At 40.8% G+C, this 1052222-nt stretch overlaps 4 protein-coding genes across 6 annotated transcripts; 2 read left to right on the top strand and 2 right to left on the bottom strand.

The window, feature by feature from the left end:
• The first annotated feature begins 43233 nt into the window (after nt 1-43233).
• On the top strand, nt 43234-260027 carry LOC125462080 (cilia- and flagella-associated protein 46). The gene is made up of 59 exons (XM_048551592.2): nt 43234-43483; nt 60516-60640; nt 63954-64085; nt 71873-71937; nt 72474-72638; nt 73480-73603; nt 75556-75650; nt 77655-77792; nt 80566-80665; nt 84124-84222; nt 85244-85434; nt 90454-90682; nt 93965-94076; nt 98542-98668; nt 101169-101296; nt 101391-101578; nt 103702-103835; nt 105435-105647; nt 106664-106883; nt 110127-110276; nt 115001-115108; nt 116855-117036; nt 120995-121126; nt 122459-122624; nt 131169-131253; nt 133645-133792; nt 134181-134364; nt 135271-135430; nt 137672-137907; nt 141129-141236; nt 142789-142953; nt 155049-155197; nt 156758-156856; nt 159538-159652; nt 163003-163155; nt 163543-163743; nt 167767-167873; nt 174167-174349; nt 174623-174758; nt 181466-181663; nt 185007-185195; nt 187131-187334; nt 188458-188637; nt 198848-199015; nt 202897-202994; nt 206939-207012; nt 215017-215210; nt 220459-220577; nt 222436-222527; nt 226650-226814; nt 228256-228320; nt 234142-234202; nt 240295-240330; nt 241498-241600; nt 243960-244072; nt 246535-246616; nt 249568-249704; nt 255844-255960; nt 259549-260027. Exons 1-59 carry the CDS (start codon nt 43234-43236, stop codon nt 259671-259673), a joined length of 8322 nt encoding a protein of 2773 aa, XP_048407549.2. The 3' UTR covers nt 259674-260027.
• A 42623-nt stretch (nt 260028-302650) lies between these two features.
• Nucleotides 302651-344819, bottom strand: valopa (vertebrate ancient long opsin a). The gene is made up of 5 exons (XM_048551530.1): nt 344456-344819; nt 325307-325517; nt 305943-306060; nt 305221-305460; nt 302651-302872 (listed from the first exon to the last, which is right to left on the bottom strand). Exons 1-5 carry the CDS (start codon nt 344817-344819, stop codon nt 302651-302653), a joined length of 1155 nt encoding a protein of 384 aa, XP_048407487.1.
• Nucleotides 344820-483391: 138572 nt separating this feature from the next.
• On the top strand, nt 483392-486406 carry nkx6.2 (NK6 homeobox 2). The gene is made up of 3 exons (XM_048551251.2): nt 483392-484095; nt 484623-484795; nt 485558-486406. Exons 1-3 carry the CDS (start codon nt 483678-483680, stop codon nt 485807-485809), a joined length of 843 nt encoding a protein of 280 aa, XP_048407208.1. The 5' UTR covers nt 483392-483677; the 3' UTR covers nt 485810-486406.
• Nucleotides 486407-489437: 3031 nt separating this feature from the next.
• Nucleotides 489438-988882, bottom strand: LOC125461849 (inositol polyphosphate-5-phosphatase A). 3 transcript variants are annotated; one of them, XM_048551135.2, is made up of 16 exons: nt 988318-988882; nt 815178-815219; nt 750747-750847; nt 747460-747547; nt 672245-672308; nt 669084-669187; nt 642517-642569; nt 637564-637683; nt 600550-600634; nt 568616-568711; nt 568450-568524; nt 549566-549639; nt 524237-524348; nt 514333-514401; nt 491122-491209; nt 489438-490964 (listed from the first exon to the last, which is right to left on the bottom strand). In XM_048551135.2, the coding sequence occupies exons 1-15, from the start codon at nt 988552-988554 to the stop codon at nt 491129-491131; spliced, it is 1401 nt and encodes a 466-aa protein (XP_048407092.2). In that variant the 5' UTR covers nt 988555-988882; the 3' UTR covers nt 489438-490964; nt 491122-491128. The 3 variants fall into 3 exon arrangements, with proteins under 3 accessions (XP_048407092.2, XP_048407091.2, XP_059509091.1); XM_048551134.2 differs by having other exon boundaries at nt 491173-491209; XM_059653108.1 differs by lacking the exon at nt 988318-988882 and adding an exon at nt 928462-928533 and having other exon boundaries at nt 491173-491209.
• Between the last annotated feature and the right edge of the window lie 63340 nt (nt 988883-1052222).

Genomic DNA, 1052222 nt, shown 5'->3' with positions numbered 1-1052222 from the left:
TGTCTTAAAAATGTTTTGAAATTTGATGCTTATCTGTACTGTCTCTCTTTGTATTGCATATGTATTAATGTTCATTTACATTTCTTACAATGACACTTTTTTTTATAAGAACACAGCAATTTATTTAACTTACAACAAATGTTGAAAGCAATGCTAAGCTTGTGGTCAGAGATAATGGGAACTGCAGATGCCGGAGAATCCAAGATAACAAAGTGTGAAGCTGGATGAACACAGCAGGCCAAGCAGCACCTCAGGAGCACAAAAGCTGACGTTGCGGGCCCAGACCCTTCATCAGAGGGTCATCAGAGGGTCATCAGAGACCCTGATGAAGGGTCTAGGCCCGAAACATCAGCTTTTGTGCTCCTGAGATGCTGCTTGGCCTGCTGTGTTCATCCAGCTTCACACTTTGTTATCAGTAATGCTAAGCTGTGCAGAATGAACTTCCACAAAACAGACATGAACACAAAAAGAAATTGTGGGATTGTTTTGAGTCAGATGTAAAAGGATGCAGACTAATTTACTTCTGAGACTAGAATATTAGATATTAAATATTTTTTCAAGGGTTATGCTCATCTTTTGAGAAGGTGGTTGTGAGCTGCCTTCTTGAAAGTCTACAGTCCATCTCGATAGTCTATCTGATATACTTACATTGACACTGCTGTTTAGAAAGGACTTCCTGAATTTTGACAAAGCATCAGTGAAGAAACAGCGATTTAGTGTGGCTTAACAGGATCTTGCAGATGATTGTATTCCCATGTGTCCCTAGCCTCTGTCACCTAGCCTTAGGTGATTGAAGTTGAGGGTTTGGAAGATACCTTAAAGAAGACTTGGCAAGTTGCTGCGGTTCATCTTGTATGTGACTGCGCACAGCGAAAGGTGTTGGAAGGAGTTGATGTTTAGATTTGAGAATGTGATGCCAATCAGTTGAATTATTTTGTCCTGGATGGCGTCAAGATTCATGACAGTTATTGGAGCTGCACTCATCCAAGCAAGTGGGGAGTGTTCTATCACTCTCCTGAGTTGTGCATTGTAAATGGTGGACAGAATTTGGAGAACCTGGAGGTTTATTTGTCACACAATTCATCACCTCCCAGCTGCTCTTATAGCCACAGTACTTTTTTGGCTGGCCCGGTTCAGTTTGTGGTCAGTTGTAACTCCCAAGATATTTGATCATGAGAGGTTCAATTTTGGTAATGTCATTTTATGTGGAGAGAAGGCATTTAGATTCATTTTTATTGGAGATGGTCATTGCATGACATGAATATTATTCAGCACTTATCAACCTTAGCCTGAACGTTGACCACAGAAGTTACAGAATTCCTACAGTGTGGAAGCAGGCTATTTGGCCCATCAAGTCCACACCTCCTCTCCAAAGAGCAACCTTTCTACTCACAGCCACCCCAACCTCATCCCTGTAACCCTGCATTCTCCATGGTTAAACCACGCAGCATACACATTCCTGGGCACTATGGGCAATTAAGCATGGCCAATCCACCTAACTGATTTTGGACTGTGGGAGGAAACTGGAGCACCCAGAGGAAACCAGGCAGATACGGGGAGAATGTGCAAACTCCACACAGAAAGTCACCTGAGCCTGGAATTGAAACTGGGCCCCCGGTACTGTGAGGCCAGGGGATCTAACCACCGAGCCACCATGCTGCCCTGTCTAATTGCATGCAGACATGGACTGTTTCATTATCTAAAGAATTGTGAATCATACTGCACACTGCACAAACATCAGAAAATTTACCACTTCTGATGCAAAGATGGAGGAAACATCATTGATGAAGCAGCTGAATGTGGTTAGCCTGGGGTGGACACCTTAAGGAACTCTTCCACTGATGTCACAAGACTGAGATAATTGTCCTTTTGGAAAAAACAGAACCATCATCTTTTGTCAGGACTCCATGATACCACATTTGGTGAAATGCTGTCTTGGTATCAATAGCAATCACTCTCACTTCACCCTTGCCTTGAATTCAACTCTTTTGTCCATGTTTTGAACAGGGCTGTTCTGAGGTGTGGAGCTGACTGATTCTGACAGAACTCAATTTGTGTGTCAGTGAACAGGTTGGAAATAAGTGCTGCCGGATAACATTGTCGACAATATCCTATACCTTCCATCATTTTGCTGACAATGATCAATAGACTGATACTTAGCAATTTTAGATTTGTTTTGTTTTGATAATTATATATGCTATAATGATGATAGCAGCTAAAGGTGGAAAAGCTTATTTTTTCTCCACTCTAACAGATGGTAATTTTCTTCATCCTGTTAATTATATCTATTTCTGTTTTCCTCCAGTTTCAAAATATTTTGTGCATTAAAAAGCAGCAAGAGTTATCCTGGAAACTACTTGGTGAACAATGTCTCACTGGGAACTACAAATGAAGAGAAATAAGGTGGGCCTCTCTTCAATGTCTTGCTTTAAGTGAACTGTCCATAAAACCAGTTCCTCATGCTTCTCAAATGTTAATGCTTTCTGCGTGTCTTCATCAACACTGATTAGATTAACTACTTGATTGGATAACTGGTGACACTAAACAGAATAAAATAAGTAAAAATGAGAATAAAATAAAGTAAAGCATGTCCTTATTGACTTTTGACCAATGCTACATCATTTAATGGTAATAAAATTAAACCACTACTTAAAGTCCAATTCCAAATTAATAGTACTATAGTGCATATGGTTTCTAAACGCAAAAGTCTAGCTTATGGATTAACAATAATGATCTTAATTGCATGTTGTTTCAAAGGAAACACTATAATATGTCTTCTATGCAATATATTGGTATATTTGCCAGGTCACAGTTGCATTTTTAATCCAAGCCAAAGTAATTACTCAGTGATATTAAATAATAAGAAGCTATACAAAATTTTGTTATCTTAAAGGAATATACAATAGCCATACAGTTGTCTTCTTTTCCAGTTCTCTACTTGAAGACAGGTTCTTTGTGATTATTCGCTGAAACAGGCAAGATGCTGACTTTCCTTGCAGTGAGTGTGAAGGCAGACCCTGAGCGTTTCCAGTGGGTTCAGGGATGGAGCCCTATGCTATTAGCATATTTGATCGATATCTGATATCTGATCGATATTCTAGCCATTTAGCCAACTGAACTAACAAGATATTTCTCCAGCTTGTCTATCTTACCATAAAAAAACATGAGTTTTATGAAATTTTTGGTGTTGTTTTCTCCACTGTCCTACATGATGGAACACCTTCTGAAGCAAGTGGCGTGTAGACCAACACAGTGCACTCCATGTATGGTTCTACTAGGACCAATCCACTTGCTGATGCTCTGCACTACAATTGCTTACACAATAAACTCTTGGTAGCAAAAACTGACTTCCCATTTCTCATAATAGAGGGCTCTTGCTGCATGTAACATTTCTGTGATTTGTATACAAGGAATCCCAATTTCTCTAAAGGGACCACATTTCCCAGTCTCAAACCAGTTAAAATATATCCTGCATTTCTTTTTAACATTTTATTCATATTTTTACTTTCCAAAATGGAAGTCTTCACATTTCCTCAGGTGTTATTAATAATCGTAGAATTTTACAGGTCATTCCACTCATCATGTCTGTACCAGCTGATCCCATTCTCCAGCACTATCTCTGTAACCGTTTAAATCCATAACTTTCAAATGTATATTCAGCTCTCTCTAGAAACCTTATATGGAATCTGCCACCATTACTCTCTCAGGCAGCGCATTCCAAATCCAAACAATTCTCTAAATAAATAAATTTCTCCTCATCTCAATCTGAGCACTCTTGCAGACAATCTTGAAATTATGACCGCCAGTTACTGATATACCAACTAATGGAAACAGAATTTCCTTCTCTACCCTTTCGAAATTGTATGTCATAGAAACTGTCCATATGCCCTTGCCTCCTCGTCTCCTCCTCAGAGCATATTTTCCCATCTAATTTTGTATTATCAGTGAACTTCAATACATTATACTAAGTCCCCACATCCATTGGAATAGATTATGAACAGCTGAGGCCCATGCCCTGACACTTGGGCTATCTTGCTATTTACAACATGTTGGAAATGCCTCATTTGAACTCTGGTCTCCGTCCTTTAATTCCACACCAAATATATCCAGTTTGTAACAGCTTGCAATGAAATTATTATGCAGATTTTTGTTTCTAAAGCTATACAACTTGCACTGTGATAATTTAATTTCTGTCTAAAATACATCTAAATTTTCTAACTGACATATTTAACAAATCTATTGATTTACATGATGCCAAGTCTAGTCTCAAATTTGATCCCTGAGGTTTGAGCAAGCTGATTGCAGCCAGGGCAAGTGTGGGAGATTACAGTGGGCCTCCATACCCCTAGACTGAGAGGAATATTTTCTGCCAGGGTTTCTGCTTATACTCCTTCATCAAGTTTTTATTGAATTAGGTTTTCCTGCCAAATGTTCCAACTAAATTCTACATTCAGTACAGTGTTGCTGATTTGTTTTATTAGCTGTTATAAGGAGTGTTTTGCTGAAAAATATGGCATTCTGATTACTTTTTATTGTTGGCTATTTGCATTAAATAACATGGAACAATCTGTTATTGTTTATTTTCATGGAAGATATGGATTCCTGTATCTTCTCAACTCCCTTTAGTCATATTTCAATGTGGTTACTTGGGCAGCTCACAACCAGAATAGACAAGAGTATTATCGCCATCTGGTGTTCAACAACTTGGGGAACGCGATAAGTAAAATCACTTTTCTCTTTTAAAATCAAGTTATATTGGTGCTGGCAAATGACAGCAAACTGGAATAAAAAATCATAAATACTCACAGTTTAAACCAGTATTTTCCAACACCCATCTACACTGTACAATATAGTCCAAAACAGAGAAAACAAAGCAGGCGAACAAGAGCAAGATATAAATTGCTCACAATTTTCACTAAATCTGGAAGCTGTTGTGGAGGGAGAAACAGAGTTAATAGGCTAATTTTTCCCACTTTTTGTTTTTTTTTTCAGGAATTTTCATGGAAGAAAGGCCATAACAGTCCATGTCAACTTTTCTCGTGAGGAGAAAGGCAAAACTCTGCACACAGCAGGAAATCAAAACAAAAATAGAGAATGCTGGAAAAACTCAGCAGGTCTGGCAATTTCTGTGAAAAAAGAAACAGAGTTAACGTTCAGACTGTTCTTCAGAACTGAAAAGCATTGGAACATTATTAGAAAGGACCAATTTTCTCCCTCGCACACCTTAATTACGCCCCTTTATCATTTTTTCCTAGTAACAACGCTTTTGTCTTTCGCACTGGGCTTCCATACCATCTGCACTCTTACTCCTCCTCTGTTTATGTCAAAGGTGTATAAAAAAACTGTTTCCCAACATCTTCCAGTTCTAAGGAGCTGTACGAATGTTAAAGTGATATCTCTCTCTCCACAGATGCTGCCAGACCACCTGAGTTTCTCCAGCAATTTTTGTGTTTGTTTCAACTTTTCCCATGCCCTTCAGCTCGTTAAGTATGAAACAAGACTCTACAGTGCCACATTCATACAGACATGTGTAGCAGTAACTGACGTGTTTACTGTCACTGTGACAATCTGCCTTGTATGTAAATATTGCTGCATTATGTCAAGTTATGATTACAGTGCACACTGATACTTTGATTACTGCCTTGTCTTAGGTTAAAAGAGATGCTGAACAGTGGTGAAAATATATTAATGATCTTCTGAGCTCCTCAAAAGAAAGTGCAACCATTTTTCTCTGCCACTTTGGAGGGAAGGTCTTATGAGGAAAGCCTGAGGGACTTGAGGCTGTTTTCATTAGAGAGAAGAAGGTTGAGAGGTGACTTAATTGAAACATATAAAATAATCAGAGGGTTAGATAGGGTGGATAGGGAGAGCCTTTTTCCTAGGATGGTGACAGCGAGCACGAGGGGGCATAGCTTTAAATTGAGGAGTGAAAGATATAGGACAGATGTCAGAGGTAGTTTCTTTACTCAGAGAGTAGTAAGGGAATGGAACGCTTTGCCTGCAACGGTAGTAGATTTGCCAACTTTAGGTACATTTAAGGCATCATTGGATAAGCAGATGGACGTACATGGAATAGTGTAGGTTAGATGGGCTTCAGATTGGTGTGACAGGTCGGCATAACATTGAAGGCCGAAGGGCCTGTACTGTGCTGTAATGTTCTATGTTCTATGTTCTATGTTTACACTCACAAGGCCACCATGACTCAATCTAACTCTGTCAGTGCACACACCTCTCAGCAAGGCTCATGGACTCCAATTCTCAGAAATGCATACAGCCTGTCCACTCAACAGCTCATACCAGCCCCTCACTTCTCCAGCAGTACTAAATCCTACTAACTACTACTCCACTTCCTACTAACTCACTGGAGATTCCTCACCACCTCTCCTGCTCCTGCATCATCACTAATTCCTTTCCCATCTGCTTCCACCACGCACAATCCCTTCCTTTGTGTCCTTTCAGTGCATGGAAGCTGTACAAAGGAAGGAAGCAAAGGGAGCAGTATAATGGGAAGCTCACACCTCCATTCTCCATCATAGATCAGTGACCAGCACAAAATGCTGCCTCTCTCAGGTTAGATACTTTTCCACAAGTCATCCATGCATTTCAGGACATTTGCCAATCTACACAAACCCTGAAATGTTGAAAGCCAACCAATGATGGAAGGGTGTAAAGGAGATGCATCTCAATGGCTCCTAGCCTGCTGCCTATCTTGAAGGGCTACAATGTATAACACCTAGAGTCCACATACTGGCTGAAGCCTTCAAAGCCAACTCAACCTTAATACCAGTCTCATTGACTGCAGCTGTCTCCCAAACAGTAAAGAGGGCATATCAGGTTCAGATTCTTTAAGATGGAAGCAGCTGAAAATTCCACTCAAATAGTCAAATCATTAACAAAACTTTTATTCATGAAATGAAAAGTTCAAGGAATGCAGAAATAAATAACATGCTTAAAAGTCTCGCCTAGCATTTTTATATCAGTTTTCATATCTGATACTGGAGCATAATGCTTCAGACCTGCCACATACACACATTGGACTATATATAGTAATATGTTCTGTGATATTTAAGAATAACTCTTTTGGGTGCACTATCACATTAGAAAATGTTCTGTATTCATCTTTCTGGATGTTGGTACTATAAGATATATGCATATGCTTATGGAGCTCAGAGTTCCTTATCTAGGCATGACATTGGCTTCCATGCAAAGACAAAGACTTCATGCCACATTGCGTCAGGCTATAATGTGTCATTTCATTGTGAATGCTGTGAGGGATAAGGCTACTGTTACCAATATGCTGCTATATTTCTGAATTGTCCCACAGTTTATGTGCTTATTCATGTGAGACAGAACCAGAGCTCAGAGGATTCCTTATGCTATTGTAGAAGTTCTGACTTACATATCAGGAATTGGCACATTCTAATTTTTTCAGGGAAGGAGGGGAAAATTGGAAGCTGCAAAGACACTGGGTGAGACTAACTATTAGTAAGATGCAAACTTATGGAAGTAATGTAGTTACCACTCCAGCGACCTTCAAAACGCGCTGCCACACAGTCTAAAGGGAAAATCAGAACTTTTTTCTCCACATCAGCAAATTGATATTTTTCATTCTTCCTCTTTTCCCACCAACTTTCTTGCCATCCCACCCAATATTTCAGGATGGTTACCCCATGTCACCTCCAGTATAGAATAACCACTCTGTTTCCTTTTCCAACGACGCTGCAAGAGCAAAACAGAGTTGAACAACAAACAAAATACACTTAGGGAAAACTTGAATCAAATTTAAATATATCACAACATGTTTTATACCAAAGAACCTTTTGTTTAGTTTATTCAATCTTTAATATCACTTTATTGAGAAAAGAATTGTCTAGCTTACTGAATTAAACAAATTGCTTGTCAAATTAAAAAAACACTGCAAGTTTTTGCTCAATTCAAAGCACTTCAAAGCCCAATTCAAAGCATTTTCCTTCACCAAGGATGATTCTCTGTTAGAGACACAGCAAACAAAGATTATGTACAGCTACAATTTCTGAAGTTTTTAAATATACCTTGAACAAATCTGTGATTCGAGTAAAAAATTAAGACTTATGTTCACAAACCACAGGATTTGCTAATGTTAGTGTTAATCCTCATTCAGTCTTTCACATAACTGTTAAAATCCCTTCCTTTTGTGCAAATTTACGATTTAGATTTTATAAACAGAACAAAAGAAAAACAGTCGAAACAGAGAGTGAATAATTTTTATTAATTTGGAGTATGGAAATAGGTTTAAGAATATGAAGGTTCCTGAAAGAGTAATAGCAGCTAACTGCAGCTGATGCTAATAATTCTAATGCTTGAAGAAAGGCAAGAGATATGATAGGAATAGATGCATAAGGAATAGATGCATGCCAATGACACGAGAAAAACCTAAGCCGCTGCAGATAGATGGGGTACATTCACTCAATGGAATTACATTGCTGTAACTTCATTGATAACTGTTATGTGATACATACAGAAATGTTTCTATACTGCAAAAAATGTGAGAGTTGTTCAATTAATTTGCTTGCTCACAGATTAAAGTTAGCTGATGAAATAACTCTATGGACGCTGATATCCTGTCACTAAATCACACTTTATTTACATGTGGAAAGCCCTTGACTCTGACCCTCAAAATTAGCTTTCAGAATGATAGCGTGTCTGACAGTCCTGTTCTTCTCTGTCAGCCAGGTCTCTCAGATTGGACTAGATGAGCATCCTCAGTCAGGGAGGTCATCCTCTATTGTAGTTCATTTGGCTGATCTCGTTACAATCACAGCATCCCAGCCCTTCTGAATCCAAGAACATAGGCTAATTTGTATTTTTTTGTAGCACCTCCTGGGATGTTTTAGCACCGAGTCTGGTTCCTGCAACTCGTCCTTGGATATGGGTAGCGTGTAATGCACAGTAGCTCACCTCTTGCGCCTGGAATATCTCAGAAACAATTCATTATCTTCTTCAGGTGACAAAGGTGTTAAGACAGTGACATCCACTGTGTCCATCGCAGATTCCGAAATCTCTGCAATGCAACCCATAGGCTCTGACAGCCTTTCTGACTGTTCCAAGGAACCAGGTATGTTTTGCTCCCACCTCATTGCATGTTTGCAGCTTTCAGATGGTCCATTTGCTTGTTCAGGACTGTCACACCTACCCAATCTTTAAACATCACTGGACCTGACCATGCCTTTTACCCACGCAATGCCACTCCTGTGGTTCTTATGCTAAACTTTGTTCGCTGAAGAAAACTGTCTCTCTCACTTAGTGGAATCCTGTGTCCAGCATCAGCATTCCTGATGCAGTTTCACCTTCCTTCAACATCCAGAAAGATCAGATTTAACCTGATGCAGAGTCTTCTCCCCATTAGCAACACCAACTGCACTAGGCTTCTCTCTCTTCCACTCCTCTAAGTCCCAAGCTCACCTTTTAAGCTTTCCCGAATTCTTCTTTCGCTCCTTCATGCTCCACCTCCAACAATTGCAATACATTAAAGGGGTTAATTAAGTAACTGAATTAATATAGAGAAGGAACCTGGAGTACTTGGCCTGGAATGTGCTATATGACTGAACAGTTAATAAACTTTATCAAAAAGGAAGAGATGACTTGAGTCCTATTTCACTATTAGACTTAAATCTGAATTGATATTTTTAGCAGAGGGTGGTGCCTCAAGATAAAGATCAGGAACTGAGATCTTTTAGTTACCTAAGTACCCTTTGGCAAGAATAGCTGAAACCAAGTGTAAAGTGTTGAGATATAAGTTCCCATTGATATTTCTATAAATATGAGCCCGATGATCAGTGGAAAAATGAAGTGGAGATGTGAACACAGGCTACATCTTTACCAAGAATAAAGCAGGTTTTACCCTTGGCACTGATACTTCTTATTCGAAGCAAGACCATGTGTAAAAGTATTCTCAGAACTAAAGACTCAATAATTGAAGAAAAACCAAAAGAATTGCGGATGCTGTAAATCAGGAACAAAAACAAAGTTGCTGGAAAAGCTCAGCAGATCTGGCAGCATCTGTGGAGGAGAAAACAGAGTTAACGTTTTGGGCCCAGTGACCCTTCCTCAGAACTCCAACGGAAGAATGAATCTCAGCAATACCTTGGGAATGTCAACAGGTTCTTTTATGTGTGAACCAATAACTTTATGCAATGAATTTCTCTTACTGGAATAATAATGTTTGTGAAATTATACAGAATACAGAATGTTCAGGAGGAGAAGATGGTGATATTGATCAGGCAGAGGGAACTTTAGTAGCAACAAGGTGCTTCGGCCCTGTGATGAAGGTTTTAGTTGTGGACTTTGGATGCCCATCACTAAATAAGGAATGGATTGGTCGAAACATTATTTAAATTGTTTAAATAATAGGAATTGAAACAAAATAGAGTAATTGGAGAGTTTGATTTGTTGCAGGTTTGGCATTGACAATCTGGAGTGACTCAGAATATTGAGCAGACCATCGATGAAAAACACTGAAATGAAACATAACATGGAACAAGGCAAGGCAATTGTTTTTGGGTAGTTAGTGGTTATACAGTTTGCACAATCCAGACATTATTCAATCCCTTTCATAAGGCTTAACTTCCGTGATCAAAATATTAAGCGGCTGTCTTTGTCATCATGAGATAGGATTTTAATTGAGAAAAGGCCAGTTATTTTTTTAAATGCCAAGACAGCTTGCTTAAAGTCATCAGGCATGGTGGCTCTGCCGTTAGTACTGCTACCTCACGGTACCAATTCTGCTCCTAAGATGCTGCTTGGCCTGCTGTGTTCATCCAGCTCTACACTTTGTTAACCCAGATTTGATTCCACCTTTGGGCGATTGTCTGTGTGGACTTTGCACATTCTCCTTATGTCCGCGTGGGTGTGCTCCGGTTTCCTCCCACTGTCCAAAAATGTACAGGTTAGGTTGATTGGCCATGGAAAATGCAGGATGATAGGGTGAAGGGGCTTGGTCTGGGTGGAATGCTCTTCAGAGGGTTGGTGTGGACTTGATGAGCTGAAAAGCCTGCTTCCAAACTGTAGGGATTCTATGATCTGCTCACAGGTTAAAAATTGTGCTACAAGATTGAGGTGTAAGGTTTGATGAACGTACAGAAGAAGCCATAGATAAATACAATGTCTGATAAAAAAATATACGAATACAACATCATGAACCATGGGGGATGCTTTATCACCTAAAGATTTTAATGAGATTGTTGCCATGAACTTAACAGCATGGTCCAAAGAAAAAGCATTTTCATCTTGAAGTGGAGAGAAAACAGTAATTGTGGACAAGGTCATGGAGAAATGGATAGGGATCAGACATAGGGCAGCTGCCAAAGTCTTCACTGATAATGGAGGGGAATTTGTCAATGTTGAATTTAGGGACATGTGTGAAAATATGAAAACATGTGTTAATGAGCACTGCGACAGAAAGTCCCTTCAGTAAAGAAGTGTGAATGAAATCATGCAGTTATAGTTGAGATGCTTCATAAAGTTTTAGTGAACCAATCAAGTTGTGAGTTTGCATGTGGCTCGACATGAACAGTCCAAGTCAAAAGCTCACTCTAAATGGTTGGGCAGCTGCAGTCAATATGAATTGGTTTTTTGGGGAAACTCAAAAGTTCCTTCGGTAATGAGTGATTATCCCTGACATGAGATTAAGAAATTAGTTTTACATTTTCTGAATACTTCAATGCCCTACATGCAAAAGAGGAGTTCAAGAATGTGAATGAGATGAATGGAATATTCTGTATAGATTGTAGAGTGTGAGGGAACAATTGTATTTTCACAGCATAACAACCAAAATGTTAGGGTAAATTTCTTGAGGATAATTGGTATTGAGTGCACACTAATAGAATTAGAATAAGTCATAGAAATGATGAAACACTATAAAGTTTGCAGGCTCAGACATTGGACTGTTGTGAAGACTAGATTATGGCAAGTGAATGGCTGACTGAAGACAGACTGAGTGATGTAGAAACATAGGACAAGGCTATTTGTCCTGGAGGACAATAACTGAAAGTTGGAATCTAATGAGTGAAGGATTGCCGCCGCTGCAAGGAAAGCTGGGAAAACTACCATTATGACAAATACTTGCTAAATATGCAAGATGAGAGCCAGGTAAAAGATCCATAGATTGGCAAAGTGAGATAATGATGTGGAAGACCAGAAAATATAGCACAAAAGTACTGAAAGTGGACCTTGAAATGAACATGGCCCATGTTTACAAAGGAAATTCTGATCAAAGAAGCAGCGTTTCCATAGTTGTAATCCAGCTATAGGAAGGTGAGTAGAAGCCATTAGTTGACAAAGAACAGAGACTATGGAATAATGTCACGAGAAGTAAAAGTCATGAGAATTCAGACATTTTTGCTCCCTCTATGTTCCCTCCAGATTGCTTTTCTTCTGCAAGGACCTCTAAGATCCATATGTGGCAGTGACCTCCAAAACTGTGCAGGAGAATCTCTCATCAGATTCTTCATTTCCTTGGTTCCCTGGTCCCTCACAATCTGCTGTTTTGGGGATTGTACATGGTCCTGACACACAATTCCCACTATGATTATCTGCGCATCAAAAAATCCAAAGCATTATCTATATAACATGTTTAAAACTTTCTTGCCTGAAGATATTTATATACATGCCTCAAATAGTGTTTATGTCTATGAATATAATTTAAAAGTAAATAATTTGCGTATACATTATAACTGTATTCAAAATCTTACAACAGCCTTCAGTTCCTGTTCATGTTAGCCTTATGTCTGTTTCATGTTTATATCATTAACTCCCCTATCTCAACATGTCACTTACATGAAATTATAAAGTAGGAAACTCCCCCACTAACTTGTCAATGTTTCATTACCTTACACAACCCATTGAATCAATTAAAACAGATTTTGAAAAGCTTACCATTTCTATCTCAGTGACTGAAAATTAAACAGTTTAATTTTAATGGCGTTCTTGTGCTTGGCTTACACTTGAAGTGTATCTGGGCCTCATCAGTACTTCTGAATTTGTGTCATTAGCTTCAGCTCCATGCATTCCTAGGCAAACATATTCAGTGACAGGACCGAACAATGGTAGCTATTCCTTCTAGCTATTGTCACCAAAATTGGCAGGCCAGCTTTGTAACGTTCCTCAAATTGGGTATGCTTCCAGGACTGGGAGTGGAAAATATAACTTAATATTTAGTTGAGAGAGACCAGTCATTTTCTTTCCTCAACTTTGCAGATGAGAACAGAGCATTAACACATTGGTGGAAAATCACTCTTGTTCCAAACAAGATACATAAAAATAACATTTCCCCTTGCATGTTTTCTAATTCAGTGGATGTAGGTTTTTACTGATTGGCCAGCATTTACTGCCCATCCTTAGCTGCTCGAGAAGGTGGTGGTCAGCTGCCTTCATGAACAAGTGCAGTACATGTCCAGTGTTGTTATGGGGAGGGGAGTTCCAGGATTTTGATCCAGCAACAGTGAAGGAACAACATATTTCCAAGTTGGGATGATGAGTGGTCTTGGTTGAGACGTGCAGGTGGTGATGTTGGTTCTGCTGTACTTGGCCTTCTAGATGACAGTGGCAGTGTATTTGGAAGGTGCTGTCTTAAGATTCTTGATGAATTTCTGCAGTTCATTTTAAGGATCATTTGCAATACTGCGACTGTGCATCAGTGGCGGAGGGAATGAATATTTGAGGATGTGTTGCCAGTCATGTGGATGGCTTTGTCCTGGATGGTGACAAGCTTCTTGAGTGTCGCTTGAGCTGTACCCATCCTGGGAAGTTGGGGGGGGGGGGAGGTAATCCATTACACTCCTCACTTGTGCATAATAGATGATGGACCCATCCCGGGAAGTGGGGAGTATTCCAACACACTCCTCACTTGTGCTTAATAGATGACAGACAGGCTTTGGAAAGTCTAGAGATGAGACTTGATTTTGTAGCCACTATATTTATATGGCAAGTTCAGTTCAGTTGCTGGTGAAAGGTAAACCCTGATGACAATAGTAGGGTATTGGCAACTGAAACGCAGCTAGATATTTCTGAATCAACCAGTTCAGAGATGTTATGACACACCCCTGGAACATTTGGAGCTTGAACACTGGGCTCTTGGCTCAATGATAGAGATGGGCAAGATCATGGAATTTGAATGACAAATGAGAATTTTAAAATTGAGGCTGGGCAAACCAGGGAATAGAGTAGGTTAGTGAAACAGGAATCATGAGTGAGAGGGGTTTGGTTCAAGTTAGGACACAGGCAGCATGGTTACAGAGGATAAGACAGGGCGGCTGTATACAAGTATGCTGGTCAAGATTAGTAATAAAAATATATGGACGAGGGTTTAGTCAGCAGATGAGCTGATTGGGGTGGTTTGAAGCTATGTATTGGAGGTAGAAATAGGTGTTTGTTATGATAGTGAAGATGTGCCGTCAGAAGAGGGCGGTAAATTTGTTGGTGAGTGAGGGGAGTGGTAATGTGGCAAGCAAGTGGATAGGGTGGATCATGAGTGGGGTCAGGTTGAATGCGGAAGTCGGCTAGTGAGATCAGCTCAGCAGCATGGTGCCAGGGAAGGTGGGTCAGAAAGGTCAAGTTGGGAGGTATCAGTTCAACTGATGTTGGGAAGCGTAACGTGGGGAAAGTCAAGGGGTCAGTGGTCAAATGAAGAAGGCAGTTTTAGAGTCATCTGGAGTTTCAGCAGGTTTTAATCCCTTTATTGTTTCCTAGGTAGCAAGTTGGGTGAGTGTGTCAGAATTGTTGGATGTCTTTGGCTCTAACTCAGAGCTGGAGACTTCATTGCAGGATATGGGGGCAATTCCTGCAGAGTTGGCTGTGTCAAAAAATAATTCAAATAGTGCATCTTTCAGGGTATGTTGCTGCAACGATCTCTTCCAATTGGAAGATCTGGCTTATGCCTTCAGTCACCATAATACATAGTTGGGAAAAATTTCTGCTTATCCAGTAATGGATGGGGCAACAAGTTTTCATTTTAGGGTGGGGGTCAAAAGTTGAAAATATTCGTTAGGTGCAGTGTTAGTTTATCATATCCATTATAAGACAGAAGCCATTTATGACTGCACATTATGGCTTCATTAATGTAAATCCTATTACAATGTACTCCGGTTTCCATCTTTGTACCAGTTGTATTTAATTATTTTATAAATTAAGCATATAACCGCAACTATTAACTCACAATACCAATCATTAACTTTGTAGTCTAATGGTAGTCAAATAAATCAAAGTAAGATTCAAATGAAGTGTCATATTGTGAATAATGCAAATAAAATAAGGAAGTTGGATATTGTTTGTGGCCTGCAGGAGGATCTCCCAAGATCTGTCTAGTTAAATATGCTGCTGGCAATTTCACATCACTGTAACATAACCTATTCCTGCAGATTTTGTAAATATGTCTTATTAATACTGTCAGCGGCATCATTTTGAAGATGATTCCTTTCAATATGTCTGTCACCTGCTTTGGGAATATCACAAATTGACATGAGTAACATTATTATTAGGGCTACAGATGCATTTGCCAGTCAAACAGATTATTATACCGCTTTCACTATCACTGTGTGATCTGAGAGCAACCAAACAAATAGTTTTCTAAAGTAATAAAACTTCCTGAGACAATTTTTTATCTGTTAAAACTCATTTAATACGTTTAATTTATTTAATTGAACAGAGTACTATTAGATTCAATGAATTCATGATTATCTATATAATTGCGTGTTTATTCGCTCAAAAACATTTTTCTAATTTAATTACTTTTTAAATTTTCTTCCTTTGCATAATCATTGAGTTATGTTGCTATCATTGGAGATCACAGTTATGGAGTTGCGTTGGGTATGGGCTGATATTCAGTTTGAATTTACAAACAATTGCAGTGTTTATATTCATCATTAGTTATATTATGCTGCAAACAAATTGATTAGTTCAAGATGTGCTAAGGATATAATTGCGCAAACTGCGTGGACCTGGAGGTCGTTTGCAACAGCAAAGACTTTGTTTCCCCACAGAGTTCTGTGTTTCCTGCATTCTAGTTATATTCTAAAGTGTTAAGAAGTAATTTTTGAGACTGTATTTAAAAAATTAATGTGTTTTCCTCTTCATGCCAGTGATAGCTCATACTGTCCGAGGAATCATGGGACTTCACCAATCTAGCTACATTCAACTTGACTCTGGAAAAAAATTAACTAACTGTACGCTGTAATTGCCATAATGTATTTTGTTAAATCACAGATTCATTGTACTTAACACGGCTTGTATTTATTTTACTTTCAGACACTTTCAACTATTTGAAATGAAGGTGGATATTTATATTTCTACTTGGTGACATCAATAGCCAACAGCAATTACTTGAAGAAAATACAAACAAAAGTATTTCTTTCAATTAATAGAAAGGTAGAGTCAGTGTACCTCAATCAGTAAACATATTTGCAAGATTTGTAAATCAACAGCGAGATCAATTCAATTTCTACCCTCTGTGCATCATTTAGAAATAGCTCTGTGAACTTCACACTCCAAATATTTTTATTGTGTTTTCAGTGTACTTAGGCTTTTACAAGTGAGTGAAGGCATAGCAGGATGTGAAGATGGGAATTTTCATCTTGAGCTTTTTCAGTTATAGATTTGTTTGAATCTCTGCTGGACAATCTGCAAGCCAATTTCAATCCTGAAAGGTTGGGGTGATAAATGAGTGGGATTGGTGTGAAATAGATAAGGTTTAAATGAATGGCTTGAACGCAGGATGGAGGATTGGGTCAACAAACTTGGACAACATTAGTTCAGTGTCGAAGGAGCAAAGACTGAATATTCTGATATTTTGGCTATGCCCAAATGGCAACAAGTATTTTTGAGGGTTTATGCTGTGATACTTAGCAAATTATCTCACTGTACTCTATCAAATATGCTGCATTAATTACTTACATTCTCCCATAGCACTCTCACATCCAATTCCTGACTCATCCTACCAAATGACCAACATTTGACTAATAAGCACCTTCACACTGCATGTATAGCAATGGGCAATGAAACGATTGCAAATTAAATGTGGCTGGGCTTTGCAAACAGCTCCTGCAATATCATAGTATCCAGCAAACACAGAACCTGTGTTTTTGCCTGTCAAATTGACATTTATTTGGCCTACCCTGCTCCAGCTATTTTCTAGTATTATCTAGAGAGTGGAAAGGGGATGCAGTGACCACAGCTTGTATTGGAAACATCAGGCCCTTCCTGGTCAGATATGTCCCAAAGCCTCCACATTCCTTATTACCTTGCACCACCTGACAGGACCTCTATGTGAGACCCACCACATTGAACTTAGGCTACAACTGTCAGCATGTACAGCATGGAAACAGACCCTTCAGTCCAACTCATCCACATTGACCAGATACCCCAAAATAATCTAGTCCCATTTCCCAGCATTTTGTCCATATCCCTCTAAACCTTTCCTATTCATACACCCATCCAGATGCCTTTTACTTGTTACAATTGTACCAGCCTCCACCATCTCCTTTGTCAACCAATTCCATACATACACCCACCCCACCCCCACTGTGCAAAAGAGTTGCCTGGCTGGTCTTTTTTAAATGTCTCCCCTCTCAACTTAAATCCACATCCTCTAGTTTTGGACTCCCCTATCCTGGGAAAAAGATCTTGACTATTCACTCCATCCATGCCCCTCATGATTTTATAAACCTCTGTTTTGCCAGTCCTCAGCCTCTGACACTCCAAAGAAAATAGCCCCAGCCTATTCAGCCTCTCCTTATTGCTCAAAATCTCTGTTCCCAGCAACATCCTTGTAAATATCTTCTGAATCCTTTCAAGCTTCACAACATCTTTCCTATAGCAGGGAGACCAGAACTGAATGCAGTATTCCAAAGGTGGCCTAACCAATGTCCTGTACAGCAGCAACATGACTTCCTAACTCCTAAACCCAATGCACTGACCAATAAAGGCAAGTGTACCAAATGCCTTTGTCACTACTCTGTCTATCTGGGACTACACTTTCAAGGAATTTTGAAGGGGCACCCAAGGTCTCTTTGCTCGACAACACTCCCTGGGATCTTACCATTAAGTGTATATATCCTGCCTGCCCGCTGAACCTGGCATTAGTCCTTAGTGATGCCCAACATGCTCCTCTGTAGTCCCACTGTGAATGTCTTGGTAGTGATCCTTGCCAATAATCCTCACTTCCCACAGTATACCTTGCCCTCAAATGCTATTGCACAAACTCACATACACCTTGAGATTTCCTTCATCACTGTCCTTGTCCCTACCTCTGCAAATGCCTCTGTTTCCAGCCCCCAAGTTTGAATCACCCAACCGTTCTGTCATTGATCCCATTTCTGCCCCCTTTACACCTCCTTCCTCACAAAGAATCATTCTGCAAGATCGACAGATGGACTCCCAAGATAGTATTTATCCCAGGTCTCTGAGCAACTTCGACGAACAGCCTCCGGACATGACTGAGCAGAGCATTGACCGCTCTGTATGCTACTCTCAGACTGATATGACATGATTCTCCTCACTGCAGGCGCTGGCCCTACAGGGCTGACAGCTGACCACTCCCCAACTGGGTTGGGACAGTTTCCCAGAGCTTGAGTCGCCCCAGTGGGTGACTGACCATGATGGAGTTCCTGGACTGTATGCAGATTGTGCCCATGACAGATAGCACGAGGGACTCTTAACTGACAGCAGCCTCTCTCCCCTTGACTAGACTGGGAACTATCCCCTGCCAGTCTCTGACATGGCTATTTGGTTGAATGAATGTTAAGTGTACTAGCTCCCTCAGTTTGTCGTACATGCTGCAGGTGTTAGACTGACATCATTGAGTGCCATTAATGTCCTCCTGAAAGATCCCTCACCACAACCTGCATGCCTGTCTGTTTCCACATAAAGAGCACCTCAAAACAGGATAAGTGACAGCATCAGCAATGCTTTAACAGACGTGGGATGCTGTGAGCACATGGGTGAGTGCTAAGTGGCTGAATGTTGAGATAGCAAGTGAGCAGATCCAGATAAAGTCTGCTCAAATTCATGAGCTGGGTGCCTGTCCTGTGTACAACATGTTCATGCAGCAACCTTAAACTTCTAGTTACTGCTGGACCCTATGAAGCATACCTGAACTTCTCAACTAGCTTGCCAGTGTGTCAGAGACCTGCCATGATTGTTGTGATCAGTTGGCAGATGCAAAATTCCAATGTGGGTGATGCCCATGGGTCATGCCAAGGCTGTAGTTTGGTGCTGAGTAACATGGAAGTTACTTGGAGCCGGTGGCAAAATGAATCCACCAGGTACCCGATTTCCATGTTGAGATTTCTTGCTGTCTAGCTTGTTGGTGAGCTTAGTAAGATAGGAAGGTGAATATTAATGTGGTGAGTTGGGCCATCACTTGTCACTGCCCAGTGAGAAACTTGCCAGGCTGCTTGAAAAAAGGCTCAATTTGCTCCCAACCTCACCACACATCTCATTTTATTCTGCCACATCTCACCAAAGTCCACGTTGCACTGACACCTGTACAATTCTGTTCATGAGGGTTTCAGTAGATGGACCAAGTTGAGAAAGAAGCAGAAAGGATCTCTCTGAAAGCGTGCTTATCCATTTATATTGGCTGGTCATTATATGTACCACACATGCTAGCTCAGAAATGCTAGCTCAGAGTCTGTCACCATAAGTAAATACCTCCTTGTCTGAATTACAAGGGGCAAGATTTTAACTCAAACAGCATTCACTTGCACAGAGTAAAATCGGACTTATAATATCCGAGTATTATTGTATTGGTTTCTGTTTTTTCAGTATTTCATTGCAATCTCCACAAACACAAATTCTTCCAGAACATTATCAAACCATTTTTCTTGTATGGAATGAGCATAATTCCTGAATTGTTTGTTTCACTTTTTGCCATTCTGTTGTGTTAGAATCTAAAAAAAACACTGCTATTGAGACATGGAGGTGTAATTCATAAATTATTTTCCTGCATTTTTTCCAATGTTCAATATGCGTATTTTTGCTCTTAATACATTTATACTCTTGCCAATATTCTGTGAGTGATCACAGTGTTTTCCATCTCTTTACTTTGCAGCTACAACTTTCCATATTTTGCACAGATCATTATATGCTCCTATCTAATAGTAAAGTTCATATCTTGCCTTTGTTGTGCTAATTAGCCTATGCAGTGTCATCGAGGACTCCTGTTATATCTATTAAAGATGGAGGAGAATATTGATCCCACCAGTGACTTGTGCAGCCTCTTTGATGTCCTCAACCCAAATATGCTATTGTCTCTTCATAGTTTGGTTGTCAATACTTGCAGAGCTTCCTTACAAAAACTGGCTTTGTATGGTTGTTATTCAGCTGATTTGTATTCTGAATTGCTACTCTGAATGCCATAGCTCATTTCTCACAGTTTTCACAATTATAGTGGTCAAGTGGTTCTTTAGCTGCTTCAAGAACATAACAAAGCTGTTATTGTGGCCGCCTCTTTGGAGCCTGCTACATTTTTTGTTAGCACTTATGAATCCATTTTCTGCACACTAGACAGTTAGATGAGTAGGTTTTAAAGCACAGGAAATCATTCAATGCAATGCCTGCAGTTGAGTTCAGTTTCAATGATACTAAGTATTCCCAAATAGATGGAGTTGCCATGGGATTCGCACTAGGCCCAGCTTTTCTTTTATCTTTTTTGGGTTTCATAAGAAACACGTGTTCAATGGAATGACACATATCCTTCTCCCCCCTTGTATAATTCCAATAATTCTGCTTCTTTCTCAACTTGGTCCATCTACTGAAACCCTCATGAACAGAATTGTACAGGTGTCAGTGCAACGTGGACTTTGGTGAGATGTGTGGCAGAATAAAATGAGATGTGTGGTGAGGTTGGGAGCAAATTGAGCCTTTTTTCAAGCAGCCTGGCAAGTTTCTCACTGGGCAGTGACAAGTGATGGCCCAACTCACCACATTAATATTCACCTTCCTATCTTACTAAGCTAATTCGATACATTGGCTATATTTGAATTTGAATTCACAGACGCATAGTCAGAACATTAAGTAGAAGAGTTGGGCTGTCATGTTGCCACTATACAAAAACATTGGTGAGGCCACTTTTACATTACAGTGTACAGTTCTGGTCACCCTTCTATAGAAAAGATGTTGTTAAACTTGAGAGGGTGCAGGAAAGCCTTACAAAGATGTAGGATTTGTAGGATTTGAGTTGTATGGAGAGGCTGGATAAGCCTGTAGGATTTGAGTTAAATAGAGAGGCTGGATAAGCTGGGGCTTTTTACCCTGGAATGCCAGAGGCTAAGAGATGACTTTATTGAGCTTTAAAAATCATGAGGGGTATGGATAGGCTGAATAGCCATGATCTTTTTCCTCCAGTCGGGGAGTACAAAACGAGAGAGCACAGGTTTAAGGTAAGAGGGGAGACATTTAAAAAGGACCTGAGGTGTAACTTTTCACACAGATGGTGGTGCACATATGGAACAATCTGCCAGAGGAAGTGGTACAGGCTGGTATAACTGCAACATTGAAAAGGCATCTGGATGGGTATGTGAATAGGAAGGGTTTGGAGGGAAATGGGCCAAATACTGGCAATTGGAACTTGATTAATTTAGGATATCTGGTTGGCATGGGCAAGTTTGAGCTGAGGAGCTGTTTCCATACTGTAGATCTCAATGAATGTAAGTTTAACAACATCATTCCTATAGCAGGGAGACTAGAATTAAACACAGTATTCCAAACATAGCCTCATCAATATCCTGTACAGCCAGACAACTCCCATACTCAATGCGAAGCGAAGCATGCCAAATGCCTTCCTCAGCACCCTGCACTCCTTGGTCTCCTTGTTTGGCAACACTCCACAGGTCCCTACCATTAGCTGTATAATTCCTGCCCTGATTTTCCTTGCCAAAATGTGACACCTCACGTTTATCTAAATTAAACTCTACCTGCCACTCCTTGACCTTTGGCCTGTCTGATCAATGTCATGTGGTACTCTGAGGTTACCTTCTTCACTGTCCACTGCACCACCAATTTTGGTGTTATCTGCAAAATTGCTAACCATACTTCCTACAGCTACACCCATATCATTGCTATAAATGATGAAAAGCAATGGACCAGCACCAATGCTGGTGGAACACCAATAGTCACAGGCCTCTGAAAAACAACCTTCCTCTATCGTCCTCTGTCTCCTACCTTCAAGCAATTTTGTATCCAATTGGCTAGCTCTCCCTAAATTCCATGCGCTGTAACCTTGCTAACCAATCTACTATGTGGAACCTTATCAAACACCTTGCTGAAGTCCATATGGACAGTATCTACCACTCTGCCTTCATCAGGCTTCTTTGTCCACTTTTTCAAAAAAGGTCAATCAAGCTATTGTTCCTTGTTGTTTTTTATCCCTGTTCCTTATCAAAGAAGACAAGTAAAACGAATGCTCATTCTCCAAAGTACCATTCTGTATTGCAAATACTGAAATGTGCATTTTATAATGACTAGGAAAGGAAATAATTCAATTTCCAATCATGGTATGAAGATATTTTATGCACTGGATTGAAAGCAAACATTAAGTTAGGATCTTAGGCAAGTTATTTTTGTTTGATGATGTTCCTGCTTATGCTTTTCCAGTGCAGGAATAAAAAATAAGTTATTCAGAAAGCCTGTGCAATGTTCTGACAAATTAAGAGGACTGAATTCTTTATACACCAGAATACTGATGGCAGAACATCTGACAATTTCATGCTTCTGTGAGCCCATGCTGTCAGCACTTGCAGCACGTTTCAATTTGCCCCACTGCAACATAGTTTTGCTGAAATTTAAATGAATCTGCACTGTCATGAATGAAATGTATGTTTATTTGAGAGGCATTTATGTACATTTTAATTTTGCTACTACATCAATGTTTTTACTTGTTATTCTTAAATGAAAATCTTTGGAAATCAATTTTCAGTTCAATATAATTCTGTTCATTATTATATGCAATCATGTAAATGCTATTTTTGCCATCAACATCAGTCTAGAAACTTGATCATTTTTTAAAAATTCAAAATATAAGTGATCTTTTCAAGAATGAGGTACTCTGTTTTATTATTCATGTGCTATTGGTTTTTCATAATTATTTTCATAAGGTACCTTATGAGCAAGCATAATGAACATGGATGGGCCAATATGATCATTGCACACCATTGATGAGTGCTACCAACAGCACTCCCCATAATGTTCTGCCCATTGCAACTGTATATCTCTGGTTTTCAATATGCAATCTGATGGGTGAGGTTCCTTGTCAAGAGACCACATTCGTAAAATTAGCCCTACAATATGCACCTTGACAGCAAACCAATTCTAACTCTATTTGAGCTTATCTCTCTGCACAAAGTATGGTTATTTCCTAATGACCTGAAGAGAGAAAGAAAGAGATGTGAAATTTGGGTCTGCATTGGGTCTGCAGCTTGTGTTGTTGCAATAGCTGATTACCCACTTGAAGTGTTGAATCCACACTTGTTTCTGGAGCAGCTTGCAATTGTAAAAGGGACCTTTACCAACCATTACTGGCATTTCACCAGCAGAGGCTGTGGCTCTGTCAAATAGTGAGACTCCCTTGTGAAACCTCATGGCCTCCCAGTTGCATTGGCGGATTTTCCTAATCGGGCAATCTGTGGCTTGCTGAGGGGCACCCTGATAGTAACATCCTCCTGTGATTATCAATAATTGTCCAACTCAGCGGGGCCAGTCCTTGATCCCACTTTGAGTGAATACAGTCTCAGCGATGACTATTGCTCCCCTTGGCACTACTGCGACTGACGCCTGCAGCTTTTGGAGGCAGCTGCTTGTAATTTAAAGGAAAGGGAACCCCAGGAGAAATTGCTTTTTAAAAAATTTTCAAAATATACTTTATTCATGAAAAATCTCTTTGAATAGAAACATCAGCACAAAAGCAGTTTGGTTCTGAATAGTTGCATATCAAGTAAATAAACAAAACATTGGACTTTGGCTCTATCCAAAAGACCAAAGACCTCTGTTACACATACAATACTAATATTTACATATATTTGAGGCATGAGGGGGGTCTGATTACTGAACAGCAGGAAGACCTCAGATAGTGGTCTTTCGCCTCTGCACCTTGGCAGCAGCTGCTGCAAACTTTAGTGTATCCCTCAGCACATAGTCCTCGGCCTTGGAATGTGCCAGTCTGCAAGACTTGGTCGGGGTTAACTCCTTGTTCTGGAAGACCAACAAGTTTCGGGCAGACCAAAGAGCATTTTTCACTGAGTTTGACAGTCCTCCAGGCACAGTCGATGTCTGTTTTAGTATGCGTTCCAGGGAAGAGGCTGTAGCGCACAGGGTCATACGTCATTGAGCTGCTTGGGATGAACCTTGACACAAACCATTGCATCTTCCTCCAGGCTTCCTTTTGCAAAGGCACATTCCAGAAGGAGATGTTGCGACAGACTCTAGCTCCTGGCAGGTGCTTTGAAGGCAGCGTGCAGTGGCGCAGACCAACCAGGCTTAATAAAAGACCTCATTGATACTGTTCTTCTCACCACAAGCGAAGCAATATCTTGGTGCTTGTTAGAAAGTTCTGGTGATGAGACATTCTGCCAAATGACTTTGACAGCCTGCTAAGGGAACCATGTGACAGAATCCACCCTGTAACCCCACTAGAAGTTGCATCGAAATCCACTTGGTAGTCCTACAAAATGGCAGGGCAGATCGCTCCCAGGAAAACCTCGCTGCGGTGATACAGCATTCCACGTCTCAGTTGTAGAACTGTGATATGCTGGATTGCCTTAGAATAAAAACATTGTTCATCGCTTAGGCTCTACAATACAGGAAACAAAACCTTGGTTTTCTTTTTCTTATCATTTTGTTTCCTGTTTATGCTTATTGAGGTAAGGGATGCTAATTCAGGAGGATTGGAACCATTTTTCTTTCATCCCATATTCCCAGAATGGGTACAGCACAGTTCAATTTAAATTTTTTGCTCTTCTCAAAAAAAGGTTTCTTCGCCTCAACCTAGAGGGATCTTCCAACTGTGGCATGAAGCGTTTTAACATTTCTTAACGGGCATATGAATGACATTGCCACAGGGCAGAAATAAATGGTGTAGTGTACTGGAAGGGTACTTTTATGTTATCCCAACTTGGATTTCCTGATCAAATGGTTAACATTTAGACTTACATAATTAAGGCTTTAAGTATATTTTCTGCCTCTGACTTTTATTTTCATAAATCTATTTTTCCATTAAATCTATTTTTGATCAACACTGAATATGAATGAACAGCTCCTTTGTGCTAGATTTTTTGTGTTACCATTATTCAACAGACATTAAGGCCCAAATTGAAAAATATGCCAATAGTTTACCTGCCTTAGATTGTTTCCATTTTTTACTCCTTTTTCATCTTTGGAAATGAGACATGAATTTCTCCCAAATTTCATTTAAATTGATGTTGAAAGTGTTGTATAAAGACCTGACAGGGCTAATACTGATGAGTGCCTTAAGCATCACCCAATATGATGATTCTACATAAATTTAAGGTTAGAACATCTTTGGATCACGAAGGAGTAAAATCAAATATTCAGCTTTCCCTCAAGTCTAACTAACAATGTTTATCAGGTCGAAGTAATCTACAACTAGCTACGAACATGAAATAAACTATGTATTGTTCAATGCAAGAACATCTCCTAGTTAAACTGGAAAATGTCCTTCCTCTACCACATTGGACCAAACAGGCCCCACACTTAAAGTGGATGGTGACAGAAAATATGTTGAAATATATAAAAACTGAAAGAACTGGAGATGCTGTAAATCAGAAAACAAAATCTATACTCAGTTTATCCACACATACAAGATAGAAAGGGACTGAATTAATAGATATTTATCTGGTGTTGGTAAATATTACTGAAATAATTTTATATTTATTTCATATTAAAGACCAAAAGGAAAAAGTGGGAAACACATGCGAAAAAGTAATACAAATTATAATTTGAATTATACATATGGAAGACTATTTTTAGTTAATTCCCATCTTCTTTCCGATAAAGTTTCCAAAACTTTGGAAAAGTACTGAAGATTTGCTTACTTTATAAAGTCTGTATACAGCTTTGCACAGCAGCTGGAGTGAATAGAGCTAATATCAGTAGCAAAATCCGGATATCAGCTGGCAGAGGATGCAGACTCCTGCGTCCTCGGATACCTACACAGCTAATCAGTATACATGACATGATGAGAATTATCTTCAGCGTGAAAGAAAATACTGGTTATTCTTCTGAGGCCTTTAATAAGCCTGTGCACTAAAGAAATATAATTGACTTCAAAACATTGTATAATTATCTGTGGCATTTTATGAAAGCAGCTTTAGTGTGGTTAAATGACACATGATCATGACCCTTGTAGCCACAACATTGAGAGGATGAACAGCATTGGAAGAGGTGAGCAGGAACAAAAGGCTTAGCTAGCCAACAAGAGGACCCAAAGAAAGTAGAGGTCAGTGAGTCCTTTCCTGTCTAAGCCCACCATCTTTTTCTTTGGTAGAGACGATCTTCCCAGAGGGAGGCTGCTGATTGACACCATGTGATACTTAACACAGAATTGACTACAATGATGGATTCCACTGTCTTATAAGATGAAAGTCTGCCACCAATACCAATTAGAGTAATGTTATAAGCAAGTATAATTGTGAATTATAGAGTTATAATAACAAACTATGGTGAAAACTGGAAATCAGAACCAAAAAGCAAAATTGTGCAAATGCTCAGAATGTCTGGCAATATCAATGAAGAGTGAAAAATAAGTTAACACATCTTGCTAATGTTGTTTCTTTAGAACTATCGAGTGGAATCTAGCCAGGCCCTGAAAGACATGCTGTCATGAGTAATTTGGAAGAATCACATGAGAATTGACCGAAACCTTTCTTCATGTCAGGAGCAACAAGTCACATTTGCCAACTACATTCCGGTTGTGGAGACACGATTCTTGTTAGTGACAGGTATGCAGCTCACAGCCTGAAATGGGGAGCATTTCTGGTTCCAGTTCACGGTCTCCTCACACTATCTGGGTGCTCGCAGCATCCCTGCCTTGGCTTGGGTTTTACCAATTTGCCCCCCCTTAGTTGCACTTTAAAGGCTCTCAGAACTTCTGTTTTGCTTTGCGGCTTAGACAGATGCAAAGCCAGGCAGTTTGTAATGCTGGTCAGCATTCATCCATCAAAGGAGTGGATATGTTGCTATACTCCACCATGCTACACCAATGTCACACTGTGCCAGTTGTGTATGTGGCCACTGTGTTTGCTGCAAGCAATTGGCCATGTCTCAATGTCTAAGGGGAGTAGTCCTCAGTCAGGTCAGGGATGACACCCTTCTGTCAGAGGTTCCTGGCACAGTCAGTGAAGGGCAGCCTCTGATATCAGTCAAGGTGCTAAAGCACAATGAGATTGCTGGTTATGGTGGACCACAATCAGCTGTCTGACTCCAATACAACCAGTCCAGGCAGTCATGGAAAAAATGTTGAAGAGCTGTACAAGTATCAATCTAGGGCCTGGTTGCTCATTGTTTGGGGCTGTCAGCCTCAGTTGCTCGAAAGAGTTAGTCATGGTCAGTCCTGGGGGTCTATCCACTAAAGTCATTGTGGAGTTCAAAGAGGTCACTGCCTGCAGGAGGGAGGGTGGGGTTTGGGGTTGTAATGCTGAGTTGCTGAGGGGATTGTAGTGAGGGAAGGAGTGATGTGGAGCCCTTCAAATGAGAGCACCATTACACAGACACTCATACTCTGAAGCTGAAACACATTTGTAAGCACTATACACTTTATGAATCTTAGGCATTAGGTCATTGTGTAATGTGCAAACTATTGGCACAAAATTTCCTGGTCATATCATGCAAGGTAATGACTGAATCACACTAATGTCTGTGGTGCAATAATCATCTTTGTCTACGTGTAAGAAAGGTGACTAGTAGGCAAAGTCACCTGCAATTTAACCAATGGTTGAACAGGAGCAGCCCTCTTCACACCAGAGCATGGAAGATTGTGCAGGGATATGAAAGGATGGGCTCTGTACCTTCAATGTTGCAACTGTGGCTGCACAAAGACATGCACACACAAATGATGGTGAAAAGAGGACATATATCAAGAAATGTAATAATGCATTTGAAAATGTACCCCAGAGTCTCGAAATACCCCACCCTAGAGCAAGACAACTACTATTAATTCCATCTATAACCCCCATTAGTTCATAAACTTCTGTAACGTTGCCTGTCAACGTCTGACATTCATGAAATAAGTCCCAGCCTGCAGGAGACAGAAGAAAAAATATCACGACCAAAGGATAAAGGTTGAGGCTTGTTAACATTAAATACACAGTTGGGGTAATGGGAGAGTAGCACAGTAACGAACAAGCTTCTTACTTGGTTGTTGGGTCATGGAGGTTTCTGCATCCCTATAGGAGGAGCTGCAGTGTTCGCTAACCTGCACCAAAATCCTCTCCTCATAGTGGGTGAGGAGATTAGCGTTCTGCACATACCACCAACTGTCCTTGCGCTTCTTGCCCTGTTATAGGTCATTTCCCCCTGGAATGAAAGAAAACCAGGGAGTGAATTTGGTAAAAATGGGTGGCACATCTGTTACTGTTGGTGCAGTTGGGGGAATGGTGGTGCGATGACCTGAGTGAGTGAGTCAGTAGCTCAGATCACATGAAGGATTAGTTGTGGAGATAGGTAGTTTGGGGTAGGCCAAATGGTTGAGGTTGTATGCAATCGTAAGAGTGTTTGAGCATGCTCTTTGGTGGGAGGTATGTTCAGTCGCTGACTGGTTGTGAGGTAGCTGGGACACTTAATTGATAGAGCGGAAAAAGTCATTGACCTTTTTCTTACATTCCTGGCAATTCCTCCAGATAGCTGAGGCTGCACTGAGTAGTGTGGTGACCTCAGACCAGGCTGCCAGGGTCAGGTGTCACGGCCTCATCGATCAGTCTTAGACCAAGAGAACAGCCTTCCTCTGCACCATCCCATCCATCAGAGTCTCCAGATCTCTGGTTGCAAAACAGGTCCAATTCCCCCTTGTCAACCATACTTAAAGCGACTGCCAAAAACACGTAGGGTAGCTCCAGACATCCTGTGCTTGAGCACATGTGTGATTGCCTTTTACATATCATGCAGAAGCAGGGATGCCAACCTATCCTGAGATATCCTAATAGTGTGGATACCCCTGACTACAGTGAGTTGGAGAATTTGACTAAGGGATGCTGTGAGGCATATTACCCAATTAATGAGGCAAGGTAGGATGATAGCATGAGAAAGCTTTCTGGGCCTCATGGAGAGAAACCGTCCATGAGATTTGATTTTAAAGACACTTTGTCAAAATATGATGAGATTTAATCCATTGTGATGTAAAGTCAATTGACCTAAAACATTAACTGTTTCTCTCCACATGGAAGTTTCTTGATTTGCAGGAAAAATGTAGTCTTAAATTTTTTTTTTCACTCTATTGGTAAGTTGTGTTTCTCTCAGCTTCAATTACACCTCATGGCATTGCTGAGCATTTCTTCAGCATTCAGTGAAAGCACTCCAGAGACACCGCAAAAAGGGTTTCTTGCTCAGAAATGCAGTCTCAAAAGCAGATGTGGTTTGTTAAATTCTTGGAGTAATGACTAATGCGTACAGAAGTACTTAATCTCCATGTACTAATTTGAATGATGCCCCAGCTTTACTCTCCTGGATAAAGGAATCACTGACAGATGTCCCATTTCTCTTGGCAGATATGTTGGTAGATTGCCAATGCTGACTTACACACTTTTTCAAATCCTTTCGTCCTCATTTAGTTCAACAAGTGGTAAACTGAATCTCCACTGACAGAAATTAGAACATTTTAAGTCAATAAAATTCATAGTTCACAAATGCAATTACAAAAATACTGAAGAATTGTTATCATGAATAATGCAGTGTTTTGTGAGGAAATTTTTGTTTACTGGGGCCTTACTAATTGCCAGAATTCTAGCCATCCAAAGTACTCTGCTTTAATCTTGGTGAGTCATGATTCATTGCTTTCATACAAAACCTCTTGACTGCAGTTATGACATTGTGTATGATGATCATATTTCTCTCTGGTGAAGAGCATACAATTAGGAATGAATCCATAAAAATCTGTCATACTAATTCTTTTTCTTGGTGTTGATTTCTTCTTGGAATAAATGAAATAATCATTTAAATTCAATTCAAATTGATACGAACTGGAAATATTGACAATGGGAGTTGGAGTAGGTAATTTGTTCTTGGTCTGCCATTCAGTGTGATTCTGGCTGATCATTCAACTCAATATTCAGTTCCTACTTTCTATCTGAAGTGCATGCTCTTCCATTTCCACTACTTGCAAGTCAGGTGCAATCTACACCCATTAAAAAAGAGGAGTTACTGGTAAACCTACTGACTTTTGACTGCTGCCTTAATTTGAACACAGACAGATAACTTACATCCGAAATTTTGTTATTGGGCAACTGAGCAGCAACAACTTCTGAATTACATCAGCCTGGGTGACAATATGATAATTTGTGTTGTGAAGAAAACAACATGCTGTCTATCAATCCAACCATTGATGAGACAGTAAATGGTGAGCAATTAAAGTTAAAAACTGTGTGGAAAAAGGGTGACCATGGGAATGAACAAATCCATTCAATTCAAGTCTGAAGATCATCAAAATATTTCTGAAGTCAGAACTTCTCAGTACATCTAAGGTAGAATTATAGAATGGTGCAGTTTGATCCATCAGATTTGCAGCAGCCCCATCACAGAACAATTCAGTTAGCCCTGCCCCTGTAATTTCCCCAAAGTCCTACTGATCTTTTCCTCCTGCAAGTATTAATCTAATTCTCTTCTAAAGGCCGTTGCTAAAGCTAACTCTACATCCAACACGCCCTCCTGTCAGTTCCAATCCAAATTCTAAACACTCATTGTACAAAAATGATTTTCCTCATGACACCTTTGTTTCTTTTTCCATTCAGCTTAAATAGGTGCCCTGTAGTCATCCATCATCCAGTCGAAAGAGTTTCTCTTCACTTTTTCTACATAACCTGTGCAAGCTTTTAAAAATCTTTATCAAATTTCTTCTTTCCCATCTCTGGTCGAAGGAAACATTTTTTCCCAGCTTATCAACACAACCTTAATCCTTATTCCCAAGAACTATGACTGTAAATCGCTTCTGTGTCTTCTCCAAAGACTTCATGTCCTTGTTAAGCTATTGTGCCAAAAATTCAACTGCAATTGTGATTCACCTGGCTCATTTTCCAAGTTCTGAGCTCAAGAATCTTTATTATTCATCACACTTAACTGAAAGGTTGAATGTCTCATCTGATGTCTCATCTGAAGGGCAGAATCCCTGACAGTGCAACATTTCTTCAGATTGCAATGAAGTGTCAGCTTCGATTACTAGTTTCAGTTGAATCCATGACCTTCTGACTCAGAGAGAGGACTATTAACAATTCGGCAAAAAGTAAATAGCAGTTGTATTAAAGTTAGTTACTTTGAAAATTGCATATTAAAAACAAAAATAAATTAAATTTACCTATAATTTACACAGGAGAATTGTTGGAACTTTTTCAACATATTGTGATGGAGCCTCCCGCAGCAGATGACTACATGAACAGGGGAAAGAGGAGGAAAGCCAGATACTCCCTGCAGACCCTCTCTGGAGACAGGAGGGGCTTTGTCCATCTGTAGCTTTGTGGAGAGAGATAGATAAAGGATTCTTCAAATGAGATGTGAGCAACAGGTTTAATCCAATGTAAATGCTCCATTTTTCTGGTATTAGCCCAAAATTCCCCGAATGTTTATGAAGACCTGGTTTGAGTGGAAAAAAAGATCTTTGATTTATCCAGGCATGGACTTCCCATGTGTATTCCCTTGATATTGTGGAGGAATGCCATTTGCCTATGAATAAGAAACTAGATGGATTCAGGGAAAGATTTGAAACATTCGATTACCTGGTGATTGAATACTGGATTGAGGACAGATAGCTGGTTATGGTCTCCTGGGGTCTCAACACAAGTGAACAGCCAGCACTTATAATGGAATTTCCCTTGTGTGGGAAAGCCCATTGGGAAAGTACAGGAAGAGGTGCAGGTGTTCAAAGAAGTCTTCAGCTAATCTTTGTGGTTACGATGATAATTTTGCAGGATGGCAATAATACATCACAGCTACAGCAGGGGTTTTATGAATACAGTCAGGCCAAAACAGGGATCCTGGTCTCTGTGTCACTGAAGGTAGTGAAATTGTTCAATAGCATTTTCCTCCTGGACCTGTCCTTCAAATCAACCAGTGTTGACAGTTGAAGGGCCACCTTGCTGAACTGATGAGGGATGGGAACATTTAGATAGAACATTTAGGGGGTATAAAACTCAGTTGTCTTTATTTGAAACCAGTTCACATCTTGCAGATAAGAAGGAAAGATTAAACACTTAAAACAAGGAAAGAGGACACCATCAGCGAGGTGACTGATGCTGCAGACAGGAATATAGACATTAGGCTAAAGAGGCAGGCTGAGCTGATCATTGCACAGCAAACAGATATTTCAAATCTTTCTCTTCTGTCTCCATGGTAAGGGTAAATAATGAACCAAAACGTTTCAACAGCTAACACCATTCGAGAATGTGTGCACATATTCTATGACATAGGATCTATAGGATATCTTACTGCAAGGATTTGTACTGAGGTTCCAGTAATGGAGACTAATGGTGCAAGTACCTTTACCTGTCATGGAGCTGTTTAGCAAGGGCTACTCTCACTGTGACAATTAAATGTCTGCCAAAGACTCAGAGAGTCATAGAGGCCAATAGCACAGAAAAAGGCCTTTTGGCTCATGACTCTGCACTGATCAAAAATAAGGTCACTTTTGCAGACAGAAGACGCATATTCTACAAAGTGGTCGCCAAGTCTGCATTTCATCTCTCCAATGTTATCTGTCTGCGAAATGACCCTGAGCTCCTGTTGCAAGCCACTTCAATACACTACCCTGTTCCCTGACCAACATTTCTGCCTTGGGTCTGCTGCAGTGTTCCAGAAAAGGTCAGCATAAGCTAGAAGACCAGCATCTAACTTTCTGCTTCAGAACCCTGCATTGTTCAGGAGTCAGTGTTGAGTTCAATAATTTTGGGACCCAAACATCTTCTTCCGTATCCTTTGCCCACTCCTGCACTTCAGGTCCTGTCAGCAGATAGAGTCATTCAGTCATACAGCATGGAAACAGACCTTCAATCTAACCAGTCCATGCCAAACATAATGCCAAACTAAAGTATTTCCACCTGTCTGCTCCTGGTCCATATCGCTCCAAATCATTCCTATTCAAGTGCTTTTCCAAATGTCTTGTAAATGTAATTGTGCCCACATCCACCAGTTCCTCAGGAAGTTCATTCCATGTGCGAACCCCTCTCTGTGTAAAACAATTCTGCCCATGACTTCTTTAAATTTCTCTCCTCTCACCTTAAAAATGTGCCCCTAGTTTTGAAATACCCCACCCTAGGGGAAAGACACCTACCATTAACCCCATCTATAACCCTCATGATTCTATAAACTTCTATAAGATCACTTCTCAACCCCTTATGCTCATGAAGAAATTCCCAGCACAGCCAACTCATTTTCAGCCACCAACAGTCTCCATTAGCAGCATTTTTTTCTCCCTGGCTCACTATTACCCTTCTCTTTGTCTGCCCTATGCTATTCTCAATCTTTGGGCTCCTTCTCCACCTATTCTTCAGTTTTCCGACCCTTGTCTTCAGCATACGTACCACCTTATCCTAGCTACTATCAGTTCTGAAGAAGGGTGACTGGACCTGAATCATTAACTCTGCTTTCACTCCAAAGATACTCCAAAAATCCAAAGAGTTTCTCCAGCTATTTCTGCCATTTTTTCAGATTTTCAGCATCTGCATCTCTTTGTTTCAGGGAAATGTTCCCTGTATCTTCCCTTCCAAAATGTACCTGACATCACCAAGGTTGGGCAGGATGGACCTGAAAGCAACTTTTTTCCCCAAAGGTCCCTTTCATCACTTTGAAAACAAAAGTTTGCTTTTATTCAGGTCAAATGAAGTATTTTTCAAAGGGCCTGAATGGATGCAAAGGGGTAAGTGTATTTAGAAATACCTTTATTCTTGACAACTAGTTGGTCTGAGGTTTTTGGATAAAACATTCCTGACCTATCTATGTGGGGTACCTGGCTACACAAAAGAAATATGGTGAGAGCAGACCTGCTGCATCCCATATACTCTCTGAGTTCCACGCATCAGGGTTACCCCAAATTGGAATTTAAATGAAGGTAGCTGACAAGTTAAATGTCCAATGGCCTGAACTCTGACCTGACTCCATTCACACCCTTCTGACTGTATGTGCACGTGGGTGTGTTTTTGTTTTTAAAATGCTGATCATTTTAACTGAATAAGTTTTATTAAAATAAAAGAACAAACTCTTACAAATTCAAGAGGTTTGGCTCTCTTGTCTTTTTGGCAAGTAGACATTGAATTGAAAACGAAACTTCTTTTTAAAAGTTCAGAGACTTTTTTTATCCTAATCTTTGGTGTGAATCGAAAGGCATTTCATTACCCATCTGAATTTGATTGTGACAGAATCAGCAATATCAAGAACAAGTCATTTAGTGTATTGAACTCTATCCACTCCAGTCTGTTTTTCTTCCCCATGGGTACTTTTATTTTGCTGTGTTCCTTCTAACAAGAATCAGGAAGTTTTTGATTGATTACATCTTTTATTCAAAAACGACTGCGGCATCTCTAAGTTCACCAGAGAAAGGGATAGACTTTCATCATTTTGTATTCCTTGGACGTTTCTTTGCAAATAAACTGTGCAAACATTCAAGCTCAAATTTGCTGAGTTCATAGAGACAAATATTTGAGTTCTGAGTCTTTTACAATGTTTCCACTCCACTTCCACTACAACGCACAATTATCTTAGAAATATATTGCACATTCAAGAAACTGTTTGTCATGTTCAATGTGTTGAGACAAATTGGTTCCAAGGAAACTAAGCCGTTTTATATATTTCCAAAACCGTCCATTGTTAATTATTGTCTTTCGTTCTGCAATTGTGTTGGAGAAAAAAATTCCATGCTTTATTTTAGATTTTCAAGATTTTATAAGTTGGTTGTAAGTAACAGTTCTAGGCCTAGTGCAAGTATGTAATTCTTGAAATGGGAGGGTCATGATGACTAAAGATACGATTTTGTTAAGGTGTGGATTTTTTTAAATCACTTGTGGGACAAGGGTGTCACTGGCTGGCCAGCATTTATCACCTATGTCTCGTTGCCCTTCAGAAGGTGGTGAGCTGCCTTCTTGAACCACTTCTGTAGGTTGACACACAACTCCCTATGGGAAGGAGTTACATTGTTATGTTGTTAGATGCCCTACAGCGTGGAAACAGGCCCTTCGGCCCAACAAGTCCACACCGCCCTTTGAAGCATCCCATCCAGGTCCATGCCCCCATAACCCTGAACACTACGGGCAATTTAGCATGTCCAATCCACCTAGCCTGCACATCTTTGGACTGTGGGAGGAAACCGGAGCACCCGGAGGAAATCCACGCAGACACGGGGAGAATGTGCAAACTCCACACAGACAGTCGCCTGAGGTGGGAATCGAACCCAGGTCCTTGGCGCTGTGAGGCTGCAGTGCTAACCACTGCGCCACCGTGCTGATATTGTTATGTTGTGTGCATTGTGCATTTATTAGCCAAACGTGCCGATATTGTTATGTTGTATGCACTGTGCATTTATTAGCCAAATTTATTTTTGATGTTCTGATTGTTGGCCCTCAGTATTTGTATAATCTACGGGCTGTGAAGAGGTAATGGCTAGAGATTTTAAAACATATTTTTGTTCTTTAGAAGAAAATACCACTGTGGGACACTTCTCCTAAATCTGTAGCTGAATTCATATAGATAATAGCAGCACAGTGTTATGGACTAGGCCAGAGCCCTTCAAAATATTTTAAGAAGGAAGCCCAAACTCTAGCTTTTTCTTATTTTAAAGGCAAATGTGAAGTGGTGCGCCTGGTCAAACCACTTGGCTTTAAGCACAACAAAATTTATTTAAACACTACAGTCGAAAATGGACAACGGAAGTGGAATTTAGAGTAACAAATGTTGGAAAACCAAACCGACTCAATACAGCAACTTAAACTAATTATCAGGACAAATACAGCAACATCCCATAAACACCCGCTTTGGCAAAAAGGTAAATTCAAACACAGATTCTTACAGGCAGGAGGGAACAATATCTAGAGAGATATTTCAGAGAAAGTCAGAGAAATCCATTACTGAGGATTGCAACCCTCTGGTATGCAAAACATCTTGTGACTGCTACAGCTTAAAAAAACTAGAAAAAAATCCAATAAAAAAAATAAGAGAACTGTGGATGCTGTAAATCAGGAACAAAAACAAAGTTGCTGGAAAAGCTCAGCAGGTCTGGCAGCATCTGTGAAGGAAAAAACAGAGTTAATGTTTCAGGTCCAGTGATCCTTCCTCAGAGTGTGTGTGTTAGGAAAATCCTGAACTGGGAGAACTGGCCACTCCCCTTCCATTGTTAAACTGTTACTCCCTGGAATCTTCATCACCTCTGCATTTGCAATCTCTCTTCAAAAGTTTTTAAAGTGACAGCATCGTCACAACAGCAATAATTGTTGTCAATAAATTTCTACGGATAGACACGAATCTGCTAATCAGCAGTGCATGCCTGTAATATTACAAATATTGACTGTAATATGATTTTAGGCTTGAAAGGGAGAATGGAAAGTCTCAAACTAATGTCTTAAATTTAATGAAGTAAACCTTAGTAATTTAAATAAAACTATGTCCTCTGACTCACTTTCCATTAATGATCGCTGGGCTGTGACTGGCTTTTCCTCTCTTACACAACCCCAAATTGCTAAGACTGAGTTTATTCCAGCTATAATCAATCAATGCAGTGTAAAGCAAAGACAGCAACCAAACTTGGTATGCAAATTTTCTCCTGTGATCAAATAACATACTGTATAACATATTTACACATTGACTCATTGGCAATAATGGCCAAATAATACATTTTTTTTATTTTTCCCCAAACTAAACCATTAACTCTTTTTCATCTCAATACTTCTGCAGCTTACATTTTTGTCTTGTTATCACTGATAATTAGCTAACCTTACAGATTTGTAGATTTTTATTTTCATTTTATTTTCTCCCTTTACTCTTATCCAAAATCAGTGGGATTTTCTGGTACCTAATAAGATGAGGAGGACAACAGGTGAGTGAACCTAATCATGCAAGAAGCAAAAATCAGATTCTCCCCATCTAGATAAATTTTGACAATCAAGTTCTTTCCCCTCACATGATAGGTTAACCTACTTGTCAGCAAGAGCTGAGAGGACTTCCTGTACACTTTAGCATCTCATTAAAACCTCAACTCAATGGAATTGGCTTTGCCTTCCCAATTACATTTCAACTACTTGAGAAACTCAATGCATCAGATTGCGGGAAGATGGTGGCAGAATGGTAATATCACAAAAGTAATAGCCTAGAATTCCCCGGCTAATGTTCTGAAGACATTGGTTCCAATTCCACCATAGCAGATAGCGAAACCTGAATTTAATAAAAAGCTAACCAAACAATGACTATGTAATTAGTTGTTAAAGCCCACATGGTTCTTTAATTTCTTCATGGAAACAAAACTGACCATCTTTACCCTGTCAGGCCTACAAGTCTCTCGTGACCTACAGCAATGTGATTAATGCTTAACTATCTTCCAGGCAATTTGAGCTGGACAATGAATGCTGGCCTAGCCAGTGATGATGCATGAACAAACTTTTCAATGTCCAGCAGCAGAAAGCGGGCATATACCTGATGGCTTGCATTTTTCATCCACATTGGGGTGAGTACTTGCTGATTTGCCCTTTTTGTAATATGGCTTTAAATTGTTGTTTACATTCACTTGTGCTGTAAATTCTTAAAGTACCATCATCCAAGCAGAGAAAGACAGGCTGTATCCCAGGGGCATCTTAAACTCCAACTGGCTAATGGCAAAGAGAGGAGCTTCTGGTCGAAGGACAGTGTACGGTGCAAGTGGCAAGTAGATTGGTAACGGCTGAAGTATATCTACAAAGCAGTAAAGAGAGGGTAGCTGTGGCAGATGGGCACAAAACTGGCAAAAGGGAGGAAGGGTAAGGTGGGCAAGATGTAACACTTCAGTCTTGGAATCCTAGGCTATAGTTAGTCTGGGAGGCTTAGTGGTGCTTGGGTGTAGTCAATCCCTGGACATTGTAGGCTTTGTTCAGGGCATTGTCACTGCTGTCAGTAACCCATGTCTGGGGTATTATGCAGTGGAAAGAATAGGGTAGTTAACTGTTGTAGGTGGGGACATGGAAAGTTGGAAGTTGAGGGTCAGAAGGGCTTGGTCTTATTTGCCAAGGGAAATGGTCGAAGAGTATAAGGGTGCCAATGCCTTAAGTCACAGGAGGTGAAGATCAGCGAGGAGATTGGTACCTTGATGGTGGAGAGCTGTGAGAGCAAATCGGAGATGTCAGTTGTCAATAGGACCATAGGGGAATAAGAACATTAAGCTGCTGAGCCATTCAATATGATCATGATTAATTGAACACTTCAATGCTTTTTAACTCACAGATTCCTATATTCCTGTGTGCCAACTGTAATTAGAAATCTATCAATCCCTAATAGCTTGTGTTCACATTGAGGAGCTTGACAGACATGGGCAGATAGAGTGTCATAGGGACAATGAAGATAGCAAATCTGTGAGGAAGAAACAAAATGCAGGGAGCATAAAGAACAATAAGGAGAGGTGGCATTAGAAAGGTTGGACACAGCTATTGAATCTCACCATCTTTGCTTCAAAAGAATTGCACAATTGTCTTTTGATTTTGATCGCCTTATACTCAAATTGGGAGGAGATTTCATGAGGGTGGGTGAAGTTGTACTTTAGATTTTCTGGCCAGCTGAAGGAACACACAATGAGCCATGGCTGTTCCTTTTTTCACTTATCTTTCTTATATCCAGAACACTTAAATGCACAACTGAACATTTTTTTCCCAACACCAAAATGCCTATGTTATTTTTTTCCTTGTTTATCATCCACAATCACATCACGCATGTCTCCAATCAAATTACCAATGACTGCAAAACCTATTAGGGCAGTACAATGACAGCAAAAGTGAATGAGCTGTAAAGAGAGAAGAAGGGGACTAGATCAAAGTGGGATTAGAGGGTATTACACCTCTCATGGTGCCCACCCCCATTGAAAGGAATTAGTCATTTGTCCATTAGTTGGAGAATCATACTTAGCTGATTTCAATTTGCACATAACCAGAAAATCAACAGTAGTCATGTTCCAAAAAGATCTCATTAAGTCATGATGTGAAAGTACACTGCCATCTCATGATGCCCCAGTTTTGTATTAAGCTTACAGCAAGGGGGTACTTTCAATCCAAAGGCTGTCCCTGTGCGTAGACCAACCATCATCAGCCATCATGCAAACATTGGAACCTTGCTAAAACCATTGCCACACGTTCAGAGGAGGGCAGGAGAGTTTTAGCGAGTAGTTTTCTGGGAGCTCCATCATACAAAGGCAAGATTAGAATATTCTGCTGTGATGTTCTAGAAGGAAAGCTGACCATCATGGTTGGAAAGCTGCATGTACATTCTTGTAGTACCAGAGACAATGTGTAATACCACCCTGCTTGCATGGTGCTGTCCTCTGAAACTGCTCAGGATGCTTCTTTCAATCTTATGTAATGTGGCTAGGGTCATGAGAGCTTCCTGGATGATAAGCATGCATCTTCATTATTTAGCTGATGTGGGCACAGATGATCAGCACATTCATGGCGCAGAAACCTTTGCATAGTCATGAACACTGCCAATACAGCCAGCATTTTTGATGACCTCACCACATAAAGACAGATAAAGGCACAAACATTCCCCTCAAGGCCTGGCTGGTGACACCTATCAGGAATTCTCAGACTGACATTGAGGAGAGGTACAATGCTTTATATGCTTCCACAATGACCATTATCAAATGTCGCAACAAACTAGGGGGCTGTGCTGGAAATCAAGCCCCACTATGCCCAAAGTTATCACAAATGACAAAAGATGTTGTCAAAAAATTGAACATCCCTAAATTACCTCAAAACTCAGGTTAAAAGAAAATGCTGACAAGTTACTTAGCTTAACTGGGAAACAGCTAATTATTATGAACAAATTGCCATTAACCTATATAAGGAAATATGATGTGCTAACTTACAACTTGACTGTAATTTAAAGTCTCCCTTCCTGGTCAGGCTGACACATAAAGACAGACAAGACAGAAGGGTGGTAAAGTAATTAAAATCAGGGAAACATGGTTTAAGAGAACAAACCTGGCCAGCAGGGATGGATGAATTGTTTTCATTTGGTTTCTCCCAAGTCCTTTTAGTTTCTGGCAGTTGACACAGAATTATTTGCACACAGATGAGGTTTTTTTTCACTGGCTGAGAATTCTTCCTTTCATTGATTTTGTAGGCTTTTCATTCTCCTTCATCAAGAAATATGCACAGAAAGGTGAGTGGAAGGCAGATGATTGTTACTGGAGATTTTGTAGTGCTTCAATGTGGAGGGGAGAAACAGGGGGAAGCTTTGATTTTTTTTTCTCCATTTGCAAGCTGGAAATTTCTTTGCTGCACTGGTGCCACTCAAGTCCAGGTCACCTGGACAGGAACCAGTCTAAACATTGTTGTCAAGCAATTATCCCATTAGATTGGAAAACATCAGTTTTTTTGCTCTCATTGTTCCAGGAAAAGGAGCATTGCATATAACTCATAATGTGCTCCACTAAACATGATTTTAAAACTTCAGCCAGAAGTGCTGAGTGGATGATCCATCTTGGCCTCTTCCAGAGATCCCCAGCATCACAGATGTTATTCTCCAGCCAATTTGATTCACATCATATCAAGAAATGGCCACAGGCACGGAATTCTGCAAAGGCAATGGACTGTGACTATATACCAGTGATAGCGCTGAAAACTGGTGCTCAGGAACGAGATGCAGCCATAGCCAAGCTGTTGCAGTATAGCCACAGCACTGGTATCTAGCCAACAATGTAGACCATTACTCAGCTATGTCTTGACAAAAAACAGCACAACATCCATCCTGTCCAATTCCCCCCCCCCTCCGAACCCCATTAATCTACCTTGAATCATCAGTAAAATGATGGAAAGTGTCATCACAGTCCTCAGCTGCCAGCTCAGCTGTATATTAATTGTACGGGTTTGAGTTGGTACTTCTCCTTGGCCAGTCTGGGCCCTCTCCCAGTGTTGAACCACACAAGAAGGCTTGCACAAATGGAAAAATGGAAATGCAGCAGACAGAGACAGCTTTGAAAAACAATAAAAGCTTCAAGTAAAGTAGTGAGGCCCAAAAATGTAAAACATTTGTTACATATCAAAAGTAACAGTATAAGTTTTTATAAAAATGTTAGGGCAAGGGAATAATAAAGGGGAATGTGGGCCAATTAATGACAGTGCAGGTCATTTTATAGTAACAAAAAAGAAATGGTGAGGCTATACATCAGCATCTTATGTTCATGCTTAGAGTGAAGAGAGGACATAATGTCAGTTGTATAGGGAACTTTACAAAAAAATCAAGAGAAGAAACTGTGAATTTAAGATAAGTAAAAATCTGCAAAGATACATTGACAAGGATTTACACACTTGAGTATTAAACTATGTGGGCAAGAAAATTGCAGAAATTTCAGCCATCATTTTTCAAAACTGGCGAGATTCGGAAATTATGCCTTTGGATCAGCAAGTTACAAATGTTACTTTGTCAGTTAAGAAGAGGCAATGTGAGAAACTACATAACTACAGACCCATAAAATTACCATCTATTTGAGACTTTTACTGAACTGTATTGTTAGAGGCAGAGTGACTGAAAAAAATGATCGGTATGAGCAATTGAAAAAGAGTCACCTGATCTGCAAAGGATAGGTCATCTGTGACATTTCTGAGGTGTCACTGGTTTAATGGATAGGGCAGATCTATGCATATTGTCTAGAGTAAATTTTAGAAGTCATTTAGTAAGGTTTCCCAAAAGAAATAATGAACAAGAAAGAAAATACACAGAACTCAAATGTAGAAGGATGTAGAGGATGGTGGTGGAGGGTTGTTTTTCAAACTAGAGGCCTGTGACCAGTGGTGTGCCACAAGGATCAGTGCTGGGTCCACAGCTTTTTGTCATTTATATAAATAATTTGGGTGCAATCATAAGAGGTATCGTTAGTAAGTTTGCAAATGACACCAAAATTGGAGGTGTGGTGGACAATGAAGAAGGTTATATCAGAGTAAAATGAAATCTTGATCATATGAGCCAGCAGGCTGAGGAGGGGCAGATGAAGTTTAATTTAGATAAATGTGAGATGCTGCATTTTGGGAAGGCAAATCAGGGCAAGACTTAAACACTTTATGGTACGGTCCTGGGGAAGTGTTGCCGTACAAAAAGACCTCGGAGTGCAGGTTTATAGTTCCTTGAAAGTGGAGTCCCAGGTAGACAGGTTAGTGAAGAAGGTGATTGGTATGCTTGCTTGTATTGGTCAGTGCATTGAGTATAGGAGTTGAGAGGTCATTTTGTGGGTGTCCAGGACATTTTTTAGACCACCATTGGAATTCTGCTTCCAGTTTTGGTCTCCCTCCTAGAGAAAGGATGATGTGAAACTCGCAAGGGTTCTGAAAAGATTTACGAGGATGTTGCCAGGGTTGGAGATGTGGGTTGGAGAGATGTATTGGTATGTTTAGGAGACGTATGTGAGTGGGAGAATGATGGTGTTCAATGTGAATTTGAGAAACTAAATCACAATATTTTCTTAATTGTGAAAGATTAGGAGTTGTGAAGGAACATTGGGATTTGTCCATGTGCACACATACAAAGCATGAGAAATAGACTCGCGATGCACATCTATGAAATCTTCCTGAGGAAGCCAGTGCCAGTTATATCAATTCATCCTAAAAGATGTGATTTCTGAGTGGTGTGTAAACCTTAACCATGATAGTATATGTTGTGTGGAAATTGAGTTGTTTTGACAAGATGCCATGGGATTTACTGTTTGCTGAAATGTTTTGCTTATGTTTTTTCGCTGATGCATTTGAAAATGAAGTTGTCTGTGAGCATGCGGTGGTTTGTTTGTTGATATGTTGAGCCCCCTGTTTGACTGTTTTGTTGTCATGTAGTAGAGTGTAATCTGACATGATGCTGATATTGACAACATTGTCAATTCCCAGGCCAGCAGCTGATTGTTCTGTACTTCCTGGTCAGGCTGAGCCGCCGTACGGGAGCAGCGTGTCCCGTTACTCGGCAACAGGAGTTTGTGCAGCACCAAAGCCCGGAGCCGAACCGGCCGAGCCTCTCTGTTGCCGCCGGCCCCGGGAAACCCCGACTGCAGGAATGGACACGACCATCGCGCACCTCCTGGCAGAAGCGGCGGTCTGCGGCAGCGGTAAATCCAACATTGACCGCGGTGACCGGGTGTTCGAGGGGAGAGGAAGGATGGAGGGAGGGAGCAGTGTGCGGGGAGGGGGGAGGGGCTAGTGGAGAGGAGGGAAGGTGTGTTGGGTGGGAGTGGGAGTGGGGGTGGATGGAACAGGTGCAGGGGGAGGGGAGTTGGGAGGGACAGTGGTCCGGGGGGGGGGGAAGAGGCGTAGGGGGAGGCGGGGGAGTCGGGGGAGCGGGGGGGAGAGAGGGGAGTCGGGGGAGGGGGGGGGAGAGAGGGGAGTCGGGGGAGGAGTCGGGGGAGGGGGGGGAGGAGACGGGGGAGGAGACGGGGGAGGGGGGGGGAGGAGACGGGGGAGGGGGGGGGGGGAGGAGACGGGGGAGGGGGGGGGGAGGAGTCGGGGGAGGGGGACGGGGGAGGGGGGGGAGGAGTCGGGGGAGGGGGTCGGGGGAGGGGGTCGGGGGAGGGGGTCGGGGGTCGGGGGAGGGGGTCGGGGGTCGGGGGAGGGGGTCGGGGGTCGGGGGTCGGGGTCGGGGGTCGGGGTCGGGGGTCGGGGTCGGGGGTCGGGGGTCGGGGGAGGGGGTCGGGGGTCGGGGGAGGGGAGGGGGAAGGTCGGGGGGTGGGGGAAGGGCGGGGGTGGGGAGGTCGGGGGGGGGGGAGGGGGGAGGGGGAGAGAGTCGGGGGAGTGGGGGGGGAGAGGGGGGTGGGGGGGGGAGAGGGGGGAGTCGGGGGGGAGGGGGTGGGGGGGGAGAGGGGGGAGGGGGTGGGGGGGGAGAGGGGGGAGTCGGGGGGGAGGGGGTGGGGGGGAGAGGGGGGAGGGGGTGGGGGGGGGGAGAGGGGGGAGGGGGGGAGGGGGTGGGGGGGGGAGAGGGGGGAGTCGGGGGAGAGGGGGGAGGGGGTGGGGGGAGTCGGGGGAGTGGGGGGGGGGAGTGGGGGGAGTCGGGGGAGTGGGGGGGGGGAGTGGGGGGAGTGGGGGGAGTGGGGGGAGTCGGGGGAGTGGGGGGAGTGGGGGGAGTGGGGGGAGTGGGGAGTGGGGGGAGGGGGGGGAGTGGGGAGTGTGGGGAGGGGGGGGAGTGGGGAGTGGGGGGAGGGGGGGAGTGGGGGGAGGGAGGGGGGGGAGTGGGGGGAGTGGGGGGAGGGAGTGGGGGGGGGAGGGGGGGGAGTGGGGGGAGGGAGTGGGGGGGGGGAGGGGGGGGAGTGGGGGGAGGGAGTGGGGGGGGAGGGGGGAGGGGGGGGAGTGGGGGAGTCGGGGAGGGGGGGAGAGGGGGGGGTCGGGGGGGGGTCGGGGGAGGGGGGGGAGAGGGGGGGTCGGGGGGGAGGGGGGGGAGTCGGGGGAGTGGGGGGGGAGAGGGGGGAGTCGGGGGAGTGGGGGGGGAGGGGGGGGAGTCGGGGGAGTGGGGGGGGAGGGGGGGGAGTCGGGGGAGTGGGGGGGAGAGGGGGGAGTCGGGGGAGTGGGGGGGAGAGGGGGGGGTCGGGGGAGGGGGGGAGAGGGGGGGGTCGGGGGGGGGGGTCGGGGGAGGGGGGGGAGGGGGGGGGAGAGGGGGGGGTCGGGGGGGGGGAGAGGGGGGGGGTCGGGGGGGGGAGAGGGGGGGGTCGGGGGGGGGGGGGGGAGAGGGGGGGGTCGGGGGGGGGGGGGGGAGAGGGGGGGGGTCGGGGGGGGAGGGGGGGGGTCGGGGAGGGGGGGGAGAGGGGGGGGGGGGGAGAGGGGGGGGGGGGGAGAGGGGGGGGGTCGGGGGGAGAGGGGGGGGGGTCGGGGGGGGGAGAGGGGGGGGTCGGGGGAGGGGGGGGAGAGGGGGGGGTCGGGGGGGGGGGAGAGGGGGGGGGTCGGGGGGGTCGGGGGGGGGGAGAGGGGGGGGTCGGGGGGGGAGAGGGGGGGTCGGGGGGGGTCGGGGGGGGAGAGGGGGGGGTCGGGGGGGGAGAGGGGGGGGTCGGGGGAGGGGGGGGAGAGGGGGGGGTCGGGGGGGGAGAGGGGGAGGGGGGGGAGAGGGGGGGGGGTCGGGGGGGAGAGGGGGGGGGTCGGGGGGGGAGAGGGGGGGGTCGGGGGAGGGGGGGGAGAGGGGGGGGTCGGGGGGGGGAGAGAGGGGGAGGGGGGGGGAGGGGTAGAGGGGGGGGGTCGGGGGGGGAGGGGGGAGAGGGGGGGGGGTCGGGGGGGGGAGGGGGGGGAGGGGGTAGGGGGGGGAGGGGGTAGCGGGGGAGGGGGGGGGAGGTGGGGGGGGGGTCGGAGGGGGGTGGGGGGGGGGGGTCGGAGGGGGGTGGGGGGGGGGTCGGGGGAGGGGGGGGAGGGGGTAGGGGGGGGAGGTGGGGGGAGGGGGGGGGTGGGGGGGTGGGGGGGAGGTGGGGGAGGGGGGGAGGTGGGGGAGGGGGGGGTGGGGGGGGAGGGGGGGTGGGGGGGAGGGGGGGAGGTGGGGGAGGGGGGGGTGGGGGGGGAGGGGGGGTGGGGGGAGGGGGGGAGGGGGGGAGGGGGAGGTGGGGGGAGGGGGAGGTGGGGGGGGGTGGGGGGGTGGGGGGGAGGTGGGGGGGAGGTGGGGGAGGGGGGGGGTGGGGGGGGGGTGGGGGGAGGGTGGGGTGGGGGGGGGGTGGGGGGAGGGAGGTGGGGGGGGGGAGGTGGGGGAGGTGGGGGGGGGAGGTGGGGGGGAGGGGAGGGGGGGGTGGGGGGAGGGGAGGGGGGGGGTGGGGGGGGAGGTGGGGGGGAGGGGAGGGGGGGGGTGGGGGGGTGGGGGGGAGGTGGGGGGGAGGGGAGGGGAGGGGGGGGGTGGGGGGGAGGGGGGGTGGGGGGGGGAGGTGGGGGGGAGGGGAGGGGGGGGTGGGGGGGAGGGGGGGGGTGGGGGGGTTGGGGGAGAGGGGGAGGGGTGGGGGAGAGGGGGGGGGGTGGGGGAGAGGGGGGGGGGTGGGGGGGTGGGGGAGAGGGGGGGGGTGGGGGAGGGGGGGGGTGGGGGAGGGGGGGAGGGGGGGGTGGGGAGGGGGGGAGGGGGAGAGGGGGAGGGGGGGGGTGGGGGGGAGGGGGGGGGTGGGGGGAGGGGGAGAGGGGGAGGGGGAGAGGGGGAGGGGGAGGGGGGGGGGGGTGGGGGGGAGGGGGAGAGGGGGAGGGGGAGAGGGGGAGGGGGGGGGTGGGGGGGAGGGGGAGAGGGGGAGGGGGAGAGGGGGAGGGGGGGGGTGGGGGAGGGGGGGGTGGGGGGGAGGGGGGGTGGGGGGGAGGGGGGGAGGTGGGGGAGGGGGGAGGTGGGGGGGGGTGGGGGGGGAGGGGGGGGGTGGGGGAGAGGGGGGGGGGAGGGGGGGATGGGGGGGGGAGGGGGGGGGTGGGGGGGGGAGGTGGGGGGAGGGGGGGGGTGGGGGGGTTGGGGGGAGGTGGGGGAGGGGGGAGGTGGGGGGGAAGGGGGGGTGGGGGGAGAGGGGGGGGTGGGGGGGTGGGGGAGGGGGGGGTGGGGGGGTGGGGGGAGGGTGGGGGGGTGGGGGGGGGTGGGGGGGGTGGGGGGAGGGTGGGGGGGTGGGGGGGGTGTGGGGGAGAGGGGGGGGTGGGGGGGTGGGGGGAGGGGGGGGTGGGGGGGTGGGGGGAGGGTGGGGGGGTGGGGGGGGGGGGTGGGGGGGTGGGGGAGGGTGGGGGGGGGGGTGGGGGGGGGGTGGGGGGGTGGGGGGAGGGTGGGGGGGGGGTGGGGGGGTGGGGGGAGGGAGGTGGGGAGGGGGGGGTGGGGGGAGGGTGGGGGGGGGAGGGTGGGGTGGGGGGGGTGGGGGAGGGTGGGGGGGTGGGGGGGGGTGGGGGGTGTGGGGGGGTGGGGGGAGAGGGGGGTGTGGGGGGGAGGGGGGGGTGGGGGGGTGGGGGGAGGGTGGGGGGGTGGGGGGGGGGGTGGGGGGGTGGGGGGAGGGGGGGGGGGGGGGTGGGGGGAGGGTGGGGGGAGGGGGGGGGGGGTGGGGGGGTGGGGGGAGGGTGGGGGGGGGGTGGGGGGGGGTTGGGGGGAGGGTGGGGGGGGGGTGGGGGGTGGGGGGAGGGAGGTGGGGGAGGGGGGGGGTGGGGGAGGGTGGGGTGGGGGGGGGTGGGGGGAGGGAGGTGGGGGGGGGAGGTGGTGGGGGGGGGAGGTGGGGGGGAGGGGAGGGGGGGGTGGGGGGGAGGGGGGGTGGGGGGGGGGTGGGGGGAGGGTGGGGGGGGAGGGTGGGGTGGGGGGGGGGTGGGGGGAGGGAGGTGGGGGGGGGGAGGTGGGGGAGGGGGGAGGGGGGGTGGGGGGGGGAGGTGGGGGGGAGGGAGGGGGGGGTGGGGGGGAGGGGAGGGGGGAGGGGGGGTGGGGGGGGGAGGTGGGGGGAGGGAGGGGGGGGTGGGGGGGTGGGGGGGAGGGGGGGTGGGGGGGGGGAGGTGGGGGGGTGGGGGGAGGGGGGGGGGGGGTGGGGGGAGGGGGTGGGGGGGAGGTGGGGGGGTGGGGGGAGGGGGGGGGGTGGGGGGGAGGGGGGGGGGTGGGGGGGTGGGGGGGAGGGGGGGGGTGGGGGGGTGGGGGGGGGGGGGGGGTGGGGGGAGGGGGGGGGGTGGGGGGGTGGTGGGGGGAGGGGGGGGGTGGGGGGGAGGGGGGGGGTGGGGGGAGGGGGGGGTGGGGGGGGAGGGGGGGGTGGGGTGGGGGGAGGGGGGGGGGTGGGGGGAGGGGGGGTGGGGGGGGGAGGGGGGGGTGGGGTGGGGGGAGGGGGGGGGGTGGGGGGAGGGTGGGGGGAGGGGGGGGAGAGAGGGGAGTCGGGGGAGGGGGAGGGGGAGCGGGGGGGAGAGAGGGAGTCGGGGGTGGGGGAACGGGGGGGAGAGAGGGGAGTCGGGGGAGGGGGAGGGGGAGCGGGGGGGAGGGGGAGCGGGGGGGAGGGGAGTGGGGTAGGGGAGCGGGGGGGGAGGGGAGTCGGGTAAGGGGGGGGAGAGAGGGAGTCGGGGGAGGGGGGGGAGAGATGGGAGTCGGGGGAGGGGGGGGAGAGAGGGGAGTCGGGGTGGGGGGGGGAGAGAGGGGAGTCGGGGGAGGGGGGGGAGATAGGGGAGTCGGGGGAGGGGGGGGGAGAGAGGGGAGTCGGGGGAGGGGGGGAGAGAGGGGAGTCGGGGGAGGGGGGGGAGAGAGGGGAGTCGGGGGAGGGGGGAGGGGGAGGGGGAGAGGGGGAGGGGGGGGGTGGGGGAGGGGAGGGGTGGGGGGTGGGGGAGAGGGGGGGGTGGGGAGGGGGGGGGTGGGGGAGGGGGGGAGGGGGGTGGGGAGGGGGGAGGGGGAGAGGGGGAGGGGGAGAGGGGGAGGGGGGGGGTGGGGGAGGGAGGGGGTGGGGGGGTGGGGGAGAGGGGGGGGGTGGGGGAGGGGGGGGGGTGGGGGAGGGGGGGAGGGGGGTGGGGGAGGGGGGGAGGGGGGGGAGGGGGGTGGGGGAGGGTGGGAGGGGGGGGGTGGGGGAGGGGGGGAGGGGGGAGGGGGGGGTGGGGGGGGGGAGGGGGGGAGGGGGGGGTGGGGGGGAGGGGGGGGGAGAGAGGGGAGTCGGGGGAGGGAGGGGAGTCGGGGAGGGGGGGGGAGAGAGGGGAGTCGGGGGAGGGAGGGGAGTCGGGGGAGGGGGGGGAGTCGGGGGAGGGGGGGGAGAGAGGGGAGTCGGGGGAGGGAGGGAGTCGGGGGAGGGGGGGGAGTCGGGGAGGGGGGGGAGGGAGGGGAGTCGGGGGAGAGAGGGGAGTCGGGGGAGGGGGGGGAGAGAGGGGAGTCGGGGGAGGGGGGGGAGAGAGGGGTGTCGGGGGAGGGGGAGCGGGGGTGGAGGGGAGTCGGGGGAGGGAGGGGAGTCGGGGGAGGGGGGGGAGAGAGGGGAGTCGGGGGAGGGGGGGGGAGAGAGGGGAGTCGGGGGAGCGGGGGGGAGAGAGGGGAGTCGGCGGTGGGGGAGCGGGGGGGGAGAGAGGGGAGTCGGGAGGGGGGGAGAGAGGGGAGTCGGGGGGGGGGGCGGAGAGAGGGGAGTCGGGGGAGGGGGAGCGGGGGGGGAGGGGAGTCGGGGAGGGGGAGCGGGGGGGAGGGGAGTCGGGGGAGCGGGGGTGGGGGGGAGTCGGGGGAGGGGGGGGGAGAGAGGGGAGTCGGGGAGGGGGAGAGGGGGGGGGGAGAGAGGGGAGTCGGGGGAGGGGAGCGGTGGGGGGAGAGAGGGGAGTCGGGGGAGGGGGAGCGGGGGGGAGGGGGGGAGAGAGGGGAGTCGGGGGAGGGAGGGGAGTCGGGGGAGGGGGAGAGGGGGGGCGGAGAGAGGGGAGTCGGGGGAGGGGGAGCGGTGGGGGGAGAGAGGGGAGTCGGGGGAGGGGGAGCGGGGGGGAGGGGGGGGGAGAGGGGAGTCGGGGGAGAGAGGGGAGTCGGGGGAGAGAGGGGAGTCGGGGGAGGGGAGTCGGGGGAGGGGAGTCGGGGGAGGGAGGGGAGTCGGGGGAGGGGGAGCGGAGCGCGGGGGGGAGGGGAGCGGGGGAGCGCCGGGGGGGGAGGGGAGTCGGGGGAGCGGGGTGGGGGAGAGGGGAGTCGGGGGAGCGGGGGGGGGAGGGGAGTCGGGGGAGCGGGGGGGGAGGGGAGTCGGGGGAGCGGGGGGGGGGAGGGGAGTCGGGGGAGCGGGGGGGGAGGGGAGTCGGGGGAGCCGGGGGGAGGGGAGTTGGTGGAGCGGTGGGGGAGGGGAGTCGGGGGAGCGGGGGGGGGAGGGGAGTCGGGGGAGCGGTGGAGCGGGGGGGGGAGAGGGGAGTCGGGGGGCGGAGAGGGGAGTCGGAGAGGGGAGTCGGGGGAGCTGGGGGGGGGAGGGGAGTCGGGGGAGCCGGGGGGGGAGGGGAGTCGGGCGAGCGGGGGGGAGGGGAGTCGGGGGAGCGGGGGGAGGGGAGTCGGGGAGCGGGGGGAGGGGAGTCGGGGGGGAGGGGAGTCGGGGGAGCGGGGGGAGTGAGGGGAGTCGGGGGAGCGGGGGGGGAGGGGAGTAGGAGGAGCGGGGGGGAGGGTAGTCGGGGGAGCGGAGGGGGGGAGGGGAGTAGGTGGAGCAGGGGGGGGAGGGAGTCGGGGGAGCGGGGGGGGGAGGGGAGTCGGGGGAGCGGGGGGGGGAGGGGAGTCGGGGGAGCGGGGTGGGGAGGGGAGTCGGGGGAGCGGGGGGGGGAGGGGAGTCGGGGGAGCGGGGGGGGGAGGGGAGTCGGGGGAGCGGGGGGGGAGGGGAGTCGGGGGAGCCGGGGGGGAGGGGAGTCGGGGGAGCGGGGGGGGAGGGGAGTCGGGGGAGGGGAGTCGGGGGAGCGGGGGGGAGGGGAGTCGGGGAGCAGGGGGGGTCGGGGAGTCGGGGGAGCGGAGTCGGGGGAGCTGGGGGGGGAGGGGAGTCGGGGGAGCGGGGGCGGGGAGGGGAGTCGGGGAGCGGAGGGTGGAGGGGAGTCGGGGGAGCTGGGGGGGAGGGGAGTCGTGGGAGCGGGGGGGGGAGAGGAGTCGGGTGAGCGGGGGGGGAGGGGAGTCGGGGGAGGGGAGCGGGGGGCGAGACGGGTGCGGGGGGAGGCGAGCGGGGTGGGGGGAGGGAGTGGGGGGGGAACGGGGGGAGGGGAGGGGGGGGGAACGGGAGCGGGGGGCGAGACGGGTGCGGGGGGAGGGGAGTGGGGCGGGAACGGGTGCAGAGGGAGGGGAGCAGGGGGAACGGGTGCAGGGGGAGGGGAGCGGGGGGGAACGGGTGCAGGGGGAACGGGTGCAGGGGGAGGGGAGCGGGGGGAACGGGTGCAGGGGATGGGAGCGGGGGGAGGGGAGCGGGGGGGGAACGGGTGCAGTGGGAGGGGAGCGGGGGGGGGAGACAGGTGCGGGGGGAGGGGAGCGGGGGGGAACCGGTGCGGGGGGAGGGGAGCTGGGGGGGCACGGGTGCGGGGGGAGGGGAGCGGGGGGGGAACGGGTGCAGGGGGAGGGGAGCGGGTGGGGAACGGGTGCAGGGGGAGGGGAGCGGGGAGGAACGGGTGCAGGGGGAGGGGAGCAGGGGGAACGGGTGCAGGGGGAGGGGAGCAGGGGGAACGGGTGCAGGGGAGGGGAGCGGGGGGCGAACGGGTGCAGGGGGAGGGGAGCGGGGGGGGAAAACGGGAGCGGGGGGGAAACCGGGTACGGGGGGGGGGAAACCGGGTGCGGGGGAAGGGGACCGGGGGGGTGGGAAACGGGTGCAGGGGGAGGGGAGCACGGGGGGGAAATGGGTGCAGGGGAAGTGGAGCGGTGGGGGGAAACTGGTGCAGGGGAGGGGAGCGGGGGGAGTAAAGGGGTGCAGGGGGAGGGGAGCGGGGGGGGTAAAGGGGTGCAGTGGGAGGGGAGCGGGGGGGTAAAGGGTTGCAGGGGGAGGGGAGCGGGGGGGTAAAGAGGTGCAGGGGGAGGGGAGCGGGGGGAAAGAGGTGCAGGGGGAGGGGAGCGGGGGAGGAAAACGGGAGCGGGGGGGAAACCAGGTGCCGGGGGGGAAACCGGGTGCAGGGGGAGGGGAGCGGGGGGGGAAAACGGGAGAGGGGGGGAAACCGGGAGCGGGGAGGAAACCAGATGCGGGGGGAGACCGGGTGCAGTGGGGGTAACCGGGTGCAGGGGAAGGGGAGCGGGGCGGGGGGGAAACGGGTGCAGGGGAAGGGGAGCGGGGCGGGGGGGAAACGGGTGCAGGGGAAGGGGAGCGGGGCGGGGGGGAAACAGGTGCAGGGGAAGGGGAGCGGGGGGGCGGAAACAGGTGCAGGGGGAGGGGAGCGGGGGGGGAAACAGGTGCAGGGGGAGGGGAGCGGGGGGGGAAACAGGTGCAGGGGTAAGGGGAGCGGGGGGGTAAAGAGCTGCAGGGGGAGGGGAGCGGGGGGGTAAAGAGGTGCAGGGGGAGGGGAGCGGGGGGGAAAGAGGTGCAGGGGGAGGGGAGCGGGGGGGGAAGACGTGGAGCGGAGCTGGGGGGAAAGATGTGGAGGGGAGCCGGGGGGGAAGGTGTGGAGGGGAGCGTGGGGGGAAGGTGTGGAGGGGAGCTGGGGGGAAGGTGTGGAGGGGAGCGCGGGGGGAAGATGTGGAGGGGAGCGCGGGGGGGAAGATGTGGAGGGGAGCGCGGGGGGGAAGATGTGGAGGGGAGCGCGGGGGGGAAGATGTGGAGGGGAGCGCGGGGGGGAAGATGTGGAGGGGAGCCGGGGGGAAAGAGGAGCGGGGGGGGGAAAGAGGTGCAGGGGCAGCCGGGGGGAAGATGTGGAGGGGAGCGGGGGGGGCGGGGGAAGAGGTGCAGGGGGAGCCGGGGTGGGAAGGAGGTGCAGGAGAAGCGGAGGGGGGTGGGGAAGAGGTGTAGGGGGAGGGGAGCCGGGGCGGGGGGGGGAAGAGGTGTAGGGGGGAGGGGAGCCGGGGCGGGGGGAAAGAGGTGCGGGGGGAGGGGAGCCGGGGCGGGGGAAAGAGGTGCAGGGGGAGGGGAGTGGGGGTGTAAAGAAATGCAGGGCGAGGGGAGCGGGGTTGGGGAAGAGGGGGAGGGGACCGGGGGGGGGGGGGTAAAGATGTGCTGGGGGTGGGGGACGAGGTGCTGGGGGAGGGGAGCCGGGGTGGGGAAGAGGTGCAGGGGGAGGGGAGCGGGGGGGGGGGGGGCGAAGAGGGAGAGGGGAGCGGTGGGGGTAAAGAGGTGCAGGGGGCGGGGAGAGGGGGTGAAGATGCGGAGGGGAGCGGGGTGGGGTAAACAGGTGCAGGGTGGGGGAAGAGGTGCAGAGTGAGGGGAGCGGTCGGGGGGAAGAGGTGCAGGGGGAGGGGAGCCGGGGGGGAAGAAGTGCAGGGGGGTAAAGAGGTGCAGGGGGAGGGGAGCGGGGGGGTAAGAGGTGCGGGGAGGAGTCGGGTGGGGGGGAAAGAGGTGCAGGGGGAGGGGAGCGTGGGGGAAGTGGTGCAGGGGGAGGGGAGTCGGGGGAGAGGTGTGAGGGGGAGGGGAGTCGGGGGAGAGGTGTGAGGGGAGACGATGTTCATTGGTGGGGAGTCGGGGGGGACGAGGTTCAGGGGGAGACGAGCTTCAATGGGAGGGGAGTCGGGGGGGGACGAGGTTCAGGGGGATACGAGGTTCATGGGGAGGGGAGTAGTGGGGGATGAGGTTCAGGGGGAGACAAGGTTCATTGGGAGGGGAGTCGGGGGAGACGAGGTTCAGTGGAAGGGGAGTGGTGGGGGACGAGGTGCAGGGGAGGGGAGTGGTGGGGGACGAGGTGCAGGGGGAAGGGAGTGGGGGTTGAGAGGTCGGGGGAGGGAGTGGGGGTTGAGAGGTCGGGGGAGAGAGTGGGGGTTGAGAGGTCGGGGGAGGGAGTGGGGGTTGAGAGGTGCAGGGGGAGGGGAGTGGGGGTTGAGAGGTGCAGGGGGAGGGGAGTGGGGGTTGAGAGGTGCAGGGGGAGGGTAGTTGGGGGGTAATGGTGCAGGGATAGGGGAAGTCGGGGCGGGGAGAGATACAGGGGGAGGGGAGTCGGGGGTGTGGTACAGGGGGAGGGGAGTCGGGGGTGTGGTGCAGGGGGAGGGGAGTCGGGGGTGTGGTGCAGGGGGATGGGAGTCGGGTGTGTGGTGCAGGGGGATGGAAGTCGGCGGGTGGTGCAGGGGGAGGGGAGTGGTGGGGGAGAGGTGCAGTGGGAGGGGAGTGGGGGCAGGGATGTCAGGGGGGTGGTGCACGGGGAGGGGAGTTTGTCGGGGGAGAGGTGCAGGGGGGTGGGCAGTTGTGGGAGAGGTGCAGGGGGCGGGCAGTGGGGGGAGGGGAATGGGGGGAGATGTGCAGGGGAGGGGAGTTGGGGGAGAGGTGCAGGGGAGGGGAGTTGGGGGAGAGGTGCAGGGGAGGGGAGTTGGGGGAGAGGTGCAGGGGAGGGGAGTTGGGGGAGAGGTGCAGGGGGAGGGGAGTTTGTCGGGGGAGAGGTGCAGGGGGAGGGCAGTTGTGGGAGAGGTGCAGGTGGCGGGCAGTGGGGGGAGGGGAATGGGGGCAGATGTGCAGGGGAGGGGAGTTGGGGGAGAGGTGCAGGGGAGGGGAGTTGGGGGAGAGGTGCAGGGGGAGGGGAGTTGGGGAGAGGTGCAGGGGGAGGGGAATGGGGGAGAGGTGCAGGGGGATGTGAGTCGGCGGGTGGTGTAGGGGGAGGGGAGTCGGGGGGGGAGGTGCAGGGGGTGGGCAGTTGTGGGAGATGTGCAGGGGAGTGGAGTGGGGGGAGATGTGCAGGGGGAGGGGAGTTGGGGGAGAGGCGCAGGGGGAGGGGAGTTGGGGGAGAGGCGCAGGGGGAGGGGAGTTGGGGGAGAGGCGCAGGGGGAGGGGGAGTGCGTGGAGAGGCGCAGGGGGAGGGGGAGTGCGGGGAGAGGCGCAGGGGGAGGGGAGTTGGGGGTGAGGTGCGGGGAAGGGGAGTGCGGGGAGAGGCGCAGGGGGAGGGGAGTCGGGGGTGAGGTGCGGGGAAGGGGAGTCCGGGGTGAGGTGCAGGGGGAGGGGAGTCGGTGGGTGAGGTGCAGGGGGAGGGGAGTCGGTGGGTGAGGTGCAGGGGGGAGGGGGGTGTGGGTGCGGGCGTGGGGTGCACGAAGTGCGGTGGGAGAGGGGTGCGGGCGTGGGGTGGATGAAGTGCGGGGGGAGGGGTGTGCGGGCGTGGGCTGGACAAAGTACGGGTGGCGTGGGGTGGGTGGGGTGAAGGGGGTGGTGCAGGTACGTGGGTGAGGGTTACAGGTGGAGGGGGCTGCGGGTGGGTGGAAGGGATGCAGCGGCGGCAGTGTATGGGTGAATGGGGTTTAGGTGGGGGTGTGGCGTGGATGGACAGGGTTGCGTAAAGCGAAGGAGAATGGGGACGGGAAGGATCAGAGGGATAGTAAGGTGTAGGTTGTGGAGAGGGGAGAGGAGAGGAGAGGGAAGGAAAGAGGAGGAGGAGGAGAGCAGAGATAATGAAGGGAAGGTAGGTGCTCTGTGATTGGAATGTTAGTTGGAAGAGAGTATTGAGATGGGGCTGTGATAGAGGGAGTGAATGTTGGGCAGGAGGGCATGTTTTAGGGAGGAGAATGTTGGGCCCTGGGATGGAGGGGATGTGAGGGAAGATAAGAGGAGTTTTAAGGGAGAGAATATATTATGTGAGGTGTATGAACGAGTTCATCTTGATAAGTGACGAAAGCACCATTCACTGTGATAAGATATGAATTTACTGGGAGGGCAGTGTAGGACGTGGAGGGTGTGAGATCTCCATCGGGTTTGCACCATACAGGTCCTGCACATAATTTCAGTAACAATGGCCCAGATATTCCAGTGACGACAAAATTGTACAGCAGTGCAGACTGGAGTTGTGCATTTGAACCATGTGAAATCCCCAGCACACCTGACTCCTGGAATTATCCAAGACGTCACATCTTCTGATGGGCAATTCTCTTGCGTCTGGAGCCCTCTGAAATGGTCCATCAAAGTCAAAGAATTCATTGGATTGAGTCAGTTAAGTTTAACAGTTCCTCTGGAAAAGCTAAAGGATGAAAAAAAAACTATAACTTCTGGATAATGATTAAAGTGGCCTCTGTAGTCTGCAGTTACAGTCCCTAGCCCTGAGACCCTTGAAACCAACCCCACTGCCAACCACTTGCTTACTTTTCCCCAGTTGCTGTAAACTTTCATTTTAAAGAGGGTGATCACTGGTTGAATCTGCTGCAAGGCTAATCAGAATATAGGGACCTATGTTATTAGTGTTACTTGTATCTAGTTAATAACATGTTAATAAACAACATCTTGCTTACAGCAAGAACCTCTTGCCATTTGACGAGCAAGTGGTTTTTCTCTGGTACACCAGATCAAGTGGTCTTTGTAGACAGCACTGTAAAAGAGTATGGTAGCTGCCAACTGACTAATGACGAATAATAGTGCAGACAGTTTCATGCAAATTGGTGGCAAGTGGTGCAGTTCAGTTTTGCTGCCTTATGTTGGCAGCGGTGGACGTCTGAAAATTTCTTCAGATGCAGCTTTGAGAGACTTACTTATGTAGATAGTCTGGAACAGGACGAACTGAACATTCAAGATCCCTACAGAAAACAACTTTCTGATGAGATCAACAAGGTGTAAAGACCGTTTTTCATACTTTTTTTCTCTTCTTTTTATCATGGAATGAAATGGGCAAAGAACTGTTTTAAAATCTAGGATTGCTGAAATATTGCCGCATTTTCTTTTAAAACCATGAACCTGACACTCTTTGGAAGTTTTATACCATTTCAAGCAGCCGTTGAAGTGTAGTTCACAGAGAAACTGGAACAGAGAGCATGTACAAGTAGAGAATCACTCAGCAGCAGGTATCTGATTGGTCTGTGACAAATGACCTGTAAATGACTACAAAGGCTTTCTGCCTGCCAAAAGTTAGGTGACTGGGTTCAAGGTTGCTGAACAGATTTTGACTCTGAACACTATAAAGGGAAGCTATCAAACCTGCACCAGTTCAAGAGCTCTCTCTGTTCACTGCAGTAACAAATACTGTAAACCTCAAGAAAACCAATTGATGTTTTCTTCAGTTGCTGTAAGCTGTGACATTTAAATAACAAGTCATAGACTTCTTCGTAAGTTTGAGCCAACTACCCTGAGCCTCTTCCAAACCAGTGAAAACATCTAGCGAAGACAACTGAGAAGCGGTTTTCTGATTAGCACAAGAACCATTTCAACAGATGTTTGAACAGAGACTGCTGGACTGCTTTCCTAGTTTTCCCTCTGTCCCTCACCCTCATGTATTTTTCTGTCTGTGTGCATAAAAGGAGGATTTTAAAAGGAGATTAGAGTTTAAACTCATACTATAGTTCCATGGTTTACAGTTGTTTGTAGAGTCCAATTCATTGAAATAAATAGTGATTCTTGTTAAGTGCCTGGTCCATGATTTCTGTCAACCTGGGTCTGATAGTAAGGTAAGTTAGGGAATTCTGCAGTTTTGAAAATCTTTAACTTTTGTGACAACTCCAGGAACAGAAGGTCTTATTTCCAGTTTGCTATGCCAATGAGGCACAACAAGAGCAGAATTTAATCAATGACAAGCAGTACTGTGGGAGATTGAGGATATTGCTGGAGCTGGAGTGTTGGTCATTCCAAGGCAGTTACAGATTGTATTGCTGGTGATCTGTAGGAGAGCTCCTGTGTTGGTGTTTACCTTGAGAGCGAGTGAGGATTCAGTGAGCAAAATTAAAATCCCTGATGGACAGGGAAAACGTTTAAAAATGGCCCAATTTTATAGGCTTGTTAAATAAACCAAATAAAAAGTTCTTACATCACAGATTGGAAACAGCTCTTATAATGAACAGGCATCATGAAGACGTTGTCTGGCGAAGTAACACAGTGTGGCTTTATGCTATTCATGGGAAATGAAAAGCCTTTTAAGTAAAGAAAATAAATAATCTTATTAGCAAGACATGAAATCAGAAAAAGTATTACCAGGAAAATGTAATTTCAGAGATGGGCCAAGTAGGCTATAGTTTTACATCTTGGAGGAAACAATTCTTCAGAGATAGATAGCATAGTTTCTAAAAATAGATATTGACCTAGAAGTGAAGGAGCTAATGCACTTTAATGTACAACTCAAAGTGTAGCTAGTGACCTTGTATCTTGTCAAGAAGTAAAAGACATAATGGATGTTTTTGAAGAAGTACTAAAATTCTTTAACAATTACTTTAACCTCAACAAATAAATGAGATTTAACAGAAGAGTTCAGCATACCGGGGAATCCAAAGACAATTTTTGATTAATGATTTCTACACATCCAACTATGACTGTTTAAAATCCAAAGTCACAATAGACAGAATTGTTGATGAGTTTTTGATCAAATTTATTGCTGTCAGAACTCTAGGGAGATTAACTTCAAGGAGGACCATTGGAATGGTGACTAAAGTTTGAATGCTTGTCTTGACCGCAGTTTTTTTTATATGCAGGCGTTAACCTTGTTAAAGTCAAGAAATAACTGGTCATGGAAAACGTGATACCACAGTCCTGATACAACAGAAATAGGAACATTTGGTTAAGAAACAATGAATCAAGAAAAAACACAGTCAAAATACAGCTAGTAGAAGATTTTGTAGACCTCTCTAGATTCATGGCAGAACCGATGCATCCACTGAAATTATCTATAATTGCCTGCAACATTTGTCTTATGCTGTCGAAAAGAGATGGTGGCCATTATACCACAATTGGCTTAACCAAATATGATAGAAGCAGAAAGAGACCAAAAATCACTATTCATTGGTGTTATTTCAAAGGTTTGAGCACCAAAAGCATTTTACGGTTATGGCTGACGTGTTGGTGTATGATGGAAGATAAGTTAAAGCTTCACTTTGGGAAGCTGGCCTGGAAAGGAAGTTCCAAAGGTACTTGGAGATTGTTGGGTGCAGAGCTAGAGCTTGGTCAACGGTGTTGTGGTCTGCAGTTACCAAGGATATTGAAGATATCATATCATGTGTGCAACAGCTCAAACATCCCCTCACAGGGGAGGCACAGTGGCTCAGTAGTTAGCACTGCTGCCTCACAGCACCAACAACTCTGGTCCAATTTCAGCCTCGGGTGACTGAGTGAAGTTTGCATATTCTTCCTGTGTGGGTTCCTGTGGGGTGCTTTGGTTTTCACCCAGAGCTGAAAGATGTGCAGTTTAGGTGAATTGGCCGTGGTAAATTGCCTCCCTGGTGCCCAGGGATGGGCAGGTTTGATGGATTAGTTAGGGTACAGGGATAGGATAAGGAGACTGGGTCTGGGTGGGATGCTGTTTGGTGAATCACTGTGGACTTGATGGGCCGAACGGCCTCTGAGTGTACTGTCGGGAATCTATGATTCATACAACCTCATCTTATTGAATGGTGGTGTGGTCTTGACAGTAGGACCAACTGATCCTTGTCTGTCTGTATGGAACAAAGTGGCCTGTTGCTCACCCAATTGTTGGGGTGAAGTGCAGAAGCGCTGGGTGTGGGAGGAAGAGGAGGGCCTGTTGGTGTGGATAGGGGTTTCTCGGTTGCTTGCTTGCTAAAGTATCAGCTCTGATTCTCTGTGTTCACTTAGTCCAAAGCTTTAATAAGGCTGTCTTGTTGAAACTCTCAAAGTTGCTGTAAAATGTGGGTGTGTAAAGTGGGCTGTGAGAATTGTGAACTAAACATTTCCTCTGGTGGTTATGGTAGCTCTAAATTCACAGCAACTATATGCTCGATGCAGATTTAAGTAGTTTCACCCTGACTATAAAATCTTAAGTGAAATGCATCTAAAGCACACAGTACTGCCTGAACAGAAGTTCAGCTCTCCTTACTGCCATCTATTTGCTCATTAAATTAAGAAAAGAATTCAACAGCATAACAAAATCTCATCTAAACCAATTCTAGATTGAAACGTTGTGAGTTACAAACAGTGTATGAGACTGACTCCTGGTGGCAACTTATCATATATTGTTTCAGCTTTCCTTGTTTGACTGCTCCTCAATATACCAGTTTGTATAAATGTGAAATCAGAATGGACACAGGTTAAATGGTATGAGAGGATAACTCATTTTGTGATTGCTAGCATTTGAAGGGTAGTAGAGAGTTAACAAATAAAGGGTTTTCTGTTGCCCACATTTTGAGAGGTGTAAGTTATTGAGGAATTGGTGTTTAATACCGGTACTTTGTTGTATTGTAAAGTGTGTATGAATGCTGAATGATTTGCGATAAAGATGCAGCAAAAGATTTGAACAATAAAATGTGTCAAATATTCCAATGGATATTCAAAACGTTAATAAACCTTCTGATTTAATGCAATGGTTGAAACATGCATAAGTATCAATAATGACACTGAATGAGCATGAAGCAGAGGTCACCTGCTTCCATGTAATGAATTAACCTGCAATATACCTGAATATCTTGTAATTTTGAAATCAGTGTGGTATTTGCTGATCCCTGTTAATATTCTATCCACTTAATTTTCGCAGTACCTTGGACAGCAAGATCCAAATAAGGGAATGGGAGAGAAATTATCTAAAATGCCAAACAGTTGGCCAATAAGTAGCTGTCACTGATATTACTGAGTGAACGTATAATAACTTTGTGATGGCATTCTTTCTTATCCTATTTAATGCAGGTAGAAATCAGTTTATTGTAAGGAACCTATTACCTGTAAGGAGTGTTTTGAAATGTTTAACCACTTCTGTATATATCAATTTTTTTCCTTTTTAATTTTGTTTTAGATTTCAGCACTTTGAAAAACGCTTATGGTTTAATAAAAGTAGCCACTGAAGAGAGACCAACGCTGGCTGGAGTACAAACTGTTAGCCCGGATTTGTATGTGCTTTGTGCAGAACTTGCACTACAGGTAGTGAGACATCTGCAATCAGTATAAAATGATGTTGTTTTTCACTCTGGATATTGATATCTTTGTGTCAGTTTAAGACTAGAAATGTGCAGATGTTTATTCTTCTGCAATATTAGCTCATTCTGATGCGTTTGTTTTATTAGTCGTGTATTAGCAAGACCAGCATTTGTCGCTAACTCTAATTGCCATTGAGTAGGTGGTGGTGAGTCACTATTTTGAGCAGCTGCTGTTCATGTGATGTTAGGATGCCTTCACCGTGGCTGGAAGGGATTTAGGTTTTTGTCTCAATGGCAGCGAAGAAATGGAGATACAGTTCTAAGAGGGGATGTGGTGTGTGACTTACATAAGGATGTAAAAAAAAGGAATACTTTCAAGCTAACTCTACCATTCAATCAGAATAAGATTGACGTTGACTTTCCTGCATTATCCCTGTCTCCGTTGTTTTTAATATTTAGAAATTAATCAGTCTCAATCTTGAACATACTGAATGACTAAGCTTCTCTTGCCTTTTGTGCCAGAGAACTCCATCGGAGATTCACTATCTGCTGAGAGAAGAAATGTCCCATTTTAGTTCTGCAACTGTGTCATCTGGTTCTAGATCCCTTACCCAAGGGAAAGCATCTAACATGTTGAGTCCTGTTAAGAATTTCAGAGAATAAATTCCAGCGAATAAAGGTCTAATCTCGTAGGACAATCTCTTTATCCCAAGAATTAGTTTGATGGACATTCATTTTCTTGGCAGATAAATTTTCCAGTTGGTAAGGAGATCAAAACTGCACACTACTTCTAAGTATGGCTTAATATCACTAAGGTTTCACATAACTGCAGTAAGACACCTTTTATTATCTATTCAACATATCATTTGCTTACTTAATTGCTTGTTGTACCTGAATGTTAACTTTGTGACTAACAAACAAGGAAGTCCAACACTTCCTAATTTCTCACTATTTCAGGTGCTGGTAGGAGAACCTGTATAGGAATTTGCAAGTTGTAATGTTCCTAATGCGCCTCTTCCTTGCCTTTCAAAGTTGTTGCGACAGGAAGACCCATAGCTGAATCAAATAAACCTTTCTACCTCTGTATTCATAACACAGTAAAATTAAACCCTTAAAACTGACAACAATGGTTGTTAATCAGATTTTCTGAATAACAAATCCCGGACTCTGTGAATGATCAATTCTCGACGCCAGGTTTGTAGCTGAAACAAAATAGTTAACAAATAATTAATAATATGGTTACTTTTATTTAAACTTCGTAACCTTTTTATCAGGCCCATTCACACAAAAGTCAGACAGACAAACAAATGCAGTTAAAGGAAAAATAAAAGAAAATAAGAAAACTTGCCATATTATTTTCAGTGGTTTTCTTCATGCTTTATTCCACAGGCATAAGATGATTGTTTTTTGGTTCATATTCTGATGATGATGATGAGGAATATCTTTGCAATTCACTCTGAGGACGTCAGTGATACTTGTAACTATTGTATAGTTTCTATTCTCTGAATTTCCAGTAGCTGATAATGAGAAGTTAGGCTGGGAGCTTTCAAATATTTATGCTATAGCATCAACAGCCAAACTCCTTATCTCGGAAACAAAACCCAAAAACCAGTTTGCAACTCTGGTCCCTACCTCGGAATCACAATCTTCCCTTCAAGACTTGCTGGCATCAGTTCCCAGGTTTGGAAGGTGCTTTTGAAGAAGGCCTGGCAAATTGTTGAAGTGCACCCTGTAGATAGTATATAACTTTCATTGTGCACCAGTGGTGAAGGGAGTGAATATTGAAGATAGTGAATGATGTGCCAATCAAATGGGCTGTTTGGTGTTGAATGATATTGAGCCTTTAGTTGAAGCTGCAGCATCCAGGCAAATGGTGAGTATTCCTTCACACTCCTGACTTGGATCTTTCAGATGATGATCAGGCTTTAAAGTGTTATGACATTAGTGCTTACCTCAGGGCCACCAGTTTCTGACCTGTCTTTATTGCCATTATGTTTATGTGACTGGTCCAGTTAAATTTCTATTCAGTCGTCAGTTCTGCTGTGTTATTGGTTTCAGACCCAATCTTAGTAATGGTGCTGAATGTTTGGGGAGAGAGAGTTAGATTCTGTCTTGTTGAAGCTAGCCATTCCTTGGTATTTGTATGGCATGAGTGTTACTTGCTGGACATCAGTCTGCCTTGTCCAGGTCTTTCTGTATGTTGGTATCTGAGGAGTTATGACACCAACAAACATTGTTCTTATGATGGAAGGACGGTCGTTGAGGGAGAGTGATAATACATACATAATAATTGGTGTCATATTCAGTCATAGTTTCAATAACAAATTGGATAATTGTCTGAAGAGAGAAATTTGCAGAGCAATGTAGAGAAGGTGGGGGAATGGGACTGATTAAGTTGCTTTTGCGGAGAGCAGCCATATTTGTGACTTGCCGAATGGCCGCCTCTGCTATAACTATTTTATGATTCTATGAAGAAAAAACATGACTGGCCTTAATTTATCCACACAATGCATTGTGGCAACTCACCAAGGCTGCTTTGTAGTGCCTTCCAAACGAGTGACCTCTCCCCCTTAAAGGAACATTGTCGCTAGCACATTTCTAGCAGCCCACACATTTTCCTGACTTGAAACTGTATCGTTATTCCTTCATTGATGCTGGGTCAAAATCCTGGGGCTTCCTTCCTGTCAGCACTTTGGTGAGCCTATGCCAAACGAACTGCAGGAGTTCAAGAAGAGTGTTCACCACCACCTTCTACAGGGTTATTAGGTATGGGCAGTAAATCCTGGGCAAGCAATGCTCACTTCCCATGAACAAATAAAAAAAAAGACTGACCTAAACACACCAAAACAGCTTCCTTATATTTGAGTTCAAACTTGTTGCCACTGTTTCCCATTGACTTCAATGTTGTCATGGTTTCTTGATACTATACTTAGTCAAATGCTGCTTTGATGTCAAGGGTTATCATTGCCATTGTGGAGTTCATTTCTTTTGTCCATGTTTAGACTAAGGCTATCAGAGCTGTGGAGCCGAGATGCTGAATACCTCACTGCATATTTTCAGCATTTGAAAATTCATTCTTTATAAATGTTCCTAATGGTAATTTAGATTTAGTGTAACTTCCAAATCTATACTATACATGTGTTTAGAGTTTAAATTTTCAAATATTTTATCTCCACAAAATTGAAGATAGAAAATAAAAGGATATTACAATTCTTATTTGCGACTGATGTTTATTATGTTTCAACATATCTGGTAACATTTACAAATTTGTCCTGTTATTCGTGTTCATCTATATGCTGGAACTTTTTCTCTTCTAGTTTGAGCAACGCGACATTAGCCAGGATTGCTTGGATATGTATTTCAAGGGAACACTTCCTCACAATCAGTTTTTGGGTAGAGCATATCTTTGCCAAGCTGAACTGTATGCTCCAAAATCTTCTGCGCATGTTGTAAGATTTGTTTTACTTACTTGGATACAATTAAACTTGTATGAAAGAATATCTTTCTTAAAAAATGACTGCTAACTGTCAAAAGAACTGACTTACAGAACTTTATGGACGGATTATTTGTGATCACTTGTGCTTGGATCCACGGTGCATCTCCTGTGCTCTTGACAAATCAGATGACATCTGGTTACAATACTAGATTGCTGTTTCCGTTAAAAGGGTGTGATTTTTAGCTGCCAGCCACCACCTTCTCATCTGGAAAGTTGGTGGCTCACAAATGAAGGTTGGGTTGGGGAAGGTAGACACTGTCACCATCCTAATGAATCAAGAAGGGTGTCTCAAAACAGGGAAGCAGTGGGCCTGCCGAAAACAGATGGCAAGCTTCTTAAATGTGAACATCAGAGTCCTGTGCTAGATATAAGGCCACAGTTGTAATCTTTAGGCAAAAGTGGTTACAGACAACCTGCCTAATGATGGGTGTTCCTTTAATAATTTAGGACCTCAGCATTTTGCACTTCTCCATTGCTTGTTGATATTTTGTCAGATAATTGGTATAGATACTTTCTCATTAACCTGTTCAGAGATACTTTTACACTCTTCTGGAGTAGATAGGACTTGAATCCAGGTATCCTGATCCATTGCTGGTAAACCAGGTAGCACCCTTCTGTCTCATTCAAATGAAGGCAAAAGACTTACATTGCCAAGAGTGCCTGGGGTGTGTTTAATCCTTTCTAAACCTGCCTATTTACCTACCTTGGCTTGACAGTAGGAGACTGGGGGTAGAGGTGGAAGGTTGTTTTTCGGACTGGAGGCCTGTGACCAGCAGTGTTCCACAGGAATCAATAGTGGGTCCACCTTTGTTGGTCATTTATATGAAGGATTGGATGAGAATATATGAGGCATGGTTAGTAAGTTGCAGATGACACCAAAATTGATGAAGGATATCTAAGATTACAAAAAGATCTTGATCAGTTGGGCCAATGGGCTGATGAGTGGGAGATGGAGTTTAATTTTAATAAATGTAATTTGATCAAACAAACAAGAGCAGGACTTATACCATTAATGGTAGGGGCCTGAGTAGTGTTGTACAACAGAAACGCCTCGGGGTTCAGGTATATAATTATTCGAAATTTGTGTCACAGGTAAACAGGGTGTTTAAGAAGGCATTTAGCACATTTGTCTTCATTGCTCAGACCTTTGTAGGAATTGGAATGCCATGTTGACATTGCATAGATGTTGGTGAGGCCTTTGCTGGAGTATTGTGTGCTGTTCTGGTTGCCTTGCTTTGGAAGGATATAATTAAATTGGAGATGGTTCAGAAAAGATTTAATAGAAAGTTTCTGGAAATGGAGGGTTTGAGTTATAAAAATTGGCTGGGACCTTTTTCACTGCAGTATCGCAAAACGATTCCACAGATGTATCCCATCACCAAGTCACCCTTTATTTACACATGGAGAGTAGTTGACACTGATCCAGCTCCCTCAGAATCAGCTGTCAGAGTGAACAAAAGCTCTGACACTCCTGTTTATGTCTGTCAGCCATGGGTCCCTAATTGGACCGGATTAACAGCCCCAATTAGGGAACTCATATTTTATGTGGTCTATCTGGCTGACCTTGTTACAATCACTACACGTAGGAGGTTGAGGGGTAAAATTTGAGGTTTATAAAATCATGAGGGGCATAGAGAGGTGAGTAGTAAAGGTCTCTTCCCTAGAGTGGGGAACTTCAAAACCAGGAGGCATATTTTTAAGGTGAGAGAAGAAAGTTTTAAAAGGACCTTTTCTACATAGTAGTTCATGTGTGGAATGAACTGCCAAAGAAAGTGGTGGGTGTGGGTCCAGTTATAACTTGTAAAAGTCATTTGGATGAGTGCATGAATAGGAAATGCTTGGGAAAATATGGGCCAAATGCAAACAAGTGGGACTAGTTTAGTTTGTACTGTTTGAATCAAAGGGCCAGTTTCCTTGCTGTATGACTCTGTCACTATCTGACAGCAACTTTTTGAAAACTTCTGACTGTAGATCAGATGATTGTGAAATGATTGGCACTATTTCCATGATTTTTATTCTTCTGATACTTTGAAAATGTGGAATAGTTTTTACATTTTCACTTCTAAAATCCAAGAGAGAATTTCAGCCCAGAGTCTTGCCTGATACTTCTGTGTGCTAGAGGAGTGCCATAAAGTTGGTGGTATTCTCCAGATTAAGTGTTAAATTGACCCACAACCACCATTGTTTCTCCTATCCCTGCACTACCCCCCCCCCCCAAAAAAAAATTAATTTGGTGCATGTATAAAATTCTTATGTTAGGGATTGGGGAACAGAGAAATTTTCCAGTGGCCAACATTTTTCCTTCAGTCAATTATCTGCAAAGAAATAATCTTGCCACTGCATAACAATGTGAAGGTGGTTTTATTGAAGCCATTGCTTGTTACACACCTATTTTATTTTCATTCCTGTAAAAGTCAAAATATGATGGTACAGTATGGGTATGTGAACTAAATATTAACATAGCTGTTGACCTGCATAAAATTAGAAGTTTTATTCCATCCCTGCAGTATAAAACAATTTATTGACCAGCTCTGACTTTGCTCATCATAGAGGTCACCAATTGAGCTAGTAGTGTAATATTTGATCCTTTTGAAAAATATGCATTTTTGAGGGCAATGAATCTATTGATCTTTAATGTCAATCACATTCTAAAAGAGTCACTGTTCATAAGATATCACACCAACAATAACTATGAAGATAAACTAAACAGCTGCATCTGGCTTGGAGATTTTTTTTAACTTAAGAGTCATGTGTGCTCTCTTAGGGAGAAAGAGGGTGATATATGGGTAAAGGCATTTGGTATTTTCTAAAGGTTGTATTACTGCATCATTCGCAATAACATTATCCATACTACTGAAGTTAGTTTAGTTTGTCTGTGATTTCAGTTTTCTCCCTGCCTCCTTTTCTAAACAGTAGAGTTACATTTACCACCTTTTTCCTGCTGGGACTGTTTAAAAAAAAATAGAATTTTGGAAGATGCTAACCAATGCATACACTACTTCCAGGGCCACGACAACAAAATGTGAGGCTGGATGAACACAGCAGGCCAAGCAGCATCTCAGGAGCACAAAAGCTGACGTTTCGGGCCTAGACCCTTCATCAGAGAGGGGGATGGGGTGAGGGTTCTGGAATAAATAGGGAGAGAGGGGAAGGCGGACCGAAGATGGGGAGAAAAGAAGATAGGTGGAGAGGAGAGTATAGGTGGGGAGGTAGGGAGGGGATAGGTCAGTCCAGGGAAGACGGACAGGTCAAGGAGGTGGGATGAGGTTAGTAGGTAGATGGGGGTGCGGCTTGGGGTGGGAGGAAGGGATGGGTGAGAGGAAGAACAGGTTAGGGAGGCGGAGACAGGTTGGACTGGTTTTGGGATGTAGTGGGTGGAGGGAAAGAGCTGGGCTGGTTGTGTGGTGCAGTGGGGGGAGGGGATGAACTGGGCTGGTTTAGGGATGCAGTTGGGGAAGGGGAGATTTTGAAACTAGTGAAGTCCACATTGATACCATTAGGCTGCAGGGTTCCCAGGCGGAAGATGAGTTGCTGTTCCTGCAACCTTCGGGTGGCATCATTGTGGCACTGCAGGAGGCCCATGATGGACATGTCATCTAAAGAATGGGAGGGGGAGTGGAAATGATTTGCGACTGGGAGGTGCAGTAGTTTGTTGCGAACTGAGCGGAGGTGTTCTGCAAAGCGGTCTCTAAGCCTCCGCTTGGTTTCCCCAATGTAGAGGAAGCCACACCGGGTAGAGTGGATGCAGTATACCACATTGGCAGATGTGCAGGTGAACCTCTGCTTAATGTGGAATGTCATCTTGGGGCCTGGGATAGGGGTGAGAGGGGAGGTGTGGGGGCGAGTGTAGCATTTCCTGCGGTTGCAGGGGAAGGTGCCGGGTGTGGTGGGGTTGGAGGGCAGTGTGGAGCGAACAAGGGAGTCACGGAGAGAGTGGTCTCTCCAGAAAGCAGACAGGGGTGGGGATGGAAAAATGTCTTGGGTGGTGGGGTCGGATTGTAGATGGCGGAAGTGTCGGAGGATGATGCGTTGTATCCGGAGGTTGGTGGGGTGGTGTGTGAGAACGAGGGGGATCCTCTTTGGGCGGTTGTGGCGGGGGCGGGGTGTGAGAGATGTGTTGCGGGAAATACGGGAGACGCGGTCAAGGGCGTTCTCGATCACTGTGGGGGAAAGTTGCGGTCCTTGAAGAACTTGGACATCTGGGATGTGCGGGAGTGGAATGTCTTGTCGTGGGAGCAGATGCGGCGGAGGCGGAGGAATTGGGAATAGGGGATGGAATTTTTGCAGGAGGGTGTGTGGGAGGAGATGTATTCTAGGTAGCTGTGGGAGTCGGTGGGCTTGAAATGGACATCAGTTACAAGCTGGTTGCCTGAGATGGAGACTGAGAGGTCCAGGAAGGTGAGGGATATGCTGGAGATGGCCCAGGTGACTTCCAGGGCCACCTGATTTAGTATCTTTAGGCAAGCCCTGGTGATTTCAGCTTTCAGTCCCATTAATTTCTTCAGCGCTTTTTTTGCACTAACAGTCTGCTTGTAATTCTTCCTTTCTGAAAGACCCTTGCTTCCCTAGCACTTCTAAGAAGATATTTGTGTCTTCCGTGAAGACAGAATAAAAGTAGTTGAATAATTGTGCTGCCATTCCTTTGGTTTTCAATTTATCAGTTCCACCATTTCAGAGTGTAAACATTTGTTTGTTTTCACTAATCTTTTCTTTTGTATTCTTAGAAAACTTTTTGCAGCCAACTTTTATGATCCTTCCAAGAGTACTTTCATAACTCACTGTTTTACGTCTGAGTCAAACTTTTGGCGCTCCTTTTGCTGTACTCGAAACTGCTTACATTGATCAGTCTTCCTACATTTTTAAAGCAACTTTCAAAGACTCCTCTTTGGATTTAATGCTATCCTTAATTTTTTTTGTTAATCATAGTTGGGCCACTTTTCCCGTTTTGTACTTTTGCCCAGAAGTAAGGGATTACTGCTACCATGTATGCTTTCATTCTTGAATATTAAGCAATGTCTGTCCACGTGTTATGCCTTTCCATTTAGTTTCAAGACCACAATTAACTCAGTCCTCTTAACTTTGTAGTTTTCATTGTTTAGATTTAGGACCCTAGTTTTGAATTGGTCTACTTCACTTGCTATCCCAATTAAGAATTTTATCATGTTCTGGTTCTATTTTTCAAAAAGACCTCTCCCAACAAGATGATTAATTAACCCTTTCTCATTGCACAAAACCAAACCTAGAATAGCCTGCCCCTGAATTAGTTTCTTAATGTAGTCTTCTAAAAATCCTACTCTGAAACCATCCACCATAATGTTATTGCCCATGTGTTTTGCCCAGTCTGTATGCATGTTAAAATGACCTATGGTTACTGTAGCATCCTTGTAACATACATAACTAATTTCCTGCTCAGGCCAACCCCCTACCTCCCAACTATTGTTTGGAGGTCTATAGATGACTCTCCTTAATGTTTCCTCCCCCCTATTCCTCCTTAGCTCCATTCAGACTGATCCCACCTTTAGATTCTCTGTACCGATACCCTTTCTTGCTCTTGCACTGATTCCATCCTCACTCCTAATGCCACGCCACGTCCTTTTCCACATTGCCTGTCATTCCTAAAGATAGAATACCTTTGGATGTCTCTGCCATCGGTATCATGTACAATTACTTGCACTGTTAATTTGTCTACCTTATTGCAAATGCTCCATGCATTCAGATAAACTATTTTTAGGCTTGTCTTTTTGAAATTTTTACACTTCCTTTTGTATTCCAGCCCTATTTGCTACTTGCTCTTGTTTCCACTGTCTTCCAATGTTGCTTTCCACTTTTCTGTTTTTAATTTCTGTCTCTGTTTCCCTCACATTTGCCTTCCTGCTTAATTCCTGTCCATCTGCCATTCTAGTTTAAACCCTTCTCCAACATACTAGGGAATGCTCGTGTGAGGGCTTTTGCCCCCGTCCAACTAGAGTGTAACTCATCTAGCTTGTACAGCTCCATCTTCTCCAAAAATCAGCTCCAGTGCCTTGAGAATCTAAATTCCCCCATACTCTACCATTCCTCCAGCTGTACTTTAATTTGGCCTGTCTTTCAGCTTGCTAGCAAATGGCACTGGGAGTAACCCTGAGATAACTATTCTTTGAAATCCTAATTTATTTTTTATCTCCCTATATTCTGCTGACAGGACCTCATCCCTCTTCTAACTAAATAGTTGCACCAATATGGATCATGATCTCTGCCTGTTGTCTGTTTGTCTGTTTCTCTTTCTCTCAATCTCTCAAAAATGGTTTCAGAAAGCCTTGCGGTAGCTTAGTCACATCCTCGACTTTTGCACCATAGAGGTAACATACCATCTGGTGTCATGTCTGCAGCTACAGAAGATTCTACCTGCTGCTTCTATGGAGCAATCCCCTACCACTGTTGATCTCCCACTTCTGTTTTTCGTCTCCCGCTATGCAGTTGAGCTGCTCCTGGTGCCACGGAATTGGGTCTTGGTACAATCCCTTAAGAAATCCTCTCCTCAAGCAATATTCAGAATGGTAAATCTGTTAGAAAGAGACAGGGGCCGAGGGGACTGATACGGTACCTGCCTGGTGCTTTTAAACCATCTGGTGGTCACCCATCCCCTTTTCATCTCTGCACTTTTCACCTGTGGTGTGACAACCTCTGTGCTATAAATGAAGATCTCGGCTTTTCTGATAATCCACGCGACTTCAGTTGCTGCTCTAGATTCAAGATGTGGATCTCCAGTAGCTTCAGCTGGATGCTCTTTGTGTAGATGTGGTCACCCTGGACAGGAGAAGTGTCCTTGATACTGTTGACATTGCTCGGAAAGAGCATTTAATTGGTCAAGCTACCGTGCCATGACTTAACTTTGTTACTGTCTTTCCATTTGCTTTCTCTGTTTTACAGAATATTAATTATATACCAGAGGGAACTTGCCTTATTCCTTATGGTCTAAACACACTTAATCCAAACTAAATAGCAATTTTAACTGTAAATAATGGACAGTTGAAATGCTAACCTTGATTATCAAGGTTTTCACAGGGCCCACACTGGCCCCTGATTCTATTTGATGAATTTATAATTTTTTCCGGGATGTTACCCTTAAGTATTTTTGAACCTCACCTCCCTTATACAGCTTTTCTGTTCCTAGCCTCCTTGAGGCTGTTTCTCAGTGGTGTACAGAAGGATGTCCGGGAAATGGAGCTTTGGACATTAAAATGTTAACATTGTGTCGAACCACAACCCACCTTGTTTTGGAGGGATTAAAGTTCTCTCCAATGTCATTTTAATTCAGATAGTTCAATTTTAATTTTTTTTAATGAAATAGGATTATGCTCAAATGATCGCACAGTGCTTTTCCATCAGTGTTTTGTAAATTTGTTGATAATGTCTCCTTTTTTTGATCTGTCCAGTATAAGAAACAGGCATGAATCATACATTATTCTCGTTCAAAAAGTATTGAATGTAATTTTATTAATATGACATACAAATATTTATGACCTTCATGAATACTTGGTGAAAGTTCAGTCTATATTTTTCGAAGGCTGACTTCCTTTATATAATTCCAATATTTTCTGCTTCATTTGAATTGTAAAGCTTGGTGCTATATTCAAATATTTTGAACTAGAATAGTTTGAGCATCCTGAATGGGAAAAATATCTCAGATCTAATTTTTCATTTAAATTATTGGAAAAAGTAATTAATTTTACCTCCCTGACTAAATGTTTTTTCTTCAAGTCTGAGTTAAACAAGGCTATACGGTGCATCCTCACAACTGTATCATTTGCAAAAGAAGAAGCAAGGTATGATAATTTCAATTTAATCAGTCATTTAAAATTACAAAATAATTCAGATACTGTTGATAAATTGCACAAGCAGTCATATGAAATTGAGAAATAAGGATAAATTAGCTTATTCCTAAAACCTTTCTGTCTCTTTCAGTTGTAAACTGAATTTGCCGTATAATCTATTTTCAGCAATCTCACTGTTAACCTGTAAACTAATTTTCTGATTTAAGCACATTTGGTCTTTAATATCTCAGAAAAATATGCCTTAAATTTGCAGTATTCGACCACCTAATGTTTTAACATAGTATTGTCTAAGCTTGAATTCTTCCTGTGACCAAGGTGCTTATCAGTAAAACTTGAATGACACAAAACCACTGTTTTCTTCTTTAATGGCTTAAATTGTGTTGTTGGATTTAGAAGAATAAACACTAAAATAAAGCTTGAAAAAGTATACAATTTGAACATACTTCTGTTTTGTAGATGCTCAATTCTAAGTAATGGATCAAGTCTTAGAAGTGAGTCTTAAAATGATTAAAAATCTTATTTTGCAGATACCACTTTTTGGTTTATAATGCATCAGTTCTATACTGGAGGATAGTAAGGCCCTTTATAAAACCTGGCTACCGTGGCCACGTGGTTGTAAGCCTCCTTGAAGTAATAAAGGGATTGCAAGCTATTGATGATATGGATTATGAATGGATGGCTGAATTAAGGATGTAAGCTACTCATTATTTTATTATTAAATCTCATATTTAATCCAATATATTACTATTAATCCAAAAACGTAGCATAGTAGGAATTATAATTTTGTGGTTTAAATATTCTAAAATCAATATTTGTAACATTACAAATAATATATATGTTTCATTATTAATATAAAGGAGTAATAGTATATCGAACAAAATGCTTACATTTTAATGCCATTGAAGGAAACCTTTAAAGCAATTTTTTCCATTATTGAATGCTAATAAATAATTATGAACATTGGTAAGAAATGTTATTTGATCAGTTGCAATGTACCAGTGATCCACATTTCTCAATTGAGACCAACTGCAGCAAAACACTGCCTCACCTTGCATAGTACTGCCAAATTTAATAACGCATCTAACAGGGATGCTCAATCAAAGGGAGCAACAGCCGTAACAAAGTTTAGAGTCCAGTGCAAGTGCAACTAAAGTCTATCTCTGCCCAAATAATGGATACTTAACAGTACAAGGAGGGACAGGGATCTGCATAATGTTGGTAGTATGTGGCAGTACTGGTTTACACAGTGATGAGCATAATGGACTCACTGCAGTATTTGTCTGGCCTTGACCTCATATCTTTCAAGGTTCAATGTACCAAATGGAAGTGTTGTTTAATCTTTACGTTACTGTGGCTAAGACACCAAAGCGCCACCCTGTGGTATTGAGTTGGAAGCAACCATAGACAATTCCCATTCTGTGTGAGCTTTGTTGATATCAGCTCAAATAGTAAATGGAATTTAAAATATTTTATACATTATATCGTACTACAGTTTTGTTTTCAAACTTTTAAATAAATTTCTAATTTTCTCAGTGCTCTCGTTGAATGTTATTTGGATGCTGAAAAAATCAAGGATGCAACAATGTTTGCCTACAGTACAGCGGAATTCATTCAAACTCATGTTCCACACATGTATAAGAAGATATTTTCCATACTGGTAAAATACTTTACTAGACATTTTTAAAAATGTACAGATTTAGCTGAACAGCTTAACAATAAAAATTATTTGGTGAAATAAATATTGGTAATTATAGGATGATTAGCTTCCCGATACAATCTTTCCCCATCACCTCACAGCCTATCTTCTGAGACTGGGAAATCCAGCCTAAGTAATAAAGGAAATTACTTGAGTTTAACCAGGATTGTTTTATGTACTTTATTATCATAATAGTACAGCAAATACATATGATCCTTAATAATAAAAGAAGCACATGCTGCTTGCATAGAAGTGTATGATTTTATCTAAACTGGGATGCCTCTTAAAATTCAGGGGAAAAATCAACATGAAATACCATTCTTTCATTTCTTTTTGTATAAATGTTCATGTTAAATGTGTAATAAATTTATTAGGACAGAAGCGTCATGCGGTGAATACATAATATATACTTTCTGCTGATTAAGTTGGAGTTTAACTGTTTGCTGAGGAAACTGAAGTTTCAGATCGGTTGAAGTTTACGCGTTTTCAATGCGAGTCAGAATATGGAATGGTGAATTGTCTTGCTCTATCAACTGACTGCCTCCTAAAGCATATTAAATAATCTTTGAGACTAATTTCAGTCACTATGAGTATAAATATGGGATCTTCTCAGTAGTCAGATGTTGCATACTGTAAAATTGTTGTAGAAGTCAAAATCTTTTACTTTACGTGTGGGTTTGATGTGGACTAAACAGTTTTTAGTGAAATGAAATAACAGTGTAGAGCTGGAGGACACAGCAGGTCAGGCAACATCAGAGGAGCAGGAAAGCTGACGTTTCAGGTTGGGGCCCTTCGTTGGCTACAGACTGGTGTCTCATTAGAGTGAGATGACTCGTGGTGAATTTAACCTGAAGATCACCGTGCCTCAGGTAAGGGGTGAGGTTGAGAATCTGGGCTCTTCCTGAAGACCTCAGCCAGCATGGGAATTGAACTCATGCTGTTGGCATCACTGTGTGTTACAAATAGTATCCAGCCAGTGAACTGAGCAAACTGATCCCAGACTGACAATTCTATTTCTGTTAAGGATCACACAAGAATGGCCAGAATATAAGCAGGACAGAAACAGTGATTCCAGATTTCTAAAGATGTGACTTTTTTATTTTTTGTGAGAATGGTACAACTTTGAGGGGAGTACAGGTGCAGAGGGACCTTGGTTTTTACATGCATAATTCTCTGAAAGTGGCCAGACCAGTTTAAACAATGGTTAAGAATGTTTGTAGGATCCCTGTGTTTATAAATAGAGGAGAGAGAATAAAAACAAGGAAGTGATGCTACTCCTCTACAAATCATTTGGAGTATTGTGCTCAGTTCTGGGCACCTTATTTAAGGAAGGATATTAAAGCCTTAGAGTGAGTGCAAAGGAAATCTACTGGAATGACACCAGAAATGAGTGACTTTCAATACAAGGAAAGATGAGGGAAATTGGGCTAATTCTCCTTAGAGCAGAGAAAATTAAGATATGACTTAATGGAGGCATTCAAAATTATGAACAGTTTTAACAGGGTAAAGAAGGGTATTCTGATTTCAGTAGTTGGTATGTCAGTAATTAGCGGGTGACAATTATAAGATTGTCAGCAAGAGAGTTAGTGAGATGAGGAGAAACGTCTTTATTCAGGGAGTTGTTTGGATTTGGAATGCGCTGTCTAAGAGAGTGGTGGAAGTGGATTCCAGAGATTTCAAACAAAAGCTGAATTATGTATCTCAAAGGGATGAATTTAGAGGGCTATGGAGATAGGGTGGAGAATGGGACCAGTGGGATAGTTGTTTTGGGAGCCGGTGTAGACATGATGGGTTGAATGGCCTCTTTCTGTACTGTAAAATTCAATGAGTATGGAATACCTGAGCCTAATATTTTAAACTTTTATTCGATCGTTTTGTGAATATATCTTAAGCATGAAATTATTGTACTTCAGGTGTATCATAAGCTTGTGGATCTTCTGAAAGTGGCTAAAGAGGTCAGAGGCTCCACTAAATTGACGGCCATTTACAGAATTCAGAGATTGAAATCGTAAGTGTCCGGTTTCGGTCAGTATTTTTCAATAGCAGTGTAATGTCCCTCATCATGCCCCCCAGTCTCTCTCTGCCCCGTCCCGTATCCCATCACCTCCCAGCCTATCATCCTGGGACTGGGAAATCCTGCCCTGAGTATTGTTATGTACTGGACTATCCAAAGTGAAGAGGCAAGGCTTTGAAATGACATATGACAATAACACTTGGTAACGATGATGAATCTGACTGAACAAATTACACTAGTCTTGGTAAAATTATTTATTTCTGATTCATCAAAGTGAATAAGTCTAAAAAGTTTGATTTTTTTTTGTATTCGATCAATACTGGCTGGTGGGTGGCAGAAAAGTATAAAGGTTGTTGGCGAGTTTTGAGAAGATTTGTAGCTCCGGTTGAGGTTCCGGATGTGAGTTTGCTCGCTGAGCTGGAAGGTTAGTTTTCAAACGTTTCGTCACCATTCTGGGTAACATCATCAGTGAGCCTCCGACGAAGCGCTGGTGTTCTGTCCCGCTTTCTATTTATCTGGTTAGGTGTCCTTGGGTTGGTGATGCCATTTCCTGTTCTTTTTCTCAGGGGATGGTAGATTGGCTCCAAATCAATCTACCATCCGCTGAGAAAAAGAACAGGAAATGACATCACCAACCCAAGGAAACCTAACCAGATAAATAGAAAGCGGGACAGAACACCAGCGCTTCGTCGGAGGCTCACTGATGATGTTACCCAGAATGGTGACGAGACGTCTGAAAACTAACCTTCCAGCTCAGCGAGCAAACTCACATCCAAAAGGTTGTTGGTTTGGTATGCTTGGAACTATGTGTTGGAAGGAATGGGGGATGAGACACATCTCTTGGTGAAATTGTGTATTAAAGTGTATCAGCCAGGGACCTGGAAGTATTGGTGAGTTGGGGTGGACAAAGAAGGGTTTGTTACAAGAGATTATTAGTCTTAGTGAAATTGGGCATATTTGGGTTGGTTATGGTCTTGGGCATAGTGGTTCCTAGAGGAATTATTGAGTGACAATTATATAACTGTGGGGATCTGATAGTAGGCTGATTGCCTTGTTAGCTTCATGGATTTGGTGTCATGGGTGCATTCCTGTTCCTCCTGGCCCACAAGCAGCACTGAAAAGGCATATATGGGTATGTTTCAATCAGTGTTGCTTTGCTTTAATTGTTGGGGTTCTTCAGACCTGGGCAACCTGCACTTCAGACAATCTAGTCTACTGCATTCGCTGCTCACAATGTGGTCCCTTCCACATTTGGGAAACAGTGTAGACTGGGTGACTACTTTGCAGAACACCTACGTTCTGCCCACAAAAAGACCCTGACTTCCAGTTGCCTGTCACTTTAACACACCATCCTGTTCTCTCGCCAACATCTCTTGTTGTGGTGTCCTAATGAAACTCTGTGCAAGCTGGAAGAACAGCCCCTCATTTTCTTCTGAGGGATCCTGCAACCTTCGGGACTCTATCGATTTTAGTAACTGTAGTTTTTGAAATCTCCCATGTCCCTATCCTAGCACCCTAAGTCAGGCCTTGTTATCTCTCAGACTGCTAATACACAGAACCATTAATAGCTATTCACCCTCCTTGCCAGATCGTTATGCACTCCTTTGTCTGTCCAAATATTCTTCTCTCTCTTTGGGCTCTATCCCCACCATCGTATGCTTCCTACCCATTCCCCCTCTCCCCACCACCTATCTTCTGCATATAAACCGACATTTTCCTAGCTACGATTGGTTCTGAGGAAGTTTGTGCAGGGCAAGCACGTTATGTCAACTGAATTGTAGGATCCATATTAGGTTGGCTTGCTTTTCTCTGCACATCCAATGAAAGGTGTTGTCACCTTACACTGTGCTACACTAGACAGACTGCACTGGGCAATTATAGGATTTGGAAAATTTTCACATTTTACTGCCATGTAAAAAGGAAAGACTTGCACATTTTGGAAAGTACTTAAATTCCTAATTTAAAAAAAATCTAAGGCTGTGATTTTGACCCTTTCAGTCAATTGGAAGCGAAAGAAACTCTGAAGGATGTCTCAGTTCGATTAAGTCTTATCTATCAGGTTTTAGCATCGAGTAAAACAACAAGTACATCAGCAAGTTCAAATCAGGCAACTGGACAGCTGACTGAGAGTGAAAGGTATGTTTGGTTAAATTTAAATTGAAATTCATAACTTTATTCTGCCTCACTAAAAATATTCTTCCCTTATCCTCATAATGCACTTTATTTTTGTGTGTAAGTTCATGCAAAACCATATCAGAGCCAAATGGACAAAAAAAATGGATTCTTGCAAATAATGCCTTTCACTTGCAGACTTGAACATGGAAACAGCAGAGAAAACTATTTGACAACTTGAGTGTTGTACTGAAATTACGGTATTATTAGTCAGCCTGTCTGGCATCTGGAAGGGTGTTAATTTTGTCACATATTTTCTAGAGAAAAGCACAACAAATATTTTGTTATGAACTATACTATTCCATAAGCATAGGGGCTATAAAATATTTATTATTTTTCTGATGCAAAATGCCAGTTAAATTCACCAGGTTCACTGAAAACAAAGATATTTTTCTGAGAATGTTGTGCAGCAGTTTTAGAACTGCTTAATATAATTTAATAAAAATGGAACTGTTACTCTAGTGATATGTACAGAGTGGTGGGATATAATTTGGGTTCAAAAGAGTGCTTGTGTGCAATGATGGTGCCTCTAACTCAGGGCCAGAAGGCCTGAGTTTTAGTTCCACCTGCTATGGCAACATGTCTGAATAGTTTGATTATAAAGTAGCTATAATTTGGGTTCAGGCAACTTAAATCAAACGCAAAGCCCCATGGAAGTTCTCTCTTTTTTTGAAGAAGTTCAGTATTTATTTACAACCAACTTTTCAGTATCAACTGCTCCCAAAGTCAGGCCTTGTTGTCTCATAGCCTGCCATTACACACTACCTATTGTTAGCCACTAACAGTGTCCATTAACAGCTATTCACTGTCTTAGCCTGATCGTTAACCACTCCTTTGTCTGTTCATCTTTCTCTTTTGGCTCTATCCCCACCTATTTTTTTTACTCCTTACCCCCTCACCCCATCCTGTCTTCTGCATGTGAACTGACATTTTCCTAGCTGCCATCAGTTCTGAGGAAGGGTCACTGGACCTGAAGCGTTAATTCTGATTTCTCTTCATAGATGCTGCCAGACCTTCTGAGCTTTTCCAGCAACTTCTGTTTTTGTAGCAATTTAGCAAAGCAGATTTAGTGTCAGGGCATTCTCCTGTGTTTCTGTTTTTGTGGCAAACTTATCAGCGAAACACAAGATTGGCTCTATCCTGAATGGCTGCAGCTGGCACTGCAATGTGAACTGTGAAGGATTTGTCATAGCTCCCTAATTACACACCCACTTCTTTACACCTTATCTGATCCTTGGTTTGAAGCAGCTTGTTTAGCAGACTGGTAGCCATATGCTGAATTAAGCAGCAAAAATTGAGGTTTGCGAGGGATTTACAATAAGGCTGTAACACAAATGCTGGGTATCCATCTTCCCTTCTGGAGCCTTTCCTTATCTGTAAGATAACCCCATACAATGGGGGAAAAGCCCAACTCTTCCTAAGAATAAAAAAGGACAAAACAAAAACCCCTACATTATCCACTTATCCCAAAAAGCTTTGTGCTCCTTCTCCAAGGATACCTGTTTGCGGGCAACAACCACCGCGCACCCCCCCCTCCCCCTCCCCCCACCCTACATAGCTCCTGAGCTGTACTGATAGTGGACACTGGGAAGTGGCATGGGGGTGTACAAAAAGCACAAAAGTGGCATGAGGGCTATGATAGAAGTCATAGGAGTTTGAGAGAGGATGCATGGAGCATAACTCGCACGTCATGAGGGTTGAGGAGCCAGGGCTAGCGGGCATAACAACCCTCTGCTTAAATTGTGTTAAAATAGGCTTACCTATCCAGTGACTGTACTTTACCATTTACAGGATGTTTGCAGAGCATTAATCAGACAGGTTTTTATCTGAGCTTCCTCAAAGTAATAGGTCCAATTTATTGTTCGTTGGTTGGCTGTTAAGCTGTGGCGATGAGGGATAGATCCAGGGAGTAGTTTTTCCTTATCCCTACTGGTATCTTCTACCATTTTGCGTTAAAGTACATACATAGAGTTTGTTTGGCCATACCGTTCCTCTCTAAGTACCCCCTTGAAGTACAGAAGTCTATAGTCTATTCTAAAAAGACAACTTGGTTGAGGTCACATCAGCAGTCATGTTCTTCATAGGTTCATAATGGTGATTATTTTGTAATATCCTGTTGTACATTTTGAATTTTCATTTTTGGTAGGGGAGGAAGCAAGCTGTTTATACCATTCCAAGAATGTATTGACCTTATTAGTTCCTCATAAACCTCCTGTCTTCCTGAAATAGCATGTGCCTAAAGTGATGCAACTTGGCAGCAATTTTAATGTTGGTCATTATGCAGTTGTTTCAGCAAATTGTCAGTCTCTTTTCCAGTTGAAGTTGTCTTTTTTTTAAAACTCTGGAATGTGAATCCAGACAATGAAAGTCAGAAGTGAATATTTGATGTGGCACATCGCCATGGCATCCTAAACTACCAGGAATGAAATACAACTTTTGAAATACTTTCATCCATGGTGACATGAATGCAAACAAAATCCAGGCATGCTCGCATTCATCCTTTTTTGTTACAGTTGCGTTATGCTTCTTCTAAAAGTTTTGAAACAGGATTAATCTAAACTCTTAGCGTTTGATACAATCTATTTTCAGGATAGTAATCTGACTGTAACTATGTTTAACATATATGTGGGGTTCTGCTTTGTTAGAGGGAGTCAGATTGCCGTGCAGTGTAATGTTTTGAATAATCTGTTATGAATTTTATGACTAACATTTCATTCAACTTACTGTCACTGTCTAGACTTTCTTTGCTATTGGATTTAACCCATCTCGCCTTAGAGATAAAGGATATTGAAATGGCATCAAAGTGTGTTAGTGATCTCCTAAAGGCAGAGCGAATAGTAAGTAGCAGTGTGTATGTATTTATATCAATCAAAGTTTGACATTAAGATGATGTACGTTCCAAAAATAATTTTAGACCATGCATTATCTGAACACAGATATGAGACGAGTTTAGTGTTTCCACTACGTTGACAATTTTATAAATTCATTCATGGGATGTTGGCATTGTCGGCAAGTTCCAAATTTAATACACATCCCAAATGGTCAATGAGAAGGAGTGTGTGATGTAAGCTCACTGGAAAGTGTGCTTTCCTTAGTGAGGCTAGTAGAAGGAACCGCTGAGATGGAGCTAACTGCTGGATGTCAGTTTGGAAATTCTCAGAAGACACTTGTGGAACTTCATTACTTCATTACTTCAAATCCAAGTATTTTAATAGCCTTCAGTCACATTAGTTTCCCTCCTACTTTTTTTTCATCCAGTGATAAACATTGTATTAATTTCTTCCATGCATTTTTGCATTGTAATTATTTAGAATTTTTGAAATGCTGTTTGTGTATTCTACCATGAAGACTGTTGTAACTTATTTGTCTAAATCTTCTGCCTTTTCCTGATTTCCTATTATTATTTATCCTCTAACAAACTCGTATTCACTTTGGTCTTTATCTTCCTTATTTTGTATACATGAAGAAGCTCTTATTGTCTGTTTCTATATTACTTACAAGTTTACCCTCAATGTTTAGTTTGAATTTTTTTTGGCCAAATTGTTCCCAACCTTTTGGCTTGCCACAAATCTTTCCATATTGTTTATTTTTTTCTTTCAATTTGATATCCTCTTTATCTTTTTTATCTAACCATGGTGGGTTTGACCACTTCCCAGGTTCCTCCTTCACTGGGATATATTTTTGTTGTGTCATGAACTATTTTCTTAAATGCCTGCCATTGTTCATTATCAGTTTTTCTGAAACTCTTTTCCACTCCAGTCCACTAGCTCTGCCCTCATTCCTTTGTATTCACCTTCTAACTTCTGTACAGTCGTTTCTATGCCAAATATCTCACTCTCAAACGGAATGTGAAATTCCTCATATTATGGTCACTGTTTCCCACGGGATCTTTCACTCTGAGACTATTTATTAAAACTGTCCCATCATATAGATCCAAAATAGCCTGGTTCCTGGTAGGATCCGCAACATATTATTTAAGGAATCTGTCCCAAATATATGCTTTGAATTCTTCATCGTGGCTATGTTTGAATATTTGATTTTCTAAATCTCCTTAAAGTCCTCTACAATTAATGTAGAGTCCCCAGTTGTGAATGTGTTCCCTTTCTGTGGTCCATCTGCAAATCGATTTGTACAAATTGGAAAACAATGCAGGACAATGTAAAGGAGCCATTTGTAGATAGAGGAATGTTTGGATGTTGGATCTTTAATATTACTCCTGCATGAGATCGTGTTTAGATGGTCATAAATTGGGACCCTTGCATTGCCTTTTTACATGCCCCCCCCCCAACCCCGCGCCATTTCCGTTTTTTTTCTGTCCGCAGGATAGCTACCATAAGGGAGCTGGTAGAATATTCCAACTAAGTCTTCATCCCCTAACTCCAACCAAGTGGATTCTATATCTTCTGATCTAAGATCATTTCTTGCTTTCATACTTATTCGATCTTGTACCAACATACCTAAACCACCAGTCTTCCCATCCTGCCTGTCTTTTCAAAAAGTCATACAGTTGTGAATTTTTAGTTCCTATCTTTGATCTCCTTGTAATCACGGTGGAATCCTTATGGGGTCTAAGCAACATAGGCTATGGTGAGATTAATATTCAGCTTCCCATCTTACCGAAGTAGCCAAACAAGTTCGACTTAAGTGAAACTTGACAAGGAAACCAGATGGAGCACCTGGCAGACTTATCTTGTTGCCTGCTCTGAATGACCTTCATGAAGTTATAGAGTAATACACTATGGAAATAGTTCAACCAGTCCATGCTGACCATAATCCCAAACTATGTTGGAAACTAGACACCAACATCTTGGGAAATACTCTATGGCCTCCAGTTATGTCTGTCCCATGGTCAGCAGCTACATACGTTCCATTTCCACAGGCATTGGCTTCTAACATGTGCCAACCTCTAATAGTCCTCACGGTACATCTACAGTTCAATTCCAGCATGCTTTGGTGCTTAGCTGGTGGTGTAGACTGAGGAGTACTGTCAGTGTCATGTTGCTGCAAGGGCACTGCCCCCAGCTTATGGACTGGACCAGGCTGTCCACTTACTCTTATAACGCTCATTCACTCTGAGCTATTTAGATGCTTACAGCATCCTTGCATTTGTCTTGCCTTGCCTTTTTGCAGTTTGGCTGCTCAGCCAGAGATAATGGGATCCTATTACTGCTGTCTTACTGTGTCTCTTTTTAGATTTGTTCACGGGATGGGGGAATTGCTGGCTATGTCAGCAGCTATTGCCCATTCCTGATTAGCCAACCACACTGCTGTTGGTCTGAATTCATGGGTAGGCAAGGCCATTTGAGGATAGCAAATATTATTCCCTAAAAGCCTTTAGCAAATGAGATTTTTGTGACAGTTGACAGCTCAATTTTCATTTAATCTTTCTTTGTATTGAATTTAAGTTTCATCTTTGGCCATATGGGGTTCAAGCCCATGTCTCCAACATACCATCTTAGTCTTTTGGATTACGAGTCCAGTGATAGTACCACTAGCTGTTGGTTTTGTGCCTGCAGAAAAGCCAGAAACTTGTCATAGTTGTTAGCAATCTTAAATCAAGTGGCCCCCTGCTGATTGAGTTGAGGGCAGCCTCTACCAACACTCTAAGCCCTGTTTGGAGCTGTGTTGAATAGGTGTTCACCTATTTCCTCTTTGTTTGCACGTCCTTCACCTAAGATTATTTCCCCTTGAGGAATATGAACAAGTCACCTTTTTTGTTCTTGTTTTTCTCTATTGAGAGTGACTGATTTAATCTGTAGAAGGATTCCATGTATCAGTAAGGAAAATCATATTGAGATTTTCTAAGTTGGAATCTAACATTCAAAGTGAGTAACTTGCATGTTGAGACAATTAGTCAAGTACATTTGTTTCTAATTTCTAATTCCATTAGAATATCAAAAACTGAAAGAACTGTGGATGCTGTAAATCAGGAACAAAAACAAAGTTGCTGGAAAAGCCTAGCAGGTCTGGCAGCATCCGTGAAGGCAAAAAACAGAGTTAACATTTTGGGTCCGGTTACCCAATTCTGAGACATCAGTTCTGAGGAAGGGTCACCGGACCCAAAATGTTAACTCTTTTTTTCCTTCACAGATGCTGCCAGATCTGCTGGGCTTTTCCAGCAACTTGTTTTTGTTCATTAAACTATTATTTAGTTTCTAATAGAGGGTAAATATCTTTGTGAGAATAAGAGTCAAAAGAGTTTAAAACAAACACGTTAGCAACATTATTAGTTTTGTGCAATTTAATTTCAATTTAACAATACAATGTATGATATTCATCAATTTTCATTGTCCAGGATAAAGCGACAGCAATGGAAGTTGAATGCGTGGAATCAGAACTCTCAGTACTGAAACTTGGCGCTAAGTCAGAGAAATGCACCAAAGGCTTTGTAAAAGTATGGTTGTTTACTTCAGTTTTTTTTTGGCTGCAACATTTATTGTGAGTGGGGATAGATTTAGAATGATTTAATGAGTAAAGATGCTGTTTATGAAATATGCTATTTTCTGCAAAATAGAACTAAACATTAGATCATTTTTAAAAGGAAAACTATGAAATCTATGATGCATGATATTTGAAACATCCCTTGAATGTTAATTATTGGTTGAATGTTCACTGATCTTTGGATATCTTATTTAAATACACATCATATAGTACTTGTTCATTTATGTGCAGGTGCAATCAGATTTTCTGTAGAGTTTTTACACAAATGGTTTACAATTTTTTATATTTAATTTATGGAAGTGAATTTAATAACGTTATAGTCAAATAGAAGCATATATTAAAAACTTTGGTAAGTGATTAGATGCACTTGGAATATTCCATACTTGGAATAGTATGTACAGTTCCGGTCACCACACAACCGGAAATGTGTGAATGTGTTGGAGAAGGTACAGAAAAGGGTTACCAGGATATTGCCTGGTGGGGGATTTTGACTGTGAAGAAAGTTGGATAGAGTGGGTTTGTTTTCACTGAAACTCAGGAGACTGAAGGGTGATGTAATAGTTTATAAGATTGTGAATGGCAAGGGGAAAGTATGATGCTTTTTCCCAGGGCGGCTGGACCAATTACTAGGGGACACAGATTCAAGGTATGGAACAGGGAGACGTTTAAAAGAGATGTGCAAGGCAATTTTTTCCACACAAAGGATGCTGAGTGCCTAGAAGGCACAGCCATAGGTGGTTGTGGAGGCAAACACAATAGTGGCATTCAAGCAACACCTGGACGAATACATGAACAGGAAGGGAACAGAGGGATACGGATCCTGCAAAGGAAAACAATTTTAGTATGGAAGGGAAAAATGTGTTGTGCAGGCTTGGAGGGACAAAAGTCCTGTTCCTGTGCTCTGTTGTTCTTTGTTCTTTGATTATATGATGGATTTTGCTGTTAATCTGGTTTTGTAATTTTCCATTTTAAAGCATTGCTTGACAGTAATCCAACGAATAGATGAAGTTCTACAGAATGCCATACGTGCGAAGAACTGGAATCTAGTCCAGATTGTGTGTATAACACAGTGGAAACTTTGTCTACCTTTGTTTCAACCCAATTTGCGAAAGAATATTTCTAAACAACTGACCAATGTGGCTTCAATTCTCAGTGATCTTGACAGGTAATTACAATGTAAAATAGTCACTTTTTAAAAGCAAATATCAATAGCAGTTGCTCCTTAATTAAATGTAGTGGGTACATTGCAATGTAACAATACTGAGACAGTTGGATCGGGGTGCAGTGGGTCAGGAACATAGGCTATGTGTCATATAAAAAGTTGCATTTGGCAGATGGAGAAATTAGATAGGATTCTTGCAGGATAATGGAAGGTGTATTGAAGTTACAGCAGAAAGTTAGGGCTGGATTTCAGCTTCTGCAGGATGAATGCCTGACTGGATGGAATATCAGCTCCACACAATCCAATAGAAATATTCTCTCCCACCATTTATATCTTCCAAAACCTTTAGTGGTATGGCTGCAAAGTCCACTTTTTATTCCACTTGCTCCACTGCAATCCAACATAAACTGGAGAGGAAAGTCCACCTTCATGTTTTCTCCATTTGGATTGATGATTTTGAATTTCTTTGGTACAAGTTAGATTTTTCTGAATGAAAATTTGGAAACGTCTTAAAGAAGCTGTGACAGGAAATTTTAAAGTGATGAAATTTGACATGCAAGATAATAAAATGTGAGGCTGGATGAACACAGCAGGCCAAGCAGCATCTCAGGAGCACAAAAGCTGACGTTTCGGGCCTAGACCCTTCATCAGCGAGGGATTTGAAATTTGACATGCATGTGGGTTTTGCCATTTTGGCCAAGTTTTTTAGAATGCTTTTTCCAAATCTGACGTGGGAAGTGTTGGTGGTGAGCATTAATTGCGAAAGCTTGGGACTTCTGCTCCTCACTCAGGAGAAATTCTCCACCTCCTGCGACTGCTGGAGAATCAGCTCTGCTTCCAGCAGTGCCAAAAGCCAAGACTGATAGAAATCAGGTCGTGACACTCCAGGGCTAATTGTTTGAATGCCAAGTAATGAGATGAGGCCTTGAGGAGTGTTCTGAGAGTGCAGCAGCTATGTTGGCCTGATGGCTGTGATGATAGCACTTGTAGGGGCCAGACCTTGCTGGAGTCGGGGTGGCATTTGATGCTGAAAGGAAACTGTTGATGGAGGTTCTCACTATTTCCACCTGAACGCTGAGAGGGTCTTGTTGCTAGCCTCATCCTTTCCTGAGCTCCTCCTGCCAGTTTGAAAATTGGGGCGGGTGAGAATGAGGCCTTATATCATTTTTAATTGTCCATGCAAGTTTCTCAACTGGGGCACTGCTGTGCTGGATAGCCAATCTAGCTTTTGGCTGTCCCACTGAAAAATTATGGAGCGGTCATGGTGGGTGCAAAGCCAATTGGAAAGTCATGAAAAGACAGTTTATTGGCCATTCTGTTACCATCCTAACCCCTCTTCCACAAATCCATCAGGTTTGGAATGTAAAATTCTGCCTGGTATGGCACTTCTTGCCTTTGCACACTTTTCTTCCTATATTTGTAAATTATGTGCATGGAAGTGAGTCTAACAGCATGTCAAAGTGATGCAAAATCTAATACAAATTGAAGGAAGCTTCAACATTTAGCTCTTATATCACATCTCGAAAGCATTAGCATTTTTTATCAATGAACTGATCTTCTTTTCCCTAAAATGAGCATGAAACTAAGGATTACTGAGATTGAACAAAATCAGTGATACGTTTCGTACTTTTATGTTCCTTACTGAACATGCAAAACAATAAGCTATGGAAGAACAAGAATATGAGAATGGACTGCACAAAATCTGTTCATTTAGAATTGCCTTTGTTCTTCTGCAATAACAGGTTTGGTTATGGCTATTTTATAAAAGTTTTCATTGTACTTCTGTTTGTGAGTTAACAGTGCCCATATTGACCAGTTTATTTATTGATTAACTTTTTTTGTAGAGTATTGTGAAATATGCAGAAATGTTATTACTTCAGCAAAGGCTTTAACTGTTCTTTAACCTTAACAGTTTGCCAAGAAAAAGGAAGAGAATTCAAAACCAAAGGGCAACCAGTAAATTTGTCGCTGTGGGTGGAAATAGATATATTGCAATATGATTGTGCTGTTGAAAATTGTTCATGGTTATACTTTCATTTAGGTCCACCAGCAACATTTGTGTGTCAGCTGTATTCTACATTAAACTTCCAGAAAAAAAACTGCCCTTTGAACAAATCTTGCATAAATTACTATTTGAAATAGATTCTTTAATTTCTGCTAAATCAGGAGGAAATGTTTGGAGTAGCATTCAGAATAGGGTGGCACCTTATGTCATTTGCTGCACAAAAGGAACAACTATTATCAGAAATGCATTTTAACAGGGAGATAACTTTCTTTCACTCAACTGACAATCCCTTTATTTTTTCTTAAAACCATGGCTAACTCCATACATGATTTGAAATGGGCACAAGACATATTTCAAGTACTGTTCTTAATAATAAAGGAGTGAACAATGTACTAAGATACCAAATTCTCTATTATTTTCCCAGCCTGTAATAAAATTAATTTCCCACAATTTTAGTTGAGAAATAGCAAATTGAACTGGTGATTGTCCCCTTCAATCTATCAAACATGTCACTGTTATGTCCCAAAAGACTGACAGGCTCCATTGTTTTACCTTCTACTTGACAGAGTTTATGTAAGTAATATTAATTCAAGACATTAACTTAATATCTAAATTCTTAAGTTAGAGCTCTTGAGTGAATGTTTAGCTACTTAACGTTTCAGCAAAAATATTGGCTGTGCAGTGCAAAAGTCCCAGAATAGAACATCTTTTAGAAAGGAAATCTGCTCTTCTTACCTGGACTAACCCACATGTGACTCCAGACCCTTTGCAATAGCGTTGACTCTTAATTCCTCTGATGTGGCCTTGCCTGTGATGCCCACATCCCATGAAAGTATATGAAGATATATGAAAACAGAATGCGCTGGAGAAACTCAACGGATCTGGCAGCATCTGATCTGTGGTGAGATACAGGGGACTGAATATTACAGTCCTCCACTAGGTGCATTTTCATATGGGGAAGGAAACAAAATAGCTCACCACCTCTCACGTACCTCACCCTGGATAGACAGCACCAGAGTTGACAGTCCATTCATGCAGATAAATACTTAGGAGTTAGTTGAGACTCTGTAAAAAGCTTAGTTGGAGGCCAGTAATACACTGGCAAGGCAATCGAACAGGAGTGGGTAACCTATTTTTTAACATCTTTTGAAAGGTGGGAAAGGGTGGGAGAGTGGGGACCTAATTTCCTGTACGCAGTGGGACAACCCGCTGAGGTGCTACCTGTTGAACAGGAATTGGCCCCACCCCATTCCTGTTTCTTCTACCTCCCTGAGGAGGGTACCTCCTCACCATAAATTCCTGAGAGTTATCTTTCTCTGGTAGCTGTGATCCTTTCAGGCCACTTTCTGCAGTGCTAGCTACTGAATCCTGGCACTCCCTGGGGTGATGCAGGTGCTGGACAACCAGGATTTCCAAATCAGGATTTCCTCCCGCGTGAGGTGTGGAACTCCCAGAATTAATTAGTTTAACATCCTCACGGTGCATTATCAGTGCGAGCCAGATAATTGATCTAAAGTAAAGAATGGCAGAGAATAACTAAACTGTTAATTAAGAGGTGTAATCAGACTTTACAGTCTGAGAGAACGCCAGCTAGAAATGTAAAAATGGGGACCAAGATTTTCAACAGTTATCTAAAAACAAAGCAAAGATTAAGTAGAATGAATGTTGGTTCTATAGAGAGAAAGAGATTGGGGAGTCCATAGTGAAGAAAATGTAGATAAAATAAACTAAAATTTTAATTGTGTCTTTATTTGAGTGGATACAACAACAATGCAGTAATGTTTATAAATCAGAAGGTGGAACGGAGAGAGAAACGCTGTGAAATTATAGTCACACTGGAAGGAGGACTAATAAAGCTGACGGAGCTGCAGCTAATAGTTGTTTGGGTAGTGATGAATTTCATCCTCGGGTCTTGAATAGCTCTTCAGTACGCTTTTTTGATACGTTGTCTGCGCTTGGAGGGGTAGACATGGTCTCCCAGGAGATATTCTTGTATGGCCAGAGGCCCTTGGAAGGATGGAGGAACTTGTGTTTTTTCCGAGTATTTGCATATTCTTGCAATTCCAGAATATATGGTACACGCCCTCAAAATCTGTTATTGGTGGTCACAGATAAACTGGACGTTGTTCGAATGGAAAACTTTGCTGTTGACAAACTCTGCAGCTTAATGATTAAGTTGCCATTCCTTAATGTAATTCATAACTCTTTGTTTAAACCCTAATGTGAAAATGGAAACTTTTTTCCAATATTGGAAATATGATGTTACCATTCTCTGTGTGATTTCCTAATGTACTTGCTTGTCCATACTCCTCAAGACAACGGAAAATTCTGCTTCTACCTGCTGAGGGCCTCCAGCAATTCCTGTTTTTATTTTAGAACTCCAGTATCATGACGGAGATGCCTTATTGCCATGGTTCAATTTTCTGAAATAATTAATAACGTAATTAATTTTCAGGCTCCATAGACTTTTAATGGTGATACGTAAACAAATCAATCGATGAAGTGCTAAAATTAATTTTTTTTTAGATTAGATTCCCGACAGGCCCTTTGACCCAACAAGTCCACATTACTCCAGACCCATCCCCCTATAACCCACACACCCCTGAACACTACAGGCAATTTAGCACAGACAATCCACCTAGCCTGCACATCTTTGGACTGTGGGAGGCAACTGGAGCACCCGGACGAAACGCAGGCAAACATGGGGAGAATGTGCAAACTCTGCACAGACAGTTACCCGAGACTGGAATTGAACCTGGGTCTCTGGTGCTGTGAGGCTGCAGTGCTAACCACTGAGCCACCGTGCCGCCCAGAAATGTTAGAAATATTTTCTGACTGAACTGTGCATTACACTTTTTTGGGTTAAGCCGCCAAATTCTAAATGCATGACCATTGACATCGATGTTATAATATGTGGTTCCATTTTGTAATTTGGAAGAATAATGTTTCTAACTATTTTTTAATATAATGTTAAATTGCCTTTCATAAACTTTGCACTTCTCTTTTAAATTGTGTAGTTCTTTGTCCCAGCTCCGCTGTCAAGTTCATATAGAAATTGCTCAGATTGAAGAAGATGAGGAACGGATTGAGGTTGCCATCGAGCAACTTAAAAAGGCTTATTCTGTCTGTAACAAAGGACCATATGAAAAATACATTACTGAAGAACTGCACCGTTTGCAAGTATATTCAGGAGTTTATGACTCTCCCAGAGAGTTAGAGGATCAAGCAATCAAGATGATTGAACAGGTAAATGCAAAGAGGTTTTAAGAATTGTGCTGAAAATATACAGATTAAAACTTTTTCATTATAGCTTGAGAGACCAACCCAATTTTGTTTTACTTCATGCTATGTTATACCTCATTAGGTTTTCAATCTATAGGCATAAGCACATCCAAATAATACAAGTGAATATGCAAGTATGTTACTATGACATGGATTTAAATATGTCACAAGCTAGGAATAGAAACACAGAATCCTATGTTAAACTCCCATCGGTAAGGGAGTATTGAGTTCTAACTTGTGGATGCTAAAAGTGTTGCTGAATATCGAAAGGGACAGCCCGTCATTCAGTTACGTATAAAGTTTCAAAGGGAAGGGCTCCTCTGCTCCTAATCTTTAAAGAACACTAAAACTACTGTACCTTTCTGTGCCTTTTTGGCCGGAAGTTCCTGTTGAAACTGCAATGTCTACAACCTACCGTGACAATCCAGCGGATCGAGAATTAAGGCACTCAAAAATTGCATTATTTTAGCTAATATCTAAGATGTCTGATCTAAAGCAATTGCTTCAGTTGGAAGGCTTTTATGTAACTAAGGGGAAAAATATATTTTTACTTGGGTTGGAGTGGGATGTTTATGCTGTGTGTGAGTAATTAGTTGCAAAGTTGGAGATGGAGTATGAGGCCTGGAGTTTTGCTCCTGAACTGAGAAACCTTGTGTTCAAGTCACTGATGTCATACTTGAAGCTGCACACCTTTCAGATGCTGCAAGCCAGGAGTTGCTCCTCACACTGTGGCACTCAACCACTATCACTGAAGACGTAGCCCAGAACAGAATGCTTGGCCCTGCTTTGCAGACAGTAGTTTGGCAGTGCTTGAGGACAAGGAGGTGGCAAGAAGGGCAGGGTTTTTTTCCTGCTGACTGCTGCAGGAGGCTACACCACCATACATAGCTAGTCTGAACCCAGATAGTGGCCCTGGTCTGCTGTGTGCCCTGGGCTAATAGGAATGCCTAGTAGTACAGGAATAAGTTCAGTGACCTTCTGTAAAAAATGAAACCGATGAATTCTGAAGAAGCGTCACTGGACCTGAAGTGTTAACTCTGCTTGCTTTCTGCACATGCTGCCAGATCTGCTGAGTTTTTCCAGCAGTTTCTGAATTTGTCAGTGATCTTCTGTGCTCTAAGTGTCACGATCATCTCTATTCTGCCTCTCAACCACAGGGCCAACACTCACGGTGACTTTACCACTTCTCACACATCTCACCGAAGCTGATGGACTATCACTCACTATTACATACATCATATTCAGTCAATGGCTGTAACACACATCATCCTCCCAAACTTTCAAGCGTTCCTGCCCTCTGTGCTTCCAACATCATCTCTGGGTACACCTCATCACCTCTCCTGTCCTTGCATCATCACTGACTGTTCTTCCAACCAGTTTCATCATACTCTGTTGCTCCCTGTGACACATTGCAGGGAACATTGGCCCACCTCTTGGATTGATGACTCCACAGTGTCTCAGCCTGTTATCTCCAGGTTGGTTGCAGTGGACCCATAGGACTGGAAGAGAGCCTGGTGTTCCCGTATTTTTGTTGCGCTTGCCCTTCGACTGCCAAATTTATGCTACAATTTTGCTAGGGCCAGGGATTTTTTTAAAGATGTAAACAAAGTGTACAATCTGGGCACTTAAGTGAATAGAGCCTCCTGAATCCATGGTTTTGAACAAACAGTAGTAAGCTTTATTGCACAAAGTTAGAGCTGTGCAATACACACAACTTATGTTCTAATATTCCAAAATTAATACAATGCACTTATAGGTAACAAATAAACTGTGCTTGAATATTGCACAGAATAGATCAAATAACAAATGTGGTTAAGACAGATACAATATATTTCATAGCAATCCCCAGATGTTAGTCACTGTAGGGCACCAAATCTCATTAAAACTTTACATTCTTCCATTTTTACAGTACGTTCTTCACTTTTGAAGACCTAGCTTTGGAACTCTTCCAGAAACTGCTGTCTTAGGACTGCCTGAAGGACTGCTCATGCTCTCGTAGTTCACCCTTGCAATCTGATCTGCAGCCCATTATTTCTGGGAACTGCTGTCTTGTTGCTGTACACAGGCATAATTTCCACTTGCCTACAGACGGTTAGCTTCACCAAGCTGGTAGAGCCCCCGCACGTTTTTCTAAATGCTAGAGTTCACTGCTGCATAACACAAATGTTGCCTGTGGACTTCAGTCACCTTCATTCTCAGCACTGAACAAATACACGTGGCCTCTTCAGAATCTTGCAGCTCCGTGGTCTTTTCCTGACTCCAACACTTAACCACACTACCTGGCTTCCAGGCCATCTCCTGAGGCCATACTGCTGGAAGCCTGCAACACCATCACCTTTTTTTTTGGGATGCAGGTTCTTCTCCCTGCTGTTAAGTACCTGACTAACTTATAGCCTGAAGATAACAACCTTTTCCTTTGACTGCCTCCATTCAACTGCTTGAAATTGATGGTCTCGTAACTCTTGACCTGTTCTGAGTGATCTGCTGAAAGCATCAGAACAAGCATTTCCCTTATTGACAGGCAGAATTGAATTTAGCAGTCTAACAGTCAAACCCATCGGAATCATTTCTTTCTTGAATGTTCAAATTCACAGCAGATTGCTGGTTCTACATAGATCAAATGTGTACAACAAAACATGAATTCATCACAGGTGGTAGAGTTCATGTGTTTGGTAGGTGTTTGTAACTGAATCTCATGGAGTTGCTGTGGTGCAGTTTGTTGATCTACACTGTCACCATGCGTCAGTGGTGGAGGGAATGAATGTTGAAGGCAGTAGAGAGGGGTGCTGGTTAAGTGCACTGGATGGTGCTGAGTTTCTTCAGTACTGTTGGAGTTGAATGCATCCAGACAAATGGATGGTAGTACAAACTGAGCAGCTTATACAATGGCAACTCCTCAATGTAAAAAGAATTATATTTAATAATTTTTGGTAAAAAGATGATCTATCATTTGTGTTCCAGGTTGTTTAAACAAATTTACTTCTTTGAATCATTCCTGGACTGCATGAGAGCAAAACCAGAAAGGATCTCCATGTTATTATCTAATTTACGGTTTTGATTAATGTACATGTTCCTTTTTGGAGGTGGTAGTATGACATATTTAATAAGTTGGAAGATAAACTAAAGTTTGCTTGTGGGGTGACAACTTGTTGAAAGCAAAACGTGCACAGACATGACACAGTTGATAATCTATTTGCTTCTAAGCAATTTCACAAATTGAGAAAATATTGTTTTCTTGTGTTGAAGGTCAGAAGAAATAGCAACTTGCAACACAGTCGATCATTACTGATCAAGGCTGGACTGGCTCTGGCTTCTGATGTTTTCCAACTGGTGCTAGATGGTGAAAATGAAGCTAAAGGTGAGTCATTAAGCTGCTGTGCTGCATGCAAATATATAGAACTGGTTAGCTTAAATGACTAGCATGTGGTCCAGAATGATGCCAGCAACTCTAGTTTGATTTCTGCTCAAACTGAGGCAAATTAGGACCTGCCTCCTCACCAAGTTCCTGAGAGTAGAAGGCAATAGCAAACCCCTAATGATAAAATCAGCCAAGACAATGGCATAGGATGAAGCATCAATGGACAATAAGCCAGAGACCTGTCTTCGGTTGGAGATGATGTGCCACACTAATTTTCATGATGTATATACTGTACACGTGCCTAAATCACACATCCTGATTTCACAGCTCTAACAGAATTTTGTTTCAGCTAAATGTTTACATGACCATGGAAGAGAAATTTAATTTTATCAATGCCACAAAACAGGATGTAGCAGATTGACTCCCAGTGATATGGTCCACTCGATGATCCTTTTTATTGATCACTGGTTAATTTTGTCTCCTATACACCAATATGTTTTACAACCTTTGATAAATTGAATTGTGATATTGATACCAACAGAGTTATTGGTTAGAATAGCATTACAAAAACTTCTACTTCTTGCATATTGTTTCAAAATATTTCAATTATTTCAACTATAGTTTTCCAAGTACTGTACTTAATGCATTTACATGAGCGCTGTAATGCTGGTGCAAAGTAGTTTCACTGCAGTGACGTTACAGTTACAGTGTAAAATAGTACCGTCAATCCAGCATTCAACATGAGTGAACGGAATTTGACTTCCTCGAGGATGTAGTCTCCCCTGTTATGCAGCAGGTTAATGTTAGCGGTTAACATCTGATTCAAATACCTCAAGTTTAGCATTGTTGCAAAATTGAAACGGGATTGATGTCAAATTTGAAGTATGCGTGCACTACAAAAAATTCTAATTTTTTTGTTTGTTTGTTCTACCATTTATTTCCTATACGGTCACTTAGCTCTGTCTATTGCAAGCTGTTACCTCTGCAGTGACCATCATTGAATACACAGCTCCATCCTGTTTGTATGTCTGAACGTTTGGAGACAGTAACGTCCTGATTTTTCACAATCCAAATAAGATTCAGTAATGAGAAAGCAAAGCATGAAGTAACAAAGAGGGTGGTTCTACATTCAGATTTATTTTAAGTGATTTTGATGAAATCACATTTGTGAAACTTTATCCACCGAAAATGTCTCCATGTACTCTGGAATGTTTTGGGATTGTTATGGTGCATTCCTGCATTTGTCTGGGAGTTGCTGTAGCTCTCTGGAATAGCAGAGGAATTAGAATATAACAGACATGGGGGTTGCAGTTGTGGTGCCTCTGGGTGTCACGCTGAGAAGGAACAGATGTGTACAGAGCAGACTCTATGCCATGTCCTTGTCTCTTTGGTTGAAACCTGCTCAAAACATGAAGAAGCTATCCAGTAGATCAATAAATGCACCCACCATATCAGATTGGATGCTGACTCAGTGCTATTCTGCATGCCATTCTATCAGGGTCCACATCAGAGTTCAGTACATCAGTAGTTGCCAGCCCCTTTGCCCTCTGGTGAACTAGCAAATGAATCCTCTTCTTCCCTCTGTTTGACTGCAAGCCACTATTGCTGGATGACTTGTCACATGCTGATCCCCGCTCTGTGATGGGCGAGAGACCGGCAGCATTGACAGGTGTGTGAGGGTGAGATAGAGTCTCTTGATGTCAAATGAGGATCCTGACTACCGGTAAATGCTGTTGGATATTGATGAGGATGGAGTGTTTTCAATAGAGCAAGAGGCTGGTGTTGTGCGTGGCCAAAGATGTAACAAGAAGAACATTCACTGACATTGATCTCTATTCTGAAGGCATTCAACCTTTTGTGGCTTCTACTTGGTCCTGAGGCCCATACTTGATTAATTGACCTTTGTGACCTTTCTCAAATCCTTTGTAGCCATAAACAATGAAGGGAATCAAGGTTTATAGACAACAGACATAAAAGTGGAATTGATACTTTAGTCTAATCAGTTTTGATTTTATCAAATAACAAAGCAGCTTTGAATTGTCAAATGGCCAACTTTTGCTCGTAAGTCCTAAGCCCCATGTTCCTGGCTGGTTGCTTTTGTTGGCTTGTGAGGGTCATTCTTCAGAATCTCCTGTGCGATGTGGGAGTGGGACATCACTCCTCCTACAACCTGTATGCTAACACTTGCAGTTTGTATTAATCAGTCTAGATTCCTCTGTCTTCTCTGGTGTCCAGTTTCCAAGAATTTTCATTGCGCCAACTTGTTTTTCTCCTTTCCCTTTAAGGCAAAGTAGGCTATTGTGATCAGCTGATGTTGTCAACCTTGTGCAGACAAGATTGGCACTGGAGACTCTGGAGCTAGGGTGACACTGATGACATTGGTGAACTATTGTGCTTCTTTCCTGCCTCAGTCTCAATGAGAAAAGGCCACCGTGAATTTGTGGCTCGCGTGTCAAGAAATTTAATTTTGTGGTCTTTGTCTTTGATTCAGAAAAGTTCTTTGAAGCATCTCTTGTTCTGTTCTCTTCCTCTTTTGTCATGACTAAAGCAAAGCAATTTCTTTTCAATCATTCAGGAAATATGTGTTTTGCTGGCTAGACCAGCATTTGTTGCCCATCGCTAATTGCTCAGAGGGCAAAGAGTCAACCAAATTGTTGTGGGTTTGGAGTCACATGTAAGCCAAATCATGAAGAGACGGTTGTTTCCTTCCCTGAAGGACATCGGTGGATGAGATAGGTTTTTCTGACAATTGACAATAGTTTCCTGATCATAATTGGACATTTTAATCCAGATTTTTGTTCAAATCAAATTCCATCAACCATACTAGCCATATTTGACCTGGGTCATCAGAACATTACCTGGTTCACTGGGTTAATAGTTGAGTAATAATGTCACTAGGCAATTATCTTCCCAAATTATTGAATGTCTTGCCATTTTCTCACTTTCAGTGAACAGTTATCACCATTATCTGGCCTTAAGGAGCCCACGTTTTTAAAAAAAAACAAATTTCTGGAAATCTGAAATAAAAACGGGAAAGGCTAGAAAAGACTCAGTAAGTCTGCCAGCGTCTGCGGGACAGAAACACAGTGAGCAGTTAGAGTCAATGAAAGTGTCACATTGTGTTCAAAACATTAAAACATTAAATATTTCTTCACAGATACTGTCAGACCTGTTGAGTTTCTCCTGAACATACATTGTTCCCCAAGACAATTGTAACAAATTTTCCCTTTGGCTCTTATTTCCGTTTGAGTTTCTTTTTGTACTCTCAATTTGTAGCTCATGTTATCTGTTCTGTCCCCTTTTGGTGGAGTTGCAATCTCTCTCATGTGCCTGGATCTGTGCACTTTTGTTTTCAATTTTATATGATTTTATGTTGACTCTTACTTATTTTATTACTGGCTGTTCTTTTTTCTGTCCCGTATGGGTATAAACTGATTTTGTATCATATTTCATTATAATTTTGAATTTTCCTTGATAACAAGTACTTAGGTTGTACCATAATTCACTGATTAGCTCATGTTTCAGAGTATTAGATTACTCAGGATGGAGAAGGTATTGTTGGCTAAGCTAATAGGATGTCTTTTGAATCTGACATGGTATGGTATTAATCTGCTTATATTTAAGTGAGGAGAAAGGACAAAGATTGAACTTATACTGTAAAAGTGTTTGAACCAATGAACAGAAATCAGATGGGATGTTCCATTGTTTGGGGTCTGTTTTACTGCCTGCGCTGTTTATTTTACACTGTTGTTGCTCTCGTTGTTGACTAAAAATTAAAATTCTGAAAAGAGTTCTGGAGTGTCATACTATTGTTAACTTCTACATTATTACTCACTTTTAAGAAATATTTGAAAAATTGAATCACCAATTAGTCTGACATACCAACCATTATGTGAATATACCTTTTGTTGGAAATAATTCTTTGCACGGTTAAATGCATGGATTTCTTTTTGACATTAATTGTATTTTTAAAATACTGTTTCAAATTTTAATAAATTTTATTAGACTGTTCACTTTCATTTTTAATTGTTGGCTTCAATTTACAGTAGCTTTAATCTCATCACTATTAAGCAAGTTATAAATTCACAAAATACTTAGCTGCCAGAAGTACAGTTGTTTACATAATTGCTTGCAGGCTTGGAAAATAGATTTGGTGATTGCTTTAAGCTAAGTCGACCTGTTGTTCTGAACTTAGGTCGGAGAAGTATTAATGTACTCTGTGCTGGATTCATTGAAATGATGTGAAGTGGGTAATTGTCTAGTCAAAAAAAAACAAGAAACAAAATCAGAAATTGCTGGAAGAGCTCAGGTCTGGCAGCATCTGTGAAGAAAAAAATCAGTTAACATTTTAGGTCTGATGACCCTTCCTCAAAAAGCAAACTCCAGTCCCTAAAGGAAACCAAGCAGTCAAAAGCCTGAGGCTCTCATGGATTCAAAACTGATATTATTGTGTTATGTTTTTTAGTATTTGTGGCCCAGGGTAACATAGGCTTTATTGGCCTGCTTGCTGCCAAAGCTCAAAATCATTTAAAGTCTGCACAACAAACACATGGATATTTGGAAAGACTTGGAAATGTAGACGATAAATTGAGGTAGGTATAGCTTGAGCATAAGTTATGGGTGATAAGGGAGTGTAAAGTAGTATTGTTTCACTGGTGAAAGTTACAACATTGCATGTTCCATTCCTTTGGTTTCTCCAATGTTTGTATCATTTTAGCTGAGAGCGTGCCTGAAATGTAAGATTATTGGCAAAAACACTATTTGAATGCACTGATGCAATCAGCAAAACAGTTCTAAAAAGTATACTAATTGAATGCTTAAAAGTACAAGCATATTTTTGGATGTTCCGCTGTCTTAAGAAGGGATAGTTTCGAAGTCATCCTTATCAAATAATAAAGACCCATACAAATAAGAATTAGCAGACATTAATCCTATTCACAGCAAGAAAAAAAAATGAATTTCTGAATGCTACAAATCCTCATGTTACTGTGATAATGGGAACTGCAGATGCTGGAGAATCCAAGATAATAAAATGTGAGGCTGGATGAACACAGCAGGCCCAGCAGCATCTCAGGAGCACAAAAGCTGACGTTTTGGACCTAGACCCTTCATCAGAGAGGGGGATGGGGTGAGGGTTCTGGAATAAAAAGGGAGAGAGGGGGAGGCGGACCGAAGATGGAGAGAAAAGAAGATAGGTGGGGAGGAGAGTATAGGTGTTTTCGCTCCCCCTCCCATTCTTTAGATGACATGTCCATCATGGGCTTCCTGCAGTGCCACAATGATGCCACCCAAAGGTTGCAGGAACAGCAACTCATATTCTGCTTGGGAACCCTGCAGCCCAATGGTATCAATGTGGACTTCACCAGCTTCAAAATCTCCCTTTCCCCCACCGCATCCCAAAACCAGCCCAGTTCGTCCCCTCCCCCCACTGCACCACACAACCAGCCCAGCTCTTCCCCTCCACCCACTGCATCCCAAAACCAGTCCAACCTGTCTCTGCCTCCCTAACCTGTTCTTCCTCTCACTCATCCCTTCCTCCCACCCCAAGCCGCACCTCCATCTCCTACCTACTAACCTCATCCCACCTCCTTGACCTGTCTGTCTTCCCAGGACTGACCTATCCCCTCCCTACCTCCCCACCTATACTCTCCTCTCCACCTATCTTCTTTTCTCTCCATCTTCGGTCCGCCTCCCCCTCTCTCCCTATTTATTCCAGAACCCTCACCCCATTCCCCTCTCTGATGAAGGGCCTAGGCCCGAAACGTCAGCTTTTGTGCTCCTGAGATGCTGCTGGGCCTGCTGTGTTCATCCAGCCTCACATTTTATTATCCTCATGTTACTATTCAGTTTTGTCATAACTGATTTGACGGTACTGGGGAGCTTATTCAATTCAGCGGGCATCCTGTCATCATCCCTGCCACATCACAAGTATACCACCAGCTTCAGTGGTGCCAGGCACCCCAGCCAGCATTGGGAAAATTGAGGCATTTATTACCCCTCACTATTCGTACTGGGATTTAATCGGTGGCAGAAGAGGCCCCTGGCTAACACCCAGTCTGACAGATTCTCTCTTCAGGCTGGTGTTGAGCGAAAGAGTCTCCTAACAGTCTCCTTGAGTCTATTGGTGTGCCTTTGCAAATTTTTACATTTCCCCTGCCTTGTATTTTTCACAGAAAATGTGCAGTTCAACTTGGGAACGAGAGAGGGAGAGAGAGAGAGAGAGAGAGAGAGAGAGATAGATAGATAGAGATGGGGCGGTTGGTTCTGCTAAGTAACTTTAAAACAGTGATGGGACCAAGAGCTGAAAAACAACATGCTGTACCCCAGCCCTAATGCCTGGAGGGTGGGCATTGGTTGTGGCAGGGAATCTGGCACCCTGAATAATTCAGCCCCATTTTACCTGATTGTCAATATTGTTTGTGATACACATAATATTATATGCAGCAAATAGAATGATTTTCTAAATGTGCAATTAAAATAATTGTCTATAACTTTTTTAAGGTCAATAAAACCTTTTTAATGAATACTCTGTTTTCTGTCAGTGTCCTATCCATGCAAATGTGTTACACCCTACACCATGACCACCTCCTTTGTACAATACACAAGATGTGGCACCTTATCAATTGGAAGCCCAAATGCAATGCAACTGCAGGCTCCTCTTTATCCATAACACATTACTGTTTCAAGGAAATAAATAAGTTCATGATTAATTTTAGGTAAATCTTATCATATATAGTTGTTGCTATTCATCTTTGAAAATTGGGACCTGCCATTTTCTAAATCAGAGTCTCCAGAATTGGAGATTTTTGTGATTCAACCTGGTTACATTAGACTGTTGTCTCATTTGTATTACTTCATTAAATTTTGTACGAGATAACCGCTTTATGATTTTGTGCAAATCCATCACCGTATGTAGCAGTATGAAGAAGTCAGGAATGGTTGAAATATTTCATCAAGCAAATTCCAGTATTTCTTTATGAACCTTGCAGTATTTATGGAAAGCCACAAACTAAATTATGATATCTGTGACATTAATTGCACTTCTGATTCATTCCTGAAGTATCTGCATAAAAAATTCTGTTGGATTTTTAGGGTGAGAATTTGGGCTGATCTAGCTAAAGTTGCACGGAAGCAAGAAGTTTGGGATGTCTGTCGTACAGCTTGCCACTTTTGCCTACTGTATGATGATAGACGATGGAAAATAGAAAATATGCCTGCTGGTAAGATTGGAAGAATATTTTCTTCCCCCAACAAACTATTAAGTCTATGTCCATAAGCTAGAAAATGAATTTTGCATTTTTTGGTTTATTTCAGAAGAAACTATAAAACTAAATGCAAGCATCTCAGAAGGAAGTATGACCAGATCAGTGGGAAATTTTACCAGATCAGATGGAAGTATTATTGCAGATTCATCTTTATCAATAAAATCCCCACACAAAGTCTGCCATTCTTTCGCTGCTTTAATCAGAATCCTTGCTGAAGTATGCTTCATTAATGCAGAGGTAGGTATAGTACAGTAAAAAGTTGTCTTGAATAGCCAACTTGAGTTCCCAAACAATTTTTAAGCATGTTTACATACATTTATATCAATACAAGTGTGTTGTGAAGACTCGGCATAATCTCTTCACACAACTAGTGTAAAAGTTTGACAGCCATGGAACTGAATCTAAGATGCAGGTTTCATATCTATTCCCTGAATTCCAAGGGTTAAATTATCAGGAGTGACTGTACAAACAGTTTTCCATTTTTATTCAAGCTTATCAGGGAAATGGATAGAAAGAGCAAAACTATCTCAGCTTGTTTGAGAATCTGTGGCTAGAGAGGCATAGTCTAACAATGGGAACCGTACCTTTGCAAAGCGACGTTAGGAAGCCCTGTTACACACAGAGTGGTAGATGTTTGGAACCTGCAGCCACAAATAGCATTTTATGCTGGATCAGTTATAAGTTTTAAATCTGTGACTGCTAAAATATTTGGTAATGAAAGTTATAAAAGGGTTATGCGATGATGGCAGGTACATAAAATCAGATATGATCTTACTGAATAGTGGAACAAACTTAAGGGACGAAATGGCCTACTCATATTCCAAATTCTTCATGTTTGTAAGTGCAGGCTGAATACCTATTGTGAGAAATAAAATTTCATCCTGTCTGCTCCATATGTTAATAAAATGAGGAGTATTAGTTTGAGGTAGTAATACTTTTACTAATCCTTTTGGACTGTCAGATCAATTCTTTAGCACTGACACCATATTGCCAATCCTTATGGCTTTTATCCCTGCATAAGTAAGAATCAGTACATTATGGTTTTTGAGCAGTAGTTACAAGACGCAATTGAGAATTATATTACTCCTTGTTTGAAGTTGTGCCTTTGTTTCATACTCGCTGTGCACCCTGCAGCTCTGCAGTAATGGTGATTTAAGTCCCCTGATTATACTCTTTAAAATCACAGATGCAGGCAAGTTTTAATTTTCTGCATTTCTCAGTACTTCCTGATCATAGCGTGAGCATGTACTTGTGCATGCCCAGGTCACACATGATCTTATAATCCTTTGCCACTCTCCTTAACCTCATTATACACTTTTTTATTTTTTCTTCTTGGTGTAGAGAGATTCGTCCTTAAATATCATTCTCTTTACTAATTCCTGTATCAAGTAAAACTATACTCAAACAAGCATAATATTAAACGGCAATGTTTTAAAAATTGAAATCTGAAAAAGAGTTGAAAAATGATATTTGATTTCATTTCAAAAGTGATAGGTTCTGTCATCATGATGACTACCTTTAGGGAGGGCTAAGAGGCAATGCTTTATGTTCTGAACTGGTGGTACTTCTCTCAATTTGCAGTAAAGCCAGCAGTCGCCCTGCATTTGCAATCAGTTGATCCAAAAGTCAAATTCATCCTATTTTGAGGAACAAAAGTTCCGAACAAGACTTAAAATATTTAACCTTTCAAGTCTTGACTGTCTAAAACCACCTGACTTATAGTATTAGTATTAGTCAATTCTGTGCCTTTTCTTGTTGTTTAGGAAGTATTTTATAAGCATTTTCTCTTCTAGACAAAGTTATTCTGTGTTAATATTTTGCCTGTATCCATGATCAGGAAAGTGGGAATCTTCTAAGAGCAGTTAAGTGAAAACAGCATTGTGGCATCATGCCAAATGACGTTCTTTTATAGAGATACCAATGTACTCACGAACAGCTACTGTTGTATGCTGCAATGCATCATGAATGCCAGTTAATCTACAAGTTTATGCCAAGGTCTATGATAGCATTGTGATGTGTTTAGTTGCCCTGCAAATAAATCCTCTCATTTGTGCTCTCAATAAGAATCCAATCTTCATGTTCACATTTGTGAGAATTAACAAAATAGCGAATAATAAGCTTCAAGAACACAACATTCTGCATTGATAAAATGAAATCATTTTCACTTGGCCAAGGAGATAAGGACACAACCTGGACTTTTTTCATAATATGCATTTATTTGCAATGAGCAAAATTAAATTTAATGAACCTACTTTTCCTGGAGAAATAAATATTAATGATGTAGGGAGCTGAGGACTATCATTTTATGGTGATATTTATTTCAATATAAGAATGTTTAACATTATAATTTACATGACCAGGCAACCATTCAGTTGTTAAAATCACAAGGTGTTCAGTATAACAACCATGCAGTTTTCCCAGAAGAAAAACAGAAGGAACTTCAGGAATTTGGAGCCAAAACTCCGGAGAGTGTTCCACAATGGATATCGTACAGGTATTTTGAGCATTTGAGATTATAAGTTTTTGCAATTTTATTTCCTTTGAGCTATTGTGTTCAATTCTGGGTTCTTTACTTAAAAGAAAATGATGAACATGCAAAGATTTTCTGCAATGATATCAGGTATTTCAGTCATGGACGCCTGGAATTCTTTCTCTAAGCATAGAAGGTTGGGGGTAAATATGAAGGAGAAATTGATGCTCTTGGAAGGAGAGTAATGCTAAAGGAGCTTGAGACTGAGAAGCTTTTTCCTCTTCTGGGAGAATCCAGAACCAAGGGTCACTATTTACCATAAGGGGTTGCGTCTTTAAAAAAAGAGGTGAGGCAAATGTCCTGTAATAGAGGGTTGAGCGTCTTTGGAACTCTTTCTGAAAAGACATCGAAAGCAGGGCCTTTAAATTTTTTTTTAGGCAAATCTGCACAGATTCTTGTTAAACAGGAACATGAGAGGTTGTCAGGTGTAGACAGGAATGTAGACTTGAGATTACAATCAGATCAGTCATAGTCTTATTAAATGCCAGAGCAGGCTTGAGGACTGATTGGCCTAATCCTGCTCCTGTATAATAAGCACAGACACAAGTTTAAGGTAATCAACAAAAGCACCAGAAGGGAGATCTGGAGAAGTCTTTGTTGCACAGTGAATTATTATGATCAGGATTTCAGTGCCTCCATATAATCTTCTTTACAACTCATCTTTTTCCTGTAAGGAGGGAGAGCAGAATGCAGAACTCCATGGAGAGGTAGAGAAATAGACACGGGAGATCTCTACTGATTACCAATGGTCGTGAAAGTAGCTGTGCGTCTCCTCGAACAAGAAGTTCTCATTTCAGGACACTGCAGCTGTCATCAACAATTTGCCATGAATGTCAAAACCTCCATGTGTTGATACACATGCTCATCAAGAGAACCAAGCCACTGCCTGTGGACCCTATGTCTCTGTTGAGCTGGATCTTTATGTCCCTCTCCTATCCTGTAAAGAGTGGCATGTGGCTAAGGAGACTTGCTTTTGGTGTTGTTGTTATGACTTCTCTTGCTCCTCTGCAGAGGCGTATAGCGAAATTACAGATCAAGATGTGTTAAGTGCAGGGCAGGTGAACTGAGGTTGGATATCATCTGCCAAGCAGTAAGATTGGGTAAAAGTTCTGTGAATAGTAACTTGTCACCTTGTCATGGTGTCAACTACTTATTTGAACCATTTGAAGTCTGTCAGCTTTTTTTTTTATGGATGCAGCCCCCAGTCTATACTTGCCTAGTTGGCTATGACGAATTGTGGAGAGCTCGGGAAACTTTCTTTTTGGCTATTGAAGCCAGAATTCTGGGCGAAATTCAAAGTTAATTATCTTTTGTAATTATTTGCCCAATATCTGCACAGGCACTCACTGCTCATCTGCAAACTAACTAATGTCAAATCCAGTATTGTTACAGGATCATTACAGGTCCCAGTCTGATGTCATACTTTGGAGATTTGATTCTCGTTTAGCACCTGAACCTGCCTTCCCTTTGCCATTAAAATTCAACCCAGTGATTCATGTTAATGATTCCAACGCCAAAACTGCTCAAAATTTGGCCTTCATGTTTTGCATTGTTTATTTTCAGTAATTGGATAGATTCTCTGTCGTCTTGTGCAACCAAGAATTTCCTGCGGGGTGCAGAACTGGGTATGGAAATAGATGATGCATCCATTGTGTGCAATGCAGCTATCTACATATGGAACCATAACAACCACCTGCTAGTTGCTGGGAGATATAAAGAGCTTGTTGAAACATTTAGAACACTACTTGATGCATTAAAACAGACAGGACATTGTGGGTAAGTTTTAGCAGACTCGTGATAAATCATCAGAACCAGTTTTTCTTTCTCCTAGCACTGTTCTAGTGTAATGATGCAAAACAAATCAGAAATGTCAACCAACATTACCAGAAACTGAACATGTGAATTTGGCTTCGTCCAAATTTAAGTAAAGGAAATGCCACATTGGTCCACTTGTGTGCATTTTAAACACCAGCTGTGAAGTTGAGGTGAAATCTGAGTGCATTCTCAGCCTTATAGCATCAGCATCATTAAATTTGGCAGCAAAATTAAACCCTGTGAGTGAGCCAGAAGAATATTATTAAGGTAATTAGACAGGATTGTTAACTGAACACCTAAACATGTTAAGTGTAGAAATGAATGTGTGTATGGCAGAAACACTGTGCATTTCTGTGGTCCTTACTTTCACTTAATGATGCTGTCCAGTACAAATAAATGGACACTTCTGTGCCACGTATGGACTGACGCACAAGCAGTCTGCACTCCTACTGTTGTCTTGGAGGGAGCTGGCAAAGAATGGGAGGAACAGAAGACTTTTGGGAGTTTGTGATGCTTAGCAGTAGGTGTAAGAATTGATTGTGGTTACAAAAAAATGATGGTATTTCCTCCAAGGGTCCTATCACCAAAATAGTCATTATTACTTTTCGTAGTGCACAGCTGATTTAAATACAGGAATCCTTTACATTTTTGTGTTGGATGCATACTTGGCTCCTTGTGTGCAGCCTGCATGGAAAATTTTGGGTCCATGCAGTTTTCAGACAATATTGTTCTCACTTCTCATCCAGGTGCCCATCTACCCAAAGATGTTGGCATTTTAGGGAAATGGCCAAATTGTTTATTTTATATTGATGAGTCGTGAGTAATACTGTCTCCTATCATGAAAGCTGGTTCTATTATCTGACCCGATTCAGTACTGTATATACAATGATTGTTTATAATTGTAATCCTGGAGTATTGCAGTAGGAAAAAAATGCTAAGAATATTAAGTAACAAAAATTATTCTTGCTGCACTGCAGGGAAACCATCTTTTTGGTCACGCTGTGTAACAGCTTATGTCAGGGCTTGATTCAGCCTTGGATATCCAGCCCTGCACCAAACGAAAAGAAAGAAGTTAGAAGGAGTTCCCTTAGTGCTAACATTAAAAAGGCACCGCCAAAGAAAACTGAAAAACCGAATATTCCACAGACAGTAGTTGTTGATCCTGAAGGTATTCCTGAAATAACTGAGGCACTCCAGGTACGAAAATAGACTGGGTGGTTTGTAAGTAATACCATTAAAACTGTTACTTCAGTAGATTTTATAACACCTTCACAAAATGTGTTTCTATTTTTAAATATGAAATTTTACTTTACCAAAGAGTATTGTAAAGGTATAATTCAAAGAAATGTTTCTAACAGCTGGTATTATGCCTGTTTTATATAAAACACCCACTTTCTAAAATTCTAATTTTGTTGTGCTCCCTGTAAAAAAAACTAAAGAAACCAACTTAACCAAAGTTTCCTTCATTTTAACTTTAATGATTAAAGCAAAGTTAATACAAATTAAATATTTGATTGTATTCTATATAAACTGTAATGCACAGCTTAAATACCAAATACACAACAAAGAAAGATCTTTCTGTTTAACTGTCAGTCCTTTACCAGGTATGGCACTAAGCATTCAGTCACAAAGTTTTTCAAATCTATTTTCTCTGGAAGATTTAGAGTTCCTAACTGCATGAATTGCTTCCAATCACTTCGAGTTATATGAACAAAGCCTGCACCAGAAAGGTCAGGTCTGCCAAACTGGCCTCTTCAAATAACTCAAGCAGCAGTATAAATGTATTTTTCTTATCCTCACAGCCAAATCCACTGTCCAGGTTTTCTTCTTTTAAGCTGTGTTGCCTACTCCCTCTCCTTGTTCAGTTTGTGCTGCACTGCTGCTGAATTCTGATTTCTCAGGGCTCAGTTGCTCTCCTTTTGGTTTCACTGTTCTTCTGCGACCTTTGCAACCTTAGGTCACAGTCTGATTTTCCAGAAATTTGATATCACGTTCAAGACCGCAAAGTCACAACCCCATTTCCCAGAAACTGAAGTTGCAGTATTCCTCTCTTTCAGAAATTGGAACCAAAGTCAGTGCATCTGTCAGAATACTGGGCAAGCCATCTGTGCAAACAGCATGATCATGAGTTACTCAAATCTACCATGTAGGTGCAGAAGCAATTCAGAAGGAAAATGAGAGTTATCCTTCATTTCAAAGGATTTGAAGAGATGAGGAAAGTGTATTTTTTGGAGAGCGTTCTGAAAAGATTTACCAGGATGTTGCTGGGAATGGAATTTGAGACACACAAATTGACCAGAAAGACTGGGAGAAATGGGTCATTTCTGAAGAATGGTCCTGACCCGAAACATCAACTTTCCTATTCCACTGATGCTGCCTGGTCTGCTGTGTTCCTCCAGCTCCACACTGTGTTGTCCCAGAAAGACTGACACTTTTTAACTGGAGCGGGGAGGTTGAGAGATGACCTTTTAGGTATGACAGGTCGGCACAACATCGAGGGCCGAAGGGCCTGTACTGTGCTGTAATGTTCTATGTTCTTCTTGAGGATTATAAAATCATGAAGAGGGATTTCTTCACGCAGAAGGTAGTGGTTCTTTGGACTTGCCTGGAGGCCAGTGGAGGCACAGTCGTTCAGTATGTTTAGGACAGATCAGTAGATTTCTACATGTTAAGAACATCAAGGGATATATGAATAATGCAGGAAAATGTGGTTGAAGTGGAAGAACATGATGTCACTGAACAGTGGAGTGTGATCAAAGGGCAGAATGGCACTGGATGATGTAGAATTTTTTTTATATGAAAGCAAAACATGATTTATTGACAGATTACATTTATTTCTTTTAAAATTGTTTGATTCCTCTACACAACACAGATGCACCCTGTCTCCAAAATAAGTAACACAGCTATGTAGTTCTTGGAGGGTGTCAGCTAAATTACCTTAAGATAAAATAATCTGTCACAGCGACAATGCCCTGAACTTCATGCAGGGTGGGATTAGAACAGTACATGCAATATCACATTATATTTTAAGAGTGTGTGCAGCATTAAGTTTTCCCACATTCTTTTCCTATGTGTGCAGGTTTCACATAAGTAGGAAGTAAACTTAAGGAATTACTTATTTGGTATTCATGGTTAAAACTGGCGCTGAGTTCATTTGACTATTATGTCCCAATTGGGACAGTGATGAACTCGCATGCCCCATCACCATAAAAGTAAATTATTTAATCAAAGCATGCCAAATCCCCAATTTACCTGTCTGATAAAATCAGGTTTACAGAAAAATCTGATCAGGTTCCTGTACTGAACATGAGCTATTGTTTATTATGAAGAGACAAATTCTGGTCGCAGGTAAATATCACTTTGATAATCTACATGTAACCCTTATGTTGGAAACTCTAATCCCATTTAGAAAACCTCTACATACACATACAGATTGACAGCCAAAACAAAAAAATGTTATGGATAAAGTGAAAATACTGGGATTCACAGTTCAGAAGTACTGGTCCACAAGCTTCAATGAGATGTTCCTTTTTCTTGCTGAGATCTTCTATTCTTTGTCTCCTTTCTTCTAGATTTTCAGTTATTTGCTGAGAACTAGGGTATTTGCACATTAACTGTTCAGTTTCACAGTTACTGGTTAGGGGCAAAAAAAAACTGCAGATGCTGGAATCCAAGGTGGACAACTGGAAGCTGGAAGAGTAAAGCAAGCTAGGCAGCATCTCGAGGAAAGGAGCAGTCAACGTCTCTGGAAAGATAATATCTGAAACGTCTACAACATCTTTTCTCCAGATGCTGCCTAGCTTGCTGTGTTCTTCCAGCCTCCTGTTTATCTACACTAGTTAGAGGCAATGGCTTAAAGCAAATGCTTAGGAGAGAATAACTGACAGTAGCTCAAGCCTGAGGACGTTCTGCAGAGATATTGAGACAGACCTTGCTTTTTCCGGTTTTGAAAACTTTTCTTCCCTGTATCATTCACACTCTCAAACAGATTCCTAGGCAGCTGAACAATCAAAGAGTTGTTGACAACTGCTCACAATTGCACAAACCAATCAGCTGCCTGGTGCTGGCCGAATCTCACTATGACCACACCGGAGTGCCATACCATCTTTTCTCACCATCCCTCCTGCTTTAACGCAGCAGCAGTGTAACACAATTTACAATGTGTTCCAACACCTTAGATTTAAAAGTCCAGCAATTCTTTCCCCAGTCCTTGATTTTTAAAATGATGTTTTTCTCATTTTAATCCACGGTCAAAATTAAGAAAAATAAAAAGATGGGATCTTTACAGATATTGTTCTGTTTTTTAGTTCAACCAACACATCGGGTTGATTGATTCATATTCAATAAATAAAAATTATTTAATGTTTATTTGCTCAATGTATTTTAAGATTATTTATAATAGGAATAGAATGATGTATAGTACTTCTATTTGGACTATAGATCTGTGAATATATACTGAATGTTACAAATGGAAATGAACCCTCTGGTGTTGTTCCCATTTCTGTGAGACGTCAGATCGTTGTTACATGGGTCAAAGTAAAACAGCTTCTTCAGCAACAAATAGGACCAAATCTTGGAATGGATGATGAGGTAAAGTGTTAATGTAATTGTTTCATCCTCTCTGAATACGTTTCTGCAGCTGTGCTTTGGCTGGGGTGACAAAACCACTCAAGGCTGCAGTAAGGAAATCCAGTCGACTTTGCAGGGACTTAACAAGGGGTTGGCAGTTAAATGTCTAAACAGTTGGTAAAGAAACAGAAATATAATTTGAGTGTGAAGATTGGTGATGTGGAAGATAAACGAAAGAGCTGGAAATTTTCAACAGGAATGGTAGCATCTATGGAGAGGGAAACAGAGGTCTGAAATTTTGGCTTTGTGCACATCGCGTTATGTTTCTGGAGGGTTTCTTGCCACAAGGCCAAGCAAATTTCTTCAATGTATCCTACCAAACTCACCTCATTGCATATCCTGCTCATGTTATGTCCCTCATGCCTGATTCTATCCCCATCATACCATGTGCTGTTCCCAAATCAACTCAACACTTGGCATATATATGCTAAAAGACCAGAATCCTTTGCACCAGTACCACCTTTAAAAGACTGTAGTGTGCCTGGATAGTTGTTGGCAATCTTACATTGCCCCTCGCCAATAACCTAATGGCACAGCAGCCACAAATTCACACTGCTCATGGGACAGGACTCATGGCTTTCACTCGCTCACACGTAAAACCGCATTCTCTCACTGTGTTCAACCACAATGCCGCACTATTTATCTGTTCTTAGCTGCATTCCATCAGGCTCTCTCAAGAAGCCGTCACTACTCTGTACCCAGTGCCAACGGAAAACGCAACTCATTATTGTCCAGTAGGGGAACATTGTCTGATCACTTGCTGTTGTATAATTCTAATTTCAGGATTCTATTTACAGTGACTAAAAGTGAACATAAACAAAATGAATAAACCATTAAACCATCAGAAAATGGAACAAGGCTAGGCTGTTTGGCCCCTTGAACCTTTTTCACTATTCAATATAATCATGGTTCTTCCAGTATCATATCCACTTTCCTGCCCTTTTCCCACAGCCCTTGATTCTCCACTGATCAGGAAACTATCTGTCTCAGCCTCAAATATACACCAGGACTCTGCCCCCACAGCTGTCTGTGGTACAAGAGTTTAAAAGACTCTCAACCCTCTGAGAGAAGAAATTCGACTTCATCTCAATTCTTCAGGTCCTACACAGCTCCATATGTGGAAAGGTCCTCTCAGTATTTACCCTTCAAACCCTTTCAGAATCCTATTTGTTTCCCATGTCACTGTCCCTATCACTGCATCTGCTTTCTAAGCAGACGACTGTGGCCAAGACCCTGGTCTATGCCCATGACGGATGTTACTGGGATTCCCTGACTGACAGCGCCCTTTCCTTTGGCTGCACTGTAGACTTGCACTCCATTTAAGGTATGGCCGTTTGATTAGTTAAACCTGCAGTATGTATGCCATGCAGGGAGCTGGCATATTTTTGGAGTTTGACTGACATCTCGGTTGTGCTATTCAGCAAGATAGTCTACCACCCCTCCCCCAACGGAACCCAAATGGCAAGTGTCAGAAGCATCCTGTGTGCATGTCTGCACTAAAGAGCATGTGCTGATAGTCTTTAGCTCTGGCTGAAGCTCCAGTACACCAACAGGCAAGGCCACGCCTGGATGTTTGAGCATGCAATAGGCACTAAGTGAGCAAGTGAGAAGAGAACAAGTGAGCAATCCTGATATACACACTGACAGAACTGTGGATGCCGTAAATCAGAAACAAAAACAAAAATTTCTGGGAAAAAAGGGTGATTCAACCCAAAATGTTAATTCTGATTTCTCTCCACAGATGCTGCCAGACCTGCTGAGCTTTTCTGTTTTAGTCCTGACATACACGCTGGTTTGATTCTTAAGCTGGGTCCCTGTCACTATACTCAAAGTGCCCTTGTAGCAGCCTCTCAATGCTGGTTGCCAATGCTCCTTACAATGCAAGTCTGTGTATGTTACGTGGTCTGCACTTGGATTGAAGAGATGCCATAATGGTCATGAGAGATTGGCAAATGTCAGCTGCCAAAGACCGTGCATGAGACCTGAGGTTGATGTCCTTGGATTATGCCTGGAGGTGCTGTTTGATGCTAATCGACATGGAAACTCTTAGCAACCAATGGCGAGTTGGAGTCACCATGTACCTCTCTGACTTCCATGCCAAGAATCCTTGACTTCTGTTTTGTTTGGTCAGATAGGAAGCTGAACATTAATGAAGTTAGTAGTTGTTTTACTAAGGTTTTTAACTGCCGATAATTCTTTTTAATTGACAACGAGAGAGAAACCTGCCTCATTGCTCAGCAAAATGTATAAAAGATACATCGAGTTATTCCAAATGCCACTGGACAGGTCATCTGATTTTTGCCACAAATCTTATCACAGCCAATGCCACTCAGACCCCTTTAAGATTCCATCCACAGTAAATGTGGGTCCTTGAGCAGAATGCACTGGTGACTTGATTTGACGTGATTGTGAATATTGTTTTTCTGTTTGCGGTGTTGATTTGATTTGTTGTTGACGCATGTATCTAAGCATGGTGAAAAGTTTTGTTTTGCGAGTCATACAGGCATATCATAACATACAAGGACATACAGATCACAGGGTGCCTAGACAGAGCAAGGCATACAAGAGTTAGGGTTAGGATTAGGGTTTGCCCCTCTGATGCTGCCTGGCTTGCTGTGTTCCTCCAGCTCCACACTGTTATCTTATACAGTGTTACTCTTGCCCAGGAGGTGCACGAAACCAAGATGTAACATTAGATTTGATAGTAAGTAGTTCCACTCAGCAGTCCAATAACAGCAGGGAAGAAGCTGTTCTTGAATCTGTTAGTACACATGTTTGAGCTTCTGTTTCTTCTGCCTGATGGAAGAGGTTAGAAGAGAGGATTACCAGGTTGGGAGAAATCTTTGATGTTGTTGACAGCCTTTCCATGGCAGTGAGAGGTGAGGATGGAGTCCATGGATGGGAGGTTGGCTTGTGTGATGGTCTGGACTGCGCACGCAGCTTTCTGTAGTTTCTTACAGTACCGAGCAGAACAGTTGCCATATCAAGCCGTCATGCACCCAGATAGAATGGTTTCTGTGCATCTGTAAAAGTTGTTAGGGATCCTGAAGGACATGCCAAATTCCCTAAGCCTCCTGATGAAGAAGAAGCATTGTTGTGCCTTCTTGACCGCTGCATCTACGTGGGAAATCCAGGACAGATTGTTGGTGATTGTCACTCTGAGGAACCTGACACTATCGACCATCTCCACCTCAGCACCATTGATGTAGATGGGGGTATGTCCTCTTCTTTTCTTCCTGAAGCCAATGATCAGTTCTTTAGTTTTGCTGACATTGAGGGAGAGATTGTTATTTTTGCACCACAACACCAAGCTTTCTATCTCCTTCCTGTATTCTGACCTGTCATTGTTTAATATCCAGTCTTCAATGGTGGTGTCATGAACAAACTTGTACATGACGTTTGTACAGAGTTTGGACACGCGTTTGTTAGTGTTCAGAGAGTACAGTAAGGTGCTCAGTATGCATGTTGTCATCAGAGAAGGAGGTCATTTCTACTTGGCGTTAGGAAAACATGAGAGGCATATGTGAATTGACATCAGAAACTGAGGGGTATGATACTTCTTCTTGTCAAATATTTCACATACAAAACTGGTAGTGGTACAGCCAAAAGAATGTCTAAACATTATTGCTTTGTTCCTTCAAGAGTACCCACAACACATCTTTCTTGCAAGACTCATTGCATTAAAATAAATGCCATTCAGCTTTACCATGCATCAACTTGACTATTCACAGTCTTCTAGACTGACTTGATTCTTCTTCTGTACCTTTCTGTGTGTAACCACCTGCTCTGCCTCCACTCTGTATCATAAGAACACAGGAATTTGGAGAAGAGTAGGCAATTCAGCCCCTTGAGCTCACTCAGCAATTTAATGTGATTGTGGCTGATCTCATGCTGGCCTCAACTTCATTTTCGTGTCTGGTCCCCATAACTCTTCAACCCGTTGCTAATCACAAATCTCTCGCCTCCTTAAATTTATTCAATGTACTGACAACTACCAAACTTTGGGGTAGTAAATTCCAAAGATTCACAATCCTTTGTGAGAATTAATTCCTCCTCATCTTTGTTTCAAATCTGCTACCTCTTATCTGTGACCTCTTGTTTTAGATAGGTATCCCAATCCCCTGCCAAATTATTTTCAACTTCCGACCAATATTACATTTTTATTTCTTTTATATTATAAATTTCTGATTTATTTTCCATACTAAATCTGCAGACTTATGCACGTATATTTGAGTGAAAAGCCATTACACTAAAAAATTTAAATTATGCCTGCTTTCCATCCTATCTCAGACCTTCAATTTTGCTTTCCTCCTGTTTGCTGATTTTGCTCTTGCTCAAAATCTGTCATATCTGTAGAATTTTTCAATTCTCCCAACAGATTGTGAATCTGAAACATTAACTGTTTCTTCCTGCACAAATGCTTCCTCATGTTCTACTGTTTCCAGCATTTTTTAGATAATTGACAGTAGAAGTGATTTCAGTAGCGATCCACAAATTACTTCTGTATTGCTTTTTATTCTCTGAGCTTGTTGTTCTCAATTATTGCAAACATTTGGTAGATTTGTTTCACTATCACATCAGGAAAATAAGAGCAGCGTTCCACTTAAGGTATCAGATTTTTGGTTCTTCTGTTTGTTTTTGGTCATATGCTATATGCATTTTAAACTATTCATTGTCTTTTACAGCAGAGTAAAGATAGCCAGGCTCCAATGATCCAGGCTCTTGTTGCTCTGGAGATGTATTCTTGTAACAACAGCAACTTGATGAAATTTACTGTTCCCAGTCTTCATGAGGTAAGAAATTGCCATTGTCCGAATCATTATGAAGGAAATTTTAAAAATTAACATTTATGATTTTGTCACATTGCCCCTGTATTTTCCATGCTATGAGTGTTCCATTTGACTACTCTTTGTGAAAACTAACTGAACCATGCTGTGGTTGCAAGACGAGTCTGAGACTGGAATTTCTGTGTTGAGTGACTTACCTCCTGACCCATCCTGAAGTTTGTCCACAACGTACAGGCATAAGTCAGAGATTGGGTAGGGTGTGGAATACTTTCTATTTGCCTGGATTAATGCAGTTTCAATGAACTCTCTAGAAGCTCCACACCACCCAGGGCAAAGCAATCTATTTTTCAAAAGAACTTAGCAACCACCTTAAAAATTCCGCCCACTATAGCTACTGATAAGGCTGTTGCATTTTATTTTCTGTGTTTTTGTTTGTGGACTGAAATGTGTAAAAAAAGGATTGTTTTAAAACCAAGGAAAGAATTGCTGCATTTGAAAACACAAATCGCTAAAACTCATTGTGCACAGTGTTTATAATGCTGCTCTGTTCAAGCAGTGGCGATATATCTGTTTGTAGATGACCCAGGACCAGGGATGTTTGACAGAGTGAGATTTGGCTGGCAACAAGTAGCTGATTGTCTTGTGCAGTTGTATCTTGTCCATGGATGCTAGATGTCATCAGCCTGATGACAACTCTCTGATTAGTTCAGGGACAGCTGAACAATACAGTGAAGAACCTTCGGACCTCTGGAGGGACAGGTCGTGTGTCTCACTCACTGCAGTAAAAAGGCCTGAAGAAAGCCAGTTATAGTCCACTCCCCACCAGCTTGCTTTAAGCTCTTGTCCTTAACCAGTAATTGAGAGACTTTGAGATTAGTGTACCAATCACCATGTGCCTCCTGCAAGGAAGTGATGGAAATTAAAGAAAAGAGATTGAACAACAAAGTCCTGGAAAGCTAAAACGATCATTTCAATGAACCCTGCTGACTGTTGGTGTTATGTTTCTATTTTTTCTTTTAACTTGTAAAACCAAAGTCTTTTTCTTATTTGTGTCTGTTTGTACGTGTGTTTAGGGGTTTTAAAAAACAGGTTAAAGTTTTAATTAGTAGATAATTGTTGATAATTCATAGCTCTTTACTTGTGATTAAAATTTACGTATGTGGAATAAATACTAGTTCTTGTTAAGTACAGGGACCTGGCCAATGTTTGCTGCTAACATTTTTCCAACAACAGGTAAGTCAGTGTTTTACGTATTTTGACTAGTTCATTAAATTTTGTGGAAACCCTGTGAGTAGTGGGCCTTGAGAGTCAATGCACTTTGCCAAGTGTGTCATAATATTACAAAGTGAAGGAAGTGTATTTGCATTGCAGCAGCTTTGTCAACACTCCTTCAACAATACCTCCCAAACTCCTCCAACGTTCACCACCAAAGGGACAAGTGAATGGGGAGTACCAACAGGCTTCTCTCCAAGTTACCTGTCACCTTAATTGGCAGATATATTACTGTCACTTCACTGAGACTGTACCAAAAACCTGCAACTAATCCCTCATAGAATTGTGCATGCAGCTACTCATCCAAAAAAAATCCAGCAAACCACTGACTATCTTGGCTCCAAACTTGGTAACTTTTGGCTGGGTCACTGATAGATTTCAGCAGCAGGCTTAACCTGGCTACACTTGCTGTGATCATTCCCTGAGGAATTCTCTAGTCATTATTTTTAGGTTACTTAATACCTATCCTCACGTTTTCAGTTGGAGAAACAAATATTAGACTGTACCTGGTCCGATCAACTGCTGCAGCTAGAAGTATGGATACGTTTGATGCAACTTGCTAATCAGAATAACGATGATTCATTACTAATGCGATGTGCCCAGAAAGCATTTGAATTGAATATAAGTACTGCTTCAAGCACTGATTCCAAAATGTATGAAAAGTGAGTATAATGTCATTTAATGCAACTTAAAATTACTTCATTTCTGTCAAATGGGTAAATAACTTTGCTCATTATTATCTTGGACTGGAAAAAAAAACAAGTTTAATTTTACTTCGACATTCAGAATAAGTGCAGACTTTGTGGTGTAGCGTTTTTTGATTTTCCTCTTTTTTAATAGAGGGCTGACACAAAATTCAGTGGGCCAAACCCTGCTGAAGCAGATGACCCATGGCATTCATCGAAAGGAAATTTCTTGCACCCTTCAATGTAGCAGGACAATGGTTTATTTGATACTTTAGTAAACAAAAACAACGACTTGTATTTTTGTCATGTTTTAATGTAAAGTCCTGAGATACATTACAAGAAGTAATGTAAAACAGAATTTGACACGTAGAGATATAGCGCAGAATATCAGAGTTTGGTCACAGAGGTAGGTGTAAGGAGTGTCTTAGTAGATGAGAGAGAGGTGAAGAGGCTTAGGCAGGGAATTTCAGAGCTCAGGGCCTTGACAGCTGAATGCATAGCCACTAGTGTTGAAGCAAATAAATCAGGGATACTCAAGCAGCTAAACTTAATGGATAAAGGGAGGTTTGTGAAGTGATTTAGGTAGGGAGGGGTGAGGTCACAAAGGGATTTGAAGTTAGAGGAAATGTTTAGATTTGGGGAGTTTTTCCAGTGGGAAGCAAGATATGTCAGCATTCATTGGGGTGCTAGATGAATGGGACATATTGCAAGCAAGGCCATATGCATGACTGTCATGTGTATCGTAGAATGTGGGACTGTGAGCAGGTGTGCACTGGAAATATTAAGTATATAAGGAACATAAATATGGATGAGGATTTCAGGAGCAGATGAAACGAAACAGGGGCAGAGTTGGGTTACATTACAAAAGTGGGAAAATGCAGGCATAATAATGATTTCATTACATACTCGGAAGCTCAACGTCAAATACGGCACTAAGGTGATGAAAGGACTGGTTATGTTAGACTTGTTGTACTGTAATGTGACAGCAATAATTAATTGTCTCAGAGTTAAGTTAGGCAGATCCCTAGATAGCAGCATCCATGATACACTTGAAGTTTGCAACAAGTTTGAAATGAAGAAAGTTGGATTTCATATTGTTGCTTTTAAATATAAATAAGGAAAAAAATGTGGGAATGAAAGCTGAGCGAGTTGAAGCGACCTGAGAAGATTAATAGAAATGCAGTGGCAGATGTTAAGGGGATTTTGCAGAATACAGAGAATGAATATATTCCTGTCTTAAAGAAAAGAAACTAAAATGGGAACCACCATATTCAATAACTAAACACTTCAGGAAAAGCAACAGACTTCAGGAAAAGAAGAGAACTGTGCAAAGGTGAGTGGCTGGTCAGAACATTAGAAGTGACAGAGAAGGACTAAAAGGTTCATCAGGAGAAAAGAATTAAAATATGTAAGGAAGCTAACTAGGAATGTAGAAACAGATAACAAGAGTTTCGAGAGGTATATAAAAAGCTGAAGGGTAGATCTTAGTCCTCTAGAGAATAAGAATGTGGATTAACAGTAGAAAAAAAGGAAATGGTGGGTGAAAACATTCCAGTCATTGCTGTAAATCAGGAGGTGGAAGGAAGAGAGAAAATTGGCAAAATTATGTCACGAGGGAAGTAATATATGGCAAACTAATGGAGCTGCAGGCTGACAAGATTTCAGTTCTAGATGGACTTCATCCTTTACACTAAATGCAGATTGCTACTGAGGTAGTAGATACATTGGTGTTAATTTTCCAGTATCCCCTAGATTCAGGAAAGGTTCCATCAGATTGTAAAGTTGCAAATATAACCTTGATATCATGAAAGGAGGGGGGCAGAAAGTAGGAAACTAAAGGCCAGCTAGCTTGGCATCTGTTGTGGGGTGGGTTTCAAACTGATCATTAAAGAGATCATAGCTGTGTACCTTAAGAGTCAGTGTAGTTTCATTAAAAGGTTATCATATTTAACCAATTTGTTGGAGTTCTTTGAAGAAGTAACATATGCTGTGGATAAAGGAGAGCCTGGATTTCCAGAAGCACTTAAGATGTCACTTCAAAGGCTTTTGTAAAAAATAAAAGTTCTTGGTGTTGGGGTGTAATATATTAACCTGGATAAAAGATTAACTGGCTGGCAGAAAACAGAGTATGCAAGGATGGATCTTTGTCTGATTGGCAGGTTGTGACACGTGGAGCCCTGCAGGAGTTTGTGCTGTGGCTCCAACTGTTTTACACAATTCACATGGATGAGGAGGGGATGGCTGAGTCATATAATTGGAAGACTATTAGTCGAGAAACTTAGCGAATGTTTGAATCCTGCCATATGACAGATGGTGGAATGTGAATTCAATAAAAAAAAATCTGGAATTATAAATCTACTGAAGACTATGAAACCATTATCAATTGTTGGAAAAACTCTCAAATGTCTTTTAGGGAAGTAAATCTGCCATCTCATCCTCACCTGGTCCAGTATACATGTGACTCCAGAGCCACAGCAATGTGGTTGATTCTCAACTGCCCTCTGAAATGGCCTAGCAAGGCATTCAGTTGTATCAATCACTCCAAAGTTTCAACAAAGAAATGAAAATGGAAAGACCACCTGACATCGATCTAGACACCAGAAATGGATCTGTCAGACACTAGAAAGTCCTCCTTAGTAACATCTGGGAGTTAGTGCCAAAATTGAAAGAGAGGTCCTTCAGACTAGTCAAGCAACAGCCTGACATAGTTGTACTCAGGGAATCATACCTAACAGACAATGTCACACATACCATCCTCATCATTCCTAGATACGTCCTGTCCCACCAACAGGACAGACCCAGCAGTGGTAGTGGCATGGTAGGTTACAGTCAGGAAGGAGTTGTCCTGGGAGTCCTTAACACTGACTCCGGACCCCATGAAATTTCATGGTGTCAGGTAGAATATTATCAAGGAAAACCTTCTCGTTATTACTACGTACAGTCCTCCCATAGCTGATGAATTAGATATCCTCCATGTTAAACAACTTGGAGGAGGCACTGAGGGTGGTAAGGGTGCAGAATGTGCTCTGGAATTTTCGAAGCCCACTATCAAGGGTACCTCAGCAGCAGTGCTACTGATCGAGCTGGTCAGGTCATAAAGGACACAGCTGCTCGGATTGGGCCTATGGCGGGTGGTGAGGGAACTAACGAGGGAAAAACATACTTGACCTCATCCTTACCAATCTGCCAGCAGCTGATGCATCTGTCTATGACAGTATCAGTAGGAGTGACCACCGCATGGTCTTTATGGAGACTCAGGTCCCATCTTCACATTTGAGAGTAACTTCCATCACATTGCGTGACATCATCACTGTGCTAAATGGGATTGACTTTGAACAGGTCTTGCAACTGAAGACTGGGCATTCATGAGATAAAAAATGAGGTGTCAACACAAAATAGGAATACCACAGTCCAAAATAATGTTAGTTTACACATGTATAATAATTACACCTTGCTGTACCTTACCATAACTCTCTTGGGTTCTCCTTTGTTACTAACTATTAAGCTGAGAAATTGGGAAGCCACTGTTCATTTCGAGTGGTACTTTGTTGCATGCAGAATGAAAACATTTTCATTGGAGTCTCAGAAATGAATTTAAACAATGAATCCAGTGAGAGGTTCTTTGCAGAAGATGATATGTGTCATCCAGCTGTCAACTTCCATGTTTACATGTTCTGGAGAAAATGCATTAATGTGTTACGCACTGTTTGTTGTTTATGTCACAGAATGACTTTGCCTTGAATAAATGAAAAGCTGAGTGAACCCAGCAGGATTTAAATCAGACTCTTTTGTCTTGAGTGTCCCACTGAGCAAATGAACTCACCCAACTTGTGAAATTGCAATGCTCTTTAATTGAAGCAAAGGTTTTTGATAAATAGCCATTGAGTATATTTACATGAATTAACAAGTACAGTTTTCTTTGTCTTGTTTACAGGCATAATTACAAGGTTCAACAAGAATTGCTGAGTGTTGCTGCTAGTATTAAAGGGCAGAGCATGATGAAAAATGCAGCTGGAGACAGCGAAATGCGCATCTCTGCTATCAGAACATTTGAATTGAGTGCAAGGTGATTTTATTTCCGCTTTGTATCATAGTGCCTACAGATTTTCATTACAAAGTTGACAATTTTCTAAATATTTGAAAGATTCCCTTGGAATGTTTTGAAATATTCCTGGGTGGCCATAATGGCATTAATCATTTTTAGTTCCACATAACATCAGAAATGATGGGAAGAATTTATATAGTCAAATTAAGAAGGGAGAGATCGGAGTACAAATGGGGGCTAAATGCAATATAAATATGAACCTGGCATGTCAAAAACCTTTCAGAGATAGTAGGAACTGCAGATGCTGGAGAATCTGAGATGCCAAGGTGTAGAACTGGATAAACACAGCAGGCGAAGCAGCATCAGAGGAGTAGGAAAGCTGATGTTTTGGGCCTTGACCCTTCTTCAGAAATGCACATTTCTGAAGAAATTTCTAGGCCCAAAATGTCAGCCTTCCTGCTCCTCTGATGCTGCTTGGCCTGCTGTGCTCATCCAGTTCTACACCTTGGTATGTCAAGAACCTGACATTCTCAGCTCACTTCCAGTGTTTGCTGTGCTGGATAGATAGCAAGAAGGAACCCTGAGATAGTTCCTCTTCATCCTTACCACATTGGTTAGTGTTCAGTTTATAATGATATGTCACCCATATCACCTACATATCCTTGTTAAGTATTTGTCTTCCTTTATCCCCCAGTATGTCTAAGTCCAACATTTGAGGTGAAGGGAGCCCCCAGTGCACTTGGCCCTTTTGACCTGGAAGGCTTGGTTCGTCATTCCTGGGGGGTTTTTGTGTCTAGAGGGCCCAAGCCTGTTGCGACTGACCTGCGCAGGCACAGGCTCACTTCCCCCCTTGGCTTGTACTTCTTTAAGCAGTGACAGTGCAGGCATGGGGGAGGGTAAAGAGACTGAACCCCTTTGGTGTATTCTGAGCAGAAGTTACTGAGCATCCGGTGTGTGGGCAGCCCTCTCTCTGGATTCTTGCTGGTACCAATCTAGTCTTGCTAAAAGCAGAAGTGAGGTTGAGGTTCATCGACCCTCTCTTGCATCATAACTGATGTTGGCTAGAGTGGGTCTGTGTGTATATCTAGTAGGTTCTGAGCATGCTTGGCATACAATCATCCAGACACACACACACACACACACACACACACACAGACATGCATGCACGGCACACTCGCATACACGAGACATGCACGCATGCCCCTCTCTTCGGCAGATATGCCACGTTTTTAAGCCACTATCAGTGTTGAAGAAGGTTCACTGGGACACGCAACATTAATTTGCCTTCTCTCTCCGGCTACTGCCAAACCTGCTGAGAAAATGTTTAGTATCTGACCTTATTCTTTGTTACAGTTTTGGAGAAAAAGCAGGAAATTTGAAGCTGGTAATGAGTTCAGCGAAACACTTTTGGAATTGCTGCTTGTGTTTGATACCATCTCCTCTTGAAAGAGCTGTACTTGAAGAGCCCGTTAAGTATTTACTAAAGGCAATTCAAAATACATATACCAAGAACAAAAAGGTAAAAATGGTTACAATAATTTCTGCTGCTACTAACTTTAAGCATTTAGTTCTTAACATAAGAAACATTGAGAAGCTAAATGAGAAGAGACATACAGGACTCTACTTAGCCTAGTTGAGTGACACCAAAAGCTCTGGTCAGGCAGGTAGCCTTAATTGAAGAATTTTAAGCTATGTTAGAGTTGGGCATTGAGGAAGGAGTTTTGAGAAGATTTGTAGCTCAGGTTGAGGTTCTGGATGTGAGTTTGCTCGCTGAGCTGCAATGTTCATTTTCAGACGTTTCGTAACCTTTTTTTATTTGAAAAAATATACTTTATTCATAGAATGTACAAAAAAAAACATTTATACACCTACCCAGTCATGCAAGCCACTCCGGGTTACCCAGGGGGTACGTACACCAACTAAAGGAAAAAACAAAAGAGAGAGAAAAAAAAACAAAGCAAAGAAACCGCCCCGGCAGTCGTCACCCCACACAGTCCCAGTTGACCCCCTGACCAGTTGGGGAAGGCGCCAGCTGGGCCCAGTTACCAGATAGGGCCCTTTTTTCTATTCTGGATGAGGGGTTTCATACGGTGGTCTTTCCCCACAGTGCCTTGGCGGTGGCTGCCCCAAGCTTTAGCGCGTCCCTCAGCACGTAGTCCTGGACCTTGCAGTGCGCCAGTCTGCAACACTCGGTCGGGGTCAGTTCTTTCAGCTGGCAGACCAGCAAGTTGCGGGCAGACCAAAGAGCATCTTTCACCTCATTGATGGTCCTCCAGGCGCAGTTGATGTTGGTCTCGGTGTGCGTCCCCGGAAACAGCCCGTAAAGCACGGAGTCCCGCGTCACGGAGCTGCTCGGGACGAACCTCGACAAATACCACTGCATCCGCCTCCAGACCTCCTGCGCACAGGCACACTCCAGAAGGAGGTGATCGACGGTCTCGTCCCCCCCGCAGCCACCTCGAGGGCAGCGTGCAGTGGTGCAGAGATTCCGGGCATGCATAAAAGATCTCACTGGCAGAGCCCCTCTCACCGCCAGCCAAGCAATGTCCTTGTGCTTGTTTGAAAGTTCTGGCGATGAGGCATTCTGCCAAACGACTTTGGCAGTCTGCGTGGGGAACCACACAACGGGATCCACCCTCTCCTTTTCCCGAAGGGTCCCGAGGATACTACGTGCTGACCACTGCCTGACGGCCTTGTGGTCAAAGGTGTTTCCCTTCAAAAATTCCTCCATGAACGACAGGTGGTACGGGACGGTCCAACTACTCGGAGCGTTCCGCGGCAACGAGGCCAGGCCCATCCTTTGCAACACCAGGGACAGGTAGAACCTCAGTAAGTAGTGACACTTGGTGTTTGCGTACTGAGGATCTACGCACAGCTTGATGCAGCCGCACACCAAAGGTAGCCGTCAGGGCGAGGGTGGCGTTCGGAACACCCTTTCCCCCATTTCCCAGGTCTTGGTACATGGTGTCCCTGCGGACTGGTCCATCCTCGACCCCTAAATGAAGTGGAAGATGGCCCGGGTGACCGCAGCGGCGCAGGTCCAGGGTATAGGCCAGGCCTGCGCCACATACAACAGTACCGAAAGCCCCTCGCACCTGACAACCAGGTTCTTATCCGCGATGGAGAGGGACCGGAGCGTCCACCTGCCCAGCTTCTGCTTCAGTTTGGTGATACGCTCCTCCCAAGTCTTAGTGCACGCCCCAGCTCCACCGAACCAAACACCCAGCACCTTCAGGTAGTCTGTCCTGACGGTGAAGGGGATGAAGGAGCGGTCGTCCCAGTTCCCGAAGAACATGACCTCGCTCTTACCCCGATTGACTTTGGCACCCGAGGCCAGTTCAAACTGGCTGCAGATGTCCAATAGTCTACTCACCGACCGACGATCGGTGCAGAAGACGGCGACATCGTCCATGTACAGGGAGGTCTTGACCTGAAGGCCTCCGCTGCCTGGGATAGTCACGCCCTTCAGGCTCAAGTCCTTCCTGATGGATGTGGCGAAGGGCTCCACACAGCACACGAACAAGGCAGGAGAGAGTGGGCAGCCCTGCCTGACTCCAGATCTAACAGGAAAACTGTCTGATTCCCACCCGTTGACTGAGACTGCGCTAACGATGTTGGCGTAGAGCAGCCGGATCCAATTGCGGATGCCCTCCCCGAACCCCAATTTGGAGAGGACGTCCCTCACGTAAGCATGAGAGACCCTGTCGAAGGCCTTCTCCTGGTCCAGGCTGACGGGGCAGGTGTCCACCCGCCTGTCCTGTACGTAGGCGATCGTATCCCTGATGAGCGCGAGGCTCTCAGCGATCTTCCTGCCCGACACAGCACAGGTTTAGTCAGGGTGAATCACTGACTCCAGGACAGACCTGACCCAGTTGGCAATGACCTTGGCCAGGATTTTGTAGTCCACGTTCAAAAGTGAAATAGGACGCCAATTCTTAATTTCTTCCCTCTCCCCCTTCCTCTTGTAAATGAGGGTGATGATGCCCTTCCTCATGGACTTGCACATTTCCCCTGCCCAAAGCGCACTATCGTACACCTCCAGCAGGTCCTGGCCGACCAGGCCCCACAGAGCGGAATACAGCTCGACCGGTAAGCCGTCGCTTCCGGGAGTCCTATTCCTCTGCAAGGACTTGAGGGCTCTGGCCAGCTCATCAAGGGATATCGGCCGGTCCAGCCACTTCCTCGTGCCGTCGTCTAAGACCTCCGTGATAGACGACAGGGACGACTCGGAGGCCGTGCTGTCCGTGGGCTTCGTGTCGTACAGTCCAGCATAGAAGGATCTGCTGATCCTCAAAATGTCGGGCCGAAACGATGTCACCGAGCCGTCATCCTCCTTCAGCCGGCTAAGCACAGAGCTCTCTTTGTGCACCTTCTGAAAGAAGAAACACGAGCACGTCTCGTCCTGCTCCACGGAGCGGACCCTGGACCGGAAGATTATCCTGGAGGCCTCCACGGTGAAGAGCGAGGTTTGCTTGCCCCTCACCTCGCGGAGGTCCTCCGTGACATCGACCCCCATCAACTGCAGAAGGAGCAGGTTCTGCACCCTTTTCTGGAGTCGCAACAGCTTTCCCCGCCTCTCTCTTGCCTTCTGAACACCCTTGAGGACAAAGAACCTCTTGATGTTCTCCTTCACCGTCTCCCACCAGTCACCTGGAGACTCGAAGAGGGGTTTCACGGTTCTCCAACCGGCGTACTCCCTCTTAAGCTCCTCGACGTTCTCTGGGGTCAACAGAGTCGTGTTGAGCTTCCACGTCCCCTTGCCGGCCGGCTGGTTGTCCTGTAAGTGACAGTCGGCCAGCAGGAGGCAGTGGTCAGAGAAGAACACCGGCTCGACGCAGGTGGACCTGACCGAGAACGTCCGTGACACAAACAGGAAGTCTATCCTTGAGCGGATAGACCCGTCTGGCCGCGACCAGGTGTACCTCTGCTGCGCTCCGTCAGCAGGGGTGCTGAAGATGTCGAGCAGTTTGGCGTCCTTCACCGTGCCTATCAGGAATCTGGACGTGACGTCCAGTTGACTCCCCACGCTGGATCTTCCATCTGCATCAACGATGCAGTTGAAGTCTCCCCCTAGGATGACGGGCCTGGACGTAGCCAGCAGGGGTGGAAGCCGCTGCAGGACGGCCAACCGCTCACTCCGTACTGCTGGGGCACACACTTTGATCAGCCTCAGGGGAGCATTCCTATAGGTGATGTCAGCCACTAGGAGGCGCCCCCCCACCACCTCCTGAACTTGAGAGATGGTGAAGTTGCGCCCCCGCAGCAGAATAGCCAGGCCCGAGGAGCGACAGTCGTTACCCCCCGACCAGATCGAAGGCCCACAGGTCCAGGCGCCGGACCATTTCCCGTACCTGCCGAGGTGCAGTATCCGACACTCCTGCTGAAACAGGAGGTCTGCCTTGATGGTGGTCAGGTAGGCCAACGTGGACACACATCTCGCGGTTGACTTGACGCTGCGCACATTAATGCTCGCAACGCGTACCCCCGTTGTGGGCAGTGACCGCAGTACCCTCCCCAAGTCCAAGGTCCAGCCCCTCCATCTGTCTCTTCATGCCCATTGCCCGGGCTAACTGCTGGACGCTCTCCGGGCTCAGGAAACCGTCTGTGCTGCCTTCCGGGTGGCATCCCCCCGTCAGGGGTGCGGAGGCAGGAGGGTCCGGCTCCGGTTCAGGCTGGGGACACGCTGTTTCCTCCTTCCTGCCTGGAAGTTCCGGGGGGGCCCTCCAGTGCTCCAGCGGCACTTGACTGGGTGTCAGAGGGAGCCTCAGGACGCCTCCCGTCACCTGGAAGCGGGGTGCTGCTTTTCTTCCCCCTCGAGACCTTTAACTTCTGCTTCGGGTGGGCCCTCTCTGAATCCTCCTCGTCAGAGGAACTCTTATAGCCCCGCTGTAGCTGCCTCTTCCCGCCTGATGGTTGCGGTTCCTGGGCCCGTCGACGCACCTTCCTCCTCGCTTTCCGGACTGTTGTCCACTCCCCTGGGTCGCCTGTCGCCGCCTCCATTGGCTCCGGGTTGTCGGGGGGAATTGGAGCCTGCAGGGGTGCTTTGCTGGCCTCGGGCCCATGCTGCAGGGCTGGGCTCTCCTGCACGGCCTGGCCCTCCTGCACATTAGTGGGGTCCTTGCTGGGCCCTGGTGCTTTCCTCTCCTCCGGGGGCGCTGGCCCTGCATTTCCCCTGCCGGCGACCTGGGCGTAGGTGGTACCCCGCCGCGGGCATGTCCTATAGAAGTGGCCCGCTTCCCCGCAAAGGTTGCAGCTTTTCTCTTGTGGGCAATCCTTTGCAAGGTGTCCCTCCTCCCTGCAGTTCCTGCAAATGGTGGCTTTGCAGTTGGCTGCCATGTGACCTGACCTACCACAGGCATGGCAGACTTTAGGTTGCCCTGCATAGGTCAGGTAGCCCCTGCTCCCGCCGATCGCGAAGCTGGACGGTGGGTGTGCGACATTCCCGTCTGCGCCCATCCTCAGCGTCACCTTGACCTGCCTCTTACTGGTCCAGATGCCAAAGGGGTCCATGATGTCAGTTAGGTCCCCTTCCACCTTCGTGTACCTTCCAAGGAAGGTCAGGACATCAACTGCTGGCACATGCGGGTTGTACATGTGTACAGTCACCATACGGCTCCTCTGCGCTGGCATCACAAACAGTGGGACAGCGGTCAATACAGAGAGGGGGCCCTCACCTCCTTTCTCCTTGAAAACCTCCAGGAAGCGCTCGCAAAGCTTGGCACTCCTGAAGGTCAGTCGTAAAAACCACCTCCAGGGAAATCCTGCAGGCAGTAAATGTCCGCAGCAGCGAACCCACAACAGTCCAACAGGACCCTCTTCACGAAGAAGGTGCGGTCCACAGGTGCACCTTCATCCACCTTCCTTACAGAAACACGGATGGTGTTTCGGACCCCCTGACCTGGGGCACGAGCATTTGCCGCAGCCATCGTTGCAGGCTGGCTGCTCCCCTGAACCAGTGTTAGGCCGAAGCCAGCGTTAAGATCCACTGGTCGCAAGGGTGCACAGCCAACCTGACGTCCTCCTTTCACCTCCAAGATAGCGCACTCCTCCTCTCGGTCCACAAGAGAGTGGGTCTTTATTGCGTTCGAGATGTAAGCTAGTTCACTGAGCTTGCCGGTTTGTTCCAGATGTTTTGTCACCATTCTAGGTAACATCATCAGTGAGCCTCCGGCAAAGCGCTGGTGTTATGTCCTGCTTTCTATTTATCTGGTTAGGTTTCCTTGGGTTGGTGATGTCATTTCCTGTGTTGGTGATGTCATTTCCTGTTCTTTTTCACAGGGGATGGTAGATTGATTTGGAGCTAATGTGTTTGTTGATGGAGTTCCGGTTGGAATGCCATGCTTCTAGGAATTCTTGTGCGTGTCTCTGTGTGGCTTGTCCTAGGATGGATGTGTTGTCCCAATCAAAGTGGTGTCCTTCCTCATCTGTATGTAAGGATACGAGTGATAGTGGGTCATGTTGTTTTGTGGCTAGTTGATGTTCATGTATCCTGGTGGCTAGCTTTCTGCCAGTTTGTCCAATGTAGTGTTTGTCACAGTTCTTGCAAGGTATTTTGTAGATGACATTCGTTTCATTTGTTGTCTGTATAGGGTCTTTTAAGTTCATTAGCTGCTGTGTTGGTGGGTTTGTGGACTACCCTGATGCCAAGAGGTCCGAGTAGTCTGGCAGTCATTTTGGAAATGTCTTTGATGTAGGGGAGAGTGGTTATGGTTTCTGAGCCCGTTTTGTCTGTTTGTTTGGGTTTGTTGCTGAGAAATCGGCGGACTGTGTTCATAGGGTGCACATTCTTTTTGAATACGCTGTATAGGTGATTCTCCTCTGCTCTGCGTAGTTCCTCTGTGCTGCAGTGTGTGGTGGCTCGTTGGAATAATGTTCCAATGCAGCTTCGTTTGAGGGTATCAATAATACCCTTACTGGCATAACATTCACAAAAGAGGAGGAAAACAACAAACTGCCATTCCTAGATGTCACAGGAGAGCGAACAGTCAATGGGGAACTTCAAACCAGCGTCTACAGGAAAACAACACATACGGACCAAATACTGAACTACAGAAGCAACCATCCCAACACCCACAAACGAAGCTGCATTAGAACATTATTCCAACGAGCCACCACACACTGCAGCACAAGGGAACTACGCAGAGCAGAGGAGAATCACCTATACAGCGTATTCAAAAAGAATGGGTACCCTATGAACACAGTCCGCCGATTCCTCAGCAACAAACCCAAACAAACAGACAAAATGGGCTCAGAAACCATAACCACTCTCCCCTACATCAAAGACATTTCCAAAATGACTGCCAGACTACTCGGACCTCTTGGCATCAGGGTAGTCCACAAACCCACCAACACACTAAAACAGCAGTTAATGAACTTAAAAGACCCTATACAGACAACAAATAAAACGAATGTCATCTACAAAATACCTTGCAAGAACTGTGACAAACACTACATTGGACAAACTGGCAGAAAGCTAGCCACCAGGATACATGAACATCAACTAGCCACAAAACGACATGACCCACTATCACTTGTATCCTTCCATACAGATAAGGAAGGACACCACTTTGATTGGGACAACACGTCCATCCTAGGACAAGCCAAACAGAGAGACACACGAGAATTCCTAGAAGCATGGCATTCCAACCGGAACTCCATCAACAAACACATTGGCTCCAAATCAATCTACCATCCCCTGAGAAAAAGAACAGGAAATGACATCACCAACACAGGAAATGACATCACCAACCCAAGGAAACCTAACCAGATAAATAGAAAGCGGGACATAACACCAGCGCTTCGTTGGAGGCTCACTGATGATGTTACCTAGAATGGTAACGAAATGTCTGAAAATGAACCTTGCAGCTCAGCGAGCAAACTCACATCCAGATTGAGGAAGGACTTAGGGAAACGGGCTCTTAAGGGTGAAACACAACCTAAATGTATTGTCAGCACAGTATAAGCCAGATATACACCTAGTAAAACTTTCAACTGCCAAGGCATTGCCAATTAGATGCTAGAACACAGTATTACTGTGTTTCACCCTTAGGAGCACATTTCCCTAAGTCCTTCCTCAATGCCCAACTCTAACATAGCTTAAAATTCTTCAATTAAGGCTACCTGCCTGACCAGAGCTTTCGGTGTCACTCAACTAGGCTAAGTAGAGTCCTATATGTCTCTTCTCATTTAGCTTCTCAATGCTTCTTCTCTCCTCCACCCCCATTCTACATGCATTTGCCTAGTAAGGAGTGTACAAAACATTCATACCCTTACAAGACAGCAGGGAAACATCTGGAAGTACAAGCTGATCTCCTCCATATTGGCAAGATGCCAGCCGATGTATTGTTGGCATTATGAGAGAAGATGGCAGATCCCCAAAGGAATTTCAACAATCCCTCCGATATTAACCTTTCAGAATGGTGTGGGTGAGAGGTGAAAATGATTGCATTAATCAATGTTGAATTAATCTTGCCTCTCTGATTTGAGTTCCTCATTTTGAACAATTAACAGGTTGCCCACAGAAGCCACAGTGGGCCTCGTAAATACTGGCATTTAATTCAGATTTGACACAATTTCAACGCTGAAAACTGTGATTCATGAATAATCAATCTTGAAAGCATTTATCGCATTGCTAATCGTGGTCCTACAAGTATACCACGGGCCACCAGTCCTTTTTGGTGTACAGTTGACCTGAATCCTTACCCTGCTGCTGTTACCAAAACAGCTCTCAAAAAGAGATCAAATGAACCACGGAAAGGAAAATATTTACATAGTGAAGAGGAAAGAGCAGAAGTGCGGGATAAATGTAGCAAATCTTTCAAAGACCTGGCATAGTTATGCCTTAATGCATCCTAAGAGCTTCCAATTTGGCAATGCGCAGTTGATGTGAGAAAGTGAGTGAAATGACAAATTTGCTTCAACCAAATACATGCCTTTAGAATGTGACATTTTGTCATCAAGCCTAATCGATCAATATATTCTCACCAGCATTGCACGAACAAAAATGTACAATGATTTCACAGATTTTTTTTTATTAACTGCATTGTCTTTTCATTTTGACCAGCAGGAAGAAGAAAAGGAAGAAATAATTACGAATTCAAAAGTTAAACAACAACAACTTCTCTTTGCTCAAGGAGCATTATCAGCATGTTAGTGAAAACTGAGGAAATTATTTGCAAATTCTTGTATTAAAGCAAAACAAAACAGAAATGGATCTTGAACTCGGAACAAGTGAAATGCGCACGTTCACGTACCCAAACATGCTTTACACACACAACTGATGATTCATAGGTTTCCTTTCTGATAGCCAATTTCATGAACAGGAAGTTATAGATAATAAACAGTGTGGTGATTTATAGCTCACACTATCACTTCTGCTGAATTAATCTTAAATCACAGAGGGGTACTGAGCTTGCAATGCCTTCTTTGCCTATTGTCACTGGGTTGAAATCGAATAACAAATTTATTAAACTGAGATAGTTCTTTAATTTGTTTAAACGATAAATAATTGAATTCTGTTCAGTCAATTTACAATGTTCATCCATGAAAATTGCAACAACAAAATTGGATGTTTCCCTCAGCTAGTTGACATTGATATTTATTCTTCTCATGAGCTAGTAGTTCCAGTTAATGTACCATTCTATTAACTTTTCCTTTCATTTCTTTTTAACCACCAAGTAAATTATTCTCAAATGTTACCATGGTCTCTGCTTCAACCTCTAACTCTGAGGTACATAACCTTCCCGCCTCCTGGGTAAAGTAAGTTTCTCCTGCTCTGCTTGCATACTTGACTTGTAAGTAACGTTTCCTTATTCTTGTGCCCTCAATGTCAGGCAGCGTTTGTTTCATCTACACTGGACTGTTTCTGCAAACCACTATCACATCAAACCATTATTTTGCACACCCAATGGCTCTACATGAAACCTGAGTGTGCACTGTGGCAAAGCCTGGAATTTTAAAAGATCATGAATTTCCCAAAATGCAGGCATTTTATTTCAAGAATTTAACCCCATGCTTGCTCCTGAACCGGTCTCTGTTATTCCTCCTCTCATTTGGGTTTGAATCCTCATTTAACTTAATTAACTTGTTTCCCTTTCTATTGGGTATTTCACTTCACCTTTACCCAACTGAAGATTTGCCTCCTCCTCAGTAGCTTTCAATCTTGTAAATTCTGAAACAAAGCACTTTTTTAAGTGCCCCTTCTAATTTCTGTTTGTCATCTACTGAGACATGGGGTGGAATTTAATGGAATCCACTGGAGCAAGTGTGAGCCACAGGAAGGATCAGGGAAATTAGCTGTGATGCCCCTCATCTGATTTCTGGTGACTAGAAAATTATCCCACATTTATCGGGGAGCAACAAGGGCCCAGTGGAGGATTCCCACCAGAATGGAGCAGTTCAGTTAGGCTCGTGAACAAGCTGAATAACTGTCCTTCAACCTATTTGGATTTAATGATGACTAATAGATTTAATGGGACATATGTGCATCTCCCATGTCTTCTAAAAGTATTTCCTTAGGCTTCATGGGGACGGCGTTGAGATTTCGCATGACTAATTAACAGTGCATTGGGAAGTGGCAGCCATTGAAAGCTATCAATACTTTTACATGCCCTCCCACCCCCCATTCGGTCCACAGTCTCCTTGCTAGCGACACTGTCTTCATTGCCTCCATTGGGTAGCACTCCTATGTCTGAACCAGAATGGGTGGGTATAAGTTCTATTTCAGAGGCTTGAGCTCAAAAATCTACACAGATGTTACAGTGCAGGCCTTCATGATTGCTGCATTGTTGAGGTGCAACTTTTTGGATGAGCTACTAAACCAAGGTTGTGTCTGCTTTCCGAGTTCTGAAGTAAGAGAGTTTTTGTCCCTGATCTCCTGACCACATTAATGACCAATACTAAAAACAACATTTTATCCACTCATAAACACATTGTAGTTTGTGGGAATGTATTGTGTCTAAAATTGACTTCTGCAATCTCTATCTTACAACAATGACCATTTCAAAATTAGCGAATTGCTTTTAAAGTACTTTGTGATGACCTGAGTTTGTGAAATGTGCTATGTAATTATGATTTGTTTTTCTGCGAAAGGATCATTGGACCTGAAACATTAACTTTGATTTTACTTCATAGATGCTGCCAGACCTGCTGAGCTTTGCCAGCAACTCCTGTTTTTGTTCCTGATTTACAGCATTTGCAGCTCTTTCAGTTTTTATTTGTTTTTCTTTCTTTATTTTTCCTTTCTCTCTTGTCCAAATGAGTAGGACTACCCTTTATTTGTTCCATTCCACCCATATCCTACATATCAAACAAGAATCACTAGAGTAGTTGCCCCTTTTATCGAGCTTTTGGTCACATATCCCTATGTTTCCTCCTTTGATTCTGTGCGTTTTATTTTGTTATGCTTGATTGAAATGTAGTGAGACATTTTACAATACTAAAAGGCTAAATAAATGAAAAGTCTATTAGTATTTTGTTCTGATCTGTGTATATCTCGTAGATGTGTAATAACTTATACCTGATGATATATTTGTTTCAAGCTGTTGATGATCCTGAAGATGATCAGAAACTAGTGGCAGCACTGTATGGCCTTTTATTCCACATTTACGTGAATAAAGGAGATTGGAAAGCTGGGCTGAAAGTGTTAGATGATGCCATTAGGGATATGCCCAGGTGTAAACAGAGGCTGTAAGTAAAACATGATCCAATGAAAGTTAATCCTGCGGGCATGAATGAATATAGAAACGATGTAGCAGGTTTTTGTGACCCCATGTCCCTAATCGGATGGTGGCTTGGGAGAGTGTGGCTCTGATTTATGTAGACTCCATGCACATATTGCACCACTTGCTAGTCTTGGGTTTGTGAGCTCTTTTTTTTCTTTGAGGAATAGCATTGAATCTGAACTTTCTATGCTGTTTTTAGCAATAGAAAATGCCAAAAGTTCAGCACTCGACAAAAACCTGCTTGGTAATGAACATTTCATGTTTGCAATTAGCATTCAAGTTTTAGTATTGATTAAAAATCTAGAAACCACTTCAGTAATTCACAAATTATTTTTGTTATTCTTTATTTGAAGGCTTCTCTTCAAGCATAGAATTATGGTGAATACAAGACTTGGTCATGGTATCAGCATGGACATGCAGAAATTGAAGGATGACAGCGAAGAATATGTATCTTACATGTGGCACCGTGTAGCAGTTTTCTCAAAAGAAATTACAGATCAATTAACTTGTTACCAAAATTCGATAGATGTTTTGAAGGTATTTTGTGCATTTGGTAATTAAAACAATATGCAGTGTAAGAAGAATATCATGTTTTTAATTTCATTCAAATTCTTGCATTGTGGCACATCATCAAACACTCATTCATCATGTTTCTCACTACCAAAGATTTTCCTAATGATTATGAGCCCAGTTCTTTCCAGCGCAGTCCAATTCTGGTCACCCAGTTATAGGAAGGATATTATTAAGCTGAAAATGGCTCAGAGGAGATTTACCAGGATGTTGCTAGGTATGGAAGATTTGAATGATAAAGAAAGGCTGGAACTTTTTTCACTGGAGCTTGGGAGGTTGAGAGATGATCTTAGAAGTTTATCAAAATATGAAGGGCAGAGATAGGGTTAATGGTAGATAACTTTTCATTGAGATGGGGGATTTCAAGACCGGGGGCATATTTTTAAGGTGAGAGGAGAAAGATATTAAAAAGACATGAGAGGCAAATTCTGTACATGGAAGGTGGTTCGCGTATGGAATGAACTTCCTGAGGAAGTGGTGGATGTGGGCATATTTACAACATTTAAAAGACATTTGGGTAAATAGATGAATGGGAAAGGTTTGGAGAGATATGGGCCAGGAGCTCGCAGGTGGGGGCTAGTTTAATTTGGGATTATGTTTGACATGGACTGGTTGGACCAAAGAGTCTGTTTTCTGTGCAGCATGACTCTGTGTTTGCACACCACCTCTCGCTGTCATATTTTCTGCCAAGTTCTCCTTTATCCAAGCCCACTCAAATATTCCGTGATTCCAATCCCCTAGTCCAAGGGCATAAACTCCATGTCACTGTTGCAGATGTGTTTTTGAGATCTGTACTTATTCATGAGAATGCTTTTGTGTGTGGTTGTAAGTATTGTTGCATTTGTTAATGTTTTTTGAATGATAATATTTCAGAATCCAGAAAGTAACTGGCAGAAAATCAACCAACTGATTGCATTTGGTGAATGGCTATATTGCAATGGATTTCCTCAAAGTGATGCTTACTGCCCCTTGGACTGGGCTGTGGATTTACTTCTAAGCATGAAACCAAGTTTAGAGATTAAGGAGGAAGCAGGTTGGCTGAATATATATTTTTCAAGCATGGAAATTTTAAGGTGGGGCTGATCGACCCTGACCAATTGGATGTCAATTTGGTATTCAAAAAACAGCATCAGTTCTCCTGTTGACTAGCCTATCTAAAGGATGGCCTACACCTGACCCTTTAGGTGCTGTAGCCTGAATCCTTGCACAGATGAGATGGTCCTGACTTTATGAAAATGAAGCTGAATCCCCAGCCCTACAACTATTTTTAAGCCAGGGTTGAGGGAAGGCATATTGGACTGGGAGCTCCTTATGACTTACACATCCTTGCTTCAAGGAGGCAGTTATTGCAGTTGCTTGGAGAGTCAAGATGCCCTTTTACGCAGGTTCCAGGACACCTTTGGGAGAAGCCAAGTGCTCTTTTATATTGTGGAATATAGACATAAGTGGGCATTTAAAAGTATGTCTATTTCAGTACACTTCTCTGGAATGCAAACCTGACCATCTGGGGAACATACTCCATGCTTGGATTTGTGGAGCTGGTTATTGTCCTGAAATGATGCTCTTGATCTGTGAGTGAAAACTCAGGCCTATGTGGAATACCATAGCATTTACATTACCCAGATCCAAGTGAGAAACCTGCTCAATTTCAACGCAGAATTTAGAGACCAATTTCTAGAGTCAGCTTGTTGCTGCTGTCTGCTGCAGGACTTCATAATGGTTGCTCAATCTTTTTTCACGTTATCATCTTAATCACCATACTGACTGACTTTGTAACATTTCTCCCTCCTCTATAATTTACCTACTGTACTGACCCACCATCAAGGCTTGTGCTTTAACCTTCTCACTGCTGCATTCAGAGTCATTTCTCATTTGCTCCCATCCATCCTAACCCATCAGACATTAACCCAACAGCCTTCTACTCTGTCCCACTGAACATCTCACCACCTGTCCCCCACCTCCACCAGTACTAACAACTGTGTCAGTCACTTTTACATCCATCAGTACCTCCCTTTCTGTCGCTCCAAGAGGAACAGCTCCCAGTAGGGCGGGAAGAACCAAGACATTTGGCAGGGTGGCTGACGTTGAAACCTTTATGTCTTACGAGGTGGGTATTCTGACCCTGCCTATCCTGAATGGTTGGTTGACTGTGTCGAAGCCCCTGGACTGAAACTGGAGGCTGGCCATTGACATGGTGTGCTGTGACATCCTGACTGAGGACTTCTGACAATTGTAACAATCTTCCTGACTATGTTAAAGAAGAAGCATTATGAACCTGGTAGCTCTAGCAGAGGGGCCATAAGGCACAAAGACAGGCCAAGGCCAGACTGAGATGCTGTGCACATCCAGCTAGGATCATAGTGAGTGAGCGAACAAGCAGCCTGAGACTCAGCCTGGTCCAGCCTGAGAGCTGGGTATTTGTCTCTGCACACAAGTGTCTTTGCAGCACTGATGGTTGCTTATGTGCCCTTTGATATGCAGTTTTGAAGTGGATCAGAGATGTGCCATGAGCAGGGAGGCTGGATGCCTCTGTCCATGGATTGTTTGGTGAGGGAGGAGTGGGGCTGGCAGCTGCTGCTTATTGAGTATGCCCTGAGTTTTGTTGTTGGATTTCCAAGTTGGCAGTCCAGAAGAGCAAATGCAAGTTATCAGAAATGCCTGGCCAAGTCTGACCTCATGGATGTACAGTTTCCACATGGCAGAAGGTAGGATAGAAAACTGTTCATTTATGAGGTACATTTGAGGTTAATAGGCCTGTTAACAAGCACTAATTGCTCCTGAATAGATACCTTACCAGCACCAAGCAAGAATCTTGTCTCGACCCCCAGAACTATATTAGAAAATACAGCGAGTTGTTCTCAGCATTGAGAAAGGCAACGCTTGACTTTTCTTCTAATTCTCCCAGTTTCGTAGCATAGCCCACATTGTTCCAAACCTGATAAGATTAAGCCCACAGTCATCAGTCCAGTGCTGAACTAATGATGATACAAAATAGTACCCAAGAGAAATAGTGGAAAATAAGCTTGGTCATTATCAGTGGTGAGAAAAACAGTGAAAATGTTTCCTGAGTTACGTAGTGCCATCTCACGAGTACACAAAAAAAAAGTTGCAATCCCACTTGTTGTGAACAAATTCACACCATCATGTCATGTCTTTTAAAATGTGAAGGCTACTATGTCCATTTAAAATCATCAAAATTTTGCAACTTAAGCTTTATTACTTTGGGTGATAGAGATGTTATATTTATTGTTTTTTGTCTTGATTTCATGTTCAGAAGACCACTTTGCAAAGGAGAATCAATCAAAAATTGACAACTTGGTTCCGACAAAACGTCAACAGTTGATTGGAGTACAATCTATTAACACTAACCAATCCTTAGAAAACTTACAAGATGTGAGACAACTGGAAACATTAGTGATTGCACAAACTATAATGGCGATAGTAGCAGGTCGTGAATCATGCAAGCAGCATTGCTTAATGGCATATGGTTATGTTATGTGCATATGGCAGGTAAGTGCTGCATGAATCCTGTACTATACTTATACATTACGTAGTTACAGTATACGTAATCTGCTTTATTCTCTCACGTGAAGCCTATTTGAAAAAGCAATAATCAAAACAGTTTTGCATAAATGAACCCTCTAAAAGTCATATATGTCAACTGAAACAAAGTCTGATTTCCTGGAATTGTTTTATTATGTTTTTGGGTGACTGGAGTGATCATGGATTAGCATATTACACCAATTTAATTTGAGAGCTTTGTTCGATGCACTTTGAATGCATCTCTATATACACAGAGAGTGCTCAAGCTCAAATAGTTTAGAGCCGTTTTAATAAATTTGAATTGCAAAAATAACTCTAGGACATCATTTGGATGTTGATTTTCCACTTTGTGGAGTGGAAGCAGTGATGTGGCTCTCAAATGAAATTAAAGTGGTGTTCCTTTAAAGGAATCACTGAAGACCATTCATACAGATAAAAAATATTTTTTATTCTATTTAACTGTGGGACCAGGAAGAGCATTAAAACTGCCCTGATCCCAGAAAATAATCGCTCAATTCCTTGGAAATCAGACTTTTCTGGCGAAGTTATGCAGTGAATTGAGATTCATTCCCTCCCCAGTTTGTTGAGATGGCAGTTGTTGGCACTGCGTTGCTATGCCAAATTACATTTTTAACCTTTGTCTTTGCATTGCAGTAGCAGGCAACCTGTTCTAGCCTACAGTATCTATAATATTATCTAAAAATTACATATATAGCCAAGGACTCACATTTACTTTGCTGGTCTGTTTGGTCCTGGACAGAAATCTACTTCCTGAAATCCGATTATGCAGAGATTTTTGACCTCCACATTTGTTACTACCTTATACTCTTATCTGTGTTGGATTGCCTCAAATACAGTATCTAGTCTTTTGTTATGGATTCGACCATCTGAATTTTCACACAGAATTCTTGATCTTGCACAAAGCTACGTTTGATTTACTCACCATATTCCTGATTTTGCTCTGAATTCTGCTCCTTTTCTCCTCTGAAGTAATGGATCATTTAGCTTTTTGAATAAAAGTACAGTTTACCAGTGTCCTGAATTATATTTACACCTCAACAAATGCACCTAAGTCTTGATTATCTGATTTTTACCTCTTTACTGCTTGAACAACTTTGATGTATGCCAAAGTAATTCACTGGCTATGAAGCAATTTGAGCTATCTTGAGATCATGCAAGCGGGACTTAATCTCAGTCTAAGATAATGAATTGTGAGGCTGGATGAGCACAGCAGGCCCAGCAGCATCTCAGGAGCACAAAAGTTGATGTTTCCGGCCTAGACCATTCATCAGAGAGGGGGATGGGGTGAGGGTTCTGGAATAAAAAGGGAGAGAGGGGGAGGCGGACCAAAGATGGAGAGAAAAAAAGATAGGTGGAGAGGAGAGCATAGGTGGGGAGGTAGGGAGGGGATAGGTCAGTCCAGGGAAGGCGGACAGGTCAAGGAGGTGGGATGAGGTTAGTAGGTAGGAGATGGAGGTGCGGCTTGGGTTGGGACGAAGGGATGGATGAGAGGAAGAACAGGTTAGGGAGGCAGAGACAGGTTGGACTGGTTTTGGGATGCAGTGGGTGGAGGGGAAGAGCTGGGCTGGTTGTGTGGTGCAGTTGTATCTGGAGGTTGGTGGGGTGGTGTGTGAGAACGAGGGAGATCCTCTTTGGGCGGTTGTGGCGGGAGCCGGGTGTGAGGGATGTGTTGCGGGAAATGCGGGAGACGCGGTCAAAGGCATTCTCGACCACTGTGGGGGGAAAGTTGTGGTCCTTGAAGAACTTGGACATCTGGGATGTGCGTGAGTGGAATGCCTCATCGTGGGAGCAGATGCGGCGGAGGCGGAGGAATTGGGAATAGGGGATGGAATTTTTGCAGGAGGGTGGGTGGGAGAAGGTGTATTCTAGGTATCTGTGGGAGTCGGTGGGCATCAGTCGGTGGGTACAACGCATCATCCTCCGACACGTCCGCCATCTACAATCCAACCCCACCACCCAAGACATTTTTCCATCCCCACCCCTGTCTGCTTTCCGGAGAAACCACTCTCCCCGTGACTCCCTTGTTCACTCCACACTGCCCTCCAATGCCACCACACCCGGCACCTTGCCCTGCAACCGCAGGAAATGCTACACTTGCCCCCACACCTCCTCCCTCACCCCTATCCCAGGCCCCAAGATGCACATTAAGCAGAGGTTCACCTGCACATCTGCCAATGTGCTATACTGCATCCACTCTACCCGGTGTGGCTACCTCTACATTGGGGAAACCAAGCGGAGGCTTGGGGACCGCTTTGCAGAACACCTCTGCTCGGTTCGCGATAAACAACTGCACCTCCCAGTCGCAAACCATTTCCACTCCCCCTCCCATTCTTTAGATGACATGTCCATCATGGGCCTCCTGCAGTGCCACAGTGATGCCACCCGAAGGTTGCAGGAACAGCAACTCATATTCCGCTTGGGAACTCTGCAGCCCAATGGTATCAATGTGGACTTCACCAGCTTCAAAATCTCCCCTTCCCCCACCGCATCCCAAAACCAGCCCAGTTCGTCCCCTACCCCCACTGCAGCACACAACCAGCCCAGCTCTTCCCCTCCACCCACTGCATCCCAAAACCAGTCCAACCTGTCTCTGCCTCCCTAACCTGTTCTTCCTCTCAAACCTGTTCTTCCTCTCACCCATCCCTTCCTCTCACCCGAAGCCACACCTCCATCTCCTACCTACTAACCTCATCCCACCTCCTGAACCTGTCTGTCTTCCCTGGACTGACCTATCCCCTCCCTACCTCCCCACCTATACTCTCCTCTCCACCTATCTTCTTTTCTCTCCATCTTTGGTCCGCCTCCCCCTCTCTCCCTATTTATTCCAGAACCCTCACCCCATCCCCCTCTCTGATGAAGGGTCTAGGCCCGAAACGTCAGCTTTTGTGCTCCTGAAATGCTGCTGGGCCTGCTGTGTTCATCCAGCCTCACATTTCATTATCTTGGATTCTCCAGCATCTGCAGTTCCCATTATCATTAATCTCAGTCTGTTCCTCTTTCCTTTTATCTTTGACTTTTCCTATATATCAGTCTAATTTGTTTGTTTATGAATAAAACTAAACAAGCAAGGATGTTGTCTGACTGTTGAAAATAGCTTTAATTTGAAGCTAAGTCATTGTAATTGATCAATCCTAACTTTTTTTTGTTCCCTAACATTTTAAACTTAGGTATCATTGACAGCAGCAGAGACAGTTATGAAACAGTTATCTATAGCTATTTCAACGAACCGTACTGACACAGGAACAAAGTCAAATAAATCAAAGGGCAAGAGAGAGGTAATCTGCAATAAACCTGAAGAAAAACATTGAATTATTTTTTATTTAGCACACATTATGTGAAATATAATTGTGTTTCCTAGCTATCTCAGATTTGCAGCTCAGTCTGGTTTGGTTTAGATACAGCACCAACAGCATAACACTTAATGCCAGATGAGGGTCATTGACTATATGGGTATAGCCAAAGTAACATAGCGTCTCTTGACATGCACCTGGTTTACACCCAATTCTTAACCAAAATCTGATCTTGTCTTTTGCTGGATTCTGTTTACATGTTTACAGAAGGGTCGTGATAATTGTGGATGACTTTTCTGAGAGATGTATTAGATGAAGACTGCAGTGTGGCAGTTGTTACATGGGCAAAATTATGGTCTTGTGCCTGTTACCTACTCTATTTCCTTTCCCTTTCAGCTTTATCTGTGTTTTGTGTTTTATCATGCTGCTTCTATCTCACCCCTTCATAACAAGCATCATTTTCAGATTTGGTAGGTGACTTTCCATCAGGATGCCTCTTCTGCTACTAGTCTTTATCTGGGTTGTCCTGCCAAAGCCAGTGACTTTTAGCTGTTACCATAGAACTGAATTTCTACCTAACTTGAAGAATTTCTTAGGATGCTAATAGTGTTCAGGGTAAGCAGGAATATGCAGTACAGGAGCTGTGGAATGTCCTTTGATTCAAACTTTAAAAAGAAATTCTGAAGTTTGTTTAATTTTCTTTACAAGATTCCATTATTATTGCCTTTTAGTATTTGTGCCATCATTAATTTGCACATCTTTGCTTCTATATAATCTCATGATAAATTCTGACAATTGGTTTTAGCCTCACAAACTGAGTGGAGCAGAATTAATTTCATTTCCAAAATTTCTACTCTAAAACCTTAGAGCAATTTCATTTCCTTTTGGACTGAACAGGAGAATTTATTGACCAGAGGACATGGTTGATGGTAGATTAATTTAAAGAGTAATTGTCAATCTTATGATACATTGTGAAATACAACAATTTGTGTCTGTTATATAAGTATGTATGTTGCCATGAGCAGGGTATAAGTAAAGGCTCGTTGCAGAACTGTTACTGGATAAAGGGGGGTCAGTTAGCTGGATGGCTAGTTTGCAATGCAGAGTAACAGTGTGGGTTCAATTCCTACAGTGGCTGAGGTCCTTCTCAACCTGTCCCCTAAACTAGGGCATAGTGACCCTCACATTAAACCACACTAGCCATTGCTCTCTGTAATGAGAGAACAGCTCTGTGATCTGGTCGGAATACAATGACTTTACCTTTTACCTTACTGGACAAAATTTGAAACCAAACCACATAAGGTACCAGGGCAAGTGAACAAAAGTGTGGTCAAATATCTAGGTTTTAGAAGCATCTTAAAGGGGATTGAGTTGTGGAGAAGTCAGCAATGGAATTCCAAGGAGCAGATCCAATGGACGGAGGAAAGAAATTTGGGATGTACGGCAGGGCAGAATTGTTTGTTTCTTTCAAGAATATCAATATAATGGTAACATTCAAGCAGTTCCTAATTTTTGGAGTTTTTTTTCCCTCTAATAGTCAGCAGTGGAGGCTCAAGATAAGGGCAAATTAAAAATGTTGCCTGCAGTGATGCCCACTAATCCAGAGGAGTGGGCAAATTTTGTATGCCCCAGTGAAGTTCGAGATGCATTTAAGAGGGGCTCAAGCTGCAGCTTGATCAACAAGAAAAGTTTCCTGAGACCTGTAAGTAACTAAACTATTTCTGGAATTTGGGAGAAGTTATAAATTTTGTGCCACTCAATTAGATATTTTCATAAGTCGACTTTGACATATATGAGAGTATGGAATATCTTGTTTACACTTTCCAATTTTCCAAGTGAGGTAACAGGATCTCTTCAAACTGAAAGAGTCTTTTAGAATGTCTTACTTGCCCTCAAAGTTAGTAAGTGTATTACTAGTGCGTGGTAAAGTAAATCGCCAGTGGTATGGGATGGCATGTGGTGCAGTAAAGGGTGAACAGATATATAAACTTCCTGTTGTCTGCTATTTCATTGATTCACTAATTTGTTGATTTAAACACTACTCTCTTAATTTATGAACTTGCTGGTACCCATTGTTTTGTTAATTACCTCAATTGTTGTTGTGAAAGTTGCTGCATTAAATAACTTCCTTTTTGCCTGTTGCCAGCTTAATTTCTTGATTTACTGTTTTCTGTTACTCTCTATGAACTTACTCTTCCCCTCAAGGTTCATCTGAATTACTTGCTGTTGTGGAGTTGTCTAGGTTCTCCTAAAGGCTTATATGCTATTCAGAACATGAAGTAATAAATTTGATCTTCTCACAACTCTGGAAAATCCTTATTGGTTTCTATTCATGCATGATTGTATATTTATGATCTCTAGAATCCCTACAGGGCAGAAGCAGGCCATATGGCCCAATGAGTCCATACCACACTGAGGAGCATCCCACTCGGACCCACCCTCTACCCCATTCTTACCCTGCATTTCCTGTGGGTAACCAACCTAACCTGCTCATCCCTAAACACTGGACAATTTAGCATGGCCGATCCACCTAACCTGCATATCTTTGGACTGAGAGAGGAAACCGGAGCACCTGGAGGAAACCCACGCAGGCACCAGGAGAATGTGCAAACTCCACACAGACAGTTGCCCAAGGATGGAATCGAACCTGGGTCCCTGGTGCTGTGAGGCTGCAGTGCTAACCACTGAGCCACAATGTCGCCCAGAATCTCTAATTTTGGACTCATTAAAAAACACAAACATCTTCCCTGTCATGACTCAGTGGGGTAGTGTAAATAAAACCCCATTATTCCTGAAGTCATGACAGAAATTAAAATTTTTAAAAGAAATATGCAAATTCCCCAAGCCAGCTGATTTTCATACCAAGGTTGGACATGAAATTTTTATTTGTTACAGGTCATTAGATTCTAGCTACAGCTAAACAATTAAACAAAATTAAACAAACTTGACAATTTTATTTCTAAATGACTTGTAAACACCCCTTTACAAAGGCAGTCAAACATAAATAGTAAAAATAATGCATAGGTGGAGGGAAAACTGATAAAATAGTTCAGTTGTCTGCAGAAACAAGATCTGCTATGTTGGTTATTGCTGATTCAAAGGCTTCTCCTTGACCTTTTTCCAAATGTTTCCCTGTTATACAAGAGGCACAGGGTAGCTTGTTCACTTCTGAAACATATGTGACTTACCCAATTCAGTGTCACAGCTGGTAGTATCTGCTGAAGGAAAGATAAGTTGATTTTCTTCTGTTGTAAAGGGTGTTGCAAGGAACTGAGAGTGGTTTTCTGGCAGCAGGAAATCTGCTGGTTTCTCTCCTGATCTGATTAGCTTCTACCTGCCTTACTCACAGCCCACGCTATAAGCTAATTGACAACCAGTCACCTTGTTGGCAGACAGAGGAACTTTATCATTGATCATTGGTCCCTAGACTACAAACCAATCAGGTTCACTTGTAAACAAACCTTGGTGCCAGCTCATCACATTGCTGCAACCCACGGCTGCTCAAAAAGGGTTCACTACAGGTATCAAATTCTCTCCTTTAAGAATGTGCATCCATCCTCATTCAAACTGAGTTCAAACATTTCTTTCTTGTTTCAATCCATGGTTTTAAAGCTAGAGATAGAAAGACATGGTTTTTACATCCCTAAGATTTCACACAGAATCTCAGAATTATTACGGTGTGGGAGGAGGTCATTTGGTCCATTATCCGTGCTGGCTGTCCAAATGAGGATATCATTTAATGCTATTCTTCTGTCTTTCCCCCTAAAACCCTGAATGTTGTTTCTTTTCAAAGAATAATCTAATTCTATTTTGAATGCCTCAAATGAACCTGTCCCCACTGCATTCTAAGGTAGTGCATTCTAAACCTAATCAAATGTTACTTGAAAACATTTCTGCACGTATCACCTTTGCCTGCTCTTGATTTTGATCCTTTTACAAGTGGAAAAATGTTCTCTCTATTTACGTTGTTCACATCTAACATGATTTTGAAAATATTTATCAGATGACTTTTTAGTCCACAATAAGGAAAAGCATCTTAATTTCTTCATATTATCTTCATAACTGTAATTATTTATTTCAGGACCATTCCCATAAACCTCGTCCTCACACTCTAATGCAATCACGTCCTTCATAAAATGCAGCATCCAGTGATGGAATTGGTACTCAGTAGATGGAATTAGCACCTTAGAGAAATTCAACATATCATCCCTGTTCTTGTATTCTATGCCCCTATAAATAAAGCATAGGATACTGTATCTAGGATAATGTAACCCTATCAATTTATTAAACTGCTCTCTGAACCTGTCCTATCATCTTGAATGATTTATGCACAGATTTACTTAGATTCCTCTGCTCCTCCACCCCTTTTGGAATTGTATCGTTTATTTATATTGTCTTTCCATGTTCTTCATTCCAAAGTGTATCACCTCAAACTGATCTTGATCTGTCAATTATCCACCCACCTCCAATTTGTCATTGTCCTTTTGAAGTTTTACACTGTCCACTTTACAGATGACAATGCTTTCAAGTTTTTTTTGTCACCTGCACATTTGTGTACTGTCCACTATAATCTAGATCATTATCATATAATACGAAGAGAACAGATCCCGTCACTGACTCCTGAAGACCTGTGCTACCAATCTTCTTCCTGCTAGAAAAAAAATTAATTAACCATTACTTTGTTTTATATCACACAGCCTGTTTTGCATTCATGTTGCTATAATCCCTTTTACTCCATGAGCTGCAACTTAACTGTGTCGTGCAACACACACTAAATGCCTTCTGCTGGAAGATATTGTATGTCATATCAATAGCATCGCCTCAATCAGCCCTTTCTGTTTTCTCATCAACAAAAGACTACATTAAGTTATGGTTAAACAATTTTCTCTCAAGATTTGCAGGCTTTCCTTAATTAACTCTGCTTTGTGACTAATAATTTTGTCCCAAATTGACTATTTACAAAGCTACCATTTCATAGGCTTATACACATAATCTTAGGTCTGTGTTCACTGATGTTACTGTACCTGGTATAGACATGGGTGACTGAACATGTTGTGATGTTTTGTAACTGTCTTAAAGGTGCAGACCTGTCTGGTCTGGGAGCTGTACCATTTTACATACCTCCTTTTCCCCTTTTTAAAAAGAAGGAACGTTTTTGCTGATGAACATGCATAATGATGCACACAGATAAATTACCTCTGTACATGAATTCCTCGATAGATATATCACTGGACCAGATCTAGTCCTAATTGATATTGTAGCTTTAGCCGATGATGATGTTTCTGTTATTGTGGATGCAAGTTGTAAATGTGAGATTTTTGTCTAGCCCAATACCTTTAGTATCAGTGTTGCCATCTTCTGTGACGGGTGTTTGATGATATGGATTCCAGATACGTCATCCACATCTTTGCAACGTGTGAGCATTGTTCATTACACGGTTAGAGACTAGACATAACAGCATAGTATTTTCCCATGAACCCATGTATTCTTGTGAAAATCTCAAACCATATTTACTTTGTCCTGGTTTGAATTGGATAATTGTCTGCATGCCTGGTGATCAGACTCTTGTGAGATTTTGTCCCATTCTTTCCACAAGGCGTTGGACGTTCATGTACATCGGGTGATAAGATTGTGGGAGATAAAAACTGATTTGACTCCAAAACGTTTGAATTGTTTATGAGGATAAACCATTGCTTAAGGGGTAGCACATAGGTTTATCTGAAAATCTTGACATTATAATTAACAATTAATGATGAGTCTTATGGTGTGAAAAGTACATTCCATGAGACCTTTGATAAACAGTAGTGAGGAGAAGTGGCAATATGTTGAACATCCCAAGTCCTCCATGTCTTTGAAGAGTAGCTTAGTATACAATAGACTTTTTTTAGATGCAGTTTGATGTGGTATGCTGAACAAAGTAAATTTGGCAGCCAATGTATTTCCTTTTATTTTTCTCCCTTTCTGACTGGAATAGGAGAAGGACTTTTAAAATGTAAGGATTGTGGGAGGGATTGCTGCATGTTGTTATTTAAAAGAAAGGTACCAGCGCACATTCGAAGTGCTGTTTACAATGTTGCTTGTTCAGCCAGTGGATGAAAATATGGTTGCAGACAAACTGGCACCAGACTGTATGTATAAAATAAGATTTGGCCGGTAACAAGTAGTTAATTGGTCTGTGGAGTAATGACAAGTTATCAATGACAAAGGACTTCTGCCAATAACTATGGCTCCTCCCCAGTACCTTTTCAGCTAGTGGATATGAATGAGAAAGGTGCTGACTTTATCTCTGCAGCTAACAAAAACACTTAAAGCCTGTAGGAAGCCAGTTGATTTTCCTTCACTGGTTGCTGTAAACTGTTGCTTTTAATCAATTAGTCAGAGACTTAATAAGTGGTGAAGCAATTACTCTGCACCTCCTGCAAGTACCTGAGGCCAGAAAGCATCAAATGAAAGGCCTTGATGAGAGCTAAAAAATCACATCAGCAAAATCTGTCAACAGGGACCATCAGACTGCCTTCCTGATATTTCTCTCCACACACAACATCAATGTTATTTTTATGTCTGTCTGCATGTATGTAGGGAGTGTTTTAGTACTAGTAGTAGCATTATTGATTCGTCTCTCAAAGGGAATTTGGTGAAGGAATCAATCACCAGAATCTAATCATGTGTATTGATATGGAAAATATAAATTACAATTGTGTAGCATGTCACAAGATAAATCTTGTGTGGAAGGAGAGGTTCTCTTAACCGTGTGATATTTTTTGAACATCGTCATTATTTGATTAATGTCCTTATTTATGCGATGGACCACATCGATACACAGATTATATCATTTTTTTCTGTACCAATGTGATCTAAGTGTGTATGGTCCAGCAGGCCTGGACATAAAGTTAATGGAATTACACCATGTTTGCCTTTGAAGTCACATTCTTGAAAGTCCTAGGTCATCCCTGAATGACCAGAAAGTAGATAATAACTTGGCGAGTTCAGGCCACCTCCAGATGATGCTGTCTTTGAGCTGTTGCAGCTAGTCATCATTGAAACATAGAGGATGGGAGAAGGAGTAGGCCATTTGACTCCTTGAGCCTTATCCATTGCTCATTATGATCATGGCTGATTATTGAGCACAATACCCTGATCCTGACAACCCAACTCCTTCCTTCCCCCACCAATCCCTTGATCTTTTTAGTCACAAAAGTAATATCTACCTCTTTGGAAGCACATAATGTTTTGGTCTCAACCACTTGCTGTGGCAATGAGCCACAGGCCCACGACTTTGTACATGAAGAAATTTCTCCTTATCTGAGCCCTATCCTTAAAATATGACTCCTGGTTTTGGACTACCCCACCAGCAGAAACATCATTCCTGCATCTAACCTCTCTGGTCCTGTTCAAATTTTATAGGTTTCTATGAGATCCCCACCCATTCTTCTCTATCATCTGATGTAGTTTGTTGAACCTACTCTGCTTGGGTGTGACTGAAATACGTCAGAAGATTGTTATAGTCTGGAGACTTTGTTGTTGCAACTGATGGTTTTGTGAGCCTTTGGATTCTAATATTATCTAGTTTTTTTTTCATTACAGCACAGTACAGGCCCTTCGGCCCTCGACGTTGTGCCGACCTGTCATACCGATCTCAAGCCCATCTAACCTACACTATTCCATGTACGTCCATATGCTTGTCCAATGATGACTTAAATGTACCTAAAGTTGGCGAATCTACCGCCGTTGCAGGCAAAGCGTTCCATACCCTTACTACTCTCGGAGTAAAGAAACTACCTCTGACATCTGTCCTATATCTTTCACCCCTCAAGTTAAAGCTATGCCCCCTCGTGCTTGCCGTCACCATCCTAGGAAAAAGGCTCTCCCTATCCACCCTATCTACAGAGGGCAGTATTAAAATACACTGAGCATCCTGGGTTTTATGAAACGAGACATAACGGATAAAAGTTCTATTTAACCATATGTAACATTGGTTTGGGTTGAATTGGGCAATAGTTTTGTGAATGCCGGTAGACTGATGCTAGAAGATCCGTCTGTTTCAATGATGTGAAATGTTTGGGTATCAATTCTGAAGAGCTATATGGCATTTGATAGATAATGTCAATGTATAGGATGTTGAACCTGTTGTAAATTGTTAGTGGACTTCAGTGGACTGCATCATGCTTTCCCAGTTTCCTGAGTGCATTTTGTGTAAGATGTATGAAGGGATAATAGTTGCTGTGGCACCGGTGTTCATGTTAACAAATAGTGCATGTTGTTCATTCCTTTGGAAGTGAAGCTTTTCCAGTGGACCCCATATGGTGTGTCAGTTTGAACATGTGCTGCCTGATTGTTGTTTACAAACCATAACATTGAAGTTACTTTGTTGACATGCGTGTATGCCAGGGACACAATTTTGGAAGCTTCCATGGCATTGACGCTTGGTTTGCCTTTTTTCGCATTCTGCTGTCAGGGACTGTGTTGTACTTAAGGTTTTTTCTACACATTTTCACCCAGAGTATCAAGCACTTTGAGATATATGCAGGCTGCCGTGGTGGATGAGACAAACACACCTCATTCAAGATTTGGAGATAATAGGAACTACCCATGCTGGAGAATCTGAGATAATAAGATGTGGAGCTGGATGAACACAGCAGGCCAAGCAGCATCAGAAGAGCAGGAAGGCTGACATTTTGGGCCTAGACCCTCCTTCAGAAATGGGGGAGGGGGAGGGAATTCTGAAATAAATAGAGAGGGGGGAGGCAGATGGAAGATGTATAAAGGAGCAGATAGCTGGACACGTGACGGATGGGTCAAAGAGGCAGGGATGGAGTCAGTAAATGTGACCGTTGGTGGGGAGTTAGGGTGGGGGTAGGTCAGTCCAGGGAAGATGGACAGGTCAAGGGGACCGCATCCCAAAACCAGCCTAGCTCGTCCCCGCCTCCCTAACCTGTCTGTCCTTTCTCCCACCTATCCACTCCTCCAACCTCAAGTCTCAGCTCCACCTCTTACCTACCAACCTCATCCCTGCCCCCTTGACCTGTCTGTCTTACCTGGACCAAGCAACCCCTACCCTACCTCCCCACCTACATTCACCTTTACCGACTCCATCCCTGCCTCTTTGACCTCTCCACCTATCTACTCCTTTATCCATCTTTGATTCGCCTCCCCATGTCTCCCTATTTATTTCAGAAACCCCTACCCCTCCCCCATTTCTGAAGCAGGGTCCAGACCCGAAACGTCAGTTTTCCTGCTCCTCTGCTGCTTGGCCTGCTGTGTCCATCCAGCTCCACACCTTGTTATCTCTCGTTCAAGATCTGGATGATGTTCTGAACCTGTTGATGGCTGTAGTAATTGTTGCAGATTAAAGTACTTGCGATTGCAGCTGGCCTGCTTGTTTGCTTCAAACTTGCTTCTAATTTTGGTGGAGCAGCAACGGTATGTTCTTTGGGGTAGCCCAGAAGAGCCTTTGATAGATGTAGAGGCAATGACCAGTTCCATAAGCCTTTCAGCAAAGTTAGCTTTATTAAAATCGCATCCATATCTTCCTGTTGATACCTGCCTACAAGTTGGTCAGTGTTTCATCTGGTCTCGACCATGACGTGAGCGCTGACATTCTGCAAAATTGATTCCGTCTTTAATTTCGTCTTTTAATTCTGAAAACAAAAGATTCTTCTTGGGATCATTGCAATCATTGACAGAAATACTGGATTTTATTCCTCTTAATATTTGATTGCTTGTCATTCTTTGTAAGTTATCTGCTGATCCATAAATATTAATTCTTTCTTTCACTGACATTTTGACAGAATGCCAGCGTGTGGCAATTCATTCTTATTTGCTTGCTTTCCATTTTTATTTAACTCTTTGTTATTCTGACTTTTTAAAAGAACAATCTGCATTCCAAGGTGGTGCTTTTTCTATTTTTCCTTCTTGGGTTTAAAATCTTTTTTTTGTTACTCCCGCTTTACCTGTAGCAGTTGCTTTTTCTTTTTATTACAGCTTTAAAAGTAGTTTTTAGCTTGTCTTTAACTTTTGTTGTACCTTTCCCCTAAAGAGTTGTATGTTTATGGTAGTGGGTTTTCACCTGTAGCAGCATCACACCAAAAAATGGAGTGATGGTATCATGAAGTCACTTTTAATTTTGAAATAAGAAAATGACAGAATTGCCTGCTGTCTGAGCACAGGTAAGACCTTTGTTGGAAAGAAAGCATTATTTTCTGTGATTTTAAGCTGCATGTGTTTTTTGGGAGCCTTTGAAACTATTTTGACAGTTTAAAATTTCAACTTTTAAAATCAACATCAGCATCACGCACTTGTTTTAAAGAGAAAGGGGTGCAGTCTGCACTGTACTTCGGTACAGGGGTTTGTAGCTGGTAGTTTTGGTTGGAGCATTTCAGCTTCCTATCTCCGGCCTCTCAGGGTAGGCCCTTCCTCGCCTCTCCCAGAGCCTGCCAGCCTATCCCTGAGAGGAAGTCCTGCCTTCCACATGTGAATGGACGAGTGATCATTTAAATAATGAAGGGGGAGACATTCTTCCCGTGGGTGGGCTCTGCCCAAATATTTTACTTAAAGGAATGCAGACCATGCGTCCTATAAAATCCAGACCTATATTGCTGAAGCAAATATATATTGAAATAGGTTGGATACTTTAGAAAGTAAATATACCTTTTTGCCTGAAAAATATAAATAACAGAACCTAAAATCTGATAACCCGCCATATGCTGTACAATTCGACATAATGGAGCTTCAGAGCCGGCTACTGCAACATACTATTATGTTGCCACCCAGTGGTTTCAGACTGAAATTGCATTCAGGTAGCAAGAAAATTTTGCTTTTCATTCATCCAAGAGAGCATCACTAGCGAGGGCAGCATTTATTGTCCATCCCCAGTTGTCCATGGTAAAGTGGTAGTGAGTTGCCGCCTTGAACTGTTGTGGTTCAATTGGATACGTACACCTATAATGCTGCAAGGGAGAGAGTTGTAGGATTTTGACCTGGTGACACTGAAGGAACAGTGATCTATTTCCAAATCAGGATGCTGCTTTACTTGAAGGTGAAATTGGTGGTGATTGAGTTCCCCTGTATCTGCTTCCCTTGTCTTCAAAATGGTAGTGGTCACCGGTTTGGAAGGTGCTGTGTAAAGAGCTATGGTGGACTTTTTCCAGTGCATTTTCTGAATGGCACACAATGGTGGTACCAAGCACCAATAATGGAAGGAGTAAATACTTTTGCTTGTGGTGCCAATCAAGCGAGCTGCCTTGTCTTGGATTGTGTTAAGCTTCTTGAGTGTTGTTGGAACTGCACTTATCCAGGCAAGTGGGGAGTATTCCATCACAGTCCTGATTTATGCCATGTAGATGGTAGACAGGCTTTGGAGAGTCAGGAGGCAAGTTATTTGCTACAGGATTCATCGTCTATGACCTGCTCATGTAGCCACAATATTTCTTGTCTGTGCTTCATTCATTCCATGTCTCAACAGTGTGGTCTTAAGTTGGGATGTTTAATTGAGATTATTCAAATATTGATACAACCATATAGGCTACAGTGGTTCAAGACTCACCATATTGTCTGGTGGAAAATTAAGAATGGTCAAAAATGTTGACCTTGTTAGCAATGCTTACATCCCGTGTAAAGCAATTTTTAAATAATGCTATTGGTATAAGATTGCAGTCATTTCACAAAACCATGTTTCAAAAATGCCAATGGCACTGCTAGCCACACAGTTAATAGTTTAAATCATTCTAAGAATCATCAAAATGAGAGTATGAAGCAGTATTAGACGAGAGATAGCAGAAAGCATCATGGTTAATTGAAGGAAAAGGAGCAAGGAATTCAATATCCGCATTTAAAGCTATATTAAAAAATTAAAACATCTGTGTACTTCTGTTTCATAGTTTGCACCAAGGCATTTACCAAACTGAGACGTGGACAGATGATTAAAATATTATGTAACTTGGACATGGAAGGGGAAAAACTGAAGACGGGTTCATAATTTATATTAGAGCTAAATAGCAGGAGTCAAGATTAACCATGAATTGGTAGCTTTGAAAAAAGTATGACGAGAATTGCAGTCTTTCTCCAGATGTTTGCAAACATAAGCCAAATGATTGAAAAACATCTACACGAATTGCCAGAAAACTTAATAGGTGGACAGAGTATAATTAATCTGATTTAGGCTGGTGACAAATTAATTGGGGCAGTTATAGACAAAAATTTGTGAAGATTCCTGGACTGAATTTTAAAAAACAAATCCTGTAATAGATGTGTATTATCATTAAACTGCAGGAAAATAGTGTGCATTGGTAAGATCAAAGAAAATGATTTCATAACATGAAAAATAAGAGTGGACACAAGTTGAATCTTTTTCTTAATACATTGGCCTAATAACTGATGGGAAAAGTGATCAAAATGTCTTAAAATTCATAGCACCTACAAAACAATCCTTTGTAATAATGTCAGACTGCTTTTGATATAAAAAAAACTTCATGAAAAACAGAATCAGATCATGGAAATGCTTCATCTGATCAATGATACTATGTTGATGTTAGTTGGAATATAAACAAGATGATGCAAGATAAAAATGACAGAGTATCATAGAACATTACAGCACAGTACAGGCCCTTCGGCCCTCGATGTTGTGCCGACCTGTCGTACCGGTCTCAAGCCCATCTAACCTACACTATTCCATGTACGTCCATATGCTTATCCAATGATGACTTAAATGTACCTAAAGTTGGCGAATCTACTGCCGTTGCAGGCAAAGCGTTCCATTCCCTTACTACTCTCTGAGTAAAGAAACTACCTCTGACATCTGTCTGATATCTTTCACCCCTCAATTTAAAGCTGTGCCCCCTCGTGCTTGCCGTCACCATCCTAGGAAAAAGGCTCTCCCTATCCACCCTATCTAACCCTCTGATTATTTTATATGTTTCAATTAAGTCACCTCTCAACCTTCTTCTCTCTAATGAAAACAGCCTCAAGTCCCTCAGCCTCTCCTCGTAAGACCTTCCCTCCATACCAGGCAACATCCTAGTAAATCTCCTCTGCACCCTTTGCAAAGTTTCCACATCCTTCTTATAATGCGGTGACCAGAACTGTACACAATACTCCAAGTGCGGCCGCACTAGAGTTTTGTACAGCTTCACCATAACCTCTTGGTTCCGGAACTCGATCCCCCTATTAATAAAAGCTAAAACACTGTATGTCTTCTTAACAGCCCTGTCAATCTGGCTGGCAACTTTCAAGGATCTGTGTACATGGTTCAGAGCAGTGTGATAAGGATTAGTTGGACAACTGCCACAGATCATTCTCGGTTCTGATATAACCGGATAGTTCAGTTTTCATGCGGTCTCATGTTATAAGAAATTATGTAATAGCTGCGCCACTTAAACTAATGGGGCTGGAATCGCGTTATAGCCAATACAGGTAAGGAAAGTTTGTGCTCTACAAATAGTGGTCTAAATTCTTAAATCATGTTAAAGCGAATTCGTGTCGAGCAAACACGCGTTATAGCAGAACCGACTGTGAAGAAAAAGTTATGACAAAAGCAGTCACATAAGAATACCTCTTACAAGCAAGACGCAACTACAATTCTTTGAGGGGGGAGAGAGAGCAAGCCAGAGAGAGAGACAGTGAGAGAGAGAATGCCACTGTGTCACAAGCCATTCCTAATGTTTACGATGAAGTTAACTACAGGATAATAATGTCAGCTGCACATGAATCTCATCCATCCATTTATACCTTCTGGATAATCAAAATAAATTTGAAAACCTAATTCCACAAGACTAACTAATCTTTTTTTTCCCCTTTTGGAAGACCTACAGTTTATTCTACCTGGATTTATTGGTGAAGGAGTTGCAAGCCATTTCGTACACACACCTGACGTTGCCGATTCTTCAGCTGGCAGACTTCATAGCCAGCGAGGTGTTGGATAGCAAGAGCCTCTCTGATTTTTACCATCTCAGGTTTTTTGATGATTTTTTCAAAGTGCAGTAATTAGTTCTCTCCGAATGTTATATAATTTCAGTAATTGCCTCTTTCTTTATGTTTTCTTTAAAATTTTTGTAAATTGTTTATTTAAAAGGAGATTCAGTCCAAAGGCCACGTTTTCTCAGCCATTTCCCCCTCCCCTACTTACCTATGGCATTATGTCCTTTAGAATTGGCCAGCCTCCACTTCTCCAGCTTGTGTTATGTCCATCAGACGACAAACTGTTCTTCATATCATTTACTGAATGCTGCTTACTCATAAGCCCTCATAAATTGTTCACTTTAATGGAATGATTGGAGCTACAAATATTACTTCCGCAATGATTTAACCAATGTGTAACAGAACTTCAACATTAACCTCTCAATTTTGTGACCTTCACCATCCCTTTTTACAGCTCCCTGGCTCTGCATCCTTAGACCTTTCTGTTTCTCATCCACTTTAAGATTTCCAGCAATTCACCTTCAGTTCCTTTCACTACCATGTTTTCTCAAATGTTCTCAAACTGCCTTCTGCTTCTACCACTGTCGTTAGACCATTAACCTTGTAATATTCCCCAGGAATCACCTGCAATTTTCGTCACTCCTTTATATCTACAACAATTTAGTATAATTGGGAAAAAATTCTCTTGGGTATGTTCATACCATCTATTTTTCAATGATAGTCAGCATAATTCCCTGGGTAGAATATTATTTATATTTCACCAACTGAGAAACATTTGTCTCTTCATTCTGCTTTGTGTAGCTCAAAGCTTATTTCACAATGTCTAGGACGATATTCCATGTAATATTCTGTGCATCAGGCTTCATAATTCTGCTTTTAACCATCTTAGCAAGCAGTGTCAAATAACCACTCAATGCCTTGTCCTACGAACACCAGTAGTTTTTTGAAATTTGCTTAAATTGGTATAGTTTACTCTTCCTGAAGTGACCTCCTCAGATTTGACTGCACCTTCCTAAACAATCACTGTTGGCCTGCAATTTGCCAGCAGTTGAGGCCAAAGTGACTAGAGTATAATACATTGATATAGCACTCCCCTTTTATTAAATAGTGATATAGATTCTGCCATCCTATAGTTCCTTAAACATAATTCCCATTTCAGAAAATGATTAAAGAAGTAATGAACAGCCTTCTTTAATTCTTCGGTATATTGGAATTTACGCTGTGCAGGCCTGGAAACATTTCTTCTTTTCTTCCCATTAATTTCTTCATGCAGTTTTCTTCTGAGCATTTCTAGCTATTAGTGGCTCTCCTACTTATAACTGCACTGAACTATTTTCATCTTCCCACGTAAATACTGAGGCAGAATGCTTGAGAAATAATGTATTCTTCATACCTTTGTTAATACAGAATGCATACTTTAACAGATTTGTTCAATGTACAGTTTCAGTTACTTGAATCCTAGCAGCAGTTAAGATTTGCAATATCTATTTCCTCTATGACAGCAGTTACTAAATCACAAAATTACACTTACCAGATGTTTCGTTTGTACTCTTTCTCTTGTCCTGAAGTACAAATATAGTGTTTATTTTCTACAGGCTTGCCCAGATATGTTTGGAACTGAATCTAAGGCAGGCTGCACAGTACCATGAAAAAATACCTGGATCAGTATTTATTCATGAGGCAGAACGAGCTAAGTATGCTATTTTTGTTATTGTTCAGGATGGTGTAGTTCATGTTTGCACAAATAATGCAATTTTTAAAAAAATGTGAAAGTGTGAAGTTAACAATTTTCCTCATGGGTAGATTAAGCTATACAATTGAATGTATACTTTTCATCTTATAGAACCCATTGAAATGTAATTTATGAAGACCATTAGTTTCAGTATAATTGAGCAAAGCTTACAATGTTTTCCAGATACAATATTGAATGAGAAAAGCAAAGAACTATTTCAGATTAAACTTTCCAATTAATTTTATGTGGCATTCTCTTCAAAATATTAAATTATGTCAACTAAAGTAAAAATAAGGAGTGACATACAGTAGATGGCTAATCCAGTGCCTTCTGTTTACACACGTCAAACTTAAAATTATCCCTTGGTAGAACTGAGTGAATATTTTCTGCCCACAGTATTTTTCAGTTTCTTCTATTTCAAGAAAGCTTTGGTGTGATCCTTTCTTTTGCAGCACTGGAGTTGCAGTATTTGAATGAATTTTAGATAATCTTCTAATAAACCTGTTGTTATTCTTTCTGTGGCCTCCCAATACCCACTACACACAGCCTTTGAATAGCTGCATGTGTGTAGGGTTGGGAAGGGGTGCTCCTTCCTGCTGCTGAATATATGCTCAGCTGTGCCTATTCAGAGTGTGTGTTTAATCAAAATTTGAATTAATATCATTGGCGTCATATCACTGTTAAGTTTAGTGTTTACACAGCATCCTGTACGATGTCACAATCTGCCCACTGTCGTACCTTCTGTGCGTGCAACTGTGTCCGTGCTAATACTCAAGATGATGTCGAGAGAGACTAGAACTGTGCACATATGCATGGAACCAAGAAGCCACTTGTCATACCTAAAATATCATAATTGCATAGCGGCTTTAGTTTTAGAGTTGAGCTGTTTTACATCCTTGTCTTGTAGTGGGCCATGTGGTAATTGTGGATAGAAGGCTACTGCCACCAATCATCTTTGAATGGGTCTCATAGGTTTACGGAGGTGAAGGATCAACAGACCATAAATTGGTTTGCTGCAAATCATTATGTTGTACATACCTCAATCCAAATGTAGCCTCTTCAGTGAACTGCAGCTTGTGCAAGCTGCTGTGCTATTCACAGAATGTGCATATCAGTTTGTAAATGCTTTGGAGAGAGTGTTAGTTGTTGGAATAGGCTGTTCATACATAGGTATGTGAGGGCATAGATTTAAGGTGAAAGGGGAAAGATTTAGAAGGGACTGAAGGGGCAACCTTTTTAGGAAGAGGATGGTGCGTGTGTAGAATGATCTGCCAGAGGAAGTGGTGAAGGCTGGTACACTTACTCACCCAGATGCTTTTTAAATGTTGTATGTGAATAGGAGGGGTTTAGAGGGATATGGGCCAAATGCTGGCAAATGGGACTAGATCTGTTTAGAATAGCTGAATGGATGAGTGAGAATGAAGGGTCTGTTTTCGTGCTGTATGTCTCTACGAACTTAATTTAGGCCTTTTTTCATGAAAGTTTAGAAGAATGAGAGATGAGCTTATTGAAACATACAAGATTCTGAGGGGTGCTTCAAAGGGTTCTTGTTGAAAAGCTGTTTCCACTAGTTCAGCAATCTTGAGTCAGGAGACACATTTACAGCATTCTGACATTCTCATTTTAAAACTAAGATGCAAAGCACCCCAAAGGGGAGTGAAAGTCTTGTATTCTCTGCTGACTCGTAGAGCCTCAATCACTGAAATGTTTAGAGGTGGTAGATAGACTTTTGAAATATCAAGGAGTTGAGGGGCTGTGTGGAGCTGGCATGAAAGGGGAATTGAGATGTGGGAAGAACCAGCCATAATATTACAGAAGGGTGGAGCTGCCTTGAGGGTCTGAGTGGTTTGCTCCTGCTTCTTTTGTTCTTCTAATTATACTTAGAGTTTGTGAAACTTAACAATTCCTTGGTCCATTGCTTGTATCATTGATGGTAAATATTTGCCAGACATTGCCTGTCAGAAAACCTTAGCCTCGGGATGTGCTGATGAATTGTCAAGTAATAACAATATCTTGCAGTTTTCACTAAGCCCAAATGAACTGCAATAAGTACCGCACCTCTGAAATAAGTGCTTGTGAAACCAGTCCAAATATATTTCTTTGGGTGTTCAATGGTATCTTGTTACCTTAAGAATGTAGTGAAGATATTCTTACCCCTTGAATCATGATGGGCACCAGCATTTTTGAATAAACATCAGCTTGTGTGTTCGAGTCACATTAGCACAACCAAACAAAGTTAGCCTAACTTTTCTGCCCTTTACAGCTGTTACTTACATCAGCTGTGGTTAAGCTTTTCATTGGTATGTAATACCAAATTAAGGATGTTTTCTCAGCATTATAGATTTGCTTAACTGAAAAATTAATTTTATACAAATAGTCTAGACTACTTGGCACTCTGCTATGTCAATGCAGCAGTTCCCACAACAAACCTGTAATTTTTTTTTCAATCTCTTATTAAAAATGAAAATTCTTGCCTTCGTTCATTTATTTAATTAAAAAATCCAGTTTTCAACATCACCAGACTTTAGTCACATTTGCGGCACTATACCATATTATTAGTGGTTGTAAATAACCATGTTTACTTTTGATTAATTTAAATCTTGTATAGTAAAGATGCTTAACATGAATATCCTGTTTCTAAAGATGTCGGCAAGAAGTTGCTCATCTGAAAGGTCAGCGATTGCACGCTGCAAAGGAAAACCAGTTAACTGAAAATGATAACCTAGCTGAAACACTAAAAGATTCAAACAAGGAAATGGTGAGGCATGACTCTGAAAGCAAATATTGATCACTTTTGTGGTTTGCTGTCTTTTTTTTAATGACGATCCCAAGTGTGGTAAGAGAGAAGCTTGAAGAAAAGAGCAAAGTCTTTTCAGAAAGAAAATTGAGCGATGCTGTGAATATTTTATAGGAACGTAAGAAACCAGAACTGGAGAAGGCTGTTTGGCCCTTTGAGCATGGTCCCCATTGAACAAGATATGATTGATCTTCTATCTCAATCCCAGCTTCTCACACTGTCTGTTAATAGTGAAAAACGTATCCAATTTGTTCTTGCATGTGTTCAGTGACTGAGCACCTGTAGCTGACAGGGTTAGAGAATTCCAAAGATTCACAACTTGTTGAATGAAGACATTTATATTCATCTCAGTATAAAATGAAAGATCCCTTATCCTGAGAATGTGGCCCCATATTCTAGATTCCTCAGCTAGGGGCAACATTTTCTTAGCTGTTCCTATGTCTAGCCTGTTAGAAATCTTATATTTTTAAATTTGATCACTTCTCATTCATTTAAAATCAAGGTACTCAGCTTAAACCAATCTATTTCTCCTCGAAGGAATTACTCCTCATTCCAGGCACCAGTCTAATTAAAATTACTTGCCCTAGAGGCAGAGCAACAATGTCCTTTAGGACAACAAAGCCAATCTATAATTCTAGTAAGATTTCCATATCCTTGTAGACCCAAACATTAGGCTTTTTTTGTTGCACTGGCAAATTAATTTTTTGTAACCATGTACAGAGACAAGTCAGGTCCTTCTGAATGATTATGTTCTTAGATTCCTCACATGTACTCCTGTTTTATGGGGATTTCTCAAACATGACATAAACCCAAGTTCGAAACTAAAAGACTTTGAAAGTCATTATTGCCATCATTTTGTACAGTCTTTTAGCAGTAGTTTGCGATACCAGATGTGCCAGTGTCTTATAAATGCTTAAGGTTCCAGTCTGAGGCGCTTTGCTATTAGCAGATTTTTCTCTGGAACCAGCAACAACATCCAAACAACGCGATGAGCTGAACTTTCTGCACATAGTACAGTCTGAAAATCCCACATTTGACTTATCAACCATTTCAGGACCAAACCAACCAGGGCAGGATCGTCAATCCTCTCTCCAAAGGGATTGCTTAAGAGGAGTGTGGAATTAGCAGCAATAGCTTCAGAATTTGCCCATAATGGTGATATCATGTCATGCCTCAAAGGCAGATTCTTGGTTCATTCTTTGGTGATACTTCATCCTGAGTCATTGATGTTTCCTACCAGTGCTGATTTGCGTTTGCCTTCCGTTCTGAAGTATTGGGTGAGGAGGCAGATCCCCACCTAGAACAGGCATCAAACTTGCATTGTTGATATTATTTTGAACCACACCTTGGCTATCTGAGTCAAGCTGACTTTGGATAGTTTCTCCATAATTAGCTAAATAGTTACCCAGGAAATGTCAAACAGAAAAAATGAATGTAACCCAAGGGCAAGCCCAGAACACACACTCCAATCATTCACAATGACACCCCTGACTGCACACTGATTGTGCCACCCCTTCTCATCCTCGAGCTACCCCTCCCCAATAAACTGACAAGCTGCACCAACCCAACTGGCACCTCAGCCACCTGCTATCCCAATCATGTGCCATCCTACTCAACTACTCCACTTCCCACCTGTCACCACTCCCATCCACCATTCTACCTATCTGCCAGATCTCAAAGCTCCCACATCCTGCCCAATTCACTCACCCAGCCTGCCAATGTAACCCACTGATGTACCCATCCTACCTATTATCGCATTCACCAATTCCTTAACATTCAGACTGCACTTTTAAACATACTACGTGGCAGCTAGTGCCATGAAAATATGTGTGTCGAGTCTTGCCCTCACTTTACTGTATTTGCCTCAGCTCTCCAAGGGATGCTGTGTTCTGCATTTCTGATAAAACTGGGCTGAGGGCAGCGCCTCAAAAGAAATATGTCGCACGGTTGAGTTGGGATGAAAGTTTGTGTGGAGTGGCAATCTGATAATTATTGCTGCTCCTCAGAAGAGCTGGGCAAATATGAATTCTTGTTTTAATAATTTTTATTTACATTTGACTCAGTCTTATTTCTTTTCATGCAGATCATTCAAGAAAATACAGGGTTCTAGGCACAGCACAACATTTCAATGCTCATATTTATAGTTTATACAATTCCCGCCGTTAACAGCACAGAGCCTCTTTAAATTGGCCCAATATTTTTAAACCAATGAAATGAGTTAAAATCAGATGTGGTATGCACTTTCACTTGCTGTACTAAAAAAGGAGGCCTTTTTAATCCATCTTCATTTGACATAGAGGGACAGCACAAATCTAACAGGATGCTTCACAAAGGAAAATTATTTAAACTCTCGGGACCTGCTCAGCCTTTGAAACACTTGCCACAAAGAGTAGAACTTATGCTTGCACTTGAAAGACTTTTGAAATTCTTCAGAAGCTGTTAAAATAAACATATATCCATTCAAACTCCCCTTGAATTTTTTTTTCCCAACCAAATTCTGATAATGCTATCAAAATGGGAAGATGATGGTAATTTTCTGGGTAGATGGTGGAATTTGAATTCAAAAGAAATCTGGAATTTAGAATCTAATGATGACTGTGAATCCATTGTTATTTGTTAGAAAAGCTCATCATGTTCACAGTTTCCTTCCCTAAAGGACAATAATCGTCCTTACCTGGTCTGGCCTACATATGACTCCAGATCCACGGCAATGTGGGTGGTTCTTAACTGCCCCCTGGGTGATTGGGATTGATGCAATAATGCTGGTCAGCCAGTGATGTCCTAATCCTATCAAGAAATTAAAAAAAAACCTGCCACCCTCACCTGTCTGGCCTACATGTGACTCCAGAGGCACAGCAATGTGGTTAGTCTCTCACCTGCCCACTGAAATGGCTTAGCAATCCACTCACCACCACACTTCAAGGACAACTAGGGATTGGCAATAAATGCTACCCAGACAGTGATGCTGTTAAACATAACTCAACGTCTCCTTCACAGCTGAGTAAACAACCTCTTCTGGACTGAATCCATTAGTGATCTTCGACCTTAGGCAAGGATTTTTAATGAGGTTTAATTTCAAAATGGAGTCAACTGAAGCCAAATGCAGCAGACATGATAGGTGGCCAACATGTTAGTTCATGAAGTCTTGTAACTGATGAGCCAGTGGCGATGGTGCTGATTCAGTCTCCTGCTGTCTTCCTCTGAATGGTGGATGGGAGAGGGCATTTGTAAGGTTGAGAAATGGCCCAATATCTGCCACATGGATGAAAATCCAACCCTATGTATAATTTTTAATTTAATTTTTAATATAGAAGATGCCTACTACAGCACCTGTGATGAATCGCCAGAAGTTGAGTGGAGTTTCTGTGATGGATGTTTGGATTAATAAAGCAGACGTCTTGCTGCAGCTTGCATTTTATCAGCCTGCCAGAACTCTACTAGCAGAGGCTCACATGGTTGCAAAGGTTAGTTTACTGTCCATCCGTGCATGATTTAACAATGCTATTAATGATTTTTGAAAGAAAATAATGGTCATTAATTAAATTGCTGTTACCTGTCAAAATACAAATTAACTTTGGAGTAATTAATGCATATATTTATTCCCTATCCATAAAATAGAGATTTCCATAGCTTTCCAGCTAAAATTCTTAAAGGTTTGCAAAAAAAGCACAGACAAATTTGATGGGAATTTGAACCCAATTCCAAATATCCAAGTTTATGTTTCACAAATAAATAACACATCCAATTTATGCACATTGAAATTTCCAGTCACTTTCTCATTTAATTCTGGTTTAAGTGTTAAGTATTCCTGACACAGCTTTCCAAAATTTTCATCTTCTTTCCTCTATTAGGAGTTTCAAGACAAAGCCAATTTGGCAAAGGTCCTATACCTTCTGGCTGTTCTAGCCAATTGTGAAAAAAACCACGGCCAGGCTAAATTGCTGTTGAAAGAAGCTCAGAGTATTGGAGGAAATGAATATTTCTGGTATGACACAATTACTTGTCTGATATGTGCAATTCAGGGAGAAAATCTTGAGAATTCAAAGGAACAGGTGAGAAACTAATGGCTATCTCATTCCTAACAATTTAATTCCTATAATGAATTAAATGAACCAGATCAGAGAAGAAAGACAGAGTCACGTTTATTCTTGATGAGAAATGGAATAAGAGGTTTTCAGGGATGGACAGTGTGTACTTCATGCATGTTTTATATTTATTCCTTCCAGGAGTAGGTCATGCTCCTAAACACTCTCATTTCTCTATGCACTTTTTCAGGATTTGTCTTAATTTTCCTTAATATCAAACTTGAGCAGCTCTGTCTGCTGTCCTACCCTAAATGAACCCAGGCTTGAATTTCTCCAGTTATTGATTATTTGAATCAAATGTAGTCAGATAGTCAGGGAGGTCTTCTTCACAGCGATAAATCAATTGGACTTTGAATCTGCAGTCAATCCTTTATTAATGTACTGTACTTCTCAAGTGCATTAGTAATTAGTTTGTTCTAATGTCACAGTACTGCATAAACAAAATAAGACCCTGATCTCCATGGTAGAATTTGAATGCATTAAAAAAAATCTGGAGTTATGAGTCTAATGTTAATCATGAAACTGTCTTCGATTGTTGTAAAAACCCATCTGGCTCACTAATGTCCTTTACAGATGTAAACTGTCATCCTTACCTTGTCTGGGTTACATATAACTCCAGACCCATAGCAATGTGGTTGATTCTTAACTGCCCTCTGAGCAGTTAGTGATGGGCCACAAATCATGGCCTAGCCAATGATGCCCACATTCTGTGAATGAACAAAAATGCGGCCAGCGTTATGGAACAGTCATGAGACATCAACTTCAAAGTTTCAGAACTGAAAACTTCCAATAGGTTTTACACTGCAACATGCAATAATGCATGGCAATGGCTAATATACAAGTCTTTTGTCTTTGGCAGAATTTGAAACCAAGTCTCCAGAACATTGCCTTGGTCTCTAGATTAATTGTTAAGCGATGATACCACTAGGCCATCACTTCTCCCTGAGGGGGCCTTAAAATTTCTTTACAATCCCTTTAGATCAAGCTCTCAGTGCTGTTTGGTGAATTGCTCATATATTCAGCATTCCTGAATTGGCATTAACCAGAACTGTAACCTGTATGCCCCTGTCTAAGTCTTTTTACAACCTTTGATCTGTACATACTGCTCGTAAACAAAGCTTTTCACTTCTTCAGTACATTTGAGAATCAATCAATTAGTACTGTAACCACATGTAACATTTCCTCTCTTTCCTTAGAATTAAGACACATGTTCCATTGTAAATGAAACATTAATTTATAAACATGTACAGGGTTAGACGTTTATCTTCCAGAAAATATGGATCATCTGTTACTTCAGCCAAGGGTAACATTTTGAATTAGTTCTCTTTGATGCAACTCTCAGTTCTAGAATACCTCGATAATGGTATCGTCTCACTTCAACTTTAATTGGGAAGAAGTTGGCCTACTATTTCAAGAAGGCATTTGATAAGGTGCCACATGAAAGGTTATTACACAAGATAGGACCTCATGGTATTGAGAGTAATGCATTAGCATAGATTAAAAGTCAATTGACATACGGAGGACACAGAGTCAGGATTAATGATTCTTAGAACATTGAACATACGACAATACAGCGCAGAACAGGCCCTTCGGCCCTCGATGTTGTGCCAACCTATGAACTAATCTATGCCCATCCCCCTACACTACCCCATCATCATCCATATGCTTATCTAAGGACTGTTTAAATGTCCCTAAGATTAGCAATGATATAATGAGTGGAATACCACAAGGACTGATCCTAGGCCTCAATTATTTGCTATCTATCATTGATGGCTTGGAGAAGAATGTAATATATCCAAAATTGCTGATGATAGAAAAAGGCATGTTGTTGTGTGGACAAAATTAATCCACGATGGGATATTGATAGGTTCACAAAGTGAGGTCATGCAGTTTGCTTGGAAGAATCGAAAGGAAGACTGTTACTTAAATGGAGAGAGATCTCTTTTTAAAAAAAAACATACAGCGCAACAGGGATCCAGTTCTCCTCATGCATGAAACACAAAACTTTATCATGCACATACAGCCAATAGTTAAGAATGCAAATGGAATTTTGACCTTTATCAATTGGAGGTTAGAGTTTAACAATAGAAAAGTCTTGTTACAATTGTACACTATGTTGATGAGGCTGCACCTGGAGTTCTGTGTACAATTTTGGTCATATTTAAGAAAGGATTTACTGTCTTGAGGCTCCTCAGAGGGTGTTCACTAAGTTGATGCCTGGAATCAAGATTTGACTTGTGAGGGAACAAGTTAGACCTTTATTCATTCACATTTAGGTGAATGAGAGGTGCAGTAATTGAAAGTCATAGAATTCTGAGGGGTCTTGACAGGGTCGATGTTGAGAAAATGTTTGCACTAGTGGAGGAATCTCAAACTCGGTCACTTAGTTATGGCATAACGGGACATTCATTGTTCAAACATTGCAAAGAGGTCTCTTCTCTTGGAGATTATTGAATGTATGGAATTCCCTACTCCAGCGAGTTGTGAAGGTTAGATCACCAGAATATGTAAAGAGAAAGTCAATAGATATTTGAAATTCCAAGGAGTTGAGGGACAGGACAGATCTTCCATGATCTTATAAATTAGCAGGCTTGAAGGCTGAATGTCTTATTTCTTTGTCCTATTTATGGTCTTACATATTGAAGTCACTAGACTTGAGTCCCAAGGAAATGCTATGGGGATATTGATAAATATCCTATCCAGGCTGCTCATGGAGTTTATGTTCAATAGATTAACACATCCAGAATTTAAAGCTAGCTTCAGTAAATGGCATTCGTAAAGCTGTAACTGATTGGGAAAAAAAAACAAAAATCTATTTCACTAATGTGTTTTATGTTACAGTGTTTCTACCACATGTATGTGGTGTTAGAGCTCGAGAACTACTCCTCAGTGAACCAAGGTTTCTTTGCATTCTTTTACACTTCGCAGTACACCATTTATTTTATAACAAAAAATATTGATGTATCTTTAGTTGGTTGTAATTAAAATGCATCATGTTGGAAGGCTAATCAACCTCTTTTCACCATGACCCTTAAAAATCCAAACCGGTTCTCTTTGTCAGCAAGTAACACTCTGTAATGTTAACAAGTTTCGACTTTTACAAACATTATTGTAGTTATATCACCTTGTGTAGCTAAATGGCTCATGTCTCTTCTGTATCTGCGCAGTTCTAAATTAATCTTACATTCAGTATGCTATGTTTTAACCTTTAAAGCTTTGACCTAGCATCACCCTATACCAAGTCTTCCAGGCTGCTATATAATGATATAACCTTTAACTATATATCCTATATATCTATCTAGTTGTCTAATTAAACTCTTTCAACATGGAACCTGTGCTGTCTCAATAAATAATTCCAAGAATTTCTGTTATAAATCATATTATCATGTTAATTTAGGGCAAATAGTTCTTGATATCCCTCAACCTACTGCCTTGGAGCATTTTTGCTTACCTTTTAAAATAGTCAATGAAGTCAGACATGAAAGTCTGTCATCCTGTCCAATGCCAAATTTTTTAGTATTCATTCATGGGATGCCATGAATGTTGCAGGCTAGGGCTGAATTTATTACCCAAATCACAGCTAAGAGTCAACACATTGATGTGGGTCAGGAGTCACATGTAAGGATGGCAAATTTTCTTCTCTTAGTGATCCAGATGGGATCGTTAACAACAATTAGCAGTATTACATAGTCACCGTTAAGCGAGTGTTTTTATTCCAGATTTTTTTTAGTTGTTGAATTCAAATTCACCGTCTTCCATGGTGTATTTCAAATCCATGTCCCCAGAACTTTGGCTGGGGTTTTGGATTATTGGTGCAGCGACATTACTACTGTGTCACTACCCTCAAGAATGCCTGACACCACTGTCCTGTATTTGCATCTTGTATTTCAAGAGTGTGCTGCACAAATGGCATAAAATTGTACACTTAAAATATTATTGTTTATAGTATTTTGGTTACATGTATAAAAATTTGCTTTACTATATTTGCAGGCTTGCAACATCTTAAAACAAGGCATTGCAAAATATCAGACTGTTTTAGAGGAAAGACCTCATCGACATTCAGTTCTTAAATTTATGATTACTTCAATGGAAGCCAAGTAAGTTCTGTGTAATAATAAGATAGTGTAGGAGAATTTCTGTGATTTGAAGAGAATTGCTGTAACTATTGTTATGACTGGTGAAGAAGGGTGAAATGACACCCTTAATTATTCCGCAGTTCATTTGAGTAACAGGCTTTTTTACCATGAATTTAGAGAAGGTGACTTTTGGCAACTCTCTTCCATGAGTCATGTTTTGATGTTATGAATAATTTACTTGGACAGGCTTACTTAAATGAGATGAAGAAGACGACTACAAGTTTTCTGAAATTATCTGTGTTTTTCACTGAGTTAGGAAGGTCTTGGTACCACAACACTATTCAGACAGTCACGCATATTTGTCTGAACCTGCGCATACACAACTATAGATCTCAGTGCAAAAGACAAGACTTCCAAGAAGATGATAATCCCTGAAAGTATGAGGGAGTACACCATTAGCATTTCCTGGATTGCTCTTGGTGAGGTAAATTCAAAACTGAGATTGTTTAGGTATTCTCCTGGATGCAGTTACACAAAGCAGAGTTCAATGTTTTAGAAGGTCTTGGTTCATAATTAGATTTCTGACTGAGATGATCACATTTGCAGAGCCAGACACAACACTTCCAAAGGGAGAGAGCTTCTGCAATTATCTTTGGACAGCACTCTTGCATAATCTCTGTCCCACTTGGGAAAAGACCCTTGCCCATTATTACATTCCAGATTGACTATGAATTCATATTTGCAGCAGATATTGCTTTCAAACAAGTAGTATCAATTTAATGTCTCATGAAAGCTTTCAGGATGGTGTGAAACAAAAGAGATGTGATGTTTCAAGTTCCCCACAGGTTTGATCTTCTGTTTCACATGCCACCTGACAGAATGCAAAATTGTGGAATTTATTTTAGGTCAGTCTCTGTTTTAAAAGAAAACACAGTGGTCTGTGGATCTTAGTATTTGTATCAAATCCAACTGTCAAAAGAGTGATATCTTCAAGACAAAATCAAAAAATGTATCTTTGTATCACCTTAGGAAAGTACAATGTTTCCGAGGTTTATGCTGTGGACTGTCCATTTTCAGTTGGACCAATTTCTATAAATTCTATAATCACAGAAAATTCTTCAAATTAGTTGAGTGAGGAAATTCAATGAATACAAAATCTTGCTGGAATTGGTGTGCTATGTTACTACGCATATAGTTCTGGGTCTTCTCGTTTCCAGATAGTTGGAGATCAGATTTAGCCCGAAAGGAGCAGTTTGGGGTCTCTTAGAAATGCCAATGCACTGACAACACAGTTATTGCCCAAGAAGCTTAAACTTTTGATCAGTAATTATTTGGCATTCGGAATATCCAGTGAAATTCCCAACTCTGAATTAGAGTTGCAGATTGCAGAGGGTTCCAACTCAGTTACTAGGAAATGTTAGAGGAATGTGAAACCTGCTTTAGGTTGTGGCTAATACTCCAAAAGTAGATCTTCCAATCACTTGAATCAATTCCAGTGAAAGCCTGACACCACTGTCCCCTGTTTGCATGTACACCCTACCCCATCAGCCTACCCACTTACCAACCAAGCACCCTATCCCCATAGTCAACTTACTCCTTACCTCATCACCCACAACACATGATATGCCAAATACCTGATATCTTACCTCTGTCCCACCCACTTGCCCTTCCACTTATTTCCATCTTACCTTATACACTTACTTCCACTAAATAACTTTTAATTACTTACATGCCACATGTATACCCTCACACACCTACTACTGACAACCTCACCCACATACCTCCCAAACGTCTCACTCATCTAGTATGCTACCCTTTTATCTGCCCGATGCCCCACCTTCTCACCCACTCACCTTCTATCCTTTACCCCATCTCCAACTTGTATTGTTCATTTCTCTAAATAACTGTCAAAATGACTTTGGGACCTTAAGTATTTTCCTGTCTGGGATATAGCAGTTAATGCTGGAAAAAATATGGAAGTATCTTGGCCTCCAACAGTGATCCTGCATTGAGTGGATCATAAGCTGATTTCCTACAATGGAAGCATCCAGGACAGGACGGGCTATGAAGCCAGGCTGTAAAAATTGTTGGCAGGTGAGTGGGCAATAATCTTAAATAGGATTGCTGTTGGTTAGATCTGTTCCAGCAGTAATTGGAAGACTAGAGGTTTAATCTTCAATGTCTTAGGCAGTCTCTCGAGATGGAGGATGGCTTGCTTCTACTCCACTGTGTCCTGAGATGGATGATAAGTTCAATTTGTAGTCTGTTGATTCTGCCAAGTGAGGCAGGTTATGCCTGAAGTGGCAGACACATTATATATTGGATGCATGTGCACTTTCTCTGCTGCTTGGATTTTGTCTCTGCCTCTGTTCTACCAACAAAGTTTCTGGATATATTCAGTGTCTTCCCAACTAAACCCTCTTTCTGTTTGGTCAAACCAAGAACTCCACTGGGGATGTTTGACCTTATCAGGGATACTTTGAGGACACCTCTAAACTCTTGGATCCATGCTGAAGGTTGCCTAGCAATATCCTCTTAAGTAAAGTTGTTTCCTCAGTGCACACCCAGATGGGGCAATTGTAGAGATGCTTATCTATCTCCCTCATCTATCTCCCTCATCTATCTCCCTCATCTATCTCCCTCATCCATCTCCCTCATCCATCTCCCTCATCCATCTCCCTCATCCATCTCCCTCATCCATCTCCCTCATCCATCTCCCTCATCTATCTCCCTCATCTCCCTCATCTCCCTCATCTCCCTCATCTCCCTCATCTCTCTCCCTCTCCCCCTCTCTCCCTCATTCAGTAAAAGAAAACCCTCAAAAGAAATGCAGCTGAAGAAAAATTTCAGTAAACTTTATTTCTGGGAATTGTAGGAAATTCCAGAAGTCAGAATCTCTGATCTCCTCATGAATTCTGAAAACGAAACAGTTAATTCAATCCAAAGACTTTGGTCTGACTGATTTTTCAACAAATTATAGGATCTTCCAAGACCCTTCTGTCAAGAGAACTTGATATTCTTGAGAGGAAACTGAAGGAACTAAAGTCAGAGTTGTACAACACAAGAACAGACCTTCTGGTCTAACTTATCCATCCTAACCGGATATCCTAAACTGCTGTTGTCCCATTTGCCAGCAGTTGATGTGAATCTCTAAGCCCTTCCTGTACATGTACACATCCAGATGCTTTTTAAATGTTGGTATTGTATCACCCTCCACCACTACTTCTGGCATCTCATTCCATACATACACCATGCTCTGTGTGAAAAAGTGACTTCATCAACATCCTGTACAGTTGCAACATGACATCCCAACTGCTATACTCGGTGCACTGACCAATAAAGGCAAGCTTACCAAGCACCACCTTTACTACTCTGCCTGCCTGCGATTTTGATTTCAAGGAAGTATGAACCTGCACCCCAATGTCTCTTTGCTGAGTTGTATTCCCCAGGACATTACCATTAAGTGAATACATGCTGTAATGACTTGCCTTAACAAAATGCAACACCTCACACTTAGCTAAATTAAACTTCATCTGCCGCTCCTCGGCCCATCATAATCAAGGTCCTGTTGTACTCTGAGATAACCTTCTTCACTGTCTACTACACCACCTGTTTTAGTGTCGCCTGAGAATTTACTAATCATACCTGCTATGTTCACATCTGAATCATTTAGTCAAATGCCAAAAAGCAGTGGACCCAGCACTGATCCTTGTGGCACACCATTGGTCATAGGCCTCAAGTCCCAAAAAAAACCTCCACTACCACCCTCTTTTTTTTTTAACCTTCTAGCCAATTTTGTATCTGAATGGATAGCTCTCCCTGGATTCCAAATGACCTCACCTTGCTGCTCAGTCTATCATGCAAAACCTTGTTGAATGACTTGCTGAAACCCATATAGATAACATCTGCTGCTCTCCCTTCATCAATCTTCTTTTTCACTTCTTCAAAAATCTCAATCAAGTTAGTGAGACATGATTTCCCAGACACGGTGGCATGTTGACTATCCGTAATTAGCCCTTGTCTTTACAAATGCATGTAAATCCTGTCCCTCAGAATCCCCTCCAACAACTAACCCACCACTGACATCAGGCTCACCAGTCTGTTGTTCCCTAGCTATTCCTTACCACCTTTCTTAAATAATGGCACCACATTAGCTACTTTTCAGCATCTCACCCCTGGCTAGCGAAGAAATAAATATCTCAGCAAGAGGCCCAACAATCACTTCTGTACCTTCCTACAAGGTTCTGGGACATACCTGATCAGGTCCTGAGGATTTAACCACCTTTGTGTGTTTTAAGACATCTGGTATGTCATCCTCTGTAATTTGGGTACTCTTTGACATATCACTGTTTATTTCTCCAAATTCTCTAGCTTCCAATGAGGACAAGCATACCAAACTTCACTATCCTGTCTACCTGCGATTTCACCTTCAAGGAACTATGAGCCTGCACACCAATGTCTCTTTGCTTGGCTGAATTCCCCAGGACCTTGCCGTTAAGTGAATAAGTGCTATAACGATTTGCCTTACCAAAATGCAACACCTCACACTTGGCTAAATTAAACTTCATCTGCCGCTCCTCAGCTCATCAGCCCACCTAATCAAGGTCCTGTTGTACTCTGAGATAACCTTCTTCACTGTCTACTACACTGTTTTAGTGTCACCTAGGAACTTACTAATCATACCTCCTATGTTCACATCTGACCATTTATATCAATGACAAAAAGCAGTGGACCCAGCACTGATCGTTGCTTTCATATTGACCTTCACAGTAAATACTGACAGGAAGTACTCGTTTAGTACCTCACCCATCTCTTGTGGTTCCACACACAGATAGCCTTGTTGCTCTTTAAGGGCCCCTATTCTCTCCCTAATTACTTGTTTACTCTTAATGTGTTTGTAGAATCTCTTTGGATTCTCTTTAGCCAAAGCTATCTCATGCCCCCTTTTTTGTCCTCTTGATTTCCCTGTAGAGTATACTCCTACTACCCTTATACTCAAGGAATTCACTTAATCCCAGTTGTCTATACCTACCATACGCCGCCACCTTTTTCTTGACCAGAACCTCAAATTCTGTAGTTATCCAACATTCCCTACACCTGCCAGCTTTGCCTTTTGCACTAACAGGAACATACTGCTTCTGGACTCTCACTATCTCCTATTTGAAGGCCTTCCACTTTCCAACTGTCCATTTCCCTGCGAATAGCCTCTCCCAGTCAACATTTGAAAGTTATTTCCTAATACCGTAAAAATTGGCCATACTCCTGTGGGATGCCAGCTCATTCCATCCTTTTAGTTTGGACTCTTGCTCTAAAGCGTGTTATTTTTAAAAGTTCTTTTACCACCCGTAATATCTCTGCAGACTTGTGTCTTTTCCTATCTGTGCATGAATATGTTCGGATATTGTTTAATTTTGACAGCAGCTTAGTTGATTCACGGTTTTTACGCTGGAAATCATGCCCTCATGTTCTAGGAGTCATCAAAAATGTTAAAGATTTTTAAAGAAAATGCATAAAATACCTATTTACTTCATTTCCAGACACAGGTTGATAGAAAGTATAGACTAGGTTTCAGTACTTAACAAAAATTACTACTTATTACAAGTAAATAGATTCTATCATTGGTGCGGCTTCCGATGAAGCGCTGTTGTGTTTTCCTGCCTGGTTTTTAAACTGGGGGGCCCATTGAGCTGGATTACCTCACTTCAGGTTTTCCTTCACAATGAAGTGTGTATGGGGTTGAGTTCTATGTGTTTGTTGATCATTAAACGCATCAAACTCGATCTCACTCCATTGAAAACCGGAAGTGAAGTAATCCAGCTCAACGGACACCAGAGTTTAAAAACCAGGCGGGAGAAACAGCAGCCCTTCATCAGACGCTGTACTGATGGTGTTACCCAGCAGGGTAATGAAATATCTGCGGACAACAAAAACCAGCATGATGAGCCAATGAACCACAACATCCACAACCCGAGCTACGAATCTACACCAAAACCCCTGTAAATAGATGCCAGTTGAGTAGAAAGTTATGGACTGTAGGTATATAATTCTACAAATTAAAAGTAATGCCTTTACAAACTCCCCGTTATACATTCCCATCCAATAAAACATGGGGAAAACCGTAGGTTATTGATAGAGAGAAAAGCTGAAACACAGTTCAATGGTTCCTTTTCAGAGGGTTGTAGAAAAATCCATTTCCGTGCTGTTTCTCTGTAAATTTCCTTCTTTTCCCAGTCATTTTTTATTATTTATTAAAGCAAAATTTATTGGCTATTTATTGTATATATTGTACATTGCAGCTTTCTTTTTCATTATAGATTGGAATCAATTGAAATAGAATTCATGAAAACATTAGGCTATTCTTATTTAAGAAAACCAGAAAACATGCAAAAGTTGTCATCAGCTTGTGCTAAAATGGAGCAGTTTGCAAATATTATGCTGCACTATGGATACAGAGAAGAATCAGTGGATGTAATGAGAGAACATGCTGATATACTAATGTAGGTTCATTTACGTGCAATTTTTATGTATTTGTTTATTTTTTTCTACAAGTTGCATGTGTATTGAATGCGGGTTAGCAAGGTAATTGCTCGGTAGCCTTCTCTTTTGTTACTTCTATGTTCATGTGGCCAGGCTATATTTTATCAACTGAACAATGCACCCTTTTGTTTTGCTTTATTTTGTGGAGTGGAGGAAGAAAAGTGGAAGCTTTAGTTTGGAATGGGTTTTGCTAATGTATGGATCTAGTTTAATTCAATTTTCTATTCTTTAAGCATGCTCGCTAAACACAGTGAAGAGGAGGAAACGAAGCATCGTCATCTATTAAATGCGTACTCACTGATAACGAAGGCCATCTTGATTGAAGAAGAAGCCTTCAGTGACCTGATGAGCTTGATGCCACTTAAAGCGGTAAACAAAAAGATTTTCAGTCATTAATCTACAGTGATTTACCTTAAAATTCTCTACATGAGTCAGAAACCATTTCAACAATAGTAACAAGTACATAGCATGCACTGTATTTATTTTCTCCTTTAATTAATAAAGTCGTCATGTGTGACTGGTAGTTTGTATCACATAATAGGAGCTGTCTTTCATCATCTTCTTCCCTCATGGGACAACATAACCACTGCTGCATTCAGTTGATTATTGCAATGTTGGACTGACAGCCCTCATAAATCGGGCTGTACCTAACCACTCCCAGGCAAGATACATCCATGTGCTCAATTCCATTACTGCTCGAAATAGAGTCGAAGCTGACTTTTTAACCTGAACCGTGGTGTATTCCTGGTGGTTTTCAAAATCGTTTTGGATTTTCTCACTCTTTACTGCTTTTTTCAGTTTTCTGTATTACATCTATCAGCAGCACAGCTACTGTGCTGAGGTTTAGGCCGGGTTTGGTCTGTGTTTGCAGCCCTGGGTAGTACTTGTCTTTGACTCAGTATTCAGCATCTTAAGTGGCTTGAGCCTTGGTGAACTCATACTTTGCAATATTAACTACTAGGCCAGCTGAATATATTTTCCAGAAGTGGGCTTCTGGTTGCTCTAACTACATTCTCCAGGTGCTGCTGTCAATTAGGAGATTGTCTAGGTATACAAAGTAATGAGATAAACCTGCCATGATCTGGTTCATCAGCCTTTGAAAGGTGGCTTGAGCATTTTGGAGTCCAAATTACATGACTCAATGTCCAGAGAACTTGTCTGGAGTTGCGGGAACCAGCTAGTACACCTTGAGTAAATCTGTCTTGGTATTGTAGGTGGCTTCACTTATTCAATCAATGTAATCTTTCTGGCAGGGTATCAGGTAGGAGTCGGCTCTGGCTATTACATTAACTTTTCAGTCGTCAGTGCAGATCCTTGTAGAGCTGTGCGATTTGGACACAAGCACAACTGCTGAGCTCACATTACTGCTGCCACACTCTGTAAGTTGGAGCTCCAACATTTGGATGATCTCCACTCAAACCTGGGCCAGCCTTTCAGCGCTGTGCCAGTCAGGTTTTGCCTTGTGAAGTGGTCCCTTCCACATCCAAATCACGTTGAGCAAGGGTGGTGCAGACTAGTTTTGATTCTGCATTAGCTCTTAAATGCAGTGAGCAGTTACATTGAGTCTGCTGACTGCTGTATAGAAGGGTGAGTAAATAAATAATCTATCTTGGGTGAGTATTTTGCTATTGTTTAGCTGGGTAGTAGACAGTTCAATGTGCGCCTCACCCATGTGTCTCTCTGGTTCATTCTCACCACTACCTGTGTCCTGCAGGTTGCTGGTCATGGGATAGGCACGTTTGCCCTGTTATCTGTAGTGGTCTTGCTTTTTCATGTTGACGTGATCGACCTTTTGCTTTTTTCCCCCTGGTTCTGGGTGCCAATCATCTTTGCTACTCCATTCAGACCAATAAACTGGGCCTTTGGGAGTTTGCCCGGTGTTTACACAAGGACTGACACAATTTCCTAGCCGAAAGGTTAGGGCCCTGGCATACGTATCTGCTTTTTGTACTGTTTGGGAGATTTTCAAGTGTTCTTGGACTGCATCACAGGCTCATGATAGTCACTCTTGATGCTCTGCTACTTAATCTAACATGAAAACATCCTCCTTCTGTTCTAAAATCCTCTCCTGAAGCCCTTTTGCTTGGTGCCCATAAACTAAATCAACTGGGTGCTTCCCTTGTAACAAATAGATGAAAATCTAATTCTTTATCCCAGTCATGGGGGTATTCATGATAGCATGTCCTGATAATTATTTTTAGTGTCTGATGGCTCCATTCGAGGCCTCTTGTGACTGAGTGAAATGCTGAAAACTTCTACTGGGTCATCTCCAAGTTATCCAGGATTTCATGGAATGCTTTGGACTTGTAACTTGACCCCTGGTTAGACTGAGTGTGGTGTCACACTCTGGCTGACCATAATGCCACCTCATTCCACTAAAAGACTGGTCACTCGTGACATTTGGACATGGCTATTTGGTTGAAGGACAATGTAATGTGTTTATTGCATAAGCTGCTGGCTCAGTCTGGAGGTGTGATATTAGCATACCCCAGTGCTGTACAGCAACATGCACACCTCTTTGACTCTCCAGTGTTCTTAGTGCTGTGTGTGCATGTGTGTGTTCGTGTGTCCCTACACGAAACAGAAACCTGGCTGAAGCATGCAAAGCGTAAATGGCTGTGATTTCCAAATTCAAGTCCCGAAGGGCTGAAATGCTTTGAGTTGTTCCGAAAACAGCCCTAATGACAGGCTAAAGCTGGTGGTTTGTTGATGCTCACTTGCATGCAGGATGTTTGGAAAAGGACAGTGTTCATGGGGCATGCAGGGAAATAGTGACAACGGTGGAGCTGGATGAATGACCAGAGGAACAAACATTGAGCTGGTGTCAGTAACTGCTCTGACGTGTTGGAGGGGAAGGCAAGGAGAATGGAGAACTGCATAGAAATGTCCTGTGATTAGCTAAGAATAAAAGGGAAATGCATAGCAGTAAGCAAATTATTAGCAGGCTTCTGAATTTGCTGCTGTAACCCTAAGGAGAAAATCAGGCTTTGCTTTTCTTGACATTGGTAATCTGATTGTTTTCATTCTTGCTGTATTTTCCCAACATTTTTGCCTTCAATATCATGATTTAATGCCATTCCCTTGACTTTTCTCCATACCCTCTTACATTGTTTCTGTTCAAATAATCATCCAATGCTCCTTGAATGCCTCAATTGAACCTGCCTGCACCCCACTTCAGGCAATGCATTCCAGGCTTTCACACTTGTGTGAAAAATGTTTTCTCACATCATGCCACCACCTTTTGCCAATTACTTTAAATCTATTCATTCTCATTCTTGTTTCTTTTATAACTGGATGCAGTTTCTCCTGATCAACTTTATCCAGTCCCTGGTGCCTATTTCAGAGCTTTTCACCATAGGGTCGTCTTTGCTTTAGTTTCCAATACATGCACAAGGCAAAAAGGGCAAATCTGGATAAGCTTTGCTGAATACTAGGTATTTATTCAAGTATTTTTGCAAAAAAATTTGATCTTTTTAGTGTGAATACAAAAAAAGGGAATAAGTATTTGAAGTTCATTAAGCATTAAATTATCTCTTAAAAATAACTTGACGCAGGATCTGCTCTGCCAGCATAACATTTCCATACCTCCATTCTCCTGGTACTCTGGATTACTAATTGAACACTACAAAATTCCAGCCTAATTTCCGAAGCCTGATGCATATGTTTGTTTGAACGTCATAATTTGCATTATTGAGTACAAATTGTTTATATGGATCAGATTAGTCTACTCTTGTTTTGAACACATGTTGGATGGTCAGTGATGAACTATTTTAATATTGTTTGTTGCACAGTTGATTTGCCAACTAATGTGCTATTTCAGAGCTTTCCAATGCACCAATTTAATATATAACAGAACCAACGTGGATCATTTTCAAAGACTATTTTACCAATATAAATTCTGTCACCTAGGTCTTTGTTAAGGCAGTCTGTTTGACCTTTATATTTACAATGTGGATTTCAGAGGAACTATTAAGTTGATTTCTATAGATAAACATATACTACTTGCAATACTGACTTCCATTGCTGGGAAACTTAAGATAATTGAAAGTGAAACTATATGGGGCTAAGTATTCATTTTCATTTTCACCGAAGTAATCAGATAAAACATTTCACCTTAGGTTTGTCGCATATCAGACCGGCAGTTGATAAATTGGTTCTGCGGTGCATCTGATATTGTTGGAAGGTTAATTTTTGATTTAGTGACTAGCTTCAAAGTGTTTAATTTGAGGTTTGAATAAATTATGATTAAAAGTCTGTTTTATCGTCATGATACTTAGCAGTTCTTTGCTCCCAGGCAGTTTATGATATGACAATTCCTAATCTCAATGTCAACATCGCTAAACCGATAGCCTGCACCTACACTTCTCATGATGGAAAAGATAAGTCGGAAGTGATGAAAAATGTAAAGTATTTAAGGATCTTGGAAAGGTTGTAGGTTGCCAACCTGAAAAAGAAGCCCTTATCCCCACTTGCTGTTTTTCGCCATTAGCCAATTCTCCATTTGTGCCAGTAAACTGCCTCCAACACCGTGACAAAGACTTAACTTTTTGTAAAGTACCTTGTTGAAGGTTTTGTTGAAGTCCCAATATAATATACTGGTTCCCCTCTATCCAAGAGGTCATCCAGCCTCACATTTTATTATCCCCTCTATCCACTCTGGTTAAGACTTGCATGAAAATCTCTTTGATTGGGTAATAATTTCCAGTTGGTATTAGGACTTCTACTTTTCCTAATATATATTAATGATCTGGATCTTGGTGTGCACGGGTCAATATCAGGTTTGCAGATGATACTAAACTTGTAAGAATTGTAAACTGAGGAAGTGGGCATGTGGAATCCTAAAAGGGCACTGATGTGGCGTGGGCAGATTGGTTGTGGATGAGTTTCAATGTACAATTTGGTCACAAAAATGATGAAAGACAGTATAAAATATGAAGTACAATTCTAAAGAGGGTTCAGGAACAGAAGTATCTGGGTGTACATGAGCCCAAATCATTGTAAGTGGCAGGACAGGTAGAGAGAGCAGTTAATAAAGTGTACAGTGTTTTTGACTTTATTAACAGAAGCATAGAGTATAGGCCTATTTACATGAATTTGCACACATTAACTTCTCATTGTTAGTTAACCTTGCCTCAGTGATATGCAGTTTCCTATTCTGTCACCCACTCGATAGAAACTAGATATTGATATTTCCGGACATTGAGTTCTGAGTGGGTACCTGGTGTCTCCAGTTTGTTACTTGTTCCTCTGGCTCTCTAACTTGGACAGTGGTCACCAATGTTTCTGGCCATATTCTATGGGCAGTGATTGCATGCAACCCTCATCCATAGACATTGTCAGCAGACACATGCCAGTCTCACTGCATCATTATGGTCTATCACTGATGTGTGTTTATCACTGACCAGGAGGTGGGGGGTGGCGGGGGTGAGGGGGGAAGTGGTGGGGAGGGGGTGTGGTTTTCTCCCTTGGCCATCTGCAGAGTCATGGCAGTGTTGCGCTCACTAGCAATTGCTCCTGAATTTAATCTGGATGAAATACTATTGAGGAAGTCAGTAACTGAGCTGGTGGAGGGTGCAGAAGGCAGCCTTTCTTGCTGCTTCCTCTGAGGGATTTGAGGCTTCTTCCACAGAGATGGAAGAGGGATTGTTCTGTAGGGCTCATCCTCTTTAACACTGAGACTGTGCAGATGGTAGTAATAGTCTCAGGAGGCAAAAGGGAGAAAGCATCACGAACCGCATTTAGAAGCTAAGAATACAAGACTGCATGGCAGTCATCAGACAGCAATAAGTCATGGACAGTGATTCTTTCTTAGTTGCTGCAACACGGCGTTTTTGGCATCACTGTACGACCACTTGTCTTTATTGACTACGGCCAGGGCCCTTTCCTCGTATAGGGTGAGGAGGCCTTTGTCGGCCATCCCACCATCTTGGCTCTGTCCTATTGTGAGCTGCTTTCTCCTGGAATGGGAGAAAGGGAGAGATTAATGAAAGTAGCTGGCACTGCTATTAATATGAGACTAAAGTTGTGATTTGTTCCAAATGAATGAGTCTGAGGTGCTAAGGCACTGAAGGATTAGTAGGGTGGAGGGATCTGGTGGAGGAAAGTGAGTGAGCGACGATGCTGCATTCAACAATGAGATTGATAGCTGTGACCTTTTGATGTGAAGTGGTGCAGGAGCAGAGACAGAATGAATTTAAAATCTTGAGAAGATGCTTGTGCTTTCCGTTGCAAAAAGGAGAAGCTCATTCACCTACTGCTTGCAAGGCTGGCATTCCTTTAAATCCTGGCACTCACTGAACTGTCAGGGCCTGGGCGTCATGCCCTCATCTGCAACATCCCATCCAACAGGAGCTCCAGATTCCTATCAGTGAAGCGGGGGGGGGGGATTCAAATTTCTCTTTGTCTGACATCTCAGAACCAGTGAACAGGAACTTTACAGGGCAGGTCAAGATGGCCAGTACTTGAGCCAGTGTGCAACGGCGTTTTAAATATGCCACCGGTATCTGGAATACCTGGTGGTCCTAACTGTGGCTAGTGCCCCTGCCCATTGCAAGGCAGTTGATGTGATAAGTGGAGGGGGTGGGGGCAGTAGACTATGGCGCGTAGATATTGAGCCGAGTGTGGAAAGATAATTTGAGAAAATTTCCCAGGACTCTCAGAGAGACTCCTTCCAGGAATCTCACCAAAGTTGACACTTAGATGAATTCAGGTACAATTCACCCCATTGAGTCTCTTGTTTTTGAGCAATACAGCAAATCTAATACAAATCATCTTAGCTGCCCTTTAAGAAGGTACTTGGGCGTGATCTTTTGGAAGAAAACAGGCTTAATAAGTCAAATATCATTCTTTAATACACTTTTTGTCTTATTATCTGTGTATAAGTGAAGAAAACAGTGGATGTGTTATTCATATGCATGACGTGGTAAACAAAAACAAATGTTATAAACAAGCTTGTCCTCTGAATAGGCTTATGACTCAGATTTAAATTAAATTGCTTAAAAAAAATTATTCGTATTGCATGATTTTTGAAATTTTGCTCGTCGTCCTAAAAGTATTTGTTTAATGCTTATTTTCAGTTGACAAATTTAAGTTTGCCTCTGATGAGGAAGCTGGCCTCTCTCAAGTTAATTTTTGTGCAGTTGTCTTTGAACATTCTGAATTTGGTTATCATGAAAGATAAAAGGGAAGCTGAAGCAGCAAGACGGAAAGGATTGCTACAGCTCATTGTTGAGGAATTCATTAGTTCCACACCTGATTACACACCGGTTGAAAAGGTAATTCATAGACACTTGGCTGCATCGAATTTGGCCTTTTATGGAAAAAAAAACTTGCAATGGGCAGTTTTGCCTAAACATTGAAGATGTCATCTAGCTTTTTCTACAGTCTGGGTAGAAAACCCTCGATTTATGTGGGCAATAAGCTTTTAAATTGAGAAACAAATCAAATGCTTTGTAAACCCTTAGCTAAAATTAAAACTCCATAAACTTTGGTCACCAGCATGACGTAGTGATGAAAATTGTTTAGTATTACAAAAATGGGCTTGTCTGCCAAAAGTAAAAGCGACTCTTTCAAAATCGACATCTATTTCAAGCCCACCACCTCCCACAGCTACCTAGATTACACCTCCTCTCGCCCACCTTTCTGCAAGAATGCAATCCCCTACTCCAAATTCCTCCACCTCCGCCATGTTTCCTCCCAAGATGGGGCGTTCAACTCACGAACATTGAGATGTCCTCTTATTTCAAGGACCACAACTTCTCCCCTTTGGTGATTGAAAATGCTCTCGACCGCATCGCTTACATTTCCCGCATCGATGTCTTTGTATCCCCTGCCCACACAAAAACAAGACAGAATCCCCCTTGTCCTTACATATCACCCCAACTACATCTGTATTCAACGTATCATTCTCAGTCACTTGCGCCACCTGCAGTCCAACCCCACACCAAAGGTATGTTTTCCTCCCCACTTTTATCTGCCTTCCGTAGTGACCGATCTCTGTGACTCCCTTGTCCACTCCTCGCTCCCCACTAGCCCCACCACCCCAGCACCTTTCCCTGCAGCCACAGGAAGTGCTACACCTGTGCCTGCACCTCACCCTGAGCCTCCATTTAAGCCACCAAACAGACGTTCACCTGCACATCCATCAATGTGGCCTATTGCAACCACTGCTCCCAATGTGTCCTCCTCTACAATGGCGAGACCAAGTTTAGACTCGGAGACCATTTTGTAGGGCATGTGTACTCTGTTCACAACAAATGACAACACCTTCCGGTCGCAAACCATTTCAACTCACCCTCCCAGTCCCTGGGCAACATGTCCATCCTGGGCCTTCTCCAGTGTCACAATGACGCCACCTGGAAACTGGAGGAGTAGCACCTTATTTTCTGCCTTGAGAGCCTACAACCCACTGGTCTCAATGTGGACTTTACCACATTCAAAATCTCCCCACCCCTGGCCTCATCTCATCACCAATCCTCCCTCTCACCCCCACCTCCTTGACCTGATGCAACCTGTCCATCATCTCTCCCACCAGTCCGCTCCTCCCACCTCACTAAGCAATCCCCTGCACTCCCTACCTGCACCCACCGACCTTCCCCAGACCCACCCCTCCTCTCTATTTATTTCAGAGCTCCCTTCCCCATTTCTGAAGAAGGGTCCTGACCCAAAATGTCAACGTTCCTGCTGCTCTGATGCTGCCCGGCCTGCTGTGTTCCTCCAGCTCCACACTGTTATCTCTGACTCCAGCATCGGCAGTTCTACTGTCTCTGAGGACACTCTTTCTGTAGTACATAAGCAATCTAAAAATTGAATGCAATTGAAAATTTTGGTTCTTTCTGACAATTATAGTTTCAGCAGAATATTTAATGGTAACACTATGAAGGCTGGTTACATTTTGCGATAATAGCTTTTTACTTGCGCAAATAAATTTGCGTAAACAAAAGTGAATTGTTAATACAGGTAGTCTTTTGTTAGTCATCTTTGTAACATTTGCTTCCCCTGTCTATCGTTGTCTGTAACCACATTTACTAAAGCATTCCTCCATTCAACTGTTATAACTTCATCTGGAGCTGAATTTCAAATAGCCTCTCCATTTGTGTTTTCAACAGAGGGCAGGCGCCCAGCCCAGAACCTTCCAACTTGGTGCAATAATATGGAGGGTTTAACCGCATCAAAATCAGCAGCCCACTCACTGTATTTAATTTAGATAATTAAGAGACTTTCATTTCAATTATGAGCTTTTATTACCCTGTTCATATCATAATTTGGTTGGATTTGGCAGGTGGGTGGGACTGAGCAAACTATTTTCTCCCCAAGCTTTTAAAAGTACATGAGGGTAGAGGGTTACTCACTTTGAAAGATTCCTTTTTTGCATCAGACGAGCCCCCCAAAAAGATTTTGCATCCTCTTCCTTCCTGTCTGCACGAGAGAAGCTGATACCTTCTGTCTTCTTGCTGCCACTCACCCAGACCTCCCTTCACCAAAGTGGCCAAACCCTTTTTGCTCACTTACCTGGCTGTAGGAATCTATGGGCTCTTTTTCTTGGGACAGGCTGCAGTGCTGGCAGTACCCACTTAGTTTTTCCGATCTACCTCTTACTGGCTTTTTGTTTTCCACTCAAACATAACTAAAATTCAGCAACCCATATTGAATCCTGCTCTGTACTTCAGCTTGCTGTTTCCTCCACAGGCTCAGCCCACTAGATGTACAGAGCCTGTCTCATTCCTACATTGCATCTCAGGCGCTTGAGTTCTCTCCCTTTGACCTGTTTCACATTTGATCCACCCGTTATTCCACACTAATGGCAGAGCACTGTCAGCCTCACAACCAGAAGAACTATCCTACAAACGCCCTTAAACTCTTTGCTTTTCTGTCTTCCTTTAAAAGTTCTCCTTAAAAATGTTATTCTCTTCAATTGTTCAGCTTCCTCATCCTTTATTCTATTTATCATATTTTCTTTATCCCCTTGATGTCAGTTGTCTTGTGATATCTGTTGAAGGTGTTAATATTAATGCAAGTTATTGTTCAAGATGTGTTGTGGACATATTATTAATAACCAAGCTCATAACCTTTTTTATGCTGAAACAACATTTAAAAGCAAACTACTGCAGTTGCTGCAAATCTGAAATAAGAACTATAATTTTTGGAAATGCTCAGCATGGTGGGCAGCATTAGTGAAAAGAGAGAGAGAGGATTAATATTTCAAATTGAAGACTTTTTCTTTGGAACTCTTTTCTGTTTGAAAAGTTTATCAATATTCTTATTTTTTATTTCTGTAGTCTAAATTCATTAATACCTTAAAAAGTAAAATACTTATTTCAATGTTTAATAAACAGACTGCCTAAAGTAATGATTTTATTATTTTTTGTTGCATTATCAAGTCTAATTAATCACCTATTATTTTTCTTAAGCTATTCATAATGTTATGTTAACACAGATACATGCAGATTTTGAACATAATTTGACCTGAAATGTTTCTTAATACGTGAAGTCACACCTCAAACTCTCTGAGGCTATGGTCCTTAAAAATCCCAAGTTCTAATATTCAGTGGACACTTACTGTGTAGTATTTTATGTATTCTATAGTTTATGCAATTGTTAAATCTCTGTCTTTGTTAGGAATGGGTGACTGTGGCCAGGTCACTGGGACAAAAAGCTCTGGCTCAGCTCGCAAGTGCACATAACCTGAGCAATGGCTCTGAAGAAATTAGATCCAAATGTCTCTATCTAACTGGCAAGTGCCTGCGGTTGTTAGCTGTAAAAGTTGATCCAATTAACCCAGGCTTCGATTGGGTTCAACAAATGCTGGTAAGATGAATTCTAATTTTTTTTCATAAACAATTCTATTATTAGAACTGGTAGTGATCAAGATTTTACTTACTCAAAGTGGCAACAATTCATTTTTCTTGTCTAATGTCTCAGTTTCTACATAGAGCTCTTGTGGTGCAGTAATACCATCCCTCCCTCTGCTCAGACTATCTATGTTTGAGTCCCATGCCATGGTTTGTTGACAATGTGTAAGGTCTGTCGTAATGTAGCCAGACAGATTGACTATCAGTCTGTTAATCCTTCCAATACATTTAATGGCAGATAGAAGCAGAAGGATTTGCAGGTCAGTCAAGAAGTAGAAGGCAAGAGTAAATGATTACAGTACTTTGTCCATATGTGTAGACCTATCCAATGGAAACCTGAAGCTCAATCCATGGAAATGAGAACAGGACAAAAGACAGTTTGTCTTGGTTTATTGGAACACTACACTACAGAATTCATGGCTGTGTAAATTAGAAATAGTTGGAATTTTTAGGGTTGGCATAATTTTGTGTTTAATGCAAAAGAATTGGTACTGTCATTGGGTGTGTGTTTAATAGAAAAAACAATCTTTCATCCATCCCAGCAGCATCAGGATAAAGCATTCAAAGACCAGACTGTGATAATGGTGTGCCTTAAAGAGATGTGTTCTGTCCTGTTGATCTTGCAGAGTGTATCTCTTGCCGCATTGATGCTGAGAAGTCTCCTTCTGACAGGCAGTTAGTAAACAGCTTTGAGTGTCTCCTTTTTTTTGAAGTAAAAAGAATTATGAGAGGGCAGGGTCAGGCTCACACAGACCCAGAAGACTTTAGTTTTCTTTTCAGTTAGTTGATAGGGTTTTGCTAGCTGCTGGAGCTGAAAGCTCCAGTTTTCTGCTGCTAGAATGTACGTTTAGACAGAGAGGCTTCCTTGTAAAAATCAAAAGGGGCAGATTGTTTCTTTTGGTATTTCTTTCTCCTGGACTGGACAGTGACTGCACATGAGAATTATAACTGTGTCCCTGAATTGCCTTTGCCAAGGTTGTGTTTTGAGATGCTGCCTGTATTGGAACAGTTGATAATTAATGGTTAAATAATACATTATCTTGGTAAGTATTTCAGTAGACTAAATTTATGCCAATTCTTCCTTCGGTTGTATTTTAACTGCGTTGTAAGAATAAAGTATGTTTTGATTAAAGATTAGTGGCGGACCAATTGAATCATACCTGAACACAACTCCTCAGACTTCCCTTTTCAAAAGTAAAAATAAGGTCTGGCCTATCTCCTGGGGAGATCTTTGGGGAGTGGTCTTGTCCACAACAAGAGATAATTTCCTTTCCTATCCCATGTATGGATTTAACTTAAATATTGCTTCAGTTCTCATCTTGAGAGTCTGATAGCTTCTTCCCTTGATTATTCACATACTCTCACTTCAGCCGGGTGCTCTGGTTTCCTCCCACAATCCAATGATGTGCAGTTTAGGTGGATTGGCCATGGTAAAATTGCTCAGTGGTGTTCAGGCTGGATGAATTAGTCAAGGTAAATGCAGGGGTATGGGCATAGGGGTGGTGGTTCTGGGTGGGATGCTATTTGCAAGTGTTGATACAGCGACAGTGGGCCAAAGGCCTCTATCTACACTGTAGGGATTCTATGAATAAAAGCTGGAAATTTGGCAGCAAATGATTCACTTCTTGACTTCCAAAGTCACCTTACCATGTACAAAATTAATTTCAGGACTGTGAATGCTTTTCACTTGCCTGAATAGCTGAAACTCCAATACTAAATGCCAGGCATTGCTGTGACACTCAGAACCTGCTGTCTTGTTTAAACTTCATTTGTGATTTTAAGAAATAGTCGATTTAACAATGGCATAAACTGAACTTCAATATGGAATACTTAGTTGTAATCACAGACTTATATTGTTTTGAGTACTGCATCTCTGTTAATTTTTTTAAAGCATGATTTGGAGGAAAATAATGATGATCTGCCAAAACAGGCCAAATTTACAAAAGATGATGAACAAATTGAATCAAAGCCTATAGATTTTCAGCTCTCTGCTGAGGAAGAAAGTGAACAAGTGGAATCAAAATCTGAAAGTCCAGCATTCCAACTTTCTACCTATCAAATAGGAAAATGTGCTGCAAAGGCTGTACACCTGAAGGTAAATTCTTCTTCAATTCAACTATTGGTTCGTGAAAAACATAAAAAAGCAAGCTCATGATAGCTTGGCATTCTAATATTCGACCTGCTATCTCTCAGTATCTACTTACATTTGAAACCTGCTCGGTACTGTTATCTACCACCCCACCTGGATAAGCATTTATCAGTCGTCTTTATAGAAGTTTTATATTTATTTTGTAATTTTAAATTTAAGCCTTTTGGTTCCTCTGTTCCTCGTTTACTTTGAAGTAAAATTGTGAATTTACTTCATCTCTGCTATTTACTGCTATGCATTTTGCCAAGGTCATTCCTTGGATACCTTCATTCTCTAAGCTAAACTGTGCGCTTCTCTAATCTTTGTCTTTGTTCAGTCTTTGTACACTGGTAGCAGTGTGCACTTATCTACAAGATGCACTGCAGTAACTCATAAAATTACAAGCTAGCATCTACCAAAACACACAAACTGGATCATTCAGAAGGACAAGGGCAACAGTTACTCAGGAACTCCACAGCCTGCAAGGTCCCTTCCATGATCCCAATGTGGAGCTATTTTGCCATTTCTTTATTGTTTCTGGGTTAAAATTCAGGAAATTTCTCCAAACCCCTCCGTGGGTACACAAGGACTCATGGTTCCAAGATGACAGCTCACACGTGTCTTCTCAAAGGTAGTTAGGGATGGACAATAAAAGCTGGCTTAGCCAGCAACATCCGCATCCCTTGAATAGATAAGAAAAATGTGGAAGCAGCCCTGTTTCCCTTTTCTGCACGCTTTACCATGCAACCATGTCTTTATTTTGGTATAGTGACCAGAATTGAACAAAGTAGTAGTCAGTAGAATGTCAAGTGCGTGGATAAGGTAGCATCTGTGGATCAGAACTTTATTATTCTGACTAAAAAGAATATACAGCAGAGAAACCTATCTTTTAGCCCAACTGGTTAAAAATGAGCTTTCATCCACCCACTTTCATCTAATTCTGTCATGTTGCACAGGGCTAACTTTTCAATGATTTTTTAAATATTCTTTTGCTACATTAGAAGGTTTTGTAAAACTTTCAGAAGGACATTTTGCATGGCAGAATAAGTTAGAATTTGTTAAGTCATGTTGGTTTCTGTTCATTTTATAGAAGGAACGAGCAATAGCACGGGTATATTTTGCTCATGCCAGTGAAGTTTTGATCCAGTCCATGAACCTGGCATTAAACAACCAGCTTACTGATATTTTAGCAGCTGCGAGTCTTGACATGGTTGAATGTTTTGGCCAATTTGATCCAGTTTCAGCAAGTCAGTACTTAGCACTCCATCAGGTATAGTAATTTATTATAATTATTGCAAGTTTGGCTTTCTGTGACCCTGTCGAACAGAATAGATGAATAGAGCTACTGTAGCATAATATAAAGTTGTGAATTAAGTATCATCAGTGAAACTGCTCAGGTATATTTGATTCATTTTAAAGATGATTATTAATTTTAATTTTTCATTCCTCGTCAAAGAAGCCAATATTTGAAAGGCATGTAATAAATTAGTTATGAAAATCAAACTTATCATTGTGCCAGGCTCAAAAACAATGAGAATTTTCCATCTCTTATTACAATTCAAACTTCAGAGTTTAACTCCAGGTCTAAAGACTCCCCCAAACCTTTCAATTTCAGTAGCTGTCACAAAGGCATTTGTTTGTTCTTTAGACATCGATTAGTTATTTCAAAATTTTTGGAACTAAAAATATACCATCATGTTATTCTGAACAAAAAGATGTCTTACAACTATAATATGTCTGTAAAAAGGTAGAGATTAAATAAAAACTATTTGTGGGTGGATCTGTACTGATTGACCTCCTTCAAGAGATTAAGGCATGTAGAAGTAAATTTGCATTACATGATTCATTAGTGGGAATAGAATTAATGATGGACTACCTTTGTCATTTTTTTCATTGCAGTATACCATTTAAACATTTATTTTCTGGTCTGTGTCCTCATGTCTAATTTAAAATATATATTTCTACAAAATAGCTGAACTATGATAAATGTGGAAACTTAATTCAGAAACACAAGTTTTCAGTGATATGGGGGCTAAATTTCAAGGCCCACATGTTGGGTGTAAGCGTGGTAAGACACAATAAACCCACGCTGTTTGACTGGTATTTGAAATGGTTACAGTGTCCAGACAGCACAAACCTTGCTGATCATTAACTGAGTATGTGACCAAGTTTTCATTATCTTAAGTGGCTAGTACCAGTTACAGTTAGTCTGCACGTCTTAAAGGGGAGATGCACTGTGGTTGGAGTGTCAGTCAGTCCTGAGTGAGTTGAATATTACCTGGGAAGTTTTGATTAATGGCATACCATGGTTGAGAGTGGTCTCCGAGGTTTTTGGATGTAACTGGAGGATATTGTGAAGATGATGCAAATTAGGAGAAATGTCATATATATACCCATACATATATATGACCCATATTTGGAAGGCTGTTCCAGCATACAACCATGAATGTCAATGCGAGGAGTCAAGCTCAAGAACACCCTCTCACCTACCTCACCCTGTCACCCTCAGAGCAGGAATAGGCCAGTCACCCCCTAAATCCTGTTCTGCTATTCAGTAAAATTATGGCTGATCTGAATGTCTGCCAATTCTGCATTTCTACCATTCTCTGATGACCTTTCACCCTCTCTTTGACAAAAATCTATGTGTCTCTGCCTTAAAAATTTTCAAGGACTCTGCTTCCATGACCTTTTCAAGAAGAGTATTCAAAAAAAATCTTAACATCTGTGAGAAGAAATTTCATCTCATTTGTGTTTCAAATTCGTGATGCTAATTTTTTAACAGTGAGACCCCAGTTCTAGGTTCTGTTTGCGTAAGCATTGTACCTATTTCTAATCTGCTAGATGCCCTGTGATCTTGTGTGTTTCAGTGAAGACAACACTTATTCTTCTAAACTCCAGAAGATATAAACCTGGCCTGTCCAACCTTTCCTTCTAGGACAGGCCTGTCCACTTTCAGGTATTCATCTCATAAACTGAACAGCCCCCGGGGCACTTACACCTTTTGTTATACAAGGTGAACAATAGTGTATAGTCTCCAGACTCAATGCCCTGTACAATTGAAACATAGCCTCCCTACTTTTGTATTCAATTCCTGTTCTGATAACTGATACATTCTGTTAGAAGTGTCAATTACTTACTGTACTTGCGTTCCAACTTTTTGTGATCAGGCACAGGAACACCATCTCCACGCTGCCACCCCCCTCCCCCACCAAACCCTGGTCCAGATCCCTCTGTCTTAGCACTCTGCAGTCTCTCTCTATTTAGTAAAATACTTCTTTTTTATTCTTCCTGTCAAAATGGACAATTTAATATTTTCCCACATTATCCTCTATTTGACAAACCTTTGCCTATTCACTTAATCTACCAAAATGCCATCTCAGCCTCCTTATGTCCATTTCACATTTTACTTTCCTACTTATCTTTGTGTCATCAGCAAATTTGGCAACAAAACCTTCAGTCCCTTCATCAAAGTATTTTATGTAAATTGTGAACTGTCCACTTTCCAATGCTAGTTCCTGCGGCACATAGTTGTGCAACGCAACTTGGAAAAAAAGGTTAATGCCTACTTTTCAGCTTCCTGTTAGCCAGCCAATCTGCTATCCAGAAAAATATACTACAGCCTTCTCATTATCTTTAATGTAGCATCTTACAAGATGACTCCTGGAAATCTAAGTAACCACTGGTTTCCCCTTCACCTACAACTCATGCTAATTCCTCAATGAACTTCAGTCAATTAGTTAAACATGTTTTCCATTTGACAAAACCATGGTGACTGCCTGATTACTTGGAACTTTTCCAAGTACTCTGCTGAGTTTCTTTTCTTTTCCTTCTTCATTCATTCACTGGATAAAGGCATCACAGGCCAGGCAGCATTTATTGCCCATCCTTAATTGCCCAGAGGGCAGTTCAGAGTCAACCACATTGCTGTGGGTCAGGAGTCACAAGTAGGCCAGACCGGATAAGGATGGCAGTTTCCACCCCAGAAGGACATTAGTGAACGGGATGTGTTTTTCCGGCAGTTGACAATGGATTCATGGTTATCATTAGATTCTCAATTTCAGGTATTTTGTTGAATTCAGATTCCACAATCTGCCAGGGTGGGATTCAAATCTGGGTCCCCAGTATGTTATCTGGGTCTCTGAGGTAACAGTCCAGCAATAATACCACTCGGCCATTGCCTCCCTATTTTAATAATAACTTCTAACATTGTCCCTACGACAGATTTTAAACTAACTACCTTGATGTTTCCTGCTGTCTCTCACTCTCCTTTTCTGAATAAAGGAATTAAATTGTTATCTTCCTATCTAATGGGACCATCCCTGAATCAAGGGTGTTTTGGAAAATTGAAACCAATGTATCAACCATCTTTCTAGCTACTTTGTTTAAGATCTCAGAATGAAGTCCATTGGATGGGGGCACTTGTCAGCAAGTTACTCAAAACCAGTTTATTGGTGGATGTGATTTTCCTGAATTCCTCTCTCCCTTCCATTTCCTGATTTATCACTGCTGCTGGGATGTTACGTATACCATTCTAAAGACTGATGCAAAATATTGTTCAATTCATTTGCTATTTCTTTATTTTCTATGGTTATTTTCATCCTTCTCACTTTCAACAGGACCAATGCTCACTTTGCTAACGCTTTTCTTTTTTAAATAGTTATAGAAATTCTTACTGTGTGTTTTTATATCTCTAGCTCACTTCCTCTTATAGTCTACTTTTCCTGTCTTTTTATTCATTATTTCAGTTTTTTTTGCTTTTCTTATTTTCTGTCCAGTCTTCTAACCTGCTGCCTGTTTTTACACAACTGTATGCTTTTACTTTTAGTTTGATACTATTTTAATAATTTCTAGTTAAGCACGGATGTTGGGCCCTTGAATTTTTCTTACTCTTTGAAACATACCTATTCTGATACATTTGATTAAATGTCTGCCACTGCATCTCTATTCAACTATTCATTAATCTAATGTGCCATTTCATTTTAGCCAGTTCTGCTTTCATACCCTCATAATTCCCCTCATTTAGATGTTAAAATGTTAGTCCCAGATGCACTTTTGTCTCCCTGAAACCGACTGTAGGGTGCCTTCACGATGAGATCATTCATTTATTCTATCTGAAAGTACAATACCAAATCCAGTACGACGTTCTCTCAGGTCATCTCCAGAACATGTTGTTTGAAGAAGCTGTCCTGGAAACAGTCTATGAACTTCTCATCTAGACGGCTTTTGCCCATCTAAGCTTTCCAGTCTAGGGTTCAGTGCTGCAAGAAGATCAATAACCTGATGTGAGTGGGGAAAGTCAATGAAAGCACTTTCAAAGGCCATAGCATGGTACTGTACCACTGACCTCAAAAACAGCTCAATTAATTTTTTAAATGTAATTTGGCTGTCACTTGCAAGGCCATTTTTGTTGCCTGTTCTTAACTGTATTTGAATTAATGGTCTGCTAGGCTATTTGACTTCAGATCCACATTGAAGTAATGCGTAAGGCAGGCCAGGTAAGGATGACCAATTTCCTTCCCTCGAGGATAAGCAGATGGGTTCTTAGAAGAATCAATGATCATTTCATGGTGATCACTGCTGAGAAAAGCTTATAGTTCCAGGTTTTAATACAAAAACAGAATCTGCTGGTGATTCAGCAGGTCTGGCAGCATCCTTGGGAAGAAAGCAGAGTTAACTTTTCCAGTCTAGTGATTACATCAGAACTGTTAACAGCAAGGAAATTGTGGTACTTATGCTGAAGATAAAGTCTGGGGAGGTGGGACAAAGGGGGAGGTTAGGCAGAGATGGAGCCGAGAGAAAGAAAGAGAGACATGAAAGGGGTAGGTAAACAAGGAGATAATAGCTAGCGACCAGGACTTTGTCTTCAATATAAATTTTCAGAGGTGCTAAAAGCTGTTATGAAAAATCACTGGACTTGAGAAGGTAACTTCTTTTTTTCCGCAGATGCTGCCAGACCTGCTGAGTTTCGCCAGTAGGTTTTGTTTCAGATTTCCAGCAACCATGGTTCTTTGCTCACTTCCAGATTTTATTTATTGCATTTAAAATTCTAAGGCATGATTTGAGCCCTTTTACTCAAAACATCACCCTGCATCTGCAGATGACTACTACTGCACCAAAATAATCACATGCTCATCCGTCATTCACCAACAGTCCCATTAATTAGGCTTCATGTGACATCACGGGGCTCATCAAATGTGAATTACTACCTCTTCTCACCCTGTAGTGACCTCAACACCTTCAATGGTTTGACCAAAGAGAGCACGTACGGTAGAAGGTCCTCATCCGATTGGTGCCCTACAGTCCTCAGATCATCAGAGGACACCCACCAGGGCCACTTTAAACAGTGGGGCTTTTAATGCCTTGCCAGCTGCCTTTGCTAAACCGTTGACGTCAGGATTACATCAGATGTAGTGGTTGAAAATGTGAGAAACCTTCAAATGACAAAGATGACACCAATGTCCAAGCATTCCATTATATTGTAGGTTTATGAGTAAATGTGTGTTGAATTGTCTTGATGTTAATGACTTTTGAAATCAACAAGAGTTAAGGGCTTGGTGCATCATTGAAACTCGATGATGGTTGATGAGGGATTACGTGCACAAAATGTATTGGGAAACCTTAGGAGTAGCAGCAAGTATGAACTTGGTACCAGAACACTCAGACCTAAAGGTCAGTCTGGGTGAAGTGCACCAAATGTGTTGACACCTCCACAGCAATATATCATGTATGCAAATTAAACAGTCTCTTTCTGGCTGAAATCAAGATTCACTGAGGGTCTCAGAATTGTCTGCTCTTTTCAACCTTGACTTTGAATGAATCCAGCTTCTCAATCTCCCCAGCTGACATTTCTTCATTTCTCCAGTGTGCTGAGCTGGGTTCGGTGCAGCAGTCCACAATGATCTAACACAGAATGCAGTGCTTTGCCTGAGTGGCACAGGCATTGGAACCTGGTCTTCAGCAATCCAATAGCCTGTTCTACTGCTAACCTGATTGAGTTGCAGAGACATTGTACCTCTCCTCTTTTGGACTTTGTGGAAGCTGTACAAGAGTCATGGAGATTTTTGAGGATAGTCCTCATTACTAAGAAATGAATGTTACAGTAATGCATGGAAAGCAAATAGTAATGGCACCAGAAAGTGACTGAGGATGTTTGAGTCACGAAAGTATCCTGAGATGCAAGCCCATGCTTGCAGGTTTTGCCTTTAGCTGTCACAAATCAGTTGTACATTGACAGAAGGAAATTCCTTTCAGTTTATGAATGCTGCTGCATGTTCCAAAGGAGTTATCGGTGATGAGTGTCCTTTTGTACTTCTGGAAATCCAGCTATGGAACCAAATTAAACTTTGTCTGAGAATACCAGGATTTGTGGTAAATCTCATAAAGTCATTGGCCCTTTTGAACATAGCATTGTTGGGTTCTCTTGTCCATGTATGCCCCTCCATGGAGTCTTTGAATACCCATGCGGTCAAAATTCAATCCTGTAATGACTGCTAAGCCTAATACCATTGCTAACAAAGATTAGTGTTTTTAGATGTGAGTTTGCTCGCTGAGCTGGAAGGTTAGTTTTCAGACGTTTCGTCACCATTCTAAGTAACATCATCAGTGAGCCTCCGATGAAGCACTAGTGTTATGTCCTGCTTTCTATTTATCTGTTTAGGTTTCCTCGGGTTGGTGATGTCATTTCCTGTGTTGGTGATGTCATTTCCTGTTCTTTTTCTCAGGGGATGGCAGATTGGCTCCAAATCAATATGTTTGTTGATGGAGTTCCGGTTGGAATGCCATGCTTCTAGGAATTCTCGTGCGTGTCTCTGTTTGGCTTGTCCTAGGATGGATGTGTTGTCCCAATCAAAGTGGTGTCCTTCCTAATCTGTGTGTAAGGATACGAGTGATAGTGGGTCATGTCGTTTTGTGGCTAGTTGATGTTCATGTATCCTGATGGCTCGCTTTCTGCCTGTTTGTCCAATGTAGAGTTTGCCACAGTTCTTGCAAGGTATTTTGTAGATGACGTTTGTTTTGCTTGTTGTCTGTATAGGGTCTTTTAAGTTCATTAGCTGCTGTTTTAGTGTGTTGGTGGATTTGTGGGCTACCCTGATGCCAAGAGGTCGGAGAAGTCTGGCAGTCATTTCGGAAATGTCTTTGATGTAGGGGAGAGTGGTTATGGTTTCTGGGCCCATTTTGTCTGTTTGTTTGGGTTTGTTGCTGAGGAATCGGCGGACTGTGTTCATAGGGTGCCCGTTCTTTTTGAATACGCTGTATAGGTGATTTTCTTCTGCTCTTCGTAGTTCCTCTGTGCTGTAGTGTGTAGTGGCTCATTGGAATAATGTTCTAATGCAGCTTCGTTTGTGGGTGTTGGGGTGCTTGCTTCTGTAGTTCAGTATTTGGTCCGTATGTGTTGTTTTCCTGTAGACGCTGGTTTGAAGTAGAGCAAACAGTCAATGGGGAACTTCAAACCAGCGTCTACAGGTTTGAAGTAGAGCAAACAGTCAAAGGGGAACTTCAAACCAGCGTCTACAGGTTTGAAGTAGAGCAAACAGTCAATGGGGAACTTCAAACCAGCGACACTATTGTGTCTATCACAGAGGTCTTAGACGACGGCACGAGGGAGTGGCTGGACCGGCCGATATCCCTGGACGAGCTGACTAGAGCTCTCAAGTCCTTGGAGAGAAATAGGACTCCTGGAAGCGACGGCTTACCGGTCGAGCTGTATTCCGCTCTGTAGGGCCTGGTCGGCCAGGACCTGCTGGAGGTGTACGATAGTGCGCTTCGGGCAGGGGAAATGTGCAAGTCCATGAGGAAGGGCATCATCACCCTCATTTACAAGAGGAAGGGGGAGAAGGAAGAAATTAAGAATTGGCGTCCCATTTCACTTGTGAACGTGGACTACAAAATCCTGGCCAAGGTCATAGCCAACCGGGTCAGGTCTGTCCTGGAGTCAGTGATTCACCCTGACCAAACCTGTGCTGTGCCGGGCAGGAAGATCGCTGAGAGCCTCGCGCTCATCAGGGATACGATCGCCTGCGTACAGGACAGGCGGGTGGACACCTGCCTCGTCAGCCTGGACCAGGAGAAGGCCTTCGACAAGGTCTCTCATGCTTACATGAGGGACGTCCTCTCCAAATTGGGGTTTGGGGAGGGCATCCGCAATTGGATCCGGCTGCTCTACGCCAACATCGTTAGCGCAGTCTCGATCAACGGGTGGGAATCAGACAGTTTTCCTGTTAGATCTGGAGTCAGGCAGGGTTGCCCGCTCTCTCTTGCCTTGTTCGTGTGCTGTGTGGAGCCCTTCGCCACATCCATCAGGAAGGACGTGAGCCTGAAGGACGTGACTATCCCAGGCAGCGGAGGCCTTCAGGTCAAGACCTCCCTGTACATGGACGATGTCGCCGTCTTCTGCACCGATCGTCGGTCGGTGAGTAGACTATTGGACATCTGCGGCCAGTTTGAACTGGCCTCGGGTGCCAAAGTCAATATTGGTAAGAGCGAGGTCGTGTTCTTCGGGAACTGGGACGACCGCTCCTTCATCCCCTTCACCGTCAGGACAGACTACCTGAAGGTGCTGGGTGTTTGGTTTGGTGGAGCTGGGGCGTGCGCTAAGACTTGGGAGGAGCGTATCACCAAATTGAAGCAGAAGCTGGGCAGGTGGACGCTCCGGTCCCCCTCCATCGCGGGTAAGAACCTGGTTGTCAGGTGCGAGGGGCTTTCAGTACTGTTGTATGTGGCGCAGGCCTGCCCTATTCCCTGGACCTGCGCCGCTGCCGTCACCTGGGCCATCTTCCACTTCATTTGGGGGTCGAGGATGGACCGTGTCCGCAGAGACACCATGTACAAAGACCTGGGAAATGGGGGAAAGGGCGTACCGAACGCCACCCTCGCCCTGACGGCTGCCTTTGTGTGCGGCTGCATCAAGCTGTGCGTAGATCCTCAGTACGCAAACACCAAGTGTCACTACTTACTGAGGTTCTACCTGTCCCCGGTGTTGCGAAGGATGGGCCTGGCCTCGTTGCCGCGGAACGCTCCGAGTAGTTGGACCGTTCCGTACCACCTGTCCTTCGTGGAGAAATTTTTGAAAAGCAACACCTTTGACCACAAGGCCGTCAGGCAGTGGTCAGCACGTATTATCCTCGGGACCCTTCGGGAAAGGGAGAGGGTGGATCCCGTCGTGTGGTTCCCCACGCAGACTGCCAAAGTCGTTTGGCAGAATGCCTCATCGCCAGAACTTTCAAACAAGCACAAGGACATTGCTTGGCTGGCGGTGAATTGGGCTCTGCCAGTGAGATCCTTTATGCATGCCCAGAATCTCTGCACCACCGCACGCTGCCGTCGAGGTGGCTGCGGGGGGTATGAGACTGTCGATCACCTCCTTCTAGAGTGTGCCTCTGCGCAGGAGGTCTGGAGGGGGATGCAGTGGTATTTGTCGAGGTTCGTCCCGAGCAGCTCCGTGACGCGGTACTCCGTGCTCTACGGGCTGTTTCCCGGGACGCACACCGAGACCAACATCAACTGCACCTGGAGGACCATCAAAGCGGTGAAAGGCACTCTTTGGTCTGCCCGCAACTTGCTGGTCTGCCAGCTGAAAGAACTGACCCCGACCGAGTGTTGCAGACTGGCGCACTCCAAGGTCCAGGACTACGTGCTGAGGGACGCGCTAAAGCTTGGGGCAGCCGCCGCCAAGGCGCGGTGGGGAAAGACCACGGTATGAAACCCCTCGTCCAGGATAGAAAAAAGGGCCCTATCTGGTAACTGGGCCCAGCTGGCGCCTTCCCCAACTGGTCAGGGGGCCAACGGGGACTGTGCGGGGAGACGACTGCTGGGGCGGTTTCTTTGCTTTGTTTTTTTTTCCTTCTTTGTTTTTTCCTTTAGTTGGTGTATGTACCCCCTGGGTAACCCGGAGCGGCTTGCATGACTGGGTAGGTGTGTAAATATGTTTTATTTTTTGTACATCTTACGAATAAAGTATATTTTTTCAAATAAAAAAAAAGGTGACGAAACATCTGAAAACTAACCTTCGAGCTCAGCGAACAAACTCACATCCAGAAACTCAACCTGAGCAACAAATCTTGTCAAAACTCGCTATTTGTGTTTTTACTTAAGCAGAAATAATAACCCCCTTGTGTTTATTTTCTATGTGTGCTGCTGATCTCGTGTAAATCATTTCTTTCTTTGAGTCGATGAGTTTACAACTAAGGTGTCCTTAGCTCCTAGTTGAAAACTAGGATAAATGATAATATATTATTGACGATCTATACTCAATCATCGCTGGTGAGGTCAGCATTTATTGCCCATCTCTGGCTGCCTCAGAGAAGGTGGTGCCGAACTGAGTTCTTTAACTACATCATGGCATGATCATGTGTTTAACGTAAAGATTGTCGGGTGGATCACATTTAAAAACTTGCCACATATTTGCAGCACAATTATAATTAGCTTTTCAAGGTTTTGAAAATTTGTTCAAAAGATTTAACACACTTGTGAACTTGTTCCAGAGCTGCACAGCTTCAGTAATGATGAAAGATGTCTTGATGAAAGCAGGATTTGACACTAGCAGTTCCCAGCTTGCAGCCCTCGCACATCTTCAACAAAGACTGCAAGAGGATGGAACCATGAAAAATATGCTCAAGACAGTCAATGAAAGGCTTAGTACAAAATTTAAGGTACGGTACCCGAAAGTGATCGCTTCTTGAAAGGCATTTGTCACTCTCTTATTTTCTGATGCATACATGTTTTCGAGTTAAGGTAAACTGGGTAGCAATTTTATTTCTGTCAGCCTGGCTACTACTTCAAATGTTTATGTTTTCCTTCTTAAAATTGTTTTATGAGCTGTTGTTTTAGCTTTAATTTTAGTCTTTCTTGTATAGAGTTCTCATTCAGTTTTTCATTTTTTAGTCTTTAAGCCTCAATGTCAATAGGAAAAAACCTCAGAAAGTTTACCCTTCAAAACATTTTGATACCATTCATCCCCTCCTCAGGAATATGCAAACTGTCCTTTTATACCGTCGTCATTTATTGGTTCTTGCACAACTGCTACAAAATGAAAAATTTCAGTTGAGCTAAATTTGCTTAAAACCCAAAAAAATGATCTTCAACCACAGAGTAGATGATTCCCAACTCATTTATGAAGCGCCTTGGAATTTCAGGCACTGCTTCACAACTAGTAGTCCTCAGGTTAGTGCCTCATGAAGAAGAGAAGCTGATTGTGGACTTGGGTTGGAGCAGTGGGAAAGGGACAGTAATTGAGAAGGACCCAAGTTACAAAAGGAAGGCAAATGGAAAGAGCAACTAGGACGAGGACACCAATTGGGAGGGGCAATCAAGATTGTGGTCAAAATATGGCAAGAATTGGCCTTTGGAGGAGCATAACTGCTCCCTTGGTTCAATGTTCAGGTTCATAGTTTTTAAAATTTATCTTTTTGGCTGCAACTGCAATTGTCATTTTAGCGATCAATGGTTGAGGAGCATGTGGACCTGAATGCCACCAGCCTGGTACCAGTTGTTTTCAGATCAACTCTGTTCTGCACAGCAGATTTCAAATGTAAGAAAAGAGCCCAATAGCTGTTTCAGACATAGGCCTGTTGGATGCCTATTTTGCTTGTCTACAATGGTAAATGGAGATTTCATGCTTGTAAAGCATGCTCTCTTCCAAATTAGTGGTGGTTTTTAATGCCTGAAAATTATCAGATTTCAAGGTCTGAAGCTCCAGATGAGATGAGGAATCTTTGTTATTTCAACAGGGATGAATTCCATCATTTGTCAAATTACATTGCTATTAATTCCAGTTGTCACTGAAAGAAATTGTATAAAATTTTTGTGTGAAGAAAATTGTGTCTCACTTAATGGCAGGAGAGATTGCAGGGTTGCCTTTCAGGCTAGAAGCCTTTGACCAATGGTGTTCCACAGGAATCAGTTCTGGGTCCTCATTTTGACATTTATATAAATGATTTGGGCGAGAATATGGAAAGAGTGGTTTTTAAGTTTGCTGATGACACCAAAATTGTTGGCATTATCGACAATGAAGAAGATTTTCTTAGATTGCAAAGAGATCTTGATCAATTAGGTTAATGGTGTGGAAAATGGCTGATGGAGTTCAATCTGGATAAATGCAAGGTTCTGCAAACAACAAATAACAAACAAGGGTAGGGCTGATACAGTTAATGGTCGGGCCTTGGGTAGTGTTGTAGAACAGAGGAACCTAGGGGTACGGGCACATAATTCTTTGAAGTTTGTGTCAATATAGACAGGATGGTTAAAAAGGTGCTTGGCCTGCATGCCTTAATTTCTTAGTCCTTTGAGTATAAGAGTTGGGATGTTACGTTAATGTTCTACAGGAGATTGGTGAGACCTCTTCTGGAATACTGTGTCCAGTTCTGGTCGCCCAGTTATAGGAAAGATACTATGAAGCTGGAGAGGGTTCAGAAGAGATTTACCAGCATGTTGCTGGATATGAAAGGTTTGAGTTGTAAAGAAAGGCTCAATAGGCTGGGACTTTTTTTCACTAGAGCGTAGGACGTTGAGAGGTGACTTGATTGAAGTTTATAAAATAATCAAAGGTATAGATAGAGTTGATGGTAGTTATCTTTTCCCTAAGATGAGAAATTTCAAGACTAGTGGGGACATTATTAAGGTGAGGGGAGAGAGATTTAAAAAAGACTTAAGATGCAAATGTTTTACACACAGGGTGGTTTGTGTCTGGAAGGAACTGGTGGATGCGAGTACAATTGCGACATTTGGATGCATATATGAATAGGAAAGTTTTGGAGGGATATGGGCCAGCAGCAGGCAGGTGGGACTAGTTTATTTTGGGTTAATGTTTGGCATTGTCTGGTTGGACCGAAGGGTCTGTTTCTGTGCTGTATGGCTCTGGGGGCTAAACAAAAGTAATTTTGCTGTTTTACTGCCATTAGTTACAAAGCAATTTGTTTTTCTCCAATTGTGTTCCATTTTTTCCATTCTTTTTCAGGACAGCTCTTTTTGGTGTATAGCTAATCATGTTAATAGTTAAGTGTTGAAGATTTTAAATTATTCTTTATCTCGGTCAAAAGGTTAATCTCATGGCTGAGTGTCTTTATTCTTTCATGGGATGTTGGCATCACTAGTGAGGCCAGCATTTTGCTGCCTGTCTCTAACTGCCATCAAGAAATGTTTATTCTATAATCACATGAACTCCGTTTGTCAAGAAGATCCTACAGTTAGAATTGATCTAGTGAACTAACTGCTTTCAGTTGGGGTAATGGTAAGTTCAGCTTGAGATATCCTTGATTTAAGAAGGGGAAAAGCAAAAGAGCCAACTATGCGGAGGTAATGGCTTAGTGGTACTATCACTGGACGATTAATCCAGAGACTGAAGTAATGTTCTCGGGATCTAGGTTTGAATCTCACCATGGCAGATGGTGGAATTTGAATTCAATTTTAAAAAAACGGTGTGGAATTAGGAGACTAATGATGACCATGAATCCATTGTCAATTATCAGAAAAACCCACCTGGTTCACTAATGTCCTTCAGGAAAGAATACTGCCATCCTTACGTGATCCAGGCCCACAGCAATGCGGTTGACTCTTCACTGTCGTCTGCGAAATTAAGGACGGGCAATAAATGCTGGCCAAGCCAGTGATGCTCACATCCTGTGAATGAACTTCACAAAAAATAAATTTAAAAATTTCATTCTGAATTGAATGTAATTGTTTTTCAGCATTCTGAAGAAAGACAAGCAAAGTATTTATATACTTGTTCTTGTTCCTATAAAACATCATCTGGTAGATATGGTCTGCATGTATATAAAATGTTAATATGTTGATTGGAAAAAATATTGATTTGAGTTTGCTGTAATTGTTCAGTTAATAAGTAATGATTTGGTAGTAGATACATCCCATATGGATGAGAAACTTGAGTAAAACAAGGGAGAAGAGACATGTAATGGAACATAAAGGTATATCCGGCTATTTTCCAGGATGAACAATGAGAGTAAACTAAATATTACATGGACAATGAGGGGATATCAATAAGTGACACACAAAATGGAAAGATGTCAAAACTACAAATTCACCGTCAGATTTTTCCCTTCCACACTGACAGCTTGGGCTGTATACTGGTAATGACAGTAACATCTTTCAGCCCAGTTGTTAAATGATAGACATATAAATTTGAGTGCCTGACTGAACTGACGCATGATTTCATCTTGGGAGAAATAATGTGCTGTACATGACAGAGCCACATCTGTCTCAGAGGAGTGCTGTGGGAGCTGTTGATGCTTTGCTTACTCTGTCGTAAAATACTCAATTCAATGGCAAACTTTGCTATAGTGAAAATTTTAAGAGATATACATTTTAAAATCACACAATTTGAAATTATTGTAAATTATAACAATCGATCATGAAGCTTAATGGGACGTCACATCATGAGAAATCAACAGCCTTATCTATTATATTAGCTAGTGATCTGTAATTCAGAAACCTCTAATAACAAACTAGACAAGCACACACTCAACAGTAGAAACAAAATGTAATAATATGTTTGTTATGTTTCCCCACCTCTTTACAGGCATGGAAGAATGTCACCATTCAGCTACAGCACCTTAATTTCATGAGCGAATTTCCTTCTAACTTTAATATATTTGTTCTTCAGCATTCTGAAGACAGGTAAACAAAGCACTTGAACCTTTATTTCAGTGTTCTCCTTTTATTATTAAAAATGGGGAAGGCTGTATTCTGTGCCTAGGCATTCATTTTTGATAAAGCTTTGGATTTTGCTGAAATAATATCTTAACTGAAAGAAAATCCGCTATGACTTGTCAAAATTGAGGTGCACGTCTCGAAACAGCAGCAACATCGAGCCATGTAAGCATGCCTCCAGACATTGAATTTCCAGCAAAAGATCCCTCATAATGAAGAGAGTATGCAGAAGGCTCATAGTCTTTTGTCTTTGATTGAATGGGCTCCAGAGGAATGAAGGACAATAGCACCACCAAATGAACATGTCACAGGACCCTCTGACAAAACTGTATGATGTGCTGCAACATTGCAGGTGCAGGGTGTTGTTGTCTGTACATAGGTAGTGGCCAGATACCATAACATGAGGCTTAGCAAATATACAATGGCACAGCTTCCTCCTCTGAGGCCACGGAAGGGTATAAAATGTCTCCTCAAGGTGAAGTTCCCATACTTGTCAGGTCTTAGGGTTCATTGTAGTACAGTATAGACAGAGGGCACCACTTAACACTTGCATGCTGTGCTCTGCACAACTGGAGCAGGCAACAGTGAAAATTGATGAGGATCTCTGAGAACCACAACATTCTTCTCAGTAGGAAAATGAGGATGTTGATCATAAGAAACACCACCTTCACCATGCTACATTGCAGCAATGTTGTTCACAACAAGCCATACAGAATGCCTTCGGCAATCCCTTTCAATGGAACAGCATTGAGTGAAGTCATCATGGAAATTTAGCTTAGAAGATTATATTCTAGTCAAGCAGAGTCAGTATGGTTCATGAAAGGGAAATCATGGCTGATTGATTTATTCGATTTCTTCGAGGAAATCTCAGGTCGATAGATGGGATCCAGTAGATTTTGTATTTGGACTTCAGAAGTGTGACAGGATACCTCACAAAAGGTAAAGTTTTCAGTTAGAAGCCCATGGTGTTGGAGGTAGCATGTTGGCATGGATAAAGAATCGGCTCATAGGCAGGAAACAGCAAGTGGGAATGATCCCAGGTATTGGGAGATTGTCTTATGAGCAAAGGCTAAACAGGTTAGGGCTCTGGTCATTGGAGTTGAGAAGAATGAGAAATGATATCATTGAAACATATAGGAGTACTTCTGGAGTACTGTGTGCAGTTCTAATCACTGTTATAGGAAGGACATTTTTAAATTGGAGAGGGCTCAGAAAAGATGTGCCAGAATGTTGCCAGGTATAGAGGGTTTGAGTTATAAAAATAGACTAGACTTTTTTTTTCAGTGGAGCATGGGAGATTGAGAGATGGCCATATAGAGGTTTATAAAATCATTAGGGGTGTAGATAAGCTGAATAGCAGGGGTCTTTTCCCTAGGGAGGGGGAGTTCAAAACTAGGGAGCATATTTTTAAGGTGAGAGGAGAAAGCTTTAAAAAGGATATGAGGGACAATTCTTTTACACAGAGTATGGTTCCTCTGTGGGATAAACTGCCAGAGGTTGTGGTGAATGAAGTGTGAATACAACATTTCAAAGATGTTTGTATAAGTACATGAATGGGAAAGGTTTGGAGGGATATGGGCCAAATACAGGCAAGTGGTACCACTTTTAGTTTGGGAACATGTTTGGCATGGACTAGTTGACTGAAGGGTCTGCTTCTGTGACTCTGAGTCTTAATGGCTTAACAGGGGAAAGGTTGAGAGGATGTTGCCCCTCATGGGAGAATCCAGGTCCAGAGGGCATAGATTGGAATTAAGCGCGGCTGATTTAAGGCTGAGATAAGGAGGAATTTCTTCCCTCCGTGCATTGCAAGTCTTTGAACTCCTTGCCACAGAGGGATGTGGGACAGAATCCTTGTGAATTTTGAGGACTGAGGTGAATAGACTCTTGATCAGCAGGGGAATGGAGAGTTTGGGGAAGGGTGGAAATTTGGACGTGAGGGATATTGGATTAGCCATCATCCTTTTAAATGGTGAAGTAAGCTTGAGATGCTGAATGGCCTATGCCTGTTCCTTTTTCTTATGATTTTATGGACTTTTTACCGTTCATTGACTCTAAGTGTATTGATGCTGGAGAGACAAACACCCCTGTTTAATCCCAATTACAAATGCAACTTAACAGTTCATTTTCTTTCTTTGCTTTTCCTGTTGTTTGATGAAAGTTAATGTTACAAGTTAATAGAAATTGTCACAACATCTGATGCTCACCCAATCAATAATGACGAGCTTTTACACCAGTACAGGTCTCTGGAAAGAATCACTATCCTTCAGACAAGATTATAAAATGGTGTATCACTAAGGAGAACTACACTCTGTACCTCATTCACATAGCTACGGCTAAAATTGCAGTCATTTACACAACCGGCCATGCAAAGTGGATATATGCTTACAATGGCAGGTTTATTTTGCACAACTAAGGGCCAGTAGTGCCATCTATGCATCCTTGTGCTTTATTTTTCCTTTCCCTCCCACTACTACAAAGTGCAGCCCTGAGATCTGCAGTTGGGATAAAAGTAAAGAAACCCTTCATGAAACTCCTCAAATTGACAGTCGTAATTTGGGAAAATTCAGCTTGAATATCGAAAGTATTATACTGAACTGAAAATCCTCGCTTTGCACTATTCCCCTTTTCGGTATTCCGGTGATGACTTCATTCAAGAGGCAAGGGTGTAATTATTGAACAAATGTCCACTCATGGTGCAAAATAAACCACTTAAGGGAACAAAATGAGAGGATGTGGAACCATTCTATAGATAGAACAAAGAGGTTTTAGTGATGTATTAGATTTGAGAAAAGTTCCATAATACTTCTATAATACAGAAGTTCCATAATATAAAGATTCTGTACCTTTTGATGTTAACATCTACATTCTTATATAGATTTTATAGCATCTGTAATTCCTTGAGTCAATATCAGAAGTCAAGGTGTTGCCATGAGCTAAAAATTATGGCTTTGTTTGTATTGCTGTTAAGATTGAGAGAGATTTCTGCTCATCCAGTTGGCTACTGAATAGGTAGTTGAAAAACTTGAACAGTCTTTTGGAAGACAGAAAAGAGAAACTGGGATGGGTTTTGGGAACTGACACTCTTCATGACAGTGTTAGTGAAAATGATAAAGAATGAGACCCACAAACAGGCAAGCATGCTTTCCAAATTAATATCATTACAATTTTAAAGCTACACGTTATTTCCAAATGTCTGAATTCTTCTGTCATCAATGGCTCAGGTAGTAACAAACTCATCTACAAGTCAAACACTTCAGAGCTCAATTCTCACTCAAATAAATTGAACACAAAGAGTTAAGGCTAAGGTTTACTGTAAAGGTGCCACCATTCAAATGAAAAATTCACTAAGGCCCTGTTAGCTGCTTAGTTGAATGTCAAGAGATTGAATGGAGCTATTTTGAAGAATTGCAGCAGAATTATCTCTGAAGCCTTGGCCAATATTTATCCCTTGATTAACTTCCAAAATGAAATTACCTAATTCTTATTACAGTGCTGTTTGTGGAACCCCTGGATGGCTGTATATTGGCTATTGCATTTTATACATAACACAATAACTAAATGGTGACCTGCAAGTTAACCCTATCACCAGTCAGCTCTCTCTAATGAGAGAGCAGCCCGATAGTCCTTTGGGACTACAGCAGCATTACCTTTACCTTACACTTCAGTTATGCTTAATTAGCTATGAAGACCCTTGAAATATCTAGAGGGTGTGAACAGTGCAGTATAAGCCCAAGTCTTTTCAAGTACTTTTAACTTGCGCAATAGAACACAAAGTGGTGATAACTTTAATCAGGAACTGGCTCATTAAATTGGCCCTGTAGAGGAATGAGTGAAAAGTGACAGCTATATTAAACTCTGTGATGTAGTTTCTTGCAGAGATGAGAAATAACTAATGTACAGGTCTGTTGCAGATCCATGCTGTATGGAGCACTTCTTGAGAAACCAAAATCAAAAAGCATGGACAAAAAGGGCAAAGGCAATCAAAGTAAGAAAATTTACAGTTATTTTTCCGAAATCATATCTGCTTTTATTATTCATACAAAATTGTAATATTTGCACTTTGAAATGTTACATATTCATAGAGTTGTTGCACAGGAACAGCCTGTAAAATGTATGCCCATTATCTGTAGAAGAATCTAGTCAGTTCCATTTCCTCGCACTGTGCCCATGGCCTGTAAATTTAATTCCTTCAAGGGCACATCCAGTTTCTTTTTGGAATCAATGACCAACTCTACTTTAACCAACTGTGTAGACAGTGAGTTCCAAATCATGTCCTCACTTGCGTTGCAGTAATGTGCTTTGTCACCTGCATCTCTTGCCCAGAATCTTTAATCTATGTCATTTAATACTTGTACGATTGGCTAATGGGAAAATGCTTTCCTTGTATACCTTATCGACCTTGTATATCTCTATCAAATTTCCCTACAAGTTCCTTTGATAATTGGGAACAACCTTAGCTTTTCCAGTCTCACCTCGTACCTCATCCTTGAAACCGTTCTGGTAAATCTCTTCTGCAGTCTCTCAAAAGCCCTCCCATTCTTCCTGAAGTAGATGATCAAAATTGGATGCAATTCTCCGGTTGTGGCCTTAGCAAAGCTTTCACAAAGGTTCAGCATAACTTTCTGCTTTTGTACTCATTATCTCTAATTGTAAAGACTAAGAACCAAAATGGAGTATTATGCATTTTCATATCATGGAGGAATAGCACTAGGGTAATAGCTTAACAGTGAAGCAATTGTATAACATTCCTCAACTGAGGGACTTTGGTGAAATTGAAAAAATCATTGATTCTCGTGCTTGACTCCAGAAAAAAAGCACTGCGACTTTGTCTCCCTAATCTCTAAGGCCCTCTGAGATCTCTATATTTCTCTAAATTTGGCCTACTACAAATCCATTATGTGTATTGTTCCACAATTGATGAATGTCTCTTCATCTGCCTGGCACCTAAACGTTGAAATTCTCACTCTAGACTGTGCCTTCTAAATATCACTATTCCATTCTTCTGCTCCTTTTATATTCTGGTAGCAAAAACAAATCAAATATCAAATCTGACATAACAAGGTATAGAGCTGGATATACACAGCAGGCCAAGCAGCATCAGAGGAGCAGGAAAGCTGATGTTTTGGGTCTGGACCTTTCTTCAGAAATGTGGGAGGGCAAGGGGATTCTGAAATAAATAGAGAGAGAGAGGGAGACAGATGGAAGATGGATAAAGGAGCAGATAGGTGAAGATGAGGTGGACAGGTCAAGGAGGTGGGGATGGAGCCAGTAAAGGTGAGTGTAGGTGGGGAGTTAGGATGGGGGTTGGTTAGTCAACCGAAATGTCAGCTTTCCTGCTCCTCTGATGCTGCTTGTTCTGCTGTGCTCATCAGCTCTGTGCCTTGTTATCTCAGATTCTCCTGTATTGGCAGTTCCTACTATCTCCAAATATCAAATCTGATGTTTTTGGTGTAATAACATAGATATCATCTGGACTGTCTGTGAATTTCCTGTGAGGGAGATGTTTAATGAAGTTCCACCTATGGAGAACGTAGCAGTACAGTGTTTCTGTTAATCTGAGTACATGCATGAACCGGTAGCAATCGAAAGGGCACTGTATAGGCCTTTTTATGTAATAAATATGAGCTTGTGAAGCTATACAAAAAAACGTACAAGTAGCATACTGAAGAAAAACTGGTTATGCTCAAAAGAAAATGTTATAGTCAATGTTGGATTTGGCAACATTTGCCAACACTGGTCTGGGGTAGTTGGGTATTAACTAGCATTTTTGGGAAGCTTTAATCCTTCAGATCCTGAGAGAGGCCACTGAAATAAATAGTGGAGGCAAGGGATCAAATGTACAGAGATTTGGTAAATTAGTGAGCAGAGTTGAGGCAAGGGAGGAAAGTGCTTATATAAAGTAATTAATTGACAAAAAGGGCAAAATTAGAACATGATAGCAAACTTGCAAAGAACATAAAATGCACTGTAAAAGCTTTAATAAGTATGTAAGAAGAGAAAGATTAGTGAAGGTTAATGTAGGTCCCTTATGTCTAAAATGGGAGCATGGATACTGGAGAACAAGGAAATAGCAGATTCTTTAAGCAATGATTTTTGTTTTGTCTTTATAGAAGAAGACACAAGTAACTTCACAGAAACTCTAGGGAGCCAAGGGTCTAATTTTGAAAAATAGGATTGAAGGAAATCTAATAATAATTTTTTTTGAAAGGTAGCGCTAGAGAAATTAATGGGATTGAAAGCGATAAATCACGAGGACCTGATCATCTATATGCCAGAGTATAAACGGATGTTAACCTAACATCAGTAATAGGGAAAATGTTAAACACTATTATAAAGGATATGATTTTTAAAAAGGCACTTAGAAAGTATTAATGGGGTTAGAAAAAGTCAAAATTGATTTATGGAAGGAAAATTATGTTTGACGAGTATACTAGACTCTTTGAAGACAGAACTGGTAGAATAGATAAGAGAGAATCAATGAATACAATGGATTTTCAGAGAACATTTGAAAAAAAAACTATTGAAAGCTCCACAAATCTAAAACAAAAGTAAGACACATATGATTGGAAAAAATTTGCCCACATAGATTGAGAATTGTTCAGCAGACAGGAAACAGAAACAGAAACAGAGTAAGAAGGCAGTGATTAGTGGGCTACCACAAGGGTCAGTGCTTGAACCTCAGTATAGTAACCACAATAAAGATCAATGATTTGGATGACAGAATTAAACGTAATACTTCTAAATTTACTGAAGACACAAGGGTAGGTGGGGTTGTGAATGGTGAACAGGATGTAAAGCAGTTTAAAAGGTGATTTAGACAAGCTGAGTGGACAAAAATGTCGTAGGCGCATTATATAACATTGCTGTGTAAAGTTGTCCACATTGGTGAGATAAACAGATTAAGGAGTCTTTGAGGAGCTAACAAGTGAGTTAGACGAAGGAGAGCCAGTGGACGTGATCTATTTGGATTTATAGAAGACCTTTGAAAAGATGCCCCACAGAAGGCTGCCAAATAAGATAAGAGCTCATGGTGTTAGGGCTGAGGTACTTGTGTGTAAAGAGGATTGGCAGAAGGCGGTGTGAGCTGATAAAGGGGTCTTTTTCAGGATGGCAGCTTGTGACTAGGAGAGGTTTGTAGGGATCAGTGTTGAGACCACAAATATTCACATTACGTATTAACAATGCCGGGTAGCATGATGGCTCAGTGGTTAGCTCTGCTGCCTCACAGTTCTAGGGACCCAGCTTCAATTCCACACTCGGGTGACTGTCTGTGGAGTTTGCACTTCTGTGTCTGCGTGGTTTTCCTCTGGATATTCTGGTTTTCTCCCACAGTCCAAAGATGTGCAGGTTAGGTAAATTGGCCATGCTAAATTGCCCATAGTATTCAGGAATGTGCAAGTTAGGTGGATTAGCCATAGGAAGTGCAGGGTTACAGGGATGGGGTGGGTCCAGGTGGGATGCTCTTTAGAGGGTTGCTGTGACTTGATGGGCCAAATGGCTGTTTCCACACTGCAGGAATTCTATGATTCTAGGAACTGAGGGCATTGTTGCTAAGTTTGAAGATGATATTAGCTAGATGGAGGGATAAGTAGTGTTCAGGAAGTGGAGAGGCTGCAGAAGGAGTTGGACAAAACACTCATTTCAAGAGGGTTAGAGTACAAGTATGGGGTACTGCTGAGGCTATGTAAGGCTCTTGTTAGACCACATTTGGAATATTGTAAGCAGTTTTGGGCCCCAAGTCTAATGAGAGATTTGCTCGTATTGGAAAGGTTCCAAAGGAGGTTCATAAGAATGATCCCAGGGATAAAGGGCTTGACATATGAGAAGTGGTTGAGGATTCTGGAGTTTAGAAGGATGAGAGAAGATTATCTTGAAACTTACAAAATATTGAATGGTCAGGATAGAATGGAGGTGGAGAAAATGTTTCCATGAGTAGGTGAGACTAGGGCCTGAAGGCATAACCTCAGAATGAAGAGACAACCCATTAGAACTGAGGTGAGGAGGAATTTCTTCAGTTGGAGGGTGGTTTAATCTGTAGCACCAATTACCACAGAAGGCTACTGAGGTCAAGTCATAGAGTATATTTAAGACAGAGATAGAGAGCTGCTTAATAATTAAGGGGATCAAAGGCTACAGAGAGAAGGTAGGAAAATAGGGCTGAGAAACATTTCAGCCATGATTGGGTCTGGTCCACCATTCATTGTGCCAAATGGCCTAATTCTGCTCCTATAACTGATCATCTAAATAGTGATAATTGGGAAAAGTTGATGTACGTTAATGTGTCTTCACCAATTACTGAAACCAAGCATGCAGTTGCAGAAAGAGGTCAGGGAGGCAAATTATATGTTAGCCTTCATTACAAAAGGATTTGAGCACAAGACCGAGTTGTGTGCAGTTTTGGTCTCCTTACGTAAGAAAGGTTATGCTTGCCACAGAGATACTGCAGCAAAGATTCACAAGACTGAAGGTAGGGTTGCTGAATGAGAAGAGATGAGATCAATTTGGCCTTTATGTGTTTGCATTGAGAGGAATGAAAGGAAATCTCATTGAAATGGATAATTCTGACAAAGATAGACTGAATGCTTGGATGATGTTTTATCTGCTTGGGGGCATTCGTGTCTAGGACAAGGAGTTATCGTCTCACAATGCTGGGTAGGCCATTTCAGACTGAGATAACGAGAAACTCTTATGAGTGTCTGGTGATCTTAAGAAACTCTCCATCACATAAAGCTGCAGATGACAAGCCAATGAATGTATTTCTAAGCAAGAAATAGAACGATTCCTAAACTAAAAGTGGTAAAGGGTATGGGCAAAGAGAAGTAGTAAGGCATTGCAATAGAGGATCAACTATTATAATGCTGACTGAAAGAGCAGACTTGATAGACTGAATAACATACTCCTGCTCCTATTTTCTATGTTTCTGTAACAGTAAGGATAGAAATTACTAATCTGAGTAAAGCAAAGATAACTTTAGATGTTACAAAACTAAAAGCTGCATATCTGAATACATGTAGAGTTTTGAAAAAAATTGATTAATTGATAATGCAAAAAATAAATCTGATCTTATACCCATTACAGAGACATGACTGCAGGATAAAATAGATTGGTATTTGAATATTGAAAGCTACAGGACATTTGGAAAGTACTGGAAATGAGGAAATGGTCGCTGTATTAATTGATTATTGTATTAACACCATGAAAAGCTGTAACTTGGCTTTCGGAAATCAGGAAGCAGAAGCAGTTTTAGTCAAAAGGAGAAAATAATAAAGGCAATAAATAACTTGTAGGAGTCGTATATAGGTGAGCAAATGGTAGCCACATTGTAGGATGGAGTATAAAGGAGTAAATAATGGTTGATTGTCAGAAAACTATGGTGCGGATTTCAATCTACAGACAGACTGGAAGAATCAAATGGGCACGAGTAGCCTTAAAAAGTTACAAGATTTTCAGGATAGCACTTCTGGAGCTAACCATAGAGCAGACTGTTACTAGACCTGGTATTGTGTAATGAGATGGGATTCATTAATGACCTGATAGTGACAGTGCCCCAGGTTGCTGTGATCACGATATGATTGAAATTTACATTCAGATGTGGGAGAGGGGTAAGTGTCCAACACTAGCATTTTAAACCACTTGTTTTAATTACTTGGGCATAAAAATTGATCTGGCTGAAGTGAACTTGCACATTAAATTAGGAAATAGGTCAATAGTCAATAGTAAGGCAAACATCTATGAGAATATTTTAGAATACACAGAATGGATACATATGAGCAGGATTAGGCCATTCAGCCCCTCGAGCCTGCTGCACCATTTGATACAATCATGGCAGATCTCATCTCAGCCTCAACTCCTTTTTCCTGCCTGCTCTCTATCACCCTTTAATCCATTATGAATTAATAATCTGTCTACTTCCTCCTTAAATTTAAGTTCGAAGGGAGGAACCGTGAACTATGGGTGACCAAAAAGTAAGCATTGTATCAAACTTGAAGAAAAAGTATAGAATTGCACAAAGCTGGGTGACAAGTCAGAACGCTGGACAGAGTATAAAAAGAGGCAAAGGATGACTAAACAATAAGGCGGGGAAAATTAAAAGTATGAGAACAACCTAGTTAACCCATCCCAGAAATGGCTGTAAATCAGGAAATAGGATGGCAGGGGGAATTTGATAAACTGGCAATCACCAGGAAATGGTACTGAGCAGATTTGTTGGAGCTGCAGCCTGATGATCCTGAAGTCCTGATGGACCTTATCCGACGGTCTTAAAAGAACTGGCTCATGAGCTAGTTGATGTATTAATTCTAATTTTGCAAAGTTTCTTAAATTTGGGAAGGCAGTTCATTCACTGTCTTTCAAATTAAGATAACTCATTTAAACATTGATGGACAAATAATGCGGGAAACTATTGGCCAGTTAGTTTAATGTATGTTGTAAAAATAATGTTAGCAGCTGTTGTTAAACAAGTTAAGGAGGGCACTTGGAAAAAATTTGAACTAATTAGGTAGAGCCAAAATGGTTTTGTCAAAGGGAACTTATACTTAACCAATGTATTGGAGTTCATTAACAAAGTATTTTGTTGTAAATGGAAACTAGTGGATATATTGTTCTTGGATTTCCAGAAGACATTTGACACACCAATAAATTGACACATCAAAAATTATTGCAGAAAATAAAATCCATGGTGTAGCGGGTAACAAAGTAGAAATAAATAGGACATTGTCTACCTAACAGAGTGAGCATAAGTAGCTTTTTTTCTCTGGTTGGCACAATGTAATGAGTGGTGTACCACAGGGATGGGTGGTGGAGCCTCAATGTTTTTCCTGGAATGTAAATCATTTGGATGAAGGTATTGAAGGTACAGCTGGTAAATTTGGTTGTAACACAAATAATGGAGGGTGACTTTTGCAGAGGACATAAGGAGGCAACAAAGGGAAGCAGATAAGTGAGCAGACAAAGATCTGGCAAATGGAATATAATATGCAAACATGTGAAATTGTCTATTTTGGCAAGAAAAATAAAGAAGAAATATTATTTAAATAATGAAAGCTTGCAGAACTGAGAGGAGACAGATCTGTGTCTTGGTACGTGAATTGCAAAAGGCTAATACTGAGATACAGCAAGGAAAAAGCCACTGGAATGTTATTATTCATTGTGAGGGGGATTGAATACAAAAAGAGGGCAGTTATGCTTTAGTTATACAAGGAAAGATGACACCACATCTGAAGTACTATGCAGAATTTTGGTCTCATTACTTAAGTTAGAATTTAAATGTTTTGCAAACTGTTCAGAGAAGTTTTGACAAACTAATGGAATGGGTGAATTGCCTAATGAGGAAAGATTAGATAGGCTAGCGTTTGTACCCACTGAGTTTGTGTCTGCAAAAGGTGACTTGATTGGAACATGTAAGATCTTGAAGGGGTTTGATATGCTGCATATGAAAGGATGTTTTCTCTTGTGGGACAATCTAGAATAAAGAGGCACCACTTAAAAATATGAGGTTGTTCGTTTAAGACAGGAATCAGGAGGCGGTGTTTCTCTCAGAGAATTGAGAGTCTTTGGAACTTCGTTCCTCAAAAGGTAGTAGATGCAGGGTGTTTGGATAATATTAACACAAAGACAGATTCTTGTTAAGTGAGTGGGTTGTTTGATCATTTGGGAATGAAGGAACAAGAAGTTGAGGTTCATTCACAATCTCATTAAATGAGGGAGGGAGCTGGAGGATCCAAGTCACATACTGTTGCTCCTGATATATTTGCATTTTTTTATTATTTACAAGGTTTCATTGCATAAATCTAGACTGGATTTGAAACTAAAATAAAATGAATATCATGCTTACTTTTTCTTTTAAAATTTAGTGGATTAATAAATTATCTTGGTATAATGCTAATTGAGTTTGTTCTGTTTTCTCACCAATATTTTAACATAACTTTGCTTACCTTGTCAGTGAATATTGCCAAGTTTAACCAAACTACTATTTATGTCATTGATTCAGATCCAAGTCCAACACAAGCTAGAATTGTTCGTACTTCTGTATGTCCTGAATTATTTTCAAATATATTGACCAGAGTCTCCAGATATAAGCAGAAGCTTGCACAGTACCTTGTCAAACTTGAATACCAGCGTAATTACAAGATGCAAAGGCAGGATGAGTTTCAACATTTACAAAAAGACTCAAATCTAGATGTTGTGAGTTAATTTGATTTGTCAATTTAATACTAGTGTTTGAATTAATATATCTATGTTTTGTCACAAGCCAGAAATTAATATTTCTATACACATGACTGTTTATTCACATTATGTATTAAATTTTCTATGTTGCAAATCAACTATATTATGCGTTATGATACTGCAGAGAATAGGTATCATGATTTTATTAAATAAGTCTTTGCATACAAACCTTTCTTGATGCTAACATTGCATTTTGATTTTTTTCAAGCAACTTGGCAGCATCATATTGGAACAATAAATAACTGATATGCTTTTATCTCAGTTCTAATATGTTGTTGCAAACTGGGAAAAAAAATCTTAATTTTAGGCAAAATAATCCTGTCTGTCTCACCAGAAACCATCATGTTCAGGTCCTTTTACATGACTAATGGTTTACAGACATCAGCAATCAATTACAGGATACATGCTCTGGGACTTATAGTGCCCCTTAATGTTACAAGATAAATTTTTTTGCTCCTCAGGCCCAGTTATTCACTCTGACATTTCTTGTTGAAGCATATATCCCAGTACAGCCCCTCTCAACTGGGGTTTCGCTATTTTAGGAAGATTATTTTCCATGACTGAAAGGGGTACTCTTTGACAGTCACAGTTTAGTTGAACATATTTTTTGTATCGATCAAGAACGGCAGAATTTAAGGTAAAGTTCCTTCTAACAAATCTGGCAATGATGAAGAAGAGTTTTTGCATGTAGTCACGGACAATCTGGTCGTTTTGCGAGTAGTGTCTTTGGCTGCCAATTTGAGGAACTTGAATCTACATGGTCCTCTGACACTTTTGCAAACTGAATGGATTTTGAAGTAATTGCGACAACTGTTTTAGAATAGAAAGGATACCCAAGAAGTTTTGTCCACCAATGCCTATGAAATAAATGACAGTCAGAGGACACGGTACAACAGAAGACACTAGTAATGCTATCCTACATCAAAAATGTATCAGAAATGACAACAGATTCCTTAGACTGCATATGATCAGGATTGCACACAACCTACATTAACACTGCGTCAAAAGCTATCAAAGAATAAAGGCCCTATACTGACAGTAAACAGAACTAACATGAAATACAGAATCTCATGCAGTGAGTACAATAAACATTACATTGGACAAATGGGGTCGAAACTGATGACCAGGATACACGAACACCAGCTGACAGGGAAAAGACACAACCAATAGTCACTTGTCTTGATACGCACAGACAATGAGGGCCATCAGTTCGACTGGAACAAAGTGACCATACTGGGACAAGCAAACAACAGACATGCTAGGGAATTTCTAGAGGCCTGGTTCTCAACACGGGACTCTGTTAACAAACATGTAGAAATAGATCCTGTATTCAGATTTCTGCTAAAACAACAGAAATGGAAGTGACAAGACCCACCACACCAGGGGATCATATAAATTCAGAATGGAACAGAACACCAACAATTTGATTAGAGGTTGCACTGATGATGTTGCCTAGAATAGTAACGAAATGTCTGCACACCATGGAAGAACTGGCTCAGCAAGCTAACAAACAACTGCATTCGTAGGCTGAGCTACAAATTTTCACTAAGATCTTAGGAAGGAGACCATTTTTCCATAGATTGTCTGCTTGTTCCTGAGCTTTGCTTTGCTCTTAACCATTCAAATTAGTCTTATTTGAGTACACATCCAATTGCCTTCTTTTGAAATTATTTTGCAATCTGGCTCCACTGCAATTCCAATTGCTCTCATAGACGAGCAGTATCTCCTCAAGCTCTCCGATTTGTTTGCTGATTATTTTAAAACAATAACCTCTGTTTGCCAGAGGAAATAGCTTGACTCAACTTGCTGTATTAAATAACCCCACATAGTTTTGAATTAGATCATTTCTTGATCTCCTCAGCTCGAAGAAGAACCATTTCAGCCCCTCCAATCTATCCACATACCTGAAATCCCTTCTTCCTAATACCATTCCAGTAAGACTTTTCTGCATGCTTTTCAAGTCTTTAGTGTCATTCCTAAGATGTGGTGCTCTGATTTGAAAACAATACTGCAGTTGAAGTATAATCAGTAATCACTGCATTCACAACTACTCCTTACCACCTAACATGTCACCAATTTCATATCCAAGGTACCATTGTCCCTTTAATACTAGTCTTTCTGTTTCTCCAGTATGGCTGTTATGTGTACATTATCAAATGTCTTTTGAAATTTCATATGTACAAAATGTACTGCACAGTCTTCATCAGCTTCCATAGTAATTTCATTAAATAGCTAAATCAGATTAGTCAGATGGTTTTGCCCTTACCATATCTATGCTGTTTATTCCTTATTTACTCACAATTTTCTGAATGAAAATATGTTTTGTCCTTGAAAGGGTCTCCACCAGACAAAAAATATCTCCAACAAGAGAGAATCTAACAAGCTTTTCACTCGTGCAGAGGTGGTGGGCATCACTGGCTAGACGAGCACTTAATTCCTATCCCAAATTGCCATTAAAAAGATGGTGATGATCTGCCTTCTTGAACCTGTATAATCTATGGGTTGTAGATGCCATCAGAATGCTGTTAGGAAGTCCTAGGACATTGACCCAGGGACAGTGAAGAAGTGACACTTTAGCCCCAATTCAGGATGGCTTGTGGCTGTGAGGGGAATATTATGTAACGTTAATGTTATCCTGCATCCACTGCTGTTGTCCTTCTGGGTGGTAAGGGCTGCAGGTTTGGATGTCCTGTTTAAGGAGGTAGCTGTTGTGGTAACATGGTGAAAGGAGTGAATGTTAAAGGAATCGAATACTGTCGAATTTGACAGCTTTATCCTCTTGTGTTTCAAGCATCTTAAGTATTGTATGAATGTTGATGGTTGCATTTATCCAGGCAATTAAAGACTATTCCATCGTATTTTTCATATGCGCTGTGTGGATGGTGAACAGGCAGTGGGGAGAAAGCAGAGAGTCACCTGCCACAGAATTCCGTCACCTATAACATGCTCATGTACCCATAGCATCTATATAACTTGTCCAGTTCAGTTCCTGGTCAGTGTCAACCCCAGTTGACAGTGAGGGATGGTAATTCCACAGAATGTCAGAGGGGGAAAGTTCAGTTTTTTTTTTCTTGTTAGAGATAGTCAATGCCTGAATGTGTTTGTGGCATAAATGTTACTTCCCGATCAGCACAATTCTGAATGTTGTCTTCGTTTTGCTGCATATGGGCACAGGTTACTTCATTTCTCCAGTCACAAATGATACTGAACATTGTTCAATCATCAGCAAACATACTCAAGTCTGATCTTATAATGTAAGGAAAGTCATTGATGAAGTAGTTAAAGCTTGTTGGTCCTAGGACACTGTGCTGAGGGTGTCCTGCTACGATGTCCCAGGACTGAGATTATTGGCCTCCAAGAATCTCCAACCAAGGGAGGGCTTTCCTCCGATTCTCATTGGCTCCAGTTTTGCTAGTGCTCCTTGATGCCATGTTTTATTAAATACAGCTGTGATATCAAATGAATATACTCTCACTTCACTCTTCTCTCCACGTTCAACAACATTTCCCATTACTAATCAAAGTCGAACACCATTCAGAGCCATGGAACACATGCACAACTTTAAATATCTCACCACAGTAACACACAGTGACAGCAACGTACACCATCTGCAAGTTAGAAGACTACAGTATTCTGTTCCTCATCAGGCCTGTATGCAGGAGGAAAACATCCAGACTTGGGCTAATAAGAGACAAGTAATATTTGCATCACTCATGCGATCAGGCATTGATTAACCTTGAATATGACCTTCCAAACAGGCAACCTCTACAACTTTGAAGAATAAGGACTACAGGTGCATGAGAACATCATCACCTGCAGATTTCCCTTCAAGTACACACAATGCTGACCTGGAACTATATTGTGATTCCTTCACTAGACATACCTATAAGATCATCAGATAAACCGATATGATGATGTTATAAAGAAGAGGTTGTCCCACCCTCCCCTGAGAACTAAAACCAAAACACCCAAAGAGGAACACCTCACCCTATAATCAGTAAAAAGGAGTGTGAAAACTAGTGTACCTGCCTTTCAGCAACTTCTAGTGGTTAAATAAAATAAACCCCTGTCACTCACTTTACAATCAACAAGTAACAATATATTTATCTAACTCTAACAGTGAACAAATTAACTAAACTATTAACACCTGAATAAACCCCTTCTACCTACTAACTATTCCTGAATAAAATAAGATTCTAATGGTATGCTGTTCCAAAACATAGAAGAGATAACAAGGCGTGGAGCTGGATGAACACAGGCCGAGCAGGAAAGCTGACATTTCGGGCCTAGACCCTTCTTCAGAAATGGGGGATGGGAAGAGGGTTCTGAAATAAATAGGAAGAGAGGGGGAGGCAGATTGAAGACGGATAGAGGAGATGTTAGGTGGAGAGGAGACAGACAAGTTAAAGAGGCAGGGATGGAGCCAGTAAAGGGGAGGTAGGGAGGAAATAGGTCACTCCAGGGAGGACAGACAGATCAAGGGGGTGGGATGAGGTTAGTAGGTAGGAAATGGAGGTGCGGCTTGAGGTGAGAAAAGTGGATTGGTGAGAGGAAGAACAGGTTAGGGAGGCGGGGGCGAGCTGGGCTGGTTTTGGGATGCAGTTGGGGGAGGCGAGATTTTGAAGCTTGTGAAATCCACATCGATGCCATTGGGCTGCAGGGTTCCCAAGCGGAATATGAGTTGCTGTTCCTGCAACTTTGGGGTGGTGTCATCGTGGCACTGCAGGAGGCCCAGGATGGACATGATGCCTGAGGAATGGGAGGGAGAGTTGAAATGGTTTGCGACTGGGAGGTGCCTCTGTTTATTGCGAACCAAGCGTAGGTGTTCTGCAAAGCGGTCCCCAAGCCTCTGCTTGATTTCCCCGGCGTAGAGGTGTGGCCTCCTCTACCTCCTATACATAATGTAATAATAATATTACAAAGCTCCCAAAATAATAATAAAGTAAATCCATCAAATTGGTTTCAGGGTTTTCAAAGTTATTGGTTTACAGTTTTCGCAGAAAAAGAGGAGTCATAAAATTCAATCCCAAAAAGCTGTCCCAGAATGCCAAGCAATAAAAACAGAACTAGTCGCTTGAAATCTGTGCACTTGAGAATATTGCAAAGAGAATGATTATATTGTTTTCTGTCAGAGATTAGCTAGCAATAAATGTGTTTGAGATATTAAGATGAAGAGTTTAACTTTTTTTTATTTTCAAATTAAAAGGTAGTCAAAAATACTGTAGGACTTGAACTCAGCCTCGATGCAGATTTCTCCAGTATTATTGCATCCATGGAAGATTACCTGAATCCTGTTCTGTCACAGTTTGACTTTACGTTTTCTCCGTAAGTACCCTCAATACATTCCTCATAACAGCCATAAAAATAAATCTGATTTATTTTGGTAAGCTTTTGAATTTCTGACACCTGATAGACTCTGGCTTAAATGTGTATGTGATCAACAGGTATTTATACTGGATGTGCCTTCTATAAATCTTTGACTTAGTTTACAGTCTGAGGAGTAGCTTCCTGAATTTCCTCGTCTGTATGGGCATCCAGGCCACCAGCAGCTAGTCTCAGGCAGCCGTGTGTAGGAAGGCAAAAATATGTATCATTGCTAGCTGCTCTGTTTTGTATCTCCACCCAAAAACATGTCCATAAGACTCAAAAGATTCTGTATATAAAGTCATGCAATGTCTTGACGTTGCTGGACTTCAAGCCATCACACAGCCTATATTCACTGGTGGATTTTATATATGCTAGCTGGAGGCCAATGCAGCTGGCTGTCACTGGGCCCTTCCCAGGGTGGTGATATGGATATTCTTACCTAGGTTAGAAGGACCTTCCTCCAGCCATGTGACCTCTGTCATGTGATCTTGTTAGATCAGCAGTGGCTCAACCACTCAATGAAGCCCCTCACAAATTGACAGAAAAGGATTCAGCAAACATGGACCATTAATTTCTAGCATGACTGGCAAACTCCTAGGCCATGGAATTTCAGGCGTAAAATGATATATTGGGATTAAAAGAGAATTGGTTTCTATGACAGGTCAGGGCTGTGCAATGTGTTAAACCAAATTGTTTCACGAGATTTTTTCACTTAGGTAATTTCAGCATGGCCATGCTGTAACATTATACTCCCAGCAAAATCTTCCCAGCTCCATGAGAGCTGTTTGGAGGCACAGCTATGTTCATGTGAAGTCAGCTCCCTATGATGTTTCTGCCTCCAAACACTAGCCAGAGGAGGGACAGGCAAGTTAATGGATACCAGTATGGCATTAGGGATATGCAATTAGGTCCATTAGATAAAAGCAAAGTACTGTGGATCCTGGAAATCTGAAACTAACACAAGAAGTGCTGGAGAAACTCAGCACGTCTCATAGAATCTACAATGTGAAAAAAAGTTAATATTTTGAGTCTGGTTTGACTCTTCTTTCGACAACTTGATGGGGTCAATTAGATGTTGATTAAGTAGCATATAGAAATGCTATGAAATCTTACACCAGGCCCAGTACTGTGGCAAGACTTCAGTGTTCGTGTATGCTGCTTAATGAATATCTAGTTACTCTAACTGGATACTCCCATTATCAGGCTGATAGCCACTAACCTCTCTATCCCACCTCTAGCAAAGTCTTGAGGGAGGAACACCACAGGTCGCTGAATTGATGTCAAACTTTAATATTTGCTTCCGACTCTGCCTCAAAGTAGCTTTTCTTTCTTTCATTCCACCTTTTCTCTGATTTGTCAATCTGCCTTTTGTTTTAAATAAGACGGGAACTTTGCTTGTAGCTGACCAAAAGGCTGGGTCTCCAACCCCATCCTCTGGTCTGATTAAACACATGAGCACCATGATACCTAACATGGCGGTCAGCGATAAGTTCCATCCACTGAGTAATATCTAGCAGAAAACCCAAAAATAGACAATCACTCAAAGTTCATTTAGGGAAGAAATTGTTCCAGTTTATATTTATTTTTAATCTATGATTTGGGCTGAAACCACCATATGAATAATCTCAGAGTACATGCTTAATATATCAAATGTTCAGTAGTTGAGACTTGATCGCAAAATAATGACTGAACAGCAAATGGTCAAATAAATAGTTTAATAAAACTGCTGTGAAACCAGTAAATCGAGGCTATATTTCTGGCATGTATGGGACATGGATACCTTTTGAATGAATGTTTTAATCTTGGATGGTTTTAGTCAACAGTCTTCCCCAGTAGCTGGTGCGGATTCAGCAAAATCAAAACCCAAAAGGAAAGAGGAAAAATCAGTGGGTGAAAAGTCAACTCCAGGTATGTGGCAATTAACTAGGAAAGGATTTCACTACAAGCTTTAAAGAGATTAATCTTGGATTATGTACATTTATAGCTCCACCATAATTTGATGATTTCTCCATCACCTGTGTGCCTTTAATGTATTTATAGAATCTCTTTGGATTCTCCTTAACTGTATTTGACAAAGCTATCTCATGTTGCCTTTTTGCTCTCCTGGTTTCCCTCTTAAGTATACACCTCCTGTGCTTGCACTCTTGTCAGGATTCGCTCAATCTCAGCTGTCTATTCCTGATATATCTCTCCTTTTTCTTGACCAGAGCCTCGCCTTCTTTAATTGTTCAGCATTCCCTGCACCTACCAGCCTTGCCCTTCACATTTGCAGGAGCATACTGTCTCGGAACTCTCATTACCTCATTTTCCCACTTCCAAACTGTCCCTTTATCTGTGAATAGCCTTTCCCAATCAACCTTTGAAAGGTCCTGTCTAATACTGTCAAAATTGGCCTACTCCAATTTAGAACTTTAATTTTTAGATCGGTTCCATCCTTTTCCATCATTATTTTAAAACGAATAGAACTATGATCACCTGACACAAAGTTCAACCCCACTGACGCCTCAGTCACTTGTCCTTACTTATTTCCCAAGATAAGGTCAAGTTTCGCTCCTTCTCTAGTTGGTACAACCACATATCGAATAAGAAAATTTTCTTGTACACATTTAATAAATTCCTCCCCATCCTTAACACTATGACAGTCCCAGTCTATGTTTGGAAAGTTAAGATCCCCTACCATTACAACCCTATTTTTCTTACAGATATCTGAGATCTCCTTATAAATTTGTTTCTCAATTTCCCACTGACTACTGGGGTGGGGGGGCCTATAATAATTTCAGCAAGGTGATCAATATTTTCTTACTTTAAAGTTCCACCCACATAACTTTACTGGACATTCTCCCAGGAAGATCCTCCCTAAGTACAGCCATAATGTTCTCCCTGACAAAGAGAGCCCTTCTGTCTTGCCTCTCTTTCTATCCTTCCTATAGCTTTTATATCCCGGAACATTAAACTGCCAGTCCTGTCCTTCCCTGAACCATGTTTCTGGAATAGCTATAATACCTGAGACTCATGTTCCCCCCCGCCATGCCCTAAGTTCATCTGCCTTACTTGTCAGGCCTCTTGCATTGAAATAAATGCAATTTAATCCATCAGTCTTACCTTGCTCTCTGCCAAGTCTGCCTTGACCATTAGATTTGCTCCCCTTATCTACTCTACCAACCTTAGCCTTTTCTCTTTTTTGCCTATTGATTTGGTTCACACCAACATACACCACCATCACGCCATTCCCCACAGCACCACCCCACTGCTGCCACCCATACTTTCTGAAAGCCTCCGAAGCAGCACTCATAAACTAACCTGCAAGTATATTAGTTCCCTTCCAATTCAGGTGGAACCCATTCCTCTTTTACAGGCAATTTCTACCCATGAAGAGATCACGCTTGTTCAAAAATGTGAATCCTTGTCCCCTGCACCACCACCTCAACTCTGCATCATCTGCTCTATCCTCCTATTCCTTCTCTCAGTAGCACATGACACTGGGAATAATTCAAATATTACTACTCTTGAGAACCTACTTTTTAACTTCTTGCTTAGTTTCCTATATTCTCTCTGCAGAACCCCATCCCTTTGCCTATCTATGTCATTGGTACTAACGTGCATAATGACCTCCGGCTGCTCCCTCTCCTCTTTGAGAATATTGTGCACTCTCTCTGAGGCATCATTGACTCTGGCACCAAAGGGGCAACACACCATCCTGATGTCTCAGCAACAGCCACAGAAACATCTGTCTGTCCCCCAGACACTAGAGAGTCCCCTATTACAATCTATCACTTGGAGCCAATTACAGTAACAGAATTGACAGCCAGGTTTCTAACGAGAGGCCAGCCCCACCACAATACCCAAAATGCCTTACATGTTTGAGATGGGGATAGTCACAGGAGAATCCTGTGCTACCTGTCTACCTCTCCTAACGTTCCGATTGAGCCCTTGTGTATATTTAAAGCTGAAAAAGATAGCTAGATTCTTGATCAATAGAGGGAATCAAGGGTTATGGAAAAAGGCAGGAAAATTAATGTGAGGAGTTTGGGATCATCTTGTTAAATGGTGGAGTAGGCTCAAGGAGTCGAACAGCTTACCCTGTTCCTATTTCCTGTGGCCTAATGATCTTATGGTATTTCCCCTTAGAAACGTAGGAAGCCTGTATCTTAAATCCACCATAAATTACATGCTGTCATCACTGACTTCATCCTCTGACCTGTCCACATTTCAAACATGGGTCAAAAATTTGAATTCCAGTTGTCAGCAGAGAATGACTGCCCTAGACCTCAAGATATTATTGAACAGAGTGCGGCACAGACACTTAATGTGCTAGGCTAGGTCAGGTCGTTTACAGCACCATGTCTTGAGTTCTGAAGAAGGGTCTCTGCCCAGAAATTTCCAGTGATTTCTGTTTTTGTTTTTGATTTCCAATATTCCCTGTTTTTTAATTGTTTTTATTTTGCTAATCCACACTTTCTCCGTGATCAAAAAATGACTTCCACCTCCATTACATTAACGACTTTGATTCTTACCCTATTCCAAATGCAGCGGAAACCACTATTCATCCCTTTAACTCTTTCTAACTCATTGGTTCTTCAATGCATAAGCTAATTAACATAGATTTACCTTCCATCTTCCCATCTGAAGACGTAGCAGACATCAAGAGTGCCTCTTATGAGAATATCAGTTAAACATTTAGGTGGTTCAATTCCATTAAACAGCAAAATATATGTGTTATTTGCAGACAGTTGCTTATACAAATGTGTGTGCGCTTCTGCTCATAAAACCTTTTACATAATTTTTTTCTCACTCGGATAATTTCTTAATTGCTCAGTCTTATGACACAGGGATAGCAAGCCTAACCAAATCAGCCTCACTTTCACTGGATTTATAAATTAACAGTGAAACTGAAACATCCAATGACCTTTAAAATTGCTCAATTATTCCTAACCACACTGTACAAATAATAGATCTTGGACATTATAACTTAAACAAAAATTAACAATTTATGGATAATAATGTAACTTTAGTAGATGCCAGTGAACAACAGGGAAGCTAATTAATATTGACAACCTAACCCAATCTTCTTTGAATATAAATCTTCACTCACTCACTGACAGATACAATTCAGGGATTTTATTTTAAATAAAAGAAATGTAATTTGCCAGTTCAATAACTGTGTCAACCTGACCTTCTTGAAGCCCTTTAATGATGGGTGGTATTACAAACAGATAGGACTGTATGTCTTGCTTGAATCCCAAAATCACCAGTGAATGCAAATAACTTCAGCAGACCTCTCAGAACTTTCAGCAAGTCAATAATTGAAAAATAATTACGGTGAGCATAACCAAGAAACAGCTTCCCATTACAGCAACTTCTAAAGCAAAAATTGCTTCCGGTCCAAAACCCCAGTAAGCATTAATTCATTCTTTGTTTTCTTTTTTTCTTCAACACCTCTGTGGTTGGCTGACCAGCAATAGTGCTCCCTTGTTTCTCCAATTCAACTTCCAACCAGCTGCCAATTCCTGGGGATAACAATATCTTGGTGGTGCATCTCCAACAGTGTTCTGACAGCAGTAATTAATCTGCATTTTTTTTCAGGCCAGTTTCCAACATCAACAAAGCAAAGAGCTGCGGATGCTAGGAATCAGGGACAAAAACAGAAATCACTGGAGAAACACAGCAGTCTGACAACATCTGTGGAGCGAAAGCAAAATTAACATTTTGAGTTCAGTGACTCTTCCTCAGAACTGTTCTTTAGAAGGGTCACCGGACCTGAAACCTTTACACTGCTTTCTTTCCATAGATGCTGCCATACTTGCTGAGTTTTTCCAGCAATTTCTGTTTTTGTGACCAAACATCAGTCTTTTGTTCTCTATTCCTCCTTTTAAAAAACAAGCTGCTGTTTAAAGTTCAATTCTCAACTCCAACTCATAGTTTCAAATGAAAAATGTGAAAAATTGTTATAGCGTTAAAAATATTGATTATTTTAAGACAATGGAATCATTATGCAGCTACTTTAGTTAAACTTCATTAATTTTTTTGCAGGCCATTCTCAAGATTTAGGAGAATTTGTAATTCTCTTGGCTGACAAATTATTGTTGGAACTGCCTTTGGAAGTTTTGAGTGTTTTGCAGGAGGATGCAATCACCTCAGTGTCCAGAGATTTTTCATTGCAGTTGCTTTACAATCGCCAACACAGAGATGCATTGGGTAAAGAATGAAATGATAGGTTTATCAATTTGAAGTTGTTCAGATAACAAAAAATCAACTTGTATCTATAAGATTAAAAAATCTTCCAAACAGAATGACGTGTGTGAAGAGAGTAAAGGTAAAGTTGCTATAGACTTGCCAGACCACAGGGCTGCTCCTATATTAGAGAGAGACGGCTGATGGTGGTTTACTGTGAGGGCCACCACACCTCAGCTGAGGGGAGAAGTTAAGAAGAAGAGCCCTTCTTGGTAATAGCAGCTGGTGCAGGATTTGAACCATGCTGTTGGTGTCACTTTGCATCACAAACCAGCCATCCAGCCAAACGAGCTAAGCAACCTCCAAAGAGTAACAGCTAAACCGAAGATGGAGCAATTAGGAGAGGTAACCACCAGTTTGATCAGGGAGTGGATTTTGATGGTCTTTTAAGAGTAGAGAAAGATGTGGGAGTTTAAGAAGTGAGGCCACACAACTTAGCTGAAATCATAGCCGTTTTTGGTGCAATAAAAGCCCAGATTTTAAAAATTGGCACCCACGTCCAGCCTCTCTCGATTTTTATTTCACAGCCCATACCCATTGACAAATCTGAAAGGCAGTGGCTGAGAGATGGACTGGGGAGATTAAAGAAGAATCTGAAGCCAATGAACTAAAAAGACAGCATGGTAAATTGAAATTGAGGTTAAAATCCCTGAAAACGAGGAGTCATCCTCTGCTCCTCACTCCCACTGCCTCTTGTTGTCATTTCTAGAGAACATTCCTTCTTATTTCTTTCCATCAAGACTTCCAAATGTCTCAGAACCCACATTTCCCACCTGCACCCCCCCCCCCAACATTGTGCACTTTCCACCATGTCCCCAGCTCAAAATGGAGTTAGTTTTTTCATGACTGCTAGCACATGGACCAGCCAGAATGCACTTCCCTCCAAGAGGTGCAGGTTAGCTTCAATCAGCAGTATGTAAATCTAAGAATTACTGTGAAGTCGCAGTTTTGTTTTAGATCATTCCTGCTGATGCCTGCAGCCAGTAGACAGTACAGGTGGCAACAGCTGTGTAGAGCAATCATTTCAATTAGCAGGCAACACAAAGATGGTAAGCTGCCTGCAACAATACATGATTTACTCTCACTTAGCAATCATTGCACCACTTTTCAGGAATATCCAATTTAACCCATTGCCGTAGTGAAAGAATAGCCTTATTTTATTGAAGGGAGTAGAAATCTTGTGCTGTTGCTGTTGGCACTAGTTTTCTTAAAAGGGCAGTTTCATGAATCTCAAATGGAGGGTTCATGACAGTGAAATCATTTAAAGACAAAGAAAGTGCAAGTACCAATTCTAGTCACAGATATTTGTTAGCCTGAGTCATTTGGGGGCGCATCGTTCTATATGTGTTTGCATCTCTGAGAGACTCCTAATTTTTAAATGTTGATCCCTTTTCTTCCTCAACAGACACTGTATACAAGGAGACGAAGAGTCCAAAAGCAAAAGGAGACCACAAGAAAGCTATTAAAATGGTACCACTACAAATATCTTAATTGTTGACAATTACAAGCATGTTACATCTTCTTTCTGTGAATATTATATAACTCAGAATTTGCTCAATTATTTCAGAAGAAAATATCTTGTAGATCATTGTGGTGTCATGTGGTTGACATAGTTGAAATTGTTAAAGATCGAACCTCATCACTGTTATCCCTATGAAATGCATTTAACACAAGTCATCTATACTAATTTTTGGTGTTCAAAGATCACTTCAAATGATTTTATATTTGGCAATCAAATTTAATCAGTGCCTGGCATTTCACCTATGGATGTGTTAAATTCTGTTCTAAGATGCACATTTCATTGAGAAAACAGAATTAACATTTCAAGGGTCACTAGACCCGAAACATTAACTCTGTTTTTCCCTTCACAGATGCTGCCAGACTTGCTGAACTTTTCCAGCAACCTAGTTTTTGTTCCTGATTTACAGCATCCACAGTTCTTTTGATTTTCATTGAAAACTCAGCCTATGTCCTTCGCCTTTTGTTTTCTTAAATAACTAAGGCATCTAATATCTGCAGTAATGGGTGGAATATCCCCCCTCCCTGATGTGGCATGAGCAATGATGACCATAATAGCAAAAGGCAGAGACAATGAAAACATCAGAATCTTGACATCACAAAATATTGTTACAATAGTCCCCTCAAGCCTTAAATGACGAGTTCAGAATCTTACCATTCAGTGGTAAGTATCTTATTTCCATAAATCTACATTTCTTCAGAGATCCTATTTGCATTGTTTCCAAGTAGTTTCCAGTCCTTCTCTGCTTTCCCAAGAAACCCAACTGTGGAAATTCCTGACATCTTAATCAGAACTGCTAGCTGTAGCTGCACTTTGCATGACCTTTCATGTTCACCATCCTCCTCAAACCTTTACCAAAGCAAGTCAGCATCAGAAGACCACTGTCTCCACTACTTTGCCATGTCTGCTGTCAACCAATTCACACACCTACCAGCCCTTTGGTAATTGGCTTTGGAGCTCAGAGACACCTATGACTTGCATGCTTCTGCCAGATGGTTTATGACCAAAAACATACAGGCATTTCATGAATCTGCCCAGGATGTATTTCTGGCTCTTAGCTCACGTTTTCCCCATTCACTGCCTTAAAGGGTGTCAACCTCTGTATACTACTTATTGCTTTCAAAATGCACACAGAGTGACTTCAGCACTGACTTTTGGTTGGCAACCTCTGTGAGGCTAGTGTTGTTCCTGCATAGCACAGCCTGTTATGGTAGGAGCACTGAGCAGTCAGTAAAGTTGATGAGTTACAGCACCATCAGACATACAGCAGCAAACATATTGCATATGCTTCAGGTAAATGGCCATGTATGTAAATCAAAAGGGAGCAATCATTAAAGGGGTGAAGGGGGCCAGTGTCACAGTCAATTTAAGATTTGTTTGATTTCAGCCTGGAGGCCAGTTACCTGGTCTCCCAAAGTCAAAGGATCTGTCTGAAGATCAGACCACAGTTAGTCTTGCAGATCAAGTGTAAGCCGTCTGGGGATCACAGGTAGGTCTGTCAGAGTGCTGCAGTGACATTACTATTGCAGCTGGGCTGTGGTCACTTGGTGCTGCCCTGCCAAATCAGCCTAGGGGCTGTGATGTGGTCGTTGCTGGGAGTTTCCGCAATAATATTCAGGAGCTTGCTGGAGAACTGCATGGAGTTCTGGGAAGTTGGATGGGCTTCATTGTATTGTCTCATTGAGGGGAAAGTGTTAATGGTAGGTGACAATTGGAAATATTTGGATGGTATCTCATAGTGAATCAGAGGGAACTAGGAGCTCCAGAATAGAAATTCAAATAGGTCATGGTAACTCCAGTCTCTTCGTGCAGAGCGAATAGGGCCCATAAAGGCACGTGAATTTCCGACGTCATGGGCATTAGGGATAAAGTGGTTACGTTAATATTTATATAAAGACTCTGAATTGAAAAGGAAGGAGACTGAAATGTTACAGAGCTACAGGGGTAGTAAAACAAAAGGGAACATGAAGGATAAAGGAAATTCATGCCTCATAGGCAGAGCCTGCAAGTCACTGACATTGAAACAAAATTATAGCTGGCCATGTCGATTAAAATTCAAAGTCAGAATAACTTCACAAAGTGGCTGCGACTGCATGCAAACAGGATCGAATAACTTAGTCTTCTTTTCTGTGAAGGCAGCATAACATTGTTTAGAATTTGAAGCTCTGTCTGTTGCAGGATTTATGCTTCCATTGATTTAGTAAAGCCACTCATTTGGCTTCAATTTGCCCTTCATCAGCAGGTCGTTCACTGTCAAAGAACGTACATGAAGAATTATGGCCCCAAGCAATCACAACCATAATATTGTGTTCAATAATTGCCTCCTCGTCATGTCAGCTAAGCAACTGTAAACAGAAAAAGGTGCTCAAAGCAACATCTGAAGTTTTCATTTCACAAACACGTTTCTTAACTAACACTGGAATACAGTGCTTCACAGCTGTCACAGTGTGTTTATCAGGTTAATACCTGTAATGAGTGTGTCGTCATATGAGGAAAGATTGGACAGACTAGGTTGTTTTCATCGGAGTTCAGAAGACTAAGGGGTAATTTGATATGAATTTATAAGACCCTGAATTGTCTTAATAATGTGAATGTGGAATGGATATTTACTGTAAAGAGTGACTCCAGAACTGTTTTAAAATTAGGATCACCTTTAGAACAAAATTGAGGGGATTTTTTTCTCTCTGAAGGTTCTGTGACTTTGAACCTCTCAACTTCAAATGCACTGGAGATGGCATCATTGAATATTTTAAAGATGAAGGCAGATAAATTTTGATTTCTTTGACTAACAACTTAGGAAGGAAGAATTCAGATTACAAACACCATTGACCATCACCTCCAGATCCATGACCCCTGCAAAGCTGGGCATGAACTTTCCTTGCCTCTGGGCTATGTAACAGAATCATAGAATATGGAAGCAGGCCATTCAGCCGGACGAGTCCACGCCAACCCTCCAAACAGCATCAGACCCAGACCTGCCTACCCCCGCCCTATCCCTGTAACCCTGAATTACCTATGGCCAGTCCACCTAATCTGCACATCTTTGGTCAGTGGGAAGAAACCCAGAGGGTACCCGCGCAGACACAGGGAGAATGTGCAAACTCCACACTGTCACTGAAGGGTGGAATTGACCCCAGGTCCCTGGTGCTGTGAGGCAGCAATGTTAACCACTGAGTCACCGTGCCACCCTTGGACATAATGCCCAAGGACCACAGTGTGAGGGCCTGTAGCATTTGAAGTGGTAAACATCTGGGCTTTAATGTTGATTCTAGTGGTGTGAATGCCACAAAGATCTTAATAGTAGTGAGCACTTAAGCATTTACAACTGTGCATTTTTAAAAATTTTTTTGTGGAATGTGTGCGTCGCTAGCTGGCCAGCATTAATTGTCATTCCTAGTTGCCCTTGCAAAGGTAGTAGTGATCTGCCTTCTTGATCTGCTGCAATCCACCTGCTGTGGGTTGACCCACAATGCTATCAGGAAGGGAATTCCAGGATTTTGACCAAATGACACTGAAGGAGCAACAATATATTTCCAAATCAGGATGGTGAGTGGCTTGGAGTCACACTTGAAGACGGTGGTGTTCCCATGTATCTGCTGTCCTTGTCTTTCTAGGTGGAGGTGGTCATGTGTTTGGAAGGAGCTCTCTGAGGATCTTTGGTGAATTTCTTCAGTGCAACTTGTAGATGATACACACTGCTGCTACTGAGCACCAGTGGTGGAGTGAGTCGTTGCTTGTGGATGTAATGCCAATCAAGTGGGGCTGCTTCATCCTATATGATGTCAAGTTTCTTGAGTGTTGTTGGTGCTGCATCCATCCAGGCAAGTGGGGAGTATTCCATCACACTCCTGATGTACCTTGGAGATGGTAGGCATGTTTTAGGCAGTCAGGGGGTGAGGTACTCAGCAGTATTCCTAGCTTCTCACCTGCTCTTGTGACCCCTGTGTGTATGTGGTGATTCCAGCTGAGTTTCTGGCCAATTCTAACACCCAGAATGTTGATAGTGGGCCTTCCAATGATGCTAACATCATTGAATGGCAAGGGGAAGTGGTTAGTTTGCCTCTTACTGGTGAGGATCATACCCTGACATTTGGGTGGCCTGCGTGTTACTTGCCACATGTCAGCCCAAGCTTGGATGTTGAACACCTCTTGTTGCATTTGAACATGGATTGCTTCAGTATCTGAGGAGTCACGAATGGTGCTGAACATTGTGTGATCATCAACCCCACTCCTAACCTTATGATGGAGGGAAGGTCATTGATGAAGCAGCTGGAGATGATTGGGCCTAGGACACTACACTTAGGAACTCCTGCGGACATGTCTTGGAGATGAGATGATTGGCCTTCATCAAACACGACCATCTTCCTATGTGCTAGGCATGTGCAGTTCCCTAAGAAAGGCATCTAGGACCTTGTTGTATAGTTAATGAAGTGAAGAGTGGAAGATTGTGAGAGAGAATTTGATTCGAGTTATTTTGGAAAGAATGTCATGAATTTCACCCACAAAACACTTGAACTGGCAAAAGAAAAATACCAACCACCAATTTAAACAAAATAAAGGTATCAATTAATTAAAGAGTAAATACCTGTACTGAACTTACATGCTATCATTTAAAGCTTTATACATGTGTTTTTTGTAAAAAAAAAACTCGCTGGGCTTAGCCTCTCCCAAAAATATAAACTTGAATTAGATATTTTTGCATAGATTTATATCATCGACTTGAATCTGGATTTTGCAGGTCAAGATTGTGTATCCAACATTTTTGGAATGCATATGTACTGCTCAGTTATTTGTACAGCAGAATATTTTAATTGAGTCTCTTGTATTTTTGTACACAGCAGCCTTTGTTCAATTAATTTTGTAAAAGGAGAATAAAAATCAAAAGTCTTCAGGTAAAAGAAAACATAGTGAGGGCTTTGGGAAAAAGCAGAGGGTGAGACCGTGTTTGTGAGTTAGAATGAGGTTGAGCAATACAGGCACATGAGACGTTTGTGCTGTGGGAGTACTGCTGCAATGTGTCTTTCTCCCAGCTACCCTGCAAAAAATTCTAGGAAACTCAGGAAGAACTTGAATGAACATCTGAAAGTGGGGGATCTGGTCTTGTATTGGAGGGCTCTTAAAAAGTGATGCTGCGGACTCTTCAATGACACATCTTCTGATCTACCAAGACTCCGTATGCGGTTCACACTGCCATTTTTATTTTCTAGTGATCAGGTGTACTAACAAATAACAGTCCACAACCCAACAGAAGATCTGGCTTTCTGTCTATCTAGAAGGCTTTGAAAGGCTTTCAAGTGTCACCTGAAAATAGTGTCTGATGGCCAAGACCTTCAAAATCTTTTTTCCAAGTTTGTGGGTGTTCTAATGGACTCCCACCAAAGTAGTAGCAGATCACCTTAGATTTATAGATAGTAAGAACTTCCAATGCTGGAGTCAGAGATAACAGAGTGTGGAGCTGGAGGAACTCAGCAGGCCAGACAGCATCAGAGGAGCAGGAAAGCTGATGTTTTGGGTCGGAACATTTCTGAGGAAGGGTCCTGACCCAAAACGTCAGCTTTCCTGATCCTTTGATCTTGCCCGGCCTGCTGTGTTCCTCCAGCTCCACGCTGTATTAACCCCTCAGATTTAGCCTCTGTTGTTTATTTTAAATTAGAGATATGAAAGTCTCATGTAGTGAGGAAAACTAGAAGCATTTTTCTAATTGTTGATTATCACTGAACACAATGTCCTGACTGCTTTTTGAGATGCCACTTGTTTTCCTTTAAATTACAGGTACCAGTTAACCGTGTTGTACCATCAAGCTGTTTTCCAGTGAATACTCACAATTTCAGATGTATCCTTTCTACAATAAAAGTTTCTTTGAAAATGTTTCTTTGAAAAGAGATTAACAAATTATTGTGAGCAATTAACTGTTTTTATCAGTAAGCTTCACACAGACGGGAAGGAGAGATCACATCCAGATTGAGACATGGCCTCAGTGAGTATGTAGTTTGGGGAATTTGGAGGCTGCATAGGAATTCAGTGCAGTGCAGAAACGGATTTAGCTTTTCTTTTCATAGTAAAGTATTTTTTAAATAGGATAAATTGAAGCTTAAGACCAGGGGCCCAGCAGAAAAGACTGACATCACAGAAAAGCTGTAAGTCATTAGCTGGTGATAGCTACTAATTTGACTATCTATATAGGTTACGTTCAGATTGAAGGTAAATAGGGGAAATATTTACAGACTACAAACTAAAAGACTGGTATGAAATTTTTAGAAGCCAAATTAAGTAAGTAATTAACATAGAGATACTGGGCCAGGCATGTCATGTTACTGCACAATGTGGGAGCTGGTAGACCCCAGTGTGATTTATAATGGACATATCTATAGCAAGTGTTGTGTGCTTGAGGAACTCTGGCTCAGAGTTGATAAGCTAGAATCTGAGCTTCACACCCTGCAACACATCAGAGAGGGGGAGAGTTACCGGAATCTGTGTTTCAAGAGGTGGCCACACTTCTTAGACTAATTACCTCAAATTGGGTCAGTGGTTAGAGACAGGAGGATGTGACTACCAGCAAGGAGATAGTGGTAATCGGGGATAGTACAGCAAAGGGAATAGACACTGCTGCCTGTGGCCAAGATCGAGAGTACCAAAGGCTGTGTTGTTTGCCTGGCGCCAGGGTTCAGGATATCTCATTTGGGCTGCAGAGGAACTTGGAGTGGGAGGGGAAAGATCCAATCGTCGTGATCCACGTAAGTACCAACGATATAGGTAGAAAGAGGGAAGGGGTTCTGCTGAGGCAATATGAGCAGCTATGAGCTAAATTAGAAAGCAAAACCAAAAAGATAGTAATCTCTGGATTATTGCTTGAGCCAATAGCAAATTGGCACAGGGTCAACAAGCTTAAAGAGGTAAATGCATGGTTCAGAGATTGGAGTGGGAGAACCGGGTTCGAATTCATGGGACACTAGGGACAGAGGGAGCTGTTCTGATGTGATGGGCTCTACTTGAATCGTGCTGGGGTGAGAAGCCTGGCGAATTGTCCAAGGCTATGGGCAGGGCTTTAAATGAAATAGTGGTGGTTGGGTGGGGTGGGGCGGGGGTGGAGTGGTGTGCTGGTGGGGTGCTGGGGTTAGTTGCATGGAAAATTGTGATAGATGTTAAAGCTGGGGGAGGGTTCAGCAGAAGTTAGTAAAGTTTTCTGAACAGTTAATAGGATAGAGTGTATGGAAAGTGTCATGAATCTAACTTCAGATGAAGGGACAACTATGAGAAGGGAGACAGTCAACACAGGACTGAAAGTGTTGTATGTAAATGCACAAGATAAATGAGGTTAAAGCACAGATTGAAGTTGGTAGGTTCAATGTTATGAGTATCACAGAGATGTGGCTGCAAGGTGATCAAGACTGGGAATTAAATATCCAAGGATACACATCCTGTCGAAAGGACAGACAGATGGGCAGATGGGGGTGGACTTGCTTTGTTAATAAGAAATGAAGTTACATTGATAGCAAGAAGTGATGTAGCATCAGTTAGTACGGTGTCTGTGTGGGTTGAGTTGAGGACCTACAATGGCAAAAAGACCCTGATGGGAGTTCTGATCAAGTCTCAGAGCAGTCATTAGGATATGGGTAATAAAGTAAATTGGGAGAAAGGAAAGACATTTAAGAAAGGTACTATGATAATAATCATGGGGCACTTCTATATGCAGGTGCTAATATGGTGCCATGTTTAGCGACATTGTACACATTTCACTGTAATCTTGTACTTTGTATTTGAGTATAGGTGACAATAAACCTAATTCTAATTCTACTTCTATTGAGAAGCCTGAGGAGAGTGGACCTGGAGAAGATGTCTCCAATAATAGGAGAGACTAGGACTGAGGGCACAACCTCAGTGTGAAGGCATTCTTCAAAACTGAGATGAGGTGGACTTTCTTCAATGAAACAGTGGTTGTTCAATGTAACTGTTCTTCACAGAAGGCTGTGCTGGCCAAGTCAAGGAGTCTCTCAATAAGTAATTGGAATTTAAAATTTCATCTACTGTAATAAAAATCTAAGTCATACCTAACCAGATGATAGCAAAATTAATTTGAGTGTCTTATCCAGAACTGGAAACAAATTTGGAGGCTTAGTCTGGAACACCTCTCATTACGTAGATAATACTGGTCAATGTAATGCTCAACTTAAATTTTCAGGACAGAATGCAATGATAAATCAGAATAACAGCTGTTACAATAACTTTTATTACAATCTAATATATAATAGTGACATATAAATTTTACAAAGCCTTTAACATTTGCCTGTCAGAATGTTTCTGATTCCTCAACAGGCCTTCCCCAGTGGTCACAAACTTGCCACTGAGGCAGGTTTTTACGGCTTTGGAAAAGCCCAAGCCGGCAAAGAAAACTAGTGAGATAACAAAGTGTGGAGCTGGATGATCACAGCAGGCCAAGCAGCATCTTAGGAGCACAAATGCTGATGTTTCGGACCTAGACCCTTCATTGGAAAAGTGGGGGGAGGGTTTCTGAAATAAATAGGGAGGGGGGGAGGCGGATTAAAGATGGATAGAGGAGAAGATAGGTGGAGAGGAGACAGACAAGTTAAAGGGGCGGGGATGGAGCCAGTAGAGGTGAGTGTAGGTGGGGAGGTAGGGAGGGGATAGGTTAGTCCGGGGAGGACAGACAGGTCAAGGGGGTGGGATGAGGTGAGTAGGTGGGAAATGGAGGTGTGGCTTGAGGTGGGAGGAGGAGGTAGGTGAGAGGAAGCACAGGTTAGGGAGGCGGGGATGAGCTGGGCTGGTTTTGGGATGCAGTGGGAGGAGGGGAGATTTTGAAGCAACAAAACTAGTGAGTTTGGTGTGGGGTAATAAAATTCGCATATACTGTAGGACTCATAATGTGACCCAGACTTCAGAAGAACTGTCAGTTATCATAATGAGGTCCGCATGTGCCTGCTATCATCTCCTTACTAAGTGTTGGAGATCAAATAAATATTGGTGAGTTACCCTAGAACCTCTGCAGTAATAGTGTTCAAGTAGTGGAGGGAGTAAATTGTTCAGGTAGTGGATGAAATGCCAAACCAGTGTGTGTTTTTTTCCAAGATAATAAAATGTGAGGCTGGATGAACACAGCAGGCCAAGCAGCATCTCAGGAGCACAGGAGCTCCTGAGATGCTGCTTGGCCTGCTGTGTTCATCCAGCCTCACATTTTATTATCTTGGAATTCTCCAGCATCTGCAGTTCCCATTATCTCTGATGTGTTTTTTTCCAGTTAAGTTTGAGTTTCCTGATATTGTTGCTATTGTATTCACCAGCGAAATGGAGTTTATTCAATCAAATTCCTAAGTTATGCTCAATGATTTGACTTGTGGGTCAATCAGTGATAGATTCATTACAGAGTTCAGCTTCTTATCTTCTGTTGCATTATTTATACAACTGATTCAGTTAGGGCTCTGGTTAATAGTAACTTACAGGATGTTGGTTGTGGGAGATTTGATAACATAATGCAGTTGAACATCAAGGTGACATTCTAGACTCTCTGTGAGGTTATTGACTTGCTCGCCAAGCTGGCTTGTTTTCATTCAGACGTTTTGTCACCATGCTAGGTAACATCATCAGTGAGGCATCCTGTGAAGCGATGTTGTTCTACTGTACTTGGAATTTATACTGTATGGTCCGTTACAGTGGTGTCATTTCTGGTTTTGATCAGCATGGGTTTGTATATGGGGTCCAATTCTATATGTTTGTTAATTGCATTACAAGTGTAGAACATATAGAATTGGACCCCATGGCCATATACAAACCCATGCTGATCAAAACTGGAAATGATACTACTCACCACATTGGACCAGCCAGTATAAATTCCAAGCTGAGTAGAATAACATCACCTAATCGAAGGCCTCACTGATGATGTTACCCAGCATGGTGACAAAACATCTGAATGAAAACAAGCCAGCTTGACGAGCAAGTCAGCAACTTCACCCACAACACAAGCTACAAATCTTTGCTATAACTTTAATTTTCTCTGTTGTTGGAGCTATTCTTTGCCTAAGTCACATGGAATTCAAGGTGAACTTGTTGATTGGATACAAATTGGCTCAATGGCAGGAGACAGAGAGTAGTAATAGAGGATTGTTTTTCGGACTACAGGCCTGTGGCCAGCGGTGTGCCACAGGGATCTGTGCTGGGTCCTCTTTTGTCTGTCATTTATGTAAGTGATTTGGATGAGAATATAGAAAGCATGGATAGTAAGTTTGCAGATGGCATCAAAATTAGTGGCATTGTAGACAGTGAAGAAGATGTTCTCAGATTACAAGGGATCTTGATGAAATGGGTCAGTGGGCTGAAAAATGGCAGGTGGAATTCAATCTGGATAGATGTGAGGTATTGCATTTTGTAACAACAAGGGTAGGACTTCTATGATTAATGGTAGTATTTTGGGTAATGTTGTAGAACAGAGACCTGGGAGCGCAAGTACATAATTGTTTAAAATTTTCATCACATTATAGACAGGATGTTTAAAAAGATGCTTACCTTCATTGCTCAGTGCTTTGAGTATGGGAGTTGGAATGTTATGTTGAAATTGTACAGGACATTGGTGAGGCCCCTTCTGGAATAATGTGTCCAGTCATGTCATAGGAAGGTTATTATCAAGCTGGAGGGGGTTCAACAGAGATTTGTCAGGATGTTACCAAGTATGGAAGGTTTGAGTTAGAAAGAAAGACTGGAAGTTGAGAGGTGACTTGATAGAAGTTCATAAAATAATGAGAGGTATAGAGAGAGTTGATGGTAATTGTCTTTTCCCTAAAGTGGGGAATTTCAAGAGTAGGGGGCACATTTTAAAGGTGAGAGGAGAGAATTTTTAAAAAGACATCAGAAGCAAATGTTTTACACAGAAGTTGTTTCGTGTGTGGAACGAACTTCCTGACAAAGTGGTGGATACAGGTACAATTACAATGTTTGAAAGACATTTGGATGGATACATGACTAGGAAAAGTTTGGAGGGACATAGGCGGGGAGCCGGCAGCTGGGACTTGTCTAGTTTAGGATTATGTTTGGCATGGACTCATTGGACTGAAGTGTCTGTTTCTGTGCTGTGACTCACGACTCTGGAACTTGTGTGGCACGTATATAAGGTTGAATTATCAACAAAGTCTTGCATATGAACACACTTGTGCAATGATCAACAAATGTTTTCATTTCTGATCTTATGATCTGGAGAAAGTAATTGATGAAGCATCTAAGATTTGTGGGGCAAGGACACTGCCCTAAGGGAGAAGTTAAATGTGCATTCACATGCAAATCTGGCATGTTGGGTTTCAAAGCAACAGAGGAACCCCACATCTGATCACATCCATCATAATTCTGCACTGATGTTCTGAGCTGACTAGCTTCTTACAAACATAGCCTTCCTTCTTTGGACCAAGTATGACTCCAGCTGGGCCAATATTTAAGTGGGCTGTCGTTGTTTTAAGACAGTTGAACTTTTACATCTCAAAAGACTTCAGATAAAAGTGGTTTTTCTTGCCTTGCCTTCAGGCCTTTCCTAAGGTGTGATTTTTTAAAAAAATTATACATTCAATTGTTTCCTTTATTCCAATTGTTCCAATTATTTTGTGTGACTGGTGGTCAAATTTACTTATAACACTCTAGGTAAAGGAGATCCCATTTGCCCTGAGTTTTCTAAAATAGCATCCAAAGCAGAGTGAAACATCAACCTGTAATTTCTTTTTCACAACTAAGATGATAATTTTAACATTTGAAATGATGTGATTACTAAAATACTGGCAACAACAATTTGACATGTTCACACTGCTGCTAGAAAACCTGAGCTTATTGGAAATCTGGGAGGACAGTGTCCAATATCCTGCAAGCAGATTAAAGCATGCTGTTGGGTGGAAGTGGCAGTGTCCTCTCCTATTTAACCTTAATTGGATTTGTCAGATATTGTAGATCCTTATGATGAAACTAGTGACTCAGGTAAGGAGAATTTAAATGTACATTCACGTGCAAATCGGTATGTTGGGTTTCAAAGCAACAGGGGAACCCCACATCTGATCACATCCATCATGATTTGAAATCCTGACAGAAACGTTTAGTGAAGCAGTCAAATGTGTTTGATTTCCTTTGTTTTTTTTTGTATGAGCTTTCTAATAAAGTACAGTTAAAATGTTTAGCTGATAACAACATGCCCTGTGTTTTTAGGGTACTACTTAGGTCCTTCTATGGAAATAATATAACTATTATATAATATACAACTATTATGAATTAGTTAAATGTCAGTTAATGTTAGAATGTTTTGAGGTGGTTCTTATTACCTCAAGTTTATTTGCAGATGCTCTCTAAAGTAATTAATTGAGATTTTATTGGTTTTTAAACCAAGTGGACTGTAGTGCCTGAAGTGTTCAGACCAGTACTTGACACATTTAGTACAAAAAGAAGTTATAATTATTAAGAAAAGTGTGAGTTAATTAGATTAAAGTTTCAGGCGTTTCAGCTTAAATGGGTATGAATTTTAGCTTGGCTGCAAAAAACAAGGGATAGTCATGTAAATAGACCAGTCTGCCATACATGAGAGGCCATATTACAGCTGAAAATGAATGTACACCAGAAGCCACAGGGGATGAGTAAGAATGTCTTTGTTCACAATGTCAGCCTGAAATAACTGAAAATGCTGGAATTTCCAATAAAAAGGAATATAGTAAAAGCGCTGAATTGTGGATCATTCTGAGTAGACTTTCTATGGTAGCTAATATTTAGTTGGGAAGATCTACTTTCACTTGTGTAGCCATCATCCATAAAGAACAATTGCAAGACAGTTGGAACTAGAAGCCTGTCAAATTCACATAGCCCCAGTGTTCTTTTAAGCTTGAGGCTGAAGCATGTTGTCGTATTATTTATTTGGGTAGCTGTGCTTGAGATTGCTTAGAATTGGTTTTCTTTCCTAAAAGTTGAGTCACAAGAAATTTTCTGCACCAAACTTTACCTATAGTATCTATAATTATTGAAGTAATCTTATGTTTAAGATGAACTACTTGTATGTCTGCATGAATCAAATTGAGTACTGTGACCTGAAAATTATTAAACACACTATTAAAAAAAAAATTAGAATTGGACTATAGTCAGCTAAATTGCTTTGCTTTTTAGGAGCATTCAGTCCTGTGAAAGTAATGACAGACATTATAGAAAAATATTCTTCAAAGTTCACAGCACGCTGGGATGGAATCATGGGTATTGAATACGTCCCAAGGTATGTTGAGTTGTTTATTTTTTGAGTTTTGTCAAAAGTTGCAATAATGAAGGTGAGTGTCCCGAAAGAATGCTGAATTACATCTTCAATTCTACTCTGTTGCTTGTTCCTTTCCATGTTGTTTGCCTTTGTAGTTCCTATTGCATTTGATACAAATTAAATACCGCAAAAAGCATATTTTTAACAGCTACACAGGACTTACCTGGATAGTTAGACAGTTTAATATCTTGATGCCCAGTACCATTTCGCCTCTTTCACCCACCTACTCAATAATCCAGCCATCCACTTCATATGCCTAATCCATCTATCATGCAACTACCCATCACACTCATTCACTTTTGTTGCCAAAGGGTTTGGGGGGATCGAGTATGTCCTGTCTTCCTCCAACACCAAAAATAGTGAATGGCTTGCCAGAGAATTTGTAGGTGGTAATGTTCTTATGAAGCATTGGCCCTTATCCGGTCAGATGATGAGAGTTGTGTGTTTAGGAGCTACTTGTTAAGCTGCAGCAGTGCATGTTGTAAATGGTATACACGGCTGCCATTGAAATTCAGGACTGGGAGAAATTAATTTTAAAATGTTTGTGTATATATGCTAATCAAGTTGGTGGTTTTGTCCTGGATGGTCTCAAGCTTTTAGAGAGTGTTGTTGAGTTCACATTCATTGACGCAAGTGAAGAATATTTCATCACACCCCTCACTTGTGCATTGAGGACAGTGACCAAACTTTTGGGAGTCAGGAGATAGTTACTCACTGCAGAATTCCCAGCCTCTGACCTGTTCTTGTAATCACAGTATTCATGTAACCATCCCAGTTCAGCTTCTGGTCAATGGTAATGCCCTTTATGCTGATTTAACAATGGCCATGTGATTGAATTCAAAGTGATGAAGGCTAGATTCTCTGAGATGTTAATTGCCCAGTACTTGTGTTACTTGCCACTTATTAGGCCAAGCATGAACGTTGCTCCAGTTTTGCTGCATATGTTCTGGTACCTGAGGAATCTCAAACAGTGTGAATATTGTGCAGTGATCTACAGACATTGCTACTGCTCACCTCATGATGGAGAATTGTATTCCATCATTGATGTAGCAGCTGAACATTGTTGGAGTAAGGCCCCTCTGCAAAGGAACTCTTGGAGGGATGCTCTGGGATGGATTGATTGGTCTTCAACAACCACAGCCGTCTTCCTTTGTGCTAGATGTGATTCCAATGAATGGAGAAGTTGTCCCCCGAAAAGATCCCAGAAAAATGTCTGTGTCAGTTGGAGAGAATTTTTGTGCGCCAATGCACTGTGCTCGGTATTGTCACGGTGTAGAAGATTCAGACCACATTTTTAGGAGCATGTTTTAAAAATCTACTTAGCATTAGAGGTTGGTGAGTTTAGATTGACTTCAATTTTACCAGGGCTCCTTGGTGCTACATTTGGTTAAATGCCTTGATGTCACGCTCACCTTACCTCCTGAGTTGAGCTGTTTAGTCTATGATTGGAGCATTGTGAGATCTGAAGTTGAGTGGTCCTTGTGAAACCCAAACTAAGCATCAGTGAGGCAGGTAAAGCTAAGTAAATGCTGCTTGATTGTACTTTGAACAATCCTTTTCATCACTTTTCTGATGAATAAAAGATTATACTGATTACCATTCTTCATTTGTGCATGGCCTGACAATGAGATGAACTTTCTGAATTCTTAAAGAAAAGTTGATTGCAATCTATGGCTTTTTCAGTAGGAATATTTGTTAAAGTATGAGTGTTGAGTGCAATATATTATCCTCCAAAGTTAGACACATTCTTCCTGACGAGGTACAGTAAATATAGATAATAGGAACTGCAGATGCTGGAGAATCCGAGATAACAAGGTGTAGAGCTGGATGGACACAGCAGGTCAAGCAGCATCAGAGGACCAGGAAAGCTGATGTTTCGGTCCTAGACCCTTCATCAGAAATGGGGGAGGGGAAGGGTGTTCAGAAATAAATAGGGAGGGGGGGGTTCTGGAGGGAGGAGGGTAACTTATTCAGGGTAGGCATCCTTAGAAGAGGCTTTGCCGTGGGGTTAAAATTGTATCAGACATAATAGGAACTGCAGAAGCTGGAGAATCCGGTCCCTATTTATTTCAGAACCCCCTTCCCCTCCCCCATTTCTGAAGAAGGGTCTAGGCCTGAAACATCAGCTTTTCTGCTCCTCTGATACTTCTTGGCCTGCTGTGTTCATCCAGCTCTACACCTTGTTATACTGAGGTACAGTAAATATTTGATTTAGCGAGTTGCACTGTAACTATTTTCTGAATTTCTGTTAACGCTTACCTTTCAAGTTTTGCATTTTAATTTTCCAATTGAATAATCAATAGCATTTTACTTCTTTCAGTCATGCAGATTGGGAAGAAATGCTAAGAAGTTGCAATGCATTTGTCTTTTATGGAACAGAGCGTTTTCTTGCAAATGTATTACCTTCAAAAATCATTACCATGAATCTTCCAGGTACAGTTGGTCTTGTTATACTGAGTTGTATGATTAAAATTTCTTAGAATTCTTCTCATGTCAGTTACAGTTCAAATGTTTTAATGGAAAGTTCTTATTGTCTCATGTGAGCTCTTTCCAGTTGCTTTATACAAAAGAAGTTATGCAGGACGAGGATCTCTCCTATCCATGCTAATTTGAATTCTGGCAGGGCACATTAGGATACGTGGCACTGAAGGCTTGCATATTCTATGTGTAACACCTTATCCTAAAAGACGCACTTTGAGATAATGGACTGAATATCAGAAGGAAAAAATAACAGTTCAATAGATTTATCCTGGGAAAAAGTTTCTCTCCGTATCCAGTTCTCTTGTACAATTATGATACCATTTAAAATACTATCATGCCTTTTTGTTTTCTCTGATCATTTTGTTTGTACGTAAATCAGGAACAGTAATGGGGCCCTCCAGTTGAGGTAATGTACATTTTGCTGAACACATCTGCAACAGTTCAGCCTCATTCTTTTAACTCAAACTGACCTAGAGGCATTTGAATGTCACCAATAGTCCATAAAAATTGCTAAAATTTTCCGGTCCCTCAGACAGCTGCGAATTGGCTGCTTTGCATGACAATGCGTTCATGATGTTTTGTCATAGTAGGTTTTCAAATTATTTTTGTTTTGACCTCTCTTGTCCCTGCTAATCAGGCCATCATGACCTTAAGCTCGGGTATTTATGCACCCTTACCCATTTCCAATTTAGACCTATTCATCACCTCTTTCCCAAGACAGCACCAGCTCAGAACGGCCCATTAATGCTGAAATAAGCAATCAAGATGATATTAAGTGCAAATCAAGACTTTTTTGTTTGATATGTTATTACAAAATTTTCATATCATACATCAAAATATCATTCAGTGTTTGAACCGAGGAGTAGTCATCTGGATTTACGTGAACACTTGCAAGTGGTTATACTTTGTGGTATCCAGCACATGCAGCTGAAGTGGAGACGGTCTGCTAGCTTTTCTGTTTTGTGGCTTCAGATGACAGTTTTAGATGCCTAAAACCAAGAATGGTAAAACATAGGTTTACTTGCTACCTGTGCAGAAGCTGCTTCTGATGTCATGACTTGATGCAATGTTGTTGAGCCATCATCAGCACGACTGGCACTTTGAAAGGAGTACCCCTGAGCTTCTCACACCTATTCTACCACCTTAGCAATGTCCACTGTCCTTGCTGCATGTTGAGTGCATGAGAATGGGTTAAGGTATTTTGTGTCCATCTTGTAGATGTATTCCTCCACAGAGTTCCGTGCTGAGGCAGCTGTGTGTAGGCCAGCACACACACTCATCTCATGTATCTCATGTATCTCATTGAATGTAATGTTACACGTTAGTCATTATTCTGTCAATGGAGAAGGCCTTGCACTCAGGCCAGAGAGGTGGGTGCCACTACCCCTTTGTCTGTGCATGTGGAAGGCTTGACAGATGCCTACGCATGTCATGCCCTTGTTAGCACCTACCACCTTGGTGTAAACTCCAGGAACTGCAATCAATAAGAAACTTATTGTCACTGAAGTATTCCCCACTCCTTGACTGCATCTCTCTGTTTCTCCACTGAATGCTTGCATGCATACTTCTGTGCCATTCTCACCAGCTGGTTCCACCTTTTCTAACTAATGCCCACAGACCTGAAACTGTCTGTGCTGGAGAGGGTCTTTTAGAATGATGTGACACCGTCTCAGATAGTGGCTTCTCCTTTAAAGTTCTGCTCCTTGGCAGTTGATTCCCTGTGAGACTTCCAACAAGGCCTCTTGGTAAAGCTGGATAGTCTTCCCATTCACTCAACTGGAAAGAACACCTCTCTCTCTCTTACCAAAGTGCACTTGCTGCCTTCAGAAACACCACCTGACAGGTATTGCTAAATTTTGCAACCACGTTTCTGTAACGTGATTAATGATAACCAAGCAGTTTTGCCATTTTTATGTTTTCTTTTACACCCCTGGAGGTGTCCTTTCTTTTACAGGCATTGGCAGCTGCCACTTCCAGAAGGTGAGGCAGCAATGGTGGAGGTCCTCCTATCAATCCTTTGATTTTGGGAGCTTGCCCACTTATCCTCAACTAGACAGTAAATGTGATGCCTGAGATCAGATAGATTATCCCAACAGAAACCACATCGGCTATCTGATACTGATACAAGACAAGGTGGGGATCTAGCAATTTGCATAATATCAGGGCCACTATCCCAAAACAAAGGTTCTGCTCATCATATCAGCGTAGAACAACATCATTTCCCACTCTGCAATTTAATTAAGAGGGACTGAAACTATAAGGTCTAGCATTGGCATAAATTGTATTTGTGAGCGTAGACATTAGTAGTATATGAAAGAATAACACAACTAACAGATTGTATAATAAAACATACATTAACTTTTAGCATTTTAACTGATAGTTTGACTTGTATCATGTCACATCTGTTTACCTAGAATGCCAGTTAATGATTATTCTGGATCTGGCTCAAACATGTCAAAGTTTTCGTCATCAGTCCGTTCTGGACAGACCAAAGAGGTAATGCATTTGAAAATTTGATATAGTTAGAAAAGTTGTCTATGTTTCTTAAACGTGATTAGAATTGCACTAACGTGTCATTTGGAATGTTTATGCATTGCCCTTTTTTAAGTACAAATTTGCTGGAGGCTGTGTGCAACTTCCTTTCCCCATCAGAAACAAAGCCTCAATTTTACATTGATAATGGGAACTGCAGATGCTGGAGAATCCAAGATAATGAAATGTGAGGCTGGATGAACACAGCAGGCCCAGCAGCATCTCAGGAGCACAAAAGCTGACGTTTCTGGCCTAGACCCTTCATCATGATAGAACCTCTCTGATGAAGGGTCTAGGCCCAAAACGTCAGCTTTTGTGCTCCAGAGATGCTGCTGGGCCTGCTGTGTTCATCCAGCCTCACATTTCATTATCTCAATTTTACATTGACTGGTAGCTACAGTTCAATGATCAACACCAACTGCCTGAAATTTAATCTACTGCTAAAGGCAAGACAAGAGCATAGTAAACACCTTAGCTCCTTGAGCTATTCTGCCATTCAGTACAATCATGGCTTAACTATCTCAACTGAACCTTTCTACCCAAATCCATTGATTTTCTGAGACCAAAACTCTGCCAATTTCAGTCTTTGTTTGTTTTAACTTATTCATTCATGGGATCTGGGCATCATCAGCTGAGCCATCATTTATTGCCCATCCCTAGTTATCTTCAAGCAGCTGGCGGTGAGCTGTGTTCTTGAACCAAGACAGTCCATTTGCTGTAGGTACTCCACAATGCTGTTAGGGCGGAAATTCCAGCATTTTGGCCCAGTCATACTGAAGGAGCAGCGATATATTTCTTGGAAGGGATTTTGCAGGCAGCAGTGTTTCCATGCGTTTGCTACCACTGTCCTCCTCAATAAATGTGGTTGTATGTTTAGAAGGTGCTTTGGTGAATTTCTGCAGTGCTTCTTGTGGATAGTACAAGCTGCTGCTGGAATCATTGATCAAGGAAACCAAACAGGCTGATTTATCCTGAATGGTGTAGAGCTTATTGAGTGTTGTTGGAGCTGGACTCATTTAGACAAATGGGAAGTATTCTATTGCAGTCCTGAACTGTGCCATGCAGTTGATAGACAGAGTTTGGTCAGTCAGGAGGTGAGTTATTTGCTGTAGGATTCCCAGGCTCTGATCTGTTCTTGTAGCCACAGTACTTGTATGACTAGTCCAGTTCAATGTCTGGTTAATCGAAATACCAGGATATTGATAGTGGGGGATTCAGCAATGCTAATACTATTGAATGTTAAGGAGTGATGGTTTGATTTGGTCTTATTGGAGATGATTATTGTCTGGCAGTTGTGAGGCAAGAATGCCACATAATACTTGTCAATGCAAACCTGGAGATGTTGCAAGACTTATTACATTTGGACGGGATCTGCTTCATATCTGAGCAAATGGTGCTGAACTTTATGCAGTCATCAGTAAATATCCCCACTTCTGACCTTATAATGGTGAGAAGGTTATTGATGCAGCAGACAACGATGGTTAGCCCAGGAAACAACTTTGAGGAGCTCCTGAAAAGATGTTCTGGAGATGAATTGACTGACTTCCAATAACCATAACCATGTTCCTTTGTACTAGCTATAATTACAATCAGTAGATAATCTCCCCCCAGTTCCGACTGACTCCAGTTATGTTTGAAATCCTTGATGCCACACTCTGTCAAATGTGGTCCTGATATCAAGGGAAGCCACTGTCACCTCACCACAGGAATTCAGCTCCTTTGTTTGGACTAAGGCTGTGCTGAGGCCAAGAGCTAAGTGACCCTGAAGGAACCCAAACTGAGCAACGGCAAGCAGATTTTTTTTCCGATATTTATGAGATGAGGGCATCACTGGCTAGGCAGCATTTATTGCCCATCCCTAATCCCAGAGGGCCATTCAGGGTCAACCAAATTGCTTTGGATCTGGAGTCAAATGTAGGCCAAACTGGCTGAGGATGGCAGTTTCCTTCCTTAAAGGACATTAGTGAGCCAGATGGAACATGGTTTTTCTGACAATCGGCAATGGATTCATGGCCATCATCAGATTCTTAATTCCAGATATTTTATTGAATTCAAATTCCACCATCTGCTGTGGTGGGATTCAGACCTGGGTCCCCAGAACGTTATCTGGGTCTCTGGATTAACAGTCCAGCGATAATACAGCTAGGCCGTTGCCTTCCCTGATGAGAGTTTTGCCAAGCAAGTATTGCTTGATAGAACCTGTGATGACCGCTTCTATCACTTTAGATGAGCAGAAGTAGGTCAATGAGGAAGAATCACATGAGTCTTACAGTGCAGAAGGAAACCATTCATCACCGGCTCTTCAAATGAGCATCCTCTCGCCAATTTCACACTTTTTCTCAAGCAGTAATTAGCTTTATGGATTTGTCCTGCTTTGTGCACGGGTCATATCAGGATGATTATCCTAGATTGTCAAATAGATGCCATTGTTGCAGTTTGGAATATACAGAACAATCTACAACCAATTCTACATGCATCTCACTCAACATTATTCTGACACAGTTTTCCAGATTGAAACCTTTAATTACGCAAGTGGCAAACTTACCGTAGACAGATCCTGCCATAGCTTATCAGTAATCGCCAGAAGCTGTTGAATTAAGCACCACAAAGATCTTCAGTAAAATTTAGTCACAGACTGATGTATCAATTGCTGGCTGGGGATGTAGGAGAATGGTTTCACTTGTCAATGATAGCAGGCTGGATATTGAGGCACAACTAGAAGTGCATTATAAACTATTTTAATTTTCAGTAGTAACAACATAAAGATTGCCACCAGAGCAGCATGCAATGTTTGTTTGGACAGTTAAGAGGAATTATTGTGAACATTTCACTATCCTTGGTCTAAAAAGGCTTTTTCCCTCACTACATCATTATCCATGTATTTTCTCATTCAATTTTTCTTTAATCTTTTGCAGTGCAATGCAGTTGTCAATGGAGAAACAAATGGATGCAGCAATACTCCTAAGCCTGACTGGAGTACGCTCCATAATGATGAATCAATGGCATAGTACACTTCGCGACAATGCCAAAACATTTAATAAACTTGCGAAAAGTAAGTGTTACATGTATTTTGCGCAGTCTTTTAATATTCCATTTTTAAGCAAAGCTAATTCCAAGTAATAAAAAACGGCGCAGTTCCCACCTCCTAAACTTGATGTAAAGCTTGGTTCATAAAATCTTCTTTAATTTTCTCATTGTGTGAAGTTCTTAGCATATTTCCTTATAATTCTTCTACTTTTAAATATCTCTTATAGGTTTATTAATATTCTTAACTCTAATGAAAATAGATTTAAGAATTTTTTCAGAACTATATCCCCATATTTTGAATGCAAGCGTAGTACCACTAGAATGGCACTTTTCCATCTCATTTGTGTCCACCCTGCAATCAGGTGTTTGAATTGTGTTCTTTGAGAAAAAACATCATGATTGGAACTATTTTCAAATTGCCCCACTGCAGCTGCAAGCCAGGAGAAACATGGGCATTTGATTAGCATTGGTCATTGCTGTTCTGTGTAGACATTCAGCAACAGCTGGGAGTATTGATCTATTGGCACTAGCCTCTGGCTTCAGCATGTCCTGAATATTTATGTATATACTATCCACATTTCGATGCAAGCTCCTAATACCTGCTTTAATTCTGAAGTTTGATCTCTGATCTTAGTGGAATGAAGTATACTGTTAATTTCAACAAACGTGATCTTTCATTCCCCTGTCCCCTTCACACAGCCAAGTTAAAGCAGCAGACTATCTAAGACTACTGGCACTTTTTTCACTGGAGGTGCAATGACATTGTCTGTTGTCTCTGCTAACTATGAAAGTCTTACATACAGAGAGTTTGAGTTGTTTCAACTCAATAAATTGTGGATATGAATTCCTTCCATACCAAACTTTGAAATATTTCTTTAATTTAATGACATAAATAAAAATTTTCAATTTTTTGATCTATAAAATGCACCAATTTTGATAAAAATGAGCAAAGAATAAATTTTATCCCTGGCCTTTGGTTTTCAGTCAGAGCCTGAGACTTAGTGTCAAAACAGGTGGCCTCTCATGTGGGGCAGGGGTGTACAGTAGGGCGTTATGACATCTTCTAAAGTCATCATACCAAGAAATAGCAACATGAACAGGACGTAGCGAGTGAAATGGAAAAATCCCCCTTTGTCATCTGATTAAGGTTATTGGCCTCTCATTTGTTAGGGTGTCGGTGAGTACAGTGAATGCAGTCCAGAGAGACAGTGACAATTCAATGCAACCTGGTGTTACAGGTCAATTCCAATTGCTTGCATAGATGCTGGTGGCTCTCAAGGTTAGTGGCCCTGAATATCTTCATCTCAGACTTGATCCATGCTACAAGTGGAGACACATGCAGCATCTCCCAGGCACCAGCAGCACGTCAAACTTAAAATGTTTGTGGGCATCAATCCGATAGATCCATAGATTCTGGATGCATGATTGGATTCCCCAAAGTCCAAGAAATTATTGACTACCACATGTCACCAGGGTTCCAGTGGCCAGGCAGAAGCACTCCTGAATTGCAAGGAATTTCACTCCTTTAACGGTCATGTGGCAGTTGTATGAGCTGTATCCCATGAGCAGAATATATTCTCAGTTCACTAAGGTATCTACTGAATAGTTGGCTGATAACATTGATGAGGAACCCTTTTTTTCACTGTTGAGAAGAACAGACATTTATTTGTTGAAGTGAAATTTAGATGGTTGGACTAATCAGGTAGCATTCCGCAATATGCACCAGTCAGACTCGCACTAATTGTGAATATCTGCTACAACTTGCACAAATTCGAGCAGTAGAGGGGACAAGTTCTAGCTGAAGAAGACATCATGGATTATAAGGCATCCTTACACAAGGATGCTGAATAGGACTCAGAAAAGAAGCTGAAACATTCAGATCAACTTCCTAGACCACTTGGAGGGCCTCAGAATTTAGGTGTTGTAGACAACTGGGGAGGTTGCAATCCTGAGACATTTTCATACAGTGCATCATGCCAGCAATCTAGTAGTCCAATGGCCCACTATAACCTCACCTGCCCAATAATAAGCCCACAGCATTTTGGCTATCAGTGCATGCCATCTCAGTGATAGTCCTTTCCATTATAAAACCATAAGATCTCGGAGCAGAATTAGGTTATTCAGCACATTGAGTCTCCTCTGCCAATCAGTCATAGCTAGCGTTGAGAAACATATTCCCCTGCCTTCACCCCATAACCCTAATCCCCTCACTAATCAAGAATCCCGCTTTGTTTTACATATAATCAGTAACCTGGCCTCACCTCTGCCCCTGGCTCTCTTGAAGTTCTCGTATGCTGCTGGTGTCTTCCGCTGTGTAAATTGATGCAATTGATCTATTCATTTCCTGCACCATTTCTTTGTTCTCTGTTACAACTTTTCCCCTCTCAGTTTCCAGCTATCCAATGTTCTTTCTTGTCTCTCCTACATTTTAAATTTCAAAAACAACTCTTGCAGTCTTCTTTAATATTACTTGCTAGCTTATTATCATTTCATTTTACCCCACAGTTTTTGTTTAAATTACCCTCTTTTGGTTTTTAAAGGCTTCCCAATCATCAAGCCATACAGCACAGAAACAGATCCTTCAGTCCACCCAGTCCATGCCAAACATAATCCCAAACTAAACTAGTCCTCCCTGCCTGCTCCTAGCCCATGTTCCTGAAACCTTTTCTATTCATGTACTTATCCAAATGTCTTTTAAAAGTTGTGATTGTACACACATTTACCACTTCATCAGGAAGTTCATTCCACATGCAACCTACCCTTTGTGTAAAAATTTTGCCCTCATGTCTTTTTTAAATCTCTCTCCAAACTCCTTAAAAATATGCTGTTCAGTCTTGAAATTGCCCCAAACAAGGTAAAGGCAAGTGCCATTAACTCTGTCTAATCCTGTCATTACTTTATAAACTTCAATAACATCGCCACTCAACCCCCTACATTCCAGTGAACAAGGTCCCAGCTTATCCAGCCTTTCTTCTTAACTCAAACCTTCCATATCCAGCAATGTCCTGGTAAATCTTTTCTGACCCCTCTCCAGCTTAATAATACCCTTCTGATAATAGGGTGACCAGAACTGGACACAGTAGTCCAGAAGAGGCCTGTCCAATGTCCTGTACAACCTCAGCATAACTTCCCAACTCATGTACTCAATGAAGGCCTGCGTGCTAAATGCCTTTTTTAACCATCCTGTCTCTACATGATGCAAACTTCAAAGAATTATGTATCTGCACCCCTAGGTCCATCTGTTCCAAAACACTACCCAAGTCTATATTAGTTTTCCAGTTTGCCATTTCATATGGTATGCTTTTTCACTTGCTTTTATGATCTTCCTGACTGCTCTTGTCAGACATGGTTGCCTCATCCTCCTCTTTGTAGTCTTCCTTGGGATGAATTTCTGCTGTGCCTCCAAAATTATCTCCAGAAACTCCTGCCATTGCTGCTCTACGATCTTCCCTGTCAGGCTCTCCTCCTAATCAAATCAGGCCAGCTCCCCCTTGCTCCCCTTGTCTTTTGAGTTACCTTTACTCAAATGTAATACTGATTCCAACTTTTCCCTCTCAAGGTGCAGGGTGAATTCTATCATATTATGATCACTGCCTCTTAGGAGCTCCTTCACCTTCAGCTCCCTAATTTGTCTGCTTCATTAAACATCACCAAATCCAGAACTGCCTATTCCCAAGTGGGCTCAACCACAAGCTGCTCCAAAACCCATCTCATAGACATTGCAGGAATTCCTTTCGTTGAGATCTGCTACCAACCTGATTTTCCCCCAGTCCACCTGCATACTGAAGATCCTATGATTATTGTAATAGAGCCTTTCATATCTCCTGATTCATTTTCTTCCCCATATCTTGACTACTGCTAGGCCTGTACGTAACTTCTGTCTTTTTCCCTCAGTGGTTCCTGAACTCTGCCTACATACATTCTACACCTTGTGATTCCATCACTCCTTGCTGTCAATTTAAATTCATTTCTTACTAACAAGGCAACCCACCTCTTCTGTCCATCGTCTTGTCCTTTGATTTTGAGTTATTTGAACATTTGCTAAATTGCGGACGATATGGGAACTGAAGTTAACAATTTAATGCAATGCCAGTCTAATTTCTTCGTAAGCGTAATGTAGAAAATTAGTTGGTTATCCCTCTGAATTTAATTCTGAGAACAGTTTTCTGTAACTTGGATCCTGAGGGTTTATGAATCTCAAGTACATGATAATATTTGAAACTGAACTATGTTCGGCTATAAATCTCAAACTGTCCACTCCAGGGATATAATTTTCTCCTAGCCTTTAGAGACCTAATAAAGCTTTTAGCTTAGATAACAAGGTGGAGAGCTGGATGAACACAGCAGGCCAAGCAGCATCAGAGGAGCAGGAAAGCTCATGTTTCGGGTCAGGGAGGGTCCAGACCCAGAACATCAGCTTTTCTGCTCCTCTGATGCTGTTTGGCCTGCTGTGTTCATCCAGCTCCACACCTTGTCATCTCAGATTGTCCAACGTCGGCAGTTCCTACTATCTCTGAAAGCCTTTAGCTTATTTTGTTGCTGATGGTGGAGGAAGATACTCCTCAAAGATAAATTATGTAGAATCCCAAGCTCATTTGCAACCTCCCAGGAGATCCCCTTAGAATAGAACAGAGTGAGGGGGGACCATAAGACCATAAGACATAGGAGTGGAAGTAAGGCCATTCAGCCCATCAAGTCCACTCTGCCATTTAAATCATGGCTGATGGGCATTTCAACTCCACTTCCCTGCCCTCTCCCCATAGCCCTTGATTCCTTGTGAGAACAAGAATTTGTCTATCTCTGCCTTGAAGGCATCTAACGACCCGGCCTCCACTGCGCTCCGTGGCAATGAATTCCACAAGCGTTTTCCTTCCAGCCAGTGAGAGGAAGATCCTGAGACATGATGATTACGTCATGTGAAGTGAGATTCTCAGCTACAAGGCAATACCATTAAAACACATCAGAAACACTTCTACCATCTCAAGAATAGTGACAGTGCAGCTCTTGTTTTCTCCAGCTCACCCAGCAATTCATAGAAACAATCCTTTCTGTCCAACTCCTATCCCCTGTAAGCATCCTGAAAACTCCCTCTATTCCATCACATTAGTTATGACCACACATAAAAGCATGCTATATCAGTATTTTGTTACAACACTCCCTCCACGACAACCACTTGTAGCATTTTCTCACTTAATATCCTTGGCAAGGGAATCAAAAAATGCTACAAAGACAAATTCAAAGATCAGAACTATCTTGGCAATCTTCCAATCACAACAGCATATGGATCTAAATGAACTGATCTACAATTGTGTCTCCCATCAAATGCTGCTTCTAGCTATGTCAATATTTAATAAAGCTATTTCTTAGATTTTACTCAGTGGATCTGCTGCTGAACAAGTCTTCTCTCTCCACCAGCTAAAATTGGGAATGAATTTTTTTACTAACTACTTTATAAATGAGCAACCCACTTGTTTTGAGTAGTTGCATGTGCTACTTGAGTCAGCTTCCAAGTTCAGTGGTCCTTGTCAGGTTTCCAGTGGGTATGGAGAAATTCAGCTCATCTGAGGGGTATTTAAGGTTAAAAACAGATCCTCTGAGTTTTTATGCAAGTGTTCACCCTTCCTCAAAACTGTTTGCCTAACTAATCTAGTGCATTCCTTACCAGCTCCTAGAATCCACAGATGTATAAAAAAAGTTATGATCAAATACCAATGTGCACTGAGGAACCAGTAGAGTAAAATTTCCTGGGATAATTATACAAATTTCTTAAGAAAAGAAGTCTCCATCAATTTTAGTAAAAACAGCAATATTATTAACATGTTTAAGAATAGGAACTGCATTTTTTTACTTCATGGATGACTTTGAAACTACACTACATGAATATGTACAAGGTATTCCTGACATTAGGTGACAAAAAGCAATCACTCACCCTTCCTTGGTTTGCATTTAGATTAAATGTAAATATTAGTGCCAAGAATCACATTTTCCAATGTCAAGCATTATTCTGAGTAAATTAACTACTTCCAATATTTCACTGACTACAAATTATAAGGTTTTAATGAACCATGTTGAATACTGAGTTTCTATTTGGACGTGTTAATATTTTTAGCATATGAACACACTGAGTGATGATTTTAACCATTAATGATCATGTTTGTTTTTAGATTTGTTGGAAGTTGGCAAGACAACTGGCCAGACAATTCTTGAAATAATCAAATCTGGAGCAGAAAATGAGCGTACAAATGATAATCAATTGCCTCCTAAGAATTCAGATGCTTTAGGTCTGTAAGCAGTTGTCTTACTTTGCAAAATTGATGAGTGTGGAAGTCAGGGGCTCATGCGACTGAACATGTGGCAGAGGAGATGATGTGGGAGGGAACACTTTAGGTTTCTGGGGCATCTGGACTGGTGTAGGAGGAGATGGGATAAATGTACAATTTCTATAGGTTGAACTTTCACAGGGCCAGGACCTGCGATATGGTGTTTTGCTAATGCTGGTGGAATTGTTTAAACTAACTTGACACAAGGATGGAAACTGGACTGTAGATTCAGAAAGGGGTGAAGCAAAATTTTAACAAGTCAGAAAATTTGAGAGTGAACATGGAAGGTCAATACAAGAAAGTCGAGAATGTAGATAAAAGGAAGTTGTTCACTGATTACAAGCATACATGTCAAAGGAAGGAGTCTAACAAGCAAACTGAGCTAAAAGCACTAATAGAGACTTAGATGTATGGTATCACATCTATCTCTGGAAAAGGCAGAGTGGCAGCTCAACATAATACAGAGGAGGATAAAAGTGCGGAAGAAATTACAATGTTATTTGAAGAAATGATGATAGCAATGAGGCAGGACGTGCTAGAAATGTCTCAAATGAGGTATTAGGATTGATCTAAGCAAGAAAAATAAAATGGAAAACCACACTGCTGGACCACTGATTGGTTCAGTGATAGAAAACAAACTTCGTGGGCAATGTGTGTTATAGTGATTGCATGCTTCCAGTGGGATTTCATAGGACTCAGTACTGATTGTACAATAGACCCTAAAGCAGTCAGGAAAATGTTTCAGAAGCGAGAACCTGTATGGCAGCAATTATAGATAATATTAACTAGGTGCAAATCAGTTCGAAAGGTGTAGAGGATGCTGAATATTTAAAATACATTGGGAATTTTTTAAGGCAGTATAAAGTAAGACAAACAAGAAAACGGATAGTTCTGAATGTGGTTTCAGGAAATGAAGCTAGGCAAGTGAAAGAATATTTTAAGACCAGTGATTATAATACATTTAGATCTCGAATCGTTGTGGTAGAAGATAAAGATATATCAAAAGTAAAAGTTTTAAATTGGGGAAGGGCAAATGTTACTCAGTTAAACTGTGATTTTGCAAAACTGAACTGGAAATAGCTGCTTGAAGATCAATCAGTTTCAGAGCTGTTGGAAACATTTAAGGAAGTGATAATGACAGTTCAGAACAAATATATTGATTTCTTCAAAGAAAAACAGCAGGACTCCTAAATCTAGACTCTACTGGGGACTAGCCCAGATACAAGTCACACCTGCTCTACAGGCATAATATAGTATCTCTGAACAGGTTGATTAGGAAATATAAAATTTTGGTATGGCTTTTACCAAGGTCCCACATGGCATACTGCTCAGAAACGTAAAAGCTTGTGGGAAAGCAATCAATTTGATGGGTTCAGTGATAGAAAACAAACTTCGTGGGCAATGTGTGTTATCGTGACTGGATGCTCCCAGTGGGATTTCATAGGACTCAGTACTGATTTGTTGTTGTTCATAGAGTATAGCTATGAATTTCAGCCTAAATATTGCGAGTATAATTAAGAAGCTTGTGAAAACTAGCTGGGCGATTAACAGAAAGGAAGAAAACTGTTGACTGCAGTAAGTTATCAATAGATTGTTTGGTCAGAAAAATAAGTGCCAATGAATATTAAGCCAGAAAAATGAAGTAGTGCATTCATGGAGAACAGATAAACTGAGGGATTGCACAATAAATGATAAGATTCTGAGAAATGTAGATGAACAATGAGAGACCTTAGAGTCCTCTTCCACAGATCCCTGAAGGTAGCAGGGCAAGTCGATAAGAGTGGTCACCTAAGGGAAAAAAAATTCACCTACCAAGTCTGAAGGGTCTGATGTAAATCTCATTAGTAAGTGGCAAGAGGTCTATTTGCATTTATTTGCCTGCTATTAGCACTTCATCTCACCTCAATGATGTGCATTTTCTTATTCTCCAGTGCACAGACAGAACTAGTTGTTGACAATTACAGACAAAATCAGGACAAGTACTTGATGATTTAACTTGCCGCTTGTTCCTGCAACTCTCATTGTTGTCAACGTGTTGGCAGCTTCACTGGGCGGTCAGGACACGGCTATTGGGCATCTAATCCACAAAGGATATACTTGGACACCCATTTGCCTCGTACTATAGGAATCCATCACCAAATCAGTTACTTTCATTATTTTCCATAAAGTCATGCCTGAAAGAACAGTCCAATGTTGGTAATGAGTTAACATATGGAGACAGTGCCGACTGGATTATTGAATTTGAAAAGAAAATGGGGAGGGGGTGGTACAGAAAGCATGGAGGTCAAGGCTTAGGCTAACCAGGCCATTGAGAGAACAACATTGCCTGAAATAAATGCAAATAGACCTCTCGCCACTTACTAATGAGATTTACATCAGACCCTTCAGAGTTGGTAGGTGAATTTGTTTTTTCCCTTAGGTGACCACTCTTATCGACTTGCCCTGCTACCTGGGACCTGGATTCGAATCCACCCTCGGGCGACTGCCTGTGTGGAGTCTGCACATTCTCCCCGTGTCTGCGTGGGTTTCCTCCGGGTGCTCCGGTTTCCACCCAGAGTCCAAAAATGTGCAGGCTAGGTGGATCGGCCATGCTAAATTGCCCGTAGTATTCAGAGGTGTGTGGGTTATAGGGAGATGGGTCTGGGTGGGATATATCAAGGGGCGGTGTGGACTTTTTGGGCCAAAGGGGTTGTTTCCATGCTGTAGGGAATCTAATCTAATCTAATCTAATCAAAATACTTTGGACCAATAATTGTGCCTTAAACATTAAATTGACAATGGCATTGATGGGATGTCTTATTTGCACAGGATATGTAGGCACTGGGTGAGTTCTATTTCATCTCTAGTGCCTGCCTGCTGTCCACACAGACCAGAAACTCGAGCATCACTGTGTTTCTCTGAAAAGAAAAGCCATGATTAAAAAAAGTAAATGGTGTTACTGTAACTCCTTAAATGTCAAGACTCAGCATTAACTGCTTCATTGAGTTTCAGTGCAAACTCAAAGTTTTACCCCAAAATGCACAGATATTTGTGGAGTCCAGGGTAACCCCTCCCTAAGCCACCATTAGCACTGTGGAAGTACGCATAAAAAAGAAACGTAGGGTGAAATTGTCTGCATCCCTCCGAAATTGGAAGACAGTGTGAACACAGCTTTCTGTGTCGAGGTCTTGCTTTAAAAAAAAACTTCTAATGTTTGTTTCCAGACTCCAACTCCAGAATGGGTCCCTCCATGGTGAGCTCAGATACCCTGCAAATGTCCATTATACCTCATCTCACAGAATGTCAGTAGACTTGGCTGGATCCTGTTGATGCTGAAGGAGTGGGGACTTCCAACATATGGAATTTTATCATTACATCTTTTATGCAGGGTTTAGCATCCCATGATTATCAATATTATTTTAGTGTCTCTCCAATAATTGTTGATCCAGGCATTTTAATTGCCATCTATTTTCACATATTTATTGGGAGTAAATGTGAATCTATTTCAATTAAGTTGTGATAATTTGCTTGGTTACATTTTTTAAGATCTCTGTTTTTCCTTCCCTGCAGTGGAAGATGACTCCTTATCTGGACACCCTACTTCACTGGCACGCGATCATTCAGAAGAATTACACAGTTTGCAAACTGCTTTTAATTTCATCCTTTATGGACTACCAAATCTAATTGTCACTTAGTCTATTGAAAGGCAAAGTATTAAATCTTCTGCTACAAAAAATGTTTATCCTCTTACACTGTAAGCTGCTAGAAATCAGTACACAGTTGATCCATAAAGTATGTTCTAGTTCAACCTCACCAGTCCAAAATACTTTGGACCAATAATTTTTCAATCTGAGTATAGAATGACATTAGAATGTCATAAATGTGGATCAGAAAATGCAGTAGGTAGAAGTATTTACCTGATGTATAAAGCAATGATAAAATATTTCAAAACTGTAATAAAAATGTTTACTTATCCAAATATTGTATCTTCTGTGTTTTCACTACCAAGTACTGTATTAAAATTATTCCAATGATATGGAGGAAACAAAGGATTCTGTACACTGATTAATTCACCAATTGTTGCAAGGGGTTTAGAAGGCAGTGGCTGAATATCAACAGCAAGAATATCTGATTCTGGTTCCTCTCTGGTATACCATCACCCCTGGTGTGGCTCTTTTAATCAGAAGTGCTGTCATGATGTGGCAATAGCCATTGTGTTTGAGTTTGAGTTTATCTGCTCTGACAGACAATCCCCTGTTCTCTCAGGCCCCAGCCATTTCTTCAGGTTTACTCTCCCACTCCCCCATCACATCAACCTGCACCGTCATGTCTCACTGAGAGGTAATGACAATTTTCAAGCTTCCAAGTATTGTCCCAGTTGGGGAAAAGGTTTCAGAAGCCCAACTTTAGCAGTTTGAAGGTACTAATACGTCTTGTAATGTGTGAACATATTATTTGAGTGATGATTATCCCAAAACTGCCTAAAGCTGTGTCATGGAAACATAGATACTTAGTTAATAGGAGTAGGAGTAGGCCATATGGCTCTTTGAGCCTGCTCCACTATTCAATATGAAAGTGGCTGATCATCCAACTCAGTACCCTGCTCCTGCTTTTGGTCCATACCTTTTGATCTCTTTAGTTCGAAGAAAGATATCTAATTTGAAACCATTCAATGATTTGGTTCTTGACACTTTTATGTGGCAGAGAATTTGACTCTTCAGGTAAAGAAATTCCACTGTACCTCCCCTACCTGATGAGAACTAAGCACTGAGAGCTGCATGCATCAAAACACCAATGGCAGCACATCCTGTAAGTTGGGTGAGCATGTTAATGTTGTATGTTTTGTCTGCATCTTTGGACCTGATTTGGGTTAAGGAAAAAACTGTTATTGTTTGTTCTCTTGGCTCAGAGGAATGTGTTTTGCTGATTCACTATCTGAAGAAATCCAGGACTTCTTTCTCCCTGATTATTTTAGTGAAAGTTTTAGACAATTTAATAAATTAAACTATGGGCTTAGTGCTGAAATTAACTCCAGCAGAAACCCCCATTATTTACCTATTATGACCAGTTTCCAAAAGAATAATCACAACTGGCAATAAATATTTTAAACTGAATAAGACTAAAGTTTCCTCACGGCACCATTAATTTTGGGTAATTATTATTTTGTCACTGACTCGTGTCATGCCTCGTACAACAATAGCATTTGATGAACTTTTAGTCAATATTTAAAAATGTAGAGGCAATCAAGCAGTTGAGATTGCTGATGAAAATCATACAGGTTTTGGATTTGGATTGTGGACTGTATTGGATCCCAAGCAAATGCCTCATTAAATATGGACATTCACAACTGTCAGGACAATTCACGTATCTTATTGTTTAAGGATGGAGCAACAACTTAAAGTGAGTCGGAGAGACTTTGGTGTGTATATCCACTGGCCCCTTAAGTTAATGGGACAGGGGGATAAAGTGGTTGAGAAGGTATATGGATTGCTTGCCTTTAGTAGCTGAGGCATTGTGCCAAAGCAGGGAGGCTATGCTAGAACTGTATAAACCATCGGTCAGGATTCAGCTAAAGTATTATGTGCAGTTCTGAAATCCACTTTATAGGTTGGTTGGCTCACCGATCTGGTTTGTTGTTTTACAGATGTTTCATCACCGTGCTTGGTAAAATCCTCAGTGCAGTCTCTGATGAAGCCTTCATGCTACCAAGCACGGTAACGAAATGTCTGCAAAACAACAAACCAGCTCGGTGAGCCAACCAACCTCAACACCCACAAGCCGAGCTACAGATCTACTCCAAAACTGTATCCACATTATAGGACAGATGTGACTGTACTGGAGTGAGTACAGAGGAGAGTTACCAGATTTCTGTATGAGCTAGAAAGGTTTAGTTATGAAGGGAGATTGATTTTCCTTGGAGCAGAGGAGAATGGGAGGGGATGTGATTGGTGTGTGTAAATTATGGGTGGGCATGGATAGAATAGATAGGAAGAGACTTTCTCCTTGGCGGACAGATCAACTTGCAAGGGCATAGATTTAAGGTAGGGTTAAGAGGGGTGTGAGGCAAAAGATTTTTCACCCAAAGGATGGTGGGAATCTAGAACTCGCTGCCTGTAAAGGTGGCAGAGAGAGAAACTAATAACATTTAAGGAATATTTATATGTGTACTTATGATATTAAGACAAACAAGTCTATGGGCTAAGTGCAGGAAAATGTGATTAAAATAGTTAGTTGGTCATTTTTGACTGGTGCAGACATGATGGACTGAAAGGCCTGTTTCTGCACTGTAGACCTCAATGAGTCTATGATTCCAAGGTTGGATTGCAAATCAAGACTACATCTTAATGACCTAAACAATTTTTAAAAAATTATCAGTCTGCTATAGGATGACCTCATTTTTTCACCTTTTATTACTGCAGAAGAATGTATTGTACACCAAATTCCAGCCAACTAAGTATTCAATTGCTCCAAAGTTCTTTTGCCTCAAAGCTGCCTTTTGCCTACAGATAGGATTCTTTGAACATATCAAATTTGAGACACATTCTTTCATTCACTGTATAATGCTCATAACAAAACCTCACAGCACACTTTTCAACACATCATACTTCCCTTGCACCTTAACCTTTTATGCCTTCCACAATGGCGGAATTATCTTCTAAAACAGATTTCCTTTAAAGATTCCCAATGTTGTATTTTATAGATAATAATGAATGATGAGCTGAGCATTTCAGAAGAGCCAAAGAGTTGTTCCTGGTAATTCAACAAGACAGGAGTCTAAAATTAAGGGAGAAAAAACATTTCAGACCTTGTAAAAGACAAGAAGTAACAACACTGAGCTAGAAACCCTATGCAACTGTATTAGAAGGCCCACCAAGTCTGTCACAGATTGAATTGAATGCTGATGATCTGTGGCAGTCCCAAGTTGAGTTTAGCCAGAGAGTGAGCAGGCATCAGGGGATCCAAGAATAATGTTAAAGTCGCTGGTGGATGTACAGAAAACATTAAAAAAGGGTGAAGTTTACAGACTAAGAAAGCTAATTCATAGGAAGTGCTTGCCACCTCACTGAGCAGGCACCACAAGGCATAGCTACAGTAAGGGAAATCAAGGGCCACTAAAGACTTCAGACAAAGTTTCAGACTTGGGAATGTCATGCAGCCAGAAATAAAATGCTATGAGGACAATTTAGAAGCTTAAGTAGACAAAGGTTAATGTGAAAAATGAAGTTAGGAGACCACCGAGGTCACAGAAAGGTAGAAGAACCATTAATTAAACCATGAGAAAAGTAGAAAGCATGTATTTAAACCATTCATAGTGGGACTCATCCAGGAAGTAAAACATGAAAGCGCAAGAAACTATTAAAGGAACAAGATTTATCTTACAGAGGCACAAATGTGAGAGACATTCAATAAAGCCATTAAGAGAAGATGAAGCACTATTTAAGTCATAGGACAGTATAACTGATTCAACAAAGCCGATAAGGAAATTGGATTTTTTTATTTAGGTCATGATTAGTGGGGATCCATGTAAAGATGTTCATCCAATTTATCTTTGAAAGGCAGGAATCATCCATTTTATATGCAGAAGATGGGAATCCACCATTTTATTTGGAGAAGGTGCAAATTCTTCATTTTGTCTGCAGACACACAGGAAACTCTCCAGTACACCAGCATGGAGACCAGTATTGGTAATCCTTTGAGATGCCTGGTGGTTTCTTCAGTGGGTGCACTCAATCCTAGGGGCCTGACAGTTATTGCTTTTCTGGCTCTAGTTTCTCTCGTCAGCCCTAGACATGCCAAGGACTCTACCCCTACTTCTGATTTTGTTGCTGTTTTCGCTCAGTGTACTTTAACCCGCAGCCAGATGTTGCCTTTTTTGCATTTAGGTGCATTTACAATGTTTAGTGAATACCAACACACCCCAGTCCCAAACTCTGCTGACCTGATGGCCACAAGATCCCTGGAGGCTCACACCCCCTCGACCATCTGAGTATGCACAGATCCTTTACCTTGCTGACTCTGTTCACCCAATAGCATCTGTGTGCTGATTGCTGAGGTTCACTGCAAGCAATTTGTCATGTTATGGGCTCACCTAAAACTAGCCATTACCCTAACCTAAATAACCAACATTTGCTGTCCACAGCATTGTCGCTGCTTTCACTTTTGGTTGTTTCTGGTCCATTGTGTATTCCTGTAAAGACCCCAAACTGGGTTTTGACAAACTGTCAACTGCTTTTTTTTAAACAAATTCAATTAATCTGAATAATCTGTATCAGATGAGCTGCTAGGTTCTGTTATCAGAAATTCTAAACAAAATTGTCAGAAGTCAGATGGCAATGGTTTGCAGTAGCATTAATTTTTGTTCCCTCAGGTCTCTGCAAAAATTAAAGTAAATTTAAAAAACAAAATCTTGTCTGGATACTCTGTTGCTGACTGATTTCTTGTTTGGCTTTATCTGGCCAAAGTGGAATTAAGGTGGGGATTTCAAATCGCCCGCATATAATGAAGTGCAAAGTACAAAGTGTGATATCATGCCACCTGCTTGTTTTATTATGTTCTCCCAGTCTTTTTAATGAGAAGTATCAAATTATTGCAATGCAGCAATCAGCAAAGTATGTGTCATAATGTATTGGCATTGATATATATTTCATGTATATACCATTGATAGATATCACGTCCTTAAGGTATTCCATGGCTACGTAAGTAAATTTAGTGATTTGTTGCTATTGTTATTTTGCAAGCTTTTGTGTAGAGCAAGATCCTACAAACGACTAATATCTGTGCCTTACAGGTGCTGCTTGAGGAAAAGAAGTGTTGCCTTGAACTTTTGAACAACTCTAGTAATTCTTTGACGTCTACAAGGTAGGGCACTAAAGATGTCCATGCAGCTTTGTGATAGGATACTGTTTGAGATTTTAATATTTATGCTCTAGTTTCTAGCATTGTGTCTATCTATTTTCTTGTATCAAACATCCAATTCATTACGGTCAAAGTCAGATATTTTCTTATCTTCAATCACAATATGTTGTAGTGTATTTTCTGTGTAATGATAAAGTTGAAATCTTCTTTCTGGTTTTGTGACTGAACGCACCAATGATGTATGGGCACATGTTTTGCATGTTGCTGAGCTGCAAGAAGAAATCTTGAGCAATTCAGATGCGAAGGTGAGAGAAATCCATTAGTTATGCTGAAAACTGTAAAAGAAAAGGGGAAAAGAGAGAATCTGATGAGCTATTTATGCATCGCAAAGAGGAGAAAACCACATAATGGGAAATTGTGTAGCTATTTTGTGTTAATTACATCTATAACAGGCTGTAAGCAAGATTATTGGACTTGTTGGCATCTGTTTTTTGGGTACCAAAAATTCCCTCAGAGCTTCAAAATTGCATCTTTTGCCAGTTGCCCACTTTTGTTGAAAGTCTGGTCAGAAATCATACTGATGAGGATATCAAAGATTATGAATTCAATCATCATGCAATGATGGTTTCATGTTAATCCTTCCATTTTGGAGCTCAAATGCCTTATTTATTTGTTCTTTATACCCTTATTCAATTGAACACACATCAGGCCTCAGGAAGAACCGTATCAGTGTTACAGAGGGTGTTTGATTACTTCCAGAGGGAAAGTTTAATAGAGTGCCACACAACACATTTGTGAGGATAATTATAGATAGACCATGGAGTAAAAGGGACAGTCGAAAAGTGGACAATAGCAAAATTGGCTGAGTAATAGAAAGCAGACTGTAATGGTCAATGGATATCTTTCAGGCTGGAGGGAGGTTTGTCGTGGAGTTCCGCAGGGGTCACTGTTGGAATGCTTGTTTTTTTTTCCTGAAATATGATTGAGATCTTGGTGTGCAGGAGACAGTTTCAAAGTTTACAAATAACTTGAAACTTTGAAGAATTTGAAAATGAGAGGAGTACAGCGTCCAAAAAGACGCAGACAAACTCGGGAGTGGACAGGTGGGGGTCTGATGCTATTCAAGACAGAGAAGTGAAGGTGATGCAACTTGATTGGAAGTATACTTTGCAAGAAAATGTAAAATCTCAAAGCATTTTGAATGGTCAGGAGCGAAATTCTCATTCTAAACCAGCCCTGAATGTTGTTTTGTTGTGTGTTTTCAGCCTAACTCTATCTATTCTGCAAGGTAATGTTGCTGCACTGCATGGAAATCTTTCTCAGTACTTTTTAATTCCTGTTCAAACTGTATACACAATCTGTCAGCATTTAGCCAGGCGTTCTGCTCCTCAGTCCTTAATCATGTGGCTCTAATTTCATCGTACATCAGCGTTATATCGTCTGATGTTCATGCCATTACTGCACTAAAGCTATATTAGCGTCCACTCAAGGATAATGAAGTGGCCCTAATTCTGCCAAACATTTCTCCAATCAGCCCAAGAAGATCTAGTCAAGTTGAAATATCCTGCTATATTGTCTCTTTCATTGTAACCTGCTTTTTTTTGCTCTCGTAATGTTGACACATTATCCATCCCTAATTGCCCTGGAACTAAGTGGCTTGCTGGACCATTTCAGAGTAGTTAATCACATTGCTGTATGAGTGGAGTTACATGTAGGCCAAACTAGTTAAGGATGGCAGATTTTTTCCCTAAAGATGTTAGTGAACCAGATCAGCATTTATGACAATCAATAAACAATAAAAGAAAACTGTCAGAATCAAAAACAGAAGTTGCTGGAAAAGCTCAGCAGTTCTGGCAGCATCTGTGAAGGAAAGTCAGAGTTTAACATTTTGGGTCTGGGGGTAACCCGTCCTCAGAACTGGAACTTGAGTTCTGAGGAAGGGTCACTGGACCCGAAATGTTAACTCTGATTTTTCTTCACAGATGCTGCCAGACCTGCTGAGCTTTTCCAGCAACTTCTGTTTTTGATTCTGATTTAGAGCATCTGTGGTTCTTTCAGATTTTATTGTCACCATCAGACAGGCTTTAATTCAAGATTTTTCTTAGATTGCATTTGAAATTCACCAAAACAGTTGGATCCCAACCATCTGCCAAAAGCATTAATCTGGGCCTCTGGATTACTATTGCAGTGATGTTGCCAATGCGCCACAATTTCCAGATAGTTAAGGAATGATAGGCAGGATTTGGGAGCAGAATTTCAGTGCAATTGGAAAGTTCTCTATTTGCATAAATCACCAGAGAGGAGAAGATGCAGTTAAAAATGAGCTTCACAGAAATAAGCATTGGCTAAAAAAAATTTGGTAGCTTGGAGTTTAATCAGAAAGGATAGGGAAAGCACAATGTTCCATAGTCACTCATTGCTGTTAATAAACATTTTCAAGATGTAAGTGCTGTGACAAAGGTTAACATCTATTGCTCATCACCAGTGACTCTTGTGTGTGAAGAGTGAGCTTTCTTGAACCAATTTAGTTCTTGCTGTAGACCTCCCATTTCCTGCTGGTTGATATCTATGATTTCAAACAGTATAATCGCTAAATAAAATTTATTATTCTGCATTGAGCAAAGCCTCTGGGGTTCCAGATTAGTGGTTCATTCTGTCTGTCTAAATTTGATAATCGTGTGTCTGATAGGAAAAAGGTAGTCTTTTGTAATTTTAAATTAACCTTTCATGAATAAGTATTGACAGTAATTGTTGGAAATATCTGAAAGGTCATTGCAAAACAAAAGTGATAACATAAAGCTGTCTTATTTTCAAAATGTGGAAACACATTGGATTCAAACAATTGCTGGAAAACTGTGCTGACAACAAAAGCAATCTGCTACTGAAAAAGGCTGAGTATTGTTTATTAATGATGCATCCATGTGTTTATCCAGTCCATTTTTACCATACAGATAGTAAAATTAAAATCCTGTATGGATCAAGTAGATACATATTTAAATCACAGATAAAACAAAGTTCTGTGGATGCTGGAGGTCTGAAATAAAAACAGAAATTTTGTCCACCACTTTCTGTTTTTACACAATAAACTATTTTGTTCTACAAACTGCAGATTAAAGCCGTAAATAGTCAAAATACTACTTATCCACTTTTAATTTTCTAATTCATCTCCTTTCTTAAGGGTCTTGATGTTCTTGATGATTTGATCGACACTTGCATTTTCAGAAGCTCCCTAGCAACTATGAAATGCTATGTTGTGTCTCAGTATATCAGAATAATCTTGAGATGCAGAAAATCAATACGCCTTTTAGAGACACATTCATCACTGTATAATAGCACATAATCTGAGGGTACTAAGGTCTCAGACTTCACCTTAACTAGGATCACTGGAAACATTACGCATTGATAGTAACATGGTACTCTTTGTAAGGGAATAGCTTAATATTAGTCCAGAAATGGATGTGCCAATGAACATAATGTCTCAGTGAACTATGATAAATGTCATCTGGATCTTTCAGTACCACATTATCCATGGCCAGTTCTTATGTTACAAACAATAACACAAGCGTTGCTGGATCAAGCAAAGGTACACTGTTGAAGACAGATCATAGCCAGATAAATCTTTTTTTTTAATAAGCACTCTCATCTGCACAGGGACTAACATCTCTTCTCTGCGCTGGGCAAGATTTTGTTGTATTCAGCTATATATTAATATGACATATCATGTTTGATTTATTGAAAGTTATCGGTGTTACCAAATCATTAGTCCCGTATTGAGTTGTGACAATGAATAATATGAAGTTGTTCAATTGATACTTTTAAGCTCTTGCGAGTGATCCTGCTTACACCAACATTTCTGACACTAGACACTATTTAGGATATTGATACTTGAGCAAACATTCCTTCTCTAATTAAGAAACACTGAATCCAATTGTAGTGCGTTTCATTCTAGACTTGCCTGAAATCAGTTACCTCAGCAAATCATAAAATTAAAGCAGTAACCTTTTAGTCTGTATAGCTGATCTATTCATTGGACAACTTGAATGAACTGTTGTTGGAGATTATCCATTAACTAATCAGCACCAGCTCTTTTAATTTCAGATCTCATTTTATTTAATTATGTTACACTGATCTATGTCTTTTATAAATCGATGGGTTAAACTTTGCCCAGTGACATCCTGGGCAGTCCTTTTAACTCTTCTCAGGGATGAAGCAACAAGAACAGAAGATTTGGCTCCAGGTAATACTGAGTAAAAATGAAGAAGCTGTGGAAAAGATCAATGAGAATGTTTGGACAAAAATTAAGAGGATTTGGCTCAACAGGAAAGAAGCAGTAGAACTGACATTAAATTGTTCTTTGAAGGGGCAAACAAGCATGAAAGTAAATGTACCTGGGCTGTGGAGTACTTGAAATCATAATACAGAAACACACATTACTTAAAAGATATCAAAGAATTTCTGCTTTAAAAAAGGTATCCTCACTTCATTGTCTGAAAATAAATCAAAGTAACAATACCCCTGAGGAAATTGAGACAGGAAATTGTAATCATTAGAGAAGATTTTTTTGACATTTTTTTCTCAATTTTAAAGTCAGGAAAAAAGGACCTACTTTTAATCTTTTTACATTTCCCTGTGTGGAAGGATCAGGCCTCTATCTGTGGTCATGGGATAGCAGCTTCCTGCTGTGACTGTTCTGGCCCCCTACACAGCCAGCTGGGTAAAATCAGGAGCTATCGACTATTTTAGGCCCCAGTTCCTATAAATGGAGAAAATGTGAAGTCTGATTTCCTGCAGTAGAGGCCTGAAATTTCAGATACCTCTCAGTTTGGTAATGTTTCTAAATGAGTGAGATTAGGCTTTTAAAGTATAACAGGGCTGTAGGCAGTGCTTACATTTACTTGAATTGCCAAGGGGTCATGTTGGTGTCAGGGCTGGAGCATGAGGCTGGCAATGCAGTGCCTAGGTTTCTCAAGGAAATTCTACTCTCCGGTTTCAGTGAAATAACTGAGTCGCCTTCTTAATTGGGATGGAATAAAGAAATCCATTTCTTTCTTCAGAGATAATGGGAACTGCAGATGGTGGAGACTCCAAGATAACAAAATGTGGAGCTGGATGAAGATAGCAGGCCAAGCAGCATCTCAGGAGCACAAAAGCTGACGTTTCGGGCCGAGACTCAGCTTTTCTGCTCCTAAGATGCTGCTTGGCCTGCTGTGTTCATCCAGCTGCACACTTTGTTATCTCCATTTCTTTCTTGCATCCTTTTCCGAACTACTACTGAAAGATCAACTTTAATTTGTGTGACTCATATATTCAAATTTGCGGATATGGAGACTGCTTGAATGTTTCTGCACAGGAACAACGTGAGCTAGTAATTTTGATGTCTGTATGTCAATGCAAGAATTATTTTTAAAAAAGGGTATTTGAGATATTATCATATCTTACGTATTTGCCCATTGTGGCACAGTTAATTTTGCTTTTATTGCTCCTTAATTTCTGTTCAGTTAACATTGTTTTTTTTGTGGCAGATGGCTTGAAAGGTTAATCATGTTTTGGCATTTTTTTGTCTCTTTCATAAACAGTTGAAAAACAAAATGTGAAATCAGTCTCAGATTCAGAGTGGACATGATGTTCTCAGTTTTCTTTACTCAAGCAGAAGTTGTGGCTAATCATAACCAGAGGCTGCAGGAAAGGATTGGAGGAGATCATGGGTGTCCGATTCTTAGAAATGTAGGAGCAATCTGTTCATTCCATAAGTCTGCCCTACTATTTAAGATCGTAGTTGATCAACCACCTCAATACCATATTTTCACTTTATCCCCATATTCCTTGATGCCTACAATACCTAAAACTCTGTCAATCTCTCTCCCTTGTTACAAGATGGCAGTGGTGTGGATTGCTCTAGTTGGAGCTCATCTACTCTGCCAATTCTTCTTTTCTTCTTTTTCTTCTCTTTTTCTTCCTCCCAATGCTTTTCTTTTCTTCTTTTCTTTTTCTCTTCGACTCCCTGCCTCCAGCAATAAATCCAAGCCTCTGGCATGTGATAATTCCAAGCTCCCTTGAGCGCAGTGTCCTCCCGGCCTGGTGCAGCAGTCTCCCATTGTTGGCATGGCGACCTCCCTGCCTGGCACAGCGACCTCCTGGTATGGTGTGACAATCTCCAGCCTGGTGCAGTGGCCTCCTGGCATGGTTTGACAGCCTCCCAACCTGGCACAGTGGCCTCCTGGCATGGTGTGACAATCTCCCGGCCTGGCGCAGTGACCTCCTGGCATGGTGTGACAACCTCCCAGCCTGGCGCAGTGGCCTCCTGGCATGGTGAGACAACCTCCCGGCCTGGCGCAGCAGCCTCCTCTCAGCGTGGTGTGACGATCTCCCAAACTGGTGCAGCAGCCTCCTCCTGTAGGGGCCTCCTGGCATTGTGTGGTGACCCCTGGCCTCCCATGTGACATCGCGAACATCTGGCCTCCTGCAGCGACCTCCAGTGTGATGTATCGCAGACTCGGTATGGAACCAGGGCCCGGTGCAGACTGGAAGCTCGGTGTCAGCCTGGTCTGCTGTATTGAACTTTTATTTCTGTAAGGCTGGACATTTTATCTTCTGTATTACCTAAATCTTGTACTTGAAGAAGCTGTGCTTAGGCCCTTTTGTATCTGAGTTGGTGCTGTAACTGGCAACTTCTCAACTTCTCACTACACGTGTTGAGTAGAAGTCTATTCTACCCTAATGACTCAACATTCAGAGTCTCTCTGGTGGAAAAGCCCAAAGATTCACTACAATCTGAATGATGAAATTTTTCCTCATCTCAGTCTGAATTGGCTTGCCTTTTATTCTAAGATGCTGTTCCCCGGGGTATATTCCAATCAACTCTGCAGGTACCATCCTGAAAAAAAAACTCTATCAGGCTTGTCAAGCATGATTTCCCCATCATAAATCCATGTTGAATCTGTCCAATGAAATAATTATTTTATAAATATCCAGTAACTGAACACATGAAAAGAAGAGCAGGAATAAGCCAATAGGCTCACCACTTCTTTAATAATGGATTCTAATATTTCTTCTGCCACTGATATCAAATTAACAGATCTGCAGTTCCCTGTTTTCTTTCTCCCTTATTTCTTAAATGGTGGAGTCACATTTTCAATCTTCCAATCTGCAAACATCATTGCAGAATTAATAGAATTTGGAACATTATCACCAATGCACCCACTATCTCAGTAGCCATTTGTTTTAACATTCTTACGTGAAAGTTTGTTCTTGCAAAATGATCAATGTTCAGTTCCATTACTTTCTCCATTATAACTTGTTTTTATTAACAACTAATTTCTATTGCATTTTAGATTTATTTCTTATTTTCTCTTTCTTTCCCATTTTCTGCATTTTCCTTTTCTGAATTCAAAATTCTCCAAATCATCAGGATTGAGTTTTTTTTGCCAACATTGTAGGCTTCTCCTTTGATCTGGTGGTATGTGTAACCTCCCCTTGTTACCCATGGCTCACTCATTTTTCCCATTCAGTGTTTTCCCTTATAGAAATGTATGTTTTATTTCTGAAAATTAAGCTTTAGCTCTTTAAATGCTATCCATTGCCTAGTTACCATAAAACTTTTGATAGTATTTTTTACCGATTCACACAGCCAACTTTGTTCTCATACCTTCCTTTAGCCCTTCTGGAGGACAGTGTTGGTCATCATAGGAAGGGCATCATGGGGAATGAGGTGCCTGATGGGAATGATGGGATCCATGGTGTGGACAGGTGGGGTTCTTCCTGCCATCCCAATTCTCCCTTATCCCATCAATTTCCTTTGATTCACATGATGTAAATGGTGTAAGCATGTGTCTCTTTCTCCTCTTCCTTCATCAAGTGGGCCGTGACCACCTCAACAAGAGAAAATCTAAACATCTCCGCTTGACATTCAATGACATTACCATCACTGAATCTCTCATAATCATCATCCAAAGGATTCATTCAGACCTGAAACCTAACTGAATCCACCACATAAATGCAGTAGCTTTATAATGTCAGAAACTACGTTTTGGAAATTAAAAATTGGCACAAATTGTTAAGCTCACATGGAATGCCTAAGAAAAGTCTGTGGTGGTGAATAGCTCACCTACTCACTTCCCAAAGCCCACCAATTCTGGATGTGAGTTTGCTCGCTGAGCTGGAAGGTTAGTTATCAGACGTTTCGTCACCATTCTAGGTAACATCATCAGTGAACCTCCGACGAAGTAGCTCCAGCCATTTTAAGAGTAGTTCCGTCTAAATTGAAGCTACTGCTTCCCTAAGATCATTGGTGGCAGAAATTATGTGGGGAGCCCACTCTGAATTGGAAATGACTCCTTACTCATTGATACAGGTTAGAGTTGAGGCAAACTTAGAAGGATGAATAGACCTCTGTCTTGACAGGAGACCCATTTATGTACAAAGCTTGTCAACCAAAATATTGAAAGAATGATAGCTTCTCCTGTAGAAATTGGTTCTTGACTTGGTTAGTCTTCACGAAGGTCTGAAGTTTCCAGCTTCTCTTGGATTTCAGTGTCAATATCTGATTCCTTCCTAAATGAAAGTGGTTGATGTCCCTGTTGTATTGGAATCAGATTCTTTATGTTTTGTCTTTGTTAATGCAAGACCTTTGTTAATTTTCATTGTTCTGAATGATAATAGCTTCGCTGTTTTGATCATGTATCCATTTTTTTTACATTCCCACAGCTTCAGAAAATTCTTAATACAATATCAATTGATAAAATTCTGTTTCTGTGTTTTCTAAAAGATTTCTCTTTAGCTTGAACTCATTGGTAATATTTTTGTTGTAACCTTGGAACTAATTTCTCATTAGAATAAGAGTTGCATTTAAGTTTTCTTCCCATCGGGAAAGCGTGAGTTCACATTGTAAAGCAGTGGATTTGTAGCTCAACGGTGCTGTTTGAAAAATTTCACTCATTTTCCAAAGTGAGTGGATAGCTATGACTCCATGTTCAGCTTCTCCAGTGGACTGAGGACATCTTGGCAAGATGTGAAATGCAGAAATTCAATCTTTTCTGTAAAATGCTTGAAATATTCATTTACAACTAGTGGTCTGGATTTCCATGAGTTGCAAAAGTCTCTTACAAAACTTTGATAACATTTTCTGTAGTTGTAATGTATAATTTTTTAAACTTCAATCTGTATTGACAAGTAATCAGGAAGAATCTTGTGATTGAAGACAAATAGATCTACTCAGTCATCTACCATGAGCTGGGTAGAATGTACATTGATATCAGGTGTTCCCTTGTTCAGGACAGTGAAATGTGCATATCTGGCAATTAGAAGTCATATGTTCAAGATCCTGTTTGATTCTAATTAGCTTACAATTGATCCATACTTACAGAAATTGCAACACAGTGTCTAACATTAGATTGATTCTATAATTAGACAGCATTTTGTGGATAATTCTGAACGTGCTGACAACCAAATTAGCATTGTTAGTCAGATTTGCAGCATAGCACAATTGTGTGCATTGAAAGTTACTGACATGAATACACAGGCTCTTTGTGTCTGTAAAGAACAAGATCGTGTACATGCATTCATCTATTCCAACTCAACAAAATAGGTTACAGCCATTGAACTGTATCATGCCAACACCATGACAAATCAGAGACAACCTGCCTGGTTTAAAATTTCAACAAGTCTAGCCATTGAGTTAAAAAGCTTTAGCTGACTTTTATCAGTTTATTGGAAATGAGTAGAATCTGCAGATCTGCTGTACAAAAGGATTTTCCTTTCCTGTGAGGATTGGTTTGCACTTCTTCTGGACCTCTGCTTCTCTTACCAATTCAATGGCTTTGTCCAGACTGAGGTCTTCTTTTGTCTGTAAGAAATCTGGCAAAGACTTGCCAATGATACTTATGCCCATTTGGAACCTGATCGATTCTGTCTTCAAATTTGCATATTCTTCTCCATTCCTTCAGAAAGTTCATTCATGAAGTCATCTATTGATTCATTCTATGCTGTTCAGTTGAATTTTGTTCTTTCCACAATGTCATAAATTCTCAGGCTCAAGTAATTATCGAAAGAGTTAAACTTCATTAAATTTGCCTGATATTTCATTAAATCCTTATTTAAGCAATTAGTGCATTACTCCATGACTCTAAGCGTCATATACTGTGAGAATATCAAGCAGGCATTCACATGGATTGTCTCACATGGATTGCTTTCAATGGAATAAATATGTGTGTAAACTTTTATTCCATCGGTGTCATCTGACTTTGAAGCAATTTTGTATCTTAAAAATTGCCTTTTGCATGATGCTCCTGGCTTTCATGACCCCTCCACTTTTATGAATCTTGGATCTTTTCTGGAGCTCTTCAGCTTTCTGGTCCTCTCCCTCGGGTTGAAAATGGATTCTTTTGGAGGTCAGTCCCTGACAATCTGGTTTGTGTTTGGGCCCACCTCTGTGATTAAACCTTCTTGGCAATAAAAATTTAGATGCTATGTCTTTCTTGATTATTAGTTACTCTTCATCTTTGCTTTACGTTATTTGCAGTCTTGGAGGTTTCCCCATGCTTCCGAACCTTGTAATAACTGTGACTGTGATATCTTTCCCCTTGAAAAATCACATTGTTAGACCAATTTTTAAAATATTCTTGAAAACAATTTGCGCTCTTCAGTCTAACTTCCACATGATTAATCTTTTTCTGTGCTCCCAATGCAGAAATTTAACAGCCCTTTTTTGTGGTCACTTTTCTGTTTCTACTTCAGGGTTTCTATGCGTGTTGATTTTAGTCCAAGTCTGAGTTGCGAAGATTTTTTTATTTTCAAGTTGCCCATTCAGCCTGACTATTTTTGTATCTTTTGAAAAGCTTGCATCTTTAGCAAGCATTTCAAAAGTTTCCTCACTTGATCCACATGTTTCATCGACTCAAACCAAGAGCCAGAATTCACTCAGACCACCCTGTTGCGATGTGACCTGGATACCCATGTTATGGATCTTCTTAGTTCCCACTACTTGCATGCATCCGTTCTGGGGTTCTTCAGCTTTCTGATCTTCTTTCTTCAGATTGAAGTTGTTTTTTGAAAGTTTTTCTGGGTGTATACTTGACTGTTGACTGTCTCTCAATGTCTGTCCATCTGTCTACGTTTTAGTGAGACGATCCATGTGAGTGCCTGCATGACATTATCACAGTATATCATGCTTAGAGCCATGGAGTAATGCAGCACTGAAACATATCTTTAGTCCAACTTGTTCACACTGACCAGGAATCCTAAACTGAACTAGTCCCATTTGCTAGCTTTTGGCCCTTAGTGCTCTAAACTTTTCCTATTCCGTACCTCTCCAAATGTCTTCTAAATGTTGTAATTATACCCACATCTACCACTTCCTTTGGCAACTCATTCCATGCAAGAATTACCTTCCATGTGGAAAAATTTGTCCCTAAGGTCCCTTTTAAATCTTTCCCTTCTCACCACAAAACCTACGCCGTCTAGCTTCAGATTCCCCTACTTATGGAAAATGATCTTGGCTATTCGCCTTGTATAACTATTTCAAAGAAGGTTCAGTGCAAATTATACTGTTTCTGAGGAGTTACGCATGGTGCTGATCATTGTGCAATCATCAGATTTTAGTTTTAACCTTATCATAGAGAAAAGGTCATTGCTGGAGAAGCTTAAGATGATTGGGCATAGGACACAACTCTAAGGAGCTCCAGAGATGTCCCATAGCTGTGATGACTGACTTCCAACAACCATAACCATCTGCCTTTCTGCTAGGAATGACTGCAACCAGTGGAGAGTGTTCCCTTAATTCCCACTGACTCCAGTTATCTTTACTTGGTCACATTCAGCCTTAGTGTCAAGGGCTGTCACTCTCACCTAACCTCTGAAGTTCAAGTCTTTTTGCCATGTTTGAGCCAAGGTTGAAATCAGGTCAGGGGCTAAGCAGCCCTGGTGGAACCTCAACTGAGTGTCAGTGAGCAGATTATTGCACAGAAAGTGATGCATGATACCATTGCTGATGATATCTTCCATCACTTTACTGATGATCGAGAATAAACTGATAGGGCAGGAATTCACAGTGTTGTAATTGTCCTGCTTTTAGTGTACAGGACATACCTGAGCAATTTGGTGGGTAAATGCCTGTATTGTAGCTGTACTGGAGCAGTTTGGACAGGACTGCAGCAACTTATGGAATGTAAGTCTTCAGGCCCTTAATCTTCACAGCATCCCCTGCTTCCAGCTGCTTCTTGATATCCCTTGAAGTGAAGTGAAGTGAAGTGAATTGGCTGAAGATTTGCATCCATGATGCTGAGGACCTCTAGAGGAGGCCAAGGTGGAACATCCAGTCACTTTTGGTTGAAGATTGCTACAAGTGCTTCAGTGTTATCTTTAGAAATTGATGTGCTGCATTCCCTCATTATTGAAGATGGGAGTATTATTGGAGCTTTCTCCTCCAGTGAGGTATTTAATTGTCCACCACTATTTGTGACTGGATATGGAAACAATGCAGGCTTAGATCTGATCTGTCGGCTGTGGAATCACTTAGCACCATCTATCACTCTGTGTTGTAACTTCATCAAGTTGATATCTGATAGTTACATATGATTGGTGCTGCTCCTGGTATGCCCTCCTGCACCTTCATGGAACCTTGGGTGGTTCATTACGAGCAGAAGCCCACACCCACCTTGTGTAATGGTAAAGCAATGGAGATTTGTTGGCCTATAGTTAGCCGGTAACTCTCAGCAGTATGATGCAAGACCCTTGAAGATCCACTGTCTAAATATGAACTAGAGGAGAATGTTTTGAATCCAGGAATTTTCTGTTTGGTATAGCCTATTTGGTGTAGGTAAAGTCTTTAAAACAGAAAAAAAATGATTTTACTTGTTTGATTTTGAAAAACATAAGTTTGAGTAAACAGTTCTGACACAACCTCTTGTAAATGTAATTATTTAGTTGTATGTGTATTTGGCTAGAGAAGCCTATGTTAAGGTAATAGTGCAAAATAAATAAAAACTGAGAACAATAATCAGAAAGACACATGCAACCTGGTTACACTCTGTGTAATCAAGGCTAATGTGCTTCACTCAGAGGCAGTATTACTTTGTTAGATTTGTGGCAATGGCTATATAATTCAATTTATCATGATCAGTCATGAATTTCCTAAATTCCTGTAAGTGTTATTAATCACTCAGATATGAGGCTTGTCTGTTTGTCTTTGTGTAAATTGCTTGTAAGGCTGTCAAGAATTTATATCCAGCTGTAGTCTAGCTGTCAGTAAGATATGTTCCAGTTGAGCCAATGATTGGAATCCAGCTCTGTCTCATCATTCATATTAAAGAATAGAAGCTTCAGTGCTATTACATATTCTCCAGACAGTCTATCGGCAAACTTGAGGGTATAGCACCAGATTGACTGTTGCATATGGGCAAGAGGGAACAAGTTGACAGCAGTTCAAGCAGTGCAGGCTCCTTCCCCATCTGTGGTAAGCAGAAACTCAAAGTTCATGGGGCTGGCATGTGAAAGGGGTTTTCTAGTACAGTTTTGCAGTTAGGAGTCTGAATAATTTCAAATGCCCCAGGGCAATTGTCTTTCACAAAGCTAGACATGAGACACCCTTACTTAGAATTGTGGTTAGATGAGGATTCCCAGAAGTATTCCACAGTTTGTACCCATAAGCGTTTGTATCAATATGTGAGATTGGCATTTGGGATATTGTCTGTCTGTTCAGTTTTTCAGTGGATGATGGAGAACATTTTACAACGTCTATCTCAGGTTGCCAGTTACCTAGACAACATCCTAATAATAGGGAAAACTAATAAGGAACATTTGGAGAGCTTGGATATAGTTCTAAACATTTTTCCAAGGCAGATGCATGCATAAGAGGGGAATAATGTATGCTATAATAATGTTCTATTACTAAATGCTTATCTTTACAACTAATAACACCATCCAGGAGGCAAAGTAGCAAATGTGGATGCATTGGGCCACCTCGCATTAGTGGATAGAGGCAGTAGAAGTTACTAGGATCTTACCAAAGCCTTTGACAAAGTTCTGCATGGTAGACTAATTAGTAAAGTTAGATCACATGGGACTCAGGTAAGTTTTACAAGTGGATACAATATTGGCTTAATGGCAGGAGACAGAGAGTAATGGTGAAGGGTTGTTTTTTTTCAGACTGGAGGTCTGTTACTTGTGGTGTTCCACAGGGATCGATGTTGCATCCACTTTAGTTTGTGATTTATATAAATGATGTAGATAAGAATGTAGAAAGCATGGCTAGTAAGTTTGTGGATGACACCAAATTTGGTGGTATAGTGGACAGTGAAGGTGGCTATCTAAGATTACAAAGGGATCCTGATCGATCGGGTGAATGAGCTGAGGAGAGGCAGATGGAATTTAATTAGGATAAATGTGAGGTATTACATTTTGGTGAAACAAACAAGGGCAGGACTTATATATTTAAAAGCAGGGCCTCGGGAAGTGTCATTGAACAGAGAGACCTAGGGCTTCAGGACTTAACATTATTCTTTGAAGTTTATGTCACAGGTAGGCAGGTTGGTTAGGAACTTTTGTCTTCAATGCTCAGACCTCTGAGTTTAGGAGTTGAGATATTACATTAAGGTTTTACAGAATGATTCTGAAGCCTCTTTTGAAGAGCAGTGTCTAGTTCTGGTCACCCTGTTATATGAAGGATATTATTAAGCTGGAGAGTGTTCAGCAAAGGTTTATCAGGATGTTGCAGGGACTGGAGGGTTTGAGTTATAAGGAAAGGCTGGGACTTATTCCACTGGAGTTTAGGAGGTTTGGGGTGACCTTATGGAGATTTATAAAATCATGAGGGCCTTTTCTCTAAGGTGGGGAATTTTAAGGCTAAGGGGCATATTTTTAAGCTGAGAGGAGAAACATTAAAAAATATGAGGAGGATTTTTTTTACACAGTGTTTGGCCTGCAGGTGACTTTAGACCCACAGAGGTGTGACTCTGAACTGCCCTCTGGAGTTGGGCAATGACAGCTGGTCCAGTTAGTGACACATCCAATACATGAATAAAAAGTACAGCTCCCCTGTATCATATTAATGCTTCTATCCAAATAATCATCCAATCCCCTATTGAAGCAACATCCACACAATTCCAGGCAATGCATTCCAGACCCTAACAACTCAGTGTGAAACCTTTTTCTCTTAATCTCTCACCTTGTTTGGCACATCACTTTAGAACTACCTCCTCCCTTTCTTAACGGTCAGTTTAGTTGAATAATCATAGGAAATGTTGATGAGGCAACTTTTGAAGGATATTGTTAGAAAGGATATTATTAAATTGGAGAAGGCTCAGAAAAGATTTACCAGGATGTTGCAGGGACTGGAGAGTTTGAGTTTTATGATAGGCTGGTGACCTTATAGAGGTTTTTAAAGGTATGAGGGCATAGATAAGGCAAATAACAAAGTTTACTTCTAAATACGTTTTGAAGCCATGCCTACATTTCTAGTCAAGGTCAGAGGAATTTTTCTGAACAGAAAATAGAAGCTAATGTAAGGCCATTCATGAAAGTGACTCAGGCAGCATAACTTTGTCCGTAGAACTTCGAAGTTCCCAGGTAAGTACCATACTCTGGGTACTGACAATTAACATTGGTAATCATTTGAAAGTTAGCTACTAATCTTAGAACTGCTACTAATTAAATCAAAAGATTGAATTGAAAGGCTATTAATATGATTAGCACACAATGAATTCAAACAGATCAAACTTTGCAGATCAGGAATGTTTTTGAATCAGGCTTTAAGGCAAGGGTGGGAATACATGAAGGTCATTCATCCATGGCTGATTGTGATTTGATCAATGCATTCACAGCAGCAAGTGGTTGAAGAATGGTAGCATGGTAATCTTGATAATCTATTTTAATGTGTTGCAATTTAGTGGCAGCATACATTAAATGTATAAGTTTTGGTGTATGCTTTGTACAAGTCAGAACGTCAGTTATGATTGCATTATATTGCGGAATGTAAGTATCTAAGTGGTCTTATATTGAGTTGTGAACTCAATAAAGAATGGAGTAATCATGCTGGGATTGTACTTAATGCTTTGCTAAGTACTTACGTTAGATCCTGTATCAGGAGCTTGTTAAAGATCTGATCCTGAATTTTCTACAAGTAATGTCATTAGGACTGCAGTACTGTTCTGTTACACCTTATTACTTTAAAGACCAAACTTTACACGGACATTATTAGCAACACTTTTGTTTTGTTTATATTCCAGTTTAAAATTGTTTATATACTCACTGCCATTGTCAGTTCAGCTGCTTACTTCTTGCAGTGTATTTTGGAATCATGCCAATTTCATGATGCAGATGCCAAAATAAATAGTTGGTGGTATGCAATGGGAACAGATAACTGATTTGACTGCTTAATTCAGAAGGGGATTATGTTCTTAGCCAGCAAAGGTAGTTCAGCCACTACACCTGCTGCCAAATCTTTACAGATTTATGTGTCTTAGTTAATCTGCTACTTTCTGATCTCTTCCATGTATTTTGGCGGGATAATTAGATTGTTAAATCCCAAGAAACTGAGATAAGAAAAGGCACATCTCAAAAGCGCATTAGTTTACTTCTGGTATAAGTCACTACTTGGCAATTCATTTTTCAACAGTTAAAATGCATGAAGAGAGCTAGGGGTGATTATTCAAAATAAACTTAACACCATTTTAGAAATATGAAACATGGTGTTAAGCTTATTTTTGAATAATCACCTCTACCTCTATTTTGAGAAATGATTCCAAATTTCTCATGTTGTGGGCGTAGATATTTTCTTGATACTTGCTTTAAATTGATTATTCACTAATTTTCATTTTTGCTCACTGGTCCGATTTTTTTTTGGCATAACCTAAACACCCAGATTAACTTTGTCTATACCAACTGACATTTTACAGCTTTTTGAAAAAGTCATCTTTAACTTTCTCCTTGTACAATATAATGTTTAATGTGTGGTCTCACTCATGCATTATTATAAACGTTGCATCTTCATAAATTGTATTTTTTAGTTATTAGTAAAATTAATTGCAGCGATTATGTTTGAATGTGTGTTCCTAGAAATACATGCATATTTCACATTACTCAGCAACGACTTCTAGTTTTGAATGTTTTAATACATTCACAGTGCATTTTTTTAGGCGTACACATAAAGATCCAGAGCAAGAGATGGGCAATTAAAGGTTTGTCAGTTATTTTGATTGGAGTTTGACTTTTATGCTCCAAAAACAAGTGAAACAGGTAGTAAACAGTCACTTCTCAGTGAAGAAATTATGAAATGTGCTGACAGAGGAGGCAGAGCAGAGAACAACAGGCATTCATTTGGGTTCAAAGGACCCTTGCTGTCTGAGTCATTCGACAGAAAGCACGGCAGGAGATGATCGCACAAAAGAATGAAATCTCCTGGATGCTTGAATATCCTAGGAGCTACTGAAAAAGGGCAGCTGAGCACATAATGTTGGTTGACATTCCAATAAGTACAGAGGAAGTGCTGTACTGTTTTCAGTACCTCATGTTGAATAAAGCGTTAAACCAAGGTAAAAAAAAATGCAGAGACAGTAGCAACTGCAGATGCTGGAGAATCTCAAATAACAAGGTGTAGAGCTGGATGAACACAGCACAACTGCTAATGTGGCATACTGCATCCACTGTTCCTGTTGTGGCCAACATTACGTTGAGGAAACCAAGCAGAGGTTTGGGGACCACTTTGCAGAACACCTACACTCGGTTTGCACAAAACAACTGCACCTCCCAGTCGCGAGATATTTCAACTCCCCCTCCCATTCTGCAGATGACATGTCCATCCTGGGCCTCCTGCAGTGCCACAATGATGCCACCCGAATGTTGCAGGAACAGCACCTCATATTCTGCTTGGGAACCCTGCAGCCTAATAGTATCAATGTGGACTTCACAAGCTTCAAAACCTCTCCTCCCCCTTGCCAGTTGCCGATATAACAACAATAACCGTACTTCAAAATTATTTCTCTAATTGCAAATAACCTTGAAATATCCTGAGATTGTGAAAGATGTTAGATAAGTGGTAAGTCCTCTCTTTTCTGTTGGGCTTTCCAAATTTCATTTTGTGCCACTCTTCTAGGTATCACTTTATCTTTGTTATACCCCAAATTTTCCTGAATATACAAAGTTGTTCCTATTACTGTCCTATCTCTACTCCCTCAATGAAATATCCAATATCTGATTTGTCTGGATTTTAATTGATTCCTATGTTTTGAGATAAACAGTGAGCAGAATCTAGTGTTCGCGTGGTGGAAAGGAGCCATTTAAGCAGGTGGAAGGTTGACTGGCAGTGTCCGTCTCACTTTCTCTCCTCCAGACCAATTAAGTACATGACAGAAAAGCGTATGACTCTGTGATATGGTCTTCCTGACTCTGCATCCATTGACATCCTTAAGTGGTCAATGAATTCCTACTTAAGAGCCTTACTCCACCACTACTAGTAGTAACTCAATAATGAGTAAGGGACTTGCAATGTGGAGAGTATTACATGAAAGCTCTGACAAATTTGTGTGAAAGCTCCTAGAGGTGAACAATTATGCAAAGATCTCAATGCTTAACCAATGATTTCATCTCAGAAAGGGGGATAAGAGTTGTTGACATCTTTGTTGCCAAGTCACTTTGCCTCTGTCCCTGTTGCTGCCCACTCCCCCCCCCCCCCCCCCCACCAACACCTGCCCAGCAAACTCTCTTCTCCTCCATCAGTCACTTTTGATCTGGGTCCCTCCTTGATCGGAGCCTTTGGCTATGTGTAACCCTTGCAGTAGCTATCACTGTGGTGCTATGGATTAGCCAAACAGCTCTCGGCAACAGGACCTCCAATCTCATGATCTTTGATACGGCCAACGACTGGTCTGTCCAGTGTCTGACTGACACAAGATATGGCAGGCCTCCTTGAGAACAGGTGATACAGTGGTGTCACTGGCAAGCCACTTGCTGACAAGAACGCTGTTGCTGCCTAAAGATGCTGTCCCTTCCTGCTGTAATCTCTAATTCTATTATTTGTTGCTCTAACTCATGTGTTTTGGTCTAAATATTTCTTGTATTTTGGTATAAGCTATAATTATGTGTTTTTCTTCCCTTTTGTCTTTATGCCTTTCGGATTCTTTGCTCTGTTTGAATTAGTAGATTTCATGTTATTCCTTTACAATTTTGACCATCTCTAAGATCTGTTCACCTCTACTTAAACCTGCATCTAATGATTCTGATCTGTCAGCAAGGCATCCTGCTGCAAGGGACTGTGAATTAAATATAGGATAATTACACTTTTGGCTAACTCTCTGATCTACATGTCCTTTGTGTGTAGCTTCCTACAGCAGCACAGTGTAATAATTCATCCTTTAAAATCATCATTGCCTTCTACCCTATCAAGTTCAAATAGACCTCAATTTTTGCCTCTTTTTTCCAATTTGTTCTTCTGACCTTCCTGATAAAATAAGAATTCCTTTTACTACAACAAAAACAACACAAACATACCTTCTAGGTGAAGCACACTTCACCTGCACTTGCAAGAATCTAGTCTACTGCATTCACTGCTCACAATGTGGTCTCCTCTACATTGAAGAAACGAAGCGTAGACTTAGCAACCGCTTCGCAGAACATTTACGTTCTGCTCGCAAAAAAGATCCTGAACTACCTGTTGTCTGCCACTTCAATGCACCACCTTGCTCTCTGGCCAACATCTCCGTCTCTGGCTTGCTACAGTGTTCCAGTGAAGCCCAATGCAAGCTGAAGGAACAACACCTTATGTTCTTGGGGACCCTACAGCCCTCCAGACTCAATATTGAGTTCAATAATTAGAATTAGCATCCCTACAGTGTGGAAACAGGCCTTTCGGCCCAACAAGTCCACACCGAACGTCAGAATGTCCCACCCAGACCCATCCTCCATAACCCACCTAATCTACACCTCCCTGAACACTATGGGCAATTTAGCATGGCCAATCCACCTTGCCTGCACATCTTTGGACTGTGGGAGGAAACCATAGCACCCAGAGGAAAAGCATGCACACACAGGGAGAACGTGCAAACTCCACACATACAGTTGCCCAAGGCCGGAATTGAACCTGGATCCCGGGTGCTGTGAGGCAACAGTGCTAACCACTGTGCCGGGGTGCCACCCTATGATCTGCTGCCTAAACTCTCCCATGTCCTAGACCCCAACGCACACACCAGGCCTTGTTACAACATAACCTGTCACTGCACACCCCCTGTTAGTCACTAACAGTCCCCATTAACAACTATTCACCCTCCCACCTGATCGTTAGCAACTCCTTTGAGTGTCCAACTGTCTTTCTCTCTCTTTGGGCTCTATCCTATCGTTTACTCGCCACCCAGCCCACCTCCCTATTTTCTGCATATAAACTGATGTTTTCCCAGCCACCACCAGTTCTGAGGAAGGGTCACCGGCCCTGAAATGTTAACTCCGTTTTCTCCTCCACAGATGCTGCCAGACCTGCTGAGTTTCTCCAGCAACATTGTTTTTGTTCCTGATTTACAGCATCCGCAGTTCTTTTGGCTTTTATTAAGAATTCCGTTTAATTGCTGGAGGTAGTTTCTTCATGGAAGATGTCAACTGCTCTCATTGTCTTCCATAATTTCATTGAAAAATGTATCCTTGTACGCTTGATTTACACTCTTGTGCTTATAATAATTTGTGAGATAATTTGACAGAGTTTAAATCAATGAAGAGGAAATGTTACAAGGATAACATATTTTTCTTCTTTAAGCAACAGAGTAAAGCTAGGTTAGCAAATGTCAATAAAGATTTCTTTCAGTACGAATGTCAGTATTGGAGCAATGTTTTAAGATTAGACTATTGTTTGTGTCTGAAAGTTCTTTATCAGTTTGGTTCAGATGTATGCTTTATTTCACTCTCTGATATTTTTAATGATGACTGAGATAATGGGTACAAGTTGCACCTCACTAATCTGGCTGCCTCGGAACGGGGTCTCTGCTGGATGAGAGAATTTGTTAACCATGAGTGACCATGTGTCTTAGTTAAAACAACAGTAATTAAAATGAAAGTTACTCTCTTTAGTTTCGCAGTCAATTACAGAAGTGCTGATGAAACCTTTTAAGCCATTAAAAATGACTAAGTATGTTTGATGCACAAATATTTTATTCAGCAATTGAGTAAAAATCTCATTTGGACCTGTTTCAATCACATGCATATTGGATGAGAGGTTTTTTGATTGGACACCAAAAAATGTTTTACGGTACCCTAAGCGTAACAAAAAAATGAATAAACACCTAGATAGGGCCAATTGATGCCACTAACAGAAAAACCAAAGTGTGTGGGGGCAAGATCACAGAGGTTGCCAGACCAAACAATGTCGATTTGGGAAGTAAACAATTGACCACTGTGTGAAATAAATACACAAATTGGTTAGTTTCTTATTACTGATAGCTCCAGATACATTGCAATTGCCAGGCTGAAACTGTGGGATGATATTCTTAATAAGAACCAAAAGGTCTGAGGAAGGGTCACTGGACCCGAAACGTTAACTCTGTTTTCTCCTCCGCAGATGCTGCCAGACCTGCTGAGCTTTTCCATCAACTTTGTTTTTGTTGTGGATGATATTCTTTTACGGGAAAGTGGGTTGTCAGAATGAACACTGTTGACATTTGGTAGTGATTGAGAAATGGTAGCTTCATTCCCAATTTACAGACTGTCCAGAGAAAGTATGATTCTCCTTCCATGCTGAAAGGAAGGCAACATATCCTGACCAAAGTGATCATACACTTAATGTTGATTGTAGCAAAATCAAAGCGTACTGAAAAAGATACTGTTTATCAATTTCCTATTAAACCATCCCACCATTTCGATGCAACAAACTAATTATGAATTCAATATATCAGCTTAGTAAATTATTGATACAGTGTGTGCTTTTGGTAATAAAATATTTTAGCATATACAGCAATGTGAATTTAGACTGATCCTTGAGGGAAGATTTATGCAAAAATCAGACGTAAGTAACTGGGACTGTTTGCAAGGATCTAATTAGAATGTAACAATATGCAATTTCAAATAAAACTTATTTTCCATGAGCTGGTGAGTTTGTTCACAAATGTTTTGTCACCCTGCTTGGTAACATCGCCAGTACACCTCTGGTGAAGCATCAGTGTTCTGTCCTGCTTGCTATTTATGTGTCTTGGTTTGCTGGGGTGGGTGGCATCACTTCTGAATTTGTTTCTTAGTGGTTGGTGTATCGAGTCCAGCTCTACATGTTTGTTAATGGAATTCCAGTTTGAATGCCAGACCTCCAGGAGTTCTCGTGCATGTCTTTGCTTGGCTTGTCCCAGTCGAATTGTTCCAAAGAGGGACGCCGATTTGACTGGATCAATTTGAATCAATTTGAATGAAACTACATTAACAAACATGCAGAGCAGGACCCCATATACCAACCACTGAGAAACAAATCCAGAAGTGACGCCACCCACCCCGACTAACCTAGACACACAAATGGCAAGCGGGACGGAACACTGATGTTTCACCGGAGGCGCAGTGATGATGTTACCTAGCAGGGTGATGAATCATTTGCAAACAAACTTACCAGCTGGTCGAGCAAGTCAACAACTGCAAATTTAAAATCATTTACTTTGAAGAGATAACAAAGAGAATATAAAAGATATAATATGTCAAAGGCCTCCAATAAGTTATCACATGATAAATTAATTAAAAGGTCAGAGATTGTGGAGTTCGAGGACAGGTAACAGAATAGATCACCAGGCAACATACGGACAGTAGGGGTATCTATTTAAGTTGCAGACGGTGAGAGGTGGGGACACACAAAAATAACTTCTGTTCACAAGGTGCATTTATGATTTAGAATGTAAAATCCAAAACACACATTCTAAATTTGCAATTGGCACATGAGAGTCCTGGTTCTTACTAAGATGAACTGCAACAGATTACAAGAAGGCATTAGTAGGCTTCAAAGAACTGTAATATAATTACCCAACAGATTTCAGCACAAGGAAGTGCTTTCTCAAGAAAGAAAAAACAGTTACATGTTCCTCAAAAAATAAGCACCAATGCAGGGTTGAAGAGCAAAAGTACAAGTACACAAATCAGTGGAAAAAGTTGCAACAAAGGTCAATGGAGCTATCACAAAAAACAAACCAAACATGATTATTTCTAGAGGATTAGAATTGAAAAGTGGCGAGGTTTTGCCAAATGTGTATTAATATTTCATTAGGTCCTACTTGGTGTACTCTGATTCCTATGACAAATATATAGAAACTCTAAAGAAGTTTTTAAAAATACTCATGATGATGATACCGGCATTGTGAGGTTAAATCCATCAGGAAAGAGCCAGACTGGGTTTCTCTTCTCTTACGAAGAAAAGATTAAGAGGCAGCCTTTAACATTGATAAAGAATTTGATGCAACATAAACAGTAGGATTTTTAGATACTTGTCCCACTAACCTTGTTCCACGATTCCTTTATGCCAACAATCTCCCCTGCCTTCAATCCTATTACCTGTCATTGATTTAATTCTTTTCAGTTCTCTCCACTTGCCTGCCTCTGTACTTAAAACTTAAATGGTTTTAAGTCTAATGAAAAATCATTGTCCTGAAATGTTAAATTGTTTCTCCCTCCAGTGAAACTTGCTGACTTACTGAGTACTTTCAGCATTTTCAGTTTTACGACAGATTTTCAGCATCTGCAGTGTTGCTTTCACTGCAAAAATTTATGACTTGTATAAAATTTGCACAAGGCAAGCTTCCCACATCAGAAACGTAGCAATTTTTTTTTTAAAAAAGTAGTACGAGGTTCCAGGGGACGTGCTTTAGGACATGCTGCAATCTCGAAAGGCAGCAGAGAAGTCCTTCAGCTTTCTTCCTCCTTTAACTGGCCTGCGGCATGATAGAAGTTCTACCAAACTGATTTTTGTAAGTAGTCTAACCCAGAAAAATTGGCCAGTGTCAGCCCAAGAAAATTAACAATTGCAAGTCCTGCCTCATGCCACAATCTGCCAAATAAGAAGGTTCCACCTTTGGTGCATTCATACATATTTTCTTTTGTTAAAACTCATAAGATTTTTCAAAACTAGATTATTTTCATTGTGGAGCATAATGCAGGTTTTTAAATAAATCTCTAATTAACATGTAAAATAATAAACAATTATTTTGACTATGACAAATTCTATTTATACGCAATATAAATAGAATATTTATGATGACAGCAATTAACATTTTATTATGCAGGATATCACATTAAAAACAAGCAACATACTAGTAGTGAAAAGCGATAATTTTCTTCCGCTGTGCATCACAATAGGGAATTCATGAAGGCAAAAGAGCTCAGCTCTTAGAATGCGAGCTCTTCATTGCAGATTAGAGAATGGAGCCTCTTCATACCAAATGTGCAAATTACATCATCAGGGCAAGAAGAGAAACTAGGGTTGGGAATGGGGGCAGTGCAGTAGCTAGGCTCAGCCAGATTTCTAAATAAAAACCAAAAGACCTGCGGATGCTGTAAATCGGGAAGAAAAACATATAACTTGTGACAAATGAAGCTATTTGCTAGTCTCAGATTAGGCAGACAAAAGACACAAAGTGGCTTAGTCTCTGTCACTTGTGGTTAATGATTTCTTTCTTATAATTCATGTTGTCTTCCTTGATTGTCCATCAGACTGATAAAGGTTGAAGTCAAAATTTATGTTGAGCCATTCTTCTTTCATCCATAATTTTTCTTCTTGACTGCATGTTTATTTATTATATTTTTGATGCTCCTAAATATCTTAAGCCACCAGTCATTCATTTACATCTTCCCATCCAATTGCATTGCAATTGAAGTATAAGTAAAGACTTCTTGCAATTATATAGGACCTTAGTAATTCCATGTACAGATGATGTATGCAGTTACTGAAGAGAGGATATCTTCCTTTTAGAAGGAATGCAATGAAGCCAACTGACTTGTATGGTGAGATTGTCCTATGAGCAGAAATCGAGTGAGTCGATGTTGCTTACAATTTAGAGAAGTGAAAGATAATCTCATTAACATATACACGTTTCTGAGGGGCTTGACAAAATGCTAGGAGAATTTTCTCCAATGACCTCAGCATCTAGAACTGAAGGCAACAGTTTCAGACTAAGGAGTCAGCCATTGAAGATAAAATATTTCTTTACTTAAGTGATTGCGAATCTTTGGGATTTACCTTCCTCCAGAGGGCTTTGGATGTTCAGTCACTGAGTCTATACAAGACAGTATTGATAAATTTTACGAATGATTGATAATTTAACAGTTCATGATGATTAAACATAAGAAAAGGAATTGAAACAAAGAGAGCCACGATCTTGCTGAATAGCAGAACAGGCTCAAAAGACCAAACGGCCTACTGCTGTTTCTATTTCTGTTGTTATGGGCATACAATCTTGTGGAAAATAAAACGTCTTTTTAATCCACTCATGCTTGACCTAGGTCCCACATGAGGACTGGGATAATAGGAGAAATATCTTGAAACTGAGGTGGCTTTTGATTAAGGCCAGGTAGTATTAGGGTGTTACACAGTCAGTCAATAACTCATCAAATTTCCAATCGCTTCAGGCTCCAGAGAACTGGAGGATGGCTAATGTTATATTGTTGTTTGGAAAAGGCAGAAAGTGATTGACCTAGTGATTACTGGCTGGTCAACTAGCCTCAATTGCAGGCAGATTACAGGAGCAATTTCTGAGGGATAATAGTAATCAACAGTTAGATAGGCATGGATTAATCAATGACAATCAGCATGGATTTGTTAGGGGAAGACACATCTGAGAAACTTGTTTGAATGTTTTGAGGAGATATTTCTCACTGCTAAAGTGTAAGTGGATTGAGCCTACAGATTCAAACTCAGTAGTGAGAGTGTTGCGTCTGAGCCAAGGCTGGAACTTCACTCCATTGGTAGCACACATGGAAATATAGGAATGTGGAATATTTAAAGTGCTGTCTGAAATTAGATAGTTGAGAACACTAATACAGTATTCCTCCAGATGCGCAAATACCAGAATATTGGCTTTAAAGTGCGCATTTAAACAGTTCTTATTAGAAGATGGGGTAGAACACAGAATATTGAGGGAGGCAAAAAAAAAACAAATTGCTGGAGCATTGACAGACATCTTTGTATCCTTTTTGGCCACAGGTAATGTCTCAGAGGACTGGAGAATAACCTATGTTGTCCAATTGTTTAAGCGGAGTAGTGGGGAAAATCCTGGAAATTATAGACGTGAGTTTCATGTCAGTGGTAGGGTGATTATTGGGGAAGATTCTTAGGGACAAGATTTATACACATTTAGAAGCAAATGGACTTAGGGATAGACAGCATGGTTTTGTGAGGGGGAGCTTACAACTTGATTGAGATTTTTGAGGAGGTGACAAAGGTGACTGATGAGGGAAAAGTGGTTGATGTTGTCTGAAGTCCAGTGTGGTGACCAGAAGTGCGCACAATATTTCCAGTGTGCCTTCAACAAAGCACTGTATAACTGCAACAGCACATCCCTCCTCCTGTACTCAAAACTTCTCGCAATGGGGGCTAACCTACCATTTGCCTTCTTTACAGCCCACACTGCACATTCCCCTCTCCCAGTTTACAGCCATTCAGGTGGTAACCTGCCTTCTTTTTTTTCACTCCCGTAGTGAATAATCCCATGTTTATCCAAATGATACCGCATCTGCCATTGATATGCCTACTCACCCAACCTGTCATGATTATGCTGTAGGATCTCTAAAGGATGTGGATGCTTTGGAGAGAGTACAGAAAAGGTTTACCAGGATTTTGCCTGGTATGGGCGATTTTAGTTATGAAGAACGGTTGGCTTGACTGGGATTGTTTTCACTGGAACGCAAGAGGTTGAGGTGCAACCTGATAGAAGTTTATTAGATTGTGAATGGCATGGATGGAATGGAATCTATGAGGTTTTTTTTCCAGGGTGGAGGGGTCAGTTATGAGGTGACACAGGTTCAAGATATGAGGGGGGATGTTTAAAAGAAATATGCGAGGCAGTTTTTTTTCACAAAGGGTGCTGAGTGCCTGGAACACGTTGCTAGAGGATATGGTTAAAGCAGACATAATAACAGCATTCAAGAGGCACTGGATGAATACATGAAAAGGAAGGGAATAGAGGGATATGGATCCTGTAAGTGAAGACAGTTTTAGAATGGAAGGTCAAAATGTAGTGGTGCAGGCTTAGAGGGCCAAAGGACCTGTTCCAGTGCTGTGTTGTTCTTTGTTAAGATACCAGTTATGTGCCTGAAGTCAAACAATAACTGTAACTTCACTGATGTCCAAACCAGACTCCTGTAAGGGTTTTAACATTTGTAACTTTGGAACCATTTTTCAAACAATTCGATTGATTTTTCAATAGGCTGATGAGGATAGTTAAGTCCAAGGTATACTTCGCACAATTTTATATTCATTGTGTGAACTATAACAAAGATTTCATTTATTGAAGGAAGTAAGTCAGAATGGACTAGTGTTTGTTTCAAGGTCAGGACCCTAAAGTCAAGATCACATTGAAGTTCCAACCCGACACGATATTAGAAATTTTCAAGGAAATGGCCAAGTACAAAGGTATTTCCAAGTGATGTAAGGACCCGTAGATGGGCTGTAGAAGCTGGAGTACAAATAGGAGACCTTCAGCGCTATAAATGGCAGCCCATTAATACAGGTTAGGGATAGTGAAGGCATTTCGATAGTGAGGTTTCCGCTTAGCTCTATTTCTAAACATTTAAGAAAATGAAATTGCGATCCTGCCAACAAGTTGAATTGGAAACCTGGTAGAGGTACTCTTCTTCAGAGAACACAGTGGAGGCTTGTGAATAGGTAGCCATCATGCTGCTCAACTTTCTTTCTCAAAAAATTGTCCCAAGGCAGGAAGATGCTGGCATGAGGGCTAGCATTAGGGAATTACAAGCATGTCTACTTCTGATGAGCTTCCAAAATCTAGCTCAGGAAGACACATGCCCAACTTGCAACCCAACTGGCAAAAGAGTAAGTGGCTACAGAACAGTAGCCAAGGCAATGTTTTGTTCATAGATTTCATAGCTCTCTGAGCTCTGGGGTTGTTTTCATGAATTGGGAAGAGACACTTCTGGTGGCAATATTTAGAAACAGGAACTAATCAAAATGAAGGGCTCAATCTTTTTATTGATAGGCAAGTTGTTCACAGGCATGAATCTTAACAGGTGGATTTATTAGAGATTTTCAACATTGCTTCTAGAAAGAAAGGTCAGGTTTACCCAAAATTGACAAAGTGTTGGGTCACTAGCTGAGTGAAACAGACTAGTTGTACATCTTGATTTTCAAAACTATCTGTTGTTGCAATGAAGAGAAATCAATTGGTGTATAAATAACGCCTTTGCAATCCTGATATAGGTTGATACAAAGTTGATTAAAAGGTAGATTTGTTTCCCCTCACATACACACATACGTTTTTTACATTGCAATTGTGAAATTGTCTATTGGATTCAGAAATTGAACAGCATTGATGACATTTGGAGGCTCAACGCTTAAATGCTTTTACATCCATCTGCTTCTTGAATGTCCTTTAGGGGAAGAAAATCTGTTATTTTCACCTGGTCTGGTCTGGTATACATGTGGATCCAGATCCACAACAATGTGATTAACTCCAAACTACCTTCTGAAATGGCCCAGTAAACCATTCGGTTCAGTACTCTGGGTCCGAGTTCTAGACACCCACTTCATATTTTCCATATATCTCCTTTAATTCTTTGACCAGATATCTTATATCTGTGTTCTGATTTAGATATTACACACTTTATACCTCCAAATAATGCAAACAGGCATCACAAAAAGACAATGTGTGATGTGCAATTATATTCAGACCCCATGTCTTGTTGGATTCATTCAATGGAACTTTATGATTGCTGTTTGATTATATTTTATGCTTCTTAGTACCATGTGAAATATTCTAATACTTTAACAATGAGTTCAGGCATAATAAAATATACATTCTATTTAATTAGATATGCATTATTAGCAATACGCATTTCTTTCTGTTAAATTGTATGTTATAGAATCTTTTTAGGATCTAGGGGTGATGCAAGGTAAATAGTGCTTAAAGATTAACAATAGTCCCTGTACACAGAACTTAAATTGCTAGTCTATTTTAAGCATTATACTGTAAGTGAAATCAACTCTCAGCAGCCATTTCATTATAATTTGAAGATCAGTTTGAACATTTTTAGAAAGTTTGTACTAATGCCATTTTTTTGACCAGTACATACAAAGGGTAATTGATCTTAAATCTTATCATAATTGCTTTCATGAAGTGTTGCTATAATGTACATGACATTGACTTGAGCTGGCACACTTTTCTAAACACTTCAACAGAAATAAATAAGCTGAGTCCTTGGTTGGAATTTTAAAGAGAGCTTGGGAGCAGCTGGATGGTTAAACTCTCTCAAATTGAAATTGGGCTTCAGCACATCAACTTTCACATGTAACTGCAATGTTTTCAGCGGCACGTAGAATAGCCCCTCAGAAGAGACAAATGGGCAATCTAAAGGGTAATATTAATGTTAACAACTATTTTAATGGAGGGGTCTTCAAATTTAGACATGGATGCACAAGTTTTCCACTCCTGGGACTCACCAACCAAAGTACAGTCAGAACATAGAAGCAGTTGCTTTGATGCCCAATAAAAGGCTTTTGCAAACAACATCCATGCTGAGAGTGGTTATTTACTTTGGAGATGATTTCCAGGGCATTGAAGAGTATTCCACTGCTCAACAGTTTCCATTAAATAGAGATTACTTTCACTACTTTGGAGGCTTGTACAACTGATCTCCACATTACATCCGCTTTATATCTGACCACTTATGTTGCTTTACCCTGGACCTCAAGTAAGGATAAAGGCAAGTGACATCAGCACTAACAGTGGTAACAGGAGCAATAGTAGCCTTTCTCCTCACAGGGCGGTTCTTTTCTAGAGAGGGTTGAGCACAATGATGTGGCTGTAGAACATAATACTTGCAAAGTGCTACATAGTCCAAGGATTAACTTCCAAGTCATGTCTGAACACCAGTGGCCCAGGATATTCAGATTATGTCATCAGGTCATCACAAAATTCTGCAATCAACTGAAAAAGAAATAGCTGCCAAGTGGACCTGGTGCCCGTTCTTTTCCAGTGGCTGTCAATTTCATCACAACCTCATTCCCCATGTTCATTCCAGGGCATTTGCAACAAATATTTGCAGTCTATGTAACTCAATGAACAGTACTATGTTTGCCAGGAAGGGCCCATGTCATCAATGAAGCCAGCCGGAAATAAAAGGTACTGAGTCTTGTGGAGCTGGCTGGCTATGCACAGATGCACGACATAGCAATCAATATGAAAGATTTGGATTATGAAGGTTTTAATCCTCCAGAACGTGAGGCTATTGGATCTTACCAACCATTGCAAAGCAATTTGTATTAAATCATAAAAATGCAATTGTTTCAGAATTTTGCATCGATAGGATTGGTTAACAACTTCATCGCATCCTGCCACTACCGGGATGGAAGGAGATTAACTAAATAAAACTTGGTTCTTTCTCAGCCAGTGTTATCTTTGTGCCTGTATAATTTAATTTAAATAGTGTTCAGGCAGAAATTGAAAACATTTCTTTGAAATGAATGTTAGGAGTGAAGGGATCAGGGGTTTGCAGGCAGGTTATGTTGTCACATGGAGGCCTGAACCTATACAAACAACTGCTCCAGTAATGAGGGGTTGTATTACATAGTGCTGAAAACTCTATAGAATGTTGTGTGAGTGATTATAGGCTGAGGTCATTGAGAGAATGACAAACATGCATTAATTGGCTGAATTATTCAGTATTCAAAGTAAGCTTTCTGTTGACAGTGAACATTAATGAGTCTCAGCTTATCCTTGATTGGATGTGACATCCTTACGCATGTGCAGGGGCATACAGGCAACAAAGGTTCCTGGCGTGGGACACTGATATTATCTGGCCCGCTCTGCCCAAGTGCAACTTGCTCCTAGTAGCCATCTTTGATGACCCAGTGCACTGGAAACATGCATTCCATTGTTGAAAGTGGGAATGCATTTAACTTCTGTAGTTGATTTGTGGGGTGCTTAAAACATTCCTGATGACATTTGGGCAGTTCCAGCAATGACATGCAAGAGTGAAGTTTACCAAAGCCATTTGACAACAAGATGTGTTTAATATACAAGTTAACAGGATGTCGTAGATACATTTAGGCAGATTTGGACATGCCCTTCAAAGCACCCCAACTAGGGTCACCGGAAGGAATGTGTTATACTGCACTCTGCACGATGTTCAATAGTAGCAAGGTTCGGTGCTGCTGAAGGAAAAAATGTACACAGCACCTTAGCTCACAGAGAAGGAATCAGAGGAATAAGTAAGTCTGTGGCCACAACATGAGCAGTGGTACGTCTTGCAGCCCAGGATATCCTTACAATGATACACTTTAATGAGGCTGCACAGATCAGGCAAGCACATGATGAACTCAAATGGCACCATCTCTCTGCCTAAATAAAATTGCCCTGCAATCAAAAAATCATTGCTATTGTGAACACTTCTATTGATTGTCCTCGAATACTTATACCTGTTTGGCCAGTATAGACATTATCCTTCACCAAATAACAACCTTCTTTGGCCTGTTCCAATTAGTCCTCCAGCATTGTATAACACATCTGAGGATAAACCCTCATGCAACTAAAAATATTCACTCTATTTCTGCTACTTCTATGTGTTGAAAACCCTGTGGCATCAACAGAGGTCAAGACACGCTACTCAAATCTTAGCTGTCAGGGTGCTCTTGGCTGATGCTCATTGGGTGTTCAAGCCCACATGGGAGCTACCAATGGCTGCTTGACCTGTACCTGCACAGGGATGTGCATGGCCAGCAAGAAATGAGGCAGGGTGGGGCCCTGAAGGAGGCATTAGTTGAGAAATGGAAGCTTTGAGACGAGCATCTGCTTCCATGTCTTGGAGAAACTCAGAAAAGTTTGTGGAACAGAAGGAGGCCATTCAACCCAATGTAAGCTGAGAAAGTGTTATCCAGCTGAATTCTCCTCCTCAGACTTCAAAGGCAAATCCAAGTGTTTGTTGCAGGAGTTTCTGCCTCTACCACCATTCCTATAGTAAATTTCCCAACTTCCTCCATCCTCTGAGTGAAAAAAACTTCTCAAATCTCCATGAGCCATTGTTTTAAATCTATGCTTCCTCATTATTAATCATTTTGTCCATTATAAATATAACCTTTCCTTTCCACTGTATCCCCTCATAATTTTATAATCCTCGTTGAATTACACCTCACCCTGTTTTCTAAAGAAGCAACCCTAGCCTATCCACTTTTCCTCAAAGCTAGAAAAGCCCAATTGCTGGCAACATCCTTGTAAAATCCCTATTTTCCAGCTACCTAATACAATCATATCTTCAAAGCTTGCAATGCAATGACTAGAACTACACAGTACTCCAACTGTAGTCTTACTAATGTCTTATACAAGCTGTCATGTTAATCTAGGCCTTGGTCAATAAAGATATATATCTCATAATCTTACCTAACCAGCTAACCGCCCTATTTTGCTTTCTTCAGAGGTCTGTAGGCACTCATTGACGTCCTTCAGGTTTACAAACCTCTCATTATTACCATTGTTTGTATATTCCCTTGCCTTGTTTGTTCTCTTCAAAGCAATAATCTCATACTTCTTCCAATTAAGTTCCATTTGCCACTTTTCTGCTAACCTTACAAATCCATTGTTTTCTTCTTGCAGACTGCAGCTTTCTTCCTCAAATATTGCATCATCTGCAAACTTCGTAATATTTAAGTCATGAAAAGCTAGGGAACTAATTCTGGTCCTAACAGCATCCACTAGAAACAGGCTTCCATAAAACTAAATGTTGCTTGTACCCTTTGCTTATAGCCACTGAGTCCATTTTGGATTGTTGTTATTTACCTTGGACTCTGAGAAATTGTTTAACTAACAAATCTACTATGTGGAACCTTCTCCAATGCCTTTTCAAAATCCATAATCAAAACTCATCAAACATTCTAGCATTACCAATCCTCATGTTACCACCTCTATTACTAACTCTAAGTTAGTCAGACATGACCTTAACAAATCCATTCTGATTGATTTTAATTAAGCTATATCTTTCCAAATGACAGTATTTTCTGAATCCTCAGAATTTAAGGTTTAGATTTCATTAAGGTTAAACTGATGAGATTAAAATTCCTCAACTTATCCCTTCTCTCCTTCCTACAGAACAGAAAATGTAACAATTTTCCTGTCGCCAGCTATCATACCTGTAGCAAGAAAGGGTTGAGAACTTATAATCAGAGACCCTATTACTTCACCCCTTGCTTCTCTGAAGCAGCCAGGGCTAAATTTAATTTGAGTCTAGCAATTTTTTGCTTTTTGAGCTCCTTCACAATGCCAGTTATCCAATATTTGACTCTCAACAAACTTTGCAGCGTTTCTTCTTCTTCTGTGAAAACCAAAAATTCATGCTCATATCCTCTGCTTCACAAATTGTCCACTCTCAATCTCTCATGAGCCCTATGCTTTCCTTTGTTATCCTGTTACTCTTTATGTACTTACAAAACATCTTTGACTTTTTGTTGAATCAATGGTGTTTTTATGATACCCCTGTGCTTTCCAAATGTCCTTATTATTTTCACTTTTGCACTTTTGATGCTCCTTTAATCCTTCTTCAGGACTGGTGTCTCCGTACCTGCCATAAGCTTTATCTTCTTCCATGTGTTCTTTGATGTCCACAGTGGTCGGAATAGCGAACTGCACCTTTTTCCTTTGAGGGAATGTGTCGGTTCTGAACCTTCACTACCTTTTCCTTGAATGTCATCTTTTCCCCAGCTATTGATTTAATTTATGACAAGTGCTTTGCTTCCACTTTTGCCAAATCACACCACAGCTTTGGAACTTTCCCCTATTCAGAACTTTTTATTCAGTGAACACTGTCACTTATACAAGCAAAGACGTGCAAGTTATTCTGGTTGTATTTGTTGCTGTTCCTAACCTACTGCCAGGCGAGTTTAAAGCTATCCCAGCTGCACCAAGAAACTTCCCTGCTATGATATTGGCCCAGTTGTAGAGGTGCAATTCATCTGGTTAATCTATGCCTCACATATCCCAGAGCCTGTCTCAATATCGCAGGAATCTAAAGCACCTCCCTCTTGAATCAAGCTACACATTCATCTAAACTTTCCCCGTACTCCCATACTGACAAGCACATGGCAACCAGGAATAATCAAGAAATTGGCATCTTTAAGGATCTGTTTACGCATTTCTCTCCTAGCTCCTTATAATCTGAGTGCAGCTATCTCTGCTTCTACAAATGGCATTGGTATCTGCATGGACCATGAGCTTTGTTCACCCTTGTGTCCCCTATAACACCCACCCCCAAGTAGCTCTACAATATTTGAGTCCTATTCAATTATATTATGATTCCAGACAGGTAGTATTCACTATGGTCTCCCAACTCTTGAGCCCCTATTGTTATTGAATTTCTATCTTCCTTGAGCCACTACATTTATTTATTAGAAAGCTAACTGCATTTGTTTCTTTAAGCCACTGCCCTGACATAAAACAAAAGGTGTTGATTAATCAGTCACCTGTATGCTGTTCTGTGATACCCTCCTACCCTTTGATGTTTCCAAATTTAACATGTTTCTTTAACTGCTTCTGCAAAAATCTGTGACCTAAACCTTCATTCATGCTCTATTTACTCTCCTGCGATATGTACCATTGCCAGCTATGCTCTCTGTCCTGTGGTTGCTTGTATTAGCTGGCTGCCATGTTTAATGCTGCATGCTAGTGGCGACTCTCTTCAGGAGTGCGTCTCTGCAAAGTTCTGGGACGTCATGACACCCTGCTGGACATTGTCTGCTGCAATCTCTCTCTCTCTAAGTGCAACATGCAGTGTAGCTAGAATACCTGCCTATACCTGTTTTGTTTGCTACTGCTTCCCAATTACCCCATACATTGATGGCTTGAGATTCTGCACTTATATGGAATAAAGCTTCGAGCATTTTATTCTTCACTGCTACCTCTGTCTCTGCAGTTTACAGTTGTAATGCATAAGATGCCTATGAAAACCCAACCATTTTTCTTCCCAGTTTCACTGAATTGTGTGATTGGGAGCTATTTCATAATCTCCTCAAATCCTGTGTCAATGCACCTTCTGTGTGAGTGATCTCCTCTGAGAACTCTTCAGCCTCCTCCTGCAGGACACGTTATGGGCCTGTGGGAGATGAAAGACATAAATTAAAAGTATGAAGGTGAGAAGGTGTCAAGTGAACATTGTGTAGTCAAAAGTTGTTGATGATGCCAAGTCAATGTGACCAAGTGTTACATTCCATGAGATTGTGTGATTCTGTCACTAGCTACCTCTGACAGCTACACTCAGCTAATCTCCAGTGATATTCTTCAGTAGCTGTCAGTAATAAGATGGTTGGAGGGTCACCTCTGATTCCCTAGATCCACGTGTTCCCTGTGCTTTTCTCTTGTAAGGGCATGAAGAGACCTATGAGGAGGATGATGCAGTATGTTGTATAGATATTGGATCACATTCACTGAGACTCAATATGAGGGTAGGCATGATGTTGTATTAAAATGAGAGTAAATGTTAGATGGTAAAATGGAAATGTGAGCAATGGCTGGGTCTTCCTCTGAAGTTCATTGTAAGAAGAGTAGTGTACTGTGATAAACTTGAGAAAATAGAGTGAAGATGTTGGGGTATCAATTTAGATGTCAAAAACCTGCATCTTTAACAGAACAAAATGTCCAAAACGTTTCACAGGAGCTTATTAAGGCAAAATCTGGCCATTAGGATCTAGTTGAATGTGTCACTGTACTTACCATTCTTGCCATGGTTAGATTGTTAAACTATTTCTGCCACTTTAGCCAGGACAATGGCACCAAACACTCGCTGCTAATTTCCTCTGAGACCTCCAGCCATTCTGATGTTTCATGCAGGCTTGCTTCCTTCTGTCCACAGTGTAGAGCCACATATACCCTTGCATACCTTAGCATCAGGTATAGGGAGGCATTTGTGATTTACACATTACCTTTCCTTGATGTGGTTCCATCAGTACATCAAGTTACATCATCTGATTTCCTTCACACACAATCCTTCAACCCTAATCTCCATAGTATCCTTCAAATAGCTCTGCTGAAAGATCATAATGCTCACACATGATAAATAAACAGGAAGCCAGGAGCAAATGTAACAGTTGGGTTAAAAAGTCACTGACAAATGCAATGCTAAAATGACTGGGTTTCCCATGCACTACCAGACTCCTACACAACCAGCTGGGCAATGTACTAAAATTCCACCCCAAAATTCCCAAAGTATACAACTATGGGTTCCAGTCATCCTGAGTTCAGAGTGTGCAAATGAGACAGCAATTATCTTTAGATTGTTTGCGATCTCTAGGATTCATTTATAAAGTAATATCATAGCCAGGAGATTTGTTTGATCTATACGGCAAGACACTGTCAAATCCACAACTTCCCTCTATCATAAGGTCAAAGGTGGAGATGTTCGCTGATGATTGCATAATGACCAGCACCATTGTGAAGCAATCCATGCTCAGATCTCAAGATCTGGATAATATCCAGGTTTGGGCTGACAAGTTGCAAGTGACATGAGCCAAACACAGGTAAATGAGACATGTTTAGTTTGGGAAACCTGGTCGGCATAGACAAGTTGGACCAAACAGTCTATCTCCATGCTGTATGACTCTGATACACAGACACAAAGCAATGGCCATGTTCATTAAGAGACAACCTAACCGCAGCCCCTAGACATTCAATGGTGTTGCCATCACTGGATTCCATAGTATCAACATCCTTGATATTACCACTGACCAGAAAATCAACTGAATCAGGTCAGTGGCTAGGAATACTGTGGTAACTCACCTCCTGACTCCTCAAAGGCAGTCCATCATCTACAATATACAAGTCAGGAGTGTGATGGAATACTCTCTACTTACCTGGATGAGTGCGGCTCCAAAAACACTCAAGAAGCTTAGTGAAATCCAGGACAAAGCAGGCCACTTGATTGGTGCCAAAGGTCAAGCATCCACTCCCTCCACCACCAAAACTCAGCATCAGAAGTGTGCATAATTTAGAAGATGCACTGTAGAGACTCACCAAAGATCGTTAGACAGCTCCTTTCAAACCTATGACCACTTCCATCTAGAAGGACAAAGGCAGCAGATACATGGGAACATCGTGACCTGCAGGTTCCCCTCCAAGTCACTTACCTTCCTGATTTGGAAATATATTGTTGTTCCTTCACTGTCACTGGGTCAAAATCCTGGAATTGTCTCCCTAAAGGCATTGTGGGTCAACCTACAGCAGAGGTTCAAGAAGGCAGTTCACCATCACCTTCTCAAGAACAACTTGGATGGGAAATAAATGCTGGTAAGCCAGGGACCTCCCATTAGTAAATATTTTTAAAAATCATATTATTTTCAAAACTGAGAAGATTTACAAATCATAGTCACTGATTTGGAGCATACTTCCTTGTATAACATACAAGTAATCAATTCAGTTGAATAATTCCAAATCTGTTGTGAATTACCATCTAAGGGTTTGACAGGATTCTCTGTGATACAGCCAATGGCATATTTAGGTGTTATTCTTGAGCATGATCATTCAGTCTCTAATCTGAGGCTCACTATTTCCACGGTCAGTGAAATAGAAAAGAATATTGAAAACTCACAGTTTGCATTCAGTTCACAACAATTTTCACATGGTCAAGATGTGTAATGATCGAATACTCTAACTAGATAAAGAATGTTACATGTCCTTTGTATTTACAGTGGGTAAGCTTCATTCTCAGGAATTGGCAGCTGAGCAAAGGTGTCATGTTTGTTTCCTTCTTTGGGTTTCACTGCTGTATTGCAGTAAGAAGTCATCCGTGTTGCAATGGTAGATATTTCTCTCTCATTATTGTTACTTGCTTGCATTGCATGCTCTGCTGTTGGGTTGATTTCGGGTTCACTGAGGCTGAACATTTGAAGGAGACATTTCCTAAACTGGATATAAATAAGTAAAATGTTTACAAATTAAATATTCTAATAAAAATATCAATGAGTATTTCATCTTTAAATAAAATGTCTCAAATTTTTCTCCCTCTCAGATCTCAAACAGCTTGATTGTGTTCCTATACAGTTAAACTTAAAATGAAAAGTTAAGATTGCAATTATGCTGGCTATAATGTATCAGCCATCACATGACTGTTGCATAATAGCTTCTAATTTTGCAAAATTGTGTTTCATATTTCAATATCTTGCAGTACTAATTGAATCCTAGAAATTTAACTCTCAGAAAATACATTTTTTTCAAATTGCCTACATTTTATTTTATCTACCATTAAAAGCAAGCAAAATACAACAAAATACAATGAATGTGAATTTTCATAAATACCATTTACAAAGCTTCAGTTTCTAGCAGCCTAAATCTTTTTGCTGGCAATCCCAATTTTACTTTGCAATTCCGTGTAATTGGAAGATTTTCTCAGTTTTATTTAAACATTACTGCAAAGTGGCAATACAACACCTGAAGCACAATAGTGCTGAATAGTATATTTGATGACGTCTACTTTTAGATCTGAGGTATCATGCATCATGTGCCTTTGGAGAAGGTGTACAACTGCATTGCTTGCTGGGGGAAAGCAGTTCTTCATGCATTTCACATAGTGAATCTCAAGTCCTGGGGACAGGCAGTACCGGAGCCTGGAACCCGCACAGTCCAGGCAGCTTTCTTCATTGATATTATTGAAGACATAGCTGGCGTCCAGGGGAAATTGGCATAATTTGTGGTACTGCTAGGAGTAGTACCATATGAACAAATTTGTGCTGCTCTTTTACTGTACAATCAGAGATGAAAAAGATTATCTCAGTCAACTCAGGAGGATTTGCTGTCTACAGAGACTGTGTATGTTTGTACTTAAGTGACTTGACATATCCGAAAATGATGTATAAGGTGCACAATTTAGATCTGTGGCACCACGGGAAATTTAGAAGTCCACCATGGAAGTTGAGCAGCACCTTCAGCTAATCTTGGCATGGTCTACCAGTGCTAATCACCATATTTTCATGTAAAAGAACATGAATATTAGCATAAGGCATCGTCTGGAATTAAGAGATTGGGTATACGTTGCTCTATTTAACTTTGAGCAACATTAGCAGCTGAACCATAAAGTACATGACTTAGTGAGTTCTGCTGAAGACATTCAAGCCTACCTAGTATTTTTTATTCTTATGGAAGCAAAACTAAATTATAAATTAATCTACTTCAATATTGAGAAAATATTGTCAATTGCCATGTCCATTTTTAGATATAATTGATTATAAATTGCACTTTGGAAATATAGTTTTTTGTTTGTTTTATTTGATTATTTGTCTAATTGGACTTAATACTTTCATGAATTTAATTTATTTTACTAACAACTGAGATCTTCCATTTAGCAACAATGATGGTCCAATTGTCACTGTTTAAACACACCTCTGACCTGCACTGCTGCACATTTCTCCTAGTATTTTTTGATCCTGGATATCAAAAAAATGTGCAGAACAGCATCCCTTGGAGTTCCATTGGAGTAGGCTTGGAGGGATATGGTGTATGCCCTTTAAACAGTACCTGGGATGGTTAAAGTGTCTAGTCTGAAAGTGGGTGTGAATAAATGAGTAAGTGGCTGGGGTGGGAAAGTGTGTATTCAGGCAGGAAGGGTTGTGGGATCAGGTATAGCCAGGAGGGGTGGTCAGGAAGTAGCCAGGTCAGTGGATGTAGAGGTTTGGCCAGGTCGAGATTCAGGGACAGTCGTGGAGGTGATAAAAGAGATCAGTTGTACACCAATTCAGTTGTTAGACTAGATTTTAACTTGCTAGACATTTCCTGGGCAACAAGCCAGGTAAGTCTGTTGGTCCAAGACATATAACCCTAACTCTGAGCCAAAGACATCAATGGAGAGTCACAGGACGAAGGGGAATTGCCCGTCAAGTTTATACTTCCCAGATAATTCCCAGGCTGTCTGCTGGGTTCTGATATACACAATTCAGTTATATGTCCAGTTTCTAATGATCTAGAGATCAGATTATTTAGACTAAATGTGTTTCACTAGTTTTGATCAGCAGTATGGTGACATGTGACAATTGTGAAAACATTGCACTGCAAAGATTAATCTGATTTTTCTGATGAAAATTGGCAAAATATGTTTAACATTTATGCCAACTAATTCAATCATTGGAGAGCAGTTCAATCAGTACAATTTGGTAATCTGTATTTCGGCTTATCATTGCTATCTGTATAGGCTGTAATCATCAATAAATTTCAACATTTTCATTGCTACATTATAAATTACAATATAATAATAAAAATATACCTGTCTATTCATGAACACGTAAATGATTGGATTGTAAACGGTTGCAGTTTTTGCGAAGAAGGCTGGTATTGCTGCTATCCGTGGATCTAACTCAATGGTTGGACAAATAGTCACCGTTATGGAGAAAACTGAGTACGGGGACCAGCAGAAGAGAAATGCAACTATCATGACAATAACCATCCTGGTGACTTGCTTTTCAGGTTTTCTTGCAGCTCCCAACCTCCCTTGAGTATTTGCTACCTATAGCAAGAAAATATTACAGGTCAGCTGCGTTATACAGGATCGGAACTGCGGTGTCATAAACATCTGCCCAGTTTTAGTCACACAAACTTGAGAAGCAAACAATTTTAAAAGTTAGTTTTTATTACATGAATGCTTTCAAAAACCTGCTTTATCCTTTCCAATCTAAATATAGAACATTGTGAATGCAGAATACAAGACTTCGTAGCTGTGAAATGGCTGTAACTATCTATAAAACTCATTTTATTGTGCAAATGAATTTGACTCTCATCACGAAACTGTAAACTGCTGCCAGTATTAAGTAAAGTATGCCAAAGAAAACTGACGTTTAGCTATGAAACAACATGTTTTACAGCTTTGCAGTAAGTGGCTCAAGAGCAATAGATCATTAAGCTAACAATACTTCTCTAACAAAGTAGTATTTAAACTGAGATTCTAGAGATTATACAGAAGAGTGGAATTAACTATGAACAGGAATTTACCTTCCTTAGTCGCCTCATCAGTTTTCCATAAGATACAAATATAAGTAATAAAGGCATAATGAAGCAAGTTGTAAAAAGTGCAATAATATAGGAGTGATCTTTGAGTTCTCCAGAATACCTGGAAGACATATAGCACAATTACACACAATAACAAGCACCTTAATATCCAGTGTCAACACATATTTAAATCTATTCAAACAAAATACTTGGAATTGGAGGTGGTGTTGCAGCTCAATAAACTGTTTAGTAAAGTTTAACATTAGAACAACTATATTTGATTTGTTGTAATTTAGAAAAATATGCCATCTAATGCTATTTGTACATAAAATTATGTTAATAAGTTATTTTTTTGAAATGACTTCACATCACATTCGAATTACAGGAAGTCTGAATGCAGAAAATATTGCACACAACCTTCACATTATAGATTCATAGAGTCCTTAAAGTGTGGAAACAGGCCATTTGACCCATCGAGTCCACAACAACACTCCAAAGAGTATCTCACGCAGGCACACCACCACCCCCCAACCCTATCCCTGTAACCTCATATTTCCCATGGTTTGTGCATCCCCTGAACACTATGTTCTATTTTGTATGGCCAATCCACCTAAACTGCACATCTTTGGACTGTGGGGGGAAACCCATATAGACACAAAGACAATGTTCAGTGTCTGACCAGAATTGGTATTGCTCTCAGCAACAACTAAATCAAGCGTTGTAGCATTTAAGGAAAATATTTTTTCTGGGCACTTAAGTAGAGTGAAATTGTAAGTGTGTTGTTGTAGCAAATTTTCTTTTTAGAACGTTTTTAATTATTTAATAAGTTAGTGTTTAATGAATGATTCCATGTGCAATATAAGTATTAACATTGTAATTCAGTTACCCCATGCTTTGAAAATTCAGCCATATTCAAGTTGTGCCGTCAGAAAGTAGGACAGCAATATTACTCCTTTGACTTCTGCCTCCATTGAACTCGCCTCATCACTGGAAGTATTGAATTTACCCGCTTGTGAAAATTCATTAGACGCTCTATTCTGGCTGTGTAACTTCACCTGTGTAAATTAACAGCATTTATGATTTGACCAACTAAGAGTTCACTAATCACTCTACATAAGGTCAGAATTTTTGTTCAACAGATCTTCACTCTGTTTATTCTGCAATATCATTACACTGACTAAATTATCAGAATAAACATATTGCTTTCATTCCTGCATCACCGACATTCCATAATTTGTTCATCCATGAAAATAGCTTAAGGTTATATGTTGAAACTAATGATTTAGTAATAAATCATCCTTTCACTCTGTTTTTTCCATACTTGGAAAATATGGTTTTGGATGAATACTGTTTTGTGGTTGTTTCTTATTGATTAATATGTTCATTTATGTTGATGCTGCATAAAGCATAAAAATTAAGCTGAAGATAAATGTTTGAATGGCAGGAGAGTTCAGTCAACCCAGAATATTTTCTAATGCTATGTTGAAGACCTTGTGGTGCAGTGATATTGCCTCTACTTCTAAGTCAGGAGGCCTGGGTTCAACTCCCACCTGTTCCAGGAGTGTAATAACACCTCTGAACAGATTTATTCAAAATATCTTGCAATGCTTAGTCCAAGGAAGTAAGTAGTCCGCAATAGCTCTACAGTATAAGCAATCCTACTAATTTTGAAAGACCGTACAATTCAGTAGGGACACCTTGTACGTCATAGGTACCTTGTCCTTTCTCCTGCATGCTCGGATCATCATGGCCAAATACTACCGATGGTTACCTGTTTTTGTGCCTGCTTCAAGTGCAATATTGCAATGTTATTTGACTTTTCTTTAGTAGTCTAAAACAATTGAGTGGCTTGTTGGACCATTTTAGAGGACAAAAAAATTGGCACACATCAGAAAGACCAGGTAAGTGGAGAAGATTTTATGAATTAGATGGGCTTTCACATTAATCTGGTAGTTTCATGCTCACTGTTATTGAGATTAATCTTCCTTTGCTAATTTATTTAATTTCCCAAGTGTTGTGGTAGGATTTGAATTGACTGTTAGGCATATTATTCCAGTATTCTACATTAGTAGTCCCCCGTTTCTGCCTGTTGCTGACTGTTATTGCATTTACTGATTCAAGCACTCTTTTGTCACTAGAATAGAATCTCAAATACAACAATCCAGCAGTTTCTGAGTTAAGTACAGTTCTTTAGATACAACCCTATTATCCTCCTATGTTGGCTCTCCCTTCGGAGTGCAGGATCAGTCAATTTATCTTTTACACACTTGATATGCATTTCTGAAAATTCAACAGCACAGAGAGTTCAGGAATCCAGAAGTGGGTACTGGGAAGAATATTTGGGGTTCTAATATCCTTTGAAATATAGAAACATAGACGATAGGAGCAGGAAGGGGAATTCAGCCCTTCTAGCCTGCTCTGCCATTCATTCACAATCATGGCTAATTGTCCAACTCAATAGCTCAAATCTCCTTTCTCTCTATAACCTTGGATCCCATTCACCCCAAGTGCTATAACGAGCTGCCTCTTGAACACATTCAATGTTTGGCATCAACTGTGGTAATGAATTCCACAGGCTCACCACTCTTTGGGTGAAAAAATGTCTCCTTATTTTCATCCTAAACAGTCTACCTCAAATCCTCAGACTATGCCCCCTCGCTCTGGACTTTGACCCCTGGTTCTGGACATGCTGTTGGAAAGCTATGTGACATGTCAAACAAATGCCGTCACTTAAAGACATCTGTGTACCTGTGACATCATGAATACTTTCTAGACTACAGGAATAGGTAATATAAAAAGCAATGAATAGCAAAACAAACATGAAAGCAGGAAACAAAATTAGTAGGAATGTGCTGAACTGTTTAAGCACCCATTTAAACTTTTTAATGGAGTATTGTAAGCAATTAAATCACTACAAACCAGCAGTATGTACAAATCAAGTTGAAGACTGACAGATGAAAGTGAAGGGGCTACTGTGTAAGATGGAAGTAAAGAGGGTTTCCCTGCTTGAGCCTATGTACACCTTTCCCATGTAGAAAATAGCACAAAGGTTCAATACTGCCTATAGTACTTTCAGTATTAATAGACAGATTCCTAAGAAAATAACAGATCATGAGAAAACTATAAAGATGATCCACAATAATACTGCACATCAGGAAGCTGTGTCAAATATACAGGTTCCAACATACTCAGTGTTGCATACTGGACTAGTGTGTGCAAAGACCTTAGAATCCTTTACAGTTATTTTATAGCACACGTGGCTGTATTACACTTCTTTGACCATGCAACCTACAACAGAAATGCTAGTACACTGATATAAGGGCTAACACTGAATTATTGTAATACAATCGTCCCTCAGTAGTAGATGGTGAGCTACTGACCAATAACTGAACTACAGACATATGACTGGATACAGGTTCACAATATGTATGTGCAAATTACAATATCAAAAAGCCACAGAATTCTTTGACTTCACATTCTCAGAAGAAAGCCCCAAATTGCAGAAACATGTACTGGAGATGAGAACAACCCCCTCACCACAGCCACCAATCCTCAAACTGCTGCTATGGGATTTGCTGCAGGTGATGTTACCATCCCAGTAAGTGAGTACGAGGTGATGTTGAGCTGCTGTCATTGGACTGGGGTGCACAAAGTCAAAAGTCACATGACACTAAGTTATAGTCCAACAGGTTTATTTGAAATCGCACAAGCTTTCTGAGCACAGCCCCTTCAACAGTGAGAGAGGAGAAGACACAGACAGAGAGTTTATAGGCAGAGAGATCAAGTGCAAAGAGATCAAAAGGTCATACAACTGGGGTGAGTGGAGTGTCAAATAGTAAGTCTCTGCAGGTGACCAAGAATGTTAGAGGGTGAGTAAAGTGTTTATAAACCATGCAGATGCTACGACAATGGATGAACGGACACTGCACAATAGTCACCAGACAGGAATGTTCCCTCCCAGTTGGGAAACACTTCAATGGTCAAGAGCATTCAGGCTCCGAGCTTCAGGTAAGTGTCCTCCAAGGCAGAGTCTGAGATACACAACAACACAGAATCACCAAGCAGAGGTGGGTAGCCAAGTTCTGTATCCATGAAGGCCTCAACCATGATCTTGGATTCATGTTGCGTTACAGGTGATGCTATCACATTGTCCTGTATCTGTAATATCTTTCTTACTTTCCTGTTTTGACAGCATCACCTTGCTAAATCATTATGACCTCTCTATCTTAATTAGTTTGCACAGTTTTGAATTACTTATTACACTCTTTCACTACTTTAGAGACTTTTAAGTGACTCTTGGATAGGCACATAGAGGATAGTAAAATATAGGGTATGCAGGGTAGTTTGATCTTAGTAGGATAACGGGTCGGCACAACATTGTGGGCCGAAGGGCCTGTACTGTGCTGTACTGTTTTATGCTCTATGTTCTATGTTCACACGCACAGACACTCACTCTCTCACACACTCTCTCACATGCACACCATCACACACTCTCTCACACGCACATTCTCACACAGTCTCTCACACAGACACACACATACACACACAAATCTACGGAGTGATTCATTTCATCCAAGATGTTTATTTGCGGATACGTTCCATTTTGTTCAAAAAATACACAATTTGTAGTCACAGTCAGTCAGTGTGGCATATTATAAATTCCTGCTTTCAGAATAAAATCAGCCTGATTGGATGTTAAAACTCTGAGACACATTCTGAAAAAGGCCTCACAGCTACAATTCAGTGTCTGACCTCTGATGCCACCTTTTGTATATTGCTATCACTCTGCCTGATTGTCATGACAGCACAGCACTGACATTGACTTTATAAACATTTTACTCACCATCTAACACTCTTGGTCACCTGCAGAGTCTTATTATCTGACACTGCCATCACACTGGTTGTACAACTTTTTGATCTCTGCCTAAAAATTCTGCGTCTGTGTGCCCTGCTCTGTCACTGCATCTGACAAAGGGGTGCACTCCAAAACCCTGTGTCATTCCAAATAAGCCTGTAGGGCTTCTGACTTTGTCCACCCCAGTCCAACTCTGGCACCTCCGCATCATGGCTACAATCAACACCATGCACTGCCGGCTCAAAGTGGAGAGGATTCCCAAGAAGATCGTGCATATTGACACAGGCATCAAGTTTCTGCAGAAATGCAAGAAAGCAGAGAAGATCCAAAAGGATTACAGATCACAAACCCATTCAGGTTGACCTACAACTCAGACTACATTGACAGCCTTTGCCACCGCACCTCTCACAAACTCCTCAATCATCTCGCGCACCAACTCCACAGCAAGCGCTGTAACCTTGAAATCAAGATAGAGTCTACATTCTCAGCATGCGCTCAAGATACAGCAGACCAGTTACATGACACTGCCAAACAGATGAGGAAACGGAACTACACCACCTACATGCACACCAAGAACAAAAGACTGGAAAAACTTGGCATCACCATCAGCATCAACCAAGCCTCCCCTAGTATCACAGTTGAAGGTGGTACCACCAGAGGGAAAAATCCATCATCAACTTAACTGACCACACCCTTCAACTGGACGAGATTGAAGTTCTTAGCCAAGGGCTCAATTTCTGGCATCCCGTTCCCCCCACAACTACCACCAGAAAAATTGACCCCGTTGGTTTCACAGCAGACCAGAAGAATTCATCAGGCGAATGAGGCTCTGGGAATTCTTCCACAAACCCCAAGAAGTCAGCAACGAGTCCAATGAGACAACGAACAAACTGGAATAGTCGACAAAGATATCCACGGTGTAGCAACAAAAATCAGAGTCGAATTAGATCCCTTCAGAGGGCTGTTGCCCAGGCCTTGACAGGTATGCTCAAGCCCTCAGGAGATGTGTGGATGTCTCAACCATGATCTTGTGTTCATGTTGCACTGCATGTAGCCCCACCACACTGTTCTGTGTCTGTAAAATCTTCCTTACTTTACTGTTTTGACAGCATCCCCTTGATAAATTGTTATGATCCTTCTACCTTAATTAGTTACTACAGTTTTGAATTACGTATTACACTCTGTCACACACACATATACTCTCATACTCTCACATACTCTCTCAAGCACGTGCGCGCACACACATACAAAAATCTCTGTGGTGAATCATTTCATCCAAGCTGTTTGTTTATTTGCTGATGCATGCTATTTTGTTCAAAAAACACAATTTGTAGTCATAGTCAGTCAATGTAGCATCTTATAAATACCTGCTTTCAGAATAAAACCAGCCTGACTCCAGGTTAAAACTCTGAGACACATTCTGAACAAGGCTTCACAGCTACAATTCAGTGTCTGACCTGAGATGCCACCTTTTGTATATTGCTATCGCTCTGCCTGATTGTCATGACAGCCCAGCACTGACATTGACTTTATAAATACTTTACTCACTATCCATCACTATTGGTCACCTGCAAAGACTCATTATCTGACACTCCACTCTCACCAGTTTTATGATCTTATGATCTCTCTGCCCTTGATCTCTCTGCCGGTTAACTCTGTGTTTGTGTCTTCTACTTTCTCACTGCTCTTGACAAAGGGGCTGCACCCCAAAAGCTTGTGTGATTTCTGAAAGACCTGTTGGGCTATAACCAGGTGTCATGTGACCTCTGACTTTGAGTAGGAGGTGGAGGTAAGAGTCTAATGTTGTTAGCTTGGTGAAGGTCTCCAACTTCAACCTTTCACTTTCCGTCAATGCCATTGAATGTGAATAATGCACTATGTAGCCCTCGAGTGGAGTCATGGCTTCCTGTTGCTGGATATTCACTGGTGTGAATCAACATTCTTCTTTTGTTAAACAGTGGCGTGTAAATAAATGATGCTGCACTTAATTACTGGTGGGAAAATTATGTCTTCATTAGGCTATGTCTTATAAAACATCTTCATGCTGAGCAAGTTTTTACTTTGCCAATCTTCTTGTATCTTCAGACCATACATGTTGCCAGCTTGCAGAGTGCCATCTTCTACTTAACAGCCACTGGTGTCTTGTGGCTGTGGAGCTTCATTTCTAACAATCCTCCTTTGTACTTAATTCGGACATTGGTAGGCATCAGGCACTCAATGCATGAAAACCAGATGATTGCCTAAACATGAGAGGCAGGTTTTGACAGAACTGATGATAGGAAATTCTTGTTGCAGAATTTTGGACAATCTCTTGCAACCAGTACTGTTGATTCCAAATTAGGAGTTAATGTTCCGATCTCAGTTTGATCTAATTCAATGCCTTTCAGAAAACCAAATACATTCTATCATTCTCCACCCTTGAGCAGAGAGGAGAGGAGAATATGTGTCGATATCTTTTTCCCCTATTACTCTACTCTCTTGGAACACCTGTAGAACTTCACATACATTTCAGGTTTGTTCAGTTGACATTGACAGTTTATCACCATGATCTGTATTATTGAAGCAAGAATTCCTCATTTTCATTCTTTAATCTTCTTCAATAACCATAACTGTTGCAGTATTTGTAAGCCTAGGCACCATAGATGTCACAAATACCAAGATGCAACTGGTGGATATCCATTGCAGGATATTAATGTATATTCATCTAAATAGTTTATTAATAGAGACCTTTAACAAGTGTGAGTTATTCTGTGTCCTTTTGTGCCTTCTCATCCAACACTGCAAACACAAACACATATCAGCCCTCAAACTAGCACACAAACACAACCCTAAGCAAATAAACGCAATCAGACTAACATCCAGATTAGCATGCACACATAGAAATGCACAAATACTGACACAAACAGGAGCAACCATTTATGTGAGTTTAGCCAGTGCTATTCATAGAAATGCTGTTAGAGTATATTAGACTGTGATGCCAACGCAACTGAAGTAGAAACATAAATAGGCCCTTGAGAACAATCTCTAGCCTTAAATTTCCCAATGTTCTGGCATAAACGTTGCGGAATTTTGAATTGTCTTCTCCAAATATTGCAACTGATACTAAATTATGAGTATATTTTTCCAATCTGAAATTGATCCCATCAGATGTCTTTTGAAATCTAAACAAGCCTCCTTTTTTTTCCTCTGGTGGTGTGGGAATGTCTGTGCATGTCTCTACACCCTTTTCCATTTTCTCTTTCTGAATATCTATAAAATTCCACATACGTGAGTTAGAAATTGAAGTTTGTTCACGTTAGCCATTTTCACACCAATGCCCTGAATCATTGGAGAAAGAATTCCTTACGCTTGTACTTCAATCCCCTTGCAATAACTCAATTTTTACAGTATTTCTGAGCCTTGACACATGTGCCCTCACAAATGTCAAGAAGCGGCAGACTGATATGTTTTGGAGGATATTTATGTGTAAACATCTCGGTCGTTTAAGGTGAAGATCTTTAACAAGTGAATGTTCCTTTGTGTCCAGCTTCATACTCATAGCTAGCACTAGAAACACAAATACAGAATGACACTCATTCAAGCAGGCACAAACACATGCAAATAATCAATCATGCAACATGACCACATGAACATGCATACAAGAAATGCACAAACACTGACAGAGAGAGGAGGCTATCATTTTGGCGTGGCACTGGTTTAGCTAGTGCTACCAACACAAACTTTGGTGGAATATGAATATTTGTCTGCAGATAAATTCCTCAGAAGTTCATGGTTAACAGTCCAATAGTGATAATTTTTGAAATGTCAAAATACTGGATGGAAAGTCACACAATATCATGAAAAATGTGAAGCCGTATTTGTTTAATAATAGTTTGTTAATAAAGAAATAAAATGGCTACTGTTCTTCTCTAATTAACAATAATCATTGCCATCCAAATGTAATTGGTGATATGAATGGCTTTTAAGATCTTTCAGTTGAAATAATGGGATAGAGTGAATTGTGATATTTTCCAGACCCGAGCTTAAATGACAGGATTTGGTGTGACGAATCCTGTCAGATTTATTTTCCTTTATGAGATGAAAGAGAACATGGATATCAATTGCCGCACAAAGTACTGTGCAGCAGATTGTTTAGTACACAAGTCTGGTTTAAACACATAAATGCCTAATGGAGAAACACCTGGATGGAGCCATTAATTAAACATTTAATAAAATTGCCCCTAATTTTTCTTTTTATTCACTTGAGGGACATGGGCATCACTGGCTGGGCAAACATTTATTGTTTATTTCTAGTTGTCCTTTGGAAGCTGCTGTGAACTGCCTTCTTGAACTGCCACAGTGCATGTGTTGTAAGAGGAACCATGATGCCCTTATGGAAGAAATCCCAGGATTTTGATCCAACAACATTAAACGAATGATGATATATTTCCAAGTCAGAATTGTGATTGACTTGGAGGGAAACATGCAGTTAGTGGTGTTCCTATGTATCTGCTGCCCTTGTCCTTCTACATAGAAGTGATCATGGGTTTAAAAGGTGCTGTCTAAGGATCTTTGGTGAATTTCTACATTGCATCTTGGAAAAAGCCCATACTGCTGCTATTGAGTTTCACTGGTGGAGGGAGTGGATGTTTGTATATGTGGTACCAGTCAAACAGGCTGTTTGGTGCTGGATAGTGTCAAACTTCTTGAGTGTTGCTGGAACTGCACTCATCCAGGCAATCTTAAAATCTATTCAGGGGTTAATATAATACATATGAAGTGCATTTTCACTTTTAATCATTGAATATTAAATATCTGAACTTAAGTATTGAGAAAGCTCATATTTCAGACAATAAAGCAATGAGCAATTTATTTATAACTTGTCAGTCCAAATGTTTCCCACAACGACTCTGCAGGTTTCATTTGCAATTTACATAAATAATCTCCCCCCTGAATGTCAAGTAGACAGTCACAGTATTACAATTCTTCAAACAAGAAACATTTGTGAATATTCCACTTCTAATAGAACTGATAAACTATAACATTATCTCATGTACGATCAATGATATTTGGGGTTTTGTCTCAGTCTAATTTGTATTGTTATTTTTGGACATATATGCAATCTATACATTTAACAAACAAATTAATATACTTGTTTTTCTCTTTTTCCTTTCACCATTACTTATCAGTCTCTAAAAGTGGTTCACAACTAGTTTGAATTTTAAAAGTACACACGGTAACTTGGATGGTTTACTCAAATTTAAACTATTTATTATGTACTTCAAAATGTTCAGAGATTTTTCAGAACATTTTAAATTAGTTCTGTATTATCTCAGTACTATAATTGTTAATAGATCTTCTGTGGTCGCCTGGACTCATGATGCAGTCTCTGAAATTATTCATATCTGCAAGATAGCTGTAGTATAGAGTCTGCAAACAGAAAAAAATGCTTAAGTAATATATCTAGATCAGCACAAGGTAGAAGTGTTAACTCCTTCATTTGTAAGTGAAAGTTACAAGATTATTTACTTACTGTAAATAAAAATTGCTTCAGCTATGCTTCCGCTTGGGAACCCTGCAGCCCAATGGTATCAATGTGGACTTCACAAGCTTCAAAATCTCCCCTACCCCACCGCATCCCAAAATCAGCCCCCCTAACCTGTCCTTCCTCCAACCTATCCGCTCCTCCCACCTCAAGCCCCAACCCCATCTCCCACCTACTAACTGCACCCTGCCCCCTTGACCTGTCCGTCCTCCCTGGACCGATCTATCTCCTCCCTAACTCCCCACCTACACTCACCTTTACTGGCTCCATCCCTGCCTCTTTGACCTGTCTGTCTCCTCTCCACCTATCTTCTCCTCTATCCATCTTCTATCTGCCTCCCCATCTCTCCCTACTTATTTCCCCTCCCCCATTTCTGAAGAAGGATTTAGGCCCGAAACATCAGCCTCCCTGCTCCTCTGATGCTGCTTGGCCTGCTGTGTTCATCCAGCTCTACACCTTGTTGTACACCTTGTTAGGCATTTCCTTTACCCTACAAAATTTCTCATAAATAGTGTATTTAATTCATGTTTCAAAAGATTTTCTGACATTTAACAAAAAGAAGTTACATTCAGAGTACTAAAACCAAAAGACCATTTGCCTTTACGATAAAATCCAAATTCCCAAAATGATAACAATATATTGTACACCTTTATCACAATAATATATAATGTTTAATGTGAACATTTTTTTCTATACACCAGTGAATACAAGCCTACTCTGTACAACTTTTACTCATAAGGCAACTCTCTCATTCCAGGTCTTAATCTGGTTACTCCACGTACATCCTTCCATAAATAATTCTGCATACAGTACACCAGATGCAGTTTCATCAGTGCTCTCCGTAATTAAGTATGACTTCCCTACTCGTGTATTCTGTAATTTCCCTTATCATGACATTCCATTAACATGGCATGTTAACATTCTATTAGCTTCTCATATTAATTGTTGCAGCTACCAACTAACCTTTGGTGATTAATGCACAAGGATAGCACAATCCTTTTGTGTCTCAAAATTCTACAATCTCTCAACATTTAGGATATGTGCTTCTTGTGTTTTTATTTTTCCTGCCAAAATTGACAATTCTACATTTTCCCACTTTATGTTCCATTTGCCACATCCTTGCCCACTCACTTAACCTATGCATATCTACGTCCACATCACGACTTAACTTTGCTACCTATTTTGTGACATTAACAAATTGGAGTCCTGTTATATCTTGTCAACTTGAAAAAAAATTTATTAGTTCATTCTGCTTTCTGTTAGTCAGCAATCTTCCATCAAAGCCCATATGGTACCACTTACACCATGACCTTTTTTATGCAACAATCTTTTCAATTCATTTGTCTTTTTCTTATTTTTCACTATTAATTATTATCTGGTCTCATTTTCTATAGCATCAACACTCACTTTGTTGATTTTCTAAAATAACTATAGAAATTCTTACTGTATGTTTTAATATTTCTGGATAGATTTTTGTTGTATTTTAATATTCTCTCTTTATTAATTTTTTGGCCATCCTTTGCTGTTATATATATTCTGTCCAATCTTCTGGCCGGTCACTAATTTTTGCACCATTGTATGCTCCTTCCTTATTTTTAATCTTTTACATTTCTAGTTAACCACAGTCACTGGATCTGTCCTTTGGAAAATTTCATTACCTTTCGGATTGCTTCTCCCCTGTGTTTTCTGAAATATCCCCTTAACTCCCTGCCTTTGCATCTCTTATTTCCCTTTCCTTTACTTAATTTGCAAATTTACTGTAGCCAGCTCTGATTTCAAGCCATCTTCATCGATTTCATTCAAATACTTTAGAAATAGTCTCAGACTCACTCCTCTCTCAAACTCTCAAATATAAAATTCAATCACATATGGTTGCTGCTACCTGGGTGTGCCTTCATGATCAGATCATTAGTTATTCCTACCTCATTGCACAATACCAGTTCTAGTACAGCCTGCTATTTGATCTGATTTGCTCCAGAACATACTGTTCTCAGAAGCTATCCCAATAACATTCTTGCATCTCCTCATCTACGGATGTTTCGTTCATCTTGCTTTACCAGTTAGAGATAGTAGGAACTGCCAATGCTGGACTTTACCAGTTGATGTATAGATTAAAATCTTCCTTGAGTGTCGCCATACCTCCTGACAAACTCTCTGTTTTATGCGCCGCTTTATCTTGTGATTACTGTCAGAGGACCTGACATGTGATCTGACACTTAGAGCCACCAGCTCAGATACTGGCACTGCACCTACTTTAGACAGTTGTCTAGAGTGTGGTGAGGCATTAATCGTGAGTGGGCTAGGTATTCATGGAAAAGATCATACGTGTGTTAGTGCTCTAGAGGGTAAGGTCACAAGTAATTTCTGCTCTAGATGCCTCTGATAATGATGTTAATAGAGCAAAGAACAGAGAAGGGCTGATGAATATCCACCTCAAAATGCTGTGACAGGTATGAGGGAAAATCTACCTTCAATGTCAAGGATGATGGAGGATTTCTGTTACAAATGGGCACAAAGTTTCATAGAGAACTTGGAGGTCATCTCTTTAAGTATGGGAGTAGTGGTCAAATCCCATACAGCACTTCCAGTTCCAGTTCTAGCTGTGATATAGTATTTGACGGCTAATGTCTCAGATTAAGCTACCCGATGATTGAGTACTGCAGCGGATGCTCAGATTAATGTAATGAGGTCCATGCTAGTTGCCACACATGCCCAGTTTTGTGCCATGCAGAGTTAGATTGCCATTATCATGGCTGCAGATGCCTGCACTCAAAAGCATTTACTAAGGTTTGCTGCAATTCAGCAGTCTGTGTTCGTGGAGATTAATAGAATTACTGAGGTGCTGCCACATGGGAAGGGCTCAATGCAACACAAACCTTCTATGAAGAAGATAACTTTAACTGGCTCAGCACTCCACCAACGAACCAACGTTTATGTTTACGCAGCCAGTCCAGATTGCTGTTAATATATTAAATAGTCATAGTCTGAAGTCAGGCCCTCAAAGGTGAGAGCAGCTTAAGGCTGTCTTGTTAGTCTTTTCATTCAAGTAACAAGTATTCCAGGGGTCATGCTGCAGCCACTGAGAAAGCACTGTACAGGAGCTCTAGAACAAGTAAATACTGCAAGACAAATCATGAAGGCAATGCACAATGACAATTAGTGAATGTTATTATTATTGTTATTGGAAATATCACTGAATAAAGTGCATTTCGAATGCTTTGTTTTGTGGTGTCTGATATTTCAGTTCTTTGAGCAAGAGAATGTTGTGCTGGTTCATAATAGAGGTCAGCAATCTCCCAGTCCATGAGTGGAATGGGTAACAATATGAAATTTGTGAAAATATAGTTATGGACCATACCAGATACGTGCCAAATATTTTAAGAGGGTGGCTTAGATCCTAACATTTTCTTATTTGAATTTGATGGGAAGTGCCATGTTCCAGGTGCAATGCAATTGGTCAGACTACTTGACGTCAAGCAAAACACTATTTAATAAAACGCTATAGTTAAAATACAAAATAGTTAAAGAAGTATTTAGAATAACTTAACTACTGGAAAACTTAACTGAATAATTGGTACAGTACTATTACTAATTAACTGTTCCAATATACTAACATCCCATAAGCACAACCCTTGGTAAAAAGGCACATTCAGACATAAATTCTCATATGCAGTTCTTCGATCCACAAGGAAAAAAAAATCAAGAGAAAATTCAGTAAGTATAGCAGCTAGGATACACTCACGCAGATTCCAACTCTTTTGAGACCCCAAAGGCTTCTGCTCAAAAGTAAACCTAAAGGCTAAAAACAAACTAGAAAGCCGAGTCTGTGAGAGTCTGTCGCAACAAACAACTGCACCTCCCAGTCGCAAACCATTTCCACTCCCCCTCCCATTCTCTAGATGACATGTCCATCATGGGTGTCCTGCACTGCCACAATGATGCCACCCAAAGGTTGCAGGAACAGCAACTCATATTCCGCCTGGGAACCCTGCAGCCTAATGGTATCAATGTGGACTTCACCAGTTTCAAAATCTCCCCTTCCCCCACTGCATCCCTAAACCAGCCCAGTTCGTCCCCTCCCCCCACTGCACCACACAACCAGCCCAGCTCTTCCCCCCCACCCACTGCATCCCAAAACCAGTCCAACCTGTCTCTGCCTCCCTAACCTGTTCTTCCTCTCACCCATCCCTTCCTCCCACCCCAAGCCGCACCCCCATCTACCTACTAACCTCATCCCACCTCCTTGACCTGTCCGTCTTCCCTGGACTGACCTATCCCCTCCCTACCTCCCCACCTATACTCTCTCCACCTATCTTCTTTACTCTCCATCTTCGGTCCGCCTCCCCCTCTCTCCCTATTTATTCCAGTTCCCTCTCCCCATCCCCCTCTCTGATGAAGGGTCTAGGCCCGAAACGTCAGCTTTTGTGCTCCTGAGATGCTGCTTGGCCTGCTGTGTTCATCCAGCCTCACATTTTATTATCTTGGAATTCTCCAGCATCTGCAGTTTCCATTATCTCTCATAAAGTGACAGCATTGTCACAATATGATGAGAATGAAAAATCGCTAACTTCACCTAATTTCTATGCAATGTATCATTCTCCCAAGCTGATAAGAAACTATACAGTACAAATTCCCAGCTCATAAGCATGAGATTTAGCTGGCAGATGTAGTTTGACCTTTGCTTCTTCGGAGCGATGTTCACCTCCATTCACCAACATCTCATGGCTCAGTCTATGGGCAGTGACTGCCATCAATTTTCATCCACAAAAGTCAGCCTCACAGCTCTATATGGCCAATCTCAGTCTCAATCGTAACACACATCAACACTTCACTGCTTCACTACAAATCTCACTGGCACCTTCCATTGCAATGGACTTGCCAGGTCATTTTGTGCACAGACACAATGGGCATGTTGCTGTATGTCACCAAGCTACATCAATGTCACACCAATACATGTGCCAACAGCTAATGTAGCAAACACACTGCATATATTTCAATGAAATTGTCGTGTCTCAAATTCTAAGGGGAGCATCATTTAGTTGAGTAAAGAAGGACAACAGTCAGTCAGGGGTCATGGCAACATTAAGTCAAGGATATTGTCTGATCTCAGTCTAAGGGGTTAGCCATGGTCAGATGGGCACTTGGATACAATCAGGGCCACAGTCAGAACTGTACAGTTCTGCAGGTCAATTCTAACCAGTCTGTGGTGTGCAGGTAAGTCAGTTTGGGAGCTGTAAAAGCATTCGTATAGGAATGGGCTGTGTTCAGTCCTGGGAGTTTGGGCAGGAACTACATGCTGTATTCAGAAAGTGGAAGTCAGAAGTGTGGGATTAAATGCTAGAATGCAGGTGAGATAATGATGCAGAAACTGAGGTACTTCTAAATAGAAGGCTAGGATCTTTCTGAAATGCTTAGCTGTCCAGGATGCTTCATAGAGGTGAGCAATGCCTTGTTACTATATGAAAAGATGGAATCTATGAAAACACTCCTTCACTCTGGTGTGGTAGTCACCGAACATGGTCCTACAGCTAAAATTCAAAGTTACTCAGGCATGTGATGACTTTAACAGAAACAGAAATTGCTGAAGAAACGCAGCTGCTCTTGCAGCATCTAGGGAGAGAAAACAGAGTTAATATTTTGAGTCCAGAAACTCTCCATCAGCACTGCCATATGATAACTTAAAGTGCATGTAGATCTACAGACATGAGAGTATATGCATAATTGAAGTGTCACAACTGGCACCAGTGTGCCCTTCGAGCATTTGTTTCCCTTGACCTCCCGCTGCACGTAGATACAGTTGTGGGATCTGCAGGTGGAGTGAATGGGAGTCTGCTGTGCACTGGAGTCTATTAGCTGCAAGATTTGAGCAGATGGCAATAAGGGCATCTATGTCTAGAGGACCAACTCATGCTGAGAGTGTCCTGCTCAGATGGTGGTGGAAGCCTCTCCTCATAATTGCCAAGATGTGGAAGAGGCATGCACATAATGCAGGGGATCTTCCTGAGCAATTCAGAGAATAGAAGTGCTATTTGATGATGTCAAAGGTCTTTTACACAATGTTTCCTTATCGCTGCAGGGTTGTTGTTGATAAAGCAATGACAACATGCAGTCATGTAGTAGAGAAGAGGCGTTATTCCATATAAGGCCGGTTTGTCACCCAGATTTTCAGCATGCTTGCCTTCATTGCTGAGTCCTTTGTGTGTAGGAGTTGAGAAGTCATGTTGAGGCTGTACAGAACATTGTTGAAGACTCTTCTGGAGTAGTGTGTCCAGTTTTGTTATAGGAACGATATTTTTAAGCTGGAGAGGGTTCAGAAGATATTAACCACTATGTTGCTGGCTATGGAAGGTTTGATTTATAATGAAATGCTGGATAGGCTGGGACATTTTTCTCTTGAGCATAGGAGGTTGAGAGGTTTATAAAATCATGAGTGATATTGATAGGGTTAATGGTAGGTGTCTTTTCCCTAGAATAAGGGATTTCAAGATTAAGGGGCATATTTTTAAGGAGACGGGAGAGAGATTTTAAAAAAGACGTGTCGGCAATTTTTTTTACACAGAGGGTGGTTTACATGTGGAATGAACTTCCTGAAGGAGAGGTGGCTGTGGGCACAGTTACAACATTTAAAAGACAATTAGATAAATACATGAATTTGAAAGGTATGGTGGGAAATTCACAGAAGCAGGCAAGTGGGACTAGTTTCATTTGGGATTATGTTTGGCATGGGGTAGTTCAGCTGAAGATCTGCTTCTGTGCTGTATAACTGTATGACTCTATGTAGACCTTTAGTTTCATGTGGTATCTGGAGAGTGATGGACAAGCACAGGAGAAAAGCACTGTAACAAGCCTTAAGTCACAGTGGTATCGTCCCTGCCAGAAATCAGACAATACTGTCAGGGATGATACCACTGTGACGTAAGGCTTGTTACAGTGCTTTTCTCCTGTGCTTGTCCATCAACTTCCAGATACCACATGAAACAGGACTGTAAGGAAGATTTCACAGATACATAATATTGTGGTCGGGTCACATGTAGTGCGACATGAACCCAAGATCATGGATAAGGCCGTCTTCATGGGTATGGAACTTAGCTATCAGTTTCTGCTCGGCAAGTCTGCATGGTCGTGTATCTTGAAGACCATCTTGCAGGATGCTTATCTGAAGATCAGAGGCTGAATACCTTTGAATGCAGGAGTGTTCCCAAACTGGGAGGGAACACTCCCGTCTAGCGATTGTTGAATGGTGTCCATTCATCCGTTGTTGTAGCATCTGCATGGCATCACCAATATACCATACCTCAGGGCATCTGTGCCTGCAGCATATGAGATGGACAACATTGGTCAAGTCACATGAGTATCTGCTGTGTATGTCATGGGTGGTGTTCCCATGTGTGATGGTAGTATCCATGTCAATGATCTGACATGTCTTGCAGAGGTTGCCATGGCAGTGTTGTGTGTTGCTGTGGTCGATGTCCCAAAGGCTGGGTAGTTTGTGGTGAATGTTGGTTTGTTTAAGGTTTGGCAGTTGTTTGAAGGTGAGATGTGGAGGAGTAGGGAAGATTTCGGTGAGATTCTCGTCATCATCAATGACATGTTGAAGACTGTGAGGAACATGGCATAATGTCTCTGCTCCAGGGAAGTACTGGATGACAAAGAGTGCTCTATCAGTTGTATCCTGTGTCTGTCTTCTGAGAAGGTCATTGCAGTTTTTCACTGTGACACATCAAACTCGTGACCAATGAGTTGAATATCATATTTCATTCTTATGAGAGCACCCTTCAAAATCTTTAGGTGTCTGTTGCATTCCTCCTCATCTGAGCTGATCCTGTGCACACACAGGGCTTGTCTGTAGGAGATGGCTTCTTTAATATGTTTAGGGTGGAAGGTAGAGAAGTGCAGTATCGTGAGGTTATCCGTAGGCTTGCGGTAGAGTGAGGTACTGACATGTCTCTCCTTGATGGAGATACAGGTGTCCAAGAATGAGACTGATTCTGAAGAGTAGTCCATGATAAGTCTGATGGAGTGAAACTTGTTGATATCGCTATGCTGTCGTTTCAATGATTCCTTGCCATGACATTTCATAGTCCCTTTCAGCCCTCCTAAATCCCTTTTTGAACTCCTTCCTACTTTCTCTATATTCTTCAGGGACATTGTCCGTGTTTAGTTACCTGGACCTTAGGAATGCTTCTTTTTTTTGACTAAGCTAATAATTTCCCCTGCTATCCATGGTTCCTGAATCCTTCCATTCCTGACCTTCATATTCACAGGAACATACCTGTCCTGGACTCCAATTACCTGGTCCTCAGATGTGGATTTGCCCTCAAACAGTCACTCTTAATCCATATTCTCCAATTCTTGCCTAATTTGGTTATAGTTAGTCTTCACCCAATTTAACACCTTCATCCAAGGTCCACCCTTGTCCTTATCCATAGGTATCTGAAAACTTATGGGATTATGGTTATTATTCCCAAACTGCTCCCCCACTCAAACTTTGATTACTCTGACCTTGCTCATTTCCTAGTATCAGGTCCAGTATACACCCCTGCCTTGTTGGACTACCCACAAACTATTTCAAAAAAACCCTCCTGGACACACCCAACAAATTGCTCCCCATCTAAAACCCAGGTACTAAGGGAGTTCCAGTCTACATGCAGGAAGTTAAAATCATTCACTACAATAACCCAGTCATTTTCACATCTTTCCAGAATTTGTCTACATTTCGTGGAGTTACAAGGAAATGTGTAGGAATAGGGCCAGCTAACGTGTTCTTGCAGAGACCAAGTTCGGATACAATAGGCGATATGACCCATTTTTGTGCTGTTACCATTCTGTGATTTAAATTCACTGATTCCAACAATTTAAGGCTATTTATCCACAGGTTGGAAGTACAGCAATACAAAACTGTACATTATCAACATTCTGCAAAATAACTACACATCGAATTTCTTATGTGCATGCACTTTAGTCATGTTTCTTCAGATATTGGCTCACCAATTGGGTTCACAAGTTGTGCCAATCGGACTGAGAGTGTAGCTGCTCCAACCAATTATAGGTGGGAAGGTCCAGATGAAGGCAAACACCCAAATGAAGACAATGCCGAGGGCAGCGTGCTTTCCCTGCAGGCGGATATTACCCAGTGGTCGGCAGATCACGAAATACCGCTCAAAGGCTAGCACTGCGAGTGACCAGAGTGCCACAATGCCTGTAAGATAGACGCAGAAAGCCAATAATATTTAAATCTAACACAAATCACCTTTTAAATACAAGTGTAATTTGCACTGATTATTTTACATTCACATCCCTTTTAAATATGCGAAGCGCAGACAGTATTGTCATCTTCTCGTAAGATCGATTCTTATCTGTTTGCTATTTGGGTTGCTTCTCATTATGGCAAAAGCCTCTTTCACAACATTTTGCTTGACTTGTTTAATTTGGTATTGAAATTTGCACCCATTTTAATACAATATGCGTATTTTAGTTAGAAATGAACTACATTGCCTCAATCTTTGTTCAAAAACCAAAATAAAAATATCCTGTAAATTAAATGTATAATATTGTATTCACAAAACGGCACTGAAATTTCTACACACTTTCCACTAACTCTGAATAACACCACTTTTATAATGCATGGCAAGCCAACGCTAATACATTGAGTAATATGATGTAATGCCGATAATTTTATCTATAGCATCTTACATGTGTGTTTTTAATCATGCAAAAACAGTCATCGAGCATTAGATGCTCTGCTTTATGACTGAATTTAAATGAACATAAAATATGATGGTAAGTGGAGAATGCAAATGGTAAGAATCTCGAGATTGTGAGGGACAAATCTTCCCTTACGCCATTGATGCTGCTGATTTCTCCTCCAACACATTTCGATACAAACGCTGCGGTAGTACAGCAGTAATTGTATGTTTGATATGATGTAATTAACCTGCACAGAAACTGATGTAAGGTAGCATACTTATCATTGCAGCCATCCACATCAGCAACAATGTAGCTCCAGACTCTATTTGCAGAATTAGAGCAATTAGAAAGGGAAAAAATCGCGAGTAATCCCACTTGAGCCCATTCTACTCAATAGAACATGCAAGTTTAAATTGGATTGTTTTGTCAAATGGAAGTTTGTGAATAGGAAACCCATCATTTCCTTTTTATATCTGACAGACCAGTCTGGACTCATGCTAGGAACTGCACATTGAGAAAATTAGTCATAAGATCATTATTTTAAATGACACCTGTCAGAGTCCAAGATAACAAGGTGTAGAGCTGGGTGAACATAGCAGGCCAAGCAGAATCAGAGGAGCGGGAAAGCTGACATTTTGGGTCTGGACCCTACGTCTGAAGAACGGTCCAGACCCGAAACATCAACCTTCCTGCTCCAATGATGTTGTTTGGCCTGCTGTGTTTATTCAACTCTACACGTTGTTATCTCAGATTCTCCAAAATCAGCAGTTCCTACTATCTCTGTCAGAATCTAATTGGGGTCTGGTTGATGTGAGCCATAGCGAGAATTGTGACCAAACTGGATGTGACATTTGGCAAGGCTTATCTCAGCACCAGGAGCGTCTCACTCTACCCTTTATGTTTTTGCTGAGCGGCAAGGTGAGTTTCTTGATAGATAATGATGAGTTGCTAATTCAGTGAGATTGTTGTTTGTCAATGGCCCAACTCACCTCATCAATATTCAGCTTCCTATTTTACCAAACAAGCTAAACAAGCCATTGAGAAAACTTGATGTGGAAATCAGAAGAGCTATGTAGCAAACTCAGTTCAATACTTGCTCCAAATGACCTGTTTTGTTAGACACCAACATCTCCATGGGCACCAGCCACACGCACTCCATGTCCACAGACATTGGCATCCAATTTGTGCCAGCCTCTAAGAACACAAATGGCATATCTGTGATTCATTTGCAATATTCTTCTGCTCTTCAATGCTGCATTTTGGGATGCACCAGCAACTATCATTATAAATGCTGCAGGAAGGACACTGTACTCTCAGGAATATGCACCCAGCTCAAGGATTGGGCCAAGCTGCATCTCTGGACTCTTAGCCTGATATCATTTTGATCACTCACTCTGAGCACTCATTCTAAGCTGACCTGGATGCTCCCAGCATGCTTAGTTTGAATTATCTTTTCTTGCCTTTTTGCACTTTGTCTCCCCAGATAGAGATACCTGGTCGATAATGCTCTGACTTATTATTCAGCACAGAAGCAAAGGAAAAAAACTTATTATGGCAGTCAGTGGCCTCTGTGCATAGCCTTTGCATAGGGCTTCCCAGCACAGTAAGACAAGTCAGCCTCCTATAAGAGTTCAGGAGCTTAAAAATAGTCGGTCAGACACTTGGGTGTTCAAAATTGGGGTGGTCTTCACATGGGGGAAGAGAAGCTGATTGTTCTCATTTAGAAGCCCGTCACCTGCCTTACTTTTTTTTCTGTATTTTCAGTGTTGTTCTCCTAGAATGAGAGAAAGGCCAGTTTTAAGAAGATGGCATTGCTGCTAATTTTGGTGCTGGTTGAAGGAGTATCCCAAGCAAGTAGAATAGGCAATACTGAATGTCAGATGAGTGGTAGTTAGGGGCTGAAGTGGGTGACGACAAATGATGGAAGAATTATAAGACTGGTAGAGCATGAACCTTGCTGGGACGGGGTGCAGTAGCAGAGATAGAGTGAGTGTGAGGTATCAGGGATAAGATGGTGGCACCTACACGAGTGGAGTGGAGAAAGCCATTGACCCTCTTTCTACCACATTGGGCATTCCTCCAGATGGCTGAGACTGCACTGACCTGGGTGGGAACCTCAGACCAGTTGGCATAGTCTGGTGTTGAAGCCACCACTGCAAATTGAGGTGAGGGGTGACTCTCTGAACCATCTCATCCAATAGGATCACCACAAAGTGAGGCACATTATCCCTCAATCTGCCATGTTTGGAGCGACTGTCAGGAATCAGGCTGTGCAGTTCCAAAAGAACAGTGCCTCTTTGTGTACACAATGGGAATGTAAAGATGGATAATGCAAGGGATGCCTGTGAATGCCTGAATATCCACTGAGTGGTAAATTTTGAAAACAGTGCATGATAAGATGGGGCTGAATCAAACATGATGGACACCATAGGGGCAATGTAGCTAGTTACGTAAGTGAGCTTGCTGACATAGAGTGAGAAAATTCACTAGGCGTCCTGGAAGAAATTCCTCCAAAACGCTTGATACACTTCAAACATAGCCAAAAAAGTGTAAGATTCAGTTCTTTGAATTTCCTCACTCAACTAATATCTATCATTTTAAATTCGTTTTCTTCTCGGTTTTTAATTGATAATTTATTTCAAGAGGGGTTGTAAGATTTCAGGTCAATGTTGTATTTTCGACATGATAAATAGCTCAGTGGTTATCCTACTCAAATGAATCATCCAATCTCAGATAATACCTCCCTCTCTTTAAGATCATAAAAGTAAATTGTCAGGATGGAGACAAAAAATGGGTATTTTCATCATTAGGCAAGGAATTTCATTTATGAGAACTTGATATTGAATTATTTAAGTTCCTAATGCACTCCTAAAACTATTGTTCAACAGTCTGTCAATGAGCTAATCAAATCTGTAAAAATGTTTCTTCGATAGAAGTGCTGTCCACTGTTTGCTTCTTCATTAAATATATAACAATCATTGATCTAAGCAATGAAGGATGTTATTTTATCCATCTTATCGTTGCATGATTATCCTTAACTTGTTATTATCTCCAGTGAGACTAATCACATTTGAAAAGAAAATCAAACTTCCTGTCACTATCCAAAAGAATGTCACATCAAGTTTTTGTGTTTTATAGGTTTTTATAGATGACTAAACATTATTTTGTAGCATTTATTTACGGAAGAGAATATTGACCTTTTATACTTAGGATCAACACATTCTCTGTAGACCCTCTGATGAAGGGTCTAGGCCCGAAACGTCAGCTTTTGTGCTCCTGAGATGCTGCTTGGCCTGCTGTGTTCATCCAGCTCCACACTTTGTTATTTCTGTAGAATTGCCATTCTTTTACTAAATACTATGTGTGGCATGGTGGCTCAGTGGTTAGTGCTGCTGTCTAACAGCACCAAGGACCCAGGTTTAATTCCAGCCTTGGGTGACTGTCTGTATGGAGTTTGCACATTCTCCCATGTCGACATGGATTCCTGCCAAGTGCTCTGGTTTCCTCCCAAAGTCTAAAGATGTTGGGACTTCGATGTTGTGGCCATTTCGGAGACATGGATAGAGCAGGGTCAGGAATGGATGTTGCAGGTTCCAGGACTGAGCTCGGACTTTTCTCTCTGGAGAGAAGGAGGAAGAGAGGTGACCTGATCGAGGTGTACAAGATAATGAGAGGCATGGATAGAGTCAATAGCCAAAGACTTTTCCCCAGGGCAGGATTGACTGCCATGAGGGGTCATAGTTTTAAGGTGTTAGGAGGAAGGCGTAGAGGAGACATCAGAGGGAAGTTCTTCACCCAGAGAGTTGTGACCGCATGGAATACTTTGCCAGTGGAAGTCGTGGAAGCAGAGTCATTAGTGACATTTAAGCAACTGCTGGACATGCACATGGACAGCAGTGAATTGAGGGAAGTGTAGGTTAGGTTATTTTATTTTTGGATTAGGATTATTCCACGGCACAACATCGTGGGCCGAAGGCCCTGTACTGTGCTGTACTTTTCTATGTTCTATCTTCTATGTTCTATGTGTAGGCTAGGTGGGGCAGCCATTGTAAAAAGCCCCATGTGGGGCTCTAGGTGCGGGCCTGAGTGGGATGCCCTTCAGAGGGCTAGTGATAACTCAATGGGTCAAATGGCCTCTTTCTGCACTGTCAGGATTCTATTTGATCCTGGCTTCCAATGAATTCCTGTACCCTTATTTTGCCAATTAATAACATTGTGTGACTATCTTCAAGCACTGTCGTCAGCTTTGGACAGTTTCTTTAATCGCTCACCATCAACGTTGAATATTTTTCTTCTCCCCGAACATCCCAAACAAATCTCCCTACTCCAGCTCCTACATCATATGTTCTTAAATGTTTTTCATCTTCAGGACCATAATATCAGCAGAACATGTCCGGTTTAGTTAGCACTAAGCATGTAAATGTTGATGGAATGTGAATTGTTAGTCAGCAATGCATGCACAATTAAAGCCGAAGTAAAACTCAAAAGTATCTCTGTTTCAAAGAAAATCTATGGCAAAACAATCTATGCTCTGCGTAAAGACATCTCTGTTCACATGCTTCCTCATTGAACATCACATTTAAAATTAATAATTTCTTGCCTCTCACTTCCCAGATGAAATACTCTTTTACCATGCAAGGTCTCAACAGCTTTCTTAGTAACATGAAACCTTAATAATGTTCTCATAGTCTTCTCTGCTGCAGAAATTTCCTTTCTTGGCATCATCATCCTGGGGAATCTATATCTTATGCTCTGAATAGCATTGATGCTTATTGTTATGGGATGCTCAGAAGTGCATGGTATTCAACCCATGGCTTTGCCAATGTTTTGTCTAAATTTTGAATTACTTTTTATCCTTGTATGTTGTGGCTCCAGCCTTTTTGTAATGGTTTTAACCACTCACTTGGTCAACTAATCTTAATTTTAAGAAAGTGACTTAAAGGGCATGAAACATATCCTTAATTTCTTCACCATAGCATTTTGTCAAATTTCTGTGAAGTTATTGATTATGCCTTGGGAATAACTTGATTGAGTTTTTTGAAGAAGTAATGAAGAAGATTGAAGAAGGTAATACAGTCCATACAGTAAGACATTTGAGAAGGTTCCACATGGTAGACTGGTTAGCAAGGTTAGATCACATGGAACACAAGGAGAACTGTCCACTTGGATGCAAAATTGACTTGAAGGTTGGAGGCAGAGGGTAGTGGTGGAGGGTTGATTTTTGGACTGTGACCAGTGGTGTGCCACAGGGATCCGTGCTGGGCACACTGCTTTTTGTCATTTATATAAGTGATTTGAATGTGAATATAGGAGGAATAGTTAGTAATTTTGTAGATGACACCAAAATTGGCGTAGTGGACAGCGAAAACGGTTACCTCAGAGCAGACGAGTTCTTGATCAGATGGACAAATGGGCCGAAGAGTGGCAGATGGAGTTTAATTTAGATAAATGTCAGGTGCTGCATTTTGGAAAGGCAAATCAGGACAGCACTTATACACTTAATGGTTAGATCCTGGTAATGTTGCCAAACAAAAAGACCTTGGGGTACAACTTCATAGTTCTTTGAAAGAGGAATTGCAGATAGGCAGGATAGTGAAGAAGGAGTTGGTATGCTTTCCTTTATTGGTCAGTGCACTGAATATAGGAGTTGGAGGTCATGTTGGGGTTATACAGGACATTGGTTAGGCCACTTTTGGAATATCGCATTCAAGTCTGGTCTGCCAGCTAGGAGAAGAATATTGTGAAACTTAAAATGATTCAGAAAAGATTTCCAAGGAAGTTGCAAGGGTTAGAGGATTTGAATTATAGGAAGAGGCTGCATAGACTGGGGTTATTTTCCCTGGAGCTTTGGAGGATGATGAGGGTGACATTATAGAAGATTATAAAATCATGAAGGACATTGATAAGGTGAAAAGTTAAGGTCTTTTGCCCAAGATAGGGGAGTCCAAAACTAGAGGGCAAACATTTAAGGTGGGAGGGAAAAGATTTAAAAGAGACCTAAGGGGCAACATTTTCACCCAAAGGGAGGTGCATGTATGGGATAAGCTGCCAGAGGCGGTAGTGGAGGCTGGCATAGTTACAGTATTTAAAAGGCATCTGGATGGGTATATGAATAGGAAGAGTTCTCAAGGGATGTGGGCCAAATGCTGGCAAATGGATTAGATTAATGTAGAATTTCTGGTCGGCATGGGCCGAAGGTTCTATATCTGTGTTGTTCTTATCTATGATTCTATGATTTTACATAGTGGTTAAGTGAACTTGGTTGCTTACATCAAGGTGTCTAGATTTTATTGATATTTATACTGCTAATTCCCTAGTGAGGCACATATAAATTATAAACTGAATAAATCATCCTTTATTACCGAGCTCATTAAAATGTTAAACCAATTTCTTTATAACAATACACTAAGAAGCAATTTAATATGTAATATAAGCATAGTCAAGATACTTATGTAACTATTATTAACCAATTGAATTAATACCTGATGTTACTAAAACATTTCACAACATCCAAGATTGACAAGAAGTAGTAAAATTAATTTGTATTAGCCTTTGTGTATAGCTAACAAATTAATATTACTGAATGTCACTCAATTGGATATTAATGCAAACCGCACTGAGACCAATACTGCTTAAAAGAAAATCAAACATCCAGTCGTAGCTGAAACAACACAAGATTCCATGTTTTAAAAGATTTACATAATACAATATATCGACAAAAATTAATTTTGTCGGCAACTTAAACTTGAAACTACAGAACAGAGTACGTGACCTCTTTAATTTTAGCACAACACATAAAGCACAGTCTACAAGTACAAGCTACATGTTAAATTTACATTCATTTAACCCAGAATCAGGCCAAAATAATTCTTATCTCCTGAGGGTTTACTTCTATTTCTTTTACAACCCTGTAACAATGTGCCTTTAATTTTGATAAAATTACTGGGAATCCTCATTTTATGCAAGATAAATATATCTTTTAGTCTTGTTTACTTTCTTGACAAATTTCCAATCTGATTGCAGGCTTCACCCCCTATTATTGCACAGTGAACCCAAGAGACTTTACCTTCTGCCTGCTCTCCCTCTTCCCAATCCTGGCAGATGAACAAGCCTGCTATGTTCAGAGATATTTTAGGAAAGCATGTTCGCCAATATGACAAAGTTATGTTCTGCGCCCATTTTTTCAAAAGCCCTTCACTATGGAAATTATAATCACATTGTCCTTGTATATAGTTTGAAATATTGACTATTGATTCCTTGAGACACCCAATCTCAATTATTGTGGAAGCAGCTGGATAATTTAAAGAACCACAGTCTGCAACATAACACTTTTCAGGGACTTTGGAGACTCACAGTCTGACCACTGATAGCACACAGGCTACTACCATTATCTCCAACTAAAATACCTTCTCAGTAAAACAATCTGAACTGCCATCAATTTTTGACAATCACCATATAGGCTTGCTGTCAGACAGCCTCCAGAATAGACCACATCATAGAATCCCTACAGTGTGGAAGCAGGCCATTCTGCCATCCAGTATATACTGATCCTCTGTGAAGATAATCCCACCTAGACCCACCCTACCCTATTCCTGTAACCCTGCATTTCCCATGGCTAATCCACTTAGCCTGCATATTTCTGGACACTATGGGTAATTTGAGCATGCACATCTTTGGGCTATGGGAGGAAACTGGATGCACTCAGAGACAGAGGAAGAATGTGCAAACTCCACACAGACAGTCACCCGCGGATGGAATCATACCCAGGTCCCTGATGCTGTGAGGCAGCAGTGCTAACCACTGAGCCACCGTGCTGCCCCTTCTTTTCAAATTACCTTAAAGATTTAGCCCCAAAACATAACAATCTTATAAACCACATTTGTAATAATATAATAAATGTTTAATCAGTTTAAATATATTCCTGATAAGCTTTTGCTTTGGCCTCAAGGGTAAGAAGGTTGAGCTTTAATGGGAACTTGAGTAAATTGGATCTGTATTTTCTGGAATTTTGAAGACTGAGAGGTAATTTCTTTGAAACATACAAGATTATTATTATTACTGGAGGAAATGATGGTCCGGTGGTATTTATCACTGAATTGTTAATCCAGGTAATGTTCTTGGGTCCCAGGTTCAAATCCCACCACAGCAAATGGTGGAATTTTAATTCAATAAAAACCTTGACTTAAGAATGTAATGATAACCATGAATCTATTGACAATTGTCAGGAAAATCCCATCTGGCTCATATTATTCTTTAGGGAAGGAAACTGCCATCCTTACCAGGTGTGACCTGCATGTGGCTCAAAGCAATGTGGTTGACTCTTAACTGCTGTTTGGGTGGCGAGTGATGGGCATTAAATAGTGGCCTGGCCAGTGACACCCTCATCCTATAAATTAATTTTAAAAAATGGAATTTGATGGATAGATAGTGAGGGGTATCGGCTAGAGAAACTACTATGGAAGCCTAGACATAGGATAAGGGGAGGTTATTTGGGACTCGCATGGGATTTCTTTACTGAAGAGGTTGTGAAACATTAAAGTTCCCTATCCCCAATGGTTGTGGATGCTATGTTAATGAATACACTTAAACCTGAAATAGACCAATCATTTGTATCTTAGGGAGTCAAGAAATTTAAGGAACACAAGAGAAAGAGAAAGTGAGGGGGACACCATTGCAACCGTATTGTATTGAACTCTGGAATGGCTTTAAGGGGCTACATGATATTAAATCTTGCTTCCTTTCCTTATCTTCTTAAATTCATGTTCTTTGGCAAAAATTTTTAAATGGTTTACAACTTAATCCCTCCGAGTCAGTTTAGTAGCGTTGATGATTTTGCCTCCCTCTGGAATGCTCATGCCAGTTCCCATGATGACAGAGTGAAGGATGTTCAATTGTTGTAATTATACAGCCTTCTTCAAGTGTCTCTGTTTTCTTTGGAAGCACAGGAGTTTATTCTGTTTGCAAGATATTTTGAGATTTTTTTAGTGGTAAATAATACCACAAAACAATACATGGTAGGTTTTATGACATTATAGATTTTTGTAAAACAAAACTGACTCTGACTGGACTTGAGAGGCTAAGAAAAAGGCTGCTAAACATTACATGACTATACAGCTACAACTAGATTTCAGAGAGACATGTCAAAGCATGTAAATACATTTGAAATACTAGTTTTCAAACAGATAATGGAAGCAAGCAGATTCAAGTTTTGGGAGAAACAGAAAATGGGGGGAAGAACTTCGTAGTCACCAACATAATTGGCTTCTTTTCTCAGTGGAATCCTATATTCCTCAAATTATATATTTTTACTTTAAACTATAGTTAAAAACTATATTTGGCTAGGAATTGCCTGTCTGGAGAACTCCAAGAAAAAGCTTTGAGAAGCATCTTCAGAGGATGGAGTTTTGACCAATGGAGAACAAAGAGAAGGGGTGCACAATATCTACATACTTCTGAGTTAAAAGAAAGTCAGGCAGTATGAAAGTGTTAGTGAAGATAAAGAAACATTTTCTCCTTCCCAAAATCTGTTGCTGTGCTGATCTGTCTGGATAAGGAAACAGCAACTATTTAACCACAGAGATCATCACAGCTGCTAGATCTGACTTCAAGTGTTAACCCCTTTGCTTCAACAATGAAGCTCTAAATGAAGACAATGGAGACATATTGGAACTTCCTTCTTAGTATTCTTTTGTCTTATTGATACTGGTACAAATCTTACAATCTGTAATTTTTTGTTACTAACTTTCTGTCTTTATCCCGAAGGAATCTTTACCAATAGGTTGTAAAAAAACAAACTTTAACCTGCTTAGGAAAATAAAAGTAATTCAGTGCTGTTCTGTTTTAATTTGAAGAATAGTTACAAATTATAAGTGATGGGAACTATTCAAGCTGTATCAATCAACAGTTATCACAATTGAGGTATAATATCTGAAATTTATAGATCATGGAATCCTGACAAAGTGGAAACAGGCCCTTTGGCCCAACAAGTTCACACTGGCCCTCAGAGCATCCCACCCAGACCCATCCCCCTATAACCCACCTGATCTACATATCCCTGAACATTACAGGCAATTTAGCATGACCAATCCACCTAGCCTGCTCATCTTTGGACTGTGGAAGGAAACAAGAGCACTGGGAGGAAACACACACGCAGATGGAGAGAATGTGCAAACTCCACACAGACGGTTGCCTGAGGTTAGAATCAAACCTGTATCCCTGACACTGTGAGGAGCAGTGCTAACCACTGAACCACAATGCCACCCCATTTGTACTCAACTGAAAAATTAGCCAAAACCAAAACACAAACTAAACCATGAGATTTGAAACAAAGTGATACAGGATGAAATTAATTTACAAAGAATTTGGAGGTGGAGGAAAGTAATAGTTCAAACTGTTTGAAACTGATCAAGTTTACATTTGTAAAAGTATTGCTAATAATTTAACTTGGCAAAATTTGATGCACAATATCTTATTGATCATTTAAGTCGAAAGATGTTAGAAACCTTAAAATGGACCATTTAAAAGCCAATGCTGGGCAGATAGGGCTTTGGGTTCTGAGCAAGTCAAAGTGACAAGGATTTTTGTGAATGATGATCAACCATTTTGCTTTTAATCAAATGTCAATGCAGGCAGCAAGAGCTGAAATGGAACCAGGTGAGTTTACTTCAGCCAAAACAGAGCTGAGAAAACTGGAAATGGAAGTGAATTTCAAAGCTTCAGAAACGGAGCTAGAAATGCATTCTCAAAAAGAGAAAGAAACAGTTAAATACACAAGCTCAGAGGGAACAGTTGGAATTTCAAGTCCAGAAAGAAAAGAAGGAATGAGAGGAGGAAGACAGAGAGAGGAATTTCCAGCTACAATACTTGGAACTGAACTGCAAGCACAGAGACAGAGACCATAGAGAATGTGCGGCTGGTGGAGAAAATCTCACACTGCTTAATAACATCCAAAACCTCTGCGACACCAACACAGTTCCTGAGGCCCTAAAATTCTTCAAATTTGTTCCCGCATTCAAAGAGGGAGATACAGGATGAGGTGAAGGTGAAGGAACCCCTTGGGGTCAGTGACCATAACATGATAGAATTCACTCTGCACTTTGAGAGGGAGAAGCTGGAATTAGATGTAACTGTATTACAGTTGTGTAAAGGTAACTACAAAGGAATGAGGGAGGAGCTGGACAAAGTTGATTGGAAAGGGATCCTAAGAGTGAAGACAGTACAGCAGCAACGGCAGGAGTATTTCGGGGTAATTCGGAAGACACAACACAAGTCCATCCCAAGGAAGAAGAAACACACTAAGGTACTTTGCGTCAATTTTCATAGTTGAAGACATCAGTAGCATATCAGAATTTCAAGACAGCCAGGGGGTGAGGGTGAGTGCAGTGGCCATCACTAAGGAGAAGATACCAGGGAAGCTGAAAGGTCTGAAGGTGGCTAAATCAAATAGATCAGATAGACTACACATCAGAATTCTGAAGAAGAAAGCTGAGGAGATTATAGAGGCATGGAGGCTGATTGTTCTAGAATCAATGAAGTCAGGGAGAGTCCCAGAGGACTGGAAAGTGGCTAATGTAGCACCCTTATTTAACAGGGTTGTGGGAGCAGAAGAACGGAAACTATAGCTCAGTTAGCCTGATCTCTGTTGTTGGTAAGATTTTAGAGTCCATTGCTAAGTAGTAAGAAGTACATGGTAAAACAGGGCTAAGTCAGCACGGCTTCATCAAAAGGATGTCATATTAGAATTCTTTGATGAGGTAATGAGCAAGTTAGATAAAGGAGCACAAGTGGACATGATTATTTGGAATTCCAGAGGGCTTTTGACAAGGTGCTGCATAGCATGCTGCTAAATAAGATAAGAGCCCATGGTGTTAAAGGTTAGGTACAAGCATGAATAGAGGATTTACTGACTGGCAGAAGGTTGAGAGGAGGGATAAAGAGGCTTTTTTTCAAGCTGGTAGCCAATGACTAGTGGAGTTCCCCAGAAATCATTTTTGGGATCACAACTGATCATGTTATACATTAACGATCAGGACAAAGAAACTGAGAACGCTGTTGCTAAGTTTGCAGATGACACGAAGATAGGTGGAGGGCCAGGTAGTGTTGAGGAAGCATGGGAGCTGCAGAAGAACTTGGACAGGCCAAGAGAGTGGGCAAAGAAGTAAGATGGAATACAATGTTGGAAACTGTGAGGTTATGCAATTTGATAACAGGACTAGTCTTTGGATTATTTTCTAAATAGGGAAAGGCTTTGGAAATCTGAAGCACAAAAGGACTTGGAGACTCCTAGTTCACGATTTTCTTAAGTTTAACATGTGGGTTCAGCTGATGGTTAGGAAGGCAAATACAGTGTCAGCATTCATTTCCATAGGGCTAGAATACATGAGCAGAGATGTACTGTTAGAGCTGTATAAGGGTCTGGTCAGACCACATTTGGAATATTGTGCGCAGTTTTGGGCCTTGTATGTAAGAAAGGAATGTTGGCATTCAAGGGGGTTCAGAGGAGGTTTACAGGAATGATCCCAGGGAAGAAGGACTTGTCATATTAAGAATCATAACATGGAGGTGCCAGCATTGGACTGGGGTGGATAAAGCCAGAAGTCACATCACACCAGGTTATAGTCTGACAGGTTTAATTGAAATAACAAGCTTTCGGACCGTAGCCCCTTCATCACTTCACTCGATGAAAGGGCTATGCTCCAAAAGCTTGTGATTTCAGATAAACCTGTTGGACTATAACCTGGTGTCATGTGACTTCCGACATATGAAAAATGGTTGAGAACTCTGGGTCTGTATTCAGTTGCGTTTAGAAGGATGAGGGGAATCTCATTTCAACTTACAGAGTATTGAGAAGACTAGATAGAGTGGACATGGAGAAGATGCTTTCACTAGTAGGAGAGACTAGAACCAGAGGGCACAGCCTCAGAAAGGACAACCCTTTAGAACTGTGAATTTCTTCAGCAAGAGGATGGGGACTTTGTAAAACTCGTTGTCACAGCAGCTGTTGAGGCCAAATCATTGAGTGTATTTGAGACAGAAGTTCCTGATTGGTAAGAGGATCAATGGTTCTGTAGAGAAGGCAGGTCATGATTAACCGTTGGAGCAGATTTGAGGGGCCAAGTGACCTAATTATTTCTGGGGCCCTTGATTTCTTTTGCTGTCACTCATGACGCTCACTCTCCATGACATCATAGAATCCCTACACCGTGGAAGCAAGCCACTTAGCCCATCAAGTCCACACTGACCCTCCAAAGGGCATCTCACCCTACCCCTGTAAATCTGCATTTCCAATAGTTAATTCACCCCACCTGCACATCTCTGGACTGTGGGGGGAAACTGAAACACCCAGAACAAACCCACACAGACACAATGTACAAATTCCACACAAGACTGTCACCCAAGGCTGGAATTGAGCCGGGGTCCCTGGCACTGTAAGGCAACAATGTTAATCAATGAGCCACGGTGCTGCTCTGAACTGAACTGCCGCCATTCAATCTGAACTGTAAGTACTTTGCTTACTTCTTAGCATTCTCAGCCAGCCAACCGTGCCTTTTTTTTAACATTTGTCCATGCCAGCATGCAATTGTGCTCATGTAGCCTCCAACAGGCTGAACTTCAACTCAGGAAACGCCCCCACCCCAAAAGATAAACATCAGCCATAGAGTAACTCCAGCTCTAGGGAGTTCTGAGCACTCTTCTGCTGCAGTGTGTCTTTCATCAGGTCTGAAATGTTTTTTACTATTAACTGTGGATTCTGTCTTGTTGAATCTTACTATGAAGATCGCTTCTGTCAGACTCACAAGTGTTCGGCTCGTCAAGTTTCTTACTGGTGTATAAGCATCCTTCTTAAAACTTTATCTGAAGGAATCTTCAGATCTCCATGGGTGCTAGTATTTTGTGCGCTGTGGCCAAATGGAGTCCACACTGCATGCCGCTATGTTGTAAGATCAATTCTGATTGGAGCTCATCATGGTGTAGCATCCATCTGGTAGATATGTAGCACCATCCTGTTTCCTGGTGGGAGTCTACAGACACCACTTGGTCTAGTGTGGGTCAGCACAATCACAGGGTTGTCTAACAAGAAGAATCTGTTGTCTTAAACAAGATGTAATTTATCGCATGATAGCATAAGATACAAGTTACATCAATGTAATAGACATTGTAATTAGACTACAATAGGAGACCACAATGTTGGAGCTTACTTCTTCAAGTTCTAAAGCTGTTTCCCCAACAGGGTTCATGTGACATCATCATATTAGGTAGTACCTAATGTATTTTTCTGCATTAATCCTTTCAGACCCTTACACAACAACAGGTTTAGTAATGTGGGCGTAACCTCAAGCTTGTCAGTGAAAGGGTTGGCTGAAAATAACCTGTGGGCCACAAAGTATTATACTCTCAAAACCCAAGGTGAACCCCAGGGAGGCTGAATGAGCCGAATAGTTTAAGCATGGTACTGAAGGTGCTGTAGCCAGCTGGCTAATGTACATAAACCTCAAATGGGTCAGTACAAGTTATGAAGGTTTGGAGTGGCTAAGCAAAAGTTGACAAAATTAAATAGGAACAAAGGTGGGCCCCAAGCAATCAAAGGGGCAGTGACAGTGATGTCTCAGCTTGGCAAAGAGCCTGAAGGATATTACTTGGCAGTTCAAAGAGCTAAATGTGGGTGGAAAGAAGCAAAAAGGGATCTGTAGAATTGTCAATGTTTGCTTCCTCACAAAAAGAATTACAACCACAGAGTGTCCCTACAGGGTTAATTGTAGCTAGTCCTGAGTCAAAAAGCTAATCAACACAAAGTGTTGTCAGAGCCTTCATTCTGAAGTCTCAGAAGCTCGCTGCAGAAATGAGCCCAGCTCCCAGCATGACTTTGACAACGTGATTTGAGAGCCCACAGGAAAGCTCAAGATGTTAAAGATTAAAACACAGTCTCAAAACATAAAAGTTGTTCATGTTGTCCAAAGGAAATTAAATAAAATTGGATCTGAGTGGGATGAAGAAAAATTAAGATATTTCGATATATGCAACCAGACGGAAATAACAAATCTTCCTGATATAAGTTAAACTCTAAAAAGAGGCTTCAATCAAAGGGAGAATGAGTTGCAGACCCAGTCAACTGCTAACATTTTATCTCAAAAACAGAATCCAAAGGGTTTTAATTGTGGAAAGGAATACAAAAAGGTTTGGATCAGTGCAAACTGTTGGAGTAGATGGTGAAAGGAGGAAGGACATTTTCCAGATAATACCTAACTAGAAAATACCTCATGATTCAGCTATCAGTATATGCACATAAAAGAAATGTGTGCACGTTTTCTTTATCTTCTGTTTCATTAATATAATTTAGTAAAAATGCAACTTAGATATTTTTTTCCTGCAATGTAGGAGGTATGTCATGAACATGGGATTTTTTTATATAAAACAAAACAAACTTGTGAAATATCAGGAGTTTGCAAACAGGCAATGAAGGTGTGATGATTCAATCTTTGAATAGAAAAAGCATGTAGGAGGGAGAACTCAAAGGGACACAAAACAATTGATTTCTTTGCTTTGTGGAAACTTTGATATCTGAAAAACAACATGTTTGGAGCTTTGAGCTGTACAAATGTGTTGGTTTGACTGAGGGAGGATAAAAAGGAAAGGTATATAGAAATGAATACTGTTCATTTGAAGAAAAGGCAGGCAATGTGAAAGTGCTAAAACCACAGAACTAATGAAAAACAAGTCTCCCAAAATCTGCTGACCTGCTGGCCCCGCTGAACAAGAAAAGCGGAACCATTCACCTGCAGAAATTATCACAATGTGGAGGTGCTGTTGTTGGGCTGGAATGACCTGACAAACGACCAGCACGCAAAAGCTTGTGATTTTAAATAAGCCTGTTGAATTCTAACCAAAGTGATAACAACTGCTAGATCTAACTTAAAAACATTTATTAAGATATGTTTGCATTAAAAACAAATGGCACATTCCCCTTTTGGTGAGGGGTGGGGTCCAGAATAGCATGATGTAAACATACAAAAATAAAGGAAAGATTTACATTCATACATTAACTTTCATAACCACAGGATGTCCCAAAGTTCTTTTTGAAATGTAGTCATTGATGCAAAGCAGGAAATGCAACTGTGATAATAAAATGTGAGGCTGGATGAACACAGCAGGCCAAGCAGCATCTCAGGAGCACAAAAGCTGACGTTTCGGGCCTAGACCCTTCATCAGAGAGGGGGATGGGGTGAGGGTTCTGGAATAAATAGGGAGAGAGGGGGAGGCGGACCGAAGATGGAGAGAAAAGAAGATAGGTGGAGAGAGTATAGGTGGGGAGGTAGGGAGGGGATAGGTCAGTCCAGAGAAGACGGACAGGTCAAGGAGGTGGGATGAGGTTAGTAGGTAGATGGGGGTGCGGCTTGGGGTGGGAGGAAGGGATGGGTGAGCAGGCCCGAAACGTCAGCTTTTGTGCTCCTGAGATGCTGCTTGGCCTGCTGTGTTCATCCAGCCTCACATTTTATTATCTTGGATTCTCCAGCATCTGCAGTTCCCATTATCTCTAATGCAACTGTGAATTTGTGCATAGAAAGTTCCCACAAACAGTAAAGGGATAATGATTACATGAACTATTTATTGTGATACTAAGCAGGCAATAACTTTGGACCAGAGCTGATCCAAAAGACATTATATCTAAAACAGACACCTCAGTACTTTGCACTCAGCTCTGCTTCTGTTCTCAAACTGTAGGGTGAAACTTGAAGCCACTGCTTTGTGCCTTTGAGCCAATGGTGTCAGCAACACCGTCACAACCATACGAATATGTATGAGCCTTCAAAAGCGTGTTAGACATTTCATTATACAAAAGCCTAAGAAAAGATGATGGTTCACTGTTGTAATTTAAGATGATAGTTTGTTGTATTTTAAAGTAATTTCATTGCCTGACCTAATCCATGCTTTATCAGGGCGAAGCAGAATGCTATAAAATAATCTCTTTGAGTCATTGAAACGTGGAAGGTGAAGTGAAACACAGGCTTCGTTACACAATTACAAGCACAAGCTGTTACACTGTTGCACTGCCATCCGTGAGCCACACGATTGTCGCTATACTGCTGCTGTGTTAATAGAGATAGATCAGGCTCTGCGTTTTCCACCCAGGGAGAGGTGTACCCCTCAGGTAACGACACACGCTACTTACATTCTATTGTTAACAGAAAGTTAACGGGACACCAGCTCGTTCCTTTGAGCGGCTTGTACCGCTTCTTGTTACACTTGTCAAGTTAGCTCGCCGCGCCTGGCGACCCCCAACTTGAGAAACCTCACACCAAGGTAACAATGAAAAAAGATTTAAAGGTCCTCAGTGTCCGGACAAAGAGGAGGCATTTCCCCAAATTCTAATTAACCTGTTGACGGGTGTTATTGGACACCGCTGGAGTAAATAGGATTTGAATTTCGACATTCTGGTTCACAAGTAGGTACGCCACCATAAGAGCCCCTCTGCAGAAAAGTTTATGTCCAAAAAGAGGGTAGCCTTTCACTGGCAGTGCCAACAGAAGATTGTCTTGTTACCTTGTTAACCAGATTTTCCTTTCTGAACACTCTCTGTAGGCGGTGCTTAACAAACCGGAAAATGTTCCGATTTCACGGAGTGAACCAGAACTAGTGTGTTTTGGATTCTATTTTCAACACCTCACGCAAGGGATTTCCAAGATCATTCGGAAAAGCAACACTGAACATGAACGATTCTCTAGCTTCCTAGCAGTTCCGTGGAACTTCTGCTGGCGTGACATCTGAACATGAAGCCAGACAGAAGCTTGATCTCAACACTGAGCTGTCTCCGCTGTCGATCGAGTCGGGAAATCTTGTGGGATTTAATGCAGCCTCTTGTACGGGACAGCTGAAAGCGGATCCAGTTTCCAGCTGGGTAACGTCTCAATGTTAGGGGAAGCAGCTTACCTTGCCTCCTGTTTGGATTCCAACACTGGAAAGGGAGGGAAGACCCTCAAATACAAATGAGCGCCTGCAGGGGACGGGGAAGTTCCCGAACAGACTGTGAGGAGCCCTTCTGTACTTAGCAAATCCCAATTTCCACAGGTAGTAGCGAGCGTTTGAGTAGGCAATACGACCAATTTATGTTCGGGCAGTCATTGCCTGAGTCGCAAAGGGAGTTTGGAAAACCTCAGTGCAGTTTGAACGCGGTAATCCAGTCGACAATAGGTTATATATAATAACGCATAAAGCAATTTTTCATCTCACAACACTCAGCAGGAACGGCATTGGCAGAAACTATCCCACCCTCTCTTGTGCTCAGTGTTCCTCGTTACATACAGTCAGTCAGTGTGGGGACATGCCTGAGTGGGGGGCTGCAATGTATCTTTTCCTTTCCTGCATCTCAATCTCCTGTCATATTTGGGCAGACGCTAGCCTAATTTGCCCTGGATCCCACGCTCCATGCCACACCTCCAAAGTTAAGCCACTTACCGAAGAAAGTTACCGCGAAACCCTCCAGAACGCACGCCCAGGCGCCCAGAAAGAAATACCCGTACAGGTTCGTGACAAAGCTGAGCGTGCCGCCGACAGCCGACCCCAGCAAATCGGCCACCGACAGGTTGAGAATGATGTAGTTGAGAGGCTGCCGCAGCTGCTTGTATCTGTAGGTTACCAGCAAGACAAGGAAGTTTTCGGAGAGCGACAAAAATGTCACGAAAAGCATCAAAGTCGCCAGAACTTTGAAATTCCAGGGTTCGACGGTGTGCAGGGGACCACTGAAGGGATCTGGAGCCGGAGAGATCACAGCGATCGCCTCGGAGGTTTCATTGGCGGGTCTTCCCCAAGAGGAATTCATCTTTGTTTTTACCCAAAGCAAAATTCACCCAATGCCCGCCAACACTCACTACGGTTTGACTGGATGTCACCAAAAGAGGTGAAAGCAAAAGACAGATAAGACAATTCACCTTCGATTTAAGACTGCAACAGTTGTCCCTGTTTGTATGTTAGGTCTTCTCTCCTGGTCTACCAGGCGGTTAAAAGTCCTACCTCCAGAAATGGAAATCTGTTAGCATGCTGTCTCTGTAGAGGGAAGGGCGACCAGGAACTTTTTTTTAAACATTGGAATCAGTTGAAGCTGGACTAATCTTTACAACAGTGCAGCAAAACCAAGTACAAGTGGAATTAGTTCTGGGGAGACGAGGAAGAACCTCCTGCAATTCCACAAATTTCGAACGAGGAATTGGGAAAGAAAAATATTGAGATGTTGAATGATGATTCGATCTAACCGTCATCCCCTTGGAGGTTTGCTGTACAAGTACAAAACGAAAGGGAAGAATATGTCCCAATTTCTTTCCACACGTCAACTGCAACACCTGATAGACCTGTCTAAAAATAAACAGTTGCATTCTTAATTAGCTGCATGCTTTGTCCTGATTTTAGGGGATCGATCACGAAGATTTAATAAATTACCCAATCGACGAGCAGTATAACATGCAGTAAAACAAGCTGGGAATCGACTGGATGGAACGCGAGATGTATTCTCCTCAGGAGACAATCAGCCAAGCTTATCTTGTGCCATTTTATGTTGCAATAAACTTGAGTTCCCTCCATCGCGATTCACACTCAATGATAGTCGCTAAGACCTGTTTAAAGTGGGCTTTATAATCTACTACCTTCCCTCATCTGAACATTTCAGTTGCCGGGGGGGCCGGGGAAGTGTAGCTTGTTGCATTTAAACATTTACAGCACATATATGCTTCAAAAGCGATTATATTGGCTGTGGAATTACCGCTGATTATACACAATCTTTCGGGTATATCTCAGAAAGGCCACTGTGAACGCGAACAGCCAAAAATGCTGAAACGGTCTGACGACTTGGCAGCTGCACCTTTAATAATTTTGCCAATCCACTTCCTCTCGATTTAAACACCGATGGATTCGGCTTTCTCGGACTGAATCATCAGCGTTTACACGGAACAAAATCAAATGCCAAGGTTTCCCTGCTCGAGTTCACAAATTCGTTAGATTTTCAGCGGACACTTCATTTCCAGCTGGAGTTTGGATGACCTGGAGCACTCACATGGGCTTATTCTAAAGGTAGAAAGCGGCACAGTCATTGAAAACAATGAAAAGAGAAGAATACAACACATCATTGCAGCATTTTTGGTTAAGTTTGGCAGTAACTGACCGTCCTTTCTTGTTTCACAAACTGAAAAAAAAAGGCAGTGAACTATGACAATAATTACATAGGAACATCCAGAAAAACATAGACCCATTCAGCCTCCGGAGCCTACTGTACCCATTAATAACATCATGGCCGATCATGTTGTAACTTCGAGCCCACAATTCCATTCACCCTGATAGCTTTTCAATCCATTGCTTAAGGATGGTTTTTCTCAGGTTTTGCCTCCACACTGAGACTGCCAAAAGCAATCCCAGACATCACCGTCACTGAAGCCGAGGATACTCTATCCAGCTTTGCCCTAAAAAATGTTCAAGGACTCAGCTTCCATCACCTTCTCAGGAAAAAGAGTTCCAAAGACTCACCAATCACTCAGAGAAACAATCACCTCATCTCTGCTCTCTGTAGAGACCCCCTCAGTTTTAACTGTAGCCATATTGCCGGATTCTCCCAGAAGATGAAAAATCCTATCCACAGCTACCCTGTCAAGAACCCCAGGTTCATTTATGTTTCAATCCAATAACATATTACTCTTCAAAACCTCAGTGAATGCAAACCCAGCCGGCCTTATCTTTCCCATGACACAAGATTAAGCTATTAAGCTATTAGTCTGGCCAATCTTGTTCTGAACTATCTCCAATGCATTTATAGGCTTCCCTGAAAGAAGGTGACCATTGGTGTGCATTATATTTCAGTGCCCTGTATGACTGAAGCATAGCCTCCCTATTTATGATTTCCATTTCCCTCACAATAAATGAGAACATTCTAATGGCTGTCCTAAATACTTGCTTTACTTGCATAATAAGTATTTGTGATTGATGCATGAGAATACTCAGATCTCTCTGCATCTCAGGATTCTTCAATTTTGCAGCATTCAGATAATTTTAAAAAATTCTTTAGTACCAAAATGGACAATTTCAGAATCTCCCCCATTATATTCCATTTATCACACCTCTGCCCACACTTCCTTATGCCCTCTTCGCCACATACTTTTCTACGTATTTTTATAGCATTATAAAATTTGGCAACCTTCTGTCTGCATTTCAGTCATTTATATAAATGTAAACAGTTGAGGTGCCAGTATTAATCTCTGTGGCATACCTCTTGTTACGTCATTCCAATGGGACTGGATTAACTTAGGATATCTGGTCAGCATGTACAGGTTGTACCAAAGGGGCTGTTTCCATGCTGTACATCTCTATGACTCTATGCCTCTATGCCAAATAGAAAAATACCCATTTATGTTGATTTTGTGTTTCCTGCAAGCTAGGCAGCATTCTCTACCCATCAATCTACTGCCCCGTACATTAGGAGATTTTACTTTAGACAATAACCTTTGATGCTGAAACTTGCCAAATGCCTTTTGGAAATCTAAATACAGTATATCCATCAGTTTCCCTTAATTCATAGCACATGGTATCCTCTCAAAGAACTCCAACAGCTTGGTCAACACGATTATCCTTTCATTGACTCTGCTTGATTACCCTGTACTTAACCAAGTGTCCTGTTATAACATCTTTAATAATAGCTTCAAATGTTTTCTTGATGACTGATGTTGACTGGCCCACAGTTCCTTAATTTCTGTCTTCACCCCTCTTTCTGACTAACAAATTTATATTTGCTCTATTCTTACCTAATGGGATCATTTTTGAATAAAGAGGTTTTCAGAAAATACATCAGCTATCTGACTATACGACCCGAGGATGAAGTCAATCAGAGAACCCAAGTGCTTGTCAGCCCACAGCTTCAACAATTTGCTCAGTGTCACTTCTCTGATGATAATAATTTTCTTGAATTTCTCTCTCTCTTCCATTCCTTATTTATCACTTCTTTTTGTGTCGTCTATAATGTAGGCTGAGTAAAATACCTGTGGAAATTGTCTGCCATTTCCCTAATTTCTATTATTATTCTCCAGTCTCACTTGTTACAGTACCAACACAAAATTTGAGTAATTTATTCCTTCTTTAAATATTTACATAAATGCACAGCATCTTTTTATTTATATTCCTGGCTGGGTTTCTCTCGCACTGAAATTTTTCTTCTTTTAATGTTTTTGGTCATTCTTTGCTTTTTTTCATATTCCTTCCAATCTCCTGACCTGCTACTTGAGTTTGCACAATTGTATGCTTTTTCTTTTGGTCAATACCATTTTTCATATTTCTAGTTAACCATGAATGGTGTGTCTGTGCCTTGAAATTTTTCTTACTTGTTGGAATGATCCATTCTGTGCATTCTGAAATATCCCTTTAAATGTCAGCCACTGCACCTTGATTGATTTATGTTGTGAACTAACTTGCGAATTCACTTTAGCCAGCTTTGCTTTCAAGTCCTCTCTACTCACTTTCTTTAAATATTAAACATATTCTCTCTATCAATCCTCTCTCCCTAAGCTGAACATGAAATTGAAACGTGTTATGCTCACTGCCTTCACTATAAATTAATTAAATAATTCTATTTCATCCCACAAGTCCAGCTCTAGTATAGCCCACTTTCTGAGCAGTTCCATCTCGGGTAACTGTGCCCTTTAGATTTTTCGAGTTGTGATCTAAATTAAAATCTCCCATGGTTTCTTTTGTACCTTTCCGACAAGCTTGCTTTATATCTTTTTTTATGTTCCAACCCACTGCATAGTTAATACTACGTGGCTTGTATATCACTCCCACAAGAGACTTTTTCCTTTATCATTTTTCATTTTTTACCCAAACTACATCCATGTCCTGGTTTCCTGATCTTAGTTTATCCTCTCTATTGTGTTAATGCAACCATTAACTAACAGAGCCACTCCTCCACATTTTCCTAGTCTCCTGACATTCTCAGATGTCCTAATTCTTTCAGGTTCAAATTCCAATCTGTGACACCTTGTAGCCATGTCTCTTTAATGGTAACCAGATCATACTTATTAATTTCCTTTTCACCCTCAGTTCATCTGTTTTGTTTCAAATGATATGTGCAATCAGTTACAAATCCTTTAGTCTAATTCTTGAATTCTCTTTGTCAGTGAAGAACACAAGACAGCATGTCAGCACTGATCATACCTTAGACTGAAATATAATAAGAACTGCCGAAGCTGGAGTCAGAGATAGCTAGGGGAACACAGCAGCCATTTTTGAAGAAGGGTCCCAACCTGAAACGTCAGCTTTCCTGCTCCTCTGATGCCATGTGGCCTGCTGTGTTCCTCCAGCTCCACACTGTACCTAAAACTGAAATGTCAATCTGGTGAAGCTGTAAAACAAGACGATGTGTGTGCCTAACAGCACAAGCAATTAGTGATAGACAGAGCTAAAAGATACCCCAACCAGCAGAGCAGATCTAAGCTCTGCAGTGCTACCACACCCAATCACGAATGTCAATGGTAGACAATTAAAGAGCTCACTGGATGAGGAGGCAGCACACACACCTGCATCCTTATTGCATAACCCAGCATATCAGTGCAAAAGATGAGGGAACAATCTTCAGCCAGAAGTTCTATGTCCATGATCCATCTTGGTCTCCTTCAGAGGTCCCAAGCATCACAAAAGCTGGTCCACAGCCAATTTGACTCACTGCACATGATATCACAAAATGTTTGGAGGTACTGCATACTGCAACGGCTAATTTCCAGACAACCTTTTGGCCATAGTATTGAAGATTTGAAATACAGAATTGGGGTGATGCTAATCAAGATGTTCCACTACAGCTGCAACACCAACATCTACTCAACCATGTGAAGAATTGAACCAGTATGCCTTGTCCTCAAAACTCAAGACAAATCCAACCTGGCCAATTGCCACTGTGTTCGTCTCTAGTTCATCAATAAATGTGGAAGTTGTCGTCAACTGTGCAATCGAGCACCACTTACTTAACAATTACCTACTCACTAATGCTCTGTTTGGATACTTTGATATAAAGTGTATATCACTTGATTTTGAGTTTGGATTTTTAAATGAACCCATGGCACATGGGTTTTCTTTGTGCTGAAGAGATTTAATAATTAACTTGTATGTTCTTCTATAGCCATGGTGATATCTTTGAAGGAAGATGGTCTGAAACTGTAAGACCATAAGGTACAGGAACATAATTGGGCCATTCAGTCCATCGAGTCTGCTCCGCCATTCAATCATGGCTTTGTTTCGCAATCCCATTCTCCTGCCTTCTCCCTGTAATCCTTGATTCCCTTATTAAATACATTCAATGACTTGGCCTCTGCAGTCTTTTATGGCAATGGGTTCCAAAGATTGACTACTCTCTGGCTGAAGAAATTCCTCATCTCATCTCATTTTTAAATGGTTATTCCTTCACTCTGAGATTGTGCCCTCAGGTCCTAGTCACATACTAGTGGAAACATCTTCTTCACATCCACTCAATCCTAATTTCTCAGTATTCTGTAAGTTTCAATCAGATACCCCTTTCATCCTCCTGAATCCATTGAGTACAGATTCAGAGTTCTCAATCCTAGGATCATAATTAGAAACCTCCTCTGGATACCCTCCAATGCCAGCACATCCTTCCTTCGATATTGGGCCCAAAACTGCTCATAATATTTCAAATACTGTCCAACCAGAGCCTTATACAGTTTCATCAGTACATCCTGTCTCTTGTATTCTCACGCTCTTGAAATGAAGACCAACATAACATTTGCTTTCCTAACTGCCAAATGAACCTGCATTTTAACATTAGAAGAATTCTGAAATAGGACTCCCCAGTGTTTTTGTGTTTCAAATTTTGAACGCCAATTCTTTGGCCATTCTCCTAGCCTGTCCAAGTCCCCCTGCAGCCTCCTGCTTCCTCACCACTCCCTGTCCCTAGTGCATTTGCAAACTTAGCAACAATGCACAGAGTTCCATCATCCAGATCATTAATGTATAATGTGGTTAGTTGTGGTCCGAATGCGGACCCCTGGGGAATTCCACTAGCAATCCTGAAAAAGACACCTTTATCCCAACTGTGTCCCTTCTGTTAGTCAACCAATCCTTTTGGAGGCTGAGGGAATGGCGTACATTGAGACAGTTTACAAGTAAACAAAATAAATAGTGCATTAATCTTTTAGACAGAAGATTCTGGAATTTGGCTGAGATGAAATAGCTGCACTCATAGTGTGTTTCTTAAATCCAATTTCCATTTCATGTTACCATGCACCTGGAACAACTCACCACTCAACAGATATTCATCAAAAGACCAGCATCCTTTGTGCTCATGCAAACCGTAAAAGACTGTTGTGCATCTGGACAAACACTGTTCATCTGGAGCTGCCTGACACAGTCACATGTTTTTCCAGACTTGGAAGATAGGGGAAAATTGATGTATTGCTTTACTGGCAGGGCCCTGGAGGCCCTGTTGGATGGATTAGTGCTGACACAGGACATCCTCCTACTCCAGGACCAGCCATAGCGGCCACCACAGCAGACCATGGCAGCCTGGGGTCCCAGGTTGCCACTCAGCTTAAAGCAGTCTCAGCTGTCTGGAAGTAAGAAGATTCTCAACATCCTTCTCTACTCTGCCAATGTAAGTGCCACCATTTTCTCTCCAATAAAACCCGGTCACTCTATGTCTGTTATTGTATACACCTCCCACCTAGACTCATGCTCTACCACTCTCACTGTTGCCTGCCGTATCTTCTCCATTTGCTCTCACCCATCTCATATTATACCCCGCATGCCCTCCATACTGCCTACTTACTCACTCAGGACACTTTCCCACAAGCTCCAACTGTAGGCGTGTGGCATCAACTTTCAACTCCTGCAGGACCTGCCTCCCTCTCATTCCATGAGAAAAGCAGCCTAATGTAGGTAGAAAGAGTCAAGATGGTGTCATTTGGCTCCTCCTCACATAAGGATCATGTTTCTGACTGTCCTGAGCAGAGCCTGGACTGAAATCAGAGGCTGACCTTGCTTACAGTGTTAGGAAACCCTAAGCAAAAACTATCCCCATTGACTGAGGTCTGCTGACAAGTTTCCCATTTTGTGTTTGTACTAAATAGTGGCACGGCACAACTGCAGTAATATGAACCTAGCATCCCTAGCTGAGGAGAAAAATCGCAAAGAGGTAAGACAATGTAATGCCAGATGCTGTGAGCATCAGATAGGCTGGGAGTAAGTGAGCACTACATAGCAAGTGAAGACCCCAGAGATTTTAAACATCCTCAGGTTAAGAAAGACATCGCAAATATGGAAGTTCTTCATTTAAATAGAGAATGACCTTGGAGCTGTGGCTTATAGCATTTCAGAGTTCAAGAACTGCTCCAGGAAAAAAAAACAATGCTGTGAAATATATTTTCCATGGTCCACAGACAGAATATATAACAGTGTTAAAACAATGGTTAAATTGCCTGAAGAGACTAGGTGTTCTGTAGCATTGAACAATAAAGGTCTGCCACATGAGAGCATAGTAAGCATGAAGCAGGTGCTAGAGGAAGGTGTTGTGATCCTATTATGAACCATTTAATGTTTAAAGAGAAATTCAAACATCCTATTTTAACCAATGGAATTATGCCACCCAATGCTACATTTTCACCAAAGAAAAACACACAAAGACTTTATTGTTTCCTCTTCACTTGCCTGGATGATCACAGCTTCATCAATTCACACAGAGCATGATGCCATGCAGAAGAAAGCAGGCCACTGGATTGACACCTCAACACTACCATCAACATTCACTCCCTTTACCATTGACACACAACGGCAGTGATACGTACCATTACAAGATGCACTGAACAAGTTCCTAATGTTCCTTTGACAGCACCTTCCAAACCCAAGAACTAGAAGGACAAGGACAGGAAATGTGTGAGAACATTACCAGCTGTAAGTTGCCTTCCAGTCACACCATCCTGACTTAGAACTGTATTGCCATTCCTTTAGCATTGCTGGGTCAAAATCTTGGAACTCTCTCCTCAACAATACTGTGAAGGTCCCTATAGCCCAATGACTCAGTCAGACAGCTTACTACAACCATCTCAAGGGAAATTAAGGATAGGCAATTGTAAATACCATGTTTTTTAACTTTTGTACTTCCTAAAACTGCAGAGCAAATGCAAAAGAATTCTTGAAACCCAGGGGTTTACATGGATGGCTGTATGCTTTGAAAGCAAGGAATTTGATATTTATTATGAACCCTGTTTGGGCTGCTACGGGTTCCATAACTGTCTACAAATGAAACTGATTGGTTTGTCGAACAGGAACCAATTATCAATGACAGAAGTCCTCTGTCTGCCAACAACTATGTGATTAGTTATCTACTAGCTGAACAACTTGGGCTGTGAGCAAGACAAAGAGAAGCTGGTCAGACCAGAAGAGAAATCAGGAGGTCTGCAATGGCCAAGAAAAACTTTCTCAGTTCTATGCAACAAACTGTTTTAAACCGGAAGAAAATCACCTTGTCTTTCCTTCGGCAGCTGCTGCCAACTGTGCCTTTGAATTGGATAAGCCTTTCTGAAGTGAAGTAGCCACCCTGCATTTCTTGCAAACTAATCAAAGCATTTGAAAAAGGAGGCGTCAATGAGAAAACTTGATGACCACCTGGTCACCAGGTAACCAATCCCACCACCTGAGCCTCCATATTACCTTTTATCTTGCTGTACACTTACAACCCATTTTGACCTACCCTCTCACTGAACCTCACCTCCGCCTGACTACACTGACCTCTGAACCCCGATGTTACACCTTACTGAGGCCTACTCTGTTCCTGTACTCTCACTCTGTGGAAGTCATGGTGGTGCTTACTGCCATTTCCTCCCTCTCTTGTAGCCCAACGTGCCACCCCAGGCTGTTCCATATAGCTTATGTACACCTTGACTTTTCTCTTTATCTCCATCCTTGTTCTCACCTCCACAGGTGCCTCTGCTTTCTCCCCAAGTTTTGACTCCCCCAATCCTTTTGGCAGTGATTCCACCCACTATTCTTATTGGTAGTCATAGCACCCTCCTTAACAATTGATGGGTACACCCCCAGAACTGTGTTTGCCTCAGAACTCAACGAACAGTCTCTAGACATGACCAGCCAGACACTGACCGCTGTCTTTGCAACTTTGCTACAGCTCTTGGGTGCACAGGATTGACCAATATTCTGTAGGCTGTAGATGGACATATCCTGTGATCATGAATGGCCCAAGTGGGCTGTGGCCAAGCCCCAGGACTGAGTGCAGACTATGCCCGAGACTGATCTACCTGGAAGCTCCAATCAGCAGAGGTCCCCCCTTTGATTGGACTAAGGACTGCCTCCCACCTATTTTATGACATGGCCGCTTGGTTGGATGAACATGCTGTGTGTTTACTGTGTAAATACCTATGTACTGTAGGCATTAAACCAAATTCTCAATGTGGGATACACCAAGGGAGCCGCCTACACCCCCCAGACAGACCCTTATTGACAAGCACGACAATAGCCTATCTGTGTGACTGTGCAAAAGCTGTAATGGTTACCTTTGGCTCTGGCTGATGTTTCAATGCTTTGGCAAGGCAATGCATAGATCATGTGAGCTTGCAACTAGGCAACACAAATTAAGCTTTAACAGTGTGAAAGAGCAGTGCTGAGATACAGCATGACTCAATTCATAAACCAGGTGTCTGTCCACAGATACTAAATGTCATGCCCGCACCCTTTCAATGGTAGTTGTTGAATGCAAGACTGTGCTTCCTACACGGCCTACAAGTGGATCAGAGAGGTGTCATGAGTTGTGTTTTATATTGTGATGTGGAGGTGCTGGTGTTGGACAGGGGGTGGACAAGGTCAGAAATCAGATGACACCAGGCTATAGTCCAACAGGTCTATTTGAAAACAAGCTTTCAGAGCCTCAGTCCTTCTTCATTTGTTAGACCAACATCTGAAGAAGAACTGAGGCTCCGAAAGCTTGTGTTTTCAAATAAACCTATTGGACTATAGACTGGTGTCATCTGATTTCTGACCGTGTCTTATGTTGATGGACAAAGGCTGCATGAGCCTGAGGTTCTTCACAGCCAGTCGTGAGCTGAAGTCACCACGTATCCACTTTGACTTCTATGTTGAGATTGGGCAAGATAGGAAACTAAATATTAATAAGATGATTTGGGCTGTTAAAGTATTTAATGAGCTATAATTCTGTTTCATTGGCAATTTGTCAGTGCCTGGTGAGAAATTCACTTTACCATTTGGCAAAAACATAAAATGGCCCAAGACATTCACAATGTTAAGTTAGGCCTCACCAGACTTCCAGTCCTATTCTGCCCTAGATCTCACCAGAGTTCACATAGCTTGGACTTCTATAAGAGTCTACCCATTATCTTTTGTGGACAATGAAAACAATTAAAATCTGTTCAACTGAGGACATACATGTGACACTGAGAGAAAAATAAATTGTAGTCAGTGTTGGTGTAGAGTTACAGTTTAAAGAATGTGTAGTTGAGTCTCTGGTTTAAGTCATATCTTCGTGTTCCATTGTGAGATGCGACATTGTGTTGCACGGAACATGCTGCTCTGCTTACCATCATGTACAGTGTAATAACAAATTTGGTTTAGCAGTAACCTAGAAGTCTGTCTTGTGCTAATATGATTACCGAAAGAACCTAGGGCTCTTGTGATACTGTCATAGCCAGAATGCCCAGGTTCAAGTCTCAAGTGCTTCAGAGGTGTGTCATAACACATCGGAACAGTTTGATTAAAAATATCAACCCAAAGAACTCACATGGTATAGTGGTTGGTGACCACTAAAAAGTTAACAAACTATAAGAAAAGGAAAATTAAAATGCAGAAGATAGTGACAGGCTGTTCAATTGTTTTAGGCCAAATAATTCCAGGGATACATCAAGGTGTGCACATAAAATAACAGGCTTCACACTGAAAAATTGAAATGACCCATTTTTGTTCGTAAATAACTGTTACGGTGTTGCAAGTGAATTAAACAGATCTTTTTAGCCTGCTTGACAATGATAAACTTGTGATTTTCCAGCTGGCATCTTTCCATGATTGTGAAAAAAAAGACCTTGTGTTGTCTCACAAGTCGCAGGTACGGAACAGCTTTAGGGGACGAATCCACAGAAAGCATATGACATTGATCAGATCATTGGAAAAATTCTTCAGAAATGTGATCATCAACCGGCAATTTCTTTCTCTTGGATCTTTTAGAGCTCATTTGACATGCATACTGTTCCTTGCTGTTGAACTCAGCCATTGTCATACTGGCTGCTCAAATGCCATGTCTTCTTGAACTAAATGATTATCAACCAATTACTGTCCCATCAAGAGTCACAGAAGTGTTTTGAGCACGTTATATCAAAGAATCTTTTAGATTCTTTTATGTCCTACATATTGACCATTTATTGTTCACTCATCCATCTCAGAAAGTATTGAACTATGTTGTTCTGATTCTGATCCATTTGATCCAACAGTAATCAAAGATAACAACTATCCTCAGAGATAATGGGAACTGTAGATGCTGGAGAATCCAAGATAACCAAGTGTGAAGCTGGATGAACACAGCAGGCCTAGCAGTATCTTAGGAGCACAAAAACTGACATTTCGGGCCTAGAGCAAGCATCAAAAAAGGGGGATGGGCAGAGGGTTCTGAAATAAATAGGGAGAGGGGCGTAGGTGGATCGAAGATGGATAGAGGAGAAGATAGGTGGACAGTACAGAGACAAGTTAAAGGGAAGGGGATGGAGCCAGTAGAGGTGAGTATAGGTGAGGAGGTAGGGAGCGGATAGGTTAGTCCAGGGAGGATGGACAGGTCAAGAGGGTGGGATGAGGTTAGTAGATAGGAAATGGAGATGCCACTTGAAGTGGGAGGAGGGGATAGGTGAGAGGAAGAACAGGTTAAGAAGGCGGGGATGAGCTGGGCTGGTTTTGGGATGTAGTGGGAGGAAGGGAGATTTTGAAGCTTGTGAAATCCACATTGATACCATTGGGCTGCAGGGTTCCCAAGCGGAATATGAGTTGTTGCTTCTGCAACCTTGGGGTGGCATCGTTGTGGCACTACAGGAGGCCCAGGATGGACATGTCCTCTAAGGAATGGGGAGGGGGAGTTGAAATGGTTCACGACTGGGAGGTGTAGTTGTTTATTGTGAACCTAGCGGAGGTGTTCTGCAAAGCGGTCCCAAGCATCTGCTTAGTTTCCCTGATGTAGACTTGGCCCTAAACCCCACCAGTTGGCCCAAAACCCCACCTCTTCCTCCGTAACATTGATGACTGTATCAGCGCCGCCTCATGCTCCCAAGAGGAGCTCAAACAGTTCATCCACTTCACCAACACTTTCCACCCCAACCCCCAAGTTCACCTGGGCCCTCTGCAACACATCCCTCACCTTCCTGGACCTCTCTGTCTCCATCTCAGGCAACCACCTAGATGCTAATTTATTTCAAGCCCACCGACTCCCACAGCTACCTAGAATACAACTCCTCCCACCCATCTCCCTGCAAAAATTCCATCCCCTATTCCCAATTCCTTTGCCTCCACTGCATCTGCTTCCAGGATGAAGCATTCTACTCCTGTACGTCCTAGATGCCCTCGTTCTTCAAGGACCGCAACTTCCAACCCCCCCCTCCCCCCCCCCCCCCGCCCCCGCAGTGGTCGAGAATGCCCTCGACCGTGTCTCCTGCATTTCCAGCAACTCATCCCTCACACCCTGTCCCCACAATAACTGCCAAAAGAGAATCCCCCTCATCCTCACATACCACCCCACCAACCTCAGGATACAACGCATCATCCTCCGACACTTCCACCATCTACAATCTGACCCCACCACCAAAGACACTTTTTCCATCCCCACCCTTGTCTGCCTTCCGGAGAGACAACTCTCTCCGTGACTCCCTTGTCCGCTCCACACTCCCCTCCAACCGCACCACACCCAGCACTTTTCCCTGCAACCGCAGGAAGTGCTACACCTGCCCCCACACCACCTCCCTCACCCACATCCCAGGCCCCAAGATGACTTTCCACATCAAGCAGATGTTCACCTGCACATCTGCCAATGTGGTACACTGCATCCACTGTACCCGTTGTGGCTTCCTCTATGTTGGGGAAACCAAGCAGAGGCTTGGGGACCGCTTTGCAGAACACCTACACTTAGTTCACAATAAACAGCTGCACCTCCCAGTCGCGAACCATTTCAACTCCCCCTCCCATTCCTTAGACGATATGTCCATCCTGGGCCTCCTGTAGTGCCACAACGATGCCACCCGAAGGTTGCAGGAACAGCAACTCACATTCGTTTGGGAACCCTGCAGCCCAATGGTATCAACGTGGATTTCACAAGCTTCAAAATCTCCCCTCCCCCCACTGCATCCTAAAACCAGCCCAGCTCGTCCCTGCCTCCCTAACGTGTTCTTCCTCTCACCTATCTCTTCGTCCCCCCTCAAGCCGCAACTCCATTTCCTACCTACTAACCTCATCCCGCCCCCTTGACCTGTCCGTCCTCCCTGGACTGACTTATCCCCTCCCTACCTCCCCACCTATACTCATCTCTGCAGGCTCCATCTCCGCCCCTTTAACTTGTCTGTCTCCTCTCCACCTATCTTCTCCTCTATCCATCTTCGATCTGCCTCCCCTCTCTCCCTATTTCTTTCAGAATCCTCTCCCCATCCCCCATTTTTGATGAAGGGTCTAGGCCCGAAATGTCAGCTTTTGTGCTCCAGAGATGCTGCTTTGCCTGCTGTGTTCATCCAGCCCCACACTTTGTTACCAACTATCCTCAAACCAGTTTTGTTGGTTTCTCTTCAGCTATTAATCACATGCAACTATTCAAGCTCGTTGAGAAATTGAAAATCTTGATGCTAATCTTTCAACACTGCTTTGCATCAGTGATGACCCTCACGACAAGTAAAAAAGTTTATTATTTTCTGGCAATTATTCAGAGTCTATTTTAACGAATACAGGATTTCCTTGGGGCTTTTCACCTTTGTGTTTCATCTTCTATGTAAATAACCGTTGATCAGAGCATGATGACATAATGTTCCTGACATATGCTGATGGTATGGCACTTGTGGATCGCATCAGAAATAACAAAACAACCTATAGGAACTAAGTGGTGAGATTTTTTAAATGGTGTTATGGCAATTCTCTTAAACTAACAAAAACAAGGTGAAATCACGAGTTAAAGAAAGCAAACAGTTGATTCAATTATTCTGATGAAATTCAAGTTGTGAATCTTGAAATGGTCACCGGCTATAAGTATTTTGGTATCAAAGTAGATGATAAGTGAAATGGGAGTGACAGCAATGTTGAGGCGTTGTGGGTAAGGGGTTTTACGACCTCAGAAGATGGAAGTCCTTACCAATTGATTGCAAAGTTATGAAAATCTCTTCTATGTCTAGAGATGAGAATTGTCAAGCTTTTGGATGACTTTCCCAGTACTGCTGCCATAGGAAACTAGACCCTTTCAGGGTATAGAATGGAGTTTGAAGAACATATCTTTTGTGATGAAATATTTTCTCTAGAAATCTTGGTAAAAATAAAGAGTGTTATGAATAGTGTGAATCATGTCTTGTCTCAGATTACAAGTGGATGCATTAATCAAAATCTACAATCCCTTACATGCAGGACAGATAAGATTTTGAATTCAATTCTATTTTACGTTGTAAAAATTTTTTAAAAATCTTTGATCAATAGATGATGTTATGCACACACAATGATGTTAAACAGCTTTTAACACATACTTAATCAAACTTTTGTGATGGGATTGTTTTCATTTTATCATTGTTACTCATTTATGTAATTTTTTTAATGAACAAATAATGTGGCCAAAATGAATTTCTACATGGACAATGGTTTGAAATTGAATTAAACTGAATTAAATAATCTGTTTTATAAGAACAGGCTATGTCAAGCTCTTTACAACGAACAAACTTTTGAAGTGCAATGTGTTGTAATATAGGAAATATTGCATGCAATTTGCACACATCAGGTTTCCAAAAACAGCAGTTAAACAAATGACAGGATAATTCTAGTCAAGACCCAAAGGAAAAGTCTCCAAAAGAACTGCAGATGCTGTAAATCAGAGACAAAAATAGAAATTGTTATGAACGCTCATCGGGTTTTGTAGCATCTGTGGAGAGAAATCAGAGTTAACTGTATCTGAGGAAGGGTCAATCGATGATGCTGCCAGAGCTGCTGAGCTTTTCCAGCAATTTCTATTTTTGTCAAGAAATATTCCTTTATATTCAATCTATCAAAAATAAATGTTAGTTTAAAAATCTCCATTAGGTACCCTCTTTCCTTTCTTTATATTGACAGAAGTAATTGTTGTAGCTTGAGCTCTTTTTACAATCATAGTCTTGCCAACCCTTGGTATTATCTTAGTGAGTCTGCAGTATTTTCTCTTGCGCCTTCATATGCCTTTGGTAATAGAATATTGTAAAAATTATTTTGATTTTTCATCTGTGGACCGAAAAAAATTGAATTATTTTTGTTTCATTTCTTATTATCGTATGTACCTAGATACAATGAAAAGTTCTGTTTTGCATGAAGTACAAGACGATCATACTGTAAAAGTGCATTAGAGTACTAGAACAGAATGGAGAATATAATGTTACAGCTGCAGAGGAAATCAGCTGCAAAGGGCACGATCAACAGTATATTTAAGATTTGAGAGGTCCTTTCAGAAGTCTAAAAACAGCCGAGAGAAGCTGTTCTAAGGACTGTAGAAGATGTTGCCATTTTAAAAACAATGAGTTACCAAAACTCTCAGTGCATTGTCTAGGCTTTTGATTGACTTTACAATCAGGACCAGTTGTGTGTGTTCACGTGTATTCAGCATAGTAACACTTTCTTGATTGGCTCCTGGATGAGTAGCTACAGCTTTGAGTAGACAATACAGCAGGAACATTCATCATTCAAGGAGAAAAATATCTTTCTCACTAACTTCTGTGTGTGGAGAAATAAAACAAAATCCTGAGCAGCAAGCTACGTTGTCTCTGCAAATTCCCTTCTCAAAAAAACTAAAGGGAGAAACTACATTCAGAGACAGTTCAAGGGAGAATCCTCAACCAGTGATTGCATTATTTATGATCTTATTGCTCATCAATGCATCAGAAGAAACTGGAAGGGAACTAAAGGACTGGTGCCCAAACTGTGATGAACAGAACTTGTGTTGTCCTTCTCCACTCATAATATTTGTGTATTTTCTTGTCAGTTTTTGCACCTATTGTTATGTGCATTGGATTTTTTAAATAGGGTTAGTTTAGAATATGGAGACGTATCAAATTAGCAATTTGTGTTTCTTTTCTGCCACTAATTAAAAACAATCTTTTTACGATAAATGGCTGTTTTCTTGTTAAGTACAGAATTTTTTTTGTTTGTTTATTAATCTGGATTTGTCAGTGAGGTAAATTGAGCACTTTGGTTGGTTTGATTAAACCTTTTCACATTTATGATGCCACTGAGAGTAGCAGAGGTTGATTTCCAGAGCACCAACCCAGTGTCTAGTGACAACACACAAATCCAAAGGCTGTATTCAAACTGTGGTTCATGCTATGTTTTACATGAATTCATCATTTTAACTAATGTATTCTTTGCCTTTTTATGACATTATATCCTGCGCACAAACTTACAAGAAATCATACTTCGTTGATTGTTCATCAATGAGGTTTGAGTATTGCTGTTCCTCCAAAATTTACCTTGAGAAGGTGCTGGTGAGAGGTCCCTTGAACTCTAGTGGAGGTACACACAGAGTATTGTCAGGAAGGGAGTTCTGGAATTTTGACCCAGTGACAGTAAAGGAATACAATTATGGTTCTAAGTCAGAACATTTTGTGATTCTGAGAGGAATTTGTTGATGGCAGTATTCCTAGTTTTTTTTAGGTAGAAGATGTCATGGATTTGAAGATGTTGTTAACTGGTCTTGATAAGTTGAAGCAGTGCATTTTTGAACCATTAGGTTTCTCCATGCATCAAACACTTTTAATGTCTTTCAAGTTAGATATGGTTTCTCTGCTTGCCAATAAAAATGCGTAGCTTCACAGTTAACCACAATACATTTTATCAGTTAATTTGCCTACATTTTCTTGAATTCCTTTACAGTCCACGGTAATTTAAAATTGGTTACTTTTGTGCTGTCAGCTCAGCACCACTTTCTCCAGGGCAATTAGAAATGAGTTATAAATGCTGGCCCAGCCAAGGACACCCTTATCATAAGAAATAATTTTAAAAATCAAGGTTCTTCTGTATATGTAAATGCAAATCAAATCAAATTCATGCTTCCTGGAATAAAAGTGGATGCCATGCTGAAACCTGAGATACACCACTTGCAATCCTTCTCTACTCCGAGAAATACTTATTTAACCTCATTCTTTGTCATTGTCCATCAATTAAAATACAGTTCTCGCTACTACAGTTTATAACGGACATTCCACACAGCAACTCGTGCAAGGAGCATGCCTCTGAAGGAACACATGCTCAAATACTTGTGATTATTTTGTCTCTACATTCTAAGAGGAATCTTCTCGTTTTACAATATTTGTCATGATTCATTCAAGGGTATTGGAAAAGCTAGCATTTACTGCCAATCCTACTTAAGACAAGATATCCTAACTTTCACAAAGGACTGGCAGAGACAAATGAACGAGCTCCAAGGTTGAAATGATACTTAGAGTTTGAAGTTGTCAAAGTTTGCAGCAATGACCAATGTAACTGTGCAGTGGTCCAGATAATTTTGTAGTCAATACTTTGTCTATATTTTGGGTTAGGATCCTTCCTGGTGAAGGGACCTGACCTAAAATGTGGACTTTCCAGCTCATCTGATGCTGCCTGACATGCTGTGTTCCTCCAGCTCCACACTGTATTGAGTCTGACCCTGGCACCTGCAACTCTTGCTATCTCCAGGTAATTCTGTATTCGTGAAAAGATTGAGGCTAACCACCAGACAAGAGTTTGAAGGCATAAGTTATCAAATTTAACCTGGTGGAAAATGTTTAAAAATGTTTCTGTCAAATAAGTGGAGTTGCAGGACAAAATCCAATCCAATAATCATGAACGTAATGATCACTGATTTATTTTTGCAACATCTATCACTATTTCTCAATGCAATCCACAAAGGCTGTGGGAAGTGAAAACATTCACTTGAGTGAAACATGACTGGGGACAAAAAACAGCTCAGTTGTGATCAGCTTCAAAGTTAATGCTGTTTCCGAATTTTCCATTGAGCTAGACTTTAAGACCAAGTACAGCAAGAGAACAAATGTTGAGATAGCAGTTGTGGGAACCATACATTTGTAGGCTGATTAATGGTGAAAAGATGAGGGAGTTCAACAGATCGTTTTAAAATGTCGTAGTTCATCTTTGACACAATGACTTGGTTATGCCTGCAACCATTTCAGTTGCTGTGCACTGCTAACATTAATTGCATTAGGTGCACTTGTACTACAAACCAATATGTTACACTAAAATGTCTGTCAAAAATATGTCATGCCCCAATAGCTCAATGGTGCAGTTACAGAGAGATAGATGACTGCATCTTTCTTCCAGAAATGAACAACATCTGCCATAAATCCTCAGTCAACTACCCAAAGTTGCTGTTAAGTTAAAAATGTACTTCGATTGCAATACTTGCTGGAATAGTGATGGCCATAAACATGAACTGAAGAATTACATACCCTGTGTCTAACTTTCAACAACACATGCTGCAAAGCTCGATACTTATTTTTGCAGATAAAGAATTCTTTACATTTGTTATCCATAGTAGCAAAACTACCATATAGTGTGGAAACTTGAATCTTTATTAGGGCTCAACAAAGTGGTTACCAAACCAATGACATGTCTCTCTATTTTATACCCACTGCCAAGAATATACCAATTACATTTCATGGAAAAGTAATAAAATAAAGATGAAGAGTCTAAGCAACAAAGTCCCTGAGGAGGCTTAATGGGACAAGTGATTATTGTGCTCCTATGATTCTAAAACGTCAAGGAACGTCAATGCCGTGATGGCAATCACTACGTTATTTTCAGCAAAACAATCAACAAGTTTCAGAGGGATTGATTAATCAGGTCTAACTTGACTACTCATGTGCACTAAAATAGAAGCTTCGGCAGGGATAATCACCCAAGGTCAGCAGATATAAGACTGAGTCTGAAAATCATCTGATTAATAACATAGATCAACTTGTTTCTGAATCTGTTATGGCCACATGAAAATGATTGGAGATAGGTCGTTCAAACAGAAGGGTTTCAGATAATCAAAGCTGGGGAGATAACTGGCTGCATGGACTGCATCTTTTATAATTAAAACTTGTCCTTTTATTATTCAATATCAGATCATGCTGCCCATTTTGCAAAGTTGATCAGAGCAATTTTTGGATGAAGTTGGCCTACAATTCGCATATTTTAAGTCCTCTGATAATGAAGCTACCATGTCCACTGAAAGTAAGACGCAGGTAAGATTAGAGTCAGAGATAACACAGTGTGGAGCTGGAGGAACACAGCAGGCCAAGCAGCATCAGAGGTGCAGGAAAGTTGATATTTCGGGTCAGGACCCTTTTTCAGATTACTACACCTCCACCTTCCGCACTATAATCCCCTCCAGACTGATCTCCAAACTTTATGTCGGCTCTGCCCTCTGCAATTGGATCCTCAGCTGTCTGACCCATAGGCTGCAACCAGTGAGGATCAACAACTGCACCTCCTCCTCAATAACACTCAACACTAGACCCCCCCAAGAATGTGTCCTCAGCCCCCTGCTGCACCTTGAAGAATGGTCCTGACCTGAAATGTCAACTTACCTGCTTCTCTGATGCTGCCTGGCCTGCACTATGTTAGCTCTGACTCCAGCATCAGCAGTTCTCACTGTGTCTAAGATTAGAGTGAGCTGACAGGCAATTGGTAAAATACAGTCCACATAAATGTGAGGTAATAAATATCCACATCAAACAAAACCAAATATCTCTCGCCCTATCCTACCATTAGCAACAATGGTGCCACCATTGCCAAACAACCCACAATAAAAATAGTCAGGCATTCTTCCTGACTGTTGTTCTTTTGTACTGCTTTGTTTTAGGAGATACAAAGTTCAATTCAGCTGTGTTAAAGAATACTCACCATTTGCCTGGATGCATGCAGCTACAAAAACATGCAAGATGCTTGACATTAATGAGCAGTTTTCTTGATTTGTGACCATGTTAAAATATTCAATATCCTCCCTGTCTGCCTTTATTATTGTCAACTGCCTCTTTATTTGTGTTTGAAATCTGCACAAAGTCACAAGGTTCTTCTAGGTGTCTCAATGTGAGTGAACAGACCAATTCTTGATCTGTAAATGTTTGAGTATAAGGGACGTGGGACCTGATTAGAAGATTTGCTTCCTTTTCTTCCTTCTCTGTCACTTAATGTAACTAATCAATTAGACATTGTGACTCAAAGTGTGATTTGCTGGATAAGTTGTTACTATTTTGAGCAATTGGTAATAGGTTCATCCCTGTCATTATGTCAATGCTTCAAGCCGAGGGGAGGTGACGGCCTGGTGTTAATATCACTGGACTTTTAATCCAGAGACCCGGGTAATGTTCTGGAGAAGTGCGTTCAAATCCTGCCATGGTAGATAGTGGAATTTGAACTCATTAAAAAATTTGGTGTTACAAGTTTAATGATGAGCATGAATTCATTGTCAATTGTCAGGGGAAATCTCATCCGGTTTATTAATGCCCTTTAGGGAAGGAAACTGCCATCCTCGTCTGATCCGACCTATTCCAGACCCACAGCAATGTGATTGACTCTTAACTACCCTCTGGGCAATTGGAGATGAGCAATAAATGCTGCCCTCCTTCTACAAATGAATTTTAAAACGAGCTGTTGTGTCTTTGAAGTGTTTTCTCTGTCCTCCACTTTAATAGTTCCAGAGTTAAGAAAACATACCTCTTGGGGGAGATACCTTTTGGATCGTGTTCAATCCATCACAGTCGATTTTCAGTTTTGATCGAATGCTTCCGAAGCTGGCTTCAAGAAGGAAAATAACGTTTGGTTGATGGTCCTCCCACTAAGTCTTCAGAATATGGTACAGGCACAACTAATGGGATTTTTCTAGCACTCCTAAGTTCCTCTGATACAAAGCCTAACACTTGCTGCAGTAGAGCAGAATGATGTAAACTGCTCTGTAGAGTAGAGCTTTCATTGTAGGCCAGTAGGACAGGGGTCAAGCACTAGTATGCTGCAAAGATTACATGGATATCTAGATATCGTAGACACATCAAACTCCTGCTCATTGATTACATCTCCACCTTCAACACCATAATCCCCTCCAGACTGATCTCAAAATTTGGTCACGGCTCCAACCTCTGCAACTGGATCCTCAGCTGTCTGACCCATAGGCGGCAATTAGTGAGGATCGGCAACTGCACCTCCTCCTCAATAACACTCAACACTGGACCACCCCCAGAGATGCGTCCTCAGCCCCCTACTGTACACCCTGTACACCCGTGACTGTGTTGCCAAATTCTGAATGAACACCATCTGCAAGTTTGCTGACGACACCACCACAGTGGATATTTAACAACGACGAGTCAAACCACAGAAGGGAGATAGGGGCTTGCTGACATGGTGCAATGAAAACATTCTGTCTCTCAATGTCAACAAAACTAAAGAACTACCATTGACTTAAGAAAGAAAGGAGGAGAACATGCCCCCATCTACATCGACGGAACTGTGGTTGAGAGGACGAAGAGCGTCAAGTGTCTCAGAGTGACAATAACTGACAACCTGTCCTGAACTTGCTACGTAGATGCAACAGTCAAGAAGACACAACAATGCCTTGTCTTCCTCAGGCAGCTTGGGAAATTTGGCATGCCCATAAGGTTCCTCACCAACTTTGACAGGTGTACCGTTGAAAGCATACTGTCTGGATGCATAACAGCCTGGTATAGCAACTGCTCTTCCCAGGACTGTAAGAAACTACAGAAGGTGGTGTGCGCAGCCCATGCCATCTCAGAAGCCAACATTCCATCCATGGACTCCATTTACATGGTTTGCGGCCACGGAAAGGCTGCCAACATAATCAAAGTTCCACAACACTCTGGTAATGATCTTCTACAGCCTATTCTATCAGGCAGAACTTACAGAAGCCTGAACACATTCACAAGCAGATTCCAAAACAGCTTCTTCCTGGCTGTTATCAGACTGCTGAATAGACTCTCTAGTCTCAAATAATACTGATCTAATGTTGATCTTGCCGAGTGTATGTCCTGTGTGATATAACCTGTATGCCCCTGTCTAAGTCTTTTTGATCTGCACATCCTTTGCTTACTATGATCTGTGTTACACTCATAAACAGAGCTTTTAGCTGTGTTTCAGTACACGTGACAATAAATCAATTAATCAAATGATCAATTTTCAGTCAAAGAATTATCCTTTATTCGCACTATGTCACGGGTAAAAACACTCACTCACTCGAAATGGTAGAAGTCTGTGAGCTGACAGCCAGATAAAAGGAAACAGAATAGCAAAAGGACTCTCTTGCACTCTGAATGCAAGCGTGCTGTTCTGTTCAAGTCTGATGATTCATTCAATCTATCTGATTTGGTGTATGAAACTTTCTATCCAGTGTTTGTGGCCCTCCAGCAATGTAGAAACTGCATTGGGTTATTCTAAGGCACAAGAAATGTGTGAGTGATTCTTAAAAAGAAAACCCTCCATGGAATGTCAGCATTGTGCTAAGGCTGACATTTTTGTTGCCCATCTCTAATTGCCCTTGAGAAAATAATGAAGAGCCACATGCTTAAATCACTGCGGTTCATGTGGTGTTTGTAGACCCACAACACTGTTACAAATTATATGAGTTACAGGAATATGATGTGGCTACAATAAAGGAATGCAATATTGTTCCAAGTCTAGACGGTATCTGGTCTGGAGGGGAAATGTTAGGTGGCAGTGTTCTCATGCTAGGGGTCACAGGCTGGGAAGATATTGTTAAAGGAGGCTTTGCAAGTTGTTGCAGTGAATTTTGCACATGTTTCATTATGCACACTGGTGAGGGAAAAGGGGTGAATGTTTAGGCTGCTAGATGGGGCACTGATTAAACAAGCTACTTTGTCCAGAATGGTGCCAACCTTCTTCAGTGCTGTTGTGGCAAGTGCAGAATATTCCATCATACTCCAGCTTGTGCCTTCTGGTAGCATTGGACACCATCTTGATGCAGTGAAGTGTAGCTGACTGGAAGATTCCACTCATCTTCACTGGGCCACTGTGTTCTTGAGAACCACTGGCACCTCGCAACCAGTGATAGATTCATCACAGTCTCTGAAGACAGGTGCAGTCTCTGGCGATACCACCAATCTGACACCTCTGAGTTCATCATCCTTCTTCTGCTGACCCTGCTTACTGGGTACCTCTGTCTCCATGCTGAAATCTATTTGTGGACCCAACGCAGCCTCCTGCAGCTTCGCCATTACAGACTGCCCCTGAAAGTACCAGGAGTTTGCTGCTACCCTGATCTATGCACCTGTACCACTTCCTCCGACTGGGACAACCTGTCAGTAGCTACAATAATGCTGTCTGGAAGGGGTGTAAGTGAGCTGGGATTGAATGGTCAGAGGGGTGAGAATGTCAGGGGAACCTGCCAAACTAGGTGCTTGGTACAAACCTCTCCTGCTATGAGTTAAATCTAGGTAGCAAAGCTCAAGATCAGGCCCTTAAAAGAACATTAGTTGTCCACTTAAGGGCCTCAATTTGAACACAAACAGGCATGCTGTCTGATGCCCTTAGCAATTGGTATAATTGTTTTGGGTGTAGGGATGGGTGGGTAGGACAGGGGAAGGTTGTTTGCTGGATTTAACATGTCCCTTACAATTTGAAACACAGCAACCCTGTGGAGGTATTAAATTCAATCAGTAAACTTAAAGACTTTAATCAATTCTGCTCTTGTCTGCTCTCTTCTTGGGATAACAAGCCTTAAGTGGTCTCTTTTTCTAAGTAAATGATTGCGCTCACACATTATCCATCACACATTGGATTTTTTCTTTTGGCATCACACTTTGCTACGTGCATATTTTGTGTCAAACCAACATTTGTCTGCCTCAAATATCGAATTATGAAAAAATACCTGACTTCATTTTAATACTAATGAACCACTGTTCATTCAAATTTCACATTCATTAAATAGCAGTGAATCGCAACTGAAAGGCAATCCCCATGTCAGAATGGAAATAGTCAATCACCACTGTTCAAAAGCTACAGAAAATAAATGGGCACAAAATAACACCAATAAAACAAATCAGGCAAGTTGCAGTAACTGCAAAATAAGGCAAGTATCAATTTTATGAGAAGAGATGGAAAAAAAAACTAAAAGAAGGAAATGGTCAGAAGTGTAATGATTAACAGCAGTTGAATGTATTTTAAGTACAGTGGGAGCAAGTGGCACTGGAGATATGGCAGGAAATGAAAAACAATCAGGATGTGTCCCAGGAAAATGATCAGTTATTGAGAACAAGGAGGGGCTGTAAATTAAAAGGACATGATATCAGATTCAACTGTCAACACGAGGATGCCAGGATGTAATTTCACCAGGAACTGACAATAAAACATGTGGAATGTCCACTCATAATTTCTAAATGAGCAATCATTAATGAGGAAGAACAATGATTTTATCAGCCTATCTCAAACTTTTGAGCTTTGCATAATGTTATAAAGCGGAGGTCAACACCTGCTGAGAAGTAAAACCAAAACACCCAGAGAGGCACATCTGTTAAAAAAGGCCCAATCTGGTATAAGGGAGTAGTTAACTAAAAATAAACCCCTGACACTCACTTTATAATCAACACACAATAACTTATTTATCTAGCTCTAACCGTGAACAAATTAACTAAACTATTAGCAAACTGATTACCCATACTAACTGTTAACTATCCCCAAATAAAACAAGATTCTAATGGTATGCTATTCCAATAAATACAAGTCACACATATAAAATAAATTTAAAAATTAGAATTTAGCCTTTCAAAACTATAGCCCAAGTTATGTCTTCTGGAATGTTCTGTGTCTTCAGTGACCATTTCTTCTGCCTTCTTGGTGAATCCTTTGATCAGGAACTTCTCTCTCGAATTCATTTCTCAGGAACATTAACTACTTGTGCTGTAGGTACCTCTAATTTAGATGGACCTTACTCTAAGGCTTAGGGAATTCTGTGAGAGCCAGTGATTCTTTCTTTCAGAGCTGAGAGCTGTTCTCTTGGCAGATGGCAGTTGGCGCTCCCTTCACTAAGCCTACTTTCTATCTTCATCGCCATCATTTTAAATTGACTTTCTTGTAACTTTTGAAGTTCAAACACTCTCACATTTTCTTTTTGTTTAGCTAGGAACCTTCTTTCCCCTTTTCTCTCTTCTGCCCTGGCTATCCTTTCTTTTTCTTCAGTTAAGAATCTTCTTTCCCTTTCTTAATCTTCTAACTCCAATTGTCTGATTTGCAATTTACAATTTTTCAAACTCCCCTGCATTTAACTTTTTCTCTGATATGCCTAAATGCTTGGCTAACTCCATTACAATTTCAGTTTTCTTCTTATCCCTATTCCAGCCTGTTTGCTAATTCTAAAAGTTTCTACTTCTTCTGTCTTTCTAAACTTACTTGGCAAATTTGAGAAGCATCTTCGAGCCCCAAAACTTCTTTAGCAATGTTAAGAGCTATTTTCCCACTTCTCACTTAAGTTTTATTTAAATGCCTAGGACACTGATCCTTAAGTCTGTTAAAATTTGTTGGGACCTTTTGCACCCCTAGCCTGTTCAAACCCATCCAAATCTGTTCAGATCCACCCAAATCTGTTCAAATCTGTACAAATTGTGGGCCCAAGCTATCCCAACTTGTCCAAATTCTGAACCTGAGCTGGCCAGGTCCTGGACCAGATCTGTCCAGATCCTGGAACTGAGCTGTCCAGATCCTGGAATGAGCCCCCAATCTGTTACAAAGCAGAGTTCGATCTCCCTCTGATAACTGAAACCAAAACATCCAGAGAGTCACTTCTCGCCCTATAATCTGTTAAAAGAGCCCCCTGTCTGTTACAAAGCAATAGTTGAATAAAATAAACCCCTGACATTCTCTCTACAATCAACCAGGAACAATTTATTTATAACACTAACGATGAAAAAACTAAGCAAACTGCTAACAAACCAAATACCCCTTCTAACTACTGACTGTTCCCAAATGAAACAAGATAATAATGGTATGAAAACGAAGTTGCTGGAAAAGTTCAGCAGGTCTAGCAGCACCTGTGAAGGAAAAAAGAGTTAGTGTTTTGGGTCTGGTGACCCTTCCTCAGAACTGTTCCTGATTTACACCGTCCGCAGTTCTTTTGGTTTTTATTAAGATAATAATGGCGTGCTGTTCCAATAAATACAAACCCCATTTATAAAATAATAAAAAAAGAAATAGAATTTCATCTCTCAAAATTACAGCCAGGTTGTGTCTTCTGGAATGATCTGTGTCTTCTCCAACGAATTCTTCTGTCAGGAATGCTTTCTCCATCGAATTCTTTTGTCAGAAGCATTAACTATTTATGCTGTAGATGCCCTTAATTTAGATGGAGCTTACTCTAGGGCCAGTGATTCTTTCTTTTAGAGCTGAGAGTTGTTCTCTTAACAGATGGCGGTTGGCTGTCCCTATTCTATTCCTATGTGTGTCCTTGTAACAAGTCTTTCAATTAAGGTCTCTGTTCCTGGGTCAGATAGCTCACTACCCTATCCCATTCTTTAAGGACTTCCTCATGTTTCAATTTATTCTGAGGCACATCAAACCCAAATCATCTGGATTTAATTCCTCAGTCTGAGTGGCGGCAACTAATACCTGTTTCTCCAGTTCCCTTTCCCTATCATAGGGAAGTTCACATGACAACATCACTATCTGTACTATCACTGAGTCAAAGATTTGTGCTCCAGATTAAGCTGCACACCATCCTAACTTTCCAGCTGCACTACTGGCATCTAGCCAACAACGTGGACAATTGTCCAGGCATTATGTTATTAAAAATGGAGGCCAAAACCAACCTGATCAATTACCATCACTTAATCATGAGCAAAACAATGGAGGGGTCATAGACATTGCTACCAGTGGCACTTACTCAGCAATAACTTGCTCATCCATGCTCATTTTGAGTTTGCTAGGGCCACTCAACTTCTCACTTCATTACTGACTTAATCCAAAAATGGGCAAAGCAGCTGAACTCAAGGAGTGGGATGAAAATGACTGCTCTTAATATCAAGGCCTCATTGAATGAGTCTTGCATCAAAGAGCTTTTTCAAAACTGGGTTTAATGGGATTCAGGAGAAAGAAACTTTCTGCTTGTTGGAGCCATATCTAGGAAATAGAAAGTTAGCTGTGGTTGTTAGAGGTGAACCAGAATAATCTCAGGACATCAACAATCAGAGACATTTCTCCACTAAGCCAAAATCTTTCCCTCACCTCACCGAATAATTTTCTGCCTCCCTGGTGTCGGGGGTCCACCGTTTACAAAACATGACTGCCTGATTGGTACAGTTCTAACAACGCTTGAGAAGCTCCAAACTATCCAAAATAAATTTACCTGCATGATTGGTACTGAACACACAATTTTCAAAATTCAATCCCTTTACAACTGATACACAGTGGCCATCAACAGAATGCACTGCAGTGACACAGTAAGGCTCCTTTATAGTACCTTCCAAGCCCACAGCTCACCATCTGGAAGAACAAGGACAGTACATGCATGGGAAGACACACGACTCATTAGTTCCCTTCCAAATGTGTACCTACCTGACTTGGAATTATATTTCCATTCCTGCACCTTCACTAGATCAATATCCTGGCACTTTCTTCCTAATAGCACCCGGGATGTATCTACAGTAAATGGACTACATGAGGCCAAGAAGGCCGTTCACCAGCAGCTTTTCAAGGAGAATCAGAAGTAGGCAAATAGTTCTGGTTATCAATGTCCACATCCCATGAGTAGTATTGTGAAGTTGCATAGAATACTTGTGGATTGAGAAACAGGAAGCTAGAATTTGGTATCTGTAGGATGCTGTGGGGTAAAGCATTGCATGATCCCTTTAAAATATGGTGTCCTTTTTACATGTTTAAAGATATAAAATGGATGCCTGTAAGCAGCAACTTGAAGGTTTGCAAGTACACAAAGAGTACCTGAATTGAAATATTTGTGCTGGAAGTTAGCCAAGCAGCAATTTTGTTTTGTAACCAAGTCAAGTTTTTGAATTTAGCCAATCAATTTGAACCAGACACTTAGATACAAAATCCAATTAAATTTAAATCTGATGGTTTTGACAACATAGGCTCAATCCTATTGCAAGACATTGATATGTCGTCAAGGGTATAAAAGAAGAGGGCAACTGGACAAAGACAGGAGATCTAACTGCCATCTGCCAGAGTTAACAGCTCTCAGCTCTCAGGAGAGAATTGCTGGCTCTCACAGTTTCCTCTATGTATTAGAGAAAGCACCATCTAAATATCAAAGGTACTAATACATAACGCGTCAAGATTCAGCACAGAAAACTTGACAGAGAAGGTGTTCCTGACAGAACATTCCAACGGAGAAATCACAGAACATTCTGGAAGATGTGTAACCTAGCTGTAATTTCAAGAGACTAAATTCTATGCTTTTTTTAAAAAAAGTTATGTAAGTGGGGTTTGTATTTATTGGAACAGCTTACCATTAGAATCTTGTTGGCAGGGGTTTATTCAATTTATTAATAGTTTAATTAATTTTTTCATTGTTAGAGCTAGATAAATAAATTGGTGCTTGTTGATTTTAAAGTAAACATCAGGGTTTTAATTTATTTGACCACAAGAAGTTTGCTGAAAGCCAGGTTACACCACCTTTCACACTCCTTTTACAGATTATAGAGTGAGGCTCTCTTCTTTGAGTGTTTCGTATTGGCCATGGAGGTGGGTGGTTTCAACCCCCGCTTTGTAACAATAGTTAAAAAAATACTTTTCATAATCGACATTGTCTTTTACCCATTTCATAAATCAAAGCCTTAAGTATAGGGAATTGAATGATTGATGTGTTTTTCATATTAACTGAAATCACTACTAATGGGATATGCAAGATGTATAGTTTAATCATTTGAATGTGACATTTGTCACACTTATACAAAAAACTTCTTTGTCTGTTACTAATTTGCCTTCATTTGATTAGCTTCAATTCTGATAGATTTATCTTCAGCACTCAACATATTTTATTTGAAATCCTCTTACAACTATGGCCTATAATAAGCCTTACCAATCACATCTCCTTCTGAGTTACATTTGACAAGCTATACTACAAGTTATGCAGGGATCAAAACTGACACAGTAATGTAAGTTCATACTTTCATCATAAACATGATCTCACACCTCAGATGCATTGATGTTTTTTACAGTAAATTGATTTTACATACACAGCACTTGGTTCAAGTCATGTAATGAGACATCACAACCCAGTGATTTTATATAATATTTTAAAATGTCATTTGCAGGTCCGCAACAATTCTAACCTAATCGATGAAGAGTTATTTTTTACCTTGAATTAGGAACTAGTGGTAGTGAAAGAATCTGATAAATTGTGCTGGTAACTGCTACTGCACAGTATTCTGTCATTAGGAGTAAAGCAAAACAATTAAATCTGAATCGCCAGAAGGAAAAAATGGGAATGTAAAATATATTGACACAAAAATGAAATTGAGAAATAATTTCTCAGTTCTTTTTAAAAAAAGCAGTCAGCCTATTGTCTCAAAACAGACTAAAAATGCACAAATGCAAAATTTGCTTCACCAACATTGAATTTGAATGGAATATAATGATGTCCCATGAAATGGTCTTTGTGGTGGTGGGGACAAGGTGCATTTAATTGAGTAAGAGGGTGGGGCCAGGAACCCTGCTGTCTTCCCACCCCTCTGCATAGTTTAATTCTGTCCAAGCAGGTTCTTCAACTGTGATCTTCATAACATCTTAACACTTCAAGCTAGCCTAGGATACACAAGAACACTCTTAAGTTTCAGCAAAGATTTGTAGCTTGGCTTGTGGGTGAGCTTGTTGATTTGCAGACTGAGCTGGTTTATTTTCATTCAGACGTTTCATCACAATTCTAGGTAACATCATCAGTGAGGCCTCCGATGAAGAGATGTTGTTCTACTCTTCCTGGAATTTATACTGCCCAGTCAATCAGGGTGAGTTGTATCATTTCAGTTTTGTTCTGTATGGGCTTGTATATGGGGGCCAAATCTATATGTTAACAGCATTCCAAGTTGAGAACCATGCCTCGAGGAATTCTTGTACATGTCTATGTTTGGTTTGGGCTACAATAGTTATGTTGTCCCAGTTAAACTGATGACCTTCATTGCCCAAATGTACTGATATTGCAGAAAGTTTGTTGTGCTGTTTTGCTGCTAGCTGATGTTCATGCATTCTGATGGTTAGTTTTCTTCCTGTCGGTCTGATGTAATGTTTGTGATAGGCGTTGCATAATATTTTGTAAACTACATTGGTTCTGCACGTTGTGGGAATGGGGTCTTTATTCCTTGTGAGTGTTTGTCATAGAGTGGGTGTGGGCTTGTGTGGTACTATGATTCCTAATGATCTTAGGAGTCTCATTGTCAGTTCTGATTATGTTCCTGACGTAGGCTATTGTGGCCAGTGCATTAGGGTGTTCTGTGTCCTCTTGTTGTTGTCTGTTTAGTAGGCACCTGTGGATGAAGTTGGAGGGATATCCATTCACAGCGACGACTTTGTATTGGTGTTCTTCCATTTTCCTGCATAGTTTTGGAGTGTTGCATTGAGTCATGGCCCATTTAAATAGTGTCCTCATGCAGCTTTGTTCGAGGACTTTAGGGTGGTTGCTATGGAAGTTGAGGATTTGATCAGTGAGGGTTAGTTTTTCTGTATACTGATGTTTGGAACTTCCCATTGGTCATATGTTCAACTCTGATGTCCAGAAACAGAAGCTGATTGTTGTTTTCTTCTTCTCTTGTGAACATCGCAACACTGCAGCCAAGTAATAAGATCACACAGACACTGGGGAGACTAAAGAATGCAGGACAGATAACCAAGACGGACTACATGAGAATGAAACCAGAATGCACGTACATCTCCCGCATCTATGGATTTCCTGAAGTACACAAACCAGACACCCCCCTCAAACCCATTGTCTCCCTGTTGAACACATTTTCACACAAACTGGCCAAGGACCGACAACAGAGACTGAAACACCTAGTCATCGGATCACCCCATTCTATCTACACAACACAAGAATTTCTCAATACCTTCATGAACATAAAAATCATCAACGATGAGACTATGGTATCCTTTGATGTCACAGCTTTATTCATGTAAATTGAATTCCCATAGCCAAAGAAACACTGGCCACGTTACTAGAGGAAGTAGGAATGCAGACCAGCAGCTCTACCAGCAATGGCAACATACTTAAACTACTAGACCTCTGCCTCACCACACACTGCATCTTTAATGGTCAAGTATACAAACAGATCAACAGCACACCACCGGGGTCACCCATCTGATGATTCATCACCGACGCAGTCATGCAAAGGCTAGAACACACCACCCTCCCCTGCATTCAACCTAAACTGTGGATCTAGTATGCAGATGACAAATTGTCATTATTAAATGCGACAAACTAGAACAGACCCACCACCTCATCAACGACATATTCGCGGGGATTAAATGCATGAAAGAAGAAGAAAACAACAATGACCTTTCATTTCTGGGCATCAGAGTTGAACGTATGACCAAACCTCAACATCCAGACAAGCAAACCCACACTGACCAGATCACAGCAACTTCCACAGCAACCATCCCAATGTCCACAAACAAAGCTGCATTAGGACACTATTTAAATGGACCATGACACACTGCAACACTCCTGGGCTACACAGGAAATTGGAAGAGCGCTATATAATATCCTCGCTATGAACTGATATCCCTACAACTTCATCTGAAGATGTCTACTAAAAAGACAACAACAGGAGGACACAGTACACCCTAACACACTGGCCACAATGCCCTACATCAAGAACATATCAGAACTGACAATGAGATTCCTAAGATCACGAGGAATCATGATGGCACACAAGCCCACAGCCGCTCTACAACAAACACTTGCAAGGCTTAAAGACCGCATTTTCACAACATGCAGAGTAAATGTAATTTATGAAACACCACATAACAACTGTCACAAACATTACATCGGACAGACAGAAAGGAAATTAGCCATCAGAATACATGAACATCAGCAGGCAGCAAAACAATACGACAAACTTTCTGCAATATCAGTACACTTGGACAATGAAGGCCATCAGTTTAACTGGGACAACATAACTACAGTAGCCCAAACCGAAGATAGACACGCACAGGAATTCCTAGAGGCACGGTTCTCAACCTGTAACGCAACCAACAAACATATAGAATTGGACCCCATATACAAGCCCATGCAGATCAAAACTGGAAATGACACAACTCACCATAACGGACTGGACAGTATAAACTCCAGGAAGAATAGAACCGCATCTCTTCATCGGAGGCCTCACTGATGATGTTCCCTAACATGGTGACAAACTGTCTGAACAAAAACAAGCCAACTCAACAAGCAAATCAACAACCTCAAAAGAACACTCTGGTCCACTCCATAGAGTTGAAACTGGCCATTTTAACCCTTGTTTTAAAATATATATCGAGAGTGTAAAACAGATCATTCTACAAGGGCTGACTCTCTGCTGAGAAGGGAAAGTCCACATCCATATTTCTTGTTAATTTAATCCTGTTTGACATTCTTATAATAATCACATGAGCTGCATTCCATGGGTTTCATACAGGACTCTGCCAGGCAGCACTGATGTATAGATTTTAACTATTTTTAGATATAACTTAGCTCAGGTGTATTTTCCTGATAACTTCTGTTTGCTGATTTCAAGCTAGCCACTTTCACAAACTCTTGAAGTTTTGGACTGATAGCATTTATATGACTATCCAACAGGGGCATATTACTGTCCTTCAAATAGCCTCCTTAATATCCACAAGCCATAGTTCAGGTATATGCAGCCCAAATATTTTAAAGTGCCAAGACATTTCTCTTCAGAAAACATAATCATTTAAGGGCAAGTATTGAATGTCTCTAGTGGTGCAGTGGCAGTGTTCCTATCTCTTAGCCAGGAGTTCAAGCCCTACCTGAACAAGGTATGTGGTATAACATTGTTGAATGGATTGATTAGGACCGCATCAACTAAATGTCAGAGTTCATTTCCATTGAAACAGAAACTCTTAAATGAACAAATTTCCTAATTTTACAATTTAATGAACAAGAAATACTATTATGGGCCAGCCCAGTCCCCCTCAAAATATTTTAAGAAGGTTGCCTCGACCCTATCATTTTCTCATTTTAAAGGCAAATGTGAAGTATAGTGTTCCAAATACAGTATGACTGGTCAAACTATTCAATGTTAAGCAAAAACACAATTTAATTAAATACAATTTAAAATGCAAACAAAAGAAAGAATAATGTAGAATAACAACGCTGAATTAAATGGAATTGATTAAGCTTTATTATTACATATGCTCAAATGAGTGCAGTGAAAAGTTTGCAATGTTACCGTTTACAGTGCCATTTTAAGTACAAGATACCTAGGTACAGATACCTAAATATTTGGTTCAAAATTAAAAGAATAATAAATAAAATGTCCAGCATAACAATATCCAGCACTGAGCATCCAGACTGCACCAGGCCATGTTTCCAAATCATGCTGGGCTTCAAAACTCGAGGCCTTGCCTCCAGTCCACAGGGGCCTCACCTCCCTGCAACAGCATCCAGTCTGGGACTGGCCTCCCCACAATGGCCTCTGGTCCAGGACTTGCCTCCTATTGGAGCCTCCTATTTCCTACTGGAAAATTTAACCAAATAATAGACACAGTAACTATCACTAATTGACTATTATAATATCGTAAAATTCCATAAACACACCCTTGGAAAAATGGCAAATTCAGTCACAGATTCTCGCATGAGGTCCTCCAATCCAGGAGGAAAAAGCATCAAGAGAAAATTCAGAGAGGAGCAGCTGGGAAACATTTACTGAAGCTTCCAACTCTATTGAGAACCCAACAGCTTCCCATGCTGCCATAAGGCCAAAACCTGGAAATCATGATCTGTGAGACCTGCCCACACCCAATCAGACTGTTAAACAAAAACCCAAGGCCTCCTAAGCTGTTAATGCATGTGGTTTTGGTAGACAGCTCAGTACCTCTGCCTTACAACCTCTCTTCAAAAAAAACATGAGGACAAGATAACTTCTTAAAGCCACCACGTTGTCACATTACATGAAGTGGGTAGGTTTATGATACGCTAAAAAAACTATCACAAGATGAAATACCAAATATAATAAAAATTTATTCAATAATATTTAAGAACGCCTAGGAATAAAATATCTAACAAAATCAAAGAACGTAATAAAGATGACTATCACCAGACCTGAAACATTAACTCTGCCTTCTTCCCACGGATGCTGCCAGATATGCTGAGTTTCATCAGCAATTTCTGTATTTGGCTAAGATTAGAATATTCATCAACAATTTGGTGAAATTACATTTTTCTTATTCACCCATGGGATGTGGGTGTCACTGGCTTGAACCAGCATTTATTGCCTGTCCCTTGCTGCCCTTGAGAAGGTTGTGGTCAGCTGCCTTCTTAAACTACTGCAGTCCTTGTGCTATAAGTAGACCATGATGCCCTTTGGGGGGAGTCCCATGATATTGATCCAATGACAGTGAAGGAATAGTAATATAGTTTTAAGTCAGGATAGTGAGTGGCTTGCAGGGGAGCTTGCAGGTGGTAGTGTTCCCATACTTCCCAATACTTTGTAAAGTATTATCCAAGGATTTCTAATAATTCTGAAATTTTAGTGAAAGGATCTTGTTAAAAATATTTTTAGACACATCTACTTTGCAAATGTGGCTGTCATCTCTCGACATAGATTTGTCTCACTCTCATGTGGTGCTGTATCATTCAACTTTATTCTTTAATTATTCGGTGAAGATTTCCTTCATGAAGTTGTGAACTTTTACTTAGCCAATTTTTTAAACTTCTTTCATCTCTCCTTTGCTCTTTTGATCTTAAGAGAGTCTTTCATTAGGCATTTATATGTAAAAGTGTTTCACTTCTCAAGCTTTATGAATGTTGTCTTATTCTGATTTCCATCAGCAATCATGTCATAAAGACCCTTTGCATTCTTATCAGTTGGATATTTCAAGTGTATCTTCTATAATTAATACCTTGGTCCACACCCAGATTATCGCATGTCTTTTCAGGCCTCCTTTTTAGTGATTAAGCTATTTTTATACTCTTTTTGTTGAACACTAATTTAATTCAAAGCAAACGTGTACCATCCTTTTATGTATATCTTTTGCCTGCTCACTGCAATTGGAGTTTCTCTAACTCCTACATCAATCTTTATCTTTAAATTTTTTAATATTTACATGTGTCCTACCTACCTAATTAGGAAAAATGAAATGAAACTCATTCTGATTTCATTACAAAGGAACAAAAGGAAAAGGAAACATATAACAACAGACATACACATAAATTCATTCCTCTAGTCTTGGTCAACTAGCTTTTTGGATTCACACCAGGTCTTTTCAAGTTTTAAATGGTGCATCTGCAATCACGGAATGATTTACTGGTGATGTGGATTATCTTTAAGTTGCATGGAGAAGGAACAAGCCTAGTAGAATAACTTGGCATTTTGGGTCTTAAACTTATTCACTGAAATTAATGACGTGATCAGTGTAAACTGCGATTTCTCTATACCTACTTTGGGTATGTGCCTCAAATTGTTTCAGAGCCATGTGTAAACTCAGGGTTCCCTTCTCTAGTGTGGAGTACCATCTCAAATGTTTGTTTGGCTTTTTAGTATTCAGTCTTTCCATTCCAGATTCACTTTTCTGGAGAAAAGCAGCCACAACCCTCCTGTCACTCTTATCAATGGCGACTCCAAGATCTCATTTAAAGTTTGGAGCTGCAAGCGCAGGCTCACTTGTCAAAATTGCCTTCAAGTTTTCAAAAGCAGTTTGGCACTTCTCAGTCCATTCTACTTTTGCTTTTTCTGTAGTTTGTCTACCAGCAGTGGAGCTCCTGTGCTGAAGTTTGCAATAAACTTCCAGGAGAATCTATACATTCCTGAGGACCTCAAACAAGGAAGGCAGAGTAATGTGGATGCTGAAGATCGGAAAATAAAAAGACAGGAAGTGCTGGAGGAACTCAGCAGATCTGCAGCATCTGTGGACTGGGAAAGGAAGTCAATGTTTAATTCAAAATGACTTCTGAGGCAGAATTGTATTGGGCCTGGTATGCTAACTTTGCTTCTCTCGACACAGGTACTGCCAGTCCTGCTGAGGTTCTCCAACAATATCTGTTTTTATTATCCAAAGACCTCATAATTTCCTGTTTTGTTGTGGGAAAGAGGGATTGTGCTATTTCTTCTACCTTTGTAGCTCTGGGTAGTATGCAGCCTTGACTCATTATGTGTCTAAATTGGTTACTTGGGCCTTAGTGAATTCACTCTTTTTGAGCTTAATTATGAGTTCAGCTGACTGTATTTTCCAGAACAGGGTTTCCAATTGCTCTAAGCGTGTTTCTCAGTTAACACTGCACAATAGGGAGGACGTTTAAGTACACAATGCAATGCAATAAATCCTCCATTATCTCATTTGCCAAACTTTGAATGGTGACTGGGGCAGTTCAGAGTGTCAATAACATGACTTGACAGTGATATAACCTGTCCAGAGTTAGAGACGTGGAGGTTCCCTGAGCATCAGGTATTATGGAAACCTACCAGGACCACTTGTGTAAATCTATCATAGTAATGGAGGCTGCCTTACCTCTCAACCTATGCAATTTCGAGTTTAAGTATTGAGTTGGACTTAGTTCTAGTTGCTGCAAATTACTAGACAATGTGGAACTGGGGGAGCTCCCGTTACTGCTGTCTGGATTTATTACTTGATTTACCAGCATTGAGTTAATGTCCTCCCAAACCTGGGCCAGCTATTCTGGGCCTAGCTGATGAAGTTGCCTTATGAGATGAGCTCCTTCCCATGCAATGGTGGAATGTGTAACACCTTACTTCCAGGTGAAGCAGCATCTTATTTGTTCATCTTTCGATCTAATCTACTGTATTTACTGCTCACAATGCAGTCTTCTTCACAATGACATTTTAAAGCGGAAGTTTACTGCGCAGCCCCCTCCCAGAACTAAAACCAAAAAACTCAAGGAGGACCGCCATACCCTATAATCTGTCACATGCGTGTAAAAATTGGTGTTGCCTGCTTTTCAGCAACTTCTGGAGGTTAAACAAAATAAAGCCCTGACACTTACTTTAAAATCAAAAAGTAACAAATTATTCATCTAACTCTAAGAGTGAACAAATTAACTAAACTATTAACAAACTGAATGAACTCTTTCTAATGAGTAAGTATTCCCAAATAAAGAAAAAATTTAATGGTATGCTGTTCCAATAAATACAAATCCCACTTTTACAAAATAAAAAAAAATTAGTCTGTCAGAATTACAATCAGGTTATGTGTCTTCCAGAATGTTCTGTCCCTTCTCCATCAATTCTTTTGTCAGAAATATTAACTAGTCATGCAGTTGGCACTGTTGGTACTTAAATGGTGCTTTGCCTGAGACTTAGAGTAGGCTACAGGAGCCAGCAATTCTGTTGTAAGCTGAGGGCTGTTAGCTCTGTGGATGGCAGTTAGCTCTGGGGCTTTGACCAGCTACCTCCGTCTTTTCATATTCCTGCTGATATATCAATATTTCTTACAGTAGGGTTAGTCCAATGCTGTCAAAACCATCCGACTTAAATTTAATTGGCTTTTGGTATCTAATGCCTGGTTCAAACTGAATGGCAAAATTCAAAAACTTGTCTTGATAACAACTGTTGCTTGGCTAACTGTATGGCCTTTTGATACAAATGTTTCAATTTGGAAGTGCTGTGTATACTTACAAACATTCAAGCTGCTGCTCACAAACATCCATTTCAAATCTCTAAGCATAGAAGAAGCACCTGATCTTTTAAAGGGACCACTCAATGCATTCCCCCGTAGCATTTTACAAACACCAAATTCTAACTTCCTGCCTGCCAATCCACAAGTACTCTACCCAAGTTCGCAACAAAGATCAGACCAAACCTAGACTGGGTGACTGTTTGGCTCTGTCAGTCAGGATGACTTTGGCCTTCTACTTGTTTGCCTTTTCAAGAAAACACCTTGCTCCCATGCTAACATTTCTATCCCTGACTTGCTACAGTGTCCCAATGAAGCTCAGCTGAAGCTGGAGGAACAATGTCTCATTTTCAGGAACAAAAGCAAGGTTGCTGGAAGAGCTCAGCAGGTCTGGCAGCATCTGTGAAGGAAAAATCTACTCAGTTCTGAGGAACGGTCACCGGACCCAAAACATTAACTCTGTTTTTTCCTTCACAGATGCTGCCAGACCTGCTGAGCTTTTCCAGCAACTTTGCTTTTGTTTCTGATTCATAGCATCTGCAGTTCTTTCAATTCTCATTTTCAGGTTTGGTACTTTGTAGCCTTGAGAACTCATATTGAATTCAATAACTTCAAAATAGCATCTATCTACAGAGTTTTTCTTAAAACCTGCCCCCCACCCTTCCCTGGCTGTGTCTCCTTTGTATCTTGCTGACTTTACTCTCAACTGGGCAGACCCATTTTCTCCTTTCCATCGTTAACATTTACACCTATTTTCACCTTTATCTCTTCGTTACCACCATTTTCGCTGCTTTTGTGTTTTTTTTTCTGGGCACCCTCAAATCTGTTCCACTTGCTCCTCCTCCCACTCTGTCCATTGCACTATTTTCCAGCTCCTGCAGTTTTGAAGTGATACCAAATGGTTTTTTAAATCCGCTCGTGGGATATAGCTATCACAGGATGATCCACATTTATTGCCCATCCCTAGGTACCTTGAGAAAGTGCTGGTAAGCTGCCTCCTTGAACCGCTGCAGTTCATGTACAGTAGGTTAGCCCACAATGTCCATAAGGAGGAAATTCCAGGATTATGACCCAGTAACCCTGAAGGAACAGCAACACATTTCAATGTCAGGATGGTGAGTGGCTTGAAGGAGGACTTGCAGGTGGAACTATTCCTATGTATCTGTTGCCCTTGTCCTTGTTTGTGGGTTTGGAATGTGCTGTCTAGGATCTTTGGTGAGTTTTTTGCAGTGCATCTCATAAATAGTACACACTACTGCTACTGAGCATCAATGGTGGAGCGAGCGGATGTTTATGGATATAATGCTAATCGTGCAGGGAAGTGGGGAGTATTCCATGACAATCCTGACTTGTGCTTTGTAGATGGTGGACAGGATTTGGGGAGTCAGGGCATGAGTTACCCACTGCACTATTCCGAGCTTCTGACCTGCTCCAGTAGCCATTGTGTTTATGTGCAAGTCCTGTTGAGTTTGTAGTCAATGTTAACCCATGAAATGAACTCAAACCTTTAACTTTGTTTCATGTTGCGCAGAATCTGCTGAATCTGCTGATTTCTGTATTGGTTAGCCAGGTAACAGAAGGCTCAATGTTGGCCTCATACATGGATTCCTCCTGCTCATCCTCACTGCTACCCTCATCCTCCAAATTGTTGGCAATTCGATAGACCATTACCTGCTTATCCTCCTTTCAACTGTGATATTGTTTTGTCACATTGGCATGACAGAACTTTTCGACTTATCCCTGATCTGGGCTATCAATCAAATTATCCAGGTTCCCAAGATTCTTTGCTAATCGCTGAGCTGAACATTTAGAAGTTTACCTAATGTTGACACAAGCACTAATGCAAAGTTTCCTAGCTGAAAGGTTCAGGACCAGGCAAGCCTGCCTACTTTTTGTTACATCAATGTTTGAGAGATTCTAAAGTGTTCTCTTGCCACTTCCCAGACTCACAATTGTCAGTCTCAGACCCCTGCTGCATAGTTTAAAATGGGTACATCCTTCTTCTGTTATTAAAACCTCTCCTTGATTAGATCCAGAGATGCTTGCATTTGGTGGCCAGTGAACTCATTGAGAGAATCCTGGTGGAGAACAGAAGAAGATCTTGCCTTTTATCCCAGTCATAGAGTCATACAGAATGGAAACAGACCCTTTGGTTCAACTAGTCCACTCCGACCATAATTCCAGTTACACCTGCCTGCACCTGGCCCATATCCCTTCGGACATTTCCTATTTATGTATTTTTTCAAATGTCTTTCAAATGTTGTGGCTGTATCTGCAACTACCATTTCCTCCGGAAATTCATTCCACACACAAACCACTGTCTGTGTAAAATTATTGACCCTCAAGGTTTTTTTTAATTTTTCTCCTTTCACCTTAAAAATATGCTCCATGGTCTTGAAGTCCTCCACCCTAGGGAAAAGACACTTGTCATTCACATTGGCTTTACCCCTCATGACTTTATAAACCTATATAAGATCACCCCCCAATCTCTTATAAGCTATGATGAAAAAATGTCCCAGCCTGTGCAGCCTCTCCTTATAACTCAGACCCTCCAATCCTGACAACATCCTGGTAAATCGCTTCTGAACCCTCTCCAGCTTAGTAATGTCCTTCCTATAACAGGGCAATCAAAACTGGACACTGTACTCCAGCAGAGGCCTCACCAACACTCTGTGCAACCTCAACATGAAGTCTCCACTCCTGTACTCAAAGATCTGAGCAATGAAGGCAAGTGTGCTAAATGCCATCTTAACCACACTATCTATGTGTGATGCAAAACTTCAAAGAAGTATGATCCCATATGGCAGTATGTGCTGATCGTTGGTTTTAGGATCTTGAGTTACTGTACTAACACCACCTATGACTTTGGGTGATATGCTGAAGACTCTGCTGTGTTACAAGCCACACATTTTTGATTTAATGTTAAAAGATGGCTATAAGTATTTTGAGATTTTGATCCGTTGCCATGACAGTGAATTGGCCGTCTCTGGTGAATATTTTCGGAGACTGACCTGGCTGGTAAACAAAAGGAAAATAAAACTTATGGCATATCAAGCCAAGTTCCATTGAGATCTGGAAAACACAAATATACACAAAAAGTGCATTTTTTGGGAAATTTGAAACAAAAACAGACATTGCCAGAGAAACTCAGCAGGTCTCTCCGCATCTGTGGAGACAAAGCAGAATTAACATTTAGGGTCCAATAATTCTTCTTCAGAACTCCATTTTCTCTCCATAGATGCTGACAGACCTGCTGGGTTTTCCTGGCAATGTCTGTTTTTGTTTCAATGAGATCTGACTTGTCCAGTATTGACAACATCTAGTGTCATCACACCCTTGTTCTGACCTGCACAGGAATACATGATGATGCATCTGTTCCAGACAGTTCTCTTGCACATATTGAGGTGTAGAAACAAATAACATCAACCTCAGATGAAATCTCTGCACTCCTGGCAATAACTTTGCTAATTCATTTGCATTCGACAGAGTAACCAAAGGTTGTAAATTGTCTGAATTATGACGTGATCACCAGGAAGTAGTCCATAAATGTCTCACAACCCCATTGGGATAGTAAGTTTGCAGATGACACTAAAGTTGGTGGAGTGGTGGACAGTGTGGAAGAATGTTGCAGGTTGCAGGGAGATTTGGATAAACTGTAGAATTGGGCTGAAAGGTGGCAAATGAAGTTCAATGCGGATAAATGTGAGGTGATTCACTTTGGGAAGAATATTAGGAAGGCTGAAAACCGGGTCAATGGAAAGATTCTTGGTAGTGTAGATGTGCAGAGGGATCTTGGTGTCCATGTACATAGATCCCTGAAAGTAGCCACCCAGGTTGATAGTGCTGTTAAGAAGGTTTATGGTGTGTTACATTTTATTGGTAGAAGGATTGAGTTCCGGAGCCGTGATGTCATGTTGCAACTGTACAAAATGCTAGTGCGGCATCATTTGGAATATTGCGTACAGTTCTGGTCGCCCCATTACAGGAAGGATGTGGAAGCATTGGAAAAGGTGCAGAGGAGATTTACCAGGATGTTGCCTGGTCTGGAGCGCAGGCCCTATGAAGAAAGGCTGAGGGACTTGGGTCTGTTCTCATTGGAGAGAAGGAGGCTAAGAGGGGATTTAATAGAGACATACAAGATGATCAGAGGATTAGATAGGGTGGACCCTGAGAGTCTTTTTCCGAGGATGATGACTTCAGCTTGTACAAGGGGGCATAGCTACAAATTAAGGGGTGATAGATTTAAGACAGATGTCAGAGGCAGGTTCTTTACTCAGAGAGTGGTAATGGTGTGGAACGTCCTGCCTACCAATGTAGTTAACTCAGCCACATTAGGGGCATTTAAACAGTCCTTACATAAGCATATGGATGATGATGGGATAGTGGAGGGGGATGGGCTTAGATTAGTTCACAGGTCGGCGCAACATCGAGGGCCAAAAGGCCTGTTCTGCGCTGTATTGTTTTATGTTCTATTGTCCAAGTTGTTCTTAAGGCTTCCTTTCCACTAATTGCATATCTTTCTACTCCTTTAGTCAAAGCCCAAGATGCACAGGTCTACTTTACCATCATTCTGAATCTGGAATCAGATTCTAAAACAGGCGATGATGTGGTCTGGCTACAACAGATGGAAAGTGGCATTTTTAAATAATTTGTAATATGTGCGACACAGAATCATGACATACGATTGTTCATTTTTATGCAGAAGTGTTTTTGCAGATTTATGCCTAATTTGCGAAGTGGAACAATTAAAGCTTAAAGATCTTAGGGCAGAACTTCCATGAGTATTCAAAGGACTTGGGATGATGAAAGTAATTCAGTATGTAAGTCCAGGTACAAGGCCTGTCTGTTCGAAATGTCCCTTAGCCACTTTAGCAAAAGGTAAAACAAGAAGATGACTCAATGTTACAACCATAAGCTCACTAAAAATAGGAACAGGAGTAGACCCTCAAGCCTGTCCACCGTTTAATAGGATTATAGCTGATCTAATACTCCTTATGTCCACTTTCCTGCACTTTCTCAAAAACGCTTGATCCCCTTACTGATCTACCTATATCAGCCACAAAAATGCAAAGGGACTCAGAACCTGCAGCTCTCTATGGTAAGCAGTTCCAAAGAGTCATCCCGCCTACCCCCGACTCCAAGAAGAAATTCCTCCTCCTTCTCAGTCTTAAATTATCTCACTTCTAACAAAATCTACAGTTTGGAGTTCAGGTATCGTTCCAGTAACAAACACAAATGGGGCACTATGAAGCCTGAGTTGATCACATACCATTGAATGAAGCTGTTTAAAGAAAAATCAATCCAATGTCATCAGTGGTTGAGAGTTTTGGCAAAACCGGGAATGAGTTAAACTTTCATTCAGCTAGATGTGATTGTATGGCTTTTGGCAATTAGCTTTAGATGAGGAAACATGATTACTGATAACTTTTATTACATCATTTGTGTGACATGTTTTAAGAGATAACACTTTAGTATCACATCTACACCAAAGATTTCTCAGCAGCTGATGACATATATCCTTGAAGGATTTGAGTTTCTAATTTGCCACGTGGATAACCTCCTCATCTATGGATTGACTATGACTGAGTATGAGTCTACAAGAAGAGGGACTTGTCCTTAGTTACTAATGAGTCCTCAAAACTAATTATTAAGTTCCAGAGACACATTGTTCAAGCGTCAGAGCTCTCAGCTATTTTCTTAAAAAAAAACTAGAACTATTAAACATACCTACATCCTCAAGATGCCCCAGAGTTTCAATGATTTGTGGGGATGTTAAATCAAGTGATTTTATGTGGCTTAGCAAATGTGATTGGACCGTTAGAGGAGCAGATCTGGCAAGAGTAGGTTTGGAGCTGAGACAAAGCCAAATAGATGTCACTTAAGGGACCAAAAAAATGTCAACATCATTGGAGACATTGTCATTATTCTGAACATTGTGTGATATGAAGGTATAGTTGGGGGCATAGGGTATAGGCTGGTGTTTAGTTTAATAGTTACCCAAAGGCTGCAGTAGGTTTTCAATCCCATAATTTTTCCTGAGTAAATATTCACCCTTAATTGAGTCAGAATGCTCTTAATTCTCTGACTGTAGTTGACTCTTTCAGAGGGTTCCCGAAGCAGGGGAATTGGCCACTGCAATTTTTAATTTCCCAGGCATTTCTCACAGAGCCTACTGCAGCTCGGATTTTGCATTGTCCCGACACATAGCTCCAGTCAGCACTGTTCCAATTATTCTGGTTACGGGACTATCTGGGCCTTGCTTAATTCTATCGACTAACAATGCATTACCCAACAACCTCAGTTGATCCTTTAATCTTGTCCATGAGTAACACATTCATATCATTAATATTTTAAATTCATTGGACTTTGCTATCCTTTGTGCTTTATTTTGTTTCTGAACATAAGAGTCTTGCTGTGTTTCCCTGCATAAAAATAGCCAAATCTTTTACATAAATGGCATTCTGCAGTTTTGACAGGAGAGCCTCCACCTCAATGCTGCCTTTTCCTGCCTAACCAATAGCATCAGTTTATGGCAAATAATGTGACCGCTTTTTGCTTCCTGTGTTTCTATGCAGTCACGTTTTTACTCTGGAGCCCAAAGGACTTCAGAGGGTTAGTCATTTTTGCCAAGATACCTTCCTGTCCAGGGCTAATGGTAAGATTCTTAGCAGTGTAGATGAGCAGAGAGATCTCGGTGTCCATGTACACAGATCCTTTAAAGTTGCCACCCGGGTTGACAGGGCTGTTAAGAAGACATACAGTGTTTTAGCTTTTATTAATAGAGGGATCGAGTTCCAGAACCAAGAGGTTATGGTGAAGCTGTACAAAACTCTGGTGCGGCCGCACTTGGAGTATTGTGTACAGTTCTGGTCACCGCATTATAAGAAGGATGTGGAAGCTTTGGAAAGGGTGCAGAGGAGATTTACTAGGATGTTGCCTGGTATGGAGGGAAGGTCTTACGAGGAAAGGCTGAGGGACTTGAGGCTGTTTTCATTAGAGAGAAGAAGGTTGAGAGGTGAGTTAAAAAACATATAAAATAATCAGAGGGTTAGATAGGGTGGATAGGGAGAGCCTTTTTCCTAGGATGGTGACGGCGAGCACGACGGGACATAGCTTTAAATTGAGAGGTGAAAGGTATAGGACAGATGTCAGAGGTAGTTTCTTTACTCAGAGAGTAGTAAGGGAATGGAACGCTTTGCCTGCAATGGTAGTAGATTCGCCAACTTTAGGTACATTTAAGTCGTCATTGGACAAGCATATGGACGTACATGGAATAGTGTAGGTTAGATGGGCTTGAGATCGGTATGACAGGTCGGCACAACATCGAGGGCCGAAGGGCCTGTACTGTGCTGTAATGTTCTATGTTCTATGCTCAAATTAATATATGGTTTCATTTTCTCGCCTCTACATGCCTGGTCAACTTGAAAAGTGTTCAACAACATCAAGTCATCTCTTGGCGACAAAAGATCTGACAATATTTAATCAACTTCAGATTAATTCCTTTTTTAAATTAGCATGCTCACAATTTACTGTCAGCAAATATAAATCATTACTAATTAACTCTCTCTTCTGGTTGCTTTGTGCACTTAGTAAACATCACCCACTCAGCAATGGTGTGCTTTCTGAGATTGAAATTGACATTGAATGCTTTAGTCACTTCATCATTTGTAGCTGTTTCCCTTCTGATCCCTTATCTGACTACAACGTTGTCCGTTTACCTCTAAAGCTGCACCAAATAGCACAAATTCCTTCCTCAGCTTTGTGGCTAGTCTCAATGTGCTGCAATACCCTGTACATCTATAACACCACTTCACCCACTATCCAGGCTGGTTTGGGTCTGCAACTTTCTTGAAGTGCTCAGGTAATACCAATGAGGTCTCCATTTCTTCCATATTCTGCACTCCATGTGTTGTCAATTGCTGGCCCTGTTTTGCGACCCTTCCACACCATTTTTATTCTGCACTGTTTGAGTCCAAGCGGAGAGGAAGATAAATATTGCAGGAGTCTCTGCTTTTTGGCATACATCACCATTTACTCAATCATGGTATGCAGTAACAATGTATGAACATTGGGAAGGAGGGGTGGCCCTGCGAGAAATCCACCAGCCCTTGCTATCAGACACCCTCCCCTCTGCGACACCATCACACAAATACGCTCACACAATCACTCTTGCCTTTGACCTGGCAGTGCACCATGGACTCAAGTGGATACATTAAGAGTAGCAGCCATCGTCTTCCCAGTGGCCCAGCCAAGTAATGAATAGCTGCCAGCCTGATTCATCAGCTGCTCATAGATTCCTGCCCCCTATAGGGTCCTTCAGTCACTGCCCAGTTAAGTGCCTGATTGGTGGGCCTTTTGAAAAGTAGGCAACATGAGAACTTGCCAGTTCTCCAGCTAACAAGAATTCTGCAGTGTCAATTGTAACTCAACTGCAAATTCTGCTTTTTGTGTGAAGGATCCTTCAAGACAAAGCGAGCTTTCTATGTAATATGTTCTCTTATTTAATTTAACGCAACAAATAAATACAATTACAAAATACAAAAAAAACGTTCATTTATTGCTCATTTAAATTAAAATAAGTAAATGTTGGGTGTACACAGAATCCAGGCAATATTTGTGAGGAGAAGGCAATGGCAAAGATCAATGACCTTTAACCAGAAGTTAAGAAATTGAACCGGCACTACATCTAACTGCTTGAGTCCATACCAGCATTGAATCGAATCACAAAATATTTTCTGATTCTGTGAAGATCCTAGAACATATGAATAAACAAATGCATTCTTACTCAGGCAGCACAGTGGCTTAGTGGTTAACACTGCTGCCTCACAGCACCAGGGACCGAGGTTCAATCCCAGCCTTGGGCAGCTGGCTATGTGGGTCTTCTACATTCTCCCAGTGGTTTTGCAGGTTTCTTCTGGGTGTTCCAGTTTCCTCACACAGTCCAAAGATATGCAGATTAGGTGGGTTAGCCATGTTAAATTGCCCAGGGATGTTTAGGTTAGGTGGATTGGCCATGGTTAAATGTAGAGCTAGAAGGATGAGTCTGGGTGGGATGCTCTTCAGAAAGTCGGCATGGGCTTGTCGGGCTGAATGGCCTGTTTCCACACTCTAGGGTTTCTGTGGATAGTTAAAAAAGGAGATCAAGATTATAATTATTTTAATTGAATTCTTTCTTCTTTTTGGTTTGGCAAAGAGTCTAAGAAGCCTAGAGAAATGGTCATTTGTTCAGTGGCGGGAGTTGGGAGGCAGTGTGAGAGGACAGCTGGAAAGGTAAGTTCTTCATTTTAAAAGAAATATAGTTTGAGTGAAATCAAAGCCCGAGACACCACAAGAGCGGTGTCTTCCACCCTTCCACCTCCTCTAACCTAAGAACAAAAGAGTAAGTAAGTTATTCTCTACTTCTTACAAATCTTTCAGGGAAGTTTAAATTTCGAGGGGATGGCAGTCAGGGCAGTGCAATGTTCCTCCTGCAGGGTGTGGGAGGTAAGAGTCAACAGCAGCGTGCCTGTTGACTTCACCTGTGGGAAATGCACCCAGTTCTGGCTCTTCAAAGACTGCATTAGGGAACTGGAGCTGGAGCTGGATGAACACAGGATTCATTCAGGAGGCCGAGGTGGTGATAGAAACGAGCTGCAGGGACATAGTTACCCCAAAGAATGAAGGCAGTTGGGTGACAGTAAGAAAAGGGAAGGGAAGGAAACAGTCAATGCAGGGATCCCCCGTGGCCTTTCTCCTCAACAATAAGTATACTGTTTTGGATACCGTTGGGGTGGAGATCAACCTACCAGGAGTAAGCCACAGGGACCGGGTCTCTGGATCTGTGGCTCAGAAGGGAGGGGAGGAGAATAAGAGGGCAATTGTAATAGGGGATTCAATAGTTAGAGGTACAAACAGGCGGTTCTGTGGACGCAAACGCGAACAGATTGTATGTTGCCTCTGGGTGCCAGGGTCCGTGACGTCTCGGATTGTGGCTTCCAGATCCTTAAGGGGGAGGGTGAGCAACCAGCAGTCATGTTACACATCGGTACCAATGACATAGGGAGAAAAAGGACTGAGAATATGAAAACGTGCACAGGAAGCTGAAGCCCAGGACAAACAGTGTAGTTATCTGTGGATTACTACTAGTGCCACCTGATAACGAGGTAAGAAATAGGGAGAGAGTGCAGCTAAACTCATGGCTACAGGGCTGGTGTAGGAGGGAGGGCTTCCATTAATTTGCTAATTAGAGCACATCCTGTGGAAGGTGAGACCTGTACAGGAAGGATGGGCTGCACCTGAACTGGAAGGGCACAAATATCCTGGGGGGGAAGCTTGTTCGAGCTATACGGGATGGTTTAAACTAGATTGGCAGCCTTCCAACAGACACAACAGGGAGTGAGGTTGTTAATAAAGAACTGCGGTCGATGGAGTGTAATTGTGGACACAGAGATGGTTTGAAGTGTGTATGCTTCAATGCTAGAAGTATCAGAAATAAGGCAGATGAGCTTGGAGCATGGGTCAGTACTTGGAGCTACGATGTTGTGGCCATTACAGAAACTTGGGTAACTTAGGGGCAGGAATGGTTGTTGGAAGTTCCGGTATTTAGATGCTTTAAAAGAAATAGGGAGGGTGGTAAAAGAAGTGGGGGAGTGGCATTGCTAGTCAGGGCTAGTATAGCAGCTACTGAAAAGCAGTTCATGAATGATATGTCTATAGAGTCAGTTTGGGTTGAGATCACGAACAAGAAAGGAGCAGTCACTTTGTTGAGGTTTTTTCACAGACCCCCTAATAGTTGCTGAAAAGTGGAGGAGCGGATTGGGAGGCAGATACTGGAAAGGTGCAGAAGTCACAGGGCTGTAGTCATGGATGACTTCAACTTTCCAAATATCGATTGGAAACTTTTTAGTTGTAATAGTTTAGATAGAGCGATTTGTCCAGTAGGTTCAAGAAGGATTCCTGACACAGTATGTAGATAGACCAACATGAGGAAAGACCACTTTGGATTTGGTGTTTGGCAATGAACCGGGCCAAGTGTTAGACCTGTTGGCAGGAGAGCATTTTGGCAGTAGCGATCATAACTCTGGAAAAGTATAGGTACATACAGTAGGGCAAGGTTTATAATTAGGGGAAGGGTAGTTATAATTCTGTTAATCAAGAACTGGGTAACATAAAATGGGAACAGATACTGTCAGGGAAGAGCACTATAGAAATGTGGAGATTTGTTTAAGGAATGCATACTGCGTGTGCTCGATATGTTTGTCCCTAGCAGGCAGGGAAGGTGCGGTCGAGTAAGGGAGCCTTGGGTCTCAAGAGAGGTCAAAGGACTGGTTAAGAGAAAGAAGGATGCTTATGTAAGGTTTAGGAAAGAAGGATTGGAAAAGGCTCTAGAGGGATACAAGTTAGCCAGCAAGGAGCTAAAGAAAGGGCTTAGGAGATCTATAAAGGGGCATGAGAAAACCTTGGCAGATAGAATCAAGGAAAACTCCAAGGCTTTTTACATGTACATGAGGAATAAGAGAATGACCAGAGAAAGGATAGGGCTGATCAAGGATTGTAAAGGGAATTTGTGCACGAGCCCAAAGAGATAGGAGGGGTCCTTAATTAATATTTTTCTTTGGTATTCACAACTGAGAGGGACCTAGTTGTAGAGGAGGACAGTGTGAAAGAGCCTGATTGGCTAGAGGAGGTGGATGTTAGTAAGGAAGATGTACTAGGAATTTTGAGGAACTTGAAGATAAAATAAATATTTATCTTCAAATTCCTCAAAATTCCTAGTACATCTTCCTTACTAACATCCACCTCCTGATGGGATTTGTCCAAGGATTCTATGGGAAGCAAGGGAAGAGATTGCAGGGCCTTTGGCGATGATCTTTTCATCTTCACTGTCCACCAGTATAGTGCTGGAAGATTGGACAGTGGCAAATGTTCAAAAAAGGGAACAGGGATAACCCCAGAAATTACAGGACCATTAGTCTTCCTTCACTGGTGGGCAAATTATTGGAAAGGGCTCTGAGAGATAGGATTTATGATCACTTGGATAGGCACAATTTGATAAGTGATAGCCAGCATGGATTTATGAGGGTAAATCATGCTTTACAACCTTATTGAATTCTTCGAAAAGGTGACCAAACATGTGGATGAAGGTAGAGCAGTGAATGTGGTATACATGGATTTAAGTAAGGCATTTGATAAGGTTTTGAAGGGAAGGAAGCTTGGGATAGGGGGAAATGTGGCAGACTGGATTCAGAATTGGATGACCCTTGAGAGACAAATGGTGGTAGTGGATGGAAAATATTCAACATGGTGCTCAGTTACGAGTGGTGTAACACAAGGATCTGTTCTGGTTCGCCCTCTATTTGAGATTTTTGTAAATGATTTGGATGAAGGAGTGGAAGGGTGGATCAGTAAGTTCACGGACGATATGAAGGTGGGTCAAGTTGTGGATAGTGCAGAGGGTTGTTCTAGGTTACAAAAGGACATTGATAGGATGCAGAGCTGGACTGAGAAGTGGCAGATGGAGTTTCACCCTAAAAAGTTTGAAGTGATTCATTTTGGAAGGACAAACTTGAAAGCAGAATACAGGGTTAATGGAAATATTCTTGGCAGTGTGGAGGAGCAGTGGGATCTCAGGTTCATCTCCACAGTTCCCTGAAAGCTGCCACTCAGGTGGATAGAGTTTTTAAGAAGGTGTATGGTGTGTTAGCTTTCATTAATAGAGGATTGAGTTCCAGAACCATGAAGTTATGCGCCTGCTATACAAAACCCTGGTTCAGCCATATCTGGAGTATTGTGTCCAGTTCTGGTGGCCTCATTGCAGGAAAGATGTGGAAATGTTGGAAAAGGTGCAGAGGAGATTTACTGGGGTGTTGCCTAGAATGGAGGGAAGGCCTTACGAGGCAAGGTTGAGAGAGCAAGGGTTTTTTCTCTTTAGAATGATGAAGGATGAGAGGTGACTTGATAGAGGTGTACAAAATGATCAGAGGTATAGATAGCCAGGGACTTTTTCCGAGGGTGGAGGTAGCTATTATGAGGGGCATAGTTTTAAAGTGAGTGGAGGTAGATATAGGGGAGATGTCAGAAGTAGGTTCTTTACTCAGAGAGCGGTAGAGGCATGGAATGCATTGCTGGAAAGGATGGTGGAATCAGCCTCATTGGGGGATTTAAGCAGCTATTAGATAGGTATACGGATGATAGTATAAGATAGGGGTGGACATTAGATAGACCTTAGGTTGAGGGTAAAAGTTTGGCACAACATTGTGGGCCAAAGGGCCTGTACTGTGCTGTACAGTCCTATGATCTATGTTCTTCAGTTGGCTGGCAATGGTTTATTCCTGGAGCCATTGTTTCTTGTAACTAACAACTTCTTTGTTGGTTCAATAGTGTTGAGGTCAAGACATACACGCAGGCTTAAAAGTGAGAAGTATTAATTATGAATTACGTGGACATTTTCAACTGTCTTGGATGTGTTTTGTTTCAGTGTTAGTCATAATATATCAGGAGTTAATCTACCTGAAGCATGAAGTCTCATCACTTTTGAATGTAACTCCTGTTTCTTCAGCCAGGGTACTTGATCTGATAATACAGGGATGCTGGTGCCTGCATCAAACTTAAAATTAGTATGCTATCAAATGATATAAACAAGTTCTGTCAAACCTGCGTCAATTGAATCATCAATTCCCCATAGAAATGCTTTGTGTATCTTTCCTGCTGTGGGGTTTCTTTTTCATTTACAGCTTTGTATAAGCAAGTGGTTTTATGGTGCTCTGAAACTGTATGCTACTTCTGCATAATTTCTGAAAGTGACCTGTAGTTTCTCAAATTCTTTTGTCATATTAGGGTATTACTTCTATATGTGTAGCTGGCACTGATTCTTAATGTCTGTTGTCACAGCCTTTGTATCTGCTTGTCATATTTGACCGAAGGATGGCTTAAAGATTATAAAGTGGATAGACTCAGCACTTCTCTTGCAGTAATGTTGTCCACCTCCTTTTGGGATTTGTCTGTGAGACTTCCTGGTTCCAGCTTTCAACTTAATGAAGATAGCTTTCTCCAGATACAAATATCCCTTGGGCTATAATATATCTGATGAAGGTTCATCAATAAGTAAAGCAACTATCTTTTGTTACTAGATTTCAAAGCTCCATAATCACATTCTCTACCAATTTGTACACTCATTTGTGCTTTTAGATCTAATGTCATTAGATGTAGATTCTATTGAATACAGTAGTAAATTTATGTGTTTGGCTTGAGATTTAGTATTTAGTTTTAAAGGAATCTAACATTTCAAGAAAAGTTATCTCTAAGATGTCCAATCGTACGTTTTATTGGCTGATCTTTGGTGTTAAATCTTTGAGGTAATATTATTTCTTTTGCAATTGCTTTAAATGTGGTTATTTACTCTCATCACTATTAAGCTTTTATTTTTAAGTTGCACCATCTCGGTGTGTTTGTAATCTGACTTATAAATGATCAGTCATGCATTTTTGTTTTCTTTCATTATATCTTTAAGCTTACAGCAATGCTATAATCCTGTCACAATTTACTCATGTTTGAAACTGTATTACTGCTATATTATTTTCTTCAAATTAAATGGCATTTCAGTTAAATAACCATACAGTTTCTCTGCACCATTTACTGCGACTTTCCCACCTCTTTTATGATTAAAATAGTGGCTTCCCACATCCTATGGGCAAAATGGAAGTTTTCTGCCTTTTGTCGCCTGGATGGCATTTGCCTGCTTCTTCAAGAACAATATTTATGCTTACCTGTCTCTCACATCCTAATCAAAAGTACACACCCCTATCTTTAATGTTTCAAATTTTTAAAACATCTGTATTTATGGCCTTGGAAAAGTTTGTTCCCAAATTGACAATTTAGATGATGTATTTCTTGATATTATCTCACTTCTTAAATTCTTCTAATTTTCTTCTTCTGATAGATTTTGTTTTCGAAATCTTTTAAAATGTCCTTTAGTCAATGTGAACTTGCTCCATTGTATAAATTAATTTAGAGGCCCTTGGGTTTGCTTCATTATGTCCACTCTTGCTAAAGACATAATGCTTACAGTGAGTGATGTTCCTCTTTTTAAATGCCTATCTTTCTCAGCCTGGTACCTTGTGCCTTTTTTTTGCCTCATCTACGTGGATCTTTAACTTTATTCTTTGAGTTGTAAAATGGGTGCTTTGCAGCCAAACCTCAAAACTGGAAAGCTTTGACAGATCATTCATGTTCATGCCATGTGTGACCAATTTTCTATTTTTGTCTGTCTTTTCTCTGCATCCAACAGCTCTGAGATTACCTTTAGCCTGGGGTATTGCTTTCATTCTGCCTTTCTTTCCATGAGTTCTGTAGACTATTTCTCTGCTCATGCATTTATGGCTGCTGACTGACTGTCTGAGTCTTCTAAATATATAATTATCTAAAAGTTATAAACACATATGTCTTCTGAACTTCTTTCTTCCAATGTGGAATGAATTTAATAGAAATGTTATAATGCGCTATATAAGTATTAATCACACCACTGATTGACCATATTTTATGTTTGCTGAACCACCTACTGGCAGCTTGTGGCTTGTATAGAATGCTGCTACAAATGCTTCTTTCTGTCATGGGTCTTGAGACCTGTTTGATTAACGGTAGTAAAGCATGAAACACTCATGAGTCTTAACAAGAAGAGTAACTTTCTTCAAAACAAAATGTAATTTATTGCAAGACATCAATATGTGCAAATTACATTGTTGAGTTGGCAAAAATGACCAATAACATCAGAATCCATGGATGGCACACCTACTGTGATCTAGAGCTGAACCCCACTGAGCCTCTACCTAAGACTGTGAGGCATCATTAAATAGGCTGAAGTCTACTACAGTTCTCCAACACTAAGTATTTCAGAATCATTATGTTGCACATGTCAACTTCCTCTGATGCTGCTTGCCTGGTGAAGGTCAGGAGTTTAGAGTGAGACCAGATAGGGCACATGATATGGCAGGGGTGAGGTGGGGAGGGGGACAAAACTGGATACCTGAAGTGGGTTTTAGAACCAGAAGATTAGAGGGCTGAAATAGAATAGGAGATGGGAGGGGGCACACAAAATCAGAATAAGTGTGCCTGATGCACCTCCTGGCATGCCCTCTTGTACTCTTCATTAAACCACGGTTGAGCCCCTGCCTTGCTTATAATGTTAGTTTCAGGCCATGGAATTGCAGATTGGGGTTGAATATAATTTTTATGCTGATGATGGTTCACAAGCCCTCTTGAATAGCCAGCCTTGCACCACAGTGGGAACCATGTTGTGGATTTGAATTCTGATGGTTTTCTAAGATTACAAAGTTATCTTGAACAATTGGGTCAATGGGCTGAAAAATGGCTGAAGGATTCAATCTGGATAAATGCGATATATTGCATTTTGGTACAAAAACAAGGTTAGCGCCTATGCAATTAATGGTAGTGCCTTGGGTAGTGTTGTAGAACAGAAGAACCGAGGGGTGCAGGGACATAATGCGTTAAAATTTGTGTCACATATAGACAGGATGGTTAAAAAAGTGTTTGGCAGACTTGCCTTCATTGCTCAGTCCTTTGAATACAGGAGTTGAGATGCTATGTTGAGGTTGTACAGAATATTGGTGAGGCCTCTTCTGGAATACCATGTCCGGTTCTGGTCACCCAGAAGGATATTATCAAGCTGGAGAGGGTTCAGAAGAGATTTACCAGGATGTTGCCGGGTATGGAAGGTTTGAGTTAGAAGGGAAGGCTGGTTAGGCTGGGACATTTTTCACTGGAGCATTGGAGGTTGAGAGGTGGCCTGATAGAAGCTCATAAAACAATGAGAGGTATAAATAAAGTTGGCGATAGTTGTCTTTTCCCGAAGATGGGGAATTTTAAGACGAGGCGGCACATTTTTAAAGTAAGAGGAGTGAGATTTTAAAAAATGCAAGAGACAAACTTTTACAGTGAGAGTGTCTCACGTGTGGAATGAACTTCCTGATAAAGTGATGGATGCAGCTACAATTACAACATTTAGAAGGCATTTGGATGGATATATGAATAGGAAAGGTTTGGAGGGATATGGGCCAGGAACAGGCAGGTGGAACTAGTTTAGTTTGTGATTATGTTTGGCATGGACTGGTTAGACCAAAGGTTCTGTTTCCGTGCTATATAACTCTATGACTCTATAACTCTGAAAATGTTAGTAAACTTGAATTCTAGCTGTTTGATTTCAATGTCAAAAATACTTAGAGGATTGTTAATCTGAAGCAGAATTTGCCTGGTGCAGTGTAGAAAATTGACAAAAGAGAGTCCTCGCAAGTTTTAAAATATTACATGTATATGTATATTAGATAAATGAAGTTCTATGACTGAGTTGAAATCAATGGATTGAAGTCACAGGCAGCAAGACCTCAATTTTCTGATGCTTACATTGAAGATTGATTACCTTGTAACAACATTTTCAATTTGAATTATGATCATTTGTGTAAAAATATTGAAATGATAAGACACTTGAGTATTATGATTCCAAGAAATCTGATAGCAATTTGAATAAAATCTCAGGACAAGTGAAATTTTGAAACTTTCATTTGTTAAGGTTTGTAGCTCTGAGACAGAGCTATTATTATGAAAGGAGGGACATGTGAGTGAAGGCGCAATACACAAACTTAAAATATCCATATTTTCTATAATTGTGCAAGAATTTTCAGGATTATGTCTCTGCTCCCATTTGAGTAAATACACATATGGATATCACGCCATAAAAAAAATCCTTATCAAACCAGGCATCCACGGTGGAAATTTATCCACCAGCAGAACAAGATAGGATTTCTCATACATTTGCCTGAGTGTACAGCTATGAGGAATAAAAGCCTAAATTTAAAATAAGTAAGTCTACAGCATCATAAAATTGGCCTCATAATGCCCTTTATACACATTCACAACCAACAGGTTTTAATTTAGAGATAATGGGAACTGCAGATGCTGGAGATTCCAAGATAATAAAATGTGAGGCTGGATGAACACAGCAGGCCAAGCAGCATCTCAGGAGCACAAAAGCTGATGTTTCGGGCCTAGACCCTTCATCAGAGAGGGGGATGGGGGGAGGGAACTGGAATAAATAGGGAGAGAGGGGGAAGCGGACCGAAGATGGAGAGTAAAGAAGATAGGTGGAGAGAGTGTAGGTGGGGAGGTAGGGAGGCGATAGGTCAGTCCAGGGAAGACGGACAGGTCAAGGAGGTGGGATGAGGTTAGTAGGTAGCTGGGGGTGCGGCTTGGGGTGGGAGGAAGGGATGGGTGAGAGGAAGAACCGGTTAGGGAGGCAGAGACAGGTTGGACTGGTTTTGGGATGCAGTGGGTGGGGGGGAAGAGCTGGGCTGGTTGTTTGGTGCAGTGGGGGGAGGGGATGAACTGGGCTGGTTTAGGGATGCAGTGGGGGAAGGGGAGATTTTGAAACTGGTGAAGTCCACATTGATACCATATGGCTGCAGGGTTCCCAGGCGGAATATGAGTTGCTGTTCCTGCAACCTTCGGGTGGCATCATTGTGGCAGTGCAGGAGGCCCATGATGGACATGTCATCAAGAGAATGGGAGGGGGAGTGGAAATGGTTTGCGACTGGGAGGTGCAGTTGTTTGTTGCGAACTGAGCGGAGGTGTTCTGCAAAGCGGTCCCCAAGCCTCCGCTTGGTTTCCCCAATGTAGAGGAAGCCGCACCGGGTACAGTGGATGCAGTATACCACATTGGCAGATGTGCAGGTGAACCTCTGCTTAATGTGGAATGTCATCTTGGGACCTGGGATGGGGGTGAGGGAGGAGGTGTGGGGAAAAGTGTGGCATTTCCTGCGGTTGCAGGGGAAGGTGCCGGGTGTGGTGGGGTTGGAGGGCAGTGTGGAGCGAACAAGGGAGTCACGGAGAGAGTGGTCTCTCCGGAAAGCAGACAGGGGAGGGGATGGAAAAATGTCTTGGGTGGTGGGGTCGGTTTGTAAATGGCGGAAGTGGTGGAGGATAATGCGTTGTATCCGGAGGTTGGTAGGGTGGTGTGTGAGAACGAGGGGGATCCTCTTGGGGCGATTGTGGCGGGGGCGGGGTGTGAGGGATGTGTCGCGGGAAATGCGGGAGACGCGGTCAAGGGCGTTCTCAATCACCGTGGGGGGAAAGTTGCGGTCCTTAAAGAACTTGGGCATCTGGGATGTGCGGGAGTGGAATGTCTTGTCGTGGGAGCAGATGCGGCGGAGGCGGAGGAATTGGGAATAGGGGATGGAATTTTTGCAGGAGGGTGGGTGGGAGGAGGTGTATTTTAATTTATTTCTGAATCCAAGTGTTGTTGACAGGTCCAACAATGAACAGTAAAATTACAATTCTGTGAACTGTCACAACAAAACATTCACATTTCAATAGTAATTGTAAAATTCATAAATATAACTTCTCTAATTGTGTTGCGTTCAATAAAATATTTACTCGATTCAATTTGAATTAATGTATTTTTAAACCTTAATTTTCTTGGAAAAAAAAAGTTTTAAGTTCGCTCCCCTTGTGAAGAGTGACCAGTTTAATCCATATCTGATGACATTTGTATCAGGAACATTGTTCTGGAAATGACTAGAGCACTTTTCCTTGTGTAGTGGCATGGGCTTTAGTCTTATGTAGTTTACCTGGGCAGAGTTAAAGCCTGAAATATGTCAAAACTGTTTTTTCTTTTACTTTTTTTTAAACGGGTGTTTCCATGCAAACCCTGTTCCTGTTTTCTTGATGACTCTCAGTGGAATGTTCCTGATGTTGTTTACACCCTTTTTAGGACCCATGCCTAGGGGCATAGGAGTTGAGGAGAGATAATTGCTGCTGTGTCAATTAAGTGGCATTATATAGTAATTTGCATCTCCACATTAAAGACATACAAACATTTAATCCTCAAAGCATTTGGCCATGTATCAACTATCATTTGCAGAACAGATTTCCATGATCCTGCCAGCTTTATTAACTGTACTCCTGAATGATAATCTGTATTTGGTTCCAATTTTTAAGCAACATGATATCCCCTGGTCCCAAACTCTGTAGTTCAAGGAAATAACCTCTTTCTATCTACACTATAGTTTCCTGAGTTCCACTGTAACCTACTTTTAAAACTAAATTCATTAGTACGTGAACAAGAAAACATGGATAATTTACGACACTTAGGAACAAAATGAATGTAATGTTTTCTGTTCTTTTCACCAAAGGTCTGAACTCAACCAAATTACAATCAGCTGACAAGGGAAGTTTTTTTTTATCAATCACATAGTTTAGTTATGCCTAGACCGAAGTGGTGATGTGTTTTTAAAATTCTAATAAATATGATCTATTAAACTGATTCAGAGATAGTGGGAACTGCTGATGCTGGAGAATCTGAGATGACAAGGTGTAGTGCTGGATGAACACAGCAGGACAAGCAGCATCAGAGGGGCAGGAAAGCTGACATTTTGGGTCTGGGCCCTACTTCTGAAGAAGGGTTCCGACCCAAAACGTCAGCTTTTCTGCTCCTCTAATGCTGATTGACCTGCTGTGTTCATCCAGCGCTACACTTTGTTATCTCTGGTCTATTAAACTAATGTGGTTAGTGAGCCTAAATTCAGCACTGCTAACTCTGCCTACCAATGAATATAGGCAGGAAAGTTGCTTGTAATTTGAAAAAAAAGACTTTACCTCGCAGAAGATTCAGAAAGAAGCTGTTGTTAAAATTATTTGTAGTTAATTGGAAATCAAACTTGCAAGCTGTTTTGTGCACTTTGGCCACGTCACTGATAAAACAGCTGTAATGAATGCTCACTGTTGCTTTGAAAGTTAATCTCACTATTGTTCATAAGAAGACACATGTGATTTTATCCAATATGATTAAGAGATTAGTAAAATTGGATTACTCTTGATGAGTGTTCGATTGTAATGCAGATATATTAAATATTCGCAGAATCACAGTTATATTTTCCCAGAGTGACTTGATATGTTGTCATAATAAAAGTGTTATCTTGCAGACTAAAAGTTGTAAGAAAGTAAAGTAAATAAACTAAAACAATTACTTGTCAAAAAAAAACTAAAAAGGAAAAATGTAATCTCATATGGCATTAAACAGAGGACATCAATAATACATATCATGTTTGCCTTAAATTGCAGGGAGTAAATGGACAAAGTTTGTACAAAAATAATTTAACCAATAAATTAGTTTTTTTCAATGAATGGTTCAGGTGATATGCGCTTTACTCATTAGGCTAACATTTTTTGCCCATCCCTAATTGCTATTGAAAAGGTGTGAGCTGCTTTCTTGATCCACTGAATCCGTTTGATGTAGGTACGTCTGCAATGCTGTTTGGGATGGAGTTTCAGGATTTTGACCCAGCAACAATAAAGGAACAGCAAAATTATTCAAAGTCAGCATGATGAGTGGGTGAGGGGGGAGCTTTCAGGTGGTAGCGTTCCCATGTATCTGCTGCCCTTGTCCTCCAAGTGAGTACTTGGTCCTGATTGATACTGAGTGCCTTGAGTGTTGTTGGAACTGCAGTCATGCAGGCAAATGGAGAGTATTCCATCATACGCTGACTATGCCTCCTAGATATCGGACAGACTTTGGGTAGTCTGGAGGTGAGTTATTTGCTGCATGATTCCTGGCTGTGACCTGCTGTTGCAGCACAGTGTTTACATGGGAAACCTGTTAAATTTCTGATCAATGGTTGATAATGGGAGCATCAGTAATGGAAATGTTATTGAATGCCAAGATGGTTATATTCTCGCTTGCTTGTGAAGGTCATTGCCAGACACTTGTGTGGCATGGATGTTACTCTCCACTTGTCAACTTGAACCTGGATGTCATTTAGGACTTCCTCCATTTAAATTCCTTCAATATCTTGAGGAGTCACAAATAGTGAAGAATACTCAACAAATATACCCACTTCTGATCTCATGAAGGAGGGAAGTCATTAAAGAAGCAGATGAAGTTAATTAGGCCTGAAGAGCTCCTGTAATGATATTCTGGAGCTAAGATGATTGACCTCCAAGACCTACTTCTTTTGAATTCAGTATAACTCCAACCAATGGAATTTTATCTTTCTTTTGACTTTCATTGACTTCTATAGTGCTCCTTGATAGCATTCACACTCAAATGTGGCCTTGTGGTGAAGTGCGGTCACTCACTTCACCTCTCAAATTCAGCTCTTTTGTCCACATTTGAAACAATGCTGTAAGTTCAGGGTCTGAATGGTCCTTGCAGAACAAAAAGCTGAACACATGTAAACAAAACAAACTTGACAGCATCCTCATTAGTCTACCTACCACAATTGTATTGTCTCTGAGTATTGGTAGGAGTGATCATTGATCAGTCTTTGTGGTGGCGAAGACTTGCCTTCAAAGTGACAATGCCCTCCCATGTGTTGTGTGACCCTATCACTACAATAACAGGGACATATTTTGAACAGAACTGATTACTCAAGACTGGGTATTAATGAGGCATTTTGAACAATCAGCAGCAGGAGAATTGTACTCAAATGTAATCTACAACCTCATTGTCCAGTGTGTCCATCACTCTACCAATACCATTAGGGGATTAAATGAAGAGTACAGGAGAACAAGTTGAAGTTGGAGATCCAGAGGAGCAAACAGTGAGCTGGTATCACCAGGTGACCACTCTAACTTACATGTTGAGGACTATTGCCACCTATCTCCTGGCAGATGGGAGAATGGGAATACCTCAGGTGTCTGTGCTGTGACCTTAATATTTTGGAATATATATATGTATATATATTCCAATATACATCCATGATTTAAAAGAGGGGAGCTAAGGCATGTTAATTAAATGTGCATATGGCATGAAGACAGACTGGAAAGTATGTTACGAAGAAGGCGTAAGGAAGTTGCAGATTGATGTAATTGGGTGGGTAAATGGGGATTAAACATCTGGCAGATGAAGTGCAATGTGGGAAAAATTTGGAACTTTACATAATAAAAGAAACAGAGTATTACCTAAATTGAGCATGAGTTCAAAATTCCAAGGAACAGAGCAGCCAACTGTTTTAACCCATGACTCACGCAATGCTTCTATGCAGGCAGAGCAAGTGACCAAGAATTATTTTATTACAGGAAGAATTAATTGTCAAAGAGAGGATATTATGCTTCAGTTGTACAGGGCATCAGTCACACAACATCTTAGATATAGTGCGCAGTTTTGATCTCCTTATTTAATTTTAAGTGCAATGATATTAAAGGTAATTCAGAGGAAGTCTATAGATTGATACCTGGAATGAGTGGGTTATCTTTATGTAGATAGATTGGATGGACATCTCTGTCTCAAATGGTAGTCAAGGTGAATCATTGAATATTTTTAGGATGGAGGTGGATGGATTTTTTAAAGCAATTAAATCAAAAATTATTGTCAAGTAGATAGGAATGTGGAATTTGCAACTCAGACAGATTAGCCATGATTTTCTTGCATGCCAGAGCAGTCTTGAGGGGCCAAACAACTTTCTTCCACTCTTTGGATTAGATTCCTTAAAGTGTGGTTACAGGCCCTTTGGCCCAACAAGTCCACACTGCCCCTTGAAGCTTCCCACCCAGACCCCATCCCCTATAATCCACACACCCCTGAACACTATGGGCAATTTAGCATGGCCGATCCACCTAGCCTGCACATCTTTGGACTGTGGGAGGAAACCCACACAGACAAGGGGAGAATGTGCAAACTCCACACAAACAGTCGCCCAAGGCTGGAATCAAACCCGAGTCCCTGGTGCGGCGATGCTGCAGTGCTAACCACTGAGCCACCGTGCTGCCACCTTAATGCATATGTTTGCAGGCTATTAAAACATGACATTATTTATTAACAATCTGTCCACATTTAAAACAATCTGATCACTTGAAGACAGAATTAGCAACCATTTGAAATGGAGCAATGTACAAGGATAAGCAATAAAGGCATTAGAATGGATAGTCCCAGCCAATGGCAGCTTTGTGATCAAAATGTTTTACAGAATTTAACACTCATTTTGTCTAAATATTCTTCATTTCATCATTTCTCACAGAGCACAAAATATTTATTGACATAAATAAGTTCTAAGATTAGCTCGTTGATGAATTACTTTTGGATTTTTAAAATATTCAAATGTTATTTATTTATAAAGGCCATTAAATAATGTTTGTTAATAACTGTGCAGTAAGCATTATCTAGATCCAGCCTGTCTTGATACATTTATGTCATGGGTTAGATAGATATGAGTTTCATGATCAAAGCCCCATCTCTTGGTAACTGTTCCAACTAATTGGACCATTTCTGATTTCGTCTTCTCCAGCAAAATTCCTGCTCTCAGCCAAATTGAAAATTGGATCCTAGATCCTCTTGCTAGTGGCTATGGAGGCAATTAGTGATGAAATCATATAAATTAACACTATTTGATAATTTTGATAATATTAAAATGACTTGTAATCATTTGATATAGTTACTAAATATAATGAGATAAAATCCTTGTGTTACGATGTTCTGCTGTAGGACCTTGCAATGTAAAAATACTTGAAGGCTACCAGTAGCAAGGAGGTCATCATCACACCAGCTGAAAGAAAATGCAAACATGCGGAGGATGATTATTTTGTGAAAGAATGAGAATTTTTAAAAAGTACATGCACAAGTGATTTGGAATACCATCATAATAAGTTTTTTTTACGCCAATGTGAAAGATTGTGGGTTTCCTCAGTGCAGATAATTCTAAACGGAAGGACCTTAAGCAATTTGTATCTGTGAAGTTTCTCTGTCAGTTTCAGTGGGGTAACAATACTGTCAGTTTTACATTCATTATCATAAAATCCAGCCCATTACTCCTTAACTGGTGTGTGATCAGATATTCATTTATGTTTATCAATAAGCCCCAAATGTTCAATTCTCAGCAGAGGTGGAAATAGGCACAGAAGTAATTTAACAATCCAAGGTTTAGTTTCTTTGCATCAATTAAGTGAATTAAATTTCAGTTAATAGTTTTATGTTTAGCACCTATCTATTCAAGACAAGATTTATATATCAAAAATCTGTGCTGTATCATATTCCTCAAATGACATGGCAAATAAAATTGACTAGTTTTTTAATCACAGGCATATTTAGAGATGTTATCTTTCAGTGATTCAGCTATTGAAACTTTCCTGTAGTGATGTATAAAATGTTGTTTTCCATGACTGCTATACTGACGCAAGAAACAAAATTGATTGAAAATTCAGCCAACGTCTGCCTCACTGTCTGTTGTTAACTGGACCCTGTTAGTCAATGGTTTATCATTGTGCACCAAATTCAAATAATGCTACTAGAATAAAAAGTTTCAGTAACAATTATTACTCAGTGGTCAGTCAATTAAAACACATGAAATGTATAACTCATCTTCCAATTATATGTGGCTAGAGAGAGACAAAGCCATTCATCGAGGTAGTGAGATATACATTTTAAGGACTAACAAGTCCACATGAAATTTATTAGGTGGAACACCTTGATTATGTTATATTCCTAGGACATTTATCATTACTATGATTACAATGACATTTTTACTTTTGGTTCAAATTAATCATTGCATACATTTGTAATTCTCATTAACAAAGAAATACTCAGCAGACTTTCAAGAATCACTGGAGAAGTACATTGGAAATCAAGCTCTGCTATTCCTAAAGTTGTCAAAAATGTGAAATGATCTAGTCAAGCCATTAGGAGTCTCCAATTCACCTGACTGATGAAATCACTGACAAACCTTAGAAAAAAAACTCATCAGTTTCTTTACTTAGCAAGAAAATAATTATTCATTATGAAAGAATTGTCTTCAGCTAATGCCAATTAGACATCATGAATTGCTAACTTAAACTCTACAACTTAAACTCTATCTCTTTTAAAATTTGCCATCTCACAATCAGACAGAAATAACATAAACATTAAGGTTAGGAAAAGAATCAGGGAAGCGCAGTTCAATAGCAGCCATCTAGACCACTGGAGTTGATGAGTTTGTTTTTTTTATCCAAATCCTTTCGTTCTTTGTTGCTGACATGAGGTTCTTTAAACATTGATATTCTCTTTCATACAATGCTTGAGAACTTGTTCTCACATAATATTGAAAAGCTTGTATTCCTCCTTTAACAGTGGATTTGCAGGGAAATGTAAATTGAAGACAGCCAGCTATTATTGGAGACTTTCTGGTATCCATACACAAGAGAAAGAGACAGATTTTTTTTCTCTTTTTAGGCTGGGTGATTTTCTGTTGCACTAGCCCTCACACAAGCCATGGACAGCAACCAATCATGATGTTATCAAACATTTTTTCCCCTTTTTCCAGAAACCACCAGCTCCTTGGTGTTTACTTTTGATCCCACTGTTTCAGAGAAAATATCATGGGACCAGATCTTTTAAGGAATGCATGAGATTTCCACTCTGGTTCTTTTTATTTTTATGTAAGAAGGCAGCTCCACATTCTGGCAGAAGGTTATGCTCAGATCTTTCGTACCAGAAGAACACACAACCCATTTCTACACGAATCAACTGTAGTATTCTGAAATGTAAAGTCCAGATATCTACTTTGACCATTGCTATCAAAGGTCAAATCCATAAGGCAAGTGTGCTGGGAGGGTAGGATGCCAGATGGATAGACAGAATTGGATGCCAGTTGGGTAGGATGCAAGTTGACATTTTGTTTGTATGCTAGATGAGTAGGGGCTACAGTGCCAGGTAAGTAGGATACCAATGGGGTAGAATACCAAGTGGGTAAGGTGCTAGGTTGAAAAGTGGCAAGATAAGTGACGTAGTGCTTAGGGTAATGCAGGGTGGATGCCTTGTGTTATGAGGAATTGTTTTAGGTTCTGTGTTGGGTGGGGTCCAGCAGTGAGTGTATTGGGTTATGTTGAGACAGGTCCAGCAGGGGCTTTGGGCACAGTTGAGTGGTACTGATCTGAGAGCAGTGGTGGTTTTTTTGATATGACAGGAGGAAATGGATGTTTGGTTGCAGGGAGAGGTGTCGGATCGGGCCTTTCAGGAAGCAGTCATGTCTATTGTGAGAGAACCGGTATGGGGGAGTGGGTCACTGGGCAGGGGTTCTGATTGGATCCAAGGGAGTTTTCAGGTCAGGGTCTGGGAGTTGTAACTTATCTGGGAGACATGTAGATGGGGGTATGTAAGGTAAGTATGTGGTCAATCGAACTCAGGAGTTCGACTATGCATTTAATTGTCTAACTTTTCCCAAACAACTATTTTATTTAATTTCATAAGAATCATTTGAATTCTCTGATTTAAATGGAGAATTTCAGAAGGTTCCAGGTGTAGAGGAATTGCCCAGTGGAATTTTTAATTTCCCAAGGCAACTCCTTTGAAACAAAAACAAAGTTGCTGGAAAAGATCAGCAGGTCTGGCAGCGTCTGTGGAGGAGAAAACAGAGTTAACATTTCGTGTCCAGTCACCCTTCCTTAGCAATTCCTTTGGAATCTGCTGTATTGAGAATTTTGTGGGGTCCCCATCTACAACTTCCATCCACACGGGAATAACAACTGTCTGGCCAATGAAAAGTCCAGACCATTTTATATAAATACATGTGCCCTAGCAGTCGTGATGTTTAAAACTGTGAGCATTTCTTAATCTTAGTTTAAAGTAGTGACTTTCCAATCTAAAGTGCAAGACTAAAGGAACTTTTAAAAAAGTAATCTTTACAAGAATAAAAATTTTACTTGCACAATGTTGCACAAAAGGGATAAATGTACAGAATCATCTTTTTTTTTAATGATGCTCATTAACAATAAAGCAACAATAATTCAACTCAATCAAGATAGCTTGTATCCTCTGTTTGACTGGTCTACATTTTACCTTGTCGGTCCTACAAAGTTATAAAAGACTTTGGATTTGGGACTCAGGGTCAAGACTTTAAAGGCAAAACATGTTGTCAATGTGACATGCGTGTGTCTACTGTCATTTTCAAATTATTGTGGTAATGATACATGAATAATCTATTTTGCATCGCAAAACGCTTCATGAACATTATTGAATCAGGCTCCCAATGTGGAATTAGAAGCCTGAATTAAATCCAGTAAAATGTGGAAATGAAGGATTAGCCTGAACTGGTCTGGTGTAAGCAATTGTCATCATAGAACTTCAATTTTGACCAAGGCCATCACTTTCACTTTTTAACTGTTTTTCTCCTTCTGCTCTTGGCTAGGTTTGGCCACAATCAGAAAATCTGGCAATGATAAGAGTTGGCTGCAAATAAGAGTATTTTGTAGCACCATTTTGTATAAAGAGAAGCAGGAGTCTTCTCTTGCCTTTAAAGGAAGCCTTTGGTCTCCTTTCTGCTGTTTCAGCAGTCTATCTTTAGCTCCAGCCATGAATTGCAACCCACTGCCTGTCTAACTCCAGCTCTGATCGAGAGCTTGTTCTTTGATGACATTCTTTTACTCCTTGCTTTACAATCTTCATGTGATCATTAGTTCCTACTAAACAGTGACTTGCAGACTACAATCCCTTTCCAAAGAGCAAAGACAAGATCCCTGACTATAACCTCCAATCATGCCATCAAGATAAATGGCGACCTATGGTTGACCTTATAAAATGTTTTCCGTCGTCCGCTGAAAAATTGTATAGGCCGACAATGCCCCGATTGGCAGCCTTGTATATTGGTACAAATCCATATGGGCTTTAATTATAGCATACTTCTGGGAATCCTCATCTCATCACAATTGCAAGTATACATGGCTCATGTCCAGCTTTGTGAGGGACAGACCCCCTCCAGCTTTGTGCACACATCCTCTACGTGAGGGATTGGGCATTTATCCCACTCTCATCGCCACTGGAATAACTCTACACAGGCCGATATCCCATCACCAAGTCACCCAGGATATCTGACACTCCTGTATATATTTGTCAGCCAGAGCTCCCTGATTGGACCAGATTAACACCCCCAGTAGGGAACTCATATTCAATGAGGTCCACCTGGCTGACCACATTACAATCACAGCACAACTTGTTCTAAACTGGCCCCAAGCTCTGCCCCTCCAGGTCACCAGACTAGCTAACTTAAAGAGCCAGCATTGAAAACTAAATATATATTGTTTTATGATTTAATTAAAAAGTATTCAAAATAACAATGTCTGTGGCATTTATTTCTCATTTCTAGTTGCCCTCAAGAAGGTTGCTCCAACTCTTCTCGAATTACTGCAAACAATATTGTGTACAAGCTTTCATGAACAGTAAGCTGTAGATTTCTAGGGTTTCGACTTCAGCATGGTAAAAGAATTTATTTTTGTGACCAGGTCAGAACAGTGTATAACTTTAATAAGAATTTAGATGAATGAGACCCAATCTCTAAGTCTAATGTTAAAGTTAAATTAGGTATTGATCTCATGATCCTGCTCTGAAACTTTTCTAAAATCTCCACATCTCCCACCATGTGGGGGGGCCTCAGCTTAGACAGAATATTCTCAAGGGGGAAATACAGATGTAGGGCTTATTAAAGTGGAAAGAATTATGTATGTAGTTGGGGGTGCCCCCTATTTAAGTTATCTCAACAGGTGACCTGTAGGGGCAACACTTTGGTACAATTTAGAACAAGCAGTGGCAGTGCTGGCATTGCTTGTAAAGTGTTTCTGTTCAGTTCTAACATTTGTCTGTTTCCTGTATATTTCCTGGCGAGAAAGAAAGTACCAACTTAACAGAAAGGGCTTTAGATAAACAGATCCTGTGGATTTATTTTCATTAAATTGTGTTGCTTCGAAATTGTTCGCTGGTCCTTCTTTTTGTCATTGATGCTTATTGGACAATTTCCTTCTGATTTTTTTTCTCATTAAAGTGTTTATTGGAGGTACAACAAAACTTCGCAAAGCTCATTTCTGGTGACTGTAAAACTTCAGCAAAGAAAGCTTGATTCATTTTGTTACAGACCAAGCAACTATGCTTAATAAGATAACAAAGTGTGGAGCTGGATGAACACAGCAGGCCAAGCAGCATCTCAGGAGCACAAAAGCTGACGATTCGGGGTCTAGGCCTGAAACGTCAGCTTTTGTGCTCCTGAGATGCTGCTTGGCCAGCTGTGTTCATCCAGCTCCAAACTTTGTTATCTTGGATTCTCCAGCATCTGCAGTTCCCATTATCACTGATACAACTGTGCTTAATGGCAGGGTTGACAAAGCTAATAGGGATTACAGAGATGGCATATTGTGATCCTCTTTTTGAACATAATTGTCCGAAAAATGCTAGACATCAACAAATCATTGCAGCACGATGCATTATTTAGGAGTTGCAGTCTAATTACTCAAGTGAAATATTTTAATTGGTGGAGGTAATCATTCTGTATCTCAATATTTTCTGTATTTAGTAATGAAATTTACATTTAAAGATGTATTCTATTTGATGATGAAGGCTGAGAAATTAGCTTCAGCCTGCTGCATAATTTGACCCAAAGGCTATCTTTTTAACATTAACGTGATCTTCACGATATTAAGGGCAAAATACAAAAGTCATTTTTTCTCCCTCCAGACATATCACTTTGTTTTAAAGTGTGCTTCTATCCAGCATATACTTCATTTCTGTCATTTAGCAAATGCGCCAGTGTATAGTATTTGATGTTTGCATTGAATGAGGTTGTCAACACATATCAGTAAAATACAAGTGATCTGTCTTATACAGTATTCCTCATTCTTGAAATGGCCTGTACTTTCTGCACATTAAGCGAATAAGTAGTAGCTTGATAGATTCTGAAGAAATATATGCTTACCACAGGTGTGAAAATAGCTATTATATAAGTGAATATAGGCAATACCGGAAATGGTCTATGTCTTAGAAAATTAATTGACTTAAACATTATTTTATTGATCCATTCTTGAGATGTGGACACAATTATCCATGCCAACACTTAATGTCCATCCCAAACTGTCTTTAGAAGGTGATGGAGAGCCATCTTCTAAGAATGCCATGAGGCAAAGGTTACACTCACAGTATCTGAGGTAGATATTTCCAGAATTTTGGTTTAGTGACAATAAAGTAATGGTGGCTGCGCACTTCCAAGTCAGAATGGTGAATGACATGACAGGGAACTTGCAGCTGGTAGTGCTCCCAAGCATCTGCTGTCCTTGCCCTTTGAGGTGGTAGAGGTCTGAGGCAGTGAAGGAGTCTTGTCAAGTTTCTGAAGCACACATTATAGACAGCAGACATTGCTCCCAATGCACACCATTGGTGGTGGGAGTGAATAATTAAGACAGTGAATTATTCTAGTTAGTATGTCCGGAATGGTATCAAGTTTCTTAACTGTTGTTGGAGTTGCGATTATTCCAACAAATGAATTCAGTAAAATCTCACCATGTAAGTATTCATTGTTTGCAATTTCATTTCACTGTGCAAAATATCTCACCAACTGAAAGCCCAGTATTCACTTATCCACAGTCTTCAGAGATTAAAAAGACTTGGAAACTTTGATTAGTATCTTAAGCTTCATATGCCAATTATCTCCTTGACTAATCATTTCTGCAGTTTTCGCTCACAGACATTTTATGGCGAATCAATTACAATAATTTAGAATTTAACCTCAGAAAAATCCCCTTATAGTCGTGGATGTCAGTAAGCTCTGTGCTCTTGCAGAACATGTGCAATTAAATTGAACATCATCAAATGTCGAAAGCAGCTTTACTGGTTTTAGCTTTACTAGCTAAAAATAAAGATATACCAGTCAAAGGTAAGCTCTAGCTAAAAATAAAGATATACCGGTCGAAGGTAAGCTTCTTATAAGTTTAAAACTATGAATTAATGTTTGAACACCAAATAAACGACATGGAAAACAACTCCTAATGTTGATCAACGTGCTGACCTTTGCTAGGAAGGACTCAGAAATTCAGCTTTCTGCATTATGTGCTGTTTTAAGCACTTCTGTCGACCTTTTCCTACTGACATTGAAACCGGACGTGTATCTACTGCCAAAGCACTAAGCTTACTCTCATCCATAGCTTTGAAAGGATTCTTGTAACATCATGAAAATAATCTCATCTATTTTGTAGCATTACAACTGTGGAGTGAAGTATTTTCTAGATATTAACAAAACATTCATGCAGATTTTGACTATTTATTTTAGGTAAGTTATCTTGTTTGTGAGAATGGAAAAACAAGACCAGGGCTGTTTAGTTATAATAGATTCATAGGAAGATAGGACATATAAGCAGGAGTAGGCCATTTGGTCCTTTGAAGCTGCGCCACTTTTCCAAAAGAGCAAAGATGATCTGGCTGTAGTCTCAGTTCCACTTTCCTGACTGCATGCATAATCCTCAGCTCCCTTATCTGTCCAAAGTCTGTTGCAGTCAGCCTTGGTTAAATTTAAAGACCCAGCCTCCACACCCCTTGGAGAGTGAGAATTCTGCACTCTAATGGTCATTTGAGAGGAGAAAGTCCTGTCTTAAAAGGAAGACCTCTTACTATTTGCCTATGTCTCCTAGTTTTTTGTCTCCCCCACAGGTGGAACCATCTTCTGGGGATCAACACTGTCTAATCCCTGCCTCATCCATTCGTCATGAAATAACCCTTCCGTCCCAGGAATGAGTTATATGAACCTTCTCTAAATTGTTCTGAAGCAATTATGCCCTTTTTCCAATAATTTTCCAAAACTTAGATAATGCTCAAGATATGATCTCACCAACACCCAGAGCAGCTGCAGTGAAACCCTTTGAATTTTATATTCCATTCCCCTTGCAGGACAAAGCAATGTTCCATTTGCCTTATGGACCTTTGAAGAGTCAGTTCGATTACTTCATCTTGCACTACATTGACACACTGGAGTATATTTACTACATCAGCTATTTTTAATAACTTAAACAGGTGAGTAAAAAGTAAACAACACTACCATTTTTGCTGACAGAAAAACAAAGATGCCTACTATCTTTTGGCACAGCAGCAATTGGAGTGCTAATATAATTCATAGATTCTGAATTTCATTTTCTTAACATGCTTAATATTAGAGTTAAAGTTTAAGCATTTTCATGCTATGAACTGGAAAGACATACTGTAGTAAGTAGTCAAAATTTTAATGAAAATTCAGTGAATTTCTTAGTATTGTAATGACATTTGTAGCAATTTCAATTTATCCTTAACTACACTGCCTTCTCTGGTGACTTTTAATTTCACTTTCCATTAAATAAATCAAAATAATCCCATAAAGATTGTTCCCTAAAGGATGTTATCAACTTGATGAGTTTTTCCTCCAACAATCAGCAATGGATTCATGATTATCATGAGATTTTTAATTCCAGATTTTTACTGAATTCAAACTCCTCTATCTGCCATGGCAGAATTCAAACCCAGGTCCCCAGAGCATTACCTTGCGCTCTGGATTAAGAGATCAGTGATGACACCACTCGGCCATCACTTCCCCTTGGCTACCTCAGAATAGACCAGTGATTTAATCTGTGCTCTTGTCGATCTGTAGTCTCAGAAATACATTGACAGGATATTTGTACAATCAACCACTGGAGGAAGTGTACTACACTAATGGTGATAAAGTCAGAAATGGAAATATATCATTAAAATGCACAAAATAAGAAACGTACTAGATCCCATCATTGCTCTTTGGACTGTTCCAAATTATCATTTGCGGACTTCAAAAGTAGAGATACTGAAGATAAATGGAAAAGTACATTTTTGCTTGCTATCACCTGTGGCATTTACCTAGGTTACCTAGCTTCATTACCCTGGCTGTTTATCATCCTGGCACAAGTGCAATGTTGTTGAACCCCCACTTACCTCTGACCCAAACTCTGGGGAATGGGAATTCCTATGTGTTGCAGCATCAGTGGCCCAAACTCTGAACTGTAAACCAACATTTCAAATTGGTCATGCCATTTCACAGATGGAATGGAGCTGCAGAACCCGCATTACTATTTCACTAATCCCTGTGAGTGATTAGTATAACTACATGTAAGAAAAATATAATAATGTTATGCTGGTTCTAAAGATTTTAGATTTTTAATTGCATAACATGGGTTCCATAATTTGCAGGCACCATGGTTTTTGAGAGCTAATTGAGCAGAATACAAGACTAAATCCTTCATATACAAAACCAAAAAGCTAATATTAAAGTTAGACATGTATCAAGTCTCTGTGTGTAAGAATTCTGAAACGTTGTAGGGACTCTATAAATTGTATCATTGTTCTGAGATCACGTTTCATTCTAGGTAGAAGGCATCAAGTCCTTGGAAGATTGTCAGATCTGGGATGCGTTTAATTTGCCAGATTTTGTCTGCAAAATTTAAGCAGGAACATAACTTCAGTAGCAGATACTGGACTGAGATTACACTGTAAATAGAGCTCCATAGATAGGAAGCAAGAGCTAATCCATTACTTTCAGTTGTCCTTTCCGTGAGTAAAGGGCAGTGTAAAATAGTGCAGACTAATCTGAAGAGAAGAATCTAATCAATAGCAGTTCTTAGCAGTGAAAAGATTTACCAAAGTCTAAATTTGAGAGTTTTTTAAAACAGTAAGATTAATAGTATATCAGTGGAAGTTGAAGTTTTGGTTGATTCCATTGAGTGCAACTTAATGGAATAATGATGATGACTACTGACAGTTTCATTGTCAACACCACTGCAAAATCCAGGCGTGAATGTTTAATGCAACACAGTGATAGATTACTGTAAGCCAATTATTTAATTAAGCTTGTCACAACATTGTTACATTTATATTGATTGGCAGTCACAACAAAATGGTGTCTCCACAGCAGCAATTTTAGTGGATCATCCGATTCGTCTGGTGGTATATTTCAGTGAAAGGAAACATCGCAAAGAAGTCAACGGTGAACAGAACAAGTGATAAGCTACAGACAGAACCACTTATTCCTGCTGTTTGTAATTTGCCATTCTGATTTTTATGATAGCTGCACTAAATATTGGAGGCACATTCAGAGTCAAGAGAAGGTGAGAACGTTTGAGTTTTTCAATGATGGAATTTCCAATACCTGTGAAATTCTGTTGCAGATTCAAATTGATTAGTTCTAATGCTTGGTGTTGTGTTTCAGCTAGAGAATTTTTATTTTTAGGAAAGCATCATCCCGGAATATTCCTGAAGTTACAGGGACAGATTGGCCATCCACAAGTATAAGTCAAATGGAGGAACAAGAGCCAGGAAAGATTTCTATAAACAATGTACAATCCATTCCAACAAGGATTCTAAACAGAATGCTCACCTTCTCCTGGAAAGACCCCACTTAACATTGATTATAATGGATGTCAAGGATTCTGCTTTTACTCTGCTACTGTTACAGGATACAATGAATGTCAAAATAAAATTATTTTGTACTTCGATGCCTTTTGTTACTAAGACACTTTATACATAATTTTGCTTGAAGCACTGAAATTTTGAAGGATTGTGGAAAGGTGTTTCAAGTTTTGTGGACATACATGGAGTGGTTTTTTTAAAAAGGAAGTTCCCTGACGAACCTGGAGGTTTTATGTTTCTGACAAAGCTTCATGGAAATCCCTTGAATATTGCTGAAAAATGGCACATTTTATTTAAGCTTTTTACCTCACAATCATCAGGGCCTTTCGCTCTGATACAAATTCAAGGAGAAAATGAGCATTTATACTGTTCAAGAGGAGAGTGTAATTGATTGGTGAGCGAAATCTGATTAGTAAATTCATTACAATGTAAAATGGTGTGGTCATGGATATGACTTTTCAATTCCCAAAGACAATACAATCATGAATAATTATTGATGAGGTAATGGTAGTGAGGTTAACTTAATTCTTCACTCACTATCGATTACCAATGGAGATCTGATCAGATCTAGTTTCTAACTTCATGCCTAAAACTTACCAGGAAGTAAGTGGTCTGAGTATACCACAGTTAAAATCTTCTGCATATCACCCATATACGCAAGGTACCATCAAACCCTCATGATTGGGAGAAAGGACTTCCTTTTTGTTAGCATCTCAGGGTTCATTTAATAGTCCACTAATTTTATCCCTTCTGAATTTGTTTTGGCCATGCTGAAATGGGGCCGCTGAAGCCAATAAAAGACAAGATTTTGGTCTGAAAGGGGTTCATTCATGTCAGGCTATGTATCCGTGTTCCTGAACCAGCTCACAGCTCCCTGCAAAGAAGGTCAAGAACACCTTAGTGTGTTGCAAACCTCTATGTAACAATGGGCCAACAAAGAGGCCTAATCAGTTCAACCAAGGGATGAGGGCTTGGTGCTACTGTCTTAAGGTGAACAACTGAAAGCACAGATCAGTAATCTATACAGGATAGCCAAAAGAATAGGAAAAATAAGTTATCAAATTGACATTCCAGATGGCTGGTAAAGGAATTGACATTATCATTATCACCATCAAGAGGAAGATAAGCAAGTATCAGTTAGTAAGGACAGTGATGGATGAAAGTGATAGTGAGGATGATGAAGGAGGATGAGACAATAACAAAATAAAACTACCTACTATTTGGCTAGGTAACACTGAACTATTATGGAGTTTGCCAGGCTTGCAGAGTTACAGGCAGAAGATCAAAAGGACCTAGCAGGGTTACACACCAATTTAAAATATTCTGTATGGATAAACCTAGATGTATAAATTGTGGTTGTAGAAGAATTCTCTGTTATTAAAAAAAAAAATCCTTACCACTTAGGCACAAATGAAAGCAGAAATCCACTGATGTTCTTCATGGAAGGAAATTTGCCATCCTTACCTGGTCTAGCCTCTATGTGATTCCAGACTCACCGCAATTTGATTGATTGTTAACTGTCTTCTGGAGAATTGGGAATAGGCAAGAAATGTTGGCCTAACCGTTTTGGCCAAAAAAATTGTTCCAGTAATTTTCCAGAGACTAATGAACCAAGTTTTAGCCAATGGTCTTAATTGTGAAGTTTAATCTGATGATGTACTCAAATTCAGTGACATTACGAAGGATGACACAGAACAACTTTGTTTAGAAAAGTACCACCAGCCGATTTGACGATAAAAACTTGCCAGAAGTGTGAGTAACATGCCTGAGCAATCATAGGTAAAAGATGTGCAATACGAGGAACAGCAAAAGTAAAAGGCAGTAATGGAGTTTTCTACTCCTATAATTAATGGGAAATAATTAGATTTTTGGAGCTTTGTGGGTTTGGTTGCAGGTTTATACAAAATTACAGCACTATACTTTCTCCATTGACAAACTCACTCCAAAAGAAAGCCAAGGAATTGTCTAAGTACCAAAAGGTAAAGTCACAATAGTCCTACCAATCCATTCTCATTAGAGAGAGACATAGATGACTGGTGCTGGTTTAATCTAAAGGTCATCATGCCTCAGGCAAAGGGAAAGTTTGACAAGGAGAGTCTTTCATAGCAACCTCCACTGGCATAAGGTATACAAAATTTTGGAAGATGGCAACCAATAGACCAACTGTTGGCCATTAGTAAAGCTCGATCATTAATAAAGTGATGGAAGGTGTCATCAACAGTGCTATTAAGCAGCGTCTGCTCAGCAATGACCTGTTTAATGACACTCAGTTTGGGTTTTGCTAGGGCCATTCAGCTCCTGACCTCGTTACAACCTTGGGTTCAAACATGGCCAAAAAAAACTAAATTCCAGAGATGAGGTGAGAGTAAAAGCCTTTGACCTCAAGGCTGCATTCAACTGAGTGTAGCATCAAGGAAACTTAGCAAAACCAGAATCAATGGAACAAAAACAGAAATTGCCAGAAAACCTCAGTAGATCTGGCAGCATCTGTGTAGAGAAATCAGAGTTAACATTTTAGGACTGAAGGGTCAACCTACCGCACATGGATTGCAGCAGTTCAAGAAGGCAGCTCACCACCTTCTCAAGGGCAATTAGGGATGGGAGAAATGCTGGCCAGGCCAACGGCACCCATATTTTACAAATGAATAAAAGAAATTCCATGCTCACCTCCTTCACTAGTCAGGGATCTAGAAGACAAGGCCCTTGGGATTTGTCAGTTTTCAATCCTATTAATTTCTCTGATACTGACTCCCTTCAATTCCTCTTTCTCACTGGACCATTGAGTCCCCAGCATATACAAATAAAAGCATAAGAAGTATAGGAAGGCATAGGCCATTCATTTCCTCTGGACTGCCTTAGACAGCTTCTAGTTAATCAGAGTTGAATACCAACAAGGGACGGATATGGTCTTTAGCTGTTTCATTCAATTTCTGATGGAACTTCCACCCCATCTGGCAGAAAGGTATAGTCAACCCCAGTGACTGGCAACTCTGTTGTCCCAGTAGTGTCAGGAAAAGAATTGGTATGTGCCAACTGCTGAGACTACAGGCAGTCCTTGAGGTGCAAGCTAGTGACCCCAAGAGGGGAAGTAAGGCATTAGAGGTTGAACAAAGTATTGAGGAGCTTTGAAAGAGTGGCCATGTAAGATCAATTTCCCTTAATGGAGAGGTTAATGACCAGGAGACACAGGTTTAAGGTAATCACCACAAGAACTAGAAGAGACATGCAGGAAAATATTTTCACCCAGCAGGTAGTGGGTGTGTGGAATTCAGTGACAAGTTTGGTGGTTGAGACAGAAACCCTCACACCTGAAATGCTGTAATCTGCAAGACTATGAACCAGGTACCGGAGAGTAGAATTAAAATGGGCAGCTGGCACAGAAAAAAAGTCTCTTTGTGGTTATTTTTCTATGCTTCTATGGTTCTTCCAGGGTGGAGGAGACTATCCTTCCCATGACTGTGTAACACCTAATCAGTGCACATTATCACTAAGTTTATATTTTTCCATTCTCACATGAACTTCATGTGCCTTAGGATGTACTTCTCAAATAATTTTAGAAATGATTTTCCAGATAAACACCATATTCCTAACTAATGAACCACAGACCATTCTCCATTTCCAGTCACCACCTTGAAAACTTCCTTCTGAGCCTCTCTAGGCCATTAACAAACTCTTTCTTACGTTTTATGGAAAACTAATTGGAGGGCCATCCTTAGGTCTGGCATTAAAAGTTGAACCATATTCTAGAGATGTAGGAAGGTTGACACACTGCCTATGAGCTCTATTTACAATGTGCATATGTCAGAGTACAATAGGCCTCTTGTATAACATACAATAGGCCTATTCCACCTCTTGAGCCTACTCTGCCATTCTAGCAGGTCATCTAATTCAATGGAATTTTCCTGTATTATGATCTCAATACTATCCTGACATTTCTTGATCTCGATCTTGAACATATTCAATGACTAAGCTTCCATAGCCCTCTGGGGTACAGGGCTTCAAAGACTCATGATCCTTTGAGTGAAGAAGTCCCTCTTCGTCTCATTCCTAAATGGCTTGCCGTTTATTCTAAGCTTGTGTGTTTCTGGTTATAGATAATATCCCCCAGCTGAGCATTTAAAAATCCTACAAGCCAGCAAAACCAATCAAAGCAGGCATATGAAAGTTAATGAAAGGGTTGTACCCCTTCAACCTAATCTAACTGATGCATTACCTGTCAAAATTATAAATTAATGTTGTAATTAGTTCAGAGTGAGCCTGGATTAACTGTTAAAACACTGCCATTATATTTTCTCATTTCGAACATCACAGATATAGCCTTCAATAAATGATACATTTGATCACAATTTGGAAAAACATTACAACAAAATCCTTCAGTGAGAAGAAGGCACAGTAATATAATGTTGAATAGGACCTGAATTCTTGTGTGATCTATACACAACTTTGAAATTACATGAATTCTGTAGTAACTGTTATAAAGAGAAGCTGAAGTAAACCTTTTTTGAATGAATCAAAAAAGTGTACAATGTTCCTTAGGTGTTCGATTTGTAATATTTTCCTGAAAATGTTCATATTAATGTTGTTTATTTTTCATTCAGTCTTGAAGTTCTCAATTGATTTTAGTATTAGGCAATTTTTTCCCAAAATTCACAACAAATAAATATTTCTTCGGACCAACCTTCCATCTCAAAGGACAAAACAAAGAGTTCAATCCCATCTCCAAGTTCCCTTCCAGTGAACATAATATCTTACTTTGAAAATATATCCAAATTTCTTCACTGCCAGTGGACCTATATCCTGGAAATTCCTAACTCACAGTACTATGGAGTAATAAATGGAATAATTATAGCCAGCTTCAGTGGATGAATACTTAAGAAATAGTGAGTAAAAATAAAGTTGCTGGAAAAATACAGTAGATCTGGCAGCATCTGTGAAGAAAAAAAATCAGAGTTAATGCGTCAGGTCCGGTGAGCCTTCCTCAGAAATAGCGATCCCTTTATACGGTTTTAAAGTAGGCATGGCTAAAGTCAAGGGAAAAGCAACTTGTTATTTTCAGTGTGTTGGAAAGGGAACTGGTTCAGATAACTTGGAACCAAAGAATGGGAAGGAAAATAGCAAATGAACAATGGATACATAACATAGCAGAGAGCTAAGCTAAATAGAGGAGAACTAAGAAAGGAAGTAAGAGACAGGAGATAAAAGATTTATGATAAGAGTTTAATGGTTGACATTAAAGGGAAGCCAAAAGTCAAAAAACTTTGGAAAATCCATGTACACAACAACAAAGACTTCTCTAAGTCTTTGAAAATGTACCATATAAGGCAGGTCAGCAAGTTTGAGGAACGCTAACACCCTCCATATAAAACCTGCTAAGAAGTAATGGTGAATAGTTTTAATTTTGGTTTGGGGACAAGTATACAATTGTCTGCCTCAGGGATTGTTATGAGAATTTACTGCTGTTTTGGATCAGGACTTAAGTATACAGAGCAGTATTTCAAAATTACAGGACAAATGACTTGCACAATACTTAGAAATATAATAACCAATGGGATGAATAGTAACAGACTTCAAGAAGACATAATCAGACTGGTAAAATGGACAAATATGGGACAGACTCAATGCAAAGGAGAGTTGTCTGAGATGATGCACTTTGCTCAAAGAATGGCCAGAAGCAATTTTACAGAGAGTGCAAGACAGCAAGTTTTGGGGATGCATGTCAGAAATTTTTGAAGAACAAGGACAATTTGAGAAACCAGTTATTAAAATCATATGGAATGTTAAGCTTTATGAGTAGAAGCAGAGAAGTCATATAAGTAGTCCATATAAAACACTGGTTAGGTTTCAGTTGGGAAACTATTCAATGCTGGTATCACAAAATATCAAGGCCTTAGAAAACAAGTAAGTCTGATTTACTTGAATTAGTTTGGATTTTTAGATTTAGTTCTGTTGACAGAATGAAAAATCTGGGCTTCTCTTAGAAACAGAAAACGTTGTGGATATTTAAATTGATCGAAGAGTAGATAATGTAAATAAGCAGAAACTGTTCAGTAATTGGCAAAAGACTCAGAAGTGATAAGAGGAAAATAACTTACCGTAGTGATTTATTCCAACCTGGAAGAGACTGTCTAAAGAACAGTGGAAGTAGATTCAATCACTGAAAAGGAAACTGGACAAATGCTTGTAAATGGAAAATTTGGGAAAAAGGCAAGGAAATGTGACTAAATGGTGGTGCTTCTCAAATCCAGCGAAGGCATGGTGGGACCAATGGCTTCCTTCTGTCATTCTGTAATTCAATGAAGAAAGGAAGATTACACTTTGAATTCCGAAATTTCTGCTTGCCAAACTCGGAACCTTTAATAATAGACAGTTGGGATTGATGAAATGGGATTATTTTAATTTCTTAAATAACATGTTGGTTTCAATGAATTTCTGGGATCATAAATTGCTTCAAAACCAAGCACAACACCTTAAACCAGGAAAATAATTTGGATAGACAAGGGTTTGCCATTAGGAATAATTATTCAATCAGCCACTACAAAGTTATTTCTGTTTTATTTTATTATTACTTGCTTCTTAAGCTACCAATGTTGGCAGTTCACATGTTGAAATGATTTCTGCTTTGTAATTGGATCATTACTCCCAAAATGCCTGGTAGACACTATTTTTGCCAATCTTTTAACTTCAAAGTGTTCATGCAGTTTTAAATCTCTTTTACAACACGTTATTAATTCCAGGTCATTTTGATGTGTAGGAATGTGTTCTTTTGAGCTGGAAAAATATTATCAATTTAAGTCAGATGCCGTTAAATTATCTTTCTCTTCTCTGTGATGTCTGTGGCTGCTAGCATGTTATCTGGCCAAACCTGCCCTGTTAAGTACAAAATAAATATTTGTGAAGCCAGCAATCGAGATGAATGAATGTATCACCTTTAATAAGACTAAGTAATTACTTGTATATATTTCATACCAATGTTTCCAGCTCAATTCACAGTCTATGTACTTATACCGGCCAAGGTAAAATTTTGGGAGCTGGATGTGAATTCAATGCCCTACTTTTTGTCCTTGATCACTATATTGTACAATAACTCTTAACATTCTTACCTAAAGAATAAAGGGAAAAGTTACAGAGTGCTCAAATTTTATGCATTATTCAATAATACTCTGAAAGTCACATCACCTTTTAGTATCCACTCATGAACAGCATAACATGCAGGAAATAAACAAATAACAGAATATGAGGACAGAGTTTGAGATTAATTTCAGATTGTTCCAATGAACAACAAGCTGAGACATCAAGTTGTTGTATTTGTAATAATTTATAATAACTATAATTAATAGGCCATAGCCAGTGCAGACACAGTGGGCAGAATAGCCTCCTTTAGCACTCTATCAATTCTGTGATTCGACGAAATAGATGTTGCATTGTAAGGGAAGAGTGGTACTTCAGTATTTCGCTGTAGACATAGTTCCACCCTCAGATGCTGCTCAAACTGATTGGCAGGCAACTCCAACAGTAGTAGGTCTGCCAAGAGAGCAGGCAGTCACACATCATGGACCAAGGTAATTGGGCAAAGAGGGTCTGACCAAATAGGATGAGGAAGGTGGGGTGTATGGTGTTTTGGAAAGCAGGGCATAGTAAGGAGATAAGTCTTCATCGCAAAAAAGCTATTTAAACTTCATATACTTTCTTTTAAGAACCCAGCTGAAACTACATCCTTCCGTGAATTTAATCAAATTTTGTTAGCTTGACCTTTCTGGATTGCTTCACATGCTCTAACTTGTCCTCAAATAGTGTGCAGATACATGGGAGTTGGTGCAGCTCAAACATGTTTGTATTTCCAACCAAGTTTCCATTAGGGTGATAGCCCAGGGTTAGTGAACAGTTTTCAGATCAGTAGCAAGCTTTGCTGCCATGGCTAATGAAATTAAGAACAAATTTCTGTTCAATAAATTTCTATGATTTTATAAATTGTTACACCTGAGCTTCAGCTATTTAAAAGACCATTGTAACCCTCAGTGCGCTTCAGCACAGGCTAAGATAACCTGTCCCAGTAGATAGATTATTTAAATTCTTCACTAGTTAGATATTTAAAAAACATTGGCAGCTGTCACTGATTTTGTCTTCTGAGGACATTTATATAAATCAAAGAACATTGGATGTCAATTGTCTGGACCATTTTCCATCAACTCATTGCAGTTATGAGAAGGAAGATAACTTGTTCTGTGAAGAGATAGAAAAGTCATTTTTAATATGTAAATGATTCCAAACAACCAAATAGTCAAAATTGACATAAGTAATGCATCGTTGCTTCACAATCTAGTACTCCAAAGACATTAAATGTTCACTTTGAATTAATATGCATAAACGACCCAGGAAACAGAAGTTGTAATAACCGTGGAGAAGCTAAATCAGTCAATGATCAAGTTCAGTATGATGTAGGATGTAGAACTGCTTGAGCTTATACAGGTGAACACCACAACCTACCATTACCTTGTCACCAATTACAAATCTGTCTCTTACAATTTGTTGAGTAGACTTCCTGTTTCAATCAGAATCAGGGCTTCACTCAGAGGGTGGTGAGAATGTGGACCTCACTGTCTATAGAGGTGGTAGAGGAAGAAGTCCTCATAATATTTGAGGATTTAGATGTGCACCTGCAATGCCAAGGCATACAAAACTATAAACCAATGGTTGGAAAATAGGATTAGATAACCTCACGATGCTTCACTTCTCTAGCTTCCGTCCTAAACATATTATAGAGGCCATCTCCTATGGCTAATCCCTGCACATACACAAGATCTGTTCACATGAGGGGGAATACGACAGGCACCTAAAGATTTTGAAGAATGCCCTCATAAAAACAGGATACAATGCTCACCTAAATAAATGATCAATCATAGAGGTCCCCAGCACCCAATGCCATTTCCTACCTTTTGCTCATCTGAAGGACTATCTTTAATCATTTCTCTCGAACTACTGTTTTGTACCAAATAAGACTTTTTTGTAGCTCATCACTGCTTTATATTTTTACTGTCTTAATTTGAAAGAGAAAAACTTACAAATTTATATTTTATCGAACATGCTGCAGGAGCATAATTAGCGGTTTGCTGTTTACAAACTTCAATTCCCATACTGTCAATAAGCCGAGTGGTGCAGTGACTCAATGGTTTGCACTGCTACCTTACAGTATCAGGGACCTGAGTTTGAGTCTAGCCTCAGGAGGCTGTCTGTATAGAGTTTGTACATTCTCCCTGTTTCTGATGGATGCTCCAGTTTTCTCCCACAGTCTGAAGAGGTGGAGGAATAGATGGATTGGCCACACTAAATTGTCCATAGAGCCCAGGGGTGTGAAAGTTATGATAAATTAGCTATGGGAAATATAGGGTACAGGGGTGAGTCTACAGGTATGTGATGCCAGCATGGACTCATTGGGCCAAATGGCCTGTTTACATATTGTCAGGATTCTACAAATGAAAAGATGAAGAGGGCCTTACAGAGGGAAGATGGCCTATATTCCACCCAGTCTCTTGACACTGATTCTTTAATCTGATTTTTGGAAAAATTTTTGAGGAGGTTTGCTGATTAATACCCCATGTGAAAACTATTAAAATCCCTTCAATTTTGTTCAGTGTATGGATGGTTTATTGAAGGACATAATCCTTTTAGTTTTTTTTTGCGCAGTTAGGTGTAAATGGAACTTAAAGGGTCCTTTGTGTAGAGTCTTTGCAAGAACTTTCAGGTTGCTGCACATTTATGCAGCTGACTAGAAACATTGTTTACCAAGATTGGCTCAGAGATGAGAATTGATTTGACTTATTGAAAATAGTCATTTAGCTGTGCAGAACTTGAGCATTGCTGAAAATAGATACCTTTATGAAAACTTTTCGTCTTGCACTCATCAAGGCAATTTGCAATACCAATATAAGGAGAAACTAATATTTATACTGCATTAAATAATTAGTTTCTGGCTGACTGTTTTACAGTTTCACTGTTGTTGATTGAGGCAACAGCACAGTTTAAACATCAGTTAAAGATGACTGACAGTTTACCATTAAGCTTTGTTTAAATTTTAAAAGAGGCAGATTGACTTTGATCAAGAAATTGCCCTGTGAAAAGAACCAGTGAATAACTGTGTTTTGAGCTGAAACATATGCAGTGCATGTACATGTTATTTCTGTCTGCAAACCCAGAAGGAAAAACCAGTAAAACTTACAAATGAGAGATGCTGGTCAAATTTGTTTTGTATGCCTCAGGACTGTGATCTAGTACAACCACTGTGTGCATTTCCAAGTATTCCTGTTTTCTTTTACTGGTTTTGTCCCTCTTGGCAGCCTTCTAGCTTAAAAGAATCTGAAAATCACAGTGAAAAAGATTAAATTAAGTTTGCTAGATTGTGTTTGAAGTAGCCGCTTAAATTGTTTAGATTTATTATCTAATTTGCTCAATTTACCCATTTAGTCATGGCTGCTGCAGTTTATTTCAGTCAAGTTTGTATATTAATACTCTTTGGTGTTAAATTTAATCGTCTTATCTGGCCATTCATTTTGTTACTCTTGGTTCTTCCAATTATTATATTGTTTGAATGATTTAGTTTAACAAACTCAATATGTTAACACGTAAACATCAAAATGTGAGGCTGGATGAACACAGCAGGCCAAGCAGCATCTCAGGAGCACAAAAGCTGACGTTTCGGGCCTAGACCCTTCCCGAAACGTCAGCTTTTGTGCTCCTGAGATGCTGCTTGGCCTGCTGTGTTCATCCAGCCTCACATTTTGTTGTCTTGGATTCTCCAGCATCTGCAGTTCCTATTATCTATGTTAACACGTATCCAGCTTGTCCAGCATTCTCAACTGGGATAATAGCATTTATAAATGTTCAATTTGATAGCTATGTCAAGAAATTCTATGAAGATATGCAAGGGCTTGGTAAACTGGAAACTGGCAAATCTAGTTTGCAAATTTAAAAACTATCGCATTGTATCATCTGATTTATTTCATTGTTTTGTGAAGCTACCTCAGATGGTTTACTTAAAAGAGGTAATTGAAAGGCAGACTGGATAAGAGAGTCCTGAGGTATTTTGGTTTTCTTTTTGAAAAGAGTGCAGGGTGAAATTTATTTTTCTTCTGAAATTACTCTTCAATATTATATTTTCTGCCAAGACTTCAGTGATAAGCATGGTTTGTGATGACCACATGTTCCAGAACTTCAGAATGATAGACTTTGGGACATTCTACATTTCATTCTTTTTGCTTGCAAGAATAATCACAATGGCAAGAGTTTTTATTTTAAGTGAAGCTCTGCAGAAAGAAATCCTTTTCTTTCCCTATTTTGTCAAAGACAATATGTCTGTGTTTTGGATTATTTAGAGGGATAAACATTAAAACACCCATATTACTGTCTGTGCTTGTTACTGCAACATCAATTAATTGATTGATAAAATATATTTATTTAAAACCAGATAGAGATAAGGTATTTAATTGCCCTTTTTGCTGACTAGAAAATGTATTCTTAACTTTATATTATAACCTATGGAGTATTGTGACAGAGTGGCAGTTCACACCCCCAGCCTCAGTTATCAGTGTTAAGAAAAAACTTGCAAACTACGAGCGAACACATCTTCGAATGGGGTTAAAAACTATCCAATCAAAGTGAAGGGCTTGTCACATCAAAACTCTCGTAAAATGCCATGTTGTTCCTTTAACTTACTCTGAGCTTCATTGAAAGAGTGCAGGTGGCCAAGGACCGAGAGGCTGGTGTGAGAATGGCATGGACAATTAAAATTACAGGGAACTGGAAAGTTGTGACCTGAACAGAACTATCTGCAAAGCAATCACCCAATCTACATTTGCAGAGTAGATTCCATTTGTCTTCAGTTGTGATATACTAAGTTGTTTGAAATACATGTAAATCTTTTTCTCACCAAGAAGGGATGTTTGAACCATTGGTTGGTAAGAAGGTAGGAGGTAAAAAGACACGTATTGCCAATCTTAGTTTTATGCTTTCACATTTGATTCAAGCCAAAGTCACACTTAATTTCAATAAGGTCATAATCTGTAAAAGAGAATGGCAGAAACTAGGGAGAGTGGAGCCATTGAATTTTGGCTGATGCCCTGGAAAACCATAAGGAACAGGATAGAATCATAGGGATGCATGGAAACAGACCCTTCTGTCCAACTTGTCCGTGCTGACCAGATATCCTAAATTAATCTAGTCCCATTTGCCAGTATGTGGGCTATTTCCCTCTAAACCTTTCCTATTTATACACTCATCCAGATGCCTTTTAAATATTGTTATTGCTCCAGCCTCTGCCACTTTCTCTGGCAGCTCATTCCATACACCCATCACCCTCCCATGCTCTGCATGAAAATGTTGCCCCTTAGGTCCCTTTTAAATCTTTCCCTTCTCACCTTAAGCCTATGCCCTCTGGTTTTGGACTCTACCACCCTGGGCAAGAGACTTTGGCTATTCATTTATCTATGCCCGTCATCATTTTATGAACCTCTATAAGATCACCCCTCGGCCTCCAATACTCAAGGGAAAACATTCCCAGTCTATTCCACCTCTCCCGATTGCTCAAATCTTCCAATCCTGGCAACATCCTTGTAAATCTCTGTTGAGTCCTTCCAAGTTTCACAACATCCTTCCCATAGCAGGGAGGCCAGAATTACATGCAGTTTTCCAAAAGTAGCCAAACCAATGTCCTGTACAGCCGCAACATGACCTCCCAACTCCTATACTCAATGCACTGACCAATGAAGGGAAGCATACCAAATGCCTTCTCCACTACCCTATCTACATGTGACTCCACTTTCAAGGAAATATGAACTTACACAGTTGTCTCTTTGTTCAGCAACACTCCCCAGGACCTGAACCATTAAGTGTAGACATCCTGCCCTGATTTATCTTTCCAAAACACAGCACCTAAAATTTATCTAAATTAAACTCCATCTGCCTGTCTTTAGCCCATTGGCCCATCTAATCAAGATCCTGTTGTGCTCTGAGGTAACCTTCTTTGCTGTCCACTACATCTCCAATTTGGATGTTATCTGCAAACTTACTAATCATATCTTCTGTGTTCATATCCAAGTCATTTATATAAATGTCAAAAAGCAATGGACTCAGCACCAATCCTTGTGACACACCGCTGGTCACAGATCTCCAGCCTGAAATGCAACCTTCCACCACCATCCTCTGTTTTCTACCTTTGAGCCAGTTCTGTACCCAAATGTCTAATTCTCTCTGTATTCTGTGATCTAACCTGGCTAACCATGTACCATGAGGAACCCTTGTCAAACACCTTGTTGAAGTTCATTTAGATCACATCCACTGCTCTGCCCTCATCAATTGTTTTCATTAGTTCTTCAAAAATATTAATCAAGTTAGGGAGACACAATTTCCCATGCACAAAGCCATGTTGACTATCCCTAATCAGTCCTTGCCTTTCCAAATACGTGTAAATCCTGTCCCTCAGGATTCCCTCCAATAACTTGTCTACCACCGATGTCAGATCCACTGGTTCCCTGACTTTTCCTTACCACCTTTCTTAAATAGTGCCACCATGTTAGTCAACCTTCAGTCTTCCAGTACCTTACTTGTGGCTGTTAATGATACAAATATCTCAGCAAGGGGCTCAGCAATCACTTCCCTAGCTTCCCACAGAGTTCTAGGATACACTTGATCAGGTCCTGGTGATTTATCCTTCTCTACACATTTTAAGACGTCCAGCAACTCCACCTCTCTAACATGGACATTTTTCAAGATTTTGCTATTTATTTCCCCATGTTTTCTATCTTGCATTTCTTTCTCCACAGCAAAAAGATACAAAACACTCATTTAGTATCCACCCATCTCCTGCAGTTCAACACAAGAAGGTGGCCTTCCTGGACTTTAAACGGGCCTTCTTCTCTCCCTCGTTACCCTTTTTGTCTTTAATGTATTTGCAAAATCCCTTTGGATTCTCCTTAACCCTATTTGCATGGCTAACCAGCGCTCCCTTTTGGCCCAGTGATAATGGGAACTGCAGACGCTGGAGAATCCAAGATAATAAAATGTGAGGCTGGTGAACACAGCAGGCCCAGCAGCATCTCAGGGGCACAAAAACTGACGTTTCGGGCCTAGACCCTTCATCAGAGAGGGGGATGGGGTGAGGGTTCTGGAATAAATAGGGAGAGAGGGGGAGGTGGACTGAAGATGGAGAGAAAAGAAGATAGGTGGAGAGGAGAGCATAGGTGGGGAGGTAGGGAGGGGACAGGTCAAGGAGGTGGGATGAGGTTAGTAGGTAGGAGATGGAGGTGCAGCTTGGGGTGGGAGGAAGGGATGGGTGAGAGGAAGAACAGGTTAGGGAGGCAGAGACATGTTGGACTGGTTTTGGGATGCAGTGGGTGGAGGGGAAGAGCTGGGCTGGTTGTGTGGTGCAGTGGGGGGAGGGGACGAACTGGGCTGGTTTTGGGATGTGGTGGGGGGGAAGGGGAGATTTTGAAGCTGGTGAAGTCCACATTGATCCCTTTTGGCCCTCCTGATTTCTCTCTTCAGTATACTCCTAATGCCTTTAAAATCCTGCTAGGGAATCATTTGATCTCTGCTGTCTATACTGGACATATGCTTCCTTCTTATTCTGGACCAAAACTTCAATTTCTCTCATCATCCAGCCTTACCCTTCACCCTAACAGGAAGACACTGTCTCTGGACTCTCATTATCCTGTTTTTGAAGACTTCCCACTTTCCCGCTGTCACTTTACCTGCGAATATCAACCCGCATTCAACTTTCGTAAGTTTTTGCCTAATACTGGCAAAATTGGCCCTTCTCCAAATTAGAACTTTAACTTTTAGATCCAGCCTATCCGTTTCCATCACTATTTAAAAACTAATAGAATTATGGTCACTGGCCCCAAAGTGCTCCCCCACTGATACCTCAATCACCTGCCCTGCCTTATTTCCCAGACTAGGTCAAGTTTTGCTCCTTCTCTAGTAGGTACATCCAAACTGAATCAGAAATTTTTTTAGCTCACACTTAACAAATTCATTTCCATCCAAGCCCTTGACACTGTGGCAGTCCCAGTCTATGTTTGGAAAGTTAAAATCCCTTACCACAACCAACCTATTGTCCGAACTGAGATCTCCTCACAAATTTGTTTGTCCAGTTCCTGCTGATTTTTGGGGGTCTACAGTGCAATCCCAATCAGGTGAGCATCCCTTTCTTATTTTCAGTGCTACCCAATAACTTCCCTGGACATATTCCCAGGAATATCCTCTATAGGTACAGCCATAATGCCACTCACTTCCTCGCTTCACCGTCCACTACACCTCCAGTGTGGGTGTTATCTGCAAACTTACGAACCATACCTCCTATGTTCACATCCAAGTCATTTATATAAATGACAAAAAGCATTGGACCCAGCACCAATCCTTGTGGCACATCACTGGTGACAGATCTCCAGCCTGAAATGTACCCTTCCACTATCATCTTCTGTTTTCTACCTTTGAGCCAGTCCTATATTCAAATGGCTAGTTCTCCCTGTATTTCATGTGACCTAACCTGGCTAACTAGTCTACCATGAAGAATCCTTGTCACATCAAAACTCTTGGAAAATGCCACGTAGTGAGATCAAGTGAGCATCCCTTTCTTATTTTTCATTTCTACCCAAATAACTTCTCTGGACTTACTCCAAGAATATCCTCTAAGTACAGTCATAATGTGATCCCTAATCAAAGATTCCACTCTCCTCCTCTCTCGCCCCTCCAACTATCCCTCCTACAGCATCTATTTCCTGGAATATTCAGCTGCCTGCCCTGTCAGCCCATGAGCCATGTATCTGTAATTGCTACTATATCCCAGTTCCACGTTCCCAACTATGGTCTGAGTTCGTCTGCCTTACCTGTTAGGTTTCTTGCATTGAAATAAATGCAGTTTATTTTATCAGTCCTACCACATTTTCTGCCCTGTTCCTGCTTGGCCTGGCTGCTCGACTTCCCTTTTTCCCAACTGTACCAGTCCTCGGCTGATCTCTTTCCTCACTATCTCCCTGGTTCCCACCTCCCCCCTTTTACTAGTTTAAATCCTCTCGAACAGCTCTAGCAAATCTTCCCGCCAGTATATTAGTCCCCCCCACATTCGGGTGCCATCTATCCTTCTTATACAGGATACCTTTACCCCAGAAGAGATCCTGATGATCCAAAAATGTGAATCCTTCTCCCCTGCACCAGCTCCTCAGCCATGCATTCATCTGCTCCATCCTCCTATTCCTACCCTCACTAGCTCATGACACCGGGAGTAATCCATATGTTACTACCCTCAAGGACCTGCTTTTTAAATTCCTGCCTAACTTCTATACTCTGTCCTCAGAATCTCGTCCTTTTCTCATCTTGTGTGTTGTTAGTTCCAATGTGTACAACAACCTCTCTCCCCTTTGAGAATATCCTGCACCCTCTCCACGACATCCTTGATGCCGTCACCAGGGAGGCAGCACACTATTCTGATGTCGTGCTGTCAACCACAGAAATGTCTGTCTGTGCATCTGACTAGATAGCCCCCTATCACAGTTGATCACTTGCAACTTGGCATAGCCCTCATTACATCAGAGCCAGTCTCGGTACCAGAAACCCAGCTGTCAGTGCTACATTTCCTGACAGTCCATCACCCCCAACAATTTTCCAAAACAGCAAAAACTTGTTTGAGATAGGGATAGCCACAGGAGACTCCTGCACTGCATGCCTCCCTCTTTTTTTCTTTATTAGAGGTAATACACCTACCTGACTGTCTTCGGTTTATCTCCCTTCCGGCAATCACCATCCATCAGACACCCTAGCTGCTGTAAATTCCTCATCGCCTCGAACTGCCGCTGCAACCAATCCATGTGATCTGATAGGATTCCCCACTTCCTGGAGACATAATCACCAGTAACATGGGAACTCTCCCTAATATCCCACATCTGACAGGAACAGCATATCACTCTACGAACACCATCTTTGCAACTTTACAGTCTGCACACCCGTAAATAGTATAGTCTTACTGCTCTAAAAACACTGCTCCAAGCTAACTTAGTACCTATGTTTTATATTTTTAAAGGGTCTAGGCCCAAAACATCAGCTTTTGTGCTCCTGAGATGCTGCTTGGCCTGCTGTGTTCATCCAGCTTCACACTTTGTTATCTTGGAATCTCCAGCATCTGCAGTTCCCATTATCTCTGATCACTGTGAATTTCACTGTTTTTTGTTTTTATTTTTCTGAGACGAACTCCAATGTACAGAGATACATGAAACCAAATAGCAGAGGCAGTTAGCTGTGCAGGTTACTGCAGGGTCAGACAGCTGTGCAGGTTTACTGCTCCTTTTGATTCACTTTCCATGCAGTCACTACATTTGTCTCTCTTTCTCCTTTCTAATATGCCATTGTTTTGATTTTTCTTTTCCCTAAGTTCCAAAAGAATCTGCTAAAAAATGAGTGAACAGTGAAACACAACACATTTTATTGCTGTTTAGAGACTCAGACTTGGCACATATCCACCTTGATTCTGTTAACACTTCTCTGAAGACTGTGTGCATAATTCTAGTTGACCCTTGGGTTATGCTAAATCAAATCAAGAGTCTAATATCCCTTGTACGAGGACACTCTACAACAACAGTGCCTGAAAAATTTATTTATCCACTAAGGTCAGTGTGAATCAAAGATAAATGTGGTCCTCACCAAGATGCTGGAGGTGAAGCTGATAAATCATTTCAAATGGAAATTGAGTGAGCTCTTAAGGAAAATAAACTAATTTAGCTCTGAGGATAGGGTGTTCGAATGGAACTGACGGATTATTTTACTGAGGTCCCGCGTGGACTCAGCGGGCAAATGGTCTCTCCCTTACCGAATTCTTTGATTCAATAACTTTATAGATTCAAGATACTGATATTTGGAAGTAAAAGTAGAAGCTATGTGTATTCACTGGGGTGATTGAGAGAAAAGAAAGAATTGATAATTCCACCATTAGAGTACAGAAATAGATTCTCTTCAAGAAATTGCTACTACCAATGACAAGTTTGCATAACATTTTATTACAAAGATTTTAACATTATGTCAAGCAACAAAGTTAAAAAAGACATATTAAAAAGCACAATCACCCATTTAAACTACAGCATGATAGTACAATATTGTTGAAATATTCTATATCAACGATCATGGCGAAGGTAATCCAATACCAACTAACTTCAAATATCAAAGTATTATGAAACATTATCCCAAAGTGAATAGTAAAGCAGCACCAGTAGGCTTTCAAATTAGTTGTTGAACTTTGGAATGCTAGCTAAGTGCTATTAGGAAGGGAGTTCCAGGATATTGATCCAGTGGCTATGAAGGAATCAAGTGCTTCCACTTCAGTGATGCATAGTTGGTTGGTCTGCAACCACCATTATGCATGTCCATGCAGGTTTCCTAGGGAGTTGCTATGATGTTTTCGAGTTCCATCAGTTGAGTTCGCATGAAACAGTGAGTCTTTGAAACAGACTGCTCGGAGACGATGATTACCTTTCAAAAATGTGAAACTTGCAAGGAATCTAAAAACATTGTCTTTACAACAGAAGCCAGTTGTGCACAATTCATAACAAAGTGAACAATAATTCAATGTCATTTGGTACCAGATTATTTTCACTGTGATCGATGTAGAATATTATAATTATATTATATTGTCTTAGGTATAGTTTAAATGGGTGATTGTGCTTTTCAATACATCACCCTTCCTGATGTTCTTCTCGAGTCCTGCCTGATCCAGTCTCTCTTCATACACGAGTCCTGCCATCTTAGCAATCAGCCTGGTAAATATTCGTTCCACTCTGTCCATAATCAGAACATCCTTCCTCAGATAAGAAGACCAAAATTGCACACAAAACTCCAGGTGCAGCCTCCTCAAGGCCCTGTACAATTGCAGGAATCTGAGTTTTTGCCCATTGTGGTTCCACATTTGGGAAGTACAAATTTTAAACTTTTTTTGGTAATAGTGTCCAAAAATTGCTTTTATTACTTCTGACTTGCCTGCTTTAGATTTCAGACTCCATGCTATCAATAAAACGGAATAAGGGAAGGAAGCCTAAGGCTCTGAATTTTACAGGAAATGGGCATAATAATTTGAAAAGCAACTTACACAATGTCATAAGGAGGGTTTCTTTAACTTTGCCAGTATCCCAGGGCAAAATAATTTCACAAGTGCTGCTTTCTATTTTGGAGCGTTCAGTGTCTGTATTCTGTCTAAGAAATAGAAATTGTTTAGTTGCATTCTAAGTCTATGTCTTCAACTACAAGAGTCACTGTTTGGGACAAAAATACCAAGCACAAGCCTAAGTTTCTGGAACAACCGAGGCCAACAAAGTAAAGCTTTATTAAAAGCATTAAAAAAACACGCGTAAGGCAATTTAAAATATAAACTTGATAGTTGTAAAAAAGGCAACTTATTTTTAATTTTTCCAAGTTGTTCATGTCTAAAGCTTATTCCGGATGCCAGTTTAACCCCAACCTGTGAGAACATGCCGCCTAGTGGCCAGGTTTTACCATTACAGTCTTCAAAGGTTTCCATTATAAATCGGAGCTTAGAAATTTAAAGCAGAAAAGCTCAGCTCAGAAGTAGAATGAAATAGTGACAAGTTCATACGTACAGGAAGTGCATGAAGATGTGATAAACTATTGATCACATTTTGGTCATGTTCAGACCCCTCAATTAAAAAAATACAAAAACTGCAGGTAGTATTTGTAATGGTCAGAAAACTATAAAAAAGAACAAATTTATTAACAATCGTTAGTTTGTTGTTACTTACAACCAATAATCATTATAATGTCTTTAATTGTTTCGTGGGTGATGTGGAAAAATTAAAATCAATACTGTATTTGTGTCATAATGGTAATGCATCAATTAGCTAGACAAAAAAGAACTTCAGTTCCCTCAGACGATGAGATAGGCTGGTACTAGTTATTTGGAAATAATTATTGTTGTTTTGCTTTGCTACTGAAAAAAAAGGGCTCTATCTCAACCAACTGAAATGTTTTGAAATCTATATTTTCGGTCTTTGTTCAAGGTTAATAAATCCATATCTTTATTGAGAATGCCCTTTTGTTAAAATTACAATTTAATTGCAGTTAAATTGTGTCGCACTATTTGCAGTTTATATTTCAAAGCAGATGGTGGTTAATTTTTAATGAAACTACCCTATGAAATAAAAGGTAAAGGAAACAGTTTCAGTGTCTTCTTTCAGACACAAAAGTTATTTGATTTTGTATACTTTCTCATGACTTGCTTAAAAACCAAAACCAAGAGCCCACCTAAGTGCATTATGGGGAATAAATGTCAGTAAAAGACAAGGTACTTTGCTGGAGAAGCTGCAATTGTCCAATATCCCATACAGTGAGAGATTTCTTAATTTTTGGTTCAACGACTTTCTCTCACATTTTAAGACAGACTAGCATGTGTCAACCATCATCCATATCTTTATTTATTAGGGTGTGCATATTTGACATATAAAACTCCAGTTAATGATCATGTCAGTTACACAAATCAAATTGGACAGATGAAATTGCATATCACACTCCTATGCAGTTTAGCCAACACTTATGTGAAGTGTTGTCGAGCATTTCAAATGAGCTGTGTTTTTAAGCAGTTAAAAACTGCCAAGAATAAAATATGGTAATTAAATAATAAATTAACTTTTCACGGGTTACAGTACCACCGGCACTCAAAAGAGAAGCTTGATAATTACTCCATTCATTAATGTTTCTACATACGAACTCACACCATTAAATCCTGTTTCTTTGTTTTCTCTCTCTTTCTCAATTACAGCTCATTAAATATCTAATTTTCACTGTTCAATTCTGACTTCCAAGAGTATGTGTAGTTTTTGAGAACTTCAGCAAGACAATGCCATGGCTGTCTTAGCAAATAGTTTGAATAATTTCAAAAGGCATTTCAAACAGTTGAACAAAGTGTTTCACTTTTGCTCCACAGGATACTTTGGGTTTAGCATTTGCTTCCCAGAATTGGCACTTTGCGATCTGAATTACTGACATAAACTGATCATTAATGATCATGCACTGATCATTGTAAACACACGCTGCTATAATTTAAATCAGCTTTGACTGCTGTCTTAACAGCTTAGGGTGATGTCCCTTTTAGAAGTGCAATATGCATTGAGCCAAGTATCCAGATGTTGTCTTATGACCACAGGCCACAGGATCTTGGCTTTTGAGCACTCTAGATACAGGCTATGATAGGAAGTTACTTTGTATTGGATATATTAGCCTAGCTGTAAATAAACCTATTTAAGATCTTCAAGTAAACAGAATCCATGTATCTAGAACCAGTTAAACTAAAAGCTACCAAGGAGAAATTAAAGGATTAAAAGCATCTTCTAATTCCAGAATATCTATTACACTGAATGCCTGACTCATGATTTATATCTCCTAAGTTACACATCCCCGAACCTCACACTTCCTGGGCTCCTATCAGCCACAGTACCCTTGACCAATTTCCCCCTTACCCACCCAAAACAATTCCATCCCCCCGCCGACCCTCCACATCCACATTCCCCTGGGACCCAACAGCCACTTACTGCAGGCCTGACACTGTTAGAGCCGAAACCCCTCTCCCACCAACACCCACCTCCCCAACACCCCCCACTCCACTGAACTGACCAAATAACGCAAAATCCCAGGTCGTTGGCCTGCTTTAACCCTCCAACCTCTGGCCCAGACCGAAGAAACACCCCCATCCCAACCAACAACCTGAACCCCTAAACCTGTCTTCACCCCACACTTTCAGGCAACATCTGTGTTGCCAACCTGGCTGTGTACTTCACCGGACCCCACAGCCCCACCCACACAATACTTATTGGCTGCTGGCCTGAAATTGCCCTATACTCTATGGCCATGCTTTCCACCATCGGCATGCCCGACACCAAACCCCCAGAACTGACATTAGGCACACTGGAACTCTACTTTCTTGTACCCTACTCACTGGGCATCTTTGTATCTGACACTGTACTCACCCGGCACCCTAACTAACTACTACATTAGCCCCACACATACCTTACATGCCTACCTTTTCACAGAAGGATGGTGCTGTTGGGTATTTAATCACAGAATATAGCAAATGGTATGGTATCTTTAAATATTTTCTTCATTGCTAGATTCCAGGAGTCTTCAACAGAAGCTATCTAGAGCTAAGTGGGTTCATTCTAATCCCATCAGGGCAGAAATAGAGTTTCTGTTCACCATGTCTGGTCTATTAATTTTCAACTAAAATAACTAATACACAAATCTAAAGCAAGCATGCTTTATCTTTGTAGTGAGCAATTAATGTCCCTGATCCTCTGAAACTGATAGCATTTTCTGATGCCCACATGTGCAATCTCCAATTCACAGGCCCTAATTCTTTCAGGCTGCATCGGAACAGTTATGTCTGACCCAATCAGTCAGGAATCTGTACACTTACTCCTCAAATCTATGCCACTGTATTCCTGGCCTCTGACCTGTTCTTGTAGCCACTGTGTGGCAAGTCCAGTTGAGCTTCTGGTCAAAAGTAACCACCAAGGATTTTGAGAATGGGGGATTCAGTGATGGTGTGAGTATGGTTATTACCTGGCATCTGTGTGGTACAAATGTTACTAGCTTTTGTCAGCTCAAGCGTGTATATTGTTCGGATCTAGTTGCACTTGAACATGGACTGCTTCAGTATCAGAGCAGTCATGAATGGAGAAGAAATATATGCAATTGTCAACAAACATCCCCAGTTCTGACCTTATGTTAGTGGATGGGTGAATAAGCACATTGGCAGAGTCAGTATATATGGTGGTGTGTTAAGTGGCTAGGGTGCCAGATGGGTGAGGTGGTAGTCTGTAGGGTGGCAGGTGTGTAAGATAGGACATGGGTAGCCAGATTAGGTAAGGTCAGGGTTGGGGGTGGGGGTGGGTATTCAGATGGTAGAGAGACCATGAGATTTGGCTGGGGAGAGTCAGGTTGGGTTAACCAGGTGACATTTGATATTATCAATGGGTCAGGTGTGTAGGCTGTCAAGGGAGCTAAAGGGGTTAGGTTAGTGTGATTACAGACAATCAATCAGTTTTATATTTACACAGGAATTAGACTAGGTAAGTGCACCAGGACTTTTCAAAGTTTCTGAATCCAGCTTAGGTTAGAGAGCTTGGATGCCTCTGTAAAGCAGCTGGAAGTTTAAACTTCCTTGACAAGTGATGCAATGGACATTGGCATATCAGCCAGGTCATGATATGTACTTTAGGTTGTATATCTTGTCTCCAATAATCCAGACACTGGAAGACTTGAGCCTGTATTTCTCAGTGTTCAGGTCCTGGAAGTAGTTATTAATCTGACAGGAACTGCCACTACTAAACATTAATCTTGTCACAAAAGCTCTTGAAAGAATTACACTGTGTTGAATGAGGCATGTTAATGTCATACTCACTGCTAAACAACCACAATGATCCCAAAAGCATAGTTGTAAAGTCAGGCTTCTCCATGACAACAAATCCAACACATTTTAAAAATTATACTGTCAAGCTTATTTTCTGCTTCTACTTAAATGCCATCTATGTATTTCAATTATTTATTCTGTCATCTGCAAATCGAAAAGATTTTAAAGTGAGTTGATTTTAACCTCCTGGTTTTCAGTCTGTGAGAAGACTGTAATATTATTAGCTGTGACATCTTGCTGGATGCTAGTTTGACACTAGATTCCATTTAATGTTACAAAATAATGTCAGAGAGGTTGCTTTTTCTCTAGGGACAACCTTCTTCAAGGTTAGCAGCAAGCACTGTCACTTCATTGCTACTAACTGCAATATCAGAACCAAAACAGGCAATGTATAGCATTGTCAAAATCATTCGTTGATTTAAGCTCCCAAATTCACTGATCAGTCAAATTGGCCAAATGTGATTTATGCTCTATAAATATAAATCTGTGTTTAAATGAATTCTTGTTCAACTGGTTCTTTAAGAGCAAGGATGATGAGCTTAATGTGTAAAGCTGTTGGAGAATGACGAACTAAAGTTGTTTGAAAATGGACCCTGTCTGAAAACAACTTAGAAGGAATATCATACAAAATTCTTTCAATGAAGTGCAGTGCCAGCAATGAGTTAATGTACTGAAGTTAACAATTTTTTTCATTCATTAATGGGATGAGGGCATCACTGGCTCGGCAGCATTTATTGTCCATCCCTAATTGCCCAGAGGGCAGTTCAGAGTCAACCACATTGCTTTGGGTCTGGAATCACACGTAGACCAGACCACGTAAGGATGGTAGTTTCCCTCTCGAAAGGACATTAGTGAATTAGATGGGTTTTTCCTGACAATTGGCAGGGGATTCACGGTCATCACTAGATTCTAAATTCCAGACTTTTTTTTATTGAATTCAAATACCAAAATCTGCAATGGCAAGATTCAAACCCAGGTCCCCAGAAATTTATCTGGGTCTCTGGGTCAACAATCCAGTGATAACGCCACTAGGCCATCTCCTCCCCTTAACAATTAACAAATATGCTTCTAAAAACAAAATAAAGCCAGCAACTGCCAATTAATCAACCAATGCAGGCAACAAATTGTTACAGCACATCATTTTTTTGCTGCCAACTCATCAGTTTTACATAAAGCAGAACCAAAGTAGACAATATTAAAACTTCTGTAAATGCTGGAGAAGTAAAATAAAAGCAGTTCCAAAGAAGGGCCATTTTGGACTTGCAACAACTAACTCTGTCTCCCTCTACAGATGCTGCCAGACTGGAGGGAAACGTCAAGCTTTCCTGCTCCTCTGATGCTGCTTGGCCCGTTGTGTTCATCCAGCTTCACCCGTGTTATCTGAGTTTCTCATCACTTTCTGTTTTGAACCATGGTAATGTTTTCTTCTGTGATATTTTCTCCCAGGACAGGCAGAAGAGATCATTTCCAAAAATAGTACATCACGTGTATGCAAATATTGTTCAATATCCATAAACTCAAATTATATTATTTCAATGCCACATTTTTTAACTCTGATTAAATGTTAGAAGGATCTAAGTATACTAAGGACACATTCAGCATTCACTATCTGTTACAAATCATATTTACAGAATAATTTAAAGCTTTGAAAACACAGAGGCATTAAAACTGATTTTCAGCATAAAATTTTTAAAAACACTTTTCAAAGGGGAACTTCAAATGCCTACATTTAAAGTGTAGAACAGAATTCAATATTCTATTTATTTGCTTTTTTTCATTTGCAGTGAAATCTAATTTCATTCTTCATATTTGTCAAAGCTTTCACTGTTTTGCAGATAGCAGAGGTGCAATTGTATTCACGCATTCTCACTGTTTGTGAACTCAGGCTGAAATGCACAAAGAAACTATAATTGTCAATTAATGGTAAAATAATAACTCACATTTGGCTATTGATGTAATTGAGAGGCTAATTGCGTTCACTGTTATTTATGTGTAAATGCCATGGCAACTTCATATGCAGGCAGATTTGGAAATAGGTACGGAAGTTAGAAAGATGGACTACAACTACTGGGTATGAATTAAACTTGCCACAGCAAGTTAGAGCTCTTCTGAATTAACAGAAAAAGGCTTTCTAGGAGCAATTAGTGTCTCTGAATATTTAATTAGAACATAGAACATTACAGCACAGTACATGCCCCTCAGCCCTTGATGTTGCGCCGACATTGAAGCCAATCTGAAGCCCATCTAACCTACACTATTCCATATTTATCCATATGTTTATCCAACAACCATTTAAATGCCCTTCACGTTGTCGAGACTACTACTGTTGCAGGCAGGGCATTCCACCCCTTACTACTCTGAGTAAAGAACCTACCTCTGACATCTGTCCTATATCTATCACCCCATCCTTCCTATAATGCAGCAACCAGAACTGTATGAAATACTCCAAGTACAGCCACACCAGAGTTTTGTACTGCTGCAACATGACCTTGTGGCTCCGAAACTCAATCCCTCTACCAATAAAACCTAACACACTGTATGCCTTCCTAATAACCCTATCAACCTGGGTGGCAACTTTCAGGGATCTATGCACATGGACACAGAGGTCTCTCTGCTCCTCCACACTACCAAGAATCTTAACATTAGCCCAGTACTCGTATTCCTGTCACTCCTTCCAAAGTGAATCACCTCACTGTTGTCCGCATTAAATTCCATTTGCCACCTCTCAGCCCAGGTCTGCAGCTTATCTATGTCCCTCTGTAACCTGCAACATTCTTTCGCGCTATCTACAACTCCACCGACCTTAGTGTCATCCGCAAATTTACAAACCCATTCTTCTACGCCTTCATCCAGGTCATTTATAAAAATGACAAACAGCAATGGCCCCAAAACAGATCCTTGCAGTACACCACTAGTAACTGAACTCCAGGATGAACATTTCCCATCAACCACCAGCCTCTATCTTCTTACAGCTAGCTAATTTCTGATCCAAACCTCTAAACCACCCTCAATCCCATGCCTCTGAATTTTCTGCAATAGCCTACTGTGGGGAACCTTATCAAGCGCTTTACTGAAATCCATATACACCACAACAATCGCTTTACCCTCATCGACCTGTTTTGTCACCTTCTCAAAGAACTCAATAAGGTTTGTGAGGCATGACCTACTCTTCACTAAACCATGTTGACTATATTTAATCAAATTATTCCTTTCTAGATGATTATAAATCACATCTCTTTTAATCCTTTCCAACACTTTATCCACAACCGAAGTAAGGTTCACTGGTCTATAATTACCAGGGTTGTCTCTACTCTCCTTTTTGAACAAGGGGGCAACATTTGCTATCCTCCAGTCTTCTGGCACTATTCCTGTAGACAATGACGACATAAAGATCAAAGCCAAAAAATCTGCAATCTCCTCCCTAGCTTCCCATAGAATCCTAGGATAGATCCCATCTGGCCCAGGGAATTTATCTGTTTTCACATTTTCCAGAATTGCTAACACCTCCTCCTTATGAACCTCAATGCCATCTCGTGTAATAGCCTGTATCTCAGCATTCTCCTCGACAATGTTCTATATTCTATGTTCTATGATATGAGGGGCCATCACATCAGTGTAAATGACAAGGCTGAACCATTTGCATCAACCTTTAGCCAAAGGTGTAATGTGAATGATCAAGCTTGGCCCCATTCAGTGGTCCTTATTGTCACAGATGTAAGTATTCCACCATGGCAAATTACTCCATGTGACAATGAAATGGCTGATTACTTTGGGCCCTGAAAACATTCCAGCAATAATACTGAAGACTTGTGCTCCAGATTTAGTTGCACCCCTAACCAAACTATTCCAACAGAGTTGCCACAGTGGCATGTACTCAACAATGTGAAAAATCACCCGGATATATAAAGTCCACAAAATGGAGGACAATTCCTAGCTGACCAACTCCCAGCACCAACAGACAACTCTGGATCATCCGTGATGTAATGAAATGGGAGAGAAATCATGGGCCCTGCTGCTTCTGCCTTCTGTTCCTTGATCTCCAACACCTTTTTAACTCTTAGCATTCATCTAAACAAGCATCATCACAGTTTCATCTATGCCATTATTGATCCCTAGTAATAATATCATATAGGAAACCATCTACTTCTTTCAATGCCCATGGTGTCAAACCTATCTAGGTACTTCTGTTACAGATCTTTAGTAGATACAATTTTCATCATTGGAGTCCACTGCATGTTGGGAATTCCATTTCAGTGGTCCGTTGGTGTCAACAAAAAGGAGGCTGCGGTAACCATGCCCAGGCCATTCAGCCCATCAACTTCATACTGACCTTCTGAAGAGCATCCCACCCAGACCCAACCCCCTACCCTAACCTATCCCTGTGACCCTGCATTTCCCATGGCTAACCCAACTAACCTGTACGTCCCTGGACTGTGGGAGGAAACTGGAGGACCTAGTAAGAAAGTGCAAACTCCATATAGGCGTTCACCGAGGGTGGAATAAAACCTGGGTCCCTGGTGCAGTGATGCAGCATTGCTAACCACTGTGCCACCATGCAGTGAATCCAACTCTTGTCGGCATTTTATCAGATACTTGCTTTTGTGGAGTAGTGGCAAAATGTTAGCATTTGCCCTGGTATCTACCTTCAGTCGGAGTTGATGCCTGACATCCTAACTCGACATATGTTTTCAAATGTCATTTCAACTTTCAGGTGGGTGATTGTATCCGCATACAGTGTGACTGTCACTATATAGAAAATCTGTTCACTTTCAAACTCATGCTCCTCTCTATGCGCTTTCTTTCCCATTCATATCTCTGTCTAATTAATAGGCATACCTATGCTTAAAAAAGCATTTAGTGAACTCTTTTTTATTCTTCGGAGGGGATGGGAGCTGAGACATAAACAGAGTGGGGGCTGGGGAAAGTAGGTGGGAAGGTGATAGGTGAGTGCAGGTCGTCAGTGGTGAAGATTTTTCCTGCTGTTCATCAGCTCTGTGAGTGATGGTCAGGGTTCATCCCGAGATGGGGAAAAAATGGGCCACTCCTGATTCTCCTAATGTAAGGCAAAACAACAGCTTGTATTTTATGGAAACTTTTACTCTGTCATTCTCCTCGATGTTTTGGCAGTTTCAGAGACTCGAATAGAGCAGGGTCAGGACAGGATGTTGCAAGTTTCAGGGTTTAGATCTTTCATTTCGGTCAGGGAAGGTGGTAAAAGAGGGGGAGGTGTGGCTTTGTTAGCCAAGGACAGTACAACGGTGGCTGAAAGAACTTTTGATGAGGTGGTATGGGCTGAGATCAGAAACAGAAGAGGAGAGGTCACACAGCTGGGAGTTTTTTATAGGCCCCCACAAAGTTCCAGGGATGTGGAGGAGCGGATTGGCAAAATGATTCTGGGCAGGAGTGAAAAGAACAGGGTGGTCATTATGGCAGACATTAACTTCCCTAACATTGAATGGAAATGCTATAACTCAAGTATGTCGGATGCATCAGTTTTTGTCCAATGCGTGCAGGAGGGTTTCCTGACTCGGTATGTCGAAGGGCCGACAAGAGGGGAGGCCACACTGGATCTGGTACTTGGTAATGAACCAGGCCAGGTGTTTGATTTATTGGTAGGTGAGCACTTTGGAGAGAGTGACCATAATTCGGTTATGTTTACTTTAGCAATGGAAAGGGTTAGGAATATGCCACAGGGCAAGAGTTATAGATGGGGGAAGGGCAATTATAATGCGATTAGGCAAGACTTAGGAGGCATAGAATGGGTTAGCAAAATGCAAGGGAAGGGGACAATCGAAACGTGGAGCCGGTTTAAGGAACAGATATTGCGTGTCCTTGATAGGTATGTCCCTGTCAGGCAGGGAGGAAGCGATTGAGGTAAGGGAACTATGGTTTACGAAAGAAATTGTATCTCTTGTTAAGCGGAAGAGGGAGGCATATGTGACGATGAGACAAGATGATTCAGATGAGGCGATGGAGAGTTACAGATTAGCGAGGAAGGATTTAAAGAGAGAGTTAAGAAGAGCAAGGAAGGGACATGAGCAGACATTGGCAGGTAGAATAAAGGAGAACCCTAAAGCGTTCTATAGGTATGTGACGAATAAGATGATGTCTCTGGTAGAAATAGGGCCAGTTAAAGACAGAAGTGGGAAGTTGTGTGTGGACCCTGTGGAGATCGGAGAGGTGCTAAATGATTATTTCTCATCTGTTTTCACTGAGGAACAGGAGAATATTGTAGAGGAGATGGCTGAGTTACGGGCTACTAGAATTGAAAGGATTAAGGTTAGTAAGGAGGAGGTGTGATCAATTCTAGAAGGTGTGAAGTAGATAAATCCCCTGGGCCAGATGGGATTTTTCCGAGGATTGTCTGGGAAGCCAGGGAGGAGGTGGCGGAGTCTTTGGCCTTGATCTTTGAGTCCTCATTGTCTACAGGTTCAGTACCAGAGGTCTGGAGGATTGCAAATGTTGTGCCCTTGTTCAAGAAGGGCAGTGGGGCTGACCCAGGTAATTGTAGACCTGTGAGCCTTACATCTGTTGGAGGAAAAATTTTGGGAAGGATTATAAGAGATAGGATTTATTATCATCTAGCAAGCAACAGTTTGATTGGAGATAGTCAGCATGGATTCGTCAAGGGCAGGTTGTGACTCACAAACCTCATTGAGTTTTTTGAGAAGGTGACCAAGCATGTGGATGAGGGAAGGGCAGTTGACGTGGTGTACATGGACTTCAGTAAAGCCTTTGATAAGGCTCCACATGGTAGGCTATTGAAGAGAATACAGAGACATGGGATTGAGGGAGAATTAGCAGTTTGGATGAGAAAATGGCTTTCTGTAAGAAGGCAACGAGTGGTGGTTGATGGAAAATATTCAGCCTGGAGTCCAGTTACTAGTGGTGTGCCTCAAGGATTTGTTTTGGGACCACTGCTGTTTGTCATTTTTATAAATGACTTGGATGCAAGCATGGGTGGATGGGTTAGTAAATTTGCAGATGACACTAAAGTCAGTGGAGTGGTGGACAGTGTGGAAGAATGTTGCAGGTTGCAGGGAGACTTGGATAAACTGTAGAATTGGGCTGGAAGGTGGCAAATGGAGTTTAATATGGATTAAATGTGAAGTGATTCACTTTGGCAGGAATAATAGGAAGGCAGAATACCAGGTCAATGGAAAGATTCTTGGTAGTGTGGCTGTGCAGAGGGATCTTGGTGCCCATGTACATAGATCCCTGAAAGTTGCCACCCAGGTTGATAGTGCTGTTAAGAAGGCTTACGGTGTGTTAGGTTTTATTGGTAGAGGGACTGAGTTCCGGAGCCATGATGTCATGCTGCAACTGTAGAAAATGCTAGTGTGGCCTTGTTTCAAATATTGCGTGCAGTTCTGGTCGCCCCATTACAGGAAGGATGTGGAAGCATTGGAAAAGGTGCAGAGGAGATTTACCAGGATGTTGCCTGGTCTAGAGCGTAGGCCCTATGAAGAAAGGCTGAGGGACTTGGGTCTGTTCTCATTGGAGAGAAGGAGGCTCAGAGGGGATTTAATAGAGGCATACAAGATGTTCAGAGGATTAAATAGGGTGGACAGTGAGAGCCTTTTTCTGAGGATGATGACTTCAGCTTGTACAAGGGGACATAGCTACAAATTGAGGGGTGATAGATTTAAGACAGATGTCAGAGACAGGTTCTTTACTCAGAGAGTGGTAAGGGCGTGGAACACCCTGCCTGCCAGTGTAGTTAACTCAGCCACATTAGTGGCATTTAAACAGTCCTTGGATAAGCATATGGATAATGATGGGATAGTGTAGGGCAAGGGGCTTAGATTAGTTCACAGGTCGGCACAACATCGAGGGCCGAAAGGTCTGTTCTGTGCTGTATTGTTCTATGTTCTATGTTCTATGTTCTATGTTCTAATATGTTCGCTGCTTAATTGTGGCTTGTGGTGGTCTGGCCTCTTCCTCACTGCCTGACTTTCTACACAATTTCTTTAATATTTCTTTGGGCTGCTTGCCTCTCTGGTATGTCTAAGTGCAGCACAATTACATAGTTGATGCATCAAGCAACACTTGCCGTGTCTATTGCCCTGCATGTTTTCTGCACAATGGAATATCTGGAAAACTTTCTGCAAGTCCTGTGAAATGATGGTACAGCAGCGCATAATTAGAATAGAATTAATTTCAGATACTCTGCCCCACTCCTTGGACTTTCCCCTGTGGACCGGGGTTCGTGAGACCAGTGCCATGGAATCTGAGATATAGCTCGAAGTTCCAGCCATCGCTCAAGAGTCCCTGATGGACAGAAGGCAACGAGACTCATTTGTTGCATACCTCTGAAGTAGTTTAAGCAAATAAATTTTCTTTATATCAAAGTACACATGTCTTTTTGTAACCATTTCGATCAGACCCGAAAGAACTCATTAAGCACTTCCAGCCTAACAATACACACAGACAGCTTATTTTCGAACACTGAGGTTGTGATAACCATGGATAATAGACTATGATCGAATACCACACAGCACACATTAAACAGAAATGTGCACAAAATAGATCCTGTGGATTTACCAGCAATTCCTCACCATATATTCGTCACATAGTGGATCATCAAATCTCAAAAGCTTTACAAAATGATGACAACTTTTCACTTTTGTTGATCTGGTCTTGAACCTCTTTCTCATTATCTGCTCCATCCTATAATTCCGTACTAACTGCTCAAGTGCTATTGCTGGGCTTATTTTCCAGGTTCTATGCTCCCCTAGATTCTGAAACTGCAACCCAGCACTCGCTGATGGCTATAAATCCAGTTCTTCACTGAGAGTAATCCACACTGAGCCAGCTCTGGATTTTATCTTGAGCTCCAATCTGCTGATTTGCATCAAGTAAATACAGCCAATGAGCTTTTCACACACCGCACCCTCCCTACAAACACACACACACACACACACACACACACACACACACTGGAGTATTAATGTTTCTTCTGATCCAGTCACAGCCTCATTTAATGTTGAACCAACGACCTTCCTATAAAAGTCTTACAGGGTAGGAACCTGATGCAAGGTCAAAATTTTCCCAAAAGGACTCAGTGAATGTGGTCAACTGAGCAACTCATGGAAATGAGAGCTCCCTGAATGTTAGCAATCATACATTGCTGGCTTGCTTAGCATAGAATAATGGATACAAATAGAGAATTGCATTGCACCCCCCTCAAATAATTTTTCCTTGACCAAGCACAAACATTACTCATCCACTATGCCTGTAGCACTAGGCCTCTGCCACATTCTGAAATCTGCAGCTGGAGTACAGATGTGAAACTTCTCCATTGGAAAGTCTCCACCTCCAGCGCTTTTTATGTTCCGGGAATCACTAGCAACATCAATGGGCCTGCAGTCTTGTAGACCTAGTTAGGATCAGCTTTCCCAACCCAAAGCCCTCAGAAAACTGGATTTCTGGTCCACGAGCATTCCAGTTGTGAAGTCCTTTCATTTTTCTGTGTTTTTAGTTGTGGAATGAAACAGAAAATGGACTGTTTTAAAATCCAAGAATGGTGGAAGCGTTGGCTGAATTTTTTAAAAGCCATCTACCAGTTCTTATTGTAAATGTCTTTTACACAATTATCTGTTTAAGCAGTGAAGAGCGGTTGTTGCAGATGAGCTGGAACCAGGAGTATGTCAGAAAGGAGCTTTGGACAGCGACAAGTAACTGATTGGTCTGTGAAATGATAACCTGCTTTCAATGTTAAGATGCCTTCTACCTGTAAACAACAATGTGATTGGTTCCCTGGCAGCTGAATAGCTTGGGAGTGAGAACAAGACAGCCCAGAAGCCTTGACCTGTGGAAATAGTGAAACAGAGGCACTGTCTTTGTTTCTGCAGTAAAAACACCTCAAACTTGAAATAAGAGGATGAAATGTGAGGCTGGATGAACACAGCAGGCCAAGCAGCATCTCAGGAGCACAAAAGCTGACGTTTCGGGCCTAGACCCTCTGATGAAGGGTCTAGGCCTGAAATGTCAGCTTTTGTGCTCCTGAGATGCTGCTGGGCCTGCTGTGTTCATCCAGCCTCACATTTCATTATCTTGGATTCTCCAGCATCTGCAGTTCCCATTATCACTAAACTTGAAATAAGCCAGTTTATTTTTTTTCTCACCACTCACTGTAAGCTGTGGCTTTTAACCAACAATTCAGAGATTTTTAAAGTTGTGAACCAGTTGCTCTGTGCATCTGCAAGCAAATGAATGTCCCTGGAGAAAAGAAATCATGGAGCAACAAATCCTGGCAAGCCAATGGAATCATCTCAGTAAATCATGTGGACAGGAACCATTGAATTGCTTTCCAAGATCTTCCCACCAGCCATACAAGCCATTTTTAAAAAATCTATCAGGAAGATCACTCAGGAGGAGGAAGAAAGGGAAGAATTGGTATGTATGTGTCAACCCTTCTGAGAATCATGTGGTGTGACCATGTGACCTGTGAACGAGATTGCTGTTACATAATGTTCACCCACTTGGGGAGAACAACTGAAGGTGTAAAATGTTCAAAGGGTCAACGTTTTACATGTGCTTTGACAATAATAACAGCTCTAGAAAAGTGAAACAGGATGCAGCAATAATCTCTTTGATAAAGGTATTGACAAGGGACATTTTAATTTGTAAATTGCAGCTTTGAGGCACAGGTGCATGATACTTATACTACGTAATGTCACATAATTAGGTCACCGTCTATGAACAAAGAAGAAGTTGTTTGAAAATTTGCCTTGACCCAGATTTATTTGAACTTGAATATCAATAAAAATAACAAAATTACAGAATGATTTTGACATAACCCAGCACATATTGTAGGAATAAAATTAATGATAAAGTGAGATAGGGAGCAATATGCAAAATATCAAAATTATCCTAATTTGGGAATAATTGTAGAGTTTGGGAAACATTGTTTGAGGTTAATCATCAGATACAGATTGACCCTCGTATGTTGATCATAATGGAATTGATCGTTGTGATCTATTTCTTATGTCTGAGGATGGCAGTGAGGAGATGCCAGAAGATGAAGAAACAACAAAAGTTTGTACACAAGTGGAAGTTAGTTTAAAATTGACTGATATTTTAAAGGACCCAGGACATTGGACATCTCTGGTGGTCAAGTCTGATAGCTGGTCTTTCAGCAAGTGTTTTTAACTTGAAAGAAGTCAACTTTTAAAAACCCAAAAGAAAGTCCTGTAAAGAGACTATTTGTGTGAGACCACAGTCCAAAAATTGCAAAAAATTTAACCTCCCGACATTAAGTGTAGACTTGCAATTGGTCCAGAGTAAAAAGTGAAATCCTGATAAATATCCAATAGATTGCCATGAACCAATTGCCAATGGAACTATAAACAAGACCGACAGGTTAATGTGATGTATACATTCACATTGTCTCAATGTGCCCACGTTCCTTGGAAATGTCAACCCAAAGAACTATTTTAATAAAACAACATCTTATGATATCATGTCCATTTGGATTCCTGCTTTCCACCTCATGAGGGCTCAGACATGAGCTCATTCATGTGTTGAGAGTTTGCGCTATAAACTGGTAACATTCACTGCTTGGTAACATCGTCTGTGTGCCTCCGGTGAAGCACTGGTGTTCCGTCCTGCTTGTCATTTACATGCCTGTTTGCTGAGTTAGTTGGCAGCACTTCCAGTTCTGTTTTTCAGTGGATTGTGTATTGGATTCTGTTCAATGTGTTTGTTAATGGATCTCCGATTGAAACGCCAGCCCTCCAGGAATTCTCTGGCACATTTCTGTTTGGCTTGGGCTATTATGGATGTGTTGTCTTAGTCGAATTTATGTCCTTCTCTGTCTGTGTGTATTGAGGCCAGTGAGAACTGGTTGTGTCTCGTGATGGCTAGTTGGTGTTTGTGTTTCCTTATTGTCAGTTTTCTTCCTGTTTGGTCTGTGTAATGTTTCAGCACCCTGAAAGTGTTGGTTCTGTGCCTGACAACCCTCGTCACCTTCAATGGCTATATCTAGCAGAAGCTGTAATGTAAAGGTCAGAACGGACAGTGTTCCCTGCTATACAACTGAAACTCTGGGTCCAATACGTCGATGGCACTTTCGTGATTATCAAATGCACAAGACTAGAAGAAAACCACCAACACAAACAACATCTTCACTGGAATAAAATTCACAAAAGAAGAAGAGAACAATGGCCAACTACCCTTCCTAGATGTAATGGTACGATGTGAGAACAAGGAACTCCAGACAAGCGTATACAGAAAGACTGCACATATGGACCGGATGACTAAACACACCAGTGACTGCCCTAATACCTGTAAGTGGAGCTGCATCAGGACATTATTCAAATGAGCCACAACATGGTGCAGCAACCTGGAACTGTGCAAAGCAGAACAGGAGCACTTATACGGTGTTTTAAAAATTAATGAATACCCAAAAACCACAATCCATGACAGACCACAACAGGAAGACACAACACGGCCAGACACACTAGTCACCCTACCATACATCAGAGGTATATCAGAAACATTGACCACAAGACTGCTCAGACTTATAGGTATCAGGGTAGCCCACAAACCAACAACCACCCTTGCAACAGCTACTGACAGACTTAAAGGATCCTATACCCACAACCAATAAAACCAACGTAATATACAAGATACCATGCAAGGACTGTGAGAAATATTAAATAGGCCAAACAGGAAGAAAACTGACAATAAGGAAACACAAACTCCAGCTAGCCACCAAGAGACACAACCAGTTCTCACTGGTCTCAATACACAAAGAAGGACATGAATTCAACTGAGACAAAACATCCATAATAGCACAAGCCAAACAGGGAATTCCTGGAGGCCTGGCATTCCAACCACAACTCCATCAACAAACACATTGAACTGAACCTGACATACACACCAGTGATAAACAAAACCGGAAGTGATACCAACAACCCCAAACGGAGGTATATAAATAACACACAGGACAGAACACCAATGCTTCACCAGAGGCACACTTACGGTGTTACCTAGCAGGGTGACGAAACGTCTGCATTTAAACACACCGGTTCAAGTCTGCAACCTCATCCACAACCCAAGCTATAAATCTTGTCAAAAACTTTGAGTTTATATATTATAGTTCTTTGGTAACTTGATTGAAAGTAACAACAAATGAGATTTCCATCTTAGTTTTGTCAGTCTGGCTTTTTTTAAAAGGTTATTTTAACTATGGCTTCAAAACAGCATTCCAAGAAAGCATGTGACTAAACCTAAATGATTCAATGAACTATACGAGGAGATAGTTTCTGAGGTGTTTACTAGATGGAATTCTTCTAACCCACAGAAAGAGAGTCCACAGGCCAAAAGCAGGTCCCATTCAGAAGAGGAAAGAGAATAGCAGAAGAGTGGTTTACTTTTGGCAGTAGCCAAGTGTTCAAAGATGAAAAGAAGCCTTAAGCCCTTTTAATAGTCCAAGTAGACAATGCTTGAAAATATTCTGATACTTTCTTAGCACTCAGGAAGAAGTGTTAGTGAGGTAGTCAGTGTCTGTGTGTCCCTGGGAAAGAATGATAAAATCACATTGTTTACAGTATTACTGAATGGAAGCTGATATAACCTCATCAGATAAGTGAAAAATGTAAAAAACCAAAGATAATAATGCTTTACCAGGGTCAAGTGTCTACAAAGGATATTGCTGGGAAAACGAGTTGAATCTCTCTTTCTACTCTTGAGGAAAAAAGTCTTTCCTTATTGTTTGTTTGTTTCAATATATATGTTTTACTTTACTTTCTTTTGTGAAGCAATTTTTTTTCCGTTAAAAGTACATTGGCAGCCTTTTTCTGAGAACATTCTGTGTGCACCCTCATGGGAACAAATTTCAAAAATTAAAACTTCTGATTTATCAAACCAGGTTTCACTCTGGAATCTGACTAGATAGCTGTTATAGTTAGTTGAACAGGGTTGGTTCGCCCAATTGGCTGGACACTGGCTTGCAAAGTAGTGATGCCATTTGAATATGTTCAGTTTCTGTACCGGCAGAGATCCAACATATCATTAATAAATATAACAGCTACTATGAGTGGTGATAGATTGGGAAAATGTGAGGGACAATAAAACCTGGGTGTCATTGAACATCAGTTGATGAAAGTAAGCATTTAGGTGGCGAAGAAGGCAAATGGCATGTTGGCCTTACAGTAGGAGGATTTGAGTATGGAAGCAGCAATACTGACTGCAAATGTACAAGGCCTTAGTGACACTATGCGTGGATTATTGTTTACAGTTTCAGTTTCCTTATCTGAGGAAGGATGTTCTGGTTATATGGAGGGAGTGCAATGAAGGTTTACCAGACTCATTCCTGGGATGGCTTGATTGATATATGAAGAGAGACTGAATTGTTTAATACTATATTGACTGGAGCCAATAGAAACCTACAAATTTCTACTGGGGTTAGACAGGGTAAACATAGGTAGGATAGGCATGGGAGTTGCAGATTAACGATGTGGTGTTGGCCATTTAGGACTGAGATAAGGAAATATTTCTTCAATCAGAGAGTGGTGAGTCTATGGAATTCTCTGCTACAGAAAGAGATTGAGGCCTAAATAGCGAATATTTTTAAGAAGCGTTAGATGTAGTTCTCAGGCCTGACAGGATTATTTCTTATAATAAAAACCTGAGGCACAAGTATAGATCCCTCTCAATGTGACGCAAGCATCAGCTGGAATTAATTCTCTTTATCCCTACTTTCTCTCATATACAAGAGCAATTACTAGCTTATGCCCTTATATGAGGAATGAGAGGATAAAGTGAAAGAGTCAGAGGAGTGAAATGGGATGGTGGACAACCTCCTCCAATTCCATACTGTAATTTTATTTCAAACATCCTGTGTAGAACATTATCACATGGCTTTTGGAAATTCATAAAGTTGATCTACAAAATTCATAAAGTTTGTCTACAAAATCATGAGGGTTATAGACAGGGTGGATAGCAAGAAGCTTTTTCCCAGAGTGGGGGACTCGATTACTGTAGGGATACAGACCCTTAGAAAATAGATGACAGATTTAGACAGAGGATCTTGATCGGCGCAGGCTTGGAGGGCCGAAGGGCCTGTTCCTGTGCTGTAATTTCCTTTGTTCTTTATTCTTTGATATCCAAATTAAACTATCTTGACCACATTGTTAATGTCATTTAAAAAAATCAACTTAAATATTATAGCATGACCTACTATCCTCAACCTATATTGACTCTATTTGGTCAGCTCATACTTGTTAAAATTTTAATCACAGTGTCCCGACGGGAAATTCCACTAACTGCCCTAAAATAGATTAATGAATATATCCATCAATTTTTGATTTCTACAGTCTCCTGTCTTAAGTAATGGAGCGACAGTTGCAAGTATCAAATGCAAAGACACAATTTCTGAATACAGAGGTTTTTAGAAACTGATGACTGACCCCCTGAAAATTCCCCAAATTTTACAACTTCAAGCTGGCACAAAGCAGATCCTAGAGATAAGTCTTACATCACATTATTTTCCCCTTTTTAATTTATGTTAGATCCACATAGTACCTTCCTTGACTTATGTTTGAACTCTTGTGAACCAACATGCTTTGTCCTTTTCCAACATTTTGAAAGCAGCTATATGACATTGATTTAACAAGTCTTCCATGCCTTTCATATCAACCATAATCAAAATCTGTGAAGAAGTTCTCAGCTTTTTTATGAGGAACACAGATTAGCCATGATCGCACTGAACGGCAAGCAGACTTAGTGGGTCAAATATCTTATTTCTGTTTATTCTTCTTATGGTCTTATGATCATATGGACTGGTTTGAAAATCACAGCAAAAGACTCAGAAATATCACAATTGAAGGAAAAAGGAGCACATCATCAACTGTCTGAAGGCAGTGATGTATCAAAAATCTTGAGTCATAGAGAACCAATAATGGTTGGAAGGAACATCGGCGTTCCACCAACTTACCAATAACAACAATATATTACATGGCAGCGGCAGATCCTAGCACAAATGCAGAACCACATTTCCCTCATCTGGGAAGAAGAACACATGTTGGAGTGTCAAGAAATCTGTAATCTTGATTTCTTCAATAAAGGAATTCATAAAGCAACTGAACAAATTACAGGAGGCTCTCATTGCTGCCTACTACAAGGAAGATCATTGCAAAGATCTTCCACAACCACCTCCTCCCAAAGCTACGATACTGGTTTTTGCTGTCTGAGAACTACTAAAGATGCTATTTTCAATGCATGGCTAATCTTGGAAGAATGACAGCAAATGTTCTGCATTGCCTGTGTGACATCACAGAAGCCTTTGACTCCATCAATCATGAGCGCCATGGAGCATCCTCCTCAAATTTGTCACACCCCTTCACCTTTCACGTGGTTAGATGCAATCCATGATCTTTACTAACACAAGAATAGAAGACCTAATTTCAATGAGGACTCCTGTCAAATGAAGTTGCTTTGTGTCAAACCTTTAGTTCACCTTTCCTGTTACAATTCTGCACTTCACCCCCAGCAAGCTCCCCACAGGATAAACAATAGGCAATAGACAGTAGACAATAGGTGCTGGAGTAGGCCATTCAGCCCTTCAAGCCAGCTCCACCATTCCTTATGATCATGGCTGATCATCCACAATCAGTATCCTGTTCCTGCCTTATCCCCATAACCCTTGACTCCACTATCTTTAAGGGCTCTATCTATCTCTTTCTTGAAACTATCCAGAGACTTGGCCTACACTGCCTTCCAGGGCAGAGCATTCCAAATATTCACCACTCCCTGGGTGAAGAAGATTTTCCTCAACTCTGTTCTAAATGGCCTACCCCTTATTTTTAAACGGTGTCCTCTGGTTCTGGACTCACCCATCAGCGGAAAAATGCTTCCTGCCTCCAGAATGCCCAATCCCTTAATAATCTTATACGCCTCAATCAGATCCCCTCTCATCCTTCTAAACTCAAGTGTATACAAGCCCAGTTGCTCCAATCTTTCAACATATGATAGTCCCGCCATTCCAGGAATTGACCTAGTGAACCTACGCTGCACTTCCTCAATAGCAAGAATGTCCTTCCTCAAATTTGGAGACCAAAACTGCACACAATACTCCAGGTGCAGTCTCACCTGGGCCCTGTGCAGCTGCAAAAGGACCTCTTTGCTCCTATACTCAATTCCTCTTGTTATGAAGGCCAGCATGCTATTAACTTTCTTCACTGCCTGCTGTACCTGCATGCGACAAGAGATTATTTAAGCTTTAATCAACTTTACTCCATGACTAAAGTTCCTTCAGCATCACACATTGAGCTTCAGTATCTAGTTAATGCTTGTGTTCGTGTCTCACTCAACAACTAGCCCCACGTCATCATTGATTCTTTCCTTGAGTCCAAGTCACAGCAGACAATGAGACTTAGTTTCAACAACTGGAAATCTAATTTGCTTTTCCGACATGTTCCACAGCGCAATATCACCCTCTGTTGATCAAGTTTCATAGAAAAAAATGGATCACTTTCCATATCTCGAACAAGTATAAAGAACAAAGAAAATTACAGCACAGGAACATTCAGCCCTCCCAACTTGCACCAAAATGTCACCCGTCACAACTAAAGCACAGTACCCTTCCAGGGACTGCATCCCTCTATTCCCATCCTATTCATGTATTTGTCAAGACGCTCTTTAAAAGTCACTATCATAACTGCTTGCATTACTTCCCCCAGCAGCGACTTCCAGACACCCACCACCCTCTGTGCAAAACACTTGCCTCTTCCATCTATTTTAACCTTGCTCCTCACACCCTAAAGCTATGTCCCCTAGTAATGGTCTCTTCCACCCTGGGAAAAATCTTCTGACTGTCCATGCCCTTCATAATCTTGTAGACCTCTATCAGGTTGCCCCTCAACCTCCAGTGAGAACAAGCCAGTGATATCTCAATTATATCAATAGTGAAATCCACCAAAATATCCAGTGTGCCAGTTTGTCCTTCAGTCAACTGAGGAAAAGAACATTGGCTAATCAGAATTTTAAACTCAAGACAAAGGCTACAGCTAACTGTATAGCAGTTATCCCTACAAGCCCTTTATGCTTCAGTTTCTTGGACAGCTATGGAAGACACCTTCAAGGCATTAGAGTAATACTCAACATTGTCTGAGCATAATCATTCATATTTGTTATCAGTATAAATTATCCACTTTTAGGAATCCCTCCTAAGCCAAAATTTCTAGCATTACAAGACAAAACCAGCTTCATTGGGTAAGTTACTTTATTTGCTTGTCCGACACTACACTCCTGAAATAACTGCTCCACTCCAAATTTCATTGCACCGGCAGGTTCCGAGGAGGGAAAAAAAGAGATCCAATATCCACATTATGGAAATCCCTGATCCCTGTCCACCTTAAATGGAGAAGAAGCATTCAGAAAGACACCAAAGAACCTCATTAGTTAGAACAGAGGAGTCCAAATTCCAGCATTGCAAGGAACCCATTTTCCCTTGCTTTCAAATACTATGTACCCCTCTTGGGTAGAGTCTCCAGGTCACATCATTTTAAAATGGACCGCTCTGCAATGAAAGAGAATCATTCCTGATCTTGATGAATTGCCAAAGAGAGATTATTCATGAACTAATTGCATCTATATTTCATGGGCTGTTTGTTATTCACCCTCATCAATTTCTTTCACCTAATACATTTTTGAAAATTCTTAGCTTTGGAACCTTTAACATTTTTTGTTCCTATTTTGATTTTGGTCCTCTTTTGCAACCCTTCATTCAGAGTTTTTAGACTGTGGGTCATGACCTTCATTGGGATCACACAATGAGATTTCGAGTTTACCAATTTCAAGGTGGCAATGGCTATTGTGATAAATGGACTGAATACCAATAGCTGTAAGACCCTTTGAAACCTTCTCTCGCTTTTATTTTTAAACAGCAGTCATGACTTAAGGGACATGTCTTTGAGGCCCGATTTCTGCTGCAAAGAATGTCTGTGAAGAGCTAGGTGTGGTTTTTTTGTTGCAGTTGAAACACTTCCTGCCATATTCAATCTTATTCCCACCTCTCCTCCGCTCTACAGTTGAATACCACATGCTCAACAACTCTCAAATGCCCCACATTTTTTTTTCTCCAGGGCCACTTGAAATGTGAAGCTATTAAAATGGTGTCACACAGGGTAATGGTTTAGTAAACATTGCCTTAATTACTTAACATCTGTTTGAGATAAAATAACAATTTTAAAATTTATACAAAGCAACTAGCACCCAAACTTCCTAGAGACAGCGAGCAAGTCTATTGCATGTGTAACTTCCACAAGTTACTTCTTTTCAAGCTATCACACATTAAACTGTAATGTGTTGTGTAGGCAGTGCCAGGGTAATTTCTTCCTGCACATTATGTGTAATGTAAGTGTAAACCTAGCTATAAAAACAGGCATACAATCCTGGCATTCAAACTACTCACACTGCAAATCAATAATTATACTGACAATGGCACAGTAAAGATAGATACATGACTAAAACTGCTAAATAAAATTTACCAATGTACTTTATAGTAAAAGCTTGCTTATATGAAACCCATCACCTACCTGTAATTACACCTTACCACAGTGCTGTCTCTATTGTCCTCAAAGGACAGTTGAGCAGGAATGTTCTTTCTACACCTTCTGGCAGTGACTGCATGTATTGCACATTAACATCATTAACTCAGCCCATTAATGATCCTCACACACTGTTCATCTTTCAGTTATCGCGCAGTTTGCACATTTTGAGTGAGAGTTAAAATCCCTATTCAATAATATAGACAGCTATTGAACAATTTAATCCATCAGTAAAAAAAATTCACTGGAAAGAGCTTCTCCCCTCGCAAAACACAATAAAGTCTGGACTTGATGGTTGCTTGCTCAGGGACAAGGTAGCACTGTGTTTAGGCTTGCACCCACCTAATTACTTTGATTTCATTTCAAGCAAAATCCACAGTTCTTGGTAACTTAAAAGTGGGCCCATAATATTTGTACCGAATTTCCTGCTGATTCACATTCACGGAATTAAACTGCTTTAAAAAGGATTCCTTGACTCAGAGGAATTTAACTTAAAAGACGTGATGAAGCCGGATATTAATCTGATACAGTTGTTTGAAAAAGGGTTCTGATGAAACTTTGAAGAGAAATGTGCAGAGATCGTACCAGATTTCCAAGTTTAACTGCTTGTGTGCAGGTGTTGGAAGTTGCTGACCAATTTATCTCATATTCAATGAGTGCTGATCTGTTAAACTATTAAGTGGTTAACTGGTTAAAGGTTTAAGCATTTAACCTGGCCATTTCTGGTTAGTTTAGCTCAGTTGGCTAGATGGTTCGTTTGCAAAGGCAATGTGAAGCCAAGGGTGGTGGTTCAATCCCCACACAAACTGATGTTACCATGAAGGACTATCCTTCTCTCCTCGCCTGAGGTATGGTGGACCTCAGGTTAATTTGCCACCAGCCATCTCTCTCTAATCAGAGAACGGCCCTATGGTGGCTGGTGCCAAAACTAAAGCACATCTAACCCAGAATAAGTAGTGTCCTTACAACAACTTTCCAGAAGAGGGTGCTAAGATTCAGCACTTTCAGCTCAGAGCTTTGTATTCTCCAAAATCAACTACTTTTAAACAGTGACAGAGTTGGTTTATGTACAAGTTCAAGGTTTTCAATAATTAATCTATTGTGAATCTCTGATGTGGAAATCCAAAGCATTCTGTAAAAGTGTAATATTTCAAATATATTATTTTGATATGCTTTGTTGCAGTGTGAGTTTGACATAGATTAAAGTGAATTTTCTCACTTCAGTGAAAGGTTAACTGGGATGAAATTTAATGTTGATGGTAACACAAAACAGACAGTATCTTACTCACCACCTGTAATTTATTCTGCACAGTGTTCAATCCACTGACTTTTCTCAAACTGAATATTAGGCATGGTATACCTGGATAGCATCTATGATTCCCTTTTGCTTATGTACAATTACTATGGAAACGTCTTCTTGTGAGATGATGGTGAACTGGTAACAGTGAGGTCAACACTGAAACAAAACCAAATCTGGCCTATACAGTAACTATTCAGCTGATGGATCCAGGCACTCCGTCCATAACTAAATTCTTAAGTGCCCTATGAAACTGGTGAAATCCTCAGACTTCAGCGTTAAATTCAGATCTATTGACTTTGAGTCAGCAGGGTGTAAATCTCACAGAGTAACCTAGAAACAAAGTTGAAAGCAGAAAATGTTTGATACATTCAGCAAGTGAAACCACAACTAAGGAGAATGAGTTGGAGGCCAAATCTTGGCCCTTATCAAGATCTGAGCCTGTTTTGTGAATAATCTGATGTAGCAGGAAGAGTCACCAGCTATAAACTGAGCCACAGCATCATAAAAGGTTATTCAGCCCATTGTTGCTGTTCTGGCCCTTTGCACAAGCATTGTTAATAGCTCTAGACCCTGGCTTTGAAAGTACTTTCCTTTCCATTGCTCATCCAATTGCCATTTTAAAACCACAATTAAATCTGCCTTCATTCTACTTCAAAGCAGCAGATTCCAGATTATAACCAATCATTGCATTCAAAATGTGTTTCTACTTTAATCTCTTTCCTTTTCAACATCTCTGCCAATAGCTACTCAAATCAATCACTTGTTCTCTTGAACATCGTATAGAGGCTATCCTAAAATTTCTCCTTTCCATGAACAATCCCAGTTACTTCAACCCATCCACAAAACTTAGCTCCTCGTCAATGGAGTCATTCTTGTCATTTTTTCTGTACACTCTCCGAAGCCATCACACGCTTCCTAAACCCAATATTCCAGTTTAGGTAAAACCAGTGTTTTATAGATATTCATCATAAATGCTTTGCTTTTGTACACAATGCCCTGTTATAATTTCCTGTATGTGGAATCTTCCTGTGCGCTTTTTTTTGTTTACATTAGATCAATTACTTCTCTTTAAAGAGATAATTCATAGATTGTGGCATCCATAGGACATTCTGAAAATGTGAAAAGCACTACAATAATGTATCTATTTCTTCTCGGGTAGCTATTGTTTTGTGGTATAGCATTATGGCTAATCAATATGTGTCGGAAGAGCTCAAACAGTGGAATCTAATCTTCTCCACCAGAATTTCAGGTACATTTTTATATACCACTGATTACTTCCCAGCAAAACATGAAGGATGGCAACCAATGCCGTGTTAATCATATGCCTGCATCTTTTTAACCAGTGACCGTAGGGCAACCACTTTTGATATCAGAATGACCGATGTTTTCTTGTCCACTCTTATCTGAAGATTAGTTATAATTATTTCTAAGACCATAACTTCCTACTTCCCCAATCACTGCATACATGTGTGACAGAAGTGCAAATAAGCAAGGTCGGGGGTGGGACGGTTGGTGGGGGGGGGAGGTGGTTGCCCTTTTGATAAGAGAGAACAGAACATAATAGAGAGGATATTATTAAGGGGGTCATCAAATGAAGCCATATGGTTGAACTTAGAAACAAGAAAGGTTGGTCACTCTATTGTGACTGCATTATTGACCCTCAAACAGCCAGCAGGTGCTAGAGTAGCAATGTGTGGAGAGATTGCAGATACCTGCAGGAATAATGGGGTAGTGCTGGTTGGAGATTTTAATTTCCCCTGTATTGACTCGGCCACCCAGAGTGTAAAAGGCCAGAACAAGGTGGAATTTGTCAAATGTGTCCAAGAAAGTTTTCTAAATCAACATGTAGAGGGCCGTCCTTGGGAGGATGCAACATTGGACCTCCTCTTAGGAAATGAGGTCAGGCAAGTGACTGAAGTGTCAGTCGGATAGCACTTTGGGTCCAGTGCCAATAACTCTCTCAGTTTTAACACAGTTATGGAAAAAGATTGGACAGGTAAACAGGTTCTAGTGCTGAACTGGAGCAGGACCCATTTTGGGGCTATTAGGCAAGACCTAGCAGAGGTCAATTGGGTGAGTCTGTTTGAAAGAAAAGGAATGGCTGACAAATGGGAGGCTTTTAAAAGTGTGATAACAAGAGTCCGGGGACATTATGTCCCTGTTAGGGTGAAGGGAAGAGCTGGCTAGGGATCCCTGGCTGACGAAGGATATTGAGGGTCTGGTCAGGAAAAAGAAGAAGGCATACATTGGATTTAAGAGATCGGGCTCAAGTGAATCTCTAGCTGACTATTAAAAGTGTAGGGCCACATTTAAGAGGGAAATCAGAAGAGCAAAAAAAGCGTATGAGGTGCATCTGGCAGAAAATGTTTAAGATAGGTTCTCTAGCTATATTAGGAGTAAGAGGGTAGCTAGGGAGAGAATAGGTCCCCTTGAAGATCAGCATGTCTGTATATGTTTGGAGTCACAGGAGATGGGGGAGATTTTTAATAAATATTTCTCCTTGTCATTTACTGAGGTGAGAATCATGGATGCTAAGGAAATAAGGGAAATAAGTGGGGATGTTTTGGGCCATATTCACATGACCAGAGAGAAGGTGTTTTCAGCCTTGAAGCACGTTAAAGTGGATAAATCCCCTGGGCCTGATCAAGTCATTCTTGGATGTCGTGGGAGACTAGGGAAGAAATGGCAAAGGCACTTGCAGAGATTTTTGCTTCATCTTTAGCCACTGGTAAACTTCAGAAAGGATGGAGGGTGGCTAATGTTGTTCCATTGTTTCTGAAAAGTAGCAAAGATAAGTGAAAAAGCTATAGGCAGTGAACCTGATATCAGTAGCAGGCATGTTATTGGAGAGAATACAGAGAAATAGGATCAACCAACACATGAATAGTCAAGTTCTGATTAGGGATAGTCAGCATGGATTTGTGTGTGGGAAGTCATGTCGGACAAATCTTTTAGAGTTTTTTTGAAGAGATAGCCAAGGTGATGGACGAGGGTAGGGTGGTTGACGTGGTTTATATGGATTTTAGTAAGGCCTTTGACAAGGTCTCTCACAGCAGGCTAGTCATGAAATTTAGGTCACATGGGATCCAGATAGAGTTAGCTAATTGGTTCCATAATTGGCTCGATGGTAGGAAGTAGAGAGCAATGGTTGAAGGTTATTGATCAGACTGGAGGCTTGTGACTGTTGGTGTGCCACAGGGGTTAGTGCTGGGGCTTTTGTTATTCATTATTAATGTAGATGATCTGGATGTGAATGTACAACACATGATTAGTACGTTTGTGTATGATGAAAAGTTAGGAGGTATCATTGATAGCGAAGAAGAATATCAAAAATTACAGAGAGATCTTGATCAGATAGGCAAGTGAGCTAAGGATTGGCAAATGCAATTCAATACAGATAAGTGTGAGGTATTGCACTTTGGAAAGTCAAACCAAGGTAGGACTTATACAGTAAAAGGTAAAGTCATGAGGAGTGCTGTAGAACAGACAGACTTAGCAGCACAAGTATATACTTCATTGAAAGCAGTGTCACAGGTAGCCAGGGTGGTGAAGCATTTAGCATGCTGGCCTTCATTGGTTGAGGCATTATGAAGGAGTTGGAGTTGGGACACCATGCTACAGTTGTATAAGTTGTTAGTGAGGCCACACTTGGAGTCTGATGTACAGTTTTTGTCAGCTTGTTATAAAAAATACATAGTTAAACTGGAAAGTGTGCAAAGAAGATTTATGAGGATGTTGCCATGACTAATGAAGCTGAGTTATAGGGAAAGGTTGGCCAGGATACGACTTTATTCCTTGGAAAATAGGAGAATGAGGGGTGACTTAATTGAGGTGTATAGAATCATTAGGGGCATAAATAGGATGAATGCATAGAGTCTTTTTTTTCCCATGCATGAGGAATTGAAAACTAGTGTGCAAAGGTTGAAGGTGAGAGGGGAATGATTTAAGAAGGACCTGAGAGGCAATTTCCTTGTGCAGACAGTGGTGCGTATGGAATGGGCTGCCATAGAATGTGGTTGACACATGTACTATAGCAACATTTAAAAAACATTTGGATGGATGCATTGATGGAAAGAGTTTAGAGTGAAAGGGACTAAATGCTGGGAATTGGAGCTGACTGAGTGGGCACCATGGTCAGGGCCTATTTCCATGCTGTATTACTCTATGTTTCTATGATAAGAGGGTAACCTTGTTTTAGATAAATCTTTGATGTCATTTCAATGGAACATCATGACCTCGGTTTTCTTGGGAATTCTGTGTGCTTTCTTGTACCATCCTTTGTTCTTTATTTATTATTTACGTTTGGGGAAGGCTGGTTACTGCTGTAATAACAGTTAAATAATATCTCATACGTCATAGCAAATACAAAAAAAATCTGTTTATTGGGATCCAATATCCAACAGTTAAAAAATGCAAATTTATGGAAGCATCTATTTTCAAATTGTTGCCAAGACATTTTAGTACATAATTGACTATTTGCAATAATTATTGGTGCTTGAAAAATCCAACGATACTGCACTGGGCTTTTGCTATAAAATTTCTCATATTGATATCCTCCATAAATAGCAGCCAGATGTTCTCTCTCGCCAATGGTAAATCAAGTTATTTCTGAAGATATTTGTCAAGCCACTCCGAAAATTAAGTTAATTCTCCATTTAAAGTCATAAGCGGGATGTTTGCTGATGATCTTGCACTGTGCTTATTCATTTTAATCTCCTCAGATATTGAAGCAGATCATGCCCACATCCAGAAAGATCTATGCATTATTAGGATGCGGACTGTTAAGTTATCAGAAACATTTGCACCAAGTTGCATATCTCTAACAAAACAGTTTGCAACCACTTCCCCTTGATTTTCAATGACATTATCACCATTAAAACCACCAGCATCAACATCAAGGCGGTCACTATTGACCAGAAACATAAATGAACTAGTGACATAAATACTTAGGCTCTTAGGGATTAGATTTTTCATAGCAAATAACCCAGTAAATGGCTCTCCAAAGCCTGCTAACTAGCTAAATGGCACTGGTCAGGAGTAAGGTGGAATATTTCCCACTTGCCTGGATGAGTACAGCTCCAACAACACTCAAGAAGCTCTTCAACATGCAGTACAAAGCAATTCACTTGACTGGCACGTCATCCACCACTTTTAGAATTCATTCCCTTCAACATCAATATACAATAGCAGCAGAGTCTTCCATTTATGAGATGCACTTCAGCAATTCACCAACGTTTCTTCAATGTCACTTTGCAAACCTATAATCTCTACAGCCTAAAAGAATAATGGCAGCATTTGCATAAGCACATAATTGCTGGCGTTCTCTCCTCCACATTACACGCCATGCTAACACGGAATTATATCACTGTTCCATCGTTATTGCTGGATCAAAACCCTAGAACTATGATTCAAAGAGCTCTGTGGGTCATATTTGATTACTGAATTAATAAGGAGGTGCATGAAGATGGTTCACCAAACCCTTTCCGAAGGAAAAGTAAAAATGCACAATAAATGCTGACATGGCCAGCAACACCAACATCACATTAATTTCTAGAGGGGGCTGCCAGTTTGTTTGATTGATAATCATGAATGGAACAACCAGTACTCCCATTCGGAATATATATCATACTAGTCAGCAGATGAATCGGCAGTAGCCAAGATGGGTATTGTGAGAGCCAGGAACTGAATACAGCTATCACATTTAAGTGCAGAATGGTCTAGCTGTCTGCCCTAGGAAGGAGAGCAGAAAGTAAGAAGAGCTAACAGTAGCAAAAAAATCAGGAGTAGCCTCACAGTTACCAACACTGGTGGTGACACCAAGGGAATTTCAAAAGACTTCATAAATCAATAAGCCAATGGATCTGTATGATAAACTAAATACCTTCTATGCTGAATATACACTTATACTCATCACTACTGTCATGAGGCAAGTGATTTTTATGATGTAGTATGTAGTATATATAGTAATTAGGTGTTTACCATGAAGGTCCTGACTTCTCAACCTTGCCCTCACCAGAGGCATGTTAACCCTTAGGTTAAACCATTGCCAGCGATCTCTCTCTAATAAGAGAGCAGTTCTCGACTATGGTGACTTTTCGAATTGAAAGTTAGTCACTCTGATAATTGTTAATCCGAAGTGAAATTTGCTTAAAGAAAGGACAGCTGAATTAATTTTAAATGAGGCAAGAAGGTTTGGACATTTGTAAGTGGTGACTCTTTTTCTGATAATATAATCTTATAAATTCAAAGAAAAGGTGTCAAGATACAAGAAATGCTGTATTGTAGAAGATTATGGAAATATGAGCTATATGCCATCAAACATGACCACTTTGTTATTTGCTAATACTTCTGATAGGGCAGGAATGTGGGTTTACCAAATGCTGAGGCCAAAATGAAAGAACAGGTATTAATTAGCATGCACTTTGTCTGAGGAAAGCTTCAAAAGGAGATATTGCTGTGAGAAATGAATGGAGCCAGCATTGGATATTGGTGACTTCTGAACAATTGAAGGAGCTCGAAGTTAGACACCTTTGAGCAGATGGACGTAATAATTCGACTAAGCTGAAAGAATGCGCAGAAAAGAAATAAGTTGACAAAAAGTTTAAGATGGTGTAAAAAAGTTAAATGCTTATCTAATATACTGTTTATGGAAGAGAAAGAGAACGATCTCACAATTATTGCTCACCAACATGAGCAATAGATAATCTCAACATTACGTTTTGTGACCATTTGTTCTGCACATATTAGCTGCTACACTTTCCACTTCACAACACTACCTGCACTTTGAAATTATTGCATTGAATGTTGTGTACTTCCAGAGGTTTTGAACTCATGAAAGATACTATATCATTTTTTTCTGTGCTGTGTTGAAGACCTCAATGTTTTTTGTTACCTAGATCAGAGGCTCAAAATCTTAACTAATCCAGCATGATACCAGTGATGGGAACTCGTAACGGCGAGTTTATCAGATGCGTCGAGTTGTATTTTAGCAGCCAGTAATAGTCACATCTAATATTAAATGCCTTCTGCATCATGTTATGTCAAGCAAATATTAACATTTTCACATTGAATTTCCCCATTGAGATAGTGTGACATAGCATTTTTCAATGCATTTTGAAGTAGGATGTTGCAACCTATTCATTAAGTTTAATATTGGAGTCAATGAGGATTAGAGGAAAACTCTCAACCAGTTGGAGTCATATCTGACACAAAGGAAGGTGGTTAAGGTGGTTGGAGGTCATTCATCTCAGCTTCAGGACATCTCTGCAAGAGTTCATAAAGGTAGCGCCTTTAGCCCAGCCATCTTCAGCTGCTTCATCAATGACCTTCCCTCCATCGTAAAGTCATGCTTGTGAAGACTGCACAATGTTCAGCACCATCCTGACTCATCACATGCAAAAGCTGTCCACGTCCAAATGCAGCACAGCCTGACCAACATCTGCATTTGAGCAGACATGTGACAGTCATATCTCACAACTGTTAGGCAATGACCATCTTCAACAAGAAATAGTTTTGCCATCACCCTTTTATATTCAATGGCATCACCATCATTGAATCTCCCATGATCAACATCCTAGAGTTGCCATTGGCTAGAAACAGGGATTAGCCATATAATTATAATGGCTACAAGAGCAGGTCAGAAGCTTGGAATCGTGTAGTGTGTAATTCAACTCCTGACCCCCAAAATATTGTCTATCATACAAAGCACAAGTCAGGACTGTGAAGGAAAACTCCCCGTTTGTCTAGAGTGCAACTCCGACAACACTCAAGAAACTGGACACTATCCCACTTGATTGGCACCACATTCACAAGCATTTACTCCTTCCACCATCAATAGTCAGTGGCAGCAGCATGTACACCTACTATAAGATGTACTGCAGTAATTCACCAAGGCTCCTTCGAAGTACCTTGCAATCACATGACAAATGCCTTCTAGAGGGCCAAGGGTAGTAGATAAATGGGACGACCACCACCTGCAAACTTCCCTCCAAGCTACACACCATCCTGACTTGGAAATATATTACCATTCCTTCAGAGTTTTTGGTTCAAAATCCTCATACTCCCTCCTTAGCAGCATTGTGGGTTTATTTACAGCCACTGGACTGCAATAGTTCAAGAAGGTGGCTCACTGTCACCTTCTCAAGGGGAAGTAGGAATGGTGAATTAATGTTGCCAGCGTTGCCACTATCCATAAGTGAGGGAATTACAAAAATACAAATGATATCCGTTTACTTTTATTTTTAATTATTTTTTGTAAATCAGTTAATTAGGTTGATTCAAGGAATGAACGTGTTTTGTAATCAAGAGAAGTTGAGTAGTTTGGGCTTGCCCTTTTTGGAGTTTGGTGGAATGAGAGAAGACAGCATTGAAAAGTGTATGTTTCTTAGGAGCACAATGTATTAGATGTGAGAGATTGTTTCCACTCTCAGCAAACTGTAGTACCAGAAGGCATAATCTCAGAGAAAGGGATTAACCTTTTAAAACAGAGATTAGGTGAAATTGTTTACTCTCAGGGATTAGTGAATCTGTAAAACTCTTTACAGCAGAGGGCTGTTGAAGCTGGGTTTTAAGTATATTAAAGACTGAGATTGACAGATTTTTAATCAGTAAGGCAGTCATGCATATGAGGAAAAGGCAGGAAAGTACAGTTAAAGATTATCAAATCAGCCGTGGTCTCAGTGAGTACCAGAATGGATTCAATGGGCCAAATGGCCTAAAACTGATCCTATGTCTCATGGCACTCTGGTCTAAATTCCCTGTTGCAAAGCAAAACATGAAGTTTGTTTGAGTTAAATCACAAAATCAAAATTCCTGTGATTGCCATAAGACAGAAAGAAAGAATAGCTATGCCTTCAATATGACAGCAACGGACTTCGCCGCTGCCAGAAGTGTGTATTAGACTTATGACTCTAAAGAGAGACTTTCGGAATTGTAGGGACTCTCACTGTAATGCACATATCTAAGAGTATCCACAAATGTTCTGTTCAGATATTCTGTTCAGGTTGCTTTTTTACAATTACATACATTATGTCAGTTTTACTCGCAAAAGCACTGAAAATATTGTTTTAGTTTTTCAAGGAAGAAAATTGCAGTTCTTCAAAACAGAATTTGCCTTAGTTAATTGTTCATCTTTTTCTTTCTTTTGTAGGTAGGCTTTTCTTATGCCCAAGCCTGATTTTTTTTTAATTCACTCATAGGAGGCAGATGGTGCTGGCTGCCAGGATCTATTGCCCATCTCTAGTTGCCCTTGAGTAGGTAGTGGCGGCCTGTCTTCTTGAAGCTCTACAATCAATGTGCTGTAGATAAAGCCACAATGCCATAAAGCAGGGAGTTCTAAATGTTGGCCCAGGAAGGGAACAATGATATTTTCTCGGGTCAGAGTAATGAGTGGTTTGGAGAAAAACTTACAGCTAGTAGTGTTCCCATGTATCTGTTGCGCTTGACCTCCCGGATGGAAGTGGTTCTGGATTTGGAAGGTGCTCTGGAAGGTGATCTTTCATGAATTACTGAAATGCATCTTGCACACAGTTTCTACTGAGTGTCAGTGTTGAAGGGATTGGATGATTGAGATTGTGGTGCCTATCAAGCAGGCTTCTTTTCGTTGGAGGGTGTGAAGCTTCTTGAGTCTTGTTGGAGCTGTATCCATCCACGCAAGGGGGTCAGTTTCCACATTCCTGACATGTGCCTTGTAGATTGTGGACAGGCACTGAGGAGTCAGGAAGCAAGCTATTTTCCGCAATATCCCGAGCCTCTGGCTTGCTCTTGTAGCCACTGCTCATGTAAACTCAGAGTTTTTGATCTATATTTCTCAGTTCAAATTGTCCATTTGGTAACTCTGCAGATTGATTGCTGTTTTACAAATTTGAGTGAGTCTGCTGCAATAAATCTGCGACATTGAAATATTCAGTTTCCTGACACCAAGAATGTGACGCAAAAAGTATGTTGTGATTATGAAAGTATGCACCAAGCACAATGTTTCAATGTACTAATGTCTGGTTGCAAAGGTCCTGTTGATTTGGCAGGTATGCTATTTTAAAACAATAAGAGTAAAAGAATATTTGTCCAAAAAGGGATATGCAGATTCTGCCAAGTTGCAGAGCAGATAGTGCTTTAAGGGTCGAATCTGAGCACCATTTGGAGTTTAATATGTTCCCTTTAACACCTATTGACCTTTGCATGTTCCTGACCAATGTTTATCCAAGAGGTCAATGCCCTTCCAATTAAACTTTCTCCATCTTTGTCAGTCACAGCCAGGGTTTGGCCAAGATATTTTCTCTGCCTCCTTGTAGCCATTTGGAATAGACAGCTTGTTTTTGAAGTCATGTGGATGATATAGCTCACTCAATGTCTCAGTGCTGGGGATGTTGGCATGAGACAGGATACTGATAATGGAGCATCAACCCAGCTATTGAATTTTTAGGGTTATGAAAACGAATTGCTAGTGTTCTTTCTCTGGGGATTTGAGATGTCTGCTGTTAGTTGTCCATGGCTCTGATGCTGACAGATCTGCATTTAACCTTGCTGCCCTATAGATCATGAGCGTTGTGCTGGGTTTGAGGGCTTTGTCATCAAACACTCTGTTCCTCAGATGGCCAAAGATTATTCTGACTGAGATGTTGTTGGATTTCATCACTGTTGCCTGCCCTAACTGCAAGGAACCTTCCAAGATATGAAAAATAATTCACATTAACCAATAGCTCACCGCTGATCTTGACAGTTAGCATTAGCATTGTGTGGCAGGAACATGTTGTTAGAGCACCTTCCACTTCTGTTTATTTAGCCGAAGATCCATTCTGTTATACACCTTTTCTTTTTCTTTATTCATTCACAGGATGAGGGCATAGCTGGTGAGACAGCATTTATTTACACCTTGTGCCAAAACCATATAGCTGCATGAGGAACACCTCTGCCCAGTAAACCATGACCTTGATCTTAGATTTATGATCCTGGTCCCCAAAAGCCCTTTTTTTCATTTGGGAAAAGGCTGAGCTGGCACATTGGTAACAATGTTTAATTTTGTCATCTATCTGCTATCATTAAGAGAAGCCTCTAAAGTTATGGACGTTTTCCAGGAACTTGCCATTGATCTTAATTGATGGGTTGCAGGAATATATTTTGCTATCAGAGCTGGTTAGAAGAGGACCTCAGTTTGTTTGGTAATTGTTCTACTTTCTCAAATGCTTAAGAAAATAGCCTCAGCAAAGTTTCGGAGCACGCGCACTCACAAAAGTTATCTGAATACTGAACGTCTATGATTGGCATTGGAGAGGTTTTCATTTTGAACTGAAACCAATAGTATAATCAGGGCCATTGATTTAAGATGAATTTTGCTGTGCCACACATTTTCTGGGAAAGTTAGGGTTCTTTCAGCTAATACTTTGAATTTCTCCAATTATCAGTGCCATGTTTACAATATGTACAATTTATATAAATGACTTAGTCAATGGTATGTTGGTTGGTACATTAACTGAAGACACAAAGATAGATAAAAAAGAAAATTGTGAAGACAACATAAGAAAGCTATAAAGGGATACAAGTAGGTTAAATGTGTGAGCAAAGATCTGACCGATGGAGAATAATGTAGGAAAATGTCCTCACAGAGGTTTGAAAGTCCACTTTGATCAGTAAAATAAAACAGTAGCATACTCCCTAAATGGTGAGGTTTGCAGAGCTCTGAATTGTGGAGGAATATGGATTCCTTGACCATAAAGGTTAGAATGCAGGTACATGCAGGTATCATTCATTTCAAGAGGAACTGAATACAAAAGTAGTAAGGATTTAAGTCAGCTAGGCAGGGCATTGGTGAGACTACATGGGAGTTCTATGTAGAGTACTGGCATTTTTTGTTCAAGGAAGCATTTCATTTGACTAAAGGTAACAAAGAGGATTGATAAGGGTGGAATGGTGGATGTGATCTGTATGGACTTCAATAAAGAGTTCGACGAGGTTCCTCATAGTATACTGGTTAGCAAGGATAGATCTCATGGAATACAAGGAGAACTAGCCATTTGGATAAAGAACTGGCTCAAAGGTAGAAGACAGAGGGTAGTGGTAGAGGGTTGATTTTCAAACTGGAGGCCGGTGGCCAACAGTCTGCAACAAGGGTCAGTGCTGGGTCCATTACTTTTTGTCATTAATATAAATGATTTGAATGTGAATATAGGAAGTATGGTTAGTAAGTTTGCAGAAAACACCAAAATTGGTGGTGTAGTGGAAATAAAGAAGGTTGCCTCACAGTAGAATGGGACCTTGATCAGATGGGTCAACGAACAGAGAAGTGGCGGTTGCAGTTCAATTTGGATAAATGTGAGGGACTGCATTTTGGAAAGGCAAATCAGGGCAGTACTTATATACTTATATATGTGCTGAACAAAGAGACCATGGAAAGCAGGTTCATAACTCCTTGAAAGTGGAGACACAGGTTGACAGGATAGTGAAGGAAGTGTTTGTTATGCTTGTCTTTATTGGTCAGTGCATGGAGTACAGGAGTGAGAGGTCATATTGCAGCTGTACAGGACTTTGGTTAGGCCACTTTTGGAATACTGCACACAATTCTGGTTCCCCGGCTTTAGGAGCGATGTTATGAAACTTGAAAGTGTTCAGAAAAGATTTCGGTTGGAGGGTTTGAGCAATAGGGAGAGGCTGATTAGGCTGGGGCTGTTTTCCCTGGAGTGTTGGAGGCTGAGGGGTGACCCTATAGAGGTTTATAAAATCATGAAGGGATCAATAGCGTGAAGAGCCAAGGTCTTTTCCCCAGGATGAGGAGTCCAAAACCAGAGAGCATAGGTTTAAGGTGAGAGGGAAAAGATTTAAAAGGGGCCTAATGGGCAAACTTTTCATGCAGAGGAGGGTGCCTGTATGGAATGAGCTGCTAGACAAAGTGGTGGAGGCTGGTACAATTTCAACATTTAAAAGGCCCCTGGTTGGGCATATGAATAGGAATGTTTTAGAGGGATATGCGCCAAATGCTGGCAACTGGGAATGGATTAATTTAGGATATCTGGTCGGCATGGATGAGCTGAATTGAAGGGTCTATTTCCATGCTGTACAGCTCCATGACTCTATGATTCTATAACTAAGGAAGGGTAATTGAATACAAAATGTTAATTCTGCTTCCTCTCCACAGATGCTGCCAGATCTGCTGAGTTTCTCTTGCGATTTCTGTTTTGATTCACTCAACTAATACCTGAAATGAGTGAAATGTCTTATGAAGAACGATTGTACAAGTTAGGCTTCTGTCTAGAAAAAGAAAACAACAAACTGTAGATGTTGGAGACCAGAAATCAGCAGAGTGTGGAAGAATTGGAGGAGACTTGATTAAAGCACACAAAATCCTGAGGCAACTTGATAACATGGATGGGGAGATGTTGTGGGAAAATATAGAACCAGATTAAATATACATGGTCAACCATTTAAGACAGAGATGAAAGATTTTTTTTGAGTTGTGAGTCATTAGATCTCTCATAGTTAAAAAGCAGTGGTAACAGAGTTCTTAAATATACTTAAGGCAAAGGTAGATAGATTCTTGATAAGCAAGGGAATGAAAGTTTATTAGGGTAAGCAAGAATGTAGAATAATTAGATCAGTTACGATCTTATTGACTGGGCAAGCAATTTGACCTGCTCTCAACTTGTATGTGAACACAGGAAGAAGAGTAGGCCATTCAGCCCATTGAGCCTGTTCTACCATTTAGATCATTGTCATCTGTGGCCTGATTCCATGTGAAGACCAAGTGTGGTAGAGGAATAATAATGATGCAACACCAAAGCATAATACTTCAAATTGTGGAGTAGCTTTATGTCATGACAGGAGCATTCATTCATTCATACCTCCTCCCACATTCATTAATACCTCAGTCTGGCAGCCTGTAATAGCCTCCCACTACCTCCATTACATCCCACCACAATGTCTAATACCCGTTACCATGGCCTCTGATAGCCTCCCACAGCCTCCAGCACCTGCCAAAGCTTCTGGTATCTCTCCCTAAAACTTTTGACACCCCTCTCCCTCCTCCCCAAGCCTTCGCTACAGACTGGTGTTGAAAGCTTACCTATGCACAGCCAGTTAGCATTTCAAATTGTCTAACTGCAACTGAGCAATAATTGAAATAAAACGCTAAACAGTCCCTGCCACAAGATTAGGCAACACCCTAGGCAAACCTGCTTTTTCAAGTTTCCTGAGCGCAATACAGCACACTTCCTAAACAAAACACAGCACTATAAAAACAAAAACAGAAGTTGCTAGAAAAGCTCAGCAGGTCTGGCAGCATCCGTGAGGAGAAATCAGAGTTAATATTTCAGGTCCAGCGACCCTTCCTCAGAGCTGATGGATGCTGAAAACCTGAAACAAATCAGAAATTGTTTGCAAAACTCAACAGGTCTGGCAGTCTCTGTGAGAAAAGCGTAGAATTAACAGTTTGGGTCCAGTAACCAGCCTAAATGCAAACTCTGTTCTGCGGAAGAGTCAGCAGACCTGAAATGTTAACTCTGACATTTTTCTTCACAAATGTTACCAGACCTGCTGAGCTTTTCCAGCAACTTCTGTTTTTGTAAATGTAAACTCTGCTTTCTCTGCATAGGTGCCGGCAGACCTGTTCAGTTTCTCCAAGACTTCTGTGCTTTTGTTACAGCACACTTCTGACAGCTTACACCAAACCCGCTATCACCTGCTCCCACCTCTTTAGGAAAAATCCTGTCCGTAAGTATCCATTATTTACTCTGGTTTTTGCTTGGTTTTATTATTTCAAATTAATCTGTACATATCGAACATGATATGACACACCTTCGGGGCAAGGGGAACATAAACCTTTCAGCCCAGAGTCGGAAAACTGCCACTGCGCCGCGAGAAGCAGTTTGTGTTTTAACTAGTCCATATGTGACAACAAAGTCTAATTGTTGCAAGCCCGAAGTTCAATTGGAGGTTAGCTGCTTTTCATGAATACTGATTGGCAGTTGCTTGTAAATTTCTCGCACCAAGTCTGAAAACAACGTTAAATGGCTTTCTTAATCCACTTTTGGTACACCGGTGTGTTGCAAATGCAACGTAATACATTTTTGTTAGAAAACCTAACTTAAGGCTTTACTCCATTTTTTTCTTGTGAAAATGATGACGATTGTGGAGGTGAAAATGAATATTGAAATAAGACATCAATGTGCAACTATTGAAACCCACTTGTAGATTTACTGTGCATTTTAATACATAGATCTTGCACGTCTTTATTTTTCTAAGGGCTGGGCAGCACATTTCCTCATGAAAAATGTTTTATTGAATGGAAGGCGAAAATTAATTCAGGAAACTTGCATGTCCTGGACGTGCAGAAATCGTCAAAAACTGCGTGTGGTAGACGAAAGTAAACAAACTATTCATCGAATTCACTTCTATTTAAAATAATTTATTATTTTAATTAAAACCTAAATAACGCAAGATTCGACCAATGTATAACAGTAATTAGTGTGTATTTTAGATGGTCGCTACACATTTCGCAATATAAACTAGCACCTGTAGAGCCCCTCATAAGTGGAGTCGAATTGTAAGTCTAGCGTCAAAAAAGCAAAGTCCGTGCAACATCGAATATCTCAACTCAGTGTGCTGTTGTTTTGCAAAATGCTTGCCTATTAAATTCTCTTTCAAATATATCGACTTGGTATTTCAACTCCTGGTTTTAATCAAAGACGCATTTTATTCCGCAATAATTTAATGTGTTCATTAAAACCATCCCAACTGCAGCTCCAGGTAGCTTTAATCTGTCCTTTTAGCCGGGTTCTCCTCGCCCGCTGATAAATTTTCATCGTAACCAAAAGACATGATTTTCAGTTTTAAGCATCTGATAGAAAACTACCACTTTAACCAGAAAAACATGTCGCGAAAGGCAGGACACGTACATTTTTTTAACATATGATGTCATTCAAATGACTTTTCAGACCCGATTGAGCGATTTCTTCAGCATTTAAGTCAACGCTTAAGCATCTGTCGCTCCGTGCTTGGGTTCCTCTCCCCCAGATCTGAGGAAAGTGCCTCAGAAACTGGAGTGAGTGCATTTTTCGGCGCTGTTCTCGAGAAAAGTATTTATAATGCTATAATAACTGGGACAGAAGCACGGTGCGGCAGCTCTGTTCGAACTACATGCGAACCGAGAGCTCAAAACCCTAACAGGAATTTGAGCGAGTTATGGAAGCTTCGCTAAGTTATGTTTAATTTGATGGGGATGCTTTTTGCAGGGATATTTCTATTTCCGTTTGGGATTGTATTTGGAGTTCAATGAAAACATTGGTTTAAGTAGCCAATTAAATGTGTTTAAAATCTCAATTTAACTCAAAATAAAACACATTTAATTTGTCAAAAGTCTCAAAGGTTTGTTCTAGTAAAAAGAAAATTGGCCAAGTTTCTAAGATGCATGGTCCCTTCGTAACAATTACAAGGAGCTAGATATTTTCCAGAGAATTGCTGCACATACGGCTGGAACATTAACGTTACCCAGGTCTCATCAGTCGGTGGTCAGATCCCTCAGTATTTTGCTTTGGAGCTGAACATTGAAGCTGATTCGGATCGAAGGGCTCAACGTTTTTGAGTGAGCTGCCATTAGTGGAACTCAATATGTTACCATCTACCATCCCCGGAAACATCCAAATGAATGAGATTAAATGTCCGGATGCAACAGTTTTGTTACTCGTGCTCTGTAAGTTGGTAACTTAGTATTTTGCCACTGGGAGCCTATTCCTATTCGTCACAGTTTAGAACACTCATGCCGCCTATAAAACAAAGACATCAGGCAGTTTATTGTTTATTGTTTTAAAAGTTCTCCACTTCCAGAGGAAAAAAAAGCGAAATCCAGCAACCTGTACACATCTCAGGAGCACCTCTAAATGATATACATTTCTGACTTCTTTAGTTGAATAACCAAGTGTTAACAATTAGGTTTAATCCATCATGTAGAAACTGTTCTTAAAAGTCCGACATAAAAAGTCTCGTTAAAACCAATATTTTGAGTATCGTTAACAGGCAGCAAATGGCTTCCCGACTGTTTTAACCTTCCCACATCTTGCTGAGTTTGAGGGGCCGTCTGTTTTTGTTCCAAAATTAACTCTAGCGCAACAGGTTGTAGTAACCTACTAAAATAAGCGGCATTGTGTTCATTTATTCTGATGTCACATAGTCTTTTTCATACAGCATTTAATCTAAGAATGGGAATGATAATTTATTCTCCTTAAACGAGTGAAGTCTGTCCAATAGAGAAGCTCCTTTAACGACCACTTCTATCTCAACTCACTTGGAGAGTCTGACTACGCGATTTACCTTTTGAGGATCAAATGGATTTATGGTCCTACCAGGGTGTTATCTCCCTGCTAATTTGTGTCCCGTTTTAAAAAAAAAGACAGCAACCATTTACTTCCACGTGGAAGCCATTTAAACCAAGTCCGTATCCAATCCCCCAACTCAGGCATCAATGGGAATTAAATTGAGATCTGACTATTTTGACCGTAGTCATGGTTTTTTTGGTTTGTGGTAGGGAGCAGTTATTTCATATAAAGGTAAAACGTAAAGACGCTGCGGTGTCGGAGGATCACAAGATTGTTCTCTTGTTACAGATCGATTCTGATTTCACTTGCGGGTCTCCTCCACACCTCGGGCAAAGGGGGAGGTAGAGAAGAAGGGATTCTTCATGTTACCTTGTTGAATATGTAAGCAAACATTTTATCGAAAAGTGGTGGGCTAAAATTATCAACGAAGCTAATACAATGCTAAAGAAAAATGTTGCCAGTAATAATCAACCCAGTTAATAGTTCATTTCAATTCACATTCTGAACACTAGAAAATTTTAAGAAAATCCTTGTTTTTACTCATTGGTGGAACGTGAGCAGCGCCGGCTGGTCAACTTTTATTCCCCGTCCCTAGTTGTCCAAGTTGGATATGTGCAGTACATGTACATGTACAGTGTCAATGCCAATTGATGGTTTAACAATTCTAAATTAGAAGATGAGCGATCACTTCAGAACTGCAAGTACAGAAATAATGTACTATAATAGCGCCAACTATACAGGAACATCCAAACTAAAATAATTTGTTCTTTGTTTTTTACAACAAAAATCTATCTCTGAAAGGAGTTCTTGTCAGAGTGCAAGTTCTAGGTCATTTAGATGAAGCCATATTGCATTCATAATGGAAGATATTATCGTTTCATTGCCAATTGTCCAGTTGATTATTTTGGTGACAGGCATGGTGTAACCGGATGGAACAGATTTGCCAATTTTATAAGATCGATTCCAGGTATCTGCTAATTCCTTCAGTTTTTAAAAAAAATTTTAAAGAAAAGAAAGCTCAATTTTAGCTGGAAAGAGGCGGTGTCATACCTGCTTGGAAACTTCAGAAATGACCCAGACGTACAATTTAAACGCGCTCCGACTGTTCAACAAGAAAGTGAAAATTCCGCAGACACGGAATAGCGGGAATATGGGGTGGGAGACATTGCATAAACAGGGGTTTCTTTCAGGAAAATATCGGAATGAAAGCCAAGAAATAAAGTTCGTAATTAGCTGGTCTCGTGTCGGATTGTCCTCATTAAAGAGAACACATTAATTCCTCGTTTAAATACCTTGTGCATTGGGAATCAATAGGTGCCGGGGTAATGAGTGTCCCATTCATCACCTTCCTGTTATCCGACATGAATCTGCACCGTTCTTTCGATTTGATGTGAAGTTACTTTGTTCAGTACTTGATGCTTGATAGTGGCTTTGGGTATATCACATTACCCTGCGTGATTATACAGAGAGCTCATTCGCAAATGTTGATCTTAAACCAAATGCTTCCAATCAAACCGCTGTCGATTTTACTAGCCCTGCATCTCATTGCCAAACCAGTGGACCTTTACCAAGTAAAATTGCTGTGTATCATTTGAAATTTTGAGGGTAAATTTTCTGATCACTCTGGCCGGGATCCCTGCTCTAACCCCGTGTGCTCGCTAGAGGTCTCACGCTGCGTTCTCAAGACAAGGTCCAGGTCTCGCTCATTTCTTAAAATAAAACGATTCACCCCCACTGAAAACTTTCCAATCAGTGCAGATAACTAGTTGGCGCTTATTAAAAACGATATTCATCGCTTAAAGCCTTGTTAGGATTTAGCACACTCCTGTTCTATTCATGACCTTGCGAATTACGGGCGGTAGAGCGTTGCAAGTGGCTGATTTCTTCAAAAGTTTTATTTGTAAGTGAATAAAGCTCGGGAAGGGACATCTCGTGTTTATTTATCTTACGTGATCAGAATAGGCGCCATATTTGGATAGCTAATCGTTAGTACTGCAAAATGGATGGGACCTGCTGTGGGGTGACAATGATGTTTTGGCTGATGTCTCCTGTTAAAAGACTCCGGAAGCTCATGCATGAAGATACTCTCTCAAGGAATACACTCACCAGTGCCCATTAAACTGAACTGACGGCGTTAAAAAGACGCTCATTTAATTTCAAAACAAAAATAACACAATTTAAAGTTATTTTATGCAAATGTATATCACGATATTCCATATCTATTTAAACAAATTATTAACATGGAACACGTATCTAAAGAGGTCCGTTTATGAGTATTAATGAGGTCTGTTTGTTCATTCCCTGTCCCCTTGGTTAGTTGATCATGTTATTGGTTCAATTCTGAGTTTGTTTAGAAGATCCATTTTTAAAAACATAAAGTAAATAAGTAGAATATTGAGTCGGGTTGAACGTTTTTAGATATTTCCATTATTATATAAACTGTGTATTTGAAACCAATAAATAGCATGAACATAGTGATGAGTGCGTGTGTCCCACACATGAGAGGCACTCTGACACACTCAAACAGCGATTGAGAATGGGGAAATCACTCATGCTCTAAATTGTGTCACCAGTCTTTGCCCCTCATCATCATTGGAACAACTGATCCAAATCGGTTCCTTTAATTTCGGACCAACTGAAATAAAGCGAGTTTCCTGTGGTAGCTAAAAGTTGATAAAGTGGAGCGTCTCCTGTATTTGCAGATAATTGACAATGACGAGCGGTATTGAAACATGTTTGTGCGTCAGCGACACTTAGATATTTAAAATTTGAAGTGGTTGTATTTGGCTACAAACAACAGTGCTACTGCTTTTTTATTCGAGATCTTCGTGTGTTTATTTAATAGAGAGCGGGCTTTTGTTTTGAATATTAACTGTATGCGACTAACCATGCATTTAACAGAAACAAATATAAAGCAAACCCTTGAATTAAAAGGGTTTTAGATCATCTTACAGCCACCACTTTCCATATATTTTTTAAAAATGAGATGCTAACAAAATAGGATAATTTCGTTAAAGTCTAGGGGAAAACCTACTGCTGTACCAATGTGCAGTACATGATATGAATTATATAGATGAATGCAGGATATAATAGTCATACAGTTCAGATCAGCTTTTATTTGTAACGTTTTATTGCATGTTACTATTTCATTCATAAATTCACTGTAGCTCGTTTAACTGTTTAGAAGAACTCGATTGGAATGAAAATTTGTTAAGAAGTTACTTTAAAATGAAGCATTTTCTGAATGATAAAAAATAAAGTTGAACCACCCAATTTCTCGAACAGGCAGAATATAGCAATGACAACAAAGAGAAACAGAGGAAAACAAGCTTTATTGCTGAGGTTGTTTGGTGATTTGGATGGTCCCATGGACAAGGGGTTTGTTTTGTTGAAGTGGGACTGAAACTGGAAGCAATCTTGGTCGAGATTTGCCTCATCTTCCGGCCGCTCCGACCGAACTCCGACTCTGAGCTGACGCGCGTTCAGGAACTGCAGGCGTGTGGCCAATCACAGAATGAGGGTGTCGGCCCTGGACCAATGGCAAGGGGGGAATGGCAGGTTTATCAGCGCATCTCCCGCGCCCGTCCCGTGACTCGCCTCAATTTCCGCGGGAAGCCCAGGATAGTGGCTGGTGACCGGGCCACAGAGCACAGCGTCCTGCCTCCCCCCCTCCTCCTCCTCCCACCCCACTGCACCCCTTCCCCTTACCCTCCACCCCCACCCCCAGCCTGGAGATCTCCCCGGACTGGACAGCCTCCTCTGGATCAACCCAACTTGTCATTAGGGGCACAATTTCCCTCTATACTATACCCGATAGATCTGTACCAGCGACAATAGGACGATCCACAGAGCTCTCGCAGCATTTACCAGGGGGTCCTGTCAACTCTATGAGCTGATCAAATGTTAGCCGTCGGGCAGATGGATACCCGCCAGAGTGCATTCGTCCTGAGCAGTACGCCGCTGGCTGCGCTTCATAACATGACTGAGATGAAGGCGTCTATATTTCCCTACTCCCTGCAGAATCCGTCCAGCTTCAAAGCGCCGACCCTGGCGAGTTTGAACGCGCAGATCCCGCTGGGAACGCCGCACGGGATCAACGACATTCTAGGCCGCCCGGTCACTACCGCTGGCAATCTGCTCTCCGGACTCCCTCGACTCAACGGACTTGCCACGACGGCAGGGATGTATTTCAACCCGACAGCAGCCAGCGTCTCCAGGTATCCCAAGCCCCTTGCTGAATTGCCGGGGAGACCTCCCATCTTCTGGCCGGGAATGATGCAGGGATCCCCGTGGAGAGATCCCAGGGTGGCCTGCCCAAGTACGTACTCTCTAAACACATTGCTGTTTATAAATGTATATATACACATATTCATTTATGTAGACTTATATTTACATATGTAGATACACATATAAATGTATATACACACGTTCGAATCTGCTTTTGGCATTGCTAGTTAACATTGTCTCCGAGAAAACTTTGCTTTTTGCTCTGAATTTTCATACAAATGTTTTCACTTCAGCCTGAGAAACTTTTATTGAATTCCAGCAGCTCTAACGTTAATACTATTATTGCGATAGACATTGATTCAACTGGTGAGGCAAATTAACAATTTGTTGCTTATTTCTATGCGGTAAGCGCTGACCATACAGTCACTTGCTGTTTTGGTTTTAGTTTTATAAAACTCCCAAAATAAAACAGAACACGAGCATTAATTGCAACTAGTTTAACTTCACGTGTCCACTTTTGACTTGCAAAGAATTGAGTTCCCTTTTTTTATGCCGTGCGTCGACATATGTACAGACAAAATTTCCCTGTTTGATTATTTTTCGTTTCTCCCCCAACAGCGCAGGGCAGTTTGGTCCTTGATAAAGACGGGAAGAAGAAACATTCCAGGCCAACATTTTCAGGTCAACAGATTTTTGCTCTGGAAAAAACGTTTGAACAGACCAAATATTTAGCTGGACCAGAAAGAGCCCGGTTAGCCTACTCCCTGGGAATGACAGAGAGTCAAGTCAAGGTAAAATATCTCCCTTGGTTGCTTTGTGGAGTTCATCCAGCAGACACAGATCGTACCTGAGTATTAAATATTAGGAAACATCCCATTAAGAATTTCCTATCCCAATAACCTCATTTAATACACAGCAAAATTGTACATTTAAATTGTGCTGTTAATGCCAAAGCTTTGTAGATATTTTTTGTTGTTGAAAATCTGTTGTGCCCGCATTTCACAATGATTTCTACACTTCTACCGGGCCGGGATTGACAGGAAGGCTTGGTCTCAATCCTAAAGTGACTGGAACCAGCTACCGTTGACTAATCGTTTCTATGTAACTATTTTAATAATGTTGGTTTTAGAAATAGGGGCATTGCTTTACAAGCACCAACAATTGGATTGTCCATTTCCTCTGGCCTGTTCTAAATCCATATGTTTCATTTTGAGTATAGGATACACTAAACTGCAATTTTACACTGCCAGTTTATGCAAAACACCAGTAACAACAATGTAAACTGCAATGCCCGTTCGCTGAGGCAAAATATTTCACAATTACCCCGTTACACACTCTTGTGTAAAACTTAAAACATGTGAAAAGCAATGGGGGTAAATGGGCAAAGCTCGGCCTTCCTTCCTCTATATCATTTCGGATAATGATTTAAGGTGAGTGAACCGCATTGTTGAATACCGGGCAGGAATGGCCGAGACAGCTATGCTTTTCTGATAGTGAACTGGAATGCACCGAAGCACACCGCACTGACACGTTGAATTTTCCGTTCGCAACAGGTGTGGTTTCAAAACAGACGGACTAAGTGGAGGAAGAAACACGCGGCTGAAATGGCCACAGCCAAGAAAAAGCACGATTCAGAGACTGAAAAACTCAAGGAAACGTCGGAAAACGAAGAGGACGAAGATGAGTACAACAGACCCCTTGATCCCAACTCAGACGACGAGAAAATCACACGGTTATTAAAAAAGCACAAAAGCGCCGGCTCGCTCACTATCCTGGACCCACACAACAGCCCGGAGATCTTGTGACAAACTTTTTTTTTAAAAAAGAGAAATGATTATATGAACAGCTGAAAAGGCTGAATTAACCAGGGTATATATAAAAAGAAGTTTAAAATAAATCGATGTTCCAGCGAATGGTGGTATGTGTTGTACAGCTTAATGTATGTGAGATGTATATATTTTTTACAGAATAAGTTATGGAAATATCTTACAGCTCGATTATATAAATAACTTGGTCTGAATCTGGCGGAAGTTTGAAAGGAGATTTGGAGATCACAGTTCACCCTCAAATGTCCATAGAATCAGCGGTCTTTTTCTTAGAATTTTCAATGTTAAGGAATAACAATCAGAGCTCATCCTTTTGTATAAATTACAGATTAAAGCTGTAGCTGTACATACTAAGATGCACGTTTGTGTTGTAAAAAAATTAAATGTAAACTTTTTTGTGCATTTACATTCAAAAGGCTAATATTTTGCTTTCGCCTGTGTTGGTGACTTCCTTCGGAGGAGTTTTTTCCCCCCCGCGTTTTAGCGCCATTAGATCCCAAGGAATCTCAACATTGCTGGAGATGATTTGAAGGAAATATTATTGCGTCCACGATAGTTGGAAAAAGAAACTTTGTATTGCCAATAAATTATTTAACAATATCAAACCCCGTGGTCGGAATCCGGTTGATTTTGTGCCCTGAAGTGAAAGTTCACGATTTACGCGGAGATCATAGAACGGCACTTACTAAACATTTAATTTGTGACTGTCACACTCAAATCATCTCAGTGATGACTCGAACCAAGGCGGTCTGGTAACCAGGCGTATGCGCTGATAACGTAGAATTGATTTCGAGTTATTTCAAGAGTAGACAGTAAAACGCATTTTGCATGTTACCACTTTACCAACGGGCTCTGTACCAAACCGAACTTGCAGCCCTAATTTGATAACATTTGGGCAAATTTGTTGTGAATTTTAATTTCAACGCCGGGGTCCGATCAACAGGTCTGTGCGATAGGGAGTGTTTAGAATCACTATTGAAATGAGTGCCTGGATATTTCAAAATACTGTATCAGTTATATTGTGTAATTTATGAAATTGGGGGGTTTAGAATTACCTTTGCACTCAGTGCCTGGATATTTTATAATGTTGTAGCAATTATGTAACTTAAGTAAGCTAGTGTGAATCTCAAACGCGGCAACAGGCCCTGTCAAAGTTCTCAATAGTAGCTGGAACAAAACTCGCAGGCACTGTAAACGTAACTGACGTTAAATTTGTCAAGACATTTTGACAAGTTTCTCAACTTTTCGATTGAAATTGCATTTATTACTTATGTGAGTATCGCACTCATGTTTATGCGGGTTTTATTTTGCAGCGGACAGATTCCGTTATCATTCCAGAAATCAGACTGGTCGAAGATGAGTCAGTGAGGTTTTTCTTTGTATTCAGTCTTTGATTTTTGAGAGAATGGATGACCGCGTCTCTGAGCCAGGCCTGTGGTCCTGTTGCTCTGAATCTGCTGTGGGGCGCGACGAATGATCAATCCAGACCACCTGATAAGTAGGTCAAATTCTGCCGAATTTACAGACTCACTCATAGTTTGAGGGAATAATTTACACCAGCCAACGGAAGCAGTTTCTTGTCAGTTCAAAAAAACTCGTGCGTGTGTGCAGAAGAATGCGGGGACACAATGGTTTTAGTTATTGTTGAAAAAATGTCACACCGACATATCAAATGCTTTGAAACAACTAAAATTAACTTTTCGAATTTTTATCAAAAATTACAGGAAGTTGATGTATCAATCCTTCCAACCAGTTGCGTACCAGTGCCTATTGGAGATCTAAAGTCATATCCCAGTTTGTCTATTGATGAAGAGGCATCGTTCTACCTCATCGTCCAGTCCTCATCTATACAGAGTCATAGATGGTCATGTAGATTGGACTAACGAAATATCTCACAGCAAACACATTTCAGTCGCTCGTGTCTTAAACAGAATTACCCGCCGCTCTCGCAAACTTTGAGAACTCGCGCGGTTCTGTGTGCGGGATATATCTTGCGCGGGTACTGTTGGGGTGGGAGTGGAATCCGTTCTTAAATGTCAACAGATTCCCAATGAAGAGCTGAACTATGATATTGGGGGCACGTCCTGGGGAAGGGCAGACACACGAGGGAAGAAGTCTGCGTGAGAGAGTTTGGGAGCTGCGATAACGGCAGGCTGCTCCGTTCTCCTTTTTAGTTTACATTTCAAAATCGGTCAACATGTTGTCTGAGAGGAAAGCGATTTCTAGATGGAAATAGAACCTTACCACTCGACATAGTGAGGTTCGTTATGGCTCGCCAAGTTTCGACCGGGGAACAGAAATCAGAGAGCCAGTTAAGTGTATGAAACTGACAATCATGAGAGAGAAAGCGGCAAATAATGCTTACTGAAAGATTTTTGTATTGCAAATGCCGGGCGAAACTGCAAATGTGTTTGGGGATGGATCCGTATCACTTTTTTGTGTTTTTTTTACCGTGTCCATGTAAAATACAATGTTGCTACTTTATTTTTAAGGAGAGGGTCTATTGAACCTAAATCCCTCGTGGACATGTAACATATTATCAATTTTAAAATACCTTTACACCTGATGCAAAATCTTCTGGATTTTTCGTCAATTTAGATGAGATTATTTCTGATCTTCACAAATTAACTCAAGCACTTTTGAACACATCCATTTTCAAGCAGTTTGGACTAATTTTAAACGGACTGATCACAGACTTTCTAGTTACGTGGCAGAATACATTCTGCTTAAAAAGGCGATAGAGAAGTGTAATTATCTGGCGTATTTAAGTGGCGCTGGGTGGGATATTGTCGGAAACCTACACCATAACCAGCCCATGCCGAGAGAACTCGGTTATTTGGTGGGACCGTCAAAGAGTAAACCGTAACAGATTCGCGTGTTAACCTGAAAAGATTCTCGCTAATGGTGAATTAAATTTGCTATTATTTTGATCTATGTTTGATAAAGCTCCTCTGATGGGATGTGTGCCGAAATGTTTCACTTGTTCCTTGCCCTCGGCGGGATGCTGCCTCATTGTGTGGACGGTCCCCAGCGAATCTTATCGCTGCTACTGGAAACACCAGCCTGCAACAGGAGATCGAGGCACCTGCAGTGAATGGGAACTTTATACCCGAATAAATGAGAGCAACATCTGGTTTGAAAGACGGGTCGCTGGACTCGAAACGTCCATTTTTGCTTTCTCTCCACACATGCTGCTAAACCTGCTGAGTTTCTCCAGCAATTTTTTTTGTTTCAGATTTTCAGCATCCGCGTTGTTTTAACAGCTCATTCCCACCAGCCACAGCTCCCACAAAATACTCGTTTCTTATATTGCTTTACGTGTTACTAATGTCTCTTCGATCTTCCAAAAGACAGCCCATTCTCGCCTTACCTCGGCGTGTGTGAGTCTGGCGGCTGAAGCTTTGGTCCTGGAGATTTTAAAGAACCTCCTACTTTGCATGTCTTCAGCACTTCGGGAGGACGTTGTGCATGTTGCCTCAAGGAAAAGTTTGAGGAATTAAGTTCTAGAAATGGTAAAAGGCTCGTCTCAGTTAAAAATCAAAAAGATATCTGACAGAAGAGTCGGTAGCGCGCGAGAGGAAACAAAAAGCGAATCGTGACACTCGAATTGCTTGAGAAACAAAGAATTTTATTTCTTTAGCCCATAAACGTCACTTAAGTTGAATCCTTGATTTAATAAAATAGTTTACAATGTGTGGATACATGGACACCGGTACAGTTTGTCTGCATCCTGCTTGTTACACTTGGTCTACAAACGAGAATGATCTCACGGTCACGGCCACATAAATTCTGCCGCAGACACAAAATCATTTCCAATCGTAGTGATTTATACGAAAACACGCATCAATCCACCGCTATCAAGTAGCTAGTGAACTTTGTAGTGTAGTAAATTAAATCGATAAGAAGAAACGTTTCGGCATTGGCTGTGTTTCCCATTTTCGGACCTAATCATCTTTTAATGCTGTAAAGAAGGCAGCATGTAAAATTTGCAACATTAGCGCTGGAGATTAAATATTCGCGGTACAATACGAAATTGGCAACTTCGGGTTTCAGGGCTTTATATACAATCCATTGAAGCACATTTAGCAAGCGATTATCAGGAGAGATTCCCACTAAACTCTGTCCGTAGATACTTGGCACTATATGCAGTAACAAAAATAGACAGAAATAGTTTACAAAAAATCTTATGATACCCATCCTATTAATTTTCACATTCTGAAAACTTGGCATTATTCAGGAATAAGTTACAATAGAAGTACGTAACACAAAGACTTTTGTGGTGCTTATAGCAAATTCGATTATTTCATCAACAATGGCACGGTATAAGCTATCTACAGTCTAACTTGATCGAGGACTTGTACTTTTTACTTATTCAATCTGCTATACGTACTAACTAATCGTTGATATGTCAGAGCAGTCAGTCTTTACGAAGGGAATTTCACGTAGGCTTGTGGAAAGATTATATTATAAATTAGTTTCCTTTTAAAAGTGAATATAAAAATGAGAGGAGCTAAATTGTGATTCAAAACCAGATATGTAAAATGTAGTATCTAATATGAGGAATCACCAAAATGAAAATGCCTAACTAGCCTACCATAGACGTAAAAAGATGAAGGGAATTTCAATAAAACCATCACTGGAAGTAATTCCACGATCTATACAATCCAATGTACAAAAAAAACTCTAATACAGTATCGATATACAATTTCCGCATTGCACTTCATGAAACTTTACATAAGGAAACGGCTTCTCCTTTTTAGAAGACAATGTTTTCAGCTAAACATTATAAACGTGAGATATTTAAAAGATGTAGTTATTTCTACTGTTAGTGTTTGGCAACAAATCCGCGACACATTTTAAAACAGTCCCACATTTAATTCTCAAGTGTCACAGGAATGTCTGAAATGGCGAGGTATGTGTGGCCGTCTTGTGCAAGACTTCAGACGTCAAAGCAAAATGGATGATGAGCAGCCTGAGGTGCGGCCCTAAGAAATACAGCATCAACATGAATCGAATGAGAGAGATGTGCGCGAACGTTCTGATGTCCGTGTTCCTCCGCTTCTTGTTTGCTTGTTGCAAACAGACTAGAGGGCAGTTTCTCGAAAGATTTTCTCAGTCCGCTGATACCGTTTAGCTGCAAAGTCGCAGGGGGAGGGAGATAAAGCAACAACGAAAACGCAGTTAATATTGGTCAACGATAATAGCCAAAGTGTTAAAAGTGCCAACAAATTAGTTCAGTACCCAAAATGAAAATGAATGAATAGTAAAAAAAATAAAACATTAATATTTACCACCACATCACTGCACCACACAACAGTTGCGCATATTTCTATTAGGTTTACCTGCCCCAGCAGCTATTCGAAAGAACAGGAAGACAGGCTGGAAAAAAACACACACACATACAATCACATTACTGGATCAGTGTGACATTTCAAACTGCAATGTCTGATTCATGAAAGAATTTGAGAGTCCAGGCATCTAAATTATTCTGCTTTCTTTTCCAAGAAGAAACGTCTGGTGGGTTAGAAGGGTCAAATGTTTATTCATGTTGTATTAATAAAACTGGAGGCGAGTTGGGACACTTTTCGGGTCAGTGTAAGATATATTTATTTGAGGGGTTAAATGGTTTATTGATGTCATATTTATCTTATCGTGCTGTGTTTGTTTGCCCTTCTTGTCCTTAGAGAGAAATCCAGCGTTTTTTTCTTTAAGGTTGTAAGGGCTGGCGGTTATCAGGAAGAACATAATAAAATGTGAGGCTGGATGAACACAGCAGGCCAAGCAGCATCTCAGGAGCACAAAAGCTGACGTTTCGGGCCTAGGCTCTCTGATGAAGGGTCTAGGCCCGAAACGTCAGCTTTTGTGCTCCTGAGATGCTGCTTGGCCTGCTGTGTTCATCCAGCCTCACATTTTATTATCTTGGAATCTCCAGCATCTGCAGTTCCCATTATCTCAGGAAGAACATCGCAGGTTCCGGTTATTGCATTCTGCCACCTGCTGATTCTGCGTCTACCCGTTCACTTCGTTCCACTGAAAGTCAACTATCAGTCAAGGCAACGTCCCAAAAGTTACAGCCAGAAACTAGGATCGGAGTCAGGCGAATGTGACTCTCAGTCAAGCAGATCGGAGTTATACCAACAGAGATAGATGGCCCTAACAACAGGAGAAGCGTAGTAGAGATTTGCGGCGAACAATGACACACGGGGAGGAAGTAGCAAGGTGGTAATGGAACTGGACGAGTAATAGAACACAGAAAAGTACAGCACAGTACAGGCCCTTCGGCCAACGATGTTGTGCCGTGGAATAATCCTAATCCAAAAATAAAATAACCTAACCTACAATCCTCTCAATTCACTGCTGTCCATGTGCATGTCCAGCAGTCGCTTAAATAATCCAGAGCCCCAGGTCAGTGTTCTAAAACATGAGCTCATTGGTGAATTTTGACCTACACTTTACTGCAAACCCACAACAATATGAGGACTTTTGATGAAAGTTGAGACCCAACCAGTTCAAAGGCAACAAATGCTGGCCTGCCAATGATGCTCAATCCCCATACAAGAATAAAGGAGGGGAAAATGTGAAGCCTTTTCTCCTTACTTGCTCTTTTTAAATTCCTGATTCATCACAATACTCTTTTAGATCCTTTCTCTGCTGTGAACGTGATAGAACATCTCTATTGCTGCAGAAAGTCAACAGACAAACTAATAAAGAGAGAAAAAGATAGTGAGAAAAGACAAGGTAAGAGGAAATGAAAAGAGGAGAAATGTCAGGCAGGGAGGGCTGAATGCAAACTGACATAGAGAAATAAAAGTGAGAGAAAGTAAAGGTTTTTAAAATGGTACATAAAAAGGAAATGCTTGAGGCCCAGTACTGAAGTGGCAAAAATGAAGGAAAAGAAAAAGATCCAGAAGAGAAAGCCTTGAGAGAAAGAAAACCAAAGTGCAACTCCACAATGATAGCTGATTAGTGGAGGTGATGGTACAAGTAAGTTTCTTATTGAAAATGTATCACTACCAGAACACCTCATTAGAATGGTGCAAGATTTTAAGAGATTTGTTAGTGGGTTCTAACCTTTAAAAGTTTGATTTCAACTGAATCATAAACTTTTATTATAGCTTTTTTTTTCAAGTGGTTTTCAGACATCTCAAGCAAAACTTTGCTTGAGATCATGACTGTTCCGGGCTTCAGGTTTCAAATCATATTGCTCACTTGATGATATTGCTGTACACTCGTGCAACCACTTCTTATCACCTTACATTTAGCACCAAAACTACTAATATTCAACTATAAAATGTGATGTGCTTTCTTATTATAACAATAAGAGCTTTTCACAAAGGAGGTTGGGTTAAAATGGCCCAAGAATTTTTATGGTGTTTTGTTTTTACCATTCTCAGAATGTAGGCATCACTCACAAGTTATTTATTACCACCCTATTTGCAGTTAATTAGATGGCGAGTCACTTTTTTTTAAATATGAGCAGTTGACTAGGACATCGCACAGGACAGTTCTGGGGATGGGTTTCTCTTCACAGATACTGCCTGAGCTGCTGGACATTTCCAGCAACTTCTGTTTTTGTTGCAATTGAGAAGCAGCCACATTGCTGACTAAACTCGATCAGTATGATAAAACCCTCTTTTTGCATCTAGTTACATCTCATTAAAAAGAGAGCAACTTTTTAGATTTTATGCAATGCACACCAGCAATCTGTGAATATTGTAACATTCAGGGAAAATGGGGAGCTCCAAGGAGTTACTACATTTGAGTGATCCAAAATATTTAGTTACATTCAGGATTACAGAGCAAGAAGGGCAAGGTATATTGAAATATTGTCAATTGGTGATCCAACACAGTTCATGCTTACTGAACAGTCAGTTTATTCAAGTAGATAGAGGCTGTCAGAGGTGGTCACTGCTTTCAGGCTGCTAGTCATTCCAGTACCTAGCAGCAGGGAGAACGGAGTCCATTCTAAAAAAAAGATTCTGTTACAGCCTGCTCCAAGCTATTGGACTCAGAAGAAGTCTGAGGAGTTGTGGGGCTCTGAAGAAGCAATGTGTCCTTCAAGGTTTAGTGCAGCTGAGGGCAAGGGAAAAAGATGTCTACCAAAGCCGCAGTTGCTTTCTGCAACTGAATGAGAGAGCTCAGAGAAACACAGAAGCAATACCAGCTAGGTGAAGCCAACTCTAACCCTAACCCTATCTGTGGACAGGCTGAAATTGTGCCTGTAAGTAGACAGAAATACCTGCATCCTGGGAGCATAGTCCCAGTTGGGAGAATAAATTACTGTCAGCTATTGTAGAGACAGTCCATTATGGAGCAGTTTTTGAGGGTTTTGAGGGTTCTTCAACTGTGACGAGCTGAAATCCCGAGTACAGTTTTAATTGCATTTTGTGACTTCCGGTGTCACTAACATCAAGAAGATGCTGAGATATACATAGGATTTGTCTTGTTTGCACTTGCTATGATTTTCAGGGCCAATGAGATTGTTCAGAAGCATTGTGAACTTAGCATGTAAACAAAAATCTAGCTACACCGCATTAAAAAGAGAGCAACTTTTTTGATCAATATACTTTGGATATTACTTTTTATAAGGGTATAACGATAATAATTACCACATTTTGTCAATATTATATTAATGCCAAATCCTGACCATTGATTTCACTGGTCACTATCACTTTTGTTGAAAGAGGAAAACTGTGCTGACAGTTATCGCAGGGGCTTCTTGTTCTGCCTCATTTCTTGAGAAGTAAATACAAACTGTGGAACTGGTGGAATGGTATCAACTGTCCAAAATACCAGCAAATTCATTGATTTGCTTTTGACACAATGCACTTCATACAAAAGTTAAAAGCACAATTAAGACTTGAACCTGGCTTGCAGCAGTTGATTAATGTGAAATGTGAACTTCTGTAATGATATTGAAATATTTAAGATGGCCCTTTTGTATTCAAGTACGATACTGACACCATATGTTCAATAATTGTTTCAGAGATAGTAGGAACTGCAGATGCTGGAGAATCTGAGGTAACAAGGTGTAGAGCTGGACAAACACAGCAGGCTAAGCAGCATCAGGGGAGCAGGGAAGGCTGACGTTTCGGGCCTAGACCCTTGCTGTGTTCATCCAGCTCCACACCTTGTTATCTCACATGTTCAATAGTGTCAGCAATTGCCTGAAGCTTACATTTTGAATGAGATGAAGGGCACATTCACGGACTGGGCAAAAGTTTCAGCTCTAGTCTATGAAATGAGGAAAGGAATTTTTATCCTTAGAGCCTGGCTTGTTCTTAACAAGAATTGACTGAGTTATTTCCGCACGTGGAGCCAGCCATCTCCTTATATCAACAACAAGCCCACAACTAAGCAAACATATTGGTTCTAATTATGGCTTTGCATAATGGAGCTTTCTCACTTTTTAACATGCATGGTATAAAATCCCTTACTTAAAGTATTAGGCCATTAGAAGACAAGAGAACATTGTGCCTAAATGACTTTATTTTCAGCAAGCTCTCCCTAATTCTAAGCCATAATCAAACTTTTCTCAATATAAGCATGAACAAAACATCTCTTTCTATCTCTCATGTAAGTGTACTTGTACAATCAGACTGTTGATTTTTACTTTTGGCTTGCATGTTCCTGATAGCTGCACGGGATCCAAGGGTAAAAAGAATAGGTCATTGGTATAAATAAGCATGCAATGACATTCTTTAGGTATTAAAATGTTAAAATAGATTACTAATGTTGCTTACAATCTTGACTGAAGTGTAAAGATTTAATTTTTCCCTGTACTTCAGAAGAGTTTAATCATTGGTTTGCTCTGTGAGTTGCAGATTTAGATACAGATTCGAAGGCAAATATATTAGCAGATGTGCAGATCTTGTGAAACAATGGTTTACTTGCAAAGTATGCAGCTCTAATTTATTCAAGAAAAGGATAGGTTGAAAGTCCCTTCCAGTCCTGACAGTTGATTTGAACAATGTTGTGACACTATATCCTATAAACACATGAAACATTTTGCAATGAGTTTCACACATCTTAAAGATAAGATAAAATAAAGTGCAATGTGTTTAACTATATGCTCATGAAACTGTTACCTGTAATCTAAGAGGGAGATTCACAATTAAAATAATTCAATTATGTTAAAATGAGTACATGTAGATATATACACATACATATCAGTTTTTCCAGCTGCAATCAGCTCTGATGAAGCGTCACTGGAGTTGAAATGTTAACTTTGCTTTCTTCCCACAGGTGCTGCCAGATCTGCCGAGTTTCCCCAGCAATTTCTGTTCTTGTTTTAGATAAACACACAACCTAGTTATTAGGATTAGAATCTGTTCATTTGGACATTTAGGTTGAAAATTAGTTGCAATTTTAATGCTATTTTAACGTATTTAAAGAAAAAACAGAGGATATGGCAAATGTTTTATACAACTCCAGCGATTTATTGCAAGCTTTTATTGAGTAAAATGCAAATCAGTAACATAAGGATTGTGGAGCTATCTCTCTTGTGAAGTCCATTAATACTGGGTGGTACAAGAATATTCTGACTGCTATCTGCTTAACTTACAGCTATTTAACTGACCATGTTTCACAAGGTTCATCTAAGTTCTTTCTATTAGCATGTGTATGTGAGAAGATGTCATCATAATTTCATATATGGAAAATCAGACCACAAAATTAGTGAATAGGTTTAATAGCTTTCTCTAGTGGTAGCCCATTTCAATTGATAAATCTACAATAATCTATGGAAAAGTAGAACAATTGAAGTGCTAAAGGAATATACTCTGAACAGATATTGTAGAACAAATTATCTTGCAACTCATAAAGAACAAGCCACAATGGATTTAGTGCAGGGTAATTAATGAGAATTAAATAAAAGGTATGATCGTATCTTGAAAATAGGAATCAAAATACCGATTGAATCTGATGTTAGGATTGAGAGGCAAAACTAAGGCTTTATATTTAAGTAACAAAATTAGAAATTAATTGACCACAGCAAACTTCGCTGAACTGTTGAAAGGCAAACTGTGACAAGTCATCAAAGAAGTATTTAAGAAGTATTAGTGCCATGCTAAATGCAAACAGAATGTAAGGAAATCTGCTAGAGTGGGAGAGCTACAAAAAACAAAGAAAGAGTGAAAGGGAGAAAGGATCAGGAGTTTAATATACAAAAAAAAATCCTCAATACAAACATAATCGGAGAATAGGAAGTCTCCAGGTCCTGATCGTTTCTATCCCAGAATACTAAAAAGAAAGTGAAACAATTTCAGATGCAATTAGACATTATTTACAAAACACTTCAGATTCGAGAATTAAGTTGTGCATTGGTAAACTGTAAGTGTCATTCCATTGTTAAAGGATGTCAGAAAATATCCATTGTGGAAACCTCACTGGAACCAATTATAAGAAACAGACTATCTCAGCACTAGCTGATTGGTAACAAAGTGGGAAGCTGGATGAACACAGCAGGCCAAGCAGCATCTTAGAAGCACAAAAGCTGACGTTTTGGGGCCCAGACCCTTCATTTTGTGCTCCTAATATGCTGCTTGGCCTGCTGTGTTCATCCAGCTTCACACTTTGTTATCTTGGATTCTCTAGCATCCGCAGTTCCCATCATCTCTGATCACAAGCTGATTGGTAATATTCAGAATGGATTAATCTTTTTGAATTTCTTGAGGAATTAGCTATCACAGTAGAGGACAGGAATTTTGGAAGTTATCCATGTGAACTTCCAGAATCTACCCAATAAAGGTCTGTACAATTTGTAGAAAAAGAAGTGAAATGAAACAATATGGAATGGAAAGTAAACTGGTGAAACTTATTGTTAATTGGCTGGAAGACTAGACAAAGATAACAAAAATAAAAAACTCTGATTCTGAAAGGATTTTTTCTTTTTAGTAAAGACTAGAAGGACACAGAATAAGAATAAGAGGTGAGATGAGATGAGGAGTATTAATTTCTCCCAGAGGTAATTCGTTGGTAGAATGATCTTCTCCAGAAAACATTGCAGGCTGAGTTTATGTATTTATTCCTGCCTAAATTAGATAGATTTTTTGAGACAATGGGTTCATGGATTATGGGGGTGACTGATATAAAGTGGAGCTGAAGCCACAACTACATCCTCCATGATCTTATTGAATGGTGGAAGAAGCTCAAAAGGGCCAAAGCTCCTGTTCTTAAATTCTATGTAAAATAATATAACAATTGGCCTTCTCTGAAATTAAAAAAAATCTGAGTGGAGCATTAACTTTAATCTTGTACATTACTGACTTGAACGAAGGAACAGAGAGCTGCACATCCAAGTTATTTGTTGGGACATGGAGTTACAAAATAAAAGCAGGCAGACATACTAAGTTAGAATGTAAAGCTTTGGCAGATGGTGATCAATACAGAGAAGTTTAAAGTCATCTACTTGGGAACTGAGAAAGAAGATCAGAATATTTTCTTCATGGTGAGAGATCAGGGGCTGTTAAGGAGTAGGGAAATTTTGTTATGTACAGAATTTGCATAGAACCATATACAAAGAATGATCAGATAGGCTCATGGGATGTTGGCTTTTATGTCTGGGGAGTGGACTGTACAAGTCAGAAAGTTATGCTTCAATTTTAAAGTCAGCAGTGCAATGTTCAGTTTTGGACACTGATTACATCAGAGGAAAGGTGCACAGGCTGTGGAGCAGTTTGCTGCACAGATTCACCAAAATAATTTTATACAGTTAAATTAAGTTAACTTGTTACATGAACTTGGTTATAATTTCTTGATTTTAAAAAGTGATGATCTAATCAAAGTATTTAAAATGATAAAGATTTTGGATAAGGTTGATATAAAGGAACAATTTTTTCTAATACAAAAATCCAGAATTAGGGCAGTTAATCTTAAATTTGTAATCTTAAATTTTTAATATGTTCCAAAGTAAAAGGCAAAAGGAATTTTCTTCTATAAGTGGAATACTATCCACTTACCTGGATGAACGAGAAGTTCCAACGGTACTCAAGAAGCTAGGTATTATCCAGAGCAAAACAGCCCACATGATTGGCATGACATCTACAAATAGTTACTCCCTCCACCAGTGAAGCTTGGTAACATATACAAGATGCACCACAAAATCTCACCAAGGCACCTCAGACAACACTTTCCAAACCCAGAACAACTACAATGTAGATTAACAAGTGCCACAGATGCACGAGAACACTACCCCTTGCAAGTTCCCCTTCGAGTAAGTAACCATCCCAACTTGAACTACATTTTCTCTCCTTCACAATCACTGTGTCAAAATCCCAGAACTCCCTCCCTAATACTACTGTGACTGTACCTACAGTAAATGGACTTCAATATATCAAGAAGACAGCCTACATACATCTTCTCTTGGGAAATTACAGAAGGTTTAAGTCCAGCCTGTGAAGCCCATGCTTCCTGAATGAATAAGGACAATGGATGCTGAGTAAATAGGAAATTTCCAAGTCTGAGATCAACAGACATTTGTTAGGGAATGTTACCAAAAAATATGAAGCGAAAGCGGCTAAGTAAATTTAAGGTACTGACTTATGCTGAAAAAAATGATACAATATAGCCTTGTAGAAGTGCCTCAACAGCTCACACCGCGGATTTTTGGTAAGAGCTTAAAGGCCAGTGGAAAATAAATGTATGGCAAGGGGTAGGTAAAAGAGAAGAGTCTCTTTTGTCAGATCTGTAATCATTAGAGTGTGCTGTATTAATCGGAAAATATGAATCATCATCACATTTTTACCTGGCTGAAAAGCCTACTACAGCCAGTTGAATAATGCAGGGAAGCATCATAACAGTGGATTTTGATGAAAAGGGTCTCTAATTAAATGAAACGTGTGCACTGGATATAAAAACAGAATAGATTCTATCCAAGCAAATTCAATTTAATAGAAAAAACCCTGTACCTATAACTAAAAGTTATAACTGTCGTATAAACTATTTATAGATTTAGAAGAAGCAGACTGTTGAAAGGGACAGAGTTATATTGACCATCCTGATCGTGTGAGTACTGTAACTGCTACACAAATAGAAATTTGAAAAATATCCATGAGTCCTCCATATAAGTACAATTTATGGAAATGCTCATGCCCATATGAAACTATGCTTTATAAAAAAAGTATCCTCACGTCAATAAGAATTATCCAGCATTATCCATATCCAGCTTATGAACATTTTTGAAGTTTTTATGAAGGCCAGTTCACTACTACTACTTCTGTTTCCAAATGAGAAAATTTCATGCAGTTTTACTTACACGCATAACATTTTCAGCCAATTTTGTTAGCACCTTTCAGCAGTGAACAGATGATCAGAATGAAATAGAGAAGGGAAGGGAAGTTCAAGAGACGACAGTGGAGATGGTGTTGGTGAAGGGTGAAAAAGAGTGAAAGAGAATTGCAATTCAATGCAGTACTGAAGGACTGGTACCTTGTTGGAGATAGTGGGGTAGAAATTCATCTCAAGTAGTAGCAAAATTGGCTAAGCTGTCTGTTCCACAAAGCACCTGATAACAGGTTCCATTGCAGTTAATACATTTAGTTATCATCTGTGTACAACCGACAATTGCCTGGGATGATTAGCTATCCCATCATCCTTCACACAACATTAAACCAAGGTATCAACTCTGCTTTTTATGGATATAAAAGATTGCATGGCAACAAGTGCAAGGGAAAGTTTGCCTGGCATCCTGGCCTTTAATCACATTTCAACCAATGCTGCTAAAACAAATTAATTGGTGATTATTCCATTACTGTTTATGGGAACTTGCTGTGAACAAGTTCACTGTCATGTTTGACTACATGGCCACACTGACTTTACATCAAAGGTACTTTGCGAAGCATGTAGACATTATAAAAATAGAAGTTGAGTTCTTTTTCTCTTCTTTCAATAATATTGGAGCAGATTTTGATGTGTGAAGACCTCTAACATATGATATTAGTTGAACTGGTCTTTGCATTTTTCAGCTCAGAGAATGTTTGCCCACTAACTTGCTGGGGGTATGAGGTGGAAACATTACAGTGTGGTAAACAGGCTGTCCAGAGCCTAAGTACAGCTGGATATCTCCTTAGCCAACTGAAGGATTGAAAAATAAACATTGATCAGATGTATCTACTGTGTAAACCACAGCAACTTCACAACATTCAATGGATTTCAATGGTGAGCAAAAATTCTTCTTCTGAGAGCCGGTAGTGTAATAGTAAAACCTGGACAGCCACCTTTGGATTTTGAGATTTAACCATGCATTCCCACGCACTGGAAGTTGCTGTAACATTTCGGCACAAGTAACGGTGAGTGTTATTAGTGTCAGAATCATTTTGACATGAAATCTTTCTGACAGGATACAGAATTAAGAATGGCAAAAGATAGTGTTACTGATATCTTGTCATTAAAATAATTTCCATCCCCATTGTACTTACAATGAGCAGTACCTAGCCTTGTTTATATTGATGGTATAAATCTTTGAAGTGCTTTTAAACAGCTATCACACATGAGGAAATCAACAGATTAGTCTTAAAATGTCCTTTTCAACCAATCAGTTGTTAATACCAGAGAATTAAATTTTAAAGTTGGACTTTATTCATTAAAGATTTGAGAAAAAAAACTCAGATTTCATGGGTTGAATCCTAATGCATTGTATTCAAGATTTTAATAATGTTATCCTCCAAAATTAACAGCTTACCAGACATTAGAGTGAATTTAATGCCTTTTTAATATATTTAACTGATTTAAAAATATTATTCTTTTGACTCAACTTTTAACTTATAGAAATTCTAAGTCTGATATCGATGGGAATCCATTGTCTTCTTTCAGTCAGACAGATTTCTTTCCTTACTCATATAAACATTTTTAAAACAACCAATATTAAAACAAAGAAAAGTACAACATAGTAGCGGTGAACAAGTATCACAAAGGAGTGAAGAGGGGAAGAAGGGCCAGGAATTCAGAGACAGGGCATGGTTGCACAGACGAGCCAACAGGGGTGGTGAGGAAGAGGATAGTTAGGAACATGGGGTTATAGCGACATGGCAAGCAGGCTTTGAAGAGCTTTAAGAGTCAGGGAGCAATGGAATGTCAGCGACGGGTGAATAGTCAGGAGGTGGGCAGGAGTCAAAGGAGAGGGCAGCAAATCATGGGGCAAGAAGTCAGGGAGTAGTGCAGTGTGTCAGAGAAGGTATTTGTGAGACGTGGCTGGATGCAGCATGCAGTCAGAGATGGGGTGGGCAGTGAGTTTTGGGCTGGAAATATCAAATGATTGCAAAGTGATGGACAGAGTGGGAAGTCTCAGAGATGTTTGGCAGTCAACAGGGGCACTGGGTGTCAGAGGGGGGAGAAGGAGAGAGAGAGTGGTTAGGTTGTCTGAGAAGCGTTAGTGAGTCAGAGGGGGACTTGTCAGAGGTGTTAGGGAATCGGGGGTTTGGAATTGGGGCTGGAGTTAGATGCTGGGGTCTCAGTTAGTGCTGGAGTCAGGGCGGAATCAGACATTGAATCTGAAGAGGGTTGGAGAGAGGGGCAGATTCTGATACTGGAGTCTTATTAAGGGGTGTGGTGACTCAGACACCAAATAGGGTCAGGAATTAAAGATGGTTTGGGTCTCAAAGAGAATCAGACAGGAACTGAGAAATGCACAGGCCAGTTCTAATTCTGATAGCAAAAAAGTGAAACTAAAATGATCAGAAATACAAAGCAGCTTCTTCAGGACCCAAAAGAAAATGTTTAACGGTGTAAGTTTGGATTTGTGTCAGAACTGAAATCAGACCCAATGAATGGCCATGCTTAAAATATTAGCTTCCCCGGATCCTATGTATATCTAGCACTTTAAGGTGAGAATTCCTAATTTCACATGTCATAGTTTCATGTTTCATCCCTAATAAAGTTTCCTTGACTGTGACCTGAGCTAACAGAATGAAACAAGAAGAACTGAATGCAAATTTTGGAATATAAGCACAACATTGCTATCACACAGCAAGTTTTGAGAAGATTTCCAGCTCAGGTTGAGGTTCTGGATGTAAGTTTGCTCGCTGAGCTGGAAGGTTAGTTTTCAGACGTTTCGTCACCTTTTTTTTATTTGAAAAAATATACTTTATTCATAGAATGTACAAAAAAAAACATTTATACACCTACCCAGTCATGCAAGCCACTCCGGGTTACCCAGGGGATACGTACACCAACTAAAGGAAAAAACAAAAGAGAAAAAAAAACAAAGCAAAGAAACCGCCCCGGCAGTCGTCACCCCGCACAGTCCCAGTTGGTCCCCTGACCAGTTGGGGGAGGCGACAGCTAGGCCCAGTTACCAGACAGGGTTCTTTGTCCTATTCTGGACGAGGGGTTTCATACCGTGGTCTTTCCCCACCGCGCCTTGGTGGCGGCTGCCCCGAGTTTTAGCGCGTCCTTCAGCACGTAGTCCTGGACCTTGGAGTGCGCCAGTCTGCAACATTCGGTCGGTCTCAGTTCTTTCAGCTGGCAGACCAGCAAGTTGTGGGCGGACCAAAGAGTGTCTTTCACCGTATTGATGGTCCTCTAGGCGCAGTTGATGTTGGTCTCGGTGTGCGTCCCGGGAAACAGCCCGTAGAGCACAGAGTACCGCGTTACGGAGCTGCTCGGGACGAACCTCGACAAATACCACTGCATCCCCCTCCAGACCTCCTGCGCATAGGCACACTCCAGAAGGAGGTGATCAACAGTCTCGTCACCCCCCCCCCCCGCAGCCACCTCGAGGGCAGCGTGCGGTGGCGCAGAGACTCCGGGCATGCATAAAGGATCTCACTGGCAGAGCCCCTCTCACCGCCAGCCAAGCAATGTCCTTGTGCTTGTTTGAAAGTTCTGGCGATGAGGCATTCTGCCAAACGACTTTGGCAGTCTGCGTGGGGAACCACACAACGGGATCCACCCTCTCCATTTCCCGAAGGGTCCCGAGGATACTACGTGCTGACCACTGCCTGACGGCCTTGTGGTCAAAGGTGTTTCCCCTCAAAAATTTCTCCACGAAGGACAGGTGGTACGGGACGGTCCAACTACTCGGAGCGTTCCGCAGCAACGAGGCCAGGCCCATCCTTCGCAACACCGGGGACAGGTAGAACCTCAGTAAGTAGTGACACTTGGTGTTTGCATACTGAGGATCTACGCACAGCTTGATGCAGCCGCACACAAAGGCAGCCGTCAGGGCGAGGGTGGCGTTCGGAACACCCTTTCCCCCATTTCCCAGGTCTTTGTACATGGTGTCCCTGCAGACCCAGTCCATCCTCGACCCCTAAATGAAGTGGAAGATGGCCCGGGTGACTGCAGCGGTGCAGGTCCAGGGAATAGGCCAGGCCAGCGCCACATACAGCAGTACCGAAAGCCCCACGCACCTGACAACCAGGTTCTTACCCGCGATGGAGAGGGACCGGACCACCTGCCCAGCTTCTGCTTCACTTTGGTGATATGCTCCTCCCAAGTCTTAGTGCATGCCCCAGCTCCACCAAACCAAACACCCAGCACCTTCAGGTATTCTGTCCTGACGGTGAAGGGTATGAAGGAGCGGTCATCCCAGTTCCCGAAGAACATGACCTCGCTCTTGCCGCTATTGACTTTGGCACCTGAGGCCAGTTCAATCTGGCCGCAGATGTCCAATAGTCTACTCACCGACTTACGATCGGTGCAGAAGATGGCGACATCGTCCATGTACAGGGAGGTCTTGACCTGAAGGCCTCCGCTGCCTGGGATAGTCACGCCCTTCAGGCTCACGTCCTTCCTGATGGAGGCGGCGAAGGGCTCCACACAGCATACGAACAAGGCAGGACAGAGCGGGCAGCCCTGCCTGGCTCCAGATCTAACAGGAAAACTGTCTGATTCCCACCCGTTGACTGAGACTGCGCTAACGATGTTGGCGTAGAGCAGCCGGATCCAATTGCGGATGCCCTCCCCGAGCCCCAATTTGGAGAGGACGTCCCTCATGTAAGCATGAGAGACCCTGTTGAAATCCTTCTCCTGGTCCAGGCTGACGAGTCAGGTGTCCACTTGCCTGTCCTGTACGTAGGCGATCGTATCCCTGATGAACACGAGGCTGTCAGCTATCTTCCTGCCCGGCACAGCACAGGTTTGGTCAGGGTGAATCACTGACTCCAGGACAGACCTGACCCGGTTGGCAATGACCTTGGCCAGGATTTTGTAGTCCACGTTCAAAAGTGAAATGGGGCGCCAATTCTTAATTGCTTCCCTCTCCCCCTTCCTCTTGTAAATGAGGGTGATGATGCCCTTCCTCATGGACTTGCACATTTCCCCTGCCCGAAGCGCACTATCATACACCTCCAGCACGTCCTGGCCGACCAGGCCCCACAGAGCGGAATACAGCTCGACCGGTAAGCCGTCGCTTCCGGGAGTCCTATTCCTCTCCAAGGACTTGAGGGCTCTGGTCAGCTCGTCCAGGGATATCGGCCGGTCCAGCCACTCCCTCGTGCCGTCGTCTAAGACCTCCGTGATGGACGACAGGAACGACTCGGAGGCCGTGCTGTCCGTGGGCTTCGTGTCGTACAGTCTGGCATAGAAGGATCTGCTGATCCTCAAAATGTCAGGCCGAGATGACATCACCGAGCCATCGTCCTCCTTCAGCCGGCTAAGCACAGAGCTCTCTTTGTGCACCTTCTGAAAGAAGAAACGCGAGCACGTCTCGTCCTGCTCCACGGAGCGGACCCTGGACCGGAAGATTATCCGGGAGGCCTCCGTGGCGAAGAGCGAGGCTTGCTGGCCCCTCACCTCGCGGAGGTCCTCTGTGACATCAACCCCCATCAACTGCAGAAGGAGCAGGTTCTGCACCCTTTTCTGGAGTCGCGACAGCTTTCCCCGCCTCTCTCTTGCCTTCTGAACACCCTTGAGGACAAAGAACCTCTTGATGTTCTCCTTCACTGTCTCCCACCAGTCGATTGGAGACTCAAAGAGGGGTTTCACGGTTCTCCAACCGGCGTACTCCCTCTTAAGCTCCTCGACGTTCTCTGGGGCAACAGAGTCGTGTTGAGCTTCCACGTCCCCTTGCCGGCCGGCTGGTTGTCCTGTAAGTGACAGTCGGCCAGCAGGAGGCAGTGGTCAGAGAAGAACACTGGCTCGACGCCAGTGGACCTGACCGAGAACGTCCGTGACACAAACAGGAAGTCTATCCTTGAGCGAATAGACCCGTCTGGCCATGACCAGGTGTACCTCCGCTGCGCTCCGTCTGCAGGGGTGCTGAAGACGTCGAGCAGCTCGGCGACCTTCACCGTGCCCATCAGGAATCTGGACGTGACGTCCAGTTGACTCCCCCCACCCGCTGTCCCCACGCCGGATCTTCCATCTGCATCGATGATGCTGTTGAAGTCTCCGCCGGCCTGGATGTAGCCAGCAGGGGTGGAAGCCGCTGCAGGACGGCCAACTGCTCACTCCATACCACTGGGGCGTACACGTTGATCAGCCTCAGGGGAGCGTTCCTGTAGGTGATGTCAGCCACTAGGAGGCGCCCCCACCACCTACTGAACTTGAGAGATGGCGAAGTTGCGCCCCCACAGCAGAATAGCCAGGCCTGAGGAGCGACAGTCATTACCCCCCGACCAGATCGAAGGCCCACAGGTCCAGGCGCCGGACCATTTCCCGTACCTGCTGAGGTGCAGTATCCCGCACTCCTGCAGAAACAGGAGGCCCGCCTTGATGGTGGTCAGGCAGGCCAACGTGGACACACATCTTGCAGTTGACTTGACGCTGCACACATTAATGCTCGCAACTCGTACCCCCATTGTGGGCAGTGACCGCAGTACCCTCCCCAAGTCCAAGGTCCAGCCCCTCCATCTGTCCCTGCATGCCCATTGCCCGGGCTAACTGCTGGACGCTCTCTGGGCTCAGGAAACCGACGGTGCTGCCTTCCGGGTGGCATACCCCGTCAGGGGTGCGGAGGCAGGAGGGTCCGGCTCCGGGTCAGGCTGGGGACGTGCTGTTTCCTCCTTCCCGCCTGGAAGTCCCGAGGGGCCCTCCAGTGCTCCAGCGGCACTTGACTGGGTGTCGGAGGGACCCTCAGGACGCCTCCTGTCACCTGGAAGCGGGGTGCTGCTTTCCTTCCCCCTCGAGATCTTTAACTTCTGCTTTGGGCGGGCCATATCCGAATCCCCCTCGTCAGAGGAGCTCTTATAGCCCCCCTGTAGCTGCCTCTTCCCGCCTGATGGTTGCGGTTCCTGGGCCCATCAACGCACCTTCCTCCTTGCTTTCCGGACTGTCGTCCACTCCCCTGGGTTGCCTGTCGCCGCCTCCATCGACTCCGGGTTATCGGGGGGGAGCGGAGCCTGCAGGGGCCCTTTGCTGGCCTCGGGCCCATCCTGCGGGGCTGGGCCCTCATGCACGGCCTGGCCCTCCTGTACATCAGTGGGGTCCTTGCTGGGCCCTGGTGCCTTCCTCTCCTCCGGGGGGGCTGGCCCCGCATTGCCCCTGCTGGCGACCTGGGCGTAGGTGGTCCCCCGCTGCAGGCATGCCCTATAGAGGTGGCCCGCTTCCCCGCAAAGGTTGCAGCTTTTCTCTTGGGGGCAATCCTTTGCAAGGTGTCCCTCCTCCCTGCAGATGGTGGCTTTGCAGTCGGCCGCCACGTGACCTGACCTACCACAGGCATGGCAGACTTTAGGTTGCCCTGCATAGGTCAGGTAGCCCCTGCTCCCGCCGATCGCGAAGCTGGACGGTGGGTGTACGACATTTCCATCCGCGCCCATCCTCAGCGTCACCTTGACTTGCTTCTTGCTCGTCCAGATGCCAAAGGGGTCCATGATGTCAGTTAGGTCCCCTTCCACCTTCACATACCTTCCGAGGAAGGTCAGGACATCAACTGCTGGCACATGCGGGTTGTACATATGTACAGTCACCATACGGCTCCTCTGTGCTGGCATCACAAACAGCGGGGCAGCGGTCAATACAGAGAGGGGGCCCTCACCTCCTTTCTCCTTGAAAACCTCCAGGAAGCGCTCGCAAAGCTTGGCACTCCTGAAGGTCACGTCGTAAAAACCTCCTCCGGGGAAATCCTGCAGGCAGTAAATGTCCGCAGCAGCGAACCCACAACAGTCCAACAGGACCCTCTTCACGAAGAAGGTGCGGTCCACAGGTGCACCTTCATCCACCTTCTTTACAGAAACACGGATGGTGTTCCGGACCCCCTGACCTGGGGCACGAGCATTTGCTGCAGCCATCGTTGCAGGTTGGCTGCTCCCCTGAACCAGCGTTAGGCCGCAGCCAGCATTGAGATCCACTGGTCGCAAGGGTGCACAGCCAACCCGACGTCCTCCTTCCACCTCCAACACAGCACTCTCCTCTTCTCGGTCCACAAGAGAGTGGGTCTTTATTTTGTTCCAGATGTAAGCTGGCTCACTGAGCTGTAAGGTTTGTTCCCAGATGTTTCGTCACCATTCTAGGTAACATCAACAGTGAGCCTCTGACGAAGCGCTGGTGTTATGTCCCACTTTCTATTTATCTGTTCAGGTTTCCTTGGGTTGGTGATGTCATTTCCTGCGTTGGTGATGTCATTTCCTGTGCTTTTCTCAGGGGATGGTAGATTGGCTCCAAATCAATATGTTTGTTGATGGAGTTCAGTTGGAATGCCATGCTTCTAGGAATTCTCGTGCGTGTCTCTGTTTGGCTTGTCCTAGGATGGATGTGTTGTCCCAATCAAAGTGGTGTCCTTCCTCATCTGTATGTAAGGATACGAGTGATAGTGGGTCATGTCGTTTTGTGGCTAGTTGATGTTCATGTATCCTGGTAGCTAGCTTTCTGCCTGACCAGGATACATGAACATGTATTGATGGAGGCGGCGACAGGCGACCCAGGGGAGTGGATGACGGTCCGGAAAGCGAGAAGGAAGGCACGTTGGCGGGCCCAAGAACCGCAACCATCAGGCGGGAAGAGGCAGCTACAGGGGGGCTATAAGAGCTCCTCTGATGAGGGAGATTCAGAGAGGGCCCGCCCAAAGCAGAAGCTAAAGATCGCAAGGGAGAAGGAAAGCAGCACCCCACTTCCAGGTGACGGGAGGCATCCTGAGGCTCCCTCCGACACCCAGTCATGTGCCGCTGGGGAGGGCCCCCTGGAACTTACAGGCGGGAAGGAGGAAACAGCGCGTCCCCAGCCTGACCCAGAGCCGGACCCTCCTGCTCCGTACTCCCGACGGGGGTGCCACTCAGAAGGCAGCACGGACGGTTTCCTGAGCCCGGAGAGCGTCCAGCAGTTAGCCTGGGCAATGGGCATGAAAGGACAGATGGAGGGGCTGGACCTTGGACTTGGGGAGGGTACTGCGGTCACTGCCCACAGTGGGGGTACGAGTTGCGAGCATTAATGTGCGCAGCGTCAAGTCCACCGCAAGATGTGTGTCCACGTTGGCCTACCTGACCACCATCGAGGTGGACCTCCTGTTTCTGCAGGAGTGCGGGATACTGCACCTCGGCAGGTACGGGAAATGGTCTGGCGCCTGGACCCGTGGGCCTTCGATCTGGTTAGGGGGTAACGACTGTCGCTCCTCGGGCCTGGCTATTCTGCTGTGGGGGCGGAACTTCGCCATCTCTCAAGTTCAGTAGGTGGTGGGGGGCGCCTCCTCGTCGCTAACGTCACCTACAGGAACGCTCCCCTGAGGCTGATCAACGTGTACGCCCCAGCGGTACGGAGTGAGCGGTTGGCGTCCTGCAGCTGCTTCCACCCCTGCTGGCTACGTCCAGGCCGGTCATCCTAGGCGGAGACTTCAACTGCATCATCGATGCAGATGGAAGATCCAGCGTGGGGACAGCGGGTGGGGTTGTCAACTGGACGTCACGTCCAGATTCCTGATGGGCACGGTGAAGGACGCCAAGCTGCTCGATGTCTTCAGCACCCCTGCAGATGGAGCGCAGTGGAGGTACACCTGGTCGCGGCCAGACGGGTCTATTCGCTCAAGGATAGACTTCTTGTTTGTGTCCCGGGCGTTCTCGGTCAGGTCCACTGGCGTCGAGCCGGTGTTCTTCTCTGACTACTGCCTCCTGCTGGCTGACTGTCACTTACAGGACGACAAGCAGGCTGGCAAGGGGACGTGGAAGCTCAACACGACTCTGTTGACCCCAGAGAACGTCAAGGAGCTTAAGAGGGAGTACGCCGGTTGGAGAACTGTGAAACCCCTCTTTGAGTCTCCAGGCGACTGGTGGGAGACGGTGAAGGAGAACATCAAGAGGTTTTTTGTCCTCAAGGGTGTTTGGAAGGCGAGAGAGAGGCGGGGAAAGCTGTCGCGACTCCAAAAAAGGGTGCAGAACCTGCTCCTTCTGCAGTTGATGGGGGTCGATGTCACGGAGGACCTCCGCGAGGTGAGGGGCCGGCAAGCCTCGCTCTTCGCCGCAGAGGCCACCAGGATAATCGTCCGGTCCAGGGTCCGCTCCTTGGAGCAGGACGAGACGTGCTCTCGTTTCTTCTTTCAGAAGGTGCACAAAGAGAGCTCTGTGTTGAGCCGGCTGAAGGAGGACGACGGCTCGGTGACGTTGTCTCGGCCCGACATTTTGAGGATCAGCAGATCCTTCTATGCTGGACTGTATGACACGAAGCCCACGGACAGCACGGTCTCCGAGTCGTTCCTGTCGTCTATCACGAGATCTTAGACGACGGCACGAGGGAGTGGCTGGACCGGCCGATGTCCCTGGACGAGCTGACCAGAGCCCTCAAGTCCTTGGAGAGGAATAAGACTCCCGGGAGTGACGGCTTACCGGTCGAGCTGTATTCCGCTCTGTGGGACCTAGTCGGCCAGGACCTGCTGGAGGTGGACGATAGTGCGCTTCGGGCAGGGGAAATGTGCAAGTCCATGAGGAAGGGCATCATCACCCTCATTTGCAAGTGGAAGAGGGAGAGGGAAAAAATTAAGAATTGACGTCCCATTTCACTATTGAACGTGGACTACAAAATCCTGGCCAAGGTCATAGCCAACCGGGTCAGGTCTGTCCTGGAGTCGGTGATTCATCCTGACCAAACCTGTGCTGTGCCAGGCAGGAAGATCGCTGAGAGCCTCGCGCTCATCAGGGATACGATCGCCTATGTACAGGACCGGCGGGTGGACACCTGCCTCGTCAGCTTGGACCAGGAGAAGGCCTTCGACAGAGTCTCTCATGCTTACATGAGGGACGTCCTCTCCAAATTGGGGTTCGGGGAGGATATCCGCAATTGGATCCGGCTGCTCTACACCAACATCATTAGTGCAGTCTCGATCAACGGGTGGGAATCAGACAGTTTTCCCGTCAGATCTGGAGTCAGGCAGGGCTGCCCGCGCTCTCCTGCCTTGTTCGTGTGTTGTGTGGAGCCCTTCGCCGCATCCATCAGGAAGGACGTGAGCCTGAAGGGTGTGACTATCCCAGGCAGTGGAGGCCAGTTTGAACTGGCCTGGGGTGCCAAAGTCAATAGGGGCAAGAGCGAGGTCATGTTCTTCGGGAACTGGGACAACCGCTCCTTCATACCCTTCACCGTCAGGACAGACTACCTGAAGGTGCTGGGTGTTTGGTTCGGTGGAGCTGGGGCGTGCACTAAGACTTGGGAGGAGGGTATCACCAAACTGAAGCAGAAGCTGGGCAGGTGGACGCTCTGGTCCCTCTCCGCGGATAAGAACCTGGTTGTCAGGTGCGAGGGGCTTGCGGTACTGCTGTATGTGGCGCTGGTCTGGCCTATTCCCTGGACCTGCACCGCTGCGGTCACCCGGGCCATCTTCCACTTCATTTGGGGGTCGAGGATGGACTGGGTCCGCAGAGACACCATGTACAAAGACCTGGGAAATGGGGGAAAGGGCGTACCGAACGCCACCCTCGCCCTGACGGCTACCTTTGTGTGCGGCTGCATCAAGCTGTGCGTAGATCCTCAGTACACAAACACCAAGTGTCACTACTTACTGAGGTTCTACCTGTCCCCGGTGTTGCGAAGGATGGGCCTGGCCTCGTTGCCGCGGAACGCTCCGAGTAGTTGGACCGTCCCGTACCACCTGTCCTTCGTGGAGAAATTTTTGAAGGGAAACACCTTTGACCACAAGGCCGTCAGACAGTGGTCAGCACGTAGTATCCTCAGGACCCTTCGGGAAAAGGAGAGGGTGGATCCCGTTGTGTGGTTCCCCACGCAGACTGCCAAAGTCATTTGGCAGAATGCCTCATCGCCAGAACTTTCAAACAAGCACAAGGACATTGCTTGGCTGGCGGTGAGAGGGGCTCTGCCAGTGAGACCCTTTATGCACGCCCGGAATCTCTGCGCCACCGCACGCTGCCCTTGAGGCGGCTGCGGGGGGGACGAGACTGTCGATCACCTCCTTCTGGAGTGTCCCTGTGCGCAGGAAGTCTGGAGGGGGATGCAGTGGTATTTTTTGAGGTTCATCCCGAGCATCTCCATGACATGGGACTCCGTGCTCTACGGGCTGTTTCCCGGGATGCACACCGAGACCAACATCAACTGCACCTGGAGGACCATCAATGAGGTGAAAGACGCTCTTTGGTCTGCCCGCAACTTGCTGGTCTGCCAGCTGAAAGAACTGACCCCGACCGAGTGTTGCAGACTGGAGCACTCCAAGGTCCAGGACTACATGCTGAGGGACGCACTGAAGCTTGGGGCAGCCGCCGCCAAGGCAGGGTGGGGAAAGACCACGGTATGAAACCCCTCGTCCAGAATAGGAAAAAGGGCCCTATCTGGTAACTGGGCCCAGCTGGCGCCTTCCCCAACTGGTCAGGGGGCCAACGGGGACTGTGCGGGGTGACGACTGCCGGGGTATTTTCTTTGCTTTGTTTATTATCTTCTTTGTTTGCTTTTTTCCTTTAGTTGGTGTATGTACCCCCTGGATAACCTGGAGCGGCTTGCATGACTGGATAGGTGTATAAATAGGTTTTATTTTTTGTACATCTTATGAATAAAGTATATTTTTTCAAATAAAAACAAGGTGACAAAACGTCTGAAAACTAACCTTCCAGCTCAGCGAGCAAACTTACATCCATTGCCATCACATTCTTGAAGCAGACTTTATCACAGTCTTAACTATATATCCAATACCTTTCAAAATGACTCCAGCATGGTCTGCACACTGTTCAACTTTGGTGGCCATCTTATTCAGTTCTACAGCTAATCACAGATATTTTACTCATAAAAATGACCCAGTGGGGAGATTGATATATCCAAGGGGAACAAGGGCATCAAGTCTAAATTTTGATGCATCGGACAATAACTACGGTATTGTATTGTGAACAAAAAGAGAAATTGCTGGAGAAACTCAGTTTCAGATTTCCAGCATCCACAGTTCTTTGTCTTTTTGTTTACTATTGTATTGTGCATCCACAAAAATCTGCAATGAATGATAAGTTGAAAAATCTGACTTTCAGATGGTACATAGCATAGTTGCTAATTGAGCTTTGATGCCATAGAATCCCTACAGTGTAGAAACCCATCAAATCACACTGACCGTCCGAAGAGCATCCCGCCCAAACTCGTCCTTATTTTGTCCCTGAAACCCTGCATTCCCATAGATAACCCACCTAAATGGCACATCCCTACACCTTAGTGGGAGGAAACAGGTTTACCCAGAGGAAACTCACATAGACACGGGGAAAATACAAAAATTCCACACAGACAGTTGCCGGATAGTGGAATTGACAGTGCTAATTGCTGAGCTACCGTGCTGCATAATTCCAATTCAGTGGAGGTGGCTTGTCAGGTGAGAAAGAATTGCACCTATGAGTGAGTAAAATGAATTGAATACAATGAGTCTGATTCCATGGTGATACGCTGTCTACATTAGCATTTGTGGGTTTGCTTCCCCTCTGAAGAAAACTACCAATAACCTTGTCCTGATGCAATTGGCTCTTAAAATCTGCAATAGCCTGACAAAAATAATAATGAAGTGTACTGTTCTTTGGTGATGATTTGAGAGCACAGTGCAACCAAAACTTCCAACAGACTTTGACACTTTCGATACCTAGCCTATGTATTTAGGAATGACTTCAAAGAATCTTAGAAACATAAGTTAAAAACTTTATGTATTATATCAATGTATTAGCATCTATATATTCAATATAACAGCTATGGACAGTTTCAACTGAGTTAGTAATCATGTTTAGAATACTGCAGGATTTGTTACATCCTGGGGGGAAAATTAGATTTAAAGAATTAGGTATCAAAACATTTCTGCTTGGACTGAGCAAATCATAGCCTATAAAATTACAGCCAAGGAATGAGATCATTACATCATTTAAATTCTAAATACGTTGAAAGCAGATTACCAAGCAATTTGAATTTATGCTGTTTAGTCCATGTGGTTTTTCCAGAGTTGCAGTCTCTGACCACAGAAGTTGATTCAGTAGTGCTCCCGACTAAATTATAATTCAATAGTTACTCATTACAACATGACAGTCAATTCGTACATAACCTTTTGGGAAATAAACTATAAGTAAAAAAAATAAAAATAATTAGCATGCAACATGCCATACAGTAATGTTACCAATAAAAGAGACAATAGCATTCATTGCATTCAACAAAACTGTTGAATTTAGCAACAAAGTACTCTTTACCTTGTGGTCCCCCATGCAAACATTTGGTCCAATGTTGTCATAGATAACTGACTTCTCATCATTTTCTGCCTGTAAAACAGAGATCACTTTCTTTAGAGACAGAGTGGCTATTCACAGCAAAGGTCTTTTCACAATTGCTCTGCTGCAAAGGCAAATATTTAGAGGCAGTGAGAAAGCAATTTACAAGAGTTTTAACAAACAAGTAGAGCTGGAAGGCCACCCCTGCATAGATTTGTTAAAACTGTTCAGAATGTCAGTGAACCATTTGCTCCAGCAATTACAAATCAAAACCAATATACTGTATTGGGATGGTGAAGGGTAGCAGAGAGAAGACCATCTTTCTCAAAATGGGTGAATAAAGTTGCTGAACAATAATTTGACCTCCAAGGTGGTCTTTGTGTTATTACTACATGGCAGTTTCTAATATTGACAATTTTGTTATTACTGGCACCTTCAAACATGGCAAGTTTTCCCATATAACAGTTTGATTATTTTACACTCGACTCAGGTACTCAGGGTAGTTGCCCACAGTTGTTAAAAGACTGTATTAGTGGTCATTAACACATAATCATTAAAGGTTTTGTATTAATCTGCACACAAAGCCACAGAGAATAAGCAGATGACTGAGTAATAAACATTGGTTTTAAAAGCATTTATGGCTTCAAGTAGTTTAAGGCATCAGTTTGTTTCTACTTAAGAGCGAGTCTTCATTTTAGTTAGTAACCAACTGTGTTTTTCAAAAGAAGTTGAAGTTAAGATTAGTTCTGGTGGAGAGTGTCCTACTTATGGTGACGGTTTATTCATACAAAAAGCCTTAATTTCTGTGTCATTTGTCGATTAGCGCAGTCATCTAACTATATCAATCAAATTTTTGAGGGCAATGATTTTTCTGTTGTTCATTCTACAGCACCTTAGTAACAACTGCACTTGAAAATTTTGATGCTTAGCATTTGTAACTTTGCATCATGATTATTTGACAGCCTAATTCCCTTAATTCTATTTTGTCCCATTAATAGGAGAACAGGATTTCTGTTTTGTGCTGTGCCGTGTGAAAGGGCAGAAGAGTGGGTCAGGGTTAAATACACATTTATGTGGTGTCTCCAGGACTGCCATCAGCACTCTGTGTCCCCTGCGCTGTTGCATGTGCTTCAACCTGATGAAGTTACTATGGCAACCCTGAATAGGGCCCAGTGGAGGGTCTTCACAATTTTTTTTAATAAGTTGCAAGAAGTTGTACTGTGTAATACTCCTGTCTCTGACGAGGCCAAATTCTGAATGACATTTAGAGAATTGCTTTGTGAAGAAAGAGTTTTGGGATTGGACAGGCAATGTTTCTCGCAGACCTATGAATGCCTAGTGAAATTTATGACCAGACAAAAGAAAGTAAGTGAGACCAATTGCTAAGTATCTTAATACTAGGAATATACTTACCTTTCAAAGTGAGACACTATTAAAGCTCACTGTTTAAACTAATATTAATGAGGCTTGAAAGGTCAGCTTAACATCTGATATAAAGTATGGGAAATTTTCACTAATGTTTTTGGTCTAAAATGCACTGAAAGCTTCTGCAAGGATATCTGAACTGTAGATCATCTGCTTCTGTGAGGACAAACTGAATAGTTTTGGATGAATGAGAATCAGGTTCCTATTATGGTCTTATCTCTGATGTAAATGACTGGTAACCTTCTCTATAAGTTTTCTCTGCAAGCTATTTTCATTTGTTTAAAAACGCTGAAGCATTTTTCATTTCATAAAATAATGATGGGTTTGCAAAAGGGAAACACAATTTGAATAGAGGGATCAGCAAAATGAATCGGCTGACCCTGATCGATCTGTAATAATACACAGAATCTCGGTGAGACCTTGCTGCGGAGCTGGCACAAGAGCAAAGCCGTGTCTTTATGGGTTGGCCTTGAATCAACCTGATAATGGTGGGACCAGCGATAGTCCTTCCCCTGAGATCATGAGCCAGGCTGTGGAAGTCACAAAAACTGCCAGTCAATCCATCAGAGGCTGGTAATTCTGCTGCTCAGCAGAACAACAGACAGGCCCTGGAATCCCAGGGTCACACAGTGACAGGGGCCACGGGTAAGTAATGTCAAGATGGGTTCCCTGGCTCGTGAATCACTGGACAGGGGGATGGGGATCGGGGTGGGGGTGGTGGCATCAGACTGAGGAGGGGCTTCAGCCTAGGTGCCTTTCAGACTGTGTTCGATTGAGGGACATCCCCCCTCGAGCAAACAAACCTCATCTCCCCACCAGCTCTCAAACTGGAAACTATCAAGCTGGTTACATTCTTGGAACTACTGTGCACACCTTGTGGTGACAGGCCTTTTGACACCGATGGCAGGATGGGGCACTTAAATGGTCATTAATTAGTGATGTGGCTGACTCTTAACTCTGAAAATGGTCGAAGAATACATTTTTTTTCAAAAAACAAACTGCCTACTGAAGAGCCTCATCTGTTGGTGAAGCAGAAAGGACAACCATGTGCCTTCTGCCCAGAACTGAATTCTGGCAGAGGGAGAAATGTGGTTGGGTCCAGCTATGCCATCATCCAGCCAGATAAAACATGCTTCCCAGCTCCAGGCTGAGCACCATGGAAAGCAGAAGATTGTGCTAAATGTTCTTCAAAACTTCTCAAGTAGTTAATGCATAATTGGCATATATGGTTAAAAGTTTATGAAACGAACAATGGAGGGCACTATACTTTTCATACATGACTGAGGTACAAGAATATAAAGTTCACTTCTTACTGTCTAAATGAACTACAGAATGGAGAAACTCCCCTAGAAACAAGCAAGCTATGTGGATATATATCTCAGACCATGCGTACTTGGCAGCTCATATTCAAAGTTCTAGTAGGTGTTTTTGAAGGCAGGTATCAACATGAAAGAAGGTTGTAGTTTTTTATGAGATACAGAAAAGTCACACTCCCACCTATTAGCAAGTTAAACAAATCAATATTCTGTTCAGTTATGGAAATATAGGAATCACCAATGAACTGGAACTCCATACCTGCATGATGCTGATCTCTGAGAAATCAACTGAGGGCGATCAGACAGCCAGTCCCATTTTACAATTGATGATTGCTGTATAAATGGTGGCTTGAACACAAGGATATCTCCAATCTATTATTCAATAAAGTATCATCCACTTGAAGAGGTGGATGTGGCGTTTTCATTTAAGAAAGTGCCAGCCAAGATTACGCACTCAAATGCTGGGCTAGACTTAGGTCAAGCATAGGAGAGGGATTTGAACTGTAAAGACAAAGGTCCTTGCAAATGAGCCAAGCAGACACTTGAACTGATGAAAAAATAACAGGCAAACTGAATGTTCTGAAGGAAGGTCACTGCACCCAAAACGTTAACTCTGCTTGCCCTCCACAGATGCTGCCAGACCTGCTGAATTTTTCCAGCAATTTGTGTGTTTGTTTCTGACTTCCAGCACCTCTGCGTCTTTGTTTTTTTTTGTTTAATGATATTATTTAAGTTAGCTTAGAATAAAATCATCACACTTTCACTGTATTACTTTTTAGAAAGCATGCACAAATATCTATCCTTTGTGAATTAAATATACCACAGGGTTAGACACCGTTGCATGACCTGTGATACCTTGCATCCCAGAAGTTGACACACAAGCAAATCTGCCTGAGGTTTAATGGTCACAAGATTTCTTCTTTGTTGGAAAGTACAGGCTGCTCCCTCCTGGGGAGAATCTGGAACCAGTGGTTGTTATTTAAAAATAAGGAGTTGCCGATTTAAGAAAGAGATGAGGAAACAGTTTTTTTTACTTAGAAGGTTGTGAGTCTCTTGAATTCCCTTTCTCAAAAGGCAGTGGATGCAAAATCTTTAAACATTTTTAAAGCAGAGGTGGATAGACTCTTGATTATCTGGGGATGAAAGATTATCGGGGAAATGTAGGAATATAGATCTAAGGTTAAAATCAGTTCAGCCATGATTTTATTGAATGGCAGAATAGGTTTGAAGTGCTGAGTAGCCTACCATGTTCCTGTTATACCCCACTTAAAGCAGGTCTTGATAGCACATTTTAATTTCTTTGCTCAACAGGTAAATTAGATATGTTCCCCAACTAACTTTCTCTATTCCAATTTTAGTGCATTTATTGAGCACGTTCAGCTTCTTTTAACAATAACAAACTGCTGCTTTGCCAATTCCTTGTTGCCACCTCTGTCTGGCCCTCCTGCTCACCACTTTTCTTCCCAAGCTCCCCGCTTTCTGCTCCATTTGGCCCAGCCATTATAAAGGCCACAGTGTATCGTAGGTTAAAGCTTTGGGAAGGGTCTTGAGGTGCAGTAATAGTGTCACTGCTTCTGGGCCAGAAATTCCAGGTTCAAGTCCCAGCTGCCCTGGCGGTGTGTCGTAACATGTACAGAAAGGTCGATTAATAGAAGTACAACTGAAATCTTGGGAAATACACCTAAGCAGGCAGCCAGATTACAAAGCCCCACGTCCAACAATGTTGCACTCCTCAAATACTGCATTTAAGCATCAGCCTCGTTCATGTGCTCAGGTCCTGCAGTCGGGCTGCAAGCAAAATTTTCTGACTTAGAAATAAGAGAGCTACCAGTGAGCCATGATTATCTAAACTAACTCATTCTTCTTCACAAGTAAGTCAAAAATATTTACAACTTATTTTTATGAAGGCCTCTAACAGTTATGTTAAAAAATACACATCATTGTACAACAAAGATACAAAATGCCATCCATATGTATGGCTAGACAAAACATCTGACATTTGAAAGAATTTGGCAGAACAGATTTTCATTTGTCCTTCAGCAGTATCCTGGCCAATCCCAATTAATGTGGTTCTGCGCTAACAGTATGGATGAGAGATTGATGAACACGTCAGTGGTTAAAACAAGAGGTATTGCTGCCATATGCACAGTTAGTTCAAGTTTCATCTTAACTCTACTAGTGAGCACCTGTCAAACCACCAGAGGCAGCTTGTTGTGCTGAGGATTTCTAGTTTCAGTCGGCTACATTGTAGTATAGGTTCTCAGGTAGATCATTTGCAGAGTTGTATAGGGGAGGAGAGGAAGTGTTAGTGGTGAGTAGCCAGTGATAGTCTAAAGTGCTGCAAGAGCTGGCTCCTAATCGCTTTATGTGAAGTTGCATTATTTTAAAAAATGCAAACCGGCCAACATTGTAACAGCTTGAGAAGTGCAAGTCTTCACTTGTTCTGTTCAGTGCTGCCCAGTTCCCATGAAGGAATCACTATTTTCCATTTTAACAATCAGATCAGGGGATTATTATGGAGAACTTGCTCATTGGCATATCATGTTAACTCCACTCAGTGCTCAAGGAAGTACAGCAAAGCACCATAACTTTATTTCCAAATGTTGCACATGTTCCAAAGTTTACTATTGTAGTCAGCTTGGAGTATAAATCTGTTTGCACTGCATTCCGTGGGGAGATTAGCTTCACAGCTTTCAAAAGAAAAGTGGTCTATTCATCCATCAGGTATTCGTTGAAAGTAAAGAGGAAGTACAAAGATTGTTGAAATAAAAGTATCAATTTATTGTTATTCAGCATTTATGCCAATGGTTCATTCGCTCACTTGATTTTACAGAGGTATTAACATAACTTGGCTTAGTCCATAAGACTGGGGAAAGGTCAGGATCAAGCTAAGAATACATTCCCACCTATTAGCCAGTTAAACAAATCAATATCCTGTTCAGTTACGGAAATATAGGAATCACCCACGATATTTTGTGTAAATAGAATAGGACAGTAAATAGCAAGTATAAGCTCTGTGCATCATGCTTCAATTAAACATCATCCAAGTCCACAATCTCTGCAGCCAGCTTTAATGTTCGTTCGTGCCCTACAAATCCACAGCATCCAACTTTGATTCAGCCACCTGCTCTCATTATAGTGGCTGTCCTTCTTCAGTTACAAATTAAGTATCAGATCATCTTAAGATCAGCTAAATTGTGCAAAACTCTCAGGATCAAGTTTTATTTGTGTCATGTACCTTATAAAAAAAAATGACCAGTACTTCACCCACCCACTTTTGGCTCCACTGCAAGCTGAGTTGCACATAAAGCATTAGGAAAGCCGGCAATCCATTTAGTCACCCACGACTAACAGGGAGACAAGCAGCTGCTATGGAAGCAATGGATTCAAATGGGAAAACTGGGTTTGAATAAAGTCTCATTTATGAAAGGATTCACAAAAAAAGCTCTTGTGACTCTGTTACTTCATGCTTGTGATGTACAGTCAAACGGATAGCATAGAAATTAAATAAAGTCATAACATAAAACACAAGAAATCAACAATCTTCTAATTAACTTTGAACGCAATGAGCTGCTTTAAGGTCAGGCACATTATTATAAAGCACTATTCCCTACAATCAAAATGTAACCTTTTATATGTATGCATGGACACTTTCAATATTCTGGAATCATCATGTAGTCATAGCAGGAAGTTCAAGTGCATTCATCAAATTCAAGATGATAATTTTCAAGTGCAGCTTAAAATTGTAGATTTTCGGCTGCATAATCTTAAGACAGATAAACAAATTACAGCAGCACACAAGCAGAAACAAAACTACACTTCACTGAGCATTCATTATCACATGCTATCAAGCAGTTATGCAGCTCTGTAGCAGTAGCCAACCTTTGGTGTGTTAGGGCTCAGAAAGCATAAAATAACATGATGGTGAGTTAACGGACCATGGCATGATAGATGATGTTGCACAGTGGCTGTTTACAGCTCCATGTCTGTACAATCTGTAACGCCTAGTGCATTGAGCTCAACATGCCGTTTGCTAATATGATATGATTCACACGTTAGCTAGGCCACCATCTCCAGTATTCTAAAGTGAGCTCTCTATCTGTAGGATTATGTATCTGAGCAATCACGAGAGGCAATAAAATAAATTTGCAAAGTGATACAATCTAATTATAATGCAAAATCATTTTACGGATCAGATGCTTTATTTATAATTCTGAATCAGGGAAGATCAATGAAGTTGGGGGCAAGATTTGCCACGGCAGCAACATCAAAGTGATGAAAATGAACAGCAGAAACCAGTCAAAAAGCAATATGGTCCAATTAGCTAAAAAGTACATAGACTGAAAGTGATCGTCACTGAACTACAAATACCCTGAAAATTTGCAATTGTGAATCTTTTATAAAGTAAATGATCAGCTTGACGTCTACATAAACATAATGCAACATTTCAAGCAGTAATAGAGTTTAGAAGCCAACATACGTAAACCCCGAACGCTTTGCTGTCACTAACAAAACCAAAATATCAAACATTAAAATAGATCGATTAATTCAGCAATCAGCCCTGATTTGCAATATTGTAGTAACTGCACTTAATTTTACACAATGCCATTTGCAGACAACAAAAGCAGCTTTGCCTTCGATCTCCAAAAGAAATCACCATTCAATGAATCGTGTGAGAATCTGTTAGGTTCTAAAGATGTGTCTATTTAATACTCCAAACACACACTGAAGTCCATGGACTACTGCGACTATTCTGTCTGAAGCAGTTCAAAACAGAAAGAAAAATGAGGGGAAAATCAATGTCAATAATTTTAAACAGGATTCAAAAAATCCAGAATTAAGCCACTGATCTCTTGACAAGAGCAATACAAAATGCAAAGTTTTCATGAAAATTCACCTTTATGCAGGTAAAAATCAAATATTTATTTTTTGTCGAGATATGTGAAGAGGAGTTAAGCTTATATGATACTGCGAATATGATATAGTTAAGATTACTTGACAGTACACGGTAATATAGCTAATATGCACGAAACGATGATGGTGAATCTGATTTGCACCAAGTGGATGGTTTATTCTTGCTGCATAGTGATATGGTGATAAGGGCGTCTGACTGAATTTTCCTGGTCAAAGAATCATGAAGATGGTACTACTGTTGGGGTGTGAACGATATTAAGAGAGGCAGAGACAGACCAAATTGACTGAGTCATACATGCAAAGAGACAAAGAATTGGATCAAGGAAAATTGCTTATTTTGAGGTTATTTTATTTGATGGCCATTATTAAAACCAAGCTTAGAATTTTTTTTTCTTTACTGCCTACTGCAAGGATGTGTGGATAATTAAATAACTTTGTAATTAAATATTTGATTTTTTCAAAATGGTCTTGATACAATCAAAGAGATCCAATCATGCTTCATCAAAAGGCAAAGTTACAGTAGGTAATAGTTTTATGTTTTGGATTTACTCAGAAATGAACATTTTTATGCAAAATTACAGTATGTGAACAGTAGCTCAGGCTATTTGTATTGTGTATAAATTCATGGGATTTGTTGTGGATGCTATGTAGCACCAAAACATCTGCCTCCCTGTTACATGATGATGGAACAATCGAGAGTCACAGAGATGTCTTGTGAATGGATAAGTAATATAAATTGGAAATTAAAATTTTGAGGGATACTAATAGATAAACTAAAGCCTTTGTATGCAGTTTTCCCAATCTGAAGGTGGTGAGAGAGGCAGCGAAAAGGGTAAATTATTCAGCAAGTTGACCCTAGGCAGACATTTGACCATTTTTGCCATTTCACCAATTTAACACTTAGCAAGACCACCCATTGTGGACTTTCTTGAGGAATCTGCAATTAAGGCACCTAAGAGATTAATTATGGGCCATTTAAGGGCCTCAGTTCACCCCCTTCTTTGTTATTTACTGTCCTACAAGGTAAAAAAAGTAGCTGGTTTCCCAAATGGGTAACAAGGTCAATCTGCCTGTTGGGTTGATGGGTGTGCTTCATTTACCCAAGATTAATCTTGGGCAATTAGAAACATGGACATGTGCAAAATCACACCCACGTCTTTGCCACTGAACCCCCTACTGTTCCCCACCTGGATCCCAATTTTCCTCCCATTTATAATCCTTACACCGTGAGAAGCAGAAGAAAAATACCTACCTGCTCAGGGTTAGATCCCATCAAGCAGAGGCCTCAACTGATGGTCTTAAGGAACCAGAAGACACAGACTTCTGATTGGTCAGCAGTGTCTTTTGAGCCAGGATGTCACAGCTGAGGCCTGACAATAGACTGAGAAGCTCTTAGCAAGCTGAATGGCATATGGTATCGTGAGCTTTCTCGATAGTAGGGTGGCCAATTAATTGACACCTCATTTACCTACACAACACTTAGTCTGCAGAAGGAAAATAATGCTGTCTTAGCCTTAAAGGTTTCTGTACAGCGGTGTATTAAGTGCAGTTTTTTTTAATAGAAGTTGTCAGTCATGACAAGCGTAGCTTTTCAATTTCATAACCCAGTGAGATGACCAGACATTGCTGCTTAAGTAAAGGAAAGATGGTGCAGTGGACAAATTGTACAAGAGAAGCAACACCTTCTGGTAGAATGAAAGGAAGCTAAATGCTGAACGGGAATTCAGCATCCAGGGAGCATACAACTGACAAGAAAAATGAGCATTTCAATATCTATCATACATAGCAAAAAAAAACTTGTTCCTGTTTCTATCCTTGTAGCAAGCTATATGATTCTTCTGAGGTCTAAAGGTTGTAAGTATAGCGCAGTTGATGCCTAATGAACTTTGCACCAGAATTTTTTTCACCTCCAGATAATGTGGAAGAGAAAGTTATACATAACTTTAAATAAGCAATTCCTGATTCCCATTCACTGGTACTTTCCAGTCGATTAATTTTATTTTTAATCTCAAGGATTTTGAGGATTAAACAATTTCATATCAGTTCTGCAAAGGCTTGCCTACATGGAATGCACATTATGACTAAGACAGGATAAAGACCGAAATAGGTATTGAACTTTAAACTGCAAGCCTGACACGTAGGACTGTATAGCCCATGAACTATTTTGACGAAACACTCACTTGTATATTTGCTTTAGCTTAAAGGAGCTAAATTGTGTCTGAACTGCTTACCTTATGAATAAGGTCCCGTGCTGAATGAGACAAAAGGATACGATCACACCATGAGGGGCACCTTGTATTCATGTACTGCTTTCCCTGATTTGAGTCCTCACTGTATGGATAACTGGAAAAGAGAAGTCAGACTAAATAATCCTTTCTTCAACAGGAAGTATCATAAGATTTGACATATTTTTGTTGCTACTAGACTTGACTGCTTCCAACCAAACTCTTACATTCTATCCTTTGTAAACTTGGGGTCACCCAGAACCTTGCTTTCCATGCACTAACTTGCACCAAGTTCCAATCACCCATCACACAGACATGCATCGGTTTCCAGTTATGTGACACTTAGAGTCATTGAAATGTATGGTACAGAAACAGGCCCTTTGGTCCAACTCACCCATGCCAACCAAATATCCTAAATTAATCAAGTACCATCATAATCCCAGCATTTGGCCCATATCCCTCCAAACTCTTCAAATTCATATACTCATCCAGATACCTTTTGAATGTAGTGATTGTACCCACCTCAAACACTTCTTTTGGCAGCTCGTTAGAACATAGAACAGTACAACACTGCACAGGCCCTTCAGCCCACGATGTTGTGCTGAACTTTTACCCTAAACCTAAGGTCTATCTAACCTCCATCTCTACCTTATACTATCATCCATATGTGTATCTAATAGCCACTTAAATGCTGCTAATAATGCTGACTCCACTATCCTCTCCAGCAATGCATTCCATGCCCCTACCACTCTCTAAATAAAGAACCTACCTCTGATGTCTCTCCTATATCTACCTCCACACACTTTAAAACTATGCCCCTCATAATAGCTATCTCCAACCCAGGAAAAAGTCTCTGGCTGTCCATTCTATTTATACCTCTGATCATTTTGTACACCTCTATCAAGTCACTTCTCATCTGTCGTAGTTCTGAAGAGAAAAGCACTCACTCTCAACCTTTCCTTGTAAGACTTTCCCTCCATTCCAGGCAACATCCTGGTAATTCTCCTCTGCACCTTTTCCAACGCTTCCACATCTTTAGTTCTGTACATGCATCACCCTCTGCATGAAAAAGTTTCTCCTCAGGTCCTTTTGAAATCTTTCCTCTCTCATCTCAAACTTATGCTCTCTAGTTTTGGACTCTCCTTCCCAGGAAGAAAGATCTTCATTATTCAGCCTATTCATGCCCCTCATGATTTTATGAACCTCTATAAGGTCACCCCCTTGGCCTCCTATGCTCCAGCAAACAAACGTCCCATCCTATTCAGCATCTCTCTATACCTCAAACCCTCCAGTCCTGGGAACACTCTTGTAAATCTTTTCTGCACCTTTCAAATTTAACAACAATGTTCCTAGAAAAGGTTACCATAATTGTACGTTGTATTCTAAAACTGGCCTCAACAATGTCCTGTACAGCCACAGCATGACATCCCAACTCCTATACGCAATGCACCGGCCAACGAAAGCAAGTGTGCCAAACTCCGCCTTGTTCATCACTCTGACTGGCTGAGATTCCACTTTCAAGAAATTAGAACACAGAACATAGAACATAGAACAGTACAGCACAGAACAGGCCCTTCAGCCCACAATGTTGTGCCGACCATTGATCCTCATGTATGCACCCTCAAATTTCTGTGACCATATACATGTCCAGCAGTCGCTTAAATGACCCCAATGACCTTGCTTCCACAACTGCTGCTGGCAACGCATTCCATGCTCTCACAACTCTCTGCGTAAAGAACCTGCCTCTGACATCCCCTCTATACTTTCCACCAACCAGCTTAAAACTATGACCCCTCGTGCTAGCCATTTCTGCCCTGGGAAATAGTCTCTGGCTATCAACTCTATCTATGCCTCTCATTAACTTGTATACCTCAATTAGGTCCCCTCTCCTCCTCCTTTTCTCCAATGAAAAGAGACCGAGCTCAGTCAACCTCTCTTCATAAGATAAGCCCTCCAGTCCAGGCAGCATCCTGGTAAACCTCCTCTGAACCCTCTCCAAAGCATCCACATCTTTCCTATAATAGGGCGCCCAGAACTGGACGCAGTATTCCAAGTGCGGTCTAACCAAAGTTTTATAGAGCTGCAACAAGATCTCACGACTCTTAAACTCAATCCCTCTGTTAATGAAAGCCAAAACACCATATGCTTTCTTAACAACCCTGTCCACTTGGGTGGCCATTTTCAGGGATCTATGTATCTGCACACCAAGATCCCTCTGTTCCTCCACGCTGCCAAGAATCCTATCCTTAATCCTGTACTCAGCTTTCAAATTCGACCTTCCAAAATGCATCACCTCGCATTTATCCAGGTTGAACTCCATCTGCCACCTCTCAGCCCATCTCTGCATCCTGTCAATGTCCCGCTGCAGCCTACAACAGCCCTCTACACTGTCAACGACACCTCCGACCTTTGTGTCGTCTGCAAACTTGCTGACCCATCCTTCAATTCCCTCGTCCAAGTCATTAATAAAAATTACAAACAGTAGAGGCCCAAGGACAGAGCCCTGTGGAACTCCACTCACCACTGACTTCCAGGCAGAATATTTTCCTTCTACTACCACTCGCTGTCTTCTGTTGGCCAGCCAATTCTGTATCCAAGCAGCTAAGTTCCCCTGTATCCCATTCCTCCTGACCTTCTGAATGAGCCTACCATGGGGAACCTTATCAAATGCCTTGCTGAAGTCCATATACACCACATCCACAGCTCGACCCTCATCAACCTTTCTAGTCACATCCTCAAAAAACTCGATAAGGTTTGTAAGGCATGACCTACCCCTCACAAAGCCGTGTTGACTGTATTTGATCAAGCCATGCTCTTCCAGATGGTCATAAATCTTATCCCTCAGAATCCTTTCTAACACCTTGCAGACGACAGACGTGAGACTTACCGGTCTATAATTGCCGGGGATTTCCCTATTTCCTTTCTTGAAGAGAGGAATTACATTTGCCTCTCTCCAGTCCTCAGGTACGACTCCAGTGGAGAGCGAGGATGCAAAGATCTTCGCAAGTGGCGAAGCAATTGCATTTCTCGCTTCCCAAAGCAGCCGAGGACAAATCTGATCCGGGCCTGGCGACTTGTCAATCTTAATGTTTGACAAAATTTTCAGCACATCAGCTTCGTCTATCTCTATCCATTCCAGCATGCACACCTGCTCTTCAAAGGTTTCATTCACTACAAAGTTGGTTTCTTTCGTAAAGACAGAAGCAAAAAACTCATTTAGGGCTTCCCCTACCTCCTCAGGCTCCACACACAAGTTCCCTATGCTATCCCTGATCGGCCCTACTCTTTCTTTGACCATTCTCTTATTCCTCACGTAAGTGTAAAATGCTTTTGTGTTTTCCCGGATTCCTTCTGCCAAGCCTTTCTCGTGCCCCCTCCTGGCTCTCCTCAGACCATTTTTGAGCTCCTTCCTTGCCTGCATGTAATCGTCTCTAGCTGAACTTGACCCTAGCTTCCTCCACCTTATGTATGCTACCTTCTTCCTTTTCACTAGAAGCTCCACCGCTCTCGTCATCCAAGGTTCCTTAATCTTACCCCTTCTTGCCTGTCTCAGAGGGACATATTTACTCATCACTCCCAACAACTGTTCCTTAAACCGTCTCCACATGTCTATAGTTCCCTTACCATGGAACAACTGCTCCCAGTCCATGCTTCCTAACTCATGTCTAATTGTACACCTTCAATTCCAAAGCTCTTGGCGCTCTCGTCTCCCCCTATCTCTGTAATCGTTTTCAGCCTAACAACACTCCAAGATACCTATGCTTGTCTAACATTGACTCCCTGAGTATCCCTGATTGTAATTCTGCTGTGCTTTCAGCTGCCAAGCTTCCAAGCTCTGGAATTCCCTCCCTACACGTATGCAATTCTCTTATTCAATATCCTTCTCCAAGGTGCTCCTGAAAACCTGTCTTTTCAAGATCGATATTAATAGCTTATTATTTAATTTGATAACAGTCCTGTGAACCATCTCAGTATGCTTTACTACATTGAAAGTGAGATATATGATATATTTAGGTTGGATTTTAACAGCCTAAGACAGGAAGGCTCGCAAAATGGCACAGAAAGATGTGTGTTGTGTACCTGATCAGGATTGACAAAGTGCTGCCATTAGCAGTATTGACAATAGAGGGCAAGCAACATTTCCATTAGCATCGCTGGAGATTGTTGTACTTAGCTTTGGTACATCAACCACTGGCCGCTTGTGATTGGGGTAGTTTGCTACCATTAACTGAATCTCAATGCGAAGAGGGTCTTATCTTAAAAGTTTATTGCATGATAGCAATTAAGCACAAGTTACATTAGTGTTAATAATAGTGTTACCAACATTATACGGAGACCTGTGGATACAAGTCTACAGTCCTAAGATGCTTTGCCTTATTCCCACCCAATCCCATTCGTCATATTCAATTGATTGAAGCTTAAGACAGTCTTAACATTCATCCTTACAGAACTAATATGGCATACATCTTCCTCTCAGCTTTTCCCCCTTTGTTTATACATCTATGCATCCATGTTTATAAGTAGATTTATCACTACCCCATTCTTCCTAGCTTTTTGCTAGGGCTCCTTGATGCCACATTCAATTGAATGTAGTCTTGGTGTCACAGCTATCACTCTCACATCACCTCTGGAATTCAGCTCTTTTGTCCATTTTTGAACCAAGGCTGTACTGAGGTTAGGAGCTGAGTGGCCCTGGTAGAACCCAAACAGGGTGTCACAGAGCAGGTTGTTGCTGAGCAGGCGCTGCTTGACAGCATTGTTGATGACACTTTTCATCACTTTACTGATGACTGAGAGTTGACTGATGGGGTGGTAATTGACTGAGTTGGATTTGTCCTGCTTTTTGTGTACAGGTCACATGTGGGCAATTTTACACACTGTTGGGCAATGCTGTAACTGTACTGGAACATACAGGTTGGGACAGCGGCAAGTTCTAGAGCACAGGTCTTGCGTTCTATTTCTGGAATATTTTCAGGGCCCATACCCTTTTCAGTAACCAGTGCACCTAACTATTTCTTGATATCACACTGAGTGAATTGAATTGGCTGAAGACTGGTATCTGTAATGCTGGGGACCACCGGAGGAGGCTGAGATGGATCATCCATTTGGCACCTCTGGCTGAAGATTGCTGTGAAGGCTTCAGCCTCATCTTTTGCACTGATGTGCTGGGCTCTTCCATCAGTAAGAATGGGGATATTTGTGGAACCGCCTCCTCTAGTGAATTGTTTAATTGTCTACTACTGTTCACAATTGGATGTGGCAGGACTGCAGAGTTTAGATATGATCCGTTGGTTATGGGATTCCTTAGCTCTGCATATCACTTGCTGCTTACGCTCCTTGGCATCTAAATTGTCCTGTTTGGTTGCTTCACCATGTTGACACGTCATTTTTGGCATGCCTGGCACTGCTCCTGGCATGCTCTCCTCCACCCGCTATTGAACCAGTGCCGATCTCTTTGCTTGATGGTAATGATTGAGTGGCGGTATGCTGGGGGCCATGAGATTGCAGACTATGCTGGAGTACAATTCTACTGATGTTGGTGGCCCACAGTGCCTCATGGACACCCAGGCTTGAGATGCTAGATACGTTTGAAATCTATCCCATTTAGCACGGTTATAGTGCCACGCAACATGATGGAGGATATTCTCAAAATGAAGATGGGACTTCTTCCCCACGAGATTGTGTGGTGGTCACTCTTACTGATACTGTCATGGGCAGATGCATCTGCAGCCAGCAGATTGGTAAGGATGAGGTAAAGTATATTTTTCCATTTTGTTGGTTCCCTCATAACTTGCCACAAACCCTGTCTAGCAGCTATGTCCTTTCAGACCTGATCAGCTTGGCCAGTAATGCTGCTGCTGAGCCATTCTTGGTGGTAGACATTGAAATCCACTACCCAGAGTATATTTTGCACCCTCAATGCTTCCTCCAAGCGTTACTCAACATGGAAGCGTACTGATTAATCAACTGAGGAAGGAGAATTCATGATAATTAGCAGGAGGCTTCCTTGCCCATGTTTGACCTGATGTCATGTGGTTTGAAGATGTTCTGCGTTACCCTCACTGAAATAAGTAAGACATCGTCAGATGGGTGGAGCTTGGTGCAGTCTCCAAAATTAGCATTCTGTTGCAGAACTATTACCTTATACAATAGAGGTCAGACACGGAAAGGTGCATTTTTCATTCTCTTTGTGTCTCTGTGTTTAACTTGTACATTCTCAGATGACAATCTGATGCGCAGCACTGCCAATCATTTGTTACTGGTTACCACTGGAACAAAGTGCTAACACTTCACTCACTGCCTTGTCTGAGTCAATCAAACATCATGTCAAAGTGACACTGAGGAGCCATGAGTCAGGCGTAGAGTGGACAGCTCTCGTTCTCCAACAGGTGATGTCTTACTTGCTGTATATAGTTAAAAAATGAAGACAGGCGAGGGGTGAGGTGTTGGGAATTGAGGATCGATAAATACATTATTACAAGCATCAGAATAATCTTCATGATAAGCTGCCAGGTAGCATACAGCCACTGCACATTGATGTAATGGAAACCGATTCAAAATTCACTGGAAGGAATGCACAGAACATGGGCAAACTAACTGTTGCCTTAGGTCTGGGACAATCTTTCAATCTGAGTAAACCATAGAGTCCTATTTCCCTTATTTTGGTTGTCCAAGAGGTGAAAGCATTTACTTTGTCAAACATGCTTTCAATAAGCTGCTTAAAGTGGCCATCAGGGCTGAGTCACTTTATTTACAGGGAAACAGGGAAGGATTTTGATGAAAGTCCCTCCTTCTGTTTGCTGTCCCTGTGCAAGCTATACTGCATTCTCCTTTCACCTGAACAGCCAATTCTTCTCAGCTAGAGTGAACTTACTGGGGTCAGCAGTGATGGGTAAAGATTGTGTTGCTTGAAGGTCATTACAAGTTAATAATGCTGTAAAGGGGGTACAAAACACAAATAGATGGTCTGAGTAGCCAAAAGCAGCTCTCTGATAGGAATCAAAATGTCTCTCTGAAGCTTTCCAGTGTGTTGTACTGAGACCAGTGGGGGATCCTGTTGAATATTGCTGAAGATGGCCTTTTTCAATTTGTGCCAATCGTAAATTTTTCAGTAAGATGAGGAACTGGAGGCAGCAATGTCAGGGTAGCACCTTTCTTGAATGTTCTAAAGCCAGAATAAAAACTCTCATATCGATTAACTTTTTCAACTCCTGCCTGTTTCCGGTAGAAGCAATATTGCTGAAAAGTGTGCTAATTCAAACAATGCATTGGGTGGGCTCTGAATGCAAAATTTGAAACAAAAATGAACCACTACAATCAGACCTACTTAATATGTCATTATGCAGGTGAAAATTGTTGTCTGTGCTACTGGCATCATGACAATGATATCTAAACTTTACCTGTGATGAAGGCTGTCATTAATTATGTTGTAAATGCTGAAAAGTAACAAACACCACACTCTTCCCTTAAGGGCAAAATTGGCCTTCATATTCTGTCATACACACATAATAAAACAAAAACAAAAAGAGATACTCTTCACACTGTGAGGCCAGTTGAACTTTAGATCATGGTCTTGGCACCAACAGAGTTGAATTATTCCAGTATCTTTGTGTCTGTTCAGTGACAATGGAGTCCTGTACATATGTTCTGGCATGTATGATCAAGAGCTCCATCCACTGGTTTCCAGATGTTACTTAATATTTTTAGCATTACAAACATGACAGGAGTACAGCCTCTCCTCTAACATGAAAATAATTCAAAGTTACACTCAGCAAGTTTTAAAACTTTATGGAAATCTTTTAAATTTAACTTCACATAAATTCCAGCTATTCTGCCTCCTCAATATTGCTTTGCTTCAATGCTGGTCCAAAATTCCCTTGATAAAATGTCAAACAATAGCCTAATCAACCAAGAAGGTGCCTAACTTGTCAGCTAGTGTTGCTTAGACAACAGCAAAGGAATTTATACTTGAAAATATTGCCTATATATCCAAAATCTTAGCCACCTATTAGAAAAGGCAAAAAAAAACTAATGAGAGGAAGGAAGAGCACTACAGATGGAGGAGTGAAGAATAGAACAAAAGAATTGCATGTATATAACATCTTTCCCAAGCTCAGGATGTTTCAAAGTGATTTACAGTCAATTGTATATTTTTGATATGCAGTCACTATGATTTCCTACATTAGAGTACTGTCTGCATTTCAAAACAAAGCACTTTGCAATGTTGTGAGATCATAACCAGTGCTCTACATATGCAAGTGTTTCTGTATCAGTTGTGAGCGAACATTTTAGGTAATAATTATCATCTGCTCTTGAATAAGAAGTTCATTCAGTACTTGCATTCACTTCATAGATACATGTGAATCCAGGGGAAGCAGTCACAACTTGCTTGGAGACTTGCATGTAATCCCGCAGGCAATATTACATTGCAAAGAAAAGCAGAAGACTTTGTTCCAGTGTCCTGGACAATATTTATCTTCATTCAATATTCGTAAAAAAGATAGTTGCATCCTAGTAAGCATGCAGGGAATATTGGTTGAGATCACATTGCTGTTTGTGCAACCTAATTAACCACAAATTGACTGCTGTACATACAATGGCTACACAAAAAGGTGTTTCATAGGCTGTATCAGAGTTGTGATTACAACATATAAATGCAAGTCTATTATTATGTTGTTATATTTTTCATAAGGTGCCAGGTCTTAATTGTCACATGAATACATATCCCTTACATTCCTATGACTCTTGTAGGAGCAGGAGTAGGCCACTCAGCCCATTGAGTCTGCCCTGTAATTTTAGATCATGACAGATCATCTGCTCGATGCAATTTTCCCCCTCTATCTTCATATCCCTTAATGTCATTAGCCTCCTGAAACCTACCCTTCCATTGTTGACACTGCTCCATGGTCTTCTGGGTTATACAATTCCAAAGATTCACTACTCTCTAAATGAAGAAAGTTCCTCTTCATCTCAGATTTTAAGGCCTGCCCCTTATCTTGAGATTATTTTTTCTAGTTCACCAATCTATCTCTACCAACCTGCAATGCTCTGAAGGAACTTTCTAAGTTTTAATGGAATCTCCTCTAATTGGTCAAAACTCTCAAGAGTAAATACCCTGTTTCCTCAATCTCTCCTCATAAAACAATTTTGCAATCCCAGCAGCAATAATGTATCAATCCCTCAGTCCACCATCCACATAGGGAGTTAAAAGAAATACAGCTTGTGGAGCTCCAGCATTTCTAGTCTAAGGTGCGATTATTTCTGATTTATGGAAGGACAGGTCATTAGATTCGGCCTTTCATTCTAAACTTCAGAAGACCGTGCTTACATTGCAGTTCAGGATCTGTAATTTGGGTGTGAATATTCAGTTCCTGCAAGATTTGCTTTAAATCATCTAGTGTGATCTGTAATTAAATCATTAGAGAGAAACCACACTTTCATACTAGCAATAGTGTTGCAGGGAATCAGAAAATGCTTATGTGAACACTGAAAAGACAGAACCTCCATACTGACTTTAAACTTTTACCAATTCCAATGTATTGTAAAGATGTACATGATTATTTGAAACTAATAATTTGTCTTCTAATTTGATTGTAAGAACATCGAAATAGACAAAACTCATTTCAAACTGAATATTACACCTAAATACTCATAGGATTGTAGAAAGAGTCCTTGAATCATCAATTTTTTAAAAAAATGTTAATTCTTTCTAATGTTTTTCAATGAAATTTTGAAAATTCTACCTTAAAAATTGCCAAAATCTATCTCAGATATAAACCTACCAAGTTTTTTTTACTGAATAAACTAAGACGTTGTGTAGCTCATTTAAAGAAAAAAGTCAACATGGTAAACTCAGGACTGCAAATATTGCAGTTAAAATACGATGTGTTAAACAGCTGCTACTTGCAAATGTTACAATAACACCATGGTGACCAAGCTAACAATGGGGCCAAAGGTTTCACAAGAAAATGGGGTCAATCAGGCAATCCATGGCTGCAGTAGCAAAGGACAAGAAGTGCAAATATTACTTGAGTCATTGCACTGCATATCAGATCAAAAATCACATGGAAGGTTTTGCTACAAAGGAGACTCAATCTCAGACCTTTCCATGATGTTAACTGAAAATCACAAATGCCTGAATAAGTTAAATTTAATGCTTAAAACTTTGCCACTGAGTTTCCATTTGTGAAGAGGTATTAAATAAATACTAGCTGTCAATGATCTTCTCCGAATACCTCCACAAATTTGCTAAGACAAGCTAAAACAAGTCAATTTTCGAATGATAAGCTCCAAGCAAGACTCAATTGTCCACAATGTAAACTACCCTGTGATGTCCTGCTACACTGTGAACATCATATATGTCCCAGCAGATTACATGACAACCTAAAACAATACCAAACATAAGGCGGTCACTGCTGATTAATTTCTCTAGATTAGCTCTCCTGCATGCTTATCAGAATACAAACTTCACTAAAGGGTGTGTGTCATGGGAAGAAAACACTTTTAAACAATGTCACTTTACAACCTTCCAGAATCAATACTGTAATTAATGAATTGCTTGATAACGTAACAATTACTTACATGTTTAGCCTTCTTCAAGAAATCTTCATTCACAATTGTTTTCTGCTCATTGATTGGTTATTTACTGCTACTCCTCAATTAAAATCTGAGCCTTGTTTTATTGCTAATCACTGGGACTGTCAAGGGAACAGTGTGACTAACTCTTACTTTCAGACTCAAGTGATCGGTGGGGGGAGTGAAATCTCAAACTAAACAGGACTCGCAGCAAATTCCCAGGCTAAGTTAGGTGTATTTTTATACAATCTTTTGGCATGAATAACAGACATGATTCATCCTGACAAAGTTCTATTGAGAAGGGTGTGGTCTGGTTGGTAACCAAAATTGCATTGTGGGTTACTTTCAAATTGGCCAAGATGCTGCATTTCTTAGATAAACAATTGACTTTGAACAGTGTTGGAAATGTAATGTGGTGCATTGGATAAAATGCAAAGTGGGCTGCTTTTTGGAAAAAAACATTGAAGCTACATATATTTCTGTCAAATAAAAAAATCATCAACATATTCAGAAACCTGAGAAAGACACAAGCAGATCTTCCATTGTGCTGCTCAGGTCACATGTTGACTGAGCTTATTTCTTCAAACAGTAAACATGCAAAACAACTTTTAAAAAGAAAAAAACCCTGAAATAAACAACATAACCCTAAACAAAACTTTGTTTTTCTCTTGAGGCCTAACAGACATATTTAAAATTTTCAAGAGGTTTGGTACAGATCATAAATATGCTTCCACTTGTGGGCATGTGACCTGTTATCCTGAAGTTTCTTACAGTCCCTCTCACTGTTAACTATTGTACATTCCTGAATTTTAAGTTCTAAAGTTCTAAAAACTTTGATATTACATCCTCTACGCTCAAGTTTAGGTCATTAACGTACAGTATAACAAAAGAGCAGTGATGCATCATGTCAGTGATGGTAGCGCATGGGAATGTTACTGGGCTAGTAATTGCGACCTGAGACGAAGGCTTGTTCATCAGCATCTTTTAAATCCATGCCCATTACCATCGAGAAGGACAAAGTGGCAGATACAGTGGGAACACCATCACCTGCATTCTCCTCTGCAAACCACTAACTAGCCTGCCTTGGAAATTTACCATCATTCCTTCATCGTCATTGGGTCAAAATCCTTGAACTCCTCTTCCTAACGGCATTCTGGCATTCCTATTCTAAATAGTCTGAAGCTGTTCAAGGAGGTGGCACACCACCACCTTCTCCAGCCCAATTAGGGATGGGCAATAAATTCTGGCTGAGCCAGTGATGCTCTCATCCCCTGAATGAGGAAAGCAATCAGTTGGGGGTAATTCAACATCAATGAATTTATCTGGAATAAATTGATTAGTATTGATGATGAAATTACCAGATTGTTGTCAAGGCTAATCAGCTTCATGAATAACCTCTAGAGGAGAAACAATCAACAAGCTTTTGGGGTCTGAACAACACAAAACTTCAGACCTACAGCCATATGATTGATTCTTAAGTGTGCGAAAATATTGAGTAAGTCACTTCAGTGTATCAAACACATGGAAATAAAACTAATGAGCACCTGCACTGTAACTCAAGAAGTCTCAAACACATGGAAATAAAACTAATGAGCACCTGCGCTGTAACTCAAGAAGTCTCGAACACATGGAAATAAAACTAATGAGCACCTGCACTGTAATTCAAGAAGTCTACTCACCACCACCTTCTTAATGGCAACAAAGGCTGATCTTGCCTGTTATACATACAGCCAAGACTGAACATATATAAAAGAACACAGATAAGAGTTGTATTACATCAGTCTGTCTGCATTGTTGACCATTGTTCTTTTGTTGTTTTCTGAAGGAATAAAAAAGAGCTTTCTTTGATATGGTGCTATTCATGTCCTTACATTCACAAAGCATTATACAGCCATCAAATTATATTTGAAGATGCAACCATTAACTTTCTGTATGCAATTTGGGCAATAAACCAACGCAGGCAGTACTGAACTAACTGATCAAGTGATTCAGGGATGCCGATTCAGAGGGTCATTATTGGCTAGGACTAAAGGGATCGAAGGATATGGGGAAAAAGCAAGGACAGTTTATTGAGTTGGATGATCGGCCATGATCATATTGAATGGTGGAGCACTCAATAGTTAGGATTGAATGGCCTATTCGTGCTCCTACTTTTCTATGTTTCCCAGATTCCACTGATATCTTTGGCTGACGTCATTACGTTTTGTCGTCCTCTGGAGAGAGAACATGGGTCCTTGATTTAATGTCTGATCTGAAACACTGTACCTGTGACAAAGCAGCGTGCCTCCAATATCACTGATGCATTAGTAGTTCCGAACTAGTTTGTAGACTTTAGTTGAGCCTAAACTTTGTTACTCAGAAGTGAAAAGGTCAAAACATAAAGGGTACGTAATTCAAAAATTATGTGCAATCCATTATTGGGAAACTATAAATTTTAAACTATGCTACATATATATATTCAATTAGATGTAGAGATTCACTGATCAAATGGTTTCTTTCCAATACCCATACAATAATTATTAAATCATGGTAAATCACTTCAATAACTTCAAAAATATCTTGAAATAACCTTCCTGATGTAATGTGATACTTCAAAATTCATGAAACATATTTTCCAATATGATCAAAAGTTAGTAGATTTGAGCTACTTATTTAACAGCTTTTCAGATTCAGCGTACTATCACGCTGAGTGATGTGGCAATGTCTGTTTTGCTCATGCAGCTTTACTTATTGGACCAATGAATTTTTTAAAAAAGCTGTTCCATTGTAAAGTGATTTTCACATTGACATATATAAGTTTTGTCTTTAGTATGTATCTGGGATTTCCAGATCATGTATTCATGCAAACTGATTAAGGTGTACATGGATTTCAGTAAAGCATTTGATAAGGTTGCCCATGGTAGGCTATTGCAGAAAATACAGAGGTGTGGGATTGTGGGTGATTTAGTGGTTTGGATCAGAAATTGGCTAGCTGTAAAAAGACAGAGGGTGGTGGTTGATGGGAAATGTTCATCCAGGGGTTCAGTTACTAGTGGTGTACTGCAAGGATCTGTTTTGGGGCCACTGCCGTTTGTCATTTTCATAAATGACCTGGATGAGGGTGTAGAAGGATGGGTTTGTAAATTTGCGGGTGACACAAAATTTGGTGGAGTTGTGAATAGTGTGGAAGGAAGTTGCAGGTTACAGAGGGACATAGATAAGTTGCATCTAGGCTAAGAGGTGGCAAATGGAGTTTAATGTGGAAAAGTGTGAGGTGATTCACTTTGGAAGGAGTAACAGGAATACAGGGTACTGGGCTAATGGTAAGATTCTTGGTAGTGTGGACGAGCAGAGGGATCTCGGTGCCCATGTGCATAGATCCCTGAAAGTTGTCACCCAGGCTGATAGAGTTGTTAGGAAGGCGTACGGTGTGTTAGATTTTATTGGTAGAGGGATTGAGTTTCGGAGCCATGAGGTCATGTTGCAGCTACACAAAACTCTGCTGTGGCCACACTTGGAGTATTGCGTATAGTTCTGGTCGTTGCATTATAAGAAGGATGTGGAAGCATTGGAAAGGGTGCAGAGGATATTTACTAGGATGTTGCCTGGTATGGTGGGAAGATCTTATGAGGAAGGGCTGAGGGACTTCAGGCTGTTCTTGTTAGAGAGAAGAAGGTTAAGAGGTGACTTAATAGAGACATACAAGATGATCAGAGGATTAGATATGGTGGACAGTGAGAGCCTTTTTCCTCAGATGGTGATGGTTAGCATGAGGGGACATAGCCTTAAATTGGGGGTTATAGGTATAGGACAGATGTCAGAGGTAGGTTCTTTATTTAGAGAGTAGTAAGGGCGTGGAATTCTCTGCCTGCAACAGTAGTAGACTCACCAACTTTAAGGGTATTTAAATGGTCATTGGATAAACATATGGATGATAATGGAATTTTGTAGGTTAGATGGGCTTCAGATTGGTTTCACAGGTTGGCGCAACATTAAGGGCCGAAGGGCCTGTACTGCGCTGTAATGTTCTATGTTCTTTGTCCTATGTTCTATGATTCAATTAGACATATCAGCTTTCCAATATTTCACTGCAAATTCTTTCACAATTTGCATTTTTTGAATATTAACTTCTTAAGCCTTTGAAGTCTTTTTTTGAAACTCATTGTATTTTGTCAAGATGATGTAAATAAAATTGGCCTCTCCAAGTTCAAGCCATTTCTTATCAGTTGCAAGAGATTGTAATCATGTGGCAATTGAACAGAATCAGATCTAGATTAGGACAGATACAGTCAATCCAATTGATTTACGACATCCAATTCCTCTGAACAAAATCTGTTTAATTTCTTTATCTACTCATTAGATCTTTGAAAACATTCCAGACCAATTTTTTTGTTAGTTCATTATTTAAATGTATATTTATGGCATAGAAAAATTGCTACAAGCTTCTTTTATTATTGTAAGAATCACATATATTAATACTTTTGAATTGATTCAACTATTTCCCATTTATTAGAGAACACAAACATGCTATAATTTTTATGTTTTCAGAACTTACATGCTAAGTTACTTTTTGACCTATCCTCATACACCTGCAGAGTTTCTAGGATATCTGCTCACTTGCCAAGTCCAGCTTCAACAAGCCTCAGTTTATTATTAAACACCAAACGGTGAAGGGACAACTGTATATCATTCCTTGCTCCCATTGCTCCTGTCTAGACTTGGCAAACACCTTGAAGGAGGAAAGAAGCCATTCATTTAATGACTATAGCTGCAAGGACAATGTATTCACTACTGTGCATATTAGGAGCTTCAAACATAATCAATGCTTAATGGCTTCATAAATAATACAACTGAGACTCTTAACAAATTATCATTTAATTTTATGAACTGCAAAAGACTAACTCTTCATTAACTAATGTTTAACGTCAGTCCTGGCTTCTTTATCTCCACTAAGATTACGTGTAATTATTGTACAGATTAGACAAGCTTTATTAAATAATGATTTAAAACAAAAACATTGTTAAATGTTGTTCTGAAAATGAAAATAATTAAACTGAAACCCTCACTTTTTTTGGAACCGTGCAAAATCCTGGTACACAGGTTACTACTGAAAGAAGTGACAACTTGTAGAGCATATTATGGAGGCAGACTACTTAATCATCTGTATCTAACAGTAGGATGTCCAGATTTTTATAAATTGAAATTAGGATGAAAGGCAGGGGTCCATGATAACTGATATGTTGTGCAATCAATGGCAGGAGTCTGGGAAATGGGCAGTTGAAAATGGGAGGTCATGTAATGACATTTGATTGAATATGCCCAGCCACGATTCGCAACTCTAATCCAAAGATTGTTCAAAAGGCATCGTTAGCAATGGAGCAGTTGGTACTAAAGTGGGGGGGGGGGGTGAGGGAGGGAGAAATCAGTGGCAGGAGGGATACAGGTTCACTGCATGTAATACAGTGTGATATAATGTACATTTACAGGAAGGACAACATTTCACAAGATTTGTTTCTACCTGGCATTGTTTATATTTGACAAAATGGAAAAAAAAATTGAAAAGCAGAATGTATGAACTATTCTTAGGAAGTCGTTAGGACATTGGGGCATTTCACGAAGAATAGAGGCAAAACCAGGATGTCTGGCCCCCATATAAAACATGCACACCAGGCTATTTTTACAGATTTCATCAAGTTTAGTGTTTTGTTCATCTTGACTTTCTGGTGTAAACAGATGAGATGCTTAATAATAACTCAGCAGTAAGCTGTGATCACACAACTGTTTTGCATCATGACGACTCCAACCATTGATAAAGCGTTCTTTGCCAGGCAAGTATGCGCAGGAAAGTTTGTACATGCTCTTTTTGAGTTTGTGTTTACCATGATAAGAGGTTTGAAGTGATCCATCAGAACCAAGCACTCCATCAATTCCACGTCATGCCTCTCTGGCTCCAGAATGACCAGTAACATGGGAAAGCCAAAGTCTGCACAAATATGTGCAGTGTTCAGACTTGTCACAGTTGTCCTGATGGATGACTTCTTGAGCGTAAGCAATATTCAGTTACATCTTGTATCACATTCTTTAAATCCAAACACAAGGCATGATAATGAACTGACTAGACTAATGTCCACAAATTATATTTTTAAAGACGGAAATCTGCTCATTAAACTGAAACTGAAGAATGATGAGTGCATACTTGGGCTGAAGAAGATTGTGGAAGCAGAATGGAAAAAGGCCACAATATATTTTAGCTTTTACATCATTGAGACCAACACACTGAACTGCAAGTCTGGATTAGAATGTCCATGTTCTGGAGTTGAACTTCAGCCCAGAATCTTCTGATTTGGAGAAAAGATATCATGGTGAATCAGCATCTTAAATCGTGTGGGCACGCAGAACAGTTCAGTTCCTGTCATTTGGTGAGCTTACAAGCTTAGCCATGGAGCTTTATGCAAGTTGTTCAAAAGAGGAGGAGTTGGAGAGGAGAATGAAAGTTAAGAAAGAACCATTCCCAAGCTGCTCCCCCTGATTTAGAAGCATCCAGACCAAATGATCATCAGTGGATGCCTGGGAGGAAATTGCTTGTTTCCAATATTGACTGAAGTAGCGTTGATGTGACAAGTTGGTCCATCTTAACACTGCCAGAAGCTGGATAGATAAAGGATTTTTTTAAACAACATTGGTAAGCTCTGGATAAATTAGCACTCCCAGCTAGTCTGAGGGAAAATTGAACTTGGATTTTAGGCAATTGTGTCACTGGCAATGATCCTCAGGGAGCTTCTGTGGGGAGTGGAGTGTGATTGAGGGAGAAGGCATCAGGAGGTTAGAAATAGTGAGGTGTGATCAGGAGAGAATGGAACATTTGTGAAATTAAGTGTGCTACTGTGCGTGGTTAAGAGGTCAGGAGGAAGGTTGAGGCAATTCGGATGAACAGGAAGGCTAGCCACAGTGATCAGACAATGGCCTCCTGCACTTCAGTAGAATCAGGGTGACTAAGAGTGAATCTCCCATTTCCATAGCCAGGTGAGTACTTTTCAATACATTCTCCTACCTTTACCAAAATGGTGGGTAGCAGAAATCCAGCATGCAATGATCACGGTAATGCACATAATACTGCATGCAAGGTTAATGGCTAAGTACTAGAAAATGGAATGAGAATAGATGGGTGTCTGCCAATAGGTGCCAAGGCATACAAGGCTGTATGCCCATTCCATGCTGTAAAAACTCTATGTCATTGGGGTCAATATATGTTTTAAAAAGATTCACCATCAATTATTTCTTGGTCCTTGACTTCAATCTCCGCTGCAGAAGACTGAACAAACAGTGTCTACCAGGCCATTCAGTGCAGTATAAAGTCAGAGCGGTAGTGTCAAATGTCTCATGATGAGATGGTAAATTGTGATCCAATCTGCTTTCTCAATGAATGTGTAAACAACTCCATGGCAATAATTGAAGAACAGCAGGAGGCTCTCCTAACCTTTTGAATAACGTTTCTGAACCAACAGTTACAAAAATAAATTAAATGTCATTTATTTTACTGATGACATTAGGACCATAGTATGTAACAATTGGTCACTTTATTTGCTGTATTTGGACAGTGACTGCATTGACAAGTAATTCATTGATGGTATTCTAGGATGTCCTGAGGATATGAAAGGCACTACATAAATAGAAATGATTTATTTTCTTTGCAGAGACAGGACTAAAGATGGTTATAAAATGAAAAGAGAACAAGTTTTTATTCTTGCAAAAATTTTTTGGAGGAGATTCTTGAAGGTTTTGTAACAAAGTGGCATTTTCATCTTACACATTTCATCTGTAAAATCACTGTGCAATTCTACACATGATATAGTCATATGCTGCAAATAAACTTTAATAGGAAACAACATATTAGCAAGTCACACTTGAAACATGGCTAGTTAGGTAAAAACAGAACTTACCATGTCAGAACAAGCTACTGAGAAAGAACTGTGCTATCTAAAATCAAGCTAAGAAATTTTGCTTAAATCCCAACAAAAGACTGAGATAGAAGGATGAGGTTCGATAACACCATCCCTCCTCTTCCTGAAAATGGTTGCAGTGCATGCAAAGCACAATTAACTTGCTCTGGTCAATGTAATACCGTCAGGGCATCAGGTTCCTGGACCTGCACATTTCTATGATTTCTATGCGCAGGTCTCCCAATACATTGCACCAGCTAAACAAATCAGGAGACCCAATATTCCTGAAGCTGAGCACTATTTAAGGATGGACTGAATCTCTTGAAGGGGAGGTGCATTGTGACTTTGAGCATTGTGAGGTCACTTTGAATGTCAGACTGGAGAAGATAAATTGCTAACCATGGGAGACTATAGGCCCTGGTGTTTTCAGGTGCTGCACTAGAGATGCTGGTGGCAGAGTAGAAAGGAGAGAAGAGCATCAGTTACTCTGAGGGGGTATTGCAGGGCACACACCTGCATGCAAGTGACAAGAGAAACAATGGAGGTCAATAGTACATAGAGCAGTACAGCACAGGAACAGGCCCTTCTGCCCACCAAGTCTGCGCCGAACATGATGCCATTTTAAACTAATCTCATCTGCTTGCACATGGTTCATTTCTGTCTATTCACTGCCTGTTCATGAATCTGTCTAAATTCCTCTTAAACATTCCGATCAGATGTTAGACTCCAGATCCTGAATTTTATCCAGGAAGGAACAAAATACATAAAAATTTAGAGTCACATTCAGTCATTGCAGGTTCTGAGGAAGGATCCATCGACCCAAAACATTAACTCTGATTCATCTCCACAGATGCGAACAGACCTGCTAAGCTTTATCTAGCAATTTCTATTTCTGTGCAGGTAAAGTTGGATCAGTGCCTGCAATTATTGGAAGATTACAGTTAGGAGATCCACAGGAAACTACATTTCAAGTATTGAGCCCAACAGACATTCAAGTATGAGAACATCTGTGGTAACGGCTTTCTGCTGACAACTCACTTCTCTCTACTCATTTTCCACATTATGCTCAGTGCCAAGAGGTAATCCTAGCAGATCATCCATGTCGGGAAGCAATTTGTTTGTTCACTCAGGCTCTAAGTTACCAAAATGTTGCTTCAGTACCAGGCAGACTACAGCCTGTAGGCCTCTGAAGCATTTAACCAGAATGAAAAATCAATCAAAATATGTGAAATTGCATCAAAGGAAACACAATCCTACAACTAACCTGCAACTTTGGCATGATCTCTTGCATAAGAGAGGTGGTGGGAGCTCCATTGAGACATTTGATGATGTATTCAGCTTTGTGAGGTTATACGAAGGTAAAGTTCCAGAGCTGTGCTCCACTGACTGAAGCTGCAATAGATTACATCTTTTGCTTGTTGCTGGCAGTCACTATGTGTGAGTAAACTAACCCCTCACAAATAAGGTCAACATATAAACAAGAGTGCAAATTTTGAAATGAAATACTGAGTATCTCTCATATTCCTTTAAAGTCAGGGATGCAAGGAAGCCTCATGCACATGATGGGAAAGTAAACAAACTATTCAGCTTGGCCAGATAGAGAAAATGTTTCTAAAGTTCAGATGTCTGAAGCAAGGTTACAGATTAGAGAAACCTTTTCTCCACAGTTTGGTTGAATGGTGATTTGGGGCTGGGAGTATGTTAAAAAGGTTTTAAATTGCTCTCAGTTCAAAAGAAAAACTGAAGATTGTAGAGCTATCTACAACTCCTTGATGTGTGGGAGACACTGGAGAGAGAAATCAGTGTTCCTGACACTGGGTATCAATTTCCAGCCTTGGAAGATAGCACAAAAATCAGACATGGGACAGAATTTTCCATGCCTGCCTGAAGCTTCTGAAGGCTGAAGAGACAGTAATTGAAGTTCCTGACAGAAGGCTACAGGTTTGCCATTAAGCCTTTCAGATGGGTTAACTTACACAATCTTCATGGTTGAAACCTCTTTTCTGTTCATCAGCATGACACAAACACTCATTAACACCTTAGCCCACTGCAATTATGCTCAGGTGCAATCTTGTTGGCCAAGAATGGAAAATGCCTGGGCTCACAAACCTGATTATATATATCTGAGGCATGTACCTGGCAGAGTAAGCTGTTTCTTCCAAGCTCCAGCAAGTGCAAATCTCTTCAGTGACTTGATCCCTTTAAAGCCAGTTTCTCTGCACAATGGTGATCAGAGATAATGGGAACTGCAGGTGCTGATTAAGGGTCTGGGCCCGAAACGACAGCTTTTGTGTTCCTAAGATGCTGCTTGGCCTGCTGTGTTCATCCAGCCCCATACTTTGTTATCTTTGCACAATGGGCTTTCTTTGTCGGGGATGAAGCTTCCCTTAGTCAGTCAGCTCATGAGAAGCCTTAGTCTTCCATGGTTTTGCTCATTGTTGTTCAAAGTTTAAAGTGTAAGTGATGAAGGATAACTGGGCCCACGAACCTGCCTGAGTGAGGCAGCCACACCTAGCCAAGCAGCCAATCTGACCAGAGCAGGCAAGTGGGACTCAACTGAAAAGAGGTCCGAGATGAAAAGTGGGTTCTACCGAAAAGGGGGCAGGCAGAAAAAGGTTTACAGAAAGGTGGGCAGGGTAGAAAGGAATAGAGGGGAATCAAACTTAAAGGACATTGTCATCAGGGGCACTGGAAGGTTCCTGAGGAATGGATGGACAAAACAGGGTTACAGAGGGCTGAATCACTGACATGTAAGGTGTGTTAGGGATGGAGAATGATCAGGTGAACGGAGTAAGGGACAGTGAAAAGGTCAGGCAAAGCATGGGGTTCTGGATGGGTGTAGAATCAGGGGAAGTGAAGAAACTTTGAGGGGAAATGCCACAAGGGCTATTGGTCACGTGGGAGATTGAAGAAGGAAATAAGGGATGCCAATGGAAAGGAAAAAGACATCAACATCTAATAACACCAACATCCTATTTACTAACTTCTACAAGAAGGAAAACTAAGAATCAGCATCAGCAGAGAGGGTTTTGTGGCACAGTGATTGTATCCTTACTTACAGACCCGAATGCCTGGGTTTAAGGCCCATCTCAAGAGGTGCCAGCCACAGAAGAGTGTCAAAGCACGTTCAAATAGGCTGTCTTTCAAAAACAAATCAGCAACAGCGTTGATGGTGCAGGGAAGGGCTATTTCAGAATTAACTTTTATTTCCATATGCTTCTGAACACCAAGGACACAGGGATGAAATTGTGGTGCAGACTGTAGGACTGTATCACAGGGGATAATGGAAGCTATCATGAGTCAGACTGAGTTGATTGTTTTCCATGGATGTGGCAATGTGAAGACCAAGGCCGCAAAGATCCTGCATGTGCCAGCATCAGGAAGAAGAAAACTACTTATATGTCATAGTGGATCCACCAGTGGGCAGGATTTTGCCGAGCACCTAAGTAGCCTCGTAAGGGCCCAAAGCACAATTTGACCATATCAAGATCTGAAGTGGAAAACAAATATTTCATTCCAGTTTTTTCATCACATATCAGCACTTCCAGACCAGACATTCAACCGAGATAACCCAGTAGCTGCGTTAGCTTTTCTATGGATAAGGAGGAGGAGGACAAGGGACGAATAACACCAACAGAACCAGAGACACAAAGCTTAGTGGGGGCTGCAGCTGTGGATGGGTAAATAACACATGAAGTAGAGAACTAGGGTCTTCAGCAGCATTGAACAGACTACCCAGAGAGGGTTTATCAAAGGCATCAAACCTAACTGTATATGAGTGAAAAAACACATCCAGTGGCTTCTTTCATGACTAGAGAAGCTGTTGGTTACATCTGCCACCTCCTACAGGCAGACCTGCAGCAATGCTATCCCTATGGCATAGGAGATTACAGCAGCACTGAATTTCCTTGCCACAGGCTCTTTCATTGGTCTCATCTACCAATCAGCAGCTCATAAGCATGTTTGTGAGTTCACTGATGCCCTTTGCAGGAAATAATACTGTTTGTCCACTTCACTGTGGGCTCAGAGAGCCAAGGTGTCCCCAGCATTATTGGGGTCCCTCAGAAAGCCTAAGGGTTAAACAATTTCATTCCCTCAATATCCAGCTGATTTATGACCACAGGCAGCAAGTCCTGCAGGTGTGTGCCCCGCTCTCCAGGAAGCTGTCACAACGCATGTTTTGTACGACTCCCAGTTTCCCTGAGTGTTTGTACCCTTTGCATGATCTCCAGGGCTGGCTCATGGGTGACAATGAGTACATCCAGTTCTCCGTCAGTCCTCCTCGTGTCAGAAACCTTGGCTGTTTCTTCCTCCTTGAGCTGCAAGCCAATGGTAGTCTGTGCTCACCAGAGCATGACCCCAAGCCTACTCTGGATACATTGTCAGCCAAGGTGAATGTGTCTGCATTGGTGGAGGGTGGGAGGATGGTCTTGATGTTGTTTCCTCTGAGGTTCATGACTGTTACCCATCAGAGGTGTGCTGTGAGGTACTTGCAGTGATGGGCCTGGTGGCTAGGATTCGTCTTCTACTTTTGGCCCAGGCTTGGAAGTGGGGTCCAGAAGTTGTACTTGAAAGCAAAGACTTGCTTGCAAATATGATCTTTCACCCTCACACAAGGTTTCATTAAGACAGCTGGGGAGGAACAGATTGAAGGCTTTCTCATTAAATACAATCACCTCTTCAGCTCACACTCACTTGCCAGCTCAGTGGCCTGCTCCTTGAAGATGGTCAGGAGCCTTGTATCGAACAGTTTGCCTCCTGCCATCTACCTATGTGTGCTCACACTTTTTATTATGCATGTTCTTGTCTTTGAGGAGAGTAGCATTAAGAGACATTAGCATGGCTACTTCAGTGTTTTGCCTGCAGTGACACATATCGACAGAGGTGCCAATCACGAGAGCTGTGATTGTTTGTGGACATCACTGGTTAAAACAAAAGTGTGGTGTCGGTGAAGTTAGGAATTAAAAGGTCTGGAAAATGATTCAATGTCATTCAAGAGCTAGAGCGTACGCAAGTTGATAAAGCATTATATGGTCTGACATACCAGTGGGGTGTTCATCTCAAAGCCCTATTTTGTGGCTGTGTCCTTGTCCCATGCAAGCCTTTTGTGGAAAGTTATCAGCTGTGTATATTCTCCGGGTTGGCATGAAAGGACAGTGAGTTAGTGAGGTGCGAGCTGTTGAGTGTTGTAGCTCCTTTTTTGGTTTAAACATGAACACGAGCAGATGTATGAGAAGTAATTGCCTTCTGGTGCAAATAATGCTGCATTGGTAGCAGAAATGAAGTGACAGACATTGACTGCACATGAGGCACCTGATGAAGATACTTGGCGATTCATCTTGTGTGTGACGATCTTGCACAGTGGCAAGCTTAGAATGCTAACTCATGCTCATAGAATTGTGAAGCATTGAGCAGGCAGTGGTATATACGCCAAGTGGAGTGCCAAACAAATCATTCATTTGCTTGAGACAAGGAAGCCAAGTTCTCTTAAATCACCCATGGGTGTTGATCTCCGCAGCCACTTCTATTCACAATCAGTTAGGATAGCCTCATTGCCATCTCAAGAGAAAAACATTTCCTTTCTCTCTCTCTCGGGGAGTATCCTGGAAAAACTCTACTGAGGTGTTACAGAATCGTGCCCGCTTTTGGCTCGGTCTTTGACATCCGACAGCAGTGTACAGATAAAAGATGCTACTGGATTGCAGAAAATGAAGTGCTGCCCTGGTATCTTTTAAGCATGGAATTTGAAGCCTGGAAGGTACTGGCAATTGTGACAGGCAGAGCTTTATGTCTGCCTACCCACTGGGACATGAATAAGCTAAGAAAAATATAACTGCAAGAAAACCTGTCCCACCCCTACATAAAAGTACCTCCTAATTTTAGGCCTGCTTTCACACTGAGTCACACAATAAAAACAAAATTATATCCATGGACTCAACAGATTGGATGTGATGGACTGGATAGATTTTTCTCATATTCTTAACATTTTAACAAATTCAGATTTATTGCTTGCATTCCAGCTTAAAAGAATGAATTCTTGAAACTTGACGGTGCAATCAATTTACCAAACCAGCAATCCTACTGATAAAATAACCAGTTGTTGTACAATGAAAGTTCCTTAGCTACTGCTGTGCAAAATAGCAAAGTACCAAACGAAAGCTTGCCTGACTTACAAAATTCTGCAGGAGCAGTATTGGTATTTGGGAATTATGTTGTGCAATTCAGAATACATTTAAAATGATTTTATTAGTTTGACTATGTATCTATTTGTTTGGTACACAAGTACTTCAGAGATACACCAAAATAATATTTGGACAAAGACCATCAGCTATGTTATAGTGGGCAATATACAACAAAAGTCTGAAGATATTAGATCACATGACAGAATCAGCATCATCACCATGTTATTTTCAACTTGGTCAAAACCTGAAATATATTGTAATTTACTGCAAACTTTTAGAGTTATGGCTACTGAAATACATTCAAGGAAATGTCTGTGGGATCCGACAACATAACAAGGTAAATATTGAGTTTTAATAATGCACAGCATTTCCTATACAATAAGCAGTCAAAGGTCAAGTCATAATCCGAACGTAAACAAAATCCCTTTCTTCCCATTTTCTGATGGAGGCAGTGGCCCTGTGAATAATCACTGATCCAACAAATCATTTTCAAAGAATACCAACAAACACAGTTCCATCTTTCACATCGGCAAATTGAGATATGCTAACAGAAGTCTAAATGCTTTAAATATTGCGATTTATTTGAAAGATACTGTTCCAAAATATTAAACTTTGAACTGAATGCTTGTAGAAAAATTGTGATAGTGTAAATTTTGTACCTTGGTGGAAATGATATCTCTTGTTCACTCAACTTGTCTTTGAATACCGACAACTCTCTGTCAAATTCTAAAAGCTGAAAAGAAATTAATTAACAGACGGTTATTCTTACAGCATCTTGTACTTAAAGCATTCATTACTCCACTGAACAGAATCATTTAAATGTCTTTACCCAGCACCAGATTTCTCCTCTACCTTGTCTTCCAGAAATTCTTGGTGTCTTGATGGTGCATGGTTGCATTTATCACTCACTAAGTGTTGACCATTTTTGGAATAGGGAGGACATCTCAACAAAGCTCAATCCTGTCTCCACGTGATATCCATGTACAGAATATAGTTATCAGAAGAACCACGGTTAATTTCCTCTGTGTCAACTGACAGTTGCAGAGGACAACAGAGTTTTGTCTTGTCTGTTGTATTGTTGGACGAAACCATCCAGCAGTTCAAATAAGGATCAAACCGTGGATCATGTGATCTCAGACCGTGCAACTCACTGAACAAATTGTTGAGCCAGTAGAACGTACTAGTCAATATTTTACTGGGAATTCGACTTATTTTACCTCTTTATAATAATATATACTAACATCCATGCTTTCACAACAAATGTTGTGACTTTTTTCCTTTCCAAATTTGTATTTATATTTACTTCTACCTTTTGCTCATTATTTTAACACTTCCATTTTGTAATACTGAATGGCCTCATGTCTGAAAATTCTACACACAATATTTTATAGGATAAGGCCCTTTTCCCATTGGTTAGTTCTTCACCAGTGCCAATGCAAAATGAGCACTGATTCAAAGTAGACAACAAAACCTAAATCAGGTGATTGACTGGTAAAATCCTCAAATACTGCGAAGCGCAAACAACACTTGCTAACAGCTATTGCACAGGAGCAGTCAAAATTTCCTGCGACTTTAAATGATAAATTCAAATCAGTGCTTGAATCAGGCATGTAATTCAATTTAAAACAAAGCGACTGGGGGAGGGGTAGTTCTCATTACAAGCCTTATGGGAGTTAGATAGTAACATTCAGTTTGGTTTATGATGACCTGAACTGAATACAATCTCAAGTCTGAAATTATAAACAGGGTTAATGATATTCATTTTCTACACATAATATGGCTTTTGTGCATTATTCTCCCATTTAAAGAGTACAAATGTATTTTCTTAACTTTTACTGAAACCCAAGGTTAGATCACAGAGCTATTAGCTGGTTTTGAACAAACAGCCATTCAAATTGTTACAAACAGCATTATCTTTGCATCAATATTTGTTCTTATCCTGGATTCTAAGTGAATAAGTGACTGACTGCTCATAATAATCCGTTCTGCTACTGACCATCACTCTTTGTAAGTGCCATTTCCTATTCCGACAAGTATGTCATCAAAATAACACCTTTTATGACTACAGCGTGTTTACGCTACTGCCCATTAATCATCTCTCTTCTCACAGCTGTGCTGATACCTTTGTATGGGTGGCAGAGGTTCTGATCTAAATTAGATTATGTCCCTCTATCCCATGCCACCTCATAAATCATTCCTGAAATGCAAAATTAGCAGCTACTTGTATGCATTAATTATCTGTACGAAAGCAGTCACCTGAGCCACCTGCAAGGATGACCAGTTCTTCCACTTTTCCATTTAGAGTCAGGAACCAAAGTCCTTCCAATTTGTAACATGGCCACACTGTTCAAAAATTTTCATTGCTTTATGAAATATGAACCCATCCCCTCCATTGAACAAATGTCTTCAATATGTATAACTTCGAATGAAAAGGTGACCAAGTGCACACTTGTTTTGAACATATTTGAATTCAGACAGTCTCTGGCCTCGATGTTATTGTCAGTGAGATTGAAGCTTCGGTAGGTATAAACTCAGTTAAGTAGGTTTAAACTTACTCAGACTGAGCACACTGACCTAAAGCCACGCCCCTCCCACCAGACAAAATCAAATTTGTTTGAATTTAAAACCAGTTGAGATTTCAACTGGAAAGCAATACTTGATGGCCTAAGAAGTGCCATTTTATGATTTTTATGATGAGCTGGGGAATTCTGCCTGATATTCAACCCAACAGAGATGGATGGTAGGAATGCCAATTGCTAAGTCCAAAGAAGAATTGCAGTGGAATCATTATGAGCCAGGAGTAGCACGAAAGTTCTTCCTAGGCTCTTCAGGAAGTCTTCAGTCATCCTCAAGCCATCTTCCCAACGCCTACCAAAACATTTGCCTAGTAACAATTATATACCATAGGGGACTATTTCATGTCTTAAGGCTCTGACCCAATTACCTATGTTCTCAGCTGTTGACATTGTCATGATCAGGAGACAAGATAGTCTGATATTATTACAAGAAAGTCCAAGAGTTAAACCCAATCCCAGAGTTGACCTACCCACAGGGGTTTCCGTCCTCACCACACCCTGCCTGGCTCAAAAGCAATCCCAGTTAAAATCAAAGTCTAAATGTTTGAATAGCTATATTAATTTTTTTTCCTTTATTCATTCACAGGATGAGGGTGACACTGACTAGGCAGCATTTACTGCCCATCCTTAATTACTCAGAGGGCAGTTAAGAGTCAACCATATTGGTGTGGGTCTGAAGTCACATGTAGGCCAGGCCAGGTAAAAATAGCAATTTCTTTCCCGAAAGGATGTAAGTGAACCAGATGGGTTTTTTCCTGACAATCAACAATGGATTCACAATCATCATTAGGTACTTAATTCCAGATATTTACTGAACTCAAACTCCGCCATCTGCCATGATGGGATTTGAACTCAGGTCCACAGAACATTATTTGGGTTTCTGGATTGACAGTCCAGCGATAATACCATCAGGGAATCACTTCCCCAATGAAAGTGATGACAATTGTACTGATATTCAAGTGGATGCCACCTGATTTGAACATCATCCAATGATTCATTGTTAGATGAGCAGAAATTTTCTCCAATTAAATATTGGGAAGGCCAAAGCTGTTGTCTTTAGTTCTTGCCCCAAACATCAATCCCCGTCCACTGATTACATCTCCTTCTAACATTTGAGGCATGCAGACTGCTTGCAAACTCAGCATGAAAAATTTTTTTCACGCTGAACTGAGTTTTCCTCACTAAGACTACTTGCTCCCACTCTGTAATAAAGCTTTCTTCACCTTTGCGTCAGTCAGTATGCAGCTGAAGCCAAGTCTTCAGTGTTACCAGACTTGATTCATCCATGCTCCCTTGGCTTGCCTCCCATTCATCTCCCTAAAACGCAAGTTAATCTAAAACTCTGCTACCCATAGTCTAACATGCATTGAGTCTTGTTCTTTTATTATGCCTGTGACTTAGATTGGCTTCTTGTCGAGTAAAATCTCGAATTCATATCCTTGTGTTCAAATCCCTCAGTTATCTGCTCCATCCCATCTCATGCTCTCCAGACCTACAACCCTCTGAAGACTGAGAGTTCCCCTGTGGACTGAGTTCCCCCATTTCTGGACTCTTCCACATCACTTAATTCGATCAGCTACATAAATGTGTGTTGTTAATTTGAATCAGCAGTGATTGATTTTAAATTTTTAATCATTAATAGCAACTAAAGTAGGAATGGAGTAACATATATATGGATTTATTTACATCATAGGTATAATTTCACATTTACCTTTACCATTATGTTGTATTCAGATCATTGAAACCAGCACTACGATGTTTTTAAAGTCTAGCCATATACCACATTTATCATCTTTTTTCATTTACACGTAAAATAAAGGAGATAGTAAAACAAAAAGGTTTTGTTTGACTGAGGAAGAGGCCATCTTCAGTACTGAGAATCAACATAAATCTATTACAGGCTTACTATCAGCAACCTTGTAAACATATCAAATATCCATGTTGACCACTGACTAGGTCTGAAACCAAAATATGGGTTGGATTTAAGAGTTTTTGATGGGCTGAGAGTGTTAGAGTGCAAAGGGAATGGTGTGTTTGCTTCCATCATCTCATTAAATCAAGTGTTGGACTGCGATTCAGTGGCTGTCTGGCAGGAAGACAGCTAGTTAGCAGTGTGAAGGGTCCTCTGCACCCAATCAGGAGTCTGTACTGGGATCATGTCATGTGGCATAAAAGTCATCCTGTGAACAGGAACTGACTGATAGTATCAAAGGTCTTCTGCTCTCTGAAACTCTATTTCTTATGGTAGGCTGAAAAATATTAGTAAATAAAGGCAAATCATACAGATGCTTCCACTTCTGCCAATATAACTGGTTGCCACTTACAGCCCTGATACTGATCATAGAGTCTCTACAGTGTGGATACAGGCCCTTTGGTCCAACAAGTCCACACTGTCTCTCATTGCATCCCACCCAGGCCCATCCCCCTATAACCCACCTACACATCCCTGAACACTATGGGCAATTAAGAATGGCCAACCCACCTAGCCTGCACATCTTTGGAGAGCGTGAAGAAACCAGAGCAAACCCATGCTGACATGGGGAGAATATGCAAACTCCACACAGTCACCCGAGGCTGGAATTGAACTCTTGCCCCTGGTCCTGTGGGGCAACAGTGCTAACCACTAAGCCACCATGCCACCCCATATGACAGCATTTTTCTTTCACTGTCTTGTTGCTTCATTATATCTGCTATAAAACATTCTCATATGTTTTCCCCTGTTCACACCAGTGAAATGAAAAATGGGTTCATATGATTCTTTCACAAACTCATCAATTCATAATTTCAAAATGGCACCTGGGCTCCGAATTTCAATGCCAAAATGATCTCTCTGATTTCTGAGGCTGAAACGTGATATTGTTCACCTAATATCTCAGGCTGGTAGGGACTGGCCTGCCTAATTTGTAGCTATAAAGCACTGCTAAACACTGTGTTCTAAGCTTAAAAAAAATAAAAAGCTCTGTATTTGCAAAGAATCATAGTATTAATGCAAAGTATAGAAATGTTCAATGTGGCTGGTTGACAGGATTTCACAAACTTTCCCACCACTCTTGAATTGCTAATTCTACTTTGTGACACTCTGGATAACCAGTCAGCAGAACAACAGCTATTACTCTTCAGGGCCTACAGCCCAAGCCCACAGTGGATCAGATCAAGAGGTGATGCTACTTACATTTGTCAAACCCATCAGTGCCATTCACGAGAAGGTCTGCAGATGCAAATATTAACTGATGCATGGAAGGAGGAAAAGATGTGACTTGCACTTTGGAAATAGTTGGAGAGAACTATATGTTAACAAAAGTTTCTCATCAATTGAAAAATCTCAACTCTTTTTAATTTGCTTCAAATCTAAGCGCTAATTATACCAGTTCTGGATGCAGATTGTAAAAAATCTCTGATCTTTTAAGTCTTTGTTTCTGATAATAGCTTGTTGGGTTCCTGTGATTAAACACAGCTCATTGTAGCCATTTCATATTCTCCTTTGATTCAGATTAAAGGAGGGCCGAGCCTCAACATTTCTACTGTAATTTCTGCATATGTAAGCAGGCAGCAGATTTGAGATGATTTTACATTACAAACTCTGCATTCCCCAGGTACAGGTCTGGTGCAGTTGACAATAAGGATAACGTCATCTTTCAGAAATCATTAAGACCAGGCAGCCTAAATTCAGTTGTCCACATAAACTGGTACAGGGTTCACAATGTGGGATTAACCTTTGTGTACCACTGCTGTGGTAGGCAACAAGGCAGGTTTGTGCTGCCTTCTAACTGACATGACTGCAGCATAATGTCAAAGCTATATGGGTGGCTGAGTTATTGGGCCTCAAAATCATGAGAGGCCAGCTCCTGGTAAAAGTAGCCTGTACTACTTGAATACAGATTGGGCTTCTTAAAGAGAAGGTGGCTATTGAGTGTTGTTTTGCAACGTGTTCTGATATGGAAAATAATATTATAATATTCGAAAGGTATGGTAGAGGGTGGCCTTCAACATTTTATGACACTGCACTGGAGGAGTTGGTGGAAGAGGTAGGAGGAACATAGAACATAGAACATTACAGCACAGTACAGGCCCTTCAGCCCTCGATGTTGTGCTGACCTGACATACTGATCTGAAGCCCATCTAACCTACACTATTCCACGTACGTCCATATGCTTATCCAATGACGACTTAAATGTACCTAAAGTTGGCGAATCTACAACTGTTGCAGGCAGAGCATTCCATTCCCTTACTACTCTCTGAGTAAAGAAACTACCTCTGACATCTGTCCTATATCTTTCACCCCTCAATTTAAAGCTATGCCCCCTCGTGCTCAGCGTCACCATCCTAGGAAAAAGGCTCTCCCTATCCACCCTACCTAACCCTCTGATTATTTTATATGTTTGAATTAAGTCAAACATATGTAAGCAGGCAGCAGATCTCAACCTTCTCAACCTTCTTCTCAACCTTCTTCTCTCTAACGAGATGTGTTCAATTCAAAAGGGGCCTGGCTGAAGTGTTGCAAAGATGTTCACAATCTGATGTGGAATGGTCAGGGTCAGTAAACATATCTTGAAATGTCATCCTCTTCCATTCACAAGACTAGCCCGTTACACTGTTCAAGTCACTTGCATCCCATGACTTGCTGGCCCAACAATCTCTGACAATTATGAGTAATACACCACATTTATAGCTTGATCATACTCTTCCTCTCTTAGCACTGATCATAGCTAACTCTCATAGCCAGACTCACTTTTACATCCCATTTATTCCACAATCTCTTCTGGTTTATAATCTGCAGATGGTCTAAACATGGACCTTGTACTTCCCCAGGTCCTCTCCTCACAACCTTACCCTTTCTCTTTTCAACTTCCAAAAGAAATGCAATCTGGTTTCAAAATGGTTGGAAAATAACTGGATCAATTAACCAACAACTAACTTCTAACTAGTTGATGTTCCTTTTAAACAAAGCTATGATGCAGGATGAGAGATGGGGGTTGGTGTACCTACTGCTCAATGTGTGTTCAGCCGTACACAATTCAAAGACAAGTAACTGGAATGTTGATCTTCATTGCTATCGTCAAGAGTGGCAACAGATATTGATCAAGATAAGCACCCTGTATGCTTCCATCTGGTGTTTACTCTGTGTGTGCTAATACCCTACCAACATTGCATCAACCACAACTCGTATAATAAGTATGGATGGATGCACAGATACCATTCTGGATTTCTAAGGTCACTCATAGCTCCCAATAAAATGGATACCATGTGTGCAAACTTTGCCCACAGATCTTTCTAAATGCCTGCAGTTTCACATTTGGTTTAAACCTGACTGAACAAAATCTGCACTTCAGGAGCCCATCCATGCTACAGTGGAACATGTGCAGTATGATAGTTCCTTAAAATAACCAGCGCAACTTGGTTTTAGAAGGCTATCTAGGTCTTGAAGAGCAATAGATTTTCTTCCATTGATTGTGGTTATCTGAAGTGTAGCTAAGATGGAAGAGCTCTTCAAAGCATTGGAAAAGAATGTAAAACTCCAACAGCCTAAATTTGGATATAATAACACAAAAGGATAAAAGGTGCTTCTATTAGAAGGAGTTCCCTGAGCTCAAGATTTAAAAGATCAACATAAAAGACATTCTAGTTTTATTATATGGGTAAGAGTTTTATTCCTTTCAATGTGCCAATACTATACTGTTGTAGAGTATTCTGCATTAAAATGTAGCCCATCCTAAAACATACAATAATTTCCTTGGGTTCAAAAGATTTATTTATAATGCTGGTAGAATATAACAAAATTAAATATTTACTTTTGACAACTTACTTGTTGTCAAAAACTCCAATAAACAGCTCTTTAGAGAGGTAGCACAGCAAAATGCAATACTTTAAAGGGTTAATATAATTTTGAATAAGGCTTCATGGATTGCCATTCTTAGATCTTGTTGTCCTCCAAAAGCATTATGATGCCAGAAGTAAATGCTTAAAAAGCAATATCAAATTCAAATAATTGCAAAGCACATCTTGAAATGCAAAATATTTGTGAGAGGACTTTTTTTTGCATTGTGCACTTAATAAAGAACATAACAAAGATTGCAAGGATAAGATTGTGCTTTAGTAGGCTATGTATGGGAGAGGCTAAGGGGACAGTGACAAAGCAGTTTACTGACAAGAAAGTTTGTCAGTGATTGTTCAATTTAAATAGATTCCAGTGTTACTGAAGAGACATCACACAGATAAAGCCCAAAAATCAATGACACTTCAGCATGCAGCAAGTCAGAGACTAAATAAGCAGGCACCAAGAACAACTCTATCCTGCATCAGGGCTGTGAAATTCCCAATTCTACATCTGTATGGCAAAGGAAAATTTAATCTTCCCAAATACTCATCAGTGCATTCCATCCTCTGACCTGACAGCTACACTTATAATTAATTATACAATTTAGATGGGAATATCGACTAAACAAACCTATAAATCATAGAAAAAGTCAATAGGCATGGACACATTCAATCATGTCCAAACCAATGATTACTGCTTTCAAAATACAATAATTATTTTCAAGAGCTGACTTGAATTAAATTTCTGTCAACCTGGTACAAGACCAGCGGTTGATGAAGGATGCAATAGATTTTTTTGGGGGGAATTTGGTATAGGAACATTTATCCTGAAGAAGGGCAGTTTGTTTTTAGCGAACACACCACTCTGTGTATAACCAGACCATGAAGATTAGATTATCTCAAATGGCTCATTAAATCATTTATCTTTCCCATGAAGTTGATCCAGAGAAGCTGCTCACCTTCTGGCATTCCAATGAAATCAGACATTGAATGTGAAGAAATGAAGTGGTACATTTACAGTTGGATAAACAACAGCAGCAGCAAGTGGAAGGCACAGTTTTATTGCTAGCCTCCTGAAAATGCCTATCATTAAAGATCTGATCTCATTCAACTAAAGATGCTCAAGTATTTCCTGTAATTTTACACTTATCAGAGAATGGACTTAGCAGAAATGCCAGTACTGCAACAGTAGAATGACAAGGAATAGGAGATGTTTCGCATGGGTTCTGTCTGCCTCTGCTAACCTATCCCTCACAACTTCAAATTCAAAAATACTCTGCTATGTTAAATTTTGGACTATAGCTCATAGAATCCCTACAGTGTGGAAACAGGCCCTTTGGCCCAACAAGTCCACACTGACCCTCATAGCATCCCACCCAGACCCATCCTCCTATAATCTACCCATCCCTGAACACTATGGGCAATTTAAAATGGCCAATCTACACAGCCTGCACATCTTTGGACTGTGGGAGGAAACTGGAGTACCTGGAGGAACCCACAGACATAGGGAGAATGAGCAAACTCCCCTCAGACAGTCACCTGAGGCTGGAATCAAACCCGTGTCTCTGGCATTGTGAGGCAGTAGTGCTGAGCCACCATGCCACTTTATAGTTGTCCTTCTATCCACGACTGCCAATGCCAGTGAGAATGTAACTAAGCATGAACTAGACCATTCATCCCTTGGATCACATTCTACCACTTAGACATTGGAAACGTGTTTGAACAGAGTCCAGTCAATCAGAATTCTCTCTCAGGCATACCTTGTTACGGTCATGCTTATAATGTAACCGTTTAAATATTTCTCACACTGCTTCAAAGCTATCTGTAATAACATTAACAGCTATCTTTAATACTGGGGCAAAATTCAATAGCACCTGAAAAATGACATGGGGTTACACAATTAATCTGTATCCATTCTTTCCAATGGAGGCAGTATGAGAACTTGGTGCTGCTTGTTTACCTGGTTGCTATATGTAGCCAGCATTATATGCTCTACTGAGCAGGTAAATGCCTAAGGAGGGGACCCAGAAAGCCTTACAGTGTCTCAGGCTACAATAACAAAATACTGTATACACTGAAAATCTGAAACAAAAGCAGAAAATACTGGAAATTCCCAGAAACTAAGGCAGCACTTGTGAGGAACAGAGATAACACTTCAAGTTGTGGCTTTTAATCAGAATATGTTCAAGTTAGCATGCCCTGATTAAAGGGAAGTGCATTTTGACTGGGATAACAAGGTATAGAGCTGGATGAACACAGCAGGCCAAGCAGCATCACAGGAACAGGAAAGCTGATGTTTCGGGCCTAGACCCTTCTTCAGAAATTTTGACTTGAGCAGATGAGAACATGAGCTTGGCTAAGGGAAAGCCACATGAATGCACAACATGGAAGGGAGTATGTTCCAAGCTTCTACAATGTAGCATTGGAGATCTTGAAACATGAGCTGATCAGAACAGAAAGATCCTCTCTTCAAATGGGTCCAAGAGACTATTCTGATATTGCAAAGGCAGTGAAAGCAGATAGCTATTGAATTTCATGCAGACAGTATTTCTACCATGATATGAACACAGTCGGGCAAGAAGTTTGATGATCTCACAAGAGTGGTCAAGGTCAGTGAATGCAAGTTCAAACCCCATATCCCACCAAATGCAACATTACTTCATGCAATACATTACCCACGTACATTCACATACCAACAATTTCCATCAACCATAATCCATACTTCACAATGACAGCTTCACCTTGCCATCGCGCACTTAACATTGCCACAAGCCTCACACCCACATCTCTCCATTTTCAAATGCTATCAGCTACTCAAACATGATGCATCACTCAATGACAGACTTCTTTCTCTCTCTCGGAAGACAAGCTGATGCAAACACACGGCCAGCTGCACCTAATCTTCAAAGGAGAGGCATGGCTGTTTCTCCTCAGTTTGCAGGTAAAGGTGCACTGGCCAGTGAAGGGGCTAAAATTCTTGAAGACTAACATATGCTTATATATTTACATGCTGAATACCATCCAAGGATGCATCTCTTGCTTTTCCTGATCTTCCCTCACCACAATGTTACCCTTGTGTCTTTCCCCTTTCAGGTATTCAATACCTATGATGTAAAGCTGGATTTTAAGCACTTTGTTGGGTGTGCTTTTAGCAGGAAGCTGCGACATATAAAATAGGTTGAGTAGTTAGCTGATCACCTTCATACCTAATCCTGATCAGACTCCCATGATTTACTATGTGGTTGGCTTACTATATTTAAATGAATAATTAAGCAAACTTGGGACCTGGATAATGTATTGGTCATATTAAAATATGGAGGTCAGGAGGTGGACAGACCGCCTTCCACACTTTATTTGAGAAAATGCAGGAAGCAAGTGAAGTGACTCCACAGTGGCTGGTATCCCATCACCAAGTCACCCTTTATTTACATATGGAGAGTCCTTGACACTGATCCAGCTCCCTCACAGCCAGCTCGCAGAGTGAACAGGATGTCTGGCACTCTTGTTTATATCTGTCAGCCAGAAGTCACTGACCGGATCAGATTAACAGACCCAAACAGGGAACTCATATTCTATGAGGTCCACTTGGTTAATGTCATTACAATCACTATGGGAAGAAAGGAAGGAAGGTTGGGGCACCTCTTCTGGAGGTTACCCTGTGTGCATCAAAGACATTCCCCTGACATATGCTCCCCCTGTCCCTACCAACCATGCAGACTTAAGCAACCAGTCTTACTGCCTATCCAAGTGAGTACCTAAATATGACCAGCAAACCTGAGGCATATCTCATTCAGTGCCTATTCACATAGCTTTATTACAGTGAGGCCAAAATATGAAATGGGCCAAGTATTGCCTCACAATAAAATGCTTGAGCTGCAAAATTGCACACCACCAGGAAATCATTGCAAGCTCAGCTTCTCGTGTTTTGTGTTTTCTCTGCTACCATCATGCAGTTAGTTGATGCAGTGTCTCAGAAACTGTCCAGCCATGTTACTGTAAATCAAGAGTCAAACTCTAAAACATCATCACAAGCAAGGACTTAATGATTAGCCTCAGTTCGTATAATGCCAAGCTTTATTCATAGTCAATAAACTAAGTGATACAGTTAGTTAGTCATCACATGATAAATCAATGTGATAATATTTGAGCATAGACTGGCTGCCATTCATCATAAGGAACAGCAGTTTTGTTATTTTGAGTGTAATTAAACTCACATGCTCATATATGCATGTTGTGAGAAATCACCACACAAATATATGACAATGGTAGATTTTTAACTTCTCTCTTCCCCTCCCACACTGTTAATTTATCACACTCTAATGCAGGAATGCCATTAGACTTACAATCAATTGATGGTTTAGACACACTTTCTTACTTAACATTATTCAAGAGCAAATATACAGTAAGTTACACTTGTAACAGTTCAAGGTACCATATTGACATACTATTTTTCCAATTCGTCAACTAGGAACTTTTAAAGAAGCACTACATCATTATTTAAAGGAATCAGCCGCACCCATTTTTCTCAATATTAAAATTACTCTATCTCTAAGCTTGGGAGAAATTCTACTGCTTTCACAACATTAATTTTCCATCCAAACTCCCATTCTTCATTTCTATATGAGATAACCAGCCTCAAAAGAGTCAATGGGGAACGTCATTGTTGAACGTAATCTCTACCCTTGTCCAATATCTAAATTAATGGAAGCAAAGGAAAAATATTATCGATGCTGGAAGTCTGAAATAAAAGTAGAAGTCTTTTCAGAATGACCTACTTTTATATGGCTTTCACAGCAACAGTTACAATCTCAAATTCTGGTCAAATGTTTGCCTCCCCGGCCCTGTGAGACTGAGGTAAACTGCGGAAATTATGTTCTAAATGAAAATCATCCAGGTACCTATAGATCAAAGTAAAGGAGGTGATGTATTTAGCTACTGCGGTAATGAAGGAGACCCTGTGCAGGATTTTGAACCAATGTATATAAAATTTTGACGAAATAGTAAACACCTTTCTACTACCTAAAATGAAAAGAATATTTACGTAGGTTAAATTGTTTTATTTCAGTAAATAAATTCTGAACAAATGAATAAAATTATCCAGAATAGAAACAACAGAATACTTTAAACTTGCTTTGTTCCACAAGTGAAAGGCAGATCTTTCTCATTCATGGAACAGATCGGGCATTCTGTGGTTCCCCCTAATGTATCTGTGATTTAATCACTGCAAGGAAATTTTTACTGATTGAAAGAGCAGACACTCATGCACTTTAACCCCATTTATACAATAGTGCAATCTGTATTTGTTCTCAATTTGGAAATGTTACACATTCTAACCTCCAACAAAAATGGTGCCAACATATTTACTCAGATCTTTGTTCAGATAAAAACTCACGCTTCCTGAAGCTTGGTTAAAGCTGGTTGGGATTCACTTTGATTACAGTCAGACTGATGTAAACAGTCACCTCCAAATCTCTACTACTTGCTGCCCCTGAGGAAACCCTCAGTACATGAGTTAGGGGCTGATGTTTGATGTCATCTGGCATGTGAATTGCTTCAGGGCAAAGGTGAGTGTAAATGCTGAACTATCACATTCAGTTTGGATCAATTCTGATTTGTTATGAATGCCATTGCACAGTGTAAATCAGCCTTTAGGCCACTTAACCATTCTTCCTGCCACAGAAACATTCACAAAAATCTCGCACTGTATATGCCAAAAGTACAATTTCAGTAGACTGTCTGTACCAATATAATATATATCCTATTTTGGTTTTAAAATTTAAATGACACAAAAGGACTCAGTAACAATACGTACTTTTTGTAGTTTCTAAAAGAAACAGGTTATTTTGTTTCTGTCACTTCGGAAAAAAGTCATAACAGCAAACAATCAATCAACAAAGAGAGAATAAACTAAGGACCCAATCATACTCTTTTTATTAGAGAAGCTTTAATAGCGTTATTTCTTCATCTAGTCCCGTAAATTACTGAAAGCTTGCACCTCTAATTGGACCAGAAAGCTAGTTGAGAGCTGATGTTGTGAAAGTGATTGCTTGTGGGACAAGCTTTTTGATATCAATAATTAATATATGGTTAAATAATGCATGCAATTTAGAAAGATTTAAAAGCCCTTTCACTTTCTCCTTTCAGGCAGTATTAGCTCCTGTTGTGAAGTGATACTTGTGCTTTAATAAATAAAAATGTCAGATCTCATGTTGACAATCAAAAAGAAACATGGACAAATGCTTCTCTCCTCAGCACTCTCTGTAATGCTAGTGGAAGTGATTCCAGATAAATCCTGAACACTAATTGATCGATTAATTGTATAACCTATACTGAATACAGATGGTCCAATTTCAACCAATTTAAACATTGATGACAGATCTCAGGTAGGTTTTGGACTGAGAAAAGGGTGGAGGAAAGGGAAGGAGAAATAGCAAAGGAGGGAAGGGAAACAGAGGAATATAGGACAAAACACTTTGCGATAAAGCTTATGATATATTATCATTTAGGAATTTGGATCTTAAAGCAGAGATCTGTCTTAAAGGAGAGATGAACAGTTTTGAATTCAGTTCAGAATCAGGTTTTCAGTGTAGAGGAATAGTTTCATCCTGGCAAAAGGGCAATCTGTCAGTTATGTGGAAATCTCCAGATTGCAAAGGTTTAGCTTGTAGACCTCCAGCTTGTGAGACTGTGTGAAGTCTCCACGTTGTGAGAGTTTATGTAAAAAGTTTTCAATCAATCAGAACTGAAAGAAAGGATTTAGTTCAAGAGAACCGAAAAGGAATCCAGGCCCTCAGTACTGGACAGGAATCTCTAGGACTTCAGAACAAAAAAGAATCAACTAATTGAGAAATTGAAGCATTAAGATGACAGCAAACTAGGATTCACTGGATATAACTGGATATCTATAAAGGATATTATGGAAACAAAGTTGAATATTTACTTTTCAGAGGAGCTCGAACAGTTCATCCACTTCACCAACACCTTCCACCCCAACCTTCAGTTCACCTGGGCCATCTCCAGCACATCCCTCACCTTCCTGGACCTCTCAGTCTCCATCTCAGGCAACCAGCTTGTAACTGATGTCCATTTCAAGCCCACCGACTCCCACAGCTACCTAGAATACACCTCCTCCCACCCACCCTCCTGCAAAAACTCCATCCCCTATTCCCAATTCCTCCGCCTCCGCCGCATCTGCTCCCACGATAAGACATTCCACTCCCGCACATCCCAGATGTCCAAGTTCTTTAAGGACCGCAACTTTCCCCCCACGGTGATTGAGAACGCCCTTGACCGCGTCTCCCGCATTTCCCGCGACACATCCCTCACACCCCGCCCCCGCCACAACCGCCCCAAGAGGATCCCCCTCGTTCTCACACACCACCCCACCAACCTCCGGATACAACGCATTATCCTCCGACACTTCCGCCATTTACAATCCGACCCCACCACCCAAGACATTTTTCCATCCCCTCCCCTGTCTGCTTTCCGGAGAGACCACTCTCTCCGTGACTCCCTTGTTTGCTCCACACTGCCCTCCAACCCCACCACACCCGGCACCTTCCCCTGCAACCGCAGGAAATGCTACACTTGTCCCCACACCTCCTCCCTCACCCCCATCCCAGGCCCCAAGATGACATTCCACATTAAGCAGAGGTTCACCTGCACATCTGCCAATGTGGTATACTGCATCCACTGTACCCGGTGCGGCTTCCTCTACATTGGGGAAACCAAGCGGAGGCTTGGGGACCGCTTTGCAGAACACCTCCGCTCAGTTCGCAACAAACAACTGCACCTCCCAGTCGCAAACCATTTCCACTCCCCCTCCCATTCTCTTGATGACATGTCCATCATGGGCCTCCTGCACTGCCACAATGATGCCACCCGAAGGTTGCAGGAACAGCAACTCATATTCCGCCTGGGAACCCTGCAGCCATATGGTATCAATGTGGACTTCACCAGCTTCAAAATCTCCCCTTCCCCTACTGCATCCCTAAACCAGCCCAGTTCATCCCCTCCCCCCACTGCACCACACAACCAGCCCAGCTCTTCCCACCCACCCACTGCATCCCAAAACCAGTCCAACCTGTCTCTGCCTCCCTAACCGGTTCTTCCTCTCACCCATCCCTTCCTCCCACCCCAAGCCGCACCCCCAGCTACCTACTAACCTCATCCCACCTCCTTGACCTGTCCGTCTTCCCTGGACTGACCTATCCCCTCCCTACCTCCCCACCTACACCCTCTCCACCTATCTTCTTTACTCTCCATCTTCGGTCCGCCTCCCCCTCTCTCCCTATTTATTCCAGTTCCCTCCCCCCATCCCCCTCTCTGATGAAGGGTCTAGGCCCGAAACGTCAGCTTTTGTGCTCCTGAGATGCTGCTTGGCCTGCTGTGTTCATCCAGCCTCACATTTTATTATCTTGGAATCTCCAGCATCTGCAGTTCCCATTATCTCTGAATATTTACTTATTTTTGATTGAGTTAAGATCTTGCTAATGTATAGATTTTTTTGTTCTTTTTCCTTTTGTATTATGAACATGTCTAACTACCATGGTAGCTAAATGCAAGAATGAGAATTATGATGCATCAAGCCAGATTTCACTCTGGGATCTGATTTGTCCAGTATTGTCAGCTGAGATCACAACAACGTTTCATAACCATACATAGTGTCTGAAAGTCTCGAAAGAGACTGAATAATTTAGGTATTCACCTAGCAGAGAAGCAAAACATTCCCATTAAAGTGGCACAGAAGTATTTGCATTTCGGGATTAAATACTTTTTTCCCTACAAACATGGCCCTCTATTCACTAAATGGATTTGAAAAAAGGCACAATTTTCTGACGTATCATCGTGTACCTCTTCTCAGAGCATCAGAGAACTATTCCAATCTCCACTCCATAGAGGGATTGATGCCTCAGTTGCACCATTACAGTTATGAAAGCCTTACCCAAATTTCTAATTTTAAGAATTAAGAATTTAGAGGAGGTGGTGTGACACTTCACAAATGGAAACCTTCTGCCCTGAGCAAGTTACAAGGAGGAAAGTAGAACAGTTTTAACAAACAGAAACATGTTGAAATTTAAAGGAAAGATATTCAAAGAAAATGTTTTGGAAGGTGACATGAGACGTCTTTCGACTGAATATATTAATTTTCTGATCTTGTGCTTCAGTGGACTCACTGTAGCCAAATGAGAGTTTAGATATAAGTATGCAACAGGGAATGTTAATTTAGTCATTGTAAGATGTTTTTCCCGACTTCTATTTCCAGTGAAGTCAACAGAGTTTTTAAAAATTAACTAAGTAAACATGCTGCAAAAGATAACTTGAACTTGTAGCACTGAGCTGGATTATCTAAACTTCTGTCGCAACAAGCATAACATCAATAAATCTGCACATATTGATACTTTGGACAGCCAGACGTAGTCTTTAAGAATACAATGAGCCAATTAAATTTCAGAAAACAAACTTTGCTTGACTGCTTACAAGCAGAGAGAATTAATGGATGCTTCCAGGGCTAACAATGTTGTAGCACACACTGTCGTGACTTGCTGGGCTTGAAATCAAGTCAGACTTTTCCTGCAATCATCACAAATGTGCAAATTTAATTAAACCACTGCACTGTCCAATTTTACTCCTCTGACTCATTCAATTTAAAAGAATATGCACACGGAGTAATTTCTATTAATAAGAAAATACCGATTGCAATAAATAACTTAAATCTCAACCCTTTTATTAAAATTCACTTCTTTTTTTAAACTTATTCAAGGGATGAAGGCATTACTGCCTAGGCCAGCATTAATTGCCCATCCCTCATTGGCCACAGGGCAGGTTAAGAATCAACCACATTTACCAAGGTGGTATTTGAACTGAGGTCCCCAGGACACATTTCGCTTGGGAACCCTGCAGTCCAATGGTATCAATATAGACTTCACAAGCATCAAAATCTCCCCTCCCCCTACTGCATCCCAAAACCAGCCCAGTTCACCACGCGTCCCTAACCATCCCTCCCACCGCAAGCCCCACCGCCATCTCCAATCTACTCGCCTCATCCCAGCTCCTTGACCTGTCTGTCCTCTCTGGACCGACCTATCCCCTCCCAAACTTCCCACCTACACTCACCTTCACTGGCTCCAACCCCGTCGCCTTGACCTGTCTGTCTCCTCTCCACCTATCTTCTCCTTTATCCATTTTCTATCCCCTTCCCCCTTTCTTCCTATTTATTTCAAAATCACCTTCCCCTTCTCCATTTCTGAAGAAGGGTCTAGACCCGGGATGTCAGCTTTCCTACTCCTCTGATGCTGCTTGGCCTGCTGTGTTCATCCAGCTCTACACCTTGTTGTCCCCAGGACATTACCTGTGTCTCCGGATTAATAGTTCAGCAATAGTGCCACTAGGCATCAGCTCCCCAAACACATATAGACAGACGCACTAAAGGACACGACAAGGCACATGTACTGTGAATGTTGAAGGAAAAGAATCTCAGTAAAGCACAGTTGTGGCACCAATCTGGATCACAGATATCAATGAGTTGTTTTTAGACTCCTTCCAATTCTTTGCTAATGACACTGCATTTTAGGAATACCAATTCTCAGACTTTCATTCATTGGTTCAGGATTTTCCCTTTCCATGCCACTGAAATTAGGTTTTCACTTTTTTGTTGAAAGAGGGTATTTGCAGGGACAGCAACTTTCAGAGAAAATGTGAGGACAAGTAATTAGACACTGGAAATTTTCTTTTAGGTTTCTACACAGACAGGAGAGAGGGGGATGAATCCTTTCTCTTTGCAGGCTGCATACTTTCTGCTGTCTTATCTGCACCAAAGGATGCAGCCACCTGGTTGAGAACCAATAAAGTGACTGTTGCTATCCTGATCCCTCCTAAACCCACAACAATTGATCCTGATTGAAAATCAAGTCAAGATTGTACCTGGGCAAAATTGCCCTGACCACAAACTATTTTGTTTGGAGTGCTCCCTCACTGCTTGAATAAGGCAGCATTATACATACAACTCACAATGTGTTTCAATTACTTGTTTTTAAAACTGCAAATATCTTTTTTACATAGTTTCTTTCATTTAAAACAGCACCTTCTCCTAATTTTAGTCCACTATCCAAAAATAAAGTGGCCTTTGCAACATCTTAAGAGGTAATACTCACCTCAACTCCATTGTTTTGCCGAAATACATCTTGGTTAAAGTAATCAAAAAGCTTCTTTTCTAGTTGGAGCACCACCTTTAGTAAAGATGAAAAACAGTGAAATTCAATTTACACATCACACTGGCAAGGGATCATAATAAGTGTTTTCATTGCATTAAAGGCATACCTTCCTATCATTCTTTGATTCACGGAAAATTAACTTATTTATTTGATTGGTGTCTGCTGCTCGGATAGTTTGCATTGTTGCTGATGCACAGAGCGCCTAAAAAAACAGTAAAACAAGACTTGGTGAAGGAGGTGCAACAATAATATTAAGTCAGTCTGTGCTTCTTGACACATTTCAAGATTTAGTATGGAGTGACCAAAAGTAGTATTATAGAACATCATTGACCTTACAGACATTTATTTTACTTCTTGGTCAATTTATTTTTAGAAAAAAAAGTAAATTATAGAAGTCACATCCATTTAGAATTATCAAGTTTAAATACAGTGGCAACAATACATACAGGTATATTCACGCAGCTGGAAACATTTCAGTTTAAATCATCCAACAATTCAAAAGGTTTAAGAACACTTATTTCAGTTTAGCAAACCAGAACATTAAATTACTTAATATTCTTTGAGATTTTTTGTGTGTTTTATGCAGGTGAACAAGGAGTTGTGGTCGCAACAATTCTTGCTAATGTACTGAAAACAAAAGCTTGTTGTCTACATAAGAGGGACCTGGTACCTGTTTTAAGCATTTGTCAAGAATTCCTGAAAGGCCTTATCTACCTATGTGAATCTCATCTTTCGTGAGTGTTCTGGCCTCTAAACCTAACACTGTGAAGCTGGAAAAATTAAACCTCCCAGCCTACAGTGCTCTCATCCTCTGGTCCCCAAAAGCCCTGGATCTGCACTAGTCATCTTGTATGGAGTGGATGGAAGCCTCAGCATCTGTAACAAGCTCACCAGATATTCCACACTGTGGATGTCTAGGCTTTGTTACACACTTGGCTTAGTTATTGTGGAGGCCAAACAATTGCAGTGTCACAACTGTGGATCCATAGAAAACACACACACACACACACACACACACACACACACACACACACACACACACACACACACACACACACACACATATATACATAAACTGCAAATGGATGATTTCACTTGGTGACAATTTGCAATAAGTCATTTCATGTGGCTGTGCACCAAAATCCTATAAAAGAATTCTACATGCCACATCAACTCTATCCATCTCCACACTGCTATGCTCAAAGGAAGTGTTTTCAAAACTTCTTATATGCCAACGAACTTCAACACTGCCTTAACTATGTATGAAAGTCTTGCCATCCAATGACAAAGCTTTTATGGGGTAGAATTTGCAAAGTACTTGCAGTCCCAGGGGACTCCGTTCTCTTGTTGTTGGAACACTACTCTATTTCTACCATTGAGCTTTGCCAGTCTGTGTGAAGCTGTTGGGCGACTGGAACTATTTAATTTCTAGTTTGGTGAAACAATAATGAGAGAAAACGTGGACTATAAGGATAATTACTGATTCAAATAAGTGATGGTACATTCATACCGCCCCATGTAATTGCTGTAATTTCTTACTATTTTTTAAAAAATAAATCATGCTCAGCATTTTAATCACAGGTATGGAAGTTCCACGTTTTCAAAGCAGGATCACATTCGCATAAATGCCATATCATACAATAAAACACTGAATTTCTCTATAACCTCTCTGAGATTCAAAAGTAATTGATAGTTACATAGGTGTGGTTTAATGGAAAGCTTCATTCATAATGAAGTAATAGGAATCAGTTAGTCCAAAGGCTATGATGCACTATTGAATGCAGTAATAACAGAATACGTTAAATACTAATGGCTACCAACATTGGCTCAATTATGGTCAAACATAGGTTGAATACTGAATAATTTCCTGTCGCGAAGTTACTGCTAGCCAACTTGTTCATTGCAGTGTCAAGTTGATAAAACACCAAAATATGAACAAAAATCAAATACAGCCAGTGTGCAATGAAGCCGTTAAAATACATCAATATCCAATCAATGCGGCACAAGGTTCTTCAAAATTATAGTATGCAAAAACGATCCTGGCCACACACCACTGAACACTCAAACCAAATTATTCCTCTCTCTCCTTTTTTTCCCCTTTTGGTCAGGGAACAGTTTACCATCTGTGTTTGACTGACATAATCCACAGCAGAGCTGGTTCCCATACTGAACACAACTGGCTCAGAATTTTAAATTCAAAGCACAGATTAGTTAATCACATCAAACTGAAGAGCCCTTTAGACTCGATGTCACAAATCGGCCTGGTCGCCTTTAAATGCTGCACCACATCAGAACAAGTACCAGAACAAACCAAAGCAGAAACCTCTAGTTTTCTAAAGCCCTAACAAATCGGTCCATCTTTCAGTCATTTAAACTTTCCAATCAAGGGTCAATATGGTCCAAGCATCCAAATGCTAATGCACTTAAGTGCGCTTAAGCTGCTTTCCTAAGTGAATGGGTAAAAAGGATTGCAAAGGACAAGGCAGAGTTACTGTCACTGTCAAAAGTCATTGTACCAACCTCCAAATGGGCACAATTCAACAAAGTCATGTTCTTAAAGCATCTCCTGAGAACCTGGACTGCCTCAGTATCAAACTGATTTAATGCTTCTCTGATTAACAAAAATCTGTTACACTACTGATCAAAATAAATAGTCCATTCCCGTTATGCATTCTGAACTAACTAAATTAAAAAATAATCTCAGAGCAGCTTCATTTCCACTTACAGCCTCTATTCCTCCAAATCAACCTTTAAAATACTGGATCATACATCAAAAATAAAACATACAAAAATATTTAATGTTTGTCCCTGGCTTTATCATATGGTTGGATGCCTCTCTATCGAAGGTTTTATAAAGTGTTGTTATAGTGTTAGTATAAAAAAAGAGATTGTGGCTGAAAATTGCACTAGATGCTTGTGCACTCGTTTTTCTCAGGAGTAATCTTCCAATGCGACTAAAGAAAAAGTGTATCCATATCTACTGGTATAAATATAAACATCTTGAAAATATACAAAATTTGTTTAAAAGAAGTCAGCTTGTAATTTCCCCTATATGTAATTACATTAGTACATATTTCCATTTCTAAGAGACATATTTATGTAGGTCATTTAAATTTTTAAACCTAGCATATTAATAATTCTCTGAAATACAGAATCTACAAGCAAAATTTTAGACTGAGTTACACAGTAATTGTTACAGGATAGGTGAAATGAAAATTCTTCCTGCAAAATATATTTCACTATCATTAAAGTATATAAAAAACCTTAAACTTCTGGAGATCAATGACGATTCCAGCTTACCCAGAAAAATAATGAACAGCGCTATGCTAATGACTTAATTTATTTCTAGAATAATATGTTGAATCAAGGAATCAAGAACGTTCAAGGAGGCATTGAAATGCAGACAGGTTGAAGAATGACCACTTGAAAACTTAAGAACCCACATGAGGTCAAAGGAAAATGGCCAGCTGCACAGAAAGATAGATCACACATTGCAGCACCACTCTGCAAACTCACTGCAACCCAGTCCGGTTGTGAAACAATAAAATGCTTCAGTGAAAATAAACAAGAAATTTGATTATTAGTTTTCTACTAGTCTTTATTACAAAGGCACAGTAATTTGAACAAATGAACGAGTTTGTATAAATGAGACATTTGGTGGATTTTTGAGTTGCACATCTGGAATATATTTTCAAAACTCCTCTCTGCCTGTTAATATGCTATTCCTTTTCAATATTTAAGAAGTACTATTAAATTCATTTGTCAATTCTGTGTGACTGAGGACCACAAATCTCCAACGGATTTCTTGTGTTAAGCTCTGACAGCAGTATTCTGTTTCTCCACAGGAAGACATTTGTGTATTCTTCTGCTCAATGTGATTTCCACTTTTTAACTCATCTGCCATCCTATTCCCCGCTCAGAAGGACAAATTGCTCACTGTGACTCCTTTCAGCATGAGCACAGCGAGCAGAAAATTGTGACTGAGCAGAAACACAAGAAACAGCAGCATAAAAATTCATCACTTTGGCCTGTTGACCTCTCACCACTAGGTTGACACACCCTGTCTCGGTGAGTAGCATCAAGGGAGAAATGTGCAGCCTGGGTGAGTAGAATTACTAACAAAAAAACTTAGAAACAGGAAAAGCCCACCAGATGCTTCATTGTTTTGTATTCTTTTCTAAAGAACTGGTCCAGCAAAAGGGTTTACCACATGGCATATTGGATGGAATGAGTACAGTCATTGTTTCATGGCAGTACTGTCACTTACCGACTGCAGTACAAAGCGGTGTAATGCAAGATTAAATCCAGACTTTTAGCTAGCAGATTAAAACCAATCATGACAGATGTCCATGAGACTGTTTAACATACAAAATGCATGACACGTCCATGAAGAGGATAAAGCTCTCCATTTCTTCAGCAGAGCAGTTTTTCCAATTCTGCCTCCAAAAGAAATTCTAATGATGCCTAAAACATTTCCTTTCTAGTTTTCAGCAATGCATAGATTTCATTAGTATGGTTTATTTAGTAATGCCTATAATGTTTGTCAAACTGCCTCACTTTATTTTTGGGATGACATTGCTCCCATTAATTCAGATTTTTTTTAAAATGTCACTATTGTGGATATTGAAAAGTAGAATAAAGAACTCCAAAAGCTGTTTCTTTTCACAAAAAAAGTGAGCCGAAAAGAGCAGTAACATCAAGCAAATTCCATGGACTCAAAACGATCATCTCGATAATTTACTCCTAACAGATTGAATTCAGATCATAACTGCAAAAAAAGTTTGTAAATAAAATAGAATGTGGTGAACAACACAAATTTGAACAATCACGACGGCTTTTTTATATTGTAATTTTTTTCCAACACTGAAGTACTGCGCTGACAGTTATTTTTCAGTGAGAAATCTAACAATTTAAGTTGGTGTGTGCATACCTAGGACTGAATTTAAAAGTGGGATTGTTCAATCTAAATTCAAGCTGCTCTAAGCAACCTTCCAGTGGGTGGGCTTCTGATACATTTTACCAATTTTTCATGCCCATCCCTCTAAATGTGACCCTGCTCCTCGGCTTTTATGCCTTTGACAACTTGGCTGAGGAAAACATGCGGCCTCTCTGATAGCATGAAATTGGGAACAAAGGCGTGGGATAAGAAGAGAGCTCTAAAGATGGATACAACCAGGGCCCACCCGATTTCATCTGGAAACAGATGTTAGTTAAATCAATGCACCAACAAACAGAAAGGAGAACATTCTATAATACTGGAAGGAATAGCATTCCAGTACTTCGTTTTAGAAGGCAAAACAAACAAAAAAAAAGGCCTGTCAGAGATAAATGTGTAAAGGATAAGCAAACCAAACTGGGATCATGTATTTCCACGGAACTGCAGTTATTGTCAGAAGAATCAATTAGCACAACATAAGACTTTTGAATAACCATTATTCTTTAAGAAGGATCAATTAGCACAGCAATAAGCTGCACTTGACCAGAAATAGATTGACACCAAACTATAATTAATACCTGCTTGCTAGACAAAGATTGAACAGTTTGAGGTCTTGATTAATTTTAATCCTTTCACTTTGGGATAAAAATATAATGACTTGACAAACATTGAGAATGTGTAGCCCAGTATCGGTTTTGATGCTTTTGGGAAAAAAGTCGCTTTGACCTTCGAAAAGAAAGGAAAACAAATACTAAAATAGGAATCAAGGAATCAGAAGCAAAAAGGTAACAAGCTGTCAGAGTGCTCCTGTAACCTGCACAATAGACCTGCAACACTTATCTACAATGATATTTGAAGGGTTTTATCACATGATCTACTCACGATAATAGGACTGCATAGGCTTAGTAATACAGTGCTAAAGTGCCAGGGCGTGTGGTTACTTTTCAGTTCACTGACTAATAGGATTTATTTAAAAAAAACAAAAACTGACTTTTTATAATTGGTATTTGTGACCCAGCAGAGAGGAAAGCGATCTTTGCAGTGTTCTATCCTAACCAGCATTGACATGCACGATACCATGTCTTCTACTTAAGATGTCTTTCCTGCAGTATTTTTTTATAATGATGAACATTCAAAATAGAGCTGGCTCAGTGACTCCTTTCACAATGTCTTAATTAATTTTGAGAATATGACAGGCTGATTAAGATAAAGCTTGAGAGAAATGAGTCTCATCTCCGAAAATCCTGGCAACAAGGCACAGCTGGTGAATCTGCAAGAGTCACAGTCAGTCCCTGGCAAGCAAAAGCTTGGAGCTTCCAAACCCCCATCAATCATCATCAGTGTCGACTGTGTGATGAATGGCAGGTGTGGCAGCAGCTAGAGCCAGGCTCCCCGATCAGTGACGAGCGCTGCTGGTACCACTATCTCTCTATGTCAAACCATGCCAGCTGAAACCCACAGCTGCCAGTTGCTGCTATTCAGACACATGCTCACACTGACAGCAGCAGCTACTTTTAAACGTGTTATTATTAATTACATTAATGATGCTATGGCCTATTAAAAATGCAAGATAACTACATTCATTCTGCGTATGTTTTAATTATGCCCGGTGCTTTGGCAAATTAGATCAAAGCCCTGGCTTTTCTGTTCCACTCAGTTGCCCTGTTTGTATTAATTTACATCTCAAATAGGCGGTACTGTTAATTCCAGCTGGGAATAACCCCTCTTTTATTCTTTAACAGTGTCATCTTTCCAGATAATGAAGCCTTGTAGGACCCTGGAGCTGATACAGTTTAATCCCCTCTGTTTGTGCAAATTAAAATCTGGTTTATGACCACATGCATCCAGATTCTCTGGGGGCTGGAAGCTCCCACTGCCAGTTGTGAAACAATACAGTCAGCTGCATTGATAATATAGCCCCTGCCCTCCCATTGAATGATGGAAGGGAAAACAATTGCATCATTTAATTTACTATTTCAGTGATTATATGCCTCATTGGCTTCTCGTTGTTTTGATGATGGATTTAATTAACCTCCAATGAATCTTTTAGTAGCAAGGTTAGTGGCAGGGGGGAATAGCAAGTGTCAAAAATTCCAGCGAAAAGAATGGAAATAAGTGATATGCTGCTGGAAAAGCTGTTGGAATTTAATCTGCTGAATTGATCATGTGTTAATAATAACATCTAAAAGGTAACAGACTATTTAACATTCTGCTTTAAGCTTTTCTTGATTTGTTTAAAGAAACATGCTAAATTTAGTTTTAGCTATAATTTTCTCTGTCGAACATTGTTACAACTTTCTACCATCAAGTTTCAGTATGATAGTAAAGCAAAGATTTGAAAATGTGTTTACTGCAATTTTAATCCAATCCAATCACAGCATCGTGTCATTTGTTTAAATTTCTGAAAGCAGTATATATCAAGAACTGGATTTCCTTTTTAATCTCAAAAGAAAAACAAAATGCAATTGGATACCACCTTTTTAGGAGGGCCTAGAACATCAGATTAATAGAGAGCTTGGAAGGACATTCACTTTTATAACACAGAGAACACAGCAACCAATTTGTGCATAGCAAACTCTCACAAACAGCGAGGAGATAAATGATCAATTAAACAAGAAACAAAGAACTGCAGATGCTGGAAATCTGAAACAAAAATAGAAATTGCTGGAGAAGCTCAGCAGGCCTGGCAGCATCTGTGAGAGAAAACAGAGTTAATGTTTTGGGTCCAGAGATCTTTCTTCAGAACTGGAAAAGCGATTGCAATTCATTCTCCTGAACTGATCATGTATTAATCATAACATTTAAAAAGTAACAGTCACTGGACCCCAAATGTTAACCCTGTTTTCCCTCCACAGATACTGCTAGACACGTTGATTTTCTCTATCAATTTTTGTTTCTATTGTAAATGATCAATTAAGTGGTTTTAATAATTCTAATCGAAAGACATTGGCTAAGAAAGACACTGGAGAAAATCATCTGCTCATTTTGGAAATGAGCCACAGGATCTTTTGCATCCATCGAAAAGGGCAAATAGAGCATCAGTTTAACATTAAATTTGTAAAATGGATGTTTTTCAAAGAGAATCTGACATTTTATCAGTCTGTCTTCAATGCAAATGGATGATGCGCACAAGATGTGTATTTCTTAATTTAAAACAGTAAATGAGGTACAGTCACAGGTCTCAAACCAAACAGAAGGGAGCGTACTGACTGCAGAAATTAGGTCATTGTAAGAATGTGTTCAACAGTTGGCTGAGGACTGTGTGAAATACTTTGGTATTATGATTCATTGCCATTTTAAATAAAAACTGGAAAGTTTCCTGCAAAACATGTTCTTGAAAAGCTATCATTTACACAATGTCTTAACAGAATATGACTATGATTGGCTTGGTCAATCATGAGGTGTTTTGAAGCTTTTATAAGGTTACTATTTCTGCGGGAAGCAGACCACCTCTGGAGAGCACAGTGACACCATTAGTATCCACGTGGCTGTGTCTTTTGTATACTTTCAAAGGAGAACAGTGAATAAAGGTCAATTGAAGTCAATTCTTTATGTCTGAGCCAATTAATTATTCCCCTAATGTGAGGGTGGCTGCAGTGTTCAGTTACTGCTGTCCCCCACAGAGTAAACCTGTACCTGTAAACATCAAGTTTTCTCATGTACCCCAAAATAAATCACAATGTTAACTGAAAGTAATAATTTCCCAATGACTGGAGCTATTTTACTGTTTGAAATCATACGAGGTAGTGTAATGCAATGTAAATGAAGCAAAATGCCAATGAACTCTCAGAGTGCATTTTATGGAGGAATGAAAAATTTAATAGATTAGTGTTCAGTTCAGTGTTGCACTCTAAAATCATTATTTATACCCTTTTCTTTATTCATTGAAATGTTAGGTGTGGGAAAGTGTAGTTATTTTCAGGTTCTTTACTAACAGAAACCCTGAACTGTTATTACCTTACAATGTCTGCATACTCTACAATATCACCTAACACAAAGTCTTGAAATCAATGTCCCTTTCCCTCCCAACAGATGTTGCCTTTCACCTTCAAGATCACGGATGTATTTTTCCGCACGCCTAGTTTCCCATTCTTATTAGCATTGATGATATACATACTGAAAGTATTCCCTTCAAAACCACGTTTCACCTTTAAAATTCAGTGTGTGTAGATGCAGCTCATGTTCTATTATAGGTGAGGAAAAGACTTATAAGTTACCTTTTGCACAGCAACTATTACTGATTTTAAGAGGTAAAATAATCAGCATTTCGAGTGGATGGTCAGCAATTATTTTATGTAAACAGAGACTGGCAATAACAGTAGAAGCATCGAGTTACAATATTAATTCTGATATTAACTGGCAACAAGGTAATTGATTAAGACAATCAGATCTCCTAAACTAGCAAGAAACTGTTACCAGCAACTGGCAACTACACTGACCCAGGACCTGGGAGAATGGGCTTTAAATGGTGCCAAAACCTGCAGGCTGGAGGTGCAGAGCGGGTTTACTTGCCTGTGTAATTGTCTTCAAAGCAGTTCTTGTCATTAAACTACTGTTGGAATAGGATGTAGATAAATAGGTAATGGGGGAGGGGGAGGTTAATTGCATGTAAGCAGAGGGCAGCACAGTGGCATAGTGGTTAGCACGGCTGCCTTACAGTGCCAGGGGTATGGGTTCGATTCCACTGTCGGGTGACTGTCTGTGTGGAGTTTGCACATTCTCCCTGTGTCTGTGTGGGTTTCCTCCAACAGTCCATAAAGATATGCAGTGTAGGTGGATTGGCTATGCTAAATTGCCTGTAGTGTTCGGGTTAGGTGGCTTAGACATGGGAAATATAGGGGTGGGGGAATGGGCCTGGGTAGGATGCTCCTCTTTGGTAGGGATGGTGTGGACTTGTTGGGCCAAATGGCCTGTTTCCATACTGTATGGGCTCTATGATATGAAACAGCAGCAGAAATAGATCACTTGGCCCCTCCTGACTGCTCTGGAATTCATTCATGAAGATTATGGCTGATCTGTTTGTGTTTTGAACTTGACTTTTCGATCTACTCCCAAACCATACCCACATGTATAACACAAGGCAAATCCTCTAGATCCTGTGGAGTTTATCTCCTGAATACTGTTGGGGGTTGGTTAGCTCAGTTGGTTGAATGGCTGGCTTGCAATGCAGAGGTAAGATCAACAGCATAGATTCAATTCCTGCACTGGATGAGGTTACCACAAAGAAATCTCCTTCTCAACCTCTACCCTCTCCTGAGATGTGCTGACTATCAGCTTAAACCACCACCAGTTGTTTCTTTCTAACAAGAGCACAGCTCTAGAACGATGGTGATCTTTAAGGACTGGTATCGAATCTTTCCCTAAATACGAATTTACTGTTGCTGTATATGTATGGTGTAGTATGTTGGACATGTTAACTGTCACCAAAATTAGCATTACTGTCCATGCTAAACTAATGGGATATTTATCTGTCAGATTAACAAAGTTGATCAATGCTGTTAAAGTAACATTTGCTTCTGTGGTTTGGTAAGTAGTTTTAGCAGTATCATCCTCAAATTGAACACAAACTAATATCCATTATATTATTAATAACCTATGCTGGATATATTATGTGAAATTTGTAATGCAATGCCAACAGAGGACAGTTCAATGTAAGGTGCCGTATTTTGGAAGATAAATCAGGGCAAGGCTTATACACTTAATGGTAAGGTCCTGGACAGTGTTGCTGAGCAAGGAGTGCAGGTTCATTATTCCTTGGAAGTAGAGTTGCAGCTAGTCAGGATATTGAAGGAGGTGTTTGGTATGCTTGCATTATTGTTCAGTGCACTCAGTATATGAGTTGGGATGTCATGCTGTGGCTTTACAGGACATTGGTTTGGCCACTTTTGGAGTACTGCATGCAAAACTGGTCTCCCTACTATAGGAAGGATGTTGTGAAACGTGAAAGGGTTCAGAAAAGATTTACAAGGATGTTGCCAGAGTTGGAAGGTTTGAGCTATAGGGAGAGGCTGAATAGGCTGGGGTTATTTTCGCTGGAGTGACAGAGGCTGAGGGGTAAACTTATAGAAGTTTATAAAATCATGAGAGGCACGGATAAGGTGAATAGTCAAGGTCTTTTCCCAGGGCAGTGGAGTTCAAAACTAGAGGGCATAGGTTTAAGGTGAGAGGGTAAAGATTTAAAACGGATCGAAGGGGCAACTTTTTCTCACAGAGGGTGGTGCATGTAGGGAATGAGCTGCCAGAGGAAGTAGTGGAGACTGGTACAATTACACCATTTAAAAGGCATCTGGATGGGTATATGAATAGGAAGGGTTTAGGGGAATATTGGCAAATGGGACTGGATTAATTTGGGACATCTGGTCAGCGTGGACGAGTTGAATTGAAGGGTCTGTTTCCATGCTGTAGAGCTCTATGACTTGAGAAGGACTTTAAAGAATTGGTTGATGAATTGATTAGTGAACTTTGAAAGCAGTAAAAAAAGACACACATAGTTGAGTAGGAGGGTTAATGTGGAGTTGGGGTGGGGAGAATAAGGGGCTCAAATGAATGACAAGCATTACGGCCCATGAATTATCTTCATGGCCCTGCACTGATCTGTTATCTTTCATTTATCAAGTCAACTCTGGGAGATTTCTCCATTATACAGTGATTATTATCAATGTATATAATGTCACTATGCAGTTTGATAAGATCAAAAAGATTTGTAGGAAACTTTGCTCCACTTGTGACATTCCTCTATTTTGTTGCTACAGCATTTAATTCCTGTTTCAAGGAAGTTAAGAAACTCAGCGATGACTTTGCTACATTCTTATAATTTTATTCCTGCATAAGTTGGCTGTTCAATAAAGCGTGCCTTAATATAATTGTATTTACTTTCCTAGCTTTATTGGAACATATAACAATATCTTGATGGTGATACAAGCACAATGTTCTTAGTAGAAATAAGCTATACATAGAACAGCATTATGTATTTGAACTTTAAAAAGAATAAAAGGTTTTATTCAGTTTACAGATTATTGTAGGAAGATTGATATATGAATATTACATTTTGATATTGTGGCATGAATCCAACTGCATGTCTTCCTGAATAACTCCTTAAAGGGGGATGGAGCTTAAAATTCATGTAATCATGCAAAAACATAACATAATGATTTTTTTAGTATATTGGGAACATTTAGCTTCAGTATATATAAAAAGAATACACTCCTTATCCTGATTGCAAAGTCATTCTTGGGGTCCTACTGAAAAACAGACTGCTTTTTTCTCATTCAATGTTTTGCAATGTACCCGAATACCTAGCCATCATTGTTGTAAGAACCAGAAAGGGAGAAACTAATTTGACATAAAATAATATCCGACAGATTTCATAATAAAACTTTTCTAATTTGCCATGTGGAAAAGTCATGCAAAAAATTCTCTGCCAGTGGTATAATTGTAGCAGAAAGTATGAATGGATTTTTTTCTCCCATGTTAAATCTTTACCCTTTCAAGCAAATTTAACAGGATTTAGGAAGTTCACAATTATAAAACCAATTTATCAAGAATTTACAAAAGGATAACTGAATGAAGTTTATATGCATTTATGCACCATGGTGGGCTCGTTGAAAGCAAAGTGCAGTACTGTTTTCATTGTCCAGTGAGGATCTCAAATGGAAATCATCATTATCTAAGCAGCAGGTACAAACGCAGTTTGCTGATTTAATCTGATATCCAAAATTAATGTATGCCACATATGAGGGAAAGGGCAAAGTATTGTTCTTTGATCAAATATCATATTAGTGAATCAGGTGTACATGTGTGGCACTTTGAGGTGAGATAGGTAGGGTAGATGTTTGACTTTTATTGTCTTCATATAAATTGTCTTAACTCTGGCAGGACTACCATTGCCTTGGGTGACTGTCTTAATTTTGTTATGATCAGATTCAAACTATTTATTATTATATCACTTTACAAAATATTAATAAGATAGCATGTGCTCCCCTGGATCATAAATGACAGGATTAATTTAAATAAATTCTACCTGTGCTGGAGGATCAGAGCCACAAGATATGGAAGCTTCTTAATTCACAGCACATGCTTTGATCCACTATTCTTCTTACATCAATCTGATAACTCAAATATTTTCCCTTATGGGTCTTTTCATATAATATTGTTGGTAGTTTCTATGAAGTTACAAACTCACAATTTACAGAATGAGTCGAAACATTTCAAGTATCGTCTTTCCAGTGTTTTAATTAATGGATGTGAATGTGATGCAGAATAACTCTAAAAAAGGCAATAACTAACACTAGTTAATACACATGAACGCTTCTCTTGGTAATGATTAACAATTTTCCCTTGTCACCTGCTACAGCTCAAAGGTTTGCCTTCGTATTCTGCAAGGGAGAAAGTTCTATGTAACCATTAGCAGGAAACCCATGCTGATGATTCATTCAACCTATAACACCTTAGGTGTAACAAAGAGCCCGCCTCCAAATGTTTGGCATGAAGGTCACATATGGAGAGGGTGAACAGGAGATTGGTAATCTTGTTTTGTGTTAATAGGATAAAGGTTCACTTCAACTTTGACTTCTCGTTAGCAGCTTTCACTGAATTTACCGGCAACAGACTATTTTCTATTGTGACACCACTATGGTCCTGTCACTGTGTGCACACTCACCTAGTATACTAACGTAGGTCCCCTTTCCTTTTGAGGTGCATCTGTGGAATTAAGGCATCATACTAAAATAAAACATTGTTTATGCTCTTGCTCTCATGAGTGATAACACCCTATTTTTGAATAATTAATTAAATCTGTAAGCTGCATTTGTGCCTGACTTTAAATTGTGATGATTGCCATTTGTGATCCTTACTGGACGATTAAATCTCTTGTTTTCAAGGAGCTCCCAAAGGTGCATAGTTGCACATCAGCTTCCTTCAAGTGCCTTCTGTAACAATATCATAGCAGGTGGTGCTTATGACACTCTTCAGTATTAACCCTTTCAGATCCATATACAGCAAGGACCAGGAAAAGGAGGATGAAAAGTTAGGGATATATAGTTAGCTACAAAAATTCCCACAGGTTTGGAACCAACACAAGATACAAATCAAGCTGCATAAGTTTTTACTGCAGTCCTTATACCATCTTTTGATATGGCCCGGAAGAGAAAAGAACACATCCATACACTTTCTGTCGACAGTTTCTTCCCTTGGCTTATAACCTTTTGAGATCATTTGGAGAATTTCCTTTGCCCCTGTAATTACTACCTTCACCAGATGTGTGTTTATGTGTGCAAAGTAGTTTTGGAAATTTCCAGAGAAACACAGTATGAGTTACAGCTCAATAGCATCATCTGGGGCTTAGAGACTTCAAATTTTCAATTGACTTTGCATACATAAGCTTGATGATGCTATTGGAACCTTAGGCATCAATTTATAGGATCCTCTGACTTCTAGTTTAGGGTATCAGTTCAAGAGTACCCTGATGGCATAGTCACATTTCTTATTGCCTGCAAGGGCCAGACAGCAGGAGAGTTCGACGAGCACCTTATCCTTCTTAGTCAATTTGAGTGCTTAATAGTGCAGAGTATCATTGATCACCTGGTAGAAGCACTAAATCCTTTCAGTTTGTTAACTGTTTTTCCTTTATGAAGGTGGTAAATAAGGCTGCATGAATGTCTGGCTCAATTGGCAAATGGCAACAGTGGTAACTTCAACTGAGCCTGTAGGGTAAGCATTAAATGGGATGGTGAATTTAACCAGAACAGGCAGGGCTGGATATCCTCTGAAAGTCCTCATGTGGTAGATGACACATATTTATGAATACCTCCCTGTTGAATGGTCATCTGTATAAGTATCTTCCACCATGCACTTCTATGTTTTCTGACATGATTCATATATTACCTGAGGGCCAGGTAACCATTGCAAGCCAACCTGCTTCCCTTCCGTCTGCAGGAACTACTCTTCCTCCTTCACATCCAGCACATTAATTGGCAGATACATCGAGATGCACATGGCTAAAACTATCATTAGCTGCAGGGGGTAAACTGGTGGCAGTAGAAATGCTGCTGTGAGACACTGCATTGAAATGGCTGCAGAATCAAATACATATAAATAACAGCAAACAGTAGGAATAAAAGATGTAATTCATTAAAAAAGTTAAATCAAAATGGACAGTTTGAATGTCGGGTACTTCATGTAGCAAATTTGCCTGCAAAATATTCAGTGTCTTTCAGATGCCACTATGCAATATAAATATATTACAAAAATTGTTACACAAATATGGGAAGTACATATACGCAGAAATACTTTTTTAGAAATTCCTCATAGTTTTATCAAACTTCCTTTCATTTCAAATAAATTATTCTAATCAAACCTTTGACATTTTTATGATAGTTAATTGTTTTGAAATCTAATTTACACATTATGGCACCCAACATAGATATGTTGGAAGCTTACTGCAGAGAAAGAACATCAAACTTTTGTGGCAATCTTCAAGTTAAACTCTGAAACAACTATAGATAATTTTGATAGAGTCAATATGCAACAAGCAGCTGGACTGAACAATATAAGCATTCACTAAGATACATAATGTGTTACATTCAAAAATTTTACCCAGTGCTTGAATTATCACTTTTGCTGCAATAAACAACAAGTGAAGGCTTAAAATAATGCCAATGCTTTTTGACAATGGCACAAAGCCGGTGACAGAACCATTTAAAATATTTTGTGTGGTCAGCGTTCAAACAGGAAACAAGCATTGGAATAGTTTCTAGCTACAGGCGAAATATAGCGCCCATTAAACTAAGTCAGAATGTCAGCATGGGAACAATTAACATTCCACTTCGTTGCTGCTTTTAACCTGGTTGCACATGCTAAAGAAATTTAGAAAACGAAGTAAGCTAAAATAAGGCAATTCTTCATGTTCTTATAGCAAATGCATTAGCAAAGTACCATAGAGTTCATTCTTCCCTCAAAATACACTACAGTCTAATAAATTGTTATGACACATGGCCTATCCAAAGAATAGCACATTGCAGCATTAATCTATCTTTAAATCTTCCAAAACTGACACCTGCAAAGGAATTTAGTGAAAAAATTCAAATAAATTGAACCTGCATGTGCATATACAAATTTACACTCCAGTGATAGCCTATGATACCATTACATGTGTTCTCCACACGTCCTAGCTGCTTCTGTGTTTGCACAACAAAATGGCACATTAATCTAAAATAAACAAACATTGATGAGAAGAAGCGTTGTTAATGTAAAGAACTTGGAGTTTCTTCAAAAGATATACATTGTAAATCAACGACAATGGGCTCCATTGTGGGAAGATGAAGCTCCTTCTTTAAGTTCAGGACATTTTTGACTTTTTCATGTACTTTCTCAGCACTCTGTTCACTCTTCTCCTTTGGCATCAATTTAAGACATTATCCCATAAACTCACAATGTAATCAATATTTAAACAACATTTTATTGCATGTTTCTTCAAATACTTCTATGTACAAGAAACAATGCCACAGAGAGTCAGCTCCTTACAAAGTGTTGCACCGTTCTTTGCTGAAGTGCCAACATGGATACATTTACCTGGGGCAAGTTAAGTAATGTGTTTTACAAAGGACCACAGGGTGTAGGATTGAATATGAGTTTCGAAGACCAAGTGCTGCTGCAAGTGGAAAAGAAAGAAAGGGCTTTGTGGAAGGCAAACCTGCCTTCTACAGCAGATGAAATCTTACAACACCGGCACTGAAAAGAACACCAACATTAAAAAAAGAGCGATTGTGGCAAGTATCCTGCAAAGCCCGATACTAAGTGTGGAGAAGTCTACTAGTTGCATTGGGGCGGTTCTGCACAAGGTCTTTTCTGCACTGTGATCTGTCATGGTACCTCAAGTGCTATGCTAAGTGTGGCTCCCATTTCGGTACTCGACCTAAGGTGCAGAGGATGACAAACTCAAGATATGCCCAATGATACATAACAACAAGTCATCTGCTTCCTGCCATTGCTGAAGCACCTGGAACGAACAAAACCTTTGGAAGCAAAGCATGAAAAATAAGTGATTGCATTGTGTAAGACGACTGCTACTTTTCTACAATGGGAAAAGTTTATAATGGGATTTTTAGTTTCGCCATCAATTCAAAGATCTTCTGAAGTGCTGAGTGGGAGAAACAAGACATCTCTTCCAACAGATTTAATGGGCAAATTGAAATGCTATGATCAATAGTCTGAGACTCAAGACCAAATTTCATAGATCACCCTCACCTTCCATTTATGGAGCAATTGGCCACTCAGTCATGCCCTGAACAGATTGAGTGGTATCCATTACCTTCTGGGAAAGAGAAGGTCAGGACCTCTGCTGTTCAGTTAGTGATTAGGTATTTTTTTAAAGCTGCTAGTGTATGACTATAATTTTCATCTTGATATGAGCTTGTACCAGGTACATGGATATTATGAGTGACAGTTGTAATTTTCAGCACTTTCGCAGTAGGTATTTCAAGTCTTTGTGAGTGACTTTTTCCACGTCATTTAGCTCAATATACCACCACAATGAATTACAGACTGGGAAAACGTGGGTGTTACACGGTTGTATTGTTTAAATGATTTCTGTGTGTCAAACAGCCTTTATCTGTAGTTCCAACATTGTGATAACTAATAAGTGAAATATTTAAAATTAGATAAGAACAAAAAACAATCATTCATTAAATTATGTTCATTAAACTGAGGAAGGAAACTAGCATTGGGGGCCACTCATTTGGAATGGACCGAAGCATCCACAGTACTCTTCTTGTGGTAGAATTTAGTAAAATATTGTGATGTTTGTGTAATGATTCAACCATCATAAAATGCCACAATATTACTGGCACGAGACGAGACATTCCAGCAAGACTGGCCAAATTCACCCTTTTTTTTGACTTCTTAACTAGGGTTGGTGATATGAGGCTGACAGGTGAGACTCGTGTCTGTGGTGTCACACAAGTTTTTTTGGGTAAATGCCTTCCTTTCTTGAATGTGGTTTACTCAAGTTCTTAGCCAACAGATGATAACACAACTATCTTATCAGGGTTGAAGGAATCAGGCCCAAAAGTAGATCCAGGTTACTGGTAGGCATCCTATCTACTTCCTCTAGCACTGTTGGCTGTGTCAACAGCACAAAGTAATCAGTGTAGATAACTTTTTATGATTTTCTTTAAAAGGTTGTGACAGGTACCCACCCCTGGAATGAATTGCTCAGTATTCATTCTTGTCACTAAGGTAAATGAGGAGCTTACAGTTGGTCATTGGCCTTTAATGATTGGCCTAAGAAATGTGTGGCATTCATTGATTGACCTACAGTAGGTAGGTATTCACACAAGATTGCATTTCATGTCATGAGAAGTATGGAAAAGCAAATCCAATATCTGGCTAATTCTGGAATCCAGTCCTAGTCCATGAGTGCAAAAACTTAAACAGAACAGTTTCTTCCATTTCTCGAGTCCATCATTGGTCAGTTTTCTTGTCTTTGTGTGTTAACAACTTCAGAATGACACAGGACTCCTGGGACTATCCAACTTTCCATGACTGGAGAAGTGAGTTTGACATGCCATATCCGCATATTTGCATCCTGGTTCTTGATGGTTTCTGGACAAAAAGCATTGGTCCATGACTTGACAGCTATCATCATTATTGTCCACCACTTCAGTGGTGAAGTCAATCAAAATGGTGCTCTTGAAGGTTTCCTTGAAGTGAAAGCTTAAACGGCTTTTTTTTCTCCATCCTTGGTTTGTTTTCTGTCATGTTGCCTTTCAATTGGTCAGGAGCCAGGTTGCATTGTTATTTGCAATGACCTCTGGCAAGTCATGTGGGGCATGAGAGGCAATTCCTGGCTATATATAGCATGATTTGATTGTAAATTTGGCTTGAAATACGTAATTGCATCACTCTTCATTTCTGCAATGTGGCCCAGAGGATAATGTGAAGGGCCTTTGAACGAGTTATCAAATTTATCCCAGTCCCCTGGCCCATTTCCATGGCTATCGATCTACCCCCTTCAGAAGAAGAAATAAATTGCTATTATAGCATGATAGAATCTCTGTGTGTGGAAGCAGGCCATTCAGCCCTTTAGGTCCACACCTACCTCCAAAGAACATCTCACTCAGACCCACTCCCCAAGGCTATCCCTGTAACCCTGCATTTCCCATGGCCTGCACGTCCCTGGACAAATCCCTGGCAATTTTGCATGGCCAATGCAACCAACCTGCACATCTTTCGACTGTGGGAGGAAATCAGAGCACCCCGGAGCAACTCTACACAGACAGCAGCCCGAGGCTGGAATCCAACCCGGCTCCCATGCTCTGTGAGGTAGCTGTGCTAAATACTGAGCCACCTCACTGCCCACTAATGCAGTGTCATTAGTATTGATAAAACTTTCGTCAGTCCACTTCAGTCAGCTTTTCTTTATTTATCTGCTCCATGCTTAACACCTTTTTGGATGAACATTGAGCTGTGACATTAAACCATTCATGAGATTGCAAACTCTTTCCAAGGCATCAGGTTGTGGACTGAGTTTACATACTGTCCTCTGGGAAATACTATTACCTCCTATTGTAGGATTTGTGAAGGGTGTTTTTCTCCTTCCCACTTCAAATTCTCTGAAGCTGTCAGATATTTTCCCTTCCTCCTCCCCCAGGACAAGTTCCTCCTTATGCCAAAAAAAATCAATCAACAAGTAAGAACATCTGCCTGGACAGCACAGGGGAAAGGGCACTGCTACATGTTAAAAGAACAAAATGACAGCAAGAAGCAAACACTGATCTGTGGGCTGCTTTCAAATTTCTGAAAAAAGGTCATGACCTGGTCTCAGCTGTAACACATACACATATGCATAAAAACAATGGAATAAAACTACCAAAAAAATTGCTACACTTCATTGAATGCGTTTTCATGTACTACCATGCAGAAATTTTTTTTTGCTTCAATAAGAGTGATGATAATAATTATTCATAAAACCAGATCAATAGCACAGTTGCCAAGCTTTCATTAAGGACAAAGGGAACAGCAGTTCATCAACAGCCTGCAAGATCCTGATCTCAGCTGTACAATCAAGAGAAGGCTTAGGCTGCAGGTTGGATATGGCTCCATAAGAAAACAGGGGAATCAGAGGCCACATTAGCCTCACTCATACTCACTGTCCTCTCTGTAAGTGGCAAACAAACTGGATTAATTAGTGAAATAACATGGAAGTCTTTAAAGACAGTACAGAATGTGATTGGAGGGTTCTTATAGCACAGTATTAGTATGCCTAGCTCTAGAATCCAGAGGCCCAGGTTTCAGTTCCACCTATTCCAGAGGTGTGTGACAACACCACTGAGCTGGTTAGTTAGAAAAGGTCTAAAATAAGGGCTCTTTAGCAGGTACATCCCTACATCTGAGTCAGAAAGACCTGAATTCAAGACCAACCTGCTTTAGAGGCAGGTAATGATACCTCTCAGCAGGTTGATTGTAAAATATTTGGTGAATAACATTAACAAGACACGTATTTACATATCTACAGGAGAGCCCCAAACCAAACCACAGCTAACAACTCGCTTTCAAACCGCTGATTGCAACTTAATTTGTACACAGCAAGGTTTTACGAATTCTAAAAAGAGTTGAGTTGTTTTGGTGGTGTTGCTTAAAGGAAAAATAAGTCCCCAATCCCCCATGAGCATTTATGCGCAATGAACAGAGAATTATGACCAATAGTGGTCCTGACAGGGCAAGAAACGGGGAAACTAAAGGTCAGACGATGGGGCAATGGCACATCCCTCTACTCCACATTCTGCTGGGTCCACAGTGAACTTGCTCACATTCCTTCATCATATGCCCATAGATAACACTCCATTATTAGTGTTGGACTCTCATCCACAAAATGATACTTAATGAAAGCAAGCAGCAAAATAGCAGTACACATTTGTATACGCTGTGGTCAAGCCAATACATCAAAGGTGAGGACAGGAATAATCTACACATGGTTGAAACCTGAGATGTCTGAATGTAAACTCTAACATGCTCACTTAGTCATTACACAGCTGCATTACTGACCTGACCCATTCACATTGAGTATAATTACTGAAATATAAACCATTGAAGGGAAAAGTATCCTTGATCAGTCCAAAGAGCAAGAGTTTAGTGAGAAATTATTTGAGAAGGCCATCATAACCCAGGAATCTGTCAATAATGAGGGAAATGTTTCAATAGTGTGCTAACCTTTGACCTGGAAACAAGAGAATACAGGCAATTTGTAATTTCTTTAAAAATTTTGTAGTACTTTTGAAAATGACTTTACGACTCAGCAACAATTATAAAGGATCAATAACTCTATAACTTTCTTGATTAATAAAAAAGTGGCATAAAAAAACCTTGATCTGGAAGCACTATGAACAGAGAGAAGTTAACAGTTGCATGTTACATAAGTTGTGTGACCAGAAATGCAGAAGAGCCACATGTAGAGGAGATGGCAGGTGAAAATATGGACACAAAAAGATAACAGACAGATACAGAAATAGGAAAACACTGGATTCTTGTAAAGAGAAGATACAAATGTCTTAAGGGGAATAGTCTGATGGGAAACAATACAGGTACTATGCAATCTGATTAGAAAGATCCAAAAACTAAATTAAGAGCTCAGTCCTTGGAAATTTCCCAGAAATAACCAGGATGTTATTATTTGGTCAGTTGAAACAATCTCTGGGAAGCTATTCCACTAGGATCGTCATAACCAAAGGGAGTGAATGTTCATGGAAGTGTGTCCTGCTGATGATAATTGCATGCATGAAATTTAGAGGTAAATGTTGACAGTCTAGTAGAATTACTGACTTATGTGTGAATAAAGAATTGCCTTTGCGGAGCTCTTTAGCTCTTTAAAGCCACATTTCTGTAGGGAGTGCTGTCAGTGCTTGTGGTTATGTCAGCTATAGCTTTGTTGCAGTGACTAACTATTTGAAGTATATTTACCTTTTTATTGCAAGTATCATTTGACTGTTAATTTATGTTGGTTCTAATTCACGTTAAAGTAAAAGTTACAGACTGAAATCATGCTGATGATTTCTCAATTTTGGGGTCATTCGGTAAATGTGATTATTCTGGTTTATGGTTCCCCCATGGAGACTTAATCAAGAGTTAAAATGCACAGAGAATTACCCACTTCCTGACTCAATCTATTTACTGACATTTTTAAAGCATAGCCAGTAAGCATGCTTGCTTGATGCCAGCAGGGTCATTCTCTAATAGTAGAGATTGAGTTCTTACTGCATCTAGTAACCTAAGCCTGACCAGGACACCAGTTGTGGCTTTCCCAAACAGCCATAGCTGCCAGGACTTGCATCATGATTCATAGGAAGCCCTGAGGATTAATAACGTTTCAGTTGAAGGTTTTCTTGAAGGTTGACGGGTCTGGTCTGTTTCCACTTTCCTGCCAAATCTGCCCCACTTACCTTTCTCCCAGGATGCCATCCCTGATTTTCTGCCTGGGCCTAGTAAGGTAGTGGCAGTGGCTAACATTCCCACTGGCACAGCCAGGTGCTGAGGAGCTTCCAGCTTCAGATTAGTGAAGCAGATTTTCCTGTGGCTGGAATATCCATTGCACACTAGATAGTACAATGGCACTGGTGAAGCTGGGACCTTGGGCATCAAGGTTCCAGTTGCTAATTAGGCATCTTACTTTGTTAGAGCCACGGAGTTAGGGTCAGGGTGGTGCCACCAGTTTTCAGCTCAGAAGTTAGAAGCCCTTTGCCTGGGTTAAATTTTACCTCCCTTTTCTGCAATATTCTGTTCCATAATTTGTTTATTAAAAAAAACACAATGTCATAGCCTTCACTGTCCAGCTTTAGTTACTCTGACGACATTTAAGAGTCAGCCACATACATGACTCCTATCCCATAATGTCAGGCCAGAACAATTAGGGACAGGAAGCTTTCTTCCTTGAAAGACATCAGTTAGAATAGTGTTCTATTATTATCTGCTTCCTGCTTGCAGGCTTTACTAAATGCAAAATAATGACGGGATTACAGTTTGTGACCTCTGATCTACTGGTTCAGTACTAAATCACAAAGTTACAGTACCTACATCATAAGAGGTAACAAAGTGCGGAGATGGATGAACACAGCAGGCCAAGCAGCATCTTGGCCTACTGTGTTCATCCAGCTCCACACTTTGTTATCTCGGATTTTCCAGCATCTGCAGTTCCCATTATCTCTGATACAAGTACCTACATCATGGCTATTTCACAACAAATTGAGTTTCTGTTGTCGTCCTATCTCCTTTCCTCCAGCCATGGCCCAGCTGGTGACATTCATGTCTCAAAGTGTCAGAGGCTATGAGTTCAAGACTCACTCTAGCAACTCAAGCACAAAGTCCTCAGTTGACATTCTTTCAAGAAAAGCAGAAGAATTGTCCCTATTGTCCCCAGTGGCCTAGTCAATATTTACTTCTCAATCAACAACATGTAACATAGATTATTTTAGATATTAGCATATCGCTGTTTCTTTGAGCTTGTTGTTTGAAAATCGGCTGTTTTATTTATTACAATCCAACATGACTACATTTTGAAAGTACTCCACATTTTGGACTGTCCAGAGGTATGTGAAAGGTGCTACATATTTCTTTATATGCCCAGATTTGGTCAGAGAAGCAGGGTGGCTCTCTCCCTGGCTATTATGATCCCAACCTACGTTAGTCATCTGCAGGATTGCTTCATGGTAAATAATTTTTCACATTTGCCCATCTCCATTCCTCCTCCCTCAAAATAATCAGCAATGTCACCATGAGAGCTCCATCTAACAGTCCAACTGGGAACTGGCAAGACTCAAAAACGTTCTGGATTTAAACATATTCCATTTTGGTAACTTTTCATCAGATTTAAAGCAGTTTCCTCAGGGTTGTGCATCATCTGAGCCACATGTAGCTTTTCGTCACTTAATCTCAATGACATGGGTTGCAATTTCGGAATGTTAAACATTCTCAAATACTATTTCATCTGGGTCCCAAATCATAAATGTCTGCTACATTTACTTCTGAGGTAAAACTACATGTGACTTTAAGTAAAGTTGCTGAAAAATTCTCAGACTCTTTTTGCCAGCTGATGTGTATACCCTCCCACGCTCATGAAAAAACTTCCTCTTTTATGGTGGGATTGTCCTGTGTTTCCCTTTTGTTCTCTGTGTAAGATATAGTTTCTTTCAGGACAGCATTTTCTCCTTCTGACTTTTTAAATGAATTGTATCCCCATTCCAGCCTGCACTATAATGGGAATAAACATCAGTGGTAACAATGCAGTTTTAGAATAAACACAGCTGTGATGACTGTGATTACATGAATAATGAGCTTGAAATCTGCATTATCTCAGTGGCGACAAAGAAGCACCAATTACAAGTGTGCAGTGGCTCCAGCAATTGATACTGATTAGCTGTTCAAGGCAACAAGGCATTGAAGTGATGTTTGCTCTTCAGTTCTTTAAAGTAACAAGAAAACAAAGGAAGCAAAGCTTGGCCCTTTAAAACCCTGAATAGATTTGCTCAAAGTAATAAATAAAATGTAATAAAATGAGTTTGAGCCAGCCTCAAAGAACCATTTGCACATCCTGGCCCCAGATTTTCATGCAGTTTCTGCCCCCACCTGTCTTAAGAAGGGTTGTCAACCTTCTAGGAGACTCCTGTAGCAAATAAAGATTAATCTCTAGTCATGCCAAGGGGAAAAAAAATTGTGGAAGGTTAAAATAAAGACTTTTTTCATTTTCTCTGTATTGTTTCTTCATTAATCTTAAAAGTGTCATCAGTAGCTCTGATAGTCAAGGCTCATCCAGTCGTTAATATGAAGAGTTTGCCTTTACTTTCCAATTTGCCTGGGAAGGTTGAAGACTTTGTGGATAAACATGTCAGGAAATTAATGATGGGAGTGTGGGGCAGAGTAGTCAATAGAATTCCAAGAAAATGGGAAATGGAAAGGGAAACTCTAACCTTGCAATGAAAGAACTGACAAACCTACCAAAGAAATTACACCCTGCACTGTGTTTCTGCTGTTTCTAGCCTGCCTTTAAAGACTGCCTCAAGATAATCAGTACTAGTGAGGGGAGAGGTTTTGAAATTTGGACACGAGATTGTCTTAGATCATGCAGGATTGGCTATAATCTGTGAAGCTGGTATGCCAAATCAGACGAACAAGACCAGTCTCTTAATACACATAGGTAGGTCCAGCCTGAACTCATACAAAATGGTAAACAAATCTCCAGGTTACGGTGGGCGCGTACTTGTGGATTGTCAGGGCTCTTATTTGTTGAAAAAAATCTCAAGAGAAGCCTAGCAACAAAATGTACTTATTTAATCTCAGAGAATGGATGTAAAGTTGAGGTCCAGCACCTTTTGTGCTTGAATGACTTTTGTAGTCTCTTTCAAAATCAATTCAGCACAACTGTTCTACTCCGTATTTCAAGTCTCTTCTACATTACATGCATCATATGTGTATTTTCTGCTTCTGAAATGTTCTGCCAATTGGAATGGAAAACAAGGGCCACTTTTTCTTATGTCCAAATGGAAATGCTCATAGCAAAATTGACCCATGAGAAAACAGTACAATATTTATCAAATTGGAACAAAACTGACAATATTTGGATATTTACTATCAATATTAAATTACTGTGGTAGAACTCCGAAAACTGTAATGATTTAACTTGCCAATGAATTATCACATGCCAAAGAGACTTTAACTCCGGATACAGCAATACATTCTGCAAAGACATTTTAAAATTACAGAACAGGACTCCATATTGTAGCATCATTAACATCTGATTACATAATCTCAATTTGTAATTAATGGGTGGAATATCATTCCAAAGCTTGATTAATATGGAAGCACCCCCAAAGGAAGAGACAAGTATGTCCAAAAGGTTACAAAAAAGTAACTGTAAAATATATATTGGAATATATACATGGAATTTGAGCTCCAAAATTAGCAGACTAAAGTTAGACTCATGTCAGAAGTCCATTCAAATCTGTTCTGAAAAAATGATTATTTGAAATAATGAGCTCAGTAACTATTCATTGTCAGGAAAGGACAAGGGGAGGTAAATCGAATTCTCATGCAGTTGAATTTGAGCTCGGCTAATATTAAATTATTAACTGAAATGCCTGTGAATCTTGCAGGCCATGGTTCCTTATAAATGCAGCCAATGGATTTCCAAACTTTGCTTGCAGACTAAGCAGTTTTCCAGAGATTTTCAGGTGGAAAGTTGTCAGCAGCAGGGTTGCATCACACATTTTTCTTGAACAAAATAGGGTTTTCTTCTTCATTATCTGTATTATGATTAGAGATTATTTGGAATTTAAGGAAGGAGATGGTCTAATGGTATCATCACTGGTCTATTGATCCAGAGACCCAGGCAATGTTCTCTGGACTCAGGTTCAAATCCTGCCATGTCTCGATGGTGGAATTTGAATTCAAATTTTTTTAAAAATTGGAATTCTGAGTGTAATGATGACCCTAAATCTATTGTCAACTATCAGGGAAAATGATCTGGTTCATTTAGGGAAAGAAACTGCCATTCTTATGTCATCTGGATTACGTGCGACACCAGACCCACTGCAATGTGACTGACTCTGGGAAATTAGGGTTGGGCAATAAATTCTGGCCTAACGAGAGATGGCCTCATCCCGTAATGAATAAAAAAAAAGCTGATCAGGGAAGATTCCTGAGGCAGTATACTGTTGTTCGAAGAGGCTAGAACAAGTATTAAATTTGGCAGAGATAAATGAGCTCACTTGGGTACGCCGACCTTGTGTGTGATCATCTCATTCACTGACGGGTTTGAAAAAAAGGAAAATGTAGAAAAGGAAGGTAAGGAAATTTAGTTGGTATTAATGTCAATATTGATTCTTAACTGACTGAGATTTGTACTACAAATCAAAATAAACCCAGTAAAGTGGACACACAGTGAGTCAATAACTCTGTTGCTTTGTGCTGACATTGGAATTAAGCAGCTCTTTCTTGAGACTTTATTTTCTCCTTGGTTCATGCTCCAAAACTACAAATCTTAAAATAAACTTTTTAATAAGAGCTTTCTTCTCACTGAAAAAGCTTCAAGCAAATCATATCCAACAAGCTGTTCTGAAAATTCTGCTCATATTTGACATCTGTGAGAAATTCCACAATAGCATATTGAAAAAGTCACAACATTTCAAAGCATGTAACAATGATATAAATTAAAACAATCCACAACATCCATTTTTCTAAGAAATAAGGTTAATTTGCTCTATATGCCAAAGGAAATGTAACTTTTGACAAAAAAATCCAAGATTTGGATTTGCATGTTTGCTAATAATGAATTCATATTTCTTTCTTTTCCTACAATCAGCTATTCTGTATATCAAATTCCATTGAAATTCAGCTATTGAAATATATATTTGATAAATTAATAGATTAACAAACAGTGCTGAAAACATTAATTCTGCCGAATTCGATGGTGGAGATAATTATATTAAAAACAATTTAATCCCAAAAACCTCTGAAGGAAAGAAGGAGAGATTTCCTCGTGAGCAGAAGTCTTGAACTGACAAAAAAAAATGACATGTTTCCAATTCAAAGTGCCTTCTTAAAACCTCAAAAGCAGTTTCTCTTACTTCTGGGACATATATTTTACCATGATAATTAACACTAATTCACAGATTTTCCACTTGTATTAGTTCATTTCGGTCAATCATGGAACTGTACGTATTCAGAGGTAGGGCACAGCAGTCAATAAGGCAATAATTATAACCTGGGCTGACATTTCCAGACAGTTTCTAATATTGGGCATCAAAGTTATTTCTGGTCTTTGTTTATATTTAGGGTGCATTGACATTATAAATGTAGCATAGGTGTGAAACTATTTCCTTGAGGTTAGGGTCTAAGTGCAATTTGCACATGGCAAATCTTGCCCTGCTATTAAGTTTCGTTTAAATTTTAAACCAGTAGGGTAATAGATTGGTCAGGGCATTACCCAGTGCAATAAACCAGATAACGGCTGTCATCTATTTTAATGAGTTGAAAAAGGCATATTTTTCTTTCTGCTGCAAAACACTGAGCCCTGTGTATTATTATATTAGCTTCTGGTACATGCACATTTCTCACACTGTGCGTGCTGATTGACAGTCCCAAATCAGTTATCAGCATATCATTTTGTAAAGTCAGGATTATTAAGTAAATGTTGTTCAGTCATGAAATCACATTTGTTCTCAATAGCAAGGTACTGGCCACACCCAACCAATCTGCATTTGCAAAACTCACACAATGTCCAACATTAGATGTGATTTTATGATGGGCCAAAATTTGCTAAATAATCCTGAGTGGGCAAAAAAAAACAGAGCTGGTAATCTTTGTGGGTGATTAGTCATTAGTCAGTGACAATGTGTATATGTGTATGTTCAGGAAATTACACAGACTAATAAATAGGACCCCACTCTTTGCAGATTGAAAGAACAAATACACCCACCATACCTCTTTCAACTCATCATAATAGCTGACAGCCATTCTCTGATTCATTTCTCAGGGTAATGCCCTGGCCAGTTAGAGTCAACTTAAACAGAGCTTGGCAGTTAACAGTAAATCATCATTAACTTGTGCATTTTTTTATGGCAATGCTGCTACTAATAGAGTCCACTTACAACCAACTCACACTTGTTCTTCATACAGTTAAATGCTGCTTTCCCTTTATGTTGGTACTGTTTGCAAATTGTGCTTATGAGCAAAACATAAAAAGCTTCGACAAAGTTTGGCATTTCCCAGCAATATTCAATTTTATTACAAATGACTGATTGTAAATGCAATAAATTGGTCATCATAAATTAATATATTTTTTTCAATGTAGTGAAGTCTGTAATAGATACTTTATTCTATCTAATCTCAGCATGAGTCCTGAGATCTGCCAATGGTAGGTACTAAGTGAATTTTCATAGTAGGTATAAGGGCCAAGGATGGTAGGTGGAGGGAAAAGGTTGGAAAGGCATTGGTATTACATTAACAAAGGGACTATAGGTTCATAAGGAATGTCAGAGAAGTCATGGGAGAGTGTGCAGCCATTTATGTTGGAATGGGGGGATGAGGGACAGGGAGAATATGAGCCATGGATGGGTCATTGACAATGTGAGGTTGAGGGCTGGAGGGATATTTCATGTTTTATCACCTGGACAAATGGCAGATTCCTAAGGCAGGCTTTCCACCGAATCCCACCTCTGCTCTCAGCAGTCTCCTCAGTTCTTCTGCCTTTACCTGCCTAACCCTGCTTCACTATAACCCAACACCCTCTGACCTAAGGTCTGACACATTTATAAAGATCAGGTTATCCCTCTGATCAAAGGTCTGACACTTTCATAAAGATCAGGTTATCTGGGAATGTTCTCACCTCTGTATATCTGATCCAGGAATGAAAATCTGAGCGTTAGTGCCCACTTGAACCCAAGATGAGCTACCAACTTCATTTTTGCACCATCACTAAAACTCCTTTTGTTCACATCTCGGTAACATTGCTTAACTTTGGCCTTGTCTCAACTCATCAGCTGTTGAAACTCTTATCCATTGCCTACATAGCCACTGGCCCCAGCTATTTTAATGAACCTCCTAGCTGGGCTCCCAAATTCTATGTCCTGTAAACATCAGGCGATCCAAAACTCTGTTGCTGTGACCTAGCTCACTGAAGTCTTGTTTCCTTAACAGTGATGTGTTGGCTGACTGGTGCTGGCTCCCAATCAAGCAATGTCTTTCGTTTACAATTCTTATCCACCTTTTCAAATCATTCCATGGCCTTGCCCCTCCTACAGTTGTCACCTTCTCCAAGTCCACAACTTTTCAAGATCCCTACACTCCTCTACTTCTGAGTTCTTGTGCATCTTCAATTACAATTGATCCAGTGGTGATGCCTTCAGGTGCCTAGGCCACAAGTTTGGATCTCCTCCATACTCTCCTCCAATTCATGTCCCTCTTTTAAAGCACTTGTTAAAACATACCTCTTTGACCAAGCCTCTTTATGTTTCATCTAACATCTCTTTATATGGTTTATTGCCACTGTTGTCTTACAATGCTGGTGTGAAGTGCCTTACAACATATTATTGCATGAATAGCACTACAGAAAAATAAGTTGTTGTCATTGCTGGGGTCATAATAAGCTACAAAAGCAAATGAAGGTTTGTAAAGTTCATTCAAAATTGAAACAGTTTATACACTGAAATAAAACATGTAGCGTACATTGGCTTTCACTTAATTTCATCTGAACCAGCTGATTAAAGACTTCAGTACAATCAGTCTTGTGGGCCAAAATCATTTCTAGTAATGAAAAGAAAGAACTGTGGATAATAGAAATTAGGAACAGAAACATAAATTGCTGGAAAAACTCAGTCGGTTTGGCAGCATCTCTGGAGATAAAATAACGTTAATGTTTCAATCTGGTGACCCTTATTTGGAGGTTTTCCTGGCAATTTCTGTTTTTATTTCTAGTTTCTGTTTAACAAGTATCGTATTTAGAATCCTTGCACTCATTTCTAAAAGTGCTCTCCTGCCTTATTTTCAACTGCAGATTGATGCTGCAGAAATAAATAATTTAATTTTATGATGGACTGTGATTTATGCTACAGGACTATGCCAATATTTTATATAATCCCGCTTAGTCCTACTACTTTCTGAACATCCAGCATTTTGTACAATTGGTGAAATCTAAAGCATTTTGCTCCTCTGTCTCACCTGTACTAAATGTAACCCATTTTACTTGCCTTATTTCTTCTGCAATATTTACCAACTTTAAAAAAAACTCTTACTCGTAGAGTCATGGAGATGTACAGCACGGAAACAGACCCTTTGGTCCAATTCGTCCATGCTGATCATGTTATTTAAATTAATCTACTCCCATTTACCAGCATTTGGCCCATATCCCTCTAAACCCTTTTGACTCACATACCCACTCAGATGCCTTTTAAACGTTGTAATTTTACCAACCTCCACCACCTCCTCTGGAAGCTCCTTCCAGACGTGCACCACGCCCTCTTGAAAAAATTGCCTACTAGGAGCCTTTTAAATCTTTCCCGTCTCATCTTAAACCTATGCCCACTTGTTTTGGACTCCCCTACCGTGGGGAAAAGACCTTAGCTATTTACCCTATCATGCAATTTCTCTTTTATTTGACTCCATTTGTTCTTCTTTAATTTATCTTCTTTTACACCCAGATTATCTGTAAATGATCAATTATACTGCACACACATATCGACAGGCTCATTGCCCCCACCAGTGGTACAAACTTTCCAATGACAGCACTCCACTGTCTGCACACTGGAACAAAGTGGGAAGGGAATTAGATAACCTGCTGATTCGTCATTTGTTATGATTTGAAAAATGCTAACAATTTTCTCAATATAAAACAAGGGCTGATTGTGTCAATTGTCACTTGACTTAAATATAGAATTGGAGAAACATAGAAGATAGAAGCAGTAGGAGGCCCTTTGGCCCTCCGAGCCTGCTCTGCCATTCTTCACGTTCATGGCTGATCGTCCAACTCAGCAACCGAATCCTGCTTTCTCCCCATAACCTTTGATCCTATTCCCCCCAAGTGCTACATCGTTACCTCTTGCATACATTCAATGTTTTGGCACCAACCACTTCCTGTGGTAATGAATTCCACTCTTTGGGTGAAGAAATATCTCCTCATCTTCATTCTAAGTCACCTACCCCAAATTTTCATTCTGTGATCTTGGTTCTGGACAGGCCTACCATTGGGAACTTCCTTCCTGCGTCTACCCTGTCCAGTCCTGTTAGAGTTTTATATGTCTCTATGATATTCCCGCCCATTCGTCTGAACTCCTGCAAAATGCACAATGATGAACAGCAATGCGAAGATTGTTTATTTCATTGATACCTTTGTAATGTGGTTAATTGAGATAAGTATGCTCCAAGGGAGTCCAAATTCCCAATCTGTCCTCAGGTATTTTTATATGATGCTTCCTGGCCCTAATATTTCAACTTCAACTTTCGCAAGTGTTTTGCTCTTTTTGGAAACCCAACCCAATTCTTGAGAAGGTTGTGAAACTAGAGAGTAAAAACTGTAATGTTGGTGCAACTGGAGTCTGGTAGAACTTCTGTCCATCAATAACACCTACCTCTATCACACCTTTAGAATCCAACCTGAAGTTGAAGTCGCCAAACAGGAAGTGTGGTACTTTCTCATATCGTTGATCTGTAATCCTAGAGTGAGGATGAGAAATTTATTTGCATTTTCTATGTACTTTTGGCTTAAGTTTTTATATTTAAAATAACAAAACAGTGTTAAATCAATGATACAAAGACAAATCTTGAGTGATTCCTGCCGGAAGCCCAGCATTGGTGAATTTACGCTTATAGCTGGATACTTTGGGTAAAAATACGCTAAATATCAAAAGTTACATCATGAACAAACAAATCACAATTATATTTCTCAGGGCAATTCAGGTAGTATAATGTTTTCTAATGTGTGTCTTGATGAACAATGAAAAATGTATTATAAGATCTTTCGTACAGGTCAAGAGACATTTTTTTACCACATAACATTCTGCTGTTTCACTAAGTCCTTTGGAGAAATAATATACATGACAGAAGGTACAGGTAAGGAGCATGTTGGAATATTCTCCATTTGCCTTAAGGAGTCCAACTGAAAACATGTGACCCCATCCAGGACAAATTTATCTAATTTTTAAAGCCAACCCTCCACCTTTTTAAACATTCATTTCCTTCATAACCAGGGACCCAACTGTGGTTGGAACCAATTACAATATGCACTACAGTAACACACTTTTTTTTATAACAGCACCCTCTGAACACATGACATCAATGACCAAGGAGGGTAAGGGCAGCAGATATAAAGAAATATGGCCTGCTGTCAATCTCCATCAAGACAAACACCATCCTAACTTGGGAAGACATTGTCATTCCTTCACAGTCCTGGGACTGCCTTTCTAACAGTACTGTAGAAGTATCTACAGCACTGGTCTGCAATGGGTCAAGAAGATGGCTTACTGCCACTTTCTCAAGAATAACTAGGATGGACAACAAATGTTGGTATTGCCAGCACTACTCACATCCCAGAAATGAATAAAATATTTCATATTTCCCAGCACTGTCAAAGGATTGTGAGTTCAACAACGTGGGTAGGTTCTGGCATTTGCAGGCTCTGACAGCACTTGTGGATGGTCTTGAAGTTTTAGAATACATTTCACAAGGCAAGATCTTCATTTCTGCAGTCCTGAAAATCTTCACTTTACAGTTCAAGTCCTCCAAAGCATCATCTGCACAATACTCTTATATCCTTTGGAAGGTGTGTCCTGGAGTAGTAAATAGAGTTCTCAACAAACTACTGTACACCAAACCTCCACTTTATTACATAAAAACCAAAAAGAACTGCGGATGCTGTAAATCAGAAAAAAGAACAGAAATTGCTGGAAAAACTCAGCAAGTCCGGCAACCTCTGACTAACATTCTGCGGAAGGGTCACTCGGCCCAAAATGCTAACTCTGATTTCTCTCCACAGATGCTACCAAACCTGCTGAGCTATTCCAGCAATTTCTGTTTTTGCTCCATTTTTTATTATGTATCAAATATGGATTTGATTCATAATCCAATGATTGGACAATTAGTCTCCATTTTCTGTCTTGGTATTTATTGTGTCAGTCACAGAATATTTGTCGCAATGCTTTGTTTCAGCCTAACCATCTGCAACAAAGACTTTAACGTGCATGGGTGACACTTCTGTATGATAACTTTTTAAATGCTATCATCTCTTTCTATCTTATTATTTGTCCATTTTATACTAATGTTAGCTTTCAATAGGTGTCCACCTATTTGTGCCAAATATACATTTCTTCTGAAATATTGTTTCCTCATTACCCCAAAAGTCAACAGAATCCTTTTTTTCTTTCTGTGATGTTCAAAATTCGCTGTTTGACCCAGTAATGGTGGGTCCAAATCAATCTTCAACCCCCTATTGGTTTGGATTTAGGAGACCAGAATCTGTCAAGCAGTAAAAGTGCTAAATCCAGATTCTTGATCCCAGCAGCAAAGCATGACGCTGACAAAAAAGATTGCATCTATGATCCACCCAGCCACCATGATAAAATGGCTAGATTTAGCTTGGCACACAGACATTAAACTCCCTGAATCAAGACTAAACAAATACCAGTATAAAAACACTATCCTTGAGGCAATTATAGCCACAACTCTCAAGACAAAAACTTTTGTTTTGAGTTTACGTGATAGTTTAACACGGCTGTTTACTGCCTTTATTTTGTTTGGGATGTTTGACTGTAAGCTTATTAAGCTTGCTATTGCTACCTTATAGCTAGTTCCTGTGTATAACCTGATGTTGATGTTTGTTTCTCTTAGCTTTTTGGTATATTTGCACATTTTTTCTTTCACATAAAATACATTTACATAAACAATAAAAAATGTCCTTAAAACAATAACCCTGTCTTCAATGTGTTTTTACTCAATATGTGACACTGAGACAATTGAGAAAGTTCGATGCCGAATTGATAAAGTGCTTTGTTCCCCATTATATCAATGAAACCCCGCTCCTTAACACCAATATAAGTAAAGAATCCAATTATCAATGGCTACTTGAATCCTGCATTCAAATAAGAAGTTCCGAAAGATAACACTGTAGTGAACATTTTCTGGCTCCTGCAGATAAAATAGTTTCATGTTCAGACTGGACCTTTCCAAAAAAAGTACCATCACTTAGAAATAATTCTGCCAGAGTTGTCTTTCAAAGGTCAGGCAGTGTTAGTAGGATAATGGAACAGCTTAGAGCCTTATGTTTTTTTCTCCTAAATCAATACTCCTGTATACCAAGAAGTCAAAATCAGGACAAAAAGCACAGAAATAGCCATGTCAGACATTGCAGTGGTAAAATGACAAAGAGGCTGCATCCCTTGATTTGCTATAACATTTCATAGCTATTCTGTGGGGAGGATCAGTCCCCCTTTCAGTTAATTGCCATGCCTAATACGATAGCCTGTATCATTCAGTTGTTCTAAGTCAAGGTATCAGCTGCAGGTCAGAAGGTAACATTTTGTTTACAAGATTATTTCCTAAAGTACTTATCCCACATTCCCTGTGAAAGTTGACTTTGCTTTTTGTGGAGGAAGAATTGGGAATAGAAAATTATCCACAGTGGCTGGGTCTGAATGGGTTTAGGTGGGAGGTCTGAAAACTGCCTGCCATGACACCCAGCAGGATGCCTTATTAGCTGCGTCATCACAGTTCATTCAAGCAAACCATAACAGTGTCACCAACATTCCCACACAAAGACAAAGTTCTTCACACAGTCTATAAACATGCTTCTCCTGGCCAATTCATCCCCGGCTGACATCAGTGAAAAGATTTTAAAAATAAGCTCTGTCAAGCAGACTGAATGAGCTGACGATTCTTCAAGCTTCCTGAGAGGAGATGTTCTGGGGGTCAGCACATAATTTATCACTGATGAGAAGAGTTTATTCTTCCAGCTATTCTAACTCTGCAACGATATTACACAAACTAACACTTACCATTAGAGATTTTTCAAATGCAATATGAAGCTGTTAAGAAAGAGTTTTTGTCAGAACTGTCACTAATTTTTATAAAGCACTTGCATCGTAGAATATTCAAACAAAAGGGAAATTTACATACGATCCATATGAAATAAAAGTCTGTGTGACCTCCTGAAGCACAGAATCCAGAATGGGAGTCACCACGAGCAATGCAAACTAACAATAAAGGTCACTGAAAGGTTACTGAACACAGCAGAGAATGACAGATACAGTCACACAAGTGCTCCTACTCTGTCAATTATCCAAGTGGTGAGTTTTATGGCAATCAAGCTAAATGTCTAAAGACTACTGGCATTGAAATAGTCACCAACCACTTGCCATTTATTCTGTGTTACTACTCCTTATTAAAATTCATACTACTTTTGAGTTCTCCCATCTTATAGTTGGACAACACAAGTACCCTTATCTTTAAGTGATATTTTCCAGAACTGCGATGTTGGTGTAAGGCAAACTTCTGGTTTTCCTGATGATCATTTCCCATGAGCATCAATTTAGGGCCACATCCAGTGGATTAGGACTTCAACCTGCCTTTGGAATACTTTCCCACTGTCCAAGTGGCTTTTTAACTCTAATTTATGTGTGGTGCAGAATCCCTCTCCTCTGTTGGGATTGATCAGGCCAAGGTTAGAGCCTTGCTCTGCTAAGCTTTTGGGAGATAGGAAGGATCCAGTCAAGTATGTCAAACACTTCATTGAAGTACAATTAAGTCCAGGAGCAATTAGGAAAATGGAAAGTTGGTTCCAAATTGCCTCAGTATCCCAGTCAACTTTAGTGGATATCTGTTGGTAGATGGGAGTTGGAATGATAGTGCAATTTGGTCTCCATTTGTTTGTCTTCTGAGGTAAAGATCGTAAAGACATCTTCTATACCTTGCCACTAACATCAAGGAGAGATGTTATGGCAGGATATTATCATTTGCCAGAAGAACCTCCAGTCCTGCGTCAATCGCCCCCAAACCATATACGTATACGATAGTTTATAGCCTGCGGAAGTGGAGCTCATCAAAGGCTGATTTCCTTATAATGGCTAATCACAAAGCAATTTGCTGTTAGGCAGATGCTATGAAAAAAAAATCAGCATGACTGTAAGAGTTCTGAGGAAGGGTCACTGGACCCAAAACATTAACTCTGTTTTCTCCTCCACAGATGGTGCCAGACCTGCTGAGCTTTTCCAGCAACTTTGTTTTTGTTATATGATTTACAGCATCTGCAGTTCTTTTAATTTTTATTGACTATAAAAGAGTTTTTCTGTCCAGCTTTTTCAGCCAAATGTGCCCGTACTTTTCTCCAGCGGATGCTCACTCGTTTCTCAACTTAAATGACAGCTCTATGAAACTCAGATGGACTTAAAACACATTAATATCGAATGCTGAGGAAATCTTGTGAGACCATTCTAACAGTGGCTGATTGGGATTGTGGATGTTTGGCACTCAAGTCTTCCAATCAACAAAACCATTAACATTCCGGGATTTATCGCTGATCAGAAAATTAACGAAACCATTGAAGTAAATACTGTGGTTTTAATAACTGAGAATTTGCAATTTGGAGTAGTGCATCTGGACACCCTGTGAGGGGAGGGAGAGATCAATATCTCTTCTCCAGTCTGGCTGATCTACAAGAGTCTGCGGGTTGGGCTGTTTGCAACAGGGGTTAGTAAGTTATTTTACAGGGTTTGCAACCCACATAACACGCTCCCAAAGCCACCCATTCATCTGCACTCCCCTCACGTCCAAAAACGTATTTGGCAAACTAGTAAACTATCCATTGCTGGCACTCACTCAGCTGGGCACTGTACCTCCACACAGCTCTCCATCACAGCAAAGTTGTGTAACAGCAGTTTGGTGTCAGCAGTGATACATGCGCAAGCACAGGAAGCCACTTTACCACCTTTGCATTCACTACACACGCGGTGTATGGAAATGCCACGACTTGCAAGCTCCCCTCCATTCCATACATCATCTTAGGATGGAACTACATTATTGTTTCTGCACTGTCGCTGGGTTAAAGTCATAGCGCTCCTTGGCTAAGAGTTCTCTGGGTGCCCCTACATTATTGCATGGTTCAGGAAGGCAGCATTATTACCTTCTAAAAGGCATTTAGGAATGGGCAATAAATGCTGGCCTAGCTACCTGCATTAAAATCCCATGAATAAATAAGAAAAATCACCTTGATGCTCATTGTGATCACTCTACGTTAATTAGTTTGTCCAGTTTTGGATTACTTATTACTTTGGTTAGACCCTCAGCATGCGACTGTCATATCTATCATGTTATTCCAGTGATTTGGTTTGTCTTCAGCAGCTTATTTTACATTTTTTGTGATTATCTCTTTGCCTCAACTAATCGGATTATAGGTAACCCTTCACACGTTATTCAGCTGTTGACACTTTACTGTCTGACATTTTTGATTGCCTGCAGAGACTTGTTATTTGGCTTGTTGACACTCCACTCACACCACTTGTATGATCTCCTCAATTATAACATCTGTGCCTGGGTGCTGTGTTCACTTCACCTGATGAAGGGACAGCGCTTTGAAAGCTTGTGATTTCAAATAAATCTTTTGGATTATAACCTGATGTCGTGACACTTTTGACATTGTCCACCCCAGTCCAACACTGGCACCTCCACATCAAAATTAGTGCCAACAGCAACCACATGCAATTCCTGTGTCAACAATTTCAGAGATGACAGTAGATAAGAAAGCAAAAAATATAAAAAGCATCAGCTAAGTCTACTCTATTGTCAATGATGGCTTTCTTTTTAAAAATAGAATTACCTAGCCTTTTACAGCACAGATCCAAACCATTTAAGAGTTCATGTTCCACGCAAGATTGCTTCAAATGTACATTATCTTGCCCTACGTGACATTCTACCGTATTCATAGCGCAGAAGCAGGTCATTCCACCAAACCAGTCCATGCCAATGTCCATATTCCACATTAGGTTCCTCCCTTCTTTCTGTGTCTATCTCCATCAATACATTTCTTCCACTTTCCTACATCTGTCTGACATTCTATTAAATGTAAAACACAAACAGAAAGTGCTGAAGAAATTCAGCAGATCTGGCAGCATCTGGCGAAACAGTTACTCGACTCAGAATCTTAACTCTGCTTCTGTCTCTACAGATGCTACCAGATCTGCTGAGTTTCTCCAGCACTTTCTGTTTGTGATTCAGATTTCCAGCACCTACAGTTTTTTGTTGATATTCCCTTTAAATGTATCTATTCCAGTTGCTCCGTGTGGTAGTGATTCCACATTCCAACCACTCTCTGTGTAGGGATCTTTCTCTTTCTCATGAATTCCATCTTGGACCATCAAGTAACGCTTCCATATTTAGTGCCCCTCATTCTGCTCTCTGCTGAAAGTGGAAACATTTTCTCTACAGCTAGCCATTAAACACTTTGATAATCTTAAAGAGCTCCAACATGTCACCCTTGGTTCTTCTCTTCACAGAAGAGAGCCCTAACCCGTCCAGAATGACCCCAATAAACCTTTTCTACATCTTTTCTGCTGTGACTATACAACATACCGTCACTTTCAGATGATTGTCTACCATTTGTAATTTTGCGTTAGCAACTTCCAGCAGGGAGATAGTCTATTGTGGGGCAAGTGTGAGGTAAGTGAAAGGTTAACAGGGACAGGTGTTTTGGTTTAGTGAACAACATTTTGCTTTTGATGCTGTTGCACCTTTCTTTCTAAAAGGATATTAATGTGCAATCCAACTAAGATCAAATAGCATATTGAATGATCAATGTATAAAAAGTTAATATTTCCAAACTTGTTTGCTGCTAATGACAAAACATCACCAGAACACAACAGTGGAACGATGGGGGTGGTTAGGACATTAATTATTCATTGAACAACGTAAAAGTGACTGAACTGCAACAGCTGTTTAAACTTTATAAAACTTTTGAAGGCATTCTTTAGAGTATTAAGTGATCTCTGAGGTCTTACTTGGAGCAGTTACATGATACCAAAGTTTTGTAAGATTCTCAGTAAAATGACTGAATGTGTTGATTCTGAGGAGATGAGAATCTGAAAGTGTGAATGAATCAAATTCCTGTCAGTAAAATTTGTCCTACAAAATTAATTTCATGCAAAAATCTCTAAAAGCTATCATCACATATTTGAATTCAGTAGGCTTACTTCTATATAAATGAAGCTGACAAATGTTTATGCCCTGTACAAGAACTGCAAGAGACAAAAAAATACCCTGCAGATTCTGGAAGTGGTAGACAAACAGAAGGCTGGAAGAACACAGCAGGCCAGGCAGTATCTGGAGGAAAGGAGCAGTCAACGTTTCAGGTATTACTCTTCATCAGGATTGAAGAAGGGTAATACCTGATATATTGACTGCTCCTTTCCTCGAGATGCTGCCTGGCGTGTTGTGTTCTTCTTGCCTCCTGTTTGTCTACAAGAACTGCAAAACTTTATTCCCATAATCAAGAACTATGCAGGGTTATTCCCACATACATATACATGAACTAAAAAGGTGTATTCTCATTTTCAAAAATTATGTTAGGAAGTCTCCTTTTCATGAACAATCTTGGAATATACTCATAAACAAAAATGGAAAGGACTTCTTTGTGATAATTGCAAAGTCAAACTGATTTTGAAAGATATACATGTAATATTATGTAACAGCTGATTCTCATGGCATTTCTTACAAACAAAAAAGGAGTACTTTTTCCACACTTTATGCTCAGGTGGATGAAAATCCATCACGATAATTAAAGCATGTTTGAAGATGTAATTTTTGTAGGGACTGATTAATCTTAGGGACATAGGTACGGGAATAGGCCATTCAGCCCACTTTGCTATTCAATAAGATAGTGTCTGTTCTGTTTCTACATTCCAGCCTAATTCCATATGCTGGCATTGGGCCTATATCCCTTGATATTTTGGCTTACTAAAAATTTGTCTTTCTCAAATTTAAATTTAACAACTGAATTAACATTGGCTACCATTTGAGGAGGAGCGTTCCAAACCTCCACTATTCTTTTTGCATAGAAGTGCATTAAAATATCTCTCCTGAATGTCCTGGCCCTAACTCTTAGACTATTTGCCCAGTTCAAGAATCTTTTGGAATAGTTTATCTTGATCTACTCAGTCTTCCCCTGTTAATATCCTGAAAATCTCAATTAGATCACCTCTTAACCTTCTAAATTGCAGAGAATAAAGGCCTAATTTGTCTAATCTCTCCTCATAACTTAACTCCTGAAGTCCAGGTGCTATCACGGTAAGCCTGTGATGATCTCCCTCTAGGGACATCCTTCCTGAGGTGAGGTGACAAAAATCTACTCATAGTACTCTTAAGTGGGATGTAACTTGTGTTTTGTATAACTGCAACATAATGCCTGTATCCCTGTACTCCAGTCTGTTTTAAGATAGGAAGGCCAGGATTCCATTAGCATTCCAGATTATTTTTGGCAGTTGTTCAAGGCTTTTTGAAGAAATGTGGAGCGGGGATATTGTCAATGACCATGTGAAAGAGCAGACATACTGAATGATTATTTTGCTTCAGTATTCACAGAGAAGAGGAGGATAGTTTGCTGGAAGTCTCAAAGAAATTAACAGAGGATCAGGGACAGAATGTAAATAAAATTACCTGAAATAAATCATCAATAATGGAGAAATTAATGGAACTGAAGTGTGAAAAATCCCCAGGCCCTGATGGCTTCCATCCATGAGTAGTAAAGGAAGTGAGAGAGCACATTGCTGATGCCCTAACTGTAATCATTCTGGATTCAGGAGTTGTACCACTGGTTAGGAAATTTGTTCATGTCAGTCTGCTCTTTAAGAAGAGTGACAGAGGGAAACCAGGGAATTACAGACCAGTTAGCCTGATATCTACAGTGGGGAAGTTGTTGGAGTCTATAATTAGTATAGGGTAACTGATTACCTCAAAAAATTTCAGTTAATCAGGGAGGGTCAGTATAGATTCCTGTAGATGCCTGACAAACCTCGTAGAGTTCTTATGAAGAGGTGACAAAGGTAATAGACAGAGTTAAGCAAATGGATGTTGCTTATATGGAGTTATAAAGTTCCACAAAGAGAGTATTAGCTAAGGTGGAAGCCTACCGAATCAAAGGCAAATTACTGACATGGATAGGAGATTGGTTGAGTGGCAGGGAACAGAGAATTGGAAAATTGAGTAAGAAATGGTACAACTCCTAAACTCAGGGAACTCTGACAGGTTATAGTTAGGGCATCAGTAATGTGTTATCCTACCTCCTTTGCCACCCTTGAATGGAAACCATCAGGTCATGGGGATTTGTCACTTTTCAGTTAGGTTTAACAAGTAGAAATTCTGAGTCATGTGACATTATTTAAAATTTACTGTTTAAGCATCAGGAATGTTAGATAATTTTAAATTGATATAAAACCTTTCAAATAAAATATCTGGCTTCAGCAAATAGCTTACACAAATAAATTGCAAAGCTCCAGCCTGTTATTTTATATTTATCAACTGTAAGTTGAAGGGAGTTCATTTTTATTTTGGATGATGTTATAAAATAGATGTTATGATATGAGCTGTTCATTATACATCACTTCTGATAGTTATATCCTTTGACTACTATTGTGAATAATGTAGTGAATGATGAGATCCTCTTTGAACTGTTGTTGTAATGGAATTTCAAAGCTTGGAGATGGCTAACATTGGCAGTGCTTTTCTGTGGATAAAGCAATTGCTAGATTTCCAGAAGATGGCTATAAGGTACCAACAAGCCTGGAATTCCATTCATTGGGCAAGGAGTGTGTATGTTCTGTCAACAACTGAGGGAACAAGTAATCAATTCCAGGCTGGAATATATCTGAATATCGTGTTCAAATTTTACTAATAGTTGGCTAAGTATCAGTGAGCTTCAAGGAGGGTTCCTCTCTGTGAACCCAAGCAAGATCTCTCATGCTACTTTCCTAAGCTCATATCACTATCTATGCACTAGTCCCTCATGGTGCCCCACTGACCGTGTCCTCCCTCTTTCCAAAGACAGAAGAACTGGCCACTGCTGTACCACCAGGACTCCTGGCACCACCACCACCTTTGAAGCCTAGCTTTGTATGCAGTCAAGCATTGGCAGTCTGGAACAACCCTTCACAGTTCCTTTCAACAGCCCCAGATATGTTGGACAGAGGGAAATTGATACCCTGTTTATTTCCGATGGAGGCCTGAATGTCCTGGTGGATGTGATTGCGTGGATTCATTATCCATAGAACTAGCCCTGAAATGTTAACAGTTGGTTCGCTAAGATCGAGGGCCAGAGGAGCAAGCAGAGAGCTGGAGTCAACAGGTTACTGCTCTAACTTTCATGATGAGAAATGTCGTTGTTTACCTTCTATCCAATGGGTGGGAGAATGGGAGACTGCATATAGATAAGGTGACATTGTATTACAGTAAGGTGTCAACGCATGCTAGTGCTTGCAAATAAGCCTCTTGGCTCTTCTGAATGAGAAGCTCATCTCACCATTCAACACGGTTGTAAAATGGGACTTTGTGCTCTCGATGTCAGGAATCTCCTTACGGCCAATTTCATGGGATTCTCTTGACATTCTCGTGAATGTCGATGTTGCTCTGTGGCTAGGAAAATTCAGCTCCAAATGAACCATCATGGACAGGCAGAACACTGAATATATCTAGATGCCAAAAAATCTAGCATGCGCACATGCACACAAAGCTTGTGAAGGAGAACCTAAAAGCTCGTGAGGGAAACCGGAGGTAAAATATCCAGAGATAATGGGAACTGCAGATGCTGGAGAATCCAAGATAATAAAGTGTGAGGCTGGATGAACACAGCAGGCCCAGCAGCATCTCAGGAGCACAAAAGCTGACGTTTTGGGCCTAGACCCTTCATCAGAGCAAAATATCCAGACCTGATAGTGGAATAGCACCCAATATGCAGCCTCTTAGAATGCTGGCTAGTTATTAAACATAACAGGAGAGGAAAAGGGATGGTCTGTTGTAAAACTTAGGAGATAGGGCTGGTAAAAGATCAAATGGAAAGATCGAGAGACGGGGGATGAATATCTTAAAAAAATTTGGATTACATTTTACTGAATTAATTTATTTGTTGCAGATTGTGAAATTCAAGCACTGTAGTTAGTTTTTAATTGTTTTTCTTTAATTCAACTAGCCCTCATTGAACACTTTGTTGTATTTTGTAGATGTATCAGGCATTCTTAAAGCTTCAAATTCCAATTATTTTTATCAGTCATACACATCTGACAAAACTTCCAAACAATCTGTTGAAAAAACGGCATTTGCATTTGTATAATATGCTTTGTAGAGAAGGACATTTGAAGTATAGTCATAATCTTAACATAGGAAGTATGGCAGCCAAGCTGTACACAGCAAGCTTCCACAAACAGAAATGTGATATTGATGAAATAACCTGCTTTAATAATGACTAAGGGATAATGTTTGTCCACAATAGCTGCTCCACTGTGCTGTGGGACATGATTCAGAGGCAAGAGAGATATTAAACAAGCCACAGTTAACCCTGCAGATTACAGAACCAAAGTAATGATTAAACAATTATTTATTTCTTTGTATTAATTTAATTGCACTTCCACAACAATGAAGAACATTGACTTGCTATCAGCACTAACAGCTAATTCACTTCTTGCTTAAAACAGACACAAAACTCAATAATGCATTCATCTGAAATGGAAAATACACGCCCACATAATAACCGTGGAATAATTCCTAGGTTGTATTTCAAAGTCATAATCTAAACACAAGATTCATACATTGATCACAAACCACTTTTGTGATTTACAACATCATGTTAATCTTTTAATTATATTGACTGCATTGTAAACATTTCCAGGTATTCATCTCCACCTTAAAAAGGAAATTTCACAAACCACAGGGAGATTGTGGAGGAATGGGGGCTGGGCACAAATGTATTGCTGAGTCATTTGTGTTAAAACCATTTAGAAAGTTTTTTGATTGTTATATAACTGCAGGCTAATCTCGAGTACTTGGTTGCAATCATGTAATCAGAACTGAAATGCCTTACCGGCCCCACTGATAGGGTGGAATTATAACTAACAATAGATGTGATCATTGTTCTGTTAAAAATGTTATTAAATATTCTGAATCTCACTACTTGAAAATGAACATTAAATAACAACTGATCAAATATTCCACACAGGCTTTCAAATGTCATTGTATTTTTGCAATTGCATTTTAGCTTTTCATTAAAAACTAAGGCTTCTTCAGTATTCATTTACGCCAGGGCAAATTATAAAAGAAAACAAGGTTGCATAATGGCTTGAGTCTCACCACGTGCTGTACAAGGTAAATTGTAATCAACAGGCAGCAGTGAACGAGCACACAGCTAATCATCAATCTATTTTCTTTCTCCAACACCAGTTTGGCAAATACGATTAGCGCATACACAAAAAAAATTTGTGTGGGCCTGTCCAGCATTAATTGATATCACAGTCACTGAATGTTTTCTCATCTCACAATCCACCACACAATTTCCTTCTTTATTTTACAAGAATGATTAAATTCAGGGACATGTGTATTATCTGTTGTAGTGCATCTTCGCACTTCAAACAAATTGTCCACTTATTATGCAGTATTTGGATTACAATCTTGTGAACAGCTCAGCTGTTGCTACATTACCATTGCAGATGCTGAAGCAAATCCCAGATTCACTACCACATTCTCAACTTTTCACCTTGAATCTTACAAGCTATGATTGAACATAAAACTATTAACCCTAGACTTCTACTCATATTTGCCATATGAAATTATACTAAAACAGTGTTTGATGCCAGTGGTTCTGTGCCACTATATTAACAAGCCATGACTTCAATTATTAGTTCAGATATAAATCCACCATGCACTGAGGCCAGTACAGTTTTACTGTGCTTTCATGCCATAAATCACTGGGTTCATCTAAACACAGGTGGAAATAAAATATATTCATTAGAATCACTTTTTCGTTTTTGTGAAGTGCATCAAAATCAGAGTAAGATATTAATGTTCAATACTGTGAAGATTTACATATCTTGTAACTAATGCTGAAATGCTTATTCGAGTTCTGGTTATTAATATTGAAAAGGTGAATGCGATTAGAAATAAGTTATTAGGGGAAGGAATCTCTAACAAATAGAGCCCTATTCTTTGGTCCACGGTTGAGCTAAATTAAATTTTGTCCTTTGGGTTTCCATCTGTTTAAATATTTGAAATACACCATATTTTGGCCCACCACGTTTGATCTAGTCAAACAAATGTAAGCCACATCAAAATAATCTGGAAATTATTCAATGCTCAAGGAGCTAAATTATTTTGAGTATTTTATGAAATGTTAACTGTTCATTGTATATATTTATTACCAATTAATACAAAATTCAGAAATACAGGTTTAATGATGCTTCCATGGAAAAATTGTTATGCATAATTTCACATGAGGTACAGATTGAAGCGTATAGATCAGTATGTACCTTTTTAATCCTATGTCCAGGTCATATATCCTGGCAAATATTATTATGAAAGCTTTTGGAAGCTGTTCCCATCAGAGAGTAAGCTTTCTGTTTTTCTCTTCTGCAGGAAGATGAACAAGTTAGGGAAAAATGAATACACTAAAACTTGGGATGGTTCTTTGTAGACAAACTGCTACCTCTGTTTTTGCTTTCCCTCCTCTCCATTTTTCTCCAAAACAGCACAATTTGGCTGCTGGCAAAGTCTTCCCTGGTGAAACCTCAGAAGCCAGGCATTCAGCCACACTTTTAATAGCAGCAATAAAAACAAGAGAGCAATACAGCGCAGAAAGCGGGAAGTAGGAGGGATGAATGTTCCTTTACATTTTGCCAAATTGAGAGGCAACATGTAAATGTAATTTAAACACTGACTGGAGAAAATAATCTGAAGAACTTGAAAATTACTGCAAAGTACATTAGATATCTCCCCCAGAATGGAAATAAATTTATCATCTCAACGTGGATTTTTTTCCTACTTTGAATGTGGGTAATTCTGGTTGTTAATGCAGAAAGCGAGTAATGTTTGCTGACTCGTGTGACAAATTGCAACAATTATTTAATCATTAGTAGGATCATGTGTATGTTTTATCTCTTGCTTTTCATCGTATTTGTAATTTTTCACACTGCATGGTGTGTAACATCTCAAGACTCCAGCCATGCATTATATAAAGGTGCATCATCCAACTAAGGCTATGATCCAATATGACACTCATAATTTTTATATATAATCACTTTGAAATGTAAAGTATTCATTTGTTGTATATTTTTATGGTGGAAGATGGCCTGAATAAATTAAAACATTTTAATGAACAGTATCAATTATAATTAGAATGTGGAATGTAAAATTTGATGAATATTTGCCAGAATTTCATTCCGACAAGAAATTTAAATTTCTGGTATAAATGATCACAGAATGAAGTTGTCTAATACAATTCCTGCAACGATTCTGGTAAATGCTGCATCTCCCTTTCACCATTCTGAGTTTTGCAAATCTATTTCTTTTGAAGAAAAGTTTCTGCTTTCACTTCAGTCTTTTAATAAAGCCGTTCGCCGTTATCTTTTAAATAACTAAAAATGCACTCACAAAGAATGCATTTTTCTGTGGCGTTCTCAGTGCCATTTGTGTTGCTGCCAGGGAGCTTTGTAAATTGGCAGTTGGGACTAAATAGGGCCAAGATTGTTTTAAGAGGTTTTCAAATAAATAAATCCAAATACCATCACGTCACTCCTGGCCAATCAAGTATGATGTTTACTTGCACAGAAAGACAATATTTAATTGTTGATAGCTGCCACTTGATCGGACCATCAAGCAGCTGCGGCCTGCATAATCTAACAGTGACTGTAAACAGCAGCAACCTACATGGAGAAGGGGTTTTGATCTAACAGTAACAAGTTTACATATAAAACTTTAACCTGTTGGCTCCTGAGAGATTTCCTCCTTTGCTGAGTGAATTAATGGCTTATAAAAACTTTCTAATTATAAATAGAAGTCTTATAGCTGTAAAACAGAAAATTATTTTGTCAGTAAATCACTTCCTTTGGGGTCACATAAAATGATGAGATTTTATTTCCCAGTAAAAGAAAGCACTTCCACAGCTGGTCTAGTGTCAATCTCATTTTTGAGAAACATATTGTTTCCTGTCATAGGTTGCAAAGGCTAATAGAAAAATTTGATGATTGCAATGCCAGTGACAAACTTGGAGTTTGCTGAAGTAAATGGATGGGGAAAAATTTATACAATTTTGGAAGGCTGATTAATGAGAGATAAAAAGGACAACTATTTATTACAGTACCGTCAAAACAAAGTGTGTAAGAGGTTTTCCAAAGAGATGAGTTTGGGCATTTACAGCCAGAATTATACTAAAGTCAAGGCAACAACTCAAGACTGACCACTAGTTACAACCCAGGAGCAATAATTTTGCAATCTACTCAAGAAGCCACAAGTTGAAGACGTGCAAAATTTCAGAATGGTGCAGTTGGGCAGGGATGTCTGGCCTTGGTCTTAAGGGCATGTTCGAGCAGAGCAGAAAGAACTTTCATCTTCAGCTGTCTGAGTTACATCTGACACAGAGGGTCTGATCCACACATCAATTGCCCGAAAAAGAGAAATAGAACCTAGAACATAGAACATAGAACAGTACAGCACAGAACAGGCCCTTCAGCCCACGATGTTGTGCCGACCATTGATCCTCACGTATGCACCCTCAAATTTCTGTGACCATATGCATGTCCAGCAGTCTCTTAAATGACCCCAATGACCTTGCTTCCACAACTGCTGCTAGCAACGCATTCCATGCTCTCACAACTCTCTGTGTAAAGAACCCGCCTCTGACATCCCCTCTATACTTTCCTCCAACCAGCTTAAAACTATGACCCCTCGTGTTAGCCATTTCTGCCCTGGGAAATAGTCTCTGGCTATCAACTCTATCTATGCCTCTCATTATCTTGTATACCTCAATTAGGTCCCCTCTCCTCCTCCTTTTCTCCAATGAAAAAAGTCCAAGCTCAGTCAACCTCTCTACATAACATAAGCCCTCCAGTCCAGGCAGCATCCTGGTAAACCTCCTCTGAACCCATTCCAAAGCATCCACATCTTTCCTATAATAGGGCGACCAGAACTGGATGCAGTATTCCAAGTGGGGTCTAACCAAAGTTTTATAGAGCTGCAACAAGATCTTAAACTCTTAAACTCAATCCCCCTGTTAATGAAAGCCAAAACACCATATGCTTTCTTAACAACCCTGTCCACCTGGGTGGCCATTTTAAGGGATCTATGTATCTGCACACCAAGATCCCTCTGTTCCTCCACACTGCCAAGAATCCTATCCTTAATCCTGGACTCAGCTTTCAAATTCGACCTTCCAAAATGCATCACCTCGCATTTATCAGGTGAACTCCATCTGCCACCTCTCAGCCCATCTCTGCATCCTGTCAATGTCCCGCTGCAGCCTACAACAGCCCTCTGTGCTGTCAATGACACCTCCAACCTTTGTGTCGTCTGCAAACTTGCTGACCCATCCTTCAATCCCCTCATCCAAGTCATTAATAAAAATTACAAACAGTAGAGGCCCAAGGACAGAGCCCTGTGGAACACCACTCACCACTGACTTCCAGGCAGAATATTTTCCTTCTACCACTCGCTGCCTTCTGTTGGCCAGCCAATTCTGTATCCAGACAGCTAAGTTCCCCTGTATCCCATTCCTCCTGACCTTCTGAATGAGCCTACCATGGGGAACCTTATCAAATGCCTTACTGAAGTCCATATACACCACATCCACAGCTCGACCCTCATCAACTTTTCTAGTCACATCCTCAAAGATCTTGATAAGGTTTGTGAGGCATGACCTGCCCCTCACAAAGCCGTGTTGACTGCATTTGATCAAGCCATGCTCTTCCAGATGGTCATAAATCCTATCCCTCAGAATCCTTTCTAACACCTTGCAGACGACAGACGTGAGACTTACTGGTCTGTAATTGCCGGGGATTTCCCTATTTCCTTTCTTGAAGAGAAGAATTACATTTGCCTCTCTCCAGTCCTCAGGTACGAAAATGTTTCATTTCTCATCTTGATGAGCACAAAATCTTATCACATTCTGTGGGTGACCTTCCTAAATTAAGCAATCTATATTTAATAAACATCAGCGGCCTCTGCTGCGATTACATTGAGAGAATGAGTTACTCAATCAAAACATTTCACAATTTAGAACATGAAGTAAAACCAAAACTGAGATATCTCATGCAGGAAGTGAAATATTTGCATTCTGCCAAACTGTTCATCATACTTCCCCACCCATTCAATGTTGAAATGTAAGCAAGTTAATTGAAACAGCCCAGAGACAGAGTAAATATTCCTCTCCCCAATTTTATTTTTCTTTCTCTCTCTTCACATGAATCCATTAGCTTTTGCAGCAGTGCAATTCCCCAAATTTGACAATTATCTTGTGTGACTATCCTGACTGTCAGCAGAGAATATGATTTGAAGCACCCCTTGATCTCACTTACTGGGTGGAATTTAGTTGTGGTGACACAGTTTCAACCCATTGGCTGGAAAACTGGAAGTAGCCTTGTGTTGCCTCCCTGTCAAAGGCTCAATACTATATCATTGCATGCTTGTCTGCATATCCTTGGCCTTCCCACCAAATTAAGGCCCAAAAAGGTGCAAATCCCACCCCCGAAATTTCCAGTGAATCAGAGACTAGCAGCTCTCCATTACTGACAGCACCACCAGGAGCAGTGGTTGCTACCAATAAATATAGGGGCCTTCACCAGAGCTTCCAGTTGCCTGCTACTTCAACAAATCAACGTGCTGCCTGGCCAACATCTCTGTCTCAGGCGTGCCACAATACTCCAGCAAAGCTCTGCGCAAGCTGAAAGAACACCACCTCATTGTGCACTTGGGAAGCCTGCAACCTTCTGGCCTCAAATATCGAGTTCAATAATTTTAGAGGCTGAGCACCTTCTCTCATGGCCTTACCTCAACCTCCAAACACCAGGCCTTGTCATCATAAGAGGCGCTACCACAACTATCCCATTGTTTGCCACTAATGGTCCCCATTAGCAGCTATTCATACTCCTAGGCTTACCATCACCCATTTCTTTGTCTGCCCAAACAGTTTTCTCTGCCTCTGGGCTCTACTGGCGTCTATCACTTATGCCTTCTCCCTCCCCCCCAACCCTTCTCTAGCATATGTATACCAACCTTTTCATCGCTACTATTTTTTCTGAAGCAGGGTCAGTGGTCCCAAAATGTCAACTCTGATTTCTCTCAACAGATGCTGCCGGAGCTGGTGAGTTTTCCCAGCAATTTTTGATTTTGTTTCTAATTTCCAGTATCCAGAGTTCTTTGCTTTTTTGTTTAGGCCCTCGCCGCTACTTTCCACAGTTTTTCAAGACACAGGTAAGTGGGACAGAATGGTAGTTTGAGGGAGGAGATCTCTGGATGAGAAGAAAGGGCAGTGACATTGACATTCACAGACTCTAATGCTTCCTAAGGCTGGATCTTTTGTTCAGGCCTTGAGTGACTATGACCATCTGACCCTCTGTTAGGCTGCTGGCAAACATGACAGGATTAACAGAATGAGGTGCTAGTTAAATCCCTGAGCCAGCATGAATCCTGGTATGCTGGGGGATTATTGCTGTCAAGTGGCTCATTAATGAGCCTGATTAGCTTCCTACTATCAGTTTCCCATGTTGGACCCATGCTACTCTTCACTAAATGTGGGCCATGTTTTCCACCACAAGGAGATGAATGTGCACCTTCCCAAGGAATTCTCCCAGTTCATCTGTCACCTTGCCTACTCCATCAGGTAGCCTGCAAAACAAAAATGCATGGGAGGTGGTGCTTTTGGCTACCACACCCCTAAACTCAATGAAGAAGTTTGTGAAGAAGAGAGACATCCTGTAAATGAAGAGGCCTCACAGACATGATCGAACAGAGAATGTGGTAGCAAAGAATCTTGGAGACTATTTCAAGAGTCAAGTCTTGAGCTGGATGCAACATCGCAAAAAATTCAATTAGCCTCACACAAATGGTCAAGGGTTAGTGAACGCATCCACAAATACCATGTCCAGTCAACTTTTTCAAAAGCCACTTGAGCCACTTCTCAAATCAATATATTCCAGTCATTTGGCTTGGAACAATCTTGATCAATCAGGAATCACTTCTAACGTTCATGTGCCTCACATCACCCTCACGCACTTAGCTATGTTGCACGCCTTGCCCCAACTGTGCAAACTTCAATCATGACAGGTATACATCACCTCCAAACTATAGACACCAAGACTTCCTGCATATCCTGACATCCAATAGGGAAATGGTGTGTTATCATTTTAATGTTCATTATTAATATTATTTTAATACCTAATCCATCATCTCACCTTCTATTTCCCCCTCATTCCACAGTTTCTTCTGATTATCAAGCTGTAGAAATGGTAGCATGCATCTCTAACTCACTTCCCACTCTTTCCCTTAACACAGCTTTACTGCTGATTCTTTATCTTACCAGAGGCACAATCTGGTCAGGCAGTGAAGGAACACCTAGGAAAGAGCAATGAAGATAAGACAGCATCATCACTTGGTTTCACAATCAGAGCCACCATCTTCAACTGACAGTGCACATACAGACATTAGATTAGAGGTAGGAATTGCACTGAACATGAGTTCACTGCAGTCAGAACAAGGGGAAAGGATGCACAGACTACCAGAGGGCCAAGATAAGGGATCTGCTGCAGAAGACTGAAGGTGACAACTTTGATCAAGAAGCCTACAGAAGATTTGCATGTAAAACAAAATAATCATTATATGAGGGTGCATGCAGTCAGTGTTGAGGAGCACTTTGGAGACCAGAACAAACCTTGCAGAATGCATTTCTCAAAGCTTGGAGAGTGCTCATTGCAACGTGAACATGGTGATCAACTCCACTCACACAAACACATGGACTCAAACATAAAGTGCCTCAGCATCTGAACTCTAATGTGAAAATTCCACTGTAGCGTAAGTAAAAGCCAGCCAATGTCTGACTACTGCAGTAAAAGCTTACACGGTGTTAAGCAAAGATAGCTTGTTGCTATGAGAGGTCAAATTGCAGCCATTACAGCCATGCATACAGGACTTTGCAAGTTGTCACAACAATCTTCCACACAAATTACTAGGTTTGCTAAGCTGTGGCCGCAGAGAAGGGCAATGATTCTGCGGAGCTGAAGTGAGCTATCCACTCTCAAGATGGCTCCACTGCCACTTCATCAATACTCTTCCTTGTTGTTACCTGTCAAGGCCATCCTACAAATGAATTTGCAATATACTCCGCCAAAGTCCAACAACCTTCTCGGCCATGTTTCAGCCATTGGGGTGGCACTGTGAAGGAGCACTAGCACAGCCTAAGCACATCAATGCCAAGCTTTAAAGTAACACATTAATGCCATTAGTTTGTTTTGTATTTAACATGACATGCTGTGATTTGTAAATTTGGTTCATTTGTGTTGGCATTTATTTTTGCATTATGGCCAAACGGGCACAGTCAGTGATCCAGTGAACATAAGCTAGGAGATTACTGGTGTATGGACATACAAAGATTAGTTCTTTGTGGATAGTCCAGAAAGAAAGGAACTGTTTCAGTTGACATCTCCCTCCCTCCTCCTTGCTGACCATAAAGCAAGGCAGGGACTGACCCATTATGATAGTGAGATCGAGCAAAATGCAGCAAATCAGCATCAGTCTTGATGCCCGTACTTCCAAGTGGGGCTCTACTGGACGAAGTCAGGCAGAGATGTCACATTTCAAGTGGCAGCACGGTGTTCGCCATTAGCCTGCTCTGTATTTGTGCATGGGTTGCGCTCCAGCATTGACAGCCACACAGTCAGTGGATAACCCTCATATGCAATCCCTGGGCAGCACTCACAGTGTCCAAACTGGTACCTTCCAGTCCAATTTGTCCTCTATGTAAGGACTAATTGTTGTCAATAGGACAACTCTGGCTGTTTCATTTCCCTTCTTAACCCAGGGATAGTGAAGACAACCAGAGCACCTGAGTTGTTGTTGAAATAAGAACATGAGATAGTGCACAATCAGCTAACCCCGTTTTAATGGATGATGGTGACATTGAGGATGCAATCACAAAGACTTACAAACGACTACATTACCAAGGAAGGGCTGATGTTGCCTTCTCAGCTGGTGGTAATTTTCAACAAATCAGATCCCAAAGTAAAACTTAGCTTGGCTGGCCATAAGATTTATTTTTGCAATTTGGTTTCTAAGAACAAGTCACTGAACATCTTCCTAAAAGGCTGTCAGTGTAACAAAAGAACAAACAATAAAATGAAAGCTATACATTTACTTTAGACAATTTGGAAAGACCTTTACACAGAAAAAGAAAAATTCAGTGTTTTTCTCCAGCAATATTCCGAATGGACATTCAACCCCAGTGAAATATCACTCTTTAAGTTCTTACTCAACTGACAAAATGATAAGCACTTCAGTCACTTTCTGCATATTCACCAGATGTGATTCGCTCCCCAGACACAGAGACAAATGCTAGTTTATTGGCTTTTCTTACTGAACTCTGTTTTATTCCAAGATAATAAAATGTGAGGCTGGATGAACACAGCAGGCCAAGCAGCATCTCAGGAGCACAAAAGCTGACGTTTCGGGCCTAGGCCCTTTTATTATCTTGGAATTCTCCAGCATCTGCAGTTCCCATTATCTCTGTTTTATTCCAGTTACTTTGATGACTTTTAGACTGCTCAACAGCACATCAGCTGTCGTGTATATTTCCTACTGAAATGAACCTGCCTCTGGTTTCTGGTCTGTCCATTGTTCACTTTCTAGGTTGTAAAAGCTCTTCTCAGTAAATTCTTCAACAATTATCAATAATTTAGCTTTTTAAGTCACATGATTTATTGGAACTACTGTTCTGAACCACTTCTTAATAAAAGTAAGTTTCTGATTCTTAAAAAGAACTAAGAACCTGTTTACTCAGCTTAGCACCCAAATTCCCAAAATAATTATCGTAATAACATATTATATACCTTCATCACACTAGCAACTGGTGAATGCTGAGAGCTGTAATGCAGCTGTACCTTCAAAATGACTTAACAATGGGAAGTAACAAATATTGTTTTTGGGCAATTATTTCAAAATTATGTTGCTTTATTAACAGTATTGTACAAAATAATACTATTATTGTGTCTAAAAGCTTTTTGATTAGAAATTGTTTGCCGGAATACAAATGACGCCTGGTGATTAAAATTTGATGATGTTTAGGAATTGTGAGAGGTAGAAGGAAGTACGGTTCATCAGGCAGAGGTTGATGCTCTCCACTACTCCACCTTGATTCTAACTTCCAGTTAAAATAGAGTCACAGAAATGTACAGCACAGAAACAGACCCTATGGCCCAACTCCACCATGCTCACCAGATATCTTAAACGAATCTAATTCCATTTGCCAACATTTGGCCTGTATCCCTCTAAACCCTTCCTATTCATATACCCATCCAGATGCCTTTTAAATATTGTAATTGTGCCAGCGTCCATCATTTCCTCTGGCAGCACATTCCATACATGTCCCACCCTCTGTGTGAAAAAGTTGCCCCTCTGCTTCCTTTTAAATCTTTCCTCTCTCAAGTTGAACCCTTTACTTTCTTGTTTTGGACTCCAAAAATGTCCACTACTATCATGTAATTAACTGACAATGGATTCATTGAGAACGTCTTACTCTATTAAGGTCCTGAGAGATCAGACCTGGAGATTAACTAGCCTTTTATGTAGATTGGAGATGGAGTTGAAGGGTGGCAAGGGACTTCTTTGGAAAAAAAAACAAAAGGGCAGGTTTCACAACACATTATGGAATTTCAACTCCTTGATAGGTTTCCTGCTCAAGAGCCAGCCTGATTGACAGGTTTGGATTGCAGTTAGGCAGGAAGCAATGTACAGTTGGACACAGGACAAAGCTGACACGATCTACAACCCCAAGAGGATCTAATCTCTGACGCCCTAGTGTCATGGTGGAGGTGGGGAGGCGGACTTCTAATTTTGGAGGAGAATGTTTGGTGAAAAGGGAAAAATATTCCTACTTTTTTGAACCATAAGCCGTGCTGTGAAGGCTCTCACCTTCTCCCCCAAGTCAGACCTTTCAACCTGGAGAAATAGGAGCAGATGCAGACCATTCTCCCCATCAAATCTGTTCTACCATTCAACAAGATCATGGGTGATCCTCTTATTCAACACCATTTCTCTGCATTATTCCCATATTCCTAGACAGCTTTGCTTCACTTAATTTGCTGGGTTTCATGAACAACCCAGTGTCCCAGTGTTAAATCTATAAAGAGGGATAACTCTGAGATGCCCAGTTTCATTAAAATGTTGACCTTGGCAACAATTGCCCTGACAGCTGGTTTGTTACTTGCTTTTAGTTTTATTGTTATAAATTCTAGGAGTGAACAGCTTGGAATTTTTGTTCAGAATTGCTTTTCAATTAATGTGAAATAGATCGATCCCACCCAAGTTTATGTGCTAAAATTCAGCAATTCCTTTATGATTTCTTTTTTCTCTGTATATTCATTGGATGAGGGCCTTGCTGGCTAGGCCAGCATTTATTACCCAGAGGGCAGTTCAGAGCCGGCCACTTTGGTGCAGGTCTGGAGTCACATTTAGGCCAGACGAGGTAAGGATGGCAGTTTCCTTCCCTAAAGGATATTAGCAACCCAGATGGACTCTTCCAGCAACAGATTCACAGCCATCATTGGACTCTTAGTTCCAGGTTTTAATTGGATTCAAATTATATCATCTATCGAGGCAGGATTCAAACTCAGGCCCCCAGAACATTACCTGGGTCTCTGAAATAACAGTCCAATCATAGTAATATTATGCTATCGCCTTCCCTATGATAGTTGTTAAGCGACCCATTTCAAAATATTTATCATTTCATGATTATTACTGTTAGTTCACTGTTTCACGTATAACAAAGTTGTGATATGCCACAATAATCCCACAAGGGGCCCTCGGTAAACATATTAGGTTGAAAAGTTCCAGTAATCCTTTCAAGTGGGTCAGAATGTGGTGGGACAGGACTTCAGCCCCTTTTTGCTGTTATTGTCAGTGGTGAGGGTCAGTTAAATATTTGCAACGTGCCTTGTGGCCTAGCAACAGAGGCACCTACCCTGCTCACAAACTCTGAAAGTGGCAGCCAAGATTAAGAATGACCCAAGAAAAACAGTTGGTTTTCCAAATTATTTAATTTCCCCTTCAGCAAGATAGAACAGCTAGGAGAAGTCATGATGTGACTAGTACTCATTTCAAACTGTGTGGAACATTCAGGGCTATATAGAATCTATGCATAAAGGGTGTGAATAGGTCAGAATGAGCAAAATCTTTGGGAAAGCCTAGGACATCTCATGCACATACCCCCAAAATCAGCAGTACAACAGGGATGGATCTAAAAAACTACACCTCGAAATTTAATCTGAAAAGTGAAAACTCTGCAAATTAGGATTTTCCCAGACTGTTTCCATTCCACTGGGATTATATCAGCAATCCATATTTCTCTAAATCAAGATCTCAAATTCTATTTTGTCCAAATTTATCACATTACAGAATGTCATGCAATTAGATTCTGATATTGTGCATTGTTTCTCCTCCGTAAATTAAGTTCCTAACAGGGAAAATTAAATACAAAATTTCAAATCTAATAAAATAAACCCATAGATGCATATCATGACATATCCTCTATATCAATAAGCAATTATAAAGGTAAACAGTATAAAAGAATTGGTATGCAAATACAGCACTTGTACTGCAGAAGATTTATCATTCATTCATGCTTGTGGTTTTCTCAGTTAGTCAATACAATCTTATTTTACAAGATAGTTTCCATACACCACTGCTTCCTATGGTGTATCATCATGTTATATAAAGAAGTCTTTCATGCTACACATTTGTCTGGATTTTCGGAATGTTCTCTACTATATGTTTACGAGTTATTGAATTAATTATTGTAATTGTCGAAAAGAAAGGGGGGGGGCACATTTCCCTAAATCTCTGAAACTACTGGGCAGTGGGGGAGGGGAGCAGAAGAATGTCGCAAGGCTAGATGGTCAATCCAAAAAACACCAGCGGAAAGCTAGATCTTTAAAGCTGCCTGTGTCTTTGCCTAGAAACTGAGTAGCTTTTCTTCCCGTATTCAGCTACCAGTTCTGGGAAAAGCCAAAAGGGAAACATTTAGATTGGAGAGGCTTTGAAATGTGGTGACAGGTGACTGATGAGCATCCATAAAATGACAAAGAATTGTTGTGTGCAGCCTGTGCATCACATAGCCTCTCCCTGGGAAACTAATTGCTTTGAATTGTTAATGGTAACATTATTTTTCTGGCAATCATTTCTTTAGAATACGCAAAATGAGCATGAAACAGTTCTTTTGACTAAACATAAAAGTTAAATGTCCCAATGTTGATCAAATTAACTTCAGCTATGTGACAATGGACTATATTTGTGAGACAATAATGGCAAGGACAAAGAGCTGCTTTATGCCAAGATTTCACAGTTGTAATGTAAAAATGTTGCAGTTGAACCAGGCCAGAGAACATTCAAAAGGCAAACAGAAGAGTACTGTCACTTTATAGAAATCTAGCTACACAGACCTGAATACACAGGACAATTTCAGGAAGTTTCAATAGTTGGCACATTGAAGTCAGCAATTATCCTGGGTTGCTCTGTTATTAGAAGTATGATGCAGAATGAAACAAGTGCAGAGCAAAGGTACAGGTGAATCAGAAATCTCAAGTTCATAATCCCCGCTTCAGTGGTACCAGTAGTCAACCATCTTAAATGGTTTTAAACTAAAAGGCTCAGCTGAGCCAATGTTCAAGAGCTCAACAGCAAGAAATAGAATAATTTAGGTTCCCAAGTTGTCCAGGCATTACATTGTTGTGATATCCCCTATAGAAATCTGCCTAAATTACCTCTTCTAAAACTGCTTACACATACACCACTAGCAGGAAGAACTTTGGTGCTAAAACAGTGCTTTACGATAGTTGAAAGGATTGAGAGAAGACAATCACTCCTTTCTGAATAGGGTTAAAGCTGCCATAGTTCGTGCAGATAAGTAATTCAAAAGCCCAGCTTGAAACTTCTCTTGTGTGATTATCTGACATCACATAGCTACAGTAGCTCAGCTGGAAATGTAGATCTACACAGCTTTTAAGAGAGATTAAAACTGAAAAAGAGGTTTACACCATAGATGGTCTCACTTTCTCTTTCCTACTGTTGGCGGGAGTAATAATAAACAATGGCCAAAGATGGTTCCCAAAACCTCTGAATGGCTACACTGTTGGTGGCAGGATTCATTCAAACTGAGCCCAGTGTATTGTCCCCTCTATCAGTGGATCAGAATAGAGTTTGCTGGTGGCTGCCAAAAGGTTAGCTGCACTGATGAAAGGGGTTTCCCATTATTCACTGCTCTACAGAGCTTTCCTATTATGTCTCCCTGCCACCGTTCATGATGGAGGTCCGGATCCGCGGCTGGATGATCAGTCAGAATAATTGATTTGTGCAAATGAAGCCCACAATAGTCGCGCAACATAAAATCTACTTTCTCCAAAGACAAATGATTTTGCCAGATCTGGTGCTGTCACATTCTAATGATATACATTATAAAACTCCTGACCCAAAAGTGAAAAATACTACAAACCTCCGAGTACATTGTGGGAGGTCCTAAATGGGGAGTCATTTGTTAAAAGGAGACAGCACCATCGTCTAAACTTCTTTAGCCTGTCAATTAATCTTTTGCAATTCTTTCACAATTTTGGTCAGACACTTGGAAATGCTTCCAAATATAGTTCTGATATGGATACTTCTACTCTCAAGAAGTATGAGAGGATTGTCCCTCTGACTCAATTACCACTTGATTACTGGAGAGTTCTGTATAATTTACACCACAGTTTTATGCTGCACAATTGACATTAATGCAATGCAATCAATTGCACAGCACCACATGCGAACCTTATGATTTCAGAACTTTTCATTAGTGCAGTGATGATCTCTCACCACAGCACATCAACAGGAGATAGAATATTACACCTTTCAAATGGGAAATAAAGTTTAAAAAGCACTGAGGACTTTTAAACATGGTTTAATTCCCTTTGGTTGAAAAAGAATGATTATCAGATCAGCTCATTCCTATTACTGAATACAGACAGAAGTAAGGCAGCAGACTTGTAAACTCATGTTCAATTGCTCTTAGATGTGTCTCTGCTTCTCCCAATGTAAGCACTCTGAATATGCAACATTGAGGCCCATGTAACTTTTTCAAAACTACTCCATTTATTACAACAGTGTATATACAGGAGAATCTGGAATAAAGTTTCCTATTTCCTGCCTTATATATAACTTATTTCACTAAATATATAAAAAAAGTACATTTAGCGACATCAAATAGGATGTTTTAAACTATTTAATCATTACTATTCATTAAACCATTTTTTAAAAATTCAATTTTCTCCATTTGACAGGTACAGAGCAATCAAGCAATTAAATTTGAATGGTTTCATTTCTGTTCTTGCCAAGTGTTAATCTTAATACTGCTATATTTATGTGTAAATACTAATTAAAATTCTATATGATCAATTGGATCCAATGATAGTGATACTTTGGTAGTGGAGGTCAGTTACCAGGATGTACATGGAAACTTCAATCCTCTGCTTCCCCAGGTATCTGTCCCACCTGGGAGACAATCCACTTCGTGACCTGCTATTGTTCTTCCCTGTTTTGTGGGTGGGCTATCTCTGGCTGTTCTTGGGATCAAATAATAGATTTTTCCTTTCCCTCAGTTCTGGCCTTGTTGAGACAGCCAGAGAATAAAGAGATACCAGAGTCAAATGCCCAAGTTAAAAATTTATTCCAGAGAATTGTTTTGTGGACAATCTTGACTCACACTGTTTCCAACGAAAATCCACCCAAGTAATCTTTAAAGTAGTTTCCACCATGGCTCAGTTGGTTGCATTCTTGCCTCTGAGTCATAGAATTCCATTTTCAAGATCACTCCAGGACTTAAGCACAAGATCAAGACTGATGCTCCAGTGAACTATTGAGAGAATGCTGTACTGGCAGAATTACAGTATTTTCAGATGAGTTCTTCAAGCTGATGTCTGTCAGTGTTCTCTCTCAGCTGGATGTAAAAGACTTCATGACATCATTCTGAAGAAAAGCAAGAGAGCTGTCTCCGCTGCCCCAGACTATATTTATCTCTCAATCAACATCACTAGAATAATTACAGAAAACTTTATATTAACAGGCACCGATGAGACCAGGAGTATGCCAGTTGATCAAGTATTTGGATCATCAACAGGTCCAGATAATCAATGTAAAAGTGCACACGAAGTGGTAGAAATATAATTCAGGGGGTTGCACCACTGTTATACTTCAGTTATATCATAAATCACTTAAATAATAATGCAACTTTGCCTTAAGTAAAACCTACCAACTGACAGCCTTCTCACTTGCACCCTCAACTGATTCCTCAGACATCGCAGTAGATCGAGGTATTTCATACAGCCATAGAGTTATGCAGCATGGAAAAAGACCCTTTGGTCCGACACATTTGCGCAGATCAGATGTCCTAAATAATTGAGTCCCATTTTCCAGTGTTTGGTCCATATCCCTCTAAACCTTTCTTATTAATGTTCCTATTCAGATGTCGGTTAAATGTTAACTGCATCCGCCTCCACCACCTCCCTCTGCAGCTTGTTCCATACATGCACTGCCCTCTGTGTGAAAACTTGGCCCTCAAGTCCCTTTTAAAACTTTCCCCTCTGACTTTAAACTTTGACCTCTAGGTTTGGATGCTCCTACCTTGGGGAAAAGACCTTGGTTATTGGAGGTGAAACTGACTTGAAATTGAATCATCTGTTGATATTCTATGTAGCCATTCAATTGAATAACAAATGCATTTACATTGAGGTAAATACATTACAAACTATAATAATTGGACAAAATAATAAAATTATTAGCATGGCAGTTAAGAAGGTGCCAGCTAAAACAAAGTTTGCTGCATTTGGTCACTATCACATTGCTGTTTTTGGGAACTTCAGACATATCAAATTGCTGCCACATTTTTTACATTATGTAAGTGACTATACTTCATAAGTTTCCTTCAGTGCTTTGAGATATCAGACGCCTGTGAAGTGTGCTGGCTTAATACAAGTAATTTTTTTCTTGACATGGTTGCATTAAATATAATTTATTGACAAGGAAGGCAAAAAGTCCCAAACAAAAGTATAGACCTAATGGAGTGTGAATATTATTAGCTATAATGTTAGGACAAGTTTTCACATCAACTTAAATCCATAAACCAGTGAGATTGCTATCATTTCTACATCACAGCACTTGATTTGTGTTTGGGTTGTATAATATGTGCCTGTAGCAGTGCTATACATTTGAGACCTCCTTGTCAACATTGACTGTGTGCTTCAAAAGAAATACTGGATTAGAGCTGGGCTGCAGCATTTCAGGCTACACAGATCAGATGTGTATCAGATTTTGTATGACTTAATTTCAGGCTAAACACAAGCAGCGATAATAAAATGCACATAAGATAGTAATAAAGAATCCTTCTGACGGCAGCACTGTCCGTGCTAATTGAACTGACAATGCTGAATATCCAATCGCTACTTATGAACAAATGCTGGTTAGAAATGGATAGAATTACATTTGGTGAGTAGTTTTAATGTCAGTTGTATAATTATCACACTGATTGTAATTGCAGCTGCCTTCCTCTGTGTCATTTTAATTAGAAACAATCAGTGGTGTTGAAAACAGTTGTAGGGAATTCATGGTTATGAACTTATTAATATTAACAAAATAACAGCTTTTATTTCACCGAAGTTACCAATAGTTAACTCAACAGCACCAACATCAAGATAATACAAAAAGCAGGTTTTTGTTTTAAAATATCTGCATCTGCTGCTTTTAGGCACTGAAGCAGTATGTTTTGAAAAAAAAAACGACTGATGGATATAAATCTTAATAAAGCACAACATGGATCCAGTTTGTACCTCGGACACTAAAATAAGAAGCTGCAGGGATAATGGATGCACTGGTAGTAATATTTGAAAAAAACCCTTGGATTCTGGAAAAGTCCTAGATGAGTAGAAAACTGCCAATGTAACACCTTTTTTCAAAAGTGGACAGAAACATAAGCAAGTAGCTGTATGCCAGTTCCCTTAATATCTGTCATTAGGAAAATGTTAACGTCCATTATAAATGATGCAATATCAGAAACTTTAGGAATGCATAATATGATCAGCATGGCTTCATGAAGCAGAAATCATGCCTGACAAATTTGCTAGAGTTATTTGAGGAGGTCGCAAGCAGAATAGATAAAGTAGAACCAGCAGGTATAATATATTTGGATTTCCAAAAGGAATTTGATAAGATGCCACACATAAGGCTACCTAAGAGCTCATTATGTTGGGGCTAGACTTTTTAGCATGGCCAAGTGATAGAAGACAAACAGCTGGGATAAAGGGGACATTTTCAGAATGGCAATTAGTTTATTAGTGGAGATCAGTGCTGGGGTGAAATTATTTATTAAGTATATTAACGAGATGGACAGGGAAATAAAAATACTATAGCTAAGTTTGTGAATTACACAAAATAAATAGGGAGGCAAGTGGTTTAATAACACAAAGAGCTACAGAGGGGTACAGGCAAGTGGGCAAAATCTTGGCAGAAGAAACATGATGGAAGAAAATGTGAAGTTATGTACTTTGGCAGGAGGAATAGAGGAGCGGAATATTCTTTAAATTCTGGGAGCTGCAGAACATGGGTCTTGGGGGTCTGTGTGCATGAATCATGATCAAGTCTGAATCTAGATTCTATTTTAATGCATCAGTACAAGCAGCCTTGGCCATTCCTTGTGGTTTACAACTTCCACATTCTACCCATTCTCTGGACAAAGAGGTTTCTCCTTACTAATGATTTGAAATAAAACCTATTTTCTATCTCTAAATCCACTCACTCTCAATTCCTTTCATCTCACAAGTTTCTGAGTGTGGTTTTAAGGGGAATATTTCCTGTTGATCTTAAAGTGGATGGAAATCATTCTTAGTAATAATGTTTTGAGATGGGACAATGAGGCATAAATACATCAGTTGTGGCAATCAACAATCTAGTCCATTTGGTTTGAATGTACTCCTTCAAGTTCTGCAGCTTTCAAAATTGTGTGCATTTGTTTTGTATTAAAACCTAATACTTTAACACAATTCAATCGTAAAATTCTTGTGAACAAAAAATGATCAGAAGTCCTGAAAGTCATATATGTAGCTGTTCATCAAGTCAGGGAGTATTGATTTCCAGCTCTAGTAGCCCAGCCTCAATGAGTTTGTGGGGGGAGAGCTCCAGATTTCTACAGCCCATTCTATGAAAGAGATGTTTCCACCTTTTACCTCTGTACAGCCTAGCACGAATTTTGCACTCCGTTGCCAACTCGACTCCTCCCCAGTCACACAAGAATGCTTTAATCAACAACACAGCATTTTTATTGCAGATTGCACATCTGGAAGATGCCTGACTGACAGATTTGTTTCCTTGGGGGTAAGGGGACTGACACCTGAATACAAAAATGTTTTGATTCAAGGTAGGGTAAAGTGGAGAATAGTCATGGATAAGCAGAAACAGTTCTGCTGCTCTTGGCCCACAAGCACTGCTATGAAGGAACTCATTTCTTCCTGAAGGTATCTCCACAGAAATATTCTGTCAGATTTTCTCAGGCCCGGGTTGAACCTGTTAAGCAGGTTAGATTTAAGGCACTGGCCTCATAAAACGCGTATTAAAATTGCCAACTCTGTCCTGATTCTATTAAACCGAGAGCTGCTTACATAAAATTCAGGTTAGGGTCAAATTTGATATTTTTATAGTTTTGAGACCTTAGTTAATTGCAATTGCCCATATGACACATGAATTTTTGTGTCAGTTTGTACAAGAAATCCCGGAACAAAGAGAAAACTGGTTGCAAATAGATCTAAATGATAACTAATCAATTGCGCCATGAACAATTTTAGTTCAATACGCATGTATAGTTGTCACTAGTTGGGGTCAACATTGCACATGGCTTGATATGCTTTAACAGCAGTTCAAACAGTGCTTTTAGTTGAGTCAATTTCCTACAAATGGAGGCAATACTCACCATGTTGTTCAATAACAGTGAAAGTGATCTATAATCACCTTAACTTGCAGAACAGTTTCACTCAATTTGTTTGGGGAAATTTCAATCCATATAATTATGAAATGGGCATGAAAACAGAAATTACTGATAAAACTCAGCAGATCTGGCAGCATCTGTGCAGAGAAAGCAGAGTTAACATTTTGAGTCCAGTCGCCGTTCCTCAGTACACGGATATGAAATGGATGCTTTTGGAGCTGATAGTGGGAGCGAAAGAGACAAGAGAAAAGAAAAACTTGCATTTATACAATGCACTTCATGTCAACCAGATGTCTCAAAGTACCTAATAAACTATGAGGTAAGTGCAGTTTTGAAACGCAGTCACTTTTGCAATGTGGAAATGAGGAGCTAATTTATACTCTGTAAATTCCCACAAGTAGCAGTGTGATAATAATTAGCCAAACTGATGAGTGGTAAATATTAGGCAGGATGCTGCGGATAACTCCCCTGCTCTTCATTGAAATAGTGCCACAGGTGGCACAGTGGCTCAGTGGTTAGCACTGCAGCCTCACAGTGGCAGGGACCCAGGTTCGATTCCGGCCTCGGGTGATTGTGGAGTTTGCATATTGTCTGCATGGGTTTCCTCTGGGTGCTCTGGTTTCCTCCCACAGTCCAAAGATGTGCGGGCTAGGTGGATTGGCCATGCCAAATTGCCCGTAATGTTCAGGGGTGTGTGGGTTATAGGGGGATGGGTCTGGGTGGGATGCTTCAAAGGGCCTGTTTCTACATTGTAGGTGATCTAATCTAATGACCTTTTACATCCAGCCAGGCACACAGATGGGGTCTTGGTTTAAGATATCACCTGAAAGGTGGCACCTTCAACAGTGCATTATTGGTTCAGTAATGGACTGGAGGATCAATCTTAGTTTTTGAAGTTAAGTTCTGGAGTCAGATTAATCTTAGGATCCTGTGATTTGGAGGCATGTGTGTGACCAACCGAATCATGGTGGCGGAAACATAAACAATATCAAGAAATAAAACAAATTAAGAGAAGAATGAGAATAAGAGAAGCTAAACAAAGCTGGGAACATCGCAGCATCCACTGTCAGAGGAGTGACCACCTACATACTACACTCTCAGAAATCTGAATGATAAACCCTCACAAGACACTAAAATGATCAAGTATCAATTTGGGGACTGGATTATGTTTTTGCAGCAGTAACATTATTCAAATTTGTCTATTGCTGGAACACAGGACTAAGATTGGCTCTTTAGAGAATGATTGGCCTCTTTGAGATTAAGTGCTGCAGATTAATCATATGAGTATAGTAATGAGCAGCAAGTCAATGCTTCCAAGTGGAAGTAAGATGGAGGGAGGTAATCTCCCTAATACCGTATAAAAGAGAAACAAATGAGAAATTTAGGATGCACAGACTATACTGAAAGGTCAGGAATTCTACAAGTACTTTGATATCATTAGTGCATCTAGCACCTTTCTATAATTCTTAGAAGAAGACATTGAAGAGAGTCAAGGAATGTGAAAGCATGGAACGGCAGAATTTAATGGCAAGGTCACATCAACAAGTCCCAATTTCAATTCCCAGCCAACAGCTGGTTGACAGTCTGCGATGTGAGGCTGCTGGCTACACCCGGCAGGGGGAAAGAGATAGAGAGGTCACAATCGGCAGAGTGATGGCTGATGATGACATCCAGGAAGCACACATGGTCCTCCTGGGCCTACAAGAATGGCAAGAAAAAATACTTAGCTTCTAGAAGGGGCAGCTATCATCTCAGTTTTGCCGCTGAGTTTTGGAAACTGAGCCTTTTTGAAGTTGCTCTTAGCCTGTGACCAGTTAAAGTTAAATTGGGCTCCCAATCAATTGGTAGGAGACAGATTTAATTGCATTAATGAGGTGCTCTGCATATCCAAACTGGAATTTGTGCACTTTATGCCTCACAGCCACAAAAAAACAGTGAGAGCTGTGCAGCTGCTGGGGTGGGGTTGCATCATGTATTTTCTGGGAATAAGCATGCCCTCCCAAAACGGTACATTTAAAATCAAAGCCTGCAATGCTACATGAATAAAATACGACTGATAAAGATTCTGGAGCAAATGCAAGCAACTCACAGAAGAAATTTAACAGGTTCTGATCAAAGAGGATATTAAATGCCAGTGTAAGCTCATTCATTTCACATTGTACAAAGAAACAACAGTAGGTATGCACAGTGTCAACCATACTTCATTATCATAGAGCTCCACAATAAAAGCAAATAACAAATTCTCAGCATCTTGTACGTGGAGACACATAAAGATAGAAATTTTCTTGCTTTTAATAAAAGCTTTGGATTATAAACCAGCTAAATGTCCCAATTTAACTACTACTAATAAACATCTAGTGCGAAGGCATTCATTGTTTAACCAGTATCGTCACCTGAGGTAGTCTAAAATCTCAAAAGCAAAATGGATAGAATGGATTTCAGAAATAGAATAATTCATTTAGAAAATATGTGGCAGAAATTAAACTGATCTTAACAGGGCCAGGACTGTCTAAAATTCTGCAAAGAAAACCTTTGGTAGGTTGTAGTCATGTTGGTCCTTTTTAAAACTGAGCCTTTTTGAAGTTGCTCTTAGCAAAAAAAAACTGTAGTCAAGCATCAAAGTTTTAAGGCAGCTGATATTATTAATTTTAACACAGTTCATTACTTTATGCTTATTGTCATTCTGCTCTGTTAAAATTAAAGCTGCCCCAACGGTATTCAGCTTTTTACTGGTTCATTTCCATATTTAGAAGGGGCACAGCTTAATTGTTTGCCAGACATAGTGAAGGTTAACAGAATAACCTGGAATTACTGCTCCTTCAAAAATACTTATGTTGTACTCACAGTGACTGTGTTTACTGCCACTACTACTACAGGGCAACACTCACCACTCAGGCAGGTCATAATGCCCATGGCAGCACTGCCAGAGACGCTCCAGATAACTTCCTGCAAAGTCTAGGACTATCCTTACCATTGAGTGATTCAAAGAAACAATAAAATGTGACATTTTTAAAGCATTTATCTAATATGCACACTTATAAATGTTATGTGATCTTATTGTGCCGGCCTAATATCTTAGCTCAGAATCAAAGTTTCACATGGCCAGTTAGAGCAGAGAGTCAAAAGATGGGATGGGATGGTGGGTCAATGGGGCATTGAAGCACTGAGAGAATGAGAATGTAGAGCAGCGAGACAGCAAGGCAATAGGCCACAGGACAGTGAGGCAGCAATTAGCAGACAGACAGGGAGTGGGACAGAGCGAGACAGAGCGGGGCAGAGAGAGACACAGCGGGACAACAAGCCATGGGGCAACAGGGCAGCAGACGGTGAGCTGACTGAGTCGTACAGTAGTGAACTAGAAGATAGGGCAGTGGAGGAACAATCGAGCAATGGAGTGGTGAGCTTATGGAGAAACGGTGCAATGGAGCAACCGTGCAGCAATGCAGTTGTGTAGCAAGCCAGTGCGTAAGTAAAATAGTAAAAGAGTGGCACAATGGAGACAAAAGCCAGTGGAGCAGCAGAGGAACAGGGCAATGGAGCAGCAGGCCAGAGGAGAAGTGGAGTGACAGTGCAATGAACTGGTGAAGCACCTCAGTGGCTGGGCAGCAGAGCAACAAGTAAAACAATGCATGTTAGGCACATGCTCAGGTGCCACATCAGCAGAGAGGATGCTGAGTTCTTGTTCCAGGTGGACATAAATGGTGTCAGCACCACTGACCCCTCCACTACACCCTGCATTGACAATACCATGATATACTGGGACTTCAGAAAGAAAGCTTGACAACAAAGCTTTAAGACCTCAGGTGGAACTTCCAATTATAGAGGAGCATGAGACAAGCAATGGCTTGATCTGTTGTACACTCTATTTGATTTTTGTACCCACTAAATCTGCTGAGTGTATGACAGGCAGTCAGTCCAATACAAGTCTGAAGATGTTGAACTACTTGCCCCTTGCAGCCTTTCAATTGGCAATTTGCTGATTATATATCACCAATACATTAAAAATTACGTCCAGTTAAAGGGACACTGTCTTCACGAAAAGTAGTTGGAACATCTGCTTTTTTGTTTTGATGAGGGGAAGAGGGTAAACATTATTTTCATCTCAAGGCATCATACACAGATAGAGCAATGATGAATTTCAATGCAATTTTCCTCATTATGCTATGTGCTTCTAATGAAGAACACATGCCGAATGCTTATTAGGAAGATGACATTCTTTGAGAGTAACTCCCAGTACTGGACCTGATCCAAACAATGGCACAAACCAAATAAAATAAAGACTTCTAGGTTCTGGCTATCACATCCAAGCAAATAATTTTATAAATTAAGAGGTCACCTGGTTTCAGTGCATAGAATGTAAAGTATTCATCCTTCTTACCTATCTAGTATGTAAGTGAGAGCTTTCTGTCGGGTTCCTGAGTAGACAGATGGGCTTGTTTCCCAAGCAATTAAATTGGAAGCATCATGGAAAAGATGAATGTTCACCAAGTCAAAGGCACTGTCAAGAAAATAACCATCACAGAAGTGAATCATCAGGCAAGTGCTCTTACGATCATGACAGAATTTAGAAAATGGTAGCATTGCATATCAAACTGCCATAATAGAAGCTTTACAAAGACATTTGTAGTTTGGAACGTTCCCTTTGCACATATGGAGATTAAATATTATGGTCAATAAAATAATAAAATTCTTTCAAAAATAATGCTCGCCCATTTTCCTTTACAAAATTCATATTTGCTTGCTAAGCATACTGCCTCTGTTGTTTTAATGGAGAATTGCTTTTAAACAATATACTGTAAGTAAACTCTGATATCTATCACTCCACAGATGGAACCTCATTATACCTGTCAGCTCACACCTTATATATTGAATGCTATTGTCATCTAATCCATGAAAACTAAACAATGCACCCCCATGCACATGGTTTTTGACAGCAGCTTCACAATACGAATAACACAATCATAAAAATATGCCATTTCATGCATTAGTTTATTAAGTGTTATTAAAAATCTGTAAAACCAAGCTTCATTATTTTAAGTGTTTTAAAGCCAGCATTTGGAAGCACTTGGAGAAGAAGGATTTATGAGATCTGAGGCAAAAGTTTTCATACAAAGAAAACGGGGAAATAAAATTGTTTTCACCTTGCAGAAGAAATGTCATTCATTAAGAAATCCCAACAGCTAAAAAGAATTCCTTTTAGTCTTTCATTTAATATCTTTCTATAGTTTATCAAGAGCACAGAATAACATTAACAGGAGCTCCAGATCTGAAAGATATTAACTGAATACCAAAGTTAAATGGTAGGGAGTACAAGTGTATTCCTCTTCAGGCCAGGTGAAGAACCTTAGAAAGAAAAATACTTAATCACATTACACTTTAACCACATGCAAATCTACTCAATATTGTGATCCAACGGTGATATTTGTGATAACACTGTAATGAAGACTGCTTCATCCATTCAGAGCTGATTATGAAATTGTAATGTGGGATAAGGGACTAGAGAATGATTAGACCTATAAACCTAATTGATGGATTTCTCTCCCTAGTGAATATTCTACAAAATTAACCAATAACACATTTTTAAACAAATTAAGATCAAATAAATGAGCATGGGGGCACCATTCTCACAAAGACACATTTAGGGCATGCATCGCATTGTGGGTAGCTCAACCCAGAGAAGGAAGCTACAAAATCCTTGACCCATTCAGACTTCATTCAGTTCAAATGAGGTGACAGTGAATGGACTACAATTGGCTTTGAGTCACTGGCACTGCTGCTGTGGGAAGAAGAAAATCAGGCTGATTAGGTCCTGGTGGCTACCCAGTTGTCCTTGCTGGAAAGCAGACATGAGTATATAATAGGCATAGTCCAGGATGGCCTACTGTGGCACGCTACTTACATGTGAGAAATTGACATGTAGCAAGCCATTATTTTTGCTAGACCTGTGGAAATAGGGATGCACCATTTCCCACAGTCTGCTGAGCCATTATGATCATGGCTGACCTTCGAGCTCAATATCCTAATCCCACTCTCCCCACCCATCCCTTAATGCCTTTAGCCACATCAGCTACATCTACCTCCTTCCTGAAAACATATAATATTGTGGCCGCAACCAATTTCTGTGGTAGTGGATTCTACAGGCTCACCACTCTCTGACTGAAGAAATTTTTTCCTCACCTTAGTACTGAAAGTTTATTCCCTATACTTAAACTATGACCTGGACTCCCCCGCTATCCTTCCTGAATCTAACCTGTCCTGTCCTGTTAGAATGTAACAGGTCTTATGAGATACCCCTTGTTCTTCTAAACTCCAGTGAATACAAACCTAACTGACTCAATCTTTCCTCATATGTCAGTCCTCTCATCTCAAGAATCAATTTGCTAAACCATCCCTGCACTCCCTCTATATTAAGAATATCCTTCCTCAGATAAGGCGGCCAAAATGGCACATAACATTCTTGGTCAAGTTTATCATCAGGATTGCAAGCTGTTGCCCATCCTTTGGGCAACTTGCAATGCAATGTCAGAGACCTTTATTAGGCAGCCACATAACAAGGGCTTATTGTCACACAATTCCACATGTGGCAAGGTAACAATACCTCTTCCCCCAACGACAGTAATGAGCCTGTGAAGGTTTCTGAAGAAGGGTCTAGGCCCGAAACATCAGCTTTCCTGCTCCTCTGACGCTGCTTGGCCTGCTGTGTTCATCCACCTCTACACCTTGTGATCTTAGATTCTCCAGCATTTGCAGTTCCTACTATCTAATGAACCTGTGTAGCTGTCATAACTATATGGTTTTTCTTCTGCCTTCCCAAAAGTTCCCAAATTTATTGAATGCATTTCCAGAACGGGCCATGCTGGGACTCAAGCTCAGGAGTTCGATCTTCTATTCCGGTTCCACAAATGCACACTTACTAATCTGGAATGTGTACTGGGGCTTGTCTCGACGTCAGGACCAAACATTAGTGGGAAATTACTGGAATTCCTGAAGAAAAGGGAATTAAGCATTCTCAGATGTTGACTCCAACTGATACCTGTTGATGTTACAAATAGAGATTGAGGCAGCTCCCTCAAAAGTCATTGTCTTTAAGAAAAGAAGAAAGAAGAAAGGAAGAGAATAAAGAAGAAAGAAACAGTTCAACACCATGAAAATTGTCCATTCCTTACAAGGTTAGATGATTGGGCCTCATAGGTGGTGGGCACTGTTATGGCTATAGCTCACTCATGTCCTGTGTCTCATCATACACAGATCTCATCACTAGTCCAGTGTTTAAGCTCAAGTTCATTAAATGATCAAAGCACAATGATGTGCGTTTGGATCATTGTGTTTTACCTCCTGATACTGTCCCATACAACTACTTGTTCTCATTGTCTTTTGGCCAAAGTTCTCAACGGCTTGTTCCCCTATCCCTGTAGGTGCATGACATCTCATATCATAGATCATAGAATCCCTACAGTGTAGAAACAGGCTGTTCAGCCCAACAAGTCCACACTGACCCTCAGTGCATCCCACCCAGACCCATCTCCCTATAACCCATTTAATCTACACATCCCTGAGCACTGTGGGCAATTTAGTATGCCCAATCCACCTAGCCTACACATCTTTGGTGGGAGGAAACCAGAGCATCTGGAGAAAATCCACATAGACACAGGGAAAATGTGCAAACTCCACATAGACAGTTGCCCGAGGTTGGAATTGAGCCCAGGTCCCTGGTGCTGTGAGGCAGCATGCTAACCAATGAGCCACCCTGCTGCTCTCTTCTTTTCTTTCTTCCTCTTCTAACAAAGCTTTTCATACCATGTTCAAAAGTTTTGGAACCGAGTCTCTTCCATGTTCTGCACTATTCATCTCAGATCAGACTCTCTTCAGCCATGACATTAGCCACAATGCAGACTCTATTTAAGGGGTGAAGGTTAACTTTCCATCATACTATCCAGGTCAAATGATTAATCTAGCATTGAACAGCACTGGTCTATCTGTTGTCAGTAATTAGACCACATTAGGAATGCTTGATAGTTTTGTACTGTTCAATCTTTCTGACATGGTCCAAGGAAATGACATAATGAGCCAAAAATGATAGACCTGTTACATTTAAGGAAGAACGAAAAGCAAGGAAGTTCTTTAAATCCAAAGTCTGTTCGGAAAACATACAGGAATTGAAACATGTTGCCAGCTTGAGAGACTCAGTGGCCTGAACAGTGCACTCTTCTCCTTATTTTAACAGAGGCCAGCATTGCTCCAACAATTTAGTGACCTCAGCAATGGGAAGGGGGTCACTTACTACCAGGAACTGAATCACCACTGATATCAATCGATATCAACAATACAGATAAGGCCTGGAATCAGTCTGAAGTGACACAAAATCACTTGAAACATACTCCAAAATCGCACAGAAGAAATATATAAATCACTGATATTAAAACAGGTAATGTTATTTTGTATTCTGCAACATCCTAGAACTATTTTATTCTTAAATGGAAAGTAGTAAAATATTATTTCAGGATTTATTTCTTTAGTAGCTTGTGTTATCTTACTCCAAGGATATAGGTCAGTCCGATACATTGGGACTATCTGGAAACAGTTACAGATGGCCTTCAGAACTCTATTGCCCTTCTCAGGATGAATACGTTTATATCACAAAAGAGGAAAAGCTTACTGTAGTAGCAGTGCACTTGGCTCAGGGGTAATAAGAAAATCATGAGGCAAACCAACTGCCATCAGGTAATCTCATTATCTGGGTCATAAATTCTTCTTACCCTTATTATTTTTATTAGCAGCGACAATTTTTTAAATCCAAATTTACCACCTTATCTTCACATCCCTCAATATCTCAACTTCTCAACAAAGTATCTCCAGCTTAAAGATTATTCCATAACTCAGGAAATCCCACTGTCCTTTCTTGAAGAAGAAGTATCACTGATGAAAAGCAGCCTCAAGATATCTTGGCACTATAGCACTGTTAATGGTCCAGATCATTTCTCTGGTTATCAGTGGAAGAAATCTTCATGGATGGTCAGAAAAAAAGGGTTATGCTAAAAAGTTCTAACTTGATATTTTCATATATATTCTGTCTTATTAAGAGACAGATAAACTAAAATATAAATTGTTGGATGAAAATACCGTAGTATAATATAAAATAACAGCAAGGTTGATGGATTAACCCTTTCAAATATAAATGCATTTCCAAGGACATAAGGTGTGGCAGATGACAGTGCAGTGACTGACAATGGTCAAAATATCAAATCACAACTCTACCTGTTTTGTACTTCTACTGCTACTAAATTAATTGCAAATTAATGTAAAAGTTAAAATCAAAAGGACTGGAACATACCAATCAGTGACACTCCATCGTGTTCTGATGAAGCCTTTTCTGGACCACTTACACTATTAATACAAAACAAAGGAAGATGTCAATTTTACATTGTAAGGAGGAACAAAGTACAATTTTCACAATGTGGCAAACAGAGTCTGAACATCAAGCAAGAGCTTGCATCTCTTCCTAAGCAAATTCTGAACTATCAGATATTATACACGTCATTTATAACACAAGCACAGTGGAAGACTATCAAAATGCAGCAGAAAATTACTGAACCTGAAAAGAAAAGGCATTTGATTTATTTGTTTGGTAATAATTTATCTTTGGTTATAAATCACTGTAATCACGCTCAGTTCATTCCACTAGATGGAAGGAAAGTAACAGCTCAGTAAAGAAATTAATCACTCTTTGCTCACTACACTTAAGAGAAGATGCAACTGCAACATACCTCAATACAAATGTTCACACAAAACTGACAAGGAGAATGGGAGGCTTATATTGTACTGTCAGAATATTGTGCATTACTCCAGAGCTCTGCAGGATAGAATTTTAACCATGAAATTCACAGGCCTCTTGTCACCTGCCTCATAGCTGGTAGCAGTTAAAGGTCAATATTCAAACTATTCATAAATTTATTTATTTCAGAGAAATATAAATCGTAAGAGAGGCTGGAGATGTTTTTCAACCAGTAGCTAGGGAATGAGGAGCAAACCTGTACAGTCACTTAGTTCCACCGGTTGTGTGGTGCAAACATTTTCCTTTCGTGAAATTTCATTTTTAGTCCACCAACTTGTTAATAACTGGCTTTATAAGTGGATCAGGACTAGACACTAAATCTGCAATTAAATGAGTCCCATGTATATATTGCCAAAATATAGCTAATATAGTGGATGCCTGTGAAACTACATCAACCCCAGTAGCTCAAAAGATCAGTCTAACTGATGAGCCAGTATATCACAAGATAGCAATCCATGATGTGTGCTCGTATTCCTATGATCCACAGCGTGAACTGTACCGCTGATCAGTGGTGCTTGGCAAACACTGACACATTTAACAAAGGATTAAAAAGCTGCTGAACCTCCCACGCTGATGTGCCGGTGAGAATGTTAGCGCTTTAGAAGAATATGAGTGCTTTTACTATGCCATTGCTCTCGAATGAAAAGCGATACTTTGCATGGTGCACCGTTCAGATGTTCAGAGTACTGGTGACTGGACAGCAGCATTGCATTGAACATTGTTCACTCATTACCTTATGCTCAATCATCTACACTAGTTCCTGATTTTAAAATTGTTCTTAAATACTTCCTGGGCTTCTCAACTCCCTACTACTATAATTGCCTTCAGACCCACAACCCTCCTCGAGGTCTGTTTATTTCTAATTCTGACCTCACAAGCCTCATTCAATTTGAGGTTGTACCTGGGCCCTAAACTCGGGGATTCCTTCTCTTAACTTCTCCATTTCTCTACCTCTTTTTTGTTCTTTAAGATGTTCCTTAAAACCATTTTTGACCATTCTTTAGACAATCTGCTCTCGTATCTCCTTATGTGATTCATTATCATCTTTTGTGCAATAACAGTGAGGTGCCTTGATATATTTTAACATATTAAAGGCACTCTAAATCTATGAGTTGTAGTTGTATACTTCCTGCTCGGCTGGTCAACTTCTCAAGTATTGTTCATGAAGCCTCCATCCTCAATTGACCAATGGGCTGTAATCCACATCTTCACTCACATAAAACCCTGCCTTCTCACGTCCTCTATGTTTACAGTCATAGCGTCATACAGCATACTGCCTACCTACAGTAATCCTACTTTCCAGCACTTGGCCCATAGTCTTGACATTTCAAGTCCTCATCCACGTACTTTTTAAAAATTGTGAGCATTTTTTGGAATCTGTGCATTCCAGATTCCCACCACCATCTGGGTGAAAACATTTTTTCTCAAATCCCCTGTAAACCTGCCCGTCACTTTAGAATAATGCCTCCTCATATTGACCCTTCAACTCAGGGGAACACTCCTGCATTTTACTTTAGGTGAGGAACCAAATGAAGAAACACTTTGAGTGTTTTATTAAGTTATACATATATTACATATAATTATTTTTCAATGCGATTTAATAGTCATTCAAATTTATGAAGTCTCATCAAGCATTCTTGGGGACATTTAGAGTGGTGTAGCTTTTTAAATCATAAGAATGGAGTTCAGAAATCCTAAAATGTACAATTCCAATTGGCACAGGTCTCACTACAAAGCTGAAATAGGATGGTGCTGCTGTTACTCTCCACTAGTGTTATTTTTAGTTCTCTCCTGGTAGGCTTTTCTCGTCCCTGGATGTGGCAACAACTAGAATTTAAAATTAGCTTTCTTGTCACATACGCTCAAATGAAAAGTTTACAAATTGCCACTTATGACATCATCTTAGGTACACGTTCCCTAGGCACAGAGTCTTCTAAACTTTAGTAAATAAATGTGTAACCATGTTTAGCTGTGTTTGATAGGTCCATCCCTTCTTTCCAGGAATCAGCCTGGTGAAGCTCTTTTGAACTGCCTCCAGTGCCAGTATATTCTTTCTCAAACACAGGGACCAAAACTGTGTGCAATATTCCAGGTGCGACCTCATTGACACCATGTATAATTGTAACAAGGCTTCCCTATTTTTCAATTCTAAATACTTAGCAATGAAGAACAAAACCACATTTGCGTTCCAAAACATGCTGCACCAGCATGCTAACCTTTTGTGTGTCATGTGGAAGAATTCAGTGGTGCACCTTTCTGGATCTCCCTCAATTTAAATAACAGTCTGCCTTTTGATTCCTCCTGCTAAAATCGTGATCTTTCATTTTTCTATATTAATCTCCTTCTGCCGAGTTTTTGCCCACTCACACAACCTATTTATATCCCCTTGCAGATGTTTTATGTCCTTAGCACAACATGCCCTCCCAAGTACTTTTCTATTATCAGCAAATATGGATTTATTATACTATGCCCTTTCTTCTGAGTAATTAAAATGGAGTTTAAAAAAATTGAACACCCATGACTATCCTTATGATAGTCCATTAGTTAAATCTTGCCAACCTAAAAGAAAAACCCATTAATCCTGACCCTCTGTCTTCTTTGTATTAACCAATCTTCATCAAAGCAATACATTGCCCTCAATACCATGAAGTCCTATCTTATGCACTTATGTGGCACCTTTTCAAATGCTGACTTCTGGAATATTTTATTCAATGCTTCCCCTATCTTTGCAGCCATTTGTTTTAACATCCTTGAATGCAGACCATAAGGCCCTGGTGGCTTGTTTGCCTCTAGTCACATCAGTTTGTCACAATATTACTCCCATTAGCACCTTGCTTATCTGATATCTTTGAGTAGCTTATAGTGTCCTTCACCGTGATGACCAATTAAAAATATTCATTTAAATTATCTGCTATTTCTCCATTTGCACCTTCAAGAGACCCGCACTTACTTTAGCTATTATTTTCTAATAACAATACCAGAAGTTGCTGGAGAAACTCAGCGGATCTGGCAGCATCTGTGGAGAGAAAGCAGAGGTAATATTTCGGGCCCAGTGGCCTTTCTCTCTTTCTATATACCCATAGAAGCTTTTGTCATTTATTTTATATTTCTTGCTAGTTTACTTTCATAATCAATTTTATCCCGTTTTATTAGCTTTCAAGTCATCCACATGCTGGTTCCAAAAAAGACCTCCAATTCTCTGGCTTTCCATTAGTTTTTGCCACTTTGTATACTTTAGTTTTTGACTGAATACTTTCCTTCACTACCTTTGTTAATCATCATGGATGATTCCATCCTGCCCCTGGGTCCCTCTTTTTTTTATCAGAATAATTCTTTTGCTGAGCGTCATGAAATATCTCCTTTAATGCCTGCTGTCCATCCACTGACTTATCCCTTAATCTGTTTTCCAAGCCTTTAGAGACAATTCTTTCTTTCTATCTCTGTCATTGCCCTTACTTACATTTCGGACACTGGTTTGAGGCATGAGTTGCCCCCACTAACGGAATTTGAAATTTTACTTTATTTTATTGTGATCACTCCCTTCCACCAGAGGATTTCCAACTATCAGACCTCTTATCAACCCTACTTCATTACGCATGACTCAATCTAAAATGTCCTGTTCCCAGGTAGGTCCAGCAACATGTTGCTCTAACAAGCAAACACTGATGCTGTCAACAAATTAATCTTCAATGTCACTATTGCTGTTCTGATTTGTCCAATTAATATGCATTTCAAAATCACCCATGACAATAGTAGTGCCCTTCTTTCAAGCCTTCATTATTTCTCAATTTAGAATTTTCCCTATGAGGGCCGAAGGTGGCTCCCACTTGTACTCATTCTGATTCCACATCTTTACCTACTGCAGCTACTTCACTATTCAGCACCACACTGATACTATCTTTTATTAACAAAGCCACCCCACCTCCGTTTCCATTTTCTCTGTTCATCTGGAATATGTGTTTCCAATCCTGGTCGCCCTGCAATCATGTCTCTGTAACAGCTATCAGGTTATATTCATTTACTTCTGCTTGTTCTGTCAACTCTTGTTACAAATGTTGCATGCACTCAGATAAAAAGCCCTAATCTTTGACTTTTTACCATTATTACTCTTTCGGCTTCTGTATTTGTGCTGCACTCTTCTGTCTGTAATTTTTACCCCTTCATGTCACACTTCAATTATAGTTTGCCTCTTCACTACCCTGCATTCTGCTCTTTAAGTCCTTGTTGATTTTTTAAACCTCTGTTCAATTGAACCCTCCCTCTAATAATTCGTTTAAAGCTACAATCCTGGTCAAACGATTTTCCAGGACACTGCTCCCAGCATAGTTCAAATAAAGCCCATCCCGAAACAGCTGCTCTTTTATTCCCCAGTACTGGTAATGGCTCCCCATGAATCAGAATCCACTTTGCCTACATCAATCTTTGAGCCATACATATTTCCAATCTTATTTACTCTACACCAGTTTACACATTGCTTATGGTCAGGCAACAATCTGGAGATTATTACATTTGTGGACCAGCTTTTCAATTCAACCCCAAAATGCTCATAATTCTTCCACAGAACTTCTCTCATTGTCCTACCTATGTTGCTGGTACCAATGTGGACCATCCTTCCCCTTCCACTCCAAGTTCCTCTCAGCAGAAAAGATGCCCTGAACCTTGGAATGAGTTTGCAACACAACCTTTAGGATTCTGTCTTTGCTGCAGAGAGCAGCATCTGTTCCCTTAACTATGCAATGCCCCATTTGAATGGCACTCTGGACTACATCGCTGAGGTCAGTTCACTCATCTTCCCTGAAATCTGTGCCCTTGTCTGCACTGATAGCAAGAACTTCATGCCTATTAAGTAATGGCAGTAGCCAAGGCTCCTCAAAAGCTAAATTCTGGGTGCCCAAGACCTGCCTTACTTGCAGTAACAGCCACGGACCAAATTTGATGTAACTCATCGAAGTTATTTGACTATCTCCTGAAGCACAGTGTTCAGGTAGCTCTCCTTCTCCCTGATGATTGGCAGTGCTAGTAGCTCAGATTCCAGCTTATCAGGTCCGAGCCACGGTTCCTGGAGCAGCCAACACCTTGCAGCAGATGCGAGCATTGTGGCTTGCACTGATATCCAACAGAAAATGGCCATGTAGTGGCTGATTAAAGGCCTCAGCTCATCATTCCCTCAATCACCTGCCGTCCCAATGGTTGAAAAAGTGTCTTGACTGAGTTATCTGGGTGATCTGCCTATCGAGTTTGTGCAGTGAGGGAGTGCAAATCGGAGGCACGAATGATGGGCAATAGGGTAGGCTCTGAAAGTCAGTCCTTCTTGCCCTTTCTTTTAACTCCCCTGAACCCTTTCTCACAGAACCTCAACCAGGGACAACAAGACAAATATTGCTTACCACCTCCCTTCTTCAGGACGACCCAACTGACAGTCCTTATGAAGCAGAGGTTGCTGGTCTCTGGTTGTCACGTTAGTGTCCAGGCGCCTGGTTGGGTTACAATCACGTTTTTGTGGTCTATCAGTTCTTATTTGCCTGGGGAGTCAAACTGCCCATTTACACATAATACATTCACCCCCTCAGGTTTGGGGTGGGGGGGGGGTGAATAAAAGACAAAATTGAACCATTTTTCCTGCCTGGTTTTAGGACAGTTCATTTAAAGTTGGAGGTCACTGTTGAAAGATGAACTGTAAAATATATTTATGCACTAAACTTTCAAGCTTCCTGAAGAAATGAGTCAGACACAAGATCAAGCCGGTAATGGTAAAAAAAAATGAAAAAAAGAAATATAATGCTGTAAAAGCCACTTACAAAATGAGAGTTCAGCATTTTGATTGCAAGCTTTTATTGAGTGCCTTTCAAGGAAGAATATTATTAAATTTGAGAGGGTTCAGAAAAGTTTTACAAGGATGTTGCTGGGACGAGAGGGTTTGGGATAAAAGGAGACATTGGATAGGCTGGGACTTTTTTCACTGTATGGGGTGCAGGAGGTTGAGGGGTGATCTTATAGAGATTTATAAAATCATGTGGGGCATAAATAAGGTGAAGAGCAAAAGTTCTACCTAGGGTGGGGGAGTTCAAAACTAGGCAGCATATTTTTAAGGTGAGAGGAGAAAGGTGTAAAAGGAACCAGAGGACAGCTTTTTCACACAGAGGGTGCTTTTTATGTGGAATGAACTACCAGAGGACGTGGCAGATATAGTACCGTTACAAGATTTAAAACACATTTGGTCAGGTACATGAATAAGAAAAGTTTCGAGGGATATGGGCCAAACGCAGGAAAGTGGGACTAATTTTGATTGGGAATTTGGCTGGCATGGATGAGCTAGATTGAAGAGTCTGTTTTTGTTGACTCTTATGTGTGAGATAGTTACACGTGCATGCACAAAGCTATTAGGTTTTAATATGTGCCTATTATCATAGATTGTACAGGAATAATGCTATTTATTATTCACTTAGTCAGCTTAAATAAGTAAAATTTTACTCAATACTTTAAACCTAAAGTGAAGTCTCACATTAGAATGCTCTACAGATTTTAAAAGTACCATAGCTACTGTGAACACTGTCAACAGAATGCACCATAGCAACTCACCAGGACACCATCAACTGCACCTCCTAAACCCAACAAGAACAGCAGCTTTGAAAATACTGTCACCTTCACGTTCTGCTTCAAGAACTAATGTAAAAGATAATATATTGGCATTTCCTCAAGTGTTGAATAAAAATTCTGAAAACCCGTCTGACACCTTTGTGGGAATATTTTAATATACACAAGGACACCACCGCATGCTCAAGGGCATTTAGGCAAAGGAAATAAATACTGAACAAAATCAGAAGTTGTTGGAAACGCTCAGCAGGTCTTGCAGCATGTGAGGAAAAAAATCAGAATTAACGTTTCGGGCCTGGTGACCCTTCTGCAGAACCCAGTCTGTTAACTGATTTCTCTTTACAGATGCTGCTGGACCTGCTGAGCTTTTCCAGCAAATTCTGTTTTTGCTCCTGATTTACAGCATCCACAGTTCATTTGGTTTTTATTCAGGAAACAAATGCTAGCCTATTCAGCTGCCCATATCAAGAAAATTAATATATATATATATAACTCCTAACAGATGGGCCACACTACAGTTGGCATTTCACTCTTAATGAGAAGAAACCCTGGAGACAACCATAGGCCAGGGGATGGAGGGTGGTAGCCAAGTTCATGGCTAGTTATCATTTCTCTGCTGTTCATTTACATAATTTTCTCCCTCTGCCACTCCGCTAAACACAAATATGGCAGCATTTCACTCTGACACATAAAACAATGTTTCAAAACTCAATTGCATGAATTGTAAAATAACTTAAAATGAAGTCCTCTGTCCTCTTATGAAAACGGAAAGAAATAACAGAGCACAATGGATATTCTCAATCAATCACTGCTCAGACCTTCTTCAGCTGCTGAGTCCAAGCATTTGGAGCTCAGATAATCTACCTACAAATATGTACAGTTCAACAGCAGAATTTCAGACTTTACGGTGCCACTTGAATGCATGAAGCATCTTGTGCAGTTTAGGTCTTTTAAAGGAGTATATTATAACCAGAGATAACACAATATGAAGCTAGAGGAACACAGCAGGCCAGGCCAGGACCCATTTCTGAAGATGGCTCCCAACCCAAAACATCAACTTTCCTGCTCCTCTGATGTTGCCTTGCTTGCTGTGTTCATCCAGCTCCACGCTGTGTTGCCTCTGACTCCAGCATCAGCAGTTCTTACTATCTCTGAGTTTATAACCAAAATCTATGCAACAGGATGCAGTCCACGGAGAATGTAACAGCTGCACAGAGCCCTCTCCAGTGAAAATCCAAGTTCAATTATTGCTACAACCATGACTAAGGCACTGCAGAATACAACAAACCCATCACTGAGTCTCTTCTTTGAAAGCATCTTGTTCAGGGAACAGATTGATGCACAGTAAAAGCACCGATCCAACAATTTCATTGCAGACCAACAATCTATTACGTACAAATCTGTGGCAATGCTACAAGATTGTTCAGTGGTTGGAGAAAGGCAGGATGAATATAATTTCTCTTGGATTGACACTATCACCAGCAGCCATCCACCTTACAACCTCCTCCTACTACAGAACACACTGAAATACTATGGATGCTGATAACCTGAAATAAAAAAATTACACGCTGGAGATATTCAGCAGATCAGGTAGCATCTCTGGAGCGAGAAAAACAGAGTTAGGTGTTTCTCCTTCAGGAAAAAAAACATATTGAGAAGGTTGAGAAGAAATTCACCTTGGACTTTTATTAAATGTTATCAGTGAGACAAAACTTATTGATTATCTTTGTCCACTCAAAACCAGATTTAATCTCAAAGCTGGTATGTATCTTAGCAGTTCAGTTTCTGTGAGGCAAGTCAAATTTGTTGGGGGAAAATTATATGGCATTTAGGGGAATCAAGTTATGGCTGGGCCTTATTCAGTAAGCTTCATTTGACAAGTAGTATAGTTTTGTTGCTGGAAGTAAATGTTTACCGAGTAGAACATAGAAACAGGAATAAGAGTATCAATCCTTCGAGCCTCAACATATTTCCTATGTCCGAATACATTTCTATAACTCTTCTAAATTTACAAATTTGCACCTGGACTGAACTCTTTTGCTTAATTTCAAAAGAACACTTTGGGTATCTCTTATTAACTGTGAACTGAATATCATTGGATATCCAGGAAGCTCACCACTTGGAAAGCAGTAATTAATGATCTTTGAGCACTGTCATGCACTTAGACACCTCACCACAAATTAATCTCCATTGGAAATAAATACATAGGTGTTGTCATGTGCATTACACATGAAGGGTGAGTTTAATTGTCTCTTGTCAAATCAGACGTTAGAGCTTCGATATAAAACATACATTTAACTCTTACAGTAGAACATATGTAAATCAAATAAACATGCAAATGTTAAGACTTTTGAATCAGTGTGTCATTAATCTCTTGGTAAGCATGAGATGATACAATGGTTTCAGATATATCACGTGCAAAGTCATGTTAAAGTGGGCCTCAGGCTTGAATAAAATATCTTACTGACCTTTCAAAGAACCTCCATAAACATCACCTACATAAATACATCAGCTACAGGGGTAAAACCTCTATGCAGCATCAACAAGGAGACAAAGGTTACAGAGGGCTAATGTCAGAATGCACTGTGAGTAATAACCAATGTTCACAACTTTGATTGATAATGTCCCATGCAATGTCTCAATTCATCTTTTGCATCATTTTGCTGTGGGAAACCATATCAAATTAAACGGCAACACAGCAGGATTGATTCCACTGAACAAAGCAGGCAAGGAAAGAGACACAGGAGGAAGCATCAATGGCTCTGTCAAGAGTTCAAACCTATTATTAAGAAACAGCATGAATGTGAAGGAGATTGGGGAGGTGCTGCTAGAAGGTACAATGGTATAAATGCATATTAAAAGGACAAGCCTATTGAGGAGCGAGTATACTTTGCACCATCTCTTTCTAAAACAAAATCACCCAACTCACGTAAGCAGGAGGAAACATTCCAATAAGAATGTTAGTTGTTTTAGCAAGTCATGTTTCAGTCATGAACATGGCAAGCAAAACAGCTGAGCTATCTGTGATAATATACCATGGAGGGAAAGGAGGAAGAAAATTTGTTTCCCATAATCCCACAGCATTAAAGCGACATCAAGTTTTCAAAAAAATCTGGAATGGGTAGACACGGTGGTTAAGAGGCATTTGCCATGCTTGCCATCAATTCTCAGACTTTTGAGTATAAGAGTAGGGATGTCATGTTCAGATTGTACAGGAGATTGGTGAGGCCTCTGCTGGAATACTGTGCACAGTTCTGGTCACCCCCTAAGAAGAATGCTATCATTAAACTGGAGAGGTTCCACAAAAGATTTAAATGGACGTTGTTGGGAATGGATGATTTGAAGTACAAAAATGGACTGGAAAGGCTGGACTTTTTCTACTGGAAACTTGGAGGTTGAGGGGTGACCTAATTGAAGTTTATAAACTCATGAAGGGTATAAATAAGGCAATTAACATGGGTCTTTTCCCTAGGTTGGGGGAGTTCAAGACTAGGAGGTATATTTCTTAAGGTGAGAGAAGGAAGATTTCAAAAGGGCAACTTTTTCACCCAGAGCGGTTTATGTGTGGAATGAACTGCCGGAGGAAGAGGTAGAAGCAGGTACTGTTACAACATTTAAAAGATATTTGGATAAAGTTCATGAATAGGAAGCTTTGGAGGGATATAGGTGCAGTGAGGTGGCACTTTATCACCAATTTTTTTTATTTTCAGTGGCAGTGAAGACTTTTACCAGCAACCGGGCTATTGACATTTCTGACAAAGTGGAGGTAGTTTTGAATAGCGCCACTGTCATTGTAAAGGAAGAACATTGCAAAGGGACTTTAATCACTTCACACTGGAGCTCAGCTTTCTTAGCAAGAAGTATCAAGTGGATACATGATTGTGTGAAAGTAAATTATGTAATTATGAACAATACATGATCAAGGGCATCACGAGAGGTTTCTCCTACAAGATGAGGTCATGGTATGCACATTCCCCATTAAAGTGGTTTGTCAGCAGATGGGAATTTGGGGACCCTCTTGGGAGAAGGCATCCTCTACAATTCTGTGTGAAGCCAGATGTTACAAGGATGTTTCCCAGGCCTTGAAAGAAATACTAGTTCTTCTGCTGCCCTGATCCAACTGTCAAAAACAATGACAACCAAAAGTCCTCAGACTCCATTTGCACGCCTGGGAAGATTGCAGTTGATGATACTTTAGCGCAATCATAATGATCAACAAGTAAAAAGAAATAAGGATCTACATAAATCCCTAGATATCACCTACATGCTAAAAAGAACTCTGGTGATCCACAGTTCATCAAATAACAAACAGTTCTTTCAGAGATTCAATTCTTTTGGATTGTAACATTTCATCACAATTTATGGTCTAAAAAGAAAAATGACTTCACTTGATTGCGATTCCTTTCCACATCCTACAGCAGGGTCATTTAACTAATATTGAAGGAACCCACTCCTGATGCCCCAAAAAGAAGGAGTCAGAGTCAGGGTTGGGTCAAGTAATAATTCAGACTTTTTTTTTCTCTTTTTACAAGTCAGAAAGCCACATGCAGGGGTTAGTAATCCTTGTGCAGGGACTGATAACTAATCACTTCCTCATTGGCAAGGCTTATTTTTGAAATAAAATGCTACCTGATACAGGATGACTTTCCAGTGAAGAAGGTTATTTAAGATTACAAAGAGATCTTGATCAATGGGGTCAATTGGGCTGAGGAGTGGCTGATGGAATTTAATTTGAATAAATGTGAGGCATTGCAGTTTGGTAATACAAACAAGCACAGAGCTTACACAATTAATGGCAGGGCCCTGGGTAGTATTGTGGAATAGAAGATCAAAGGGTTCAGGTACATAATTCTTTGAAATTTGCATCACTGGGTAGACATGGTGGTTACGAGGCATTTGGCACGCTTGCCACTAATTCTCAGATTTTTGAGTATAAGAGTAGGGATGTCATGTTGAGATTGTACAGGACATTGATGGGGCCTCTTCTGGAATACTGTGCACAGTTCTGGTCGCCCCCTTATAAGAAGGCTATTATTAAACTGGAGAGGATCCAGAAAAGATTTAAATGGATGTTGCCAGGAATGGATGATTTGAAGTATAAAAATAGACTGGAAAGGCTGGGGTCTTTTCCACTGGAACCTAGGAGGTTGAGGGGTGACCTAATTGAAGTTTATAAAATCATGAGGGGTATAAATAAGGCAAATAACATGGATTTTTTAACCTAGGCTGAGGGAGTTCAAGACTAGGAGGTATATTTTTTAGGTAGAGAAGGAAGGGTATGGAATGAACTGCCAGAGGAAGAGGTAGAAGCAGGTACTGTTACGACATTTGAAAGATATTTGTATAAATTCATGAATAGGAAGGTTTGGAGGGATATAGGACCATCATAAGCAGATAGAACTAGTTTAGTTTGGAAACATAGGCTGGGTGGGCTGAAGGGTTTGTTTCTATACTGTATGGCCCGATGAACCTGTCTGACAGGTTGCTCGCAAACTAAGCTTGGACAGATCCTATGTGATATTGGGGTATAAGGGGGACAGACAGAAGGCGAATCTGTCCCCTCTCTGCCCATGCCTCCCAATGTCATGCCACATTGAAAATGGTCAATGATGTGTGAATAGTGAATCCAGGGTCAGTCTTGTTTCCTGACCTTCCATTTGGCCATATTTACGATTCCAAATGGTAACATATTTCTGTATCAGATGTGGTTAATTCTGTTGCCTATTATCCATTCACAAATGGTCCTGTGTCATGAAACAAATCAGGCCAATAGCAGACAGCTCATAACAAGATTTCAGTTATCAGATTTCCAGAAATTCACATTGGTTAAATTATTGAACAGGATGTATACAGATAACTATGGGGAACAGTAAGCCATTCTGTGGGACCAAAATACCTTTTATATTCAAAGATCATCAATAATTGAGTCTGATGCAGACAAAATAGTCCCAATGGCCTCCTTCTGCACTGTAATTATTCTATGATAATCAGGAAGTCAAACCAAGTGCACCAGAACATAACTTTAAGTTATTAAAAGGAAGCTGGAATAAAAACAGTAAACATTCAGTGTTTCAGAAGAGAACAAAACCAACATGCCTAATGAGGGCGCTGAAAGGACAAACGAACAAGATGGGTTAACTTTGCAAAGGAATAATAATCAATTAACTTTCACTTCTCAATTCTGCTGATGCTTTAAATCAATTGCATTGGATACATGAGGTGTGACTGGTTACATAAGTAATATAATGCAAGATGGCGGCAGAGTGGGATGCTCCAGTCGGAACTCCTCTGCTCGTCAGACCTTTCCTTTTTCTTTCTTTTTATTCTCCTCTATGTAGATTTTTATATCTTCATCACACTCCTGTCACTTCCGTCCTACCTGGAGACTGATGTCAAGGAGTGGAGCGAGCACGGAACAGGTCCCACGGCAGTGCGGAGAAAACGGGCTGAGCCCAACAGTCGAGTGGAGGAAACAGGGGCAAAGCCCCACTGCACAGGGAGGCAACCAGGGGCCAAGTTCAGCAGTGGGGCAGAGTGAATGGCCAAGTCCCACGGTGGAGCGAATGGGTCAATTCCCAGAACGGACGAGCCCTGGATGGAGGACAACGCGCGGAGGCAGCATGGCCTTATGCTTTGGGGCCGATGGGCACAGACTGGAACTTTAGTATTTATTGTCACTTATTATCATTCTGGACTTTTTCAACCATTCCCATGCTAATCTATCTCTTTTTAATTCTGTAACAACACTTCTTTTAAACTCTGTAACTACATTTTAATGTAGCTGTACCTTGGACCCTTTGTACCTAAGATGCCAAACTTCTCACTGCACTCATTCAAGTCCACTTGACAATAAAGACCATTGTATTCTATTCTATAAGTGAATATAATTAACTGTAACATATTCATGCAGCACCCTAACTACTGATTAGATACAGTTCAAAACGTCATGCTGAATGAAATCATGTTTCCAGCCAAAGTTCAAGGTTTAAATTCATGGCCATTATGTTATGGTACTGTTGGAACTAAATGCCATTAAAAGACGAAAACACTAGCCCAGATTATAAGTAGCATAATTTCTTTCCATGATTATCTTCATATTTTTCTGTTGCTTCCTATTTCTTCAGTTTAATGCAAAGACAATCATCCAAATACAGTTTGTGACCTACTTTATGCTAAAAGTGCTAGGGCAGTCTACAGGCATTAATGAACAATGATTTGCATGGTGTGAGCACGAGGCAAAGCCAACTATCTAAATTAAAGTCAAGCTATATTATTTACTAATAATAACTCATTTAAGATCATTATTGCCATTACATTGTGGCATGAATGATAAATTTCATTTTATCAATGTTCAAGATTTAAAAATAATCCAAAAAGGACAGTATTTTTAACAGTGAACAGATTGTTATGTGCTCAAATTGGATTATTTATTCAGAGTTCCTTATAATCTTCCTCATATATTTCATGTCATAAGGAATCTGGTGAACATTTATGGATTGAGTTGAATTAGTATTTTCAGAGATTTGTAGCTCTTGTGCATGAAGAATGGATGGCAGCTCACATTATTTAACAATTAGGCCTCCCCTTTCACCAGTTCCATTGGGAAGGGTATCACTGATGCACAATAAAAGTAAAAATTACATCAGGTCAAACGAGTTCTATCTTTGGTGTGTTTTACAAAATAGTTTCAACTGAAATGAGAGTGAATTTTTGCAGAATAATTTCTCGCCTCCTTACAACTGCCTTCCAACAGTGACTGTAAAATACTTATGGGTTTCTTTCTCTTTAAGGTTAAATCGATACAAGCAACATTTTCTTCCCATGCTACGCATGCTGATCTTCTCCTCCTTTGCAATTTCACACCCAATATCCAAGTTCACCTCTCCTGGAGACCCGGCTTCTGTTCCCTGATGGTTTCCTGAGTCAACTCTTAACTATTCAATTAGCTGCCATTATCTGGAGAGTATTGATGGTTCTCCAGCCTCAAAGGTTGTCCCTCTGCCTTTCAAACATAATGTCATTGACCCCTCCATAAAGTACCTGACCTGCGACCCAACTCGCTTTATTTTCAAAGGTCTTTCATGTGCGTCCTGGCTCCACTGTCCTGTATCCAAAAGTATTGGTATAAATTCTTCTAGGAGCAAAGCCATTACATTTATTGTAGATGAGCAAGTTGAGAATGAGATTAGATTAGATTCCCTACAGTGTGGAACTGCCCCTTGGAGCATCCCACCCAGGCCCATCCCCCCTATAACCCACACACCCCTGAACACTACAGGCAATTTAGCATGGTCGATCCACCTAACCTGCACATCTTTGGACTGTGGGAGGAAACCCATGCAGACAGCGGAAGCTTGTGCAAACTCCACACAGACAGTTACCCGAGGCTGGAATCGAACCCAGGTCTCTGGCATTGTGAGGCTGAAGTGCTAACCACTGAGCCTCCAAGCCGCCCCAATGAAGGCGGTAAGTGCTCCACCAACGGTGGCTGGCTGTGCCTTCAGTTTCTTAGGCCTGAGCTCTGGAATGCTGTCCTTATAACTCTCTGCCTGTCTATCTTTCCATACTTTTAAACCAATCAGAGCACTCCGCTGATCTTCACAAATTGCAGCTTCTTTACTGTTTCCATGAGGTTCAATCTTTTGTTACTCGTTGTGCAGTGTTTGATCTGATTGATTATGCTTCCATCACCTCTCCTGAGTGACCCAGTTCCACTTGTACTTTCATATTTGACAGTAAGGGGCACCTGACATCAGAAAAGTCACTTATCATGATGCAGACTGCTTTGTGTCTCATCTTGGGTCCCTATAACTTGACATTGCTTCCACTGAGGATGCAATAATACTTCACATCATCCAATTTCAAAATTCATGCAATTGTTATCACTCAGCACAGGAGGTTGATTACTTAAAATCCAATGTCTGCAGCATCTGCCGAGCCCCCAGATCCACTTATGCACTTGTCGATGTTCTCCTGTGATGCGTTTTTGAGAAGGAAAAACATATAAGATGAATGAGGGCAGTTTTGAACCAGCCGGTGAGGAGAGGTGGACAGGACAGTCAGTGTGGACTCCTTGACCCCACTCACTACACTGTAGCGCACACTGCATTATCAAATCACCCAGGCAAGAAAGGAAAAAGGAGTCATGCATAATATCTTAGAATATACTCCGTAACACTTTGCAAAATTTTGACCTCTGTTTACATTGCTAAAAAGTCTTTGACTAGTTGCTGTCAATGAATTATAAAACATACCTTTCATCAAGGCTTTATTTACATTTGCATGTATTCAACTCTTGAACAGAATGTTGGAGTAAAACTTTTCCCTTCTTGGCATGTGCTGCAGCATATATTGCAAAACTGTGCATTCAGTTATTAACTTTATTAGACAGAAAATTGCGTCATCACATTTGCAATGTGCTCTTCCAGAATACAGCCAAAGACCAACAAAACAGATTATTTTACCTATAATTACTTGTTGCACAATCGTTTTCTCACACTCATCGTGAGCTCAATACAACATTTTGGTGTCGTTCTGTAACATGTTAACTGAATACTTCTCATTTTCTTTCTTTAAGGCAGCAAAGGAGCAGAGGGGTATCATATACTGGAGGTAGCTGCAATAAGTTTGAACCATGCCACATCCACGAGAAGGAAGCTCTGCCAAACTTGGGAGCAAGTAGTTGAGAGAGTTAAGAATATGATGAAGATGATAATTGCTCCACCAATGGTGACTGTGCCTTCAGTTGCTTAGGCACTAAGCATTAATATTTTCTCTACGGCTCTGCACCTCTATACCTTTCTTTCCTCGTTGAAGACATACTCTGTAAAACCAATTGCTTTGACAATTGCTCTTTCTCCTGACAATATCTCCTTACGTGCCTTAGTGCCCCATTTTATTCAATAGTGCTCTTGAGAAGCATCTTGGGATTGTTTTTATGTTAAAGCTGCTAGAAACATTAAAGTTGCTGTTTGAAGTCTAAGATAGCACATCAGCTGAAATTCAACAGGGAATTCTGAAACTTCTATTCTTTAGTGTGAACTACCTACAAATGCACTTCAGAAATTCACCAAGATTCTTTTAATAGAACTTTTCCAATCCATGACCAGTACCAAATAGAAGGACAAGGGCAGCAGATGTATGGGGACACCACAACCTGCAATTTCCCCGTCAGGCTGCACACAATCCTGACTTGGAAATAAATTATTATTTCTCAGCGTCACTGGGTCTAAACCCTGGAACTCCTTTCCTAACAGCATTGTGGATCCAACTATAACAAGTTGACCACAGCAGATCAAGAAGACAGCTCAACACCAACTTGCCAAAAGCAACTTGAGGGGAGGTGATGTCCGGTGATATTACTTTGAGACTGTTAATCCAGAGACCCAGGGAATGTTCTGGGCACACAGGTTCAAATCCTGCAAGGACAGATGGTGGAATCTGAATTCAATAAAAATCTGGAATTAAGAGTCTAATGATGAGCAAGAAACCTTGTTGATTGTTGGAAAATCCCAACTGGTTCACTCATGCCCTTTAGGGAAGCAAACTGTCATCCTGCCTGGTCTGGCTGACATGTGACACAAGGCTTAAGCAATGTGTTTGACTCTTAAATGCCCTCTGGGCAATTAGGGATGGGCAATAAATGTTGGCTTAGCCAGTGTTCATTCAGGATATAGGTATCAAAGAAAAAATGAGGAATGGGCAATAAATGCTGACCCAGCCAGCAACACCCACATTTCATGAATAAACACAAAAAATAGTCATTGGTGGGGGGATTGAATGTCAACATGATGCATGGGGTGCATATCAAGTGATTCACACTGCTTTGCATTATGCCAAGCTTCTTCACTGCTGTTGAACCTGCATGCATCCAGTTGAGCAGAGATTATTCATCACTGTCCTGACTCTGCCTGGTAGGTGGTGGACAGATACTGGGGAGTCAGGAAGTTAGCTATTAATCACAGAATACCTAGCCTCTGGCCTGGTGTCATGGCCACAGAATCCATATGGCTGGTCTGGTTAAAGTTATGATCAGTGGTAAGCACCAGGATATCAGCAATGGGAGATTCAGGAATGTTACTGTGCTAGAGAGATGGTAGGATTTTTACTCCTTTGAGAGATGGGGATTACCTGGCACATGTGGACATGGGTCACCCAGCTGACAGTGGCAGTGTGTCAGGTCCCAGCAAAGTGAATATTTGTTTGCATGATAATGTCCTGCTGATTGCAAACAAGCTGCTGACAGACAATTGGTGCCCTTTCCTATCAACATATATTGGCCAGTAGCAGGCAAGCAGCGTATCAATGCTACTACGACACAACTTCAACAAAGCGGCAGAATTCATCAAGTCACTGGAGGACGCCTTCCTTGCAGACCCACCAGAAGGAGGTGCTCAGCAGAGATAGGACAGGCTAAGGGACACTATCCACAGCACTGCATTGAAGACCTTTGGGCAGAAGTGGAGCAAGACACAGGACTAGTTCGAAGCAAACGCGAATGAGCTCAACGCGACCTTTGAGGCGATGGGTGCTGCACTGTTGAAACACAAACACCAACCTACCCAGGTAACACTGCAAGCGCTGAGGACAGCAAGAAACAATGCACAGAAGGCAGCCAGATGCTGTGCAAATGACTACTGGCTACCACTATGCGAAAGCATCCAGTTATCATTTGACACAGGCAACATACGTGGAATGTATGAGGGGATCAAGAAAGCCATTGGTCCAACCCAGAGCAAGACAGCTCCACTAAAATCCAGGACAGGCGAGATCATCGAAGGCAAAAGCAAGCAGATGGAGAGGTGGGTGGAGCATTACTCCGAACTCTACTCCAGGAAAACGACATCTCGAGCAACGCGTTAGACACTGTGGAATGCCTACCGGTCATGGAGGAGCTGGACGCATTGCCGACTGCTGACAACTGAGCAGAACCATTGACAGCTTACCCAGTGGAAGGGCACCAGGGTTGGATGGCATCCCACCAGAGGTCATCAAGTGTGCAAAGGGAGCTCTGCTTCGCCACCTGCTGGAACTACTGAGCCAGTGCCGGGAGGAGGGAATGGTGCTGCAAGACATGAGAGACTGTAACATTGTCACCCTCTATAAGAACAAAGGGGACAGAAGTGACTGTAACAACTACAGAGGAATCTCACTGCTGAGCATCGTTGGGAAGGTCTTCACCCGCGTGGTCCTGAACAGGCAACAGAAAATCGCCAAAAGGGTATAGCCCGAATCTCAGTGCGGTTTCAGGTCAGAACGCTCCACAATCGTCATGGTCTTCTCCCTCCGACAGCGACAAGAGAAATGCCGAGAGCAAAGACAGCCACTCTGCGTTGCTATCATTGACCTCATGAAGGCATTCGACCTTGTGAGCAGAGAAGGCTTGTTCAAAATCCTCGCCAGGATTGGTTGTCCTCCGAGGCTCTTCAGAATAGTCCAATCACGCGGATATGAAAGGTGTTGTTCAATTTGATGGCTCTTCTTCGGAGGCTTTCAACATCTGCAGTGGTGTGAAGTAGGGCTGTGTGCTTGCCCACCCCCTGTTCGGCATCTTCTTTGCAGTCATGCTGAAACATGCATTTGGAACATCAACTGATGGTGTCTACCTCCACACCAGATCGGACGGAAGGCTGTTCTGTCCTGGCTGAGGGCAAAATCCAAGGTTCGTGAAGTACTCTTAGAGACATGTTTGCAGACAATTTAGCGTTGGCAGCACACTCTGAAGAGCAACTGCAGTGCCTCATGGACAACCCCTCAAGAGCCTGTCAGGAAATCAGCATGACTATTAACCTGAAGAAGACCAACGTACTGGGTCAAGGCGTTCCGCACCCCCCTGTCATCACCATCAACAACTACGAGCTGGAGGTAGTCCACGAATTCACATACCTCGGCTCCACCATCACAGACAGCCTCTCCCTGGACTCTGAGATCAATAGGCGGATCAGACGAGCATCCTCCACATTCTCCAGGCTGACCAAGAGAGTCTGGGAGAACAAAAAGCCAACTATGAACACCAGGATTGCAGTCTACAGGGCGTGCGTCCTCAGTACACTGCTTTACGGCAGCGAGACCTGGAGCCTCTACTCCAGACAAGAGCGGCGTCTCAACGCTTTCCACCTTTGCAGCCTGAGACGCATTCTGGACATCAAGTGGACCGACCAAGTCATCAACACTGGTACCCTCACCCGTGCCCAGGTACCTAGTCTCTTCACCCTACTCCAACAACACCGCCTCCGCTGGTTGGGTCACGCACATCGTACGCCGGACGGGAGGATCCCGAAAGATGTGCTGTACAGGGAATTGGCCATCGGCAAGACAGCACGAGGACGACCTCATTCAAGGATGTCTGCAAAAGGGACATGAAGTCATGGACCTGGCCATTGAGAGATGAGATGACGTCGCAAAAGATTGTTCACGCTAGAGACGGGAACTACGCAGAGGGCTGGAGCGAGGAGAGAAGAAACTGAGGCTTATCTCTGAGGAAAAGCGCGCTCGATGGAAAGACAGCAACACAGCAACACTGGAGGAGAGAGTCTTCAAATGTTGTCGCTGCAACCGAGACTGTCACCCTGTGTGGGCCTGTCCAGCCACAACAGACGCTGCGCTATCACCAGCAGCTGAATCAAAACTCACCAGGCGTAGATCCATGGTCTCTCGAGACTGACGGACGTCACACCTGATACTGGTCAGTGATAAAGGGCCATGTCCAGCCAAATGAGCGTACTCCTTTGACCACAGCGTTTCAAGACATGATGTATAGTGACAGTGCTCTACATCACCACTATGATCTTCCATAGGTAAGCTAATGAAATCTTCAGTCCAATCCAGGGCCTGCTCAATCTGTCCGTGGACAGCCACTTGTGCCATGTGACAGGTGGCTATGTAGTTGCCCTGAGTAACATAAATGCTTTGGATGGTGATGACTCGAAATCCACCAGCAGAACATGTTGCAGCACGTGCTGATGCTCCTATATAAAATGAAGCTCAACAGATATCACGTTACACAGTTATAGACTTTTTGGGAAGCACGACTGAGTACCCATCCTCTCTTCTCTCTCTGGAGTGGGTGGTGGGCACGGGTGTGCGCTGGGCTGGGAAAAATAAAGTATATTTGTAAGTTATGACACAGTAAAACTTGTATAAATAAGGTGGAGATAGTGTAAAACGGACAGCAGATATAACCATGTTATTCCTTCCCCACTTAAATGTGATTGATGTTAATATCATAAGCCAGGATTCAGGATGGATACTGATGCAGGCAGACCATTAACTGTCATGGGCTGGCAACTAGAAATCTTAGACTACCTACTGCCAAATACACATAAACAACTTGATAAACCCTACTGCCCGGTCCTCCAGCATAGCTAATTTTCAAACAGCAAGAGTGAAAGGATGCTCTGTTTCAACAGCTTGTTGAAATAACGTTGAACAGTACAAAGAATGACAGGACATTTGCCCTCAGCAACGGTTTCCACAACAGATTTTTACTTTCGTACTGATGATCATTTCATTTAGTGTAAATGTTTTTGCTCATCTGATAGAAAGAAAACTGAAAAGGCAAGACAATCAAATCTTTACTCATGTGCCTCTTAGTGGTTGGTCAGAGAGTTACAGGCACATTAATGGCCTACATCTTATGAACTTATTATAGTCTTCAATGAACTTTGAACTGACTTCGTAGAATTACAATGAATTTGACAATACCAAGACGTAAAGTAGTCATTTATTGTGTGTTTACTTCTTCCTCAGTTTTATAAATGACTGTGGAGAAAGAAACGGTCTCTAGAGAACTCAGGGAAATAAACACTAATGTTTTGAAAACAGTTCACAATACAGAAGAGGATTTGCTGGATGTCTTAGAAAACGTAAAGGTGGATAAATCCCCTGATCCTGGGTATCTCAGGGTATAGTGAGAAGTTAGGGGGGAAATTGCAGGGTCCCTTGCAAAAATATTTGTATCATTTATTACTATAGGTAAGGTTCCAGAAGACTGCAGAGTGTGCCGTTGTTTAAGAAGGGACGTAAGGAGAAGTCTGGGAACTATAGACATTCAAGTCCACCTTCAGTGGTAAGTTGTTGCAGGTGATTCTGAAAGACAGGATTGATATACATTTGGAGAGACAAGGACTGATTAGGGCTAGTCAGCATGATTTGTATGAGGGAAATAGTGTCTCACAAACTTGATTAAGTTTTTTGAGGAAGTGAACAAGAAGATTGATAAGGGAAGAGCGGTAGATATTGCTTACTTGGAAAGCCTTTGACAAGGTTCTACATGATTAACTGGCAAAGCTAGATCACACAGGATTCACGTTGAGGTTTCCAATTGGATACAAAATTGGCTTAATGACAGGAGGCATAGAGTGATGGTGTGGAGGTGAAGTCTGTGCTGAGTCTACTTTTGTTTGTCATTTGTATAAATAATTTAGATGAGAATATAGAAGGCATGGTTAGTAACTTTTTGGATGACACCAAGATTGGTGGTATGATGGACAGTGAAGAATGTTATCCAAGATTGCAAAAAGATCTTGATCAATTGGGTCAATGGATTGAAGAGTGGAAGATGGAGTTTAATTTGGATAAATGTGAGAAATTGCATTTTTGTAAAACAAACAATGGCAGGATTTATATAACTAAAAGTAGGACCTTCTGTAGTTGATTGACTGATTGATTGATTGACTGATTTTATTGTTACGTGTATCGAAATACAGTGAAAATCTTTGATTACAAGTGGTACAGGCAGATCACAGCAAATAAAGGATATATAGATCAAAAAGACATAGAGGCACACAGGTTACATCATTTGCTGCTACAGCCCAATCAACAGCCTGAAAACAGCTGGAAAGAAGCTGATCCTGAAACTGCTTGTGCATGTGTTCAGGCTTCTGTATCTTCTGTTGGACGGAAGAGATTGTAGGAGGTCATTACCAGGGTGTGATGTTGTCGAAGCAAGAGACCTAAGGGTTCAAGTACATAATTCTTTGAAGTTTGTGTCATATGTAGGCAGGCTGGTTAAGAAGGTGCTCAACACACTTGCCTTCATTGCTCAGACCTTTGAGTGTAAGAATCGGCATGTCATGTTGAGGTTATACAGGACGTTGGTGAGGCCTCTTCGGGAGTACAGTATCCAGTTCAGGTCGCCCTCTTAGAAGGAAATTATTAATCTGGAGAGGGTTCAGAAGAGATTTACCATGATGTTGCCAGGAATGGAAGGTGTGAGGTATAGGGAGAGACTGGATAGGCTGGGACTTTTTCCACTGGAGCGTGAGAGGTTGAGGCTTATAAAATCATGGGGGGTATTGATAAGGTGAATGGAAGGTGTCTTTTCCCTGGAGCGAAGGATTTCAAGACTACAGGGCATAATTTTAACGTGAGAGAGGAGCAAGATTTAAAAAAGACAATGAGAGGCAACTTTTTTACAGAGACAGTGGTTTGTGTGTGGAATGAACATTCAGAGAAGGTGATGGATATGGGTACAGTTACAATGTGTAAAAGTCATTTGGATGAGTACATGAATAAGAAAGGTTTGGAGGGATATGGGCTAAGTGCATGCAAGTGGGGCTAGTTTAGTTTGGGATAATGCTTGGAATAGACTTGTTAGACTGCAGGGTTTACTTCCCTGCTGTATGACTGTATGACTCTATTCAAAGGTGAAACAGAGAAATAGCCCCACAAATTTTCATTCCATACATTCAGTGCTCTTCTGGAGTAATCCAACTTTTTGATGAGAATTACAGAGGGAGGTGGGGAAGGGGTTCAGTATAATTTAAAGCTGGAATTACAATCAATTTAGCAACACTGAGTGTAAACTAGGCTATATTAGTCTTCCTTGAAGCCTTTCATCAGTCTGCAGTGTGAAATAAAAAGGGAAATGAAAAATCCCATGTAGCGTAAGTCAGAGTCCCTGCTTTGCACGGCAGATGGATTATATACAGGCTGTTTCCTTTATTAAAAGATGACATAAATCACTATTGAGAAACTGGGGACCCCTACAAGGTTATCCTTGTACAGCTTTGTTCATGAAAGGTTCACATTAAAGCATTAGTGAAATTAATTCTTCTTTCATAAGAGCTTTGAGCAGTATCTGTGATGTATGATAACAACCAATTTCTCACTACTGGCAAAAAATTATTCAGATCTGATAGACTACACAAATCTGTTTTTTTTAAATAGCCTAACATTATCTCAAGTGCTGGTCCCAAAGGCATCATTTAAGATTCATATACAGCCAAGAGGTACAATAAATCACCATGAAAAGTTTTGTTAGTTTTATATGCAGTGAATTGTAATTATTTTGGATTGCATTATACCTCAATCAATGTAATTACTTTTAGATCATCTTTAAGCGGCAGTACTAAAGAGAAAGAAATCAGTCTTAGAGCAATTGAAAGGATCGTTTGCATATCTGTCAGTTCCAGAATGGAACAGGTTATTACTAAGATGGAGAACAATGTTCTCTGTCTGATATATTTACCAGTTATAATTATTCTGCCTTATTTATTGAAAGCAATATTCAATTATGGATATAATAGGACAATTTTTGATTTATATGGTACTCTAAAATGATGCAAGAGATTTTTGGACAAATTTTAAAAGCATAGTGCGGAAGTTTTGTGAAAATGTAATTGGCAAATAAAGGATGCTGGGCCTAAATTGTAGAAGCATGCTCACTGCAGATTTCAATTAGCGAATGCAGTTGAAAAAATATAAGCAAACAAACAAGTACTGTTTTCGTATGTACAATGTACACATGGTATCACTTTGGTCTCCCCAATTATGCTGCTGTGAGTTACTGCATGACCCACAAAACAATGTCATATGACCTCAAGTCAAGGTCTCCAACATCAATAGATTTTTAAACCAGTTTTGTTTTTAGTGATTTGTTTTTAGCACTACTATTTTTCAGTATCCAAATTAATGCAATAGAATACAGGCTGTTTCCTTTATGTGAGTTACGCAATGTTACAAATTCTGTACAGACCGATAACTTTTAGTGAGGAATTTGAACTTCCAGTTATTAGCTGAAAGAGGAAGATTCCAAACATCAAAACTTTTATTATAAAAGGAAAAAATGTTGGCTAAATCCTGCTTACTTTCTTGAATATGTATTAACCTACAGAAATGAACATTCTGCTTTTATACTCATTTATATATTTGAATGGGCGAGGTCTCATAGAACAGGAAGTAGCATTCATACCTCTGAGCAAGGAGGTCTGGTTTCAAGTCTTACTCCAGGACATGATGGCCACAAACAGTGCTTTAATAACAAGGTCAAACTGGTTAGGTATCAATCTTTAATTCTTTTCAATCTGACAATGGCAGGTGCTAAGACTGTGAGTTTCATGGTCAGCCATGCATGTTGTGGAAAGGCAGATCTCTAGACTTAGCTGCAGGTGACATGTTCCAAGAAACAGCTAGCTGCTGAAATAGATGGAAGTACGTGCTCTGCCGGCTTTATGTATCAGTAGACAGAGGAACGATCCTAATCCCCATGTATTTCCATACATATGTGTGTGTTAGAACTCACATATAACTGGAGGATGTAGCACTTCAACTCAAGACTGTTTGCCTCCTGCATCCAGCTGCAGTAGCTCAAAAAGCCAAGCAGTTCCCTTCTCGGCTGTCTTTCTGAAGATAAACAGTGATTTGAAAGGAAGTCCGTAACCTGATCTCAAAAATGGCTTCCTCATGGCAATGTGAACACATTAATCTTGAATCCTAATGCTAATTAGCTATATTTGTTCTCATCTCCCTTTCATCTTAGAAGCGCATGGACAACATACAGTATAACAGAATACAATCTGATATTTCAGCACCTTTCTAGAAGTTTGGAAAACTCAGAGTTTATTCATTACAAATCTAGAAACTACAGATATTGTTTCCAAGTACAATGACCTTGCAAAAGAACAACTGAGAGAACTGCGGATGGTATAAATCAGGAACAAAAATAACGTTGCTGGAAAAGCTCAGCATCTGTGAAGGGAAAAAACTGAGTTAACGTTTTGTGAAACTTGCTCCGAACTCAGTTCTGAGGAAGGGTCACCGGACCCAAAACATTAACTCTACATTTTCCTTTACAATTCCCTTGCATCTTCTTCCTAGTAAAATGTTACAAACCTTCCTTTCATCTCTGATAATCAAACCATTCCGACTTACTATCAAGTAGACTTCAAAACAAGTCGTATAATTCCTTTTGTTAACCCTAAATTTAAAGCTATAGTCCCAAAAACAATAATCTTATAAACCTCATCATCATCACAATGAAAATAATTCACAGGACAATGGTAAAACAAGCTTAAGAGATGTATCCTGCCGCTCTTCCCAAACTTGCAGCACAAATCATCTTAAGGCAGCTATCTTATTTGACAGACCATTAAATGACATGATTTCTTGGAGGTACAAGTACAATGATAATTTCATATGACTTTACAAGTTGACTTTGTGTATTATGTGATTCAAAAAACTGAGCAACCTACCTCGGGGAAGTAATCTTGTGGAAATTTCTCTTTTTCCAGCATGGGTGTACTTTCTAACGTTTCTGAGTAGATTTCTTTACCCGTTACTTTCTTGAACTTTTTAGCTTGAAGAAAAGAAATCACACAATATAAATTTCACCTAAGAGATGGCTGTTTTTAAATAAGATCTGTATGTTTGATCACTCTTAGTGGAACATAATTTGTAGATTCTGTTGTCTGTCTACGGTATACCAGCGCTACATAAAACTTTCACAATGCATGATGGTGTTTGTTAATTTGTAGATATTTTCAAATTAACATGCTGTGTACACAGTTTGAACCAGCTCCATACATTCACTCATAGATTCCAGCTTCAATAAATGTCAATATTCTTGATGTGTTCTTTATTGCTGCTCAAAAGAAATTCTCTACAACAATTGAGTTGAAGAGGAAACTGCCTCTTCACAATCAGCAGGAATTTTCTTTGAGATTCCTCCACACTCTGCTATATCTTTGCCAAAAAATTGGTACACATCCCACTTCCTATCCAAGTAAAGTTCCTGCCAAGGTTACAGCAGTAGTAGGGGAACCTGGAAGAAATTTCCAGTCAATCCCTACAGGTCGGGTCAGTTTTATTTTAAACTACTAGTTAATCTTTTCTTCATGTGAAGTCAGGACAACCCTTGATGCAAAGCCTTTTTCTTTCAACAGAAAATATGGCTGATGAGAGAAGATGCCTTCCTATTACATTGTGATCCTAAGCATTTTAGTGAAAAACAAGATTCCTCCTTAATATATAGCAGTATTTTTTTAAATCTCAAAATACAGTTTTAACAACACACTTTAGATATAACAACCTAGAAGGAAATTATGACTGGCTCAAATACCATACAGATAATAGGGTAAGGAGGCTAAATTTGATCACCCTCAAGAATAGGAACAGTGATTGTGATGTGTAATTAATCTGCATCTTTTGATTGTAATGCAAATTTTTGGCTGCCTTATTATTTCACTGTTTCCAAAATCTAGCTTGTGCTAACAATGTTGTTGATGAGTCTGAATAAAATGCTGGCAGTCAGCATCAGGAGTGGCAGCATCACAAGAAGGTGAGGTGTATTATGATGTTTGGAGCATGTGCTGGGAGTTACAGTTGAAGAGAATCTGACTTGAGGTATGGGGTAGGATAACATATTCAAGGCGAAGCAGATAAATAATTGAACTGGTATGGGACGAGAACTGTGAAATTGGCCATCTAATAGTGATTGGAACCAATGGCTCACTTTCTGTGTCATAAAAAAAGGGTCATACACATTGATTGTTGATATCATTAATGTAAGAATTAAAAAAAAACATACTTCTGGAATTTCACAATTAGATTAACTACTAACATAACAATATTTAAATTGACCATTAGTACATCTTATGTGATGCAGAGAGAAGTTAGATTGCAAACGCACAAATTATTAGGTGGCACCCTCAGTAGATATGGCAGTAGAAAGAACCAATAATTTTTTTTTGTTTATAAATTCCCTCGAACGTTACCATGACTGGAAAATGACTGCTATTGAGGGGGGCTTGAGATATGAGTATCTCTTTTATAAGATGGTGAAAGGCTGACGGACACTTTGATAAAAGGCATTTGGGCAACATTTTCCCAACTCAACACAGTTGGGAAACTGGCAGGCAAGCTCTGGTGGCATTGCAGCAGGCTCCAGGACTTAGTGTGACCCCACAGTAGGTTACAGTATTTCCAAACCCAAGACACTGCCTCTCCAGGTATCCATGCTGCAGCTACTGAGCTGACAGCCCTCCGCTTAATTGATAGTCACCCCAGGATCAAACTGCTGCTGCTGCAGGTTTGACTCCCACTTTAACCCCACGTTTCATAGAAAAAATCAGCTCTTCAACATCAAGAAGGGTTATAAGTGGATGAATTCTTGATTGCACAAAATAAGATCTCACATAAGAAAGCTGTTTTGGTTTACGCACCAACGATGAAAAGGAGAATTTGTTTGCTTTGCAACAACCATACATTCAAATATTGGATCTTGATCTGCAGTTCTATTTATTGGGTGTCAATGAAATGTCAATTCTGTATGTGTCAATAATTTGTTAGAAGATCATTCCAAATCATTAGAGCAAAAGGAAATATCCATCTTTGCTGAAATATTGTCCTTTCTACAGAAGTGGCAATACAGTAAATTTGAATCTGCAGTGTTCAGTAACACATCAAATTAAACAAATATTTTATCATCTCATTTTACAGTCTTGAAATATTACATTGTGGAAGAATAATAGGGCACGTAATAAACATTTGCAAATCACCAGTATTTATATTAAAGTGAATTCTAATTGTTTTTATAACATTATCTTCATTTCTGATGCTTAGTAGAGTAAAGCACTTCTTTAATGTCAGATGGAATGATGTTCTTTTAAACTAAACAGTTTCAAAATAAAGCCTTTTTAATCTCTGTTGCATTACAACTTCAAGCATCAGTTCACACTTTTAAAAAAATAATTGCCTACACAAATTGTTCCAGAAAATATTGTACGCTCTTGGGTATGATGATATATTGGTTATACTAATAGAGTGGTAAACCTGGATTAATGACCTAGACACGAGTTCAAATTCCACCACAGTATCTGGGAATTTAAGTTTGATGAATTAATTAAATCTGGAATAAAATGTTAATATCAGTAATGATGACTATGAAGCCTGAGATTGTCATAAAAACACGTATGGATTAGTAATATCTTTAGAGAAGCAAATCTACTGCCTTAACTTACCTGACCTTTATGTGACTCTCAAACCCACAGGAACCCACATGTAGTGCCCTCTGAAATAACCTAAAAAACTACTCATTTTTAAGGAAGTTGGTTCGTTATCACCCTTTCAAGGGCAATTACTGTGACACCCGTGTCCTGTGAATATACGTACTATTTTTAAAAATGTTCATGAATGTATGTGCGGAATGTAACTGACGCTTTGAGCAGCTATTGTTTCATGATGCTAAGCAATAAGTCAAATGTCAGAAGTCAATATAAGTTAAAGGACACTGATTCACTTAAACTGATGCCAGTTAAAACACCAAAGCCACCAGCTGCATTAACTTCAATGCAAATATAGAATTGGGCTCACTAACTATGTGCCATCTTACAATAAGTAGTACAGTAAGGATTACCTTTAAAATCAAATTGATAGGTATTTTTCAAAGACTCGTGAAGAAAGTAAAGATTTCCTAAAGCCTGCAAAAGAAACACAGAAGTTTTATTTAACACTAATTTATGCAATATATTTGCAAAGGATGAATTGTGCTTTTGCAAATCTAAAAGTAAACTACAGCTATTAAAAAAAGTTACCTAATTGTTCCTGCAATTAGCAAAGTACTTCCACTTACCTAAATCATGAGTGTCTGCCTGTATTTTCCTTTATATATTTAAAAGAAGTCTGTATTATGTATGCCCATACTACGTATATCTCAATCATCACACCTTGGAGGCCACGTATTGGTTTTTTAGCCACAATTTCATTACTTTCATAGGTTGTTTGTTCTTTGCAAACTTATGTTTGGAATTCTGAGATGGTTGATTAGGCTTTGCTAACTCTTATTTCTGTGAATCCTCTGATGCTTTCTGTTTGGCTAATGTCTTTGTCAATCAAGTTGAGTTCCTCCTCTCTTTAACTTGGTTCCAGAATCTAGCTTGCTGCAACCTGCTGCTACTAACCATATCTCCTTGCAGTGGAGTTCCTAAAGCTCAAAGGCCTATGAGATCAATTTTCATGTTTCTGAGTTTTCCTAAACGCTTTATACAGATAACTATATGGATGTCTTCGAATTTTTGTGCAACCAATGTTCGTTAAAGTAATCATGTGTTTGCTTAACACAGCAAATTCTGCAAGACTGAAGTATGAGGGTAGTGTTTTCCTAGATGGCAACACAACTTGGAGATAAGATGATAATACTGCAGTACCAATTCTCACATCTCATTTGAATGCCACAAAGTACTCGAGAAATATTAATAAATTACCCTCCTACTCTTCACTCAGTCAATTCTATCAAAGCAAAGCATTAGCTGATCAAATTCTTCTGAGATGATTTTCTTGGAAAAATAATTTCACTTACAATTACCAAAATTTATTTGTTAAATATATCTTTATTCTCTCTGATATATCAGAATTCGCCCAATAGGGTTTTGGTAGTAATTGGATAGATGCTGGGGTCTTGCAGCAATTAGAAAGGCAAGCCAGGATCAAGCAGTTTGGAATCTTGGGACACATGGCTCTGGGACCTTATAGTTTCATGGAGAATCTTGAACAGTGAAGCACTCCCTTGATACTGCACTGAAGTGTCTGCCCAGATCATGTGCTCAAGCGTCTTAAAGCCACAACCCAAGGCTAACATCATAAGCACCATGTTGCATAAAGTAAAAACACTTATTAAAATGTCTGAAAATTAACAGTTTATGCAATTGCCCAGTACTTAATTTCTTCAAATTATCATTTAATTCATAAAATAGACTAGAAACGAAACATTATTTTATCGTATTTTCAACATTTCAATTGCAAAAAAGAAACTCATTTATTAATAAATAGCCATGTTGATTGTTGGAAAGGAAAGTTGCAATCAAAAAAAAACCCCACATATTGCATGTCTGTGCACTTCATAACATAAAACTTCATATTTTAAGTAACTCTTGCCCAAAATAAATGCTCAATAATTCGATCTGTAAATCATTTGGAAGTTTTCTGGAGGAGGTAAACCCTGACTAGATGAGGTTAATCTTTCTGCTTCAGATCATACACTTTATATTGCATACAGGGAAATTCTACAATTGATATTTACTCAGAGTGCATGAAATGCTTAGAATATACAAATGTGATCAGAAACTCTATACAACTTCTCTGATATTTTAAATTCAAAGTTCAAGCTTTGTAGATAGCCGGAGGCTTGAAAACCAAATCTTTAGTGGGTACTTTAAAAGACCATAAAAAATATGAACAGCAGTAGGCTGTTCGGCCCCTTGAGCCTGCTCTGCCATTCAAATGGATCATGGTTGATCCGACATTCCTTGCATCTACCTTCCTGCCTTTCCCCATAACATATGATCCTTCTACCAACCAAAAATCATATCTATCTCAGCCCTGTGAGTCTGGCCTCACAGTTCTCTGTGGCAAGGAATTCCAAAAGCATGGAAGACATTAATTTGACTGGCTATAGTTCATTACATAAATTCACTAAACACACTTTTTTGGTCAAAAATCTGTGGACATTATAAAATTCAGAGAAAATGACATGGAAAGGCTTACAAGAAGAAGTTCTTTGATATATTTGGTTCATCATCATAGCCAACAGTTTACAGTGAAAATTATCATTATAAATATGAGCAAATATCATGACACAAACAAATCATTACCTGGAAAGTTCGAGACTTGTATTTTTAAGGCACCAACAGGGAAGTCAAAGGTTATTGGGGATAGGAAGGAATTGAGGTAACAATCAGCTCAGCCAAGATCTTACTGAATGGCAGATCAGGCTCAAGTGGCTGACAATCTGACTACTGCTCCTAATTTCAGATGTTTATACCTCAAGCTTGTCCTGTGTTAGAAACAGTCAGTCACTCATTTCCTTTTGGTTGTCAATTATTGCCCAGAAGATAGGTTGGGGGTTTGCAAAGCCTAAAGACCAATCAGATGCTTTCCTGTTTGGAAGTAGCAGCAGTGCGTGATGACAGCTTAGTAAAAAAGACGGTGCTTCAAAATGGAGGCACCCTTTATCCAATGTTTTTCAGAATTTTAATTAACAAAATAGCTTTTGCAGCCAGGAAACACGTGTCCAGGCTTGCCTGGAGCATTGGCTTTGAACCTGCTGTCAGGAGGCCTCCTCCCAGCAGTTAAATTGGTAACCACTGTCAACAAAACACAATTGAGAAATCCTTATTTGTCCCTTATCTACATTAATTGACCACCCACCCACTGTGTGTGTGTGTGTGTGTGTGTGTGTGTGTGTGTGTGAGAGAGAGAGCGAGAGAGAGAGAGAGAGAGAGTGTGTGTGTGTGAGTGTGAGCGTCAGAGAGAGACAGAGAGAGGCTTTGGGCGGTGGGCGCGGAGAAGAGAGAAAGAGAGAGACTGACAGACACAGTCACAGGAGCCAGTGGAGCTATTTTTAGTGTCTGCCTTCATCTGATCCCATTCCCATTGGTATTTAAAATCAAACGCTGAGTATTGTACTCAGATGTTTAGTTAAATAGCAGTAAACTGGGACAATCTATTCCATTATGGCTCACAATAACTGCACATCAGTTCTATTTTTGAGACTTTAAATGGCGCCATTAAATTTCCAATAACATTCAACTCAAGCCTAGAGTCATATACCTTGAGCCTATAGTTATGTACTACTTAAATTCTTCAAATATCATAGGATTCAATGCGCATACATTGTGCAAAAGATTAGAAATCAAGTTTCTTTCAGTCAACACAAGCCTCACGTTTTCCAGGTAATGATTGATGAATACATTACTTCCTTGTGCGCTTCAAACAATAAACAAATCTAACAAATCTTAGGTATATCATTACGAACACAATGTGTTACATATCAAGGACCATTATTAATTCTCTGTGGATATTATCAAATAGGACAAGGTGAGACAGCACAGGACAGAAACGTAGAACTTGTGCCCTCCCTCGTCATATTTTGAGTGACCGTCTATTTTAGAACCAGGGTCAAATGGACTGTCATTTATGTAATGCTAACTGAAATGCCATCTCACTATTTCACTAGGACATTCCATTGACCCTGCTGACATTATCTCTCATGATTGCGTTGCAGCTGACTGCCTAAGAACAACTTCCATGCTCTTGCCTTCAAATCTTGCACTCACTGCTTGAATGATGGGAAGAGAGCCTGCACCTCGGTAACTGACATATTTACCTATACTGTACACACATCACTGAAATTTCTTCACTGTTCACATGCCTGCACGTCCCATATTGTATGCTCTCACGAAGCCCAAACTGAAGGGATAATTACAGCAAATAAATCTGTGAATCATAGTGCAGTAGTTCCTTTATTATTTCCCTGTGCATTGGTACGGATACAGAATATGTGTATTTTGCAAATAAAAAATCCCTGATACATTTCCACATTTAGCAAGCTAAAAATAAAATGCAAAAAAAAAATCAGAAAAGGTTATCACCACATCTGAGGCAAATGCCTATAAGCTGGAAACAGCCAAAATATAATTTTCTTTCCAAAGTACGATGTCAGGGATTCCTTTGCTGGGTGTTCTGAGATAATGAAACTACAAAATGAAAAGTTGGCTTCCTAAAGATGCAACCTGAAAGGAAGTGATTTAGTCGACTTTTCTTTCCCAACTGCAGTTCCTGGGAAAAGATTCTCACGGAATTCTATCTCAGTGATCGCTGCATTATTTATGAGAACCGGCACATCTTGAGATTAAACATTTGCTGATTTGTCAAAAGCCCAAACATGAGGTCTTGCCCATCTCCTTGACATATTAGTTCATCCAATGCAAAATACTATCATACATTTAATTGATGAGCATTCCTCCTATGACCCAAATACTCTGCACCAGGCTTTCTGAAAGTGGCAAATGAGGGAGGCCAGCAAGAGACGCCCTTTCAAATTACTCAAAGTGAATCGCCTTTATGACAAGGATGCTCTCAGGTTTTGGGAAAAACTGTTCTGTGGCTGATTTTAGCTATTTTAACTTCAGAAACACTACTGTGTTAACAGAGTAGATTTGGTATCACTTGGCACGACAGAATAGTTTTATGAAGAGGTCCCAAGTGCTGAACGTAAAGTGAACAGCTACCAGAAATGTTACTGAAGAGGATGCTAAGAAAGATGCTGCAAAGATCACTATGCTTGGCAAATCAATCTCTGCAAGTTCTGCTAATTCTCACTGCTCACAAATGTCACGTCACTTTTTGGAGCATAGGTATGCTATCACTATAGGCGTTAGGGATTCCCTCAATCAAATAATTTAAGCTGTATCTTTAAATTCAATCCTGAATTCAAATTACTGAATGCAGCATTGGAAGGAACCTCAGGGTTATGTGTGCCACACTAATCAGACTTCAGATTGTGTGGAGAATCACCTGAACATAGCATTGTGATGGAGTTTTGAAGAATAAAGTGATTTGAGTGAAGCATGTGAGATCCTGAGGGGCCTCCACAGTGTAGATGTGGAGTGCATGTTTCCTCTTACAGGAGAGTCTAGAACTAGAGGGGCATAGGTAAAACTCAATGGGTTTCTATTCATAAAAGACAAGGTAAATTTTGCTTAGAGCAGGTCAAGAAACATTGAAACTTTCTTCCTAAAAATGGCCATGGAAACAAAATCCTTAAATATTTTCAAGGCAGAGGTAGGTAGATTCTTGTTAAGGGGGTAAAGGGTTATTAGGATAGGCAAGAATGCAGATTTGAACTTACAATCATAATAGGCATGATCTTAATGAATAGCAGATCTGGCTCAGGGGCCTGACTGCTGAATTCCAATTTGAATGTTTGTGTGTAAGATTGATCAGGCAGTTAAATTGAATTTGATAAGCAGAGTTTTATATAATGTCCTAAGAGAGTGAGGAATTCCAACAGCACTCGTGACATGAGAACTCTGCATGTGTCGAGGCAGAAGTTTCATAGTTGTTTCTTGAGTTAAGAAACAATGCTTATAGCCTCTGGTTTAACTTGAATGTTGTTGGCTAAATGACTGTACCAAGAATATGAAGTAAAGCCACAGACTTTGTCAGTTAAGCTTAAGTCTAATGTGCTGATTCTATCCTGGAAAATGTAAAGAATATACTAAAAATGTGGAGAAATTGAAACTTTACATATCAGAGTAAAATGAATTCCCTTTAATTTTCTGGGGTATTATTTTGCTTTCTTCACTTTAATTATTATGTTTATCATCTCTAATCAACGAAGAAAGACTCAGAGGTTCACTAGGCAATTTGCATTGACAGAAAATTATTTATTGTTTCTGAGACATGATCAATATTGTTTGGGTAAAGTACCTGCCCACCTCTAGACATTGTGGGTTTATTAAGAATCCACTGCCTAATTTCAGTTGTTTTGGTAACAGACTTGCTTTTGAGTCATGATGTTTTGCATTCAAGCCCGATTGCAGAGCTTGAGCATAAAAACCAAGGCTTACAGTCCAGTAAAGTATTGATAAAATGCTGCACTATTGGAGGGCTGTTTTTCAGATGAGCTATTAAATTGAGGTTCCATCTGCTTGCTTGGCTGGATGCAAAGGATCTAATGTCACTGCTTTGGAGAAAAGCACGTGAGTTAGCACGAAGTCCTGAGAATTTATGGTCATCCTCATATTGTTATTAGAGGACCATGTGGTGTATAAATTTGTTGCCATATGTCATATATTATACCAGTGGTTAGGACAACTTTTTCATGGAGAGGGTGGTGCATGTATGAAATGAGTTGCCAAAGGAAGTGGTGGAGGCTGGTACAATTACAATATTTAAAAGGGTTTGGGAGGGCTATGGGACAAATGCTGGTCAAATGGCATGAGATTTATTTAGGATATCTGGTCAGCATGAACAAGTTGGAGTGAAGGGTCTCTTTCCGTGCTGTACATCTCTAGGACTACACTTCAGAAAGTATTTCATTGGTTGTGAAGCACTTAGACTTGTCTGGCAGTTGTGAATGACTCTATATACATGCAAGTCACGAGTAGATCACACCAGAGTTTCTTCCCTGAAGGATATTAGTTTCTTGGTATTAACCCACAGATTATCAGTATTTTTAAAATCAAATTTACAACTTGATTTTCTTGATCTGTTATATAGCAACTAGGTTGCCACACCCACCACAGTAGAAATGTCCAACATTCTTCACAGAAATTAAAACAAAGTTGCTAGAAAAGCTCAGCAGGTCTGGCAACGTCTGTGAAGGAAAAAATAGAGTTAATGTTTCAGGTCCGGTGATCCTTGCTCAGTGCTGAGCCAGACCTGCTCAGCTTTTTCAGCAACTTTGCTTTTGTCCCTGATTTACAGCATTCTCAGTTCTTTTGGTTTTTATTCTACATGGAAATGCCAGCCTAGATCAGCACTCAGTTCTATTGGAAAGAATCACACCAACCCAGAGGTGACACTGCTGCTCATGGAGCCAAACTAATATTTTTAGCTTAACTTGTTCCCATTTTCCACACTAAGGCAATGAATTCAAGGGAACACAGAATTTTCTACCAATATGGAGACATTGTGGAAAAGGCTAGTTGTTATGTAAAATTGTGCATTGAAGTTTGTAACCTTCACACCATCCTTAATTAAGTTAAAAATCATGGACAGAAAGTAACAGGGATCTTACAGCTGCTCCAGAGACTGCATGCTTACTTCTAGATTTCTTCAGTTATTACGATCATATTTCTTATAGTTAGTACATGACAGTCATGTAAGATTTTTTATTTTGATTCATTTTGTTCAAAAAACTAGAAAAAAGCTCATTTTTTTCCAAATGGAATTGTGTTTACAGAGCTTTGAAAGAGGCCTTCATGTGGATGGTTCAATCCTTTTTAAAAGTTATACCTTAAAAAAGACAATACACAGACAAGGAAAGTTTTATTTTAACATCACTGAAGAGGTTTTTCTAAAATCACAGAATGTTTTTTTAAATGGAGTTGTGTTTATGGAGTGTTAGGAGAGGCTTTTATGTGGCTATCTCTGGAGTGATTTTTTTTATATGAGAGGATTGAAAGCTGTCTGCCAGGCGACTTGAGAAGAAATAATTTTTAATTCAATTGTCCGCCTAAGTGGTTGATTTCATTTAAGATTTATACACTTTGATTTTTTTAATATTTTGCATGCTTAATATTAATTCTTTCAGTAAGTAGTTTATTTTACATAAAAGGTGCTGTTGAAAACTGCTTCTTTTCATTTTTATGTTATTGAAGGCATACAAGAGACACAGAGTTAGATAGCTCAGAGATTTGGAGACGTGTTTACACAGCAGGATCAGTCAGATACATGGGGACTGTCAGGAAAGGTAAGAAAGTATTTCAGCAGTCTACTGTGGCTATTCCGCTCTCAAACAGTTACCAGTTTTGGGTTCTGTTGCAGAGGATAGTCTCAGAAGAAAGTAGAAGAGGCAGACAGAGTTTGGTCGCTAAAATGAATCTTACATTGGGTGGAATTTGACAAAACTTAAAAGAGTAATTGTTATTGGGGATTTTCCCTTCAGGGGCACAGACAGGAGATTCTGCAGCAGTGAATGTGAATCTAGGATAGTGTGCTGCTTTTCTGGCACCAGGATTAAGGACATCTCAAAACATTTGAAGCATATTGTTAAAGGGAAGACTGAGAAGTCAGAGGTTACTGTACACATTGGTAGAAATGGCATAGTTAGGGAAAAGATTAAGGCTTTACAGAGTGATTATGAGAGGTTAGGAAGAAGATTAAAAAACAGAACCTTAAAAGTAGTAATCCCTGGTTTACTCATGGTGCCACAAACGGGGGAGAGGAAAGAAAGGATAATGGGGATAAATCATTGGCTGAAGGGGTGGTGTAAAGTACAGGGATTCTGGTTCTTGGATCATTGGGATCTCTTCCGGGGAAAAGCAGCCCTGTTCAAGAGGAATGCATTGCACCTAGGCCGTGTGCATGTGTGCATGTGTGTGTGTGTGTGTGTGTGTGTGTGTGTGTGTGTGTGTGTGTGTGTGTGTGTAGTCAATAGAAAGATAGAATATATGAAGAAACAAGTTAATTAGAAAAGACATGAGCAAGTCAGAAAACTAAGTTGCTCTGATTAATTAAACTGCAATTATTTCAATGCTCAGGGTGTTACAGGCAGGGCTGATGAACTCAGGGCATGTTTGGGAACATGGGATTAGGACATTTTAGCTATTACAGAAATTTGCCTGGAGGATGGACAGGACTGGCAGCTCAATGTGCCAGGTTTCAGATGCTATAGGAAGGATAGAAAGGGAGGCAAGAGAGGAGGGGAGTGGCATTTTTGATTAAGGAAACCATTAACGCTGTAATTAAGGGAATTGTCCAGTGGAAACATATGGTTTAAATTAGAAATATGAAAGCAATGGTCATCTTGATGACATTGTACTAAGGTTTTGGAGTAGATTTGCAGCTTGGTTTGTGGGTGTTGAGGTTCGATGGCTCGCTGAACTGGTTTGTTGTTCTGCAACAAACAATGAGCATGCAGAACAACAAACCAGCTCAGCGAGCCAACCAACCTCGACATTGTACTACAGGCTCCCCCAGTAGTCAGAGAGAAATTGAGAAACAAATATGTAGGGAGATCTCAGATAAATGTAAACATAACAAGGTTGTAATAATGGGGGATTTTAATTTCCCAAACATTGACTGAGACTACATAGTGTCAAAAGTTTGGAGGGTGAAGAATTTGTTAAATGTGTTGAAGAAAATTTAGAAAATTTTCTTCATCAATATGTAAATGTTCCTACTAGAGAAGGAACAAACGTGGATTTTCTGTGGGGTAATAAGGCAGGGCAAGTGACTGAAGCGATAGTAGGGGAACAAGTTTGGGACTAGTGATCATAATTCTATTTGTTTAAAACAATTATGGAAAAGGATAAGACTTCCATAAAAGTTAAAGGTTTTAATTAGACTAAGGCAAATTTTAATGGCATGACATAAGAACTTTCAAACATTGATTTAAGCAGACTTCTCACAGGTAAAGGGATGTCTGATAATTGGGAGGCTTTCAAAAGTGTGCAAATGGAAGTTCAGAATTATTGCTTCCTGTTGGAGTGAAGGGTAAGGCTGGTAAGATTAGGGAACAATGGATAAACAAAAATATTGAGATTACAGTCAAGAATAAAAACCAATCATATATTAGATATACACAACTGGGTTGAAATGAATTTTTGAACTCTACAAACACTGTAGGGGCATTCCCCACACAAACAAGGGCAGGACTTACATATTTAAAAGCAGGGCTTTGGCTAAAATGGAGAAACCTGAGGGCTCAGGTACATAGTTCTTTGAAGTTTCTATCACATATAGACAGGGTGGTTGAGAAGGTGTTTAGAATGTTCTACCTTCATTGCTCAGAACTTTGACTATAAGAGTTAGGATATGATGCTGAACTTGTACAGGGTGTTGGCGAGGCCTCTTCTAGAATACTACGTGCACCCTGTTATGGGAAGGATATTATTAAACTGGAGAGAGTTCAGAAAAGATTTACTAGGGTGTTGCCAGGAATGGAGGGTTTGAGTTATAAGGAGAGGCTTATGAGGGTAGGTCTCTTTTCACTGGAGCATATGAGTCTAAGGGGTGGCCTTATTGAGGTTTATAAAACCATGAGGGTATTAGTAAGATGAATAACTGGTATCTTTTCTCTCGGGTGGGTGATTTCATGAGTAGGCATCTCATGCAATCTTAGTTGAGATATGAGACAATCTGAGTGATAAGCAGATATTGAAAATGTATATGTGCCACTCACTTAGATGTAGTTATGAGATTGAAGTAGCTTATTTTATGAGAGGAAAAAGATTTTAAAAAAGACATGAGGGGCAGGGTGTGGTTCCCATGTGGAATGAACTTCCAGAGGGACTGGTGGATGCAGGTGCAGTTACAACATTTAAAAGACATTTGGACTAGTACATGAATAAGAAATGTTTGGAGGGGGAAAAGGCCAAGCACAGAAACCAGTTTATTTTGCACTTATTGTTGGCACGGACTGGTTGGACCAAAGGGTCTGTTTCCATGCTCTTTGGCCCTATGACTCTATAACTACGTAACCATCAAAAGACAAGTACCAAATATGCATGTAACTGTATAAATACTTAAACGTCAGAGTTCAGATCAAAATTGAGCAATGAAGTTTTTTTATGCTGTCTGTGTCATTACCAATGATGAATGAATTTGCAATCACAATCGAAGAATATTAATTGGAAAACGCTCCGCTGACAGGAAATCTTGATTTCTTAACAATTGCATACGTCAACTGTATGTTTGTCATGTCTCATTTTATTGATTTCCTGCCATTTTCACTTGAAATAATTAAAACTATATTTTACATATTTATAAACCTCACTGTCAGTAGCTCTACTTAATTTTCCATTAGTAAAATGCATCTATTAACTTCTGAATAGGACCCAAAGGAGCAAATGAGTAATTGCATTAACTGTAGACAGGAATAAACACAATAAGCATAAGGCAAAATATTATGTTTTCCAAATCATTATGGAAAAGTATATCTTATCTGGATTCATTCACTTTGTCCCACTGCTTTACAATCATACTCACCAAAAGACGAGAAACGTCCAAGAGGTAAAAGATTAGTTGAACTCACTTCATATTTTAATGAGATTTTTGTGAATACTTGTTTTATTTGGTTTATGCAATCTTAGCCAAGATATTTGGACAACCTGAGTCATTAGCAGATACTGAAAATGTGTATGTGCTGCTCATTTAGGTGTAGTTATGAGATCGAAGTACCTTATCTTATTGTCCGATAGGAGTGCTCTATTGCTACTCAAAACTCAATCAATCAGTATAAAAACTGAAAAGGAGTAAATATGACTTTTGGTTAGAAATTCATTGCTTTACTATTGAACTGAGCAATGCAGTCAGTCAGTATTAAAAACGCTCGCTTCTTTAATTACAAACTATACTTTTAAACAATTTAAAATAGCAACACTGCAAGCTAATCAAAATGATTATCATTTAATAAATAGTCCAGATTAAGTCAGTCCTACTGCATCCACAAAGTATTGCTATTTGTAACAAAGTCATCCTTTACCCATGAATGCTGGAACTACCAGTGACAAGACGTGGACTTATACTTGCAGTTGTCCAATTGTTCCCTGCCTGATTTCCCGTATACCATGAAGGGAAGACAGAGAGATCTGTGAGCAGATTCCCTTGTAGAGGGACTGAGCTCCTGAATGAACTCATGGGCATGAAGGCATTGGCTGCAGCTTTGGTAGCAGGTATTTTTTTCTGACTACTCAAAATAAACAATTCTTTGAAATAAAGAGGTAATTCAGAACTCAAAGGCTTTCAAATATCAAAAACTATATTCAGATTGCTTTCGTTTTCAGCATGACATTTCTATGTATGAAATCCATATGGAGAATTGACTTACTGTCAGGTAAGGTAATTTTCAGCTGGCATTAAACATTTGTTTAAAAGGCATAGCAACCTTCAGGAAAATTTAAAATGCTAGATTAAAAAACAGTATAAACAGCTGTTTAGTCAACTGTATAGTACATACGAGAAACTGTTCTCATAATTACAGACTAAATTTTGAGCCTTGGCATCCACTACACATTAACAACAAGAGGCGTGACAAGCAACGGACAGAGCTTATGCTTTTGTAAATCCATCATTTTTTATTTGGAAAATGATATGCTATTTGTTGGATTGAACTTATTAGACAAGGTATATATCATTAGAGTACTACTGACTGCAATACACAAGATCTATTTTGTGCAAATAAAGTATACGAAGAAAGTAGCTTTGAAAACATCACAGAATTTCATTTATTTTCATTTCTTTTCTGAGAACATCAAGTATAAAGTTCATTTTATTGCCCATCTCATTTCATTTCACTGCAGTTGATTCTCATACGAAAGGGCATTACATTGTAAAAGGATACAGTGGCCATATCAGAGCACATATTAAACTGTTCTGAGTTTCAGAGATTCTTTGTCCATGTCATACATTTAAACATGATTGATTTATAAACTACAGAAGTTTAAAAAAATGGAGTTCAAGTAAATATGAAATAATTGAACAAAGCAGAACCCTAGACTGACCTGCCACCATAAAAGCCCTTTCAAGGTTGCCTGCATTACTGAGAAATATGTGCATAATTTCATTTTGTCTACCTTCCAACATACAATGTTAGAAGTTAATTAAATTGCATGTCCATTGTGTTCATCCACTTACAAAGTTAATGATATTCTGCTCCTGAATTGAAGAGCATTTTATAAAGCATACACTATGGGACCTGGCAGACAGTACCTAGTGCAGTTGAACTCTGTCATATTCCCCAATTACCGATCTCCTAATTAGGGCAGAAATAAATGGGTTTTTGTTTGACAATTCAGAACGTAACAGGTCACTCTGAGACACAGGGGCACGTGCTAAGCTTATTTTAATAAGCTGTGCTTGCAATGTTCACTGTTGTATTTCCATACAGAGGAGTGTATTGATTTTTGTAACAACATAAAATAGGAAGGATTCTTTTCCCTGTGAAGAACAAACTCACTCCATGTTTTGAAAGATATGTATTGGCTGTAGGTCCTGCATATTGCTATTTGCAGATTTACATTCCAGCAAAGCCTAGAGCTGCATCATGCAGATGAGGATATTTAGCAAAAGGCACAGTGCTTTCAGTAACAATTAATAAGGTCATGTGAAATGACTGTGGCAAAGCCAGTTGGAAAGTGGGTCTACTTCACATCTTGCTGTTAATGGATATATAGAGAAAGAATTGCTTTCATCTTTTGTTGTGTGGTTTTGTGTCCACATCCATGATTTTAATTCAAGACAGGCTGGTGGAAGAAAAGGTCAAGAACTGCCTTCAGACTTGGGCTTATTTATAACACTATTACGTACTAAGACAAAATACTACAATACACCATATTCGGAGATATACTGGGCTTCAATCTTACTGTTACACTATTGAAAGCATATTTTATAATGTCTACTCCACTTGCTTTTCTGCACATTCCTAACATCCATCTGGCTAAACTTCAGGCTTCTGTGTGACTCACCATATGTTTTTGTCCTCCCTTTACTCCAGCCACATTGTGCTTTTTATGCCCAGTGAGAAACAGCTCAGTGACATCATCACAAAGTTGCTCCAGGGTTCTCAAGGCCTTGCACAACACCTTTCACAATTCAAACAGTATCCCAGCTATTGAAATCAATTTAAAATGCAGTCATTCTTATAATGTAGGAAATGTAAGACTTGAAAAGGAAATGTTTGCACGTGAGTGGGGGTAAAACTGTGAGAGTGGCATTAACTGTATCACTTATCAGAAAACGAGCACCCGATTGACCAAATATTTTTCCCTTGTGATGTACAATTCTAAGAGAAACAGAGCACTACAATGTCATCATAAGAGGTAACCTACCAGAAAAACAATCTTTGCTGCAATATATTTATGAGAATTTTACTTTTTTGCAAAATATATCTATTTTCTGCCTTAGTACATGTGACAATTCAATTTTGACTTAGGTAACAACAGTTCCCAGCCTGAAATAAAATGACAGGAATCTCAGCTGAGTATTCCCACATGGAGACAAAAACTTCCTATTAAGAAGCAGTGAAGGCTTTGACAATGTGCAGAGATAGCAAAAACTGCAGATGCTGGAGTCAGAGATAACACAGTGTGGAGCTGGAGGAACACAGCAGGGCAGGCAGCATCAGAAGAGCAGAAAAGTTAATGTTTCAGGTCTAGCCCCTTCTTCATGAATGGGGGAGGGCGAAGGGAGCTCAGAAATAAATAGAGAGGAGGGGTGGGGCTGGGGAAGGTAGGTAAGATGGTGATAGGTGAGTGCAGGTAGGGAGTGGTGGGGATTGGTCAGTGAGGTGAGGGTGGGCATTTGGGAGAGAAGACGGACAGGTTGTGTCAGGTCAAGGAGGTGGGGATGAGAGGGAGGGTTGGACATGGGATGAGGCCAGGAGTGTGGAAATTTTCATCGCCATCTCATCCCTGCCTCCTTGGATTAATCCTCACTGAATTAAAAAGGATCTGTTTTAGACCTATTTGTTAAGCAAAGTTTTTATTTCCTAGTTACAATTGTTTATAGAAATTTCTTTTTCTCTCTTTTGTGGCTCCTAAATGAGCTGTCACTGTCTCAAGCTGCTAGTGCTAAGCATCATAGTAATTCACAGCTGTGTCAGGAAAAGTTGCATCATTGCAACAAATGCCCATTGCCTGTTCACTTTTAATTCGGAGTAAGTCACGTATTTTCCACTTATTTTCTTTTAGAATCCTAGACTCCGTACAGTGCAGAAGCAGGTCATTTGGCCCATCGAGTCCTCACTGACCCTGTGTGAAGCATCCCACCTAGACCCACCCTCTGACTCTAGCCCTACATTTCCCATGGCTAATCCACCTAGCCTGCACATCCCTGGACATGATGGGGTGATTTAGCCTGGGCAATCCACTTAAACTACACATGGGCAGCACTGCTGCCTCATAGCATTATGGACCTGGGTTCAATTCCACCCTAGGGTGACTGTGTGGAGTTTGCACATTCTCCCCGTGTCTGCATCGGTTTCTATCCACAGTCCAAAGATGTGCAGGCTAGGTGGATTGGCCATGTTAAATTGCCTGCAGTTTTCAGGTGTGGACTTGTTAGGCTGAATGGCCAGTTTCCACACGGTAGGGATTCTGTGATCTTTGGACTGTGGGAGCAAACTCGAGCACTTGAAACCCATGTAGTCACAAGGAGAATGAGCAAACTCCACACAGACAGTTGTCCAAGGGTGGAACAGAATCCCCGAGTTCAGTATATTAGTGAGGTAAAACATATTACTATATACCCTATCTAATTAATATTACTGGATGCTGACGTTGCAGCATGCTATTTCTCACAGAATCGTACATCAGAAGGGATTACTACACATTACCGAATATTACGGAGGTAAAGTTTCCAATCCAAACTCTGCTTTTCTCAAATGTTTTGTCTATCTTTGAGGTTTAGGTGATGAAGTCTTTTGACAATGGAATTTAACAGGGAATAACATGATCAAAAACTGGTCTAAGACTTTTTACTCAAAGGAATAATGAACTGAAAGCTAAATGAAGAACTCTGAAGAAATTTTTGGATGAAACCCAGTCTGAAGAAGTCAGTCCTATTGCTACACAACATAATGCCACATCTGGTGATCGCAGATAATAGTAAATTTGAACGGTATGCTGCATTAAGGAAGTGCTTTTGCTGATTTACTGCAGCAAAGTATATTATAACAGATGCAGTGATTTCAATTTTGAGTTCATTGTTATTTCTGATTGTGAATGAAACTACAACAAAGAATTAACCCACAGAGATAGGGACAGAGTCAGAGGCAGAGTCAAAGTGAGAGACAGAGACAGAGACAGAGACAATCTCCAGCTCAGAGTACCAGCTGTTTGCAAAACTTTAGCGGATATCAGTGTTCATACAGATCAGTCAGCAGAATTATCTACTTATTGCTTAAATGCACCAAATTTTTTAAATTACAAAGGAAGTCAACACATTTTGAGATTTCATGCAAATTGTCTGATGCACAGGGGGACAATTTACCACTGCCAAAATTGCTCAATTTACTTTTTAAACACATTAAAGCCAGCCTGGTTGAATGGAATGCATTAACTGCCTCTTAGATTATGACAGTAAGCATCATTAAGTTGAATATATCACTGAGATAAAGTTTCCATTCCAAACACTGCCAATCTGAAATGTTTTGTCTGTTTTTGTGGACTTGGGATTTGTTGCAAGCTTAGTAAATTTCAAATAATTCTTTTCTACAGGCCTCAGAATTTTTAGATATGTTGCTTGACTACCACCAAATGAATCTAGCATATGAAATGCTAGGCATTAAATAATTCCACAGGGTGCATCATGATTGGCATTTTTCTCTTCTACCACTGAGACCATTATCAGCCCTAAGTAGCAACGGAAATTATACACCATGCCAGTAATAAGATTTTACTGACAAAAGAAATCATCTTCAGTTGCCAGTGATCACATGGTTATTTTCAGCTGAATTTTCCCAGCCCCTGTAGCTAATGGTGAGTCAATTGGAAAAATTAAATTCTCAATTCTCATGAGATTTTACACTCTTTTGAAAAGTATGTTGGGAAATTTACTTTGTGACAAGGAGTCCACTTACGTGCATTAGCAACTCATGACTACTGATTATTATCTCATTTACATACAGTTTATTTCTCTCCTACTTGGCAGGGAGAAACTAGATGGTGCAAATTACTAACATGAAAGTTCAGAGCAGGTAGATGGCAGCTTGAGTGCTCTGCTTGCTCCTCCAACCTTCCGTCTTGGCAAGACATCCTAATGCTTCATCTGCTTCAACAATATGGTCATGGTCAAGTCAAGGTGGTCTACCATCTGAAAGGGAGTGGAGCAGGGATGTTGTATCCAGCACAGTAAGTCATAAACATTTTCTAAAATCAGTCTTGGGTTTGGTCACTCTCAATCGGGCACTTTGAGTAGGTAGAGTCAAGGATTCCACATCATTTCAGCCCAAGGACTGGACAATAGTTAAGTCTGATGTAACAGGACAAGTGATTTGTGGTAAGATAGTTGGGAGTTGCTCAAAGACCAATGACCAGTCAGGGGTTAAAAGTTGTCAGCTGATATGCCAACATCAACCTTGCATAGGCCAACACTCAGACACTTCGTCTTACTTGCCCCTGGCCCCTGACCCCATCACTGAACATCAAGGTATTGTTTACAGGCTGTCACTGATTTCATCTCATCTGGGGTCCACCCCTCCACACATTCTCACCTCATGGACCCCGACCCCACACAGCTCACTTCTACCTTCTTCCCAAAATCTGCACACAAGCCAGCCCAGGCAGATGCGTCAATTCAGCCTGTCCTTGCTCCACTGAACTTACTTCTTACTATTATTTACTCCACTCATCCAATCTTTTCCAATTTAAATTTGTAATTCCTCCCATGTTTTACATCAGTTCCATAATTTCCAGTTTCCTGGGCCCAAATGTTTGATTTTTACCTGTACAATCCCTCTACATCTCTACCCCACATGAGGATAATTTAAGGCTCTCCATTTCATCCTTCAAAGTGGGACTTTACAATTTCCATCCATCACTATGCTCCTTCATTTGGGTGAGCTTATTCTCAATTTGAACAGTTTTTCCTTCAACTCACCTCAATTTCTCCAAGTAAAACATGTGGCTGTAGGCACCCCAATGGGTCATAGTTATGCCTCTCTCTTTATGTGATATGTGGAATGTTCCTTGTTCCAGTCCTATTCAGGATTGCACCCACAACTCTGTCTTCAGTGCATTAATGACAACTTCCAGCTCTCACCCAGAACTGGAAAACAACGTCAATTTTGCTTCCACTTTCCATTCATTTCTCACTTTCACCTGGTCCATCTCTGATTCTTCCCTTCCTTCCTTGGCTTCACTATTTCCATTTCTGGAGATAGGCTGACCACTGATTTTGATTACAAACTTATTGATTTCCTAGATTAACTTGACTGCACTTCCTCACATACAGATAGTTGTAAGTAGTTTATTCCATTTTCCAAGTTTCTCCTTCTCTGTCACATATGTTCTGATGATGCTACATTTTGCAGGGTGGCCTCTGATCTGTTCTCCTTTCTCTTCAATTAAGGGATCCTCCTCAAAGTAGCATTTCCAGGAATTCTGCCGTCATCTCTTCTCCCTTCTCTGCAGGCAATAATTTGGTTCCCTTGTCCTCATTTCTCCCCTACTATGAGTACTGTGAAGGGTTATTCATGGCTGGCAGTGTTTGATCTGCTACACAGTTGGTGAATGTAAAATAGTGCATGAGTGGTGCTGTAGAGATAATTTCTCCATGACTCTCTGAAATTGATATTTAGCTGCTTTTTGGTAAAATTGATATTTTGGGTGCAGTTAACAGTAGGTCAGTAAGAGGCTTTTCCTGCATATAATGAAGGATGTTTTGGATCTGTGCCTTATGAGAAAATGAAAATGCACCAGTGAGACCATAACAAAGAACTGTTTGAGTCAGGAATTGTCCTTCAATTTTTGGTTAGACATCTTCAACTTCAGCCTCATGAAAATCTGTGAGGTTGAATTTTCCCAGGCTGCTGGATATAGTTATGGGGTCATGTTGGCTGAGACAATCTGGGAAGCGAAGGGATGATCCTGACATGATGTTGCCCATTTTCAGCTTCCATTATGCCCACTTAACGACCTTTGAGGATCAGCAATGAAACCCTCTTCACAGTGTTGGGTAGGTACTTAAGAGCCTGTTCTGCTAAGCAATCAAGTATGAATTGGCACAGCCTTTATTCCTGGATTTTGCATGCAATCCGCTACCTGATCTGTCAGTAACTCACCAGAATCACTGAAGTGAACGCACAGCAGGAAGAGTTTCTTCAGTGAAATTGACAAGCCAAGAAAGTTTTGATCAGTTATGATGAAGAGCTCCAGCCTTGGCCATTGAGATGCTGTTGTACAAAGTATCTTCTCTCTCAGAAACGTAATCTCTCACTACTTGACAGGTGAGTGCCAGCTCCTTGGTAGGCACTTCATCTGTCCATCATTTCACTTACCTTTAGCTGCAAATCCCTGATCCCAGCCTTCATTATAGAATGGGAGTGGAATACGCAGCTATACGTTGCACCTTGGCTGAAAGACAACAGCAGAGACTTCTTCAACATCAACTGCTCCAGCAGCAGAAGAAGCAACACAACAGCAGTATTAACTGCCTCCTCCTCAAACAGATACCTCTGCAGAAACTTCCCTCATTCCCATGTAACCATTAATGTGTGCCAACTATGAAGCGTGCTGCTGGTTTTGCTCTCTCAGCTAGTCCCAAGAAGTGATAATTATGTACACATGCATGAAGTGAAATACCGGTCATAGCTAATATTCACAACTGACATTGAAATGTGAAAAATGCCAGTGCCACCTTTGTACTTTCAATATATCTCATGCTAATGACAGTGAGGCTATAAGTGATGGCTTAAAGCTTCTCATTGTACTCCATTGAGTACATATGACGATAAACCTAATTCATTCATTCATTCTAAGTTGGAGAGATGTAGCTCTGATGTAGGGTCTCCTGAGTCAGTCAGAAATCTCATTTACAATCCATCTATATCTGCTGCATTATCATGAGGCTTTCGCCACAGTTAAATTCCTCTGTCATGTAATCATGTATGTTTTGCTTGTATGTCATTAGTACCTAGAATTTTAATTGAAATCATGTGGGAACCAATAAAAAGCAAAGGAGTGCTTATTAGGCCTCTTCTGATTCTGCCACTGGGGACAATGCGCTGCAGATGAAATACCACCCTCACTAGTATATGCAATCAGCCAGTATCCATATGAAGAGTGACAATCCTCATTAATAAAAATATCAAAAGAGTGGATTGCAAGTTCCAGATGGGAGGCATTAGGTTCCAATATTCAGGTTCGCAAGTTTGCTGCTGCATGCCACAATTTTGGAGCATACTATTGCACATATAAATTTCCAATATTGGCATTAAAAACTCTAAGCAAAAGTTAGAGCTTAATTCTTCAGTTTGCATCTCCCAACCCATCAGCCTCGATTGCAGATAAAATGCAATCCAACTGTTCAGCTTCCGAAATTACTGTTAAGATTTGCTTTGTAACTACAAGTGACAGAAATACAAGAGAAACTCACAAAAAATTGAATGATTTTATTATAGGGCAAACCTACATCTATGCACCATTGTCAAATAATCTACTGTTTGCTAACCCAATACTTCACTCAAAGACTAGAGTCAGCTCCAAATCTGTTGCTGGTATTTAAGCTAGGCAAGAGGGGTTTTAGCTGCAGGTTACAGAGCCTGCAATTCCAACAGCTGTCCATCACCAAGTGAAGCAGAGGGTGCTGCCAGCAGTGTGCCCAACAGTGACACAGGATTAGGCCAAGAACCCAAGTACACTGACAGAATAGGTCTTGTAAAATTGGCTCCAAGGACAGGAGGATGGCTTTCAGGAGCTGGCTGGTTGGGAACAGTTGCCCATTGAGAGCTGCACTCCCTGTGTGGCTACTTCCTTATCCGCCAATTAATGGCACCTTAATTCCTGCCTGATTTAGTGCCATCTGGGCCCATAGCTACCCTGTCAAATGGCATTAAATTCTACTGTGAGCATGCAACATGATTGAAAATGAAATAATTCCAAACATTTTATTTGGGTTGGTTATGATTAAGGAGAATCATATATTCGTATCTACTTTAAGGATAACATGTCAGCTTTGTTGATTTTTCGATTGCTATGCACATGCTCAACAAACTGAATGCTGTACAGCATACTTCGTGCTGTATTTTACTGTTTATTATTTGAGGGACATGAATTGTTCCCTGTGTTTGATTACTATTGCTTTTTCCGCCAAATATATCATAACAGAAATGATTGATAAAAAATAAAATTGTCACTGCATAGCTGCCAAATTCTATCAGAGATTTGAATAACGTGATGCTGACATTGATTAAACATCATCTATGATATTGCTTGACAGCCGTCAACATTATTAAAGCCCAAGCAACATTTCACTTCTGCCATTTACATTTAGGTATGGTACTTCCACAGTGTGTAGTACAATGAAGTTTCAGTGAAAATAGTGAATTATCCAAACTCGGTTTCAAATCTATTTTGCACCAATGGTTGTTTGGCATAAGAGGAAGGAGGAACACTAACATGGAAGAGCATCACAAATCAAATAACACAACACTTCACTCAGCTGGAATCCATGATTTCCTGATTTGCTGTTGACATCTGTGTTGTTGTCCGTTATCCCAGTATTCCTTTCGGGATATCAGAATAGCAGGAAAATACAAACTATTGCCAAAAGGACTGGGTAAGATTCAATGCCTATCTATGCTAAATCTTGTTTCTCTTTTCTTTGCTCAGTAAAACTATGTCCCTATTATGCTTATCTGCTCTACTTTTGAAACCTTTGTTGTTCATTGCTACTAAAACTAAAATAACATACAACCGATAAATCAGGCCATAGGACAAAGCAAAGAGATGATAGGCAGCTACCTTTTAAAACAGATTTGTTGAGGGAAAAAGGCCTCTTATATCTGCATCAGTTCGACAAATGAGCTTCTCATCTGACATCATAATCCTGCCTTCCCTCCATGATCCTGTACTTTTCTCCTTTCAAGTAATTATCTAATTTTCTTTTGTATCCCTTTGTTGAACCTGCATCCAACATACTCTCAGGTATTGCAATCCCAATCCTAATCCCTCACCATAATGTAAAATGTAAAGACTGTTTTTCTTCTTGTGATACCTAAGCTTTTTTTACAAATTAATTTAATCTTCTCTCTTCTGTCCTTGTATTGCTGGCAACATTTTCTCCCTATTTACTCAGTCCAGGTATCTCATGATTTTAAACACTTCACTCAGATTTCCTCTCAGACTTCTCTTCTCCAAGAAGAACGTCTCAGCTTCTCCATAAACTTTGTTCCTCACCCCAGGAAGCTTTCTTTAAAACTTGTTATGTGCGTACAGCAACACATTCAGACCTTTCCTAAAGTGTAGTAGACATGATACTCCAGCTGAAGCTGAACAGGTATCACAAAACCTTTTGTAGTCTATGTACAAGTCAATAAAATCTAGGGTACGGCATGCTTTATTAACCTCCATTTAAAAACCGTCTTGCCACCTTTAATTTTTATTTTATTCTTGCCACTTTTAATGACTTATGCACACATATATTTAGGTGCCTCCACTCTTTTACACTCTTCAAAATTATAACCCAAAAAATTAAAATTTAAATGTTTAGTCACTCTTAACTGGTTACTGATCAAAAGCTATTGGCAAATTTAATTAATCTAGTGACAAAACAGCCATTTCTTCCATCGTATCCTCACTGGTGAGGTATAATGATTCTGTGATGGCACATAACATAGTTAACTTCATGTAGTCAACAAAATTGTCTTTTTAATTTAGAAGTATTGTTTAAAATCCTTGTACTCATCAATTTGAATAGATACTACAGCACGAATTAACATTGAACCTGAAGAATGCATCATAATATTATTTGTTCCCGTGGCAAAATTAAATATAAACTATTTCAATAATGAGTTTATTTGTTCTCAGAGTGCTCTTCAAGTACTCAAAACGAAGCCTGTGGAATATTGCCTTTGACACATGATAGTTCACTAAAAGAACACATCAGTTCAAAGCCATAACGCCTTCTTGGTCAATTAAAGTATCATTGGAGCAGGCAAACAATAACTAAGGTCTGTGAAATTTACTAAACTCTGCATTAATTTCTGCAAGAGAGCTGTTCAATATCCTCAGGTTAGGGTGCGGATGTGCAATTAAAACTGAATGCCTGAACTTGCAAGCCATGTTACACTACTTCATCACTACATGCTGGAAATGTGCTCAGATTTTGTGGGTGCTCAGCATCAAAGGCAAGGGGACAGGAGGGCAGGACACCTCAACCTCACTTCAGGTGCTTCTTCTTCAAGGATCATGGTGGTGACGGCAGGTACGCACAGGTAGCAGGGGCAACAGACAGGCAGACTGGTCCTGCTCCTCCACCTCACCTGTGTCATGTGATCCCTTTGCTTGCAAAAGATTAGGCTGAGGAGATTGCAACCATGCTGGGGACTATGATCAGCCTGGGTGCTCTAGGCAAAGTTTACACAGACACCAGCGCAAGCCAGTCAGCAGGCTCCGTCCACCCCAGCTATGGATGTTGGGTCCATAAGTAGATATAGCTGTAGGTGAAAGAAGAGGAAATAGAACATAGAACATAGAACATAGAACATTACAGCACAGTACAGGCCCTTCGGCCCTCGATGTTGTGCCAACCTGTCATACCAATCTCTAGCCCATCTAACCTACACTATTCCATGTACGTCCATATGCTTGTCCAATGACGACTTAAATGTACCTAAAGTTGGCAAATCTACTACCATTGCAGGCAAAGCGTTCCATTCCCTTACTACTCTCTGAGTAAAGAAACTACCTCTGACATCTGTCCTATATCTTTCACACCTCAATTTAAAGCTATGCCCCCTCGTGCTCGCCGTCACCATCCTAGGAAAAAGGCTCTCCCTATCCACCCTATCTAACCCTCTGATTATTTTATATGTTTCAATTAAGTCACCTCTCAACCTTCTTCTCTCTAATGAAAACATCCTCAAGTCCCTCAGACTTTCCTCGTAAGACCTTCCCTCCATACCAGGCAACATCCTAGTAAACCTCCTCTGCACCCTTTCCAAAGCTTCCACATCCTTCTTATAATGCAGTGACCAGAACTGTACACAATACTCCAAGTGCGGCCACACCAGAGTTTTGTACAGCTTCACCATAACCTCTTGGTTCTGGAACTCAATCCCTCTATTAATAAAAGCTGAAACACTGTACGCCTTCTTAACAGCCCTGTCAACCTGGGTGGCAACTTTCACGGATCTGTGTACATGGACACCGAGATCTCTCTGCTCATCTACACTGCTAAGAATCTTACCATTAGCCCTGTACTTTGCCTTCCGGTTACTCCTACCAAACCGCATCACCTCACACTTGTCTGCATTAAACTCCATTTGCCACCTCTCAGCCCAGCTCTGCAGCTTATCTATGTCTCTCTGCAACCTACAGCATCCTTCGTCACTATCCACAACTCCACCGACCTTAGTGTCGTCTGCAAATTTACTAACCCATCCTTCTAAGTCCTCATCCAGGTCATTTATAAAAATGACAAACAGCAGTGGACCCAACACCGACCCTTGCGGTACACCACTAGTAACTGGTCTCCAGGATGAACATTTCCCATCAACTACCACCCTCTGTCTTCTTTCAGCAAGCCAATTTCCGATCCAAACTGCTACATCTCCCACAATTCCATTCCTCCGCATTTTTTGCAATAGCCTACTGTGGGGAACCTTATCGAACACCTTGCTGAAATCCATATACACCACATCAACCGGTTTACTCCTATCTACCTGTTTGGTCACCTTCTCAAAGATCCCAATAAGGTTTGTGAGGCACGACCTTCCCTTCACAAAACCGTGCTGACTATCCCTAATCAATTTATTCTTTTCCAGATGATTATAAATCCTATCCCTTATAACCTTTTCCAACACTTTACCAACAACTGAGGTAAGGCTCACTGGTCTATAATTACCAGGGTTGTCTCTACTCCCCTTCTTGAACAGGGGACCCACATGTGCTATCCTCCAGTCATCTGGCACTATTCCTGTAGACAATGACGAGTTAAAGATCAATGCCAAAGGCTCGGCCATCTCCTCCCTGGCTTCCCAGAGGATCCGAGGATAAATCCCATCCGGCCCAGGGGACTTATCTATCTTCACCTTCTGAAGGATTTCTAATACCTCTTCTGTGTGAACCTCAATCCCACCTAGTCTAGTAGCCTATATCTCAGTATTCTCCTCGACAACATTGTCGTTTTCTAGAGTGAATACCTGTTGAAAAATATTCATTTAGCGCTTCCCCCATCTCATCTGACTCCACACACAACTTACCACTACTATCCTTGATTGGGCCTAATCTTACTTTCGTCATTCTTTTATTCCTTAAATACCTACAGAAAGCCTTAGGGTTTACCCTGATCCTATCCACCAACAACTTCTCATGTCTCCTTCTGGCTCTTCTGAGCTCTCTATTTAGGTCTTTCCGGGCTACCTCGTAGCCCTCAAGTGCCCCTGACTGAGTCTTCACATCTCATCCTAACATAAGCCTTCTTCTTCCTCTTGACCGGAGATTCCATGTCCTTCGTAAACCACGGCTTCTGCGCTCTACAGCTTCCTCCCTGCCTGACAGGTACATACTTATCTAGGACACACAGGAGCTTTTCCTTGAATAAGCTCCACATTTCTAATGTGCCCATCCCCTGCAGTTTCCTTCCCTATTCAATGCTCCCTAAATCTCGCCTAATGTGTTCTATGCTCCCTATATCTTGCCTAATCTCTCTATGCTCCCTAAATCTTGCCTAATCTTTTGAGTCACTTCAGTTGCATTGGTTTAATAGATGTAAAGAAAGAGTATATTTGTAAACGTACATGTTCTTTCACTGTTTGAACATTTGATGTAGTTGCATTTCCCTACAGGGTACCTGCTTGGGTTGTCTTCAGTGAAAGCCATGAAGCAACTTCCCCTTTTACAACAAGATGCCGCCTATTGTCAGTACATGTCTGATTGTCTCACTGTGACATATGTACCTGTGCTGTCTCTCATATATCTGAGAACAATGGAACTCTCACTTTGACATTGCAGCCAAAGCTGCAGAGGCAGAGTTTAATGGCACATACTTTGGCCCATCACTTCAATGGCAGGACGTTGGGCCTGGAACTGACAGATCGTGAACTCTACTCAGGCAATTGATGAAGGCTATATTAAGAGATGACAAGCAGACTTCTCCACAGCCTGTCCCAGTATTCTCACCAAATAAGACGAGCAAAGCCTGCCTAACCTAAATCTAACTCACTATTTAGTGGAGTACAATGGGGGTAACTGTTAGCATTTGTGCACCTCAATATATTGGAAAATAACTCACCAGGAAGGTGCAACCATTGCAATGTTGCAGTGTCGAGAGAGGACAAAATGACACTACATGTATCAGGTAGGATGTCAACAACTTCCGGAACCTCAGAGATTGAATTCAATCTGCTCAGTCTACTCTTAAGTAGACGGGTGGCCCAGGACAGCACAGTCCCTCTGTAAACCCCTGTTCGGGACAGAACCCACTGTTTTACAAATGCAAGCATGTGCATTTAACAGAGCTTAGAGGTCTCTTAGTTAGGCTACCATGTCAAAATTATCTCAACAAAGGCTGATAAAAGAAGAATTTTGTTTTTATTCTAAACAACAGTGCTAAATGAAATGGTTCCCAGTCAATGACGTATGATTAATAGTGAACGCAGCAAATCCTTTGATCTCCTGATAGTCCCTAGCTAAGGGGCACTCTTAGACAAGAAGAATAATGACGGTTTATGCTTCAGGTAATTAACACCTACATAAGACAGGTAGAAAGAGAACCACAGAAAAGCAAAACTGAACTGGAAAAACATTGCTGTATTGAAATCAGCTGCAGTAAATTACTTCAACCTTTTAGTGAATCATAAAGCTTTTATATTAAATCTATTATCTTCATCACTAATTGCATCAAAGTTCACCACTTACCATAATGCAAGGACCAAATATCCAAACCTGAACCCATGGGATTTCTCACAGCAATTAAGTTTATTTTTGTTATTTATTCTATTGTCTGAAGTTATTAAATAACCAATACCATTATCTCATTATCTTAAAATACATCAGAAGACTTATACTTTATAAATAGAAAAGAGAATAATTAGTTTAAACCACAGTTTTATCTGTAGGACCAATAAAAAAATCTGCATCTATTCTATATTGGTTGGTTGTAAAATACACAAACAGTACAAATGAAAAACTATGGAAATTGCACTGCCACAAACTGCTTACAGTAATGAATTTTGCAACCATAACACAATTATAACGAAGACCTCCAACATAGAAATCCACATACTTCATTGCTAGCATAAAATCCATATTAATAATTGTGTCAACTTAATGACCCCACAAAATATATTTCTTGAGTAATCAGAATTTAGGTCAAAGGAAAATGACAACAAAAGGAATTTAGTTATAACACATCTGAGTGCAAACTGCAGTGAGTAGAGTATGGCAGTTTAGTAAGTGGGGGAGTCAGGTGAAGTGGGAGAGAATAGTTTTTCTTTTATTGCGCTGTTTTCTTCCCCTAATTATTTCACTGATCAATGGGGTAGGGGCAGACCAAGAACCAAGAGCTAAGATTTTTTAAGGGGTTTACTGAAAAGAACCAGGGATAAGCAACAGTCAAAAATAGGAAGAGACTAAAGTTATAGTAAAGTGGGTATCTTTAAGATTCAGTAAATAGAAAAGTTAGCAATTTGAACTCAGTTTAAGTTTAAGTCATTGTAGGTGAGGTCAGCCAAGTGGAATGTGTGATTGGTCATTTTTGGGAAGTCGTGGGCCCTAATGGCATTCTAAACGATCACATGTGCAGGAAGTCCCAACTGCGCAAAACTGAACTCCAGGTTTTGGAGCTCGAGTGGTGGCTGGAGATACTGTGGCACTTCAGCGAGGACCAGAATTATGAGGATAGCATGTTTAGAAAGGTGGTCACATCACAGCCGAATAGAGTAAAGGAAAGAAGGGAATGGGTAATCACCAGTAGACGGTCAAAGAGAATCAGGTAGATAGTGCATGATGCCCCTAGGTCCTGCTCACAAATCAGTTTTCATTTTTGGAAACTGGTGAGGGGTTCCTCAGGGAAGTACAGACAGAACCAAGCTTCTAGCACCACAAGCAGCTTGACCATATAAGTGGTGAGGAAGAAGAAAGCAGGAACAATAATAATAGTGGATTGATTAGGTAGGAAGACAGATCTTAGGAGCCTGTGGGGCCGTAAACGTGACACTGAATGGTATGCTGCATCTCTGGTGCCAGGGTCAGGGATGTCACTGAGCAGCTGCAGAGTATTCTGAAGGAGGAGGGTGATAAAATAGAGATCAGGGTACGCATTGGAACCAATGACACCAACAAGATGAATAAGGTCTTGAAAAAGAATTTAGGCAGATAGACAGTAGACTAAACAGAAGAATATCAAAGTTTCTTCAATACTCCTGGAACTACGCACTGGCTAGTATAAATATAGGAGAAGAGGACAGATGAATGCATGGCTCAAGAGTTGGTGAGGAGGGAGGGATTTATATTCCTGGGCAAGGTGGGATCTGTACAAATGGGACAGTCTGTACCTGAGCCAGATGGGACAAACATCCTTGTAGGTGGGTTTGCTGGTGTTGCAGGAAGGGATTTAAGCTAGCTCAGCACTGGGGAGAGGTGGGGGTGTGGTGGTGAGGAAGGGGAGCACAGCGTACTTTAGCGAAGGCCATGTTGAGTTTCAGGGGAGTGACACGAGGCTGGATAGTGTTTACTTTAAGACTTGGAGTATAATAGGAAAGACAGAGGAGTTAAGCATATCAATCGACACATGGAATTGTGATATTGTTGTCATCACAGAGATGTGATTGAGGGCGGGTCAAGACTGGCAACTGAATACTTTGGGATATCGGATCTTCAGACAGGGCAGGGGAAGGTTTAACAGAGAAGTGGTGTCACATGATTCGTTAAAGGGTTAGCTACTGCAGAAAGGTGGGACAATATTTTGGAAAGATTTTTAAATGAGGCTTTGCAGGAAAAGTTTAGGAATAGAAAGGGGGCAGTCACACTCCTGGGGGTGTACTGTACACTATTCAAGGAGTCAGCAGGCAATAGAGCAGCAATGATGTAGGTAATTCCCTGATGGTGTGAAAAACTATATTAGGAGATTTCAACATCCCTAACATTAATTGGGGTAGTTGAAGTGTTAAAGATGTTTTGAAATGTATTCAGGAGAGCCTTTCATGTCAACATGTAGAAGGCTCAACAAGGGACAATGTAGTCTTGGTCGTGATAAAAAAAACGTAAACACTGTATGTTTTAAGCTTTAGTAGAAAAGATGATCTGAAAGAAACAAAAGGGATTTGGATTGAGAAGGCAGATTATATTAAAATAAGACAGGAAATGGCAGCAGGAGACAGGGAACAGCTACTTCTGGGTAAATGCACAGCAAAATAGAGGTCCAAAATGTTCCCATTAGGGTGAAATGGATGCACAACAAGCCTAGAGAAGCCTAGATGTCTAGGAATAATCAACACAGAGTAAAAAGGAAAAGGGAGGCTTTTAACAGGTACAATGGGAGCAAATCAACAATGACCTGAGTGGAGTACAGAAAGTTCAGGGTGGAATTTAGAGAACAAAGGATGGGGGAAAGGGGCATGAGAAAATATTGGCGGGTAAGATTAGGGAGAATCCCCACATTTCTATTAGTATATCAAGCAGAAGAGGACAACAAGGGCATGACTAGGGTTAGGGACCAAGGAAGCAATCTGTGCCTGGAGCCAGGAGGCATTGGTAACTTGTTAAATGAGTACTTCATACTTGTCTTCATTTTGGAGAAATATGACGTAGGTACACCATTGACTAGAGGGATTGTGAGGATCCTAAGCAGTTTAATATACGGAGTGAGGAGCTGGTGGAAGTTTTATTGGGCTTTAAAGTGGACACATCCCCAGGTACAGATGAGTTATATGCCAAGCTGCTGTGGGAGATGAGGGAAGAAATTGCAAGGACTCTGAGCCAATTTTTTAATTCCTCTCTAACCACAGGGGAAGTGCCAGAGAACAGGAGGATAGCTAATGTAGTTCCAATTTTCAAGAAGGGTGGTAAAGATAAACCAGGGAATTACAGGCCGGTGCCGGTGAGTCTCACATCAGTAGTAGAGAATTTATTGGAGAAAATTCCAAAGGAGGGAATTAATATCCACTTGGAGAGATGGTGTTTGATCAGGGATAATCAGCATGGCTTTGTCAGAGGGAGGTCATGTCTAACAAATTTGATTGAATTTTTCAATAATGTGATCAAGCATGTCGATGAGGGTAGTGTAGTTGATATAATTTATGTGGATTTCAGCAAAGCCTTGACAAGATCCCACACGGGAGACTGACAAAGAAGGTAAAAGCACATGGAATCCAGGGTAACTTAGCAAGTTGGATCCAAAAATGTCTTCGTGGTAAGAAGCAACGGATGGCGATGGAAGGCTGTTTGTGTGACTGGAAGCCGGTGTCATACTGGTGTACCACAGGGACCAGTGCTGGGTCCCTTATCATTTGTGATATATGTAAATGATATGGAAGGACATGTAGGGGGTTGATATGTAAAAATGCAGATGGCACAAAGATTGGTCAGGTGGTTGACAGTGAGGTAGAAGAGCTTAACTCATTGGAAGAGATAAGTGAATCAGTAAGATGGGCAGACCTGTTCCATGTCAAATTTAACCATAATGATAAATGTGATGTTATGTACTTTGGAATTAGTAACTGATCAAGGGAGTGCTCAATGAATGGCAGGACACTAGGAAGCTCAAAAGAATGGAGGGATCTTAGGGCATTTGTCCACAGATTCCTGAAGGTGACAGCACAGGCTAGTAGGGTAGTTAAGAAGGCATATGGGCACTTGCCTTTATCAGATATTGCACAGATTATAAGACTAGGGAGGTTACGTTGGTTCAGTACAGGACTTTGGTTATGTCAGAGCTGGAGCACTCTGTAAAGCTCTGGCCACACTGGAGTGAGTGCAGAGGAGATCCATCAGAATATTGCCTGGAATGGTGCTTTTTGGTAATGAAGAAAGGGAGAGAAGCTTGGGTTGTTGCTTTAGAGCAAAGAAGGCTGACAGGTGACCTGATAGAAGAATGTAAGATTGTGAGGAGCATGGACCAGATGGACAGAAAGCAGCTGTTCCCTTAATTGAAGGGTCAATACTGGTGGGGGCATAATTTTAAGATGAAAGGCGGATGGTTTAGAGGGGCCTTGTGGAAGGATTTCTTTTCATCAAGATGGTGGTGGAATTCTGGAATGCACCGCCATGGAGTGTAGTCAAGGCAGAAAATCTCACAATCTTTAAAAGTTAATTGGATATGCACTTGAAATGTCATAACACACAAGGCAATAGGCCTAGTGCTGGAAAGTGGGACTTGTGTCAATGTAGAGTAGTTTTTTTTTGTTAATGCAGACCCAATGGATCTCTTTTGTATGGAACGATTCTATGATTCTATATGCAATCACAAACTATGCCCTTATTAGATGTAGATTTGATTGAGTCCTTGTGTGTCTATGTTAGACTATAAGAGTCTACAACTGTTCACACATATGAAATGTGAATGGACTGAGGATTGTATAAGAGAAGGAGAACAGAAAGTTGGGACTAATGGCCAAATACGTCACTAGAGGGCTGCCTCAACCTTTTACAATTTACATTAATAATTTCAATGAGGGCATAGAGTGAGATGTATTCACACTGCTGATGATATGAAAATAGTTTGGAGGTCATGTTGTGATTATGGCATAAGGAATCTGCAAGGGGACATATATAGATTGAGTGGGTGTGTAAAAATAGAGCTGAATTTTGGAAATGGTGAGGTCATGTACTTTGGTAAGGGAACTCTGAAGGCAGACTTGTTATTTAAATAGAGTGAGATTGCAAAAATGTGCAGCACAGGAGGGAAGCACAAAACATTAACACAGGCGTGGCAAGTAATTAAGAAGACAAGTGTAATTTGACCTTTATTGCTAATGATTTGGAGTTTGAAAATAGGGAAATCATGTACAGTACATAGGTGAGGCTTCAACATGAGTACTGATACAGTTTTAGTCTATGTATCTAAAGAAGGTCATACTGGCATTGGAGGCAGTTCAAAAGGATTCAGTAGGTATTTTACCCCTGGGATTAAGTGGTTGATTTATCAAGAACAGCTAAACAGATTAGGCCTTTCTTCATTTAAGTTTAGAAGAATGAGGGGTGATCTGAATGAAAGATACAAGATTTTGAGCAGCTTTGCAAGACAGATGTTGAGATTACGTTTCCATTACTCAGGGGATCTTGATCTAGTGGACATAGTTAAAGATTGAAAGGACAATCATTTAAATCAGAGATGTGGAGGAATTTGTTCCCCCAGAGGATGGTGCATGTCTGGAATCCTTTACCACAGAGTTATGGATGCGAGATCACTGTATGTATTTATCACTCAAATGCATTTATCAAGGGTGACACAGTAGCACAGTGGTTAGCACTGCTGCCTCACAATACCAGGAATTCATTTCAATTCCAGCCTTGAGTGACTGTGTGGAGCTCACATGCTCCCCTCATGTCTGCATGAGTTTCCTCTGGATGCTCCGATTTCCTCCCACAGTTCAACAATGAGCAGATTGGGTGAACTGGCCTTGCTAAATTGCCCATAGGGTTCAGGGGTGTGCAGATTAGATGGGTTAGCCATACTTAAAACAGGAATTGGGAGAGATGAGCCCAGGTGGTATGCTCTTTGGCATGTCAGTGCAGACTTGATGGGCCAAATGGCCTCTTCCATATTCTATGATTCAAAGAGGAGCAAGATAGATTTTGAAAACGTAATTCAGGCCTGGGGTAGATCAGTCATGATCTTATAGAACAATGGGGTAGGCTTGAGGGCTAAATGAACTGCATCTGCTCCTACTTCAAACACTCTTATTTTCAGCCAATCCGATGTGCTGCAGTGTCCAAGTGGAAATGTGTTAAAGTTGCTGTGTTGTTCTCACATTGTCGCTAGTACATTGATAAATTTTTGTGAAGTGTTTTTAAGTTGTCCGACTCCAGTTAAAAAAAGATCAAGGCACTTTGAGAAAATTATTTTTGTATGTGGCTTACAAAGAGTGAAGATTGATTTTCTGGTGTTTAAATTCTTGAATTCATTGGTGATGAGAAAGAAATACAGAATCAATGGTTTGTGATGTTAAAATTCTATTATGATTGACTCAGAAACAGAACTACAGTAGCAGTATCTCATGTCCTACAACTTTTACCTTTCCTCTTAGCCCAGTGTCTCCTTCTTCCAGACCCTACTGCTCTGCACTGGCATTCCCTCTTTTTGCATTTGGTCATCACTCCCTCTTCTGGCCTCTTCTTACTGCACATATAATGCTTTAGGTAAAAGCTTGGATCAAAACTGGACATCTTTAGATCTCTTGCTCTAAGAAGTCTTGCTCCTTCTAAGATTATGTTTCTGGAGATATTCACTGATGTATCATTTCCTGGAACCTTTCTTTTAGTGTTGGGGTGATGCTGGCTTCGTGGAAATGTCTCTACTCCAATACTCAGGTTAATGCCCTGGAAAAATGAGTTCAAACCCACCATTGCAGCTAGTGGAGTTTTAAAGGAAACGTTTGGAACGAAAGCCAGGAGACCATGAAACTACAATTAGATTATAAAAACACATCCGATTCATAAATGTCCATCAGGGAATGAAATCTACTTTGTCCCGTAGCAACACGGTTGGCATTGTAACGGTCTGGTTAGCCAACACACAGGTGCAATCAGCAACGGGCAACAAATATTAGCCTTACCAGCAATGCCTACGTCCCATCAAAAATAAAATTGCTCAGCCTCCCAATGCAGTCGGTAAATCAGTTCTAGGACTCTTATTCTCTTTCTTTTGGTTATGGTGATGCCCCTTTCTCCACCCTGGCATACGGTGACAGCTGTTGCGTGTCTCTTTTCTGTTGCCACAGTGATCAATGCTGGCTTTCAAAATTGAGCCATGTTCTTGAACATCTTTTTGTCCTGCAACATGCCCTGGGCATAAGGTCAGAATTGCCTCATTATTATTGAATGTATCCCAGCTGGAAAGTGGGTGCAATTACAAGCTTTATTTAGAATTTGCATGCTCACTCATTTCCCTTGCATGATTATCGACGAGAGATTTGGTGGCCAAGTATTGAGCAGTTGTTTGCCATTAACAATTCTATTGGGTTCAGCCATTTGCTAATAGCACAGAATGATGGCTTAAAAACATATTATATAGAACTCTTTATTACTACATCAGATTCTTTACAGTTTTTATTACTCCCCCTCTCCCTCCTTAAACAACTGTACGGTCATTATCTTTTTTATCTTTGGATAATTCAAATATTCCTCCTATAAAAGTGAATGCTCACTCTCTAAAAATATTTGTTTCAGATATGCTTTGGAAGCTAAATACAGACTTCAGACGTTTCCACTATTTGGGATCCAGTTTTCTGAATACGGCAATAGAGGGAGATATTTTCAGCTGAGATATATACACATATCTTTTCAATTATAATGAAGTAATTCTGACCATCTGCCAAGAGCGTATTGGAGGCCAAAAAATAAAATCATAGTTTAATCACTTTTCTTTCTATGTGCACACTTTGAAAAGGCCCTGATGATTTTAGCAAGGTGTTTACTCAAACTGAACCAGCTTATCTCTCATGGATTTTGGTATTTCAGAATTCATATGTTCTTAATTGTAATTGATTTCCTAACTATCTTCTGCAATGCCACAAAATTAATTGCCTTTCTTGATTTGAGTTTTCCAGCACTTTTCTTAAGTATTGTTATATTATTAGGTTGTGGATTTTGTATTCTGTAAGTTTGTTCCTCAAGTATATAGCTGGACAGTTGGCCAAAATGGCATTAACACATTTGTTTGTTTCCACTTTGATGCTTTGATTTGTCTCTACTGGCATGCCAAAGCTTTTTCTGGTACAAGGACTTCCTTGCTAGGAAGTACATTGAAGACTAGGATATAACATCTAAAAGCAAAGCTTTTAAATGCCATGAATTCATGAACCAATACCTTAATAGAATAATATAAAACTTGCAGCTAAAACTCATACAGAAAGAATTGCTAATAAGATATGCTTGAAATTTCAAAAACCTGAGCAATAGCAAGGAGGTCTTGTGACACAGTTGTGGTTGCTGCCTTTGATGCAGGAACTCCAGGTTCAAGTCCCATTCCGAGAACTTTCCACAGAACAGATCTGCTGACCTTTTCTGAAGAAGGGTCCAGACCTGAAATGTCAGCTTTCTTGCTCCTCTGCTGATGCCTGGGCTGCTGTGTTCATCCAGCTGTACACCTTGTTATCTCTTCATATACCTATCCAGCTGCATTTTAAATGTTATAATTGTACCAACCTCCACCACTTCCTGTGGCAGCTTATTCCACACTCTCGTTGCAAAAAAGTTACACCCTAGATCCCTTTTAAATTTTTTCCCTCTCACCTCAAACCTATTCCCTCCAGTTTTGGGCTCTGCTACCTTGGGAAAAAGACGTTGTCTATTTACCCAATCTATGTCCCTCATGATTTCATAAACTGAGGGTCACCCTTCAGCCTCCAATGCTTCAATGAAAAAAAAACAGCCTATTCAGCATCTTCTTGTACCTCAAACCCTCCAACCCTGGCAACATCCTTATAAACCTTTTCTGAACCCTTTCAAGTTTCATAATTTTCATCCTATAGCAGGGAGAGCAGAATTGAACACAGCATTCAAAAGTGGTCCAACCAATGTTCTCTACAGCTGCAAAATAAACTCCCAACTCCTATACTCAATGTACTGACCAATAAAGGCAAGCATACTAAACACCTCCCTCACCATCCTGTTTACCTGTGACTCCACTTTCAACAAACTATGAACCTGCACTCCAAGGTCTCTTTGTTCAGCATCACTCCTCAGGACATTGCCTTTATGTGTATTAGCCCTGCCCTGATCTGCCTTTCCAAAAAGCAGCACCTCACATTTATATAAATTACACTCCATCATCAGGTGAAGGTCCTGACAGATCAATCTCCTGAGATAACAAAGCGTGGAGCTGGATGGACACAGCAGGCCGAGCAGCATCTCAAGAGCACAAAAGCTGACGTTTCAGGCCTAGACCCTTCATCAGAAAATCAATGTCCTAATCAAGAAACCGATGGAGGATAGACAGTAGCAGGTACTTGATAGAGAAGTAATGTCCAACTCAGAGTTAGGTAAGACAAATTGCATGCGGAAAGAGGAAGGGAAGAAGCTAATTATTGCTGTTTGGACTCAGGTATCTCATTTAGTTTTAACAGTTTACCTTCAGAAGCTCAAATGTAAATTTTTTATATTTGCAGATTTTGTAGTGTTTGCTCTCAAGCCATCTCAAACTTTAAAACCAATTTGTTACTTCAGATGTGCAGTCCTGTTGTTTCAGCAGTAAATATGCCAGATGGCCTGTGCGTAATAAATGCCATAAATTAAATGAAATGGACAAAAATTGAGAGAAGAAAGATGGGTGGGAGGCTCCTTACAGTGCTTCCAATATTACCATTGGGATGTGTTTACTTCTGCCTGAAGAGATAGGCATGGCTTCAATTTAACATATCATCTACACTAACCACATTTAAAAATACTTCCTCAGTACTTCACAGACACAGATTCAAAATTTATGGTCAATTTTCTTTCTTCATTCAGATGATGTGAGTGTTAATTGCCTGGCCAGCATCCCTAGTTGCCCTGGAAAGGGCAGTGCTCAGCAGCCTTCCTACATCATTACAGTCCTCATGGTAGTGGGGCAGTCACAATGCCTTTAGGAAGTGAGTTCAGTGTTTGACTCAATAACAGTTCCAGCATATGCTTCAAAGTTAATATTGAGTGTAGCTTGGAGGGAGACTGTTAATCCATGTGCTTCTAGACTGCAGAGGTCTGGTTTTAGAAGGTGCGTTTGGAGGAGCTTTGACGAGTTACGGCAGTGCATTTTGTAGGTAGGACATACTGCTGCCACTATGCATCAGTGGTAGTGGAGAGTATTTCATCACAAACTTGTTCACTGTTGATGGTGGAATGATCTGGGGACACAGGAGGTGAATTACACACTGCAGCATACCTAGCCACCAAACTGCTCATGAAACCACAATTTTTAAATGGCTAGTCCAGTCCAATTTTTGGTGGATGTCAACCCCAGGTTTTTGAAGCGATGGTCATGTCACTGAACATCAATGAGTATATGAATAGGCAGGAAATAGAAGGATATTGACCCTGTTAGTGGAAACATTTCTATTATGGAAGGTGTTGGCACAGGCTTTGGGGGGGGGGGGTTGCGAAAGGCCTGTTCCTGTGCTGTAGTGTTCTTAGCTCATTGAATGAAGCTTCAACTCTTAAATATTCTGAATTGGAAATAAGAATGGTGGATTGGCCACACTAAATTGCCCTGTAGGGCCCAGGAATGTGTAGGCTAGGGGTTTAGCCATGGTGAGTATAGGGTTTGAGAGATAAGATGAGAGCGTGGGTTTGGGCATAATGCTCTTTAGAGGGTTGGTGTGGACTTGATGGTCTGAACAGCTTATATCTGATCTGTAGGGATTCTATGAATGCTGCCACTGTGTGAACTGGACATGTTTTAGCAGTCATCCTCGCCATCTCCAACGTCTTTGCCTTTCTGGTATTTTTCAATACGTACAGTATTTGGATTTTTGGGTTAGAAGGGAATATCAAATACCTGAATAAAGTATTTACACACAGTTTGGGGGAAACAAAGATATTGTTCATAGTGTCACTGTGTGATCATTTGATTTGAATTTAAACACTGAAATATTGATTACATCATTATAGCAGCTGTTCTAGTGTAATTTCACTATCATTCTGAACACAAGTGCAAATAAAAAGGTTTATTCACAGAAAGAAATCACATAATTTAATGTATCATTTTCGATAATTCTAATATACCATGTCCTCATTTTATTTTTGTTATTTTCTTCCTAAATAGAGCATTTATTTGAACTCATATTTATCAGAAATTAAATTACAGATGAAGATTTCTAACTGATTTTATACTTCCTACATAAATTTCTTAAAAATGGAACATTCCAAAAATGGTTGTTGAGAATTGCTTACATTCCGAATAAAACAACCCATCATTTTGTGTTATCAACCATAGGTCAAACTACATTAAAGAACTTTGGCAAATAGAATAAATAAACGTTTTAAGGTTGATTTAAATCTGTGAAAATCAATGAAGTATTACAAGAGTCAACAAGGACACCGATGGAGTTATTATTTTGTTCAGAAAGCACAAGGCTAGACCATACGAGGCTTATTCAGTTGTTTATGAAGAGGAGTATTGATATGTTTGACACTTGCTGTATTCAGAATAGCAATGAGTCCAATTTAGCATTTGACATATGACTGATATTTCCAGCATGTGATTATCTCAATGTTACAATAAGCTTTTTATAATCTTCCATTTGAACATAAAAAAAGAAGCTTTTAATAAAATTTAGGAGATATTTGATTACATCCATTTGATTTTAACGCACTGCAAAACAGATTTTCAGAAAAATGTTTTAAACAGCAAATGAAGAAATTGAAGACATTGTTTTAAAAAAGGCATAATGTGAGAAATATACATCTCAAACAAACTTCTGTGTGTAGTTTTTCTGTCAAATATACACATGTGCAGGATGAACAATGATCTGAATGGCTGTAATCCATTCATCTGGCTGTGATTACCAGAACAGATTTTACACCAAAAACTATCACAAGTATCTTATCATTTTATTTAGTAAACATCCCATCCGCCATAAAAAAAATAAACAGAGCATCTTAATTCAAATCACTGAGCCTAGAAGATGAACTGACGTAACTCTAATGTAACTAGGATGTGGATATATGAAAAGGGCATGAATGCCCAGGGAAAAGATATGAATCAGTAAGGGCAGTATAGGATTTTTTCATTGCTTAGTCTTTATTAACATCCACAGAAGCTATGCTAATATATTTTTCATGTTACCTAGCATTAATCAATTAAAACTGGTGTTCTCATAAATTGTTGAATTTTGCTCACTTCACATTTTCATAAAATGAAACCATATTTATTAAAATAAAGTGCAATACTAATTACAGCTCAGGTTTTCCATTAAAAAAATGACTTCATGAAAACATACCGGAAGAAGAAAGGCAAAGTGCCATCAACTTGTAGAGGCATTTAATATTATTGTCTGCACTTAGAGTGGCAGGGAGATGGGAACTTGAGAGAAGAAATTAGAGAAGGGAAAACAGATGGAAATGAAAGACAGATAGAAAGCAAAAATGGAAGGCAGAAGTCAGAATTATCAACAAATATCTCTGGAATCTGGAAAGTAGTCTAATTGTCAAAAAGACAAGTTTAAAGTACTATGATAATGGGAACTGCAGATGCTGGAGAATCCGAGATAACAAAGTGTGAAGCTGGATGAACACAGCAGGTCAAGCAGCATCTCAGGAGCACAAAAGCTGACGTTTCAGGCCTAGACCCTTCATCAGAGAGGGAGATGGGGAGACGGTTCTGGAATAAATAGGGAGACAGGGGGAGGCGGACCGAAGATGGAGAGAAAGGAAGATAGGTGGAGAGGACAGTATAGGTGGGGAGGTAGGGAGGGCATAGATCAGTCCAGGGAAGACGGATAGGTACCCTGGGCTGACCTATCCCCTCCCTACCTCCCCACCTATACTCTCCTCTCTACCTATCTTCTTTTCTCTCCATCTTCGGTCCGCCTCCACCTCTCTCCCTATTTATTCCAGAACCCTCTCCCCATCCCCCTCTCTGATGAAGGGTCTAGGCCCGAAACGTCAGCTTTTGTGCTCCTGAGATGCTGCTTGGCCTGCTGCGTTCATCCAGCTTCACACTTTGTTATCTAAAGTACTATATTTGCATGCACAAACATTTTAATAAGGTACATGAATTACCTGTACAACTAACTGTGAACAGGTACAAAAGGATTGTGATAATGGAGATCTGGCTGTGGGGTGACTGAGATCCTGGAAACTGAACATCTAAGTGTATTCAATCTTTAGGCAGGACAGGCAGAAAAGATAAAGCAGGTGGAGTGGCATTGCTATTGAAAGATGAAGTTAGTGCAACAGCGTTAAAAGGGTATTAGTGCAGGAAATCTAGGTGCGCATTCAGGCTTTGTGAAGCTAAGAAGCAATCAGAGGCAGAAAACATTGAAAGGAATTATCAATAGGCCTCCAAACAAGAGTGGCACAGTAGAGGGTGAAAATAAACGGGAAATTAGAGATGCATGTAACATGGGTGCTACAGCAATGTTATTTTAACATAAATAGAAATTGAGTAAACCACATTATCAATAATACTGCAGTAGGTGAATTCCTGTAATGTTTGCAAGATTTAGGCAAAATATTTTTCTAGATTTGGCTTTGTGCAATGAGAAGAGATGAATTAACAATCTTGATGTGAGAGATCCTTTAGGAAAAAAAATGACCATAATATGTTACAATTCTGAAGAATTGGACAGAAAGTGATGTATTGCAATCCAAAATTAGTAATCCAAAAAAAAATTAGAAATATAAATAGACCCAAAGATGAGTCATGTAAAATTACTAGAAAAAAGTAGCAGGCCTGAGGACAGGAAGTAATTTAAAGTCAGCAAAGGAGGGCCAAGAGTTTGGTTAAGAGTGGAAAATACAGTGAAACAGTAAACTTGGAAAGAATAAAAGTGTACTATAGGAACTTCTATAATTATGAAATAAAAAGTGAAAACAAATGTAGACACTTCTAAGATCCCCATCCCACACCCCAACCACGCAATCCCCCACCCCAAATGATTGGAAGTGAAATCACTGAATATAGTTAAGAGGAAACAGATTGATTTCTAGCAGCTAAAGCCAAGAAATTAGGCATTGTGATAAAGGATCGCCCATGATCATGTTGAGTAACAGAGCAAACTCGGTGGGCTGAAAGCATATTCCTGCTCCTATTTTCTGTTTCTATGTATCTGAATGGACTGAGGAAAGTTCAACAAGGTAGGAGCTTAGCATTTCAACTTAATGCTTAATAATTTTCACTTCCATTGATCGCAAATGGGTGAGAAGTACACAGAGCAACTGATCGACTGTCAGACATTTTTTTTTGCCTCGCATCCGTTGACAAAATCTACATTATTTTTATGTGATGAATGAAGTTGTGTCATAGCTTTTATAAGATTCTGTAAATATCAGCAGATCCTCCAATAAATTCCTGCAAGGCAGCTTTGATTTCAGCTTATTAATCAGTCAGTCAGTTGCAGATTCTGCTCTATGAAACCAGCACTGCAGATTTCTCAATTCAGTTCTGATTGACGGCCTAAAAAAGGATCAGTTGACAGAGATGGGCAAAGTTTATCAACCAATGATTTTATCAAATATTAATGTTCGTTACAGTTATACCTAATGCTTACAGATAAGTATTTTAATAATTATTCTGTGGTTCAGTGAATTACAAAGTGGATAGTATTTTATAAAACTCTGCCAACTTGTGAACAAGGACTATACCAACAATAACATTGGCACGACTGCAAAATTTACTTAGTTCATGAGAAATATCTAAAATAACGTCACTCTAGTCAGGTTGACCATAGCTCTCCAAGGTGACAAATGTCCTGTCATATTGCAGAGAGTGTAAACATCATTGTCCTGCTTCATAATCTCTGTTGAGAGCTTGATATTCATTGTGTGCATACGCCAATAATCCTACAACATGCACATGTAATGTTGGCATTGCAGTAATAAGATTAAAGCCAGTCTCCTGAATTCTGGGATTCTTAACTGCTCGTTTTGTTGGTTGGAGTGCCAGAATTACCTCTGGTTAATCATAATGTTGAAAGAAGGTGGAAAAGTTAATCATGTTCTCAGATTGAGAAAGCAGAGGCTAATCAAAGGCTCAAATTTAGAGATATACAGCTTAGACACCAAGCAATTATGAATTAAACTACACTCGTTATCACTTGGGTCATTGTCAAAACAAAAGGATTGATATGTAAGTCTACTATGAAGGAAGGACTTGGATTATAATGTACTTGCACCTTGAAACCACAGTTATAAATGGATGACAGAAAAAGAAATTATTTTGGGGGACACAGCTGTATTTTAGTACAGGAAAGCAAGCAGATGCATCAGGTCACCAATAAATTTGTCCTTCCAAACCAGGTTAAAAAAAATCACAATATCAAGTCTCTTGGCTGCCAAATTACTAAATCCTGAAAAGGGACAGGAGCATTGCGATTGGTGATGGTCTAACACCCCTCGTTTCCATCACAAATGTTATGCTGTGTGCTCATTTAAACAACTGCAGCATTGTCACGTGGCTGCACGCCTGAACAGGATATACATGGTTGTGGAACACTTGCACCAGGTCAGGTTAACCTGCACTACCTGCACAAAGCCAGACTGCATCTCTTAAATGGGAGACACATTTTAGCTGCAGCAGGTATAGGCAATCACTGTCAGAGTGAAGTTGACCCAGAAAAATCAAACAAGTGACACCATATTGACTTGGAATGATCATTAAGGATAGAAACTTATGAGCTTTTTTGTGACAGGTTTTATGGCAGGGAGATGATTACTCAGGCTGAAAGTGGTCAATTAAGACTCTACCACCTTCTCAACTCCACTCCAATTAAGTCCTTGGCGGGAAGACTCAACCTTCCAATGCCTCTGCCAATTGAGGCCCTCAAGTGGCAATGGTCTCCTAGTGCTGCTGATATTAACCAAGCAGTAGAAGTATTTGCTTGCCATTGGGAAGCATAACAAGCAAACGAGCCTGACAAGTTTGCTCATGGTCTTCTTACATTGGAAGTAGTGTAATGGTTGGAAAACAAAAAAGAAGTTACCTATATAGGCAAATGCTGCAAAGCAGTGTGACCAGATAACCATAACAGTCAATGTCAACTTAAGATGCTGTACGCTGTATCATAAGTTTAACTTCTTCACTTCCACAAATGTTGGATACAATTTTTAGTGCCAATGTAATGCCATGTATACGGGGTATTCATCCCAATAACCGGTCGATCGTATCAAGCATTATTAATGTTGAAACCTAAAACCCTATGTCATTTCTCCAGGGGTTCTTTGAATCTCCTGCCAAGTTGTATCTGAAAATTAAGTTAAGATAACCACTGTATTAGTCAGAAATTGTGTTAACTGGGCTTAAGGGAAGAGACACTCATTTAAAGTCTATACTGAGAGCAGTCAATTTGTTCATTTGCCCTGATCTATTTCCTATCACATTGAGTGCATGGGTTTGTAACTATGGATATTGCCGAACTAGTAATAATGAATTACTAAGTGACCAATAGGTGAATAATTATATCCCTGAATTGCACAGAACAACCAGTTTGACATTCTGACCCCATGACAAGGGCATCCATCAGGGCCAAATGATTGTAGCCCCGCCCTCTGGCTGAGTGGGAAAGGAGTTTGGTGAGTCTCTGCCACTTGACCTGACAGTGTACCAGTGTGGTCTGTATTTCAATGGGCTAGTGTGAGAAATCCAGGTGGGGAAAGAGCAACTGGTGGTTGCCATTTTATTTCTTTGGTGAATTTAAAGTTTTTGGAAGATTTGTAGCTCGGGTTATGGATGAGGTTGTAGTCTTGCTCGCCGAGCCGGTGTGTTTGATTACAGATGTTTCGTCACCCTGCTAGGTAACAACGTCAGTGCATCTCTGGTGAAACATTCGTGTTCTGTCCCGCTTGTTACCAAGGCACATAGCTAACAAGCGGGACAGACACCAACACTTCACTGGAGGTACATTAAGAGTGTTACCTAGCAGGGTGACAAAATGTCTGCAAACAAACACACCGGCTCGACAAACAAGTTTACAACCTCTACAGTGAATTCTTGTCTAATTCCATTGTTTAGAATTGCCCATAATTTCAGCACTTTCAGGGACTTGATAAAGAGAGCACCTAAAACGTGAGCTTTCTTTATTCAATTGTAGGATTTTCATATTGCTGGTGAGATGAGCATTTATTGCCCTTCACTCCTAATGTCGCTGAGAAAGTTGTAATGGCGAGTTGCCTTCTCGAACTGCTACTGTCCTTGAAGCGTAGGTACATCCCCAATGTTAGAAATAGAGTTCTAATACCTAGTGACAGTAAAGGAACAACAATATAGTTTTGAGTCAGAATGATTCTCAGTTTGGGGGGGAATTGTGTTGGTGGTGCTGTTCCCTTGTATCTGCTACCCTTGTCCTTCTAGGTAGAAGATCCTTTTGAAGGGGGCTTGGTGAGTTTCTGCAATGCATCTTGAGGATGGTATTGACTGATGATATTGTGCATTGGTGGTGAAGGGAGTGAAAATTGAAGGTAGTGTATGGGCTGCATCCATCCAAAGCAGTAAGGTGTATTCCCTAACACTCCTGATGTCTACCTTACGCCTTGGGCATATGTTCATTAGTCAAGAGTAGAGCTTCTCATAGTGAGGTAATAAGCTGGAATCTTGGGTGTCCTGAGTTTTGAGGAAGTAATGACTGCCATGGAGTTCCAACTGAGTTTTAACAACTGTGGTCTTATTCCAACAGGTTTCAGCTCTCACAACACCCGCTACTGCTCTCTCTTAGTTTTCACTGAATGGCCATGACAATTTTCAAGCTTTAGTACAGGGTTGCAATCAGAAAAAATTTTGTAAAGAACTGCCCTAGGTCTTTGATAATAGGGGAGAGAGGTTGTAATGTCATTTAAAGTCAAGGATAAATAGTAAGATTCTTTCCTGCTTGTGATGGTCATTTCCTGGCAACTGTGTAGTGCAAAGTGTTAACTGGATACCTGGAACTGAATGCTCATATTATTACACACGATTGCCATCTAAGTGAGGGCAGTCATTTGTAAACATACAAACCCAGGCCTATATCTAACTCATGTACGGTCAGGTGGATAAATTGGGCAACTTGATAACACCAAATTACCAACACTTTATCTTTACGGAAAACACTTCTCAAATCTTCCAAAGGTGCTACTTGATGAAGGATAATTGGTATTCTGAAAAATGCAGGAGAAATCAATTAAAATGCTATTGAGATATGAGCTTAGAAAATGTAATTGATTTGCATTTGAAGAATAATCAGTTTGCAAACTGATTTGTATTCATGGATTACATGTCAGGCTTGAAAAGTTGCAGTTTACGCTGTGCTGGACCCCTGGAGAGAGATGACATTTAGAATATCTCTGTCAGCTTGAGGTTGTACATGTCTTCACTATCACGCTCAAAGTTTCAATTTGTCATCATTGAACAGCATTTGCAACTTAATCAACCTGAATTTATGCAAAAATGAAGTACTGTAAATACCAGAAATCTGCATTAAGAAGAAAAAATGTCAAATATTCCACAATTATTGATATATATTATAATTTTAGAATTACTTGCTTTTTAGGGTGAACCACCTACAAATGAGCCAGGCCAAACTTACATTTTGACGTTGCTGGATTTACTGTAATCAGGTTGAATTCAATGGGTTACATTCGTTAAAAAAGAAATGTTGGGTAAATCACTAGCCCACTCATTGCCAAAGAATAATCCACCTTGTGCACATTCAGCAAACGTAGTACTGAGAACCCGCAGACAAGGGTGGCGCAGAGGCCAGATGCCAACTCTCCGACACCACCTCCTACTGCCCCCTAGATCATGACCCCACACCCGAGCACCAAACCATCATCTCCAACACCATTCACGACCTCATCACCTCAGGGGGCCTCCCACGCACAGCCTCCAGCCTCATTGTTCCCCAACCCCGCAGGGCCCGTTTCTATCTCGTTCCCAAAATCTACAAACCTGCCTGCCCTGGTCGACCCATCGTCTCAGCCTGCTCCTGCCCCACCGAACTCATCTCCACCTATCTGGACTCCATTTTCTCCCCTTTGGTCCAGGAACTCCCTACCTACGTCCGTGACACCACCCACGCTCTCCACCTCCTCCAGGACTTCCAATTCCCTGGCCCCCTACACCTCATCTTCACCATGGTCGTCCAGTCCCTATACACCTGCATTCCGCATGCAAATGGCCTCAAGGCCCTCCGCTTCTTCCTGTCCTGCAGGCCCGACCAGTCCCCCTCCACCGACACCCTCATCCGCCTAGCCGAACTCGACCTCACCCTCAACAACTTCTCTTTTGACTCCTCCCACTTCCTACAGACTAAGGGGGTGGCCATGGTCACCCGCATGGGCCCCAGCTATGCCTGCCTCTTTGTAGGTTACGTGGAACAGTCCCTCTTCCGCACCTACACAGGCTCCAAACCCCACCTCTTCCTCCGGTACATTGATGACTGTATCGGCGCCGCCTCTTGCTCCCCAGAGGAGCTCGAACAGTTCATCCACTTCACCAACACCTTCCACCCCAACCTTCAGTTCACCTCACCCATCTCCAGCACATCCCTCACCTTCCTGGACCTCTCAGTCTCCATCTCAGGCAACCAGCTTGTAACTGATGTCCATTTCAAGCCCACCGACTCCCACAGCTACCTAGAATACACCTCCTCCCACCCACCCTCCTGCAAAAATTACATCCCCTATTCCCAATTCCTCCGCCTTTGCCGCATCTGCTCCCATGATAAGACATTCCACTCCCGCACATCCGAGATGTTCAAGTTCTTCAAGGACCACAACTTTCCCCCCACAGTGATCGAGAACGCCCTTGACCGCATCTCCCGTATTTCCCACAACACATCCCTCACGCCCCGCCCCCAAAACAACCGCCCAAAGAGGATCCCCCTCGTTCTCACACACCACCCCACCAACCTCCGGATACAATGCATCATCCTCCGACACTTCCGCCATCTACAATCCGACCCCACCACCCAAGACATTTTTCCATCCCCACCCCTGTCTGCTTTCCGGAGAGACCACTCTCTCCGTGACTCCCTTGTTCGCTCCACACTGCCCTCCAACCCCACCACACTCGGCACCTTCCCCTGCAACCGCAGGAAATGCTACACTTGCCCCCACACCTCCTCCCTCACCCCTATCCCAGGCCCCAAGATGACATTCCACATTAAGCAGAGGTTCACCTGCACATCTGCCAATGTGGTATATTGCATCCACTGTACCCGGTGTGGCTTCCTCTACATTGGGGAAACCAAGCGGAGGCTTGGGGACCGCTTTGCAGAACACCCCGCTCAGTTCGCAACAAACAACTGCACCTCCCAGTCGCAAACCATTTCCACTCCCCCTCCCATTCTTTAGATGACATGTCCATCATGGGCCTCCTGCAGTGCCACAATGATGCCACCCAAAGGTTGCAGGAACAGCAACTCATATTTCGCCTGGGAACCCTGCAGCCTAATGGTATCAATGTGGACTTCACCAGCTTCAAAATCTCCCCTTTCCCCACCTCATCTCTAAAACAGCCCAGTTCGTCCCCTCCCCCCACTGCACCATACAACCAGCCCAGCTCTTCCCCTCCACCCACTGCATCCCAAAACCAGTCCAACCTGTCTCTGCCTCCCTAACCTGTTCTTCCTCTCACCCACCCCTACTCCCACCCCAAGCCGCACCCCATCTACCTACTAACCTCATCCCACCTCCTTGACCTGTCCGTCTTCCTTGGACTGACCTATCCCCTCCCTACCTCCCCACCTATACTCTCTCTACCTATCTTCTTTTCTCTCCATCTTCGGTCCGCCTCCCCCTCTCTCTCTATTTATTCCAGAACCCTCACCCCATCTCCCTCTCTGGTGAAGGGTCTAGGCCCGAAACGTCAGCTTTTCTGCTCCTGAGATGCTGCTTGGCCTGCTGTGATCATCCAGCCTCACATTTTATTATCATTGTACTGAGAACTCCTTGAGCTGGGCTCAATTTAGTTTCTAAATCATGTCAATGTTGTTCCTGCTGTCTGTTTCGTGTCTCCTATCTGTGAGGGGACATATTTCTCATATTGGCCTTCCCATCACCATCCTTGTCTGCAGTTTTAAAGTGGGAGAGACTAGGCTGACTGCCTCCTTGCCCCCACCGGCCTACCGAACAAGATTCCCATCTGATTCTCCTCACTCTCAAGGTCTCATTTTCTCAGCCTGTCCACAAATTGTACTTCCTCACCATGGTGTTGAGCCACCTTGCTTTTATCAACAAGAAATACTGTATACTTATATAGGAGAATCCTGACAGGAACATGTTACTATCAAGGTCCGTTGATGAACCAAACCAATCCCCTGAGAGATTTTGAAAACAACTTTTGCCAACAATTTTGACACAGTAATGAGAATCAAAATTAGGAATGGTTATACTTTTGAACTGTTAACACAAAGCTCAGGTATTGATGAGAACTGGTCAGCATTTGTATTTTGACATATTTATTCTTTTTCCCGAATGATTGTCAATTAGAATAAGGAAGCTCAAAAAAAACAATAAATTATATAACTTACAATATCAGGATCAAATTTGTTTATTGCATTTTTTTTGTTCTTCATTGTCTTTTTAACAGCTTTATTTGAAGACCCTCCAACAACCTGAGTGCAGGCTGGATAACTTTTGTGCAGATCAATGATGATATTAACTAAAGTCAGATTGTACAGTCAACACACATGCCGTTTTCCAGAATTCATCCATCGTATTTAAGCTAGACAGATGACAGATCTGTCATGGAAAGAAAAGCAATTTGACTGCTTTCAAAATTATTTACAGAAAAACACCGGAGAGGAATTTTCAGAAGTTTTATTCAGGTTATGCTTATGTTGAGCATTTCGATTTTAAAACTGAAAAGCTGTATGCATATGTCCCCTCACAGATAGAAGACAAGAAAGGGCCAGCAGTAACAACATTGACATAATCTAGAAACTAAATTGAGCCCAGCTCAAAGAGCTCTTAGTACTGCATTTGCTGAATGTGCACAAGGAGGATTATTCTTTGGCAAGGAGTAGGCTGGTGATTTACCCAACATTTCTTTCTAAACGAATGTAATTGCAAAACAGATAGCATGACAATTAATTTTAAGTGAAATCTTGTGACATATTCTCCCTCATATCTTCCTGGATAACAGTAGGGCCTGCATTTTAAAAAGAAACCAGATTGACTGTGATGCTATTGGGTCATCCAGATGGCATTAAGGCACAATGGCCTGGATTTCAGAACAAGTGAGAGGTTCTCCATAATCAGGAAAAAGGCATAAGAGGCTAGAAATCTGAAGCCCCATCCCTGAACACTACTACCCCGTGGCTGGGAATGGGGTTGGGGTGCATTACCTAAATGCATGTTTTGTGAGGGCACCTCACAGTATAAACCAGCAGCTAGCCTCACTGATTTCTGATTTTGGCGACCAAGGTCTATGAAATACAATGTGGGCAGACAAGAACTGGCAGGTACGACTCTGAATTGTGAGGTTTCATTTGAACAGCAGGATTATTCTTTGGATTTCAAAGTGGTCCTAGGGCACCCATGGGAGAGCTTAAAGTGGCCTTTGAAATTGCAATAAGGAGACATTAACATGCATTAAAATAAACATAATCTCATAATGGTTAAACCCAGTGGAACTGCTGGAGGACTTCTCAGAAGTGTCACGAGTAAATGTCACAAAGGTCTCTCAAAGGTAATTGTCAAAACTGTCAAGGCATTTAAAACTCCCATTCTTTAAATCTTTGGGGAAAAATAACTGGAATGTTACATCATTCCTTGCTATTTATCCCTGTCAGAATAGGTCTGAGGGCTGCCATTACTGGATTAGTGCTGCGCAACTGACTTCACAAATCTTCCATCATCATAGAATAGTGCATATCATTTCACAGTTTGATTGACAGCTTCAAATGGTTATAGACTCTTGAAAGTGGAACAAATATTTTAAACGTTTGTCTTTAGAAGGAGTTGAATTAAATAATTATCATTTTAAGGGATTATATAGCTAAAGGAAATTAAATGTAGCAAATGACTTTTAATGATCACATGGATTTTTTTTGATAAAGCTGCAACAGACATTTGGAGCTTAAATCTCAGGAACAGCTCCTGAGGTCTGTACAGGGTGTGTTAGCAGTTTGTTCACAGCGACAAAGGATGGCGAGAGACCAGGTATAGTTTAGTGTCAGTGTTTAGTGTTTCTGAGGAATGGTCACCCGAACTGAAACATTAACTGATTTCTTTTCACAGATGATGCCAGACCTGTTGACCTTTTCCAGAAATTTCTGGTTTTGCTTATGGTTTAGCATGAGTTGTCAGTAAGTAGCATAGGAGCTATAAATGGTCATGAGGATGGGTGGAGGGGGATAGGCTGGCATGGAAGTTAAGAGTTATAATGGAGGGCTGAGAGGCATCATTCAGCAATGGAGGAAGGATCATGCTGTGGAAGCAATGGTTAGAATGGATGAGGCATGGGTGTGCGTAATGGGAGTGGGAGGTGTCAGTGAGAGGCGAGGGATAAGGGATGGAGGGCTGTTTTATGAGTAACTGTTTTATCTGCTTTGACATAATGTCAGAGCATTGACAGGTCTTCTGTGTAGCCCACCTCCACAGCCAGCAGTCATGCACTTGTTTCAGGGTCATTTAGCCTGGCTGTCAAGAGCCCAAATACCCAGGATGGAAAATTCCAACTTCTGAAGCACTTCTACTTATGCCAGGTTTGTAAAGCCAGGAAATGTCCCAAATCTCCTTCACTCAACTGTTGTCCAGTTCTGATATGGAAACTAAAACATGTCGCTTGATGACTTGTTGTAGAATGGATTTAATAGAAGTCAAAGTTCTAAACAGAGTACTTCAGATACAACATTGTGATGCTGAATGGATTTACATTTTAACTCATTGATCTCTTGATTGTTCATTTGAGGCGAGCAGAACCTGGTATACTGTCAGTTTCCCAGGTCACTAAAAATAGGTCAGTACACCTCATTGCTTATTTAATATACATTAAAATCTCAAGAAGTGACAACAAAATAGCTAACAGAATTAAACAAAGGGGTAAATAGTCTTCATATAAATTTCACAGTGACTGTATACAGAAGAGGCCTCAGTGGTATAATCACAAGTGTGCACTATGATAATGTAAACCACTTCTAATTAACTATTGAGATGAATGGGATCAGCAAAAGAAATAGTTCCTGCAGCAATAACAACCAACATGACAATTCTGCAGCTGAGCTTTCAACAAGCTCTCCATGGTGCTGAAACTGCTTGACATTTTTCTAGCACAACACTGCTTTTTGCATGGGAAGAAGATTAAGGGTGTAAAAGGAACAGCCCTGTGACTTGAAAAACCATTGATGGGCCAGTCTTCTGAATGAATAGCGACAGAATACATTTTGTGTGAAGAAATACTTTTACAGCTGATTCATACTCACTCTTCTTTTAAATCTGAAAGAATACTCCAAGGTAAGGCTTTATCATGGCCATTTCTTTAAGCATTTCTTGTTGTTCTAAAAGTATAGTAATTGTAATATTTCACTGCTAAACTAATTAATAATTGTTTTGAGCATTTTAGATAGGTCAGTGACTAAGCATCATTCTTTACCACCAGCATGAAAAGCAATATATCAACTATCCATCATAACACAGTAATACTTCCTTTATAAAGCGGAAATTCTTTTCATGTCAAGTAGTGGTTCACGATTATTGGAGAATATTTTCAGGATTTTTTGAATCGGGTGAAGGATTAATATAAGAATTTATTTACAAATTGCATTGGTAATAAAGAAATTGCTAAGAGAACATTCTCAAAGTATCACTACAACGATTACATTCGCTCAATCTACCTTCAATAAAATCTTTAGGCCAATGCCTACATGTCCAACAGATGTGCACTTTAAAGATCCTCTGTGTTAACAGCACACCCGCTATAAACCCATTTCCCCTTTCTCCTCTTACTCACTCCTCTGGCAGCTTTCCTTAATCCCGGTGATATCTGATCATTCTAGACATCATTCTGTGTGGGGGATTATTCTATGAGGGAATGTGGTGCAGATTAGGCCCTCATTTCCTTGAAAATAGATTAATGAATGGTGAAACAATTGAACCCTACAAAATTCACAATAGGCTGGTCAGATTAATGATCCTGAGAAGATGTTTTCTTTGCCTGGGGATTCTAGAAAATTCTAACACAATCTCAGGATAAAGAACAAACCATTTTGGACTGAAATGGGGAGAAATACCTTTACTGAATAAGCTTTTGAAATTCTCAATCCTCAAAATCTTCAATCATCAAGCGTATTAAAAATGGATGTTGAATTTTTTTTTGTCCTGAGTAGACTGAAAGATATGGGGATTGTCCAGAAGTTGGAGTTGAGGTCAGTCAGCCATCATCTTGTGGAAGGGTTGAGTAGGTTCAACAGCCAAATGGCCTCATCCAGCTATTACCGAGCTTCTTAAAAATTTGCCTAAACATTTGTGATTTCAAGAGGAAGGCTTACCAGGCTTCCCATTTGTGGGAGCAATATTTTGTGCAGAATCCTCGACATCAGCAATCACATTTCTACATCTGTCCATCCAATCCCGTATTGATTTCAAAATGAAACAAGAATGGGGAGTAGCAAATACTTTTAAAAAAAAATTTAATCTATTTTTCTGATCAACTTGTTCAGAGATGTTACCACATATCTCTGGAGGTGGTATGACTTCAGGTCCCTTGGTCCAAGGGTAGGGATACTCACACTGTTCCACAAAAGGGCCCCTAAAGCCTACTGCCCCTAGTATTCCCAGCCAGTATCTCATCCACATACTAAGGAGGCCTGAATCTGCTTAGTTTCGGAGATTAGGCATTTTCAGACTAGTATGGCTGTAGGCACGAGCAGAATTCTTCCAATAACCAGGATAAATCTACCACAAATAGTCTATAAGTAATTGATAAATGCTTCAAATGGTGCCAGCGGCTGTGTGTCTGTTTTATTCATTTATTCAGTAATGGGCTTTGTGGATTGGGGCCGCATTTGTTGCCCATTCCTCGATGCAAGAAGCAAGTGTTGAACCACCTTCTTGAACTGCTGCAAAACATTTGGTGAAGGCGCACTTTCAATGCTGTCAGTGAGGGAGTTCTACGATTTTGACCCAGCAGCATCAAAGGATCAATAATATATTCCAAAGTCGTGATGATGGAACGGAACTTGCAGATGGTGATGTTGCCTTTGTCGTTAATGGTGGTGGTTGTGGGTTTGAAAAGTGCTATCTAAGGTGTATTGATGAATTTCTGCAGTGCGAGCAGTAAATGGTACACAGAGCTGTTACTGACAGTCAATGACGGAGAGAGTTTGTAGAAGAGGTGCCAATCTATCCTTTATTCTGGATAATGTCAAGCTTTTTGAGTATTGTTGGAACTGCATTAATCCAGGCAAGTGGGAAGAATTCCTTCATACTCCTGACTTGGTCCTTGAAGGTGTGGGCATTCTTTGTTGGGAAATGAGTTATGCACTACAAGTTTTCGAGCCTCTGGATCTGCTTTATTAACTACAGTATCTGTATGGCTAGTCTGGTTCAGTTTCTGGTCAATAGTAATCGCCCAATTGTTGATAGTGAGGGAATACAGTGTTGGTAATGCCATTTAACATCAAAGGGTGATGGTTTTATTCTCTTGTTGTTGGACATGGTCATTGTCTAGTACATGTGGTATTAATGCTACTTGCCACCTTTCTGCCCAAGCTTGAATATTGTATAAGTCTTGCTGGAATTTGACAACTGAACTTCAAAATGACAGCACTGATGTGCGTGTTGCACATAGACTAGTACCATGCCTACTGTACCTACTCGTTGTGGACATTAGTTGGAGGAATGCCATATCTTCATGAACATGGTGCTCTTCACAGCAGAATTGTGCACCTTCTATTTCCCTCAGTGATAGCATGAAGTACACCAAGGTGAAACCAGTCTAGGTCCAGGAACTCAATGTACCTCAACCCGATGGGTCAAAAAGCATTTCTTAATGACCCAACCAATACATTCAGTCAGAATTATGACATTAAGAGTTATAAATCTTGACAAATGAATAACCATTATCTTAACTGAATTTGGGCTTTTTGAAGACATTTTGCCATGAATATCATCATTTGCTGAATTTGATCCGCAGATTTCATACGTTCAGTTCACCAATTGCACACTGTTGCATGCAGGTACTAGACAGCTGAATCATTGCAATCTGATTGCCTTTTGAGGGCGTCATAATGTGGCGAACGTCTATGCAAACTGTGTTCAAGAAAATATTAGGTTTGTCAAATTATTCTTAAATCAGAATAGACTGAAATGTTTGTTTTCAATTAATGTTTCTATCAATAGCATATTTTGTGACCTCTGTGTGTTCTATTGGCATACGTAAAATAACTTATAGGCATAGTATTAAAGCGTAAGGACTGCAGTGCAACACATAAAAAAAAGTAAACTTGAAGGATTTTTAAACTAATGGCATTGCTTATTGACACGCTATGACTGTTGTTGACAGCAGATTTTTTCCACCTGTAATGCCATCCTGAACCTTCATATAAAATCTGCTCAGTTAAAAGGTCATATACAGTAACCTGAATTCACTGGATAAATAAATGCAAGTAAAGCAGATGAATCACAGGAGAATTGGTGCATGGCAGTGAATGAATAACCTGCAAATGGTTCCCAAACCCCATTATTTCCTTTTTTTTTCAGGCCAAAGATTCATGTCCCTGCATCCTGTCAGTTCATTACGGAGAAATATCATTCCTCTCATGGCACATTCTGGACTACCCTCTCAGCCCCATGAGGACCCTTTAATGTTTAATTCCCCATCATCTGCTTCAGTGAACAGTTTAATCTCTGCTTGTATGATCAATACTATATCAGTGTAAATTAAAATGACAATTTTAAAGTAATTAAGCCTGTTAATGCTCGATCCAAATATCATTATTTGTAAAAGGGATATGGAAAAAATTACACAGTGTCTAGGGTGAAAGGCAGATGTTCTATCATTGCAATCCTGTTGCAGTTGTAGACACTGAAGGCTTAGGGAAAGCAGATTAACTTCTTGCTCAGACTGCCAGGATCCTATCCAATTTCAAAGGGTATAACGCAATTTGATAAATTTAATTTATGGGGCAAACGCAATTATTTTTCATATTAAAAGAAAACTGGGCAGACTCCAAAAATGACACAATGAAAATGCACTTAACTGGAGAACAAAATCCAGAAGTAATTGTGTTATTTAATTTCCCAAAACCTTTCTAAAAACCTTTAAATAATTGTAATGCTAAGATGAATAGCCAAGATTCATTTATAGACTGTGCTCTGAATTTAATACAGTTGTTAATAAAAAGGTGCTGTTCACAGTACAAATGTTCTTTCTTACTCACATTTGGCAACACATATTACCCTTGACTCATTAGGTTATTCAATCTCATAAATAGCTCAATACCATTCAAAATACTTCAGAGCATATTTTTGATTTTGTCCAGTATTAGTCTCTGAACATAAGTTTCCAATGATGATGTATCTGTCGTGGATTACTCCATTTCATTAATTGATAATTGACTGATATGAAACACTGAAGGTTCCTCGTTTGTCAGTGCTGGGCTATTTTGTGTCTTCCTGACATGAATGTTCCATAGTTTATTTTAAATGTACAAAATTATACAGAAAATGCAAATTAGCAGGCTCTCAAACAAGAGGTCAGACATGAAGATCAAAGTATTGGCTATTTATTGCAGGAAAGAAAACAGGCCTCAACAACAGAACATGACTCAAACATTAACAAATACAGAAATAGCTTGAGAAACTCAGCAGGCCTGGCAGCATCTGTGAAGAGAAAGCAGATTCAAAGTTTCAGGTCCAGTGACACTTCTTCAGAATTGAGACTGGGATTCAAACCCACATGTGTAGAACATGTTGGATAAGCCATCTATCGCCTTAACCTTTCAGTTACCTCATCACCTTTTAGATCACTGGACCTGAAATGTTGACTCTGCTTTCTCTCCACAGGTGCTGCCAGACCCACTGAGTTTCTCCAGCTCCTTCTGTTTTGGTTCTAAATTACCAGCATCCATAGTTCTATATTTTCTGTTTAATTAATCAAACACCTTATCTGGGCTTATCCATTTTTGTTGTAAGTGTGGAGCTGAGTATTTTAAGTGGTGACAAACACGCCATCCCCATCATCAAGAAAGCTCAAGCTTATTGCCCACACATCAAGCTCATCAAGCTAGGCAGGAAGACTTCCCATAGCAAGAAATCAGGTCTTTATTTCCTTATTGTAGCAGGTGGGATCATGGGAGAAGGGGACGTTTCAGAAGTAAGATTAGGGAGGACGATTTCCAGAAGACACTTCCTTGCACAGCATCTCTGGCTCTGACAGCCCTAGATTTGGGAAATAGGAGCAATTCCCAGTTCAAAACTCTGCAGAGTAGTCACCCTGGTTTCTCAGTCAGAAACGAGCTACCCTTTATAGACATTGGGAAGGCAGGTGACTGGGGAAATGGTGAGCCTTAAGTGACCATTAATTGACAAAGTAAGGGCCTTAATTGGTAGCGGGTTGAAAAAGCTGACAATGGAAATTCTTAACCAGCATTTAATTACTGACGTCATGAGAAGGGGCCAAGCTTCTCACCAGGGCAAACTCACCCAATTACTTCTGCTCTCGTCATCTCCAGGGAGAGGAAAATACAGCCTATTTATTCTACCTGAAGAAGTGGTTATTAATATGACACAAAATGATGATTTAATGGAAGTGCTGCTGAATTTGACAAATTTTATTATATTCATGACATCTTAAGAATCTTGCGAACATGAGTCAAGAGTTTCTCCTCTGCTCTGAGGGGCCTCTAATCCCTCCAATTTGTTCACTTGATTTTACGTCTTTGAGGGCTCCCTCATTTTGAGGTGCCATCGCTGAGGCAGCTTCAGCAATGGCCAATTCTACTTGGTGGGCTGCTGGGATCTAGATCATTCAAACTGTGATTGAGAGAGCTCCCATGATCTTTAACAGGAAGATGAGTGATGAGCAGCCAAGTACCTCCAGAAAGACCACTGCCTTGGTTTAGCTCTCACTGCGTGTGGACTCTGGATCCTCATTTGGTCCAATTTGTCAGGTTGGCCAATTCTGTGGGAAGTTTCTGCCCATTATTTCTGATTTTTAACAACAAGATGATGAATAGCCTACTGAGAGCCATCACACATTCCAAGATCTGAAACTACCCTCCACCCCAGTCCCACCCACTCCTGGCCAGCTAGCACCAGCCTCCCTGCAAGCCATCATGTTCTCTCTCATACATGGTTTGTGTCTTTCGCTGATTTTAAGTCTCTAGTGTGTACTACCAGTGGCAGCCACTGCTCACAGTGGTGCTAATGAGCAAGGAAAAGATGTTTCCACCTCCAGGGCCCAAATCCCATGGAAGGGACAACGTTGGCCACTTGTGTGCATTAGACATTGAATTCCAGTGGAAGTGATGTGGGGCTCACACTAGTCCACCAACCAGCAAGTACAATGGCCAGTGTTAAATTCTGCCCTCGGTTACTGCTGAATGGGTAGGGAAAAATTACGTAGCCACAAAACATATGAATTTAATGGTTTGGGTTTTGTCATTCACACTATTTAAACTGAACAAAAGAAAACTTGGGGGAATACTTACTTTCTAGCCTGTCAAAATTTTAGGCTTCTAGAACACAGTAATTTTTTTTGTAATTTCTGTAAAGTATAAATTTCTCTAAACTTAAGTGAAATATATCCAGATGCAATGATCAATAGTTGTTCAAATTGACAAACTTCAGAGTTCTTGCAATTTCACATTCTGTCCATGTTGCAGTTTCTCAGGATGGGATCTCTGTGTCCCCCGGTGTAACAGTACAGCTTAAGCTGCAACTCACAGGATAATTGTGTACAATTAATTTAGCTACAAAATCACTTTTAAATTCAATAGGATTTAACCAGATTAGTCACAAAATTACTCCAATGACGTTAGGGATAAATATATTCTATGGTGTGCTGTGAGCCATAAATCCCAGGGCATTCCCAGAGATTGGATTCACAGTCTGCATGGTTAGTAGACATTGCTTAGGTTACTGGGTGCTGTACAGCATCAAAGTTACCCAAGATACAGGTGTACCTTGAAGAAGAAATACTCACTCTTAGTATCATACTACTGTGGATTAACAATGGTTAAAAACAGAATCAGCTTTAGTTGTGATGCCTAATTCAACTAGCTGCCAGTTCTTAGAATGAAACCTTTGCTACAGTCAATTGGCAGAAAGAAGCGTATCATTACTAGAAGCATTTTACTCCAGTATGAATAATAGATCCAAGAGATAAAGGAGGAGATAAGGTGGAAGAAGATCCACAGAAGACTGATAGAAAGGTTACATTGACCATCTTAGAAAAAATGTCAATAATTTGGTAGTACAAAGATCTCACACAAATGAATGGTAAATAGTCAACTTTAATACAATTTCAAAACTTCTCAGTTCAGATTCTTTTACATACCTATTAAATATTTTAAAAACTTAAATGTTACAGTTATGCATTTTGGGATAAAAGAGTAAATCGTTGGGTTAGATGAAAATGTCAATTAGGAGCAGGAGGAGGCCATTCAAATCCTTGAGCCTGCTTCACTATTTGCTCTGATTGAGACCTCAACTCCACTTTTCTGATGACACACACCCCCATCCCTGATGCTCTTTGACATCCATGTCAACAATTGATCTAACTCAGGCTTTAGAATATTCAATGACCTGCCATCCACCACTCCCTGGGGAAGGGCTCCATAGACTTATGACCCTCAGAATAAAAAAAATCTTTTCATGTCCATTCTAAATGGGAGTCTCTTTAATTTTATACTTTGCCCCCTAGTTCTAGCATCTCCCACGAGGTGGATCATCCTTTCAGCATCCACCCTGTCAGGCCCCTCAGCAACTTACAGTTTCAAAAAGATAATCTCTCATTCCATTAAACTCCAATGGACACAAGCCCAACCTGTCTAACCTTTCGACATTAGATAATCTCATTCCAGGAATCTGCAAAGTGGACCCTCTCTGAACTGCTCCTAATATTATCAGGTCCTTTTTAATTGAGGAGATTAAAATTGTTGTTGTTTTACAAATGGCCTGTAAAACTGTAGGAAATGCCTATTTCTTTATGTTCCTTGATCCCTTGATTTTGGAGAATTCTGCAGTTTCTCTCCATTGAAGTAACATACAGCTTTTTATACTGCTCTTCCAGCCAAATGAACAACTTCAGGATTTTCCCACATTATACCTCACTTGCTAAAATTTTTCCTAATTCACTGAACATCTCTATATCCTTTTGTAGACTTCTTTTGGTCCTCTTCACAACTTAATTCCTCTACAGATCTTTGAGACATCAGCAAATTTAACAATACATTCAATCCCTTCATTCAAGTCATGACATAGATTGCAAATAGTTGAAGCCTTGATGAACCGTGTGGTACTCCATTTGTTATGCCTCCTTTGTTTCTTGTCAATTAACTAACCCTTTTCCATGCTGATATTTTACCCGCTACATAATAAGCTCCGATTTTATGAAGCAATCTTTGATGCGGCATCTAATCCAATGCTTTTGGAAAATCTACGCACACCACATTCCCTTTATCCATGCTACTTTTTACTTCCTTAAAGAACTCTAATAAATTAGTCAAACATAACTTCCATTTCAGAAACCATGTTGACTCTACCTCTATATTAAGACTTTCTAAAAGACCCTCTACAACATTCTTAAGTACAGATTCCAGCATTTTCCTTATGACAAGGTATTAACTTAACTGCCCTATCTTTTCATGTTTTCTATCTCCCTCCCTGTATGAATAAAATAATTCTATGCGCTATTTTCCAATCTGATGGGACTTTTCCAGAATCTCAAGAATTTTAGAAAATTAAAACCAGTGCATCTACTAGCCACCTCTGTTATGACCCTCGGATGAAGTCCATCAGAACCTGGAGACTTGTCAGCTTCTGGTTCTAATAATTGTCTAAGTACCCTTTCGCTGACTGCTTATAATTGTTTTATATTCCTCCCCAACTTTAACCTCTTGATTTACAATTATATATGGGTATTATTTGCATCCTCTACAGTAAAGGCAGACACATTTCCATTCAATTCATCTGTAGCTCACCTTGGCAGCTGCCTAAAGAAAACAAATTGTATTAATCAGCTTTTTATTATTTGTTGACATCTCTAGGCTTAGTTTATGACTTTGGGTTCTTCATTATCCTGACAAATTAGATTAATTTTCAGTTTTCTTATACATCATTAGTCGAACAAAAGCATTTAATTTTAAGAGTTCCGTTTATTTTCAGGCTGATTTCAAAGTCAGAACACTGTAGCTTAAAATAATGTAATGCAGAGAAGATTAATGTTCAGCTTTGTGTCAAGAGAATGGAAATTCAAATTCATCAACAAAGCAAAGCTTTTTTCATTTACAGTGGTGATGTATGGTAGTTGGGGGTTGATGGGCAGGGAGGAAACTCCCATGATCCTCAAAACAACAAAAAAATGCGTTGAAGACTTCAAATACAAAAGGAGTATTTTCTTCTAAAAAACATGACTTTCGGATCTAGAACTCCTGAAGGAATCAAAGGCGACTCATCATTTACGTTGTACAAGAGCTTGCAGGAGATGGCATGCCCCCATTAGGACACTTTAAATATACACTTGGACCAAGCTTCCAGTTCCCAAACTACTTGAGGTTATTTTTCCTAAGTGACAATTTAAAGATAAATGGCAACTTTCGAGAACATGCATTATCTACAAGAATTATCTAAGAGTACAACTTAAAATTCCCCAGACATCAATGCAACAATGGCAATCAATTATTGAGTCTGATAGTAGCAGATTGCTACCCTGGGCCTTTAACTACATTCTTACCATGATTCAACAGATACCATTGATGATGTAAACGTGTCAACTGTTAGTGTCCTAACTTCTAGTTGTTCATTGTCACTTTGCAGCTATATTAAAGTGTAGTAGTACATTAAACAAAATACAGTAAAATAGAAAAAGCACATACTAAATAAGCTAATAAGCTTTGAATATGCAAGCCAGAGCATTTCCCTCCCAACATTCTTATTTGGTTCTTATTTTAATCACTGTTGCCTCTTCAATCTTGAATTTAAGTCTTGAATCCTGATCTGAAATACACCTTAGCCTACTTAAAATACACAGAATCAAAAATAAAGCAATTAATGTGGCAATTGTTTGTCTTGTGTTTAATAGAGTAATGTCATCTCATCTGTTACATGGGAAATAAAAAAGTCAAGCTTAAATGTACAAAAAATTATGATGGAAGCTCTAAATAAAGTGAAGTAATGCAAGTTTATTGAGTACAGAATCAATCAATCAATGCACAAGTGGATTAACAACAACTCATCGACTCGGGAGAGATGATTTGCCAAAATATCAAGAAGATTGTGCAATTAAGGACTAAAAATGTTGTCGGCAACATTATGGGATGTAAATGATGAGAAATCAATTTGCAAAGGAAAAGAAGAGATGCACCTCCCTCCCCCAAATCCTGACATGCTGCTTTATTTATTGCTAAACAACATTGCTGGAATGACCTGAAACTTCTGTAGGTGTTTATTTACTCTCAACACATCAAATGATCAATATTTTTAATTTGGGTTCAAGTTATTATTTTTCACATCACAGCTTCAGGAGCAAAGTAAAGTGGCTCATATTTTAGCGCTAAAAAGATCGATATGACAGATTCACCTTCACTACAGACCCTGCCAGTTGACTATAGCACATCATAATGTACAGTAGGTGATGTAGGTGCAGCTGCACTGGAATCACATCATTATCCAGACATGGAGCCAGACAGGAATGATTTAGCCCATCATGAAGCGCCTGATGCCCTTAGTAAACCAATCTCAGCTCATACAGTTTATCAGACCTGTCTTTTATTGAGCAAAGGACGGACAGTTTCATAAAGCAGATTACGTCCCTCATCATAAATGCATCCAATTTTTGCTGAGCCAAGGAACATCTGTAAACTATAATTAATTTTCCATAAATTTCCAAACAAAATTATTTAAACCTGAAACCATGCCCTGAAATACACAGTTATAATTCATTTACTACGGTGAATTCATTGATCGCCATTCAGTATGTCTGTGCGTACAGGAAGAAGAATTACAGCACAGCGTATTACCTCAGTGACATCTACTTCATTTAAATGATTTGGGACTGGTCTGCCTTTCCTGAGTCAAAATGAAAGGTGGCTGGATGGCTTATTCTATCTCAGTCGCATTTTGTCTAAGCTGGAAATGCACTCACAGTTTGTGTTTGACATAAATCCAAGACACAATTCTCAATCAAAAATTTATTCCCTGTTTAGAAGATCATACTTCAACTTCTTAGCTGTAAGCAACTAGCTGCTTTTATAGCAGTTTCTCTGTTAAAGAGTTTGCACAAAATGATTTGCTTTAATAAGCCAAAGGTTGATGGGGAAACCATGCTTACAGTCAAGTCCTTTGCAGATTATTAAAGAGAAGTTAATTATCCTTGATAATTGCTGTAGTGGTTTTCCAAGTGATACAGTCAGAGGCCACATATACCTTTTTGGTGAAGATTAATATTGTGTAGATTGCCGTTGGGTGCAGAGGCATGGCAGGCAGGAAAGTCAATAGAAAAAGACTTAACGAAATGATGCATCAAAGGTTAAATGGAAACGTTACAGGTATGGTGGCCAATGTGTAAATCAAATAATCCAAAGATACAGAAAATTTTCAGACAGGAATAAGTATAAATGGAACACGGCTATAATAGATCGGGAGACATTCCAGCATCACATGGCTCCCAGGTGAATTTGGCTGATCATGAGCCAATATTCCAAAATTACTCCCCTCAGCACTGGGGCTCTTCCCAACTATGCCTCACCTGGAGTCATCTTAAGCAATTTGTATATATTCAACATAATTATTAAAAATATCAATATTTTAGCTATCTTGAGAAAATGGTTTCAAATATAAATCCATATATGGTAGACTGTCTCTATACAAACAGCACGAAAGTTAAGTGAACAGCCAGTTAAGGTTGACTATTTCATTGCAAGGAAGAAAGCAGGGATTACATAACCATATACAATTTGCTTTTTACCTCTTGCGGCTTTACAGGCGATCGGCCATAAAATGCAGGCTCTCTGTGATGCCATCAGTGACCATCAATTCACCGGTGGAGCTCTGGGTGATTTTGGGATGAACAGGAGAAAAACTGACTGCATACAGGCAACATCCATTAGCCAAGCTGTGAGTCAAGCGGGGCTCTCCAGTTGGCTCCACAAGAGTCATTTAGAGTAAATTTACCTTTTGTAGGTCGTGCTTAGGTCACAGCACCCAATGAAGAATCCTGATCAAGGCAGGCCCAATGGTGCTCCAATCAAACAGCAGTTTAGTTTGTGGTGAGGGGTAGGTGTGGGTGAGTGGGGGGGGGGGGGGGCGGTGAGGGTGGGGTCCTCGAAACAGGTCAGTCAGACACGGAATTCTGCGACAAGGAGACAGGACCTTTGGCCCAAACTGATCCATGCCCACCAAGATGTCCACCCACACTAAGCCCATTTCCCAGCACTTGGCCCATATCCTTCTAAAACATTCATTTCTATGTATTTGTCCAAATGCCTTTTAAATGTTGTTAATGTACCTGCCTCAACCACATCTGCTGGTAGCTCCATATGCATACCAACCTCTGTGTAAAAAAAGGTTGCCCCTCATGACCCCATATATTCTCTCCCCCTTACCTTAAACTGATGCTCTCTAGTCCTCGATACCCTAGCCATGGGAAAAAGCCTCCACTTTATCCATGCCTGTCATGATATTATACACTGCTATAAGAACCCCCCACCCCGCCGCAGTCTCCTTCACTCCAAAGAACAAAGCCCTGGCTTGTCTAACCTCTCCCCATTACTCAGTCCCTTGAGTCCTGGCAACATCCTTGTACATTTCTTCTGCACTGTCTCCAGTTTAATAATAGCCTTGGTCCTAGCTACAACTTCTGGATCGTAAAGTGTGGAGTGGACTGATGTAATTCTGGCATAATTGATGGACAGGATGCTGAAATTGAGCTGCATTGCACTAGCTGTAAAGTAGTTTTAATGTCCAATTTCTTTTGCCCATTCTGCTAGAAACAAATCCCTGAAAAACTTGTGACATTTGCAAGGGTAGGTTGTGCAAATATAAGAAATTTTGTAGCTATCACCATGGCAGTGAAGGAAAGTGAGTGTTTAATGCCAAAGAAAATGAGGTCAAGTAATTATTAGTTGGTCCGTCTTTCTAAGACAGGAAGGGAAGGCAACTCAAGAATGCTGAGGAGCTATAGAGTTCGAGAGTCATAGCAGCCAGTGCCTTTAGCAATCAAAGCAATGTAGAAGTGGTTTGGGCTCACCAGGAAGGTTTTCACTGAAGCACTGCACGTACTCCAAACATGCTGGATTTGTGATATAGAAACCGAAAGAGCTGTAGATGCTGTAAATCAGGAACAAAAACAGAAGTTGCTGCATTAGCTCAGCAGTTCTGGCAGCATCTATGAAGAAAAAAATACGATTTAATGTTTTGGCTCACATATTCTGAGGAAAGGTCACCAGACCCGAAACGTTAACTCCGATTTTTTTTACACAGATGCTGCTAGATCTGCTGAGAGTTTCCAGAAACTTCTGTTTTTGTTGCATTGATGCTGGACTTATGGTCAGTGCAAACATTTCGTTTTGCCCCTTGTGAGTCCTTGTTTATTATCAGATACAATATTCTTGCATCAGTTCCATGATTGCCTGGTGCATCATGATCAGAAAGAAGTTTCATATCAATGCTGGTTAAACAGCATCCCCAGGAAAGTACTTTTCAAAACTGTACTTCTTTACTTTGTAAAACTGATTTTAAAAAGTCCACCTTTTCAAGAACACAAAACAAAAGCACACCACATTTCATGGTTGGCTCCCATTTCCATCAGTAACTTGCCAAACTGTTGGACTTATGTAATGATAGCCTGTTAATTTGTGTCTTTAAATTCCAAATGACATTGTGGGAACTCCAGTGAAGAAATGACATGCATGTCCCAAAACAAAGAATGATTTGAGGCTTCCCAGTGCACTTCCTATCATCCAACAGATAGCAGCCTCAACAGAAGTTGGTGAGCAGCCAGCACCAACTGTACTTATAAATGAAGACTGAAATTTTGGATAAATCAAAATGATTCAAGTTTATTCAAAAAAGTATTCAAGCAGATGCTAATGCACTCATCATCACCAAGCTCTAAAAAAAATCAAGATATCGATTTGGAAATAATATAAGAAAATCAAGGCAGGACGTGGTATTTTCTAATCAATCTGTTGAGATGTTACCACATACCTCAAGTGCCTGACTTGAACCAGTGCCTCCTGTATCAGAGTTAGGGGCACTATCATTGCACCACAAGATTTCTCAAAGTGAGGCCTGCCCAATAATAAAGGACACAGCCTACCTGATGATGTAAACTTCTCCTGAATCATTAGCTTAGGATAAACAAAATAACTAAGATTTGTGTATAACTTCACCAATGGTGCATAAAGGGCACTCAGTGGGTCATAGTGGATCAGCACGCAGTGGCTCAAACCCATCCTCCTGGGCCCCCAGAATTGTGGTCCAAGGTTTGAGCTCCTGGTATTTTTGCGCATGAATCCAAACTCAATTATCTTTCCTTCAAAATCTCACTGACCTTTCCTTTAAATTCCTGCCAGGTTTCAGCAGTTACGAGGTACACCGATGCTTTGTAAGTTCAGAAGGAATGGCAGTTCTCAGGAAAGTCGAGGAATTCCATCTGAGGCACGCTCCTCCCTCAACAGGGAGCGAGAGGACTGGTCAGGAGATCCATCTATGGTCTACTCAGGAAAATTTAAAAGACCATTGCCAAATGAGACAGAATCCTCCAGGTGGATGATTCCCCTGAGTGTTTTTCTTTCCTCAAGGTTGAAATCAGGCTGTCAGGTTGAAGTCATTTGGAACTTGACACAAAAGTACCTGGATCCTAAATTCTGAACAATTTGATGGCTTTGGCATTTTCTTTTAGTTGCTTAAATTAAGTATCCCGACAAATACAATCATCCATGCAGTTATAGGAGAGACAATTAAAATCAGCTGACTGGAACAGAAAGGAGAATAAGGTGCGTTGTATAATCAGCCATTCTCAGAAGTCCAGTAATGGACTTTTCATACACAGCACAGGGCCTATTGAATTAGATCTGTCAGGTGAGATTTTCATCTTCGCAGCCTGCACAGTAGTCCAATGGAGCAGCTCACCTGTGTATTGTGAAACCATCACATTTTCATTCCTTTAATTTCATGGGGCAGAGCAGATGGATTCTACACTAGCTGGATGGATCCAGAATACCAGCCAGACGGCAGCAAAGGTGAAAATCTACTTCTGTATTACTACCTCTCATTAGACAATGCACAGTTATATTAAAATGGAAACCCTTGCTGAAAATACTGAATGTTAAATGCTGGCAGTGCTTTGATTCCAATACTTCTTTCCAATCACTCAGTCCTTAGAGGGACTGGATGGTCCTTCAGTGTTGTGGTGTACAGTTAGTCATGTTACCAGTAACTGAGGGCTCAGCTTTTTACAAGCTGTGTGCCATCATTTATTTGCTCAGCATTTCTGGCTCAGTTTTGAACATGTTTCCACTGACCTTAACACAAATCATAATTCCATTGTATAACTCACAATGATTCCACTGATTTGTGGTACTGAGTGCAATCACTCCAGACTTCAGTAATTTGCTACTTTTGGTCATCCTGTGGACTTTTAACATTGGAGAACATATGGACTTGAGGAAATGATGTTATACATTTCAGATTGTTGTACAATATCATCTCTTGTCAAGTATCTCCACCAAAACTATCTTTCACAATTATGAGGATTTATAAATGTTTCTCTTTAGTAATGCCACCTGCTCTCTCATTGGAGTGCGAGCAAGAGACAGAAAGAGAGAGAGAGAGAGAGAGAGAGAGAGAGAGAGAGAGAGAGAGAGAGAGAGAGAGAACCGGTGGTAGTTTAACCTGAGAGTCAGTATACCTCAGGTGAGAGGGGAAGGTCGAGAAGCTTGGACCTTCAAGGTAACCTTAGCCAATGTAGGAATCACACCTGTACTGTGGCTTCACTCTGCATCACCAGCCATCCAGCTAAAAAATCCCCAATGTTTCTGTACAGTGGTGGATTCCCTTAAAAATATTACATTGGTGCCACCAAAGCTCTTACACAGCTGAATTTTGTTTGTCACCTCTAATCTCTTTTCTACTTAAGACCTAGAAGCAGAACTACCTGAAGACACCTGCTTGAACAAAGGGCTTGTGCTCTAATTCCAATCGCAGCAGGACTTTCAGCTTATCCACTGGTGTATAAGTATGGCAAGACACCTCTCGCAGAACTGCAATCCTAGATAGAAAGATGAAACCACGTAGCCACAAAAATAGAGATACAAAAGAACTTTGTCCTCATTAAACAGTGGATAACTGGGAAGATTTCAAATCAGAAAAGTCGGAAAATTCTAATAACTCGTACAAAGAATCTGGAAAATATTTTGTTGAAAATGGCCCTGCACATTCTGAGAATAGATGTAGACTAAGATGATCAGACAGTCCGTAACACTCAATGTTTATTCTGTTAAAGTCTGAAGGACAAGAATGTCTGTGGAAAGCAGTGGTCCGAAGCTGGTCAGACAAGAACATTATGGAGTTTTTCTCCATTATCTTTATGTGTTGACACAAGGATACTGTAATGTCGCAGTTGGGTTACTGGGTTAGTAATCGTACACAAGGAATCCAGAGAACGACAGTTCAAATTCCACCATGAGTTTGAAAATTTGACTTTTGTTAAAAAAATCTGCCATCAGTAATAGTGACCATGAAATTGTCAGGTTATCATTAAAAATGAGCAGATACTGTTACAAATATGCTTTACATTTAATATTGCTTGGAGGAGTGAGTAATTGAGGATTATGGAACACAGACTTATTCCAACATTATTTGGAAAAGGTAGTTGAAAATTCACTGTGGATATTGGAGATCTTTTAACAAGGCTTCTTGTAGCTCAGATAACTTGTGTTAACTGTTTTGCTGTCGACCCGTCTTGAAGAAATGCTTATATATCTGATTCACTTGGAGGGATGGAGTGATTGTTTTGAGGTCAGCCAGATGGACCTTATAGAATATGAGCTCCCTGATTGGGGCTGCTAATCCAGTTAATCTGGCTGATAGATAAGAACAGGAGTGTCAGACATCCTGTTCACTCTGAAAGCTGGCTCCAAGGGAGCTGGATTAGTGTCAAGGATTCTCCATGTGTAAATAAAGGGTGACCTGTCGACAGGACACTGATCTCCGTGTAGTTATTTCAGGAAGCCTGCTTAGCTGTTCTCTCATTTCTGAAATGAAAATCCTCTAGATCACTTCAGGGTGAAACTTACATGTTCTTTTCAAAGAGTGATTGACGAAACAAATCAAGGTTGTAATGCCTGACCAATTGTATCTGTAAGTCTTCAGAGGCCACTATCCATACTTAGTGACTCAATTAGGCATACTGGAACATCAAAGCAATCGAATGCAGTACATTCTACGCATTACCACTTTTGACTTTGACAATATAAGCAACAATATAAGGTTTAACCAAAGGGTCATCATGCCTCATTCAGGGGTCGAGGTTGAGAAGGAGAATCCTTCACTATAACCTCAGCTGTGTGGGAATTTAACCCAAGCTGTTACATCGCAAAACTGCAATCCAACCAACTGAGCTAACCCATGGTGTTCAGTTTGAGAATAACCTATTGGTCAAAGTCTTGTTTCTTTTCCAGAAGGCCATTCTCAATGGAAAAATCCGCATTTTTACCCTGAAGACTGTGTTTGCATGTGTTTAAGGGGGATATTTAGAAGGATAAGCATTTATTTGTCTGATTTACTGCTGTTTACATTAACCAATTACTGCATCTTTATTTAATAAGTTTTGTTTCAATAAAAAAAATTATTTTGCTTATAAAGAAATGTAGCTGGTAGAACTTTTAATTTAAAACCAAACATAGAAAATGTATTTAATTGGAAAGTTTAATAATTGGAAGAAATATTTATATTACCATTATGACCATGGAAGTAGTGGGACTAGAGCAACGGTGCATTGCCAGTAGCAATACTAATACTCTCAAGGAAGGAGTCCTGCCCAGACTATTGAAGAATCTAATCCTACATCAACATGGTTGGCTTTTAACTATTCTCTTAAATGGTCAGGCAAGCCACAAGAGAAGCCATTGTTCATTGAAGGATAACTAGGGATGAACATCTAATGCTAGCCTTGCTGGCAAAATCAATTTCTAAGAATGAATTAAGAGAACCTTTTCCCTCAGAAAATGAAATGGTCCCTGATCAATTGTTCAACTATATAATATGTCAGATGTTTTACTTTGCTAAGATTTAAGTGATTTAAATGCTTCAGAAACCCAGCTCTCCATCCCACTGTCATCACTCTTGACCTTTCCATTGCTGACATGCTGACAGATTATTGTCCTGGTTAAACTGCAATTTGCTCCAGTTGATACACAGTCAACAACTTTGGCCCTGCCAGAAACATTGTGCCTTTGCGATCACTTTGACTCCATCCTGACTGTTGCCTCAGTCTGAACCAAAATGTTTGCAATCTTGGCGACCTTTTGTTTCTGAGCTGAATTTTATATCACGAACACCGACAACTTCCAAATCTGTGCTATCAGCCACTTTAAACGTGTCTTAGCCTATTGGCTATGAAAACTTCAGCCCTGCTTTTATTAACTCCAACATTCAGTGTCAAGACCTCCAATCAAAAATTCACATTCCTTTTTTAAAAGTCACACCTCAGTCTTACTCCTCATAATCAATAGAACATTCTCTAACTCTGTAACACGCTTAAATCTTATTTCTTAGCTCAATTAAATTTCATTACTCTGCATTCCTTCAACTCTGGCCTTGTGCATACTTTGTCTCATCATTACTGATTATGACGTGGAGGTGCTGGTGTTGGATTGGGGCGAACAATGTCAGAAATCACATGACACCAAGTTATAGTCCAGCAAGTTTACTCAATAACGCAAGCTTTCAGAGTCTTAATCCTGAAGTAGGAGTAAGACTTTGAAAGCTTGTGTTTTTAAATAAACCTCTGGGACTGCAACCTGACGTCATGTGATTTCTGACTTTGCTACTGATTAAGCCTTAAATTATCTCAATCTCAAACTCTGGGACGACCTTTCTTCAATTACACTTTCAAAACTATGTTCAACCAAGGTTTTTGCTATTCCATTTAATTAGTGCTGTTTTGATTCTGTATCATTTTTGTATGATCACATTTCGTTGAAGTGCCTTGGGATAACATATTACCATCCCTTACACCTATCCCACTCCTTCTATTGAAATACTATCATCACCCACCTTAGCTGCTCTGTGCAGCAGCTCAAACAGTTTCCTCCATAGAGATCTAAGAAGTGATTGATATTTTACAAAGTTACACAGTTGGCACAAGGGAACGAGCAGAATGAAAAGGAGATAAGGGCTACATCATTTCCAACTGGAGCCTCCAAAGAAAATGACCTTCAACTGAACAGACCAAGGATTAGGACCTTAAGCACCTCGCTATAAAAAGAGAAATGTTTGACAATTACACGTTAAAACACTTAGGTAATTCTTTCAGGACTTGGGCATGAAGGCAAACAGTATTAGTTTGATTCATAACCTTTACTGCAGAATCTTCAGGGAAACTTTTCTGTATTGCGAACTGTAATGTAACCTACATCAAAACAAAACATCAGCCATCTCCATCAAACGGCCCTGGTAACTGATCTGGAAGAGCAAATGCTAAAATGCATGATCCACTTGTTGAGCTGTCATCAGTCCTGACCTCAGAGGACCACACTTAGCATGCCCTACCTCCCTTCCTCTACCCCTGGACCTGAGCACCCCTTCCCAACCTCCTACTGCAAATTCCATAGCCACTCTTCCTGCCTCCTGCTGGATCTGATTGCTCCCACCCATTCTGACTGACTCTACATCACTTGCCTCCTTGCACACTGGCACCCTACTCACTCAGTATTTTCTGCTTTGACATACTAACCACCTGACATCCTTCTTTACCTGGCACACTACCCTCTCAAAAGCCTAGAACAGAGCCACACTCTTTCCTTAAACATTTACCATTTGACAGTAGCTATCAAAGTGGTTTCTGGACCTTTGAATATCAGAATACAGCAGCTGCCTGCTGTGAGAAAGGGGCAGTGTTTATAATGGTCTGACAGTTTTGTGCCATTAAACAACTATCAACATAGAAGTATGACTGTGCGTTTCTGAGGAAACAATGAATGGAAACCCTTCTCAGCAGTGCAGAGCTCCCTCCTTTCGTAAAAAAAAACTAGGGCAGAGTGACAGTGTGAAGTTTCTACTCCTCAGAAAGTTCAGTGTATTATGTTTCTCATTCAAATACATTTCAGGTGCAGGGTACAATTAATTTTCGAGCCTTTGTTTCGGACTTCAGTTAAACTCGACAATTGGTCCAACACTTGGGAGCAACGTATAGTATTCTAGCCTTTTTTATTGTCCTAAAACCCAAATATCTAAACATATACAAATTTTGCTTCAAAATACTGTTAATGTGATGATTGCTTACCTAAAGTGATCTCTCTCTGAAAAATATTTTTAGAATGATCGTGATAATTAATTACATAATATCCTACCTGGAATCTCACTCAGTAAATAATTCAGCCATTCCTGACCAACAGATAGAGCAACAAGTCATCCCACATTTCCTTTTTAGATTGTTATGTGCTGAATTTCACCAAATGAAAGCTCCTTTTAAACATGAGACACTGGGAGATTGTTAAATTTACCAGGTTCATAATTCACTCAAAGCCTTTTGGGACCGATGTGTGCGTCACAGGATTGCTTGCCTTGCTGATTCTGATTTGATGACTGTCTTCAAATTAGTTGGCACTAATTAATCTGATTAATGGAAAGGGGCAATTGTGTAGAGCTAGATGGTTGGTAGTTTGAAAATAACTGCTTTTTGCTGGTGATACATTCCTCCTAGCTGTCACTTTGTGAAATTCTACTCGTTGCTGTTTTGTACAGAGTGATTTGACATAAGTAATCGCGAATCTTTGATTGAATTTGCCAGTGAATTATAAGTAGCGTTATCTAATTTTCAGGAAATAGCAATGCTGCATTTTGAATAACTTCATAGAAGAGCACTTTGAGATTATTGTAATCCTTCAACTATTGCTTCTCACCTACAAACAGTTAAGATATTTTTATCACCATCAAACATCATTGACCTTTATTGCAATGCCAGGTAAATAAAGGTGTGTGCAACTCTAGGCACGCTAAGCACAATAGTCTAATCAATATTTTTTGATGACATAACTAGCAAATACCAATAAATTCATTAATTACTATTAGCAAACAATTTGCAGTTATGTTTATATCATATCATGTCTAATCAAATGAGCTGTTAATAGCTCAATCTAACAACTCCCTATAATTAGATCCATATTTTTTTACTTCACAGTCCTTTAGTAATATGTTGACTTTTCACGTATTGTATTTTTGTTTATATGAGATAACTTTAAGTAGAAATTATTTTAATAGGTAGATGACTAAAGAATAGAGAATTCTCGGGGGATTGTGGGATGATAGAGGAAGGACAGTAGGGGAGCAGAATGGGGGCAAATGAGGGGGTGAATGGGGGTAGAGTGGGCATGTAAACATTGAGTGTATGCACAGAAACACAGCTTATTGCAAAGCTTCTTTTCAAACTGGCAAGTGTTTTTAAATTAGGTAAAATTGAATAAACCTATAAATTAACAAGGGGCAAGCTTTACATTGTTCTCAGTAACACAAGCTACAAATTAACATGAAGACTTAACTTGAAGTGACTTAAAGCAGATGAAATATACCAATGGATCCACCAGTCAAAGATGCCAGGATAATTCAGAGTAGGGAGTTAAAAGGTTTAAAGCAGACCACATTAAATAAAATGGAGGAAGTCAAGCAATGCAATAGAAGAAAAGGAACGAAACTAAAATTTGGGGTTCAGTCCCAGTTTTGAACGCAGGTATTAAAACATGTCTCTTTGACAAAGCTTTTGATCACCAGATTCTGGATTGCTTTATGTAATTCAGTGGCAAAATTTATTTGCATATGCTCCATGGAATATTACACTACATTGAAGTCACTATGAAAAGCTTACTGCTGTATTACGGTGAAAACTGTAATCTAGAGATCTGCGCTAATGTTTGATTTTAACAGGCTTCACCTTGATAAGGCTGGTAGATTGAACAGCCTACACTTTGGGGTTCAGCCTTTCTGCCAGGCGATGTCCAATCAATAAAAGCAGAATACTGATTCAACGACAGTCTCGGCAACAACAGCCTAGATTATCTGGTGTCTGGATAGTAAGAGATCTGACAAAGCCTGGAAGATGTGCATGAAGACAATGAATAAATCCCAACTCGCTGACTATGTTGTAGTAGAAAATCGGGGCCATAGAAAAATGAACTTTCAATACCACAGCGACAATTTTCCATTTCCTGCACCAGCCTATACCTGGCATTTCTAAGTAACGCCGCCAATCTAGCGATTAATTTGCCATGTTCTTTTTATGTGTACTAGGAACTGATTTGAAACCAAACGAATCCATTCATTGTGTGTGACAATAGCTTGGATTGGATTCACAGCCAGGCCGACAAAGGTCCATTGTTCATAACACGCTGAGTTACAGAACTCCTATGTGCTTGAACACACATATTGCTGAGTTGAAAGTTCAATTCACAGATTGAACATGTCATTATTTTAAAAAGCACCAGATATTCTGATGATAGATTCCCATGTCGTGAAAATGGAGCGTTACTTGTACATTTACAGACTAGGAGACCTGACTGCATATAAACTTGACAGAGTTATAGCTTTTTCCAGTTTTTGTAATGATTCGTTCTTATACTCCCGAACTGAAATCAAGAAATGTTGATTTTAGGGGTCTGACCCATAAAACTGTCTTCTTTCCCAAGCGAATTGAATGCATTTCCTACTTTTTTTCCAGCCTTCAATTGCAGCGAGTATATTTCTGACCCTTAGAAATTCCTGCTGTTGGATGCCATCTAGTGTAACAACTTGGTAATAGTAAGTAGTTTGGTTTACAGAACAAATACTGTTTCATAATTAGTACAATCAGGGATGTCTTAAGAATTGTGTCTCAAAAACAAACAAAATTTTATCGCATGGTATTATGCATATAAATATTCAGTGAAGTACTCTATGCTTCTGCATATTTCCCAAACTGCCCAAACATTTGATCCTGCAGGATGTTGATATTTCATTCATGATGCAAAAGTAGCAGTGGGGAGGATAGCCGAACATAGCCTTTCAGACCAAACAAATTTATTAACAGTAGTTTCTAATGAGTATTAGGCCCTTATTCATTTGGGAGTAGGCCTACTCACATTTAAGGTGCAGGCTCTGTATGTTCATCTTATACCAATATGGCTGGCAGAGAGCCTTCTGTCTATGTACATCGTGGGAGCCCAACTTACATTTTTTAAGTGCCATTAAATTTTTTAGCCCTTTATCCTGAATCTTTGATATCCCTCACTTACTGTCATATTGTCAAATAGATGGAATGCCATATTTCATTATTTAAGAATTACTTCCTCAACATTTTTTATAATAGAATTCGTACAGTGTGGAAACAGGCTATACACCTCAATGAGTTCACACTGAAACTCTGAAAAGCATCCCACCCCAACCCATTCCCCTACCTTATCCCTGTAACCCTGCATTTCCCATGGCTAACGCACTTAACCTACACATCCCTGAATACAATGGGTAATTTAGCATGTCAAATCCACCTAACTTGCACATCTTTGCACAACCATTTGTACAAAAAACTGCAAGGAAAAAGTGAACACTCCACAGGATCATGAGGAAGCAAAGCAATGCCATGTACTGGGAGCAGTCCCATTCTGGTTTCTGTTAGACTCCAAGTTTACATACAAACACATCTGTCTAAGCATCCACAATGAAGTGTCATGAGGAAGTCACTGCTACTGAAATCTGGATTTCTTAATTCAGATTGTGATCATTGTAGGCGCCTTATTGTTCAGGTTGGTCTTGGTTACATGGATGCTTTGTCACAGAGAATAGAATTAACTTGTCAACTCTGGGCTGGATTTTACAGAAAAACACCTTGTAAATCTGTTCCTGCCAAATGCAACAGTTTTAAATGAAAGACCACTGTACAATATTCAATATAAGATTCAGAAAATAGAAAAGATAGCTGTGTTACTGTGTACCTCGAAAACCAGTGCTGCTCATCTGATTTCTAAAATTCAGCCTTGGGAGTGGCAAGTTTCCATTTATTGTACTGGAGCTGGGATAAAATTACTACACATCCGTACATCATGAAAACAATAAATCATCTAATTTTTGGACAGCTGAAGTCTTTGTCATTGATGTAATTAAATTTCAAAATCAAAATCTTCATGTTCTTGTTGCACATTAGACATATGTATATGAGAAAACTTCTTGAAAATTTTAATTCCTGAATGACAATCACATAACTGGCAAGGAAGTTCCTTCTTACCGTAAAATGTTCTTGCGATTTATAATTTTCATCCAAGTACACTCGTGCTCGATTGTACTCATTCATCTCATCACTCGATAGCAATTCTCTACAGTAAAAGAATAAAAATTTAGTTCTTTCTCAGGTGATCGCTGAGATAATTGATGGCTTCCAAGTATGTCTTTCAAACATTTAAGCTGTTAAGTAATATAATGGTTTAGAATGTTGTCCTCTCATCTCCTATGACAAAGGATCAAATGCAACATAGTCTCACTGGACAGAATGCTTTCTCTTATCGCTAGAAGGTGAACTTCAGGCAATAATCCAAATTCAAAGTTTCCCTTAATTGTCAACAAATTGGCAGTCTTGAAGAGGTTAGTTGGTATGGGAAGTCCAAATCTGCAATAATGCAGTGGAGATTTTCATTCTTAGCTCGAAAGGGCACATTTCTTTTTGGTAGAAAACTTGGTGCTGCCATTTAGTACCGAAACTTCTGAAATGCTTGTAATATCCTTCATCAGAATATCCTTCATTTCAACATCCCTCAATACTCCTCACTATAATATTTCTATTATAATATCTCACAAATTCACTCACTTTGAAAACAGAGAAGTAAGAAGGATCAGATTAGTGAGTAGTTAGCCAAGTAATGTCATGATGATATCAATCTAGTTTGAATTCACTATTATTTAGCTGATAGTATTACTCATTGTTTCATACTGCAGGATCTTAGATTTAGGGTGACTCTCTAAGCTGCAAGTAGGGTGGCTTTTGAGGTGTTATGGGGAGGCAAGTAGAAGTGATCTTTAAAACTATGAGCAACATCTAGAAAATTTGTGGAAAATCAGTGACAACTTTTTATTCAAGAAACAACAGTACTGTAAGTAGAATAATACAGAAATTAAATGAGAGGTTGATGTTTGGCATATGAACAGATAAAATAACAATTGATACAAATATATTTTCTCAAAACCTTTTTTTTAAACTTTAGGCTTTTAAAGAGTTTTTTTTGAATGTATATTGTTTGTCTAAGGCAAAGAAAAGCAACATTCTTTCCAGTATGGTTTTCAACATCTAATTCCTGGATTTTTGTGCAGAATTATAAACTCTTTACAAACTTTTAAAGACAATGGCACTTCTGCTGATCATTTTGTTGCTACATTTAAAATTTGCAAAGAACACAAGTATCTTTCAGACAACAAAAGCCCTTTCAGTGCAACAATATATCTCCGTTTCAGAAATCAATCCCTGAAACCACCTCCGCAATATATTCCTTAATCCCTTCTCTGCAAAAACATCTCTAATTGTCCACAGGATCCCAAAAACTCTCCCTGGTAACTTACTGCTCAATTCTCTGATGTACAATCTTTCGGATAAAACATTTAGTATGAGGTTCCCTCTTTACTCTTAATATCTTTGTTTTTTATGTTTCATGGCATTTTAACATTGGTGAAATCTTTCACTCAACCATTGTCAGCACAAAATTATACACGGTTCATAATCATACAATCTTCATTGATATCATCCTTAGGATACCATTGTTTCTGAGAAAATAAGGATCAGCAGGAAAATGTATGATCACTTTATCTGGTCATTATTCCAAGTAAAAGTGGGATACAGCAGTACAATATGACCTGGAAAGTGCTTAAATTGAAGGTACTCATAACTGGGATTTTGAATGATGTTATATGTGGATTATTTTATGATACATGTACAAAATAACAGTTTGAAACATGAACTATTAATGACCTTGTGAAGATGTAATCTTTGCAATCTCAGCTATTGTGATGTTGGTCCTACAATTGACACAATCTGACAGTCACAGTACAGTGGAAATTCTTCCATTTATATTGAGGATAACTCCTTTAACCCCACCACAAGATAAAAATAGCTATGTGTGACCATGCATGCACAGTTGTTTGTCATGATTAGAACTTAATTTTCTGGCTCTTAGGTCATTTCCATGGGCTGGGGTAGAGCCTATTTTGGACTAAGCTAAGTTTCCTTCCGGCAGTGGCTTGCATGTGTGGGCTAAAGTCTCACTGGTAACCAGAGAGGATGGCATTAACTATCTTGCAGCAGAAATGTTGAGGGTGGGAGGGGTGGTTGTGAGGTATTGTCACTGCTGGTCCTTGAGGCACTTCTGAATCCTGTCTCTTTAAATGGGTCTTAGTCCTGCCAGTATTAAACTTGGCCATAATGTTCTCCAGAGTTGAAAAACCTGCCAATGCTTAATGGACACTAATGCCCTCCAAATCACTACCAAGCAAACAATCAATGTTTTCAGAGGTGGAGGTGTGCAGAGCTTAAGGAAGGGAGAACATTCTGAGGAACAGTCAGAAATGATTAACAATCCTTCATTCCCTTCCTATACATCACTTTTTTACTGGCTTGAAGCTGAGGGTTAAATGTGGCATTTAATACTCCTCTTGAATATCAGCAAATGAAGATAGAAAAGAAAAGTTTAAATGAGAACCATGACTGATTACAGTAGTTTTACAGAGTTCTACAGAGATTGAAAAACACTCACAGCATGCACATCTTGTCCTGTGTCAGCAGAGGGAGACACTGTCAAGTACAAATTATATGCACTGATAAATATTGTAAATATGCACCATTTGTACCAGCAGAGGGAAGCCGACCCTGTCTAGAATGTATTCCGTGCAGCAACAACTCGAAGTTTTGATCTTTCAAAAATGGGCTTGTCATAATGATAATACTGAGCAGATTTTTAAATGCTGCATGATGATTAAAATAATTTTAACAGTGAAATGTAGTACTTATTTGCAAACCTTTACTAATGAATAAAGAAATAGTCAACACTACCATCATTACGATTACTGGCAGTAATATGAGGCAGCACATCAGAGCACAATTGGAGCAGCCTGGTTAACACACCACCACAGTGGCTGGAAATGGCCTTACTGTGACGTTGTAACACTGGGGAAAATGGTAGCTTTGTAATGACTTCTTGGACAGTTACTGATTTTTGAAATGAATTTGATCCTTCATGGAAATTGTTTGTTGGATGAACTGTTGGTTGGTAACAGTTTTAAAGCTGACATTGTGTTCAACTGCCTGTTAAAGTCAGGATTCAAGATTTTTTTTGTTGTCATTCACTTTGTGTTACACAGTCTGCAAAACAACAGAAGAGAAAATGAATTAAATTAACTGAGGCTGACTGACAGCCAAATGACTTGAACCAATGCAGCTTGACATTGTACCTCAATAATCTAACATGAGCTTTTCATATTCTTTGCATTAGAACCCCAAAGGAACGCATGCAGCAAATTATACTTGGGACTTACTTCACAAACTTGTCAACATGAGACATTGATGCTTCATAGTTCTTCCCGCCAACCTCTTGGCAATGCAAAGCAATAAAATGAGGCTTGTGCGTATGCACAGTCTGCAAGGAAGAAGAATACATAATCAGTGCCACACCAGAACAACCTGTACAATTCACACGGAGTACAAGAGTTGTCAGCTGATAAAATGCTTTAGATATAGCCTTGTGTGCTCTAATGTCAAAATGGAAATGATTGTCAAATAATTTGCTGTGCTTCAGAAAAAATTTCTTTGTGTATTTACATACAATAAAACTGATCCACAGCAACTTTTGGCAAACAGAGAGGCCATGCATGACCAATTGACTATTGTTAATTTTTTTTTAAACTAAAAGCTCTGCTTTGCCCAATTAAGTTTTGCAGTTTATTTCAATAGAGATCTAAGCTCCAGCTTCTTGTTCATGTTAGCCCCACTACTTAAACTGCAGATTTGCCTGAGGCTGCCACGAAGGCTAGGAACAGAATGGTTGGGCTTGCACAAGACTTTTTTTAAAGTGTTTTATTTTAGTGCTTCGACCCAGTTGGATGAAGGAGAAAGTCACAATTTTCCGTCACTACTTCCCACATTCTCTTCATCTCCAGTGCTTTGAGGAATGGATTTCTCTCATTATTCAATGCACAAGTTGAAGGGCAGTTTGGTAATTATGCATTGCAGCACAATTAAAATCAAGACACTGAGATAAATGGGGAAACCTCATCTTTGTTATTTCATTAAAAAACAGTAGTTTACTGTTTAAATAAGAACCGCTCTCCACTTACTATATTGCCAAAGTGGATGAACTCAATCAGTAGGGAAAAGGCAAATGCCAACGCCGGGAATAATATTAAGATAATTTAATCACTGAAATCTAGGACAAGTTTCTGAAAAGGTTGTATTTATCTCCTGAGAGCTGATTTTGTTTCTATCTTGATTTAAAACTGGTGCTGATTGTATTATTTTGTTATGCCTTTCGCTTTCAGCTGCGTCCTGGCCAATGCAGACTTGGAGTTTATAGAACATAGAACATAGAGCATTACAGCGCAGTACAGGCCCTTCGGCCCTCGATGTTGCGCTGACCTGTGAAACCAATCTGTAGCCCATCTAATCTACACTATGCCATTATCATCCATATGTTTATCCAATGACCATCTAAATGCCCTTAAACTTGGCAAGTCTACTACTGTTGCAGGCAGGGCATTCCATGCCCTTACTGAGAAAAGAACCTACCTCTGACATCTGTCCTATATCTATCACCCCTCAATTTAAAGCTACGTCCCCTCGTGCTAGCCATCTCCATCCAAGGAAAAAGGCTCTCACTGTCCACCCTATCGAATCCTCTGATCATCTTGTATGTCTCCATTAGGTCACCTCTTAACCTTCTTCTCTCTAACAAAAACAGCCTCAAGTCCCTCAGCCTTTCATCGTAAGACCTTCCCTTCATACCAGGCAGTTGTACAGTATGGAGACAGGGTCTTCGGTCCAATCACTCCATACCAACCATGTTCCCAAACTGAACTAGTCCCACTTGCACATTTCAAATATTTATCCTTAATCACCATCTCTAACATGGATTATATAGCCATTCCCATACTGCACTTTGTGTAATCTTGCTGTGCAGGTGTTGGTTACTGCATTTCCTACATTATTATGACTACACTTCAAATAAGACCATAAGACCATAAGACATAGGAATGGAAGTAAGGCCATTCGGCCCATCGAGTCCACTCCGCCATTTAGTCATGGCTGATGGGCATTTCAACTCCACTTCCCTGCACTCTCCTGCTAGCCCTTGATTCCTTGTGAGATCAAGAATTTATCAATCTCTGCCTTGAAGACATTTAATGTCCTGGCCTCCACTCTGCTCCATGGCAATGAATTCCACAGGCCCAACACTCTCTGGCTGAAGGAATGTCTCCTCATTTCCGTTTTAAATTTACCCCCTCTAATTCTAAGGCTGTGCCCATGGGTCCTAGTCTCCCCACCTAATGGAAACAACTTCCCAGCGTCCACCCTTTCTAAGCCATACATTATCTTGTAAGTTTCTATTAGATCCACCCTCAACTTTCTAAACTCTAATGAATACAATAAATACAAATACAAAACACAATAAATGTATCCATATGGCTGCAAATGATGACAAATTCTACCTACATTATACCTTTATGTACCAAAACAACTCAAAGGCCATCACAGGAGCAGAATAAAAGAAAGTATGATGTTGAGCCACATAACAAGACATTAGGTCAAATAAACAAAAGCTTGGTCAAAGAAATGGCTTTTAAGGGTTTTGTAAACAGGAAACTGTATAGTTGGGAAGAAGTTTATGAAAACACATTATGTAAATAAAGATATTTCTTCTTTATTGCAATCTAGAAAGTGCCATTTGTAACATCAATTCTCATTCTGATCCTATTATGAACCAGGAACACAGGTATTAATCCATTTAATTTAAACAAGTTGTCAATTCCACTAAAACAGCATGCCACACACTAAAGAGATAGTGTTGGGCAAGCTAATGGGAGGTATAGGAATGCATCCTAGGTTATAAAAAGAGATGGTGGGGAAAATAGCCAATGTGCTTGTGATAACTTACCAAAATTTGCTGGACTCTGGCCAGTTCCAACAGGTTGGAAAAACAGCAAATGTGACGCCACTATTTAAAAAAGGAGGTAAGCAAAAGATGGGCAACTGTAGCCCTGTTAGCTTAACATATGTGGTGGGGAAAATGTTTGAATCTATAATCAAGGAAGAAATAGTACAATGTCGGGATAGAAATTGTCCCATCAGGCATGGGTAGATGAATGGCAGTTCTTGCTTAACTAATTTGCTGGAATTCTTCAAGGACATTACAAGTGCAGTGCACAATGGGGAGCCAGTGAATGGAGTCTATCTGAATTTCCAGAAGGCATTTGATTAGGTGCCACTCAAAAGGCTGATGCGTAAGATAAAGGTGCACATTATTATGGGTAACGTATTAGCATTGGTCGAAGATTGGTTAACTAGCACAAAGCAAAGAGTGGGGATAAATGGGTGTTTGGCGATCAATGGCTAGTGGTGTGCCTCAGGGATCGGTGTTAGGATCGCAATTGTTTACAATTTACATAATTGATTTAGAGTTGAGGATCAGGTATACTTCATCAAATTTCACAGATGACACTGGGATGAGTGGTAGAGCAAAGTGTGCAGAGGTCACAAAGTCTGGAGGGGGATAGAGACAAGTTAAGTAAATGGGAAAGGGTCTGGAAAATGGAGTACAATGTTGGAAAATGTGAGGTCATCCACTTTGGAAGGAATAACAGTGAAACGGACCATTATTTAAATGGTGAAAAAGTGCAGCATGCCGCTGCAAGAGGCACCTGGGTGTCCTTGCTTAAGCATCACAAAATGTGGGTTTGCAGATACAGCAGGTAATTTAGAAGGAAAATGGAATATTGTCCTTCCTTGCTAGAGGGATAGAATTCAAAAACAGGGAGATTAAGCTGCAGGCGTATGAGGTGCTGGTAAGGCCACACATGGAGGACCGGGTTCAGTTTTGGTCTCCTTATTTGAGAAAGGATGTACTGGAACTGGAGGGGGTGCGGAAGAGATTCAATAGGTTAATTCTGGAGTTGCAGGGTTGGGTTATGAGGAAAGGTTGAGTTCACCAGGTCTATACTCATTGGCATTTAGAAGAATGAGAGTTGGAATCTTAGAGAAGCATATAATGTATGAAGGGGATAGATAAGGTAGAAACAGGGAGGTTATTTCCACTGGTGGGTGAAACTAGAACTCAGGGGCAGCAGGGCTGATTTGAGGAGGAACTTCTCAGGAGGTGGCCTACTCCCGCTCATATTTTTTATGTTCTTATGTTCAATAAAAACAGCTCAGATAGCACGTATTTACAACTTTAATTACAAATGCAAGACTTCAGAAGGCTTTATGTTTAAAATGGTCTCTTAAAGTAAGATAGAATATCTTGGAATGGGCTTGGTGAACTCATTTTGTAGTCCACCTAGAGACAGGTCTACTGGATTTGGTTATCATGGAAACGAAGGGCCAAGCCAAAACCCATGGAAACCCCAGCACCAGTGTTTACACCTTGACACAAAGGAATTGGTCTCTCTGGGCACAGATTCATAGACTCAGAAAACCTGGCAAGAATTGCTGTTGTGAGAAACAAACGGGAAAAGACTGCTGTTACATTAACCACAAATAGAATGCCAGTGGGAAATGGTTTTTCATTTGAAAAGAAGGAATTTGTGTAAGTTTAACAATCAAGGAGTAACTAGTTGTCTGATTTGGAAAACTTAAAGAAACAACTTTTAAAGAACAGCCAGGCTGCTAAAAAAAAATTCAGGATGGGGTTTAACTTGATCTACAAAGTTACACATCTCTGCTGAAAGCATAGTGTAACATATTGAGTCATGAATCATCTTTGCTTGTGTTAATTAGTTAATAAGGAAGTGCCTTTTTCAGATTGGTATGTTAGCTACCTGTTAAATAAGGCTTGGTCTTTGCTGATTGTATTTGTTTGCTGATTGAATTATTGGTAAAACATTCAGTTATTTGAAGTTTTATTGAGCAGTTCCCAGTTTTTTTCATTAATATTTTTCTGCCTAAGTGTCCTCTGCTCAGGGCAGCAATCTACATCAAGATATTATTTTAATAGAGACAGTCAACCCACCCAGGAGTCTGGCAGGTGAGTGTCATATATAAGAGTTCATTATATATAAGTGTCTTATACAAATTCCACTTCCTTGCTCTTGTATTCTATGCCTCTATTAATAAAGCAGAAGACCATGTATGCTTTAAGGAATGCTGAGGGCAGCGCAGCGCATCAGTAGTTAGCACTGCTACCTCAAAGTGACCAGTAAAGAATTCTTATTGCAACTGTGGACATCAGTGAGAGCAAGGTACAATAAGACATCTTTGCTCTTTTATTCTGCTCCCTTTGTAATAAAGATGAACATACCATATGATTTCCTGACTGCTTGCTGTAAGTTCATGTTAACTTTGTGTGATTTGTGTACAAGGATATCCTTGTCGGTCTTAAAAAATGAAATCCAGTCTCTCATCATTTAAAAAAAATCTACTTTTCAATTTTTTATTTTGTCCAAAACATTTACTGTATTATAAAATTAGCTAGATCCAGGCCAGACAACACACAGTCAGCAATATTGACTTATTTTATTAATCATTTATTATTTATTTTCATCTGTTACGTTTAATAAGTACATTGCTCTATCTTTTTAAATTGGACTGCATTTTGCCTGAGCTTTGGAAGTCATTGGGTTCATGATGAATAATAATTCATAACCTAGCCCCAGAAACTGGAGGAGAGAAGTCAAGAACAAGTTAGGAAGAGTTTGGCCTGCACCCTTTGAAGGAGAGTGAATACTGGAAGCAAAATTGATAATCTTTGCTCATTCAGGCAAAGAGCAGGAAATAGTACCACTACAATCTTTTTCTTGGAATGGATGGGTGATGGTAAAGGAGAAGTTATCCAATGTGAAAGCAACTTCAGCCAGACAGAGGAGTTTGGTGGGCAATGGGAGAGCATTGGATTGATCTCCAAATAAGTGGAGAGCTCACAGATTAGTCTGGGTGGGGATGAAGGCTTAGAAGAACAAGTCCTGAAGAAGGTCCTGAAATGTTAACTCTGCATTCTGTCCATAGATGCTGCCAGACCTGCTGAGTTGTTCTAGCAATTTCTGTTTTTGTTTCAGTTCTCCTGCATCCACAGTCCTTTGTCTTAAATTGGATGGGATGATTGTTTTTTGAACATTATTTATCACTCTCTGAGTACAATTCTGGGGCCCAGTCAACTACCATCTTAATTCTTCATCTAGCTCTGTACCCTCAGTCTGTAGCAGCACTCCAATGATGTGCAGCACCATATGGAGGAGCAGAATCTTAACTATTGATTAGGTGCTTTGTAACCTTCCAAACTCAATTAAAAATTAAACAATTTCAGACCATAACCTCTGTCCCCTGCTTTGCAGATTTTGGTTTCACTCTTATTTTTTATCTCTTATTGCTTTTGGAAGGGGGCTGTGAATGTGTCTGGCATTCACACCTCCTCTAGGCAACTCTTTGGTTTCTTTACTTGCCCTGTTGCTATTCTCATTGATCTTGCTGTTTCATCATCTCATTACTTGCTCTCTCCTATCTTCTACACAATCACAGATCCCCTTTTATACATGCTTAAACCTGTTACATTTCTAACTTTTCCTCATTCTAATCAAAGGTCATCAACCTGAAAAGTGAGTTTTGTTTTTCTGTATAGATACTGCCTGGTCTGCTGAATATTTCTAGCATGTTCTGCCTTTATTTCTGATTCCCAGCATTCATCGTATTTTGCTTTTGTAAAAGTAATTTTTAGATTGACTGGAAATGACGTGCCCTGAAGAATCAAAAAGGGCTAGAAGCAGCTATGAACTTGGTGGGTATTTTGCATGGTAAACAGCTGATTACATCAGGGTGAAGAAAGATGAGAAAACTAAAATCAGAGATGGCATCTAATCTTATTGATGTTCTCTTTCCATGGCATTGTATGGGTGGTAATGAGGTGGAACTTGTTACATTGTACCTACGGTATAAAGCAACTTACAATGTTCATCCATGATCACATCTTTGTATGGCAATCATAACTTCATCAAAATACCGTGGCTCAGCTTATGTGTCTTCCTCAAACTTTAACTTATTTAAACCTTTACCTGAATCTTGTCCCACCCCAAGTCACCTTATCCTGGTTTTCTTACATTTTCTCCCAGATATGGCAATGTCTCCAATTTAAAGTTTTCATTTTGATTTAAAATTCCTTTCATGGGTTCTCTGTGTAATCTCCTCTATCCCGATACATGCTGTTTTCCTTTAATTCTGGACTCCTGTGCATCTGCAAATCATTGTCACCATTGGAGGCCATGCCTTCACCATCTATGTGCCATTCTCTGGAATTTTGAAAATCCCTCTGTCTTTCCATCCCATCTTCCCCAAAGGGCATGGATTTAAAGTGGTTTTCAAAAGAAGCAAGTTGGTAAGAAAAATATTTATAGGGCCTGGAATGCATTGCATGGAAATGTAGTAAAGAAAACTTCAATTGAGGCATTCAAGATGGCATTGGATGTTTATTTGGATAGAAATGATGTGCAAAGGAGAGACAAAAATCAGGAAACTGGCAGTACATAATGTGCACATTTGAAGAGCTAGTGAAGACATGATGTGTCTGTATTGTGACAACTGTCATTTTCCTTTCTGACCCACCTTAAAATCTACCAAATATCTCTTCCTCTATCTCAATGACCATTTTCATCTGACCCACATCTGTGAGGTTGCTAGAGACATTTTACTACATTGAAGGCGCTATACAAATGCAAATTATTGTATTATTCTTCTACAGTCAATAGCAATGTAAGATCACACTGTACCTTTCGCAGCTGCTGTCTAATCTAAGAAGTAATCCTGAAAACCTGTTTCCTGTGTTAAATAGAGTAACAACTGTGCCAGCCTAACTGATTCTTCCACATAGCATTTATAGCCTTATTTCCAACAATGTATTTGATTGGTGAGGTATTGTGGTTTAAGACCAAAATGCTTTAAAAATGGTATGCATTAGCAAACATTAATTAATTAAGACAACAGGGGAATAACAGTGATAATGGGAACTGCAGATGCTGGAGAACCAGAGATAACAAAGTATGGAGCTGGATGAACACAGCAGGCCAAGCAGCATCTCAGGAGCACAAAAGCTGATGTTTCGGGCCTAGACCTTTCATCAAAAAAGGGGGATTGGGAGAAGGTTCTGAAATAAATAGGGAGAGACGAGGAGGCGGACCGTACTTGAATGGTGGAGAGGAGAGTATAGGTGGGGAGGTAAGGAGGGGAAGAGAAGGAGGGGAGACGGCAGTCCAGGGAGGACGGACAGGTCAAGGGGGCGGGATGAGGTTAGTAGGTAGGAAATGGAGACGCGGCTTGAGGTGGGAGGAGGGGATAGGTAGGGGAAGAACAGGTTAGGGAGGCGGGGACAAGCTGGGCTGGTTTTGGGATGCAGTGGGGGGAGGGGAGATTTTAAAGCTTGTGAAATCCACATTGGTACCATTGGGCTGCAGGGTTCCCAAGTGGAATATGAGTTGCTGTTCCTGCAACCTTTGGGTGGCATCATTACAGCACTGCAGGAGGCCCAGGATGGACATGTCTTCCAAGGAATGGGAGGGGGGAGTTAAAATGGTTTGTGACTGGGAGGTGAAGTTTAGTTTCTTAATGTGGCTGCCACATATCGGAAAATTACAGGAAGATAAAGTCAGCACCTCACTAACCACCATCCTTCTCCAATTGTGTACGGAAACCATGACATGAAACATTTCAGAGACACCGATAATTATGAGGAATACTTACCCATTCATGCAAACCTTTTTAAAAATGTTTTTCACGCTTACAAGATGGATAAACGGACTGAAAAGATTCTGTAGCCTTCCATAAGGAAAGTAATTCCAGAATGCTAGAAGAAAATATTCCTTCTGATAAATATTTATGTTTGCCAATACAGTATAGAATGTAATTAGCACTGTAGCTGGGCTTGCATTCATGAAAGAGGTATGACAAATGAGGTGTGACCTTCCTTGCTCTTTAAATCATAAACTTACTATTTGTTGAGATTGTTTTAAAGTCTGTCCTCAGTATGGTGGAGTTTGCTGGACAAGGTGAGTGGAACACCCAGCAGCATTTACAGAGTTGTGTATTTTCACCAACACTAGATACGTATAGGTGGCAAAGTACTGCACGTACACAGGCCATTCGGCCAAGCTATTCCCTACCAGTGTCTTTGCTTCACAGAATATTCTACCATCCTTTTTCATCAAATCAGTCAACATAACCCTCTATTCCTTTCCCCTTTCCCTTAAATATATTTTCCAAGCTATATTGATCCATCATCATAATATATATCTTATATATCTCAAGATAATGCCAAGATAATTCTAAATTTGAATAGTTTATTTACATATCTTAAACAATTTTAGAATTTACAGAACTTTCAGAACACATTCAGTCATAAGGAGGATCAATATGCTTAATTATCCCTAGTACTTTCACTTAACTCACTGGCTCCAGCCACAGGCTAAAGCAATCAAGCCCTATTCAAGGATCTGTGACCAGATAAGTTTAATCAATTCCTACATTAAGTACATTCCAAATTGATTAATTAGGACTAAAACAACTCAAAGAACAGACCAATCTGAGTCCAAATTATTTGCCTTAAGTGTAACCATGGCATTGAAGTCCCAGAGAAAAATGTGACATTGAATATGGTAAAAAGAACAGAAAGATGAGTAAGAATATTTTACTTATGATCAGAAGGAAATTGAGTACTGAGGAGGGGGTACTGAAATGGGTCAGGCCATGACACGTCAACTGATGTCGCACAGACTTCAAAAGTACTCAGTAGGGTTTTTTGTGTCAGTCTTTACCAAGAACACAGGCAATTTCTTTGTTCTAGAAAGGAAAATGGAGAGAGCTACAGAGGCAAATAGTGATATTATTCACATTACACCAGGATGGCTGTGAAAATTCAAGATAGATAAATCTCAAGGTCAGATAAGATGCTTTCAAGGATCCTTAATTCAGTTAGGGAGGAACCTACACATATCCATTAGAAATTACTGGAAAACAAGAATTGGAGAAAGGCATTTGTTACTCCTGGTTTGAAAAGGTCGCAAAAGTGACTCAGGAATCTTCAGGCCAATGTGTACTTTGATGTCCATTATGGCTATAGCTACTGATATCCTTCTAAAAGATCATCGAATAGCTTGATGGAAATATGGCATCATAAAGGCAATGTCTTGCTGGGAGCTACAGCCTGCTGGGGAAGAGCTGAAGAATTAGGATTTAAGATTACAAAGCTTCCCTCTGCTGGGTGTCACTTCAGATCTAGGGTTTTCTGGATTAACTAATTGAGATTGAATGTTATGATTAGTGAACAAATTCATTATTACTGCATCCTGCAAGCACTACGAGTTTCAAAGGTAAGTTAGATGAACCTTCCATCCAATTCGGCATCATCCATGTAATAATTTCTATGAGGGTTTGATGCCAGTTCTCTAGTTTTCTCTAAGAAAACAAAAATTGGCTAAAATGACCACAAGTCTAGGATTTCCATGTTTCACAACCTGTGTCCTGCTGCTAAACCTTGTGGCTCTCAGTCTGGTTTTTATTGAATGGAAAGTGCATCATCTGTTGACTACAATGTAATTCCTACAACCTAAGCCATATAAATCACTGAATTGGCAGACAGTGTATGCAAACCAAATGTAAGGTTGGATACACTGGTCATCTTATCTTACACAATATGTTATAAGGTCCTACTCTGCAATAAATAAAGTCTTGTAATAGTATAACTGGCTTGCCCCCCCCATTGAATATGTAATGATTGTTTTATTTATTACTTAATAAAATTGTTGGAGCTACATCCTTCTAAGCCTTTCCAGGTTAAGACTGGCAGATTTAGAACCATGTGTCAATTTGTTAAATTTTGAGATGAAATATACATCAATGATGACTGGTCTTTGATCTTTGATATTTGAGAAATACAGTTTATAAAGTAAACAAGTGAACAACTTTAGTCTAAATAAGCTAATTTTAAGGGGTAAAAATAACTTCTTCCAAATAAGGAATTAACATTAAAAGTTGCTGCTAATGACAAGAAATGCAGTTTTTGACTAAGCTCTTTTATTTAATAGAAGTTGGTAAAGCCCTGTCACCCAAGTTCGAGTTATCTTTCTTACTCAACAACTGGCTTGGATTAAGTTTACAGCAACAGTAGCATAATGGTTTAGCACATTGCACTTCATTGAAGCCAAGAGATGCATTGAATTTCATGACGTTATCTAGAAAATCTGTTATACCATCACTGTATTTTGTTACAAGGATTTCATTAAAGTTGCGAAATAAACGCAAGCTGTTGTGGTTACATATGATTTAGAGAATGTGTTGAATTGATTTGCACCCTAGTTGACAATGTATGTGATGAATTACAGGCTTGTCACTGTAACCAACAGCTTTAGTGACGTAAGGTTAGAAGTCGTGAAGGATCTAGCATTGCCTGAAACATTCATAAGGAGTTTATAACTTGTCCTTTTAGTTTTAGATTGCACTGTCTTAAGCTAAAAGTCTAAGGATATAACTAAATTGGAGAGGTGATCAGAAGAGATTTACAAGGATGTGGCTGGGACTGGAGGGTTTGAGTTATAGCAAGGGGCTGAATAGGCTGAGATGTTTTTAACTGGAGCATAGGAGGTTGAGGAGTGACCTTATTGAGGTTTATGAAATCATGTGAAGCACAAATAAGGTGAACAGCAAAGCCTTAGCCCTATTTGCCAAAGCTTTTTCATGTCCCCTTTTTCCTCTTAAGTATACTCCGACTGCCTTTATACTATTCTCGGGATTCACTCGATCCCTGCTGTCTATACCTGATGTATTTGTCTTTCTTTTCTTAACCAGAACTTCAATTTGTCCAGTCATCCAGCATTCCCTACACCTACCAGCCTTACTGATCACCCTAACTGGAACTCACTGTCTATTGACTCTCATTATCTCATCTTTGAAGGCTTCCTATTTTTGAGCCATCCATTTACCTGTGAAAATCCACCCCCCAAATCAACATTTGAAAGTTCCTGGCTTAATAGCATCTAAATTGGCCTTCCTCCAATTTAGAATTTTAACTGTCAGATCCACTCGATCCTTTTGCATCACTATTTTAAAACTAATAGAATTATGGTGCTCCCCCGCTGTATTGGTGCTGAGTCCACTGCTTTTTGTCATTTACATAAATGATTTGGGTGTGAACACAGGAGGTACGGTTAGTAAATTTTCAGATAACACCAAAATTGGAGGTATAGTGGACAGCAAAGAAGATTATCTCAGAATACAGTTGGATTTTGATCAGATGGGCCAATGGACCAAGGGTGGCAGATGGAGTTTAATTTAGATAAATGTGAGGTGCTGCATTTTGGAAAGACAAATGAGGGCAGGATGTATACACTTAATGGTAAGGTCCTGGGGAGTGTTGCTGAACAAAGAGACCTTGGAGTGCAGGTTCATTGTTCTTTGAAAGTGGAGGCACAGGTAGACAGGAGTGAAAACATTTGGTATGCTTGCTTTTATTGGTCAGTGCATTGAGTATAGGAGTTGGGAGGACATGTCGCCTGTACAGGACATTGGTTAGGCCATTTTTGGAGTTGTGTGTGGAATTCTGCTCACCTTCCTTTAGGAAAGATATTGTGAAGTTAGAAAGGGTTCAGAAAAGATCTACAAGGATGTTGTCAGGGTTGGATGGTTTGAGCTATAGAGAGATGCTGAGTAGACTGGGGCTATTTTCCCTGGAGTATCAGAGGCTGAGGGGTGACCTTATAGAGGTTTATGTAATCACGAGAGGCATGGATAGGTTAAATAGGCAAGGTCTTTTCCCTGGTGTTGGGGAGTCCAAAACTAGAGGCAGTAGCTTTAAGATAAAAGGGGAAAGATATAAAAGGGATGTAAGGGGTAACTTTTTCATGCAGAGGGTGGTGCAAGTACGGAATAAGTTGCCAAAGGAAGTCATGGAGGCTGATACAATTACAACATTGACAAAGCATCTGGAATGGCATATGGTTAGGAACGCTTTAGAGGAATATGGGCCAAATGCTGGCAAATGGGACTAGATTAATTTGGAATATTTGGTCAGCATGGACAAGTTGGCCTGAAGGGTCTGTTTTCATGCTTTACATCTCTGTGACTCTATGACTGTTCCCTACGAAGGGGAGTTCAAAACTAGAGGGCATATTTTTAAGGTAATAGGGAAAAGATTTTAAAGGGACCTGAAGGACAGCTTTTTTCACACAGAGAGTGGCTTGTATGTGGAGTGAATGGCCAGATGAAGTGATAGCTGCAGGGATAGTCACAACATTTAAAATACATCTGGACAGGTACATGCATAGGAAAGGGTTAGAGGGATATGGGTCAAATGCAGGTAAGTGGGACTAGTCTAGTTTAGAAAACCTGGTCAGCATGGATGAGTTGGACTGCAGGGTTTCTGTGCTGTATGACTTTATGACTCTATAACAATTGCCTACTGCTGGCTTGTAAAAGCAGATGATAATGATGATGTCTGATGAACAGAACAGACAGAGAGAAAAACTTTAGAGTGCACAAACAATTAAGAGTAGATGTTACAAAGATATTAAAAATACTAAAATAAAGGCTCTGAATGTAGGAAGCATTCTTAAAAAAGGAATCAAATTGATCGCACACATTTAAGCAAATAAATATGATGTGAAAGCCATTACCAGAGAAGTGAGTGTATGAAAACAAGAACTGGATCCAAATTGGCTTCATGGTAGGAGATAGAAGATAGAAGTCTATTTGAGAGACTGGTAGTCGGTGTGCAGTGGCATATCATGGGGATCAGTGTTAGGTTCCCTATTGTATCGTATAAACAATATTGAAGTCAATGTGGGGGTGTTGGTTAGTCCAGTGGGCAGATCTGGGGCAGACAGAATTGAATCCTCAGAATGTGAGGTGATTTACTTTGGAAGAAGTAACTAGACAGGGGAGTACTAAATAAGTGGCAGGACACTGGAAAGTTAACAGAGATAGAGGGATCTTGGGGTACTTGTCCACAGAGCACTGAAGACAGCATGACAGGTTAATAGAGTCGTTAAGAAGGCACACTTGCCTTTATCAGTCGTAACACAGATTATAAGACCAGGGAGGTTATCTTGGAAGTGTATAGGACTTTGGTTAGGCCACAGCTGGAGTACCATGTGCAGTTCTGATTCCTGCACTGCAGGAAAGACATGATTGCATTGCAGAGGGTGCAAAGGAGATTGTTTGAGATGTTGCTTGGAATAGAGCATTTCAGCCAAGAAGTGTGACTGGGTAAGCTGTTTTCTTTAGAACAGAGAGGTGTGAGGGGGTCCTGTTTGAAGAGTATGAAATTGTGCGAGAAATGGACAAGGTGAATTGAAAGCAGCTGTTCCCCTTAATTGAGGAATCAATAACAAGGGGGCATAATTTTAATATCTTCTTAGGGTTTTAAAAGAGATCACTCAAAGTATTGCATTGGTGTTTATTTTCCAAACTTCCTATATTCAGTAAAGGTTCCATCAGACTGGAAAAGTAGTAAATATAACTCCTCTCCAAGAAAGGGCCGAGGCAGGATATAGATACTTTCAGTGACACAAAGATAGCTGAAGGGATAGGTAGTGTTGAGGAAGTGAGAAGACTGCAGAACGACTTAGACAGACTAGGATAGTGGGCAAAGAAGTGGCAGTTGGAATACAATGTGGGAAAGTGTGAAGTTACGCAATTGGTGGGACGAATACAGGCATAGATTATTTTCTAAACGTGGAATGGCTTGAGAAATCTGAAGCACAAAACGACTTGGAAATCCTTGTTCAGAATTTTCTTAACTTTAAGATGCAGGGTCAATTCGCATTGAGGAACGCATATACAATGTGAACATTCATTTCAACAGGGTTAAAATACAAGAGCAGAGAAGTACTGCTGAGGCTGTATAAGGCTCCGGTCAGACCACATTTTGAATATTGTGAGCAGCTTTGAGCCCTGTATCTAAGGAAGGATGTGCTGGTGTTGGAAGGGATCCAGAGGAGGTTTGCGCAAATTGATCTCAGCCATGAAGGGCTTGTCACAAGGTGCAGTCAAGGACTCTGGGTCTGTACTTGACAGAGTTTAGAAGAATGATTCGGGGGGAGGCGGGATCTGATTGAAACTTACAGAATACTGGGAGGCCTGGATACATTGAACATGGAGAAGACGTTTCCATAAGTAAGAGAGACTAGGACCCAAGGGCACAGCCTGAATAAAGGGATGACCCTATAGAACAGAGATGAGGAGGAATTTCTTCAGCTCGAAGAGTGGTTAATCTGTTATTGCTGCAGACAGCTGTGGAGGCCGAGTCATTGAGGACATTTAGGACAGAGATAGATAGGTGTTTGATTAGTAAGGGGATTAAAGATTACAGGGAGAAGCCAGGAGAAGGGGTTTGAGTATCCTATCAGCCATGATCAAATGGAGAAGCAGACTGGATGTACTAAATGGCCTAATTCTGTTCCTTTATCTTACAGTCTTACAGTCAGTGAGTGGGCAAAACTCTGGCAGATATAGTATAATGTGGGAAAATGTGAAGTTGGTCACTTTCACTGTAAGAATGAAAAAGCAAAATATTATTTAAATAGTGAACCATGGTGGAATTCAGAAGTGAAGAGAGATCTGGGTTTTCGTATTTGACGAACAAAAAATTAATTCACAGGTAGCTCATGTAATAAAGAATGCTAAATTACACTGGGCATCAGCTAGATCAAATCAGATCAAAACCTGGAATGAATGGGTTGTTTCACAAAGATTGGGCTTCATCCAGCTGAGTTTAGAAGATTCAGAGGTAATGTAATTAAAGTGTATATGATCTTGCATAGTCTTGACAATTGAATGTGGAAAAGGCATTTCCTCTTGCCAGGGGTCCTGATCTCAGAAGCTCTGCTTTAAAATTAGGAGTTGCCCTTTCAGGCCAACAAACAAAGGAGAATTTTATTTTCCCTCAGAGTCATAGAATCTATGAATCTCTTCAAAGCAGGAACAGGCCATTTTGGCCTATCAAGACTGCACCAACTATCCAAAGAACATCCCACTGAGACCTACTCTCTTGTCCCATGCCCACAATCCCACATTGAGTTTTATCCCAACTAACCTACAAGGCAATTTTTTTTCTTAACATAGCCAATCCACCTAATGTACACCCTATGGGAGGAAACCCAATTAGTCATGGAGAAAACATGCAAACTCCACACAGACAGTCGCCAAAGGTGGGAATCAAACCCAGGTTCCAGGCACTGTAAGCATCAATGGTTAAGCACTGTGCCACCACACCATCCATTAATGTTGGAAGCCTCTGTCTTAAAAGGTAGTGGAAGTGAGGTTATTAAATATTTTTAAGGCCGAGGTAAATAGATTCCTGTGCAGAGGAATCAAAGTTTATGAGGGATAGGTGGGAATGTGGACTTCCAAACATAAACATTATTGAATGATGGAAAAAGGATTATTCTATTTTGTGTGTTGGTATAAACATGCCATATTATATATAGACACTGTGCTGAGCACAAAAACCACAAACAAAGGCCCAGGATAGAGTCAGTGCTGGTCATGGCCAATTTTTAATCCTCGCCCTCACTGAAACATTTCAATGCAACTCACCCCTCTGACCTGAGGGTGGTGGTGAGCAATGGTCAATGCTGAGAGTAAATAAAATGGTCCTCTTGGAAGTGAGGAAAATAATGGAGGCAGGGAATTTCTGGCAATTATGGTCAGGTTAAGGGGATGGAAGCCAGAGACTCACATTCCTCTATGTTCCAAATCTCTCTATGTTCTGCCTGCAGCTTTAACTTGCTGCTTTCAGATTGCTCCTTAAGTACTTGAGATCTCTCTCTTGTTCCTGGATGGGTCCTGCTCTTCCTGTCACCTTCTCATTGCTCCCTGGACATTCTCACTTCATCTGTTAGACGCCTGTTCATTTCTGCTCCTTGTCCCCTTCCCCATAAGATAATCTTAAAAGCAGAAGTGATTTGGGGTTCTTTTGACCCTGATCCTGCTCATTGCCTGCTTTCACCAGTGGCCCCAGAACACCATGTCATTTACATATTTCACAGTTAAAATAGTAGCCGAGTTTGAATGATGATAAATTTAGGATGTTTCTGCCCGTCTGCAATTTGTGAAATCTGCACTCATTAGAAACCAGGGGTAAAATTCTAATGATACAGTAACAGGAAATAACACCTGAATGCTACTTTAAGCACTGCATCACCTGCCTTCTCACCAACACCAGCTACCCCTTGTTGCACAGGCAGGATTAAACACTGGGGCATTTGCCTCTGTCTGCATGTGAGCACATTATTCTAATTAGTGTAATCTCAGCCTCTTTCATGTTCAGGTACAAGACCCTAACCTTAGGTTCACAAATTTTTTAAAGTATACATTAAAGCTTTAGACCACATCCATAGTCTGAACAGTCAATGAATACAGCACTGAGCATTGAACAGAATGTGTTCATTACCATGTGATCAGGAGAGATACAGCAGATTCACGTATTCTGGTAATAGAACTACGCCAGGGTTTAGCAAACTATCAAACTGATTGCTCAATCCGCAAGCTGTCCTTAGAGAACATCTCCTGTTAGGGTAACATTTTGTAAAAGCAAACAAATATTCACCATAAAAGGAGTCAATTGCATAGTAAAATTGATCAGCAGGAACAGTTCAAAAATTGGCAGTCCTCTTGTCACACTATTTCTCACAATGTAACTGATGTAGCCAGATGAGTAATTCTGGGAAACTGTGACTTACTTAAATCTGACCTGTGATAGACAGGAAATGTTGCCTGAGTTTGTATACCTATGTTTATCAAAATTGTCAGTAATAAATTTTTCACTCTGGAGATATCAATGCAATAATTTTTAAACATCAATATGATGTTTCTTTGTGTAAATTTCCTTTAATGATCATGATCATTAGTTGATTGATAGTTTGATGGAATCAGGCATCTGTTTGCATCACTATACAACCCTGATTCACAAGCCTCCAAGTTTCTGATCCCCCCCCCAGCAACATATTGCTTCTGGGAAAAAAAAACAAGCAAACTGTAAAGAAAGAGATAACAAAGTGTGGAGCGAATGAACACAGCAGGCCAAGCAGTATCTTAGAAGCACAAAAGCTGACGTTTCGGGCCTTGACCCTTGGGGAATGCCTACACTGTGAAGAAAGTCCTGTAGTGATTATGTGTCTTATTGCAAAGTATTCCTCTCAATCTATGGATATAGCATGTTTAGCAATTCCTCAGACCAAACGAAGACTGGTGTGTTTAATTGTTTCATCCCATCCTTTGAGATTACATCTGTAGGAGTTCTAGCATTATCCATCATGACTAAAAGGAAGGTTCTAAATAACTTTTAGTCTAAACTACATGTTATGCTTTATCTTGAATATTAAATAGAAATCACAAAACCATTTTTTTATTAAGCAACTTCAAGATGATGACATGTCTGCTGGCCACTTTCAGCAGGTTGGTTTACATGCAATAAATTGAACGTTAACCATATTTATGATTGCCAATGTCCACGTGATCATATTTTGCTATCCCTTACTACTTTCTTCTGAATCTCGCCAACTCATATTGAAGTGTGACTGCACAATGTCTCAACACTCCCTCCCTTACAACTTTTCAGGGAGACCGTCTGCTGACCTAGATGGTCAGGGAACCAAAGTACAGTGATGAGGGCAGGAAATGTTGTTATTACATGCCAGATACCAGACTCCTGAAGTGAATGGTCTGCTCAGAATTTTGTGATGGCAGTAGATTCCCAGAAAGCAATGCACACACATTTGGGATATTCTCAACACACTCTGAACAACATTTCCTGTCCAATGAACTTTCTGTTAGATATTTTCCTTGAATTTTGTGCTGTTCCCGTATGCAGATTTTGCCTTGTCTTTCAGCGAGACAACATTTTCCACCACTACATAGAGGTTTGTGATTCTATGGTAAAACAGAGAACAATCACTATATTAATTACAAACTTGTCAACTTAGGAATAACAGATGGTAGTTCTAAGGTACCTTTGCGGGACAGTTGTCGAACCAACATCTTTAACTTGATCAATGCACTGTTCAGCTTTAAATTTGCTGGCAAGTTCTCAATTATGTTCAAGTGTCACTTCATTTTGAGAGCTTTGATTGTCATCTACACTCAATAAGATATCATTTTTCCATTTGAAATTCATTGTAAATGCATTAAATGCAGTACTTCCTGTACAAAGGCAAGATAGGAATTTAAACACCCAATTTTAAAATTGTCCAACTGTGATTTCCTCTCAAACCTTCCCTTCCCATGCATAAGAGGCTTTGCCAAAACTCCTGCACGTTTAACGGAGAAACTGGCCCATTTTCTACTCCATGTGTTGTATTTTATTCAGTAGCCATCCTATGGACCATTTCAAGATTGCTACTTTTGGATTTAGTGTCATTCAACTCGTGTGATCCTTAGGACACCTGCCCATCACACAGAGTAAACTCCACAATTCTTCTACTGTGTCCAGTGTCCAGGGCAGCTTTTCAAGAGCAAGATGTCGCAATATTGGCTTAGACAACAACAACAAAAAAACACAACCAAAATGAGTTAAGTGGTTTGTTTCATATGTCTTTTATTATTGTTAGTTGTACATTAGTTACACACAGAGGATTCCTGGTTAACAAACGTCCAACTAACAGACACTGGTATTACGAATGTGATCCCACGCACGGGTGAAATCTTAAAGACCTGACGTAAAAACGTGTGTATGATGTGGTTAGATGTGGTTATCCCTGTGTTTCATTACAAGTAATTACTAATAATGCTGGGAAGTCATTTGAAATAATCATTTATGAATAGCTGCTTTACATTGTCCTGCATTGTGTTCCAACTTGAGTATAAATCAACTTGGAAACAGACTCCAGAGTGGAACCTGTCTGTATTGCACAGACAGGTGTTGGCATTAACAGGAGATTCAATTATATTCCTATAAAAAACAGCAGACTGAATCAGGTGGCTGAATTAGGAGTTGCATGTTTGTAATGTTCATCTCTGTATATAAACATTCATTCAAGCGCATAAATCATGCCTCCAGTTCTATCCTTCATTGCTTAGCTTTTTGAAATATAAAAATATGAGGATGCGACACGTTTAAAAACTTTCAAAAACAGTTTCAAAAGCACAGTTACTCTTGATGGGTGTATTCAAACATTTTTGTGCAACATTCAAACATTCATTACATTTTGGAATGCAGAAGACAATCATAGCTTCTTCTGCAATGACTGATAGATGTGGTTATCCCTGTGTTTCATTACAAGTAATTACTAATGCTGGGAAGTCATTTGAAATAATCATTTCTCCTAGTGCATAAGCACCACAAATAGGCAATCTATCCATTGGATCATTCATCAGTGCTTTATAGTAATCAACTCCTCTATGTTGAATACTTCCATAAGGTCCCTAAACATGGCATGTTACAATACAAGGCAGAACAACACTGAAACTTGCAGGAATAATAAAACATGCAGAAAAATTAAGTATTTGCATAATCAGTAGAACATCATCCAAATTCTTTACTCAAAGAATGGCAAGAATATAGAGCTCACTACCACATGAAGTTATTGAAGCAGTTAGCATAGAAACATTGAATGTGCAGTTAGATAAATAAATGCAGGAAAAGGAGCATTGAGTCATAGAGATGTACAGCATGGAAACAGACTCTTCAGTCCAACTCATCCATCCTGACCAGATATCCTAAACTAATCTAGTCCCATTTGTCAGCATTTGACCCATATCCCTCTTAAACCTTTCCTATTCATGAACAACACTTAAAAGCCATTTGGATAGCTAATTGTACTAGATTCCACCAATTCCTCTGGCAGCTTATTCAATACACGCACCATCCCCTGCATGAAAAAGCTGTCCCTTAGGTCCCTTTTATATCTTTGTCCTCTCAGCTTAAAGTTGTCGCTCTAGTTTTGGACTCTCCCACCCCTGGGAAAAGACCTTGTCTATTTACCCTGTCCATGTACCTCATGCCCTGGGGCAGCATGGTGGCTCAGTGGTTAGCACTGCTGCCTCACAGCACCAGGGACCCAGGTTCAATTCCACCCTCTGACAACTGTCTGTGTGGAGTTTGCACATTCCCCCAGTGTCAGCATGGGATTCCTCCAGGTGCTCTGGCTTCCTCCCACAGTCTAAAGATGTGCAGGCTAGATAAATTGACAGTGTTCAGGGATGTGTAGATTCGGGGGATCGTTCTGGGTGGGATGCTTCGAGGGTCATTGTGCCAAAGGACCTGTTTCCTGACTGCAGGGATTCCGTGACTTTATAAATCTCTGTATGATCACCCCTCAGCCTCCAACGCTCCAGAGAAAATAACCCCAGCTTATTCAGTCTCTGGCTCAAACACTCCAACCCTGTCAATGCCTTTGTAAATCTTTTCTGAACCCTCTCAAGTTCCATAGCATCCTTCCTACAGCAAGGAGATCAGAATTGCACACAGTCTTCCTAAAGTGACCAAACCAACTCAATGTCCTGTACAGCTGCAACATGACCTCCCAACTCCAATACTCAATGTACTGACCAATAAAGGCAAGCATACCAAATGCCTTTTTCACTATCCCATCCACCTGCGACTCCACTTTCAAGGAACTATGAACCTGCACTCCAAGGTCACTTTGTTCACCAACACTCCCCAGGACCTTACCATTAAGTGTATAAGTCCTGCCCTCATTTGCCAATCCAAAATGCAGTGTCTTACATTTGTCTAATTTAAACTCCATCTGCCACACCTTGGCCCATTGGCCCATCTGATCAAGATCCTGTTACTCTGAGGTAACCTTCTTCATTGTCCACTACACTTCCAATTATAGTGTAATCTGCAAACATACTAACCATACTACCTATATTCACATCTAAATCATTGATATAAATGATGAAAAGCAGTGGACCCAGCATTGATCCTTTTGGCACACCACTGGTCACGGGCCTCCAGTTTGAAAAGCAGTTCTCCACTACCACCCTTTGGCTTCAATCTTCAAGCCAGTTCTGTATGCAAATGGATAGGTCTTCCTGTATTCCATGGGATCTAACAGTGGCTAACCAGTCTACCATGAGGAAACTTGCTAAACACCGTACTGAACAGAAGGACATGCCGTCAGTCTCAGATGTTGCAAGACTGGAAGATGCTCATGTAAAGCATAAATAAACGCCAACATTGAACAGTTAAGTTGAATGCTCTGTAAAATTCAAAATATTCGCAGCAGCAATTGTAAAATTTGAGGATTGTGATGGAATTGCTATTGAAACGGTATTGGTGTAAGAAATTTGGAAATTGAAGTTTTCTAAAGTAAAAGGTTTAAGACTGAGCTAAGGCATACGGCCACACAACGCTAGGGCAGAGACATTTGAGCGGAACATTCTGCAGTTCTAGTGCCACAAACTCAAGCCAAGAAGGCTGTTCATGGAGATGTTTTGTGTGTGAACCAGAAGCTTCCTATCCAATCATATGATGTAAAACGGCTTGTCCTGTCTGATCTGACATGATCTTCAAGTTTGGACCACACAGCTCCATTAAATTCATTTATTTCTCCATCACCAAAGCACATTTATACAGCTGCCAGAGGGAGTCAAGATATCTATTATTAAAGGGTCCAGGCACCAACTTGCCGGTAAGTTAAACGAGACTATTATGCAATAGAAAAGTTTTTGAAGGTCTCATGGAGCATTTTTGAAGATATTGTAGAGAGTTGCTGGATAAGCTAGCACTGCTATATTGATACTGAGAGCCATGTGGAGGAGGAGGAGGGAGAGGTTGATGGCCTAGTGGGTGTAATCACTAGACTACTAATTCAGAGCTAACAAAGTGTGGAGCTGGAGGAACACAGCAGGCCAAGCAGCATCCGAGTAACACAAAATCTGACGTTTCGGGCATAGACCCTTCTTCAGAAAAAGCTTCAACACAAAGGCTTCATTAGCTTTGGGAACTGGAATGGCAGACATCATCAATAACTTCAAAATAAAAGAAACATCTCCCTTTGCACCATGCCATTTTTTTTTCTGGTAGGCCCTTTGAACAGCAAGAATGGTACTTGATCAAATTTCCTGGCTCCTTCATTGTGTCTTCAACTTCTGCTTCCTCTGTCACAAATTGGGCACCAAACCTCAGTCGGACCCTTAGTGCCACAGACATGGCCTGGTGCTTCAATCTGGGTGTAACAGTTATTCCAATTATCCCAATTTCTATTAGCCTACACAGAAGTGGCCACCATTCTCCGTTGTTTAATCTCAATGTTGTACCTCCATCTGCTGTCTCATTTCAGACATAGGCTCCACTCTGTTGAATCTTACTCTACATCCTGCAGTCCCTGTTATCTTGCCAATTGATTTTTTTTTCCCTGCATGGGCAAATCTTTTTAAACACTGACTCATGCCTTCCGATATTGGTTTAGAGTAGACACACCTGATGTTTTGATTCCAAACCAATAACATTCATTATCCAGATGCCCTCTTTAATTTGCACTCAACCCACAGCCTGAAGACTGCACAGTTAACAGCTGGCTCCTGTGAACCATGTAATATCACAGGTCAACTAGATGTAGATTGAAAAAGATAGAAGTGGCCGCCTTTAGTTAAACCTTTCATCTCTTTGGATCTGAGGGAGTTTGAAAGGACAAGGTCATTTCCTTCAAATTAGGCCAGTAGCCTTTTGTAATGTGGTGCAACAAGATCTGTCTGCTTATTGCTATAATTCTTTTACACCATGGATTATATTCCCAAGCAGACTTTTCTTTCAGAATAATAGTTTGCTGCATGTTGCTACTGTATTTTAGAAAAAAAAAGAAATCAACCTGCCTTTTATCAGTAGAAAAAAGTCTAAATGTATTACCATTTGTAGAAATTATGAGGCAGGTAAAATGCACCATCAACTATTTTTAATTGATAAACATCAATTATCTGCATTGTTTATTAACCTCTAAAAATGTTTTCCCATCGCAGCAAACAGATGTTGCTTGTTTTTTGAACACAGTCTTCATTTTGCTGAATTGGAGATGTTCCATCACTGGGAGAAGATTTGGATAAACACTTCAGACTAGCAAAACTGCATTTTAATTCCACTGGTGCAAAAAACTTGAATATTACTATCTCTAAGGGATCTCCTAATGGGCTATGGTAAAACACCTTGGATATTTTAGTACTTCGAAAGATAATGATTTAATTCTTTTTGTTCAATCTGTAATTTACTGTCAGTTCTTTTGTGTTACAATTTATAATAATACCAAGAGGCAGTGAAAGTGGTCTGTAATTGCATTCTTCAAAATAGAAACTGGGGTTCAGCTTTACCACTGTTTTATTGGAGAGCAAATTGCATATCAACAGGAACTTAACAGCTCCTCAAAGAATTAATACTCACTGATTTCCCATCTTGGAAAATCCTATTTTATCTTTTTTGGAGAGTTCTGTTTTACATAAAGATACGTTCAGATTGATGCTTGTTTGATGGCAGATCACAACAGAACAGTATACATCCACCAGCCTCCTGACCTCATACTGCATAAAACATCAGGTCCTTAAAAAGACAGCTTTTACCTTTAACCAAGGTAGGGCTGATATTCGTTTCAGAGATAGTAGGAACTGCAGGTGCTGGAAAATCTGAGATAACAAGGTGTAGAGCTGGATGAACACAGCAGGCCAAGCAGCATCAGAGGAGCAGGAGAGCTGATGTTTTGGACCTAGACCCTTTCCAAATCCCACAATCTGACCCCATGACTAAAGAGCTATTTCCCTCCTCAACCCTATCTACCTTCTGTAGAGACCGCTCACTCCACGACTCCCTTGTCCGGACACATTCGCCACAAGCCCCACCAAACCTGGCATCTTCCTCCACAACCGCAGGAGGTGCTGCACCTGCCCCTACATCTCCCCTCTCACCTCCATCCGAGGTACAAAACAAACTTTCCATATCCAACAGGGGTTCACCTGTACATCCTCCAACCTGGTCTACTGTACCCATTGCTCCTGATGTGGCCTCCTCTACATCGGTGAGACCAAGCATAGACTCAGTGACTGATGTGTGGAGCATTGGCACTCTGTACGTTATAACCAACAACACCTTCCAGTCGCTAACCATTTTAACTCCCCTTCCCACTCCCTTAGTGACACATCTATCCTGGGCCTCAATGTAACAATGACGCCACATGCAAACTGGAGGAGCAGCACCTCATGTTCCACCTCAGGACCCTACAGCCCAATGGCCTCACCGTAGATTTCACCAGTTTCAACATCTCCCCAGCCTCATCCCACTGCCAACCCTACCTCTCATCCCTGCCTCCTTGACCTGACAATACCTGCCCACCCACCCGCTCCTCCCACCTCACTGAACAGTCCCCACTACCCCTTGCCTGCATCCACCTATCGCATCCCCCCTATCTTCCCCCAGCCCCAACTTTATTCCCTCTATTTATTTCCCAGCATCCTTCCCCCTCTCCTGTCCTGAAGAAGGGTCCAAGCTCAAAATGTTGATGTCCTGCTCCTCTGATGCAGCCTGACTTGCTGTATTCCTCCAGCTCCACACTGTGTTGATTCTTCATCCTCATCACACAAGTGCATATCTATATGACAATATGTAAAGGCCATTCATTAGAATTGTAATTATACTCGAGAACAGACTGAAAAAATCCTTCTTCCTTTCAGATTTGCCATCTTTCCACAACAGTTAATCATAATGAAAGATTTGATTCACAGAGCAAGGATTATACAATAAAAACCCATTTTCCCAAAGGTTGAGAATGCTTTTTAACTTTTTAAAAGAATGTAATCTCCCTACAGGGGATCTCCAATTTATGAATGTCCATCTTATGAACGCAAACTTATATAGGGATGTAATCTTAAAGTTCTTGCATACAAACATTTTCTGTACTTATTGACTGGATTCTTTACATTGTCCTGCACTGTGTTCTGACTTGCATACAAATTGACTTGCAAATGGACTTAATGATGGAACCCATTGCAATCTGGGAAATGCCATAAAACTACCATAATCCCAGAGGACCACAGGGCAGCTCTCATTCGAGAGAGATAACCGATCGTGGTTTAGCATGAGGGTTACTTGTCTCAGCTGAGGGAGAATGTTGAGAGGGCGGGATCTTCATGGCAACTTCAGTTGGTGCTAGAATTGAACCTACACTATTGGCATCACTAACCAGCCATCTAACCAACTGAGCTAACCAATGCCCAGAAGCTGTATGGACACTTGTAGAACAGAGTTGCATACTTGCTACAGTGCATATTTTGCTACACTTGCAGATAAACAGCAAAGGTGACATATGAATAGGGATTTTACTCCTGTTTTCCCTGTTTGTGGATGCTAGGGGGCCTTAAGAATTTAGAGTTCTCGTAAGGGTTATTTGGTTTACAGACATAAATGCCAGCGCCCTTTGAACCATTGTTGATTTAAGTAAAATATGTTTTTATGTCAGGAACCTTACAAGTTCATGAATATCTTTGGTTGCATCAGATCATGATGGAAGGGTCTGAAAGAAGTTCCATTTTTAATTTGAAATTGGCCTTTTATTTGCCACTAGGAACAATTATCCACAACATTTCCATTTAAAAAAATAGAAAAAGCTGGAAACACTCAACAACTTTAATATTGTCAGCAGGGAGAGGAATCTTCTGTTGATAGATATTGACTTAAGATAATAACCTCTCTCTCTCTTCTTTAAGATACTGTCTGCATTGCTGAGAGTTTGAAACAAATTCTGTTCTTATTTCCACCATCCACATTATGTTGCTTTCAAACTTTTGTTTAATATTGTTACAAAGGTCAATCTTTGAAGATTTAAGAAATCTCTCCACAAATAGCAGTTGGCTTATAGGCCAAGAAGAAAACAGAACCCATAGCATGGTCATGGGTCATTATCATTTTGAAATATCAATAGAATCTGATGCAAAACAGTGGGCATGTCTTAAACTGCCCTGCCCCTGAGATCCTGTGGGTACCTGACTGAGTGGAAGTTGAATTGATGCTTCTCTTAGTGGAGAATCTAGAACAGATTTTTTTAAAAAAGAGGGTGTCCATTTAAAACAAAGATGAGGAAACATTTCTTTGTCTCAGAGGGTTTAACAGTCTTTAGATTGAAACACTGTGCCTTCCTAAAAATGCAGTGGACAAAGAACCTTGAAGTATTTTTAAACGCAAATGTAGATAGATTTTTGATTACCGAGATTATCAGGGATATGCAGGAATGAAGAGATTAAAATCAGATCAACCATGATCTTATTGAATGGTGGAGCAGGCTGGAAGGGCCCGGTGGCCTCTTGTTGTTCCTTGTTCGTTCGTCTGCATGTTTGTAACACAGCCCATATTGCCTGCTTGATCTCTTATATCCTTTATGGGAAGCAAACATGTATTTGTAGGGTGAAGAATTGAGGCTGACTTAGTAATGCAAATGTAGAGCACTGTGGCTGAAAATGGGAGTTGTCTTTTCCACCAAGTTATTTTTGCGGTTGGAAAAACAACATCTCATTTAGACAGTTTTTATGATTTCTGGTAAATTAAGGGGAAACATTTAAATGAAACAAAGAACTGCAGATTCTGGAAAACAAACAGAAACAGAAATTGCTGGAGAAACTCAGCAAGTGCAGAGAAAGCAGAGTTACTGTTTCCATTCCAGTCACCCTTCGGTGGACTTTGAAAGGTGGGGTCCTACTTTCCAACCGCAAGGAAAATTTAATTTAGTAATGTGTTATTTCATTTTTTTCTAGTTCCTAGGATTATCCCGAAATTTTAGAAAATTTCTCGGCACATCTTTGAAAGTAAAGACCTCTCTGCTCACCGTTACTATTTACTTCTTAGTTTTGGTCTTCAGAGCTTCAAGTTTATCAACAAATTTATCCATTACTATTCAAATCTTCAAAGGATGCCCTTTACATCAACATTAAATAAAAAGATTAAAAGTAAAATGCAGCTGGTGGAAATAAAAACAGAGTATGTTGGAAATGTTCAGAAATACAGACAGTGCTTGTAAAGGCTGATAGGGTTAATATTAAGGTAGAGTTAACATTATAAGCCAATTTCTATCATTAGAATTTTCCTCACATTCATACATTATTATTGAGCACAACAATTCAAATAATGGTATGCCTGTGCTATTTTACTATAGTTTTCTATGCTGCGATTTTACTATAACTTATGCAACAAACTTATCGGTAGAGCATTTCTCAGTGATTACATTTTGAAAGATTAACTGGGTTACCACAGTTACATTTTCACTCATTCTCTGAACTAATGTTGCTAGAGGATTGTTGATCTTAGTGGTGAGACAATGTGAAAAGGTGTGAAGAATTATTATCAAGACTGGCTTTCAAAGCATATTTAGGTTCCAGAAATTCTTTCCCAATTTTAATTCCTTAAGAAACTGTCTGTTTGACCCCATGTCTTCAGAATGAAATCACAGACAAGTGGGTTGAAAAAATATTTTGAAATGGTTTTTCCTCCCAGTGTTGCGGGTCACACTAAGCAACATTAATTCAGCTTTTCACATATATTGGCCCATAAAAAGTGATGTTACTTTTAAGTAATCCCTGCCTCCACTTCCACCTCTACCCCTACAGCCTTGCTGAAAAATATCGATAGTATGCATTGTACATGTCACACTGGTAGACAGATTTATTCCCAGACCACGTGGCAAATCAAACTTTATGCTACGACAATCATGACATTCCTAGCTCTCATAAAATATCATGACAGGCTTATGGACTAGTACAATCGGCACGTCCCATTTTATCTTATAAATTTTTTACGGTATGTTCGGAAATGCCTAGAAAACAACAAGTACTCTTCAGACCGGTTTTCACAGCAGAATCTGGACTGTTTTCCATATCTTCAGAACCCGCACACTCAGTAAAGGTAAACATGCCCAGGGAAAGTTCATGAACAAAAACAGAAGTTGCTGGAAAAGCTCAGCAGGTCTGGCAGCATCAGTGAGGAAGAATATCAGAATTAACGTTCTGGGTCCGGTGACCCTTCCTCAGAACGGGAAAATTCATCATTGTCTCCAAAGTGCAACTTCAACCTATGTCCAACTAAGGAAGAGTTTTCAAGGACCAGAATCTCAAACCTGAGACTAAAGTCATGGCTTACTGGATAGGAATGACTCCCGGCACTCTTAAGCAATGAGAGATATCATTGCATCCACAGACTTTGTTTTGAATTGATAAAAAATGTATGCAAAAAAGCATCATTATATTAAAAATTAACTGCACCACAAGTCTGTGTTTCTGCAAATACAACCATCTGCTTAATCTTTCTTCAAGCTTGCATTGTTTAGATTAGAGTTCAGTTCACTTACATATTTGGCCTGTATTTTTTTAACAAATATTAAAAATAGCTATCCCACTAAGGCATAGAATGTTTATCATCTTTAAGACGATGGGGAAGGGAGGGTTTGTAAAGCATCATTCTGGCTGTTCCACAGGGAGACAAAACCGCATAATTATCAACCAGTCAGGCCAATATCAATTGTACCCAAACTCTGTGAATTGAGAAGTCAAGATAAGAGTAACATCATTTAGAAATGTAACAATTAATCGAGCATAGTTGACTTTGGCGACTTAAAGGCAAACGGCGTAGCTGCTCAATTTATTGACATTGTCAGACTTTTCACCACTTCCCATTGTTTCTTTCTCTGTTACATTGTGTTCTGTGCTGTGTGTTTCCTTGTGTTCCTTTTTTCATATTGACGGCAGATGAAATAAACTTGTGTTATCAATGGCTTTAGTATCAGATAAAAGGGAAGAACGGACTGCGTGAGGACAAATTTGTGATTTTCCTTCTCGAGTGCCTCTTATCAAAACATTGTGTTCTGTAAAATGTGAACTATTAAGAAGCCCCGCCTATTTAAGAACAGATGAAATATTTTTCCGTAGACTTTTGATGAATTGAAGTGGGTGAATATGATTGAAATTGATATTTCTTCCAACTCAGTTTACAGTATTTCCCGCTCGTGATGTGGCATCCTCTACGTTGGTGGGACCACATACAGACCACGTGACTGCTTTGCTGAACACTTGCATGCACTCTGCAAGTTTGATCCCAAGCTCCCAGTCACTTGTCACTTCCTAACTTTTCCTCGGTATCAAGCTCTGTCCCAATGTAGCTTGATGAAAGCACAGGGGATGTGATGCCCCGAGGTATTATCACTGGACTGTTAATCCAGAGACTGAGATAATGTTCTGGGGACCCAGGTTCGAATCCCGCTATGGCAGATGGTGGAATTTGAATTCAATAAATATCTGGAATTAAGAATCCAATGACGACCATGAATCCATTGCCAATTGTTGGGGAAAAACCCAACTGGTTCACTTATGTCCTTTTGGGAAGGAAACTGCCATTCTCGCCTAGATGTGACTCTAGACCCACAGCAATGTGGTTAATTCTTAACTGCCCTCTGGGCAATTAGGGATGGGCAATAAATGCTGCCTAGTCAGCGACACCCTCATCTGGTGAATGAATAAAGGAAAAAAAGACTCAGGATGCTGACACCCAGATCAACTCAAGATCCTGACTCTGTGTCACATCAATGTCAGTGACCTAAGGAGATTTGATAGCTCCGTCATCAGGAAACTCTGATCCAATGTCCATGTCAGTTATGCTGATGCAGCTGCCAAGGAGTCTCCTTGTCTTTCCCATAGGACCAGCTTTAGTTGGGGGGAGGGGGCGGGAAATAAAGTGATTCTGGGCTGTTTAGTTCAACTCTCCTTGCAATGTTTCCATACCATCTACCTAAAGGGCTGAGGCAGACAAAGAGGCTTGTGACAGGGTCTCCCCTCAGGAGACATCAGTGCCTTTCCTTGTCTCTTCAACCCCTTCAACTCAGGAACCAACCATGCATTAAGGCAGAGAGTTAGAGAGAGACAGTCTCTGCAATGAACCAGGTGCAAAGGCTGGTGGCCAGAAACCATGGCTATCACAGCCTGATGAAGATGAATGGAGCAGATAGCCTTCACCTCACCCTCAGCCTCTGGGTCAGCACTGGGAGCTGTGAGTGAGAGAACGTGAAGTGCCATATCACCAGCTAAGCTTTACAAGTCACCTGGGTGATGTTCTGTTAACTTACTGGTTCTTTAAATTTTCCCTTAATAACCTATGCTTTTGATTGGAGGTTCATAAAGAGTCATAGATTCATAAAGATATACAGCACGGAAACAGACCCTTCGGTCCAACTCATCCATGCCAACCAGATATCCCAATAAATGTAGACCCATTTGCCAGCATTTGGCCATATCCCTCTCAACCCTTCCTATTCACATTCCCAACCAGATGCCTTTTAGATGTTGGAATTGTACCAGCTTCATGTGAGATATTAATGCTTGATATGAAAAGGAAATCTGTGCCATGGTGTGCATGAAGTGTAAGAACATTAGCAGTGGGCAATAATGGGATTCTTCTGATATGGATGCTTGTTGGCTAATTTCTCCCTCGAAAGTAAACAAGTCATACAGTCATTTGTTATAAGGGCTGAGAGTTTCTCATGTCAAGTGTTGCTGAATTGACTTTAACCTTGTGGTCAAACCTGCCTCCCAATTATTGATTGGAAGCTTGGGTCCACTTGTAGCTGCTGTATAAGGGTGTAAGGGTCTGAAAGGGTTAAACACTACACATTATGATGATGTCATATGGGCTTGGTGTGTAAATACCTTAGGATCTTGAAAGAGTAGGACCCACCACTGGAGTCTTGCTCATTGTCTTTGGAATGATGTCTATCATACTAATGTAACTTGTACCTGGTGCTCACATGCAATAAACTCCAGCAATTTTATGACAGGGAGCTGTTCTTGCTTGAGTGCTACATGGTTCTCTGCCACAATAGACCAAGCAGGCCCCACAGAGCTGCTTCAGGAAAGAGGAAGATGGAGACAAATCTACTTCATAGTGAGCAGTGCTGATTCTTCTGTACTGAGCATGCTTCTTCCTCCTATTCTCCCTTCACTCTATCCTCTGATGAGGAATGACATTCCAGGCTGTCCTTTTTATCCAGCTCCAGTTTTCTTCATAGCATTGTGTGGCCCACAGCGGACAGCCACAATATGGGATTCACTGGCTGGATCACTCTGGTGGGGAGCATCCACTGAATAGTCAAGACAACACTGCCGTATGTTTGAATGTCAATGTTTTTGGTTCTGGCTGTTTCCAGCCTCTGAATCTGGGGAGTAGATGGTCAGGTCCCACCTCCTAAGGGGATGACCTTTATCCTCCAGCAGCCACCCACGCAGTCTGGATATTGTCCTGAATTGGTAGGGTACCTGAGACTCTTCTGGGTTGAAGGAATCATGACAGTTCTCCAGGTATGAAGCATAAAACTGCAAGATATGTTTCCTTTGGTCACAGACTAGCTGGACATTCAATAGGTATTTTCAGTTGGGGAATCTGGCCTGCTGCTCTGTTAGTACCTTAATGACCACATGGGTGTAATCTATCTGCCAAGACCTGAGGGAATCTGTTGATGTTTAAAAAGCCCCTCTGCACTTGTGCTGGCTTGCTGGCACAAATTGGACGTATTTCCTGCCCTCCGGAATATGGAATTTGTGACCTACCTCAGGGCCTTGATGAATTGCCAGCTGAGATCCAACCAAGACATGTGGCTAATACTTGGAAGAAGCCAAAAGCATAAAAGTGCACCACTACAGTGATCTGGTCAGATGCAGATAGAGCCACGATGTCTCTGCAGACCAAAAACTAAATGTCTGAGGCTAAACTGGCTGGATATTGGACCGGAGAATCCAACCACTTAGCGCTCAAAAATGAAAGCCTCCCAGCTTCAGTGTCAGCAGCTTTAGTGGAACTGGCAAAACAACAGAGTATCATTCACTGCTTCTGGTTCATTTATTTTATTCAGCACAGTCATTGGTTTATTTGGTTGCCCACAGTGTCTCAGAGGCTGTGTATTTCCTGTGCCCCCAAACCCAATTATGAATTTAATACTGCACCTCTGAAACCCGTTCTTGAGCTCAGTAACAAGCTCAGTAAGAAGTTAATCAGAGGTGTACAGATTTATGGCTTCTACTTTCCTCCCTGTCTTTGAAAATCCCTTCACATTTCAGAAGATTCAGGATCCATTGATATCTTCTGGGAATGCAATCTTTAGTCTTTTTCGACATGAACGCTGAAAAATCCTAATCTGCAACCTTCAACATTCAAATCATTTAGATGCAACACCTCCAATTACTGTGTACAATTGTCCCCTTTCATTTATACATGCGTGACTTAAACTATTTCACACACTTACTTTTCATTCTTTCATTGTCACCACACCCACAGTCTTCCTTTATCTCCTGAAAGGATTTTAGTTTCTAACATTTCAGTTTTCTTGAAGAGACGTCATCAACGTGAAACATTAACTCTGCTCTTCCCTCGACAGATGTCACCTGGCCTACTCAATGTTTTCAGCAATTCCAGTTTTCATAAATGGATAAAATGAGATTGAACCATTTCAGATGTGGTGAATGATAAACCGACATGTAATTGCAAAATACCTGAATTATTGGACCAATCCAAACAATTTTAAAAAATCACTCTTCTATAAGACATCCAACACAAATTGTTCACTTTCTTTGCAGTCTGCTCTTCTTAAAAAAAACTCATTCAAATAAAACATACTACCACATTGTGGTATCCAGTGGAACCCAATATTAAACCACATTGCCACAGATCCCCATTCCATGCAACTTTCTGATGTGCTTTGCCCTTGATGGTTTCAGTCTGGTGTTCCTCTGCTAGATCTCATGAGATCTAAGATCTTCTGACGGCAAGATATGCCGCACTTTATTTATTCGCTTAAAATAATTCTGCTGCAAGTTTCAATGCATTTGGATGAAAAGTAAATATGGAGATTGTGATTTTTTCTTCACGCAGAGAACAAAATTATAATCATCAGCTTTACCAGGAAGTTATGAGCACAAATTAACCCAGGAAACCTACACATAGCAGCCTTTATGTGCTAAAGTGGCGGCATATTTCAGTAAAATATTCAACAAGTAGAACATGAGCATAAAAAAACTGTGCCATTCAGTAATAGCAAAAACATGCTCAGCTTGTGTTTGAAATTCCATTTTGTTATCTTAACAAAGACCCATTGACTCATTTATTTTGATTTACATAGGTTACAGTCTGATAAAACAGCAGAGGAATATTACATGCATGCTGTAGATGTTTACTACTAAAATTGGAAAGTAAGTCCTGGACAAAGAACACTACTTTTAAGGGATTGTATTTTTTTAATAATGAGTTATAAATAATCACATTTAAATTTGGAAGCCCTCATCATATTAAAATGCAGATGTCCCACATGGATAGAAAGAATAACTAAGTAATGCACACATTTGGAAGTTTAGCTCGGACCTGAGTCATCACTTTACAGATTTATTTTAAACACACAGCCTATTGGCAAGACATATTTGTTATTGTAATTCCAAATTTGTTGTGGTGCTGCTACCAGTTCCTAGTTGCCATTATTCAGCCAATAAGTGGAACTGAAGTGTAACATGGCCAGAATCATTTGGCACAACAGTAAGAAGCCCAGCAACTCCAGCATCATACCAAGCAAGTAAGGGCAGAATATACATTGAGACTGTTTCTGTCACATGTGCAGCATGTTCCAAAGTGCTCCAAGGTGGTCCCTTATTTATGAACATCGGACTTACAGACACTCCTATTTAATAACAGCAATATTCATTTTAAAGAACCAACGTGCAAACATTTTCTCATATGTACAACTGACTATTTTATATTATACTGTAATAAAACAAAGAACTACAGATGCTGAAGATCTGAAATACAAACAGGAATTTTTGGAGAATCTCAGCAGGTCTGGCAGCATCTGTGGGAAGAAAGCAGAAATAATGTTTCGAGTCTGATGACTCTTCATCAGAACTGGCTGAAGAGTCAGCAGACATGAAACATTAACTATGCTTTCTCTTCACAAGATTCTGCCAAACCTGCTAAGTTTCTCTAGAAATTTCTGTTTTTGTTTTATATTTTGCTGTACTGTGTTCTCACATGCGTGCAACTTTACTTACAAGCATACACAAGAATGGAACCCATTTGTAACACAGGGACTGCCTGCAAACGACTATGGAAGTACTTCATTGTTGCTTTGTAAGGAAATGTTACAGTCACTTTTTGCGTAATGGAACAAACAGCAATTGATGAACAGTAAGGCAAACTGTGGTGAATCGTACTGTTTCAGAGGTAAATGTTAGTCAGATATTAAGAGAATCCTTACTTTTCATCCATAGTACCATAGGATATTCTTGTATCCATTCAAGCAGGAAACAAAGGTCTCATTTTAATATTAGATCAAAATAAGGCAACTACAACATTTTACAACTCCTTCAACATTGCACCGAAGGGAAAATGATTAAAATTATATGCTACACTCTGGATTATAGCTCAAACTTACAACCTTCTACCTCAGAAGCAAGAAATTGCCTGCATTGGTTTCCTCCAGGTGCTCTGGTTTCCTCTCACTGTCAAGGATGTGCAGGTCAGGTGGATTGGCCATGGAAAATGCAGGTTTACAAGGATAGGATAGGGGGTGAACGTGGGTGGGATTCTCTTCGGAGGGTCAGTATAGGCTCAATAGGCTGAATGGCCTGCTTCTACACTATCGGGATTCTATGGTTAGTGAATCATTGACAAAGTATAACAAACAATAAAGTTCTTCTCACTTTGGGCACGGAAAGGTTAAAAAGAATAAAATCCTCCAGGTGTCTCTGCCAATGATCATAAAGATCCTTACAAATATATTAGATTTTAGAATGTCAACTGAAAGTTCAAGTCAATTTCAAGAGTTTGCGTCGCACTGACAACAGCCAAGCAAATTGATCGACCAGTTCATAGGTGCATGTCGTGCAAAGGCTCAGAACACGGGATCATGGAACTGGTCACTCCATCTACACCCATCACATCTTTCAGAAAAGCGCTTCTGTAAAAACCCATTGACATTCTAATGTAAAGAGAACACAAGTACAAAGCAGGCCAGTCATTACTCTAGAACAATAATTGCAGCTGTCAAAAGGTTCAGTAGAACATCTAACTTGTGTTGTAGGTGTGGTTTAGCTCATCCCAAAGACAGGATCCAGCAGTTCATGATATACCCAAGCTACATTCTTCAAGAGGACTTTGGAATCAACCAGTGGGTGACAAGATGAGAAATGTGCCAAAACATTCTCAGGAAGCAGCGTCACTTCACTTGGACTTCTGATATCACACATGTGTGGACGTCCATCACTGCACAACTGTTGAAAATGGGAAATTCTTTCATTATGCAGCCTGCAAGAAATCTGAGCATGTGGAATGATCAAGGACCATATTTCCAGGTTAAGAAGAAATGTTGCATGTGCAGAAAACAGCCTGCAATTGTTGAACCGACCTGCCTGTCTGACACTTCTCCACATTAGCACAGACTCCAGGGTGAATATTTTTGGAATTTCTTCTTGTTAAGCCACTGATCAAAGTCTTAGAATAGTTTCCAATAAGAAATGCATAGGTTTCTTGTTAAAACAGGTGTTTCCTTTGCTAATTTGGTCGATTAAACATCAGAACCCTCAAAAAATGCAAGAAATATTCACCGACAGCATCATGAGCACCATCCTCATGGAGATGTCATTTACACCTTACCTGAATGCCTCAAATGCAGGGAGAAATTGGCAAAAACTGCTACGGTACCAATTAAGTTAAGACACCACTAATAGGCAAAACATCCATATCTTGGGAACAATAATATTCAGTATTTCAAGAAATTGAGAGAACAAAACATCGAGCAAATCCAACAGGTGTTAGATAAAGATGAAGAGGCGAGTGACCTGGTGGCTGAGCTTCTAGCAAAATCAAAGAAGCCCCATACCATTGCCAAAACCTAAATCAAGTCTGCATGTATAAATACTGTAGGTGTGATCTTGGGGGCAGCGGCTACAAAGGAGATTAACAGAATTCCATTCACTGATTACGCACTTAAACATCAAATGACAACATGTCGGTTGAAATTGGCATGCTCCTGCGAGAGAAGTTAGCTACCAGTGGGATGTTTGTTTTGCAGATTGATGAGTTCACCCATATAAGCAGAAAATGCCAGCTGCTGGCCAAAGTACGTGACTGGCGAAGTAATACTTTGGGTAACGCGAGGGAAAACTAACTCACCTGGGTCATGTGTTGGAGCACAGGCGCTGACGGAGCATCCTTCATGATGGGGAGAATGACAAAGGATTTGTTAATAGGGCGAAAGAGCAAAATCCTTACCTTCAGATCACTGCATTCTCCACTGTGAAGCTATCAAAGGCAAAATAACGCCACCACTTAGGTCAACATCTTCTGATTTGTGACAAAAGCTGAAGTTAAAGGGAAAAGATGTGATGTGGGATGTGCCGGTGTCAGACTGGGGTGGACAAAGTCAGAAATCACACAACACCAGATTATAGTCCAACAAATTTCTTTGAAATCACAGGGTTTCGGAGCCTCAGTCCTTCAGGTGTTAGTTCAGATGTTACAAAAAGAGGAATACACAGAGCTATGGATGGGGTCCACATTGAAGCTGAAGTTTGGAGAGGTGTCTTTGTGCATGTTTTGGAAGACTGCTGTACACAGATATCTGATAACCTCTGCCTATGTTGTTACTGTGCTCTTGCCTTTTGGCATACGTGAGAAACAAGAAGAAGAAGGATGCTTGTCAGCGAAGCAAGATTTGCGGACGGGCTCTCTCATCGATTCTTCCGTGGATCAAAAAGCTCTGCATGCACCAGGTCCAGATTTCCCACTGACCCAGTAAATTACAATTTATTTTACTTTGCACTTTTCTCTGAGCCATTGTTTATGGCCAATCGGAAATAATTGAGTTGAGTAGATTTTGAAAACGTGGCTGTGCTTAATCGAAAATAGCATGTTTATTCCGATGGATTGAAACATTAATGCTTTTCTTCCTTCATTTTCTTGTTGTACGTACAATGTTGCAAAACTCTCTCATAAAGCTGTAGCCAACGTAAATGCAACAGTCATGAGCAATCAATTCATCTGAAAAAGCGAGTGTATTCATTGAAGTGTGCCTTGATACTGTAAAGGTTGAGGACCACTGGGTTAAAATGTACAAGAAATCCAATTAGCCAGAAAAATGCAGCTCAGCAGCACATAAAGAGAAACCAACCAGGGAACAACTTCACAGAAGTTTTCAACATTCTCTTCAGGGCACATGAGCAGGTCAACAAAGTCCAAGAAATAGCTACAATATTACTGCTTGCAGACTCAAATAGACAGTACTCATGGTAATCTTGAAACACCCCATGGGCACATCAGAAAAGCTGAAGCTTTTACCTCCATCCAGTGATAGATCCCAAAAAGAATGGTCAATATGCTTTGTATGCCAAAATTGGCTTTGGTGTCAGTGCAAGTATCATCCCTTTATTCATCTTACATGAGATGTACTCAGGAAGCTGGCACAGCACATTGCAGTCCACATTCAATAAACTAACTGCTTACAATACTTTAACATCTCATGCATTGGCACAATCTAAGATTGGCATCTAAAATGAAAATTTGGGTTTGAGGGATGAATACCTTTTAAATCACTGAAACAGATGGACCAGTTATCGATCTATCTTTATGCACAGATCTGGATGTCTTTGTAATCTAGGGGGTAAGAAATTCATCAATTGCAACACTAAAGATTCCTGGTCACAACACTGGGTGTATCCATCATCTGAGTAATTTTTAACAAAATGGATTTGATATTTTTGGCAATTTAAAGGTGATGCTTTATTACATGTTACATTCAAGTTGAGGTAACTATCTGCACGCTCAATGATTGTGCTCTTGTAACATTCTTTCCAACAATGGTCGTTCACATGTGCCGATTTGTTGTGAGATTGCGGAAGGGATGAACTGTCGGCTGTCACATCATGAAGGATTGGCGCCCCATGATCTGAACTACCTCATCCACAGTACCATTACTGCAACGCAGACCTCTTCCTAGTACTGTGATCTCCTCTAGAATGATCCCTGCCAACAAGAAGCAGTCTGAACATCAGGCTGGTTTCTGGGATGGGCTGAAACCTATTTTGAAAGAAAAGACTGTGTCAAATTTAAACTGAGTTTGTGAAAAAGTTTTTCCCATTATTTGGGAGCTGCTGGCAAGACATGAATTTTTTGGCCATCTCTAATTGCACTGGGAAAGAGATAGTAAACTGTCTTCTTGAACTGCTGCAGTCCACCTGGTGAAATAACACACACAGTGCTGTGCTTTGACCAAAACATTAACTCCATAACAACCGACATTCATAAAGTATACCTCAGTAAAAATGAGATTTATTAATTGTTTATCTCTCCACAGATGCTATTTGATCTGCTCAGCATTCCCAGCCTCCTGTGTTTCACAGTCAGATTTCCAGCATCTGCAATATTTTGACTTTGATATTATTTGACTTCCTCACTTCAAAAGCACTGGCCAACCTCCCCTGCCACAATCAAAGGAGTCACTGCTCTAGAATTTTTCTCATGATGTATGATGTCTGAGTCATTACTTCTTAATGAGCAAAATCACTGCAGACTTGTAACTGGCCAACGCATGAATTAATCTGCTATCTATAACATAATTTAGGCATGTTTTTAAGGATGCTAATACAAGGGTTAGGGAAACTGTGATGGAAAAAAATTACAACAGGAAAAATAATCAAGAAGAAAAGAACTCGGTCAGAGGATATAATGGGATAGATAATTGGAGGAAGTTAATTTGCTAACTGGAAAATTTGAGCTTGGAATTAGACAGTTCCGGAATGGTGAAAGTCTGTGGCAGGGACCTCATGCCTGAGGCAAAAGCACAAAAAGATGAGTTGGTCATTAATTTCCTTTTCTGTTTGAATGGCCTCACTGTGTGCAAATTGGTTGTCATCCTTTTCTTCAAAAAACCATGACTAAGCTTTGAAGTCCTTCATTGGCTGTGAAATGCTTTGGAATGTGAAAACTTTTATACAAGTACAAAAGTTGTTTCTTTCCTAGTTCATTGTTCTGCATCATTCACATTCTTTATGACTTCAAAAAGTAAGGAAATTACGTTTAGACCTCCCATGTGAATAAGTTATTTTTTAACCAATATGACAGTCTCCATTTCAGTCAAATTTGACTTTTTTTTGTTCTTATTATTTCTTGTCAAACTCTAATATGAGCAGTCATTACAATCAAATATCAGCACTGGTAACACACTTCAAAATTCTGTGAATTTTCAGATTTGCTGTTTTTCTTTCAATTGCAAAAAAAAATGTTTGAACTGTTTGGAATGCTTACATTTTCTATCTTGAAGTAAAACAAACAAAATAGAATAACTGATTTTGCTACAGAGAAATTGTCCAATCATGACTATGAGTGCAAGAACTTGTAATCAGTACTTCAACAAGCTGAAGAGGTTAAAATGGTTCATTCAAAATGTCATTCTGAACTATTAGTAACAAAGACAAAACATTTTTTTTTAGCTGATAATGCTCCAATTTGTCTGACAACATTCAAAACTTTTAATGGAGATCATGTTCCAGACAGGAAAAAAATCAAAATCAGCCCAAGATTTTTCCAAGTTCTCTCAAAGATTTGTTTTTATACAGGTTTCCAAATTATTGCAAAAGCAAATTGTATTTCAAAACATCCAGTGTTTTCTGACAATGTGAAGCAACTGGGAAAGACAATGCATGCTTACATTGTATTTAAATATCAACGTGGCTCAGCAGCTGCGCACGTACCTTTGAGTCATTAAACTGTGGATTGAAACCGCACTCCAAACATTTGAATGCAGCATCCTGTCTGACACACCTACATGTGCCTTTCTGAGCCAGTGTTGCACTGTTGGAAGTGCCAACTTATTAAATGAGATATTAAAACTAAGGTTGTAAATGACGTTTCAAGTGGATGCATACCATATGGTCCTAAAGCACTATTCCAAATGGAAGTTCACCTGGTACTCTCACCAACATTTATTCCTGAGGTAAAAGCACCAATGAAGTAATCTAGTCATTGATCTCCTTTCTATTCATATGGCCACACTATGAGTAAATTGGTTGTCATATTTTTCTATAGTACAGCTGTGATTAAGCTTCAAAAATCCTTCATTGGCTATGAAATGCTTTGGAATATAGAAGGCTTTAGACAAATACAAATGTTGTTTCTTTCCTTCACCCTGGATCATGCACATTCATTTTGATGTCAAATAAACAAGTTGGGTCATTTACTTAGTTTAAAGGTAAATTCTTTGTTTGGTGTAGAAAAGTCAATTATATTTGATCTCAGATTGACATGTGAGGAATCGTGGTGCAAATGAGCATTCTTGCTAGACCTATGGTGGATTAGTATTCAAAATCACTTTCTAATCCAATCCATTACCAATACAGATATCAATGCTGAAGTGTGTGGTCAGAATCACCAAAGGTTTTCACATACAAGAAACAGTTTTTAGTCAACAATCTAATGAATTAACACTTGCCAGGTTTTACAACCTGCGGACATTTGGCACGGTTTATGTTTGATTTTAAGTGAAATAGTATTTCAATAGACAATAGGTGCAGGAGTAGACCATTTGGCCCTTCGAGCCAGCACCACCTTTCATTATGATCATGGCTGATCATCCACAATCAGTATCCTGTTCCTGCCTTATCCCCATAACCCTTGATTCCACTATCTTTAAAAGCTCTGTCTATCTCTTTCTTGAAAGCATCCAGAGAGTTTGCCTCCACTGCCTTCTGGGGCAAAGCATTCCATATAGTTCACTAGTGAACCTCTTTCAATCTCATCTTTTGAATTCATACAGCACTTTTTTACTAATGTTAAATATTTCTACATTAAAGTAGTGGAATGGCTGGCAAACTCAGGAAGTTGAGCCTGAAGTGTGTGTGGAGATATTAGATACTTCTTTCTACTGATTTCATCATTAGGATATGTGCAATACTCTGGCAAGGCTAGCGTTTATTGTCCATCTCTAATTTGACCTTGAGAAGGTGGTATTTAGCTAAATTAGATCGCTTGTCACCAGACAATATTGTCATTTTTCATAGCTGAATGCATCTAACTCAACTCATTTATTTATTTATCATGAAGCATCAAGTAAATTGAATTCAGTAAAACAGTTTTACAGTAGTTCCAACATTGCTGACTCTGAAGTAGAGAAATTCTAAAGTTCCTGCTCCAGTATTATTTGCCAATTTATTGTTCTTCAAAAGGTCACTGACTTCCTGTTCAGTGAAACAGCCAGTCATTGATTCAGTTCAAGCAAACAGGTTGTCCACGTGACTTCCTCAAGGCTGTACCCCTTGAAATGAGGCAGTACCAGCAAAAAACTGAATAAGGCATAAGTTACTTAAAGTTTCTGTGTGGGGATAAGCAATTCCAATAAGATGATGAGGGACTAGTTGAGAAATTTAAAAGGCACAGAGCTTTCCATTACAGAATTACAACTCATCAATTTCAAGAGAGTCAGGGTGTAAATAAAAATTGTAAATATTTTTCAAGGCAACAGCAATGTCATCGCAAATTGAATAGGCACTGCAAGGAACAATGGTTTAAGACATTTACAGACCATTCAGTCTTTCATGTCCACATCGGTCAACAAAAACTGTGATTACGCCAATCCTATTTTCCAACTGTTGGCCCATCATCCTGGTGTCTATGACACAACTGAATAACGAAATACTGCTTAATTATTACAAGAGTTCCAAACTCGCAATACACTCTGACTTAATACCTTATTTTCAACTCTGCTCTTAGCCTTCAATCTTTTATCTTAAATCATGACTTCTAGCTATTGAGCCCTCTACTAGTGGAAAAAGGGCCTTCATGTCCACCCTATTTACATTGCTCATAATGTTATGCACTCTATGAGGTACATTCATTACCTTCACTGCTCCAAGAAAAATAAGCCCTGCCTACCTAATCCTTCTTTATAGCTTAGGCCTTTAAGACTGGGCAGCATTCTGATAAATTTCCTTTGCACTCTCTCAACAGAAATAACATCTGCCCTGTAATATGGTGGCCAAAAATGTGCACAGTACTCCAGGTGTATCCAGCAATTTATATAATTCCAGGGGAACTTCTATGCTCTTGTAATCCATGCCTTTGCTATTAAAGACAAATTTCCAATATGCCTTCTGAACTGCCTTATCTACCTGCCTTGGAAATGCACACCAGATTCCTTTGATTTTCAGCTGTTTCTAGTGTTATCCCATTCATAGTGTAATCCCTTGTCTACCAGCCCTCCCCAAAAGCATTACCTCACTCTTCTCCAGGGTGAATTTCATTTTCCAAAGCTCTGCCCATCTGAGCAGTCTATTGACATCTTCCTAAAGTTTATGGCAATCCTTCTCACTATTTACCACCATATTGGCTACAAATCACTCTCTGACAAACAAGCCAGAATGAACAGCATTCTCACCATCAACTCCTTTAAAGGGCATAACATTAGAAACAATGCTAATTTGTTCTTCTGCTGTTATAATGTGAGAAATAGAACATAAAATAATAATCTTTCTGAGCAAAACAGCAACAAAACAGTGCTGTTTCTGTCAAATTACATATCTCCCTGTCACATGCAATAATTATGGTTATGCTGATGAATAAGCACATCTTTATTGAACGGTTAAATAAAATAGAGGACAATAGTTCGTCTGTCTTAGCCATTTCTCTAGTTATCCAGAAATGATTGAGCATTTGGTGGGGGAGTGGGGTGGTGGTGGTGGGGGGCTGCAGTTCCTGTCACCAGACATGAAGGAAGTTATGAAGGCTGGAGGAAGACAAAGAATACCCCAAGTGATACCACAACCAGTTTTTCTTAATGTATTGACTTACAGTGGACACATCCAATTTACACACAGCAAGATCCCACAAATCGATGATGCAAGTAACAAATGAATCAGTTTAGGGTTGCTGGATAAAGGATGAATGTTGAGCAAGACACTACGACCCTTCAGTTTAGCACATTATTCGAAATTATAGCATTTCCTTCTCTTTCACAGATGAACAACTCCTTCAACACTACATGAACTGTTAGTGTGGGTCACGCACTCAAAGTCATGGATGGTGTTGGAGCTCATAACTCTGACTTAACCATTTTGGCAGCACTGAGTCATATTAACAATAGATTCTAAGTGCTGAATGTGATTTATAATTTCAAGAAACACCAGACAATTCCTATGCAATGAAGCTCCACCTCTTGACTCCATATTCCTCCTTTTTAAATTTATCTGTTTGATCAAATCTTCCGTTATCAGACCAAATATCTCCTGATGTAGCTGACTACCTTATGGTGTAAAATATTCCTGTGGAGCACCTTGAGATAGTTCATTACATTAAAAGGTGCTAATCAAATATGTTAGTGTCTGTTTCTCATTGGGAGGTCAAAGAATATCACTGTAAATACAAATGTAAAAAAAACTTCACCTTGTGCATTGATGAAAAAATGAATACAAGAGTGTAAGCCAAGAAAACATTCTCCACCACTTTAGTTCGGGTGACCTACAAGAATGGTGTAGGAGAGAGCTGGAATTGAAGCTAAACAAATACAGGATGTGTTAATACCATTTCCAATAAATTGAATGCTGAGTAACACTGAAGGATGAGCTAGAAAAAGTAGAACAATAGTGTTAAGGCACTGTTCATCCCCTAGAAATTTGCCTTGGACCCTTATGATGATTGCAAGGGAACTGCAGCAACATAGAATAGTGCAGCATCGGAACAGATCCTTCAGGCCACTATATCTGTGTCAACCATGATGCCTTTCTAAACTAATGGTCAGCACAGTTTGTATTCCCTGCTTGTTCATGTACCTGCCTAATGTCCCTTAAATGTTGCTGTTGTATCTGCTTCTTCCACCTCCTCTGGTGGCACGTTCTAGGCACCTACACACCTTCTGTATAAAAGAAACTTTTCCCCTCTCACTTTAAACTTACACTTCATAGTATTTGACATTTCCAGCCTCCAACTATCTACACTATCCCATGTGTCTCATAATTTTATATACTTCTATCAGGTCACCCTTTAGCTCCAATGCTGTAGTGAAAACAATCCAAGTTTGTCCAAACTCTCCTTATAGCTAATATAATGCAATCCAGGGGCAACATTCTGGTAAGCCTCTTTTGCACCCTCTCCAAAGCCTCCATATCCTTTCTATAGTGTGGCACCCAGAACTGCACACAAAACTCCAAATATGGTCTAACTGAAGTTTTATGCAGCTTCAACATGACTTGCCAACTTTTATACTTAATGCCCTGACTGATGAAGGAAAGCAAGCCGTATAGCCTCTATATCACCTTATCCACTTGAGTTGGCACTTTCAGAGAGCTGTAAACCCGACTACCCCAAGATCCCTCTGTATATCAATGCTCCTGAGGATCCTGCCATATACTGCATGCTTTCCTCTGACATTATGCATCACCTTACACTTGCCCTGATTCAACTCTATCTGCCATTTTTCTGCCCAAATTTCCAACTGATCTGTATCCTGCTGCATTTTCTGACAACCTTCCATATTATCAATAACTCCACCAACTTTAACGTTGTCCGTAAACTTACTAATCAAATCACCTACATTTTCATCCAAATCATTTATGTATATTACAAACAACTGATTCTTGCGAAACACCACTAGTCACAGACCTCCAGTCAGAAAAAAAAAACACCCCTCCACAACTACCCTCTGTCTTACATGACCAAGCAAACTTTTTATCCAACTTACCAACTCAGCGTGGATCCCATGTGGTTTAATCTTCTGGACCAGCCTACCACGAGGGACCTTGTCAAATGAATTAGTAAACACCATTTAGACAACACCTACTGCCCTATATTCATCAATCATCTCTGTCACTCATCAAAAAACTCAAATCAAATTTGTAAGACAAGACCTGCCCATGCAAAGCCATGCTGACTATTCCTAATAAGTCCATTCCTTCTCCAAATGTGAATAAATCTTGTCCCTAAGAACCTTTTCCAATAATTTCCTGACCACTGATGTGAGGTTCACTGGCCTATAATTTCCTTGATTATCCTTCTTAAACAAAGGAACAACAATGGCTATTCTCTAATTTTCTGGAACCTTGCCTAATGATAAAAAGAATATAAGGATCTCCGTCAAGGGCTCAGAAATCTCCTCCCTTGCCTCCCTCAGTATCCTGGGGAAGATCCCATCAGGTCCTGGGGACTTATTTACTTTAATGCTTTTTCAAGACACGCAAAACCTCCTCCTTCTTAATATCGAAATGTCCTGGAATAGCATCATAGTTGTCACTAATCTTACAATAACCCATGTCCTCTTCCTCATTGAGTACTGCTGCAAAATATTCATTAAAGACACCACCAACTTATTCTAGCTCCATGCATAAACTCCCTCCTTTGTCCTTGAGTAGACCTACCCTTTCCTTAACTACCCGCTTGCTCCTCATATACATATAAATTCTCCTTAATCTCCCCACCAAGGACACTTCATGGTCGCTTCTTAACCCTCCTAATTCCTTGTTTAAGTTCCTTCCTGCTTCTTTTATATTCCACAACAGTGAAATCAGTCAGAATTGCAGATAGTACTTCCCAGCCTGCAATGTGCATGAAAGCTCACATTGATGTCCAATTGGTTTTGACTTCAGCATTACAGGTTGAAAAGAGATTTCACATTGAAACAAAAGCTTCGTGTTCAAGCTAACATCTTTAATATTTCAAAAAAATAGAAGCTACTCAAAATTGTCCTATAATTTAGAAGAGTTGCCAACTGTTACACAGCTTTTTCGTGCATTATGATGTGGCCTTTGATCGAAAAACAGTTTTAGATTTGTGTACAATTTATTACATCTTTGGCCATTTAGCAGGATGAACAAATAACTTTGAGGAATTATCCAGTTACATATGAAGTACAAAGCACCTCACTTGCCCATAGTGACTCAGGATTTGCAAGCTCGCTCGATTAGCCAGGGTAAATGTAGGGTGACAGGGATGGGGTAAAGGGTTGAATCTGAATGGGACACTCTCCGGAGGGTTGGTTTAGACTCGATGGGCCTAATGGCCCGTTTTCACACTGTGGAGATTCTTTGAGACCAATGCATTGGAAGATCAGGCAGCGCAAACAGTACATGTTTTTAAAACATCTCCAAGTAAAAAAAAACTTAAAATACGCTTTATCTCAAAATATTGTAAAAGCAAATAAGAACTGAGCTTTAACGGTAAATATGGCCAGAGGAACGGAAAAGCTGTGCTCAAAACAAGGTTATGTCATGTTAAATAAATTTATAATAAATCAAATACTGATTGGTGTGCTAACAAACCATTATCTGGTCAAATATATGCTCTCCCATTTATTGTCTCCCTCTACTAATAGCACCTGAACAGTAATCCATTTTTTGTCTCCATGGTTGAGCACAGTTTAAAAGCCTTGACCATATTTGTGGGCAAGACATTTTGTCAGAACATATATTAAAACAAGCAGAATGCCACAACTTTCCATTACGTCACAAGAAAAGCCATAGACTTGGCTGCCTGCCTGTTTGAGATAAAGCAGCTGCTTTCATGCAGTTAGACGGCAGCACAAGCCTTTTTAGCAAGTCTGCCTTCTGTAGTCGAAGCACACTGAACAGTAATTGACACTAAGCTGAAGCCTGTGTTCAAAATACTAAGTTACCAAAATTAAACTTTGCATGAATTAGTATCCTTCTAGGGTTCACGTTTTCTCTCATTCTGTGCAAAATTGCATTCTCCAAAATTATTTATATGTGTCCCCAGTGGAAAGTGGAATAGAAATGTCAGAAGTGCTATCTTTATGTGTGAAATTTCCAAACATTCTTAAAAATATATTTTGCAGGTGCTGAAAGATAATTGGAGGGCTTGATTCTGCAGCTTTGCAACTTTCAGATTTCTGAGAAAACGGAATATCTGCATCTGGCCTGGAGAACTGGCAAAACTGGAGAGGTGCGAGATAATTTCAGACAATTTTGGACTGCCTGAATAATACTTCTGTCAAAAACAAGTGGCTCTGCAATTCTGGCTGAATAATTTATTTTGCACAGATAGGAGATATTGTTATTAAGTTTGCAGATGACACCAAAATGGAGGTGTAGTGGACAGTGAAGAAGGTTACAACAGAGTAAAACGGGACCTTGATCAGATGGGCCAATGAGCCAAGGAGAGGCAGATGGAGTTTATTTCAGGAAACTGTGAGGTGCTGCATTTTGGAAAGGCAAACCAGGACAGGACTTATATACATAATGGTAAGGTCCTGGGGAGTGTTGCTGAACGAAGAGACCTTGGAGTGCATCAGAGATAACAGGAACTGCAGATGCTGGAGAATCCAAGATAACAAAGTGTGAAGCTGGATGAACACAGCAGGCCAAGCAGCATCTTAGGAGCACACAATCTGACGTTTCAGGCCTAGACCCTTCATCAGAAAAGCTTTTCTGATGAAGGGTCTCGGCAATAAACGTCAGCTTTATTGCCGAGACCCTTCATCAGAATGTGCTGTGTTCATCCAGCTTCACACTTTGTGACCTTGGAGTGCATGTCCATTTTTCCTTGAAAGTCGAGTTACAACTTAATAGGATAATGAAGAAGGTGTTTGGTATGCTTGCCTTTATTGCCCACTGCATCGAGGATAGGAATTGAAAGGTCATATTGCAGCTGCACAGAACATCGGTTAGGCCACTTTTCGAATACTGTGTGCAATTCTAGTCTCCAGGCTACGGGAAGGATGTTTTGAAACTTGAAAGGGTTCAGAAAAGATTTACAAGTGGTGGGTTTGAGCTACAGGCAGAGGATAAATAAACTGTGGCTATTTTCCCTGGGGTGTCGGGGCTCAGGTGTGACCTAACAAAGGTGTCTCAAATCATGAGGGGTATGGATAGGGGAAACAGCCAAGGTCCTTTCCCCCGGGGAAGGGGAGTCCAAAACCAGAGGCCATAGGTTAAAGGTGGGAGGGGAAAGATTTAAAATGGACCTAAGGGGAAATTTTTTCACACAGACAGTGGTGTGCATAGGGAATGAGCTGTCAGAGGAAGTGGTGGAAGCTGGTACAATTACAACATTTAAAAGGCATCTGGGTATATGCATAGGAAGAGTATAGAGGGATATAGGCCAAATTTTGGACAATAGGACTAGATCAGTTGAGGTTATCTGGTTGACGTGAACGTGTTGGACCAAAGGGTCTGTTTCCATGATGTACAGCACAATGACTCTATGAGATATAATATCATGATTAGCTTAATTTTACGCCTCATTTTACTGTGGGAAGGAAAAGTGGTATTTGGAAATGAATGCACTAGTCATACTAAATCTCGCTCATAGAGTATACCAGGTGAATCTAAGCGGCATGTGTCAGTCTCAAGTCTTACAGGTTTTTTTTTTAATTGCGAAACTATACTTTATTCATTTAAAAAAAATCTTCATTTCCATATACAAGGTACAAAACAGTTCTAAAACAGAAGTTGCTGGAGAAGCTCAGCAGGTCTGGTAGCATGTGAGAAGATAAATCAGAATTAATGTTTCCTCAGAACTGCAATGTTAACTCTGATTTTTTCTTCACCTGCTGAGCTTTTCCAGCAACTTCTTCATTGTTCCTGCTTTACAGCATCTGCAGTTCTGACCATTTTTACAAAACATTTCTATGCAGTCTTTGCATGTATAAAAAACATTGGAGTTTGATATCCCTGCCATTGCAATCCTACTCATACAGAACACTATTCACATACATTGAGGCAGCAAGAGGCTCTGATAATGACTGGGCCCTCGCATACTTTGGCGGATTGGGGTCTTTCTCTACTGCGTCTTGATGGCAGCTGCCCCAAGCTTTAGTCCATCCCTCAGTACATTTTCCTGGACCTTAGAATGTGCCAGTCTGCAACACTCTGGTGAGGGCAACTCTTTACATAGGAAGACAACCAGGTTTCAGGAAGATCAAAGAGTGTCTTTCACCATGTTAATGGCCCTCCAGGTGCAGTTAATGTTTGTCTCGGTGTACAATCTGGGGAACAGCCCATAGAGCATAGAGTCCTGTGTCTTAGAGCTGCTTGGGATGAATCTCGACAGAAACCATTCCATCTTCCTCCAGACCTCCTTTGCAAAGGCTCATTCCACAGGGTGATGTGCGGCAGTTTTAGCCCCCACTGCAGCTGTTTCGACAGCGGCGCATGGTGGCAGAGTGAGTTTGAGTGTACATGAATAATCATGCAGTAGTGTCCTTCTCACCACCAGCCAAGTGATGTCTTGATGCTTGTTGGAAAGTTCTGGCAATGAGGTATTTTGTTAAGTCACATTGATAGTCGGCTCAGGGAAACACATGACAGGTACCACTCTCTCCTTTTCCTGAAGAGTTTCCAGGAAACTGCATGCTGACCACTGCCTGATGGACCTGTGGTCAAAGATGTTTTCCTTTGCAATTTTTTCCATAAGGAACAACTGATACAGAAAAGTCCAATGACTTGGAGCATTTTGTGATACTGGTCAGGTGAAACCTTCATAACACAGGGGACAGGTAGGACTCCTCAGTACATAGTGACACTTAGTACTTGAGTCCCAGGTGTCTACACACTGCTTGATGGAGCTACACACAAAGGTGGCCATCACAATGAGGTTAACATTGGGTACATTCTTCATCCTCTTATCCAGAGCTTGTACATTGTGTCCCTCCATCTTAGACTTCCAGATGAAGTGAAAGATAGCTCAGGTGACTGGAAAGGTGCACGCTCGAGGAATAGGCCGGACCTGCACCACATGTAACAAACACTGCCAGTTTTTATCCACAATGGAGAAGGAGCGGTGCTCCCATTCTGCCTATTTTCTGCCTCACCTTGGCAATATGCTCCCCCAAGTTTTGGCACATTCCCGGTCCCTCTGAACCATATTGCCATCACCTTCAGGTAATCTGTCCTGATGGTGATGGGGTAAGGGATTGGCTGGCTTGGTTCTCAAAGAACATAGCCTTACTCTAGCCTTGATTTACCTTGATTCCCGAAGCCAATTTGAACTGGTTGCAGATGCCCATGAGTCTGCGCACTGACAGTGGATCCGAGCAGAAAATGGTGAAGTCTTCCATGTACCGGGAGATTTTAGCCTGCAGGCCTCTGCTACTTGGAACTGTCACCACTCTCAGGCTCATTTCCTTCCTGATAGACTCAGCAAAAGGCTCTATACAATGGGCAAACAGGGCATGAGAGAAGGGGTAGCCTCCACATCTGATTGGAAAACTTTCTGATTCCCATCCATTAATTAAGACTACATGCACGGTGTTGGTGCAGAGCAATCGGATCCAATTTCGGATTCCCTATCCAGAGCCCATTTTAGAGAGCACGTTCCTCAGGTAGATGTGAGATATCCTGTCAAAGGCCTTCTCTTCTGTTCAAGGCTGATGAGGCCAGTATCCATCCCTCTGTCCTGCACCTAGGTGATCGTATCCCGGAGGAACGCGAGTTTTACAAGTTTTACAGGTTTTTCCATCCTGGCAATTCCTCGTTGATTCTCGCTTCATCCTTGTTTACTTTACCATCCAAGTTTATGACATGACTGTTGTGAAAACCTTGATGTGGGTGTGGTTATGTTTTCTTTGTACATCACCAGAGTGAAAATGATGCAGTTTAATATGTAATTCAGATTAAACTAGCACGGAGGATGATCAGACAAGTGGGCAAGCTCTCCAACATTGTACAGTGACTATCAACTTCTTAGTAAATTAACAAAGCCCTAGTAAATGAATCTACATATAATCCTGTTAACCAACTCCTTATAAATGGTTGAAAATAAAGTGTGAAGTTGGATGAACACAGCAGGCCAAGCAGCATCTCAGGAGCACAAAAGCTGAAGTTTCGGGCCTAGACCCTTCATCAGAAAGGCCCGAAACGTCAGCTTTTGTGCTCCTGAGATGCTGATTGGCTGCTGTGTTCATCCAGCTTCACACTTTGTTATCTTGGATTCTCCAGCATCTGCGGTTCACATTATCTCCTTATAAATGGTTGTTGCCCTGATATTTATCTGCTAATTCGGAAGAAAAATCCCCTTTCTTTGTAACCACCCTTCTGCAACAATTCCAGTAGTAATTCACTAGCATTGTAAAAAAAGGGTCAGAATCATTATTCCATCCTTCTGAAACCACAGATAACTTAAGTCATATTTTTTCATCAAATAATGAGGACAATGTTATTTAGTAATATATCATTCTCCCACATTTTTACTATTATCAGTTGTCAAAGGACAATTTGCAAATGTTGGTGTCTTCTTGTTCTACATCCATGTGGTACAAATATCCAGTGCCGGTAGGTGCTGAGAGAAATCACAGCTCAGTCGTCTCTCATGGAACATTTGCAAGCATACTTCCAACTGGTAAACAGCAATCAGAAGTTCGGAATTCGTGTTCTACTGGATTAGGAGGGCCCAGCTGATCGACAGTTTCTGATGGCTATCATCTTCTCAGATCCCAGCAAATGATGACCACTGACACTCAGTCTTTTACAATTCAGCTTTGATTGGTTTAATCCCTTCAGAAATAACAAAGGGATTTATAGAAATAATGAATGTTTTCAGCAGAAAGGTGTTAAAACTACTTTGTCAATGATTTTAAACAACATGTTCTGTCAGTTCTTTAAGTTAGTATATGTAGTTGTTGCTTCTCCAACTTGAAATAAGATCCAAATTTCCTTTCCAGTTCAATATTTCATTAGATCAATGTTGGAAGCTTATTGTGGCGAAACAGATAGAAGTATTACTGTTGTTTTAGTGGTGGGGATAGAACTAAAACTGAAATCACAATCACAAAGTGTAGTTGTGAAATCTGGGTTTGAGTATTTGACATTAGTTTGCCTTGAAATACCTCCTGGGTCAGATTTTTTTCTAGAAATGTGGCTGACAATTGCCTTATCGTCAACCCATACAGTTCATTCCGATTTAATGATACCTCAAACACTAAACTGAACCACCTGTAACAATTGTGGGAATTTTTGTCAGTTAGTTAACTTCCTAGCTCAGCCTAACCCATTAAGGAAAGAGTCTTGCTGTTATGTAGAAACCTGATGATTGAACTGTCAAATTGCTGAAAGTGAATATGTCCATGTGGTCAGTAATTAGGCAACTTTATGTAAATCATTGTAAAACTGATCTGCAATTGTAGCTATTTCAATTTGATCAGTTATTCATACCCAACAATCTGTATATCCGTTTTCAAATAACTCCACAGAGACCAATATCCTGTCTCAAAGTCACCCTTTATTTACACGTAGAGAGACCTTAACACTGATCCAATTTCATCAGAGCCAGCTCTCAGAGTGAACAGAATCCCTGACACACCAGTTTACATTATTAGCCAGGATTCCCTGATCGGACCAGATTAACACACCGATCAGAGAACTCCCATAAGGCAGACCTTGTTACAATCACTACACATTTCCAGTTCAAACTCAGTGTGAGATCACATTGTTGCCATCTAAGGTCTCTATTCACATTTAGAATCTCGCAATTTTCAAGCATTGTGTTCGATCCTGTATCTTTTCATTTCTTGTTGGAATAAGGGAAAGAAAGAACATACTGTTAGATTATAATTCACTGCTGCAGAGAGCAATGAAACTTCTGGAGGTGCCCCATGACCAAAAGAAATAAGGATGAAAGCAGAGAAGGAGAAATAATGAGGGTAGATGAGAGGAAAGGCACTGATTTAATGTAATTGTTTCCTGGAACTCATATGATGGAATCTGTGCTTTAACAATGCTCGCTTTTGGCATCAGTTGATGTCCTGGGCTCAGACCTGAAAATCTCACATTTTGGATTTGGCCAACATCAGTTCTGTGTAAACAGAAGTAATGTGTTTGCATAAGCTTGCCTTTTATTGGGATCATTGACCTGAGGCAATTTTGTGATAGACGCACATTCCTAGGTTCTATTCTTGTAAAGTGATGTTAAATTTCCAATTTTCAGACTTTAGTTTAAATTAAATGGGCAACAATCTGATGAGTGTTCCCTTGCTGCTATGGTATTACACATTTGAATTACTTGGTTTCATAAATGAGCTTGGAAGAGCTCAGGGGAATGACCATTCTTGAAGCGCTTTTTCTAGAAGTGCTTTCCTATAGCAGGTGAAAATACTGAATTATCTTTGTTGAGTTAATGCCTAATCACTATTTTGTACATGATAGGTTAGAGTTTGGAACATTTTCAATTTTCATAAATTTCCATCAACCATCTTCTATTGGCAGGGATAAAGCTTTAACCTGTATCTTGCCCAATTTTTAAATACATACCTACTTCTGTAAGACTGCATTTTCAACTTATAAATCTATCATAAACTAAACATTTAGAAAGCTCTGAGCATACAACGTGTAAAAGATGTTCCATTGAACGTCCTCCAACAGTCATTTACCCCATTCAGGTTCATTCATCAGACTCCAATTATTTTGTGATAATAACAAGTGGTCAGCTCTATTGAAAACACCGGAATAAATTGAGCTCTGAGGTTTTTTAGTCATAAACCAAATACATAAACTTATACGGAGATTATTGCCACAACAATTGCAAGGGATGCACTAAGTGCCAATGTATTCATAATCCCTGTGCTCCATGACATTACTGCCAACAACACCACAATGAAGAGGATGGCACTATACCTGCACCAACAGGTGTAGCTACAGGCAGTGTGGCACTGCACCTGCATTTACAGGTGGAGCTACAGGCAGTGTGGCACTGCACCTGCATTTACAGGTGGAGCTACAGGCAGTGTGGCACTGCACCTGCATTTACAGGTGGAGCTACAGGCAGTGTGGCACTGCACCTGCATTTACAGGTGGAGCTACAGGCAGTGTGGCACTGCACCTGCATTTACAGGTGGAGCTACAGGCAGTGTGGCACTGCACCTGCATTTACAGGTGGAGCTACAGGCAGTGTGGCACTGCACCTGCATTTACAGGTGGAGCTACAGGCAGCGTGGCACTGCACTTGCATTTACAGGTGGAGCTACAGGCAGCGTGGTACTGCACCTGCATTTACAGGTGGAGCTACAGGCAGCATGGCACTGCACCTGCACCTACAGGTGGAGCTACAGGCAGTATAGCACTGCACCTGCACCTACAGGTGCAGCTACAGGCAGCGTGGCACTGCACCTGCACCTACAGGTGGAGTCAGTACTGGTTTCTGGTACCAAGCTGAAATCAATGACATCAGTGGCACAACTTCCTGCACCAGTGTGATGAAGAAAATACAAACATGAAATGGTTAAAAGTGTACAATATGTTGTGTAGATTGAAAAAGCTGCAGTGTCCAGCCGAGGGACATTAATATAGTCTCTGTTCCTTTGGAGGAATCAATGCCCCCAACAGCGAATTTGGAGGTAGTAAGACATATAGTTACATCAGAGGGTGTGTGATGGATGTGCAGCTACCTTCCTGCCTCCATCTGATAAAGTTAAGTGAGGTAATGCTCATGGGCTGCCTTCAGCCCCAGATACAAGTTAAGATCCTTAAGTGGACAAATTACACCCTGCTAGGGGCCTATCATCCTTCCACTGGCATTCAAACGGAAGCAGGCAATCAGTCCTCAAGCAGGCAAACCCTGTTCGTAGGCTTCCTGAGTGTGGGGAAGTGGGTGCAGATTCATTCAAACACAGTCAGCACCTGATCAAGGGATTCAGTTTTAGTCCAGTGACAGCCACTCCCCTCCACCCACCCAGTGACACATTCCCTGGTACCTCTATTCCATCCTCACTCGCCTGCAGAGACTAAGTCTTCTGACCTTCCAGAGGGCGGGGAAATTGCCAACAAGCTGTATTGCTCCCACTGCCCGTGATGGACAGGGTAGAGCTGCCAGTCTCGGACTGGGATTTCTTGCGTTACAATGTGAAACCTTGAGGAGGCCTGACACTGGCCAATGTGGGGCTCCTGCTGATTGTCCAGTGGGTGGATGAGAACCCCAGTCAACAACATTAAATTTCTTGTATCCTGTTTTCCATATTTTCTAACAACAGCTGTTTGTCCATTGGCACAGTGATTCATTCCATTTATATACAGCCAAGGGTATTCCAGCACTTACAACGGTTGTGAAAGCCATTGTACAGAGAAATTTTACAGAGGTTTAGTGTCATACAGCATGGAAACAGGCCCTTTGATCCAACTATCATATGCCACCCAAGTTCCCAAACTACACTTGTCTATTAACTTTTGTTGCTTTCTTATAAAGGCAGGCATGGTGGTTCATTTGTCAGTACTGCTGCCTCACAGCCCCATGTACCCGGATTCGATTCCAGGGTCTATCTGTGTGGAGTCCGAGTGAGTTTCCTCCAGGTGCTCCGGTTTCCTCCCACAGTCCAAAGATGTGCAAGTTAGCTGGATTGGTCATGCTAAATTAGCCCATAGTGCCGAGGGATGTGCAGATTAGGTGCATTAGTTGTGGGAAATGCAGGGTCACAAGGAAAGGGTGGGGGATTGGATGTGGGTGGGATGATCTTTGGAGGATCGGTGTAGACTTGTTGGGGCTGAAGGGGCTGCTTCCACACTTTAGGGATCCTAAATATCTCCTAAATATCCTAAATAGCTTGAAGGTATCATGATTACTGAGGTGTGACTGAGCTGTACCTAAAGCAGTGGTTATTCTGCACATGTAGACAGACAGACTGGTTTACAGTGGGACCATTGTATCAGGTCCAAACCTATCCTCATTAGATATCCACAAATCCAAATTTTACAGTAAATGCAACCAAGGCTTGTTTGCATCTTTCTGAAATTACAGGAGTTGAACTGAGATCAGCTGTGAAATTTTAGTGCAAGGCACATCTGGCAACAATAACTCCAGCACCAACAGGTTAGTATCACACCCTTTACCGTGTGGCTCTATACCCTAGCAGCACTTTGGGGGAAAATGATCTACTGAGGTCCCCCCTGTTCTCTCAGATGCATGTGAAGTAAAACTAGGAGTTTTTCCAGGGTCCCTGTCAACATTTGATCACTAAATTTAAACCACTAAAACAGATTAACTGATCATTTGCCTCATTTTGCATGTGGGGACTATTTGCAAGATGCTCTGTCTTCCAACTTTACTGCATTGGCTTTACTTCAAAAGTACTGAATTGTCTGGAAAGTACCATTGAATGCATTGAGGGTTTAAATTTTTCTTAGTTCAATCATTTTGTAGAAGGGTTTCACTGCATTTGAATAGCACCTTCTTTGCAGAAATATGAGAAACAATCATTGCAATGTAACCTGAGACCAGGGTGTGGAAATGTTATCTCTCCCCAAACTTGAAAGCCTATTTCACCTGCATTTCAATGCTGAATATATATCATTGGCATTTGAGTCCCAAATATTGATATCACATCAGGTTCTTCTTGTAGTCTCAGCAGATTTATTATGGTTATGATCCAAATTGGAAACAAGCTTGTGGTCAATATCAGAGCCACTCCTGCCCCCAAGTTTGCATTATAGTAACAAGTTAATCATGTTTCAAAGAAAGTGAGGGAGGAAATTAATTTCACCAAAATGACTTAATTTCTTGTCAATGAAATGGTTTGAGAAACTTATGCGGATAGAATTTCAATTAATGTTTACAAGTTTCATATCAGGTCACTGATTCAGGCTAGCAAAATATTAAAATCACCACCAAAGACAGAAATGACCCACAAAACCAAAATGCAACCTTTACAGCTATAGTGAACATTAAAGCTCATTTTGCAAATGTCATAAAATTCCTACGTGCTGACAGAGTTAGTCTGCACCAACTATCTCAACAGCATCCCACAAAATTCCAGCCCCCTAGCCTATCCAAGTAACCCCACATTAACCATGTCTTATCCACCTAGCCTGCACATCCCTGCACACTGCGGGACAATTTAGCATGGCCAATCCACCTAATCTGTAAATCTCTAGACTGGGAGGGGAAACCAGACCACCCAGAGGAAACACACACAGACTCAGGGAGGATATGCAAACTCCATAGACCATTGCCCCAAGGATGGAATTGAAGCTGGGTCCCTGACACTATGAGGTACCAACGTTAACCACTGAGCTGTGACATTAATAACCTGGTTACTTCTCTTATTGGTCATTTTTGATCACATTTTCCATAGGGCCACCACAGCAGCTAATTAAATGTAGATTGAATAAAATAAGAGGGAAATTTAGCCCTTCTCACAGAATGTTCATATCATGATTCACCACAAAGCTGTCATTTTGAGAAAAGCAAAGCTGTGTCTTGCCTGCAGGCCACACACTGAGGAAAGCTTCTGTCCTTGAGAACTTTCTGTGCTCCTTCTTAACACTCTTCACTCTGTGTTCAGTCTACTTTAACAAGACTTAACAGAATACCATGAAAGGCAGGTTCCCTCCCATACCCACCTGGTGGGTATTTACAGGGGAGTCAAAGAGATCTCAAGATTACACAATGCAGTCTAATCTAATCTAATTTGCTGATTGATAGACCTATAGGAGATATTGTCATGCAGCACCTGCTGGTACGCTGCAAGCTTTTCTTTGTATTTTAAAAACTCTGCAATAGGATCACTAACAAAATAAATAGAAGCATTATGTTGAACAAGAATGGTGCAATTAGTGGAGTGCTGCCATCTAATCTGAATCAATAAAGTGGCTCACTGGATTTGGTTGCCAACTTTCCAGTGTTGACCTTACAGTCAGAAATTAAGATAGTCTGTAAGCAACCTGTGATAAACACCATCAGAACATTCTAAAATGGTGTTTTTTCTCACATTAGTTACTTGTCGTCGTTACTCTCTTGCAGGGAAAAGCAAAATAAGAGGCCACCAACATAAAATGGTTACAAAAAATTCAAATAGGAAATCCACAGCAAACTTCTTTCCCCAGAGAGGGCTGAGAATATGGAAGGTGTCACCACAGGAAGTAATGGAGATCAGTATATCTCCTTTAAAGGGGAGGTTGGACAAGGATGAGATGAAGGAAATAAAGGAAATACTGAAGGATAAGAGGAGGCTCGAGTGGAGCAGTAATGTTATTGTAGGCTCGTTGAGCTTAAGAGCCTTATTTCCTGTTGTGTTTTCTCTGTAATTCTAGATAATAATGGCACTGGAGATTGGAAACCCGGTTGAGGCAGTTACAGCAGAAGGGCATGTCACGAATCTACCAGGAACAAGTATAACCAGAGCTGGTTACCTTAACGCCAGGTGGAGAAGGCAAGGCTTGAGTCACAAATAATGTGACGCAAGTGAGCGCCTTTCAAGAAGCAGCTGAGGCAATGCAGATCTATCATGAATATTATACCTACTAATTGGCACGTGTTACAGCCCAATTTTTACACCATTGAGTACACTACTTTAACATTTTACAATGTTCACACATTTGTCAAAGCAAGGAGAAAGATTTTCATGATGACAGCCCCTAAAGTGCTGATGCAGGGCAACTGACTGCGATTTTTGTGTGCCTGTTGAAGCTGGATAATATAGCTCTAAACGTGGGCTGATTATGTCACAGCAAGGAAAACATGACATTTGGAACTTGAATAAACAGGGCTGTAACTGTGTATCTCCTCAGCAAATTAGATTGAAATTAACAATAGAACAATTAACTCTGCAAGGACCAGAAAGGAAATGTAACTTTGAGATAGAAAAGCCAAAGTTTTCTAAATCTTAAAAATTAATAAGTATCCAATGACATACAAACTGAACAAATCAGATGCCACATTTCTAATAGTCAATTTTCAGTATCAGAACAATTGTGTGGCAGCTATTCACATTCTGTGGAAAATAATCTCTGGCAACTAATCCAAATGGTTAAATAGGCACAAGGTTTAAATGCTTCAAACAAGCCCTAACTCTAACTTAATGTGGCGGGTTTAGTTAATGTTTATTGTACAAGTCCAGAAATACACACCATTCAATATGCAGCAATTTGATGGTGGGTGAAGCAAAGTTAAGTTTTGCAAAGTTACCTACAAGAATGCAGTTCTTAGATTTCCCTTTCCAAATGCACATCTGCTTTTCCTAAATTTTTGGTAATGTTCATGCATTGATAGAAGTGAGAACCTGTTCTCAACAACGATATTTCGATGACAAATTTTGCGCCCACATTATTGATATTTCTCACAAATGTCTCAAACCTTCTTGCCTCAAATGAACTGCTTTTGAAGTGTGTAGTGACTCATTATGGAAGCTAAGCAGCAAGCATTTTGCATGCAGCTAATCCCCACAAACAGCAAAAATTAGAACAATTAGATAATCCTTTTTGTCTTCTGTTGATACTTGAAGGAGAAATGTTGGTCAGCACTCAGGAAGAAATGTATGTTTTTCTGCAAATTGTTTCTTCAGATTTAACATGCTCCCACCAAACACGTTGAAAGCTCCCAAAGACTAAATTAAAGGGCTTATTGGCCTAAATTTCCACTCCTGAGTCAGGACTATAGAGTTGCGACATTTCCACAAACCTCTTGTGGGAGGAAGTGCCCGAGAAATTGAGACATTTGTTCCAAGATGGTCAAGTTTGTGGACAATTAGGCTGGGCAACTCTGGAATGGGCATAGAAGACACAAGGTGCAGAGATGGACAGGCTGAAAGGTCTGTTTCAATGCTCTGACAAAGTGTTGAATTTTTTTTAACTGTATAATCTAAAACAGATAACCAGCCCTCTCATCTCTCATACTGCCACAAACTGCCCATGCTAAATCCATGCCAACCCATGCCACCTAATTTTCCCATCCTTCCCATTACCCTCTTATCTATATGCCTCCATCTCCATATCTCAACCGCTCATACCTACCACACCAACTTATACAACACATCCACCCTCTAGGACCCTTTATCACCACACAACAATTTAGCATCAACTCATGTAAAGCCATGCTCCTGACACAATGTCCTTTGCTCTTACATCAAATATGAAAACTTATCCATTATTCACCATGAGCACACTTCACAGTCAAAACTGAGATGATATAAATATAGTTAGGAAAATTTTCTAGAGGCAGTTATTATTTTAAAAGATTCTATTATTGATAAAAACCTATCAACTAAATTTATTTCATGTAATCCATTATAAAAACAAGCACTGGAATTCATAGCCCCAATTTAAAGACTGACAGATTTCACTAAAGCTGTGAGGTGACAAGCAGCCTACCCTAATAATGGAAGATGATGAAGCAGCATTAATCCAGTAATTACATCTTTCAGGTATATGTCAACAGACAGAGTGAAAGACCGATGCTTTTTTGTAAATATTTGAGTTTTAATCATGCCTTTAAAGGGTAGGAGTTTTGAGTGCCTTGACAACTTGATAAATGCTTTTGACAGTTCCTTTTAACAGCTGATTGACAGTTGAATTTGACAGTTACCAATGAGCTTATGCACTTTTCATGCACATTCATGTCCATCTTTATCAACCCCAAAGAAGTCCTGACCTCCTTAAAAACAGCATCTGACCCCACTAAAAGTGTCCTGGGACCATATCCAAATGGCTACCATGCCTTTCCAAAAGGATACTTCACTTCTCCAAATGACTCCACAATGTCATGTTTCACACAGTTAATTCACTAATACCAGAAATGAGTGGAGGAAGCTGCTGATTAATATGCACAACACATATGCCCAAAATGCATCCCAACCCCATGTCTCCTCATGCAAAAATGGGGGATGTGCTCAACTTCTAAATTTCAACTTTGTCAGCCACTTTCACAATGGTGGAGAGATTCTCAATCATTGCAAAAATCCATGCTTTTGCTTTATGAGGAACGATGAGAAAGTAAACCTATAGGAGTAAAGAATAGTGCATTTTCACTGGTGTATATTTCACAGATGTATGAAAATGAAAGATCAGAAATTGAAGATGAACAGTGTCCTGGTAGCAGATAACCTAGCACACAGAACAACAGCCTCAAATAGCGCACGGTCCAGTTCAAACCACTTATTCATCCTTCCTAATTAGAAGGAGATGGGCCTCAATTTCAGGAAGCACAGTCGACAAGGCAGAATGACCGATAAGCACATTAAGGTCTCCTCCAGATTAAATGCTCAAGTCATGGAAAAACACCTGAAAAACGATAACCTTTCTCTTCAGAAATGGAAGAATCGCAAATCAAATCAAGTTAACATAAGCTGAAACATTTTATATTCATTTAAACATATTTGTCGCTGTCATAACTTTAGTGAAAGTTTTACTCTGATGGTAAACCTACTTGGAAAGTCATGCCATTGCTGCAATACAAACACCCACTTGTGTAATACATCAAAATTCTTGGGACTTCCTCATTATGATATCTACTTGTTATCACCACTTCATAACATTTTGCAGGCTCATGATTAAATTATGAAGCTGAGCAAAATGTTTCTTCAAAAATATAGTTCAGTTATAACATTTGTAAAATGTACATGACAAAACATTTCAACTTGAATATTCTGAATTTGCAATAAAATTTAACTGGTCTTTACACAGCATTTTCTACTCAGTAAAACTGCATGAGAATTAATATTTAAAATATATATTCCATTTCAGGTATACAGCCTGGGTGAAAAACCATTTCAAACTGATATTATCAAAAATGCTTCAAAAATAGATTGTACTCTGTGCACCATGTTTCACACTGATGTGCCTTAACATCACTTACTACATTCAATTCTCACAATTTACATTTTTTTGCCAGTCACACTGTTCAAGGTGTTCTACAGTTTCCAGCACGTTGATGTATTGTGGCTGATAGACCTTAGACAGCAACCTTCCTTCATTGTACCTCCGCAAACTTTAATACATCCCCCAGCATGTAGACCTGGACCTTGGAATGTGGCAGTCTGCAACACTTGGTTGAGGAAAATTCTTTATATTGGAAAACCAGCATGTTTTGGGCATGCCAAAGAGCATCCCTAACTGATTTGATGGTGCCCCAGTTGGTGAATGCCTTCTGTGCCTCCCCGTGGACAGCCCTTAGAGCACAGGCACCTGCATCACAGAGTTGCTGAGAATGAAAAACCAATGCATCTCTCTCCTAAGCTTCTTGCAGTTATGTAAACATTCTGAGGATCTACCTATCCACTCCATTCTGAAGGATGGGTTCGGTCACATTGCCATGGGAGATTCCATCTAATTGGGCCATGCTGTACTACCTGTTTACTGCATAGAAGTATGCAAAAATAAGCACCTCTACTCACAATTCCATCAGGCAGCTGTCAGCACACAACATCCTTGATACCTTGCCAGAAAAGGCTATGATAGATCCTGTTAGATGGCCCCTCAAATGTTTCATCGCCCAAACTTACAAACTATGGCCCAAAACATAGCATAACTGGTGGCAAGAAAGAGCCCCATATTGGAACCTTCCTACATGCCCGGGATTTCATCCTGTTCTGCACCTTGCCTTCAAGGTGACTAAGGTAGGGAAGAGATCGTATAAAGCTGACAAGATGAGCTTCCAATCACAGTCCCAAAAACACATAGGAGCTTTCCTGGTATATTCTCAAGGTGTCCTGACGCCCAACCCCCCATATGACATTGTATGTTACATTATTAGAGTTCATAAGTAGTTTTATCATATCTATTGTATTCTATCTTTTGAGAGACTAGAAATTTGTATTTCTATTTCTACAGTGGAAGTGTGATATATCAGTTTTGTCTGTTAGATACATCATATAACATGTAATTATTTAATATGCGATAGGATTAGGGTTAGTGTTAGGGTTAGGGTTATCTATTTACATAATCAGCAGCAATCGATTACAGCCACATGCTCCCTTTTATGTTTCAAGTTGTCAAGTTCAGTCAATAAAATGTTAATTCAAATTACATACAATTCCCTGTTGAATGTAACGCCACCACAACTAAGTGTAGTGCTATCAGTGATGTAAGTGGGAGAGAGCTGTAACTGAACTCCGTACTACTCCTGGCATTCAATTTAATAGAATGGATCAAAATAAAACGAACATGCAAATGGATTCAAATGAAAACAATAGACTTCTTCAGAGATATACAGGGACTGTCTGAGTGGTTCAAGTGTTATCCTAATCCATGTATTAAACTCAAAGAGTTTATAAATATAACCTGACAACACAGATTAATTCAGGGTTTAAAATTTGTTACCATTCCAGTTTTACATGAATGCTGGACATTGCTATACAGATAGTGCAGTATTAACAGCATGTCACTAACCACCATGATTCACAAATATATTGATTCACAACACTCATTCTTCATTAATTGGCAATACAAATGTGGGGTAACAAGGAGTAATACACTAAGTGCCTGTCATAGACAATTAGAAAAGAAATACAATGCTGGTTGACGTGCAGTGAAGCAAAGCTTTTTAAATAAAACCTTATATAGGCCTTAATAACATTTGGAAGATATTTTTGTGTGCGTCAGTTCTCACTAATAAAATTTCATGAGCACAGCAATTGTACTGTATTTTGTTGTAACACACAGTAAGCTTAGCTGAGCTGGTGCATATTTATAGATAGAATGGAAAAAGTTTAATTAGGAAGAGGTCAACTTTGGAGCAACATTTTCCAACATGTAACAACACTCCTCTTTAGGAGTCTGCTCAACCAGGATAATGATCAACTTTACTCTTGGACTCCAGCACTTTCAGAATAAGTGAAAAAGAAAATATCATTGAGCAGTTACAGAATATATTGCATTATCAACTTAATTACATTAGTTCCTTGCTGAAAATGTATTATATTCAGATATGTAGCCACAGACAATAATGTTATGATTTTCCTTCCAAAAATAACCAAAACAACTTTTTTTAAAAGCTTATATAACTTCATTCATTTTTGAATTCTAGTTTTGTTGTTCTTATTTTCATAGAATGCTGACAGACAATAAACGAATGGGGGAGGGTGCATTTCAATATTCCTTGCAAACATTCCTACCTGATAAAACTCTCGAAGCCAGTTCTTTTGTAGGTTTTCAGGCTGTAAAATATAAGAAAAAGATAATAAACAAATGATTCAGAACATACATGTTTACTACAACTCATATTCATACAACTCATAAGACTCATGCATGTTGTATTTTCCCATCTTCCTGCTAAACTTTTTATTTGATATGTGAGTATGATAAATAAAATGAAAATGGTGATTATTTCACCCAAATGGAACTGTACATCATTAAGTCCGTATTGAAAACTATTTCATTTCCCCATATCTCTGGAGAAACAGACAATGTCCTGTTTCTAACTTTCCATGAAAATGTCTAGTTCCGAATTGAATAGGTTATGGCGATTTCTGAGTATTGCATGAAAAGAAGATTATACCTAAGATTATCTTAATGCAGGACACAGCTCAGCACAGCTCAAATTGTTAATCAGGGCAATAATATTACAGGGTGAATACAAATCATCTTTTCATGCTGCACACAAATAGAGTGCTGAAAAGAAAATGATTTATCAAAATCATATCACTGTTAGTCCTACTCCTTCATATTGATGTTCACGTTGCTACACTCTTATTGTAGTGTTTATACACAACAGCTAATTGAACCATCAACATCAAACCTTCAAAATTCTTATGGCCTAGATTTTTAAATAATATTCTGCTTCAGTTACCCAGGCTCAGCATCATACATCTGCCCTGGAAAGACTGCCATCTGTTAAGAGTGGTTAACGCATGTTATAGTGACAGATGTAATAGTTTGTTTAACTTTACTTAAAACTGTGCCTACTCTAGAGCCAACATACAAAAAGGTGAAGCTAGGTTGAAGGTCTGAATGTATGGCTGAAATAATTTAATTTTCCCTGTGGCCTATAACTTTACTCCAGCGATTAAACTTAAAAGAAACGATAGATCTGTTGTGGACAAATTGATCAATTGTGCCAATTAGGTAACAAATCCATGATCATTGTACGATGTGCAGTAATGATTAACGGCAAGCTTGATGGAGCTTGGCTTTTTTTTCTCCAACAATTCCTATGTTTCCATGTTCCTAAATATTGTAAGAACTAAGAACAGACAATGCCAAAAATAAGCAACAGTCTTATCAACATCAGAAAAAAGAAAAGGACGGAATGACATTTCAGATTTAGATGTTTTATCAGAAGATATTCATTTGTGTGAAACAGTCAGTCCCTTTTCTCTTCAGATGCTGCGGAGCTGTGATATAATTCACAAACTTTCTGTCCATACTTCAATCTTCCATTGTATTTCTTCTCTGCCAAAGGCAGGGCCAAAATCCATAGACGCTGCAGGGTGGATTCACTTTTTATATGGCTTGTGAATGTCACCTGTAAAGTTCAGTGTCAATCCTTACAATTGAGTCAGCAGTGACAGTGGGGATGAAAGGCTGTAAATTCTTTTGAAAAAGCATTCCTGAATTCATGCCATAAATGACATCCCACGAACTAAAGAAATGTAAAAGTGACATCTTTCGAATGCTAGACAGACTGCAGAAGTGCCCCTGCCCGAGCTGCATAATAGCAGGAAAACTGCACCATTGCCTCTGAAGTCAGGATGAAAACAGAGTGGCACTACAAGAATTGGAAATCCAAAAGCAAAACAGGAAATGCTGGAAATATATAGAATGACATCTGCATTTTTAGGATAAAAGCTAAGTTATGGGGCTTTGGATATCTGTCTTCGAAAACATCCACCCAAAATGTCATGATCTGCAGACTGAAATGCTGTTCAATTGCAGCATAACCTGTCTTTCATAGCCAACTATGTAATTGTCATTAATTCCTTGTTCTTACTGTTACTCCTAGCATATATAACCAGAAGTCACAAACATATATGGTGCAGATTACAATGGTGTACAGATCATGCACAAATATTTCAATTACACCTTCACAGTCAGGTAACCTGGAAAGCACATCGCTTGAATGATTGAGAACGTGAGTAAATCCACGATAAAACTATTACAGATTTAATAACATAATTCCAGATAGGGATATCCAGCAAACAGTTGCTGAGCAGCTCTCTTGTCCTTGGTTCAACTCTCATACCTGCTTAATGTTATCCACCCAAATGCTTTAGATAGCATGAATTTTCTCTGCTTGCGCTGAATGCACCAATTAAACTTGCAGAATTGGTACCTTTTGGAACTGTCACTGTACCATTCATCTTCCAACTAATTTGCGCTTAGGATGCTCGACATTGGTGGCAATCTTTACAGCAGGATCCCAGTGCAGGCCAAATCATGACCCAGCCACATTAAGCGAAATTTTCATTTGGTTATCCTCTAACATTTATTACCATTAAAGAAGACAGGGACATGGGTTTGATCAGGGGATAATGAGTAACAAATCAATTATCCACTTATTCTTAAATCAAAGTTATAGATTTTGTCTGCTGTTAATCTGAATGCAAATTATGAATGACAGGATCAACTCAAACATTTCGTTTGGCACGTATGTAGATTCTCATATTTTCAGGAAGTGTTTGTGTTATCTTGGTGGAATTGTCTCATTTACAAAATACCTACGGAAAGAAGTGAGTCTTTTAATTCAAACTAAATGTATTGCTGATGGTGGTCCTCCAATAGTAGCACCTGCTACTAACAGCATGACCCAGAGGTTAAAATGGAACTGACGGCATATCATATTAACAACATCTACATGTCTACATCCACAGACACATACTACAAGAACCTTATGCCATTACAAAAACAGAAATAAATAAGTGGCATTGCTTAGCGTTATGGAAACAAATTGTGGCAGCAAATGTCCTGGATAACAGTACAATGCTGAAGAAATAACACAGTGTGGAGCTGGAGGAACACAGCAGGCCAGGCAACATCAGAAGAGCAGGAAAGTTAACGTTTTGTGTCGGTACCTTTCCGAAGAAGGGTCCCGACCCAAAACATCAGCTTTTCTGTTCCTCTGATGCTGCCTGGCCTGCTGTGTTCCTCCAGCTCCACAGGGAGTTATCACTGACTCCAGCATCTGCAGTTCTGACTATCTCTGCATGCTGAAGTAATGTTTGCTGGAATATCAGTGTAAGAATCAGCCATAGAAGGACTGCCAGATATTTTTTACTATTGACATCCAGCATATCAATGAGCGTAAAGATTCATGTAAAACAGACATTGAAAAGTTGCAACATAGCAAAAACCGAAGCTATTTTCAAGGAAATGTTTTAATTTACCCATCACAATGGAATCTAGGCTTTATTTCCCATACAGCGAGTGACTAAATCTTTCAGTTCTTTAGACACAGCACAGACCCTTCTTCCCATACAAATCATTTTAGAATCTGGTTTCTCAGTGAAGTCATAACATTTTAACACTGTGCGTTTGAAATACTGCATTTCAGATGATGAGTCATATTCTGAACTGTGTTTCAGTAAAAACTTTAAGTCCTCCAAATATAGAGACCTTGGGCTAAATATTGGAGCGGTTTGATCATTGGAATGATGTCTACAATTCTTTTCAATTTATGAATTTCCAACAAATAGAACAATAAATCACCAAAATAGGAATTGTGACATTTTTCAAATATAAATCTAGTTGGTGAGTAATGATGGACGAAGTGACCCTAGAGAGAGAGGAGCCACCACAGATAAGCCTGACACTGTGCTTCCCACATCTTCATTCCCTTGAATTCAAATTGCACAGACTTGAATACTTCTGTAGATAGTTGGATTAGCTATGCATCATGAGATCAGGCTGGATCACATAAAATACCACCAGGCTCTGCTACCCTCTGGTCCCAATATTCGCCATGATGGTGAAAATTTACACTGTAGCAAAAATACTACAAGTAGTCAAGAATCTCAAGAGCACCTAGCATTCCACATTTTTTGCAGAGACAGGATTGGAGGTGGTCCATGATCATTTAAGTGACAAGCTACCTCCAATGAGATGAGGTTTTGAAGTCCCAGACGTCCGGAGGCCTGAGTGTGGGCTACTAGACCAGGTAAGAGCGAGTACACTCTCAGTTCATTTCTTTGGAACAACCACGATATCCCTTTGGGGACCAGCAATAACTGTGTGGCAATGGTCCCAGGAATCCTGGGAGTGAATGGTTGTGTGGTGCCAGTGTGTTGATTTTTTTCCCACAGAGTCAGACTAGTTAGTAGAACAGGCAGAGATGCTCGGGTTTAAATTGTCGGATAAGCTTCCTGGTAAGCCCTCGCCTCTGAATGCCCTTGCTGAAAGATGAAGTTGCCATGACAGAGGCTACCCATCTGGCAGTGGCAAGTGTCTGATCAAGCCCATTGGTAATCCTATTCGGGCAGGGTGCTGGTAGACGGTAAGGTGATAGTGCCACACATCCTTCCAATGGTGAACAGGGCCCTCTTTGTGGTCAGATCCTGTAAATGAACTGGAAACAATCTCATGGCAGCATGGTAGTGACCAACTGATGACAACTTTCAATCACTCTAAAACGCATCTGCTAGGTTGCAATGGCCAGAAGTCTCAAGCCATCCTCTGGAGAGATTTCTCTCTCTATCCAATGTCCTGACAGCTGCGACCATGTGTATTTTCTAAAAGAGTATTACAATAATAATATTTTCTCTAAATAGAGTTACCTGTCACATAGTCACACAGAGTCATATAGCTCCCTGCCTCAGCAAGCCCAACCTGCGCCTGCTTGAAAGACACTTTTGGAGACCATCTGATCAAGTCACCTATTTGTCCACTTTGACCATTTTTGTTAATTGCATGGGAGTCACAGAGGTGCTTTCCTAATTGGTCTCCTCCAGGAGCATCTCACAATGGCCACAGCCACTTCCAGCTTCCCAACCTGGATCATAGATCAATACCAACCAGAAAATTCCAGCCCACTGCCGATTGCCACAAACCCTTTTCCCTAGGTTCTAACTAGGGCTCTCCTTGTTCACTGTCTGAGATTGAACCAGATCTCTTAGAATATTGCTGCACTATTCATCCCTACCTGACCATACAGACTCCATCAGCAAGGTAACCTACGTCCAACACCATCATAACCAACCATGCCTCGTTTTACATGCTGTTGGAACCCTTATCTATGCCCTTGTTACCTCGAGAAAACTATTTCAGAGCTCTCCTGCCTGTTCTCCCATCTTGCACCCTCTGCCTTTTCGACTTCTTCAAAATTATGTTCCTTAAATCCTAGCTCATAGCAAACTTCATCCAGCAATCCTTTCAGGGCTTGACTCATCTCATTTTCTGTACTTTCTTCTAGTCCTACAACACCACTAATATCTACACTTTTGCACACCTCTGATTTTCATCACACTGTCATTGGTTGCTGGGCCATCAGCACTCTTCCTTTAATAACTTAGACCATAGGCTGTAGAATTCACATCCCAAATCTTTCACCTTTCTTCCTTATTGATGCTCCTGAAAACCTAACTGTGACCAAGTCCTTGGGTCTTACTATCTCCTTTTTTGACTCAGTGTTGAATTCTGTTTGGTAAATTAAGACTGTATTAGTTCCATTAAAAGGTGCCTATAAAATCCAAGTTGTTAATGTTGGATGGCAGATTGGAGGGTTGAGCAGAGAGGAGCCATAGCCAAAGACAGACATTCCAAGTGTAGAATTTGGCAGCAAAGTCATGTCAAACCTACAAAATTCGAAACAATCATATACTCTTATTCATTGACCAGTCCATAAAACTCATGACAAGCTAGGCCATTACTGTCTTCCATTGCTAACATTATTGATAAACATACTTGCTATCGCATTCCGACTGTGTATACAAACGCTTCAGAATAAATCTCATCAACAGTGAATTGCAGTTGCCAGTGCTTTACTGTTGGCTGAAAAATTCAATTCTGGTTAGAAGAAAGCACATTAAAAGCAGTGCCAGCTGTACAAATGGGATATGAAATGTGGCAATTCTCATGTCAACCATGCTCATTCCGTACCTATTCAGTTCAGGGGCTGTCAACATTAATCCTTGCACATATGGAAAATGTGATTCAGAGTAGTATTTTGCCCTCCACCTGGATAGTTACAATAGCATGAAGCACACAAGATTATTTCATTTATAATTTGTATGTATTCTAAATAGTGTTGCTGTTTATTTTAAATAAAAGCCACACCTGAGCAGCTGCATTTTTTTCTTTCTGCCAAATTCTTTATCTGAAAGTTTTGTTTATGTTGTCAGTACTAAACAAATAAAAAAAAGCAAGGCAGCTACTGCAACTAAATGTATTTACATAAAGGAATCATATTTAGATTAGTGCTATAGAAACAAAGCCAATAATGAAGCAGTACAATAAACAGTGGAGACTGGCATGTGAAGAATTTTCTCCTGTTTGTCTAAAAACATTGGAACACTCAAATTTATCTCAATGGGAAAGATCTAGTGGTGGTGGTATTGGGATGGGAGGGCAAGTTTCAGATTATGTTTGCAATCTGTTTTGGGTGCATTTATGTTGTCACTTTCATGTCAGCAATGACAAGTTGCAGGCGTGAAATTTACTTGTACCAAAATCACACCACTGCTCACACAAAACCTGAGACAAGAGGAACTTGTTACTACAGCAAGAACTCACACTGCATTTGGACAATAGCCCAGCTTTTTGAAGCTGGATTTGATATCTGCTGAGACCTCTGCATAGATTTTGATCTTTTACATCCTCACTAATTGATAGATCAGGGTGGATGCTCCACTTTGCAAGGCAGTAAAATTAGTGGCAGAAAGCGGTGGAGATGTTGGGCAGATCAAGTGATAGGCACTTTGGCAAGAGTTGTGGCAAAATCAGACAAGCCAGTCTAGAAGGAGCTATGTCTTTATCAGCAGCAACTCACTGCCTCCTTTCTCAGTGTTCTGTCCACAGGTGCTGCCAGATCTACTGAGTTTCTCCAGCAATTTCTGTTCTAGTTTTAGATTTCGAGTGTCTGCAGTTCTTTGTTTTATTTCACTGCACCCTTCTATGCATTTGCTGATTCTCACTTGGCAGGTTAAGGGAGATCATAATTTGTTAAAAGCTCCATTAATCCCACAAGCCGCTTCCATTAATAGACAGCTTCCCATCCTACCAAATGTGCTGAACAAGCTAGATGTCAAGAATTCTCAAGATGTCAATAAGTTAGAGGAGGAACCTGACTTACTCCAAAAGGCTCTGTGTTAAACACTGGGGACCAACATCTATCGGTTGTCTGTAACCCATGGCACATCTCTTATTCCCTTACAGTACTCTTCTGCACTTCAATGCTGAGCTGGCAACCATTACTGCAATGATGCTGCAAGGATTGTTCACTTGCTGTCACAGCACTTACTCACTCTGAGCCTAGCTGGATGCTCACAGCACCACTGTCTTGCTTTGCCTTTTCACGTTTACCCTCCTCAGCCAGAGAAGCCAGTCTCACTGTATTTGTTTTGCTATACTGTTTAGCACAGACACAAAATGAGAAAGATTGTTACAATTGTTGGCAGTTTCTCAGTCAAATTCAGAGAGATAGTCTTCACCCAGGGGTTCCCAACACAGCAAGTCAAGAACAGCTTCTGATACCAGTTCAGAGACTTGGGTCACAGTTAGCCAGCCAATGGACGCTCTCCTCTTAAGGGGTGATGAGCTGAATGTTGGGTAGACCATTGCCCACTTTAAGTCCTTTCTCTCTGATGTGGACTGTTTTCCTAGTGCAATGAGAGAGGGCCAGGAATTAGAGGTGGTAAAAATGTGAGGCACAGCTTTAATCTTGCTGCAGGTGGGGCAGTGGCCAAAGTAAGTAAGACGCACAGAGGGCATAAAGATCAGTGATGGTATTGGGGCTCAGGAGAGGTGACAGTGAGTGAGGGAAGATGTTGAACACGTGCCGTGGTGGGAGATGGGTGCAGTAGTAGAAACAAAGTCAGTAAGAGATATCAGAGACAGAATAGTGTCATTTATGCTAATGGAGTTGAGAAGGTGTTAATAAAAGGATATTATTAAGCTGGAGAGGGTTCAGAAGAGATTTACCAGGATGATTCCGTGTACAGAAAGTTTGAGTTATAACGAAAGGCTGGATAGGCTGGAACTTTTTCCACTGAAGTGTGGGAGGTGATCAGATAGAAGTTCATAAAATAATGAGCGGTATAGATACAGGTAATGGTAGCTATCTTTTCCCTAGGATGGGGCCTTTCAAGACGAGGAGACATGTTTTTAAGGTGAGAGGAGAAAGATTTAAAAATGACATGGGGGCAATTTTGTTTTTACACAGAGGGTGGTTCGTGTGCAGAATGAACTTCCAGAGGAAGTGGTGGATGTGGGTACAATTAAAACATTTAAAAGACATTTGGATAGGTACATGAATAGGAAAGGTTTGGAAAGATATGGGCCAGGAACTGGCAGGTGGGGCTAGTTTAGTTTGGGATTATGTTCAGCATAGATTGGTTGGACTGAGTGGTCTGTTCCCGTGCTTTATGATTCTACGACTCCATAAAGTCATTGACCCTATTCCTATATCCTGACTGCAGAGGTTCTGCCCCTGCAGGCGGCAGCCTCAGACCAGGCTGGCGTGGTTTGGAGTCATGACTTCCTCTTCTGGTGTTGGGGGAGGCAGATGTTCCGCATGTGACTTATCCATCAGGACGTCCGGATTCCCGCCTGCCTAACAGGGAGTATTGGGGGGGTGGGGGCTGCAATTTTCCCCTTATCCGCCATATCTGAGGTAGATGTCAGGAGATGTGCTGAAGAGTTCCTGACAGTGCTTGTCTGAGTGCACAACATTTTATAGATGGTATCAGTGCCTGTGATGCCAGTCATTCTGGGGTATATGCCAGGAATAAACTGTTTCAGGAACAGTGTGTGGTAGGTTGAGGCTGGAATTGGATGAGAGGGAGGCCACTGGAGCAGGGTAGGTAGTTAATGAGGTGAATTTGGTAAGATATGGCAAGTAAACACAGTAGCCTTTTGGTAAAAACCGCGCTGAAAAAATACTTAAGTAACTGGTTAAGGAACCACAATACAGCAAGATTTAACCCATTGAGACTTAATAGCATTCCCACTGGCATCTCCCTCATCATCCTGAATAGAATATAGGTAAAAGTTTACTGTCTGATTAGGAAATCAATCTTACAATTCTAATTTCTCTCTCTCTCCATCTCTCAGTTTCAATTGCAATTTTTCCAATGTACAGTTTCCATCAGTTTAAATGTCCACATTTAAAAGGGGTCAGCGCTTGTATTAGCTAGCATGTGATAACAATTATCATCTTCCAATTATGACAATGTAGAACTGCTATCACAGCATTTTAAACGGTTCTTTCATTTCAGACAGAAACAGTTGTGTTTAGTCAGTAGTTCACTTTACATTGAGGTACATAAAATGAAATATGAAAAAGGAGTTTTAGGGCTTGGCTTCACTTGCTGATTTTTCTAAAATAGTCTGCATAGGAGCCCACTATTGAGCAAATACATTGACCCTGGAGATGTCCCAATCATGTGAAAAGTCATTACATAATTGCAAAGGCTTCTTTTTCCTTTAAATACAGTTAGGAAACATTAAAATCAGTTTAAATAAAGTGAGGTTTATGCACCAACTACAAAAATTTCAGCACTGAAGTCATAGAAAAAAAAGTTTGCTTGTTGTCATCATGGTTTCAAAGACAGACTAAGAATTGGCATTAAGAAATGTTGTACAAAACTGGTTAAGAATTTAACTCTCACAAACCATACTTCTTCAAAAGAAAATATATTGGGCAGGTCATTCTTCAAATTTGATAACTATTGATGGTTCTATTAATGCTGACAAAGTACACTAGATGCTGACAAAGTACACTAGATGCTGACAAAGTACACTTGATGCCTTATCTAAACAGCAAACTCCATTCACTTTAGCAATTGCATCCACAAGGCTTTGGTCATCATTTAATTTCTCCCTCTCTACCCAGGGGATTTATTTTCTTCAAACCTCTCTGAAATAATGACTTTTTTTTTAACTTTGAATTTATAATATAATTGCAAGTCCTCTGCTGTGAGTTCCAATATGCTGTCCTCCCTAAACTTTTATTCCATTGAGAACATGGGCTATCAAAAGGACAACTTCCATTTATAAGCATTTTCAAGATCATTTCATATTTCACTTTATAGTGAAGATTTATTTTTTGACATACGGTCGCTGTCGCTGCTGTAATGTAGGAAACACAACAAGCTTCCCGAAACAATATGGTAATGACCAGATAATCTGAGTTGCGGTGGGTGTGATAAATATTGGCTTTGACATTCAGGATATCTGCCCTTCTCCTCTTTGAGAAATCTGTCTATGTTTCCGGGCAGATGAGGTGGTATTTACAGTGTCAAGTAAAATGCAGGATCTTTGACAGTGAAGCCTTTCCTTGGTACTACACTGGAGCGTTAACTTTGATTTTTGTACTCAAGTCCTAGATGGGTCATGAATCCAGAAGCTTGTGTCTCAGGGTTGAGTGTGATAAAATCACCTGACACTAATGGAACTGATTCATCTTTCCAGGGCCTCAAAACTGGCCATTTTGACCTCCCTCAATCTTCCCCTCCATCTAAAAACTTTAAATTCTGCAAATTTCAAGTTACTATGCCTTGTAAGACCAATCTGGATTGTTGTACTTTTATTTTATTCACTTTGATGATGTGCGACATTAAACCTTTGGCAAATTGTCATAACTGTCAATGGGAACAAGTAACAGAATGTGTCTCCTTCTGTGAAATTAGATTGGCACTATAAAAATGAAACAATGCCACTGTTATTCAGAGGTTTAGATATGATTAAAAGGTACTGAACTTCGAAATGAAATGGCAGTTTTGTGCTTATGAAAAGAAATTGTCTTCTATTTAGAGTGGAATTCATCTTAGCTTTCAGGTGCAGGGAAGTGCTAAACAGCCCATCATCCTTAGGCTAATTTCTTTCAAGAGGCAGGCAAGTTGTGACAATAGTTACTCAGGTATATGTATTTACTTGGTTGTACAATCTATGACAATAAGCTGCTCAACTACTTTCCAAGTAAAGACTGTACAGAAACAACTGGCACATTCTAGATGATATACGCTTCTCAAACTTACTAACATTTACCACCTCACAGTGCATAGCTCCATCAATTGAAATTCTAACAGGATTTTAAGACACATTACATCATTGTGCAGCTTTTATCAATCGTTTAGATTTAGCAGGAGCAAGTGATATTTTTGGCTTGCTTACGTTGGCAAAAGGAGTTGTGAGAAAAAGGTTGTGGAATGCATTCAAGATAATTTTCCAGAGGTACCAATGAGGAGACTAGTTATTGTGTGTAAAGAGATGCAGTAATTATTAATTTTATGGCAAAGGACCCTCTGAATAGAGTGAGCATGCTATAATGAACTTGAAATAAGTTTGAGAATCATGAGGTTAAGTCCGAAACCAAATTTCTAAATTTAATCAAAGCCAATATGGATAAGTGAAGGGAGAGTTAATTTCGATACATTGGGAATTTAGCTTTTAAAAATGATCAGTAAGCATGACAAACATTTAAAATTCTCAATACATAACTCTACAAATATAATATACATTCCACTCTAGGGGAAAAAATGTGACTGGAAAAGTGGCTCAGCAAAAGCTGATGAGAAAATTAACATAACAAGATTAAAAGAAATTAGAGTGTTGACAGCAGGAAAAGTAAATTTTTAGGATTGGGAGGAGTTCAAAAATCAGCAAAGGAAGACAGAAGTGTTAATAGAGAGGGTGAAAATATAATGAGAATAAATTAACAATGTAAAAACATTTGATAAGGAGCCGCATAAAAATTTTGCTCACAACATTGTGAGTAATATATTAGGACAGGTTTATGGAGAGAGTAGGGATAAATGGGCCATTTTGGGAATGACAGATTGCACCTTGCAGAGTCTCACAAGGGTCAGTGCTTGCATATCAATTACTTACAACTCATATAAATGACTTGGATTGGGGATTGAGTGAAATCCATCCACTTATTTTTTGTTGGTGCAAAGTTAAGTGAGAAAGTAAGCTATGAAGAGCGTGCAGGGAAGTTTCATTGGGAAATAGACTAGTCAACTGATGTTTATCTTTAAGACTGAGAAGAAGAGAAGTTCCTTCACTCACTAGGTTACCACTCTTCAGCATACCATTCACCAGAGGACTGAGGATGTGTAATGATGAGAGTATTTAAAAGAGAAAGTGAAAAATTCTTTTGAATTGAGTGACATGAAACTAATGCAGAAAAGGAGTTGATGTAAAAGTTCAGCCAAGGAATAGTGGAACTGTTTCAAGGGCTGTTAATTTTCACCATCTTCTGCTTCTTATGTTTTTAGTAGCGTGATTAATGAGAATGTTGACTTGCACAATGAAATATGGCAGAGGTGCTCCTGCTCTCCATTCACCATGCAGTTAGGTGCCACTTGACTTGATAAGATGTATCCTGTGAAAGCTACTCATCACTGGTTGGGTTGGCTTTTTTCAACTTGTTTTGACTGGTTACTAGTAAACTGATCACAATGTCCAAACAATATTGCTTGTATTTCCATAGTGCTGAAGTCTAATGTTTTCAATCATGTTCTACATTATTTAATTAGATAATCAATAAGAAGCAACAAATGAAGACAAGCACACGAAAGGTTTAAAGAACAGTTACCTCTTTTACGTGAATGGGAACTGAGACCAAGTCACTAATAACTGTGGCAATTGCTTGTATTTTGTAGAAAGATCAAAGAGCAATTAGCCAATTTTGGATGCACGAGTAGCAAGAGATGGCTAGTTGCTGATGCATGGGCAGCATTGGACTGAAAACTGCATGTGAATTCAAATACATTGAATCATGGTTTTACAACTACCAGGCTCTGAGCAACTGCTGTCATTCTTATGGGGGCATCAGGTCCTGGATCATTGCGTAAAAGTTGATTAATCAGGGTTGTAAACTGTATAATGTGGCTGAACATTCAACAGGAATAATAGAGGGCTGATTCATCTTGAATAGTGGTGGTGGAGCTCACAAGAGGCTTTCGTCAGCACTTCTGTTCAGAAAAGGTTTGCAGACTTGTGTCAGGCTGCAAAACAATTCCAACATTATTGAATGATTTTTCAGAGATTACAAAATATGTTGCAAGAGTCAGGTTGCTGCATGGCTTTAGAGAGTAAGACATAAAGAAAAAAGGGTCACTGCTATTTCAAACTGGTTTTCTGATTAATCAGATTGGATTGATTTAATCACTAATGATAATGACCAGTACATCTCTCACCATTGTTATTTGCAATTGGACCAAGATTTAAAATGAGAACACCCACTGTCTGACTGATAAGTTCGTTAGGCACATTTGCTTTTTAGCCGTATGAATGGATAAAATTGGAGCACAACAACTAGAGTATTGCAAGAGTATTTGAATGGTAGTGCAATTCTTTTCTAGAATTCTGTTTGAATGGTTTATTACACCCAGAGATGGAGATAGTTCAGCAGATTCAGAAACATCAGAAGTTGGTTGTCCCTGCCATTTTGAGTTTCCCAAGGCCCAGTTCAGGTCCCTTGCTCAAGATTTGAACCATGGCCAATGGCATAACCAGTGAACTTTCATTGATAATGGGGAAGAGCTCAAACTTCAAGGCAAAATGTTCGTTTACAGGTTAAAGGTCCACATGAGAATACGAGGAAGTCAATGAGATTCATTTCCCAAGTCATGTTACTCATTTGTCATTAAAATTGAAAATGCAAAACTCTTGTGAATAACTGAGGACCAAAGCCCGAAGCTACAAGGCATGGTGAAATCAGCAAAGAAGCTGCCTATAGGCAGATCACAAATAAATAGAGGAGAAGACTTCAGAGAAAAAAAAACACTTGTCACATTTTTTTATCAATTAACATCATGTCTTAAGTACAGTTCTGTGCAGAAAGTCTTGTTTAGGGTGTTCGAGAAAAGCAGCAATTCAATAGCACACACAGGCTTCCCTCAGTCTGTGTTCCTCCAAAGCAAAGCTCTTGCACATTCCACATTATCCTTGCTCCAGCATTGGTAAACGTGCCTTCAGTTGCCTAGAGATGAGATTCTCCAATTCATCCCTAAAGCTCTCCACCTCTCTAACTTTCTCTCCATTGCTAAGATGCATCTTAAAACACACTCTTTGACCAAGCCTTTGGTCATCTGCCCTATTATCGCTTTTCGGGACTTAGCGCCAAATCTTATTTGATAGTGCTCATTTGAAACTTCTTAGGAATTTAACCCTGTTAAAGGTATTGTATAAAGGCATGTTGTTACTGTAGAATACACACAACACGCCTCAGTTCATGAACAAAAACAATGTTGCTGGAAAAGCTCAGCAGGTCTGGCAGCATCTGTGAAGGAGAAAACAGAGTTAACGTTTCAGGTCTGGTGACCCTTCCTTAGAACTGATGGTGGCTGGGAAAACGTCAGTTTATATGCAGAAAATAGGGAGCTGGGTGGTGTAGGGGGTAAATGATAGGATAGAGCCCAAGGAGAGAGAAAAACAGTTGAATAGACAAAGGAGTTGCTAACGATCAGGCTGGGAGGGTGAATAGTTGTTAATGGGGACTATTAGTGACTAACAACAGGGGGTGTGTAGTGGCAGGCTATGTGGTAACAAGGCCTGGCGTGTGGGTGGGGGAGCTAGGACATGGGAGAATTTAGGCCCTAAAATTATTGAACTCAATATTGAGTCCAGAAGGCTGTTCCTCCAGCTTGCGTTGGGCCTCACTGGAACACTGCAGCAAGCCAGAGACAGAGATGTTGGCCAAGGAGCAGGGTGGTGCATTGAAGTGGCGGGCAAAGGGTAGTTCAAGGTCGTTTTTGCAAGTAGAACGTAGATATTCTGCAAAGTGGTCGCCAAGTCTACACTTCGTTTCCCCAGTGTAGAGGAGACCACATTGTGAGCAGTGAATGCAATGGACTAGAATCTGGGAAATGCAAGTAGAATGTTGCTTCACGTGGAAGGTATGTTTGGGTCCTTGGATACTGCGGAGGGAGGAGGTAAATGGGCAGGTGTTTCACCTTCACAGGTTACAGGGGAAGGTGTCGTAGGGCTGTTGGGAAGTGTTGGGGGTGAAGGAAGAGTGGACCAGTGTGGGCCGGAGAGAATGGTCCCTGCAGAAGGCAGACAAGGAAGGGGAGGGGAATATGTGTCTGGTGGTGGCATCTTGCTGGAGGTGGCGGAAATGGCATCTGATGATCTTCTGGATGTGGATGGTGGTGGGATGGTAGGTGAGGATAAAGGGAACACTAAGACTATTGCAGGAGGGAAGAAAAGGAGTGAGCGCAGAAATGCAGGAGATGGGTCGGACCTGGTTGAGGGCCCTGTCAGCAATGGAGCTGGGGAAACCTGGGTTGTGGAAGCATGTGGACATTTCAGAGGCTCCCTTGTCGAAGTTGGCCTCAACTGAACATATGCGACGGAGATGGAGGAACTGAGAGAATGGGATGGAGTCTTTACAGGAAGTGGAGTGTGAGGATGTATAATCCAGGTAGCCGTGGGAGTCAGTGGGTTTGTAATGGATATTAGTGGCCAGTCTATGCCCAGAAATGGAAACAGAAATGTCGAGGAAGGGAAGGGAGACTGACCAGGTGAAAGTGAGGGCAGGGTGGAAATTGAAGGCAAAATTGATGAAATTCTCCAATTCCTAACGAGACAGGGAAGCAGCACCGACGATATCATTGAAGTGTCAGAGAATGAATTGTGGGTGGGGGCCGGAATAGGACTGGAGCAAGGAATGTTCCATGTACCCCACAAAGGCATAACTAGGTCCCAGGCGGGTACCCATGGAATTCCCATTTACCTGAAGAAAATGAGAGGAGTTGAAAGAGAAGTTGCTGATGGTGATGACAAGTTCAGCCAAGCAGAGGAGGGTGGTGGTGGGTGGGAATGGTTCAGGTTTTTGCTCCAGGAAAAAGTGGAGAGCCCTAAGACACCCTTGGTGGGGAATGGATGTGCAAAGGGATTGCACATTCATGCCTCAGTTCATGGTATTCTCATGACAATTCGAAAATTGTAGGTTCAAGTCCTACTCCAGAGATCTCAAGACAGAAATGTACAAAAAGAAACTCTCAGTGCCATACTGGCAGAGTGCAACTCTGTTGAAGTTGTCATATTTTCTGAGGCATTAGGTCAAGGCAATGTCTGCTTATTCAGATGGACATAAAATAATCTTATTTAAAGAAAAATAGGGGTATTATGCCTGGCATTTATAATCCTACTAGCTTTGGCCTATGTGCTATCATTCCAAGAAGCAATATTGACCTTCCATCTGCAGATTGTACTCATAAAATTATATTGCACTCAGAATTATATTACTCAGAAATTACAGCATGCAAACATTTCATCCACTTGATCTGTACCAGTGTTTGCACTCAACAGGAATCTCCTGCTACTCTACTTCATCTAGGCCAATTTGTACATTTATCATTTTACCAGTTTATCGTTTGCATTTGCAAACTGGAATTGATTAGACTAGATTAGATTAGATTCCCTACAGTGTGGAAATAGGCCCTTCGGTCCAACAAGTCCACACCGCCCCTTGAAGCATCCCACCCAGAACCATTCCCCTATAACCCACACACCCCTGAACACTACGGGCAATTTAGCAAGGCCAATCCACCTAACCTGCACATCTTTGGACTGTGGGAGGAAACTGGAGCACCCGGAGGAAACCCACGCAGACATGGGGAGAATGTGCAAACTCCACACAGTCGCCCGAGGGTGGAATCAAACCCGGGCCCCTGGCGCTGAGAGGCTGCAGTGCTAACCACTGCGCCACCGTGCTGCCCCATGATGTGAAGGTGCCAGTGATTTCAAATAAGCCTGTTGGTCTATATCTTGCGACCTCTGACTTTCGAACTGACACTTGTGATATTACCCTGTGATTTTTGTCAGTAACCAGTGTTGGCTGTTAAATTTGTCCAGACAATTGCAATCCAGCTGTAATATGATCTATTCTCAATGGGCAGACCCTTCGCACTTGTCATTTGAATCTGAGAGCCTACTGAGAGCCCTTGGTGCCAATACCCCTACACTCCCCACCTTACATCCCCCACTCCATCCGTGATAACTCTCCTTAGTTTTATCTGTGACCAGGGTCACTTCTTGATCCTAGGACACTGGGATCTCTTATTACAGCAGTAGCCCTAAATATACAAATTAGGAGCAAGAGTAGGCCCTTTCAGCCTCTTGAATATGCTCCACCATCCAATACATCATGATTAAACTGATTATACCCTCAAATCTGTACTCCCACTTACCCTGATAACCTTTCGCCCCCATCGCTCAATTAGCATCTATCTACCTCAGCATTAAAAGTATTCAAATAAACTACTTCCACCTTCTTTTCAATAAGAGTTCCAGAGATTTATGATTCCCTGAGAGAGAAAGAAGAATTGCCTCATCTGTTTTCAATGACTAACCTCTGGTTTTTATATCTCTGGGTTGCTTTTTGGTGCACAATATTTTCTTTCTTTTTCTAAGTTAATTTTTTCATCATTCTTTGCTTTATTTTATACTGGGTCCAATCTTCTGACCTTCCACCAGTCTTTGCAGAATTACATATTCTTTTCAGTTTGAGACTATCATTAACATTTCTGGTTCACTGCAGTTGATGCATCCATTGTTTGAAATTTTTGTTACTCGTTGGAATGTATCTATTCTAAATGTTTGGAAATGTCTCCTTTAATGTGTGTCACTGCATTTCAATTGACCTCTTTTAATCTAATTTGCCAATTCATTCTAACAAGCTCTGCTTTCCTGCCTTTATAATTGCCCTTATTCACGTTTAAAAAGCAGTCTCGCACACACTCCTCTCACTTTCAAAACAAATGTAAAATTCAATCATTTTATTATCACTACTCCACTGCGGTGCCTTCATTATGAGGTCATTAACTAATCCTATCTCATTGCCCAATACCAGGCACAATATACTCAGCTCTTTGGTTGGTTCCAGAACATGTAGTTCTAAGAAACTACTCACCTTTATTCACGTGAGACAATAGGTAGATACTTATCTCCCATGATTATCATTTAGCCTTTCTGACAAGCTCAAGTTAATCATTTTTACAGCACTCTAGCATGTGTTACTGTTAGATGGCCTAACAAATGAACGTTGACTTATATTATTTCTCATTTCTACCCAAACTATTCCATATCTCGGTTTCCTGAATTTAGCTAATGCTTTGCTATTGCACTCATACTATCATTAAGTAACAGAACCACTGGTCTCCCTTCCAGAGTTTCCTATCATTCACAAATGTCCTTCAAGATTCAGGTGTCAATCTATGTCTCTGTAATGTCTACAGATCATTTCTATTTGCATTCTCAGTTCAACAGTTTTGTTTCAAATCCTTCTTTAAGTTCTAGTCTTCTCTATTGGCTGATTTTTAGGTTTGTACTTTTTATCCCGTTCTGATTATCAATTTTCCTCTCAAAACCTTTCTCTTTGGCCTTGACTCAGCTTTTCAATTTACCATGTCTTCTCAAATTTGATTCCTTGTCCCCACGAATTAGTTTTAAATTCTCTCTACTTTGAACACAGGCTCCTGGATACTGAACAAATCAGATCATCCAATCCTAAGATGTGGTACTGCCTCAGAGTACAAAGAATCCAGGTTACTTTTGGCCTCCTTAATGTGTCAGTGTCTATAGTTCAGCCTCTACCTTAGAATCTCTGAGCTAAAGCTGCTTGAATCTTGCTTCCGATGTGTTTGCTCTGAACCAAACTGATATCCAGGAAATCCTATAAGCTGTAGCTGTGAAACATCATTCATCCTGCCATCATTAATGTGTTCCAATTAACAAGCGAACCACAAATAATGAGTTTCCACTCCTGCAGCAGAGTAAGAATCAATTTCCAAGGCTAAAAAGATTTAGGAGAAACAAAAGCACTGGAACACCTCTTTCCCTGCCTCCTCTGAACTCCCTCTTAATCACTTAGTTCTTATACTCTATTGTAATTCACACCTGGGTGTAAGTCATACTAAACAGGCTAGTTTCATATAGATCTACAATTCTGACTCACTTAATAAAAAACCTGTTTCCTAATTCAACTATTTAATCACTGCTTTAAGCAACTACAGGATTCAGTTTATTGCCAACTAAAAACTAAATTAGATTTGTACCACACACAAATTCAGACTTGCATACCCTAGAACTGCATGCACTCAGTTCTTGGAAATGCTCTGTGGTGATGCTGACCAAAAGAGCTGCCAATAAGTGATTACCAGGGGCAACTGGTAGGCAGGGCAACTGCTCCACAAGCCCAAATCTGATGAAATACCTGCAGCTGTTTGATTGGTTCCTGGTTGAGTGAGTCTTCCTGAATAGAGACAACCCAGGTTTCTCACCAGCTCTCTAGCCAGCAGGAATATCCTCTAATGCCTCAATAAGGTTCTGCCCAATATTCCTATATATTCATTAAAGAGTAGCAGACTTTATTGAAGGGACTGTTAAATGAAACGACGAAAATGTTCTTACTATCTCTCTACCAAAATGTTCTTCAGTTTAGTGGTGTCATTTCAAGAGCAATTTTATTTCCCAAAATGTAAACAGAAATTACAACATTAAGATATCTCCATGCAATTTGAAGTGTTTTATTAGTTTTATTGGCTTTGACAGATGTTTTAAGCAGTTTGTGGAGAGCAAATGGAAATGTTCATCAATGCCTTCTCTAACGAGGCAAGTGGTTCAGGTAGAGTACTTATAGCAATTTTAAAAAAGGACAGTGTATTAGACTGAATCACATGGTGCTTAAGCTTTCAGTCCCCAGTGCATCTGGGTTCCAAGTTTCAACATTGCTTTTCTGGGTCAACATGCAACAGTGATCACTTGTTTCTTCTGGACAGATTGAGGAAATTACCAGCCTACTAAGCAAGCAACCAGCTCAGAGTAGCATTGCCTTCGGACCATGGGAAGGCTTTCCCTATTTCTCAACTGTTAGGCAAAAAATAACTAACACACACGTACGCACAGAATTATATCCCAGATTACATTGCAACAATCTTCAAACCAGATTTTATAGGAGATTTGGCGAACAATTGTGGACTTTTCCCTAATTCATTAGGTTTCTGATCTCTTACATACTGGCAGATACAATTTCACCACAGTAGCAATTATGGTCCTGTTGTTGCTTTGTTTCGTTTAACTGTTTTATCTTCAATGAGTTTCAGCCACAACAAAATATGTTTTGCTTTGACTAAACAGATACTGTATCTTTCATTACACTTCAAGTTCTCACGCATTTTCTCACACGTACAGTCCTTGGCTTGATGCTAAAAACAAGTTGGGCCTTGTACACTATAAGCATCTTTTGTGGAATGAATTTTTCCAGGATTGCCTGAAATAAAAAAAGTCAACATACCTGCTGTTGACTTTATTGTAGTCAGAGTTCTCTGGTAAAGCCACTGAATTCCATTCATGCCCTTGAATTTCATTCATCCATTGAAGAAAGCCATCTTTCGAAAACAGATGAGCTGGTGTTGCAAAGGTATCAGAATTCATTTAATGTGGCACTATTTCATGTTGAGACAATGAAGGAATAATATTTCACCCAACCTTAAAGGTTTTGTTTAATCATGACTTTCATAAGTAAACAGTGCACCCAGATAAAATAAAATTTTCCAAGTATTTGCACCAGTGAAGAGAAGATGAATCAATGTAAAGCACAATATACTATTCTTGGATAAAGAATTCCCAATGAATATACAGTATGGCAGCTTTAACATCTCAAACATACACACTCCAAGTGGAAAGTAACCCTACTTCATGCTCATTGTACTTCATATTTAAAAAAGGCTTTTACAGTTTTTCTTTGAATTTTATTGACTTAAGGCACAGTGGTGCAAATCCTAAACTATCATAGGAATGAGCACATATCCAGTATTTCAGTGTATCTAGTATCTACAACGACAGCTGACACTCCCAGCACAGCCCTTATGTATACTCAACAGACATCAAAGAAGTATCAAAAGCATCATTCAAAGTCAATGATTCTCCCTCAAGGAGCAAGTCTTAAAGATTCCATGGCTTCTCAATATTCTTCACTAAAGGTGACACATGACAATTACTCAATAAACCATGGCGTATGCTCTGATTTTTTTTAACAGTGTAGGGCCCTAAGTCTGTTGTAATGAAAGTGGGAATGAAACCTGTACAGTTATAACCTGATCTGAGCACTAGCCATCTAAGCAAGTCAAATAAGTAGCCTTCCAGTGTCCATGTAGACAGTTAAAAATTGTTCATCTTATTAAAAGAACTAATAAAAGCCCACTATCTTATGAAGAAATGTGAACAGGTTGGGCCTTAACTGTAGGAGTTTAGAAGAACGTGAAGTGTTCTTCTTGAAACATTTAATATCCTGAAGGGGTGTTTACAGGATGGATTCTGAGAGGATGATTCCTCTCTTAGGAGAGACAACAACTACGGGGCAGAGTTTTATGGTTAGAGGTCTCACTTTGAAGACTGAGATGAGGAGAATTTTTTTTTAATCAGAATGTTAATAATCTGTGAAATGATTTTTCCCAGAAAAGGGGGGAGCTTGGGTCATAAAATCTATTCAAGGATGAGTTAAATAGATAGCTGATAATAAAGGGGGTCAAAAGTTATAGGGGGAAGATGGAAAATTAAGTTGAGAATGTGACCAGGTTAACAAGCTCTAAGTGGCAAATAGTGCACCCCAGCTTTTAATTTCTCTGTTTCTATCTTCCAAATTGAGGAAAGCTCCAACAGAAAAAGGCCACAGATGGTTTGAATTATTTTTAGTATGAATATGACCTTTTCCACACAGACTGGAAAACTTTCCTCCAGTAGGGCGTTCTGTGCTGAAAAAGAAAGCAAAACAATTACAGAATGTAGTAGGGTGGACTTCAGCATCAATTTATTGTGACATACACAATGACACCAGCCGCTGGGGTTTTAGTTTTATATAATGACCATGTTTGGAAGTAAGACTGCTGCTCTGAATCCACATTTACATCAGACAACATCATGGCATCAAAAGTTGGAGGGTAAATGCTTCCTAAAAATGCTTGTGGCTGTGGTACAAAGCGACGATTTCAGGTGAGTTTTACATAAAGAATAAAATATAGGTATCTTATGGCCTTGGTTACAATCTGAAGCTGAGATTATGAGTTTCGAATATGCACACTTATTGTCAACATCTCTCATTCTAAACATCAGAGTCATTGGAGAGGATCAGACATCATCTCACAAGCAGGGCTGATATGAAAATTGATTGAACTATTTCCAGTGATACTGACGGTAGGGGAGCCGTACATAGGGCATACGGAAGGCGGCTGTGGGTAAGAGACTATAATCAGGCATATTGCAGTTAGTCTGGAGTGGAGCGTAATGACTGCCTGAAGCATCAAGAGACTCATCCTTCGTGATAACAGTTACTCCGAGATCTCATCAAACAATCAATTTGCGCATACTGTGCACTAGTTTCCTATCCAAAGTTCATTATGTTTTATTTACTTCCTGGGAAACTATGAAGAAAGGGATACATTTTACATCGCCAAACTGCACTGGATCTTTTGATGGTAAGGATAGTGAAGTACTCTATGTTTGTTGCTGTTGCACAATGGAACCCTTTGTAAGATGTGACCTGAATACATATGCAGTCATTGTCCAAGAGCTTTACACTTTTGGTGGGCAGATTTGGGCTGGTTGGATTCCTCTGAAATGTCTCCAACATTGATTTGAATGTTAGAGACTTTGGCATGTTACAAGCTTCTTGGCAAGATGCTTGCACTGGCACTGTCTCATTATTAAATTCTGGTGCAAAACAGAGATTAACAGAAGGCCCAGCCCATGAGATTCACACACTACCATCCCCATTCAACGCACACACACACTCCCTCACACTATTCCCATAGCTTTCTCCATTAATTCATCCCAGATTTTACCAGACTGCATTCCCTGACCAATAATCCCCTGACCAACATGCACCCCATCTCCAACTAGTTTTCACTCTGAAAAAAGCACTTGCTCAACTATACAGCCTGATCTGACTACCCGGCCTTTAGACTGGCCACTCACGGAACCTGAAGAAGAATCATATTACACTTGAAACATTAACTCAGTTTTTCTCTCCACACATGCTAACAAACATGCTGAGTTTCTCCAGCATGTCCCGTTTTTATCCAACATCCCCCCTCAAATGAATTGCTGAGGCGTTTCAGACCATATCGTTCACCACTGCTTTCTCCATTGCAATAGCTCAGCCAACTAGAGTTAACTACTGTATGATTTGCTGTACCTGTTACAAAATAGGTATTCTTGCGCTTGTCCTGATGAATGCAGGATTAAATGCTCTATACAACCAAATGACTAATTTTGACTGCAGTGAGGTAAAGAAACATGGCAACCAATTTTCAAACAGCAAAAGAGCAGTTTGATCATGACCAGATAACTTTAGTTAGCAACTTGGCTGCAGGATGAACATTGGCCAAGGCAGCAAGGAGAAATACAACACACTTCTTCAAAATAGTTCAATGGGAATATTCAACACCTACCGTAAAGAGAAGGCACAGTCTCCATTTAATGTCCCATGTGAAATACAGCAGAACAGCACCCTGTCACAACAGCAAGGGAATGTCAGTCTAGGTAATTTGCTCAAATCTTTAGAACTTGAGCCCATAACATTCTGACTCAAAAGATTAGTATGCAACCATTGAGAAAAGACTGACACTCAACTGCCATGGGTAATTTACTAAAGGATAGAATAGTTATTTTTCCATTGTTTGTTTGTAAAAAAAATGCTTTGGTCCTCATAGGCTTGAGAGTTCAGGCATGGGACAGCACCAACCGCTCAATACTCAAAAACATCACTGAAGTGCCAGGCCAGTCTAACATTTAATCTACTTCCCCAAAAGTGGATGAGATTTTGGAGGCCTGAGTTTGGAGGTAGTGTTCCTGCCTATTACAGTCAACAGGGTGAGGACTCCGTAAGTCATGTTAAGGTGCTGAGTCCTGAGCTCTGAAAAGTAGTTCAATAAGTGGGGTGGCATGGTGGACTCAGTGGTTTAGCACTGCTGCCTCACAGTGGCAGGTTTGATTCCAGCCTCAGGTGACTGTCTGTGTGGAGTTTGCACATTGTCCCTGTGTCTGCATGGGTTTCCTCTGGTTGCTCCGCTTTCCTCCCTCAGTCCAAAGATGTGCAGCGAAGGTGGATTGGCCATGCTCAATTGCTCATCATTTCCAGGGATGTTTAGGTTAGGTGCGTTACCCATGGGAAGTACAGGGGTAGGGGAATAGGTCTAGATCAGATGCTCTTCAGAGGGGCAATGTGGACTTTTTGGGCCAAATGGCCTGTTCCCACACTGTAGGGATTCTATGAATTCTATGAAAAAAAATGATAATAACAAGAATGCTACTTAATGTTAGAACTCAAAAATGAAGACTATAGAAAAACATGATTGAAGACTTAGGAAGAGACCACCTGTATATCACCACTGAGAAAGGCCTGTGGCGTTAGTAAACCCAAAGTAAACAGAATAGGCAGAAAAAAAGCTACAAAAATTAATGGAGAACACAAAGAAAACTAATGTTCTGTCCAAAACTACCAAGACAAATATTTCCAGCTTCCTAACAAAAACATTACTTGCTTAAATGAAAGTTTCTGTTTAGTTTAGCCAGACTTTGTCTGTTAGAGATTAATTTATATTTAAAATATATTTGCAAATGAATCTTTCACACGTGTCATATTGAAAACTTGGGGGTGGGTGGTGGTGTTGCCTGGCAAAAGTGCTGAAGGTTTGAGAACTCCAGATGGCCCAATAATGACAGTATGTACATCAGATGCACAGTACACAAAGACAAGCTCACATGAAAGCACTTATGCTGGGGCATGTTCCTTCTATTAGCACATTAAACACAGTTTCTATTTGCATTCGCCAAACAGTAAGCGCTTAAGGACAAAATTACCTTCTGTAGTTTAACAGCATTATGATATTTTAGCACTTAACAATAGCATAGTACTTATAATGAAATAGACTAACACTTTCACAAAGTCAGGTTTTAGCATGTGCAGAAGGCTAAATGTGATTTTGTAACTGCCTATAAAACCATGGAAACGGCTGTTTGTGTAAGGCACATGATTCACAGCTCATTAGGTTTTCAAGCAACACTTTCGATCAGATCACAACAAACCCAGACCTTGTTATACCAGCAATCTATTTTTCACTCTCTTCTACCAGTATAGCTGACCTCCAATCCAAGTCTCACTAAGTATCTTTCTTTCAATTCCAAGGTGTAGAATGTGCAGCTGTTTGTTAGATCAAAAATAGTTTAAGACACTTCTAAAAACTTACGCAGAATTCATGAATCATCAGGTCAAAAGTCCATTTTCACTTATGTTCTATAGAAAATACAGCCACTTATGGCACTGCAACATCTCATAATACTTTGTGCAACTAAATGTGTTTAGAATGTGATGACTACTACTGTTAAGTAAATAACCTATTCACTAACAAGACAGCAGAGTGGGGTGTAAGCAGTATTAGTAATGGGTAGGATGTTGAGTTAGAAGTGCATCTCTGTGCCAAATAAAATGGCAGGATTGAACAAACAGTCTAACAAGATGATGAGATAATAGGAACTGCAGATGCTGGAGAATCCGAGATAACAGGTGTGGAGCTGGATGAACACAGCAGGCCAAGCAGCATCTTAAGATCAGGAAAGCTGGCATTTCGGGCCAAGAGTCTAGCCCGAAACATTAGCTTTCCTGCTCCTCTGATGCTGCTTGGCCTGCTGTGTTCATCCAGCTTCACACCTTGTTAACAAGATGATGAGTAAACTGGCAAATGGGTAGTTTTTCTTTGTAGGTGGTTAAATACGATGGCTTCTATTTCCCTTTGTTTACTTGAAGGAACATCTGGCTTGACCACAATTTAATGAGACAGGTAATAGGGCAACATATCGCTGGTTATAGCATCAAGAGAATGAGCAATGAGGAAGAGCCAGCATCATCAGCTTATATATGAAACGGACTGCCGTGCATACTGAGGGGTAGTATGTGAATGCTGATGGCAGAGTGAAGGTTGGATCAAAACATACGACTGTGCAGCAAAGGAGAGATGCTTTTAAGCCAGGTCGAAAAAAGAACGTCTTACATTCAAACAACTAAGGTACCTGTGTGGTTTTGAGAACATGCAGCTTGTAAAGCTCCATCTAGTGGCAGAAGAGCAGAGTTGAAAGTATGATTTTGAGACAGACAGAGCCTTAGAACATCTCAAGTAATTCAAATTTCTGTAACTGCAACACAGTAGTGAGTCTCTAATGCGCAATAGAAATGCTACTTTATACATTACAAATTTTCCTCTCAGAGAAGCAACTTTCATGTTGTCACAGACCCTTAATCTTAACCTAAATAAAAACCAAAAGAACTGTGACTGCTGTAAATCAGAAGCAAAAACAAAGTTGCTGGAAAAGCCCAGCAGGTCTGGCAGCATCTGTGAAGGCTAACATTTCAGGTCTGATGACGTTAACTCTGGTTATTCTTTCACAGAAGCTGCCAGACCTGCTGGGCTTTTCCAGCAACTTTGTTTTTGTTCTAAATCTTAATCTGCAACCTGTTCATACATCCACTTAAGCATTTGATTAATTTTTAGCATTTAAATGCATGGACATCCTTATTTTTATTGTCTTCCAATGAACTATTCGTTCATTAGATGAGAAACTTGGTTCAATGGTAATTCTCAGGGGGATGTAGATGAAAGTGTAGAGATTTGAGCAGTGCAAACAGCTTGGCATTTCTTTTGAACATGATCTTAAACTGAAATCCTGCCTGTTCTTTCAGGTTGATGGAACAGATCCTGTGCTATTAGCTGAAGCAAAGCAAGGGAGTTCATGCAGGTGTCCCACCAATATTAGTTTCTAAATCAACATCAATAAAACAGATTATTTAGTTGGGCATTTCATTGATGTCCATGTGATCTTGCTAGATACAGGTTTTCTGCAATGTTTATACATCTATGCAATTTATTACAACTTCAGAAGTATGCCATTAGGTGTAAAGGGTATTGGGATGTCTTGAGAGACTCAAATGCACTACATTAAAATTAAAATACTTATTTGACATTTGTTGCTCCATATTTAATATTTATATGATTGAAGTGTTGAATTTGGCTCTTAATTTGAAAGATGTGTTCAACACAACAGTAACATAGCAGTCATCATGTCACTGAATGACTCCAACAATGCAACTAAAATTGTACATTTTACTGCAGCTTTGGGAATATTCCTTATACAGACAGTCTCCTATAACACAATAGTTATGTTCTTGTGCGACCTCGTGCTATAGAAAATCGCGTTATAGGGAAATCGCTATACCATAGTGCAGGAAGTTTTCTTATATCCAAACAGTGTTCACTATTCATCAATCGTCCCACAGCCAATTTGTGTTAACGAAACATATATTGCAGCAGAAATACCTATATCCCAAGTCACTGGTGTTTAAAGTTTTACAGTTTTACTGTAAAAGTTATCATTGGTGCAATTATAACTTATACCATAGCTGTATCAACAATTGAATGCCAATGTAAACAGTGTCTCTGCCTCTAACTAATGTTGAAAGACATTTAATAAGCCGCACGCAAGAAACTCTTCTCTATTAATTTTTCTTTGGTCATATATCATTTGGCCTACACTCAGCTTTCTTTCAGAATCCCTACAAGTGGAAGCAGGCTATTCAGCCCATCGAGTCCACACCAATCCCCGAAGAGCATCCCATCCAATCGCTGTAGCCCTGCATTTCCCATGGCTAACTCACCTAGCCTGCACATCACAACTGTGTGGGTGATTTAGTACACCCAACCCATCTAACTTGCACATCTTCGGGACTGTGAGAGGAAACCACAGCATCCGGAGAAAACCAATGCAGACACGGAGAGAAAACGCAAACGCCACACAGACAGTTGCCCAAGGCTGCAACTGAACCCTCGGATCCCTGACACTGTGCAGCAGAGGTGGTAACCACTGAGCGAACATGCCACCCCCAAAACCATTTAATAGGGCGGCAGGCTAGGCAAGTCTGGAAAAGTCATGTTTAGGAGGCTGCCAGGGCAGTCAATTTACTTTTGTTATAGGAGAATGAGGCATTCCTAGGTTAGCAATGTCACAGACCTGGTTTTTATCAACATAAAATAATCATAAAATGGAGGCGTTTATAATCCTCACAGGATATACACATAAAACATGGCAAAACTAATGAAAATTAACATCACTATCCAAAGTCTGTAATACTGAGAATCTACTGAACAATATATTTTAATTACTGAACTAGGTCAATCAATTTGTATCAATCATACGTAGCCTTGGCTAAAGTTTCAAATGCTGCTTTATGCTGGAATTAACTAATAATTATGGAAGCACTGCTCAAGTAATAGTTAATGATTTGAGCAAATTTACTGGAATGCGTTGCCAGCAGCAGTTGTGGAAGCAAGGTCATTGGGGTCATTTAAGAGACTGCTGGACATGTATATGGTCACAGAAATTTGAGGGTGCATACATGAGGATCAATGGTCGGCACAACATTGTGGGCTGAAGGGCCTGTTCTGTGCTGTACTGTTCTATGTTCTATGTTCTATGTTCCACTGACAAGCTCTTTTACACAGCATTAAGTTAGCTAGAATTTTCTGGTGGTTTTTCATGTCATTAAAAAAAGTGCAAATAAATGCAGCAAGTATTTCCATTTTCCTGTGACACAGAAATACATTTTCTGGTTACCTGCCAAGTTATCAGATCAGTTGTAATCATCAAGTAACATGCAAAGTTGCTGAGCGATAGCCTTGGCAGGGACTCCACATCCAACAAAGAATATATTTTCAGCAGTGTGGGGCAAACTGTGGCAGAACACAATGTGAAAATGTTAAATAATGGAGTGGACCAAAGGCAATACCGCATGCAATTACATTGGTATTTCTGCACCTTTTCAGGCAAATGTAGATAAAATATTGCCCTGATTCATTGAGAATTTGCAGATAGCAACAGCATAAACATTATGCCTGTAGTTACTTGGCAGGGAGTTATATTTCCCAATAGGTTACTTGAGGGCAAATAATGACATTGTACTATCAGTGTATGCTGCTTCATTTTGATATTTAACATGAAAAGGGACCTTGCCTATCACAGCTCTGTAAAAAAGCTGCACCTGTTGAAATACTCTTCTTCAAAAATTCATGTGGCTTTTGCTTGCTCCTTGTTGATAAAATCATGCATCATTCATGAGATTTCATTCCATGCATTAACAATTTCTCCTCAGTTTCTGCATTTTTGGATTCCTTCATCACCATTTCTTTAGCAGCTGTCTGCTAGCCTTCAATAAATCAGGCAGCTTGAAGTGCCTGCCAGCACTTAAATTAAGTTCCTTTTTAGTCATTCAAGGGATGAGGGCATCACTGTATGGGTCAGCATTTACTGCCCATCTCTAGTTGCCTAGAGGGCAGTTAAGAGTCAAGCACATTGCTGAGAATCTGAAGTCAGACATAGGCCAGACTAATCCTTCCCTAAGGACATTAGTGAACTAGGTGGGTTTTTCCAACAACTGACAACGAATTCATGGGTCATCATTGAATCATAATTCCAGTTAATTTTTAATTGATCTCAAATTTCACCATATGCAGTGATGGGATTCAAACTCACAACCCCAGAACATTGCCTAGATTAATGGCCCAACAATAACATCACTAGGCCAGTGTCTCCCCATAGTGCAATGACTTGGGCTCTGAGGAGAGGATTCATGTGGCAAGGAAGGAGCAGAATCTGTGGCTTTACAGGGTAAAAACTGAAAGGATGTTTCCTCTCAAGAGAGTGTCTAGGACCAGAGGGCATAGTCTTAGAATGAAGGGTACTGATTTAAGACTGAGATGAGGAGGAATTTCTTTTCCCAGAGGGTTGTGAGTTTTCGGAACTCCTTGCCACAAACAGCTGTAAGGGCAGAAGTCCTTGTGTATACTTAAGACTGAGAGGGATCGATTCTTGATTGGTCAAGAATCGAGGGATATGGGGAAAGGGCAGAAAAGTGGATGTGAGGAATATCAGATCAGCCATGATCCTACTGAAGGCAGAACAGGCTCAAGGGGCTGAATGGCCTACTCCTGTTCCTATTTCTGATGGTCTTCCGGTTTGATTTGAGCTCTACATTGCTCAGAGAGAACCAAAGCACAAAAATAAAAGTCTTGCGTTTCATGATCCTGGAACATTTTAGAGGTAACAAAGTATGGATGAAGTGTGAAACAGAATTTCTCGTTGTGAACTGTCATCCCATCACTCTATTGAAAAGGATTTGTTGAGGAAGCGGGGAAGGAGCAGTTCATCTCCATTTAGCTGGGGCACCCCTCAACAAGTCAATGGCTGTCCAGACTGCTAATTGGCACAGGACAAGAATTCCACCCACATGACAAAGCTCGATTTCTTAGTGCCTACGGTCAGGCAGGCCTCTGTCCTAGCACTGCCCAATATGAACACAAGGGATTCCCCAACATCGCTCAGCATTGAAATCTGATGGAATGTTAAGTTGGGGTCTTCCTTCAGGACTAGTCTAGAACGCTTGCTGAGGGCTAAATGGGATCAAATTTGCAAGGAGAACCATGTAGTAGGGAGGAGGATTGTGTGGACACACTTTCAATGGGAACAGATCAGCTCTGACAGGAGGAACTCCCTGAACTCCTCAGCCCAGAGCGGAGGTGGTCACCTTCCATTGACCGTAAAGTACCTGCAGCAGCTGCAGGAGGGCCTTAAGTGACAAGGCCCAGACTGGCCCAAGGGGAGACAGGTGACAGACAAGGTATCACCATCGCAATGCCTGATTTTACAGTACCGTCCTCCCATAACCTGCTAGTTTGCTCCTGTAGTGGAGAGGGTTAGAGTGGGTAGAATTCCACCATTGTCACAGCTGTAATGGTGGGCATGTCTGAACCTCTTGGTCCAATGACACAAAATATCAATCTTCCCTTCCGTGGGGTGTTCCTCTCTACAGGGTCCAACCGATCTTCCCTGTCCTTCATCGGGCAGTAAAACTCCTGGGAATTCCTCCACTCAGCCCAGAAGCAGAAGACCCGATGTGGGTACACGCTGCACGCTGGAAATAGCAATGCTCCCAGTTTTAGCCAGGCAGCTTGGCCAGCCTGTCAGAAGCCTAAGTGCTTGTCGGAAGATTAATGTTCTGCCGATTGCAGTCCACTTGTCAGGAGGCTTGTGAGGAGGGCTCGGGGGGCCTGTCATTCGAGAAATCGCTCAAATTGTCTTTTCTGGCATTCGCCTGAGAGGGAGAAAAACACTGAAATAGGAGTTTCCCACAGCACCTAACAGACCTAACTAGCAAGAGGGTTATATCCCTGATGGCAGCACGGTGGCTCAGTGGTTAGCACTGCTGCCTCACAGCACCAGGGAGCCTGGGTTTGATTCCACCCTTGGGTGACCGTCTGTGTGGAGTTTGCACATCCTCCCCGTGCTTGCGTGGATGTGCTCCAGTTTCTCCCACAGTCCAAAGATGTGCAGGTTAGGTGGGATTGGCTATGCTAAAATTGCCCGTTGTGTTCAAGGATGTGTAGATTAGGTGGGTTTATAGGGAGATGAGACTGGATGGGGTGCTCTGAGGGTCAGTGTGGACTTGTTGGGCCAAAGGGCCTGTTTCCACACTGTAGGGGTTCTATGAAAACTTAAGGTGCTCTCCATTTTCCACAGTCACCTGATTCAAAATATTGCTGTACATTCTGTCAAAACTGTTTACAATATATAGATAGAGAGAACATGCGTAATTCTTATAGCTGGAGATGATTTCAGTATGGAGAATAGCTCCCTTGTAGATTACACAGATCAAAGCACCTTGTTCACATTGATTGGCACAAATTTAATGACAGGATAATAGTATGAATAGAACAGAAATACCAGGAGCAAGTATCTTTCCTTTAATCTTTTTTACTCTGGTTATCTCCTGCACCACTGCACAAACTGCAATTAATAAAACCATCTAATCATCATTCATTTCATAAATACCCAAATAATTTGAGCGTTCTTCAAAAAACAATTCCACTATTAAAGGGTGTCAGTGCAGTGAAATTGCCATTTTTAGAAGATGTGGCCAGGTGTTGTAGCCTCAAATATTTCATTGATAGCGTATTATTATAATTTTCTCGTGGAGGCGAAGCACCTGCCAAGCTATGCCGTGAGCTGAGCTTTCTAATAATAACTGGCTACAGTGATACAGAAACAACGGAAGAACTCAGTACCTGGTACGACTCAAACTCCCCTTAAATCTCTGTTCTGGGTTACAAATTCAGCTGAGAAGGTGAGCAAATTAAAGATTCACACTAGGGCTGTGCTATTTTTAAATATTCTCTCATTATCCACAGAGCGCTCATACATTCAAATATATTTGGGGCATGACTGACCTTAAAGCACATCTGTAGAAATATTAATGAATACTTGTGTCTGCAGCTTTTAAGTAGCCATGACATTTTTTTCTCAAGCACTTGTATTGATTTCAGAGGCACTTTAGCAGTGCAGAGACACAGTGAGACATTAGCCTTTGAGCTATTTTTGTGGCATAATGCACAAATTAAATACCCCCTTTCTCATCACAAAGATGAAACAATGATCAAACAATTCAATGCATTCTTCTGGTATATTTAAGCACAATGACATGTCTGCAACCAGCAGAATTACATCGTTTGTTTCTGGTCTGTTCCATTGGATTGATTCCCATTTATATCAGGCGATTACCTCCAGTAAAAGTTTTGCTCTCCTACTTGAAACAAGTACTCTTTTAGATTTGGATTAAGAATTCCAAATATTTACCAGACTTTTCAGCTTTCAAACTAATTCATACTCATCCATCTCAATATCCACCCGGGATGTACAATGGATTGAGCTGCGTTGCGAATTTGCTGAGGCATGTAGAAGCAAGATGAGCAAGTTGCATGTAGGGTAACAGCTCTGCTCAGGCTGTTGCCTCCTTGGGCAAACATCCCTAATTGTCCCCTGGCCTCGATGTGCACAAGCATTGGCATTGCTTGAAACGGTCAGCGATGTCTGGGACAAAAGTGTACAGCACATTGGGGACATGAGGATTACCAAGGATCAGGGAATCTAGTCTGTGTCTAGTCTAAAGCATGGGTCTGTGTGTAATGTTCTCACCCTCAAAAAAGTCTTATTTAAGTGGGTTCTGTAGTCCCCTCCCTCAGGGATTGAGAGATTTGCCCTGTGCACTCCAGGTGTGGTCACATCCATTTTCTTTCCTCTTACATACTTTCAATTTTTGTCATGATGTAAGGTGACGGCAAGCTCACTTTGGCCAATGGTTTCCAGCCTGCCTTGATATGTTGGTGAGGTGCCAAACTTCCTGATAGCCTTTCGCAGGTCCTCGCCCACTTATCCATCTTATATGAGCTTACCCCAACCCAACCTCCCCTCCCCCAAACTCCTCCATCCCCAGACATAGAGGTGATCATGTCAGGTGTGATCATGCATCCTTGACATCAAGATGCTGCTGACAGTGATCAAAAACCAGTCTCAAGTAATCCTGTTATCATCCACGTTTTACCACATTTACCCTCCCCCTCATAAATATAGACAAATGCAGCCCTTTCAGAGCTAGTTCCAGATGCTCCCAGCAGACCAGATCTGAAATTCTTAAGGATCCCTGCAAAAGAACTGGAGAGGTCATGAGGAGTTGGCAATTATCAGATGGCAATGAGGCATGTACCAGTGGTTCATGCCCTGAGATGCTGTTGCAGGGTGACCAATATGAAGGCTGTTAGTAGCCAGCACTGAGCCTAGGTTGTCAGGTATGTACTCTGCTTCCCATGTTGAGAATTCTGGGTACCCAGTTGGTAGCAGATGGATGCCGCATATGAATGATGTTGTCAACACACAATAATTCCCCTTAATAGGTAACTCGCCAAGGCCTTGCAATAAACTCGTCTCACCACCCAAACTTAGTTCAAGTTTGTAACTGTTCCCGATGTGGAGTTTGGCTTGAATGGGGTTCTCACATTTCTCATTACAGCCCACATCGTTCAGGCCCCCAAACTATTCTTCTCTAGGTATCCAACAGAAAATTGAAAAATGCAATTTTGGGTGATTGCATGACTGGGGAGTTACTTGAAGATCCTAATCTTCAAGCTGCTTTTTATTACATTCATAGGGATATACAGCACATAAACAAACCCTTCAGTCCAAATCATCCATGCTGGCCTGATAAGATAAATAAATGCAGACCTGTTTGCTAGCATTTGGCCCATATCCCTCTATACCCTTCCTGGTTGTATACCCATCCAGATGCCTTTTAAATGTTGTAATTATACCAGCCTCCACCACTTCCTCTGGAAGATCATTCCATGCATGAACCACCCACTGCATGAATACGTTGCCCCTTAGGTCCCTTTTAAATCTTTTCCCTCTCTCCTAAACCCATTTTTAGACTCTACCACCCAGGAAAAAGACTTTGGCTATTCACCCATGCCCATCATGATTTATAAACCTATATAAGGTATCCCTCAGCCTCGGACGCTCCAGTGAAAATATCCCCAGCATATTCAGCCTCTCACTATAGCTCAAACTCTCTAACCCTGGCAATATCCTTGTAAATCTTTTCTGAACTCTTACAAGTTTCACAACATGTTTCCTCTAGCAGGGAGAGCAGAATTGCATGCAGTATTCCAAAAGTGGCCTAACCAATGTCCTGTACAGCCACAGTATGACCTCCCAATTCCTATTCTCAACACACTGACCAATAAAGACAAGCATACCAAACATCTTCTTTGCTATCCTGTCGACCTGTGACTCCACTTTCAAGGAATTATGAACCTGCACTCCAAGGTCTCTTTATTCAGGAACACTCCCCAAGAGCTTACCATTAAGTGTCTCAGTCCTGCCCTGATTTGCCTTCCCAAAATGTAGCACCTCACACTTATCAAATCTAAACTCCATCTGCCACTCCTCATCCTGTTGGCCCATTTGATCAAGATCCCATTGTACTTTGGCATAACTTTCTCCGCTGGCCACTACACCTCCAATTTTAGTGTCATCCACAAACTTACTAACCATACCTCTTATGTTCATATCCAAATCATTTATATAAATGATGACAAGCAGTGGACCCAGCACCGATCCTTTTGGCAAACCACTGGTCACAGGTCTGTGGTCTGAAATGCAACCTTCCACCACCATCCTCTGTTTTCTACCATCAAGCCAGTTCTGTATCCAAATGGCTAATTCTCCCTCTATTCCATGTGATGTAACTTTGCTAACCAGTCTACCATGAGGAATCTTGTCGAGTGCCTTACTGAAGTCCTTATAGATCATGTCCACCATTCTGCCCTATCAATCATCCTTGTTACTTCTTCAAAAAACTCAAGTCAAGTTCATGAGACATGATTTCCCGCACACAAAGTCATGTTGACTATTATTAGGTCCTTTCAAATGTTAACTCGCCCTTGTTCACTGAGACATGCCTGTGCCTTGTTGTTCCTTCTCAAAAAGGCTTGATTCTGATGCCAAATCCATTTGAATATGGAACCATTCTCAATGTGAAGTGTAATATAATGAAAATAGGTCACATTTGTAAGTAAAATCAGCAAGTATAACTCTAATATGTCTATTGAGTTTGTATTATGAGTGTTTTTTTTACTGATTCTTGACTGGAAGTCAAGCCTTTTGAAAACCAGCTCTTATTTTTCATCATCTGGCTGTACCGTGTTGTCTCACTAATATCCAAGAGTTCACTTACAGGCTAATGGCATGAATGGCAGTACATTCCTTATATCTATCAGCAGTGTTTGGCTCAGATTTCCTGGATAGAGTTGTCCATTCTAGTAAATAGTATCACCATCCAACCTGAAAAATATCCAACTGTTTGAAAAGTCTAGCTGTAAAGCCCACACTGTGCTGCCGATAAATGTGTTTGAGCTACGCAAATATGTGCTGTGAAACTCTGTCTATATTATTACAATGATCATTGGACAACCAATGCAAACTGCAATTAATCTCCTCTGCTGTAACAAATTACCTATTTATATTCAACACTCTAGGGTGTTTTCTCTTTACGGTATGTTTATCCAAGGGATTAAATCCTGGATAAATAGCTGAAAACCATTTTACAGATTCTGGCTTGAGAGGGATGGATTGGACCTATCATTGACCAGTAACTGAATTACACTGGCCGTATGATTACTGAAGAAAGACTGTGGAGTTTTTATACAGCTCAAACACATTTATCATCAGCACAGTGTGCTTCACAGTTAGACTTTTCAAACAGTTAGAGATTTTTCAGGTTGGATAGTGATTCTATTTCCTGGAATGGGCAACTCTATCGAGGGAATCTGAGTCAAAACACTGCTGATGGATATAAGACATGCACCTTATATTCTTACAGTTAGCCTGCAAGTAAACTCTACTGTTTGGATGTTAGTGGGAACAACAGGGTACAGCTAGGTTATGATGAATAAGGAAGAGTTGGTTTTTAAGAATGCCTGACTCCCAATCAAGAATCAGTAAATGACACATGTAATGCAAACTCAGTGGGTTTACTTACAAGAGTTATATTTGCTGATTTTACTTACAAATTTGGCCTATTTTCATTTATATTACTCTTCACATTGAGAATAGCTCAATATTCAAATGGATTTGTCAGCAGAATCAAGCCTCTTTGGTCATATGAATTTCAGTCTAACACGACAGTTAGGATATGATTGTGTTTCAACATTAAAATGTTGCAATCCTACAAAGTATGATGACTAGCTGGAAACATTCACATGCCAGTAGCCTTCAGCAAGATTTCAGATGACCCATAAAATGGAGGCAAAAAAAAACTGAACTCAGTGACGCTCACTAAGCCCCAGGCCGAGTCTTTTTCACCTTCCTCCCAAGGCGATTGCAGTACTGCAGCAATCTCCTCCTTTTGCCATAAATGGTCCTCAGCACTAAACACCACATTTGTTGACAGTTACAGGCTTCAACTCCAATTTCACTCTAAAGTTAAATGAAGTTTAAAGCTATTAGAGAAATAGAATCATTTACCATCAAATAGGTAGGGCTGGTAACGCCTTAAAATTGGCAGTTGTGATTTTAATTGATTTTGAAAACCTAAAAGCATTTTTGGTCAGTCCCTTGTGGCACAGTGGTAACATCCCTAAACCTGAACTGAGGGTCTTGGATTCATGTCCTACCTGCTCCAGAGGTGCATACAAACATGTCTGAACAGATTCATTAGAAAACTAGGTTAAAATCATTCTTTTACTTTATTAAAACAAGGATTTTCAAACCATACCCTGCAATGGAGCAACATTCACTTATGTTTGAAGACCGAATCTCAAGCTAATGCTGAGAAAATCCCAACTAAGACAACTAATACTGATTCAACATTTTTTTCTTTCAACATCAATCTTACCTTTAAGAAAACTCAGGCCTGTAGGGGTATCATGCCAAGAGCAAACTGGAGGAAAACCAGTTAAAATGCTCATAAACAATGTATAGCTTCATTATGCATTTCATGTTGATACAATGAACATCTACATCCAATATAATACATAGCCCATATTCCTACCTGACAATTCCACAGTACTGATTAAAAAAAGAACATTTTTAACCTGACACATGTTCTATATAGTGCAACAGATATGATTCATAAGCATGCAAAATTGGACCAAATAATATTGCCAGTCTAAATCTCAGGAGGACTTTAAAAAATTCAAACAGACAGATGGAGAAATTAGAGGCTATAATATCGTTGAGGATCTATCGCCCACATTAAGAGCGCAGTGTGAATATTTTAGTCAACCAGCAACTGAAACATGATAAATAAACAGAGGTAAAAAATTAAATCATTTAAAAGCTGCACAAGAACGTTTAAACTTCACATCTATTGTAAAATAAGTGTCTCCTGCACGACTGTGTACTAGCATCACAGGGTGGGCTGATCTACAAAGCAAGCAACTAAATTAGTTGCATCCTCAGTTACCAATTTAAATATGCTAAAATTGTGCTTCTTGCTGGCTTTAGCGTAATTGTGAGCAGTGACGCCTGAACATACAGCCAAGGCACCTGCTGAGCTGTTAACTTGTACAAGAGGGTGAAAGACTATCCTAGCAAGAGGTACTGTGGTCAAACATATTAATAGATTGTGAATTACAAATGCGAACACAGCTTTTAATTCCAGCAAGCTTAGCTCAAGAGCAGTGCATGCTTGTACTCAGTGGAACAGAAGCAGTGGGGAAATCAATGCTGTGGACTTATCCTTTCCAAAAATAAAGCTGTACCACAATGACACTGAACTTTGATTCATGCTGCTCACTTCCTGAATTACATTCTCAAATACAGTCACGTATAAATATGTTCAAAATGTGCCCTATTTACTTAAAAGTCATTGTTTAGTGTCAAGCATGCTGCTGATTAGCCTTGGCATTTTAAAATACAGCTTTTCAATTTGGCATGTTAGTGGGCAATTAGCCCATAACAATTGGTGGCTTATTCACCACTGACTGAAGATCAATATTTGTCAAACAATTCTGTAAATGTATCCACAAACCTTGCGTTTTCATAGGTTGTGTGAAAAAAGCATAGTGACAGAAGATAAACAAAACTAGTTTTAATGTGGTCATATATTTGTACTGTGGAATTCCATGGTCATTAGCATTTCCTCCTTTCATGTACATACCATATTAGAGACCATTCCCTACTTGTCAAAACTTAACAAAACCTTGTTCGTGAACAAATAGGCAACTCGACAATATTCTGTTAATGTCCAAAGACTGGGTGACTGTTCTGCAGAACACCTCCATTCTTTCCGCAGAACTGACCCTGAGCTTCCAGTTGTCTGCCATTTCAACGCATCATCTTGATCCCTTGATCTCTGTCTCAGGCTTGCTGCAGTGCTCTGGAAAAGTGCAGTGCAAGCTGGAAGAACAGCGCCTCATTTTCCACTTGGGAACTCTATTGCCTTCCAGAAGAAAAATTGAGTTCAACAATTTTAGGGCTTGAGGCACCTCGTCCATGTCCTTACCCCAACAGCCACACACCAGTCCTTGTTACTACATGGCCTATAATTACACACAACCTATTGTTCGCCACTAATAGACCCATTACTAGCTATTCATTTTCCTAGGTTAACCCTTATCCACTCCTTTATTTGTCTAGCTGTCCATCTCATTTTTTGGGCTCTATCTTCACCAACCATTTACTCTTTTCCCCCTCTCCCCACGCTATCTCCTGCATAAAAAACATTTCCCTAGCTACCATCAGTTCTGAAGAAGGATCACTGGACCTGAAAGGTTAACTCTGATTTCACAGATGCTGCCAGACCTGCTGTGAGCTCTTCCAGCAATTTCTGTTTTTGATTCCATCATCTGAGTTTAACAAGTTGACAAATAAAGGATTATCAAATCCACATCTTTACAGGATATTATAGCAGAGAAAGTGGCATCTAATCTAATTTCACTTTCCTGCTAACTACCCATAAATTGCAATATATAACAATAATTACACATTTAAAAGAACGTACGAAGGTCAATGGTCCTGATCATTACATTGAGAATGTCTTCAAAATTTAAGAAATATATTTTCTTTTGAATCTGCACAGCCTACGACGATTACAAGACGAGTGGTTTTGGAATTGGGATGAAGCATTGTAGGGCCATGGGGCTGAGTGGGTTTCATGTGTGGACATTGAGATAGCATGGAGGCTGTAAGGAGCTGGGAGATGGAAGGCAAGAGTTGGCAATGAGTTCTTATGGAGGGACAAAACCAAACATAGTTATCAGTGGTGCTGACCTAAATTGCACAACATAATTTGATACACAAAGGTACATGCACATTCATGGTATCTGAAATTGACATTCTAGGATTTACAGTGGCTGCAGTTTAAACTACACAGGTCAACATCAAAGGCATTCACATGTGTTAAATCCCTTCTGATGTGAAAGGGTTGGCATAAATCCTCGAAATCACCAACTTTTTATCAGCAGCTTGTTTCTAACTTTGTAGAGCTGGAAGAGTGTCTACAAAAACTACCATTCAAAGATGCACAAGGAGAATACACAATCACACAATAAATAGTATCTACATCTGAAAGGTGAAAATTGCATCTTTGTCAGTCCTCACATATTTTATTCGACATGCAGAAATGTGTGTCTTAACAAATACATCAGAAAATGCAACCAGAGCTGCGAACCCACAAGACACTGAAGGAAAAGCACAATTAAATGCCTATGTGTCCCACCCATTGTCAGAAACCGAACACAAATACCATATATTGAATAGCTAAAAGTACTAGCCTTCAGCTATCTTTGTGAACGGTGGCACAAGTACCTGTAAGGTAGAAAGTTCACTCTCTGCATCAACCAACAAGATTGACCACATGGTTAAGTACATCAGGGTCAGGTCATCGACCTTTGTATGTCCATAGATGATCCAATGATCATTATTACAACTACAAGATTGTGGATCTCTCAGGTTTATGCAGCTGAGTGGTTAACACACTTTGCTGTACTATTTTCACAGACAGCATTAAGTAACAGCCAAATGACTTATAACATTGAAGACTACCTGGTCATGATGAATTCACATGTGACAGCAAATACTCTCATGCCAGAAGGAGAGGAAGAACTCATCCCATACTAGAGTGAGCAATGAACTCAATATTTGATGGGCATTGTTCCATGCGCAGAACACAAATTGCATCTTGTCCATGAACGATATCCAGATGATGATCCCACGAAGCAGTCTGGTGGCCAACAATAGATCACTCTATAGAAAAGTTTATTATAAATTGCAAAACATGTACACACTATGTAATAGCTGGTAAACCATCTCCTGTGTTTCTGCAACCAACCTCATAGCAACTTCTTACATTGATACTTTGGGAGTGATTCTGACAACCAATTTTTTTTGCATGTTGCCCACGTTCGATATGCCATGGATGAAAATCACAACAAAAAATTCCATTACTAACATTTGTTCATTGACTAGAGAAGGTGCTTACAAACTGGGGACAAACCAGCGCCACAGGCCACGGACCTCAGCGACTTTCCAGTCAGTCATGCAATTCATATCAAGATACAGAATTCACCATCACCAGACTTTGCCATAGAACCCACAAAGAAAAGGTGGCATCAATTTGTTCAGAAATGCTATTAAGGATTGTCAGAGAGCTTGCACATTAGAAGGGGAAAAATATTTGAACTATCTATTCATTTCTTACTTCACGCATCTCAATTGACACCACACTCTGAATTGGCTGAGTTTATGACTGCTTTCGTGTTAGTGACTATTTTTAATCTGTAACCACTCTCAAATGATGCAAATGTCAGAATGACAGCAGACAAAATCACAAAGTAGAATGGAAATCAAAACGGCACTTCAACCATCAAACACAGGCAAAGAACACAATTTGAAATTAGAGACTGAGCTCACATCAAATGGTCAAATTGCGATCAGAAACTCACATTGTTCCTATCATGACCCAAAGAAAATCATGCAATTGCTTCGATACCAAGTGCTTATTTGTTGAATGGCAGCATAAAGTGGAACATAAGATGCTTGATAGCAGTGGCTATGAAGGTATATATCCTTTTCAAATGAGTGACTGTGATGTGGATCATTCATCTCATCAAACCAATCGCACAGAACCACAACCTCAAGTTCATAGGTCCAAGCACTGTCATCACCACATCTCAAAGACTGTTTCTGTACCCAGAGAAAATGGATGCTCTGAAGCCAAAGAAAAGACTTGCTATTATTTACAATAGCTTAATTTAAAATAACGACCATTAGTTTTCCAAAATGGAAACAATATGTTCAGTTGGTCAGTGTACTGTTATGTGTGCCTGTTGACTGGTCAATATGCTTTGTGTTGTTGGTTAAGACTGTAGGTATGGCTACAGTGACATTGAAGCATGTTTCTAGTTGGAGACATTTTCAAAGCCTTTATAACAAAGCTTCAGCTCACACAGATAATCTAGATGGTTTGTCTATCGCCTGTACAAAGCCAAAAACACAACAGTGAGCTTGGGCTTCAAAAGGCAACAGAAAAAGAGTGATAACAAATTAGCAGCATTCTTTACAGCACATCTACTTGTTTTCATTGATCATGAAAGAATGAAACAAAAGGATGTGAATTTTGAATTGTACCATTGGGGAATGTGGGCCAATGAAAGTAAACGTAAATTAATAGCATGACAGTTAAGTGAGGCTTCTGAATATGGCATTGGGTCACAAGTATCCACTCCTTCTCCACAGATGAAGTCAGACCTGCTAAGTTTCTCCAGTAATTTCTGATTTTTGTTTAATTAGGACAAAATGTTTGTATTGGGTTGGAATAGGAGGTCAGATATGACAGTATTTGAATAGGATTTCAGCAGCAAATGCATGGAGGTGGATGTGAGCAATGTTGCACAGGTCAACTAGCAGTGGGAATTGCTAACCTACAAGTGCTTCTGACATTCTGAATAAAATAAATTTGGTCCTAAGTTTTATCTCCAATCTGTGCTGGATCAGATTGCACTTGTGAGAATGATTTTAATCGTAAAAATTGTCTCTAGATTGTACAATGGAAATTGGGCCAGAGCTCGTGCTCCTGAAACTGCACAGCAACTGCTGCTAGAAGTACACTTGTGTGGATTTTGACTGCATGTAACAGCAACTGAAACTCATGTTGAGGTTTGCATATGAATTCAAGACAAGTTATATCAGGTTCTGGAGGGCGTGTGCTGCCTGGTGCTTCATGTAAATTGGTGGAAAAAAACGATCAGAATTTCTTCCTATATAAGGAGATTGTGCAGAAGGTGTTTGTATGTACATGCTTGGACATACATGTATCCATTCGTGCATATATTTGTGTTTGTTTATGTGCATGTATGGTTGTAAGCAACAATAATTATGTTCTCCAAAAATACTGCTAAAATGTAATTACATCTGCAGAAGACATTCAATAATAAGAAATAATGACACCAGTAAAACTTTATTTTTCTGTTCTTATTTTTAAACATCATTAGGAAATGTAAGACTCAAATGCTGTCATGATTCTCCCAGTTTCCCTTAACAATATGTTTTCTGAATGCACGTCCCAAATCTTCCTGTTCCAACACCCACTCCCAGTCAACTCACTTCCTGTGGAATGGCTACAGTCCAGATCTGATAACTCATTCTAAAGATTCTATTGCGTGGAGCCATTGTCACCACAGAATGGCTGTTCATTGCCTCTTCTCGTCCTTTACACATCTTCCATGTACATCATACTGCATACGAAAGTCATTGCTGTAGTGACTGTAACAAGGTCAGCCAGGTGGACTCACAGAATATGAGTTCCCTGATTAGGGGTGTTAATCTGGTCCAATCAGGGAGTTCTGGCTGACAGATATAAACAGGAGTGTCAGACATCCTGTTCACTCAGAGCGAGCTCTGAAGGAGCTGGATCAGTGTCAAGGACTCTCCACGAGTAAATAAAGGTTGACTTGGTGACAGGATACTGCCCTCTGTGGTGTTATTTCAATCCCCTTCTATCTTCATGTACACTCAGACATCCTGACAATTCCCAAAATGGCAAGGGCAACAATACATCATCACAGAATTTAATTAAAATATGAATATTGCAGCCTCTCAAGTCCCAAAACTGTGTGTATATGTGTGAAATAAATTAAAGTGAGGCTACCCATGCATCTGACATATTCAGCAAACCACTCTCACCACTATTTTCTATAAAATGTCACATGTTTCAAAGTCAACCACAGTGTGTTATGCTGATAATAATGTGAAGATGAGAAGTGCAGGAAATGGCTGAGCCACTGTACTCTTACTACTCAATTCTTAAAATAACATCTGTCAGTTCAGGAATATATAAAAATGACAATGTTAGAAATTTTGGACAGAGAAGATCTCTGAACAGTAGAAGCTGGTGGTGGTGGCATGATTTAGGCATGACTGGTGGTGGCAGTGTTAGGATCATCTACACCAACCAGTCACCTCAGTGAATTAATTCAGTTGCTTTACATAATGTGAAATGGAAAAAAAACTGACATGACTGTCAAAGAAACAGATTCTAAGTGAATAAGTTTCCTTTAGGAAGGAAGAACTGTTATTAGTATTAAAGTAATAACTCTGTGGTCATAAGCCTTATTTAACCTTGGAAACTGGGGTAACACAATCTGACAAAATATAAAGCAACTATACCCAGAGGAATTGAGAATAACATTCCATCTACTCAGACACAAAAGCTACATTCAGCATTCTGGTGGATGGTCGATGGTCTTGCTCTAAAATACACCATTTTATGATGAGAACTCGTCCATGATCCCAGATTATTTGAAGGTTATCATGATAGAATTTTGGTAACATCGGCTCACACTGCCCCCAGTTTGGGCTTTATTGTTGTTGGTGAGGGATGTTTGCTGATTGTGGGTCTTCATGAACTCTAATCAGGAGAAACCATCATAAAGTTACTGCCTTTTGTTTTATTTTAAGTATTTTTGATAAACTAAACTGTGATGTCTGCAGCATAGCTATTATTTGCCTGAATACAAAAAAATAGGATTGACACACACAGGTAGATAATTGATTACATAGAACTTACAATAAATACCACAAACAGACTGGAACAGTAATCTGATATTTCACTCAAGTTTCTTATTTCCAATGAATAATTCTTCATTTCTCAAATGTGTTAAAAAGAAATCCATTAACAAAGGAATCACTGTGGATTCTCATGTCTCCCACATTTAATGGGAATCTGTTTTGGAAGGAAGTTCATAAATCTCAGCTCTCTTGTTTTATGACCACAGTCTCAAAGCAGATGTATAATAGCAGTAATTCCTAGCATTTCTTTCTACACTGAACTGAGTCTGTGTAGGATTCAAAAACAACAGTACGGTCCTGACATTTATTATGTGAAAAAGAAGGATTGGAAATGATGGGTGTGTGAAACCAGTTATGACACAGCATGGGTCACAGAGATTCTGAAGGTTGTAAAAGGTCAGATTGACAGGCCAGTGATGAAATCATTAAAATAACTGATCCAGAAGACACATGATGACATAAGTACAGGATTTTTCTGTGATGTAATATCAACCTTTCACTTAGCTCAGCCTTAAGAGTAAATGCTACTGATCAGTTAATTCATATTCCAAGTGTTTCTCAGAATGTATTCCATTACTGTTTCAGTGGGGGTGATTTTCAAATGACCACCTATTTCACAGCTGTAAAACAGGTACTGTAACTGGAAATTGAAGATCAGATAGACAGGGCCTCTCCCACCATGTTACTGATGGCTAAGAGTCACCTGATACAAGTTAGGCATGATTATGTATTGGCATACAGCCAACCCACCTGTAAAATATTTAACTGCTTACAGATGCAAATCCAAGCCATATTGTGTGGAATTGATATTATCAGATACAAATGGGCATGTGCTATTTCGATCAGGCAGTGAGTGACTTGACCGATGGCTAACCAATTAAGCGGCTGCCGGATGCTGCTCAGAGCATGCCATCTGCACCTGTCAAGGTTTATTTTCATAAGAACAGGAGGAGCTGCCTGCTGCCTGCTCTTTAGAAATCTACTGCCAGCCTTACCCATTGACCAGTGGTGCCTAGGACCTGGCAAACTTCTCATCCTCACAATCACTCATCTGTTTGTGGCATGACTCGGGGATAGACGGGACTGGCATCTTGATGTCTCAGGGTATAGATGCTATTGGAAGGATTGAAAGGGGTGGGGGGTTTGGGGGAGGGGTGCTGGTGGGGTGGAGGCAAGAGAGGGGAGGAATTAGTAATTTTGATTAGGGATAAAATTATAGCTCTACTTAGGGAGGATATTCCTGGGAATATGTCCAGGGAAGTTATTTGGGTGGAACAGAGAAATAAAAAAGGGATGGTGATCTTATTGAGATTGCACTATAGAATCTCCAAAAGTCAGCGGGAAATTGAGAAACAAATTTTTAAGCAGATTTCAGTTATCTCTAAGAATCTTGGATGGTTATGGTTGGGGATTTTAACTTTCCAAACATAGACTGAAACTGCAATGGTGTTAAGGGCTCAGACGGAGAGGAATTTGTTAAGTGTGTACAAGAAAATTTTCTGATTCTTTATGTAACTACAAGAGAAGGTGCAAAAAATGACCTACTCTTGGGAAACAAGGCAGGGCAGGTGACTGAGGTGTCAGTGGGGAAACACTTTGGGGCCAGAGACTAAAATTCTATTAGTTTTAAAATAGTGATGTAAAAGGATAGACTGGATCTAAAAGTTAAAGTTCTAAATTGGAGGAAGGCCAATTTTGACAGCATTAGGCAAGAACTTTCAAAAGTTGATTGGGAGTGGATGTTCACAACTAAAGGGATGGCTGGAAAATGGGAAGTCTTCAAAAATGAGATAAGGAGAGTCCAGAGACAATGTATTCCTCTCAAGGAGAAGGGAAAGGCTAGTGGGTGTAGGGAATGCTGGATAAGTAGAGAAATTGAGGTTTTGGTCAAGAAAAACAAGGAAACACATGTCAAATATAGACAGCAGAAAGCAACTGAATCCTTAGAAGAGTATAAAGGCAGTAAGAGTATACTTAAGAGGGAGATCAGAAGGGCAAAAAGGGGACACAAGACAGCTTTGGCAAATAGGGTTAAGGAGAATCCAAAGCGACTCTACAAACACATTAAGAACAAAAGGCCAACAACAGAGAGAATAAAGACCCTTAAAGGTCAGCAAGATCACCTATGTGTGGAACTGCAGGAGGTGGGGCAGATACTAAACGAGTATTCTGCGTCAGTGTTTAATATGGAGAAGGATATGGAAAATAAAGAATGTGGGGAAATAAATAGCATCATCTTGAAAAATGTCCATTTTCAGAGGAGGAGGTGCTGGGTGGCTTAAAAGACACAAAGGTGGATAAATTCCCAGGACCTGACCAGATGTACACTGGAATTTGTGGGAAGGTAGGAAAGTGGTCACTGAGTCTCTTGCTGAGATATTTATATCATTGAAAGCCGCAGGTGAGGTGCCAGAAGACTGGAGGTTGGCTAATGTGGTGTCATTATTTAAGAAAGGTGGTAAGGAGAAAAACAGGGAACTACAGACCGATGAGCCTGACATCTGCGGTGGGCAAGCTGTTGGAGGGAATCCTGAGAGACAGAATTTGCATGTGTTTGGAAAGGCAAGGACTGATTAGGGATAATCAGCATGGCTTCACATATGAGAAATATTGTCTCACTAAATTAATTGAATATTTTGAAGAAGTAACAAAGAGGATTCATGAGGATAGAGCAGTTGACGCTATCTATCTGGACTTCAGTAAGGTGTTCGACAAGGTTCCTAATGGTAGACTGGTTAGCAAGGTTAGTTCACATGGAAGAACTAGCCATTGGAATACAGTATGGACTCGAAAGAAGAAGACAGAGGGCAATAGTGGAAAGTTGCTTTTCAGGCTGGAGACCTGTGGCCAGCAGTATGCCAGAAGGATCAGTGTTTGATTCACTGATTTTCATCATTTATATAAATGATTCGGATGTAAGCGTAGGAGGTTTGGTTAGTAAGTTTGCAGATGGCAGCAAAATTGGAGATGTAGTGGATAGTGAAGAAGCTTACATCAGTGTACAACGGGATCTTGATCAGATGGGTCAATGGTCCAAGGAGTGGTAGATGGAGTTTAATTTAGATAAATGTGACGTGCTGCATTTTGGAAAGGCAAATCAGTGCAGGATTTATACACTTAATGGTAAGGTCCTGGGGACCTTACCACTCCACAGCCCATTGGCCCATCTAGTCAAGGTCCCTTTGTACTCTGAAAGAACCTTCCTCACTATCCACTTCCCCACCACTTTAAGTGTGATCTGCAAGCTTACTAACCATTCCTCCTGTATTCACATCCAAATCATTTATATATTGCACTAACCTGTTGACAGTTGCAATGAGTGCTGCAGAGTAAAAGTCCTGTAGGTGTTACTGTCCTGTAAAAATTGCTTGCAAGTTCTATCCTTCTAACTGCATGATTCTTAGCATTTGCAGAGACGTCTGTCTTACAGCATGATTTAATGAGTGCGGAGGTGATGATTGGTTCCACAACTCTTTCAGCTAAGTTAGCTTCATCATTCCACACCTCTGCATTGACGTCTGCCTGCAAATTAGTCAATTATTTCAGTTGGCAGTATGACATGAACTCAGGCCAATGTAACCTTCAATTGGCTCATGCTTTGAATTAATCTTCTAAAATGTGAAAAATGTAACCAAGATCTTTACTTGACAGCATCAGAAATATTGGAGGGATTTATTCTTCTGAACCATTCAGTGCTAAAAGTGTGAAGAAGTTTGACTGTCATTCTTTGTCAGCTTTCTGCTGATCTATAAAGACAAATTAATTCTTTGAATAACTATAAGTTCTGACAATGTCAGTGGAAATGCCAACAATGGCGACTCATTTGCTTTCCATAACTTTGTGTTTAAAAATGCTACTGTGTGAATCTGTATCAGAGGTATTTTGCAGTGTTTTTTTTTGTGCTGACCTCTCTTTCTTTTTCTATATGTTGCTACCTTTTTAAGACTTTCAGGCTTATGTTAGCAGGATTTTTCCTATAGGTAGCATTTGCACTAAATTACTTTGTGCGGTCTTTTCATTTATTTGGAGTGAATTTGGAAAAAAAATGGTGGAATCCACTGACGTCTAGACACGGGTAAACATTTTTAATATTAAGAAGACACTTCTTATTGTAATTTTTTCCCTTTTGTTTTGCACTGGGAGCATTTTTCTTAGGTCGGAGCTGTCCTCAATTGCCTTTTCTTTAAGAGATAGTAGGAACTGCAGATGCTGGAGATAACCAGGTGTAGAGCTGGGTGAACACAGCAGGCCAAGCAGCATCAGAGGAGCAGGAAGGCTGACGTTTCGGGTGTAGACCCTTCTTCAGAAATTCCTGCTCCTCTGATGCTGCTTGGCCTGTCTTTTCTTTAAAATTGTTTCAGCATCGACCTTGAGTAGCTTTGTTTTAAAGAGACAGAGTACTTACTGTGCTTCAGTATAGGTTTGTAACCTTTAGTTTTGGGTGCAATTGTAACTTCAGCTCTGAACTTTGACAGACTAATGGAGGAATCTTAGGGAAAAGACTTTAATTACTGTCTGTTGTGCTGTTTACCTTTTTAGCTTTTAGCATCCACATATTGCCACTGGCTGGTTGTCAGGCTTAGGTGTTAGTACCCACTTTTTGTCATCACGATATACCAAACATAGGTTATTCTTCAGTCCATTTTGAGACTGATTTATGATACTAACTAGTGGCAAGGCCACAAAATCTCGGGGGCACATGTTTGAGTTTGGCATTGACTGATGTTACTGTACATTAAAGGCATACCTGACTGATTACACTGAGTGTGACTGTAGATAAGACAGGTACATTTGTACAGGAACCTCACATGTTGCGATGTCACGTAACTGTCTTAAAGGTAAAGTTCTGAGGAAGGATCTCTGGACCTGAAACGTTAACTCTGATTTTTTCTTCACAGATGCTGCCAGACCTGCTGAGCTTTTCCAGCAACTTCTGTTTTTGTTCCTGTTAAAGATTTATGCCTATCTTGAGTAGAATCAGTGTCACAATACAAAATATCTGTGAGGTACTTCAGAGAAGATTAACTGAGTGGGTTGTCTTATAAAGATTGGTCAGATTGGACTTGTTTCCAATGGAGTTTTGGAGTTTAAGAGAGTGATGGGAAACTTGATTCAAGTGTATGAGATCCTCAACAGTCTTGACAAGGTGAATGTGGAAAGGAAGTTTTCTTTTCTGGATGAATCCAGCACTAGATGGCAAAATATGGGAATTAGTGATCACGCTTTTAGGACTAATACAAGGAGAATGTTTTTCCGTCTGAGAGCTGCGTAACTTTGGAACTCTTCCTCAGAGTAATGGAAGTATGTCATTGAATATCTTTAAGGTGTCGGTAGCTGGATTCTTGCTAGTCAAAGCAATCGAAGGTTAGCAACAGCGGATCGAATCTGACACAGAAACATCATCTTATTAAACGTTGCCACACAATTGAGGGGACCCGCAGATTTTATTTTTAAAGAAGTTATTATTTCTAGTGCAAGCAGAGAACACATATAATTTTATCAATCTACTGGTACATTAAAATTTCCGTCCAGTATTTCTGAAAGCCATAGGCTTAGGATAACACTAGGTTTATTGCCAGTCAAGTGTCACTCATTTGGCAAAATAGCAAATCATTTTAAGCATCAGTTACATTAATAAAGTAAACAGTACTTTTTCTTTTAAAGGAACATAAAATTTTGGATTTGAAAGGTTAAAGATAAAATGCTGTAGAGAGTTTCTGTTATCCAAAGACAGATGAAGCAAGCCAAAAGGCAAATACACTCTCAAGGAGAAAGGTCAATATTCTCTCAAGCAAATCTTGACTGAAAAACATTGCTAAATGCGCATAATATTTTGCTTGTTCCCACAACAGTATATGTTTGAAAAAATAAATGCTTATTGCTGTAACAATGAAACTTGGTCAAAAAAACACAAGCAACTGCTTGGAGATGATGTGAGAATAGAAATTGCCACCTCCTGCATATTTGAAACAAATCTAGTGTTTTGAATAACTGCTGTTACCAAGGTCATCCGTTCTTGTTGACCTGCATTCTACTTCTGTAGATCAATAAATTGATGAGACGCTTTTATGGTACAGTAGTAGAAACCCTATCTCTGGGCAAAATGCCCGAGTTCAAATCCATCTTCTCCAGACATATGTCATAACATCCCTGAATAGATGATTAAACATATCTATTTCTCCTATATCTCTCAGAACAGGAACAACTAAAGCAAAGGACAACAACTTGACAGTTTCCTGAGATTTAGGAAACACTCCAAAATGAAGACTTCAATTCTGAAGTTCTCTACCACTCTTGGAGATTAAACATACCAACCTTCCTATAACAATCCAATTCTTGCCTCTGTTACTGATCAAACAGATTATCATGGAATCACCTACAATGAAAAGCACCAGATGTTAAGGATGAGCATTTAAAACTCATTTGTACATGGCCAATCAAGGAAAGAGAAGTCAACAAAGATCTCAAATAGAAATTAGAGGAAGGCTCTGAAACAGTTTAGCTTTCAATATCTCGAGATCCTTGAACTAATGGAGGGGAACTGTGAATATAACCAACACTGTCAAGGCCTCAATTTATTGCTTACCCATAATTTCACATGAAAGGATGTGGTCAGTTGCACTTATGAAGAGCTGTGATCAATTGTGGCTCGTACAACCACAGTGCTGTGTGCAAGGGAATTCAGGGATTTTGACCCACTGACAGTGAAGGCAAGACTAATATGTTGTATCAATTTAAGATGGTGTGTGGCTCGGAGGGGCACTTGTTGGTGGTAATGTTCCCATGAATCTGCTGCCCTTGTCTTTCTAGGAGTAGAGCTCCCTGGTTTGTTGAAGGAACCTTGGTAAGCTATTGCAGCACATCTTGTAGATGGAACACACTCGCTGCCATGATGCACTGGTGGTGGAGGGAGTGAATGTTGAATGAAAGTGTTACTTGGAGTATCAAGTGTGTTGTTTTGTCCTGGAAGGTGATAAGCTTCCTGAATGTTGTTGGACTCATTCAGGCAAGTGGACAGTGTTCATCACACTCCTGACTTGTACATTGCAAATGCAGGACAAGCTGTAGGAAGGCAGGAGATGAGTTACCCACCACAGAATTCCTAGCTTCTGACCTGCCCTTGCAGCCACAGTGTTTAAATGGCTGGGCCAGTTTAGTTTCTCAAAGACAGTGCCAAGCATAGAATATAGAGATTCCACAAAATTGCGCAGTTGGAGACTTTTGTAATTACTTCTATACTTCTGTCTGCAAATGTGGGCATATTTTAGTTACTGAACATGTTGGGTCCCTCTTAGCTCTTCCTTCTTTCAAATACCTCAAACCAGAAGGTTCTTATTCAGAAATGGATTTGTACTAATAATGGCAGCAGCAAGGAAACAGATTCTCTGATATAAATGCCTGCCAGAGCCTTTATATAAATTGGAAAAGAAAATCAAGAAAACATGGAGACATGTCTAACATGCACTTCCTTTTAACATTACTCTGTCCTTTCCATGGCCTTCTAAATTTTTCCTCCAGCTCTTACCTGAGTGCTGTTTATATCAGAGCCGTGGCCACAAAATGACAAGTAGCAAGCAACACATCCCAGGCATTCAGTCTAATATTCAAGGAAAGTCTCTACTCGTTTGAGGTGGACAATTCAATTGGCTCAAAATCTCTCACACCCATGTTCTAGAGAATATGCTTGGTGCAAAAGTGAACAGTGTTCCCATATGTACCTCTACCTTTTCTTGTTTCAAATCATTTGACTTCTACCAGTCAAATAAACAATTAGGTTTGGAAAATCCAAGCTATGTAATGAATCAATCAGAAATAATATTATCTTATTAAATTTACACCAGATTTGATATCTGTGATACAGAGGAGATGTTCATGGACCTATCCAAGTGCTGGCCTTTAGCAACACCACAACATGGTATTTTATCAGAGAACTGCATATTACGTGATAATGTTTTTGGTGTAAAGTTTAAAACTGTGAAAAATGATGTCAATTTTATAAAATATTTCTTAATGATCTGATTTTTTTTCCCATATTTTTACTGTGACCTTCTGTACTGGATCAGTTTTATTGAAATGGTGCAACAGAATTCACAACTTGACTGCCCGAGAACAGTCATTGGACATCTTTAACACCGCTGACTTGTTTACAGGTCCAGATTTTGGAGTTTCCTGGTCACCTGCTCCTATTGGGAGTGGTTCATCAACTCTCCTCATGTCTATCTCCAACAAAAGTATCTCCAAGACTGTTGCCATCAATCTGGAACCCATGTTATGCCTTGGTACTCCATTGGCGATGTTGTAAATTCCAGTAGTGTTCTCCAGCAACTTCCCTTTGAGAGGAGCATACCACATTCAATTAGCACTATGCTAGTTGACCTCCTGGTAAGCACAGGGACAGCCAACAATGCAGGGAGAAAACCAGCCATGAGGAACCTGCTCAGCTTCATGCCACAGGGCCAGAAATTTGCAGGATTCTCACCTCTAAATTAACGAGCTGGGCAAAGGAATTATTAGCCACCAGAGTTTTCCCTAATACAGGAAGAAGACCATTCTATGATCTCGGCTCCTCTAGTTGGTTTTAACAAAAGCCTTGAATGGGTCTTTGTTCAATATCCACGTTGCAGCTACTCCTTTCAGGTACCCTCTCTAGGTTTTACAGCTCAGCCTCTGTTAGGGTTCTCATCTGAGAAGATGGCATGCCTAAATTCCTGGACCAGAGTCCCTGTTATTCATCTGCCAAATTCCCATGTGTCCAGTCAGTACTAGACATATCCTTGACTATTTCTGCTACTGCAAGAACTCTGGGATTTTTTGAGCCCATTATGCTCTCCAATGACAATGCAGAGAAGCAAAAATGAGATTTCTAATGGCATAATTATGGTGGAAGAGGGACACGAAAAGATGGAGAAGAAGTAGGTGAAGAAAATACGCCCAATAAGATAATAATCCAGCAACCTCCTTTCTGTTCCCTCTCTATCCTTTCAAAGAACATAAGGACAACACTGAATCTATGAAGGTTTTAATGAGGAGTAGTGCTCTTCACCAAAGTAACTGAGGAGTTGTGCCACTTAAACCCTACAGCCCTCCAAATACACTGACCCAGTTTCATAGGACAGCAAGGTAGCAGTGAGAACAGACTCATCCAGTTTTATCATGCTGCTAGCTTTTCTGGGCTGTAGAATGCCGTAGATGACAGAGTTGCTTTGTGAGCAACCACTTGTTCAATGACCAGACACAAAGGTTTCTGTACTTGTCACAATATATTCATTCTTGGACATTGCAGCATCAGCCACAGTCAGATTACCAACCAAGCCTGGACTTTGAAATCATTAACAGTAGGAAAAGCCTCCCAGAGTACTCTAACAGTGACAACCTCAACAAGGAACACAAGCCCACTATGGGGAGTGAGGCATTGTAATGTACATTTTGTAATCATTGAAATAAACAAAGAAACAAAGGTTTAACTAATGATGAATAATAAATAAGTGAATCATGCATTTGCTCTTAAAGAAAAACTGCAGGGCCAACACTAATCATATCAAAATCAAACCCTTTTCATGTCTACAATTGGGAACAAGAGGCTTTCAGTAGAGAAGATGCAAGATTCGCTCGTTGCTCAAACACAAAATTGAAGACGTAGAAATACATAGCATTACAACTATTTATGAGGCTTTGTATCTTTCAGTGTCATGATATTTTAATACATTATTTAAAACTAATCAAAAGAAATGTTGCTTCAGTAATTTTGCCACATTGCAGTAATGGCTGAATGGATTTAGGATTTGGGTTGTAACAGGACCACAATTAATATTAGAAGTCTAGAATTGCCAGTAAGAAGCTCATGCAAAAGTGTGTATAATTCATATAAATATATAAGACTCTAATTTCCTCTAAAAGACAGCTGAAAATGGTTATCAGGGAGGCAACATCTGCGGAGAGAGAAACATGTAATGTTTTAACTATGAATTTCACCAGAAATATAAACAAACTAATTTTCTTTCTTCATACCTGATGCTCAGCCTGCTGAGCGCTCCCTGTATTTTCTGTTCTCATTTCAGATTTCAAACCTCAACAATGCTTTTGTTTCTCAGTTTTCCTGTGTTTATTTTGAGGTTGAGAGCCCCACTGAGCACACGAGAGACCTCAGGCTGAATCTTACACTTTTTATGTTACATGGGTTTGAAGGGTTATTATGACAAGGTCTAGCAAGTTTTTTCACCTAATCTTGGAAAACTTATTTCACTGATTACCAACTTGCCCCTATGACATCTTGCAAGTCTGACTTCTGCCCCATTTTACCACACATCCTACTGTCACTCCGCTGACCGTGCCAGCTCTACCCTCAAACTGGTGACTACGGAGCCAAAGGACTGACTGTGACCCACTCCCTGGACAGTAGAGGTGAAGGCTGCCTGAGGGAGAGCCCCTGACTGGACTTGTGACCGTGACCAAAGTCCTTGGAAGCTGATCCTGATTTAATGTGCTGGGACTCCCGGGTACCTCCATGAATTTCACTGAGGACTACTCCCCTAAGAGTTGGATACATGGCTGCTACTTGCTGCACATGTAGAGTATTTTGCTACTTAAATTGCTGGCACATGGAGCAAGTGTGCGATTGATGTAGCACACTGTCATACCACAAGCTGTATGTCCCCTTGACTGAGGACTGTTGACTCGCAAGGTAAGATGTGTGGTTGTGGGATTATGCTAATTGGCACAGCAAAGCAATGTAAGGCAAGCATACTGTTAGCATGCAGGGAGGCGTTGAGTAAGCGAACAGTAAGAGAGCAAGCGAGATGCCCTGAGGTACAGCCTCGTCCTGTGCCTTTTGGCAAAGTGTCCGTGCTGCTGCCTTTTGAAGCTATTAACCAGTTTGTACTGCAATGCAAATTTGTGCTTCCAGAGTGTCATACCAGTGCTTTGGATAAGTGCCAGGGTGGTCTTAAGAAGTTGAGAAATGCCAGATGCCAAAGTCTGTGAATGAGTGGCCTGAGAAGTTTGCGTACATGGATCATGGGCTGGGTTTGGTGGTGGGCACCATGGAGGTTGTTTGGAGCAAGCAGCGACCTGAATCCACCAGGACCAGAGTTTGATAGGGTGCAAAGCTGAATGTTAATGAGGTGAGTTGTCACATTAACAACAGATTTAACACTCCATAATTACCATCAATTGGCACCTTGCTGCTGCCCAGTCAAAATTTCACCTCATTGCACGTGAATTGCATTTAAGAAAGTGAGAGTTGCTCCAAACATGGCATAGATTTCTCTGCCTAAATCTGCCAGCTACCTTGGCACAGCCCTCATTACTCAGACCCCTATAAGGTTCTGCAAAAATATATTGCCTCCAATGTCTGGCAAATTCTTGATGGAATATGCAACTTACAAAGCAGTGCTGTGCTGATGGGTCTGCCTCATTGAATCAGCCTTTCAGACAGAAACTGCGGATAATTAATATATTTAGTATAATAATATATTAATATACTCCAAGATTCTTTCTGAATTGAAGTTATATCTGATTAGAACCAGAGGCAAATACAAAATTCTCAGTGGGAAATCACCCTGAAACTCCAAATTTCTTAGAAGAATCCTTAAATGCATTGCAAAACAAAAATGATGTTTCAGTCTTAACTGATGCACTCCCATCAGTTAGAAATAAAAAAAGAGGATTTTCTGTATTGAGATGGTTTGCTGTTATCGATAATTCTTAGCGCTAGGAAAACTGTATCTTTATCACATTCTCTAACATTGCATCCTTTAAAATTAATTTACATTTCATGACTGTTGTTGACCTTTTTTTTCTCAAAATTGCTGCTGCCAAAGTGGATCAGTGCTGATCAGTATCTGCTTTAGATAACCTGGCTTGGAAATTACATTTCTTACATTTAAACATGTTGTGTATCACCATTAACTCAATAACAAAGCCACAAAAACAAGCCTTGTCTTTCCTTGTTGTTGAGAACAACAAAGACCATGCTTAATTATGCACATTTTTTTGTTATTTTTTATTATACATTCTTTTATTTTAACAGTTTAGGCAGTGAATTAGATCCACTTAATAAAGCATTTACATAACTGGTTATATTTGTTATTTTGTAGCCTAGGGTCCAGCACCAGCAGACATTTTCAGAATTGAGATATACTCATATTTTTGTTAGAAAATGAATATTTTTGATGGATTGATAAATGAGGCTAATTAATTCCCTGCCCAAAGTGAATAATTACAAAAACAGGTTGTGCAAAGAGTTGTAGATGATTCCTCAACAACCTGGTTCAAGTGGGGATTAGAAATTCTGAGAAAAGAAACCAATAATAGTCATGAAATTGAAATTATTATAAAAGGACGCAGCGTTAGGGAATGTGATAAAGGTGCAGTGTTCTGGACTGAATTAGGACTGGCTATATTTTTGATTTAAGTGTAGAGGCCTCCACAAACAGCAGCTGCAATTAGAAAACGGTGACACCTGATGTGATCATGTCTCTTACTCCATGTGGTTTAAGGACTGTGGTTAAAAAAAAGCTGCTGCCCTTGTCAACTAACACCCATATACTAGTGTGAAGAATTGTACAGCTGTAACAAGGTAAGATATATAGGAGACACAAGATATATGCGTGCAAAGTAACAAGTCACATTCTACTGTTTTCTATCATGTCCTACAAAAATGTCTAATACAGTTCAATGATACAGTTACAGTAAAAATAATATAGAAGAGGGTTGGCACATCATGTCAAAAGTTGGAAGGATCTGTAAACTGCTCTCTTAAACAAGAGGACTCTAGCAAACCTTAAATTGACTAAGATAACAAAGTGTGAAGCTGGATGAACACAGCAGGCCAAGCAGCATCTCAGGAGCACAAAAGCTGACGTTTCGGGCCTAGACCCTTCATCAGAGTCTGCTGCTTGGCCTGCTGTGTTCATCCAACTTCACACTTTGTTATCTTGGATTCTCCAGCATCTGCAGTTCCCATTATCATTTTAAATTGACTAAGTTTAGTTTTTTATAAAAGTAATACATAAATTGAAGGCAACTATTTTAATAGTGCTGAAAAGAGAGGCACGTTGTTGTAAGACAAAAGCTTTCACAAATACACCTGTATGAAAGAGTGACAAATTTCGACCAATTGCAGAAAGGTTATACTGCAGGAGAAAGGAAATGTTGATCGGTTGACAAGTTAACTCGATGGATCAGGCTTTTGCTCTGTTTCCTACAAATTAATGGGATATGATCAAGCTTTGCATTTCTCAGAATTTTTTTTTTAATTACCCAGAAGCATGAATAGCCTATTGTTTCCTGATGCTTTCTCTCTGGCAACACCACAGTAATCAGAGTCAACATGCTCACTATTTCCTCCAGTGCTATAAAACTGTTATTTAAAATTTGGCATTCTTGTACAAGTCCCGACGAGGGCAAGGCAAAATGTTTTTGCGACAACTGTCTCTTTTCAACAGTTTTCAAGTTCTGTACTTAAGCAACCAGTTCAGCACCAATTCATCATTTGAAGTCTTGGGAATAATAACAGTATTTGCTCTGTCATTGTTTAGGGTTGCATTTTGTGTCATAGTTGAAAGAACAAAATGTACACCTAAACATTTATAAATATGGTATGCTTACCACAGAAAGACCCAACTTAATGCAATCCCGTGTTGTGGATTAGTTCGTCAAACCACTCACGTGTTTCTGTCAGTAACGTTTGTTTCTATTGTTCATGATATATGAAATTGAAACTACTACTAAGGGATGCTATGTTAGGGAATATCTTTTGTATTAAGAGAAGATCAGTTCCATTTCTGGTTGGGACCACCGTAAACATTAGCTGCAATTAGAAAAATACCAGCACTTGATATGACCAGTTAGTGCCCAAAACTTCCTTCAAATAAGAATATATTCTGCAATTACTTCATCACATTTGTCCATTTGCAGTCTTTCCTAAAACCTTTACTTAAGACCATAGCCTGCCTCAAACATGTATGTTCTGACTGAATAGTTTTATCTCGCAAACATATATTAGTATTTTCAATATTCAATTAGCATTCATAAAATGTGCAGTTTGTAGAACTTCTCAATTTGCCATCCCATCAATGCATTCTGAAGTTGTGTAACTTTCAGGATTTCCCAGTATGTATTCTGATCCTAAATGACTTGATAGGACAGCATTTGCTTAGGAGCCGTTTTCAGCAGCAGATTGGGATATGCACAATCGAGCGCCTGCAGGATCAAGAAAATGATTACATATGCACTAGGGACAATGGCTTCGGCACAATGTTTGAAATGATTCCCTCAAGTGGGGTCAGGAATTTCCCACTCAGCAGCACGCTTTGTACATTAAAAGGAACTTAAAAGTAACTTTCTCCATTTGAGGTCAGGCGCAAGGATGATGGGTGGATGGAGTGATTAGAACATAGAACATAGAACATTACAGCACAGTACAGGCCCTTCGGCCCTCGATGTTGTGCTGACCTGTCATACCAATCTGAAGCCCATCTAACCTACACTATTCCATGTACGTCCATATGCTTATCCAGTTATTGGTTAGTCATTAAATCTGGCTCATTAATATTTACTAAATTCAATATATGTTTGCCCCTTTGTTGCATCCAGGACATATTGCTGTAGAAAACTATCCTGAATACACTCCAGAAATTCACAACCTTTGGGACAGATGCTTGTCTGACTGTCCCAATCCATGTTAAAATTAAAATCCTCCATGAATGCCACTTCTGGCTTTGCTACACACTTGCCTAATTTCACATTTATACAATCGAGCGCTTCAGAACTGTTACCAAGAGGGCTGTACACAACACATATTACAGTTTTCGATCCATGTCACCCCACTGAATGCTTTGCCCTTATTTTCTCCTCCCGCACCATTGAAGTAATTCTGTTTCTAATCAATAAGGCTTCAGCATGTCCTCTGTCCTTTTATGCCCATCCTGTGAACCTTGCAACCTGGTATATTGAGTTCCCAATCCTGACCATCCTGCAGCTGTGTCTCAGTACTGCCTAATATCCCATAATCTCCAATTTGAACCTGTGGCTACAGCTCATTTAGTTTATTCCTTACAATGTGTATTTGTATAGAGAACTCTTACTTGGCCATACACTGTAACCTGTCCCTCAGTACTGATGCTTTATTCACCTGTTCATTGTTTCTCTCTTCCAGTTTAAACAATGCACTTATAGCTTTGTCATTACCTTGCAGTACCTGAAGCAGGATTCCTGACCCCATGTCCCTTGATTTTGAAAATTTATTGACTACTCAAGCATACTGGTAAAGCTCTGCAATCCTTGGAGAATTGCTATGGCACTGATTAGCTCTCTCCATGAACAATCCTTTATTTCTAGGTGGCTTGATAGTAAGCCTTTCAGCTGCTTTATACAACAGTAGAGACTAGCAATTGCAATCGGAAATTCAGGAGAAACTTCTACATCCAGTAGAGAGATGGTGGCATTCGCTATATAAGGGACTGGTTGAAGCGGATTACATAACATAAGAACATAAGAACTAGGAGCAGGATTGGGCCATTGGGCCCCTCGAGCTTGGCCTGCCATTTAATAAGATCATGGCTGATCTTTTTGAGGCTCAGCTCCACTTATCTGCCCGCACACCGTAACCCTTAATTCCTTTACTGTTCAAAAATGTATCTAGCCTTGTCTTAAACACATTCAGTGAGGTAGCTTCAACCGCTTCACTGGGCAGGGAATTCCACAGATTCACAACCCTTTGGGTGAAGAAGTTCTTCCTGACCTCAGTCCTACATCTGGTTCCATTTATTTTGAGGCGATGCCCTCTAGTCCTAGTTTCATAAATATACTTAGAACATAGAACATAGAACATTACAGCACAGTACAGGCCCTTCGGCCCTCGATGTTGTGCCGACCTGTCATACCGATCTCAAGCCCATCTAACCTACACAATTCATCATTCATCATTCATCACTCATGAAAGATTCTGCTGATGATTTCTCCCGTACTGTTAGTATTTGTACTGTTAGTGAAGAGATACTTCAAGCCTCACCTGCATCTGTCCTCCTTTGTTGTACTTCCTGTGACTGGCTCATAAACCTTCAATATCAAAGGAAGTAGAGTAACCTATGTCTATCTGCTATGCCGGTACACTGGGCAGCAAGTGACTCAGGGGTTAGCACTGCTGCCTCACAACATCAGAGATCCGGGTTTGATTCCACCCTCGGGTGACTGCCTGTGTGGAGTTTGCACATTCTCACTGTGTGTGCGTGAGTTTCCTCCGGGTGCTCCAGTTTCCTCCCACAGTCCAAAGATGTGTAGGCTAGGTGGATTGGCCGTGCTAATTTGCCCACAGTGTTCAGCGATGTGTAGGTGGGTAATCAGGGGATGGATCTGGGTGTGATTCTGTGTGGACTTGTTGGGCTGAAGGACCTGTTTCCATACTGTAGGGATTCTGTGATTCTATGCCAACCATGGCGAAAAACTGGGCAACTTTTCTGTAAACAGCATTGTTTCCCTTTTGTAACAAGCCGTGATCCTTTAATCTGAATTTTATGATCAATTTCCCTTTGTCAGTTCTTACAGTGAGTGTAGTTTACTGGAAATACATCCTGATTTTATGACACAACATTTGGAGCACTGCACCCTTCATGCCACAGGTATAGCTGCACAGAATGTAAGTGTATAAACTGCTGATGTAATAAATCTCCTTCATAATGATATTTATAGTCTTCAACAGATAGGAACATATAAATGGTCCTTTAAGCTGCCACATCCAATGGATCAAACGGTTCTGCAAACCTCGAGCTATGGTTTTGTCAGTTAATTCTTTGTTAAATCATCATTAGCCCACCATATGCCCTCAAACCCAACAGTCTGCCATCTGAAGTAGACATTATATTTTGCAGCATCCATTAGCAGGGTAATTAGGTTTGATGAACAAATAGATACAACTGCACTGTCCTATTCTCTGATAACATAAATAGATTAGGCATCCACATCATATGGAGAATTGAAACATGGAGGGGTCAGAAGCTCAAAGTGCAACAAAAAGCAAACGGTCGCACATCATGCTGACTTTTCTGAAACAGAGCGAAGTTGATATTACACTGCGTTTTCTGTGGTGGTATTATTAGTAAAATCACACTCCCCTCTCCTGTCAACCTGATGTTATTGGTTCTTGCTTGGGTAGTTAGCATCCTTTGATTCCTTATTTCATGTTTGAGCAAAAAACCTTTGAAAGAAGTTAGTTGGTCTCAGCCGGGGGAGTTGTAAGCTTAAGTGACTTCATCTGATGAAAGAGTAGTGCTATGAAAGCTTGTGATTTCAAATAAACCTGTTGGACTATAACTTGGTGTCGTGTGACTTCGGACTTAATTCCTAGGAGAGAGAGAGAAAGACAGAGATAGGTCTCTATCCCTACAATGGACAGAGAGAAGGTGTATTTCATGCTTGAGCCTAACAATATTATGTACCTCCTCCACGCATAGTTGAGTGGCCAATTGAAGAGACAGACTATTTAAATGTCTGAATCTTCAATTACTTAGTGGTCAGACAACAGCTCAGCCTCAGTTTCATGTTCCTGCCAAAAGTATAGCCATCATACATCATTCCTATCTGCTGACAAATTTTGGTGAGAACTGCATTTTCCTTCGCTCAATAGTACCTTCGACTGAATCCAACAGTTGTCGAACTGCCATAAACATTTGTCAGGGGGCTCATTAGGAAAGCAAATACCACAGATTCTGGTTTTCTGTCACAATAACAGAGACAAATGGTTATTCAAACATACTCTAAGCTGCTCTAACCTTTGCAGTACACAATTATGGCAGATCTATTTTCAAATATTGCATTTGAACACGGCTGTTTTAAAGACTTATAATATCATGAGAAATCGGAGCAAAACTAGGCCATATGGCCCAGCAAGCCTGCTCTGCCAAAGATCATGCTTGATCTGATACTGGGCTTAACTCCAATTATTGTTTACATCTCCCTTCCCCAAGCAGAAATGTCATCTACGTTCTGATAAAGATCTGTTAAACTCAATTTGAGATATACTCAGCGACCCAGCCTCCATTTCTCTCTGTCGAAGAGAATTTCAAATTCAACCTATGAACTTCTCCTCATCTCGGTCATAAGTTGGGAACACTCTATTTTTAGCCGTGCCACCTCTTTCTCGATTCCTTCATGAGAGGAAAAGTTCTGTTTACATCTAACCAAGCAAGTCTCCTCAGGTATTTTCCAAAGCAACTGTTCACACAATTGGAACAAGTAGGACTTATACACTGTATATAGCAATAAAGATTACTTTTCATTCTTCTAAACCCCAATGAGTATAAGCTTAAATTTTTTTCTCATAAGCCAACACCTTCATACCAGAAGTCAATCCAGCAAATCTTCTCTCAACAGTTTCCAATGCATGTCTGTCCCATCTTAAGGAAACTAGAACTGTACACTATCGTCCAGGTGTGATCTCACCAATTCCTTACACAGCTGTAGCAAGACTTCCCCACTTTTATACTCCATCCTCATTGCAATGAAGGCCAGTTTTCTATTTTCATTATTAATTACTTGCTGTATGAGCTAACCTTTTGCAATTCACTTATTAAAACATCAAGACCACACTGTACTGCAGCGTTATTAGTCATTCTGAAACTAAATAATATTCTGCTTTTCTTTGTCCTACCAAATCAGACAACCTCACATTATTCCACACTTATACACTACTTGCCCATTTTTAACCCACTCACTTAACCTATCTATATCCTTTTGCCAACTGTATATCCATCTCACAAGCTGTTTACCTACCAATTCTGATATCATCAGCAAAATTGGCTGCTAACAGTCAATCATCCAGAGGAAACCCATGCAGGCACAGGGAGAATGTGCAAACTCTATACAGCCTTTTCATATGATCTTCTATCTGCTAACAGTCAAGCATCATTAGTATAGATTGTAAGGAGCTTAGTGCCCAATGCTGACTCCTGTGGCACTCCTCCATTTATAATTTGCCAGCATTTGAAAATGGCCAATATCTCTTGAACTCCATAGACCACAGTGTGGAAACAGGCCCTTTGGCCCAACAAGTCCACACCGACGCTCAGCGCATCCCACCCAGATGCCTCCCCCATAACCCACCTAATCTACATATCCCTGGACACTATGGGCAATTTAGCATGGCCAACCCACTTAGTCTGCACATCTTTTGGACAATGGGAGGAAACCAGAGCACCCAGAGGAAACCAGAGCACCCAGAGGAAACCGATGCAGACACAGTGAGAATGTGCAAACTCCACACAGTCAGTCACCTGAGGTGGAATTGAACCCCGGGTTCCTAGTGCATTGAGGCAGCAGTGCTAACCACTGTGCCACCACGCTGCTCTATTTCTTGTTAACTAATCTTCCATACACACCAATACATCATTCCCAACATCACAATCTTTCATCCTGTGAATTAATCTTTTACTTGCAAAATTTCAAATGTCTTCTGGAAGCTCAAATACACTACAGGTACTGACTGGTATAACAATGTGAAGCTGCAGGAACACAGCAGGCCAGGCAGCATCAGAGGAGCAGGAAAGCTGACATCTCTGAAGACACAAAACGTCAACTTTTCTGCTCCTCTGATGCTGCCTGGCCTGCTGTGTTTATCCAGCTCCACACTGTGTTATCTCTGACTCCAGCATCGGCAGTTCTTACTATCTCTGAGGTACTGACTAGTTCATCTTTTTCCACAGTAAGTCAAGTGGTGAACACTAGGGAGGGAGAAACATAAAAGCAACACCATTCCCAACAAAAAGGTACTGAGAATGTTATTAGAACAAGAGTTTTAAAACAGAGTGGTGGCGGTGGATCATTTTTCAGACTGGAGGCCTATCACCAAGAATTGGTTCTGGGTTGGCTTTTGTTTGTTATTTATGTGAATGAGTTGGATGAGAATATAGGAAGCATGCTTAGTAAGTATGCGGACAATAACAAAACTGGTGGCACAGTAGACAGTGAAAAAGGTTTTTTAAGATTATGAAGGGATCTTGATTAAATGAGTCAATGGGCTGATAAATGGCAAATGGAGTACAATTTGGATACATGTGAGGTATTGGATTTTGGTACGACAAACAAGGGCAGGACTTATACATTTAATGATGGGGCCTTGGGTAGTGCTAAAGAACAGAGGGACGTAGGGGTTCAGGTGCATAGCTCTTCGAAGTTTGTATCACATATTGACAGGGTGATTAAAAAGGCGCTGAGCTCACTTGCCTTCATTGCTCAGTATTTGAGTATCGGAGTTGGGATGTTAAGGTTGTACAGGACATTGGTGAGGCATCTTCTGGACTACTATGTCCAGTTCTGGTCACCCTGTTATCCGAAGATTGAATAGGCTGGGGCTTTTTCCACTGGAGTGTAGGAGGTTGAGAGGTAATCTTATAGTGGTTTATAAAATCATGAGGCGTATGGACAGGGTTATTGGTAGATGCCTTTTCCCTAGGATGGGGAATTTCAAGTCTGGTGGGGCATTTTTTTTAAGGTGAGAAGAGAGAGATTTTAAAAAGACATGGGGGAAATTTTTGTTTTACACAAGGGGGTGGTTCATGTGGAATGAACTTCCTGAGGAAGTGGTGGATGTGGGCACAGTTACAACATTTAAAAGACATTTAGTATATGAATAGGAAAGGTTTAGAGGGATATAGCTCAGGAGCAGGCAGATGGGACGAGTTTAGTTTGGGATTATGTTCAGCATGGACTGGTTGGACCGAAGAATCTGTTTCTGTGTTATATCACTCTATGACTCTGTGTGGTTGTACAGATATGAGATGCATAGGAAAACAGAAGTTAGGAGTAGGTCATTTGGACTTTCAAGCCTGCTCCGCCTTTTTGTATGATCTTGTATCTCAATGTCACCCTCTCACATTCTCTCCATACCCTTTGTTGCCTTTAAAATTTAATCTATGTCTTCCTTGAATATATTCAGTGACTTGGCTTCCAAGCCTTGTGTGATAGAGAATTTCACAGGTTCACCAGCCTTTTAAGTGAAGAAAAGTTTCCTCATCTCACTGGTCTTAAATGGCCTAAACCATATTCAGAGACTATGGCCCCTGGTTCCAGACTCTCCAACTAGAGGAACCATGTTTCCTGCAGTTAATCTGTCCAGTACTATTAGTATTTTACACAATGCAATTAGATCCTCCCTCAATCTTCTGAACTCTAGCGAAAATGGGCTCAGTTGAACAAAATCCTCAAATGATAGCCCTGCTATCCCTGGTATCAAGCTAGTGAACATCAGCTGCACTTCTGCTATTGCAAGTATATCCTTTCTTTAATAGGGAGCCTGAAACTGCATGTAATACTCCAGGTGTGGTATCAACAAGGTACTGTATAACTGTAGTAAAGCATCCCTACTTCTGAGCTCAAATCCTCTTGCAACGAAGGTCAATTTATCATTTGGTTTCCTAATTGCTGGCTCGACCTCAGCCTGTCTACTTTCATTGACTAGTGTAGTAAGGATACCCAGGTCCCCCTTGTATATCCACATTTCCCATTATATCGCCATGCCTTTCTGTTTCTCACACCTCTTTTCTAACAGATATACTGTCTTGGATAGTGACTTGGGAGAAGAGAGTACGGGGGAAAGCAGTGAGAACCAACTTCATGGCACCGTGGATATGTGTCTGCTATACCAGACAGTGGGGATAGAAGAACAGCAGGGCTATAGTGGTTGGGGACTCAATTATAAGGGGAACAAGCAGGTGTCCCTGAGCTACAAGAGACACTCCTGGATACTATACTGCCTGCCTAGTGCTAAAGTTAGAAACGCCACCAAACAGCAGCAGGACATTCTGAACGGAGAGAGCAAATAAACAGAGATTGCAGCACATATTGGTACCAGTGACATTGATATAAGAAGGGATGAGGTCCGACAACTGAAATTTGGAAAGCCAGGAAATAGACCAACAACAGCGACACCTAAAAGGCACTTCTGGCACCATGTGCCAGTGAGTACAGAATTAGGTCAGTCCAAATCACTACATGGCTGCAGGGATTGTTCAGGAGGGATATTGTGACCATTTTTGAGGGGGATATTGAGACCTTTACAAGGCAGACATGTTGCACTTGAACTGGAATGGCAGCAACATCCTTTTGGGGAGGTTTGCTGATGCTCTTAGGGAAGGTTTAAACTAACTTGGCACGAGAGGTAGGATTCAGAGAGAACATTCAGCAGCAGGAGATAAACAGTCAAAATCAGAAGAAACAGCAAGTGAATCACTAAGTGTGTGTCAGAGCAGTGGGATGTGTTCAAGAAGGAAATAAGAGAGTACATGGCTGACATATTTCAATAAAGATAAAGGGTGGGCCCAACTAATCCAATAAACTCTCAATATCAAAGGACATACGACATTGGACAAACAGAAAAAGGAAGGCTTACGGTATATACCAAGGGCTTAAAACAGCAAAAGCCCATGAGGAGTACAGAATGTGCAAGGGGAAACCTAAGAAGGAATTAGAAGAGCAAAAACGAGTGCATCAAAGAATAATGGTAGGTAACATAAAGAAAATCTAAAGTTATTTTGCAATTACCTTAAGGGTAAAAGAATAGCGAGGGGAAGACTAGGGACCATTAAGGATCACGGTGGTAATTTGTATGTAGAATCATAGGTAGGGTTCTAAATGACAACTTTGTGTCAATGCTCACTAGTAAGAGGGATAACATTGGGTACAAAAATCAGGGTGGGGAACTGTGATGTATTTGAAGAAATTAACATGGGGGGGAAGTTTTGAGTGGTCTGGGAAGCTTAAAAATAGGTCATTCTCAAGGGTTAAGTGGAATCTATCCCAAGCTGTTAAGTGAGGAAAGGTTGAAAATAGCAGGAGCACAGACAATAACTTCCAATTCGTCTCTGCCCACAGGAAATTTTCCAGACATCTGGAGGACAGCCAATGTGGTACCATTATTCTGGAAAGGAGCAAGGGATAAATCAGGAAACTACAGACTAGTCAGTTTAACATCAGTGGTGGGGGAACGATTGGAAGTAATCTTCCTCTGATACTCTATTTTCTGCTCACTTGAACAAACTTTTTGTCTTGTTTTGCTGAATTCTAAAATGCTCCCAGTGCTCAGACTTGTTGCTTCTTTTTGGCACTTTTATACATATCCTTTGGCTCTAATATTATCCCTTGTTTCTTTTGTAAGCTATGGCTGAGCCACTTATCTGTATTATTTTTGCTCATGAATGCTCATGTTCTTTAATCTTAACCACTTCCTATTTTGTAACGTTCTCCCATCTACCCTTGTCAATTTGCACTTCACACCTTTATAGTTCCCTTGATTTAGCTTCTGAAGCTTGGTTTTACATTCAACTACTTCACCCTCCATCTTCATGAAGAATTAATCCTGTCCCACCACAAATTAATGGGTCCAAGAAGGGCTGCTCCCTAATTTGTTCTAGATCTGCTGCTCTAAGAATCTGCCCTGAATACACTCTTTAAACTTATTCTCCTGCCTCCCTTTGTCAACTTGATTTGCCCAATCTACAAAGGTCAAATTCTAGAATAATTACTGTCGTTCCTTTTTTTTAACCAGGGCTCAGTATTTTTTTCAAATAAGCTCTGTTTTACAGTGTAACTACCATTAGGTGTCATTTATACCACTCTCAGCATTGAGTTCTTTCTTTGGTAGATCTTATCTTCACCCAGATTCTAGATTTTGATCTTCCAAACCAAAATCATTTCTCATTGTCACACGAAACTCATTCCTTATCATCAGAGCAACTCAAGCTCCCTTTCTTTTCTTCCAGTCTGTCCAAAGTATGAAATGTCCTTGAATATTGAGTTTCCATTTCTGGTCACTTTGAAACCAAAGTTCTGCAATTTCTTTCATATTATAGTCATTCATTTCTATTTACGCTTTCAAATCATTCTCACTGCTATGTATGTTTTCTGCACTTCGATAAAAATGCTTTAATTCTGTCTCTTTACCATCTGTCATGAACCTCAGATGCTCATTGTTTTTACATTACATTCTTTACGTCATGCTCTGTTCACTCTTACCCATATTGCTACCCTGCACTACTGCCTTGTCCTTTCTCTTTAACTTTCCAAATCTCCCCTGAAGTGAGCCCTCCCAAGTCCCCACATAAGTTTAAAGTTCTTTCTACAGCCCAGGTTATACAGTTTTCCAATACACTGATCCTAGCCCAATTCAACTGATGAGGTTCTTCTTTCTTCTCTACTTTTCAAGTTTTCTTTGGGAAATCAGCATTTCAAAAACCTGCTTAAAGCAAGATTAATCTTAAACATTATGCTATTCAATCATTTCACATAAATGTACAAATATCACCAAAACCTATATGTCTGTGTATAACCAGGAATGAAAACACAATATAAATTACAAAAAATTCCTTCATTTATATAATGTATTTAACACAGAAAATGATCCTAGGACATGGAGGTAAGGAATAAATGAAAGATCATTCAAAGTAATTTTCCTTAACTGCACTCACAAATCTCCCAGCTGCCACCACCTCTAGAGATATCAATACAACCTTTAGGAAGAGGGCTGTTTTGGCAGAGTCACTACCTCTGAGCCAGGAGGCTTAGGTTCAAGTCCCACCTGCTGAAGTGGTGTGTAGTAACATCTCTGGCCGATAAAAATTTCTAGAATCTGTAAGAAAGAGGCTATCTATTCTCTCTCCCTTGACGGATGTTGACTGACCCAGGGAACCCAGCAATAATGGTGAAAATGACTTCACAGAAAGTAAATTGACATTAAAATATCACAGCACAAGAACAGTGTTAAACCCACAATATTATGTAACATAGCAAAGAACATGAAACATCACAAATTGAACTACAAACAGCAGCATCGTGTAACAGTTACACTCCCAAACGTGAATGAACTATTACACACAGCACAGCAAGTCCCTTCAGAATGTGCCTGCTCTGGTCAGGCCTGTGCTGAACCCACTGCTTGGCAGCTTATCAAAGTTCATCCACAGGAAATCCTGCTTTCCATCGCTGCCTTTTCCATTAACAAAAGTCTTCAAGTTTTCTTTGCCAAGAACAATTGCTACTTCAATTCAACTCTTTATGATTAGCACTCGTTGTAGACTTTAAAAAAACAATTCAGATACATTCTGAAGTGTGTGCCTTGCTGGAAAGGGAAAAGTTCAAATTTCCTTTACAAGCTGCATCAAGTAAAAACAGATCTTTATAACGGAATGCTTAAGAAGATGGGCACTATGACTGTTAACAGTGCGAATAGAAATTACAAATAGCATGAGTCAGAACTGATTAAAGGAATAAAAAGAAAGAAAACAAGAAAAGGAAGGAAAAGAGAAAACCAAAGCACAGAATAAATACTAGAAGTGCGATTCCTCTCCTCTGGACATGACCTGACCCCTACGTTGGTCGAAACGTTCTTTCCAAGTCTATTGTATTAGCACAGTGAAAGAAATGTAAACATTTAAAACATAACAAGTCACAGCAATTTTGTAACTGTGAGTGCCAGAAAACAGACTGGAAACTTTTCATAAGAAATGAGCCACTTGCAGTGGAGGACAGTGAAGTTGATGGAACACTATCTATCGGTAAATTGTCCATGCTAAATTGCCCATAGTGTTCAGGGATGTGCACATTAGGTCAGTTACAGGGGAGTGGGTCTGGGTGGGATAGTCTGAGGTTTGGTGCAAACTTGTTGGGGCAAAGGGTCTGTTTCCACACTGTAGGGCTTCTATGATTCTATTCTATGATTCATCTAAATATCTAGAGAACTGAACAGAAACCCAAGACTTAACACAGAGCTCAGTCTGTTCTGAGCATTTTTCATCAGACATCTTTTGAGAGAAGAAATTTTCTAAATTCATGAAACCCACAGCCTAGTCAAAAGGCATTTGCAGAGACTATGAGCAGAAGGTTACTCTCCTGACACTTTGTGGAGTCACGCCTAAAAGTGGGAGATGTTTGCACTTGGGTTCAGGCTGGGTTTTCTCACATAATTACATTCTTCTCACTCACAACATGCTTATGCACGGGTAAAATGGCAAAGGTTATGAGCAGTTAGCCAGGAGGTCCTGTCAACCCACTGGGACTTTCTGGGCTTTAACTTCCTGGTGCCATTTTTAAAAGGCACTTACTCTGGACTTCATTGTCAGTAATCCTGGAGCATTGCAACACCTCTGATGTTCAGGATAGAAGGAGAACTTATTTTCTCTAGGCACAATGTGCAATTCCAACTGACAAAGGCAGCCTGGATTGAGGGCAATGCAGAGGTCAATGCTCACGGCAACTCAAGAGAACCTGGCTCAGTGCTGTAAGAGAATGAATGATCTGCTGTGCTGTACCAGGGTACGTACCAACGCCTACTCAATACTTCATGTTCCTGAGTGAGTGTTGGCACTGTAAGATTGTCTCTGCAGAGGACTGTCATACAGGAGGTTGGGCATTAGACATTTCCATCAGATATCTCATGTGCAATTAATATCAGTCATTGCATTGCAGCTACAAACATACCACTAACAGGTCCTAACAGTGTTTTATATGAAATTATTAGAATGAGAACTTTCAAGAGCTGAGATTTGTATTATACAATTGAGTTTTTATTGAGATAGCTATCTTGAGGTTTATTAACAACATTAACCACGTACTTTGATATGATATCTCTAACTTACATGTGGCCTGGCCTCGATGCTTACTTATATGAGCATCACATTATATACTTAATTGACCAGTTGACCAATTGACTAACAGAATAGGATGGAGACCTTTCACACTACAGTTGTAATGCCATCGAGCTGGCTGAAAGGTAAAGTGTTTTTCCTGAGAGCTGTGCAATGCTCATAGTTCATAGTTCATAGTTCACAGAGTCCCTACAGTGTGGAAACAGGCCATTTGGCTTAACAAGTCCGCACTAACCCTCTGAAGAGCATCCCACCCAGACTCATTCCCTTACCCCTGCATTTCCCATGTTTAACCCTAAGCAGTAACCTAACCTAAGCATCCCTGGGCACTGTGGGTAATTTAGCATGGCCAATCCACCCGCCGGCACATCTTGGGACTGTGGGAGGAAACCAACGCAGACACGGAGAGAAGGTGCAAACTCCACACAGACAGTTGCCAGAAGGTGGAATCGAACCTGGGTCCCCAGCTCTGTGAGGCAGAAGGGCTAAACATTGAACCAAAATTATACAACTGGGGCAGTCAACTTCCGGCCTAACAAGAAGAATTTTGTAGAGTAAACAGGATGTAGCTTATTAAGAATGGGATCTACCCGAATGTTTGGAAAACTTAGCCTATGGCCTGTCTCTCATGAGATTTCTAATTTACTCCTCATCGAGTCCTTATGTCATCATCATAGTGGGTGGTGCTTATTGCACTCAACAACGGTTAACTCTTTCAGGTCCATGCACACTGCGGGTGCTGGACATCTGAAATAAAAACAGAAAATTCTGCAAATACTCAGCAGGTTTGGCACCGTCAACAGTGAGAGGGCACTTACTGTTTTGAGAAACATTTCTTCAGAGCTTCGAGCCTAGTATCACCACCACCTTTGTAATTTAATCTCTCCAATCCTCTACCGGACCACACGGTTTTGCTATTTATCCAATCTCCTCTTTTCACTTGCGTTAAGCAGCTAACATTTCCAACTAAAACAGAAATTGCTGGAAAAGCTCAGCAGGTTCAACAGCATCTACAGAGAGGAATCGGAGTTGATGTTTTGGGTCGAGTGACCCTTCCTCAGAACTGATGGCAGTTAGGAAAATGTCAGTTCATAGCAGAAGACAGGGTGGAGGAAGCAGGTAAGGAGTAAACGATAGGTGGGGATAGAGCCCAAAGAGAGAGAGCAGTGGTTAGACAGTGAAAGGAGTGGATAGTGATCTGGCTGGGAGGGTGAATATCTGTTGTTAATAGGGACTGTTAGTGGCTAACAATGGGTGGAGTGCAAATAGCAGACAATGTGAATAACAAGATGCAGCACAACAGCTCAGTGGTCAGCACTGCTGCCTCACAGAGCCAGGGACCCAGGTTCAATGGCAGCCTCAGATGGTTGACTGTGTGGGCTTTGCATGTTCTCCCTGTGTCTGTGTGGGTTTCCTCCAGGTGTTCTGGTTTCATCCCACAGTCCAAAGATGAGCAGCTTAGGTGGATTGGCCATGCTAAATTGCCCATAGTGTAAAGGGATGTATAAGCTAGGTGTATTACAGGGTTACAGGGATGGGGTGTGGGCTTGATGACTGAATGGCCTGTCTCCACACAGTGGGGATTCTATGAAGGCCAGTTGTGGGGATTGGAGTAAGGACATAGAAGAGGTCAAGCCCTAACGTTATTTGAACTTGAAGGCTACAGGGATCCCAAGCAGAAAATGAGCTATTGTTCCTTCAGCTCGAGTTTTGCTGGAAGACCGCAGCAAACCTGAGACAGACAACAGGGTGGTGTGCAAAAGTTGTAGGTAACTGGAAGCTCAGGATCCTGTTTTGCAAACAGAACGTAGGTGTTCTGCGAAGCAGTCATCCAGTCTATGTTTTGGTTCCCCAACATAGAAGCAGCCGTATTGTGAGCAGTGAATGCAGCAGATTAGATTGTGGGAAGTGCAGGTAAAGTGCGACTTCCTGGAAGGTGTGTTTGGGCCCTTGGATACTGAAGAGGGAGGAAGTAAATGGAAAGGTGTTACACCTTCTGCAGTTGCAGCGGGAGATGCTATGGGTTATGGGGAACTGTTGGGAGTGAAAGAAGAATGGACCTGGGTGACCCCGAGGGAACGGTCCCTGTGGAAGACAGGCAAGGCAGGACAGGGAAATATGGGTCTGGTGGTGGCATTTCGCTGGAGGTAACAGAAATGGTGGCTGATGATCTCCTGGATGTAGTTGCTGGTGAGGTGGTTAGAAAACACAAGGGAGACCCTACCGCTGTTATGGGAAGGAAGAGAGGCAGTGAGTGCGGGAGGTGGGTCAGACCGGGCTGAAGTCTCCGTCGACAACAGTGCTGGAGAATCGTCGGTTTCATTTTGGTGGCTCTCTTGTTGAAGTTGACCTCATCAGAACAAATGAGACAGAGGGAGAGGGACTCGGAAAACAGAATAGAGTTTTTGCAGGAAGCAGGGTGCAAGATGTATACCTCAGGAAACTGTGTGAGTCAGTGGGTTTATAGTGGATATTGGAGGCCAGTCTATCCCCAGAAATGCAAACAGTGATGTTGAGGAAGGGAAGGAATGAGTCAGAGATGGACCAGGTGAAGGTGAGAGCAGGGTGGAATTTGGAAGTAAAATCAATGAACCTCTCCAATTCCAGATGAGAGAGGGAGGCAGCACCGATGATACCATCGAAATAATTGGAGAAAGAGATGTGGGTGGGGGCCGGAATAAAACTGGAACAATGAACATTCCACAAATCCCACAAAGAGACAGGTATAACTGGGGCCCATGCACGTACACATGGCCACACCTCTGACCTAAAGAGAATGAGAGGAGTTAAAAGAAAAGTGGTGAGGGCAAGCTTGGCCAGGTGAGGAGGGTGGTGGTGGATGGAGACGGTTACGGCCTTTGTTCTACAAAGAAGCAGAGAGCCCTGCGACTATCCTGGTGGGGCATGGACATGTGAGGGGATTGCATGTCCATGGTAAAGAGGAGGCATCTGGAGCCTACAAACTGAAAATTCTGAAACTGGCATAAAGCATCTGCAGAATCACATTTGTACATGGGCAGGGAGTGGACTTAGGGAGAGAAGACTGATTCAAGTGAGGAAGAGAAATGTTCTGTGGGGCAGAGGGCAGGGGCAGGTTGAAACAATGGGTATGCCTGGGGAGTCCTGTTTGTAAATTTTGGGAGGAGGTAGAAGCAAGCTATGCAGGGTTTGGGACTACCAGCTTGGAAGCAGTGGGGGGGTAGATGGTGGGCTAGTTGCAGGGTGGGGGGCGCGGGGGTGATGCGTGGGATTGAAATGAGATTGGTGACAGTGGTTGACATAATGGCCTGATGATCCGTCACCGGGTCATAGTCCAGTGGGAAATAGGAGGAGGTATCTGAGAGCTTCTTCTTCAATGTAAAGGTCAGTACCTCAGCCTACAACAACGCCACCTGTATCGGCAGGCTAAATAACAAAATCTGGGTTTGATCTGAGAGCATAGAGTGCAGTCAGTTCCCAGGAGGATACATTGGAATGGCTGGTCCTGGTAAAATCTGATCAGCCTAAACATACATTCTGTTTCTCTCTCCACAGTTCTGCCTGACCCACTGAGTAATCCATCGAGTCCTGATGAATGGTGTAAACCCGAAACGTCAACTTTCCTGCTCCTCTGATGCTGCCTGATCTGCTTGTTCTTCCAGCTCCACATTGCATTGTTGCAGATTTCCTGCATTGGCAGTATTTTACTTTTGTACATCTGAGACTTCCTAATGCATTCATTTAGTATGTTTGAAATGCAGACTCATCCCCAAAAAAGGATCAGCTTTGTCCCACCTCAGTGAAAACTTAAAGTCAGTCGTTCAAAGTCAGTTTTCTGATCTGCTTCGCAATATTGCAGACCTAACCCCTGCATCAACCTTCATCCAGTCATTTACATTGATATTTCCTGAAAAATATGCTCAGTTTCCACAATATTGGCTTCAAGTTAACAATAATAGAGTGCTTGTAGTTGCTTTAATCAACCTGTAACACCTGCAGCATGAACATGGGACATGAACCTGGACCTTTTGGCTTAGAGTTACAGAAACTACTATTGCTCCAAAGGATCTCCTCAGAGGGTACTTGTGAGCTGCTGAAGATATTCCCCTTTAGTCTTTGACAAATTACAATCCACATACACAATTTATAAAATATCAGCTTGATCACCTGAATGCATCAGTTCATCAGAAGAACGTAACAATAGCAATTAATCTGTTGGCACCATGCAAAGCTTTGTGCTCAGATTAAAAGGATATTTAATTGACCTGCAATAACAAGGTGCAGAGCTGGATGGACACAGCAGGCGAAGCAGCATCAGAGGAGCAGGAACGCTGACGTTTTGGGCCTCGATTTTTCTGAAGAAGGGTCTAGGCCCGAAACGTCAGCTTTCCTGCTCCTCTGATGCTGCTTAGCCAGCTGTGTTCATCCAGCTCTGCACCTTGCTATCTCAGATTCTTCAGCATCTGCACTTCCTGCTATCTTTAATTGGCCTGCTATGGCTCTATGTAAATTGTAAATAAGCTCTTGGCTGTGACAGGTGGAACAACTAAAATTAGTGTACGTCAAAAGATCAGTGTAAACTACGTAGTAAGTTGAAAATGTGTGCAATACATATCGGGAAAGATATGCATCTAAACTATTGAAAGCCTGCATGCAAATTTAACTGATTCAGAACACAATAAATGTTTAAATGGCGCTTCTGGATTAGGTCACCTATGTTATCAGTGTTGTCACATTAGCCAATTTAACCAATTGATAACACAAACCATAGGACCTGTCTGCCTAGAAAATAAAGCTACCTACCACTGCCAACGAAGTGGTCATGATAAATTAAGTAGGAATGTGTGAGGTGAGGAAGATGTAAATCAGCTTCAAGAGGCTTAAAAAAATGGCCTAGAATGTGGCAAATGGACTACAGTGGGTGGAAAAATGTGAGGTCATCCACCTCTGGTAGGAGAAACTGATGTGCACATGATTTCTTAAATGGTAAAAGGGACCAATTGGTGTCATAGAATCAAAGAATCCCTACGGTGTGGAAGCAGGCCATTCAGCCCATTAAGTCCACACCAGCCGTCCGAAGAACATCCCACCCAGACCTACCCTCTACCCTATTCCTGTAACCCCACATTGCCCATAGTGTCCAGGGAGGTGTAGGTTAGGTGGGTTAGACATGGGTAATGTAATATGGCCAATCCACCTCACTGCATGTCTTTGGACTGTGGGAGGAAACCAGAATGCTCAGAGGAAACCTACGCAGACACGGGGAGAATGAACAAACTCCAGACAGTCGCCAAGAGTAGAAATGAACCCTGGTGCTGTGCAGCAGCAGTGCTAACCAGATTTGACCACCTTATTTCCGCAAGATGGAGAGGAAACGCAACATACATTTATCATACTTGGCGAGACTGTCCTATGAAGAGATGGGGGGAAATAGGCCTATGTTTACCAGAGCAGTGGTTCCTAACCCTTTCTATACCAAAGCACACTTCATAGAGATAAATAATTGCACAGCACACCCACTTTTCTCATATCACATGTGGTATTGGAAGTCTATGAAGGTTTGAGTGTGAACAGTCGATAGGGGCGCTTGGTGTCAGCAAATACTACCTTCGATGAGAGACACTGAGCAGGGGATTGGAAACATGGGCACGGTTTTGATGTTCAGGTAAAATGCTGCTGCTTCTCAAACATTTTGCAGCACACTTTTCACTTCATTATGTGCCACGATGCATTGCTTTAAATCCACTAACCTAGAATTTCAAAAAATGAGAAATGATCTTATTGAAACTTATGAAATACGTTCAGAGATACACACAGTAGATGCAGGTAAGATATTCTCCCTGGTTGTGGAGTCTAGAATCAGGAGCACAATATAAAATTAACTAGATGGATATCACTTAAGTCGGAGATGAGGAGAAAATTATTTTCGTCAGAGGGTTGTTGAAATTCTTTTTTGGTCAGTCTTTGAGTATATTTAAGGTAGAGATTGATACATTTTAATTACACTAGCATGCAGGGTTATGGTAAAAGACACTGAAGTGTTCAATCAGTCATGATCATATTGAATGGCCATAAAGCTTCAATGGGCTGAATGGCTAAAACAAAGTAAAATTCAGCTTAATGCCTCAGTGACATTTCTCTGGGATTTCTCACAATGGTGCCCAGGATATTAATTTCAAGAATTCCACGATAATCCGATATTGATGTCAATCCTGGACTCAGTACTAAAATCTTCAGGCTACTTACTGGCATGATACCATAAGGATTATCATGACCAAGTGACAAAGGAAAGAAGGGATTGGTTTTGAATCCATTATACATCATAATTCGCAAATTTTCAACAATAAAGAGGTATACTTTTGTAATCTTTAATAGACAATCACTTTAAACATATTCTGTCGAATGTAACATAGCTATCTGAGATTTGACTGATACCAGAAAGCTATAGGCCCTGTTGAGAAAAAAAACTTCACAAACAGTGTCACATTTGTGTGCATAGGAGGTTCCTTTGTTACAATGGCTAATAGGATTTCTGCTGATGGGGATTCTATACATTGTTCTAACTTGTGTTAAGGGATTAAACTGTTATCAGTTTGTTCAACCATAATCCCATTATGGAAAGTCAGGTAATCCTGATTGGACAATAAAACGACACACATGCCCTGTCAGCAAACTATGTAAACAAACTGAACAAGGTTAGTTAATTGGCAAAACAAAGTGCCATTTATTTTCTACATATAGTTTAGAGAACAGATGAGACTTCAATTTAATGTTCACCTGAGAGACACGGCCGCCAACAGAACAGAACTGGAGTGTCAGAAATCAAGACAATAGGGGCGGTGGTGCTTTCATGAATCTACAAAACTTCTGACTCTGAAAGAAAAGGTTACCACACAGCCAAGTTTAAGTGACTAGAAAAGCTCTTTCAGCAGCAAATCAGTTCATTCACTTCTCCATGAACAACAAATGTCACAGCAACATTACGAGAAGTCTTTCTGTTGTGCTTAGCCTTGTCCTAAATGAATGATGTATAAACTGTTCATATTAAACCCAAACTCCTTGTAGCTATTACCCCAGAGATGTAATCGTATGAGGCATGAGTGTTAGGTTGATGGCTGTTACCTTGTCTGACCCAATTATGTCATTAAGCTTCCAACAGTAAAGGGCTATGCCTGTGACTCAGCTACTGCATTCTCACTTTTGACTCACAAGGCTCTAGCTTCAGGTCGTGTTTGAAGATTTGAGCACAAAAGTCAAGATTGAGACGAGAGTTTGCACTGTTGGCAGTGCTTTCCTTTCAGTTGAGATGTGAATTCAAGGCTACATCTGATTTCTCGTGTGGATGTGAAAGACTCCTTGACACTTTTTCAGAGCAGACCAGGGGAAAGTTATTCCCTGGTGTAATGGTTAACGATTATCCCCCAGTTAACAGAAACAAAACAGATCATCTGGTCATTATCATATTGCTGTTTGTGTGAGGTTGCAGAGCAGAAACTGGCTCTAACATTTCCCACATTGCAACAGCACTTCAGTAGCTATAAAGCACTTTCTAACATCTAGTCTATGAAAGGCATTATACAAATGTGAGTCTTCCTTTCATTGACTGCCTTGACCACATCTTTCACTGTGGCTAATCAGTAATGCTGCATAACCTCCACTTTAATTTCAATTGGGTCACTCTCCTCTATCGCACTCAGACCGCCACCACTAATGCTGTCTTCTGTTCTGTACCTTAGAATAGACTTTCAGCAGCTCTAGAAAGACTTGAAAAATTGATTTAATTAAAAAAAAGTTAAATGCTTATATTCAGCCTTAAATTTGTTACAGAAAAATGCAACCTGCAGCTTTCCGTCCCCAAATGGATGAGGTATCAATCTCAGGTTGCTGGTAATCTGCAACAACCCCACTCCCCCTGGTCATCAAATTGGGTCAAGTCAACATCAGGTCAGTTGGCTGAGTGGGGATATCTGTATGTTAACTATTCTAACAACTTTGATCCATCATCAATTAAATATTTAAGCAAATGAATCTTCCATAGGCAATACCAGTAGAGATTGTCTCTCTCAAGGAGTGCCGATTAAGAAATCGGATTTCTATTGTTTATGTGAGAAGTATACAATTCAGGCATTAGCTTTTGTACCATTCACTTCCCACAGAAGATGACTTCAACAGACGAGTCATTATTATAATTGTAGAAGGAAAACTGTGAAAAATAAACAAAGAAAGCTTCACGTTCATAAACTGCCCTTCATGAGCTCAAAGCACTCCAATCTCCCATCAGTAAGTATTTTTGAAGAGTCAGTGTTATAATGTAGGAAGCAAAGTAGCCAATTTGATTCTCCCACAAACAGCCATGAGACAATAACAAGGTAAAAACTGAAAGAACTGTCGATGCTGTTAATCAGAAACGAAACAGAAATTACTGAAGAAGGTAAGCAGGTCTGGCAGCATCAATGGACAGAAATCAGAGTTAACGTTTCAGGTCCAATGACCCTCCCTCAGACAATAACAAGATTGTCTGTTTGTGATATTTATTTTATTTAAGGATCAGTATCAACTGAACATCCAGGGACTGCGATGGCACTGATTGGTGGTCAGGGTAAAGATTTGCATCAGCTACCAAAGGAAGGACCTCATCAAGACACACTCCAAGTTCAAGTGAAGGCAAGCCTCCAGCAGAGGGCTGCAATGACCCTAACTGGAAGTCAGGGTGAAGAGTTGTATTGGCACAGTTAGCACTACCAAACAGTGGCTTGTGGAGGTGGGTGTTGTCAAGACCTAGGCAAAGGTAGTGATCTCAAATTGTTATTGATACCATGTGTCAATCAGAGTAGAAATGACAGGATATATCTGATGAATGATGAACGTGGCTGTAAAGGTGGGAAAAGTTTTAGATTCTTTGGGTGTTGGGGCCAATTCTGTGGGAAGGTGGAACCTGTGCAAATTGGATAGGTTACATGTGTGTAGGACTAGGACTGATGTCCTGGGAGACTGTTTGCTAGAGTGGTGGGGCAAGAGTTTAAACTAATATGCCAGGGTGATGGGAACCTATTTAGGGAGTCAGAGCAAGAGGAAGCAAGGAGAAATGGGAATAAGAAAAGTGTTAAGTGGAGAAATCAAGGACAAAATTCGAACAGGACTATTGAGGAAAAGTAACAGCGAGACAAACAATGTTAAAAGCACAAGCTTAAAGGCTTTGTGCCTGAATGCACAGAGCATCTGCAATAAAGTGGGTGAGCTAATTGTGCATATAGATGTAGACGGATACGATATAATTGGGAATACACAGACATGGCTGCAGGGTGACCAAAGATGGGAACTGAATGTGCCAGGGTATTCAGTATTTAGGAAGGACAGACATAAAAGGAAAAGGTGTTGCAGTTGCATTGCTGGTTAAAGAGGAAATTAGTGAGAAAAGATATTAGCTTTGACCATGTGGAGTCTGTATGAGTAGCATTGAGAAATAACAAGGGGCAATAAACATTAGTGGGTGTCATATACAGACCCTCAACTTCAATGGTGATGGGAATGGCATTAAACAGGAAATTAGAGATGCACGTGTTAAGGGAATATTGGTGATCATAGTTGATTTTAATCTGCACATAGATTGGGCAAATAAAATTAGCCACAATGCAGTAAGAGAGGAATTCCTGGAGTCTATATGGGATAGTTTTTTTTTACCAAAATGTGGAGGATCCAACTCGAGAGCAGGCCATCTTAGTCTGGGTATTGTGTAATAAGAAGGAAATCAGTGCCAATACAGCTGTGCGAGACTCTGTGGGGATGAGCAACCATTACATGATAGGACAAGATAATCAAGATAGAGAGAGAGGTAGTTGATTCAAAAACTAGGATGCCAATTCTTAATGTAGGAAATTATGAAGATATGAGGTGTGAGTTGGCCTCGATAGATTGAGGAGTGTTACCTAAAGGGATGACAGTGGAGATGATACCAAGTTGGGTGAAAGGGTGAACTGTGATGAGGATGCTGAGATCCTTCAGCATGATCTGGACAGATTGGGCGAGTGGGCATATCAATGGCAGATGCAGTATAATTTGGATAAAATGTGAGATTATTCACTTGGGAAGCAAAAACAAGAAGGCAGATTACTACCTAAACAGCTGTAAATTGGGAGAGGGGGAGTGTGCTGTGGGACCCGGGTATCCTTGTGCACCAGTCACTGAAGGTAAGCATGCAGGTGCAGCAGGTAAAGAATGGTATGTTGGCTTTCATTGTGAGAGGTTTCGAGTACAGGAGCAGGAATATGTTGCATATATTCAGGGCTTTGGTGAGACAACACCTGGAATATTGTGTGCAGTTTTGGTCTCCTTTTCTGAGGAAAGATGCTCTTACTCTCGAGGGAGTACAACAAAGGTTTACCAGGCTGATTCTGGGGATGGCAGAGCTGATGTATGAGGAAAGATTGACTAAGTTGGGATTGTTTTTGCTGGAGTTCAAGCAAATGAGGGTTATCTCATTGATACTTATAAAATTCTAACAGGACTGGCCAGGGTAGATGCAGGGAGGATGTTCCCAGTGATGGGTGTCCAGAACGGAGGATTCAGGGTGAACCATTTAGGACAGAAATGAGGAGACATTTCTTCTCCTAAGCAGTGAATTCATTACCACAAGAGGTAGTTAATGCCAAAACATTGAATGTATTCAAGAAGTGACTGGATATTGCACTTGGGGCGAATGGGATCAATACTTATGGGGAGAAAGCAGGGCGAGACCATTGAGTTGGACAATCAGCTATGATCGTGATGAAAGGCTGAGTAGCTCGAAGGGCTGGATTGCCTCCTCCTGCTCCTATCTTCTACTTTTCTTGGTTTAACTCATGTGCATTTCTTCAAAATACAGGAGTGCCACAATTTTTCTCATATCCATCCAATCGGGATGACAAGGCCTTGATTTAATATGTCTAATGAATGACAACTCCTCAAAAAACGCAATTGTTCCTCAGTACAGCACTGGTAGTGTCAGCCTAAATTTTGTGTTCACGTCACTGGAGTGCAGCATAAACCTACTCCCTGCCAATTCCTTTCCCAGAACTCAGCAGTACTATGAAATGAAGAGCTGAGATCTGCTGTCCTTCCGCAAGAAAATTGCATGAAGTGTGTGTCAACATGATCTCAAGATGATCTCGTGCATCTATAAGCAATTAATAGTGAAGTGCACTTGAAGACAGCATCCAGCCCATCTCAGTCAAGTGCCAATGTGAGTCACAGAGAGACGTAATAAAGAGTAGAAACATAACCAAATAAATTAACAGGACAATTGTTTGAAGCATCAACATTCAACTGGTAAGTAAGAAAAATTCCTTTATAAAGGAATGGTCTTGGTAACTACATTGCTCCCAAAAAGAAAGTGTACAAAAATGAGGTTGTCTTCCAATGTCATGGATTAATACAAGGGAAATGCCTGACCAACTATCAGCATTCCGTGGTCAATCTTTATTGCAGTATTTTATGTCTCATAACCACTGGTTAGAGTAAGCCATGGAACTTTCCATCTATTGGTATGACATTCGCTCTAAGGGATGTGAAGAATGTGATGACTATGCCACAATGCACTGCCGCAACACAGTGGACTGGACAGTATTGTGAATATCTCATTGCATAATTTATGTGTTTTCAAAGTGCCATTTTTAGTTTTAGGAATATCACTTCTGTGTTGGTGATTAAACTGTTAAATGCAAGATAAATGGAGAACCTAGTAAACAACCTAAAGTGAATGCAAATCCATCAAGCCAGGGTTGGTAAAATTCAGAAGTAACTTTTTGGATGGTTTTGTGTCTATCTTTTTGGGTCAGTTAGTAATGACAGAACTTTTTTATTCATTCTCAGGATATGGGTTTTGCTGTGTGAGATAGCATTTATTGCCCATCTCTGGTTGTCACTGAGAAGGTGGTGGTGAGCTGCCTTCTTAAATTGCTGCAGTCTCTGCGTTGTAGGGAGACCCACAATTCCATTAGGGAGGGAATTCCAGGATTTTGACCCAGCGAAAGTGAAGGAATGGCCAATATATTTCTAAGTCAGGGTGGTGAGTGGCTTGGAGGAGATCTTTCAGGTGATTATGTTACCTTGTATCTGCTGCCCTTGTCCTTCTAGACAATAGTGGTTGTGGGTTTGGAAGGTGATGTCTAACAATCCTTGGTGAATTTTTACAGAGCATCTTGCAGATGGTACTCACCGCTGCTATTGATGTGATAGAGGGAGTGGATGTGGTGCTAATCAAGTGGGCTTCCCTGTCCTGGATTGTGTCAAGCTTCTCGAGACCTGTGGGAGTTGCACCCATCTAGGTAAATGGGGTGTGTTGTTATCACACTCCTGACTTGTGTCTTATAGATGGTAGATTGGCTATAGGGAGTTGGGAGGTGAGTTACTCACGGCAGTATTGATAGCCTCTGACCTGCTCTTGTAGCCATTGTATTTATGAAAGTCCAGTTCAATTCTTGGTCAATGGTAACCCCAAGGACATTGATAGTGGGGGATTCAGTGATGGTAGCACCATCAAAAATTAAGAGGCTGCGTTAGATTGTCTCTTATTGGAATCAGTCACATCCGGGCATTCGTGTGGCATGAATGTTACTTGCCAAATGTCAGCCCTTGTCCTGGATATTGTGCAGATCTTGTTGCATGTGACCATGGACTGCTTCAGTATATGAGGAGTCATAAATGTTGCTGAACATTGTGCAATCTCCACTTCTGAAATTCCAGTGGAGGGAAGGTCATTGATGAAGCAGCTGAAGATGGTTGGGCCTAGGATACTACCCTGAGGAACTCTCGCAGAGATGTCCTGGAGTTGAGATGACTGATCTTCAACAACTATGACCATCTTCCTATGCATCAGGTATGACTCTGACCAGCAGAGAACTTTCAACCTGGTTCCTGCTGACTAAATTTAGCTAGGATTCCTTTGATGCTACATTCAGTTAAATGTAGCCTTGATGTCACCTCATCCTCTGGAATTCAGCTCTTTTGCCCATGTTTGAACCAAGGCTGAAATGAGGTCAGGAGCTGATTGGTTCTGGCGGAACTGAAACTGGACGTAACTGAGCAGATTATTGCTGAGCAGGTGCTGCTTGATATCACTATTGGTGACAACATCCATCACTTTACTGATGATGAAGAGTAGACTGATGGGATGGTAATTGACTGGATTGGATATGTGCCACTTTTTTGTGTACAGGAGATACCTGGTCAATTTTCCACGTTGTTGGGTAGATGCCAATGTTGTCACTGTACTGGACAGCTTGGTTAAGGCTACAGCAGGTTCTGAAGCACAAGCCTTATTGTCATAATGTTGTCAGGGCCCACAGCCTTTGCATTCTCCAGTGCCTCCAACTGTTTCTTGATAACTACATGGAGTGAATTGAATTGGCTGAAGACTGGCATCTGTGATGCTGGGGACCACTGGTGGATGCAAGAATGGATTATCCACTTGGCACTTCTGGCAGATAATTGTTTCCAATGTTTCATTTGTAAGTGAATAAACTTTCATGATTTTGGAGTATAAGGGAAATCTTACAGAAGGTGGAAAATAAAAGTAAATCTGGGTTCATAGGAAAACACAGACATTACAGTGTTAAGTTAGGAGTTATTTTTAAGTGTTCACAAACAAGGTTTTTTCTTAAGAAATGCAATGTTTTGTGACATTATTGATTATCATTAATTTCTGGATGTTCAAATTTCTCTCTAAATGTTAAGTCTCTAAGTGGATCATAACAAAGACACATGAGTTCTACACAAAGACTTTGACTGATGCATTCAGTAGTAGATCAGTTTCCCAGAGAGTCGGCAAATGCATTATAGAACATAGAACATAGAACATTACAGCACAGTACAGGCCCTTCGGCTTTCGATGTTGTGCCCACCTGTCACACCAATCTGAAGCCCATCTAACCTACACTATTCCATGTATGTCCATATGCTTGTCCAATGATGACTTAAATGTACCTAAAGTTGGTGAATCTACTACCGTTGCAGGCAAAGCGTTCCATTCCCTTACTACTCTCTGAGTAAAGAAACTACCTCTGACATCTGTCCTATATCTTTCACCCCTCAATTTAAAGCTATGCCCCCTCATGCTCACTGGCACCATCCTAGGAAAAAGGTTCTCCCTATCCACCCTATCTATCCCGCTGATTATTTTATATGTTTCAATTAAGTCACCTCCCAATCTTCTTCTCTCGAATGAAAACAGCCTCAAGTCCCTCAGCCTTTCCTCGTAAGACCTTCCCTCCATACCAGGCAACATCCTAGTAAATCTCCTCTGCAGCCTTTCCAAAGCTTCCACATCCTTCTTATAATGCCATGACCAGAACTGTATGCAATACTCCAAGTGCGGCCGCACCAGAGTTTTGTACAGCTTCACCTTAACCTCTTGGTTCTGGAACTCGATCCCTCTATTAATAAAAGTTAAAACACTGTATGCCCTCTTAACAACCCTGTCAACCTGGGTGGCAATTTTCAAGGATCTGTGTATATGGACACCGAGATCTCTCTGCTCATCTACATTACCAAGAATCTTACCATTAGCCCAGTACTTTGCCTTCCGGTTACTCCTACCAAAGTGCATCACCTCACACTTGTCTGCATTAAACTCCATTTGCCACCTCTCTGCCCAGCTCTCCAGCTTAACTATATCTCTCTGCAACCTATAGCATCCTTCGTCACTATCCATAACTCCACCAACCTTGGTGTCGTCTGCAAATTTACTAACCCATGTTTCTATGCCTTCATCCAGGTCATTTATAAAAATGACAAACAGCAGTTGACCCAACACCGACCCTTGCGGTACACCACTAGTAACTGGTTTCCAGGATGAACATTTCCATCAACCACCACCCTCTGTCTTCTTTCAGCAAGCCAATTTCTGATCCAACCTGCTATATCTCCCACAATCCCATTTCTCCTAACCTTTTGTATTCACTCTGCAAAGCCTTAATCGTTTCCCTAACTATGACATTCTTATCAACGTGCACAATAACTTCCAATTTCTCACTCTCCCCTTTAAAGTATGCTTTAAACGTTTGAGACGTCCTTAATCATGGCACCAGGAAATCAACATATTATCCTAGATTCATGCTCACTACCACAGTATCTCCAGTCTGTGCCCTTGACTGATATCCCTCTAACAATTACTCTTTTAAATTTTGTCAAACCCCATCTAACATAAGATTCATTCTTCGTGCCTAAGCTCTTTCTCTTCCATTTCCCTGTGAGAGACTACCCTTCCAAAAGTACCCAAAACTGAGTATCTGTTTGAGACAAGAATAGTCACAGGAGACTTCTGAACTACCTTCTTACCTTTCCTAACTGTTATCTAACCAAATTATCTGCTTATATAAACTGAAAGAACTGCAGATGCTGTAAATCAGGAACAAAAACAGAAGTTGCTGGAAAAACTTAGAACTGAGGAAGCTGTTCTGAGAATGGTCACCGGACCCAAAACATTAACTCTGATGTTTTTCTCCACAGATGCTGACAGGCCTGCTGAGCTTCCAACAACTTCTGTTTTTGTAATCTGCTTATAAGTTGCCCTCCAGTTCCAATTTTGAACGATATAATATGGTAACAAGAGTAAATCCAGTTACAAGATTCAAAGTTTTGCAAACTGAATAGACAATAGTTCCGCTTTAATTATTAACCATAGGTTTGGCTTTGAAGCAAAGAACAATATTGCTACTGGCCTATTTGCCAGAAACATTTATTACTCCCTTTCAGTAACCACAATATGACATATACTACTCCATAAAGGAGACATATCCATTTTGCTTGTCACAACATGCTTTACATCAGAAGGTTCAAAGTAGTTATCTGTAAGATCATTTCATTCAGACACAAGTTCGTCTTCAGCTTATTCTTTATAATATTCTTAAAATCAGATAAGGGCCAAAGCAATCACTTTGACAACTATTAAATGATTTAAGATGTTAGAATTATACAGATAAACTAGGTTATCAAGAACAGTTTTCTCCTTTTAGTTATTAGAAACAGTCAATGGACTACTGTCAGTGATAGCTCTTAGAGTCTGCAATAATCAAGCAAGCATTTCCCTACATTACAAAGCTTGATGCTACATTTTTCAAAACTCCTTAATACTCTGATCTCATTCTGATACTGCAGTTTAATTCACAGTCGATTTTTCTTATTTTCTTCCACCACTTATTTTGTGCATACTCATTATCTTTTGACTTTGCCAGTCTCAGCTCATCTGCTGCTGAAACATTCACTCATGCCTTTGTTAGCCATAGACTTGACTAACCCAATGCACTCCTGGCTGGTAACCCACAATTTACTTTGTGTAAATTTGTAATTATATATCTTCAAACTCTGCATCATCCCTATCTTCCGATATTCTGAAGATTTGCATCTTATTTTATTTCAGCCTATTTTGTTTAAATAGAAGTAATTTCAATGCTCAAATCGTTTCGTAGTTCAGTCTTTGCAAGACACAGTGACCCTGGTCACTCTTCCTGGACAGGGTGACAACTAGATTATATTATTTTTGACATCAGGTGTTCAAAGCTGTAGACCATACTACAGAATTCAACAAACCAGTGATTTAGACAACGGAATTATAAAATTCGTGGTTAAATTGGATAGCTAATGGAAAATGGCAGTTATTTTTAAGGTAAATCAGGCACTAGGGTGCAGTATTCCAATCTGGTATTGGAAAGAATTACTATGATATGAACATACTGGAGAGCTGTCAGCAGACTTAGGTTATGGTCAGTTCCTTCTGAACAGAAGAGGATATTGATGGAAACAACAAATCACAATACAGTGTGATGGCACATCCGCTACCTAACAGGGTCACTGTTTTATCGGACAGTTCAAGTCTTCAAATTCTCATCCAACCACAGCCTGACCTCTGGCCTGTCATTTCTAACAGCGCATGGTAAAATGGCAAATGCGACACTCTGACACATGGCAAGGCAGAGAGAAGCAGTACCAGTTAACTGACATGTTTCAGTTTAACTTTTCCATGTGTCGTTTTAAGAAGTATGTTTTAGGCACTCACTTGAAATCAAATCATTTCCAATATTCCTTGTTCCATATAGTTCTAAGGAACCAGATTCAGTCTAGACAACTCGATGTTCCCTTAAGTCGAGGATGATGCCCAGGCAGACTTGTGGGTTTCTGTCATGGGTCTTTATGCTATTGAACAAGTTGATTCTGAACCCACAAATGGAGCAGGGTGTCCCATGAGATAATGTGATCTGAAGTTTAGGATTTCCTCCTGTTCTTTCCTTTTCTCCTGTTGCTCTGCCTCATCATTTAGGTGTTTGACTTCAAGCTTGATGCAACTTCGTGGATGAATTGTAGCTATTTTGAACAACGTTAGTAAGTTCCACCTAGTCATTAACGGTCAATGCTGGTTCACTTCAACAACAACATCAGAGTATTTCAAGAATTTTATTTTCCCTCCCCTGGAATGATGGTCATTTGAGAATTTGGAAAACAGGATATGGGGGAGATGTCAGTTCATGGTCATCCAGATAGAGTGTCCATTCCATCATGAGTAGTTTTTCAGGACCTTGACCTTCTTTCATGGTCCCCTGAATCTGGAGGATATGAAGGAGTAACTGCTGGTCGAACTTCTCTAGGACTCTTACATATCAGTGATAAACTGTCCAGGTCTCACTGCAGTGCAGGTGTGTGGTGATGACAAATTTTCTGTACAGAAGAACTTCAGTTGACTGGTGAAAGTCTTTCCTGTCGAACATTTGTTATCGTAGTTTGTAGCAGGCTGAGCAGGCACAGCTAATTAAGCCCTTGATATCATCATCAATTGTGCCGTTCTGAGAGAGGGGATCGCTCAGTTATGGAAGCATTCAACATATTCCAAAGCCTCTCCTTTAACAAAAATGGGAGGGAGAATATTGGGCTGACCAGGTGTGGGTTGACGTGAGATTTGTTTTTGCAACAGTCAAGGACAGGATGAGTTCCTTCTTTGCAAAATTGAAGAGATAAAGAGTGGCTTGCAAATCTTGCACGGAATGGACAATGGCATGTGGTGATCTGCAAACTATATATCTTATGCATCAGTTTAGTTTTGGCACAGAGGCAACTGAGGTTAAAGAGTTTTCCATCTTGACAGTATTTAATATTGTACTGATAGCAGTGTGCTGTTGAGTTTTGATGAGATGACTAACCACTGTCAGGTAGATGATAAATAGGATATATCTTATTTATATACACAACAAATATACAATGCAAATTGATCTAATTGTTTTGAGGGGCACCATTAAAATTCAGGTTTTCAGGACACATGATTCCCAGAATTGTGTGTTTTCTGTCTTTTAATGATTTACATAAACAAAGTGTTTTTATGTGGCGCATTTGGTCTGCTGAGATCATACAGGTGGTCACTTACAACCCTAAAGGCAGAAATTAAATGGAGTAACGCAGGTTTACTTTGACTCCCAGGGACATGCAGGGCTACTGGCGTCTTGCGCAACACACTGTTCTTCAGTAATGCTGACGGTCTCTGTTCCCAACGCACTCAAAGTAGCAAGATAATAAAATGTGAGGCTGGATGAACACAGCAGGCCAAGCAGCATCTCAGGAGCACAAAAGCTGACATTTCAGGCTTAGACCCTTCATCAGAGAGGGGGATGGGGAGAGGGAACTGGAATAAATAGGGAGAGAGGGGGAGGCGGACCGAAGATGGAGAGAAAAGAAGATAGGTGGAGAGGAGAGTATAGGTGGGGAGGTAGGGAGGGGATAGGTCAGTCCAGGGAAGACGGACAGGTCAAGGAGGTGGGATGAGGTTAGTAGGTAGGAGATGGAGGTGCGGCTTGGGGTGGGAGGAAGGGATGGGTGAGAGGAAGAACAGGTTAGGGAGGCAGAGACAGGTTGGACTGGTTTTGGGATGCAGTGGGTGGAGGGGATGAACTGGGCTGGTTTTGGGATGCGTTGGGGGAAGGGGAGATTTTGAAGCTGGTGAAATCCACATGGATACCATTGGGCTGCAGGGTTCCCAAGCGGAATATGAGTTGCTGTTCCTGCAACCTTCGATGTGGGCTTCACCAGCTTCAAAATCTCCCCTTCCCCCACCGCATCCCAAAACCAGCCCAGTTCATCCCCTCCCCCCACTGCACCACACAACCAGCCCAGCTCTTCCCCTCCACCCACTGCATCCCAAAACCAGTCCAACCTGTCTCTGCCTCCCTAACCTGTTCTTCCTCTCACCCATCCCTTCCTCACACCCCAAGCCGCACCTCCATCTCCTACCTACTAACCTCATCCCACCTCCTTGACCTGTCCGTCTTCCCTGGACTGACCTATCCCTTCCCTACCTCCCCACCTATACTCTCCTCTCCACCTATCTTCTTTTCTCTCCATCTTCGGTCCGCCTCCCCCTCTCTCCCTATTTATTCCAGAACCCTCACCCCATCCCCCTCTCTGATGAAGGGTCTAGGCCCGAAACGTCAGCTTTTGTGCTCCTGAGATGCTGCTGGGCCTGCTGTGTTCATCCAGCCTCACATTTTATTATCTTGGATTCTCCAGCATCTGCAGTTCCCATTATCACTGCACTCAAAGTAGCAGCCTGGATTAATCTGTGCACAAGCACATGATATATAGGATTTATACATCAAACAGCCTTGCTGGATTCTGGTCCTGCCTATTTCACATCACCCATTCAGGACAGTCACAGTCACATCATCATGAAGCATTTGCAGGTTTGTAACAAAGCTTCTTGCAAATCCAAGTCTTTAGAGCATCACCCACAGAGCCTTTCAATTTACTGAGTCAAATACTCTGTTTTTCCAAATGTTCGAGTTGATAAATACAATGAGCAGTTCCTGATATTGTTTGCAAACACTTTTCTTGGATTTGTCTGACAACAAAGAGGTTCCTCTGGAAGGTCTAAAGCCACAGTGTCTTGTCGAGGATTTCCTCAGCAACAGGAAATTAGCAACTCAGTGTTAATAATATGGATTTGAGAGGAAAATGAACTCCCCTACCTCCCTGCACTGTCTCTAATTTCAGGAATGCAGTAATTGTTAAAATCTTTGAGAAAGGAGATAACTCATGCTGTGAAATGAGGTATTTCCCACATGTCCACTGAAGAGAGAATTCAGCTGTATTTGTGACCAAGAACACCATGAAGCGGAATTCAAATCATGTAGTTACACCAATGAGATCTGAATTGTTTCATCTGCTCAGAAGATCACTCCAGATATTGATCATATTGGCTACCCAACATCAGTCTTCAACTTGCCTTTTAATCATTTCTACCTATAAACATTGTGTGCCCACAATGCTTTTACCATTCAGCCTCTGCCTAGGGGATTACAGCTGCAATACAGTAGTGACTGAAAAATTTAAAGTAGGACCCTGCCATAACATGGAGGATGATTACATATATCTACACTTTCTCTCTTGGTTTAAAGTGGCACAAGAGAGTCATTAGAAGCAAACAAGAATATATTAATGTCAGATGCACATTTTATTGGCACGGGGGTAGTTGTCATGGCAAAACAGCAGCACACATGCAAGCCTGTGTATCTATAAAGCACTGCATCAAAACCATTGTAGACCTACAGCAAGTAGATTGATTCCAGTTTGACCTGGAGCACAGAACTCCACTATAAATTTGCACCAGCAATGAGGCTGAGGCAAGCACAGAATCATGAAGTATTTGCTCATGCATAGATTATTCCAGGCTGCCACTTTGAGTGAGTTGGGAACAGAGACACTCACTGTTATTAAAGAATGGTGCGTTCCCCAAGAGGCCAGTAGCCCTGAATGCCCCTGGGAGTTAAAGTAAACACCTGTGTAGCACCATTTAATTTCTGCCTTTAGGGTTGTAAGTGGCCACCTGAATGATCTCAGCAGACCAACTGCGCCACAAAAAAAACTTTGCTTATGTAAATCATTAAAAGACAAAAAACACATAATTTTGGGAATTGCGTGTCTTCAAAACCTGAATTTTAACGGTGTCCCTCAAAACAATTGGATCAATTTGCATTGCACATTTATATCAAAGGAAAGACTAGCCACAGCGTGAAGTTAGATGGCATGCAAAACTGAGCAAGCTACAACAATTCATTCTCATATTATAGTCTAAATTGCTATTGTGCAGCAAGCCAAATTTTCCTGCAGATTATTCAAAATAATGTTAAAAGGGAATTAAACAGGCTTGAAACCAGTTTTTAAAAACTTTTACATCAGAGCATTTGGGGAAGAGATTGAAAACTAAGACCCATATTGTGCTTCCACCATGTCCATTTGCCAGGGTAAGCAATAAAACACCCCCATTCTCCCATAGTACAAACCGTGTACCCGAATACTGTGGTGTTTATCCCTGTGTGTGGATAGGCATTAAAAACACCGGAATGTAATCTACAAATATCAACATGAGTATGGTTTCAGCTTCTCCATATTTCAAGAGCTTAAGTTCCAGGTCACACAGTAGTTTGCAACACTGTGATGTTTGGCACAATCTTGTCTACACTATCTCCAAAACCACAAGAATTACTCTAAAGTTGGAAAATTAAATTTATATAAATCTTTATAAATTTCTATGGGGGGGCACAGAAATAAGAGACTTTAAGCTGGGAACAGAAGCTTTAAATGAATTGTTCAACTATGTGTATGCTATTGGAAGGCAAATACTGTTTGATTTAAATTGAAAATAAATACTGGAAGGATAAACAAGAATATGATCAGAGTGGAAAAATAATATTCATTTCTATGGGTACATCTAACTGCATCCCATACATATTATTAATCCTAACCATCTGGCTTTCAAGAGACAGAAAATATTCTTGCCAAAGTTGTCCACTTCAAAATCTAAGGGAGCAGCAGAAGATGCATCCACTATCTTTGAAAGAAATTCATTTTGAAAGAACACCCAAGGCAAAGTCTACATGAACCAGTATCTTCAGGAAGATCACAGCCCGCCTGAAAAACTTCAAAAACACCAACTATTATAAAGATTAGAGTAGAATCACAGTCCACAACCATCTTGGATAATGTAGCACCAACTCCATCACCATGGTAACATCTGTACACCATTACCATAATTATACTGCCCTAACACCACACTGACACAATGACAATTCCCCTGTAATTGAGCTGTCCAGAGATGCTGCTCGTTTCCTGTTCTGCAAAGCCATACTAGTCTGAGCCCCACACCATTTACAAACATTTCAAAATACTACTTGCTCAAAACTTTTGTTTGTCTTTGTGGCCTGGAGTAGAAAATATCTTTAAGGGCACATTTATGTCTCTCAAACTGGCAAAACAAGCTGGAAACAAACCACAGTATCAGGAATTGAACAACTGTCGTTATTTTTAATTCAGCCTTGGCAGTCAAGTATATCTGAAATGAAAGCCAGACTTTAAAAGTAAAGCTTACAAATATTCCACAGGCGAGACGGCTGTAATAAGCATTTACATTTGACAGACCTCCTCCACAATGTACCAATGTGTTATTAATCTGTTGGCTCAGGACTAAAGATATGTAATAATTGTACCAATTTGGTATTTCACTGCAGACTGAATCTCTCAGTGCTGTGATTACATCACTTATTTCGGCAGGAGTGCTCAATGATATTGAGAATGAGCATCTGGTAAGAAAAAGCACCACAAAAATAGAACTATTCTTTATCACACAAAAATAATGTGTGCATCTGCCAGATTTTTTTGTCCTAATGACAATAGCGTGTCTCCCAATTTTGTTAAATAGGCTTCAACTTTCCTTGGAGTTTTTGTCACTGTTACAATGTCATCTTATTGGAGGTGTAGTGACTATGGTACGCAAAAAAGTATTTGACCACACTGCCAACTAACATGCTGGGACACGGCAGCAGAAAGCCTGACGAAACTCAGGGCTTCATATCTTCTTTAATGTGGTGGGAGGGGAAGGATGTGGAGAGTTCACCTTTGATCAGCACTGCATCAACTTCAAACCTAATGCTGAGGAATAACTCCTGATGTTTAGTGATCCCCAATATCTCTGTACGATAGTAGTAATCCTGACCTCTGATCCCCACCCCAGTGAAAACATTGAGGATTAATATATATGAGGGAGATCAGGGGTCAACAAGGAAATCTGCTTAAGCTGCATTCAGTTGTTTCTCTGGTGGTTCAGCTAGAAAAGAGGAAGTGGAGAGCATAGTACGACAAAATGGGATGGCACGGTGGCTCAGTTGTTAGCATTGCTGCCTCACAGCACCAGGGACTCAGGTTCAATTTCAGGCTCGAGAGACTGTCTGTGTGGAGTTTACACATTCTCCCTGTGTCTGCATCGGTTTCCTTTAGTGCTCCAGCTTCCCCCCACAGTCCAAAGATGTGTAGGTTAGATGGATTGGCTTTGCTAAATTGCCCATAATGTTCAGGTTAGATAGAGAATGCAGGATTATTGGGCTACGGCAGAGGGGTGGGATGCTCTTTGGAGCGATGGTGTGGATTTGATGGGCCAAATGGCCTGCTTCCCCCATGGTAGTGATTCTATCCTATGAACCAAATCACAGTAATTGCGTAAAAAATAACTGACACCAATTTCTCTTATTTTCTCAAAGTCACACGTGGGAGCATCCTGTTCTGCACATCGACTTGGAAACAGATAACCACAGAGAGCAGCATAACAAGAAACACAAGCTGCCAGACCACCCAGGGACCAATGTTGGTGACAAGAATTTTTGAAATGAGGCCTTGGCCCTTCAACAGCAACGTTTCATTTATTTGACCAGAATCAGTTACAGTTTCAGAATCAGCTCAGCACTCCATGCCAGCACTGGGACGGAGTTGCGAACTATGGTTAGTTTCCTGGAGATTTTATCATAGGATCTCCTGCCTTCATACGCTCTATAGTCCCACCAATTTTTCACAAAACATGTTGATCCTCACAATGCACTAGTTTTCTTTGTCATTTCTTAGTCAAATCCACTTTCCCATCTCCAATACTTATACAACTAATACATGAAAATTTTTAAAAACTTTTTTAAAAACATCTCCATAATTTAGCTTCTGGTTTGTTTGAAGCAGTGTCGTGGACAATAGCGTTCAATTTCTAGAGGGTTGATATGCCTGTACTGTGAATTGAACTTTTGTGAGACTGAACTGTGATATATAATTAATTGTGAGTAACACCATAAGAAACAAACACAATTTCTAATTTCACTGCAAATACACAATACAGTAACATTTCAGTGAAAGGTGCTTATTCCTAAAGTTACACAAAATGCAATTCACAGAAAAAAAAACAATTATAGAGACAGTCATTGATGTAGAAATTAAATGGATTTCTGCCTTATTCACTGACATAGAAAATTACCTAGTCTTGTCCCCAGGATAACAGTGCAAAACTAGACAGCATAAGTTTAAGGTGAGAGGGGAAAGATATAAAAGGGACCTAAGATGCATTTTTTTTTACATTGAGGGTAGTGTGTGTAAGGAATGAACTGCCAGAGGAAGTAGTGGAGGCTGATTCAATTGCAACATTGAAAAGGCATCTGGATGGGTATATGAATAGGAAGGTTTTAGAGGGATATGGGCCAAATGCTGGCAAATGAAACTAGATGAATTTAGGATATCTGGTCAACATAGATGAGTTAGGCTGAAGGGCCTGTTTCCATGAGCTCTGTAATTCTATGCATTTTAGGAAAACCGTAACATGTTTAACGCACTGAAGGCATGTATTAGATGAAGTTAAAAGCTTTTATTTCTGAGATAACATGGTGTGAAGCAGGATGAACACAGCAGGCCAAGCAGCATCAGAGGGAGTAGGGAATCTTGACGTTTCGGGTCAGGACCTATATTCAGTAAAAAAATTGTTATCGCAGATTCTCCAGCATCAGCAGTTCCTACTATCTCTGTAAAAGCTTTTATTTCTGAGCAGTTTGCTGAACTTTCGTATTTGCCTTCTACCTTTTGATCAACAGTCTCCGAAAGGAAAGAAAAAACTATTGAGGGTTAATCCTCTCTTAGGGCACTATTTCAAAAGCAAATAAGGGATGAAGAAAGAGTGGAAAGAAAAACTGCAGGCAGATTTGTACATGTAAATTTACCTTAGTGACAAATATTTATGCTACAGATATGAATCATCACAACTGGCAGGGCTGGCAGAGAATGGACACAAACATTACACACAATCATCCAGCCAAGAACAGTGTTACTTTCAGGGAGAAGTATAAACCTTGTTCTCAGCACTCCTCATGCTGATGGAAGTGTTGATTCCTTTTCAATTTTTTTTCTTTCTGAATGCATCAGGACTAATTACCCAGCTGCAAAAATAAAACAGTTGCCTGAAGGCTTTTGGAGGTTTGAGCCTCATACAAATGCTAAAAGATTTTCTTTGGAGTAAGGTATGGCTATAGTCTACAAGGACCACAGGCATTGCTCTCTTTTAGGGAAACAGAAGTGGCCGATACAGCTGCAGCATTCAACTGAAATTTTCTGTGCAATAAGAAATTATTATTCACCCAGGATAAACCGGACAAAGTCAGATCAACTAACAGTCACCATAGTTGAAGAAGTGAGGACAGAAGGATGTGGGATAACAAAGGTTCATTCTCAAGTCAACTTTAGGTACATTTAAGTCGTCATTGGATAAGCATATGGACGTACATGGAATAGTGTAGGTTAGATGGGCTTGAGATCGGTATGACAGGTCGGCACAACACTGAGGGCCGAAGGGCCTGTACTGTGCTGTAATGTTCTATGTCTATGTCTAAGTCGATACCCCATTGAGAAATGCAACAGACACAGGATGTTGCAAGCCCATTTGAAGCTGCTTCTCTATCAGATGAGGGTGTGTGCTAGGATGAGTAGTGAGGCCCAGGATTGGGCACAATAGGGCTTGCAGCAAAATGTACAGCTGCAGGGCCAGTTGGGCTGAGATTCTGGTTCAATAAGGCTGGTACAGCTGGCTCAGATCACAACTGCTATGGTAGGGTGAGAAGTTGGCCCAAAGTCCCCCCAGATAGGTATCTAGAAATTTATTGTCACTTATATTTGTGAAAATACAGTAAAATGCGTGTACATCACCACAAAAACAGTGCCATTTAATTACGTAAATTATACCTTAAACAAAAATACAAAGTTAAGACAAATATCTTTTTTGTTCGTCCCTTGGCCTCTTCATTTCATGAACCAGCCACTAGCAAAGACCAGGGCCTGCCCAACTGCTGAGGACCAGGTGCCTGTCGAACCTGTCGAGGATCGGGGCCTTTCAAAACTGTCAAGTACTGTCAAAGCTGACGAGGATCGAGGCCTATAAAAACTACCTAGGAACAGGGTCCTGTCGAAACCGCCAACGACTGGGGACCTGTTGCAATCGACTCGGACCAGGCCCTGTCAAAACTGCCAAAGACCAGGGACCTGTCAAAACTATCAAGGACAGGGGCCTGTCAAAATCGCCAAGAATCAAGGCCTTCTCTAACTTCCGTGGATCGTGGCCTGTCAAAACTGCCAAGTACTGAGCCCTGTCAAGACCACCAAAGATTGAGGGCCTGTCAAAATTGTCGAGAATCTGGGGCTGTCAAATTGAAACTGTAGCACCTCAGCCTCAGAAAGAATAGAAGATAAATTTGATACCGAAGATGAAATTAAGAAATAAAAAGAAGAAATAATGGAAAATATGAAGGATGTGACTGGTCAGCCAGAAGACAGTGGATGGGCCAGGAGCCCAAACGCTAGCAAGCCTGCCATCTCTGCCAACTTACATTTATCACCTGCTATAAGTATGGGGATCGAAGATAGCCAGTCAGTGGCCAAATCGGTATTAACAATTAGCGTGCAGCAGTCGACAAAAAACAAACAACAATTGTTAAACGTTCCCTGATCACAGGAACATTAAGGAGCACTAAAAATATTATTGACTGATGAATTTTATTTAATAAATGCCTCCCACCCACTTTTTTAAACCATCTCATTCAGTTGCGATGAATCTTCCTCTACATTTATCATCTCTCTCTGCCCAGCCTGCCCTTACTCCTCCCACAGCTCTGCTCTCTGCACGGTATGTGTATATTCCCTTCTCCTGCTCACCCACAAACGCTCATACTCCTTTGCTTTCAGTGATTGTTCTGTGAGGACAGTGCTTTGGGATTTTGTGTTTCTCATAACCTCAACATGTTATCCTTCCCTATAATTATATATTTTTAAAAAAAATCATCCTAAGCTTTGCAAATGACACTCACTGCTGCACAAAGTGTGGTGTTTCCTGAAAAATAAACTATCGGTGAGTTATATCTTTGGATAGTGAGTAGTTTGCTGGCTTTCATTTCTTTTTTAAAAAGTTAAACTGGCAAAGGCTTGGGGAGATAGGAAAACCACACAGAACTGTGAATATTAAGCTTTTTTTTCCTGTCAGGGTTTCCACCCATAGTCAGCCTGGAGGCATTTCATGCCAGCCTGCCTCACAAAGCCAGGATTTATGAGGGTAAGTAGTACATTGGAGAAGTGAGAGAAATTGTACAATCACAGGACTTTGGGGTTGGGGTGCTACCGATCACCTTCATCCTGATGAACAAAGCTGTGAGTCCAATATGTCCTGACTATGGGATGGGACTGTCCTGATTGTGAGGGAAGAGAGAATGATACGATGGCAGTCCAGATTCCAGGGAGATTCTGATGGTTGTAGAGGAGGGTGGCAAATAGGAGGAGGATTTCCGATGGGTTTGCAGGAAGGAAACAGACACATGGCACGTGAAAGCTCTTCCTGTCTCACAAGCAGTACTGTAAAGTCATGCACGTTATGGACTGATTGTGCCTTGCTTTCTTTCAGCTGCCTGGTTGTATGAGCCTATGTAACCTGGTCACCAATGGTTAAGAAGAGAATGATTATCAAAAGGAAGGCCGGGAACCTTACTGTAACAATTGACTGACCAGTACACTTCCTGAGACTGTCAAACCTCTCCCTGTCCCATGTAAATACAGAATTGGGCAGATTTCTGTCCCATATTTTCACAATTTAGCCTGAAATGACACCAAGCCTTAGGTTTGGGGAGTTGAAATTCAAACCAAGTTCCAATGTGAATCTTCTTTGTCGGATGATGTAAGCAAAACAGAAACATGAAATTGCCAACCAGCATGCTCTAAGCGTGGTCAGAAATTCATTGATAATCAAGGGCCCTTCAGTCATCCTCCAAGTGTGATTTTCCCACCAGGAATCGAATGCAAATATTAGATGGTTCTGTGTGTGTGCAACTGCTGTAGGTTATTTTAATAAACATCATGCTGCTGAACTTCCTGTTTGCTGAATTTGATACTCAGGGCTGGATTTTCCGTAATGCACCTTGGAGATCAGAGCAGGACCTCTGCTAACTATGTGACCCAATTGTCCTGAGCAAGGAGCCATTAGCTCCAGAAAGTGAGCATTGGATGAACTGCTTCTTGTCACGCTGGATCCCACTAGTGTTGTGAAGAAAAGTGTTGTCACTGTTCCAGGCCTCAACTCACACCAAGAGGTGAGGAGTATTTAAAAGGAAGAAAGAAAGGCCAAAGTTCAAGGAAAAGCCTGCAGTTTTTTTGGGCCACAGACTAGGGCAAAGCCTCAAAACACAACAGTCTAAAATGCAATAGTCTGAGGTCTCATAAGACAGAAGGGTGCTCAGTACTTTGTCTCTTCCCTCACATGGGTAATCAGCAACCTTTCAACTCTATAAAACAGATTAGCATCATGCCTCCAAACCCTGGAAGGACATGGCAATGAAAAAGCAGGGTCACAAGATGATGTTTTATTGCTCTGCCTCGTGCAACATTTTCTTTCACTGAGAAGAGTCTTGGGAACTGGGATGGGATCATGAATAGGACAGTAGGACTCATCACCTGATTTTACCATGTTGGCTGCTTCTACCTTGACCAACTTCAGGCCGGATTGTGTAAAGAAAATCAGGAATAGGTACACAACAATGTGCAGTTACACAGCTGATTTACGTAATTTGTGAAAGTCATCAAAGTAAAAGTAAAGTCTTACCAGACCATAGATAATAAAACGTGAGGCTGGATGAACACAGCAGGCCCAGCAGCATCTCAGGAGCACAAAAGCTGACATTTCAGGCTTAGACCCTTCATCAGAGAGGGGGATGGGGAGAGGGAACTGGAATAAATAGGGAGAGAGGGGGAGGCGGACCGAAGATGGAGAGAAAAGAAGATAGGTGGAGAGGAGAGTATAGTTGGGGAGGTGGGGAGGGGATAGGTCAGTCCAGGGAAGACGGACAGGTCAAGGAGGTGGGATGAGGTTGGTAGGTAGGAGATGGAGGTGCGGCTTGGGGTGGGAGGAAGGGATGGGTGAGAGGAAGAACAGGTTAGGGAGGCAGAGACAGGTTGGACTGGTTTTGGGATGCAGTGGGTGGTGGGGAAGAGCCAGGCTGGTTGTGTGGTGCAGTGGGGGGAGGGGACAAACTGGGCTGGTTTTGGGATGCGGTGGGGGAAGGGGAGATTTTGAAGCTGGTGAAGTCCACATTGATACCATTGGGCTGCAGGGTTCCCAAGCGGAATATGAGTTGCTGTTCCCTCAACCTTCGGGTGGCATCATTGTGGCACTGCAGGAGGCCCAAGATGGACATGTCATCTAAAGAATGGGAGGGGGAGTGGAAATGGTTTGCGACTGGGAGGTGCAGTTCTTTATTGCGAACCGAGCGAAGGTGTTCTGCAAAGCGGTCCCCAAGCCTCCGCTTGGTTTCCCCAATGTAGAGAAAGCCACACCAGGTACAATGGATGCAGTATACCACATTGGCAGATGTGCAGGTGAACCTCTGCTTAATATGGAAAGTCATCTTGGGGCCTGGGATAGGGGTGAGGGAGGAGGTGTGGGGGCAAGTGTAGCATTTCCTGCGGTTGCAGGGGAAGGTGCCGGGTGTGGTGGGGTTGGAGGGCAGTGTGGAGCGAACAAGGGAGTCACGGAGAGATGATGCCACCCGAAGGTTGCAGGAACAGCAACTCATATTCCGCTTGGGAACCCTGCAGCCCAATGGTATCAATGTGGACTTCACCAGCTTCAAAATCTCCCCTTCCCCCACCGCATCCCAAAACCAGCCCAGTTCATCCCCTCCCCCCACTGCACCACACAACCAGTCCAGCTCTTCCCCTCCACCCACTGCATCCCAAAACCAGTCCAACCTGTCTCTGCCTCCCTAACTTGTTCTTCCTCTCACCTGTCCCTTCCTCCCACCCCAAGCCGCACCTCCATCTCCTACCTACTAACCTCATCCCACCTCCTTGACCTGTCCATCTTCCCTGGACTGACCTATCCCCTCCCTACCTCCCCACCTCCCCACCTATACTCTCCTCTCCACCTATCTTCTTTTCTCTCCATCTTTGGTCCGCCTCCCCCTCTCTCCCTATTTATTCCAGAACCCTCACCCCATCCCCCTCTCTGATGAAGGGTCTAGACCCGAAACGTCAGCTTTTGTGCTCCTGCGATGCTGCTGGGCCTGCTGTGTTCATCCAGCCTCACATTTTATTATCTTGGATTCTCCAGCATCTGCAGTTCCCATTATCACTCTTATCAGACCATAGGCTGATCCCTCATTACAGACGTGGCTGGTAGTGGTTTCACCTGAAGGTCCACACATCTCAAGTGAGGGGGAAAGTTAAGAAGGTGAGTCCTCATGGTGTGGACATTGCAAACCGGCCATTTAACCAACTGAGCTAACTGACCCTTGTCATAAAAGTATGTAATTACAAATGTAAGAAATTGATCAGATTCAAAAAACTACATATTGTTTTCTAGGTGAATTATCATCAGAAATATCAGTTCGGGGCTTTCATTTGGGAGTTCAGTGCGAAATTAACCACACTAGAAATTAAAATACACAGACTGACGGCTTGAAGAGGTTGTTCTTTCATGCGGTTTTAAAGGATAAATTCCAGTTGTTCACAAGTTGGCAGTAAGTTTCTGAAGAAGGGTCTAGGCCCAAAACGTCAGCTTTCCTGCTCCTAAGATACTGTTTAGCCTGCTGTGTTCATCCAGCTCTATACCTTGTTTCTAGGCTGTCAGTTTGTTTTCTGATTTTTCTCTTTCTCTCAGGACAGCTCAAATGAGACTGCAGTCTATCTATCACTGCAATACTGCTTTGCCTGAGGACATTCGGCATGCCATTGAGTCTCAGCATCTTAAAAATGGTTATACACTATACCGCTGGTCTGATGAACTTTTCTTGCAATGTCTGAAGTCAGCATTTGAACATCTAATAAATTCACTCTCTGACCCAAATCCCAGTATAAACATAACCTCTGAGCAACACATGAAAACTCAAAACTGGTTGGATCAGAAGTTTTAATTAATGGCTATTAAATATTTTTGTTTTCTTTGTTTGCTGGTTGTCATGATGCAACCTTGATATTCAAATTTCAAAAACCTCCCCACCTGCCCCAAACAAATCATAAGATTGAAGTTCTACTCTTATGTTTCAACAATAATAACCAGTTTGATACATCAGCCAGTGAAGGATAAATGAAATTCCATTGTTACAAGTGCCATCCTTTAACTCAGACAGTATTTTGAGATTCCTGATCTGCCGTCTTTTGCAATTTTAGAACAGTGTTAAGGGTCCTACAATACTATTTAAGCAGAGTGCAGCATTTTCCAGGTGCCCTGCTAATATTTCTCACTCCATTAGCATCATCAAAAAGAGATTAACTGATAATTCATTGTAAGACCTTGACTTATTGGGCAAGGTGGCTAACAAATTTGCATACCTGAAGCCACATATTTAAAATTAATTAATTTGTTAGTGTACCCTGGGACAGTATTGAGATATGTTTCCTTTTCTTTTGAGATATCCCAATGTTTTTACATTGTAATAAAAGCTAACAATTTTACATAAAACTGAGACAACCCACAAGTTCATAAGTCATGGTTCAATAACAGGACAGAATGCATTTCCATTGGATGTGACATCAAACACAGATTTAAATGGCTTATTTTCCAACATTCCATTGCTTGTGTGGTGGAAAGTTGTGGTGAATGGCTTGAGGATATTCCCTCATTTCCTGCAGCCAAACTGTGCACTACTGTGGAAATGTGCTGACTGATGCTAAATCTGACTGTTGAATTTGTTTTCAATTTTTTTTGAAGATTGTCACAGCAGCAATTCAACTTGCACGCCCGCTCATACACATTAGGCCTTCTCCCACACCAGCTTATGCTGGCACACGTCCATACACTTTCGCTCCAACTAATGTTGGCACTGTTCTTTGCTCATTCTCCCTTCGCTCCAATCAGAAAGTGTCAGTCAATCTGAAGAACAAATTTCTGCCTCAAGTGCCATGCAGACCGGGCAAGGGTACAACCAGCAACAGTGCTGAATTATTTTGTCCCTGGGTTTGGACAGGAGACATGAAGCTCAAAACACGAGCTGCCTGTGCAAAACTTTGATCTTTAATATGAATAGTATGCTCCGAGATGTGCAACTTACGCACTGTGCTTCCCTCAACAGTCGCTGTTCCTACGCAATGCCCTTTAGCAGGTGTCATATGGCAGACAAGGCTTTTATACTTTAAATTATAGAGAGGGCTGCACACGATGCACAAAGAGCTTCCCTCCCCAATGGAGAGGTAGAACTGTGATTCATTTTCCTCCAACTAACCGGATAATTTTTCCCATGTGTCATGTCATAGCAGGACCTTGAAGTCTACAGCAAAGCTATCACCCAGTGAACTGCCAGCAATAAATAAAATACAAAGTAGTGTTTCAACTACCAAGGACAGAAAGCATCAAATTCTGAAGGTCACAGGCTAATTCTACAGAGTTTATACTCCGAGTTTCTTATTAAAACAATTCTCTACCCATACACCAGAGGATAAGTTCAAATTGCATAAATACAAAAAGTCTTTCATTTCTAGAAAATTACAGACCAAAATATATCTTTTTTTATTCCCAAATCCTATTAGCTGAAACCTTTATCTAAAAGGCCAAATTCATTATAAGCTAAAAATACGACAAAGAATATGAAATAGCAGTTGTGTGACGGTTGTATAAAATCATACTGAACAGGTCATTGTCATTTCACGATTCAGTCAGACTCCATCCTTTCAGTAAACCTTGCTGTAGGTTACATATCATGCTGCCTGAAACAGCAATTTGGCTTAATGTCTGCTGATGTATTTCAGGGAACTCCACTTCCAGCTGAGCAGGAATCAGCATTACTCAAAAGTTCAGACATTTGTAAACCAGTCTTTCGAAGTAATGCCTACAAAGAGTTAAGCAAGTGACCTAACGCATTGCATGCTGGAACACAAACAACTACCTGAATAAAGAGCTCAGCTGTAATTTCTTATTCAGTCGGCCACCACTATTATATCAGCACGTAACTGACTGAAGTGCCACTACTGTAGAGGTAATGTGCAAGATTTCCATTCTTGAAACCCAGTTTTTATCCCAGGCAGAACTCAGCATTTTTACAGCAAACTGATACCAAAAGTGAGAACTCGTGGTGCAGTGACAATGTCCATGTTGTTGCGTCAGGAAAATCTGGGTTCAATTCTCACCTTGGAGCATTATAGCTATGGCTATGTGTCACGACGTATCCAAACAGATTGATTTCTTTTTTTTAAAAAACACACAATCTACTAAAAGCTAAACAATCTCTCATGCTTACTGATTAAAATTGAGAGGTGGGGGCAGGGTTAACAATGCTCAGAACTTAGATTTGTGGGCCTTTATCTGATTTAATGAGAGGCAGCAACAGAAAATTGCATGGGCAGTGCAAATCTCAATTAAATCATTGTTGTGTTTCACCACCCAATCTGAATTAAACAAGCATTATTACTTTTACGAAAAACAAAATCGGTACCAAAGTTCTTTTGTAGTGGGGAAGAGTAAAGATTTGGAACGGCTTCCAATCTCAAAGAGATGGCATCTTTCACACAAGAATTTGAATACACTATTCCAGTCAAATCGTGCTCATCATTACCATGAATATGCAAGGTGATGTTGTGCCTGAGTACTAATATTTTGTTACTTATGCTCTAGAACCCCTAAATCTGTCTGCACGGAATGTTTTGACAGTTGTTCTTTACCTAGGTAATATTCTGCATTTTTCTAATTCTCCCTGCCAAAGTGAGTAGCTTCACATTTTCCTACATTATAGTTCACCTGCCAGATTTTTGCCCTCTCAGATCAAAAAGGCTTGCATTTGGACAAAACAGAGTATACTTCGATTGTTTAAAGCATATTGTTTCCTCATAAAACCTGTTTGGTAAATACTTTACCTGCGATAAAGCTTTACCAAACAGGTTTTATGAGGAAACAATATGCTTTAAACAATCGAAGTATACTCTGTTTTGTCCAAATGCAAGCCTTTTCGATCTGAACAGGTGAACTATAATGTAGGAAAATGTGAAGCTACTCACTTTGGCAGGGAGAATTAGAAAAATGCAGAATATTACCTAGATAAAGAACAACTGTCAAAACATTCCGTGCAGACAGATTTAGGGGTTCTAGAGCATAAGTAACAAAATACTAGTACTCAGGCACAACACGTAATCAAGAAGGTCAATCCTTTTTAATGAGAGGAAATGAACTTAAGGGTAGGAATATTATACGTTAGATTTACAGGGCATTGCGGAGACTGCATCTCAAATACTGATTGCATATCCGGGCCCCTTATTTAGGAAAGGATGTAAATGCATTGGTACCATTTCACAAGAAGTTTGCAAAGTCATCCTGAAGAGTCATAACAGACACGATGTGTAGGACTGAACCTTGCACTTATTTGGCTAAGAACAAATCTCATCTAGTTCTTTGGACTGTAAGGCATATTGAGATTTCTCAGCCTATCTTACCAAACATGCCTCATGAACTACCTGTCCCGGTCCTACACCAGTTCTCACTTCGGATTCTAGCCCCATCTGACCACACACACTAATTCCAGGACAAACCATCTCTTACGAAGGGTCTCTGATGAAGGGTCTAGGCCCGAAACGTCAGCTTTTGTGCTCCTGAGATGCTGCTTGGCCTGCTGTGTTCATCCAGCCTCACATTTTATTATCTTGGAATCTCCAGCATCTGCAGTTCCCATTATCTCTCTCTCTCTCTCTTACGGTAACCGCTTGTGCCCATGCCATCTTGTAAAGCCCAATGACTGTCAGTCCCGAGCTGCCCTGTACTGTTCCTGACATTTGCGTGGGAATGGCAGACAGGGGGATGATGTCACCCCACTGTCTGGGTGCAGACCAGGGAGCCCTGCTGGGTGGGGAGCTGCAAATGTGGGACCAGCAGAAGAGTCACGAGACTATTCCAAGGTTGCCATGTGGATTAAAGCCCTTTCATCTGGCAGAAGGCCCAGCACTCTCGGAAGAATGTTAATATTCTTCTCTCCACTCCACCAGTTTAAGTGGCACCATTTTATCTCAGATACCTGCTAGTGACTCTCCCTACCACTGCACCCACCTCCCTACAGGTTGGTGCAGATTGAGCAAGTGCTGTTACAGTGAGTGAAAAGACTGGAGATGCTGCCTAGTAAGGTCCATTAGTTGGGCATATATCCCTGTGCACACATGTTCTTGCATCAGCAATTCAATGCTCAGTGCCAATGCAATCCAAAGCCTCTTAGAGGATGGTACAGCAGGTTCAAGGGGCCAAATAGCCTACTTCTGAATCTTTCACATAGATCATATATTGGAAGAGAAGCCATGGTGGAGAGCGAGAGAGACCCAGGAAGAGTTTTGCATCAAATGTAATTCTTATTCACAACTGAAGAGCTCAGCTGTGGTTTGTCATTCTACAAGTTCACCATTATTACATAAAATAGTCGACAGAAACTCAAAAACCAAAATATCCTTGAATGTGAAAGCAAGGTTGAAAAGCTTTGTACCTAAATGCCAATCTGTCACAGCTTCTGACATTCAAAGGGGCTTACCCTTGTTCTAACGTTGTCCATTGATAGTTAAACTTCAAATGATTTGGCTTACATCCAAAGAGATGTTTTTCTGGAAGTGACCTAATCACAATATTGCAACAGTTCAACAGTTTAACATAATAGTGTTGAAAATCTATGGTTCGAAGTTCGAATTTGGAAAGGATCATCGAACAGTTGCTATTTTAACAGATGTATTCCTTTCCAGACATAACAATTCCATTTCAGTTATTACGCTGCATCTGGAATAGGTCAAAAAGGGAAAGAAAACCATACTGCCCAGCTGCTAATACATCTGAAAACAAAAATAGGCCAGCCCTAAAAAGTCAATTAATTCTACCACCACTCAGGTATAAAAACAGGGAAAAATAAAATTAGAACAGAACAATAATGTACACAATCGAACTGGCCAGCGCATGACGTCCAACGGAGTTTGAAAGCAGTAGAAGAGGGGAAGCTATCTGAATACAACATAGAAATACCAACTGGACTTAAAACACTGATAACAAATATGTAACTGTGGTAAGTGGATTTGACAGATGTTAAGCATGGAAGTGCAACTCCAACTATTAATATCACCATTGTATTTATGAGAGCACACCCCCACCCATATACTTGAAAGTGGCAAGGGACAACACCAACTTCTGGCCTTGTTGTGCTGTCAGTATCACAAGTAAATAGATGTATTTACAGCAACTATAACAGAACAGTAGAACAGTTACAGCACAAGAGGAGGCCATTCCACCCATCATCGGTCTGCTGGCCATCTGAAGAGGTGAATCACCTCCTTTTCTCTCAGGACTGAGACTCGCAATATTCCTTAACTAAATCCATCAGCTCTCGAAAAGTGTTAGTGTCATGTGCCTCAGGGAAAGTTAGGTTCCTAATAACCAGAAAAAAAGCTCTCAGGAAAATTACTCGTTGCTTTCCATCTGCACCAATGTCAAATTGCCAAAAAAAAATTAAAACATCCTTTCTATGCAGTGTGTCCAATCCTCAACTGCAGGATTGAACGAGTCAAGCTTCCCAAGTAACAGCATAATATAATTCAAAGCCAACTGTTGAGTGAGCTTCTTTAGGAACATGCTTTTCTCTCATCACCATTGGAATAACTCTGCGGAGACCAGTTTCCCATCACCTCGTCACCCTTTATTTACACATGGAGAGTCCCTGATACTGATCCAGCTCCCTCAAAGCCAGCTCTCACATTAAGCAGGATGACTTAGGCTCTTGTTCTTATCTGTCAGTCAGGGGTCCTTGATTGGACCAGATTAACAGTCCCCATCAGGAAACTTATATTCTATGAGGTTCACCTGGCTGACCTTGTTAAAATAACAATATTTTGACTGCCTGTTACCATTCCCTACTATGAGAATGTGTTGATTAGCAGACTATCTGGTGTAGCTAGAAAAATTACATCCGTTAGATTTTGCAGTTTCATTGCCTGTGGCTTTTGTTAGGACAACAAAAATAATGATGAATGTTGAGCTGAATTTCAAAAGCTCCAGAACCATATATCTCTGCAGAGGCTATGTAAATAGTTTGGTTTATAGCTTTAAGACGTTATGAAAGGATTACATGCCTTTGATATGATTGATAAAATAGTTTGTGTCAGCTTTTACAACAGATTGACCTCTTGCAGCGATTTAATTTGTTTGCATGGCCTTTTTGAAGAAGTTTTTCTCAATACAAAGTGCCTAGGGCAGCCTCAGTATCTTGTCAGAAGATTTGAGGGTGTGACATTCATCACTACAACTAGTTCAATATCACAGTAAATGAAGGTGGGCAATGTTGGCTGGCCTGGGTCACCTGCCTGTCTCTACTGCTTGCCTCAGTCTGCTTTCAGAGTTAGCAGACCTAACTGCATCCTGTCCTCAACTCCCCAGAACGCAAGTCTGGCACACAGGGATAACAAAGTTTGGAGCTGGAGGGACACAGCAGGCCAGGCAGCATCAGAGGAGAAGAAAAGTTGACGTTTTGGGTCGGGACCCTTCTCTGGAGGGAAGTTCAAAGTGCCTCCTATTAAAAACGTAAATTTGGAATAAAATACCAAGAAAAAGTCAGATTCCATCTTTAATGGGAGATAGTAAACTGAAAAGTGATGACTAGGAGACAAAAAAAAACAGAAAACATAAAACAGCTCGAGGGATGGAGTTTTAAAACAGGAAGGCTATGCTGCAGCTGTATAGGGTCCCGGTGAGGACACGCCTAGAGTGCTGTGTGCAGTTTTGGTCTCCTTACTTGAGAAGAGATATACTAACACTGGAGTGGGTGCAGAGGAGATTCACTCGGTTGAGTCCAGAGTTGAGAGGGTTGGATTATGACGAGAGACTGAGTAGACTGGGCTTATTCTCATTGGAATTTAGAAGAACGAGGGGAGATCTTATAGAAACATATAAGATTATGAAGAGAATAGATAAAGTGGAGGCAGGGAGGTTGTTTCTACTAGCAGGAAAAACTAGGGCTAGAGAGCATCGCCTCAAAATAAAGGGAAGTAGATGTAGGACTGAGGTCAGGAGGAACTTCTTCACCCAAAGGGTTGTGAATCTGTGGAATTCCCTGCCCAGCGAAGTGGTTGAAGCTACATCGCTGAATGTTTTTAAGGCAAGGCTAGATAAATTTTTGAACAGTAAAGGAGTTAAGGGTTATGGTGAGTGGGGGGGTAAGTGGAGCTGAGTCCCAAAAAGATCAGCCATGATCTTATTAAATGACAGAACAGGCTCGAGGGACCAGATGGCCTACTCCTGCTCCTAGTTCTTATGTTCTTATAACTGATTGCACCTGTACATTGTTAGAGAAATTTGGAAAAACCAGTACTTCGCACACCTACTTCTGAAGTTAAGAAGTTTATGGAATGTTAAATTGCAACTTACAAAATATTTTGTAATTCAGCATTTTAGGACCAAAGCAGAATGTATTGTCAAGAATAAAGGTAGCAAATGAGAAGTGATTTGGTGAGGAATTCAATCCTTAGTTAACATAACGCTGCCATCGACAATAAGCATCTTGTGCGTCAGTCTTAAAATTTGAGTTCTACCCTAAAATAGTCACAAAATACTGCAGATGCTGGAAATCAGAAATGAAAGCAAAATGTACAGGAGCTACTTGGCAGGTTTGTCAGAAATTTAATCCTGAAGAACTGTCATATTCAATCGAAATATTAACTCTGCTTCTCTCTCAACAGATGCTGCCAAATGTGCTGAGAAATTCCAGCAATGTTTCTTATTATTTTATAAAACAAAATTGTTTGATTTTACAAAGAGTGAGCTGCAAAACAACAATTTTTTTTCAATTATTTGCAATTCCAATTAGCCTACACAACAAAATTTCTTCCCTTCAAACTTCTAACTCACATGTCTGAGAACACAAGGATGTGGAGAGACTAGTGGATCAAGTACGAAAACACACTTCAGATCCCACCAATATCTTTGCTTTTACCATCATGCCTGAATGATTGAGCATCTATGACCTTTGCTTGCAATTTTCCAACTGGATGAATTTCTTTGTGCCATATTGTATTTATGTCTTACTTTTTGCCTGGTGACTAAAGCTAAACAAATTAGTGCTGTAATATAAAATCTTCATGAAAACATTGGCTGTGAAAACATTGGCTCACTCTTTGTAACAACAAACAATTTTGATCCTTTTATAAAAGGTCTCTGGATATTTCCAAAGTCAAGGGACAATGAATAAAATCCTGGTGAAAATTCAACTTGAAATTCCTGTTGGTTTGCAGACAAACAAGACAGCTAATTTGTGTATAGCCAAGTTGCAGAGACCAGTAGATGATTAATTAATGCAATAACGAAGAGATAAGTTTCAGCTTGTATATCAAGAGAACTTCCTGCCTTCTTCTATTGACGCAATAAAATCCTTTATGTCCATGTGCAGGTAGCAGGGCAATTCTGTCTTCTCCAAAATTGTTCGAAGATTAATGTGCAACAGTAGCATCATTAAAACCTAGAGGCTATGTTACAACAGAATGCACATTCACAAGTTAGTTCTGACTTGGGTTGAATGCCCAATTTATCCAAATCAAAACATAATCTTTAACACAATACAACAGATCATTCAAAATTCAGCATTGTGAGAACAATGGAATTGAAATTACAAAAGGCAGTCAGAACACAGCAAAATCAAGTAGTGCTCTTGACTGATATTAATACACTTACCATTAACTTGTAGAATAACCAAAGATGTTCACATCCTATTGATGTTTTAAATTCCTGTTTTTTTATTTATATTACTAAGCATAATGTAAATGTAATGTTTTAGTTCGATAAGTGATGTTCAACTGAATTTTCTCTACTGAAAGAACTATATTTTCTACTTCATGCATATTTTTGCCTTTCCTTCTTGCACTCTGTTCCCCAAATTCAGCCAACTACACTGTTCCCCAGCCTGTATTCTGTACCTTTAAATGGAACAGCCTTCAGAAATATGAATACCCATCTTCTATGCTCTTTCTCCCAGTTCCTCTGGGTTACTACTATTCTTCATACTTTAAGAAGCCTAATCTTTGCTCATACCTTCTGTCATCATACTTAATTTCCAAATTATTCCTACTTTAACTTGATCAGTGATCGTCAAATGTCTTATTCATTTTCATAATATATGTAAACTCTTATGCAGTGTGTTAAAAGGGTGCTGTGGTGCCATGCTGGAACACTTTGGAATTTCTTCAGTTTCACTTTAAGATGACAGTATCATCATACTGCATTTAGCACAAGTTAATAAACACAGGTAAGAACAATGCTCCCAACACTTAAGATTCTGAGTCAGTCAAGGATAAATCTTGATACTGTGGAAAATTATTTCTGGCATTCTGAAAACCTTGCATCATTCTAGTAAGTATGTTATATTGCAAGAACTGCCTGACCAAGTGAAACCACACAATTCATATTATTTGTGACAGATGACACAGGCTACTGTCCATTTCCCTGGGAAACTTAATATGAGAGATTTTAACATCATGAACACTGATATGTCTAGTACTGTAGCCTGGATTTACTGCATTGCTTGAAATGCAACTGCAACTTCAATGCTGTGATTTTTCTTCTATACAGAAAGATATTCCTTATTTTTCCAGGCTCGGGAATTTAGTGTTGTCGGTTCATCGCCACCGCACTCCACCAAGACTCTTCTGCAATGGAACTGGCGAATAACTTGGACAGGATAAGTCTCCTAAGTGTAACATTGTCATCAATCGCAGCTTTCCAGAAACAAATACCACCAAGTCTATTCAAGCAATCTTTCAACAACTAATTACAAAGGGACGCTTCATCCAACGCAAAATCATGTTTTGATGGAGCTTTGAATTCTAGAATGTGTTGAATAAACTAGCCACTGTAAACATTTTCATTCATTGACACATCTAAATAATTATGGAAGGAGTTTCTGAACCTTACAAGACAGTGCGAACGCATAAAAGGATCAGCATGCTGCAGCTTTGAAGAGGTGATAGAAAAAATGAGGTGAACACTGCTTCATATTAAAGTCGCAATTAAAGTTCATGGCATCCTTGTTCTGATGCCTGAAAGCTGTCAGACAATTACGTTTAAACAGTCTTCTTCAGTTCTAGGTAAAAGGAAGTAGCAGAAAGGGGTATGTGATCGCACACAACTTCTGCCTGGAGACAAGCCCACATGAACAGGTTACCCCCATGGAAACAAGGGCCCTGCACTGGAACTTGTGGAAAGGTGCAATTCTTAACAACAAAGGAACACTAAGGAGAAGGAAGCTATTCTTGCTCTTTGCAGAATCATACACACTTGGAGGCAGTCAGACAAGAAATATTTTGGGGGTGAAAGTCCACAGCAGATGTTGTACTATTAGGCAGAAGAAAAGAGCAGCATTTGGGTGAATCACCGATGGGGAGGCTGGTGAGATGGAACACCTGTTCAAAGAAACAAAGATTGTGAAGAGTTAAAGAACAAAAAGTTATCAGAGGCTACCTTGCATCAAGCAGTCAGTCTGACTATGCTTCAAAAGGATTGAGGGCTTACTATTTAAAATAATAATGGAAGATTCATCCTGTTGAAGCAAGGAGAAGTAATTCTACTGGAGCAGGAACAGCTTTAACGACAAGGCTACATCTCTGTAAAGACTGTGCTGTAGTCTGTAAACGCAGTGTGGGTTTTCAGCTGTGTTAAAAAAGGTACGAAGGAATACTTCAAAATTTTTAACATAAAACTGTGTTGATTTAGCATGTTTGTTACAGAAAAATTTTATGAGAAGTGCTGCCATGTGATTCTTTGAGTTGGTCACTGAGAATTTATATCTTTGTAAAAGTTGTTTGTCTCAGCAGTGATCATAACATTGAGTTCAGCATTGCTATGGGCAAAGAATAAACAAGCATCACTCACACGTAGGATTGCCATGCCGCAAATAATGTGAAATGAGGCACAAAATGGACTTGCATTTTATTCCAAGGTGCCCTCGTGATGCAGGTGGATTGATTGTGTTAGATGCCTCTTGTCACAGCAAATAAGAAATTCCAAAAATTTCAAGGAAGTCACTGCAACTAGAGGCAGAAGATTGGTGTCAATACTTATACACAATATATAGTATCTTTCAAATTCTACAAATGGATTCTTTGGCTGTCTCATTTTTAAGGTTGCAGTTGGGTAGATGGGAAGAATTGGAATAGAAGGTGGATTATTGAAGAAACTTTTGGGTAAGTGATCGTTTGGTTTTTCTGGGTTATCTCAGGGTAAGTCAGATGCAATAGTTGGCCTCTTTGTATGTGTAAAGGGTTAATGCCTATTGAATATGTGAGCACTGCACACTGATTTCCTTTGACCTTTAATAATGACGGGTGGGTTAGCTCCAGTTCATATTAAGACTGCATTTTCTACCCATCATGCTACAGGTCGAGAAGTTTGCTTCAAGGTCATAAAATGCACAGCAGAATTTCTGGGCAATTCGCTCTTAAGCCTTCCGTGCAAATTTCTTATGTGCTGTTAAGCAAAACTTCTAAAATAAAGGCAGCTACTTTTTACTTCATCTCCTTCATTCTGCTTCTTACGTCAGTGGTACTGCAATTATCAAACATTTGATATGACATAGTGCTCTTTGAGGAGAGACTGGAACATTTCCTGGAAATTCTCCACCACTCGCAATCCTCAGGGGCTGAGCACAGAACTGGTTGGACTGGGTCAGACTTGTGTATTTACATGGAGCAAGCCACATTGCCTAAGAACAGAGGGATGAGAATAGCATCTGCTTGTTGGAAACAAGTAAACAGAGATGTGGTACGTCAGATATGGTAAACTTTCAGGGCTTTGGAATAAAAATTAAAGTGTAAAGGGCCAAAGTAGTTAGAATAATGATAAAATGCTTCCCTGTGAAGTTATTGTACGCATTCAAATGAATTACTAACTGTTTTGAGATCTACAAGCATTTATTTATGCTATGTAATCATTTGGTTTCCTTTGGTCTGTTCAACATTAAATTATGATGATCTTCTGAACTATGCTTTACTATAAAAGTGACAATGTGGTTTCAGCAGTGATCACACAGGATCATCAGAGACGTTCCTGACCCTCCACAAACTGTCTGGGAAAATAAACATAACTCTGCAACTGCTATTAATTTCAGCAACTTCCATTAAAGGCAGTGGAAATGGCCCATAAAACATCAGACTGATTTCCAAAATAATCCCATCAGTATTTGACATCAATGTTCTGAGAACTTCAAATGGGGAAAACAAAGAATGATGGAAAAGACTGCCCTTTATTTCAAATCATGGATCTGCCAATCAAAGTAAGCATTAATATTTCCTCAGGTAAATAGACACTGGGCATAAAGGCATCAAAAATTGCCAATGTTTCCTGAAATGGCATAAGGGATTCTTTTCAGGTGTCACAGATGCAATTGGAAGGGTAGTGTAGTTCTAGCAACAAAATAATTCTGAGATAACCAGGTGTAGATCTGGATGAACACAGCAGGCCAAGCAGCATCAGAGGAACAGGAAGGCAAAAGGGTCTTGGCCCAAAACGTCAGCCTTCCTGCTCCTCTGACGCTGCTTGGCCTTCTGTGTTTATCCAGCTCTACACCTTGTTAACTCAGACTCTCCAGCATCTGCAGTTCCGACTATCTCTGAAACAGTGAATTGGGCTTTATGGTCAACATCAGTGTAGACCCCCATTCAGAATGCTTACATCAGATTATGAGTGCACAGATAGTGCTGCTTTTGACTCCAGCAGCGTTGTAGTAACTAATATCCAATTGATAGGTGACACCTCTGTGAGATTAACAATATGTCAGAATATTTATAGATTGTCAAATACTTTGAAAACGGTAAAATCAGGATTATTTGCATTTTCTCTGAGGAAAACCATGCATACAATGGAAAATAATATAACAAGTACAAAAACTACAGGTATAAGTGATAATGGGAACTGCAGATGCCGGAGAATCCAAGATAATGAAATGTGAGGCTGGATGAACACAGCAGGTCCAGCAGCATCTCAGGAGCACAAAAGCTGACGTTTCGGGCCTAGACCCTTCATCAGAGAGGGGGATGGGGTGAGGGTTCTGGAATAAATAGGGAGAGAGGGGGAGGCGGGCCAAAGATGGAGAGAAAAGAAGATAGGTGGAGAGGAGAGTATAGGTGGGGAGGTGGGGAGGGGATAGGGAAGACGGACAGGTCAAGGAGGTGGGAAGAGGTTAGTAGGTAGGAGATGGAGGTGCAGCTTGGGGTGGGAGGAAGGGATGGGTGAGAGGAAGAACAGGTTAGGGAGGCAGAGACAGGTTGGACTGGTTTTGGGATGCAGTGGGTGGAGGGGAAGAGCTGGGCTGGTTGTGTGGTGCAGTGGGGGGAGGGAACAAATTGGGCTGGTTTTGGGATGCGGTGGGGGAAGGGGAGATTTTGAAGCTGGTGAAGTCCACATTGATACCATATGGGCTGCAGGGTTCCCAAGCGGAATATGAGTTGCTGTTCCTGCAACCTTCGGGTGGCATCATTGTGGCACTGCAGGAGGCCCATAATGGACATGTCATCTAAAGAATGGGAGGGGGAGTGGAAATGGTTTGCGACTGGGAGGTGCAGTTGTTTATTGCGAACAAGTGGAGGTGTTCTGCAAAGCGGTCCCGAAGCCTCCGCTTGGTTTCACCAATGTAGAGGAAGCCACACCGGGGACAGTGGATGCAGTATACCACATTGGCAGATGTGCAGGTGAACCTCTGCTTAATGTGGAAAGTCAGCTTGGGGCCTGGGATAGGGGTGAGGGAGGAGGTGTGGGGGCAAGTGTAGCATTTCCTGCGGTTGCAGGGGAAGGTGCCGGGTGTGGTGGGGTTGGAGGGCAGTGTGGAGCGAACAAGGGAGTCATGGAGAGAGTGTCTCTCCGGAAAGCAGACAAGGGTGGGGATGGAAAAATGTCTTGGGTGGAGGGGTCGGATTGTAGATGGCGGAGGTGTCGGAGGATGATGCGTTGTATCCGGAGGTTGGTGGGGTGGTGTGTGAGAACGAGCGGGATCCTCTTTGGGCGGTTGTGGCGGGGGCGGGGTGTGAGGGATGTGTTGCGGGAAATGCGGAAGACGCGGTCAAGGGCGTATTCGACCACTGTGGGGGGAAAGTTGCGGTCCTTGAAGAACGCGGACATCTGGTATTTGCGGGAGTGGAATGCCTCATCGTGGGAGCAGATGTGGCGGAGGCAGAGGAATTGGGAATAGGGGATGGAATTTTTGCAGGATGGTGGGTGGGTGGGAGGAGGTGTATTCTAGGTAGATGTGGGAGTCAGTGGGCTTGAAATGGACATCAGTTACAAGCTGGTTGCCTGATATGGAGACTGAGAGATCCAGGAAGGTGAGGGATGTGCTGGAGATGGCCTGGGTGAACTGAAGGTTGGGGTGGAAGGTGTTGGTGAAGTGGATGAACTGTTCGAGCTCCTCTGGGGAGCAAGAGGCAGCGCCAATACAGTCATCAATGTAATGGAGGAAGAGGTGGGGTTTGGGGCCTGTGTAGGTGCGGAAGAGGGACTGGTCCACGTAACCTACAAACCTCTTCCGCACCTACACAGGCCCCAAACCCCACCTCTTCCTCCCTTACATTGATGACTGTATCGGCGCTGCCTCTTGCTTCCCAGAGGAACTCGAACAGTTCATCCACTTCACCAACACCTTCCATCCCAACCTACAGTTCACCTGGGCCATCTCCAGCACATCCCTCACCTTCCTGGATCTCTCAGTCTCCATCTCAGGCAACCAGCTTGTAACTGATGTCCATTTCAAGCCCACCGACTCCCACAGCTACCTAAAATACACCTCCTCCCACCCACCCACCCTCCTGCAAAAATTCCATCCCCTATTCCCAATTCCTCTGCCTCTGCCGCATCTGCTCCCACGATGAGGCATTCCACTCCCGCACATACCAGATGTCCGCGTTCTTCAAGGACCGCAACTTTACCCCACAGTGGTCGAGTACGACCTTGACCGCGTCTCCCGCATTTCCCGCAACACATCGCTCACACCCTGCCCCCGCCACAACCGCCCAAAGAGGATCCCCCTCATTCTCACACACCACCCCACCAACCTCCGGATACAACGCATCATCCTCCGACACTTCCGCCATTTACAATCCGACCCCACCACCCAAGACATTTTTCCATCCCCACCCCTGTCTGCTTTCCGGAGAGACCACTCTCTCCGTGACTCCCTTGTTCGCTCCACACTGCCCTCCAACCCCACCACACCCGGCACCTTCCCCTGCAACCGCAGGAAATGCTACACTTGCCCCCACACCTCCTCCCTCACCCCTATCCCAGGCCCCAAGATGACTTTCCACATTAAGCAGAGGTTCACCTGCACATCTGCCAATGTGGTATACTGCATCCACTTTACCGGGTGTGGCTTCCTCTACATTGGTGAAACCAAGCGGAGGCTTCGGGACCGCTTTGCACAACACCTCCGCTTGGTTCGCAATAAACAACTGCACCTCCCGGTTGCAAACCATTTCCACTCCCCCTCCCATTCTTTAGATGACATGTCCATCATGACCCTCCTGCATTGCCACAATGATGCCACCCGAAGGTTGCAGGAACAGCAACTCATATTCCGCTTGGGAACCCTGCAACCCAATGGTATCAATGTGGACTTCACCAGCTTCAAAATCTCCCCTTCCCCCACCGCATCCCAAAACCAGCCCAGTTCGTCCCCTCCCCCCACTGCACCACACAACCAGCCCAGCTCTTCCCCTCCACCCACTGCATCCCAAAACCAGTCCAACCTGTCTCTGCCTCCCTAACCTGTTCTTCCTCTCACCCATCCCTTCCTCCCACCCCAAGCCGCACCTCCATCTCCTACCTACCAACCTCATCCCACCTCCTTGACCTGTCCGTCTTCCCTGGACTGACCTATCCCCTCCCCACCTCCCCACCTATACTCTCCTCTCCACCTATCTTCTTTTCTCTCCATCTTTGGTCTGCCTCCCCCTCTCTCCCTATTTATTCCAGAACCCTCACCCCATCCCCCTCTCTGATGAAGGGTCTAGGTCCGAAACATCAGCTTTTGTGCTCCTGAGATGCTGCTGGGCCTGCTGTGTTCATCCAACCTCACATTTCATTATCAAAAACTACAGGTAGATTAGTTGCTTAAAGTGAAGTATTGTACAGTAAGTAAAATAAAAACAAAGTACTGCATATGCTGGAGATATGAAATACAAACAGAAAGTGCTTCAGAAACTCAGTAGGTTCCAAAGAAGAGTCATATCAAAGTTGAAATTCTGTTTCCCTTTCCTAGGTGCAGCCTGATCTGCTCAGTCTCCACAGCATTCTCTGCTTGTGTCTCACAGGAAGACTGGAGGAGCTGAATATTAATTAAATGAAGAGAGACTGAGGGATTTCTGAGTCTTTGTGCATAAATCACAAAAACCTAGCATTGAAGCTCAGCAGATAATTGTGACTAATGTTGAAATGTACAGTGAAGAAAATCACACAAGGTTATCCAATTTCTGATCTCCATCAAAACAAACTACATTAAATGCTTTAACATATACAGTTCCTGTTCAAAATCTTATTGCACATGGACAAAAATATTCTTAAATAAGACACTAGCAGTGGACAGGAAAACTGAGTTCTTTGGTAATATCAGAAAGAATTATTTTACATTAAAAAGAGTTCACACTAATGATAATATTTTAACTGCTTAATTAAATTCTGCTGACACAAAATCTTCAAACATCCTGCCAGTACTGTTCTGGTGAGCTAATTCACTGGATTATATTGTTTTTCTGCAGACTGTCTCCTTAAATAAAATTTATATTTTCTCAGAGGAGGATGACTGTCGGTTCTTTGGGATCTTGACTGGGAAAATAATGATAATAAATTTGACTAACCAAATCTAACAGCATAGCTTCTAAATATAGCCCTTCTCCAGCATTTTGCTGCAACATAGAACAGCCATGGAGCTGTGTGTGTTATGCTAATTGTCAGTCCTGTACTCATTTATTTCACCAGCTTACTATTGGTAATTAATAACTCTACTGTTAAAAAAATCTGGATGGGTGACTTTCTATTTATGTTTAGATTGACCAAATCAAGACCAACAGGGAAGTGTAATCCACTTGTGTTTAGTGTGAGCAAAGTTGGTAATTTACAAATCATTCTTCCACTGCCCATTTGATCAATCAATCAGAAAGAACTCAAAAGTGGATAAAAATACTGAATGCTGGTCCAACAGAACAAATAACTTACCCACGTTTCTCTTGGCTGATTAAAGTATGTGATCAAACTATATCACCAAGTTGGATTCAACCACAGTGTAAATTTAGGAATTCACAGAATCGATCATCTAGTACATGGGATCAACATCAGTCCATTAGTGAAAATGGGCTCTTGCTATCACAAGGGTCACACAATCCTTGAATTCCTATCTAGAATTAAAACTCCTGGTGTATTCTAAGTGTTTAACATATGGTTCATAAACATTTTAACCAATAACTTTTGGTCTTTGCAGTCCTGAATTCTTGATAGTCATGTGAGTTGAAAGGTTGATATAAAATTTTTTAAAAGAGGAAGTTTTAGAAATCTGAACTAAAACATCACAGATAAAAAGAGCTCCTTTAAATATAAAATGGAAGCGAGGGGCCAAGGTGGATGCGACAGTGGCACATTGGTTAGCACTGCTGCCTCACAGCATCTGGGACCCAGGTTCAATTCCAGCCTTAGGGCTACTGTCTGTGTGGAGTTTGAATATTCTCCTTCTGTCTACGTGGGTTTCATCTGGCCGCTCTAGTTTCCCACCACAGTTCAAAGATGTGCATGCTAGGTGGATTAGCCAACGCGGAAGTGTAGGGTTACAAGGTAGGGGGGTAGGTCTGGGTGTAATGCTCTTTGGAGGGTTGGTGTGGACTCGATGGGCTGAATGGCCTGCTTATAAGTATTCTATAATTCAAGGTGAATATAAGCCCCTTAGAGAATAAGAATGGGGAAATCAGGAAATTGCAGAGGAGTCAAATAAATAGTACACAAACCTCTTATGGTAGAGGACACTAATAGCATTCCAAAAATACTAAACAATCAAAGAGCTGAAGTTGAGGAATGGCAATAAATGTGAAATGGATCACCAGGGAAGATGTACTTGGGAAATGAATGGGGCTAAAGGTCAATACATACACTGACAACTGATAGATTGCATCCTTAGATTTTAGGGGAGTAGCTGGTAGAACCCTTCCAGGAATCCTTGGAAAATTGCCACTGTAACACCTTTGTTTGAAAAGGGAGGGAGATAATAAAATGAGACTACAGACCAGTTAGCTTAACATTTATTAATAGGAAAATTTTAGAGAGTCTATTATAATGGATGAAATAGTGAGGCATTTAGAAATACATAATACAATCAAACAGGAGAAATTGTGCCTGATAATTTTATTACAATTCTTAGAGGAGCTTATAAGCTTGATGGATAATAAAGAACCACTTAATGTAATATATTTGGATTTTTAAAAGATGTTCAATAAGGTATTGCACATGAGACTAGTTAAAAAGACAAGAGCCCATTGTATTATATTAGTGGATAGCAGATTAACTAACTAATAAAAGACAGAAAGTTAGAATAAAGGGCACATTTTCTGTAACCAAGGAAGTTACAAAGGCATCAATGCTGGGCCACAATTATTTATGACCTATATTAGTGACTTAGATGAGGGAAGTGAATGTACTATCAGCAACTTTGCAAATGACATAAAGCTAGTTGGGAAGGCAGGTGGTTGGTATGACACAAAGAATTTACAGAGGGAACATGACAGTTTAAGAGTGTGAGCAAAAATTTACCAGATGTGATGTTATGCACTTTGGCAGGAAGGCTTGAAGAGCTGAATATTATTTAAATTGAGAGAGACTGCAGAAAGTTACAGGACAGAAGCATTTCTGAATCTTTGTGCATGAATTACAAAATGCTAGCATTAAATTTCAGCAGGTAACAGTGAAGATAAATGAGCTTCTGGCCTTTAGTTTGAAGGATATGGAATATAAAGATAAGGAAGTCTGGTCAAAACTATGCAAGGCACGAGTCAGAGCAAACCTGGATCACTGTGAACAGTCCTGGCCTTCTTATCTCAGAAATTTTTTTCTGTCAGTGGGGGAAGTCCAAAGAAGGCTCACAAGGTTGATTCCGTAGATGGAGGAAATTTCTTTTGAAGTGAAGTTGAGAAGGCCAGGCCTAAACTTGTTAGAGTTTAAAAGATTAAGAGAAGACCTTATTTAAACGTACAAGACACTTATTCAGCTGGACAGGGTAAATGTGGAAAGGCTGTTCCTCCTCATGGGTCTCAAAGTAAGAGGTTTCCCATTTATGACATAGAAGTTGAGAAATATCCTCTCTCATGGAGTAGAGAATCTGTGAAATTCTTAACCACAGAAATCTGTCAAGGTTGGTTTATTAACTATATTCAATGTTTAGACAATTTTTTAATCAGTAAGGGAATCAAGGGTTATGGGGCTTAGGCAGCAAAGTACACTTGAGGATTACCAGACCAGTGTTTTCTTATTGAATGGTGGAACGATCAAATCACTTACTTCTGTTCCTATGACTTACGGACTTATTGTAACTTCCAACTCCCAAAACCACCCCCCATCCTGTCTTACAAGAAAAGCAAATCAGCTACCACTCCATCTGCCAGAGCTTTCATGGTTCCTCCTCTTGACCGCATTGCCATTATATTTTCTACTCCCACAACGCACTGCCCAGTACAGAGGCGATGGTGTAGACAGCCGGGGAAATGGGACAGAACTATTTGCATGTTCTTTTCAAGCTTTGTTTGATAAATGCCATCGAGTCATACAGATATCAGCATGGGCATAGACCCTTCAGATATCCTAAATTAATCTACTTCCATTTGCTAGCATTTGGCCCATATTCCTCTCAACCCTTCCTATTCATGTACCCATCCACGTGCCTTCTAAATGTTGTAACTGTACCAGCCTTCACACTCTCTGTGTGAAAAAATTGCCCCTTAAGTCTCATTTAAATCTTTACCCTCTCACCTAAAACCTATGCCCCACCCTAGGGAAATGACTTTGCCATTTATCCTGTTCATGCCCCCCATGATTTTATAAGCCTCTGTGAAGTCACCCTTCAGCTTCCGACGCTCCAGGGAAAATAACCACAGCTTATTCAGCCTCTCCCCATAGCTCAAATCCTCCAAATCTGGCAACATCCTTGTGAAACTTTTCTGAACCCTCTCAAGTTTCACAACTTCTTTCCAATAGCAGGGAGACCAGAATTGAATACAATTACGCAAAAGTGGCCTAGCCAATGCCTTTAATGTTGGCACTTGCCTAGGACATTGCTGGTAGTAACATCCCAGGGATTTAAAAATGCCCACACACATCCGTAATTAAGAAAGCGAATGTAATGTTGTTGTTTATCTCAAGAGGGTTGGAATATAAAAGCAGTGATGTGCTTCTGAGGCTTTATAAAGCTCTAGTTAGGCCCCATTTAGAATACTGCGTCCAATTTTGGTCGCCGCACCTCAGGAAGGACATACTAGCCCCGGACCATGTCCAGCGGAGATTCACATGGATGATCCCTGGAATGGTAGGTTTAACATATGATGAATGGCTAAGGATCCTGGAATTGTACTCATTAGAGTTTAGAAGGTTGAGGGGAGATCTAATAGAAACTTACAAGATAATGTATGGTTTAGAAGGGGTGGACGCTAGGAAGTTGTTTCCATTAGGCGGGGAGACTAGGACCCGTGGGCACAGCCTTAAAATTAGAGGGGGTAAATTTAAAACTGAAATGAGACAACATTTCTACAGCCAGAGAGTGGTGGGCTTGTGGAATTCATTGCAACGGAGTGCAGTGGAGGCCGGGACATGGGATGCCTTCAAGGCAGAGAGCGACAAATTCTTGATCTCAGAAGGAATCAAGGGCTACGGGGAGAGTGCAGGGAAGTGGAGTTGAAATGCCCATCAGCCATGATTTAAATGGCGGAGTGGACTTGACGGGCCGAATGGCCTTACTTCCACTCCTATGTCTTATGGTCTTATGTGCCGGAGTATACCCTCTGAAGTCCTGGCATCAGCAAAGCAGCCAAAACAAAAAAGGCAGACCAACTTATTTAGTTATGAATACTTCATGAGGCTGAAGGTTATAAGGTAAAGACTCATTTTCATAAAGTTGGAAAAATAGGCGGCAAGATGGGGAAAAGGGAATTCGAGAAAATCAACACATATATCAATCACAATTGAAGAGTGGAAACCGCTTAAAGAAAAATAAAACAAAACATCATCAGATGTGTAGAAATATGCAGTTATGTTGTCAGGGCAAAAGACTATGCAAATAGTGTGGAGAGGGTAGGAAGAAACACAAATCAAAAAAGCATCAGATATGAACAATAAAGAGAACTTTTAAACATATTGCACATAAGACAAAAATCAGATTAAAGCAGTAATTGCAAATGGAGCATAATGAAGTCATTAACATAAGAAACATTAGTTCTGTAAAAATCATTGCAAATAGGAGAAAGCAGAACAGCGATGAAGAATGGCTCATCTGAAGACCTTTATTAATGACTCTTCAAACTATTCCAGGAGCTGCTGCAATATATAACCTCAAGTTAATTAAAGTCCCGAATTTCTGTACCAAATCTGCTGAATTACTCATTAAACAGTGTCACATACCTTGCAGTTGAATTTCTTGCCAAAATAGGAATGTAATTTCACAGATTGGTTTGTGTGAAGGAACAGCTTAGTAGCATCTCCCTTTTACAGGCTCATGCCAAAGCCAATTTTTTCACTTTGTCAAGTAATACTGTTAAAAATGCAGCTCTGTTAATTGTATAAAGACTCTAGCAAGTCCTGTATCATGGGGATAACAATCACGACAAAGTCAGCAATTTGCAAAACATAGTTCTATTTTCCATTCAATCAAAAGTATAAAAACAAACATTCAAAAGTGGTGGTTTACTTTCACAGCCTCCATCATCTAAAGTCATTGGTTGCCAATCAGCTGCTTCATAAATTTGCTACAACTATGTAAACAAATGCAGCAGCTGTGTGCATAGCAAGATTCCAACAAATGCAAATTGACATAAACAACCAGTTATCCTGTTTTGATGGTTGGTTAGTGGATAAATGTCAGCCAAGAAAACAGGAGAATACTTCTCTTCTTTGAATAGTGTCACAAGATCATTTACATCTACCTGACATAGATGTAAATGTCACAACCGACAGACAGTGTCTTCAACATTGCCACATTATCCCTATCCCCTGATACCTTAAATCTAGGACATCCTGAGTTAGAGGAGAGTGTGCTCAGCCTGAATTATCCTAGTAATTTCTGAGCGTTTGTTCTAAGCATCCCTGGAGTAATAGGCACTTACTCCATTTCATTGAACTTCCTGTGAAGTAGGTGGTGAAATTACAGCAGATGGTTGGGAGAGCCCTTGCAGAAATCAGTGTCATAGAGTCAGAGTTATACAGCATGGAAACAGACCCTTCATTAAGATTAGATTTCGAAAAGATTCGGCTATTTGTGGCAAGACTGCCATTAATTGGCAATAGGGAAGATTAACTTCTTCTAGTTGCTAATGTAGAGAAAAGGTTGGCTTCCAAAATCATACGGAAGGATGAGGGGTCAGTGAGTGTAATTCAGGCAAGATGTAAACATGTTAAAAATTGGATTCTCCGTTCTAAAGGGTCTCAAAATGTCCCTCATCCAGGCATCAAGGAGGTAGGTTTGCTGATGAGCAAGCAACCCTCTCACAAGCAAACATTACATCAAATCCCCACCTCCCTGTCATTCCCTCTGTGCCGATGAGCTAGATTGTCAACAGCAGGATCTGTCATTAGCACATCCTGCTATTGTGTGCTAGTTACAGTTTAACTTTCAAGAAATGTAGCTCTCCATTCAAGGCCATTCACAGAGTTTGATAAGTGAGGAACATTGCACACAATATTTACTTACTTTCTGTATATTTTTAGCAGAGACAGGAAGGAAAGCTTCTTTAACGCCCGACTAAATTTAACTCTCTCGACGCTTGTTTGTAGCAACAAACAGGAGCCAAATAAATTCATGGATTAATTTCCCATTCCCTAGTATATATCTAACAGTTGAATCAAAGGCAATTTAAAGAAAGCCTTTAATTCTGGAAGGGGCCTCAAAATACTTCTGATATGGCCACAGCCTCACTTATTACTATAAATTATGAGACAGTCGTGATGCGACAATAAAATAAGGTTCCTAGCAATCTAACTGCTTCCTCCTTTTTGTAGAATACTTTCTGGAATTCAGCTACTAACACTATTGCTCCTAAAGGATTAGAACCAGACTAATAAAAACTGTTTAAGTACCTCTCAATCCCCAAGAATACTCACTGGCTGACATATCCTATAGGGAATATAAATATCATTGACATCAGTTTCTGTGTTCTGTGCACATACGGATTCCAGTAGTTGTGGTCGGTTTCAATGTAGGAGTGATGGTGAACACTGACAATTGCATAATCATTAACACCGCAAAAATCTGGAATATATTTCTAAAACAATGAGCAAGAAGAGAAAACATGTATTTCGAAGGTCATCTGTGCTGAGGGATCATTCTAATTTTTGAGTCCTTTTTAACCTCCAGTGGTTTTTTCTTCATTGGATTAAAATTGCAACGATAACATTCAAAGGTAATACCCCCACAGAAAAAATATCTGTAGTTCTCTCCATCCTGCAGATGAAAATCTCACATGAACCATGAGATTCTTGCACTATTCTGGATCTAGAATTTGTATCATGAGAAACAAGTCAACAATTAAGATAACATTGTACTCTACCAGGTTTTGTTGACTTCATTTAACAGAAAATAAATCAGAAACTGTGAGGCAGTATCAGTCATTTATATAAGATCAATTGCCTATGTGGCAGAATTTTCTTCATCTTTCAAACTGTATGTATTCTTAGACATCACAGGTGTATTGCCTATCTTGATAGGTTATGGGTGAGAACCTAAAAACTGCACCTACTGTAACAGCACAGGCATACAATGAGTTTGGATCTTGCCTTTGTACAATACCATAAAACAAATTAATACAAATCATTAGTCTATTTTGTCACCTCTGCCAACTTTAACTTTCATTGAAAGTCGGGTGGCCGACTTGTTACCCAATAAAATTTGCCCCGTGGTTTCTTCGTCCAGTCAGATTAAGGTCTGAGGCTTATGTAACTGCAGAGTTTATTCAGAACTGGAGCTAAATTCTTACTGCTCACTTAAGGCTAACGTCACCGACTAAACCCCTGCAAGGAACCATTGAGCCTGAATTAATAACTCTTTTTGGAGAATATTTTATTCTAAAGAAGAAAGAACCAACTCAATTAGAGACTATTTATAAACTGTACAAACTGCAACTCCAACAAATTCTCCTGATAAAGTCTGTCATTTCTTCAGAGAAGTACAGTGTGGTCAAACATTCCAAATGCGGTCTGACCAGGCCCTTATAAAGTCTCAGCAGTATATGTCTGCTCTTGTATTCTAGTTCTAAAACGAATGCTAACATTGCATTTCCTTTCTTTTCTGAACTGCCAACTGAACCGGAATGTTAACCTTAACAGAATCCTCAACAAGGGCTTCAAAGCTGTTTTGTGCTTCAGATTTACACAACCTTTCCTCATTTAGAAAATAGCCTTTGCCTCTCTTCTTCCAGCAAAGTGTATAACCTCACACTTACCCACATTCCATCTGCAACTTTCTTCCCCACTGTCCTAGCCCATCCAAGTTCTTCTGCAACCTCTCTGCTTCCTCAACAGTACCTGCCCCTTCACCTATCTTGTCATCTGCAGATTTTGCAACAATGCCTTCAATTCCTTTTTTCAGATTGTTAACTTATGTGAATAGTTGTGTTCCCAACACTGATACCAATGGAACTCAACTAGTCACCAGCTGCCATCCTGAAAAAGACCCCTTTATTCCCAATCTCTACTTTCTGCCAGTCAGCCAATCCTCTATCTATGCTAGTATCTTGCCCCTAACATCATTGGCTCTTACTTACCAGCATCCTGTGTGGCACCTTATCAAAAGCCTTCTGGAAGTCTAAATAGATAGTGTTCACTGACCTACTTTGTCCAAGTTGCTCATTGCCTTCTCAAACAATTCTAATAGATTTGTCAGGGGTGACCTCCTCTTGACAAAGCCATGCTGATTCAGCCCTATTTCATAATGCCTTTCTCTGTACTCTACAATCTCATCCTCAATAATGGACTCTAAAATCTTTCCAATGACTAAGGAATAACTCACCTAACTTTTTCCCCACACAAGAAGATAGCTTGGAAAGGCATGTCAGCCATCTGTTTTGCTACCTACTGCTCAGATACTGAATTCGCTTAGGTTCTCACACCATAGGAAACAAATGACTGCCAAGATTTTCTATTTTTGTTGTGTAAGCAGCGTAATAGATGAGAGCTCTGCAAGTGTCTCTGTTGTCAATGTCATATTCTAGTTCTGGCAATTAAAAGCGTAAGATGGAAATTTCATGATCCAAGTAACTACATCGAAATGTTAGTTAATGCTGAAGGTGAATCCTAAAATCCTTCTTTTTGGAATGGTGAATATGAAGGATACAGTTTCATTTGTGTTGCAAGTCAAATTTGTGTGACCAACAGGACAAATGATTAAACTAACATATTGAAAGATGTTAGATTGGTGGTCAGACTAATTTTGAAGAAAAAAATGTATGTACTTCTTTTGGTAGGAAGTGAATTCTTGACTGAATACAATTTCCAAATTGTTTGAATGGAGCAGATTACCTCACAAACCAACCACAATTGGATCATGAAAGACTAACATACCCAAACGATAAAACCAGTTTGATTTTAAACTCACACTAAAGTACAAAATGGTTGTGAATCAAAGGTTAGGATGACAGTAGGACCGCACTGAAAAGGAACACTTTCCACTTCATATTAAGTTCCTATATTGGACACATATCTAAACCTTGTTGGAGGGGTAAATTTCACAGAAGCCACGAATCATTTACTGTGACTTTGACGGAATATGAGCAGACAGCCCAGAGATGTGTTGCAAATTGCTTTAAACTAGTGGAAAAAATTTAGCCTGAATGGCAGCATGAAACAAGCAGAATCAATGGTCTGTTGTACATCTCGTACAATTCCATGGATGTTAATCAAACTGAGTATACAACAAGCAACCAACTTTCTGTGATCTAATAGCCCACTTGACACTGTCACCTGAAGGAAATTTCCAAGCCAAAGTTATTGCAGAATTCTCACCAATCTTTTAAAAGGCTATGGCAGGTCATCAGGAGAGTTACAACAAGGTACTTCCCTCAAGGTATCAGGGGTCAATTCAAAAATCAATAACTTGAATAAGCCAAGACTTGAGATTTGGAAACAATTATTGATAACTCAAATTGTAAAAAGAAATTCCTCCTTCAAGCTAGTAAGATCAAACCTAACTAGTTCATGGGGGCCAACAAGACATTACTATTTGGCCAAGTCTAGATTTGTCACACAAATTTCACAGCTCTCAATTTCCATCCTGGGCATTGCACTTAATTTCCTTCATGAAGATCAGACGTTGGTGATTACACCTTTATAAATGATGTCCTTTTAGGTGCTCATTCCTGATAAGCAGGACAGTATCTCACCAAATCCATGGTCTTAGTGCCTTAATCTTCCTGGGCACAATATGGGATTGTTTATCATTGATCAGCAAGTAGTAATGCCATTACTGGTAACATGGATCTCTGGCCTTTCTATAAGTACCTTAATGATGTTCAGCTGCCAAGCCATAGATGTATGTATTTCCAGAAAACCTTTCAGAGCAGTCATTTCAATAAGTCTCCTTCACTAGATATAGTATGTACATTTGCCTTCTCTGTGGGGCAAAGATCAACACAGGAAAGCTTGTAATACCAGCCAGCATTCTGTTCTTGATCTCCAAATCCTTGATGCATTAGGTTTACTCATACTTCTGCAAGAGACAAGAGTCCAACTTCCAAAGGAGCATAAAATCTGTCCTCTAGCTAATACAAATCGCCCTCATCAAGTTGCCCCTCAACACTCAATGGATGAATTTTCTACTCAGATACCATCTGCACACAGGTTACGATGTGTCAAGAATGGAAGCTTGACAACGAGACATTGGTGTATATAGAGGACTGCAATCAAGTGCACGAAGTAAAAATAAGTCAACTATTAGTGTTGCCCAATCTCAAACCTAACAACTCGCAGCATACAATGTTCTGGAAATGTTCCAGGGTTAACCATACCTACTGTCATACCAACTGATTCATACAGCAGGACTCTATCATTCCCTTCCTTTGACCCCAGTCACCCTTTGGTTTCCACTTGTTGTGGAGTTTAGACTGTCCGACTATAGCCGAAATCACAATTCTTATTGAATTCAGCAAGTTGCTGATATTTGGTCGTGCAGTCTCATCTACAATTCCATACATATGACAAGGAATAATGTAGGATCCTTGATTCCCTTAAATTTTCTAATCCCGAGGAGAATCTGTGGTTGTATGCCTGAGAGGGATACTGGGTGCTAGGAGTATAAAGCACATCTTTAAATTATTTTCTTGGGTTATTTTCTGGAAAACAATGCCTGCAATTTTAAGGCAAGTGATCAGGCAGCCAAACAAACTTAAGTTTATTTCAATAGCACTAAATTCTGAACTATATAGCTACAGCCCACTTTGAGCATATATTCTTTGCTAACTATAAAACTGAATTTGTTTCTTAACCTCTTGGATACTGCTTATTCTCCTATGTCCTTGTCTGCTTTATTTGCTGTCTATATTACCAAGAACAAGTGTACAGTTTTTTTTTTCTTTGCTACAATTCCGACAAAGTAAATGACTGTAGATTTTCTTTTAGCTTGTATTCTTGTCCTGAGTGTAAATTCTCTTTACCTGAGAAAATGTACTAAAATACTTGCCAGACATGTGTCAACCAGAATACTAACCCTGTCTTCCTCACCTCACTTCTTCAATGCTTTCCTAAATGACCTCAGTTCAACAAGCTCCAACTCATCTACTCTCATGTTGTGAAGATGGAATTGAAAAATGCCAATAGCACAGAATGGTTTGACAGTGAACTGGAAAATGGAGTAAGGAATCAAATGATGTGTATGAGACGTTGCTGTCAGCCCATCATACACAATTGGCGCTGACCATAAAGTCATCACATGCACAAAATCCTGAATCCCCTTTGCCCATCGTCTTTAGGCTTCACATACTCCATAGGCCCAAATAGGTTAACTTCAATTTCAAATCTACCCCTCTTCCTTCATGACATCAGCAACACCCCCCCCCCACCTTTATTCTTCTAGTATCAAGTCTTTTCTTCTTTCCCACTTCCTCATTCAGCCTCTAAGTTCCTGTTGTCTGTCACTTTCTCATAATGTTCCTCCCATCCTAACAATTATCTCTATTTTCAGAAGCCTCCTCAGAATGGCTCTCTTTCAAAATGCCTTTGGACCTCTTATCTGTTTCCGTTACTCCACTTCCCCTTCCTATACTATGTCCACAGTTGTGCTCCTAACTGTAAACTTGTTTTGGAGGTGCCTTCCTGCCATGAGGAAGAGCAGTATAGAGATACGTGATGTTTCTATCAAGTGTATTTGTTACATATGTGATGTTAATTAGTGTAAGCATCTCTGGCTTGAGGAAAATACAGAAAAGAAATCACAAAGGGGAAAATCAGCACAGAAAATAGTTTGTTGGCAAAATGTCTGTTCTAATGTTTGCAGGTGACAGTAACCTCAGCCAGTGCAGGAATTGAACCCATGCTGTTGGTATCATTCTGCATCGCAAACCAGCTCAATCTCTCCCCTCCCCTGAGGTGTGGTGACCCTAAGTTAATCTACCACCAGTTGTCTCTCTCTCTATAATAAGTAGACAAGGTCAGAAGTCACATGACACCAGGTTAGAGTTGAACAGGTTTATTTGAAACCACAAGCTTTTGAAGGAGCAGCCCTTTGAAAACTTGTGATTTCAAAAACACCTGTTGGACTCTAACCTGGTGTCATGTGACTTCTGACTTTGCCCAGCCCAATCCCATGAACCATCTATTGTCTGGTAAGTCTACAATGACTTGACCTTCACCTTACTGAAGAGAATGTTAACAATTCTAATGCCTGTCTAAGCTAACCTCCTCCTGTAGATGGGGATTTTCATTTGATTTTGCTGGCACTGAGAGCACAACAAAAAGCAGTAAGAACCTTTACCTGGGAAAAAATAAATTGGTATGCTGTAAAGTACAGAGATGGGTTATCATACACAGTCTGGCCTATAGGTGAAGATAAAGGAAGAGGCTCATGTGCCTGTTTAGAAAAAAAGGAGAGTTCCCTGCACTGGCTGAGTGTAGGATGTGAACAAAGAATGAGGATGGTTTCTTCTTAATAAAAAGTTTTTACATGCTGGCTTAAGTAGTACAAGTCCAGGATGGATTACAAAATACAAAGGTTCACTTATAATGCAAATTTTAAAAAAAGGAAGAACCATATTCCTTATAAGATTTGGGTCTTCAATAAAGTAATTAAACAAAGAAATCTGTACATACTTCAGCACCGTTATGTTGGAATGGTGTATTGCTTTGTAATTTTAAACGCACTTTTCATTGAATATCATCATTCTTTTAATATCCAGTCTGTTATATCCCTGTTAACTACTAAATTTGTCTATTTTACATGTTTCAACATTTTTAACCTGATTACTTAGTCTTTACATATATTTTTCAGTTAAATTTACATAACAATTCAGCCTTCAGGCTGTGAACTGACTTCCTGAAGAAAATACCATTATGCATTTTTGGAGAGATTTAAACAGATTTAAACCTCGTTACTTTTTAAAAGTTGAAAAAACTTCAATATTTTCGGTTCATTCAAACTTGGTTAATCTAGTAATCTCCTTGGCTAGTCTAGGCACTTTTGTCATTCTTTCCAATCAGTCTGAGACTGCCCTTTTTCAACAAGTGCTTTGCCATAACTGGAACTTCACACCTAGACATATTTCTGGAAATTTGACCAAGACATATCTTCTTTCAAGTAACTGAAGTTAAAATCATGAAACATCGGTGCAATTTTATTATGCTGTACCGCTGCCATATTATTGTTATGCCCAGATTTGAACAATTACCGAGCCAGTCATGTGCAACACAAAGAAACACAGGAAAAGGCCATTCAGCACCTCAGATCAATTCAATGATTTAGCCAAATGATGATGAAATAAATGGGCATTAACTAGTAAAAATGTATAGAACAGTAGTAAGTGATTGGCTGTGGTTGAATACTTCACTTTTAATGACAAATAGAAGAAAATCTTGGCTTCTTCAAAAAGTTGCAGCAATCTCTCCAAGACTGTCTTGGAACCCAAAATGAATACATTCAAGCTCAGACTATAGTACACTATTTTCTTAAATGGATTTAGATATGGGCATAAGAACTGCATTCAATACTTAGATCTGAGCTTGACTGGGAAAAAAGGAAAAGGTTCTATCGAAATTAGCAGTGGTCGATAAAAACCGAAAGAACCGTGGACGCTGTAAATCAGGAGTAAAAACAGAAGTTGCTGGAAAAGCTCAGCAGGTTCTGAGGAAGGGTGACCAGAGCCAAAACATTAACTCTGACTTCTTTTCCTTCACAGATGCTGCCAGACCTGCTGAGCTTTTCCAGCAACTTCTGTTTTGGTTAGCAATGGTTGAAGTGGATTTGCAAAGCAAGGCACAAGCCTGGCTTCTGCTAAATGCTAAACCAGTCATTGCTTTGCTTATTGTACATCCACAAAAGCAGCTTGAATTTAAACTCTTATTTGTTTAGTGGCATTGACTGAGGGATAAATATTCATCAGAAAATCCTTGTTTACTTTAAATATTACACAGAATACTTTACATTAACCTGAGAGGGCAGGGCATTAGTTTAAAATGACACAGGCAACACAATAGCAAACAGGAATAGGAAACAGCCTAGTAAAGGGCCGGAGATGGGTTGCAATCCCATTTTAGAAGGTGCATTAAATATATTGGGACACATAGGAACAGCATGGAGATCAACGTTATACTAGAGATAGTGGAAGAGGATAGTGCGGGCAAAGTTTTTGAACACCACAAGAGAGGCTGATGGGGGACGAGGATGGATGGTGTATTTTAGTCACAATCAGTTATTCATGGTTTTGGGCTGAAAATGCTGGAATCAAACTAATTTAATGGCTGATATTACAAATAAGAAAAATTTCAGTATGATCAGTAAGTTTAAACAAAAGTTGTTGGAGAAACTCAAGCAGCATCTGGTAGGAAAGAAAGCCAAGTCAATATCTTGGGTCCAGCGACCCTTCTTCAGGGTGCAATGTCTTGAGCAGTAATGTTTGGGGCAGCAGCTAAAGAAGCACAATAGGAAAAGGTGACTGCCTAGGACCTGACATCTACAGCATGCTGAGAAGTTGGAAACCGTAGTATTTCGTCAGCTGTGTGCCTTACAAAGAATGAATTTTATAAATCTCGAATACTGGAAGTGTACTGAAGACCCCAGTGTGGAATATATAGAGGAGCATTTTGTATTTACTGTACTTATCATAATTTCTATTTTGAAGTGATTTGCCCTCAGGCTTTACCTGATGGAAAATTATTTCATGATGTTATTTGTAAATATGTACAATATAAACATTAAGATCATTACAATCTTATAGAGTGATATATGGGACAAGTTGAATTTTCTTGTACATCTTAAAATATTCAGGTTAAATGTTTTGATTTTATTTTGAAATTTTATGATTAAAGTTTCTTTTTGGAGGAAATAATGCACAATAAAACAAAATGACGCAGAAAGTCACTGTGACACAATTTCCTTCCCTTTTCTCATTAACAAAAACTAATAATGGTATATTACTGTAATTCATTATATTTGGCTTCAGAGGATCAAAATTCCACCTTCAATCGTGTCATTAAATGTTATCCAGGCCACATTTGATTTCTTTTTCAAACTTATTTCCATGGCTACATTTTTAGTTTCCTGTAACGCTAACCATGATGCCAACATATTGATATTTCTATGCTTCAGTGGATCACACTTCTTAAGCCAAAGGCTGAAAATGCTGATTTCTTTTTCTACTGTTTAATTCATACACAGTGAAGGTGAGACCATTCAATACTGTACTGACATTTTCTCCCATTTCCAATTGTCCCCTTCAAACATATATTATCCATAAGCACCAGTTCTCCATTTGTTGAGATCCCCCAAAAAAACTGTCCCGACTTTACATCATTTTAATTTCAAAACCTATCACTACAACATATGTAAAAGTGATCCAGCATTCCTCCCTATCTAAATTTCTGTCCTGCTGTTCATTAACTTGCTGCAGTAACAGAATTCAGAATAAAGCGCATTGCAAGACTTGGATGTCTTTCCAAAAGTTAACAATAACTAAACAGTTCTCAATGACATTATTTAGGAACACAGGATAATAAGTTTTTAAAAAATGCAAAGCTATAAAACACCAGTTAGACCATTAGACACAGGAGCAGATGTAGGCTATTCAGCCCAACAAGCTTTCATCCATTACTCATAGAGATCAGGGCTGGTTAAATAAACCTCACAATCCATTTTCCTTCCATTCTCCCCATAGAACTTGATTGCCTTACTGATTAAAAATCTCTTGGTTCTGAATATTCTTAGCAATACAGCCTCTACAGCCCTGTGTGGTAAGGAATCTCACAGGTTCAAAACCCTCTGACGGAAGTTCTTTGCTTGTACATTATTAAGTTTGGAAGTCACAGAGTTAAACAGATAAATGCTCTTCGACAAATAGCCTATAAAGATGCTGTTTAGTTCAAACACATGACCAAAATGATCCTTTTGATTGACAGCAGAGTGATCGAATTTACAATGATATAATCTGTAATGGTGAAAGGCACTTCTTCTTCCAACTCATTGCTTCAGTACATGGCACAAGATGTCATGCATGAACCACAAGCTGGCAGAACAGGGAATTTCAGCACATTCAAATCTCATTCAGATTAAGTAAGAAGGGTTGGTTATTTGGCATTTTACGTCAAAGTATAGCACCACACCTTTTCACCTAAACCCACATAAATTAGGGATATTTTTGCAATCGTTTCGGGCAACTGTCATGTTATTCTATACTCAGAGCAAATACTGTCAATTCCAGCATCATGTACAATTAAACAGTAACAGCCAAGTATCATGTATTTATATTTAATGGTGCATTATAAAGTATTGTTTAACACTTCATAGTGGCACCATTCAAGATGACCAAATAACATTCTCCACTGAAATCCAGTGTGTGCTTAACCAGTAAACCATTTCCCTTATCACAAGGAGTTTTTCTCACAGGGTGATGCAATGCTGAATTGCAGTGAAACAACAAGGAAGTTTACATTGTTACAACCATGAGAAAGGCTAAAGTTGTGTATAATTGTAGCATAATTTCTTTATTCATGCACTCCAATCTCCCTGCAGTAAAGCACAAAGCGAAGATTAACATGCTGAAACATCAGGATTAGGCATATCAACCTTTATTGCAAGAGGATTGACACACTAGAGTAGACAAGTCTTGCTTCAGTTGTGCAGAACCTTGGTTAGGACCACACCTGGATGAGTGTTGTGTGTTATTTTGGTTCCATTACCCTAGAAAGAATATTACAGCCCCAGAGGGAGCACAATGACTTAATCTTGTAATGGCAGAACTGTCCTATCAACGGAACTGGAAAAATTGTATCGATGTTCTCTCAACTTGCTGAGAATGACAGTTGTACTAATTGAAACTGACAAAAGACTTGATGGGACAGACAGGGTTGATGCACTAAGCTGTTTCTCCTGGTTGGAGAGCCTAAACCAGTGAGTACAATTTCAAAATAGAGGGAAGTCATTTAAGACAGAGATGAGGAGAACTTGTTTTTTTCAGTGGACCATGAAACTTTGGAATTCTTTAACTCTGCAGGCTATGGTATATTCATTGAGTATGTTTAAGGTAGAAATTGTCAAATTTATAATTATCAATGACAAATCAATATGCAGATAGTGTTCAAATAAAAGGGATTGAAGTGGATGATTGATCGTAATGAATGGTGGAGCAGACTCACACACTGAATGGCATACTTCTGTTCCTGTGTTCCCAACATATCATTCACTTACCTAATTACTTGCTGTACCTGCATCTGAATTTTTTGTGTTCTTCGTACAGATATATCCAAGATACTCTAAATGTTGACATTTTAAGTTTAAAGCTTTTCAATAAATATTCTGCATTTCTGTTCATAAAACCAAAATGAATGATGCCACATTTCCCCATATTGTACTGTGTTTGCCACTTTGTTGCCCACTCAATCTGTATCTCATTGCAGAAGCTTTGCGTGCTCCTAACAGCTGAATTGCCACTGAATTTCATATCAACTCAAACTTAGATGCGTCATCCTCTGTCTCTTTTACTAAGTTATTAATATAGATAGTACATGGCTGACACCCCAGCACAGAACTCTGTAGTACTCCACTAGTCCCTGTGTGTCAGCTTGAAAATTGATGATTTATGCCTTCTTTCTGCTTCCTGCCCACTCAGAAATGCATCATATAGATCGTATAGATCACCCGACTCCCAAAATTTACCTTGTGTATTAACCTTCATGTGGCACCTTATCAAATGCTTTTTTTGGAAATTCAAGTATACCACACTACTGGTTCTCCTTTATTCTCCCTCAAAAATCTCTAATGAATGTGTTAAACAGGATTTCCCTTTCATAAAACCATGGTTACTTGATCTAATCATAGTATGATTTTCTAATTGCCTTGTTATGACTTACTTAATAATATGTTCCAACAATTTCCTGACAACTGATGTCAGTCTAACAAGCCTGTGGTTCCCTATTTTCACTCACCCTCATTTCTTCAATATCTGCAGTATGTTTGCGCTCTTCCAATATGGTGGGAACATCCCAATATCTGAGAAGTTTTGGAAAATCATAGCCAAACACAACTACCATCATCCAACATAGATTACTCTCATCAGCAATACTGATTCTTGCTTTTCCTAATCGCCATCTATTCTGGTTCAGAGCTACTCTGAGGTCATCCTTCATGATCAGGACCACTCATCTTCCTTTACCATTCTGCTCCACTCATCTTGCTTTATCGTTTTGCCTGTCTTTTTGAAATGTTGTACACCGAGGAATTGTTCATCTTGTAACCATGTCTTTGCAGCAGTGATTTGATCTGAACTATTTGCATAGTCTTAGAATGCTGATATCATATGTAATCATCAGTTCTGTGCTTGATAGCACATCCACATTTTAACTGGTAACTCACTAACACTCAGGTTTTGCTTGAAATAATTCAGAAGATATTTTAGAAATATCCTACAAAGACAATTCATTACAAACTTCAAGGTCATGAGATAGTGTGATTAGAGTTATTTCCTTATTTGTGGATGTGATGCATGTTCTGATCGGGATTTGGCCAAGGTGTAGGTGTCCTTTTAATGAGCATTCCATTCCCTAACCTAAATGTTTGCTTTCTCCAGCAGTGCTGCACAACAGCTATCGCTTACTACCTGAAGGATGCAATGCAGCAACTTGCCAAGCCTTCCTCTCACAGCACCTACACTTGTGACCTCTGCTACCTATAAAGGGCAAGGGCAGCAGGAGCATGGAAACAGCATCACATCAAAGTTCCCTTAAAAGTCATATATCATTTGGTTTGGACACATCAATGAGGAAAGACCAGCGTAATAAGTGAAAATCCCTGCTAATAACAGAAAAGAAACTTGTTCTCAGTCGGGACTGCAATACTTCATGAAAAAGGACCACTGCAACCTCTTCAGAGTAACTAAGAACAGAAATAATGACCTTCCTAGCGTCACCTGCACCCCAAGGAATTTTTTAATAGTGAAGACCCCTTGCTTGGACAGAAGATAAAAGGGCTGGTTCAGTGAAATTCAAGCGTATTAGAGAAGGAAACATTGTACATGTTATACAAATCCAAAAAAAACAGCAGCATATTCAAGCTATTCCCAATTTATTTCAAAATTTAAATGCCAATTAGTTCTCTAATAGGATGCATCCAATGCCCTTGTCAAGAAAGATTATTTAAACTGATGATTCCCCTAATACTTCCAAAGTTAAAAATGTTGCAGTGCAAGTGAGCCTGCAATGCCCCACTTCAATTAAAATGTACAAATATGGCGATGTTGGAGTGCTCGACTTGTTTTGGCAAGATTCCAAGTACCCAGAGTCTCAGCTTCATCTGTTTGCATATAATTTTGATGAATTCTCCAAATGTGGGAAACATAACAGAAATTTCATTGTTGCTATTCTGAGCTTGCAAATGTCCCACCTTCTACCACCAATGTTTTCACTTTTCTTGCAGTCATCACTGGGAATTGTGCGTATGGTGGAAGGTGGAGGGAAGGTGGTGAAGAACTCCAGCTATGAGATGCTGAATTGCATGTTTCTGTATTATTAATATGGAGCAAAAAAATTCACCTTAGTTTTCTCAGACATAGAATGACAGTACATGATCTGTACTGTTGCTGAAAAAATATTTAATAAAAATAACAAAGCAACCTCATAAACAGCATATTAATAAAATGTGAAGCTGGATGAATACAGCAGGCCAAGCAGCATCTCAGGAGCACAAAAGCTGACGTTTCGGGCCTAGACCCTTCATCAGAGAGGGGGATGGGGGGAGGGAACTGGAATAAATAGGGAGAGAGGGGGAGGCGGACCGAAGATGGAGAGTAAAGAAGATAGGTGGAGAGAGTATAGGTGGGGAGGTAGGGAGGGGATAGGTCAGTCCAGGGAAGACGGACAGGTCAAGGAGGTGGGATGAGGTTAGTAGGTAGCTGGGGGTGCGGCTTGGGGTGGGAGGAAGGGATGGGTGAGAGGAAGAACCGGTTAGGGAGGCAGAGACAGGTTGGACTGGTTTTGGGATGCAGTGGGTGGGGGGGAAGAGCTGGGTTGGTTGTGTGGTGCAGTGGGGGGAGGGGATGAACTGGGCTGGTTTAGGGATGCAGTAGGGGAAGGGGAGATTTTGAAACTGGTGAAGTCCACATTGATACCATATGGCTGCAGGGTTCCCAGGCGGAATATGAGTTGCTGTTCCTGCAACCTTCGGGTGGCATCATTGTGGCAGTGCAGGATGCCCATGATGGACATGTCCTCAAGAGAATGGGAGGGGGAGTGGAAATGGTTTGCGACTGGGAGGTGCAGTTGTTTGTTGCGAACTGAGCGGAGGTGTTCTGCAAAGCGGTCCCCAAGCCTCCGCTTGGTTTCCCCAATGTAGAGGAAGCCGCACCGGGTACAGTGGATGCAGTATACCACATTGGCAGATGTGCAGGTGAACCTCTGCTTGATGTGGAATGTCATCTTGGGGCCTGGGATGGGGGTGAGGGAGGAGGTGTGGGGACAAGTGTAGCATTTCCTGCGGTTGCAGGGGAAGGTGCCGGGTGTGGTGGGGTTGGAGGGCAGTGTGGAGCGAACAAGGGAGTCACGGAGAGAGTGGTCTCTCCGGAAAGCAGACAGGGGAGGGGATGGAAAAATGTCTTGGGTGGTGGGGTCGGATTGTAAATGGCGGAAGTGTCGGAGGATAGTGCGTTGTATCCGGAGGTTGGTAGGGTGGTGTGTGAGAACGAGGGGGATCCTCTTGGGGCGGTTGTGGCGGGGGCGGGGTGTGAGGGATGTGTCGCGGGAAATGCGGGAGACGCGGAACCCTGCAGCCATATGGTATCAATGTGGACTTCACCAGTTTCAAAATCTCCCCTTCCCCTACTGCATCCCTAAACCAGCCCAGTTCATCCCCTCCCCCCACTGCACCACACAACCAGCCCAGCTCTTCCCCCCCACCCACTGCATCCCAAAACCAGTCCAACCTGTCTCTGCCTCCCTAACCGGTTCTTCCTCTCACCCATCCCTTCCTCCCACCCCAAGCCGCACCCCCAGCTACCTACTAACCTCATCCCACCTCCTTGACCTGTCCGTCTTCCCTGGACTGACCTATCCCCTCCCTACCTCCCCACCTACACTCTCTCCACCTATCTTCTTTACTCTCCATCTTCGTTCCGCCTCCCCCTCTCTCCCTATTTATTCCAGTTCCCTCCCCCCATCCCCCTCTCTGATGAAGGGTCTAGGCCCGAAACGTCAGCTTTTGTGCTCCTGAGATGCTGCTTGGCCTGCTGTGTTCATCCAGCCTCACATTTTTTTATCTTGGAATCTCCAGCATCTGCAGTTCCCATTATCTCTCATAAACAGCATATGGTGCATGAGGTAATGTTAAACACTATTCAATGTTATATAAAATAAAGATCATACTTAAAAAATCAATGCTATCTTAAAAAATATCTTTTTGATCTTTCACGATAAAAACACTTGTAATTTGAATCCAAATTATAATAGTGATAATTTCAAATGTTCTCAGAAAGACAGAAAGGTTGAGACCAGAGGATGCAAATGTTACATTAGTTATCAAAGAAACAATGAAGAGATTAAGATAATTATTGTGAGCTGTAAAATACTGCCTAAATGGGTGATAGTATCAGATTCAGTGGTTAATTCCTAAAGGGAATTTAATAAATACTTGGAAAGTAAAATATGTGCACAGTGATGGAGAAAGAGCAAGGTGTGATACTAACTGGAGATTTTGTAAGCCATGATGGGTCAAATAAAGTCCTTTTTTGCTGTAGGTTTATGTAACTTGTGTTTACTTCCAGTGATCCTATGCAGTACCTGATTACGGAAAGGGAGGCCAGTGACGCACACGAGACACCTATATTCTTCAGAGATACAGCACCACATCAGAAGGTTATTTTATTTCACAGCTGCTGGAGACACTTGTTGAATGCATAGTCCTCAGCCAGAATAATAATAACATAGCGACTGCACATTGACAAGACTGTACATGCTTTCCAGTCTGTTACCTTTGTTTGAACAACTATGCATGCTAACTATTCAACTCTGCCAAGTAGGTGGGGTATAAAGTTTCCACACTGGAAAAATGCGTAAGATAATGTATGTCAGCACCTTTCCAAGTCACAATGTCAGCAAGTTCCTATACGCACATCAGAATTGTTTTGAGGTAACTTAAACGTATGTACATAAGGCTGGTTATTGAATAGTACTTTGTACGTATTCCAACCCCACATCCACACACTGGTATCACAAGTGGTTTCACTTTGCGTGAGAAAAAGACTCATTATGATGATACATACTTAGATATTTTGTAGATGTTAATTTGGGATTATCTTGCCCAGGCAATGATATTCCCTTTCCAAAGCCTATAGTAAAAACAACACCATGAAACAGTGCCTTCCAAATATGTTTTAGTACAAAACCATAAACTAAAGAGTACATTCACAGCTATAGTCTAAACAAAGGAGGTAATCAATTGTATAAGAATAAAGAGTTACCGTTAAAGTCAAGAACAAAAATCATACACATTTTATAGCATTATTCATGAACTATTAGGTCTCAAAATTTCATATCACTATTACATCTCAAAATTTCATATCACCAACATTGTACTGAACTGGACAGAATTTAATATCATCTTCCATGGCAAATGGGGGCATTTAATCAGAAAACAGAATGGTGGATGGGACTCTACTGTCATCCTATCATTGTCCTGGTAAATCTATGGTGGAAGCGTTTGCTCTGCCAACAACATGCGCCCTTCAGTGGGCAGTTAATGTCTGGATCTGTCAATGATCCTTGGTCTCACGTTGATGTACTACCAGCAGCAGCCAATTACCCTACTGCAGAGCAAAACAGGACTCTGATATAACAAAGTTGAGCTGGATGAGCACAGCAGGCCAAGGAGCATCTTAGGAGCAGAATTTTTGTTTTAGCAACACTCACAAAGTAGACTTTTACTCCCCAGGCTGAAGGACCTCAGGAAAGGTCTGTTTCTGCCTGTTTTAAATTCAGGACATCTTCCTGAATTGAGGTGATGCAAGGCTTTCCATCCAATGAGCAAAACTCTGGGAGTTTTCCAGTAAATACTACTTATTGTATCTTAGTGACAACACAGGGAAATGTGGTGTTTCAAATTACATCTCCATCTCTGTAGAAGCTAAAATTGTGGGCAGAATATTTTGCCAGCACAGTGGGGAGGCCATGGAAGTATGAAAAGTAGTTCTGCTAACCAGTGGGCTGGTACACTTGTCCCTAGACCTCATTTTCCCAAAGGTGGCATTGCTCAACTGGAAGCAACGCATAACCGATTTAAGTGAGGAAAGGTCATATTGATTTTCTGAAAGGACCCGACCCAAAACGTCACCCTTCCTGCTCCTCTGCTGCTGCCTGGCCTGATGTGTTCCTCCAGCTCCACACTGCATTATCAAGGTCATATTGAAGCCTTTTGTTGCAGGCTTAGAGGCCTACCCTGTGGAAAGGTCGTGCCCCTCTTCTGCCCAAACCTATTGTAGTGGCCTGTTTGCAAAGGATTTGATTTTATGTTACAATTGAAAAAGTTGGAGACACATTTTTGGAATGCCTTCTCTCTCTTTCATACCATACATCACCCAGATGTGAGCGCCCACCCATTGTCTGAAATGGATGACAAGCCTGCCTTCAGACCATTTATTGGCCAATTCAAGAAATATAACAGTGACTGCTGTTAAAACAGTTGTGGGCTTATGACGCTCAGCCTCATTTGATCCTGACAGCAGGCCTATGAAACCAGCAGGACAATCCTACCCAATATTGTTTGCTTTTGTCTTTTGATTCTAGATACTCCATTTTTCACAATATATGAAAATGTATTATTTCAAATAAAAAATTATCATTATTGGGAATACACAGAAAGAATGAGGACATTTCACATCTCTTAAAAAAATCTTCCAACTTTTAGTTCTTATTCTTTATGCCATGCATTGAAAATTGCTGCAGGGATATCCAGATAATGTCGCATGGATTAGGCATCCATAGAAACTGTATAATTTTTAACCCCAAGATATGTTTGTTTTCTCTTCCCCTCTCCTGAGAGATAGTAGCACAAACTAATAAATCAGGGATCAACACAGACTAAATTTGTTTATAATGTTTAGAGCGAAAAAAACAGGCTAGTTTGCAAACAAGCTCAATCAATGTTTCCTGAAAAGAAATATGCTTTTCTACTTCCATTTTTCTGTTCTAGCCAGTAAATACACTTTAGGGGAGGACATAATTACAATGAGTGTCAATGACAAAAGCATAGTTGTAATCAAAAACAGGCCTAAGTACGTAAAGGGAAGGGGCAATGTTTTGGTCAATTTCAGCGATTGCTTCAATGCAAAAGTGGTGGTACAGAGCTGACTCGATACCACAAATGGGAACAGAGTGTAGCCAGCTTCAATGAAAAAGTTACTTAAGATAATGACACTCTAGACAATATTAACACAAAAGCTTTTTCCTGTATTAATAGATTTCTGCACATTGAACATACCGAATTGTTTTAAAGTGTACACTTAAATAATCCGTCCCATTTAATTAATTGAATTTTTCCCAGTGCATGATAGTGTTTCCTTCTTATTTTCCTTCCCAGGGAAGAAGAAGTCCAAGCAGCGTAATACCGATTAATTCAAGTTGAACCCAGCACGGTCACTACATTTGGCTGGCAAGAGGATGTCAGTGATGTGCTTGTTTTTTTTTAAATAGCTCTTACTGTACCCATCATATCCTGAGCAAAATCACAAAATTCAATGCATAAATATCTACGGCAATGTCACAATTGTGATATTGAAAATTATCTGTTAAATTTTCATAAGTATGCAAGATAAAATCTGAGATTATTCTCAAAAGACATGATTTAAGCTGTATAAACAGTCAAGAAAATGTAATGAGAATGATTCAGTCCCTGACCTTCTTATGGTAGCTTCTGCCCGGGAGGTTTTAGGGAAATAGTGTCCAGAGTCTTTGAAATGCAAGGACTGCATTAACAAATATATCCAAGCTTATCGTGTTTATGCATAAATGCTCAGAGTGGAAGTGAGCCCATTTCACTGCAGGACAAGATTTGATAATTGGCTGGGCTCAACTTGATTAATCCGTATAGGTACTAACTCATCAGCTCAAAATATTAGAATGATTCAGTCAGGATTCATTTAACCTCCTTGACACCACTAATTAAATATGACAAATTTAGACACAGTTATTTAAAGTAGTAAAAAAGTCATTTCCAAGTCTTCAATGTGCATATTTTTTACTTAAAAAAAAATGGAAGGAGGAAGACGTAGATGCCTCACAATCAAATGGAATAGTTTATCAAGTTCAAAGGACTAAGTGGTCTCCTCTTGTTATTAATATTTAAAATTAAGATGACAAAGTGAACAATATTGACCTGGAATTTCTTGTCACTTTCAGTGTGACAACAATGTAAGAGCTGTAGTTGCACTAGATTTGCTGAGAAATTAGTGGATAGGTAATATACTCTGGTTTTACACTAGAATAATGCTTCTCAAATTGTTTTGTCGAGGGATGAAATGGACAGAGCATAGACCACCTTTGGCTCTTACCCCACGTGCTCTAGATTACCACTGCAAAAATACCATCAAAATATAGGCGAAGACTAGCACTGTTCTGATGAGACTCAGTTTCATGTTAGGCTCCACATCCACTGAGCTCTGCTTCTTTGTTTTCGACCCCACAAATGTCAAATATTTGAAATCGCCTTGCGATTTGTAACAGGAGCATCTGACTTGCTTATAAAACATTTTTGTTACTTGCATTTATGACGACATGGGCCAGGCACTTGAGATACCGTCTGGTGGATAGTGTCCTGTGAGCGGTGAAAATGAAGTCCTTGGACTGCTACCTTGATAGTTGTGACTTTGTGCCTCAGTGACTTACATTTTGGCCTAACGACTGCCTATAGGACCCTTGCAGATCCTTGCCAGCAGGAGACATTTTGAGAACATTTGCACCAGAACCACACTAAATTTTCTTGATCATTCACTGCCAACTGATGCCAAGTTATACATGCCAAGACCCCACTATTGAGATCAGATGAGGAGAGGTCAAATGATGATCATTTTCTCACTTTCCTCATTTATCAACTTTTTTTTTGTTTTTAAAGGATATCGTTGGCTATACTTACGTAAAACCGTTGCATCACTTTGCCGTTGATTTATCAAAAAACCCAGAGCTCTTACATCATGGTAGCACCATGAGGAAATTCCAGGCCAATGTTGTTTATTCTGCCCTTTAGTTTTATATATTAGGAATAGGAGGAGGTCATTTTATGGTTGCCTTGGTCTGGAATATTTCTGCTGATTTTCTCTTCTTGCACAATGTTTCTTGCATTTCAGCATTTACTAAATGAGATTCTTATGAAATTTCACTGTTGATTGCTATTAGCAGTGTCGGTATACTTTCAGTATAAATTGGATTAAGGAAATCCTAATTCATTGTAATCAACATGGGTTCCTAGAATGTGTATATCAAGAAATAAGCTCTTCTATTTCCTTGCTTTAGAGAACATTTTGTAAATACTGATACATGCCTCAGGATTTCTTGAAAATAGTGTCAATTTTTCAACTACCCCCTACATACTGAGTGAAACACACCCCCAAGTGTTGTCTGCAAGAAACTGGTACGTTCCAAAGAACCCCTCTACAGGTATTCCTAAAGAACGCTACATGTATTGACACTTGCAAGGGTTCCTTATAAACAGATATACATCCAGGAAATAATGTGAATATTGACTCACTCCCGGTTATCTCTGACCTTGGCATATGTCAAATAAAATCTCTGATCCAAAGGGCACAGATGAGATCTTGTTGCCAACACACTTCTAAATAAGAAAACTTTATCAGCGAGTCAACAGGATACAATGTACAGGATGCCCAATCCCAACAGTTAAAATTGTGAGATCCCATAGGTACTGTAGGCACTAAAGTGATAACCCATACAATAAACATTTCACTATATCAGTGAACTGGAAAAGCCAAAGCCTGAAATATCCGTCAATGCAAAGCTGACTATCATTCCCTCAAACTTTCAAGGTCACACCATTCATTGTCACAAGACTATATTGCCACCAGTCTTAAGGAATAAATGCATGCAGTGCTGGAAACTGAAATAAAGGAAATAACTTGTATTTATATAGTACTTTAAACTTTCTTGGCCCAGCCCAATGTACTTTGCAGTTAAATTAATTACTTTCGGAGCATAGTCACAATTCTTTAGTCAAACCCAGCAGTCAATTTGCTCAGAGCAAGATGCCATAAGAAGCAAGCAGGTAAATACTTTTACTGATATTGGTAAATGGACAGTTGTCAGCCACGACACCAGGAGAATATTCACACTCCTTCACAAATCTAACTTCAAAAATAATGTTTTAAACTTGGTAGACCTGTGACGATTGCTCTCGGCATGCTTGTCGGAGCTGTTTCAGAGTGGCTGTACAATGCTCAGTCACACTTCATATGGTGGCAAGTAAATTTTTAGTAAAATATAATGCCCTGAATTTTCAAATGATCAGTTTCTGAATAATAGATGCCAATTTTACACGGGGACTCTGCGAATGCCAATTGTAGTAGACTTGAATGGAACTGCGTGGGAAATCAGAGATTCCGCTGGTCAATTTCCCTACATTTAGTACACTCTGATATTATCCATTTACATCAGACAACTCAGAGTGTTCTGTTGAAATTTCGTTAACAGTAACTCAGGAAACATTGAAAAGCTAAATACCTCGTGTAACTCCTGAGTAACTATTAAACTGACTCACAACTCATTACACACAGACTCAGTTACACCTTTTCTAGGTTCCAACATCATCCCACCATGAGATTTGACAATCCCCCCACATTATGTCTGGCAACGTACACTGCTCTCCAGACTCCTGGGATTGAACACGCCCCCTCCTTCTCTCAAAGACCAACTTATTCCCCCCATCAGACCTAACTGTCCCAGATCTGCCATTGGGAACTCCCCCCAACAATGGACTCCATACTCAACCTCGGACCTCTCCAGGAACCTTACAACCCCCTTTCCCACCGCTGTACCTAACCCCCTATCACTACTGACCCCTTCTTCCTCACCACCCCACCTAACTGGGAGCCAATCCCCTTCCCCTGCTAGCAGATTCAGAAACCACCTTTCCAGGCCTATCACCCCTTTCCCTCTTTCCAGCCCTGACATCCCTTTCCTACAGTCAACCTGACAGCCCTGCTCATCCCCTCACCACTCATGACCTGGAGCAACATTTCTCCTACCCATCCCCACTCAGATCCTATATCTCCCACACACCTCAACCTATCCTAAACACTCCATCACTTGCCTGGCCACTTTTTCACCCTGCACCCTGGCACTCTATTTGTTTGGCACCCTAACCCCAAAGCATGTGGTGCCCTACCTGCTTGGCATTCTACTTACTTGGCACAGTATCTTCCTACTCACCTGGTGCCCTTCTCTCCCAGCACCCTAACACTTACGTTATGCACTTACAATTTGACTATAGTTGTTTCAGTGGCAGACAGTGATTCTGCACCTTGAGATTTCAGAATTTGGCAGCTGAAAGCTGTGCAGAAGGGGGTGTGGATTTGCCTTCTCCTGAATGTTCTGCACTACATAGCACCTGTCCAAATGGATGTACGGTTACTCATTTCTAGGAACCTGATCAAAAATTCCCAATCGGAGACACAGAGCTCTTTCGCTGTGTAAAAAAAAAGCACAGACTGGCATTCTGTGTGAGATTACTATTCCTCAGAAAGTCTTGCCCAATAGCTTACAATGTGCTGAGAAGGGCACAGACCGCTGTCAGCAATACTATCCCATCTGCATTGGCTTAGAGTCCCTGAACTTTCACAAAACTGTGAATAGCCTTTTCACTTCAATACTCAGTACATTTCAGATGTCTAGGCAATCATGTATGTGTGCATCTTTGAGTGAATATTACTCTTCTCCATTTGGTCCCATTCTCCCTCTGCATGTGCATGTTCCAATCTCCCTTTCCTCAGATATCCTAATGCTGATTCAGCACTCATTCCTTTCATTCTACCCCAGTGTCATAAATTCTGCTCCACCTCAAACCTCACACCTACTATTCTACATCTATATCTTATTTCCCCATCCTTACACATCTCATTCCATCTCTACTGTGATATTTCTCATTCTCTATCTCTTTATACATCCCATTTCACCCCTTGTCACATCTATACACACCTTCACACACTGCGATAAAACAAAGATCGGCAGACGCTGGAGAAAAAATCAGAAATTGCTGGCGAAACTCAGCAGTTCTGCCCGCATCCGTGGGGAGAAAGCACACTTAAATTTTGAGTCTAGTGCCTCTTCAGAAGAACTGATAATAGCAAGGAAATAATGTTATTTATGCTGAAGACTAGATTGGGGTTAGTGGCAGGAGAGATGAGTGGATTGGTGGAAGTGGGGCCCAGGGAAAGAGATATGAAAGGGGTAGATAAATGAGGGGATTATTGATAGTAAATAAGGGTAGAATAGAAGCTGAACAAATGGTAATCACAGCTGTGTAGGAGAAAATGAGTAGGGTATGGAGGGTGCAGGGTCCCCAAGCAGAATAAAGCACATTGCGCACTTTATTCAACACAAGGATTTGCATTCTCAGGGCAGTGGATGGAAGCAAAAGGAGCAGGAATAGTGCACCTCACTTTTACTTTTAGTTTGTTCGGTCACAAAGGACCATAAAAACCCATTAATCATGCCAAATAATGAGCGAATACCTGTTATCTGTTCACTCACCTATTATCCATTAACCAAACCATCTATATTTATATACTGCAATTTAAAAGCTGGTGTGTGTTGTTGAGCCTATTGGCTACGTTCCCTATGTATGATCAGAAAAAAATCTGAATCATATCAGTGCCCAGCAAGCCCAGTGCTCATCACATGCTCATATTCAAACCAGGCACTGTGTGTTTATCTGGCAGCGATAGGCTCTCCACTCTGTATTTGTTTCTTGTGGGCCTCCCTGGGTGATCAACAGTGAGTAGATGACTGCCAATGCTGGCCTGATGACAGCCATGTAGCCACTGTGGACTGGCGTTAAAAACCCATCAGGATTTCCTGGTCTGTGCTACGTGTGACTCCAGACCCACAGCAAGGTGGTTGACTCTTAACTGCCCTGTGGGTGACTAGTGATGGGCAATAAATGCTGCAGTGACACACTCATCCCATGAATAAATATTTTTAAAATCAACTCTAGGTTACGTCCTGATCCGTTAAGGTGGGGGTGAGAGTTGGGGTTGGGCACTCCTGAACTCATTCCAATTCAGGGCTGGCAGCCCACCATTCCGCACTTTGACTGGGTTCAAATCCTAACCCTCTCCCCACAGGCCAAGTGGCTGTCAATGCTCACTGAAACCCCATTCCCAGGTTCACAAGACCCTTGCCACCACACTTCGTGAGACCCATCCCAACAATCCCCAGACCAGGGGATCTGCAACCCTGGGCAGCTTTTTCAGCAACTGAATTAATTGTCTGACAACCTTTTGTTTTGCTGATGGGGACGGCAAAAGAAAACCTCAACAAAAATTAAAGCTTGAAAAGTAAGGCCGGTTCTCCTGCTCTTTGAGGATAAAATGCTGCCCTTTATGGTTTCAGAGCATTTAAGCAAAAAGCAGCACCATGCTCTCAGGAGACTTGTGCAGTTATACAGTGGTTATAGACAACCCTTGGTTCAAGGACCAGGTTTTTATGGTTGTGACCGATACTACTTCTGAGATGTTAAATTATTCTAAATGAGCTGAAAGAAGTTTCATATCAATCACGAGAATCAGTAGCTGAAAGTTGTTTTAGTTTTATGCATACATTACAGTTTGTTCTAAAAATGACCCACTGTTTTAAAAAGGCAAAGATTTTTTGTTTGTATTAATCATACTGCCAAATTATGCATGACATTTTAGAGACTTGGTAGTTTGCCATGTGTTTACTGCAGAAGTTATGAATTTTGCCTTGCAGCCCCCAATTTTAATTTTGTTTCAGACAACTTTGTTTTAAAATCTCTTCGGTGAAGGAAGGCTCTGACCCTCGTTCTTCACAGCTGTACAGCCACATGTGTACACCTAAAAAGCAACTTACAATTTCAAAGGAACTATTTGTTTTATTAAAAAGCATAGAAGCAGGAACTAACTAGGCTAGCATTACTTCTGCATTCTGATCTCTTATGATTTGAAGCTATTTTTGGTGTTGGTTTGTTGTTTTAAAACTTGTGGTTTATGTATCGAAAACGTGGACCTACCCTCCCTATCCATGATTCTAACATATCACATAACCAAGATTTAGAATGAATAACTGAGGTTGATTCAAGTAACAGTAAGTTGAAAATTAATTTCCAGCTTTATAAATTGAATATCTTCCACATGGATCAAGTGGTGAACATTAAAAATCAGTTATTGTTTTAACTTCTGGTATGCAATAAAGTATCGAATTATGAGGCACTGCTGTCATAAGTAAAACAAACAAATTACAGAGAATGCAGTTAATCAGGAACACCCTACCACTGATCTAGATTGAGATGATTGAAACACCATAATTGGATTCTGTGTTAAAAGAACAATTTATAGTAAAAATACCCAGTTACTGTAAACCTTTGCAATAACCAGTCATCCTGTCACTGTCTATTGCACTTTGTGTCATTGATGTGGACAAAACTTCAAAAACTGTGTCATATGAATAAAATAAATAGAAATAGATGTACTTCTCTCAGTCCCTCAACTGCCAATCAATAAGATCATGGGTGATTTGATGATGCCTTCGACTCCATTTCCCAGCCTGCCCTCCCATTATTTTTGACTCCACGTAGATCAAATATCTAACTCAACCTTCAATGAATAAGCCTTCATTGCTTTCTGTGGAATGAAATTCCAGAGAATAAAAACCCTCTGATGGAAGGCATTCCTCCTCATTTGTCTTAAATGGGAATCCCTTTATTTTGAAATTCTGTCCTCTCAGTCTAGATTCCCCTATCAAAGAGGGATTTTCCCTACCTAAGCTGTCTAGCTCCCATAGAATCTGGTATGTTTCAATAACATCACATTTGTTCTTCTAAACGCCAATGAGTACAGGCCCAACCCTCTTACCTTTCGCCATGAAACAACTACTTCATCACAGGAATTGATCTAGTGAAACTTCTCTGATTTGCTTTCACTGCAGGTATATCCCTCCTTAAAGGAAACAAAAGCATGTGGTCTCAACAAAGTCCCACCAAAGTTCAAAGTTCACAACCTCATATTTTCCCATGTTACATATCACATGCCAATTTTTTCCCAACTCGTTTAATCTATTTGGCAGCTGGAAGTTAATGTGAATAAATGTGAGGTTATCTACTTGGATAGGATGTGAGAAATGGAGATGAAGAGTATTAAATGATGAGAGATTGAGAGTGTTAATGTCCAAAAGGACCTGAGTGTTCCAATTCACAAGTCAGTGAAACCCAATAAGCAGGTTCAGCAAATAATCAGGAGGCAGTCCATCTCCAAATGTAGAAAGATTCGGACAATATCAAGGCTTGTGCTGACAAGTGGCAGGTTATATTCACGCCACACAAGTGCCAGTCAATAGCCATTTCCAATAAAAGAGAATCTAATCATCATCCCTTGACATTCAATGGCATTACCATCTTTGAACCCCTCACAATCAACATCCTGTCAGTGATCAGAAACAGAACTGGACTAGCCACATAAATACAGTGGCTACAAGAACAGGAATCCTGCAGTGACTAATTCACCTCTTTATTCCCCATCCCAAAACCAGCCCATTTCGTCCCCGCCTCCCTAACCTCTCTTTCCTCCCGCCTATCCCCTCCCCCCAACCTCAAGCCCCACCCCCGGCCCCCACCTACTAACCTCATCCCACCCTGGTGACACTGTCCATCCTCCCTGGACTGACCTATCTTCTCCCTACTTCCCCACCTACACTCACCTTTGCTGGCTCCATCCCCGCCTCTTTGACTGTCTGTCTCCTGTCCTTCTATCTTCCCCTCTATCCATCTTCTACCTGCCTCTCTCTCTCTCCCTATTTATTTCAGAACCTCCTCTCCCTCCCCCATTTCTGAAGAAGGGTCTAGGTCCGAAACGTCAGCTTTCCTGCTCCTATGATGCTGCTTGGCCTGCTGTATTCATCCAGCTCTACATCTTGTTATCTCTTCATTCCCCAACCCTGTTTACCATCTACAAGGTACAAGTCAGGAATATGATGGAATATTCTTAAAGAAAGAGAGGCTGGAAAAGTGGTGGTAAACTGAGGCAGGGAATTCCTGAAGACGTGGCTGCCAACGGTGGATGAATCAGGTGACCAAATTGTTATTTGGAAGAACAGAGGGCTCAACAAGGTTGTGCCAGGTTACAGATTTAAGGCATGAGGAAGAATACTCAAGTATGGCAAGCAAATACAAATTGGTAAGTATAGGAGTGATGGGTGAGTGAACTTGCTCTGATGTATGGTACTGTAGCAGCTTTTGGCTGACCTGATTTATAAGGCAGGACTGATAGTGGGCTGGTCAAGTGTGTATTCAAATAGATGTCTCTTCATATGAGCATTGTATGGCTTGACAGTTTGGCAGAAGACAGCTGAAAGAGTGATTGTGAAGGAAGTCAACGTGCATGGTCGCTATAATAGATAGGATTTGGAGTCAGAAGTTCAGAGCACGTTTAAATCAGATTTTGAGAATGCGAAATCTCTGGTTCCTCCTGGGATGATAACTGTGGAGGGACAGAATCAATGCCAAAGGGCAGAGTTTGTGGAGAAGGCCAAAGCTAATGGATCAGGTATTCTCAAAATTTAATGGAGGAAATTGCAGTTAATCCAAGACTGGATTCAGGGAATGTAGAGATGTAAAGGGTGATTGCATAAATCAAAGGTGATCTATTTCTGAGGGTTGAGTGGCCAAGTAGCATCACGGATGAAAGAATGAAGAGCACCCGGAGTAAATCCTTTGGGGACTCAAAAATGACAAAGCAGGGATGAGAAGTGAATCCATCGCTAGAGATGCTTTAGTGCCAATTGAACGATTGATTGATTTCTTGAAGAATGATCAGCAAGCAGGAAAACAGAAGGTTGCCAAGAAGACGTTATTGATGTCCCTGGGAATATATGTAAGAAAAGTAGGTAAATCAAAGAGGAAGTTGAGAAGACGAAAAGCAGGCAGGGACACTTCACAGATCTTGATTATGATTGAAAGTGTGTCTGACTGCATTTGGCTTTCAACTTCCGATGCAGCACAGCAAGAAATCTTTGTTACGTATTTTACAGAAAAATATTTCAAAAATGAAAAGCACTCATAGCAGTTAGTATGGAACATTGTTTTAAGAACTATGATTGAGCATGATCTGCAGAACACTAAACTCTTACAGAGTTCTCTGAAGATGGCAGTGCTAAATAACAAGCAAAGACTCACTCATCGCTATACTTCCTTTACCACTCTTACAGCTGCTTGCAGTTACTTTCAATTTCACTTTAACAATGTTGGTTTTGTTTGCTGTTGGAATTTCTGAAGCAACGGTGTGTGTATTTTCTACCGTTCACTGGTATTCGCGCTGTTCTCACACTTTGTACAATAAAGCAGTTTGTCTCTTGGCTTACACTTTACAAGAAAAACTATACAGTAAAATAACTAAATTGTTGGGCCAACTATTTTTGTCTGCTTCCAAAACACACCCCCTCAAAAAAATCTGAACACAAGCCAGATGGAGCACACCCAACATTCACACTATCTAACCTGGGCCCATCACAATTTTTGCATTGAGGTCACAGCATTAACAGGATTTGTACTCCAAGGGAGTTCAGTTACTGCTGCAGGCTTCGGGGGATAACAGCAGAAGCTTATGAGCTCCCAGTCCCAAGATCCCCCAGGCAAAAAACACAATCCTTTCCTGCATCACCTTGTATTATATCTTTGCCTGCACCTATCAATCGTGCAATTTGAGTAAAGGTACATTATAAGCAATACGTTGCCTTGACAGTAGGTATCACTGTACTGGGGCCTTGTCTAGAAGAGGCACAGGAAAATGAGATATGAGGCACAGCGATATAACTGCAATTTTATTTGCATTGCTATTTTAATGTTTGTACCTATGATGCTGTGCAAGCTCCAGGGGAAGCCCCTGGAAGCTGGAGAGCTGAATGTTTGGCATCCTCACCTAATTACTTCCTTCTGCCTGATGTCTGGGAACTATGTATTTGGAGCAAGCATTTGGAAAAAGAAAAAATAATTTTCAAAACTAAAATGGAGGATATTTCAAACATAGATATGGGTCAATTAAGTATTTGGTGCAAATACAAGTCCTCCTCTTTCATTGCACTGTACAAAATAAAAGGATTTTTCAAAGACAAGGAGCAGTGCTGAAAATAGCAAAAAATGTGCTTCTAGATATTAGCCCTGATTTCAGCCAGAAAATATAGTGTTATTCTTTGCTCTAAGTATGGTGTTAGAAATCCATTGCTTTTGGATTATTTTTACATAGTCTATGTTCCATAAGAGAAGACAAACTAACTAAAAAGACTATGTGCAGGTCTCTGCACACATTCTGAAAGGCAGCGCCTTTAAATGAGATTTGGCGTAAAATCTACATCATACAGCAAATGCACAACTATTTCAGCTGCAAGCAAACAAAATTTAACAATGTAACTTACCGAGAGCAAAGGAATTTCACTTGGAATTTACAGTCCACTGTCAGAATCACTGACAATTTATAAATTGCAGCCATTGTCAATTTACAGCAAACTGCTGGAATCACTGGCAATTTGCAAGTTACTGGTCATTTATGAGCTATGCCGCAATCACTGAAACTTACTCGCTGAAATGCTGATAGAGGCAGAAACATTGTTGCATTTAAATATCACTTTAACGTGTACCCAAAGCGCTGCGCTGTATGACTTTGGACCAAGTGCTGAAAAGTGAGACTTGGCTGGATTGCTGTTTGACTGACATTATCAGAATGGGCAGAACGGCCACCTTCCACGCCAGAAATTTCTACGTGATTTACCTGGTGAGTGTTAAAGTCATCAAGATAGTGTTACGTGGGCGGGGGTGAGAAGGGAGGCAAGAATTCTCACGTCTAGCCACCGTAACATCAGTAGGAAAATTGTCGGAACCTTGGAAAAGGCCACAGTTTGTCTGGCTCCGTGGGGTATCCTTTCTCTACAATGCCTAGGAGAGACCAATCTAGATTCAGGTAAAGCTGCTAAAAATATGGATACAAATCCAGAATGAAATTATAATTAGAAGATTATGTCAGATCACCAAATCAACAGAAATATTTATGCACTACAGAGGCAAAGGCTGTGAAAAGAGTGTTATGGGACTGCGAAAAATCTAGCAAATAGGAGCAATCAGAGAAACAAAGCTTTAGAAAGTCTGGAAATCAGGTGCGTACACAAAATGGTCTCAAAATGAGCAAAATTACTGTATTATCTAAATGTAAATGCCCTGAGCAGAGGCAAAAGCTCCATATGAGGAAGTCTGGGGGATTGGAAGTGGGGGACATACAACTTCTACAATTCACTTTTGGCTGTTCTCACACCCAGATACAGATAGGGCATGCTGGCCTCATAGGACAGTGGCATTCAGTACTGGGTACTAAACATCACATAGTCAAACTTCAGCACCAGAAAACAGGAAGCCAACTTAAAAATCACTGTTGAAACTGCCACCATAGAATGACAGGTGTGAGAGTGATGCTGGGAAGGCAGCATGTAAGCTAGTGTTGATATCTTCAGGCACTTGTCTGCCTCCTTTCTCAATACTAGTAAGGCCCAAAAATTGTTCCAAGGTTTTTATCTAGGCAAATGCTTTTCATCTTCTCAACAAAGTGGAAACTGAACCTGAACATGTGAGCCATTTTCTATTTAAAAAGATACATGAGAGGATTATAAGTCTGGCTGTGCAGCCTGGGTGTGTACAAGGAGACAGTTCTGTATTCCTGTTCTGCATAACGACACTTTTCTGCAGAACCCGTCCTGTCTGAAGGAAGGTGGTTAATTTTTTTTTAATGAGTGATGATATTGAAAGACTGGAGGGTTCTGTCTTTACAAAATCAAAATCACAGAATTGTTATAGCACAGAAAGAGGCCATTCAGCTCATCAACTCTCCAAACAAGCAATTCACCCAAGTGCCACCAACCTACCCCACCATCCCCACCCCACCCACCACTCCCACAGCCCTGGCAATGTTGGACAGTACTCTGTTGATTATGCTGTTAATTGTATTTAAGCAATGTTCTTGTGGTGAAGTGGTAATGTTCTGACCTCTGAGCCAGGAGCCCAGGGTTCAAGTCCCTACTGCTCCAGAGCTGTGTAATAACAGATCTGAACAGGTTGATTAGAAGATATCAATCAATTAACATCTTTCTCTGAAAGCAGCAGTTTCTTGAACAAATTTCTCCTAGTTTAGTCTTAGCTAATACCCATTTCTCAAAGGTCAGTATCATTGATAACAGGAAATCTCAAACATTTTGGTTGAAGAACTTTTTCTTGAATTTAGTACCAAACATAGACCCAAGCTAAATGATAATATTGTATCATTATATGGAAGTACTGTAGGCTAACAAAGCTTTTATGGAAAAAAAGTAGTTATTAATAGTTATCAGTGGGATGGACAAGCCTGCTGATGGCTGGAGAAACTGTCTATGTTTGGTGTGATATTTGGCAATGATATTCATGAATCATTTTATATTTAAAAAGTCTTATTTTTCAGTGAAAAGTCGATGAAGTCGCACAGCATTGCCTCCAAAACACCTCTAAAAATCCCATTGAATTTAATTTACTCAGTCTGATAAGACAGTCATCTTTCAGAGCACTGGCACATTGGCTGAACAATGGTTTGAAACTAGTTTGACAATTTTGTACATCTCTTTGAGATAGAGCCGATGCAGGAGGCTGCAGACTTTGGTAACATTCACCAAATCTCTCTAAACAGAAAATGGAATTGTCTGATAATGACACCCGAAAGGACAGCCAGTGAGACCTCTACATCGCCCCTTTTCAGCAAGATCCAGATCTTTCTGTGCAAACTGCCCCAACCTTTTAACACATAATCAAGTGCCCCGACAGTGGAAATACCACTTGTTGGGAGCTGACAGCCTATTAGAGACTCACTGTTATTTTTGCACAGTGGTACTTTTGAAGAATCAGTGGCTCTTATAATCATCTGAAGCATCAGATCCAGGCGGGATCCAGGCAGATCAGTAATGATGGGAAAGGGAGTAATATGGTTGGGAGTCACTTGGGATTAGGCAAAAAGAGAAGGAATGTGGCATTCGGAAGCCCTTCCTTTCACAATGCCAAATCCTTCCATCAACCACTGCTGAGTCTTTGTGAAATGAATACTTCCAGCCCTATCACTGGGAGCTACAGGTAAAACCATCAGTGTTTGATTGTCATGCATGCCGCATGGCCAGATGCCCATCAGCCTATAGGTAAACACAAGCTGCATCGGGATGAGGTCCTAAAGTGGGCATTAAGTACCATTTAAGGGGCTCAATTGGTGGCAGTCAGGCAGGACATCCACAGTCATTTCCACCCCTGACTTAATTGGGGTGCAGAAAAAATTGGCATGAGATTCCACCTACCCAATTAAATGCTCCCCCAACACCAAACTACCTGCAGGATAGGGCAGAGATTCCAGGATCCTGAAATCTGTGCTTTAACCACTGGAGGCTATTCTGAGTGACGAGCCTGTGAACAAGTGCTGATGGGGCACCTCGGAAACTGACCAAGCTCATCCACCAGTAAGCCCTGCTTACTAAGTACTTGTACATTTTTTCACCAAACCACTGGTTTGTCATTATAGACCACCCAGGATCTAAGATCCCAGCCTGAGAAGTACTTGGACACATTAAGGTGAAGTATGAAGGAGGTACACTAATTTCCCCTCAGTATGCTGTGGTAGATCGTGTAACTTCAAATAAGAGGATGTCCAGAACTTGTTCTCACAACTCCAGGGTGAGTCATGGAGAACTGTCAGGGAGCAATGATCCTAATCACAGAGGTAGCATTTTATTAAATTCTGGCACTGTGACAGAACAGTGGAATCACATGTTGAATTAGACTTGGTGAGCCTCCCTTTGCATTCTTTCCATTGTGCATACAATGGAAAACTTATATACATAAAATCTGTCTCTCTTTCTGTCTATTGTAAGGAGAGGCTGACTGGTGCATTGCTGATTGAATTCTATTTTTATACAAGTGTTACTTTAAACACTTCCAAGTCACAAATCATCTTCTAACTGTGAAATCAGCGTATATAAAAAACTGCTTTTTATGGCAGGCATGTACATTATATTCCAGTATTATACATGTATTGTGTGTACATACATATTTTAATGAGGGCTAAACATGTTACTGCTGGGCAACTGGTTGAAATGAAGTCAAACCTCAGGGACAGCAATGTACACCCACAGACTGCTTAGATTATCTACATTTATACATGGAGCCCTGGCAGTCATGTTGCAAGATACTGATTAAAATTAACTGAGAGTAAGTTGGGAAGGAAATCTATGAGAGACTGCAACAAGAGCTCACTAAATAAATAGCACATCAGCTTTAAGTTGTAGGACAACATAAACATGCATTCTACATGGTTTGAAATCATCGTCTGATTGCCGTATCTCTGTTGGTTCAATGCTTTCTGCCAAAATATGAACTGTAAACACAAACTACATGTCATTTTTTATTAATAATAAAAAAAAATCAAATTTCAGAGACATGCTTAAATACTCGTGTATTGACCCCAATGCACTTTATTGGAGGAAATGGGAGGTGGGGCCTGGAAATATTCAGCTGCTGTCAAAGATCATTATTATATTTTTTTTCACACAAATATGTCATTTCTGCTGGGAGGAAATGCCCAGTCATGCCAAAAAAAAATGCTCCTAAGATGCAATAACACTTAACTTTGGTCTAGCGATCATAATTCTATTAGTTTCAAATTGGTTATGGAAAAGAATAAGCCTTCCATAAAAGTTAAAGATTTTAATTGGCCTAAGGCAAATTTTAACGGTATGTGACAAGAACTTTCAAAAGCTGATTGGAGTAGACTGTTCACAGGTAAAAGGACATCTGATAAGTGGGAGGCATTCAAAAGTGAGATGCTGAGAGTTTGTTCCTGTTACAGTGAAAGGAAGGCTGGTAAGATTAAAGAAGATGAAAGATATTGAGGTTCTAATCAAGAATAAAAAGAGAATTTTTTTTCGACATGGACAACTTGATTCAATTGAATCTCTTAAATCAATATAATGAGTGTAGGGGCATTCATAAGAAAGAAATCAGGAAGGCAAAGAGGGGATATGAAATAGCTTTGGCAGATAAGGTTAAAGATAATCCAAAGAGATTCTACAAATACATGAAGGCCGAGAGGGAAATTAGAAAGAGAATTGGGCCTCTTAAAGATCAAGGCGGTCATCTTTGTGTTGAACCCCAGGAGATGGGGAGGGTTGACGAAATGAATATGTCACATCATTTTTTGTTCTTTTTGGAAAGAAATAGAGCCTAGAGAATAAGGAGAAATAAACTTTAGAACACAGAACCTAAAACATTATAGCACAGAACAGGCCCTTTGACCCTCGATGTAGCGCCGACCTGTGAAACCAATCTGAAGCCCATCTAACCTACACTATTCCACTATCATCCATACGTTTATCCAATGACCATTTAAATGCCCTTAAAGTTGGCAAGTCTACTACTGTTGCAACTACTACTACTATCTTGACTATTCACCCTATCCATAAATTTTAATGTTTTAAAAGCCATTCACGTTACAGAATAGGATGTTCAGGACGTCTTAGAGAATACAAAGGTGGATAAAATCTCTGGAACCTGATCTAATGTATGCCAGAGGGTTGTGGGAAATAAGCAAGGAAATTATGAGACTCCTTGCAGAAATATTTGCATCATCTATGACTACGGGTGAAGTGCCTGATGACTGGAGGGTGAATATTGTACCTTCGTTTGAGAAAGGTTGTAAGGAGAAATCGGGGAGCTATAGACATGTGAATCTGACTTCAGTTGCGGGTAAGTTGTTGGCATTGATTATAAAATTTAGGATTTATGGACATTTAGACAGGCAGAAATTGATTAGGGATAGTCAACGTGGTTTTGTGCAAGAAAAATTACGTCTCACAAACTTGATTGAGATTTTTGAGGAAGTTACCAAAAAGTTTGATGATGACAGAGCAGTTGTTTATTTGGACAAAGTTCCGCATGGTAGACTAATTGGTAAAGTTAGGTCACAGGGGATTCAGGTTGAGCTTGTCAATTGGATACATAATTGGTTTAGCAGGAGGCAGAGAGTAATGATGGGGGGGTTGCTTTTTGGACTGGAGACCTGTGACCAGCAGTGTTCTACAGGGATCTGTTCTGGATCCTCTTTTGTCTGTCTTTTATATAATGAGAATACAGAAGGCATGGTAAGTAAGTCTGTGGATGACACCAAAATTGGTGGCATGGTAGACAATGAAGAAGGTTTTCTAAGATTACAAAGGGGTCTTAATCAAATGTACCAATGGGCTAAGAAATGGCAGAGGGAGTTCAATCTGGATAAATGCAGGATATTGCATTTTGGTACAACAAACAAGGGTAGAGTTTATACAATTAATGATAGGGCAGGAATATAATTCTCTAAGTTTGCATCACATGTAGGCAGGATGGTAAAAAAGGTGTTTGATACGTTTGCCTTCATTGCTAAGTCCTTTGACTATAGGAGTTGTTGAGTTTGTATAGGACATTTATGAGGCCTCTTCTGAAATACTGTGTCCAGTTCTGGTCACCCTTTCATAGGGAGGTTACTATGAAGCTGGAGAGGGTTCAGAAGAGATTTACCAGGATGTTGATAATAAAATGTGAGGCTGGATGAACACAGCAGGCCAAGCAGCATCTCAGGAGCACAAAAGCTGACGTTTCTGGCCTAGACCCTTCATCAGAGAGGGATGTTTACCAGGATGTTGCCAGGTGTGGAAGGTTTGAGTTATAAAGGAAGGCTGGATAGGCTGGGATTTTTTTCCACGGCACATAGGAAGTTAAGAGGTGACCTGATTGAAGTTTATAAAATAATGAGAGTTATAGATAGAGTTGATGGTAGTTATCTTTTCCTTAAGATGGGAAATTTCAAGACTGGGGGCATATTTTTAAGGCGAGAGGAGAGAGATTTAAGAGGCATCTTTTTCACACAGAGAATGGTCCAAGCCCGAGTACAATCACAACATTTTAAAGATATTTGGATGGATATATGAATAGGAAAGGTTTGGTGGGATATGGGCTAGGAGCGGGCAGGTGGAACTAGTTTAGTTTGTGATTATGTTCAAAATGGACTTGTTGATCTGAAGGGTCTGTTTCTGTGCTGTATGACTCTATGACTGTAAGACTATAACCTGAAGTCTATCTATTTATAATCCATGGACAGAGATTGGTAATCATCCAGGTGCCTTGAAATGACTGTTAAGTGATGTCAGTGGATTTTCTATTGCCTACTATTTTAACAGGGGCTTTAACCCTTTGAGGCCCATGCCTACAGGCTGCGGTACCACTATGGAATACCAATGTGCTAACTGTCTACCCATTAATATTGACAACTGTCATTTTCAGGCAAATATGTAGAACAAATCTTTACCGAGTATGACCATGTTTGACAAGACAAGCTGATAATTTGTTTGTAGCAATGGAATGGACATTGCTGTGCAAAGCACGTAGCTGTCATTGGGATATCAACATATTTGCAGAGCACCCGAGCCTGGTGTGAATGAGATAAGCAACTGGGCACCTCCAGAACACATTTGTCTGAAAATGTTTCATGAGCCCCACAGAGTGTGAACCAGAAAGTATCATTTATAATAATGTCAAAGAGTTGCAGAAACAGAAGATATAAAAGGACTACATAAAGAAAATGTGCATTTTTTAGAAAAAATCTCCCAACAACATATAAAAGTTGAAAAAATGAAATTCCACACTTGTAAATTATTTTTCAGCACCCGGTTGATTGTCTGGCAGTAATTAAGACTCTAATTAATAGGTTCTTGGGTTGGAATAGCCAAACCCTAATGATTTCAGTTGGTATTTAGCAACTCAGAGCAGAAATCCTACACCGTTCACTATGTTTCGATGGGGGCCAGACAATGTGTTAGAGTTGTAGAGTCGTACAACAGGAAAGAGACCCTTCAGTCCAACTCGTCAATGGTGGCCAGATATCCTAAACTGACTTAGGCCGTTTGTCAACATTTGGCCCAAATCCCTTTAAACGCTTCCTATTCATATACCCACGAGATGTGTTTTAAATGTTGTAATTGTACAAGCTTTCACCACTTCCACTGACAGTTCGTTTCAGACTTACACCATTCTCTAAGAAAAGGTTGCCCCACCAGGTCCCTCTTAAATCTTTCCCTCTCATCTTAAACCTATGCCCTCTAGTTTTGGACTGGCCCACCCTAGGAAAAAAAAACCTTGTCTATTTACCATATCCAGGCCCCTCATGATTTCATACATCTCCATAAGGTTACCCCTCAGCCTCCCACACTCCAGAGAAAATAGCCCCAGCCTATTCAATCTCTCCCTTTAGCGTAAACCCTCTAATCCTGGTAACATCCTTGTATATCTTTTTTGAACCCTTTCAAGTTTAATAACATCTTTCCTATAGCACAGAGACGAGAAATAAACACAGTGTTCTAAAAGTGGCCTAACCAATGGCCTGTACAGCCACAATATGGCCTCCCAACTTCTATACTCAATGCACTGGCCAACAAAAGTAAGCTTGCCAAATGCCTTCTTCACCACCCTGCCTACATGCAACTTCACTTTCAAGGAACTATGCACCTGCACCCCTTGGTCCTTTATTTGGCAACACACCCCAGGGCCCTACCATTTACTGTAGAAGTCCTGCCTTGATTTGTCTTACTAAAGTGCAGCACCTCACATTTATCGAATTGAAACTCCATCTACCACTCCTTGGCCCATTGGCTCACCTGATCAAGGTCCCATTGTGCCCTGAGGTAAACTTCTTCATTGTCCGCTACACCACCAATTTTGGTATCATCTGCAAACTTACTAACCGTATCTCCTACGTTCACATCCAAATCAGCAACAATTTCTGAATTTTTGCATTTAATTATACGTGCACCTGCTGGAAGCCACTGTCCTATTTGTGCGTATGTAACAGTGTAAACCACTCAGTTCAATTTAAAAAGAATTCAAAGTAACAAGACATTGTTAAAACTCTAACCCTACAGATAGTGACCAGTGCTTCTGTATCAATGATTTAATACAACAGCAGTCACTTTCCACATGCAGAACAAAATGAATATTGACATGCACATTCACTAGGTTACTCGGTTTGCTAACTTCACTGTTTCAATTTTTGTGCGCAAAAGGTAAAAGAAGATAATTTAGGAAAATTAATTTTCTGTGGTCATGCTGAACTCAATTTAGACTAACCCAATTTTGTATTTCCTGCCTCCTTGGTTTACTTTCATGTAGGATGGTATTGCATCATGCTCTATGCGTAAGGTAAGCACTTTCACAACTTTTACATAATGTCTTACTAAATTTCATACATTCCAAAAATCAGTAACACTATCACTTACATTCTTTAATATTGTCAACCCTTCTGTAACACATACGACACTACTGTCTCACCTCGCCAATTTTGTTGTCAAATTTACCCAACACATAAGGAGATAATCTTGGCTCCTAGGTTCCTTGGCTAAATGTTATTCCTTAACCAAGTCAGAAATTTTATTTCTTCAAATTAAAGAGGCACCAAGTAAGCACACAGCATCCAAACTCCTAAAAAGGGCTGATAAAAAGAAAATTACTGCTTGGTACCCTTTGTCAGCCATATGTATTGGATTCCACATGCAACACAACTTTAGTATTTTTCAAGTCCATTAATGGCATTGGGTTTGGCTGGCTGGGCCAATCAACATTCACTCACTGTCCCTAGTTGCCTTTAAACAGGTGGTGATGATCTGCCTTCTTGAATTGCTGAAATCCATTTGGTGTCAGAGCACCCACAATGCCATGAGGGGGGTTATTTCAGCATTTAGACCAGTGACAGTGAATAAGCGGCAAGTCAGGGTGGTGACTGTCTTGGAGGAAAATATGCAGATAGGGTATTCTGATACATCTGCAACACTTGTCGTTTTAGGGGTTGCAACTGTGGGTGTGCAAGGTGCTTTCTAAAAAGCCTTGCTGAATTACTGTAGTGCATCTAGTGGATGGTACACACTACTGCTACTGTGCATTGGCAGTGGATGGACAATGTTCAAGAATTTGGTGCCAATCAAGCAGGCTGCTTTGTCCTGAAAATTGTCATGCTTCTTGAGTGTTGTTGGAGCTGCACTCATCCAGGTAACTGGGGAGTGTTCCATCAGGCTCCTGACTTGTCCCTTGTAGATGGTGGGCACGCTTTAGAGTGTCAAGGGAGAAGTACTCAGACAGTAATCGAGTCGCACATCACAGAAACAGACCCTTCGGTTCAACCAGTCAATGCCAAACATAACCCTAAAGTAAACTAATCCCAGCTGCCTGCTCCTGGTCCATGTCCCTCCAAACCTTTCCTATACACATATCCACATGTCTTTTAAATGTTGTAATTGTACCTGCACCCACCAGTTCATCAGGAGGTCCATTCCACATGTGAACCACCCTCACTGTAAAAACTTTGCGTCTTATGCCTTTTTTAAAATCTCGATCCTCTCACCTTAAAAATGTGACAAGTCTTGAAATTCCCCAAATTGGGAAAAGACAACAACCATCAACTTTATAAAATAATCTTTGAAAGCATCCACAGGAAAGTATTATCACTGGACTGTTAATCCAGAGACCCAGATAAAGCTCTGGGGACCCAGCTTGAATCCCACCACGGCAGATGGTGGAATTTGAATTCAACAAAAATATCTGGAATTAAGGATCTAATGATGACCATGAAACCATTGTTGATTTTTGGGAAAAACTTGTCTGGTTCACTAATGTCCTTCGGGGAAGGAAACTGCCGCCCTTACCTGGTCAGGTCTACATGTGACTCCAGACCCACAGTAATGTGGTTGACTCTAAACTGTCCTCTGGGCAATAAATACTGCCTGGTCAGCAATGACCTCATCCCATGAATGAATAAAGGAAAAAAAATCACACAGCTTCAGCTCATTGTTGATTATTTCAAAACTTATTTGAAATTTTCTTTTATGATCCAGTCATATTTGAGTCCATAACATTGGCAATAGGACAATATGACTAGGATTAACTAATTCATCGTCATGATGATTGTTGGTTTCGTTAGTCAAAAAGCTTGTTTGACCATGACATAACAGGAAGTCAATTTCATGGTTTTTAGTAGCAATGCCTTCCCTTTCTTGTCTGTTCCTAAACACATAGCCATTGTCATATCAGAGCATTCCTGGCAGAAACCACATTCATTAACCTGTGTTCACTGGTAGCACAGTGCCATAGAATCTCTAAGTCAACCTGTGAAGGCAGATTGGGCTTGGTTTAACAGTACTTCCAGTGGTGCAGCACTCCCTTGACACTGTACCAATCTAGCGTGCTATGTCATTTTGGTTTGTGCTCAAGTTCCCGGACCCTCAAACTCTTGACACAAGGGCCAGGTTGCTACTAAATGGCTAATACAAACTGACATTGCTGTAGTTACAGTCGAAAGTGACATACTTTTCTAAAGCATTTGGTGCAAAAAGTCTCATATAGAACATGTCTCCAAGGAACCATTATCAAATCACTGTGAGATGTTGCTGTTGTCACATGGCATTAATTGTCACTTTTCAGCTTTGTAAACAGAGATGTGAATAGGACTCTGAGGATCGCTGTGTACAATTATCATTGTGGGAAGATATCGTTAACATCCATTCATGTCAGCACTACAACCCTTCAATTTGCTTCCAAAGACCCAGCATGAACTCCTACAGCAGCATATGGTACAACTATCATTGGATTCTTTCAGAGACGTTACATTCTAATTTGTAATCTACTATACTATTTTTATGTTTTAACAATTATATATTGGTGAATATATCAAATGGTTGAAATATAGTTCATTTTAGGGGAGTTCTGATGTCAGATTTCTGACCAGTCTTTTCTTGTTGCAAACACTGGTAGATATGGCATATATTTTCCAGCATCTTCCGCCTGTACTCCATTTTTTTAGCCCAATCTTTAATGTATCGTCTGCTCTTACCTTGGGTTTTCAAACACTACTTTCTATTCTGTCGCATCATTGCACATTTTTAAGCAAGCTCGTTATCAACTTTTAAATGGATTATTTTAATTCATGAGAAATTATATCAAGATTCACAAAATTGGTGTAATGGAGCCAGTTCCTTTGAGATGTGCATTATCTTTGACCTTACCTGAAACAGGCCTTTCCTATTACAAACCATTGGCTGGCTAACTGTTATGAAGGACAACTTTTCTTCTTATTTCCTTCACCCATTATGGCAATCGCTTGGCCTGTCCACTGCATCTGCCTATGGCAGTGGTGTTGAAAATGGGAACACTGAGCAGTGAAATTCCATCACCCATGACCATAAATCTAACTGCTAAAGTGCCTATATACTGTGCCAATTGCTGCTTTAATTTACTTGCATGTACATGGCCTTTCATGACCTTTCACGGCCTCACAGCATTTCACAACTAATGTATAATTAAAGCTTAGTGACTTTTGCAACATGGGCTAATCACGGAAGCCTTCTGTGCCCCACAGAAACTCCCTCACAAAGAACAATAGGATATTTATTAGGATAACCTGCTTTAGTGGTATTATTTATAAACCTTCACCGGGGCACCAAGTGAACTCCCCTGCTTTATTTGCCAAAAGCAACACAATGCAGATACTTAAAATCTGAAATAAGACAAAAAAAGGGCTGTAAATGCTCTGGTCTGGCAGCACCTGTGGACGGAGAAACAAAGTTACATTTTAGGTCACTGGCCTTGCATCAGAAGTTGGGAAGTTACAGGAGTAATAGATTTTTAAGCAAGGTGAAAAAAAGTTGACTTTTTTGTGTGCTGATTTCGGCTTCTCCTTTTTTGACTCCCTTCTTGTTTTGGATGCTACTATTCACAATTCTGCCATTTCCATTTCTAGACACATCTTTTGTTTCCTTATATGTCCCATTGGCACTGCGTTTGGCCGGTGCCCTCAACCTTCTTGTCACTTACCTTCTCCTGCTTTCTACATTACTACAGACCTTCCCCTTCATTCTTTTTTCCCCTTTGCACTTACTTACAAACTGTTACATTTCAACTCTTAGCAGTTCTGATGAAAGATCATTAACCCTCTTGTTCTCCTCAGGTGATGGCAGACCTGCTGAGATTTTCTACTATTTTCTGTTTTTATGTTTTCAAAGGCCTGGAGTGGGAGCCTGAAATCTTGAATTAAATGCACAGGATGCTGGAAGCCTCTTCTGGAGTGTTGCGTGCAGTTCTGATCACGCAGTTATAGGAAGGATATTATTAAACTGGAGAGAGTTCAGAAATGATTTACAAGGATGTTGCTGGAGTGGAGGGTTTGAGATATAAAAATAGGTTGAATAGACTCCAGTGAACTTTTTTTTCACTGGAGTGTAAGAGGTTGAGGGGTGACCTTATAGAGGTTTATAAAATCATGAGGGGCATATATAAGGTGAATAGCAAAAGTCTTTTCCCTAAGGGTAGGGAGTCCAAAACTAGTGGGCATATTTTTAAGGTGAGAGGAGAAAGATTTTAAAAAGACATGAGGAGCCACTTTTTTTAAAACACAGAGTGTGATGAGTGTGAGGAATGAACCGCGAGAGGAAGTAGTGGGTGTCGGTGCAGTCACAACATTTAAAAGACATTTGAATAAGTACATGAATCGGAAAGGTTTGGAGGGATGCGGACCAAATTCACACAGGTGGGAACGGTTTGGTTTGGGAACACAGTTGGCATGGACTATTTGGACAAATGAGTCTGTTTCCATGCTTGATGATTCTATGTATTACATTATAGATTACAACTCTTACGAGAATGTATGCAATAATTACAGTAGGTTTATATGACCCTTAGCACTATTGGATAATCATGTTGTTGCAACTGTCCAGATTACATGCAATGTTTCAATATTGATTCAAATTTCACTGGTTGCATCCATACTGAGGTATAAGTGTGAAAAACAATTACAAATATATCTGAATCTACATCAACTAATTGCCAGTGGTCTTTGGTCATAATTTCTACAGAATGCAGGCCCTTTTTGAAAAGAAGTTTTTAACATTTTACTGTCTTTACAAAATAAAAAGGAGAAGCAACATATTTCACACAAGGGATTATTGCATATTACACAACATTGCAGTAAGAGTGATCTGTCTTAGGAAATGAATTGCTTTAATAAAGCATCAAGTGCTGTTCTGTGCGATGCAATGCATACATAGTAATCAATGGATTTTCTAGGCACAATTTGAACATTCAGCAGTTTTGTTACTTTTTAAAAAAGCATTTGAGTGTTGTATAATTATTCAGGAAAATGTCCAATATCTGTTCTTGTTTGTGCTCAGCGCCAAATCTCTACTTTGAACGCGGGCAGAAAAAACAAGTCCAGCCCAAGATTCAAACCTGGTTTGTCTGTACAAAATGAACTGAATTCTCAGCGGTGCTTTCACAAAATTGTATTGAAAATAATAGATGCAAACAACGAAAGGCAGGCTGGTAGAATATTCTTTTAGATGACACTAGATGTGAACACAGGATATCTGAAAATATTTTAAACCTAACTAAATATTTTGAAAAGTACCATCACCGCTGGGCTATTGCAAGAATAACAGCAAAGTTACAGGCTGGAAGATTTCACATACAGAAATGGAAATGATGACCTGATAAACCATTTTGGTATCATTGATTAAGGGCTAAATTATATTCAGAACACTGCGGAGAGTTCCCTCACACTTCTTTGACAATAGTGCATGCAAACTTTTCTGTCATCTGAAAGGGTAGACACCATCAAAGCCATCGACTCACACAGTGCTACATTGAAGTGTCAAACTAGATCATGTACTGAGATCTCTGGAATGGGATTTGCCCAAAAGCTGTTGATTAAGACACCAGCATGTTACCAGTGAACACAGGTTAATGAATGTGGTTTCTGCCAGGAATGCTCTGATATGGCAATGGCTATGTGTTTAGAAACAGACAAAAAAGGGAAGGCCTTGCTACTAAAAATCATGAAATTGACTTCCTGTTATGTCATGGTCAAACAAGCTTTTTGACTAACTAACCCAACATAAACATCAATCATGACGATGAATTAGTTAATCCTAGTTATATATTCCTATTGCCAGCATTATCAACTCAAATATGACTGGATCATAAAAGAAAATTTCAAATAAATTTTGAAATAACCAACAATAAGCTGAAGCTGTGTGATTTGTTTTCCTTTATTCATTCATGGGGTGAGGTCATTGCTGACCAGGCAGTATTTATTGCCCAGAGGACAGTTTAGAGTCAACCACATTACTGTGGGTCTGGAGTCACTTGTAGGCCTAACCAGGTAAGGGCAGCCGTTTCCTTCCCCAAAGGACTTTAGTGAACCAGACAGGTTTTTCCCAAAAATCAACAATGGTTTCATGGTCATCATTAGATCCTTAATTCCAGATATTTTTATTGAATTCAAATTCCACCATCTGCCGTGGTGGGATTCAATCCTGGGTCCCCAGAGCTTTATCTGGGTCTCTAGATTAACAGTCCAGTGATAATCCCACTCGGCTATTGCCTCCCCACAACTTGATTAGAGTGGCATGAAATGATATTGTCATATTATGGTGAATTGAGGAGCTCATTTTCCAATGTATCCGTTGAAGACTATACTTAGTTGATATCTTGAGATGTCATTTCAAGCTCGCCAGGTTCACACAAAAATGATGCAAGGAAAATTATTGCTCAAAATTTTCCTGAGGATGCTTTCAAAGATTATTTTATACATTAAGTGAAATGTTGTTTCCTTCAATTAGTCGAACTTAACACAGAATACATTTTCTCTCTTTACCCAGCCACTGTGTTGTTTTTTAAGATGTTTCAATGATCCACTTATTTACTGAAAATGTTGCTAAATTTGTATACTTTTTGGCAAGCATGATTTATTCTTATTCATGTGTAATGTGCAGATTTACTTACTCTTACTGGCATTTACACTCAGAGAGCACCAATGACAACCTTGCAATTAGATAAGGAAACGAATTCATATACCATTTATCACAAATGCTGTGGATAATCTGCTTAAGAATTATTGTTCTGGGATCAGTCTCATTCAGAGCTGTAAAAATTTAATAAAGCAAAGCATCAGAATATTCATTCTTTATCACAAAATCCAGACAGTTAATATTGATTATTTATATCCGAGTTACTTTAATATGAAGGAAAACTCCATAGATTAAGATTTTGAACTGTTGAATCATTTCAGATTGTCAAGTCGAACAGAGGCTAAAATTTAATTTCTTTTCATGTACATCTATTCCCTGGCTGGAGTTCACTAATTCACAACAATATCAAATTTTATATGATAAAATAGTGATTTTTGAAAAGATATGTGTATGTGGCACTGTAATTCAGAAACAAGAACAGAAATTGCTCCCAGACCTGTTGAGCTTTTCCAGCAATTTCTGTTTTTGTTTAAGATCTGTAAGCTGTGTTGGAAGCCTCCCTCTAAATATCACATTTAGTAAACGGAAGCCTAATGAATTAAGTCCTAGCATATTCAGAACTTCTGGCAGTTTATTAAAGTATCTGAGAAGTTCAACAGTTCCTAAAGCCTTTTTCTTTAAATCTTAATTCATTTTAACAAGTGTTAATGTGTAAATCTCTTTTCCCAATATTCTCACATCTAATTCATCTAATAAATTGAGAGTTAAAATGTGTCCAGTTAATGTGACACATGGTTAAGAACAGGTTAGCAATACTGAATACTGATTGGAAATACGTTTAAAAAAATGTTTGAAGTGAATGAATATTAAGTAAAGGAAAACTTTTCTCCCCTCTCGTTAATTTTGCTTTAAAGCACAGAACTCTGGATCATTCTGCAAAAAGGAAAGTTTGCCGTTGTACAGTATTTTAACATGTCCCTGAACGATGTCAAAGTGCTCACACACAATACTTACAGTAGTGCTAGGAAGAAGTAATTCTTATACAGCAAGATCCCGAGGGTAACAATGACCTATCGACTATTTTTAGGTTCGTTGGTTAACACAAGAATATAGATTATCAGAACTACATGTTCTTCACCAAGGAATGTGTCAGGATTTCAACATCCACCTGAGCAGACCGATAGGACCTCAGTGTACTCTGACACTCCCTGCTGTTCTGGAATGTCAGGTCTGATGATGCTTCGGCTGCAAACAGACCAGCTATGTGGTCGTCAGAAGTAAACACAACAGCCTCAAAGTTACGCCTGTGCTCCTTTGTGCCAATATACGGTCGTTTTGGTCCCTCTTTCTCAGCTCTCAATGCCGATCATCAGAACAAGTGGATGCGTGAGCTCCCCTAAAGTATTTGCTGTCAAAGCGCACAGAGTCCCCGGGCCCAGTTCTCAGCCACGATCACTTTCCCTGCAGTGGTGTTCGAACTCCCGATCAAAGGACTTTACATTAAAACAAAATGAAAATCCTGAACACACTTCTCAAGTCAAGCAGCTTCTGTGGTGACCTTTCGCCGGAAAGTTAAAAGTCCATTGATCAGAAGATTTTTAGCTTCAGGTACCTTTCTACTGCCCGACCTGCTCGGCATTACCAACACTTTAGAACTGCTTTTATGTTAGATTTCTACAATCCGGCACTCTGCACTTTGACAAATAATTGATCTTATCAGGTGCTGGGAACTTCTCACAATTCACTTTTATTCCAGACAAGCCTCCTTGGGATCAAATATTGTATATTTTGCTCAGGCAAACCAAGTCCACAAGGATACAGACATGTTAATGACAGTCCATCCCCACCCCCTAACCCGAAATAATAATAGATTCCGGTGTCACTTGCAAAATTTCAAAGGAAAATTCAGTGACTCGATCAAGTCTCCCTACAGTAACCATCCAAAATCAGGAAAGAAGAAAAGTCGAGCCTGTGTGTGTGTGTGAAAATGCAGGGGGCTGCTCCCTCTTGGGGTAAATGGATTGAAGAGAGCTGTTCAATTGGTCTAAGGCCGCCTTCCCCCATGGTTCTGCATTTTTGTCCACTTCTCTGTGTCTCTCAGATACATAACTAGAGTCTGAAGGCAGCTCAGGGCGATTATCCCAGCCAGGAGGCTGCTTTGAGAAAGGGGCTTGATGGGACTCTGCTGGAGAGATGAGGTTAACCCTCTCCATCCTGAGTTGACCACAACCCACCCTCCACCACCACCCCCCACCCGAAAACCCCGTGGAGATCACTGGCCACGGGGATATCCTTGAGTCTCTGAAGTGAACTCAGTACGGCGTCCAAAGCCAGTGCAGCTGGGGCTGAAGTCTCGGTCAGGACTTGACAACCCCCACACCTCCCCACAAGGGAGAGAGGAGGAGGGGGGGGCGCGGGTGGAGGACTTGGGCATAGGGCAGCAGAGGAAGAGAGCTGACACAGGACAGAGCGAAACCCCTACCCCACCCCGCCAACTCCAGCAGCTTTAACGAACCACCACCCCCTCCATCCCCTCCCTCCCCTGTCCATCCGACACAAACAACCCCAGAATAATCCCAGGGCCTGTTTAGATAGAGTGCACTGAACATAGCCAGTGACTTCCAGCCGTGGCAGAGCGGAGAGCGAATCATCCAGCCACTGAAGAAAGCACACACACGCCCGACCTATAACCCACTGCGCGTAAAAAGCGAGGCATCAGAGATAAACAAGAGGCAGACTTACATCTTCAAACAGGGATCCGACATTCGCTGTTGTCAGCAACACTCCCGTGCCCTGTGCAGGCGTCTTCACCGCCATAATCTGCAGATTTCTCAGCACACCTTTTGTTTCTGGAGCAGAGGAGAAGAGGGCTGTGTGTGTATGTGTGTGAGAGAGAGAGGCTCGCAAACTGCCTGCTTGCTGCTGCTCCCCGCACTGATCCTTATCCCGTGGCTGCCGCTGCGATCGGAGCTCCTTCATTCATTCACACACAGCGCTTCAACCTCTCTCTCTCTCTCTCTCTCTGTGTGTCTCTGTGTCTTCGCTCCTCAGGCTTTGGGAGGCTGCCCCTGCTTCTGGGCTCGCTTCATTATCAGCCTCTCTCTCTCTCTTTCCCCAACACCACTCGCACCTCTTCAGAAAACAAGCAGAAAACTTTCTCCTTCCTCCCTTCTAACACAGGCCGATCACCGTGTTTGCAAACATTTCACACACTCTATCTCTCTCCTCTCTCTCTCTCTGATCTTTGCCTCGGCTTTTTTTTCCGGGCAATCTGTCGCCCAGGAAACATTGCGTGAAATTGACTCGTAAGGCATGAATTTTTTTTTAACATAAACTGTCCTGACGTCAGTTACCAGATTTGAAAAGAGCCCTGCCTCTTAAAAGGGCAATGCCTTCATTGGAGGGTGCAGAAGATATGGGGTCTGGAGGGAAGTGTCTAACTTTGCGAAGGCTGTGGGGGGCTGACAGAAGAACTTTGAACACAATATTGCGTGGAATAATGAAACATCTCAGTAAAAGATGTGCAGGAGGTCCGCTGTTTGTTTGCACATAGGCACTTGCTCAAAAGCAATGCTTTCTACTTGGGGCTCATCTTTCTGTGCTGTATTAATTACATTAAAGAGTTCCCTCGGAAGGGGAAGCTTATTGTGAAGCGGGAAATCTAAACCCTTTATGTGTGTTGTTGCACAAGCTTGTGAATCCACAATGAAGCTATGGGAGCCAAGTTTGATCCGTCCCCACTGTGCATCCAGGCTGCGTGCTGTACATTCTGCAGCTGGACCACAGTCAGTCGGTATATGCGTGGGGCTTCATTTCATAACGTGCGCTTAGAAATGTCATTCGCTGTCACTTTGTTCATCCGCCGAAATGATCGCGCTGCGACAGATTTTGTTTCAGACAAACACAGTGCGGCTTTCCAGCTGGACTACTGAGTTTATGTAAACGTCAAACTCAACACACACACAATAAAGTGTTCTTTTCTCAACAAAACCAAAACAAAAAGTTATTGTTTCACAAAATGACAATGTGGCTGTGAGTTTATCCGAACTTGTGGCCAGTTAAATTGAAGCACGATTCAAATAGGTCAGACTGTCAAAGGGGCATTTCCTGCAGTGCAACAGTGCGACCTGCCTGAGCACAAGTGCCTCGGGAAGCACGGGCTTTCAGAGCAAGTTATGGCTGATGCCAGGAACCTGCCAGAAGTGACCTGCCTCCCTGTGGAATAGGTGGATACGAATTTCCAGTGATCTGCCACTGGAAAGGCATTCTGCATCTCTCCAACCCACCGGCGCCTCTCAGCATCTCCCCAAACCCACCGGCACCTCTCCGCATCTCCCCAAACCCACCAGCACCTCTCAGCATCTCTCCAACCCACCGGCACCTCTCAGCATCTCCCCAACCCACCGGCGCCTCTCAGCATCTCCCCAAACCCACCAGCACCTCTCAGCATCTCTCCAACCCACCGGCACCTCTCAGCATCTCCCCAAACCCACCGGCACCTCTCAGCATCTCTCCAACCCACCGGCGCCTCTCAGCATCTCCCTGAGTGTTCGCTTTTGTTTCCCTGTGAGAAAAATCTGACAGATTTTTAAGAGATTGTAATAACTACGCTGCGAGAAGTGAGGGAGAGCATTTTAGGAAGGAGAGTAGCTATGGGTGGAACAGGGCACTAGGATGAGGGCATGAGCGTGTGTGTGAACTCGCTGTATTTTGGAATGCCCCAGTACTGTATTAGGCCTTTTGGCGCCAGCCAGGCTGTGTCATTTCTTTGAATGGCTATCCAATTAGATCGACTGTGCAGCTTCTATCCTAAAGTTCTGTAGCATTTTTTCGTCTTTATCCAGTGCCCTTTTGATAGTCACTGTTGTATCTGCAATATTATCCACTCTGGATTTTGAAGAAACGGGCTAAAGGTTGGCAAAGTCAAGACATACTCAAGTTAAGAGAAGCCAATCATTTTTTTTGGTTCATGTTATAGAGTTGTATAACACTGAAACAGGCCCTTTGGTTCAACTCATCCAAGCAAACCAAGATTCCCAAGTTGTATTAGCCCCAGATAACAAAGTGTGAAGCTGAACACAGCAGGCCAAGCAGCATCTTAGGACCAAAAAAGCCGACGAAGGGTCTAGGCCCCTAAACAAGATGCTGCTTGGCCTGCTGTGTTCATCCAGCTCCACACTTTGTTATCTTGGATTCTCCATTATATCTTGTATTAGCCCCACTTGTCTCTCTTCAGCCCATACCCCTCTAAAGCGTTCATATTCTTGTACCTTTCCAAATGTCTTCTAAATGTTGTAACTGGACCTATGGTGGGAATATAAACATAAGAGTAAAATCACCAGAGTCCTACCTGACCATAGGACTGCTGTATGATTACACAGAGAAAGAAAGACCATTATTGATGGCTTAACCTTAGCATCAACACACCTCAGGCAAGAGGAGGGGTTGACAGGAAGAGTCCTTCATATAATCTCTGAGGAGCAGATGCAGGAATTTAACCCATGCTGTCAGTATCATGCAGTATTGAAAACTAACTGAACCCAGATGCTCAACAAGCAAAACATGGTGCAGTTTACTGCTTCTAGTGGATGACAAACCAGGTGGTTCTAAACACTGAGTCAGCGCCTGTCATAATTGGGGTGAGAGATATATTTCCAGAAATGCAGATGTGCACAGAGTGGCAGGCTGAAGGGTTTTACTCTGGTTTCAGGCAGATACAGGCCCTTTCCTCTCTTAACCCCAGAAAAATTAGGATTCTTAATTTGTGTCTTTAGCAGCTTTCAAGAATCCTTTCAAGAACTACTGTCAGATCACTTATTGCCTAGGACAAACGGGCTGATCGTGAATTGCTACATTGGTATTTCTTGTGTTTGTATTAGTAAAGCGAGACTGAATTGCTATTGTTGAGTTTTGATGGACTTGGTTGGAGAAGGAATTTTGCTAAAGTTAACATCAGTGACGGAGGGTTAGATTAAATCACTTGAAAGAAAAGAATGCCCAAGTTTGCAACTTTAATCATTCTTCAATGTTGTTTCCTAGCACTGTCTTTATGCAATGGTCAGGTGAACAGAGTGAGATTAGCTCTCAAGTCCCTTCATCATGAAATAGCCAGACAACACTCATGATCAAAATGTGTGCAGAAAAAATAGCCTTTCTGGCAAAGGCATATTAACAGAATAATGCAATTGAATTCTGTTGTAATGAGAAGACAACACCTTCTGAAGAGGTCGAGGAAAGGTAAATATGGAAAATTAAACTGTGCAATTAATAACTAATCAAGTCTGTTCAGAAGCATAACAAAATATAACAGGAGAGAACAGCAAACAATTCTGGCAGGAAATGAGCTTCTTAATGATTCTTTTTCAACCATAATATCACAGCTATTTCCTCCAAGAAAATATCTCAGAACTTTCCTCCAACTAATCAGATCACATTTACTTCTTCCCATAAATAAAACCCACTCGCATCATCTGGCACTAAATCTTCGTCACGACTCCCCAATTTCACATGGTACATCATCGCAGTATCAAATCACAGTCACTTCCTCCGAGAAAATAGATCACAATCACTTCCTTCCAGGATTAGAACATAGAATATCGAATAGAACAGCACAGGAACTGACCGTTTAGCTCACCATTTCTGTACCAACCATGATGCCATTCTAAACTAATCCTATCTGCCTGCACGTGATCGAAATCTCTCTGTACCCTGTCTAAATTCCATTAAACTGCAGTTTCTCCTCTCAGTAGTATATCACGTTGTGATATTGAAATAACTCCATGACGACCAGTATCTCGTCATTCAGTCACCCTTTATTTACATGAGCATCTTACGTGATGCTGACGCAGCTAGTTCAGAGCCAGCTCCTAGAGTGAACAGAACCCGTGACACTCCATTTATATCAGCCAGGACTCCCTGATTGGCCCAGGTTGGCAGTTCTAATCAAGGAACTCTTTTTCAATGATATCCACCTGGCTGACCTCATTCATGACAATATGAATAGCATGTACCTTTAAGGGCAATACTTAAAATTCTGTCAATTACTATCCACCATAAGACAGTATGGGGACATATAATCCCATGTATATAGGCGGATCATCGTATCAGTAATACAGATCAGGTATTACCATTATCCAGTTAGCATTACCACTATGTAGTTTTAATATCAAATAAAGACACCATGTTATTGATTTACAAGGGCTTGGTCTGTGATTAGTGTGTTAGAGATACATAGAAGAATATGGATAATGACCTTAAAAATCTAAACAAACTGGGGTCAACACTCAGAGATCGATAATGATTGAATCTCAAATACCAGAAAGAGTGGGGTTCATTTCGCTCAGACAACAATCAGTGGAGGCCACAGATCACTTAATAAAGAAATGCAGAAACATGCTTTTGTGATTTCACAGCGGTAAAGCCAGAATATTTGAGCTTGTGATAGCGTGTATCTCCATAAAAGTAATCCAAAAAGACCTATTGACCAATTCAAATATCTCTTGGAACACACAACACCATCTGGGTGGGACTGTTTCCATTCTTTTCTACTTAATCATACTGACAGCATCACTTACATTGGCTTTTATTCCTGCTCCCACACTGCTACTTCTGTTGTTCCATAATGATCTATCCTTAGTACTCTCTATTTCTCATCTATGTACTGGCCTTAGTGATGATATCTGAAGGCACAGCATTAGTTTTCACATGAATCCTGACAACAGTCAGGTCTAGCTCATCACCACCTTGTCCACTGCTACTGAGTAATCAGACTGTTTATTAGATATTCAGTATTGGATGAGCAGAAATTTCCTTGAATTAAATCATGACAAAGCTGAAGCTTATTATTTTCAATCCCTACTCCAAACTCTATTCATCAACTCCTGCTTCTGTTGTTGTTCTCCTGGAAAACACTCTAAGAATAAGCCAAGATAATAAAATGTGAGGCTGGATGAACACAGCAGGCCAAGCAGCATCTCAGGAGCACAAAAGCTGACGTTTCGGGCCTAGACCCTTCATCAGAGAGGGGGATGGGGGGAGGGAACTGGAATAAATAGGGAGAGAGGGGGAGGCGGACCGAAGATGGAGAGTAAAGAAGATAGGTGGAGAGGGTGTAAGTGGGGAGATAGGGAGGGGATAGGTCAGTCCAGGGAAGACGGACAGGTCAAGGAGGTGGGATGAGGTTAGTAGGTAGCTGGGGGTGCGGCTTGGGGTGGGAGGAAGGGATGGGTGAGAGGAAGAAACGGTTAGGGAGGCAGAGACAGGTTGGACTGGTTTTGGGATGCAGTGGGTGGGGGGGAAGAGCTGGGCTGGTTGTGTGGTGCAGTGGGGGGAGGGGATGAACTGGGCTGGTTTAGGGATGCAGTAGGGGAAGGGGAGATTTTGAAACTGGTGAAGTCCACATTGATACCATATGGCTGCAGGGTTCCCAGGCGGAATATGAGTTGCTGTTCCTGCAACCTTCGGGTGGCATCATTGTGGCAGTGCAGGAGGCCCATGATGGACATACTAACCTCATCCCACCTTCTTGACCTGTCCGTCTTCCCTGGACTGACCTATCCCCTCCCTACCTCCCCACTTACACCCTCTCCACCTATCTTCTTTACTCTCCATCTTCGGTCCGCCTCCCCCTCTCTCCCTATTTATTCCAGTTCCCTCCCCCCATCCCCCTCTCTGATGAAGGGTCTAGGCCCGAAACGTCAGCTTTTGTGCTCCTGAGATGCTGCTTGGCCTGCTGTGTTCATCCAGCCTCACATTTTATTATCTTGGAATCTCCAGCATCTGCAGTTCCCATTATCTCTAAGAATAAGCCAGTTCATTTGCAACTTTATTGTCACATTTGACACTGAGGTGTCACATTTGCACCATCACTGAAACTGGCAATTTCAATGTTCATAACTCTTACTTGGGCAGTTAGGGATGGACAACAATGCTGACATAGCCAGTGATGCCCACACCATGTGAATGAATAAAAACACCCTTCACTCAACTGCACCTTTTTTCTCAGCCCATTTGCTGCTGAACACTTATCCATGATTTTGTAGCCTCTACACTTAAGTATTCTAATCTGTGTCTGGCCAACCTGCTATATTTTGTCTTCCATAAACTTGAAGTCATTAGAAACCCTGCTGTCTGCATCCTAACCTGCAGCAAAACTGTTTGTCTATCACTCCTGTGCTCACAGACCTACACTGGCTTCAGGATCAGCAAGACTTATTATAAAATTCACATCCTCATTTTCAAATCCATCAGTGGTCCCACCCCTTCCTATCTCCATAATTTTTACTCCTACAACCTTCTGAGATATCTGCATTCCATTCGTTCTGGCCTCCCTCACACTCCAATTTTAATTGATCCATCATTGATGAACATGTCTTCAGCTACTAAGGCTGTGAAATCGAGACAAGTATCCAGTTCCAGTCACTCTCTTACTTTACACTACTCCTTAAAATCTGTCGCAGAGACAAAGCTTTTGATCATCAGACCTGTTGTCTCCAAGTGTGGCTTTTTGTCATACTTTGCATTGTAATGCTCCTACGCAGAACAGTGGAGTATTTCATAAAATAAAAGGCAATATAAGTAGTAGCTGTTGTTCCAGCACAAATAAAACTCATTACGAAGTAACAGAAAAACAATCATACCAGCCACAAGAAAACTTCAAACTAGATTATGGATAAAAAATACTCAGAAATCAAAGTGAAAGAAACAGTTTGTGACACAGATGAACTCAGGAGCAAAATACAAATATCATATATACTCATCAAAAATGTCAAGCTTTTCAGACCATATTTTTGAGCAAAAAGTGAAGGGTTGACTTTTACACCAGTAATATTTTTGAGGGGTTGAAATCTATGCTGCATCTTGGGAACTGTCAAACTGTGATAAAAGTTTCAGTAGTTGCTGGTTGTGGTTTTGAGCTCAGCAAAAAATTGCCATCTCAGGCTTGCTGAGGAATGAGTCGCCAGGCTGTTTCCACCAACACCGCCCCCCAAAACTAGCTCAGGATATATGAAAAGTGAAAGATTTGGGCAGAAGTCCGGGATCAACTCATATACAAGATTGACTGTTCCTTGAGCGTGTCCAGTGTTACACACCTGACATTAAATCTTGCATTCGCATCTGAAGAAACGTAGTTGTGTATATTTTCAAGGATAAAACATTTTAATCTGTTCTTTATGCTTTGAAACATTAGATGTAACTTTGGCGCTTTGGAACATATTGTGATCGAAACTTGTGCGACATCAAAATTGTCTATGGCTTGTGCTGTATCCTTTGTACGTTTTATTGTAACTATTGTTAACCATTGTTCAATCACAGGAAATAACCATTTTTATGTTTATGAAGCTATCAGCACAGAATGGATTATTGAAATGGAAAAAAAAATTGTCTTAGATGCAAGATTCAATCAAAATTAAAGGCTAATGTTTCTGATTCCCTGTGGTGAAGACAATTAAACAGCCATACAAGAAAGAGTCAATGTTCAGGCAAAAAAAATCAGAAGAGGCATTAAAAGAAAAGTTCAATATGCCTTCAAGAAAGAATGAAGTGATAGAAAAAAAAATGCTTGAAAATGTATCTTTATACATGCATGATTTTAGTAGAAAAATATAGTGGAGGTCACTGATCTATGTGACTGTTCATCTGATCGATAAATTATATAGTTTTATTCACTCGTGGAGCATGGGCATTGCTGGCTCACCAGCAGCTATTGCCCATCCCTAGGTGCCATTGAGAAGATGGTGATGAGCTGCCATCTTGAATCACTGCAGTTCACATGCTGTAAATGTAGAGGTGCTGATGTCGGACTCAGGTGGACAAAGTCAAAAATCACAAGATGCCAGGTTATTGTCCAACAGGTTTATTTAAAGATACAGGCTTTCAGAATCTCACTCCTTCTTCAGGCATCAGTGAGAGAGGTGGCATTGGACACAGAATTTATAGGCAAAAGATCAAAGGGTCAAGGAACTGATGTGATGTTGAACAAGCCTAAGATGGCTGTTGAATCTTTAATCAGTTAGAGAGGATTAGTGTTCAAATTCCCAAATTTCTTTCAAGTCACTGCCTTGAGATAACTAAAGGTTTAATAGTTCTCTCAGTATACCAAAGATTCTATCCCAAATCAAACAATGCATTTTAGGTGTGAGGCCATGTTTACTTACATGCTGTAGGTTGACTTAAAGTGCCAGTAGGGAAGAAATTCCAGGAGTTCTACCCAGCAACAGTTAAGGAATGCTGACGTGCTTCCAAGTCAGGCTGGTGAGTGGCATGGAAGGCAACTTTCAGGTGGTAAAGTTCCCATTTTTCTGCTGTCCCTGTCCTTCTAGATGGAAGTGGTCAAAAGTTTGGAAAGTGCCGTCTAAGAATCTTCAATGAAGCATCTTGTATATAGCACACACTGCTGCTACTGATCAACAGTGGTGCAGGGTGTACATGTTTGTGGATGAGGTGCCAATCAAGACGGCTGCTTTGTCCTGGATGGTGTCAAGCCCCTTGAACATTGTGGGAGTTGCACCATGCCAGGCAAGTGGGGAGTATTCCATCACACTCCTGATTTGTGCCTGGTAGATGGTAGACAGGCTTTGGGGAGTCGGGAGATGAGTTACTTGCTGTGGTATTCTTAGACTCTGGCCTGCACTTTTAACCATTGTGTTTATTTGGTGAGTCCAGTTGAGTCTCTGGTCAATGGTAACACAAAAGATGTTGATGGTGAAATATTCAGAAATGTAACGCCATTGAATGTCAAGAGGCAGTGGTTAGATTGTCTCTGATTGGAGATGACCATTGCCTGGCATTTGTGTGGTGCAAATGTTACTTGCCACTTGAGAGCAGCACCTGGTTTATGGATACTGAATGTGCTCAGAGTTCCAAAAAAGTGCCCCTATCACACCCTTATATCTTTGGGTCAAATTATGGCAGGTGCCACATTGATTGGGTGCATTCAGTGATAGGACACCAGACGTAAGCAGAGCAGGCAAGTTAATCAGCATGCAAACCTGCTTTAAAGCCGGTGGTGTCATTTTGGAGATCAACACTCTAGCTAATATCCTCTGGTTAAGCTGGCACCAGGGCTATTCTTACCTTGCTATGTGTTTCATGACATGAATACTTCGCATGAATGCAATTTTCTAACTTTAGCTTTAGTTCAATTTGGATTGGAACAATATGTTATAAAATTGACAAGGATATAAAGTGACATTTGGCTGGAGATGTTGATAAAATAATAGGAAATAAATGATTAATGCTCAAAACATTACTTTGAACAGAAGCTCTATGTTCTCAATACAACATTCCTTCCTACCATGAAAACCAATCCTCATTGATAATATTGAGCATGCTGCACTGCAAATTCTTTTTTTAAAAAAAAATCAGAACTAACATCATGGTGGCACAAAAATTTTCTGCTTCAACTTTGCTACTGGAATGATGGATGAAAAACCTGTATTGTGTGCTCTGAATGTCATCTGCCCCATCAAGAGCTGAATCGTCGATCGATCCCCACAGGATGACAGCACAATGATCATTCTGGGTCTCATCACGTCAGGAGCACAAGCCTTGCGTAACATCGAATACTGCCACACTGGACTGGAACATAACGAGAAAATGAAAGATCAAAATGGCTAAGAAAAGCTGCAAAATATGGTTCTGAAAATACTAAAAAACACCACTGGCCAGTCACATAACTGTGAGCGTTAACTTCTTTGATTTGCATATTAAGCAATGTGTTGGCAAGCGGGTTGAAACTTGTGTTTATTTCACTGTAAACTGAAATTTTATATTTGTTGATATTACAAGAAATGTTATATAGAATTACTGATCTTGTCAAGATGACATCAGGCAGTTAAAATGCACTGCTTTATAAATGTCATCAAAGATCTAATGACGGATTTGTAATCAAATAATAACCAACCATTGGAAGAACAGGCGGCAATGTAACCAAATTGGAATATTAATTGTTACCAATGGTGACATGCCAAAAGAAAATTAAATAACACTCTTAATTGTAAGCAAAGTTCCTTGGCTTTCAACAGCACGTATGCCTCGATGTGTACCGAGCAATCCTTCAGAAAAAATGTTAACCTGAATCTTCCAGTCAACAGCAATGCTGGGCACTTTACCACTGTCTGCAAAGTTTCTCCTATTTCTACGATATTGCCTGTTTCTTCCAGTGTCTTCCAGCCCTGGCAAAAGGAGGGATGGGCTGTGCAATGTTTCCAAGGTAAGTCCAGCGAACACGGTAGCATTGTAGAAAGAAGAGGACGTGCCCACTTTTGGCACGAAGAAGAAGAAAGCGCAATATCTCGATAGTGGGAAATTGCAGGACTCTAGCTGTAGCGGGATCTGGATATCCAAATACAGGATTCACAGGCTCTTAGTATTCAGGTACAGCAAGTAATTAGGAAAGCTAACAACACGCTGTCATTTGATATGAGGCAATGGAAGACAAAAGTAAGGAAGGTATGGATCAATTTTATAGGGCACTTGTGAAACCATGCCTGAATTACTACGTGCAGTAGCAGTATCCCTATGTAAGAAAGAACGTAAATGTATTGATGCAGTTCTGAGAAGATTCACTGGACTAATTCTTGGAACTGGCTGGTTGTCTTATGAGGAAAGGTTGGATAGGCTCAGCTTGTATGGGTCAAAGCTTAGAAGAGTAGGAGGTGATTTGATTGAAACATAAAAAATCCTGTGGTGGCTTGTCAGGGTGGATATGGAAAAAATGTTTTCTCTGGGTGGAGAATCTCGGACTAGGAACCACTGTTCAAAAATAAAGTGTAGTTCATATAAAACAGAAATAAAGAGAATCCTTTTATCACTTATAGTTCTGTGGCTTTAGAACTCCATTCCTCAAAAGGGGGCAGAGGCATTATCATTGAATATTTTTAAGGCATAGGTGGATTGATTCATGATAAGCAAATGGGTGAGGATGTGGGGTAATGAAGTTATTGGTGATACACAGAGATGTGGAGTCAAGACTAAAATCAAATCAACAATGGTCATATTGAATAGCAGAGCAAGTTTGAAGGGCTGAATGGCCTATTCCTGCCCTTCATTCATATGCTTACATGGGCTGCAGCAACAGCTGTGTTGGGGCAAGATATTTTATGCTTGAGTGTGGGTTGGTGAATGGATGACTGTTTGGATATGGATGGATGGATAGATTACTAGGTGAGCAAGGTAGACCATGGGGATGAGGTTGATGGGTGGATGAGTAGGTGAAGTGGGTAGCAGTTGGGCAAGGTTGGTAGTAGTTAGGTGAGGTGGGTAGTAGGTGGATGAAATGCCTAGGTACATTGCTTAGTAAGTGGCTAGACAGGTTGAGACAGATAAGATAGTCTGGAGAGTAGTTGGAACTGACCAGATGTGGGTAGTAGTCAGATAGTCGGGGCATAATTGGATCTGGTTTGAGGCTAGTTTGGAAGTCATTAGGTAATCAGGTGTCCATGGGGAAGTTTTGTGATCAGGAGGAATAGCTGGAGAGACAAGCGAGTAGATAAGTCTGCTCAAAGAGGTAGTCAGGAGCTCTAGGGATCATTGGATCTGATCAGGGAGGTGGTCAGGGAGTCAGGTACAGTCTGATGGTGGGGGGATCTAGTCTGTTTGAGGTTGGTCAGGTGTTTGGGGGAGTCTAGGGTGGAACAGTTGGGTGGCCAATGTAACTTGGTCAGTTGAGTACCGTCACAGTTAAACCAGATATTAAACAGCCAGGCATTTCTTGGGTCAGTACACAAGCAAGTCTGTTGCAATAGGCTAAAGTTTCTGCCCTACGCTCAGAGTTGGAGACCATTGAGGAGGGTCCATAGGTGGCAGTGAATTTGTCCACCAGAAATTAACTGCCCAGATAATTCCTACATGTATCCACCATTAAGATGCTGAGTGATATACATCTCCCAGCATTTGCCAAATCTCTAACAATTCAGAGAGTGGAATATTTGGGATCAGCTTTTTCATTCCATTGTCATTAGCTTCAATGAATATATAATTAAACTATTAGGAAACAATGTGAGGTCAGTAATGCACAATTTACTTGAGTGAAAAATATCTTTGATAGCAGACAATAAATTATATCTGAAGATGTGCTATCATGTGACCTTACTTGTTCATTAATTAATTGATGCTTAGTTTTAACATATCTTTAGCAAAACTGACCTTCCCATCAGGAACCAATCCATTATCTTGAAATCACTAAAGTAATAGCACTTGTATCAAACCAGAAGCTTTCATGTGATTATGATTACAGAATAAGATGAATTAAGCTCATGTTCATGGTTGAACCATAAAGAAAGGAAACAAATTAATAAAAGAGAATGCCACAAAGTGGAATGGTGCTTGTGTTCAGGATGCTGTTACAAAAACCGCAGCATTTTTAGCCTGGTCAATATCCTTGAGTAGCTGGTTCCTAAAACTCGTGCTCTAATTGAACTGCATAGCCTTCTTCAGTGCAGTAATGAATTTATGACCATCACTATTAATTAGTACATTAGCCCCTGAATAAATTCCCCATGAACATTTGTTGTGTTTATAATTATGTCAGATTTTACTCAATACAGTTAAAGAAAATGGAAAATGACAAGTTATCAGCATCTCAATGACATTACATGAGAACATTTAAGTAATATGGCTACGGAACAATGTTATACATTCATTAACTTTTGAACATTTAAAAAGTATAAAGCGCCTGTAGAATTCCTTTGCATAAACATGCATTTCCTGTTTTTGTTTTCTTTCCCAATTCAATTTAAATGTTTATTTTTTCTGTTCAAACACATCTAATCTCAAGGACCAAATTTCAATGAAAAGAATGGAAAGCCACCAGTTCCTTGGTCTTCCAATGCACTGATTAGACTCCAATTATAATAATGAGCACCCTTTCCTATTTCTGATCCCAAGTCCTGCAAACTCAGCCTAGGATTCTTGTGCCCATGTAATTGGGGTGCCTCTAATGGGTGAAAAAATGTACTCATTATATTCAAAGAATAGAAATTTTTGTCCCTAGAATTCTCAGAAATGTAAGCGCTCTTCCACATTTTTTTTGAATGTCAGATTCCTGGCCAAACAAAAACAAAAGTATTATTTGGTCTTGAATTGGTCATTTCTTTGGACTTGATAGTGACCAAAAATACTCGACAATTGTCTTTTGTTCCCTCTTTAGAGTTCTCTGATCAGTTGAACAATTCCATGGATGATAAAATTTAACCATTAATGCTGAACTATGGATGTATTGAGATGATCCATACTAATTGCACTGAAAGCACTAAAGAAATGTTTTTTTTCTCCTTTCTCCATCCCCTTGGCATCGTAAATGGATTCTAGAAATAAGATAGTCCCACGGCATATTTATGCCATCTCCCAATCTACAAACCTTTTAGGTTTGTGAACATTCCTCATCTTAATCTGTCAGAGCAGCTCACGTTAACTCAAGTTGATTTATATTTGAGTTCTTTGCTTTTCTCTCTGTAAATGTCGGTTCAGCCTGTCCTTTGGAAGTGTATAATGGTGGTTAACAGAACTAATTTTATATTTTTATATGAAACTGTGGGATTCCGCCAATTTTCATTCTTTGAGGGCCTGCCAGCCAGAGAATCTGAAAGACAGCCTGGTTCCATGACCACTGGTAACTCTGCCCATGAAATTGAAGTGATTGAAATATGAAAAGTCAGATAATCAACTTTCTCCTGGCAGCCTTTATTGTTCCCATATGGCACTATACCTGACAGAAGTCACAAATAACAGTCTGAGACAAGCTAATTTGAATCACCTAAGTGTCCTATCTGTCTCCCACTGTCCTGACCTGTGGCCTCCTGGCTTTGTAACCCGAGTATCTCTATCACAGAAAACATAGTGGTAGTGAAAATTAGTGCCTTTTTAGCACATAATGTTTATTTTCAGATCCTGTAAATGAAGGAAATGACATAGTCAGTTTGAATCATGAATCCCTACAGTGTGGAAACAGGCCATTCAGCCCACACCAACTCTGCAAAGGATATCTCAGCTAGACCCACCTCCACTATCACCCTGCATTTTCCATGGTAAATCCACCTAGCCTGCAAATCCCTGGACACAATGGGCAATTTAGCATAGTCAATCCAACTCGATTGCACATCTTTGGACTGTTGGAGGAACCTGAAGCACCCAGAGGAAACCCACACAGATATGGGGAGAATATGCAAACTCCACGCAGGCAGTCACCTGAGGCTGGAATTGAATCCAGGCCCCTGGCATTATGCAGCAGCAGTGCTAACCACTGAGCTACTATGCCGCTTCAGTCGTGGCTGAAATTAGCTGAACTCCCTCCCAAACCTTTTCACTCTAACTCACAGTGAAATAACTTCCATAACTTCCCCCTACATTCTCCCAACACCCGCCCAACCCTGCTGTCAGTTTTACTGATAACTTATAGCTCTTTTCATGTTGTGAACAGGAGTAGGAAAAATAATTTATACTTAATGTTTTGTTGTGATATACCCCATTGGAGATTAGAAGGGCTTCACACCACAAACTCCTGTTCCAAAAGATGGAAAACAGCACACGCTCAGATAATTTCATTTATTCTAAAGTAAAGTAATAAAAAAAGAAACAAATGAAAATGATAGAAACAGATAATACAACACAAAATGAATATCATTCCATCAGAGCTGAAGGGAATAAATTTGACCTTTGATGTTGGTAAAATATATTGGTTCAGGGATTGACACTGTTACTTGAATTTGTTTCCAGAAGCTTTACACATACAAAGAACCTAATGCTTCCTTCAAATGTGGAAAAAGAATGCTTCTTGTTTATCTTCATCCAAATCACAGCCTGAAATGTACATTTGTTTCAACCTGCCATCTCAGGCTTTACCAATCCAAACTTTGCCTGATGAACTTATACTGTGTGAACCAATTTCTAGGCTGTGATATGAATTAATCAATCAACTAAATCAAACTACCTGTACTCTGAATGATCACCTGTTTAAGGTCTGGAAATAGTTCTTATGGTGGGGAAGTACTCTTCGTGCACTGCACCATGTACTTGGCATACATTTCCCGAAGCAACAGCAAAACCGGTAGGCTTTAAGTAATTTATTCCAAATACATATCCTTAGTCAAAGTATTCCGCTTGTTGTTAATTATTGAAATGATTAAGCCAGAGGGATATAAACTGAAACAGAGAATAAAAAGAAGCAATTGAAATGAACAATGTATGGCGAAGACATCAGTAATATAGACCATTTAATAATTATTCTCTTCGGTGAACAATCTTAATAAAACTGTGGCGGATGGGATGTTGAGTGGGACCAGGCAACGCTCATGGCAACTTATCATGTCAGGTACCATTTTGCATGCATTGATGTAAATTGATAAGTCAATTTTCATTCCACAAGTAAGACAACAGATGGAAACTAGGGTGTCAGGATAATTTGGTACCAGTGACTCACTGTTATAAAACTTCTTTGACACCTTGATGATGTGTTGCAAGAGTATTGAATACTGTTTACATTTTTCTGCTGATATCTGTAATGCAGTAGCAACAGTAAAAACAATAGACACAGAACAAGAGCAGAAAAATCCTGTGTATTTCAGCTGCTGGCAATTCATTACTCTAATGCTACACTGACACTGCAGACCTCTCAATGGCAATGCTATATTTTTAGTAATTGTTTCAATATCCTAGATTAAAGCGGATTTTCTTTCTCTGCTTCAACATCCCAGAGCACACACATTCAGCTTTAAGTAATGGAGTGTCAATTTCATTCAAGGAATAATGTGCAGTAATTCAATCCTAGCCACGCAGCTAATACATCAGGCTATGCTTTTGTTGATTCACAGTGATTCATTAAAAATAAAAACTAATTTCTGATGAAACAGCTTGATTCAAAAATTCTCATCCTTGCTATCCAATGTCTCGATGGCCTCTTTTCTTTCTACCTCTGTAATTTCTTACAGGCCTACAAATCTTAGTGAATCTGTAACAAAATCAGAAATTCCTGGAAAAACTCAGCAGGTCTGGCAGCAACTGTGGAGAGAAATCAGACTTAACATTTCAGGTCCAGTTACCCTTCTTCAGAACAGAGAATCTGTGCTTTCCAATTCTAACCTCTTGAGTATCTCTGATTTTAACCTCACTCCACTGAGGACTATATTTACAATTGCCCAGGCTCCCTGCTCTGAATTCCTCCCTGTAACCTCTCTGCCTTTCTAATACAGTTTCCTCTGTTAAAACATTGCTTAAAACCTCTGGCTCTCTGAATAAGATCTTGATCATCCTTTCTCAGATCATCTCATGTGTTTCAGTGTCATATTTGCTTCATGATGGGCAGAATTTAATGTTGTCCACTGGGCCAAGTTTGGAGAAAGCGGGGGTATTAAATTGAACTGGGAAAGAGGCGAGTGTGGACCCAATTAGGTCCGAGGCAGAAAGGCTGGTGAATTAGGCTTCCTGTCCCAGCACGAATTGGGGCTGTTGTGTGGACAATAATGGTCTCATAAGGACCTCGTCCCACTGCTGCTGTTATTTAATCTGTGGTGGGCAGGGAACTCACCACGCCAGGGTCTGGTTGCAAACAACCAAGGGATCAGTACTTATTGTGGAGGAGCAGCATTGGGAAGAGAGGAGGTACGGGCTGGACCTGCTTAGAGTCATCACCTGACTCACTGCTGAACACTGTCCTCCATCATGTAACCCCTCCCACACCCATCCTGCAACTCAAATTCTGCCACCACTCATTTAAGACTGATGTCCCTCTCTCATCCTGGGCGTCTTCTGGCAGCATTACCACCAGCTGCCACTCTCCATGCTGACACTGTCTGCATTGGGGTAGCTGCCAGGATCTGCTTGGCCAACAGGTCTCAGGGTGCAGCTCCCCATCCCCAGGGCTCATTGCCCCTAGGAATTCCCAACACCGGTTAGTTACGTACCCAAATGTGGTCCAACATGCCGGGTTTTTCCTAAAGGAGGTGGCACAATTCTCTCACCAGGCTTTCCGGTCTGCAGGTGAGACGCCTTCAAATGGATTAAGTGCCAATTGCTCTGAAACATTCCTCGTGGAATGTCATGCCATGTCAGGAATTATCAGGAGCTAGGAACGACATTCAAGAGCAGGTCCTCAAGGGTTAAAATCTCTGGATTACTGCCCGAGCCAGTGCAAATTGGCGTAGGGACACGATAATAAGCGAAGTAAACACGTGGCTAAAGGAATGGTGTGGGAAAGAGAGGTGCCTTTCCATGGGGCACTGGCATCAGTATTGGAGCAGGAGGAATCTGTACAACTGGGACGGTCTTCACCTGAGCCGAACTGGGAACAATGTCCTAGTGAAAAGGGTAAATAGGCTGGTCAACAGGACTTTAAACTAAAAGGTGTTGAGGCAGGGAAGGGAATGGTAAAACATCCCCCCGTGGTGAACAAAGCAGCAAGCTAACATCTGCAGGGGTAGATTCCACTACGTGGAAAAGCATGAAAAACGTAATGGGAAAGGAGATTTCAGGAGAGGTTATTAAAGCCTCCAGCACAGACACAAATAGGACAGAGTGTTTGGAAAGGGTTAGGAATCAAACTTCAAGCACACTGGATAAACAAGTGACAATGAGAAGAAGGGCTGTTAATACAAGACTGAAGGTGTTATACCAGAATGCATGCAATATAAGAAACAAGGTAAATGAGCTTGTGGCACAGATCAAAATTGGCAGATACAATGTGGTGGGCATCACTGGGACATGGTTGCAAGGGGATCAGGATTGGGAGCTGAATATCCAAGAATATAGATTCTATTGAAATGATAGGCAGGTGGGCGGAGGGGGTGGGGTTACCTTGTTAGTAAGAAATGAAATTATATCAATAAGTAAGAAATGAAGTAGGGTGAGATTGTGTAGAATCTGTGTGGCTAGAGTTGAGGAACAGCAGAGGTACCAAAAAACCATAGTTGGAATTATGTACAGGATTCCAAACAGTAGTCAGGAGCTGGGGCACATGATACATCAGGAGATAGAAAAAGTGTGTAAGAAAGACAAAGTTACAATGATCATGGGCGATTTCAATATGCAGGTAGACTGGGAAAATCAGGTTGGTAGGGGATTGCAAGAAAAGGAATTTGTGGAATGTCTACGAGATGGCGTTTTGGAGCAGCTTGTGGTGGATTCCATAAGGGAACAGGCAATTTTGGGTTTAGTGTTGTGCAATGAGGCAGCCTTGTTAAGGGAATTTAAGGTGAAGGAACCCTTAGGAGGCAGTGAGCATACTATGATTGAATTTACTCTGCAATTTGAGAGGGAGAAAATAGAATCAGCAAGAGTGGTGTTACAGCTGAATAAAGGCAACTACAGAGGCATGAAGGAGGAGCTGGGCAGAATTGACTGGAAGTGGAACCTAGCAGGAAAGACAGTGGAAAAGCAATGGCAGGAGTTTCTAGGAGTAATTCAGGAGACACAGCAAAACTTCACCTCCAGGAAAAGGAACCATGGTACAGGGAGGATGAAGCAACCATGGCTGACCAGGGAAATCAGGGATGACATAAAAGTAAAAGAGAAAGCATATAATGTAGCAAATGGCAGAGGAAAACCAGAATATTGGGAAGCTTACAAGGACCAGCAGAGGGCAACAAAAATTAATAAGGAGGGAGAAGAATAAATATGAGGACCAGCGAGCCAGTAATGTAAAAGCGGACTGAAAAAGTTACTTTAGATATATAACGGGCAAAAGAAAGGCAGAAGTAGACATTGGAGCACAGGAACATGATGCTGGAGAGATACTAGTGGGGAACAAGGAAATGGCTGATGAACTGAATAAGTGTTTTTCTTCAGTCTTCAGAGTGAAAGACATGTGTAATATCCCAAAGGTGTGAGAGAATCAGGGGGCAGAGCTGATTTTGGGGGCCATCAACAAGGCGAAAGTGCCAGGAAAACTGAATGGCCTGGAGGTGGATAAATCACCAGCCCAGATGGACTACAACACAGAGGTATTAAGGAGATAGCAGAAAAGATAGTGGAGGCATTGGTGGTGATCTTTCAGGGATTGCTAGAGTCAGGGAGGGTCCTAGAGGACTGGAAAATCGTTAATGTAACCCCAGTGTTTTAAAAGGGAATAAGGCAAAAAACTGAAAATTACAGGCTGATTCGCCCAACCTCGGTCATGGGTAACATTTTAGAGTCCATTGTGAAGCATGAAATTTCTGAAAATTTGGAACTGTATGATAAAATAGGGCAAAGTCAGCACAGCTTCATCAAGGGGAAGTCATGCCTGATAAATCTGTTAGAATTTTCCGAGGAAGTAAAGAGAGGGAAGATCAAGGAGAGCCAATGGATGTTATCTACCTGGATTTCCAGAAGATCTTTGACAAGGTCCCGCATGGGAGGCTGCTGTGTAAGATAAGGGCCCATGGTGTTAGAGGCAAGGTGCTAGCATGGATAGAAGATTGGCAGAAGATCAGGCAGAAAGCAGAGAGTGAGGATGAAAGGGTCCTTCTCACTATGGCAGCCAGTGACAAGTGATGTTCCAGAAGGGTCAGTGTTGGGACCACAACTTTTCACTTTCTACATTAATGATCTAGATGAAGGAACTGTGGGCATTCTGGCTAAGTTTGCAGATGATACAAAGATAGGTAGAGGAACAGGTATTGAGGAGGTGGGGAGGCTGCAGAGAGATTTGAACAAGTTAGGAGAGTGGGCAAAGAAGTAGCAGATGGAGTACAACTTGGGAAAGTGTGAGGTCATGCGTCTTGGTAAGAAAAATAGAAGCATTGGCTTTTTTCTAAATGGGTAGAAAATTCAGAAATCTGAAGTGCAAAGGGACTTGGGAGTTCTAGTCCAGGATTCTCTCAAGGTAAACTTGCAGATTGAGTCAGTAGTCCGGAAGGCAAATGCAATTCTTGCATTTATTTTGAGAGGATTTGAATATAAAAACATGGATGTCCTTCTGAGGCTTTATAAGGCTTTGGCCAGGCCACATTTGGAGTATTGTGTTTAGCTTTAGGCCCCATATCTCAGGAAAGATGTATTGGCCCTGGAGCAGGTCCAGAGGAAGTTTATGAGAATAGTCCCAGCAATGAAAACCTTAACATGAGGAGTGTTTGAAGACTCTGGGTCTATTCCTGATGGAGCTTAGAAGGATGAGGGGAGATCTAATTGAAACTCACAGAATACTGAATGGCCTGGACAAAGTGGATGTTGGGATGATGTTTCCATCGTTAGGAGAAACTAGGACCCGAGGGCACAGCCTTAGAATGGAGATGAGGAGAAACTTCTTCAGACAGAGAGTGAAGAATCTATGGAATTCACTGCCATAGAAGGCTGTGGAGGCCAAGTCATTGAGTATATTTAAGATAGAAATAGATAGGTTCTTGATTATCAAGGGGATCAAAGGTTACGAGGAGAAAATGGGAGAATGGGGTTGAGAAACTTATCAGCCGTGATTGACTGGTGGAGAATACTCGATGGGTTGAATGGCTTAACTTCTACGCCTATGTCTCATGGTCTTATGGTCTTTTGCGTGAAAATTTAATATAAAAATACAAATCACTGTTACAGTTTCTATTAAAATATAACCATGAGTGATGTACAGGTGGACATAAAATCAGTAAGTGTTAAAATTTAAAGGTTACCATATCATATCGATATTTGCAAATTGTGTTTAAAACATCATTTTTAAACAGAATTTAAAGCCCATAGGATCTATCGTATGAGAATAAATATATATAATTTAAATCCACTTGACAGTTTCAACATTTTGCAATGAATCATTAGCTAGAAGTAAAGAATACTTAGATAGAATTAATCTCAAAGATTCTCAGTAAAAGCCAGCATTCATTAACTTATTCTCCCAGTCAGTTCTGAGTTGTTCATTAATTAAAGTTGGATCCTGGATTCGAAATGAGAAATTGTTGTCACTGAGTTGATCCTGCATATATCCCTGTAAAACTAATGTACGGGATGTGGGCATCATTGGCTTGGTTAGCATTTACTACCCATTTAAAGATGCCCTTGAGAAGATGGTAGCAATCTGCCTTCTTGTACTACTACAGTCCATTTGGCATAGATGAACTCACAATGCCATCAGGGAAGGAAGTTCAACGTTTTGACCCATCGATGCTGAAGGAACAATGACATATTCCAAGTCAGGATGGTGAGTAGTTTTGGGAGGGATTTGGAGGGTACCATTCTCCGTGTATCTGCTGCTCTTGGTTTTCTAGATGGCAGTAATCTTGTTGTAAGAAGTTGCTGTCTGAGGAGCCTTTGTGAATTATTGCAGCGTATCTTGTAGGTGGCACATATTGCCGCTACTGAGGATCCATTGTAGAAGGACAAATGCTTGTTGATGCAATGACAATCGAGTGGACGCTTTTGTCCTGGATCATATCAAGCTCCTTAGTGTTGTCGACAATATCCACTGTATAATAAATTTCAAGGAAAATGTGCCTGGAGGTTAGAGTCATTGACAAAGCCAGACTTGAAGAAAGCTTAATCGAGAAGTCAAAAAAAGTTCAGTGGAGTGAACTTTAAAAGTTTGTGTATGGATTGCAGCATTTTGGATGTTGAGCTCCAGTGACGGTATTGAGCTATCCCAGCTAATCTCATTACAGAATTCTCAGAGAATCAAGCATGAAATGAAAAGCTTGATAATTAAATCATTATTAAAATTTGTACATGTACATAGGTTGAAGGGGTATAACATGAAAGAGACTTTAAAATATATGAAAAACAGTTTATAAAATCGAATACATTTAAATATTAGGAATGTTCAACAATACTTCAAAAATATATAATTAATTTTCAGGCCCATTGATGTTGTTGAACAATATTTTTCATTGATATCACTGTTAAAACATAGTCTCAACTGACTGACTAAGCATGAATTTATCTGGGGCTTCTAACACCAAAGAGAGAATAGAAAACAGAAAGTTCTTAACAATGCAACAATTTAAAATAGTTCCTTACCCTGACGGTGTAGTGGGGTTGGGCTGGCCGGACCCAAGGCAGAGACTGTGGTGAAGCAGTGAAGTGCACAATGCCAAGATTTCTGTGTTTTTTGTTTCATATGCTAAATTCCATGATTGTGGCCAGTTCCTGTGGGGCAATGATAGTGAGCAGTCTCAAGTGGTCATTCGTAAAGGCCATGCAAAACCTGCAGCAACATTTCATTGATAAAGTAGAAAAATCATTGTAGAAACACACCTATTGTTCTCCCCATGTCACACACATGACTCGCAACTATCCCTCTTTTAACTGGCCACTAGGTGTGGTAAGACTCAAGCTCCTGTTGAATCTCGCCAAGCCTTTCCAGTGCCCATGTAAATTAAATTAAATGATAAGTTCAAAAAGATATGTAGTACTGCAGTTGTGGGATGTCTTTACCAGGTAGATTTTCCAATTGGTTATTGTTCTCCAAAACCAACTGTAGAGATGTGATAGAAGAAAGAATATCTTCTTAAATCTTTGAGACAACTTTAAGTACTGACTTGCAAAAAAAGACTCTTTGATATATAATTGCCATGCTTGAGCAAAGACTATAGAAAATTCTCAGCAGCAAAATCACAGGAACATCAACAAAGTGAATGATTAGTTCATCTGATATTTCGAAAATAACTGCAGATACACCCAGCACAAGAAAATGCTAAACTGGATTTTCTGGTTCTCACTGCTATTCCTGTCATATTCAGGTCAAATTTCATTCATCTTCTCTACAAAGTTTTCTCAAGGACACAAATTTGCTTTTATATGCTATGTTTAATATAATAAAACACTCCAAAGATGCTTCCCATCGCCTTTCATGTTAACAGAATGTTACATGAGATTTGAACATAAATATGGTCCAAATGTTAAGAAACAAGGATTCTTTATTCCACTGTCATAGTCATAGAATCCTACAGCATGGAGACAGGCTCTTTGGCCCAAACTGGTCCATGCCAACTAAAATGTCCATCCATGCTAACTCTATTTCTCTGCACTTGCCCATATTCTTCTAAACTTTCCTATCCACGCATTTGTCCAAATGCCTTTTAAATGTTGTTAATGTACCCGCCTCAACCATTTCCACTGGCAGCTCATTTGATATGCAGAGAGATAATGGGAACTACAGCTGCTGGAGAATCCAAGATAACAAGGTATAGAGCTAGATGAACACAGCAGGCCAAGCAGCATCTTAGGGGCACAAAAGCTGACGTTTCGGGCCTAGACCCTTCATCAGAAAGAGTCTAGGCCCGAAACGTCAGCTTTTGTGCCCCAAGATGCTGTTTGGCCTGCTGTTGTCAGCCAGATCTACACTTTGTTATCACTCATTCCATATGAGTACCACCCTCTGTGTAAAAAAGTTGCGCCTCAGGTTCCTATGTATTCTTTCCCCTCTTACCTTAAAGTGATGCTCTCTAGTCCTTGATTCCCCAACCCTGGGAAAAAGACTGAGTGCATTCACTCTACCCATGCCTGTCGTGATCTTATATACTTCTATAAGACCCACCTCCCTCAGTCTGTTATGCTCTAAAGAAAAAAGTCCTAGCTTGTCCAACCTCTCCTCGTTACTCAGTCCCTTGAGTCCTGGCAACATTCCTATAAGTTTCTAGTGCACTTTTTCCAGTTTAATAACATCCTTCCTATAATAAGGTGACCAAAACTGAACACAAAACACCAAGTGTGGCCTTGCCAATGTCCTGTACAACTGCGACATAACCTCCTAACTTCTTTGCTCAATGCCTTGACTGATGAAGGCCAGTGTGTCAAAAGCCTTCTTTCCTGCCCTGCCTGCCTGTGACTCCACTTTCAAAGAACTGTGCACCTGAGCTCCAATGGCCCTCTGTTCCACTACAGCCCTTCAGGCCCTACCATTCACCATGAAACTCCTACCTTGATTTGACTTTCCAAAATGCAACACTTCTTACTTATCTATGTTAAACTCCTTTTGCCATTTCTTGGCCCATTTCCCCTGATGATCAAGATCCTGCTGAAATTTCTGATAACCTTCCTCACTGTCCACGATACCGCCTATTTTAGTGTTATCTGCAGACTTACCGATTGTGTCTTGTGCATTGATAATCATTGATACAGATAACAAACAACAATGGGCCCAGCACTGATCCTGGAGGCACACCACTGGTCACAGGCTTCTAGTCCAACTAGCATCCTTTCATTGTTGCTCTCTGCTTCCTACCATCAAGCTAATTGTGTATCCAATTTGCCAGCTTTCCCTAGATTCCATGCAATCTAACCTTCCAGGGCATCTGACCATATAGAACCTAATCAATGATGTTACTGGCATCAGGTCCTTATAAGCAGGAAGAAAAATTAAGGATAGACAAGGAAATCATTACACTGTGGAGACAGGATAACTGTTTGGCTTACAATTGGATGAGGAATTAATTTTCTATCTTCTTCTTTCAAAAACACTCTTCCATTCCAATGAGAGTCTGTTTGACCGTTCCAGCTTCCTTCTCTCACCATTACTACCTGCTGCTGGAGGTCCCATTACACAACACAAGGCATCACCATGTGAGGGAAGACGTGTTCCAGCTTTCTTCAACTGAGATACGCTGTCTCAGAAGGATGTTCCCCTTGAGCTTCAGGGCCCACTGGAAGCACAAATGAGTGTCAGAAGCTTATACTGTTTGGGTGATAGTCACTCAAATGTGATGTCCCCAATTTGCCAAATGATGATCAGAAATTGGGCTCATGATCCACATAAAGACTTCAGGCTAGAGCCCAAAGCTGGAGAACATAAGAACAGGGGTTGGATTTTCTGGGGAGTCGCAAACACTCTGAGGTTGCAACTCCATTTCTTCAGTTTATGTTGACAAAGATCTCCATATTTCCGAGATTCCATACAGGGATCCGTCAAAAATGTGGAGCGTGCTTTAAGTCTGACAGGTTCCTTGAAGTGACGATAGTTGGTGCAATGCAAACTAAGCCCCCATTTACACAGACAACCATTGGAATACACAGTGACTTAAATCTCCAACTTCACAGGCAGCTACTTTAACAGGTCTCATGAGAGAGTAAATATATAAGTGAGATTAGGATATTAGAGGGGAGAGCTTGGTGAGTAAGGTGCCATGTCGACAGAGAATAGGATGGCTGCATCAGTTGGATAGGGTGCCAAGTTGATAGTATGTTAAAGTGCCAGATTAAAAGGGTTCCAGAGTGCAGGTGAGATTGGAGTTGTCAGATCCTGGGGCACAGGTTGCGACAGGTCCCGGGGGGAGAGAGGAAGCCAAGTCTAGTGGAGGGGTTTGGGAGGGTACGATTGTGGATGATAGTGTCAGTTCCAGTGGGGACAGAGATATCATGTCAGGATCTGGGGATTGTAGTTGCAAATGTTTGGTAAAATGGAGGTCTATTTAATAGTTACCTAGGATTTAGGCTTTGAGGGACCATTACTGCTCAACTTCCTGTCCTTCATTTTCCCCACTCAAATTGTCTATACCCATACATCCATATTCTTTTCTATTCTTCAACTTTTATCTTTGGATTTGTGAATCTCCCTTCACTTCAACCTTCCTCCATCCTCTATTAGATTAAAGCCATTTTTACTTATCCAGTTGGTTTATGCTGCTGCCAAATGTTTTGTTCCATTCCTTGTTATCACTCTCTGGTTAGCATTAACCACATTGATAACATGCACTATTACCTTGTCCTTTCACTTTAGTATCCAAATCCAGGCTCTCACTCTAACCCAACTATTTCATTTCCTCTCTACATCCCTAGTTATACAGATCATCAGAGCACTGATATCAGTGTAGTTCAAGTAAAAACCATTCCCATGATACAGTTCCCTCTTTCCCTACAACTGGTGCCAGTGTTACTTGAATCAAAACCTATGTCTTCTACACCTGAAATAACTCCACAGAGGCTGGTATCCCACCACCAAGTCACCCTTTATTTTCACATGAACAGTTCTTGACTGTTGTACTGTCTCATTCAGAGTCAGATACCAGAGTATCAGGACTCCTGACACTCAACCTTTCTAAGTCAGTCGGGGCTCCCTGATTGGACCAGATTAATAGCCCCAATCACGGAATTCATATTCTCGATGTCCAGCTGGCTTGACCTCATTATAATCACAGTGACACCAATCTTTTAATGTGGATTCAACTCTCTGATCATATTTATCCTATGCTAATGTGCTTCAGAAATTATTACCTTTCCACCTTTTAACTTAGCCCCTAACTGCCAATTCTCCCTCAGCAAAACCTCTTCCATAGTTTTATCTGTATCATTATCCATGTGCCCTACAGCAGCTTCAATCTTTCTCTCCAACTCCAAGTTCCTTGCCAGCCCTTCACACTAGGCAGGCATCATAGCCTTTGGCACTCACAATTTCATCTATAGGGAACCAGATCTATCCCTCTAACTATATTTTCCTTGACTACAACTACATTCTTTTTTCCTATCTCCACTTGAACATTTTTGAACGTCACAGTGTTGGGGAAGCTTTCTTGTTTACCTGCAATCCTTGGTCTGCTCCACACAAGCTGCAAGAAACTCAGTTTTACCTGCTAATTGATGTCTTGGTTTTTACTCCAATATCTTGATGCAACTCATGAAATTCAATCCCTCAAGTTTGACTGGAAAATTGCAGTGGGCTTCTGACTGCAGGCTTTATCATGTGCTAAAGCAGCCAAGCTAGCTACCTGCTATTTGTGAGCCTGTATAGCTGTTACGATATATACCATTCTCTGCCCCCCACAGAGAGACACCACCATCTCTTCTACAGGAAGAGAACACAGGATGGAGCTAGGAAGCTGACCTATAAGTGACGGTGTTACAACTACTACTATCACTTCCTTCACTTCCCATTCATTTTCTTCACTTTCCTTAAAATCCCAGCCCAATATGTCACCTGTTTTCCTGTGATTTTTCTCCTGAGTTTTGTTTTGATGGGCATGCGCCAAATTTAATTAGTATTTCCATTTCACTGAGCATTTATAAAGTATCATTCCAAATTGTGTCATATTTATTAGCTTGAATTTCAATGTTACTGTTCTGCACAGTGAATACAAAATACAAACTAAGATGATTTTCAGCAATTATGCTTAGCTGTCATTTCAAAAGTGATTTGTTCTTCATTGCCAAAAACAATGTCTCCTGGCTTTACTGAAATTGCACTTCTCATACAAGTAGCATTGACAATGTGAGAAGGCAAAGAGATACTGAACACCATGGCTACTTGGCCATCTGCTAGGACAAGAGATAATTAATCATGCTACAAATAAAGCTGGAATTCAGCCATGGATTCACCGATGTCACAGAGAGTGAATTCATCCAATGGCATAGAAAATCAAAATGGAAGGGGAAGGTTTTTGATTTAAATCATAGCCTGTGCCAACTGATTTTGGCAAAAATGCTACAACTTGCATACGATTACACAGAGCATATTGATATTCAATGGCATTACTGTCACTAAATCTGCCACCGTCAACACCCTGAGAATACTATAAATGAGAAACTAACAATTGAGGCTACAAGAGCAGGTCGGATGTTGGGAATTCTGAATAAGGAAACTCAACTTCTACAACACCTTGTCCATTTTCTACAAGGCACAAGTCAGGCATGTGATAGAATAATCTCCACTTGCCTGGATGAATGTGGATCCAACAGTATTCAAGAATATTGACACAAACAGGAAAAAACAGCCGTCTTTACATCACATCCAACAACCTGAACATTCACTTCTTCCACCACCAGTGCAACAATGAAAACACACTCTACAACCTGCAAAGTGCACTTCAGTGGCTGAACAAGGCTTTTTTCAATTATACCTTCTTAACCTGCAATCTCTACCAGCTAGAGGGGCAAGGTTTCAGATGCATGGGAATATCACCTACAAGTTCCCCTCCAAACTACTCACTGTACTGACTTGGGACTATATTATTGCTCCTTCACTATCATAGCATCAAAATCCTGGAATTCCCTCATTACAAGCATTGTGAATATACCTGCACCAGATGGACTGCAGCGATTCAAGGAAACAGTTCAATTCTGTCTTGTCAAAAGAACATATACATGGACAACATATGTGGGTAGCCATGCAAACATCCAGTTTAAGAATAAAACTACATAGAAACAGGTCATTCAGCCCAACCATCCATATCCTTGCTATTGCTGCACTTGAACAACCTCCCACCTTTTCTCAGCAAAATCTGTCATCATAACGTTCTATTCCTGTCCATATTTTACAGATAATGAAATGTGAGGCTGGATGAACACAGCAGGCCCAGCAGCATCTCAGGAGCACAAAAGCTGACGTTTTGGGCCTAGACCCTTGAAACGTCAGCTTTTGTGCTCCTGAGATGCTGTTTGGCCTGCTGTGTTCATCCAGCCTCACATTTCATTATCTTGGATTCTCCAGCATCTGTAGTTCCCATTATCACTGATACATATTTTACAGATGGCCAGTTTCCTCTTAACTGCATAGATACTGTTCTCTTCTGCCATTCGCTCTGGTAGATGTTTCACATTCTCTTTGGGTAAAGATGTTTCTTCTTAATTCTTTGCCGAATTTTTCATATTGATGACTTTTATTTATGCCCTTTTCCACAAAAAGACTGATTTCCTCTGTATACAATCTATTCAAATATTCATAATTTAAAATTACCTTAACTAGGACACCTTCTCTGTACAAAGGAAAAGATGATGTAGCCTGTTAGTCTTTCCTGATATATGCACCAATACATTTCTTTTATTATTTGTGTAAGTCTTTTCTGCATCCTCTCCCCCAGGGGCTTTATATCTAGCAAGTTTTGAGAAGATTTGTAGCTCAGGTTGAGGTTCTGGATGTGAGTTTGCTCGCTGAGCTGGAAGGTTAGTTTTCAGACGTTTCGTCACCATTCTAGGTAACATTATCAGTGAGCCTCCGACGAAGCGCTGGTGTTATGTCCTGCTTTCTATTTATTTCCGCTTCGTCGGAGGGTCACTGATGATGTTACCTAGAATGGTGACGAAACGTCTGAAAACTAACCTTCCAGCTCAGCGAGCAAACTCACATCCAGTCTTTATATCTTTTTTATAATGTGATGCTAGAACCACACGCAAAACTCACTAAGTGTGGTCTAGCCAAGGTTCAAAACAAGTTTGGCATAATTTCACTGTTCTTCAGTATTATTCTTCGAGAAATAAAACTTAGCAAGGTTTGCTTGTTTATGACCTTGCTAACATGTGACACAACTTTTAGTGATGGTTGTACATGTACACTGATTTCCTTTGGTCCTCTACTCCAAACAGGCTTGCATTTTACAGGTAATAATTGTCTTTTGTATTCCTTCTCTCAAATGTACAAACTCACATTTATCTGTGCCAAACATAATTTGCCAAATATTTGACCATTCAGCAGTCATTTACCCAATCTGCAGCATTGACTACCCATCCAATGCCATCAGCAAATTGGGAAATTATGTTCTTGATTCCAAACTCTGAATTGTCAATGTATATTTTAACAGAAGTAGTCCCAGAATGGAACCTTATGGGATGTCAATTCTCACTTTGTGTCACTCTGAAAAACTGCCTAATGCCCCTATTCCTTGGTTTCTGCCTTGACTTAAGCTCATAATGTGTTCTTCTGGAATTTATTTCAATACTCCTGGTTTAGTAGATGAGGGGAAAAATGGTGCAATGAAATTGTCTGAAAGTTTTCTTATATCCAGTTAGTGCTACCTGCTGAAAAATGTTATATAAGGGTGTGAGTGCCTGATCGGGTTAATTCTGAGGAGTGCCTTAAGCACTATTCACCGTGATGATATCATATGGATGTGCTGGGACAGCAGCTAAGGGAATTGAAGGAATGAGACCAACCATCCCAGGTCCTCCTCGTAGTATCTGTAATAATTTATGTTCTTCTGGTGTAGCTTGTACTTCATTGCTGACATGCCTTAATTAACATATTGTTCAGAAAATCCTCTTCTTGCTGCACTAGTGAGTTTTCCTCCCCTACCACACCAGTCCAACCAGGCCTCCTAGATCCAGATAATAAACAGCAATGACAAAAACAAACATTCCCCAAGGTAAGTGATGGTGCAGACCACATCATTCAGAAACATTGTCTATGATAAGGATTGCACATATACCTTGGTGAGGAACTGTGCAGGGTCCATTTGGCTGCTTCCCATCATTGCTGGCCAAGGTAGATGTCTGAAGATTTCTTCTGCTCTACCTTTCAGAAGACAATAGAATGATGAGTAGGAAAATATGTTCTAAAGAGGGCATAAGGAGAAGGTGAAGGGATAGAGATAGTTTGAGTGAGTTGGTAAAAATTGGCAGATAAAGTATATTCTTGCCAAATGGGACATTGTTTATTTTGACAGGAAGAATAAAAATCAAAGTACTGGAATAGAAAATGACTGCAGAATTTTGAGGTGTGAAAGGATTTAGGTTTTGTAGTGCATGAATCACAAAGCTTTAATATGTAAGTACAGCACATAATCAAAATGGCTCATAGAATGCTATCCTTAATTACGAGAGGAATTGAATGTAAAAGTAAAGATGTTGTGCACGGCCAAATCTCAGCTACTGTGTGCACTTTTGGACTTCTTATTAATGAAGGGTTGTAAATATGTTGAAGGCAGTTCAGAGGTTTATTCAACCAATACTGAGAATGAGCTGGATCTCTTATGAGAAAAGGTTAGATAGATTTGGCTTGTTTCTACTTGAGTTTAGAAGAATGAAGGTGACCTGACTGAAACGTCTAAGATGCTCAAATGTCTTAATAAGTTGGATGTGGAACTCATGTGTCCTCATGTGGTTCAATCCAAAACCAGGAGGCATTGTTTAAAAATTAAGTGTCATCTTTTCAGGGGTGAGGCAGGGAGAGTTGGGTTTTTCAGGGGGTTGTGCAGTTTTGGAACTCTCTGCCTCAGAAGGTGGTCAATGCAAACAGATCAGCCGTGATTTTATTGAATGGTGGAGCAGGCTTGAAGGGCTGAGTAGTCTATTTGTGTTCCTAATTTGTGTGCGCAACAAGTTCTGCTATCATGCATGTTTCATTAACACAAATTGGCGGGAACAGAATCAATGAATGGCGAATGCAGTTTGGATAACACAAACTTTCTGCTGTACGCAAACTTCTATAGTGATTTTCCTATAATGTGATTTTCAATGGTGATTTGCTGTAACGTGAGGTCGCACAAGAAGATAACTATCGCATTATAGGAAAACTAACCTGTACGTAAAAGTCTTTTTCATGCAGACAGACAGCAGCAGGAAAAACTAAATATTGAAGAGCTCTACAGAAGGAAATTCTTTGAGCAAGATTTAATAAGGCAGAACCTACAGTCAATGGCAAGAGAAGCACTGCAGCAGTAAAGTGTTCAAAACTCCCTGAAAATGGACTAACAGCCACTCCACGGCTGGTATATATTGCACTGGGTGAAGGTGATCTGAAGGAACAGTCCCAACTCGGGGTTTCAGCCAGAGACTGAACAGACATTGGAAGCTTCACGAGTAACATGTAAATCCACAGTGGCCAAGGACAAATTTAAGGAAATTTTATGAATGAAGGGTGACCCGGTACTCAGTGGTTAGTACTGCTGGCTCACCGTGCAAGGGATCTGGGTTTCATTCCAACCTTGGGTGACTGTCCATGTGGAGTTTGCACATTCTCCCCATATTTGTTTAGGTTTCTTCCAGGTGACCCAGTTTTCTCCCACAATCCAAAGATGTGCAGGCTAGGTGGATTGGCTGTGCTAAATTGCCCATAGTGTTCAGGGATGTGCAGGCTCGGTGAGTTAGCCATGGGAAATGCAGGGTTACATGGATTGGGTAGGGGGAATGCGGGATGCTATTCGGCGGTTCAGTGTAGACTTAACTGAGCGAATGGCCTGTTTCCACTTTGTAGGGACTCTATCATTCTATAGGGATTCTATGAAAAAGGTGCACAATTACACTCTCAGAAGTATCTCCAGCTCAAATTGAGCATTGCTGTGTATATCTAGACATTGGCTAAAGTTAAGATAGATCAGCCGTAATGCCACTGCATATACAACATATCAACACTAAGCCAGGGTGTTTTACTGTCTAAACCCAGTCAACTACAGCAAGCTGTTTACACTTCTTGAAGAGGAAGGAAATGGAAAAGCTAGTTGTGAATCTCACCATTTTCGATCTGTCAATTGTTGACATTTTAAAATGTGCTTTCATTGTGTTCAGCAGTTTTCATAAGCCTGCACAGTTCTTTATGAGATGATCAAATTAGGTAGTAGGGCGATGGAATGAAAATAAAAACATCTTCAGAAAATGTCCCGAAACTTGCTCAATATTATTAATTCTGTTCTTCACTTGCAGACCTGGCTACATGCAAGTCATTTGATTTACAGACATATGAAGTTCCAGCTTCACGTGAAGTCAATAAATCTGAGACTCCATTTTAATGTAATTGTGTCTAAATGTTTTGATATATTCTAAAACAATTGCCATATGAATCTAAAGGGCCTACTTTTGCTTAAATATATCTCTTCAGTTTCTGAAACTGGATGAACTCCACATTTTTGCAACAGCAATTGAGAAATGTAAGTGAAACATGTAATAACACTGGTTAGAGTCGATGCATTCATAAAGGAATATTAAATTCAGGCACATAGTTAAATGGGACAACAAGATATAGAGCTGGATGAACACAGCAGGCCAAGCAGCATCAGAGGTGCAGGAAAGCTGACGTTTTTGGGTCAAGACCCTTCTCGACCCGAATCGTCAGCTTTCCTGCTCCTCTGTTGCTGCTTAGCCTGCTCTGTTCATCCAGCTCTACACCTTGTTATCTCAGATTCTCCATGATCAGCAGCTCCTATTACCTCTGTAACATAGATAAATGGTGTGGGATTAAAACAAGACATAGCCAAAGAAACATAAGTTCCATTTCAGTTCTGTAGAACCTAGAGATGATGCGGTAAAGTGTATTTGCAGAACCTGTATCTGTCAATAATAAAAGTAATGATCAGCAATGTTAATTACTGGATAAAATTCTAGACAAAATACTTGGAAAGGTATATTCCATCTACAGTTTCAAAGCAAAAGTACGTTGTAGTTAATAACTTAGAAGTATTTGTTTTAACATATAGAAGGTAAAGTTGAAACAGCTTTGCTGGTGAGCATAAATTAGGATTTATTGACAAAAATACTTTCTATTATCCATTGAAGTTAGATCAGCTCCCATGCAATCATTTCTTTATTTGCGTAAGATTTCAGTAGGGGTAATTTTACAACTCTAAGCATGTGAAAGGGGGTTTAGCTCACCTGCAGTGCAGATCAGAAATTCAGTCGCTGTTTTACTTAATGATAAAACGATCACGCTTATGCAGTACATTAAATGTAGTTTTTTGTGTAATCTAAATGTAACATGAATGTGGTTCATGGATTCTGTTCACTTGAAACTCATTGGTTGGTTTATTTACAGATAAAATAGTACTACTGCGGTCCAGGGTAATCTTTGGCTACAGTCTTTATCTGGTATGCTGGATTCAAAGTGATTGTGACCATTTGGTAAATCCAGATACCAAGGTTCATCTTCTGTTTCTTGTTCAGTTTCATAAAGGAACATCACTCTTAAAGCAATGTTCATAGTTCAGAAAACAAAGAGAGCTTTCAGAAGCTACAAGTTAAAACACATTAACATTAGTTAGTAACAAAATTAATTACATGGAAAAAAGGATTTAAAGTTTATGTGTATAGTGATAATGATTGTGAAATTATGAATACAGAAGTCTTGAGTCCATTTAAGATTTCAGAAGCTTGGCAACTGTCCCAGATCTTGTTTTGATGTAACCTTTTGGAGGTATGGATGTCAGCCTTGGGTGCTCTCTGATTGCAGGAGTGTTGTTGGTGTGTTGTGGTTGTCCTCATGTTTCATCACACTATTGGTGTCTGGATGTGGTCTTGTGTGTTCACTGGGCAGAACTGGCATATTGTACACATCCCTTAACTGACTTCTGTACTTTCTTAATGTTGCTTCATTGTGTTTTGTTTCTTTGTAAAGCCGGGGCTCATCTAAAACTCTGTTTGTAACAATGTTGCCATTCTGGGCTGTGTGACTCTGACCTTTTATCTGGCATTTAGTTGATACTCTGCACCTGCTTAGCTGGCCAGTGCAAAATCTTCACCCTCCCTACTTCATTGAGAACGGTATTCTGCATTTCAGAAAACTTTTTTTGGCGGTGGCTTGGCGATATTGTTCTCCCTTCTGAACATGGTCTCTGATGGTGATACCATTTCTGATGTATGCTCTTCCTTCTGAACGTGATCTCTGCCGGTGATATAATTACTGCTGTGCGCTCTCCCTTCTGAACATGTCTCTGCTGGTGATACTATTTCTGCTGTGCGCTCCCCCTTTCCTTTTTGCTTTTTTAAAAATTTTTGCCCACATCTTGTGTACCTTCGACACTATTATGCTACTTTTCCATTGTTGGCTGAAGACCTGTTTTAGGGTTTCGTGCAGTTGTCATCTGGCTGCCTGCCCGACTTTGTCCAACTCAATGAACTCACAGTTTATGAATTGAACATTGTTCTCTTCTGTTTTCTGAACTGTGGAAGCTTCTGTTTTGCTGCAGAACCACGTTTGCAGCTTCAATCAGTCTTCAGACTTGTATAAGAGATAATGGGAACTGCAGATGCTGGAGATTCCAAGATAATAAAATGTGAGGCTGGATGAACACAGCAGGCCAAGCAGCATCTCAGGAGCACAAAAGCTGACGTTTCGGGCCTAGACCCTTCATCAGAGAGGGGGATGGGGGGAGGGAACTGGAATAAATAGGGAGAGAGGGGGAGGCGGACCGAAGATGGAGAGTAAAGAAGATAGGTGGAGAGGGTGTAAGTGGGGAGGTAGGGAGGGGATAGGTCAGTCCAGGGAAGACGGACAGGTCAAGGAGGTGGGATGAGGTTAGTAGGTAGCTGGGGGTGCGGCTTGGGGTGGGAGGAAGGGATGGGTGAGAGGAAGAACCGGTTAGGGAGGCAGAGAGAGACCACTCTCTCCGTGACTCCCTTGTTCGCTCCACACTGCCCTCCAACCCCACCACACCCGGCACCTTCCCCTGCCACCGCAGGAAATGCTACACTTGTCCCCACACCTCCTCCCTCACCCCCATCCCAGGCCCCAAGATGACATTCCACATTAAGCAGAGGTTCACCTGCACATCTGCCAATGTGGTATACTGCATCCACTGTACCCGGTGCGGCTTTCTCTACATTGGGGAAACCAAGCGGAGGCTTGGGGACCGCTTTGCAGAACACCTCCGCTCAGTTCGCAACAAACAACTGCACCTCCCAGTCGCAAACCATTTCCACTCCCCCTCCCATTCTCTTGATGACATGTCCATCATGGGCCTCCTGCACTGCCACAATGATGCCACCCGAAGGTTGCAGGAACAGCAACTCATATTCCGCCTGGGAACCCTGCAGCCATATGGTATCAATGTGGACTTCACCAGTTTCAAAATCTCCCCTTCCCCCACTGCATCCCTCAACCAGCCCAGTTCATCCCCTCCCCCCACTGCACCACACAACCAGCCCAGCTCTTCCCCCCCACCCACTGCATCCCAAAACCAGTCCAACCTGTCTCTGCCTCCCTAACCGGTTCTTCCTCTCACCCATCCCTTCCTCCCACCCCAAGCCGCACCCCCAGCTACCTACTAACCTCATCCCACCTCCTTGACCTGTCCGTCTTCCCTGGACTGACCTATCCCCTCCCTACCTCCCCACCTACACCCTCTCCACCTATCTTCTTTACTCTCCATCTTCGGTCCGCCTCCCCCTCTCTCCCTATTTATTCCAGTTCCCTCCCCCCATCCCCCTCTCTGATGAAGGGTCTAGGCCCGAAACGTCAGCTTTTGTGCTCCTGAGATGCTGCTTGGCCTGCTGTGTTCATCCAGCCTCACATTTTATTATCTTCAGACTTGTATAGCTGTCTTTGTTATTCTGATTTTTAACTTTAAAGAGAACAATCACTGCTGCATATGATATAATAATTCCACCACAGCCACAACGTAATAGTGTTCTTGTGCTATCTAAATGTAACACAAATGAGGTATGTCATCCTGATTTCTTGAAGATCACTGGTGGGTTTATTTTCAGCTCATATGTATTAAACCAATACAAAACCAATACTAAATTTGCAGACAAGTTGGACTGATGGATCTGTTACCGTGCTGTATAACACTATAGCCCCATATAGCTCAACATGTTGAGGATGCTACCAAGCAGGCTTCTGCTTTCGCAGCATGTTGAGCTTCTTAAAGGGGCACATACTTAATATGACAATACAACAATACAGAAGTGCCCTAAAGTACTGAAGATAAGGGGTGCTACATAATCTGTTATTGCAGTCAATATCTCATCCAAAAGTAGACATCTATGAAAGTGCAGCTCTGCCTTTGTTCTTCACTGGAAGGTGTGCACAAGTCTCTGAAATGGAGGTTGAACCCACAATCTTCTCGATGAAAGGCAAAGTTGTCAACTCATTAGCTGACACTTGGAATATCAAAAATCAAATAACATAATTATAGAAAAGGAAGAAGTCAGGAAGATAAGGTTGAAATGGATTAACGATTATGTTGATTTGTGAATTTATCAGTAATCATGCTATTATTCTATTCTTTCTTATAAGTTGATTATCTAGCAATCCTTCACAATTAAACAAGTAGCAAATAGTTTTAAATTGGCATCCAACTCAACACTTTCTCTTTTGTTATGTTATTTTATCTCCTTAAAAAAATTCCTTTCAATTTTGGTTCTGGCACAAATGCAAACCACACCTTAGCCCACGATCTCCTGATACCAACTACAATGCAGCTCTTTCTCAATGGCCCTAAGTTGACTGCATGCTGTGCAGACTAATGGGACTTGCATGGCACATCATGTTTTTTCCAGCATGCATCACGAGCACAACTTAAAATGTGTGTTTTGTTCATCTCTGCTTTGTGCATTTAGTTAGCCATTCCTTCATAATATTTATCAGTATTCTTTGGAATATGGCTGTACCAGTAATTTGTGATTTTAAGAGAACATGCTGAAGTTAACGCAGCATGTTATCAGCAAGTATCAGGTAGAGCCTTTGCGTAGAATTATGCATGCAGTTGTATTTTGCTTTTAATTGTTACAAGAAAATAAATCCAAAATTAGAAAATTCTCATGTAATCTGTAAAAGCTACAGCAACATTTTCATTTGCTGCATCAGTTTGAAGCGAGAGGTTTATCTTGCAAAGCTGTTTTATTTTTTGCTTCATATATTATTTTGTCAAAAGTGGTCAAAAACTGAAAGAAAGTAATATACAATCCATTAGGAATACTTCATGTTCATTAGTATGAACTTGACTTATTACTTAACAAAAAAGCCTATTTATAAAATATAATTAGGGTAGGAAGTAATATAATGAAGGAGATCCATAGGACATGAAACCTAGATACTAAACTAGCATTTTGCACTTCTCTTTGGAGCACCTAAGAAGAAATAATAGTTAGCAAAATTGTATAAACAGAAAGGACAAGCATATATAAAGATATTTTCTCATTTACTGTGATTGCTTTGTGAATGCATTTATTTTGAGTTGGTTATACATCAGTTAAAATCACAGGGAGAGAAAGTGAAAACAGCATCTGCAGCAGAAATTCCAATTTAATAGACTTATAGTGTATCAGACTGCGACATAGCATAGTTTTCCATGTAATTACTAGAATCCATGTAAGTCTTGACTTCAACCTTGTGGCACAATTGTACATATTCCATTGTCTTACTTTTCGACTGATGTTATTATAATTTTTCACCTGATAAGCAGATGGTCAGCATTTAAAAATTAGTGATTCACCTTGGCTATCTGAATGATGTCCAAGGCCTGTATAAAGCAATTTTCATCTGGATTAATAAATGAGGGAGTAGCTTGCCTCCCTAAACCAAAGGGGAGAATCTGTTTCAATATGGAGTTTGAAGTAGGTTATAGTTTCTAAGATCCTATTTTTATTTTTAAGGTGTAAATGGTAGAACACATGCCATGAGCATACCATTCATTGGTACCATTGGTATGGCTTATGGTGTAATTTTGTACCTTTCTTAAATGTTCCATAGCCCTTAAAGGAGTCTTTAGAGGCTTCTCAGAAAAGCCCATGAATCTGTCCTGGATTTTCTTAAGAAAATCCCCTGGGATTCTTCTGCCTACTCCAACCAACTGACTTAGCAAGGATACTGGCCAAATACCAAGCTCCCAGCACTGGAGGCACAACAAAGGTTATTTGCAACTTGCCAGCAGCATGTTATTGAGACTTGAGCTTCAAGTCAGCATGAGAGGTAAATGCAGGAAGGATGTTTCCGATGACCTCGGTGTCCAGAACCAGGGGTTGTATCTCAGGGCACCAAGTGAGCCATTTTGGAGTGAGTTGAGGAGAAATTCTTCACCCAGAGAGTAGAGAACACGTGGAATTCTTTGTCACAGAAAGCAGTTCAGACCAAAACATTGAATATTTTCAAGAAGGAATCAGATATAGTTCTTAGAGTTAAAGGGATTAAAATGTATTGGAAGAAAGTGGGGAATGGGCACTCAGTTGGGTGATCAGCCATTTTCATCTTGAATGGTGGTGCAGTCTTGCTGAGCTCAATGGTCCTATTCTGGCTCCTACTTTCTATGTTTCTAAGTTTTTATTCACTTTTAAATCATGCTTATTTTTAAATTATTGGAGTAAAATATTTTCTCAATTGTTAAGATGGTAATTTTTCTTCTGGATTATCACTGCTTTTAAGGATGCTACTTGTATGCAGTGACATATGGACTCAGTTGGATATATATTTTGTCTTCCTAGCATAACCTCAACTTTCCTTTTGATTGTGATTGAAGAAGCTGTGCCGCTGCTTAATCCAATCCTGCTAACATATGGTGCAGTTATCAGCAATTACATGAACAATGTCTGTCCTAAACAGGAAAGTACAAACACACTGATATCATGGCATGTGGCAAATGCTTCCAGAAGACACGTGATCTGATATTGTTACTAAAATCTGTTACTGTGGAAATGAACTACTATTATGCTTATTCCGTTTATCACATGTTATATCAATTCCAGTGTCTCTGAACTGTTACACAAATTTTGATCCTCTCTGTCCATGGCAGTGACAATTCACAGCAGAAGACCAGAAAGCAGGATTGCTACCTAATTAAACTATACGGCCATGTAACTTTGCAACCAGGTGCAGGGATTGCAATGCGTAACTAATGCACAGCCATTGCTTCCAGTGCAGGCAGCATGTCAGCATCACCATGATTGTACAGGCAGCCCGCATAATCACACTGTTACATGGTTGCACGCATCAGCAGGGGCCTAAAGCTACGAGAGACAACCTCCAGTTAAAGCTAACCTGCTGAACTTAAAGGGAATATACTGTTGTTGGAAGTGTTTCTGAAAATTCTTGCAAACTGATTCTGACCTGGGCAGGAGACAGAAGTCGCACAATGTTGGAGAATGCAGACCTTTTTTTTTATTTTACGCTGCATTGGAAGAATTTTTGAGAAGCTGAAGATTGGGGAAGATGTAGTGCATATGAAGGGGAGCAGAAGGTCATTGAGAAAAGATTCAGAAAGCAGAGGGTGCAGCCTGTGATCGTAGCCATTACAAGAAGTCAAACTCAAAGAACCTGGATGCAATATTATAAGAAGTTTAATGTCTGACATGAATGGTCGAAGTCAATGAACACGTCTTAAAATGTCATATGCTATCAATTGTACCACCTATATTGTCCATCTATTAACAATCTCTACTAATCAAGACTCGTAACTGATTTCAATAGTTTCATCACATAGGTTATGCACAAATGAAGGCTGTCATTTCAAACTGAGGGGAAACTAATATCTGAAGAGTTACATTAAGCTCAAAATGTTAACTCTGTTTCTCTTTCTACAGATGTTTCCAGACCTGCTGAGTTTGTCCAACACTTTTTCTTTATGTATTGTATCTCTTGAATCAAAAGTATTTTGCTTTTATCTTTGAGGAACAAAAGGAATGTTTGTCATTTTTTGAGTGACAAATGCTGAGGTGGAGGCCAGCAGTAGGAATGAAGAGATAGAAAGTGCTGGTATCCTTATGCCTAATTCTTCTCACATTCTCACTTTTCACCTCATCCAACAATCTGTTCTGATTTACAACTTAAATGCATTTCTTGCTTTCTCCCCAACTTCTCACGACAACTCTACCTTGTACCTTTCGGTCTTCAAATACCCAAACGATACAATTGGTCAGGTAGTGGTGGAAGACCTACAAGTGGAACAGGAAGAAGACATGGATGATGGACTTGCACGAGCTCACGCAGTCATATTCCTAGCTCAGTTTAGCATGCAATTAAGAGTGAGGTTTAGAGGATAATCTGTGAGGTGCAGTGAGTCATCAGGCTTGAATGACCTGTAGCCAGATCAGAAGTCAAAGGTAGGGCAGTACTTGCTTTCTGATGGGTAAACTCACTCACACAGTTCCACTACAGGGACTCAATATGAGGATTTCAAAGGGAATGGTTACAGAAGACTGCTGACAATGCACAGTAAGTTACTATGTGCTTTTGGAGGTCTGCTGGAGATCTGATGCAATGTCAAGGAACGTGGAGCAGTTGGGAAACAAATTTGTCCAGGACTTAGCTGAGCTTAAAGTCTAGGCTTTCGAGCTTGGAAGTGGTAGCCAACTACTTTGGCCCACTTGTAGACTCAACCATAATGGAGTTTCTAATGGTCATGCCTCAGCTTTCATTGCAGCACAAACAGAAGGTACTCACTGGTGGGATGCTGTAATGGAAGCTCAGACTGAAGTGCAGCCAGATCAGATCACTGCCAGGCAGGCTCAGACAGTGTAATCATGACTGCTGTTCAAACAGCCTTGCAGAATATCACAGCAGTCCACCAATCTGTACTCCAACCGATGGTGTAAATCATTAGGATTTTGCCTGAAGAAGAGGCTCTGTGGAGTATTATCCAACAGGATCTCACAGGATGATTGTCTTCACCCTCTGTCCACTAGCGCTCTGCCATTGCCTCTGTAAATGTCTGTCATCCAGCCAAGAGAGTGCAGTCTGAAGATGCACCCTGTAGACCCAAAGCTGCTCAAGATAGTCTTGGCTGACAATCTGTGGTCTTCTACATTGAAAGTCCGCTAGCTGTCCACCAGCTATGTTGCAAAACTAGGGTAGCACAGCATGGGACTACCAGGACTGTCAAGGACACATGGAAGACAGGCTCTGAGGAAATGGGAAAGTGATGAGTTAACTTTTGTTCGGAATATGGCATGATTTCATTATAAACTTGGTTTGGAACTTTATTTTGTGCCAGCTTTCTCAGGCATTGTAGCTAATTTTGGGCATGGGCACCACCATTGTCAATGACAGAGAGAAAGTCAAGGTGACACTGTTGGTGAATGAAATATTACGTTTGCATTCATTCTAACATAGTCAGACAAGTTTTTCACAGACAGTCTAGACAGAAAGGAATCCCTGGGGTGTTGTTTCCTTCTTCTCCTGTTTCTGAGTTGCTTGGTGATAAGAGGTGTACTACCCATATAATGGCAAGATTGTTCATCAAACCACAAAGTTTGACACAGTCAATGAAATAAATCATGGCAGTAAAAACATTTCAACATGGCAAGTACCTACTTCAACAAATGAGGTGGTACGACTTTTACTTTTACTTTTACGTGTTGCTAATGTAGGTGTGATCTTTACATTGAGGGCCTTGGCAATATCATCAGCAGATTAGCTTTACTGCTCAGTAGCTACGGTTTCGTTTGTTATGGTTGTTGATATGTAGCTGGCAGGCTGCATTGCTATAGAATGACAGCTTTATTGATAACTGTCAGGATATTGGGCTTTGCTTGCTTGGCCGTCTGCTATCTGAACAAGTGAAAAAGAAATAAGACCATCAATCTTGAAGTAAAAAGTGACCTCCCTTACGTAACAGTGGGTAAAAAAAGATTGCATGTTGGAACTGTTGCCTGTTTCTGCCTAGACAGAGCCAAATTCATTCATGACCTTGGCCACACTCATAGAAAATGGCAATGAGGTTGTTGTTGTGGCAGCAGCAAGTGGTAGATTTCGAAGAGGACATCCCCACTGAGCACAGACCTCTCAGACATTGTTCTTTGCTCATGATTCAGGGAGGAGAATTGCTCCCTCTACCTACAGCGGGTATCATTATTTTCTGAGAGGCCATCCTGCTCTCATCCTCAATATTCTAGCAGCCTGTCTTGCTCGCTGTGTCCCCTATTCATTATCCTTGTGTGCTGCAATCCAAGCTGCATGTGTGGGAGCAACTGCTTTGGACAAAGGCCTTGAAGTCAAGACCAAGTTCATCAGTAGCTGTCGCAACACCCCCTATATAGTTTAGTTCTAAACACCCTTAGAAAGCACAAACCGTCTGTAGAATTATAGGAATTTCCACTGGAGATATACCAGCAACCAAACTGAATAGATTGATCATGTTGAATCTTGTGGGTGAGGGAGGGGATCGTACCTGCTGCTTCAAACGTTTTCTGCTGTGAGTGCCTAAAGGATAGCCTGAGTTGGACAGTTGAGCTCCAAGATAGCAGCACTGATATTAATTCAACATTACATGCTAATTATGCTTGTAATCTGCCTCTCAGTGTACTTTCAATGGATGCTCATTGTGTGCACTAAGGCATCTCCCATATGGCACCCAGATGTCATTATGTGCAATTGATGGCATGGATGTCATTTTGAATTTTCAAAGCCACTCAGATCTTCCCAAAAATGGGCACTAGACACTGGAATATTTCTCCCACTAACTCCAAAGCCCTTGAAATAATTGCTTACCTGGGATTCATGGATTTTAGTATTTGAATATGGCCATCCTGTCAGTGCCATTGACAGCAAGCCTATGTGTGCAAGTCTAGTTATAATTTAACAAAATATATGAGACACCAATTCAGTTGCTTCTTCATAATAAAAAGCATACAGGACCCTGATTGACTGACTGTGTAAGACTGCTATGTAAATCATCGCAACATGTTATTGTGAGCATTTTGAAGGGAGCAATTAGGATCTGATTGCCTGATAAGCCATTGTACTGAGAATTACAATAGCAGAAGGTAAGTCAAAATGTCGCAGGAGCTCCTGCCAGAATATTTGTGAAACATGCTCTGTTTACTCAGCAATGAAGGAATCCCACGTAACTGCTGATTGCATTGTAAATGTGTCTTTGTTCTGACATATTATTTTATATCACTATTTTCATATCTTTCAACCACTAACTTCCAATGAACTCAAAAATAGTAGAAGAGTAGAAATTCTGTTGATTAATTAATTTGAAAATCTATCACAACAGTTTTTTTAATGCAATATTTCTATATGGTCTCATGAGAATATTTGATAAGGGAATTCAAATGTACGTAGATTTAAGAATTTATTGTGGACTATAACAGTGCAATGAAACCTGAAGAATATGCCATGGTGACATCCCACCAGGATAATTTAACATTAATAAATATTCAATTAGTTTTTAAGAAGAGCTTGCAGTTACAGCTGCAGGAATGCTGCTTTCCAGCATTAACATAATCTTCAGTACTCATATTCACATCTTCAGAGTCCAACTTCCTCAAACAAAATGTACAAGGGATGTAAGATGGAAATTTGTTCCAGTCATTGTACGTAGAGCATAGCAGCAATTTTGGGATAGGCCTGTCCTTACGTTCCTCCTTATGGATACCATTTTGGCGACATGATAGTGTTGGAACAATGATGCATGCTCTCGGCTTGGCCTACTCTGGATACATCATTTAGTGAGGACAATCACACAGGCATCAGGACCATGGTCAGGAAGTACCTCTGGCATTTCAACATTACTGCTCCAAGTAACTTCTTGAACAACACAGCTGAACATACATTCAGCAGCAGAAAGCAACTCCAACCAGCATTATTTGAAAGGATCAAATGTCAATATCAGGCTAAGAGATAATGGGAACTGCAGATGCTGGAGAATTCCAAGATAATAAAATGTGAGGCTGGATGAATACAGCAGGCCAAGCAGCATCTCAGGAGCACAAAAGCTGACGTTTCGGGCCTAGACCCTTCATCAGAGAGCCCGAAACGTCAGCTTTTGTGCTCCTGAGATGCTGCTTGGCCTGCTGTGTTCATCCAGCCTCACACTTTATTATCTCAATATCAGGTTAGTTGCTCATTAGTTTCTCATGCCTCTATTTGAGTTTGTACAATACTTGGCAGCTTTAAAAACATTAGTGAAATTGACAGGGGAGTGGTGTTATATGCAGGAAAGGCTTGATTTTGTCTTTGTGAGTTCTCATCAGATCATATTCTCCCACTTGTGGGTCTTGTAGTGATCGTTTCCTTTTGGCTGCAGCACAACGAGATTAAGCAGAGACATCACAGAACACAAGCTGATTGCAGAGGGAGGTGGAGGATGGGGAGATGCATTTTCAGTAGGAGTTATCTACCTGCACCTCTGTTGCCTCAACTCAAGTTAGACGCACAGTGTGTGGGTTACCAGTGGTTCACAAAGGCAGCACTGACTGAATTCTGCCACCTCCTGCGATCCGGTGTGCAGCCTAATTGGGACAAGGGAAATCCTGCCAGTGACTATGAAGATAACATGTAATTTGTTTGCATTGGTATCTATTTAACGTATGGCAGTGTTATCTCCCACTGCTGCACCAGGAGATTAAAAAATTCTTTACATCAGGAGAGGAGATTTTATTGTGTTTCCTCTGATTAGAGAAAGTAAGCCGGGCATGCAGTTGGCATTACCAGGATAGTGGGCTTCCCTATGATGCAAGGTGTAATGGGCTACTTTTTATGCTTTTGCAAGCATTTATACTCTGTGCAGTATGTTGACTGCAGTGATATCCTTTAATGATAAAAGGTCTATGAACTAAACATGCAGTTGATGTGAAACCATGCCTAATTTGTCATGTTGATGAATAAATCCTAAGATATCTATTCAATGCCAGTCTAGCACCAGAGGATGACTACGGGATAACAGGGCTATTCACTAAACAACTCGCTCATGACTCCACTCCTTAATGCAACCACGGTGTGCGTCATAACAACAGCTGTTTTTTCAAATGAAGTTTCATCGCATGAACCCTATGAGTGCTGAAGGAATGGTTACATTGCCTCAAATGCAGTAACATTGAAGAAGTTGTCCAGACAGTGATTATCTGCTCCTCAGCCTGGCTATCATGAAGGTACAAGCCAAAGCCAACAGGAATGCAGTGAGCAGCTCAGGAGCAGGACGTGAGGGCGGAGGAAGAGGAGGAGCAAGGGAAGAAGAAATCAGAACACCCCTTGCTGGTTGAATTGTCTATGGTCACATTTGGTTCTGTTTAAACCCAATCCAAAATCTCATTCAACAGTCACAGACTTTATCGCTGAATTTGTTTTTCCACTTTATTCATTTGTGGGATGAGGGTATCACTGGTTAGGCAGCATTTATTGCTCATCCCTAATTGCCTGAGGGCAGTTAAGAGTCAACCACATCGCTGTGGGTCTGCAGTCACATGCAGGCCAAACCAGGTAAAGACGACAGTTCCCTTCCCTAAAGGATGTTAGTGAACCAGATGGGTTTTTCTGACAATGGATTCAGGGTCATCATTAGATTATCAAAGCATCCACTTGGCCACTGTACTGGATTGAAAGCCAAGATAAAAAAAACTCCAAACCAATGTTCTTCAACTAATCTTTCAATTTTGTATGCAAAATTCAACAAATTACCTTTGTAAATTCTTTTAATGCCTGCAATGCAAGTGTCTTTTTCAGTCCTATAACTTGCATAATAATACCTCACTGACTGATGAAAGGCTGTAGGTTTTCAGTCTCTTTGTGCACAGTCATAATGGCCGCAGTCCAACCTTAGATATCACCAACTAGTAAAATTTCTTTACTTCAGCCTGAACTTGCAAAGCTGCACTCAGACCTGGGTGGTTTATGCTCGTGCTACAATGGGAGCTGGAGCATCAGCCATCAGACACATAATTATGGTCAGCCCTGATGTGTTTTCTTTGAGCTCTCTGTAATTCCCATACTGGAAAGGATGTGCTCCACGCTGTGTGCAAAGGCCTGTGCCAAGTTGATGCTGGACCCAGGCTCTGTGGAGCTGCCATCTACACTGTCTTTTGCCTATCTTGGTGTGCTGGTCAGTCATGATGGTGACAAACTATTTTCAAATCCTGCCTCTATTCTATCCTTGAGCATCAACTTTTGTGCTAGTGACTATGAATGTGGGATCAAATGATCGTCTCTTATCATAGCCCCTTTGGGTAGATGCACTGATTCTCGGACCGTGTCATCACAAAATTTGAAGAATTAATCAAATTACTCAAATGCAGCAATTTTCCTATTAACTTAGGTTAACAGAAAACACTGATCAGGTTTTCTTACTTAACGTGAAACTACCATTTTTTATTTATTATTACATATTATTTTAACAACAGGCAACCACTAGTTAAAACAGTAGCCTCTTCTTAAAGCCTCACAGACAAAACAGAGACACAAATGAACAAACATGGGTGGAGAAAATGAATACTAGGGAAACACAGTTCAGTTGTACCAATCCCCAGGACTCATTGAAGCATCCCTTTTTCTTCCCAAGCCTTTCTTCCCTCTGAACTTCCTTTTGAAGTTCTTTCAGTTCTTTCCTGAAGATCTAGAGTAATTGGCATTTTAATATGGTCAGAACAGTGGCTCAGTGACTAGCACCACTGCCTCATGATACCTGCTGCCTCATGGTGCCAAGGGCCTGGGTTCAATTCTCGCCTTCGACAACAGTCTGTGTGGACTTTGCACATTCTCCCTGTGTCTATGTGGGTTTCTGTTGGGTGCTCTGGTTTCCTCCCTCAGCCCAAAGGTTAAATGGATTGGCCATATTAAATTGCCCCTAGTGCCCAGGGATGTGTAGGTTGTTATGGAGATAGGGAGGGGCCTATTTCTGGGTAGCACATTCTTTGCAAGGTCAGCATATATTCAGTAGGCTGAATGACCTCTTTAAGAACTGTTGGGATTCTATAATTCTAATTCAGAGATAGTAAGAACTGCTGATGCTGCAGTCAGAGATAGCCAAGAGTGGAGCTGGAGGAAGACAGCAGGCCAGGCAGCATCAGAGGAGCAGGGAAGCTGCTGTTTTTTGTCCGGACCCTTCTTCAGAAAACAAGGGTCCCAACCCAAAGCTCCTCTGATGCTGCCTGGCCTATTGTGTTCCTCCAGCTCCACAATATGTTATCTATAATACTAATTGTTCAGTTTTTCAAATACTGGGGCGAGGCAACAACTTACAGCAAATGGTGGGAGAGGATAGCTTGCTGTCTTCTAGGTTTTGGTAATTTCACTGCAGAGAGACACAGAGAGAGCGAGAGAGCCTTCCTCTGTCTCAGCTTGGAACCTTCTGTCCCTGTGCTTCATCATCCCAGGAGCCAATTAGCAATCTGTTGTCCTGCTGATGACTCCTGGCCTCTAAAAATAGTCCTGATTACACAAACCAAAATGCCTCTGGATGAAGCTTCTTCTGCGTACACTCACAGCACAGTGATATCTTATACACCTTTCCCTATTGCTTGAACAAAGCAAGTGTAAAGGCAGTAGCAATGATCTTAAACATGGTGATGCCAAGAATAGCCAGCAGCTTCTCCTGCATGGAAGTGAAAATTTGCATCTACGTTTATCTGCTGTCAAGTAGATATTGCTGCCACCTTGTCCTACAAGATACAGTCTGTGGCAGCGTTGTTTCCACTTCTGAGTGATGTTGCTGATGTGGTGGAATAATTTGCAATATGTTAGAGATTCTTAGTAGATGAGTGAAGGACAGCTGTTGAATACACTTGATTCAGTTAAGAATTTGGTATTTGAAGGTATATTCACTGAACTTAACCACATTTGTGTGGTCATTAATCATATTCCTACATCCAGTGCTCAGTGTTCCACCCTTGGCTTTGACTGCAGTGGCTATTTGCTCCCATTGTCTTCTCTGTGTCTTTCTGGAGGACACTTTCTGCCAAGGGAAGAGGAACTCACTCTTCTTGCTCAGCTTCTCCTCCAGTGTAGCATCAGAGAACCTTAGAGAATGCAGTTATGCAATATCCACTGTTTTTTTCTCAGAGATTCTACTGTGACTGATCCTTGTGTACCCAGAGTGTGCTTCACTTTAATAAGTTAAGCCAACTCTACTTAATCAGTGTGCTCAAGTGTGAAAGTGATGCTAACCTTGCAAGAATGTGGGCTCCCTGCTAAGGTGCATGACCATCTGCTTAGCAGTGGACTGTACACCACTGTCTTAAAATGAATCGGATAGACAACATAAATTTGTGTGCTGCCCATATCACAAGGAACAAACATTGGGTTTATGGCATAAAGTGATCCCCACACCTCCATTCAGGTCATATCCATTCTAGATTTAAGCCTCAGGCATTGTAGCCAACAAAAATAGGCATAACTTACAAAACAATGTGTAAATAAAATTGTACAACTTGTGCAATTTAAAACAAAAACAGAAATTGCTGGAAAAACTCAGCAGGTCTGGCTGCATTTGAGGAGAGAAAGCAGAGTCGATGTTTCGGGTCCAGTGACCCTTCTTCAGAACTACATTCTAGGTTACTGATCCTGAAATGTTGATTATGTTTTCTCTCTACAGAAGGGGCCAGGCCTGCCAAACTCTTCCAGCAGTTTCTGTATGTGTTTCAGATTTTGAGCATCCATAGTTCTTGTTTTGTTTTGTGCAACTTAAAGATTATTTTATCTAGTTTTTAATTAAAAGGCAATGCTGTGGAGCTTAGCACCTTCAGTTCAGTTCTTACTTCTGAGCATGACAAGGCACCAAGCCATGGTCATCTGCTTCTCAAATAGAAGCAAAGTACTGTAGATGCTGGAGAATTGAAATAGAAAACAGGAAATAATGGAGAAATTCAGCAGGCCGGGCAAAGTCTGTGTGGGGAGAAGCAGAGTTAATGTTTCAAGTTCAAGATGACTGAATCTTTAAAACTGTTGTTGACAAAGAGGGAGGAGGAACAGACGTCGAGGGAACACTAACTGAAAAGTGAAGGTAGTGCCGTGCGGGTAAATGAGGAATAAGTTTTAATGATAGGTGTGAATAGCAGAAGATAAGTTAGCTCTGCTGAGAGCCAACCCATGGAGGTGAGACATGGTGAGATATGGGAGTGGGGTTTGATTGTGGGAAAGTTGGGGATGGTACTAATTGAGAAGGAGGGGTAGTGTGGAGAAGAGTGTGTAATCAAAATGAAGGACACTGCCCACAATCTGGATTTATTTAACTTAATGTTTAGTCTTGAAGTCTATAAGGTGCCAAAGTAGAAAATGATGTGCTACTCCTCCACTTTGTTTTAGATCTCTCTGCAGCACTGCATCAGGCCTAAGTCAGAAATTTTAGCATGAAAGTAAGATGGTATAATGAAATTTCAAGTGACTAGAAGATCAAGGTCATTGTTATGGACAGAATGGGGGTGTTCCATGTTGACTTAGTGTACAAAATGAGGGCGTTTCATGTTAACTTTGTTTCTGTGTCCACAATTTCTCCAGCACTTTCTGTTTTAACGTTAGCTCCTTCTTGACATTCGTGGAGAAGTTTTGAAACCACTACACGTTGAGTGACACATCTCAATGTAAAATATTCTTTTAAATGAGAGCAGAAATTCAGTCATCCCAAACTGCTATTTCTGACTTCAGGAGGAGTCAGGGTTTTGCAGGAGAAACAATTATCTTCTAATAGATCATAGAATGTCCCTAAAGGGAATTTCTCTCTAATTGAGCTCAGGAGATGCATCTTTAGACCAATTAAACACTAGGGACTGAATCTTAGTATTTGTTTTTGACTAAATGTCAGTTCCATCGAGTTTCTTTGAAGGTTTCTCTTCCACAAGGTCTAGTGAGATCGCTTGTTGTATCTGTCTAAACCCGTCTCATTAACTACCTTCCCTGTACCTATGGAGCTCTTCTTGCCCAACCTAGAACAACTCGCGAGTGCTGTGCTATCTCAGATTGGTTTGGTATTCCTGACACTGGCGCCATCTTCAAAATTCTCCATTAGTCCAGAGCTGCCCTGCATGGTTCCTGATATTTGCTCCAGATGTGGCAGAGAAGGGACAATTGGCACCCCCATTTTGTGGGTAGGGACCTGGAAGTCCTGCTGGACAGGGTGGTGCAGGATGTCCATTCCACTCAGGACTAGCAGAGCCGGCCACAACACTAGATCAAGGCCAGACTGGCCCAAAATTGCCACATGGGCCAGGGGAGTCTCAATGATCTGGAAGAATGCCCAGTGATGTAGGAATAATGTCAATGACCTTCTCCACTCTGCCAGAATGTGTTCTACCATCTTTTCTGCGATACCGCACACTCACAGTCTCTGCGACGATGTCCGCCCTACTCCATGTCTGATATTCTACCACTCCCATTATTGACAGCAACACCTTCTCTCACTTGCCCTCAACCACCCCAAGCCTGAAATCACTAACCTTCCATGTAGTGCCCTCTACACTACATACTACAAGACTGTTGTGCCAGGAACCCCTTGCCTTGCCTGACAACTGCTGAGAGCCATAACAAGCTTCCTGGCTATGTGTTTGTGCTAAATGAAATGGCAATATAATAATATTGAGAGTCTGGTATCACTGATAGAGGGGCATGACAGAGTTAATGTGACTGTCCAGGGTAAGCTCAAAGTGAGCAAGCTTGAGTAAAGTAAGTAAGCAGTCTGAGGATGCTGTCCAATCCAGGAGTTGGGTGCATGTTTCTAAGTGCAAAGTGCCCTTGCTGCAGCATTGCAGTGATAGCTATCATTACACCTCTAAGGTGCAACATTGAATTGCAGAAGCATCCTGTAAGTGTTTCACAAATGGGTGCAATCGTGGTCCTAGAAGCTGGAAGATGTCAGATGCCAATGTCCATGGAAGTAGGGTGTGTGTAAAACTGGTCTTCATGGAGCAAATGGCTGTGATGTTGGTAAAGTAGTCCGGCATAGGGCACCTATGGAGCAAGCAGCTAGATGAAGTTACCTTGTACCTGCTGTGACTTCCATATAGTGAAGCTGTATGTTAATAAGGTGAGATTTGCAGTTACTGAGGTTATTAACAGGCAATAATCTCCTGTGCCCGGGCATGTTAAGATGGTGACAGTGGAGTAGGCAATGTCTGGGCTCCTGTGCCAGGGCCTGTCCTTTTTGTCTGCATTTTTCTTTTCTTTTTCTTTTTCCTTCTTTCCCTTTTTTCTCAAACTTACCTGACAAAGAGAGCTTTTCAGTGGAAATGCAGCTTTGATGGAGTGGCGGTGTCATCAGAGACAGTGTGGCTACAGAGTTGGTTGGTCGGCCTGTGAAGCCTGGAGCAGGACTCTCACTCCCACATGGAGTGGACTACTGGTGGTGGCCTGGTGTAGGCTGGGAAGCCTGAAGTGGACTCTGGCGGTGGTGCAGTGTGGCCTGAGAAGCCTGGAGTGAGTCTGTAGCAGCAGAGAAGGAAATGTTGGACTCATTCTTTAAGTTTTTTAAAATTTTATTCCAAGTTTTAATGCGAATGGCACCTGTGCACAGGGATGGCTCATATTTTTCATTGTATTGAATATACATGACAATAAATGATTCAATCAAATAATAAGCAACTCTTCACTGTTTAGCAAGAATCTCACCTCCATGTCCAGAACTTAGTTAAAAGATGCAATGAGTAGTTCCTGACATTGAAATAGTCCTCGCTGGACTTCTTGCATGATCAGACACATTTTGCATCATAGCCCACATCATTTGGACCACATTAAGATCCTGCCATGGGGTTTTAAGGGAACACAGTATTCTCTTATCATAGAAAAATGCATTGTGTTTACGCATATGCATTGCATGATTATGGATCTTCTCACTTGTTATGAGTAACACCGAGGATGATATTAGTCCAGCATGTTCTCCAGCTGAAGCTTTGGCACTGTAATAGTTTAGACACCACAGGGAATAAATAAATAAGCATTCATTCACAAGAACAGCTCCAATGAAAGACCATTGACCAGAAATGTTAACTCAGTTTCTCTTTTTTCCTTCCCTTTTCATCCATTGAATACTTGCAGAATTCCCTGTTTTTACTTTGGTTTCAGATTTGGATTAATTGTCACGTGTACATAAAAATACAATGAAAAGTGTTTTCTTGTGTGTTATATACAAATTGTTGCCATGCTTTGGCGCTGACTTGAAACATTGAACGTAATGCAAGATTTTACTGAAATAGAGTTCATCTTTCTCTCTTCTTCTTGTTCCTCCTTCACTGCACCTCCAGTCACTAGGAGCTATCAACCAACCAGTTGATATTGGCCGGAGTCTCTGTAATGGGTTCTGAGGTCCTGGCTACAGGCCTCTTTCACTACCACAATCATGGCCACTGGGTCCAAGCTGGGGCAATGGGCCTGGGGATGTGCAAGGTTCCATCCCACAGTTCCCCTTCTAATGCTCCTCCAGACACTGCTGCTGGTCCCCTGTCTGTCCCTTTCGCTGATGCTCCTGCCCCTTCAGGCACCCAGGCCTAGCTGCGGATCTGGAGCCTTGACTCAGCCTGGTCCTCACTTGTTGGGAGACCCGGGATGGGGTTGATCTCATCCTGGCATTGCTGCTGCTACTGGAGGCATCCTCTTTCACCCACCACTCTCCGGGCTTTAAGGAAAAGAAAACGAGGATAAAAAGAAAAAAAAGGAAAAAAAAAACAGCAAAAGTAAAAACAAGAGATGAAAAAGCGAGAAAGCAGATGGAAGCAGACAGTCCTCGGGTTCAGCCATGCTATTCTGCCGCCATCTTGTTTGTGGAATATTAGCATCTATAATGTTTTGCTCTGCACTGACGAGCCAGATAGGTTTTGATTATCTGGAACTGAAGTGTTAAATTCGCCTGAAAAAAACTGAAACAGGTTGGAGGTTCCTTAAAGTGCTCCTTTTGCACATGCACAGGTCATTTAGAAAAAACAAACTTACGTTTATTTATACCTCCTCACAAGGAAATGATAACTTTAAAATTACTGCTGCCGTTGTAATGCAGGCAGAGAGAGCAACCATGTTGTGCACAATAAGATTCTACAAATAACGATCAGATAACCAATCCAATAATCTGATCATTCAGCAATATTGTTTGAGTGGTAAAAGTTGCCCAGGGTACTGGGAGAACACCCATGCTCATCTCCAAATTAGTCCGATCGTTTAAGTCCGCCTGAGAGGGTTGGAGGAGACACGGTTAGCAGTCTCATCCGAAAGACAGTGCAGCATTCCCTCAATTCTGCATTCATCCTGCATTCTGCACTCACGTTATGTGCAAAGGTCTTAAATTCACGAGAGTATACTTCCACTAATGCAGGTGATTGGTAAGGGCACATATCTGTCAATCATTCCCAAGAAACTCTAGTGATTTCTCTATTCTGAACTATTAATAACTCTGAATAAGAAAGACAAAGCAATGCAATAAATAAGATTCGTTTTGATTGAACTTTAATTTTCCTGAAAACAGTCATACAATAAAATGACTAGCTGTAATATCTGAAAGTTTGCAGGTTATGTAATATATCCTGAACAGAAACACTCACTTATGTGACAAAGAACAACATTCAAAAAACCTGGAACGTTAAGAAAATTTCACCTAATGTGAAGATGAAAAGTTGCACTGAAAAGCCTCTGCTCAGATCTGCAATACAATGGAAAAGCTGCCTGTGACATTTCAGAAGCACTGGTGTCTTCTGTAGAAAATTACATTGGGAAACTATTAACAGACTTGCCAGTAAAAAAGAAAACAAAAACTTTCCATTGGTTGGTAAAAGTAGTAACTGATGGAAGTCCCTCCCTCCACTGTGGGTAATGGAAAAAGTGATGCAGGAATTTCAGTATGCGAACAAATATGCACTATGTGACCTCTGTTTTTTTTGTTTCTAAATTTACTCAAACATTTGGGCCTAAAAGTTCTGAGCTTTGCTTTACATGCTGTACTTTTATCAAAAGTAAACTAAGCTATAAACTGTGCATTGTTCAATTCTATAGGACATTTCCGAGCTGAATGATGGAAAGAGTGCTTCCATTAACGACACATGTTTCAGATTTTCTCACAGTTGTCCTAATTATAGTAAGCAGCCTGATTTACATCACCGAAAAAAGTCAAGCCAGATTTTGGAGGAGCTGTGTGTACAAGCTACGCACTTCAGCAAATGTTCTCCAGATTACAGTTGAATCATTTTGCGAATGTGAAGCAACAAGATGTTCGTGATTTATTTATTTTTAAAAATTAGGCCACTTCTCTCCTGTGGAAATTGCTGACCCACAAAATCTAATCCTGGATCCTCCTGATCCAGTTGAGATCCATGGAACAATCCTTGGAGGAATTAACAAAAATAAATGACATGGGAACCCTCCTTTAATCAGCTCTAGCTAATTAATGAAAATTGAAATGATTGTATGCTTAAATTGGACTACTTTTGATAATTGAAAATGTAAATAATATTTTGCCGCCTTGTGGTAGGATCCTCTGTGCTAGGTTTCTCAGTTCATAGTCATGATTATAACTTGGTGAAGTAGCATTTTAAAAATGGCCAGGCTTTCTTTGTTTAGAATGGTTAGCACTATTTCGCTTCCTCTTCATATGTTAAGACTTTACAGGCATGCCGAAATTTGTCTATTAGCCATTTTGATAATGTTTTCTACCATAGGAATAGTGAAGTTATCAGCTGAATTAACCCCTTAAATAATTTGTGTTCCTTACAATTTCCAAAATGTAGAAATGCTTTCTACCAGACAATATTTGCAGATATCCTGATTTTCAATACAGCTAGAGTCATGCATATGTAATATCACATTATGTAATATTTGAAAAAGAAAATTGGAGCTGTATTTGTGAAATTAAAATGGAAATAAAAATCAAAACAAAACCTGAATTTTAAATTTAAACACACACAGATGTTTACAGGATCTTAAAATTCAGTTCACTGTTATCGGTTGGGGCAAAGGAAAAACGTAGTAATATCCACATAATAGTGGCAAGGCAGAAACAAGTTTGGGCTTTGATTCAATTGCATCATTAGTTTATTTTAGTATCAAATTGATATGTTTTGCAGTGTTCTGATTATACACAAGGAATGGATCTTTGTGTTCAATGGAAATTCTTTTAAGCTTTCATTGCCTTGGGGCTTCCTCAAATCTCTGCTGGTTTCATAAGACTAGTTAATAGTTCTCCAAATCACATGTACATTCTTGTGGCATGAAGTATGAACTTTCAGTGAGCAGCGGCAAATCTGATTTCATTAAGTGACTTCGGGTTTTTGGTTCCTAAGTTTAGCAATCTGTTCTTTTACCATTTCAGATGATCAGAACTACCTTGGAAATTGGGTGTTAATTGTTCCCCCTTAATGGGTGCCTCCATGAACTATTCCTGGTAAACATGGATTTATTCTGCCTCGTTATCTTCAGATATGAGGTATTTTCTTAATCTTTCCATTCGCTTTATTATGGGTGTGTTGTTCTTTCAGGAAAAACAGCGGAGAACACCTCCTCAAGTGTGCCTGCCCAATATCAAACAATGCACTTATGAAAACTGGAGTTCTTAGCAATTTGAATTAATATTATGATTTCCTTATGAGCATTTCTCTAATCCTTCCAAAGGCAGGCTGATGCACTTTAATGAGACAAGGTGAAAGAACAGAAATTTACCTCACATAGCATGTCGATTGGGCAATATTAGATCAATGCTTGTGATAAGCACTGCCTGCTACTCATCTACACTAACTGCAAAGTCCCCTAAAGACTGTGTAAGTGACTCAAAAGTATTGTGTAGACTGCAAACAAGTTAATGCCTTTAGTCAGTACAAACATATAGAGTAGCAGACATAATCAAATGTCGATTTGATTCGACTAATTTCAAAATCCTTCTCCACAACAAAGTAGCTCATAAATATATATCACTTTCTTCCTTTTAGTAGGCTCACTTAAATCTTACTGCCAACTCCCTGACCCTGACTAGCCTTAAACTCAAAAAGAGCAAGGTTCCCCATGATAAATCAAGCTCCCTTCCCAGACTTATTTAGCTGGCTCAACACCTTTGTGATCCTTTCTCCCTGTGTCCCCAGAATGCAGCAAGGCTCTCCTTCTGATGTCTTCCCCAATCAATGATTCATTAGCAGTCTTTACCCTGTCAATTGGCTCACAATCTATTACGTCTCACATCCCCATTATCTGTCCTCCCAAATGTTCAAATGCCAATTAAAATAAAACATATCCCAAAATGAATTGGGGCCCTCCTGGTTTCGTGGATCCGGAATATAGTGAGAAAATTTCCAATCATTAACTAGACTATCACATGCAAAGTATCTATTTACAAAAAATCGTTGGCTATCCATCCATAGTTGCCCTGGAGAAAGAGATGGTGAGCTACCTTGTTGAACTGTTGCAGTCCATCTGCCATAGGTAGACTCACAATATCATTAGGAAAGAGTTCCAGGCTTTGGATCCATTGAAACAGAATGGAAATATATTTTCAAATTAGGTTGGTGAGTGGCTTGGAGGGGAACATGCAAGTGATTTTGCTGTCCTTGACCTTCTAGATGGAAGAGATCTTGAGTTTGACAGGTGCTGTCTAAGGAGTCTTGGTGATTTGCTGCAGTGCACCTCATAAATAGTACGCTCTGCTGTTACTGTGCGTTAGTGGTTGAATGAGTGGATGTTTGCAGATGTAATGCCAATTTATTGGGCAGCTCTATTCTTGGATGTTGCCCGAGCTGCACCCATCCAGGCAGCTGCTGACTGGGGGCCTTGTAGATGGACAGGCATTGGGGAATCAGCACGTGAGTTACTCACTGAAAAACTAGTTAATAATGTGGTCTTTGTGGGCAATGTGGCTTATGCTTGTTAACACTAATAATTGACAAGTTGTATTGTAATTTGCTTGAAAGAACTGAAGTACACATAAATATGTATTCTTGCGAGTAACAGATTTAGAGATCTCTGAGGGTGCATGGAGGATGTGGGATTGATTGGTCAGTGCTGCCTCAAATAAAAAGCTTCAACCTCAAAAGAAGCAACTACAAGATGAGTCAAGAGCACTTGCTACAGTTCTCTGTGCCATTCCTCTTTACTAGAGAAACTTGCAATCCTTAATTGTGAGTACTTGACATATATTTTACAATAACATCTGGTGCAACTGCTTCTTAAAATAGTGTTTTGGTTGGCCTGGTGTCTCTAGTACCAATTGTAGATTAATCTCCGCTGAATGCCTCTGTCTGAAGCTTTGAAGGAGTTCCTGCCCAGTTCCTGTTCCATCCCAGGTCAGCACAGACATTTAATCGCATAACCACACGTGTGAACCCATCCTAAACACAGAATGGAAGATATTTATACTCGAGCATTCTGTGGCAGTCTCAGGGCAGTGGTGTGACAATGTGGGAATTAAAAGCTAAGTGCTCCTTTGGGGCAGCAAATGCTGACGAGTGGACACTGTGAAATATTGGTTGCCAGCATGTTATCTTGATACAAGGGCGTGACAAATTCAATTCTGGAAATGCTAGAATCCCTCAAATTATAGGAGCATTACCTGAATTTCAGTTGCTTTTCTTGGGCTAGCAAACATTTACATGCAATGCCATCAAAATAATATTTCCTTCACAAAGGAACAATCAGTAATTCTTTTACATTCATTGATAACAAATGGATGACCTTTGCATTGTTGCCATTTGATTTTAATTTCCTAGAATCCCTACAGTGTGGAAACAGGCCATTCAATCAATCAAGCCCACACCGACCCACTGAAGAGCATCCCATCGAGACCCACCCCATCCCTGTAACCCTGCATTTCCCATGGCCAATCTACCGAGCCCGCACATCCTTGGATTGCGGGAGGAAACTGGGGCACCTGGAAGAAATCTATACAAATATGGGGAGAATGTGCAAACTCCACATGGACAGTCACCCAAGGTTGGAATGAAACCCAGATCCCTTGCACGGTGAGCCAGCAGTGCTAACCACTGAGTACCGTGTCACCCTTCATTCATAAAATTCCTTTAAATTTGTCCTTGGCCACTGTGGATTTACACGTTACTCGTGAAGCTTCCAATGTCCGATCAGTCTCTGGCTGAAATCCCGAGTTGGGACTGTTCCTTCAGATCACCTTCACCCAGTGCAATATATACTAGCCGTGGAGTGACTGTTAATCCATTTTCAGGGAGTTCTGAACACTTTCCTGCCGCAGTGCTTCTCTTATCATTGACTGTAAGTTCTGCTTTATTAAATCTTGCTTAAAGGATTTCCTTCTGTAGAGTTCTTCAATGTTTAGTTTTCCCTGCAGCTGCCTGTCTGCATGGGCAGGACTTTTACATACAGGTAGTTCTCCTATAAAGTGATAGTTGCGCCATAGAAAATCACATAATAGGGAAATTCCTGCAGAAAACCACTATAAGTGTACAGCAGAATTTTGCGTTATCCAACCACTGTCCCCTTTCATCAATTGCATTACTGCCAATTTGAGTCAACAAAACACGCGTTATAGCAGAACTAGCTGTATATACGAGTTATGAACACAGGTAGGCTCTTCAGCCCTTCAAGCCTGCTCCATTCAATAAAATCACGGTTGATCTGTTTGTATTGACCACCTTCTGAGGCAGAGAGTTTCAAAATTGCACATCCCTCCAGTCAATAGTTAATCCAGCTAGCCTGCTTATCGCTGGACACTATGGAGAATATAGCATGGCCAATCCACCTAACCTGCACATCTTTAGACTGTGGGAGGAAACAGAACACCTGGTGGAAACCCACACAGACATGTGGAGTAGGTGTAAATGCCACACAGATGATCACCCGAGGCTGGAATCAAAGCCAGGTCACAGGCACTGTGAGGCAGCAGTGTGAACCACTGAGCCAACGTGCTGCTCTTAAGTTGACATAATCAGATAATGTTGTGCAAGAACTCATCACTGGTTGGAATTTTAACATCACTTGACAACAGAAAAAAGGTTTTTAGTTACATTCAGTTTGGGTTTCGGAATAAAATAGCTTTCGTTTCCAGCGCATTTCTGAATTATCCAAGCAACTGAAACAATATGACATACATTTGTATGGGCAGGAGCTGGACAAAATCCGAGTAAATCGAAAACAATTATGCTCAATTCATACTCAGTACTACTGAGATTACACTTTGGGTGTTCCTGTGACTGAATGTGCTATTGCCAGCCAGAATTGTGCATGCAGAAACCAGAAGAATCACAATTTCATCTGTTTCCTTTCCACCTGCTCTTCATTACATTCCTGACTGGGATCCCTGGTGGCAGATCATCACCACCATACAATGTGCAAGGGTTGTATTGCACATTTCAACTTATTGCAAACTATTTGCGATGTAAGATTTTCTTGGTTGCATGCAGCACCTTTCGAAGGAGTTAATGTTTCAGGTTTGAAGTGATTCTTCTCCAGAAAAATCAGAATATGAACTTCAACCTGAGCAGTCCTTTGTTCATCACATTAATGTCATAACAATGGCAGGTACTGCCAATCTTCCTGGGCCTGAGACGTGGGTGCAATGTAAAGAGTGGGAGGGTAGGTTGGAAGGAATGAGGGGTTCTCAGAAAGTCACCCACAGAATTCTCAGCCTGAATCTTCCACAGTTTTAACTCCTGGGCCACATTAAATTCAATGGGTGTGCTCAGTTCTCTCATCCTTCTCTTCAGCTTGAGCCCTCACCCACACAGACTCATCCACGGTTTAATTTATTGATGTCTGAGCTCCGATCTTATCTTCGCTTCTCAAGATATTTTCTCTGTTAACTGTTTCTTTTGCTGACTTGAAGGTATTAACACTGTACTGAAGTACAATTTCAGGGACACAAACAACTTTTCAGTATGTATTTGGTGAGGAAGGGAGGGTGGGTGAATGCAATTGATAAGCCTGGTGATGACTAGATAAAGTAATTTTCTGTATTAATAAACACATAGCATGACGAGCCATTATCGCATGCTAGACCATTTGGGATGAGAAAATCCATTTCATTTAATACATATTTATTCAGCAAAACATCATGTATACTTTATTCATTTGACTTTTCTGTGTATATAATCATCAATAGTAAGTCTTGATAGACTATTCAACTACAGAAGCATCATGTTTTGATTCTCCCCTCACTTCACCTTGAAGTGTGGTTTAACCTAGTATCACTGGGTACTGATTACATACATGATCATGGGGACAGCAGGAGACACACTCAGACAAGCTATGCAATTTTTGAAAAAGGGTCATACTGGACCTGAAACATTAACTCTGTTTCTCTCTCTCTGCAAATGCTGCCAGACCTGCTGAGTTTCTCCAGCATCCTCTGCATTTGTACCGCATTTGTTTGGACTCCTTTTAGGCAGGACTGCCTCAAACATTCTGACATTTTCCTCAGTGAAGCAAGTCAGCGACAGGAGGGGAGAGTTTTCCTTCAAAGCTCACAACAGCACCCTCAAACCCACTATTGAGTAGGCCTGGGCACAGGTAACGGAACATTCCATGCCACCAGCTTTCCCTCCGGAACCTGGTTTGAATGTACACAGAGATTTACTGTTAAGCAGGGACTGCCCAACTAGGAAGGGCGTACCCATCTAGGTTTCTCCCTCACAGCATGATCTACAGTCACCGCTGGTTAAATACCAGTGGTGAAAGGATAAGGGTGTTTAGTAGCCCCTAAGCCAATCAATTAATCTTCAGGTAGGCAGGCTTCCTTTAACATATCCCACCCCATGATTTAAAGGTGGAGGTAGAGATGTGGACTCAGCAAAGTGATGGGGTCTTCATTCGGCTATGGCTTTCCCTTCCTATCTCTGTAGGAAGCATGTAATTTCACTCTTAGTTTCAGCACCTTATCGATAATTGCAACTCACAATGCTTACCTAACTCCTTCTCAATGGCAGGAGAGAAGGCACCTCAGAGATGGACAGTCTTCCTGATAATGCAGTATCACTATTCTCTTCCACCCAGGCACGCTTTGTCTCCCTCGGAGGTCAGCAGCAACTGAGTTGTGGGCTGCTTCAGTAATAAATTGCATATTTTTTGGCTTGTTCTGGCATGACCTTGTATGCCAGGCATTCACTGGGGTATATTGTTGTCTGTGTCCCTTGTATCAGGCAGCGCTAAAATGGCAACAAGATTTGAACAAAACTTTGTGTCACTCTCCAAATATAACACAGCGCAAAATGTTACTTGGCCTTTCATAGCTGCTTTCTTCAAGTCTCCCTATTCTTTCACATATTTGGAGCCAAGTACTGTGGCCTTTGTTGGCAGTGCCTACACTGCCAGCTATCTCATGCCAAACCCCTTGCATTTGCCTTCCTATGAGGGGTCCCTTTCAAGCCATCTTTGCGTATTTTGTCCATTGCCCGACTTCTAGCACTTGATCGGTGAAACTGTTTCAGAGATAGTAGGAACGGCAGATACTGGAGAATCTGAGATAACAAAGTGTAGAGCTGGATGACCACAGCAGGCCAAACAGCATCAGAGGAGCAGGAAGACTGACGTTTTGGGCCTAGACCCTTTCACCTTCCTGCTCCTCTGATGCTGCTTGGCCTGCTGTGTTCATCCAGCTCTACACCTTGTTATCGGTGAAACTGGGCATATTTAGGCAAGATCTTCTCATGCTATAAGAACTTGGCAACTGAAATATCTGCCACCACTACATCGCTTACAATGAAATTTGTGTTCAACCGCTCTTCATACTTTGGAGAGATTGTAGTGAATGTTTCATTGTTCTTTGCTGGTATTCATGGCAAGCTTCCACCAAATGACAAGACTATTAGTGCTCACAGTTGATTAAAAGTTGTTGAATTTTATCTGATCTATTCCCAAAGTCCTATTAATAGCTATACAAAAACAGCCATAATTTCAGCTGTGATAACTGCACATTTCAACAGGCTAAAGTGGCAACTAATGGTCTGGATTTGGCAAAGTCTAATTGTACAAGTGGCAAAGCATTTCACGTCTTTTCTTTAGGTCTACTGTGTAAATATGGCCCTTTAGTGATGAACCCATTATAATTTATTTGCATTTTTCAAATAAACTATCATAAAAAGTTTTAGCTCCACATTCTTGTAATACCGTTAATGTGTAAAATTCAAGTGTATGAAGTTATCAGCTGTTTTTGAGACTTGACATTTTTGGCCGAAATTACAAAGTGCAGATTCTTAGCAGTTCCAGAACAATGTGCCTCATGGCTAGAAAGTTGGGAAAATTGAGCAAGAACTCCAATGAGGAGCTTCTCTCCATGGAGAATGAAATGTCCCATTTTCCAACCATATATTGAAAGGCAGGATTAAATTCTCATTTGTAAGTGGTGAGATGCCTATCAGCATGCACAAACATATATTAACACCTCGGATTGGACCAGCTTGCATCTCATAGCTGCTGATTCACTCTCTTCTTGCTCATTCACCAAATTGGATACTCACAGCATCCCTGCCTTGCATTGGCTTTTGACACTTTAGCCCCCCGAATGCACCTTAAAGATTCTCAGTACTTCCATCTTACTGTGCCACTTAGCACAGACACAAAGCCAGCTTCTCATGGCTGTCAGTGGTCATCAGGCAAGGAGGTGGTCATGGTGCTGTACACCACAGATCTATGTAGATCTCACAATAACAGCATGCACCAGCAGCCTATGTGCCAAACACATTGCATATTCTTCAAACAAATGACCATGTCAAAAAATTGAAGGGAAGTCAACCTCAGTTAAGAGGGATTACTGTTAGCCAGGCGTTTCTAATACAGTCAGTCAATGGCATTGTAGCTCACTTTTCAGTGAGTTAAGCATAGTCAGTTATCCACTTGGAATGGGCAGGGCCAGGGTGTTTGTCTCATTGTGATCTGGGGAGAGGGCCACAACCACAAACTCAAGGTGCACTAAACTCAATCCAGAGAATCTAGCTCATGTGAGAGAAGAGATTTAGTTTACAGTGGACAATGAAATTATTAATTCAAATTACAGTAACAGGAGCCTGCCTATCTTGACAATATCAAAATCAGATAGGTCACAAACAGCCTGTATAGGTCATTGCAAAGAAAACAAGATAACAAAGGTAGACTTTTATTCTAGTGAATGATTGGAGGCTTAAAGAATTTGACATGTATGGTTTGTCATCAAAATTAACTTGCTGAACAGTTATGGGCAACTTCCATTGATTGGTAGAATCAAAGAAATATTCAGGTTTTGTAACACCAGATAGATTTTCCAATGCAAGATCATGCTGTTTGGAATGAAAAATGCACCAGCAATGTTCCAATAATTGACCAATATAGTCATTAAGGAATATACAGTTATGTGCTTGACATCAATGAGTTGGTAATGTTCAGTCAAGCTTGAGAAGAATATTTACATTACTTGACTGAACTGTTTGATTGCTACAACAACCCAATTTAGTTATACATCTGGCTAAAAGTGAATTTACCAAAGCAAAAGTGACTTATTTGGGCTATACTGTTGGAAAGGACCAAATAGCACCTACAGAGCTATAAGTAAGGGCTATTTTGGGTATGTTTAGCGCATCATTGTGTAGTTTGTGATTTGTTGGCACTGTTATGCCTTCTTTGACAAATTTATGAAAGTAAGACATGAATAATTGATTGAATACAACCGTGTCAGAAGTCCTTTGACAGCTGTGCTGACAACCACACCAATTGAAGCGGCAGTAAATGTTAAGAAGCCGATAAACTGATGGATGGTGCCAGTGATATAATATAGTTACATGAAACTCATTGCATATTCATTGTCAAAACATTA

Source organism: Stegostoma tigrinum, chromosome 20, assembly GCF_030684315.1.
Source record: "Stegostoma tigrinum isolate sSteTig4 chromosome 20, sSteTig4.hap1, whole genome shotgun sequence".
NCBI lineage: Eukaryota > Metazoa > Chordata > Chondrichthyes > Orectolobiformes > Stegostomatidae > Stegostoma > Stegostoma tigrinum.
This window is presented reverse-complemented; position numbering and strand designations above follow the sequence as displayed.

Excerpts from the sequence above, each read along its gene's own strand:
- valopa (XM_048551530.1), bottom strand. The coding sequence starts at position 344,819 with ATGAATTCCTCTTGGGGAAGACCCGCCAATGAAACCTCCGAGGCGATC. Across the intron at positions 305,461-305,942 it reads TGATGAGGCGACTAAGGAAG|GTAGCAAATACTCAAGGGAG; the intron begins GTAAATTCCTGT and ends TTCTTGCTATAG. Across the intron at positions 302,873-305,220 it reads ACGTGTTCATGAATAGACAG|TTTAGGAAATGTCTCCTTCA; the intron begins GTATATTTTTAT and ends ATTTATATCCAG.
- nkx6.2 (XM_048551251.2), top strand. The coding sequence starts at position 483,678 with ATGTTAGCCGTCGGGCAGATGGATACCCGCCAGAGTGCATTCGTCCTG. Across the intron at positions 484,096-484,622 it reads TCCCAGGGTGGCCTGCCCAA|CGCAGGGCAGTTTGGTCCTT; the intron begins GTACGTACTCTC and ends CTCCCCCAACAG. Across the intron at positions 484,796-485,557 it reads TGACAGAGAGTCAAGTCAAG|GTGTGGTTTCAAAACAGACG; the intron begins GTAAAATATCTC and ends CGTTCGCAACAG.
- LOC125461849 (XM_048551134.2), bottom strand. The coding sequence starts at position 988,554 with ATGAAGGAGCTCCGATCGCAGCGGCAGCCACGGGATAAGGATCAGTGC. Across the intron at positions 568,525-568,615 it reads AATCAAAGAATGATAGGAAG|GTGGTGCTCCAACTAGAAAA; the intron begins GTATGCCTTTAA and ends TCTTTACTAAAG. Across the intron at positions 514,402-524,236 it reads CACGGGACCTTATTCATAAG|GCAGAAAATGATGAGAAGTC; the intron begins GTAAGCAGTTCA and ends TCTGTTTTACAG.
- LOC125462080 (XM_048551592.2), top strand. The coding sequence starts at position 43,234 with ATGATGCTGATATTGACAACATTGTCAATTCCCAGGCCAGCAGCTGAT. Across the intron at positions 163,744-167,766 it reads TTGAGAATTCAAAGGAACAG|GCTTGCAACATCTTAAAACA; the intron begins GTGAGAAACTAA and ends CTATATTTGCAG. Across the intron at positions 228,321-234,141 it reads ACAAGAAAGCTATTAAAATG|GTACCAGTTAACCGTGTTGT; the intron begins GTACCACTACAA and ends TTTAAATTACAG.